The sequence below is a fragment of the Odocoileus virginianus genome, chromosome 13 (assembly GCF_023699985.2).
Source record: "Odocoileus virginianus isolate 20LAN1187 ecotype Illinois chromosome 13, Ovbor_1.2, whole genome shotgun sequence".
Classification (NCBI taxonomy): domain Eukaryota; kingdom Metazoa; phylum Chordata; class Mammalia; order Artiodactyla; family Cervidae; genus Odocoileus; species Odocoileus virginianus.
The window spans coordinates 38,261,824-39,415,256 of NC_069686.1; the positions used below are offsets into that span (position 1 = coordinate 38,261,824).

A 1,153,433-nucleotide genomic window follows, 5' to 3' on the forward strand; every position below is an offset into this window, starting at 1 on the left:
ATGTATTAGTTTGCCAAGTTGATTAAGGGGCAACTCAGTCAAAGGTGCATTACTGGTCAATAAAATTTGTTCTAAATACAGCATCATTCAACTCAAAAACAGTAGTACATACAAGGGAGACATTTCTGAAATACCATTTCTCCTTACTACTCTTCACCCTGCCCCCCCAAGAAAACAATCCTGCAATTAAAAAAAACAAAGAACAAAAAACTACTAAGCACAGTTACAATTACTCTAGTCAATATTTTTTTAAAAAATAGAATGGTGTGTGTACTATATATATTTTAAAGATGTGCCCTCCAGATATCTTAATTTTTACCTTGGGCTTTTGCAAAAGAAAGATATGCAACATATCTTCAAATCTACTTAGAGCTATATCATAATAATTAATCTAATTATCATAATGGTGATTTTGAATTACCAGGAAAGGAAGGGTACTCTAGGAAAGCAGAAAAAGGCAGTTTGTAACTATTTTTACCTATACTTAACTACAAGATATCCCAGCACATGAATTACCCACTTTGTTTAAAAAACCACCCAACAACCAACCAACCTATTACTCATCCTATCAGAAAACATATTCCAAGGACTTCAGAAGCTTACTAAACTGTATTAGTTTAATCACAAAAGCCAAGAAATGGTGGTACTGTCCAGTGGAGGGCCTGTGTAAAAATAAACTATTCTTGGGACTTCCCTGGTGGTCCAGTGATTGAGAATCCGCCTTCCAAAGCAGGGTACATAGGTTTGATTCCTTGTTGGGGAACTAAGATCCCGTATACTACGGGGCTAAGTCTGCATGCTGCAATGAAGACCTAGCGCAGTCAATAAAAATAAATAAACTAAGCTTCAACTTGATAATGTAAAAACAAGTATCTGTCACTTAAGTCTTGAAAATCATTGGAAAAATGTATGTGCAAGTAACAGAAATGATACCTGTGAAACAGCTACAACCCCATCAAAATAAGGCCTATTTTTCTATTCTACTTAAAAAACAAAACTTGTTATCAGCTTTTGATGAATTCTGAATTCGCCACATCTCCAGAAACTGTAGACAGGTTTTTGTTTTATATTATTTATAACATGTATATCACAAGGCAACTTCGTTTCATGCTTTACTTCAGTAAAATGGAAATAAAACTTTTTTTCTGAAATTGGCACTAAAGTTGTTTTGAGTTCTTAATAGCAACGAGATACATCCAACTAAAAGCAGAATGAATACAGTCAAACTACATATCAAATCAGAATTATTTTCTTTATATCATCAGCAATGAGTAACTCCAGAGGTAGTATGGCAGAAACGAGCATGGATCCTACCAGGTCACAACCAACGAAGAAATTAAATTTATTTTTTCCTATGGTTTTGACTATAAATTGCTTTACATATTTAGGACCTGAATAAAAACCACTCTCAGCAGAAATCTTGGCCCATTAATTCAACTGACATATCAATTTACAACTTTCAGGACTGCAGATATAAAAATGTAAAGTATAAAATTATGTAGGTTGAAATGGTTTTAATCATATTCATTAAAAATATTTCCCAGTACTTACTTGACAAAACCCCCTTGCAATATAATTCTAAACTTTTATTTATAAAATGAGGCTCACTTATGAGATTTCAATGAATGTTACACTGCAAATTACTTACATTCTGCAAAATATTTTAAGAACTTTTTCCTATCAAAGGTAGTTTATATTGGATTATCTGAAACCCAATAGTGCCCACAGATGAGCTTCTTATAGTTCTTTTCATTAATGCTTGGAAAGCACTGTGAAAATGAAAAGTGCTGTTAAGTGCTATCATCTCCCTTAAATTTTCATTTATACTGTGTGCACATTGTGAAATAAACACATATGCAGCATGTCCATGTTTGATATGTATTTTTATTTCCCTGCAGTTTTCACTTATCAAGAACAAGTAACAGGGAAAGTTGTCTGAACTAGTGCATAAACAAACATTCTGAAACACCACTACACGTATCTAATATACAAGAACCGTATAAAAAAAGTCACTAAAACACTACACTATGAAGGTGTCCAACGCTTACAGTCAGACTTTTTCCAACCCGTTACTTGCCTTGTAGCCACAGGAAAACTCTCCAAAATTGAAAAGACAATCTTGCCACAACCCTCCCCCCCTCCCAACACCTGGGATGGCTCGATATCTAGACTTCCAATAATTATTGCAATGATATAATGCAATACATACCTGGTAAAATATCCTTTATGTGGTGTGTTACAGTTTTAAAGCCAGTTAAAATATGCAGTCTTCGGATAAAATGTAATCCTTGAAAAATTTTCATACCTGCACAGTTTAAATGTACTAGATGCATAATTTTTCCTAGTCCTTTTTTTCTGTGTAATCATTTTTTATAAACTGGTATTATAAATAGAAATATACATTCAAAATATATGGAAAAGTGAGTTACTACATTAAATTTGCATGTATCGATCCATCCCTTTCCCCTGCACAGTAATAGAAAATACTATTTTGCCTTGAACTTCATATTTGACAGTGAAATGCCACTAAAGTATTTACCAAAAAGTCCATCTAGTCAAATTGTGAAACAAAATGAACCAAGTGAAAACTTTACAGTTCCTTTAGAAAAAAATTACAAGAATTTCATTTCCTAGCTATGAATCTTTAACTTTTTAGACACAAAGTTGGATTTATTTTTACAAGATACAAAATGTAAACATGGCAAAATAAATAGTTAAAACAAGTGATGCAGGATCCCATTTCATGCTCATGATCCCATTAAAGAATTATTTTTTAAAATCCATTCAGTTGCAAATTCAAGTGCAAAAGCATGATGATGAATATCTACTATTCAAGTAACAGAAATAATATTGATGATACAAATAAACTATTTTACAAGGTAGTGATTTTCCCAATTTTACAAAATATACATCATATATCGATTTAACATCCGATATACTATAGTCCATTTAGGTCCATTGTTATGCTCTGTGATCCACAGAGTTTCGCCTTTTGCATTCAGCTGGAATATGAATGACTGCACACCATCAGCACAGGTCAAAGCCACATGTTTTAGGTTATGTCACTTCCATAGCTACTGTTGTCTCTGCTATTCCATTTAAACCCAATCTTTCTGGTTCATGGTTCTCTCTATAATAAGGCAAAGAGTAAAATAAACATTAATACTCTCTAGAATATGATGTTTATCATTTAGTAGTTACAGATGCGTTTTATATAATTACAACTAAACATACTGCACAAGAACATTTCCCATTTTTACAATTTCCATACAAGAATGAGGAAAGGTTTTCTTCAGTTAAGAAATTTATGAACTTGATTATAATTATTTACTTAGGAAAAATAGCAACTTAACACAGTATTTCAGTAGCAGTCAATGATAAATTACTTATGAAACGTATCACAGGACAATTCAAGCTTTTTACAATAGACAGAGCATATGATGCTCATAAATAATAATCATTAGGAGCACAATATTGCTTAAATTACTTTCCACTACAGTTTTACAGGTTTATGGTCATGTAGTTACTAATCCATGCAGATCAATTTTTTTGATTCACTGTTTGCATGCATTAGTGTCATAGAAAGAAAAAAACAATCTGAAATACGTTATCATAGATTTAGTTAATTCCAGGATATTCTCACTTCTGAAATATACACAGAATAATTTACTTTCCCTTTGGGTATAATGTTAAAAAAAATACAAATTTGATTTGAAAACTAAAGCTCTGAAAGCTAACAATAACTCTAGCCTGCTAGACTGCCTAAACTACCAAGAAGAAATATAAGAGTAACTCAAGCTTCTAAAATAGCTGATGTATTTTTTCAGTTTAAGGTTCCCAAGTTGATGTGGACTATCCTCCCCCTTTTTTTTAAATAACAGTTCTGATTGGCATTTAAACATTCTACTAGGGACCTTAAACAAATGATCTAAGTCACACAGCTTTAGACTAAGCAGATACTCAATATCTGTTGAAAAGCAAGTCAATCAGTTGACAAGTATCTACGGCTTGAGCAGTAAAAGAAAAACAAGGAAGTCTTTTCCTCCCATAGGATCTGAGCCAGCAGAAAGAGACAGAATGATGCTTGAAATACACACACACACACAGGCACACACACCTGGCTATGCTGCTGATGGCACTGCTAGGAGTAACCTTTGGCACTCTGTCCATACTGGCAGCAACTGTGGCAAGTTTTAAGGCTGTTGGCGACGGTGCTGAAGTCCGTGTGTTGATATGCACATTGACTGGAGAAACAACACTGACGTTATTGAGGTGCACTGCGTTTGTCAGGCAGGAATTGTTCATGGGAAGTGTCTGAGGGCTGCTTGTGCACAATGCTGGGATTAAGTGGTTTGTAGTGGTGTGGCCAACTGTCCTTACAAGTTGTACAGCTGAAATCCCTGGGCTGGATGATAAAGCCATATTGGTGGAGTATAATGTTTTAGAGGTTCCTGAAGGAGAAGAAAAAAAAAATTTGTTCAATTCACCTCATGAGACATTAATTAAACTCTTTAAAAGATTAGGAGTTTAAAAATAAAAAGAAATGCAAACATTGGTGATCTAATTAAATGTCCGAAGAGAGTTTCTAATCCATAACAACATATTCACCTTTACAACCCCAAAGATACCCTCTTTCTACTAGCCTGCATAAAACAGTTTTGCAAAGTATTCTGTTCCTTCATATATGGAAACTCTATAACAGGACAGAGAGGCCCTCTTGGAGGCTGAGGGCAGGTGGAGATGAAAACTGGACTTCTATTACAATTTACACAGGCAAGAACATCAGTAAGGAAGGGCAATCACAATCATAGAACATAGAATCATGGAACAGCAAGTGGAAAACCCGAGGGTCTGAGCAGGTTAAAGGCTGACATGAAGAGTAAATCTTTGAGGACTCAGGGTAGTATGAAGGAGAAATAGTTTCACAGCAACACTGTATTTCACAAGGAGGAGTCACAGAAAGCAGGCCTGTGAGTGTGTAAGACTGAGAAGGTAAATCCAATTTCCAGCTTACTGACAGACCATCTGGACTATTAACATAGTTCTCCTTTTTATAAATGCACAAATGACTCAACAGTGATGGTTAGCAATTAGCTTGATGTGAGGCAAATGATAGTACGTAGAAAACTAGGCAGGGTGGACTGTTACACAGGTAGGTGTCAACTGGGCATGGGAGGACACAGGGAGCAGGCTTGCTGTGACTTTTAGAAACATCAAGCTATTCCACCACACATAGCCATAGAAATTATGGAGTCCTAACTGATTTCTTGTACAATGTTTCCCCTCTGGATTTGAAAATCAAGAACCATATCTCAAATCACTGAGTTGCAACTATGAGCTAGTAAGTATCACCTGAAACGACAGGCTTACCTGAAGGCTGGACAACACCGTTTATGTTGTTGTGGCCAGTGTTCTGTTCCTTGGCTGCCTCACTGCGACTTGGAACAGGTGCACTGACCACTGCAGATGCAGCAAAATGGGCGCTGGCTGAGTCAAGTGTTTTAGACATACAGTCAGAGGTGCTTGAGCCCTACAAAGCAAACAAAGTTAAACTCTCAACTTTTCAGATGTGAGTTCACAAACACGTAAAGAAGTGAGAAAACCCAAGAAGCTGTTGCCTTTTTCATTCTGAACAGTTACAAGTGTTTATGTTAAGAGATCTAGGACTTCACAGACTATTTTCATCTGTGAAATAAGAAAGTTACTAAAAACTGGGAAGCAACTATTTATGAGAAAGAGCTAGGGTAATAAACAATCCAAATCTTTATGTCCTATTCATTTTTCCAAGCCTTTAAAAATACTTGACAATCGTTAACATGTCTATGATTATATATCTTTTTCCCTTATATCTCTTCTGATTTTTGCTTTATATATCTTTATTTGTTGTTAAAGTGTCTAATGGTTTATGATGTCTATCTTCTCTGTGAATTGTACCTTTCATCATTAAAAAGATTCATCTTTGTTTCATTTAAAATAAATAAATAAATTTTTAAAAATACTTGACGATCTAGATACTGTTGGCAAAATGAAATGACAGAGATGACTGACAGCCATTTTGGTCCCAATGTAAAAATGTATCTTAGCCTAACTTTTCAGTAGGCTGAAATTACCTGAGATTCATAAAAGGCAAACAAAGGCAAGTTTAATGGTCATGTTCCTTTTGATTCTGTATAAAACTAGGTCAGGGTTTAAACAACAGAAATTTATTCTCATACAGTTCTGGAGGCCAGAAGTCCAAAATGAGTCTCAAAGGTTCATCTCAAGGTGCTGGCAGGGCTTCTTTCTTTCACAATTATGTTGTTACTAGGTGTTTTATTTATACAGTCTTGTCTCTACTGTCAGTCATTTAACTGTGCCTAAGGAAAACTTCATCTAGGGGCAATTTTTTTTTCTTCAGGGAAATGAGTTTCAAATGGACAAAGGACTACATTGTCTGGATTTATTACACAAGCCAATTATCTCCCAGCTTATGGGGCATATTCAAATGGCACAATACACAGCTTAGGAAGGGGTTGGGATGGTCATATCCTTGGAAAGAACATTTTGGGGGGAGTAGGGATGAGCATGATGGTTCTAAGAGTATATAATTAATTCTATGAATTCTTAGTGAACTTTCTAAAAATATGTAGCAATTTCTTTCCTAAATTAAAAATACTATCTTTGGCTCTAGTGCTCCTCTCATGAAACAGAAACTTGTCACTTAAAATTAGGTAAATTAACTGTAAAAGACACAGGTTTGATCTTCAAAACCAAGAGTAGCAATAACAAGGTTATCCGCTGTGACTTGACTAAAATTTTTTTTAAATGACATAATTATGAAAGAACAGACATAACCATGATTCAAAGACAGCTTTACCTGTGCTTTTGGATGTGTCTGTTGCGAGGAATGCTGAGATTGCTGTTTCTGCTGAAGCTGAGCAAGCTGCTGCCTTTGCATTTGAACTAACTGCTGTTGATGAGTCTGAAACTGCTCTTCCGTGATGCCCCCTGACACTGGCAAAGGACATTGATTTTAGAAATATGCATGTTTTAAAGTACTTTTAACAAGTAGAATACAATCTGAAGCTACTCCACAATTAAGATGAAAAGCAATTTCAAATCACAATATATATTATACATCAGCCACGAACAACAGGGTAAAAATGATACACCCTTCAGCCAAAGTAGCTTATACTAATATCTAGGACCTTCTAATAATACGTTTAAAAAGTTGCTATTTGTAGTTTTTACTGTATAATACAGCTCTAATTTGAGGATTCTTCCATTTATTGAGACTTAAACCACATGTTAAGCCAATAGATGCCTGAAGTAAGTACTATCTATAAAAACATGGACTAGAAATATGTTAGAAAATCAAAGATACACTGCATCCTCAGATGTAATCAATTATGCTATTACCAACTGTGTTAAGTTACTAAATGTCAAAAATAAGACATTTAAAACTTTTATTTAAAAAATTACTTTAAAAAAAGTTATCAAGTTATAATAAGAAACACTTTTCCCAAAGAAATGTAAACAAACTTTCACTCACTGATATTTAAGTACATCACTGATAAACTTATTTCAGAGGACACAGAGCTATCTCCATAGAAGTCAGTATATTATTAGAGCCACAAAACATTTAAATCACATCAGAATACATGTACTACCAGAGCCATTTTACTCTATTTTTCTTTATTGTTTTCTTTCCTTTCTCCTAGCTATTTCACTCAATCACCAAGTATTTACTATCTATGATGAAAAGTGCTGAATTAAGAGTTAAGAATGCATACAGAGAAAAAAAATAAATTTAAAAGAAGGTCCCTGCTATAAAGTCCTACAATGTAGTTGGGAAGAAAAGATACACATAAAGAATTCTCTACTAATATAAGTCAACCTTTAAAAGTAATTTAGCTAACTTAATCAATATGACTTGAAGGAGTTTAGATAGGAGACTATACCTTCAGCTAATGTTACTTAACGAGAAATCCCCACCAAAGTTTTCCATTTAGCAGAATCACAAATGGGAAATTTTATATATATGTACACACACACACACACACACACACACACGATGGCAAATTAGACATAACAAGTTGTGCAAAATACAGCTTATTTTCTAAGAAGGAATTAAGCCCCAGAGATGGACAAAGCTTTAGATAGGCCTTCATTTCTGTTACACAATGTTATCATTAGAATTAGTACTGGACTGTCATGGAGAAACAGTTCTTAGATAGACAGCAATTTTATTTTTAGAAGATGGGCCTAGGATAGTGCTCATTCTAAAATTTCACTATTACCTGTATTTTTGAAGTACACATTAGTTATCTTACTGAATTACCAACAAAATCAAATGTCCTTCTTTGCACATGTTAAGTTCACTGCAAGTATTCTATTTTTAAATAAAAAATAATAACTTAAATTCTAAATTTAAAATCTTCAAAATCAAATGAAAATGTGAAGTGTTCATTAATTTCCAGCTCTATGAGAACCTTGGGAAAGAGATTAAAAATAGTTTATTAGATACAAAGGCAGGAAGGAAAACCTTAAGTCCAAATAAATCTCTTTCAGTCTTATGTGTATAAACCAGTGTACCAATCCAGAAAAAGTGGACTTGTAATCTAGTGTTAGTATACTCTACTCTCAAATTCAGCCTGATGTTTGTCCAGAGCTTAGGTTTATGTTGTGATGAAAAGGTGAGAAATCCATAGCACTGAATTTTAAGTGAGGAATAAAACCAAACAGGATACACTTTTAGCAGCTATTTAAAAATTCAGAAAGAAATGAGGATAATGAGAATTTTTTCATTTTTCAAAATCTTTTAAGTCAGATAATCATAAAATCTTACTAATCAAAAAAAAAATATATATATATATATATAAAAATTACTAGAAAGAACAAATTGTATTCTTTTAGCAACAAAATTAGTTTTGGTTAGTAGTTACTAACTAACAAAACATTGCCAACTAGAGGTATTCTAGTTGTTCTTATGAAAAGATGATCATTTATGTAGATATCAAAAAGGGATGCTAATAAAATTTCCTGGTTTGGGCAGGGATATGTCTACTTACCGCCCTGACTTGTTGAAGCCATTAATTTGTTCAAGAACTCCATCCTTTTCATCATAGAAAATGCATAAAATCCCAACCAAGACTTCACTGAAATCACTCAAATTAACGGACAAGTGTGCCCAACTTCTTAAAAACTCAGGCTGGCTTTGATACCGAAATTCTCATTCCTGATTCTGCTACTGGTTGAAAACCACTGATGGTAAAACTTAATTCAAAAATATGGATATGCTTAAAATATTAAATTCATTTTTTTCTTCTTCCTTTTTACCTCAAATTCAGCATGTTAGATTCATTCTTAACATCCAGTTTGTTGTTGTTTTTAAATACAATAAGGTGTTTTGTGCTTGAAAAATGCTTATGTTTCCCATTCAGAATTTTCTAGAGCATTAAACACTCTTCAGACAAAAACAGCAATCATGACACAGAATTGGAACACATACAGAACCCCCTCCCTAACTGACCTCTTTCATTTCGTAAAGATGAATGAAAGTGGTAAGAAATGTAGTACTGTTTTAATGGCACAGTCATAGTACTGAGCAAAAGGAAAGCATCTCCACTGATTATTTTTCCTTTATTATTTTTCCATAAGAAATTTATTTCTTGTAGTGACTTTGAGTTATCAAGAGATAAGCATTAAAATACACCAGGAAAATGTCACACTTACAGTGTGAAGATAACTCTTTAGGAATGAGACATAGCATGGGGGCCCAAGTTTGGAATGGTGGTAGTGACATAAAGAAGTGGGAATCTATGAGAAAAGAAACCATATCTGTTTCTCTTGCTTAGGGTCAAGTTCTTTCTACTAGTTGCTATCAAAAGTTGCTAGCTTAAAAGTAAATTTCATGCTGGTCATAAATCTACCCTATCCAACATGTCCAAGTCCTGTCAGTTTAAAAGTAACTGACAATCTTGTAAATTGATACAGTTACTATGCAAAACAGTACAGAGATTTCTTTAAAAAACTAGGAGTAAAACCACCATATCACCCAGCAATCTCATTACAAGGCATATACCCTGAGGAAAGACACATGTAACCCAATGTTCATTGCAGCTCTATTTATAATAGCTAGGACATGGAAGCAACTTAGATGTCCATCAACAGATGAATGGATAAAAAAGCTGCGGTACATATATACAACGGAATATTACTCAGCCATAAAAAGGAACACATTTGAGTCAGTCCTAATGAGGTGGATGAACCAAGAGCCTATTATACAGAGTGAAGTAAGTCAGAAAGAGAAAAACAATTATCGTATACTAACACATATATATGGAATCTACAAAGATGGTACTGATGAACCTATTTTCAGAGCAGCAGTGGAGACACAGACACTGAGAACAGACTCATGGACACAGCTGGCAGGGGAAAGAGAGGATGGGAAGGATGCAGAGAGTAACATGGAAACATATACTACCATACGTAAAATTGACAGCCAATGGGAATTTGTTGTATGACTCGGGGAACTCAAACCAGGGCTCAGTAACAACCTAGAAGGGTGAGATGGGGAGGCAGGTGGGAGGGATGTTCAAGTGGGAAGCAACATGGGTAAACCTATGACTGATCCATGTTGATGTTTGGCAGAAACCAATGCAATACTGTAAAGCAATTAGCCTTCAATTAAAAATAAATAAATTTTTTAAAAAAGTAACTACAATCTGATTGTTTTTTGAAGGCAAAAGGCAGGAAATGTTCCCTTCCCTAAGAGGTCTTGCAAATCTCCCTGGGTAACATATTATAGAATTTTCCCTTTGACATATGCAAATTGTCATTCTGTATATTAGTAACATACTTGCATTTCTAATATTTTAAGCATATAACTGACAGTCTGTTTTTTTACTAAAGCCTCTAACCTTTCTGGCTGTCTTTCTACCTGCCTTGGGTTTATCAGTCTGCTTTCATTCCTCAGATGAATCCATGTAGCTTTTCACAGAATACTCTGTTGATTCTGTTTTCAAAAATTGCAGGCATCCCTCATTTTGTTCTTTATCTTTCAGTCATGTGGTTCCTACAAGGTGCTCTGCTAGCCTGATCCCTTATCACCTTTCCCTCTCATAATTTGACAGTGCTCCAACACAAACATACTCTAGGTATCTCCACTAGATTTTACACTGGTGTATCGATAAAGCTTTACATCACTGCTTTTTGAACTTGGGCCCAGAGAAAACATTCTTGAGTATGTGTGAAATCTTTACAAGTATTTGTCAACTTTTCACTGTTGTTTCATTGATGAACTAATAAAAAGAAACACTGAATAGCAATACATTCTGGATTTTCTAGATGACCACCCCACAACTGAGTATAAACATGATTTTTGTGCTTGTATCTGCTACCTTTGAAAAAATAACCTTTTAACTTTTAATGCAGTGTTCTTCTAAAATTAGGATAAAGTGATTCTTGGGAAGCTATGAATATTTTAGAATACTAGCCTAGACCAAGTTTTTGCAGCTTAATGAAGAACATCTAATGTGATAGTAAAAATAATCTAAAAGTCAAAATGATTATTTGGCACTTCATCATCTACCAGGTAGGTCTGTTATAATACGTTTTAATACATACCTTGTTGAAGCAATGCTGATTATATGCAATGTCTGTTTGCTTTAAAAGCTGGATCTGGGGTTACATGGAGGAGGAGGAGGAGATCCTATTTTAATCCTTCTAGGTAATAGCAAGCAACCAGGTAAAGTTGACAAAAAACCACTGGACCTACTCTAAGGACAAATCTTCTGATCTACAAAAGCCAACAATATAATCCAGGACTATTCACATCCTCTAATGTAACTAATGAGAAAACTGCAAAACTGTGGGGATACTAACCAGGGTGAAGATGAGAGGTGAGACAGGAAGAGAGAGGGTGAAAGGGGTGGGGAATGAGGAACAAATGAAATGTGAAGATAAAGCAGACTAAAGATCCATTTAAACTTCTGAAACCCAAGCTAACAGTTATAATTGAAATTTCAGTATGATTTCCTTTAGCAGTCAAACTAAAATCTTTCAAACTCCTGAAGTCTAAATCCATTTCTCACCTTTGGAAGTGACTTTAACTTAAAAAATAAGTTCTTGTGAGTACCTCAGTGAGTGTTAAAACATAGTTTTCCTTTTTAAAAACTTTTATGCTTGCAAACATTTTATACCATTTTCAGAAAGATTGAGAAGACAATGCAACCATGCACTAGTCTAACCCAAGATTAAACATAAATTGCCCTTTGAGTCTGAACAAGCAATACTACTTTTAGATGTGAAATATATTTTCTTAAGGTTGGGATTTAAGAATAGTATCTCAAAAGAATAAATACTGCAGTTTCAAATGACTGAAAACTTTATCATCTATTTATTTAAATAATATATTTGCTTATCATAAGCTCCCTGAAGGTAAGGATTATTGTCTCCTAAAATTCTGCAACTTCCAAACACTTAACACAGTGGCTTGCATATGTTAGATCCTAAATAATTATGTATTAAAAATAATTTTCCTTGGTTATCCACTTTCTTTATTTAGCACATCCATCTTTCCTTTCCTATTCTTTGAGAATAGGCTTTCAATTAAGATAACATACTTTTATTTAATAATTAACTAAATGAAGCCTTCAGTTTTAGTTCTTACTAGTACCTAGGACACACAATTCTATTTGTTTCCCTTTAAGTCCATTTAGTATGGTACCGAAAATAATAATTAGAATACATTCAGGACACAGCAACTATGACTTGAAAAACATTAACTGGGTTATTAACAACATAAAAGTAAGAAAATTTTCTGTAAATGGCTCTCAAGTTCAAGGTTGTTGTTTAAGAACTAAGAACTTGTGATAGAAATAAATACTACAAGTGTCAGGTGTATGAGGTTTCTATTTCTGACCAAACCCTTTATTTGCTGTGAATTTCCCAGCTGTGGAACAGAAAATTCAGTATCTGATACTCTCTGCCAAGTAAAAACATGGTTCTGTATCAGTCCTGTTACTCTTAAAGACACGCACGTTCTCCTGACCAAGTCCACTAACAAGCAGAAAGCACAAGTGTTACAGACACACCGATTAAAAGAAACCAAATGTATGAGGATTCAATTCTTTTGCATATGTCCATCAAATGGAGAAGGAAATGGCAACCCACTCCAGTATTCTTGCCTGGAGAATCCCATGGACAGAGGAGCCTGGTGGGCTACTGTTCATGGGGTCACAAAGAGTCAGACATGACTGACTAAGCACATCACATATAAAAATGTAAACTTTAAGAAATTCCTTAAATTCCTTTTAGGTAGAAAAGGAATTTCTATCAATATTTACTGAACTGTAACTGAATCCAATTTAAGTGATCTATCCAGAATGGAGAAACTATGTAATGAATATAACTGGTAAGAGGCATACTTAAAACTGCCATGGGCAAATTCCCTGGTGGTCCAATAGCTAGGATTCTACACTTTCACTGCCGTGAGCCCAGGTTTGATTCCTTGTTGAGAAAATAAGATCCTGCAGGCCCCGTGAGGTGGCCCAAACAAACAAATAACTGCTACAGCTTTTCAGTTGTTTACACAACTGGTGTTAAAAATACATTTCATTATGAATTTATATACGATGCCTAATACTTTGAAACAAAAGAAATTTGTTAAAAACAAACCACCTTGTGACTTCAATGACCTTAGAGGGTCATAGTTAGCAGAGAAAAAACATGAACAAAATTCTTTTAATAACAAATAATGGAATGGTACTAAGTTGAGACACAATACCATTACATAAAAAACATAAACATAAGAAAGGAAAAATGGCATAGACCAAAACCACTATTTTTTTCTGATGACAGGGGAAAGGTAAAAATAGAAATAATTTTATTATCTATGATAATAGCATCACATATATGTGATTTAAATTCCCTGAGAAGTGTATGCAAGCCTAAAATAATATTCAAATGCTTACTTTACACTGATACATGGTAGTGTCATAAAATTCTAGAGCTGACTGTATGGACTAATTACATTCTGAATCCATACATGCTGAGTAGTGATGATACAGTAACAAGAAACATATACATTTTCTGGAAGAGTCAAGTCAAATAGATCGGAAGTGTTTCAGGAAAGTAGAGTAGAAAGCTGCAAATGTGTGGCCATATTCAAGTTGAGGAGGAACATTTAAAATCAATCTTTTGTTATGGTATTCATTCGTAGAGAAAAAATTCAAACTATGGTCAAATCTAGTTATAAATGCTATGGTTGATATGTTTTTAAACTCTCTTTCTGGCAAAATTATTGTTGAGTAACTTTTGGTACAGGAGTTTCAGATATATAATTTGAATAATGTCTTAGAGTTGGCTGAAGAAGGATGTAACCTAATATTCGTCAGTTCAGTTCAGTCGCTCAGTCGTGTCTGACTCTTTGCAACCCCATGACTGCAGCATGCCAGGCCTCCCTGTCCATCACCAAAATCTGGAGTTTACCCAAACTCATGTCCATTGAGTCAGTGATGTCATCCAGCCATCTCATCCTCTGTCATCCCCTTCTCCTCCCACCTTCAATCTTTCCCAGCATCAGGGTCTTTTCAGATGAGTCAGTTCTTTGCATCAGGTGGACAAAGTATTGGAGTTTTCAGCTTCAACATCAGTCCTTCCAATGAACACACAGGACTGATCTCTTTTAGGATGGACTGGTTGGATCTCCTTGCAGTCCAAGGGACTCTCAAGAGTCTTCACCAATACCACAGTTCAAAAGGATCAATTCTTTGGTGCTCAGTTTTCTTGATAGCCAACTCTCACAACCATACGTGACTACTGGAAAAACCATAGCCTTGACTAGATGGACCTTTGTTGGCAAAGTAATGTCTCTGCTTTTTAACATGCTGTCTAGGTTGGTCATAACTTTCCTTCCAAGGAATAAGTGTCTTTTAATTTCATGGCTGCGGTCACCATTCGCAGTGATTTTGGAGCCCCCAAAAATAAAGTCTGCTGGTTTCCACTCTTTCCCCTTCTATTTGCCGTGAAATGATGGGACCGGATGCCATGATCTTAAGTTTTCATAATGTTGAGCTTTAAGCCAACTTTTTTACTCTCCTCTTTCATCAAGAGGCTCTTTAGTTCTTAACTTTCTGCCATAAGGGTGGTGTCATCAGGATATCTGAGGTTATTGATATTTCTCCCGGCAATCTTGATTCCAGCTTGTGCTTCATCCAGCCCCGTGTTTCTCATGATGTACTCTGCATATAAGTTAAATAAGCAGGCTGACAATATACAGCCTTGATGTATTCCTTTTCCTATTTGGAACCAGTCTGTTGTTCCATGTCCAGTTCTAACTGTTGCTTCCTGACCTGCATACAGGTTTCTCAAGAGGCAGGTCAGGTGGTCTGGTATTCCTATCTCTTTCAGAATTTTCCACAGTTTATTGTGATCCACACAGTCAAAGGCTTTGGCATAGTCAATAAAGCAGAAATAGATGTTTTTCTGGAACTCTCTTGCATTTTTGATGATCCAGCTGATGTTGGCAATTTGATCTCTGGTTCCTCTGCCTTTTCTAAAACCAGCTTGAACAGCTGGAAGTTCACAGTTCACATACTGTTGAACTGGCCTGGAGAATTTTGAGCATTACTTTATTAGTGTGTGAGATGAGGGCAATTGTGAGGTAGTTTGAACATTCTTTGGCATTGCCTTGCTTTGGGATTGGAATGAAAATTGACCTTTTCCAGTCCCGTGGGCACTGCTGAGTTTTCCATATTTGCTGACATATTGAGTGCAGCACTTTCACAGCATCATCTTTAGGATTTGAAATAGCTCACCTGGAATTCCATTACCTCCACTAGTTTTGTTCGTACTGATGCTTCCTAAGGCCCACTTGACTTCACATTCCAGGATGTCTGGCTCTTACTATTTTTACACTTTAAAGAATCCTGCTGTCTAAAGTCATATTACGTATTAATCCATTTCAGCTTCAAAAGGTCAATAAATTTCAGACTCATGAACTTTATATAATGGGATACCATTTTCCTTACCTAAATTCGTTTGGGAGAAAATTAACCAACTAATTTGGAGAAATGATATGCCAACTTCCAATCATTCAAACAAATCCAATTTTCCGTAACAACCTTTAAATAGACAAATGTCTAAGTATAAAGTTTGAAAATAAACAGCTCAGTAATTAAAAATGATTCAGTCATTGAGACAAAATTTCAACTTAAAATGATTTAAAATCATTTTGAAGAAGCGTAACACATCAATTTTATATACTAAAATATACTGTCCAGGAAATAATTTAGAAATAAATACATTTTACAGAAAGAAAGGATATCAACAGTTTAAGTCAAGCCACATACAGCTTTGCCTTTGGATACCACGCATTTTTTGCAATTTATACATTATAAAGACATTTACAAATTATACACTTATATATATGTGATAAAGAGAAGACTATCCACAGAAGAAAACAAATCAAAATTACATCTTAGAGTCTGTAGATGTTACACATTATTTACAATGCCGAGGTATATTAATTTTAGTACAATGTTTCTTAAAATGGAAAATGCTTCTTGATCTCAATTAGATATTATTAGACCAAAACTACATTTTTCAGAAGGAAAGCTTTTTAATGGCATTTCCGAGGGGCAGTGCTTACATTCAAGCAAAGTTACTACAATAAGTGAAAGTGAAAGGGAAAGAGGCTTCCCTAGTGGCTCAGAGGGTAAAGAATCTGCTTACAATGCGTGAGACCTGGGTTTGATCCCTGGGTCGAGAAGATCCCCTGGAGAAGGGAATGGTAACCCACTCCAGTATTCTTGCCTGGAGAATTCCATGGACAGAGGAGCCTGTCAGGTTAGTGTGTTAAGCTTTCTATAACAAAAACACTTTTGTGCTATGATGATCTGATAGCAGCTAATAATCACTCTGCCCAGAGAGAATTCTCTACACATTCTTCCTACACACTCACCATACCAGGCACATTCAAAGTGAGTGGTTTTACAGGTATTAGGTAGGAACTTTTGGTTAAAATGCAAACCACAATAATAGAGTTTAGTTTCTTACACTGGGGAAAAAAAAATGTAGGTTAAGCTAAAATTCCTTTCCTCAGTAGGATCATGAAAATAAACCTTCAAAATTCATCATGAAAGTCTATCTAGTGGATAATGAAAAATTAAGAAGAGAAGAGGATATACTTTTAACAAGTAGCAACTTACCTGATATGCCATTCTTGCTGGTGTTCAATAAAGCTACAGATGCTGCAGAAACTCTTTTATTGTTCACAGTCTGCCCTGGTTTTCTTGAGGTACATTCTTCACTATCACTGTCCTGTAAATTTAGTAGCCTTGGCTGGAAACACTGTAGTCGACATGATCTGATATTGCTTAATATTTCAGATAGGGACAGTCTATTTTCACAATGTTTATTGGAAGCATTGGTCCGAGAGAAATTAGAAGAAAAGTCTATAGTTTGGGAAGCGCTTGAAAAACCATTCAGCATTTCAGGGTCTATCTGTTTCAGGACTGGGTCATGTTCTGTGGCTATCCGGTCCATTATGACCCTGAAAAGCAATATAAAGCCAAATATTACCTAGAAGAACTTAAAAACATTTTCTTGATACCGTACCTTCCATCTTGGAAACAAATAGCACGTCAAAACGAACAGTTTACCTTCCACCTCTGCCAATTCGCCTTCTTGCAAATCCTATACATCGTCTTGGGACTGTGAGTGTTGTAAGACAATGCCTGTATCTTAACTTATCCAAATCTGCCAATTCTGAATTTCCAAATGAACGGTTAGTTTGGTCCAAACGAGGCTGTACAGAAAGGAAAAAAAATTAAAACTCATAGAATAATTCTGAAATGAAGAAAAGTTAAATCATGATAAAAAGAAAGTAACTACAGTATTAGCAGAAGAATTAAAATTTAGATATAAAACTTTAAAATTGGGATTTAAATGTTAACTAGGTAAAATTCTATAAAACTGATACAGAAGTTCACTCATCAAAATAACTTAAACTAAATTTTTATGACTATCAATACATTTAAGATATATTATATTTTAAAAGAAATATATCGCTAAAGAACAATGTGGCTTTTAACATTTATGTAGGAGTTGCTGTTCAGTTGCTCAGTAGTGTCCAACTCTAAGCGACTCTAGAGATAATGAATTTAGTAATTTATAAACTTGCTACTCAGATATATTACAGGGATTTCAATAAAATTTTCAAAAATTGCACTTCAAGAAAGCATGCGTGACCTTATTTTAGGTACCTGAATATGTTCTAGTGTCACCCAGTTTGTACTCAATGAAAACCTGAATAGAATTTGTATCCTACTGTTGTGTGAAAACCGTATAAATCTCAATTATGTTGAATTGGTGCATGGTGCTTTTCAGGTCTACTATATGCTTCTACTTTTCTGTATATTCATTCCATTAATTTTTGAGAGTTCAGTATTGAAATTCAACTAAAAATCCTAATTTATCTACTTAAAAAAAGAATTGTAATAAATGGTGGAGCTATATGCAACTTTGTTCTGTATTTTCCACATATTCTGTAAATGTGTTATCATACTTTCATAATTTAAAAAAGAAAAAAAAAAGAAAGCAAGCACAGATTAAATTCATACTTCCTCTCTTTATTTTTAATGACATACAGTGCATTTCTTAGCTTTCCATTTCCTCAGTTCAGTTCAACTGAGTTGCTCAGTTGTGTCCGACTCTTTGCGACTCCATGGACTGCAGCACAGCAGGCCTCCCTGTCCATCACCAACTCCCAGAGCCTGCTCAAACTCATGTCCATCAAGTCAGTGATACCATCCAACCAGCGTGTCCTCTGATGTTCCCTTCTCCTCCCACCTTCAATCTTCCCCAGCATCAGGGTCTTTCCCAATGAGTCAATTCTTCACATCAGGTGGCTAAAGTATTGGAATTTCAGCCTCAGCATCAATCCTTCCAATGAATATTCAGGACTGATTTCCTTTAGCATGGACTGGCTGGATCATCTTGAAGTTCAACGAACTCTCAAGAGTCTTTTCCTCACGAAAGTTCGAAAGCATCACTGCTTCGGTGCTCAGCTTTCTTTATAGTCCAACTCTCACATCTATACATGACTACTGGAAAAACCGTAGCTTTGACTAGATGGACCTTTGTTGGCAAAGTAATGACCAGGAGCTGACTGTGGCTCAGATCATGAACTCCTTATTGCACAATTCAGACTTAAATTGAAGAAAGTAGGGAAAACCACTAGACTGTTCATGTATGACATAAATCAAATCCCTTACAATTATACATTGGAAGTGACAAACAGATTCAAGGGATTAGATCTGTTAGACAGAGTGCCTGAAGAACTATGGACAGAGGTTCGTGACACTGTACAGGAGGCAGTGATCAAGACCATCCCTAAGAAAAAGAAATGCAGAAAGGCAAAACGGTTGTCTGAGGAGGCCTTACAAATAACTGAGAAAAAAAGAAAGCTAAACGCAAAGGAGAAAAGGAAAGATATACCCATCTGAATGCAGAGTTCCAAAGAATAGTAAGGAGAGATAAGAAAGACTTCCTCAATGATCAATACAAAGAAATAAGAGAAAAACAATAAAATGGGAAAGACTGGAGATCTCTTCGAGAAAGTTAGAGATACCAAGGGAACATTTCATGCAAAGATGGGCACCATAAAGGACAGAAATGGTATGGACCTGACAGAAGCAGAAGATATTAAGAAGAGGTGGGAAGAATACACAGAAATGCACAAAAAAAGATCTTAATGACCCAGATAACCATGATGGGTGTGATCCCTCTCCTAGAGCCAGACATCCTGGCATGTGAAGTCAAGTGGGCCTTAGGAAGCATCATTACAAAGCTAGTGGAGGTGATGGAATTCCAGGTGAGATATTTCAAATCCTAAAAGATGATGCTGTGAAAGTGCTGCACTTAATATGCCAGAAAATTTAGAAAACTCAGCAGTGACCACAGGACTGGAAAAGGTCAGTTTTCATTCCAATCCTAAAAAAAGGCAATGCCAAAGAATGTTCAAACTACAGCACAATTGCACTTACTTCACATGCTAGCAGGTAATGCTCAAAATTTTCCAAGCCAGGCTTCAACAGTAAATGAACTGTGAATATCCAGATGTTCAAGCTGGATTTAGAAAAGGCAGAGGAACCAGAGAAAAAATTGCCAACATCCAATGGGTCATCAAAAAAGGTAAGTGAGTTCCAGAAAAACATCTACCTTTGCTTTATTGACTAAGCCAAAGCCTTTGATTGTGTGGAACACAACAAGCTATGGAAAATTCTTAAAAGAGATGGGAATACCAGACCACCTGACCTTCTTCCTGAGAAATCTGTATGCAGGTCAAGAAACAACAGTTAAAACAGGACATGGAACAACAGACTGGTTCCACACTGGGAAAGGAGTACGACAAGGCTGTATATTGTCACCCTGCTTATTAAACTTATATGCAGATTACATCATGAGAAACTCTGGGCTAGATGAAGCACAAGCTGGAATCAAGATTGCCGGGAGAAATATCAATAACCTCAGATATGCACTTGACACCACCCTTATGGCAGAAAGTGAGGAATTAAAGAGCCTCTTGCTGAAAGTGAAAGAGGAGAGTGAAGAAGTTGGCTTAAAACTCAACTTTCAGAAAACTAAGATCATGGCATCTGGTCCCACCACTTCATGGCAAATAGAAGGGGAAACAATGGAAAAAGTGAGAGGCTTTATTTTGGGGGGCTTCAAACTCACTGCAGATGGTGACTGCAGTCATGAAATTAAAAAACCCTTGCTCCCTGGAACACAAGTTATGACCAACTTAGATAGCATATTGAAAAGCAGAGACATTACTTTGTCAATGAAGGTCCATCTAGTCAAAGCTATGGGTTTTCCAGTAGTCATGTATGGATGTGAGAGTTGGACTATAAAGAAAGCTGAGCGCTAAAGCACTGATGAACTGTGGTGTGGAGAAGACTCTTGAGAGTCCCTTGAACTTCAAGGAGATCCAACCAGTCCATGCTAAAGGAAATCAGTCCTGAATATTCATTAGAAGGACTGATGCTGAGGCTGAAACTCCAATATTAGGTCACCTGATGTGAAGAACTGACTCTTCTGAAAACACCCTGATGCTGGGAAAGATTGAAGGCAGGAGAAGTGGACAACAGAGAATGAAATGGTTTGATGGCATCAGTGACTTGATGGATGAGTTTGAGTAATCTCCTGGAATTGGTGATGGACTGCGTGCTGCAGACCATGGGGGTCGCAAGGAGTTGAACATGACTGAGCAACTGAATTGAACTGAAGTCATCTTGACATGAGTTATCTGTTAATTCCAGTTCCCAAAACACCACAAAAAATATAGTTCTTACAGCATAATACTGGCATCCTGCCCGCCTCCTGAAAGCACAGGGACCATCAGGATCATTTTCTTCTTCGGGTTCTGATGCTGGGGACGGTACCTAGAAAAGAGGTATGAAGCATTCCATTTAGGAGTTACCAAAAGTCAACAATCTTTGTAATGGTCTTAAATCAGAATGTGATCACAGTGAATCACTCCACATTACATATAGTAGGTAGTGAATTTCCCAAAATATTTAAAGATTAGCAGAAGTTTTCAATGGTTAATAATAATCATTTTTAATGGGTAAGTTCTTGCAGGTAAGTTCACATGGTATTGCTTAACTGTTTCTGAACATGTATATAAATGCTTTAAGCTTGAAAATAATTAGTATGGTTTTTACATACCCCATTTATACATTTTATAAATACTGTATGTGGCCATGAATACTTTGTAATAATAATTATGTTTCATCTACAGATAGGTATGCTTTTATACAATAACTTCATTTCTCTATAATAAAGCCTAAAGCTAAGAAGATACAAAGCTTATGAATAACCTCCCACCCCTCAAAGCCAAAAAGTTCCTACACTGCACTGAAAGGGGAGTCCCTTATTTCCCCACTTGTTTTAAAATCATTTTTAAAATTTAACAGATCAGAAGCTGAAAATCAGAAGAGGAAAGAGGACTTGCTAAAAGGTAAGCAGACTGGTTTAGAAGTACTAATCTCACCACCTGACAGCAAAAGAATAGACTTTCAAAAAGCTGTCACACATTAAAAAGCATAGGACCAAGTGAGACTAGGACAAATAAATCCCCCTACATAATCTGAGTGGACCTCTAAGGCAGCACTGGTGCATTATAGCAAACGTTATGTTATCGGAAACAGATTAAGGGAAATACAAATATACTCTGATATGGCAGGAAATACTATGGTTCAGATAAATTTCTACCCATAATGGTTAAAATTAAAAAAAAAAAAAAGTTTTGGTACTTAAGTTTCAGTTGTCTCGCAATTTCACTTTGGAGTACATCTCTTTTTCTGACAACGCTGGCTCAACCACATTTACTTGCAAACTTTTGAACCTCACAAATCCCTCTCTTCCTATTTTGAGGGGAAAAATGCTTTCTCCACATTATTTCAAAACTGTGGTAATTACCACTGAGCAGGATCATCCAGGGGAGAAAGGCATTTGTTTGAGGTTCCAATATACCTCCAACCAACCCTATGGGGGAGACACAGAAACAGTAAGCTGGGGCTGATTCTTCTTCCCAGGGAACCAAACCCAAACCTGAAATTTCAAAGTAAATCCCAAATGTGAATTTTACAGTTTGGTTCCTTTACAAAGCAACTACCTCTTCCAGAATGTACACAGGAAGTGTCACAAAGTCTTAGAAATTTTTTGCATCCCTTCCTCTGGATTACCCAAGGAGGGGTTTCCAGGATTTAGTCTGAGACACAGGAAGATACAGATACAGTCTGAGATACAGATAACAACAGCCTTGATGTTAGGAGAATCAGAAGCATGACTGAGAAGAGACTGGGTTTGTATTCTGCTCTGTTGCAAATCAGTTGGAGAAGTGTGGTTAAAATGTTCTTTCCGGCTCCCTATTCCTTTATTCTTGTTTATTGGACACAGAAGAAGCATATGATTATTTTAATTATCTTTTAAGCAGTAAAATCCTTATTTTGTAAGAGCCACATTCTAAACAGCTGCCTCACTGAATAATGTTCAACTATAGGTACATGCTTACTTACTGTTTAGCAACCAGGGATACCATCATAAAAATTAACATTGTTAAGAACACAGTACAAGGACTCAGAGGAACCTAAAAGTTTCAAAATGCAATTTCATGTGGGAATGGGGACTATATGAATAAATATGACTTTAGAACAGAGATGAAGATTCCTTAATAGATGAGGAATATAGGTCTAGTATGAGTGCATCTATCAGACTGCATAGACTGATTCTAGCAATATAGGAAAAGTTTCTACTTGACACAGTATCCCTTAGCATTATTCTTAAAAGGCTGGGAATGTAGAGCAAAACTTTATTGGCTTTTATACATGTATTGATCTAACCATCTCACTCCTCACTTAAACTTACTATTAGCAATTCCTTCTAATATGCTGTTTTCTCTGCCTTGGACCCTTCCCCACATTTTATATCTGGAAAAGACCTACTATATGTGCCCTCATTCCTTCAAAATGTCATCTAATTCATGTTCCATGACTATTCAAAGCCCTGCCTGAGTCTAACAACATCATCCTCTGGCAATTTTATTTATTTTTTTAAATATTTTTTTTAACTGCCCTCTTCCATCCAGACTGCCACATAACCTTGAGCAAGACCATCTGACAACTTTTAATAAATGAGTTCATTTAAGTGCTTTTAAAGAGGATACTAAACACATTTTGTGCACTGTTACAATGTTTATGAATGCTGAAATATTATCTGGGCTAGAAAAACTAAATCATCTACAAAAAAGTAAAACTAATATAATCGAGCCAAAGAAGACAAATTTTATATAAACTTTAGATTTTAAATAGTTACTACAACAAGGAGTTTTATAAACTGTCTTGCTTCCAAATTTATCTGTCATGGTGTTTTAAAAAAAATTTTTTTAAGCAACTCAGTCAAAATGTTGAAATACTATAACACATAGTACTCTCTCTAGGTTTCCTATACTGTATGAAGAAGAAAAAAGGAGGCCACTGCTACACCAGGTGCTAAACAATAGTATTTTTTTAAATCCATCCCTTAGTATATAAAAGTCTTGTTTTAAAAAACAGCACATATGAAACAAAAATTTAGATTTTTAAACTGTTAAAATTTGCTATAAAACTGCTACAATATAACCAAAGAACTATTTTCACAAGTTAAAATTTGAACCAATTCTAAATCTTCTTTGGAGTCAAATAGTTATTGTCAGATGAATTAGCAAAATTTTCATTAAAAGTTGTAAAATACAATGCTGATGGAATATGGGAATTATTATTGGTGAATGTTTACAACTATGTGTTAAATGTCTTAAAATATTTATAACCTTTAGCTCAGGAATTCCATTTTTAATCATCTATTTCAAATATGGAGGGACGAGGTAGAGATGCTCATTTTTATAAAAGGGAGAGCTTAAAACCACCTAAATGCTACACAATAGAAATAAAATATATTCAACTGATAGAAAATAACAGAAAGCAAATACCATTTCAGTAACTACATAAATAATGTGGAAAACGTTTATGTTGTAACATCAGGTGAAGAAAGCAAGAATCAAAACTCTAAGATAGACTTTTGGATAGCAGCCATCCTGACTGGCGTGTAATGGTACCTCATTGTGGTTTTGATTTGCATTTCTCTGATAATGAGTGATGTTGAGCATCTTTTCATGTATTTTTTTGCCATCTGTATGTCTTCCTTGGAGAAATGTCTGTTTAGTTCTTTGGCCCATTTTTTGATTGGGTCATTTATTTTTCTGGAGTTGAGCTGGAGGAGTTGCTTGTATATTTTTGAGATTAATCCTTTGTCTGTTGCTTCGTTTGCTATTATTTTCTCCCAATCTGAGGGCTGTCTTTTCACCTTGCTTATAGTTTCCTTTGTTGTGCAAAAGCTTTTAAGTTTCATTAGGTCCCATTTGTTTATTTTTGCTTTTGTTTCTAAAATTCTGGGATGTGGGTCATAGAGGATCCTGCTGTGATTTATGTCGGAGAGTGTTTTGCCTATGTTCTCCTCTAGGAGTTTTATAGTACTACAAGCAATAAATGCTGGAGAGGGTGTGGAGAAAAGGGAACCCTCTTACACTGTTGGTGGGAATGCAAATTAGTACAGCCACTATGGAAAACAGTGTGGAGATTTCTTAAAAAGCTGGAAATAGAACTGCCATATGACCCAGCAATCCCACTTCTGGGCATACACACCAAGGAAACCAGATCTGAAAGAGACACGTGTACCCCAATGTTCATCGCAGCACTGTTTATAATAGCCAGGACATGGAAGCAACCTAGATGCCCATCAGCAGACGAATGGATGAGGAAGCTGTGGTACATATACCCCATGGAATATTACTCAGCCATTAAAAAGAATTCATTTGAATCAGTTCTAATGAGATGGATGAAACTGGAGCCCATTATACAGAGCGAAGTAAGCCAGAAAGATAAAGACCATTACAGTATACTAACACATATATATGGAATTTAGAAAGATGGTAATGATAAGCCTATATGCAAAACAGAAAAAGAGACTCAGATGTATAGAACAGACTTTTGGACTCTGTGGGAGAAAGCGAGGGTGGGATGTTTCAAGAGAACAGCATTGAAACATGTATATTATCTAGGGTGAAACAGATCACCAGCCCAGATGGGATGCGTGAGACAAGTGCTCGGGCCTGGTGCACTGGGAAGACCCAGAGGGATCAGGTGGAGAGGGAGGTGGGAGGGGGGACCGGGATGGGGAATACATGTAAATCCATGGTTAATTCATTTCAATGTATGACAAAAATCACTGCAATGATGTAAAGTAATTAGCCTCCAACTAATAAAAATAAATGGAAAAAAAAAAAAATAATAATAAATAAATAAATAAACTAGGGAAAACAAACAAACAAACTCTAAGATATTATGTTTTAAAATAGAGCAATAGAAAAGACTAGAAGAAAATGTCTGTAAAATAGTTTTAAAACAAGCACCTGTGGAAATTCATCTTCCTCTGAGCTGTGAAAGTCATATTGCTTAAGGTCACTCTTATTGATCACAGGCAAGGTCTCAGGAGTAGGCTGCTGAGATGTTAGCACAGCCTCTGCTTTAGGCTTCTTTGGGTACTTCTTCTTTTGACGAACCACATCAGAAGCCTCTTCTTTCAAAGACAAGTGATGCGGGTGCTGTTTACATGATGATTTTTCCCCCAAAAGGAAGAAATGAAAATCATTTTAGAAATCATAAAAAACTATACTGCTCTTTGAAAAAACATACATTTTTACCCAGGAGGTGATTTTATTTTCTGGTTTTAATATGCAGAAACTATTGATGATAAGCTAAAAAGTGCTTTGCTTTCACAAATTACAGTGAAAAATAATTATGACGTTTAAATTTACTTTTTTATATTGTTATCAATACTTTAAGATGTTAGTGATTTTTAAAAATTCCTCTATTATGCAATACATCATTTAAAATGTATTTAAATTCTATTTTGATTTTATTTAAATCTACTGATATTGACTACTTTTATTTTTAAAATGACTTGGATTAGATTATAAATTCATTAATTCATTTCTATGCTTATTTCCAATTTTTAAAAATATCTACATGTGGAATAACTTTTCTGAGACAGAAAAGCTTATTAATTAGGGAAGAAACCTTCACTTTTTAGAATTAATTACTACCTCAGCTGAACAATAATCAAACTGTCTTCAAGTACCCCAGAGTTCTTTGGTGGCACGCAAGATGCTGTCTGGCAGAGACTAACTGATGGGTGGAGTCTAGAACCCAGCTATCCTCAACAGAGCAGCTGTTTCTGTTTTAACATACTGGCATTCCTTTTAATAAATAAGACTCTGCTTTAAAAAGTTTAAAAATGACTGTTCTAAGCATCAAATTACAAGCGTTAACAAAGTGTAAAAATACTCAGGAAGTTTTACATTTTTTCAAGTAGCTCAGATTTTCATTAAAACTACTTTAGGGTCAAAAATGCTATACATGATGAAAATGTTGCTGAAACACTGAGTTATTGAGATATAAATGCTTTCATACAATGGGCATAGCTATGACATCAAAAAGAAATCCCCAACTTCTCAGAAACTAAAGTAGGGTGTGTGACAAAGGAAATATAGTTAACTATGTCAAATGCAATCATATTTCTAAAATTAGTATTTAAATAATGTGGGTGTTTAATCTTAGAGGTGATCTAAGATTAAGAATCAATATATAACAAAGGCTGATTCTGCAGTAATTTGGGGTTGAGATTTTCATATTCTATACCTAACAATAATATGCATAGGAAAAGCACTGATTTAGAACTGGATTTTTAAAAATAATGCACAAAATGACATTTATTGTCTTGTTTATGCCAAAGTAAGTGTGATTTAAAGGGTAGTTGGGCTAGATGCCTGTGATTAATAAGAAAGAACTTTGGTGTTTGAATTGACACAGCTGAATAATGAAGGTGTCTCCCTACTCCACATTCTTCCTTGACCTTTAAGAAAGAACCCATGAAAAATGAGAATTGTGCACATTTTTAAAAGATGAATTTTCCACAAACACCCTAAACCATTTTTTAAAATCCTGCTACACAGTAGAGCTCTACTGTCTAAAAACTCAGCCAATAACCTGTTTCTTTTTAAAAATTTAAGCTCTTCAAAGGTTTTAACTTTCACATTTCTTGACTGAATGCTTTTATACACCAAGTGAATAATGAATAAATGTAACTCTTCAGTCTAAGAAACTAATCACTAGTCTCTTTATTAGGAAAAAATTGAGTTCTAGAAGTTATAGGACTTGAGAAAGTCAAGATAAACAACAACTGATAAATGCTGGTTATGGCAATAGTGAGGACAGTAACTTTGAATAGTCTCAATGAAGAAAGGCTTAATTTTGTTGACTGCCATCACAGATATGCAGGATTTGCTAAGGCAGTGATAATAACTAAGCTGTAATTACCATTATTCTGTAGGGATGCAAGATAGCATAGCTGAAAAAACACATGGTTTTTGGTGTTAGACCTAGACTCAAAATCTTAAATCTGCCACTTAATAACTATATGATCTAAAAGTCACACAGAGGTAAAAATCTACCTCAAACGGATGTGGCAAGGATTAACGAATCAACATGCATGTAAAAAATCCTAGCAAAGTACAAAAAGTAGGAACTCAAACATGTTAGTAATCTTCCTTTGTAACCAAACTATTGTAAGACAATTTCAGAAACCAACTGTCCAGTCAATATTACCATACATGCTTCTCCCCAGAAGATACTCACCTTAGTTTTACATTCTTGGACTTTGTGATGATTTCCATTATGAAGAGTTGCTGGAGTGGCATATAATTCTTTTTCTGATCTACTGATCTTCACTTCATTAAGGATTTCACCACCATAGTCTCCTAAATGATATCTTGAAAAGGAAATAACATATAAGAAAATGTTACAGTTCAAAAATAAAATAGAAATAAAAAACCAATGATACATCATTTACTTGGAACACAACAAATCAAACAGAGTCAACAATTAATTGGATTATTCTTAAGAGAGAAAACGTATGGGAACAAAGGAAGCTCATATTTGGGATTTAGTAAAAACAAAACAAGGACTGAGGCTGAAGCTGAAACTCCAACACCTTGGCCACCTGATGCAAAGAGCTGACTCATTTGAAAAGACCCTGATGCTGGGAAAGATTGAGGGCAGGAGAAGGGGATGACAGAGGATGAGATGGTTTGATGGCATCACTGACTCAATGGACATGGGTTTGGGTGAACTCCGGGAGTTGGTGATGGACAGGGAGGCCTGGTGTGCTGTGGTTCATGGGGTCGCAAAGAGTCGGACACGACTGAGCGACTGAACTGAACTGAAAAACAAAACAACTCCCTCTCCTAATCTCTAAGATACACAGAAGATGGAATCTTCATATATATCATATTTTCAAACACTGGGAAATGATGTTTTAGAATGCTTACCTCAGAAAAACAAACAAAATTTTGTTAGGTTTAGCAGAGTCTATTTAATTATGTAGGAAAAGGATTATTACATTGGCGAATACATTTTCAAAATGCACTGAAACAAGTGTTTCCTAACTAATCAAAAAATAAAATCAATTAAACAATTATTTCTCTCAAATTTTAATAGAAACTTTAATACAGAGAATGGGACAATATGATCTCCAAGTTCTTTTCTAAATACAATTAAATGATTCTGCAACAACAAGAAATTAAGTGTAACAGGGATCTGATCTATACTATACACAAAAATATCTCCCAAATTTGCAACCCAAACTGGCAACTTAATGGTTTAAAAACAAAAAGCAAAAACTAGCAATCACAATTTTCAAAAAAATGGAGATATTGTTAGATAATCAATTTCAATAGTTATAAAGTTGAAATTTGGTTATATTTTGCCTTTCCTTTGACTGAAGCATTACTGGTATGTAAGAGTAGCAATGTTACCTTTTTTCCACAACTTCTAAGGTTAAGTGCAATAATTCTCGCTTTGTTTTCTCTCTTCTCTTAATCATTTCCAAAATTGTTATGGCTCTACTAAATTCTCGTCTCAGTTTCAACATCTTTTCATAAGAGGCTTCATCATTCTTTCGATTCTATTCAAAATAATAAGTTTAAAGAATTAAATTCAACTGTCCACATTTCCAGCTTCATTCATCAGAATCTTATCAGACCCAAATTCACTCTATAAAAGCAAAAATGTTAAACAACAACACACACATCTAAACAGCAATTACAAAAAAAAAAAAAATTACAAAAAAAAAGTAAACAGCAATTACATTAAGAGAAACTATTTAACTCAAAAAAAACAAAAAAACAAAAAACACAACACAAATATCTCAATAAATATTCAGAAAAAAATGTTCCCAGCTGCTGAAAAGACGGACTGACACAGATGGGATAATTTGAACATAAAATTTTTAAAGTCTGCCTGAAACAAAAACTACTATATCAAAAAATGTAATTTTTTCTTATTGTTACAAGGTCTTTTTCAATGACAGACAGAAACAGTTCTTTCAAATCAAGGTTATCTAAAAATAGCCAAACTGAGTTGCTATTCATCCATTCAGCCTTCTAATCGTGGGCTGGACAGTTCAATTCACTATAATGTAAAGATTCACAATGACAAGCAAAGCTTCCCTTTAAAAACTCAGATATAAAACAGATTACAGAATATAAAGGATCTCAAGGAATGGAATTATCATGCTGAATGTAGTAAAACCTCACTGCAGAGCAGAAAAGAGATCTACTAGTAAAAGGTCTGGATTTCATTATAAATTCTTACTTTGAAGTGTCAAAAGTAACTTGAACTAACTCACAGGTAAAAGTTCTAACTAATAACTAGAGAAGGCTCAGTTATAATTAGCAGCATCACCTGCATATAAAAATTACTGTTAATACAAATATTTTGCTCAATCAAATAGCCACAGAATTCTTACTTTCTATTAGGTGTGGAACTATCTGTTTAAAAACAGATCACTACCACTCCTCATTCTATATGTTCAGACAGACTGCATTTAAGCAAGCTTTCCATACATTACTTAATAAAGCAATGTGACATTAGAAATCTGAACTCAAAGAAAGCCAGGTTTCGTATAGGAGGATTATAAAAGAGAAAGTAAAACTTGAGGAAGATACAAAGTTTTACTTTTTTCTTTTGCATAGTTTCTTGTATTTGAAAATTAATCATTACCTATAAAACATTACTTAAACTAAATCTCATTAAGGTAGTGCATACTGAATATTAAAAAATACTATGTTATGAATAATAAATCACCCTTTAATCTTATCCAAGGGAAATATATCACTCTCCCCCTTCAGTAATATATGTGACAAAAGACAAAAATCTAAAGCACAGTTTTAAGCAAAATATTTTGTAACCAGGCAGCAGTTGCACCTTATGATTAAAAAAAAAAAATGAACATAACCAAGAGCAAATATTAAAGTACAAAGTACTTTAATACTTCAGTATTGCTCACTGTAAAAGGTATTACACATGTCCCCTATTCTCAAAAGGCTTAAAGTCTAATAAGAATGAAAGAAATACAAGTTCAAAAGATAAATAACACCAGCTGAACAAAAAGTGCATCAGAACATTTTAAAGCTGTCCTCCTCTTCATTAAATGTTTCTCTTGGACTATGCACTTCTGCCCCTTCTTACTCATTCATTTCCTGCTCTCTTTAGGCCCAAATAAGTAGCTTCCCTAATTTTTCTTAACCCCACTCCTGCCCTTTCTTCTACTTTTACCTTTTATTGTGAAATAATTTCAGATTTACAAAAAAGCTACAAAAATAGTATAAAAAATCCCCATATTATCTTCATCCAGATTCCCCAAAGGTTAATATGTTACATTTGCTTTATATATCTCTATGATGTATATACACATTGTTACGGACTGAACATTTGCATCACCTGAAAATTCTTATGTTGAAATCCTAACTATCCAATGTGATTTTTATTTGGAGGTGAGGGCTTTGGGAGTACTCATGAATGGATCAGTGCCCTTATAAAATGGAGGCCTCAGAGAACTCTCTTGCCCCTTCTGCCATGTGAGGACACAGCAAGAGGACCATCTATGAAACAAGAAGTGGGCCCTCAATAGACACCAAGTCTGATAATACCTGAATCTTGGACTTCCCAACGTCCAGAACTGAAAAATAAATATTCATTGTTTAACCCACCCAGTCTACGTATTTTTGTTGCAACAGCACAAATGGACTATGACACACATACATACATATATAACTTATTAGCAACAGTATTTTAAAGTATTTTTCAAGTTGATATAATGTCTTCATCCCCTAAACACTTTAATGTGTATTTTCTAAGAATAATGATAGTCTCTTATACAATCTCAGTAACATTGTCAAAATCAGGAAATTAATACTGATATAAAAACTATTATCTAATTTATAGACTCTCCTCATATTTCACCAATCGACCCACTAATGTCCTTCACAGCAAGAAATACAAGTTAGTATATACAGATTTCCTATATTTATATAATGTTGCTATAAAGGACATTAGTGGGACAATAATAATTTTTATTATTAAAATTTATTATAAATAATAAATTCTTTCCCAGTCTAGGACCTGATTCTGGATTAAAACTGAATTTAGCTGTCATGTCTCTTTGGGGTTGTTCAGTTGCTCAGTCATGTCCGACTCTGTGACTCCATGGACTGCAGCACACCAGGCTCCCCTGTCCTTCCCTATCTCGTACAGTTTGCTCAAACTCATGTCCACTGAGTCAGTGATGCCATCTAACCATCTCATCTCTACCACCTCCTTCTCATCCTGCCTTCAATCTCTCCCAGCATTAGGGTCTTTTCTAATGAGTTGGCTCTTCGAATCAAAGAGCCAAAATACTGGAGCTTCAGTTTCATCATCAGTCCTTCCAATGAATATTCAAGGTTGAATTCCTTTAGGATTGACTGGTTTGACCTCCTTGCTGCCCAAGGGTCTCTCAAGAGTCTTCTCCAACACTACAGTTAAAAAGCATCAATTCTTTGGCACTCAGCCTTCTTTATGGTCCATGTCTCTTTAATCTCCTATAAGTTGGAATACTTCCTCTGTTTTTCTATCATGATCATGACCTTGATAGTTTTGAAGAGTAGAAGCCATTTATTTTTGTAGAATGTTCATTAATTTGGGTTTCTTTGATCTTTTTCCACAATTAAATTGAGGTTGTGAACTTTTGGTATGACCATTACAGAAGTGAAACTGTGTCCCTTGCTCATCATAAAGAAAGAAAGAAAGAAAGTGGAGTCACTCAGTTGTGTCCGATTCTTTGTGACTTCATGGACTGTAGCCGACCAGGCTCCTCCGTCAATGGGATTCTCCAGGCAAGAATACTGGAGCGGGTTGCCATTTCTTTCTCCAGTTGCTCATCATACCAGGAGCTAAATGATACCTATTTGTCGGATTATTGCTGATGTTAACTTTGATCATTCGATTAAGATGGTGCTTGCCAGGTTTCTCTAGTCAAATGACTGTTTTTCTTTTCTTTTTTTTTCATTAAAAAGTACACTGTGGGACTTTATATAATCAAATTTCCCCCATCAGTTTATCATCCGTTAATTCTAACTTTTGCCAGAAACAATGGTAGTTGCCAGATGATGATTTTTGAACACCATCATTCCATTGACATTTTTAAGTTGGAAATCTATGACAAGGAAAAGCATTCTATCTATCATCTATCCATACATTTATATCAGTATGGATGCAAGGGTTACCTTATGAGTTATAATCCATTACTCTCCTTATTGTGTGTGACACACAAACTCCCCCAATGTGATCAGCAGAGTCCCCCTAATTAAAGATGGCTCCTGAGGCCTTCTGACACTGCTCCAACATGCTTTCATCACATTTTTATATTCTGGCAAAGCAGAATGTTCCAAGTTTACCTTTATGCTTTCCTAGTATCAGACCTGAAATTAACCTTTTTTTTAATGAGCCCTGGTTTCCTTTAATGGAAAACAGTATTTTTACATGCTACTCTAGTTGCTTCTACATGGGAAATCCCCAAAATGGAGGAGTCTGGTGGGCTCCAGTCCATGGGTCACAAAGAGTCAGACACAACTTAGCGACTAAACAACAACAAAATACCAGCTACGCAGCTTCTTTCCTTTCAGATAACTTCTTTGTGAATTTTTGGAGTCTTGCATAATTTGGGCCTCATTCACTATTCATCTCTGTCAAAACCAGATCTAGAGGTTTCCTCACTGTTTTAGAACATCTACATTTCTGTCTCTTGGCTTGAAGAACACTTCTTATATTGACTTCAAAAGAAGCCTAAATGGTGGTGGGGCAGCAGGAGGGGAGGAGGAGCTGTGGTTTATGACCTGACCAACTCAGGCAGTCATGATTTTAGCTTTATATAAGGTACTAGGTTGATGAAGAAGGAAATGGCAAACCACTCCAGTATCCTTGCCTGGAAAATCCCATGGACAGAGGACTCTCGTGGGCTACAGTCCATGGGGTTGCAAAGAGCTGGGCACGACTGAGCGACTAACACTAATTGCTTCTATATGCTCTAAGTGAACATAGCTAGGAAATAAGCCTATAATACATTTATGTACATAAACAAGCCCAGATTTATATCTATTTCTAGCTGCAGCAATATTAAAATCTGTAAGTTCATAGCGACATCTTTTCTGTGCTTTTAAGATTGTCTACTCCCTGTATTCAAATTTACTCATTCCCTTTACCCTTCTCCACAACCACTGCTTAGAGCAAATCCCCGTCTTCCTATTCCAGTTACATATTACAGTTTTGATCAGCTGCCAAATCTCTAGGGAAGCGGTTCTCAAACTGCTATAATTTATAGTTAACCATAGATCTCTGTAAATCAAGGCTAATTCACGAGTGATTGTTATGTGCAGCCAGACTTAGAACCACCACCCTGGAAGTCTGCTCTCCTGCCTATCTTGCTTCACCTGGGCCACACAGGAGGAGAGAAGGAAGGCACAAATGTTAACAGTTCCACCTGCGGGTTAAACACATCAGTGTATATGCTGACTCAAGCCTCCCCAGTCAGTGCATTCGGACATGCTGGCACCTTAACACCATCTCACTTAAGAATGCCCTCAAGCACTTTAGCACTCACAAACTAAACATTACTTTAATGATTAAAAGTAAGTTCTAGACTTCTAAGCAAATATTTCAGAAGTCCTTTACTCTAGCCTTTGCATCAGCTATTTATATAGCTATACCCTCTGGAATGTTTTTAAGTTTGTGGGAATAGGAAAGGAATCAGAGAATCTCTGTTAACTAGTATTCACTTTTTGCATATCCCAATGCCTGACCACCTCTGAAACACTTAAGGTGCTCATTCTCGATTGCTTTCCCAATTTTCTCATTTTAAAACTCAGACATTTCCAAGAAACAATAGTATATACGAAGGGGAATAGTCTTTGGTCCCACAACTGAAGACGGAGAAATAAAAAGACCATTGAAAAAGAAAATGTACCATGCTAGAGATGAATATGAAAATAACAGGTAAGAGGAAGGGTAGGAATCACAGTGTCAGGAAAACACTGGCCTAGTTATTACAATGGAGAAATGCCTAAACACAGGAACTTGTTTCTAGCAATTCTCAAAACATGCTGGTTAGAAAATAGTGATTTAACTTATTTAAGAGTAAAACACATTTAAATATTAGGAATATTGTTTTTTATGTCAATAATACTGCTATTTTAAGTACTTCATGCCTATCCATTAAAAGAAACCCAACAGTACTTTTCCTTCAAAATATATTGCTCTGTTTTCCAATACATCTGAACCAATTATATTTCTCTTAAAAATTGGAAATTCAGATATTTCAATAATTCAGATAAACCTCTCCTTCCTCATATTCAAATTTATAAAACTTTACTGTATTTACAAACTTATCTCATTATAGTCTTGTCTAAACAAGGCATTAATCTTCATGAAATATCTAATATCTCTATAGCCAAGAACCAAAACACCAAATTGAAAACTCAGTCTGGGTTAGGGAATGTCATCCACATTTGGGAAATCCAAGAAATAGTTATAAAAACTAGTTGTTAACCAGAAGAGTTTCCCCTAAAATGTACCATCCCTGGCAGCTGTTATGCTTCACAGCTGTTATATTAACAGCTGACAAGGACAAGCACTCCATGCTAGGAGAAACAGGAATCCAGAGAAAACGTTGACCTCCAATTACAATTCCTTCCGTTTTTTACATTTATATGTTCCTAATATTCTACAACGTTAAAGAATGTGTTACTGTGTCTGGTGTTTATTATTAATTGTGAGAAGTGGAAGACAGTGACTACCCCCCCTAAAATAATGTTTTCTTCTTTACTGTATCATTTCACAGCATGAGACCCAGTTTCTCTTAGAATTCTGGCTCATCTTGCTTCTGAAAGCCAGGTGAGGACAAGTTTGTCAATTTGAAATCTGACACAACTGACAGTTTAGAAAACGAGAAAAAGATTTCGTTGTCTTAGTATCTTAATTGTGACTGTCAGCAGAACAGGCTTGAAAATAAACCTTTACCAACTTCCCCTGACCCTACAGTAGTTAGAGGGAGTAAAGTCCTTTTTTACATTTATGATATGGTTTCAAAGGAACTCTTAAGCTTCCAAATAGAGGATATGTATAGAATGTATAGCTTACTGAAGAACTCAAAACTCCTGTTTCCTCATAACACGAATTTCCTCATATCACTTCAATTGCAAGCCTAAAATGATATAATCAATAGATTTATAAAGCTCATAGGTATTAAATAAACATTAAACAAACACTGCAAACAACTGGGAGATAGAGGCTACTGAAGAGCAGGCTTTCTAAAATAAAGTTCAACAATGTCATTGGCTTCACTTTATGTCCAAATTACTCAAAATTACTCAAGCTATTGGCAGAAAAAAAAAATTGGTCTTAAATACTATCTAGGTACATTCAGTTAAACCTAATTTGCATATTACCTTTCGAGTTTGCATTTTTTCTGTTCTCCTCCGAAAGGCAACATAAGGGTCACTGTTGGTAGAGCCATCTCTTTTCTCTTGTTTTATCTGAGGAATGAGGGATGGTCCCCTGCAGTTTTTACGTTTTCTCACCCAGTAGTCATATACAGCTTTAATAAGGTAATCATCTTCATTTAGCAGCAGTTTTGCTTCTTGAAGTGTTACAAGCTAAATAAAACATAAAAACTGTCATCAACTACAATCCTTAGGGAAAACATTTAAAGATTAAACTTTGTCTACAGGGAAAAAAATGTGATCAGTCTAACAGTTATGATCAGGTATTATGATGGCAAAAAACACAATTCAATTCAATCTAACAAAGAATTTATTGGTAAGATTTACCAAAAATAGATATTTGCCCTAAGAGGTAGTGAGTTCCACCACTTAAAATATTTAAGAAGCCTGAATTAATGAGAAGTCTACAACAGATTTATGACTTAGGTAAGTCGTGAACTAGAGACACCCAGAGTCCATAAAAATTCTGATACTCTGCGATTCCACACACTGCAGGATCTACTAGTCTTCATCTACTAGCATCATTAAGTGTTTCTGTTTTTCAACAGAAAATAGAATTTACAGGTGGTTTCTTTTTACCTCCCTCCAAAATAAATGATGAATACTTTCTAATATACTGCGAACTGAATACATACATGACTCCTCTGAAATTGAAAAGGACAAACTTAGCATGTTTCCAGAATTTTCCACACTATACAGTCTTAAATTTTTTTTACCAGTCACATACAAAACAACTTCTCTAACAAAGCTGATTAAATACTAGAGAATCCTTATTCTCGACACTCATCTTGCTGATGACAATGTCATGTCTGGACAGTGGCATCTCAGGATCTCTCTCTCCTTTATCAATGCAGACAACATATGTTGACATTATCTCAAAAGTAAAATTTGTAAAAATTTGCTTGGTCACATCTGTTTCCCTGCTCTTTGCGAAGATCAGAGAGGCTGATAAGATGGATTAGGGGTTACAAAGATCCATTTGTAGTGAAGCTTAGAAAAAGATTATAGAGTTTTAAAGCTGTGAATACTTATTGAAGTGGTGATATCCCAATCTTTTTACTTTTATTACTTTAGAGATGAAGATTTATTTTCAAAACAAACTGAAATATCTCCTAAAACTTGGAAATGGTGGGGAAATATCACTGCAATTTTAAGATTAGCATACTAATCAATTTGGTGGTTGTATGAATTTATTTTAAGAAAGTATGACTTACAAAACATATTTTTTACATGATTTGATTTCTCATATTGGTATGACTTAATGGAATAAATCATTTGGACAATGATCATTTTGTGACTACAGGAAGAGACGACACTGACAATATCAATACAAGTATCCCAGTCCATGTGATAGTTACTTTTAGTGCAATACAATTATAAATGGCCATTGTTTGGTGGTTTATTCAAAGTCTCAGTGGAGTCAGCTTAAGTGCATCTGAGAGACTGAGTAACATGGTCTCTAAAGAGGACAGCCAGAGCCTGAAACATAAGACCAAACCAAAAGAACCAATATGTTCCAAATATCAGCCTGAAGTGGATGCTCTCCCATTGTTAACTGAAGTTCTCTGGAACGGTGATGTATACTTTCAAAGTCTATAAGGATGGTGGCAGAATAAGAACAGAGCTTTCATATAGGGTTATTGTTACCATCTTTCTAAATTCCATATATATGCGTTAGTATACTGTATTGGTCTTTATACAGGACAGACTTTTGGACTCTGTGGGAGAAGGCGAGGGTGGGATGTTTAGAGAGAACAGCATCGAAACATGTATATTATCTAGGGTGAAACAGATCACCAGCCCTGGCTGGATGCATGAGACAAGTGCTTGGGCCTGGTGCACTGGGAAGACCCAGAGGAATCGGGTGGAGAGGGAGGTGGGAGGGGGGGATCGGGATGGGGAATACATGTAGATAAATGGCTGATTCATATCAATGAATGACAAAAATCACTACAATATTGTAAAGTAATTAGCCTCCAACTAATAAAAATAAATGAAGAAAACAAAACAAAACAAAACAAAAAAACAGAGCTTTCTGGATCTAACAAACTTCCACCACATGCTAAGAGCTTCATAGCATAACTGGTAGCTCTGGCTACCAAGGGAAACAGTGCTGTGATATGTCGCATGTGCTTCAACTGTTTGGTCACTCTGCTTCTGAAAAGATTTTATAACCTTCACTGATTAAATCAAGAACTCAATCTAATCCTGGAGTGGGGAGGAAGATAATCTCTTTCCATCAACCCACAGAATCATTTCCTATACAGTGTTATCAAAATAACACTGCTTCCTATCTTTCTGCAGAAGATGTCAGCAGATTAAAACAATGCCTCAGATTTTCTTCTCTTGGTGCTTCTTGATCCTGCTAGAAATGTCCTGCCTGGTAGTTAAGTACCCTCTTTACAGCTGAGGTAATTAAAACCCAATACACAGTTTAAATATCCTGACATTACTTTTCTTGGTTAACTGTATTTTCTCAGTCAACTTCTGTTTTTATATTGTTATATGACCAACTTTTATTTTATTGGATAATTTTGGTTTTACTCATTCTGTAAAAATTAGCTTTAGTTATTCTAGGGCAACTAGTATGAGTGCCTCTCTACTATCATGGTGACAACATTAAATTTGACTGGCAAGATCTACTTACAGATAAAATAGCCACAAATTAAACCACATGATTAAAAATCCACAAAAACAGAATCCCACTACTTTTATATCCTAAGAAAAAAGTCCTGCCATTTAGCACTTCATCCACTAGAAAGCAGTGGAAACTACTATTTAATTGGCAAAGGGATCTGTGATAAATTTATAATTTCCAAGACAACTCTGACTTACTTGAATGACTTATTTTGAGGGTAAGGGATGGGAGATAAAAATTATTCTTCTTCTAGACTGAATACTCATTGGAAGGACTGATGCTGATGCTGAAGCTGAAGCTCCAATATTTTGGCCACCTGATGCGAAGAGCCGACTCATTGGAAAAGACCCTGATGCTGGGAAAGATTGAGGGCAGGAGGAGAAGGGGGCGACAGAGGATGAGATGGTTGGATGGCATCGTCAACTCAATGGACATAAGTGAGCAAACTCAGGGAGAGAGTGAAGGACAGGGAAGCCTGGCATGCTGCAGTCCATGAGGTTGCAGTCGAACACAACTGAGTGACTGAAAAACAACAGACTGCAACCAGCTCCATGAGAACAAAGATCATTTACTTTGCTTATATACAAAACTCAGGCTTTCCTGGTAGCTCAATGGTAAAGAGTCTGCCTGCAATAAAGGAGATGCAGGAGACACGGGTTTGAACCCTGGTTAGGGAAGATCCCCTGGAGGAGGAAATGGCAACCCAATCCAGTATTCTCGCCTGGAAAATTCCAGGACAGAGAAGCCTGGCAGGCTACAGTCCATGGGGTCGCAAACAGTCAGACATGACTGAGCATGCACACATATACAAAACTCATGGTTTAGAAATTTCAATAAATGCATAAATTATTTAATACACAAATGAATAAAACACATGTAAAAATTAATTCTTTTACATATAAAATAGCCAGTTAAGCAGTATGTCCAACATTACAGTAACAACTACCCAATAGTCCAATAACAACTCTCAGTCTATCATTTGTGCTATAGGTTGTGGGTAAAACAACAAAATAAACTTTAAGACAAATCCAGTACCTGAAGAACCTAACAATATAGGAATTAAGGTAAGAGACACAAATTAATAAGAGAACAATATAAGAACTTTGGAACTGAGTATTACTGCAATAAGCAAGAGGACATAGTCACAAAAAACTCATTTGGGAGTGCCTGTGTTGACAGCTTAAGGTACAAGAATAAATTCTGATGACAGATACCAAAAGAAATAGCGACAAGTAAGAGGCAGAGGAGCAAATGGAAGAGGAGATGAAGAAAGAAGAGGAGTCAGGAAATGTGGAGATCAGCAACATCCAATACTACAGGGACATTAAGTAGAGTGCAGACTTAAAAAAAGGCTCCTGGATGACAATTAGGAGGCCATCAATCGCCTTAAACAGTACAATATCAGTAAAATAAAATGGAGTAAAAGCTAAACAATATGCCTTATTTTTTGAAAATGTTTGTTATTCAGTCACTCAGTCATGTCCAACTCCTTTGTAACCCCATGAACTGCAGCATGCCAGGCTTCCCTCTCCTTTACTCTCATCCCTGAGTTTGCTCAAGTTCATATCCATTGAGTTGGTGATGCCATCCAACCATTTCATCCTTGGTCATTCACTTCTCCTCCTGCCTTAAATCTTTCCCAGCAATCAGGGTCTTTTCTAGTGAGTCAGCTCTTCACATCAGGTGGCCAAAGTACTGGAGCTTCAGCTTCAGCATTAGTCCTTCCAATGAATATTCAGGGTGGATTTCCTTTAGGACTGACTGGTTTAATCTCCTTGCTGTCCAAGGGACTCTCAAGAATCCTTTCCAACAACACAGTTTGAAAGCATCAGTTCTTCAGCACTCAGCTTTCTTTATGGTCCAACTCTCACATCTGTACATGACTAGTGGAAAAATCATAGCTTTGATTATATGGACCTTGTCGGCAAAGTGATGTCTCTGCTTTTTAATATGCTGTTTAGGTTAGTCACAGCTTTTCTTCCAAGGAGCAAGGGTCTTTTAATTTCATGGCTGCAGTCACCATCTGCAGTGATTTTGAAACCCAAGAAAATAAAGTCTGTCACTGTTTCATTGCTTTCCCATCTATTTGCCATGAAATGATGGGACAGGATGCCATGATCTTAGCTTCTTGAATACTGAGTTTTAAGCCAGGTTTTTCCACTCTCTTCTTTCCCCCTCATCAACAGGCTCTTTAGTTTCTCTTCACTTTCTGCCATTAGAGTGGTATCATCTGCATAGCTGAGGTTGTTGATATTTCTCCCAGCAATCTTGACTCTAGATTGTGCTTCATCCAGCCTGGCATTCCACATGATGTACTCTGCATAGAAGTTAAATAAGCAGAGTGACAATATATAGCCTTGATGCACTCCCTTCCAAATTTTGAACCAGTCTGTTGTTCCATGTCCAGTTCTCACTGTTGCTTCTTGACCTGCATACAGATTTCTAGGAGGTAGGTAAGGTGATCTGGTATTTCCATCTCTTTAAGAATTGTCCACATTTTGTTGTGATCCAAACAGTCAAAGACTTCAGCCTAGTCAATGAAGCAGAGGTAGATATTATTCTGGAATTCCCCTGCTTTTTCTATGATCCAATGGATGTTGGTGACTTACCTTTGGTTCCTCTGCCTTTTCTAAATCCAGCTTGTACATCTAGAAATTCTCAGTTCACATACTGCTTTTTAATATGCTGTTGAAGCCTAGTTTGAAGGATTATGAGCATTACCTTGTTAGCATGTGGAATGAGTATAATTTGAAAATGCAACTGTGACTAAAAAAAAAAAGCCAAAAAACAGAAGGTGGTAGTTTATCGAGAAAGACAGGTTCAAGTGAAAGGGCTCTTTTGGAAATAGGGACCCTTGGCACATTTTTGGGCAAAAAGAAAAAGACTAAAGAAATGAGAGAAGAGATCATTGAAGACTGAGTATTCAAGGAACATACAGGTGCACAAGGAAGAGTTAGAAATTTAGGGACTAAAGATAAGGGATTTTGAAAGCCCACAAGATCCTAAGTTTTGGGAGTCACTGAAGAGAATGAATACAGTGTAAGATCATCTGAAGTTAAGAGATTAAGTTTTAGAAAAATTAAACTTGAGAGTCTGTGGGTCTAGACGGAGAATCCAAAAGGGAGCACAAGAAGAGAAAAAAGAACATCTTGGGGCTTAAGAGAGAGGTCAAGGCTAAAGGCATACGTATTTTATAACACACACAAAAATCCTCAATGAGGTGATTAACCCCCAAATAATCAGGATATGAATACCAAGAACAGAATTTTAAGAAACCTTAATATTTACAGCAGTTGAATGAAAAGGCAGTCAGTAAAAGAAAATTAGAAGAAATGGGCATAAAAAATCATTAAGGAAACCAAAAGGGAATGAACTATATTTGAAAGACCAAAGGTGATGTCAGTTTTAAGAAATGAGAGCTCAAATAAGACAAAAGGATGGGGGCTGAAAATAATCACGGACTCTGGCAATGGGAGTTTTCAATAATAACTTCATTGCAACAGTATGCACAGAATAGTGGCAGCAGAAGCATTTGCCTCAATCCGTCTTTTATGTCTTTCTCTACCAATCTAATAAATATCAGTTTAACAATAAACTTGATTCCTTGCCCTGGAATCTGGTATTGTATTGGCTCGCAAAATGAGCAGATAAAGAAACCCATGAATTCCCAGATCAGACACTTGGAATAAGGTCTGGCTTTTGCCTGGTTCTATTTAATCTCTGGTTCTATTAATATGACCACCTTTTTATTCCTGTGGCAAAACCTTCACCTTCATCTCCTCTGCAGAAAGTAGATGCTATCATGCTCTGAGAACCTAGTCGACTGTTTTATGACCTGGAAGTTTGCATGTGATTGTTTTATGACCTGGAAGTTTGCATGTGAGCAAAAAGAACTCAAATAGGATGATGCTGATTATTGTTGTTTGTCAGATGTTCAGGCATGTCCAACTCTCTGCAACCCCATGGACTGCAGCACACCAGGCTTCTTTGTCCTTTACCATCTTCTGGAGTTTGTTCAAACTCATGTCCAGTGAGTCGGTGATGCTGATCATAGTGGATAGTTAACTGCATTTTTGACATGTTTTCTGTTTATCCTGTACTCACTTAGATGGTTAAGTTCACAAAGAAAAAGCTTCTGCCACTTGTCTTGTTCACTTGAGCATTAAAAATATTACTAACTCAATGAAGGCAATCTACAGAAAAAATAGCTGCAAGCTTCTGATGACATAATTTTAGCCACCACGAGAATTTCTGAACAATCATAGAAAACAGCAGAAACAACACAAGTCTGATCAAGACTAGGATTGCTAGGAAAATTTACACATAAAGAAGAAAAACTGAAATTATATCTGATGCCAGTGATCAAAATCCCAGGAAAACTGTGAGCACTAGTTATAATGAGTTTCACACCTTGATGATTAAAACAAATATCCAATAAGAAAAGACAACCTCTCAAAAATACAAGTAGAATTATTTTTCATAGAGGAGATCTTTTACTATACAAAACCTATAGGATAATTCAGTTAAAATAATCCATCTTTTCTTTTCGTTTTTTTTTAATACAATCAAATTGAATTTTACAAAATTCAGTCTTACTGCATTTTTTTGGTTAGTATACTTCATATTACTTCCCATCAAAATGAGTTGTGTGGGGAGACTGATAGACAGGTTAAACATGCAGCGAAATCATTTTCCAATAGATAAATGTGGGAAATGTTCTGAAGAGCTGGTAATATCTCAGGATTTAAAGGACTAACTTGGAAATTGGGGGAAAATAATGAATTTGTATAGTTATACAAGTGAAAAGTTTTAACAGTCTAGTGTAAAAAGTTTATTTATATCAGTAACTTCTTACTACATTAATAAAAATTAGCATATTAATATACCACACAGACATAACAATAATTACTTTTATTTTTTAAATTCAACTGTAATATCAACATATGCTCATTATAATAAATTTGGAAAACACAGAAAAAGAACATAAAAATCACCAATAATTCCAGCACCTAAATATAACCATTGCTGGCATACTGTTGTACATTCTTATTATTTTCTATGCACATGTAGAAATGCTTTAAACAAACCTTAGAGTTTTCCACTTTAGCAATTCTCTGTTCTGTTTTTACATTCCCTGTATCATGTATAGAATGCCCCACTAAAGAAAATTCCTTCTTTGTAAATAATTTTTCCTTAACTTAAAATTTTATATGGTATATAAATAAGCAAAACTAAAATAATCTTAAGTGGTAAAAGCACCTTAATACAAATCTGAGCAACTTTATTGATGTGAGACGACTAACGAAGCAATTCAACCAAGCAATTTTAGTTACTGAAGTGTCAAAAAGACAGATCTATGAAAAGGATCAAGAAGATATTATAACAATGTAACTAGTATTATTTTTATATCCAAACAAGAAAAAAGTCAAATCCATGGCTAATTCATTTCAATGTATGACAAAAACCGCTGCAATGATGTAAAGTAATTAGCCTCCAACTAATAAAAATAAATGGAAAAAAAAAAAGAAAAGAAAAAAGTCAGAATTGTACTTTTCATACTCTATTCAAAGACAGTATGCTTAAGTATTTCTTAAACTGTCAAGGAATATTGTAAAATGTAATATACTTAGGTCTAAATAAAAATGCAAAATAAAACTGCTAATTAGATGAAATGTTAAGACAAGAGACATTTTTACAAGGTACAGTACCTGATTAGAACTGGCTTTTTCAAGTCTGTCAATCATAATTTCAAATTGCAAAGGCTTAATTTCCATCTTTCTGTTAAGTCTATTTAATAAGGTCTCATCTTCTGAGTCCATATCATAATCTGGTTGTTCATTGTCTAGATTAAAGGCTAGAAAAGAAAAAAAAAAAAAAAATCTTCAAACTCAGGAGAAATCATGGAGTTATATAGTGTTTATATCTGACCACAGAATACTCCCAAAGTATATAAAGTACTGACCAGAGTTCATGAGCAGACATCAAAAAATTGGTTTTAGAGATTTAGCTGAAAATATATTTTAATTCATATATGATTTAAAGTTTAACACTAAAAATAGCAACTAGAATTATTTATTTTAAAAACAAAGGGTCACAAATATATATTAAAACATAAACTAACAAATATATAAAAAAAGATAACACGTATTCTCATGGTAGTTTGACAGCATAATCAGAAGTTATGGAACAATATTAACAATCCAGAAATAAACTCAAGTACAAAATATATGATGAGAATTGCATTTCAAGCCATTGGAAATAAAACTTAAAAAAACTTAAATAAGACTTAAAAAAACAAGAGACACTTGCCTGACAGACTAATTTTCTTTAAAAAAAATATTTTAACATGTGCAACATTATAGATGGATTTGAGTCACTATACTAAATGAAATAAAGTCAAAGAAAGACAAATAATGTATGATCTCACTTTTATGTGGAACCTAAAAAAAAACCCAAACTCACAGAGAGATATCAGACTTGTGGTTACCAGAGGCAGAGGGTGGGATGAGGGGGAAACAAAGAAGGTAGAGGAGCATGAAAGGTAAAGAAAAATTGCTAGGAAATTAAAATTTTCAAAATTTCACTTTTGGGGGCACAGTTTCTTCTCTTGGCTGTTAGGCTTTATCACCCATTAACAAAGAGAACAACCAATTAGGCAGGTTATCAAGAGATATTGCTTGAAATATTCTTAGTGATGTGTGCAAGAAATTTGCTATTTCAAATGAAATCATATTTAAGGATTGTCTAGCTCTGAGAAGCTGAGTTCTAAATTTGACCAGAAATTCATTTCTGGGTCCCTGAAGTCAACTGCTTCTTTTTATGAACTGACAAAAATCAGGATGAGGTACTCACTAATATTTAGAATGGACCACCATAATTTTGAATGGACCCCATGAACAGTATGATAAGGCAAAAAAGGCATGACATTGGAAGATGAGAGCCCAGGTCTGTAGGTGTCCAATATGCTACAGGGGAAGAGGGAAGAAACAGCTCCATAAAGAATGAAGAAGCTGGGCCAAAGCGAAAACAACGCCCAGTTGTAGATGTGTCTAGTGGTAAAGTCAAGTCTGATGCTATAAGGAACAATACTGCATAGGCGCCTGGAATGTTAGGTCAATGAATCAAGGTTAAATTGGATGTGGTCAAGCAGGAGAGGGAAGAGTAACACCAATGTTTTAGCAATCAGTGAACTAAAATGGCCCAGAATGGGTGAGTTTAATTCAGATGACTATTATAGCTACTACTGTGGGCAAGAATCCCTTAGAAGAAATGGGAGTAGCCCTCATAGTCAACAAAAGAGTCAGAAATGCAGTACTTGGGCGCAATCTCAAAAATGACAGAATGATCTCATTTGATTCCAGCAAGCCATTCAACATCACAGTAATCCAAATCTATGCTCCCAACCACTAATGCCGAAGAAACTAAAGTAGAACACTTCTAGAACTAACACCAAAGACATCCTTTCATCACAGAGGATTGGAATGCAAAAGTAGGAAGTCAAGAGATACCTGCAGTAACAGGCAAGTTTGGCCTTGGCGTACAAAATGAAGTATGGCAAAGGCTAACAGAGTTTTGCCAAAAGAATGCACTGGTCATAGCAAAACACCCTCTTCGAACCACAAAAGAGATGACTCTACACATGGACATCACTAGATGGTCAATACAGAAATCTGTTTTAATTGAGGCTCTTAATGAAGATAAAGTGTTGATTAGGCAAGAACTTTATTAACAGTGTAAATTTCGAAACAGCCTTTGTAGGTTTGAAAAATCCCTAGCACATCCTATATCCCTCCTTATAATGAAGTCTCAGAACCACATTTTCCCAAGCCAGTGAAATATTTTTTATCTTTTATAAATCTACTCCATTAACTTAAGGTATGTAAAGATGAAATTATGACAACTGGTTGGACTGTTATCTTTAGATATGAAAGACTAGTTATATTATGTACATGGAATTAATAAAATTGCCTTAATAGTGTGTTTTCCCCCTGATTTCTCTGCCTAACTTGAGATGGTTAGAAAAATAGGTATTTAGAATTAAACCAGGAATCATCAAAGTAACTGTTAGCCAAATCTGAGTCATCTGTGACTGACTTCCCACTACAAGATCAGAATTTAAAGACTTCCCTGGTGGTCCAGTAAATTTTGACTCTGTGCTTCCAATACAAGTGGCACAGGTTCAATCCCTGGTTGGCAAACTATGATCCTGCCACAGGGTGCATCCAGAAAGAAACAAGAGCAGAATTTAGAATGTGTGACAGGTAAAGAATCCCACCTGCAATGCAGGAGACCCGAGTTCGATCCCTGGGTAGGGAATATTCCCTGGAGGAGGAAATGGCAACCCACCTCCAGTATTCTTGCCTGGAAAATCCCATGGACAGAGAGGATCCCGGTGGGCCATAGTCCATGGGGGTCACAAAGAGTCAGAAACAACTTAGCACCTAAACAGAAATCATATTCATTATATTCTCTGCAGCCAAGACAGAGCAGCTCTATACAGTCAGCAAAAACAAGACTTGGAGCTGACTGTGGCTCAGATGATCAGCTCTTTATGAAAAAATTCAGACTTAAATTCAAGAAAGTAGAGAAAACCAACAGACCACCATTCAGATGTGACCTAAATCAAATCCTCTATGATTACACAGTAGAGGTGGCAAACAGATTCAAAGGATTAGATCTGGTAGACAGAGTGAATGAAGAACTATGGAAGGAGGTTTATAACACTGCATAGGAAGCAGTGACCAAAACCATCCCAAGGAAACAGAAATGCAAGATGGTAAAATGGTTGTCAGAGGAGGCTTACAAATAGCTGAGAGAAGAAGAGACATGAAAGGCAAAGGAGAAAGGGAAAGATATCCAACTGAATGCAAAATTCCAGAGAACAGCAAGTAGAGATAAGAAAGTCTTCTTAAGTGAACAATGCAAATAGAGAAAAACACAGAATGGGAACAACTAGACATCTCTCAAAGAAAATTAGAGATACCAAGGGAACATTTCATGCAAAGATAGACACAATAAAGGAAAGAAAGGGCAAGGACCTAACAAAAGCAGAAGAGACTAACAAGGGGTGGCAAGAATACACAGAAGAACTATACAAAAAAGGTCTTCATGATCAGGACAACCACGATGGTATGGTAACTCACCTACAGCCAGACATCCTGGAGTGTGAGGTCAAGTGGGCCTTAGGAAGCATCACTACAAGCAAAGCTAGTGGAAGTGATGGAATTCCAGCTGATCTATTTCAAATCCTAAAAGATGATGCTGTGAAAGTATGGCACTCAATATGCCAGGTAATTTGGAAAACTCAGCAGTTGTCACAGGACTCAAAAAGGTCAGTTTTCGTTCCAATCCCAAAGAAAAGGCAATGCCAAAGAATGTTCAAACTACCACACAATTGCACTCATCTCATACGCTAAGTACTTTTGAGCAAAGTAATGCTCAAAATTCTCCAAGCCAGGCTTCAACAGTACAAGAACCGTGAACTTCCAGATGTTCAAGCTGGATTTAGAAAAGGCAGAGGAACCAGAGATCAAATTGCCAACATCTGCTGGATCATCGAAAAAGCAAGGGAATTCCAGAAAAACACCTACTTCTGCTTCATTGACAAGGCTAAAGGCTTTGACTGTGTGGATCACAACAAACTGGAAAATTCCTAAAGAGATGGGAATACCAGACCACCTTACTTGCCTCCTGAGAAATCTTTATGTAGATCAAGAAGCAACAGTGAGAACTGGACATGGAACAACTAACTGGTTCAAAATGGAAAAAGGAGTATATCAAGGCTGGATACTGTCACTCTGCTTAATTAATGTCTATGCAGAGTACATCATGTGAAATGCCCAGGCTGAAGCACAAGCTGGAATCAAAATTGCCAGGAGAAATATCAACAACCTCAGATATGCAGATGATATCACTCTAAAAGCAGAAAGCAAAGCGGAACTAGAGAGCATCTTCATGAGGGTGAAAAAGCTGGCTTAAACTCAACACTCAAAAAAACTAAGATCATGAAATCTGGTCCCATCATTTCATGGCAAATAGATGCGGAAAATGTACAAAGAGGAGCAGATTTTATTTTCTTGGGCTCCTAAATCACTGTGGAGAGTGACTGCCAGCCACAAAATTAAAAGATGCTTGCTCCTTGGAAGAAAAGCTATGACAAAACTAGACAAGAGTATGAAACAGCAGATAGCACTTTGCTGACAAAGGTCCGTATAGTCAAAGCTGTGTGTGTTAGTCACTCAGTTGTGTCTGACTCTTTGCAACCCCATGGACTGTAGCCCACCAGGCTCCTCTGTCCATGGAATTTTTCAGGCGAGAATACTGGAGTGGGTTGCCATTTCCTTCTCCAGGGGATCTTCCGACCCACGGATTGAACCCTGGTCTCCTGCATTCCAAGTGGATGCTTTACCATCTGAGTTACTAGGGAAGCCTATACTCAAAGCTGGTTACTAGTTTTTCCAGTAATCATGGAGAGTTGGACCATAAAGACAGCTGAGTGCCAAAAACTTGATGCTTTCAAACTATGGTGGAGAAGACTCGAGAGTCCTCTGGACAGCAAGACCTTTTTACCAGTCAATCCTAAAGGAAATCAACACTGAATACTCATTGGAAGGACTGATGGTGAAGCTGAAGCACCAATACTTGGGCCACTTGATGTGAAGAGCCGACACATTGGAAAAGACCCTGATGCTGAGAAAGACTGAGGTCAGGAGAAGGGTCAGCAGAGGATGAGATGGATGGCATCAGCGACTTGACAGACATGAATTTGAGCAAACTCTGAAAGATATTTGAAAGATAGTGGAGGACAGAGAAACCCGGAGTGCTGCAGTCCATGGTGTCACAAAGAGTTGGACACAACTAAGCAACTAAGCAATAACCACCATAGTTTCATTTTCATTAACACTATGAAAAGTATACACATTTCTGCTATAACATTATATGAGTTTCTAAAAAAAAAATCCTCTATATGTACAATTGTACATCAACAATAACAGGGTTATGTAAAGTCCATATAACTTATTAGAACCCAAACAAACCATGTAATAGATCATCATGTAAGCAACTCAGAATAGATGGCTACTACCTCAAGGAACACTAAAAAAGCACAAAAAAAACCCAGAATGTAACTGCTGCCTTGTAGATACTCAGACAACACGGACTGTAAGGGAACTTGGTACATTAGGGCTTCAGGAAGAAATGCTATGTGAGAGCTGTGCAAGGCTGGGGATATTATCTTTCTGGGAAAGGAATTCTAGGTGCAGGTACTTATTTTTAATTTTTTAACATAGAGTTGGAACGGCTCATTAAATGCTGAGCAGTCAAGGTAAAGCATTTGCTCTTCCCTAATGAAGATTTTAATCCTTCTGTTACTATTCCAGCTACCTTTGGCAAGGAAAATCATAAAAGAAACAAGACAACTTCCATGTAGTACTGAACTCATTCCCTCCCTTTACTCACTGTTGTTAAGCTAATTAGCATCATAAACACTTGTGCAGAATAGTCCGTACAGCAAATCTGTATTACTAAGGACAAAAGAAATAATCTTATGTAGATTACCTGTCCTGATGCTATTTTTCTATAGTATCCTAAATGATACAAATTTATCATTTGTATAACCCCATGCCATGGATCTCTTTGTAATGAATGAGATATTGTTTATAAATCCATCAATTAACAAGAGAAATGCATAGAAAACATATTTCATAGGCAATTATCTACATAATTATATCAGTTCAGTTCAGTTGCTCAGTCATATCTGACTCTTTGCAACTCCATGGACTGCAGCATGCAGGCTTTCCTGTCCATCATCAACTCCTGGAGCTTGCTCAAAATCATGTCCATCAAGTCGGTGATGCCATCCAACCATCTCATCCTCTGTCACCCCCTTCTCATACCGCCTTCCAATCTTTCCCAGCATCAGGGCCTTTTCAAATGAATCAGTTCTTTGCATCAGCTGGCCAAAGTATTGGAGCTTCAGCTTCAGCACCAGTCCTTCCAAAGAAAATCAGGAGTGATTTTGTTTAGGATGGACTGGTTGGATCTCCCTGCAGTGCAAGGGACTCTCAAGAGTCTTCTCCAACAACACAGTTCAAAAGCATCAGTTCTTCGGTGCTCAGCTTTCTTTACAGTCCAACTCTCACATCCATACATGACTACTGGAAAAACCCTAACTTTGACTAGATGGACCTTTGTTGGCAAAGTGATGTCTCTGTTTTTTAATATGCTGTCTAGGTCAGTCATAGCTTTTCTTCCAAGGAGCAAGTGTCTTTTAGTTTCATGGCTGCAGTCACCATCTGCAGTGATTTTGGAGCCCAAGAAAATAAAGTCTGTCACTGTTTCCATTGTTTCCCCATCTACTTGCCATAAAGTGGTGGGATCAGATGCATGACCTTCGTTTTTAAATGCTGAGTTTTAAGCCAACTTTTGCACTTTCCTCTTTCATTTTCATCCAGAGGCTCTTCAGTTCCTCTTCACTTTCTGTCATAAGGGCAGTGTCATCTGCATATCTGAGGTTATTGATATTTCTCCCAACAATCTTGATTCCAGCTTGTGCTTCATCCAGCCTGGCATTTCACATGATGTATTCTGAACAGAAGTTAAATAAGCAAGGTGACAATATACAGCCGTGACATAACTCCTTTCCCAATTTGGAACCAGTCCATTGTTCCATATCTGGTTCTAACTGTTGCTTCTGGACCTGCATAGAGATTTCTCCGGAGGCAGGTAAGGTGGTCTGGTGTTCCCATCTCTTGAAGAATTTTCCAGTTTGTTGTGATCCACACAAAGGCTATGGCATAGTCAATAAAGCAGATGTTTTTCTGGAATTCTCTTGCTTTTTCTATGATCTAATTGGTGTTGGCAATTTTTTCTCTTGTTCTTCTGCCTTTTCTAAATCCAGCTTGAACACCTGGAAGTTCTTGTTTCACGTAATGTTGAAGCCTAGCTTGTAGAATTTTGAGAATTACTTTGCTATTGTGTGAGATGAGTGCAATTGTGTGGTAGTTTGAACGTTCTTTGGCATTGTTCTTCTTTGGGACTGGAATGAAAAAAGACCTTTTTGAGTCCTGTGGTAACTGCTGAGTTTTCCAAATTTTCTGGCATATTGAGTGCTGCACTTTAACAGCATCATCTTTTAGGATTTGAAATAGATCAGCTGGAATTCCATCTCTTCCACTAGCTTTGTTTGTAGTGATGCTTCCTAAGGCCCACTTGACTTCGAATTGGAGGATGTCTGGCTCTAGATGAGTGTGATCACACCATTGTGGTCACCTGGGTCATAAAGATCTTTTTTGTATAATTCCCAATTTTATATATATATATAAATAAATAATTATAGAATTTTCACTTAAAGGGCTTTTTTTGGATGGGCATGGCAAGAGAGAGTGTTTTATTTCATTTTTTAATGTGGTAAAATACACATAAGAGAAAATTTATTTTCTTAACTGGTTTTAAGCATACAGCTTAGTGATATTAAGTATACTCACAATGCTATGCAAACATCACCAGCATCCACTTCTAGAAGCACCAGAAGGGTTTCATAATTTCCTACTACTATTTCTTGCTCACACTGCCAAAAACATGAAGTGACTTAGAAAGGCAGAAAACAAAGAGAAACTCAAGAGCCTCTTGAAAGTCAAAGAGGAGAGCGATAAAGCTGGCTTAAAACCCAAAATTAAAAAAAAAACTAAGATCATGGCATCCAGTACCATTATTTTATGGCAAATAGACAGGGGAAGAAATGGAAAAAGTGACAAGACTTGATTTTGGGGGGGCTCCAAAATTACTGCAGATGGTGACTGCAGTCATGAAATTAAAAGAGCTTCCTTCTTGGAAAAAAGCTGTGACAAACCTAGACAAAATATGAGAAAGCAGAGATCACGTTGCTGACAAAGGTTCGTATAGCCAAAGCTATGGTTTTTCCAGTAATAATGTATGGGTGTTAGAGCTGGTTCACAAAGAAGGCTGAGAGCTGAAGAACTGATGCTTTCGAATTGTGGTGCTGGAGAAGACTCTTGAGCATCCCCTGGACAGCAAGGAGATCAAATCGGTCAATACTAAAGGAAATAAGTCCTGAATATTCTTCGGAAGGACTGATGCTGCAGTTGAAACTCCATACTTTGGTCACCTGATGTGAAGAGTCAACTCACTGGAAAAGACCCTGATGCTGGGAAACATTGAGGGCAGGAGGAGAAGCAGGGGACAGAGGATGAAACAGCTGGATGGCATCACTGACTCAATGGATAGGAGTTTGAGTAAACTCTGGGAGATAGTGAAGGACAGAGAAGTATGGTGTGCTGCAGTCCATAGGGTAGCAAAGAGTCCAACATGACTGAGCAACCAAACAACAAGTACCGTGTAGAAATAATACCTACTTCCTACACATACCAGAGAAATAGTTTACAGAGTGAATCAATAGATGTTTGTAAAACATACAAAATCCTGGTTTAGCATGAAATCAACTTATTAAGTGCTTATTTAAAGGGTCAGGTAGAAAGCTAGGTATAATGCCCAGAGATAAGCAGAGGAATCTCTGTCCATAGTTCCACATTTTGAGTATGAAAATATTACACTTGTAAACACTCCTATATACAAAAAGAACTACTTGTCTCTCAAGGTTTTCCTCTCAGACACACATATCTGGTGGTCACTGGGTTTTTAAACATTGTTTTTGTGGGTATGTTTTGTAAAAAGTCATTATTTTATTTCTCCTGCAGTATGTCCCAAGTCTCACCCACATCTGGTTAGTTCCAAAACTATTCAACTTCAAAACTGGTCCAGCAACACAGCTTCCCGCAGATGAGCCTGGGAACTATCAGAGACCTGCCGAGGTATTGTAGGGCATGGGCCATGTCCAGAAATGGAAATGTGGAAAGCAGTCCCTCCCAGTACCACTCAGCTCCATGTTTGCCAAGCACTTTGCTCAGACGGGACTAACATTGTTTGCCTTAACAAAGTATTATGCTGCATCTTTGAATTACATGACCATTACCCAGTGTATGTCTTTTCTGTCCTCTGATTTAGAAGAGGGGTATGGCTGTACGTCATGCTTCTTTTGGATACTTATAGTAAAGAGGCTAACTTGCGTACATGTTTCTGAATCTTAGTTCTTTGGAAGGGACTTGCACCACTGATGGATAGTGTGTGCTTACTTCCATTTCAAATGAGTAAACCCTTTTAAAACAAGCTTGGCGGTATCCCTCATGTTCTTCCTTTCCTACCAGAAATAATAATTAGCAGGTAATATGGCTCTAGGAAATAAAGAGAAAAAAGGCCATGCCGCCATTAAAGAAACAGTGACCAGAGAATACATTACCAATATTCACAAACACATCATATACTGAGAAATCTGAAAACATGAAGGAAACCATGAAGGAGATGGAAAGATCTCATGTATTATTTGCTAACAGGCTCAATGGCGCAGTCTGGCCTAAAAGATTAGGACTGTACCCTACCATATCTGTGCATGCTTATTCAGAAAACATCATTAATATGAAGATTTCCTGAAGAAGCACTATACACTGGTCACCTAGGTACATATCCTTACTTTCAACAACTTGCAGAACACAGTACAAATATGAAGACTAGGAGGCTCTGCTTTCTTCTTTCCACAGAGCACAGAGTAATGGGGATCTTGTAAAACAATGGGTAAACTAGGGTCATCTGTCTGGTCTACAGTACATCTAATAATAAGCTCGTCTGCACCAAAACTGTAATGAGAAACTACACTGTGCTCATCAATAGCACGCAACATCTAGCAAAGGCCCAAGTTCCACTCCACACAGTCCCTGAGCCCCAAGAAGCAAAAGCTGACTCCTAAGAAAAAAATTTAAACAAAAGCAGTCAAAAAATTTAAAAGAAAGGAATAGGGATACTCAGATTGTTTCCTGAGTCCCCCTCCCCCAATTTTTAAAATCTATGGCAACTTGTCAAGAGGAAAACTAGAATAAACAAAGATATGCTGGGAGATCTAGACGCCAATTAGCTTTACTCAAATCATATAGCAGTTACTCTTTCCTGGTAAAAATCTTAAAAAGTAATAGTTCCTAAGGGGGCGTAGACCAGAACCCAGATGTTTAATCACATAATTACATAACTAAATGGTTACTCAAGCAATATTTAATAAAGTAAATAGCGTCATAAAGTCTGGATAATTTTCATTTTTACAGGTTTTTTTTTTTTTTTAGTACATTTTGACAAGCAGGGTCATATTTAAAAGCAAGATCAAAAGAATTTACAAATAACAAAAGTTACATGATATCTAAAACTGGAAACATCTTATACATCAGAAAAATGAGGTTAAAAACTCTGGTGAGTTGAGTACAGGTTTCAGGATCTCAACTAATAGAGTTCAGTGATTCTTCCACTATAACTATAATAAAAAGCTCTGATAGTCAAACGGAGATAAATTAAAAGAATGTTTTCCGTTCAGCCATGGACTTAAATGCTTAAGATAATACATTACAAGCATTTAGTAGCAAAAGATAAAAAGATTCATTTACAAGTAAATGCAAGTTGACGACCACGCCCGTGAAACAAGTTATTGTGGACCCAGTGCACCAGGCACTCAAGGATTTGTTAAAAACAAACATTAAAAATTAAAATGAAAACAAACTCTTATAAGACTTCCCCATTTAAAGTTATTTTACATTAAGAAAATTTTCAAGTTACCTATGAATTATTGATGATAATTGTTTAATGTAAAAAGAAGCAATATTACACAAAGCTCCTATTTTCATTCATTTTTCAAATTTTCTGAATGCTTATTTCTGGACTACTTGCCAATATCCAATCCCTCTGATGCAAGCAATAAAATAAGACAAAAGGACCAGTACACCTTATTTTGTAAAGGTTCGTCTTTTAACAGTAACACTTGTAAGAGTGTCGTTCACTGAAAAACTCTGATCTATCTTTCCTTTCCTATACAATTTCCAAAATTATGTTTTTTAATCCACTGAATCCAGTAACAACAAACACTGACTGTACAACATGTGTAACAGGCTCCCTTCTAAATTAACATAGATAAAAATACCGTAAAACACAGAATAAGTGATGAAAGGTAATTCCAGACTGAGAGAGTAGCAGGAACAAAGAGAATATGCTTAACTACAAAATATATCAATTATTAATGATAAGTTTGGATAGGAGGCTGCTGCTGCTGCTGCTGTTGCTGCTAGGTCGCTTGAGTCGTGTCCAACTCTGTGTGACCCCACAGACTGCAGCCCACTAGGCTCTTGTCCCTGGGATTTCCCAGGCAAGAACACTGGAGTGGGCTGCCATTTCCTTCTCCAATGCATGAAAGTGAAAAGGGAAAGTGAAGTCGCTCAGTCGTGCCCGACTCTTAGCGACCCCATGGACTGCAGCCTACCAGGCTCCACCCATGGGATTCTCCAGGCAAGAGTACTGGAGTGGGTTGCCACTGCCTTCTCCAGGATAGGAGGCTAGATGATTACAAAGCACTTTCAAACAGTAGGACAAAAATTCAAAACCATATGTCCACTGAAATTGTAAGTATATATATATAAAATGAATATATGAAGGGAAAACATAGGCATAACACTCTCCGACAAAAATTGCAGGGTATCTTTTTTGATCCATCTCCCAGAATAATGGAAATAACAAAAATAAATAAATGGGATCTACTTAAACTCAAAAGCTTTTACACAGCAAAGGAAACAAACAAAATGAGAAGCTGACCTACAGATTGGGAGAAAATATTTTGTGGATGTCCTTAAAAAAAAAACAGAAATAGAGCTACCAATCCCCACTCTGCAATCCCCACTCCTGGGCATATACTCAGAAGAAAAACATGATCTGAAAGGATACATGCACCTCAAAGTTCACTGCAGAACTGTTTATAACAGCAAAGACATGGAGGCAACCAAAACGTCCATCAACAGAGGAATGGGTAAAGAAGATGTAATGCATATATACAACTGAATATTACTCACGCATTAAAAAGAACGACATAATGCAATCTGCAGCAACATGGATGGACCTAGAGATTGTCATAGAGAGTGAAATAAAGCAGACACAAAATGAGAAATATTGTATGACATCCCTTATATGTAGAATCTAAAAAGCAATAATACAAATGCTGAAACAGACTCGCAGACTTACGAGAAGAAACTTACAGTTGCTGGGGGAAGGATGCAGGGAAGGGATAGTTAAGGAGTTTGAGATGCACAGATACACACTGCTATATTTAAAATGGATAACCACAAAGACATGCTACATAGCATGTGGAACTCTGCTTAATGTTATGCTGCGGCCTGGGTGGGAAGGGAGTTTGGAGAATGGATTCATGTATATGTATGGCTGAGTTCCTTTGCTAATCCACCTCAAACTATCACAAAATTGTTAACTGGCTATACTTCAATATAAAACAAAAATATTAAAAAGTGTGTGTGTGTATATATATATATATATATATTTTTTTTAAAGTACAGTTGATCAGTTTCACAAACCTAGCATCAGCAGTGCTACTGCATATCTAAATCCCAGTGAAATGGAAGCCAGAGTATACTAACATAGGCTCTGACTATGAACTAAGAAGTAGTTGGAATAAATCATCTTCCTAAGATCCCACATACCTAACTCTAAGGAAGTCCAGGAATCTGACAAAGGCTCACAAGTCTCTCCTCAAAGCCTTTAAAACAGTGCTTCTCAAACTTAAGCACTCACCAGAATCATTTGATTGAATCAAACAGATTGCTGAGCTTGCTTGACTGAAACAATTTCTGACACAGCAGATCTGAAGTGGGGTAATGTGAACACATTCCAGTGATGATGAACAACATTTTGAAAATCTCTAACCTAAATGCAAGTCTTTACTCTTGAAAGATTGTAAAACTTTACTTACGCCTAATGTGAAATACAATGAACTTTTATTTCATCATAACTTTTATGAAATTCATGTATTGTAAAATCCTCAGGCTTCAAATTACTTTCAAAGTAGGTAACGACAAACTAGTACATCTCAGTTCAGAGGCAACCCAAGCACCATCCCCTCCTTTGCTTGGAGCTCTCCAAGGTTCTGATAGCTTGCAAAACTAGCAGTTCCAAATGTTGTACCAATAGATCATACAAATGTTAATTAAGTCAGAATTCTTGACTCTGCTTCTCTGGGATTTGCTACTGTTATAAGACTTGACCAGAGACCTCACTTACACTTTCTTCCCAATGTACAAAAAAAGAAAATGAAGTGCAAAAGCGTCCAAGGCTACTTTCTATAAGATAATATAGTGATCCAAATCCATCCACCAGCTGATTTATTCCAAAAAGTGTTCTAGGTTTGCGTTATACTCAAGATTATTCATTCCTGTAGTCTTTTTGCTGATAGCCGACAAATTAATTCCTTTCCCACTTCGAAGAATTCATAGTTTATATAAACGACAAGTATTACTGGTGAAACTTGGTAGCAATGAGCTACTTTCATGGAACTACAGACCATGAGAATGAGTTAAGGGGGTACTTTGAAACTTTCAGGCAGAGGTTTTCATCATCAGAGAGGGGCAGAGCCTAATGACATCAGACAGGACAGCGGGATGTGATAGTTGATTTTTTAAAACAGTCACAGGTGTATCAAGAGAATGATCCTTTTACTCTCTCTCAAATTATGCTTTATCTTAGTCGTCTCTTTTCTCTTCCTTCAGATTCTTCCTCCCTTGTTTTCCAGTAACTCAAGAGACAACTGGACAAGTAACAGTTCAGGACATGAGATTGCTAATGAATCCTAAACATATGAAAAGAAGCTCAACCTCATTTATAAGAAATCCAAATTAAAACTACACTGGGAAATCAGGATAAAGTCTGTGTGTTAGGTAATACTGGATGAGACGTATATAGGAACACTTTGTACACAACCTTCCTATAAAAACTATGATTTTTCCAAAATGAAAAGTTTATTAAAAAAATACTACATTGAGGTGTATTATCTAGTACCTACTGAACTGCTAAAATCAGAAAATTCAAAAGCAGTCTTTTGACAAGGATATGGGGAAATAAGCTCTTTCATACCTTGCTAGAAGATATCTAAAATACTATTAACCCTTACAGAGCGCAATTTGACAACTTCTGTAAGGAAAAGATACAATTATACCTTTATGAAATTCTTTATATTCATCATCATTCACTAAGTCACTAACTGTAATAGAAGACTGGAAACAATCCAAGTTTCTTTCCATAAGAAACTGGATAATTAACTGGCACATCTCAAACACAAAGGACTATTTATGCAGCAGCAAAAAGGAGTGTGGACACACTCTACATGCTAATATAGGATAATTCCCAGACTACACTCTTATACACACAAACATACAAACAACATATGCTATAGAGTACATATAGTATGCTAAATTTTGTGAAAGAAGGGGTATAAAAATATAATTTCCTATGTCTGTGAATCTGTATTACAAACTCCTAAAAAACAAATAGGCTAATAAAAGCAGTTACTTACAAAGGGAAGGTGACTCAGAGTAGAGAGTAGATAGGGATGAGGTTGTTTTTGTATATCTTTCATTTTGGAAACTTCTAAATGCATTATCTATTTAAAAATAAAAGTCATGTTACTCCATGACTCTAAAAATAATGTATTTGAAGAAAATGTTCTGGGTCAGTGAACCTATGTACTGACGTTCTCCCCCAGATACTTCAATTCAAACCTCTAATTTTTCTCATTCACTTTCAGTCAATCTTTCAATGAATACAGTACATCAGCAAAAAACCTCACTCAAGACCTTTGGGTTCATACAGTATCTTGGCTTAATCAGTACAAACTAATCCTAAAATTATGCGTAATAAATGAGTAAGAACACACATTCTATTAATATCTAGTAGTGTAAATAATAAGTCACAGAAAAAGAACATAAGTCTCTAGGCCACTAAATGGATAGGAACTTGAGAAATTAAACAGCAGTATTCTTATAAACATATTCGTTCTAATGTTAGCAAATTATCAACTGGACTAGGAAATAAACTCAATATACAGAAGATATTAGAAAGATTTATAATAGAAATCTTAATAGACCTGAAAGAAAATCCAAATATATAAAACATGAGTTAGAGAGAAAGGAATAATTTCCTTTACAAAAAGAGATTCTCTAAAGAAGATTTCACCAAATATTCTTTTCAAAAATCATCCCTATGGTAGATATAAAATACCATATTTTAAAATATAGATTTTAGATTTCAAAACATACTGTGATAACACAATAATCAAAACAATATGGTACTGACATAAAGACCAATGGAACAGGGAGCCAAGAAATAAACTGTCATGTAATATATGACCAAATGATCAAAAAGGGTGCCAAGACTCAACAATGGAGAAAGGATAGTCTATTCAACAAACAGTGTTGGGAAAACCAGAAATCTACATGCAAAAGATGAAGATGGACCCTTTTCTAACATCATATACAAACATTAACTAGAAACGCCTAGAAGAAACAGAGGGAGAAAACTTTGTGACACTGGATTTGTCTATGATTTCTTGAATATGATACCAATAGCACAGGCTCCAAAAGCAAAAAGAGACGAATGGGACTGCATCAAACTTAAAAAGTTCTGCACAGCAAAGAAAACAAGCAAAGGAAGAATGAAAACACAGAGAAAATATCTGCAAACCATGTATCTGATAAGGGGTTAACAACCAGAATATATAAACAACTCCAATAACTTAAACAAAAACCTAAATAACAGACTTTAAAAATGAGCAAGGGTCTGAACAGACAATTCACCAAAAAAGATATACAAACAGCCAACAAGCATACTAAAAGATGCTCAATATCACTAAAACATTAGGGAAATACAAATCAGGACTGTAAGGAGAAGTCATCTTACTAGCCTCACTAGGATGGCCACTATTAAAATATAACAAAACAGAAAAGAATTATACTTGATGTGAGAGTGGAGAAATTGGAACCCCTGTGCATTGTTGATAGGATGGTAAAACAGGTGTTGCCACTGTAAAAAAAAAAAAAAAAGTCCCTCAAAAGTTACAAGTAGAACTACCATGTGATCCAGCAATCATCAGTTCAGTTCAGTCACTCAGTCGTGTCTGATTCTTTGCGACCCCATGAACTGTAGCACACCAGGCCTCCCTGTCCATCACCAACTCCCAGAGTTTACTCAAACTCACGTCTATTGAGTTGGTGACGCCATCCAACCATCTCATCCTCTGCTGTCCCCTTCCCTTGCCCTCAATCTTTCCCAGCATAAGGGTTTTTCAAATGAGTTAGCTCTTCGCATCAGGTGGCCAAACTAATGGGAATTTCAGCTTCAACATCAGTCCTTCCAATGAACACCCAGGACTGATTTCCTTTAGGATAGACTGGTTGGATCTCCTTGCAGTCCAAGGGACTCTCAAGAGTCTTCTCTAACACCACAGTTCAATAGCATAAATTTTTCAGCGCTCAGCTTTCTTTATAGTTAAACTCTCACATCCATACGTGACTACTGGAAAAACCACAGCCTTGACCAGACAGACCTCTGTTGACAAAGTGATGTCTCTGCTTTTTAATACGCTATCTAGGTTGGCCATAACTTTCCTTCCAAGGAGTAAGTGTCTTTTAATTTCATGGCTGCAGACACCATCTGCAGTGATTTTGGAGCCCCAAAAAATGAAGTCTGACACTGTTTCCACTGTTTCTCCATCTATTTGCCATGAAGTGATGGGACCGGATGCCATGATCTTAGTTTTCTGAATGTTGAGATTTAAGTCAACTTTTTCACTCTCCTCTTTCACTTTCACCAAGAGGCTCTATAGTTCTTCACTTTCTGCCATAAGGGTAGTGTCATCTGCATACCTGAGGTTACTGACATTACTTGCGGCAATCTTGATTTTCCAGCTTGTGCTTCATCCAGCCCAGTGTTTCTCATGATGTACTCTGCATATAAGTTAAATAAGTAGGGTGACAATATACAGCCGTGAAATACTCCTTTTCCTATTTGGAACCAATCTGTTGTTACATGTCCAGTTCTAACTGCTGCTTCCTGACCTGCAAACAGATTTCCCAAGAGGCAGGTCAAGGTGGTCTGGTATTTCCATCTCTTTCAGAATTTTCCACAGTTTATTGTGATCCACACAGTCAAAGGCTTTGGCATAGTCAATAAAGCAGAAATAGATGTTTTTCTGGAACTCTCTTATTTTTTTGATGATCCAGCAGATGTTGGCAATTTGATCTCTGTTTCCTCTGCTTTTTGTAAAACCAGCTTGAACATCTGGAAGTTCGCAGTTCATGTATTGCTGAAGCCTGGCTTGGAGAATTTTGAGCATTACACTTTATTAGCGTGTGCGGCTGCTGCTAAGTCACCTCAGTCGTGTCCGACTCTGTGCAACCCCATAGATGGCAGCCCACCAGGCTCCCTCGTCCCTGGGATTCTCCAGGCAAGAACACTGGAGTGGGTTGCCATTTCCTTCTCCAATGCATGAAAGTGAAAAGTGAAAGTGAAGTCGCTCAGTCATGTCCAACTCTTAGTGACTCCAGGGACTGCAGTCTACCAGGCTTCTCTGTCCATGGGATTTTCCAGGCAAGAATATTGGAGTGGGTTGCCATTGCCTTCTTCATATTATCATGTGAGATGAGTGTAATTGTGCAGTAGTTTGAACATTCTTTGGCATTGCCTTTCTTTGGGATTGGAATGAAAATTGACCTTTTCCAGTCCTGTGGCCACTGCTGAGTTTTCCAAATTTGCTGGCATATTGAAGGCAGCACTTTCACAGCATCATCTTTCAGGATTTGAAATAGCCCAACTGGAATTCTATCACCTCCACTAGCTTTGTTCATAGTGATGCTTCCTAAGGCCCACTTGACTTCACATTCCAGGATGTCTGGCTCTAGATGAGTGATCACACCATCGTGATTATCTGGGTCATGAAGATCTTTTTTGTACAGTTCCTCTGTGTATTCTTGCCACCTCTTCTTAATATCTTCTGCTTCTGTTAGGTCCATACCATTTCTGTCCTTTACTGAGCCCATCTCTGCATGAAATGTTCCCTTGGCATCTCTAATTTTCTTGAAGAGATATCTAGTCTTTCGCATTCTATTGTTTTCCTCTATTTCTTTGCATTGATCGCAGAGGAAGGCTTTCTTATTTCTCCTTGCTATTCTTTGGAACTCTGCATTCAGATGGGTATATTTTTCCTTTTCTCCTTTGCTTTTCGCTTCTCTTCTTTTCACAGCTATTTGTAAGGCCTCCTCAGACAGCCATTTTGCTTTTCTGCATTTCTTTTTCTCGGGGATGGTCTTGATCCCTGTCTCCGGTACAAGTCATGAACTTCCGTCCATAGTTCATCAGGCATCCTGTCTGTCAGATCTAGTCCCTTAAATCTATTTCTCACTTCCAGCAATCATACTTCTGTGCAAATTTTCGAAAGAACTAACAATAGGATCTCGAAGGGATATGTGAACACCCATGTTCTCTGCAATGTTATTTACAACAGCCAAGATACAGAAACAACCTAAACATCCATCACCCAACAGATGGATGGATAAACTACATGAGGTACATACATACAATGGAATATTATTCAGCCTTTAAAAAGAAAGAAGTCTTGTCATATGGTACAACATGGATGAACCTTGTGAATATCATCCTAAATGAAATAAGCCAGTCACAGAAAGACAAATACTACAGGATTCCACTTAAAGCAGACAAATTCATAGATATAACAAGTAGAATGGTGACTGCCAGGTACCGGGGGTAGGGTGTAACAGGGAACTGTTTAGAATTTCAGTCATACAAAATAAAAATTCAGTAACAGATAGTTGGAAAATCCCCAAATACTTACAGATTATACATTACTCTTACAAATATGGTCAAAGATGAGATATCAAGAAAAATTTTAAAATATTTTGAACTAAATGAGAATGTAACACTAAAATTTGTGTGACGTAACAAAAACAGTGATAGAGGAAAATTTGCAACCCTGAAATATAACAAGAAAGATAGAAAATCAAGTCTTCTACCTGTGAGAGCTGGAAAGGAAGAAGCAAATTAAATCCAAAGTAAGCAGAAGTAAAGACATAGAATAAAAGAGTAAAATCAATTAAAGTAAAAGCACAGTAATAGAGGAAAACCAAGAGTTTTTTTTTTTAAAGATCAATAAAATCAATAAGCTTCTAGCCAGACTCACTAAGAAAAACAGAGAACATAATTATTAATGTCAGAAATTTAAAAATAGGGAACACTACTACTGAATCCATGGATATTAAAAGGATGGTCAAAGAACACTGAACAATTCTATGTCCACAAATCTGATAACCTTTATGAAATGGACTAGTTCCTTAGAGACACAATTAGCCAAAACTCGCACAAGAAAAAGATACACTATGAATAGGCCTGTATATATTAAAGAAACTGAGTCAACAATTAATAATCTTCCAGAACTGAAAGCATCAAGTACAGGTGGGTTCACTGGTGAATTTTATCTAACATTCAAGGAAGAAACAGTATTCAATTGCTATAACATTTTTCAGAGGATAGAAGCAGAAGGAATTCTTCCTAACTCCTTCTAGGAGGCCAACATTACTCTAATACCAAACTCAGATAAAGAAAGTACAAAACTACAAACCAGTAGACTCATGAACGTAGAGGCAAAAATCCTCAATAAAGTTGAATCTAACAAACTGAATCTAACTATGTATAAAAAGAAATAAACTTCAAGACCAAGTGGGATTTATCATAGGTATGAAAAGTTGGAAAAGATCAATGAATGTAATCTACCACATCAATGAAGAAAAAATAAAAATTGTATCAACAGATGCAGAAAAACCATTTAACAAAATCCAACACCCACTCATGATAAAAACTGACAGCAAACTAGGAACATAAGAAAATTTCCTCAACTTTATAAGGAACATCGACAAAAACCTTACAGAAATGTTCATACTTGGTGGTATGAAACGAAGAGCTTTCCTAAGAAGATCAGAAACAACACAAGGATGATGTCCCCTCTCACCACTGCTCTTCAATGCTGTACTGGAAGCCCCAGCTAATACAGGAAAATGAAAAAAATAACTTTGCCCCCAGATGACAAGGTTGTCTACAGGTGTTAATACAGTCTATGAAAGAACTGTTAAAAACTCCTGGAACTAAGTGATTATAGCAAGGTTGCAGAACACACAATTAATATACAAAATCAATCACTTTTCTATATATTGCAATGAGAAAGTGGAACATGAAACTAAAAACACAAAACCATTTATATTAGCACCCCCCCCAAATCTAACAAATTATGTAAAGTTCTACATTTGGAGAACAACAAAACTCTGGTGAAACATTATCAAAGAACTAAATAAATGGAAAGAGAGTCATGGTTATTGGAAGGAAGACTCAATTTGGTTAACCTATCAGTTTTTCCCAACTTGATCTAAAGGTTCAATGAAATCTCAATCAAAATTACAGCAAGCCATTCTGTGTATCAATCAGTAGTGACAAAGTGATTCTTAAGTTTATATGAAGCAAAAAAAATTCAAAATAGTCAACATAATATTGAAGAATAAAGTCAGAAAACTGATTTCAAGATTTACTTTGAAGCCACACTAATTCAGACAATGTGCTACTGATCAAAAAATCAGACAAAAAGATCAGTGAAAGAGACTAGAGGGCCCAGAAATAGATCCATATGAATCCAGTCAATTAATCTTTGACAAAAGTAGCAAAGACAATTCAAACAAAAAGAACAATCTTTTCAACAAACAGCACTGAGACAATTGGACACCCATATTTAAAAATGATGGATCTAGGCACAGCTCTTACTTACACCTTTCACAAAAGTTAACTCAAAATGAATCACAGACCTAAATGTAAAAAACACTGACCTATAAAACTACTAGAAAGTAACACAGGAGAAAGCCTGCATGATATCATATTTGGTGATGAGATTTTAGAAATATCACCAAAAGCAAATTCCATGAAAGAAAAATAATTAAGCTGGACCTCCTGCTCTATGAAAGACACTATTAAATGAATGAAAAGACAAGTCACAGACTGGGAGAGAATATTTTCAAAACTCAGATCTGATAAAGTACTCAAAAATATATACAGAACACTTAAAATTCAACAATAAGAAAACAAAGAATCCAATTTTAAAATGGGTAAAGATACAGACACTTCACCCAGGAAGATATACAAATCGCAATTAATCATATGAAAAGGTACTCAACATCCTAGGCTATTGGAGAATGAGATACCATTACATCCTATTAGAATGGCTAAAATTCTAAAACTGACAACACCAAAAGCTGACAAGGATACAGAGCAACAGGAACTCTTCTTCACTGATAGTAAAAATGAAAAATCAGAAACGAAATAGCCACTTTGGAAGTAGTCAGTGTGGCAGCTTGTTACAAAGCTAAACACTGCCTTACTGTATAATCAAACAACTGTGCTCCTAGGTGTTTACCCAAAAGAGCTGAAAACTTAATGCCCACACAAAAAATGAAGACAGATTTTTCATTATTTTTTAAAATTGGAAGCAACCAACATGTCCTTCAATAGGTAAATGAATAAACAAACACTGAATTATTCATATAATAGAATATTATTCAACAATTTAAAAGAGAACTATCAAGTAAAAAAAATAGAGAAGAACCTGAAATGCATAATGCTAAGTGAAAGAAACCAGCCTGAAAAGCCCATGTCATATGTAATTTCACTTAAATTACAATTTGGAAAAAGCAAAACTAGAAAAAGCAGAAAGATCAGTGGTTGCCGGGGATCTGGAGGAATGAATAGGTGAAAATACAGGGAGTTTTTATGGTAATTCAACCATTCTGTAGGGTAATGTAATGATGGATCTATGACATGGATCTTTAAAAATTCATTAAAACTGTAAAAAACAAACAGGAAATAGTAATAAGAACTACGGACTTTAGTTAATAAGGTACTGACTACATTACTGTAACAAATGTACCATACTACTGCAAGATAGTAGTAGGGGAAATTGTGTGGGTGTGGGTGTGTGTGTGTGGGAGGCAGTATGTGGGAATTTGCTGTACTATCTGCTCAATTTTCTGTAAATATAAAGAATTTTAAAGATTATCAATCCAATAAAAAATGTGTAAAGGACCTGAAAAGACATTTGTCCAACAAAGATACATGAATCGCTAACAGATATTCAGCCTCACTAATTATTAGGGAAATGCAAATCAAAACCACAAGATATCATCTCATGCCTGTCAGAATGACTAGCATCAGAAAGACAAGAGACAACAACTGTTGTTGAGTATGTGGAGCCCGTGTGCACTGTGGGTGGGAATGCAAATCAATTCAACCACTATGTGAAATCAAAAAATTAAAAACAGAACTATAATGATTTAGCAACTCCACTTCTTGAAATATGGCCAAAGGAAATGAGAAAACTACGTTGAGATATATGATGCAACCTCCCCCACCTACCACCACCGCCATGTTCATAGCAGTGTTACTTATAACAGCCAAGACACAGAAACAACCTAAGTGCATAACAGTAAGTGAATGAAGGAAGCTGTGGTATATATATATATATATATAAAATGGAATAATATTCAGCCATCAAAAAACATGAAGTCCTGCCCATTCACGGGCATTATGGACGGACTTTGAGGGCATTATACTAAGTGAACTGAGTCAGACAGACAAAGGCAAATATTTTATGGTCTCACAAGTGGAGATAAAAAGAATTTCTACCCCCCACCGTCCCAAACTCATAGAACAAGAGATTATATTGTGGTTACTAGAGATGGGAGGTTGGGAGAGGGAAAAGTGGATGAAGGTAGTCAAAAGGTACAAACTCCCAGTTATAAGTACTGGGGATGTAAGATACAACATGATGACCATAGTTAACATAGCTAATATGTTACATATGCAAGTTGTTAAGAGAGTAAATCCTGAGTTCACATCACAGGAAAAAGTATTTTTATTCCTTTCCTTTTTCTGTATATGAAGTGATAAATGTTAACTAAATTCATTCTGGTAATCATTTCAAATCTGATGCTAGGAAAGACTGAAGGAAGGAAGAAGGGGACAACACAGGATGAGATGGTTGGATGGAATCACTGACTCTATGGACATGAACTTGGGCAAACTCCCAGAAATGGTGAAAGACAGGGAAACCTGGCATGCTGCAATCCATGAGGTCTCAAAGAGTCAAACACGACTTAGCAACTAAACAACAACAAATCATTTCAAAAGCTGTGTAGGAAAAATCATTATGCTGTATACCTTTAACTTATATAGTGGTGTATGTCAGTTATAGCTCAACAAAGCTGGAAAAAAAAAAAAAAGCATGTATTCTGGAATCTGTCTGCCTGGTTCAAATTTTGGGTCCCCTACTTACAAGTTCGTTGAAGCATGCTCTTAAAACATTTTTTTATGACTAAGTAGTATTTCATTGTGTATGTATATATCACATCTTCTTTATCCATTCACCTGTTTATGGATGCTTAGGTTGCTTTTATATCTTGGCAGCTGTAACTAATACTGCTATGAACAACAGGGTACATGTACCTTTTTGAATTACTGTTGTTTTCAGATATACATCCAGAAGTGCAACTGTTGTAATAGTTCCATTTGTAGTTTTTTGAGAAACCTCCATACTGTTCTCCACAATGGCTGCATCAAGGTACATCCCCACTCACAATGTACAAAGGTTCCTTTTTCTCAATATCCTCAGCAATGTTTTTTTTTTTTAAATGAAAGCCATTCTGACATGTGCAAGGTGATATCCCACTGTGGTTTTGATTCACATTTCCCTGATGATCAGTGATGCTGAGCATCTTTTCACATGCTCAACATGTTGGTCATCTGCATGTCCTCCTTGGAAAAATGTCTATTCAGTTCTACTCATTTTAAAATCAGGTTGTTTCTCTGATGTTGAGCTACATGAGCTATTTATATATGTTGGATATTAATTCCTTATCAGTCTTATAATTTGCAAACATTTTCTCCCGTTTAGTAGGTTGTCTTTTCATTTTGTCAATGGTTTCCTTTGCTTTGCTTTTACATTCAATTAGGTCCCATTTACTTTTGTTTCTTTTAGGAGATACATCCAAGAAAATATGGTTGCAATTCATGTCAAAGAGTGGTCTATGTTTTCCCCCAGGAGTTTTATACTATCCAGTCTTACATTTGATCCATTCTTAGTTTTGCTTATGGTGTTAGAGAATGTTATAATTTCTTTCTTTTATAAGTAGCTGTCCAATTTTCCAAGCACCGCTTACTGAAGAGGCCAGTTTTTCTCCATTCTTTCCTCCTTTGTTGCAAATTAACTGACCATTAGCAAGTGGGTTTATTTCTGGGCTATCTTGTTCCCCATTGGTCTATGGCTGTTTTGTGCCAGTATCACACTGTTTTGATTACTCTAGCTTTGTAGTATAGTCTGAAGCCAGGGAGCATGATTCCTATAATCTTCTGAAGATTGATTTGGCTATATGGGGTTTTTTGTATTTCCACACAAATTTAAAAAGTATTTGTTCTAGTTCTGTGAAAAAATGCCTGTGGTATTTTTCATAAGTAAACATAAGAAAAGGCACATAAGCCCAAGGGGCATACTCCTTGTACTCATGACTTCTCTTTCACCTCTCTATCCCAGACTGTCAAATGATTATAATGCTTTCCCAAATATCTGTCATTACTCATTATTTAATATTTTCTAAGTTTTAGGGTTCCTCACCCTTTCCTGGATTAGTACTTACCCAGATACTACTCTACCATTTCAGAACTAGTGCCTACACTCACAGCTTTATCCAAGGATAAGAGGTTCAGCACAAGTATAGGCATCCTCAGAGAAGACAGGAAGATCCTTAAAGACAGCTAGTCTGAATGTAGGGAGCCCTCACTGCCTGACCTTGCTCACTGCCCCCAGTATCTTTCTAACCACCTCAACCTGGAATCTAGCTTCACCCAGAACGTGTTTTCCACAAACCTGATATAATCCACTTCTGTACTTCTGGCATGGCTTTTCTGATATTTAACTGTGTTGCATCATTTCTGTTCAATCTGATTTCTTAACAGATATCCAGTTTTTTAAAATGGATTTTTTTAATAAGAAATGATGTTCCTAGAATGTATCTTTTTCACCAAAAAGTTTTATTGTACAAACAAAACAATGTTCTCCATTTGGGATCTTTTTCAACTCTTTCCAATCAAAACATATTTGCCCTATGAAGGCAAACAGTCAGTTATCATCATTTTTGTTTAATGAGGAAAAGAGCAAAAAACATTACAAGGATAATGAGATTGACACTGGATGTTAGATCAGCATCTGTCTCACTCTTGCTGAAAACATAGTAGAATAAATAATCCATGTGATACTAAAAAAGTGTAATTTTTCTTCTTTTCTAAGTAAAGACTTGATAACGATCAGCTTTACTGAACTGAGGAGTCAGTTTCAAGTGTACTAACGTGTACAGCAGTGTACACACACAGACAGGTACCTTCCCAGGACTTCAGATGTGGGCTGCAGACACAAACAGCAGAATTTGATTTCCTTTGAGTGGGTTTGTCGCCCTGCCTGACAAATAACAAAGGGTGCTATCCCACCAGTCCTTTCTCCTGGACTCTTTTAGCCAAGAAACAGGTGATGTTCTACTTACCTGTGTTTGTAGGAGCAATACACTGAGCACGCTAAGTAAACCTTCATTTCAAAACATGCAAAGGAGTCCTGATTCAAAGAAGTATTTAATTGAGTTCAAAACAGGACATAACTTCAGAAAATTTATGAAACAGTATCTCAAGTTCCTTCATGTTCTAAAATTCTGAGATACTGTAAAATATTACATTAAATGAAAGGGATAATGGGAGGTCAAAATAAAGAATTTACTGCAATGTAAACAAAGTCATTTCCTTAAGAGGAAAAATTTGGATCTTCAATTTAATGTTTTTAAACTCCATAGGATAAAAAATGAAAGAATTTTAACATTGGGTTAAGGTACCCAAAGAAAATCCATTATAACAGTAAGTAAAATGGAGGTAGCATTTTCCATGTATGTCACACAACTGACCAATATGTAGAATTAGCTGAAATGAGGAACAGTTTGAGTATCTTGGGTCATCAAAGACTACATGCCACCAAAATGCTTTCAACCTGGTCAAAATACCACAGTGTGTTGTGATTAAGTAAGTTCTCCAGAATACTAATACAGGTTACTAAGGAGAACTATTACCAAAAGGGATAGGAAAGAATAATCAGGTTTATCTCACATCCACACCAAGACTGGAGTCATTCCATCCTAACTCCTAGGCAGACACTTTTGCCTTAAAACGACATAATGACATTGCTGGTGAACAGCTGAGCTCAATTCCTGATTTGGATTCACACACCAGGTCTCTCAACTTTACTGTACATGTCAATAATTTTATTCTTATATTATTAATTCTGTATACAATTTTGAGTCCTACAAGATCAATGTCTCAAAAATGTCAAGATGTGTATACTTTTATCTTCACCATTCATTCATGATTTATTCAGCAAAATATTTAACTTCATACCTAGTCATATGCTAGGTACTACAGTAAGTAGTAAAAATTAAGAGGAAAAAAAAAGCCCCTTCTCTCAATGAGCCTTATAACCTGTGAAGCAACAGAGGGCAAACAATTACAACTACGGGTGGTTGATGCCACAATGAGGGTGTGCACACAACAGGAGGACTTGAGGTAAACACTGTCAGGAACTCTGCTTAGAGGGGTTAGAAAAAAGATCTTAAAGATGGTCCTGGAGATGAGCCTTGGAGAATAAATTGTATTTTAACAATGGGACAAGAGAAGTAAAGGGCTATGTAAAGGCCTGGATGAGAAAATAAGGGATGAATCATAGAACTAAAAGGACTTATTATTGTAGCTGAAAGTGTGAAGAGTTTAGAGGAATTGGTGTGGGGGGGAGGTGAGGTGTGCTGTGTATTGAGATTGTAGTGTGGGACTGTATGGTGAATGAGATGCAGCGTCTGTTCCCAAAGAACTTACAGTTTAGAGGAAGAACAGACCATCAACAGTTCATTTCAATGACAGGCTGATGTCACGGTGGAAGAACACATAGCAGACTGTGACTAGACAGACACAAAGGAGGGCCTTAAACATCACACAGATAAGTTAAAATTTTATCCTATAGGCAGCAGTAAGTCTTGGGAACATTCTAAATGGCTACCAATCACAAAAGTGACAATGTGGATGACGGATTGGAAGGTACAGACTAAAGCAGAACCACCAAGGACACCCAATAGTAGGCAAAAAGGCATGCAAATAATGGAATATACATTTGGTGGAAAATTATATATACACTAAAAATGACAACAAAAGACTACATAAAAACCTGAGGAAACTAAAATATAAATAGAAAAGGCAGAAAAAACTGTGTAGTACAATTTAGTATAGAATAGTATATATAAGATATATACGCTAACAGACTCACCGAGAAAAATGGAAGTAGCTAAAATAATTTTATATTATTTTTATTCTATTTATTACAGCAATAGAATAAAATGAAATGGAGAAAAAAACAACACAAGATTAATATTTATTGTATCTATTGGGTCTGACCCAGATGGGTTACATCCAATTTCTGGTTCTTGGTTGCCAAGAATGGGTTTTACAAATGGTCCTATTGTCCAGCTATACTGTTATTAAAATACAAAAAAAAAGGAGGAGTGGGGGTATGTTGGCTTGAAAAATGCTTAAAATTTCTATTATGAACAGCTATCTCATTTCTGATACAAAGACAAGGAAAATTCAACAAGCTAAGGGATTCAAAGTCAAAGACATAGAGAAAACAAATCACACAAATAATTTTTGCAAGTGTGTTTCTCTTGAATGCTTAGGGGAAGAGTCTCTGGAAAATGGTTCTGACACTTAAGGGCTTTTAAGCCATTTAAAAACAACTGAACCAGTCAACAAACAAGCCATTTTATTGAGCATCTATAGGCCATGCACTTGACTCTAAAGATACAAAGGGAAAATAAAACATAGTCCCTGCCCTCAAGGGGCTCACAATCTAAAAGGAGAGAAAGAATGGTTACAAATAATCACAATAAAGTATGGTGAGTCCTCTGACAGAGGTACATACAAGGTATTGAGATGAAGCAAAGGAGAGGCAGAATGAGAAATCAGGGTTAAGCGGCAAAAGGGAGTTAGAAGATCTTAAGCTATAGAAAAGGAAAGAAGACTTGAACAGCACATGCAAGGAAATGTGAAATAAGGCAAATGTGAATAATTTTATTCCCTACAGTATAAAGTGGGAGGGAAAGACCAACAGAAAATGAGGTTCAGGGGGGAGCAGGTAACAAATTACAAAGGGCCTTGTATTCAAATCAGAGACTTTGGCTATTATTGCATTCTGTTAAATCTACAATGCCAGCAATTACAAGATGCACCATTACTTTATGAACTGCAAGAAAGAAAAAGAAAAAGCTTCATATTTAAATTTATATAGTATTCCTACATAAAGCTGTATATCAAAGGGCAAGGACTTCAGCATAAGATAAATAAAATAGCCATGCAGAAAGGAACAACATGAAACCATATTTCTCAAATTGCCCTTAGGTGGAAGGAGGGGGGGAAGAAAATCTCTCCTTGAGAACTGAATTCCAAGCAGGTCTGCAGCCTACTTGTGTGGTCTAAAAACAAACAAGTAAAACTAAAGCTACCAGTGTGGTCCAAAAGCAAACAAATAAAACAAGCAAAGACTTTAAGGTGGTCTCAGGTTGGTCCCCAGATGCCTGGCAAAAACAAGTAGAAATTCTCTTTAGACAAACCATACTTTAATCGAGAAGAAAAGCAATTTAAAATGCAATCTCATTTCAAATATGACAAATGTACGTCTTGAGAACTGATGAAAAATACTAGATCTTACAGTCAATAGTAAATCTGGAGATGTTTTGAATTACCCTGACAACTTTTTAAAAATACCTATTACCAGGCTGCAAACCAGAGATTTTCATACAGGTAGGCTTGAAGCAGAGCCCTCAACACTATTTTAACAAATGACTTCAAGTTTTGTTTTTTTTTTTCCCAAATACAACCAGACAAGATACTAAGACACTAGCATCTGTCTGCAAAATTAGCTGCAAACTGCTACTATAAAATAAAGAACACAGTACAATTTTAAGCCCAGGTCATAATCTGATCAGACAGACACTTCAGGAAGCCCATTATGGTGCCAGTGGACTTTGTGGAGAAGATAGATTAGAAGAGGGTAAGGATAATAGAACAGTTAGGAGATCAGTGAAACAGTTTAAGATCAGAGATATCAGAGATGGTGATCATTTAAAAAATAACAGTAAAATAAGAGGATCAAAGGAGGAAGAATTAGAATTCTATAAAAATTACAAGAAGGTAGAGGTGTAGGATCTAATTCTAAAAAATTTCAGATTTGCCCCTAATCAGCATTATAGCCACTAGGCCTTGGAAAATAAACCTTATTTGGGTATGGTAATCCATTATACCTTATAGCTGTATAATAAATGTATTTAAAAAGTATAATATGCAAAAATATATATAAAAAAGATACTATATTATACCTTCCAGCTATATAATAAGTGTAAGTTCTGCAGAAAATCCTATACAACATAACCATCAACTGTTCCAAATGCAACTAACAATCAAAATGATCTTGAAGTTCAGATATAAGCACAGAGGAATTTTATTCTTTCATGTTTTACATTTCTGTAAATCAGTGGGTATCAATTTAAAAATTAAAATTTCTTTGTGTAAAAAGAGAGAAAGGATTTTTCACTGTTTGATAAATTTAAATTACAAACAAAAAACAATTAATTAACAAACTTACGCTGAATATGAATGAACTGTTTTGGCTGTTTAAACTCTCCTTTGTACAAGCGATTGTAATAGTTGACGTTGCTCTCTGCCTCAGGAACTGGAATGACCATGCTCTCCTTTTTTTCTCTAAACACTTGCTGGGCTGAAATAGCTCGCTGTAAGTGATGTTCCTGGAAAATGCAAAGCAGGCAATGTGAGTTGTTTTCATAATTCCAATTCAAAACAAAATTCTACTTAAAATTTACTTTGTTTAATAATTGCAAAGTACTTTAAGAATCAATTAAAAAACAATAGTTCCTTTGCTACAGACCTTCAGAAAACATTACCATTATTCTCCCTTAATACTTGTATACATACTGGTATTCACCTTAAATGACTACAATTTTAATAAGCAGAATTTTTAAATAAGTATTCACAAAGTAGAATTTAACATCTCAGTTATAAGAAAACTGACCCGTTGTTTGCTAAATTAATTGAGGTGTTTATCACCAATAGCAGATAACACAAATAAAAGCAAATAACAGGAAAAGAATTTATATCAGATTCTAAGTATCTTCTGCATTTATACACCTCAAACTTCAAAAGCACAAAATTCTCAGTAACGCAGAGACAAGAGAAAACGATAACCAACAGACTCTATTACCATCATGGCAAGAAGCATTTTTTAATAAAGACAAAATAATAGTTCCTATAGTATACATCCGGATTCTAGTCACTTCTCAATACCTCACCACTTAACAGACACTTTCTCCCTGACCCACCATGAACAATTTCCAACAAAGCACCTTTACTGTTTAGAAGGTAAACTAGGCCATGTCACTGGCCACAGGATCCGCTTCATATTTAAAGGTTAAAATCACTCAATGACTTACAAGACTTTATATCTCTCTGACCTTACCTCACACTTCTCTCCTCCCAAACTTTATTCTAGCCACACTGCCTCCTCTCTTTAAGGTTCCTAAATATCTAAATGGATTGCTTCTGAAATTCCTTCAAGTCTCATCTGGCTACGTTGCATTGCATAAATTAAGATTTATGTATCAGGAGCCATCCTTTCAACATTTTTCAGAGCACCTGGTAGACAGCAGATACTATTCCTGTCACTGAGAATTATGAGTGAATGAGACAGAGACAGACTTCACCATTAAAGAACTTAGCTAGTGGAAGACAGATTATCTAAGTATGCAATCACATCTGAGCTTGACAGGCATGTCTCTTCACAATTAGTCAAACCACTCATTCTGGGAGAACAGATAAACATGTCCAAAGGAAGTAAAATATAAACTAAGAGTTTGAGGATCAATAGCAATTTAGCAAGGCAAAAGAGGAAAAGAAGAAACAATCCATGCACAGGGAACAGAATATCCAAAATGGACTAGAGCTCAGAGACGTTCAAAAAAAGGCAAGCAGTTGAACAAAGGGACAGGACAGTGGGTGCTGGCTTAGATTTGAGTTTCTTCACCTTCAGAAAATGTTTTTCTTCATAGGGCAGAATCCCAAGCTGAAGCACTAAGTATACTTTTCATACAAATATTACTATCAATTTAGTTAAAATCTATTTGGAGTAAAACTTCTGAGTTGACTAAGAACTTTTGAGGGGATCAAACACACAAACAGCATCAAGAAACTAGGAAGCCAGGCCTTGAGTGAGGCCAGTGATTTGTAGCATTAATTAACCCTATATTTTCCTGTTGAAAGTGAAAGTTGCTCTGTTGTGTCCAACTCTTTGTGACCCCATGAACTCCAGCCCACCAGGCTCCTCTTGCCTGGGATTCTCCAGGCAAGAAGACTGGAATGGGTAGCCATTCCCTTCTCCAGAGGATCTTTCCAACCCAGGGATCAAACCTGGGTCTCACATTGCAGGCAGATTCTTTACCTTCTGAGGCACCTGGGAAGCTCTATTTTCCTATTAGCTTGATATTTCACCTCTCCTGGTTAAAGAAAGTGATACAGTATGCAATGTCACCCTGCACTGATATAATATTTTATAGTTCTCAAACTACACCCACAATCACATGCCTATTAGCTCCTTACAATCTTGGGACACAAGGGTAGATATTATTTTCCATTTTTATAAATGACACTCAAGAAACAAGTGACTTACTCTTAGCAAATAGTAATGATATATAAGAGAAATTTCAGGACTCTGATTCCAATGTTTCTTGACTATTCCATCCTTACTAGAAAAATCCGATAAAGATTATAAAACAGCTTCTTATAATGCTAATAAATCTACAGACAAAGGTAACAAAAAAAAAATGCACACATTTTATATTTGAAGAGATTCTTTTGATGTATATTTGACTTTGTCCTAAATATATTTTTAGGTATAATCTAATTTTTGAAATACATCTTTAATAGATTAAGACTTAACATTAATTTTACAAATGAAAAATTTAAAAACAGATCATGGATGACTTTCCTCCTTAATGCAGCAGACAGATGACAGATGCAGCCAGAAATTTAAGGAGCTAGACCATGACATACTCCCTATTTACAGACTAAATTTAGCTCTACGAATAAATTTTCAGCTACCATTTCCATACCCAGATTATCAGTCTCTCAATCTGTTAAAAAAAAAAAAAAATCATAAAAAACAATGACAAGGCTTCTTGAGGACTGTGTTTCATATAATAGTTATAATCAGTGGCAAACACACACAAAATCCTGAAAGTAGGTATCAGAGTTTTGATTTGTCATTGTACTGTGGGGGAAGAGATTGACAGGAGTAATGCTCTTCTTGTTACATGCTGCATTATACATTGGTGATGTTACCTAATTTTTAAAAACAACTAAAAACCAAGCACTACTTAATTTCCTTTAAGAAAGTATGCCTTTCATCTACTAACTCCACAAATGGAATTCATCAAAAGGCAACCAACAAATGGGCAACACTGACTAAATGAAAATGCTCATCATGGCACTGTTTCTCACACCAAAAAAAAAAAGTCTAAAAAGCAATAAATACATAATTATTGTATAAATTGTTATATTATATCCATAAACTAGAACTCTTATTAGATAACAGTAGAAAACATAACACAGACCTCTAGTGCCCTGAAAAAAAGCCTGGAAGAATACAGGATAGAACATTCCACAAAATGCTATTCCTTCTGTGTGCCCTTTTGCATATATATATATATATATATACACACACACATATATAAGTTTAACATCTTAAATGAAGGAACACTCTCCACCAAAAACACAAAATCACTTCTCATGGTTACTTTGACATTCTGAAATATCCTTTGACGCCTATCGTATTACATATCTAAACATTTTTTGTGTTTTCCTAGAAATATTTAGTTGTTGTTGAGTCACTAAGTCGTGTCCTACTCTTTGAGATCCCATGAATTGCAACACACCAGACTCCTCTGTCTCCTACACTGCCTCCCAGGGTTTGCTCAGATTCAGGTCCATTGAGTCAGTGATCCTATCTAACATCTCATCCACTGCTGCCCCCTTCTCCTTTTGCCTTCAATCTTTGCAAGCATCAGGGTCTTTTTCCAATAAGTCAGCTCTTCATATCAGGTGGCCAAAGTATTGAAGCTTCAGCCTCAGTCCTTCCAATGAATATTTGGGGCTGATTTCCTTTAGGATCGACTGGTTGGATCTCCTTGCAGTCCAAGGAACTCTCAAGAGTCTTCTCCACACAATATGAAAGCATCAATTATTAAGAAAAATGTATATAATTTCTGTACACTTTATACTCTTCCTAGTAACACATGAGATTATACGGTAAGCCATTAAACACAAACTAAAAGATGCTAAACAATTAATGACTTCTAGTCATGTATAAGTACCAAGCACAATTCCACAAGGTACAAGGTAGAAATATTTTTTCTTCTGGAGATGAGTAAACTAAAACTCTATGATTTCTATGACATAAATTAGCAGGACTGAAATTTGAATCATTGTTTGTATGCCTCTTTTCCATCTTGCCCCAATATGCAGGCTAGGTTTCAGAATCCATCAAATTAGGCTGCATACAAAGCTAAACATTCATGGATATTTTAAAAATTTACATCTAAAATTTCCAACTAAAGAGAGCTGACTGAATACTTACAATTATCTACTCTACCTCACTGTAATTACAAACTTACTAGGTAAAGAATGAAAAGCTTAAGCCACGATGACAAACTGAGTCACAGATGAACCATCAGCACAAAACAAGTGCAGCAAAATTCTTGGAGATAAAAATCAAAATAATAAGTTTCAAATACTTACGGAGAAGAAAAAAAAAAATTTTAACTGAGCCCATCTCACTTGTACTGCAGAAAACAAAATTATGGGGATTGTGAACCACTAGCTAGAAAGAGCCAGAATGAGACAAGCTATTCTTCGCCTACTCCTCAAAAGCAGATCATTCCACACAGCTTACACAGACAGACACTACTAAACTAAGAATGTTGTGACCTACACCAAATATACAAAAAACTAAGATTGCATCCTTTGGAGGATGCAAAAGACTCAGGAAAAAAATGGAAAGAGTTGATTGAATGCAAAAAGAAAGAAAAAGACAATTACCTCAGAGATGAAAAGTAAAATTATGAGAAGCCTAGCGTAAAATATACTCAAAGACTTAAGTGTATTTTATATAGGATGTCAAATAACCAAGTGAATAGAAATAAAGTGAAGAAAGAAGTAAAATGAGTAAGAAAGATGACAGACTATAAAAACAGACAAAGAAGAAACAACATTCATATAAGTGGAGTCCTTGAAGAAAAAGCAAAGCAAAAGAGAGAAAATGAAATAGAACTAGTATTTAAGATAAAATATACTAATCTACTTATCAAAAAAAGCCCAAGAGGGAGCAAGATGGCACACAAGAACTAGAATCACCAGACAGGATCTGATACTGCTTTGGGCAATCAGGAGAAAACATTCAGCTCACAGCTTCTTCCTTGGGAGGGAAACAGAAGAGTGGAACGTATATCTAAAATTTCAGCTTTTGAGGGAGTTGCCCAAGGGACTATCTTCTGTCTCACTTAACTCAGAAGGCTAACTGAGCCAGCACTCTTTGGATGACTAGGCGCTGTGGAGAACAAAAAAGAACTTAAGAGGCTTGTCACATCTGAAAACTCGCAGTAACACTGACAAACACCAGAGGGAGCAAAAGATTACAACAAGTTCCTAATAAAAATCTTGGGAACCGCTCTAACTGGGAAATTATGTGCACGTGCCCAGGGAAGCTGCATCTCTAGAAGAGGTTAGAGGGCTTCCAGACTCCCTACCTGGGTTGATTGCTAAAGCTCTTACAATGTATGAAGCCAATTCATAAAGACTAGGAGTTACAGTTACTTCTTCAAACACACAAATTGTAACAGAAAAAAACAAGGTGCATGAAAACACAAGGTGGGGGGGTGGGGGGGCAATTGGACAATCAAAACAACCAAAATAAATCTCCAGAAACTGATCCTAAAGAAATAAGAGACTGGTGAATTATCTGACAATAAAAGCTTAAAATATTAATAAAGTTCAATGCACTAAAAGAACACAGATGAACAAAATCAGGGAAAACAATGTATGAACAAAATGCAAATATCAAGAAAGAGATGGAAAACATTAAAAAACCAACCAAATGGAAAATCTGGACCTGAAGATTATAATACATGAATTGGGAAAAAAAAAAAAATCAACCTAGGGACTCAACAGAAGACTTGATCAAGCAGAAGAATTAGTGGACTCAAAGAGAAAGAAATAAAAGAATAAAACCTAAGAAACTGATGACACCACCAACAGATCAAGATACACACATGGAAGCCCTAAAAGGAGGAAAAGGGAGCAGAAAGCTTATTGGAAGAAACAAATGGTCCCAAACTTACCAAATCCAAAAAGAACATCCAAATTCAAAACGCTCAAAAGAAGACAACTAGGATGAACTCAAAAAAGCCTACACTAAGACAAATAACCAAAGGGTCAAAAGTCGAAGACAGAGAGAGTCCACAAAGCAGCAAGAGAAAAAGCAAATCATCAGGTACAAGGGGGCATCTACAAGATGCTCAGCATTACAGGCCTTGGACTTCCCTAGTGGTAGAGTGGTTAAGAATCTGCCTGCCAATGCAGGGGACACAGGTTCCATCCCTGGCCTGGGAAGACTTCCCATGCTGCGGAGCACTAAGTCCCTGGCCACAACTACTGAGTCCCCACACATCGCAACTACTGAAGCCCACATACGCTTCAGCCTGTGTGAAACTACTGAGACTACTCACAACTACTGAAGCCTGGTGCTCTAAAACAAGAGAAGCCACCGTAAAAAGTAGTCTGCACACTGCAACTAGACTGTAGCCCCCACTCACCACAACCAAAGAAAGCCTGAGCACAGCAACAGAGACCCAGCACAACCAAAACTAACGAATCTTTTAAAATTTAGGAGGAGAAACATTACAAGCCAGAAAGTAGTGGAATGATATATTCAAAGCACTGAAACAAACAAAAAACCTACCAACCACAATACTAAATCTGGAAAAACTGCCCTTCAAAAATCAAAGAAATAAAGACCTAACAAGATAAACAAAGGCTGAAAGAGTTAATCACCAGTGGATCTGTCTTTTATAAGAATTGCTAGAGAGAGTCCTTCAAGTTGAAGCAAAAACACTAATTAGTACATAGAACCACTGAAAAACAGACAATTCTCCAGTAAAGGTAAATATACAGACAAATACAGAATCCTGGAGTACCGTAATGGTGACGCATAAGTCACTTTTAATTCTGGTATAGAATTTAAAAGATAAAAAAACACAAAAACAATTAAATATAAAACTATGTCAGTGGACACACCATATCAAGTACCTTTTACAACCACTATCTTTTCCAATTAAACTGGAAATCAACAGCAAAAAAAACTTGGAAAATTTAAACATGCAGAAACCGAACAACATAGTTTTTAAACAATCAATGAATGGGTCAAAAGAAAAAAATGACAAAGGAATTTAGAAAATAGACAAATGAAAACACAATATAACAAAAACTTGGGGGTGCAGCAAAAGCAATATTAAGAAAGAAGGTTATAGCAATAAATTCCTACCTACATTAAAAAAGAATAGATCTGAAGTCAACAACCTAACTTTACACCTCAAGGAACTAGGAATAGAACAAACAAAACCCAACGTTAGTTGAAGGAAGGAAATAATAAATTAGACTGGAGTAGAAATAAATGAAAATGAGAACAGAAAAATTTTTTTAAAAACACCAACAAAACTAAAAGTTCTTTGAACCGATCGATGAAATTGACAAACCCTTAGCTACATGATGGAGAAGGAAATGGCAACCCACTCGGGTACTCTTGCCTGGAAAATCCCATGGATGGAGAAGCCTGGTAGGCTACAGTTAATGGGGTTGCAAAGAGTCGGACATGATCAAGCGACTTCATTCTCACTTTAGCTACATGAACTAAGAAAAACTCAAATACCAAAAATTAGAAACTGAGAGAAGACACACTAAAATTGATGCCCCTGAGGAGGGGAGAGGGTGACCATAAGAGATTACTATTAACAATTATACAACAAGTTAACTAATCTATAAGAAACATAAATTTCTAAAAATATACAATCTACAAAGGCTAAATCATGAAAAAATTAAAAACATGAACTACAGAAATGATACTGAATCTACTGAGTCATTGAACAAACAACTCTCAACAAAGAAAAGCTCATCACCAGATGGCTTCACTAGTAAAGAATTCTACCAGCATTTAAAGACTTCAGTCCTTCTCAAAATCTAAAAGAAACTGAAGAGAGGAGAAAACTTTCAAACTCACGAGTCCAGTATTATCCTGAAATCAAAATCAGACAGATACTACATGGGGAGTGGGGATATGCAAATAGGTAAAGGTAGTCAATAGGTACAAAATTCCAGTTATAAATTTAATAAGTCCTGAGAGTGTAATGTACAGCATGGTGACTACAGTTAATAATACAGTACTATATACATGAAAGTTGCTAGGAGAGTACATCTTAAAGTCCTCCTCACAAGGGAAAAAAAATTTTGTAACTGTGTGAGGTGACAGATGTTAACTAAACCTATCGTGTAATCATTTTACAACACACACATATATCAAATCATTATGCTATACACTTGAATACAATGTTATATGTCGATTATATCTCAATATAACCAGAAGGGGGAAGGTAGAGGGACACTACAAGTAAAACAAAACAAAAAACCCAAAAAACCCTACAGACCAACATTGCTGATGAATAACAACGCAGAAGTCCTCAACAAAATACTAGTAAACCAAATTCAACAACACATGAAGACTGTACATCATGACCAAGTGGGATTTATTTCTGGAATGCAAGAATGCTCAATGTATGAAAATTGGTCAATGTAATACACATAAGAGAATGAAGGACAAAAATCACATGATTATTTCAATTGACATGCTGAAAAAAATCCAAACTCTTTTATGATACTAACACTCAAGAAACTAGGAACAGAAGGAAATCATCTGAAGCCCACAGCTAATAATATACTCAATGTTGAAAAACTGAAAGCTGTTCCTTTAAGACCAGGAACAAAACAAGCAGGCCTGCTTTTGCCAGTTCTATTCAACACAGTACTGGGAGGCTTAGGAAGAGCAATTATCAAGAAAAAGAAATGCCAAATTGGAAAGGAAGAAGTAAAAATATCTCTGCCCACAGATGATACGATCTTTTATGTGTTGTTGTTCAGTCACTAAGTTGTGTCCAACTCTTTGTGAACCCGTGGACTGCAGCATGTCAGGCTTCCCTGTCCTTCACCATCTCCCGGAGCTTGCTCAAACTCAAATCCACTGAGTCACTATATCAATCTGAAGGTGGCTGCCACTGTTCAGTCACTCAGTTGTGTTCGACTTTTTGTGACTCCCATGGACTACAGCACGCCAAGCTTCCCTGTCCTTCACTATCTCCCTGAGTTTGCTCAAACTCATGTCCATTGAGTCAGCGATGCCCAACCATCTCATCCTCTTTTGCCCTCTTCTCCTTCTGCCTTCAGCCTGTCCCAGCATAATGGTCTTTTCCAGTTAGCTGGCTCTTCACATCAGGTGGCCAAAGAACTGGAGGTTCAGCTTCAACAGCAATCCATTCAATGAACATTCAGGGTTGATTTCCTTTAGTATTAACTGGTTTGATCTCCTTGCAGTGTTATTTACAATAACCAAGTGGCAGAAGCAACCCAAGTGTTTATTGACAGATGAATGCATAAACAAAATGTGGTACATACATACAACGGAATATTAATCAGTCTTAAAAAGGAAGACCATTCTGACACATGCTACAACATGCGTGAATGTTGAAGATATCATAAGTGAAATAAGCTAGTCACAAAAGCACAAATACTACACTGCCTATATGAGGTCTAAATAAAGTAGTCCAATTCTTAGAAAGAGTGGTTGTTGTCCAGGGCCAGGGGAGGAGAAAAACGATGCTGTTGTTCAATGGGTATAGAGTTTCAGTTTTCCAAGAAAAGTGCTAGATATGTTATGTAACACTCTGCACGCAGCTAACACTACTCTACACCCAAATATGATTTCGATATCACACTTTAAAACACTAACCAAATACCTGGCAGAAGTAATACAGAACAACAACAGACTCTGGCATATATTCGAATAAAACTATTCCAAAAATAATGAAAAAACCCTCAAAGCAAATAATAATAGTTAACAATAACATATAACTTAAACAGTCAAAAGAATCAGATGAATATCAGACTTTAAAATAAACATATAAAGAAAAGAATCAATAAGGCAGCATTTCCAGAAACCTCAATGAACATAAAGTATGAATCATATATTTTACATCCAGCTAAGTTATCTTTTAAGTATCAAAGCTACACAAAGTACTCAGGGACTTTAATAGGGGACTTTTGAGAAATCTACTAGAATAGCACTGTTCAGAATATAATGGGAACTACATATGTGAGCCACACATTTAAATCTTCCAGTAGTCACAGTAAAAAGAGTAGAAACAGGATGAAATTAATTTTAATATCTTATTTAAGTCAATATAAATATCCAAAAATTATTATTTCAACATGGAATCAATATAAAAAGGTATAGAGATACTTTACATTTTTTTCTTTCATACAAAGCCTATAAAACCTGTATGTAACACATGTGTTTTACATGTATAGAACATCTCAGTTCAGACTAGCCAAATTTCAAATGCTCAACAGCCACAAATGACTAGTATAGGCCATCTTCATCTTCGGTTCATCTAACCAAGATATCGATGGAAAACTTTAGCAAAATTATACACACAACACACACATATTCATGTATCTCAAAGATGGGAAAAAGGCTAGGGGATTAATGTACAAACATTTGCACACTAAAGTGGAAATAACGCAACTAAAAATTGGAGAAGGAAAAAAAGATCGGAGCAAAATTTTAAAAACTAGCCAATATAACATAATACAAAAAGTTAAATGTTATGAAAGAGTTGACAGCAAACATATTCAGCCATATCAATAAATGTGAATGAATGGACTTATAACATCTGTGAAAACAGAAAGATTTTCAATTTGTCTCATAATTCTAAACTCAATTATATGCTTATACAAGAAATATCCTACCATCATCACCCCCAAAAAGTGGTCAGAAAGAATAAAAGGAATGTATATAAAGTTTATAGGTGATAGAAGACAGTAAGAAAGACAAACCCATCCTAGTATCAGACAAGTAGAATTCAAGCCAAAGAGTATTAAGCATGACCCCAAATCCACAATTCATAAAAAAGATTTTTATTTCTTCACACATTTATGAATATCGATGTATCAATAGTAATTTATGATCAAATAATCATTTTATGAAGCAAAAGCTACAAATAGGGAAGGACTGATAAAGACAACACTAATAATAACTTTAAGGGACCACTCAGCACAAGGCAAATCAAGTGGTCAAAAAGCAAGCGAGGACCCAAGCAACCAAATAAGGTATAACTCTTACAGTTATTTATCAAACTTTACACTCGATGCCCCCTAATCTGAAGTCTTCATGGAAATTCCACAAAATTCATCATATATTAGCTAAGAATTACAAAGAATAGGTTATTATGGATGGAGTAGAAGGGATAAGAAGAGAGAGACATTTCTCTGAGGATATACTCTGTAAGAGTTCTGAATTTGGGAACTCTGTTAATGTTTTACATACTCTAATCAAAATTAATGATGATGCAAAAGAATCCAAATTAGAACTCAAAAAGAAACAACAAATAAACCTCATTTATTAGAAATGAATATTCATGTCTACAATAAAAGGGACTGGGAAAGAATGGAATTTAAGTTCATTTCAAAAATAATGATTTAAAGCTCATGGGTAAAATTTAGACCATGTATACTTCAAAGGATTGTTGTAATGATTATATAAGTTAGTAAGGTGTTCAGAATAGTCCATGGCACACTGTCAAGGCTCAAAGCTTCTGATTTTTATTACAATATACTACTAAGGTGCAATACTCAAAATAGTGAAATTCTAGGAACAAAATTTTTAAAAAAATCAAAATTTTGACAATTCAAAACCTTTTCTCAACACCCAAGAAAAAGATGTCCTCAATCTGATAAAGAGCAGGGAGTACAGCAGAAAACCTACAGATAGCATCATACTTAATGCTCAAAGACTGAATTCTTTTCCTCTAAGATCAAAAACAAGCCCCCAAAAGTCTATTTTCTCTGAGTTTCTAGTCAGTGTAGTGAGGAAAGAAAAAGAAATGGCATGCATATTGGGAGAAAAAAAAAAGTAAAACTTTGTACATGACATGGTCATGGAGAGAGAGAATCTGACGGTATCTCAACAGAGCTATTAAAACTAAAAAATGAACTGTGGACTGCAAGTCAATATTTGTAACTCAATTGTATTTCTATTATCCCAGCAACTGAAAATGAAAATAAAAAGCTATTACCATTTAGAACAGCATTAAACCACTAAATATTTAGGGACAGTAAACATGCCTATGCAAAACTTGCTTGTTAACATAAACAGAGAGCTGCAGTATGTTCATGAATTGGAAGGTTCAATACTGTTCAAAATATTTACTAGTGCAAATTTTCCTCAAAACTGATTCACAGAGAGATAATAATAATCAACAAAAATCCCAATCAAAATTCCAACAGGCTTTTTTTTTTTAACAGAAATGGACAAGCTGATTCTAAAATTCATATGGAAAGGCAAAAGAAATGCAAAAATAATCTTGAAAAAAATCTGAAGATCTGATTACAAGCTACATTACAAAATATACAGCTAAATTATTCAAAATCACAGCTAAATTATTCAAAATCACATGTTACCAGCATAAGAATGAACATATAAAGCAATTGAAAAGAAAGAAGTCTAAACACAGATCCCCATACACACATACACATAATGAATTTTTAGACAAAGGTGCCCAGTTAATGGGGGAACTGAATGGGGATAAGGAAAGTCTTGTCAACAAATTGTCTGGATGTCAGTTTGGGGAAAAAATAACCCATACTGCTATCTCAAATTACACACAAAAATTTATTCAAAGATAGGTCACAGACCGAAACACAAAGTCTAAACTTGTAAAATACCTACAAGAACATATCAGAAAACCTTAGTGACCCTGGGTTTGGCAAAGATTTCTTTAGGACATAAAACAGAACAAATTGTATATGAAAGAACTGATAAACTGGACTTCCTCAAAATTAAAAAATTGTGCTATTCAAAATACATTCATAAGAATATGAAAAGACACGCCAGACTGGAGGAAAAATTATTCATAGTAAGTATGTGAGAGGCCCTGTATGCAGAATATATAAAGAACTCTTATAACTCAATAATAAGAAAATAACTCTATTTCTTTTGTGCAGTTTTTTTGTGAGGCACGTGTGATCTTAGTTTCCCAACCAGGGAGAACCCATGGCCCCTGCATTAGGAACACAGAGTCTTAACCACTGGACCGCCTGGGAAGTCCTGAAAACAACCCTATTTTTAAAGAAAATGAGCTAATAATTTTAGGAGATATTTCAAAAAATAAGATGCAGGAATGACCAATAAGCACTTGAAAAGATGTTCAACATCTGTGTACCAGGAAAATGCAAAATAAAAACACAGTTTTGACTACATACCCACAAAATGACTAAAATTAAGAAACTGATAATATCAACTGCTGGTGGGAGCGTCAAATGATAACACTCCTTTGTAAACTGTTGGGGAGTTTCTTATAAATATATACTTAGCATGTGACCCAGCACCTGAAAAGTAAAATGCATGCCCACAATGAGAGTCAATTCCTAGGCAGGTTGACAAGAAGTCTGGGGTCCCCAAGAAGGTAAAAAGGGTCTGGGGCTCTCGAAGAGGAGATAGGGGTCTGGAATTCTCAATGAGGAACAAATGACAAACATCTTTTTTGTTCTCTCTCTACATTCCTTAGTCTTAGTCACATAAAATGTTTTTTTCTTTAAGCCTGGAACTGATGATTACACAACAAGCAACTCAGTTTAAACTCGGTACTAAGGATTATGTATGTGGCTTCCCTTGTAGCTCAGTTGTTAAAGAATCTGCCTGCAATGGGTCGGGAAGATCCCCTGCAGAAGGAAATGGCAACATACTCCAGTATTCTTGCCTGGAGAATCCCATGGACAGAGGAGCCTGGCAGGCTACAGTCCATGGGGTCACAAGAGTTGGACACGACTTAGGGACTAAACCACCACCAAGGATTATATAATAATGTACCCTGCTTGACTGCAGATGGTGACTGCAGCCATGCAATTAAAAGATGCTTGATCCTTGTAAGAAAACTTATGACCAAACTAGACAGCATAATAAAAAGCAGAGACATTACTTTGCCAACAAAGGTTCATCTAGTGAAAGCTATGGTTTTTCCAGTATTCATAAATGGATGTGAGAGTTGGGCTATAAAAAGAGCTGAGCACCTAGGTGTTTTTGAACTGTGGTGTTGGAAAACACTCTTGAGAGTCCCTTGGACTGCAAGGAGATCCAATCAATCTATCCTAAAGGAAATCAGTCCTGAATATTCATTGGAAGCACTGATGCTGAAGTTGAAACTCCAATACTTTGGCCACCTGATGCAAAGAACTGACTCATTTGCAAAGAAATGACCCTGATGCTGGGAAATACTGGAAGGCGGGAGGAGAAGGGGATGATAGAGGATGAGATGGTTGGATGGCATCACTGACTCGATAAAGAGTTTGAGTAAGCTCCGGAGGTTGGTGACAGGCAGGGAAGCCTGGCATGCTGGAGTCCACCGGGTCACAAAGAGTCGGACACGACTGAGAGGTTGAACTGAACTGATCCTGCTTGAGGACAGTTTCTCCTTCCTGAAAACCTTCTGACTAATCCTGTTATCTTAAAATACAAATTACGGGAGTGGGTCTAGTAATATCTTTACAACTTGAGACATTCTTTCGATTTACTGTAATAACTAATTAAAAAAGTATATAACTCCCTTGCTTAGGCTAGCGAGGGGGGCACTCTCTGTCCCCCTTCTGATGTCTATGTCAGAAGCTTTCTCTGTCCCTTTTCTTACTTTAATAAAACTCTGCTACACAAAATCTCTTGAGTGATCAAGCCATGTCCCTGGTCCCAAAGCTAAATCATCATCTTCGGAGATCACAAATCCAACAGCGTTCACCATAAGCTACCATCTTGGGGGCTCATCCGGGATCTTCAGGACAAGGTAAGAACACTCAGAGCTCTAGTCGCTCTGCTTTCTCAGTACACACGTTTTCTGCTTTACTTTACTAACTCTATGGCGTGCTTGTGTGAATGAATGACATGCCTTGCAAGCAGCAAGTGATGAACCCTGCTCTGCAGTTTCACAGTGCCTTGTAATGACTGAAGGCAGCCCCCAAAAGGGGAGTCTTGTCGGGGGTTTATATCGATCTGCCAATGCCAAGAGACACCCAAGATCCCTGCTAGCAGAGCGACCAAAGATGGGCAAAGTGTGTGGACTGAACTTTCCTTTCTCAGCCACCTTTTCCTGGTCCCTTTGACCATTTCGTAATTGTGTGGGGAATTAGGACTACTAACCTAATCTGTCAGATCATAGACTTTCAAGGAAATTGTGATCCATGCTGTAACTATTTACTTTTACTCAGACCCCAAGTATGGAAGCCTTGCTAGGAGCCGGAAGTTACAAGAGCATGTTTTGGAGTGAGGCAGAGTTCTAGCTCCAGGAATGTCTCTCAGGCTAGAGGTCACTCTCTCGGCTGCCTGCCTCAAGGGCCACTCAAGTGAGTGTCATGGCTGTGCCTCTGATCTATGTGGCTAGAAGGACTGCTGGTGACCATGAGGTTTTTGAGGACACAGACGGGGAACTGCAGGATCTGGTCAGACTGGAAGTGCAATGGGCTTCTTCACTTAGTAGTGCTGTTAATGGATCAGAGGAGGCTCTCTGGTAGCTTTTGTCTCAACTCCTTAGATATTTTTTGTGGGATCTGTGGAAATGAACTGGAAGGATTGGTCCTAGAAGCTCGAGGACAAACATCACTTTTTCCTGGCTGGCCAACCCTCCTGCTATCACATATACTGGTGTGGCGACACTCAGAAGGGGCATCGTGGCTGCTGTGTGTCCCTCTATGGCTCACCGTCTCCACCGCGGTCAGGACCGTGCTCAGGGATGTGCACTGCCACGCGTCCGATGGGTGCCGCCCCTAGCAGTCCTGGCTTGGGGACGTTCTGGGAAAACTACTCTGCTCCACCCCGGGTGGCATCAGAGGAAAAGGGCAAATCACAAAAAGGTCTTCGTGGTATGCAACTAAGTCAATTTGAGATGCCACCAGGTCTACCTCTGCTGTATCTCCGCCCCACCTCGATGGCAGAACCAGAAGGGACAAGTTTGGCGCCTGCGTCGGTAAGGGACAGACTAAGTCTGACCAGGGAAGGAAAGCTTTGGTGGAAAGTCTGTCTACACCCCCATCTAGAGCAGGGAGGAATGCCTCCAGTGGAAAGAAGCCATGGCGGTGGATCCCACTTCTTTCTCTCTTAGAGATGGGAGCTAACCATTTCAGAACCACTCCTTTAAAATGTATTTTAAAAAAACTGGGACAAGTTTGATCCTCAGTTTATTTTATTTTTTCATTTATTTTTATTAGTTGGAGGCTGATTATTTTACAATATTGTAGTGGGTTTTGCCATACATTGACATGAATTAGCCATGGATTTACACGTGTTCCCATCCTGAACCCCCCTCCCACCAATCCCCAGAGTTTAAAAAGACATGCCTGATCTTCTTCTGTGATACTGAATGGCCACAGTGTCCTTTGGAACACAGGGAACACTGATTGGTTGAAGGGTCTCAATTATAATACTGTTTTTAGACCAGTTCTGTAGAAAACAAGAAAAATGGGTAGAAGTACCATATATATTGCTCTTTCTCTCTCTGCGAGACATGCCAGATTTATGTCCTATGGGTAGAGATCTGGGTGTGAAACCTTCAGCTCCTTCTGTCCTCTTACTTTGTCCCTGTATGTGGGGCTCGCAACTGAACAGGCTGAGGATCAGGGCACCCTTCCAGGAGGGGTTACCTCAGTCTCAGTAGAATTTCAAACAGTTCTAATTGTGGTCGAGACTATTTAGAGGGTCCAAAAGGTACATAGAAGCCTTTATGGGACTAACTTTATCTATGATCCAACAGATGTTGGCAATTTGATTTCTGGTTCCTCTGTCTATTTGTCAATCTAGCTTGAAGTGTATGAAACACACTGTAAGGTTTCTTTTATATGAAGTTTGAAAATAGGAGAAACGAATCTATAGCGGTTGAAATCAGATCAGCAGCTGCCTGAAAATACAATGGAAGTTATGACTGCAAACAGGGTAAATGGAACTTACATGGGGAATAAAACTGTTCTATTCCTATGTGGAGTGATGGTTATAGCGGTGTGTTAAATAAACGCTTTATGGGAATTCCCCTATGGTGAGGGGATTCTGCACTTCCACTGCGGGAGGGATACTGATCTCATGGGGGAACCAAAGTCCCACATGGCCTGTGCTGTGGTGGCTCAGGCAGTAAAAAAACTCGCCTGCAATGCTGGAGACCCAGGTTCGATGTCTGAGCCAGGAAGATCCCCTCAAGAAGGGGATGGCTACCCACTCCCAGTATTCTTGCCTGGAGAATCACATGGACAGAGGAGCCTGGTGGGCTACAACCCAAGGGGTCCCAAAGAATCGGACACGACTAGGTGACTAATACTTTGACTTTCACTTGGCATGCACTGAAGCCAAATAAATGAATGCTTTACACTGTATGCAAGTTATACTTCAATAAAGTTGATTTTAAAAATCTAGAAAAAGTAACTTCTGATGTAAACAAAAAATTAATGTACACAAAACCTGCTGGTAAAGCAATTATTCACAATGATGCTAAAACTGTGATGAATAAAACAGACACTTTCAAGAATGAGTGCTAGAGAATGTGTTGAAGTGTAAGTTGGTAAGTTCTGGAGAACAGTTTGGTAATATGTTTCTAAGCCTTCAAAAACTTTCTAACAATTAATCTATTATTTACACAATAATTATGTTAAGTAAAACTGGAAACAATCTCCAGTACTGCTATAATCACAATATATCCATGATAATCTTACATACTGCCAATTAAAACTTTTTGAAAAATAGTTTAATGACACGTGAAAATACTTACAAATTATGTAGAAATGGCACACAACAAAATCAGATATTGAAGATAATCAAGTATAGTGAGGTAAATAGAATGACAGGTAAAAGCATGCATAAATGGAGAATTAAAAAGCAAAAATCAAAGCTGGAAAGAAATGTGTCAAAGTATTGGTAGTGAAACTGTAGTTGGTCTCTATTTTCTTCTCTACATTTTCTACAATTTACTCAGAGAATATGTACTACAAAAAAGCAACCAGTGCTGATCTTTAAAACCACTTAAACTGATTCCTTCCATGATAAAGAAAGGATGAGATGGAAAAAGAGAAAAAAAGTCTATATAAATCCTTATCCTGTTATAATTAAACCTGCTTCTCTTCTAGTACTTTCTAAATCTGATTCTCCATCCTGGCAACATATTAAAATTACCCGCCGAGGTAAAATATTAACTCTATGGGAGATAAAAGCAGCAGCAGAAACCAGTTAAGAGGTTTCAGCTGCTAACTTCTACTCCAACAAAGATGAGACATATACAGTGGATATTATTCAGCTATAAGAAGGAATAAAGTACTAATGTATACCAAAACATGGATGAACCTTTAAAATAGTATACTATGTAAAAGAAGTCAGATACAAAAGGCCATATATGATTCCATTTATAGGAAATGTTCAGAAATAGGCAAATCCATAAAGAAGTATCAGTTCAGTTGCTCAGTGGTGTCCAACTCTTTGTGACCCCATGGACTGCAGCACGCCAGGCTTTCCTGTCCATCACAAACTCCCAGAGCTTGTTCAAACTCATGTCCATTGGGACAGGGAGGCCCTCCAACCATCTCATCCTCTGTCGTCCCCTTCTCCTCCTGCCCTCAATCTTTCCCAGCATCAGGGTCTTTTCCAGTGACTCAGTTCTTCGCATCAGGTGGCCAAAGTATTGGAGTTTCAGCTTCAGCATCAGTCCTTCCAATGAGTATTCAGGACTGATTTCCTTTAGGATTGACTGGTTTGATCAAAGAAAGTATATTAGCAGCTATTAAGCAGAGGTGTAAATGAGTAGGATGGAGAGTGATTAATGGGGTTTCTTCTTAAGGTGATGGAAGTGTTCTGGAATAAAACAATTGACACTGCACAACATTGTGAATGCACTAAAAATCACTGAACTGCACACTTTAATACAGTGAAGTAACTGTTACATGGACTTTTAAAACAACCAAACAAAATTACCAAAAAAAAGTGATAGGGAATGAGTTTACCCTTACACCTAAAACATTGAAAAAATTCAGGCAGAAGAGTTGAAACAATGGTTTTTCAGACACAAGACATCAGGTAATAAAGGGCAATGATACTTGAGAGAAGGAAAACAAAACCAGAGAGCCCCATGAATGTCTCATCTTATTACTTTGAAAAAGTATTCCATGTTGTGGAGCAGAAGAATGAAATTGAGGCAAAGGCGAGAAGACCTTTTGAACTGCGGAAACAGAAATGAGTCCAGAAAGATTAAGGCAACTAAAATCCATAAGGCAGAGTACCAAAGAGGAGAGAACTACACACAGAGAGAACATAGGCAATCTGCAGAGAGTTCCCTGGGGTATTCGGCAAAATATTCATCAGCACTTGTGTGTGAAGAGACTAACAATGGAGAATAAACTATAACAAAGGATTAGAGGGAACAGAGCCTATCACTCAGGGCTAGAACAATCAACTGCTCCTGTTAACCAGACTAGAAAAAAGATATCCTAACACACAGAGGAACAAAGATAAGGATGACATCTGATTTCTCATCAGAAATAATCCAAGTGAAAAGACTAGATCACCATTTTTCAAAATACTAGAAAGAAAAACTGTCAACCTACAATTCTATATCCAGAAAAAATATTTTCCAAAAATAAAGGCAAAGTTAGAGATTTGATGTGCAATTTACATAGTTCAGTTCAGAGATTTCTAGAGAGAAACTAATGGTAGGTAAGTGCTAGTAACTAATATGTTTCTTTTGGCGCCATGTCTATGCAGATAAAGGTCTAGAGCTGTTTCTAGTGATATGATTTCTGTCCTACCTGGTAGACTGGGGAGGGGAGACACCTTTACAACCTTATGTCCTGCTTTTTACAAAAGCCGAAGTATAGATTTATAATACTCTGTTACAGGCGTACAACAGAGTGATTCTATATTTCATAGGTTATAGTACATTTAAAATTATAAAATATTGGCTATATTCACAGTGTTATATAATATATCCTTGCAGCATATTTATTTTGTGCCTCTTAATTCCCAACCTCTATCATCCTCTTCCTTCCTTCCCTCTCCCCACTGCTGTGTTCTCCATGAATTAGTTTTGCTCTTGTTTTATTTACTTTTTTATTTTTCAGATTCCAGATATAAGTGGCAATAGACAGTTTTTCTCTTTCTCTGACTTATTTCACCAAGCATTATACACTGCAGGTTCAACCATGTTGTTGTAAATGGCAAATTATTTTCTTTTTTATTGCTGAATAATAGTCCACTGTGTATAAATTATAAATTCTACTTGTACATATATGTATTTATACATATATCTTTATACACACACACACACACACACACACACACACACACACACATGTATGCTTCTTCTTTATCCATTCATCTGTTGATGGATACTTAGGTTGCTTCCATATCTTGGCTATTGTAAACAATGCTGCATGAACATTGAAGTGCATGTATTTTTTTCAAATTAATGTTTTCATTTTCTTCAGATATATACCAAGCAGAATTGCTGGATCATCTGGTAATTCCATGTTTAATTTCATGCTTTCACTGCCCTCTAGAAGGGTGGATAAAATAAGTATGTTTGACCCTTTGAAGTTCTGGTAAAACTCATCTTCTTGGCTTAGTGTCTTCTGAGGCTTTGCTCATCTATTGGTCATGAGGCTGTTGTTTATGTATCCTGTATCTTACCAGGAGCCACAGTCAGTTCTAGACTTTAAGCAGCAAATCTCACTGTAGTTCCTCTTCTTGAAGGTGACTTTAGGTCCTGGAAACTTCCATTTACTCAGTATCTAAAGTCAGGAAGTCCATATTATCTGCCCTCCTCACAACTTTCTATTTCTTTTCTGTTTCTGGCCTTAAAAAAAATGTTGCCTTTGTATTGAAGAAAGGCCACATCCTCCTGATTTTATTTGATATTTTACCCATCTTTTGATATATTTGTAACAAGGGGCATCAAAGTATGATGTTTCATACTTTTAAGCAAACACCTGTAAAAATTTAGTTTTCCTTTCCAGATAGTTGATACCTAAGTGCATTAACTTCCTAGGACTCCTGTAGCAAAGTATCACAAACTGGGTGGTGTAAAACAACAGAAATTGTCTTGTGGTTCTGGAGGATAGATGGCCAATATCAAAGTGTCTGTAGGGTCACAATTCTTCTGACACCTTAGGGAAGAATCCTTCCTGGCCTCTTTCTAGCTTCTGGTAATTTGCCAACATCCTGGGCATGCCTTGGCTTGCAGCTACAGTGTTTCAATCCACTGTCACAATGATATTCTCCTCTCTGTCTCTTTCATCCTCATACAAGGACACCAGTTCAGTTCAGTTCAGTCGCCCAGTCATGTTCGACTCTTCACGACCCCGTGGACTGCAGCACACCAGGCTTCCCTGTCCATCACGAACTCCCAGAGTTTACTCAAACTCATGCCACTGAGGTGGTGATGCCATTCAACCATCTCATCCTCTGTCACCCTCTTTGCCTCCCACCTTCAATCTTTCCCAGCATCATGTCTTTTCCAATGAGTCAGTCCTTCGCATCAGGTGGCCAGAGTACTGGAGTTCCAGCTTCAGCATCAGTCCTTCCAACGAATATTCAGGACTGATTTCCTTTAGGATTGAATGGTTGGATCTCCTTGCCGTCCAAGGGACTCGCAAGAGTTTTCTCCAACACCACAGTTCAAAAGGATCAATTCTTCAGTGCTCAGCTTTCTTTATAGTCCAACTCTCACATCCATACATGACTACTGGAAAAACCATAGTTTTGATTAGACAGACCTTTGTTGACAAAGTAATGTCTCTGCTTTTTATTATGCCATCTAGGTTGGTCACAGCTTTTCTTCCAAGGAGCAAGCATCTTTTAATTTCATGGCTGCAGTCACCATTTGCAGTGATTTTGGAGCCCAAGAAAATAGTCTGTCACTATTTCCATTGTTTCCCCATCTATTTGCCATGAAGTGATGGGACCGGATGCTATGATCTTAATTTTTTGAATGTTGAGTTTTAAGCCAACTTCTTCATTCTCCTCTTTCACTTTCATCAAGAGAGTCTTTAGTTCCTCTTCACCTTATGGCAATGCATAAGGGTGGTATCATGTGTACATGAGGTTACTGATATTCCTCCTGGCAGTCTTGATTTCACCTTGTGCTTCATCCAGCCCGGCATTTTGCCTGATGTACTCTGCATATAAGTCAAATAAGCACGGTGACAATATAGAGCCTTGACGTACTCCTTTCCCGATTAGGAACCAGTTACAAAGTTAACAGACTGTAATGCACATTTATAAATTGTTAAGAAGATATTTTGCTTTACCACATGCAAAAAAGGTGAAAAAAGACATGTACAAAACTTGAAAGTATTCATCACCAACAGACTTTCCCTACAAGATATGTTAACAGAAGTCTTTCAGGAAAAATAAAAATGAACCAGATGAAAGTCTAAATATAAGAGATATTAATAAAAAGCAGGAATAATGATAACCACAAGGGAAAATATCATTTTCTTATTACTTAAAAGTATTTGAAAATTATTGGTTCTTTAAATAAAAATCATAGCACATGGGCTGGACAAGGAGAAACAGAAGTACACTACTGTAGGTTCTTACACTGTACATTAAGTAGTGTATCAATGTGAAGGTGGCTGCTGTCGTTCAGTCAGTCACTCAGTTGTGTCCGACTTTTTCTGACCCCATGAACTGCAGTATGCCAGGCTTCCCTGTCCTTCACTATCTCCCTGAGTTTGCTCAAACTCATGTGCATGATGCCATCCCATCACCTCATTCTTGGGAGCCCTCTTCTCCTCCTGCCCTCAATCCTTCCCAGCATGAGGGTCTTTTCCAATGAGTCAGCTCTTTGTATCAGGTGGCCAAAGTACGGAGTTCTTACACTGTATGGACATTAAGTGGTATAACAATCTGAAGGCAGACTGGAATAAAGATGTATACCCCAAATCAGAGTTTCTCAACTTTGGTACTACTGACATTCTGGGAAAGGTATTTCTTTGTTGTGAGAATTCTCCCTTGTGCTTTGTAGGGTATTTACCAGCATCCCTGACCCAGAAGATGTCAGTAGCATCCCCTGGTTGTGAAAAATAAAAAATGTTTCTAGGAATTATATAGTGTCCTCTGGGAGATAAATCAGACCCCACTGAGAACCAAGTCCCTAAAATAACAAAGACCTATACATAATAAGCCAAGAATAGAAATAAAATGGAATTATAAAAAGTAATCCGAAAGAAGGCAAAATAAGTAAAGGGAACAAAGAACAGACGAAACACACGGAAAACATTAAGATGAGAGAGCAAAACCTAACTGTATCAAAAATCACATTAAATCTCAGTAAACTAGGAAGAGAGAACTTCCTGAACTTGATAAAGAGTATCTACAAAAACATCTGTATCTAACATCATAGTTAGTGGTAAGAAACTTGCAGCTTTTCCACTAAGGTCAGATATAAGGCAGGATGTCCCTCTCACTACTCTGTTTCACCATCACACTGGAAGTTCCAGTGACTGCAATAACACTCCTAAAAAAGGAAATAAAAGATATACACACTGGGGAAAACAACATAAAACTGTCTTTGTTCACAGATGACATATGGCCCAAGGAGAAAATCTGAAAGAATTGGAAAAAAAAATCCTAGAACTAATGATTTTAGCAAAGTTGCAGGATTCAATGTAAATATAAAATAAGTTGCATTCCTATATACTACCCAATGAACAAGTGAAATTTGAAATGAAAACCACAAAATCATTTATATGAACAACCACCTAAATGAAACAGTTAGGTGTAAATCTAACAAAATGCATATTCTATGTCTGAGGGAAAACCACAAAACTCCAATGTACGATATCAAATGAAATGAAAGTCGTTAAGTTGTGTGTCCAACTCTTGCGACCTTATGGACTGTAGTCCACCAGACTCCTCTGTTCATGGGATTCTCCAGGCAAGGATGTACAATATCAAAGAACTAAATAAATGGATAGTCCATGTTCATTCATCAGGAGACAATATTGTCAAGATGTCTATTCTTCCCAACTTGATCTATAATAGGTTCAACACAATTCTAATCAAGACCAGCAAGTTACTTTTGTGGGTATTGACAAACTGATTCTAAATTTTATATGGAGGGTTAAAAAATTAGCACACAATACTGAAGGAGATGAACAAAAATTAGAGGGCTGACACTACGTGACTTCAAGACTATAATCAAGACGAGAGTGGTACTGGAGAAAGGACAAATAGATTAATGGAAGAAGATAGCCCCAAAAAAGACCCACATCATTATAGTCAATAGATCTTTAAAAAAAAAAAAAAAAAAGATCTCTGACCAAAGAGGAAAGGCAATACAATGGAATCAAGACAGTTTTCAATAAATGATACTTGAACAACTGGACATTTACATGCAAAACAATATAGACACATCTTTCAGAAAAATTAACACAAAAATGGATAAAGATCTAAATGTAAAATTCGAAACTCTAAAACCCCTGTGAAGATAACACAGGAGAAAACCTAGATTACTTTGAGCATGGCAATTCTGTTTTAAACACCAAAGACACCACCCATGAAGGAAACGGTCATCTTCCCTCAGTATACAACAGGGATTGATTCCAGGAGCCCTTGCATATATCAATATCCACAGATTTTCAAGTCCCACAATCACCCTTCTGAAAATGATTTCAACAATATGACATTCTGGAACGTGCAAAACAATGAAAACTGTAAAAAGATCAGTAGTTGAAGGGGGATGGAGGAGAACAATAGGCAGGTGGAGTACACAGTGAAAATACTCTTATGATACCATAATGATGCATACATGCAAAAGAATGTTCAGGCTATTGTACATCTGTACTCATTTCACATGCTAGCAAGGTAATGTTCAACATACTTCAAGCTAGGCTTCAAAATACATGAACCAAGAACTTCCAGATGTATATGCTGGATTTAGAAACTGCAGAGGAATCAAACTGTCAACATCCGCTAGATCATAGAAAAAGCAAGAGAATTCCAGAAAAACATCTACTTCTGCTTCACTGACTATGCTAAAGACTCTGACTGTGTGGATCACAAGAACTGTGGAAAATTCTTAGAGAGATGGGAATATCAGACCACCTTACCTGCCTCCTGAGAAATCAGTATGCAGGTCAGGAAGTGAAAAAGCTGGCTTAAAACTCTACATTCAAAAAACTAAGATCATGGCATCTGGTTCCATCATTTCATGGCAAACAGATGGGAGAAAAAATGGAAAAGAGTGGCAGATTTTATTTTCTTGGACTCCAAAATCACTGAGGATGGTGACTGAAATTAAAAGCCATGAAATTAAAAGACACTTGCTCCTTGGAAGAAAAGCTATGACAAACCTAGTCACCATATTTAAAAGCAGAGATGTCACCTTGCCAACAAAGGTCCATATAATCACAGTTGTGGCTTTCCCAGTAGTCATGTAGAGATATGAGAGTTGGACCATAAAGAAGGCTGAATGCCAATGAATTGATGCTTTCAAATTGTGGTGCTGGAGAAGACTCTAGAGAGTCCCTTGGACTGCAAAGAGATCAAACCAGTCAATCCTAAAGGAAATCAAACCTGAGTATTCACTGAAGGACTGATGCTGAAACTGAAGCTCTAATACTTTGGCCACTTGACGCGAAGAGCTGACTCACTGGAAAAGACCCTGATGCTGGGAAAGACTGAGGGCAAGAGGAGAAGGGGATGACAGAAGAGATGGTTGGATGGCATCATCAACTCAAGGGACATGAGTTTGAGCAAACTTGAAATACAGGGATGCCCTGCAGTCCATGGATGGCTGCAAAGAGTTGAACTCAATTGAGCAACTAAATAACAATATTACAACCCTACTCATCTATGTACCTAATAACAGAGCTTCAAGATGCATGAAAATAAAACAACTTCAAGAAAAGATTAATCCACAGTTAGAGATTTTAATACCATACGTTCAATAATAAATAATAGTAGAAAGTCACCAAAGATATAGGAGACTTCCCTGATATTTTACAGAATACTCCATCCAAAGGCAGTATTTATCTTTTCATAATTACAGGGAACATTTACCAAGACAGGATACATTCTAAACTACATTACAAAAAATTTACAAAAATTCAAATCATACAAACTATGCCCTAACGATGAAATTAAGTTAGAATCTGGTAACAGAATGATCTCTGTGAAATCACTCAGTATTTGGAAACTAAGCAACACTGTTCTAAATAACTCAGGGAGCAAAGAAGAAATCAAATGGGAAGTTAGAAAGCACCTTAAATAAATAAAAAATAAAATAAAACCGGTTGTGAGATGCTGCTGAAGCAGCACTCTGAAGGAAATTTATAGCTTCTAAACATTAAGAAATGTCTCCTATCAATGACACTAGCTTCCACCTTAAGAACCTAGAAAAAGAACAAATTAAGCCCAAAGAAAACTGAAGAAAGGAAATAAAGTGGAAATCAATGAAAAAAATAAGAGAAAAAATTTAAAAGCTGATTCTTCAACAAAATCAATAAAATTAATATACTTCTAGCCACATCAATGAAGGAAAAAGTGAAAAGACACAAATTACCAAAGTCACAAACTAGAGGGGCAACATCACTCTAGAGAATATTATTAACAAATTCATGCCAATAAACTAGTCAATCAGATGAAAAGGACAAATTGCTGAGAAGAAACAAACTACCAAAACTCATTCAGGAAAAAACACATAACCTGAATAATCTTATAGCTATTAAAGAAATTGCATTGTAGTTAGAAACCTTCAAACATAGAAAGCCCCAGGGACAGGTGGCTTCACTGGTAAATTCTACCAAATATGTGAAGAGGAAATAATACCAATCCTACAAAAAGATTTCTAAGATACTGAAGTGAAAGGAATATTCATTTTAAGAAGCCAGTATCACTCTGATACCAAAATCAGAAAAAGACATAAGAAAACTACAAGTATCCCTTGTGAATATACACGTAATCATTCTAAGCAAAAATTGGAAAACTGAATCCAATAGTTTAATAAAAGGACAATATATAACCAAATGGGGTTTATCCCAGGAATGCAGCACTGGTTTACACTGAAAATCAATGTAATCACCATAATAAAAAAAAAATTAAGAAAAGCTATATGATCATTTCTGTACATAGAAAAACCATTACAAAATTCAACATCCACTCCAAAAATTCTCAGAAAATTAAAAATAAAGCGGAATTTCTTCTAACTGATCAAAGGCATCTGCTGAAACACTCCATTATCATTTAACTGAAATATGAATACTTCTTCCCTGAAAGTATGAAGACAACGATATTTGCTCTCAACACCTCTTTTCAGGATCATACTAGAGGTCTGACTCAGTGTAACCACCAGACAGGAGGGAGGGACAGAGGCAGGCAGGCAGGCAGAAAGATGGAGTGAGCAAGTACCCAGACTAGGAAAAGAAGTAAAATTGCCTTTATTCACAGACACATCTGATCTTCTAAGTAGGAAATCCAAGGGAATTTATGAACAAACCTTCTAAAATTAGTGAATTTTGCAATATTGCAGGATACAAAAATCAATTGTATTTCTATCTACTAGTTACAATGGGACAATGAAAATAAAACACAGATTAAGACAAAGACCCCATTTCAAACACTGAAATATAACAACGTGCTAACCCTATGAATATATAACTAAAAAGTCCTGCCAAACATAAAACTCAAGAGCTGGTTGAATCAGTTGCTATGCAACCCTGAGGTCTTACAATCAGGAAGTTTTGACTGGTGAAATCTTTATCTAGGTGAGACCAATGTCAAACTTTTCAACTCTATCAAAATAGTTTTAATTACATCGTCCATAGTCCTGGTATCAAAACACCAGAATCTTCTCTTCATTCATTTAGCACATCAAACCTTTCTATCTTTAATTACGTGTTATTTTTTAAGAATCCACAACCTATTTAATTTTGTAACCAACCCTCTACTTCATTCTTTTACTTACAGCTGGCACTCAAAGAGTTTAAACTCTATCCAGTTCCTCCTAAGAAAGCCCAGATAATCAGCATTTTACGAAGAAGGCCACAGCTGTGGCTCTCAAACTTAAGAGTGCTGCAGAATCACCTGCTGGTCTTGTGTTAAAACAGACTGCTGAACAAATCTACCAGAATTTTCTGATTCAGTAGGTCTGGGATAGAACCAGACAACTTACATTTCTAACAAGTTCTAATGTGATACTAAATCCATGGGAAACACCAGTCTAAAGCAGTGCTACTCAGATTATGGTTTTCTAGGAGAAAGGAAATTTAGAATAAGCATTTATTTACAAAGTTCCAAAGCAATTTGACAGTAATTTCGTTAGTTAAAACTAATAATTAAAAACTAACAGTCCTTGTTTTTTCCACATTTTTCCTTTATTTAACTTTTCTAATAACTCATTTTTCTTATACTTGAGAAAGGTATTAGCAAACAATGAACTAAAAAAATTTAAAAACCCACATAACTGGCCTTTCATCACAGAAAACTTGAAAAACATAGGCCTAAAATATGCTTGCCATACACTCCTCTACTGTTCTAAATACTGCCTTTGTAAGTAAACTTGCAGGTACTTCATTAACTTTGCCTCCCAAAGAAATACATCAGCTTTTGCTAAAAATCAATAAAATAAACAGTCACATTATTAGTGTTTCTGGTTTTTTTCCCCACTGTAAAACTGTATTTAAAGACATTTATTAGCTAAAGAGATAACAGCCTATTTGCAACAAATCCCTTTTAGAATTTAGTAACAGGGGAAAGATTTTTCTCTTCAGAAAAACAGCTGTGTTAAAATTTTAAATGAATAAGAATCAAATCACCCATTTCTTCTCTTTCTCCCATAACTGCTTGTGGGGATGTCAAGAAATGGGGATAAAAGGGCTTTGATGGCCTGAATAATTGATATCTTAAACAGAAAGGAAAGTGATAGCAATCTTGCAGTGTAGAAACATCACAAGCATTATAATTCTAGAATGTCTGACAAATCAACTTTTGGAAAACTGTAAGTTATATATCATTAACTTGTTCCACTTGACAAAGTAAATGTTTACTCTCTTGTTATCTAATTGTTGGGTTTTGAAACCTTATTTCTTTTTTGGCTGCACTGCATAGCACATAGGATCTTAGTTCCCTGTCCAGGGATGGAACCCATGCCCCCTGCGCTGGAAACATGGCGTCCTAACCAATGAACCACCAGGGAAGTCCAGAAATCTTGTTTCCAATTTGAGAATTTTCTAATGTCATTAAGACCATGACCTTCAACATCAACACTAACTTAGGAAGGTGACACATCAATGTGGCTTGGTCTTAAATATTCACACAATAATGAGAGAGTGAGTAGTAATACAAAAAATTCAAAACAGCAAGCAAAATAAATGATGGATATTTAGCTTTAAAAAGCATTACTTGATATTCAGTTAACTTATCTATTAACAGTCAATGGCTGATAATATTTTGCATTCCTTGAACACTAGGACTAACCAATACAGAAAATTTAAAAGATAACTATATATGAAAATACCCAAAAATTATATCACTGGTTATGAAAACAAGAATATTAGGGGGAAAAATTGCTAACAAATGGACACATTTACTAGAAAAATTACACAAAAAGAAAACGAGTATCTCTCATCCACAAGAAATTCTGCCAAACTGAAGAGTTCTATGCTAGAAAAATGCTTGGGAAGCAATTCCTCATGAAACCACCAAATCTGAAATGGCCAACAGGCACAACACTTCACTGCCTTAGGTATTAATAAATCACCAGGAAGCAATCATGTGAAGGTAGCAGAACATTTCACATTTATCAATATTATCTGTCAAGACTTTTAAAAACCTTCTTCTATCTCCCAGCCACATTTGAGAATTTCACATAGGTGTCAAAACCCTCAAGAAGTTATAGCAAAAAAAGGGGGGGGGGATTGGAGGGGGAAGATGGAGTGCTTGAGAACTACTGCTCTAAACCAGAGTTCTCAAGTTCTAAATGTGCATCTGAATTACCTAAAGATCTACTCAAAATGAATATTTTGATTCAACAGGCTGTAGGATGAAACATGAAATATTAAGGAGCTCCGAGATAATCATAACACCAAATCCACAGATCAAACTGAGTAACAAGGTCCCAAACTAAGTAGATATCTCAAAAAAGGTACCTGTGTGGCATAGAACCACTCTGGGAAAGTCTTTTTTAAGTTGTACTTTTTAAATTAACTGATTATAAAGCCATTTTACCCCTAGATATTAATTACCCAAAATGAAAGTAGATGTATACACACAAATGCTCACAGCAGCCTTATTTGTCAGAGCCAAAATTCAATCAACAGGTGAATGGATAAACCCGTGGTATGTCCATAAACTGAAACGTTATTCCACAATAAAAAGGAATAAATAAAAATACATGCTAAAATATGAACTATGCTGAGTAAAAGAAGCCAGACCAAAAGAGAAAATACACTGTATGATCTCATTTATGTGAAAGTCTACAAAACACAACTACTAATCTACAGTGATAGAAAACATCAGTATTTGGGGAGAGAGGCTTATAAAGGGGTATGAGGAAACAACTACTGGAGACGATAAATATGTTTGTTATCTTGACAGTAGTAACAGTTTCACAGGGTAAAACTATACATATTAAGTATGTGCAGTTATGTGTCAATTATACCTCAACAGATCTATTTTTAAAAGACATCAAATACAAAATTATGGCTAAAATAATATCACTACACATAACATAGATAAATTTTAATTTTTTGAAAATTACATGTAATACTATAATACTCCAACTTAAAAAATATATATCTGCTCTTTGTCCCCATTCCTGGCACAGAGTTCCTAAAACCCTTGGAACGTCTATAGTGATAAGACTGATAAAAGTGTCTTGATAATTCTTAACGAATCCCTCTCAACCATGTCTGGTTAATGTTAACTGACATGTGGAAAGCACCTAAGGATGGGAGTTGGTTGCCAGGAGGACCAGGATCATATGATTAGAGGATTGGAACTTTCAGTCCACTCCCACCACCTCTGGGAAGGGGAGAGCAGTTGCTGAATGTTGATCATCAATGGCCAATGATCTAATCAACTGTATCTATGTAACTGAAGCCTCCATTAAAAAAAATCCACAAGGACTGGGTTCAGAGATCTTCCAGGCTGGTGCACATGTGGAGGTGCTAGGAGAGTGGCACTCTCAGGGAACACAGGGGCACGCCATGCCCCTTTCCCCATACCCTGCCCTATGTATCTCCTTCTATCTGGCTTGTGGTGTCAGAATTGAGTTGAACTGTAACACACTCCACTGGTGTCAGACAATTACTTGGTGAAAGGGGAAAAACCCATACTTACCAATAAATGCTAATATCACATATACACAATAGTATGCCTATACTAAGAATAAGAAACCTCACCCTCTGGGAAGTGAGAGGTGGAAGGTGACTCAGAGGGCCCTTTAGGATCTTCTCAGTTCCAAATAACCACTGAAAATATGTACTAGAGAGTAGCTAAGAAATTCAGCAGTGATCCAGTGAAAGAATACAACCTACAAAAAGAGATCTTCGTCTGTACAATAAAACTGCAATTTTGTTAATTGCATTAATAACTCTGGTCTAGCAGAATGTAAAATTACAGTAGATACCGTTTGTGTGTCTCACTCCCACCAATGTCACTCTATGGCCATCGTCTCCTAAGGTGTGTGTTGCCACCTACCAAGTTGGTAAAGGGCCCCACCTTACTCCAACCACCGTCAACTGGATCAGGCTAGATCTCTGACTGGGAACTAGGCCAATCATTTTATCTCCTTGAAAGTCAGAAATGAGAATGAATCACTACTCTTGGCCAGAGATGGCTGCTTAGGTAGAAATAAATTTAGAAGCTATGGGGTGGCCAACTTTGACCACAAGGAGGCCAAATCTCTTTAACTCCCTTTACAGAAAAAAATAAATAAAACAAAAACATTTTAAAAGAATAATATCCCATTACTAAATAATCGATAATTATTAGATCTAATAACATTTTTTTCCTATTGGAAAATCCATGAAAAATCATTTGAAAATATTCAGTCCTCAATGACAGAAACGCTGGAGATTTTTATATATTTTTATGTATTAGGTATAATTTACATTCTATTATAAATACGTACTTTGTTTTCTACATCTATAAGTCAATCCTGAATAATGTACATCTTATTTAATGAAAAAACACGAGAGACATTCACATGTGTTTTGTCAGAAACAAAATAAAGACGCCCACAACTACTTAACGTGGAATTGAAGGTTATTTTGGTATACAATTCTATGGGGTCGCACAGAGTTGGACACGACTGAAGCGACTTAGCAGCAGCAGCAGAGGTATACTATTTGGAAAAGCAGAGGTAAAACAATCTCTATAAGCAAGTGATATGGTATCTGTATCTCAAAAACCCAACAGAATCTATTCAAAAACAAGCTGCTGTTTAGTTGCTAAGTTGTGTCTCACTCTTTTGCAACAAGTATCAACAATTAAATAACTTAATAAAGTCACAGGATAGAATATTAACATATAGAAGCCAACAACTCTTCAAAATAAAAATAACAAATTACAAGGTTTAATACAAAAGGAGATGACATTTACAAAAGCAATCAAAGAGGTAAGATTCCGAGAAATAAGCTTAACCAAAATGCATAAAACCAATAAAAGAAAAATGTTCCTGAATGATGTAGTCAAACAGACTTCAACAAATGAAGAAATAAACCATGTTCGGGGATAAGAAGTCAACATCACAAAGATGTCAATTCTCTATAAGCTAATTATAAAATGTATGGTGAAATTCCAATAAAAACTATTTTTTTCCTGGAGCTAAGAAAAATAATTATAAATTCACATGAAAAAATAAATAAGTAACAATGGTAAGAAAAACTCTGAAAAAAAGAGAGCAGTAAGAATGGGAGAAGTAAACCAAAACTGAAAAAGACACATGTACCCCAATGTTCACTGTACCCCAATATTTACAATAGCTAGGACTGGGAAGCAGCCTAGATGTCCGTCGGCAAATGAATGGTAAGTAAGTTGTGGTACACAGACACAATGGAGTATTACTCAGTTATAAAAAGGAATGCATTTGAGTCAGTTTTAATGAGGTGGATGAACCTAGAGCCTATTATACAGAGTGAAGTAAGTCAGAAAGAGAAAGACAAATACTGTATACTAATGCATGTATATGGAATCTAGAAGACTGTACCGACGACCCCATGTCCAGGGCAGCAGAGGAGACACAGACACAAAGAACACACTTTCGGACTCAGTGGGAGGAGAGGATGGGGTGATCTGAGAGACAAGCACTGAAACACACACAATGTCATCTGTAAAACAGATAACCAGGACGAGTTCAACGCATGAAGAGGGCACCCACAGCCGGTGCTCTGTGACAGTCGAGAGGGGACACGTGTATACTTACGGCGGATTCATATTGATGTATAGCAAAAACTATGACAATACTGTAAAGCAATTATCCTCCAATTAAAATAAATAATTTTTTTTTAAAAAATGAGAAGTGACTAGCCCTATCAGATTATTTTTTAAATGATAAGAATATAAAGATAAAATACCTAAGAAAATTCAAATATGAGGAAAGTCACAACTCAATCTAAGGAGAAAATGATTTCTTTAAAAAAAAAATGGCGTTTGAACAATTAGATATCCCTTTTTTGATGGGGAAAAAAAAAATGGATCTACAGAATGAGTACTATACTGCATTATATTAATGTCCTAACTGTAAAACAAGAACAGGTTAGGCAACTCTTAACTATGCCATTGTTTCTAAACACAATTCCACTGCAACAGAGGCCAACAATACATTTTACTCTAGTGCTTAAAACACAGACTCTTCCTTAAATTCAATACATTTATATTCTTCAGTGACATGCTTCCATCTAAAAACTGTAAGAATCAATGAATAAAATTCTGCATTTCACAACAGTATAAACTCAGTATTGGACTTTTAAAATACCTTAAACATCTCAGAATATTTAGAACTCTGTGATTCATATAAAATGAAGATTACCAATGGAAAAAAACTGTATTATCTACTAAAAACAGACTCAACTTTTTCTAAATCATTTAGTCCATTAATAATATAATGATTGGAGAGAAAGAGGAGACACACATATAAAACTGTGGTTAAAAAAAAAAAAATCAGTAAGTTCACAGATCCCATTAAGTTTATCTAGGTCCCAGAAACATTAGTTAAGAAACCCTGATATAAAATTGAGATTTGACTGAAATCTCTCAATTCACAATGCATCAAAATTGTTTTTACTGTCTCAAATCTGCTGAAAACACACCATTAAAAATCACTTTTCCAGTGCACTGGCCTCATCATTATCTTTGTCTCTAGTTGACTGTCACTGCCACCACCACCCACATGCTGCCCTCCACAATCCATCTGACAACAATGATCTTTCACAAATATAAGCCTGATGATGTATCTCCAAAAGCCAAATGCCCTATCACCAAGATTAAATCCTATGTCCTCTAAAATAAGAGAGAGCAACAGAGTGTGTGTGTGTGTACATGGAGAGAGTTTAATATCACTTACGACTTACCACTCCATAAGTAGTAAATAATATATAACCTCTGTTGCTGAATTATAGCAGTGTTTTTCAAACTGGGTTGAACCACCAGCAAATCACGAAATCAATATAACAAAACAGAAATGAAAAGGGGAAGAAATATATATATATATGTATAGCCAATTCTCATTACTCACAAATACCATGTCTGCAAATTCACCTACTTGTTAAAATTTATCTGTGACCCTAAAACCAATATTTCGAGTACTTCCCACTGATCCATAAGTTTCCAGTTGAGGTCAAACAAGGCAATATTCTGATTTCCTGTTTCAGATCTCATACTGTAAATAAGTGTCCTTTTTAATGTTCTATTTAGTGTCATACTTTTCACATTTTTGTGGGTTTTTTTTTTAATGATATCATTGTTTACACCCCTCCCCCAAAGTGCAGTGAAATGCTGTCTAATGTTTCTGAGCAGAAGAAGGCTATAACGTGCCTTACAGAGAAAGTATGCGTGTTAAACAAGTTTCACTCAGGCATGAGCTACGGTACTGCTAGCTGAATTCAATGTCAATGAATCAACAACAGGTAAAAGTATCTTTAACAGAAACATATATAATACAAGATTATGGATTAATTGTTTTATGGCAGAAAGCGAAGTAGAACTAAAGAGCCTCTTGATGAAAGTGAAAGAGTGAAAAAGTTGGCTTAAAACTCAACATTCAGAAAACTAAGATAATGGCACCTGGTCCCATCACTTTATGGCAAATAGATGGGGAAACAGTGGAAACAGTGACAGACTTTATTTTGGGGGGCTCCAAAATCACTGCAGATGGTGACTGCAGCCATGAAATTAAGACGCTTGCTCCTTGGAAGAAAACTTATGACCAACCCAAACAGCATAATAAAAAGCAGAGACATTACTTTGCCAACAAAGGTCCGTCTAGTCAAAGCTATGGTTTTTCCAGTAGTCATGTATAGATGTGAGAGTTGGACTATAAAGAAAGCTAACTGCTGAAGAATTGATGCTTTTGAACTGCGGTGTTGGAGAAGATTCTTGAGACTCCCTTGGACAGCTAGAAGATCCAACCAGTTCATCCTAAAGGAAATCAGTCCTGAATACTCATTGAAAGGACTGACGTTGAAACTGAAACTCCAATACTTTGACCCCCTGATGCAAAGAGCTGACTCATTTGAAAAGACCCTGATGCTGGGAAAGATTGAAGGTGGGAGGAAAAGGGGACAACAGAGGATGAAATGGTTGGATGGCATCACTGACTCAATGGACATGAGTTTGAGTAAGCTCCGGGAGTTGGTGATGGAAGGGAAGCCTGGCAGGTTGCAGTCCACAGGGTTGCATAGAATCGGACATGACTGAGCGACTGGACTGAACTGAACTGAAATACTGTGACCGGGGGCCCAAGTGGGCCTAACCCTCTGTTTCCTCTAAGCAATGGTTCAGTATTCACTACTAATTGTTCATGGCAACTTTATAGAACTACTGCAAAAAACAGAACCTGATTGTACATTATTAGTATGTATGTGTGTGTCGAGCTACATTTTATTTTGGGTACAAACACACTGAGTTACAGCCAAACAAGTCTGAAAGCCAATGAACAAGAACACAGGAGAAGAAACCCTGAAAGGAGTGGTAAAGTGGCAAGGCATACAGGCAGAGATCATGGGCACAAGTACTAATTCTTTTTTCCTATCTAGGATCAGAATCACCCATAGCTTGTGATTTGATTGGTAAACCTAGGGCAAAGCCTACACGTGTATTTTACAAAAGCATCCCAGACAATGTGACGTGCGGCCAAGATGAGACTCGCTATTCTCCCTCCTAAACTGAGGGTTCTCACTGGACAAGCAGCGTTAGGATCACCCAGGAATTGTTAATAATGTAAATTCCCTAAGCCCCATTGCACACTGACTGAATCCTATTACTCTGGGAATGCAGCCCAGTTGATTAGTGGCCCAGGTGATTCTGAAGCATGCCAGAGTTTGAGAAGCACTGACCTAAATCTTTTGTATTTTTTTTTTCTTGAGGTATTCTGAAAGTCCGGATGAATTCTGCTAAGATGGTTGAGCTATTTCAAATAAAGCTAAAGGGTAACTGCTACTTACTGAAGCACCTCTAAGGTATAACCATTGTCTTCCTCGCACAGCACTTTCTTTATGGGAAGTCCCCCATGTGCTTCACACCAAAGTCAGTCAGTCTGCACACCATGTAGTAATCAAGCAGCTCTGTTTCTCCAGACCATCCTCCGTAACACAGAAGTGTCTTTCCCCCAGAACTCTTTTAACAGGCACTATTCTTAACACTAGTTTGCCCGTCCTAAGAGGTGAACTTACATGAGACCACAAAAATTCTTTCAACCCTCTAACAACTTCCGTGGGCATCACACACTTCCCAATACAAAAAGTAATAACATGAATCTTTAAAAAACTCATGGCATGCTGGCATATGGAAATAATTTCAAAACTAATTTGCAAAAATTATTTAAACAATACATTACATTCAACTAACTATCAAATTCATATATACTACTGCTGCTGCTGCTGCTGCTAAGTCACTTCAGTCGTGTCTAACTGTGCGACCCCATATACGGCAGCCCATCAAGCTCCCCCGTCCCTGGGATTCTCCAGGCAAGAACAATGGAGTGGGTTGCCATTTCCTTCTCCAATGCACGAAAGTGAAAAGTGAAAGTGAAGCCACTCAGTCGGGTCTGACTCCTAGTGACCCCATGGGCTGCAGCCTACCAGGCTCCTCCGTCCATGGGATTTTCCAGGCAAGAGTACTGGAGTGGGGTGCCATTGCCTTCTCCATCATATATACTACTCCAATTCAAAGGATGTCCCCTTGTGACACAAATTTCCACAGTATCATTTTTATCTTCCACATAGCACACTAACCCGCAGATGAAGTTATCTGTGTACTCTTTTCTGTGGGACAACAAGCTGAAGACAGGTAACAAATACATCTCATCCCTTTCCATATGTCAAGTACAATGCAAACGTTTATTCTCTCAGCAAATATTTAGTGAGCAACTACCATATGCCATTCACTGTACCAGATGATCGACACAAAGGTAGCACAGACACTGTCCCTGTGGTCACAGAGCTATTTACTGAATGAATAAACATCACAGCCATCTACAGTGGAAGTCTGACAGAAGACAAAGCGTATGGAAGGCCTATCTTACCAAAGCACTATCTGAAATAAGGCAGTTTTGTTCAAAGGGATACCCTACGGATGCTCTTCTGACCCAGGATGCTATTTAAAACTATAAATAATTGTTAGAGAAGATACACACTGACGAGTCACTTAATCAACAGTTAATCTGACTTTAATATATTTTACATATAGGAAAATAAAAGTCCTACTATGAACAATGCAATGCTTACTAACAAAGCAAATTCCCACATGGGAACATGAAGTTAAGCTTTGATAACCAAACTTCAACAGAAAACTACAATATGCCAATTCTCAATTCCTCCAAGATTTTAAAGGGAAGAAACTTAAAATCAAAATTACCTGACTTTATGACTCTAGATTAAGAAATTAACACTAAGGTCACGTATTACTCACTTAAAAAATGAATACAAGAGAAAAACTTGTCCACTTTACCAAGTAAAAAGCATTTGTTTATTTCTAAGCGCACACACATGATGCTACAAATAAGCTGCCTCTATAGAGTGTCTGGAGTTGTAGGAAAGGACATTTAAATTTTATATATATTATATTTGGCTATTAGGTTTTTATCTTTAAATCATGTGGGCCAATTACTTTTCAACTTAAAAAAGCTAGACAATGTCTTAAACATGGGAAAAAACTCCATTTATAGTAGCATTTCCTTTATAATAATGGGGATAAAACCTGTAGCCTGACTGTGTATTTGGGACAAGTATGATACAGGAATGCAACTGCCATTCAGGCTACAGAAACTCCTGAAGGGTTCTGAACCTCAGGTCCTAGATCTCCAAAGCATCTAAAGAAAGAATTGAGAGGGTCCAGGAACTTGGGTGAGAAAATAAATCATTTCTCTAATTCATTAACTTCTAACAAATTTAACATTTTCTTCAATTGTTAACAATAAGTAACAGATCACAGTAGTACTGGTAATACTCGTGACCTAGCAAAACCCAACAGAAATTATAAGTATTTTCATTGTCATGTTACAGATGTTGCATTTACTAAAATACTTAGGATTATTAGGATAATCAGACTCAACTCTAGATCCCTATTATGTTAATAAAGTATGCAAATTTAAAATTGTTTTAATATTTTGATAACTTATTTCAATATAACTTGTTTACGCATTTAAAACATCGTTCTGAAGAGTTTCAACAGATTGCCAAAGGAGTCCAAGTCACCAAATTAAAAAAGGAGCAGCCTTGGATATAATGGTTCTCAATTCAACTGCAACAGTTCTCACCGAAAAAATTTGAGGGAGGGAACATGTGGGGGTTATCCCAGTTTGGAATGCTACCAGAAATCAGTGGGCAGGACATTGATGAAACAACTATCCTGGCGTGCATGGACAGTCCATACAACCAACTACGAACTGAATATCAAAAATGTGGCAGCTTATAGCAACATCGCAAAGATCAAATAAGTGACAAGATTACCCTCTTCAGTACCCTGCTCTCCAAAGTTTCCAAACAGGTGTTCATACCAGGGTTCACTGGTCTATGGAACGTCTTTCTTCATTCACTTCTCCAGTGTACACCACCCACTGAACAATTTTCATCGCTAAACTCTATTTTCCTCTATGACTAATATGTCTAAAATAAAAATCATTTCTAAAAACAAATACAGTATTTTACTATCAACTATTTATGATTCAATTATTATTGAGAATTAATTGAAGATTTTGTTTTCTTGGCTGCTAATCTTTAGTCTTTCATTTTTTAATTGGATTACTAACTGCTCTGCCAGGAAACAAAGATAGAAGGAGCAAAATATATGTATCAACTTGCTAATGTTTCAAAACTATAAAAATTTATTTAAATGGCAGGAGAAGAAAAGTGAAACTATGCCACACAGTAATGCATGGAGATACTCTGTATATTTTACTCTTCTATATTTCTTCACACTTATTATCTTGTATAGCTGGAAATTATTATTAATTAAAAATCCAGTCACCTGTATGAGGCACTGACTTTAAGTTTTTCCAAAAAGTTCATCTTTAAAATTACCTTTTGAGATACTTCTCATTAAGCATATGAAGAAATATGGCTTAAAGAGATAATTTATCTTGCCCAGAGAGAAGTGACAGAAGCCAAAACTGAAACCTACGTCACAATTTCAAAGTTCCAATAACTTTATCAAATTAGCTGTACAATTTAGGGCTGGTTGCTTGCTGACTCCCCAACTAACAACCTTATATCCTTCTGCCAACAACAACAAAAAAGGAGGTAAGAAAGCCAGAAGTAAAGATATGGATGTGAGTTAGAGCGAGCTTGGCTGACTCTTGGACTCTGCGTTCCTCAGACTGCACAGTAAAACTGACAAGAAAACAGAAACATAAAGTAATCCTAAAGGAAATCAACCCTGAATATTCATTGGAAGGACTGATGCTGAAGCTCCCACACTTTGGCCACCTGATTGGAAGAGTTGACTCACTGGAAAAGACCCTGATGCTAAGGAACGGCGAAGGGCAGGAGAAGAAGGGACGACAGAGGGTGAGATGGTTGTTCACCGACTCAACGGACTTGAGTCTGAGCAAACTCCTGGAGATGGTGAAGGACAGGGAGCCTGGTGTGTTGCAGTCAGTGGGGTTGCAAAGAGCTGGACACGACTGAGCAACTGAACAACAACAAAGCAAATAAAAGGAAATGGCACTAGGGAGAATTTGGAAGTGACTGACCTCTTTCTCCAATATTAATTACACAGAGAACAGGACTGCATAATAAAGTAGGCTGAACTTCTGTTCCATTTTTGCCTGTAGACAGGCAAAAAATAATCAAGAGTCAGTTTTAAGATAATCAAATAATTATAATGGACCTTCTGCTATACAGTCTGTACCCTCTACACTGGTCTGCTTCATGGCTCATTTCTACCTATAATCCTTTGCTCCTCATGCTGTCTCCTATACTTCCTTACCATTTCTCTACTTCAACTCTACTTAAAATGAAATAAGATGCCAGCTGTTTATTCAGTAATACAATCAAACTCAATCCCAGAGGTCAAGATCACAGTCAATGTCTGTATTACAAACTTTCTATCACTTAAGTGCCTGAGAAGGCATTCAGCCTGTGCTGAATAAAACAAAGGAACGATAACATCCTTAGGGGACCTGGACTACTTGAGAAAATAAATGTCCATTATCTCACGTTTACTCACTCTGTTTATACATACATCCATATCCATACATACACTCCAAGTGAAAAACATGGTATTGAAAAGTTAAAATAAACTTGTGTTATGAAGCAAAAAGTATACTCAAATTCAGAACATTTACAGCAATGAGTAAGAGTAGTAAAGAAAGTGAAAGAAAATCTCATGAAAGCAAGGAAACACATCATACCCAAAACAAACTGAGTAGATTGCTCTCTTGATCTCTAGGAAAAAAACAGCACGAGACAGTGGATATGTAACCGATCCTCCTTAAAAAAAAAAAAAAAAAAGAAATCTAAACCAAATCGACAGCATAGCAATAATGTTAAAGAATTAAATCTTACCCGTTAATATCTTCCTAATATTCAGTCTCTCATCTGTTACTTCTTTTCATGTGATTTACCTTCTGTATGATATGCCCAGTAGGTGGATGTGTGAATTCACAGATGCAAGAAAATTTTAGAGCCAAAGGAACTTTAAAGATCACTCAGTTCAATTCTATTTCACAAATGAGGAAACTAAGGGCTTAGGAAGGTTAAATAATTTATTCAAAGTCACATAAAATTTCATCCCTCACTACACTGAAAATTAGTAATTGTAAAGGATTTGCTTTCTTTAAAAGTATTTGAGACTTTCTTTTATAGTCCTTCATTCAACTTTCATTAAAAAAGATGTAATGCAAAGCATTTCCATCTCATTAAAACACCTTACAAATCTGGAGTTTGCAAAAATGCAACTAAGTATACACATTCACCTTGCGTCAAACTATGGATTAAAACAATGTAACTTCATAAGTTCTAATCATGACACTATATATCCACCAGCAGATCTCTCAGGGCAGCTTCCTAGCTAAGCTTCATCCTCAGGAGGGGAGCCCTTGACAGCACTTGTATACTAACTTCCCCTGTTCCCTGACTTAGAGGACACCTGACTCATTGGAAAAGACCCTGATGCTGGGAAAGACTGAAGGCGGACGAGAAGGGGACGACAGATGGTTGGATGGCATCACTGACTCAATGGACATGAGTTTGAGTAAACTCCGGGAGTTGGTGATGGACAGGGAGGCTTGGCGTACTGCACAGTCTACAGGGTTGCAAAGAGTCAGACACGGCTGAGCAACTAAACTGAACTGATACAAGCTAAATTTATAATCCTCTATCTCAGGAATCGGGAGCGTTTTTGTTTGTTTGTTCCTTTTGCGTAACATTGTGAAACTTTACTACAATGTGGTTAAACACAATACTCAAGCACATTCAAGTCTGACAGATGAACTGAGCATTTATTTCAATAATTTCTTTAGTGTAACTTTATAAAATTCTTGCCTTCAAAAGTGACACTGATCTTAATACTTGTTAAAAACTCTGACATAAGATAACCACATCTCAACAGAGAGAGATTTAGGAGATTATCCTAATGCCTATCCTCAGAACCCCTAAATAAGAGAACTGTTCACTGTCTTCAGCCCTTATTCCTGGTATTTCCCCCAAAGTCTACCCTCTGGATTATAGCTGTGGAAGGAACCTGGAGTTCAAAACTAAAAGAAATATAATAGTGATGGTAATAATAGATAATATTTATTGAACATTTGCTGCATGTCACAAACTATCCCAAGCACACTACAATTCATCTTCCCAACAACTCCATGAAATTTTACAGAGGAAATTAACCTGCCTGAGGACTCAAACCCATAGTCTGGCTCCAGAATACATGCACTTAACCACTATCCTATGGTGGCGGTTGTGTAGTTGCTAAGTCGTGTCCGAATCTTGCAAACTGATGGACTATAGTCTGCCAGGTTCCCCTATCCACGGGATTTACCCAGGCAAGAATACTGGACTGGGTTGCCATTTCCATCTCCAGAGGATGTTCCTGACCCAGGGATCAAACCCAGATCTGCACTGCAGGCAATCTCCTGCAATAGACACAGATTCTTTACTGACTGAACCATGAGGGAAGCCCACACTACTTCTCAAAAATTTGATAATTACCAGAATTGAGTGATATTAATGCTACCCAGGATTCCCTGATAGCTCAATTGGTAAAGAATACACCTGCAATGCAGGAGACCCCGGTTGAATTCCTGGGTCGGGAAGATCCACTGAAGAAGGGATAGGCTACCCACTCCAGTATTCCTGGGATTCCCTTGTGGCTCAGCTGGTAAAGAATCCACCTGCAATGCGGGAGACCTGGGTTTGATCCCTAGGTTGGGAAGATCCCCTGGAGAAGGGAAAGGCTACCCACTCCAGTATTCTGGCCTGGAGAATTCCATGGACTAGATAGTCCATGGGGGCGCAAAGAGTTAGACACAACTAAGTGACACTCACTTTCACTTTCTTTCACTTTCAGTGTCACTCCTGCTGAAGGGCACACAGCTGCCCTGGTTCCTGGTGGGCCAAGTGTTGAATGTTCAACCCTTCCTTGTTGTCTATGAAACAACCCCCAGGAACCTTAAAGAAATCAAATTTGGCTTCCATTACTTGAAATCAACCTAATGGTCCCAACAGTCAAATATTTTAAGGCCTTTTTTCAAAAGAAGGAATGTGTTTACAAAAGGCATTCTTCACCAAGTTTCTTTCATAACATCATTCCCTGAGACAAAATGACTCCTCCATGCCCATGGGTTAATAAACGATAGACAAGAACAGATGTAATGAACCTTAGATATCATCTAGTTTTCAACCCACTCATTTTACAGATGGAGCAATGGTAAAGACAAAAACCCTGGAGTCAATCACCCAAAGGGCACAAGTTCTAATACTGGCTCTCCCGTGTTCTTGTATAGTTGGGGGAAGCTGCTTAATTTATGAAGCTTCAGCCTCTTCTGGAAAAGAGATAATGGCACCTACACATCCTACCATTATAATGAGCTCTAAACAACCAACTGTTTAATAAAGTGCCTGGCACATACTCAACACACTTGCTAACGTACACTCAATAAACGGTAGCTGTGATGATAGTGATGAATGATGTGAGGTTCAGAGAAGGTGGGCACATTTTCCCAAATGATATGGCCACTTAAGAACAGAATCAAAACTAGAAAAACACTTCATACTCACAAAAATACTTTGTTCTACAAACTTTTGGACTTAGCATTTAAAACTATCTAAAATCTGCTATAATTCTACCCTTTCAAAAATCTAATCTCCATCCCAACTATTTTTCATTCATTCACCAAATATATACATAGCACTCTGTCCATGTTCTAAACTGTTTCTAGATACAGCAGGGAGTTTCTAGATACAGCAGGGAAGAAAGGAAGGGAAAGAAAAGAAGTGAAAGCCATCTACATATCCAAATAAAGGAGAAAGCTAAGAGAATAATGTGCTCAGAAAAAAACAGACTGCTACCCTCCTGAAGTTTCTATCAGCAAGGGAAAAAGTATAAACAAGCATAGATTTAAAAAAAAAGCACCATGGAAGAACCTTCCTTTAGCCTACTTAACCACAGAACTTGCTTTAAATATTCCTGCACTCAAGTATTTGCTTCAACTTACACTATACGACCAAGTCTGAAAGCCCAAATTGCTACATTTCTCTCCAAGAAGCATTTCTCTATATTCCAGCATTGGTTTACTCTTAATTCCTATTAACTATACTGACATTTCATTTTTTTAATGCTCTTTTAAATGTCTGTCAGGGTGACTTTATGACTCATTCAAGTTCCCTAAGGCAAGATCTGTATCATATGTTTCTTTAAATCCTAACAACACTTCACCACACAGCAGTCCATACACTTTCGATATTCAAGCCTGTTTAGTTATCCAATATCTTATTTAGATAAAACCTGACACTTACACAATATCTGGCCAGTATTTGCTTTTGCTGAAAGAATAAATGTGTAATATTTTTACAATATCATCTACAAAATTGTATTTTATATTCATGAACCCTTCTATTATGAAACATGAAATACTTTAGTACCTAAAAGATAGAAAGACTGAACACACTCTGATCCTATCATTCAAAGTATCACTTAAAATATTAAGATGACTAAAATTAGGCAACTAACATGAGGGTAGAAATGGCAATTCAAACCAGCCATGGTCTTTTAAAAAAAATAAATAAGTGGGTCACGTGCTTCATGTGGATTTTGGGTCACTCTGAAGTGAAGAGGTATTTTACACAAAGCTACATACACCGATGAGAGGCATAATTAACACGAGATAAACACCAATACTGCAGCTACACTATGTGCAGAAAATTCTGTATTTAAAGAGGCCTCTGACTTAAGAGGAAATAAAAAGATTCCATTTCAGTTCAGTCCCTCAGTTGTGTCTGACTCTTTGCGACCCCATGGGATGTAGGACGCCAAGCCTCCCTGTCCATCACCAACTCACAGAGTTTACTCAAGCTCATGTCCATTGAGTCAGTGGTGCCCTCCAACAATCTCATCCTCTGTCGTCCCCTTCTCCTCCATAATCAGGGTCTTTTCCAATGAGTCAGTTCTTGGCATCAGGGGCATCAAGTATTGAAGCTTCAGCATCAGTACTTCCAATGAGTATTCAGGACTGATTTCCTTTAGGATGAACTGGTTGGATCTCCTAGCTGTCCAAGGGACTCTGAAGAGTCTTCTCCAACACCCCAGTTCAAAAGCATCAATGCTTCGGCGCTCAGCTTTCTTTATAGTCCAACTCTCACATCCATACATGACTACTGGAAAAACCACAGCTCTGACTAGACAGACCTTTGTTGGCAAAGTAATGTCTCTGCTTTTTAATATGCTATCTAGGTTGGTCATCAGTTTTCTTCCAAGGAGCAAATGTCTTTTAATTTCATGGTTGCAGTCACCATCTGCAGTGATTCTGGAGCCCCAAAAAAGAAAGTCTGACACTGTTTCCACTGTTTCCCCATCTATTTCCCATGAAGTGATGGGACCAGACGCTATGATCCTAATTTTCTGAATGTTGAGCTTTAAGCCAACTTTTTCACTCTCCTCTTTCACTTTTGTCAAGAGGCTTTTTAGTTCCTCTTCACTTTCTGCCATAAGGGTGGTGTCGTCTGCATATCTGAGGTTATTAATATTTCTCTCGGCAATCTTGATTCCAGCATGTGCTTCTTCCAGCCCAGCTGGATGTACTCTGCATATAAGTTAAATAAGTAGGGTGACAACATACAGCCTTGATGTACTCCTTTTCCTATTTGGAAACAGTCTGTTGTTCCATGTCCAGTTCTAACTGTTGCTTCTTGACCTATATACAGATTTCTCAAGAGGCAGGTCAGGTGGTCTGGTATTCCCATCTCTTTCAGAATTTTCCAGTTTGTTGTGATCCACACATTCAAAGGCTTTGGCATAGTCAATAAAGCAGAAATAGATGTTTTTCTGGAACTCGCTTGCTTTTTTGATGATCCAGTGGATGTTGGCAACTTGATCTCTGGCTCCTCAGCCTTTTCTAATTCCAGCTTGAACATCTGGACGTTCACAGTTCACGTACTGTTAAAGCTTGGCTTGGAGAATTTTGACCATTACTTTGTTAGCATGTGCGATGAGTGCAATTGTGCAGTAGTTTGAGCATTTTTTGGCACTGTCTTTGTTTGGGATTGGAATAAAAACTGACCTTTTCCAGTCCTGTGGCCACTGCTGAGTTTTTCAAATTTGCTGGCATACTGAGTGCAGCACTCTCATAGCATCGTCTTTTAGGATATGAAATAACTCAACTGCAATTCTGTCACCTCCACTAGCTTTGTTCGTAGTGATGCTTCCTAAGGTCCACTTGACTTCACATTAAAGGATGTCTGGCTCTAGGTGAGTGATCGGACCATTGTGATTATTTGGGTTGTGAAGATCTTTTTTGTATAGTTCTTCTGTGTATTCTTGCCACCTCTTCTTAATATCTTCTGCTTCTGCTAGATCTATACCATTTCTGTCCTTTATTGAGCCCATCTTTGCATAAAATGTTCCCTTCATAGCTCTAATTTTCTTGAAGAGATCTCTAGTCTTTCCCATTCTATTGTTTTCCTCTATTTCTTTGCATTGATTGCTGAGGAAGGCTTTCTTATCTCTCCTTGCTATTCTTTGGAACTCTGCATTCAGATGTGTATATTTTTCCTTTTCTCCTTTGCTTTTTGCTTCTCTTCTTTTCACAGCTATTTGTAAGGCCTCCTCAGACAACCATTGTGCCTTTTTGCTTCTTTTCCATGGGGATGGTCTTGATCCCTGTCTCCTGCACAATGTCACAAACTTCCATCCATAGTTCATCAGGCACTCTATCAGATCTGTCCCTTGAATCTAAAAAGATTTAGTATTTAGTTATACATAGCTTCAAAGTAAGAAACCAGAAGGAGTATTTGGAGAATAATTTAACAAATTCTGCTAATGAATTAAACACACACAGAGCTAGTGTTCGGCTCTTGCTATAGAAATAGAAGCTCATCCAACATTCAACAAGCGTACATTCATCAAGTATATATTACATACTAAGGCACAGTTTCAGGCAACTAGAGTATGTTAATGAACAAAATATGTAAAGATCCTTGCCCTTACAAAGGTTGCAATTGCTTAGGAGAAAATCTAAATAATAAAATAGAATAGTTTGCGACTACTTTCTTACATGCTTAAGATACCACAAACACACAAACATAATGGTGCCAGTACAGGGAGAAGAAAGTTAACAGATTTCCAAGAAAAGAAAAAGGGGGGGGGAGAGGGGTGAAGAAATGTGATAGGCTTACAGCAAAAGTTAAGTGATGAAAAACTGTGTTTTTTAATAATTTAATATTCCAATAAAATCAGTATCAGCTTTTAAAGTTCCCTGTAATTACACAAAGCAAAAATTATTCACAGAAACTGTAATGAACTTAATAACAGTTCAGAAGATAATTCAGGGTTCTATAAGAAGTCAATATGAAGCACCATGGTTGTGAGAATGGACTTTTGTAACATTAAAGAGTTTGAATTCTAGTCTTGCCAGTTATCAGCAATGAGACCTTTAGGGCTGTTACAAGGATTAAATGAAAACCAAAAACTAGAAATAACTCAAATATCCAACAACAGATAGATGAATGAACATATTATACCTTATCAATTCACTGAAATACTATTCCATATTCAGTGAGTGAACTAATACACACAACAGGAATGAAACTTTAATGCATCACACTAAGCAAAAGAAGCCAAACACAAGAAAACATATGATCGCATTTATACGAAATTCTCAAAAAGGCAAAACTAACCAGCAGTGAAAGAAAGCTCAGAACTAATGGAGGGACAGACTTCCAAAGGAGCAAAACGGAACCTTTAGGATAATTGATATGTTTCTATATCTTGATTGTGATGATGTTTCCATGGGTGTACACACTTGCTGAAACTCAATTGAACCCTATGCCTTAAATGGGTATGTTTTACTTTATACAGATTATATCAAAAAGGTGATTTTAAAGAAGATTAAATGAAGCAATATATATAAAGTTCTTAGCATGGTAACTGTGGCTTAAGAAGTATTCAAAAAATGGCAGCTATTGTTAAAATTAACTATCACTATAAAACACTCCTGGAGAGGTAGCAGAATATGAATCACCTAATCTTTCCAGTTGTCCAGATTCTAGGTAAACCTAAATTTACAGTATCTTACCTAGGCAAGTGCCATGAGAAACACTACAGAAATTGAATTATAAAACAATGCCAACTGGGAGACCTTAGGCAAAGACAATGAAAAAAAGGAAAGGGAAGAAAACAAGTACGCCTTCATGTCCAAAGGAGAAGAGCTAAGAGAATGAATATGGCTGACTATGACAGAATGCTCCAGTGCCGAAGAACACCTAGACCACCTCACCTACACAAAGTCTAATGACAGTCCAACAGCTAAACAGAGACAGTCCTTAACTTTATGGGTGGGGGGTGCTGGGGTGTGGGGGTAGCAGATGCATGAAGTTTATAAAGTGAAGTCAAAGGATACTACCAACCAAGCAGGAAGAGGTCATACTGCAGATGATGCAGAAATGCCAAAAACAATTATAAATCCAAAAGCCAAGGTTTTCCTTGGGTTTTTTTTAAAAGAAGTTATGTGATTAAAAAGAACATACTTAAAGGAACTAGTTAGAATATTTTTATAATAGAAGTTGAAACACAAGTGAAACATTCACGAAATTTTTATTTTATTGCTGCTTAGAATTATCAAGGAAGTACAGAGACACACACAGACACACACAGACACACACACACACACGTATGGGTTTCCCAGGTGGCGCAGTAGCAAAGAATCCACCTGCTAATGCAGGAGACTCAGGAGATGAAGGTTCCATCACTGGGTTGAGAAGATCCCCTTGAGGAGGAAATGTCAACCCACTCCCATATTTATGCCTGGAGAATTTTATGGACAGAGGAGCCTGGGGGGCTACAGTCCATGGGGTCACAAAGAGTCGGATACAAGCACACACTGACCACGATACATACGTACATACACACACATATACATTTAGTGAACAAATAATTATGCTTAATAACATAAGTCCTATAAATAAGACCAGAAGAACCGAATTGGCTATTATTCATGAAAGCATAAGTCTTCTGACCTATATTTTAATTTAAAAAAGAAAAAGAATGAGACAAGGTTGCCAAGTGGTTATGGCAATGGACTGCTGAAAAAGAAAAAGAAGAAACATCCCAAGTGGACATTCTGGGACGCAAAAGACCCTAGACTTAAAATCTTAACTGTTAGGATTTGCTCAGTTTTGATTTTAGGAACTTTCACTTGTAACATTAAAGAGGCAAAAAGGACAGGACAGAATCGGAAGTCCTGAGTTTCAACTCTAGTTCTATCAGAATCTGGAATTCTTCTTCCCTAAAATTGGGCAGTTGAAGCAGACTACTGAAAATAATAAAAATTAGCACCCATGCTCTAGATTGAAAATCACAAGCTTTTATAGAAAAGTTTAATAGTACAAGATCTTAAGGGGGTTTAGCATTTATTTTTAAGGCAGGAACTAAACTGCAAATTTTCTTATTAAATCAAGATAATACCAAGACCTATGCAACTAAGGGCCTAAAGCAATCATTAAGTATGTTGCTGATCACTATCTGCAGAAAGTAATATATCATCCAGGGGCTAACCATTCTAGAACAAGTTTCTTAACTTGAGTTCTTCTCAAACCAAAATAATAAGGTCCAAGTAAAAACATATAATACAGATACTTTAAGACTCATCAGCCACCAGTTATTTTCAGGAGATGACATTAATAGAAATGCAACTCTGTGGAATCCCAAGTTGTGTTTCTTAAAGTTCAATTAAATTAATTCTCATACATATTATAACTCCCTTAATTTTCTTTCCTATGGAAAATTGAGCTAAGCTAGAAATAAATTTTAATTAAAAATAGAATTTTCACATATGACTTAGCTCTAAACCTTCAATATAAATCTTGGGTTTTCAACTTCCTTATTTTTTTAAAAGTTGAATGTTCATGTGATATTGAGGACACTCATTTTCTACGGAAAGCCCAGGATTTCAAATAATCAAACCCCGAGAAATGTGATTAAATCACAGCAGAACGTAGTAATAGGAAGGTAATATAATGAGGTCACAACTCGAGCAGCCAATCAAAAGCATAAAAGCATTTCCTGCAATATTAATAGTCAAAAGAGAAAACCAATCACAGAAACCTTGGGCCTTCTTTTGACAGTCACAGAAGCAAGAGAGCCAATCCACACACACCGGGGTTGACAATAAGGCGGGACCACAGGTTCATTGAAGAAATTCTTGAGGGTGCAGTTACTATGAACTTCGCACGCAAGTAACACCACTCCAAGAGTCATCAACACTGTCAACTCAAGTGAAATTCAACCGTATCCAAAATGTAGGCCATCGGGGGGAAAGCATTTTGCCCTAACCTGCTATTATTAATTAAAAAAAAAATAATGCAGCTGTCAACTTGGATGCAGTAGGTCGTCAACTTCTAAAAGACGCCCCCCTCCCCCCGTCAAGCCATGACAATTGTCGGGGACGCGGCCCGAGGACAGCACATCCCCGGTCCCTTTCTAACACAGCGCATGGAGCGGGCGCTGTCCCCCCTAGGCAGGCAGAAACGACTAGCTCCGGGCCACGGAGCTAGCCGGTCAGCGGCTTTCTAACGCTACATCCTGCTACTAGCCGCGGCCCCCGCCCTCTCCCGCCGCAGTGTTGCACCATCACCTCCATCCCTCTGCACCAACGAGGGCCGAGGAACGAGGATTACCTTGCTAGGAGGAAGATGATGTTTGTTTTGAAAGCGCTTTACTTTCCCTAACTCATTTCAAAGAGAACCGAATGCGAAACTAAAGCTAAAAGTGTGTGTGTGTGGGAGGGGGGGCAATCTTTCCTAGCCAAAGGGTCCCTTGCCGATTAATTAATCCCAAACCGGGGGTGCAGGGTGTGGGGAAGAGGTAAACAGAGGCCGTACGCCAAGTGCGGCCAGAACATACCCTGCGCCATTCCCGGCCGCCGCTTACGGCAAGGCCCCCTTACGGCAGCGTAAGCGGCGCTGCGAGCTAATCACAACACTGGGACGCAACAACATGGCGACCGCGGGCGGGCGCTGCGCCGGCAGAGAGGGTTTACGCTACTCCGCCGGCGTAGGGTCCCATGCGCTGGAGCGGCAGCGGCGCCCTCCAGCGAGCGTAAAGCGCTCTGTGAATGGCGAGGCCCGACTGACAAAGGGGAGGGGGGAGGAGAGAAGGGGGGGTAATAAACACTCGAGTCCCTACCGATTCCTCCTCCTTCTCCATCCCGGTGGGCATCTGGGGCACGGCCCGGTTGATGGAGACGCAGTCGTTGAGATCAGGCATGTCCTTGCCGCGGTAGATAGGCAGCGGTTTGGCGGCGTCCAGCGCCCGCGCTCGGAAGGAGAGTTTACTCATTGTCTCCCCGCCTCACAGGAACAGCCCGGGCGGCGGCGGCGGGGCGGGCGGGGAGGGGGGGAGGACTCCCGCCGCCTCCTCCACCTCCTTCCTCAGTGCAGCGCGGCCGGCCCGCTCCTCCTCCTCCTCCTCACTGCCCCCGGCCACAGCATGGGCGCCCACCCCGCCCGAAAACAGCCCCCCGCCGCCCGCGGCCGCTTCCACACACTAGATCCGCCGCTCGCCCGCCCGATCCGCTCCCTGCGCCATGGCCAACATGGCGGACATTACCACAGCGGCGGCGAGCGATCCCGGCAGCCCGCGCGAGAGCGCGCCCCCGCCGCGGGGACGCGCCTCGCCCTCTCCCTCCCTCCCTCCCTCCTTCCTCTCCCTTCCCCTCCCTCGCCTGCCCACCCACTCTCTCCGCTGCGCGGCCGGCCCGCGGGAGCGTGCTCAGCCTCCGGCCGCTCCGGAGAAAGGGGGTGGCGGCGACGGCCGCCGTCCGCTCGGCAGCCCGCGCTCTCGCCGTGTGGCAGGTGCCAGGTGCGCAAGTTAACCCGCGTCCCCTGAGCGTGCGCCTCTGCCTCCGCGGCCCCGACACCCCGCTCGCTGGGTACCCCGAGGAAGGCGCCGCGCAAAACTGCTGCGCTGAGCAGCGCGAGTATGCTGAAGCGGGAAGGGAAGATGTCAACGGGAGCCACAACTGCCCCACCGCGCCTGTATTTATAAAGAGCCCCGAGCTTATCTAAGGCGCCCCGAGCGCCGGCTCATTCGCCTCCTCCGATTCGCACAGCCCTGAGAAGTGCGAAAGGTTCATGTCTTCTCCCCACTCCGAGGGGCGCAGACCTGCCGGGTCTTGCAGACCTGCCTGGTCTTGCCCACCCGGAAGACTCACAAGGTCCCAGCCCTCTTCCCCGCATCCTCTCTTCGGTACCTGACCGAAAGAGCTCTCCAATGTAAGGCATCCTCGCTTTCGCCGGGAGGATGCTAACGGCTGCAGTGAGGGTTAACGCCAGATGCAACAAGTGCACTTGAACCTGTCTCCCAAACTTCATAAAATTATTTAGTGGATGATAGATATTTATAATTTCAAAAATAGACTTCTTAAAAATTAAGCTTATAAAATTTAACCAAGGCACCACACGTTTCCAAAGTGACAGGTCTGTGTAAAATACTGGCACTGTGGAAGGCGCAAAGAAGTTTGAAATACAAAGTTCTTCGTGCAACTTTGTCATTGATGGGATGGCAGAAAGGCTGAAGATGAATAACAATTAGAGATGTAAATAATTGAAGAGCAGGGCAACCAGAAAGCAAAATGAAGAATGACAGTAAAAAAAGAAAAATTGATCACTTGAAGAAAACTATATAGGTGATGACACAAGGTAGTAGGCATGATTAATTAACAAATGAGTTGCACAAACCCTGATTGCCAGGAGAGTTCAGAGAAAGGAGACTTCTTAAGCCTGAACCAGTTAGAGAAACTTCTAAAGAGGAGAGAAAAAAAATAAAATAAAAAATAAAGAGGAGAGAAAATCCAGCGGACTCACATAAGCACCAGCTATTGTTGACATCAATCTCATTTAACTGAGTTCCTTGGTTAGACTTTAAGCACTACAGTTTTCCTACAGAATTCCTAGAAAGAGTAACATTTTGCCATTTTGCAATAATTGATATCTTTCCTAACTCAGAGAAAGTAGATAGTTTGCTGACATCTAGAAGAGAAAAAAAACTTACTCCCAGTCATCCGTATGTGACATCAAAGCTCCATCTCTTCCTCCACTTTCTCCCCTGATCATCTACTTACTCTCCTCTCTTTTTCCTGCCTGAACTCCTCTCTTTTTCCTACCTGAACTCCTCCCTTTTCTCTCCACCTCCCCCTGTGAAGGCAAAATGGTGGATACAGACTGCTTGGCATAGTCTAACCCCTTCACCCAGCAAGAATTCAGGCACTGTTTAGTGGGGTTTGAGTGTTTTGCATCCACTTTGTTGCTGAAAACAATGGAGGTACAGTGACTCACTTCTTGTAAGCAATACCTTCCTCAATCTTAGGGGTATGTCCTGATCCAAGTGTTACCCTCTGGTACAGGTTGGTTCTCTGCAAGGAAGAACAAGATGTTATTGGGAGGAGGTCAGCACTGGAGGCAAGCCTGAAAGGGTTGAGGGGAAGCAGTGGTTGAAGATATGAGTCACCCAGTCTTTTATCTGGCACATCTAGCTTTCTTCTATACCCTATATTTATTGCCACTCTCTCTCTCAAAAAAGGAAGTATTGAGTATCTATTATATATACCAGCCATTCTAGGGGTACTTTATTACCTCAAATAATTGCACTTTAATTGAATCCCACTTAATTCTCAATATAGCACTCTGAAGAAACATTACAGTTTTACTAATAAGGAAACTAAAGCTCAAACAGTTTGGCAAATTTCAACACTAATAACTTGCAGAAGTGGGTTCAAATCCAGGTCTAGCCTGACTTCAAAACTCCTGTTTTCTCAGCAGTGCCACCCTGTTATCCCAGCTCTTCGATACTGACTGTTCAAACATTCTAAAGTTGCTGATCCAAATTACTGAGACCTTCCAACCAGTGGCTAATAGAGTGCATAACCCAGAGCCTAAGGGTAGGAACAATATCTGCTCTGTTACTCACATATCCCCAGTTCTGTGCCTCATACATAGCTGGCACCTACCATATATATTTGTTGACCAGTATTTCCTGAAGAAATTCAGTGACACAGAGGCCATTCCACTCTAGCTTGGAGTTCATAAATCTTATTAGCCTGTCACCTGATTTAGCCCTAAGTGGCACTAGTGGTAAAGAACCCGACTGCCAGTGCAGGAGACTTAAAACACACAGGTTTGATCCCTGGGTTGAGAAGATCCCCTGGAAGAAGGCATGGCAACCCACTCCAATATTCTTGCCTGAAGAATCCCTTGGACTGAGAAGCCTGGTGGGCTACAGTCCCTAGGGTCACACAGAGTCAGACATGACTGAAGTGACTTAGCATGCACATACACCAGTATTTGCTCTTACGATCTAACTGGCTCTTCAGCTTCCACCCTTTGGGCCTAGGAATTTTAGAATCAATTAAAGAAATTTGAAGAAACTCTTTTGAAATCTGAAATTCTATTGCAGGAATGGGTTTTTGCTGTAGTAACTGTTTTGTTCTTTTTCTCTTACCATGTAGCAGATTTCCCCTCCTAATCTCCATTTTCTTCTTGCCCCACCATAGGTAATGATTACAGAGCTGGGAATAAAACAGTTTGAGGCAAATAACACAATAGACTTTTCAAGTGAGATGCAGCCTGTGTTTTCTTGGCTTCGAATTCAGTTCCCAAACCAGAATGGCTCTGTTTCACATTTGGAAAGTAGCTTTTATTTGTATACAAATATTATTTTTCATAAAGTTTATTTCTAATCTATTTGTTGAATATCCATACACTTGTTAGTGTTAAACAGAGAATATTTTTCAACTTTTGAAGTAGAGCCTGTTATTAAATGTCTTTCCCAAAACCTGTTTCAAATGATTGTGCAGCCTAATAATCTATTTTAATTTCCATGCACAATGAGCTGAATATAGTCATTCTAAAATCAGTCCATTTCAAATATGCACTTGACCAATTTCAAAAGACATGCATTTGGTCAAGCAAATGTAATATATAAACACCCAAGAATTAGCTATAGTTTTAAAGCCATATCAAAATAAAACTACTTCTAAATGTAGTCTAAACTCAATAAAGGTCAAGAAACTGTAAGAATCAGGATCATATTCCAGTTTCCACTTCCCCATACTATGATCGGGGCAGGCAACTTCGAAGTAATGAACAAATTACTTTTTGAAAAAAATCTTAAAACTAGTAAACACAGTTGCTATTCAACTACTCCAGAGTTTTATAAATGTCATGTTCTTTCTAATTGGCTCCTTATTTCAGCAAACCCAATTGAAAGTTAATTGGGTTGGTATGTGAACTGCATCCCCTCCCCTCCCCCTTATGAATGAGCCCAGTACCCATAAAGCTTCCTTGTTTTCCATACGTAATCTGAATGTGGGGTCTGCATTCATCACAATCAACTGGAATGAGCCCCCTGGTTCCAGAGCCCTTGATTGCAGCAAATCTGAATCTCTGAGATATAGAGACAGATATTGCACTCAGAGGTGATACCCCCAAATATCTACTTCCACCTTGATATTCCCACAGTGGGAAATCCAGACGCTAAATAAAAATCTGCAGCTACGGTTCTGTCTCTTTGCAGCAACGTTCCTCTCAGACCTGGTTGGAATCACAGGGTGCCACCTTGTGTATAAGCTGACGATTTACTTCCCAAGTTCCACAAAGGATCCAGATAGACTCAAAAATAATCAGCCAATAAGCTCTGTATATTAGTAACCAAAGGAAAAAAAAGAGACAGATGTAATGAAATAGATTTGGAAACACATAGCTCCATAGGGTCGACGACACTTAGTTTTGAATCACGCCAACAGCCTGTCTCATTTGTTGCCCCACCCTGACCAGAAAACACACCCAATGCCCCACACATGGAATAGATTGATGCTGCTCACTCAAACTTCTGGATAGATACCAGAAATAAGTAAATCTCTTGTGACAGAGCTAATGAATCTGACGAGGACAATTACTTGTGTCCAAACAGCAAGTAGGCGGTATAGATGTAACTTCAGGACTCTGGGTTTCTGAGAGCCACAAGGTTCCACAGAGGTGATGATTATGATCCTACTTATTTTAATAAAGTGCTGAGTTTGAAACAGAGAAACAGTTGTTGGAGCAAGGCCACAGGAGGTAAGATAGGATCCTTTCCAACCCAGCTACCTTACCCTTGGGAAATTCCACACTTTAAACTCAGCACAGCTGCCATTCAGCCAAAGCCTCCGTTAGATCCATGGAACTGGCTGGACCTTTTGTGTTAGGAGGTGGGGAGTTGGAGTGAAGAATCTGGGGCTCTGGAGCTGCAGGTTCACACCTCCTGTCGGTTTAGGTCTCCTATAACATCTCTTCTCAATTGTCTTCCCTGGCATCCCCACCAGCACATCCTTTTCTCCTCAAGCATCTCTGAAAGGTAATTTGGAAGGTGGCTTCTGTCTCCTTGTGAGGGCAGTCCAGTTTCACTGATGTGCTGGCATATGTCAGCAAGTGAGGCATTGAGCTCTCTGGGATCCAAAGTGTTAAACTGAGAGGAGGCCATTGTTAGGAACCTTGGGTTGCTATTCTAAATGTGGTTTCCTTTACCTATTTTTTCTCTCTCCCACCACCAAAAGACTGGTGTTTATAAACACAGATTTGTGAATGGAATATGCAATTAGAATCCCTAATTAAAGAAAATGAGTGAATTGATTTAGTAACAGCCACACACTTCCCAGGTGGTTCTAGTGGTAAAGAGCCCACCTCCATTGCAGGAGACTTAAAAGATGTGGGTTCAATTCCTGAAGTCAGGATGATCCCCTGGCAACCCTCTCCAGTATTCTTGCCTACAGAATTCCATGGATAGAGGAGCCTGGTGGGCTACAGTCTATAGGGTTGCACAAAATTGGGCACAACTGAAGTGACTTAGCACGCATCCACATGTTATTGACCTTATATTTTTGTTCCTAAGAACAAAATGATTTATTTCCTAAGAAAAGATCCTGGTATCAACATATTGAAAATCCCCTAAACTCCAGAGTAACTTCTTAGGAGGCAGAAATGGCAACAGATTAGAAAACAGCTCTGCTTGCCTTTCATCAGTTATTAATGGTGACTTTGGCAGAAAGAAAACAGAAAATATTGAAATAAAATACAGTAATTACCTAGATATCTACTGACTCACCTACACCCCCTTACCTTGTTTTAGACAGGATTTCAAATGAGTTTTGAGAGTAGTTAAAAGTATGCTAAAATAACACTTGGGCTGTAAGTTTCCTAGTCATGTGAAAATAGAGAACCTTGGCAACTTCCAGGTCATAATGTCCATTAGGTAAAATGATTGCTCAGAAGATTTATAATTCTTCCTGGCCTGAGTTAAAATATCCAAGAGGTCATAAATAGTGCAACTAGGTGGTATGAAAGACACCTCAGCAGCATCTTTACAACTGACACAAAAGGGGGTATCTACCAGGCTGTTTCTTTTAGTAACTTTCCATTTAAGCCAATGACTTCATTTGCAATCCAGCATAAGCTATCCTGCAAGGGTTAGAGTTGATCTGCATGTCTGAGGCCATGAGCCACACCCCATGCAGAGCTCAGAGGATGAAGGAACTCCTTGGCATCCAAGCAATTCTCCCTGAATAGTGTTTTTCTCTCAACTGTGTCCTGATAAACCCTGTGACTGAGAGCTCAAAAGTGTGGCTCTATCGCAATTGCCTGAAGCATGGCTCTTCTAAGTGCCCAATTAAGGGCACCCTTAAATGACTGTTGTGGAGGATAGAGTTAACATTCTCTTTTGGAAAGAAAAGAGTTTAACAAGGACCAGTGCATAGATCGACATCTGTCCCCACTGCTCTTGGAGTGAGCTAAGGGTTGTTGTTCAGTTGCTAAGTTGTGTCCGACTCTTTGCTACCCCATGGACTGTAGCCCACCAGGCTCCTCTGTCCATGGGATTTCCCAGGCAAGAATACTGGAGTGGCTTGCCAAGCTCTCCTCAGGGGATCTTCCTGACCCAGGAGTCAAACTGCGTCTCTTGTGTCTCCTGCATTGGCAGGCGGGTTCTTTTACCACTGTGCCACCTGGGAAACCCATTCACTGGATGGGCCTAGAGGTAATTCTGCCTTTGCATAACAAGACATGCATCGCTCTCTCAGGTTAGATGGTGTGGGGAGGTAGGGTGGAAGAAGGGTGTTTCTGCATGCTGCATCCATATGAAGGTTGTCCTCTAGTTGGTGGCGATAGCTGTTTGGCAGCTTTGTTTTCTAGCTTTGTGTGTAGAGGATTTTGTACCAAGTTCCGCATCTTCCACACTCTTCACAGCAATGGACATTCCCCTTAGGGCTGGCACACAGGCCATGCCTACAGATGACCATACAGAAGGCTGAGTGCTGAAGAATTGATGCTTTCAAATTGTACTGTTGGAGAAGACTCTTGAGAGTCTCTTGGACTGAAAGAAGATCAATCAATCCTAAAGGACATCAACCCTGAATATTCATTGGAAGGACTGAGGCTAAAGCCATCAGGTGGCCAAAGTATTGGAGCTTTCAAATGAGAGCCAACTCATTAGAAAAGACCCTGATGCTGGGAAGGATTGAAGGCAGGAGGAGAAGGGGACGACAGAGGACAAGATGGTTGGATGGCATCAGTGACTCAATGGACATGAGTTTGAGCAAGCTCCAGGAGATGGCGAAGGACAGGGATGCCTGGCGTGCTACAGCTCATGGGGTCACAAAGAGTTGGACTCGACTAAATGACTGAACAACAACATAGCTTGGTCCAGAGCTTGCTGCTTGAAGATTCTAATGACCTTCTTGATCCTTTCTCTTACTACTTCTCTATTTCTTGGGGCTGAAAGGGCCTGTATGGTATGTTTCATTACATATACACAATGTTACCAGCTGTCTAAAACATGCCTGAGTGGTTAACCAAAGAAAACAACACTTGAAATCTATTTTAGGCAGAGATAACCCTGGACTCTTCTCTGGAAATATTCCCTCCAGTGAGGAAATGAGATTTCAGGGAAAGGGGTGGTGGTAGAGAGAAATCCTTACTTCCTACTTCATAAGCCACTCTGTGGTGGTTAAATCATAATAATAATTCTAGATAGATGGATTAAAAAACAACAAATGGGACCTAATTAAAGTTAAGCCTTTTGCACAATGAAGGAAACTATAAGCAAGGTGAAAAGACAGCCTTTAGAATGGGAGAAAATAATAGCAAATGAAGCAACTGACAAAGAATTAGTCTCAAAAATATACAAGCAGCTCATGCAGCTCAATACCAGAAAAATAAATGACCCAATCAAAAAATGGGCCCGATAACTAAACAGACACTTCTCCAAAGAAGATATACAGATCGCTAACAAACACATGAAAAGATGCTCAACATCACCCATTGTCAGAGAAATACAAATCAAAACCACAGTGAGGTACCATTACATGCCAGTCAGAATGGCTGCTATCCAAAAGTCTATAAACAATAAATGCTGGAGAGGGTGTGGAGAAAAGGGAACCCTCTTACACTGTTGGTGGGAATACAAACTAGTACAGCCACTATGGAGAACAGCGTGGAGATTCCTTAAAAAACTGGAAATAGAACTGCCATACGACCCAACAATCCCAGTGCTGGGCATATACACCGAGGAAACCAGAATTGAAAGAGATGCGTGTACCCCAATGTTCATCGCAGCACTGTTTACAATAGCCAGGACATGGAAGCAACCTAGATGCCCATCGGAGACAAATGGATAAGAAAGCTGTGGTACATATACACAATGGAATATTACTCAGCCATTAAAAAGAATGCATTTGAATCAGTTCTAATGATGTGGATGAAACTGGAGCTTATTATACAGAGTGAAGTAAGTCAGAAAGAAAAACACCAATACAGTATTCAGTTCAATTCAGTTGCTCAGTTATGTCTGAACGCATATATATGGAATTGAGAAAGATGGAAATGATGACCCTATAAGCGAGACAGCAAAAGAGACACAGATATAAAGTATAGACTTTTAGACTCTGGGGGAGAAGGTAAGGGTGGGATGATTTGAGAGAATAGCATTGAAACATGTATATTACCATATGTGAAATAGATCGCCAGTCCAGGTTCAATGCATGAGACAGGGTGCTCAGGGCCGGTGCTCTGGGACGACCCTGAGGGATGGGATGGGGAGGGAGGTGGGAGGAGGGTTCAGGATGGGGGACACATGTATACCCATGGCTGATTCATGTCAATCTATGGCAAAAACCACTACAGTATTGTAAAGTAGTTAAGTTCAGTTCAGTTCAATCACTCAGTCGTGCCTGACTCTTTGCAACCCCATGGACTGCAGCACGCCAGGCCTCCCTGTCCATTGCCAACTCCCAGAGTTTACTCAAACTCATGTCCACTGAGTCAATGATGCCATCCAACCATCCCATCCTCTGTCATCCCCTTCTCCTGCCTTCAATCTTTCCCAGCATCAGAGTCTTTTCTAAAGAGTCAGTTCTTTGCATCAGGTGGCCAAAGTAATTAGCCTCCAATTAAAATAAATAAATTTTTTTAAAAAAGAAAAGAAAAATGACTTATAAAAAATTAAAGTCAGATGAAGGAGCACTTGGATGTGGGAGAGAGACCAAGCTTGGTTCCATATATTGTACAGTTCTTGTTATATTGCTTAAGCTGTGGGAGTTTACTTGTGAAATGGATCTACTGTGCCCATTTCATAGGCTCCTCATGAGAACTAAATGAGATAATACCGTACAAATTGGCTAACACAGTGCCAAATTGCTAACACAGTGGCAAATAGTAGAGGCCCATTCAACACTAAAACTACTATTTCTAGGGGCTTCCCTGACGGTCCAGTGGCTAAGACTCCAAACGCCCAATGCAGAAGGCCTAGGTTCAATCCCTGGTCAGGGAGTTAGATCCCAGATGTTGCAACTAAAGATCCCACATGCTAAAACTAATACTTGGTGCAGCTAAATAAATAAATAATTTTTTTAAAAGCAGACTACTGTTTCTTTTCTCTGCCCTCTGCCTTTTTATTTCCATGGCTTGCGTGCATGCTCAGTTGCATCTGACTCTCTGAGACACCATGGACTATAGCCAGTCAGGCTTCTCTGTCCATGGGATTCTCCAGGCAAGAATACTGGAGTGGGTTGTCATTCCTTCTCCAGGAGATCTTCCCGACCCAGGGATTGAATTTGAGTCTCTTGGAAGGCAGGTTCTTTACCACTGAGTCACCCAGGCTTGAGGTGATTTAAATTAGATACAATTAGAACTGTAGTGCTTATAAGATGAGACCCTACATTTCTACTCTGGCTTATGGTTTATTTTAAACTCTTTAAACTAGTGCTCACTTCAGCAGCACATATACTAAAACTAAACGACAGGACCTTCCTCCCACCCCAGCCCCCCATCTCATCTCATTCCCTGGCCCTGTCTGGGGTCCCAGGCATGTGGAACTATTATTAAAATCATCATGGCCACAGGGTCCTGCCAAAGAGGATTTCGAAGTGAAAAGATACTGTCTTTCTTAAGGACAGACATATTTATGTCTCAATACTTAAGCAAACCCTCTGAAAAGTTTGATTTATTTTTCATTTTCTGAAAGTTCTCATCAATATATGTATCATGTGACCTTAAAACCCAGATTTGAGAGGAAGAGTCTGCCTTTCTTTCCTTCTTTCCTCTTTCCCTCCTTCCCTCCATCTCTCCTTTGCTTCCATTCACTTCTTATTTTAGGAAATTCTAAAGCTAATTTTAAAAGTTCAGGTATCTATCTAAATAGCAACAAGGTTACTTCCTATTCAAAATCAGACAGAAATGGGCTCCTTATGCATGCAAAATCTTGTATCGTAATCTGTGCACTCATTTGTGTCTGAGTTTATGTTCATCTGTAATATAATGCTACCACCTTCACAAGTGAGATTATAAAGGATATCAGCAGAAGTTCAAACACACCAGGAGGCTTTCCAAAATAATTTACAAATGATGTTTGAATATAAAGTTTATCTGCTGATTTTCAACAAATCTGTTAGAACATATCCACCCTGATGTATACCCTGCCTGGGTTTGTAAAGATCCAGACATTCTTCACAGTCAAACCTCATGACTAAAGTGAGCAGGCCATTGAAATAGTATGTTTTTGTTTTTGTTCTGGTCACAGAGGAAGGAGGTAATGATACTGGTTTGCTTGTAAGATTTATAAACTATCTCTGAAGGCCTTTTTACAAAAGAAGAGTTCCATAAGCTCAATCATGTCCAACTCTTTGTGACCCCATGGTCACAAAGGACTGTAGCCTGCTAGGCTCCTCTGCCCAGGGAATTTTCCAGGCAAGAATACTGGAGTGGGTTGCCATTTCCTACTCCAGGGGATCTTCCTAATCGAGGGATCACACCTGTGTCTCCAGCATTTGCAGGCAGATTCTATACCACTGAGCCACCTTGGAAGCTGGGGGTTTGGGGCAGGGAGTATGTATATATATATATATATATATATATATATATATATATATATACTGTTTACTAACTGTGCTTATGAAGCCAGTGCCATCACTTACCTTTTTTCTCTTGGTGATACACTGATATAACTTAATTAAGAGGAAAATATTGGAACATAAGACACCTTTCCTTTGGAACATACTCACCTTTCCTGACTTCTGAGAGATGAGAAAATTCTCCAGACAAGAGTTTAGCCAAAAAAAACAATAAACATCCTTGGCACTGTGTTCTCTGACAAGATATTTCTTCTTCATTATCTTTACAAATTTATTAATCGCTCTGAAGGCATTCTGTTTGACTAAGATGGAGAATATTCATGCTGGATTTTATTTGCTAATTTTAATATAACCTGCAGACTGTACAGAATTCATCACTTTTAGAGTCACCTTATTCTAATTAGAAATAATGTACCATTATATGAAAAGGTAAGAGAGGGAATAGCCCCCAAAATACTTAGAATTGAGGATGTCAACTTTGTTTCCATCTGCAAATGGAAGATTTGTTTCCCACCCAGGAAGTTGATGCTTGCTCTCAACAGTACAGCTAACAGCCCAGAGCAGGCACAATTATTGACTTCTCCTCTGCCCTGTTGCCTGATCTATAGCAATAAATTCCCAGGGTGGCCGCGCAATTACACACAACGTGATCACTATCACAGCAGGCCCAGCTAGATACGGATACACAACATGATCACTTACCCAGTAGGTACCGTTCAATATGATTAGACAACATGATCATGACACAGCAGGTCCTTTCAATATGGATTCCTAACATGGCCATGACTAATAGACCAGGCAACTGAACCGCATGCTTCTGAACTGCAACCCCCATGCCTGCAGGAACAGCTTGATGGGGACATGTCATAAAATATCCAGCTCCACAAGTGCACTCAGGTGTAGACACCCTGTCCAGGGTCGTTTAGCACAGCAGGTTCTGCCATACAGAAATTTGACCACTGACACAGTGGAAACAGATTTTACCCTGCAGATGACATGTGATGGAACTTTCCAATGGGACTGCGAACATGGCAGGCAGTATTCTGACTTTAGCCAAGTACCAATAAGCAAAAGCTTCATGATGAACAAAAGACCTGTGATTTAGAAAACATTGCAACAAATGGCCCCGAAGGAAAAGACAAGGAGCACACTGCTTTAGGTGGAGTGTGGGTTTTCTTGCACCCACACCTCCAGCGCCTCTGGCAGAAGAGGATGCCTCTGACACTATCCTGCTACTCTCTTTAGAGCACATCCTTTTGATGGCAGGTGCTGTGTCTCTGAGTTGCTTTGATGTCTGTGAAAATACGCCAACTTCTTTGTATAAAGTAAGGTTATCAGCAATTGTGTAGAATAAAAAAAGAAAAGCTTTTTAAGCAAATAAGTGGAATACTTTTTGCCAGCTTTAAAGAAGCAAATGGATTTGCAAATTTGAAATCAAATTAACAAAAAGAAGAATAATTATTTTATCAAAAAGCTTTTCATTTACTTTTAAATGATGTTACTCCCATAGATCCCAATTTGGCTGATCTGGAATGTGGCCCAGAAATTACATTTAAGAAATACACCAGGTGATTCTGCATCAGAGTATTTTAAACAGCTTCATCCCATTGGTTTTCTTTTCTTTTCTCTAATTTTCATCTTCCTCTTTCTCTCCCTCTGTCTCCTCTCCCATTCTTTCATCTTTTTTTCCCTTGGCTCTAGCTTCCTCCTGTAATTTTTTCATTTTTTTAATCTAGATGGTGCAGATGGTAGAGAGTCTGCCTGCAACACAGGAGACCCGGATTCAATCCCTGGGTTGGGAAGATCCCCTGGAGAAGGAAATGGCAACCCAACCCAGGCAAGTATTCTTGCCTGGAGAATTCCATGGATAGAGGAGCCTGGCAGGCTACAGTCCATGGTGTGGCAAAGAGTCGGACACGACTGGGTGACTAACACTTTCATGGGCAGGAATGGGGAGATTGCATGGAGGGTCATAAGGAAAAGAGAAGAAAGAAAATCCCGTCAATTTCATAAGCCTCAGACCATGTTCCAAAACAATGTGAGGTCTTACCGTATTCCCTGTACCCCTTTAATTGTAGCACAAAGATTATGCCACCTAATTTTCTACAGTCATGGTTTCTAGAGGGAGGTCACAAAGAGTGAAGAGAAGACAGGCAGAGATCTCAGACTGAGCCTGCAATTGTCCAAGGTTGTTTCCAGTCACTTAAAGATGCTGCATTTAAAATGCTTACAGCAAACCCAGGATTGGAACAACTATTGTCTTAATTTTCCCACTAAAGGTCTTTGTAAAAAATGAGGATCCAGTGTTTGTGGTTGTCCCTTTCCTTTGCTTGCTATACCGATTCTCCATCCATTTACTATTCGTCTGGTTTTGTTTGCTTCTTCCCTGGACTGTTTCATTGGACACAGTGAAGTAATATAGTTTGAAGAACTCTCATTTAGGAACCAGGAGGCATGTATCCTCATCTGACCTTGGCATTAACTACCCTGTGAACTTGGAGAAGTCATTAAATGTCTCCAGGCGCATTGTCCTTACTGTAAAGTGAGGAGGTTATCTGCAGGGCTCATTTTAGTTCTAAAATTATGTAGAATAAAAAATAGTCATATTCCTCTTCTATAATGCTTCAAGATAAATAAGGCTAGGTACAGGTTATAACAGAGTTTTTAGCATCCAGATTAAGTGATTTTCTTTTTGCCCTTAAAAAAATTAAAACTAGCAGTATCTTGTCTAGAGTCAGAATTAAATAGCCACCACATTTCCTACTGTATTTGTTAGCTCATGTGCTATCCTCGGTCGCTCAGTCTAATTCTTTGCGACCTATGGACTGTAGCCTTCCAGGCTCCTCTGTTCATGAGATTCTCCAGGCAAGAATACTGGAATGGGTTGCCATGCCCTCCTCCAGAGGATCTTCCCAACCCAGGAATCAAATCCATATCTCTGGCATGCTCCTGCATTGCCGGCAGCTTCTTTACCCACTGAGCCACCATTGTTAGCTCATAATCAAAGGTAAAACTATAAACTTAAAAAGAGGTTAATGTTTTAAGTTACACTACTGGTTTCTTAAACTTTCTGATCATTAAGGATATATTTACAATAACTATCATTTAAAGAAACTACAAGAAAGCTTTTTAAAAATTAAACAATTTGAGTGGACTAAAACATTGGCTTTATTATCACAACCCATATTGAGGAGCCCCATGAGTAACATTGGGGAAAAAACATAAAAAATTTTTTTCTGAACACTTATAAATGAGGTGAGAATAGGATATAGAATTAAGGCACATGAGTTCTTAGGACAGAAATCTTTCTTGCACACAGAGTATCAGCCTTTATGGTGATGTCCCACAGAAGGAGGGAAGAAGAGGGGGGAACTGCAGGGAAGGAAGAAGTGAAAGGACAGAACTGATACTTATGGAGCGAGGTCATGTCCTAGGCCCTGTCATTTACCAGGCACTGAATGAAGCGCTTTCAAGTCATTTAGTCCTTGACCATTGTATATCTTGTGTGCCTAATCTGAGAGCTGAGCATGGCATGGTAAGGAAGAAAGACATGGCCTTTGCCTACATTTAATTCTATAACTACCTCTAAAAGTCCATATTATTGACCCATTTTCTTTGCACTTCTCACCTTGCATTTTATTGCAATTGACAAAGTTTACAATGATTCCTCCCACATACCCCTGCCAGTCCCAGGACTGAAACATAACTTTCCTTTTCTATCCTATACCCAGTATTGGTCATGAATTAAGTGCTATTGAGTGGAGAACTATACAGGATCTATAAAGCAAGTAATGCTTCCTTTTATTCAGTTAACATAATTAATAAGAAATAATAGCATCCAACTTTTGCCATCTTCCCAGAGAAGTCAGTCAAGAAAATTAATGGTATTGTAAAGGAATTATCCTCCAATTTAAAAAAAAAGAAAAGAAAATTAACAACACCCTGACATTTCCTTGGATTTCATACAGTTCTACATTTTTGTTTTGATTTTTAATTTTTAAAAATTAAACTTACTTTAGTTGTACAGTTTACAATTAAATGAAACTGTACAGTTCACTATTGCTAAGTATACTCATATTGTTGTGCAACCAGTCTCTAGAACTTTTCATCTTACAAAACTGAAACTCTATACACATTAAATAACAACTCCCATTTCCCCTCCCCCCAGCCTCTGGCAGCCAACATTCTGCCTGCTGTTTCTATGAATCTGACTACTCTAGGTATCTCACATTAGTGGAGTCATCCAGTATTTGTCTCTTTATAATTGACTTATTTCACCTAGCATAATGTACTCAAGGTTCATCTACATTGTAGCATGTGTCCAAATCTCCTTTTTTAAATGTAAGGCTGACTAATATTCCATTTATATATTTATACCACATTATGTTTATCCATACACCCATCAATAAACACTTGGGTATTATGAACAATGCTGCTGTGAACAAGGGTGTACAAATCTCTCTTTGAGACCCTACTTTCCATTCTTTTGAGGACATACTCAGAAGTGGAATTGCTAGATCATATGATAATTCTATTTTGAACTTTTCTGAGGAACCTCTGTACTGTTTCCCACAGGGGCTGCACCATTTTACATTCCTACCAATGGTGCACAAGGGTTTCAATTTCTCTCTATCCTTGCTAACACTTTTTGTTTTGTTTTTTTCCTTAGTGGTTGCCATCCTGATTGGTGTGAGATGATACCTCATTGTGGTTTTGATTTACATTTTCTTAATGATTAGTGATATTGAGCGTCTTTCATATATTCCTAGCCATTTGTATATCTACTTTGGAGAAATGTCTATTCAAGTTCTTTGTCCATTTTTTAATCAGGTTATGTGATTAAAAATAAGTATCTTGATTGTATGGCATTTTGTAGTTTATATAGTGCTTTCATATACTTTACTGTATTTTATATTCATAGTAACCCTGTGGGATTGGCAGGTAGGTATTTTGCCATCTGCAATAACAAAAACTGAGAATGAGACAAACTGAGAACTTTGACCAAATAGCCATTAATAGACAGGATCAAGAGTTGGAGAGTTGAGGTCTATCTTGTTTTTGTTTGAACATTAAAAATTATGTGGTATATATAACCAATGGAAAGAGCACAGAATGAATTTTAGGACCATCCATTAAAAATCACAGACAAGATGGGAATTCCCTGGTGGTCCAGTTAGGGTTCCATGCTTTCACTGCCACGGGCCTGGGCTCACTCCCTGGCTGGGGAACTGAGATCCAGCAAGCTGCCCGGTGAAGGTGGGGTGGGGTGCAGTGGGAAGAATCACAGACAGGAAACCGTAGCTGTGAATTTGAGATGTATTTCCCGTGTCTTGTGGACAGAATCCCATTTTCCGTGCTCCACTGCACTGTACGCATTTTCCAGATACCAGATCCAGGAAGCCATTGTCAATGGGAATATTTCTTCTTCAAACTATGAGCTAAACCCCCTCAGTGGCCTTCCTCTTGCATGCTGAGGAAGGTGAGACTAGGGAGCAGTGAAAAGGAACCCTGGGATACTTAGTCAAAGACATTCCCCACCATGGTCCTAGGATCCTTGTTCTTTATCAGAAATGATTTAAGTTAAAGGTCCAAGACTCCCAAACATAATACTGGCTTCCCATGTGTCTTGACTCAAGTTTGATGTTCTTCCCTGATTGACTTTGTGTCCAGTTCAGTTCAGTTCAGTCGCTCAGTCGTGTCCGACTCTTTGCGACCCCATGAATCGCAGCACGCCAGGCCTGCCTGTCCATCACAAACTCCCAGAGTTTACTCAGACTCATGCCCATCGAGTCGGTGATGCCATCCAGCCATCTCATCCTCTGTCATCCTCTTCTCCTCCTGCCCCCAATCCCTCCCAGCATCAGGGTCTTTTCCAATGAGTCAACTCTTCGCATCAGGTGGCCAAAGTACTGGAGTTTCAGCTTCAGCATCAATCCTTCCAATGAACACCCAGGACTGATCTCCTTGCAGTCCAAGGGACTCTCAAGAGTCTTCTCCAACACCACAGTTCAAAAGCATCAATTTTTTGGTGCTCAGCTTTCTTCACAGTCCAACTCTCATATCCATACATGACCACAGGAAAAACCATAGCCTTGACTAGACAGACCTTTGTTGGCAAAGTAATGTCTCTGCTTTTTAATATGCTATCTAGGTTGGTCATAACTTTCCTTCCAAGGAGTAAGCATCTTTTAATTTCATGGCTGCAATCACCATCTGCAGTGATTTTGGAGCTCCAAAAAAGAAAGTCTGACACTGACATTTCTCCAAGGAAGACATACAGATGGCTAACAAACACATGAAAAGATGCTCAACATCACTCATTATCAGAGAAATGCAAATCAAAACCACAATGAGGTACCATTATACGCCAGTCAGGATGGCTGCTATCCAAAAGTCTACAAGCAATAAATGCTGGAGAGGGTGTGGAGAAAAGGGAACCCTCTTACACTGTTGGTGGGAATGCAAATTAGTACAGCCACTATGGAAAACAGCGTGGAGATTTCTTAAAAAGCTGGAAATAGAACTGCCATATGACCCAGCAATCCCACTTCTGGGCATACACACCAAGGAAACCAGATCTGAAAGAGACACGTGCACCCCAATGTTCATCACAGCACTGTTTATAATAGCCAGGACATGGAAGCAACCCAGATGCCCATCAGCAGACGAATGGATGAGGAAGCTGTAGTACATATACACCATGGAATATTACTCAGCCATTAAAAAGAATTCATTTGAATCAGTTCTAATGAGATGGATGAAACTGGAGCCCATTATACAGAGCGAAGTAAGCCAGAAAGATAAAGACCATTACAGTATACTAACACATATATATGGAATTTAGAAAGATGGTAACGATAACCCTATATGCAAAACAGAAAAAGAGACTCAGATGTATGGAACAGACTTGTGGACTCTGGGAGAAGGCGAGGGTGGGATGTTTCAGGAGAACAGCATTGAAACATGTATATTATCTAGGGTGAAACGGATAACCAGCTCAGGTTGGGTACATGAGACAAGTGCTCGGGCCTGGTGCACTGGGAAGACCCAGAGGGATCGGGTGGAGAGGGAGGTGGGAGGGGGGACTGGGATGGGGAGTACATGTAAATCCATGGCTAATTCATATCAATGTATAACAAAAACTACTGTAATGATGTAAAGTAATTAGCCTCCAACTAATAAAAATTAAAAAAAAAATTCACTAGTAAATCTATTTATTGGTAAAAAAAAAAAAAAAGAAAGAAAGTCTGACACTGTTTCCACTGTTTCACTGTCTATTTCCCATGAGGTGATGGGACCAGATGCCATGATCTTAGTTTTCTGAATGTTGAGCTTTTAGCCAAGTTTTTCCACTCTCCTCTTTCACTTTCATCAAGAGGCTTTTTAGTTCCTCTTCACCTTCTGCCATAAGGGTGGTGTCATCTGCATATCTGAGGTTATTGATATTTCTGCCAGCAATCTTGAATCCAGCTTGTGCTTCTTCCAGCCCAGCGTTTCTCATGATGTACTCTGCATATAAGTTAAATAAGCAGGGTGACAATATACAGCCTTGACGTACTCCTTTCCCAATTTGGAACCAGTCTGTTGTTCCATGTCCAGTTCCAACTGTGGCTTCCTGACCTGCATATAGGTTTCTCAAGAGGCAGGTCAGGTGGTCTGGTATGTCCATCTCTTTCAGAATTTTCCAGTTTATTGTGATCCACACAGTCAAAGGCTTTGGCATAGTCAATAAAGCAGTAATAGATGTTTTTCTGGAACTCTCTTGCTTTTTCGATGATCCAGCGGACTTTGTGTAAGAAGTTTTAATTTCCATTAAAATTAAACAGAAGGAACACTGCCTGGTAATCTTTGAAATTTACTAGAATGTGTTTCTGCTTGCAGTCATGGAATAAGAGGGGATGGGGGCAGGGGGCGAGGAAGTGTTAGAAACAATTTCTTTTCCAAAGACCAAGTCCTTAGGACTTAAACCTATTTCACTCGTTCATTCAAAGGGTCAGTAATGCCTGCTACAATGTCTTCTTTCTACCAAGTTAGTAACACTTTCTATTAAGTGCTATAATGATTCAAAGATGAGAAAGTATACACCTTTGGTGCCTATTGCCTAGTAGAGGAGACAAGACATATACACACTTAGTTATGGTGCAAAATAGAAAGGGACAGGTATCTTAAGCCCACACAAAAATGCAATGGGGAGAGAAGCTATGCAGAGATTACTTCTGCTGATGGGCTTGAGAGTATGCCAGAGAAAGCTTGAGGGGAAAATACTATCTGATCCTTGAAAAATATGTAGAAATGGGGCAAAAAGTCCATTCTTGGCAGAAAGAAATGTGTGAGCAAAGACACGAAGGAGGAAAGGAGAGGACAAATTCCAGGATCAGGAACCTGAAGGATGAAGCATGGTGAATGGAAAGATCTAAGAAACAGTTCAAAAAGCTTCCAGTACTGGTCCTGCCTAGTAATGGCTATTTGTTCAAAGTACTCAGTTTCTTTCATTCTCAGCTTTTATTGTTGCAGATGGCAAAACATCTTTATATTATTGGGAATATAAAATATCATTGTGTGTGTAAATGTTATATAAACCACAAAAACCTATACAAGCATAAGGAATTTTTATTGGTAAGTGGGGGCCCAATGATGGAAGGCCTTGAACATCTGGCTAAGGGGTTTGCCCAAGTCATTTGTATCACACTCAGAGGTCCTTCACTGAGATTTCCCATTGTTACCCAAGGAAAGTCCAGTTACCTCTTCTACACAATGTGAAGTAATCTGGTATGCCAGTCATTAATACATTGGGCTGGAATAGATTACATGCCTGTAACTCACTTTGTTAAATTAACTTTCTACAGTTTCAGTATTTTAAGCACAACCTTCCAGGTTTCCCCGTTTTCCTCTTCTGTAGATTGACAGTTTTGTCCCCTGTCCTGGACATTGGGGCCATCATTTCAAATCTCTCATTTTCACAGCTCCCCTTCTCAAGCCCACATCAGGCCATTCCTCCCAGCTCCACTGACTCCTGAAGAACCAGACTCAGTCCTGGTCTGAGGTCCAGAACAGGTGGCTCACCTCACACTGAAGGTGCTTCCTGCCTCATATAGATGATGACAATGTAATTAAGGCCATGTTTAACTTATATGCAGAGTACATCATGAGAAACCCTGGGCTGGAAGAAGCACAAACTGGATTCAAGATTGCCGGGAGAAATATCAATAACCTCAGATATGCAGATGACACCACCCTTATGGCAGAAAGTGAAGAGGAACTAAAAAGCCTCTTGATGAAAGTGAAAGAGGAGAGTGAAAAAGTTGGCTTAAAGCTCAACATTCAGAAAACTAAGATCATGGCATCTGGTCCCATCACCTCATGGGAAATAGACAGGGAAACAGTGGAAACATTGTCAGACTTTATTTTTTGGGGATCCAAAATCACTGCAGATGGTGATTGCAGCCATGAAATTAAAAGGCGCTTATTCCTTGGAAGGAAAGTTATGACCAACCTAGATAGCATATTAAAAAGCAGAGACATTACTTTGCCAACAAAGGTCCATTCGGTCAAGGCTATGGTTTTTCCTGTGGTCATGTATGGATGTGAGAGTTGGACTGTGAAGATAGCTGAGCACCAAAAAATTGATGCTTTTGAACTGTGGTGTTGGAGAAGACTCTTGAGAGTCCCTTGGACTGCAAGGAGATCCAACCAGTCCATCCTGAAGGAGATATGTCCTGGGTGTTCATTGGAAGGACTGATGCTAAAGCTGAAACTCCAATACTTTGGCCACCTCATGAGAAGAGTTGACTCATTGGAAAAGACCCTGATGCTGGGAGGGATTGGGGCAGGAGGAGAAGAGGATGACAGAGGATGAGATGGCTGGATGGCATCACCGACTCGATGGGCATGAGTCTGAGTAAACTCTGGGAGTTTGTGATGGACAGGCAGGCCTGGCGTGCTGCGATTCATGGGGTCGCAAAGAGTTGGACACGACTGAGCGACTGAACTGAACTATACTCATAGGTGACGATGTCGCAAGAAATCTGTAATGGAAGTTAAATTGCCATTGTTTTGAAATTCCTGCTGGTTTTTATTTTATACTTTGCTTTTCGATTATCATTAACAATGGGTTATTTGCCAAATTAAAACCCTTCAAAATAATGGTAAAGCGAATTCCTCTTTCCTGCTGACCACCCATTAATTGTGCCCGTGTACAGCACCATTTCTCTGTGATCAGATATTTTTGCCTGGACTCCTACTGGTCTCCTAACTCCAGTGGTCTCCTAACGAGATGCTCTTGGCCAGTCTCATTTTCTTCCTGTCCAGTCTCCACAATAATGCCAGAGTGGTCATTCTGAACCTGCACATCTGTTTGTGCCTTTCCTTTGCTTCCTCAGCACAGCACACTGCCCTCCATGACTTCCCCTCTGCCATTCTCCTCACCTCTGTCTACCCACCCGCTAGTGACATGCCCTTTCAGCCACACCCCATGCCTACTGCACTCCACGCCTGACATGCTTTCTCACAGTTGGCTTTTTATGTGCTATCCCTGAGAGTTTCCACTCTGTATCTTCATAGCCCACCTTCAAGTCTCATAACCATCAGTCCCTCCTTGGTGAAGACACCCTAATGGAAATGCCTTCCCACCCCCACGCCAGGCATCATGGGCTCAGGCTTTCTCTCAGATGTAAGGCAAAATTAACAATATTGGGGCACTGTTCATATTTCATTATCACTCTTTGTTTGGATACACCTTGCTGCACTAGTTCCTGAGATTTTTATTTTTCCAAGCCTGGGTATCTAGGACAGTTAAGCTCTGATAAATAATTGTTAAATGAATGAATAATGTGCCTACAAGCCTTGACTTTAGAAAGTACTCTACAAATCTTAGGTCCCTTTCACCCTTTTTCCTATCCCCTATTCTTTTTAGTCTCTGATAACCTTAATTTTCATCTCAGCTCAACCGAGATCATCATGTGGGGACCCCAGCCACAAAGGTCCACTTTGAAAGAATCATCTCATCAGTCATTATAGAGAGGCCATTTTCTATTTTCAAGCAGTCTAGAGTAAAAGAAAAATTCTCACATTCATTACCTCTCTTTCACTCTCTTGCCTGAATCAAGCTTTCAGTAACACTTTGGAGAGAAATGGTTTTGTCATATTCATTTCCACCCAAGCCTTGTAAAACAGAATTTTACCCATCAGAGTAATGACAGAAAAGAAAAATAAAGGTGATGCACCAACCAAATTAAACTGGAAATTGAGTTCAACATTGCATGCCTTCTCTGTGTCAGGCTGGGTGTGAGCTCAGTCTTGACATATTCCTCCCTCTGACTGGAATAATTTGTTGAGTTCAGGTTTCTCAACATTCGTGCAATGGATATTTGGGGCCAGGTAACTCTCCACTGTGGGGCTTTCCAGTGCATCTTAGGATGTTAAGCAGCATCCCTTGGCTTTATCACTCAGTGCCAGCAACATCCCCACCCCAACTGAGACAACAAAAAATGTCTGAAGATATTGCCAAATGTCACTGGGAGGCAAAACACCCCTGCTTGAGAGTCACTGATGTAACTGATTCCTGCTCACCCTTTGTATTTTTTTTTCATTTATTTTTATTAGTTGGAGGCTAATTACTTTACATCATTGCAGTGGTTTTTGTCATACATTGAAATGAATTAGCCATGGATTTACATGTATTCCCCATCCCGGTCCCCCCTCCCACCTCCTTCTCCACCCGATCCCTCTGGGTCTTCCCAGTGCACCAGATCTGAGCACTTGTCTCATGCATCCAACCTGGGCTGGTGATCTGTTTCACCCTAGATAATATACATGTTTCGATGCTGTTCTCTTGAAACATCCCACCCTCGCCTTCTCCCAGAGTCCAAAAGTCTGTTCTATACATCTGAGTCTCTTTTTCTGTTTTGCATATAGGGTTATCGTTACCATCTTTCTAAATTCCATATATATGTGTTAGTATACTGTAATGGTCTTTATCTTTCTGGCTTACTTCACTCTGTATAATGGACTCCAGTTTCATCCATCTCATTAGAACTGATTCAAATGAATTCTTTTTAATGGCTGAGTAATATTCCATGGGGTATATGTACCACAGCTTCCTCATCCATTCGTCTGCTGATGGCCATGTAGGTTGCTTCCGTGTCCTGGCTATGATAAACAGTGCTGCGATGAACATTGGGGTGCACGTGTCTCTTTCAGATCTGGTTTCCTCGGTGTGTATGCCCAGAAGTGGGATTGCTGGGTCATATGGCAGTTCTATTTCCAGCTTTTTAAGAAATCTCCACACTGTTTTCCATAGCGGCTGTACTAGTTTGCATTCCCACCAACAGTGTAAGAGGGTTCCCTTTTCTCCACACCCTCTCCAGCATTTATTGCTTGTAGACTTTTGGATAGCAGCCATCCTGACTGGCATGTAATGGTACCTCATTGTGGTTTTGATTTGCATTTCTCTGATAATGAGTGATGTTGAGCATCTTTTCATGTGTTTTTTTAGCCATCTGTATGTCTTCCTTGGAGAAATGTCTGTTGAGTTCTTTGGCCCATTTTTTGATTGGGTCATTTATTTTTCTGGAGTTGAGCTGGAGGAGTTGCTTGTATATTTTTGAGATTTATCCTTTGTCTGTTGCTTCATTTGCTATTATTTTCTCCCAATCTGAGGGCTGTCTTTTCACCTTGCTTATAGTCTCCTTTGTTGTGCAAAAGCTTTTAAGTTTCATTAGGTCCCATTTGTTTATTTTTGCTTTTGTTTCTAATATTCTGGGATGTGGGTCATAGAGGATCCTGCTGTGATTTATGTTGGAGAGTGTTTTGCCTATGTTCTCCTCTAGGAGTTTTATAGTTTCTGGTCTTATGTTTAGATCTTTAATCCATTTTGAGTTTATTTTTGTGTATGGTGTTAGAAAGTGTTCTAGTTTCATTCTTTTACAGGTGGTTGACCAGTTTTCCCAGCACCACTTGTTAAAGAGGTTGTCTTTTTTCCATTGTATGTCCTTGCCTCCTTTGTCGAAGATAAGGTGACCATAGGTTCGTGGATTTATCTCTGGGCTTTCTATTCTGTTCCATTGATCTATATTTCTGTCTTTGTGCCAGTACCATACTGTCTTGATGACTGTGGCTTTGTAGTAGAGTCTGAAGTCAGGCAGGTTGATTCCTCCAGTTCCATTCTTCTTTCTCAAGATTACTTTGGCTATTCGAGGTTTTTTGTATTTCCATACAAATTGTGAAATTATTTGTTCTAGTTCTGTGAAAAATACCGTTGGTAGTTTGATAGGGATTGCATTGAATCTATAGGTTGCTTTGGGTAGTATAGCCATTTTGACAATATTGATTCTTCCAATCCATGAACACGGTATATTTCTCCATCTGTTTGTGTCCTCTTTGATTTCTTTCATCAGTGATTTATAGTTTTCTATGTATAGGTCTTTTGTTTCTTTAGGTAGATATACTCCTAAGTATTTTATTCTTTTTGTTGCAATGGTGAATGGTATTGTTTCCTTAATTTCTCTTTCTGTTTTCTCATTGTTTGTGTATAGGAATGCAAGAGATTTCAGTGTGTTAATTTTATATCCTGCAACTTTACTGTATTCGTTGATTAGCTCTAGTAATTTTCTGGTACAGTCTTTAGGGTTTTCTATGTAGAGGATCATGTCATCTGCAAACAGCGAGAGTTTCACTTCTTCCTTTCCTATCTGGATTCCTTTTGCTTCTTCTTCTGCCCTGATTGCTGTGGCCAACACTTCCAAAACTATGTTGAATAGGAATGGTGAGAGTGGGCACCCTTGTCTTGTTCCTGATTTCAGGGGAAATGCTTTCAATTTTTCACCATTGAGGGTGATGCTTGCTGTGGGTTTGTCATATATAGCTTTTATTATGTTGAGGTATGTTCCTTCTATTCCTGCTTTCTGGAGAGTTTTAATCATAAATGGATGTTGAATTTTGTCAAAGGCTTTTTCTGCATCTATTGAGATAATCATATGGTTTTTATCTTTCAATTTGTTAATGTGGTGTATTACATTGATTGATTTGCAGATATTAAAGAATCCTTGCATTCCTGGGATAAAGCCCACTTGGTCATGGTGTATGATTTTTTTTAATATGTTGTTGGATTCTGTTTGCTAGAATTTTGTTAAGGATTTTTGCATCTATGTTCATCAGTGATATTGGCCTGTAGTTTTCTTTTTTTGTGGCATCTTTGTCTGGTTTTGGAATTAGGGTGATGGTGGCCTCATAGAATGAGTTTGGAAGTTTACCTTCTTCTGCAATTTTCTGGAAGAGTTTGAGTAAGATAGGTGTTAGCTCTTCTCTAAATTTTTGGTAGAATTCCGCTGTGAAGCCATCCAGTCCTGGGCTTTTGTTTGCTGGAAGATTTCTGATTACAGTTTCGATTTCCTTGCTTGTGATGGGTTTGTTAAGATCTTCTATTTCTTCCTGGTTCAGTTTTGGAAAGTTATACTTCTCTAAGAACTTGTCCATTTCTTCCAAGTTGTCCATTTTATTGGCATAGAGCTGCTGGTAGTAGTCTCTTATGATCCTTTGTATTTCAGTGTTGTCTGTTGTGATCTCTCCATTTTCATTTCTAATTTTGTTAATTTGGTTCTTCTCCCTTTGTTTCTTAATGAGTCTTGCTAATGGTTTGTCAATTTTGTTTATTTTTTCAAAAAACCAGCTTTTAGCTTTGTTGATTTTTGCTATGGTCTCTTTAGTTTCTTTTGCATTTACTTCTGCCCTAATTTTTAAGATTTCTTTCCTTCTACTAACCCTGGGGTTCTTCATTTCTTCCTTCTCTAGTTGCTTTAGGTGTAGAGTTAGGTTATTTATTTGACTTTTTTCTTGTTTCTTGAGGTAGGCCTGGAATGCTATGAATCTTTCCCTTAGCACTGCTTTTACAGTGTGCCATAGGTTTTGGGTTGTTGTGTTTTCATTTTCATTCATTTCTATGCATATTTTGATTTCTTTTTTGATTTCCTCTATGATTTGTTGGTTATTCAGAAGTGTGTTGTTTAGCCTCCATATGTTTGAATTTTTAATAATTTTTTTCCTGTAATTGAGATCTAATCTTACTGCACTGTGGTCAGAAAAGATGACTGGAATGATTTCAATCTTTTTGAATTTACCAAGACTAGATTTATGGCCCAGGATGTGATCTATTCTGGAGAAGTTTCCGTGTGCACTTGAGAAAAAGGTGAAGTTGATTGTTTTGGGGTGAAACGTCCTATAGATGTCAATAAGATCTAGCTGGTCCATTGTGTCCTTTAAAGTTTGTGTTTCCTTGTTAATTTCACCCTTTGTATTTTAGCTAACGTGTCACCACCTCTTAGAAGCCTTCCTTGACCCCTCAGCATGCAGCAAATGTCCTATTACATGTTCTTATAACACTGTACATGGTTACTTCAGAATACGTATTGAAGATGGCAACTATGTATTTATTAGCACACCCATTTGCTTATTATTTTTCTCCTAGTCTATACTATCCATGGAAGTAGAAACTGGGTCTCTTTTTTCTCACTATTGCATGCCTTGGCACAGTATCTAGTTCATATTAAGTTCCCTCGCCCCAAACAAATGCTGTGTAAAAGGGAGGATAGGAATGTGAAGATCAAAGATGTAATCTCTGCCCTCAATAGCAAAATTCAAAAACATTCAGAGGAAGCATAGGTATGAACCACTGGCTAGAAACATCTAAGAAGCAATGCAATTCAAGGGTGATGAAACTTGTAAAATACTCTTTCCATATACTTGAAAGATGGTGGAGAGCAGATAAGAAATTAATGTGTCTCTGATGATAGGATGTGAAGGAATGGGTGCGTATGAATGTGGAGTCATCTACAAGAAGTGTGCCATGAAGGCTATGGTTTATTCAGAAAGAACCAGGCTCATGTAATGGACTACAGGAAAAACTTTACAATGCCGCGCTTAGATGGCAGGACTCTACCACATGAAAAGCAGCAGCTCTGTAGCCCTTAATGGAACTCAGGACAGGAAGAAGCGAGAAGGGCATGGAATCTTCCACTCCCAGATTCTGATACATTCTGTATCTATGGCTAACTTCAAAACAAAGTAAACATTTTAAAATGTCCTTTACTAATAAATAACAGACCGTTTTCCTTTATGAAGATGTAAGCAAAATAGAAACCAAACTATTTTCTCAGATCCATCTGCCATCAATGTCTTTTCCAAATAAGGGCTCTTAAGTTTAAATTTTTTTTTTTTTTTTTTTTTTTTTTTTAAGCTGCACTGCACAGCATGTGGGATCTTAGTTCCCAGACCAGGGATCAAACCCTCACTCTCTGAAGTCGAAGTGCAGAGTCTTAACCACTGGACCACCAGGGAAGTCCCAAGGGCTCTTAAATGTTCTCATCTTTTCTTACTCTGAAGTTTTCAATTTGATTTGTGTGATGTTCATTTATTAGAGGGGTATGAGAGTCCGGGTGTTGGCAGGAAAAAGATGGACACAACAAAGGGATTGTTTACAGGATGTGCTGAGAAACCACAGGGGTGGCGCTACATCTAGGGTCTAAGAGTGGGGCACTCTTGTCACTTCTAGGCCTGAAGGGGTCAAGGAGAGAAGTGACAGGAGCTGAGAGAGGGAGCTCCATAGAGAGAGAGGGCCACCTGCGATGAGCTGTGGCCTTAGAAGAGGATGCCAGCCCGTGGTAACCAGCGCTGAGGGAGCACAGAACGTGAATCAATACCCAGCTATGCTCTCCTCCTACCCTCATCTCCCTACGTGAATGCCATTGCCAGAGGGTGGATGATAATGTTATTTCAGACTTCATACCAACATTTTGTAAAATGGCATGGCATGCTGCAGTCCATGGGTTCGCAAAGAGTCAGACACAGCTTGTGACTGAACAACAATTGACTTTGCAATATCACTTTCTTTAACTGGAAAATAAGGTATATATTCAAGTGTGTATATTCTCTGGGCTTCCCTCATGGCTGAGACAGTAAAGAGTCTGCCTACAATGCTGGAGACCTGGGTTCAATCTCTGGGTTGGGAAGATCTCCTGGAGAAGGAAATGACAATGCACTCCAGTATTCTTGCTGGGAAATCCCATGGACAGAGGAACCTGGCAGGCTACATACAGTTCATGGTGTCACAAAATAAACTCTGGGACTAGACACAACATAGAGAAATTCTGCATGGCTATCTCAGAGGCTTGATCATTTCCATAGTCATTGTAGTGACTCAGACTAAGAACTAGGCTCACACGAGCTTCCAAGTCCGCTGCTACACAGCTGAACATGACCTGACTGCGTGACAGAGACACATAACTTCACCCGCTTTTGCTTCTCCCTTTAGGGGTGTGATAGGATCACACAGTAGAGCCTTCTTCACTTTCCCCATGAAGGAAGTAGGAGCAGCAGATGTTAGAATAGTCATCATGGCCGTTTGAGAAAGTTTAGAGGGAGGGAGAGAAAGAGAGAAGCAGCTGTTGGGGTGACAGGGACCTTGGGGTGTGCTCAGTCGCTAAGTCTGTCCAACTCTTTGCAACCCCATGGACTGTAGCCCACCAGGTTCCTCTGTCCATGAATTTTCCAGGCAAGAACACTGGTGTAGGGTGCCATTTCTTTCTCCAGACCTTGGGGCAATATGTAGTTAAAAAGGAATGTTAGGATGCTTGCTTGGGTGTCATGCAACATTACATCTCTCCCCTTGGAATTTTCTGAGAGACTTACAGAAAGATTGCAAGTACGCCCCAATGTTTTTATTTAAATGTGAAGCTGTTCAGATGGAGAGCCCAAGTCATCCCAGCCTTCTTTAGGCTCCAGAAGCAAAGGACAGATGGCCGTCTGGACAAGGGCCCTAGAGCCAGAAGGAGAATCTGAAGAGCATGGGAACTCAGAGATGCCAGCCTCCACGTGATGCCGGGGTGAATTCTCTCCTACTGTCACCCACATTTTCCAGGAAGAGAGAGCACAAAGGGGCAATATAGAGAAAGCACAACTGAGCTAAACACACTAATGGTGCAAACATGAACAACGAGTTGGTGGCCATCCTTACTGGACAGGCCCCGTCTTGGGATAATGAAGACTACCGGGGTTGATTCTAGTTGCTGAGACCAAACCTGGGCTTCTGCCTGTCCTATCCCTTGAGTCCTGACCTGGGCTGGTCGCCCATGCTCCCATCTGTCCTGCTCATTACTTGGCACCCTTTCCTGTTCACAGCCTCAGCCTCCACCTATTTGTGCCTTAGGTGAACCCCTTCTGCAAACTCTAGCCCTAGCATGCATCTGAATTTCAAGTTTTTAAAAATTATTTATTTGGCTGTTCCAGGTCTTAGCTTCAGCATGCAGGCTCTTAGTTACAGCATGCAGGATCTACTTCTCTGACTAGGGATCAAACCCAGGTCCCCTGCATTGGGAGTGCAGTTTTAATCCGTAGACCACTAGTGAAGTCCCTGAATTCCAAGTTTTGATAGCTGGTTTTCCCAGCAATGTATCCTCATAATCCTCCAGCCTGGCCAACTTTTCAATTTCTGCAAGCCAATATATTATTAGGGCTTCCTGGGGAGCTCAGCTGGCAAAGAATCCACCTGCAGTGCAGGAGTCCTTGGTTTGATTCCCGGGTTCGGAAGTTCCTCTAGAGAAAGGATAGGTTACCCACTCCAGTATTCTTAGACTTGCCTGGTGGCTCAGATGGTAAGGAATCCGCCTGCAATACAGGAGACCAGGGTTCAATCCCTGGGTTGGGAAGATCCCCTGGAGGAGGGTATGACAACCCACTCCAGTATTCTTGGCTGGAGAATCTCATGGATAGAGGAGCCTGGTGGGCTACAGTCCATGGGTTTGCAAAGAGTATGACATGGCTGAGTGAATGAATAAATTATTATTTCACTAATATTTATTGGTTTTTTCCCTATAAACCTAGAACTTTGCATGAATTCTGTCTTGTCAGCCACAGAAAATATCTTTAAGAGAAATCTCCCTTTCCCATTGTATGGATGAAAATACTGTAATATAGAAAGGTTGAGTAACTTGTCCACGGTCACACAGCCTGCTGGTGGTAAGGCTTGATTTTTATTCCACTGGCATGGAATCCAGGCAATCAGACATCTAAGCTTATGCTTTCACACACATTTCAGAACGTTTTAACCCTCCAAAATGGGGATGACCGAAGACCTTGCCTTCCTTCCTGTCTGGAGCACTCTCCCTCATTCTGTACCTAGTAAGCACCTTCTTCAAGTCTCAGTATACCTGTTTCCTCCTCAGAGAGGCCTCTCTGTTCACCTGTCTAAAGGTAATCTCACCTGCTTGTCTTCTCTCATGCAGCCTGTGCTTTTCCTTTGTTACATTTATACCAACAAACATTCTTCATGTGCTTACTTGTCTAATGTCTCATCTTGCTCTGCAAGGGACAGGGACTGTTTTGCTCGGCACCATGTCCCACACATTCAGCTCAGCAACTGACCCATAGTGGTCAATATTGTTTTGAATAAAGGGACAAATGAATAGACTTCTTTCTGGCATTCTCCTCACTGCAGAACCTTTCAAAATTCCATCCAGTACCTACGTTGTTGAGTCTGTGGCAAATGCTTTTTGCTGTTTGCTTACTGCTAAGAAAGCAAACATTCATCCTTTGAAGATAGATTTTATTTTTAGAGGTAGATAAAAGCCTTTTGAGATCGAATTTGCAATGAGCGAATTTGTCACAACTAGATAGCCTAACTTGAGTTCCAAAGTGCCTTGTGATTATAAAACAGTAAGACTGTGTGTGTATGTCCTGTGGATACTGAAGAAAGGTTCTAATGGTTGCTCAACTGCAGTGGTCCTCACCAGTGTACAGTCTATAGGGAACAACTCGATTGGTCACATAGATTCTAGCACATCTGTTCAAGATTAGCTTATTGCTTTCTAATTAGATTACCAATGTGCCTAGTTTAGTCCAGTGGCCTCAAACATTTTGTACTAAGGACCCTTTTGTATTCTTAAAAAGTATTGAAGAGCCTCAAAGAACTTGTGTAATAAAGATTATGTCTATCAATACTCACCATACTAAAAATTTTAAAGCATCTATGTATTAGATCACTTAAAAATTACATTTTTTGATAAGTTTTTTTGGAAAAAATCCAGTGTCACTCACATATGTGGTTGGAAAAGGAAAAGCAGTTTAACAGCCTTTTCACATAATCATGGATATTCTTTTATACTATACCCAAACTTAACAATTGGCAGTTTCTTAAAGATTAGTTCAGTGTGAAATAAGAAACCATATCAATGAAATTTTTGTACTTTGTTACATTAAAATCCATTCTTCTGTCCTGCCTGATTTGGATTGACCCATGCATGATTTTGTAATATCACCATATTTAGTCACTTAGAAAATATTGTTTCACTGATACTGGTTCTTCCAAGCTTGTGCATTTTGTCGTACAATATAAAAAAAATAACACTCATTAGTATCATTACTAAAAATGTTAGAAAAATTTTAAAGTATTGGGAAGTTGTCAAGTTCATGGTGGTGGGTATGAGTTTTCCAAAATTGGTAATCTTAGTAATTTTTTAAAGCTTGAATTTTATCATTGGCAACAAATATCGTCAGTTATTCTTCTTAATAGTGATAGGCCCACTTGATTCATTTTCAAGAAAATGTCTGCAAAACAACCATGAGGGAAAAAAAGGGTAGTTGAGCTCAAAGTTGAAACACATAGTTGCTTTTCTTTGAGCTATATTGGGTATAGAAGTGCTTTATTCTTTCCATTATGTCATGCTGTCACTTCAGTCATGTCTCTTTGTGACCCAATAGACTGTAGCCTGCCAGGCTCCAGTCTATGTGATTCTCCAGGCAAGAATACTGGAGTGGGTTGCCATGCCCTCCTCCAGGGGATCTTCCCAACCCAGGGATCAAACCCACATCTCTTCTGTCTCCTGCATTGGTAGGTGGGTTCTTTGCCACTAGCACCACCTGGGAAGTCCCATTATGTCAGAAAGACTGTTGAAGAGACTCAAGATTAAATGAAATTAATATTTTCTAATTGCTTCACCAAGGAAATTCTTAACCGAAACTGGCTTGTCTTTTTCTTTTTTCACTGTGACTTTGTGGTGGTTAAGAACACAATGACTACTGCCTGGTATCTTGATTTGTGCAAAAGCATCAGCAGTTTGACCACCATTGCTTTCACACCATCAGTGCAAATGTCAATGCAGCAGCAAAGGCAAATAACATCTTAGTATTATAATGAAAATAGTTTTGACCTTTCTAATCCCCTGAAAAGGTCTTGTGGACTTCCAGGAGTCTACAGACCACTCTTTGAGCAAAGCTTGTCCATCTATCTGCTATGAAACTTTCTAAGAGCCCTCAGCAAAGGTGTGGCATTACCTTCCAGCATATAATGACCAGGCAGTACACTGCTAAAACAGTGTTAACCTGAACCTGGGAGGTGGCTCAAAAACCACGAGAGAAAACAGAATGTGTGACAAGAGAGACTCGGTTACAGACAAGATAAACGATTTTTGTTACAATATGTTTGAACACAAACACATTACAGTGGCACTGATTATAAAATCTGCTTCACTTTGCCCACAACATGCTTCAAAAACTATCAGCAGTGGTCCCTGTCTCTCACTGGATTCTTCTGATTCCTATTTCTCAGAGTACAAACTCCAAAATTACAGGTTCACTTTTGAGGGGAAAGGCAACACGAATTCAGGGAAGAGACACCTTCACCTGTAACCAGAATTTGCCTTTTAGCACAAATTTGGTTGCTTCCTACCAGCAGGATTTGAGTTCTCAAATTCTGGCTAATTTCACTCCATCTTCTGTCTCTTTCCAGGGTGATTTCCTGGTCGTGTTTAGTAGCTAATTAGTAAATGCCTGACGACATCTGGGAGAGGACAACTTTGTAAGATAATTATTTATTTGGGGGAAGCAGGTTTTATTTTTCTCCCATTTTTTCTTCTCTTTTAAAATTGGAGTATAATTGCTTTCTGAAATTATATAAATGCTGCAGTGGTTTCTTTAAAGCCTGTGGCAGCTGTAGAGATGCACTCTGAGCGGAGCAAATGCACTTTGTTCACAGTCAAGGAGCAGTAAGCAGGGGAACCCAGCTCTTAGAGCCCTTTGTGTATTGTTGAACAACTTGGATTGCTGTATTTGCCCGGCTGGCCCTCAGGGAAGAGATCTCAGAGGGAGCAATCCAGGTAGGATCTAGATAAGGTGGGAAAGAGAGGAGGCTACATTTGTCCCATCAGTGCAGTCTGTCATCAGGGAAAAAAAAACCTTTCCATCTTCTTAGCATCTTCCCGGGCTCTGAACAGTGCAGGAGTTCTCCTGGGGAGAGTTCATGCCACTCCCAGGGATGGAGGCTTGCACCAAAACCTCACTCTAGCACCGGACCAATGAGCCAGAAACAATGAGAGAGGCTGCTAGCCGTCAACCTCACCCCGAGACTGTGGAGGTGGGGCAGCAGGTAGACTCGGCCGTGGAATCTCCCAGAAGTGGATCAGCAGCTCCTTCCCATCTCCGCACAGAGAGCGGGTGACACGGACTCTGCTGGAGCCCCTGACTGATGGAGTGCAACCAAGAGAATGTTTCCCAACCTGCTGTGTCAGTAAACAGGAGGGCAAGATTATGAAATGGGAACCAGGAGAAGGGGAAAGGGAGCCAGAATGTTTTTCTTCTTGTGAGGAGAGGCTCATTGGCAGGAGAAAACTCAGCCTGAGTTAAGGCTGCCCGTGGCAACAAAAGCAAGAAAGTGAAAATAAAAGTCGTTCAGTTGTGTCTGACTCTTTGCGACCCCCTTGGAGTTCTCCAGGCCAGAACACTGGAGTGGGTAGCTGTTCCCTTCTCCAGGGGATCCTCCCAACCCAGGGATTGAACCCAGGTCTCCCATATTGCAGGTGGATTCTTTACTGTCTGAGCTGCCAGGGAAGACCAAGAATACTGGAGTGGGGAGCCTATCCCTTCTCCAGGGGATCCTCCTGACCCAGGAATTGAACTGGGGTCTCCTGCATTGGAACAGGATTCTTTACCAACTGAGTTATCACAAAAACAAGGGTACCGTCCATTTTCATTAGTACAACACCGTCATGCGGCATTTCCACACACCATGTCATCACTGCTACACCTCACTATAACCAAATGAGGTGGGCAAGGGGGAAAAGTGAGCATCACAACTCACAGAGTGCTGGGGAGTATTTCTGTAATAAAGATATACACATGTTGTAAGACATACATTCGACCACAGGCCTGCTCCTCCATGTAAAGCTAAAATTAGGAATGAATGCCAATGTGAGTAGTTTTAGAAACATTCTTTTTGATGTCACAAAAAACAAGAAGGACCTAACCTTTCTCTCAGATGTAGAGCATTCACAACGAGAACAGAAGGTATTCTGTTTCAGATGTTTCTGATGAGATCGTTACATTTCTCTTTTTTCTTTTCTTCAAAACAAGAATAAAGGTACCCAGTGACTTTCAGTATGCCTTAGTCTTTATTACTCCAAGGACATTAAGAGTTGACAGTGCACACAATTCTAGTAATAAGGGTTTGTTTGGTACCTGGCTAAAATTGCCAGTATTTGGAGCTTTCTCAGCTTGAAGCTCCCATAGGCATCCTGTTGGTACCTAGTGTTAGAAGAACTGGGAAAAGACTCAACTGCTTTGAGCCCAGGCTTCCCTTCTGTGAAATGTAACAACAATATCTACTTTACAAGTGCTAGCATAAAGGAGACACAGCACAGATAAATGTGTAAAGGCACAACTGCCTGGCACAATAGTGCCAAGTACATTCATTCAGTGGTGTGCTAGAGTTGATTCATATGAGCTCATAAGAACTCACTGTTATATTTTCTGGAATTTTGTGAGCCAGCGGCTAAACCATTGGTAGCCTGAAACCAACCATGGCAGTATTCACACAATGGAAACCAGCAAACTGTAAATCAAGGTTCCTTCCCACCTGGTTGCTAAAGATTTACAAACACACTACTACTGCTGTTAATATTTTTTTTTTCTTTTCTCCTATTCAGTATTGTTCTAAAGAATAGGATGAACTAAATATTTGCTGGATATAATTGACTTGAATATGTGATGAATTTTCTTTCACTGGGATCAGAGCCTCTGTTGGTTTAAAGTACCAATGAAGCAATTTTGGGATTCCAGGCATCAGCAAGCTTAGTGGTTAGAGCAGACACTGTTTCTGCCTTCCCAACAACCATCTTCCCTGCCTTTCCTTTCTTCCCTCATCACAGAACTAGATTCCTTGATTTCAGGGAAGCTGGGCTCTGATCCTAATTTATAGCCCCAGAGATGGATAGCGATTAGTCAGTCAGGGCGGTGTGGTTTTCCCTCACCAGTGACTGGTCTAGTACCACTCATATAACTGAGTTCTGGCTTCCCTTCTCAGATCAAAGATGCAGACCCTTGTTCCACACTGCCCAAAGCAATCTACAGAATTAATGTGATCTCTAGCAAACTACTCATGAAATTTTTCACAGAACTAGAACAAATAATCCTAAAATTTATATGGAGCCATAAAAGACCTGGAGTTGCCAAAGCAATTCTGAGGAAAAAGAAGAAAACTGGAGGCACAATCCTTCCAGACTTCAGATGATACTACAAAGGAACAGTAATCAAAGCAGCATGGTATTGGCATAAAAACAGACATATGGATCACTGGAACAGAACAGAGAGCCCTGAAATAAACCCATAAATCCATAGTCAATTAATCTTCAACAAAGGAGGCAACAACATGCCAAGGAGGAAAGACAGTCTCTTCAGCCAGCAGTATTAGGAAAGTTGGACAACCAGCATATAAATCAATGAAGTGAGAATACTCCCTAATATTATGCACAAAAAATAAATTCAAAACAGCTTAAGGACTCAAATGTAAGAGATGACACCATGAAACTCCCAGAAGAGACATAGGCATAACATTCTTTGACATAAATTGTATTAATGTTTTCATAGTCAGTCTCCCAAGGCAATAGAAATATAAGCAATAATAAACAAATGGGACCAAACCAAACTTACAAGCTTTTGCACAACGAAGGAAACTATTGACAAGATGAAAATATTTGCAGACAATGTGACTGACAAAGACTTAATCTCTAAAATATACAAATAGCTCAGACAACTCAATAACCAAAAAACAAACAACTCAATCAAAAAAATGGGCAGAACACCTATATAGACATTTCTCCAGAGAAGATGTACAGATAGCCAAGAGGCACATGAAAAGATGCTCAACTTAACTAATTATTAAAGAAATGCAAATCAAAACTACAAAGAGGTATCTATCACCTCATACCGATCAGAATGGGCATCATTAAAAAGTCTACAAATGACAAATGCTGGATAGGGTGTAGAGAAAACAGAATCCTTCTATACTGTTGTTGGAAATTAACACTGGTGCAGCCACTTTTGAAAACAGTTTGGGGCTTCCTTAAAAAACCTAAAAATAGAGTTACCATATGATCCATACTCCTGGGCATGTATCTGGAAAAAACTCTGATCTGAAAAGATACATGCACCCCAATATTCATAGCAGCACTATTTATAATGGTCAAGACATGGAAGCAATCTAAATGTTCATTGACAGATGAATGGATAAAGAAGATGTGGTATATACATACAACGGAATACTACTCAGCCATAATAAAAAGAATGAAATAATGCCATTTGCAGCAACATAGATGGACCTACAGATCATCATACCAAGTGAAGTAAGTCAAAAAAAGAAAGATAATAATCATATGATTTCACTTATATGTGGAATCTAAAATATGACACAGAAGAACTTATTAATATTTACAAAACAGAAACAGATTCAGACATAGAAAACAATCTTATGGTTACTAAAGGGGAAGACTTTGGGGAGGGGTAATTAGGATTTTGGGATTAGCAGATACAAACTGCTGCTGCTGCTGCTAAGTTGCTTCAGTCGTGTCCGACTCTGTGCGACCCCATAGACGGCAGCCCACCAGGCTCCCCCGTCCCTGGGATTCTCCAGGCAAGAACACTGGAGTGGGTTGCCATTTCCTTCTCCAATGCATGAAAGTGAAAAGGGAAAGTGAAGTCGCTCAGTCGTGTCTGACTCCTAGTGACCCCATGGACTGCAGCCTACCAGGCTCCTCCGTCCATGGGATTTTCCAGGCAAGAGTACTGGAGTGGGTTGCCATTTCCTTCTCCAAGCAGATACAAACTAGTATATATGAAATAGATAAACAAGGTCTTACTGTATAGCACAGGGAACTATATCCAATATTCTATAATAAACGATGATTGAAAGACAATGAAAAAGAACACACACACTGGTACTCTGCTGTACATCACAAACTAATACAAATTTTAAATCAACAATACTTCAAAAATAAATAAATAAAGCAGACTGTTTTAGAAGAAAGCTCTTGAGTCTTCTTCTGCCCATTCACTTTTGTATGGAGATGAGATGCCATGTGACTGTAAAACAACAGCAGGAGGGAGGAAAGCCAACTCTCTGAGGAGATCTGAGTGGAAGAGTGAAGAGTGTCTATTTTTGTGACAACACTACTGAGCCACCGAAAATGGCTCTCACCAATAAAAATGGTTTAAACCCAATTTCTATTTTTTATTACTTACACCATTCTATTACTTATAGCCCAAAGACTCCCTATCTAATATGGGAGGGCAATATATTGCAAGTGTGGCTGTCTTTTCAGTTTCCTAGATTACATTTTGTGGTTAACACCTCCTTATAAAGCCCGTTCTGGCTCTAATGTCAAAGAGTCCCAGGCTCAGAGAGAGAGGAGACCGTATTATGGTGAGGAGAAGCTGGTATGGAATGGGAGGGGAGATGTTAGTGGGTCTGTGGACTTCCCTCTGGACCTATGTGGGTTTATTCAGCTATTATAATTGATCAGTCAAAGATGGACATCACTTTGAAGTTCTTAAAGGGACTTACAGGATATCCTTCTAGGGTACAATGTCATTAGGATCGTCTCATGATTATTTTATCCAGACTTATTTTGAATGCATACAAGAAATGATATCTGGGAAATTCATTCACAGCTGGCAAATAATTGGAAGAGCTGTTTTCTTAAGTATAATTGCTGTACAATATTATGTAAGTTACAAGAGTACAATATAATGATTCAAAATTGTGGTTATACTCTATCTACAGTTATTATAAAATACTGGCTACATTCTCCCATGTTGCACAATATATCCTTGTAGGTTATTTTATACCTGATAATTTGTACCTCTGACTCTTCTACCCCTCTATTGCCCCTCCCCTCAGCCCTCTCCCAGTGGTAACTCTTGTGGAATCAAAACTACCACAGATCAGTGTCTATAACAAAGAAGGAGACTCATAGATAGAGAGAATGAAAGAGGCTTTCAGGGAATGCTGGAGGAGGTGGGGGGTGTTCTAGAGGCTATACCTATTACCCTCTCAAACAAAATTTGAGATGAATGTGTCATCATAAATCTGAGGAAATAATAACCTGAAGGGGAGGAGGATTTTCCAGCAGAGGAAATAGTGAGCTCACACATGATGCCCTGCTCAGGTGTCGGAATCTGCTTAGGATCCCCCAAATGATGGAAATCTTGCAGCCAAGTCAGTGGACTCCCACCAGCAATGGAGCAGGGAGAAGGGCATTTCAATGAAGAAGTAGGCAATGTAGATATTGTTTCTGGAGGCAGCTTGGAGGCAAAATCAGAGAACTCTCTGCCAGAAAGGGATGGTTTCCCTCCATGCTCCACAGCAGGGGTTTTTCCAGATTGCTGTACAGCTCTGGGCTCAGGAGACCGGATGTGTGGTTCAGGAGGGACAAAAACAGCCCTATATGCTTCATCTCCGACAGCCACAGTTCCCAGCTCATCTCTCTCTCTGCAGAGGCTATGACCATGTCTGATGGCAGCTTCTTCCTACACATCACAGGCTATAAGCTTCATAGAGTTCAGCTGGCAAGCGAGTGCAGGAGGGGGACAATGCCAATAGTGAGAAGCCACATTGAGGGCCTTCAGCGCTGGGAAATGACAGAGCATGCTAGGAAGTCTATGAATGGCCTCTGAGGCTGTTTAGAGCTTATCAAGTCCTCCTTTCTCCTTTTGCTGAAAACTCCCATGGCAGTGAAAGGAACCTCTGTCTCGTTTATTTCAAAGGGAGATTTGTAAAAAAAAAAAAAAAAAAAAAATTCAACATTATCCAAGTAGCTCTTTACTGGCTAATTTTCAGAGCTAAATATCTCAATTGTTGCAAAACATTTCTTTTTCATACGAGTCAAAGCAACTGGGGATGGGGCCGGACATCAGATGCATTTTCCATTTATACATTCTGTTTCTCTCTCTTTAGGAGGTAGCCAATGCTTAAGCCTTTTCAGAAACTATTTTTAGGGCAAAACTGCTCACTGATAAGAGTTCATCAGAATAAAATCAACTTCAGGAAGCAGGGGTGTTCCTGCAAAGTGCTCTTGTTATTTGAGATCAGTGAACTCCAAATCCCCTCAAACTGTTGCAGGCCCACAGAAGTCCGTGCCCATGTAGAAAAGTAAGCAAGGATGTGCCGGGGTATTCGAGGGTCATGGCCTTTATTTGGGGGATGTGAGTGGAAATTCAGACCACCTCACTTCTCTCACATCCAGGAAGCAGGCAAAAAAAGCTCTGTGTGTGTGTGTGTGTGTGTGTGTGTGTGTGTGTGTGTGTGTGAGCTATAATCATGCTACAGTTACATCATTCAAAGTAAAAACTATAAACAGTTTCAGTGAGACACACTCAGGTTACCTTTAAAAGTAAGTGTTGGGAGCTGTGTTTCTACTTGTGCCATTATTGCTACCAATTTGAAAAATGGGAACGATCCCCTCAAAGCCAAATACCCTGCCATAGGCAGATCAGGAATTGGAGTAACCTTGGGTGAAAGTGGGGGAGGAATTTGTCCAGCTTCACACAGGTGGCCTGCCATTTGTGCCTCCTCAGTTGCTCTGCCCACCTGCACCTCCATTTCACTGTTTCTGCTTTCTCATAGTTTTTGCTTCCTCACCTTATTGCTTCTGTTCCCCTTAACCTCACTGGCCATGTGTGGGTCTAACTGTACCTCTCAGTTTCTCTCAAGACATGCACTCAGCCCCTGAGCTTGCTTCTCCCTGCCTCACTCACCAAGTGTTTCCTCCTTCCAGACTCAGAGGATTTAATGGCTCAGTTCATCTCTTCCTACATGGCTGGCAACCCTGAGAATTGACTGCTTTTAGATACATCCAGTTGTAAACTATGAATGGAATCGTGTGGTTCAAAATGTGGCAGTCCTGGGCTCCCCTGGTGATTCAGTGGTAAAGAGACACGAGTTTGATCCCTGATCTGGGAAGATCCCACTGCCACAGAGCAACTAAGTCTGGGCACCACGACTATTGAGCCTGTGCTTGGAGCCCGGAAACTGGAATTACTGAAGCCTGCATGCCCTAGAGCCTGTGCTCCATAACTGAGGCTATCGGCATCAAGTCACTAAATGTAGGGTTGGGAGGAGAGGCTCTTCCAGTAGGTGTCAACAGGCTCCAGCCCACCACTTCCATTGGCTCTTCACACAGTCTGTTCTGCTCAGAACCACTTTCCCCAAGTTCTTCCACTTCTCCCCACACACTTCAGGCTAATTGCTACAAAGCTTCAACTAGTGGCAAGCTGCAGCCACCTTGCCTGGGGGCAATGCTTCTCCTACTTGCCTCTAAGTCCCCAGTGTTTCCCTCTAATACAGATGCTCGTGAGTGTCTCCATTAGACCTGAGCTCAAGGCATCCACCAGACTGTGCACAGCATCCAACACATAGTGAGTACTCCAAAAGATTTATTGCAGGCATGCATGAAGATTCTCTTTATGTCTCATGAAGTCTCTTCACGTGGGCAGCTGTCAAGGTGACCTGCTATGAGGGCACACAGAATATATTTATTGAAGATGTAAACAGTGCAACTTGGAAGACTTTCCAAGAGTTGGGTTGGTTGCTGGCTCATTCTCACTTCATTAAGATGCTTATGCCCAAGAGATCAGTAATTGCATTTCTAGTCCCTAATCCTGCATTTGCCTTCCTGTCCTTGAAGCCCCAGGGAGGCATTCATTAGTGAATGAGCACCTCTCGCAAGGATGGAATGTCTGTATGCAAGCTGAGCGCTTCACTTGTTTTTGTTTGTGAGAAATGCTCGCCAGAGGGACAATAAAGCCATCAGGCTAGGGTGTGTGTGGCACAGCAGAGAATTCTGGGGCCATGGTGGGAGGGATATGGGGACAAGGAGCAGTCAGGAAGAAAATTTGAAGGGTATTGATTCATTCTCAACATGTTTTCTGAGCTTGGAGGGAATGAACATTCTGTATTCAAGGGACTTTGAAGATTGGTTTAATATTGCACCCTTTTTCTGGAAAATCAGAGATATAGATCCTTCTGACTCTCAACAATAAAAAAAAAAAAAATAGACCAGCACCTCAAAGAATCAGTGTCTATTTGTACAGGAGATAGGAAACGAAGCAGGTAAGCCTCCTGGGTACCCCATGGAAGAGACTCGTACGCCCATGTCCCTGACCTCCCTGCACCTCCACCCCAAGGGCCAGTTAGGGTTGGATTTGTACATGGGCACACATCACGGGCACACTGGCTGCAGACAGGAAGTGGACCACCAACAGCTGCTGCCTTGTGAGCGTGCCTTTATCATCACATGGACTCTGTTGAAAGGGAAGGGAATCATCATGCCTTGGCCTTGTAATAGCCATAATATCATTGTTATTGGAAGAGATTTTTCCCCTTTATTCTCTGCTTCACTGACTCCTCCTATTTCTTTCAACAGTTTCTAAAACATTTTCACATAAGAGAAAACATTTCCAGAACTCCACCACATATCAGCCCTGAAGTTAGGTGGAGGTAGAAAAACAAAGAACCTTACAGACAAAAGAAGTGGTTCTTTACCTGGGACCATGATCCCCAAGGGAGTCCATGGATGGCCTTCATGAGTAAAATTTCAACTGTTTGGGGGAAGTGTCCATCACTTTCACTGGTGTGTCAGAATGGCTCCTTCCTGAAGCCCTTAACAGCGTTAAGAGCTGAACTGATGATGTCATAGAATAAGGCTGAACTCAGGGTATTAGGAAAGCACATGGCCTCAAAACAAGCCTATGTGGAGGTCAGAGCTCAGAGGTGATGCTCTGAAGGAGAGAGGAGTGGGCTTGGGCCTCAGACAGGTGAGCTTTAAATCCTGGCTCTGCTCCTGAGCCACTGGGGGACCCTGGGCAAGTTGTGTGACCTTCCTGAACCCAGGTCCTCACTTGCTGCGAGATCTAAGTGGGACAGAGTCCAGTGTGCTTGAAAAGCTGGGCGACTTGGCACAGGTTATTTTTAAACAGTATGTTGGCTATATTTTCCAGTGCTAGGCTTAGTACATTCTTCCATCTCTAGACCTTTTCACATGAAGAACTTCTAACTTTAAAGCAATGAGTCCAATTGTTCATCTGGAAAAGCACAAGAAGTACTCAGACTTTTGTGAATGTTCTATGGTGTACTGAAATTTAGGAAAAAAAAATTTTTACCTGAAAAGATATCTGGAGGTTAAAGAAAAAAATAGCAAGGAGCATATTATTTGAAAATGCAGTAGTACACTGTTTAAAGATAAGTTTATTCTATGTGCCCAGACTTTTTTAGACACCCTCTATATTCAGGTTGTTGAGACACCATTTTATCTCTTTTTCCCTGTGGTTGAAGCAGAGGGTTGTGAACTCCAAAGACACTAATCAGCAGGCAGTGAGAGGTCCCCTCGTTCAGGGGCTACGTTCTCTCAGCTCTTCATCCCACACTGGTGTGTGTGGCTGGTCACATGCCCTGGCCTCTGTCCCTCCCTCTGTCCCTCAAGTCCAGGAGCATGGGGGTGTCTAGCAGCCCTCCTCCATGCTCTCACCCTTGACAGACTACCACCCTGGGTCTGTCCTGAGGGGAAAAGACTGCTGATCAGAGAAGACTTCAGTTGTATCTATTCACATGAGCATGGTTTTCTGAAAAAATGATTGTTATGATGGGAATGTAAATTGATATAGCCATGATGGAGATGGTATGGAGATTCCTTTAAAAAACTAGGAATAAAACTACCATATGATCTAGCAATCCCACTACTGGGCATGTACTCTGAGAGAACCATAATACAAAAAAGCGACAACCAAAAACAAACAAAAAAAACATGTACCCTAATGCTCAATGCAGCACTGTTTACAATAACCAGGACGTGGGAGCAACTTTGATACCCATTGACAGATGAATGGATAAAGTTGTGGTACGTATATACAATGGAATATTACTCAGCCATAGATAAGAACAAATTTGAGTCAGTTTGAGTAAAGCGAATGAGCCTAGAACCTGTTATACAGAGTGAAGTAAGTCAGAAAGAGAAAAACAAATACTGCATATTAAGACATACACATGGAACCTAGGAGCTTCCCCATGGCTCAGTGGGTAAGGAATCTGTCTGCAATGCAGGAGACAACAGTTTGATCTCTGGGTCAGGAAGGTCCCCTGGAGGAGGGAATGGCAACCCACTCCAGTATTCTTGCCTGGAGAATCCCATGGACAGAGGAGCCTGGTGGGCTATAGTTCATGGGGTTGCAAAGAGTCAGACATGCCTGAAGCGACTGAGCACGCATACATGAGCAGAATCTAGAAAAATGGTATTGATGAACCTGTTTTCAGGCAGCAACGGAGACGTAGAGAACAGACGTGTGAACACAGTGCAGGGGAGGAGAAGATGGGGTGAACTGTGAGAGCACTGAAACATACACATTACTGCCTGTAAAACAGACAGCTAGCAGAAGTTACGGTATCACACAGGGAGCTCAACCCGGTGTTCTCTGATGATCCACATGGGTAGGATGCTGTGTGGATGGGGCAGTGGTTGGAGGCAGGTTCAAGAGGGCAGGGACATATGTACACTTCTGGCTAATTCATGTTCTTGTATGACAGAAACTAACACAATATTGTATAGCAATTATCCTCTGATGAGAAATAAATGTTTTAAAGTAACGGGGAAAATGATGATTAAAGAAGAAGCCTGGAGGGGTCTCTGTCACCCCTTCTTCGGGTGGGTGCTCCTGCTGAGTGCCCCTAGAGGCCCTCCCCTTTCCTGCCCTCAGCTCTTTGCACCTGGATTGCAACTGCTTGCTGAGTGCTCTGTCTTCCTCCCCAGCTCACGTCCAGTTCTCACCAGCACGGAAAGCATCTTTCAGAGTATTATTTCTTAAAGAAACTAAAATCTTCCTGAAAAATGTCACTATTTGAGATTACTGAGTTACACGTGGAGAAAAAGGTACTCAAATAAGAAATGTCTCGTTAGTAAAGCCAACCATCAGAGCTACAACTTCCCAACTTGTTTTCTCCTGTGACGCCGTGACATTAAGGTAAGAAAACACACAGGAAACACAAACAAGCTCGTCAGCGTGCTAACGGATTTTTACTAATGAAGGGAGTACCCAGGTGCCCTCTCAAAGTCCTAGATCCGCTTCACAGATGATTCCTCTGTGAGTGTTAGTCACTCATTCCTACCCTTTGTGATCCCATTGACTGTAGCCCACCAGGCTCCTCTGTTCATGGGGATTCTTCAGGCAAGACTACTGGAGTGGGTTGCCATTCCCTTCTCCAGGGGATCTGCCGACCCAGGAATTGAACCCAGGTCTCCCACACTGCAGGCAGATTCCTTACCATCTGAACCACCAGGGAAGCCTCTGTGAGGAGCATACCGAAGACAACATTGGGTCTGGAAATGTGAGGGAATTGGTCCCCAGCCATAGCAGGGAAAAGGATCTCCTAGATGGTTTTTGGAAAATGTAGTTTCCCAAAATACAGTTCTGGAGATGCTGATTCCAGAGGTCTGAGGTAGGGCCTGGAATCTGTTTAACAAATGCTGCCTCTGATTCAGTTGATCAGTTAGGTTTGGGGACTGACGTCTGAGGAACACGTAACTGACTAGTCTTGAAACCATTCTCCATGACTCATGTCTCTAAGGCCAGGGATGAGTATGTGTAAGAATCGCCCACAGAGCTCATTAAAAATGCAGATTTCACATCCAGTAGAAAGTGGCTAAAATGACAAAGAGAGACAACAGCAAACACAGGAATAGCAGAGGAGCAGCTGGACTCTTATTACATTGCTGATGGGAGTGTACAACTGTACAGTCTTTTTGAAAAGCTGTTTGCCAATTTCCTGTAAGGTTAAACACATACCTACTCTGTGATCAAGGAATTCCACTCCTAGGAATTTACTCGAGAAATGAAAGCATATGTTCACATAAAGACTTGTGTAGGAGTTGGAGAAAAGACAGTCTCTTCAGTAAGTGGTACTGGGAGAGTGGACAGCTATATGTAAAAGAATGAAATTAGAGCATTCCCTAACACCACACACAAAAATGAACTTAAAATGGATTAAAGACCTAAATGTAAGGTCAGATATAAAACTCTTAGAGGAAAACATAGGCAGAACACTCTCGGGCATAAACTGGAGCAAGATCTTTTTGACCCACTGCCTAGAATAATGAAAATAGAAACAAAAATAAACAAATAGGATCTAATTAAACTTAAAAGCTTTTGCAAAAAAAAAAAAAAAAAGCAATAAACCATAAACAAAATGAAAAGACAACCCACAGAATGGGAGAAAATATTTGTGAACAAAGCAACCCACAAAGAATTACTCTCCAAAATATATCACTACAAACAGCTCATGTAGCTCAATAACAAAAAGCCAAACAACTCAGTCAAACAATGAGTGGAAGCTCTAACAGACATTTGTCCAAAGAAGACATACAGATGACCAAAAGGGCATATATCTTTTCATACAGATGAAAAGATGCTCAACATCAATCTTTATTAGAGAAATGCAAATCAAATGAGGTACCACCTCACACTGGTCAGAATGCCCATCATCAAAAAACCTACAAACAATTAATACTGGAGAGGATGTGGTGAAAAGGGAACCCTCTACGTTGTTGACTGGACTGTAAATTGGTACATCCATTATGGGGAACAATATGGAGGTTCCTTAAAAAAACTAAAAATAGATCTACCATATGATCCAGCAATCCCACTCCTGGCCACATACTCAGAGAAAACTATAATTCAAAAAGATACACACACCCCAATGTTCATTGCAACATTATTTACAATAGCCAGGACATGGAAGCAATTCAAATATCCATCCTCAGAGGAATGGAAAAGGAGATGTGATACATATATACAATGGAATATCACTCAGCCATAAAAAAGAATGAAATACTATTTGCAGTGATATGAATTTACTAGAGATTGTCATACTGAGTGAAGTAAGTCAGACAGAGAACAAATAATGTATGATATCACTTATATGTAGAATCTAAAAAATGGTAAAAATGAACTAGTCTACAAAACAGAGTTACAAATATAGAAAAAAAATTTATGGTTACAGGGGAAAAAAGGGTGAGAGATAAATTGGAAGACGGAGGTTGACATATACACACCTCTATATATAAATTAGATAATCAACATGGACCTACTGTAAACACAGGGAACTCTACTCAAAACTCTGTAATGACCTATATGAGAAAAGAATGTAAAAAGAGTGGATATATGGATATGTGTAGCTGATTCACTTTGCTGTATAGCAGAAATGTGTAGCTGATTCACTTTGCTGTATAGCAGAAAGTAACACAACATTATAAATCAACTATACTTCAGTAAAAAAAATTTTTTTAAAGACTTGTGTACTAGTATTCATAACAACTAAAAATTAGAAGCAACTTCTGGTAGATACACTCTAACATGACTCTGGATAACCCACAGTCTTGTATACTTCCCTCTTAGAGCCTGGGTGAAATCTATGACTTATTCTATCCAATACAGCAAAGATGATAGAGTGTCATTCCTACAATTGTATTTTAAAAGATTCTGTTTAAGTGCACTGAAAGGGGAGCTCTCCTGCTGGCCTTAGTGGGGCACACAGCCCTATTGTAAACTGTCTATGGAAGGGCCACGTGGCAGGGAACTGCAGAGGGCAGCCTCCAGCTGATGCCCAGTAAGAAGCCAAGATCCTGAGTTCCACAACTGCAAGGATCCGATTTCTGAGCTTGGAAGAGGTCCCTGAGCTCTTAGACAGGAATGCAGCCTGGCTAACACTGTGGATCCAGTTTTGGGAGACTGTGAGCACAAGGACCCAGCTAAGCCATGTCTAGACTCCTGATGCATGGAAATTGTGAGATAATAATCGTGTGTTTTTTAAACTGCTACATTTGTGGTAATTTATTACATTGCCTGGGGCTTCCCTGGTGGCTGAGTGGTAAACAACCTGCCTGCTGGAGCAGGAGATGTGGATTCAATCTCAGGGTCAAGAAGATCCCCTGGAGAAGGAACTGGCAACCCACTCCTGCATTCTTGTCTGGGAAATCCCATGGACGGAGAAGCGTGGCCGGTTACAGCCCATGGTGTCCCCAAAGAGTCGGATATGACTTAGAGACTGAACAACACTAATTACACTGCCTAGAAAAGGAACACACAACTCAAATGTCCATCAACAGGTGAATATATAAACAAATTGCAGATTATTCTTGAAATGGAATATTACTTAGCAATAAAAAGGAACTACCAATACATGTAACAACGTGGATGAATATCAAAACATGTTGAAAAGAAGCCTGACTCAAAATGGTATATATGGTGTGATAGAAATGAGAATAGTGGTTGCTTCTCGAGAGTGGGGTTAATTGACTGTAAGGGGCCTAAGGAAACTTTCTGGAATGATAGAAGTCCTGATTGCCATGGTGGTTATATAAGGTATACATATTTTTCAAATCCCATTGAATGATATAATTAAAATATATATATTTAATTGTATGTGAAATTACACTTCAACTTTAGAAAAACACAAGTACCTTCCAGATTCTGATTCAGTGGGTCTAATCTGAGCAGTAGGATGTAGCATTCTCAACTAACAAACATCACCAGACAATTCTAATGTAGAAGTCCTTGGACCACATTTTAAAAAACACCACCAAGCAGTAGATTATTTGAGGAGGAAGGATGGAGGAATCAGAAACATATGCTTTCTTCTGACTCAATCTAGCTTTCTCCCAAGAGATCTGTATTCTAATTAGAACAACAATGCCTTCATCTGTTATTTAGCCAGTCAACAGGCAACTTCATCTCAGTTCAATTAATTATTTTCCAAGTACTTATTATTTATCTTATTCAAAAAAATCATAAGACAGCCATTCTTCCAAAGAAGTTAAACTTATTGATTGAATAAAAATGTCCATCTATGCATAAAACTGGTAACTTCAAATCTAATACAGAGAAAACAAGACAATCACCCACTCTCTTCAGTTATCAAACCTAGTTTCTTGGTCACTTTCCAAAGTATTCCCAGTGGCCCCACTTCTCTCATGTCATTCTGTCTTTAAAGTCACCTTTTTATGAGATAGTTAATCATTTTAATGATCTTTCAGATGTTGTTCCCCTTCCTAGGTTTCCTCCATTTTTTCAATCTAAAGGTTTTTTTTCCCCCTTCTCATTTTATCCATTTTTTTTTTTTTTTTCTGGCTGCCCAGGAATCATGCTGCTGGGAGATTTCAGGAACTCTCACCTGAGGATAATGACAAAAAAAAGGAGCTCCATTTGCTTTCCCTGATGTCTTCACAAAGCTCCTGATATTGCCTCATGTTGTAAGAACCAAGGAAGGAAACTTATTCCAAGCAGAGGCCTGGCTGGACATATGAAATACAACATCTTAACCCCAGATGCTGCTGTTCTTCACTGAGTTTATGTCACTTGGAGAAATCCTAAGCATTGGATTTTAATCCTAATTAAATATCACAATCTATAATGTTCACGCAGATTTATACTTTTGAAAGCTTTCTGACAATTTTCTACTTCATTGTCCTTGATTCCAGGTCATTCTAAATGATGTTTTTCTATTATGGACAATAAAATGGTTAATGATCCAGAGAAATAATGTTTATTTTCAGTAATACAGACAGGACTGTTCTCCTTTATAATAGAAGAGTAAGATACTGCAAATTGGCAAAGGCTTTTCAAACATATTGTTGTTATAGTAAATTCACATTTATCTAGAATGCAAATCCAGGGAACTAAAGAAAACAATACATTAGAGAAAAGTAACTAGGGTGGAGAATGCCCAGGGAGGGAATCCAGGCCAAAGAAGGGAAGGAAGGGTCAAATGGGCTGTATTCTAAGAAAGGATGTGCTGTCTACACAGCTCCAAGAGGTAAAATTAGCTCTAATGGTGGACAGAATGGAGTGACAGATTTTAGTGCAATAAATATTCAAAGGTAAGCTTCTTGGGAAAGTGTTCATTTTCCATGGCTGCCATAAGAAATCATCATAAGTGTAGCAGCTTAAAACACTGCTCATTTATTACCTCACAGTTCTATAAGTTTGGAGGTCATGTGCTACCAGAGCAGTGGAGAATGAATACACATAGCTCTATCCCTAATTCTTCTTTTTTGCTCACATTCCATGTCTAATCCATCAGAAAATCTTATTGGCTCTAATCATATCCAGAATCTATCTGACAGTCTCAACCATCTTCACTGCCACCACCCTGGCCCATCGGCGCACTGCTTCCATACCCTATTCTTAAACTCATCCTGTTCTTAAAGGAGCACCCATCATCTTTGTAAGAAGCTGAGCACCAAAAAATGGATGCTTTTGAACTGTGGTGTTGGAGAAGACTCTTGAGAGTCCCTTGGACTGCAAGGAGATCCAACCAGTCCATCCTAAAGGAGATCAGTCCTGGATGTTCACTGGAAGGACTGATGCTGAAACTGAAACTCCAGTACTTTGGCCACCTCATGCGAAGAGTTGACTCATTGGAAAAGACCCTGATGCTGGGAGGGATTGGGGGCAGGAGGAGGAGGGGACGACAGAGGATGAGATAGCTGGATGGCATCACCGACTCGATGGGCATGAGTTTGAATAAACTCCGGGAGTTTGTGATGGACAGGGAGGCCTGGCGTGCTGCGATTCATGGGGTCACAAAGAGTCGGACATGACTGAGCGACTGAATTGAACTGAGGAAGGTCATGTCACTCCACTGCTCAATACCCTGCAGTCTTTTTCTCATTCCATTTATGTATGCATGCTAAGTCACTTCAGTTGTGCCTGACTCTTGGCAACCCTATGGACTGTAGCCCACCAGGATCCTCTGTCCAAGGGATTCTCCAGGCAAGACTGTTAGAGTGGGTCGCCATGCCCTCCTATAGAGGATCTTCTCAACCCAGGGATCAAACCTCATCTCATATGTCTCCTGCATTGGCAGGTGGGTTCTTTACCACTAGCACTACCTACAAAGCCCATTTCACTTACACAAAAGCCAAAGTCTTACAAAGATTCTACATGATGTTCCCTCCCCTCCCTCATCCTCTCTGATCTCATCAACTATTAATCTACACCCCCCATTTCCCTTCCCCGATCTTCTCTAATACTCCACTCTTACCAACTCACCTCTTGGTCTCTACTTAAATTTGCAAGCCCATACACCCTTCACACCCCTCCCAACATCCTTGACACTTATCATCCCCTGACTACTGTTTGGGGCCAGGCCCCTTGCTGCTTAGCCCAGTTCAGTTCAGTGGACCAGTTGTCCGACTCTTTGGGACCCCATGGACTGCAGCAAACCAGGCCTCCCTGTCCGTCACCAACTACTGGAACATACTCAAACTCAATCCATTGTGTCGGTGATGCCATCCAACCATCTCATCCTCTGTTATCCCCTTCTCCTTCAACCTTCAATCTTTCCTGGCATCAGGGTCTTTTCCAATGAGTCAGCTCTTCCCATCAGGTGGCCAAATTATTGGAGTTTCAGCATCAGTCCTTCCAATGAACATTCAGGACTGATTTCCTTTAGGATTGAATGGTTGGATCTCCTTGCAGTCCAAGGGACTCTCAAGAGTCTTCTCCACACCATAGTTCAAAAGCATCAATTCTTTGGTGCTCAACTGGCTTTATAGTCCAACTCTCACATCCATACATGACTATGTATGGAAAAACTATAGCTACTATAGAAAAACCATAGATTTGACTAGACGGACATTTGCTGGTAATGTCTCTGCTTTTTAATATGCTGTCTATGATGGTCATAGCTTTTCTTCCAAAAAGTGTCTTTTAATTTTATGGCTGCAGTCACCATCTGCAGTGATTTTAGAGCCCCCCCCTCCCCCCAATAAAGTCTGTCACCGTTTCCACTCTTTCCCCATCTATTTACCAAGAAGTGATGGGACCGGATACCATGATCTTAGTGTTCTGAATGTTGAGTTTTAAGCCAACTTTTTCACTCTCCTTTTTCACTTTCATCAAGAGGCTCTTTAGTTCTTCTTCTCTTTCTGCCATAAGGGTGATGTCATCTGCATATCTGAGGTTATTGATACTTCTCCCAGCAATCTTGATTCCAGCTTGTGCTTCATCCAGCCCAGTGTTTCTCATGATGTACTCTGCATACAAGTTAAATAAGCAGGATGACAATATACAGCCTTGACGTCCTCCTTTCCCGATTTGGAACCAGTCTGTTGTTCCATGTCCAGTCCTAACTGTTGTTTCTTGACCTGCATACAGATTTCTCAGGAGGCAGGTTAGGTGGTCAGGTGTTCCCATCTCTTTAAGAATTTTCCACAGTTTGTTGTGATCCACACAGTCAAAAGCTTTGGCATAGTCAATAAAGCAGCAGTAGATGTTTTTCTGGAACATCTTGCTTTTTTGATGATCCAGCAGATGTTGGCAATTTGGTCTCTGGTTCCTCTGCTATCTCTAAATCCAGCTTGAACATCTGGAATTTCACGGTTCACATACTGTTGAAGCCTGGCTTGGAGAATTTTGAGCATTATTTTGCTAGCGTGTGAGATGAGTACAGTTGTGTGGTAGTTTGAACATTCTTTGGCATTGCCTTTCTTTGGGACTGGAGTGAAAACTGATCTTTTTGAAGGAGGTCACCATTATCTTCATTACCTCCACCATAGTTTGGCCTCAGGTCAAGCAACAGGGAGGGAACACAGCCCTGCCCATCAACAGAAAATTGAATTAGAGATTTAATGAATATGGCCCCACCCATCAGAATAAGACCCAGTGTCCCCCTCAGTCAGTCTCTCCCATCAGGAAGCTTCTGTTAGCCTCTTATCCTTATTCATCAGAAGACAAACAGAATGAAAACCACAGTCACAGTAAACTAACCAAAATGATCACAAGGACCACAGCCTTGTCTAGCTCAATGAAACTATGAGCCATGCCATGTAAGGCCACCCAAGACAGAAGGGTCATGATGGACGGTTCTGACAAAACATGGCCCACTGGAGAAGGGAATGGCAAACCACTTCAGTATTCTTGCCTTGAGAACCCCATCAAAGGTACAAAAAGGCAAAAGGTATGACACTGAAAGATGAACTCCCCAGGTCGGTAGGTGCCCAATATGTTACTGGAGAAGAATGGAGAAATAACTCCAGAAAGAATGAAGAGACAGAGCCAAAGCAAAAACAACACCCAGCTGTGGATGTGATGGGTGATAGAAGTACAGTCCGATGCTGTAAAGAGCAATACTGCATAGGAACCTGGAATGTTAGGTTCATGAATCAAGGAAAATTGGGAGTGGTCAAACAGGAGATGGCAAGAGTGAACGTCAACATTTTAGGAATCAGTGAACTAAAATGGACTGGAATGGGTGAATTTAACTCAGATGATCATTTTATCTACTACTGTGGGCAAGAATCCCTTAGAAGACATGGAGTAGCCATCATAGTCAACAAAAGAGTCCAAAATACAGTACTTGGGTGCAATCTCAAAAATGACAGAATGATCTCTGTCTGTTTCCAAGGCAAACCATTCAATATCAGGGTAATCCAAGTCTATACCCCAACCACTTATGCCAAAGAAGCTGAAGTTGAACAGTTTCTATGAAGACCTACAAGACCTTCTAGAACTAACACCCAAAAAAGATGTCCTTTGCATCATAGGGGATTGGAATGCAAAAGTAGGAAGTCAAGAGCTACCTGGAGTAGCAGGCAAATTTGGCCTTGGAGTACAAAACGAAAAAGGTCAAAGGCTAACAGAGTTCTGCCAAGGGAACGCACTGGTCACAGCAAACACCCTCTGCCAACAATACAAGAGAAGACTCTGCACATGGACATCACCAGATGGCCAACACCGAAATCAGATTGATTATACTCTTTGCAGCCAAAGGTGGAGAAACTCTATACAGTCAGCACAAACAAGACTGGGAGCTGACTATGGCTCAGATTATGAACTCCTTATTGCCAAATTCAGACTTAAATCGAAGAAAGTAGGGAAAACCACTAGACCATTCAGGTATGATCTAAATCAAATCCCCTACAATTATACAGTGGAAGTGACAAATAGATTCAAGGGATTAGATCTGATAGAGTGATTGAAGAACTACAGATGGAGGTTTGTGACATTGTACAGGAGACAGGGATCAAGACCATCCCCAAGAAAAAGAAATGCAAAAAGGCACAATGGTTGTCTGAGGAGGCCTTACAAATAGCTGTGAAAAGAAGAGAAGTTAAAGGCAAAGGAGAAAAGGAAAGATATACCCATTTGAATGCAGAGTTCCAAAGAATAGCAAGGAGAGATAAGAAAGCCTTCATCAGAGATCAGCGCAAAGAGATAGAGGAAAACAATAGAATGGGAAAGACTAGAGATCTCTTCAAGAAAATTAGAGATACCAAGGGAACATTTCATGCAAACATGGGCACAATAAAGGACAGAAATGGTATGGACCTAACAGAAGCAGAAGATATTAAGAAGAGGTGGCAAGAATACACAGAAGAACTGTACAAAAAAGATCTTCATGACCCAGATAACCGCGATGGTGTGATCATTCACCTAGAGCCAGACATCCTTTAATGCGAAGTCAAGCGGGCCTTAGGAAGCATCACTACGAACAGAGCTAGTGAAGGTGATGGAAATCTAGTTGAGCTGTTTCAAATCCTAAAAGATGATGCTGCCTAGCTCAGGACTCCTCTAATGAGCAGCCTTACCCCAGAGTTCCCCTGTGGGATGGCAGAGTTGCTAACAGATCTGCAAATTAGTCTCAAGGCTTTCCTTGCCCAGTCTTGCCTCCTTTTCCTTTTATCTGTTAATGGCATTATACCCAATAATCTTTTGCATTCCCAGTTCCATCTTTGTGTCTGCTCCCAGAGACCAAAACTTATACATGTACTATAGAAGCACTTTACCTATATTAACTCACTTAAATGCTTGACTTTCCCCCCCTCACTTCTAGCTTCTACTCACAGAGCTTTCAAATTTTCTTAGAATCTAAATCCCCAGCATCACAGGAGTTAACTAAGCTACCTAAATCCTTATTTTTAATCAGTAAAACTCTCCTGTTCTTAACCTTAAACCATGGCAAAATTGCCTCATTTTTCTTATCCTGTAAAGAAAATAAACCTTGGTTAGACCATTTAGCCCCCTGTAATGATCGTCTTCTCACAGACACACGTCCTTGATGAGCTGTCTCCTTTTTCCTCTATATACATCTGGGCATGAACTGCCATCTGATATCCCACTGCTCTCCTGGGACTCCTGCTGAATCCGCCTCTCAATAACTTCCTGCTTGCTTCTGTTGGTTAGTGGTCTATATTGTCTACTTCCTCATCCTCCTCACTTGTCTATTTCTTCTGGATTTCTTTCTCATCTTCTCTCTTCACCCCTGGTCTGGATACTTCTGCCGGCACAGTACTTGGCCCACCTCTCTGTTGTCTCTGTATGGTTTCTTCCAGAGAACTCACTTATCCTCACAGCTTCACTTGTCACTTGCCGATTTCTCATGATGTTGATCTCTAACACTTCAGTGCTTTATTACCACTTCAGAAGACATTCTACAGAGGAAATCTTGACAGGGAAACCAGAAGCCATAAACACAGACACTGGTAAATTTGATGACTAAAAATTTAAAACACTTGCATAGCTAAAAATCCAACAAAGGAATGTAAAAATAACCAACAAACAAAACCTACCAGAAACAAAGTTAACAGATGAATCATAAGTTGAGAAAAATAATTATAATCCATATGGGAAGTGGCTGATTTTCTTATTATACCGATGACCCTTACAAATTTATAAAAATGCCCCTGAACAACCCAAGAAGGAAAAAAATGGGGAAAAGGTAAGACCAGAAAACATATAGGGTTAAAAAAGGCAAGTGGGTGCTGGGACAACTGGATATTGACAGTCAAAAGGATAAATTTGGACACATACTTCATAGCATATACAAATGTTAACTCAAAATAAATCAAAGTTCTCAGTTTGAGAGCTAAAACTAGAAAACTCATAGAAAAAAACACAAATATAAATTTTTGTGACCTTGGATTTGGCAAAATTTTCTTAGGTATGATGGCAAAAGCAGAGCAACCAAAGAAAAAAATAAACAGGATTTTTAAAAAATTAAAAACTTTTTAATGTATCAAGGGACACTATCAAGAAAGTGAAGAGGTAAGTCACAGAATGGGGAAAAAGTATTTGCAAGTCATGTAATAAGGAATTGGTAGTGCCAACAGTATGTGAAGAATACTTACAAGTCAACAATCAAACAATTTTAAAATGAACAAATAAATAAACCAACTTTCAAGTGGGCAAGGCATTTGAATGATATTTCTTTAAAGAAGATATTCAAATGGCCAATAAGCACATCAGAAATTGCTCAACCTCAGTAGTCACTAGGGAAATGCAAATCAAAACCATGATGAGGTACCTCTTTCCATGTACTAGGATGGCTATATTTTGGGGAATTATAGGACAATAACAAATATTAGTAAAGATGTATAGAACCGGAACCCTCATGCATTGCTGATTCGAACACAAGTGATACAGTCACATGGAAAACAATTTGACAGTGCCTAAAAAATTCTGAAAGAGATGGGAATACCAGACCACCTGACCTGCTTCTTGAGAAACCTGTATGCAGGTCAGGAAGCAACAGTTAGAACTGGACATGGAACAACAGACTGGTTCCAACTAGGAAAAGGAGTATGTCAAGGCTGTATATTGTCACCCTGCTTATTTAACTTATATGCAGAGTACATCATGAGAAACGCTGGGCTGGAAGAAGCACAAGCTGGAATCAAATTGCCGGGAGAAATATCAATAACCTCAGATATGCAGATGACACCACCCTTATGGCAGAGAGTGAAGATGAACTAAAAAGCCTCTTGATGAAAGTGAAAGAGGAGAGAAAAAGTTGGCTTAAAGCTCAACATTCAGAAAACTAAGATCATGGCATCTGGTCCCATCACCTCATGGGAAATGGATGGGGAAAGAGTGGAAACAGTGTCAGACTTTATTTTGGGGGGCTCCAAAATCACTGCAGATAGTGATTGCAGCCATGAAATTAAAAGATGCTTATTCCTTGGAAGGAAAGTTATGACCAACCTAGATAGCATATTAAAAAGCAGAGACATTACTTTGCCAACAAAGGTCCATTCGGTCAAGGCTATGGTTTTTCCCGTGGTCATGTATGGATGTGAGAGTTGGACTGTGAAGATAGCTGAGCACCGAAAAATTGATGCTTTTGAACTGTGGTGTTAGAGAAGATTCTTGAGAGTCCTTTGGACTGCAAGGAGATCCAACCAGTCCATCCTGAAGGAGATCAGTCCTGGGTGTTCATTGGAAGGACTGATGCTGAAGCTGAAACTCCAGTACTTTGGCCACCTCATGGGAAGAGTTGACTCATTGGAAAAGACCCTGAGGCTGGGAGGGATTGGGGGCAGGAGGAGGAGGGGACGACAGAGGATGAGATGGCTGGACAGCATCACTGACTTGATGGACATGAGTTTGAGTCAACTTCGGGAGTTTGTGATGGACAGGCAGGCCTGGTGTGCTGCAATTCATGGGGTCGCAAAGAGTTGGACACGACTGAGCGACTGAACTGAACTGAACTGAACTGAAAAAATTTAAACATAGAATTGCTATATGACCCAGCAATTCTATCATAGGTACATACTCAAGAAAATTCAAAATATATGTTCTTACAAAAACGTGTACACAAATGTATATAGCAACCTTATTCATAATAGGCAAAAAGTGAAAACAACCCAATGGTTATCAATTTATGAGTGTATGAACAAAACGTTTATACACAGTGAAGTAAGTCAGCTGTTATACAGAGTAAAGTAAGTCAGAAAGAGAAAAACAAGGGTCATGTATTAACGCACATATATGGAATCTAGAAAGATGGTACTGCTGAACCTACTGGTAGAGCAGCAGAGGAGACGAGAACAGACTTGTGGACACGGCTGGGGGGGAGGAGAGAGTGAGACGACTAGAAAGTAGCCTGGAAACATACACACTACCGTATGTAGTGAGCTCAAACCATGTTCTACGACAATCTAGAGGGATGGGATGGGACGGGGAAGAGGAGGGAAGATCAAGAGGGAGGGGATATATGCATACCTATGACTGATGCATGTTGAAGTATGCCAGAAATCAATACAATATTGTAAAGCAATTATCCTTCAATTAAAATAAATAAATCTTAAAAAAAAAAACCCAAAATGTGATATATCCATACTATGGAATATTATTCAGCCATAAAAAATAAATTACTGATACCTGCCACAACATGGATAAACCTTGAAGACATTATGCTAAGTCCACAAAAGTCCATATATTACTGTGTGATTTCATTTATAGGAAATATCCAGAATGTCTTGGAACTAGACAGAAGTGGTGGTTGCACAAGTTTGTGAATATAATAAACACCACTGACATATGTACTTGAAAATGGTGAATTTTGTTATGTGAATTATATCCCCCCCCAAAATGGAAAAAAAAGCAAGTGGCTAACAAGCCTGGAAATAGATGATCAAACTCACTAGCAATCTTGAATATTCAAATTAAAACAACAATCAGGATTCATTTTTCCCATCACTAGATTGTGAAAATTTACAATCTATAACACACACAGCATTTCATGGTTGTAGAGAAATCCTTATGTCCTGTTGGAGGGAGAATAATCTGGCATACTGTGTTTATACTCTTATGAGAAAATAACATCAATCCCAAGAATGTACTCTATGCTTACATTTGTACATATAAGTAATGTTTAAAGCTGTTTACTGTAGGATTGTTATTAAGAGTTAAAAACTGAAAGCCATTTAATTGTATAAGCATACAATGCATGGAATGTTAAGCTACTGCTAAAAAAAATAAGGTAGGCTTATATGGAAAGAGTGCCCCAAATATAATTTTTTAAGCAGTTATCATATATACATATATATGGTATGTACATATAGGTGTGTGTATATATATTTATATATGTATATATATATCAACTATAACTTTTTAATATGTTACATTATGTATACACTTATATACCTTATATATAGGGGCTTCCCTGGTGGCTCAGAGGGTAAAGCATCTGCCTGCAATGCGGGAGACCCAGGTTCGATCCCTGGGTCGGGAAGATCCCCTGGAGAAGGAAATGGCAACCCACTCCAGTATTCTTGCCTGGAGAATCCCTGTGGACAGAGGAGCCTGGTGGGCTACAGCTCACTAGGTCACAAAGAGTCAGACACGACTGACAGAGTTCACTTCCACCTTATATGCTGCTGCTGCTGCTAAGTCACTTCAGTCGTGTCCGACTCTGTGCGACCCCATAGACGGCAGCCCACCAGGCTCCTCCGTCCCTGGGATTCTCCAGGCAAGAACACTGGAGTGGGTTGCCATTTCCTTCTCCAATGCATGCATGCATGCTAAATCACTTCAGTCGTGTCCGACTCTGTGCGACCCCATAGACGGCAGCCCACCAGGCTCCTCCGTCCCTGGGATTCTCCAGGCAAGAATACTGGAGTGGGTTTGCCATCTCCTTCTCCCCTCAAGGTCTATAGGCCCCTTCCAACGTAGTCGGTGCTAAGTACAGTGTTTCATCTGTTGTACCTATCACTTCCAAAGCAGTTCCCTCTGTTTATTTTGGTTTCTTCGGTTTACAAGTCTCTTCAGTGTCTAATTTCCACCCTGACACAAGAGGGCAAAGGTGGTCACTTATATAAACATATACATACATATATGAATATATGTATGAATGCATGTTAATTTGTAGTATAAAGACCAGAGGAGCATACACTGAATAATGGAAGATGAGATTTGGGGTAAGTCTTACTTTCTATCATTATTGTTTAAAGTTTTAAAAATAAGCATGTTTAAATCTTCTATAATCAGAAAAATGAATTACTATTTATAACAATAAGTGACTATCTTAAAACTCAAAACATAATATGGATACATTATGGCATATTTTAAGATATTTTAAAGAGACCATTTTAGATAAGAAAATAAAATTTATTAGAATCTAGGATATCCTGGGATCCTTTTTTTGAAGTATTTCTTTACATGTGTTCAGCATCAGTTAATGTTTTCTTTCCCCCTCTCTCACAGAGTTACTAAGAATCTTTATCTTTTTCTACATGAAACATAAAAGAGCTGGGACTTTGGAAATAAGAGGCTTCCGTTTTTGGACCATAATCCTGCTACACAGGATCTCTGTGCCTGTGAGCAATGATTAATTACTTAGCATCACTCTGATTATCAATAACTTCCCAGCTAACAAAGAATTCAGTGCATCTCACCTCACTGAACTGAAGGACCTAATGCTATTCTAGGTTTCTTAAGAGCAGATTCCTGTCTCATTAACCACTGTGTCCCTGAGAGCTGCCTCGGGCAGTGTGCACAATAGGTGTTTTCTAAACTGAACTGAAATTGAGGAGAGAAAGAGGCAGAAGGATCCCAGTGATCCACATACATTAGGGGGAATATAGGAGGTGAAGAGGAGAATGTTAAAATAGGACTCACCCTGAAATAATTTAATAGGATTTCAAACATATTCCCCATTCTCCATCCCATCTTTAAAAAGGCAAGACAGAAAATTCAGAGGAAAGTGACAAGAGGGAAGCGGACAATTGTTAACGACAAAGGCAAATTTCTCCTGGGCCCCGTTTTCCAGAAGCCAGTTATGTTCACTGAACTACAGGGTGAAGACTATGAAGCAAGCCTCCATCAGATAAAAGCACCAGACATTTCATTGTTTGCGTCCAATCATAGTGAATAGGTTTGTTGGGTTTTGTTATTGTTGTTGCTTTGTTTTTGTTTTTTAAAAAGCCAACCATGGTCTGGTTTCTCTTCAATATTTAGCTGATTTATACCAGGAGGTTACTATTTGAAATTGTCACACTTTTCAAATATTTCAGCTGGTGGTGAGCATGGCCATAATGCAAATGGTCCAGTGTCTCCTTTGAAACTGCCAAACTTGAGGTTTCAGGTTGAGGCTTGCAGTTGCTTTAAATTCTCTTTTTTTCGCTCTGAATTCTGCTCAGTTCAAATAAAATTCATGCTTCCTACATCAAGAAAGACAGGGAGCCATCTGAAATTTCCTGAAACACCTGGTACCAGGCAGGTTGAGGCAGGTAAACCTGTCATGCTGTCCTTGACAGGTTTGTGATAGCATCTTTTTTTTTTGTTGTCTTTATGTTATTTACTGACAAATCCCAAGTAATGTCAGGGCTGATGAATGCAAAACAGCTACTGTGACAGCGCTGTCACCACCCCCCAGAGCACAGATTTCGATTGATCTAGAACAGAATTTTGCAAACTGGAAGTGGTGTGACCCATTGATGGGTTGGAAAAACAAGTCAGTGGATCATGACAGTGTTTAAAAATAAAACCAAGTAGGATAAAATAAAATTTAAAAATCAGAGTTTATAGGTTCACAGAAAAAGTAAAACAAATACTGTATATTAACCCATAAATGTGGAATCTAGAAAAATGGTACAGATAATCCTATGTGTAAAGCTGAAATAGAGACACAGATGTAAAGAACACAAATATATGGATACCAAGCAGGAACTGAGGGGAATGGGATGAATTGGGAGACCGGGATTGACATGTATACACTACTATGTATAAAATTAAAAGACGCTTATTCCTTGGAAGGAAAGCTGTGAGCACCCTATATAGCATATTAAAAAGCAGAGACATTACTCTGCCAACAAGGGTCCATCTAGTCAAAGCTAAGGTTTTTCCAGTAGTCACGTATGGATGTGAAAGTTGGACTATAAAGAAAGCTGAGCACCAAAGAATTGATGCTTTTGAACTGTGGTGTTGGAGAAGACTCTTGAGAGTCCCTTGGACTGCAAGGAGATCCAACCAGTCCATCCTAAAGGAGATCAGTCCTGGGTGTTCATTGGAAGTCTGATGCTGAAGCTGAAACTCCAATACTTTGGCCACCTGATGAGAAGAACTGATTCACTGGAAAAGACCCTGATGCTGGGAAAGATTGAAGGTGAGAAGTGAAGGGGACGACAGAGGATGAGATGGTTGGATGGCATCACCAACGATGGACATGAGTTTGAGTGGACTCTGGGAGTCGGTGATGGACAGGGAAGCTTGGTGTGCTGCAGCCCAAAGGGTTGCAAAGAGTCAGACACGACGGAGCGACTGAACTGAAGTGAATGAGAAGCAACTTCACAGCTCAGGGAGCCCTACTCCGTGCTCTGTGGTGACCTAAATGGTAAGGAGAGCCAAGAGAGGGGATAGAAGTTATGTACAGCTGACAGCAGAAACTGATACAACACTGTGAAGCAACTACACTCCAATAAAACTTAAAAAAAAGAAAATGTAAGAACTATTTTATGAAACAAGTTTTACATATATATATAGATGTGTGTGTGTGTATATAGGTATTTATGTATGTTGTAGGTTATAATACAATATTAAGTGCTTTTCTTACAGTCGTGGTCAAATTGAAACCATTGATCTAGGGCGGAAGTTGGCAAATTGGTTCAAAGACAAATTTGTTGCCTATTGTTTGTATGGACTACAAGCTAAGAATGGCTTTGCGTGCAAAGTTGCTAAATTGTGTCCGACTCTTTGCAATCCCATGGATTGTAGCCCACCAGGCTCCTCTGTCCATGGGATTCTCCAGGCAAGAATACTGGAGTGCACCGCCACGCCCTCCTCCAAGGGATCTTCCCAACCCAGGAATCAAACCTATGTCTCTTACGTTTCCTGCACTGGCAGGCGGGTTCTTTACCACTAGTGCCACCTGGGACGCCCAAGAATGGCTTTAAAAGAAGTATATATCATGACATGTGAAAATCACATGAAATTCAAATTTCCACATTTCCTATTGTTCATAAAGTATTACTGGAATTTGTCGATGCACATGCATTTGTTGATGTGTTGTCTGTGGCTGCTTTTCCAAGTGTTGAGTACCAGTTGCAACAGACACTTTGTGGCCCAATAAGCCTAAAATATTTACTATCATTACAGGAAAACGTTACCAACGCATGATCTAGAAGATTCTTTCTTGATGTATGTTTTTATTTATTTTTTTTTTCATTTATTTCTATTAGTTGGAGGCTAATTACTTCACAATATTGTAGTGGTTTTTGTCATTGACATGAATCAGCCATGGATTTACATGTATTCCCCATCCCGATCCTCCCTCCCACCTCCCTCTCTACCCCATCCCTCTGGGTCTTCCCAGTGCACCAGGCCCGAGCACTTGTCTCATGCATCCAACCTGGGCTGGTGATCTGTTTCACCCTAGATAATACACGTTTTGATGCTGTTCTCTTGAAACATCCCACCCTCGCCTTCTCCCACAGAGTCCAAAAGTCTGTTTTGTACATCTGAGTCTCTTTTTCTGTTTTGCATATAGGGTTATCGTTACCATCTTTCTAAATTCTATATATATGTGTTAGTATACTGTAATGGTCTTTATCTTTCTGGCTTACTTCACTCTGTATAATGGGCTCCAGTTCCATCCATCTTATTAGAACTGATTCAAATGAATTCTTTTTAATGGCTGAGTAATATTCCATGGTGTATATGTACCACAGCTTCCTTATCCATTCGTCTGCTGATGGGCATCTAGGTTGCTTCCATGTCCTGGCTATTATAAACAGTGCTGCGATGAATGTATGTTTTTAAAGTCTGTAATCTGTTCAATCTGGTTTGTCAAAGAAATAGGGCAGCAATCTGATAGAACTGGAGTATGATATTGGGGGAGTGTTGTGGACGCTGCTGCGGCTCCCCACATCACCTAGGTCCCCATCCTGCTTCGTGTGACCCTCCTCCGGCATCTGTGCTTCCCAAATGCCCACACCCACAGCTTTCTGCAGAGGCCTGCCCCTGGGTTGCTGAAGCAGCTTTGCCTGCTGTGGGGGCACTTAGCAGTGCCCCGGAATTTCAGCTCCTGCAGGCAGGCCCTTGGCCAGGAGGCAGGGGTATGAAACACTAACCTCCTTGCCTCAGGTCAAGAGGACGAAAGGGTACTCTCCGCTTCGGAGGTGCTCTGTGGGATCAGGCTACATTCCCCTCCTCTGGGCTTGCCCGAATCACACACTTGCTTCTCTCCCCACTCCGCCCACCTGCCCCATTCCCTCTGAGAGCACTTTCTTAACTCTTGGGGACACACGAATCTCAGTCTCAGCATGGTTCCTCTAGGGGACTCAGTCTCTGAGAGAGGGAGCAGGTGGGGAGGGGGGCAGAGAAGGTCTTAAAAGACAACTTTTTTAAACAGAACTCTGGCCTTAGTGGGTGCCACCAACCTGTTCCACTGAGTGCAGACTGCATGCCGCTGTTGGTGGTTTTCACAAAGGGGAAAGGCGGTTTTTCTCAGCGAGGATGAATTTGCAATGTGTTATAATTTTAAAGAGTTCTGGGCCATCAAGAGAATTGGATTCTAACTCCAGATGATTCACTGGGCAAGCGGGAAATCTCTATAAGACTCCTTTTCCTCCATTTAATAAAGAATTACACCAGTGAGTTTTTAAGGTTTCCTCTAACCTTCTGAGTCTCCTTGCGAAGTGGGTGGTTGAAACCATCTTCGAGAGGCTGACCAGTCCTGGCTGGGTCACCGAGCCCACCAACTTGGCTAGGCTGCAAAGTCCAGACTCTACCCACACAGCAGAAGAGTTAGACCTGCCACCTCAGGCAGCCGCCCAGCGTGCAGCAGAGTCCCTCCGGGGGACTCTGTGCTGCCCCTACGCAAATCCAGACCTTGGCAGCCAGGCAGGGGCACTCTGAGGATCTGCTTTACTGATGTGGAGCCACTACCTGTGGTTTTAGGCTTTAACTTTTAAAACCCCTCAATCACAGCCTGCACTCTGCTGTTCTGGGCTTCTGACTCGGCACCAAATTCTTGGTCTACTCCTCTCATCTGCTGTGATCACTCTCCATCACTGGCTGTCGGTGAGAAAGAGCATGTCCAGTAGACAAAGTGGGAGGGAAAACCCGAAAAAGGAGATGGGGAGCGTAGGGTGGGGTGGTGAGAAGGTAAGTAACTAAGATGGCACCACTTCTACTTTTATCTCACTCATTATGAAAATTTTAAGCAACACAGAAGGATATCAAGTGTTTCTTCAGCCAGGTTTAAGGACCCCTAGAGGTTACAGACCGATTGTCTGAAGCCTGTGGGTTCTTTACACAAAATTATTTGTAACTGTAGGTCTTCCTTGGTGGCTCAGTGGTGAATAATCTGCCTGTCAATGCAGAAGAGGTGAGTTCGATCCCTGAGTTGGGAAGATCCCTTGGAGAAGGAAATGGCAACTCTCCAGTGTTCTTCCTTGGAGAATCCCATGGCCAGAGGAGCCTGGCAGGCTACAGTCCATGAGGTCACAAAAGAATTAGAAAAGACTTAGCTGCTAAACAACCACCACAACAATTTGTAATTGTATCTGTTCATTTGCATAGCTTTCTTGATACTTAAATATGAAAAATACCATCATCCAGGTTCTAGAAGATGACTGCATTCAACTTAAAGCTAGACCTCAGTTTTATCAGGGCTTCCCTGGTAGCTCAGTTGGTAAATAATCTGCCTGCAATGCAGGAGACTCTGGTTCAGTTCTTGGGTCAGGAAGATCCCCTGGAGAAGGGAAAAGCTACCCAGTCCAGTATTCTGTCCTGGAGAATTCCAAGGACTGTATAGTCCATGGGGTTGCAAAGAGTCGGATATGACTGAGCGACTTTCACTTTACTTCAGTTTTATCACCTTGGTTTTCATTTGTGTTTATAACTTCAGGAGTCAAGTGACAGCATATTTTATTTTTTCCCACAATGAAACCTGTTTTATTGTTTACATTTAAGGTTGTGTCAATAATCATGATCACTGAAAAACATTCCAATTACACATGAAAGGACAAAGAAAAGTAAAACTCACTAAAAATCCTACTTCTCGTGCCATAAACATGACTGACTTTTTCTGGTTTTTAACAGTTTGTAAGTTGGAAAGCAGGTCTAACTGCCATAAGGTTGTCAGGTCCCAACGTCAAAATGATATCTGTCAACCTTAAGTTGAATTATTTTTTAATTTGCACTAGAGAGGCATTTTCGTATATAAAGACAAGTTTAAAAAAGTATTTAATAAGTTGAGAACTCAAGTTGACATCCTGAAAATTAACATAATTAAAATAAGTAATATACTACTTGAATTAATGAGGAATAATGAGAAAAGGCCAGAAGCAGACTTAATATGTGGATGGTGAATTGCGGCTATCTGAAAGCCACAGGACATTGTACTGGTGGTTCTTTGAACATTTCATTTGCAGACAAAATAGAAACAATGATAAGAAAACTTGAATTATGGTGATTTTGTAAATGATACGAATGACTCATTAACATTTTCTTTCTAAGCTTTGACTGTGAACACTGTGTTGAAACTGCATTTCTTTTCAACATCTGCAAAAAATAGAACAGGTTCAGATATTTTCCTGTTCCCCATAATATTTGATGCTTTAAAAACATAACAATAGTAACCTTATTTTAAATTTTTTTAATTTTTAAAATTAATTTATTTTAATTAGAGACTAATTTACTTTTAAGGGAGTAAAACCAGTTAGAGTTATCATGTCATATTATTCAAAGTCGATCCATAGATTTAGTTAAATGTGGTCTGACAATCTTGAATTTCAAACATAGATATGATGAAGTTTCTCATATTTCATAGTATAGTAGCAATATAAAGAGCATTACTGGACTTTCCTGGTGGTCCAGGAGTTAAAAATCTGCCTACCAATGCAGGGGACACAGGTTAGATTCCTGGTTGGGGAAGATTCCACATGCCTCAGGGCAACTAAGTCCTTGCCACAACTACTAAGCCTGCATTCTAGAGCCTGCAAGCCGCAACTACTGATCCCACAAGCCACAACTACTGAAGCCCGATGCCTAAAATTGTGCTTGGCAACAAGAGAAGCCACTGCAGTGAGACGTCCACGCACAGCAACTAGAGAAAGCCTGTGCACAGCCACAAAGACTCAGCATAGCCACAGTAAATAAATAGAAAGGGGATTACCACAGTCAGGGGCAAAATGACTTCACATAGACTTGTAATTGAGATTACACCTCTCTCTAATCGTAGTTTCATCGAAGCTCTCTTTTCAGCATAACATGACCATCTATCAGTTTGAGTTTTTATTACATAATTTTTTAGAGCATAATTTATAAATTATCTTTGGATTTATATACATATTTTTAATTAGAGGGTAAATACATTACAATATGGATTTATATTTTTACTAATGCTCTAACTCTCTGGGATCCCCTAGTTGCTGCTAAGTGTATAAAGAGTACACTGATCCCTAACACTTGTATCTACCTAAATAAAATATAGGATTAAAAATTTTAAGTTAATAGAGAATATCCAAAGAACTGTTTTCCTTTAGAGGATCCATACATTACTTGAATTTGAGAAATTCCAGTGTAAGGCTAAAAAATGTTGCTTATTCCTGTTGCAGACTGTATGTATATGTGTATGTGTGTGTGTGTGTGTGTGTGTGTGTATATATGTATATATGTATCTATATATATATCAATGAGATCATCCCATACATGCTATTTTGTAACTTGAAGTTTTACTTAATAATATGCCACAGAAGTTATTCTTTTCAATGGCTATAAAGTAGTTTATTACATGATTGGTTAGCCAGTCCCTCATTAAAATATTTTTGCTGTTTCCAGATTTCACACTCTTTTGAGGAACATTGCAATAAGTGTCATTCTTCATTTTGTAAACATGTGTAGGGTAATTTTATAGATGTGGAATGGCTGAGTCAATTAAATTTAAAATTTTTATAGATATTGCCCAATTACTTTCCAAAAAGGTGGTATCAATTTTCTACCCCACTCATAGAGTATAAAAATTTGCCACATTCTCACTTTTAAATTTTTGGAAACTGGACAGTTGAGAAATTAAGAATTGTATATAAACTGAGTTGATAGTATTATATGTTTCAGATGTGTACAGATGCTGCCGTGCTTATTAAAATATAAAATCATTGCAAAATTGTATTGCATTTCTATTGCATATCTATTGTAAATGCATTTTCTCAACCAACAGCTACTTAAATCACTATCATACAGAAGTTTTATGATTTTCTTTTAAAAAAGAGTGCTCATGGTAGAATATCTGGAAGCCTGTAACTATTTTGGGTCTCTTGTCTACATGAGAAAACTACCCAATATAATGCAGGAAAATGGAAGAACAAGGCTTGGGATGGGGCAGCCCTGCCAGATACGCTTTCCCTTTGTACTGACATAAATACTACCCTAGTGGCCCCTGGATTCAAAGAGGTCCTTAGAAAAGATAGGGTTCCCCACTTAGAGGAGTTTTTACTTAACTAAGGAATAAGAGTATCCTTTGTCTTTTCTGTTTCCAAGTTCCAGAGTCTTAATTTCCACTGCTGTGGAATATAAGTAGATATTAAAAAAAAAAAAAAAAGCTCAGCTATGTAGAAGCGACATAAAAGGCATATTCAGTGGTACAACTGCATTTGAAGTTCCTTGATTATATGACCCCTCTGTTTTTGCATCCCCCAGGGCATGACCGAACACCTGCCACACGAATGAATGAATGCTATGAGCCCTCATGTTCACTCCATAAACCTGCACAGAAAGCAGAAACATGCTTTCTAATGCTCTTTTTCCTTCTCACTCTTAATTGGATTTCAGCCTTTAGAGAAATCTTTTTAGAAATTACTGTTGAGAGGGCAGAATAGCCCTGGTTCGGTTGAAACTTTTCCAAAGAGAAAGTTTACAACCCTGCTAGTGTGGTGAATACTGGGTCAACCACAGTTACCAATTCTACTTGTTACTTTCATCCAGAGGAGAAAGTTTTGATTACAAATAGTAAATCTGTTACTAAGTAAATACTAAACACCACATTTCTGATGACCTTTAAAACTCCATAACATATGGGACTTCCCTGCTTGTCAAGTGGTTAAGAACCAGCTTTGCAATGTAGGGCACATGGGTTTGATCCTTGGTTGGGGAACTGGATCCCACATGCCACAACTAGCAGTTCAAACACCTCACTGAAGACTGAAGATCCTGAGTGCGGCAACACACAGTCAAATGAATATGTAAAAAAATAATAATAATAAAAAAGCAAATCTAACAATAACCAGTAAGAGAAGCCTCTCTGCCCTCTCTTGCTTTTCACTTCTTTTGAAAAAATTTTAAAACAGATATAATTCACATACCACTAAATTTACTCTTTTGAGCGTACAGTTCAATAGTTTTTAGTATATTCACCCATCAGCACCATCTAATTTCAAAACTTTCTCATCATTTCCAAAAGGAGTCCCCCCCTCCCCCCAACTTTAGGATCCTGAAAATCACTAAACTACCTTAATTCCTTTTACTTACCAATAGTTAATAGTGCCTCTAGGCTTGGGGAGGTGGTGTCCATTAGTATCACAGATCTTGAAAGAGTTTTGTTTTCCAAGATGCTTTTCTTTTTCTGCCACTATCAGTAGATACTATTGACCAAGCACAGAAATCACAGAGAATTCTCTATAGGGCAATTCCTCTTTGTCATACAAAAAAAAAAGCGTGTATGTTGAAGGTGGTGGGTATCTGGGGAAAGATTAACTGATGAGCACATGGATGATTGCCTTTGCTGAAGTATAGTATTGATTGTCACGGATGGCTGAAGATCACATTCTCCTGAAGACACAAAGTAATGGGGCAATATCTTTCAGAATTAAACAAAGGCATTTGCCATCCCAGAAACAAGACTGGGTCTTAAATTCATTAACATAAAACTCTTGCTGACAATTTGTATCTGGCATTTTGTCTGAAGATGGAGCAAGGTGGTTCAGGAAGGAGCTACAGAGGAAGATGTAAGAAAGAAAAACAGCCCAGCGTCCAGGAGTTGGTCTAGCACTCTCAGCTAAACCTTGTTCTCCTGTTAAACATAAACAGTTTTATAGAACACGAACATAGGGCAAGGTCATTCTATAACCATGATGGATCAAGGCAAAGATCAGACCACTCTGTTCTTATGTCTGAACAGGCACTAATAAGAATGTTTCCAAACCATAACAACGATCAAATATCCTCCTGTCCTGGCTAATAGGAGTGGGTGCTGCTTTCTTAACAACCCCAGAATTGGGTTTTCTTCACTTCCTCACCTTCTAGATATGAGGTATTAAGATGTCAAATCATAGAATCACCTTTGATTTCTGATAGAACCCAATCCAGAGCAAGGCCTACTTCCTTGACCCTCCTCAGAATCACATAGTAGTAGTAGTTAGTTGCTCAGTTGTGTCCAACCCTCTGTGATTCCAGAGATGTAGCTTGCCAGGATCCTGTCCATGGGATTCTCCAGGCAAGAATACTGGAGTGGATTGCCATTCCCTTCTCCAGAGGATCTTCCCAACTCAGGGATCAAATCTGGGTCTACCATGGAAGCAACCCAGATGCCCATCAGCAGACGAATGGATGAGGAAGCTGTGGTACATATACACCATGGAATATTACTCAGCCATTAAAAAGAATTCATTTGAATCAGTTCTAATGAGATGGATGAAACTGGAGCCCATTATACAGAGTGAAGTAAGCCAGAAAGATAAAGACCATTACAGTATACTAACACATATATATGGACTTTAGAAAGATGGTAACGATAACCCTATATGCAAAACAGAAAAAGAGACTCAGATGTATAGAACAGACTTGTGGACTCTGGGAGAAGGCGAGGGTGGGATGTCTCAAGAGAACAGCATTGAAACATGTATATTACCTAGGGTGAAACAGATCACCAGCCCAGGTTGGGTGCATGAGACAAGTGCTCGGGCCTGGTGCACTGGGAAGACCCAGAGGGATCGGGTGGAGAGGGAGGTGGGAGGGGGGACTGGGATGGGGAATACATGTAAATCCATGGCTAATTCATTTCAATGTATGACAAAAACTACTGTAATGATGTAAAGTAATTAGCCTCCAACTAATAAAAATAAATGGAAAAAAAAAAATCTGGGTCTACTGCACTGCAGGCAGATTCTTCACCATTTGAGTTACAGGGAAGTCCTCCAGAATCACATGACACAAACCCAAATCACATCATAGGTCCTTTCTCTCATCTCTTGCTGAGATGTTTATTTTCCCTCATTGAAACGAGTAATGCATCCAACTTGTTCATCTACAGATTTGTTTCTTCTGTTGGTCTTCAGCTGAGAAACACTGATGGGGGAAGCAGGTCATCTTCTAAAAGGGTTACTTCAGGGGAACACTCAGTGGTTCTTGCCTGAATCCATTTCACATATCCATCTGCCATAGGTGAGACCTGACATTCCACCATGAGAATGTTATTCCTTTGGGTCATCACTTAGTGATTATTTAGGCAGAAATGCTCTCAGAGAAGAAAATGACCTTTAAAACACTCTCAATCATAGATGTTTGAGTAAGCCACTTTCATATTTCATTTATTCATTAAATTTTCTTACATTTTAGCCCTTTGAAATTAGGACACGGCCTGTGATCCACAGCATCTTAAATTCTTTGAAATATGGTGATACGTCTAAGCTCAAGTTTCATCAATTGTGATGAGTTAATACTATTTCCCAAAACTCAATCATGTGCATACAACTCGCACAATTTTTGTTATATGCATATGCTACAGTGAGGGCTTCCCTGGTGGTTCAATGGTAAAGAATCTGCCTGTCAATGCAGGAGATGTGGGTTCGATCCCTGGGTTGGGAAGATCCCTCGGAGAAGGAAATGGCAACCCACTCCAATATCCTTGCTTGGGAAATCCCAGGGACAGAGGAGCCTGGCGGGCTATAGTCCATGGGGTTCCAAAGAGTCAGACATGACTTAGTGACTAAACAACTAACAATATGCTACAGAAATGATATTCATATTATATTTGTCTTCACAGTACCTCACTTTTAAGATTTAAGTAAATGTAGGGCTTCCCTGGTAGCTCAGTGGCAAAGAATCTGCCTGCTAATACAAGTGAAACAGGTTTGATCCCTGGTCCTAGAAAATTCCACATGCCACGTGGCAACCAAACCCATGCGTCACAATTATTGAGCCTGGACTCTAGAGCCCAGGAGACACAACTACTGAGCCTGTGATCTAGAGCCCATGAGCTGCAATTACTGAAGCCCGACACCCTAGAGCCTGCATTCCACAACGAGAAAAGCCACTGTAACGAGAAGCCCGAGCACCGCAACAAGGAGCGGCCTCTGCTCACCACAGCGAGAGGAAGCCTGCGTTCAGCAACGAAGAGCCAGCATGGCGAAAAATAATAGATAAGTAAAAAAATAAGATTTAAGTAAATGCAGTGAAAGTGGTTCAGTCATGGGCTGACTTTCATGGACCATACAGTCCACGGAATCCTCCAGGCCAGAATACTGGAGTGGGTAGCCTATCCCTTCTCCAGGGGATCTTCCTGACCCAGAAGTCAACCCGGGATTTGCTTTCTTCTAGTGATAATATCCATGAAATCCTGGGCAAGACGTGCTAGTTATAGCTTTCCCTAAAACATATTAAAATATATATACAACTATTTAAAAAATTGTAAAATGTTGCTCATATTCCACAAAAAATCATCCCCCTTATTTGCCAGTGGTAGCCGTGCAATCCTTGGACAACTCTGAACTAGCTGATCCCAGGTGTCTTGCTGGATCCTATGTTTGCTGATTTCTATGGGTCTAAGAGGGGCACAGTCTGCCCCCAAAGTTTTCGATCTGAGAGTCAAGACAGACATGGACAAGTAGAAGAAAACTATATAATCATACATATTTTTAAACACAAAGATAGATCCAATTAACTATTTATATAGCTTTTATGTACATACAATTGTGTTGGAGTCACCTGACCTTAAAGATTAGTTTTATGTTGATAAAAAGCACCAGATCTCTTGATACTTGGAAACACACATGGGTGATTTCATATATAACCTTTGTCTTAAATATTGTCCCAAATATTGTAGATTTTATTTGGGAAATAAGTGGACAGACTTGCTTTGATCAGTCTGGGAAAGCTTCTCAGTAGGGAAAAGATTTTAGAAATTACTCAAACTCTTCCCTTTTATTATGACCAGCCAGAGGTCCCCTAAGCCTTGCAATTCAAAGCATTACTGTATTTGGTGGACATGGACAAGATGGGGAGCTTGTTAGAAATGCAGGTTCTCAGGTCCTCACCGCAGCCCTGCTGAACTGCACCTGTGTTTTCCCTGGCCCCCGGTGACGCAAACACATGCTAAGTGTGAGAAGTGCTGCTTTAACCACGGGAGCCTACCTTAGTCATTGCTTATCTAAAAACGGTCCTTCCCCACTGTATGGCACAGGGAATTCTGCTCGATATTACAAGGCAGCCTGGATGGGAAGGGAGTTTAGGGAAGAATGGATACATGTATATGTACAGCTGAGTCCCTTCACTATTCACCTGAAACTATCACAACATTGTTAATCGGCTATTCCCAAGACAAAAATTAAAAAGTCAAAAAAAAAAATAAAAGGATATGTGTAGGTATGGTGTGCCATTTTAGTTTAGGACTAGAAAGGAACTGTACTTAATTATAAATAACTAAATAAAAATGGTCCTTGAAGGACGTATCCCAGGCCAGGTAGCAAGAAGACCAGAGGTCCCTGATCGATTAAATACATTAGATTCATCTGTTTCCCCTCCACTATCTTTGAGGGTTGCCACATTTAACAGAAGACTTAGGAAGCAAAGATATATTTTATTTAGGGTGAAAAATAATCAACTTAAACTAAAATCAAAACCTCAAGCCATAATTTGTGATCCAACAGCTAACTGAATCTAAGAATCAGATTAAAATAATACCCATTTTCTTTCTTCTTCTGACCATCTCACTCCCCCTGCACCCACTGGCCTAGAAACACATCTGTCCTCCATTGTAAATTTGCAAGCCTTCACTTGAACATGCTGTGATAAAGATTCATATAAATGAAAATATTTATTGGTGAATTTATTCACATGAAAAAGAAAGTGTCATCTTTTATGTGGAGAAGGCATGGGCAATTCTATAAGAAAACATTTTTCCTAGAAAGCATTAACCCAGGGGTCTCCTTTACTGATCCAAGGGCCCGTGTTCCTTCCCTTATGCATTCAGTCAGTCAATACTCAATACGTATTTAATGAATGAATGAAATCATTTCCCCTCATGGGCAATAGCCTAGAAAGCTTCCTTCTCTTCTCAGCCCCTCTTGAAACTCTGGATTCTTTCCAAAATCTGTTTGATGTAATGTTTTCTACCATACAATCAACAGAATAAAATCAAAAACATTTTTTACAATTTCCAGTGACTAAGTAGAAATTGGTTATTAAAAAGACCAAAGGAAATAAGCCAACTAGAAAACAAACAAACAGCCAGTGGCTGCATGTAACCATGGATATTCTGTCTTTTGAAGTGAGCTACACTCCAATGTTTAGGTATAAGAGAAACAATGTTTTATTTTTGCATATTCCTTATTCCATTCTGAATTCAAAATATACAGGCTCCAATACTGCTACCATTTTCTTTTTGTGCCTTATTTTATCAATATATTTAAAAATTTTCTAGCTAGCCTCTCAACACTAGTTGTGGGGAGTAATGAGATGTTGCTGTCAGAATACTATCTTATAATTATAAATGATAATGAACTTTGATATATCCATGTGAATAAGAGTAATGAGTCATTTATTTGAGTTTAAAGGTTCCTCAGTAAGAACATTTTGATGAGCACATTTCAAATCCTAAATATTAATGTGACTTAGTTCTCTCCAGGTATTTCTAGCAAGGAGGAAGAGTGGGAAGGAATGGCAAATTACTCTACTCCTATTTGGTACCCAGACAGCCTCCTGGGAGCTTGTGACAAATAAAGATGGACAAAATACTAGAATAAAAGATATCACAGGTGACCTACCATGTACCAGGTATGTTTCAGACTCTTGTTTCAGGCAGAAATTCTAACATAGTGGTTCTCGGTAATAGTTGTACAGTAGAATCACCTGGAGACATTCAAAATAAATACTAATGCCTGGATCTCATTCAAAGAAATTCTGATTCAACTGGTGAGGTGGGGTTGAGGACATCAGAGTGTTTTTTTAAACTCCCTAGGTGATCTGCCCATGGGCCAAAGTTGAGAATCACTGCTTTGAAACATGTGCATTATAGTATTATTTTAATATCATTCATTGGTAAGAGTCGTAAATTTATTGAGATTTCAGTGTACATAACAGAACCTCTTCCTTTATGATTCTTGAGAACATGGGCCAGGTCTTTCATTTTCAGTACCTATTACAGTGTATAATTGATAAACATGTGTTGAAGATCTTAGTGATGATGATTGGGAGGTTTCTTGAAGTCATGTTCATAGTGCCTGGCCCATCTCAATCAAATATATGTTTATTAAATGAAAAAAATGCTTAAATTAATGAGTGATGATGGGGTGTGTAAGTGTAAGTGTTAGTCACTCAGTCGTGCCCGACTCTTTGCGACCCCATGGACTACAGCCCACCAGGCTCCTCTCTCTGTGAGATTTTCCAGCCAAGGATACTGGAGTGGGTTGCCATTTCCTTCTCCAGGGATGATGGGGTGACATATTGCCATATCACTTTCTTAGGAAAAGGAGACAGAGAAACTCTGCTAGAATTCCACTGTTCCCAGCTCTGGGGAACTTTACTACCCAGCAGGAAATGACTAGCATAAGTTCTTTGCCATAGTTGAACCACAGAGCCCTGAGCCCATCCCTGGGCCAGCTGGAGGGGTCCTTGGATCCTCCCCTCCTTCATCTGAGGCTCCTCCTTGCCAGGGTCATGTTGTGATCAGGAAGGGAGAGTAGGCAGGGAGTGCCTTCAGTGGGGGTGGAGTAGGTGGAATGAGACACAACATTGAGAAAAAAGAGTTCCAAGAACATTGGCAGCCAATGACTGAATTCTGCTGTGATAATCCTTTATTTACTTACCTGGAGTCAAACTTTTGCCCTTTTACAATTCTTCCCTTTTTGATATGGCTGACTGTGGTGGAACTGAATTCTCACGCATTGAACGAGAGTCATGAGATCCAGGGATATTATGCATGTTTACATGTGTCTACAAGCTGTATTCAAATCTTACCTTGTATGAAAGAGTACCTTTGAACAATCTGTGATGCTAGAATCTAGGTAGCATATCTTGTTGTCTTGGTTCATACTATAAAAAATGTATCACATTATGCTCTTATCATAGGAGCATCCCCTACATTATAATATTTTATTACAGAAAGGTGAAAGTTGGGAGTCAAATTGTTTCCATGAAGCCTACAATAAAAGATATGTTCTGATATTGTCAGCCTCTTTGGTAGATGTTAGTCTCTTCCCCAAATACCAGTACAATAGAGAACTCTCCACTACTGGACATTAATCTATGTATCCAGTGTCTCTTATGTAAAATATTCTAGGAGGAGGTCACATGCTGCACCCGTTGCAATGCAGTTAAGAGTTCCCAAGTGCCTCACTTGGGAAGACGTTAACTCTAATAGAAGCATCCACTGTTTCTCTGACAGGTGCACAAGGAACAACCACTAGAATACACACAAAGGCAGCAAGAAGTCTCTTAATTCTAGGAGCTCTGACTACACACAGATCTATCCCATAATACCATTTGGAAACAAGGACAGTGCCAGGAGGGTTCACTTCTGTGTGATGGCATAATTGTAGGAGAAGGATCTATGACAAATTAAGCAACTTTTTTCCAGCTCTTGCCTCCTCTCTGGGTCTCTCACTAATGCTCTTATTCAAAACTTCACTTTGTTTTCTTTGATTACATTTTTAAAAACATCTCATTTCTAAAATAAGGAGATAAGATATAAATCCACAGTGTATATTATACAGCATATAAAAATACACAGACCCAAAGATCTCATTCTTTCATTGTTTTTATAGTTCATCCCACTTTGCCTACAAACTGCCTATTTAGCAACATCGGCCATATTTCTTTACACTTTTCTCTTGTAATTCTGCAATAGCCTCTTATCATTCTAGCATCTTCAAAACTTTCAAATATCCTTTTATCAAGCCAACTCTTTCCCTCCCACCCCCAACTGATGAATAAAATTAGATGAAGTGTCAGTCATTCTGTCTTTATTTTCCTGACTCAAATCATTCCTGGGATTTTGTTTACAAAAGATTGACTACATTGTCCATAGTTTGATCTTTTTATCCTTTCATATTTCTTCAGTTTCTCAGCTTCCTGATTGATAGGAAATGATTGCAATCATCTAGGGAAATATATTTGAGAAGGACACCAGATGGGATAGTTTGCTAGAGTTGCTGTAACAAAATACCACAAATTAGGTAGCTTAAACAACAGAAATGTTTTGTTTCACAAATTTGGAGGCTAGAAGTTGGAGATCAAGGTGTCAGCAAGATCAGTTCCTTCTAATGGCTGTGAAGAAGAATCTGTCTCATGCCTTTTCCCAGTTTCTGGCCTTTCACTGGCAATCTTTGGTATTCCCTGGCTTGTAGAAGCATCACCCCAATCTCTGCCTTCATCCTCACATGGCATCCTCCCCGTGTGTCTGTCTCCAAATTCCCCCTTTTTATAAGGACATCAGTCATATCAGATTAGAGCCCACTTTAATGAGCTCCTTTTAACTTGATTACCTCTGTAAAAACCCTGTTACTACATAAGGTTACTTTGTAAGGTATTGGGAGTGGTTAGGACTTCAAATTTTGTGGGGACACAATTCAAGCCTTAACAGGGTTGAATTAACAGGGGATTACTTTTTCTGAGCTGTGTGTGGCTGAACTGGGCTCTGTCTGGCTTCCTCAGCAGCAGACTTGACTAGACAGTGGGCAGAAATTCTTGGTTTCATTCAGCCTTTTGCCCACATGACAGTGGATTCACTTGATATCATTTCAAAGGAAAGAGTCATTACTGAAGAATGAAAATAGTGGCTAGGTTTCAAAGGGCCTGCCCACTCTCCCTACTCTGCATGTCCTTGTTCTTATCTCTCCTTATCTTCCCCACGATCCATCCCTTCTCCCAAGCTGCAACCACATCTGACATTTTCTTCTGACCCTCCTCAGAAGTTACTCTGGCTGGTCACTACCTGCTGCTTTGTAGAAAGCCAAGGAAGCAGCTTATCGAGGGATCTTTCTCAAATAGCAGATGTGCTGAGCCTTCCTGCCGTGAACCCTTTGTTCCTCTCAGCCTGGAGATGAGCAACAGGCTTATCTGTGAGTGAAGGGGTCAGTGGGATGAGCCAAAAACCCCACATGGAGGTGAGGGGGTGACAGGAGTTGAATGAAATGGATAGTCAGCAGAAGAGTTCACGTAACCATCTAGAGAATTCTGCTTGAAGTTTTGGTTCATTTTCCCAACCTGCCCATGATGTTCCTAGACCTCCTCTAGACAGGACAGAACATACCCCTTAACTGTCTCTCAGGCCTAAGGGAATAAAGCTGCAAACTTAAGTGGTGGTGTAGGTGGTTCTGTTTTTTTTTTGTTTTCCCAATGGAAAAGACAGCAGTTTGTTCTCAACAAAACCATTTACAACATTTATGCTCTTTTGATTCTCTGACATCAACCAAAATAAAAGGTACTTTTGTCTTAGGGAAATTTGTAAGCTAACTGAGTTCATACAGAGACCAGGAAAGCTTATTGAAAATCATCTCCCAATATATCTGGGCATTAGACCTTCTAGAAAGGTGATTACTAGGGGGAATTGAGAGACTAAGAAAAGACAAAAAGAAAAGCACCTTTTGTTTGAGAAGACTTTTGGCAAAGGGCATAACCTGGGTGTGGTGGAGAAGGTAAATATTTACCTCTTACCAATGCTGTGACTTAATCTTTTTGAACCTCAATGTTTACCTTTTAAAATTGCCAGATGGGAAAATAATTCCTGCCTCAAGGGTGAATATTAAGTGAGATGATGCAGAATGACAATGACAGGTCTTTGTAGGCAAATTCTCTTGCCCATTTCAATAGAAGGATTTCAATTTAGTTTTGATTCAAAGGGAGGAAAGGAAAATGAGAAACACTCAAAGAGAAAAGGAAAGCAGCTACAGAATGCTGAAGCATCTCCCTGCATGGAACTTGCCCACAGGGCACCACGTACTATGAGGCAATGGATTGGCCAAAGCAATCTTGAGACCAGGCACGCTCTGGCCACATGCGCCCCAATCCAGACTCAGTCTCTTTCTAAAAGCAGGCTTTGCACACGTCTACTGATCAACAGAGAGACTTTGGTGCTGTTCTGGTGTAGGAGTTTAGGAACCAAGGAGAGTTCCTTGAATTATTATAGCTCACTCTAGTGCCTCCCTTCTCTCCTAATAGTGTACTCTTTCTGTACCACGCAGTCACTACATGTGTTGTCTCTTCACATGAATGAAGGGCAGAGAACAAGTCTGTTATTTCTCTTTTATACACTGAAGCTCCACAATGTTGAGCAAATACTAGACATTCAGTGAATGCATTGTTAACTGGATTTTCACTCTAACTATAACAGTCAATTTACGATGGACCAACTTTCCATTGGGTGGATTCCCTGGTGGCTCAGATGGTAAAGAATCTGCCTGCCATGCAGGAGACCTGGGTTCGACCCCTGGGTTGGGAAGATCCCCTGGAGAAGGGAATGGCAACCCATTCCAGTATTCTTAGCTGGAGAATTCCATGGACAGAGAAGCCTGGCAGGCTACAGTCCATGGGGTCGCAAAGAGTCAGACATGACTAAGCAACTAACACGCAACTTTTCACGAACACAACTAGAAGAGCTGGATATTTAAAGAGCGATCTGTTTGAAGTCATCAGAGAATTACCATAGTGGGACTTCCCTGGTGGTCCAGTGGTTAAGACACCATGTGTCTGAAACCATTTTCCTCAGATTGGGATATGAACTCATGTGTTGGGACTCAAACCCAGGAGGCTGGAACTCGAACCCAGCCAAAACCCATGGTCTTCCAACTGAGATCACAGACCTGGTTTCAGGACCTAATAAAACTCAGGTTCTTGATGTTTCATCACAGAAAGAATTCAGTGACAGACTAAGTGATAGGTAAGAAGTAGATTTATTCAGAGAGAAACACACTCCATGGAGTGTGTGGGCTGTTGCAGAGGGTGAGTATGACCTTGAAATGTGGTGTGGTTAGCTTTTTTTATGGGCTAGGTAATTTCATAGGCTAATGAGTGGGAGGATTATTCCAACCATTTTGAGGAAGGGGGCAGAGATTTCCAAAAACCACTCACTTTTTGGTCTTTGATGGTTAGCCTTGGAACTGTCACAGTGCCTCTGGGTGGGTCATCCAGCTAGCTGATGTGTTACAATGAGCATATACAGAGGATCACGGTCTAGTTGAAGTTGACTTGTCTGCCATCTTGGACCCGTTTGATTCTAATCAGTTTATGTTGTGTCCTAGGACTAGGTCATTCTATCAAAGGTTATTCTCTGCCCTCTTTCCTCCTGTTTCACTTCCAATGCAGGGGACCAGGGTTAGATCCCTGGTTGGGGAACTAAGATTCCATATGTACTGAGGCACAGCCAAAAAAATAAAAATGAAAAATGAAGTCTATTTTAAAAGAGGGAGAGAGAGATCCACAGCAGCAGAAATTAGGGGTAGGGTCCGAGAGAGAAAGGAAATGCATCTGGGCGAGACAAAGGTTGGGGCTATTTCTCCTCTCCAGGAAGTTGCTGATTCACAGGAGAAGTGGGGCTGAGACGCTGAGGATATAATCAGAAAGTGATTGCTAATCAATTGTACCTCAGTAAAGCTGGGGGCGGGGGGTGCGGTGGGAACCCCAAACAAACGCTTCTAGGGCTCTGAGGAAAAAGGAAAGGGATGCCTAAGAGACAGAGAAGTTGAGTAAAGTCTCACACGGTTGAGAAAATGAAAACTGGAACTGGGGGTTCCCCAAGGAGAAGGGGCCTTGGGCTCACAGTTGTGATCGTGAAGGGCTGCACCTAGATGTAACAAAGAACCAGAAACAGCTCTGTCAACAGCAAGATTGAATTCCAACTCAGATCAGGGCACCCTAAGTCTGGATTAAGGCAAATAGCCTGATTCTGTTTTCCAGAAGCAAGAGTAAATCCACTCTGGAGGAAGAGAACACCCTTCAGAACCTTACTTTTTCATACAATATCGCTCCCCTACCCTTGCCTTTCAGATCCTTACTGAGATGTGGGAAAGGCACAAACAGTCAAGAACCCTGGCCTCTAGATCTGTTTCCTTATTTGGAGGGTAAGACAGGTTTATCCGGCTTTGAAATTTTCTGTCTCTACGTGTGGAACTGAACTCTGCCTCACCTTCACTGTGTTGCATCCTCTTTGAGTCACCAAGAGGTGATTCACCTCACTGGTGAGGGAGAGATTCCTGCCCTAGGGCCAGGGAATGGCTGAACAAAGGGCGCCCAGCACTGGTCATATACATTCACATGTACTCACAGCCACCTATGCTCAAACATGCTCACAGCCCAGGGAAGGAAGACACTCACGTCATGCGAAGTCACAGGAGGGTTGCACTTGGGAACAGAGTGAACAACCAGGGGCTGTGGGAGGCAGGTTTTTAGTATCAAGAGGGTGGGGGTGCAAGGAGCTCAGCCTGGTGCCCTGTGATGACCTAGAGGGGTGGGATGGGGGGCATTGTGAGGGAAGCTCAAGAGGGAGGTGGTATTGGTATACTTAGAGCTGATTCACAGTGCTGTGTGGCAGAAACCAACACAACATTATAAAGCAATTATCTTCTGATTAAAAATAAATTAAAAAAAAAGGAGGGTAGGAGTGATCCCTGCTTCCCATGGAAAGATATGATCGGCTTGTTTGAAAGATTCTGTGGGCTGGTTGGGAAACTGGAATCTACCTCTAGGGATAAGCAGGAGTAGTGCCGCGTCCCTTTGATGAGGAGGGTTGTTTGGCTGGAGGATCTCATCTGTGGGAGCCAAGTGGGGATAGGGGCTTGCTGTTAGACCATTTGAGGCTCTTTGGATTTGACCAGTTGTCAATATTACTTATAATGTAATGAGCAAGATCACAGTCATGTCTGACTCTTTGTGATCCCATGGAATAGTCCATGGAATTCTCAAGGCCAGAATACTGGAGAGGGAAACTGTTCCCTTCTCTAGGGTATCTTCCCAACCCAGGGATCGAAACCAGGTCTCCTGCATTGCAGGAGGATTCTTTACCAGCTGAGCCACCAGGGAAACCCAAAACCAGCTGTCAAGGTAGCACACAATTTCAGGCCTTCATTTTAGGCCCTACCCTGTGCATCTGCCAAGAGACAAGGCCACGTGACCACCCAGTGCCCAACTTCTGCTCCTCCTCGTGCCCTTGACATTTCATGCACTCTTGCCACCTCACACTCCTTTCTATAATCCCATGGCTCTCACCAGAGTTTGGGTCCTTATTGCCTCTGCGGCTACCCACCCCAGTATTCTGGCCTGGAGAACCCCATGGATTGTACAGTCCATGGGGTCACAAAGAGTCGGACATGACTGAGCAACTTTCACAGTGAAAAATTTTTGTCTGCCATATCAGCAAACAACGGGTGTTGCGTCAAGCCATCACATTACAAGTTAACCCTGAGGAGATTCCGGATGAGAAAGCACAAGATACCGGCTTCAGATTGCTGAGGCACTTATCAAACGAATGATTTCGATGAGCCCAGTCATTTGTATCTTACATACACAGAAAAGTGCTAAACTTATTAACTTGAGATGTCTGGTTTTCTTTAATTAACAGTAACCTTTCAGTGTTCTGACTACCTGGTCTTTGTTGCAAAACTCCTATATAACCTAGTTCTTCCCTTGCCTCTTGGAGCAGTCTCTCAGAGTGATCTGAGAGGTTGCCTCCTGGACGTAAGTCCTCAGTTTTATCTGCCAAATAAAACATAACTTTTAACTTTGGGGACTTTCCTGGTGGTCCAGTGCTTAAGAATCCGCCTTCCCAATGGTAGGATGATTTGAGAGAATAGCATTCAAATTTGTATATTACCATCTGTAAAACTGATCATCAATGCAAGTTCAATGCATGAAGCACGGCACTCAAAGCTGGTGCTCTGGGACAACCCAGAGGGGTGGGGTGGGGGGCTCATGATGGGGGGAAACAAGTACACCTGTGACTGAGTCATGCTGATGTATGGCAAACACCACCACAATATTGTGATTAGCCTCCAATTAAATTAAGTAAAAAAAAAAAAGAATCTGCCTTCCAATGCAGGGGACGCAGGGTCAGTCCCTAGTTGGGAAACTAAGATCCCATATGCCTTGGGACAACTAAGCCCATGCACTACAACGAAGACCCAGCACAACCAAAATTAAAAAAAAAAAAAAAAATTCTTAACTTTTAGGTTATGCTTTTTTTTTTTTTTTTTCAGTTGACACCTCCCAACTGTTGTGGTAACATCAGGCAATAGGTTTCTCTGGCTCTGTCTGTCCCCTGGTGGAATCTATTCTTGTCACAGCTAACATACGAATCTTTATAAAATACCACATATTTAATCTTTATTAAATACCACTTTAACCACATTACCGCTTAGTACCTGGGATTTGGCCTCCCCAAGTTGTGTGAAAATGCAAGGACAGGTCAACTGAGCTGACAGTGATCTACTGAGCTTCAAGAGTCAATCCCCTGACTTCAGAATGAAAAATTAGATACCTGGCTTCATGTTGTTGCTTTCTAAACATGATCAGATATGCATGCATGTTCAGTCACTCAGTTCATTGTGCCTGACTCTTTGCAACCCTATGGACTGTAGCCCATCAGACTCCTCTGTCCATGGGTTTTCCCAGGCAGGAACACTGGAGTGGGTTGCCACTTCTTCCTCAGGGGATCTTCCTGACCCAGGGCTTGAACATATGTCTCCTGCACTGCAGGCAGATTCTTTACCACTGCCCCACCTGGGAAGCACACGATCACATAACTAAACTTACAAAGTAAAGTTAGTACCAATGACATTTTTCTTTTCAATAAAATAGACCACCCAGGTTGTAAAAGTAGACTTTTTATTTATCAGAGTCAAAAGGAACTATTTTCATTTTGAATGATTAGAAAATTATGTGGCTGTAATCATTTTTTATTTTTTCTGAGTTGATCCTTTGCAAGCAAAGACTGGAGGAGACAGGCCCATCACAGAGTCTTTCACTTTCCTTAACTCCCTAGATGCACTGCCCTCATGGCAGCCCCATGACATAAATCCATCACTCATTCATCCAACCGACTTTCCCCTCCTCTTTTCTTAACTCAATTTTAGGTTCACAGAAAAATTGAATAGAATGTGTAGAAAGTTCCCATATACAACCTGTCTCCACACTTGCATAATCTCCCTCACTACTGACAGCCCATATCAAGTTGGTACATTTGTTACAGTAGATGAAGCTACACTGATACAATGCAAGCCACCATTTACATTAGGGTTCACTCTTGGTATTGTACATTGTGTGGACTAGACAAAAGTGTAATGACGTGTATTCACCATTGGAGTGTCATACAGGATAGATTCCCTGCCTGAAAAATCCTCTGTCCTCTGCCTATACATTTCTCTCTCCCAGCTATGCGCTGGTGGCCTCTGATCTTTTTATTGTCTCTATAGTTTTGTCTTTTCCAGAATGTCAGTATAGTTGGAGTCATGCACTATGTAGCCTTTCCAGTTCGGCTTTCTTTACTAAGTAATATACATTTGCTTCCTTCATGTCTCCTCGTGGCTTGATAGCTCATTTCCTTTTAGTGCTGAATAATATTTCATTACCTGGCTGTACAGTTTGTTCATTCACCTACTGAAGGACAACTTGGTTACTTCAAAGTTTTGGCAATTAAAAATAAAACTGCATCTTGCACACTTTTGGCCTTATAGGCAAACCTACCTGGGCTGGCCAGGCCAAATGAGCCTGTGGTGGGATTCCCAATAAGTGGCACCATCATTAAGTGCTGCTGTATTCGGGTTGTATTTGAGTAAGATACCTCCTGCTAACTACACCCATGCACAGGGCTGCATTATAAAATTCACATCTGGGCACTTTTCAGGGATACCAGATTTTCCCCCATAGACATTAGTCAGTTAGCCTGAACAAGCACTTATTGTGTATATTCAATGTTCGGGTGGAAGATGAAGTGACTAAGATGACTAACTGCCCTCGGAAAGACTTGAGAGTCATGTAGGGAGCCTGTTACTACAATAATGTCCTTTCAACAAACACTTATTGAGCAAGTACTATGTGCCAAATGTTACTGGAAGGTTTTTCATCCAGTTCACACAGTGCACCAGCCAGGACCTTTTACAGAGACAGGGAACTGAGGCTTAGGCAGGTTGATGGAAACCCCCTCCCTAGCTGAACTGCAGAAACTCGAACAGTTTCTGGACAACAACAGGACAATCCAGACCAGTCCCTGGTCCATGTGTTGGTATCCATGAGAAGCTACTCCTTGGACCCTAATGTCCAAGATTATATTCTCTATTACTATCCTTTTAAGCCAAGGGCAGAGTCAAGGATACCAAGGAAAAACACACAGATACAAATCACAAAAAGTACAACAGGTCTCTTATCCTAGCAAGGTACCTTAATAACTTAATGACAACGGCTTAGTCTCCTGAATTATAGCAAGATGAAGACATACAGCCAGAAATGAATATCCATTAGGAGGGGAAGGAAAGAAGGGAAGATGGGAAGACATTCTGAACCTTTGGGGCAGTAGACTCTGCAGTTTTGGGCTGATACCTGATCCAAGATCTTTCTGTGACAAGCCATTCAAGAGAGAATGCTGACTGAAAAAGAAGCATGGCCAGGGAGATCAGCAAAAAAAAAGAAAAGAAAAAACCGTCATGACAAAATAGCAAGATTAAAAAAAGCAAAGCAAGAAAAAGGAATTAATAAAAATTTAAGGAGAAATTAATGAACTAAAAACAATAAAACTAATATAAACAACCCCCAAAGCTGATTAGGTAACAAGAAAAAATACAATAGGTAATCTATATTCTTACTCACCAAGGCTAGTCTAGTTACCGCCACTGCTGAATGTCTAACGGACTGGCAACAGGAACAATGCTGAATTCCCCATAAAGTGGGACCAATCAATCAATCGCTGGTAAGCTAGGTACATTGGACTCCTCCCATTCTGCAAGGGTCAGTGCTTCCTCTTGACTGGAATGGACACGTGTCATAGGTTTCGATTTTCCTTTCCAACATCACTGTCCAAGGGCTTCCAGAATGTTTCATCCATTAACACAGAATCCTGCATAGTAACACAAAAGACCAAGAGATTCATTTCACAACCAGGGAGGCATGCTGTGGACACATGACCATGATTCTATACCATTCCACCCAGGATTCGCCAACCTGATTGAATAATAGGATGACAAAACCGAGGTGCCATCTTCTAGGATCCAGGATGCACCCTAAAATAATGACCATTATGAAGGATTGTATCCCCAGTAGGTAGAATTCATACGTCCAGGAGTCAAGGGGCAGGGGGAAGGATGGGAGAGGATGGTTGTGCTTATAGCTCCTGCAAATCTCAGCAGGTTGGGGGTCCTGATTCCCAGAGGGGGAAACTCTTCCACCAGGAATCACAGAAGAAGTCCCACTCAGCTTTAAGCTATGACTGCCACCTGTTCGCTCGGGCTCCTTGAGCAAAGAGGACAGCAGACAAGCAGAGGTGTTACTCTCTTGGTAGGAGAGTACTTCCTCCTCATCAGCAGGAGTAAATAGACTGCTTTTACACAATGGGACAAAGTAGGTTATATTTGGCACCCAGATAATCCACTGGGTGTCTCCTGATACTCCTCCTGCCCATTTTTAAAAATTTTACTGAAGTATAGTTAATGCAATGTTGGGTGAATTTCTGCTGTATAGGAAAGTGATTTAGTTACACACACACATACACACACACACACACATATATGTTGTTGTTTTTCAGTAACTAAGTCGTGTCTGACTCTTTGCGAGTCCATGGACTGTAGCCTGCCTTCTGTCCATGGGATTTCCTAGGCAAGAATAATGGAGTGGGTTGCCATTTCTTCCTCCAGGAAATCTTCCTGACCCAGGGATCAAACCTGTGTTTCCCATGTCTCTTGTATTAGCAGGTGAATTTTTTTTTTTATCACTAAGCCATCAGGGAAGCCCATATATATGTATATGTATATACTTTTTCATATTCTTTTCCATTATTATCACAGGATATCAAATATAGCTCCCTGAGCTATACAGTAGGACTTTGTTGTTCATTCATCATGTACTTAATAGTTTGCATCTGCTAATTCCAGACTCCCAAAACTTCCTTTCCCTTCCTCACCAACCACCGCCCCCGCCCCAAACCTGGCAATCACAAGGCTGTTCTCTAGGTCTGTAAATCTGTTTTCTGTTTCCTAGTCCTCGGTCCAATTGTGATGGTAAATCAATAAGTGCAGCAACTCTGGCCTGAGGAGTGCATGGTAACCAAGCACTCAGAAACCTCAGGGATGATTCCTGATTCCCCCAACAGGGTAGCCACAGAGACTAGCAGCGGTGCTAGCTGAGGTTGAAGAAAGTCAAGAATGGGTAAGAGATGGTGGGCATCAGTTGTATTAAGACAGCAGTGGGAGCTGGGGTTTGTATCACTAACATTATTTTAAGCTCCCCAAAGGAAACTTAAGGAGGATGTTTCCTCCACCTGAGGAGAGTAGAGCGTGTGTTTCCAGTGGGATAAACTGATGATTCTGAAAGGCATACTGAACTCACAAGGGGTGGACTGTGCTGGATGCTGTGGTGCATGGCCTGGAGTCCTTCTTCAGCAATGAGGCACTTATTCCTGCAGCTACTGGAGGAGAGCTGTTTGCCAGTGGCTCAGCTTTCAGTTGAGCCTCTTCCCAAGAACTGCCTTTGGCTGAAGGAAGCTACCTCACCCAAGTGTATACCCCTTTCTGGTCGGCTGGGATCTAGTTGACATGAGGGTCCAAAGGCCTGGCCCCCTGCTTTGAGACAACCCCAGAGGGTCTTCCTAGCTTCAGAGAAGAGACCTCCCATCACAGTTCATTACATTACAGTTCTCCTATCCATTCTGTTTCCCTCACAGTGTTGTTCCTGAGAGCACACTCCAACAATCCACCTGCACACAAATCTCCATCCCACAGTCTGTCTCCTGGGAAACCCAAATTACCATCCTGGTAACTGGACCTTTTAGAAGCTCGTTCCACCTGCTTTTTTGTGGACATCAACCATTGCATCCTTGGGAAGCCAGAGGTAAGTTGAGAATGGGGAATGCCAAAAGATTGCAGAGAATTCTCCGAAATACCCCCTCGCATCCTTGGCTAACGGCTGTCTCTTCAGGGCCACAGCAGCAGGAGGAGCAAAGCCAGGAGTTCCATAGGCTCAGACATTTCCCATTTCTCTCAAGGTTTCTCACAGAGCCTGCTAGCAGAGGACCCTACTCATTGCTCTTTTGCACTGATTATTCTTCCTTTTGTGGCATCCTGTCAAGTGATCGGCTAAAGAGCTAGCTACCACCATTAGAAAAGCCCCTGATGCTGGGAAAGATTGAAGACAGGAGGAGAAGGGGATGACAGAGGATGGGATGGTTGGATGGAATCATCAACTCGATGGACATGAGTTTGAGGAGACATGAGTTTGAATAAGCTCCGGGAGTTGGTGATTGACAGGGAAGCCTGGCGTGCTGCAGTCCATGGGGTCACAAAGAGTCGGACACGACTAAGCAACTGAACTGAACTGAAACTCCAGCAGTGAAAATAAAGGTGCTCCTTCCACTCTGCTCTTGAATTTCTCCTCAAAGAGAAACTAAGGGTAATGTCCCAAGCAGGACCTGGCTTAATATCTCCCTTTCAAAATATATTTTTAGTAGCCTACAGTAAATGGTAGATTTATCCAAAAGGAAGCTTCATCAGCCTCAAAATATTTCTTCATATTTCAATTCTCTTCAACTTTTTCAATGTGCCTTTATAGCCTATTAGTCACCAGAAAGACATTTAGAGGAGATCAGAAACAAAGTTAAAGACAGTGAATGAATCGGAAGATAACCCTTGTGTTTAGGGAGCCGAGCGCAAAGTTAGAAGGCGGCTGTGTACATTTTAGCCAGATCTTCCACAGACCCAAATGTAAAACTTGCCCCATTTTAAGGTCAGCACTGGGGTGGGGACAAGTGGCAAGGAGAAGAACAATAATGATGGAAATAAAGACTTGCTGCTGCCATTCCCCGGCTCCCAGGCACTCACACAGATGGCGCTGCAGGCCACGGGAGGTTCAGAGACAGCAGCTCAATCAGCCTGCACAGCCCTCTGCCCAGCTCGTGCTCACTGTCCAGGCCCCAGGGGCACTGGCAGGAGACTCCCACTTGTTGGACTCATAATTCTCTCCTCTCAGGCAGGAAGTAGGGTGTTGTGAGTGCCAACCAGTGCATGGAAGGAGATGACTGTAGGGATTTACTTCTGCCTGTCCCTGACTTCCTGTCACGCAGGGAAGGACTGGTTTGTAGGAGGGATGTTATCTGATACACCTGAGAGTCCTCAGGCCACTGAAGGGCCAGTTTTACTGTAAGAAGGGTCAGTTTCTTCATAAGTCTCCTCTCCTCTCTCACAAAGGCTGAGCCATACGTGTGCGTTCCCTCCAGCAGACAACATTGCATCTCAAGGCAGGAATCGGCAGTTACAGGAACTAGTGCAAGCTGCGTGGAGCCCTGCCCAGGCCCCTCACTCCTGCTCCGTGGGCTCCTCGGTCCTGACCCTCTTCCTTTCTTCTCTTCCTGGCCTCACTCTCTGACTCCTTTCCTGAGCACTGGGATGGGGATGTTTTCAGAAAGCTTTGTCAAGCTGGCCCCACAGAAGAGCCACTTTGTACCTACTAGCACTAACAGAGCCAGGATGGGGTGACGCTAAGAAAACACTGCCACACATTCTCAAGGTGTCCCAGGCAATGTGTTCACACCCACACTACTCTCACCAGCTCACACCTAGGTCTGGGCAACATTAGCCCCAAAGGGCACGTTACCTATGGCAGTCCAGAAAGCTCGTTTTTTTGTTTTTCATTTAGAAATGCTTTTAATCCATGAGGATGACTGCAGTCCAGCAAACATGTTCACCTGAGGCTTAGGAAGCCTTCTGGTTCCACATAAGGACAGAGCACTGTGCTCCATCATGGCACAGATATTTTTATTGAACACTTTTCGGAACCTTTACCTCATTTGCCATGTCCTTCCACCAGAAGCCTTTCTACTGTGCTGGTCCAGCAATCTGGTTCAGTCTATGGCATCAGTCAGCTGGTCCACAGAAGAAATGAAACAAGACCAACTGCTGTGGTGGAATGAGGTGGTGAAGGTCACTCTGTAATCAGGCTGCTTCTAGGAAAATGTCTCCACCCTGATGAACAGCCGTGTGCTTACTTAGGATAGAAAAATGACTGAGAAGGCAGCATTCTAAGGTTCTGCCACTGAGGGGTGGCACGTGTGATGATGACAGGACATACAGAAACTGCATGGGAAGAACCAGATTATCTGTTTTCTTTTTTCTCTATTCTTTTCATGTTTGGGTTTTTTTTTTAACATTTCTTAAAAACTATTTATTTGGTTGCACTGGATCTTAACTGTAGCATGAAGGATCTTCTATCTTTGTTGCAGCATCTTTAGTTGCAGCATGTGGGATCTTTCAGCTGTAGCATGCAAACCCTTAGTTGCAGCATGTGGGATCTATTAAGGGGAGGAAGATGAGGCTGAGAGCTGAGGCTAGGCTAGGACTTTGTGTATCATGTCTGGGCACTTGAACCTGGTCTTTCTAAGCTGTGATTAATCACTGAATGGTGTTGAGCAGGGAGGTCAGGTTAGAAACACAGTGGAGTAGGGTTTCAAAGGGACCACTACTGGACATGGGAAAAAAACGAGATCCTCAGCAATAGTTCGAGTAGGTCGGATGAAGGGTTGAGCTAAAGCAAGACTCTAGAAGGGAATGGCAACCTACTCCAGTATTCTTGCCTGGAGAACTCCATGGACAGAGGAGCCTGGTAGGCTATAGTCCATGGGGTCACAAAGACTCGGACACAACTGAGTGACTAACACACTCCAGAGGTGGCAATTCACCTTTCGGAATTGAAATTAGTAGAACTTGGAGAGCTTATCAATAAGAGAAGGGATGGCTCCCTGGTTTGTGTGGTTGAGAGGATGATGGCAATTCTAGAGACAGTGTGTGTAAAGGTAGGGGAAGATAACTTCCTTTCTGGACGCAGAATGAAGAGGAGGGGCTGGGTGAGTAGGGGAATGTGTGTATATAAGCAGAAGTGAAGTTAGTGAAAGACGCTTTCTAAAGCTGAATGGAGAAGACATTTAGCTTATCTGCTGTTTCATGTTGTCTTTGCCACCTCTCTTCTTCAGAGAAAGAATACTTAAAGATACACCAAATGTTGATGAACCTAGAGTCTCTCATGCAGAGTGAAGTCAGAAAGAGCAAAACAAACACATATTAACACATGTATATGGAATCTAGAAAAATGGCACTGATGACCTTACCTGCAGGGCAGGAATAGAGACACAGATGAAGAGAACAGACTTGGGGACACAGCTGGGGAAGGAGAGGGTGGGACAAATTGGGACAGTAGAACTGACACATATACACTCACGTGTGAAACAGCCGGCTGGTGGGAAGCTGCGGTATCGCACAGGGAGCTTAGCTCAGTGCTCTGCTGTTACCGAGAGGAGTGGGACGGGTGTGGGAGGGAGACTCAAGACAGAGGGCATAGATGTATACCTATAGCTGATTCAAGTTGTATAGCAGAAACACAACATTACAAAGCAATTTTCAGCTCAGCTCAGTTACTCAGTATTGTCTGACTCTTTGCGACCCCATGGACTGCAGCACGCCAGGCCTCCCTGTCCATCACCAACTCCCGGACTTTACTCAAACTCATGTCCACTGAGTCAGTGATGCCATCCGACCATTCCACCCTCTGTCGTCCCCTTCTCCTCCTGCCCTCAATCTTTCCCAGCATCAGCGTCTCTTCAAATGAGTCAGCTTTTCGCATCAGGTGGCCAAAGTACTGGAGTTTCAGCTTCAGCATCAGTCCTTCCAATGAATATTCAGGACTGATTTCCTTTAGGATGGACTGGTTGGATCTCCCTGCAGTCCAAGGGACTCTCAAGAGTCTTCTCCAACACCACAGTTCAAAAGCATCAATTCTTCAGCACTCAAAAAAAAAAAAAAAAAAAAAGGCATGCCAAAGGCAGAACCAACAACTGACATTTACTAGGTATTTCTTTTGTGACTTCTTCAGGTGGTTCAGTACTTTACCTATATTATCTCATTTGATCCCCAAAAGAGGATCTTATGAAATGAATGTCATCATTTTTAGTTTACAGATGAACAAAGTAAGATACAAAGCGATTAAGAAATGTTCTAAAAGCCTCACAGTTATTCAGTTGTAGAGGTAAAACCACTCCATAAGAATCAAGAAAATCTTAGGGAAGAAGTAAGAATTTTTCATTGCTCCTATTTTGTGGAGAAGGGGGTAGGCGGATGAGATGTTGGAGTAAATAAATGCACTTAGACTCTTACATTTATTTTATAATATGTTCATGCTTTCAAAACTTGTTCACTTTCCTTATCTCAGATTTCTCACTAAATATCTACATGAGGGCCTATACATACAGCTCTGTCAATAAACAAACATTTGTCAATCATCCCCAGGAAGCAAGTCATGGCTCACAGTTTGCTGCAGTTTCCTTCATGGTCCTGCTGGCAAGCAGTTTACAGCGGCTAGAGTTGCCACAGGGGGCCTCCTAACAACATAAGGCAGGTGGGCAAAGTGCCAAATGGAGGCTACAGACCTGTGAGTTTTCAAATTGTTTCCTAGTGCCTCCAGGGCCATGGATCTCAAAGGCTGGAATGATTTTTGCCCTTTGGCACAATTTTGCCATTTGGCACTGTCAGGAGACATTTCTTTGAGTCTCACAACTTTGGGCGAGGCGGGGTGGGGGGGGGTGGGAGGGCGGCACATGGGGAGGTGGTGCTGACATCTATTGGGTAGAAGACAGATACATAGATAGAAAGATAATTCCTCAGTCGTGTTTGACCCTTTGTGACCCCATGGATTGTAGCCCACCAGGCTCCGCTGTCCATGTGATTCTCCAGGCAAGAACTCCCCTGGAGAACATTCCCTTCTCCGGGAGATCTTCCCTACCCAGGGACTGAACCCGGGTCTCCCACATTGTAGACAGATTGCTTACCATCTGAGCCACGAGAGCAGAGGGTAGGGAGGCTGACAACCATCCTACGTGGCACAGAACAGCGTCCCCCCAACAACAAAGGCTCATCCGTCCCAAAACAGCAATAGGGCCGAGGTTGGGAAACCTGCTCCAGGCTTCTCCAATTTCCTTGATTTGAATTTCAGTTTTAAAACTACACTTTAAAATAGTAATAAAACAACAGATTTGCTGAAAATTATTACAGACTAAATTTTCACACATTGTACTCAGCAAAGGATTAACTTGTGCTGCCAAATTAAATGCTTTTGTGGAGAACTTGGACTAAATCTTCCTAGTGTAGTGATTGTAAAGGAGAACAATTTCTTAACAAGATTACATACTATGAAGAATATCCTAAAATTTCCAAATAAGTCATTACTTAAAATTTTTTTAACCATTTCTAACTATTTGCATGTATCAAGGTTTTCTCAACAAAATACAGAAACAAATTTGGAGGCCAAAAGTGACAAAGACTACACACTGTCATCCACATCACTTAGTTTCATAATTTTGTATTTATCAAACAGACTAAATGATTGACTTTAAGAGTAAAGGTTGTAAGATTTGAACTAATATGTTTGAATTAAAGAAATAGTGGTCTCATTTGGAAAAAAAAAAATAAAGGCCTATGCAACTAAAAAGATATCCTCTGGTAGAGGGTGTAAGATCCATGGCTTGGCCCTTAAAGTGTATCATTCAGACCAGCATCAGCATTGTCCTACTGCTCCTACAAATGCTGACTCTCAGGCCTCACCCCAGGCCTTCTGGATCAGGATCTGCATTTTGACAAGAGCTCATGTACTGCAGAGCCTGAGAAGCATTTGATCTACAGGACTTCACAGAAATGGAATCAAATAGGGCTCATGGTAGAAACAGTAAGGCCTGAAAGAAGGTGGGGTTTCAGCAAAGTATGATTCGAATTAACTAGACTAGGAATTAGGGGTAGGGCACTCCAGGTCAGGGGGAAGGAACAGACCATCCTGGCCCCACAGAGGGTTCTGGTAGCAGAACACTTAGGAACAGTCTGATGAATCTGGGGCTGAGAACTTGAGGCTAAGGGAGGCCACCCCCACGCTGCTTCGGGTGCCCTTACCTTGTTGACAGCAGCCTCCGCTGGATTCCAGGCCAGGATTCCCAAGCGTGTCGCCACCATGAATCAATTACACCTTCAATAGCCCCGAGATGTTGGGGCTCATTATCTCCATTTTCTAGATGGGGAGCCAACCACTTCCAGAAGCTGTAATTACGGAAGATCAGAGGGCACCCGAGGCAGGAAGTCTGGTAACTGCACATTCTTGGCCCTTCCAGCTTTTCCCACCTAAGGGGCTCAGAGGCCGCTGCTGCAGCCCTTCCAGAGCTCAGGCCTGGTCAGAGCTGGCAAGGAGGAAGGGGGCGGTTGGTGTCTCCTCTCATGCTGGGCTCTGTGGAGAGAACATTACTTTAAGCATGGCTGGGAGGGACCGGGTTTGCAGGAAAGATCCCAGGACAGGACAGCCTTGGGGAGTAGAGGAGAGGGGCTGGAGAGGGAATCAGAGGGCAGTCCTGCCTGCCTGAGGAGAGAGGCCTCTGTGGGTGTTCCCAAGGGGAAATGGAACTATAATGGCCCTCCAATCCAGCATTGAGGTAACTTCAGTGAAGGCAAGAATCACCTAGTCTTCTTAAGAACACAGACAGGTTGAACTGAATGTGTTGAACTTACGTGTCAGCTGAATTCTTCATTTTTTGTTGTTTGTTCAATCGCTAAGTCTTGTCCAACTCTTTGTGACCCCATGGATGGTAGCATGCCAGGCTTCCCTGTCCTTCATCATCTCCCAGAGTTTGCTCAAACTCACGTCCACTGAGTCAGTGATTGCCATCCAATCATCTCATCCTCTGTCACCCCCTTCTCCCTCAATTTTTCCCAGCATCAGGGTCTTTTCCAATGAGTCAGCTCTTTACATCAGGTGGCCAAAGTATTGGAGCTTCAGCATCAGTTTTTCCAATGAATATTCAGGGTTGATTTCCTTTAGCATTGGCTGTTTTAATCTCCTTGCAGTCCAAGGGATTCTCAAGAATTTTCTCCAGCACCACTGTTCAAAAGCATCAATTCTTCAGTGCTCAGCCTTCCTTTTGGTCCAACTTTCATATCCGTACATGACTGCTGGAAAAAACCGTAGCTTTGACTATATGGACCTTTGTCAGCAAAGTGATGTCTCTGCTTTTTAATATGCTATCTAGGTTTGCTATAGTGTTTCTTCCAAAGAGCAAGTGTCTTTTAAACATGTGTCAGCTGAATTCTTTATAGGCTCCCCTATAAGCCCTGGGAAACAGAAAGTGCAATTTGGCTGGTGGCCTGAAGTGTTGATTCTGCCCGAGACCCCCTGACCAGCCCTGATTTTTCCAGGAGTCTATCTCAGCCCTCTCTTGACCAACGCAGTGAGGTTTCTAGGCCAAGACTCTAGCAGAAGGACCAGGGACCAATGGACAAGGGAAAACCACTTCATCGCTGTAAAGCACCCTCAGCTGTTCATCCTGAAGATGAAGCAGCTGGGATGCCCCTCAGCCCACCCTCCATGGCTCAGGATATATGTTGACATCCAGCTGGGGCCCCTTAGCTCTGCCTTGAGGCTGATTCATCAACTCCCAAAGACTGGGTTTGAGGCCCTGCATCCCCTTGATGCTGCCCTTTGATTCCAGGTTAATGACTCCCAGCTGTGCAGGGTCCTGAGTTTGTTCAAACCTTCTGGTAAGAAAAGGCCGTGAAACCTGAGCTCTTTACTGGATGGCTGTGGACACCTCTGGGGACAGCACACAGGTGGCTGGTCCTGATGGAGGCTGCACCTTGGCTGGGGGATGTCTGTAAAGGGCGGGAGACAGATGCCAAGTCTGCTTGTGGGAGCACCTGAGAAGTCTCGTTTACCTCCTGGCCTCTCAGGCCTCAGGCATGAGATTGCTCCCTAAATTCAAGGAATGGTCTTTGGGACAGGCCTCAGCCTAAAAAGTCTAGGATTTCACCGAGAGCAGAGGGATATGGGTTTCTTGCCTTGCCCCCAAATTCCTGAAACTGACTTTTTTGGGACATTGAGACTCTGTCAGCTGCAAAACCCCACAAAGTGGGTAATGTTAAGCTGAGAATATTTTTACTAAGGAAGCCTTCTGCAAGGTACAGCTAACAGAGAAGTTGGCAAGGGTAGGGAGAGGTATGAAGATAATACAGGGAGGCCCTAAATTCATTGTTATGCACCTGGTTAAGGGGTTCCACTGGAGGGGTGCTCCTCAGACAGGAGGTCATGTGGGTACATGAGAATCTCTGAAGAAACAGTTCTGGGGAAGGTGGCGGAAGGAGAGAGAACGGAAGACACTGAAGCTCAAAGCTGAGTGGTCAGCCCAGCACCAGCTCAGGCGACAAGCAGAGCATGGCCATGTCGTGGAATACTACACAGCCACTGAACATACTACATAGTTACATACTACTGAACCACACTGCTTCTTTAAGATTATATAAGTAAATGGGAAATTCTCATGATGTATCTGTAAGTGGAAAAAAGCTTGTATTACAAACAGCACATACAGATTCCCCTTATTTTGTTGAAAGCACACAGAAATATGCATATACACACTGGAAGTGTGGTAACTGGAAGTTACCAATGTGCACACAATGGTTAGCTCCGTGTAGCAGCATTGTGGTGGTTTAGTCATTAAGTCATGTCTGACTCTTGCGACCTCGTGGACTGTAGCCTGCCAGACTCTTCTATCCATGGGATTCTCCAGGCAAGAATACTGGAGTGGGTTGCCATTTCCTTCTCCAGGGGATCTTCCCAACCCAGGGATCAAACCCGCTTCTCCTGCATTGCAGGCAGATTCTTTACCAACTTAACTATGAGGGAAGCCCCACAAAGAAGCATTGTGGATAACGTGTATTGTCTTCATGTCCTCCTTAAGTTACAAATTTTCTGTAACCAATGTGTCTTGTTTTGTAAACAGGACAGTAACTGCTTACTTAAACGTAGCCTGTTCTGACTTCAAACTGTGGGTAGTGTCAGAGAGTCAGTGGGCTGTTGTCCAGGGAGTTGGGAACTTGGTGGGGATGGCTAGTTGCCTCAGAGCAACTATTCCCCCTTCATCTTTCCTATAGAAGCCTATAGATGCTGTCTTCATCATGCTCCATCCGTATCTTCCCTCTGCCCTTCCCAGATCCACTTCTCTCTTCCTCACTCTGGGCCCCGAGAGGCTGACATTTGTGGAAAACATCAAAAGTTCTGGTTGGGTTTGGCTAGTGTGGGACTCCAGTAGGAGATCAAAGGGAGACAGGAGTGTGAGGCTGTGGCATTGATTCCTCTGGCTTCCTCCCACTGGGCTGGCCTTGTCTCTCTCTAGGAGCCTGGGGCTCCCTCAGAAGGCCCACTCCACACAGCTCTTTCTGTCTCTGTGTTCCCTGCCCTCCTGCTGCAGGCCTTGGGGTGATGCAGTGGGCAGAATGGCAGCCGCCAAATGACATCCAAATCCTCCTTCCCAGATCAAAAACGTTAACTTATTTGGGAAAAGGGTCTGCAGATGTAATCAAGTTAAGGATCTTGAGAAGCGGCGATAACTTTGGATTATCCAACTGGGCCCTAAATCCAATGACATATCCTCACAAGAGAGAGGCAGAGGGGGGTCTGACAGACAGAAGAGAGGAGGCAATGCGACCACAGAGGCAGAACTGGAGCCACGTGGCCTCAAGTTGAGCACTGCCACAGCCAGCAGAGTCTGGAAGAGACAAAGACCGAACCCCCTGAGAACATCCAGAGTGAGTCCCCAACTTCTAGCCCCCAGAACCATGAGAGAAAACATTTCTGTCATTTTAAGCCACCTGTTTGTAGTCATTTGTTACAGTAACTTCCAGAAATTAAAAACAGGCGGTAATTGTGTCCCCATTGTTACAAGCCCCGGGGGCCATGGTATTTTTCTGGTCTCTCCATTCCTTCCCCACACCTTTGTAAAGAGTCCCACCCTTTAACTCAACTCACCTTACCCGGTTTTCATGAGCCACCCATTTCCTGCCTAGAGCCAATCTCACACGGTGTCTGCCTGTGCCCTCCCAGAGGTGGCGCCCGACTTGTCCGCGCAGTCTCCTAACTCTGGCCAAGTCAGAGGGAAATCAGCGGACTTCTGAGACTGTTCATTGCTCCAGTGTGGGAGCCACAGTGAGAGATGGTCCTTCCATCCACCCCTCTCCTTCCTCTAGACTTGGGCATGTCTGGGCAGGATGCCTGCAACTGCAGCATCGGTCTCAACACCAGTTTGAATCAACTAGTGAGCCAACGAATCAATCTATCAGCCCTGAAGGTAGGCCTGCTCCTCTTGTCACATAATACATTTCTATATGGCTTATTTCAAGCTGCAGTTATGTTGTTAGTGGCTGGAAGCCTACTAATTGATAGAGAATTAGATTGGTTAAATCAGCTTTAAATATCCCAGCACCTTTAAAAAAGAAACCTGAAAAATCTTCATAAAAAATGTTCATGACACATTCAATGTGCTCACACTTGGTTGGCAAATGGTAGAAAAGCAAAATGTGTAAAGATTTATAGTCAACCACTACATTAATCAGGGAATATTGCTGAAATAACAGCAATAAAGTCTGCTAAAAACAATTCTGTGAACATAACTGGACACTCAGTTTAGCAAATAACTATTAAACCTACTACATGTTAGGCACTTATAGGAAGCCTAGTGGCTCAGATGGTAAAGAATCCACCTGCCAATGCCAGAGACAAAAGTTTGGTGCCAGGGTTGGTAAGATCCCCTGGAGAAGGAAACAGCAACCCACTTCAGTATTCTTGCCTGGAGAATCCCTCAGACGGAGGAGCCTGGCAAGCTATAGTCCATGGGGTCACAAAGCATCAGACAAAACTGAGCACACACACACGCTTGTAAAGTATTACTTGGAACTGTAGCAAGTATTCTCCAGGGTCCCACTTTGAAGAGAATTGGCTGAAGGATTGTGGTGGTGAAGTGGTGCTGGGCCCAGCAACCCAGATTCATAGAACAAGACAGGTGGAGATAGAGCTGTTTCTTCATCAGCCAGCCAGCCTGCCTCTCAGTTCCAGGACCTGGAAGTAGACACCCTTCAGTAAGGATAGATGGGTTCCTCAAGTCAAAAACCACTCCCACCAGCCTGAAATTCAATAGACAACCATCTCTTTGGGTCAAGTAGGACCATTCCATAAATCCTCTTTAAAATACTACTACCCTTGGGAGAGATATTCAAATTAACTCACAACAGTGGATGATTCTTTCAGTGTTTCCACAGACCTCTGAGGAGATGGGACACAGAAGATGAAGAAGGGGAGATGAAGGGACTGTTTTGGGGAATGCTGGAACAGGTGGGTCATTCAGATTATAAGTCCCTGGGAGGCAGAAAGCTGAGTGAGGGGCCTGATGCTAAATCATTTACTTGTGCCTCTCTCCTTGGTCCTATTTCTCATCTCTGCTCAGCCTGCCTCATTTAAGAAAAACTTAAATGAGAGCCAGCCTCCTCCAATGAACCTTCCCAAGCGTCTCTCCATGGGACACAGGTCCTATGAGACACTCTTAGCAGAAGCTCTGTACTGAAAGCCCTTGGTGAGTCACAAGTAGGTTAGCATACTGATGCCTCTGAGAAGTCCTGGAGCTGGAAAATTCTAATTTGTTTGCATAACCCAGCATTTTCCAAACTTTTTGTTTTAATGAAAAACTCTTTGTTACATGATCATATCTTAGCAATCAGTTCTGAGAAACGCTTATCTGATGCTTGTGGTCTTCAATTTCAGTGTTTGCTATCTGAGTTTTCAGATAACACAGCCCTAGACTTCCTTCTTTTGCCATTTTCCCTGGCTAATGACACCCCAGAGCACATGAACAGGAAAGAGAAGAGGCCAAATGCATATTGAACCCTCTCCTGGTTCTTGTTGGCTTTCCTAGCAAATGATTTAGTTGGGAACAGATTTAAACAATTCCTCACTTTATAGTTAACAGATTAGTCACAGATTGCAATTATCTAGACTCTCATTTCTCTATTACTTTGGAAAAATTGGACTTGTTCTCAGCCAAACTTGGCTCCTTTAAAAGCAGTAGCCTCCATAGTAAGCGTCTTTTAATTATTCTGTAATCTTTGGAAACAGCCCAAACATCTCTCCTCCCCAAGGAGAGCTGGTTCAGGAAAACTACCATTGTTTCTAGCCAGAGTCAAATACAATCAGTACAGATGTGACTGGATGTCCAGGATGTTGCCTGGAAGCTGCAAGTGTTAGTTGCTCAGTTGTGTCCGACTCTTTGTGACCCCATGGGCTACAGCCTGCCAGGTTCCTCTGTCCATGGAATTCTCCAGGCAAGAATACTGGAGTGGGCTGCCACTCCCTTCTCCAGGGGATCTTCTCAAGCCAGGGATCGAACCTGGTTCTCCTGCATTGCAGGTGGATTCTTTATAATCTGAGTCACCAGGGCAGCCCAGAAGCTGCCAAACTACCAAGTATTTGAGACCAAGTGAGCCCTCTGAACCAGACACCTTGTTAGAAATGCAGAAACTTGGGTCCCACCCAGATGAATCTCTGTTCAAACAGATCCCCAGGGGATGTGTATCTCTTGTCCTTCAAAATGAAAGAAATACCAGTATTCATCCCATCTTTTTTTTTCATCTATTCAACAAGCAATTACTAAGCACTTCACTAGTCAACAGCTTTGTATTGAGGACATAGTGGTAAAAAAAAGCTGAGAAGTTCCCAGTTCTTATGCACTTTATGTCCTACTGTGGGAGACAGAAATAAACAGTTTAAAAAACAGAAGATTTCAGGAAGTGTTAAGTGCTGGAAGAAATAAGATCACTGTGGATTAGAACTGAGGGTGAGATACAGCAGTCTCTGAATAGGAGGAGAGTGAGGGAGAGGGAGAAAGAGAGAGAGAACACAAGATAGGTTGGAGCAGGCACATTCCAGGCAGATGGCACAGCTAGAGCAAAGGCCCTGAGGAGGGTATGAGCCTGGGAATAGAAGGAAAAAAAGCCAGTGCGGCGGTAAGAGTTTCAGAGTCAGTCACTCTGGAGCAGCGCCCAAGAATTGCATTTCTAACAAGGGCCAGGTGATGCTGATGCCTCTGGTCCAGAGACCATACTTGGACCACCGCTGATGTCGAGCCTTGTACGGGCTTGTCAGGAGTTCAGTTATACTCTATTTGGTGGAATGTCATTGGAGGATTCCAAGCAAGCGAGAGAAAAGATTGGACTTTATTTTCCTCTATCGCCACCAGAAGAGCAGACCTTTCCAGTATCCATTGCCACCTGGAGTTGCATCTCTTTCCTGCTTTGCTCATCAAATGATTTGTCCCAATTTTCCACCCTTCCTTTCCATTTCCTCACAAACATTTCCACTGTGTCTTCCAGACACTCCTGACCCCCCAACTCCCTGAGTTCAGCCTGTAACAACCTTCCCCACTCCTCCTTGCCGTAGTGAGAGCCTGGCTGGTCCTGAGCACACTATTTTGACAGCTCTCTTCAAGGCCAGGAAGGAATGTTGGTGCCTGCTTGTTCTCCATTGTTGCTCCCAGGGTGTAACTCCTATCCCTTCTCACAAAGTCCCTGCCCATTAGAGGATCCTGCTGTCTGATTCTATGACGAGACCACATGTTCTCATTCACTGGGGGCTATAGCCCCTGTTCTCCATCTCTGCACAACTCCTGTTAACAGAGATGTTAACCATACGGATGTCCCATCTAGCATCTTGGCTTCTCATTCTCCTTGACCTTCTCATCTCTAATGACCTTTTATTCCTCCATCTCACTTCAGGGTCATAGTCTGAACCTTGTCGCCACCAGACATCGTCTGGCTTCTGCAAGCTCAAATGCCCACTGTCTTGCACAGCCTCCTCTCTTTCAATGTACTCGTTCAAGTGTCCATTGCAGCAACTCAACTCTGTCAATCTTCTATTGACTCCACCACTTTTTACTATCCATCAACTGCCACCTGTGTTCACTCTTCTTGTCCAGCTTAGGGTTCATGGTCCATCACTGTGTACACTCCCTTCAAAAAACTCTCATCCTCACATTCCCCTCATCTTTTATTATAGCATGCTATAAAACACCATCCTTTTCTTCATACCTGCACTCAAGTAATTTACTGTTACTATGGAAAAGCCATGTCAGAAGACTGTTTTCTCTTTAAGTTTATGATCACAGACCTCAAAGGGGTACTCAAAACAGCTCAACAATACTACTGTGTTTTTTGGTAAACCAGCATTCATATTTTCTGAAGCAACTTTTCTATACCCTCTTTTATCTTTAAAACTCCCATAGCCCTTCCTGCTTCTTGCTCTCAGCTGACAAACTCTGCTCATATTTCACTGAGAAAAGAGAAAACCTCAGATGTGAATTACCTCGCTTTTCCACCTTTAATTTACACTTCGACAGTCACTGGCCTTGTTTCCTTCCCTCTGGTCAATGTGTCCATTGCCTATCAAAGGCCAGTCAGTCCCAGAGTGACCTCTCCCCATTCATTCAGTCTCCCTCTCTGATGGATCAGGCCTGCTGGCATCCACCCATGCGTTAGTATCTCCCATCTGTTTCTTCTGTAATTTATATCCGTACTTCTAAGTAATATGGCTATTTTTAGCTTCTTCAGTTTTAGACATTTTCAGTTGCTTTCCTTCATCCTCCTCACGTGTATTTCCTTGCTTCCATCCTCCCAATGTAGTAATATCACCATTTGGGGCTAAGTCAATATTCATTGTTTGTATTACTGTGACTTAAGTACTCACAGCTGAACCATGTAGGATGTTATTCTTTGATGGGGCAAATTTGTCTCCTTGGGGTTACTAATTAACTCATTTTTTCATTGCTTAGTTTTAAAAGTACCTTCTACTAAGTTTTTACCAAACCTTTCAAATTGTAAAATACCTCTTATGAGTTATGGGGAGTGAATTAGGATGGCTTCATCACTCTTGAGTCTGGTGCTTTAGCTTTTGTGGCTGAAGTGTGACTTAGCTGGGAGCGTTGACCTGCATCCTTGAATGTGCTGTCTCCAGTATGGTGGCCATAAACTAGCTGGACTTTGCAGCTCAGAGCTCCAAGAGTAAGTGTCCCAGCAAACAAGCTGGAAGCTGTACAAACTTTTAGGGCCTTTTATATGGAAAGTAACACAATGTCACCATATTTTAATGGCTAAAGTAGTCATATGCCTATGCAGACCAGAGATGTGACTGGTGGTAGAAGCAAAGTCCAATGCTGTAAAGAGCAATATTGCATAGGAACCTGGAATGTTAGGTCCATGAATCAAGGCAAATTGGAAGTGGTCAAACAGGAGATGGCAAAAGTGAACATCGACATTCTAGGAATCAGCGAACTAAAATGGACTGGAATGGGTGAATTTAACTCAGATGACCATTACATCTACTACTGTGGGCAGGAATCCCTTAGAAGACATGGAGTAGCCATCATCGTCAACAAAAGAGTCCAAAATGCAGTACTTGGATGCAATCTCAAGAATGACAGAATAATCTCTGTTCACTTCCAAGGCAAACCATTTAATATCACTGTAATCCAAGTCTATGCCCTGACCAGTAAGGCTGAAGAAGCTGAAGCTGAACAGTTATATGAAGACCTACAAGACCTTCTAGAACTAACACCCAAAAATGATGTCCTTTTCATTATAGGGGACTGGAATGCAAAAGCAGGAAGTCAAGAAACACCTGGAGTAACAGGCAAATTTGGCCTTGGAGTACAGAATGAAGCAGGGCAAAGGCTAATAGAGTTTTGCCAAGAGAATGCACTGGTCATAGCAAACACCCTCTTCCAACAACACAAGAGAAGACTACACATGGACATCACCAGATGGCCAACACCGAAATCAGATTGATTATACTCTTTGTAGCCAAAGATGGAGAAACTCTATACAGTCAGCAAAAACAAGACCGGGAACTGACTGTGGCTCAGATCATGAACTCCTTATTGCCAAATTGAGACCTACTTTGAAGAAAGTGGGGAAAACCACTAGACCATTCAGGTATGATCTAAATCAAATCCCTTATGATTATACAGTAGAAGTGAGAAATAGATTTAAGGGACTAGATGTGATAGACAGAGTGCCTGATGAACAATGGATGGAGGTTCATGACATTGTGCAGGAAACAGGGATCAAGACCATCCTCAAGAAAAAGAAATGCAAAAAAGCAAAATGGCTGTCTGAGGAGGCCTTACAAATAGCTGTGAAAAGAAGAGAAGCTAAAAGCAAAGGAGAAAAGGAAAGATATACTCATTTGAATTCGGAATTCCAAAGAATAGCAAGGAGAGATAAGAAAGCCTTCCTCAGCAATCAATGCAAAGAAATAGAGGAAAACAATAGAATGGGAAAGACTAGAGATCTCTTCAAGAAAATTAGAGATACCAAGGGAACATTTCACGCAAAGATGGGCTCAATAAAGGACAGAAATGGTATGGACATAACAGAAGCAGAAGATATTAAGAAGAGGTGGGAAGAATACACAGAAGAACTGTACAAAAAAGATCTTCATGACCCAGATAATCACGATGGTGTGATCACTCATCTAGAGCCAGACATCCTGGAATGTGAAGTCAAGTGGACCTTAGGAAGCATCACTATGAACAAAGCTAGTGGAGGTAATGGAATTCCAGTTGAGCTATTTCAAATCTTAGACGATGATGCTGTGAAAGTGCTGCACTCAATATGCCAGCAAATTTGGAAAACTCATCAGTACCCCAATGCTCAAAATTCTCCAAGCCAGGCTTCAGCAACACGTGAACCATGAACTTTCAGATGTTCAAGCTGGTTTTAGAAAAGGCAGAGGAACCAGAGATCAAATTTCCAACATCCGCTGGATCATGGAAAAAGCAAGAGAGTTCCAGAAAAAATCTACTTCTGCTTTACTGACTATGCCAAAACTTTTGACTGTGTGGATCACAATAAACTGTGGAAAATTATTCAAGAGATGGGAATACCAAACCACCTGACCTGCCTCTTGAGAAATCTGTATGCAGGTCAAGAAGAAGAGTTAGAACTGGACATGGAACAACGGACTGGTTCCAAATAGGAAAAGGAGTACATCAAGGCTGTATACTGTCACCTTGCTTATTTAACTTATATGCAGCGTACGTCATGAGAAATGCTGAACTGGATGAAGCATAAGCTGGAATCAAGATTGCCTGGAGAAATATCAACAACCTCAGACATGCAGATGACATGACCCTCATGGCAGAAAGTGAAGAACTAAAGAGCCTCTTGATGAAAGTGAAAGAGGAGAGTGAAAAAGTTGGCTTAAAGCTCAACATTCAGAAAACTAAGATCATGGCATCTGGTCCCATCACTTCATGGCAAATAGATGGGAAAACAGTGGAAAGAGTGGCTGACTTCATTTTTTGGGGCTCCAAAATCACTGCAGATAGTGACTGCAGCCATGAAATTAAAAGATGCTTACTCCTTGGGAGGAAAGTTATGATCAACCTAGATAGCATATTAAAAAGCAGAGACATCACTTTGCCAGCAAAGGTCCATCTGGTCAAGGCTATGGTTTTTCCAGTAGTCATGTACGGATGTGAGAGTTGGACTGTAAAGAAAGCTGAGCACCAAAGAATTGATGCTTTTGAACTGTGGTGTTGGAGAAGACTCTTGAGAGAAACTTGGACTGCAAGGAGATCCAACCAGTCCATCCTAAAGGAGATCAGTCCTGGGTGTTCATTTGAAGGACTGATGTTGAAGCTGAAACTCCGATACTTTGGCCACCTGGTGCGAAGAGCTGACTCATTTGAAAAGACCCTGATGCTGGGAAAGATTGAGGGTAGGCGGAGAAGGAGATGACAGAGGATGAGATGGTTGGATGGAATCACTGACTCAATGGACATGAGTTTGGGTAGACTCTGGAAGTTGGTGATGGACAGGGAGGCCTGGTGTGCTGCAGTCCATGGGGTTGCAAAGAGTCGGACATGGCTGAATGCCTAAACTGAACTGAACTGATGCAGACTCAAGGGGAGGGAGCATACACCTCATTCCTTAGTGGGAGGAATGTCAAAGAATGTTTGTGGCTATGTTTTCCAGCTGCCACAGAGACACATGCACTTATGCATACATTTGTGTAGAATATCTTTGGAGGGAATCACAAGAAACTGGTAAGGGGAGAAACTGGATGACTGAGGACAGAAGTCAGAAAAAGACTCATTTTGCCCTCTAAGTCATTTTCTGTCTTTTATAATTTTGCATCATGTGCTTGAATTACCTTTTCTAAAAATTAAATAGTTTTGATCATGTCACAGCTTTTTCTGGAGCTACATGTACTCCTAGAGGTCACATCAGTTTCTAGGACACTCTAGACCACTGCTGTCCAATAGAATTTTCTGTGATGATAGAAATATCGCTGCACTGTTCAATATAGTAGGCATTAATCACATGCGGCTATTACAACTAAAATTAAACTAAATTTTAGTTTCTTAATCGTAGCAGCCACATTTCAAGTCCTAAATAATAACATGTGACTGGTGGCTACATCTTGGTCAGCACAGCTCTAGAATGTGGGAGGCACTCACACGAATGGAACGAGGGTGGGGAGCATGACATTCTTTGGGTCAATGGTCTCCAAACATTTTTAGACATGTATTTCTGAAAAAAACTCTAAAGAAATATATACCCACTTGCAGAAATTAAAGTTAATGTCTAACTGCTTCATCCTTAGTTTGAAAGTTTATTTTTGTTAGGAGTTATAAAAGATTAAACATTTCATAAGATGAGAACAAACTATAATTAGAATAAATATTTCATGAGATGGTTTGATAAGATAGGTTTAATTACTGAATAATGCAGACTGAGTCTGAAAGAAATCATGTAAAAAATTTAGCATCACTAACCTATCCTGCTTTAGTTGTTCTAAATTTAGAGCATCTCAATGTGGGCCATGCTTAACAGAAATACGTACGAGACAGGGAAGGACAGAAAGCCCTAAGGGGTAAAGATGCCTTGATGAATCATTAAAGAAGCTCCCCAGAAACCAATACGTCAATCTCCCCTTTTTTTCTGGCTTTAGGAGGTTTTTAGACCCTAGTGCACAGCTCCACATGAAATTGCAATGGGTGAGGGGAACACGGGAAATTTCATGAAATGGTTTTAGAAATCTGTACTTGGAAGTTAACACTCTGGAAGTGGATTCTCTTTAGATCACTCATCAACATTTACCCCCTTGAAAGTCTATAGATCCTCAGGTATACTTGAACCTCGATTTGAAGACAGTGGTCACAGGAAGATGGAGGCCTGGATTGACACACCCAGGTGACTGCTGCTGCTGCTATGAAAATCTCCACTGAAACCCGCCGAGGAGTAAAGATGAGGACACTTCCTTGGTGCCCGTCAAACCAAGACCCAATGGCCCTGTCTATGTCCCTACCACAGACCTCTATTCCACTCTCCAAGCCTTGCTTGTCACTAAGGCAGAACTATGCCCGGGGTTTCTTCCACTGAAGCTTGCTTCTGTTGTCTGGAATGTTTAAGTCTGTTCTATGTGGGAAGGACCAAACACAGGGCAGCCTTCTTTCAGGTCTTGGGAAGAGCCCAAGGACAAGACTTAGCTCCTTCCTACTAGGAGGTTCAGCTCCAATACTTCCCTCCTCACCGGCACCTCCTTCTCCCCTCCCCATTGAGTTAATTCAGATGGAATGGAGATGGACTTGGAGAAGGGCAGTTCACCAGAAGGGGGAATGGGGCTGAGAGGCGCTGACTCACTGCAGCACAGCTGACAGCAGGCTGAGGCGGGGCTGGTTACAGGGTCTTCCTCATGGCGCAGTCAGAGCTGACCTGGGAGCACTCACGTGATGAAAACTAAATGTGCTGAAAACTTCTCTCTTAAGTCTCTGAAATTGGCCTCTGAGTACAGCTCACAGGGTGGTATTTTTGTGCCACATTGGAGACCATCTCTCAAAACACCCAGTGGGGGGACTTTTCCCTGGCAGTCCAGTGGTTAAGACTCTGCACTTCTAATGCAAGGGGTATGGATTCGATCCCTGGCCTGGGAACTAAGATCCCACATGCTGAGTGGCAGGGGAAAAAAAAATCCAGTGGGAAAACCACATTTTTTCTTCTGGCCAAGTAAGGACAAATTGGTGTCTCTTTGGTCAAACACTAGAGGAGTGGTTGGCTTACATCTAAGCATTATATTGTATATAAAGTGTATTTCTTTAAACCTGAGAATCATACTTAGTATGTGGGTGCTCACATGGGGCAAGAGGGAGCTGGGACCTCCGAAGGCAGACCCTCTAGAGCCCCACTTCTCATGCCTTCCTCATGTCAGTGCAGGACTTATGGGCAAAAGCACTGACAGCACGTAAATGGCCATTGAAAAATCCCCCTATCTCTCTTTCTTGGCCCTGCGACTTAGAGCTGAAGTTTGTAAGCCTGCATTTGTGTATCAAACATCTCTACCATATTCCCTCGCTCCTCCGCTGTTTCTGGTCATTGCAGGAAGGGAGCGGGTATTCGTGAGTGGTGGTTCCAGGCCAGGCCCTGCATTGAGCGATCTGTGCAGCTCTGTCAGACAGCAGTTAGCACAGGAGCCCCACAACTTCACCCCACAATCCATTTTAAAACTCTACCACTGGCTACTTGCAGAGTCATAAGAGATATGGGTGACAAGAAAGGCATACACATTTGGCCAATTTTCTCACACGCAAGGTCCCTGAGACTGCCAGGAAGCGGCAAAAGTGGCAGCAATTAAACACCTCATGATCAAATGGGGGTCTGGATGGAGCCTGTGCTGGGGAAAGGCAAAAGGAACCCAGAGACACACAGCAGCTAAACAAATCGAGTTCAAAGTGAAGATGGATGAGCTAAGTCTGGAAAATGAAGGCCCTCCATTCACCAAGGGGAATGCCAGCTTGATGATTTTCAGTGGAAGAAGCTTAAACCAGTAAGGCATTTTTCCCTCCTTTTCTTGCCTTGGGATGGCATCTAAAACATCAATTAATAACTTCTCCAGTACATTATCAATTTGCCTATAGTTTTCACTTTAGAGAAAAGCAAGTGCCTACTATGAAGATGGTTGGTTTAACAACTTTAAAGACTTGTATCCATTTATTCTATCCTGTCCACCTTGGTGACACGTGCTCATTGCTTCTTTGAAATTGAGTCCTTATGAACACTGTTACAAGATCGTTTCCACGCTGCTGATTTTCTTCTCCCATCACATCCCCTTCATTAAACTTACACTGTCCAGGGACTTCCCTGGTGGCTCAGTGGTAAAGAATCCATTTGCCACAGCAGGGTTTGATCCCTGGTCCAGAAAGATCCCACATGCCATGGAGCAACTAAGCCTGTGAGCCACAAGTACTGAGTCTGTGCTCTAGAGTCTGGAACAACTACTGAGCCCTCATGCCACAACTACTGAAGTCTATACGCCCTAGAGCCTGGGCTCAGCAACAAGAGAAGGCACAGAGAAGTTGCCACAAGAAGAAGCCAGTGCAACACACAACTACAGAGTAGCCCCTGATCATCGCATCTCTTGAGAGTCCCTTGGACTTCAAGCTGATCAAACCAGTCAGTCCTAAAGGAAATCAACCCTGAATATTCATTGGAAGAACTGATGCTGCAGCTGAAGCTTCAATACTCTGGCTACCTGATGCGAAGAGCCAACTCATTGGAAAAGACCCTAATGCTGGGAAGGATTGAGGGCAGGAGGAGAAGAGAGTGGCAGAGGATGAGATAGTTAGATATCATCACTGACTCAATGGACATGAATTGGAGCAAACTCTGGGAGACAGTGAAGGACAGGGGAAGCCTGGCATGCTGCAGTCCGTGGGGGTCACAAAGAGTCGGATCCAACTTAGCGACTGAAAAACAACAATCACTATGAGAAAAGCACTCACAGCAATGAAGACCTAGCACAGCCAATAAATAAATATATATACAAAATGATATATAAAAGAAACAACTTACCCTGTCCATTTCTCAAAAGGCCAAGGGGGTAGGTGTGCTGAGGTGAGCTCTCAGAGGGGTCTCCCTTGGACTACTACCTAAATAGCTCATCTCACCCTACACAGGTCAGAGAAAGAACAAGCACAAGCCAGCCTGAGAACAAGAGGTCAACAGTGGGTGACATCAGCTGCTCAAGGAATCCTGGGTGGCCGCTGTCACTCTGGGTGGGATTACACTGATAATCAACTGGTGTTGACACCCTCAAGCAGCAGGGATCTATTAAGATCACAAGATGGAAAGATCCAAGGTAGGCCATGCCTTTGCTGTATCTCTTGCTTGAATTTCTCAGACAAGCGAAAAACAACCTTTCCCTTTCCACCCACCTGAACACTATACTCACTGTTCCTAGCCCTGCTACCTGTCCCGACTCTACCTGACCCTGCCTCCTGCAGAGGAACTGTACCCCTTCCGTGTGGTCGGGTTGGAAACATCTTGGCTCAGTTTTTGTTAATTCAACAGAGGTTTATTGAATGTCTACTTTGTGCCAGTGAATAAATCAGACCCCTGCCCTCATGGAGCTTACCATCCAGCAGGGGGAAGGCAGGCAACAAACCATGCACATAATCCATAATAGCCTCATGCAAGATGCTGGGCGGTTACTCACTGTGAGGGAAAAAAGAAGCTGGAGTAGGTGGGGAAACACAATAAGGCAGTGAGGGTCAACCAACCACCTCAAATATTATGGGTTACAGAATTTAAATTTCTAGAGAACTCTTTCACTTATGGAAATGTCAGCTTTATTTGCCCTAAGGAGGTCTTCAGGTAAGTACTGGAAGCCTGGTGAAGTTCAGGATTGGTGGCAAAAGAGGGTCTAGAAGCAAGTCCCTGGGATCTTCCTGATGGCATCTGTATTCATTTCCTAGGGCAACCACAGCAATGCCACAAACTGGATGCCTTAGAACAACAAATGTTTATTGTCCAACAGTTCTGGAGGCTAAAAGTTCAAAATCAAGGAGTCAGCAGGACTTGCTGTAGGAGAACCACCCACACTTGCCTCTTCCTAACTTCAGGTGATTGCTGGCAATCTTGGTATTACTTGGCTTACACCGGTATAACTTCAGCATCTGCCTTTGTTGTCACATGGCATTCTCCCTGTGTTTTCACATGGTTGTCTTCTTATAAGGACACTAGTCAAATTGGATCGGGTCCTTATAAGTAGGGGCTTGTCCTACTTCATTACAACCTGATCTTAACTAATTACATCTGCAATGACCCTATTTCCAAATATCTTCCATTTTGAGGTACTGTGGATTAGGACTTCAACGTATTTCTCAGGGAGACACAATTCAACCCTAACAGTATCATACTGGAAAGAAGTGGGGTGAAGGCCAAAGATACATGTATGCTCAGTCTAGTTCAGCAGGAGAGAGCGCCAAGGATGCCATAAAACTCTCTTGAAGTGGAAATATTTCCAGAAAGCAAACATTAATGGGCACAGGGGTATGGGTATGGGATATAAGGATTGAGTTGGTGGAGAGAGAAAGCAGGTCTCTGAGCCCAGGAAGATACACTGGCAGTGAGAGGCCCTGGAAAGGAGGCCAGGAAGCCCGATCTGAAGGGCCGGAAACCACAGACTCAATGTAGGAAATCTCCTCTCTGCGAGTAATTATTTTTGAGTCCATTAAGCAACTTCCTGCATGAGGCTAGAAGGGCAGTGGGTGTTCTGACCAGCAAGCAGACGCTCTTGCTTCATCTTGGTTTAAAAGGTGAAAGAGCCCATGGGAGAAGCCCAAGGCTGTGGCATTTTGAGACTGGTCTCCCTGAGCTGTGGACCTAAGGCCAGGCTGACAGACACCTCAGCTCTGGTGCTGGCAGAACTGCCTGGAAGAGCAAAGCTCTTCCACATGGGGGAGCACACACAGCCCAGTCCGCCCAGTTCCTACAGACAGGAACTCACAGCAGCTTGACTCCCCAATAGCACCCTGTAAATCTCTGCTCTGAGAGCTTCAGCCAGAATTCCAGCCCAGAATGAAACAGCGGGGGCTGGTGGAGCCCATTTCTCCATCTGAGGTTCTAGGGAAAAATATATCACCTCCTTCCAGACACAGTGCTGTGATTAGCACAAATTACTGTGAAACACTGACCTATTTTTCAGGGTCAGCCCTCAGCAGATTTGGAAAGGAGGTGACAGTTTCTCTACAACCTCTAGTCACCAAGCATTTTACACGAATATTCTTGACTTCTACATGGAAGCGAGTTCTGAACCTCTCATGTGCCCTGCAGGGTCCATCAAAGTGTCCCTATCCTGGAGTTCATTTTGCTTCTTAATAGTGGGCAAGACAGAACATCAGAAAAGAGCTGAGGCATTAATAGATGATTATCCTCAGCTGACTGAGTCAGAGGTTTCAGTTGTCCAGATCTGGAAGTGACTCTAGGCACTTAAGCAGAAAAGTCACTTACTGAAAGGCAAGGCAGCATCCAGTGTAAGCAGAAGGCACAAACCAGGGTGCAGGGGGAAATGAGGCCAGGCAAAGGTGAACCTCAGGAACCATCTTCTTTGTTGATGCCCCTGTGACTGGATGCTCGGCAGTTTCCTTGGACTCGACGTGGCCATGGCACCTGTGGATACTCTCCAGTTGGCCTGAACCACTTCTCCTAGATGGATGGTCCCAGCTACAGTATTTGGTTGGAGCACCAGGTTCCGGGTCTCTCTCCAGCTGTCAGGAGCTGGGAAAAAAGATTATCCATAAATTTTGTTTCTATAGTAGAACATGGAGCCTGTTTCACTATTTTAGGATTGCTCTCATTTTAGAATTCCTCCTAAATAAGACGTGTTCAATGTGGGCAGCCCAAAAGAACAACTGTCTTCTAGAATAATATGCATGTATATTCATAAGAGGGGCTTCCCAGTGGCTTTGTGGTAAAGAATCCACCTGCCAATGCAGGAGACATGGGTTTGATCCCTGGGTCAGGAAGTTCCCCTGGAGAAGGAAATGGCAACCCACTCCAATATTCTTGCCTGGGAAATCCCATGAACAGAGAAGCCTAAAGGGCTGCAGTCCATGGGATTGCAAAAGAGTTAGACACGACTTAGAACTAAACAACCCATATTCATAAGGGTCCCCAAGACAATTCTAATCCAAAAGCTGCCTCTCTGGGGTCTTTAGGCACCATGGCAGGTGGAAGGGGAGACCTGTCTAGTGTCATAGGCCCTAGAATCAACGCTCAATTTCTCTGATCATAGACTCAAGTGTTATTAACTGCAGTGGCCTCATTAAGTACCTTGCACATAGCTGATGTCAACAATTATTTGCTAAGTGGATGAATGAATTGTGGGTCTTCTACTATGTAATCACCTGCTTCAAACATATCATAAAAAGAGGTAGGATAGAATTATCAATCAATAAATAAAGTCTTAGGGCTCTGGGATAAGTCGAATTTCTTCATATCTCAGTGTCTTGATCTTCTTAGATAAAAGGTGGGACAATGCTGATCTCTAAGAACTTACCTTTGAACAAATGGAAAAAAAAAATGTTGGTCATATATGAGACAATTGGAAATTTGAACACTTGATAATTTGATGATTCTAAGGAATTACTATTATTTATTTTAACTGAGATCATGATGATGTGGTTTGGTTATTCACCCAGTCACTCCTCACTCTTTTGTTGAGTCATTCTCCCCATTCTAGCTTCTCTGCCACTGGCCCTTTGCAAATCATCACCCTCCATCATCCAGATGATTTCAATAGCTCAATAGTCTCTTTGAATCAATTTCCGCCATTTCCAACTCCATTCTTCCCAAACAGCTGGAGAGATCCTTTAAAAATGCAAATCTGGGAATTCCTTGGTGGTCCAGTGGTTAGTGCTTTCACTGCTGAGGGTGAAGGTTCAATCACTGGTAAGGGAACTGAGATCTCAAGCAACAAAAGGCAAATTTGCCAGTGCCTTTCCCTTACCCAGAAACTGCGGATTGCTTCCCAGTGCCAACTATGTTTTCACTGCCTTTGCCTACCTCCCTGCACACCTCCCTTGTTCCCTCTGCTCTAGAATTCTGGACAGCTTGAATTCTTTAAACAAACCCACTTTCTCACCTCAGGGCTTTCCATGTAAGCTGATCCCTCAGTTTGGAGCTGTCTGCTCTCCGCCCCTCCCTTCATTTGTTCAAAGCCGACCCCTTGAGAGCTTAACTGCCGTTTTCTTGGGGAGAAGCTTTCTTACTCTCCCTCACCCCCAGCCGAGCTCTGTCCCCTTTACCTGTGCCTGCGATATCACGTCCTTCTCCTTCATAATAAGCACGTTTGCTTCCTATCTTTCTTGCCCTTTAGATTTAAGCTTAAGGAGGGTAGAGATTTTGCCCATGTTGCTCCACACTCCATCCCAAGCAGCTGTCAGAGTCTGGCCTACAGTCAACACTTAGTCAATGAATATTGGTTGGCTGCCTGTCAGGTGTAGCCGTGGCTGAGGCCTCTGAACGTGTGGCCGCAATGACCCTGGTGTGACCCTGGTCTCTTAAGCATCCCCGGAGCTTCACGTCTACCATGTTCCTAGATGGAGCACGGAAACACACAGAGAAAGACGAGTCAGAATCCAATTCAGAACCTGGAAGCAATGCTGTTGCCTTTAGGAGAGAAAATGACTTATTAGAATTCAGGACATTCCCCTCATAAGCAGACTTATTTCTTACTGTTTGTTCTAACGTGTTTGGCGTGACTCAAAGGTGCAGCCGCAGACTTGAAACAGAAAGCAAAGGCAACGAGGAGGAAAGGCTGGAGCCATTTCCTGTTCACCCGTAGCACGCACAGGCAGAGGGTCCTTGTCCTCCTCCTGCTTCCTCGGTGATAAGCGGAAGCCTTTCAAGTCCTCACGTCTGTGCTCTCTCCGGGGCTGTGGGCATGCATCTGGCAGGAGAAGCTACACCTCCAATGTCCAGGGTGGCGGCCACTGAAGAGCCATGTGGGGAAGCACTGGTTTCTCTCTCTGAGGCATCCGGAGGGGCTCAGCTTCCTGAAAGGGAGGGTGACCTGGGGTCATACACTTCCCCTACCACACAAGGCTCTGGGGGGTCCCAGGAGCCTCATCTTCATGCTTCAGAATCCAAGACCACTAGAAACTCAATGTCCTGTGTCCCCTCTGGAAAAACCATGAAGTCGCCTTCTCCTGGAGTCAGATGTGGAGTGGTTGAGACTGTCCTGTCTGGGATGGATCACTGATGGGGTGGAGGGGGGGTGAAGATAGGGGAGGGCCAAGAGAGCCCCAGGGCTGGTTCCTGGACACAGCCTGGCAGCTGAGGCAGCATGGCCTCTCCAGGACAGCCAGCCTCAGGGATCCTCATATTGGAACTGAGGAAGGCCAGGTGACAAGGATGGGGACCCTTCATGAGAAGGTGCAGGAGTAGGGAGATTCAGCAGGCATGCAGCTGAGAGTTCTTCCCCTCCCTGAGGCTCACTGTCCTTGGGTGATGTGGGCTCGTGGGAGACCTGCAGAGAAACACTGTGGATTCCTGGCACAGGAGACTCTGCATCCAAGAGGCACCGTGTACAACTCCTACACGGGGCTGAGCTCAGAACCCAGCTTCCCTTTCCTCCGCCTCACTGCGCCGCCTCCAGAGAGGTTCCTCTAACACACAGGCCAACCCTGTGAGTTGTCAGCAAGAGAGCTGCGGGTGCCTCCCTGGGGCCCAAGCCAGAACTTTCAGAACTTTTCTGCAAAAGGATCACTAACAAGAGTAACGCATGCCCCAGAGCAGCAGAGATAAAATTTCTTTTAAGTCCCTCATTCTATCTTAAAAATTCATGTGAATTTTTGTATCTGATTCCATAATATATTCATGCTTGTTTTAATATAAATACATCATTTTCTTCAAATGTTCAAATAAACTGTACAGCTCTATGAAGTTGCTGGGAGAAGGACGCTGGGTGGGGAGGAGAAGATGTGAGGACTTAACCCCCATATCTGAAACTCCATTTAATTCTCCCCATAACCATATGAGGTAGTCTTTTTTTTTTTCCTGTAAAAGAATCAAAACAGTACAGCCTTTCTAGAGCAGACTGTGAACACCCCCCACAACAGAAGTCCCTAAAAGAAACCTGATATGATAATTTATTATATAGTATCTGTGGCACTGTCATGCCCACTGGTCTTGCCAGGTAGTTGACCATCCCTGGCCCCTGGACTGTGAGGTGTGTCTTGATCAAATGGTGACTTGCAGACATAGTTCTGACCCTTTTCATGGAAAGCAGTGGCCACCTGCCCATACCCCATTCTGTTAAATAAATGTAAGCTTTGGCCTGAAATCAGCTGTCAGAATCGAGAGAGGTGACAGACGGAATTTGACTTCTCAAGGCCTTTGCCTGATCTTTATTTTAGCTGCTGTTGAACCCGATGGGGAGTGATCGTCAGGTGGAGTCACGAGCTAACAGGCAGCTCAGGGATCCGCTGGCATAAAAAGCAGAGGTGATGGACCTTGATTCAGAGACTGGTGGGGAGGTAGGATGGAGTTGGATGTCGTGGCATCTGTCCCTCTGCCCTGTAGATGAGGGGATGGAATTAGAAAGAAGCGGCAGAGGGTCAGTGAGCTGCTTGCAGCAGGGACTTTGGAGAACCGGGTCCAGAGAAGGAAATACAACATGGGGTGGCCCATGTCTGCAGGGTATATAGGGGCTCAGAGGGAAGGTGGTGCCCTGAAAGATTGGGCCAAAAGGGTCATGAGAAGCTTCATGGGCCGCAGTCAGCAACGAGAGGCCAGGCAGAAGGTCCTGAGGGGTGAGACTGTCCTTTCTTCTTTCACACTGACAAGACTCCAGAAATACCCAGAGGGAGCCTTGAAGGGGACGCCTGGGAAGAGGCAATGGGCCAGCATAATTTAATGTTAATGTTTAAGCGGCCTAATAAACCCCCACATCCAGGAAAGGTATGGGGAAATTCAGTTTAGAGAAAATTTCCATCAACCAAGTATTTAACTACATGATCTTTTTATGCCTATATAAGTTCCTAAAAACAAAAAAAACAAAATGGAATTTCTACATGAAATGAATTTGCCTCTTTCAAGTGGCAGCTCAGACAATAACATGGGTGGATTTGGAGGGTATTATGCTTAATAAAATAACTCAAAGACAAATACCATATGATTATGACTTATATGTGGAATATAACAAAAAAGAAACAGACTCACAGATCTAGAGAACAAAGCAGTGATTACCAGTGGGCAGAGGCAGTGGGAAGAGGAATGACAACAGACGGGCTTAAGAGGTACAACTACCATGTGTAAAATAAATAAGCTACAGGGGTATACTGGAAAGCACAAGGACTAAAACCAATATTTTATAATAACTATAAATAGATTATAACCTTTAATTGTGAAGCCCTGTTACCTCAAACTTTTATTATACTGTACATCCACTATACCTCCATAAAAAAATAAAGTGGGGCCACAAAGTTTGCACACACGTTCCAAGACACGATATTTGCAGAAATTATCTTTGGGAACTGACTTCAGAACCATCCCATGAGTCATGCTTTAGAGTCAGCCGGTTTGATCACCCAGCTTTGCCTTTGAGTAATTTTTGTTTGATTCCAAAGATAAAATTCTCTATCAAATAATCATGCTCTTTCACCAAGCTCATTTCTCTGAAGACAGCAAATTTCTTGACCCAGTGGGGCCTGTCTGGTCTGTCTTTGGCCACCTGAGCCCTGATCAGGCACTTCAGAAATCCTTGATCAGTATTTAGTTGTGAGGCTGTTCACTCCATAGCTGTATTTCCATCTCTGTTTTGTCTTATCCACATTGCAGGCAACAAAACGTTTGCCTTCTCTCCTTGGGTGGCTTTTGGTATCAAATAGTTAATGCTTACTCCACAAAAGGAAGGGTTATTTAAATCTGCACCCACCAAAAACCCACAGTAGAAACAGTTTCTGGAATGAGCATCAATCGTTCAGCTTTTTCTGTTGGCTGACGTCACGGAGAACAGTCTGTCAACATTTCTCCCTGCACTGCTTTTCTTTTCAGGGGCATAGAATCAAGATGAAAAAGCACAGCTCTGGGAGCACACAGAACAGAGAGCCAGCGTTCAAGGGATTGATTATATATTCACTTATTTATTACAATTTTTAAAAATGGCCCAATTGCTTCAGCTCACACAAGCAAGGCTGAAATATTTCACTTGATAGGATTCTCATCTGCTGGTTACAGAACTGACTGATTCAATGCTAAGGTTTTTTTTTTTTTTTAACCCTAAAAGAAGAAAGTAAAAATTAAGTAAAAACCAATGTTTGTACCTGAAACTGGGATTCAAACATTCAAGTGTGTTCAGGGAACGTCCCCTGCTATGTTTCCCCTTCCTTGTGGGGGGAGATCCATGGCAGCCACGTTCTGCCATGGTGCACATGAGAACCACCTCCTCTAAAAGAAGTCCCCCCATGTGATCTGAAGGCCCAGGCCCATTTGTCTCTTGTAAAATGCTCTGATTCTGATGCCGACTCCTCGTTGAGAACATGTGATTTGTAGCCTTCTGACCCCTGCTGTTCTGTGGTTTCTCTCCAGTGATCATCATTATGCCTGCTGAGTTATATTTTGGACAAATGATGGACTAGTCCAAATCCAACTGTCCTACATAGAAGGAGAAATTTATTGGCTCGTGTAACTCAAAAGTCCAAGGATAGGTTTGGCACAAGACATTGCTTGATCTGGCTACTCAAATGGTGTCAAGATGAGGATTCTCTCATCTCTTGGCTTGATCTTCTTGTGTTGTTTCTCTTCTCAGACCTCTTGTGGAGGCCAGATTGCAGCCAGATGCTCTTGCCTTGAAACCTCTAAGTCCGTCAGAAAGTGAGCCTGTGTTTCTCAGCTGTTTGAATGAAATTCTGTGATCTGATCCTCTTCTTGGTCTAAATGGGCTTCCAGGTGCCCATCTCCTCTATACCAGGTACAGGTATGCCTTGATAGAACACAGAAGTCACTCTAGAAACTTAGAGCAGAGAGGGACTTAACTTTATTTTATTTATTTTTTTTTGGGGGGGTACTTAACTTTAGTAACAGGCTCTTACAAGATTGTTGGATCATCTGAAGGAATGTTCTGGGTTCAATCTGTAGAAGTGACTCCCAGGATACAGCAGAACTAACCTTCTGGAGCAAGATGGGGGGATAAGGAAGACACTGTGTGAATTGCTGAGTTCAAGACCACCTGTCATACTTGTGAATCAGGGATTGGAAGGCCAGGAGGCTGATGGCACCACCGCCATTGCCAACAACCTGTTCTCAAACCCAAGACACAACTGCTCACACTGCTGCAGGAGATACTGTCTCTGTGAGCGTGTATGCCTGCAAAAAACTTGCAACTCACCATATCTTCTGTACTTCTGCCTTGCAAATCTAGTTTCAGTGAAAATTTTGGATTATACTTTGCATTCAGGTCACTGCCTATGGAAGAATTTTGAAAAGGTAGTTTTTAGCTGTATAGCCTCTGCAACACAGGGAAACACACTGGGGGCCTTGGAAAGGACTCTGAGGGCCAGAGGCCAGTGCTCAACAGGAGGAGGGTGCAAGGCTCTCCTCAGCCAGGCCTTGAGTTGCACCCCCAGTTTCTGAGACTGGGGGAAGGGTCAAGTCCATCTGAAGCCTGGGGACTAAGAGTGGGATGAGGCTGGGTGTTCAGAAGAAATTAGGTTATAGAATAACCATTATACTAATACTACAAGGAGAGTTAAAAGATGCTGAATGGGACTTCCCTGGTGGTCCACTGGCTAAAACTCCACGCTCTGTGCTTCCCATGCAGGGGGCCCGGGTTTGATCCCTGGTCAGGGAACTGGATCCCACATGCCACAACTAAGACCTGGAGCAGCCAAATAAGTAAATATTAAAAACAAACAAAAAAAAGATGCTGTGTGACAAAACCCCAAATATGTCCCTTGCAAGGTATATGATGCTTTATGGTTTACAGGTAACCTCACCTGCACTATTCCATTTGATTCTCATAAAAGCCCCACGAGAGGGAAGGTCAAATACCATGATTCCCATCTTACAAATGAGGAAGCCCAGACTCTGAGGTTACCAACTCACCCAAGCTAATCCCACACAGCTGGTGGGAGGCAGTACTTTAATTCAGACCCCGACTCCTGGCTCAAATCCCATCCCTGTGTGCTGGAGCAGAATGTGCAAGAAACGTCTTTCTGAACCAGTTTCTGAGCCCTGGCCCTTGTGTTCAGAGCCTTGACAGGGACAGCAGTCCCCCACTTTCTGGCAGCTCTGGCCAGACTGCTAGGGACTCTGCACAAGGCAAGGGAGGGAATTTGCACAAGTCTCCCTTCATTTGGTCTCTTCAGTGCAGAATGAAACAGTTTCACATTTGTTTAATGCTGAGTGTTCCAAGGTGCCACACTACCATTTGAAATATATGAATTTAGGGCATAGAGGGGCTCCTGTTTCTCCCAAACAGCAATATTTTTAGCATTAGCCATTCCCACGTAGATGCAAAATCTTCTTTGATAATAGATCAAAGCAAATCCCTCCTCCTAGCCTTCCTTGTGGGCTGTGAAATGACAGGGTCTGCATAAACCAGATTAGAGTGTGTGGAGCTGCTACCAGCATTACAAATGCCGCCTGGTGTCAGCACCCGGGAAACCTCCACTGCAGGCTCAGCAAGAGCTTCCTGCCAGCGAACCTCAACCCTTGGAGACTCAGGCCACCAGAGGGACCAAGACCTCAAAACGGGACCATGCAGAGTCCCAGCAGCACCACATCTTAAGGGAGGGGACAGTGTGGGGCAGCAAGCATTTGGGGGTGCATTCTTGGGGAAGAAGAGGAACCTGTAAGATCAGCCCTGTAGCCTCACACAGCTGCTGCCAGCAGATGGCTCCACTCTCTGGGCAGTGGGCCAGGACTGGGTGATCCAGGAGGTTCTACCTTTGCACGTTTGTGGTCAGGTCATCACGCCCCTAGAATCCTCACCATCTGCCTTAGCCGGGTCTGCTGTAACAAATGACCACAGACTGGGTGGCTTAAATAACAAAGATTTCTCACAGTCCTGGAAGCTAGGACGTCTGAGATCAATGTGCTGGCAATTTCGGTTTCTGTTTCTTTCCCTGGTTTGCAAATAATCCTGTACTCACGTGCCCACATGCTGGAGAGCAGAGAAAGTTCTCTCTTCTTTTAAGGACACTAATCTCATCACAAGGGATCTACCCTCATGACCTAGTCACCTTCCAATACCATCTTAATACCATCACAATCACCTCTTAATATCATCACATTGTGGGTTAGGATTTCAATATGTGAATCTAAAGGGACACAAACATTCAGTCTGTAACAGCATTCTGCCATAGAGAAGGCCCTAGGTAGAAGCTGGCTGCCCCTGTGTCTTGCCCAAAGGGAGCCAAGTTGAGCCAGTCTTTTTGTCATTCATATCAGTTCCCAGGGAAGACTTTATGACATTTCACACAATGAGCTGGTGGGTTCTCTTTCCTCTTATTGCTTCGTCTGAACCAAGTTAAGTAAATAGTTACATTATGGGTTGAATTGTTTTCTCTCCCCAATTTATATGTTGACACCTTAATCCCCAGTATCATCTCATCCTTGGGCCTAATTGCCTCAACTTAGAACATTTCTTCGGAAATGTTTTCACCAAGTACCCACAATTTCCCAAAACACCATAACCTTGGTGATCTGATCCAGATCCCAGGGTCTCCCACAGAAGCATAACTTTCTGCCAAGCCTCCTCTGATAATAAAATATCACATGGATTGTACATTCTACTCTGTAACACAGCTGGGTTCTCGCCTGTATTTTGAGCTACTCGCATCTGAGTGGTACAGATGCTCTCTGAGTATGTGTCACGTCTATGGTGGCTTCCAGTGCCTTTGGCACATCACTGTGTATGTCCAGGGTGTCTGTGTACCCTCAAGTGATCAGCCAAGGTTTAGGCCAGGATGCATAGAAAATATTTGAACTCCTACTCATAGGTTTTTTTAATTGTGTCATTTTAGTGTATGTTCTACCCATATTATTAATGTTATAGTTTAGAAAGTAGTACATGTCAATAAACAAACACATTGCAAGTGCCTTCAGACACAGTTTTCACTAGGGATTGGTACTTTCAGAAACGTTGGGAGACTTGGCCAAGACTAAGAACCAGGGGTTCCTGCCCAGCCCAAGGTCCGGGCCCCAGACCCCCACAGTGGGGTGCCCATGCTCACAGCGGAGAGCACTTGTGAGCTGACTTTCCTTCTTTCCCTCCCTCCTCCCCTACCCTGCCCCCTTTCTCTCTCTTTCTGTTGGTTGCAGTCATAGCTGGTGAGAAAAGACAAGGGGTGCAAAGGGCACCCTTGGGCAGCTTTCTGGCTGACTTGCGGAGAATGCAAGGCCTGGCTTTTCTGATCCTTCCAGCTGTACTGCTCTCTGTTTCTCAAGCAGGTAGCCAAGCCCTTATTCTTGGAGAGTCCATGCCGTTTGAGAGGGTGAGGAAGGAGGAGACAAGAAGAGAGCCGTGCCTCCTAGGAAAGCGGTCCACAGGGAAAACTAACCTGCTCCTTTTGACTTGGGGGAGGAGAGGTCTGTGGGCTCTGCAGGTCCCGGTTCTCTGCCTTCTCCTGGCGGCACCCAGGTGGACTCACCTTCCCAGAGGAGTGGCTTGTGACTCCTCACCCCAAGCAGGCTGCATGTCCTCCTGGTGCCTGGGACAAGGGACATCTCCCACAGGAGCCTCATGCGTGTTGTGGAAAATGAACCCCAGGCCAGAAGGGACTTAGAGAATCTGGAGTCCAACTCCCTATCAAAATATGCAGAAACTGCAGCACTGAGAGGTTAAAATGATTTTCTCAAGGTCACATAGCTAGTTAATGGCAGTTTCTTATGCTTTTTTTAAGCAGTAGTTTGGTTTATAATAAATGTTGGAGAGGGAGTGGAGAAAGGGGAACCCTCCTATATTGGTGGTGGGAAGGTAAATTGGTGCAGCCACTGTGGAGAACAGTATGGAGGTTCCTTAAAAAACTAAAAATAGAGCTACCCTATGAGCCAGCAACCCCACTCCTGGGCATACATCCAGAGAAAACCATAATTCTAAAAGACACATGCATCCCAGAGTTCATTGCTGCACTGTTTACAATGGCCAAGCAACCTTAAGGTCCTTTGACAGAGATAAAGAAGATGTGGTATATATATAATGGACTATTACTCAGCCATCAAAAAGAAGGAAATAATGCCATTTGCAGTGACATGGATGCATCTAGAGATTATCACACTACGTGAAATAAGCCAGAGAAATACAAGTATCATATGATATTGCATATATGCAAAATCTAAAAAAAAAAGTTAAAAACAAATGAACTTATTTACAAAATAGAAATAGACCAACAGACATAGAAAACAAACATATGGTTACCAAAGGGGAAGGGGTGGGGAGGGATAAATGAGGAGTTTGGGATTAACACGTATGCATTACTATTATAAAATAGATAACCTGAGGGTAGGACAGGAACTTGGAGGTTTATTCAAGAATGGAGGCCCAGAGATGAAGACGCCTGGACTGAGGATTTGGAGAGCAGCCAGAGCATGCAGACAGTTCTCGATAAGACCTCAGCCTTTCTGCCCATCACCTGGGACATCTCAGTGAAGGCAATCGGACTCTGACCATTGGACTCCCTGCCTTCACTCTGGGGCTCCCTGCCGGACACTCCTGCCACATCTTTCTCTCACAACTCGGTGTTGACAAACACTAATGAACCATCTGCTTTACACAAGGCCCAGTGTTTTTCTGATAAAATGCAAACATATGTAAGACATAAGCTCCTCCAAGATCCTGAAATCCAGTGTGTGGATCACATTTTAGATAATAATATATCAGAACCCAGAAGTATGTCTGTCAAGCCTCCAGTGGCTTCTTCAAATGCCTTCTGAGTTTGTGAATGTCTGGAATCTCCCACCCTTTTCTGGCTCCAGCATCCTGTCTCTCCCAAGAAGTGGACTTTCAAAACACCCAAGGGCCATCCTTTCAGCTTTTGCTGTTTTCTCTCCAAGGTCTTCTAGCCACTCTCTGGGCCAAGCATACCTATGGTGTCCATGCATGCATGCACATTAAGTCACTTCAGTTATGTCTGACTCTTTGCAACCCTATGGACTATAGTCTGCCAGGCTCCTCTGTCCACAGGACTCTCCAGGCAAGAATACTACAGTGGGTTGCCATGCCCTCCTCCAGGGGATCTCCCAGATTCAGGGATCAAACCCACATCTCCTGTGGCTTCTGCATTGCAGGCAGATTCTTTACCACTAGCGCCACCCGGGAAGCTCCTTGGTGACCATACTTCCTAAATAATAAAACCAAGAGAATTCCCTGGTGGTCTAGTGTGGGGGATGGGGAAAACCAACAAGGACCTGTGGTATAGCACAGGGAAATACACCCAATTTTTTGTAATAACCTACAAGGGAAAGGAATCTGAAAAAAATGCATATGTATAATTGGATCACTGTGCTATACACCTCAAGCTAACATTATAAATCAACTATACTTCAATAAAAAAGATGAAAACAAAATGCAGAATTGTATATTTTAAAAAATTAAATATAACACATTTTAATATTTTATAAACATTTTGTCACTTCAAATGATTGCCCTGTTTCACCCCTTTGATTTAAGCATGTTTAAGACCCAGAACTGGCTACATTTCTTTAAAGTATTCTCTCATATAAACTAATTCTTCTTCCTTTTTTATGAAGAGACTTTCTCTGTCTTGGCTTTCTCAGCACCTCCAGCACCCCTAGCTTGGATTACACAGTCACTTTCTTGGGTTACACAGTCACTGACTCCATCTGTTTAGTCACCTACATGATGTCACCTGGAGGTCACATTTTCTCAACCACACATTTGGAGACTGTGTACCTAGGGGAGAGTTTTCCTCTCTCAGGCTGTTCATTCATTCCAATAACACAGCTGCTGCTCAGATGCCCCCTGAAGCACCCTTCAGAACTGCCTCAACCACTTTGGAGGAATTCCCTGATGGCCCAGTGGCAAAGAATACTCCTGCACTGCAGGAGACCCAGGTCTGATCCTTGGGTCAGGAAGATCCCTTGGAGAAAGACATGGCAACTCACTCCAGTATTATTGCCTAGGAAACCCCATGGACAGAGGACCCTGATGGGTTTCAGTCCACGGTGGTCACAAAAGAGGTGGACATGACTTAGTGACTAAATAACAACTGTCTTTGGGGTAAGTTTGATGACAGCAAGTCTGTATCATTCATGAGGTTAACTTAGTTTTAAGAGCTACAGAAAATCATTTGGGCAAGCCTGGTAGATAGAGTGGGTAATTTAGCTAGGGGATAGCACTTGGAGTCAAACATAAGAGGTGACTATGAAGCTATAATATATTCCGCCTTCACCTGATGGTTATGCAGGCTCTCCCAGAGATGTTCAGACCAGGGACAGCATCACTGGAATATGTAGGAAAGTCCCAAGGGGCCAATTCAGATGGCACTGGGGACTGCATTACTCATGCCATAGACACTGCTTGCCCCCTCAACTTCTCTTCAGGACCAGACTTACTCATGAGCATATTGATGACTGACTGTGGGAGATATTCTAAATATTCTAGTGTTATTTAGATAAAATGACACGAGGAATGATTTTCCCTCTTACTCACTCACTTGTTCATTTACTCATAACACATTATTTAACAAATATTTATAAAGACACTATGCTGAGCCAGACACTGTGCTAAGTCGTAGGGATATAAGAAAGAACAAGAAAAACTTGATCCATATTCTCTCAAGATTATTTACGATCTGACAGGAAGACATAATCATTGAACAGATAATATTGAGAAAAATCACAAGAGTTAAATTTTTGAAAAATTCTAAAAGAAGTTAATTCTAAAATAGCTATTTTAAATATTCTTAATAATGAGTTTAAAGTTTAAAAAGAATTCCTTTTAGTGAAGGGATATTCTTCCACTAACTACAAACAAAACTTGAGAGGAAGGCATATTGGGGTGTGACTAGTCATTAACACTTTAGTATGAATAAGTTACCACACTTTTCCCTAGATTACAGCAGGACCAGTCCTCTACTAGGGGTCATATGAACAAATGAGACCTAATTAAACTTAAAAGCTTTTTCACAGCAAAGGAAACCATAAACAAAATGAGAAAACAACCCAAAGAATGGGAGAAAATATTTGAAAGTGAAGCGACCAACAAGGAATTAATCTCCAAAATAGACAAACAGCTCATGCATATCAATGACAACAACAAAAACTAGCGAACAACCCAATCAAAGAATGGGCAGAAGATCTAAACAGGCATTTCTCCAGAGTAGACATATAGATGGCCAAAAAGCACATGAAAAGATGCTCAACATAGCTAATTATTAGAGAAATGCAAATCAAAATTCAGTGAAGTATCACCTCATATTGGTCAGAATGGCTATCATTAAAACTATACAAACAATAAATGCTAGAGAGGGTGTGGAGAGAAGGGAACTCTCCTATACTGTTGGTGGGAATGTAAACTGGTACAGCCACTATCGAGAATAGTACGGAGGTCCTTAAAAAATTAAAAATAGAGCTATTCTATGATCCAGTAATCCAGCTCCTGGGCATATATCTGAAGAAACCCATAATTCAAAAGGATCCATACACTCCAATGTTCATTGCAGCACTATTTACAATAGACAGGATAGGGAAGCAACACAAATGTCCATTAACAGAGGAGCAGATAAAGAGACAGGGTATGTATACACAATGGAATATAACTCAGCCATAAAAAGAAGGAAATAAGGCCATTGACAGCTACATGGCTGGACTTGAAGATTATCTACTAAGTAAGTAAGACACAGAAAGACAAATATCGTACAGTAGATGTTAGCTATATGTGGAATCTAGCAAAATGGTACAAATGAACTTGCTTACAAAACAGAGTTCCAGATGTAGAAAACAATTTTATGGTTACTGGGGGCAAAAGAGGGGAAGGAAAAATTGGGAGATTGGGATTGACATATACACATTACTATGTAATAAGGACCTACTGTATAGAGGTCCTTCTCAATACTCTAATGACCTATATGGGGAAAGAATCTAAAAAAGAGTGGATATATATGTATGTTTAACTGATTCCCTGTGCTGGAGAGCAGAAAGTAGCACAGCTTTGTAAAATAACACTGTAAATTCACACTGGCAGCAATGTGAATTCTCAGTTAGGAAGGGCTGAGCTGGAGCAATGGGCCCAGAGAGGAAGCAGTCTCAGGCGTGCAGGATGGGGTGATTGTGGTCTAACCTAAGACAGTGGCAGGATGAATGGAGATTCTATCTGGGGGCACAGGGGAATTTCTGGTGGGGGGAGCTACACTTCACTGGGAGGGAAGAAGGTGGGTGAGGAGCCTGTCTAAAGGGCAGCTGGTGAGCACTCTAGAGCTGAGGTCCTGGTGGGTCAGAGGGACACAGAGATAAGCCCTAACGGATCCAACAAGGCGGCTGGTGGCGAGCCTGGTGCAGCAGTTTCAACGCAGAGCTCCAGGCGAGCCTCAAAGTGGAAGGGGGGCAAGCCTGAGGCTGCCCTGTTCCCCACTCCTCACCCCTCCTGGCAACAGAATAGCAAGTTCAAGACCTCTGCTCTTGGCTGGTGACCCACCCACAAGGATAAAGGATACAACAGAACTGATGCTGCAAACCAAGAAACTAAGGCATGTAAATACAGAATATTTAAAAAGTGAACACAAGGAAAGGAGTGGAAATGGCAATGGTACACACTCTTGACAGCGTTGTGAACAGGGAGAAGAGGGGACAAGGGGCTTTTCATGCAAAGTTTTATTTTGACCCTGATAGCTCAGTTGGTAAAGAATCTGCCGCAATGCAGGAGATCCCTGTTCGATTCCTGGGTCGGGAAGATCCCCTGGAGAAGGGAAAGGCTACCCACTCCAGTATTTTGGCCTGGAGAATTCCATGGACTGTATAATCCAAGGGGTCACAGAGAGTCAGACACAACTGAGCCACTATCATTTCACTTCACTTTGATGAGGAGTGGACCTGTTGACTGAGAGAGGAGGGCAGAGAAGGAGAGGTATCCAGGAGAGTCAGGAGGGGCTGGTGCAGACAGGGACTGGTCTTAGACAAAGGGAGCAAGGGTTTTTCTGCAGCAAAAGTCAGGAGGGAAGGACACAACGTACATGGCCCAGAGCAGTTTTGTCTGGGGAGGTGAGTGGGCTTCTCCATCCCAGCTCACAGGCTCCATCACTTGGGCCACTCCTCCAGCTAGACCTCCCCACCTGGCTTCTCCCTCCCTCCTGTCATAAGTGAATGGGTGGATGCTGAATTGAGGAGTACCTGAGGACCCTCCCTTGGGTGCCAGCTCCATTGGCTCCCCTCAGTTTGGGGAGCTGGGACTACTGACTTCTCAGAGATTGCAGACCAGAGGCCAGAGGAGGATTTCAGAGATGATCGTAAATGATTTCAGAGCTTGGTCTGCAGAACCTGGCCTTGCCGGGCAGGATTCTGGAACTCACCCCTCTCCTTTGATCCAAGCAGCTCAGCTCATGTATGCCTCCCTTCTTTCTGCTTCCTGGTAAGATTTTCTTTGAGAAAGCCTTCTTGTGGTTTAATTTTTTTTTTTTTTAAACCACAACTGCCTCATTTTTCAGATAAGGCCCCTCTCTTACCTTTCTTGCTCTCAGTTTTCAGTTTAGATATGGGCGTTGAATACTTTCTTAAATTGGGTCATACTTTTTAGCCAAGTTCCAAACTGGGATCAAAAGAATCACAGTGAAACACATGTCCCTTGAGAACTGAATTCAGGTCAGTGACCTTAGCAATGGCCAAGAAGCAAGCACACAAGTGGCGGGAGGTGAAGAGGGGTGTGTGTGTATGTAGCTGCTTCTCTTCCCTTCACTTCCTCAAGCCTGCAGCTGGTGACCTCCGGCCTGAAAGCTGATCGGCAAAGGAGCCCTGGAGGCCCTGGTCTCCAGTGTTACACATTTGTGTGTCCACAGTTACATGTACCCTCGGAAACCCATCTCTGCCAGGTGTCCTCTGGCCACTGACCATCCCCTCCAGGGTCTGATTGTGTGAGGCAGGAAAGAGGAGAGAGAGAAACAGGGAACACATGTGGGTAGGTTTTGCCTCCCGCACCAACCTTCTCAGCCCGTGGCTTCCTGTCTCCCTGTCTCAGTCAGCCGGGGCGGCCATAACAAAACACCACAGGCTCATTGGTTTAGGCAACAGAAAAGCATTTCTCACCATTCTGGAGGCTGAAAGTCCACCATCAAGGTGCTGGCGGTTTGCTTTCTCCCGAGGCATCTCTTCTTGGCTTGCAAGAGCCTCTTGCCAGGTCCTCAGGTGGCCTCTGTCTGTGTGTACTCCCCTGAAGTGAAGATGCCTCAGGCATAGGCTTATCCTCTCATTTTATCGTGTGCCTCCCGAATCAGGGCTGGGGCAGTTCTCAGTGATGAAGCCCAGACGTGGGCTGGGGACACACGTGCTGCAGAGAGGAGTTTCTATTTCACTCTGGAAGTGCTGAAATCCTCCAAGTGAAATCTTTTCCCTGCATGCCGGGAAAAGAGTGTGTCTTTAACAGGACACACCTGAGACTCCCCTGCCCGCTGGAGATGTAGGTTCAGCTTGGCCCAGACTGTGATCCAGTGTTCTCCCTACCGTTTCCCTGCCTCCTTATCTCCAGTTTCTCTCTGACTTTTTAAGTTCCTTGGATTTCTTGTCCCCAGACGAGATACAGGAGTCCCTCCCTTTACCGTCTCCACACACACACATGCAGACACACACAGCATTTTCACAGGTCACGTACTTTCCCAACAATTTCAGGTGGGGACAAGAAGAGAGCTTATCAGTACAGAACCTTCTGCAGTCTCCTCCTGACCCCTTTCAGTTCTCACTTTCCCAAAGCCCAGGTTCCCTGCCTGATTTGGCCCCTGAAAAGTGGGGGTTCAGTTTTTATGAGTTGCAAGTACCACTCAGATCCTCTCTTTCAAGACTGAGGCACTGTCCCCACCCCTGCACCCTAATCTGCATGGAAGGTTCCTTGCTGAAGTCCTCACAGCTGTGTCTCTCCCAGGACCTGCCCCCTTGACTCAAGGGAGCTGTCACACCCAACAGGGCATCCCAGGCACCTTGACTTCTCAGAGGGGGTGGGGTTCACAGGCTTAGCTCCATCCTCAGTTAGGGATGACTCTGCGGGCCATCCCAGGTCCAGCTCCCCCAGACTCAACCGCTGTCTTTGTTGTAGCTTCTACCTCTGCTCCTTCTGGCGGCCCTCAACCTTCACAGGTGTTTCTCCTGAGAGCATTCCCCTACACAGTGCCTGCTCTCAGCCCTCCCCCTCAGAGACCGACTCTGGAAAATCTGACTCGAGACCCCGGGTCTGGCTGCCACAGTGGACAGCCCCATCTTGGTGCTCTGTACCTCTGCAGTTTCCCCAGAGTCCTGGAAAGTTAGACTCTCTCCATTTATTAATCATCATCCCCATTTTATTGACAGAGAAACTTGGGCTCAGAAGGAGGCATGCAGGCCCAGCCTCACCTCTTCCGTTCATTAGTGGCTAAGGCAGCCGGAAAAGCACAGCCACTGGGCTATGTGTAACTCCTGTAGGTTTGGTTAGTTGGTTAACTTGTCACGTGGCACTGTGGGAGCCTGACTGTAAAGCTAAGCCATATGTCTCTGTCTGTGGGACAAGAAAAATCTCTCCCTCACCCTTAGTTCCACCCCTTTGTGCTTCCTTGTAGGTCTGCTCCATCAACAATCCCCTTTTCTCTCTAACATTTCCAGTGTGCCTTATTCAGGAAACTCCCAAATCTCCCCATCTGATTTGGGTGAGTTCTTCTGGATGACAGGAACTAGAAGCTGTTCCAGATGGTCAGATAGGCTCAGACGATCTCAGAAAATCCAATAAATCTCAAGCATCTGAGCTTAGGAAGGGTCGACTCCCAGGAGCTTCAGGGAGTGCCCCTCATCTCCCTTGGGAGAGGCAGTAATCAAAACAGCTAAACAAGAGGACAGTCTGTAGTTTTTATCACGGTCTTCTCAGGCACAACTCCTTTGTGTCTTGGTTTCTAAAATGAGGACGCTCATAGCACCTGTCTCATAGGGTTGTTATGAGAAATAAATGAGGTGATATTCATGCAAAGACCTACATCATGAGGCACCATAGATTCATTATTGCCATCTCTTACTCATGGCCTCTCCACTTTTCTTGTGGTATCTGTTGTTCTCTGTTCCTCTTTCTCAGCCACTTCCTGTGGGTCCTCAGGAGTTAGCTACGCACATGACTGGACAGAGGCTGCTCCATTCTCCTGTGCCTATTTTCAGCTCAAGGATCCATTCCCAAAGAACATCTTTCGTCGGTATCTCTCAGCTTGGGGGCCCTGTGAGAAGGAATGTGATTGACCCCTGTCAACTTCTTCAGCCCAATCATTCAAGCATTATGTCATTGGCAACTTGGGTTGGCCCTTCTCAAGTCAGGTGCCCTCCTTGGTCCGATTACCTGAGGTTGGAGATCGCAGATCCCCTCTCCTCTCAGCAGGCGCAGTGGGTGGAGTAGACTCTCTAAGGAGGGGGTGTAGGCAGGGCAGAAACCCCCAAGTGCACTTGCTTGCTGCCTCATCCTGCAAAGCAGCACACTCCTGATCTCCCCCACCACTATGATTTCTCTCACCACACATGTTGAAAGAGAAATCTTTCTTGATGGCTTTGCTTCCTCTCCATCTCCTTTAGCCCTTGATTGCCCCCTCTACTCCCTCATCAGGAAGTACTTCCTCAAAGTCCCTATTTGTCTCCTAGAAACAAAATCCACAGATCTCTCCTTGGTCCTTTTTCTCTTTGAACTCCCTGCATCACTGAGCCTCAGATCATTCATCCTCTGTGAAATCTCCCCTTATTTTCCATGCTGCTAATCAGCCTTACGGTCCTCTTGCCTCACTCATCAGCTTGGCCACTTCTGCTACTTTTACAGATACTTGGGTATCTAACCTTCTTAGATTATAAGCTTCCAGAGCTCAGAGACCGTGTCTTGGACAACTCCATATTCCACAAACCTTCCACACAGTAAATGTGTGATTTACATTATGAGTGCTTCATAACAACCCCCAAATCCTAATGGTTTACAACAGCAAAGGTTTATTTCTTGCTCACATTTCATGACTCCTGCAGGTCAGTTTCAACTCTGCCCAGCTCCGCCCAGCTCTAGTCTCCAAATCTCATCTCTTTTGTCGGACTGTGACCAAAGGAATAACAACTTTCTAATTTATCTGGTTCCCACCACAGAACTTTGAGTTAATCATGAGTACTTGGAATTGGTTTCATAAACTCACTGAAGAATTGTTATGTACCTAGATTGAGAGGGACCTAGCTTCCTGGTAGATTTCTCGGATCTAGAGTGGGCAAAAAAAGTTGAACAACCCCTTGTCCACTATTTAGTCTCACTGAGATTTGTTAGTATCTGGGTGTGATCGGTGTTATAGGTGCTCAGTAAGCATTTGTTCAGTGGAAGAGATTCATTGTTCCTTGAACAGACTGGGCCTGATGTCAATTCCTGGCAAGGATAAAGAGAGCCCTAGTGGGAATGCAACTAGTTAATGAATTCTATCACTCTGTCAGGTACATGAACTACCTGTTAGAGGGTATGATTTAAGAACCCAGAAGTGAATGCCCCCCTCTTTCAGCACTAGCTGATTCTGAGTCATTCGCGATACAAAACTCAGTCCCTAAACTAGCTCTAACAATAAATCCAACTACACCAAAACCCATCGTGATTTTTTGCTATTTCACTGAAGATTTTCAGAGGCATGGGAGGAGTTCACGTTGCATGGCAGATAGCATCTTTCTTGTAAATCTCTTTATAGGAAAGCAATCTTTTTTAGATGAGTCTCTTCTCCTAAAGTCTCCTCCTGATTGGCCTGTGGGAAATGGGGTGGACGGGAGTGTGGGAGGCCTGCCTCTTTCTCTGTCCTCCCCCACAACAGTCAGCACCTCCTCCTCCAAGCTCTCTCCTACTTCAAAAAGGGATTATCACAGCATCTTCTTAAATCCAACCTCTTCCCTCCAGAAACTTTCACATAAGAGCTACCTGGGAGACGTTTTCTCCATTTTGTTAGGAACTGTACAAATACATTTTTTGTGAGGTTGGATACGGTTATATAGCCACTCACTGTGAGAAATCTATTTCACGTGCCTGGACTTCATCTTATATGTAAGCCTTGGGGAAACGCGACAGCTTGGCTTAGTGGATAAGGGCTTGTACCTGAGTCTGCTCAGGCTCTTCCCTGGGGGCTGCTACTTTCTACCTGGGTAAAACAGACAAACTACCTCAGACCTTTCAGTTTTAGATTCCAGATCTGTGAAATGGGGAAATAATAGTACTTGTCCCATAGGATGGGGCGTGGTGTGTCATTTAACTCTCCCAAAATGTAGAGAGCTTAGCATCGTTCTAGGCATATCATCAGTGTTTCCAAAATATTAGCGATTATTTTTATCTTAGCAATAGTTATACCAGCAAAAACAATATATTTCAAGGACATACTTTGTTAAAAACATATGTAGTAGTTTTAAATGTGCCTGCAAGTTTTTGTCCACTCCATCAGGAGAGGCAATCGAATTCTCCTCTTAAAGGATATGGGTTGGCTTTAGGGCCTTGCTTCTAATGAAACAAACTGGGCAGAAGTAATAACATGTGACTTAGGAGGCTAAGTTAGTAAAGGCAATGCAGTTTCCGCTGGTTCTTTCTAATGTGTGTTGGGACACTTGCTGTTGGAACCCAGACACAATGCTGTGAGGATGCCCAGACCACACAGAGAAGCCATGTGTTCTGGCCAAGGGAGCCAGCTGTGGTCCTGGTTGACAGCCAGCATCAGTCAGCCACTGGACACATGGGCAGGAAGCTCTCATCAGGACTCCTCAGCACCATCTGACTGCAACCAAGATCTCAAACGATAGCCACCTAGCTGAGACTGGGGTAGGCACACCCAGGCGATGTGGCCATAGTAGTGGCACATCTTGACCAGAGTTGCTACTTACGTTCTTTGCTATTTTCCAGCTGTTCTGCAACTGTGAATATCATATAAAAACATATGTGTTATATGTCATCGTCTAAGTGACATAGACGATGTCACTTTTTTTGTCCCCTATGATGACAGGATGTAACACTGGAATGTCCTACCCCCACGTTTCCTGCTATCTTCTATACAATTATCAGGCATTCAGGGTATTTTTTTGATCTTACAGGGATTTGTAAATGTTGGCCATGGAAATTACGTGGGACAGACATTGGGATGGACTGGTGAGGGTCTCTGTTGCCCATCACAGCTCATCTTATGTAACTTCCTGCTCAGGTACTGGGAAAAGAATTATCTTCTTGCCTAGGGAATTTTGCCTCATATAATCTGTTACAGTAAAAAAAAGAAAGGCAAAATCCATTCCAAGGAAGACAATAGCCTATTGTGAGATAAAAAGGACAACATAAGGACAACATGTACACATTAATTGGATTCTTCCTTGTCACCCCTTCTGTTTGATTTCATTCAGTCCAACAAAAAGGACAGGTGTGGAGTGAGAGTGGGGGACCCAAGTTATAAGGAGAAAGTGTCTCAACAGGTTGTCTCTTCATTGTCAGGCTCCGAGTAGGTAGAACTGATAAAGGTGAACACTGTAAGCCCTAGCAGAAATCTCCTTCATAGACATGGAGTAGTTAGAACATGCTGATTACTAGCCTTTTTCCATAGAAATCTCAGAATATTAATCTAAAAAGAACTGTATTATTTCCTTATAATCATGAGGTCCAGCGAGTGGTGTGACTCACCCAAAGTCACACAAGTAATCAGGAACAGAGCTGAGATCACAGTATAAACCTTCTGATTCCAACCTCACGGCTCTGAGTTCCAAATATAACCCTATTAAACTGCTGACCTTAACCTTCCCATTCCCCATGCCTTAACTTTGGAGTAGCCTTAACAGCGAGAAGAGCTGCTACAATGAGAAGCCTGCATGCTGCGATGAGAGAGTAGCCTTGCTCTCTACAATTAGAGAAAGCCTGTGCCCAGCAGTGAAGACCCAGGACAGCCAAAAATAAATAAGTAAACAAAAGGAAAAATATATATAATTAAAAAAAAAAAAAGACCTGCTGGTACCCCACTCTTACCATGACTTGGCTTCTGCTTACCTTCTGGGCTTCTTGTCTACCCCTTTCTTCTTGGACATCACACTCAAGACTTCGTAGAGTTCCCAGAAAACCATGCTATTCTCTTCCCATTCCCACCCTCCACTCTACCCCTGGTGTTTATACCTAATTCTTCTCTCTGCAATGTCCTTTACCCCTCCTGGCAATGTCTGAATTCCTACTGTTCCTTAAGTCACTAACCTGATTCCCCAGGATTTAAGCCTCCCAGTATCTCTGTAATTCACAACTGGCTGTGGCTCTTGTCAGTGTATTGCAATGATTGCTCACAAGTCTTTCTCATTTATTGGAACAAGAGCCCTGGGCGGGGGGCGGGGGGGGGAGGGCCTTTATCTCAGTAACAAGTTGCTCTATAAACATTTACTGAAGGAATGAACAGACAACTCACCTCCCTTGGAAATCTTGGCATTATCTGGAGAAGTGGAAATCTACCATTTCCATTTCCAAAAATGGAAATCTGCTTTATGAGTATCATCATTGTTCATTCGGTTTGTTCTTTAGGCTTATAAAGTCTCCAGAACTCTAAGTTCAGATTAGAAATCTATTATAAGCCAATAACCCTCTGAGCTGGTCTCCTCATGAGAAAGTTTCTCAGGATAGTAAACTCCAAGATTTCTAGGGAATGTCTGTCTTTTTGCCTTAAAATGACCTTAATACATAAGACTAAATACTTTATGACATCAAGGTACTATGTTCTGCTTTTTTGCAAAACAGCTTCCTAAGTGCATTCACATGAACTTCACGATAACCCTCTGGGATCAGCAGGGTGATATCGGTTTCCCTCAGTATAGATGAAAAAACTCAGGCTGAGAGATGGTAAGGCACTTGCCCAAGGTCACACAACAGAGCTGAGACTAGAACCCAGTTTAGCTTCTTTTGTACAATACTATGACCTTAAGAATGAGCAGCCCAGAACCACAGATCTTGGGTATCTAATGAGAAAGCTCCAGGAGCTTCCTGGGGCTGAGAGTGCATAGAATATACACGCATGTGCACACTCAGGGTGCCTGGCCTGGTGTGTGAGTAGGCAGGCCTACCACGGTGTTGGCCTGCCCTCTCACTTCTACCAGAAGTGGTGTCAGCTGTGTGCTGGGCCCTTGCACACTGGGTCAGCATCTCTCTTGAGCAGGTGATCCTATCTTACATGCAAAGAGGTGTATTTGATAGACACTTGGTACCTCAGACAGTAAAGAATCTGCCTGCAGTGCAGGAGACTCGAGTTCAATCCCTGAGTCGGGAAGATCCCCTGGAGAAGGGAATGGCACCCCACTCCAGGATTTTTGCCTGGAGAATCCCATGGACAGAGGAATCTGGCAGACTATAGTCCATGGGGTCACAAAGAGTCAGAAATGACTGAGTGACTAACACTCAAATTTATAGAAAGACAATGTTATTCACTTCATATAACCTAATATAAAACACAGTTTCCACATCAGTTATCAGACTTTTAGGAATGCTTCCTTCATTTCTTTTTTTCCCTTTACCTACCATTTAATTAGAATTGAGCACAGAAAGTTGAATAAGGAAAACCAGGTCCTTCCTCAAGGAGCTCCCGTTGACGGTCTGTTCCATCGCTGCCTTTGCTACTGGAGCAACATGCTATGACCTCCCAGCATTTCACCACCTAAGAGTCCTCTCCAAAGTTGAGTGCACACACCCCAAGCATGGGGCAAGATAATCCACTGGGGTGAGAAAGAGGAAAAACTTAAGAGTCCTATTTCTGTTTGGTTCATCGCAGTCTTCCCTAATTTTTATTTTGGGTGTTTTATAACTCATATTAATTCAGTAGTATACATACTACACACAAATGTGTATATTTATACATAGTATGTCCTCAATTTTATTTTTATTTTACTGATAGGAATTTCTGATAATAAAGTTTGGAAACCGCTGCTTTAGAACAAGGAAAGGTATTCTTTGAGGCAGAAGCAACGTCTCTTTTTTAAAATTATGTTCTCTGCTCTGAAAGCTGTGAGCTCCTCATGATGGCCATGGCTATACGGCCTGATCTCTTGGCTGACGCGATTGCCTTAGGAAGCACAGAAACTCAGGGCACACACTTTCTCCTCCTCCCAGGATGCTTCACCGGCTTCATCATCACCTCGGACATTTGGGAGGAGCTGGAAAGCCAAGAGAAAGGTGGGGGTGAGGGAACAGTCTCTCTTCAGCTTTGCCGTCTCTTCCTCAGACGGTGGCTTGTCCAGGAAGAGCTGGTGTATTACTCTACACCCATCCTTGCAGGCTTTCTTTCCTGGCTCTTGTGAATTTTTTGCTCCCCATTCTGTACCAAATAAACCAGAACAGTGAGACTCAGCCTGAAATCACAGGCTCCTGAAATCACATGACCCTAGTTGCTCTTGTTAAAACTGGAAGGAAACCACCAATGCAGATAATCCTTATTTGATTGGAAAAGGGGGACAGAGCCTGTGACAGACCTCAGAAGAACTTCCTAAGAATATCTTCCCTGACCATGAAAGCTTTTTAAGATTAACTTGGCAGGCATAGCTATGTTCTGGGAGGATTCCATCTCAGTCTAGGGACCAAAGCCTTGGGCGACGAGTCATCTTGGCCCTGTTCTCCATAAACGGTATTCTTTGGTGGCCTAGGGAGCTGAAGTTGAAGCTGCCCCTGGCAACTGAGTGTTCAATTGAGCCCATTCCCTTCCTTCATCAGTGTTTGACAAGCTCTGTCCCCTGTTTTAGCAAGATGTGCCTCAGGTTTCGCAGTCTGAAAAGTGTTTTTCACATGCTTCAATAGTGTACCTAACCTTTTTGGTCTATGTACAAAAAAGGCTAGGTACAGTATTTAGATATGAATTTCCAATTAAGAAACAAATAGTAATCCTTAAGAGCACTAGAAAACACTACCAGATTATTAGTTCTTTCCTCTTTGAATAATTATTTTTGGCTGCACTGGCCTTCACTGCTACGAGAGGGCTTTCTCTATTTGCAGTGAGTGGGGGCTACTCTCTAGTTGCCGTGCACAGGCTTCTTGCTGTGGTGGCCTCTTTTGTCGCAGTGGCTTCTTTTGTTGCATAGCATGGGCTCCATGGCACGCAGGCATCAGTGGTTGTGGTGCATAGGCTTCAATATTTGTGGCTCGTCGGCTCCAGAGTGCAGGCTCAATAGTGTGGCATTTGGGCTGAGTTGTCCTGCAGCATGTGGGATCTTCCTGGACCAGGGATCGAACCAGTGTTCCTTGCCCTGCAAGGTGGATTCTTAACCACTGGACCACCAGGGAAGCCCTCCTCTCCTCTTGCATGCTTCAATGTATTTTCTGTTTTCATTTTCATGCATGTCTGAGAACAGTTCAGCCCAGTATAGTTATGAACATCTTCTTCCCACCCTCTATATTTTCAAATCATTTGGGAACTTCCTGACACTTGCTTGGTTCAAAGGTTTACCCCTCTCAGGAGCACCTGTGTTGAAGTCAGGGAAGAGAAATAAATGGTTCAATGTGAACAGCAGGACCCTCTTAAGTGATTATCCCACAGAAGACTGGTTCTTTCTTCAAGATAAGTGAAGACTTTCTCATTCCATCTATGGATGAAGGAACTGAGTGAGGCTCCACTTCTATTACTAACAGTAATAACAATACAGTAGCTTGACTTGCGTAGCACTGACTCCAAGTCTACACTCTGCTAAGTGCTTCATATAGATTAATCTGTTCAACTCTCAAAGTTCTGGTTCTATTATCCCCACTTTCAGATGATGACACAAAAGCACTTAGAGGTAATTTGCCTGAGATCACACAGTCACTGAATGACTGGACTCACACCCTAGGAGTTTGGCCCCAGAATCTTTTCAGGGATTTGTTCTAACACCAAATTTCAGGCTCTCCCCTACCCTGCCCCTGCCATCCCACCCAAAGTCAAATATACTTTCCCCTGGAGCAACCCACTCCAGCATTCTTGCCTGAAGGATCCCCAGGGACAGATAAGCCTGGCAGTGGACAGTCCACAGAGTTGCAAAGAGTCAGGCACAATCTGAGTGATTAAACACACACACTTGTAATAAAACTCTGCATTCCCTGACTTGACTGACTATAAATTGTTCAAACTTTTCACATATTGATTTACTTATTTAAAGAGTCGGTTCTAACTTCACTCTGAGGTTGAAGGGTTGGAAGTTCTGTTTCTGTTCTGGTTACCACAGCCAGTGCACTTGGAGATATTATCTTCCAGACTAGCTTCTTGGGACATCATTTTGCTGGTCCACTTCTGAATGTGGCATTATAGGCGAAAGAATTCATCTAAGAAACACCCCAGCGAGCAGATTCAGAAACTGGGCTGGACAGGAAGAACGAGAAAAGGCCTCCGTGTCAGTTTGCCCTGGACAGGGAAATCACTCTACCTTTAAAGGCTTCCTGGGGAGACAGCAACTCTACACACAACTCCTCCTTGGGTTGGACAACCCCCTTTCCTGGCAGCAAGTTCCCTTTTCTATTCTAAACCTTTTAAACTACAACTTAAAAATAAACTTCCTAGAGAAGGGAATGGTAACACACCCCAGGATTCTTCCCTGGAGAATCGCATGGACAGAGGAGCCTGGTGGGCTACACAGTCCACGGGGCTGCAGAGAGTTGGACATGACTGAGTGACTAAGCATGCACACACAGATGCCTGCGACGTGACAGACATTTGAGAGTTGACCCACATTATCTCATTGTATCCCTCATCAAACACATGAGAGAAGTGCTGTTATTATCCTTTTTTAGATGAGAAAGCTAAGCACGGATAAAGTAACTTTCCCAAAGTCAAACAACTAGTTAGTGGCACAGCCTAGGTATGAATGCAGATGAAACCTCGCCAAGGACCAGTTTGGAAACTTTATAATGGGCTGCCTGCCCACTGAGGCTCCATTTCCTATGCACAGGACACTGTGCAGAGAGAAGGGCTATTCGCCAGCATCTGGATCATAGGATTAGATGCCTGTTATTGCATTGCTTCTGCCATTTTTTTGTTTTAAACAGATAATTAGCTTTAAAAAGCTCTTAAGTTCAATGATCATCGAATGCAGGAGGTGACTAATTGTGGCTGGGGCTACTTTGAAGGGCATGTACATAATCACGGACTGGAATGGATGATGAAAGGCCACTGTGGTCTCCCCTGCTGTGAGGCAGAGGTCCTTGTAGCCAGATGGCCTTGTTCTGGGCCTGACTCCCTGCGGTTCTGCTTTCCTGTGTTTTCATAACCCTTGGTGCTCACCTGGTACTTCCGACAACTCACACGCTCCTCTGAAGCTTCCTGTTTTCCAGTGAGATGTGCAGGATGAAGCATCACCCCGAGGACTTACACCTGACGTACACTTACCTGTGCATTCTGAGAAGCAGGCCTTGCTTTCTAACAATCTAACAAAATGCTTTGGGACTTCAAACTTTCCCAACCTCTGATCATCCCAGTAGAAACATCATTGCTCTTCTAATACAGAATTAATTTGTGTGAAGACACTGGGAATCATGTTGTTAGAAGTAACTGTAAGTGTGCTGAGTCGTATTTCTTCATGACTATTAAAGTGAATTTACACAAATACAGTTATATACATACCTCAACTGGGATGGAACTTGTTCAACAAATGTAATATGAAGAATTATGGTGGGCCCCGATCTTTTAGAAATTTTGCTTTTAAAAAATGCTGCACCTGGAATATAGCCAATATTTTATAACAACTTTAAATGGATATACTCTATGAAAGTCTTGAATCACTAGTCGCTACATGGTACTCCTGAAACTAATATAATATTGTAGTCAGCTATATCTCAAAATAAAAAATGCTATACTTGATGTTGTCCCCTTCCATATTCCTGCTCTTCACCCTGCAGTCAGAATAATCTTTCTGAAACACTAACCTGGTCACGTCATGCCTGTCCTTAAACCCTGCAATTGTCCCCATTACTGTCATGCGACAGTGGGGTCTATTTTTAAAAATTAACTAATTACTGGCCATGCAGTGTGGCTTGCGGGATTTTGCAGCTTGTGGGATTTAGTTCCCTGACTAGGAATTGAACCCAGGGCTTTGGCAGTGAGAGCAAGGAATCCTAACCACTGGCTCACTAGGGAATTCCTGATAGTGCAGTCTGACCTGCCCCAACCCCCTTCCCCTGCATCCTGTTCTTTGCCCAACCTCTCTCATTTCCCCTCACATTCTACTCTTCAGCTGGTCTTCTCTCCTGCTTCCTCTAACCTCCAAGTCTCACACAAGCCCTTTTCTCTGCCCATAACAAGCTCTCCTTAACTCTCCCCCAGAACACACACTTCTCCTCTGCCTAATTCCAATTCATCTTTCCCTGACCCTCCTTCAAGCCTCCATCCCCATTAAGCTAGGCTAGGGGCCTGCAATGCACTTCCCTATCCCAGGCCTTTTTCATACTTACATGTTTAAGTGGTCTCCTCCTTAGGCAGCTCTGTGAGGGCAGAAAATGGGTCTGTCTTATTCATATTGCTGCATATTGGGTGTGGCATAGAGTGGGACTCAACAAATATTTACTGAATGAATAAATGTATCAGTGACATCTCCAAGATCTATCGAAATGCTTCTGTCAGAACTTCAAAGAGGATCACACAAAAACTGCTAATACGTGAATCAGGCTGCTGTAGAGAGGGTTTAAACTAGGTCCTTATGTGCATGGATGGGCTTCCCTGGTACAGCTCAGCTGGTAAAGAATCTTCCTGCAGTGCAGGAGACCTGAGTTCAATGCCTGGTTGGGGAAGATCCCCTGGAGAAGGAAATGGCAAACCACTCCAGTATCCCTGCCTGGAGAATCCCATAAACAGAGGAGCCTAGCAGGCTGCAGTCCATGGGGTCGCAAAGAGTTGGGCACAACTGAGGGGGTAACACTTCACTTCATATACATATATTCATACACATCCCCTTAGCCACAGTCATCATTTTGACTCAGAGAAGACAGCTATGCTGTCAGCAGGAAGCCTTCCACCAAAGTGGGCCATCACTCTTCCTGAAAACCCTGAACCAAACTATTTAGGTAATTCTAAGCCCTATCTGGGAGTTCTCAAAATGGGTTATCCTGAGTCAATCTGATAATCAAAAGTGTCAAACATGTTCAAATAAAACTGAAGCTAATATAACACTTCCTTTAACCATGGACTGAGAAGCACTTCTTTGGCATGGGTTTTGTTTTGGATTTTGATCCTGGAATCAGTTTCCTGTTGATTATAGCATGCAAAACATGCCCATATTTTACACAGACATATGTTCCATAACTGATTCCATTAATGCTGTGGTTTTCAAATCTCACTTTGTCTCTCACCCCCACTCCTACCCCTAGAGATATTTGGCAAGGGCTGCAGTCATCATTGCTTGTCACAATTTGGAAGGGACACTCCTAACATCTGGTGGGGAGAGGTAAGGGAGGCTGCTAAATATCCTAGGATGCACAGGTGCCCACACGACAAAGAATGAGCTCACTCACAACATCAACAGTGCTGGTGCCGAGGAACCCCGAGTCGAAGTGATATTCTGTAGACACCTTGGTGCACAAGAACTAGGCCCTCTTTGTCTATGTGGGGCTCGTCATGAAGTATGGAAACAAAGCAGAAAATAAGTTAAAAAGCAGTAAGAAAGCTGTGGATCTTCCCCTGCCTGTGATTTAGAGATTAAGATGCTCAGCTTATCTCTAAAGTAGAATTATTCAGTTTGGGGAGGTTTCCTAGGTAGATCCCAATCCTGAATCAATGAATCTCCTATGGAAATCTCATAAAACAAGGCATTTAGTGCGCAATTGAACAGACTCTTGAGTGTGAAAAGGAGTTTTGGTGAATTCAAAACCATATTTGTTTTTCACACTGAAAATGTTCAGGTCATTTTCTTTTTCTAATAGGATAACCATTTGGACAAAAATATCCATATGATATGCAGGTGAAATGTAAATTGCTACTCTTCTCCACAGACAGTCCAGTATATTTATACTTAATCCATAAAGGCATGATGTTACAAAACACATTTGTATATTGTGAAGCCATTTGGCATCAAATTTTCCAATTTATAGACAACTTTGTATTTACATAACAAATTATTAAATCAACCATTTTTCCGGCTTATAAAAGGTCACTGAGGTACACACACAGTGTGTATAAAAGCAGATAAGGCTGATAATACATATTTACAGTAGATACAAATTAATCTTTCATATTTGAAGATAATGCTTTTTATATATTTTTTCTACATCAGACTCCCCACTGTTAGCAGGTTTTCCCATGCTTGAGTTGTTTATTGCTTTTTGGCTCACTGATTTAATATTCACTTCTGGGTTGTTTACACATATGAATTACTAATATTCTTATCTCTTTGGCTAATGCAAATGTGATAGTATGAATGAAAGAAAAAGATAAACGATAATTCAACATTACAGTTCTGGTTGGTTGATAGTATTTGTTCATGGTCCCCAAATGAGTTGAGTAATGCACCACTCATTTTATATATGACAATGAGAAGTTCTGAGTCTTGCATTACACCATTTGGGCAAAAATGGGCAAAGTAAACAAGATATCAGAGTTTTGGTAAGGTCTAAAATCTTGGCTTTCTTTTCAGAAAGAGTAAAGTCATCAGCATGTTAAGCATCTTAGATTTAAAAATCTCAATGCAAAACCACTTGTGATTTACAAGGGAACTTTGCAAACTCAATGGATGATTTCCAAAGTTAACTACAATATGTTATCATGGTCTGAAACGAAAAAGAATCATCTCATGGGATAAGTCAGCTGAGAATCTTCATAAATGTTACAGAAAGCAGAAAAACCACTCTCCACTCATCTCAAAATTCTGCAGTGTTAGGTTCAAAAAAGAAGCTTGTGTTTACTTAAAAAACAGACACAGCAAATAACTCAAAGTTGGGGTTCAAATAAAAGACTAAAAGTGGCCCATGATGTCACAAGGGATGAATATTCTTCTCAAAGAATTTACATGCACAATAGGACTGAAAAGTACAAACCAAAAATGTTCCTTTAAATAAACAGAAACCCTGACTGCTTTTAATACTACAAACAAGACAAATTAAATAAGAGCTGCTCAGTTAGATTTCACTCATTTGAAATAATCTTAAAAACCACTTAAAGGTATAGTTTATTCTTCTTGTGCATCCTAAGACTGTTAAAGGGCACAAAATAAAATTAGTTTTCCTTTTCGAAGAGGGGCTATATGTTTTTTAAATGAGCAAAAATTTTTCATTCTGTTTCCATTCTCCGATTTGTTGAAAAAATTTTATTCTGGGGAATAAAAAAATGTAATAATGTAGAGGGCTAGCCTTCATTTTTTAAAAATGAATAGGCTTTAATACAAAGAGAAAGAAATGGCTCTATGGGCAAAATTCAAGTATGAGTGACCAATTTTTTAATTGTAAAGTAGGTGCAACATTTAAAAAGAAATGTTACAGCACTGCATGACTTGTAATGCTAACAATATTTACATTAACTGCTTACATGAAACCATAGAACTATAGAAGAGAGAGAAAAAAAAAACCATGTGGACTGAAACAATACCTAGAACTCACAACCAGTGGTAAGCAACCAGTGAAATCATGGGCACAGACATACTTTACATGGTCTACTGATGTAAAGTATACATGGGTGGGGGAAAGCACAAACCTAATTAGCTCAAAAATACCCAAAAGAAGGCTTGGTAGACACAAACTTAGTCTGAAGAGAAAAAGCTTCCACATGTCAACACACACGAACATCCACATATACATAGACATACCCAATACACACACACACACACATATGCTGTGAATCTGTAAATAAAAACACCTTTGTAGACAAACCAAGAAAAAAGCAGGTTGGTGCAAAAAAAAAAAAAAAAAAAAAAAAAGGAGACATTAATGGTTTAAACATACCAAACATATCAACTTATAACAAAAATATGTCAACTAAAGTACACAGAAGATGACTTCAGGGGACTGTGGGAAAGACCAGGCAGGCAATCCCACTATTACATCAAAGACAACTCAACCGACCCCTAGAAGGAAGGGTTCCTGCCTCCGGGCTGTGGAGCCCAGTGTAGCCAGTTGCTTTCTGTCAGGCTTGGGAGGTAGGAGTGAGGGTGGAAATGGAAAGGACAGAGACACAGGAGACCTGGGGAAGAACTGAGAGCTATTGATACCAAAAGCGAGCTCCGTGGAGTGCTCTGTGCTGTGGCCCCGAGAAATCAAGTGGAGGAATGACCTTGGTCTCCTTTTTCCTGAGTGACTGGAACTCTGCTACATCACGGGATGGAGGAGCTGCAGAGGTGGATGAGAGGAGAGGGAGGTGGTAGACATCAGGGGTTCAGAGTCAGCCGCTGGAGGGCCTCCCAGTGGCTGGAGCCCCAAGCTGGGGGAAGAGGCAGTCCTCTTCAGCGGGTTAAGGGTTTGGAGTTGGGGCTGGTGGTTCTATACCAGAACAAAAGGATAAGGAATCCCTTCCTGACTATCCGTCAATAGAATCCAACCCAATCAATTTCAGGCTGGGGCGGGGGGTGGGGGTGGGGCTGAAACTTGGCTCCATCGCCTGGGAGATAGGGTTACACCGCCACCACAAAAAAAAAAGAAGAAGAAGAAAATGTGAAAAAAAGACGGAAAATTATGTTGTGCTACATTTCTTATTAATAACCTTGTACTTTACAATGGCTCACAGTTTTAGGTTTTGTATACTTGCAATGTAGTATTTTCTCTCTACATTTGTTTCACATTTTTTTACTTAATATAATATAAATAATTTGGTTAATAGATTCAACCTGCACATTTCAGCCACATTAATATATATAAGAATCTGTTAATGGTATAAATAATTCTTTAAATAAAATAAATCTGATATGTTACATAATACTGATAAAAAATTACCATTGCTAATAATTTTGTAAGCCACCTTAACTTCTGGTATAAGTAATACTGATGAATGGATATGAAACTTGGTTTGATTATTTGCATTTATTTTTGCTACTACAGAAAAACTGTATAATCAACCTTACCTCTGATAAATGTTTCAAAATGGGGGTTTGCCTCCAGGTATGGAAACAGAAAGTGTTATCTTGTCAGGTACTGTTTGCAAAAAAACCTCAACTCTGAGCATTAATGGTGGTGCAGCGTAAGTTTTCTAGTTCAGCAGGTGGCTATCAAATGTTAACTACAGAAATGACTGAGTAAAATATCCCATCTAAGATTTTTTTATAAAACCTATTCTACTTTAAAACTTAGGTAAAAAAAATATGCAACAAATGGTTGCAGTTTCTGAATTCTTAATTTAGATCTGTGAGCCCTCATCCCTTTAGAAATCTGCAAGGTTTCAATTTCCTAGACACCCAAAATCAAGTCCAGTGCTTCCAGGCAAGGTTCATTCCAAACAGACAATATAAATGGACACTCGGTGGTGTGCAGTGTATGTCATAATTCAGGTAATACATCATCATGCCTTTTCTCTGCTGTTAAATACAAAAACAGCATCTTTTACATTATCATAGAAAAGCATTTAGGTTGTATTTTTATTTATCACTTTACACTTGTAGTCTCTGGTAGGTGTACTCCATAGAAACCAAAGAATTTTGTACACTATTTCTTTGTACAATAAAAGATAAAGTGTGCATTAGGTACGCTTGTACATGACAATATTGTACAATATTTACATTTCTGATGTCACCAGGAAATTCTGTATTTTCTATATACAACATTGAAAATTCTTCAGAAACATTTGGACTATTTCTTATAATCACAATTTTAGTATTATAGAAAAAGAGTTTCTCCGTAATCTCTTGACCATTTACCACTCTCATCATTCAGGGATTCTGATTGGTCTTCCAGCATTCTTTATCCTTCCTGATCAAAAAAATATTGTATCACTGTTTCTTTTAGCACCCTGTGGTGGTGGTAACTATCTGCCATAGAATAAATATTGATATAACAGTGGCTATATCAATACTTATCTACAGACATATCTGTGCACATTCCTTTAATAAACACTGCACATTGGTGGAGCAGTCCCTGTTATCTGGAGATCTTCCTCCTCTTGGGTTTGGGGGGTCTCATCTGTCTGTCTCCCTGTGGGATTTGGTGAACCTGAAAATAAAGAGGTAGGGAAAAAACAACAACAACAGAGATTGAAATCACAAACACCATAGGATTTCTGACAAGGAAACAGGGTAGGTAGCAGACTCTGGCTTTCATTTTCAATCACAGCTATCTTGAGGCATTTAACACTTTTACAAGACTCAGATCTCAGTGTGCCTACAGTCATTACAGGGGATGAGGAATCTTCGAAATGACAAGCAGAGCAACACTCTGGATCTCCCAACCAGTGGAATACAAGAGGAACTGGAAAAAAATCAAAGTGGGAAAGGAGACGTGCAGTTGCTACCCCTGCTGTCCATTGAAGACGAAAATAAGACCTTTCCCATCAGAGATCCCTGGATCACTAACTTCACTGGGGTTCTGGAAAAGTGGATAAATATATACTAAACATTTTCTTCTTTATTTCATCACTGGACTTATTTCATAACTACTAAGAAGGGTCAAAGATGATAAGAACATGCACACAGCTCAGCCCAAGGAGGTTTACTTATGAGGAGAATAAGGATGGAAAACAGAATACCCCTACCATCTGTTGGCAAATCTAAACTTGTGTAATCTGGGAAAAGTAATGCATACAACTTATCTTTATATACTAACAGGGAAGCTAGTAGCATTTAAGGCTATACATCAGATTGCACAGAGGTGGATGAAGAGCAGAACTTGATTCCCAGGTATCAGACAGCAGGTCTGGTTTTAGGGGCAGAGGTGGGTCAGGTGTCCCACATTGTATTGAGGCTGTTGTGGTACTGACAGGAGGGGACAAGGTCAAGATCCAGGGGAGGCAGGATGCGCCCAAGGCAGTGGTATAGTACACGCTTAATAACCAGCTCCCCGTGGAGAAATATAAGTCCATTGTAGTGTATGCCAATCTCTGTGGTATAAATGTTTTTACCATGGCCAATTTCAAGCTACCAATGTGATATCATAGAACTCAGGCTTAGAAGAGATGGGCAAAATCAGCTCTGAAGATCCATTACAACTTGGCTCAACTGCATGTTGTAAAGATAATGTAACAGCAAGGACCATTGCTATTCAGAATCAAATACAGAAAACTAGTTTTTACAGATTTTTAAAAATGTGGACCATTTTTAAAGTATTTATTGAATTTGTTACAATATTGCTTTTGTTTTATGTTTTCATTCTTTGGCTGTGATGTATGTGGGATCTTCATTCCCTGAAAAATGATCACACCCACACCCCCCTCCATTGGAAGGCAAAGTCTTAACTACTGGACTGGCAGGGAAATCCCCAGAAAACTTTTTAAAGTATTACATTTAAAAAATAACACCAATGAGTTTCTCACAGTGCCTCATCCTTCTAAATGCTCCATATATGTTCTTTAAAACCACTAGTCTCTGATAAAGAGTCCATTGAAACCTTTTTAAAATTGAGGAAAGAAGCTTTAATTCAAAGCTGCAAATTAGTAACCTGTGAACCAAATGCAGCTTAGAAAGGGATTGTGTTTAGCCCTACGGTGTTTTAATATTTTAAAAATAGCTGGCAACCCTAAAGAATGAGAATTTTTACTTTCAGACTTGCAGTGTCTCATGAAAAAATGGGAAGATCTTGCAACACTGGCACAGTTCCCCACATGGCTCAAGCTCGCTGCAGCATGGAAGCAGAAGCTCCTTCTAGAGAGAACACAGCCCCCAGGTTGCCACGGCCCCCATCACTCCTGACTGCTTGCTGGCCACAAAGGCCAAAGATCTTGAGAGAGAGATTAAGGAGATGCCTGCCAAACACATTTCTCTTCTTCCTGAGCAGGCATGGTGTACAATACTTTTACCAGTCCCCTTGAATTAAGAAGGTCACATGACTGGGTCAAACCAGTGGAAAGTCAACGAAACAGATGAACTTCCCAGTCTGGCCCATAACACCTTATCCTGCCGTCCTCCGGGTACTTGGTTTTCTCTCTTGCTGCTGGGCTGGATGCTAAGGATGTGACGGAGCACTCTGAGGCCCTAGGGAATGGGGGACACTAGATAAGGACAGAACCTGAGCCCCGGAATGACTGTGTGAAGCAAGACTTCCTCAACCAGAATGAGACCCAAATGAGGAACAGCCTTTTTAAGGCATTAAGCCTCTAAGACTGAGAGTTGGTACGTAGCCTACCTTGACCAGGGCATCTTGGTTGGCATTTCTTAATCCACTAAAATCACTGTTTCACTTAAACCTGATCCCCTGTACGTAATGATACTATTTGCCCAGCCCTAGAAGGTGTTTCAGGGGCTTCCCTGGTCGCTCAGACGGTAAAGAATCTGCCTGCAATGCAGGAGACCTGGGTTTGATCCCTGGGTCGTAAAGATCTCCTGGAGAAGGGAATAGCAATCTATTCCAGTATCTTGCCTGGAGAATTCCAAGGACAGAGGAGCCTGGTGGTTTATAGTCCACGGGGTTGCAAAGAGTAGGACATGAATGAGTGACTAATGCATACACACAGAAGGTGTTTGAGTTTATAGTCTCTGCTCCAGAGTTTTCCTATAATTCTAGCAGGAAATTAAACATCTCAGGGCCTCAATTTACCCATCTTTGAAATGATGGTTTAGATCACAAACTCTTGTACCAATACCAATACACTATGAATATGTAAAAACTTCTGTCATTCAGTAGCCACTGGATGGCTTGTTAGGATTCATATAACCTTGTTAACACAATATCAACTAAAAGTAAAAGAAATCACCCTTTCATTGCTGATTAGCTTTTGATAATTCACATTTTTTAGAGATTATCAAAATTTTAGTTTGAGTGTTTATGTTAGTCAATATGCAAATTAGAGAATGATGATTAAACTCACATTCAACACTATTACATGCAACATTCAATAAAAATGTAAAGGGTAAGTAGACACTTTAAAACCAGACGTTATACTGTTAAATATCAATAATTTAACAACAGGATTTGGGGCCAAATATTTAATTTTTTTTTAGGTAATAGCAGAAAGGAAATGAGATGACTATATACTCTTGATCTTGACCCTATGTTCAATTTCCCTTTTTGTTCTATGTAGAGTGAAATTTATATTATTGAATACTTAGGCAACACTAATAATCACTGCTATTGTCAGAGTCAAACGCCCAAAAGCTATGATTTTAACTTCAATGTTTTGCTGCACACATTTAAAAAGTATTTTATGTGAGGAAAAAAGTTACTTACCTCAGAAAAGATACACAGTTAATACCACTAGGTTATTTTTTAAGATCTTTTTAATTTTTTCTGATATCAGTCTTTTTTGAGTCCACTAACTTAGTATTGCTATGTGAGTTGACTGACAATATTTAAGAGACTTTTACCAAAAAGTATAATACAATTTATTTTCAAAGAAACACAGTATAATGGAAAAATAAATTAACTTACAGTCCCAGACATTTTGTCCAGTTCACTCATGGCCTCATGAATAGCAGCTTCTAAATGGTTATTTAGCTTTCCACTTCTGGAATTAATGAAAACAACACAGCAGATTAAAAAATTAAAGAAACAAAAATCTCAATTTAATTCCCTAATCAGAAAACAGAAGTACCAATTCCATGACAGAAAGTCAATTTATATTCACATTTGGACAATTCTGATGACAAAACACTCTGGGATTCTCAGGACTGAACACCAGTGATAAGGTCACATAACTACAGGGAAAAAAAATTGAGCACATGATTAGGGAAAGTGGATTCTTTCCCTTCCACATGTTTCTTCGGCTGTCTGATGGTTTTGTAAGGAAGCTGGGCAATGGGTCTCTGTTTCCACAGGCGGAGCTTGTGCTCTTAGATTCCAGCCTGCTCCGCATTGCCTTTTGTGCCGGCTTGTCTTTCTCGGCTGTGTGGCTGGAGGAAGGGCTCTAAACTGCAGGCTCTGGCCACTAGGGAGCTCCCTCTGCCCTCTCTGGAGCATCCTGGCTTCAGGAGCTCAGCACATGAAGGCGGAAATCCTGGTGCACTGTCATTCCAGGTGGGAAACAGCTTAACTCGCCACACCTGAGGCTCTGCCACATTTCCCTGCCCCCGCCTCCCCAAAAACAAAATGACAAAACTGTTTGAGAAGATAAAGAACAATGGTCTCAGGATGTCTGTCACTCATCTGACCTTTTGTCTCTACCCAGCATACCAGGCTTCCCTGCTGGCTCAGACGGTAAAGCGTCTGTCTGCAGTGCAGGAGACCCAGGTTTGATCCCTGGGTTGGGAAGATCCCCGGAGAAGGGAACGACAGCCCACTCTAGTACTCTTGCCTGGAAAAGTCCATGGACAGAGGAGTCTGGTAGGCTACAGTCCATGGGGTCGCAGAGTGCGACACGACTGAGCGACTTCACTTTCACTTCACTTTCAGCATACCACTACAGGTATTTAACACACGAAGCATCTGCCGTGACTGAAATGCTTAACTAGGAAGCTACTGTACTAATTGCTAAAACAAGGCAAATCCACACTATCCACCTCTAGGAATTATGTCCACTCTAACTGTTCCTTCTTGATGCATACAAAGAATTACCCAATTATTCTGATTACTAAGGTGATTCATTTCATTTATCTCATCACGACAATCACTAGAAAAGGTGTAGAGGTAAATGGCTTTCCAAGAGTTAAGTCCTAGCCCAGCATTCACATGGAGATTGGAAATTTGCAGTTGTAGACGAATTTGGCTCATAGTCCCATTTAGTTTGGCTCACATTGTGTTTAAAAACATATTTGAACTTTAGTGGAATGCTTCTAGATGAGGCCTTTTGGTTTTACCACAGTCCTCGCCAAGTTTTATCCTCATACACCAGGACTGGACAATTCATGCATTTAGTTTCTGTATATAATCGTTGAGTAGTATACTGCTAGGTATATACACCGTGGATGCTCCATATGGTGTCTAAATAAACATGTGTCCAAAGCTAAAACAACGGCTCTGTGTTCTGGGAAACTTATATGCACTTAAGTCAGTTTAACTGAAAGAAAAGATTGTAACTGAACTATAAGAGCAACGCAGCATCAACCTTATCTTTTGTTGGCCTGAAAGCTAGACTACAGTTTTTATATTCTTCCCATTTACTTTAAAAATGTAAACAATGCAGAAAAGTGCATAGAATAAGTTATCAACCTCGATCAAACCTATCTCCAAAAATAAACTGCTAATAAATTACATATTTCTTTTAATTCTTTTTTATTAAAAAATTTAACTAAAGTTCCCATTTGATATCAATTCCTAGTCTCATTCTCTCCCACCCTCCTCCACAAAGGCAACTGTGTTGTGTATTCCTACAAAGAAAGAAAGTGAAATTGCTTAGTTGTGTCCGACTCTTTGCGATCCCATGGACTGCAGACCACCAGGCTCCTCTGTCCATGGATTCTCTAGGCAAGAATACTGGGGTGTGTAGCCTTTCCCTTCTCCAGGGGATCTTCCCAACCCAGGGAGGGAACCTGGATCTCCCGCATTGCAGGCAGATTCTTTAGCATCTGAGCCACAAGAGAAGCTGTGCATTCCTACAGTGTGTGTTAATATTTTATATATCCATGAACAGTACTTATTATTGCCTTTTATGTGTTTTTTAAATATATATCATATCAAATGTGTCCTGATATAAGTACCATTCTACAACTTATCTCTTTTCCTTTTATTGCTATTTTTGAGTATGTCCAAGTTGATATCTATTCACATGCTGTCTTTTATTCACCTATTTATTCCAGTTTTACAGGGCCCTGGTCATCTCATGGGGTCAGGCTGAGTTGTTTTCCCACCAAGGAGTTTGCTAAGCATGATTCTGGGGAGGAATGCAATCCCAGGACTCTGTAGGGCTATTTAAGCTGAACTAGAGTTGGGCTGGGTCAGGGCCCCTTTTGTGGACTGTTTAGCAAAGGTCTTGACAAGTATCACATATTGCTCAGCTATCTGACAATATTACGCTTTGTGCAATGTGTTAAACAGCTTTATCTTTACTATTTCTTTTGTATTTGTATAAAAGTATGAAGATAAGTTTTAAAAGATATTTGTTATACATTTTTATTATATTATCTTATGGGTTTAAAATTGACTACATAGAAGTCTAAATGTCTAAAAAGAAAAAAGAAAATATTTCAGTTAAAAACCATCAGAGAATCTTGGTCTCTCATCTTTAATAACAAAAATAGCCAGTATTATTGAATATTTTAAGGCTTCCCTGATGGCTCAGACGGTAAAGAATCTGCCTACAATGTGAGAGACCTGAGTTCAATCCCTGGGTGGGAAAATCCCCTAGAGAAGGGAATGGCAACCCACTCCAGTATTCTTGTCTGTGAAATCCATAGACAGAGGCTACAGTCCACGGGATTACAAAGAGTTGCACATGACTGAGCGACTAACACTTTCACTTTTTTATATATGCCAAGAATCGTATTAAATCTTTATATATATTATTTCATTAATCCTTATAACAACTCAATGAAGTAGGTATTACAACAGCTGTTTGTACAGAACACTTCATTTTTTAGGGAAACTTGGTGAAACCAATTATAATTTTATGACAAAGAAGATATTTAATTATAAATAGTCTTCAAAAGTAATTGAGTCATAAAAGTTTTGTCCTTTAATATGAAAAATCTCGGTGGGAGGGGGGACCGGGATGGGGAATACATGTAAATCCATGGCTAATTCATTTCAATGTATGACAAAAACCACTGCAATGATGTAAAGTAATTAGCCTCCAACTAATAAAAATAAATGGAAAAAAAAATTTTAAAAAATATGAAAAATCTCAACAGCATCACCATTAAAGTATAAAAATAATTCAACATTATTTGCTGAATGAATAGACAAAATTTTAGGAGTTTGTGAGTTCATTCTTCAACAAGATATTTAAAATATTTATAAACTCCTTGTATTAGTTTAAGGTAATTAGTATGTTTTTCCTTTAACAAACTTAAGTAGTTATTAGAGGGTGAAATGACTACTTTTGGAAGAGAGAATAAATACGGAGATAAGGGCCATGAAGATACATGAATATATCATGGGAATCAAGAGGTATAGAGAGACTTTCCGGATGTCAAATCTGCATACCATATTCACACTAGCTGGTCAAGTCAGGAAAGAATGAGTTTAAAAGAGGAAGAAAAAGCTCCATGAGTCCATGAAATGAATAATTAGTCAAAATTCAATCTTCTAGTCCAGAGGCCCTCCTTGTGGAGTCTCTTCTACTATTTTCTCTTCCCCACTGACATTTAATAATAAACATTTTTACTAATGGACACTCTAAAAGCTACTTGATTAAGCAATAGATGTTCATATAATGACATTTCCAGTTATTAATGGAGATAATTGCCACTTCTCATCTTCATTGCCTATATTGTCACACATTATCCTTATCTTCATTAATTAAAAAAAAAAGCCAGGTACACATCTGTGAATAGTATGAGAAATAAAAAGGAAGTGAGAACTGAACATTGCTCTGGACTATCAGTTCAGAATTTAAGCAACTCACTTCATGTAGACCAGAACAAACTTGGATCAGACCTAAATGTCAAGAATCTTGGATTCTAAAACCTAATCCGTAGGGAAAGTATGCAGATTTAAGAAAATTTAACACATGAGAGATCAAGATGGTAGTATACGAGGACATTGAGCTTACTCCCCACCTCCACCCCCAATGAATATACCAAAAATACACCTACATGTTGAGTAGCTCTCACTGAAAATGACATGGAGACTGGCATAATGACTTTTCTACAACTAAAGGAAGGGAGCAAAAGCTACTAGGAGGAAAAGCCACACACAGAAGAGGAAGGCAGTATCACAGGCTTGGAGATCTTCCCTGGGGAGCATGGAGTTCAATATACCTTTCAGGCACCCCAGCCCTGGGGTCCAGCTCTGGGAAGATGAGCGCCTTAGCTGGTTTGAAAACAGGTAGAGCTTACTGGAGAGCTGCTAGAAATCGAGCCTCTGCTTTTGAACTGTGCATGCACGTGCACAGACTTGCTTACTCCCACCCCACCCCCACCTGCCTCCCTGCTCCAGCACAGTGGAGGGGCAGCAGACTGGAAACAGCCTGGTGCTGGCTGGCTTGCCAGCACACTCTCTGGCCTGCACTGGGCCCCTGTTCCAGCTCTTCTTGCTCTGGCACAGCCCTCCACTATAGTAAAGGCTGCCACTGCCAACGAGAGCGCACACACTTAGAGGGAACAGAGATGCACAGACCCTCTGACCAGGGCAGAGGCAGTCATTGCCAGTGTGCATATCCCTGCCCACATCTGGAGGGAGGAGAACTAACACAAGTGAAAACACTAGTTCAAAAAGATACCTGTACCCCCATGTTCACAGCAGCATTATTTACAATAGGCAAGATATGGAAGCAACCTAAGTGTGTCTACCAATAGATGAAAGGATTAAGTGGTATGTGTATATACATACACCACAATGTATATATTACACACATTAAGACTACTACACATAAAAAGGAATGAAACTTCACCATTTGCAACAACATGGATGGACGTGGGAGGTATTGTGCTTAGTGAAGTAAGTTAGCGAAATAAAAATATTGTATGTTTTCACTTTCATGCAGAATCTAAAAAACAAAAAATGAACATAACAAACCAGAAACAGACTCACAGATACATAGAACAAACTAGTGGTTACCAGTAGGGAACGGGTGGGGTGAGGGGCAAGATAGGGGAACAGGATTAAGAAGTACATACTATTAGGTACAAAATAAGATACAAAGATATACAGCACAGGGAGTATAACCAGTATTTTATAATAACTTTAAACAGAGTTTAATCTATAAAAATATTGCATCACTATGTTGTACACCTGAGGTAATAAAATACCATAAATCAACTAATTTCAATTTAAAAAAATAAAGAAAATTTAATACAAGTATCATTTGTTGGTTTTAAAGTGTTTACTTAAGCACTTTTACATTTACGTTATCACTTTATCACTTTCCAGATTCACAAAAATAAGGTTACTGAATACATATATATGTACATAAAAAGAGATCTGATCCTCACTTAAAAAAAAATCATATCATTACACAAATTTCTTCTTTAATGGAGCTATTTCCACTTTTAAGTACAAAATAACCCTAAGTAATTATTCAATAAATATGTAAATATTTCTTTTGTGATTAGGCAGTAACAAGCAAATCACTTTAAAGATATTTTATTGTATAGTATGATTATAGCCTATTGAGGGTTAAATAACTATATAATGCTCTAAACATCGAATATGGTGACAGAATGTTTCAAACGGTAAAAATATGTAATCATTTTGTTTCACCTATATCTTTATAAGAAAAATAATGGTTTACTAAATACCATGTGCCAAGAACTGTGCTAAGGCTCTCTTTATATTATAACAATTCTAGGAGGTTGGTATTAATATCACACTTTAGGAATGAAGTATTTAGACTTAGAGAGGTTAAACAACATACTCAAGAGTACACACAACTAGGTAGTGATGGAAACATTTGAACTCAGGTCAAAACCCAAATTTTCAGCCACCTTGTTCCAATGCCACCTTCCTTTTTTACTTTCTTTCTCCTTGTCTATAAAACTAGCCAGATATTTTTTAGCTCAAATTCCTTTCCAGTTACTCTTTGGGAACTTTCCACATAAAGGGTAGAAAGGAGAGTAAATAATAGATACCAACTCTCTCTATTCCTTTTTATTTACTCTTCAATCCATGGCCGCTTTATTTTTATATGTGCTATTCTACCAGAAACTGTTTTCACTGTGGTCACCAACGGCCTCCAAACTACCCAGTCCAAATGGAGATGTTTCAGATCTTCTCTTACCGGACCTCTGTTTTTCATTGTATTATCCCAGAAATTCTTGGTCTTTGGCTTTTAACACCCTATTCCCCTACCCTCTGGTTTTCCTCCTCCTATCTGATCATTATTTCCATCTCTTTCATTATCTCTAGTAAATGTTCAAATGCCCCAGCATTTGCTCTTTAATCCACTGTTCAAATTGGTCAAAGTACCTCTGTGTGACTGAAGTCATTTTTCATAGTCAAAGACCATTTCTTCCCAGTTTCAGACTTGTGTCTGTGGAATCACAGGAACCTCACGTTGCTCTCGACAGTTTTCTCCTGTGTGCCCCATTTCACTGCTTCCACTGCCTAAGAAGCACCTGAGAGTTGTCTTTGATTACCTATTCTCTTTTACATTCCAACTAATCACCATGATGATCTGTCAATTTTATCTCCTATATATTTCTTGACCACAGTCTTTCTTCTCTGTTCTCATGGGTTCCCGCCTGGTTTGAGTCTTCCTCCTCTCTTGTTCTCTGACATGGCCTCCTAAATGGATGTCCTTGCCTCCAATACTGTTCCCCTAAAATTTATCCTCCATACAGCCATAGCTAAAGTGAAAAATTCAACCATCTGTCCCCTTAGGCACTTCCAATAATGTAAAGACCTCTGAGGCCTTACCAGGCCCTTCATGGTCTGGCTCTTGCTTATACGTTTGTTTCCATCTCTTACAATTTCCTGTCCTCCAAATCTAACTGCCGACCTCATCTAAACACTATTCCAACCCATCCCATTGTGTCCTATTTCCTGTGTCTGGCTAATATCTATGTAGCGTGTAAGGCTTGGCTGAGATATCATCTCCTCTAGGACATCTTCCATTACGAGTTTAATGTCAATTCTCTGTGATCCCAAAATATACTACACTTATTCCTGTCACTGAAAATTTAACATTTTAATTATTTGTTTCTAAATCTGCCTCCTTCACTAAACAGTGAAGTCCTGGGACTATAGCATTGTGCCTGGTTGGCATAGATTCTTTTGCTAAATCAGTCTCCTTGACTTGGGAAATAAATAAATGATTAAATAAATAAATGATTGGGCTCAACATATCATTTATCACTTATGTGGCCTTTACCTAATTATTTAAGCTATTTGAGTCTGAGTGTCCTCATCAAAAATGGGTTCAGTAATTCTGGCCCATCTTCTGATTGGGAGAATAGAATAATGGATTTTAAATCATATATGCAAAATGTAAAGTATTCTACTAGGCATTTATAAGGCAAGTCCTTCTACTTAGACAACAGTCAGATAAACAAAGCTGTTTTGCTTCATATTTTTGTCTTTTACCTCGGTTCCTTTAGATAACGCTACTTAGGACCCATATAAATTCACCTCAAATAGTAAGCTGGCTTTGAAGGAAATGTTTTACGTTGCTGTTTGTTACTTATTACCTTTCAGAAATTGCTTAATAGCAAATTTATGAGGAAAATACAGCTCATTTCAAGGCAGTATATCTAAATATTTGTGTTATCAACAGTTTTGGATATGTTTCACATAATCCAGCTAACTAGCATATCTCACTGAAGAAAAGATTTCAGGGATATTTTACTTCTAATAAACAAGTACTATTGAACAATATTCTAAAGCAAATGGCCAATGAAAATTCATGATGTAGGTAGCTTGCAATTTCCCTCTTTTCATCCAGACCTTGCATTAATTTTATAGGCTTTATCCTACTACTAAGGTCTTCATTGTGTCACTTCAGTCAGAATAGAGGGGACTTGACTCACTGTGTGCTTTATCAGATCTATAGTGAATCTGGCAACTCACTTGGCCCTCACCAAAACCACTGCCAACTTGCCATCTTCCAAAGGAGTCTTGAACATAGGCACACAGGAGTTAACCCACTGCAGCTGACATCTCTTTTATGAAACATTCTAGTGAGGTGAAGAGAGTTTCCCCAAAATTTGTTGCGATGTCATTATCATTACATAAGTCTTTTATACAAGATACACTGCTAATCATTACAATTTCATAATTCTTAGACATTTGATAATATGAAAATTATAGTAGCTGAGTAGGTATATTGATGATATATATTAACATAATTTCCCATGTACATATACAGAAGCACATTTATAGTTCTCTACCTTAAAGTGAAATAATAGTTATGATATATGACTACATTGTATTACATACAAGTTGTGTAATGAACATTATCTACTTGTCAATACTACGTTTACTCAAAATATAAAGATCTGGAAAAACTTGAATAATTAAGAATAACGTCCCAAAGTTCAACTTCATATTATAATTCCAAAGAAAGTCTATTGCCCCTGCTCCAAGAAAATAATTACTTATCATCACTTTGACTAACAGGTAATCTGCCAAAATTATTCACATGTGTACAACAAGGGGGGTTATTCCCCCTCCCAAAGTATTTGAATTACAAAGGGATACACTTCCACTACACTTTCAGAGACTATTTCATTGCTACATATTGAGAATATTAATCATATTTTCTTTCCCCTCAAGTGAGAGGGATAGAGATGGAGGGAGTAAGGGAAGAGCTGATGAAGAGGCAAGTCCCACACACAGTATAAATTGTTTCAAAAAATATTTTCTGTAGGAGCTATTTCATCTGTAATGGTCCTCTTGGATGATAACTATTAAATTGTACTTAGGTAGGGCTCAAGATGGACTAAGTCAGTGAGATTTCATTGTCCCTTTGAAGGAAAGCCAGTAAAGTATATCCTTGAAAAACAAAACGGGAAAAAAAAATTGTGCTTACTTTCTGTTTCTTTTCCGGGCTCGGCTGTAGGCTTCTAAACCTTCCGTTAGTGTCTTCAACTTCTCGGGCTCCACCTGAGTGAAGGCATGAAGACCAGACCACATTACCCAGACCTGCAATTGTTAACACTGTTTTTACTTTCCTGCCAGACAAGCAGGTGCTTGTACGGCACTGGGGGAAGGGAGGCTTAACTCTCACTGTCCTGTGAAGAGTCCTGTCCTCGCTGGGGCACAGGTTGATTCCGCGGCTCCAGGCTGCAACATCAACGGAAATGAAAGACTGGGTGGCTTTCAAAATGTCAACATTTTCAAAGTAATGTTTGAAGAACAAAAGTTGGAACTTAAATAACCTTTAATTCACAAAATCATCTAAGTCAGAGATCCTGGTCTGCTTTTTGCACTGCCTGATGCTCAGCACCTGCGAATCTGTATTCCATCAGATGAACAACAGCGGTGGTGAGTGACGGTGAGCTGGGCTTTGGAGCCAGCGCACAGAAGTTTGCATCTGACCTTCTCACTTTCTAGCATGAATAACACCCTTAAATTTCCAGAGCCTCCTAAAATTTGGATAATTTAGAGAACTATTTAGTCTGTTAAATCTTTGCTGTTAGCCAAAGCTTTGCCTTTTAAAAATAAAGACACTTCAAGAAAAATTTCCCAAGGACATTAATACCTACCTTCCTGCTAGAATTGTTGTGAGAATTAAAATACAAAAAGCATGGTGAACACGGCCAAGCACAGAACAGCTAGTATCACATAGGTGTGTGTTAGGCTCTGCCAAGGCCAGACAAAAAAAAAACGAGTAGGGCAGGAGGCTGCATGTCGTCCCTAGGGATGCGGAGAGAGGGTGTGGCTACACCTGATGGGCGTGTCCTCCCCAGGTCCTGCTTTAACACTGCCAGCCTAGGCCTTATGACACTTGCCGCCTCATCACTGTGAGTCACCAACTGGTGGCTGCGGGATTGGTGGGGAGGGAGGCGAAGTCTTTGCTACCTGCCTCTAATACTCTCTATCATAGTTCTTGAAGTCACTTCTCCTAAGGAAAACAGTTAACAAGTAGGAAATTTAACATGCAAATAAAAACACACTTAGAAAAGCACTGTAACTTTTACTGATCTTAAACACAATCTCAGTAGAAACAGTATTGCTTGCTGTGTAAATATAGCTTCAAATTAAGTACCCCCCCCACCCCTTAACCCAGTTTTCCCCCACCCTGCACTCCTTTAATAAAAAAAATTCAGAGGTTGCCAAGAAACCTAACGGGTAAGAAAATACACTCTAATAAACAAGGAAATGATTAACTTTTGTCTTTGAATCTTCCTGACTCACGAATACCGTTTATAAATAACTTTCTTTGACCTCTTCAAATCTAGTACACAGTGATGATTATTAACAAAGGGTCTCCATTGTCAAGTCTGAAAACAAGCATTTCTAATTATTCAGTGAGAATAACAGTCAAATAATGGAAATAGTTTCCTTTTCATGACTTCTGTATTTTGTCCCAAAGGATCCAAATACCTTACATACACAAATTCACTGTGGATACTCAATCTATTATGTGCCAGAACAAGAGATAACTTTGTTCCAATAATATTTCTACAGGAGTAGTCAAGTGTCTTAGTGGAGTGACTGGAAAAACTTAAGTAAGATGAATATATCCATGTGTTTTTTTTTTTAAAGGTGCCTGGATACCTTTTCACATTTAATGTTAGAAATGGGATTCCATCCTGTACTCACTCACACAAAGAAATTATGAAAGATAGCTCACAATTAATTTATGTTAATTTATAGCTAATTCCCCTTATATTTAAATTAGTTACCTGGCACCAAGGAGGAAGCTCTCCTATAATAGGAGCTTCTGTTAGATACAAACTGGTATAGTGAGAGATCTCAGAAGGGACTGATACAGGCAACAGGAAGCAGATTCACAGTGAAATAACACAACATGCCACAATGAAAACTTATCCCAATGGTCTCGATTTTAAAAACTAAGTTAGATCAAGTGATTTTTAAAAAATCACCTATTTTTATTTTTAATTAAGTGAGTAATAAGGGGCAGTAAAAGCATTTCCTGCACATTTTTTTTTTTATGTAGAAGTCACTGTTTTATTATTTAATGTGGTAATAATGCACACTAGTATTGTTATTTTACAGATGGGAATGAGTTTAAGTTAAATGGCCTGCGTCAAAACTCAGGATGACTCCAAAGCAACCTTCCTCTACCACACCAACTTTAATATATGCTGAAATATACATATATTATATAGAGATGTATATGTGTGTATATGCATATATACATACACATGTGAGTATATCTGTCTATATATACATACTCAAAAAATTAGGTCAAATTATAAATCCAATTTTTATTTACAGAAATTTAGATGATGCTTGCTCAAATTTATCTTCAAAAAATTTTTTTATACTTGAATAATTTTCTGGTGATTTTTAAGACTAATTTTCCACCATGATTTCTTCATTTAAATATGCCTCTAAGGTTCTAAGGTACTCATAATAAGATATATTATTTATAAAGAATTCAATGACCTTGAAAGAGAAAGCAATGAGAGTGATTTCTGAACTATAAGATACATATCACTTTGTATTTCTAATATGATAAGAGCATATATATCCAGAGGTAAATGTTCAGTTTATTTGGTTTCAGAATTTTAGTACTCTTCTGTATTGTGAAATATAATACATGAAGAGTGTGTGTTTTGGGGGGGAAAATATTTATCCACTTACACAATATTCAAGAAAGTCTCTAAAGATAACCCCCTACAAAGGTATCAGGGAACCACAAAATAAATTCCATTTCTAGTCAAATATAAACCATATTTAATGATTTAATGAACACTCATAAATTAATTAGCTAACTTGTAAATAAAGAAAGTACTGGGAATCAAATACATAAATATAACATTAAAAAGATTAAACACATACATATTTTTAAATAAAACTTACACTGAAGGAGCAAGTAATTTAAGATACTTACTATTTTAATCTGGAATTTAATAATCTTATATTCCTATATATTCACAAGCCAGAAGTTTCATAAGTTATTTGATTTCTATCTTGGTGAGAAATTGGGGGAGGACTTTATAATATATCTTTACTCATAATCGGCCAACATATTCTCATTCTAACAATGATGATGTTAATAGTAATGGCTATCATGGTATAACTGTGTACCTATATGATTTAGGAATTAGAAAGATAACCAAACTTTATGTATTTATAGTACACATATTATCTCATGTATAAATATACACATGTGCTGAATTTTTAACTTCTAAATCCCTTCTTTCATTCCTTCAGATTCTTTAGATATAATAATTCTTTGGCATAACTAGACCTATAGCCTGTTCAGTAAGGTTAGAAACATACCCATAAAGCCAGACATGATTATATGGTGGATGTTTAAGAGTTTCCTGAACAAGTCTGAAACTATGGCTGCTTATTTTGTTCACAAGGCACATATTAGAGATTGGATAATTAAATTCAGTTTGATTTGAGGTCAGCACAGTAGCATGGAGTGTATCTCAGAAGTAAGTCTATGACATAAAAGAAGACATAAACATTTCAGAGAGTCAGAATGACCCTCTGAAAGTGAGCTACAGTATATATTAGAAGAATTTGGATTAAAGATCCTAGATCACTTTTGAGCCAGTTAACTAGAGAAGGTGTCAAAACTCCTTTCAGGTGTTAATCCCCGATAACAGGATTAAATCTCTTGGTGATTCCTTTGCTGGTACTTAGTACTGAGGCTAAGCTGTCACACAAAGGTCAAAAGACAGAGCACAGCCATATCACAGATTTCACAGCAGAGAGAAAGCAGCTGACCTCAGTTGCCCCTGTTTCTTCTTCACTTCCCCATCCCTTTTTTTTTTACAGTGTCATCAGTTTCTGTTGTTGGGGAATGGTATCATGCAAAGAGTACTAAAGTGAGAGTTAGGAGACCAGGGTCGAGCCTTGGTTTAACTGCTTGTGGTTTGTGTCTTTAGGAATGCCTCTTTCCTGAGCTCCAAATGGAAAGAGTTGTGCACATCTTTATGGGTCACTGAGATTATCTATTTGGATTATCTAAGTATGAAGGTGCTTTATAAACACCAAAGCAGTCTTTCCCAAAGTGCTACTGGTGGCATGTGAAATTGTTTCAGGTGGAACATAGACCATTAAACATTTTTAATAGTGATATAGTCATAAAAATTTATATTAGAAAAATACAAAAACATTATACCTATGCTTTCACATATATCTTAGAATAAGACTAAAAGTTATTTTTAAAGTGGTTTGAACAGTGCCTACTACATAACGTGTCAAAAATATTTGTTGAACCAATAAAAAATGAGTAAATAAGAATTTAAGGACAAATTTTAACTAAGTATTTGTACAGGTAACATGTGACTTGAGCTGAAATCTGGGAAAATCAATAAGCAATAAGCAAATACGAGGCATTTATTAGGTTTATTTTCAAACATTTATTAAGTAGTAACTACTTTAAGCTGAAAAAGTCCTGCTAACTTAAGTGCAATATTCCAACATTTTTTCAGTATGGGAATTAATGATAAATAATTTGGGGTAGAAAGCTGACTCACCTGTGACAGAAAGGATGAATTTAACAATAATACTTAAGGAAAAATTCATAAAGTGAACCACAGTTTTTTCAAATGGACTAAGCTGATCAACATTACTGCAGTTTTAGTCAGTGGCACTATCTGAGGGTTTTTTTTTCCTTTCATCTTCACTTCAGATAGAAACATTTTTAAGTACTAGAGAACAATACTACAGGACTAGAGTAAATCTATTCTAAATGTGACAAATTTTATATAGATCCATAATACATACAGAATTAAATGTTTTGAATAAACTTGTACTTTTAAGGATACACTGGTTGAAGAGTTCATGTAACAGAAGCATGTATTTGCCTCATACTTGAGATTCCATTTGCTAGTTACCACATGACAACTGTATTGACAAGCTCAAGAACTCCATACTCAGTTTCAGTTATCTAGGAAGGGAGACAGGCCTCCTCCTTTTCCTCTTTAATCTTCCTCAGGGGGAAAAAAACTTCAAAGTATTCCACAATTACTAAAGTTTACCTAAACTTTGTACTCAGTTTAATCTTTTCCCCAATATTCATATTTTTGGTGTTACCTAGTTTTTCCTTTTTATTATCTTTCAAATTTTGATCAGGCACTGCCTTTGTCTGGATTTTATCTTGCTGATCACTTTCCAAAAATTATTCTTCTTTTTCAAAAAGATTTTGTTGCTGCAGACTCTTGACTGCCTCAGCCACTCCACCAGTCAAAATGCAGCCCAAATATCATGGATATTGGTTGGGTATAGAGAAAATAATTCATTTCCAGAAATGGTTAATAAAATATATATGGCAAAGGAAATATACAAAGAATACTCTAACAGAGAATGACAGTACCAAAGAATACAAATAGCTAACACTGATAAGCCCAGAAAGAATATTCCTTAAAAGTGTTTAAACATCACAGAAAGGCACACCTCCCAAATTTAGTTCCCAGGCTCAACTTCTTAGGTTATACATCTGCAGAATAACACTGTAAGCTGTCTCTGGTTTTGCTCCATACCATCAAAACATGAGTGCATGTGATACTGAATGACAAACAGAAAGTGACTGTCCCAAAATAAATCTGGCATGAGTTTTAATAATGATGAGTTCCGTCTGTTTTGAACAACATTCAGAAAGCTAGTTTTATCTCTTCCTGCCAAATATAACCCTGTGGAAAAAAGTCAAAGAGTGAGTCTAGAGAAGGAGCACCCTACCCATTGCTTTAAAAACTTCTTCATTTAGCCAGGTGATTTTTCTGGATTATTAGGAATGTCTCTACCTGTCCAACAACAACAAACATTTCATTGAAAAGAAACATTTTGGTGCCAATATAGAAATAAATTCTTTCCTAAATTTGCTTCCAGTCAGAACACACACTGAATATAAGAATAATGAAATACAAAGACCAATGGGACAATGTTCAAAAAGAGTAAAAATTATCCACTCAGAAAAAAAAAAAAGAATTTCATTTTTTTGATTATTATTTGAGTCAACACTTTTAGGCTAGTTAATGTAAGATCAAAGATGGTAGATGATAATTACAAAGTATGTTTTAGGAAAAAAAAGAACATTTTTTTCTGCTTTAAAATAATTATTGAAATAACGACGTAAAGATAAGCATCTCCCCCCACAGTTGCACAGGGTTAAAATGTCTGTACATTATAGTGTATAGGTGTAATGCCAGCAGAAGCCATTCTCCTCTCCAAGAATTCCTTAATACTATGCCAAGATCTGGCAGTATGTTTCTCCAGCTCTGACTAAGCACTGAGGTCTTATTCTTGGCTGCTAAATCTGAAACTATAAAGGGCTCATGGTTCAGGGAGAAACTTGCACCACTTCTTTAGAAAAAGTATACGTATCTTCTAGAATGTTCTTATTACAAACTGACAGGCAAGGGAAAAACGTATTAGTAAGGAGATACCACTTCCTGAATGGTATCATATAAGCCACATAATATCCTTCCAGTGCTGTAACAGCTTCAGTATTGGGATAATATTAAATAGGTGTGATTCAGTCCAACTTTTCACAGACTGTTAAAAATCTCTACTAATTAATACTGTTGAGTGTTTTGGTGGGTTGGAGGGTAGAAGAAGAATGTCTGAGTTTATAGTTTTTAGAAACACTGAGAAGAGGGGGACTTTCAAGTTTATTCACCAAATTAAGTCCTTTAAAATGTTTCCAAGTAGAACTCCTGCCTAAAATGAACAGTTAATATTAATTTATGATCAAATATGACAATTTGTATGCAATGTCCTGAGGTTCATAAAAAATAGTTATAAACTATTTCATTCATTAAATATATTAATACTATCCTTTAATCCCCAACTTGGTTAATAAGTCCTTAATTTATGGATAATTCATGGATAGGTATATAATAATGAAGGTCAAATGACCACAATTTGGTAATGGTGGAATCCAAATTCATAAGGTTATTTAATACAGAGAACAGAGAGGAGGAAGTTAATTTTTACTGAGCCTCTTTTATGTATCATCTATTTCTGGTGGCGGATGGTTCAGTCACTAAGTCGTGTCCGACTCTTTGCGAACCCATGGACTGTAGCCTGCCAGGCTCCTCTGTCCATGGGATTTTCCCAGGCAAGAATACTGGAGTGGGTTGCCATTTCCTTCTCCAGGGGATCTTCCTGACCCAGGAATCGAACCCAGGTCTCCTGCATTGCAGACAGATTCTTTACTGACTGAGCAACGAGGGAAGTCCTATCTATTTATAGTATTGCATTTAACATCATTCTGAGTGGGAATTAATATTCCCACTTGAGGAGCTCTGGAAATTAATACACCCACTCAGGACCATTTAGGTAACTGGTAGAGCTGTATCTAAGCTCACATCAGAATGCCCGAAACCCAGGCCTCTTCTTACCACATGGCTTTCTCTCTAGTCTCCTCTGTGTTCACACAGTATTTGATATTTAGAAATCCTACCTCCTAGAAAGTAATCTTGGAAACTGCAGGGTATTTCTAATGCACTATTAGCAATTCTACTACATTTAACACCCCACTGAAGATTTAAAAATGCTTTTCTAAAATCATAAGCTGACCAAGTCATTTACACTCATGACAAATAGTTAGTTGGCTAAAGTATCAGGTTATGGGCAACTTGGAGATCTCAGTCCCTGCTCCATTCACAGCCCTGACCTATCAGTCCAGAGACTACTCAGGCAACCTGAAAACATGAGAGGTGTCCGGCTTATTCTGAATTAGTTCCCTGTAATCGTGGTAATTGCTTTTTTTCTAGTTTTTGTTGTTCAGTTGCTCAGTCGTGACTGGCTCTTTGTGACCTGTGCTGGACTGAAGCATGCCAGGCTTTCCTGTCCTTCACTATCTCCCGGAGTTAGCTGAACCTCATGTCCATTGAGTCGGTGATGCCATCCAACCATCTCATCCTCTGTCACCCCCTTCTCCTCCTGCCCTCAATCTTTCCCAGATTTTTTTCTTCTCTGCTTCCAAAAAGAATTTGGAGTGACTTGTTGAGAACAAAGGTACTAGCAAAAAATAAATGATAGGTTTGTGAGATATAGGGAGTGGGAGGAGATAATAAACCTGTTCTAAAATTTGAATTAACATAGATGTTATCTGGTGGGGTCTGACAGCATCTTGGATTAATTTACTCAGGTGAACATAGAAATACTAGTATGAAAAATGGAGAGGCTAAAAAGGTTTTAAATGATTATGTGTAAGAAAATTTTTCAGCAAACCCTTTCTTCTGAGATACTACAGACAGAATTACTGGGGGAAGTGGTCCACATTCCACATCAGCAAGATGGAATTAATAAGATTTTACTATAATAAACAAATTGTTCATGAAGTCAGTCTCTGTCTTTCTCTCTTGACTTTATTAAAATGTCAGGCACTGCTGCAGTATATGGAAGAAAACCTAATGTACTGCTTACCTTTTTAAAAGCAGAAGTCTGGTTATAAATGCACAAGGCTTTATGTATCCAACATTGTGAGAACTAAGAGATTCAATGTAAATGAAATTTACCTCATAATTGGTTCACAGTTTTAAACCAGTTTTAATGTAAAATATGTTTTACAGGAAATCTTTTCAGACAGATCATGCTTTGTCTTATACAGATATTAACCATAGTTTAATCTTTTCTAGATGAACCAGGATCACCAAGACATCAGGCAAAGGACATTTAGCTGAAGTCAGAGAGACCTATTTTTGAAACTTCACCTTTTCTGGTGTTATAAATTGAGAACAGTGTTTGACTAGCTGGGCATCATTAATGAGGAAGACCTTCCTTTGTTTTGTGAACTATAGGAGAAAAAAAGGGGTTGTAAAGTAGCACTTTGCTTTTTTATGTGCAAAAGTGAGGTGTCCTGAAAAGACCAGAGATATTTTAAAATGTTAAGTGCCCTAGAGCTTTTAAGACTGATATACTTTGCTTTTTTAGTGACAGATAAATATTTCATGTGTTATCATTAATATTTCATTATAAATTTTTAGTTTTTCACCTCTAAATGTATGCTTTCAATTACTTTCTCTGATTTACCAGAAGTATTTTTAGTGTATCTTTTCATCAAGATTTTGATATCAAAGTTGTGAGAATGAAAAATTACAATGTCAGCCAATGGGTGAGGGGATATTTGAATTTACATAAACAATTTTATGCTCCCTGTTAGGAATTCATCTATTGCCAATAACAGGGAAAAAGAATCTGGATTTTGTGAAACACTTTTATTTGATAGTGATTGAAAACCAGCTGATTATTTAAATAAAGTAAAAAAATGTTTCTTGGACTCTTAGATAATGATTCTTTTTTTTTAGGTGCATCTCCCTAAACATCAGTGAGTTCAACCCCAGGAGTTTGCTAGCACAGACTAAGCAGATTAGGATCATGGTTTAAAGTGAAATGTGTTAAAAGTACATGCCTTTATCCTCCTGAGGACATAAAAAGATATTTAGACAAGGCTTGTAGGACAGGAAGAATGTTTCCAGGGAAGGGAAGCCATAATCTTTTTGTTAGTTAAGCTTTTTTTTTTTTTTTTTTTGTAAAATGGCACAATAAAAAAGACTTGGTTTTATTTGTACAGATTATAAAACAGTGCAATGTCTACATCTTGTATTTGTAGCAATTCCATTTATATCATAAAAGCCCAATTTTGCTGTTTCTAATTATTTCTTGAATAAACTGTCAAAAATATTTAGGTTTATCAACCCAAAGAATGTCTGTCTGGTCTTGGAGAGATTAGAGAGTAAAATGTTTTGTGAATAGGAATATGGAATTCATTTTCTTATCAAAGGTAGAAACATTATGCTGAAAGTGTATCCTGACAAGTATATATTAGACATTATAAGCAATGGGTTTAAGGACCTCCCGGTCATTTGGAGAAAGACAATCCTTTTATTGTGCTGGCAAAATGCTTTTGGTTTCCTTTGCCATTAAACCTAAATGCCAGCGGAGGTTTGAGCACAGTTGAAATAGCTTTATACAACATAATCTTTAAGAGAATAATATATACCTGCAAAAGGAATTTTTGTTTCCTAAGGAAATGAAAAATTACATGTTTCTTCATCCTATGTAGGGAATGTGCATTATTTTCATCTCCTGCTCAGATACAAATTTTTCTATCTACTTTGAACATTCTGCATATTTCTTGCCTAGTGAGTCAATTCTACCAATTGTGGGGAGGGGGAAAGCTCAGAAGACCCTTACTAATTTCTTCTAAATTGAATGGTAGTTTTATGGAGAAGTTTTCATTTAATTTATGCGATCAGATTGTGTTAAGTAGAACCAGACTACGGGGTTAAACAGTTCCATATGTTTCAAAGACCCAGAACTTTTCCTGAAAGGAGACACCATTCTAAACTCAGATGTTACCTCCTGTTTCCAGAAATGGCTGCAACTCCACACCAGTTTTAGCTTCTCCCCAGCTTCGTGTATCACACATGAGTACATGGGAGAGGTCCAATCCCCTGGCGCTTTCTGTCACCTGGGAGGACCCCTACCTCTGCCACACTGCTGGGTTCCAACAACTGCCAGATTTTTCTCCCCCCATCATTGCTACTTGCCTTCATTCTCTGTATAAATGCAGAAGTAGGCACATGCAAGGAAGAAAGGCCAAGTTAACCAAATTCTGGAAATCTGGTTCCTGGGTCAGAGCCATGCTGAACCCTAGTGGGATCTACAAATGCTTCACAACTCACCCCTTGATGAAACGACATTTTGGTGACTACAACCATCCCCTCTTCATTTATGCTCCAGAAGTTTGTGAGACCTCAATGAGTCATGAAGAATCCAAAGTGATGATAACAGAAAATAAGAACTGACATCTGAACAAAGGTTAGTATTTGACAATGGATAAAGATTGGTATACCTTCCCTTCCTCGGGGCTTTGTTGACAAGAACTGTGAACGTCGTCTTCTCTGACTAATTTTCCAGGCCAGGAAGTCAGTCCTTTGATTTGGCCCCAGACCAAGTCGCCAACGTTGAACGTCCTTGGCCTATAAGGGATCAATTCATTTGAAGAGGGGGAGTCTGGGTTCCTTAGGTCATCTTCACTACTAATGCTTTTAGCGTCTGAAGGGCTAGGTACACACCCGTTAATGCTTTTGGCATTAAAGTCTCCGTTGTAATGGATGTAGTCTTTGACCAGAGAACTCTCTAAACTATTGGAGGAGCTCGGAGATTGCTCCTCTAGGACAAGGTCTTGCTTTGCGGTGCTCAGCAGCTCTCCAAAGCCCCGACTCTGCCGAGATCTGTTCCCGTTAATGTGTGCGCATCTTTCCACAGTGTTCTCTAGTCTCTCCTTAAAACTCATCATAGTTCTTTTGTAGTTATTATACCTGAAATTCTCCTCCAAAATTTTATCCCCTTGACAGTTTCTTGGTGGTAACAGTATTGGGTGCTGTTCCCCAGGCAGAAATGGCAGTGTAGAGACATTGTTGGGCCTTTCGTGACAAGGACTATTGTGGATGTGGCCTGGATGATCTAAAAATTCTTCACACTTCCACCTGTTTCGCTCCCCTCCAGGGCTTTGCTCCCCATCCCACTGTTTTTTAGATGTGTGGCAACTTGCTGACTTGAAATATTCAAAGCCATCTCCTTCACTGGAGTTCTTCCCGTGGTCCAGACTGCTGGGGAGCCGAGCCCCTCTTGCACTCCTCAGTCGCCCATCATGATCCACACTGCCCATGTTTCGTCCATGAATGACTGCACTCACCGCACTGGGGAGACTTAATGGGTCACCAATGGAAGCAGTGAAGGCACTCATGGCACTCAGAGCCGGAATGGGGCTGATCTGAGTTGTACTGTTGACAGCAGTGGTGATGACAACCTGCATTCCTTTGCTGGCTGCATCCACGACTGCTTTGTAAATAGCATCTACGGAAGCATCGCCTTGGCCCCCTACGATGAGGCCATCCTTCATCTGCTGACCTAGAGATGGGTCAATCCGCGATTGCAACTCACAAGAGGTGTCTTGGAAAGGTGGAAGTGTAGTGTTTGGATTTTCGGGAAGTGCTGTGAGCCCCGGCTGAGTGCTTATTCTTTTGTTTAGGAGAGCTGCATCTTCCTGCATTCTCACCTTAAAGAAATAGACAGGATGTAGTGAGACAGAGAGAGAAAAAAATATTCAAGTCCTTAAAGAGAAAGACTGTAATTTTAAGATTTACCAGAAGACCAATGACTATAACAAGGAAGGCCATATAAAGAAAGAATAAGACTCAAAAATAAAATTAGAAGTCACTCTGTATAGAAAGACATGTCTCGATTATACTTGGGTACTATTTCTTTGATTGGAATCATGACAGATTAAAAAAAATTATATTACTAAACATTCTCTAGAAAAATTACAGTTGAGGTGGTTGGACATGAAACGTTTTCAGGCGATGATTCCATGTTTTTAGTGTCATTACAGGTTTTCAACTTGGAATTCAAAGAGAGAAACAAGTCTGTCACCAGCATTGCTCACATTAAAAAGGGAGACAGGCTTTAAAAATGATCTCTAACTCATTGATATTTCTACTGAATTAAGTGAAATATAAGATAAAACAATATATATATATATATATATATATATATATATATATACACACACACCCCTTTCTTAACAATGAACTATTTCTGTTGAGTTGTGCTCAGTTGTGTCTGATTCTTTGTGACCCCACAGACTGTATCCTGCCAGGCTCCTCTGTCTATGGGATTTTCCAGGCAAGAATACTAGACTTGGTTACCACTTCCTACTCCAGAGGATCTTTCTGACCCAGGGATGGAACCTGTGACCCTTGCATTTCCTGCATTGACAGGAGGATTCTTTACCACTAGCACCACCTCGGAAGTCCCCAAACTATTTCTGGGATGACATTGAATTTTTGAAGTCTTTAGATAGGGTAGTAATACCAGCACTTCAACCTTACTGGGTCACTGCCTGAGGGACATTCCCATGCTGTCAACAGAGATAATGGCTCTCCTCGGAGGTGATGCTTCATTGGAAGAGGTGATGGGAGGAAATGGCCAGTGAAGAGTACCAATGCTCAGCATGGGAATGATGAGTGCACTTTGAAAAAGTCCATAGGTTATTCTAGTTTCACCAATCCCAGCTAAGAATTGCTCTCCAGAACCTTGGTACTTTGGATTTCCTGTCCCCCCTCCCCCTGCTTCATGATCACCCATGATCACTTCCTTCCTGTCTTTACATCTTTTCCTGCTAAACCAGAACCTGGGATCCATCAGCAACATAACTACTTTCCTGCCATTCTCCCCTTATCTACACCTACCAGATAAAAATCCCAATCTTGGGTCAATTTAGCTCCCTGCCTTATGTATCTATATGCACAGTGAGGATGCTGAGCATCTATCCATAGGAACTTATGGCATCCAATCTCAGCTGGGGGTTTGTATTCCCATCAATCTTATGATCCTCTGGTTAGGTATCACTCTCTGTCACAAGTATTCAGATTTTATCCACTTCCTCAAGCCAGCTATACTATTTCCCACATTACTCTTAGTAATTGACCCTACTTAACAGAGATAATCAAGTTTCTAGGTTAGGAATTCTCATTATTCTTATACTCTGCTGCTGCTGCTGCTGCCAAGTCGCTTCAGTCGTGTCCGACTCTGTGCGACCCCATGGACTGCAGCTCACCAGGCTTCTCTGTCCATGGAATTCTCCAGGCAAGAATCTTGGAGTGGGGTGCGATTACCTGGTCCACTTATACTCTGCTACTCCCTGCCTTCTGGCAGCACACATTTCCCTGCAACAATGTGTCCCTGATCCTGTCCTGCTTCCCAGTGTAAGAGGAGCTCCCTCTGCTCTCCAAGAGTAAGTACTCTGTTTATACTCTGGATACCAAGCCTTTCCTCAGGGATCTTGCCTTATCTGTTACTCCTTCTCTTCATTATGTTCAATCTCTTCTACTTTTTTGGGGGGGGGGAGGGTCTTTTTTCTTTATCATTCAACTATATGCATGGCTTCCATATTTTATCAATATAAGTTTGCATTCAGCCTATGCCTGCCTTGAGGCACTATTTTATTTCTGTTATGTTCTTTGTAGTTAAGTTTTTAAAAGTTTTTAAAAGAGTAATCTAAGCTCTAATTTATTTTTCATTCTTCCATCCATTGCAATCTGGCTCCTGCTCCCATAACTCGCAAAAACTGCATTCTACCAAGTTACTGATGTTTTAACTGCTAAATCTAATGGATCCCCTTCAGGCTTTACCTACTTATTTACTCAATGACATGGTTGAGAGCTTATTCTTCCCTTCTAAATTATTTTATTACATGAGTATTTTTTCATTGTCCAAAAGAGAAAAGCTTTTTTCATCACTTTCCCACCCAAATCTATACTTTTGCATCCCATTCTGATTCCATTTCTTTCTCAAAAGTGATCAGTGTTTGAGTATATCTTCATAGACTTGTTTTTAATACCTTAAGTGTGCAGATGTACATCTAGTTTCCCTTCTTTCTTTCATACCTTCCTTTCCCCTTGCCTCATTTCTTTTTTTCACATAAGTGGTATTATATTTTAGTACTTCTCTATAAGACAACAGTGTTGGAGTTCTGTAATCTTGTCGATCTTTCTATATCAGATTATATAAACCTACCTAATCTTCAAAACTACTAGATAGATGAAGATAGCAAAACATACTCAATATTTAACTATTTTCCTACTGATGGTTGCTTAAGTGGTTTCTAATTTTTGACACCACAAATCAAATTGCAACAAAACATTCTAGATTGTGCCTTGATTTCTCCAAAATATAAAAGTTGAACTGTGGGGTCAAAGGACACACACATATATAGACACACACATATGTGTGTGTGTTTGTGTGTGTGTGTATAAAATTGATAAACTATCAATCACCCTCTAAAACTCCTATGTCAGCATACAATCAGACCAACAATATATCTGAAAGAATCCATTTCCCCACACCTCTGTTAGCAAAGGATATCATCTATCTGATGGACATAGTAATGTTGTAATTTGTATAATTATGATTATTCATGTTTGTTACTAATTATTATTTAATTTTCTGAAATGTCTGTTCATTTCTATTGTTCATTTTTCTAGTTGATTCTTTTTTCTTCCTAATATGTAGGAGCTTTTAAAAGATTATGAATGGCAATTATTTGCTATTATTATGCATGTATTAGGTTGGCCAAAAGTTCGTTTGGATGTGGCCAATGAACAAACTTTCTGGCCAACCCAGTAACTTCTCCCAGGTTGCCACCTGTCTTCAACTTTGTTTAGAATATCTTTAAACGTACAGATTTGAAGTTTTATGTATTCAACTTTGTTACCTCTTTTCGACTCCTTAGTTTCGTGCCTTGCTGAAAGAGCCTTTTCTACCCTAAGATTATTTTAAAATCTTCTGTATTTTCTTCATGTATTTATTTAATGTTCCTCTTTCCATCCAGCTCCTTAATCTATCAGGAATTTATTTGCCTTTAGAACTAAAAGAAGACCAAGTGGTTGAAGCCAGGGAGAGAGTGGTGTGAGCTAGTGCTGGAGAGTGAGGCAGGTAAACACATTAAGGATGTAGATTTTAATCATGGGAGCAATGCTGTTGTTTAGCTGCTAAACTGTATCCAACTCTTTTTGTGACCCCATGGACTGCAGTCCACCAGGCTTCTCTGTCCGTGGGATTTCCTGCAAGAATACAGGAGTGGGTTGCCATTTCCTTTTCCAGGGTATCTTGTTGACCCAGGAATGGAACCCCAGTCTCCTGCATTGGTAGGTGGACTCTTTACCACTGAGTCACCAGGGAAGCCCTTGGAGCAATGGGAAACCACAGAAGGGTTTAAGAGGGTAACATGATCAGTTTTTAATAACAACTTCTAAAGGACCACTGAAATGCTTCAGACAAAATAAAATGCTTCAAACAAAAACACTGAAACTTTAACAACATTCATTACTGAGGAATAATAGTAAGTAGAGGTGAAAAGATCCATAATCACCTTCTTTGGTCTGTTTCTCCCAATTTAGCAAAACAAGTAGTAAACATTGTTTTCTACTAAAGGAACCCAGGAAAGGAGAGTACCTGGAAGTTCTGAAAGAGACAAGCCATGGGGTTATTGTTAGCTGGGCAAGGAATTGTGGACTGTCCTTGAAATGCCTGGAGATTCTGGTACCCCTGGAGAAGCTGCTGCTGCTGCTGATTTGGAGGAAACATCTGATTGTTGTTTAACAGCGACTGTAGATGAGTCAGTTGATGGTTATTCAAAGTACTGTTTATTGAGGACATGTCACCTATAGTATGAAAAATATAAAATATAAGTCAATGTGATTCTTTGGAGGTCCTATGCCTATCTTTCTTGAGGATTCCTAAAAAACCTAAAAACTAGACTTACATGGTAAATCTTTTCTCTTTTTCTCCTCAAAGTCTTACTAAGTGGTAAGAAAGACTAATTTTATTATTTATCTTTCATAATTAGTGTTTTGATTTTATATCATGGAGAGACTACTTAGTCTTTGGTCTATCCACTAGCCAATCCTTATATATTGATCTTCAGTGTCATAGAATTCCTTGAAGCCATTTTTTTAAAGCAACCACAATTAAAGGTTAAAATTAGCTCTAAATGCTTTAGCAATCATAAGATAGTTAAAATATGTGGGCCTGGCCAGGCCTGTTTACAAAACTTAGTTCTCAAGCCATAATAACAACTACCACCAAGTCAAATTAAATTTGATTTAGAAATATGTATTAATATGTATTTTGTCTTTACATAAAATATGTATTTGGTATTTTGGTTACCTAAAATTAAAATTGTAAAGAAAGCTAGTAATACAGAAAAATTCACTCTCATAGTCATAAAAAATAACTGTTATATAATCAGATAGCGTAGTTAATACCAGAGTTATATTCGAACTTCAAAATTGACTTGTTTTGAAATTACATTGACATTATTTTGGGGATAATGTCATAGAAATTGTCCTACGACTTGAAATCTGTAGGACTTTTTAGGTTCTTTACTACACTAATTTGATTGCCAAATAGGACTAATTAAACTACTTTATAAGGTGCTTATGGAAGCTAGAAACATATTATTTTTTTAGCTACTGAAGATGCCCTTGACAATAACATGTACATTTGCTTATGTTTCCAGACTTTATGGGCACCATCTCTATACTACAATTACCTGCATCAAACAGCTGAATATACTTGACATGATTTTATTAATTTTTTGAGATAAGATAATCTACATAAAGGATTTTGTTTTTAAGCCACAAAGTTCTTAAGAATAATACCATTTGAGAAAACCGAGCAGTAGCTATTCGTTTCCTTGAACTTGGGCAAGCATAACTTTGAATGTTTTTTTGTCTTGTTTCTTATTTTGCTGGATAAGCATTTAGTTTCATTAATTTAGGGATCACCTGGAAAAGCACTTCCTCAAACTGTTTTCATCCACAGTGCAGCTGCTCATACTAACCCTGTGATGCCACATCAACTAAAATTCAAATAAATATTATTTTTAAGGTGTACCTGTGCTTTAATTATTGAAAAATAAGACACTACTTGGCTTAAGAGAATGATGAGTAGGTTAGGTTTAGGTGGCATCAGAATTAGAAGAGAAAGCAGATTAAAATGACAGTATTTCTAGAATAGGGGAAAAGGAAAAAGTCATTTTCATGTTTGTATAACTATGGTTGTGTGTGGGTGTTATTATATTTAGTTCTTCCTTAAGCAAGCTGTGACATAACAAAAACATTTTTAAAAATAGTGTGACAAAATGGAGGTTTTTTTTTTTTTTTTAAAGGAGAAAATAGAATTAGAAAAACGTTTCTTTTGTAAAAATTTGTGAAAAAATTTAACTTACCAAGCAGACCTGTCCCCAGTAGAGGGTTAAGTAGCTGTGGCACCACAGAGTTACTGTTGAGTTTAGCTGGACCAGGTGTATTCCCAGCATTATTAGAAATATTCAGCAATGTTTCTGCCATTGACACCACTGCTGTCCCACCAAGTGTTGAGACAGTCAGTGCTGCCACTGCTGATGATGTAGTGGTTGTGGTAGTGGTTGCCTGGGAAGAAGTTGCTATGGAAACCTCTGGATGATTAGCGGTGTTGGCCGATGCCGAGTTCAGGACACCTCCCAACAGCTGGGGATTCAAGGCCATTAATCCTGAGGCCCCAGTGACAGCTGGGAGGAAGAGGGGGTTAAAAGTAGTGTCACTGCCTGTAAAGCTTGGTAAAGGGTTCCCCAGGGGGTTGGTTAAAAGGGTATCAGCTCGGCTGTTCTCTGACTGATTGCTTGGCAAATGGTCTGGTGGGGCTGTCATCTGTGTTAATGAGGGTAAGGGGGTATTTTGCTGTTGCAAAAGATCTGAGATGGCCAGATTGAAAGATGGCAGGGGAAGCATGGCAGCTGCGTGGGCTTGGTTCTGAAGCAGGGCTGCTAAGAGTTGAAAGTGAACAGGCTGCAATACCTGCCCATCCATGTCACCGGAGAGAAAAGCTAAAGCAGCGTTTACATTCGGGTTGAGAAAACCTAAAGGGTGGAGGTTGATCTCAGACTTGCCTTCTCCTGCTGAAGGCTGGAGGATATTTAATAGATTCTGGTTTAGGAGATGCTGTTGATTCACTGGCAAAGAGATAGGTAGAGAACTGAGGAGGCTGGGGTTCAAGGGGTGTGGAAGATGGTTGTTTGAAGTGCTGTTGGATGGAAAATGAAGTGCGTGCTCCTGGCCAACAAAAGGAAAATCACTCCCAATGGGCAGCTGACTCTGCAGTGGGTTTCCAGCTGCAGTGGTGACTATGACGCCGTCTTGAAGAACAGATGTTGTCTTTGTGATGGCAGGGTGGTTGATGCCAGCTATGGCTATGGAGGATGGTCCTGAACCGCCTGAAAGAAAGGGGAAAAAAACCCACTTATTAATTACGGAGGTTAAGGAAGACTTCTCTATAAAAATACATTGAGATACATTTCAATGAATGTATTACAAGCCGTCTTTGTAGAGGCTAACCAGATTGTAATTAGAGATGATCTGACATGTTAATGAAATAAGTTCAACTTCATACTTCTTAATCTACTTTGAACATAAATATGCTGGAGAAGTTTAGCACTTTGAGAAATAGCTGTTCTGTCAAGTATATTGTTTTTCACAGCCAGACAAAGTGAAAATGGGGGAAGCTGTGTTGTAGTCCATTCATTTGGGTAGAAAAAAGTAACAAGGCTTCATTTTCCAGAATATATTTTTACATTAAAAAAAAGTTTTTGGTCTTTATATTACTAGTATTTTCTTTTAAGGGAAAAAAACAAATAGAATATGCATGAGAATACAAAACAAAATAAAAAGTACCTATGTAGATATAACTATTAATATTTTAGTGTACAGTTTTCTGGGGTTTTCCACCTGTATGTATGTATTACATATGCAGACACACACACATATATATGTTACATATATTTTTAACAAAACAGAAATCATAGTTTTATAACTTTTCATTTATCAATACATTGTTATTATTCTTTTATGTTAACTATAGATCTATTTTACTAGTATCATGTATGGATATACCATAATTTATTCAATCCATATTTGTGGATATTTTGATAGTTTACAATCTTTTACTATTTTAAACAACACTATGATAAACATTCTTATTTACTCATCTTTGCTAATATGTTCAATTGTTTTCTAAGGAAAAATTCTTAAAAGTAGGGTTCCAGGGACAAAAGGTTTATATATTTTTTAAAGTTCTGGATACACATTGTCAGACTGCCCTCCAGTGTAGCTGATCAATATGCATTCCATTTATATTTCTATAAACAATGCAGGTAGTGCTCATTTTTCTCACCAAAACTGTTTTATCATTATTTTTAAATCTTTGTCATTCTAATAGCATAAAGATACTTTATACTCATGATCCCTTAAAAAGACCAGTCTTCATCCAAATAGTATTCTTAATTGTGAAAGTCTTATGCATGCTAAAGATGAAAATTCAAGGAATTTAATAATAAAATTAGAGGTGTGTATTATAATTGCTTTAGTTGTTACCAATCCAAGCTGCGCAAAACAATCAACAAACCAACCCACGTCTGGGCCCCAACCAAGAGCAGTAGAGAACTCATCTCCTGGGGGACAGCCTGGGCACTGGTATTCTTTGAAAGCACCCCTGGTGATCCGGATGCACAAGGCGGGTGTGGGGAGGGTGAAAGTCACATTCTGTTGACAAGGAACCTACAAGCATCTTTTGGAAAATGTCTTACCCTAAAGAAATGCATTGTTTTATAATAATACATACATTTAGCAAATATTAATTATAACCACATACATTTATTAAAGTATTAAACATGTATGTTATAATGAATACAGTGTTACTGAAAATCTAAAATAATTCAAACATTTTACTGCTGTGCTATGCCATCACAACAAACTTTATATATGACTATGTTACCATTGAGGCCTTGTCCAAATACATAGAAATGTTTCCATAGTTGTAATAGAAGTACAAATACAATGATATATTTCACTTATTTTCTCCTACCAGAATAACACAAGGCTTTTTCCTTTTTGAAATATAGACTCTATATGAATACTTTTAACCATGTAGCATATGGACTGATGATATTTATTGAACTGATAAAGTCTGGCATTCATATTTTGATTTTTTTCATTATTATATATAACATGGGGATGGACATCTTCCTGTATATGAAAGTTTCCTACCTTTGAATTTTTCTAAGGAAATTCACTGGCATGATCGTTGTGAGCATCAAAGATGGGTAAGTGAAAGGCTTGCAATATGTAAAAGTATACAAATAAAAGGTGCTATCATTGTCATCATTATTGACATTAGTAGCTAAAGTTAGTTGTGATGATGTGGTAACAGTAATAAGTAAAAAATCAGCATATCCAACACATATATCTCCATAGCATGACTTTGCAAGTATTCTAGGTGTTGTGGTCTACTTTATTTATTTTTTTAAAGCTCTCACTGTTGCATTTAAAGGAGATAAGATGCTGAGGTAGGCATAGGGTATACAAATCTTTAAACATTAATTCAGATCTGTGATAAAAAACAGTAACACCTTAAGCATTTCAGTATTCTGTAAATCTTGCTGCCATTTCCATAAACAGGTACTTTGCTTTATTTGCATTTGGAAACCATTTTTTTGAACAAGCTAATAAAAACTCTTATTTACTAGTGATCACTATCTATGGCTTTTTCCCCTATCTGCTAAATAATAATGACATATTTAAATATACAGATCACCATTCCTCTAATCACAGTCAAGAGTACATTTCTGAAATAGTCTAGTGTGTATATGACAAAGCTTTGTAGATGAAGGATTTCCTTAGAGGTTATTACTCTTTTATCTTTATTTTGTGAAAGAGAAACATCCATTTTGAGGATTTATGAAAGTAGTCATTTGGGGACATTATTCTAAAAGTTCTCCATCTAAATATTCTTGAGGAATTACAATAAAGAAAATACAGTTATTCTGGGTATATTTTTGCATTACAAATAAGAAGGTGGTGAGTATCACAAGCTTCTTAAGGGTAATATGTGGATCAAGGCATATTTTTTATTTTCCCTAGTTTTCAACACACCAATTCAACAATCAAGTATACTCTGCTGAACAAAAGGGTAAAAATGATGATACTGACAAACAACAACAATAACACAACACCCTGCCTATTCTTTCAGGATAGCAGAATTTAGACAATGTGATAAACACAGAGGTCTACCTGTCTGTCTCAAATAATATTTATTGAGAGCTTATTATGAACCAGGAAATTTTAAAGCTCTTTTCATAAAGTTAGTATAACTACAAGGCAATATGCTAGGAACTATAGCAGGTATATAACAAGGGGACAATTTTAAAACTGAAGGTGTTAGGAAAAACTAAGCAAGTGGTAACCTTTGATCTGGGATTTGAGAGGGGAAAAGGAGACAGAATGGGCTTCTAAGTGGAAGCAAAGTAATTTTTAAAATAGACAAGGAGGTAATAAAGTGTATGGAGGGTAATAAGAATCCTATATATCCTCAAAACAAAGGAATATGACTGAAAATATTGTACGCTGCTTTTCTACCCACCCCAGCTCTCCCAACCCTGGTTAAAAGTGCTGCCTTAGACAAGCAGTGAAGGTACTGAAAATCATCTTTCTAAACCATTAAAATAAAGGATTACTTATTTCCCTCTGTATTTCTAACACCTAAGAGTCTCTAACACATGGCTGGCCCTAAAAAAATGCTGGTTTAATCAATCTATTAAGATTGTAAAACATGCATTCAACTTCTAAGAAATCAGATCACTTGCTCTCTGTATGTGGCAAGTGTGTATGTGGAGGAGAGAATACCACTCATTTGTAGAGAAAGTGAAAACTGACTCTTGTATCATGTATTGTGACTCTTGTATTGTGAAAACTGACTCTATCTCCTGGTCCAGTGCCAGGAGATAAAGGCGGCTGGAAAGGAGATGGTTGGAAGATGTCAAGTTACTTTATAAGACTCCCAGGTATGCTGGAGAATTAAAATAATCTTATAGAGGAGGAGGTCCATCCCAAAGTACTCTGAATTCTTATAGTCACTCATTATTGCTTGGGGTCACTGAAAGAGGATTCCATCAATTTTTATAGCTGGGAAAAAAACTGGAAATTGCTTTTTTCTGAACCACTTAACCTTGACTAGGCATTCTCTGGTGAACTTACTACTTATCTCTGCATAAAAAACTATCATCTGTTGAAGCACGTGGGGAAAAATGTTTTCTCAAAGCTGATTTTATTTTTGGTGGGAGCAGCTGTTTTGTGCTTAATCTAATGAAGGAGATAGTATTTTTTTTTTTTTTTTTTTTTTAGTTTTTAAAAAAGCAAACTATTCACCGAACATTTAGCAGTTAAATAACTAAAAGTCAGCTGGGAGTCTGGACCAAGTTAGCAAGCTGGAGAAGTCCTTTAATTGGAAAGAATTTTTATTTCACAACAGCCAGCGGCACCACAAACTGGCATAACTTCTTTTTCTCATTGTTTCTGTTACTTTTAAAGAAGTAAGAAATTAAGACTGGAAAGCTACCCAAACAAACATCTCTGGTGTGAGATCATATTCCTAGACACCCAATCAGAGATTGAGATAGTCCAGTACAATTAGGAAACACCAGTGGGAGTTTTTCCTGTGGGGCAGGTTTCCAGATGTAAACTGTATTCTTCATACACACATATAATTGATAATGTGTGTGTGTCTGTATATGAGTGTATATACAGAAATAGCATCAGTAATTTCTTTTTAGGATTTTTTAAAGGATATTTTTCCTGTTACTAAACTTCATTCTTGAGATGTTTCATCTCATTTTTTTAAAATTGCTTTTCAAAACAAAGGTAATGTCTACCTCTTTAGACTTTTTTTCTCTTGTCACTAATACTCTGAGAAAAGTCATTGTTCATATTAGGCTAAACTCTTTCACAGTTGGCCCTTAAGTATTGATACTGTTGCACATGTCTTTGTATGTGCACACAGAGGGCATAAGGCTCATTCCAATTGACCAACAGGTGTTTTTAAAATATTATGAGAATTTGCTATATGACTCAGGAACTCCAACTGGGGCTCTGTGACAACCTAGAGGGGTGGGGAGGGGTGGGAGGCGGGAGGGAGGTTCCAAAGGGAGGGGACATATGTGCCTATGGCTGACTCATGTTGGTGTACGGCAGAAACCAACACGATACTGTAAAGCAATTATCTTTCAAATAAAAATAATTAAAAAATGCCATAACACCAGTTCGGCCTACAGTCCCAATTTTGATAAATATAGCTTCATGCTACAGAACTTTTTCTAAATTGATAAGCCCAAATACTGATTTTTAGCCACAAAATTCAAGAACCTAAGAAATAAATCATATAGAAGGTACTCCTTCATTATCTGATCTTTATCATTTGCTTTGGCAAGTGTATTTCAATTGCAAACAGGATCAATGATAATCCTTAATAAAAATGAATGCTTCTAGAGACAAGAGAAAATATCATGCCCTAGTAAGTCTAGTAAATATACTTTTCAATCCCATGAAAATAGAAAAAATTTCTCCTCTTTATTTAAAGGATTGATTTAAAAAATTGAAAGATACTTTTTATGAGCAGTCTAGATCTTCCATTAGTTTCCCAAGCCTTAGTAATGACATGGTCACATGTATTTACAAAGATATACCTATCTCTGTCTTTTGCCTTGGATGTTGACATAAACACCCAGCATTCCCTTACCAGAAGTAGGCGGGAAGCCTAGGAACTAGTGTCTATTTGTTCTTCATCCAAAACCAAAACAACTTAGGAGAAAAGGAGAGGGGAGGGATTGGTGGCAGTATCTGAGAGAACACTCTCTACTGTCAACAGGGCCAACCTCTTAGGGAAGAGGCAAGACCAGTGGAAGGAAGGAATGTAGCCTGTACCTTGGAGTATGAGGTCAGAGTGATGATGACTGGATCGAGGAGGCCATTCTTATGGGGTCAGACAAAATTGTGTTTTATTACTGATCATTTCTGCTTCCTTTATTAACACATAGGATTACTCTAAAAGCTGTTGAAATGAAAAAAAAAGAAGCTTGAGATTTTTCAGTTTCTGAAGTAACAATGGTTTTTTGTTTTGCAAATGCTTTTTATCACATTTTTCTTAATAGTTAATTGTAAGAAAACAAATGCTGAGAGGTTAATTCTCTTGGTTGGTAGGATTTCTGTTCTCTCTGTATGCTAGAATAACAGTTAATATGCTCCATCTATCAATTGAACTGGGAATTTATCCCATTTTGTTTAATGAGCAGAGCAAATAGTTTCTAGGTTATTAATAGTTAACTTTGTGTCCCTCCATTGTATACAATTTTATCTTCAGTGCTAACAGTGCTGAGCACATACTAGATGCTCAATACTGAGTTACCTACCTCATGAATATTTTAAGACATTGAAACATATGTTGAGAGCTATTTAAAGGCTGTAAAATCAATTTTGTATACCCTCAATCAGTATATTTTGAAAAATGAAATAGTAAAGAAAAAAAATACAATGCATAGCCACGATATTATTTTGTGGAAACTGATTCTGTTAACTTATACATGTGAATGCTGGGGCATGCTCTGTTAGTGGGTGATGACATAATTTTAGTGGATCATGACTGTCATAAAAATAGAATGAGAAAGGATAAGATAGGATGAGATAGAATGGCAGAGTGCATCACATGGAGTGTTTTTTTTCAGGAAATTTTTGTTGTACATTAAAAACTTATCTTTGGTGAAATGGAATCCAAGTTAATTTCTTGTTAGAAAGAAATTAGATGTAAAAAAAAGTTTGAGAAACACTGCTTTAGGTTCAGGCCTCTCAGTTGCTCAGCTCTGTGGGGGATGATCTATGGAACTGTGTGTCAGGAAGCATACTTAGCAGACTAGTGTGGCAGGTATCCCTGTGGAGTTATGCAGTCCAGGAGCTCTGCTCTAGGGCATCTGTGATAAATAGTACTCTCTCCTATACCTGTACCCATGGGTCTTGGAGAGAGATCCTGAACTTCCCTGGATTAGCTCCTACCCCAGGAGTATCTTGGCAACACCTGTAGACTTCTGTCTAGTTCCATTCTAAATCTGTAAAATGGTGAGTTGTTAACTTGACTTTGCCAAAAGTATAATTCTTAGAAAATAACTTTTACTCTACTCTTTCCTTCGTTAGCATTAATGTTGTTTGATAGAAGTTCCTAGAAGGTAGAAGTTTATGATTTGATTTATTTAGTACTACATGCACGCGGAAATGAAATCTGTTTTGATGACACTGTAGGAATTATGTTTCAGCATTATTTTTAATGAGTTGGATCTTGGTAGAGATAACTTTACTGCCTAGAATTTGGGTACTTTTAGAGGCTACTTCAATATTTTTAGACCACTTGATTTTAGTAAAGCTTAGGCATCTCCTTGAGAGCTTAAGGATTTATAGTGGTTTTATAAGTGAGCTTAGTGTATTGCAATAGAATAAAATTCTCCCAATTTGCACACTGGGACAATTTATTTCTTGAAAGGTACAAAATAGATCATTGAATCAGCAAACATATCACACCACTATGAGTGCTGTTATCACTTTTGATTACATAGACTCGATGTCTAAATTCAAACATTTTAATTCCCTTTTTGGCACACGAGGAAACATTAAACCTGGATTATGTAAACAAAGCAAGTGGTGTAACCCTGATATTAGGAAACCTTCTTAAACAGCAAGACATTGTCTGTTGTAAAAATATCTTACAGCAAAGAAGAAATGGCTCATTTTGCAAAAATTTATCTAAAAGAATAGACATAGATTTTTATCACATAATCAAGAATTTAATATAGTTTTGGTATTTGGTTAAAAAAACAAGAGCAAAGGGCAACTTTCAACCTAGAAGTCTGTGAATCAATCAGATGAGGAATCTAGGCATTTAAAAACTTGGCTGGAAATACTTTCAATAGCAACTATTGTTAATTCAGTCACAGCCTTAAAGGAATCTTTGCCTTTTTTCACTCTATATATAAGTCTACATTAGACAAGAGGCTTACTTCCCTTCAAACGTCCCATATCCTGAGAGAGCTAACATGTACAATAATCCATCCTGGAGTATTTTTATCCCATAACCTTTTTGCAACTATAACCTCAAATGAAGGGAATGACAATTTCCCTTTCTTCACTGGGATGTTCTAAGAATAAATAAATACAGAGAACAAAAGAACAAAAAGCCAAGTTTATATCTGAAGTATCCTTTTGTGGTCTCTAAGTTTCTTATACCTACCAGTTCAGAGGCTGCACTGAGTTTCAATCAAATGTATTTTGTGCTGAAAAAACACTTTTTTTTCCAGAGTTAAAAAAAATATATATATATAAATATTCATGAGCATATATTTATTCACAGGTTTATTTATATTCTTGTTAGTCGATGTGTATCTTTAAGCGTTAAGGCAAAGAAATGATTGAATTATTCACTCTTTTGGTACAAACTCATACTCTGCCCCTTCAGAGGACTTTATTTTCATGTGGTTAGAAGAGCTGATTAAATGTTTATTACCAAAAAATGAGACTATAAAAGGCATTTAAAGTGAAAAAGTTGTATTTAATGACTTTATCATTTGGAGGAAGGCAAGCTTCAGTTATTAAGTTGGTTAGCAGGATAGTCTAAATCTTTTTGCTTCTTTGAAAATTGTGAAAACCCACAGGGCCATGAAAGGCTGGGTCCTCTGCACAGGCCCCAGTTACTGGCATGTATGTTTTTGTTCTGTGGCAAACAGGTGGGCAGTGGTCAGAGGCCTGAGGAGGCATGGCCCTGATGAAATCTGCCTGTCAGGGCACTTGATTTTGAATTCTTCCCTAAACCAAACAACAGGACACATGCTGGAACCACTTAAATGTTGAAATTCATCTAACTTCATAAACTGAAAGTTGCTTTAAATATATATATGACTGATGGATTTCATAACTACCTGCATTCAGCAGTTTGAATGTTTGGACTGAGACTGAGGAACTGATTGGGTTGGGTGGCCAGATCCACCAGAACTTTTTTTTTTACAACTTGAGGAAATGTTACCAAGTATCCTACTGGTCATTTTCTAAATCTGTTACATGGAAATATTAAGCTTCACTTGTAATTTCATAGCCAAAATGTTAATAGAAACCTGTAAACTTTGCAATGCAAAGTGTTCAGAGAGCTTCAGTGGAAAGGCAATTTCAAAACACCAAATAGAATTAATAAAACCTGATATCTTCTGAATTTTAGAAGTGTTTTCTAAGCATTTCGTATCTTTTATCTGATTTTTTTTCTTTACCATCTTTGCCTTCAATTCTCATATATGAGTTATAATACATTTTAAATATGGACTGGTATTCACATATAGGCCTAGAACATGAATATTTGGGTTGTTTATAATAAAAAACTCTCTATAAAAGAAGTTCTTGAAAATAAATAGCCTATCAAGTTAAATGTTTTCAGAGTGATTTCTGGTCTTCAATGTAGTCTTAACGTAACATTTTTGAGCTGCTGCTTAGGAGAGTGGAAAAAAGGCACTGGGGTGAGCAGGAGGTATCTGAGTTCTGTTCAGGCTCCACTACCACAAGGAAGACTTGGGCCATGTCGCCTGTAGGTGTCTCTCACCCTCACTGTGCTATCAAAACTGGAGTGATAGGGCTGGCATGGGCCCAGCTGTCTCCTACAAAGGCCTACTGACACATCACCCACTAGGAAACCCATTCTTATCTGAGTGAGGCAATACAAAATCATTTACACAAAGGTTACCAAATATAATTCACAAATGAGGGCTAGTTCTTTTGATATTGTGGACATTTTATCTGCATTGACACAAACATCCTAGTTATTGTATACTAGGATATCAGAGTCCAGAGAGAGAAGGCAAAATAAGTGACTTTGGTCTAAAAGTGCATCAAAAGTTTACAAACATGGTTTTTTAACATGCGTTGACGTGCTTCAATTCACAGTCTTTTGGATATTTTTAAAGATTTGAAAGGGAAAACAGTATTTTTGACAACTAGATGCTTTCAATGAAGAACTTATGCAGCTGGGAGGAAAATGGATTTTAGGATCAGATGAACCTGAATTCAAATCCTTATTCAATTATGTATGACTTTGAATACTCAAGTTCTCTGAGGCTCAATTTACCCATCTGTAAAATGAGCACAAGAACACCTTATACTTCGGAAGACTGCACAAGTTAGAAATAATACAGGTAAGTCACCTAGTACATCATAGGTACTCCAGGATAATTAAAGCAACATTTTAAGAATAAAATGTGTTTTCTTCTCATGTCTTCCTAGTATGCTAGGAATACTTAGCAAAACTTGAAGGGAGAGTTTATGTTTGTCATCAGCTGTCTCACTGTAAATGCCCACCTCTGGTGTTTATTTGATGGATACTAAGCAATTATCATGACAGTACATTTAGCTGACACAGTTCACTGTGTATCTAAAAAAAATGATATTAGAGACCTCTTCAATAAATCAGCTCATCAAAAGAGCTACATTAGTAAATCTACCCATTTTTATTACCAGCTGCACATCAGATCTATGTACATTAATTAGCATTTAATTTTATTAAGTTTAATACTTTAAAAAATTCTAATTGACCTAGATTTTATCAAGCATATGTTTTCTCTTACACATCATTGGTCACATCCATATCATTATTAGACATTTATTCTCATCCCTTTTAGCTATTTATATGCTAACACTTTCCTTATATTAATAAATTTTCAACATATGTGTTTCAACAATCCCAGCACTGGCAATCCAGATCTGATGTTTTACAGAGAGGCATGGAACAAGAAAATACACATCTAAGACTATATAAAATAAGTCTAAACTTGACAATCAGAAGAAACAAGAACATAAATAAATGTTGGTCTTTTCCATTATAGATAAATTAAAATACATCATTAATAAAATACGTACACTTTGCAATATGAACTTAGAGTAGACCTGAAACAAAGTAAGTTGAGGTAAGGGGTATCAAAATTTAAAAATATAATACAATGAGACAAACAATGTCTCATCCAAATGATTGAAGGTATGCTTAATAAATATAGTGTATTTTTAAATAGCTACTGACTTTATGTAACTTTAATCTGCTAAATGCATAAGATTAAATTTTCATTTATTTGAGATTATCTAAAAAGAAATACGAGTCAGTGAGAAGCTGGAAGCCCCTTTGGAATAAGTATCCTGTTAAACACATAAAAAATAGCTTCATGAGATTTCTTAGACTATCAAGAAGGCACTAATCATTTCAATTATCTTTTTCACCTTATATTCTTTTTAACACAAGAGGTCAATGAACAGTTCTTCATTAAATACTGACATCAAACATAACACATAACAGAAGTTGTGGAGAATGGGAGGTATAAGTAGTGACACCAGGAAGGAAAACACTTGATTTTACTATCAACAACAAAGACATGTAGGTCATAATGCCTTTCTAGCACGGTGGTATAACGCAGTCTATATATAACCACACAATAGCTTACTATTAAAAGCCTCAGCAGTTTTCTAACTTCCAGTAGCAATCTGGTTTTAAAAGCCCACTGTTTTCATATCTGAGTAACACTATCTCTATATTCATTTTTTATTTCCACCTTGTCATTTCCCACCAATCTTTCAAATCATTATTGTTGGATTCTGGGTATTTCTAATATTCTTATGGTCAAATTTTCAGACGTCTCCATGAATTTATCTCTGTAGTGCTTCTTTACAGTTTTTTTTTAATAACAATTTCTGAGGACTCTACTGAACAAAATACAGTTCTTTCTAATGTGTCTACTTTCAAATAAATCTGTCTCCATTAATAGCAGATAATGAGATACAATAATGTCAATGGTAAAAATAATGATTTAGTTCTACAAGAAAACTGCAAAATAATTTCAAGATCAAAAATTCTGGAAATCAGGTTTTCAAGCCTTTTTTATTAGAAAACTTAAATTATTACCTTTTTAAAAAAGGAAGTAGCCAATATCCATTTTTGAATTTTTTCAAACAAATAGTAATAAAGGATAGCAAACTAGGATAAGAAAACACATTAGAAGACAGCTTTCTACTTCATACAACTTCTAGTTAACTCTTCCTATTCATTCACCTATTTCCGGTCAGCAGCAAGAACAAAAAATATCCATTTATTTTTGCCCCTTTTTTGGATTTTCCAAGGTGAGCTTCATTTACCTGAATACAAACACAAACTAGGGGAAACGGCTTTTATATTGGCATTGACCAAGTACATGTCTCATGAACCAGGAAATCCTGCCTTCTATGGCTTCTTTCGTAGTTTGGAGTCCAACGGTTATTGAACCAACTGAAAGCCGAATGAAATTCAAAACGACAGATTGACAACGAATAACGGAAACACACGGAATCCTCTTGGTGGTTATTTTTTTTTCTAAGAGACAAATCCCTAGCATTCTGTAAATAAAATTATAAATACTAAAGAAATGGTGAGAATTTCACATCGGGGAAAGGATCATTTCTTATCATAATAAATATTTTGGTACAAATTTTAAAAAAACGTATAAAAGTTTAGTACCTTGGGGTACTTTTTTCTAATAAAACCATACCTGCTTCAGAACTTGTTTGATTATAGCTGCTAACAATGCTGTTTGGTATCACTGGAGTGGAGGACGTTGAAATTCTTGACTGAGGTGGATTGGGATGTAATGAGTTTCCTAAAGCCATGCCCGACTGACTGAGCATCCCACAGCTCCCGCTAGCCTGAATCTGATTGATTAAGCCTGTAAGGTGGTGGTTTGGGACTGGGCTGTTACTGTGAACAAAGTTAGTGTTTGCATTGTGGCAGTGCACGGCTTCCCCTCTTAAAGGTATGCTCTGCGTCAGTGAATTCTGAAGAGCACTGGAGTTCATACTGGGATCTGTGAAATGCAGCTGGTTAGCAGAGCAAGGCAAAGCAGTATTTGAGCCCCCACAACCCGGAGTACTATTGCTACTCAAGTGAGAGCTTTGACAACTCATAGACTGTAGTAACTGAGACATTGAACTGATGGGAAACGACCCCGGACCCTGCTTCCTTAGCAAGTCGGGTCCAGGTTTAGGAACTGCAGAACTATCCATTTGAGACTGTCTGAGCAAACTCAACACTGTGGTAGGTGGCTGTTTTCTTTTCCGCAATGAGTCTTTTTGCTGAGACATCAGCTTATCTCTTAGTGCTGCTCGACCACTTTGCCCTTCACCTGACGGGAGAAGCATGTTGGCAGTAGGAGGGAACATGGTGTTTAAAGTGCTATGTCCTTCAGTGTTGCCACTGCCAGCAACAGCTCCAGAATTGCTACTGCTGCTACTGTTGTTACCAGCAAGTTTGTTTTGATTTGCTAGCTGTGCTTTGGCTGCTGCTGAGAGTAAACTACTTGCTGGAAAGGAGGCAGCATTGTGCTGGTTCAAGATCTGATTTAAAGGCATTCCCAGCAAACCAGGCTGACTCTTTACAGAACCACTTCCGGCAGATGCAGTAGGAAAAGCTGCACTGCTTGGGGTATTTAGTACATTACTCATTCCAGCAATTAATGGGTTAGGGATATCCTTGAACTGATGATGTCCATCGGACTTGGTAGAAGGGCTTGATGGCATTGATGGCCTTGGGGACCCTATTGTTGACCTTGGTGACCTGGGCGGAACCTTAATACCACTGCAATTGGCCTGGGGTCCTAGAGGTGGCATCATGAAATTTCCGTGTTCTGATGATGTGGAAGATGAGCGTGATCTTTGGGGCGATGCCTCAATCCTTCCAATTCCAGTCCCCATCATGTGCACTGGGGATGTCACTGGAGAAGGGGACAGGGAGGTTGAAGCTGAATGCTGAACTCTTTGTACATGACTCCCATGATTCATATGACCAGGTTTTACGGTTGGCAAAGGGAGATTACTTGGCAAAGGAACAACAGCAGGAGGCATGCTTACATTCATCACAGGTACCTGAGAGTGGACATTTGAATGGAAACTAGTTGGATTAATGATAACAGGGTTCTGATTCACTGGTTTACTAGGAATAGGGTCAAGAATGCCAAGTGGATCTTTCTCAGATGTTAATGGCTTTTTCTGAAGAGCACAAGAAGGTGGAGGAGGGGGAGGTGGGCCTTGGGGCGGTTTGTGGTGGAACATTGCTCGTGGTATTTCCATATTAGTTGAAAAATTACACATTGGTTTTTTCATTACTGGACTCTTTGTAGTCAAGGTTGGGGAAAGAGGTATATTAGTCCTTCCAGCCATTGCACAGGATGACTGTACAGGAGAACCATGTAGCATTACTGAAGGTGGAGAAAGAGGAGTCCTATTCAGGTGAATAGGACTAGAATTGGGAGCTCCGTGAAAACCAGGATTATTTCTTGTGAAGACATCAGGGCTTCCAAGTGGGTCAGTCCTTGGCGAGATCGAGCCGTCTCCATATATCTGGGAACCTGACGATGCGGGGCTGGGCAGGCCTCCATGGCTGCCACGGAATGGAGACTTCTGTCCATGCTCATTGCTGCCCAATCTCTGCCGGGGGTAGACAGGGTGGAGTTCTTGTTGCTGGCTTCCAGGCAGTTCTTGTACATATAGCCTTCCCATGGCGTTTGATGATCCAATCATTAACTTGAAAGGATTCTTACATTCAGGCATTACAGAATTTGTAATTCCTTCATGTGACTTATTTCTTACAGATCTTGGAGTTGCTGCCCGTGAAGGTACTACTGGAGTTGCATCTGATGTGAAAGAGAGAGAGAGAAAAAAGATGTTAGTAGTCTCAACCCTTTTGCGTAAGAGTGGAGGAAGGGAAGGAAAGGAGAAAATGAGGAAGGAAGCGCATCTGGAAAAAGAAATTTGCAAATAGAAACAGTGACTCTGCAATTTAAAAAAAAAGGTTTGTATTCTACAATAAATTTTGACTGAAAAAAATGCACAGTATTTTCCCTTAGTTGACCAAAGGTTCTCAATAACTGCTCATTATGCTTGTTTACCTCCTATCTGTTGAGAAAGGATGGGGCTCTGAATCTGTACATACAGACATTCTAATAATGTTTATCATATGTAAAATCAAGATTGACAGCCCAGATGGAAATGATAATGTTATTATCATTTGGATTTGAATTTTTTAAAGAATATAGTTACAAGAGAAAGTTGTAATCTGTCTGGCATACTATTCTCTTGGATGATTTAAATGAACTGCCTTTTCACCAGAAAATTTGTTACCTTATAAATGTTTCTATAAACCTCCACAAGACAGCTACAAAAACTCTTTCTTATCTCAACATTTTCACTGTGACAGTAAAAGAGTCTTAATTTTTGTGAATTAAGTACACAGGACTCTGAATCTTTTATAAAGGGAGTGGTAACAACAGTAAATACAGTGGAGTTAAAACAAACATGCTAACTTCACATCAAGTAGGTAATACTGCAACACTTCAATTACTTTACCCTTAATCAGTCATTGTTGTAAAACAGCCTTCATCAAGCAACTCTGGTAAAAGATTGCAATTCTTTTCTTAGGATAGAATTCTTATGCAAAATTTAGTCAGAGTGCGACCATCTTCAGTATTGGGTTCCAATTGAATATTCTCTTTTTAGAGTGCATTGCTCCCTTGCTGGTTTTTTGGAATCCTTTCAATTCTTACGGAGATCAGACAGAATACAGGCAACAAAAGCAGGCTGGTTCATCACACAGAATTTTCATTCAATTATGTCAGAATTCGAGTTTTAAGTTTTTTTAGTCCCTAAAGATGTTTAACTATTTTATAAAGTTGTGACTTCTAAAACAGGGGTGGCAAATAAAATTAACTTCATATGCCAATTCTCATCAACTGGTGGTGGCTGCTTACAGAACTGTGATGAAAAGGATGCCGAGCTCTAGCTGGGCTGCATGAGAAAATGCCAATGATTCTATTAGAGGCACAGGACAAGGGAGTGGTACTGTTCACATTATATACTGACCATCCCAAGTCTGAGACCTACAGCATATCAGCAAGTATACTCGGATTCATTTGCAATTGGAGATATATTTACTTGAATGGATAATTACACATTTAAGATAAATATTGGGGGACTTCCCTGGTGGCTCAGATGGCAAAGCATCTGCCTACAATGAGGGAGACCCAGGTTCGATCCCTGGGTTGGGAAGATCCCCTGGAGAAGGAAATGGCAACCCACTCCAGTACTCTTGCCTGGAGAATCTCATGGAAAATCCCAGGAACGTGGTAGGCTACAATCCAAGGGGTCGCAAAGAGTCGGACACGACTGAGCGACTTCACTTCACTTCAAGATAAATATACTTCTACCTGCTGGGTACTATACAGGTTGAATCATAACGTAACAATTTCTGAGACAGTGGTTTTCAACCTGGATAAACAGAAGTGTTGATAGGTTACAATTAAGAAGTAAAAGAATGCAGTGAACATATGTATTTTTTCTTGGGAGGTGTGGGCTTTTTGTTTCTGGGATGGTAGAGATTCTTTGAAAGAGTGATTTCTGGACAATACATGAAAATTAAGAGAAACAATCATATAAGAGAATGGCAGTAGATAAATTCAACTGAAATCACTTTTTTGTCAAAGAAAGTTTTAAAGTTCATAATCAAGAAAATAACACATGAAAATGTTTGGGGCACTAAGCATGGCATTCAGTGAGAACAGAGTTGTCTCTATTAACATCACTAACATCATTACAGGATTGACTGTGTCCTCTTTGGTAATAAAACCACCAAATTGTGTCTTTTCTTGTTTATTTATATAGCCATCTATAGTTCAATGATAAGAAATATAGACACTGGCATTTTTATATTCAACAGAATTTAGAAAGGAGATGATGTTTAGAAAGGATTTCTTCCCTACTGGGGAAAAATAGTTATAATTTTAAAAATAACAGGAATACTAAACAAATAAGTCATGCTGCTGTTATGTGGCAGTAGGGAAATAAAGTATTACGAGAGTTGGGAAATATAAATGCTGGGCACCCAACAAGTGCTTTCCTGTATATCAAATAGACTTTTTGAAAGAGATAAGTTACATGTTTATGCATGTAAAACAAAGAGAGGTGAAAACTACTGAGCCTTAATCCTTAATTATTTAAATCCTGACCTTTTAATATAGTTTAAAATTAAAAAATTGAAATAAATGCTATGTCTCAAGCTGGTAAAAGAGTAGAAATTAATCCAATCAAGTATATAGTTTTAAAAGGAGATGGAGATATACCTTATATACCTATACTAATTTAATTAAATGTTTATCTTTAACCTCATTAATGAAACTAGAATGTATAGAATATGACAAGGGACCTAGATCAAGATTCTGCTTCTAAGGTGAAAAGACAGCCTTCAGAACGGGAGAAAATAATAGCAAATGAAGCAATGGACAAAGAATTAATCTCCAAAACATACAAGCAACTCCTGAAGCTCAATTACAGAAAAATAAAAGACCCAATCAAAAAGTGGGCCAAACAACTAAACAGACATTTCTCCGAAGATGACATACAGATGGCTAACAAACACATGAAAAGATGCTCAACATCACTCATTATCAGAGAAATGCAAATCAAAACCACGATAAGGTACCACTTCATGTCCGTCAGAATGGCTGCTATCCAAAAGTCTACAAGCAAGAAATGCTGGAGAGGGTGTGGAGAAAAGGGAACCCTCTTACACTGTTGGTGGGAATGCCAACTAGTACAGCCACTATGGAGAACAGTGTGGAGATTCCTCAAAAAAACTGGAAATAGAACTACCATATGACCCAGCAATCCCACTCCTAGGCATACACACTGAGGAAATCAGAATTGAAAGAGACACGTGTACCCCAATGTTCATCGCGGCACTGTTTATAATAGCCAGAACATGGAAGCAACCTAGATGTCCATCAGCAGATGAATGGATAAGAAAGCTGTGGTACATATACACAATGGAATATTACTCAGCTATTAAAAAGAATACATTTGAATCAGTTCTAATGAGGTGGATGAAACTGGAGCCTATTATACAGAGTGAAGTAAGCCAGAAAGATAAAGACCATTACAGTATACTAACACATATATATGGAATTTAGAAAGACAGTAACGATAACCCTATATGCAAGACAGCAAAAGAGACACAGATGTATTGAACAGTCTTTTGGACTCTGTGGAAGACAGCAGGGTGGGATGATATGGGAGAATGGCATTGAAACATGTAAATTATCATATGTGAAATGAATTGCCAGTCCAGGTTCGATGCATGATACAGGGCGCTTGGGGCTGGTGCACTAGGATGACCCAGAGGGATGGGATGGGGAGGGAGGTGGGAGGTGGATTCAGGATGGGGGACACATGTACACCCATGGCAGATTCATGTCAATGTATGGCAAAACCAATCCAATATTGTAAAGTAAAAAAAAAAAAAGATTCAGCTTCAGTCATTAAAAAGGCAACAAGGCAGACTCTGTAGGCAGGGCTGAAACTGCTATGATGTGGAGTGAGAGCAGCAGTAGATATGAGTACATGCAAACACATGTGCAAGGTACGGTGCAAAAATGAAAACATACTTACATCAAGGTGGCAGGAAAATGGTAAATTTTAAATAGCTTATTACTATTAAATGTTTCTAAATTGTTGTAATACCTTTTAATTTAAAAAATGTAGCTTGTTAAAAGAAAAAGAAAAATTCACTAAAATATTTTTTTCTTACATACCTTAGTGGAGCAATTTTTCTGATCATTCCTGTTAAAGTTTAAAGGTTAGTTTAAAGGTAATAGGGTTACTGAAGAGGAGCTCTCTGCTAATAATTGCCATATTTGTCTCTCCCTGCCCTCTTCACAGAGTTCTAGGAGTGACCTGTATGGTATCAACACTGCTTCTCTTTGATCTAAAGCTATCAATAATTTGGCCCCAATTCACTTATACAGGTTTAATTTTCCACTTGTGTCACATTAGTCTCCACCTCATTCCTAAACTATTCGATAGTCGTTCTGGACAATAATTTTATTTTCCTTATATGTCTAAATCCTACTATTTCCCAGGGCTGGTTCAAATCTGAGTTCTACAATAAAGCTTTCTGATTACTGCAGGTTACACTCCTCATCCCTATTTTTTTAACAATGCAGAGCAATGTTACTTATCTTTCACAAACAAATGCTTTGGTGTTTAGCCATAGTTTATCCAGAATTACTATTCAAGTGTTAACTGTAATATTTTGGAGAGTTCATATTCTAGCCCTTATGAAGAAAAGTTCCTCAGTCTCAAAGTATAATTCCACAAATTACATATGAATAATAAAGGGAAAAGGTACCTCAGTAATGGACATAACTTAAACCAAGCAATCAAACTTGATGTCATCAATATGGGATAAACTGCCATTATGTGTTTCCTAATGAAGACATAATACCACCTATGCCGTATTCCTACCAAACTGTGTTTAACTTGAATAAAAATATAAGGAAGCAATCAGGCAAATCCAAATTGAGGAACATCTATAAAACTGGCCTAGACTCTTAAAAAATATCAGTGTCATGAAAGATTTAAAAAGATTGAGGAATTAGTGTAGATTAAGGGAATAAAACAACTAATTACAGTTGCATCATCTTTGCATTCTACATTAAAAAAAGAGATTGGGCTGACAAAAGCAATAAGAATATTATTAGGACAACTGGAGAAACCTGAATATAGATTGCACATTAGATAATACTATTATATCAGTTTTAAATTTCCTGAATGTGATAATTAGACTGTGGTTTTATGTAAGAGAACATCCATTGTGTTGAAATACTTATGGGTGAACAGTCACAATATCCGTAGCTCCTGAAACAAAATATTAATTGGTAAGTCTAGGGTATTCAATGAATTGTTTATGTAATTTTTCTGCAGCTTTGAAATTTTTAAAAACTGAAAGCATGTGTGCATGCATGTGTTGGATGGAGGTGGAAAAAGTTACTGACAAGATGATATCTGTTAGTAGGTATTCAATATACAGCTATTAAATGACTCAAAGAATAATACTGCTAGTTCTTGACAACATTGCTAGCTGCATTTGTGGACTGATACTATATATTCCAATTCAGCCCTAGGAAAAAGGCTACATTTGTTTCTTAAAAACCAATGACACTTTCCCTTTTGTTAGCTCAGCTCTATGTACCTTCATAGTATTTGTAGGTGCTATTCGGTGTTTATTCTGCTCATTTAACTAAATGACTTGGATAGGGGATTTTGGAAGGTAACTTCATGGGAATTTTTCAGAACTAATTATCAATTGTAGTGAAAAGATAAACCATACATAATTTTAAATGCATTGTGTGTGGTTGAAAAGTGGACTCGGAAAATGCTTGGCAAAGTGGTTTCTGGTGACTCCTTCTCCAGGAGAGAAGTGGGGGAGGAAAATTCCTAAACCCTTCACCATATTACATACTTGTTCCTCCTCCGGGACTGGTGAGCACCAGAGAAGGGTGTGGGGTTTCCATGCTTTTATGAAGTGTGGCCACTGCAATGATTTTTCTTTTATGTATGCATAGCTTTGTGACATCTTCATCTGCTTTAACATCTTCTGCAGTTCTTTGTTTCACAGCAGCTCCAGGATCAAAATTAAACACCTGGAAAAAGCACAGCCTTTGTTTAAAATATGTCTGTAAAAATATTAAGTAAAAAGATCCCCTTGTTAAAAAAAAGAAGTTCTGCATAGATTAACCCATATATCTGAAGAAAACTTTCTCAAGTTTTTAAATTTAAGACAAGCAACTTTATATATAATGTAATAAATACCTTCTGCTGAACTTACAGTTTTTAGTGGCAGGGAAAATAATGAAAATTATTCTAATTCTATGACAGCCAAGATAAATACATGGAAAAAAGTATAGTATCTGATAATGTTCCCAATTTTAGATTCTTCCTGCTGTTAAATAGTACAAAAAACATATAAAATACAGTTAAAACCCCTAAAATCTGACACTGCTACATAATAATTTTTCCTTTGGCTTTATTTTATTGGTATATTAATATTACCTTTTTACTGATTTAAAAAAATCTAATACTCTATTTAAAAAATATTTATTGTATATATACATATAAGCTGTTTCAAGTGCTTTTTCTTGAAAGAGGTGACACAAATAAAAAAGAAAAATTTGTCTATTGATCTTTTAGTTCTAAGATTAGCACTATTGCAGGTATTCAGAGAATAATGACCTGCGTCTATAGTATATATTTATAATCATTTAAAATGATTTTGCTTTTTACCTTGCAAAAGAGTAAAACAGTTTCACTTTTGGCTAGAAAGATTCAGCTTTGTGATTTTAAAAATATTTGTGGCAGATTTATCAACACCGGTGCTAAAAATAACATTGCGGACTGAGCATTAAGGAAGGAAAATACTGCACTATTAAGAGTGAGCATGGGTATAGCTCTAAGAAAAAGATGCAAAAGAGGTTTTTTTTTTTTTTGCAAAAGATATTTTGATGAAATATTTAATATGAATATAGGTTTGTCACCTTTGAAAATGACTCTTGGACTTGAACTATTTTCCACAATTTTTAAGCATTCCAAAATGCATGCAAAAGGTATCTAACTTAAGACTTTAAAATGCATATATGATTGGAGAAGTAATATAAAAATGAAATGCCAAATGAGAAAAGCAAATATATGAAACACCTAAAAAATAAAAAATTGCTGATACATCTATTGCGAAATGGTTACCTTGGGAAGAATAAGAGGACATTCCAAGCCACACTTGCATGTTCCGTCAGTAAGCAGGTATGTTTTAACCTGCTCCAAGCAAGATAACAAAGACCCACTGGGACTGTAAAAATAGTTTAAAAAAACATCAGGAAATAATTCTGACTACACATATTACATGAAAAAAAGGCATAATTTATAGTCTCACTGTCCTTCACAGGATAATATTTTCCTACTAAGGAAAAGCATTTTCTTTGTCAATATTATGTTAGCTACTAAATTATAGCCTTTAACACTATCGCTCTTTCTTTTGAACCAAAATATTTCTCAGAAAAATACAGTTTTTCATAGAAAAACAAAAGTATTTTGACAACCGAGAGCAGAGAAAGGATGAGAAAAATGATATTCTTAAAAAAGAGTAGGTAAGAAAGGACAAGAAAACTGCATAAAAGTAATCATTATCATTTTGAACCAGAAGATCTATTTTGAAAGCTGGTTGGAGAAAAACTGAAATTTAGGAATGTGTTGGAGGTCAAACCAGAAAGTCACTAAGTCTATGAAAGTTTGGGCTAACAAGTTCTTCCCTTTAATCTTGCAGCTCTAGGACCAAGTTGTCCCTCTGTAAAAACAAGTCTCTCTTGTTTTCCCCTCATTGATGTGTTTCTTTAAAGATAGATCAGCGTGGCCAAGCTCAAATTCTAGTGAAGAGCCAAGGTGGACTGATAAGGATGCGGAACTTAGGAAATAGAGTTTAGGTGGCAGAAAAGTGCCTTGCAGGCCTTCCAGCTGGTGACTGGGTAGTGCTCTCAGTGTTACTACTCTTTGGGTGACAGAAGTCAGTATTACATGATTACTGATCAAATTTAAGTCTATACATTAGGTACTGATTCAGATGACAGGTTAAGTCTTTAATGTTTATTTACAATGAGGATTAGTTTAAAATGGACAATTTTTATCTTTATGACTTTCATTATTAATGTATTGATCTCACAACTTGCATACATATTAGGTTTTGAAAATTATTATATACTTTTCATTCAAGAGTATCTTTTAATTTATGACTATTTACCAAAACTTTCACTTAATGCCTTCTGATAAAATTTTTCCAGAAACAACACTCTCCATGCTGTAAACAGAGCATTGTACTACTTGTTGTCATTGTTCAGTCACCTAGTTTTGTCTGACTCTTTGCGACCCCATGGACTGCAGCAAGCCAGGCCTCCCTGTCCCTCACCATTTCCTAGAGTTTGCCCAAGTTCATGTTCATTGCATCAGTGATGACGTCCAGCCATCTCATCCTCTGACACCCTCTTCTTCTGCCTTCAATCTTTCCCAGCATAAGGGACTTTCCCAAAGAATAGTCTGTTCTCATCAGATGACTAAAATATTGGAGTCTCAGCATCACTATCAGTCCTTCCAGTGAATATTCAGGGTTGATCTCCTGTAAGACTGACAGGTTTGATCCCCTTGCTGTCCAAGAGACTATCAGGAGTCTTCTCAAGCAACACAGTTTGAAGACATCAATTTTTTGGCATTCTGCCTTCTTTACAGTCCAGCTCTCACAACCGTATGTGACCACTGGGAAAACCATAGCCTTGACTACACAGATATTTGTCTGCAGAGTAATGTTTCTGCTTTTCAGCACACTGTCTAAGTCTGTCATCACTCTGCTGCCAAGAAGCAATCAATCAACTTCTGATTTCATGGCTGCAGTCACCATTCGCAGTGATTTTGGAGCCCAAGAAGAGGAAGTCTGTTACTACTTCCACTATTCCTCCTTCTATTTGCCATGAAGTAAAGTGAAAGAGGAGAAGGGGATGACAGAGGATGAGATGGCTGGATGGCATCACCGACTCGATGGGCATGAGTTTGAGTAAACTCCGGGAGTTTGTGATGGACAGGGAGGCTTGGCATGCTGCAATTCATGGGGATGCAAAGAGTCGGACACGACTGAGCGACTGAACTGAACTGAACTGAAAGTGGAAGAGGAGAGTGAAAAAGTTGGCTTAAAGTTCAACATTCAGAAAACTAAGATCATGGCATCTGTTCCCATCACCTCATGGGAAATAAATGGGGAAACAGTGGGAACAGTGTCAGACTTTATTTTTTTGGGCTCCAGAATCACTGCGGATGGTGACTGCAGCCATGAAATTAAAAGATGATTACTCCTTGGAAGGGAAGTTATGACCAACCTAAATAGCATGTTAAAAAGCAGAGACATTACTTTGCCACCAAAGGTCTGTCTGGTCAAGGTTATGGTTTTTCTAGTGGTCATGTATGGATGTGAGTGATGGACTGTGAAGAAAGCTGAGTGCCGAAGAATTGATGCTTTTGAACTGTGGTGTTGGAGAAGACTCGAGAGTCCCTTGGACTGCAAGGAGATCCAACCAGTCCATCCTAAAGGAGATCAGTCCTCGGTGTTCATTGAAGGACTGATGCTGAAGCTGAAACTCCAGTAATTTGGCCACCTCATGCGAAGAGTTGACTCATTGGAAAAGATCCTGATGCTGGGAGGGATTGGGGGCAAGAGGAGAAGGGGATGACAGAGGATGAGATGGCTGGATGGCATCACCGACTCAATGGACATGAGTTTGAGTAAACTCCAGGAGTTGGTGATGGACAGGGAGGCCTGGCGTGCTGCGATTCATGGGGTAGCAGAGTCAGACACGACTGAGTGACTGAACTGAACTGAATTGAATGGCAGCAGATGCCATGATCTTAGTTCTTTTTTAGTCTTTAGTCTTAAGCTGGCTCTTTCACTCTCCTTCACCCTCATCAAGAGGTTCTTTAGTTTTTCTTTGCTTTCTGCCATTAGAGTAGTATCACTGGCATATATGAGGTTGCTGATATTTCTACTGCGTATCTTGATTCTGGCTTGTGACTCATCTAGCCTGGCATTTCTCATCATGTGCTCAGCATACAGGTTAAACAAACAGGGTGACTGCAGACAGCCTTGTCCTATTCCTTTCTCGATCTTGAACCAATCAGTTGTTCCATACAGGGTTCTAACTGTTGCTTCTTGACCTGTATACAGGTTTCTCAGGAGACAGGTAAGATGGTCTAGTATTCCCATCTCTCTAAGAGCTTTTCACAATTGTCATGATCCACACAGTCAAAGGCTTTAGCGTAGCCAATGAAACAGAGATAGATGTTTTTCTGAAATTCCCTTGCTTTCTCTATAATCCAATGAAGGTTGGCAATTTGATCTCTAGTTCTTCTTTCTTTTCTAAACCCAGCTTGGACATCTGAAAGTTCTTGGTTTGCTGAAGCCGAGCTTGCAAGATTTTAAGCACGGCCTTGCCAGCATGGGAGATGAGTGTGAGTGTCTGATGGTCAGCACATTCTTTGGTACTACCCTTCCTGGGAACTGGGATGAGGACCAACCTTTTCCAGTCAATCTTTTACACTGCTTTTTACAGACCTTTTACACTACTAGGTGTAGACTATTCTGCTTCTACAAAAATACAGGTAGTAGTTTGGTGTCTATAAATAAACCTGCTTTAGAATGCAATTCATATTTTATTTATGGACAACCATGTAAATGACTTAGGCATGTAGAAAAATCACAATTAAAATCCTCAACTTTGTTAACTCATTTATTTTTCTGGGCTAACACTTTTTTCCAGATGATATGCAAAGAATAAGAATTCCCATATTACAGATTGGAGTTCCACCCAATGGGAGGGCCAGCAAGGTGTTTTTGGAGGTCTGGTAGCTTTGATAAAACAAAATCACTAGTTATCATATGAAGAATTCAAGAATATTGTGAAAAGAAACTGTCTCATGTGTTATGGTTAAAGAAAGTCTATGAATGAATCCTAAAGGATTTAATTGTAAATTAAACTTGAATACAAGAATTCCTGAATTTCTATAATATTAGAGTACTCCAGACACTTTAGAAACACTTCCTCTCAATCAGTCAGTTGGGTTCTTTCCTTCAGTTGCAGCTCTTTAATTAACTTTTGGGAGTAATAATTAACATAAAAATAGTTAGAAGTCTTATGGCATAGATAAAGCTTAGAAGATTGGAAGCAGGTGGGAAATTTAATGTGCAGCCTCAATGCCACCCTGAGGCAGGAGCAGCTGGAAACTAACCTAAAAATTATAAGCAAACTACACATTGCAAAGGAAGCTATACAAGGAGGGCTAGCATCTTATATATGTTCAAGTGGTAATTTAACCACTTACACATAACACATGAATCAAACCTGTGCTGGGTTGAATTTATCTGAAGGTGTTTTAGCGTATCTGGCAAAGTTAATTTCCGAAATAATCCCTAGAGTGCAGATTTGGGTTGGGAGAATTCAAACTCACACTAACAGTAAAGTCTACTCAGACTTGGGATGCCACGAGCAAGATAACTAACAGATTTCCAGACTTAATTTGCCTTAACTCTCAGCAACCTAAAAAGCTGATTTATCTTTCATAGGGAGAAAGAAGAAACAAAACAAAAACAAAACAAATAAACTGAAATTATCAAGATTTTTGGAGTTAACTGCTCTTAGTTGTAAATATATAATATTTGATCCTTACAGACTAGAACAACTGTAAATAGGAACACAACACCAGTATCTTGCTACATTACACTGATAAAGTATTTCTGGAAGTTTGGTAACAGGATTAGCAATAGAAATACTTTAGGAAAGTTATCCCATGTGTCCTCATCCATCTAATCTTTAATGGGGTGAGCTCCACATTCCCTGATTTCTTATCCCTTCACTTCAATTAATATAGAGCACCTCCTAAATATTACAGAAATTCAAAAGAATTTCAGTTGGTCATTAAGTTTACCTCAAGAAATAACTTCTACCAAACAAACAAATCCAGGACAGGATCTGAACTGACTTCTGAGATGTTATAGTATGAAATTGTTTGGGTATGTATCATGGGAAATTCCTTATTTATATAAATACAGCTTTGCACAAACAAGAATTCCATTGAAGCTGAGATACAAATAAAAGTAATACTGATGAACTGAAAGCAACATAATTAATCTAATGATGAAATGTGATATCTTTTAAAAAGTTCTCTTCATCATAGCTTTTTTAAAAATTACATCACAGAGAAAGATTTATGGTATCCTACTAACATATTTACCAATAAACTACAAAGTAAGGAACTTAGGTGCCTATTATTTAATAATAAGACTAAAAGTTCTTGCCAACAGTTATTTCATTCAACTTGTTCAACATAACAAAGGCCATCAAAATTTAAAAGAACAGGTATTTACATGTAAGCTCTATGATTTTTACTTGTGAGATGACTCCATCATGACTTTTTCTTTTTTATTATTATATGCAGGGAATAGATTAAAAACTGCACAGAAAAAACAGGTAAATTATTTTTAGTTAATATCAGGCATTAAGAAACTGGTAATTGAAACTGCCTATAGAGAAAAACACAACCTTACATCAGAGTAGCCAGCAGAAGCACTATGAAGGACAATAATATTGTCAGGAGACATCTGGTCTATTTTCAGTATTTTACATTCTCCTGCGAATGTGGTAATGACGCTCATGGGTTTCTTTTAGAAATCTTCATCTTTTTCTTTATCCTTGTTAGAGAGATAAGCAGGGCAACACTTTATATAAACACAAATAATGCATAAAAATCCTCTCTTGTAACCTAAGGCAGGTTTTATATTGCAAAATAATTTAAATAAAAATACTTAATATTTCCAGCATGAAGATCATTTATTCTAATTGATTTGAGGTGCTACCAGTCACAATATTTTACGTTCTCAGAGGAACAGGCTGTACCTTCTTTATTTGGTGGCTGCAAACTTGGAGATAATGCAGGTAATAGGAAGGGCTCACCTGACGTAAAGCACTCCATTTTGATCCACACGACGCTGCCAACCCACAGGAACTTGTATAGCTGGAAGACCTCCATCCTTGTCCCCTCCGTCACACTCCTTGCCTCCATTCATTTTCTGTGTCTGCTTAGGACTCCCCAAAGATATCAGCAATAAGATGATGTCCTTGTATTACAGGGCATCGTGGCCTTCAAAAATGGCCAACGCAGCACAGTTTTCCCCAGACTGTACAAAATGCATTGGGAAGCTTCGGCTCAGTTTGGAACCAAGTCCTTGAAATCTGCCATTGTAGAAAAAATCAGTTTCCCATTATAATCTACATTAAATAACCAATATTTAATTCCTAAGGATGGTCTACATGGGTAAAAACAAGTGCTTCTGACTAAAGAAAATCATATTCAGTAATGCTGGTACCTGTCTGAAGTGGGAGAGGGGAGGAGTGTAAGTTTCTAGTTCAACATTTTGTCTTGAACCTTCATGGTGGACTACAAGAACCTCTATTGTTTAGAAACTGGTCTCATTTTTACAGTGTGAGTCAGTTAATATTTCCAGGTACTACCCGCCTTTATAGGCCACATTCTTTAAAGCTTCTCTTCATCTTCCACTCTGAATCCAAGATGTTGCAGGTGGGTTCATCTGATGTTTTCATGTCTTCAAAATTCCAATAAGGTAGCCTGAAACACACATAAATATGTAAACACTATATTTAATAGTGAAAAACTGAGACGCTGCATACTTTTAAAAATGGAATAAACTGGTAAGTGTAGCAAGCCATTTTGATGTCTTCTGCTGTCAAAATCATATGTCAAAGTCATCTTTCTTCTTCCAGCTTGATCTACTTACTCCAGATCAACCAGTTTGTTGGCTCTTCAACACATGTAGCTTTCTAATTACTAGAGACAGACTCATAACCACGGCATTACACATATATACAACCTCCTTCTGACAATGAAAACATATCTATCACCTCTCATGCCCTAACAACTAGAAAGCTATGTGTTAATACAGTCACTTTTGATTACTCTTTAATTCTACAAACCCCTATGATTTACTTTTCTAATTATTATATTCACCTAAACAAGAGGGTTTCTTTTTTTTTTTGAAGAGAAAATTAAAAGGAAATAAACACACAGTGCATTCCCAAGTATGAGAAGACTTTCCCCCACTGTTCTTGGCTGTAAGAGCGGGAATCGCTTTACTTAAGATTTACAAACTCCCTTTTACTATGGAGTGTTCTCTTCATTCCTTTTCTGTGTCACAATGTGCTGTCTGGGGAGAAGACACATTGGCCTGAAACAGCAGCAGTCCATGCTAAGGTAGAATGCTACAAGAGGTCATCTTAATGGAAATGGTGAATAAACAAAGATGGCAAATAAATTTTTAAAAAGATTTGGTGCTTAATTCTGGCGAAGAATGTGATACCACAGTTGCTGGCATTGCTGTGGCAAACAAGACTTTTTATAATCAATTTAATACACGGTGTGATGACCTTGTGGAACTCATGAAAGTACACTAAAGGATGAATGAAAAAAAAACTGTTCTAGTGTTATATGAGTGGGACTTGTAGTTTGTTGATAAAAATTTCTGGTGACAGCATCATCCATGGTTAAAAATGCTGAATCTTAAACAACTTAACTGAAAGTAAAGGTAATATGCTCTTAAAAACTGTGTTATATGACTTAAGATTCATATCACAGTATTAAGACTGTTTAAATTTTAAATAAAAAATAATGTTTTAGTTTTATATATGCATGTATGACTCAGTCAACAAATTAAATAAATTAAACAGTGTTAACAGACATAAAACTACTCAAGTTCCAAATCTTTCTTCAGATTTTTTCATTGGGAAAGTAGGAGAATGCTTTATAGTAAAAAGCATTATGTATTCTGGCATATGCCTTATTTGCTGCCTTGGCTGTGAGGCAGATTAAAGGTGTTGAAATGAAGCATACTGGACTTCCCTGGTGGCTCAGACGGTAAGAGCATCTGCCTACAATGCGGGAGACCTGGGTTTGATCCCTGGGCTGGGAAGATCCCCTGGAGAAGGAAATGGCAACCCACTCCAGTACTCTTGCCTTGAAAATCCCATGGACAGAGGCTACAGTCCATGGGGTTGCAGAGAGTCGGACATGACTGAGCCACTTCACTTTCAATGAAGCATAATTTAGCTGAAAGTCAGGAACCTTAGGGATGGGAGTGGGAAACATTGGCAAGCAGTGGGAAAAGTAGCAAAAATTTATTGGGAAAAATGTGGAGTATAAAGGAAAGTGCCAAGTAGTGCATTCTCAGTCGTGACTCCAGGTGCTAATTACATTGCTAGGCCCACTCCACTGGGTCTATGCCTCTTATAGAAATGACCTGCTTGCAGGCATAGCACCTTATTTCTGTCTCCCATTCATTGCACCTTTAACCATGATCCCTGTTGATCATCTATGTGTTTATTCATGTTTCATTCCACAGTTAATGAGCAGCTATTATGTATGAGGCCTATGCTATGTGCTGGAGTCTAAAGGTGGTGTGTGTGCTTAGCCACTTAGCCGTGTCTGACTCTTTGCAACCTCAGGCTCCTCCATCCATGGGATTCTCCAGGCAAGAATACTAGAGTGGGCTGCCGTTTCCTCCTCCAGGGGATCTTCCCAACCCAGGGATTGAGCCCTCATCTCCTGAGGCTCCTGATTCTTCACTACTGAGCCACCTGGGAAGTTCCACAAAGGTGGTAAGACACCACTTTATCCAAAGCCCAGGGCAATGTCTGGCACTAAAGAGCTGCTGAGGAAAAAAAAAAAAAGCTGCTGAGTGGGGAAGAACAGAAAAGAAAGAGGGAGGGAGGGGGTCAGGAAAGGATAGAGAAAGCAAGGAAGGGAAGAAAAGTCCCTGCTCTCAGGACGCTTCCTGCCGAGTAGGAGTTCCTGGTGCTAGTGAAAGATGGGAAAGAACTCTGCGTCATTCTGAACTCCCAGCCTGATCAAACAGCAACAGACACTGATGAGTAAATACGATTTTTACAGTCTTTTTTTCACGCTCATTTTATTACCTTACTTTTTCCTAAAGAAGAGTCTTCCGTGGCCTGTGGTCTTTAGATTGGACTAGCTCTCATTTCCCTTACTTTCAAGCTTTCTGATCATTTGATGCCAATTTCTATTTCTTTTGGTTTGCCTGTTCTTGCGTGTGACTCCAACTTTCCTGAGATGGACTGGCTCATGCCCTTAAGTAACTTGTGGATCTGCCAGATAATGACATCAGACTGATTTCTGCCAAATATCTTCCTCATATTTCAGTAATCAAAACTACAAAGATCTGATGGCTGGGTTTTAGACCTGCAGTTTTGAAAGCATGGTCCTGGGACCACCATCATTACTGTTAACAGCTGGGATCCTGTTACAAATGCAGAATCACAGAACTGACCCCTGAAATCACTGAATCAGAAACCCTGGAGGGTAATCTTTTAAAACAAACAAACAAGCCCTCCAGGTGATTCAACAGCATGCTCAAGTTTGAGACCCACTGACTCAGACTTCTGTACCAGCTTTCCTTCCCAAGATAGAACCCGGTTTTACATTTCCACAGCTGGCCCACTTCTTCCTTTTGTTCCTGGGAGGGTCATCCTTTTTTTTGGCTGATACTTCGGCATTTTAGAGGCAGCTTAATTGTAAGGGCCTTAGGAACTCCTCACAGAGCTGAGGTCCAGCGACTATTATCATTTGTTTATCTTCTCTAAGTGGGATTGATTTCCTCAACATTTATTTTATAAATTTGGAAAATTCAGAGATGTTCGTGATGAAAATTAAAATGAAAATTGAACTCTAATCTCATCGTTGAATAATAACCACTGCAAGCATGGATGACTTTCAATCATTGTTTTAAAAAGTTTTAAAAGCACACATTAAAAAGAGTCTAATAAACAATGAGCTACCACTCCAAATTTACAATGCATTTTGTCACTTTGCTTAAATAAAAAAGAAAAAACACTTAGAAAATATTACAGATGAAGTTCAATACTATCCCTCACTCCCATCCAGTTTCTCATTTTAGTCCTGTTCCCCTTCCCTTCTGGCCTAAAGAAAATGAACACTCTTATTCTGGTCTGTAGAGAGTCCCCTGGACTGCAAGGAGATCAAACCAGTCAATCCTAAAGGAAATCAACCCTGAATATTCATTGGAAGGACTGATGTTGAAGCTGAAGCTCCAATACTTTGGCCACCTGATGCAAAGAGCTGACTTATTGGAAAAGACCCTGATGCTGGGAAAGACTGAGGACAGAAGGAGAAGGGGACGACAGAGGATGAGATGGTTGGATGGCATCACTGACTCAATGGACATGAGTTTGAGTAAGCTCTGGGAGGTGGTGATGGACAGGGAAGCCTGGTGTGCTGAAGTCCATGGCGTCTCAGAGTTGGACACGACTCAGCGACTGAACAGCAGCAATCAATCCTTCCAGGCTGTTTTTATATGTTTATTCCCTATGTATATCGGTAAACAATATTTGGCTTTGTTATATGTATTTTAAAGTTTTTACATAAATACTGTTATACATATATATTCTTCAACTTGCTTTTTAAAATTCAACATTGTTTTGAGTGCTATCTCTGTTGACATATACAGATCTATCTCTTCTGCAGATATATAGATCCAATTTGTTCATTTTAAACATCTGAATAGTACTCTATCATATAAATGTACAAATATTCATCTATTGGAATATCAATCATATTAATGTTGGGTCTGAACACTTAAACTTTGGAGACACTGCCAAATTGCTCTTGAAAAAAGCTAAGCTAATTCCAATTTTTTTGTATGTATAATAGTGCCTTCTTTAAATATTGAATCATTACCACTTTGCACTTTATTTTCAACTTAAGCATTTTACTATGGCATTCAATATTTACTTCCCTTTTGTGGAAATTGATTTTTCTCCTAAATTTTCACAGTTACAAATAAATCTGAGATAAATATCTCCGTACATAAATCATTGCCATTTTGATAGTTCACTGAGAAGGCCATGCATCTCAGACTTTTGAAAACCCATGCATGCCCTCTTTTGCTAAATATTATAGTCTATTCTATTTGCCTCTGAGATTCTGATAACCTTATCTTCTATACAGACCAATTATTCAAGAATCATTCAAGTTTTTTTTTTTTCATTTATTTTTATTAGTTGGAGGCCAACCATTTCACAACATTGCAGTGGGTTTTGTCATACATTAACATGAATCAGCCATGGAGTTACATGTATTCCCCATCCCGATCCCCCCTCCCACCTCCCTCTCCACCCGCTTCCTCTGGGTCTTCCCAGTGCACCAGGCCCGAGCACTTATCTCATGCATCCCACCTGGGCTGGTGATCTGTTTCACTATAGATAATGTTCATGCTGTTCTCTCGAAACATCCCACACTCGCCTTCTCCCACAGAGTCCAAAAGTCTGTTCTGTACATCTGTGTCTCTTTTTCTGTTTTGCATATACGGTTATCATTACCATATTTCTAAATTCCATATATATGTGTTAGTATACTGTAATGGTCTTTATCTTTCTGGCTTACTTCGCTCTGTATAATGGGCTCCAGTTTCATCCATCTCATTAGAACTGACTCAAATGAATTCTTTTTAACAGCTGAGTAATATTCCATGGTGTATATGTACCACAGCTTCCTTATCCATTCGTCTGCTGATGGCCATCTAGGTTGCTTCCATGTCCTGGCTATGATAAACAGTGCTGTGATGAACATTGGGGTGCACGTGTCTCTTTCAGATCTGGTTTCCTCGGTGTGTATGCCCAGAAGTGGGATTGCTGGGTCATATGGCAGTTCTATTTCCAGTTTTTTAAGGAATCTCCACACTGTTCCCCATAGTGGCTGTACTAGTTTGCATTCCCACCAACACTGTAAGAGGGTTCCCTTTTCTCCACACCCTCTCCAGCATTTCTTGCTTGTAGACTTTTGGATAGCAGCCATCCTGACTGGCGTGTAATGGTACCTCATTGTGGTTTTGATTTGCATTTCTCTGATAATGAGTGATGTTGAGCATCTTTTCATGTGTTTGTTAGCCATCTGTATGTCTTCTTTGGAGAAATATCTGTTGAGTTCTTTGGCCCATTTTTTGATTGGGTCATTTATTTTTCTGGAGTTGAGCTGGAGGAGTTGCTTGTATATTTTTGAGATTAATCCTTTGTCTGTTGCTTCGTTTGCTATTATTTTCTCCCAATCTGAGGGCTGTCTTTTCACCTTGCTTATAGTTTCCTTTGTTGTGCAAAAGCTTTTAAGTTTCCTTAGGTCCCATTTGTTTATTTTTGTTTTTATTTCCAATAATTTTATTTTTATACCTTTACAATTAAAAACAACAGTTTATTCTTTTTTTCAAATTTAACATAAAAACTACATATCCACAACATTTTCCTTTTACCTCTCCTGAAGATTTCATTATGACTTACCCTGTTTACATGGCTTGGTTTAAGCCCAAAAGACACAGATTAAAACAAAAATGTATGGAAACATGAAAGGCACTTTTATCTCACTAACACTGAGGATCAGGGATAGATCTTGCACACAGGACATTATTTGAATTGATGTCACAACCATTTCTGGAAGAAATAAAAATAAAATTCAAAAAGTAGGGTATGTGTATGCATATGTGTTCTGAGGAGAATATCTGCCACCATTCTACCAACATTTTCATTTTCCATCCCCCTTTTAATATGCAAATAAGTCTATGAGAGTTGGCTTTTGTTGAACTGAATTTTAGTGACCTGATTTAATTCTTTGCATTGGCTTCATTCAGAATTCAAATTAAACGTCAGCTCCTCAAAGAGACACTGTAAATCCTAAGTATTCTCCCACAAATTGTTAATTTACTGATACCTCTTATTAACTGATTTTTTAAAAAATCATTTATTTGTTTGTTAATCTTTCCCCACAGGAATGTAAACTAACTCCTCACATCAGGGACCTTGTTTCTCTAGGTTCTTCCAATAGTTCCATTTCCTGATTAAAGCAGGTTTAGTGCCTGGCCTACAGGAGGTGCTTAAATACTTGATGAAGACTATGTACATTCCAATTAGCCAACGTAGTTTTATATCCTGATTTTTACCATGTAGACTTCTAAGGTTTTAACAACACAGGCATCTAAAATGAAAGAGAAGCTTTAAAAAGAAGTCAATAGAAGCTAGTTACTATGCACCTTGACAAAAAACACAAAGGATTTTTTTTTTTGCTCTAGCTTTATCCCTAATGATCTTACAATCTCTGAATAATAATTTTTGTGTAGAAAAAGTATTATAGGGCTTCTAAGAAAAATAATATGCTAACTTTTTATTTTATTTGTAAAGCACATCAGAATTTTATTTAAATATCTTATATACACACTTTAATTGGATTAATAAAAGAACCACTAAAATGAATCAAACCATATAAAAATGAAACCTATATTTCAACATGATGCTAAGGCAATAGATGGCTTTTTCTCTCTCTGCTTTACTGACATTCTTGTGAACCTAAGAATAAACTCATTGTCTTATGCAGTGTTAGTGTGTATTTTAAAAGTTATACCCAAAATACCAAGAAGACTAGATATCAGAGAATATGACATCATGAAAATAAGTAGCTACTTTTCATAAATTTCTCTGAATAACAACAAACATCATATATTTTTCTGAATAATGTCACAAACTTGACTAATGGTGAAAACAATGAATTGATTTTTAAGTCATGTGATACTATGAGTAAATTCTATTAAAATGTTTATCACATTAATCACACATTAATCTTGTGCTCAGTGGCATTACTTGGATACACAGTAGGCTAGAATGAATACTGAATGAACTACTGATTTATCAAAATGAGACCATGTAAATTAGATAAAATACCAATATTTAACATAAGTATAAATTATCACATACTTTATATACAATGATTATAAAGTTAACTCATGAAATATTCAAAGTTTAGAAGTCTCCTCCAGTAAATCAACTATACTTCAATAATTAAAAAAAAGGAAGTCTTTTCCATTCTGACATTTGCAAGGATTAACGCCTCATGTTCAACACTTGAGAAAAAAGGCTCACATGAAACCTACCTCTCTACCTAAATCCTGAAACAATATGTACATGCAACAACAGATATGATTGGATTAAGAAATAACATGAGCATTAGCATTTTGAAGCATAATGTCTGAGTAGCTACAACATTATTATTATTTGATTGGGTAATAAATGGATATACTCATCTTCTTTCCGTTAGTTAAATTATGCTTGTAAGGGTAACCCTAAATGATATTTGCCCCTTTCAGTTATCTTTCACCCTCATATCAATTTACACAGTTCCTTTATAGCACTTAGCCAGCGCTCCCATCCAACCTTGCCACCTGTTTCACCTTTCACCTATTTGTTTAAGCTATGCATTTTTATTTATGAGAACGCTCATTTTACAGTTATATCTTCTTCCATTAAAAAAAAATCTTCCAATAAATTAGCTTCATTTTAACTTTGGTTGTTATTTTCATTTGGTTCTTATCTTCACTGTGTAGCTACCTCTTCCAAAACAGACCTCTCAGATACATCTTTTGTAAGAGGCCTAATGCTTCTGCCAGGCTCCACTTACTCACCCCAAACTATCCCAGTGCACTTTACATCTGTTTTACAAAATTTATCAGGATATCATAAGCAGATCTTTCCTGCCCTGATCGTTAAAACTCTCTGGTATCAAACATCCTTGCCCTTTCAGTGTAGGATAGTGTTAATGTTCAAAACTGTGTATGAGGATGACATCAGCCCTCAGAGGGAAGGTAACAAGCAAACTGAACTCTGCCCATCAATGGTCAGGAGGATAACTTATACAGGCCATTTCATGCTACCAATGTTCAGCAACTTACACATTCCAGGCACACAGAAGCCTTTAGAAGACTAAAAGCTAAATGTAGCAGGCTGCAATTGGCCACAAAGATCTTGTAGTTCCTTCCATTAGGAAATGAGATTTATTACTCTACCTTTTGGATCTGGGCTGGCCTTGTGACTTGCTTTGATCAGTAGAATGTGATATAGCTCAAGAGATGGGCCTAAGCCTCAAGAGGCCTTGTATCTTCCACTCTTGCTTCTTGGAATGCCACTGTCACACAAAGAACTGGAACTGGCCCTTTGAGGATCAGAGACCATGTGGAGAGAGAGAAATCCAGCTGGTCCGTCTGAAGCCCCAGACACACACATGAGACCTGCCAGCACCATGTGGAACAGCGATGAGCTGTTTCATGGAGCGCAGCCTAGTCTTCCAGCCCACTGAATCAGCAGTATTATTTCAAACAGCCAAACACTATACTGGAAGTGATCTGAAAGTCTAAAATAGGGTTTTATTTAAATTAACTACAGTATTGAGATGCTATGTAGCTGTATCTTTTCTTAAGTTTTGTTGAGGATAGTCATTTCGGTTTATTTTTGTTTTTATTTTTAAATTTTTTTTGCCACACTGTGCATCATGTGGAATATTAGTTCTCTGACCAGGGATTGAACCTATGCCCCCTGCCTTGGGAGTTTGTAGTCTTAATCTCTGGACTGCAGGGAAGTCCTGTAGCTCCATCCTTCTGACCTTGGGTAGGTTTTTAAAATGTTCTTTCCTTATAAAATGGAGATTTTATAGAACTGTTCTGTTTTGGGGATACAATAAGCTAAAAGTCTTAAACCAGTACCTAGCACATAATAAATATCTACATTATTATTTATGTGTGTGCATGCTAAGTTGCTTCAGTCATATCTGACTCCTTGCAACCCCATGGACTGTAGCCCACCAGGCTCCTCTGTCCATGGAATTTTCCAAGCAAGAATACTGGAGTGGGTTGCCATTTCCTTCTCCAGGGGATCTTCCCAAACCAGACATCGAACCCAGGTCTCCCTCATTGTAGGCAGATTCTCTACTGTCTGAGCGCCAGGAAAGTCCACTAGTATTATGCTGTTATTTCTCTACGTGGGGAAAAAGGAGAGTCAGAAAGAACACATTAACCAGAATGGCCTACACAGTACAAACAAAAACTAAGGCTATCCCTTTGACTGGTTCTAAAAATGCCTCAGCCTGTCACTCTTACTTTTCTGCTTGAAATGCCATCTCTCACCACCATACTCATGTTCTTCATTAAACCAACTTCTGTTCATCTCAGTTTAAATGTCACTTCCTCAGAGAAGCCTTCCTGGTTTCTCCAGTCATTATTTGGCTTTCCAAGTCTAAACTGAGTTTTCTTTATAATCCTCCCTGATAATATTCAGGAACTCACATGCATTACTACACACCACTGAGCTCTCCCCTTGCCAACTCTACATGACTACAAAGGAAACACAATTGAGACAACTAACTTTGAGTTAAAGCTTCCCTTTGTGCTTTTGAAAATATAGAAGGAAAGTGAGGGTTTGTATGCACATGAAGAAAATGCTTACTATGCATTTTACTTTCTTAAAAGTCAAAAAGAGAATAATCACGGATTCCAAATACATATTACTTAAAAAAAATTCAGAGAACTGTCTTAAAGTATAGTAGGTCACAGCAGAACATCTAGGACATAATAAACTCATTACAACTCTGAGGGTAAATTTATTTACAATTTACTTCGGTATATTAAGCATCAACATATTTGGCTACTTCTGCTATTTTATAGTATAGTAAAGCTTCTCATAAGGATTATTTATTTAAAAAAATACTTGCCTTCATTAACATAATCTTTTTAAGAGTGCAGTAAGCAAGTTGAAGGGGTGATTTTCACATTTTATCTGTGCATGATTGGTATTCTGGTTACTCAAGGTGTAGCTCAATAGGCTGAATAATTGTTAAAAAATAATGTATATCAGCTTTTTAAAAATTAAAACTGTACTAAGAATGAAACAAACATGACTTTGATACATTTCTGGGTTAGACAACATATTGAAACAGCTAATGTTTATGTACTCTTTTACTTAAAAAAATGTTTAGCATTCTTCAATTTACCTGGCAATGAGGTTACTCAAACAGAAAATAGGAAGACTCCTCAGCCACTGGAGAAACAAATACATGTCTCTAAATATGTATAAACATTTAGGAACACTCAAGTCTAATCAATATCTCTAGCAAATATAATTAAACATTAAAGATAACCATAGTCTAACTGATTATCTGAAAAGTTCTCTCAAGATGCAAGAGGAGGAAGATGGTCTCTGTGTTAATTCTAGAAGGGGGAGCCCGAAGCACACAATCTCTAAGTTCCATAAAATAAATGATATTTTACTGTGTTTATTTAGCTTACACATCAGGAATGAAATGAGTAAGTAGTAACACCGGTAGATGGTTAGTGGTGTCATATGAAAAGTGTCTCAAGGAGACTCCATTTAGCATGTGACTGCTCACTGGAATGCTGAAGGTAGCACAGAAAAGGTAGCAGCCAAAGAAAACTCACGCATAAAACGTTCAATTCAGAGAGGCAGGTAGTTTCAATAGCACAAAACCGGGCAGAGAATATTTTACTGAACATGCTGAAGAAAAGCAAAACCTGTAGAAAATAAACTCTCCAATTCAACAATCAGGAACTGGAGAGCAAAATATAAAACCAAGTTACAAACAGGAGGGCTCTAGGCCAAATCTCAGCAGTGGTAGTATTTGGTGCAGGCACAGTTCGAGAATAATAATACAAGTGAATTAACTATTTAAATCAGAAAGCATATGAAAACTTGCATTTCTTGCTTACCTGGGAAACTGGACAATGTGGTAACACTAGGTCAGCATTCCTGCCTTGCAACAATTATCTGGAACAGATCAGTGGCCGCTCCTTCAGACAGGACTCGGCTCTCCAGTTCACTGCAGCGGCTTCCTGCTTCATTCCCACCAGCCTGGCCTCTGTAGGCACTTGGGTTTCCAACCTCTGGAATAGAAATGACCTTAAGGTAAGGCTTGAAGGACAGACTCCAGCCCTTGACAAGAGGTACAGCTTACATTTTTTAATGACCACTTAACCTATACTTCACAGTTTCTTCACAAGGGTAGAGGATAAACTCTCAGTGGATATGCATTATTAGTTTATGAAGGAATGCCAGCCAGTAAGCCAGCTAAAAACACAAGCACAGTCAACTTTCTCAATGAAGTTGATTTGATCCCTAGACTCTGGTGATCGTTGAGCTAGAGGCAGAGGGTACAGAGAATGTTCATTCAACTTTAATTCTTTTTCTTTCTTTTTTAGTACCATTGTCAGCAATACCACTATTTCAGGAACTTAATGTTGGGATCAAGAATTATGGAACCAAACTGTACATTATCAATATTGAGTTACAAAATGACATTGTCCCCCTGACATTTAAAAGTGCTTTCTTTTAGCAAATAAGAAAAAAATTTGTAAACACTTTCAAAACACTCGAGACCTTATTACTCTTTACTTAATTTTCTCCTAGCCATCAGGGAAACAATGACAAGGCTGCTCCTCAGCTTGGGTTAAATTATCTTTGGTGCAATTTAACTCATTTTGCTGTTTCCATAGTCACTGAACAATCTTCTGATTATTTGATGGATTTTACAGAGGCTTTGATATCATTAAGTTATGACTTAGGTATCAGATACAAGTATTTCAATCAGTGTAAACAAACCAATCAACAGTCAACTGGTTTATAAATTAAGTTATTGGAAATATAGATGGCCTGTGTTAGACCCTAGAGGCCCATTACCTTGAGAGGAATGGCAAAACAATGTTTCTAAATTGGAACAGTAGGGGTCACATCTTGGACCATAATTACCCCACAGGGTGCTCCTCTAACTTTGGGATCTTTCCAAATATCTGGCCTCCTGTTTCTTTTTAATTTTGGGCCAAAGAAGGACAGGGGACGATGTAGGACAGGGGTAGCAGTATGCTTGAGCAATGCTATTCCTCAGAAAGCAGCCAAGAGAGATAAAGAAACAATTAAGGGATGTGGGACCAAGGTTAAATAACTAAGTTTCTATAATCTTGATATGTTAAAGGTACTCCAGGCATTACACTGAATGTTTTAAGTATTTACTGATAATCAACTATATGTGGAGCACTGTAACAGATACTCGGGACACAGACACAAAGAGAACCTAGCTTCCCCGGTGTCCACCACCCACCCCAGCCCAGGGAGCTTACTGCCTGAGAGGTGGGCATAGGGAATTGGGCAGGTCAGGTAAACAGGTAATTACAATACTGAGTAATACCAGGTGTGATAGGACCAGGTATGGAGTGCTAAAGGAACACAAAGAGCAAGTCTAGTTTTCAGGGAAAGGGGGAGGCAGGATACGTTTAAGGATGCACAGAGGTTACACAGGCAAAGAAAGGTTATTAGGAGACCTGAAACTTTAGCTAATCTATGCAAATGATCTTAGTTTGAAAAGATTAATACTGAAGATTTTATATTTGTTTGGTAATAACAATTCCAATATTCTACTCATTTTTAGCTGGAAAGCAAGCATAAAGTTCTCATTTTCTTAGACCTATTAACCTTGAGATGTAAGTGATGAGGCATTAGTGAATATTTTCCACAGGAAGATCTGGATGCCTGCTCGATGACTTAAATAGAAAATGACCTGACATCTACATGAGCAAATATTGCTCTGCAGAAGAAACACTATGAAAGAATGATGATTTGCCTCTAAGAAAGTGATATTAGATGTGACTGTATTGGAAGTAGAAGCTAAAAGAAGCAAGATATGGATGAGGGAGTCTTATCCTGTAGATAAAGTAGCTCAAAACTGTAACTATATCCTTTAAAAAAAGAAGTCCATAAGTGATGAAAATAAGATGACTACTGTGCTAAAGTTGTTTTAGACAAATGTATAAATAATACTGGTTGATATCCTATCATCTGGGACTTTATACACACACATATCAGCTCATTTAATCTTTGTCACAATAGGTAACCACCAGTATTTTTTCTTTTCTAGAGTTCAGAAAATCAAGGCAAGAGAAATTAAATAATCTTATCTTCCCTTTTCCTCTCCAATAATTAATTTCCCCTCTTTCCTAACTTTATTTTTTCTTCTTAGTATTTACCACTATTAATAACAAGCTACATATTTTACTATCTATCCTATTATCATCTGTCTCCTCTGATGAGAGTGAACTTTGTGAACATATGGATACATTAGTCACCGTAACAGGCAAAGGATTTTCTAGGTGGCCCGAGGGGTAAAGAACACACCTCCCTGTGCAAGAGACACAGGAGACATGGGTTTGATCCCTGGGTTGGGAAGATTCCCTGGAGGAGGAAATGGCAACCCACTCCACTAGTCTTGCCTGGAAAATCCCATAGACAGAGGAGCCTGGAAGGCTGCATTCCATGGGGCCGCACAAAGTCGGACATGATTGAAGTGACGTAGCATACATAATAGACAAAAACCCTTGCTAATTAAAATGAAAAACTGAAGTATAGTTGATTTAACATGTTGTGCCAATCTCTGCTATATAGCAAAGTGACTCATTTTGCATATATACATTCTTTTTCTGAATGTTCTTTTCCATTATTATTTCAGTTCAGTCGCTCAGTCGTGTCCAACTCTTTGCGACCCCATAGACTTCAGCACCGGAGAAGGCAATGGCACCCCATACCAGTGCTCTTGCCTGGGAAATCCCATGGATGGAGGAGCCTGGTGGGCTACAGTCCATAGGGCCGCTAAGAGTCGGACATAACTGAGCAACTTCACTTTCACTTTTCACTTTCATGTTTTGGAGAAGGAAATGGCAACCCACTCCAGTGTTCTTGTCTGGAGAATCCCAGGGACGGGGGAGCCTGGTGGGCTGCCGTAGAGTCGGACATGACTGAAGTGACTTAGCAGCAGCAGAATTTAGCATGACAGGCTTCCTGGTCCATCACCAACTACCACAGTCTACTCAAACTCATGGCCATCATGTCAGTGATGCCAACCATCTCATCCTCTATTGTCCCATTTTCCTCCGGCCTTCAATCTTTCCCAGCATCAGGGTCTTTTCTAATGAGTCAGTTCTTTGCATCAGGTGGCCAAAGTATTGGAATTTCAGCTTCAGTATCAGTCCTTATAATGAATATTCAGGACTGATTTCCTTTAGGATTGACAGGTTGGATCTCTTTGCAGTCCAAAGGACTCTGAAGAGTCTTCTCCAACACCACAGTTCAAAAGCATCAATTTTTTGGCACTCAACTTTCTTTGTAGTCTAACACTCACAACCATACGTGATTACTGGAAAAATCATAGCTTTGACTAGAAGGGCCTTTGTTGGTAAAGTAATGTCTCCGCTTTTTAATATGCTGTCTAGGTTGGTCATAGCTTTTCTTCCAAGGAGCAAGCGTCTTTTAATTTCATGGCTGCAGTCACCACCTGCAGTGATTTTGGAGCCCCCTAAAAGAAAGTCTCTTACTGTTTCCATTGTTTCCCCATCTATTTGCCATGAGGTGATGAGATTGGATGCCATGATCTTAGCTTTCTGAATGTTGGGTTTTACGCCAACTTGTTGACTCTCCTCTCACTTTTATCAAGAAGCTCTTTAGTTCCTCTTCACTTTCTGCCATAAGGGTGGTGTCATCTGCACATCTGAGGTTATTGATATTTCTCCCGGCAGTCTTGATTCCAGCTTGTACTTCATCCAGCATGGCATTTCGCATGATGTACTCTGCATATAAGTTAAATAAGCAGGGTGACAATATACAGCCTTGATGTATTCCTTCCCCCATTTTGAACCAGTCTGTTGTTCCATGTCCAGTTCTAACTGTTGCTTCTTGACCTGCATACAGATGTCTCAGAAGGCAGGTCAAGTAGCCTGGTATTCCCATCTCTTTAAGAATTTTCCAGAGTCTGTTGTGATCCACACAGTCAAAGGCTTTGGCATAGTCAATAAAGAAAAAGTAGATGTTTTTCTGAAACTCTTGCTTTTTCGATGATCCAGTGGATGCTGGCAATTTGATCTCTGGTTCCTCTGCTTTTTCTAAATTCAGCTTGAACATCTGGAAGTTCACAGTTTGCATACTGTTGAAGCCTGGCTTGGAGAATTTTGACCATTACTCTGCTAGTATGTGAGATGAGTGCAATTGTGCGGTAGTTTGAGCATTCTTTGGCATTGACTTTCTTTGGGATTGGAACAAAGACTGATCTTTTCCTGTCCATTATGGTTTACCCCAGACTAATTTCTGCTTTCGGTTCAAGAGCTCCTTGAACTCTGGTTTTGTATCACTATTTTTTTTTTTTTTTTTTTACTTCTTATAGCACAAAGTATAAAATCCTATACATGCTGGAGCCAAAAGTATTGATTGAGTGAATGATGAGTGTAATTAAACAGCAAGGGTATACAGAGCCCTTGTCATTGTGGTACTGCACTTGTCACCATGAGATGGGGAAGTAGTGTTTTTAAAGAACTTAGGAACATAAACGGGTAGAAGTATGAGGAATACTTGAGATACAATATAAAAAGTCATATTTCATTACTTTCGCATTTCAAGCATATCAGTTCAGTTCAGTTGAGTCGCTCAGTCGTGTCTGACTCTTTGTGACCCCGTGAATCGCAGCACGCCAGGCCTCCCTGTCCATCACCAACTCCCGGAGTTTACTCAAAACTCATGCTCATCAAGTCAGTGATGCCATCCAGCCATCTCATCCTCTGTCATCCCCTTCTCCTCCTGCCCCCAATCCCTCCCAGCATCAGGGTCTTTTCCAATAAGTCAACTCTTCGCATTAGATGGCCAAAGTACTGGAGTTTGAGCTTCAGCATCAGTCCTTCCAATGAACATCCAGGACTGATCTCCTTTAGGATGGACTGGTTGGATCTCCTTGCAGTCCAAGGGACTCTTCAAGAGTCTTCTCCAACACCACAGTTCAAAAGCATCAGTTTTTCAGCGCTCAGCTTTCTTCACAGTCCAACTCTCACATCTATACATGACCACTGGAAAAACCATAGCCTTGACCAGACGGACCTTTGTTGGCAAAGTAATGTCTCTGCTTTTTAATATGCTATCTAGGTTGGTCATAACTTTCCTTCCAAGGAGTAAGTGTCTTTTCATTTCATGGCTGCAGTCACCATCCGCAGTGATTTTGGAGCCCCCCAAAATAAAGTCTGACACTGTTTCCATTGTCTCCCCATCTATTTGCCATGAAGTGATGGGACCAGATGCCATGATCTTAGTTTTCTGAATGTTAAGCTTTAAGCCAACTTTTTCACTCTTCTCTTTCACTTTCATCAAGAGGCTTTTTAGTTCCTCTTCACTTTCTGCCATAAGGGTGGTGTCATCTGCATATCTGAGGTTATTGATATTTCCCCCGGCATTCTTGATTCCAGCTTGTGCTTCTTCCAGCCCAATATAATGATGCCTAAAAATGCTTATACACCACACTTCGTAAGACCTCCTAGTATTCTGTTGCATTAATGTTTCTTGGAAATGCCAGAACTGTTCAGAACTCTGCCTATGAACCTGTTGTTCCCCGTGCATAGAATGATTTCCCCCTACTTTTATAAAGCAAATTTCTTTAAGAATAGAACTCCTCCACTATGGCTCTTCGAGTCCCGCTTAGAGTTACCATCTCTTTCTACAGTGCTGTTTTTATGTAACAGCACTCCCCATATTCTTTCACATACTGACATTATCAGGTACTTGCTATAAAAGTAGTATGCTTTGAGTTGACCTTTTCGTTTTTCTCACCTAGAGGGCTTTTTTACTCCCCTACAATATAACTAAAAAAAAAGAAAAGTTATCAATGATATGTTAAAATCACTCAGTGATACACAAGCTGGTTATTTAACCAAAATCAAATGAGAGCTCAATAGAATCTACTTTTCTTATCTTATTTTCAGCTCAACTTCTGGGTTCAGGGGCTATCTTCATTTACTAGAAGAGTACCTGGCAAACAGATATTACCTACTGAATAAATAAATAAATGCCTGTATACAAACCTTGGCAATAAATGCTAAATGGCATGGTATAAACTAAATATACTAAGGAACTCAGAGATAAGAAATACTAGAAAGAACAATGAATTAACAGGAAGTTTAGTATCCACAATTTTCTAGCTGTATAACTGAGCAAGACATTTAACCTGAGCTTTAATTTTTCAATTTGTTAACAGTAATGGGCTGAACTAGATCAGTTGTTTTCAAATTATTTTCACTGTAGCTCTCTTTTGTCTAATAAAAATCTAAATGGAAGCCCCATTATATAAATAAAGAGACCACATTATAGTATTATTTATTAGCTTTATAATATTGAGACAATTGTGATTATCACAGAAAAGCTACTATAAATGGCATCTTTAAAAAAATAGCAAATTTGGCTTTGGCAATATTTAAGACTGTTGCAGTCAAAATGGTCTAGATGCTTTAAGGAAGGGAGGTAAAGAAAATCTCGCTTCCACTACCGAATGACTTATCTAATCTTTACTCACATCTCTGGTCATGAATACAAAATATGGGCAAGAACCACCCAAAACTTAAATTAAGCAAGAGGACTTACTTTAGTATAATATTGTCACACTGATTTGCCACTGCAGAACTGTAAAGGCCTGATTAGGATATATGGTAGAAAGATGACTCTTAAGTCGTATTTGTACTTTTTAAATGGAGCATACGTACACTGTAGCTGTTCTCTTGCTCGCATAATTTGATTTGGATATATAACAATAGTGGGCTTCCCTGGTGGCTCAGACCGTAAAGAATCTGCCTGCAATTAGGAGACGCAGCTTCAATCCCTGGGTCTGGAAGATCCCCAGGAGAAGGGAATGGTTACCCACTCCAGTATTCTTGCCTGGTGAATCCCAGGAACAGAGACTGTCTGTGGAGTTGCAAAGAGTTGGACATAACTGAACACCTAAGCACACATATAACAATGGACTCAATTTTTTTTAAAGGCCAGCTAAAAACTTAAAAATAAAAATAATACTCTTAAGAAGTCTAAATATCTACATGGAAATTGGTGGCAAGGCTTTAGTCAGCAGTTCATAAAATATAACCAAGCAGCACAGTTTTTGTTTCATGATGTTTATGTGTTATGATTTGGTATACATCTGAGTGGGCATGCTGTTTTTATGACAGTATTAAAATACTTCATATAATTTTAAAATTTAAATTTATGTCCAACATTGGGAAACTCTGAAGAACCTCCTCTGAGTTAGATGTTCTTCTTATCCTCCTAATGCTGTCATTTCTATGTAAGCTAGAAAAGCAAGAAAGACTATAAAGATGATTTCAATGTCTTCAACTCAATTTATCTATGTTTACCAAGATAAGATACCCATATGGGACAGAGTTGATGGAATTGAAGTGGAGAACTTCTGCTAGGGAGTATCAGAAATACAGCTTTAAAAAACACGTCAGGGCTTCCCTGGTGGTTCAGTGGTTAAGAATCTGCCTTGCAATGCAAGGGACACTGGTTCGATCCCTGGTCTGGGAAGATTCCTTATGCCGTGAAGCAGATAAGCCTGTGTGCCACAACTACTAAGCCCACGTGAAGCAACTACTAAAGCTGGCACATCCTGGAGCCCATGCTCCACAACAAGAGAAGCCATGAGAGTGAGAAGCCCGCATTCTACAACTAGAGAGTAGCTCCCACTCTGTGCCAACCGGAGAAAGCTTGCACCCAGCAACAAAGACCCAGCACAGCCCAAAATAAACAAATTAAAAAAAAGTCAGTCTTCCTAGTATTGGATGAATCTCTATGCACATAAAGCTGAAAACAGTTTTTGTATCAGTGATCCATGACACTTCTAACAACAGCATTGCTGGTGTACAAGTATCTTAATTTATAAATGCAATTTCATTCCTATGTAGTAATTTACTGATAGTGACATCTGTCAGATGGAGAATAACTTTTCAGTGATTTTGTTTTTATTTACTTGAAGAACATATTCTGATTTCAACTAGAGAGGAAAGTCTCTTAACTGACCTCCACATAAACAAATCACTGAATTAATCAAAACAGCATTTCCATTTGAAAACAGACAAATGTTTACTTGTGTTCTTATCACTTGAATCATATGCTGTTGACTATCAGTTGTGTTGTTTCCAAAGCTGTCTGAGTCAATAACATTTGCTGGTGTCATTTAGGCATTTAATAAAATGTTTTGTAAACAAATGAAATACAAATAAAAAGAGAGAAATACTATTTCCATGTAAATTAAGTTGAAAGCATAGCTTTTAATACCAGCCTCTTAAAAAAATGAGGTTGAATAAGATGGAAAACAGCAGAATCTTTCGAGGAAAACCCTAGAAATCGTGATTAAGAGCACCAATTCTGTACCCAGACTGCTGATATTAAAATTTCGGCTCAGTACTTGGTGTATGACTTAGGGTAAGTTACATGTCTGTTCTTCAATTTTCTCAAGTGCAAAATGAAGGTATAATACTAATACCTACCACACAGTGTTGAACAAATTGAATAAGTAAAGATTTGTAAAGTACTTAGTGTCCAGCCCATAAACACTACGTAAATATTTGGTAAATAAATAAAAATAGCTGGCCATAAAAAAACTCAACGGCTCTAAACAACTGAAATCACACACAATGCATCATCTGATCAAATTTCCATAGAACATCACAAGAATGTGATATCCCCACACATCCCTGTGGTCATAAATTTAAAAAAGAGTCACCTATATATAGGTAGCAGTGAAAGCCAATTTGAGTTCAACAATCATAAATTTAAGGCAGAATCCAAAATGTGACCTTAGTCACCAGAACAAGAGTTATCAGACAAGACAGCAGTATGGACGGAACCAGACCTCTGACTTACTGAATATATAGGCATAGGAAAAACAAAAACAGATTATATGATTTCTGTAATTTACTAGCAAACTATTCTAAAAAACATACACACTCACTCACAGAGTGGGGCAAGAGAGAATGATATAGTAAATATGGCAAAATTTTAATTGCTGAATTTGTGTGAATAGAGTTCTTTGTACTGCTGCAGCTTCTTGGTAAATTTGAAATAATCTCAAGTTAATAAGTTTTTAAAAATGTAAGAAAATCACAAACAAAAATAAAATAGGACCATGGTTTTGAAGAGGGGTGAGTAAAAGAGGGGCAATGAAGTCTGAGATATGGCAAATGTGTTACTAAAATATGGAACATAGAATCTAAGCTGGAATAACAGTTTATACGAAGTTAAAGGAGCTTCCCAGGTAGTGTCGCAGTAAAGAATCTGCCTGCCAACGCAGGAGACACAAGAGACACGGGTTCCATCCCTGGGTCAGGAAGATCCTCTGGAGAAGGAAATGGCAATCCGCTCCTGTACTCGTGCCTGGGAAATCCCATGGACAGAGGAGCCTGGTGGGCCACAGTCCGGGGGGCTGCAGAGTCGGACACACCCGAGCACATGCGCGGGAGCGCGTGAGCGCACACACACACACACACACACACACAGTTAAAGAACATGCAGTACAGGTATCAGAGCAGGAAGAAAGGAACTGCGAGTATACGAGAGGCAGGAGAACTAGTCTAACCTGAAGTTAAAATGCCGGGAAGACAAAACATAGACTTTTAAAACTTGTAAGGCAAAGTGATCAAATGCTCAAACAAATAAAGAAGAAAGAAAACTTCCATTTCAGGTCAGAAAAAGTTAATATAATGGGCCATTTTACTTTTGAATCTCTTTTCTATCTCCTGCTAACCACCCTAGACTCACATCTTGGTTGGAATAACAAGCTTAAAGAATTGTTTACACAAAAAGAAAAAAAAAAGAGGAGGAAACAAAGAAAACTCCAATTCACCTTGCATGAATGCAGGACTAAATTTGAGACAGGGATAGGTAGAGAAGGAAAAAACCTCCCGGAGCAGTTGATAAAAATGTGCCCTTTCCTATGTGTTTATATGGAATTGGCTTGGTCTTGAATATTTAGTCAGACAAATGAGGTATGATTAATAAATGTAAAGACAACATGATCATTTTCCTAGAGAACCCAAACTGGAAAATTATTAGAACCAAAGAGGAAAGGATTTAGAAGGTAGTTGTTGTTGTTCAGTTGCCCAGTCTTGTCTGACTCTTTGTGACCCCATGGATTGCAGCTTGCCTCCCTGTCCCTTGCCATCTCCCGGAGTTTGTCCTAGTTCATTTTCATTGCGTTGATGATGCTGCCCAGCCATCTCATCCTTTGACACCCTCTTCTTCTTCCACTGTAAACCTTTCCCAGCATCAGGGGCTTTTCCAAGGAGTCGTCTGTTCACATCAGATGACCAAAATACTGGAGCTTCAGCTTCAGTATCAGTCCTTCCAGTGAATGTTCAGGATTGATCTCCCTTAAGATTGACTGGTTTGATCTCCTTGCTGTCCAAGGGACTTTCAGGAGTTTTCTCAAGCAACACAGTTCGAAGGCATCAAGTTTTTGGCATTCTGCCTTCTTTACAGTACAGCTCTCACAACCATTCATGATCACTTGACTATACAGATTTTGTTGGCAGAGTAATGTTTCTGCTTTTTAATACACTGTCCTGGTATGTCATCTCTTTCCTGCCAAGAAGCAACCGTCTTTTTGATTTCATGGCTGCAGTCACCGTTCGCAGTGATTTTGGAGCCCAAGAAGAGGAAGTCTGTCACTACTTCCACCTTTCCCCTTCTATTTGCCTTGCAGTAATAGGGCCGGATGCCATGATCTTAGTTTTTTTGGTCTTTACTCTTAAGCAAACTTCTTCACTCTCCTCTTTCACCCTCATCAAGAGGCTCTTTAGTTTCTCTTCATTTTCTGCCATTAGAGTGTTATCTTTTATATATCTGAGGTTGTTGATATTTCTGCCTATCTGGATTCTGGCTTGTAACTTATCCAGCCCGGCATTTCTCATGATGTGCTCACCCTGTTAAACAAACAACGTGACAGCAGACAGCCCTGTCCTACTCCTTTCTTGATCTTGAGCCAATCAGTTGTTTCATACAGGGTTCTAACTGTTGCTTCTTGACCTGCATACAAGTTTCTCAGGAGACAGGTAAGATGGGTTAGTATTCCATCTCTCTAAGAGCCTTCCACAGTTTGCCATAATCCATATAGTCAAAGGCTTTAGTGTAGTTGATGAAACAGAGATAGATATTTTTCTGAAATTCCCTTGCTTTCTCTATAGTCCAGTGAATGTTGGCAATTTGATCTCTAGTTCCTCTTCCTTTTCTAAACTTAGCTTGGGCATCTGGAAGTTCTTGGTTCACATAATGCTGAAGCCTAGCTTGCAAGATTTTAAGCATGACCTTACTAGGATGGGAGATGAGTGCAATTTAGAAGGTAGTGGGGTATAAAACAAGAACCAAACAAAACAAGAAAAGGGGATAACTGCTGTATCAGTTAAATATATTAATAAGCTGTAGTATTGGTGCTAGAATAGGCAAGTAGTATAATAGAAGAGACTGGCCACCAAAAACCCCATAGATACGCAAATTCAGTTGATGATAGAGGTGGCATTTTTATTTTCTTGTAGTGGCATTTTATAATCAGTTGGGAAAGGATGACCAATTCAATATATGGTGTTGGGACAACTGTATACTCAGGGGAAGAGATGAGTAACTTTTATAACTCATGTGATTCACGAAAATGCATTTCAGATGATTTAAGACTTAAGTCAAAACAAAAACTAAATCAAATTAAAATATAAATGCAGTAATACAATATAAAAGAATAAGTGTATCTGTATCATATTTATGAAAGTCTTCTAAAGGAGATACAAAAAGCGAATGCCATAATGAAAAAGACTATTAAATTTGACTACATCAAAAATTAAAACTTCTGTTCAGCAAAAGGATCACACAAAAACTGAAAAGAAAACTGATGGCCTGGGGAAAACACTTGCAACATATATAACAGTCTAAAGCATTGGTCTCTAGAATATATAAAGAACTTCCAAAAAGCAATAAAAAAGATAAAGATCCCACAAGAAACACTGACAGTAAATACAGATAGGCTGAGAAGAGGACGTGATGGAATTCCAGTTGAGCTATTTCACATCCTGAAAGATGATGCTGTGAAAGTGCTACACTCAATATGCCAGCAAATTTGGAAAACTCAGCAGTACCCACAGAACTGGAAAAGGTCAGTTTTCATTCCAATCTCTAAGAAAGGCAATGCCAAATAATGCTCAAACTACCGCACAACTGGACTCATCTCACACGCTAGCAAAGTAATGCTCAAAATTCTCCAAGTCAGGCTTCAGCAATACATGAACCGTGAACTTCCAGATGTTCAAGCTGGTTTTAGAAAAGGCAGAGGAACCAGAGATCAATTGCCAACATCTGCTGGGTCATCGAAAAAGCAAGAGAGTTCCAGAAAAACATCTATTTCTGCTTTATTGACTATGCCAAAGCCTTCGACTGTGTGGATCACAATAAACCGTGGAAAATTCTGAAAGAAATCGGAATACCAGATCACCTGACCTGCCTCTTGAGAAACCTGTATGCAGGTCAGGTAGCAACAGTTAGAACTGGACATGGAACAACAAGACTGGTTCCAAATACGAAAAGGAATACGTCAAGGCTGTATATTGTCACCCTGCTTATTTAACTTTTATGCAGAGTACATCATGAGAAATGTTGGGCTGGAAGAAGCACAAGCTGGAATCAGGATTGCCGGGAGAAATATCAACAACCTCAGATATGCAAATGACACCACCCTTATGGCAGAAAGTGAAGAGAAACTAAAAAGCCTCTTGATCAAAGTGAAAGAGGAGACTGAAAAAGTTGGCTTAAAGCTCAACATTCAGAAAACTAAGATCATGGCATCTGGTCCCATCACTTCATGGCAAATAGATTGGGCAACAGTGGAAACAGTGTCAGACCATTTTTCCAGGCTCCAAAATCACTGCAGATGGTGACTGCGGCCATGAAATGAAAAGACGCTTACTCCTTGGAAGGAAAGTTATGACCAACCTAGATAGCATATTAAAAAGCAGAGACAAAAAAAAAAAAAAAAAAAAAAGCAGAGACATTACTTTGCCAACAAAGGTCCGTCTGGTCAAGGCTATGGTTTTTCCAGTGGTGATGTATAGATGTGAGAGTTGGACTGTGAGGAAAGCTGAGCGCCGAAAAACTGATACTTTTGAACTGTGGTGTTGGAGAAGACTCTTGAGAGTCCCTTGGACTGCAAGGAGATCCAACCGGTCCATCCTAAAGGAGATCAGTCCTGGGTGTTCATTGGAAGGACTGATGCTGAAGCTCAAACTCCAGTACTTTGGCCACCTGATGCGAAGAGTTGACTCATTGGAAAAGACCCTGATGCTGGGAGGGATTGGGGGCAGGAGGAGAAGGGGATGACAGAGGATGAGATGGCTGGATGGCATCACTGATTCGATGGGCATGAGTTTGAGTAAACTCCGGGAGTTGGTGATGGACAGGGAGGCCTGGCGTGCTGCGGTTCATGGGGTCGCAAAGAGTCGGACATGATTGAGCGACTGAACTGAACTGAGAAGAGGACATGTAAAAGACCTGTGAACTTAAGATGTTCAATCTTAGCAGTAATCAGAAAATGCAAGATAAAGCAATAAAGAAGTATCACTTTTCAGTTGTAAGATGCATATTTTTAAAAGACTGGCAATAGCAAGTTTGCTCAAGAGTACGGGAAAACAGCTAATGTTAAACTGCTGCTTGAAGGACCAACCGTTACCTCCTTTTAGGAAGGTAACGTACAGCATCAGTACAAACTTAAGATATACACATCCTCTGAAATAGCAACTCCTCTTCTTCATCATGCCTGGAAAAATAATCAAATATAAGCACAAAAAATTATGTAAAATGATATTCACCAGCACTGATCATTAGAGTGAAAAATACAAAACAACGTAAATGCCTATTAAGTAGGGAATGGGCAAATAAAATTCATGATAATAAAACACTTAAGAGAGGTGGTCTTACAGTGATATGGAACAATTTCTAAGACATACTGTTAAGTGAGTTGAGATTCTAAAAGTGAAAATATTTAGAATGGGGATCACTAATGTACTACTATGGAGAGATCAACAGGATAGAATGCTATTCACTGAAAAGGCATGAAGCAAAGACAAACCATTAACAATGAACATTCCCAGCATAAGACTTAAGATTTAAAACACCACAGTCCAACTGAAAGAAACAAGACCTCCAGTTGGCTGTGATGCACAGACTTGCTTAAGGCAGGAAAAAAAAAAAAAAAATCAAATTCCTATGAATTTTCCTAGGCATTGGAGGGTGACTAATGTACTACTATTTAAAAGACATCCAGCATCTACCAGGCAATGAAAGCCACTTTAATGATTCATTTAATTATGACAATGTCAGGGTAAGTATTATGGGTTCCATTATACAGATAAAGAAAGTGAGTCTCAAAAGTTAGGTAGCCTTCTCCTAACTTTAAAAAGTCACTTAACTAATAACTGCTATTTGAAGGGAGGTCTGGAAAACACCATCAGTCTGTAAGATTAGTGTGTGAAAGCGTGAGAAACTGTGGTAGCAATGTTACAGAGTCATGCTATGTTTGCTCAATCTTAGAATAACATCTGGCCTTGAAAAAAGGATGTAGAATTTTTAAAAAATTGTATTTCTTTTTCTTTAAAAGAATGTTCCTTAAAAAAAAAAACATTTAAGCTACATTTAAAATCATACATAAGGATGTAGTACTTTTTGTATCTATTGATGCTGAAATTAGGTTCCTTTTCATGTCAAATGCCATGAATTTTCAACCTTTTTTCCTTGGGTGGCTTTAGTATGTTATCTTCAGAGACTAAAATTACATGTTAGTTCAAAGAAACATGTACTGAGTATCTACTATATATCTAGGTGCTGAAAAACAAGTAACACAAGGTATGCTCCCTCAAAACCTGAGGAATAACTTTTGGAAACCACTTGGGAGCTTCACTCAGGAGGCATGAAGCAATCAAGTATTTAGAACAAAATTATGTTTATTTGTGGCACTCTACAAAAGCTGAAGTTCTACTTTCCAGAACCGAATCAGGTATGAATTTTAACATATTATACGGAGGTGTATATGGTCCAATTACACAAATCAAATACTGTTTTCACTGCCTATTAATTTGGACTTTAATATTTTATAGCAAAAACCCTAGGATATTAAGTATAAGCCTTTATAAAATCATTTGATTTTATTTTTATTATATAAATGTCCTTGGAATCCTTCAGCTTATAATTCAATGTTTTTCCTTGATGACTTAAGGTATTTAAAATTCTTTTTTGGACCAAGAGTAAAAACATGGCAGTAACCTTGATACTAATGGTGAACACAGAGTGTGTTACATTTGAGTTTTAGGAACACTCAGCATGGTAGAACTCTTGGGAATCTGAAGCAACTTAAGAGGTTAAAACACTAAAGTTGGCTTAGGAGGCTTTAGGAATATTAGGAGATGAGATGATGCAAGCAATTTTATCTCTGGAAAAATCAATCTAATGTTAATGAAAAAATTTCCATGGCAACCTGATACAGAGGCAAAGATGCAGAATAAAAAGATAAAAGATGTTTTTAGTTCTAACTATGGGTATTGTTTGAAGACTTTATTGAAGCTTTCTGTTTCTAAACTTCAATTGGAATATGTTTTAATATCTTTATTTTTAGTTTTCAAGAAGGATACTGATGACCCAGATTAACCTGTAAACTAAAAATCTATTCTCTATTGACCTAGAGAGTCAAAGTTACTGGAATAAGTTATGTAACTTTTAGGAGCCTTTATTAATTCTAGTTCATAGTTGAGCAGTAATACTATTTATTGATCCATTTTTTTTGGTCAGAAAGATATTCAGATTTGAATTAGAAAGGAGATGTTGACATATAAGTCATCAATTAAACAGAGCAGGCAACAATAAAACATACCTATGAATTTTTACAATAAAAACAAAAGAGACAAATAAAAGGATTTTACCTAGTTTATAAAGAAATAATCATGATAGCTTCAAGTAAATTTCAAATTTAAATTATCAGGTCATTTCTTACTAGTAATAAACAATTAATAAATAGATCCAAAGATGTGACTGCAATGATAATTCTAATGATTCAGGCATGAACACTTCAAAAGACAACTGTAGCAATAATTTTAAGTGTGAACACTTCAATAGTATCTTTTTTTTTTTTTTTTTGCTGCATTGCATGGCTGATAGGATCTTAGTTCCCTGACCAGAGATCAAACCTGGCTCATGGTTGTGAAAGTGCTGAGTCCTAACTACTGCGCCACAGGGAACTCTCCCCCACCCCGATTTTTTTTTCCAACAGACACTATAAGTTTTGAGGAAGAAAAAAGCCAGGATATTGTAATACAAGTACTTTGATTTAACTGTATTATAAAATTAGTGCTGAATGATAGATAAAATCCCATACTATTCATATTTTCAACCTTGTTTTTTATCAGACATCACAATAGCTCATGACTACATAAATTCTATTTTTCTAGAAAATAATTTGGAACCCTCAATCTACTTCATATATATATGACCATACATATAAGTATATAAATAAACACACATACACATAAAATGCCAGAAAGCCACTGGGAAATTTCATATTACCAACTCTTCATTAATCTCACAAAATACAAAGACTTGTCATTAACAATTAAAAGTGAAATTGTATGTCATCAAAATGCATGCTGTGAGATGTCACTGTTTTTAATCCTTTCCATCTGTTCAGCTACAAGTTCAGAGTACTTGGGTCAATCTGAACCAGTAATTCAGATAATGAGAATTTTACAATACTTTTATCCCTTTCTTTCACTGGATTTTTTAATACTTCAGAATTAAAGAAAATCTTTGTTGAAAAGAGAGTCTTTTTCTAAGTTTTATGATTGGCTTATAATATGGTTATTCATTCATTCATACAAAAAGTATATGAACGGGGTATAAAATCAAATTCTTCATTACGGCCTACTATACACCAGACATAGTTCTAGGTACTAGGAATACTACAATTGGGAGGCTTATGCTGTAGAGATTAAGACCAAAAATCAATAAACAAATATATAAATAAAATAACTACCAGGCATGTGAGGTGCTATCAAAGAAATAAAGAAGGCTCTAAGAGAAAACAAGGGTAAGGAGTGGGAAAGATCTCCTTTAGAGGGATCCCTGAAGAAGTCCTCTCTGAGGAGGGAAAATTTAAGTGAGACCTCAAAGACAAGAGAGAAACTGGGTATGAGAAGGGAATAAGGGGAACAGTTTTCTAGGTAACAGAAACAGCATGTGCAAAATTTCAGAGTTGGGTGTGTTCCAGAAACTGAAGGAAGATCCATGGTGGTGGAATGTAATGAGTGAAATGGGGAGTGGCATGAGATGAGGCTGGAGAAATAAGCAGGGAGGGAATCATGTAGAGTCTTATTTTTCATAATCATGTTGTGAATTTTATTTTAATTGCAATGGGAAGTTGTCAAAAATATAAGCATAGGAGTAATATGACTTTAATTGTACTTTCAGAAGGTATCTCTTTTTTGCTGTGTTAAGAATGGATTGGAAGAAGCAATGGCTAGAAGTCTTTGTGATAAAGGCTGATAGCCTGATAAAATTTTGGATGCTTGTTCATAACTGCCTCTTAAAACTACTTCTTTGTATTAAGCTGTGACTAATAACAACAGGTGTGGGTTTCTCAAGTTGTTCAGGGCTGAAGACTCCACCTTCAATGCAGGAGATGCAGGTTTGATACCTGGGTTGGGAAGATTCCCTGAAGAAGGAAATGGCAACCCACTCCAGTATTCTTGCCTGGGAAATCTCATGGACAGAGAAGCCTGGGGGGCTACAGTTGACAGGGTTGCATAAGAGTAGCACATGATTTAGTGACTGAACAGTAACAACAATAATAACAGGTTTAATTATGATTCCCCTTAATGGATCACAACCTTGTAGTGGCAAAGGAGTTTGCGTGTATCAATGAAGCTATGAGCCGTGCCATGCAGATCCATCCAAGGGTCAGGGTCATAGTGGAGAGTTCTGAAAAATCATGTCTACTGGAGGAGGAGATGGCAACTCACTTCAGCATTCTTGACTTGAGAACCCCATGAACAGTATAAAAAGGCAAAAAAATGTGACATGGGAAGATGAGCTCCCCCAGGTTGGAAGGTGTCCAATATGCTACTGGAGAAGAGTGGAGAGCAGTTACTAATAGCTCCAGAAAGAATGAAGCACCTGTGCCAAAGTGGAAACAATGCTCAGCTATGTATGTGTCCAGTGGTGAAAGTAAAGTCCGATGCTGTAAAGAACAATACTGCATAGGAACATGGAATGTTAGGTCCATGAATCAAGGTAAATTGGAAGTGGTCAAAACCCTCCAAATCAATGATCTTTTAAAACATAAGGATCAGAAGACAAAAGTATGGGGGCCACTTCATGGGAAACAAGGGGAAAAAGTGGAAATAGTGACAGATTTAATTTTCTTGGGCTTCAAAATCACTGTGGATCGTGACTGCAGCCATGCAATTAAAAGACACTTGCTTCTTGGAAAAAAAGCTATGACAAACCTAGACAGTATATTAAAAAGCAGAGACATCACTTTGCCAACAAAGGTCCATATGGTCAAAGCTATGGATTTTCCAGTACTCATGTACAGATGGGAGAGTTGTACCAGAAGGAAGGTTGAGCGCTGAAGAATTCATGCTTTTGAACTGTGATGTTGAAGACTCTTGAGTCTTCTGGACGGCAAGGAGTTTAAACCTGTCAATCCTAAAGGAAATCAACTCAATACTCATTGGGAGGATTGATGCCGAAGCTCCAATACTTTGGCCACCTGATGCGAAGAGCTGACTCACTGGAAAAGACCCTGATCCTGGGAAAGACTGAAGGTAAAGGAGAAGGGGGCGGCAGAGGATGAGATGGTTGGATAACATCACTGACTCAGTGGCCATTAATCTGACCAAACTCTGGGAGATAGTGGGGGGCAGGGAAACCTGACATGCTGCAATCCATGGGGTCACAAAGAGTTGGATACGCTTAGCAAACGAACAACAATTATGACTGGAGAAACAGGTCATGTTGGAGATTGTAATAGCGTAGGAAGTGTACACTGGGCATGGTCACATAGGTATCTTAGACTTTGGAAAAGCATATTTCAAAGTATTTAAAGAGAAAGAAATGCACATTTTTAGCATCTATTATAAGGAATGCAAAGAAGGTTTTGAAGTTAAAAAATAAAAGGACACTCTGACCATGACCATATATCTAGCCTAAGCAGAAAGCTGAAGGAACCAATGTTACACAGAGGCTCAAGGAGTTGCAGAGAGTTTTCCATGTGGCTTAGGTGTAAAGAGGTAATATTTCAAAAGCAAAATAAAAGTCATATAAACCTAAGAGTCAGCCTTTAAGACCTTATGTGATTGACTTCTGAATACTTCCCTGACTGCATTTTGTACCACTCTCTTCTTTGTAAATGGCTCTAATTGTGTCCTTCTTCCAGTTCCCTGACTGTGTATATAAGCCCAAACTTATTCTTTGGGTTTTAGTAGGTGCTGTTCTGTCTTCTAAACTCAGAATTCTAATACTTGACTTTAACTATCGCTTCAAAATGCCATCTTCTTTTTTTTAATCACAGCCCACATTCTTAACTAAAATAACCTGTTTCTATATTTACTGTCTTTCTCTAATCAGTTGCATTTAAGCAATAGAACAAGGCCTTTGTCTACCCTTTCATGACATGATCCTCAGTGCTTAACACAACTTCTAGCACATTATAGGTTTTCAGTAAATATTTACTGAGTGGAAAGGAGGAAGAAAAGTAGAAGGAAAAGAACGGAAAAATGAGAAGGCATCAGAGAAGAATACAAAAATTTTTATCAAGTTCAGAATGAATTGAGCTTTAGAAAAATCCTAAAAATACAAAAGGAGCTTTTAAAGATATGATTGGAACAAGAAGAGGATTAAGAGAAAATCTTTTACTTTGATAAACACTAAAATAATAAAATGAAATTAAAAGAGAATTAGATTTCAATTTTGTTTTCATCAAAGAGACAAATCTTATGTCAAAATGAAAAACTAATTTGATTAAGAATAAATCAGAGAGGACTCTGGCTTGTAGCCAAGATGGAACAACAGGGTCATATTTGCCCTTGAGCCTGAAATAATAACAAAAAACAGATAAAATATATGAAGGAAGGGTTTTTAAGACATGAGATATCAGTCAATCAAGGACAGTGACTTTTCAGAAATAGGAAGCAAAAGAAACAAGCCCTAAAACTGTCCTAGCTTATCGACCTGGGTGAGTTTCCAGTCTGTGTGCAAAGACAGTGAACCCAGTTGGAGCTCAGCAGAGTAAGCTGAGGAGATGTAGCTGAAGAGTCAGTGACAATCAAGGCAATGTGAATCTACAGGGCAGAATGCCAGAGAAGGAAGAGCTGCAGAGAGAGAAATGAAGAAATCTGGGAAGAACTCGCTTTGAGTATCCATCAGAGTACATCAGTGCATGTATATGAGGAAAATAACAGAGGCTGAGGAAAGAAGCCTGGCTTGGAGAATTTTCCAAGCCAGGCCTCAACAGTATGTGAACTGTGAACTTCCAGATGTTCAAGCTGAATTTAGAAAAGGCTGAGGAAATGAAAGTCGCTCGGTCGTGTCTGACTCTTTGTGACCCCATGGCCTATACAGTCCATGAAATTCTCTAGGCTAGAATACTGGAGTGGGTAGCCTTTCCCTTCTCCAGAGGATCTTCCCAGCCCAGGGATTGAACCGAGGTCTCCTGCATTGCAGGTGGATTCCTTACCAGCTGAGCCACAAGGGGAGCCCAAGAATAATGGAGTAGGTAGCCAATCCGTTCTCCAGTGATTTTCCCAACCCAGGAATCAAACCGGGGTCTCCTACACTGCAGGCAGATTGTTTACCAACTGAGCTATCAGGGAAGAGGAACCAGAGATCAAATTGCCAGCATCCACCAGATCATTGAAAAAGCAAGAGAGTTTCAGAAAAACATCTATTTCTGCTTTATTGACTATGCTAAAGTCTTTGACTGTGTGGATTACAAAACACTGGAAAATTCTTAAAGAGATGGGAATACCAGACCACCTTAACTGCCTCCTGAGAAATCTGTATGCAGGTCAAGAAGCAACAGTTAGAACCAGACATGGAACAGCAGACTGGTTCCAAATTGGGAAAGGAGTACATCAAATATGTATATTGTCGCCCTGCTTATTTAACTTCTATGAAGATTACATCATGCAAAATGCCAGGCTGGATGAAGCACAATCTGGAATCAAGACTGCCGGGAGAAATATCAATAACCTCAGATACGGAGATGACACCACTCTTATGGCAGAAAGCAAAGAAGAACTAAAGAGCTTCTTGATGAAAGTGAAAGAAGAGAGTGAAAAAGTTGGCTTAAAATTCAACATTCCAAAAAATAAGACTGTGGCATCCAGTCCCATCACTTCATGGCAAATAGATAGAGAAACAGTGGAAACAGTGAGAGACTTTGTTTTTTTGGGCTCCAAAATCACTGCAGATGGTGACTGCAGCCATGAAATTAAAAGACGCTTTCTCCTTGGAAGAAAAGCTACGACCAACTTAGACAGGGTATTAAAAAGCAGAGACATTACTTTGCTGACAAAGGTCCATCTAGTCAAAGTTATGGTTTTTCCAGTAGTCATGTATGGATGTGAGAGTTGGACCATAAAGAAAACTGAGCAGCAAAGAATTGATGCTTTTGAACTGTGGTGATGGAGAAGACTCTTGAGAGTCCTTTGGACTGCAAGGAGATCCAACCAGTCCATCCTAAAGGAAATCAGTCCTGAATATTCATTGGAAGGACTGATGCTGAAGCTGAAGCTTCAATACTTTGGCCACCTGATGCGAAGAACTGACTCATTGGAAGAGACCCTGAAAAACTGAAAGACTGAAGTCAGGAGGAGAAGGGGATGATAGAGGTCGGGATGGTTGGATGGCATCACCGACTCAATGGACATGAGTTTGAGCAAGCTCTGGGGTTTGATGAAGGACAGGAAAAAGTCGTGCATGACTGAGCGGCCGAACTGACTGACCTGAACTAAGGAAAGAATCCCCTGAAAGGAGAGAGAGAGAAGAGCACCTGGAATTCACACTGGGCTAGTTAACTATAATACTTCATAATTCATGAGATATAGAGTACATACTCAGCAGTGTCTTACCCAGTAATGGGGAATATGTAGACTTAGACTAAACACTGTTCTGGTATCAACTACTGGGTTTCAAAAGCTAGATCTGAAAGGATCAAACTGTTATTTCCAAGTAGCTTAACTGCATTCCAGAGCAAAGCTGAAGAATATTTAAAAGCATTCACAAATACTCAGGACCCTACAAGGAAAAATTCACAATGTCTAACATGAAATAAAAATGATCAGACATGGAATAAAGCAGGAAAATAAAACACATAGTGAGGAATAAAATAAAATAACCTTGAATGAAATCCCAGGGAATTATGCTGAGTGAAAAAGTCAATCCCCAAAGGTTATAAACTATATGATTTCATTTATTTAACAGTTTTGAAGTGACAAAATTTTAGAAATGGAGACAAGATTAGTTATTGCAGGAATCAGGAATGTAAGGTGGGCACAAGACAGAAGTGGTATTGTTATAAAAGGGCAACGTGAGGGATTCTTGTGGTTATGGAACTACCTTGACCATAGTGGTGGACATACAAACTTACACATGGGATAGAATTCTATAGAACTAAACACATATACATGCACATAAATGAAAAGTAAAATCAGGGAAATCTGAATAAAATCAATGCTTTGTATCAGTATATACTGGTTATGATATTATACTGGTTCTACAAAATTTTACTATTGGGGGAAAATGGGTAAAGCGTAGATGAGATTTCTCTGTATTATTTTTTACACTTGCATGTGAACCTACAATTAAATGAATAAAAATTTCAATTAAAAAATCAATCAATTGAAACTGATCCAGACCAATTTGTTGTTTTTAATTTTTTTTTATTGAAGGATAATTGTTTTACAGAATTTTGCTGTTTTCTGTCAAACCTCAACATGAATTAGGCATAGGTATCCATATAGCCCCTCCCTTTTGAAACTCCCTCCCATCTCCCTCCCCACCCCACCCCTCTAGGTTGATACAGAGCCCCTGTTTGAGTTTCCTGAGCCATACAGCAAATTCCCATTGGCTGTCTATTTTACACATGGTAATGTAAGTTTCCATGTTACTCTTTTCATACATCTCACCCTCTCCTCTCCTCTCCCCATGTGTATTCTCTATGTCTGTTTCTCCATTGCTGTCCTGTAAATAAATTCTTCAGTACCAGACTGATAGATTTTAGAATCAGCAGATAAGAATACTGACACAGTTATTATAACTGTATTCCATATGTTCAAAAATATAAAGAGATATTCAAGATAGAAAAAAAAAAGACCCAAATTGAACTTCTAGAGACAAAAACTATGATGTGAAAAATACACTGCATACGATTAATAGCAGATTAGACACAGCAGAAAAGATTAGTAAACTTGAAGACATAAGGATAGAAACAATCCAAAATGAAATGGAGAAAGTAGAGACTGAAAAAAAAAAGGACAATGTCATTGATCTGTGGGATAATTCAAGTGTAATTCAAGTGTACCTGGAACCCATAAGGAGAGAAGAAAGAAGGAACAACAACAAAACTTGAAGAAACAATGGCTAAAATCTTCTTAGATTTGATGAAAATTATAAGCCCAGAGATCCAAGAAACACAATAAATCTCAAAAAAAAAAATGTATGAAGGAAACTACCTTAAAGTACATTATAATCAAACTGTTTAAAATAACACATAAAAAAAGTCTGAAAAGCAGCTGAAGGGTGGGAGGGATGTGTTATGTACAAAAGACCAAAGTTAAGGATAATGGCAACTTCCTCACTGAAAACAATGCATGTTCGAAGACTGCAAGCTCTCATCTTTGGAGTACTAAAAAGTTCCCCTAAACCTGTCAACCTAGAATTCTATATTCAGCAAAACTATTTTTCAAAAATATAGGTGATATAAAGACTTTTTCAGATATACTAAGTTGAAAGAATTTAAGTAATGATTAAAAGAAAAAGGACTTCAGGAAGATGTAAAATAATACCACGTTGAAATCTGGATCTAAGACAAAGGGAATCCAGAGTACCAGAAATAGTAATTATATGGCTAAACATATAAAATGTTTTTCTTGTGTTCAAATTTCTTTAAAGATAGTTAACAATTAAAAAAATGTATTGTGAGGTTTATAGCACACATAAAGGGAACATATAAAGCAAAGGGGAAAAGAACAAAGATCAAATGGACAAATAGCAAAATTATACACTTAACCCTCATCAAATCAATAACCATATTAAACATAAATGGTTTAAACACCCCAATTAAAAGGAAGAGGTTATCAGACTTCATTAAAAAACAGCAAAGCTGTCTAAAAAATCATTTTAAATATAATGTCAAAATGACAAAGATAAATTCTATTAACACTATTCAAAAGAAAGACAGAACAAGCATTTCTTATAGACCAAACTCAAAGAAACCCAAATATCTATCACAGGTGAACAGATAGATAACCTGACTGTGGTACATCCAATATAGTGGAATACAACTCTGAAAAAGACAATATTATTGACTCATGTAACACTCAGAATAAATCCCACTGTTATCATTTTGAGTGAAAAGAGTCTGAGGAAAAAAGACTGCATTACCCCAGTCATATAAAATTCTAGAAAAATATAAACTAGTCTATAATGACAGAAAATAGATTAGTGATTGCTTGGGGACATCAAGATGAGAGAAAGGAGGTAGAGATTAGAAAGGAATATAAGAAAACTCCTGGTGGACATGAGTATGTTAACTATCTTAATTGTGGAGATGGTTCCACATATGTTAAAAGATCAAACCTTATCTTTAATACATGTTATTTATTGTTATGTCAACTATATCATTATAAAACCATTAATAACTGTAGCAGGTGTGATCAATGAATGTTAAAAACAATAGATGAAGGTATAGAAGAAACTAGATTATTTGAATAGTATAAAATATTTCCTTTCAAATATTTATAACTGCAAAGGAGGAAAATAGCCACTTGAAAGTGGAGAAATCTGACAGACACCCACTAAATCAAGTTATTAAGGTTAATATCATCAGTAGTAAGACATATCAACATCATGCACCACCAGGTATAATGCACTGAGAAGGGAAAATCACTTTCAAGTATCTGACCCCTAAATTCGTAATCTCAACCTAGTTAGACAAAACATCAGATAAACTCAAGATGAGGGACATTAAGCAAAATGCCTGACTAGCTGGTACTCAAGTGTCAGGGTCATGAAGGGTATGGAGAGATTAAGGAACTCTAACAGATTGGAAGAGACAATACTAAGTGGACATGAAAATAAGTGTAATGTGGGATCTGCATCTTGAAAAGAAAAAGGGTACTAACGGAAAAACTGGTGAAATCACAATAAACTATATAGTTTAATTAATAATATTGCATCAATATTAATTTCTTAGTTTTGATAAGTGTATTATACTTATGTAAGATGTTAACATTATGGGAGACTAGGTAAAACCTACACGGAAATGCTCTGTACTATTTTTATAATCCTTTTGTTAGTCTATCACAAAACAAAAAAATTAAAAATAAAAATCAATCGTAAGTTCAAGCAGATGAAGAAAACAGTAGCAGAACTCTTAGCTGTTTTGACTGATCTCTCTTTGGCATCATGACCTACACGACTGCCTGAAAGAGATGAATGAGAGAATCTGGAGATGAAATGACTGGATGGATGATGCTAATCTTTGAAGAACTATAGAAACTAGAAGAGATGATGAGAGAAAAGATAATGAAACTTTCTAATTTTTTTGAAAAGGAAAAGAAAAGATCTCAAACTATAAACCAGTCAGGCTTTAAATTGTGCTTTTTAAGCCCTGCACAATTTCTAGAAAAAAATTAGTGAAAATATAGTTTTATACATGGTTAGAAAGGAAAACAGGGATGACTATGAGAGGTCAGTTTCACCAAGAACAAGTCATGTTAGGATAACCTCAATCATTTCCTGAAAGCACTGCTTGCTTGGCAGATCTGAAAAATACTATAAATGTAGTAAATTTGATTTTAAGAAGGTATTTGGCAGAGTCATTAGAAAGCTTGTGGGCCAAATGGTATAAAATAAGAGCTAGATGACATTTCAAAAGTAATATATTTATTATTGATTGAATGACTACAGATTTTATGACTCAATGTCCAAGATCAATCTTCTATTAGAATTATCCACTGGCAGATCAAAAGGCTTCTCCTCCACAGATGTTTTACCCTCTGAGCCACCAGGGAAGCCCCTTTCTTCTCTGCAGTCCTATCCAAATAAACATTTTCCATTAACTAGGATGAGGAAACACTTAGATGGAAGGAAGGCTGATGGCTGAAGAACAGAACTGGAATCCTAATATCCTTAAAGGAATTTAAAAAATCACAGCAGGTATTGATGAACCTATTTACAGGGAAGGAATGGAGATGCAGATAAATGGAATGGACTTACGGACACAGTGGGGAAAGCGGAGAGTGGGATGAATGGAGAAAGTAGTATGACATATATACATATACCCAACCATGTGTAAAACTGATAGCTGAGGATAAGGTGCTGTATAACTCAGGTAACCCAGTCTGGTGCTCTGTGTTGACCTAAAGGGCTAGAATGAGGGAAAGGGAGGGAGGCTCAAGATGAAGAGGACATATGTATAATTACAGCTGATTTGTGTTGTATGGCAGAAACCAACACAGCATTAACCAACACAGCACTGTAAAGCAATTTTCCTCCAATTAAAAAAAAATTAAAAAATAACATCAAATGGAAGATGGAGGAGATATATTATATATGATATAGAAAATCTTTTCCTTTGGTTAACTACAAGTTCAGTAAGTTTTGCTGTACAATATAGATGGTATTGGACCAATGGGATCATACTTATTAGAAATTAATATTCAGCCTATATTAGAATGGAGAATTTTGACAAACTGTAAATGTTGCCATATTTCATTCATCAAATTTCTTTCATAGAAAAATGACAATAAGGAAATTCTAAGAATTTCCTTATGCCTTTGAAATAAGAATCTTTCTTAAAAAATCATCCTGTACAAATAGAATGAGAACCTGGATTTCATTTTAACCAGTTTCTGATTGTCTTGGTGAATACAGGGAGAACAAACTCTATGTTAGTATTACAGACCAGCCTCTTTATTAATGTACCATGGTTAAGGCTGGGTGAGAATATTTATACATGCTAATTTGGCACAGCACCAGGATGGCAGTAGCATTAGAGCTGGAGAAAATAAATAGGAGAAGACAAATACTTATTAAGTTCTGGTAACAGATGCTGAGCAGTAATTTTCCTATTGTGTCTGAGGGGCTAACCTTACTTTAATGGAAGCCAGCTCCACTTTCATTTTATATAAAAGGATTCCATCTGAGATTCCATTAGATGAAAGCTTCTTATATTTACAAATAAAGCAACACCTCCCAAATCAATGATCTTTTAAAACATAAGGATCAGAAGACAAAAGTATCAGGGACACAAGATACACACTCATGAATTAACCAGAGAATAATACTAATAATTCCAAAAATAACCCAGTAGGCCATGTAATCAGTTTGCCAGGGATTGGCAAACTTTGTTAAACAGTTTGTCTCAATATCAATCCTTTTCCATTTCATACATTTTTATCTTATATAGAGATACTGAGGGCCTGGACTGGGATTTTGAGAGCGAGAATAGAGAGAAGGAATACAATTTAGTGGATCTGAAATAAACAAATCTTAGTTATTACATGGATGTATGGGGTCTGAGGATAATGTAAGGAGTGTAGGAAAGGGATGGCAAATGAGTTTTAATTCACATGTTATCTGATATAGCACAGATCTCAGCAGAAAGAGAGTGTACTCAAATTGGGTAATTGGTGAAAAACTTTACCAGAAAGACATGGGCAAGATTTAGGGGAAATGGCAAGGGATAGTATATGACTCTGGTGCTGGCAAAACCAGGGACCCATTATCACCCCTAAGTGAGAAAAGAGCAGTTTCTGGCATTGAAATGGGTATTGACAGAAGTTTGTCCTTCAGTGCAGCCAATCTGTGGCAACTCCTGTAAAAATAAATATCTCAATATCAGTCTTCTCCCACTCTCTGATCTCCTGTACACGCCTCTCAGCAAACCCATCCAGAAGATAAGAGAACAAGAAAGCTCTTGATATACTCCTAAAGATGACTGCACAAAGAGCTGGGTGAAGAGTCCTAAGGATAGTAATTCTAGCTGATTGACAGTAGTTGCCTACAACATCATAAGGATTCTGTGATGTCATCCAACCTCATTAGGATGAGTAACCATGAGAGCCATATGATTTTTACGAGAATGGGATGAGGCAATATCAGCAAAATGTGCTCATGAATCCTATGTCTGGAATAAGCATGTAATGGAGGAATAGCACCCTGTGTATCTTATGCTTCCCAACCCTGGACTATGAAGACTTTCACACTTCTAGTTTGTCTGAATGATAAATACCTATACTAACAAATGAAACAAAATATATAAGAGAAACATTTTAGGGAGCAGGGATGATAAATTCAGTTCAGGTTATGGTGACTTTGAGATGCCCAAAGACCATTCATGGATAAATGAACCTGAAGTTCAGTGGGAAAGTCTAGACTAGAAATCAGAGTTTCGGAACAGTTGTTTATACATGATAGTTGAAACCATAAAAGTGGGGAGAACACAGAGAAAAAGGAGTCATGGGTAAGTATGAAATCTGAGGAATCTCAACATTTTAAGTGAAGGGCACAGAAAAAACCTGCAAAAATAAAAACAGCCAGAATAGTCAGAAAGTTACGAGCAGCACCATGGGATGTCAACTCATAGAAACCAAGGGAGTAGAATGTTGGTAGTTGCCATGAATGTCAAATGTTGAAGAAAGGGCACTGAAAAATGGACTGAAAAATTTTCACTGCATATGACAATTAGAAGATTACTGGTGTCCTCGGTGAGAGCACTTCCAGGAATTTAATAAAAGAGGAAGCCCACTTTCAGTGGGATGAAAAGTTAATGGGTGGTAGGGATGTGAACACTGCAAATATTGCTCTTCTGAATACAATGGATGAGGTGAAAAGGAGAATGAGTTGATGTAGCTAGAACAAAAACAGGATCAAATGAGAATTTTTTTTATGACCAAACAAAATTAAACTATGAGGAGAAGAAGCTAATGGAGTGAAACGGAATAAGTTAAGAATGAGAGAACTACTAGAGATAGCTGGAGACTATTCTACCAGTACATCCTTAAGGGAAACTGTCTTGCCCACAGCTCTTGATACAGGTGACTAGCTAAATAGCAGGCATATGGATTAGTTAATGACCTATTAAGAAAAAATGACTTTAACCAATTGGATTCTTTTTGTCAGGAGGATGAACTAAGAAATATGGAAATAATTGGTTGATTAGCAGTGGAAACTCAGATGAAAGAGTAATGATACAAAAAATAAAAGGAATAGCACAGCAGTAATGAGTTAGATAAAATAAAACTATGAGTAGATAACGGAAGCATTTATTAGGTAGAGCACGATGAGGTTAGACGTTAGAGACACAGAAGAGAACAGACATGTATGGGAGAGGCAGAGGCTCCAAGAGAGGCCATGTCCCTCTAAAGGAGTGACTAGAGTGCTGCTTTGGTATCTGACAGTTTTCCAGTTATGGCTCACTGGTATCCTACAGGAACTCATCTTTTCTCTTAATATAAATGGGTTTCTGTTCCTTGAATTCCAAACTCCAATACTAAGACAAGGACTAAAAGCAAAGGATTGGAGGAGATAGGAAAAGTCAAGTGAAAAGGGTTGCTTTGCACAGTAAGTGAAAATCCAATGCTCAGTGATCCAAAGAAAGAAAGGACAGAGGTAGATGCAGGAGTTGCAAGGACGTCCATAGTTTAAACATTTTTTTTTAAAAAAAATAAAGATTAAAATTAAATGAGTTAAGCAGCCAGCTAAAGAAGCCACAGAGAAAGCTCAAGGAAGCACGAAGGAAGGAAATATAAATACAGGGGCAGGTGATGCAGAGAACATCAACAACCTCTATAACAGTAACAAATGAGAACAGCAAACCGAAAGCTGATTATCTGAAAAGATTACTTCAATAAGCAGACTTTGGACAAGACAGAACAAAGACAAAAGAGAATGTGCAAAGAAAACACAGAATGAAAAAGAGGAAATAACTACAGACACCACAAGATTTAAAAAGGACTACTATGAACAAATATGCATTAAAATATTTGAAAATAGGGATGAAGAAAATTCCCAGGAAAATATAAAATATTGTAACTGTTACAAGAATAAAGAGTCTGAATAGGTAATACAGAAATTGAAGTAATAGTCAAAGAGTATCCCTCTGAAGAAACCCCAGGACCAGAAGGCTATGCTGGTAGGTTCAAACACGTTTTAAGACATACAGAACTCTTATTTCATATAGTTGTATTCAGAAAATATAAAAAGAGCAAAGGCTACCCACATTATTTATGAAGCTAATATAATTTTAGCTAACAAGATAAAAGCACACTGCAAAAAACAATCTAGCTGCTTGATGAACTTAGTATAGAATAAAAGCAAAAATATGACCTCACATGTTTGTTAATGCAAAAATGCATTTGCTATTTGTAAAAGATTTTTAACATGCAGCAGTAAAAAGTATAAATAATACACTAGACAGTAATTAGTTAATATTGCCTAAATGTCTGCCTTAAAGTAAGAAGCACAACCTTCTCCTTCCAATTCAAAACTACAGTGCATCCTCAGTGGTTCTCAACAACTCCTTTTCTTACTTTCGGTCTGCCAGCCTCCCCTCCTCTGCCATCACTGCTATTAATCCCTCATGTATGTCAGGTTGAACATGAACTTCAGAACATCTGCTGCATTTGTAGTTCATCTTGGAAGAGGCTGAACTTTTTCTTTCAAAGCTTGTGAACTTCTGAGATTAAGAAAATCAGATTCCCCAAATCGGGATATAAGTGAGAAGAAATCAGAATCCTGGACAAAGGGATATCTCTGCCATTGGTGCTGCAAATCTGGTACATCTGGTTAACCTGTTAGGATAACTTAGAAGCACTTATTTATAATGCACAGGAATCAATGAAATGAGCAGTTTGTTGTTTTGACTGCTGGGGGCGCACAATCTGTTTTTCATGGCTTCAGCATCTACTCCCTGCTAATCTGTGAAGAGGACATAAGGCTAGTAATGCCTTTGGATTAGGGAGATGTCAATCACAGACCATGTTGCTTTCCTATTTTGTTATTTTAACTGGTTAGGGGAAGAAAAAGTTTGGGTACTATACTTTCCTTAATTTCAGATTTTTGACTCTGGAGGTGATTTCTTTCTTTTATTCAAAACCTTTTTATTTTGCATTGTGGTACAGCCAATTAGCAATGTTGTGAAAGTTTCACGTGAACAGTGAAGGGACTCATTCATACATATACATATATCCACTCTTCCCCAAACTCCCTGGAGGTGATTTATTTCTTTATCTTAGTATCATAGGGATTGAAGAGGAGATTCTAAAAACTATGGAAAACAGATTAGGTGGACATACTTTAAAAAAATTACATAGGAATATTCTTCACAGATTGTCAAACTTTTCAGTGCTCTAAAACATGCTGATGGTTTGCTTTTTCTTTTTTAAGGAAACTCTTACAGAGTGAGAGCTGAATAATTTGCAAAAAGGTCTTTATCTTTACCTCCCTTCATCTGTATCTAACAGAAAGGATATCAAAAGGCTTGCAGCCTATTAGGTTTCTGGAACTAACTAAATTCCAGTAATGCAGAGTTAAAATTAAATTTAGAAATATACCATAACTCCTAGCCGAGAATTACACGCTGTACTTAAGAGGCTAAAAGGAAGTGAATTTTTCTGAATTTAGTTAAAAACGACTTTCATGTGCAGTTACACTGAATGAAAGAATGAAAGTGAATCTTTCATTGTAAAACATTATCCTGCAAGTTAATACTAAACTTAAATATTTCTTTAAATAAATCAAGAGATAGCACTTCCAACACTCATTGTAATGAGAAAGAAAGGGACAGATTTTTACAAACGCTATCTATACTCTAGACCTGACAAAAAGCAGCCACTGGCTGTAAAGGATGAAGAGAAATTCTTTGGGTACACTAGTATAGAGAAGACCATTTAGCTCAGAGCAGAGCTGAGGCTACTTTGTCTTGGTTTAAGATGCTGTCTGATTTAAACCAAGGTATAAAAGGGCTGTAATGCAAATATAATATAACACCATTAAGCAGTAACTTGAAAAGATGTTTCAACATCTCTGTCATCAAAGAAATGAAAATCAAAAGCACAATGAGAAATCACCTCATACCTGTCAGATTGGGTATTATCAAAATGACAATTTTGCAATATAAACAAATATTGAATAATGTTGTATACCTAAAACTAATATAGTATTATATATTAATTATACCTCAATAACAAAGTAGTAATTTGGAAGATGAAACATATTAAAAAAGGCAGAGAACAAAAGTTTTTTCAGTTCTCAGGCTATAGTGTACATTAGTGGTTCTGGAACTGTAGACTGCTTAAGAATCATCAGTGATGCTTGTTAAAATGCAGATGTGCAGGCCAGATTCAACAGTACTCTGACTAGGAAACTACAGGAGAGCATTTAGGCATCTGCATTTTTTAACAAGCATTTCCACTTCCAAGTGGAAATCTAAATGCAACATATTGAAAAACACTGCTCTAAAATATAAAAAAAGGGAAATAATCCTATTTGGCAGTTCCCCAGTTGATTTTTGTTAATAAAAACCAATCAAATCCCATAACAAAGATTTGGAGTTTGGAACTGTGCTATGTTACTGTGTACTGCCTACATTGCTCTTATTACAGAAATAGCTATGGTAATAATAAAATGTTAAATCATGTTTTTCAGAAAACCAGAAAACCATTGTAATATAAAATTTTGTCTGTCTTACTAGAATAGAAATTTGCAATACTTTTTATATTCAGGAGAAAACCAATGAAGAAATTTCTACTTTGTGAGCAAAAATTAAACAGAAATTTATATAACATATATATCAGACTATAGGAGGCTTACAGTAAATAATTGTTAAATGTTCTATTTGTTTTTCAATAGTTCAATACATCAGAGAACTGAAAAAAATTAGGTACATAAAAGGTCAACAGAAATAATCTTTCAGAGAATACATATTGTTATCTATATCCTTTGAACAATGTAAAATGTAAGACAAATGAATATTAACTTATCTGTTTTCAGAATAATGATTTGTAAATATTTGCTTTTAACTGACAACTTTACCAATATATCTATTAGGTTTCAGGCTACTAAGCTTTGATAAGATACAGACTAACTGAAGAAATATTTCTATTGTAAGAGTATCTGGATGCTTCCATTAATTCTTACATGCTTATTAATATCAGGCAGGTTGAACATATTAGATGAAAATGCTGTCTGCTGTTAAGAAACGCTTTTTGATTTAGGTGACCCTCAAAATGCATTATTGGTGAAATATATGATGTCAAAAGAAAAGCATTCTAGAGTTAAAAATTACTTTCAGGCAGGAAAAAGATTTAAATAGTATCAGTTCAGTTCAGTCACTCAGTCCTGTTCAACTCTTTGTGACCTCATGAACCGCAGCACGCCAGGCCTCCCTGTCCATCACCAACTCCCAGAGTTCACCCAAACCCATGTCCATTGAGTCGGTGATGCCATCCAACCATCTCATCCTCTGTCATCCCCTTATCCTTCTGCCCTCAGTCTTTCCCAGCATCAGGGTCTTTTCAAACAAGTCAGCTCTTCGCATCAGGTGGCCAAAGTATTGGAGTTTCAACTTCAACATCAGTCCTACCAATGAACACCCAGGACTGATCTCCTTTAGGATGGATTGGTTGGATTTAGTTGCAGTCCAAGGGACTCTGAAGAGTCTTCTCCAACACCACAGTTCAAAAGCATCAATTCTTCTGCGCTCTGCTTTCTTTATATTCCAACTCTCACATCCATACATGACCACTGGAAAAACCATAGCCTTGACTAGACAGACCTTTGTTGATAAAAATAATGTCTCTGCTTTTCAATATGCTGTCTAGGTTGGTCATAAATTACATTAAATCGTTGAGTATTTGCTAAAATATCTCATATTCAATGCAGAGACATATTAAGTCATTGGATCTAGTAAAGTAAAAATATGTCAAAAATATAGCTGCCTGCAAATTAAACCTGTAAAAAATTTTTGTTTGTGTCCTGAAATATAAATTCATGTGATAAAACTATTTTTAGATTTTTTTCCCTAGTAAGTACTGTTAACATTCTTGTCTTAAATATCTAAAAAATAAACAACATTTCTCTAAATCCTTTACAGAAGATAAAAAGTACCCTGAAACATAACCTGTGACTATCTATGATTAAATATTCACAAATCTCAGAATGTTTTCTTCTCTGGTCTCTTCCATTATTAGGTTTTTACAGAGTCCTGGGAGTATCGATTTATTGGCTTGAAATGTAGACTTTACAGACTTACGTGGTTTCTGAATATGCCTCTTAAAGGATGTAACCATTCCTATCCCAATCAGTCCCCTTTTCTTGCTTTTCTTCAGTTCAGTCACTCAATCGTGTCTGTGTGTGACCCCATGGACTGCAACACGCCAGGCCTCCCTGTCCATCACCAACTCCCAGAATTTACTCAAACTCATGTCCACTGAGGTGGTGATGCCATCCAACCATCTCATCCACTGTCATCTCCTTCTCCTCCCGCCTTCTATCTTTCCCAGCATCAGGGTCTTTTCAAATGAGTCAGCTCTTCACATCAGGTGGCCAAAGTATTGGAGTTTCGGCTTCAACATCAGTCCTTCCAATGAATATTCAGGACTGATTTCCTTTAGGATGGATTGGTTGGATCTCCTTGCAGTTCAAGGGACTCTCAAGAGTTTTCTCCAACACCAACAGTTCAAAAGCATCAATTCTTTGGTGCTCAGTTTTCTTTATAGTCCAACTTTCACATCCATATATGACCACTGGAAAAACTATAGTCTTGACTAGACAAGACCTTTGTTGGCAAAGTAATATCTCTGTTTTTTAATGTGCTGTCTAGGTTGGTCATAACTTTTCTTCCAAGGAGTAAGTGTCTTTTAATTTCATGGCTGCAGTCACCATCTGCAGTGATTTTGGAGTCCCCCCAAAATAAAGTCTGCCACTGTTTCTCCATCTATTTGCCATGAAGTGATGGGACCAGATGCCATGATCTTTGTTTTCTGAATGTTGAGCTTCAAGCCAACTTCTTCACTTGCCACTTTTACTTTCATCAAGACGCTCTGGTTCTTCTTTACTTTCTGCCATAACGGTGGTGTCTTCTCCATATCTGAGGTAATTGATGTTTCTCCTGGCAATTTTGATTCCAGGCTTCATCCAGCCCAGCGTTTCTCATGATGTACTCTGCATGTAAGTTAATTAAGCATGGTGACGATATACAGCCTTGATGTACTCCTTTCCCAATTTGGAACCAGTCTGTTGTTCCATGTCCAGTTCTAACTGCTGCTTCCTGATCTGCATACAGATTTCTCAGGAGGCAGGTCAGGTGGTCTGGTATTCCCATCTCTTTCAGAACTTTCCAGTTTATTGTGATCCACACAGTCAAAGGCTTTGGCATAGTCAATAAAGCAGAAACAGATGTTTTTCTGGAACTCTCTTGCTGTTTTGATGATCCAGCAGATGTTGGCAATTTGATCTCTGATTCCTCTGCCTTTTCTAAAACCAGCTTGAACATCTGGAAGTTCATAGTTTGCGCACTGTTGAAGCCTGGCTTGGAGAATTTTAAGCATTACTTTGCTAGCGTGTGAGATGAGTGCAATTGTGTGACAGTTTGAGCATTCTTTGGCATTGACTTTCTTATAGATTGGAATGAAAACTGACCTTTTCCAGTTCTGTGGCCACTGCTGAGTTTTCCAAATTTGTTGGCATATTGAGTATGGCACTTTCACAGCATCATCTTTTAGGATTTGAAATAGCTCAACTAGAAATCCATCACCTCCACTAGCTTTGTTCATAGTGTTGCTTCCTAAGGCCCACTTGACTTCACATTCCAGGATGTCTGGCTCTAGGTGAGTGATCACACCATTTTGATTATCTGTGTTGTGAAGATGTTTTTTGTACAGTTCTTCTGTGTATTCCTGCTACCTCTTCTTAATATCGTCTGCTTCTGTTAAGTCCATGCCATTTCTGTCCTTTACTGAGCCCATCTTTGCATGAAATGTTCTCTTATTATCTCTAATTTTCTTGAAGAGATCTCTAGTCTGTCCCATTCTATTATTTTCCTCTATTTCTTTACATTGATCACTGAGGAAGGCTTTCTTATCTCTCCTTGCTATTCTTTGGAACTCTGCATTCAAATGCTTTTCTTAGAGAAATATAAAAAGGAATTCCAAGAGAGATTAATATAAGTAGATATTCCCCAAATTCTTTAAAACCCTATTATAGTTTTTCACTGGAATCACATTGATCTATGTGAATCTAATATATTATTGTAACTCTCCACTGAGATCTTTACTATTGTTCAATAAAGTTTACAATTTTTTCACAGAGATCTAGTGTACTTTTGTTCATTTTGTTTCTGTGTAATTTTAGTCTTTTTGGTTGTAGTAAATAGCATGTTTTTAAACTTTTTCTTTTAATGTCAGAAATTCAATTTATTTTTGTACATTGATTTTATAGTCAGTCTCTTTGCTAAACTCTCATGTTATTTTTAACAGCTTGCCTATTAATTATTTTGAGTTTTCCATGCAGATAATCATGTCATCTACAAATGAGTGCAGTTTTATTTCTCCCTTTCAAATGCTTGTACTTGATACTTCTTTTCTGTTCTTGCTGTGGGGGCTCTGACCTCCACTACCATGTTAGATTCTCTTGGCCTAATTTTGAAGAAAATGTCTATATTACATTGGTAAGAATAATATTTGCTGCATATTTTTGATAGACACCCTTTATTAAGAAAACCCCATGGACAGAGGAGCCTTGTGGGCTACAGTTCATGGGATTGCAAAGAGTGATCAAATAATGACTGAGCAGCTAACACTATTTCACACTTTATCAGGTTAGGGAATCTTCCCTTTTTTTCCAGTTTCATGAAGAGGGTTTTTTTGTCTCCCGTAATGTAGGTGAATGAGTCAAGTAAATTATTAAAAAATCTATTAAGGTGACCATTTTTTTTCTCCTTTAATCTGTTAATATGCTAAATGACACATACAGATTTTTCCCTCTAATGTTAAACCATACTCACATTGTTTTGATACCCTTCTTAGTCCTGATGGATTTTTGTTTTTATATATTGCTGTATTCAGTTTACTAATGTTTTAAGATTTGATATTAATATTTATGAGTGAGAATGAATCACACTTCTATTTTATCTTGCTGCCTTTGTCTGGTTTGGATGTTAAGATTTTGATATAGATGTATCTGCTGAGGTTGGGGCTATTTATTTTTTTTCTATTCTCTGAAATATTGTGTAAGTTTGAAATGATCTTTTTTTTTTTTTTTAGAAATATCACAGGTCAGTTGTAAACTCTGCCAGAGCAGTGCTTTTTTATTTTTTAATGAAAAGGTTTCAACAAAGTATTTAACTCTTTAATGATTACAAGATTATTTTGGCTTTCAATTTGTTTGAGTCATTTCTAGTAAACTGTAATTTGTAGCAATTTGTGTATTTTACCTAAGTTTCCAAAATTTACTGGTATAAAGCTATTATAGTATTCTCCTACCTCCTTTAGTCACTATTTGATTTTTTTTTTTCCTATTTGATTTTAAGGTGTGTACCTTTAAAAAAAACTCATAATATCACTTATATTTTTGCATTTTCTCTTTAATTTTTAACTGATTAAACTTCCAGAAGTTCATCTGTTTTGTAGGTCTTTTAAAAGAAGGAATTTCAGGCTTTGTTGTTCCTACCTACTAAATGTATACTCTCTATTTCATTTATTTCTGATCTTTGTTATCTCATTCTTACTTTTTGTTTCTAAAGCTAATGTTCATTTCCTAACTCATTAAATCAGAAGGAAGACTCGGGCATCAGTTTTCAACTTCCCTCCTTTTCTAAGGTTCTTTTTCTCTAAATGTAATAAGCATTTAAGGTTATGCATCCTGTACATTTGATATGTTTAGTTTTTGTCCAGTTAGGATTATTTCATTTATGTTTCATGAGTTATTCAATGATCTTTTTCCTTTAAATTTCCAAATGTATAATCATTAAAAAATTTATCTTCTAGCTATTGACTTTTATTTATATGTCCGAAGATGTGCTCTGTAAGATAATTCTCTGAAATTTATTGACAATTTGTGGTTAAAAACATGATGAATTTTTAAAAATGACTAATCACTTGAGAAGAATGCATATTGTCTAATTACCGGGTACCCAGTTCAATCAGCCAAATGTACGTTAAAATTTATTCTGATTCTGAATTGATACATTTCTTCCTTTGGTTTTATTGAATTCTAATGTATTTTGAAATCATGTTTTTACGGGCATAGAAGATTAACATTATTACATATATTTTTTCCTTTTATCTCCTTAGTTTGTCCTGATTGTTGGAAAGTTTAGGCATGTCAGTTCTCTAACACTTGTTTTTGTTTAAATTTTACTCATTTCTCTCACTCCCCAAACTCTACCTCATACAAGCACCAATCTGTTCTCTATATTTATGAGCTTGACTTTTTTTTTTTTAGATTCCACGTTATCAGTGAGATCATACAGTATTTGTCCTTCTCTGATTTATTTCACTTAGCATTATGCCCTTCAGTTCCATCCATGCTGTCTCAAATGGCAAGACTCAATTCTTCTTTAAGATGGAGTAATATTCCATTGTATATATACACCATGTTTTCTTTATCCAGTCACCCACTGATGGATGCTTAGGTTGTTTCCATCTTTTGGCTACTGTAACTAAAGCTGCAGTGAACACAGGGGTGCATACATCTTTTCAAATGAAAGTTATCACTTTCTCCAAATAAATATGCAATAGTGGAACTGCTGGATCATTTGGTAATTCTATTTTTAATTTTTTGAGGAACTTCCATACTGTTTTCTGTAGTGGCTGCATCAATTTACACTCCTACCAACAGTGCAAAAGGGTTCCATTTTCCCCACATTAGTCAACACATTATTTCTTGTCTCTGATGACAGCCATTCTAACAGGCATGAGGTGATATCTCATTGTGGTTTTGATTTGCATTTCTTTGTATATTAATGATGAAAAGTGAAACTGAAGTCACTCAGTTGTGTCCAATTCTTTGCAACACCATGGACTGTAGCCCATCAGGCTCCTCTGTCCATGGGGATTCTCCAGGCAACAATACTGGAGTGGGCTGCCATTTCCTTCTTCAGGGAATTTTCCTGACCCAGGAATTGAACCCAGGTCTCCCATGTTGCAGGCAGCCTCTTTACCCTCTGCACCACCAGGGAAGTCCATATTAATGATGTTGAGCATCTTTTCATGTACTTGTTGGTCATCTCTATGTCTTCTTGGGAAAAATGTCTATTGATCTTCCAATTGATCTTCCTCTCAATTTTTACTTTTTGATTTTGAAAAATGTGTGCTATTGAGTTCTTGTACATTTGTCCCTTATAGATGTAAGATTTGCAATAATTTTCTCCCATTCAGTAGGTTACATTTTCATTTTGTTGATGGCTTGTTATGATGAATAGAAGATTTTTAGTTTTATGTAGCTCCCCTTGTTTATTTTTGCTTTTGTTTTGCCGTTTTTAGTGTTAAATTCAACAAATCATTGCCAAGACCTAAGTTAAGGAGTTTATTGTCTAGGTTAACTTCTAGGAATTTTTATGGTGTTAAGTCTTACATTGAAGTATTTAATCTAATTTGAGTTAACTTTTGTGTATGGTGTAAGACAGCAGTCCAGTTTCATTCTTCTTCATGTGACTGTTCAATTTTTCCAGCACCATTTATTGAATAGACTGTCCTTACCCATTGTATATTCCTGGCTCCTTTGTTGTAAATTAATTGACCATACATGCATGGATTTATTTCTGGGACCTTTATTCTGTTCTATTGATCTCCACAGTTGTTTTTTGCTAATACCACATTGTTTTAATTACCACAGCTTTGTAACAGAGTTTGAAACCCGGGAGCATGTTATATATCTTTCTAGTGAATCAAATCTTTCATTATTATGTAGTGACTATCTCTAGCCATGCCTGTCACATTAAAATTAATGCCCCAGCTTTTGTTTGGTGTTTGCCCAGCATAACTTTCTACTCTGCTTTTATTTTCAACTTTTTCAAGTCTTTATGTTTTCAGTGTCACTGATTGTAATTGCTAATGTATTTAGACTTGTTTCAACTGCCCTACACATTTTGCTTTCTGTTGGTCTCACTTGTTTCTATTTTTTTTAAAAACTTTTTATCTTAAAAATTGATTGTTACAGTTCTTGTTTGGAACTATTTCTGCTTTCTCCCTTCTATTGGACTGGACATCACTTTTTTTTTTTTTTTTTGCAGGCCTGAGTGGCTTGTTGGATTTTAATTCCCTAACCAGGGGTCAAATCCTGGCTCTGGCAGTGAAGGTGCCAAGTCCTAACCACTGGACTTACAGGGAATTCCCCTTATACACTCTTTTTATACTCTTTTAATTTCCCTGGAAATTTTACTATGCATACTGATAATCCCTGCTGTAGTCCTCCCCAGGCTTTCATGGTATTATTGTCTAATACTACACTCTTTCCATTTTCTTCAACCTCTGAAACTTTAAATAATATCTATTATCACTACTACTAGAATGGTATTTTTATATAGATCTTATTGGATTTATTTTATTTGCCAATTTTTTTTCACTAATCATTCCTTCTAGCATAATATATTTGCCTTTAAATTATTTCCTTTTTTCCTGTCATTTTACTGATTTATTTCTTAGTTAATCATTTCCTTTTAGAAGTTTCTTTAGTTTATGTCTGTTGGTGGTCAACTCTACCTTTAGTTTTCTACCTTATTTTTTTTAAGAACTTTGGCTTGAAAAAAAGTTTTGTTAGGCACACAATTTTAGATTGACAAGTATTTCCTTTCAGCACTTTAAAGCTACTCCACTGATTTCTAGCTTCCATTGTTTCTTCTGAGGGGTCTGTTGTCCCTTTCATTGTTTCTTTTCAGGTGATGTGTTTTTATCCCTCCAGGCTGCTTTTAGTATCTTTTCTTGCCTTTGATATCTTACAGTTTTAACATACAGTCTCAAGGTATGGATTTCTTTTTATTTTTCTTGCCTGTTATATTTTGTGCTTCTGCTATTTGTAGACTCTATTCTTCACCATTTCTGAAAAATTATCAGTTATTAGCTCTTCAAATATTGTCTGACCTTCATTTCCTCTATTTTCTCTGTGGGAGACTTTGATTAGTCTTCACATTGTCCATTTAAGCCTCCAAATCGCTGCCTCTATTTCATGTTTTTTATGTATTTGCTTTTCTCATGTAGTCTGTCATCTTAAAACATCTCATCTAATCCACCAATTCTCCCTTCAGCTGTGTTCAAACATGCATAACCCATTCCGCCAACAATTTGTTTACTGACTATTTACTTATATTTTAAATTTTTGGCTCTGTTGGGTCTAAATTGCTGGGTGGGCTTTGTTCTCGCTGTAGTCAGTGGGGGCTGCGCTCTAGTTGCAGTGCATGGGCTTCTCATCATGGTGGCTTCTCTCATTGCAGAGTATGGGCTTTAGGGTGTGTGGGCTTCAGAACCTGTGGTGCATGGGCTCAGCAGTTGTGGTTCCTGGGCTTTGAAGAACAGGCTCAATAGTTGTGGGACATGGGCTTAGCTGTTCCACAGCATGTGGGATCTTCCTGGACCAGGGATCAAACCTGTGTTTCCTGCACTGGTAGGTGATTCTTTACCACTGAGCCACCAGGGTCTGTTGACTCTTGAAGTCCTCTTGTTTCCAATGTTCTGTGCCTGGAAATTCCATGGACAAAGGAGCTTGGTGGGCTACAGTCTGTGGGGTTGCAAAGAGTCAAACACAACTGAGTGACTGAGCACAGTTATTTTATACGCAGACAATTTAATACAGGGAATTGGTTACATTGGTTTTTAGAAAGGACCAGAAAAACAAAGAATAAATGGCAGATCAAATAAAAAAGAAACAGGAGTAGTAGCCAGAGCTCAGAAGCTCTTAGCAGTTCCTGTTTGGAGTCTGTAATCCTAGACTCACTGAGCTGCTGCTGCAGTCACTTTTGGGTCCACCAAGTTGTGTTACCTCAACTATGGCCAGAATTATCAAAAAATCACTTCCCCTTCCCAAAGTGTTAGGTTCAGAATCACCTTTTCCCTATTGGCCAAATAGCTACTCTTTCTTTATAGTCTGCAACTGGTGCCTTTTATTGGAAGAATTTAATAAGAAACTTAGTCAGGTGAACCAGGTGTATTCAACTCCTCACCCCATACAGTACAAAGGAGAGCACAGAACGTTGGAAACAAGAGTGGGTTGCCATTCCCTTTTCCAGGGGATCTTCTGCACCCAGGGATTGAACTCGCATCTCCTGTTCTCTTGAATTGGCAGGAGATTTTTTTTTTTTTTTTTTTTACCACTGAGTCATCTGGGAAGCCCACAAAATAATTAGAATGGCTTTTATTTCCCTGACTAGATACTAATACACCTATCCATTGAGGATTTCTTTTTCACTTCAATGATTACATTTTCCACTTGTAAGTTCAATTCTGTAGGATTATTTTTTAAAAAGGATTTCAGATTTGCTTTTAATATTCTATACCTGATAATTTCAATATCTGCAGTCCTTAGGGTCTAAATTTGTAATCTGCCATTTCTACTGTAAAAATTAATAAACAGAAGCCTAGATTAAATGGAGCTAGGATGCCAGAAGAGGGAGCCCTCATGCTCTGAGATGACAGCAGAATCCAAGAGAACTCTTCTTTCCTGGCAACAACTCCACCAATCATAAATTCTTAGTTTACTGTAGCCCTCCTAAGGTCCTTTCCCCCTCCACGGAGGACTTAGTTTTCCTTCTCTTGCTTTGTGGAGACTTGCATGTGGCTCACCATGGTTGCAGAGTCCAAACTGCATTTCTCTGCTGATCTTAAATTAACATTTTTTTGTTTGTGTGTGTGTGTGTGTGTTTTCTGGAGAAACAACTGGCAGTCTTTTTTTTTTTTTTTTTTTAGTTCAATACTGCTAAATCTCACTAATGGTGGGTTATTTCTTTATGTGTTTGCTGAACTTTGATTATGAACTCATATATGGTTGACATAATTTGAAACAAAACAGGAGGGGAAAAAAGCCCACTTGGGAGTTTTAAGTGAGCATAATCTCCTTCAGTTTCTTATCTTGTTGTTGGCCTACAGGTTTCTTCCTGGATTAAGTGTTTTTTGGTTTCATTTGCCATTAAGACAACATCCTTGTCTTGTATGTTTGTGGGTCATGCTTCAGTTTCAGTTTCAGTCCAAGTTTTTGCTTTCCCTGCCTGTTGAAATTTTACTTCAACCTATGGAATCTAACAATGACACAATATTAGGTTTTATGCAAGATTTGGTTGTTTAGAAATAAGACAGTCCTTCAGAACAATCTGTAACACTGCTAAAAAATGGATGTTTGTATTCTGATTTTCTACTTACTCCTCTATTTTCAAAATAGCATTATTTTTATAATAAAGACAATAGTTTCTAAAAAAATTTAATGGTAATTCAGACTTGAGCAAGAATATATTACTTTTCTTCTTTCAATTATTATTATATTTTATTTCCAATTAAATATCTCCTTTCATTTTAACCATAAATAATAAAATATGAATAGCAATTTCTTAAATTTTATTTTAATGATGTACCTTAATCTCTCCAAATTATTTTTATTTCATATTTTATGTGAACTACTAATCTCACTAATATTAAAAATAGGAAGATGTAATCCACAAAATATTTGTTGCTTTCCAAATAGGTCAATGGATAGCAAAAAATTATATGTTTGTGATTACCTAATTTCACATTTGTAAATAAGTACTTTTCCTATATATACTATTAAAATATATCTAAGCTATAACAAATTCTAAGTGAGTTTAATTATAATAATGGACACTTTGGAGATAATTCAGATAAAGCTAGCTAAAATTAATAAATAAAAATGCATTTTTTAGAATTAGTGGGTTATTTCAAGATGGAATGAGATAAACATTTCTTTTTAATAATAGGAAAACCTTAAGTATTTCTGGTAAGGTGAAAAAATCTTTTAACACAGCTGATGAGCTATTTATGATACAATATAAAAACTGAAATTATTCTGATAAAAAGTTGAATTATTTATTCTATTTAGCAGCAATACAAAAATAAATTTAATCATGCTCTCATAACTTGCAAAGCTATAACTTATTAAGCAGTAAAAGAAATGCTTAAAATAAGGAAATTACATGCTACTTTTCAATTCTGGAAAGGCATGCTCCTAAACTTTTAAAACAGGTTAGCAATTTTGGAGGTTAATTTGAAAAAGTAGCAATATGTTTCATGAAATTTATCAGGAAACCAAATGTCATTAAACTGATTTTTTTTTTTACTTTTTATCTTTGCTTGAATAGTTAAGGATTAATATAAAAAACCATTTTTCTCATATAAACTTTTTTAAGGAGTGAAAATATACATAAAGTAATGAATACTGCAGTCAGCATGAAAAGAAAAAGGCAATTTATATGGCTTATCTATATTTCCTTGCATATGCTCTGAATTACAAAAGGGAATATACAAAGGCTTTTAAAGAGGGCTTCCAGGCTCAATAGCAAATCTTGACTACATAATAGCTAAACTCTGTATTCTGGGAACATTTTTTCAAGTAAATTTAATGTACTGACAAAATGGATACTTGTATTTTATTCGTTCCCATGATAAACTTAAGAAATGTGTAGTCACTCAATTAACCAAACTTCTGGAGCACAAGTTTAAATTGAAAATATGAACTAACTTTCCTTCTCCCTTCCTTCCTGGAGGTACCTACTGTCAAGAATACCCTTGAAGAAGGGAGAGGATGTAGAGTATTTACATTGTGCAGAAGAGACAGATGACAAAGTAAAAGAGAAGTATTGGAGAAAGCTACACAGAAGAGAGAATTTCTTAATCTCCTTTCTAGATTGATGCAGTTCCTTACATTTTGATGAAAAGAATTTAGGGGAAGCACTGAGAGACAAATAATTACAACATCAATGCTAAGACTGTAAGAAACCCAGAGTAGTCAAACGTGGCTCCTGTTTATTTGTGTAAGCTGTCCACTAAGTAAAAACATGGTTGTTATCACAGTGGATCCAACTGGCAGCGATTTTGTAGTACAAGTGACATCTGTCAATGTCCAAAGACATCTTAATTATCTTTATGGGTGTATATGTGTATGTGCGCACGTGTGTTTGTGTGTGTGTACACATATATGCTATTTGTACCTATGCTACTTGGGTAAAGGTCAAAGATACTACTGAAATCATAGAAGGCACTCCAGGAAAGCTCCCAACAACAAGAAATTATCCACTCCAAAATGTCAATAGTGCTGAGGATGAGAAATCTTGTCTTACAACCACAGACGTGCTCTTTTCCTTCAGTTCAAGAATGAATGATGCTTAGAGGAGTTAATATTTGGTGGGGGACTTCTCTGATGGCTCAATGTTTAAGGGACTTCTCCAGTGGCTCAGTCAGTAAAGAATCTGCCTGCATTGCAGGAGATCCAGGTTCAATTCCAGGGCTGGGAAGATTCCCTGGAGAAGGAAACAGCGACCCACTCCAGTATTCTTGCACAGGAAATCCCCATGGACAGAGGAGCCTGGTGGGCTACAGTCCATGGGGTCGTACGAGTCAGACACGACCTAGCAACTAAACCACCACCAACAGTGGCTAAGAATCTGCCTTGCAATGCCAGGGACACAGGTTTGACCCCTGGTTAGGGAACTAAGAACCCACATGCCACAGAGCAACTAGAAGCTGGTGGGCCACAACTAATGAGCACATGCATCACAACTAGAGAATCCATGTTCTGCCCTGAAAGATCCCACACGGCACAACAAAGATCTGGCATGCTACAACTAAGATGATGCAGCCTAATAAATACACAAATATTTTAAAAATATCTGGTGGAAGTGATTTACTGGGAAAATAACTTATTGCTTATTGAAGGTAGAAATTGGGATACATTTACTACACAAAGACAATGACCTATATCTGACCCTAAAGATTGTAAATGCTACAATGAAGATTTAAGATGAAAATTGATCTAGTTCACTGTCATCTATGGGCAGGTCACCTTGGCTGCCAGAAAGTTTTGAACACTTTATCTCTGGTTAACTTTCTACAACATGATTCCAATCTTCTCAAGGCAGAGACTGGAAAACTAGTATTCTAAGACTGTCTTGCAGCTAGGCAAGTGTCTTTGGTCCCAGCAATCAAATTCAGAGTGTGATTTGAAATTGAGAGCAAACAGCCAGAGGATGCAACTCTTCTTGGAAAACTTGATTTGGTGGTGGAAACATGAGGTTCTTCGGGGATAATAGTGGTGTTTAGATGAATGCATCATAAGTGCTGGGAGCCACTGGAAAGAGTGTTTTCTATTTTGTTTGCTAGAGGAGCTCCTAGAAGATGCTTAGATAATGTTATAAACTTCAGAGCCAGCTCTCTGGTCCTAATGGAGTCTGTTAGCTCCTTATTTAATTATAATTAAATTTATATAAATATAAAATATCTACTTAATAATTATAATTAAATAATATAATTAATTATATATTAAATATAATAAATGTTATTATATAACATATATTTTATATTTATAAGTTACATAATAACATAAATAATAATTAGAAATATGTAAACAAAATATAATTAAAATTAATACCTTTTAATGTTTCCTTTAATGTGAAACTTGTCAGAAATGATTAATTACTAATATTTGTAATAAAGAATCTTGACTGATACAAAAACATATGATTTAAAAATATTTCTTCCTTAAAATCTTGTTACTAATAAAGATTCAGTAACAGACCTGATATGCTATTAAAACATGGTATTCTGGAGCTGGTGCTTATAGACCTTTTATTAATTACACTATGATACTTAAAAGACGCTTGCTCCTTGGAAGAAAAACTATGACAAAGCTAGGCAGCATATTAAAAAGCAGCGACATCACTTTGCTGACAAAGTTCCATATAGTCAAAGTTATGGTTTTTCCAATAGTCATGTACGGATGTGAGAGTTGGACCATAAAGAAGGCTGAGCGCTGAAGAATTGATGGTTTTGAATTGTGGGCTGGAGAAGACTCTTGAGAGTCCCTTGGACAGCAAGGAGATCCAACCAGTCCATCCTAAAGGAAACCAGTCCTGAATATTCATTGGAAAGACTGATGCTGAAGCTGAAACTCAAATACTTTGGCCACCTGAAGTGAAGAGCCAACTCATTGAAAAAGACCCTGATGCCAGGAAAGATTGAGGGCAGAAAGAGAAGGGGATGACAAAGGATGAGATAGTTGGATGGCATCACTGACTTAATGGACATGAATCTGAGCAAACTCTAGGAGATAGTGAAGGACAAGGAAGTCTGGCGTGCTGCAGTTGGACATGACTGAGCAAATGAACAGCAACATTATACTTTGGAAAGGATGCTAAAATAAAAGGCCAGGGATGTGGCATTCAGGATCTATATTTAATATAATATTTGTATACCACAGGCACTAAATAATGTTAGCTAAGAAGTTAATTTGAATTCAAAATAAAATCAATTATGCTGCAATAATGATCAAGTATTTAAAACAATATTATTTTCTAATGTTAAGAAAAAAGCACATTTAGGAGTAAAAGAAAGAAATGCTCTTAAATATAAGAATAGTGACATGCATTTGTGATTGAAATGAGGCTAGATATGACCACTCAGGAGGACAATATAATCTGTATTATTATTATTTTGTATCTGCTGCACCAATTTGCACATCTCTCTGAAAGATCATCTTCTTTTGTATCCCAGACTCTTGAGAGGAGGTACCTCAACCCCAGGGCAAGGGAGCAGAGTGGTCACCTGCTGGTGCTCCTACTATGAGAAAACACTTCAACAGAAGATCAACAGGAGCCCCGGTTTCGTTTTCTTCTCTTTAATGTCACTTATTTAAACTTTAGGTTACACTTAGAAAGTGTTCAACAAGCACCGGTTAACAAAGAAATTTACCGAGGTTAAAAAAGAAGTAAGGAACTAGGATTCTTTAAACCCATATCAAGAAATAATAGAACCTGGTCTTATATTGCGTAGTGCTGCTCAAGAGTCTTTTACATTGTAAAAGACAGTATGATGACTGAAAATTGTTAAACACTACATATATATTCAGAATGGTTCTACCCTCTATTTTTGCAATAAAGGAACACATGGGCATACACGTGTATACACACATATACAAAGATACGTTTTTAGTCTGGAACAAGTAGATAGGCCTGTGTGCCATGTTCTAAGCTTTGCAACATTTTACGTGTGGCAAATCGGCATCTGGTAAGTCACTCTGACCCTATCAGATATCTCAGTATATTATATTAGTAATCTCATCAGGTAAGCCTAGATTCAACATGTACAATGAACGCTCTGAAAAAGGAGAGTGTGAAGGAAAGACACAAAGCCTATGTTACAGTTTTAAGAATAATTCTAATTGGTAAATATGAAAAAAAGGATTATAGTCACCTGATGTCTACCGAGTGCATTTTACTTGGTTCATGTTTTAATTGGGGATTTTTCAATAAGTTTAATTGGTTTCACAGTTTCCTAAAAAGTGGACTTGCAGGTAGACAGAAGCTTGTTCATTTTAAAATTTAAGCCAGGATGTCCCTGGTGGTCCAGTGGTTAAGAATCTGCCTGCCAATGCTGGGGACGTGGGTTCAATCCCTGACTTGGGAAGATTCCACATGCTGTGGCCAGACAAAGTAAGTTCAACCCACAACTACTCAGCCTGCATGCTACAACCAGTGAAGCCTGTGTGCTCTAGAGCCCATGATTGACAACAAGAGAAGCCAGCGCAATGGGAAGCCAGTGAACGGGAAGGAAGAGTAGCCCCAACTTGCCACAACTAGAGAAAGCCCAGGCACATCAACAAAGACAAAAATAAACAAACAAATAAAATTTAGGCTATTATCAACATTTATGTTATATCGATACCGTCAGTTTGAAATTTTCAAAATCCTAAAGGTTCCAGCATACTTTTGCCCAGAAAGTTTTTAACAATAATTTATCAATTATTGAAAAGAATAGATGCAATATATGATAAGTGAAAGCAAAAACAGTATTTGTAAAACTTCTACTTTCAATAGCAAATACAGATGAACATGTTTTTATTTTGCCCCATATTAGAAATTAGTAAGACTCATTATTGTTCTAGGTCATAATCTTGGTTATTGTCACTGTAATGAAATGGTATCATTGAACAAGAGGTATTATTCCCCAAATGACTGAGATCTACCAAGATCATGAGTGTAAGTAAAAAATAAATAAACAAAATCTTCTCAAAGATATTCTCTCTGCTTCCTGAAAACTTTGTGTAGTTGAACTTATCACAAATTAGGCCTGCTTGCTTTCCTGTGATATTATAGAACTAATTTGTCATTTTCCACTAAAGCCTTTTCTTAACAAAGTTAAAAATTTATTTTGTAGCCATATCAACACATAATTCTTTTAAAAATTAGATAATTATATACAACTAAACTATGGTTTATTCCAGTATGCAACTAAAGATGATATAGGTTTCCTTTACACTAAAGAGAGCTAATTAGGACAACTGATCAAAGACTTAGTTTTCCTCAGTTACTGTGCAAGCAGAGTTAGTGAAGGTCACAGACAGAATTAGAAAATAACAAAGACTGCCCAACATCCCAACTTCAAGTATAAGTGACTTTCCATTAAGTCCTTCTGCTTGATATTTAACTATTAAACTCCTCAAACTTCTTCAGCCCACTACATTTTTTCCCATTTACCTTATTTCACTAAAACTCATGTCATCTTTGCTAACCTTTCCCACTTTCTTATCTTTCATCTTAAATTCTGTATTATCTTTTTCTTGTATTTGGAAGTTTCCCTCTCTGTTCAAGGTTGTTTCTTGAAATTTGTTACTACTACTTTTCAGAAACACTACGTCACAATATTTTTCCTACTAGTGAGGGCTCACAGTGTAATCAAGATTTACTGTTCTTCACACATAAGGATGAATGATCCAACAATCACTGGTAGGACATGAGTTTGAGTTGGGTTTACAGCAATAAAGGATGAATTTTTACTAATGAATACATAGTTTCCCATGGGTACCTCTGAAAGCCTATGATACATGTGAGTTTTGTGGTATGAAGTGGTGTATACAAGCTAACCATAGAGAGTCCCATAAGCAGAAGGAATAAAACAAATGTTTTCCTAGGGAAAAATCCTCAATATTATTATTTAAGATATCTAATGCAGATGATAGATTGTATTTACTGTAACATTTAACATATCATAGACATTCAATAAATTGGCAATGTTAGTAAGACTAATGTTTATCTTGAAAAAGGCTGACGTGATATGAAATTCACTTCATATTTTACTAAGCCCATCTTTGGTAGTCAAAATCACTGACTTTCACAAATACCAGTGTGGGTTAGGGGCTATTATTATATAATTACATAACACATCGTGCTTACTTTATCACATTTATTATACACATTGTTATGGTTCAATCTGCTTGTCTGAAGCAACAAGAGAATGTGAACTATATCTCCTATGTCTGCAGTGTTAATCCAACTACAGAACCTGACACACATGTGCATGAATTATACTCAAGGAATGAATGAATGCCAAAGCAGCTTTTCCAACTGCGTGTTCAATCACTGACAATAAGGGTAAATTTAACGCATTGACTTTTTTAAATGGGAAGGCCATTAGATGTATAAAAGAATCACAACACTGGTATTATGGGGGAATATTACTTTTCTATTCTCAATTGAACTATTTCTTTGAACCCACCCAACCAGTGAGGAGATCAGAGAACCAAAAATGGCTTTAACAGAAAGTAAAAGGATGATGAAACCATCTGAAGTATATAGACATCAACCTCAGATTCTATACCTTTCTTTCCCACTCTAAACTATGATTTTCCTACTAAAAGATCAGACAGTTTAGAGAAGCTTTAGCAAAATTTTGAAAATCTTGAAGTTCTGGAATTAACCTAGTATTTATAGCCTAGCTTCCTAGAGTATTTTTTTTTTCTCTCCATCTGGTAGCTGTTGACAGAGTATAACCTGATATCCAGATTAAAGAAACACAAGAAAAATGAGTTTCTCTTCTTTAATATATTACAATAAAATTCTGGCTTCAAATCTTGGTGTGAGACAGTTATTCTCTTGTTAAAAAAATCTGAATGAGAAAAAAAAGTAGGTCAACACTGGTGCTGAATCCCTCCTTATGTAGATAAGAGTGCCAAGATTTAATTCTCTAAATAATTTTACATGATGACATGGACAAATTTCTTAGAGAAGTTATATGGTTGTTAAAAGGGCAAGAATATTATGGACATATTTATTCAATACATTTTGAATGTAAACTATAAAATTCTTGGTGGAATTAAAAAAAGATTCAATAGAAAAAAATAATTTGCTGAAATGCTTATACATTTACATTTCTGAGAAAGCTATTAAATTTTCTGTGAGGAAAAAAATCCTTCATCTCTCTTAATATTTATAATGTTAAGAATATTTTTTCCTGTGAGGTCCCTGGCAGTACAGAGGTTAAGACTTTGTGCTTCCACAGCAAGGGGACATGGGTTCAATCCCTGGTCAGGAACTAACATTCCACATGTTGCATGGCATGGCCAGAAAAAAAAAATCATTACACAGAAGCATCAAGATAATTTAAAAATCCTGCTTAAAACATATTCATATATTCACATATAATTTGGTCCCTCTTAGTTAACCTCTCTTAAACATTTGTTTTTGGTTTAGACTCTTGGATTCAAGAATTATACCAGCTGTTCTCTGAATCTATTATAGTCTTTGTCTTCTGATTATCTATTAAATGGAAAATATCTTAAAAAATTAAACCATAAAACAATTCAGTCCTCTGGATTTTACTCTGACTTGCCAACTCTGATGTTAGCCAAAAAGCTGCATTTAACTTCTGAAAAAAACTCCCAATATTGATTTGTGTATAAAGACTATATAGCTTATGGATCCTGGAGGAGGCAATGGCACCCCACTCCAGTCCTCTTGCCTGGAAAATCCCATGGACGGAGGAGCCTGGTGGGCTGCAGCCCATGGGGTCACTAAGAGTCAGACACGACTGAAGCGACTCAGCAGCAGCAGCAGCATCAGTTCAGTTCAGTCACTCAGCCGTGTCCAACTCTTTGCGACCTCATGAACTGTAGCCTGCCAGACTCCTCAGTCCATGGAATTCTCCAGGCAAGAATACTGGAATGTGCAGCCATTTCTTTTCCAAGGGATCTTCCCAACCCAGGGATTGAACCTAGGTCTCCTGTATGGCAGGCAGATTCTTTACTGTCTGCGCCATCAGGGAAGACTCTTTAGTGTCCTTTAAAATGGATCTTCTATTTGGCCTTTCTTTGTCTTTCCTGATCTGGACATTTGTGAAGAATTCAGTTCAGTCGCTCAGTCGTGTCCAAATCTTTGCGACCCCACGGACTGCAGCACACCAGGCTTCCCTGTCCATCACCAACTCTTGGATCTTACCCAAACTCATATCCATTGAGTCAGTGGTGACATCCAACCATCTCATCCTCTGTCGTTTCCTTCTCCTCTCACCTTCAATCTTTCCCAGCATCGGGGTCTTTTCCAATGAGTCAGCTGTTTGCATCAGGTGGTCAAAGTATTGGAGTTTCAGGTTCAACATCAGTCCTTCCAGTGAACATTCAGGACTGATTTCCTTTAGGATGGACTGGTTGGATCTCCTTGCAGTACAAGGGACTCTGAAGATTCTTCTCCAACACCACAGTTCAAAAGCATCAGCTTCCTTTATAGTCCAAATCTCCCATCCATACATGACTATTGGAAAAACCATAGCTTTGACTGGACAGACCTTTGTTGGTAAAGTAATGTCTTTGCTTTTTGATATGCTGTCTAGGGTGGTCATAACTTCTCTTCCAAGGAGCAAGTGTCTTTTAATTTCATGGCTGCAGTCATTATCTGCAGTGACTTTGGAGCCCAAAAAAGTAAAGTCACTCACTGTTTTCTCATCTATTTGCCATGAAATGATGGGACCAGATGCCATGATCTTAGTTTTCTGAGTGTTGAGTTTTAAGCCAACTTTTTCACTCTCCTCTCTCACTTTCATCAAGAGGCTCTTTAGTTCTTCTTTGCTTTCTGCCATAAGGATGGTGTCATCTGCGTATCTGAGGTTATTGATATTTCTTCTGGCAATCCTGATTCCAGCTTGTGCTTCTTCCAGCCCAGCGTTTCTCATGATGTACTCTGCATAGAAGTTAAATAAGCAAGGTGACAATAAACAGCCTTGACGTACTCCTTTTCCTTATTTGGAACCAGTCTGTTGTTCCATGTCCAGTTTCAACTGTTGCTTCCTGACCTGCATACAGATTTCTCAAGAGGCAGGTCAGGTGGTCTGGTATTCCCATCTCTTTCAGAATTTTCCAGTTTGTTGTGGTCCATACAGTCAAAGGCTTTGGCATCGTCAGTAAAGCAGAAATAGATGATTTTCTGGAACTCTCATGCTTTTTCAATGATCCAATGGATATTGGCAATTTGATCTCTGGTTCCTCTGCCTTTTCTAAATGCAGCTTGAACATCTGGAAGTTTTCAGGTCATGTACTGTTGGTGCCTGGCTTAGAGAATTTTGAGCATTACTTTGCTGGCGTGTGAGATGAGTCCAATTGTGCAGTAGTATGAATATTCTTTGGCATTGCCTTTCTTTGGGATTGGAGTGAAAATGGACCTTTTCCAGTCCTGTGGCCACTGCTGAATTTTCCAGATTTGCTGGCATATTGAGTGCAGCACTTTCACAGCAAAATGTTTTCGGATTTGAAATAGATCAACTGGAATTCCATCACTTACACTAGCTTTGTTCGTAGTGATGCTTCCTAAGGCCCACTTGACTTCACATTCCAGGATATCTGGCTCGGGGTGAGTGATCACACCATGGTAGTTATCTGGGTCATGAAGATGTTTTTTACATAGTTCTTCTGTGTATTTCTTGCCACCTCTTAATATCTTCTGCTTCTTTTAGGTCCATACCATTTTTGTCCTTTATTGTGCCCATCTTTTAATGAAATGTTCCCTTGGTATCTCTGATTTTCTTGAAGAGATCTCTAGTCTTTCCTATTCTATTGTTTTCCTCTACTTCTTTGCACTGATCACTGAGGAAGGCTTTCTTATCCCTCCTTGCCATACTCTGGAACTATGTATTCTAATGGGAATATCTTTCCTTTTCTCCTTTGCCTTCACTTCTTCTCTATTCACAGCTATTTGTAAGGCCTCTTCAGAAAACCATTCTGCCTTTTTACATTTCTTTTCCTTGCGGATAGTCTTGTTTCCTGCCTCCTGTACAATGTCACAAACCTCTGTCCACAGTTCTTCAGGCACTCTGTCTATCAGATCTAATCCCTTGAACCTATTGAATCTATTTTGAAGAATGCAGGCCAGTTATTTTGTTAAATGTCCTTCATTTTTTTCCTGAATTTCCTCATGATTAGCTTTGTATTATGCATTTTGGTGGGAATACTACAGAGGCAAAGTTGTGTGCTGTTCAAGTGCATTACATCAGGAGGCACATGAAATGTCAGTATAATATAATATTGGCAGTGTTATATTTGATCAGTTTTTCAACGTGATATCCATCAGTTTCTCCACTGCCAAATTACTTTCCTTTCTTTCCTTTGTAATTAAAAAGTTGTACATGGGGAAAGATTTTGAAAATATTTTCTGTATAATTTTACTCATTAATTTTAGCATACCACTGATGGTTTTCTAACTGCATTGTTTCTTGTTTTAGCTGTCATTCTAACTTAAGGAAAAGCTTTTGTTCATATTGTCCCAAATTTTGTCAGTGAGAATCTCTTCAAAAGGTCTCCTACCCCAAATAATTTTTGCAAGTAAATTTTCCTTAAGAAAACCTGAATCATTCTGTGTTCTACTCTACCACCAAAGAAATAAAATATCCTTCCATTATTTTTGCTTTTTTATAACAGAAAGTTACTACAGTGTCACATTCTGAAATGTTTTAGAAGAATATGCAATGACACATGACACTAAATCAAGTGACATAACCCAACACTGCTCCTATTTTGGAAAAACTATTTCTTCTTTAGCTGTTATTTCCTTTGAGTCATAACATGCAAATTTTTAAAGTAAAAACTAACATTTGCATGATTTAGAGTATTTTATCTAGAAACCATAAAGACCAACACTAGATAAAATTTTTTAACTCTAAATACTCTAAAATCATGCATATATGATTTTTAATTAAATAGATTTAATTAAATGTGGAGTTGTTATAAGACAATTCTGCAACCTAAGACATTTTTCTTTGCTTATAAATATATAATCCTCTTTTTTTGCAAGGAGAAAAATGTAAATAGATAACTTAAAATCATTGAATATAACATTTCAGAATTACAAGAAATTTTGGAATATATTTAGTCCTGTATTTCCCAATCTATGTTTGGAGGATCATTTAAAATACAAGGTAACAGAGAAACTTTCAATACTACATCCATCTTTTGGAAATTCACATTAATATTGGATATAGAATGAGCACAGAACTTAGAATTTTTTAGAAATTCATTTTTAACATCAAGCTGGGAAGTGGTAATCTCCTCATTTTTCAGATAATGTCTATAATGTCTCATAGACAGCTGCTGGCAGATTCAGAACAGAAAGTACAAATCTCCTAGCTACTGGCCATTCTGTGTGTCTTGGTGAGACAAGATCACTTCAGGAGCCTTTTAGTTGGAGTCTTCTTTATAAGAAATTACTAACAGCACAATACAATTGTTGTGAAACATGATTTGGGGCTCTTATTAATGTCTAGTGACTGCTGCCCAAAATGTAGGATTAGTGGTTCTGTGTTGTGGAGTCTAGCTTATATAACTCAACAAACTAAGTGACCTTTAAAAACGAGTAGCTATGGTGATTTCCTATTTGTTTGACTATACAAATAATGTGAGCCCTTCCTATATCAAAGACTGGATCCTGTGCAAAGTTGAAACAGGTATGTTAGCAAATACTGACAAAATCATTCATTTATTCAGCATATACCTTACCTTTTAAAAATGGCTTTGCCAACAGTTTACTGAAGTACTCATAAAAAAGGCTAGTTAGTTTCCCAAACTGCTGTCCTGGAGAACATAGCTCCAAAGGGTGGGATTTGATGTGATGTAAAATAGTGTTCCAGGTCTAACAAGTTTAGCAAATCTTGGGTTTACAGATTTCTTTTTTCTTGGACTGATAAGAAACTTTTACACAATAAGATTAAGTGCATTGTGAAGCTTCAAGAAAGAAAAATATGAAGAATGTATGTGTATGTGTATGTGTGTGTTTTAATTTTCCAGATTTACTTGACAACTGATGTTTTTTCCCAGCCTTCATTATACAGCTTTTAGAAGACTGTTCTATGAAAGAAAAATAATGGTTTGGAAAAAAGGAAGAGAAAATTTATCCAGGAGTTGAGACAAATCAGAGCTAGATGACTGTTAAATTAAAAGAAGTTTCTAGTCCAGATATGCTTCCTATCTCCAATTTCCAAAAAGGTATTAAAATGTTCTTGCCCTTACTTTCTATTAGAGCTCTGGTTCTGGGCCACTCTCGTGTATTTGCTTATTGTTTATTTGTTTATTGCATCATATTCTGCCCAGCTTCTGCCTAACCTGGTGGTACTCCTTACTTATGTCTGCCTCTCCTTGTACTTCAGATTGGATTCTACACACCCAATTTCCAGTTTACGGTCTTAGACTTCTCAATATGGATTCTGGTTATCTGCCTTGGTGCTTGGTAGCTTTCCCTGACTACATAAAGAAACCTGTGAATTATTTTGGTAAGCTAATCTTTCCATAATCAAGAAGACAAATAAAACTATATAGCTGATCTTTAGCACATCTGTGCTTTAATTTTCTTAGCTGAGAATTGTGATGTAATCAGTTATTTCTTCTTTTGTTCAATATTTTTACAATGAGTAAAGAGAAAACAAATCAGGTCCTTTCAGTACAAATATGACTTGAAAGTTAGTCACTGTTCAGATGATTTAACTCATTCAGTGCTTTCCTTTCCAGGTTTTATTTTTTACACAAAAGTATTAAAGGGTGAAACAGCTTTCCATGCTGGGAGAACATGGCTTCCTGAATGCAAAACCTGATTTCTTGGAAGAGATGCTCTACATTAATCTGACAGATGATAAAATAACTTCTCTTAATGAGCCTAATTTTATACTGAAGATTCTAAATACTATTTTATTTTTCAATTAATTTAACAGAGTTCACCCAAAATTAGGAAATAGCAAAGGACTAACTGCACCATATTGGGTTGGATTTCAAAATAAGTAGATTACTGTTATTCTAAACACAAGGTAAATCATGGGGAAAAGATCCATAATGAGTCTTACCTAGCAGATTTAAAACTTTAAAATGAACAGTGATTATGTGTGTATTTTTAACTGGAATACAAATGCATTCTCTTTTATTATTTGAATATTTTAAAACAATATTTTAATGTCAGCTTTAGAAATGATTGTGCCGACTTTCAGAGACCTTTTTAAAATACCAGCAATATGAAACAGCGTGCACCCTGTAATTCTAGCCCGTGGAAGCAGAATGTTGCCAAGGTTTCACAGTAAATATCAGCAATGCAGCACACTCCACTTCAGTTTCCAATATCTAGGTCACATGGACCACTCTGAATACTGTGAACAGAAAAAAAGCAAGCGGGAAGATTTTTGTAGCACTACCAAATTATGAAAAAAAATAGTATCATATGGATTTAAAAATAATTCCCATGTAAAATAGAAGCTAGTGCCCTAAAAAATGAACTTCTGATCTATTATTTAAGCTGAATAAAACCTCTGAGGAGTGTTATTTACTTAATAAATACCTTTTGTTTTTACTACTCCCTCAGTTGTGTGTGTGCATGTCCACACTGTATGTGTGCGTGTGTGTGTGTGTGTGTGTGTGTGTACGTACGCATTGAACACTCAGAAAGAGACAAGAACATGTTGAAAATTCCCACTTACATTAAAGGCAACAAATAGGTATTATAATGATATTTGAAATTACAATCTTTTTACTTATATAAGGAAACATGAAAGGTGGACAATATATTTTAGTTATGAAAAACGCATAATGGTTTTGCAGTATCTTTAATCCATAATCACACAGTTGAAGATATTTGGAATCTGGAATCGTCTTTATTGTAGTTTTTATTATTTTTCTTGAAATCTACTGAATTTATTAGTTTATGGATTTAAAATTCCCCCCTTTTCCTTTCCCAGGTTACGTGAAAGATAGGAAGCAAATGAGAGACCCTAATAGTCTATAATAAACCTCTGCCACCACTTATAGTTTTTATACATGTGTAGTTCTTTCTAAGGGAGATTCAAATGAAAGCAACTTGTGTAAGTGCATTTTCCTTAATCTAGTCAATAAGATGAAAGAGATATCACACGACAGCATAATAATTAAGACGGGAAATACTAAAAAAACTGCACTAGTCACTTTAAGTGACTAGAATTTATAGATATATAACTTTGATAAAGAAATTTATTCATAGTATAAAGATTTAGCAATAATCAATGTATATTTCTTTAACAGCACTAATGCTTACTAGTATTTTTTAATTAAGTACACAAAAGAGCTGAAGAAAGCAGGAAGAACACTTTTTATATGTATTTATATACATATATATTCCATAAGTTGGCAACAGTCCCCTTTAAAGCACCAATATTTTCAGACAGATACAGATTAGGGGATTTGGATTACCAAATTGATTCCAGTAATGGAGATATTCTAGAGATGGTTTAAAAATGGGCTCACAGTAAAAAGAAAAAAGGGGAAAATGAAATCATATATTTCATCTCATTTAATCATCATTGCCACTGTAAGAGATAGTATTTTGATCTTCACAGCTGTGTCATTTTAAAATCCTGCAAATAAATGATTATAAGCTTCTAGAAGTCAAAGGCTGGTTTAGGACTCATTTATTGATATTCTATGTAAAATCACATTTATATTCTACTATAAGAGAGGTTGGTATTCAACAATAAATAGAAAGTACTGCTAGAGTAAGTAGAGATGCAACAATTTCTGAATAAATTGTTTTGGCATGGGGATAATATATAAATATAATCCCTTAATATTTTATGCTTGTATAATATGACAATAAATATATTTAAATTTATATTTTCACTAAATATTGATCTATTTATATATAAAAATATACTATTTAGGTCATTATTTTAATAAATAATTTATTACTTATATTATGTACTAGGTGTTAGAAGCATCACCAAATTACTCCCAGGAAAACCTAGTCTGTTCATTTATGCTGCTATACTTCAAACTATAGCTAGAGTGACCTTTGTAAAATGACATTTGATCTAGTCATTTTTCTGCTTACAAACATTCAATGACTTCTAGTTCAAGATGAGAGATAGACCATACATGCTTCTACTTCTTTTAAGAACTACTAAAATGAGAGTACAGGAATAAAAAGTAAGTGATACCATAAGGTATGCCGGACAGACCATCAACAGATGAGAGATTTTGGAAAATATATGTGAGCAGGAAAACACAGTGATAAAAATGATGTGAGGCACAGGAAGCCTCAGCCTGTAGCAGACACGGAGTGGCAAAAGCTAAGATGGGACCCATCAATTTGCAGAACCTGGGAGTGGTTCAGAGGCTCACAGAGGCCCTGAGTGAGGTGGGCAGTAGTAAGAGATGGGGCCGAAAACGGGGGGATTAATTCAATGTTTGTACAAGGAACAGTTGGCATCTGCATCCACTGAAGCAGGGCACTACTAAAGAAAGAATCAAAGGGGAAAATCAATCCCAGAGCAGAGAATAGTTCTTATCTCTGATATTTAGGGACTCTCAGTTGAAATTACTGGGTTTCTGGCCTTGTCACCCTAAACACCCGAAATCAGGAAAAGCTGCCTTTGTATGCAAAGTTCCCAATAGTCTGTTTATTTTCTCACTGCTATCTATGAACCTGTAACCAAGAATTGCCAGCTATTTAAAGGAAGCTTCCTGCATAAAATGGGGTGGGGGGGGGGGAACAGAAAAAAGAAGCTAATTGTAGGAAATGGGTAACTTAAGAAAAAAGATTAACTTTAAAAAGAACTCCAGCTAGTATCCTCAAGGACAGTGAGCAGACATTATATGCAAAATAATAAAAACAATTATAATAGTAATGATAATAGCAAATACATATATAAGGCTTACTACATTCCAGATTTTATTCTTAATGTTTTATGTCTACAAACTCATTTAAACCTTAAAACTCTGATAGGTGGAGTGTTACTATCTCCATTTCACATCAGGATAGAGACAGAGAATTAAAATGCTCAAGGTCACAGAGTTACTAAGTGGGAGATGGGGATTCAAACTTGAGTCTCCCAAATATACTCTTATTCAGTATTCTCTTTATCACTGAACAAACAAACAAAACTCCCAGAGACTATGAAAGACTCTTGGAAAATGAACACATAATTTTATATTTCAACATCCTCTGAAACTCTTTTTTTGGGGGGTTGGTTTTAGGAATTGAGAGCATTGCCTGGAAACAGATTTAAAAAGAAACAGAAAATATTGTAAAGGAGAGACATTAGATGTTCTGCTCATGTTGTCCACAGAATAACAAAAGTTACAGGAGGAAAGAAAAACAAGAAAAAGAAGGGAGGACACTACTAAAGAAATAGTAAGATGATTTTCTAGGGAGTAAACATCTCTGGTTTTTCCAGCGGTCATGTCTGGATGTGAGAGTTGGACTATAAAGAAAGCTGAGCGCAGAAGAATTGATGCTTCTGAACTGTGGTGTTGGAGAAGACTCTTCAGAGTCCCTTGGACTGCAAGGAGATCCAACTGGTCCATCCTAAAGGAGATCAGTCCTGGGTGTTCATTGGAAGGACTGATGTTGAAGCTGAAACTCCAATACTTTGGCCACCTGATGTGAAGAGCTGACTCATTTGAAAAGACCCTGATGCTGGGAAAGATTGAAGGCAGGAAGGGAAGGGGATGAATGATGATGAGATGGTTGGATGGCATCACCAACTCGATGGACATGAGTTTGGGTAAACTCTGGGAGTTGGTGATGGACAGGGAGGCCTGGTGTGCTGTGGTTCATGGGGTCGCAAAGAGTTGGACACGACTGAGCTACTGAACTGAACTGAACTGAAACATCTCAGATGACAAGTGCTCACCGAACACAACATGAACCAAAAAAAGCCTACCCCAAGACACGTCACTGAGAACTGAAAAACAAGAAAAACAAGAGTGGATCCCAAAAGTTACCAGGGGGAAGAAGCAGATGTGCTACAAAGGACTAACAGGCTGCAATTAAATAAATTTTAAGAGACTGTGAAGCATCACCATCCAAGTTCAGAGGGAAAATGCACCCTAGAATTTCAGACAAACTAGAATTCATATGGCAAGCAGTTAGACAGGCAGCAACTGGATATCCTCAGCACATTAGTCAAAGGTGGTACCTTTTCTAGCATTTTAAACACAATAATTAAAAATATTATTTATAAAAAAATTAGTAGTAGAGGTGGTATGTGTTTGTGTGTGTTCTCAGTCATGTCCTATGCTCTGTGACCCCATGGAATATAGAACCTACCAGGCACCTTTGTCCATTGGATTTCCCAGGCAAGAATACTGGAGGGGTTTGCCATTTCCTTCTCCAGGGGATTCTCCCAACCTAGGGATCGAACCTGCATCTCTTGCATCTCCTGCATTGGCAGCCAGATTGTTTATCACTGTGCCACCTGGGAATACCCAGTAGAAGTGGTATAAAATGTGAGTTTTTAGATGGTGTCTCATGTAGAGCAGGTAGTCAAAAATGTGTAATCTTTTAATGCTTTTTCTCCCTTTCCAATACTGATGCACAAATCCCTTCCCTTTCCCTTCACTTTCCCTTCTCCCCTAGTCAGGCCCTTCTCCCACCCTTGCGCTATTCATGCTAGAACCTGGATACATTTCATGTGAGAATAAAATAAAGAACATTCAAACATGTGAAAGTTCAAAAAATTTATCATCCACATATTCTTCCTTCAGTTCAGTTCAGTTCAGTTCAGTCACTCAGTCGTGTCTGACTCTGTGATCCCACATATTGCAGCACACCAGGCCTCCCTGTCCATCACCAACTCCTGGAGTCTACCAAAACCCATGTCCATTGAGTCAGTGATGCCATCCATTCATCTCATCCTCTGTCGTCCCCTTCTCCTCCTGCCCCCAATCCTTCCCAGCATTAGGGCCTTTTCCAATGAGTCAACTCTGCATGAGGTGGCCAAAGTATTGGAGTTTCAGCTTCAACATCAGTCCTTTCAATGAACACCCAGGACTGATCTCCTTTAGGATGGACTGGTTGGATCTTCTTCCAGTCCAAGGGACTCTCAAGAGTCTTCCTTAGAAAGCTGCTAAGGGATATGCTTCATTAAAGGAGGATGTACAATGAAAAAGAGGGAAAACATGGGTTGAGAAGAGGAGGAAAGGAAGCCTTAGGACAACAGCTGTGTAGTCAAAGAATGAAAGGATCTAGAAGAACAATTTCTAGGGAAAAGAACAAAATCAGAAAGAGATGGCCACAAATGTTTCATATAATGAAGAGTTGGAAAGAAATGGGAATATGATAAAGAAAAACAATGCAGGAAAAACAAAAATAGGCAATTAGAAATTTTAAGAAAACTGAAAAATGCCTAAGGATATACAACCAAAGATGACTACTTGGGACTATAACTAATCATTAATTCATACGAAACTGTATTTGGTACTATTTTAGCCACTGAGATTGTTAACAGTGGGGGGAAATAATAAACAAATAAAAATCAAACAAAGTAGGTAATCTTTGTCTTTTTGAAGCTGTAGTCAAGAATGAGGAGACTGACAATAATTTTAAAAACTAAGTGAAATACAACATATGATTTATATTAACAATAAAACACTACAGAGAAAAAAAAACAACAGAAAGTAAAGCAAGAATCCCAGGTAGGAGAGTTGTTATTTCCGGTAAGATGGTCAGGAACAGCCCTACTGAGCAGCCGCCCCTTTTGTCAAAAATCATACACCATGACCAAGTGGGCTTTATCCCAGGAATGCAAGGATTCTTTAATATCCGCAAATCAATCAATGTAATACACCACATTAACAAATTGAAAGATAAAAACCATATGATTGTCTCAATAGATGCAGAAAAAGCCTTTGACAAAATTCAACATCCATTTATGATTAAAACTCTCCAGAAAGCAGGAATAGAAGGAACATACCTCAATATAATAAAAGCTATATATGACAAACCCACAGCAAGCATCACCCTCAATGGTGAAAAATTGAAAGCATTTCCCCTGAAATCAGGAACAAGACAAGGGTGCTCACTCTCACCACTACTATTCAACATAGTTTTGGAAGTGTTGGCCACAGCAATCAGGGCAGAAAAAGAAGTAAAAGGAATCCAGATAGCAAAAGAAGAAGTGAAACTCTCTCTGTTTGCAGATGACATGATCCTCTACATAGAAAACCCTAAAGACTCTACCAGAAAATTACTAGAGCTAATCAATGAATACAGTAAAGTTGCAGGATATAATATTAACACACAGAAATCTCTTGCATTCCTATACACTAACAATGAGAAAACAGAAAGAGAAATTAAGGAAACGATACCATTCACCATTGCAACAAAAAGAATAAAATACTTAGGAATATATCTACCTAAAGAAACAAAAGAGCTATACATAGAAAACTATAAATCACTGATGAAAGAAATCAAAGAGGACACAAACAGATGGAGAAATATACCGTGTTCATGGATTGGAAGAATCAATATTGTCAAAATGGCTATACTACCCAAAGCAATCTATAGATTCAATGTAATCCCTATCAAGTTACCAACGGTATTTTTCACAGAACTAGAACAAATAATTTCACAATTTGTATGGAAATACAAAAAACTTCAAATAGCCAAAGTAACCTTGAGAAAGAAGAATGGAACTGGAGGAATCAACCTGCCTGACTTCAGACTATACTACAAAGCCACAGTCATCAAGACAGTATGGTACTGGCACAAAGACAGAAATATAGATCAATGGAACAGAATAGAAAGCCCAGAGATAAATCCACGAACCTATGGTCACCTTATCTTCGACAAAGGAGGCAAGGACATACAATGGAAAAAAGACAACCTCTTTAACAAGTGGTTCTGGGAAAACTGGTCAACCACCTGTAAAAGAATGAAACTAGAACACTTTCTAACACCATACACAAAAATAAACTCAAAATGGATTAAAGATCTAAATGTAAGACCAGAAACTATAAAACTCCTAGAGGAAAACATAGGCAAAACACTCTCTGACATGAATCACAGCAGGATCCTCTATGACCCACATCCCAGAATTTTAGAAACAAAAGCAAAAATAAACAAATGGGACCTAATGAAACTTAAAAGCTTTTGCACAACAAAGGAAACTACAAGCAAGGTGAAAAGACAGCCCTCAGATTGGGAGAAAATAATAGCAAATGAAGCAACAGACAAAGGATTAATCTCAAAAATATACAAGCAACTCCTCCAGCTCAACTCCAGAAAAATAAATGACCCAATCAAAAAATGGGCCAAAGAACTAAACAGACATTTCTCCAAGGAAGACATACAGATGGTAAAAAAAACACAGGAAAAGATGCTCAACATCACTCATTATCAGAGAAATGCAAATCAAAACCACAATGAGGTACCATTACACACCAGTCGGGATGGCTGCTATCCAAAAGTCTACAAGCAATAAATGCTGGAGAGGGTGTGGAGAAAAGGGAACCCTCTTACACTGTTGGTGGGAATGCAAATTAGTACAGCCACTATGGAAAACAGTGTGGAGATTCCTTAAAAAGCTGGAAATAGAACTGCCATATGACCCAGCAATCCCACTTCTGGGCATACACACCGAGGAAACCAGATCTGAAAGAGACACGTGCACCCCAATGTTCATCGCAGCACTGTTTATAATAGCCAGGACATGGAAGCAACCCAGATGCCCATCAGCAGACGAATGGATGAGGAAGCTGTGGTACATATACACCCTGGAATATTACTCAGCCATTAAAAAGAATTCATTTGAATCAGTTCTAATGAGATGGATGAAACTGGAGCCCATTATACAGAGTGAAGTAAGCCAGAAAGATAAAGACCATTACAGTATACTAACACATATATATGGAATTTAGAAAGATGGTAACGATAACCCTATATGGAGAACAGAAAAAGAGACTCAGATGTACAGAACAGACTTTTGGACTCTGTGGGAGAAGGCGAGGGTGGGATGTTTCAAGAGAACAGCATTGAAACATGTATATTATCTAGGGTGAAACAGATCACCAGCCCAGGTTGGATGCATGAGACAAGTGCTCGGGCCTGGTGCACTGGGAAGACCCAGAGGGATCGGGTGGAGAGGGAGGTGGGAGGGGGGACCGGGATGGGGAATACATGTAAATCCATGGCTAACTCAGTTCAATGTATGACAAAAACCACTGCAATGTTGTAAAGTAATTAGCCTCCCACTAATAAAAATAAATGGAAAAGAAAAAAAAAAAAGAATTTAAGGAAGGGCTGCTGCTGCTGCCGCCGCGAAGTCGCTTCAGTTGTGTCCGACTCTGTGCGACCCCATAGACCACAGCCCACCAGGCTCCCCCGTCCCTGGGATTCTCCAGGCAAGAACACTGGAGTGGGTTGCCATTTCCTTTTCCAATGCATGAAAGTGAAAAGTGAAAGTGAAGTCGCTCAGTTGTGTTTGACTCTTAGCGACCCCATGGACTGCAGCCTACCAGGCTCCTCCGTCCATGGGATTTTCCAGGCAAGAGTACTGGAGTGGGTTGCCATTGCCTTCTCCGTAAGGAAGGGCGGGATCAATCAATGTGGTCCTGTGGGTGAATGGATGTTCCAGGCTGTGGGGACAGAAAATGCTAAGGCACTTTTTGCATAACAACAGAAACACTTAACTGTGGTTATAAAATAGCATCATTTTTAGAAATGCAAAAATAAAAGAACTGAGAACAGAACCATGGAGAACATGGGTGCACTTATCCTCGTCTGATAGAGGGGACAATCCCAAAGCAGCATGTATAGTTAATGGGACAAGAAATAATGGTATTTATTATCCACAGTACAACAATGAAGAATGACAGAGAAAAGGTGGAGGTGGGGTAAGGTAATTGAGTAAATTTATAATGTCCCCTTTATTTGTATGTATGTATGTGTATGTGTGTGTGTGTTACTGTATTATGTCTAAAAGTGATAAAAAATCTAAGGTGGAAGCAAATTACTTTGACCTGGATAATGAAGACAAATATCAGAAGGAAGAACAGAATAAGATGTGAGGGTTCAGAGGGAAAAGTTGAACCAAAGAACTATTGATATTAAGCTATGTGCATATAATAATTTAAGCATACACACCAGCACACACACAGATACCCCCTTTGAAAATTTTCCATAGCTCTTAGGATAAATAACATGGCTACAAGAGAAGTGGGTAGCAGAAGATGTGATGGTTAGATAGCATCACCAACTTAACAGACAAGAATTTGAGCAAACTCCAGGAGACAGTGAAGGATAGAGAAGCCTGCAATTCTTGCTACAGTGCACAGTGTCATAAAGGGTTGGACATGACTTAGCAACTGAACAACAGGGTCCTACCTGCTTTACAAGCCTCATGTCATGCCTTCCTCCCCTGCACTCTCACTCTGGCCATTCTGGCCCCCTTTCAGTTTCCTGAGCAAGCAAGCTCCTATGTTGTTTCTTCCATCTGAAATGTTTCTGGCTCAATATTCACCTCCAGGCTAACTTATTCATTAGGCTCAGTGGGCATAAGTGCCTCGAGTCAAAAATACTTTTAGGAGTCCATGAAAATGTTTTACTTTCTTTTAAAATAAGAAAAAAAAAAACCCCGTTTTGGTCAAAGAAAATGTTTCAGTATATAATATTAACATGTTTGTATTCATACCAGTGTACCGACAAGATATGACATAATACTTTTAAGAAGGAAGGGACCCATGAAGGCAAAGATATTTAGAGCCTACAGAAGTCACAATGTGGCCCCTGCCTATCCTATTCCCCATCTCTACCCGACCATGGGACTCCCACTCATCCCTCAGCCCCAAAGCCCCTTCTTTGGAGATTCTTTGCCTGATTTTCCCAGACTATATGAGTTCCCTGTATAAGTTCCCATATTACCTTGTAATATGGAAACGAAGTAAACTATATAACTACCCGTTTGATGGAATCAGGAAATGTGCCTACCTCATTTACCACTATATCCCCAGCACAAAGCCTTATATGCAGTGATGTGAGACTGTGAAGGACCGAATTTTCTACTGCGGCTCTCTGAAGCCCTGGTTCAGGCTTCTGATCCTGAATTTACTACTTAATCTTTTACTGACTCAGTTTCCTCATTTAAAAATGGGGATAATGATGGACTTTAGAGTTAGAATGTGAATTAGAATAGTGCCTGACATACACTAAAGCCTATGTAAAATCTAGTTACCCTTTCTTCATGTGATCAGATGATTATTAGATTATTATTAGATATTAGATTATTATTAGATTTGATTATTAGATTATTACTACTCCTTTAATTACTATTACCATTATTATTCCATACATTGGGTGAGTTAAATAAATGTTTTGGTTTGCTAATTTCCTCCCTCTTACCATCTATTACCGGAGAAGGCAATGGCACCCCACTCCAGTATTCTTGCCTGGAAAATCCCATGGACGGAGGAGCCTGGTAGGCTGCAGTCCATGGGGTCACTAAGAGTTGGATACGACTGAGTAACTTCCCTTTCACTTTTCACTTTCATGCATTGGAGAAGGAAATGGCAACCCACTCCAGTGTTCTTGCCTGGAGAATCCCAGGGATGGGGGAGCCTGATGGGCTTCTGTCTATGGGGTCGCACAGAGTCAGACATGACTAAAGTGACTTAGCAGCAGAGACCATCTATTATGTAAATATGTTTTAAAGGAGGGGAGTCATTTTAACAACTTAAAGTCACAAAGTTTTTAAGGACGTTAGAGCAAACAGCTATAAGGATGAGAGGAAACTGAGGTTTTGGTAATTGACAATACATAATTATCCATAAATTCAAAATTTCAGGGCTTTCAAAATATCCACACTAACCATTCGTGAGTTTGAGTAAACTATGGGAGGTAGTGAAGGACAGGGAAGCCTAGTGTGCTCCAGTCCATGGGGACGCAATGAGTCAGACAAGACTTAACCACTGAACAACAAAACCAGTTAATAATTTCACATGATAAGATTGGGCAAGAAGAATGTTTTCAGTGAAGAATAGTAAATGAGAATTCTCTGAAACATAAATTTCCATGAAAATCTAATAAAAATGAGAGTGAACTTACTGAAAGTGAAAGTCGCTCAGTTGTGTCCGACTCTTTGAGACCCCATGGACTGTAGCCCGCGAGGCTCCTCTGTCAATGGAATTCTCTAGGCCAGAATATTGGAGTGGGTAGCTATTCCCTTCTCTAGGGTGTCTTCCCAACCCAGGGATCAAATCCAGGTCACCCACATTGCAGGCGGATTCTTTACCCTCTGAACCACGAGGGAAGCCCAAGAATATGGGAGTGGGTAGCCTATCCCTTCTCCAGAGGATTTTCCCCACCTAGGAATCGAACCAGGGTCTCCTGCATTGCAGGCAGATTCTTACCAACTGAGCTACCTAAATTTCTTTTTCTTTTTTTTAAAAACCTTACCTGTTTTCCCCCAATAGATGCTTTACACAGTTGATAACAATTTTCAATAGTGATATTACTTTCTAAGGGTTACAATTCTTTACACATAATTCCTTCTGCGCATAAATAAAAATACATACCCCAAAGCAGTAAAAATAAAATGAAGCAACAGTAAATGAAATGACTGTTAAGGGCTTCCATTTTGGTAAACATTTATCTTGACATTTAAGCTTCAGACTCCTGAGATGACCCTTGGGATAAAATGACAGACTCAGGTTTGATTTCTTCTGACAATTCAAACAGTACTCCACAAACTAAGGATTTTTTTTTTTTTTTTTTTTTTTTTGAGGCTAAATGACTGGCTAGGAGCATTAATGTCCTCAGGCTTTGCTAGAGGCCTGTAATCTCACCTCATCATTATTCACAATCACCCAGAAAAGCCTTAAGCTAGAACTATGATTGTTACTTAGAACTAAACTTGCAAGTTCATTAAAAAAAAAAAGTCCTTCCTTCTTTCATGATTTCATTTTTCTGTTTAATTTATGTGTATCTTTAGACATGAACTTCAGCAAACATTAAAACCTACAGCAATAGTCAATCTGTTTTGAGTGCTACTTTAGTCACTAATTTATAAAATGATAAGCCAGCTTTCATTTGAAAAACCAAAATAAATTTTTATAAATGTAAAAATGAATTGAGGGATGCAATATTCCCTGAAAATAAGGTAATAATCTAGAGTCGAATCATGTCACAAATACCTTGATTTTTTTTTTTTAACTTAGGATGTAATTGCTTGCCATCTATTTTGCCAAAACTTTCCACTCCTGCTTTATTTCTGGGATTGATGATTTGCAATCTTCTTTCTGTTCTTCCAATAACTCTGTCTGCTTCAGCTGATAGAGAAATACAATTACTTACTGATTATAACACTTAAGAATCTCTTCTCTGAATAACAGCAAAAAAGAGTTAGGGCTCTGTGTCTTGGACTGCCTGGGTTAGAGTTAGATTCTTTACTTCTATAAAAGGTGATAATAATAATTTTTACCTCAAAGCACACTGTAAGGATTAAATGAAACAAATGTTTCAAAGTATTGTAGATTATCTGCTAATCGGTAAGCACTGAACAATTGTTATTATTAATAATGATAACTTTTTAGAAGTTTTGATTACTTCTTAAATATCTTCCCAGAAAACTGGATAAAAAAACATTTGTGTGACTTTGGCCAAGTCTGAGTTAAGCTCTTTGCTCTTCTGTTTTCTCATTCACAAGATGAAATACTTTGGCACTATCACCCTGATGGACTCCCTTAACTATAAAAACATGATTTTACTTAGCTATGATGAAGATTCAGACTTATTTTCCTTTTGTGTGTTTGATATGTATCGACAATCCTATTTCCAGCTGAGACTAACTCTGGTTTTGTATCATTATTCTTTGAATAGGAATCATAGCTAATGCTATTCTGTACTTTTTCTGGTATTAGTAGTCATGAGATGTTTTCTGAATTTCTTAGGATGAACTTTTATATTCAGTATTTATCCTCAGAGAAGACCCTAAGATTGTATTGTTTATTCCAAAATGATAGCTCAAAAACCAATCATATATTAATTACATATAACATAAAATTCTATCTAGTCCAAAGATTAAAAAAATGCTGTTACATTTCTGGAGAGGTAAATACAAATTTTTATTCAAAAGGCTTGCAAAATCTTTTTAACATATAATATAATTCACAATTTAGGGCAGTGCCTTCTGAAGACAAAAAAATTTATATCATGCTCTAAAGAGATTTATAGATTCTAATAAGGCATAACTTTGGTAAAAAAGGAAGCTAAAGCTTTTTATTGAGATATAACTTTAGAAATAGAAATGCTATACAGATATCCTACAGATACATATATTTAAACCATGAGAGATGAGCAACATAAGTATTTAGTATAATTAAATTCTCATGGAAACTATTTTAAAATCCTAAATTATGTAAAAATAATCTTAACTAATGCTGACATCTGGTTTAACACTGTAAATATCTTTCAGTGAAAGTCGGTGATTGCAGCAAGACAAACTATGTCATATGCAAACTACAGGTTAGTTAAAAATACCTTTAAAGTCAGTGTGCATACTGAAATATTTAATGACAATGTCTGAATCTGCTTCAAAATAAACAAGATTAGCTATGAATTTTTAGTTACTAAAGCCAGACTGAAGTACATGGGGGTTTATTATACCTTTCTGCCAATTACTCTACGTTTGAAACAATCCATAATACACACTTCAAAAAAAAAGCCAATATACAGGCAGACATCATAACCAGAACCCACAAGGAAGATGACAGATTTAACCTCATAAAAATGTTAACTTTATAGGGCAAAAAGGAAATACATAAAACAAAAACAAACAATTTTACAACAAATGCTAAAGGCACTTCCCTAGGTGGGACTGAGACCAACAACTTAAAACAACCTTCTACACATCTAGACTGCCATCTCAAAATCTCATGGGATGAGCAAACCAAAAAATTACAACAGATATACACACAGAAAATGCAACCAGAATATAACACCAAAGCTAATTAACAAATCATAAGAGAAGAGAACAAAAGAGGAATGGAAGGCAAAAGACCTATAAAAACAAATAGAAAACAAGAAAATGTCAATAGGAATATACACAGATCACATGGAACACAGCCTTGCCTAACTCAATGAAACTATGAGCCATGCCATGTAGAGCCACCCAAAATGGATGGGTCATGGTGGAGAGTTACGAAAAAATGTGGTCCACTGGAGAGGGGAATGGTAAACCACCAGTATTCTCGCCTTGAGAACCCCATGAACAGTATGAAAAGGCAAAAAGATATGACACTGAAAGATGAACTCCCCAAGTGCCCAATATGCCACTGGAGAAGAGTGGAGAAATAACTCCAGGAAGAATGAACAGATGGAGCCAAAGCAAAAACGAAGCCCAGGTGTAGATGTGACTGGTGATGGAAGTAAACTCCAATGTGGTAAAGAACAATATTGCATAGGAACCTGGAATGTTAGTGCCTGAAGAACTATGGACAGATGTTCCTGACACTGTATAGGAGGCAGTGATCAAGACCATCCCTAAGAAAAAGAAGTGCAAAAAGGCAAAATGGGTTTTTGTCTGAGGATGCCTTACAAAGAACTGTGAATAGAAGAAAAGTGGAAGGCAAAGGAGAAAAGGAAAGATATACCCATTTGAATGCAGAATTCCAAAGAATAGCAAGGAGAAATAAGAAAGTCTTCCTAAGTGATCACTGCAAAGAAATAGAGGAAAACAATAGAATGGGAAAGACTAGAGATCTCTTCAAGAAAATTAGAGATACCAAGGGAACATTTCATGCAAAGATGGGCTCAATAAGGGACAGAAATGGTATAGACCAAAAAGAAGCAGAAGCTATTAAGGAAAAGTAGCAAGAATACATGGAAGAACTATACAAAAAAGATCTTAATGACCCAGATAATCACGATGGTGTGATCACTCACCTAGAGCCAGACATCCTGGAGTCAAGTGGCCCTTAGAAAGCATCACTATGAACAAAGGTAGTAAAGGTGATGGAATTCCAGCTGAGCTATTTCAAGTCCTAAAACACGATACTATTAAAGTGCTGCAATCAATATGCCAGCAAATCAGAAAACTCAGCAGTGGCCACAGGACTGGAAAAGGTCAGTTTTCAGTCCAATCCCAAAGAAAGGCAATGCCAAAGCAAGTTCAAGCTACTGCACAACTGCACTCATCTTACACGCTACCAAAGTAACGCCTCAAATTCTCCAAGCCAGGCACCAACAGTAAGTGAACCGAGAACTTCCAGATGTTCAAGCTGGATTTAGAAAAGGCAGGGGAACTAGAGATCAATTGCCAACATCCGTTGGATCATCGAAATAGCAAGACAGTTCCAGAAAAACATCTACTTCTGCTTTATTGACTACACCAAAGCCTTTGACTGTGTGGATCACAACAAACTTTGGAAAATTCTTAAAGAGATGGGAATACCAGACCACCTTATCTCTCTCCTATGAAACTTGTATGCAGGTCAAAAAGCAAGTTAGAAGCAGACACGGAACAACAGACTGGTTCCAAAAATGGGAAAGGAGTATGTCAAGGCTGTATATTGTCACCCTGCTTATTTAACTTATATGCAGAGTACATCATGAGAAACGCTGGGCTTGAAGAAGCACAAGTTGGAATCAATATTGCTGGGAGAAATATCAGTAACTTCAGACACACAGATGATACCACCCTTATGGCAGAAAGTGAAGAGGAACTGAGGAGCTTCTTGATGAAAGTGAAAGAGGAGAGTGGAAAAGCTGGCTTAAAACTCAACATTAAAAAAACTAAGACCATGGCATCTGGTCTCATCACTTCATGGCAAATAGATGGGGAAAAAATGGAAACAGTGAAAGACTTTATTTTCTTGGGCTGCAAAATCACTGCAGATGGTGATTGCAGCCATGAAATTAAAAGATGCTTGCTCTGTGGAAGAAAAGCTACGACCAACCTAGACAGCATATTAAAAAGCAGAGACATTACTTTGCCAACAAAGGTTCGTCTAGTCAAAGCTTTGGTTTTTCCAATAGTCATGTGTGGATGTGAGAGTTGGACCATAAAGAGGGCTGAGTGCCAAAGAATTGATGCTTTTGAACTATGGTGTTGGAGAAGACTCTTGAGAGTCCCTTGGACTGCAAGGAGATCCACCCAGTCCATCCTAAAGGAAATCAGTCCTGAATATTCATTGGAAGGACTGATGCTGAAGCTGAAGATCCAATACTTTGGGCACTTGATGGAAATAACTGACTCACTGGAAAAGACCCTGATGCTGGGAAAGACTGAAGGCAGGAGGAGAAGCGGACAACAGAGGATGAGATGGTTGGATGGATGGCATCACTGACTTGATGGACATGAGTTTGAGCAGCCTCCATGATTTGGTGATGGACCGGGAAGCCTGGCGTGGTGCAGTCCATGGGGTTGCAAAGTGTCAGACACGACTGAGGAAATGAACTGAACTGAACTATTGATAATTACCTAAACATAAATGGGTTAAATGCTCTAATCAAAAGACATACTGGTTGAATGGATACAAAAACAAGACCTGTATATATGCTGTCTACAAGCGACCCACTTCAGAACTAGGGACACATACAGATCAAAAACGAGGGGATAGAATAAGGTGTTTCATGTAAACAGACATCAAAAGAAAGCTGGAGTAGCAGCATTTTTATCTGACGAAATAGGCTTTAAAATAAAGACTGTTATAAGAGACAAGGAAGGACACTATATAATGATGAAAGGATCAATCCAAGAAGATATAACAATTGTAAATATTATGCACTTAATGTAGAAGGACCTCAATATATAAGCTAAATGCTAACAGCTATAAATGGGGAAATCAACAGTAACACAGTAACAGCGGGGACTTTAACACCTCACTCATACCAATGGATCATCCAGATAGAAAATAAAGAACACAAGCTTTAAATGTTACATTGGAAAAGATGGATCTAATGGATATTTATAGGATATTTCATCCCCAAACATTAGATTTCACTTTTTTTTAAGTGCACATGGAACATTCTTTAGGATTGATCATGCCTTGGGCCACAAATCAAGCCTTGGTAAACTTAAGAAAACTGAAATTATATCAAGCATTTTTTCCAACCACAATGCTATAACATTAGACATTACCTACAGAAGAAAAAAAGAAGAACTGTAAAAACTACAAACAGATGGAGCTTAAACAATACTCTTCTGAATGACCAAGAAGTCAGTGAAGAAATCAAAGAGGAAATCAAAAAATATCTAGAGACAAATGACAATGAAAACACAACTCAAAACCTATGGGATGCAGCAAAAGCAGTGAAGTTTATAGCAATACAAGCCTACCTCAAGAAACAAGAAAAGCACTGACTAAACAATCTAACCTTATACCTAGAGCAACTAGAAGAAGAAGGAAAAAACACCCCAAAGTTAGTAGGAGGACAGAAATAAGAAAGATTGGAGCAGAAATAAACAAAATAGAAACAAAGAAAACAAAGCAAAGAGCAATGAAACTAAAAGTGGTGCTTTGAGAAGGTAAATGAAATTGATAAATCATGCCAGAGTTATCAAGAAAAAAAAGGGAGAGGACTCACATCAGTAAAATTAGAAATGAAAAAGAAGTTACAACTGACACCACAGAAATACAAAGGATATAAGAGACTATTACCAGGAACTATATGCCGATAAAACTGACAACTTAGAAGAAATGGACCTACATAAATCAATCAATGTGATATACCCTATCAGCAAATTGAAGAATAAAAACCATATGATCATCTCAAGAGATGCAGAAAAAGCTTTCAGCAAAATTCAACCCCCATCTATGACAAAAACTCCAGAAAGGGGCATAGAGGGAACCTACCTCAACATAATAAATAAATAATAAACCTACCTCAACATAATAAAAACCACACACACATATATATATAACAAATCCACAACGAACATAATTGTCAACAGTGAAAATCTGAAAGCATTTTCTCTAAGATCAGGAACAAGACAAGGATGCCTACTCTCACTACTTTTATTCAGCATAGTTTTGAAAGTCCTAGCCATGGCAAGTAGAGAAGAAAAATAAATACAAGGAATTCAAATTGGAAAAGAAGAAGTAAAACTGTCACTGTTTGCATATTACATGATAGTATATATAGAAAATCCTAAAGATGCTACCAGAAAACTACTGGAGCTAATCAATGAATCTGGTAAAGTTGCAGGATACAAAATTAATACACAAAAATCCCTTGCATTCCTGTACACTAACAATGAAGGAGCAGAAAGAGAAATTAAGGAAACAATCACATTTACAATCACATCAAAAAGAATAAAATACCTAGAAAGAAACCTACTTAAGACCTGTACTCTGAAAACTGTAAGCCATTGAGGAAACAATTCAAAGATGACACAAATGGGAGAGATATGCCTTGTTCTTGGATTGGAAGAATCAATATTACCTAAATGACTATACTATCCAAGGTAATCTACACATTCAGTGGGACCCCTATCACTAATGGCATTTTTCACAGAACTACAACAACAATTTTACTATTTTGCATGAAAATACAAAAACACCCCAAATAGACAAAGCAATCCTGAGGAAGAAAAACAGAGCTGGAGGCATGAAGTTCTGTGACTTTGGACTATACTACAAGCTACAGTAATCAAGACAGTATGGTACTGGCACAAAAACAGAAGTATAGATCAATGAAACAGAACAGAAAGCCCAGAGATAAACACACCCACCAACTGTCAAATATCTAAGACAAAGGTGGTAAGAATATATAGTGAAGAAAAGATAGTCTCTTCAAGAAGTGGTACTGGAAAAACTGGATAACTAACATGAAATTAGAATACTCCCTGATACCATACACAAAAGTAAACTCAAAATGGATTAAAGACCTAATTGTAAGGCTGGATGTTATAAAGAACTCTCAGAGGAAAATATAGGCAGAACACTCTATGACATAAATTGTAGCAAGATCTTTTCTGTCTCACCTTCTAAAATAATGAAAATGAAACCAAAAATAAAACAAATGGGATCTAATTAAACTTAAAAGCTTTTGCACAGCAAAGGAAAACACACAAAAAAGAAAAACCCAAAAAGACAAACCAACAACGAATTTATCTCCAAAACATACAAAGAGCTCATGCAGTGCAATTAAAAAATAAAAACAAAAAAAACCCTCAATCCAAAAATGGGCAGAAGACCTAAACAGATATTTCTCCAAAGAAGAAACACAGATGGCCAAAAAGAACATGAAAAGATGCTCAACATCAGCAATTAACAGAGAACTTCAAATCAAAACACAACGAGGTATATGACCTCACATTGGTTAGAATGGTCATCATCAAAAATCCTACGAACAAGCCATGCTGGAAAGGGTCTGGAGAAAAGAGAACCCTTCTTTACTGTTGGTGGGAATGTAAATTGGTGCAGCCACTATGGAAAACATATAGAGGTCCTTAAAAAACTATAGAGCTCCATGTTGTTGTTGTTTAGCTTCTCAGTCATGTCAATTGTTTGTCACCCCCATTACCATATGATCCAGCAATTCCACTCCTGGGCATGTATCTGGAGAAAACTGTAATTCCAAAAGATCCATGCACCCCAATGTTCATTGCAGCACTACTTACAATAGCCAGGACATGGAAGCAACCTAAATGTCCATCAAGAGGTGAATGGATAAAGGAGACATGGTACATATATACAGTGGAATATTAGCCACAAAAAAGCACAAAATAATGCCATCTGCAGAAAGATGGATGGGCTCAGAGATCGCCATACTGAGTAAAATAAGTCAGACAGAAAAGGACAAATATCATATGACATCGTTTTTACGTGGAATCTTAAAAAAAATGATACAAATTAACTTATTTACAAAACAGTTACAGATGTAGAAAACAAATTTAAGGGGGAAAGAAAGGGGATGAGGGATACATTGGGACACTTGGATTGACATACACACACTACTATATACAAAATACATAATTGACAAGGACATACTGTATAGTTCAAGAAATTCTACTCAATATTCTGTAATAACCTATATGGGAAAAGAATCTGAAAAAGAATGGATATAGGTATATGCATAACTGAATCACTCTGCTGGACACTTGGAACTAACACAACAATGTAAATCAACTATATAAAATTAAATTAAAAAACTAAAATAGAAGCATTCTAGAACTTAACTGGCGGTACCAAGGATAAGACTCCATCTGCCAGTGAGGGGACACTGCTTTGATCCCTGGTCTGAGAAAATCCCACATGCTGCAGAGCAAGAAAGCTCATATGCCACAGTTACTGAGCCACACTCTAGAGCCTGTAAGGCTCAATGACTGAGCCTATGGGCCACAACTACTGAAGCCCACACACTCCTGGGCCCACAAGCAATAACTACTGATCATGCATGCCGCAGTAACTGAAGTCTGCATACCCTAGAGCTCACAAACTGTTAACTACTGAGTTCATGTGTTGCAAATACAGAAGCCTGCACCTAGATCCTGTGTTCTGCAACAAGATAAGCCACTGGAATGAGAAGCTCATGCACCACAATAAGGAGTAGCCCTTGCTTGCCACAACTAAAGAAAGCCTGAGCACAGAATGAAGACCTAGTGCAACTAAAAATAAATAAATGAATGAATAAATAAATAATTAAAAAACAGAAGCATTCTAGCCAAAGAGCATTTATATCCTATTATTTCTAGCCATAATATGTATGTATATATGCATATAATAACATGTGTATATAATAGTATATATAAAAGACATACAATAATATATATATCAGTAAACTCAGAAAGGCAAACAACAAAATACAAAGAGCACTTATCTCAAGATGGTAGGATTATTATACATTTTGCTTTTATTTTTTACAAAAAACAGGTATTAATTTTATAATAGAAATATATTTTAGAAGTGTTTTTATGACAACTATTTGGAGATGTGTGGCATTTAAGACTATAGATGTCAGCTGCTTTTCAGATTTAATAAAAATTAAGTTCATAGACAAGAAAACTGTAATTATGTGAAGAATTCATGGAGAGAAAACAATTCCTACCTTGTGGAGAGAAACTGATAAAAACATAACATGTGCTGTGAGACCCAGCAGCGTAATGGAGGCAGTAAATCTCTAGATGCTCTATGCCTTTATGAGTCCCTATAAAGGAGTACCTCTTCTCTCTGTAACAGAAATAACACAGACACACACATTTATTTAAAGCAGAGGCTGAAAGAAATCATCCTTAAGTACACACTGCAGCTACATAGGCTGTCTGTTTGCAGGTGGGATCTCAAAGGGAAACAGTTGGATATATCATTTACTGGTTGTACATCCTTGGGAAAGCTATTTATCCTCCCCATGCCTCAGTTTCCACATCTGTAAAAGGGGATAATAACAGTACCAAAGTAGAAAGGTTATTACAAAGATTAATATTCTTAAATACAACACTGTCAGGTACAATAATAATAGAAAATACTATTTGTGTGCTAGGTGTGTGCTTAGTCATTCAGTTGCGTTTGACTCTTTGGAACCCATGGACTATAGCCTGCTAAACTCCTCTGTCCATGGGGATTGTCCAGGCAAGAATACTGGAGGGGTTGCCATGTCCTCCTCCAGGGGATCTTCCCAACCCAGGAATCGAACCCTGGTCTCCCACACTGCAGGCAGATTCTTTGCCAGCTGAGCTACCAGGGATATCATTTATGTGGTTTTAAAGATAAATAAATGGGTAGGGTTGATTCACAGAACATATTACTGTCAGTGATATTTTACTTCTGTTAGCATCTCAAGTAATTCTCATTTCAGAGTTGTGAGTGGATATTATTACCACCTGGCCCTCAGATTTTCAAATCAGAAACTTGATTTTATCAGAGCTTTCCAAACTTACAAGCAAACTCACAGGAACAGATAAATTTAAAAAGGGAAATTTTTTGATTTTTCAAAATGATAGCCAATGGACTTGATAAAATATTATTTACTAATAGTTGATCTACTTAAGCACAGACCACTTAGAAATTACCTGGTTAGAGTAAAATTAAAGAAAATAGAATTGAAAACTCAAATTGGACCTTCTATGAAATCATAGCAGTGTGCTTTTCTGCTTTGTTACTAATTTCTTCCTCCATTTGATATGAAACCTTGAGAAGGCACAGCATTACCAATGGAGATTCTTGTCAAGAATATTTAATTTGAACCTAATAATTTAAAAAAAAAGTCAGAAAAATTTAAATTAAGGGACATTCTGCAATTTATCTAGACTTTTAAAAAAGATGTCAACAACATGACATAAAAAGATTGATAATTTTTATTTTTTTTTAAGATTAAAGGATGCTAAAGAGGGGGCCTTCTGGGACTGTGGCTGCCAGTGTTCCCATCCCTACTGCATGCCACTGCCAACCCACGCCTCTGTAGGAGATGCTCTAACACCAGCATTCTCCCAGTCAGAAACGAAACCTGTGTCCCCTGCATTGGAAGTGTAGTGTCTTAATCACTGAACCTCCAGGGAAATCCTGTTTAAAAATTTTTTTTTAATATATGGACTTTGTACAAAAGTTTTGAAAATCCATCTCTGAAACTGTTTTCAGAGACGTTTTTGGACTGTATGAGAGAGCAGTTTCATTAATACACGATACCATACTGATGGAGGCAACGAAGACAATGGTGACCTCCTCCAAAAGGTCCTGTGCAGGCACTGCTGCACTCAGTCTCCCACCCTGCAGCAGGCCACGGCTGACCCATGTCTCCGTCGGAGTCTCCTGGACACACACGGGCAAGTCTGGGTCAGTCTCTTGTGGGGATACCAGAGACTGAGACAGAACTGTGTCTGAGTGTCTCCTGCGGAGGCATGGGTCAGCAGTGGCCTGCTGCAGGGGCAGGGGCTCTGGGTGCAGTAGACCTGGGTATGGATAGCCCTCTTGGAGGAGGTCACCATTAACATCACCATAGGGCCGCAAGAACTTACACAAGACTGGGAAAGACTCTTGGAGGGCACAGAAAAAACCTGGTACACACCAGGACCCAGAAGAAAGGGGCAGTGACCCCATAAGAGACTGACTCAGACGTGCCTGTAAGTGTCCAGGAGTCTCTGGTGGAGGTGTGGGTCGGTGGTGGCCTACTGTAGGGTTGGGGACACTGTGTGCAGCAGTGTCTGCATGGGACCTTTTGAAGGAGGTCCATTATCTTCATTACCTCCACCATAGATTGGCCTCAGGTCAAATAACAGGGAGGGAACACAGCCCCACCCATCAACAGAAAATTGGATTAAAGATTTACTGAGCATGGCCCCAACCATCAGACCAAGACCCAGTTTCCCCCTCAGTCAGTCTCTCCCATCAGGAAGCTTCCATAAGCCTCTTATCCTTCTCCATCAGAGGGCAGATAGAATGAAAACCACAATCACAGAAAACTAATCAATCTGATCACATGGACCACAGCTTTGTCTCACTCAAAGAAACTATAAGCCATGCTGTGTAGGGCCACCCAAGATGGACAGATCATGGTGGAGAGTTCTGACAAAACGTGGTCCACTCAAGAAGGGAACGGCAAACCACTTCAGTATTTTTGCCTTGAGAACCCCATGAACAGTATGAAAAGGCAGAAAGATAGGACACTGAAAGATGAACTTCTCAGGTCGGTACATACCCAATATGCTATTGGAGATGAGTGGAGAAATAACTTCAGAAAGAATGAAGAGATGTAGCCAAAGCAAAAACAACACCCAGTTGTGGATGTGACTGGTGATGGAAGTAAAGTCCAATGCCGTAAAGAGCAATATGCACAGGAACCTGGAATGCCAGTGCCTGAAGAACTATCAATAGAGGTTCATGACATTGTTCAGGAGGCAGTGATCAAGAACATCCCCAAGAAAAAGAAAGGCAAAAAGGCAAAATGGTTGTCCGAGGAGAACTTATAAATAGCTGAGAAAAGACAAGACTCGAAAGGCAAAGGAGAAAAGGAAAGATATACCTATCTGAATGCAGAGTTCCAAAGAATAGCAAGGAGAGATAAGAAAGCCTTCCTCAGTGATCAATGCAAAGAAATAGAGGAAACAATAGAATGGGAAAGACTGGAAATCTCTTCAAGAAAATTAGAGATACCAAAGGAATATTTTATGCAAAGATGGGCTCAATAAAGGACAGAAATGGTCCTTTATTAAAAGAATGGTCTTTATTAACAAAAGCTGAAAGATATTAAGAAGAGGTGGCAAGAATACAGAGAAGAACTATACAAAAAAGATCTTCGTGACCCAGATAACCATGATGGTGTGATCACTCACTTAAAGCCAGATATCCTGGAATGCAAAGTCAAGTGGGCCTTAGGAATCATCACTATGAACAAAGCAAGTGGAGGTGATGGAATTCTAGCTGAGCTATTTCAGATCCTAAAAGATGATGCTATGAAAGTGCCACACTCAATATGCCAGCAAATCTGAAAAACTCAGCAGTGGCCACAGGACTGGAAAAGGTCAGTTTTCATACCAATCCCTAAGAAAGGTAATGCCAAAGAATGCTCAAACTTCTGCACAATTGGACTCATCTCACACACTAGCAAAGTAATGCTCAAAATTCTCCAAGACAGACTTCAACAGTACATGAACCATGAACTTCCAGATATTCAAGCTGGATTTAGAAAAAGCAGAGGAATCAGAGATCAACTTTCCAACATCTGCTGGATCATCGAAAAAGAAACAGAGTTCCAGAAAAACATCTACTTCTGCTTTATTGACTATGCCAAATCTTTGACTGTGTGGATCACAACAAACTCTGGAAAATTCAAGCGATGGGAATACTAGACCACTTGACCTGCCTCCGGAGAAATCTGTACACAGGTCAAGAAGCAACAGTTATAACCAGACATGAAACAACAGACTGGTTCCAAATTGGAAAAGGAGTACATCAAGGCTGTATATTGTCACCCTCCTTATTTAGCTTATATACAGAGAACATCATGCGAAATGCTGGGCTGGATGAAGCACAGGCTGGAATCAAGATTGCCGGGAGAAACATCAATAACCTGAGATATGCAGATGACACCACCCTTATATCAGAAAGTGAAGAAGAACTAAAGAGCCTCTTGATGAAAGTAAAAGAGGAGAGTGGAAAGTCTGGCTTAAAACTCAATACTCAGAAAGCTAAGATCATGGCATTGGTCCCATCACTTCATGGCAAATAGACGGGGAAACAATGGAAACAGTGAGACTTTAATTCTTTGGGCTCCAAAATCACTGCAGATGGTGATTGCAGCCATGAAATTAAAAGATGCTTGCTCCATGGAAGAAAAGTTATGACCAACCTAGACAGCACATTAAAAAGCAGAGACATTACTTTGTCAACAAAGGTCCGTCTAGTCAAAGCTAAGGTTTTTCTAGCAGTCATGTATGGATGTGGGACTATGAAGAAAGCTGAGCACCGAAGAATTGATGCTTCTGAACTGTGGTGTTGGAGAAGACTTTTGTCAGTCCCTTGGACGGCAAGGAGATCCAACCAGTCCAGCCTAAAAGAAATCAGTCCTGAATATTCATTGGAAGGACTGATACTGAAGCTGAAATTCCAATACTTTGGCCACCTGATGTGAAGAGCTGACTCACTTGAAGAGATTCTGATGCTGGGAAAGATTAAAGGCAGGAGAAGGGGAGGACAGAGGATGAGATGGCTGGATGGCATCACCGACTCGATGGACGTGAGTTTGAGTTAAGCTCCGGGAGTTGGTGATGGACAGGGAAGCTTGGCATGCTGCAGTCCATGGGTCGCCAAGTCAGACATGAATGAGTCACTGAACTGAATGCTTAAAAAATTCATTCTCACAATCTGAAATTTGATATGTCTGCATATTCAGACTGCTATTTTATTCTTAGTTTAAGATTTAAATATAAGGGAAGATGAAAAACAACATTTTAAAATTTTTATTATTATTTGATTCTTTCCTGGAAGCCCTTTGAAACCTGTTGACTTAATCCATGGGTTCTGCCTGTTCACAAAATATTTATGTAATTGCTTTTGTTCCTAAAAATATTTTGCATACACATACTGGTTGCATCTGAATTCTTAAACCAACCAAATGTCATCTCAAACTAAGCTTAGTGGGTCAAAAGTTATCTATGCCTTTTGGGTCAAAAACAAGCAGTCTTCTGTGTGTAAAAGTTAATTGCAGAGGTAGTTACAAAAAAGAAATTCCAAAAAATATTTTGAACAATTCTAGCATTTCTGGCCTCCAAATATAACCATTTGAGGGATAAACTGACTTAAACTATATATATTAAAGTACCAGATTCTTCATAGTCCCAGTTTGTAACTTTAGTTTATTAAAAAGAGTTGTTGGTTTTGCTGGACTTGAATTTCCACATTTTACTGTTTCCTAATTATCAAATACTATTTTTAATTGGTATTAAACTTTTACAAGTGACCCTGATATTATAACTTGTCTTTAATTAAATAATATTACACTTATATCAGCATTTTAATTCTCTAAAAAAGTGCCTTTACAGCTCAGTTTTATTTTTTGTTTTTGCATTATGTAGTTGGTATTTTCCATCATGAAAAAGTGTATACATTCCTGCTCATAACTGTTTCATTATTATATTTGTTGTTATCTTTAGGTATTGATAATGAAAGATGGGACCAAAATTATCCTTATTCCCCAATTATCTGATCCTTTACCTAAAGGAGCCTAATCTAGAGATAAGACCAAGGCCGTATCAAATGGAGCAGATACTGCAAAGCAGCATTTATTTCAACTGCACTCACTTAATTTCTGAGAAATGAGACAGGAGCTGAGCTAAAACTTACTTTTGCTTTAGCCAGAAAGAAAGCAATTGTCAGTAAAATTAATGATATAGACATGAAAAAATGGATGTATTTTCAGAAAACAAATGCATTTTCATAGCCTTTGTGGTCATTTGTGATATCATTTATTTCTAATTCTTATTCTGATTTCAGAGCTTTATTTTACAAGTTTATAAAATTGGCTTTTATAGCGATTAGGTACTGTTTTTCAATTTTCCTTTAGTTGGTGTTATTTTACTTATAAGTATGAAAATGATTGTACTTTACTACTCATTTCACATACTAGCAAGAGTAACCTCAAAATCCTTCAAGCTAGGCTACAGCAGTACATGAACAGAGAACTTCCAGATACACAGGCTGGATTTAGAAATGGTAGAGGAACCAGAGATCAAATTGCCAGCATTCTTCAGATCATGGAGAAATCAAGAGAATTCCAGAAAAACATCTACTTCAACTTCACTGACTTTGCTAAAGCCTTTGACTGTGTGGTAGTGGTGGGTAGTAGCTCAGTCATGTCTGATTCTTAGCGACCCCACTGACCGTAGCCCTCCAGGCTCCTCTGTCCATGGGATTCTCCAGACAAGAATATTGGAGTGGGTTGCCATTCCCTTCTCCAGGGAACCTTCCCAATCCAGGAATAGAACCAGCATCTTTTGCATGTCCTGCATTGGCAGGCGGATTCTTTGCCACTAGCCTCACCTGGGAAGCCTTGTGCTTAGTCACTCTGCATCTGACTCTTTGCGACCCCATGGACTGCAGTCCACCAGGCTCCTCTATCCATAGGGATTCTCCAAGCAAGAATATTGGGAGAGGGTTGCTATGCCCTCCTCCAGGGGATCTTCTCAACCCAGGGATCGAACCCAGGTCTCCCACAATTCAGGTGGACTCTGTACTGACATGAGCCACCAGGGAAGCCCTGGATCACAACAAACTTCGGAAAATTCTTAAAGAGATGGGAGTACCAGGCCACTTTTCTGGTCTCCTGAAACACTTGTATGCAGGTCAAGAAGCAACATTTAGAACCAGACATGGAAGAACTGACTGGTTCAAAATTGGGCAAGGAATATGACAAGGCTGTATACTGTCACCTTGTTTAATTAACTTATATGCAGAGTACATCATGCAAAATGCCGGGCTGTATGAATCACAAGCTGGAATAAAGTCTGTCAGGAGAAATATCAACAACCTCATATATGTAGACGTTACCACTCTAAGGGAACAAAGTGAAGAGGAACTAAATAGCCTCTTGATGAGGGTGAAAGAGGAGAGTGAAAAAACTGGCTTGAAACTCAACATTCAAAATTCGAAGATCATGGCATCCAGTTTCATTGCTTCATGGCAAATAGAAGGGGAAAAGTAGAAACAGTGATAGATTTTACTTTCTGAGGCTCCCAAATCACCGCGGATGGTGACTGCAGCCATGAAGTTCAAAGATGCTTGCTCCTTGGAAGGAAAACTATGACAAATCTAGACTGTGTATTAAAAAGCAGAGACATCTCTTTGTCATGAAAGGTCTGTAAAGTCAAAGATATGGTTTTTCCAGCAGTTATGTACAGACGTGAGAATCAGGCTAGAAAGAAGTCTGAGCGCTGAAGAATTTATGCTTTCGAATTGTGATGACTGGAGAAGACTGTTGAGAGTCCCTCGGACTGCAAGGAGATCAAACCAGTAAACCCTAAAGGAAATCAACCCTGAAGGTTCATTGGAAGGACTGATGCTGAAGCTCTAAAACTCTGGCCCATCTGCAAAGAGCTGACTTTGATCAGAAAAGAGACTGGGAAGGACTAAAGGCTAAAGGAGAAGGGGGCAACAGGATGAGATGGTTAGATAGCATCAATGACTCAGTGAACATGAATCTGAGCAAACTGGGAGATTGTGGAGGACAAAGGATCCTGGCTTGCTACAGTCTAAGGGGTTGCAAAGAGTGAGAAACAACTTAGTGACTAAACAACAGCAGTAGCTGATTCATGTTGTACAACAGAAACTAGCACAATATTGTAAAGCAATTATCCTCCAATTAAAAATAAAAAAAATTTAAATTTAAATTCTTAAATGTTATTACATATGAATTATTGGGTAAGTTTCTAGAAAACAGGTGTTATATCAGAAAAACATCTGCCATGCCTGCCAGCACAGCCTTCTTTCTGGTCCAACTCTAACATTTGTAAATGACTACTGAAAAAACCATAGCTTTGACTATACAGACTTTGTCACCAAAGTGATGCCTCTGCTTTTTAATATGTTGTCTGGATTTGTCATAGCTTTCCTTCCAAGGGGCAAGCATCTTTGAATTTCATGGCTGCAGTCAATGTCCACAGTGATTTGGGAGCCCAAGGGGAAAAAAAATCTGTCACTACTTCTACTTTTCCCTTTTTATTTGCCATGAAGTGATACAACTGGATGCCATGATCTTCGATTTTTGAATGCTGAGTTTCAAGACAGCCTTTTCACTCTCCTCTTTCACCCTCATCAAGAGGCTATTTAGTTCCTCTTCACTTTCTTCCATTAGAGTGGTTTCATCTGCATACCTGAGGTTGTTGACACTTCTCCCAGCAACTGTGATTCCAGCTTGTGATTGATGAACAACTGACTAGTCCAAAATTGGGAATGAGTACAACAAGGTTGTATGTTGTCACTTCTCTTATTTAATTTATATGCAGAGTACATCATCCAAAATGCTGGGCTGGATAAATCACAAACTGGAATCAGCTATAAGTATTACATATATCCCCTTCCTCTTAAGCTCCCTCCCACCACCTCATCCCATTCCTCTAGGTCATCACAGAGCCCTGAGCTGAGCTCTCTGAGCTCTGACATCAGCTTCCCACTAGCTTTCTATTTTACACATGGTAGTGTACATATGTTAGTTGCTAAGTTTCTACAGATCATTGTTAATGTTAATATCATGCTGTTTGGTTTTGAATTTACACATGGAGATGGTTTAAAAAAATCAAGTAGTCCTATAAGACTCATTTTTTTAACCATTTTCCAATATCCAGAAGCAATCATTTTCAATTGATTTTAGGTATTTCTTTAGGCATTTATGAAGAAGAATATCTCTAAATAAATGACTATATTTCTACCTCTTGATTAATCTATTAGTTTTCCCCAACTCACATTTAAGGAGGTAAGAAAAGGGGGATCATAGATAATATATGACTGGGGCTTGATGACTGTGGATTTCATAGAACTGACTATGCTGTTTTGTTCAGTAAACCCCAGTATCAATTTATTGAGAACTTTCTTTTTAATCCAGTTAGAGTCTCCAAAAAAGAATCTTTCAATCTTCTGCCTAGTGTTACTAGCATTTTACAAAAAAAAATAGTAAGGACTTGGGCTGTATATTGTCACGCTGCTTATTTAACTTATATGCAGAGTACATCATGAGAAATGCTGGGCTGGAGGAAGCACAAGCTGGAATCAAGATTGCCAGGAGAAATATCAGCAACCTCAGATATTCAGATGACAGCACCCTTATGGCAGAAAGTGAAGAAGAACTAAAGAGCCTCCTGATGAAAGTAAAACAGGAGAGTGAAAAAGTTGGCTTAAAGCTCAACATTCAGAAAACCAAGATCATGGCATCTGGTCCCATCACTTCATGGCAAATAGATGGGGCAACAGTGGAAACAGTGGCTGACTTTTTTTTTTTTTGGGGCTCCAAAGTCACTGCAGATGGTGACTGTAGCCATGAAATTAAAAGATGCTTGCTCCATGGAAGAAAAGTTATGACCAATCTAGACAGCACATTAAAAAGCAGAGACATTACTTTGTCAACAAAGGTCCGTCTAGTCAAGGCTATGGTTTTTCCAGTAGTCACATATGGATGTGAGAGTTGGGACTTTAAAGAAAGCTGAGCACAGAAGAGTTGATGCTTTTGAACTGTGGTGTTAGAGAAGACTCTTGAGAGTCCCTTGGACCGCAAGGAGATCCAACCAGTCCATCCTAAAAGAGATTAGTCCTGGGTGTTCATTGGAAGGACTGATGTTGAAGTTGAAACTCCAATACTTTGGCCACCTGATGTGAAGAGCTGATGCATTTGAAAAGACCCTGATGCTGGGAAGGATTGAGGGCAGGAGGAGAAGGGGACTACAGAGGATGACATGGTTGGATGGCATCACCGACTCAATGGACATGGGTTTGGGTAGACTTCAGCAGTTGGTGATGGATAGGGAGGCCTGGCGTGCTGCAGTTCATGGGGTTGCAAAGAGTCGGACATGACTGAGCGACTGAACTGAACTGAACTGGGGTCTCATAGTAAGAGTGTAAAATGTCAGTCTGGTCTGTTTTCAGTAAAGTACTCTGCCAACTAGAATTCTCCAAATTTCCCCATTTGGGAACCTTCTGATTTACCAAAGAATAAACTTTGTCTTCTGCTAGGATGATGGGTGGAGAGGTACTTGTCTAGCTGCAGATGACAGAGCAAGAATGCAAGAGACTGTCTTAAATAGACTTCCAACCAGGCCTGCTCTTATTTTTTTCCTTTAACCTGCTTCTGTAAGTCTATGTGGTACTAATACCTAAATTTCTTGGAAACCATAATGCAAACAGAATTGTTTCCTGGCTTTAAGATTCAACTTGCTTGGATTTGCTAAGTCATTTAGCTGTAGTTCTTCTGCTGTCTAGTTTCCACATTTTGGTACTATCATTCTTCTCTCATTCTTTTTCTCTTCTTGTTTCAACCTTCTTAATAAAACATTTAATATTACGTTGTATTTTAATGTGGTTTTGAAAGGGCATGGAGTTAAATATATATGCTCATTCTACCTTCTTTAACCAGAAATCAACATTGCTAATTTTATTATCTACTGAGTAGTTTCTCCTTCTTAACATTTGTTAGATTTGAGATAAATACTATTTTTTAAAAAAGACAATTTCTATTTTAAGAAAATGGGAAATTACCATAACCAATTCCTATACTCAGTCTCAGAGTAAGATTGCTCCGAGATTGCTATTTATATATCATCTATTTTATATTGAATGCTTTTATTATGGCACAGGCCTGAGTTCTTCATAGCAGTGGGGGATGTTTGGTACTCTATTGCCCTGGTAACAATAACTAAGTCATATACTACAGAGCTCAATCTATTAAGAGTCAGGACATGGACAAGGTTATCAAAGTTTCCAAATCAAAAACTGGGCAGAGAGTTTAACCTTTAGGGGAAGTAAGCAAGCCCACCAATCACAGGCCAGACAATGCACTATGTTTGTTTCATTATCTTACTTAATATACATATATGCAATGATTTTTAGTTATTAAAGACAATGTTATATATACATTTCATTATTTCACATAATACATGTATGATATAGTTTTTACTGTATAAGCTTTATGAAAAAAAAATATAATAATGCAGCTCTGTATGTACTCAAGTGATCAATTGACAAAACATAGTACCTAAAGAAAGTAAGGCATAGAACAGAGTATATAACCTGCTACATTCTGTAAATACCTATATAGATGTGGCGAAGCATTCAACATTTCTGGAGGAATGCATGAATGGTAGCAGGGACTGCCTCTGGAGAGGGAAAATAGGTATCTGGGAGACAAGACTTGGAAGAGTAGTTTTTCACTGCCTTTGTATACCTCTCAAATTCTATGTCATGCAAATAACCTATTCAAAAATAAATAAAAGACAATTATAAAACATGTATAATTTGGCTTCTTCAGTCCTGCCAAGCTCCAGATCATCTGATTATCAGCCACAGACAGAAAGTAGCTCTTCTGGCAAAGCTATCTTTTTTTCCCTTCCCTGCTTCCTGATGTGCCCCTCTTTCTCGTCAAACTTTATTGAAATCTGCATAAAGCAGCAATCGACTCCAGCATTCTGAATTTTCCTCCTTCATTAGAAGTGAAAACACTTTGGTAGAAAGATGGCCTGACTCCCAAATGTATCAGATGATGGCTTAGATACTTCGGTAACTTACCAGACTGAGATGGTGGGTGAGGTCCTCACCACCCTTCACCTGACTGCTTTGGCCAAGCCAATATTGTATTTTAGGGTCTGTTACTTGCAAGAATTTTTGTTATCTGCAGGCCTATCACATTGAATAGCTATCTAATTATGGTGAATATAAATGCATAAATGAATAATTTTATTTAAAGGATTAATCCAGCTAATTTTAAAAGGATTATGTAATAGAGATTTTTAAGTATGTATTTTAAATTTCCCAACTGTTTAGTAATTATAGCTGTCTTCTTTCCCTGATTCCAAGATCTAGTCAAGGGTCATACATTTTATTCAGTTGTCATATCCATTTAACCTCTTTTAATATTTTTTTCATAACAGTATGGTTAGTTCAGTCAATTCAGTTGCTCAGTTGTATCTCACTCTTTGTGACCCAATGGACCACAACGCGGCAGGCTTCCATGTCCATCACCAACTCCCAGCCAGAGCTTACTCAAGCTTATGTGCATTGAGTTGATGATATCATCGAACCATCTTATTCTCTGTTGTCCCCTTCTCCTCCTGCTTTCAATCTTTCCCAGCATCACTCTTCACATCAGGTGACCAAAGTATTGGAGTTTCAGCCTCAGTATCAGTCCTTCCAATGAATATTCAGGACTGGTTTCCTTTAGGATGGATTTGTTGGATCTCCTTGCTGTCCAAGGGACTCTCAAGAATCTTCTCCAACACCACAGTTCAAAAGCATCAATTCTTTGGCTCTCAGCTTTCTGTGCAGTCCAACTATGATATGCATACATGACTACTGGAAAAACCATAGCTTTGACTAGACAGACCTTTGTTGGAAATGTCTCTGCTTTTTAATATGCTGTTTAGGTTGCTCATAACTTATCTACCAAAGAGCAAGCGTCTTTTAATTTCATGGCTGCAGTCAGCATCTGCAGTGATTTTGGAGCAACTCTGTCATTGTTTCCCATCAATTTGCCATGAAGTGATGGGACCAGATGCCATGATCTTAGTTTTCTGAATGTTGAGCTTTAAGCCGACTTTTTCACTCTCCTCTTTCACTTTCATCCAGAGGCTCTTTAGTTCTTCTTCGCTTTCTGACATAAGAGTGGTGTCATTTGCAAATTTGAGGTTATTGATATTTCTCCCAGCAATCTTGATTCCAGCTTGTGCTTCATCCAGCCTGGCATTTCACATGATGTACTCTGCATAGAAGTTAAATAAGCAGGGTGACAATATACAGCCTTGACGAACTCCTTTCCTGATTTGGAACCAGTCTGTTGTTTCATGTCCGATTCTAAGTGTTGCTTCTTAACCTGCATACAGATTTCTCAGGAGGCAGGTCAAGTGGTCTAGTATTCCCATCTCTTGAAGAATTATCCACAGTTTGTTGTGATCCACACAGTCACCACATTGGCATGTCAATAAAGCAGAAGTAGATATTTTTCTAAAAACTCTCTTGCTTTTTCAATGATTCAAGGGATGTTGGCAATTTTTTCTCTGGTTCCTCTGCCTTTTCTAAATCCAGCTTGAATCTGGAAGTTCATGGTTCATGTACTGTTGAAGCCTGTCTTGGGAGAACTTTGAGCACTACTTTGCTAGCGTGTGAGATGAGTGCAATTGTGTGGTAGTTTGAACATTCCTTGGTATTGCCTTTCTTTGGGACTAGAATGAAAACTGACCTTTTCCAGTCCTGTGGCCACTGCTGAGTTTTCCAGATTTGCTGGCATATTGAGTGCAGCACTTTCATAGCATCATCTTTTATGAAATGAAATAGCTCAGCTGGAATTCCATCACCTCCATTAGCTCTGTTTGCAGTGATGCTTTCTAAGGCCCACTAGACTTTGCATTCCAGGATGTCTGGGTTTAAGTGATTGATCACACCATCATGGTTATCTGGGTCACGAAGATCTTTTTTGTATAGTTCTGTGTATTCTTGCCACTTCTTCTCAATATCTTCTGCTTCTGTTAGGTTCATACAATTTTGTTCCTTTATTGAGTCCATCTTTGCATGAAATGTTCCCTTGCCATCTCTAATGTTCTTGAAGAGAGCTCTACTCTTTCCCATTCTATTGTTTTCCTTTATTTCTTTGCATTGATCACTGAGGAAGGCTTTCTTTTTTTTTATTTTTTATTAGTTGGAGGCTAATTACTTTACAATATTGTAGTGGTTTCTGTCATACATTGACATGAATCAGCCATGGATATACATGTATTCCCCATCCCGATCCCCCCTCCCACCTCCCTCTCCACCCGATCCCTCTGGGTCTTCCCAGTGCACCAGGTCCGAGCACTTGTCTCATGCATCCAACCTGGGCTGGTGATCTGTTTCACGCTAGATAATATACATGTTTTGATGCTGTTCTCTTGAAACATCCCACCCTCGCCTTCTCCCACAGAGTCCAAAAGTCTGTTCTATACATCTATGTCTCTTTTTCTCTTTTGCATATAGGGTTATCGTTACCATCTTTCTAAATTCCATATATATGTGTCAGTATACTGTAATGGTCTTTATCTTTCTGGCTTACTTCACTCTGTATAATGGGCTCCAGTTTCATCCATCTCATTAGAACTGATTCAAATGAATTCTTTTTAATGGCTGAGTAATATTCCATGGTGTATATGTACCACAGCTTGAGGAAGGCTTTCTTATCTCTCCTTGCTATTCTTTGGAACTCTGCATTCAGATGGGTGTATCTTTCCTTTTCTCCTTTGCCTTACGCATCCTTTCTTTTCTCAGCTATTTGCAAGGCCTCCTCAGACAACCAGTTTGCCTTTCTGCATTTTCACTGCCTCCTGTACAATGTCACAAACCTCCATCCATAGTTCTTCAGGCACTCTGTCTATCAGATCTAATCCCTTGAATCTATTTGTCATGTCCACTGTATAATCGTAAGGGAATTGATTTTGGTCATACCTGAATGGTCTAGTGGTTTTTCCTACTTTCTTCAATTTAAGTCTGAATTTGGCAATAAGGAGTTCATGATCTGAGCCACAATCAGCTCCAAGTCTTGTTTTTGCTGACTGTACAGAGCTTCTCCATCTTTGGCTGTAAAGAATAGAATCAATCTGATTTTGGTGTTGAACATCTGGTGACGTCCATGTGTAGAGTCTTCTCTTGCGTTGTTGGAAGAGGGTGTTTGCTGTGACCAGTGTGTTCTCTTGGCAAAACTCTCGTTATTCTTTGCCCTGCTTTGTTTGTACTCCAAGGCCAAATTTGCCTGTTACTCCAGGGAGCTCTTGACTTCCTATGTTTGCATTCCAGTACTCTAAAATAAAAAGGACATCTCTTTTGGGTGTTAGTTCTAGAAGGCCTTATAGGTCTTCATAAAACCATTCAACTTCAGCTTCTTTAGCATTACTAGTCGGGGCACAGACTTGGATTACTATGATATTGAATGGTTTGCTTTGGAAATGAACAGAGATCATTCTGTCATTTTTGAATTTGCATCAAAGGACTGCATTTTGGATTCTTTTGTTGATTATAATAACATAGTAGCTTCTAAAAATTAATTCAACTCTATATTCAATGTATTCTATATTTTTATAGGAGTGCCAAGTATAATAGAAAACAACAAAATCAATAATAAGTAGGCCAGGTCCTTAGAGCAAATATAAGCTAGTGGAAGAGAAAATTATGTACAATATTCAATACAACATTCCACTTCCATTCTAGACTTGGAAATTCTAAATGAAGCTAAAATGTTAGTTATAGAAGCTAATTTATACTCCAATGTTCTAGTCTAGTTTCTCATGTCAATAATTTTACCACTAGTATTGTGTACCATTATAAATACATATCACATTATATTGTACAAATTTGTTTATATATCTGCTTCCTCAGCTGGTTTATGAGCTCAAACTCATAAGCAGAAACTAGAGGTCATGGCATAACATCTACTATAATGTACACACAATAACTGTGAATCATAAGGTAGGAAGTTAAATCATTGAATGAAAGGCAAAGTGGCATTAGAAGATCAGATAAGGAGTAGTTTTAATTCCCACTGGATAGCTTGGAGAAAGCTACAAAAAACAAGGGTGCATTTAGAGAAAACTGAGATCTTAATATATAGAAATATAACGAGACAGAGGATTATGTACAGACAGAACAGGAAAACTTTGCACAAGTATGAAGGTAAAAAAGGTACTGGGTATGCCTTACAATGTTCATAATGCAGTATCACTGGAATTGCAAGCTTCTGCGACTGACTGATAGATGTATTAAATATAGGGAGGAGTAGTAGGAATAACACCTAGACAAATTAGCAGTGATCTGAGTGGCATCTTTCCCATAGCTGTACTACTGTGGCACGAATAGTACAGGTCTATCAAAATGGTACACAAAATGGTTTTGAGAATTTATCCATATGTCTGAACCCAATTAGATGTCTATATATTATCTTAGAATAATGACCTTTACCTATGGCATTTCATGGAATAATACACTGCTAGAGAAATGCAAACATCTGAGGAATGAAATTGAACCTAGTGTATTTTCCCAAATAATCTGACCATGGGACACTTCTGTCATAAAATTCCTATTAACATCTCAGTTTGGAAAATATTATTGTTATTTCCCTACATTTAATATATAAGGTATCACTACAACTTGAGTCTGAGTCATCAAATGGGTCTATTTCAAGCTTTATGATGTTATATTACTACAATATTACTACTTGGAACAACTCCAAAATATTCACTAATTTGGTACTAAGCAGAGGATATGAGCTAGTATCAGAAGAAATTATCACAGTAAGTTTACTTTTGTCTTATATATCCAGACTACATGAATTGTTTAAGAGTTTATGGTGGATTAACCTAAGGTATAGTGAAATTTAGTTAGATAAACATAAAGTTTAATTTAGCTATACTTCACTAAAAATATAAAGAAAGTGGAAACAAGATGAAAGTCTACAAATAGGGGAATAGTTAAATTTTGGTATCTCCTGCTATACAATAGTTCAGTTTTTAAAAAAATAAATTAAGAGCTATTTCTACAAGGCAACAAAGGGTGAGAAATGCAAGGTGAAGGTGTGTAGGTATGTAAGTGTGTGTGTGTATGTAACCCCATCTTTTTAAAGCAATGAACAATTCCTCTCTTTTGTATGTATATGTACATATGTGTTAAACAAATTCAGAATAGGAAAAATACATACTAGGTTAAGAAAAGAAGATCACGTGGTATGAATATGATAAGAATTTTACAAGCATATAAAAAATAAGATCTAAGAAAATGAAGAAAACCTAAAGAATTTACATCAAAATTGATTCTAACTAATACAAAAATCTTTCCTATCTGATTTCTTTGATGACTTCCTATTAATTACAGTAAAGGCTGGGGCAAGTGGGATATAGCATAATTTACATAGTCTATCATGATCTGATTCTTACTTTTCTCACATTCCCAGTATATATTCTACATTCCAGCTATCATAAACCACCTAGTATTTACTGGAATACTCTGTGCTACTGCATATTTCAGTACCTTGGTACATACCAAGTCCACTGCCCAAAATGCCCTTTTATTTTCTGTTTCTTTGCATGTGGAACTCTTACCTAAAAAATCTGCGTAAGACACAGTTGAACAAATCTTAAAAATACATGTTGCATAATAAGCATTAGTGCTTCCAACGTGGCACAGTGATAAAGAATCCACCTGCCAATGCAGGAGATGCAAGAGATGCTGGTTTGATCCCTGGGTTAGGAAGATTCCCTGGAGAAGAAAATGGCAACCCACCTCAAGTATGCTAGCCTGGAAAACTTCATGGACAGAGGAGCCTGGTGGACTACAGTCCACGGGGTTCCAAAGATTTGGTTGCGACTGAGTGACTGAGCACATATACATAATAGGCATTAAGGATGACAGAAATTCAGAGTCTTGACTAGAGTTGTCAGGAAAACACAGTATATGAATTAGTTCTTGAAAGTTCAGCACTTTAACAGAAGTGAGAAGAGAAGGTACAGGCACACTTTAGATATATTGCAGGTTCAGTTCCACACCATCACTATAAAGCAAATATTATTCTCAACAAAACAACTCACACAAATATTTTGCTTTCCTAGTACATATAAAACTTATGTTTACATTATATTTTAGTCTATTAATTGTATAACAGCATTATGTCTTAAAAAAATGATGTGCATACCTTAATGAAAAAAATACTTCATTGCTAAAAAACACTAACCAACATCTGACTCTTTAGTGGATTCTAATCCTTTTGCTGGTGGAAGGTCTTGCCTCACAGTTGATGGCTGCTGAATGATCAGGGTGGTGGTTGCTCAAAGCTGATGGGGTACCATGGCAATTTCTTAACTAAGAAAGCAGTGATGAAGTTTGATGTATCGAGTGACTCTTTCAGTCGAAATTTCTCTGTAGCACACAGTGCTCTTTGATAGCATTTTACCCACAGGAGAACTTCTTTCAAAACCGGATTCAATCCTCTTAAACCATGCTGCTGCTTCATCAACGAAGTCAATGTAATAGCCTAGATTTTTTGTCATTTTCAACAATTTTCACAGCATCTTCATTATGAGTAGATTCCATTTCACTCAAGAAACCACTTTTTTGCTCATCCCTAAAAAGTAGCTCTTTATCCATTCAAATTTTATCATGAGATTACTGTAATTCAGTTAAATCTTCAGGTTCCAATTCTAATTTTAGCTCTTTTGCTGCTTCCATCACACTCACAGTTATTTCCTCCACTGAACTCTTGAACTTCTCAAAGTTATCAATGAAGGTTGGAATCAACTTTTTTTAAAGTTTCTGTTAATGTTGATATTCTGACCTCTTCCCATGAATGCCAAATATTCTTAATGGCATTTGGACTGGTAAATCCTTTCCAGAAGGTTTTCAGCTCACTTTGCCCAGACCCATCAGAGCAATCACTATATATGGCAGCTATAGTCTTATGAAATGTATATTTTAAGGGATAAGGCTTGAAAGTTGGAATTACTCCTTGATCTGTGGGCTACAGAATGGATACTCTATTAGTAGGCATGAAAAACAACATGAATCTCATTGTACATCTCCATCAAAGCTCTTGGGTGACAGGTGCATTGTTAATGAGTAGTAATATTTTGAAAGGAATCTTTTTCCTAAGCAGTAGGTCTAAAACAGTGAGCTAAAAATATTCCGTAAATCGTGTTATCAACTGCTGCCATCTAGGCTTTGTTGTTCTATTTACAGAGCACAAACAGAGTAGATTTAGCATAATTATTAGGGTCCTAGGATTTTTCAAGAATGGTAAATGAGCACTGCCTTCAACTTTAAGTCATCAGCTGTATTAGCCCCTAACAAGAGGGTCAGTCTGTATTTTGAATCTTTGAAGGCAGACACTGACTTCTCCTCTCCAGCTATGAAAGTCCTTAACGGCATCTTCTCAATATAAGGCTACATTGGAAATCTGTTGTGCAGTGCATCAACCTTCATTATCTTAGCTAGATCTTCTGGATAACTTGCTGCAGCTTCTACATCAACACTTGCTGCTTCATCTTGCACTGTGATGCTATGCTATAGAGATAGGTTCTTTCCTTAAACCTCATGAACCAAGCTCTGTTAGCTTTAAACTTTATTTCTGTAGCTTCCTCAACTCTCAGCTGTCATAGAAATGAAGAGCACTAATGCCTTGCTTTGGATTAGGCTTTGGCTTAAGGGGGAATCTTGTGACTGGTTTGATCTATCCAAGCCACTAGAACTTCTTCCAATCAGCAATAAGATTGTTTTGCTTTCGTGTCATTCAGATGTTCTCTGGAGTAGCATTTTAAATTTTCTTCAACAGATTTTCATTTGCATTTACAACTTGGCTTACTGTTTGGCACAAGAGGTCTAGTTTTTGACCTATATCAACTTTTGACATGCCTTCCTCACTAAGCTTAATAATCTTTAGCTTTTGATTTAAATTGGAGAGATGTGGAACTCTTCCTTCCACTTGAATACTTAGAAGCCACTGTAGGGGTATTAATTGGCCTAATTTCAATACTGTTTTGTCCCAGGGAACAGGGAGACTGAAGGAGAAGGAGATAGGGGAACAGCCAATTAGTGAAGTAGTCAGAACACATGCAAACAAGTACACTAGTAACATCAAAGATCACTGATTACAGATCACCATAACAAATATAACAATAATGAAAAAGTTTGAAATACTGCAAGAATTACTATCAAAACTGGGCACAGAGAGACGAAGTAAGCAAACGTGGTTAGAAAAATAGCGCCAATAGAGTTGCTTAATGCAAGGGTTGCCACAAACTTTCACTCTCTAAGAAATGCGATATATGTGAAGTGCAATAAGTAAAGCCCAATAAAATGAGGTATGCTTGTACTACAAGCAGGGAGAAAGGACAAAACTAAGGTATATGGGTTGTGTACGGTAATGACATCTTTAGGAGGATGTGTGGTAAGTAATTGTGGATGGGTAGATGGATGGATTTATCAGAGGATTCATACAGGGAAACAGCAAGTTATAAGATGGGAAGGCTGGAACAGGGTCAGATAATTTAGACCTAAATATGAAGCAAGGCACCTAAAATTTAGCTTAAATACCTGGGTTCTTCAAATAGGACAATGTAAACCTCAAGTGATCCTCGAAGGCCCAGAATACACATAAAGCATCTTTCTGAATCATGAAATTTATTTGGAAATTTTAAGAATTAAGTAATTTAAGGATCACATGAGGTTTACACTGTCCTATTTGAAGAACTCAGGTATTTAAGCTAAGACAGCATATTAAAAAGCAGAGACATTACTTTGTTGACAAAGGTCTGTCTAGTCAAAGCTATGGTTTTTCCAATAGTTATGTATGGACATGAGAGCTGGACTATAAAGAAAGCTGAGCACAGAAGAATTAATGCTTTTGAACTGTGGTATTGGAAAAGATGCTTGAGAGTCCCTTGGACTGCAAGGAGATCCAACCAGTCCATCCTAAAGGAGATCAGTCCTAGGTGTTCATTGGAAGGACTGATGTTGAAGTTGAAACTCCAATACTTTGGCCACCTGATGCGAAGAGCTGACTCACTGGAAAGACCCTGATGCTGGGAAAGATTGAGGGCAGGAGGAGAAGGGGATGACAGAGGATGAGATGGTTGAATGGCATCACGGACTCAATGGACATGGGCTTAGGTAGACTCCCTCCGGCAGTTGGTGATGGACAGGGAGGCCTGGTGTGCTGCAGTTCATGGGGTTGCAAAGAGTTGGACATGACTGAGTGACTGACCTGAAACCTCATGTGATCCTTGAAGGTCCAGAATACACATAAAGCATCTTTCTGAATCATGAAATTTATTTGGAAATTTTAAGATTTAAGTAATCTTAAGTTTTAACTTAAATTTAAAGCACTATTTAAAAACATGTATTTAAATTTAATATATTATTTTCACATTAAAACAAATACAGACATTTCTCCAAAGAAGATTATTAGATGACGAATAAACACATGGGGCTTCTGTGGTAACTCAGCTGGTAAAGAATCTTCCTGCAATGCAGGAGACCCTGATTTGATTCCGGGGTCAGGAAGATCTGCTGAAGAAGCGATAGACTTCCCACTCCAGTATTCCTGAACTTCCCTGGTGGCTCAGTTGGTAAAGGATCCCACTTGCAATGTGGGAGACCTGGTTTCGATCCCTGGGTTGGGAAGATCCCTAGGAGAAGGGAATGGCTACCCACTCCAATATTGTGGCCTGGAGAATCCCATTGACTGATAGTCCATGGTGTCGCAAAGAGTCAGAAATGACTAAGTCACTTTCACTTTTCTTTTAATAAAAAGATGCTCAATAGGACTAATAATTAGAGAAATGCAAATCAAAAGAACAATGAGGTATCACCTCACCTCAGTCAGAATGGGCATCATGAAAAAATCTGCAGACAGTAAATGCTGGAGAGGGTGAGGAGAAAAGGGAACCCTCCTACACTGTTGGTGGGAATGTAAACTGATATACCCGTTATAGAGGAGTATGGAGATTTCTTTAAAAACTAGAAGTAAACCCACCATATGACCCAGCAATCCCACTGGGCACATACCCTGAGAAAACCACAATTCTAAGAGACATATGTACCTTAATGTTCACTGCAGCAATATTAACAATAGCCAGGACGTGGAACAACTTAGATGTCCATCGACACATGAATAGATAAAGAAGACGCGGCACATGCAAGCAATGGAATATAAGCCAAAAAAAAGAACGAGAACGAATCTGCGTTAGTTCTAATGAGGTTGAATGTACCTAGAGCCTGTTATACAAAGTGAAGCAAATCAGAAAGAGAAAAACAAGTATTGAATATTAAAACATATATATGAAATCCAAAAAATGGTATTGATGAACCTATTTGCAGGGAAGGAATGGAGACACAGACGTAGAGATGGACTTGTGGACATAATGGGTGAGGAGAGGGTGGAACGAAGGGAGAAAGTAGCATCGACATATATAGAATATCACATGTAAAACAGATAGCTGGTGAGAAGCTGCTATACACCATAGGGAGCCCAGCCTGGTGCTCCGTGATGGCCTAGAGGGATGGGATGAGGGGAGGCTCAACAAGGAGGGGATATAATTATGGCTGATTTATTCTGTCTGCCCTCTGATGGGTAAGGATAACAGGCTTGTGGAAGCTTCCTGATGGGAGGTACTGGCTGTGGGGCAAACCGGGTCTGGCTCTGATGGGTCATGATCATGGTGGAGGGTTCTGACAAAACGTGGTCCACTGGAGAAGGGAATGGCATATCACTTCAGCAATCTTCCTATACAAAAAAGATCTTAATGAACCAGATAACCATTGTGGTTATCTCAGTAACCATCACTCACGATGGTGTCATCACTCACCTAGAGCCAGACGTTCTGGAGTGAAAACTCAAGTGGGCCTTCGGAAGTATCATTATGAACAAAACTAGTGGAAGTGATAGAGTTCCAGTCAAGGTATTTCAAATCCTAAAAGATGATGCTTTGAAAGTGCTGCACTCAATATTCCAGCAAATTTGGAAAACTCAGCAGTGGCCACAGGACTGGAAAAGGTCAGTTTTCATTCTAATCCCAAAGAAAGGCAATACCAAGGAATGTTCAAACTACCGCACAATTGCACTTACTTCACATGCTAGCAAAGTAATGCTCAAAATTCTCCAAGCCAGGCTTCAACAGTATATGAACCGAGAAATTCCAGATGTTCAAGTTGGATTTAGAAAAGGCAGAGGAACCATAGATCAAATTGCCAACATCTGTTGGATCATTGAAAAAACAAAAGAGTTCCAGAAAAATATCTACTTCTGCTTTATTGATTATGCCAAAGGCTTTGACTGTGTGGATCACAACAAACTGTGGAAAATTCCTAAAGAGATGGGAACAGCAGAGCACCTGACTTGCCCCTTGAGAAACCTATATGCAGGTCAAAAAGCAAAAGTTAGACCTGGACATGGAACAAAGGACTGGTTCCAAACTGGGACAGGAGTACGTCAAGGCTGTATATTGTCACCCTGCCTATTTAACTTACTATGCAGAGTACATCATGCGAAATGCCGGGCTGGATGAAGCACAAGCTGGAATCAAGATTGCCAGTAGCAATATCAATAACCTCATATATGCAAATGACATCATCCTTATGGCAGAAAGCAAAGAGAAGCTATAGAGCCTCTTGATGAAAGTGAAAGAGGAGAATGAAAACCTAGCTTAAAATTCAACATTCAAAAAACTAAGATTATGGCATCCGTTCCCATCACTTTATGGTAAATAGATGGCGAAACAATGGACACAGTCACAGACTTGCTCCAAAATCACTGCAGATGGTGACTGAAGCCATGAAATTAAAAGACGCTCCTTGGAAGAAAAGTTATGACCAACCTAGACAGCATATGAAAACGCAGAGATATTACTTTTTGGACAAGTCTGTCTAGTCAGAGCTATGGTTTTTCCAGTAGTCATGTATGGATGTCATAGTTAGACCATAAAAAAGGCTAAGCGCCAAAGAATTGATGCTTTTGAACTGTGGTGTTGGAGAAGACTCTTGAGAGTCCCTTGACAAATCCTAATTCCTTAGGATTAGTCAATCCTAAAGGAAATCAACCCTGAACATTCATTGGAAGTACTGATGCTGAAGCTGAAGAGCAATACTTTGGCCACCTGATACAAAGAACTGACTCATTAGAAAAGACCCAGATGCTGGGAAAGATTGAAGGCAGGAGGAGAAGGGGATAACAGAGGATGAGGTGGTTGGATGGCATCACCACTTGATGGACACGAATTTGAGCAAGCTCCGATAGAGGGTGAAGGACAGGGAAGCCTAACATGCTGCAGTCCATGTGGTTGCAAAGAGTCAGGCACAACTGAGCAACTGAACAAAAACAATGGTTGGTCTGTGTTGTTGTATGTCAGAAACCAATACAACATTATAAAGCAGTTCAGGAAAGAAAGTGAAAGGAAGTGTTAGTCACTCATAGGGTTCGACTCTTTGCAACCCCATGGACTGCAGCCTGAGAGCCTCCTCTGTCCACGGCATCTCCAGGCAAGAATCTCCAGTGAGTGGGTAGTCATACCCCTTCTTCAGGGGATCTTCCCAACCCAGGGATTGAACCCGGGTCTAATGCATTTCAGGCAAATTCTTTACTGTCTAAGTTACCAGGGAAGCTCCATGATGTAGAAGGGTGGGATTGGAGGAAGCTAAAGAAGGAGGGAATATATGTATAATTATGGCTGATTTCCATTGCTGTATGGCAGAAACCAACACAACACTGTAAGGCAACTTTCCTCCAATTAAAGAAAAAAAAGATGGATGTATTAACAAGTGGGATTTAAAATATGTGCAAATTTTAAAGAAAAAACAGGAAACTTCCAGGAAATACTGAACTTGTCATGAGTTGTTTCCAGCTATGCTACCACATCAAATCCTAGTGGGTTCTCTCCTTTATATCTTGTCCTGGCAGTGGAAAGACAGTCATGAAAGGGATTTGGGCAAGGCAGTAACAGGATTAAAGTGAAGACTCACTTACATTAAACTAGCAGCAGGATGCAGGCTGGCTTATAAATGGGGAGAAGATTAGAAATCTGTATCCTAGGTAAAGAACTATTGTACCAGTCCATAATAGCACTACTAGAATGGAAGGAAGCCTGACAAGCTCCATTAAGGAACTTAGTATTTCAACTAATACTGCAGTCCTTACAATGTATTAGAATTGGTTCAATGATACTAGATCTTCTTTATATTGAGAGGTCATTTACTGTTGGTTAAGTACCAAATCTGCTACGAGAATTCTTAGGTTTAAATTTTGGCTCAAGTACTTACTTGCTGTATAACTGTACAAATTACTTAACTGTTCTGTATCTCTATTTTCTCATCTGTGTAATGGGAATAACTATAGTACTACCCACTTCACTGTAGGATAAAATGAGCTAAAACGTAAAAACATGTAGAAAGAGACTGGCACAATAAGTACTATTTAAGTGTTAGCTGCTGCTATAACCACTTTTTCGGAAAATTGTTTATATTAACTCTCATCTTTCCTGAGATTTGAAGTTCTGGGGAATTATGGAGATCTGCAGTGTGAGTGTATATTCTCTAATTCTATGATGACTCTGGAAAAATCTCTGAGTCCTAGAGTATCAGCCCAGAGATCAATGAGGGCTTTGAAAGCATTATAGGTTGGGTTAGTTCATCAGTATATTTTGTACCCTGTTGTACCTTCATTACCATTAAAAAGTCTCTTACAAACTTGATAATGTACTTTAAAAAGCAAGTGTTTTTGGTACCTAATAAGATTAAATTTATTTGATAAATGATAACTGTTGATACTAAAAAAGTAGAGAAAAGTGTATACATATCTTGCCAGAATGGGCAAACTCAGTGATTTGCTATATATTATGGCATGCTACAGTGCACTGGTAGTTTTATTAATATTAGGGTGGACCACATAAAATTGTTATGGTCAATCATTTTTGACTTACAAAAAATGACAAATTCATATAGTTCAGGTTAATATTGCCTTAAATGTATTGTGGACAAATAATATATACTTTTGTTTTTCTCTAACAAATTCTACACTTTTGTTTTTTAAAATAATTATGGAATGATTTGAACAAACAAGGTCAACAATAGTAAACAAAATCACTTGTAAGTAAGATACCTGTCTGGAATCTGAAAAACTCCTCTTTGTCTCAAACTTTAACCCCTGATTCCTCCCCTAGGTCCTGCAGTGCTGCTGTGAGCAGGCTGGCTCAAAGGGTGGCCTTAGAGACGTCTCTCTACCACCTTTGCATATATTAGCCACCAAATGCCTTGCTTTGTTTGGGATATTGATTTTTATACAATTATTACAGAAGTATAGTTGGTTTATCATATTGTGTTAGTTTTAGCTATACAGGAAAGGGATTCAGTTATATAAACACAGATACATATTTTTCAGATTATTTCCATTGTGGGTTATTGTAAGATATTGAGTATTAAGTATTAAGATATTGAGTATTGAGTATTAAGTTCCCTGTGTTATACATTATTTCTTATCTATTTTATACAGAGTAGTTTGTGTCTCTTAATTCCATATTCCTAATTTATCTCCTTGGTATAATAAATGGTATCATATGATAAGTGATATCATACTAAGCTAAAAAAAAAGGTACAAACAGAAACAGACTCACAGACTTAGAGACAAACTTATGGGATATTTCTTGGAAAGATTTTCCAGAAGGGTAACATTATTCCTCAGAAACGTAAAGGTTTTTGACTACACTAATGAATGATAAAGTAAACTGACTTCCCACTGAGGGCCTTTTGCAATGTTTTGGGGGATATGCTAAAATTCAGAAGGTCATACTTATTAAAATCAGTAGCAGCTCTAATTATTTGACTGGCCATCTGCAATCATTGTTTCACCCTCTGAGACCAACTGAAATACAAACAGTACCTTCGAACTTAATTTTAGCTTTGAATAGCTCTTGAAATATAGACATACTATGCATAACAATATATAAAATAATACAAAGACACATTATTAGCATATGTTTTAGTGGGATATTTTCATTTCTAGTTTTAAAAGTGTAAGATGAAAGGATATTCCAACTCTTAAAAAAAAAGCAAACAATAACAAACAAACTAGAACTGCTTTAATTTCTGGATATCAAAAGAATTCAAGGTAAGATGTATATCTATACAAAGTTAAATTGACTTGGTAAAAATTTAAATCTATTAGCAATAGCTATTTATAAACAGCAAGAAACTTGGAGAAAATATTGCCTCAGACTGTTCTGCATGTTTAGTTAGCTTTAAAGGGTTCTCTGACAGAGGGGGAGGTCTTCACTCTAAACTGCTCCAAAAGGAAAATTTTATAATTAGTTGAAGACATGGCCAGAAAGCAATAATTAACTTGGAACAATGTAGAACCTCATAATACTATGAGCAAAGCTCAAATCCAAGCGAAATCCATCAAGCATTTCCCCACCTCCTACTTAATTCTTTATGCCACAGAATATTATTATTTTTTTTCAAAATACAAATCTGAGCATAATATCTGCCAGTTAAAAACCTTCAATAGCTTTACATTCTTCAGCTTCAAAATAAAAATGTCTTCAGATGGTCTCGCATAGCTACTGTGATCCAGTTACTTAATTTCTCTAATAACTTTCTATCCATTGACATCTTTCACCCAGTAGTTTACTTTATCTCCTGGATACACTGTCCCTTCAGTGCCTGGTATTCTCTTATGTTCCTTCTGGAGACATGGCTTCCTACTATGTCTTCTGACTAAAAATGCTCTTTTCTTCCCTCTTGATGGAGCTAACCCATATTTTACTGGCAGTTAACTATAAGATAATATAACTCATTGCCATGTTGGCCTGTGAATGAAGAGTAATGGGGTGGTTATTCTATTAGGTGTCCCTGTATCTTAGTTACTAGCAGTAGAAACCAATTCGGTGTAATCTCAGCAGAAAATTTTCTTAAAAGATAAGAAGCATCTCACAGAATTCCAGGAGGTCGCAGAATCAGCCAGGAAAAGGGGCAGTAGTGTGCAATGCTCCTGCCTGGGCACTGCAAGCTGAATGCTGCCACTAGAATGACTCTTCTGTTATACTAGACACTGGAAGCAGTTGCCCCTGCTAGTACTATTTTTCTCCATAAATGCAGTCTGTGATCTGTTTTTTAAATGTTTCTAGGTTTTGCTTCAAAGATGTTGTGTGTGTATGCTTGAGTTCTGTTTGTGGAGTCACACTCAATATGTAAGGAAAGCTCAGAAAGTAAGTGGTCAGCATTTTAAATCTTTAAAGTAGGAATTAGCTCTAGCTCAGAATGTAGGGAATCCTCTGAGCACAGAAAAAGGACTGTAATACTAATGAGCCAAGAGCAACAACACATATCCATTAGATTCAGAATGGAGACAGAATTGACAAATTTTTTTCAGAGAAGGTAATATTTTAGTTGGGTCTCTCTCTCTTGCTTCTATCAAATAAGAATTTGTCAGGAAATGTGAAAGCAAGTGTAAGGGAAGATGCTGCAGAGAGAGAAAAGAGACTAGCTGTGGTTCCTAAGCAGCTTCACGATCAACTAAGGAGCTTTTAAAAAATTCGCCACCTATAAAGAATCTGATTCAGTACCTGTGGACTGGGGCTGGAGCATCTCATATCATTATCAGGATACTTTCGCAATCACTTGGTTGAGCCTATCTGAAAGTAAAGGCATGAACATGTGAAGTAAATAGTATGCCTGCAGAAAGTCGCAAGTTGTTGACTCAGTATAGCCGAAGCACAGGGAGAAGATCACAGAGATGAGGCAAGAGCAGTGAACTGTGTCCACATAGGAAAAGTCGCAAAAGACTTCCTAAAGAGTCTGAAGTTTATTCTACAGGCCACCGGACATTTTTGAAAACTGGAATGATATGACATAGAAACCTGTTAACTCTGCATGTGAGTGAAATATAACACCCCAGTGAACAACAGGAAATGGTTGGATATCAGTTATCAAACAAAACAGAAAAATTATCACCGAGAACACGGAATAAACTGAGCCTTTTATATATATTGTATGTAGATGTCTGAAGGCTTAATCAAGCAGTAGATCTAGAAGATTTTTTACTGTAGTTTTCTTGGGCAAATCAGAGTGGAGACCCATAGACTAGATGGGGAGAAGTGAGAACTCTTCAAATTTTTTAACTTCTTAGAGTCAAGTCTTAAACTTTAACTTCACAATTCTTAAAATTCTAAAGAACTTGAGACAGACTACTTTAAACAGAGGGCAGAGCAAAGATCACCTTTTGCCAGGGAAGCTCTGGGAAGAAAACGGCTGCTGGAAAAGGAAGGAGAGCCTGTCCCATCCTGGCTGGTGGAGCCTGGGTTAATTAGAGAACCATCTTCTCTTAGAGAAAGGAGAAAGCTTCCTCTTGGGCTTAGTCACATTGTGGATGGATGAAGGCAATAATATGTCAAAAAACTAAGATTGGCTGTGACTCAGAACTGTTTATTTCCTTTCCTTGTATGTGACTTACAAAGTGTCATATATATAAACAGGTGATCTTAAATTAGGGTGAGTATATCTATTCATACTGTTGGCCCTAAGTCTATACATTGTTGTTTTTACTTCCAACAAAAATTAATTTAAAAAGGCCTCAATAAATTTAAAAGGATTAAATCATACAAAGTATGTTCTCCAATCAGAATAGTATGAAATTAAAAATCAGAACCGGAAAGAAATTTGGAAAATTGAAAAGTATACTGATACTAAACAATACATTCTTCAATAATCAATAGGTCAAGAAAGAAATAAAAGGCATAATATAAAATATTTTAAGATGAATGAAAACAAGCTATAATGTACCAAAATATAAGGGATGAATCTGAAGTAATGCTTAGAGGAAAATTATAAGTAAAAGCACCTATATGAATAAAGAAGAAAGGTCTCAATTCATTAACCTAACTTTCTACCTTAAGGTATCAATAAGAGAAACTGAGAGAAAGTTGAAGGAAGGAAACAATTAAAATTAAAGCAGAAATAAATAAAATGGAGAATATTAAAAAAATGGAGAAAAATCAATAAAATTACAATTTGGTTCTTAAAAGGTCAACCAAATTGACAAACTTTTAGCTAGATTAATCAAGGGGGAAAAGAAAAGAGAGAAGGTAAAAATTGCCAGTATCAGAAATGAAAGAGAGGATGTCACTGACTTGCAGAAAGAAAAGAGTATAAGGCAAAACAAAATAAAAATTAGACAACTTAGATGAAATGGACAAACTCCTAAAATATATAAACTACTACAAACGACTCAAGAATAGAAAATCTGACTAGACCCATGACAAGTAACATGCTTAGTCACTCAGTTGTGTCCAGCTCTTTGCGACCCCATGGATAGTAGTCCACCAGGCTCCTCTGCCCACGGGCTTTCCCAGGCGAGAGAACTGGAGTGGGTTGCCATTCCCTTCTCCTGGGAATCTTCCTGACCCAGGGATCGAACCTGCATCTTCTGAATTGCAGGCCGATTCTTTACTGCCTGAGTTACCAGGGAAGTGACTGAATTAGTAATAAAAAACTTCCCACAAGTGTTAATGTAGATTCATCAGTTATTACAAATGTACCACTCTGGTGGAGGATGTTGATAATGGCAGATACATGCATGTATAAGGAAAAGGGGGTCATGGGAAATCACTGTATCTTTCCCTCAATTTTTCTGTGAAATTAAAACTGTTCTGTAAAACAACAACAAAAACTTCCCATATATAAAAGCCTAGGCCCAGATGGATTCACAGACGAATTCTTTCAAATATTTAAAACATAATCAATACTAATTCTTCACAAACTCTTCCAAAAAACAGAAGAGGAGAGAACATGTCTCAATTCATTCTGAAGCCATTATTATCCTTATACAAAAATTAGACAAAGTCATCACAGGTAAAGAAAATTACAGAACAATATCTTTTATGAATACAGACACAGATATCTTCAACTAAATAGTAGCAAACCAAATAAGGCAACATATGAAAAGGTCATAAACCATGACTATGTGGAATTTATCTTACAAATGTAAGGTCCATTTAACATACAAAAGTGAATCTAATACCACATCAACAGAGCACAGACAAAAATTCATGTGATCATCTCAATAGATGCAGTATATGCATTTGACAAAATCTAACACCTCTTCGTAATAAAAGCATCCAACAAATTAGAATAAGAAGGGAACTTCCTTAACTAACTAAAGGCATTTATTAAAATTCCAGGTTTTCCAGATGTGCTAGTGGAAAATAATCTGCCCATCAATGCAGAAGATGCAACAGATATGGGTTCAATCCCTAGGCTGGGAAGATCCTCTGCAGTAGGAAATGGCAACCCATTCCAGTATTCTTGCTGGAAAATTCCATGGACAGAGGAGCCTGGCGGGCTACAGTCCATGGGGCTGCAAAGAGTCAGACGTGACGGAGCACACAACACACATATTAAAAACCCATGGCTTACATCATACCTAACAAAGTAAGAATGAGTGTGATCCCCCCAGGTCAAGAAGAAAACAGAGGATGTCCATTCTCACTATTTTGTTTAATACTGTACTAGAGGTTCTAGCCAGGGAAACTAGGAAACTAAATATAATAAAAGGCATCCAGATTTGGTAAAATGTGTAACTACCTGTATTTCAGATGGCATGATTTTATATACAGAAAATCCAAATAAATACCTTGAGAAAGTATAGAAATAAACAAGTTCAGCAAGGTTAAAGAATGCAAGATCAATATACAAAGAAAGAGTCATATTTCCCTATACTAGTTATGAACAATATGAAAGGAAATTAAGAAAAATTATATTTAAATCATATCAAAAGAATAAAATATTTAGGAATGAATTTACTAAAAGAAGTATATATCTATACTTTCAAAAGTATAAAATATTGTTAAAAAAATTAAAGAAGCCAAATAAACAGAAAGACATTTCATGTTCATGGATGAACATGAGCCTTAATATTTTTAGGAAGTCAGTATTCCCCAAGTTGGTCTTTAGATTAACATCTATCAAAAATTACAACTGGCCTCTTTACAGAAATTGACAAGCTGAACTAAAGATTCATATGGAAATTCAAGGGAACCAGAATAGCTAGAGTAAAGAAAAGCAAATGTAAAGGTACAGGTCTCATACTATCTTATTTCAAACATCAACAAGCTATACTACTTAAGACAGTAAGGTATTGGAATAAAGACAGATATGTACATAAACAGAACAGAACTGAAAACTGAAAACCAAACCCTCACATTTATGGTCAGTGATTTTCAAGAAGGGTGCTAAAAACAATTTAATGGGAGAAAGAATGGTCTTTTAAAGAAATGGTGCCATGACAACTGGATACTCACATTGAAAGAAATGACACTGGGTATATTCTTCATATCACACACAAAAAATTAACTCAAAATAGGTCTTAGACCTAAATGAATAAGCTAAAAGTATAAAACTCTTAGAAGAAAATACCAAATTAAATTTTTGTGATCTTTGGTTAGGCAAAATCTTAGATATGATACTAAAATCACAAGTGATAAAGAAAAACAATAGATAAATTGTTACATGATCAAAACTGAAACTTGGTTGTGCTTTAGAAGAAATAGGCTTGTATTTAGAGTATAGAAAGAACTCTTAAAATAATAGTAAAGGCAACTCAATAGCAGGCAACCCATCTAAATAGACATTTCTTCAAGAAGATAGACAAATGGTCAATAAGGATAAAAAAGATTCTCAACATCACTTGACACTAGAGAAATGTACACCACCACAATCAGATAACCACTTATATCTATTAAGATGGGTTATAATAAAAGATATTAGCAAGCACTGACAAAGACATGAAGAAACTGAAAGCATCATATGTTCTTAGTAAGTTGCAAAATGGTACAGCCAGTTTGGAAAACTGCCTCACAGTTCCTCAAATATTAAAAACAGAGATATCATAAGACTAGTAATTCTACACCTAGTTACATACCAAAGAGCAATAAGAACACATGCTCACACAAACACTCATATGCAAATGCTCACAGCAGCATTATTCATAATAGCTAAAAAGTAGAAACAATCTAAATGTTCACCAACTGATAGACAAATAAAATTGGTATATCCATAAATGGAAATTACTTGGCAATAAAAAGGAACAAAGTAGTATTAAATTTACAAAATGGATGAACATTAAAAATACTGTGCCTAGTGAAAGAAATGAGTCACAAAAGACCACATATTGTATGACTCCATTTTTAAGAAATGCCAGAATAGGAAAACCTATGGAGATAAAAAGATTATTGGTTCTAGGGTGGGGCAAAGCAGGGAACACAACTTGGGGGTAACTGAGGAGCTAATGTAAAAGGATGTCTTCTTGGAGTGAGGAAAATGTTCTAAAATTCACTGTAGTGATGGTTGCAAAACTGAATATACTAAAAAATATTAAATTAGGTTGGGAGGATTGGATGATACATGAATTAAATAGTTAAATAATTGGGAGGATTGGATGATACATGAATTACATGCCCGTAAAGCTTTCACATATATTTTTAGAAGTTAATGGCCCAACCATACTACTTTGTACAAATTATAAGCAATAATGCCTGAACTAGAATTCTGATGTGAGTTGAGTTTCAGAAAACAAAATTTTGTGTCTTTATTTGAGCCACCCATGTCAGTGAAATTAAATAATATACGGGAGATATCAAGAACAATTTGTCTCAAACAGAGGCAAAGCTTTCCTTTGGTAGCTCACTAGTCTCTTAAAACATGAGGATGGACTCAGCATACATAATTAGATCAAAGCTACTGGGACAATTTTATCTTGTCTCATAAGGGGGATATGAAAAGCAAACCACGGATAGTAAGGGCAGGAGTTTGGAGCTGCCACACTGAAACGGGCAGGCGTTTGGCTCAGACTCGGTAAGTCAGGAGAAGGCCTCTAAGGGCCTACGGGATAGCCTGGGAACTCTACTCAGTATTTCCTAACGACCTGGATGTATAACTGACTCACTTTGTTGTACAGCAGAAATGAACACAACATTGTAAATCAACTATACTTCGATAAAAATTTTTATTAGGGCATGCAAAGGAGACTGATGATTTGATTTGTATTGAGGCCTCTTTCATTTGGAAGGAGGAAGAATCATGGTAGTGTGACTGTTAATTTGATCAGGTCCTCAGTATTTTAAAGTAGTTCTAGTTTTCCATTTTTATTTTGAAGTTGCTAAAAACTACTAAAAGGCAGGGCTCTCATTTTCAAAAAGTATGTCTTCCTCCAAAGAGATATGATTTAAGTATTGCTTCTTGGATTAAAAAAAAAAAAAGCAGCTTGTATTTTGCATTCCAAAAATAACACATGATTTTTATAGGACTATTAGAGAATACAAATAAGTATAAGAAAGAAGCAGTTCTACTGCTCAAAACCAAATCACTATTAAACTGTTAATTTTTTTTTTTTTTGCATAGCCTCTTCCAGATGTTTTCTCCTATTTTTCTCTTGTAAAGCAATGATAATACTATACCTAAATTTTATACATTTTAAAACAAAAAGGTCCATGTTTCAACAAATTATTTGCAAACATTTTCTATAACAACACCATATAATTGCACTGTAATTTGCCTATTTCCATTCACTCTTATTTGTTTCTAAGGTTTTCTCCAAAGTTAATTATTATAAACTATGTTGCAGTTTCCTTGGAATAATGCTTTTTCTATACCTCTTTAGAACAGATTTTAAGAAATTGGGTCAAAGGATAATAATATCTTTAGGCTTCTGGTATACATATATATCTTAATTGCTTTCCAAGAGTTGTATCAATTTACATCCATCAGCAGTGTCAGAAAATACTTGCTTCTATACACTTTCACAAAGATGTCACTTCATCTTGATGAGCACTATAGTCTCAGAAAGTCTTTAGAGAGTGAATCTGAGATTCTACTCACAATGCACATTAGGAGAACTTATTAATAAGTTTAGTAATGGGGTAGTGGGTAATATTTGCTATAAAGGCTTTGTGTAGCTTCGTGAGAGTATTTTACCATACATTAAATAAAAATCAAATTAATTTTTCTTATTCTGGAAAAGAATGGGTCTGTAACAGTCAAATCAAAAAAACACTTTGGCCATGTCTACCGTTAACGAGGCATAATAGTAGAAGTTGAAGAGTACGATGGATTATAAGAACCTTAGAGTTTGGTTGGAAAGGTATGAGCACATAAGGAGTTCAATAACAATATGAGATTTAAATGCATTTCAGAATACAGCAGAAGAGTTTTTCAGGGTTGGTATAAAACTATCTGTCAAAGAAGCAATATGGAAAATGAAGCTTCTAGGAGTTCACAGGGAAGAGAAATCAGTTAATGTGAGATAAGCTTTATTTGCTAATCACTGATCTTACTATATATCTAGGAAACCTAGAAAAGTCTTTGTCTTAACATTATTCAGAAGTCTTTGAACAATAAATGTCAGAATTTTTGAAGTTCTGTTTAATTAGTGTTTTATAACAGTTGGCCATTATATCCCTCATTTCTAGATTAGTGTTCTTTCGCTTTATTATTTCTTCTTTAAGACTCACTTCTAAAAAACTAGGCTGTGACAGATTAACTAAATTCATCCCTGCAGTGAGTGGTAAACTACACATGCAGTTCATCTAGGACTGTCATCAGGGCTTTGTTTTCTTTGGTATGGACTTACCTTCGGGTTATCTACAGTAATGTATGGGCTTCCCTGGTGCCTCAGACAGTAAAGAATCTGTGCAATGAGGGAGACAAAGGCTTGAACTTTGGTTCTTCACAGCAGGTGGCCAAAGTATTGGAGTTTCAGCCTCAACATCAGTCCTTCCAATGAATACTCAGGACTGATCTCCTTTAGGATGGACTGGTTGGATCTCCTTGCAGTCCAAGGGAGTCTCAAGAGTCTTCTCCAACACCACAGTTCAAAAGCATCAATTCTTCAGTGCTCAACTTTCTTCACCGTCCAACTCTCACATCCATACATGACTACTGTAAAAACCATAGACTTGACTAGATGGACCTTTGTTGGCAGAGTAACATCTCTGCTTTTAAATAAGCTATCTAGGTTGGTCATAACTTTCCTTCCAAGGAGTAAGCGTCTTTTATTTTCATGGCTGCAATCACCATCTGCAGTGATTCTGGAGCTCCCAAAAATAAACTAAATTTCATATATATGTGTTACTACACTGTATTGGTGTTTTTCTTTCTGACTTACTTCACTTGTATAATAGGCCCCCATTTCATCTATCTCATTAGAACTGATTCAAATGCATTCTTTTTAATAGCTGAGTAATATCCCATTGTGTATATGTACCACAGCTTTCTTATTCATTCATCTGCCAATGGACATCTAGGTTGCTTCCATGTCCTAGCTATTGTACACAGTGCTGTGATGAACACTGGGATACACGTGTCTCTTTCAATTATGGTTTCCTCAGTCACACACACATTTTTATGGTACTTGAATAAATATATAGTTGATGACTTTATGTCAGATAGGAAGTTTTATATTAAACTTGAAAAATTTAGAATTTGCCACCTAGAAAGCCACAGTTCCCTATCCAGAACACTAAAGACAAAACAGAGTCCTCATCACCTGAATATTCATCACTCAAGCCAAAGTTCTCAAATCACAAAATACTAACTGCATTCATCACTCACTGACCGTGGCCTACTCAAATATTCTTCCCAGCTCAAAACTAAAGCCTGTCCAAGTGAAGTAACTCAGAAAGAGGAAAACAAATATAGCATATTAATGCATATATATGGAATTTAGAAAAATGGTACTGGTGAACCAATTTGCAGGGCAGGAATAGAGATGCAGATATAGCGAACAGACTTGAGGACAAACTGGGGCAAGGAAAGAGTGGGATAAATTGAGACAGTAGCATTGAACATATATATTGCCATATGTAAAATAGATAGCTAATGGGAAGTTGCTATATAACACAGACAGCTCAACCCAGTGTCTGTGACAATCTAGAGGGGTGGGATATGGAAGGGAGGTTCAAGATGGAGGGGACATATGTGTACTTATGGCTGATCCATGTTCTTGTATGGCAGAAACAAACACCACATTGTAAAGCAATTATCATCCAGTTAAAAATAAATGTTAAAAACTGTAAAAAAAAAAAGAAAAAGAAAAAGAGCTGTCATTGCCCATAATGACCAAATTTCTGCTGATCAGTCTTTCCTTAATCACTGGATGAGGTAAATGCATATGTTCTTCGGGATGCTGTTTATGGCTATAAATAATGTAATTCAAATTAACTCAAAGTCAATAATGGGAAATGCAGAATTTCATCAAGTTAATGAAAGTGGTATTTGAATACTACTCAAATCATACATAAAGCCAGTTAGACCAGTTAAAATGAAATAGAGAAAATGGATGATGATTCAATGGGTGCTACAAAGAATAATAATTTTAATGTCAAAGGATTGGAAAGGCCATTGGGAAAACTGGAAAAAGTGCTCTGAATATTTTTGCAAAAAAGGAACCTTTTGAAAAGCATGCTAGAAAGTTAAATATTAAGGACAGGATATCAACTGTGTTATCAACTGTGTTAGAAATCACAAAATAGAAAAAAAATGTTATTCACTCTTTGTTGATTTTTGTTATTCCCACAGTTTAAATTATAACCTGTCTTTAAATAGCATTTGGTTTAATACTTTTCATAATAAAGTCTTACTAAACCTTCCTTCTCCACTCCTATGCCCCTACTATTTACCATAAATCTTTAGTTCCTATTTCATTTAGATCTCTTGTCCTAGTACCATTTATTCTTAGATAACAATAATAATACAGGACAAGTTACAAAATGAATTTTGATTTTTAAAAGTGAATAGAATTCGATTTAACTAAATTTCTTTCTAATATAGACGTGGACCTTATTTAAATGTACTCATACCTACAGCATTCCATAGTTCTGATAGAGTGTTAACAAGAAGGCAATGTCCATCATCTTCAATCTTTGTTTAGACAATGAGTGATTTTAAAAGTGAAGGGAGTTAGGTGAACAAGTGATTCAAGCTCATCTAAATAAACAGAGATCTGAAAAATCTGGAAGATTAAAATCAATGAGAAATTTTATGGTTATTTCAGCGTAGGGATCAAAATGCAGAAGAAATATGGTCATAATTTTTATGAACTTTGCTGTAACATTTCTCAGCAACTAAAGTATTTTAAAGATACATATTAGAAGTCAAATGACATGGATATGGAATAATCTATCAGGTGAAAAAAAAAGTAAGAACTATTTGGAAAGTGATAAAATCAGTGAAAATTTTAAAGAATGGTAAGAAAATACATTCATTTATTAAGAAGAAAAAAAATCCTCTATGTTACATAGTCAACCATTAAATCAAATGTCAGTTTTCACATTTTAAGAACAAACAGTTTAATCATGATAACTACTTACTTTGCTGAAATATTACTGCTAAATACTCTATGGAAACCTAAAAATATTGGTCATAAAAACAAGATTTGTTGATATTAAAACCTGTTAAAACTAAATGATAATAGTACTCTGAAGAAGGTACAGGAGAAACTTAAGTGAAGTGACCATGTATAGAAATGTAGTGAATTACAGTGTACATTCCAATCAATAGTGGTTATTCAATAATATGGGTAATTGTGGTCAGATATTCTCATTATTCAAGAGAAGCTGGAGATTTGGATTTTAATGCAAAACTTTCTATTTTTCAAAGATTATGTGACACAGATGATACAAGCCTGCTAGCTGAATCTAGCCTGTAGGACAGTTGTTTCCAGACTAAGTAAAAAGGAATGCTATTTTGGTTATCTATGGCTGATTTACATTTATAGTACAGAAAGAAAACATTTCAAATACTTTAGCCCAATTTTCTCATGTCAATCTTCTTCTTCTTTTTTAGTGAATTCACAAATGAAAATACAAAACTGAAATATCATTCTATTCATTTCTAAATGTTTTGACACTTTGCATATGTGCCAAGTTGCTAAGTCATGTCCAACTCTGCGACCCCATGGACTATGGTCTGCCAGGCTCCCCTGTCCATGGGATTTTCTAGGCAAGAATTACTGGAGTAGGTTGCCATTTCCTTCTCCGGGGTATCTTCCTGACTCAGGGGCTGAATTTGCATTTCCTGCATTGGCAGGTGGATTCTTGCACCAACTGGGAAGCCCCATTTTGACACTGGGTAGGAAGCAAAAGAGAAAAGAGAAGATACAAGTGCATCTGAACTTGGCCCACATTTACTGAAGAACAGTTACCATCTCAAAGATATACAACTTCAACCTACACTACTTTTTCTGCTTTCCTTAGTTATTCAGAGAGACAGTGCTGTAAACTGAGCTCTATTTGTTTCAGGAGCAGATGGGAAAAATAGCTACTTCTAAATGTGATTAAAATGTGAAGCCTCCGTTTAGTACTTATTTTTCTTTGTAAGCTTCTGATTTTAGGTTTAAGCAACTTTAATCAAGAGAAGATAGATCAGACAGCTGCTGCGGCCCTAGTCCACTGCTTATGTCTCTTCATGGAGAATGCTATAACAACAAACAATTGCAGCAAACAATCAAGTCTATCTTTTGCCAAAGCTGTGAGAAAAAGTTATTCATATGTTACTGGGGGGAGTCCAGTGAGGGTGTAAAATCTCTGAAGTGGACAGAAACTAGTCATTTTATTTTATTTATTAAAATAAAAATGCACTTACTATTTTGTATCCTGATTATGGTGGTTGTGACACAAAACTACATAATGTTAAAATTTATAGAATGAGACATCAAAAAAAGAAAGACAGAAAATAGTTTATGATAATAAGAAAACACAGCAAGTGAGCCTAGCATGTAGGCATCAGGGTTATGGACAATTTCAGGCTGATGATCAGAGTATCTAATTTGATGTCACCCAGTTCAGACAGGGACTAGTGTCTAACTTTTGGAGAGGGGCACACCGAGGTCCCATGAGAGGGGAATGACTCGCCCAAACCCACTCGGCCAGGAAGTAAAGAAGCCTGGACCAAATCCAACAGGCTATATTACGGATGCCTCCATTCTCTATTGTTTAGATGTGTTTGAAACAATACAGCTATTTTTAAAAGAATGTATTTGCTTTTTCATCCCATAAATCCTACTGTGGCAGTTTATCCTATAGATATCCAACATATGTACAAAATAACAATACTCACTTTTTTTTTTCCTGCTTACTATAGTAATGTTTATGCCAGCAAAAGATTGAAAACAACAAAAATGTTCCTCTGAGGACTGATTAGATGAACTGTAGCAAGTATAATACTTCTAATGGAATATCATGAATGGTATTCTAAGTAAGAATGAAAAAGCTTTCTATGTATTGACATGAAAACAAAATCAAAATAAAACTCCAAGATATACTGTTCAGTAAAAAAAAAGCAAACTACAAAACAATATATGGAGTATGCTTCCATTTGTGTAAGAAGTGTAAGAGTGTTATCTATTTACACTGTTGTGTTTGTGTGTATAAACAAGTACCAGAAAGATACATAAGGAACTATTAATAGCTTTGACCACAGCTGGTGATGGTTGGGGCAGATAGGGACAGGAGTGAAAGTAGATTCTCAGTGACTACTTTTTCATACTGTTTTTATTTTTGAGCCATATATGGAAAGATAAGAAGATAGTTAAGAAAGAGAGAGCTGAGTGGAACTACAAGTTTACATGCTAACCTTTTACTGGGCTTCTAGGAACTATAATTTTAGTTTTATGTTTATCTGGCTCTGGTAACAACAAAGCGTGTTCCACTTGTTTCTGCTACATTTGCGTCTGGAGAAAGAAGGGAGAAACTTGATTGGAGGCTTAGGTGGGGAACACATTTTCTTGTGACTTAAAATAGAGCCATCAACTAGGGATAAATAGCTCAGTTTTTAGATTTGTTCAGCATAGTCCAGTAAAGGTATGTAATAATTTTATCTGAATAGGGAAGGAAATGCTTGCTCAGCTGACTTCAGAACTAAAATTAGGATTCCTTTATTGCTGTTCCAAACTGCTAAGAACTAAATATTTTATGCTGTGTTTGAAAGAGCAAAGGATGCTAAAACTTCGGTCTCAGCACTTAAATGGTCATATACAAACACTAGATAATGTATATCTACTTCACTGCCATCCCTCAAGAATCACTCTTCATAGACTCCTCACTGAGAGCTTTTCCTTATTACAAAAGGACAGGATGGATTGTAAGTGAAACCGACTTTACAGGTGCAGGGTAACCTGCTTCCCACATGAGTTCGGTAAAGCTGCTCTATCGATGGCAAGCAATCACAGCTTTTATTTCTAGACTGATGTACAGTTTACAGATTGCATTCTCATGTCTTATTTAACCTCCCCAACACTGGCATGTGGGTACTATTATCTCAGTTTTAGAAATTAAGGAACTGAGATTCAAAGAGGTGACGCTGTTGAATAAAATCTCACTTCCAGGGCCTGGCAGAGTCCAGACATGTACCCAGATCTTCTGATTCTGAACTCAGATCTATTACTGCACAATTATATATAATTATCAATGCCTGTCATAAATACAAACATGATTAGGTTATATATAACTAGCAATATTTATATCTAATGAAGCGATTTAGTCTTAAAGTTGGTCTACTAAGGTAAAAAAAAAAAGAGTCAAAATGACCATTGAAGATAATTTAAATCACACATGAAGTATAAACATAGTATGGGGAGTAGACAGTCTCAGCAATATTTAATTTCACAGTACAAATTAATATAACACATATACTAGGGTGTATACCTAAAAATAATTTTATATACATTTTACACATATTTCACTAAAGGATGGCTCTAGGTGAATTTATACAATTAAATGTGCATATCTGTATGATATGCACATTTAATTGTATATGTACATAAACTGTTCTGACAGGACTTATGATCAAGATGACCATATTTGGGGAGCACACATTTTAGAGATTTTTCTGTTTAAAATACCTAGTAATTACAGATAAAAGTATCTAGAGAAAAAAATGCAACTTTACTGTAAAAATAATAGCTAGTTCATTGAGGGCTTACTGTAAGTCATGTGTGCTCAGTTGCTGAGTAGTGGCAGACTCTGTGACCCCATGGAGTGTAGCCCGCCAGGCTCCTCTGTCCATAGAATTTTCCAGGAAAGAACATATTAATATTATACTAATGTTTTATATATTACCACATTTAGTCCTTTCCAGATATCTATGAGGAAACAAAATGCTTCAAAAGGTAGAATCAAGATGACCATAGTAGGGGAGTACACATTTTAAAGATTTTTCTGTTTCATAAACCTAGTAAGTACAGATAAATTATCTAGAGAAAAAAAAAAGATACAGTTGTATAAAAAATGCTATGTAATAGAACACAAAATGGTAGGCAAGGCTGACAGCATAGACTTGTTTGGTTCCAGGCCTGGTAGCAGTCAGAGGCACCAAGGGTTGATACTGCATGGTGGTGGGGATTAAAAATAACTCTCTGGCAAAAGACTTGAGCCAGTCTCAATGCATGGAATCTATACTGAGGAATGACTCCTCTATGAAAAGAGGCTGAAAAGAAGCTCTTAGAGCTAAAGGTTATAAAAACCCAGGTGACCAGACGACACAAAATTTACTTCTTAAAGTCAGGCTAAGCCACATACTGACTCAGTGATTAAGGTAGAAAAACAGAGAAAAAAGTTTCCCTTCAACATGAACCTGCAAAATCATTTCCAAAGTATGTGAGGCAAATTAAAGCTAAGAAAAAAAGTCAACAACCTCAACAATTAGGAAAGTATGCACATCTACACTGGAATAGTGTCTATAGGTCCTCTGTCCATTTTCTGATTGGGTGTTTTGTTTTTTGTTTTTTGGATTCGAGCTGCATGTACTATTTGTAAATTTTGGAGATTAATTCCTGTTTGCAAGTATTTTCTCTGAATCTGACCATATCATTTTGATATGGTCTCCTTTGTTGTGCAAAAGTCTTTTGAGTTTAATTAGGTCCTATTTGTTTATTTTTGTTTTTATTTCCATTATTCCAGGAGACAGAATGAAAAAGATATTTCTGTGATTTATATCAAACGGTGTTCTGCCTACATTTTTCTCTAAGAGTTTTATAGTATCTGGCCTTACATTTAGGTCTTTAATCCGTTTTGAGTTTATTTTTGTTTATGGTGTTAGAAAATGTTCTAATTTCACTTTACACATGTAGCTGTTCAGTTTTCCCAGCAATTTTTATTGAAGAAACTGTTTTCTCTATCATATAGTCTTGCCAACTTGGTTGAGGATTAACTGACTATAGGTGCGTGGATTTCTGGTTTTTCTACTCTGATTACTGTAGTTTTGTAGTATAGCATTGGGAACTCTACTTAATATTTTATAATAACATAAGTGAGAAAAGAATTTGAAAAAGGATATATATATATAACTGAATCATTTTGCTGTACACTTGAAACTAATGCAATGTTGTAAATCAACTATAGTACAATAAAAAAATTTTAAAGACTATGTAAAGTTAAAATAAGAAAAAGTATGCAAAAACAAGTATATACATGAGGAATCAGAAAACATCTTGAAAATAAGACTTTAAGATTCACAAAGAAATATATTATAAACAATATCTATAAAAATCAAAGGAAAAATAGAAAAAAATCAAAAGAAAAGACATGAGTAGATATATATGGAAAAATAAATAATTTTTGGAGATGAAAATATGCTAGTTGAAAAAGAAAATTCCAGTATACAGCAGAAATTCTCGACTGGATATAGTAGACAAGACAGTAAACTGAAAGACAGCATTAAGAAATTCACAAAGAGCGAGATTCAGAGATGTAAAGAGATGAACATTGTGAAACAGCTATTAATGGTCGTGGAGGACAAGGGGCTTTAACATATATGAAAACAAATTATTTCAGACATAGAATATAAAAGTCATGGCAGATAAGCAATGTTTAGACACATGTCTGAGATATTTCTAGGAGTAAAGATCAATATGCTATCTAAGATCAAAAGCATCATCATTAAATCTACAGAAGTAATTAGCCTCCAACTAATAAAAATAAATGAAAAAAAAATCTACAGAAAGATACATGAAAATAAATCCACACCTCAACTCCCACATAGAGCAAATATAAGGGTAAGAAAGCCTTAATACTATCAGAGAGAAAAAAAGATTATCTCTAAAGTAATAATAATTAAATAGCAGATTTCTCATTGTATCCAAAATGCTAGAAGATAATTGAAGATCTTCAGAATGCTGAGGGAAAAATAACTGCAACCTAAACATTTAAAACTACCTACCATTAAGCAGTAGGGCCAAAAATAAAGATATTTCTAGGCCTATAAGAATTGGTTTACCTGCTAGGCATGTTTGTTGAAATAACTACTTCTTAAGGCAAGAAAAAACAACACATTGAGGGAAAGTATGGGACATAAGACATAATTGTGAGCACAGAAATTAATCTTTTAAAAAATAAAAGTACTAAGACATTATTAAAATTCTAGAAAAAATTAAGAAAGGTGGAAGATAAAACATGCAGAGATTACTGAGGGGGAGGATAGACTAAATGATTTTAAAACAAGAGAAAATATTATAGTACTTATGTATACGAAAATTTATGGGTCATGTTTAAAAAGGTCAAAATATAAAGTTACAGCTTCTAAACCAGAAGAAGAGAATAAAAAGCAGAAAAAAATGTCAGTTTAACAGAGAGCATGAAAGGAGGAAAAAAAGGAAAGGAAAATTAAATAAAACCAAAATAAAATGGCAAAAATAAGTCAAATATATCTATGTCTACAACAAAAATAAATGCATTAAATTAACTTTTTAATAAATGAATACAATTAGAAAAATGAATCTAACTTCATAATGTTCAGATGAGATAAACCTAGAACTAAATGATTCAGCAGTATACAAACAAAGGAAAATGGAAAAGATATTCCAGGCAGCATCAGCTAAAAGAAAGTAAGAATGTAGAAGATCTGAACAACAGAATTAATAAGTTTTTGTAGCAGCTATATATACATAATACAGCAACAAAAATAGAAAGAATTCCTTTCAAGTACATATGAGGCCGTTGATAAAAAAATGAGAACATATTAAACTTCAAAATAAGCCTCAAAAAGTATCAAAGAATCAGAATCATATAGACCAGTTGTTTGATCATAATGAACTACTGATTCATGTAAAACCACAGATAAATTTCAAGTGTATTACATTAAGTGAAAGAAGACAAAATCAAAAGACTACAGGTGATATAATTATATTTACACAATAATATGGAAAAGATACAAACCATTGGTTTCCAAGGACTGGAGTTGAGGATATGAAAGACTACAAAGGGGCACAAAGAAATTTTTGCAGGTGATGGATATTCTATACTTTGATTATGATGGTGAGTAAAAGAAAGAATGAATGCAGAAGATTTGAACAACAGAATTAATAAGTTTTTGCAGCAGCCATATATAGAACACAGCACCAAAAAACAGAATGAATGAATATGTACATCTGCCAAAATTTGCCAAATGAATATGTACATTTTCCAAAACTCAGAGCTGTATACACTAAAAAGGTAATTTTACTCTATGCAAGTTATACCCTAATTAACCTGATTTTGAAATCCTGCTCAATTTAATAAATGTATTACTTCAGATGTACTTATTAAATCAGAAAAAAGTTTTAAACATTTGATTAAGTGTTTCAATCAAAGACCTGGAGAAGGAAATGGCAACCCACTCCAGTATCCTTGTTTGGAAAATCCCATGGACAGAGGAGCCTAGTGGGCTGTGGTCCATGGGGTTGCAAAGTGCTTGGCACAAATGAGTGACTAACACTTCATTTCTTCAATCAAAGAAGTGAGAATAAAAGAGTAAATATAATAAAGAAGAAGGGAGGAAAGGATAAAGATAATGTAAACCAATCTCTAGTTAGATTCACGAAGAAAGCAAACAGAGCACATTATGAATGAGAAGGGGACACTATCACACATAGATATGAAAAATAACAAAATATTAAAAACAACTTCGAGGGTGGGATGATCTGACAGAACAGCATCGAAACATGTATATTATCAAGTGTGAAACAGATTGCCAGTCCAAGTTGGATGCATGAGACAAGTGTTTGGGGCTGGTGCACTAGGATGACCCACAGGGATGGGATGGGGAGGGAGGTGGGAGGGGGGTTCAGGATGGGGAACACATGTAAATCCATGGCTGATTCATGTCAGTGTATGGCAAAAACCACTACAATATTGTAAAGTAATTAGCCTCCAACTAATAAAAATAATTGGGGGAAAAAATTAACTCAAAAAAAAAAAAAAGAAATGCAAAAAATAAAAAAATAAATAAAAACAACTTTAGGAGGTATTTGATACTTTGGAGGAATTGTACAAGTTATGCCTGTTTTTTTAATCTTTAAGTAAAGGGGTAGGTTTTAAAAATGCTTCTTAGTGTCATAATACAATCAAATTTTAATGATCTATGTTCCTCCTGAGATCTGACCAGGAACATTTTCCCTACTCAAATCTTACACATCTTTTCAGTCCCAAGGCCCTGAGCTTTCTGTAAGTTGTTCCCATTTCTCATAACTGCTCTCTAATTGCCTTCTCCACATGATTATTGTCCATTCAATCAGACTTTACATTTACTTTGAATTGTCAGATGGGCTTAACAAAATGCTCTATAAATAATGTGAATAACAACTGAAAACTGTTCCTCAAGAATGATGTTGAAGAAAGGAAGACATAATTGCTCTCTAAAGTTACAAGAGTAACTCAACAGAGTATACTAAAACTAGAAAAAAAGTTAAGCTTTCCCTTTTCCTCTTCCTTGGGTTTCAAGTTTTTGAAAGGACTAATACAATCTTTACTAATTTCTGAACTCCTGGCACTGGATACACATAGGACTGCTCTTTATGATAAGAAAACTTAAAGTGTTTGTTCTGAAGAGTCACACTAAATAGTTCCCTACAAAAGGGATGTATGTCAAGAAAGAGCATATTACTTAGAAAAAAAATCTCCTAAATTGTAATTAATGGGAATTCATAATTCTCGACTGGAAACTAGACTGGAGGAAAAAAAAATACTATAACAGGACAGTGTTGAAATAATTGCCAAATTTGAATAAAGATTGTGTATTAGATAACAATATTTTATCAATGTTAAGTTTAAACTTTCTGATTTCAGTAACTGTTTTAAGTCATGTAAAAGAATGTCCTTACTTCAGGAGATACCTACTGAAGTATTTAGACAAAAAGTCAAGGTCTGTAATTTAGTCTCAAATTGTTTAGCCAAATAATGATAAGTGATACATGGATATGATAAGAGATAAACCAAATGTGATAAATGTGAAAAACTGATCAAGGTGAAGAGTATATATATTAATTAAACTATTCTTCCCAATTTTCTGTAGCTTTGAGATTTTTAAAAATAAAAAATTTTTTAAATAGTCAAATATATAAGTATCCAAGAAATACTTCAAATTAAATCAGAACATTTATAAATATATGCAACCAGTAAATATATTCTAAAATAAAAATATAATCACCAAATTTATAAAAAATAACAAATGCTATAAGCAGCAAATATGTGAATGTAGAAGATTATTTTGAGAACCTCTCCTAGAATTCAAACTAAAAGAAAAAAGAAATAAAAGACAAAGAGAAAGTGAGTTAGAGGATTACTGTTGTTTAGTTGCCAAGTTGTGTCTCACTCTTGCAACCCCCATGACTGCAGCCACTAGGCTCCTCTGTCCAAGGGATTTCCAATTCAGGAATAATGGAGTGGGTTGCCATTTCTTTCTCCAGGGGGTTCCCGACCCAGGGATTGAACCTGTCTCCTGCATTGGCAGGCAGATTCTTTATGACCCAGCCACCAGGGAAGCCCGATTAAGAGAATGTGATGGTTAATTTTATGTTTCAACTTGGCTGCACAGTGGTTTGATCAAATACCAGTCAAGATATTCCTGTGAAGGTAATTTTTAGATGTAATCAACATTTAAAATCAATCGATATTTAATAAATCAGATGATTCTGGTAATGCAGGTAGGTTTCATTGAATCACTTGAAGGAATCTAGAGGAAAGACTGAGGTCCTCCAGGGAGGAATGAATTCTATCTACAGACTGCCTTGGGATATGAGGCTAACACCATCTCCGGTTGGAATTTTCAGACTGAAATCTGCCAACAGATTTCAGACTTGTCTGTCAGCTGCCACAACTGCACAAGCCAATTCCTTAAAATAAATCTCTTTATGTAAAGTAATCTCTCTATACATATGAATATGCATATGTATACATCCACACATATATGTATATACATATATACATCCCATTGTTTCTCTAGAGAACACTCAAACAGAGGATAAGCCCAGGAGGTCCAATATAATAAGACTCTGAATGGGAGAAGAGATAGTAGGTGAGATGGAAGCAATAGTCAAATAAATTGATACTAGAAATTTTCCTGAGATAAAATAAAATATAAATTTTTTACAATAAAAAGGGTTACTGAAACTTAGGCAAAGAAGACTTAACTTACAGAAAGTCCTGGTGATACATTTAAATTTAAACAATTTAAATAATAAAGAAAAGACAAAGCCCTATATGGGCTTCAAGCAGAAAAAACAGCACCTAAAATGAAAAACATCAGATTGACAACAGACTTCTCTCATACTATATGTAACCAAGCAAGAACACTGGAGTGGGTTGCCATTTCTTTCTCCAATGTAAGAAAGTGAAAAGTGAAAGTGAAGTCTCTCAGTTGTGTTCAACTCTTAGCGACTCCATGGACTGCAGCCTACCAGGCTCCTCCATCCATGGAATTTTCCAGGCAAGAATACTGGAGTGGGTTGCCATTTCGTTCTCCGCAAGTTAACATGGTTCAAAGGCAAATAATGTCTTAAAATAATCATTTAACAAAATTTACATCATGTTGAAAAGATAGCACTGATTTAAAGCTAAGAGTCAAGATTATTGCAACAAAAAAGTGGTATGTGTGCACACACACAGTCTGTATTTCCAACAAGGGTAAGAATGAGAATAAGTAAAATGTTGAATCTCTCATTGTACTTATGGGAAACTATTACCTAATTTTATTCATGAGCTTGAAAGAAGAATAAAGCACTAGTAGAGTAAAAATATAATGCAAAACTTCCAAGTAGGAACCAGACTAAAGAAAGATCAAGAAAAACTCAGCAGGTATAGCAAAACAAAGTAAGAGAAAAAGAAAAGCGCAAACTAAATAGCCCAGAAAGTGAGGCAAAAACCCTCAACTAAATATCAGCAAATCAAATTCAAACATATGTTTTAAAAAGATACTATATCATGATCAAAGAGAATTTATCCTAGGAATGCAAGAATGGTTCAGTATCTCCAAACCAAGCAACAGAATATACATACCACATTAACAAACCAAAGAATAAAAGTCATATGATCATTTCAATAGACTTAAAAAAAGCTTCTGACAAAATTCAATATCCATTTATGATTAAAAACTCTCAACAAAGTGGGTGTTGAGGGAATCAGCTTCATCATAATAAAGGCCCTATATGACGAGCCCTTTTTGGTCACCTGACATGAATAGCTGACTCACTGGAAAAGTCCCTGATGCTGGGAAAAGACTGAGGATAAAAGGAGAAGAGGGAGTCAGAGGATGAGATGGGTGGATGACATCACTGATGCAATGGACACGAACTTGGGCAAACTCCAGGAGATGGTGAGAGACAGAGAGGCCTGAGGTGCTGCAGTTCATGGAGTCGCAGAGTCAGACATGACCGGGCAACAGAACAACAACATGACAAGCCTATGACTAACATCATACCCAATGGTCAAAAGTTGAAAGGATTTCCTCTAGAAACAGGAACAACACAAGGACGCTTATTTCCATTCAAAATGGAAAAGAAGTAGTAAAACTGTCATTGTTTCCAGATGACATGATACTATACATAGAAAATTCTAAGGATGCCACCTAAAAACTACTAATCTAATCAACAGATTTGGTAAAGTTGGAGTATACAAAATTAATATGCAGTAATCTATTACATTTCTATATGCTAACAATGAACTATCAGAATCAGAAATAATTAAGGAAACAGTCACATTTATAGTGGTGTCAAAAAGAATAAAATACCTAGGAATAAATCTAACTCATGTGGTAAAAGATCTGCACTCAGAAAACTGTAAAACACTGATAAATTGAAGATGACAAAAACAGATAAAAAGATATACTGTGTTCATGGATTGGAAGAATTAATATTGTTAAAAGGTCCATAACTACCCAAGACAATCTACAGAGCCAGTGCAATTTCTTTCAAAATACCAATGGCAATTTTCACAGAACAAATAATTTTCAATTTTGTATGAAAACATAAAAGACCCCGAATAGCCAAAACAATTTTGAGAAAGAACAAAGCTGGATGCAGTATGCTCCCTGTTCAACTGTACTACAAATCTACAGCAATCAAAATGGCATGGTAATGGCACTAAAACAGATACACAGCTCCATGGAACAGAACAGACAGCCCAGAAATAAACCCACACACTTAAAGTCAATTAATCTACGACAGAGGAAACAAGAATATACACTGAGAAAAGACAGCCTTATCAAAAAATCATGGGCAGTAGCCGACATCAGTAATGTCTTCTCAGGCAAGGGAAATAGAAGCAAAAATAAATAAATGGGACTACATCAAACTAAACAGCTTTTGCACAGGGAAGGAAACTATCAATGAAATGTAAAGGCCACTTACTAAATGGGAGAATATACTTGCAAACAATATATCTGATGAGGATCAATATCCAAATTACACAAAAATCTCATACAACTCAATATCAGAAATAGAAACCACCCAATTAAAAGATGGGCAGAAGACGTGAATAGATATCTTTCTAAAGAAGACATACAAATGGCCAACAGGCACAGGAAAAGATGCTCGCCATCACTAATAATTAGGGAAATAAAAATCAAAATGAGATATCACATCACACCTGTCAGGATGGCTAGTTTCAAAAAGATAGCAAATAACAAAAATTCTCATGAATGTGGACAAAAGAGAACTCTCAAGTTCTCTTGGGAATAAAAATTGGTGCAGCCATCATGGAAAATAGTATGAAGTTTCTGGGAAAAAAAAAAAAAAACAAAAAACTAAAAATGCAACTATCATATTGATCCAGCAATTCCATTCTTGGTTATATTAATATATCCAAAGAAAACAAAAACAATAACTCAAAAAGACAAAAAGACACATGCACCCAAATGTTCACTGTAGCATTGTTTACAATAGCCAAGTTATGGAAGCTACCTAATTCTTCATTGACAGATGAATGGATAAAGGATATATAATGGATTACTGTTTAGCCATAAAAAGAATGTTATCTTGCTAATAGCGACCACACAGATGGAGCAAAGGGTATTATGCTAAATGAAATGTTAGGCAGAGACATTTGTCAGACAGAGAAAGACAAAATATCCCATGATTTCATGTATATTTAATATCTGAAAAACAAGTGAACAAATATAACAAAAGGGAAACAGACTTACAGATACAGAGAACCAGGCAGTTGCCAGAGGGGAGGTTGCAGGGGTGGGATGGTGATGCAGAAGAACTAGGTGAAGGAGATTAAGCAAATTTCCAGTTGCAAAATAAATTAGGGTGTGAAATAAGTCATGGGTATGAAATTGTGGGAATACAGTTAATAACTATGAAATATCTTTGGTGATAGAAAATAACTTAGACTTACTGTGATCACTTTGTAATATATAAACATATCAACTCACTATGTTATGTAACAGGAACTAACAGTGTTGTAGGTCAATTACACTTTAAAAACAAACAGAGTAAAAAAAACCTCATAGAAAAAGAAATCAGATTTGTGATTACTAGTGGCGAGGGTAGGGGAAGAGAGAACCGGATAAAGGTACAACCTCCCTGTTAAGCATTAGGGATGTAATGTAGAATACTAGGGATGTAATGTATAATATGATAAATAAATAATGAACACTACTGTATATTACACATGAAAGTTGTCAAAAGAGTAAATTCTAAGAGTTCTCATCACAAAGAAAAATATTTTTTCCTTCTAGTTCTTTAACTTTATGAGAAGATAGATGTTTACTAAATTTAGTGTGATAATCATTTCATGATATATGTAAGTCAAACCATTATCCTGTACATGTTTAACTTATTCAGTGCTGTATTAATATGTCAATTATATCTAAATAAAACTGGAAGAAAAATCAGTCCAGCACTAATAAGTATATGTGATGAAAGTGAACTTGAATTCAAGCATTCTCACTTCCCAGGGTACATATGAGAGATATAACAAAAGAGGAAAAGAGAAATGTTTACTAAAAATAAGTGTAAAAAATACAGAACATGGAAAGAAATATACTTCTCATAATAATAGTGAGAACATTTACTTCTTTATCTAGAAAAATAAGACCCTTAGCCTACTCTAAAGAACAAAATTTATTTCTATGTTGCTTTCTATGCTATATGAAAGTAATTCTATGGCATATAAAAAATAATATGCTATAACATTCACATCTTAAAAATTTTTAAGCAAAGGTTAAAGCTGAAGAAAAAGATAAACATATATCAGGTAAATACAAACAAAAAAGGAAAAGTGTCAACATTAATAGCACAACTGTAGAGATCAAAGCAAATGTATTTTCACTGAAAAAGTGGATTTAAAAATATTGATTTGAAGTATTAGATCTACAATAAGGATATACACACACACACACACACACACACACACACACACACACACACACACACAATTTTATGAACTTTTACTCCAACTGTGGTGCTACAGAAGACTCTTAAGAGTCTCTTGGACAGTAAGGAGCCAAACCAGTCAATTGTAAAGGACATCAATATTCACTGGAATCACTGATGCTGAAGCTGAAGCTCCAATACACTGGCAACTTCATGTGAAGAGCCAACTCATTGGAAAAGACCATGATGCTGGGAAAGACTGGGGGCAGGAGGAGAAGGGGGTAATAGAGGACAAGATGGTAGGATGGCATCACTGACTCAATGGACATGAGTTTGAGCAAACTCTGGGAGATACTGAAAGGACAGGGAAGCCTGGTGTGCTGCAATCCATGGGGTCGCAAAGAGTTGGACACGACTGAGTGAACGAAAACAACACCCTACAAATAACATAGCATTAAAATAGACAAAGCAAAGTTATCTGAAAATCAAGGAAACCACAAAAAGATGGAAATAATTGCTTTGGGAAAATACTTCTCTCATACAGTCACTTAACAAGCATCCAGAAGTAAATAAAGGATTAACCAATATAATGGGTGTACATAATTTTGTATATAATAGAAATGTATTTACTTCAAATGCCCATGTAATGTTTATAAAAATTGATTATATACATTCAGAAAACTAAGATAATCGCATCCAGTCCCATCACTTTGTGGCAAATAGATGGGGAAACAGTGGAAACAGTGGCTGACTTTATTTTTTGGGGTTCCAAAATCACTGCAGATGGTGATTGTAGCCAGGAAATTAAAAGACACTCCTTGGAAGCAAAGTTATGACCAACTTAGACAGCATATTAAAAAGCAGAGACATTACTTTGTCAACAAAGGTCCATTTAGTCAAGGCTATGGTTTTTCCAGTAGTCATGTATGGATGTGAGAGTTGGACTATAAAGAAAGCTGAGTGCTGAAGAATTGATGCCTTTGAACTGTGGTGCTGGAGAAGGCTCTTGAGAGTCCCTTGGACTGCAAGGAGATCCAACCAGTCCATCCTAAAGGAGATCAGACCTGGGTGTTCATTGGAAGGACTGATGTTGAGGCTGAAACTCCAATATTTTGACCACCTGATGTGAAGAGCTGATGCATCTGAAAAGACCCTGATGCTGGGAAGGATTGAGGGCAGGAGGAGAAGGGGACGACAGAGGATGAAATGGTTGGATGGCATCACCGACTCAACGGACATGGGTTTAGGTAGACTACGGGAGTTGGTGATGGACAGGGAGGCCTGGCGTGTTGCAGTTCATGGGGTTGCAGAGTCAGACACAATTGAGCGACTGAACTGAACTGTACTATAAAGAAAATTTCATTGAATTATAAAAATTAATAAATTTATAGGCCATCCACTAATCACAAGGCAAAAAAACTGGAAACTACTGATTAAAGATAGAATAAATAATATTATCAGGAGACTAAAAATCATTCTCCAAAGAGGAAATAAAAACATAAATTGCAGATTTAATGCTTTAAAAAGAACAATAAAGGCAGTTAAACGCTCTTAGGATGGGTTTCTGCTATGAAATGGTAGGTTGAACTCATATACCTATCTCTTTCCTCTCTCTTGAGAACACATTAAAATACTAATAATGAAGTACTTTTTTAAAGGGAAAAATATACAGTAAAGAAAGAAGATGAGGGGCTATCTATCAGTGGGAAAGGGAGCTCAACAACTTCAGAAAGAATGAAAGTAGATGGAGAAGTAGAAGTGATAAAGCAGAGTTTAGAAAGTAGAGAAAATTCTTTAAAAACCAAATTAAAAGCAGAATGAACAATATAGTAAGTTAAGAGTTACAGAGGACTGATTCTAAATGGTTAACAGGCAATGAAGTCTCAGAATGAGGAAAAAAACAGGACACAGAAACGAAAAAACAATCATAGAAATAACAGAAGGGAGATTGTAAGAGACAAAAATGATATACGACCTCAAATTTAAGGAGACCTGTATGCCAAGAACAACAGATTTAAAAATACCCACAATGAAATGTATCTTTATGAAGATTTAGACCACCAGGTAAAGAGATCCTACAGGCTTCCAGAATGAAGAAACAAGTTAAACATCAGATCAGCATCCTGAATGAAATGGGGCAGTATCTTAAATTTGTGAGAAAATAATTTTGAACTCAGATATCTAACAAAAGCAGTTTTCCAATATGAAAGTCGAGTAAAAAAGTCTTTCAGGGATACAAGAATTCCATGTTACCCTTTTTGGATGATTATTTGAGCTTCAGCATGTAGCAACAGAGAAAGTGAAAGTGAAGTCGTTCAGTCGTGTCAGACTCTTTGCAACTCAGTGGACTGTAGCCCACCAGGCTCCTCCATCCATGGGATTCTCCAGGCAAGAACACTGGAGTGGGTTGCCATTTCCTTCTCCAGGAGATCTTCCCGACCCAGGGATTGAACCCAGGTCTCCCACATTGCAGGCAGATGGTTTAACCTTTGAGCCACCAGGGAAGCCCAGAGAAGCAACAGAGGATTCAAGAAAAATGAAAACTAGAGAATGTACAAAATGGCATATCTCACTCAGGAGAGTTGACTAGGCACTCACATGTTTGTCAGACTAAAATACAGTCTAGCAAGTGGAAAAAATGGAGAGACTGATGGAAAGATGAGCGTCAAGGAAGAATACTGAGCAAAACCACATGCAAGCTTACAGTTCTACATTAGCAAGATGAAATTTAACCTATAATGGCTGTGAGTAGAGAGCAAGAGAGGAAAATGTTAAAATTTTTGTTTTGCTAGGATGTACTCATTACCTCTATACTTTATTAGGAAACAAAAGTTTACATATATGGAGGTGGACAAAAATGAGAACAGAATACAAAATTTCCAAACCACCAAAATAAAAACCAAAATTAAAAAGAAAATTAGGTAAGTTCAACAGAAAGCAGGAAAAAAACTAAGATGAACAAATACACAAAAAAGTAACTAAAAACACTAAACAACTATGAGGCAGGAAACAGTGTAAGAACACAAGTATATCAATAGTCATAATGCATACTAATGAATTTTATTTTTCCATTAAAAGATAGTGATTCTGACCAATAAAAAAAGGAAGGAAAAAAAGAAAACCCAGTGATATGCTAGTTTAAAAATGCCTACTTTAATCAATATGATAGAGACATGCTTAAAATCAAAAATACATACTAATCTTTAGTCATATTTAGAAAAATGTTTTCTTTCTACACACACACACACACACACACACACACACATACTATTAACAATATATGTATATGCATACACACAAACCAGGAGAAATAATCATATCCACAACTATGGCAGGAAACTAGAGTGCTCTCATAAATCAATAATCCAGTAGTCAAAAATACATGGCAGAAAAATCAAACTGAATCAACAGAGAATACGTATTATATTTAGATACTCATAGAAAGTGATTATATATTACGCCATAGAGGAAGTTTTAATAAATTCCCCAAGTAGAAATTATACAGACCACATTATCTAAAGAATAAAACTATAAATCCATAACAAGAAACCACATTATCTAAATTAAGAAATAAAACTGTAAATCCACAACAAAACCAATAAACCCTTAGAACTGAAAAAAAAAAAAAAAAAGGCATTTTCCTAAATAATATCTGTATTAAAGAGGAAATAAATAGTGGACTATTTAGAAACAATTGACCTCTGAAGAAAATGTAGAAACTTAAATCCATTTATTAAAAAAATAAAGTTTTAAATGTATATACTATGCATTTAATTTAAAAATCAGGAAAGAATAGTAATATAAACCTTAACAAAAAGAGCAAAAAAAGGAGACTGTGATAAAAAATAGAAATGAATGCAACACAGCCCTCAAAGTTAGACTCTAACAACCACAACAAAAGCCAGCTCTTTTTAAGACCAATACAACAGATAGTTCCAGTGCTACTTCAATAAAGAGAAAGAAGAAAAGTCTTTAAATATACTTTATGAAACTACTATATTGTGGTAAAAAACATGACAATGACAAGATAAAGGAGAAACTGAAAAGTTATCTCATCTATTCTTTAATTCAGTAAATAGTTGCCACGTGTCTACTCTACGCCAGGCACTCTACCAGAAACTAAGGGCAAAAGATGTAAGTAAAAAGACAAATTCCTGGTCTACCTACACAGAAATTAGATTTTAAAAATAAGCTAATCAAATATATTACCAAAGAGACTTTACATGGGAATTGTGAGATATCTATCCTTGGAAATTTAAGAAAATATACTATTAAATTCCTGGAGTAGGAAATGGCAACCCAGTCCAGTATCCTTGTGGAAAAATTCCATGGACAAGGATACTGGCTTGGTGGGCTATTGCAAAAGATGCTATTGCAAAGAGTTGGACATGACTGAACAACCAAGCATGCATGTACTATTAAATTAATATGAGGTGAACCCACCTCGTATGATTATCACCATAAATGATTCAAGTTATTTGATGAAGTTCACTAGCTACTTCTATTCTAAATACTCTAAGAAAATAAGAAACTGTACACTTTTCAACATTATTTTGTAAGAATTAGGCAATGGACCTGAATGAGAAAATCATGGGATACAAATATTAGAAAAGATCTGGAATTATCATTATTGCTAATGATAAAATTATCTACATAAAAAAACCCTAATGTAGCAACTAAATTAATATGGTGTTTCATGAAGGTAGTCTGTGAAAAATGAAATTAGAACAAAAATAAGAACAAGAAGAGTCTCAAATAAATATAAACAGTAAAAAATGTAATAGGAAAGAAAGTACACAATAGCAACAAAAAAGCATACAAAGCTGGTGATGCTAATAAACCTCACAGAAGTTATACTATTAAAATCAGGGGGAATAGAATGGGCTCTTTTGGACAAAATGTTATTCATGTGGAAAAATCAGACCCCATACCTTAAATCATATGTAATGCACAGGTGGATTTAAGCCCTGCACATGAACATGGACTTAAACATAAGTTTAAAAAAAATTAACGAATACTCTTGTTTATCAATATACATTTAGAAAATATATAAAAACATCCATGTGTTTGAACATATTAATTTCAGAATAGTGGTTACTTCTGAAAAGGGAAGACTGGATAAGGGATAGAAATTGGGTTTTAGCTTTGTCAGTAATACACTATTACTTTTTAAAAGTGAGAAAAAAATCATTGAAAGTTACTTACTCTGTAGTTTATCTGAAATATTTCATAGAGAAAAATAAGTGAGAAAAACTGCAACTTTAATCCATTTGATCTTTACTTTGGTGTAAAGTATGAGACTAGTTTCATTAATTTCATTCCAAATTTCCACATATTGAATCATTTTCCCATGTTTAATTTGAAATGCTTCTGTGTTATGCTGCATCTTTTCTATAAATAGTCAAACCAATATATGTCTGTTAATGTGTTTTTAAATCTCTCTCATCAAAGCTTTGTAATTTTATAATTTTCTTCAGATATACTGTTCAGAACATTCTTTTAATGTTTATTCTTGGTATAAGTTTTGTTATTACTAATATCCTTTTTACCTTTTTTTTTCCTTTTTACCTTTTTTAAAAAGCTGATTATTAGTAGATGGGAGAGTTACTGATTTTGTGAGTTTATTTTTTACCCAGCAAGTTTGCTGATATGTTCTTTTAATTCTACACAGATAACAGTAACGTCCGCAAATAATGACATTTTGTATTTTGCTAGCCAATCTGTATATTTCTCTCTGTTTTATTTACTATATTGGGTAGAACTTTTAATATGTTGAAAAGCTGAAATAATAGGCAACATTTTATTTTATTCAGACTTTCAAATGGCATCCTTGCTGGTTTTTGCTTTACGCATTTAAATTTTTCTTATAATTACTGCTGGATCTAATTGAATGTTCTTTTTACATTTATTCTGTTGATTATATAATTTGCCACTTTAGTTGGTTCAATATAGTAGATTACCTTGATAGTTTTTGTTTTTTTAAAGAACTGAATTATTCTTGAATTCTTTTCATAAAACCTATATGGTCTGGAGATACTAACACTCACAAACAAACCTTACTTCAATTTGCCAATATTTTATTTAGGAGTTTTGTATCATACTGTTCCTGTGAAACTGGTCTATAACTTTTCAGGTTTGTATTATCTTTGCCTTATTCTGATATTAAAACAAAAAGAGAAAAGTTTTCTCACTTTTCTTGAAAACTTGTCCTCCTCTACCCTAGTTCAAAGTCACCATATGGATTATCCTCTAATCCTCCCTTCTTTGTGAATGCATTTAAGTATTTTTTTCTTGTCTTTCCTAACCCGTTTTTCTTACCCTAAGGCTACAACCTCATGTACACTATACAATGTAAGCTCCACAAGAATAAGGAACTTGTCTATTCCCAGAAGTTAGGCCTGTGTCCAATCTATAGAGCAAGGGCTCAAAAAATATGTTTAATTAAAAAAAAATCCTACTCTTCATCAATCAGAATAGCAAAGACAAAAAGTTTTAAATGTTCACATTAGAACTTTGGGAAAAAAATGAGCACATATTTATATGCATATATTCATACAATTTTCTGAAGAGTAACTTGAAGATAACAAGCAAGGATCTTTAAATGTGATACCTTTTAACAAGCAAGTATATTTCTAGTAGTTATTTTTCTAAAGTAATCTGATAACATGAAAAACATTTACAAGCTCTATTTACGATAAAAGACTGGAACAACCTAAGTGTTCAATGATATGTGATTTCTGAATTATGATACATCTATACAGTGGAACAAGTATGTATTTGTCATACAAAATATTTAGTAGAAACTAAAATTGCTGGAGTTCTGGTAGAGAAATTAGAAGTAACTTATATAAAGCCAGATGGCTCAGCGGTAAAGAATTTGCCTGCCAAGCAGGAGATGTGGGTTTGATCCCTGGGTCAGGGATATTCCCTGGAGGAGGAAATGGCAACCCACTCCAGTATTCTTGCCTGGGAAATCCAATGGACAGAGGAGCCTGGTGGGTTACAGTCCATGGGGTCATAAAGAGTTGGACACGACTGAGCAACTAAACAACAATATAAAGCCAAGCTGCCTTTTGGGCAGACTCATAATACTCGTAATACCATAAAAACAAACAAAGAAAACATAAGCCTATATCCCAAAAGCACTTCAATGAAAAGAGATTTTAATGTTTACTGAACTCTCATGAAGCAGTATGTAGGTTTTAATTGCTAATGCATAATAAAACATCTTAAAATTCTCTTTTGCCCAGAGCAGGGTGCATGCCCCAGAATCTCATCTTATACTTCCAATCTTCCTCAAACTCTCTCTCCAAGTTCCCCCCAATATGACATTTTTCTCCAATACATCATCTTCTTCACTCTTCTGGATTGATTCTTTCCTCCCTCTAACTTCCTAATGTTAATCAATCAAGATCTCTCAGCTTCTTTCAATTCTCCTCCTTCCCCAATTTATAAAACAGCACAAAGAATTGGCCATGAAGCTGAGCAGGCAAGCAGGAAAAGATTTATTAACTTTTAAGTATTTATAACCTTTTATCCTATCTGCCTTTCCAGATTTCTCCTTTCTGTTTTCCTCTCCCAACCCCCAACCCCCTCCCACCCACCCCCACTCCCACCAACCATCTCTCTCTCTCTCACACACACACAACATATACCATAATTGTAAAGATTTGGGCCAAGATATATTTTTATCTAAAACCTCAACTGTGTCTTTAAAACTCCTTGGCAATCTTACATTCTCATTGCAGGAGGATTCTTTACCATCTAAAACCTCAACTGTGTCTTTAAAACTCCTTGGCAATCTTACATCCTCATTGCAGGAGGCTTCTTTACCATTCTTTACCAGGGAAGCCCAAGAATACTGGAGTGGGTAGCCTATCCCTTCTCCAGGGGATCTTCTAAACCCAGGAATTGAACAGGGGTCACCTGCATTGCAGGCAGATTAATTACCAGCTGAGCTATATAGATAAGGCAGCCTTTCTGTACTTCAGTTTCATATATAAATATGTACAACATAGTTTTTTGAACATTAGATGATATAAATAGACTAATGTCACATTCTCTGTTAAAGCATTTCCAGACCTCCCAGTTATTCACGTCAGGAATGTGTATGTCCCCACTGCACCAATATGTATTCCACATAACAGTATTTATCATATGTAGTTACTACTGACTGCTTTTGTGCACACTGGATGTTCTTGGGTTGAAGGAGCTACACATTCTCCAGTAGTTTTCCTACCGTATATCATAGCAAAATTTTTTTACAGATGAATGAGTATATCCATAGTACCTTTTCTAATGTCTAGCAAATAGTAGTTGGTCAATATGTGTCAATTCCCTTTATCAATTTTCTCAGTCTATAGTGTGGATGGTATCATGACAATCTCCAACTAGAGTTCTCTAGCTTTGAATCTTGATCTTTACCAGATAAAATACCAGGATATCTAGTAAGCCCTTTTACCTCAACTTAAACCAATTGTCAATGTTGAGTTTCAGTATCTCTGTGGTAATAATCTCCTAATAATACAGAGATTAAGTCCCTATTTCCATTTCTGTACTTTTTGCTTCAGGGCCAACACTGGAGAAAAATGCTTCCAGAACAGTTCAGGAAACATTGTTCGAACACCTGCTGCCATGTGACATGGGTAAATTTGATACATGCAATAAACATCCTCATGAGTGGAGGAGGTTTGTTCAGTTTAAAGATTCGGCCTTGGAAATCCCTGAACTCTCAGAGACCTCTCATAAAGTTACTTAGTATCTTACACTTGTTTATAAGTAGAAATAGGAATCAATATCTTTCAGTGTTTCATAATGGGGACATCTCTGATATGTGGATAAGAAAGATCTTTGTTAGCTAGGACTCTCAATGCTTTGCAAGAAACTTAACACTACTGGACCCTACGAAGGCAGTAGTTCCCTCCAACCACTGTGACAGCCAACCGTGCCTCCAGATCTATCCAAGCTCTTTCTTGCATGGGTGAGGGGTAACAAAAATGAGCACACTTAGTTGAGAATAATTTTTAGTAAGATCATTCACATAACCTCTAAAATATATTCATGTCTCTAATATACTTAATGCTTCATCCCTGATTTCCTACTGATGAAAGCAAGGCAGGAGTTGCAAAGGTTAGGACAACTTATTCCCCCTCTCAAAATGACTTGTACTCTTGACACAGGTAAATAAAATGTTAGAAGAAATCAATATTTACATTAATTATTGAATAAATATACATTAAAAATATTATCTTTGATATGCTTTTACATTTACTCAGTTTTAAGCTACACATGCAGAACTAAAATTAAAATAGCAGTTTAATTTCTATTAAAATTAGGAATAAGTCTTCTGAAAAATGACCACAACTCTTAGAAAAAACCAGGACTAACAGACACTTTAAACTGAATAAAAATGTAAAATGTATGCTTTAGATCAATTAATAAAGACAATTGCTATTAGTATAGTAAGCTACTGAAAACTTTCTTTTATATTATGAATAGTTACTGAATATTTTCAAATGACTTTTCTCATTTCATCAAAATGGTCATACAGACCAAAAATATTACGAGAATGAAGACCAATCACTTTTTATTTTGACGATAACAAGAATGGTGAGTCATAATGAAGTTCACAATGCAAGGGAGGTCTTGCCTTTCTTTACTCACCATGTCACTTAATCTCACTGCAACAAGAAGATACAAATCACTAAAATAAATGATTCAAATACATCAAACAGTAAGGGCTTCCACAACACAGTATTTCTTGAGTCAAAAGGAAATATGAACAAAGTCCTAATTTTTAATGCAAACCTAGCCTTTTGTTTTGAAATAACTGCTCTGGCAGGTTTCTTATTTTATTGTTTTGAAGAAGTCCAGCATTCCTACCTTTCCTCTTTATGCTCATCGGCAGCATAAAACAAAAACCAACCTGTTTTTGTTTTTCCTTTTTAAAGAATATTTGTTAAGCATTTTTGTACCCATAGCACTGGCACTCTGAATTATGGCAGGGTGAAAAATGAAGAAAAGGGGAAATGCAGATTGAAACAATGAGATACCACTACACTATTGGAATGGCCAAAATGACATACTGACATCAAACGCTGGGGAGGTGTAGGGCAAAGGTCACTCTCATACATTGCCAGTGGGGATGGAAAATGGTACAGCCACTTTGGAAGACAGTTTCGTGGTTTCTTACAAAACTAACCATATTCTTATCATGTAACCCTGTGGATCCTTGGTTTTTACCTGAACGAGCAGAAAACTTAAGGTTCACAGAAAAATCTGCACATAGATTTTACAGCAGTTTTTAATTGTCAAAACTTGGGGGCAACCAAGATGTCCCTTAGTGATGAATGGATCAAGTATTGTATATCCAGACAACAGATAACAGTATTATTCAGTGATAAAAAGAAATGACGTGTTAGGCCATAAAAAGACACAGAGGAATCTTAGATGCATGCTAAGTAAAAATTGCCAATCTGAAAAGGCTACATAGTGTATGATTCTAACTACACGATATCTGGAAAATGCAAAACTATGGAGATAGTAAAAAGATCAGTGGTTGCCAGGGATGGGGTGTGTATAGGAATGAATATACAGAACACAGCAAAAGGATTTTTAGGGCAGTGAAAATACTCAGTAAGATATTATAATGATGGATATACGTCATTATACTTTGGTCAAACCTATAGAATGTACCAAGAGTAAAGACTAATTTAGGTGATTATGCTCTGTCACTGTAGGTTCAGGCTTGGTAAAAAATTTTACCATTCTGGTTAGTGATACTGATAATGGCATAGGTTATGCATATGTAGGGTCAGGGGTTATATGAGAAATCTCTGTAACTTCCTCTTAATTTTGTTGTGAATGTACAACTGCTCTAAAATAGTCGTTTAAGAAATGAAAGAAAGCAAGAAAAGAGGACTTTTTAGTTTTTTTTAAGCCACACTGTTTTTCAAATAGTTTATTTTCTGGAAAACAGAATAAAATCTTAAGAAAGAACTACATAAAATAGACATGTTGCAAGTAATAAAGTCTAAAGTGGTCGAGTGGGATAGCAGAAAGAACACTAAACTTGAATTAGAAGTCTTGGGATCAAATCCTGATTTCTGTGTGAAAATGGGCAAGGCATTTATGTTTATTCAGTTTCTAAGTCCCAGTTTTCCTCTAAAAATTAATAATAATAACCTTTCTCTTAGAGTTGTTTTGAGAGCCAATGAGCTAAATTGCTGCAAACACTAACTTTGTATAATGACTGGCACACATAACTAGCCACCCAGTAAATTTTTTTTTCCATATAGTCTGGGAATGAAAAATAAGGCAGGATCACTATGTGTGTTTCATTAATTTGCCTAAAGATCATAATCTACAGGGTGAAAACCTCTGATACAGGAAAGCAGGAAATAGGAAAACCTATTTCTGCCATTCCACTCTCCACTTTCTGTATTATTTTGTGGCACCCAGTGACGATAAAGGCAATCTCATGGCTAGGCATTAGTCGTAGCAACAGAATTCAGAACATAGTATGTATCACATTAAGAAGATGGCTTAGAAGGGCATCCAGAAGAGCCAAAAATAGAAAGAAGATAAGAATGGTAAGAAATTATCTAGATAGGCAGTTATATAGGGCAAGGTTTCTCAACTATTTCCATTTTGGGGGAGATAATTCTTTGTTATGGGAGGTTGTCCAGTGCATTGTCTGATGTATAGCAGCATTCCTGGCCTCATGTCATATTGCACCCATAACCACCCCAAATGTTCACTAGACATTGCCAAGTGTGCATTCAGGAGGAAAAACTACCCTTGCCTGAGAACTACGGATTCAGAGGGAAACAGCACAGGGGAGAAAAAGAGGAAGGTAGCTAAGAATACTGTCCAAAAAGATTCACAGGTGAAACAGGGCACAATTAAAAAGACTTATCAACAGCAACAAAAAGATAAATATTTACATGAATCATGTCTGGGGAAAACTATCAGCAGGAACTCTCAAGTAGATAATATAGTATCTACTTGATATTATAGATGAATGATGAATGTAATGTAATGACTGTGTCAAAAGTCAGAAACAGAGAAGAGACTAAAGGATTGGGTGGAAGTTGACACAGATATGGGAGTGAGTCAGCACAGAGGTAATTTTTCCAGTGTAACTATTTAAATTTTCTCCTTAATTCCGCCCCCCAAAACAATAAATGAGGAATACAAGGTAGTGGATTTTGCCCCGTTAGATAAGTGGGCAGGTGGATAGACCGGTAAGAGGCTTAGAAATAAAAGATCATTTGAAAGAAAAATCCAATTAAAAATATGGGAAGTATCTCTGTCATGTTTTCCCTTAGTGAATAATGAGCCCAAATAATTTATTGAATAGTCAATCCTTATCATAATACTAGCTCTGTTATATTCTAAGTTATCACCCATATAGATATTCCTGGGCTATGTTGTTTCACTGGGCAATCTATTTATCATTGTGCCAGTATATTGCTATATTTAATTACTAAAACTTTATACCAAATCTTCACATCTGGTAGGTAAAGTCTCCCCACTTCATTATTCTTCTTTCACTACCTTTTATTTCTTTATTAAAACAGATTTTCATTTTGTTTGATAATTTTAATTTCTGAGATTTTTGCAAATCTTACTCTCTTGAATATGATTTTTTTTAATTTATTTTATTTTATTTTTTTTCCATTTATTTTTATTAGTTGGAGGCTAATTACTTTACATCATTACAGTAGTTTTTGTCATACATTGAAATGAATTAGCCATGGATTTACATGTATTCCCCATCCCGGTCCCCCCTCCCACTTCCCTCTGGGTCTTCCCAGTGTACCAGGCCCGAGCACTTGTCTCATGCACCCAACCTGGGCTGGTGATCTGTTTCACCCTAGATAATATACATGTTTCAATGCTGATTTTTGATACTCATTTATGACACCTTACTTTTAAATTTTTGATTGTAAACTCATTAAAAAAAATTACCTGTGGGAATTTATTGAGTCCTGTATTGAATGTAGAGTCCTTCAGAGAGGATTTATGTTTGCTTCTGCCAGGTACTTGAGGGATTTTAAACTTAGGACCACTGTAAATTCTTGCTTTAATTTTATCATTTGTAACACCAAAGTAGTGTGAATTTCAGTAGCAAATTCACAAGATCAGCTCATGGTTAAAAGTGATTAGGGAGACATTCCTTTCACTGTATTCAGTGCTAAGGTTTGAACTAATCATTTTTACTTGCAGTGCTGTGGGAGGTGACAGGCTGATTTTACTATGTACTCCTACAAGGTATGGCGATTTGGAAGTCTATGCTGAGGGGACCTCATGCTTAAACATAAGGATTTTGACTGTCTTCTGTTCCTCTTTCAGTAAGGAACACGTATGTGAAAACAATCCCAGGGTTTACCAGGTTCAATAAATACTCTAAGGCATACATGACTGAGCTGCATTTCTAGCTAAGATTTTTGTTGTTGTTGTTGTTTGCTTGCTTTAACCTCTTAGTCTGAACAACCATCACCAACTTCCACATCATATTTCTAGTTCATAGTTGCATGCAAACACTATTTTTAAACTATCACATCCTTTTTACTCATTTATGTTGAGATGTTAGGATATGCAGTTTGCCATACTAACAAGACGTAAAGGTTAAATATTCTTTTTTTCCTTCAGGTTTATCTATCTTTTACTAATTTCTTTAAAATATCTCATTTTTTTTTCTAGGTTAAAAAACTCAGTTACTCACCTTGTAAAAAACCTCACATGATATGGAGAATAAAAAGTAAAAAGTTACATCCCTCCACCCCAACTCCAAATAACTCTACTGAAAAGACATTTAATAATTTGTTCTCATCTGATAACATATTTTTATTTTTACAAAGTAGTATTATACTTAACTCATATTCCTCTACTGTCTTTAACATTGTTTTAAAAAATAAACACTGTATCAGGTAGAATTTAACATGTTAACTATAGCTCTTCATCAAAAACCTTTTCAAAAGGAAAATACTGTTTTGCAAATCTTGAATTTATTTCTCTTTTGTTCAGTTTAGAATCATACTTTCTGAAAGATATACTGAAAGTATACTTTAACACACTTTACTGAATATGCAGTGTTTGATTGCAGAGCTTCACTCACTATTTCACTTACATTATTTATTAATACGTAATTTAAATAGACTCAACATGACATATTTCTAAGCTCTGATATACTTATTTCTTTTTTATAAATTTCATCATCAGGGATTACTAGCACCAGTGGATTTGGATTTCATAAGTCATTAGGTACAGTGGGACTTTCAAATATTCTCAGTATGCCCAATATACTACATAACTTATTTCAAAGACGCTAAGTAGATTTAAAGGGCTTCCCTCACAGCTCAGTTGGTGAAGAATCTGCCTGCAATGCAGTAGACTCAGGTTCGATTCCTGGGTCAATAGATACCCTGGAGAAGAAATGGCAACCTATTCTAGGATTCTTGCCTGGAGAATCGCATGGACAGAGGAGTCTGGCAGGCTACAATCCATGGGTTCACAAGAGTTGGACACAACTTAGCGACTAAAGAGAGAAAGATAGATCTCTGTTATTTGTGACTAATTGTGGCAGCTGCATGGGGCTGGAGTGGTGGCTGTGTGGCACTGGAACTACTTTGAGGAGATGCCCCACGTCCAAGAGCAAAGGAGAAGCCCCAGCAAGATGGTAGCAGGGGCAAAATCGTGTTCAGAATCAAACACTGCCAGAGATGCTCAGAGGGCTCAAACAAACCTGTGTGCACCAGGACCCAGACACCCCACAGAGACCGAGACAGAACTGTGTTTGAGTGTTTCCTGCACAGGTACGGGTTAGCAGTGGACTGCTGCAAGGGCAGGGGCTTTGGTAGCAGTAGATCTGGGTATGGCATAAGCCCTCTTGGAGGAGGTCGGCATTAACCCCACCACAGAGCCGCCAGAACTTACACAGGACTGGGAAACAGACTCTTGGAGGGTACAAAAAAAACCTTGTGCATACCAGGACCCAGGAGGAAAGAGGAGTGACCCCACAAAGAGACTGACTCAGACTTGCCCGTGAGTGTCCAGAAGTCTCCAATAGAGGCATGGGTTGGCAGTGGCCTACTGCAGTGTTGGGGGCACTGTATGCAGCAGTGTGTACATAGGACCTTTTGAAAGAGGTCGCCATTATCTTCATTACCTCCACCACAGTTTGGCCTCAGGTCAAATAACGGAGGGAACACAGCCCCGCCCATCAACAGAAAATTGGATTAAAGGTTTACTGAGCATGGCCCCAACCACCAAAACAAGACCCAGTTTCCCCCTCAGTCACTCTCCCCCATCAGGAAGCTTCCATAAGCTTCTTATCCTTCTCCACCAGAGGGCAGACAGAATGAAACCACAATCACAGAAACTAACCAATCGGATCACATGGAACACAGCCTTGTCTTACTCAATGAGACTAAGCTATGCCATGTAGGTGCACCCAAGACAGATGGGTCATGGTGGAGAGTTCTGACAAAACATGGTCCAGTGGAGAAGGGAACGGCAAACCACTTCAGTATTCTTGCCTTGAGAACCCCGTGAACAGTATGAAAAGGCAGAAAGATAGGACACTGAAAGATGAACTTCCCAGGTCGGTAGATGCCCAATATGCTACTGGAGATTAGGGGAGAAATAACACCAGAAAGAATGAAGAGATAGAGCCAAAGCAAAAACACTACCCAGTTATGGATGTGACTGGTTATGGAAGCAAAATCTAATGCTGTGAAGAGTAATAATGCATAGGAACCTGTAATGTTAGGTCCGTGAATCAAGATAAATTGGAAGTGGTCAAACAGGAGATGGTAAGAGGGAACATTGACATTTTAGGAATCGGTGAACTAAAATGGACTGGAATGGGTGAATTTAACTCAGATGACCATTATTTCTACTTCTGTGGGTACAAATCCCTTAGAAGAAATGGAGTAGCCATCATAGTCAAAAAACAGTCCAAAATACAGTACTTGGATTATTTCTCAAAAATGACAGAAAGATCTCTGTTCGTTTCCTATGCAATCCATTCAATATCACAGTAATCCCAGTCTATAGCCCAACCAGTAATGCTGAAGAAGCTGAAGTTGAATGGTTCTGTGAAGACCTACAAGATGTTCTAGAGCTAACACCAAAAAAAGATGATCTTTTCATGATAGGGGACTAGAATGCAAAAGTAGGAAGTCAAGAGATACCTGGAGTAACAGGCAAATTTGGCCTTGGCGTACAAAACGAAGCAGGTCAAAGGTTAACAGAGTTTTCCCAAAAGAGTGCACTGGTCATAGCAAACACCCTCTTCTAACAACACAAGAGAAGACTCTACACATGGATATCACCAGATGGTCAATACCAAAATCAGATTGATTATATTCTTTGCAGCCAAAGATGGAGAAGCTCTATACAGTCAGCAAAAACAAGGCTGGGAGCTGACTGTAGCTCAGATCATGAGCTCTTTATTGCCAAATTCAGACTGAATTCAAAGAAAGCAGGGAAAATCAATAGACCATTCAGGTATGACCGAAATAAAATCCCTTACAATTACAGAGTGGACATGACAAATAGATTCAAGGGATTAGATTTGATAAACTGTCTGAAGAACTATGGATGGAGGTTCGTGACATTGTACAGGAGGCAGTGATCAAGACCATCCCCAAGAAAAAGAAAGGCAAAATAGTTGTCCAAGGAGGCCTTACAAATAGCTGAGAACAGAAAATATGCAAAAGGCAAGGAGAAAAGGAAAGATATATGCATTTGAATGCAGAGTTCCAAAGAATAGCAAAGAGAGGTAAGAAAGCTTTCCTCAGGGATCAATGCAAAGAAATAGAGGAAAACAACAGAATGGGAAAGACTAGAGATCTCTTCAAGAAAATTAGAGATACCAAGGGAACATTTCATGCAAAGATGGGCACAATAAATGACAGAAATGGTACTGACCTAACAGAAGCAGAAGATATTAAGAAGAGGTGGCAAGAATACACAGAAGAACTATACACAAAAGATCTTCATGACTCAGATAACCACGATGGTGTGATTACTCACCTAAAGCCAGACATCCTGGAATGTGAAGTCAATTGGGCCTTAGAAAGCATCATTATGAACAAAGCTAGTGGAAGTGACGGAATGCCAGTTCAGCTATTTCAAATCCTAAAAGATGATGCTGTGAAAGTGCCATACTCAATATGCCAGCAAATCTTGGAAACTCAGCAGTGGCCACAGGACTGGAAAAGGTCAGTTTTCATTCTAATCCCAAAGAAAGGCAATGCCTAAGAATGTTCAAACTACTGCACAGTTCCACTCATCCTACACACTAGCAAAGTACTGCTCAAAAATTTCCAAGCCAGGCTTCAACAGTACATGACCCATGAACTTTCAGATGTTCAAGCTGGATTTAGAAAAGGCAGAGGAACCAGAGATCAAATTGCCAACATCGGCTGGATCATCGAAAAAGCAAGAGTTCCAGAAAAACATCTACTTCTGCTTTATTGACTATGCCAAAGCTTTCGATGTGTGGATCAAAACAAACTGGAAAATTCTGAAAGAGATGGGGATACCAGAGCACCTGACCTGCATCCTGAGAAATCTGTATGCAGGTCAAGAAGCAACAATTAGAACTGGACACCAGTACAACAGACTGGTTCCAAATTGGGAAAGGAATATGTCAAGCTGTATATTGACACCTGCTTATTTAACTTATAAGCAGTGTACATCATGAAAAATGCTAGGCTGGATGAAGCACAAGCTGCAATAAAGACTGCTGGGAGAAATATCAACAACCTCAGATATGCAGATGATACCACCCTTATGGCAAAAAGCAAAGAAGAAATAAAGAATCTCTTGATGAAAGTGACAGAGGAGAGTGGATAAGTTGGCTTAAAATTCAACATTCAGAAAACTAAGATCATGGCATTGGTCCCATCACTTCAAGGCAAATTGATGGGAAAACAATGGAAACAGTGGCTTACTTTATTTTTTTGGGTTCCAAAATCACTGCAGATAGAGACTGCAGCCATGAAATTAAAAGATGCTTGCTCCCTGGAAGAAAAGCTATGACTATGCTAGACAACATATTAAAAAGCAGAGATATTACTTTGCCAACAAAGGTCCGTCTAGTCAAAGCTATGGTTTTTCCAGTAGTCATGTATGGATGTGAGAGTTGGACCATAAAGAAAGCTGACTGCCAAAGAATTGATGCTTTTGAAGTATGGTGTTGGAGAAGACTCTTGAGAATTCCTTGGACAGCAAGGAAATCCAGCCAGTCCATGATAAAGGAAATCACTCTTGAATATTCATTGGAAGGACTGATGCTGAAGCTGAAACTCCAATAATTTTGGCCACCTAATGTGAAGAGCTGGCTCATTTGAAGAGACCTTGATGCTGTGAAAGATTGAAAGCGGCAGCAGAAGGGGATGACAGAGGATAAGATGGTTGGATTGCATCAGCAACAGGATATACATGAGTTTGAGTAGGCTCTGGGTGTTGGTGATGGACAGGGAGGCCTGGCCTGCTGTAGTCCATGGGGCACAAAGACTCAGACATGACTGAGCGACTGACCTGAACTGAAGTAGATTTAAAGTAATTGTTATATTCCTTAAGGGCTTCCCTGGTGGATCAGTGGTAAATAATCTGCCCATAATGTAGGCGACATAGGTTTGATCCCTGGGTGGGAAGATCCCCTGGAGGAGGAAATGGCAACCTACTCTAGTATTATTGCCTGGTAAATCCCATGGACAGAGGTGCCTGGCAGGCTATAGTCCAATCAGTTGCAAAGAGTCGGACACGACCTAGGCACTGAACAACAACAATATTCCTTAAAGGGAATAAGTATTCTCACTGGCTTTGAGCTACCATCTTCTCTAGCTGTATCTATATTCTGCAAAAGGATAGCTTTTTTGAGGGATCAAATGAACAGCTAATGCCATCTACCATTTCAATATTTTGGAGGCCCACTAACCAAGAAGGTATCATTATACATATTTCTAAGCTGTGCTGAAAGCCATCGCTAATTTACTTAAAATACTTACTGATTAAAATAAAATACTGCTCCTACCATAGAAGCTATTTACTGTGAGGAAAAGAGCAAAGATCTTTGTTTAAATTTGTCTATCAAAAGACGTTTTAAATGTGGATTTTGGCAAAATTTTGCAAGCAAGAGCATTGGCTCTTTAAGAATTAAAATGAATTTCTGGCAGGGATTGGCTGCAGAGTCTGCAAGAAAACATGCTACAAGTTTAATAAAGAAACTAAGTGGATAAAAATGAACATTTATATCAATCTCAGTTCCAAAGAATAGTGATAGAGATAGGAAAAGGAATAGGTGAAAAGAAAATTTCTTTCTAATTATAGAAAGCTCTTAACAGAGAATGAGAGAAAAACTCGAGGCAATAAAAAGTGCTATAAAAGACAGTAAATGTAATTACAATGTATTACTTGGTTTTGCAGTGAATAATATTCATATAACATCAATAAGGTAAATGTTAATTTTTAAAACTATATTGCAAGATAGGGGCACAGTGAGCTAAATCATCATCTATGATAAAATAAAATTTCTATCAATAAATAACATCTACCATTGGTAAACACAGACATAGCAGTGATAAAGCATACATGACTTACAATTAGGTGGCTAAATACTTGAAAAAATTTAAAGCCATTGAGAACTAAAAGCAGTTATCTTCAAGTGGATTCCTATGGAGGGGACACTCAATATTATTTGATTTAACATGTACCTATAATGAGTACATTTTTTAAAAAGAGGAGAAAAGAGTAAGGATATAACAGGGATGTGAAGGCTGCATATGCTTTCTCACTCCACTCCTATATTTGAGCATCCAATAGAGAGAGGCAATATGGTGCAACAAGCACTGGATTCAGACTGACACAAACATGAGTTTGAATTCTAGCTGTGCAATTGACTATTTCAAATACCTGTGGAAAAGTCAGTTAATGTTTTTGAAGACCATATTCTTTTATATATAATTAGGCAATAATTATTTGTATCATGCAGAGTTACAGTGAGAACTACCAGCACCAACAATCTATATGAAGCATATGGCACTTAGAAAATGCTTAATTAATAGTTGTGGCTGTAATAATTCATTCTTCCTTGCCAATAAAAACAATAGCTAGCTATATCAAAGTTCGTACTTTCTAAAGCCTCATTCTTATTCAGAGACATGAATCACAATACAATCCAGTAGAGGTTTATCATCTGTACCGTATAGCTGGGCAAAAAGGGGCAAGCATATTTGCTCAAATCTTCCAATTGGTAAGAAATTAAACTCAAAACAAAACTGAAAATTTTTAGTTTGTTCATCTCTCAAAAATAGGTCTGTTTCATTCAAACAATAAATAGGAAAGAAGAGAAGGAAAGGACATATAGGCTTCTCTGAGGTTTAGTATACTGTTTTCATCAACAAATTTCTTTCACATAGTTAGCAATAAGGTGATTAATGGTGGAGAAGCAGGAAGAAAAGTTTTAAACAGAAAATAGCTATGAACCTCAGTACCAGTCCAAGGTCTAAACTTTTCTAATATACAAAAGATAGAGAAACTTAATTAATTTTACTTAATGTAGCCTAGATAATTAACAGAACTGTAACAGTAGAGTTAGATTCAACTGTGATCATGTACTTCCTGACCGTAGTTTATTTATTTGTACCTAAGCCCTCATAATTTCTTAAAGCAGACTCAAAAATGGATCTTTACTTTAAAATGACTGAGGAGAACAATTACATTTAACTTTCAGGAATGTGGGTTAAAATATAACTTCCCAAGACTATTGGTGTCTGGTCTTGTTATAATTGTGGATTCAAAAAAGAAACCGTCATTCATGTGACATCTATGTCTAGAACACTGCTCATCACCTGTGAGCCATCTATGAAGGGCTGGACTTCCAAGTCTAGGTCTGTGAACAATGAACTAGAATTTCTTGAAGGCATGTTAGTCATGTTCACTGCTGTCATCAGTGCATACCTAATGCCTAGTAAACAGCAGATGCTCAATTAATAGTTGTGGAGTAGGTGAAAGAGTAAATAATCATTCCTAAGTGACTGAATTTTCACTCTTCAAAGACAAAATTACCAAGTACAAAATCAAATAACAAATTTATTGATAACTCATAATACTTTTCCTTATTTAAAAAATCAAATATTATAGATAAAATGAAGTATTACTCCATTTGGAGTTAAAATTCTGCTACTTATATGCAATGTCAATGTTATAGTTTAACTACTTCTGTTTCATAATAGGTAATTTCTCTTATTTGTAAAAATAATGAGAATACTCACAGTAATTGTAAAATTGTACATTTTTTGTAACCCAAACTATTATAGCCACTATAAATAGGCTGAAATGCATCATCTCATTTACTCTTTACAACAAATTTATGAGACAGATACTACAGTCACGTAGGATACATGAGGAAAACCGAGTTAAAGACAGAGGCATCCAAGGTCACAAAGATGGTAAAATCCATATAAAATTACTCTGTGCTGAGTTCCTCAGTTGTGTCCAACTCTTTGCAACCCCATGGACTGTAGCTCGCCAGGCCCCTCTGAACATGGGATTTCCTAGGCTAGAATATTGGAGTGGGTTGCCATTTCCTCTTCCAGAGGATCTTTGTAGCCGAGGGACTGAACCCAGGTCTCCCACTTTGCAGGCAGATTCTTTACCATCTGAGCCAACCAGGGAAGCCCATATAAAATTACTCTAATTCTAAAATAACTGGTTTAGTCACAGAGAGAGTCAACACACACACTCAGACTCAGAATAGTCCTAGCCTGTATCTAATCTCAAGTATGAGAGAATATTCGTCTTCTCTTTCAACACTCACTGAACGCCTATTATGCTCCAGGCACTGTGCTGGGCAATCTTAAAGATCACTTGTAATTCTGAAATAAGCAGCGTACAATAACACTGCTCTAACAGCTTACTGATGGAAACTATACTCTGAAAAATCAGTTTCTCCACTCTGTTTGTATCCAGGTGTGACACGTGTGCTTTTGTTTGTCCTACTAGCTACATACTTCTTTAAGGCAAGGTGTATTATATTCACTTTTTTAATATTCCCTAGAAACGCAAAGGAGTGTGATGTTATAAAAAGTTCTCAATAAACACAGTTTGAATCAAATTTCTTGAGCTGAGAAAAAATGTAAATAAAGATTATATTTGCAAATTTTCTTTGAAATTATCTTTTACATAAAAAAATATATGCCCCAAATAAGACAGTCTTTGTATTTTAATCTATTGGTAAGTTTTAATAAAACTGTTAAATTTTCACAGAGGCAAATATAAAATATATTCTTATAAATTTCATGTTCTATGTAAATAGGCTTTGCTATGCTTGCTTTTCATATATTATAAATTTAGGTTATGTTCTTTTTATAATAAGGCCTTTCCCTACAATCTAAGTTTGTGCATATGACTGCAAAAGGATAAAAGACTCCATTTTAAAAGGAATAAATAATAATTTATCTATTTCCTCTCAGTCATTATTATGATTATAGAAATATGAATGTCTGATTTCGTAAGAATTATGTATAAAAAGAGAACCCACATCTTGACAGGAATTATTTTATTTCCTCTTCTGACACTGCACTTTGCGTTTTAGTCAAGATAAAAATAAAATGAGTTTGAAAGGACAGATTTTAATCTCATATGCAATTGAAGATTTTTTTTGTGGAAAAAATATGTGGCAATTCATAATATGCATTAGAGATCAGAATCTGGCCCTAAGTTTACATGACTGATGAGTTTCTATTAGAACAGGCATAAATAGGAATAGTAACTATAATAATGGTTACCAGAGAGAGAGTTGATGGAACATCAACCAGTTTACCCTTTTGTCTATAGCATTAAATTGCTACACTATAGCAAAATACTTAAACACACACACACACACACACACACACACACACACACACAAAATCCTATGCATTGCTTAAATATAACCCCAAACAATACAAAAGGACAGAAGAAATACTGATGCTAACTATTCACGGAGAAATTCACTCAATAACCAATTTCTGAAAGTCCATGTTTGTCCAGGGTACAAATTATCCATTTGTGAGTCACAAATAAATCCAGAGGAAAGAACAGTTTCATTACATACTGGTACTCAATATTTACTGACCATATATATGAGCACCACTGACTTTACTGGACCTAAGTATTTATTCTCACTGAATATGCTGGGTGGCTCTAAAAATGGAAATTTACTTTAGTCTCATTATTCTCTGAGAGGAAAAATAAAATGCTACAGTAGTATCTTCTGGTCACCAGTCAGTTGGCTGGCTCTTAAACGCTCAAAGAAGAGAAATGGACATTGCCTAGAATGTTGACCTTGCAACCTTACTGTTAGTAATCCTTCTTTTCTATCCCTTATTTGAATCGTAATCTGATAGGTTCTCCCTAGTATATGGATAATACTGATGCAGGAACCTCTGGGAGGCATATAACTATCTTGCAGAACTGACTGACTTAATCTATACTCCTACAGATCCTACCCCTTACCTAGCAGTACGATCTTAAGTAAGGCATCCCATATGGTAATAGTTAACCTTCTAATCTTATAGAATCATTATGTTAAGAAGAGTAGCAGCATTATGAGTGCCAGTGAGTTCCGGGCCCTGTGCCACATGTTTCACATGTATTTTCACATTTAATATTAGCAACTAACCTTTTATGGTACACAGGCTCATTTCCATTTTACAAATAAGGACACTAAAGATCAGAAATTTGAAGTAATGACATAATAAATGTCAGAGCCGGGAACTAAATTTAGGTCTAAGTGACTAAACTGATCATGAACTGAAATAATATACATGAATGCAAAATAATGAAGCAGATAAATATGAAAATAAAAAACCCTAGGAATTTCAATCCTGGCAAATGAGGAATATTTGATTCAGACTTGTTATTCCACTGATAATAATTATGAACTGTGGAAAAATACTGAAACAAATAAAAAAGAATTATTTGAAAACACAATGGAGAGTGACCAAAAATAGGCAGAAAAGAAAGAATTTTACCCTTGAAAGGGAAGAACATCACTGGGCAAAATCTACATTTATATGAGTTCCCTTGAGGGAAAAAGATGGGGAAGAAGCTAGAATTAATCTAAAAGCCACATTTTTACTGGTTAAGGTATCAGAGAACAGAATTCAAAGCTGAGAGAATGGTTGATACTTGAATGTTCAGGGAGTTGGATTTCAGAAAAGAGAGAAACATGGAGGAGTTAACAATTTGCATATCTACTCCCATCACAGTTGACTCCTGAACTGTGCGTTTATGGGGAATATGCTAAAGAGCGCAGTGGAAAGTAACACATGGGAGGTTGAAACAGGGATTACTACTGCTGATCACTGTCTGAGACAGAGTTTGAAGTTTGAATCTCACCAAATTAAAGCAGCTTGGTGAAAAACTCAGGCTTTCCACAGAAATCCCTCAAGGGCCACGTTTTAGGAGTAAAGATTATATCCTTGTAATGAAAGAGTCACTCTTGGATTAAGGGCAAATCCCAAAGAGACTCCTCTAAGATAAAACCAAGCCTTTACTAGACAAAGACTAGCAGTCAGTGATTTAATTGTTAGGAAATAAGGCTTCAGAAGAAGATAATGGAACCCAGAATCTCTAACATGTATCATCTACTCTGTATAGAGTAAAAAACAAAAATTAACAGTAAAATGTGACCCAAAGATCATAGCAAAAGCCTCCAACAGAGTAGGTTCTGAGAAGACTCAGACAAATATTTTAAGGAAGCTGTTACAAAATTTATCAGGAATATAAAGGAAAATATCATCATAATAAATTCACAAACAGATTTATCAGGGAAATAGAGACAATAAAGAACAACTGAATATACTTACAAATAGTTAAAGTAATACATCTTGTTATATATATTTTGGGCTTCCTTGATAGCTCAGTTGGTAAAGAATCCACCTATAATGCAAGAGACCCCAGTTGGATCCCTGGGTTGGGAAAATCCCTTGGAGAAGGGAAAGGCTAATCACTCCAGTATTATGGCCTGGAGAATCCCATAGATTGAATAGTCCATGGGGTTGCAAAGAGTCGGACACAACGGAGCAACTTTCAATACAATATATATATTTTACCACAGTATATGTTTTTAAAAAAATCGAATTCAAATTGTAGAAACAAAAAGCGCAGTATCAAAATGAAAAATTCACTGATTGGCCTTAACAGCACATTGGAGAGGTTAGAGAAACAGCAGAGAACTTGAAGATGGATGAATAAAAATTTCTCAAGGACAGATAGAAAAATATTAGGAAAACCAAATCCAGTCTCAGTGACCCATGAACATATGGAAAAATATCAAGTAATCTATCATAGACATTATTTGAATCTCTTAAGGAGAAGAGAGAGAAAATGGGGGAGGAAAAATATTTGAATAAGTAAAAATATTTGAAAATTCCCCATGTGTGGTGAAAAAAATCAACCTACAGGTCCAAAAAGCTGAGCAAAACTCAAGAAGGAAATATAAAAAAAAAGATATTCTAGGCACATCATGTCAAATTGCTGAAGATCAAAGACAAAGAGTAAATCTTAAAGTAGCCAAGGAAAAAGAGACAGTTATCCTTTTAAAAGTAACTATATTAATATTTTCTGAATATACTAGCCAATTAAAATGAAGAAGAAAAATAAAAGATATAAACATTAGGAAGGAAAAGGCACCCCAGTCAACAATGGATAGATCAATCTATACAGAGATCAAATAAGGAAATAGTGGGTTTGAATAATGTGTGTGTCAGTTGCTTAGCCGTGTCTGACTCTTTGTAACCCCATAGACTGTAGCCCACCAGGCCCCTCTGTCCATGGGATTCTCCAGGCAAAAACACTGGAGTGCATTGCCATTTCCTTCTCCAAAAGTAACTACAGAAAGAAAGAAAGTGAAGTTGTTCATGTACAACTCTTTGCAACCCCATGGACTGTAGCCTACCAGGCTCCTCCACCCATGGAATTTTCCAGGCAGGAGTATTGGAGAGGGTTGCGATTTCCTTCTCCAGGATTTGAATAATACTATAGACCAAATAGATAAGAGATATTTACAGAACACTCCACCTAGTTGTGACAGAAAATATATTCTTTTCAAGTATATATGGAACATTTCTAGGTAGATCCTATGTTAAGCCACAAAAGAAATGTCAACAAATTCAAGAGAGAAATTACACCAAGGATGCGTTCTAAGCATAATGGTATGTAATTAGAAATCATTATAGGAAGAAAGTTGGAAAATAAACAAATACATTGAAATTAAAGCATATGCTCCTAAACAACCAATGGATCAATGAAGAACTCAAAAGGGGAATATAAAATGCTGAAACAAATATATATGGAAATATAGAGCACCCAAACTAGTGTGATACAGCAAAAGCATTTTGAGCAGGAAGTTTTATAACTATAAATGCAAACAGAAAGATCTCTATAAGCAACCTAATATTATATTTCAAGGAACTTGAAAAAAGAACAAACTAAGCCCAAAGCCTAATTATTTTCTTATTAGGAAGAAAATAATAAAGATGAGAGAAGAAATAAACAAAATAGAGAACAGGAAGGGAATAGGAAAGATTAACAAAACTAAGACTTGGTTCTTTAAAAAGATAAACAAAATGGACATACTTTTAGCTAGACTGAGCAAAAAAAGACAGGCCTCATACAAGTAAAATTATAAATGAAGGGGCAGACCTTACAACAGATACTACCGAAACACAAAAGATACTAAGAGACTACTATGAACAATAAAATGCCAGAAAGTTGGTAAACTTAGAAAAATGGATACACTCATAGAAATATGCAACCTGTCATGGCTGAAGCATGAAGACACAGAAAAACATGAAACAGCAATTAAAGAGATAAGAGTCAAAAATCAATAACCTTCCAACAAACAAAAGGATAGGTAGGCTCAGATGGTTTCACTGGTGAATCCTTCACAAACCCTTTCAAAAAACTGAAGAGGAGAGAAAATGCCTAAACTCGTTTTACAAGGCCAGCCTATCCTAATACCAAAGCCAGATAAGACCATCACAAGAAAAGAAAAATATAGGTCAATATCCCTAATGAAAATACATGCAGAAATTCTCAACAAAACATTAGCAAAGTGAATTCAACAGCACATTAAAAGGATCATGCATAATGAACAAGTGGGATTCATCATGGAATGTAATGATGATTTAATATATGCAAATCAGTAAGTGTGACACATTAATAGAATGAAGACCAAAACCATATGATCATCTCAACAGATGCCAAAAGCAAGCATTTGAGAAAATCCAACATCCTTGCATGATAAAAACTCTCAACAAAAAAACTCAACATAATAAAGGCCAATATATGACAAGCCTACAGCTAACACCATACTTAAGAGTGAAAGGTTGAAACCTTTCCACTAAAATCAGAAACAAGAAAATGATGCTCATTCTCATCACTTTTATTCAACATAGTAGTGGAAGTCCTAACCAGAGCAATCAGGCAGGAAAAAGAAATAAGAGCTGTCCAATTGGAAAAGAAGGGATAAAACTTTCCTTGTATGCACAGGATACAGGATCTTATGTAAATGGGAAAGCCTTAAGATTACATCAAAAAACTGTTAAAACTAAGAAAAGAATTCAGTAAAGTTGCAGGAGAAAAATCAATATGCAAAAATCAGTTGTATTTCTACATACAATGAACAATCTGAAAATGAAATAAAGAAAACAACTCGATTCAAAATACTTGGGAATAAATTTAACTAAGGGGCTGAAACATCAATACATTGAAAACCAGAACATGTTGATGAAAGATACTGAAGAAAACACAAATGAATGGAAAGATATCTCATGTTACAGAATTTAAAGAATTAATATCAAATAAAATGCCCATACTATCAAAAGCCATCTTTAGATTCAATACAATCCCTATCAAAACTTCAATGGCGTCTTTTACAGAAGAAAAAAAAAATGCAACAATTTGTATAGAACACAAAAGGTCCCAAATAGAAAAAGCAATCTTGACAAAGAAGAATAAAGCTGGAGGCATCATGTTTCCTGATTTCAAACTATATTAAAAAGCTTTAGTAACAATATAATATGGTATTAACACAAAACAGACACAGAGACCAATGGAACAGAATCAAAAGCCCAGAATAAACCCACGCATTCAGTCAGCAAGGGACCAAGTTGATACGGGAACCAAAGAAAATCAGTGGGGAAAAGGTAGTGTCTTCAACAAATGGTGTTGAGAAAACTGAATGTACAGTTGCAAAAGAATGAAAATGGACCTCTATCTTACACCACTCACAATAACTAATCTTAATTGGATTAAATGCTTAATGTGAGACTTGAAACCACTAAACTCCTAGAAGAAAACTTAAGGAAAAAGCTCTTTGATATTGGTCTTGGAAATGATTGTTTTTGTATGTGATATCAGAAACAAAAGCAAAAATAAATTAGTGGGACTGCATTAAGCAAGCATCTACACAGTATAAAAAAAATGATCCACAAAATGAAAAGGCAACATATAGAATAAGAAAAAACATACATCATTTATCTGATAAAGGGTTAATATGCAAAACATGCAAGAAACTCATTCTACTCAATAGCAAAAAAACCCCCAAACAACTCAACTTTTAAAAATGGGCAAAGGAATTGAACAGATTTTTTTTTTCAAAGAAGATATACAAATGACTAACAGTTCCATAAAAAGGTGCTTAATATCATTAATCACTGGGGAAATACAAATAAGAACCATGAGATATCACTCTACACATGGTAGGATGGCTATTATAAGAAAGACCAAGAGATAAACAACTGCTGGCAAGGGCTGAAAAAGAGGGAACCCCTGTGCACTGTTGAAAGAAATGTAGATTGGCACAGCCACTATGGAAAACAGTATAGTGGTTACTCAAAAAATTAAAAGCAGAACTAGTGTATGATCCAGCAACCCCACTTCTGGGTATACAGCTGAAGATAATGAAATTGGTATCTCAAAGAGATATTTATATCCCCATGTTCACTGCAGCATTATTTACAATAGTCAATACATGTAAGTAACCTAAGTATCTGCCAATGAGTGAATGGATATACAAAATATGATACATATAAAAATAAATGGAATAGTACTTGTTTGTAAAAATGAAGGAAACTCTGCCATTTGTGACAACATGGATCAACCCCATCGGCATTATACAATGGAATCATTTATACATGGACTCTTAAGACAAAAACAAAACAAAACTGTACTCAGAAACAGAGTAGATTGGGGTTGCTAGGGGTGGGGGGAGATGAGGTTGGGGAAATGGTACAAATTTCCAGTTTTAAGATGAATAACCTCTAGGGAGCTAATGTACGGCATAGTGTACTATATTGTACACCTGAAAGTTACAGATCATACAAGATCTTACAAGTAAAGAGAACAGATTTTAAAAGGTCTCATCACACACACAAACACACACACACAGAGTAGCTATCTTAGGTCATGGATGTGTTAACTAACATTACGGTAATCATTCACAGTATATACCTACATCAAATCATCATACCTTATAACTTTAACTTGCACAATGTTTTATGTCAATTGCATCTCAATATACTCAGGAAAATAAAAAGAGGAGACAACCATATCCTAATTTTCATGATGACATGCTATATACTTGAAAAACTAAAGAAAATCAATGGAAAACTAAGGGAAAAAAAAGAATCTAGTAAGGTAACTAGTTATATAGAATAAGTGTAGGGAATCAATGACTCTCCTTATAAGCGAAGCACAGTTTAAAAAAATTAGAAATAAATCCATTTAATAAAGAAAAACAGAAGAAAAGTAAATAACTCAAACAAATCCAGATATCTGAAAGACATGTAATTTGTTTTCAGAATAGATATAGTCAATATTTGAAGACTGCTGATTCTCCTAAATTAATATATTATTTTAATATGACTCTGATTAAAATACCAGTAATAATTTTTTTTTATTTTGAGAATTGAAAGATGATATCAAAGCTCATATGGCTAAAAGCATGTCATTATCTTGACATATTTTGAGGAAAAAGAAGTAAAAAAGGCATCAGTCATTCCAGATGTTAAAAACACTGTAAAGGTATAGTAGTCAAAGAGTTTAGTTCTAGAGAAGAAACAGACAAACAGAAAATGTATAATGAGAATTCTGAAATATACTACAATACATATAAGATTTTGATACATGATAAGGGGGTCATTTTAAGAAATGGTTGCTTCAATCAAAGCTGCAGTAACATAAGCAAAATTTCAGGTGATTTAAAGACTTAAACACAAAAAATTTATAAAGTAATTGGGGGAGTGATGGATAGGCAGAGCATAGAAGATTTTTAAGGCAGTGAAATATTATGTATGATACTATGGGTGGTGAACATATGGCATTATACATTTTTTCAAATTTGTAGAATATACAATACCAAGAGTGAACCCTAATGTAAACTGTAGACTCTAGTTGATAATGATGTGTCAATACGTGCATCAATTGCAACAAATATATCCTGTTTTGGGATATTGACAATGGGACCCCATGAATGTTTGGGGTCAGGGAGTCTATGGAAAATCTCTGTACCTTCCTCTTAGTTTTGTTGTGAAATTAAAACTGCTGTTATAAAAAATTAAGCCATAAAGGTGGGAAAGACAAAATGATGTTGCATATTTCATAATCTTGGACATAAATTCCAGACGCTGAATAAAAAACAATGATAATCTGACTAAAACAAAGTAAAAAATTTCAGTGTGAGACTCCCATAAATTAAGTTGAAGAACAAAATTAAATGACAAATTAATGTTCAATTTAAGCAATTGAAATGCATAAAATATACATATTTTATTAGCATACAAAGAATAGCAGAAACGTCACTAGCAAAGAACAAAGAATTTGCTTTATGTAAAGAAAAAGGTATAGAAAAGTATATGCATGTGTTTGCATGCATATCTGTGTCACATTATGTGCATACATGCACTTGTATGTGAATAGATTTCTGAAATGGCATTTTAAAAAGCTAACAGAAGTTACTTGTGGGAAGTAGAAACAGGATGGTTTCAGATTTTACTTTTTATTTCACACTTTTCCATGCTCTCTATTTTTTTGTTGTTTTCTTTTTTTTAATTTATTTTTATTAGTTGGAGGCTAATTACTTTACAATATTGTAGTGGTTTCTGTCATACATTGACATGAATCAGCCATGGATTTACATGTATTCCCCATCCCGATCGCCCCTCCCACCTCCCTCTCTACCCGATCCCTCTGGGTCTTCCCAGTGCACCAGGCCCGAGCACTTGTCTCATGCATCCAACCTGGGCTGGTAATCTGTTTCACCGTAGATAATATACATGTTTCGATGCTGTTCTCTCGAAACATCCCACCCTCGCCTTCTCCCACAGGGTCCACAAGTCTGTTCTGTACATCTGTGTCTCTTTTTCTGTTTTGCATATAGGGTTATCATTACCATCTTTCTAAAGTCCATATATATGTGTTAGTATACTGTAATGGTCTTTATCTTTCTGGCTTACTTCGCTCTGTATAATGGGCTCCAGTTTCATCCATCTCATTAGAACTGATTCAAATGAATTCTTTTTAATGGCTGAGTAATATTCCAGGGTGTATATGTACCACAGCTTCCTTACACATTCGTCTGCTGATGGGCATCTAGGCTGCTTCCATATCCTGGCTATTATAAACAGTGCTGCGATGAACATTGGGGTGCACGTGTCTCTTTCAGATCTGGTTTCCTCGGTGTGTATGCCCAGAAGTGGTATTGCTGGGTCATATGACAGTTCTATTTCCAGTTTTTTAAGAAATCTCCACACTGTTTTTCCATAGCGGCTGTACTAGTTTGCATTCCCATCAACAGTGTAAGAGGGTCCCCTTTTCTCCACACCCTCTCCAGCATTTATTGCTTGTAGACTTTTGGATAGCAGCCATCCTGACTGGCGTGTAATGGTACCTCATTGAGGTTTTGATTTGCATTTCTCTGATAATGAGTGATGTTGAGTATCCTTTCATGTGTTTGTTAGCCATCTGTAAATCACAGCAGGATCCTCTATGACCTCTATGACCCACCTCCCAGAATATTGGAAATAAAAGCAAAAATAAACAAATGGGACCTAATGAAACTTAAAAGCTTTTAAACAACAAAGGAAACTATAAGCAAGGTGAAAAGACAGCCCTCAGATTGGGAGAAAATAATAGCAAACGAAGCAACAGACAAAGGATTAATCTCAAAAATATACAAGCAACTCCTGCAGCTCAATTCCAGAAAAATAAATGACCCAATCAAAAAATGGGCCAAAGAACTAAACAGACATTTCTCCAAAGAAGACATACAGATGGCTAACAAACATATGCTCTATATTTCTTATCTTAAAAATCATGAGTATATATTGGTTTTAAAATTCAAAAGCAAAACCTAATAGAAACACATTACTTCTGGAGAACCCCACCAGTAAAATGCTGACTATCTGAACCAGTGTATTTATTTCTGTGGTTCCTCTCCTCATTCACTGACATTACATGTTGAATACTATTATGGTGTTAAAAACATTAAAAAAAAAAAGAGTGTCTTAGTAAAATGCAGTAAAACTAGACATACAGAAGTCTACTAAAGAAACATAGCACCGTTTTACTTATGAACTTTTTTTTTTAATCCTTAAATTGATTTTGAAATACACAGCAGAAAATGATTACTGCATTTTCATTTTGGCTCTTTAAAGTCATAACTAGAGAGTTTTGTCTTTCTCCTCTTTCATTCTGGGGCTCTGAAATCAATCAAGTTCTGCCTTTCAAGGCCCATCACACTCAGTCTTCTCTGTTATGGATCCATTCTCTCTATCCTCAGCAGTTTTTCTTCCAGGAAACTGGTCTCTCTCCCCATGATTTTAGCTATTAACAAGCAACAGCTGCATCAAAAGCAACTTGATCAGTTGCATGCTCAGTAAACAAGCATGCAGACAAGGGACAATGACAATAATTAATGTAAGGATCTGAGTCTGATCCATTAGTACAGTAATTTGAGATACAGCAAATTGCATATTGTAGAGAGTGTTAAGAAGTTTTTCCTCAAAGATCCTGGATCAGGATGACACTGTTTTTCCAATAAATTTGACAACCTAGAAGATATGGACAAATTTCTAGAAAGATACAATCTGCCAAGACTAAAGCAAGAGGAACAGATAATTTGAACAGGCTGATCATTAGAAGTGAAACTGAATTTTTAATTAAAAAAATTTCCCAGCAAACAGAAGTCTAGGAATGGACAGCTTCAAAGGGAATTCTAATAAGCATATAGAAAAGTTAATAACTATCCTTCTCAAACTATTCCAAAAGACTGAAGAAGATGAAATACTCCCAAATTCATTCTATAAGACCACCATTACCCTAATAACCAAAACCAGATACAGACACTAATGTAGATATAAAATTCTTCAACAAAATGTTAGCAAACTGAATCCAGTGATATATAAAAAGGATCATGCAGCATGATCAAGTTAGATTATTTCAGGGACACATGGATGGTTCAGTATTCACAAATCAGTGTGACACATGACATTAACAAAAGAAGGATAAAAACCTCATGATCGTCTCAACAGACACAGAAAAAGTATTTGACAGAATTAAACATCCATTCATTACTAAAAACTCACATCAAAGAGGGTACAGAGGGAACATATCTCAACATAATAAAGACCATCTATGACATATGCACAGCTAAAATCATACTCAATGATGAAAACCTGAAAGACTTTCTTCCAAATTTAGGAATAAGACAAGGATGCCCATTCCCAAGACAAGGATGCCCACTTTTGCCACTTTAACAGTGTTGGAAGTCCTAGCCACATCAAGCAGACAAGGGGGGAGAAAAAAGGCATCCAAATTGGGCGAGAAGAAGTAAAACCATTACTATTTGAAGATGACATGATACTATCTCTATATAGAAAACCCTAAAGTTTCTACTAAAAGAAATATTAGAATAAATAAATTCAGCAAAGTTGAAGGGTACCCAATATACAGAAATTTGCTTTCTATACACTAATAATGAACCATCAGAAAGTGAAAACTAAAAAACATTCCTGTTTAAAACTGCATCAAAAAGAACACCTAGGAATAAACTTAACCAAGAAAGTGAAAGACCTATAGACTGAAAACTATAAAGCACTGATGAAGGAAACTGAATAGGATATAAAGAAATGTACTCTTGGATTGGAAGAATATTATTAAAGTGGCCATAACTACCCAAAGCAATCTACAGATTTAATGCAATCCCTATCAAAGTATCCAAGGTATTTTTCATAGAACTAGATCAAATCATCCTAAAACTCACATGGAACCATAAAAAACTCCAAATTGCCAAAACAATCTTCAGAAAGGAGAACAAAGGTGGAATTATCATCTTTTCAGGCTTTAGACTATATTTAATCTACAACAATCAAAACAGCATGATACTGACACAAAACAGACATAAAACAATGGAACTGAATTAAGACCCCAGAAATAAACCCACAAACCCATGGTCAATTAATCTATGACAAAAGAGGCAAGAATATACAATGGAGAAAAAGACTGTCTCTTCAATAAGTGGTGGTGGGAAAACTGGAGAGCTACATGTAAAAGAATGAGATTAGAACACTTGTTCACACCATATACAAAAACAAACTTAAGCGAATTAAAGACCTAAAACCATGAAATTCCTAGAAGAACATAGGCAGGATACTCTGACACAAACTATAGCAATATTTCTGTTTCTGTCTCCTAAGGCAAAAGAAATAAAAGCAAAAATAAACAAATGGGACCTTATTAAATTTAAAAGCTTTTGCAGCACAAAGGAAACTACATATAAAATGAAAAGACAATCTAAAGAATGGGAGAAAATACTTGCCAAAGATATGACTGATAAGGGAGTTAATATCCAAAATAAATAAACAGCTCATAAAACGCAATATCAAAAATGTCACCCAATCAAAAACTGGGATAAAGACTGGAATACACATTTGTGTAAGAAAGATATTCACATGCTTAACAGGTGCATGAAAAGATGCATAATATGGCCAATTATTAGAGAAATACAAATCCAAACAAAGAGATATCACCTCACAACTGTCAGAACGGCTGCCATCAAAAAGTCTACGATTAGTAAATGTTGACAAGGATGTGGAGTAAAGGAAACCCTTGTACACTGTTGGTAGAAACTGGCATAGATGCAGCCACTATGGAAAACAATATGTAGGTTCCTTAAAAAACTAAAAATAGAACTATCATATGATCCAGCAATTCCACTCCTGGGTATATATCTGGAAAAAAAAATCCCATAAATTTGAAAATATACATGCACCTCAATGTTCAAAACAGATGTATTTACAATAGCCACATATGGAAGCAATCCACATGTCCATCAATAGACAAATTAATAAGATGTGGCCATCTATACAATGGGCTATGTCAGCCATAAGAAAGAATAAAATTCTGCCATTTGCAGCAACATGGATGGATCTAGAGAATAGTATACTTCATAAAATATATCAGACAGAGAAAGACAAATACTATATGAAATCATATGTGTAAGTTAAAAGATAAAACAAATAAATGTATAAAGCAAAACAGAAACAGACTCACAGATACAGAAAATAAACTAGTGATTTCCAATAGGGAGAGGGAAAAGTAGGGGGAAAGAATAGGGGTAGGGGATTAAGACAGAGAAACTGCTACATACAAAATATTTAGATAAGGAACAAGGATATAGTACTTAGCACAGCAAATTACAGTCTTTATCTTGTAACAGCTTTTAATGGAGTATATATGTAAAAACACTGACTTACTACGCTATACATCTGAAACTAATATAATATTGTAAATCAACTATATTTCAGTTCTTAAAAAAATGACACACTTTCTAATAACCACAATGTCTTTCTGAACATTTAATTACATGGAAATTCCTATTTCATACATTTCAGTTAGCTCCTAAATGGTAAAAGGACATGTATATAAATGAAATAGAATTATGTCATTTAATATCCTCCACTATATTGTTCATTCATTTCATTTCAGTTGCTCAGTCATGTCCGACTCTTTGCAATCCCATGAACTGCAGCATGCCAAGCCTCCCTGTCCATCATCAACTCCCAGAGTTTACCCAAACTCATGTCCATTGAGTTGGTGATGTCATCTAGCCATCTCATCCTCTGTCGTCCCCTTCTTCTCTTGCCCTCAATCTTTCCCAGCATCAGGGTCTTTTCAAATGAGTCAGCTCTTCGCATCAGGTGGCCAAAGTGCTGGAGTTTCAGCTTCAATATCAGTCCTTCCAATGAACACCCAGGACTGATCTTCAGGATGGACTGGTTGGATCGCCTTGCAGTCCAAGGGACTCTCAAAGAGTCTTCTCCAATACCACAGTTCAAAAGCATCAATTCTGCACTCAGCCTTTTTTATAGTCCAACTCTCACATCCATACATGACTACTGGAAAAATCATAGCCTTGACTAGATGGGCCTTTGTTGACAAAGTAGTGATTATCAAATATAGTATATTCTATTTTTCCTCATATCCATAAATTTTATCTTCCAGTATAGTGTCTGGCACATAAAAGTGTCCAAAACTTACAGAAGGATAAGTAAGTGCAAAGAAAACACTGCTATTTACAAATACAGTATATCAGAATTGGAAAGGATCGTCGAGGTTCCCAGTCCATAAGAATTCCATAAGTCCCACCTATCCTAGCCCTGATCACCACCGTAACTACTACTGTCATAGTCCCAGCAAATGGTAATTCAGTCTTACTGGGAATACTCCACTGATGTTAAATCCTCCAACCTAAGAAATCAGTCTATTCCAGTTTCAGATGTATCCTTGCCCTCTGAATACCGACATTTGAGAGCAAAATATAATTTCCTTAAATTTCTACCAGGTTTTTTGTTTTGTTTTGTTTGCCAGAAGTAGAGGATTTTTACTGTTACTGATCTTCTTCATACTACAAAGTCTTTAGTTTTATTTGCCTTTTTAAAATTTCAAATCCCCTAATTTTCAGTTCCAAGTTTTCCTAATTATAATTAGATCAGCACATCTCTAAGTAAATATTTTATTCCCAAATTTTGTGAGGTACATTCTCACCCAAAAGTCCACTATTTACTGAAGTATACTTGACTTACAATGTCTCAGGTGTACACAAAAGTGATTCAATTATGCACATACATATATTCTTTTTCAGACTTTTTCCATTGTAAGTTATTAGAAGGTATTAAATGCAATTTCCTGTGCTATATGATAGGTTCTTATTTATCTGTTTTGTATATAGTACTGTATATATGTTAAGTCTAAATTCCTGATTTATCCCTCCCCTTCTTTCCCATTTGATAACATAAGTTTGTTTCCTAAGTCTGTGAGTCTATTTCTATTTGTAAATAAATTCCTTTGTATAATTTTCTTAGATTTCACATATAGAGGATATGATACTTGTCTTTCCCTGTCTGGAAAATCTACTACTCTTGTATCAGCCCCACTTAGAGAGAATTTGATTCAGTGGACTAAATAATGCTCAAAGTCATGCAACTAGTAATTGGCAGAATAGGACCAAAACATCCAGGTTTTTAAAAAACTTTCCCAGGGTATGTATGAAGAACCACCACCTTACTAATTTGATCCATAGTTTGGAAAATCAGATCCTATTCCTGAAATACACAGTCAACTGGTCATTTAACCATGTATTTTGCTTTTTTTTCTACACAAAGTTTCAACTTTCTTTTAGAAAATTAGATAAAAATAAAAACCAAAGCCTTGAGTTCTTAAGGATTAAGTTCTGGGAAATACAGAACATATCTCATTTTTATGCACTACAAACTCTCTAGTGCCTACCTATGTTTATCTTTTATACCAAATTCAATGAAAATATTTAACATGAATGGTGTATAACTGACCTCGTTTTGGCTTACCTTGCAATAGCAATCCTTCTGGATGCTGTCTATAAGCAAGGGTATAATTACAACATCCTTCATTTAATTCATAAACATTATTCAGTGCCTATTACATGCAAAGAGTAATTTGAGCAGGTTTTACCTGCAAGAAAAGTATGTTTTGGAAACTTTATGAGCTTCATGCGAGAATGGAAAAATACAAGGACCCTACAATAGGATTTCATGTTTTACCTTCCTTTCAGAAGCTCAAAGAGAAGAAAACATATATAAAATCCTTTTATTGAAGGGCTGAAATAAGAGTACACACCCTGAATAAGTTTTATTACATGAAAAATGTATGAAAATTATCTAAATACATGGGAAATGAATATAAAAAGGACATGATAAAAATGTACTGATGATCTGTATACCACATGTTGTTGTTGTTCAGTTGCTAAGTCATGTTTGATTCTTTTGCAACCCTATGGATTGCAGACCACCAGGTTCCCCTGTCCGTGGGATTCTACAGGCAAGAATACTGGAATAGGTTGCCATTTCCTTCTCCAGAGGATCTTCCCAACCCAGGGACTGAACCTGTGTCGCCTTCATTGGTAGGCAGATTCTTTACCACTGAACCACATGGGATGCCCAGAATATATATGTACATAAAAAGACAGTGTTACTGTTGAATTGTGTTCCCCGGAAAGATACATTCAAATCTTAATACTCAACACCTATGAATGTGACCTTATTTTGGAAATAGTGTCTTAACAACTATAATCAAATTAAGATCAAGTCATGCTGAATCCAACATGATTGTGTCCTTACAATAAGAGAAGACACAAAGACACACAGGGAGAAAATCATGTGATGAGGGAGGCAGAGATTGGAGTGATGAGTCTATAAACCAGTAAATGCCAAGGAACATCACCATCACCAGAAGCTAAGAAAAACAGAGCAGATTCTCCCCAATGGCACCAAAACAGCATGCCCCTGTGGACAATTTGACTTCAGACTTAATAGTGTCAAGGACTGCGAGATAATACATTTTTGTTAATTTAAACCACCCTGTTTGTGGTATCTCTTACAGAAATGTTAACAGAGAACAAAGTACCTATTCACTTTTATCTTTCCAGTGAAATACCAAGTCAGTTTCTCAGATTAAATAAATACTTGATCAATGTATATATAAAAGATATTTAATACAAATGAGAAAATTCGTCAAATCACTCTGCCTTGCACATGGGATATTTCTCCAAATAACAGTGGTTGATATGAAGTCAAAATTTTAGGGCAGGCAATGAATATCCAAGTAAACTTTCTTAAAAAGTTTGGAATATACATAGTTTTCTTGAGGCTAAAATGTTAACAATTTTTAAAAAAATATTTTTTAATGATTATTTTTGGATAAACTATATTTTACATGTTTAAAAATAAACTTTAAAATAGCTCATTTGGAAATTTCAATGTAAATAAAATTTACTATTAGTACAGCAAACATGATACAAAAGAAATCTGTCATGAGTATAATGGATAAATTCATTATTGCTTTTGCAAGAGTTCAGCTTAACGACTACAAGGAAACCTGTTTACATTCATTTTGCAAAAAGCAGAAAAACTGCATCACCTACTTATTGAATTGTATAATGTGTTAGGCAGCTAAGCTATTTACTTACATTATCCGTCCCATTTAACCCTTATAATTATAATTATCAAATTTAAAGATGTACAAATTGAGGGACAAAGACAATCGATAATCTGCCCAAGTTAATACAGCCAGTGGGGGTGGCATAGTTGTGATTAGTCAATCTGTTCTATGAATTTGTGTTCTTGAATAGCAAGCTTATAAGTGATACCCACTATGTTCTAATTGCCTTTCTAACTACTAAATTTTTTATAAAACATAATTTGTAAATAAACCTTAAAATATGTGAAATGAGTCAGCACTTTTGATTAGAATTATAAATATCTGTGGCTTATTAATGACATGGTTATAAATAGAATGCAATTCAAAGAGAAAAAAAGAGCTGGTTTTTAATGTAATGTGGAAGAAATATAAATTACAGCTATAAGACACAAGATATGATGCTGTGATTAAAGAATAACTGAAGAACAAAATAAGATATGACATGTGGGAAAGTAAAAAAAGGAATTTATCAGAGAAAGAAATTCAACAACAGGTTGCTTATACAGAAGCACTGTTTATGGGAATTATTTTCATTAATTGAGCAATGGGTCAATTTGAAATATTTTCTTAAATAGGTGAATTGTATGTACCAAATTAAGAGAAGATTTACATCATGATTAAAATATAATTCTGAGAAAAGAATTTTTAAAAACAGTCGCTGAATAAAAGGGTAAAGAAATATCTCCCTAACTCCTGACAGCTGTTATGTTATATTGGTTTACTGAAGGAAGCAATGAAATCTATTTCTTTGAAGATCCTTAAAAAGAGAAGGCATACATTATCAGCAGTTCAGAAAGGTTTAGGTGTCTCTCTGCCAGAAGGCAACCAACGGATAATCACTTATGGTTCTATAATGCCTAGTGACTGCATAATAATGCTATTCTTATAACTATGAGGAAAGGGCAACACAGCTGCTTTTTCTTTTCTTTGGTGATCAGGATTTGCTATCCAAAAAGTTGCAGAATAATTTGAATGTAATTAGATGAAATTTTCCCCAGCAGAAAAGCAAAAATTAATTTTGACTCTAGTTACTGAAAGAAAGCTCAGAAGCCCTACACTGGGCTTTTTAAACATTTATGGTCTCCTTCACTTAGAAAGCAGTCCTTTATGTTCAACTTAAAAAGCAAACTCATTTGCTGGATGACCTTAGGCCTATGAGTTGAATTAACACTAAATTAAAAATCCTGAACATCTCTACAGTTTCTTTGTTTGTATAAAAATGCTTGGAGAAATTCAATTTTACTGCATTCTACTCAAGTTTTTATGAATTTACCTTTATTTCATTTCATATTATTTACTTAATCCTTTATTTTTCATGAAAGTAGAGAAGACAGATTCCTTATATTTATTATTTTTTTCTTTATAATGCAGTCAATTTCTTTCCAAGCAAATCCCCTTTAGAGGGTAATGCAATTAATTTCAGTTTTGAAGATGGAACTATGGTCTACAATTCTTGGTCTGCTATTTTTGCAGGAGCAATAAGAGCTGTTGTGAAAGTAATGAAAAGTTCAATGGGATCTTGTGATGGACGATTCCCACAAAATATAAAGCTGCTAGGCATGTAAAATCACTGCAGATGGTGACTGTAGCTATAAAATTAAAACATGCTTACTCCTTGGAAGAAAAGCTATGACAAACCTAGCCAGTGTTTTAAAAAGCAGAGACATTACCTCGCCAACAAAGGTCCGTATAGTCAAAGCTATGATTTTTCTAGTAGTCATGTATGGATGTTAGAGTTGGATAATAAAAAAGGCTGAATGCCAAAGAAGTGATGCTTTTGAACTGTGGTGTTGGAGAGTACTCTTGAGAGTCCCTTGGATTGAAAGGAGATCAAATCAATCCATCCTAAACTAAAGGAAATCAACTCTGAATATTCATTGGAAGGACCGATGCTGAAGTTCCAATACTTTGGTTACCTGATGTGAAGAGCCAACACATCAGAAAAGACCCTGATGCTAGGAAAGATTGAAGGCAGGAGGAGAGGGGGTGACAGAGGACAAGATGGCTAGATGGCATCACAGACTCAATGGACATGAGTTTGAGCAAGCTCTGGGAGATGGTGAAGGAGAGGGAAGCCTGGTGTGCTGCAGTCCACGGGGTCACAGAGTCAGACACGACTGAGTGACTGAACAACAACAGGGATGTAAAGGGATGACATCCTAAGATTTTAGAGCACTTTAGAACAGTTGTTTAAAATAAGCAGGAAATGCAGAAATTAAAAAAAATTATATATGGTATAAAATGAAAGTGAAGTGGCTCAGTCGTGTCCGACTCTTTGCGACCCCATGGACTGTAGCCTACCAGGCTTCTCAGTCTGTGGGATTTTCCAGGCAAGAGTACTGGAGTGGGTTGCCATTTTTCCTTCTCCAAGGGATCTTCCCAACTTGGGTCGGGATCAAACCCGGGTCTCCCACATTGCTGGCAGACACTTTACCCTCTGAGCTACCAGGGAAGCTCTCTATATGGTATAGATACTTATAAAATAGAAAATAATTCTAACTTCATGAACTGTTTAGTATTTGTTGTTATATATGTGTCTAAGATAGATGTAAAGAGCCCTGTTTTCAAACATGGGTACTTAATTGTTATTAATTTTTTTTTGTATTTAGGGATATAATGAGTCCTATATACTATATGGAGAAGGCAATGGCACCCCACTCCAGTACTCTTGCCTGGAAAATCCCATGGACGGAGGAGCCTGGTAGGCTGCAGTCCATGGGGTTGCAAAGAGTTGGACACGACTGAGCGACTTCACTTTCACTTTTCACTTTCATGCATTGGAGAAGGAAATGGCAACCCACTCCAGTGTTCTTGCCTGAAGAATTCCAGGGATGGGGTCGCACAGAGTCGGACACGACTGAAGTGACTTAGCAGTAGCATATATTATATAGTACTCCAGGTTAGGATAAAAGCAGCTTACAATAATTTTTGACATGAAATAGTGCTCAGGGGAAAAAACAGGAAGGGAGAAATAGTTATGATAAAAAAGTATTAAAAGTACTCTTTTATTTTTTCTAAAACATAATTATATTTGTTTCTATATACTTAATAATATAAAACTCATAGCACATATATTTCATTACTTGCCTCCAAAAAATTGTTGACATCCTCTGTGGCCATCTGTCAAGGTACTCATTCCTTTGTGTTTGATGAAATTAGAGGAGGATTATGCTTCTATGGATTGATGAAGGAAAATATTCTGTGTTCTTGTCTTCTGGTATTTATTTCCCTAGTCCTGTTAAAAAGGAAATAAGCATAAATTTTGAACAGATAGCCAGTTATTCTACATTTCTTTAGATTTATATTTAAGAACATTTTGAGATTCTTAATGAGGAGTTTTAGTCTTACACACAGGATTTGCTAAATACATAACTCCAGGTAAGAAGAGCTATATCAGCTGATTCAATCCCCATGTCTTTCAGGATAGGCAACTGAAATCCAGACAGGTTAAACAGCTCAACCATTTTTACAATCAACTGGTGGCAGGGCCAACACAAGAAACCAATTCTTATCATTTCAAGTTTAGGGATCTTTCCTCTAGTTGTCTCCCAGTAGGCAGAACAGAAAACTCTCTGGAAGAGGGAAGAAGATTGGGAATAGTATTATTGTCATGACCAAGCTAAATTTCTCAGCCTTAATAATGAGAGAAAAATCTAGAAAGAAAAATCATCATAGTTAAATAACATTAAGGTTATTAATTCAAGTACAACATGTACTCAATGGACATCAAAGGTATTTTAAAATTAAAGTACGATCAAGATTATTTGGTTTAAAATGACCAGTTACCATTTAATTTCTCAGTTTCATCTAGTTATGATCATTTATTTTTTCTCATCTTTGGTACTATAACAATCTATTATCCACAGAGCAAAAGAGAGGTAATTTTATTATCTACAGAGCAACAGACCATATTTTTAAAAAGAAAATTGATTTTAGACACTTAGTCAAAATCCTTCAAAGATATCCTAGAGCATCCATGATAAAATCCAAAGGATTACATTGCCTTAAATGATTGGGCACCCTCTGATACCTATCCTAATACACTTCCCCTTGCTGGGTGTCCTACAGTCTAGCTGATCTTGTTCTTCCTTAAATATGCTAAGCACACTTTCAGTTTAGGTCTTTGACCTCGGTCCTTCCTCAGACTGGACCACTTCTCCACATAGCCACATACCTGTTCCCAATGACTGAAATATTCTTTTCTCTGACAGCAACACCACATGTTTCAAGAATTTACTCAAACGTCACCACCCAGAGAGGTCTTCTTTTATTACTAGCTAAACAACTTTCCCACCCTCCATCACTCACCCCTCCCCCTACTGACCCTCATTTTCTATACCCATACATGCTTCAGGTCCAGGCAGAGTACTTTCTAGATATTATACAACTCAACATAACCCCTAACGGACCAGATGAGTCTTGGAATTAAGTACTGAGTTTTCATAGGTAACATGGTAAACATACTATAATTACGCACTCTGTCTCCCGTCTCTGAGCACTCAAATAAAACGTTAATATCTTTAAAAAGAAAACATACATTCTTTCTGAGTGATATTTATAAAAAGACAACAAATATTTCTTACCAGTTTTACTACTAAACAAGTTAATACTAGGTCAGGTTTTATCACTATATGAGTTGCAAAAACTTTGTTTCAGAGCTTTTGGATTTTAGAATTGCAGGTAAAGAATTGTGGAATATAATATATATTTATTTCTTTATTGCCTGTCTCCTTTAAGTTATGTAAGCTTACAAGACCAATTTTTTTTTCCTACTGTATGCCCAGTGTCTAACAGATAAGTACTCAAAAATATTAGATGAAAGGGTAAGTAATCTTCTGTAAAGATTAGTTTTTATTCTTAACATTCTAAATAAATCCTATTCTATAATAATAATATTCTTCTCAATTGAAGAAGTTGAAAAAATTATTTTGAAAGATTCTTAAAATGATTTCTTCTTGTATAGTTCATTGAAAGAAAAAAATATGATAAACAACATTTAGATAAAACTACAGGAAACAACACCTGAGCTCATTAGAATTCTAGAAATCTACATGCTTCCTTGCATTCCCATTTTCTATTTAATTACTTATCTATTTATCACTAAACCGTCCATCTTCCATCTATCTACCTTTTTCTCTTTGATTTAGGTATCTCACCATTCTTGACCCAACACATTATCTCTAAAATGAGAGGGCAGAACTCAATCTTTAGTAGTTCCATGATTTTACTAACAGTTAAATAACTGAGGCAGTAATCACTCTTGACTATCCCAGAGGTTGACTGGCTGGTCTTAAAGACATATAATCTTGTTTATCTAACCTACAATTAAAAAACAGAAACTAGTTTTTACTTAAAACTTAAGCATGTATGTTTAACTCAAATGAAGTCACACAGTTGTCAAATAACCACTTTATGTCACAGATACAGAATACTCAACTTTTGTGTAAGTTTCTGCTGAAGAGTATGCCTAATAGTAACAAGTATTTATTTAGCATTTACTGTGTGCCAGGTATTATTCTAAGTTCTTACAGTATATTATTAAACTTAAAACATCTGTACTAGCTAGATACTAATATCAACCCCCTGTGGTAGCCTGGATTACTCCTCCCTTTTCCCACCACATGACCATGGAAGGTGCATATATACTTCTCTGCTCTTTTGAGTTTGGAACTGGCCACATGCCTTGCTTTGACCAAATGGGGTAACAGCAGAAAACACACAAGCAGAGCCTTGAAATATGTATGCTTTAGCAACTTGGTTTCTTCCTTGCTATCTTGCCTTTGTCTCTGAGGAAAAAATGTTCAGGTAGCTACAGGTCCAAGGAAGATGAGACATGAGGCACAGACCCAGATGTATCTTCCACTTGAACCCACATCTGGTTGAATCCAGTCTGGATCAGACCTACTCCTCTTACCCACAGATTTCCGAGCAAGAACTAATGCTTATTGTGGCATGCCAGTGAGATTTTTGTGGTGGTTTGTACTGCAGCAAAAGCTCACTGATAAACTTCCTCTTTATAGACAGCAAAAATGAGGGTCGGAGATTAATTTGTCCAAACTTTCATTGCCAATAAAGTGGTAGAGCTGGCTATGAAGTCATGCAAGTCTAGCTCAAAGGTCTATACTCTATGCTATATTGCCACTGCATTAAATTTGCTGTATCATGAGATATTAAGCCATTAATTAATATGGCAGTGGGTGATTTGGCACATTAAAATACATAATTGTAAATTTATCTAATTGTCAGTGGACAAAGATGTCCTGCAGCTTTCAGTATTTCATTTTGAGACATTAATAGATATAAAATGAATGTACCATCTGAAGTCAGATTAAAAAGACTATACATCTCATGATGTAGCTTCTCAACTCACCCTGGCACTAAACAGTGGCTCTCAGTACTGATAGCTCTACTGCATGATTCTACTCGCTGACTTTGGCTGACCTTTTCAGGCATGCATCAGTGATCCAAGCTGAATTTCTATTTTAGTAGCCTGAAATTTGGACGTGTGAGTGGGAGCCCTCAAGTGCTCTAATCTAGGGAAAGATGAAATCCCCAGAGCTACCCTTGTTCCTTTTCATCCCACCTGTCAATTGCATGATACTTCTTCCCAGGCAAATGCCCTTTTTAAATAAGCTTGCCAAACTGTTTTCTTATTGCAACCAAAAGAAATTTAACCAAAATAAAGTTTAAAAATCCATTGTTCTTTTTGTTTTAACTTAAAAGTGCAGAGGAAGGACTTATTAAAAAGACTGAATAAAGCTTGCATTTGCTTTTTTTTTTTATCCTGTTGAAGTAATTTCACAATCATAGTTATGGATTGTGTGTCTGCTGATACAAGTTAAATATTCTTCCATATTTTAAAAACTAGGGCTCATAGACCCTAAATGATCTGTGGATAGATCTACATTTTATTAAAACTGCAAAAGTAGATTTCCTTTGGAAACCTACATATTTTCTGTATTTAAATACATTTTGTTTATAACATATTTAATGAGCTTTCTATATTCCTTTTGATAATGAAAGGCAAACTGACATATGGGATTATTTTTATTATTGATTCACTCAAACTATTTATGAGACTCAAATCTATTCCAGATATTGTTTTAGATACTGAAGATACAGCAGGGATGAAACAAAGTCTCTGCCTTCATAAAGAAGTAAGAAAGAATATGAGGGATATAATTTAAAAATTTCACAGCACTATTAGTAATGAATTTGATACATCTATACAGTAAGGAGATGAGAGTACCTTAAAAGTGTGAAGGTATAAAGGTAAAATGCCTGTGAAAGTTTATGAGTGTTCTTTAATCTATACCTAATCTTCAAGGGGAATACATCATCATATATAGGAAATTCTGCAAGAAATCATACGTATGAGTAAACAACAGAGTACAACGATTAACACAAAGGCCATGTTTTATACACTTTTAACTTTGCCAGTGATTTCATATTGACTACCACAATGGAGCCTCTCAATACTTCTTACAGAGGAGCAGGAAAGAAAATGGAGCCTCAGAAGTTTGAGAAACTTCAGAACTTTGTGTAGTGGAAGAACCAACCATGGGCTTCCCTGGTGGCTTAGACAGTAAAGAATCTGCCTGCAACACAGGAGATCTGTGTTGCAATCAATCCTTGGGTTGGGAAGATCCTCTGGAGAAGGGAATGCATACCTACTCCAGTATTCTTGCCTAGAGAAACCCATGGATAGAGAAGCCTGGTGGGCTACAGTCCATGGGGTCACAAAGACTCAGATACGACTGAGTGACTAAGCTTAGCAGACAGCACAGAACCAACTAGGAGGGGCGTCTCTGGTGGTTTGGTGGTAAAGAATCCGTCTGTCTCTGCAGGAGACACAGGTTCAATCCCTGGGTCAGAGAGAACCCCTGTAGAAGAGAACAGCAACCCACTCCAGTATTCTTGCCTGGAAAATCTCTTGCACAGAGAAGCCTGGTGGGCTATAGTCCATGGGGTCACAAAGGAGCTAGATGTGACTTAGTGACTAAACAACAAGAACCAACTACAGCCTGGTTTCCAAGTTTCCTAGCTTTTGTTTCCATTATTGATACTGCAAGGAGATCCAACCAGTCCATCCTAAAGGAAATCAGTCCTGAATATTCATTGGAAGGACTGATGCTGAAGCTCCAATACTTTGGCCACCTGATGCGAAGAACCGACTCAATGGAAAGACCCTGATGCTGTGAAAGACTGAAGGCAGGAGGAGAAGGGGACAACAGAGGATGCGATGGTTGGATGGCATCACTGAAGCAATGGACATGAGTTTGAGTAAGCAGGAGTTGGTGATGGACAGGGAAGCCTGGCGTGCTGCAGTCCATGGGGTCACAAAGAGTCGGATGTGACTGAGCAACTGAACTGAACATCATCTTAACAAAAGACAATTAGTTTCACAGCAGGCAGTGTTGAAATTTCCTTTTATTTACTTTTGTGAGCTACTTGTGAAGTGGGACAAAGAAGTAACATTATTGGGGTCACACAGAAGCTTCTGGTAACAAGTTGAATATCTTTTGTCATCAGGCATAAGCTCCACCACTTTGGGACAGCATGAGAGAATTGGTAGTGGAGGAGTTTGAGAATGTAATGCTATGGCTGATTTCCTCTACCATTAGATTTAACATAGAGTTCAGTTCAGTTCAGTTGAGTTCAGTTGCTCAGTCGTGTCCAACTCTTTGCGACCCTGTGAATCGCAGCACACCAGGCCTCCCTGTCCATCACCAACTCCCAGAGTTTACTCAAACTCATGTCCATTGAGTCGGTGATGCCATCCAACCATCTCAACCTCTGTCGTCCCCTTCTCCTCCTGCCCCCAGTCCCTCCCAGCATCAGGGTCTTTTCCAATGAGTCAACTCTTTGCAAGAGGTGGCCAAAGTATTGGAGTTTCAGCTTCAGCATCAGTCCTTCCAATGAACACCCAGGACTGATCTCCTTTAGGATGGACTGGTTGGATCTCCTTGCAGTCCAAGGGACTCTGAAGAGTCTTCTCCAACTCCACAGTTCAAAAGCATCAATTTTTCGGTGCTCAGCTATCTTCACAGTCCAACTCTCACATCCACACATGACCACTGGGAAAACCATAGCCTTGACTAGATGGACTTTTGTTGGCAAAGTAATGTCTCTGCTTTTTAATATGCTATCTAGGTTGGTCATAACTTTCCTTCCAAGGAGTAAGCGTCTTAATTTCATGGCTGCAATCATCACCTGTGGTGATTTTGGAGCCCCCCCAAAATAAAGTCTGACACTGCTTCCACTGTTTCCCCATTTATTTCCCATGAAGTAGGAATAACATAGAGTAGAGGCTGGCAAATTTCAGCCAGTAAACAAATCTGGTTTGCCACCTGTTTTTGTATGCTCCCATGTCCCACCCCCAAGCCAAGAATAGTATTTATATTTTAAACATTTCAAAACGCATCACAAGAACAAAAATTCACAACACCTGAAAATTATATGGAATTTAAATTTCAGTGTCCATAAATAAAGCAGAAACATCATGCTCATTTGTTCATGTATCACCTGTCACTGCTTTCAAAATGCCCCAACAGCAGTTGAGGACCTGCTGGTCAGCCAAGCCTAAAATGTTTACTATCTGGCCTTTAACAGAGTTTGCTGATCCCTGATCTAGAAGGTCACAGAATTTTCCAAGGAGATCATAATTTTAGAAGCAGTAATAACATATGTTTACAAGTTTAAGAAATTAGTAACTGTATAGTTATTGGAATTAATGGAATGATTTGAGAACACCTGAAACACATGAGTCAATGACTATCCCAGGGCCCTGAGAAGCATGCTTATATCTTAGCCACTCTGGCAGCTGATCACTTGGATGCCCTCCTTTGCCCCATGCTGTTTGTGATTATTACAGAGGTTTAAGTTGTTTAACTACTAGTCCTACATTTTCAAATTTGCTGTCTCATAGATTGTTGGTTTAAGACGGCAAGCACAAAGAAACTTCTGGTGATATATAATCAATGAGTAAAAACAGTGTGGAAACAGTGACAGATTTTATTTTCTTGGGCTCCAAAATCACTGAGGATGCTGACTGCAGTCAAGAGACACTTGCTTCTTGGAAGAAAAGCTATGACAAACTTAGTGTATTGAAAAAGCAGGGATAACACTCTGCTGACAAATTTCCATATAGTTAAAGCTATGGTTTGTACAGTGGTCATATATGGATGTGAGAGTTGAACCAGAATGAAGGCTGAGCACCAAAGAATTGATGCTTTTAAACTGTGGTGTTGGAGAAGACTCATGAGAGACCCTTGGACCACAAGGAGATCAAACCAGTCAATTTGAAAAGAAATCAATCCTGAATATTCACTGGAAGGATTGATGCTGAAGCTGAAGCTCCAACACTTCGGCCACCTGATGTGAAAGAGCCGACTCACTGGAAAAAGGGCCCCATGCTGGGAAAGATTGAGAGCAGGAGGAGAAGGAGGTGACAGAAGATGAAATGGTTGGATGGCATCACAGATGTAATGGACATGAATCTGAGCAAACTCTGGGAGATAGTGAAGGACAAGGAAACCTGGTGTGCTGCAGACCATGGGGTCACAAAGAGTTGGACACAACTTAGTGACTGAACAACAACAACAACAACAACAACAACAAAATCACCGAGGGAGCTTTCCTGGTGGCTCAGTGGTAAAGAACCTGCCTGCCAATGCAGGAGATGCAGATTTGACTCCTGGGTCAGGAAGATCCCCTGGGATGGCAACCCACTCCAGTATCCTGGTCTGGAAAACCACACGGACAGAAGAAGCCAGGTGGGCTACAGTCCATGGGGTCATAAAAGAGTCAGACATGACTTAGGAACTAAATAACAACAATGACAACAATTAATGAGAAGCATAAAAATCCTAGGAATCCTGTAAATTTGCCTTAACATGACTGTCATCAAAGCTGTAAGTTGCATTTATCTAATCAAAATTAACCCCTAGAAGACTCAAATATTCTAAAAGTCAGTATAAAAAAGAAAATGATGAGGATCATATTCAAAATTTTCTTTAGCAAAGTGTTCTGATTTAGAAATTAAAATCTGCTGATACTAAAAACAGATTTATAGGCTTCATAGAAGTTTTATGCAATAGTTTTCTAAACTTTATTATTTTGCAACTTATCATATTTAGAAATGTTATTTCTCTGAATGTTCACTATAGAGGTCCAATTCCCCTTGATTTGTAATCATACCTCATAAAGCTTTGGGTTGTGATGTGATTTTTAATAATAAAGATTCCTAACATTTTTTGTAACTGAAAACAATGACAATTTGTCAACTGAAAACAATGACAATTTCTTTAAAACTTTAACACTTATTTAAAAAATGTTGATAAACACTGTAGCAAAGATTAGGAAAAATAAGTGATAATATTTATTCACTCTACATACTCATTCATTATTTTTCCAGTAAACAGATGAGTAGAGACTCTTTGCCAGCCTTGCAGAAAAAAAGAGATAAATGATAGTTTTTGTTTTCAAGGAGGTTATAGGCAAGTAGCTAGAAAAGTGACAAGTATACAGATTTTTGAGATTTAGTCTGTTAACTTCTTTAATAGATGTGAGCTGCTCACAGATGTAAAGAAGCTGCTACTTTATACCTAGCACAAAAATGAACTCAGTTTCTGGTGGTGAAAATAGAAGAGAAACTCTCTTTTCAAAAAGGATGCACTTTAGCTACAGAAATGAGGCAGGCGGGGTCAAGTGAATGCTTACCTAGAAAAAACAATAAATATTCTTAATGGATGAACAAATTCTCCTTTTGTCTTAATTTCCAGATAGTTTACACAATACCAATCCAAAACCTTTGGGAGTCACATGTGTTTTGGAATTCAGAACTTTCTAGTTCTGAAAGGGAAGTTTAAATCCATTATAATGGTTAAAAACACACCAAAAAAAAAAAAAAATCACCAGTTTTTAATGTCTAAAAGATACATCAAAGACTGCTTGGTATCAAATGACAATTTTAGAATTCTTGTCACTGATAATAACTGATTCAAAAAGAACAAACTATCATGAATTGCTGAATTAATACATGAAATGTAGCACCACCCATGCAATGGAATATTATTTGGTCATGAAAAGAATGAAAATTTGACACATGGTACAGTATAAATGAAACTTGAAAACACTATGCTGAGTAAGAGCAACAAGACACAAAAAGCAGTACAGTGTATGCCTCTATATATGTAAAATGTTCAGAAGAGGCAAACTGATAGAGACCAAAAGAAGAGTAATGTTTGCTAGGGCTTAGTATAGAGGGGAATGGAGACTGACTGGTAGGGGGTACAGAGTTCCTTTCTGGGGTGATGAATATGTTCTGAAATAAGTGGTGATTGATGTATAATAAGGTGAATACACAAAAAAGCATTGAATTACATGATTTAAAATTGAAAAATTTATAGCATATAATACAGCTGTCATCAAAATTTTTTCTATGAAAAGAATGAACTCATTTTATTAGAGAAGTTTTTATTTTTAAAGTATTAAAAATAAACTACTAAGATAAACTACTAAACTATAAAAATAAACTACTAAGCACATATGAGTACATATGTGCTAAGTCACTTCAGTCATGTCCGACTCGATGCAACCCCCTGGACTGTAGCCATCAGTCTCCTCTATCCATGGGATTACCAGGCAGGAATACTGGAGTGGTTCTTCATTTTCTCCTCCAAGGGATCTTCCTGATCCAGGGATCGAACCCATGTCTCTTAATGTCTTCTGTGTTGGCTTTGGGATCTTTACCACTAGCGCCACCTGGGAAGCCCAAGATTAACTATACTAGGGAGTGATTTCAGTTTGTGACTATGAATAACCACACAGTTCTAATAAGACCTAGCTAAAAGAAAATAGTAATAAAGCTCTTCAGATACTTCACATTTCAAAATCTAAGCACGAAGACAAAAACCTAATCACAGAACACATATAATTAATATGAATAAGTAAAGAAACATAGGAAGATAATAAAATAATAGATTAAACCTGGTTTAGACTATAGTGTGTCCTTATTTCAAAGACATTATTTCAACAATTAAAAATTCCAGATGCTGAAAACAGTCATCAAGAATTAATCTGGTATTTCTTCCCTCTAAATTCAAAGTTCAAATACTTTATATTCCAAATTAAGTTAGGAAGTATTTATAAACCAATCTAAACCCTTACAATAGGATCACTGTGAACAATGGTTTTTGAAAAGTAGAATAAATTGAAGATTTAAATTGAATAAGCTGAAGGAGATTTAAAAGAATAAAACAAAAATTTAAAATTGAAGATTGAACTAGAAGAATGAAGGAATGAAGAAATTAGAATCTCTCTGAATTTGAATAATTTTAAGTTTTAATACGCAAAATGTGAATTATTGAGGAAAAAGAAACAAAAAAAGAAAGAGACAGCAAAGTTTGACAAAATCTATGTTCATTTACTTGAGTTCCAAACTCATGTTCCAGTCAGGACTGAGCTGAAGATATTACTAGAATATATACACTGGTGTGATGAATCAGGTGTTAAAATTAATCGAATGAATGCTTCCATTGGCAAATGACAACTAGTCAGCAACAGGTAAAGAGAAATTTTACTCCACTGTATTTGGAAAGTTGACACTGAAGTTACAACTGTATAATCGTCACACATGTAGTGGGAGAGTTCTCACTAAACGGGGTCCACTGGAGGAGGGGATAGCAAATCACTCTGGTATTCTTGCCGTGAGAATCCCATAAGCAGCATGAAAGGGAGAAAGTTATGATACTCGGAAGATGAGCACCCCAGGTCTATGGTGTCCAATATGCTACTAGGGAAGAGGGAAGGGTAACTGCACATAGCTCCAGAGAGAATGAGTGGCTGGGTCAAAGCAGACGACACTCAGTTGTGGATGGTTCTGGTGGTGAAAATAAAGTCCAGTGTTGTAAAGAACAACACTGCATAGGATCCTGGAATGTTAGGTCTGTGAATCAAAGAGAAGCTGGATGTGGACAAGCAGCAGATGGCAAGAGTGAACAGTGATATCTTAGGAGTCAGTGAATTTAAATGGATGAAATTCAGTTCAGTTCAGTTGCTCAGTCATGCCCTACTCTTTGTGACCCTATGAATTGCAGCATGCCAGGCCTCCCTGTCCATCACCAACTCCTGGAGTTTACTCAAACCCACGTCCATTGAGTTGGTGATGCCATCCAACATTCTCTCCTCTGTTGTCCCCTTCTCCTCCCACCTTCAATCTTTCCCAGCATCAGGGTCTTCTCCAATGAGTCAGTTCTTTGAGTCAGGTGGCCAAAGTATCAGAGCTTCAGCTTCAGCATCAGTCCTTCCAAAGAATATTCAGGACTGATCTCCTTCAGGATGGACTGGTTGGATCTCCTTGCTGTCCAAGGGACTCTGAAGAGTCTTCTCCAACACCACAGTTCAAAAGCATCAATGCTTTGGCGCTCAGCTTCCTTTATAGTCCAATTTACATCCATACCTAACTATTGGAAAAACCATAACTATGACTAGATGGACTTTTGTTGGCAAAGTAATGTCTCTGCTTTTTAATATGCTGTCTAGGTTAGTAATTGCTTTTCATCCAAGGAGCAAGCATCTTTTAATTTCATGGCTTCAGTCACCATCTGCAGTGATTTTGGAGCCCAAGAAAATAAAGTCTGTCACTCATTGTTTCCCCATCTACTTGCCATGAAGAGATGGGACTGGATGCCATGATCTTAGTTTTCTGAATATTGAGTTTTAAGCCAGCTTTTACACTCTTTCACCTTCATCAAGAGGTTCTATACCTTCTCTTCAGAAAACAAAGATCATGGCATCCGGTCCAATCACTTCATGGCAAATAGATGGGAAAACAATGGAAATGGACCTTTGTTGTAATGTCTCTGCTTTTTAATATGCTGTCTAGGTTGGTCATAGCTTTTCTTCCGAGGAGTAAGCGTCTTTTAATTTCATGGCTGCAATCACCATCTGCAGTGATTTTGGAGCCCAAAAAAGTAAAGTCAGCCACTGTTTCCATTGTTTTCCCATTTATTTGCCACGAAGTGATTGGACTGGATGCCATGATCTTTGTTTTCTGAATGCTGGGTTCACCCTCTTCTTTCACTTTCATCAAGAGGCTCTTTAGTTCTTCTTCGCTTTCTGCCATAAGAGTGGTTTCATCTGCATATCCATGGTTACTGATATTTCTACCGGCAATCGTGATTCCAGCTTGTGCTTCATCCAGCCCAGTGTTTCTCATGATGCATTCTGCATATAAGTTAAATAAGCAAGGTGATAATATACAGCCTTGATGTACTCCTTTTCCTATTTGGAACCAGTCTGTTGTTGTTCCATGTCCAGTTCATTACTGTTGCTTCCTGACCTGCATATAGATTTCTCAAGAGGCTGGTCAGATGATCTGGTATTCCCATCTCTTGAGGAATTTTTCACAGTTTCTTGTGATCCACACAGTCCAAGGATTTGGCATAATCAATAAAGCAGAAGTAGATGTTTTTCTGGAGCTCTCTTGCTTTTTCAATGATCCAATGGACATTGATAATTTGATCTCTGGTTCCTCTGCCTATTCTAAATCCAGCTTGAACATCTGAAAGTTCATGGTTCGCATACTGTTGAAGCCTGGCTTGGAGAATTTTGAGCATTACTTTGCTGGTGTGTGAGATGAGTGCAACTGTGTGGTAGTTTGAGCATTCTTTGGCATTGCATTTCTTTGGGGTTGGAATGAAAACTGACCTTTTCCAGTCCTGTGGCCAATGTTGAGTTTTCCAATTTCCTGGCATATTGAGTGCAGCACTTTCACAGCATCAACTTGTAGGATTTGAAGCAATTCAAATGGCATTCCATCACCTCCACTAGCTTTGCTCACAGTAACGCTTCCTAAGGCCCATTTGACTTCACATTCCAGGATGTCTGGCTCTAGGTGAGTAATCACACCTACATGATTATCTGGGTCATGTAAATCTTTTTGTATAGTTCTTCTGTGTACTCTTGTCACCTCTTCTTAATATCTACTGCCTGTTAGGTCCATACCATTTCTGTCCTTTATTGTGTGCATCTTTGCATGAAATGTTCCCTTGGTGTCTCTAATTTTCTTGAAGAGATCTCTAGTCTTTCCCATTCTAGTGTTTTCCTCTATTTCTTTGCATTGATCATTTAGGAAGGCTTTCTCATCTCTCCTTGCTATACTTTGGAACTCTGCATTCAAATAGATATATCATTCCTTTTCTCCTTTGTCTTTAGCTTCTCTTTTCACAGCTATTTGAAAGGCCTCCTCACACAACCATTTTGCTTTTTTGTATTTCTCTTTCTTGTGGATGGTCTTGATCCCTGCTTCCTGTATAATGTCATGAACCTTTGTCCATAGTTCTTTAGGCACTCTATCAGATCTGATCCCTTAAATCTATTTCTCACTCCCACTGCATAATTGTAAGGGATTTGATTTAGGTCATACTGAATGGTCTAGTGGTTTTCCCTACTTTCTTCAATTTAAGTCTGAAGTTGGCAATAAGGAGTTCATGATCTCAGCCACAGTCAGCTCCTGGTCTTGCTTTTTGCTGACTGTATACAGCTTCTCCATCTTGGGCTGTAAAGAATATAATCAATCTGATTTCAGTATTGACCATCTGGTGTTGTCCATGTATAGAATCCTCTCTTGTGTTGGAAGAGGGTGTTTTCTATGACCCGTGCATTCACTTGGCAGAACTCTAATAGCCTTTGCCCTGCTTCCTTCTGTACTCCAAGGCCAAATCTGCCTGTTACTCCAGGTATTTCTTAACTTCCTACTTTTGCATTACAGTTCTCTATAATGAAAAGGACATCTTCTTTGGGTGTTAGTGCTAGAATGTATTGTAGGTCTCCATAGAATCGTTCAACTTCAGCTTCTTCAGCATTACTGGTTGGGGCATAGAATTGGGTTACTGTGATACTGAATGGTTTGCCTTGGAAACAAATAGAGATGATTCTGTTGTTTTTGAGATTGCATCCAACTACAGCATTTCAGATTCTTTAGCTGACTGTGATGGCTATTCCATTTCTTCTAAGGGATTCTTGCTCACAGTAGTAGAATGGTCATCTGAGTTAAATTCATCCATTCCAGTTCATTTTAGTTTGCTGATTCCTAAAATGTCGATGTTCACTCATGCTATCTTCTGTTTGACCACTTACAATTTGGATGGGATTAGGCAAATTTAATCCAGATGACCTTTATATCTATTACTGTGGGGAAGAATAGCGTAGAAGAAATGGAGTAGCCCTCATAGTCAACAAGAGGGTCCTAAGCACAGTACTTGGGTGCGGTTTCAAAAACAACAGAATGATCTTGGTTCATCTCCAAAGCAAACCATTACACATTATAGTAATTCAAGTCTGTGCCCCTAGCCATGATTGTCGAAGAAGCTGAAGTTGATGGGGTTCTATGAAGACCTCCAAGACCTTCTAGAGATAAATGAAAAAGGATGGCCTTTTCATCAAAGGAATGCAAAAGTAGGAAGTCAAGAGAAAACAGGTAAGCTTGCCCTTGTAGTAGAAAATGAAGCAGGGCAAAGTCTAACAGAGTTTTCTCAAGAGAACATGTTGGTCATAGCAAACACCCTTTCCCAACAACACAAGAGATGATTTTACACATGGATATCACCAAATGGTCAATACTGAAATCAGACCTGGAGCTGACCGAGGCTCAAGTCATCAGCTCCTTATTTTAAAATTTAGAATCAAATTGAAGAAAGTAGGGAAAACCACTAGGCCATTTAGGTATGACCTAAATCAAACCCTGTAGGATTATATACTGGAGGTGATGAACAGAGTTCAGGGATTAGATCTGATAAAGTGCCTGAAGAGCTAAGGATAGAGGTTCACAACATTGTACAGGAGGTAGTGACCAAAACCATCCTCCCAAAAAAGAAATGCAGGAAGGCAAAGTGGTTGTCTGAGGAGGCTGTACAAACAGCTGAGGAAAGGAGAGAAGCAAAGGGCAAAGAAGGGGAACGACAAACCCAAGCAAAGTTCCAGAGAATAGCTAAGAGACCTTTCTTAAATAAATGAACAATGCAAAAAGAAAAAAAAGAGGAAACAGGGAAAGCATGGGAAACAGGAAACAGCATGGGGAAGATGAGAGAGATCTTCAAGAAAACTGGAGATATCAAAGGAACATTTCATGCAAGGATGGACATGATAAAGGACATGAACAGTAAGGACCTAACACAGAAGCAGAAGAGATTAGGAAGAGGTGGCAAGAACACAGAAGAACTATACAAAAAAGGCCTTAATGACCTGGATAACCACGATGGTATGGTCACCTCACCCAACAGCCAGATATCCTGGAGTGCAAAGTCAAGGGGCCTTAGGAAGAATTACAGCAAACAAAGCTAGTGGAGATAATAAAGTTTCAGCTGAAGTATTTAAAATCCGAAAAGATTATGCTGTTAAAGTGCTGTACTCAGTTAGCAAATCTGGACAACTCAGCAGAGGCCACCATACTGGAAAAGGTCAGTTCTCAGTCCAATCCCAAATAAGGGCAATGCCAAAGAATGTTCAAACTACTCTATAACTGCACTCATTTTGCATGCTAGTAAGGTTATGTTTAAAAGCCTTCAAGCTAAGCTTCAGAGTACATGAACCAAAATTCTCCAGATGTACAAGCTTGATTTAGAAAAGCAGAGGAATCAGATCAAATTGGAAACACCCACTGGATCACAGAGAAAGAGGATTAAGAAAAACATCCACCTTCATTGATTACATGAAACCTTTTGATTGTGTGAATCAAAGTAAAATGTGAATATTCTTAAAGAAATGGGAATACCAAACCACCCTGTCTGTCTCCTGAGAAACCTGCATGTGGGTCAAGAAACAAGAGGCAGAACCTTACAGGGAACAACTGATTGTTTCAAAATTGGTAAAGGAGTATGAAAAGGCTGTTTTTGTGACCCTTCTTATTTAACTCATAAATAGAGTACATCGTGTGAAATGCCAGGCTGGATGAATCACAAGGTGGAATCAAGACTGCTGGAAGAAATATCAACAACAACTCATAAATAGAGTACATCATGTGAAATGCCAGGCTGGATGAATCACAAGGTGGAATCAAGACTGCTGGGAGAAATATCAATATCAATATCAGATATGCAGAGGATACCATTCTAATGGCAGAAAGTGAAGATGAACTAAAAAGCCTCTTGATGAAGGTGAAAGAGGAGACTGAAAAGCTGGCTTAGAACTCAGCATTCAAAAAAACTAGCATCATGATATCCGGTCCCATCACTTCATGGCAAACAGAAGAGTAACAGTGGAAATAGTGACAGATTTTATTTTCTTGGGCTCCAAAATCACTGTGGACAGTGACTGCAACATGACTGTGGACACGAAATTAAGAGTCTTGCTCCTTGGAAGGAAGGCTATGATGAACCTAGACAGCATATTAAAAAGCAGAGACATTCCTTTGACAGCAAAGGTCCATATAGGCAAAGCTATGGTTTCACGTACAGATGTGAGAGTTGGACCATAAGGAAATTGAGTAGTGAAGAACTGATGCTTTCAAACAGTGGAACTGGAGAAGACCCTTGAGAATCCACTAGCCTGTAAGGAGAGAAAACCAGTCAATCCTAAAGTTAATCAATCCTATATATTCATTGGAAGGGCAGATACTAAAGCTCAAGCTTCAGTATTTTAGTCACCTGATGCAAAGAGCTGACCCATTGGAAAAGACCCTGATGCTGGGAAAGACTGAAGGCAAAAGAGAAGGAGGAGGCAGAGGATGATGTGGTTAGGTAGCTTCACCAACTCAATGGATGTGAATTTGAACAAACTATGGGAGATACTACAGCCTAGTGTGCTGAAGTCCACAAGGTCCAAAGAGTCAGATGCAACATAGTGATCAAACAAGAACAACACATGAAAATTTATATATATGCTAAATTTTGTAAAAATAAAAAATCTTTATATACATATATCAAGAAACACTTTCATATTCACAGCAAATAAACTGATCCTAAAAGATTATGCTGTGAAAGTGCTGCACTCAATATGCCAGCAAATTTGGAAAACTCAACAGTAGCCGCAGGACTGGAAAAGGTCAGTTTTCATTCCAATTCCAAAGAAAAGCAATGCCAAAGAATGCTCAAACTACCACACAATTACACTCATCTCACACACTAGCAAACTAATGCTCAAAATTCTCCAAGCCAGTCTTCAGCAAAACGTTAACCTTGAACTGTCAGATGTTCAAGTTGGTTTTAGAAAAGACAGAGGAACCAGAGATCAAATTGCCAACACCCACTGGATCATCAAAAAAGCAAGAGAGTTCCAGAAAAATATCTATTTCTGCTTTATTGACTATGCCAGAGCTTTTGCCTATGTGGATCACAATAAACTCTTGAATTCTGAAAGAGATGGGAATACCAGACCACCTGACCTGCCTCGAGAAACCTGTATGCAAGTCAGAAAGCAACAGTTAGAAGTGGACATGGAACAGCAGACTGGTTCCGGCTAGGAAAAGGAGTAGGTCAAGGCTGTATACTGTCACCCTGCTTATTTAACTTATATGCAGAGTACATCATGAGAAACGCTGGGCTGGAAGAAGCACAAGCTGGAATCAAGATTGCTGGGAGAAATATCAATAACCCCAGATATAAAAATGACACAACCCTTATGGCAAAAAGCAAAGAGGAACTAAAGAACCTCTTGATGAAAGTGAAAGAGGAGAGTGAAAAAGTTGGCTTAAAGCTCAACATTCAGAAAATTAAGATCATGGCATCTGGTCCCATCACTTCATGGCAAATAAGATGGGAAAAAAATGGAAACAGTGGCTGACTTTACTTTTTTGGGCTCCAAAATCACTGCAGATGGTGACTGCAGCCATGAAATTAAAAGACGTTTACTCTTCGGAAGAAAAGCTATGACCAACCTAGACAGCATATTAAAAAGCAGAGACATTATTTGTCAACAAAGGTCCATCTATCAGGCTATGGTTTTTCCAGTAGTCAGGTATGGATGTGAGAGTTGGACTATAAAGAAAGTTGAGTGCAGAAGAATTGATGCTTTTGAACTGTGGTGTTGGAGAAGACTCTTGAGAGTCCCTTGGGCTACAAGGTGATCCAACCAGTCCACCCTATAGGAGATCAGTCTTGGGTTTTCACTGGAAGGACTGATGTTGAAGCTGAAACTCCAATACTTTGGCCACCTGATGTGAAGAGCTGACTCATTGGAAAAGACCCTGATGCTGGGAAAGATTGAAGGCAGGAGGGGAAGGGGATGAATGATGATGAGATGGTTGGATGGCATCATCGACTCAATGGGCATGAGTTTGGGTAAACTCCAGGAGTTGGTGATGGACAGGGAGGCCTGGCGTGCTGCGTTTCATGGGGTCACAAAGAGTCGGAAACGGCTGAGCGACTGAAGTGAACTAACTGAAATTGATTCAGGGTAACATTCTTACCAAATTAGCAATATTTAGTTATCTATTTTAACAATAATTCATGTGTTTTATTCATATCAAACAATGTAAGTAAAACAGGTAAATTTCTAAGTATAACATAATATGATTACTCAGTTCAATTCAGTTGTCCAGTTGTCTGCAGGATATCTGGCTCTAGGTGAGTGAACACACCATCATAGTTATCTGGGTCTTGAAGAATTTTTTTTTTATAGTTCTTCTGTGCATTCTTGCCGCCTCTTCTTAATATCTTCTGCTTCTGTTAGGTCCATACCTTTTCTGTCCTTTTTTGTGCCCATCTTTGCATGAAGTGTTCCCTTGGTATCTCTAATTTTCTTGAAGAGATCTCTAGTCATTCCCATTCTATTATTTTCCTCTATTTCTTTGCATTGCTCACTTAGGAAGGCTTTCTTATCTCTCCTTATTATTCTATGGAATTCTGCATTAAGATGGGTATAAATTTTCTTTTCTCCTTTGCCTTTAGCTTCTTTTCTTAGCTATTTGTAAGGCCTCCTGAGACAATCATTTCTGCCTTTTTTTCATTTCTTTTTCTTGGGGATGGTTTTGATCATTGTGTCTATACAGTATTACAAACCTCTGTCCATAGATTTTCAGGCTTCCCTCAGATCTAATTCCTTGAATCTATTTGGCACTTCTACAGTATAATATAGGGATTTGATTTAGGTCACATCTGAATGGGCTAGTGGTTTTCCTACTTTCTTCAATTTAAATCTGAAATTTGTGATAACAAGTTCATGGTCTAAGTCACAGTCATCTCCAGGTCTTGTTTTTGCTAACTGTATAGAGGTTCTCTATCTTTGGCTGCAAAGAATATAATCAGTCTGATTTCAGTATGATTAATAGATTCTAGTAAATGACAATGATATAAATTCAAGGAGCTCCCAATATTTAATATGCTGTATATCATAAGACTCTTAAAAATTTTTTTAGTTTGGTCTTTTAACGTTGTAAGTTTATACTGAAAAGTTTAATAATGTAAAGTATAAAATATAAGTGGATCTAGATAATTTAGCAAAATATGATTTTCCTAAATCATTTTATAGAACCTACTGTTTCGAATAATTTGTATAAAATAATGTGGTGTGTTTGAAGTATTAGAAACAAAGAATTCAGAATTCTTTCATAAATAGCACACTCATAACCCTGATGATAGAGATGACAGGCAGATATATACACATGTGTGACACTAATATAGCAGCAGTAACTGACTTGTATGAAAATCAGTCTCTCTATAGGTCCCATTTAGGATGAAGAAATTGGGTAATTCTTGCAGTGCAAGTTAGCAGATTTATGACTTTACTTTCTTCTTTGGAATGAAAAAGATATTGAAATAAAAGAAAAAGTAATAAGTAAAGATACTATGTATCTTATAAAGATACTATGATCACATAGTATTTACTAAGCTTCTTAAATAAAACATACATTAGAAGTTTAGCTGACACTGAAAAGCAATGGAAAACTAAGGCCTTCCTTCAGTAGTAGTAGTTTTTGTTTTATATTTTTTATTACTAAGTAACACACGACACTAAAAATTTGAAACAACACAAAAATAGATACAAGACAATCATGTGTAGCAAGAGAGCTATGTGAACTACTTCTGTAGCCATAATCAGTTTTTGAAGATGATAGAAACAAAAAACAAACCAATGTATTCAGGATACTTCCAAATGCATTCTATGCATCCAGCATCACCTTGATACCAAAAGCAAAGACAGCACATAAAAATAAAACTAACAGGCCAATGTCACTCATAAACATAGACAGAAAAATTCTCAACAAAATATTAACAAATTGAAAAATGCATTAAAAGGGTGATAGATTCAGATCAAGTGAGATTTATCCCAGGGACACAAGGAGGTTTCAATATCAGCAAATCAGTCAATGTGATATACTACATTAGCACATGTGCAAATGAAATACATGAATCATATGATCATCTCAATAGATGAAGAAAATGCTCTTGACAAAATTTAACATCAATTTATGATTAAAAAGGCTATGGTTAAAACAGTTTATGATTAGAAACTCTCAACAAAATGGGTATGGAAGGAACATATCTCAACATATTAAATATTTGTCATAAATACATGACAGATCTACAGCTAACATCATACTGGTGAAATGGTGAATGGTGAAAGCAGAAAGCCATTCCTATAAGATCAGGAATAAGAAAAGGATGCCACTCTTGCCACTTTTATTAAACATAGTTTAGAAAACCTGGGCACAATAATCAGGCAAGAAAAAGAAAAAGAAATCCAAATTGGAAAGGTAGAAGTAAAATGTGATTGGTTGCAGATAACAAGATCTTTAGAGAGAAAATCTTCAAGTTTCCAACAAAAAACAATTAGAACTAATAAATAAATTCAATAAAATTGCAGGATACAAAATTAATATACAGAAATCTTGCATTTCTATAGAGTAACAATGAACTACCAGAAGAGAAATTAAGAAAGCAATGCTGTTTATAATTAAATCCTATAAATGAACCTAAGAAAGTGAAAAATCTATACTTGGAAGCCTGTAAGACATGGATAAAAAAATGACAGAAACAGATGGAAAGACATATCATGCTCATGGATTGGAAGAAATAATGTTGTTTAGACAACATACTACCCAAGGTTCATTGAGTCATACAGTTTCAATAACATCCCTATAAAAATGCCTATGGCATTTTTCACAAGCTAGAACAAATAATTTTAGAATTTGTATGGAAACATACTAGACCCCAAATAGGCAAAACAATCTCAAGAAACAAAACTGGAAGTGTCGAGCTCCCTGACTTCAAGCTACACTAGAAACATATAGTAATCATAACAGTACAGTGTTGGCAGAAAAATCGACACAGATTTTTGGGATCAGTGGTATCCCATTGGGATTAATGGGGACAGAACAGAGAGTCTAGAAATGAACCCATCCTTATATGGCCAATTAATACGTGACAAATGAAGCAAAAACATAGAAAGGAGGAAAGACAGCCTCTTCAATGAATGGTGCTGCGAAATACAGACAGCCATAGGCATAAAAATCAAATTAGAGTATTTTCTCACACCATATACAAAAAGAAGCTCAAACTGTATTAAAGGCTTAACTGTAAGAGACGAAGTCAAAAAAATTCTCAAAGAAAATACAGGCAGTATGCTCTTTGGCATCAGTCTTAGTAATATTTTTTAGGGACACCTTTCCTCAGGCAAGGGAAACAAAGGCAAAAATAAATAAATGGGATCATGTCAAACTAAAAACTTGTGCACAGGAAGAGAAAATTATGAACAAAATGAAGAGTGCATCCTGAATGGGGGAAAACATTTGCAAGCAATATATATGATAAAGGGTTAATATCTAAAATATACAACTTAGTAACAACAACAACAACAACAAAAGACAAAGTCCTATTAAAGAATGGGCAATAGGGAGGAGCCAAGATGGCGGAGGAATAGGACAGGGAGACCACTTTCTCTCCTACAAATCCATCAAAAGAACATTTGAACTCTGAGCAAATTTCACAAAACAACTTCTGATCGCTAACAGAGGACATCAGGCGCCCAGAAAAGCAGCCCATTGTCTTTGAAGGGAGATAGGACAAAATATAAAAGATAAAAAGGGAGTCAAAAGAGCTACGGAAGGAGACCCGTCCCGGGAAGGGAGTCTTATTAGAGGAAGTTTCCAATCACCAGGAAACCTTCGAACTGGCGGGAATGGGGGAAGTCTTCGGCAATCTAACTGGGAGGAAAAATTAAACAAGGCCCACAGATTACGTGCCTAAAAGCAACTCCCAGCAGAAAAGTACCCCAGACGCCCGCAACCGCCAGCAACAAGCGGCGGCGGAACGGAGAGGAGCAGGCGGCATTGCTTAGGGTAAGGACCGGCCCGAAGACCCTGAGAGCAATCGGAGGGAGATTTTTTTTAAACTGCGGGATAGCAAGGGACAAAATTAACCAGCCGGAACACACTGCCAGCGGTTCGCAAAACAAAGGGACTGAGAAACTCCAGAGAAGAGCCGGCCCATCTCCACTGGAGGTAGGAGGCAGGGGGGAGGGGAAAAGGGCAAACTCAGCCCCTGAGAAGCCACCCCCTCCCACACTGCAAACAGGCCCCCGGTTCCTATCTAAAGACTTCCTGAGACCTGACTGGCGGCGCGCGCTGGGTCCGTGGAGGGAAAAAGCGCTCCGTACCCGGGGAGAGTGCGCCCAAGCCTCTGGCTGCCTGGGCCGCTCGACTCGGAGGGAAAAGGCGCGCTGCATCCGGGTGGAGTGCGCCAAGCTTCTGGCTGCCTGGGCCGCTCAACGCGGAGGGAAAAGCGCGCTGCATCCGGGGAGAGTGCGCCCAAGCCTCTGGCTGCCTGGGCCGCTCAGGAAGGGGAAGGCACAAAACGCAGGCGCAACCGAATCTGTGCTTTTGTGGAGTACCCGAAAACTGGAACCGCACTCAACGCAGGGCCTGCTCCATATAGAGCAGCCGGGAGCCTAAGCAGTGTAGACAGGGAAAGCACTGACACCCATGAGCGAGGCAAACCCAGTGTGCCCGGAACATGGTGAGTGCTATCCACACAGAGCGTTATCTGTCTGCAGCGCCCCGCCCTCCCCATAGCAGGACTGAACGGAACTAGCGAACCTAATAAGAGATTACCTCCGCCCACCTGTGTCAGGGCGGAAATTAGACACCGAAGAGACGGCAAACAGAAGCCAAATAAAGGGAACCGCTTCCATTTGCCGGACCGGTGCAACAGATTAAAATCCCTGAAGGGTAACACCGACTACACCGGAAGGGGCCTATAGATATCGAGAAGTGTAAGCTGGAAAGAGGAGCTATCTGAAATTGAACTGAACCTACACTGACTGCAACAACTCCAGAGAAATTCCTAGATATATATGTATATATATATTTTTTAATTAAAAAAATTTTTTTTTTATTTTTTCTCTTTTATTTTCTTTTAAAATTCCCTATTACTCCCCCATTACTCCTCAACTTTCATTTTCATATATTTTTACGATTTTTTTAATTAGGGAAAAAAATTTTTTTTCTTTTTTTTCTTTTTCTTGTTTTTCTCTCCTATTTCCTTTTAGAGTCCTCTAATATTCCTCTATTATTCCTTAATTTTCATTTTCAATTCACTATAACCTTGCCAAAAAAAAAAAAAAGAGAAATCCTATTTTTAAACCAAACTTCATATACATTTCTAAATTTTTTTTGTGTTTTTGTTTTTAAATATTGCATTTCAAGGAGTCTAACCTCTACACTAGATTTTTAATCTTTGTTTTTCAGTATGTGATATAAATTTTGGACATTTAAGAACCCAATATTCAGTTCCCATTTCTATTCAGGAGTGTGGTGATTACTCTCCCACTTTTGACTCTCTGTTTTCTACCTCAGAACACCTCTATTTCCTCCTTTCCCCTTCTCTTCCCAATCCAACTCTGTGAATCTTTGTGGGTGACTGGGCTACGGAGAAAACTTTGGGAACAGATAACTGCGTAGATCTGTCTCTCTCCTCTTAAGTCCCCCTTTTCTCCTCCTGCTCACCTCTATCTCCTTGCTCCCTCTCCTATTCATGTAACTCTGTGAACCTCTCTGATTGTCTCTCACGGTGGAGAATCTTTTCACCATTAACCTAGAAGTCTTATTATCAGTGCTGTATAGTTGGAGAAGTCTTGAGGCTATTGGAAGAATAAAACTGAAATCCAGAGGCAGGAGACTTAAGCCCAAAACCTGAGAAAACCAGAAAACTCCTGACTACACGGAACATTAAGGAATAAGAGACCATCCAAAAGCCTCCACACCTACACCAAAACCAACCACCACCCAAGAGCCAATAAGCTCCAGTACAAGACATACCACGCAAATTCTTTAGCAACGCAGGAACATAGACCTGAGTGTCAACATACAGGCTGTCCAAAGTCACACCTAACACATAGACCCATCGCAAAACTCATTCCTGGACACTCCATTGCACTCCAGAGAGAAGAAATCCAATTCCATGCACCAGAACGCTGACACAAGCTTCCCTAACCAGGAAACCTGGACAAACCAATCGTCCAGCCCCACCCACTGGGTGAAACATCCACAATAAAAAGGAACCACAGACCACAAGAATACAGAAAGCCCACTCCAGACACAGCAATCTAAACAAGATGAAAAGGCAGAGAAATACCCAAAAGGTGAAGGAACATGAAAAAAGCCCACCAAGTCAAACAAAAGAGGAGGAAATAGGGAATCTACCTGAAAAAGACTTTAGAATAATGGTAATAAAAATGATCCAAAATCTTGAAAACAAAATGGAGTTACAAATAAATAGCCTGGAGACAAAGATTGAGAAGATGCAAGAAATGTTTAACAAGGACCTAGAAGAAATAAAAAAAAGTCAATTAAAAATGAATAATGCAATAAATGAGATCAAAAACACTCTGGAGGGAACCATGAGTAGAATAACAGAGACAGAAGATAGGATAAGTGAGGTAGAAGATAAAATGGTGGAAATAAATGAAGCAGAGAGGAAAAAAGAAAAAAGAATCAAAAGAAATGAGGACAACCTCAGGGACCTCTGGGACAATGTGAAACGCCCCAACATTCGAATCATAGGAGTCCCAGAAGAAGAAGACAAAAAGAAAGGCCATGAGGAGATACTCAAGGAGATAACAGCTGAAAACTTCCCTAAAATGGGGAAGGAAATAGCCACCCAAGTCTAAGAAACCCAGAGAGTCCCAAACAGGATAAACCCAAGGCGAAACACCCCAAGACACATATTAATCAAATTAACAAAGATCAAACACAAAGAACAAATATTAAAAGCAGCAAGGGAGAAAACAACAAATAACACACAAAGGGATTCCCATAAGGATAACAGCTGATCTATCAATAGAAACCCTTCAGGCCAGAAGGGAATGGCAGGACATACTTAAAGTAATGAAAGAGAATAACCTACAACCTAGATTACTGTACCCAGCAAGGATCTCATTCAGATATGAAGGAGAATGCAAAAGCTTTACAGACAAGCAAAAGCTGAGAGAATTCAGCACCACCAAACCAGCTCTTCAACAAATACTAAAGGATCTTCTCTAGACAGGAAACACAGAAAGGTGGTATAAACGTGAGCCCCAAACAACAAAATAAATGGCAACGGGACCATACCTATCAATAATTGCCTTAAATGTAAATCGGTTGAATGCCCCAACCAAAAGACAAAGGCTGGCTGAATGTATACAAAAGCAAGACTCCTATATATGCTCTCTACAAGAGACCCACCTCAAAACAAGGGACACATACAGACTAAAAGTGAAGGGCTGGAAAAAAATATTCCACGCAAATGGAGACCAAAAGAAAGCAGGAGTCGCAATACTCATATCAGATAAAATAGACTTTCAAATAAAGGCTGTGAAAAGAGACAAAGATGGACACTACATAATGATCAAAGGATCAATCCAAGAAGAAGATATAACAATTATAAATATATATGCACCCAACATAGGAGCACCGCAATATGTAAGGCAAATGCTAATGAGTATGAAAGAGGAAATTAATAGTAACACAATAATAGTAGGAGACTTTAATACCCCACTCACAACTATGGATAGATCAACTAAACAGAAAATGAACAAGGAAACACAAACTTTAAAGGACACAATGGACCAGCTAGACGTTATTGACATCTATAGGACGTTTCACCCCAAAACAATGAACTTCATCTTTTTCTCAAGTGCACACGGAACCTTCTCCAGAATAGATCACATCCTGGGCCATAAATCTCGTCTTGGTAAATTCAAAAAAATTGAAATCATTCCAGTCATCTTTTCTGACCACAGTGCAGTAAGATTAGATCTCAATTACAGGAAAAAAATTATTAAAAATTCAAACATATGGAGGCTAAACAACACGCTTCTGAATAACCAACAAATCATAGAAGAAATCAAAAAAGAAATTCTGGGATGTGGGTCATAGAGGATCCTGCTGTGATTTATGTCAGAGAGTGTTTTGCCTATGTTCTCCTCTAGGAGTTTGATAGTTTCTGGTCTTACATTTAGATCTTTAATCCATTTTGAGTTTATTTTTGTGTATGGTGTTAGAAAGTGTTCTAGTTTCATTCTTTTACAGGTGGTTGACCAGTTTTCCCAGCACCACTTGTTAAAGAGGTTATCTTTTTTCCATTGTATATCCTTGCCTCCTTTGTCGAAGATAAGGTGACCATAGGTTCGTGGACTTATCTCTGGGCTTTCTATTCTGTTCCATTGATCTATATTTCTGTCTTTGTGCCAGTACCATACTGTCTTGATGACTGTGGCTTTGTAGTAGAGTCTGAAGTCAGGCAGATTGATTCCTCCAGTTCCATTCTTCTTTCTCAGGATTACTTTGGCTATTCGAGGTTTTTTGTATTTCCATACAAATTGTGAGATTATTTGTTCTAGCTCTGTGAAAAATACTGTTGGTAGTTTGATAGGGATTGCATTGAATCTATAGATTACTTTGGGTAGTATAGCCATTTTGACAATATTGATTCTTCCAATCCATGAACACGGTATATTTCTCCATCTGTTTGTGTCCTCTTTGATTTCTTTCATCAGTGTTTTATAGTTTTCTATGTATAGGTTAGGAATAAAAGCAAAAATAAACAAATGGGACCTAATGAAACTTAAAAGCTTTTGCACAACAAAGGAAACTATAAGCAAGGTGAAAAGACAGCCCTCAGATTGGGAGAAAATAATAGCAAATGAAGCAACAGACAAAGGATTAATCTCAAAAATATACAAGCAACTCCTCCAGCTCAACTCCAGAAAAATAAATGACCCAATCAAAAAATGGGCCAAAGAACTCAACAGACATTTCTCCAAGGAAGACATACAGATGGCTAACAAACACATGAAAAGATGCTCAACATCACTCATTATCAGAGAAATGCAAATCAAAACCACAATGAGGTACCATTATACGCCAGTCAGGATGGCTGCTATCCAAAAGTCTACAAGCAATAAATGCTGGAGAGGGTGTGGAGAAAAGGGAACCCTCTTACACTGTTGGTGGGAATGCAAATTAGTACAGCCACTATGGAAAACAGTGTGGAGATTTCTTAAAAAGCTGGAAATAGAACTGCCATATGACCCAGCAATCCCACTTCTGGGCATACACACCAAGGAAACCAGTTCTGAAAGAGCCACACACACCCCAATGTTCATCGCAGCACTGTTTATAATAGCCAGGACATGGAAGCAACCCAGATGCCCATCAGCAGACGAATGGATGAGGAAGCTGTGGTACATATACACCATGGAATATTACTCAGCCATTAAAAAGAATTCATTTGAATCAGTTCTAATGAGATGGATGAAACTGGAGCCCATTATACAGAGCGAAGTAAGCCAGAAAGATAAAGACCATTACAGTATACTAACACATATATATGGACTTTAGAAAGATGGTAACGATAACCCTATATGCAAAACAGAAAAAGAGACTCAGATGTATGGAACAGACTTGTGGACTCTGGGAGAAGGTGAGGGTGGGATGTTTCAGGAGAACAGCATTGAAACATGTATATTATCTAGGGTGAAACGGATCACCAGCTCAGGTTGGGTACATGAGACAAGTGCTCGGGCCTGGTGCACTGGGAAGACCCAGAGGGATCGGGTGGAGAGGGAGGTGGGAGGGGGGACTGGGATGGGGAATACATGTAAATCCATGGCTAATTCATATCAATGTATAACAAAAACTACTGTAATGATATAAAGTAATTAGCCTCCAACTAATAAAAATTAAAAAAAAAAAAAAAAGAAATCAAAAAAGAAATCAAAATATGCATAGAAATGAATGAAAATGAAAACACAACAACCCGAAACCTATGGGACACTGTAAAAGCAGTGCTAAGGGGAAGATTCCTAGCATTCCAGGCCTACCTCAAGAAACAAGAAAAAAGTCAAATAAATAACCTAACTCTACACCTAAAGCAACTAGAGAAGGAAGAAATGAAGAACCCCAGGGTTAGTAGAAGGAAAGAAATCTTAAAAATTAGGGCAGAAGTAAATGCAAAAGAAACTAAAGAGACCATAGCAAAAATGAACAAAGCTAAAAGCTAGTTTTTTGAAAAAATAAACAAAATTGACAAACCATTAGCAAGACTCATTAAGAAACAAAGGGAGAAGAACCAAATTAACAAAATTAGAAATGAAAATGGAGAGATCACACCAGACAACACTGAAATACAAAGGATCATAAGAGACTACTACCAGCAGCTCTATGCCAATAAAATGGACAACTTGCAAGAAATGGACAAGTTCTTAGAGAAGTATAACTTTCCAAAACTGAACCAGGAAGAAATAGAAGATCTTAACAAACCCATCACAAGCAAGGAAATCGAAACTGTAATCAGAAATCTTCCAGAAAACAAAAGCCCAGGACCGGATGGCTTCACAGCTGAATTCTACCAAAAATTTAGAGAAGAGCTAACACCTATCTTACTCAAACTCTTCCAGAAAATTGCAGAAAAAGGTAAACTTCCAAACTCATTCTATGAGGCCACCATCACCCTAATTCCAAAACCAGACAAAGATTCCACAAAAAAAGAAAACTACAGGCCAATATCACTGATGAACATAGATGCAAAAATCCTTAACAAAATTCTAGCAAACAGAATCCAACAACATATTAAAAAAAATCATACACCATGACCAAGTGGGCTTTATCCCAGGAATGCAAGGATTCTTTAATATCTGCAAATCAATCAATGCAATACACCACATTAACAAATTGAAAGATAAAAACCATATGATTATCTCAATAGATGCAGAAAAAGCCTTTGACAAAATTCAACATCCATTTATGATTAAAACTCTCCAGAAAGCAGGAACAGAAGGAACATACCTCAACATAATAAAAGCTATATATGACAAACCCACAGCAAGCATCACCCTCAATGGTGAAAAATTGAAAGCCTTTCCCCTGAAATCAGGAACAAGACAAGGGTGCCCACTCTCACCACTCGTATTCAACATAGTTTTGGAAGTGTTGGTCACAGCAATCAGGGCAGAAAAAGAAGTGAAAGGAATCCAGATAGGAAAAGAAGAAGTGAAACTCGCGCTGTTTGCAGATGACATGATCCTCTACATAGAAACCCCTAAAGACTCTACCAGAAAATTACTAGAGCTAATCAACGAATACAATAAAGTTGCAGGATATAAAATTAACACACTGAAATCTCTTGTATTCCTATACACTAACAATGAGAAAACAGAAAGAGAAATTAAGGAAACGATACCATTCACCATTGCAACAAAAAGAATAAAATACTTAGGAGTATATCTACCTAAAGAAACAAAAGACCTATACATAGAAAACTATAAAACACTGATGAAAGAAATCAAAGAGGACACAAACAGATGGAGAAATATACCGTGTTCATGAATTGGAAGAATCAATATTGTCAAAATGGCTATACTACCCAAAGCAATCTATAGATTCAATGCAATCCCTATCAAACTACCAACAGTATTTTTCACAGAGCTAGAACAAATAATCTCACAATTTGTATGGAAATACAAAAAACCTCGAATAGCCAAAGTAACCTTGAGAAAGAAGAATGGAACTGGAGGAATCAACCTGCCTGACTTCAGACTCTACTACAAAGCCACAGTCATCAAGACAGTATGGTACTGGCACAAAGACAGAAATATAGATCAAGAGAACAGAACAGAAAGCCCAGAGATAAATCCACGAACCTATGGTCACCTTATCTTTGACAAAGGAGGCAAGGATATACAATGGAAAAAAGAGAACCTCTTTAACACGTGGTGCTGGGAAAACTGGTCAACCACCTGTAAAAGAATGAAACTAGAACACTTTCTAACACCATACACAAAAATAAACTCAAAATGGATTAAAGATCTAAATGTAAGACCAGAAACTATAAAACTCCTAGAGGACAACACAGGCAAAACACTCTCTGACCTAAATCACAGCAGGATCCTCTATGACCCACATCCCAGAATTTTAGAAACAAAAACAAAAATAAAAAAATGGGGCCTAATGAAACTTAAAAGCTTTTGCACAACAAAGGAAACTATAAGCAAGGTGAAAAGACAGCCCTCAGATTGGGAGAAAATAATAGCAAACGAAGCAACAGACAAAGGATTAATCTCAAAAATATACAAGCAACTCCTCCAGCTCAACTCCAGAAAAATAAAGGACCCAATCAAAAAATGGGCCAAAGAACTCAACAGACAGTTCTCCAAGGAAGACATACAGATGGCAAAAAAACACATGAAAAGATGCTCAACATCACTCATTATCAGAGAAATGCAAATCAAAACCACAATGAGGTACCATTACACGCCAGTCAGGATGGCTGCTATCCAAAAGTCTACAAGCAATAAATGCTGGAGAGGGTGTGGAGAAAAGGGAACCCTCTTACACTGTTGGTGGGAATGCAAATTAGTACAGCCACTATGGAAAACAGTGTGGAGATTTCTTAAAAAGCTGGAAATAGAACTGCCATATGACCCAGCAATCCCACTTCTGGGCATACACACCGAGGAAACCAGATCTGAAAGAGACACGTGCACCCCAATGTTCATCACAGCACTGTTTATCATAGCCAGGACATGGAAGCAACCTAGATGCCCATCAGCAGACGAATGGATGAGGAAGCTGTGGTAGATATACACCATGGAATGTTACTCAGCCATTAAAAAGAATTCATTTGAATCAGTTCTAATGAGATGGATGAAACTGGAGCTCATTATACAGAGCGAAGTAATCCAGAAAGAGAAAGACCATTACAGTATACTAACACATATATATGGAATTTAGAAAGATGGTAATGATAACCCTATATGCAAAACAGAAAAAGAGACTCAGATGTATAGAACAGACTTTTGGACTCTGGGAGAAGGCGAGGGTGGGATGTTTCAAGAGAACAGCATCGAAACATGTATATTATCTAGGGTGCAACAGATCACCAGCCCAGGTTGGGTGCATGAGACAAGTGCTCGGGCCTGGTGCACTGGGAAGACCCAGAGGGATTGGGTGGAGAGGGAGGTGGGAGGGGGGACCAGGATGGGGAATACATGTAAATCCATGGCTAATTCATTTCAATGTATGACAAGAAGCACTGCAATGATGTAAAGTAATTAGCCTCCAACTAATAAAAATAAATGGAAAAAAAAAAAAAAAGAATGTATAGGCATACATCATTATATTGTGCTTTGAAGATAGTATTTTTTCTTTTAAAAAAAAAAAAGAATGGGCAATAGCTAGGATATGGAAGCAACCTGGATGTTGCACTAACATATGAAAGGATAAAGAGTCGTGGTACATATATACAATGAAATATTACTGAGCCATAGAAAGGAATGCATTTGATCTAGTTCTAAGGAGGTGTAAGAATCTTCACTGTACAGAGTGAAGTCAGAAAGCGAAAGACAAACATCATATATTAATGCATATATGGAATACAGAAAGATGGTATTGATGAACCTAGCTTCAGGGCAGCAATGGAGACATGGACATAGAGAACAGATCTATGGACACAGTGGGTATAGCAGAGAATGGGACGCATTGAGAGGATAGCATGGAAATATACATATATTCTGATATGTAAAACAGACAGCCTGAGGGAATGTGTTGCATGATGCTTATTTAACTGTTTATTTAACTTCTATGCAGAGTACATCATGAGAAATACTGGGCTGGATGAAGCACAAGATAGAATCAAGATTGCCGGCAGAAATATCAACAACCTCAGATATGCAGATGATACCACCCTTATGGCAGAAAGTGAAGAGGAACTCAAAAGCCTCTTGATGAAGGTGAAAGAGGAGAATGAAAAGACTGGCTTAAAACTCAACAGTCAAAAAACTAAGATCATGGCATTGCAGTCCCATCACTTCATGGCAAACAGATGGGGAAACAATGGAAACATTGAAAGACTTTTATTACCTTGGGCTCCAAAATGACTGCAGATGGTGATTGCAGCCATGAAACTAAAAGACGCTTGCTCTCTTGGAAGAAAAGGTATGACCAACCTAGACAACATAATAAAAAGCAGAGAGATTACTTTGCTGAGAAAGGTCCGTCTAGTCAAAGTTATGGTCTTTCCAGTAGTCATGTATGGGTGTGAGAGTTGGACCACAAAGAAAGCTGAGTGCTTAATAACTGATGCTTTTGAACTGTGGTGTTGGAGAAGACTCTTGAGAGTCCCTTGACAAATCCCAATTCCTTAGGATTAGTCAATCCTAAAGGAAGTCAACCCTGAATATTCATTGGAAGGACTGATGCTGAAGCTGAAGCTCTAATACTTTGGCAACCTGATATGAAGAGCTGACTCATTAGAAAACACCCTAATGCTGGGAAACATTGAAGGCAGGAGGGGAAGGGGATGACAGAGGATGAGATGGTTGGATGGCATCACCGACTTGATGGACATGAGTTTGAGTAGGCTCTGGAAGTTGATGATGGACAGGGAAGCCTGGTGTGCTGCATTCCATGGGCTTGCAAGGAGTGGGACACAAGTAAGCAACTGAACTGAACTAAAAGTAGGATGAAATCTGGCTGTCTGTCACAACATGGATCAACCCATACAGTACGATGCTACATGAAATAAATTAGAGAAACACAAATTATTTCACTCATATGTGGAATCTAAGTAACAAAATAAGTGAAGAAACAGAACAAAACAGAGTCACAGATTCAGAGAACTAACAAGTGGTTGCCAGAGTGGGATGGGAAATGAGTGATAAAGGTGAGGAAATTCAATAGGTACTAAACTTCCACTTATAAAAAATGAGTCATGGGAATGAAACACATAGCTTGGGAAATACAGTCAATAAAAATGTACTACATTTGGGGGGGGGGGGAAGTGCAAAACAAAAACAAAAACTGATAAGAGTCCCTAAATCATTAACTCATCATATACCCTAGGGTACTCCTCTCTTACTTAAAATAGCCTTTTCACCTGTAATATAGCAGTAATAAATCTTGAAATGTTCTTGTAAAAAAAATAATGTACTATATTTGTATGGTGACAGACAGAAACTAGATTTACAGTGAAAATTTTATAAGGAATAGCAATATGGAATCACTGAACTGTCACCAGGAACTAATCTAGTGCTGCATACAGGTCAATTATACTTCAAAAAACAACCAGCCAGACTCATAGAAAAAGAAAACAGATTTGTGGTTACCAGAGGGGGAGAGGAAACTGGATGAAGGTGGTCAAATGTACAAACTTCCATTCATAAAACAATAAATACTAGGGATGTAAAATATGAGTAACATGATTAACTCTGCTGTATATATATATATATAAAAGTTGCTAGGAAAGTGAATCCTAAGAGCTCTTTCTCATCACAAGTAAAAAAAAAACATTTCTTTCTATCTATACAAGGTGATGGATATTTATTAAACTTACTGTGGCAATCATTTCATGATGTACTTAAGTCAAATCATTATGCTGTACACTTGAAACTTATACAGTACTATATGTTAATTATATCCCAACAAACCTGGAAGGATAAAAAACCTTCTGCATTCATGGAGAAATCAATTGAAGACATTATAACATATTATACAAATATTAATGAAAATGAGAAATAATAACAAAGGTAAATATAACATTTGGAAATTTTCTATATTAAATACAAAAAAGATGTTGAATAAATCTTATGCAGAAACATTGCTGGAGACACAATTAAAATTTACTTTAAATAATTTTTTTTACTATAACTTCTAGAACAGAGGCACATGGTGACACTGTTTCTACTAACTTTATACTTCATGAAGAAGAGGGCATGGTGACCCACTCCAGTATTCTTGACTGAAGAATTCCCATGGACAGAGGAGCCTGATGGGCTATACAACCTACAGGATTCAAAGAGTCGGACATGACACATACTTCATTAAAGTACTTGATTTGTTATTAAAAGTTTTGGTTTAAATTTTCTAAGTAAAGCAATAATTAAAGAGAAAAGCTGGGAAATAAAGAGTTTATATAAGTGACAAATACACAAAAGAATCTGTAAAAATAACCAGTAGTTAAGTGATACTGGTAGACAGGTTAAGATAACTAACTGACAGCTAGAAAGTAAAACAAGAATTAGGTATACAGCAAGATCACAAAATTGTTTCTCTTCACACATTTCACCTAGGAGAAATGAAGTCTTATAATTTAAGGGTAGTAAAGTAGTTAACAGGTGAAGTAAAAACACAGTACAATGTCTTTATTTCATGTCTTCACAATTGTACAACATGCTAGCTATTTAAAATTCATTGATTAATTCATTAATGAGGAATAAAGCGAGGGAAGTTCTATTAACTCTACACTGCAGAATTTCAAGTCCCATACACAGACATTAAGCTATATTTGCATAATATAAAGTAAAAATAAACAGATTTATACAATTAGCAAGAAGCTCCATGCAAACACGTTAGACACTATTTGTATTTTCATCTAGTATCACCCTTCCTTTGGGTTTGCTCTTCATTGCTTTTCTTGTTCTCTAGCCATCCCTACTCCCTCATATTTTAAAACTCCGCCCAAGACCCAAACTTACACAGTCCATCCCACCCACTCTAGAGCACACTATGCACCCCTTTCCCTGGGCTCTTGGTTGAGAATACTACACTTAAAGGTCAAGTCATAGAGTACAGAGCAAACTGAGCTTTTCTTCATAGCTTACGAGACAGTCTACCATATGTTTATTTCTAAGGTTAATTTAAAATATTAGAGTAATCAATTACACTGGTAAAATTCAAAGAGCACTGAAGGTTGTAAAGAGAGAAACAAAAGCCTTATGTCTCTCTAGATGAATACCATTATAATTTTCTTTTAGAAACTCTTGGGGAAAAGTGAAACTGAAGTTTTTCAGCTTTATAAAGGTTAATTTGATGCATTTACTGAGTTTTACCTCTAATACCAGCCAATGGTGTCTAGCTAGCAGCTCATAATCAAAGACATTCATATTCTCTGTTGTGAATATTCACCCTGACATAAACATACAACATAAATAATTTCATATAATAAGTAACTTTTTTTTACTTAGAGGATATGTTTCTTTCCCCCAGCTTAGTTGAGATATAATTGATATATTTCTGTACAGTGTGACGATTTGATACACATAGTGCAAAATGATTACCTCAGTAAGGTTAGTTAACCCATCCACCACATCACCTAATTATATTTTGTGTGTGTGTTTAAGGTCAGGGCATTTACGATCTATTCCCTTTGCAACTTTCAAGTATATAATACACTACTGTTAACTATAAGCACCATGCTAAATGTTAGTTCCCAAGAATTTATTCCGCTTATAACTGGGAATTTGTACCCTTCAACCATTTGTACCCTTTCCCCATTTCCCTCACTTCCCAGCCCTTGGCAATCACCCTTCTAATCTGTTTCCCCGAGTCTGGCTTTTTTTCTTAAAGATTCCATATTACATATGAGATCTTGCAGTGTTTGTCTTTCCCTGTGTGACTTATTTCATTAAGCACAATGCTCTCAAGGTACATCCATGTCACAAATGGCAAGATTTCCTTTTTTAAAAAAAAATGACAATAATATTCATGTATCTATATTTATGCATAAATATTTTATGTGCCATGTAATATGTCACATTTTCATATATATATATCACATTTTCATTATCCACTCATTCACTGATGACCACTTATGTTGTTTCCATGTTGTGGTTATTTGTGAATGATGCAGCAGTAAATATGGGTGTGCAGGTACACTTTGAGGTAATGATTTCATTTCCTTCCAATATATTCCAGAATTGGGATATATACACAGATGTGGAGCCATATGTTAGGTCTATTTTAATTTTTTCCATAATGGATGTACCAATTTACATTCCACCACAGGGTTCCCTTTTATCCACATCTTTGCCAAGGCATTATTTCTTTATTATTTTTTGTTTCTTTGTTTGTTTGCTTTTGATAACAGCCATTTTTACAGGTATGAGGTGATACCTCACTGTGGTTTTGATTTGCATTTCCCTGACGATTAGTGATGCTAAACTCCATTTCATGTACCTGTTGGCCACCCATGTCTTTTTGAAAAATGACTATTAAGGTCCTATGTGCGTGTACGTGTGTGTGTGTGTGTGCGCGCGCGCGTGCGCGCACACACGCGCTCAGTTTTATCTGACTCTTTGCGACCCTATGGACTGTAGCCAGCCAGGCTCCTCTGTGCATGGAATTTTCCAGGCAAGAATACTGGAGTGGGTTGCCACTCCCTACTCCAGGGGATCTTTCCACCTAAGGGATTGAACCCCTGTCTCTTGCGTCTCCTGCACTGGCAGGTGGATTTTTTACCACTGTGCCACATGGGAAGCCCATTCAGGTCCTATGCCAATTTTTAAATCACACTGTTCATTTTTTGGTTCAATATTGAGTTGTATTGAGTTCTTCCAATATTTTGGATATTAACCTCTTATTTGGTACATGGTCATAAAGAGCTTTTTTGTTTTTGTTTTGTTGTTTTTTATAAAGAACTTTTAAATTCTCAATGAACATAAGTGGTGAGTCAGGTTTTACCACCAAAATGTACTGAGGGAAAACAAACCTTTTGTATTTCTGAATCTTTTTCCTTTTAGAATTGCCACTATAGACTTGTATTAACTCTACTCATGGAAACACAATATATTATTATATACTAAATGATAAATTGTATCCTTTTATTCATTCATATGCTTCATTATAAATCTTATTCTTAGTCACAGTGTTCAATGATTGAAATCTAAGAATGCTACATATTTGACTCTCACTAAATACAGATAGTAACTTAGTACCCACTATTAGAGTCCCTTTGTTGACCTATTTCTGTATATTTCCTGGAAGTAGCTCATACAGAGAATTTGGAAGAGAGCTGGTATAGTGAGTCAAGTGAAGATTCTCTATCACATGGTACATGGTGTATTCATTCAATGTCTAACTATTGTTCCAACGTCAAGCCTTACACTGCTTCTAGAAGTATCCTACACACATTCCCTCTGTGCTATTGATTGTGGTAACCCACAATCTCCTGTATATGTTTGATTCAGTCTTTGATATTTGTCTCCTTTCATTTTCAACTCCCCCACCTTTTATGTTTTCTTACCAGCTGTGTTCACTAGATGTTTAATCTGGCTGTTAATTCTTTCAACTCTCTTGATATTTTCTTAAGTATCTGTTTCATAGTCTCATAAAGTTTTGCACACTAAAAGTTTTAAGCATTTAAGTAAACAAATAATTAGAAACACATAAAATCCATATAAACAATTTTATATACTATGTTAGGTTGAAAATAAGTATCATGTTTATCTTTTAAATTTCATAATATAGGCTTAATTTTTAAAAAAGATTAAATAAGAAAGCACTCTAAAATGTATTCCTGCCTTTAAAATGCTCATTACTGGTCTGTCATCTCAATTTTTATTTTATTTTTATTTATTTATTTTTGCTATACAGTAGGCCCTTGGTGGTTATCCATTTTAAACATGGCAATGTGTACATGTCAATTCCAAACTCCCAGTCCATCCTTCTCTATTCATCTTAATTTTTAAATTGAGACCTATTTTATATTTGTCACCTGCTAAAATACAGTAAAAATAAGAAACATGGTTTATTAAGGATCATTTGATGCTCATGCATTTATGTCTAGAATTAACATATAAAAACCATGTTCAGCTAAACCTTGGGGTAAACTTATCTACATTTTGTATAAACATAAATCAACATACATGCATTCCTTTTAATTCACTTAAAAAAAAAAACAAATTTAACAAGGGTATCCTTCCATTATTCCACAGAGATCTACTTTTTGGAAGGGATGAGACCTAAGTCATGCAGCTGAATTAACTGGAGAAAAACCCATGACTCACTTTTAAATTCAGGAAGAACTCAAGTGGGCTCTTAACACTTTCAGCCAATCAGTATAACTTTCGAGTCCATTCAGGCTCCCATTTTCCTAGATAACACCTTCTCTTCTTTGAGTCCTCTATCTCGCACTCCACGTCTGGTTTGTCAGGAATCCAGCTGACAATTTCAAATTATATCCAAAATCCAATGACTTCTCATCACTTCAACTCCTGGTCTAAGGCACAATTATTTCCAAATTACCTCCCAGCTTTACTCTTATGCCCCATCAGCCTATTTGTAATACATGTGACAGGTAAAATCAGAGCAAGCTTTTCAAAATTTGTCAGATCATATTACTCCTCTGCTAAGACAAAGTCTGATTGATATCATTATCTTTCTGGCCCCATATCTACCACTATTCCTCTGCTCAGGACACACTGGCCTCTAACTCTTTCATTTAAAACATCTGACATGTTCTTTTCTCAATGAGTCTACACTGGTTGTTCTCCCTACCTCAGAACATTCTTTCCTCACATATCCACATGACTAACTCCCTTGCTTCTTGTATGACTCTCCTTCAATCTTCTCTTTTTTAATAAGACTTATCCTGCTAATCCTATTTAGTGTTGCAACACCTCCTCCTAATTCCACTGACACTGCCAATACAACTTACCCTGTTTTATGCTTTTTGTTTTTTTCCTAATAACACATGTTATTTTCTGAGGTACAACATTATGTATATATTATGATTATTTTCGAGCGACTAAGCACAGCACAGCAGCATACACATATAGACATCCATAATACACAGACACAGAGATCTGATAGCTTGGGCATCCTTGGTGGCTCAATGATAAAGAATCCACCTGCAATGCGGGAGACCTGGGTTCAGTCTCTGGGTTGGGAAGATCCCATGTAGGAGGGCATAGCAACCCACTCCAGTATTCTTGCCTGGTGAATCCCAATGAACAGAGGAGCCTGGTGGGCTACAGTCCTTGGGGTAGCAGAGTGGGACATGACTGAGTGACTAAGCATAGCACATGGTTATTTTCAAATGTCTCTCTCCCACCACTTGAATGTAGGCTCCATAAGGGTTCGGATTTTTATGTTTTGTTCACTAATCCCAAAACCTAAAACAGTGCTGGCACAAAGCAGGCCCTCAATAAATATTTGAGAAAAAAGTTTACTCATTTAATAAAAGTAGTTAAGATAGGTATTTATTTTAATAATTTTTAAGAGCTTAAAATATTTTATAGTAAACTTTATCTCCCATTCTGGCTCTCTAATTCCTATTCAATCCCCATGAGATAATGTCATCACTGATATTATTTCCTTGTGTGTCCTTGAAGTGATTTTTCTGCGTAAATAAGCATATATAAATGAACATTCTGTCCCCTATTATACAATATGTACTGTTAGGCATCGGTAAGGTTGTACTTTTAAGTATAACTTGAAAAACTGAATAGACCATGAAGATTTTTCTTTATTAGAAATAACAAGTTTCCTGGTTTGTTTTTAATAGCTGCATAATATTTCATCTGGCTATCTCACAGTTAAATTTGTCCTATATAGATGCACATTAGGTTTCTCCAACATTTGGTATTAAACATTGCTAAGAATAACTTTCTACCTGTCTCAAAAGTAATGTATCAGTGGATAAACTGCAAGAAGTAATTAACTAGGCCCATGGAAAATGTGTTTTTCTAATTTTGACAGATATTGCCAATTATCCTTCATATGATTTGTGTCAATTTACATTCCACCAGAAACATAAAATAATGCCTCCTTCTTCAGCAAAACTATTATATCCAATTTTAAGAATTTGGGAAATCCCAACATGTGACAAGTAGTATTTCACAATGGCTTTTATTAAGAGTGAAGTTGAAATTTTCATGTGCTTAAGAGGCATGTATTTCTTTTTTCTGTAAACAGCCAGTTTATGTACTCTGTCATTTGTCTGATAGCAAAGTTTTTATCTTCTTGTATTTATAGGTTTAGTTAAAAAAAACCAGCCACTTTGGTGTTTGGAAAGTTGGACAGCCACATGTAAATTAATGACATTCAAATACTCTCTCACACCATACACAAAAATAAACTCAAAATGGCTTTAGGACTTAATAGACATGATACCATAAATTTTTCATAAGACAGCATAGGTAAACATTCTCTGACATAAATTGTAGCAATATTTTCTTAAGTCAATCTCCCAAGGGAAAAGAAATAAAAGCAAAAATAAACTAATGGGACTTAATCAAACTTACAAACTTTTTCACAGCAAAAGAAACCATAAACAACAAAGAGAAAACCTATGAACTGAGAGAAAATATTTGCAAATGATGTGACCAACAAGGGCTTAATTTCCAAAACACACAAACAGTTCATGCAACTAAATAATAACAAACAACTCAATCAAAAAATGGGCAGAAGATCTAAAGAGAAAGAAGGCATACAGATGTTTTCCAAAGGTGACATACAGATGGCAAATAAGCACATGAAACAATGCTTAAAGTTGCTAATTATTAGAGAAATGCAAATAAAAACTATGATGAGAAATCACCTCTGTTCAGAATGGCCATCATTAAAAAGCCTATAATTAATAAATGTGGGAGAGGGTATGGAGTAAATAGAAACTTCCTATACTGTTAGTAAGAATGTAAACTGATGTGGCCCCAGTGGGGAACAGTATGAAAGTTTCTTAAGAAACTAAAGATAGAGTTACCATGTGATCCAGCAATCCCACTCCTGAACATGTATTTGGAAAAGATAGAAAGTCTAATTCAAAAAGATATATGCACTGCAATGTTCAGAGAAGCACTATTTACAATAGGCAAGATATGGAAGCAATGCAAATGTCAATCAACAGAGGAATGGATAAAGAAGATGTGGTACACACACACAAAGGAATATTACTCGGTCACAAAATAATGCCATCTACAGCAATATGGATGGACCTAGAGATCATCATATTAACTGAAGGCCAGAAAAAGAAATATAAATATCATGTGATACCACTTATATGTAGAATCTAAAAAATGATACAAATGAACTTATAAAACAGAAACAGACTCAGAGACATAGAAAAAAATTAATCATTTCCAAAGAGCAAAGAAGAGGAAGGATAAATTAGGCATTTGAGACTAACAGATACACACCACTATATGTAAAATAGATTAAAAATAATATGATCCTATTGTATAGCAGCAGGAGCAATATTTACTATCTTGTAATAATATATAATGGGAAAGAATTTGAAAAAGAATATATCTGTATCTCTATGAAACTGACTCACTTTGCTATATAAAACTTATATATGCCAATTACCCTCCATATGATTTGTGTCAATTTATACTCCACCAAGAACATTATATATATACGTGTGTGTGTATGTATATATATCTGAATCACCTTGCCATGTATCTGAAATGAACACATTGTAAATCAACTATAATAAAAGTTTTTAAAAAATTAGCCACTTCAGTAAGAATTACAAACTTGTTTTTTAATATTTGTAGTTTGTCTTTTGAGTTTGGTTGTGTGCGTGTTGAAAAATGTGATCAAATTTACTAATCATGTCGTTTTATGGCTTCTAGATCTTGTTTTGAAGAGATTTTCTACTTTAAAGTCATAAGAAAAAAAAAAAAACTCCTGTGTTTGCTGAGTACTTCTGTGATGTAATATTTTACATTTAAGTATCTGATCCATTTATAATATACTTTGGCATGTGGTGTGAGATATGGATTCAGCTTTGCTTTCCAGATGTCTGTGCAGTTGTCTCAAAATGTATTAAGCAATACATCTTTTCCCACTGATAGGAGATGCCATCTTTACATTTTCAATATTCTTCCACTTATTAAAACTACTGCTGAAGTTTATAATCCTGTTCAATTTGTCATTTCAAACACCAATAAAGCCTTTTTCAACTAGGTTTCTGTGAGAGAATTAAATTATAAAAAACATGTAACTAAAATATGTGAGAACACTGTCCTGGATTAATCCAGGTGAGCCCTAAATGCAATTACAAGAGTTCTTATAAAGGAAAATCAGACACACAGAAATGGAGGAGGCAATGTGGCCATGGAGCCCAAAGTTGAAGTGATGCTGTGGCCATAAGCCAAGGAATGCTAGCAGCCACCAAAAGCTTGAAGAGGTGAGGAAGGGATCCCCCCAGAACCTTCGGAGGGATAACAGTCCTTGGTTTCGATTTGGGCCCAGTGACACTGCTTTAACACTTCTGGCATCTGGGACTGTGAGAGAATAAAAATCTGTTGTATTAACCCCTAAATTTGTGATAATTGTTATAGAAGTCATAGGAAAATAATAAACAATATTCTTAGGTTTGTGGCACATAAAAAAATATATGTAGGCAAAATATGGCACTAGGGCTTAATCTAAAATTACTGTTATACATGAAAATTACCTACATGGACACATTGATCTTGTAGTACAATAATGTAGTGAATTCTATTATTTCTAGTAGTCCATCAGTTGATTAAGTAAAATCCACTGGATGGCAGTTCTAGGTATATAATCATATGATCTGCACATAGAGCTTTTCACTTCATCTATCTAAATTTCTTTTCAAAGTTCTCATATTTTTCTTTTGGCTTCTCCCCTCATCACAATGATAAATAATAGTCATGACAGTGGGCATCTTGCAAAGGTCCTGATTTGTGCAAATGCTTTCAATGTTTCCTCATTCTTCCCTCACCCCCACGCCTGGCTGACCTGTTTTGGACTGAGAGAATGAATAAACATTCCAAGTCTAGTGTGTTTTTGACTATTTTCCCATGGCCCTGCGTTGTTTTTGCTTTGTAAATGTTGGCGCCATGTTATTATTTGGTTTGTAGATATTTGTAATTGCTACATCTTCATTGTGAACTGCATTTTTTGTATTAAAAATGACTTTCTTCATTTCATTTGATGTTTGAGCTGATTCATCTGGTCTGACATTAAGTATTTGCTTGCCTTTGTTGTTGTTCAGTCGCTCAGTCATGTCCAACTCTTTGTGACCCCATTAATTGCAGCATGTCAGGCTTCCCTGTCCTTCACTATCTCCCTGAGATTGCTGAAACTCATGTCCATTGAAAAAGTGATGTCATTCAACCATCTCATTCTCTGTCACCCCGTTCTCCTCTTGCCCTGAATCTTTCCCAGCTTCAGGATCTTTTCCAGTAAGTCAACACTTTGTATGAGGTAGACCAAGTATTGCAGCTTCAGTTTCAGCATCAGTCCTTCTTGATGGATATTCAGGGCTGATTTCCTTTAGGATTGACTATTTTTATATCCTTGCAGTCCAAGAGATTCTCAAGAGTCTTCTATAACACCACAGGTTGAAAGCATCAATTCTTTAGCACTCAGACTTCTTAATGGTCCAACTCTCACATCCATAGGGGACTACAGGAAAAACCATGGCTTTGACTATAATGACCTTCGTCGGCAAAGTGATGTCTCTCCTTTTTAATATGCTATCTAGGTTTGTCATCACTTTTCTTCCAAGGAGCAACCATCTTTTAATTTTGTGGCTGCAGTCACCATCCACAGTGATTTTGGAGCCCAAGAAAATGAAATCTGTCACTGTTTCCACTTTTCCCCCATCTATTTGCCATGAAGTGATGGACCAGATGCCACAAGCTTAGTTTTTTGAATGTTGCTTGCCTTTATCCGGCTTAATTTTTTATCCTTTAGTTTTCAACATTTTAAAAGCAATTTACTGTGTTACCTGCATATGGCATTTTCCTCTGTGATTTAGTTCAAAATCCACTTTCTAAAATACCAACACAAGCAAAAAACCCATTGCCATTAATGTTTTCTCTTGGCTGATTCTTTTCAGTACAATGTTAAATGGTAATTGTGACATCTAGCATCTAATTGCTTTTCACTCTTTTTAATACTTTAACTTGTTTTAGGGATTTTTTCTTTTAGAAGAAAATATTTTAACATTACTTACCTCATTTTTCTTCATGTGTAGTTTCTCTGTATATATCTTTGTTCCAGTAGTTATGATCTTATAATGATAACTTTATGAAACTCTGTATTTATTAACTTATATAATTTATACAACTTTTTAATTTCTCTATTCAAAATCTATTAGTTGACTTCTACAAGCAATAAAGATATTAGCATATTTCCTGTTACTCTATCCTTTTCTTTCTTTCCTTCACTGTATTTCAGTTACTATTTTTTAGTATTTTCCTCTGTACTGTTAAACTCTGCTTATACTTTTATTATTTGAACCTTCATGGACATTCTTTGACTTACAAGTATTAAAAGAAGTGGAAATCAACAAACTTAAACTGCAAAACCCAGGAAGAAAAGGAGAGAAAAGAGGTCAAGGTAATATGTCATTTCTATTTTAAGGGAATAGAATACAGTGTTTCCATTTTTTTTCTCATCTGTATTCTATAGTTAAATCCTTTCAGTGCTCACTGCTCATCTTTCTGGGGTGTAAGTGGCAGTAGTTCATCTTCTAATTTCTTTCAAAACAATATTCTTTGAGTTCAAAACTATCTGTAGTCTTTATACCCAAAGACACTTAGAATTAAAAATACAAAATGCTTTTATTTCTATATGATTATAGATGTTACTCCACTGTCAACTGGCCCTAAAAGTTGATGTGGATAAATAATGGAGAAGACCAAACATTTTCTCCCTTTACCTTCCAATCGGTAATTTAATCATTCTTCATGCCTGAAGTCTGTAAGTTCATGAAGCTGTGGCTTGGTTAATTCATGAAGCTATGTTCTAGGTTAATTTCCCATGGCCTTTTCCAGATGTGGATTCAAATTATCTTCTATTTAACAAAAGATGCTAAATTTTATCTTTAAATATTTATTCTCTTTTTCTTTAGTGTCTATCTCAATTTACCTACTTTCACATATTAGCACACAAAATTTTCTCTATAATTATTTAATTATTTTTTTGGTTTCTTTTATTCATTCTTCTCCTTTTAATCTTTTGTATCCTTAAAAGTACTTTCCATAATATCTAGTCACTCTTCTGTTCTTTCCAGTTTCATCTTTTTCTTAATTTATTTTTTACTTGGAGGAAAATTGTTTTACAATGTTATATGAGTTTCTGCTGTACAACAACATGAATCAGCTGTAATTATACAAATATCCCATCCCTCCCCTCCCCTCATCCTACCCTTCTCGGTCATCACAGAGTGGCGGGCTGGGCTCCCTGTGTCACATAGCAACTTCTAGCCATCTATCTATTTTACACATGGCAGCATATATATATATATATATATATATATGGAAAGGAAATGGCAACCCCCTCCAGTACTCTTGCCTGGAAAATCCCATGGATGGAAGAGCCTGGTAGGCTGCAGTCCATGGGGTTGCAAGGAGTCAGACACCATTGAGTGACTTTCACTTTTCAGCATACATATGTTGATGCTATCTTCTCTGTTCCTCTCATTCCTTCCTTCCCCCACTGTGTCCCCAAGTCTGTTCTCTATATCTGCATTTCCATTGCTTTCCTGCAAATTGGTTCATTAATACCATCTTTCTAAATTCCATATATACATGCGTTAATGTTGTACTGTATTTGTTTTTCTCTAACTTACTTCACTCCTTATAATAGGCTCTAGGTTCATCCACCTCACTAGAACTGACTCAAATTTATTCTTTTTTATGGCTGAATAATATTCCATTGTATGTATGTACTACATCTTCTTTATCCATTCATCTGTTGATGGGCATCTTGCTTCCACATCCTAGCTACTGTAAAGAGTGCTGCTATGAACAATGGGGGTATGTGTGTCTTTTTCAATTATGATTTTGTCAGGGTATATACCAAGTAGTGGGATTGCTGGGTCATATGGTAGTTTTATTCTTAGTTTTTTAAGGAATATCCATAATGTTTTCCATAGTGGCTATATCAATTCACATCCCCACCAACAGTACAAGAGAGTTTTCTCCACACCCTCTCCAGCATTTATTGCTTGTAAATTTTTTGATGATGGCCATTTTGACTGGTGTGAGGTAATACCTGATTGTGGTTTTGACGTGCAATTCTCTAAGAATTAGAAAAAAAGATGTTGAGCATCACATTATTGGCTATTTTCCATTTTATATTTGAAGTATCTATTGAAGTTTGTTTTGGCCAGCTCATCTTCTGTCATTTTATAACATGTTTCCAGAGTCCTTGCTTTCTGGACTAGTTTTGCTCCTAGAGTTGATTGCTTTATTCATTTTCTCTCATCTCCTTCTCTTTGTGTCCTATCCATCCCTCCCTGTCTGTTTCCTTTTCTTTCTTTATGAAGAAACCAATTCAATATGTTTTCAGTAACATTAGGATTCAGTTGTAATGCCCATACTCTGAAATAGGCAAAAGGAGCTGAGACCTACCAGGAGCCACATGAGAGAATAAATGAAGAGAAGCAATTTAGGAGAGATGTAGTGGTAAAGGACACCATGGCGTGGATCTCAGGAAATGATGGCAAAAAGTATGCCCTGAAGGTACACAACACACCCTAAGTTGCCACAGGCCTTGTTTGTAATCACAGGTATGGGAACAGGTGAGTTGAGTTGGCAGCAGAATCCAGTAGACCCAATTAGATGTAGAAAAGGAAAGAGGTAGGAGCTACACACACAGTACACAAACAAGTTATTTTTACAGGAAACACTTTGTGTCTGTGGCAGCAGAGAAACCTAGTCCTTGGAAAGCAAACTTGAAACAATACCCCAGACCCTTCCCACCAACACATATACACACACACACAACCCCATGTGCATGCCAGGTAAAACCATTACATCCAGTCATGAATAATAACGGGAAGACCAGCACAGCATTGATAACAAGGGTACTCTAAGCAAATGAAAAGAAATAGCAAAACAGCATTAGGCAGCAACTGATCAATAGAAAAATGTTACTACAATGCAACAGAGAGGCTGGGAAACTGAAATTTTTCATGTCTGTTAGTCATTTGCATTTCTTCTTTGATAAACTATATGTTTAAGAATTTTATAAAAATGGGTTGTCTTTCCCATATTGAATTGTTGCCACTCTTTTTATGTTAAGAAAATCAGCATCTTCCTTGTTGTAGCTACCAACTATTAATTCTTAGGTTTTGAACTGCCTTTGAATTTATAGACTTTTAAAATTATTTTTAAAAGTTTTAGTAAAAATTACAAATCTATTATTTTATGGCTTTTAAAGAGTTGCTTTGAAAACAAAATACTGAAGTCATAGCTGTGTTTTCCAAAGATATTTTAAATTTCACAAAGCACATCCATTCCATGTGATTTGTAGGTTCAAAACCTATGAATGGCTTCTTGAATAGTTAAAACCTAAACTTTAAATTTCTTAATAAGACCTATAAATCCATTATACATCTTGGCCCTGTAAGATTCTTTTTATGGTAGATATATAAAGTTTAAGTAAGAAAGGATTAAAAAGAAATAAAGTACACTATGAAAGTGTGTAAGAAAAACTGAAATAAGATCTTAGGTATAAACATTAAAATGCATCAAAAATTATATAAACTATTATGTTTATTGATCATTTCCTTTTGTTACTGGATCTGTGAACTCTCTGCTTATGCTCTCTATTTATTTTTTGCTTTTGTTAATGAAAATACCTTTAACTATTCTTCCAATAATAAATAATTATAAGAAAGTTTCAAACTCTGGAAATAAGGAAAATCTTCTAAAGTTAACTATAACTTGGCATATACTGTACAGGACACTAGACTAGATGACTGCCTATTTTTTTCTGAAAACTTACCTTCCCTGAACATAATAACCTTACTTAGTCTTTTTCAAAATATTTACCTTTTATATAGCCTTGAGACACAAAACCAGTATGTAAAAGGTTTTAAGAAATGTAAAGACATCAGTTAAGAGCACTGTTAACCAAAGTTTCTGGTTATAGAATAGTAGAAAACTAACGGAGCTCAGGATTAATCTAGGTATGTGTCAGTGGGAGTTTAAGTCAAGCAAGATTGGGCCGATCAGACCAATGATGAGGGTTAAAACATAACATTCCTGGTCAGTTCAAAAAGAAAGTGACTATTACATGGCTTAGATGTGGACACTGAGACTGTCCAAGTATTTCCTGACTAAAAGAAAAGTGGGTCTGGGCTACACTGGTAGGTGGGGAGACCATCAGGTGTTACCGGTACCCAAAGCTGAAGAGAAAACTTAAATAGATCAAAAAGCATTAAAGACATAAATACCATTCAAAAACATCTCTCAACCAGACACTTTACATATGAGTTTGAGCACACTTAAATAAACAGTAAATTCATACTATATAAAGCTATTCTAGAAAATAGAAAAGAGTAAAAAGTTGCTCATCTCATTTTATAAGGCTGGTGTAATCTTAATTGCAAAACCAGACAAGGAAAATGAAGGAAAAAGTATAGTACATTTCACTTAAGAATGTAGATTCTAAAATCCTAAATAAAATATCTTCTAACAAAATACAATAATGTATGAAAATAATGCACTACGAGATACATAGCCCAATCCATTTATGCATATTAAAATTTCATGTGTATAAGTGGGGGAGAAGGCAGGATAGAGATATAGTTAAGATGAGTTCAGCGATGAGGTAACTGTTGAAGCTGAGACATGGGTACATGAAAGTTCATGATATTATGCTCCCTTTTCTTTTTTATTTGAAGTTTTCCATTTAAGATAAAATATATATATATATATATATATATATATATATAATAATGTTATGAAAACACATATAAACAAAAGAGAACAATGCAACAGATATTAGACTACATATCAGAATGATTTCCAATGAGTCCAGGTCAGCAGCATGATAATGGAAATGAGAATAAAAGAAAATACACAAATAAAATAAGTGCTTTCCATGGACCAGTGATGACAGTGTGCCCTGAACTAAGGAATGTGATTAACTCTTATTTTCTATGCAAATGGTACCGTAAAAAGGGAACCTCTCTTTTAAAAAAAGTCAGAAGGATCTATGACTATGGAGATAAAGGAACTATAAAAATAACTGCATAACTATTCAGAAAACAATTGAATAGCTATTCTAAGCAATCGACTCACCACATAAAAGTATAGATGAATTATAAATAAGTAATATCATTTATATTTTCAAGAAAAGTCATTTCTGACAATAATGTTTATCATAAAAAACTAGCAAAAAATCACTAAGATGCTAATCAGAAAATTAAGGAGGAAAAAATAAACTCTAAGTACTTGTACTCTACAAGAATAAAGAAATATAGAACAAAGAAATATAATTCCTGCACCAGAGGTTGTATACTGTTGTATTTGACTCACACAGTAGCAAAAGTGGATACTGTCACAGGAAAAGTTTTATGCTGTTTCTGAAAAATTAGGACTTTTCAAATTTTGTATTTCTGGTTTCTTATGGGAAAAAGTCATGAGATTTGATATTACTGGTCTCTTATTCCCACTTAGAAAGGGTTTTAGAGCTAAATAGAAGTGCCCCATTAAGAGGTTACATACTCTCCAAGGTTCCATTGTACCTATCTGACCCACAAAATAATTCTTATTTTTAAAAATGTTTTTAACTGAAGGATAACTGCTTTACAGAATTTTGTCATTTTCTGTCACACATCAACAAGGATCAGCCATAGGTACACCCCTGTCACCTCTCTCTTGCACCACACAAAATTATTTAAAGTACCCTTTTTGCATTTTGTACTCTCTATCTCACTCAAAATTGTACCAAATGTATTCAGAATTTGCTTGTAACATAAGCATGTAAGCAGTCATGGGAGACATGAACAAAATATGGTAAGTGAAAGGATATCCTAGGTCAAGACTTCAGGAACTCAAGAAATAGTGAAAAAGAAGTTAGGTATTCAGAAGTAATACTATAAATGTTTGAAACTGTCACAGGGTTTTTCTTTGGAGTGGTTAAAAAACAAGCTTTTAACATGGTTAAGGACATAAATATTATTAAAAAATACAGTGCATAGCAGGTTCTGAAACATTATTTTTTCAAGTTTAACTCTGAGTTGTGCACCCAGTTTTGATAGATGCTACTTAATATCTTCTTCATTCTTTTTAATTAGTTTGCATTCTTCCATAATACATCAACTTTATCAACTGCTCATTATAAATGAAATCTGATACTTTCTGCCAAGATGGTATTAAGGCATAACAATTTGTTTCTGAATATGAATGAATGTGGTTATCAGGGCCAGTGACAAAAAAGTAAGCAAGTTTAGCAAGTTAAATTATAATCTGGCAACCCTAACCATTTAAATTAGATTATTTATGAGGCTATAGTCATTACTTACCTTCAGTGTCTATTTTTTAAAGATCTTGTCTGTAAACCAGATAACCTTCAATATCTACTTCCCACATGCAGAAACTGATATCCTCAATAATCATCTAAAAGAAAAACATAAGAAAATATCATGACTTTGAGGTTATAAATATTTTTTCACTTATTTTAAATATTAAGGGAAATCTTAAAATTCTAAGTATGGGCAAAGGGAGGTGTCTATTGTGTGTGACATATGTGTGTGACATGTTTTATGCAATTAGACAGTAATAAAAATTTCTCCCTTTAGAAGAGTCAGAAAGGCCTGTGAAACATACTTTGACATTTTGATCCCTGGCATAGAGTTTAGCATCAGTGGACATGAATTTAAGCAAACTCTGGGAGATAGTGAAGTACAGGGAAACCTGGCATGTAGTAGTTTATGGGGTTGCAAAGAGTCAGACAAGACTTAGTACCTGAAAAACAACAACAACGACAGAGTTTAGTACTTTCTATAGTACCAATTTTATCTTGCTAACCTAGTTTTCATCAACATTTTGAAGAAATAAAATTTTAAACACATTAATTCTTATGTTCTATAGGAATATAGCCCTACCCTAAAAAATACTTTCCTTGTTTAGAATGGATAATTACCAAAAATATATTCTTGATTACCCTTGAGTTGCCTGTAAAAGTCAGAGCCATAGAAATCAATTAGCTAAATCGTCTGTCTTCATGAAAAGTGAAGTGAGTGAGTGAAGTCGCTCAGTCGTGTCTGACTCCTTGCAGCCCCATGGACTGTAGCCTACCAGGCTCCTCCGTCTATGGGATTTTCCAGGCAAGAATACTGGAGTGGCCTAGAGAAAAATATAGGCAAAGCACTCTCTGACATAAATCACAGCAGGATCCTCTATGATCCACCTCCCAGAGTAATGGAAATTAAAGCAAAAATAAACAAATGGGACCTAACTAAACTTAAAAGTTTTTGCACAATGAAGGAAACTGTCAGCAAGATGAAAAGACAGCTTTCAGAATTGTAGAAAATAATAGCAAACGAAGCAACTGACAAAGAATTAATCTAAAAAATATACAAGCAGCTCATGCTGCTCAATTCCAGAAAAATGAACGACCAATCAAAAAATGGGCCAAAGAACTAAACAGACATTTCTCTAAAGAAGACATACAAATGGCTAACAAACACATCAAAAGATGCTCAACATCACTCATTATCAGAGAAATGCAGATCAAAACCACAATGAGGTACCATCTCACACAGGTCAGAATGGCTGCTATCAAAAAGTCTACAAATAATAAATGCTGGAGAGGGTGCAGAGAAAAGGGAATCCTCTTACACTGTTCGTGAAATGCAAACTAGTACAGCCACTATGGAGAACAGTGTGGAAATTCCTTAAAAAACTGGAATTAGAACTCCCATACGACCCAGCAATCCCAGTGCTGGGCATACACACAGAGGAAACCAGAATTGAAAGACACACATGTACCCCAACGTTCATGGCAGCACTGTTTACAATAGCCCGCACATGGAAGCAAATGGATAAGAAAGCTGTGGTACATATGCACAGTGAAATATTACTTAGCCATTAAAAAGAGTGCATTTGAATCAGTTCTAATGAGGTGGATGAAACTGGAGCCTATTATACAGAGTGAAGTAAGTCAGAAAGAAAAACACCAATACAGTATATTAACGCACATATATGGAATTCAGAAAGATGGTAACTATGACCCTATATGCGAGACAGCAAAAGAGACACAGATGTAAAGAACAGTCTTTTGGACTCTGCGGGAGAAGGCGAGGGTGGGATGATTTGAGAGAATAGCATTGAAACATGCGTATTATCATAGGTAAAATAGATCAGCAGTCCAGGTTTAATGCATGAGACAGGGTGCTCAGGGCTGGTGCACTGGGATGACCCTGAGGGATGGGATGGGGAGGGAGGTGGGAGGGGGGTTCAGGATGGGGACACATGTACACCCATGGCTGACTCATGTCAATGTATGGCAAAAACCACTACAATATTGTAAAGTAATTAGCTTCCAATTAAAAAAAAAAAAGAAAAGAAAAAAAAAATACTGGAGTGAGCTGTCATTTCCTTCTCCAGAAAATTTTCCGGACCCAGGGACTGAACCCGGGTGTCCCGCACTGTAGGGAGATGCATTACCGTCTGACCCACCAGGGAAGTCTGGGTGAAAAGGTCAATATTATTCAAACTTTTATCACTTAAACTGACCAATCAGTGCTTTACATCAACCTAGTTAAGCTTAGCAGAGGCCTTTTAAAAGAAACTGCAGTCTAATAGAGAATTGGGATTATTCAGAAAAAATGCTTTGTTGAAATAATTTTGATTTCGATTTCCTTTGATTGTGTAAATAAGCCTGAGACAAGCAGTTAGGGAAACAGAATTTAGATGCCACAGTGCCATACCTTTAGCATGTGGTTTTGAGTACTACAGATTCCAAAATCAATCAATAATTTTTTGACTAGGAACATCACTGTTCCTTTTGTTCATTAGTGGGTATCCCTGATTCATTGCAGCTACACATTAAAAACATGTGGGACACTTCTAAATGTATGGAGACAGTCTCTTCCTTAAATATTCAGATTTTAATTGGTATCACATGGAGCTGCTGCTGTTGCTAATTTTCAAAAGCATTAAGGAAGGATATTCTACTAAGAAACAATCTCACTGCAACTATCTGACTTAATTTCTACAGATAACTAATAAGACATTAACTTAAAAAATACTGCTTACAGATGTTTATGAAAATTAGTAAGATACTTGCTAATCGGACTACTCAATACTTAAAATGACTTCAAAACTTTCATCATACACACAAATATACACAAACCTATAATATCTTAGATTACATGAATCCAAGCACAGTGTAAATGGTAGTTACAGTAAATTTAAATTATAATGCACTTAAGGACCAAAGGTACTACTTTAAGATGTAAATTCTCAGGTGTCCTGCCCAGAGATTTTGATTCAGAAGAACTAGGCTAAGGCCAAAGAGTTTCTATTTTTATAGATGTCTCTGGTGATTATAATATAAAAGGTTTCCAATCCCTGTAAAACAGCTCTTTAAGTCTTTATGAACAGTGACTACTACCAGAATTTTATTATTAACATTTATAAAAATACCTCTTGAATTTGTTCTAAGTTATATTCCTAATCTTAAAAGATAATCTCAAGATCCACTGGTAAAACGCAACTTTAAAGTTAGAGTAAATAGGACTTAAGCAATACATCAACATAGCTAAATCTAAGATAATGTTTATGGATCATATATTTTGGTAAGCCTTACTAGCCTTCTAAGTAAATTGTATAGGTAATCAATACAATATAATGATTTTATTGCATATGTATATATATATATATATATATATATATATATATATATAATATATATTGTGGCCAAAAAAGAGAGAAAACTAGGTTATATTCTATAATGAAAATTTAACTTAGAACCTCATATATAACTAGAAACATGCCTTTAAAGTCTCAAAATTAAAAATTTTTGTCCTTAACTTAGTGGGGCGGGGGGGGGGGGGGGGGGGAGAAGCTCCTCTAATATCATCATTTGCTCTGTTTAAACATAAAGCCAAAATTTTAAAAAGAAGGTCTTAATAATTCATTTCCCTCAAGAATTACACATACATAAATTACTAAAAATAACATAAAATAGAGTGCTAACATTTCAGTGTCGAAAATTCTTATAAATAGGCCCAGAAGTACTTCACAATAAAAATAATATATTCAATATCATATACTCTTTAGATTTTTTTCTGAAAATGGAAAGTCTAATAAACATAGGTAAACATCAGAGTCTCTGCTATACCCAGTAAGGATGATGATCCACAACTACTAAACCTTGAAAGAAAACTATACATAAGTTTCTCTTAGGTGCCTAAGATGGAAGCCCTCCTAATATTTTTTCTGTATGCACATGCTGCTGAAGACTTGAGGTTTCTCTAGTAAGTTAACATCAATCTTCAGTTTGTGACCAAAGTTGATTCCCCCCCAGGCTTAGTGCTGCTTATAACAGCAACAGTCATGGGCTCCTCAAACGTCCTCACAGGGAGCTAGTCCATCTCGAAACTGCAGCAGAGGCTGTATGTCTGCCTCTGTGATTTACAGCTATGGAATGAAGTCCCCGTGTCTTTTGGCAAGACTCTTGATCTTCTATTATCTGACCTCAGCTGCCTTTTGCTGTTTATCTCTCATCTCCTGGCCAACCAAAAATTAGCTCAGATACTGCTCCCTCTTTAAAGGAAATTTCCATCAACTTGACACTAAAGCTATCTTTCTATTACTGATTTTCTATGCTCATTATTGCAAATTACTTAGCTAATTAATCAGGTACTAACTTACGGTCCCTTATTTCTACCTTTTTTTAAAAATTACTTAAGATTTGGCATATTTATTAGTGTTTCTAGTAATTAAGTATAGTGTTTTACAGTGATTAGGTGAGGCACCCAGCTTTTCTCTTTAGTATACTTTATGACGATGAAGGATTTAAAAATTGTAATCTCCCTATGCTGCATGAAATTTCTCATCTGTTCTGAGGACTACTGCACCTAACTCTCTTAATGTCTAAGCCAGGTAATTTTGCTTGAGAGTAACAGTGTAATTACTACTGGTATTAATAAAAACTAAATTAAAAAGAATGATCAATTTTCAGTAAATTAGAAACTATTTAAACATATTTAACACAGAAGTCACCGGAACACAGTTTAGTGTTTCCTTAGGAACACTATTTTAAGAATAACCAATAACTCTGTAAATCACAAAATGCTATAGGTCACAAAAGAATTCAGCCTCTACATATTACTCTTTAATGATTAAAAACACAGACTTCTAGATAATGGACATAGGTATCTCTAACATTAGTCATGTAAGTTGCTAAAACTTCTTCCTTGTTTTTATTTTTTTTCCATTTATTTTTATTGGTTGGATTTTTTTTTATATGGTCTCATACTTAAAACTAAAATCTTCAGTAGTTTTGGAAGCCTTACCTAATACATCCTCATATCATTTCTGCCTCACGTTTTCCACTCTTGCAGTTTATCAGGTTTCTCACTGAAAGTAAAATGCCATGATGGTCTACTTCTGACCCTTCTTCACATTACTTCTAAGTTCTCTTTTTGCTCTATATGCTTTCTAGTATTTCTGTACCATTTACATAATAAAGCCTCTGTGATATCAGGGTTTATCCTAAAAACCTCAGTCTTGCTTCTGAATAATGTTCTATAAGCCTAATCACATTAAAATCCATGAAATATGGTTCAATACTGGGATACAAAATTTACAGTTTTAACTCAATTTTTTCTACAAAAAAAATTGCCTTCTTAAAGTATTACTGCACTCTCAAGTTTAAAATATGGCAGTTTTTACAGGAAGAAAATATGCTATCTAAAAATTCCCTGAGCTATGGAATTAAATTCAATCTAAACTTTTACCGGTGATTGCTTTCATACCATTAGCAGTATGCAATTTCATAGCCCTCAAGATCCCATTTATTCTGATCTGATAGTGACTTAGGAATTTTTTTAATTCACAAGTTTCATATATGGCTGAGTAAAACAAATTACAGCAAGAAATTACAGAATAAAATAAAACCTCATAAAATCTTAACAGAAAATATTCAAAGAATTAAAAATACTTCTAGCCTATGTTTGCTTCTCTAAAGTTTCCAATTTCTTCAGCACAACAAGAGCTCTCATCATGCAATTCATGGACCAGTTTTCTCAACTGTTTTTATAAAAGTAATAATCTTAGCTGGAGCATATTCAAGCTATTCTTAGTAACAGAACCATTATTAGATTTATTCCAGATCACTCTTTTAGTGGATCTGGGATAACTTTTCTGTATTTCTTTTTTGTAGCTATTCTATGTTTCTGTGGTAAACAGCCTCAGAGTCCCTTATTGAGTATGGCCAAGTCACTTTCAAAAACAAAGAACCATAGGTTATTCTAAATTTTGTCCACCAGGTTAAGCCTTGTCTTTAGCCCTCCTGCAACTTGTCTAAATGATCTGGCTTCAGTAAGAAATTATAAAGTCCAAAGCAACTGAAGTTCTATGAAAGTTAATAATAACCAGGCAATTCAAGGTATTCACAGTAAATGATACATTTTCATTAGATTAAAAAAAGCCACCTTCCTCTTCCCTTTCTCCCTGCTACTAGCATTCTCTAAAAACATCCATCTAGTTCAGGCAGGGTATGTCTTCAGCTAAAATACATCATCAATTTGGTTCTGACAGACCTCCTTAATTACATCTATTATTTGGGGAATACTAGTAAGTGATTTTTTGGCTACACTAATATGCAAACACTGACCTTTTTGGAGAGAAAGAATTAAGTAAACATTTTGCAAAATATGGTACCAAGAATACACCTATTTATATTCCGGCAATAATAAATTCAACTGTAGTTTTATCTTATTGGACTTGTTGACAGACAATTAATGGGCAAATATAGGTGGGACCAGTAAATGGGTTGGCAGTTCATTTATCACTTTAGTTCTACATGGTCTCACCCAACCTCAAAAATAGGTTCTTGAAAACTACTATGAATGATAACTCAAGGTTGAGAAAGATGAGTATGTTGTAGAGAGGGGGAATAAAAAGTATTGGGAGGATGAAATCAAGTGAATATGAAGGTCCGTGTCAATAAGTTCACATTGAGTAAAACAAATTTTAAAAAGGGATCATTTCATTTATCCTTCCACGTGTTAGAACTTTTCAAGGACTTCCTCAGTGGCAGTGTTACAGAAAAACACTATAAAGCTATGTTGTATAGCTTTATTATATTTTATAAAGCTATTTTACTTTTGGAAATAATACACTATACACCTTGCTCTCTGCCTCCCTCCAAATGTTGACTGTTAGAAGTTTATGACTAGGATGGTGTTGATGTTATCTTCTTATCTTTTCAGGTTCTGTCTCTTGCCTCCCTGACTCAGTTGTCAAGTCGTGACGCAGTTGTCTCTCAACACATTTTTAGCAGTCTGACTCCACTTTCTTTATCTTTTTTTGTGATTCCTTTAAAAAGTCATTACTATTGACATTACCTTCATTTTCTAAAATACATATTCGTTTTCTCTCATTCTCATCACCAGTAGGAGCTGCCTATGTTTCCAGAACACCAGAAATGATCTATTTTTCAATACTGGAGAGTTCTACAGAAGAGGGGAAAGAAGGGAACAAAATGAAGAGTAAGAGCTACTAGTGATTTCATTGCTCAGTATTATTCTAAAAGGATAGATGGAATTGCTGAACAAGAGAGAGGGATATCAAAGAAGGAAATTTCAACATCAGAGGGTATCCTTCAATCCTTCTAAAGGCCTGTTCCAACTCCATGATTCTTTGAATTAATGGTGAGGAATTACAAGAAATTTTATTAGCAAATAAGAAGATGTTTTTTGTTTTTTAAAAAGTATTCAGAAGTCAAACACAAAATTTGCACTGCCTCTTTTCAGAGAAAGAAACAGAAATTCACGAATATTTAACAGAATATCATTAATTTTTAAAATTCCAAAGCAACATAGCAAGATATAAGCATGAGTCATATCCAGTCAGCAATTTATTACCTAACATATATATCTAACAAACAAAATACTATAAATTGATGGTGAGCCAGCATGAAGAATAAAATAAAAACCTGGGGAATGATGCTGAAATTCAAGCCACCAAATCAAAGAGTTGGAATTTTGTCCAACAGAAAAAGATGTTCTGCTGCTGCTGAACCAGTCGTGTGTGTGTGTGTGTGTGTGTGTGTGTGTGTGTGTGTGTGTGTTTGTGAGAGAGAGACCACTGTTTTTGTGCACAAATATTACGAGGCCTTAAATAAGTTTCATATATCTTCAAGTATTTTAACAATGCTGTAACAACATTTTGTTGTATTGGACACAAAAGAAAATGACATTTCAAAGAAAAACAGTCTTATGAAGATAGATTCCATGAAGCTACTGTAAATCCAATTAATGTCTAAAAAGAAATCCAGATTCAGAATTATGAACCATAATGTTTTATTTACATGGTGGTAACAAAGATTATAATAAGTCTAAAGTAATAGGTCCACTATATTTAACTGAATAAATTACTAGGTGTTATAGGAGGTTTAGCTGAAAATATTGAATGAAAACTCAGAAAAAGTCTTTTTGAAATATGTTCTCTATATAAAAACAAAATTGTTATGTAAGTTAAAAAATTAATATGATACACTAGACTCATTAATTAGTACTTCTTAAGACTAATTTGAGAGAAAACTAATTAGAAGAACTATATGTTTAAATCAACTTATAGAAAGAATTTAAATAAATATAATTTTAAAGTATGTGCATATAGACTAAAAACTGCTATATTTTAAAAATAATATGCTTCACAATAAGCTATAGATTTTTAAAACTGGGATACAAACTGCTGATAGGGAAACATCAAAATTATGCTATAAGCCTTTTAAAATGTCCTTTAATATGTATGACATTGATAATGTAAACAAAAGCATGGTCTTGGACTTTCCTGGTGGTGCCATGGATAAGAATCAGTCCACTGATGCAGAGGACACAGGTTTGATCCCTGGTCTGGGAAAATTCCACATACCACAGAGTAACTAAGCCTGTGTGCTACAACTACTGAGCCCTAGCACCTAAAGCTTGCGCTCTGCAACAAGAGAAGCCACCGCAATGAGAAGCCTGAGCATCACAACCAGAGTAGCCTCACTCACCTGAAACAGAGAAAGCTCACACAAAACAACCAAGACTCAGTGCAGCCAAATAAATGAATTAATTAAAAATTTTAATATGTGTCATATAAAGCCAAAGTGACTTTTCAAATTATAAGTGGAACAACCCTCCAAAATGATGAATCATTACTCCTCACTAATGGAAATAAATAATCAAGGTAATATCTTAAGAAAAGGGACTTTAGCCTATATAATTGAAAAAAAGCAACAAGTGGTTGCATCTTGGGAAAATATTAAAAAGTTATAAAAGGAACGGGGAGAAAAAACAAAATGAAAATTACCTGCATAACTAAATCAAATTCTACCACAGTTTCCAACAGAAACAAAAAGATTGCAGGGAGAGGTGATAGAGCCCTGTGCAAGGAGGTGACGTTCCTATTTATCAACCCATTTAAAGAATAAAATAACAAGCAGAAAAATGCAAGTAAATGCACACAAGAATAGGAATATCATTCTTAGTGATGTTTGAAAAGAAAAAAAAAAAAACAACAAAAAACCGGTTCATGTGACTAAAGTATCAAAGCCACCAGTGCTGGGGGGAACTCTAGACTTTGACTTTTCACAGATTTTTGGTGCAGGCATTCATAACAGCAAAAGAAACCATATTACATGAGAAATTCTATGAGCCAGTAGTAATACCTAATTTTATGACGTCTGGAATCAGCTATCTTTTACGAAAGAACAATGTTTCAAATCCTACTAAGAACAGCTTAATATTATGCCAATCTGTCAAATAACGAGGGATTTCATCAGGGAAAAGAAAACACTGACAAATGAATAAATTCCTTATAAATAGAAAAAGATGCCTGGATTATACAAATTATCTCTAGGTTACTGTAAACAAAGATAGGATCATTACTGACTCAGTGAAAGATAACTGAAAAACAAAACAGTGAAATCTAAATATAAGCAAATGCAACCAAAAAGAGATTCTGAGTCACTCTTGTTTATTAGAGATTTTTCAGATTTAGAGGATTGTCCTGTCAAGGTTATGTGGGATGTGTAAAAATTAACAGAATATCATTTTAGATCTTTCAAAGATGACAAATCAAATGCTAAACATATAAAATGTGAAGTATTTCCAGAAATTTGTTTCATCTTCCCTGCATTTATAATGAACTGAATGACTAAGCAGAAAAATACCTGAATTTTTACACCAAGACGCTATAGGCCATTTGGGGGCATCCCTGGTGGTTCAGAACATAAAGATTCTGCCTGCAATGCAGGAGACCAGGTTCGGTCCCTGGGTCGGGAAGATCCCCTAGAGAAGGGAATGGTAACCCCCTCCATTACTCTTGCCTGCCAAATTTCGTGGACAGAGGAGCCTGGTGGGCTACAGTTCATGAGGGTCACAAAGAGTCAAACATGACTGAGCAGCCTAACATTTTCACTTTTCACTTTCATAGGCCATTTTGCTCTGAGTGATGCAAGTCTTAGTATTACCTCTCACATACAGCTTTAAATGCTACTTAAAATTAGTCAAATATTAAATGTTCCCAATGTTGCCAACTTTTATAATGCTGTGATTTTCTGATCATTCCTTATCACTGAGAACACAGCTGTAGATACCATGGTAGATACAGAAATAATGAAGTGGACCCTATATAAACATACAGTAAGTAGATTTTAAACTAGGTAAACTGCAAATTGGTATGTGGAAGTAAAACTTAGTATGGTAGGTTCATGCTCAGTAAAAACTGAACATAAAACATTTAACATATTTACTGATTGGCTGGTTGCAACAGAGAAGAAATGAAACAAACATAAAATAAAATATTCAGTTCTTTCACATAAAAATAATAAACACCAATGACCCCAAGGCAGTGAATCAGTTGGCAACAGAGGCCCCTTTATTGGATTGAACAAGGCGAAATTGTCTTTTTTATTGTTTAAAAAAGGCTGAATACTGGTAATTACGTAAGTTTCAAAGGAAAAGCATTAGTTAACAGTTAATTCATTTAATTTTATGAAATATTGTAAACAAACCAAGAAACAACATACTCATCTACTGGAATCTGCATTTTAAATAAGTCTCCTATCACACAAAAAGATATCAGTGATTTCTGTTGCTCCCAGATTATAAAATTAAGAGATCAGGTTTCTAACAAATTTGAAGATATAGAGTATCAGGTAAAAATCATCATTGTTTTATTCTTTCTGGATGTGAATAAAGAATATATAACAAGAAGAAGGTTGGTTAGGAGAGCAAATTCATATTTGGAAAAAAAAACAAAGTCTTTACAATAACATAATGAATATTTTTTGGCCAAAGAACCATAAATTGCAAGCTTCTTCTAAACTATTCAAGTTCATAATTTTAAAAAATTGATGACTGTAAATAAAGGCAATGAATGTTAAGTGGAGATCAATCAATCAATATAATCGAAAATTATACAATGAATGTTTAACAGAAATCTCCAGGATGCAATTCTCAATTATGCCTGATTCTATAAATGTGTCTTAAAAATAATAAAAACTAATACAGTACTCAAATCTGAACATACCTATCCTAATATCAGATACATCAAAAGTACCTATTTTGAAACGCCTAATATTTGATTAGAATGAACACTGTGGCTGTACTAGCTAAACATGAAAAGACCTCCATACTTGTTGGAAAGTGGCCACTGCTTCAACCTCTCCATATGTCCCCTTCTCTAGGGACCTCTCCCCCAACAGGCGTTCTCCATGTTCTAACCCTTAAGGAGATAATACCTGGCAGAGCATAAGGCCTCTAAGACTCTTGCATCTACTTTGGTTGGTTGGTACCTGGGTCATACCAGTCCTTACATAGTTTGAATCTCTCCTCTGTTAATAACACAGGGAAAGCAGCACAAGCTTTAAGCTCAGAGTCAGAGAGACTATATTACAGAAGCTCTGAACCTTTCTGAAATTTCAACTTCTTTTGAAACAAAGTGATTACTAGCTACCTGGTACTGCTGACTGTGGATTATGTGAAATGACATAAAGTGTTTATTATTAGCACATGGTAGGCATACCATTTATTTTCTCCTCACCTTAGTAGAAACATAGTAAATATCACATGGAAAAATAAGTAAAAACTGCAGTCCTCCTTTGTCACAATGGGTCATGTTTTATATATTCATTTTTGAAATGAGGAGAGTTTCCAAAATCGCTGCAGATGGTGATTGCAGCCATGAAATTAAAAGACGCCTACTTCTTGGCTCAGAGGTTAAAGCATCTGCCTGCAATGCAGGAGCCCCGGGTTCGATCCCTGGGTCGGGAAGATCCCCTGGAGAAGGAAATGGCAACCCACTCCGGTATTCTTGCCTGGAGAATCCCATAGAGGGAGGAGCCTGGTAGGCTACAGTCCAGGGGGTTGCAAAGAGTTAGACATGACTGAGCAACTTCACTTTCACTCCTTGGAAGGAAAGTCATGACCAACCTAGACAGCATATTAAAAAGCAGAGACATTACTTTGCCAACAAAGGTCCGTCTAGTCAAGGCTATGGTTTTTCCAGTGGTCATGTATGGATGTGAGAGTTGAACTGTGAAGAAAGCTGAGCACTGAAAAACTGATGCTTTTGAACTGTGGTGCTGACAAAGACTCTTGAGAGTCCCTTGGACTGCAAGGAGATTCAACCAGTCCATCCTGAAGGAGATCAGTCCTGGGTGTTCACTGGAATGACTGATGCTGAAGCTGAAACTCAAATACTTTGGTCACCTCATGTGAAGAGTTGACTCATTGGAAAAGACCCTGATGCTGGGAGGGACTGGGGGCAGGAGGAGAAGGGGACAACAGAGGATGAGATGGCTGGATGGCATCTCTGACTCGATGGACATGAGTTTGAGTAAACTCCGGGAGTTGGTGATGGACAGGGAGGCCTGGTGTGCTGCGATTCATGGGGTCGCAAAGAGTTGGACATGACTGAGCGACTGAACTGAACTGAACTGAACTGAGAGTTAGATTGCATTTTCCCCATAGTTGGGCTTCCCTGGTGGCTCAGATGGTAAAGAGCCTGCCTGCAATGTGGGGGACCTGGGTTCGATCCCTGGGTTGGGAAGATCCCCTGGAGAAGGAAATGGCATTGAACTCCAGTATTCTTGTCTGGAGAATTCCATGGAAGGAGGGGCCTGGTGGGCTATGGTCCATGTGGTCGCAAAGAGTCAGACATGACTGATCAACTAACGCTTTCCCCATAGTAATCATTATATGAAAGTAGTTATGTATCTCAACAACATTATAAATTTCAACTTTATCCATAATTCACTGTTATCATACACAAAAAATGTATTGGGAATAAATATATGGTAAACAATATTTTAAGAATTTTATATTTAAGCTATTTAATCCTCAGAAACTCTTATGGAGTAGCATGTTCTTATGATGCCTACCTAACAATCCAGGAAATCAAGGCAAGGTAAAGTAACGTGTGCTTACTGATAGCAAGTTAAGTGGCAGATTCAGGACTGGATCAAGGGCCTATGCTTCTAATCACTATACTGTATTGTCTTTGGGGTTATTTAAATCATAAAACCTATACATACTTAAAAAATCAAAACATTGAGATTAAATGCACAGTAGGTTCTCAACTGGTCAAACTGAGCAAATGAAGTGCTACACTGAATTTACCTTGCATGCTAATGGCTAGGAAAAAAGCATACTACAACATATTAGATTTGGGGACATATAAAGTGGATTGTCTGTTATCAAAGGTTTTAAATGCTGCTATCATTGGCTCTTCATCACAGTTAAAGTTCCTGCATTATCTTTACTTTTTAAATTACATCTCATAGGCTTTTACAAAATGTTATTTAAAGGGTGAGAAATGCAGCAGTAAGTCAATAGTCCCTGAAATGGGCTTGATTTCATTCTCTTCTTTCAGAGTGTCTTTTTAAACATAGTCTGCAAATTGTTTGGAACTAGTTTTGGCCTGGACTCCCCAACTTGGATTATCAACAGTGACCACAGGCTCTTGCTGGGCATTGCCTGATTCTCATCTTCTTTAAACTAGACCTAGTGCTTCCTTTACTCTTGAGACTCCTCTAAATGCTCTGTGTCCATTTCTGGTTTTGAAAGATTACTTTTTAAATTCACATTTTTGTGTGCTAAATGATTTATCTCTAACATTCTTAGTATTTTTAGACTGCTCTTAACATTTCACTCTGAGCATTTAATTACATTTTACTTCTAGTATCAAGGTAGCTGTTAAAATATTTTATTCATTTATTTGGTATGTTATATGCTCTGAATACTAGTTCTTGTCTCTTAGGATTTTATTCCTTTACTATTTTGTTTTCAACTCTTAGGTATCCCTAAACATTTATATTTGAGTGTTTTAAGGGTATTGGGGTTTGTTTTAGTTTAAACTGTGGGTCTCAGTAAAATTTTTGTAAGAACTATATTCAATTTTTTGGTTAAAATGCATTTTTTCTTACTTCCAGTATTATGATTTTGCTATTATATTGATTCTAGTATTTTAAGGCTATGTTTAGAATTTTAATAAAAGGGTGACCATTTAAATCCTTTCATTTACATAACTTAGCCTATTTTTACTAGTATTTGATGGCTAGTGATTTTAATTAAGTTTTGTGTCACAATAAAAAGAAAGGGATCTACCATACTAAATATTTGTAGTCCCAAACAATTAACAGATGAACTTAATAACTGCCCATTTACTCTAGACAATTTATCATAACAGTATAAAATAAATTATACCAGCAAAATAGGAAGAATTCTCATCTTTGGTTTATTAGTTATCTTAGTGGGGTTTCCAAGGAAATCAGACCCTGAAACTAGGACTGAGTGGGAAGTTTATTTGAGAGGTTCAGCATAACCGGTAGGGCAGTGGGGAAGGTGATAAGAAGGGCAGGCAGCTAATACACAGTATGTTATTAAGTTAGCTATTGCAGAGGCCAATGGGAGAATGGGAGAATCTGAAAATGGTATAAGATACATGTCTCAGAATTGTCTAAGCCAGGACTGAGGAAGCTGAAACCCGTCAGCCATTGCTTAAGGTCTTTGCCCAGTGGCTTTCAGCAGCTCAAAGGCAGTCCCATGACTTAGACGCAGGTGCTGCCCTTTGGAAGGTCTATGTGTACAAAACAGGGAAGGGCTACAAAAGCATATGGGCAGAACATACATGGACATATACAAAAGCACATGGACATTACCTATTAAAACTGTCAGGTAGCTCCCAATCACCAGAGTGATCATTCCAACAAAATTAATTTAGCCCAAAGTGTTGGTGAAATTTTGGCAAACTAGTTTTACCTGGATGCTGAAAGTATGCTGACATACTCAGTATTACTAATAATAAGGTAGCTTGTAACTTTCTCAATTCAAAATGCTAACACAATAGGAGCCTCGTACAAAGACACTAGGAAACATATATTATAAGTTCAAGGAATAATAACGGCTTCTGCTTTAACTCTTTCAGGAAATAACCACTATAGATTCCTAAAATGTCACAAGAATGTGAAGCATCATAGCAAATAATCAATCTGGCTGGGCCCTAATAAATGGCTACATTCTTACTGAAACTTGAAGGCCTATACTACTAAAAAAAAAAAAAAAAAAATCAAATAATGGATAAAGTCATGTGGAGGATCCACAAATATTTTCTCCATGAAAAATAATATTGCCCTGACCTAAGCAAAATTTCTCTTACTCAGATTTTAATTCTTCCTCAGCTGTAAAGGCTTTCTTGGCTTGTCTCAGCATCTGTCCAACTTGCACCTTAGGATTGCACCTCCCTTTTGCGTGTCCCATAGTATTTATGTTTCTTGGGGTCAGGTGATAGTTGCTGACCGGAAAAGCTCAGGTCCAGGTCCTGGTACCATTACCATAATACCAGAGCTCCTGTAAACAATGTGATGCCAAATCTGATGGATTACTATTTCTGGATCTTCTCTCTGCTCAATGTCTCATTCTGGATTAGTGCTTACAGCCAATGAATACCTAAGACAGACTAGATGACTAAGTCTTGAGCGCTGTGGGCCATATAAGGGAATCTTTGGTCACCTACTACCCACTAATGAAGATTTATTAAAGTTTATTTATTATTTGGTGATCTTCCAAAAGCTAAACATACCACTGGCGCGCGGGGGGGGGGGGGCGGGAAACGTACACAAATTATGTATCTTAACCAAGGGCAATAATGTAGCTGTGAAATTGACTCTAGTTGTGATATTTTGCAGAAAACTGAGAAAAAAGGTGGAAAGCAAGTGTGTGTGTAAAAGAAATGACATTTCTCTTTGAACTATGCTATGCTACATATTGTGCTATTAGTAACTCCTGAGTAAAAACAATCATTTATGTATACTATGCCTAATTTTGTATCATCTCAAATTTTAATAACAAGAATAACAGAAACATATAGCTGGGGAGCAACATGGATGGACCTGGAGGTTATCATACTAAATTAAATAAATGAGAAAGAGACAAGTACCATATGATATCACTTATATGGGGAATCTGATATATGATACAAATGAACTTATCTATCAAACAGAAATAAACAGAGAACAGAATTGTGAATGCCAAGGGTGAGGGAAGATGGGAGTTTGAGATTAACAGATGCAAAGTATTATATACAGAATAAATAACAAGGTCCTACTGTAAAGCAAAGAGAAGTACTATAATAAGTATACTCTGATAAACCACAATGAAAAAAGAGTATGCAAAAGAATACATGTGCATGTATAACTAAATCACCTTGGTGTACACCAGAACACAACACTGTAAATCAACTATATGTCAATAAAATTTATTCTAAAAAGAAGAAATTTATAGAAGAACCTTAACACTCTCCCGAGCTTGGTTCATTTTCAACAAGAGAAAAAAAGCTAAAAGGTTGACTTGCCAAAGGTTTTAACAGTGATAAAAGGGCTAGGATCCAGGTCTCCTTATTTCCCCTCAAATGTTCTTTTCACAAATAACTTCAAAATATTATTAACAGTTTTTATGCAATTTCCAGAACTTTTCATTTGTGATCCATAACATAACAACTTCTTCATATATATAATAGTTGTAGGAAGTATTACTAGCATTGCACAACTTCCCAACATGGACAAAGTAGGACAGAGGAGCCTGGCCTGCTACAGTCCATGGGGTTGCAAAGAGTTGAACATGACTCAGTGATTGCACAACAACCTCCCAGTATGAACATATTTCAAATATGGGTATCTCTTTTGATTTTCTAAGTGAAAATTAGGAAAAAATGTTTGTGTATGGCTATATATTAAGAACTGCACTGTTAACAATTCCATTAAATTAAATACATCTGAACTACTATAATTCATTTAAATTTTATAGCAAGTCACCCAAAGCAAAAAATAAAGAGCAATTTTCTAAAAGTCATACTTTCTGGGGGAGGAGCCAAGATGGCGGAGGAATAGGACGGAGAGACCACTTTCTCTCCTACAAATTCATCGAAAGAACAATTGAACCCTGAGCAAATTTCACAGAACAACTTCTGATCGCTAGCAGCGGACATCAGGCGCCCAGAAAAGCAACCCTTTGTCTTCGAAGGGAGGTAGGACAAAATATAAAAGATAAAAAGGGAGACTAAAGAGCTAGGGACGGAGACCCGTCCCGGGAAGGGAGTCTTAATAGACGAAGTTTCCAATCACCAGGAAACCCTCTCGCTGGCGGGTCTGAGGGAAGCTTTCAAATCTCGGAGGGTAACCTAACTGGGAGGAAAAATTAAATAAGGCCCACAGATTACGTGCCTAAAAGCAACTCCCAGCAGAAAAGTACTCCAGACGCCCGCACCCGCCACCAGCAAGTGGGGGTGAAACGGAGAGGAGCGGGCGGCATTGCTTAGGGTAAGGACTGGGCCTGAAGGCCCTGAGAGCAGTCGGAGGGAGCCTTTTTAAACTGTGGGATAGCAAGAGAGAGAATTAACTGGCCCGAACACACTGCCGGCGGTTCGCAAAACAAAGGGACTGAGAAACTCCAGAGAAGAGCCGGCCCATCCCCCGCTGGCAGGAGGGAGGGGAAAGGGGCAAACTGAACCCCAGAGAAGCCACCCCCTCCCACACTGCAAACAGGCCCCCGGGTCCTATCTAAAGAATTCCTGAGATTCTGGATGGTCGACATCCACCGCCGGGAGGGTCGCGGCTAGAGGCCAGCTCCGGAAAACGAACACAAGCCGCAGGCACCCGACCTGCGCGCGCTGGGGCCTTGGAGGGGAAAGGCGCGCAGCATCCGCGGAGAGTGCGCCCAAGCCTCTGGCTGCCTGAACCGCTCAAGCCGGGGAAGGCACAAAACGCAGGGGCAACCAAATCCGCGCTTTTGTGGAGTACCCAAAAACTGGAACCGCACTCAACGTAGGGCCCGCTCCATATAGAGCAGCCGGGAGCCTGAGCAGTGTAGACGGGGAAAGCACAGACACCCGTGAGCAGGGCAAACCCAGTGTGGCCGGAACAGGAGAGTGCTATCCACACAGAGCGGTATCTGTCTGCAGCGCCCCGCCCTCTCCTTAGCAGGACTGAACTGAACTAGCGAACCTAAATAAGAGATCACCTCTGCCCGCCTGTGTCAGGGCGGAAATTAGACACTGAAGAGACGGCAAACAGAAGCCAAATAAACAAAGGGAACCGCTTCAGAAAGGACTGGTGCAACAGATTAAAATCCCTAAAGGTAACACCAACTACACCGGAAGGGGCCTATAGATATCGAGAAGTGTAAGCTGGAAAGAGGAGCTATCTGAAATTGAACTGAACCTACACTGACCGCAACAGCTCCAGAGAAATTCATAGATAAATATGTATATCTTTTGTTAAATTAAAAAAAATTTTTTTTTCTTTCCTTTTTTTAAAAAATTTTTTCTTTTATTTTCTTTTAAAATTCCCTACTACTCCCCCATTACTCCTCAACTTTCATTTTCATATTTTTTTATGATTTTTTTTAATTAGGGAAAAAAAATTTTTTTTCTTCTTTTTTTTTGTTTTTCTTGTTTTTCTCTCCTATTTCCTTTTAAAGTCCTCTAATACTCCTCTATTATTCCTTAATTTTCATCTTCATTTAACCATAACCTTGCCAAAAAAAAAAAAAAAAGAGAGAAACCCTATTTTTAAACCGAACTTCATATACATTTCTAAATTTTTTTTGTGTTTTTGCTTTTGTTTTTAAATATTGCATTTTAAAGAGTCTAACCTCTACACTAGATTTTTAATCTTTGTTTTTCAGTATGTGATATAAATTTTGGACATTTAAGAATCCAATATTCAGTTCCCATTTCTATTCAGGAGTGTGGTGATTACTCTACCACTTTTGACTCTGTTTTCTACCTCAGAACACCTCTATTTCCTGCTTTCCCCTTCTCTTCGCAATCCAATTCTGTGAATCTTTGTGGGTGTCTGGGCTACGGAGAACACTTTGGGAACAGATAACTGAGTAGATCTGTCTCTCTCCTCTTGAGTCCCCCTTTCTCTCCTCCTGCTCACCTCTATCTCCTTCCTCCCTCTCCTATTCTTCATGTAACTCTGTGAACCTCTCTGGTTGTCCCTCACGGTGGAGAATCTTTTCACCATTAACCTAGAAGTCTTATTATCAGTGCTGTATAGTTGGAGAAGTCTTGAGACTATTGGAAGAATAAAACTGAAATCCAGAGGACTTAAGCCCAAAACTTGAGAAAACCAGAAAACTCCTGACTACATGGAACACTAAGGGATAAGAGACCATCCAAAAGCCTCCATACCAACACCAAAACCAACCACCACCCAAGAGCCAATAAGCTCCAGTACAAGACATACCACGCAAATTCTTTAGCAACGCAGGAACATAGACCTGAGTGTCAACATACAGGCTGTCCAAAGTCACACCTAACACATAGACCCATCGCAAAACTCATTACTGGGCACTCCATTGCACTCCAGAGAGAAGAAATCCATTTCCACGCACCAGAACGCTGACACAAGCTTCCCTAACCAGGAAACCTTGACAAGCCAATCGTCCAACCCCACCCACTGGGTGAAACATCCACAATAAAAAGGAACCACAGACCACCAGAATACAGAAAGCTCACTCCAAACACAGCAATCTAAACAAGATGAAAAGGCAGAGAAATACGCAACAAGTAAACGAACATGAAAAATACCCACCAAATCAAACAAAAGAGGAGGAGATAGGGAATCTACATGAAAAAGAATTTAAAATAATGATAAAAATGATCCAAATTCTTGAAAACAAAATGGAGTTACAAATAAATAGCCTGGAGACAAAGATTGAGAAGATGCAAGAAATGTTTAACAAGGACCTAGAAGAAATAAAAAGAGTCAATTAAAAATGAATAATGCAATAAATGAGATCAAAAACACTCTGGAGGGAACCATGAGTAGAATAACAGAGACAGAAGATAGGATAAGTGAGGTAGAAGATAAAATGGTGGAAATAAATGAAGCAGAGAGGAAAAAAGAAAAAAGAATCAAAAGAAATGAGGACAACCTCAGGGACCTCTGGGACAATGTGAAACGCCCCAACATTCGAATCATAGGAGTCCCAGAAGAAGAAGACAAAAAGAAAGGCCATGAGAAGTTACTTGAGGAGATAATAGCTGAAAACTTCCCTAAAATGGGGAAGGAAATAGCCACCCAAGTCCAAGAAACCCAGAGAGTCCCAAACAGGATAAACCCAAGGCAAAACACCCCAAGACACATATTAATCAAATTAACAAAGATCAAACACAAAGAACAAATATTAAAAGCAGCAAGGGAGAAACAACAAATAACACACAAAGGGATTCCCATAAGGATAACAGCTGATCTATCAATAGAAACCCTTCAGGCCAGAAGGGAATGGCAGGACATACTTAGAGTGATGAAAGAGAATAACCTACAACCTAGATTACTGTACCCAGCAAGGATCTCATTCAGATATGAAGGAGAACGCAAAAGCTTTACAGACGAGCAAAAGCTGAGAGAATTCAGCACCACCAAACCAGCTCTTCAACAAATGCTAAAGGATCTTCTCTAGACAGGAAACACAGAAAGGTTGTATAAACGCGAACCCCAAAAAACAAAGTAAATGGCAATGGGACCATACCTATCAATAATTACCTTAAATGTAAATGGGTTGAATGCCCCAACCAAAAGACAAAGACTGGCTGAATGGATACAAAAACAAGACCCCTATATATGCTGTCTACAAGAGACCCACCTCAAAACAAGGGACACATACAGACTAAAAGTGAAGGGCTGGAAAAAAATATTCCACGCAAACGGAGACCAAAAGAAAGCAGGAGTCGCAATACTCATATCAGATAAAATAGACTTTCAAATAAAGGCTGTGAAAAGAGACAAAGATGGACACTACATAATGATCAAAGGATCAATCCAAGAAGAAGATATAACAATTATAAATATATATGCACCCAACATAGGAGCACCGCAATATGTAAGGCAAATACTAACGAGTATGAAAGAGGACATTAATAGTAACACAATAATAGTGGGAGACTTTAATACCCCACTCACAACTATAGATAGATCAACTAAACAGAAAATGAACAAGGAAACACAAACTTTAAAGGACACAATGGACCACCTAGACCTAATTGACATCTATAGGACGTTTCACCCCAAAACAATCAACTTCACCTTTTTCTCAAGTGCACACGGAACCTTCTCCAGAATAGATCACATCCTGGGCCATAAATCTAGTCTTGGTAAATTCAAAAAAACTGAAATCATTCCAGTCATCTTTTCTGACCACAGTGCAGTAAGATTAGATCTCAATTACAGGAAAAAAATTATTAAACATTCAAACATATGGAGGCTAAACAACACGCTTCTGAATAACCAACAAATCATAGAAGAAATCAAAAAAGAAATCAAAATATGCATAGAAATGAATGAAAATGAAAACACAACAACCCAAAACCTATGGGACACTGTAAAAGCAGTGCTAAGGGGAAGATTCCTAGCATTCCAGGCCTACCTCAAGAAACAAGAAAAAAGTCAAATAAATAACCTAACTCTACACCTAAAGCAACTAGAGAAGGAAGAAATGAAGAACCCCAGGGTTAGTAGAAGGAAAGAAATCTTAAAAATTAGGGCAGAAATAAATGCAAAAGAAACTAAAGAGACCATAGCAAAAATCAACAAAGCTAAAAGCTGCTTTTTTGAAAAAATAAACAAAATTGACAAACCATTAGCAAGACTCATTAAGAAACAAAGGGAGAAGAACCAAATTAACAAAATTAGAAACGAAAATGGAGAGATCACACCAGACAACACTGAAATACAAAGGATCATAAGAGACTACTACCAGCAGCTCTATGCCAATAAAATGGACAACTTGGAAGAAATGGACAAGTTCTTAGAGAAGTATAACTTTCCAAAACTGAACCAGGAAGAAATAGAAGATCTTAACAAACCCATCACAAGCAAGGAAATCGAAACTGTAATCAGAAATCTTCCAGCAAACAAAAGCCCAGGACCGGATGGCTTCACAGCTGAATTCTACCAAAAATTTAGAGAAGAGCTAACACCTATCTTACTCAAACTCTTCCAGAAAATTGCAGAAGAAGGTAAACTTCCAAACTCATTCTATGAGGCCACCATCACCCTAATTCCAAAACCAGACAAAGATTCCACAAAAAAAGAAAACTACAGGCTAATATCACTGATGAACATAGATGCAAAAATCCTTAACAAAATTCTAGCAAACAGAATCCAACAACATATTAAAAAAATCATACACCATGACCAAGTGGGCTTTATCCCAGGAATGCAAGGATTCTTTAATGTCCGCAAATCAATCAATGCAATACACCACATTAACAAATTGAAAGATAAAAACCATATGATTATCTCAATAGATGCAGAAAAAGCCTTTGACAAAATTCAACATCCATTTATGATTAAAACTCTCCAGAAAGCAGGAATAGAAGGAACATACCTCAACATAATAAAAGCTATATATGACAAACCCACAGCAAGCATCACCCTCAATGGTGAAAAATTGAAAGCATTTCCCCTGAAATCAGGAACAAGACAAGGGTGCCCACTCTCACCACTCCTATTCAACATAGTTTTGGAAGTGTTTGCCACAGCAATCAGGGCAGAAAAAGAAGTAAAAGGAAACTCTCGCTGTTTGCAGATGACATGATCCTCTACATAGAAAACCCTAAAGACTCTACCAGAAAATTACTAGAGCTAATCAATGAATAAAGTAAAGTTGCAGGATATAAAATTAACACACAGAAATCTCTTGCATTCCTATACACTAACAATGAGAAAACAGAAAGAGAAATTAAGGAAACGATACCATTCACCATTGCAACAAAAAGAATAGAATACTTAGGAGTATATCTATCTAAAGAAACAAAAGACTTATACATAGAAAACTATAAATCACTGATGAAAGAAATCAAAGAGGACACAAACAGATGGAGAAATATACCGTGTTCATGGATTGGAAGAATCAATATTGTCAAAATGGCTATACTACCCAAAGCAATCTATAGATTCAATGCAATCCCTATCAAACTACCAACGGTATTTTTCACAGAACTAGAACAAATAATCTCACAATTTGTATGGAAATACAAAAAACCTCGAATAGCCAAAGTAACCTTGAGAAAGAAGAATGGAACTGGAGGAATCAACCTGCCTGACTTCAGACTCTACTACAAAGCCACAGTCATCAAGACAGTATGGTACTGGCACAAAGACAGAAATATAGATCAATGGAACAGAATAGAAAGCCCAGAGAAAAATCCACGAACCTATGGTCACCTTGTCTTCGACAAAGGAGGCAAGGACATACAATGGAAAAAAGACAACCTCTTTAACAAGTGGTTCTGGGAAAACTGGTCAACCACCTGTAAAAGAATGAAACCAGAACACTTTCTAACACCATACACAAAAATAAACTCAAAATGGATTAAAGATCTAAATGTAAGACCAGAAACTATAAAACTCCTAGAGGAGAACATAGGCAAAACACTCTCTGACATCAATCACAGCAGGATCCTCTATGACCCACATCCCAGAATTTTATAAACAAAAGCAAAAATAAACAAATGGGACCTAATGAAACTTAAAAACTTTTGCACAACAAAGGAAACTACAAGCAAGGTGACAAGACAGCCCTCAGATTGGGAGAAAATAATAGCAAACGAAGCAACAGACAAAGGATTAATCTCAAAAATATACAAGCAACTCCTCCAGCTCAACTCCAGAAAAATAAATGACCCAATCAAAAAATGGGCCAAAGAACTAAACAGACATTTCTCCAAGGAAGACATACAGATGGTAACAAACACATGAAAAGATACTTAACATCAATCATTATCAGTGAAATGCAAATCAAAACCACAATGAGGTACCATTACACCTCAGTCAGGATGGCTGCTATCCAAAAGTCTACAAGCAATAAATGCTGGAGAGGGTGTGGAGAAAAGGGAACCCTCTTACACTGTTGATGGGAATGCAAACTAGTACAGCCGTTATGGAGAACAGTGTGGAGATTCCTTAAAAAGGTGGAAATAGAACTGCCATATGACCCAGCAATCCCACTTCTGGGCATACACATTGAGGAAACCAGATCTGAAAGAGACACGTGCACCCCAATGTTCATTGCAGCACTGTTTATCATAGGCAGGACATGGAAGCAACGTAGATGGCCATCAGCAGATGAATGGATAAGGAAGCTGTGGTACATATACACCATGGAATATTACTCAGCCATTAAAAAGATTTCATTTGAATCAGTTCTAATGAGATGGATGAAACTGGAGCCCATTATACAGAGTGAAGTAAGCCAGAAAGATAAAGACCATTACAGTATACTAACACATATATATGGAATTTAGAAAGATGGTAATGATAACCCTATATGCAAAACAGAAAAAGAGACACAGATGTGTAGAACAGACTTTTGGACTCTGTGGGAGAAGGCGAGGGTGGGATGTTTCAAGAGAACAGCATCGAAACATGTATATTATCTAGGGTGAAACAGATCACCAGCCTAGGTTGGATGCATGAGACAAGTGTTCGGACATGGTGCACTGGGAAGACCCAGAGGGATCGGGTGGAGAGGGAGGTGGGAGGGGGGATCGGGATGGGGAATACATGTATATCCATGGCTGATTCATGTCAATGTATGACAAAAACCACTACAATAAAAAACAAACAAACAAACAAACAAAATAAAAGTCATACCTTCTAAGACTAAGCAAAGCATGGAAAAGGGGGATGTGGCCTTGTTGATTTTAAAAAAATTACCTGAGCACTTTAAAGTTTTTCTCTCCCCTACCATTATTTTAATTGTTCTTCTGTTCTCTTCAAAATTCATATTATATGAATAAAGTGCTTCTAACAGCTCATCAATCTATATAAGGTTTTTAATCAACAATAAACTACTATTAACAAGTTTTCTGGGTACAGAGTTTTTTTCGCTTGGATATGAAACAGGCTGAAAGAAGTTCTAGTCTCTAGAAAAAGCTGACTCAGAATCAAGGTCAACATGAAGATAACTAGTCTAGTCCACCTGAGGAAAGGCACATTTACAATAGGAAATACAGTGAGTACAGGTATACTCTCACAAGTTCACAGCTGTTTAATTATGTTAAGAATACAACAACTTTGGCAGGGGGAAACCATGAAAATCAATCCTATTAACAGCACAGGTCCTATAAGATGTGTTTAGGTTTCTTATTTGGAGGCTTGCAGAATGTTGTCAAGGCCAGAGGCAACTGAAGGAATAAACCTTTTTCTCTACAGGAAACTCTGAGGGCACAGCACAAATGCAGCATTCATTAGATCTTCACAAGTCAGATGCTCAGAATCCAGAATACTTAGAAAATCTGATCTGGCTTAAATGCATATTTAACTAACTTTTTAGTTTATTAGCACACTTTCTAGTTCATGCCATAAACTTTCCCTAGTATAATGTGATTGAAATATTAAAAGCTTAGGGTATAGGTGTTATCATTCTCATTTAGCAGATGAGAAAACAGAGACTGGGAGGCCAAAGCTCTGGCCCTGGACTGGAAAATTCTGGTGGTAGAACCCAAGCCCTAGTCTAGTGCTCGGCTCCACCTTTCCACATGGTTTTGCTAGTTGTTAGCATCAAAGTTAAGATTTATTACATTTTAAAATTATATGTCTTTTATATTACAAAGTGAGCAAGAGAGCTTCTAAAGTACCTGGATGCATAAATGGAATTTAGAAAAATTGTACAGATTTTTGGTACAGAAACTATTTGCAGAGCAGGAGGAGACATAGATGCAGAGAATGGACTTGTGGACACAGTAGGGGAAGGAGAGCGTAGGACGTTTTGAGAGCAGCTCTGACACGCCTACAATGCCGTATGTAAAACAGACAGCTGGTGGTAAGCAGCAGAACAGTACAGAGAACTCAGCCTGCTGCTTTGTGACCAGTAGATGGGTGGGGCGGGTAAATGGGAAGTTCAAGAGAGAGGGGATATCTGTATACTTTCCTGTATACAGGAAAAAACCAGTACCAGTGCCATACATTACTGTGTGGATCACAACAAACTGTGGAAAACTCTTCAAGAGGCTAGAATACCAGACCACCTTATCTGCCTCCTGAGAAATCTGTATACAGGTCGAGAAGCAACAGTTAGAACTGGACTTGGAACAATGGACTGGTTCCAAATTGGGAAAGGAATATGTCCAGGTTGTATATTGTCAACCTGCTTACTCAACTTATATGTAGAGTACATCATGAGAAACACCAGGCTGGACAAAGCACAAGCTGGAATCAAGGTTGCCAGGAGATATATCAGCAACTTCAGACAGGAAGATGACACCACCCTTATGGCAGAAAGCAAACAGTAACTAAAGAGCTTCTTGATGAAAGTGAAAGAGGAGAGTGAAAAAGCTGGCTTAAAACCCAACATTCAAAAAACTAAGATCATGGCTTCTGGTTCCATCACTTCATGGCATAAAGATAGGGAAACAATGGAAACAGTGAGAGACTTCATTTTGCAGGGCTCCAAAATCACTGCAGATGGTGACTGCAGGCATGAAATTAAAAGATGCTTGCTCCTTAGAAGAAAAGCTGTGACCAACCAATCTATAGACAGCATATTAAAAAGCAGAAACATTACTTTGCCAACAAAGGTCTGTCTAGTCAAAACTATGGTTTTTCCAGTAGTCATGTATGGATGCAAGAGTTGGACCATGAAGAAAGCTGAGCACCAAAGAATTGATGCTTTTGAACTATGGTGTTGGAGAAAATGTTGAGAGTTCCTTGGACTGCAAGGAGATTCAACCAGTCCATCCTAAAGGAAATCGGTCCTGAATATTCATTGCAAGGACTGATGCTGAAGCTGAAGCTCCAATACTTTGGCCACCTGATGTGAACTGACTTATTAGAAAAGACCTTGATGTTGGGAAAGATTGAAGGCAGGAGGAGAAGGGGATGACAGAGGATGAGATGGTTGGATGGCATCACCAACGTGATGGACAAGAGTTTGAACAAGTTCCAGGAGTTGGTGATGGACGGGGAAATCTGGTGTGCTACAGTTCATGGAGTCACAAAGAGTTGGACACAACTGAGCTACTGACAGGGACATATTAATATAAGACCTGCTTTAGCAACATAGCACTTTTTTCAAAGTATCATTAACGCAGCAATGTTGTAACATGTAATCTCTCGGGAATCCTCTTTTCTATGCGTTCATCTATTTCCAGTGATATAGTTGTCAACAATGATCCAAAAATGAGAGAAGCCTTTCCTTTTCACAGATGGTCAGGATGATGTGATCTCTGGGAACTCTGTCCTAGGAACCTAGCTACATTCACTATTAATACATGGTTTTCAAAGATAGAAATATATTTCCAATTCCAAAGAAGTAAATTACCAAAAACAAAAACCCACATCATTTGGAGCTTGGGGTTTCAGTCATCCCCTGTTTGATGGAATACTGCAGAAAAGTCTACAGGAGAACTAGTAGAGTGATCAAGAACATCTACACAGTTGTTTCTAGTTCCCAACATACTCATTTTGAGAAAATTCATTTCAATAAATTACACTAGGATGCAGGTATGCTAAGTCCCTTCAGTTGTGTCTGACTTTTTGTGAAGCCATGGACGGTAGCCCGCCAGGCTCCTCTGTCCATTGGATCCTCCAGGCAAGAATACTGGAGTGGATTTCATTTCCTCCTCAAGGGGATCTTCCCGACCCAGGGATCGAACCCAGCTTTTCTGTCTCTTCCGCAATGGCAGGGGAATTCTTTACCACTGAGCCAACTGGGAAACCCATTACATATTACATATGGAAAATAGAAGGAAGAAATCAAAGCCTACCTTCTCCTAAGTGTCAGCACTTTGCAGAAAAACATCTATGCAATCAATCTCAAACACATCTTTTCAATTAAATATTTATTAATTAGAATTCAAACTACAGTTTCCTCCTGGGAGGAAACAGAGTGTATGCATTTAATATAGCACAAAACTAGCAGACATAACCAGGTTTACAAGCCTGGCTTTTACCCAATAAATGTTTTTGAATCTTAAAAGATAACAAATTCTTCATTAAGGTGAAGAAAGCTGACATACTCCTCAACTGGGCTAAGGGTAAAGTGTCAAGGGTATCTATCAGTATTTAAATTCATGGGCCTCTGAAATGACTGATATAGTGGAAAAAGTGCAACAGAAAAGAAGTACAGCCCCACTCCCGCAAAGCACCATTTGCATGATATGCTCCTGCTCAGCACACACTTTTGTTTGCTGAGTAGGTGTGGTGCTTTTTGGTTTACTGAGAATCTGACATTCCAGGTACTCTGCTTCCAAGTCTACCACTGTAATATCTTGTGAAGGGACAAAACTACACAATACACATTTTAGATTCCCCTCTCCACTCATTTATTTACCTATCCTCTCCTTTCTTCACTCTCTTTCTCACTTTAAAGATAGAGATTAGATACAGTATGACTGACTTCTCCAAATAGACTATTGGAATAAAGAATGTCATTAGGTTTGACACTAAAAAGAGATGGAAATACCAGACCCCCTCACCTGCCTCCTGAGAAAACTGTATGCAGGTCAAGAAACAACAGTTAGAACCAGACTTGGAACAGACTGGTTCCAAATTGGGAAAGGAAAACAACCAGGCTGTATATTGTCACTCTGCTTATTTGATTTACTTGCAGAGTACTTCACATGAAATGCTGGGTTGGATGAATCACAAGCTGGAATCAAGATTGCCAGGCGAAATACCAACAACCTTAGATACACAGGTAACAGCACCCTTATGGAAGAAAGTGAAGAGGAACTAAAGAGTCTCTTGATGAGGGTGAAAAAGGAGAGTGAAAAAGCTGGTTTAAAACTCAATATTCAAAAAACCAATATTCTGGCATCCGGTCTCATCACTTCATGGCAAACAGATGGGAAAAAATTGGAAGCAGTGCCATATTTTATTTTCTTGGGCTCCAAAATCAATGTGAATGGTGACTATAGCTTTGAAATTAAAAGATGCTCTCTCCTTGGAAGAAAAGCTATGACAAACCTAGACAGTATGAAAAAGCAGAGACATCCCCTTGCTGACAAAGGTCCATAAAGTCAGAACTATGGTTCTGCCAGTAGTCATGTATGGATGTGAGAGGTGGACAAGGAAGAAGGCTGATTGTTAAAGAATTGAGACTTTCAATTCTGTGGTGCTGGAGGAGACTCTTGAGAGTCCCTTGGACAGCAAGGATATCAAAACAGACAATACTAAAGGAAGTCAGCCCTAAATAGTTATTGGAAGGACTGATGCTGAAGCTGAAGCTCTAATACTTTGGCTACCTGATGCGAACAGCTGACTCATTGAAAAAGACCCTGATGCTGGGAAAGATTGAAGGCAAAAGAAGAGGACAGCAGAGGATGAGATGGTTAGATTGCATCACTGACTCAGTGGACAAGAGTTTGAGCAAACTCTAGGAGATAGTGAAGGACAGGAAAGCCTGACATGCTGTAGTCCACAGGATCACAAAGAATCAGACAGGACTAAGCAACTGAAAAACAACAAGGTTTGACACTAAAGTTTAAATGACTAAAAAAATGCGTCTTAGAAGAAATAACAAATGGTCACCTGCCAAAAGCATTTCCTGGTTGTTAATAAGACCTAGCTCTTGAAGCCACAAATTATTAACTCCTTCGCAGGTATCTCAACATAAACCTAATTTTAGACATCCATATTGTTAGTATTATATATACATCATAGTTCCTCTATTAAACCAACATCAAAGGACATAATTGGGTCTTCTCTTTCAATTCAGTAACATTTAGAAACCCTACTATATATGAGACTGGTTTCAGGGTGCTCTTACACATTTTCAGGAGAACAAAGAGTTGGAGATATCAGTGTGTACAAATCACCAAAAAAGCATATATACAAATAAAATACCATGGAAGCTAAGAGGTAGGAGACAGTAATAACTCCTTTGTAATCCTTAAAGAAACAAGATATAAAGCAAATCAAATTCTGGTGGATGGAGATCCAAAATCCAATATTAAGGAACTCAGATCCAAGTCTATCTCTAAATATAACTTTCAACAAAAATTTTTAACTCCTCTGCTTATTTTTCTCAAAGATTTTTCCCACTGTAGATCCACTGTCTTGGAATGATCACACTTAACAGGTTCTTGCCATATTTCATGTGACCTCTGAAAATGCCTTCACTTCTAGGAAGCTCTCTTATGTGGTCACAAAATGCTCTGGTTGTTCTCTGTAACATATAATGACTACCCTTATCCACATTACTTTCTGATTATTTATAATAACATTGTATACTTATATATCTACCTAAAACTTTGGGAACTTGTCTTTCAGGTACTATGCTGCACTGCTTCACTTGTATTTATTCTCTTGATCCTCACACCAACCCTGAATGCTATTTAACAAAATTTACCATGTTTCATGCATCAAGAAACCAAGGTTAACACACATTACATAACATGCTCAAACTGACAAAATTAATAAATTACAGTCAGGAAGTAAAGCTTCATAGGCCACACTACCAATCAATAAGCAATACTACCTTGCTTAACATTGTGGTAAACATTAAAAACTGCCAGATATGAGAGCCTGATAACATTACAATTCTATTTGCTTTGTGTATACATGAGACAACTGCACACCTAAATCATTTGTGGAACTTAACACAGACATCTATAACTCACCCTTGAAGATAATGATTCATTTGTCCATAGTTGGATTGGGCCTCTGTATGTCAAGAAAACCCCACAAGTATTTCTGATGTGTAGTGGGTATTTCTGAGGTGTAGACAGGGTTGACAACCAACGTACATTACACACTTTAATTTTTTTTTTTTTTTTTTCATTACACACTTTTAGAATGCAGACAGATTTTAAATCTGTGCCAGTTTGGGTTTCTTAGTGGCGGCCAGGAACACTGTGTTAAGAAGGATACCAGGGCCAGTGTAAGCTCAGATTATTTGGATTCAAATTTTGGCTTTGGCAGTAATTACCTATGTGACCTTGTGTTTGGCTTCCTTATATAAAAATGTGAATTATACTGGTATTTACTAGGGTTGTTGAGATGATTAAAATGGTTACTAAGAATTTAGAATGGTGACTGGCACATGGAAAATTTCAATAAATATTAGCAGTTGTCATGGGAGTGGCACTCTAAGTATTAAGTATTTACCAATTCAGATCTGAGAAACAACACACTTGAGAGCTGACCCTTAATGAGTTTAATGCTCTATCTATGAGAAAAGACGTTTAATATGTACACTTCTAATTGAGAAACATACTTAGAACTGATTTATTTGCAAACTGAGGACTATTTGTACTTGAGGGTTTGTGGTAGTGAGGTGTATTGTGGTGCAAAAACAAAAAAACAAAAAAACAACAACAAAAACATAGTTATGAAGTAGAAAAAGCATGAGTTTAGAAGTAGGGTACTATTGTTTGACCCTCAGTCTACTGCTACTCAATTTAGTAATTTACTCAATTCAGTATTCAAGTGTATTCAATTTACACTTGTTCTGTATAAGCCAGAGTAAAACATTTGACTTTTTCCCATCTGTAAAGCGTATATAAAGTTTTAACTATGCACTGTTTCTGTGTAGATTACAGGAGATGATGAATGTAAATGTATTTAGCATACAGTTGGATGAATGGTACATATTCAATAAATTTGATGTTCCCCCCAAGTAAGCTCTTCAATGCTATTTAACTTATTTACAGGTATAAACTGCCAAGTATAACTTTCCAATGTAGTATGTTAATAACATTTTCTTTATTCTGGCTCTTTGTACCATGATGGTTAAGCTTTTGGAAATAACAAATGGACTACTGACAAAATTGGAGCCCCCATGGCTGATGATCTTAACAGAGTCATCTGCAAGAGATTAGAATGAGAAGACTGCCATTTAAACTCTGATACAAGGAAGGGCTTCATGCATTAAAGGAGCTCAGTTCAGTTCAGTTCAGTCACTCAGTAGTGTCCAACTCTTTGCGATGCCATGGACTGCAGTATGCCAGGCCTCCCTGTCCATCACCAACTCCCAGAGTTTACTCAAACTCATGTCCATTGAGTTGGTGATGCCATCCAACCATCTCATCCTCTGTCGTCCCCTTCTCCTCTTGCATCCAATCTTCCCCAGCATCAGGGTCTTTTCAAATGAAGTCAGTTCTTCGCATCAGGTGGCCAAAGTATTGGCATTTCAGCTGCAGCATCAGTCCTTCCAATGAATATTCAGAACTGATTTCCTTTGGGATGGTCCAGTTCGATCTCTTTGCAGTACAAGGGACTCTCAAAAGTGTTCTCCAACACCACAGTTCAAAAGCATCACTTCTTCAGCACTCAGCTTTCTTTATAGTCCAACTCTCACACTCATACATGACTACTGGAAAAACCATAGCTTTGACTAGATAGACCTTTGTTGGCAAAGTAATGTCTCTGCTTTTTAATATGCTGTCTAGGTTGATCATAACTCAAGGAATATTCAAAATTTTCTTATGTTTTTCTATTTTGGTTTTCTATTCTGTATGCTTGTTTTAAAAAACTGTCCAAAAGTATAATTTTGTATTCTATGTTCTTCATATGACATATTGCCTTGAGCATTTTCCCATTTCATTAAAAATTGTTTACAAATGTTATTGCAATGACTGCATAGTTGACTAGCATATAGGTATGTCATATATAATTGCTCCCTTTCTATTAAGCAATGATTTTGTTATAATTTTTTGCTATTAAATAATGCTGAATATCCTTATTCATTGACATTTCTACATTATTTCCTTAGGATGACTACTTTAAAACAATCTGAGGTAAAATTCACATAATATAAAATTAAATATTTTGCAGTGAACAATTCAGTGGCATTTAGTACATTCAGAATGTTATGTAACCACCACTATTACTTCTAAAACATTTCCATCAGGATGAGATTTTTACGTATTCATAAGTATGAACATTAAACAATTTTCAATATATACTGTTAAGCTGCTTTCAAAAAAGCAGGCCAATTTATATTTTCATCAGTAGTATCTGAGAGAATCCATCTCACAGCACACTTATTTTCAAGTGTATTACTAGTATTAAAAAGTAAAAACCTCTGCCAGTGAGAAAGGCTTGAAAAATATATCTTTCTTTATTGTCAGTGATCAATATTAAAGTTTCAATTTTTAGAAATATTTACTTGTCATCTGTGTTTCTTCTTTTTAGAACTGCCCATAGTGATAAGACAATTCTGAGATTCTGAGGCATCTGTAGTAGGTTTTTACAGTGGGTGCTTTAGTGGCTTCTATGGAAGGAATACATGAGCATGGACGAGGTAAAGCTTGACACTATTCAAGGTCTCTGGAAGTGCCAGGAAGGCTAGTTTGGTGTTTCGGGGATACTTATATACCTACATTGGTGAAATCATTTCATTGCCTATGATTAAACATTAGATTTTTAAAGAACAGTATCCAGAGATGGAAAATATAAGGCATTATTATAAGAAAATAAAAATGAACCTATATTGATTCAAATATTAATTTACAAAATGATTTACATATTTCATTGTGAGCCTATCACTTGATGTGACTGAATCAAAGGAATTCTAAAGTTAATAAAAACAGTAAAAGTGCAGAAGTATCATAGGGGAATTTCTGCAAGTTTTGAAAGTAAAAACTGAAGACATTGCTAAATTAAGAATGTAATGCCTTTAGATTCTTTAAAAAGATGCCAAGTTAGATTCATATATCAGACTGACTTTGGTGGGACATTCTCTGAGAAATGTCTGATTTCTTTGCTAAAATGTGCTGAGTGCTATCAAAATCTTTTGATTTAAATGAGCTATAAATGAAGGTTAATTCTCTCCTATAAATAATTCTCATTGTTTTTTGGTCAAAATTAACTGAGCTTTCCTTTGTATTAGTTAAATTCACTAAATGTTTATTAAGTATGGCTAAGTGCCATGTACTTAGGATACGCAGATAGAAACAAAAACAAAAAACCCACAGACCTTCAGAGTTCACACTAGTGGAGATGTTTAACATATAAACAAACTGTTATAGATCGAGATAATTGCAATGAAAAGACGACACAGAAGTGGGTGGCAGCACAGAAGAGCAAATGATTAGCTTCGAGTTTTCAGGGAAAGATTCTCAGAGAAGATGACATCTGAAATTAATTTTGAAAGCAAAAATGAATTAGAAAAGCTGGCAAGGGCCAAAGAATATTCCAAGTATTTGCAAAGGCCTGGAGATTTAAAATTTCTCTCTTCTGGCGGGCAATTACAAGTTCTATACTACTGGCATATAAACATAAAAGAGTGGGGTCTGAGGAACTGACACTGAAGAGGCAAAAGGCAGATTCATGAACCTTGCAAGCTGAAAAAGGAACTTGCATACACTGTTGGTGGGAATGTAAACTGGTGCAGTCACAATAGAAAACAGTATGAGGATTTCACAAAAAATTAAGAACTGAACTACCCATATGATCCAGCTATCTCACTTCTGGATATTTACCCAAAGAATAAAAAACCTCTAATTTGAAAAGATATATGCATTCCTATGTTCTTTGCAGCATTATTTACAACAGCCAAGATACAGAAACAACCTAAGTGCTCATCAACAAATGAATGGATAAAGAAGATGTTAAAAATATATATTTCTTTTTAATTTATATGTACACACATATACAAGTATATGGGCTACTACTCAGCAATAAAAATGGATGAAATCTGTCCACTTGTGACAACATAAATGGACCTTGAGGGAATTATGCTAAGTGAAATAAGTCAGATGGAGAAAGACAAATATTTGTATTAATTTCATTGTGAGAATCTAAGAAACAAAATAAATGGACAAATCAAATCAAGCAAACATGTAGATACAGAGAACACAGCAGAGGTTAGCAGAGGGCAAGCAGTGGGTGGTGGTAGGGGTATCTAAAAATGGGTAAAGGGGATCAACCAGATAGCGATGAATAGAAATTAAACTTTTGGTGGTGAGTACTTTGGAGGGTATACAAAAGTGGAAATAAAATGTACACATGGCACTTCTGTTATAACACAGTTTGTATTGTAACACAGTGTTACAATACAAAAGAAATAAGAAAGAAGTGAATGTGTGCTGTATTTTAGAACTTGAATTTAACCTAAAGTCAACAGGAAGACAAATCTAGACAGTATATTAAAAAGCAAAGACATTACTTTGATGACAAGGTACACATAGTCAAAGTTATGGCTTTTCATTAGCCATGTATAGATGTGACAGTTGGACCATAAAAAAGGCAGAGTGTCAAAGAAGTGATGCTTTCGAACTGTGGTGTTGGAGAAGACTTTTCAGAGTCCCTTGGACTGCAAGGAGATCCAACCAGTCAATCCTAAAGGAGATCAGTCCTGAATATTCATTGGAAAGACTGATGCTGAAGCTGAAGTTCCAATACTTTGGCCACCTGATGCGATGACTGATTCACTGGAAAAGACCTTGATGTTGGGAAAGATCAGGAGTAGAAGGGGATGAGGGAGAATGAGATGGTTGGATGGCATCACCGACTCAATGGATGAGTTTGAGCAAGCTCTGGGAGATGGTGAAGGATGGGGAAGCCTGGTGTGCTGCAGTCCATGGGGTAAGAGTTTGACAGGACTGAGCGACTGAACAACAATAGGAAGTCATTGGTGGGTTTTAATTCTGGAAGATAAATTACTATATTAAAGCCACAAAACAATCATTCTGGTAACAACTGGATTAACTGAACACTTCAAAAAGACCTTAAGATACCAGACATGATCTAGCTCCCTTGTACCTCTTCAGTTTGAGTCTGAGTTACTCTTGTCTGTTCTCTAGGAGGTCACATCATGCTACCTTCAGTTCTATTATCCCCGCATTCACAAAAGCAGCCCCTTTGCTTGGAAACACTTTTCTCCTTGAGAGTCTAACTCCCAGTTATCCTTTAGAGTTCAAAAGAAAGACAATTTCTCCTAGAAAACTTGTGCTAATCCACATAAATGGGAGTTGCCCAACCATCACTAAGTACTAAGAGTGCTTGTACTTCCCATCTCAAAGTACTTATTATAGTCATGTTACTAACTACCGGTATGATTTTCTCTCCAATTACTGTGAATTTTGTTAAGGACAATGGTCATGTCTAGGTTGATGACCATTATATCCACAATACCTAGCACAGGGCCTAGAATACAAAAGTTGTTCAAAACGATCTTTTGCATGAGTATTGAACATGAAGTGTGAGGCTAGCAGCGTATCAGCTAGTTGATCAATAATAAAGGCCTAAAGTAGGGCAAAAGCAGTGAGAATGAAGAGGATAGACAGGAGAGTAATATAGGCACTGTAACCCATAAAATTCGCCGAGTTACTAGAGATAGGAGGAGGAAATGAGAATGATAGACTAAGTACTGAAGGATAGTTCCCAATTTTTAAGAAAATTTGTAGACAGGACCAACATAATCACGTTTCCTATAACTCTGACCTCTCTCTGCTGCTCTCTCTCTCAACAACAAGCCAGGCACTATGGCTACCTCACCGTTTCCTCAAAATACCAGACACACCCTTGCCTCACAGTGTGCAGCTGCTATTTCCCCATCCTGAAATAACCTTCCTCCAGATATCCACATCGCTGGCTCCCTCACCTCCTCAGATCTTTGCTCAAATGGCACCTTTTCAGTGACTGGCTTCCCCAAAAATCCTACTTAGAATTGCAACTTATCCTTATCTTGTTGTTGCTGTTCAGTCGCTAAGTCACATCCAACCTTTGCCACCCGTGGACTACAGCATGCCAGGCTTCCCTCTTCTTCAGTGTCTCCTGGAGTTTGCTCAAACTCGTATCTACTGAGTCGGTGATGCTATTCAATGGCCTCATCCTCTGTTGTCCCCTTCTCTTCCTGGCTTTCCTCATCTTGGCTTTCCTTAGTTCTCTTCCCTGCTTTACTTTTCTCCACAGAATTTATCAGTATCAGAAGCACAACAGATTTTATTAGTTTTGTCTCTCACTAGAAACAGGATCCCTGATGGGTAAGGATTTGTAATTTGTTTACTCCACTACTGTATCCTCATGGCTGAGAACACAGTAGACACTCAATGAATATTTAATTGATTAATTGAAAGAATGAGCAATGTCCATATGGGCAGAGAGAAGAAAGAAAAAGTATGCAGAAGATGATTATAACTTAATTCTTAGATATACTCTGTTGGGAGAGGTCTCTGGGATATTTCAACTGGTTTTGGGGGAAGTAGTTTCAGCTGGTGTCATGAAGCATTTCATACCCAGAGACATTGCATAAGAGGAAAAAGGAAATTATAAAGACCTAAAGAAACTGGCATGAGTTTAAATAAATTCTGGGAGTTGGTGATGGACAGGGAGGCCTGGTGTGCTGCGGTTCATGGGGTTGCAAAGAGTTGGACACGACTGACTTGAAGTGAAAGAAACTGGGAAACACCAATATTTAAGGAGGGGGCAAGGGAAGAAAAGCCAGCAAACAAATCTGAAGAATATCCACAAGAGTAAGAAGAACTCTAGAGAAGGAGAAAAGAAAGAATTTAAGAAGTTCAATAGTACCAAATACAGCAGCAACTAAAATAATGGAACACTAGGATCAACAGGATTTTGCAACTAGGTCAGTGTTGACTTTAGGCAATGCAGTCTTGCTGCTGCTGCTGCTGCTAAGTTGCTTCAGTCGTGTCTGACTCTGTGCGACCCCAGAGACGGCAGCCCACCAGGCTCCCCCGTCCGCGGGATTTTCCAGGCAAGAGTACTGGAGTGGGGTGCCATTGCCTTCTCCAATGCAGTCTTAGAGGAGCACAAAACATCACAAGACTAACCACCACTTACTAAGCACTCACTTATATGCTATGCAAGATGCTCTATACTAAAATACAGCATATCTTGAATCCTCCAAACCACACTGCCAGGTAATTATTCTATTACTTAAATTTTATAGAAGAAACTTAGGCTTACCCTTAGAAAGGGTAAGTAAAATGGCTTATAGCTGTATAGATGAATAACAAGTGAAAGAGCTAAGGTTTGGATTATAATGAAAAAACACTTAAAAATATTTTATTCATTTGACACTCTTAATATAAATTCCACATAAATTAATTTTCCAGGTACAAAAAGCTTGCCACTTTAAGCACCAACACGCACGTATTTTAAATATCTTAAAAAAAAAAACTTAAAATTTTACACTTGATAACTCAAGAATGCAATTATGAATATCAATTGCTGTGTTTATGCCTTTGGGAACTCCCGAGTTGTCTAGAATTTTTGCTTTTATGATGAAAGGCACTACAATGATTTTTTTAAAATTGAGTGTCTATCTTCATCTTATAATTTTCTGCCTATGGGCCAGAACCAGGCTAACTGCTATACATACGTCATTTTAGGCAAGCCTCAACACAACTTTGTAATGTAAATTCTATTATAAAAGAAAAAGAGTCATGGAGAGGTTAAATAACTCACCCAATGTCACTAGCAGTCCTCATAAAGGTTCTAAGTGTCTGAGCCACCAACATCAAAGGTCAGTCTTAATTTTGACTCAGCTGTTTTTCAGGCTAGTTTTGCAAGATGGTCCCTTGTCATTTTGTAGATAGTCCAAATTTCCAGGTAAGTAATTGCAGATAGAAAATGTATTGGCCTAAATAAATTCTGAGTTATTAACTTCCAAAAAATATGTTAATTAGAAAAAAAAGTTAACCTTTTAGAATTTTGGACAAATTCTAACAATTTGAGGAAAAAATGGAAGCCTGTAGCATATTAAGCATAACTTTACCCACCTGTTAAACCATCAAGCAAATCTTCAATATTTGTGAGGGCTCTGTCCTAATTGTTTAGTAACTGCATTAATTTCCTATTTGCTGCTAAAATAAATTAACACAAACTTCTGCCTTAAAACAACACAATTTATTACCTTATTATTCTGTAGGTTAGCAATGTTGCATGGGTCTCATGGGGCTAAAATCAAGCTGCTGATAGAGCTGCATTCCTTTCCGGAAGCATTTAGCAAGAATCAGTTTCTCTGCTGATTCCCCCTTCTAGAGGCCTCAAACCACTCCTTGGCTTGAGGTTGCCCTCCTCCATTTTCAAAGTGCACAAGGGCAGGCTGAGTCCTTCCTTTTCACATGAAATCATTCTCACCTCCTCGCCTGCCTTTCCCTTTCACGTTTAAAGACTCTTGTGATTATACCGGATCACCTGCGTAATTCAGGATACTCTCCCTATTTTAAGGGTTAGCTGATTAGCAACTTTAACTTCACCTGCAACCTGAATTCCCCTTTGCCATTTAAGGTAACACGTTCACAGCTTCTGAAGATTACAACATGGGTGTCTTTGGGGAGCTATTATTCTGCCCACCATAGTAAGAAAGAAAATCCTCAACTATAGTATGATATGATCCTATTAATTGAAGAACAGGATGGAGATACATCTTTTCCATTTCTTTTCATTTCTTTTACCGATAGAAAAAGAAGAAAGAGGTGCTAGGGTGATTAGGAAATACTAAATTGGACTACACTATCTACCAGGAATATTTAGACTGAATTTATTTTGCAAATCTAAAAAATAATCTTTAGATATCCTTAGTCTAGGCAATACTATTTAGCAGTATATTGCTACAGTCCTGGAAGGTTCTTTTACCTTCTGTAAAAGTATTTTTTTGTTAGCTGACATTCCTTCATTCTTTGCCCTTGGAATTCACAAAGACTTCTTGGAATGCCCTTTGGCCTCAAAATATACAATCAAAACTCAAGCTATTTGATTGAAAAATATTAGTAATTCATCATAATTGTCATGTAAGGACTATACTTTTCAGAGGTTTTACTGTATTTTAGAATAGGTAGTTATCCCAACTAATTTTTCCAGCAGCAGAAGAAATACATAAGGGCAAGACATTTTAAGCCACGAGTGGGGAAAGCTTTGGTATCATCTACGTTATCATAGCTCACCTGCCTCTCTTTTGGTTCCCTTCAATTTCCCAGATGGTAACTTAAAACTACCCCCACTTCCACTGCCAGATGTTGAACAAGGAGGAATTGTTAACCATAAATAAGCAATAATTCACAAATTGCCAAATAGAGGAGGAATGACTGTGATATTAAGTGAAACTATAAACTACCCATTATTACAAAAGCAACAAAAAATAAGATGCATAGGAATAAACTTATAACTCAAGTAGGATCAATACAAAGAAAACTATGAAACTCTACTTGGAAAACAGGACAAAAATGAAACAACATATCTTGTTGTTAGAATGATATTAACCCTGGATGTGTAATAAGTATCCAAAAATGAATGCATTAAGTATATTTATTACAGTGTTTCTCAAAGTACAGTGCCTCAGACCAGCAGCATCAATGTCACCCTTGAAATTTATTAAAAATGCAAATTCCCAAGCCTCAACCCAGACTTACTGAGTCAGAAACTCTTTAAAGGTAGAGCCCAACAATCTATGTTTCAACAAGTTTTCCTCATGATCCTGATTGAAACCTGACAAGATTTGAGATCACTGTTTTTTTTAATGTAATCTCAACAAAAGTAACAACAGGATTTTTTTCCTCCAAGAAGGAAACAGAACTAGAAAAGCTGGTTCTAAAGGTCTTATGGAAAAATAGACATTAAAATTCTGGCACTAGAGAAGGGACAAATTGGCAAAGACATCAATGAAAGAGAATAAAAAGTCCAGAAATATTCTTTATACATAAAAGAATTTAATGCCCAACAAGAGTGGCATTTTAAATCGGAGGGGAATGGTACAGAGACAACTTGTTAGCACTCATAAACAATGAACCAGCCAAATAAACAAATATACAGAACAGTAAGTTCTTGGAAGAAATTATGCTTGAATTTTCATAAACTGAGAGAAGCAAAGACCTTTCTAAAAAGACATAAAAACATAGGAAGAAGACTGGAAAATTTAACTGCTTTTAAAAAATTAAGGAAAAAAAATACTGTATTATGCCAAATGAAAAATAATCAACTAGAGATAGGAATATTTGTAATAAATAAAACAGACTAAAAATTTAATCATCCTAACTCACAAAGATCTATTACAAAATCAAAATCTTTCTAAAAACATGAGTGAATGTTATGAAAACAGGCACTCTTACGGTGGTGTGTGGTGTGAAGGAAGATTTACAAATATGTAAAAAGGTATTACAAGAGAAGAAAATTAAAACAATAAAGGTGTTTTTCCATCTTTGAATTTGGCAAAATATATTTTGTAATACAATGTGGTAAAAGTGGAGAGAAACAGCATTCTTTTTTACTGTGGGAAGAAATACAGACTGATGAAGTATCACTGGAGTAGCAATTTAGCAATATCCATCAAAATTTAAAAATAAATACAGCTTACATTACATAGGTAACATGCTTTTAATTGTTTAAAAATTATTTATTTTAATTGGAGGATAATTACTTTACAATATTGTGATGGTTTTTGCCATACATCAACATGAATTGGCCACAGGTATACATGTATCCCCCCCATTCTGAAACCCTCTACCACCTCCCTCCCCACCCTATCCCTCTGTGTTGTCCCAGAGCACCTGACTTTTGGTACCCTGCTTCATGCACCAAACTTGCACTGGCCATCTATTTTACATATATATTTCAGTGCTATTATCTCAAATCATCCCACTCTCACCTTCTTCCACTGAGCCCAAAAAGTCTTTTACATCTGTGTCTCCTTTGCTGCCCTGCCTGTAGGATCATTGTTACCGTCTTTCTAAATTTCATATATATGTGTAAATATACAGTATTTGTTTTTCTCTTTCTGATTTACTTCACTCTGAATAATATTTATCCTACAGTGATATCAGTACACATGGTCAATATGTAAATGCAATAATGTTCATTTCATTCTTTTTGAAGAAACAGAATACTAGATAACAAATATCTGATACTAGAAAATGTGTAAATAATGGACTATCCATCAAGGAATACCAAAGAACTATAACAGCTGCAATAAAAGACTGAGATAGCTTCATCAGTATGGATCAATATGGACCAATATCTAAGGTAAATTACCAAGTGCAAAGAAAATGGTACAGAATATACAGCATATTTCTACATGTATAAAGGCAATAGATCTTATCTCTAATACATACATGCTTTTCTAGGCATATATTTATGAAGAACACAGTAATTGCTAGTACTAGCTAATATTCTGGTTGGAACTAGGGAAGAAGGTGTGTAGGGTAGAAATCTTATTTACATACTTCTTTGTTTTACTGGTACCATTTGAATTTTTAAAAAACACAGCACAATATTTGGAATGGTGGAATAAAGACTTCCAAAAATAGCTTCTGCATAAAAGCATGGTAATACTGGAAAAAAATGTCAAAAATCACCGTTTTCAAAACTCTGGAAATTAGCTGAAGGCTTAGTGACAATCCAGACAGTTTATTCAAAATAAGTAGCTGAATCTTGGGAAGAAGAGCAAATCTCATGACATTTTAATTTTCCATAATTCCCTTCCTCTCTCAAGTCTGCCTGGAGCAGCCTTGAAAGCCAAGAGCCACTAACTCTGGTAGCTATATAAACTTGCAGCCTATCAGCCATTTAAGGGATTAGTACAGATTTAGAGTTCCCCAAAATGTCCATCTCCAGAGGACTGTCACTATTTGACTAATCTTGCAGGCCATTAAATGGCTCCATTTTCAGGGCACTTCACTTCATATGACTCAGCCTTACCTCTGTGAAAACAGTTCTATCCCGAAGGCGCTTGTTGAGGACAGTAAGCAGCAAGTGTTTAGCAATAAAGCTAATTGGTGATGGCTTTGATAATTGGGGCTAACAAGAGGCTGATCAAAAAAATTAAATGGAAAACTGGAGAATGGAATGTTCATGGGAGACTACAAAAAGGTCCAAAATATTTTTGAGACCTAGAGGGTCATGAACAGGTGCAGGGCTTTGTGCATGACCATGAAAGACTTGAGAGGTTTTATGCTTTCACCGCTGGCTGACCTTGAGGCTCTGTGTGAGCATAAAGTGAAGGCTAAGTCTAAGGCAGAGTTGTAAACTGCCTATGGAGCATTGAGAACATATTCCAACATATATACAGAGCCTCCTCAGTAAAAGGCTAAGAGATTTATCAGTTCGAAACCCTATCAGTCATTAGATGGTTACTAAAGTAACAGAACAGAGACTTTAGGGGTCACAAATGACAAATAACACAAACTTCACAGAAAAATCACTTATAAAACAAGTTGCAGTTTCTGGTCTTACATTTAGATCTTTAATCCATTTTGAGCTATCAAACTCCTAGAGGAGAACATAGGCAAAACACTCTCCGACATAAATCACAGCAGGATCCTCTATGACCCACATCCCAGAATTTCAGAAATAAAAGCAAAAATAAACAAATGGGACCTAATGAAACTTAAAAGCTTTTGCACAACAAAGGAAACTATAAGCAAGGTGAAAAGACAGCCCTCAGATTGGGAGAAAATAATAGCAAATGAAGCAACAGACAAAGGATTAATCTCAAAAATATACAAGCAACTCCTCCAGCTCAACTCCAGAAAAATAAATGACCCAATCAAAAAATGGGCCAAAGAACTCAACAGACATTTCTCCAAGGAAGACATACAGATGGCTAACAAACACATGAAAAGATGCTCAACATCACTCATTATCAGAGAAATGCAAATCAAAACCACAATGAGGTACCATTATACGCCAGTCAGGATGGCTGCTATCCAAAAGTCTACAAGCAATAAATGCTGGAGAGGGTGTGGAGAAAAGGGAACCCTCTTACACTGTTGGTGGGAATGCAAATTAGTACAGCCACTATGGAAAACAGTGTGGAGATTTCTTAAAAAGCTGGAAATAGAACTGCCATATGACCCAGCAATCCCACTTCTGGGCATACACACCAAGGAAACCAGATCTGAAAGAGCCACATGCACCCCAATGTTCATCGCAGCACTGTTTATAATAGCCAGGACATGGAAGCAACCTAGATGCCCATCAGCAGACGAATGGATGAGGAAGCTGTGGTACATATACACCATGGAATATTACTCAGCCATTAAAAAGAATTCATTTGAATCACTTCTAATGAGATGGATGAAACTGGAGCCCATTATACAGAGCGAAGTAAGCCAGAAAGATAAAGACCATTACAGTATACTAACACATATATATGGACTTTAGAAAGATGGTAACGATAACCCTATATGCAAAACAGAAAAAGAGACTCAGATGTATGGAACAGACTTGTGGACTCTGGGAGAAGGCGAGGGTGGGATGTTTCAGGAGAACAGCATTGAAACATGTGTATTATCTAGGGTGAAACGGATAACCAGCTCATGTTGGGTACATGAGACTAGTGCTCGGGCCTGGTGCACTGGGAAGACCCAGAGGGATCAGGTGGAGAGGGAGGTGGGAGGGGGGACTGGGATGGGGAATACATGTAAATCCATGGCTAATTCATATCAATGTATAACAAAAACTACTGTAATGATGTAAAGTAATTAGCCTCCAACTAATAAAAATTTAAAAAAAAAAAAAAAAAAAAACAAGTTGCAAAGCAACAAAAGAGACAGCTACAACAACAAACCCTTTTTTGATTTTAAATCACCTATAACAAATAGGTTCAAAGAACTAAAAAAAGAATTAAATGAAAGTATGTAAATAATATTTCACCAACTATTGAATTACAATAAAGAGAGAAATTAAAAAAAAAATTCTGGCATAGAAAAGTATACTGAAGTGAAAAACCTCACTATTTTGAACAGCATATATGAACTGGCAGAAGAAGGTATCAGTTAACCTAAAGTCAATGAACTAAAGACAGGTCAATTGTGATTATATCATTCAAGAAGCAAAAAGAATTTTAAAAAATTAACAGAGCCACCAACACCAGTGGGACATCATCTAGCATCCCACCGCATGCAAAATGGGAATCCCAGGAGAGGAGAGAGAAAGGAAAAGAAACAGTATCAAAGAAATAACAACTGAAAACTTCCCAAAGATACTGAAAAATCAACATTAATCTTAATATCCAAGATGTTCAACAAAAGTACAACAAAATCAAAGGGATCTGCACTGAAACACATTATATATAGTCAAAATGTCAAAAAAAAAATATAAATAAAGAGATAATCTTGAAAACAGCAACAGGAAATAGACTCATTGTGTACAGGGAATCTTCATTAGGATTAAAGGCTGATTTCTCATCAGAAGCCATGGAGGCCAAATGGCAATGGGATGACATACCCAAAGCGCTGAAAGAAAAAGACTATCAAAAAAGAATCTTACATTCAGCAAAACTATTCTCTAAAAATTAAGAAGAAATTAAGATATTTCCAGAAAAACAAAAACTGAGGGAATACGTTGCTAGTTCTGCCCAGGAAATAGAAAAATAAAATCCTTGGGACTAATACTAGACAGTAACTGTAACCTACATTACAAAGAGCACCAGTAAAGGTAACTACATGAGAGTGAAAGTGAAGTCGCCCAGTCGTGTCCAACTCTTTGCGACCCCATGGACTGTAGCCTACTAGGCTCCTCTGTCCATGGGATTTTCCAGGCAAGTGCACTGGAGTGGGTTGCCATTTCCTTATCCAGGGATCTTCCCGACCCAGGGATCGAACCCAGGTCTCTGCACTGTAGGCAGACACTTTACCGTCTGAGCCACCAGGGAGATCCTAAAGTTAACTACATAGGTAGGTATAAAAGACAGTATATTTTTCATTGTAATTCTTTTCTTCTATATGATTTAAAAGGCAGTTGCAAAATTTTAAAGCTTTTTGTATGGGCTGAAAAATGTATAAAAATGTAATTTATATGACAACAGCAGCAGTAGTACAAAGTAAAGAAGGGAATGAAACCACAGTGAAGCAAAATTTTTGCAATGAAATTAAGTTGGTATTAATCTTGACTAGATTGTTTTAGGTTAAGATGTTAATTACAATCACCAGTGCAACCATTAAGAAAGTATCTCAAAAATATAGTAAAAGAAGCAGTAAGAGAATTGAAATGGTACACTAAAAAGAAAAAAACAACTACCAAACACAAAAGGTGAAAATAACAAAGAGGTGGAGACATACAGGACATAGAAAGCAAGCAGCAAAATGGTAGATGCAATTCTTACCTTATTAACATACATTAAACATTATACATAAATGGGACAAACACCCAATCAAAAGTTAGAAATTGGCAGAATAGATTGATATACATGATCCTATTATAGAATGTCTACAAGAGAAATACTGTGTATTCAAAGACAAAAACAGGTTGAAAAAATATGCCCTGCAAACAGTAACCAAAGAGAGCTGGAATGGATATACTAATATCAGACAAAAGAGACTTTAAGACAAAATTCTTTACTAAAGGACATTTTATAATAATGAGTCAATCTATCAGAAAGACTTATCTATTGTAAATATGTATGGACATAACCAAAAAAAATCCAAAACTACTTGAAGCAAAACTTACAAAATTGAAGGGAAAGAATAGACAATTGAAAAATAATAGCTGGAGACTACTATTCCATCTTCAACATGCAGTGACTAGGGAGAAAATCAGTAATGAAATAAAAAGAGTTAAAGGATAATAAAAATTAACTGGACCTAACAGAGATCTATAGCACATTCCACCCAACAACACTAGTCTGTCATTCTTAAATGCACATGGAAATTCACAAATATGTGGAAATTAAATGAAACATTCCTAAATAATCAATAAGTCAAATAAGATATTGCAATGAAAATCAGAAAATATTTTAGAGAAAAAATAATGTAAACAGAATGCACCAAAACAAATATGATTCAACTAAAGTACTGTTAAGTTAAATCAGGAATAGAAGAGGGGAATCACTACCAACCTCACAGAAATAAAATGGGTTATAAGGAATACTATGAACAATTGAATGTCAATAAAGTAGAAAACTGAGATAAAACAGGCATTCAATTAAAGACTTTTTGTTGCCTTTAAATGTGTATTATGTTCAACAAAGTGCCAAAATAACGCACAATTAAGTCTTACTTTCACACAAAGAAGGATATTGCATTTTTTAAATTGATTTAACTTTTATCGAGGTAACATAGGCATGTAGCTTATGAAGTAAAATAATATTAAAAGACTCATAGTGAAAAATAGCACTCTTCTGCCACATACCTTTCGACTCTATGTCCCCAGAGGCAATTGTCCTCAATTCTTCTGGCTTTTTCCTTTGGGATTCATCTATGAGCTTCTAAATGATATTCTTATTCTTCTGATATTTACTCATTTATCAATTTTAAACAGTATTGGTTGACTCCCCATTACATATATGAAGACAACTCTTCTATACACTTCTCGCATTTCTACACATTTCTGATGCCGAAATTATAATTTTGGGTTAACTGAAAAGCCAATATTTACGTATCATGACTTATAAACACTTACAGGCCAAAAACTGAACTAGGTCCATGCCTATTTTTTTCTAGTGGCGTTAAAAATTTCCTCTTTTTCACTAACCTAGGTTTCTAGGTACTTAATACAATTATTATGAACTCCTCCAACATCCCTGCAACATGTATATGAGTACTTTTCCTATATGCTCAAATATATCACTTTCCTCTGTCTCCTGGGGGAGGTCCTTCCTTCAGGTTTGCTGAACAGCACCCATGCTGACACTTTTCTTTATCCCTTTCCTGACTGGGATCCTTTCTTTTCAGTCGTCCATGTCTTCTTCCTTCATAATTTACTTAACCATCTAAGCATAATCACATTCTGCAGTAATTTCCTAGAAATCAGTCCATGGAAAGTATTTTTTAGGGTGTTGGAAGAAGTACTCATTCTATTCTATCATCACACTTGACTGTCTGTGGATAAAATTCTAAATAATGAAATTGTTATCCTTAAAACTTTGAAGAAATTATTTCACAGTGTATTTGTCAGAAGTCTAATGCCATTTATACTCCTTTAGATGTGAACTATCCCCATTCTCTGACCTTGGGAAGCTCTTACCATTGTTTTCCCTATCCTTGGTATGCTGAAATCTTGTGATGATTTTCTGTAGTGTGAGCATTTTTCATTTACTGTGCTGGATATTCAGTGGGCTTTTTCAGTGTTAAGACATATATCATTTAGTTTGAAGAAACTGAGGAATATTATTTCACTGGTAATTTCTTCTTCTAATTTTACTGTTATTTTATGGAAATCCTATCTGCAATATCATAGGCCTTCTGGTTAAGATGTGAATCTCATGCTTTTTCTGCCATTTGGTTTTTTATCTCTCTGCTTTTTGTTCTCTTTTCTAGAAGCTCTCCAAACTTTCTCAGCCTATTTAAATTTATAACTAAAGTTTATTTATGTTATAGTATTTACATTTAAAAGTTCTGCCTTTTCTAGTTAAAAAATTTAAACAGCACATTGCTTAATGGATTTTGCATTTTCTTATTTAATGGACTCCATATTTTTTAATGGACTCCATAATTTCTCTTGTTTCCCATGGAGCTCAGCTGGTAAAGAATCCACCTGCAATGCAGGAGAAACTGGGTTCAATCCCTGGGTTGGGGAGATCCCCTGGAGAAGGGCAAGACTACCTACTCCAGTATTCTAGCCTGAAGAGTTCCATGGACTGTATAGTCCATGGGGTCGCAAAGAGTCGGACATGAACGAGCGACTTTGACTTCACTTTATATTTTCTCTTAACGCTTTGAGGATAGTTTGTCTTACCTTATCTTGTGTACGTTTCTTTTCTTTTTACTTTTGTATTTTAATTATTTGGCTACCTTTGGTCAGTTTCCTCTGTTTAGACTTATGTTTTTCATGTTAGAGGTCCTTCCTAAATTACTGGACAACTTGTGGAATGCACTATTGGACATTCACTCACATTAAGGATGAAACACCAAAAGAGATGTCTGGGTAAGGTTTGTCAACTGCGGGATTGACTGAGGATTAAGACCTACTATTTGTAGGAGGATCTCCAAATGTTAGGATCTGAAGATCTCTTACTCTGAGGATACTCAACAGGCATCAACAGTGAAGTGCTATTTCCTTCCTCTGTTTTGCTGTACATGTTGAAACTATTTTGAGCAGGCTTTGCAAAACTATTTCATAAATATATTCACCTAATCTGACATTACAAAAATTATTTTATAATTAATTTTGATGAAAATTTTAAGTGATTTTTCAATTTAAAATGCTTTAGACAAAATAAAGTTCAAATAGTTAAGACATTTCCACAGACTTTCACAATATGTTAGATATGTTTTATACTCCTTCTTACTTTTAAATGCATTACAAAAAAAAGCATTTTGGACAATATAGCATTTTAAAATTCAAGTTTTAGATAACTCTGATTTAGATAAATACAGACCAAGAAAAGATTTTGAGCTATTATTCCTAATCAACTATCTCATTCTGTAAATAGGAAATAGCATCTGAATCATTCTTCCAAGGTAAACAGATTTTGGAATTTCAAAACCTGATGTTTTACCAGTTCTTCAACAAGGGTTTATCTTGTAGGGATCTATAGACAGAAAATTGGGGGATTTGAATTATGTATCCTCTCTCTCTTGTTCTCCATATCCATTCAAATGTCAGGTACATATGTTCACCTTCTACATGTCAAACATTCAAACTCCCCTTTGCTTTCCTATTGCTCAATTAGTTAAAAGTCATATTTTTGATTAGGTTACTGCACAGTTTTCTAACCTCCCACTTCATACTATGCTCCCGAATAATCCCTTGAAACACCAATTTTCCCACTGTATTTCCTTAGACAACATTCTTCTATGTTGGTATCAGTTCAGTTGGTCACTCAGTTGTGTCTGACTCTTTGAGACCCCATGGACTACAGCCCGCCAGGCTTCTCTGTCCATCACCAACTCCTGGAGCTTGCTCAAACTCATGTCCATTGTGTCAGTGATGCCATCCAACCACCTCATTCTCTGTCGTCCCCTTCTCCTCTTGCCTTCTATCTTTCCCAGCATTCGGGTCTTTTCTAAGGAGTCAGTTCTTCTCATCAGGTGGCCAGAGTACTGGAGTTTCAGCTTCACCATCAGTCTTTCCAATGAATATTCAGTACCTATTTCCTTTAGGATGGACTGGCTGGAACTCTTTGCAGTCTCAAGAGTTTCCTCCAACACCACAGTTCAAAAGCATCAATCCTTCAGCACTCAGTTTTGTTTAAGTTCAACTCTCACACCCATACATGACTACTGGAAAAACCATAGCTTTGAGTAGATGGACCTTTGTTGGCAAAGTAATGTCTCTGCTTTTTAATATGCTGTCTAGGTTGGTCATAGATTTTCTTCCAAGAAGCTAATGTCTTTTAATTTCATGGCTACAGTCACCATCGGAGAAGGCAATGGCACCCCACTCCAGTACTCTTGCCTGGAACATCCTATGGACGGAGGAGCCTGGTGGGCTGCAGTCCATGGGGTCACTAAGAGTCAGACACGACTGAGCGACTTCACCTTCACTTTTCACTTTCATGCATTGGAGAAGGAAATGGCAACTCACTCCAGTACTCTTGCCTGGAAAATCCCATGGACGGAGGAGTCTGGTGGGCTGCCGCCTTGAAGCCACACAGTCGGACACGACTGAAGTGACTCAGCAGCAGCAGCAGCAGTCACCACCTGCAGTGATTTTGGAGCCCCCCAAAATAAAGTCTGTCACTGTTTTCATTGTTTCCCCATTTTTTAGCCATGAAGTGATGGGACTGGATGCCATAGTCTTCATTATTTTGAATGCTGAGTTTTAAGCCAGCTTTTTCACTCTCCTCTTTCACTTTCATCAACAGGCTCTTCAGTTATTCTTTGCTTTCTGCCGTAAGGGTGGTGTCACCTGTGTATCTCAGGTTATTGATATTTCTCCCTGTAATCTTGACTCCAGCTTGTGCTTCATCCAGCCCGGCATTTCACATGATGTACTCTGCATATAAGTTTAATAAGCAAGGTGACAATATACAGCCTTGCGCATTCTTTCCCCAATTTGGAACCAGGCTGTTGTTTCATGGCCGGTACTAACTGTTGCTTCTTGTCCTGCATACAGGATTCTCAGGAGGCAGGTAAGATAGTCTGGTATTCCTATCTCTTTAAGAATTTTCCACAGTTCTTTGTGATGTACACACTCAAAGGCTGTGGTGTAATCAATAAAACAGAAATAAATGTTTCTCTGAAATTCTCTTGCTTTTTCAATCTTCCTACGATGCTGGCAATTTGATCTCTGATTCCTCGTCTTTTTCTAAATCCAGCTTGAATATCTGGAAGTTCACGGCTCATGTACTGTTGAAGCCTGGCTTGGAGAATTTTGAGCATTACTTTGCTAGCGTGTGAGATGAGAGCAATTGTGTAGTAGGTTGAGCATTCTTTGGCATTGCCTTTCTTTGAGATGGGAATGCAAACTGGACTGTGGAAATCCACATTGGTATAGGTCAAGCCATTTAGCTATATGCCACTTTCTAAAAGTTTATGTGGATATGCAATTTTTAGAGTAAGACTTATTCATAATGAATTAAATAAAATTACTTGATGAATATCTATTTTCTTCTATATTGTGATACAAATTTAAGTCTCTGGTTAGACTTCCTGGATTTGAATGTGATTGTCAACAAGTGCCTTTACCTATTAAGTGCCTCAGTTCTAACATTCGTAAAATTAGAATAGTAAGAATATCTTATAGGATTGTCTACAGAAAAAAAAAAATGTGTAAAAGCACATGTAAGTCTTAGAACTCATGTGACATTGTGTAGGAGGCTTTAGTAGGGTACCTCTCATATAGAGAATCACTCGTGGCTCTACTTTTTTTTTTTCTACTACATTTTATTAGCATTATCTTTGTTACTGTTGTTACTTGAGATATGTTTCTTTTTTTGTCAATATTCTGATAATTTATAATTCACAATCTAATATTAATACACAGTTTCATCCATCATACTGTACACAATAGAGTTTTAGAATTGACCCTAAAGGACAGGTTAAGATTTTAACAGGCAAAAATGGAAAAGAACGATGCCCAAGAAGAAGGGAAGATCATGACAAAAGCAACAAGTTAGGGGCAATGTAAAGATCTGTGGAGAGCAGAGGGGCTTGCATGGTATCTCAGATGGTAAAGAATTTACTTGCAATGTTGGGAGACCTGGGTTCGGTCTTGGGTCAGGAAGATTCCCAGGAGCTCCTCACTCCAGTATTCTTGCCTGGAGAATTATTGGACAGAAGAGCCTGGTGGGATACAGTCCACGGGGCCGCAAAGAGCAGGACACATCTGAGCAATTAATGTTAACTAACTAGATTAAGATTTCATCTTAAAGATAGCTACTGCCTGATCTAGTTACTGCCTTTACAAACAACCAGATAAAACCACACATTTTAGACAAGTAAATCTACTGATTCAATGAACGCTTTACTGCCTTCTTTTCAGTAAGGGAGAAATTGAGTTACAGGACCAAAGATTTTCTGGAAAGAGGACATCAAGTTCCTGGTGATGGTCATAAAAAATGTACCCAGAAAGAGACTACTGTCTTATTACATTTTGTTTAACTTATTCATTTGTAAGTTTTGTCAGTATCAAATTTCACTAATTTTTTCTTCTTTTAGGCAAACTTTCTATTTCTCCTTTTTCTAATTATAATTTGTCTTGGACCATTCTTTCCATCCAGCTTCCAAGTTACAAATTTGATCTGAACATACTAAAATTCAGAATATAGCTTCTTGTCTCAGGTTCATTACTTGTAAACCAAAATATCACAACCAGAGGACATCTAAAACTATAATGCTATAGTTTTCTAGAAAAGATGAAATTTAAAGTTACATAAATTATTTCCACTTAACTTGCTGAGAAAGTGGCACCTGAGAAAGTGTCCTGTGTGCCTTTTATCTTTCAATTCAAGATGTTCTCTCTCTGATGAGCACCAGGTTGGTGATGAGATAGCTCAGAAAATGTGCAAGACCATAAGATGTGCTGAGATTCCATAAGGAAGGCTCAAGTACCAATTTTGTTCCCTTCTGGGACTGGCAGAGGCTGGAGAAGCTGTGGCTGACAGGCCAGAGGGTCTCACCAAAATTCCCCGAGTTTGAGAAATCTTGGCCTATGCTGAAGTAAGTATAGACCAATGTGTGTAGTCCTAGGAGTTCTGGCTTATGTTTGTGGAAGACCTTCTAAGCAAACACAAAGACGGTCAAAGTTACTCTCTATTCCTTAGGAGAACTTTAACCCAAACAATCCTTCTGTTGCCTCAAGAAATGGTGAATAAGCTTGCCAGTCTATATTTGAAGATCACAGAGCAGACAATGTTAGGCCTCTCACCACTCACTCAAAGGTTGCACAAAGCCATTATTAAGCAAAAGGAGATAATAATATACACAAGGGGTTTCAATAAGCAGAGAAAGAAAAAGCAAACAGGCCCTGAGATCAGCAAAGCACCAAGTTATTAGGTCACAGTAGACTGGAATTGCTAGAGGAGAAAGAAAAAAATATTAACAAAGTAATAGATAAAGATCCCTGGGTTACTAAGATCCCCTGGAGAAGTGAATGGCAACCCACTCTAGTAGTCTTGCCTGGAGAATCCTCATGGACAGAGGAGCTACACTCCACCAGGTCACAAAGAGTCAGATACAACTAAGCAACTAACACACACAATACATAAAAATATTCAGCTTTAAAACATACCCTGGAATTTAGAAACCTGACTTAAATTTAAAAATAGAGAACAAACTAGTGGTTATTGGTGGGGACAGGAAAGGGGGCAGGGGCGTGTAAGGGTAAGGGAGTAAAAGGTACAAACTATAATGTATAAAATAAGCTACAAGAATATACTGTAAAACATGGGGAATACAGCCAATATTTCATAATAACTTAAAAATGATTAAGATTATATATTTTAAGGCATGTATATTTCACCATGATAAAATCTTTTTAGAAATAGAAGAATTGAAATGAAGTATGTACCTGTTGAGGCTAGAATTATTATAAGATGAAATGGAACAAATATCTCAAAATATAGAGCAAACATACAGAGAGAGAAATATTTAGGAAAAATAGACTTGAAAAATAACTCCAAGAGAAGTATCACATAAGGAATATCATAATCAGAAGAAAAATAAAACCCAGAAAAAAATACAGATGGAGGTTAAGAATGAAGAAATAATATAAGTAAAGTTCCCTAGTTTGAAGAAACTGGAGTTTGTGAATGAAAGAGCTCACTAAGTTCTAGGTAGATTAATCAAAGTAAAAGATACAGTTAAACATATTTTGGTAAAATTTCTATATTACAATGAATAAAAGAAGATACTACAAATTTCAAGAAAGAATGAACAAGTTACTTAGCAAAGAAAAAGAATCAGACTGCTCTTTTCTTATCTGCAATGCTGGAAACTAGAGGATACTGAGGACAGAAAAAAAGACTGTCAACAAACAAGTCTGTGCCCAAACAAGTTTATCATACATCAAGCAGATTAGCACAAAGAATTGTGGATATACAACCATGAGAGATAACACTCCTTTAAACCATCTAATGAAAATATTCAAAAAGGTACTTGAACCAAACAACATGTGAATCAGAATAGAAATTTCAAGGTAAATGCAACAGCCCTACTATATCTATGTTAAAACTAAATGGATCAGATTGTCTGACTGGGAATTTAACTATAAAGTAAAGGGTTTAACTACAAAGCAATATAACTATAAAGTAAGGGTTCTTAAAACAAAGGAGATATATGACAAGGGAAAAATATAATAAATCTGGAACTCAAAGTATTGAACTATTTCAGCAAAAAGGAGTTGGAAGCAAAACAGAGTTGGAGTTGGAAGGGAGTAAAGGAAAGTAAAGGAGGAAGAACTAAAGAGCCTGTTGATGAAAGGGAAAGAGGAGAGTGAAAAAGTTGGCTTAAAACTCAACATTCAGAAAACTAAGAATATGGCATCTGGTCCCATCTCTTCATGGCAAATAGATGGGGAAACAGAGGATGAGATGGTTGGATGGCACCACCTACTCAATAGACATGAGTATGAGTAAACTCAGGCAGTTGGTGATGGACAGGGAGGCCTGGCTGGCATGCTGTGGTTCATGGGGTCGCAGAGTTGGACACAACTGAGCAACTGAACTGAACTGAACTGAACTGAAAGGAAAGGGAAGTAAAAGCACCCTAAAGGCCTCTTTTGGTGATGGGGAATGGAATGAGGAATTAAAACAACCTAAAGCCTTTGTCTAAGAGAGGGAATAGAGTGAATACCTGTGGGGAAATACATGTCAGATAGTAAGTATTAAAACAAAAAAGCAGATTATTTCCATATTAACAAGGCACAAAAGGAAATAAAAATGAACTGAAAAATGAATTTCAAAACATCAGTAAAAATAAAGGGAAAAGAGCAAAAAAACAAAATAATGAACATAAAGTAATATGAAAGAAAATAACAAACATAAAGCAATACACTCCAAGAACTGTATTAGTTGTCACTGCACACAGTGTTAAGAGTATATTCCTCTTAACAGAGGGAGCTTAAGACAGGGTTAAAAAGCAAAACTTGTTGATATATTTTACAAAAAAGATATTCAAATGAAGATTACCATATATCTTTCTTGTTTTAAGAAAGTGTTAAGAATGTAAAAATATAAATGTAAATATTTACTTGTCTGTCTGTCTATCTACAGATCTATCTATCTAACATTAAGATAGACAAGAGCTGGGCATGTTAAGTAGTAATCAAAGTCAAATTTTGTTCTAAGATTGGATGGTACATAGCTATTTAGCAGGAAAATGTTTCCTACATTTTCCAGAATACTCTTAGAGGAATATTTTCTTTGCAACATTCATGGCAATTTGGATATGTCTCCTATCACCCTTGATGCAAATACATTTTCCTTATAATAGAATTTTGAGACAATTATTTATCTTTTCAAGATAAGTTAAAAATAGTCTAACTTGCTTTTATCTCTAAATAGTTTGGTTTTACATTTACATATTATTTTCTCTATTTGACAACCAAAATGACAAGAACAAAGAAGAAAATGAAGTAAAGGCAGAAATGTCAAGTAGGAAGTTTATCCAAATGAAAATTAAAACTTGGGGATAAACAAGGGCAAATTCATACCTTAGTATTCTACTGAGAATAACTTACTTGAAATTATATAATTAGAAAAATAAGGCTTTTAAGGTAAACTAAAGAATCAAATCTCTTGAAATATGAAAAAAAAAAATATATTCTGAGAAGGGGAGGACAGAAGATGAGATGGCTGGATGGAGTCACCGACTCAATGGACATGAGTTTGAGTAAACTCCGGGAGTTGGTGATGGACAGGGAGGCCTGGCGTGCTACAGTCCATGGGGTCGCAGAGTTGGAGACAATTGAGCAACTGAAGTGAACTGAAAATAACATTTAATTACCCCAAGAAAAACCCATACAAAGATTGTCTTAAAAACATGTATGCTTCCTCAAAAGATGAAGAAACAAATGAAACTACTATTGGCCCTCAGGAATAGCAGAGGTGAAATTTCTGACTTCTTTTATAAAGGACTGTATAATCTCTCCAAATTGTGTTTTCTGAAACATTAACAGTTCATTTTAATTTTAAAGTAACATTATGGTATAGTCCTATCAATACCCCCAGTTTCCAATAAAAAATTTGTTAATAATGGACCATCAAATTATTTTATGCAGTAAGGATAGGATATGAATATGTAAGATATGTTATATTACTAAGACATCCTTCAGAAAAGGTTTCACTGTTTCATTCATTATAAGTAAATGAATAAATATTCTTATGTAAATATATGCATATGCCTGTAAAAGAAAGAAGGACATAGTAGCTAGAGGCTACAAAACCAGGTTCTGTTAAAAAGAAATCACATGAGATTTTAATATTCCAGTTATATACAAAATATCTTAAAAACTGATGTATGACTAATTTGATGATTTAAAAAATTTACCAGTCTACACTAGATGAAAAACTGATTACAACTGAAATCTCACTTTCCCTCCTGCATAAACTTTCTGAAAGATTTGTTTGGGGATTGTCTCATGCTTAGTCATCCTTTAAATATATATATATTTTGGCTGTGCCATGTGGCATGTGGGATCTTAGTTCTTTGACCAGGGATCGAACCCCCACTTCCTGTAATTGGAAACATGGAGTCTTACCCACGGAACCACCAAGGAAGTCCCCTAAAAGCAGTTAGCTATTTTTGTGTTATACAACATAGGAAAAGATATATGAGTATTCCTTTTTAGGCAACATAATTTGACTTTTATGCTTATTCAATATTAAAAAAGCAGTTCACTTTTACATTTTAGATTATCATACGATTCACTTCAGTGAAGATCCATTCCTATTCAAAGCCTAGAGAACTTTTGTTTACAATAGAGGTAAAAGCAACAGATGATAATATATGCATTGTCTATGTAGATTTTATTTTCATTCCAGTTTTTGAACAGTAGACTTTGAACAGTAGACTAAATAGATTTAGTTTACAGAAAAATAAAAATATGAAGGAACAGATTCTGAAAAAACTACCACAATACACATAAAATTCTTTTTCTAGTCTTCTAAAAATAGTTTTGATTGTTTACTGAGAACTTCCAATGTGTAAGGCATTGTTCTCAGTGAATTATCTCATTTAATATCCATAATAGATCTATGCAGCAAGCATTATTCCCATTCTACTTAGTGAGGAAACAAGGTTGGAGAGGTTACATGGGAAGAATCATAGTTCAAGTTTGACTTCAAATCTCTTTCCTCCAAAATAATATAAAGGTCATTACTGAAAGCTTTTAACTTTAAGATGACAATATCCAAAGTAGTTATTAGTGAACGACACCCCAAAAGAACAAACACACACACATACATACACACATAGAGGCCTTAAGTGAAGAGGTCATCATGCTGAAAAGACATAATAACATCTCAGTCATCTGGAACCATCAAGAACTTAGAAACTAAAAGGACATTTTTCCAGATAATTAAAACATAGAGAATTAAAAATAATTTCCAGATAATTAAAAATTATCTATTCGGCATTCAAAATATTTAAGGGAATTTTTCTAAGTACACATTATACATTTTCCTATATTCTTAACAGAATAAACTTTTAATAACAATATAACTTTTCTTGATAATACAAATTTATTCTTATAAAAATTGGAATCTCTTCTGGTTTAAAAGAAAAGTTAGTACCTGTGCTGTAATTACAGAGGTGACCTTAGCTGTCAATGAGAGTATTTGCCCTTATTGTGACAGAGCACCGGTGTCCATGTTTTTTGATTTCTTAAATCTTTTCTAATATTTTATGTCCCTCATTCCACATTAAAAAAAAAAATCCCTAAACAACTGCAGGTTGGGAAACAGAAATAAGTAGATCTTTTAATTCTTCTAACATCCTTCCTCTTTTATCTGTTCATTCAACAGATATTTGGTGGCTACTTTAGGAGCTGGGCACTACGGTAGATGCTTGCTAGAATTAGATTTTATGTTCTAACAACTATGAACATGACTGATTACTTTTCCCGGCAATACTTTATGAAATCACCCAGCCAACATTGATGCTGGTGGTTCCAGATCTACATTTTGCTAAATACAATATTACAGGAAACTGGGGTAAAAACAGTATCAATATATACTTGAAATAGAAAGATAAAAGTTTGGTACAAATTGGAGAAAGAAGAGAGAATGGCTGGGGCAGCGCAGATATGAACTGGGTACAGGTTTGGGTGCAATGTCTCTCAGCATGGCTCAACTAGTACCTGTAAAATTACCCATAATGCTTTTTAATAAAAGTGGATTCCTCTGCTTTATCCCAGATCTGTTGAATGAGAAAATGCGGGGCTAAGCATAAGACTCTCCACTGCTAAGAAACTCACTTCTAAGAATCTAAACACAGTCCTTTATAGTAAACAGATTTAACAGAAAGCTATATTAGAAACAAAATACCCTTACAACTAAGTCAAAGTAGATTTTCTATCTTACATACATATGAAGGCTATTTTTTCATAAAAGAGTTATAGGACACTCATCATAAGTCAAACAAGGTATCTAGATGTTGACAGTATAAAGATGACCACAAAAGAGTTCCTAAACTATAAAAGCTTAGAGTTTCATGTTTTTTAAAGACAGTAAAATCAATAGTCCTTTCACCTAATAAGCTCTTATTAATTTCTATTTTAGAATATGGACAAGTGATCATTGTAATTAGTTGATAATATAATGACTCACAAATCCTCTTTAAAAACAGGAACAAAATAAGTCCTTTTGAATGGCCTCTGTAACCACATTTTATGACAAAGAACTCCTCATTCATCTCTTATTATGAGGAAATAAGATGTTACAGATGAATGCAGTTTTCAGGTAAGTGAAGCTTCCCTTAATAACTGCCCAAACTATTTTAACTCTAATCACTTTTGGCGAGCTTTCTAAAATATATTACACATTAGCTGGTCTTCCTAACCTTGCCCAGGAGAATAATTAACTATCATTAAGTGAGTAAATCCTTGTTGCTACTCTGGAGCACGCTATATAAGCAAAAGCTAGATAGTAAATCAAGGTCTGCAGTGTGGCAGGTCCATCCTTGGGTAATTTGATTGGAGATATAGTTAACCATTTTCTCCTTGTATAGTGTCTTAATACACATGCCTGTCTCACCTGAGCAGAAGTCATAACTTTTTCAGTATAATTTATCTGATCTGTGAGATAGGTTCCTTGGGTTCCCAGAGTGAATTCTGATTATATCACATGGCTTATAAGTTTCAAATTTGATGAATTTTGATGAAAATTTTCTACACGCTTATACCTAGATGTTTGTATGGTCACAGAAACACCCCAGTTATAGGAAACAATATTTGTTGTTGTTGTTTAGTTGCTAAGTTGTGTCCGACTCTTGTGACCCTATGGACTGTAGCCCACCAGGCTCCTCTGTCTATGGTATTCTCCAGGCAAGAACACTGGAGTGGGTTGCATGCCCTCCTCCAGGGGATCTTTCCAACCCAGGGATCAAACCTGCGTTTCCTGCATAGCAGGTGGATTCTTTACCACTGAGCTACCAGGGAAACCCTAGGAAACAATATATTGAAACTAATTTTGCATGGTTTCACTGACCTAATCACTTACTGCATTATTCTATAAAAGATGATACTCTAGATGCATTTGCGATGTACAGGACCATTGGTCTACTGTGTCAGCTTCCAGAAGTACAGTGTTTCTAATGTACTATGGAGGAAGAGTTGAGAGTTGTCAAAAACCAAAAGACAAAGTTTATTTAATCAATTTACCTAAAACATACTAACATTTTCTCAAAATAGTGTATTACATTTTTTTCAAGATAGTAAGTAAAATTTTCTTTCAGAAAATAATGCATGGGCTTTGAAACTATTGGGCTTCCCTTGTGGCTTAGCTGGTAAAGAATCCGTCTGCAATGCAGGAGACCTGGGTTCGATCCTGGGTTGGGAACATCCCCTGGAGAAGGGAAAGGCTACCCATTCCAGTATTCTGGCCTGGAGAATTTCATGGAGTGTATAGTCCATGGGGTCACAAAGAGTCAGACATGACTGAGCTACTTCCCTTTTGAAAATATTATTTCCGTAAGTATTCCCAGAGACTTTGCTTCTAGATTCATGGAGCAGACTTTCCTCTACCCATATAACACAGCTATTTCAATGCCTATAGGAGCCACCAAATGTCTGCAGTGTCACAAAATTTCTTAAATTTGACAACTATTTGAATCACATAATTTCAACAATAGAAGTTAAAACTTTTTTAAAGTGTCAATTAAGGAGGTAGTCCAAATTTCAGAAGGCTGTTAAATTATGTTTAAATATTCTAAAGATGGAAATTAGAAAGAAAGAAAGAAAGAAAGAAAGAAAAAGGAATTTGAAGTCCCTTATTAATTATAAATTAAATATAAAACCAAAATCTGCATTCATCTAATCAATTATTTAGTAAAATATATTTTTATTACCTGAATTATCAATTTTTATAGTGTACAGCTACAAAACAAAAAAGCTAAGGTGTAGAAGGAGTTCTTACTCCAAATTTCAACATTTTCATCAATTGCCAAATTCTTAAAACTTATTACTAAAAAAATGTTCCTTTTTCATAATGCTCAGTGATGTTTTCATTACAGTGACAACCTGCCTTGTTCAATATGTCAGCTATATTTCCATTGAACCTATTTTTTAAGACTAACTCTATGATTTAAGTATTTTGGTTAGGAAATTCCTTAAGTTTCCTTCAGCTATAACTTGTGTTTTCCTTTCAGGACTGCTAATAGTTCTGTGTTGCTTTTAATTCTCCTGAACTGTAGTATCTTTAAAATTTGGATTGGATGTATAAAGGCATTTTGGAGATCATTATAAAAATGGCAAAAAGCAATATGAAATTGATAGACTAAAAAATACAGAGCTAAACCTTCAATTCTTATAAGATCAAAACTGCCAAAATTTACAGTTGTGCTTATAGAAGCATTCAATGAGAACTGAGATTTTTTTTTTTCTTAAAGAAACAGAAATTGTGCTAGTATACTGAATAAGTGCAAATACTTCACACAAAAGAAACCTATTAACTTTAACTAAGGTTTTTCTAAGACAGAGGTGGAAGTGAAGCTTCAGATATCTGTTGCTGGTAGAACAGTTTTCAGATATTTGAAGAGTGACTCATAGATAATACATGCATATTCTTGAACTAAGTATCTGAGTGTGTATGTATATGAAAATTTATACACTATATTTTTGCTGCTGATAGTCACGTTCAGTCCATGCAGGGATAGGTGGTACGAAGGAAAAAGGACAGGCCCATAAAACAAGAAACTTGGGACTCAGTTTCTGCTCCAACCCTAATTAACATCTGACATTGGACAGACAAATGCTTGCTACTGGCTTTCAGGAAACCAGGGCCTTTTTTACCCCAAATATAGCTCTACTATAAGGGTCAAAATTGTATGTATTTTATATATGCATGTAAAGAAACATATGTTGACATGGTTTTTAAAGCAGTTTTTCAACTAAAGTGTCACAGTAATTAATTATTAATTAAGTATTGAAATATGCAATTTTAAATTTATTTTTAATTCAGGGAATATTTAATATTATCATTAAACTGTAAGCTATATTCCTTTCTCTTTTAGTTAAGTGCATTCCGACATGCTTTTCAGAGTAAGGAATGTGTTGTACATGTGACTACTATCCATCATTCAGTCATACTGGATAACAGACTGTCAACTATTTAAATATAAACTAAGGGAAAAAGAATGCAAAGAAATCGAGGAAAAAAATAGAATGGAAAAGACTAGAGATCTCCTCAAGAAAATTAGAGATACCAAGGGAACAGTTAATGCAAAGGTGGGCACAATAAAGGACAGAAATTGTATGGACCTAACAGAAGCAGAAGATATTAAGCAGAGGTGGCAAGGATACACAGAAGAACTATACAAAAAAGATCTTCACGACCCAGATAATCACGATGGTGTGATCACTCACCTAGAGCCAGACATCCTGGAATGCAAAGACAAGTGGGCCTTAGGAAGCATCACTACGAACAAAGCTAGTGGAAGTAATGGAATGCCAGTTGAGCTATTTGAAATCCTAAAAGATGATGCTGTGAAAGTGCTTCACTCAATATGCCAGCAAATTTGGAAAACTCAGCAGTGGCCACAGAACTGGAGAAGTTCAGTTTCCATTCCAATCCCAAAGAAAGGCAATGCCAAATAATGTTGATACTACCACACAATGGCACTCATCTCACATGCTAGCAAAGTAATGCTTAAAATCCTCCAAGTCAGGCTTCAACAGTACATGAACTGTGAACTTCCAGATGTTCAAGCTGGATTTAGAAAAGGCAAAGGAACCAGAGATCAAATTGTCAACATCTGCTGAATCACAGAAGTAAGAGAGTTCCAGAAAAACAACTACTTCTTATTCATTGACTATGCCAAAGCCTTTGACTGTGTGGACCACAAGAAACTGTGGAAAATTCTTAAAGACATGGGAAAGTTGGCTTAAAACTCAACATTCAGAAAACGAAGATCATGGCATCTTTCAGTATATGCAAGAAAAATGATTAGCAAGATGCAGGAGAAATGAAAAATTTAATAATCCAGGGAAGAACACAGTGGGGAGAGGGACATTTATTTGTCACTTTCTATCTTTTAAAACTATTTCAGTAATTAAAAAAAGATACAACTCTGGAAATTAGTTTCTTAAAAAAAACCACTATGAACATTTGTTTTAAATTTCATCAGTTAAGTATCTATCTTTGGTCTTGTTGGATCCTTCACTATTCTGAGTTCCTGCTTTTCTTAGTATTCTATTCATTTCCTTTACTGGATCCCCTTTTAATGCCCAATTTTCTATTTGTTCCCCCATGTTTCAGTTCTCAGCAGTCTTCTTCCTATATGGATAGCTCCTTTGGAGATTTTATCTATTTAATGATGTCAGCTCATACCTACATGTTCCTTAGATCTCACTTCTCATATGCGAATAACAGATAATGTTGGAAATAGCTTACTACCAGTTGTCTGGGGGGACATTTCTAAGTGGATATCACAGTCAACACACAATAAATACATTCAAGACTCAACCTATTTTATCCATTCTCAATCCTACTTTTATAATTGCTCTGCATCATAGTTAATGGGGTTCCTCGATAGCTCAATTGGTAAAGAATCCACCTGCAATGAAGACGACTCTGGTTTGATTCTTGGGCTGTAAAGATCTGCTGGAGAAGGGATAGGCTACCCACTCCAGTATTTTTTGGGCTTCCCTTCTGACTCAGCTAGTAAAGAATTCATCTGCGATGCGGGAGACCTGGGATCAATCCCTGGGTTGGGAAGATCCCCTGGAGAAGGGAAAGACTACCTACTCCACAATTCTGGCCTAGAGAATTCCATGGACTGTATAGTCCAAGAGGTCGCAAAGAGTCGGACATGACTGAGGAACTTTCACTTTTCACGGTTAATGAATCAAACTTTTATGATAGAAACCCCAGAAATACCTCTAATTCCTATCCTTTTTACAAGGTTACAAGGTCCCAAATACAGGCAGTCATCAGTCAGCAATCACCAAACAATGTTTAACTTCTACCTCTTCATTCTGTCCCAGTTATAACATTCTGTCCCTTTCGAAGTTCCATAACTGCATTCATAATAGCTTTCTGAGTTCTCTTATTTCTAATCTCCCCATGCCAATTCAAGTTACCAAGTCATTTTCCTAAAATACAGTAAGTCTACTCAGTTAATATTCCTAATCTGAAAACACGAAAATCTTCCCACACTATAGGACTCAAACTCCTCATTTTCTAATATAGCCACAGTTTTTTACTAAGTATATGTTATGTACCTATGTATGTCATATGGAGAAGGAAATGGCAACTCACTCCAGTATTCTTGCCTGGAGAATCCCAGGGACAGAGGAGCCTGGTGAGCTGCCGTCTATGGGGCTGCACAGAGTCGGACACGACTGACGCAACTTAGCAGCAGCGTATATGTCATAAACAGGAGAAAGACTTTTAAAAATTAGGATTGGAAGAGCTAAGGAGAAGAATGGCACTTGATGAGACCACAAAGTTGCATGTTCTTAGCTATCACTACACCCCACCCATAAAGTTTCTGTCCTTTACTGTGCTCATCTTTGCATGAAATATTCCCTTGGTATCTAATTTTCTAAAATCTTGGCATCCGGTCCCATAACTTCATGACAAATAGATGAGGAAACAATGGAAACAGTGAGAGACTTTATTTTCTTGGGCTCCAAAATCATTGCAGATGATGACTTCAGCCATGAAATTAAAAGCTTGCTCCTTGGGAGAAAAGCTATGACAAATCTAGACAGCAGATTAAAAAGCAGAGACATTACTTGACAGACAAAGGTTTATATAATCAAAGCTACGGTTTTTCCAGTAGTCATGTGTGGATGTAAGAGTTGGATCGTAAAGATGGCTGAGCACTGAAGAACTGATGCTTTTTGTGCTGTGGTGTTGGAGAAGACTCTTGAGAGTCCCTTGGACTGCAAGAAGATCAAACAAGTCAATCTTAAAGGAAATCAACCCCGAATATTTTTTGGATTAACTGATGCTGAAGCTGAGCTCCAATACTTTGGCAAAGATTGACGCATTAGAAAAGACCTTGATGCGAGAAAGACTGCAGGCTGGAGGAGAAGGGAATGACAGATGAGATGGTTGGATGGTATCACTGACTCGACGGACATGAGCTTGAGCAAACACTGGGAGATGGTGAAGGGTAGGGAAGCCTGGCATACTTCAGTCCAAATGGTTGCAAAGAATCAGACACGACCAAGCGACTGAACCGCAACAATAACACCCCACCTAACTCACCATTGCCCACCTCCACCTGTCCCACCCTTAGTGGATTCTACCTTTCGCCAAATTATTTGGCTCATATATGACCTCTAATATTCACCTATCCTTCTTGAAGAGACAGTCTTAAAGGTGATAAAAATGGCCAAGAATTAACTCTATATAACACTTAAGGTTTTACAAAAACTGCTTTCATATGGACTACATTTAACATAATTATTGACCATTTACTTCACATTTTGAGTTTAACACAGCATAGTTTATGACATAGGCAAGAAAATAGGTAAAGGTACATATTATTTTCATCAAGCTAAGAAATTTCTTCATTAAGAAATCTGAAGAAAATAAATCATTTCTAAGTAATGAATATTTAGATATCAAACTTAAAAAAATTAACCAGTTGTGAAGAAAAATATTCTATAATGTACCATACACATTCCTACCTTGTTAAATAGAAAGATATAGAATAATTTTAAGTTTATTGAATGATTCCAGTCTACCTAATATGATACACTGTCATAATACCATTGTGTCTCTCATTTTTTTAGATTTTTCTTTAACTAAAGATTTTTCCTTTTTCCATCCAAATACCTTTATACACCTCTATATTTAGGTATTGTTTCTAATCTTTTTTGTAGTGGACAACTAGAAGATGATGTTGGGGTTTAATAAACTTGGTGTGGGTCTCAAGAGAAAGGAAACTGTTTCAATACAAGAACCTGTATATAACTATTTTCAATACTCAGAGTCTTTATATTATTTCACACTTGTATTAGGAGTTGTACTCAAATGGTTGCTTGTGGTGAAATTTATTTCCTATCAATAGTGGGGGGAATTGATTAAATTAAAAATTTCTCTAGATAGTTAAAAGAGTAATTTAAAGATGGTATTTAAATTTTATGAAAATAAATTATATTTCATGATTTTCCCTAAGGTAAGGAAATTCACATGCATAAAATGATGCTCTCAGCTGACTCCAAAGAAATTCCTAAGAATGTCATCTGGAAAAGTGTTAGCTCTTTATGTCTAACTCATAACAACAGGAAATAACAAAACATTTTATCTGTCCTCTTTCAATTTAAATCAAAGTAATTCTCAGAACACAAAAAGATTTTCTTTTGGTAGCTTAACTGGTAAAGAATCTCTCTGCAGTGCAGGAGACCCCAGTTCAATGCTGGGTAGGGAAGATCCCCTGGAGAAGGGACAGGTTCCCCACTCCAGTATTCTTGGGCTTCCCTGCTGGCTCAGAGGGTAAAGAATCTGCCTGCAGTGCGGGAGACCTGGGTTCAATCCCTGGGTTGAGAAGATCTCCTGGAGAAGGGAACAGCTATCCACTCCAGTGTTCTAGCCAGGAGAATTCCATGGACAGAGGAGCCTGGCAGCCAACAGTCCATGGGGTCCCAGAGTCGGACACAACTGAGCAACTTTCACTCCCAAGGTGGTGCTAGTGGCAAAGAGCCTGTCTGCCAATGCAGGAGATGTAAGAGACACGGGTTTGATCTCTGGGTCAGGAAGATCCCCTGGAGAAGGGCATGACAATCCACTCAAAATTTTAAGATGTCCTTAAAGAATCTAGTCCCTCATGGCAAGATGTGCTGCTTTTCATAGCTATTCATTCATGTTCTAGCTAAATAATTAAATATTAAAATCAGGAAGATGGATCTCAAGACTTTTTAGACACAGTACATAGCTATGTAAAAGAAACATTACCTGAATAACCAAAATCATCTTTAGGAACAGCTGAGACATACCTACAAATGAAACAAACAACTTTCCAAATATTAAACAAGAGTTTCTGAGTCTTAGATTGTCTGATTTTGTAAGTGCTAGACATGAACCCTCAGATAAACTTGCTTGAATATTTTTCTACTAAGACAGGTATTTATCACTGTGAAAAAAATTCAAGAGATTAAAAATAAAGCTTTGAAAGAAATGTTATTTTCTCAAATCTCTTCTAAGTAATGTGTGAAATGTACATGTGAAAAAAATGTACTGAGATTAATTCATGCATTAATTATGCATATCCCCAATAAAAACTAAAATATTATGTTTACAATGGGACCAGGAGCTATCCTAAATGCTCTACATGTAAACAGTTCAGTCTTTCTTTAAGGTAAGGTAGGTAATGAAAGGTAGGTAATAAAATCAATCAAATCCAGGGTTGCAGATGAGGAAACTCAGGTACACAGCAGTTAAAATTGCCCAAGTTCATACAACTGGAAAGTAGAACTATTTAAAAGAGAGTAAAAGATTTGATAACATAACTGAAAGATATTTTAGTTATTGCAGTCTCCATATGATGTGGATTCTAAAATACAAAATGTTAAATCCAATGTAAAACTGGATTAATGAGTACTTTTAATTCAACAATTTAAACATTGCACTAAACAAACTAGAAATAAAAGGGAACTGCCTTAACTTTAAGGGAATCTATAAAAAATCCACAGCTATTATACATAATGATGAGAGAGACTACATTCTTTCTTCCCAAATCAGGGATGTCTTGCCACTTGTATTCAATGTGGTACTAGAGTTTCTGTGTTTGTGTGTGTGTTAGTTGCTCAGTTGTGTCCAACTCTTTGCAACCCCATGCTCTGTACCCGCCACGCTCCTGTGTCCCATAGAATTCTTGGAGCAAGAATACTGGAGTGGGCAGCCATTCCCTCCTCCAGGGGATCTTCACAACCCAAGGACCGAAACCAGGTCTCCTGCATTGCAGGCAGATTCTTTACCATCTGAAGCATGAAGGGCGCCTCACTAGAGTTTCTAGCTAGAGCAATTAGGAGAGAAAAAGAAAAAAAAAAAAGGAAGAAAGTGAAAAGACAGCCAGATTTGAAAGGAAAAAGTAAGTTGATCTTTATTTACACAGGGCATGATTTTATATATAAAATCCTAAGGAATCAACTATAAAAACTATTAGAACTATAAATGAGTTCAATAAGACACCAGTATAAGACTCAAGTATACATCGATACGTTAGCAATAAATAATCTGAAGGTAAAATTAAGAAAATTCCATTTACGAGAGCATGCAAAGAAAATATTTATGAATCAACTTCTAAAAAGTGTTAAGACTTAAGCTGTAAATTTTTAAATCTATAAAATATTATTTTAAGATAGTAAAGAAATCTAAAGTTGAAGAACATGCCACACTTCTGAATCAAAAGGCTTAATATTATTAAGACAGTAACAGTAATATTCTTGAAATTATCTACAGAATAAATTCAATCCCTAGAAAAAGTCTATCAATATCTGAATTGACAAGCTGATTAGGATTCACATGGAAATGCACAAATAACCAAAATAATCTTGGAAAAGAAGACCAAAGCAGGAAACCTACACTTAGAAGGAAAATAACGTGGTGTTGGCATAAGGATACATGTGTGGACAATGGAACAGATCTAAGAGTCAAGAAATAAACCCTCACACTTATGGTTAACTGGTCTTTGACAAGGATTCTAAGACCACTTAATGGATAAAGAAAGGTCTTTTCAATAAAAGATACTGAGTGCAATCAAATATCCATATGAAAAAGAAAAAAGTGAACTAATTCCATATATCATACACAAACATTTACTCAAATGGACAAGATTTTGATGTAAGAGATAAAATAGAGAAATCACCAAAATCAGGAACTTTTATGTTGTAAAGAATACCATCAACAAAGTGAAAAGATAACCCACAGAATAGTAGAAAATATCTGTAAATCATGCATCTAATAAGGGACAATCCAAAAGTCCATCAACTGATGGATGGACAAACAAAATGTGGTATATCCATATACTGAAATATTATTCACCAACAAAAGGAATGAAATTAGGATACATAATATAACATGGACAAGCATGATCTTAAATGGAAGAATCCAGCCACAGAAGACCACACAGTATATTATATTACATGATTTCACTTGTGAGAAATGTCCAAAATAAGCAAGTCTATAGGAAAAAAAAGAGTAAATTAGTGATTTCTTAGAGCTGGAGGGTGGGGGAGAATAGGGTGTGACCACTAATGGGTATTTAGTCTTTTTTGGGGAGGGTAATTAAAAGTATTGTACTATTCTAGGAGTACATTAAAAAATCATTGAATCATACACTTTTACTGGGTGAATTATTTGATGTAAAATACAGCTCAATAAAGCTATTAAAATAACTTAAATATCACATGTTTACCTTATATAAACTACTTATGACCGAAAACTATTTTAGCTGACCTGGGGAGATGTCCTCTTTGTGAAAAAGAATAAAAAAAGTTAAAATCTTTTTTGTCATGTGTTCCCTACTTTGACCAACACCAAGCATTAAACTATAAACTATATTATCACATATAATGGTTTAATATTAATGATTATAAAGCTAAAATAATTAACTTTTAACAGGTCTTTTTTTTGAGAATACAATTGCATTATAACAATAATACAGCAAATTAGTTCATTCCTGAAATTGGGAACCCATTTTCGAAACTAACTTATTTGATAGAATTAAACTATGTCGCCCATTGTTTTAGTCAGTCCTTGGGAACATTACATAGGTTCATTCATCTTTTGTGAATAATTGTTGCATACTGATTATGGGCTCAAGAGTACGTGGTTAAGTGCTGGCTATTCAGCGGTGACTATTTCTTGGGGGGTACAGTGGAATAATGGTAATGCCTACTCTAGTAATAAGCAGGACATGACGCTTTGTGCTGTTTCATGTTCTATGGTAATGATTACCAGGACTCAGACAAAAATTTTTTTCATGTGTCCTGATTGCTGTGTTGTGCAGCTGCTAAGTCATGTCCAACTCTTTGTAAAATTCTTTTTTTTACTGAAGATGCAGCATGCTACAAACATGAATTTTTAATTAAATCTGTATGACTTATTTTATTCCTAGGTATAATACCTTGAGCAAGTTATTTAGATTCTCTGTGCCTTAATTTCTGCATCAACAAAATGGGGATACTGGTTATCTACCTTATTTAATTCTCATATGAAAATTAAATGTGATAATTAATTTAAAGCACATAGATTATTGCCTATGTGCCTGAGTAAAAACTCAATGAACATGATTAACTATCACGAGGATGATGTAAGCAGTGGTGGTGGTTTTACATATAGGTGTTTCTTTGTATACTGAGGCAAACACTTTTTCCATCTAGGTCTGTGCCCTTTGTCTATCTGGCTTTCAAAAATATATAATTATTTCCTAAACTGGCAATTATAATCAACTAGTTTCTGTCTAAATTGTATGCAATGTCTAGCTGCGAGAAGTGATATGTAGAAAATTACTTGAAGGTGATATCATTTGTTCATTCTTCTACATATTTTAAGGTCTATGGTTAGATAAAACATAATTCTCAAAAGGCTACAACCTTGGTATGTGTATCTATCTATCTATATATCTTAGCCCTCTGCACAAACACCATTTTTATTAATAATTAAAAAATTATCAACAGCCATAAGGAATCGATTTAAGGACTTTTTACTGAAATACTGTAGATGTACTGAAATACTGTAGCTACTACCTTTCATCATAATCTTAAAAGAAGTTTTCCCATTCTAGAAAAGCTTTTTTTTTCTCTCAGCTTTTTCTTGTGCGTAATTAAAAAAACAGAGAAACAATGGTTATGGAAAATAATTTGTAAGCTATGTTTTTTTCAACTCTTTCAGATAGTATTTCTTAACATTCACCACTAGAAGGCTATATACAAATTCAAACTATATTATCATATCTATATTATATAAAAAGGTATAAAAAAACAAGGAATGACTTATTTGGTCCTCTGTAATTTATGGAAAAGGACTGAACCTCTATTGTATAAGTTGATCACATTCAGCAATAAAAATTCACTGTTTCCCAGCCCACTCCTGCCAGGAAACCCACTTTAGCCTATCAATATGCTGAAGAAGTCCAAGAAAGACAATAATACTATTAATGAAGACCTCACTACACAAATAAAAATTATTGGATATAAAAGGAAAATCAGCAGCTCAAAAGAGAAGAACAAGGTGAACACGCTGTGAAAATGGCACCCAGTGAAGAGAAATAATGGAAGAAACAGGAGAGGTGACTGAAATTTTCTAATTTTGTTTTCAGTTATATGTGAGGGGTATTGTGGCAATAAAACAAGAATAAACTCCCATGGAAAAGCAGCAATCAACAATACAACCACAACAAAAAGGTTGTGCTATTCAACATTCTCCTCCTGGTATATGAAATTTAGTTCTTTTCTACATACTCAGGTGTTACTATTTTTGAATCCACTTAATCTGAGAAGCAATGGATTAAATCCACAGTTATTTTTATTTTTATTCCTAGATACTTAGTTTTCAAATGTTTGTTATTGGCAGAAAGCAATGGTAACATTCAGAGGTCTGGCAGGGCATTTCAAAGTCAACTAGGACTCAGAACTTCTTTGCTGAGGGAAGTTCTGTGCAGTGAAAGAGTCTGGCAGCCATCCCTGGCTCCTGACCACTAAATACCAGTAGTGCTTTCCCAATCATGTTGATAACCTAAAAAGGACGCTAGCATTTCCAATATGTCCCTTGGGGGAATACATGAGAGAGTTGAGAAGGAGCAGCCCATAGCAACCCCCTCTCTGCCAACACACACACAAAGAGGTAAATACTTAAATGCAGAAAATAAAAATAATAAGATCTCTAGAATAAAACACAGGATGACAATTTTATAACCTTACAGTAGAGATTTCCTTTCTTAGCATGACATAAAGAACAGAAACCATAAAAGACTGACATACTTGAGCAAACCAAAATGTAGACACGATAAATTAGCAAAATATAACTTACAAAAAGGATGAGTAAATATCCTTAATAGAAAAAATTTCCTGAAAAATTATTAATAAAAAAAAGCTCTTCAAAAGAAAAAAATGGAAAACTTACTAAAGAAAATTTACATAGCAATAGGGATATTTAAACACTTATTTCCTGCCAGGTGCAACAGGTACATAGCAACTGCCTTACATGAATTTTGTTATTAAGGAGGAGATACAGAATTCAACAACTCTAAAAAGTGTTTTCTAATTCAGATCAATTTTATAGTAAGGTCAATTAGCTTGCCAAAGTTACACAGCACGTTAGTGATGGAGGCAAGGATTCAAGCTTTAATACCAGAGCTGAAAGTTTTATCACTGCTCTCTATCAATAATAATTCCACTACTGCAAGTGTATTTAATATGCGGAGTAATAAGACAGACAGATGTCTGTACAGTACAATAAGTGCACTCACTATTCATAACTGAGAAAAAGTAAACAATCTAGAGCATTTATTTACTAACATACAGTATATCCATAATGTGTGCTATTCAGGAATTAAAAACAGTAAGGTAAATCTATGCAGCAATATAGGATGATCTTAGAAATATGTTGGCAGATTTTTAAAAAGCAAACTGCAGAAGAGAATTAGAGTATGATGTCATTTTTTTATTATTAAGAATAATCAATAAAACATCCCCATTTTGAAACAAAGAAGTGAAAACTACATTTAGAAAATCATTTCCTATAGAAGTTCACAGCCTTTATATACTGGTAAAATCTCAGGAGGAATCCTATATACTCCTGGGGAGAAGCAAGAAGTAGCTATATTAAGAATGAAGAGGCTGATCTAAAGTGGAAATGACGCCCAGTTGTGGTTGTATCTGGTGGTGAAAGTAAAGTTTGAGGCTGTAAAGAATATTGCATAGGAACCTGGAATGTTAGATCTGTGATCAAGGTAAATTGGATATGGTCAAACAGGAGATGGCGAGAGTGACTATCGACATTTTAGGAATCAGTGAACATGGACAGGAATGAGAGAATTTAATTCAGATAACCATTATATTTACTACTGTGGGCAACAATCCCTTAGAAGGAATGCAGTAGCCCTCACAGTCAACAAGAGTCCAAAATGCAGTACTTGGTTGCAATGTCAAAAATGACAGAATGATCTTGGTTTGTTTTCAAGGCAAACCATTCAACATCACAGTAATCCAAGTTTATGCCCCAACGACTAAAGCCTAAGAAGCCTAAGTTGATCGATTCTATGAAGACCTCCAAGACCTCCAAGAACTAACACCAAACAAAGATGTCCTATACATCATAGCGAACAGGAATGTAAAAGTAGGAAGTGAAGTAACAGGCAAGTTTGGCCTTGGAGTACAAAATGAAGCAGGGCAAAAGCCAGCAAAATTTTGCCAAGAAAAGACACTTATAATAGCAAACACCCTCTTCCAGCAACACAAGGGACATGGACATCACCAGATGGGCAGTACCAAAATCAGACTGATTATATTCTTTGCAACTGCAGTGGAGAAGCTCTATACAGTCAGCAAAAACAAGACCTGGAGCTGACTGTGGCTCAGATCATCAGCACCTTATTCCAAAACTCAGGATCAAATTCAAGAAAGTAGGGAAAACCACTAGGTCATTCAGGTATGACCTAAATCAAATCCCTTATACAGTGGAGGTGATGAATAGATTCAAGGGACTAAATCTGGTAGATGGAGTGGCAGAAGAACTATGGATGGAGGTTAATAACACTCTACACAAAGTGGTGACCAAACCATCTCAAAGAAAAAGAAAAGCAAGAAGGCAAAGTGATTGTTTGAGGAGGCCTTACAAATAGCTGAGAAATGAAGAGAAGCGAAAGGCAAAGGAAAAAGGAAAGATATACCCAACTGAATGCAGAGTTCCAGAGAACAGCAAGGAGAGATAAGAAATCCTTCTTAAGTCATCAATGCAAAGAAATAGAGGAAAATAATAGAATGGGAAAGACTAGAGATCTCTTTAAGAAAACTGGAGATACAAAGGGAACATTTCATGCAAAGACAGGCAGAATAAAGGACAACAGTGGCAAAGACCTAACAGAAGCAGAAGATATTAAGAAGAGGTGGAAAGAATACACAGAAGAACTGCACAAGGAAGATCTTAATGACCCAGACAACCACAATTGTGTGGTCACTCACCCGAGCCAGATAACCTGGGGTCAGAAGTCAAATGGGCCTTAGGAAGCATCACTACAAATAAAGCTAGTGGAGGTGTTGGAATTCCAGCTAAGTTATTTCAAACCCTAAAAGATGATGCTGTGAAAGTGCCGCACTCATTATGCCAGCAAATTTGGAAAACTCAGCAGTGATCACAGCACTGGAAAAGGTCAGTTTCATTCCAATCCCAAAGGCAATACCAAAGAATGTTCAAATTAGCATACAGTTGGACTCATTTCATATGCTAGTAAGATTATGCTCAAAATCCTTCAAGCTAGGCTTCAGCAGTATGTGAACCAAGAACTTCCAGATGTTCAAGCTGGATTTAGAAAGGGCAGAATAACCAGTGATCAAATTGCCAACATACACTGGATCATAGAAAAGGAAAGAGAATTTCAGAAAAACATCTACTTCTGCTTTACTGACTACGCCAAAGCCTTTGACTATGTGGATCACAACAAACTGTGGATTATTTTTACAAAGAGACGGGAAGACAAGATCACATTACCTGCCTCCTGAGAAACCTTACGCAGGGGACATGGAATGGACCGGTTCCAAATTGGAAAAGGAGTACACCAAGCTTTTCAAGTACAGTTTGAAAGAAAACAGCTGCAGATGTCATGCAATAGACTGGCCAGCTTATGGTATGTTAGAGCAGAAGCAATACTGGCAACTGTTTTCTACATATCTGATCCAATGGAACTTTTAGATTACCAAACATACGCCTGAATTTTTAGAGCTAGCAGAACTGAGCCTCTAAGGGCTTGTGAGTCCAACTGAAAGACTTATTTAAATTTCAGCACTAATAATAGATCAAATAAGACCAACAAGCCATAAACACAATGATGATGGAGATAAGATTTAAATACAAACTAGTATAACTGGACGGCAAAGTACATAATGACTCAATGATAAGCATTTAAAAGCTATAAATATGTTAAGAGAAGAAATAGCACTTTAGACTCTTTTTATTAAGCATCAAAGACCATGAGCTGCAAAGAGGCTGCTCCTGTGATAATTCCTCAAACTTTTAAAAATTTTGAAATGTGTGAAAAATACATAAAGACAATCATTTTATACCAAGTAGAAAGTATCTGATGCAAAGGTTTGTTAGGCCATTTTAGGAAATCAACTCAAGAGAAGTTAAGAAATGGTATAGCTTTTTTTTTTTTAAAGAAAGAATATTTTAGTTCAGGATATTTATGACAAAGCAGAACCTTTAATTAAAAAATACACATGTTGAGGAGATGCCTTGAAGAATAGGATTTCAGTAGAGATATCAGAGGAAATGTCTCACAAAAATGTGTACACACACCCACTCACACTGACACACACACACAATTTCTCATATAGACTGAAAAAAAAAAAACCCACAGAAACTTAAACTGTTAGAGAAATTACTACTGAGATATAGTTGCAGATATAGAATGCTGCATGCTATGTGCTTTGTCACTCAGCTGTGTCTCTGACTCATTGTGACCCAGTGGACTATATTCCTCCAGACTCCTCTGTCCATAAAATTTTCCAAGCTAGAATACTGGAGTAGGTTGCCATTTCCTACTCTAGGGGATCTTCCTGACCCTAGGATCAAACCCATTTCTCTTGTATCTCTTGAACTGAAACCTTTCAACTTTAAGGAAAGTTCCAATAACAGTACCTTCAGAGAACACCTAATATCTTTCACCTAGTTTAATGTATTTTCAACCACTTGCCACCTTTGCTTTTCTCCTTTTAAGGGTATGTGCTTCTGTATGTGCATATCTGTATCTATATAAGTAGTTTTAGTTTTTTGTTCCCCCTTTAAAATTGAGAGTTACTTGTATACATGGTGGCAGTTGATAAATACTGAAGTGTTTATCAGCCATGAACAATGATACTCCACAAACTTGTGATAATATAATTATCATATTTAGTACACTTTACGTTGATATTAATATGATGTAATTTACAATCCATATTTCCATTTTACTTTCTGTCACCAAAACCATTTTGTGTTTTTACTGTTTTTTTTTTTTCTTTTCTAATTAGGATCCAATCAGTATTCATTCTCCTTTCATATAGAGCAATTCCCCAATCTGGCTCATCACTGTCATTTTGGAAGAGTCTAGGTCAGTTTTCCAGACTGTTTCTCAATTTGATTGCAGCTTGTTAATTCCTCATGATTAGATGTAGGTTAAACATTATTGTAGGAATATAACAAAAGCAGCATCTTTAGGTGCTGAAGTGCAACATATTAGGAGGCATATGATGCCAGACTGTCCTTCATTGGTCTTGTGAAGTTTAATATTATGGTTAAGATGGTACCTGCCAGATGTCTCCATTTTCTAGGTAACTTTATAATTAACAAGTGATCTGTGAGGTGATACTTGGAGACCATGTGAATATCCTGTTTCCAAGTGGTTCTTTACCCAATAATTTTAGCATCAACTTGTGGCTGTTGCCTTAATAAATTATTACAGTTGTTATAAGTAAAAGTGATTTTCCATTTCTTTTATCCTTTCTACGTTTATTAGGTTGCATTCTATAAAAAGCAACTTTCCTTTCATCCATTCTTCTAATTTCTTTACTGTATCAGTATGGACTTATGGATTACTGCTTGCAATTCCTTGTGTTATCATCCATTTCTATCATTGTTTGGTTGGGACATAATAGTCCCAAATATGTTCAGAGGAAGCTTCTTTAAAGCAGGCTACTGTGTCCTTAGGACATGTCTCTTCAGTTTTTGAACCTGTCCCAAGACACACTATAAAAATAATGACATTTCAAAAGAAAACTCAATATTATACCAAACAGAACTCTAGGAGGAGTACTCCCTTCAACTCAGTGATAAAAATAAGAATATTAACTATTACCAACATTACTCAAAATGGTAAAATATATATTACAAATACAAAACAACAGGAAAAAGAAACATAATGAACTGATATAACACACAAAGAGGCAAAATATTTTTCTGATACAATGTATGCTGTGAAATATAAAAGAATTAGTTCAGAAATTATAGAACTAATGAGTTTAATATTTTTTCCAGATGTAAGTTAAATATGCTAAAATAATATGACCAACTAGGTAGAAAATAGGAAGAAGAGACTTCATTCCAAATAACAAGGGAAAACTGCATTATTTAGAATGTAATTTAATAAGAGCTGCATTTAACCTCTATGAAGACAACCATTAAGCTTAATTAGTAGATTTAAACTATGACTTAGATGCTCTTGAATAGGTGGCCCTAATATTATAAATTGAGTATTTCAGTTAAACATAGCAGATTAAACATGTCCCTCTCTACTCCTCTTGAAATACCATTTAAATGATAGTAAATATATATATATATATATCTTTAAAATTATAAGAAAAAACAAGAAAGGAGACAAAAACAGAAGATACCAATATACTTTTGAAACTGGAAACTGTATTAAAGATAACACAAGGGTGAAAAAGGTAAAAGAGAAAGAGAGGGAGTAGGAAGAGAGTGAGAGAGGGGAGTGAGAGAGAAGTTTTACTGCAGAATCTCAGAAAAGGCACAGTATTTTCGGTTAGAAGGGTATAATAAGGTAGGGCTTTAAATGGAAAGATTTGTACACTTTTTTTTTTAAAGAGGATGCCAAACTGCGCTTTCCTACTCTGAAGCCAGGTGACTGCGTAAGTAGTCGACTGAAGTTTTATTCTGCAAAAGTTTGAACCAGAGATGCTTTCAATTATAAAAGTCACTAAGAAGAACTGCAAGTGGAATGAGCAGTCTTGTTTAACAACTGGGATTAAATAAAGGTCTATTACACCACTCCGTTTCTTCCATTTCCACTGAAAGCCTCTTAGAATGCTGACAATCAGGCTTTTCCTACAGTGACAAGATATTTGGAAATTCCTCTCTATGTAATCTGAACTGCCTAAAAGTATATTTGCTGCTATTTATCAGTTGCTCAGTTGTGTCTGACTCTTTGCAACCCCATGGAATGCATGCCAGGCTTTCTTATCCTTCACCAGCTCCCGAAGTCTGCTCAAACTCACATCCACTGAGTCGCTGATGCCATCCAACCATATCGGCCCCTACTGCCCTTTCTCCTCCTGCCTTCAACCTTTCCCAGCATCAAGATCTTTTCTAATGACTCAGCTCTTCGCATCAGGAGGCCCAAGTATTGCAGCTTCAGTTTCAGCATCACTCCTTATAATGAATATTCAGGATTTATTTCCTTTAGGATTAACTGGTTTGATCTCCTTGTTGTCCAAGGGACTCTCAAGAGTCTTCTCCAACACCACAGTTCGAAAGCATCAATTCTTTAATGCTCAGGCTTTCTTATGGTCCAGCTCTCACTCTGTCCATGACTACTGGGAAAACCAAAGCTTTTACTATAGGGACCTTTGTCGGCAAAGTAATATCTCTGCTATTTAATACACTGTCTAGGTTTTTCATAGCTTTTCTTCCAAGGAGCAAGCATCTTTTAATTTCGCTGCTGTTGTCACAGTCTGCAGTGATTTTGAAGTTCAAGAAAATAAAGTCTGTCACTGTTTACATTGTTTCCCCATCTATTTACCATGAAGTGATGGAATAACATGCCATGATCTTCATTTTTTGAATGTTGTGCTTTAAGCCAGCTTTTTCACGCTGCTCTTTCACCTTCATCAAAAGACTCTTTAGTTCCTCTTCATTTCCTGCTATAAGGGTGGTGTCTTCTGCATATCTGAAGTTACTGATATTTCTCCCACCAATTTTAATTCCAGCTTGATTCATCCAGCCTGGTATTTCACATGATATACTCTGAATATAAGTTAAATAAGCCTTCAACTGTGTGGATCACAATAAACTGTGGAAAATTCGGAAAGAGATGGGAATGCCAGACCACCTGACCTGCCTCTTGAGAAACTTGTATGCAGGTCAGGAAGCAACAGTTAGAACTGGACATGAAACAACAGACTGGTTCCAAATAGGAAAAGGAGTACGCCAAGGCTGTATATTGTCACCCTGCTTATTTAACTTATATGCAGAGTACATCATGAGAAACGCTGGGGTGGAAGAAGCACCAGCTGGAATCAAGATTGCTGGGAGAAATATCAATAACCTCAGATATGCAGATGACACCACCCTTATGGCAGAAAGTGAAGATGAACTAAAAAGCCTCTTGATGAAAGTGAAGGAGGACAGTGAAAAAGTTGGCTTAAAGCTCAACATTCAGAAAACGAAGATCATGGCATCTGGTCCCATCACCTAATGGGAAATAGATGGGGAGACAGTGCAAATATTGTCAAGACTTTATTTTTTGGGCTCCAAAATCACTGCAGATGATGATTGCAGCCATGAAATTAAAAGACACTTACTCCTTGGAAGGAAACTTATGACCAACCTAGACAGCATATTAAAAAGCAGAGACATTACGTTGCCAACAAAGGTCCGTCTGGTCAAGGCTATGGTTTTTCCATTGGTCATGTATCGATGTGAGAGTTGGACTGTGAAGAAAGCTGAGCACTGAAAAATTGATGCTTTTGAACTGTGGTGTTGAAGACTCTTGAGAGTCCCTAGGACTGTAAGGAGATCCAACCAATCCATCCTAAAGGAGATCAGTCCTGGGTGTTCATTGGAAGGACTGATGTTGAAGCTGAAACTCCAATACTTTGGCCACCTCATGCAAAGAGTTGACTCATTGGAAAAGATCCTGATGCTGGGAGGGATTGGGGGCAGGAAGAGAAGGGGATGACAGAGGATGAGATGGCTAGATGGCATCACCGATTCCATGGGGATGAGTTTGCGTAAACTCTGGGAGTTGGTGATAGACAAGGAGGCTTGGTGTGATGCAATTCATGGGGTCGCAAAGAGTCGGACATGACCGAGTGAATGAACTGAACTGAACTGAAGCAGGGTGACAATATACAACCTTGACGTACTCCTTTCCCAATTTAGAACCAGTCTGTTTTTCCATATCCGTTTCTTACTGTTGCTTGCTAACCTGCATGCAGGTTTTTTAGGAGGCAGGTAAGGTGGTCTGGTATTCCCTTCTCCTTAAGAATTTTCCACAGTTTGTTTTGATCCATATAGTCAAAGACTTTAGCATATTCAATGAAGCAAAAATAGACATTTTTCTGGAATTCTCTTGCTTTTCCTATGATCCAATGGATGTAAGAGTACACACCTGGAAGATAACTGATATTTGGTTATATTTGGGAGATAACTGATCTCCCAACAAATATATCAGCCCAGTGCTCATTCAAATCTCAGGGTAGCTCTCCAATCAACATGCTCCACTCATAGAACACAGAGACAAGAATTCAAACCATAGAAAGAGAAAAAGAGTGAATGTGGAGAAACTGGTACTATTCATGGAACAGAAGGAACTTTAAAAATATGTATTTAAAAATCTCACGTAAATAAGAAACTATATTGTATCCAGGAAGTAAGTCAGAAGCCATTAAAAACAAAAATAGAAATGGGAGAAAAAGCAGAGTTGTAAAGAGGATTCATAGATAAAGGTGAAAATTCTTCTCTAAGGTAGAAAGAAAATAATGGAGAAATGAAAAGAAAACAAAATACATGACAATCAGGGTCAAAGAGTCCAGTATCCAAATAAAAATGCTTCCCAGGTGACTCAGTGTTAAAGTATCTGCCTGCCAACGAAGGAGATGTAGATTCAATCCTTGGGTCAGGAAGATCCCCCAGAGGAGGAAATGGGTATCTACTTTCATATTTTTGCCTGGAAAATCCCACAGACAGAGAAGCCTGGTGGGATACTGTCCATGGGGTGCAAAGACTTGGACAAGACTTAGTGACTGAGCACACACACAGACACAAGGATGCAACAATAACAATATTGTCAATAACAGCAAAATTCAAAGACAGGAAGCTATTAAAGAAATAAAACATGAAAAATTCGCAAATGAATATTCAGATCAAAGGATGAAAATCAAACAAACAAGAAGGAGAAACATTAAGAAAGTAGAAAGCATTGAGAAAAAAGAGTTTCTAAAAGAGTACAGAGACTGGGCAAGGAAAACTGTGCCTAAGATGAGATTGTGAAAGGTTTTAATAACAATATTGGAAATGAAAAGACAATGTCTTAAAAATTCTGAAATAGCCAATTCAGGAAACTGAATTAAAACTATTTTTCATCCCTGTTAATATTTCCTGTTAACAATTATGGAACACAATTTTAGAAACTCTAATGGAAAAAGCTTAGATAAATCAGAAATACACTCAGATAAACCTGAATTGAATTCTAGCTCAACCTCTCATTAGCTTTGTAATTAACGAGTTATGTAGCTTCTTTAAACCCGTTTCATTTTAATAAGAGGGCAATAATGCCTAACTCTAAAAGTGTTCTAAGGATTAAATATTACTTTTATGACACACCAAGAAGGTATTTGATAAAGTTACTAATTTTCAGAATTATCATTTATATTATTTAATTGATGTACTGGCCATAATAGATAAATACTAAAAAAGTAAACATTGAAGCAATTGCAGAAAATATATTAAGTTTTCAGTTCAGTTCAGTCACTCAGTTGTGTCCAAATCTTTGCAACCCTATGGACAGCAGCATTCCAGGCTTCCCTGACCATCATGAATTCACGGAGTTTACTCAAACTCATATCCATCGCATAAGTGATGCCATCCAACCATCTCATTCTCTATTGTCCCCTTCTTCTCCCACCTTCAATCTTTCCCAGCATCAGGCTCTTTTCAAATGAGTCAGTTCTTTGTATCAGGTGGTCAAAGTATTGTTTCAGCTTCAGCATCAGTTCTTCCAATGAATATTCAGGACTGATTTCCTTTAGGATGGACTGGTTGGGTCTCCTTGCTGTCCAAGGGATTCTCAAGAATCTTCTCCAACACCACAGTTCAAAAGCATCAATTCTTTGGCACTCAGCTTTCTTTACAGTCTAACTCTCACATCTGTACAAGACTACTGGAAAAACCATAGCTTTGACTAGATGGACCTTTGTTGGCAAAGTAATGTTTCTGCTTTTTAACATGCTGTCTAGATTGGTCATAGCTTTTCTTCCAAGGAGCAAGTATCTTTTAATTTCATGGCTGCAGTCACCATCTGCAATGATTTTGAAGCCCCCCAAAATAAATTCTGTCACTGTTTCCATTGTTTCCCCAACTATTTGCCATGAAGGGATGGGACTGGACGCCATGATCCCAGCATTCTGAACTTTGATTTAATATGCAGAAAAACTTTCTGCATATTAAATTTTAGTAATTAAAGTGGTCATCAAATGGATCACTGCAAAACTATGTAGATCCATGAAATAATAATTAGAAATTGCCAAAGAAAATGGCAGTTAAAATATATGTACAGAATAATTTTAACTACATAAAAATACATATGTCTAAGCATTAGAATTGAAAAGTCACTATACAAAATTATAAATAGTTGTATTACAGTATAGCTTCTTGAACTATGATTCTTCTTTAAGAATTCATTTAATAGCATGTTACTATTTTTAATAGTGTTCATATTACTGTAGAAAATAAAAATAAGCAAAAAGAAAATGTGTTAAAAATCATCCTAAACCTCATGTCCAAGCACTATTTTAACTTTTGAGATTATGATTATATATATATATATATATATATACACACACATGTTTGTATTTATACATTAAATAATACATATAACACAAAATTTATACTTATAAATTATATACACACAAACACCTTTTTCTAAACTTTTTATTTTGTATTGAGATATAGCTGAGTAACAATGTGGTGATACCTTCAGCTGAACAGTGAAGCGACTTGGCCATACATATATATGTATGTATTCTCCCGAAACTCCCTCCCATCCAGGCTGCCACTTAACAGTGAGCAGAGTTCCATGTGCTGTACAGTAGGTTTTTTGCAGGTATACACCATTGTTTGTTAAATAACAGGTTGTCTGTATATTTTAACTTGCAACCATGTTTTCCCTTCAACAAATTATCACCAACTTCGTTTAGTGGCATAAATACTACAAAGAAATCTTTTCAAATTGCCATTTAGCATATCATTACATGGATATTTCACACAATGCATTCTCTTACTCTGAGGCAAATATTTGTTTCCAATATTTAAATTTTTTAATAAAGTGATACAATCACCAGTCTTATGGCTAAATCTCTATACATCTTTGTTTTTATACATTCCTAGAATTTTAAAATTATTTGCCATAAATATAAATTTATGTGTCATAAATATAAATGTTTTAATTTGGATACACACTGCCAAATTGTGCTGCACAGGAGTTGTACGAATTAACATCTTTGCCAATAAGAGGTAAGAAGGTATCTGGATTTTTGAATGCTTGTTAATTTGGAGTTTCAAATTCTGTTTCTTTACTTCTTCCTTACTTTTCTTCTTAACTTTTCTAATTTGACAAGAACAATGATAGTGTACAGTTACTTCCATCAGTATTGAGTTACTAATGGTTTTAAATATTAGAAACATTTGTGTCTGTGTTTGTCCAATTTTCTTGAAACACCATGCTCAGAGTCAATTTAGGATTTTAGTCTTGGCACTGCCATTTACAAGCTATATGATGGGTTCCTATTCCTTGGAACACGAGTATCACTGGAAAAAAACTAAAACAACAAAAATAAAATAAGTAATAGAAAAGATATTTCTTAAATGTTTCCATCAGGTAAGAAAAACAGTAAGGAATTCTGAGGACAAGACTAAGTGAAGACCTGTATTCAGAGTAGTAGCATGTACTTGAGTTCTCTTTTGTCTTAAGAATATTTTCTGAATCAGCTGAAAGTGAAAGTGAGGTGAAAGTGAAAGTTGCTCAGTCATGTCCAACTCTTTGCAACCCCATGGACTATACAGTCCATGGAATTCTCCAGGCCAGAATACTGGAATGGGTAGCCTTTCCCTTCTCCAGGGGATCTTCCCAACCCAGGGATCGAACCCAGGTCTCCCACATTACAAGTGGATTCTTTACCAGCTGAGCCACAAGGGAACCCAAGAATAATGGAGTGGGTAGCCTATCCATTTCTCCAGAGGATCTTCCCAACCCAAGAAATGAAATGGGGTCTCCTGCATTGCAGGCAGATTCTTTACTAAATGAGCTATCAGGGAACTTGAGTATTAATTGCTGTGGCCTCAAAAGGCAGGATGTGTAACAGCAGAAATCCTTTAAAAATGTTCGAACCACAAAGTACTACTCCCTTAGTATAAGAGGTCATTAGAAACAATAATGAAGATTATGATACACTAGGAAACACTTCTAGAACTTATGGTGTTCTAAATACTTCAAAGATATTAACTCATTTTATCCTCAAAAAACAACAAAACAGGCACCATTTTAATCCTTATTTTGGACACCATAACACTGAAGAACTGAAAGGTTAAGTACTTTGTTCAAGGCTAGTAGTAGAGCCAAAATGCAAATTCAGATGGTCTGATGTCCAGAGACAATGCTCTTAAGTGTTATTCCATACCACAGCCACCCACTTGCTTCCTTCCCTAAGAGGAAATGTAGGGGAAATTGCCTATACAGAACTTTGGCACTGGATGGATGGGAAAAATAAGTCCTTTCTGATCATTTTTAACCATAAGCTATCCTCACTGAAGTCTGCAGTCTGAAGTGTCACTACTCTTTGGTTACATAAAATCTCAAGCCAAGAATTTAAAGTGGTGGTATATTAATCATTGTTGCTGTTGTTGTTCTATTGCTATTAATAGTATTGTACTATTTTTTAGATGTCTGATAAAAACAAATGTAAACCTTGAAAAATTCACTTTTAACACAGGTATGAAAATATTTTCACATGTAAAATTCAAAGAAAAATGAGTATCTCCAGATGTTAAAAATCATTTAAATACATTAAAAAATAAGAAATCATATGCAAATCATATGTAAAATCATATGTAAATCACATGTAAAACAACACACGGCAGAGTCAGTCCTAAGAAGTTGCCAGGTATTAGAATAGCTGCACACACAATAAATGTGTCTACTGTTTCAAATAACAAAAATTTTAACATTCTAGGAAAATAAGATGGATTCCGAAAAAGTAAAGAGAATTTTTTAACATGCAAGATATGATAAAAGTGAAAAAGTCAATCAATAGGTTAAGCAATAACTTCAGTCTAGTTGAAAAGAGAATTAGAAAACTGTGAATAAATTATGTCAAATGTAGTCCTGAGAGGTAAAGAGCACAGAAAAAAATGCAAAAAGGTCTCACATACATCTGAATTAGAGCTGTAGCAAAGCAAGAAACAGATTGAGAACAGGGAAAGTGTTAAAACAGGAAAAAGAAAAGAAATCAAAAGAAAAGAACAAAAAAAAGATAAATTACATTCAAAGGACTGACAGACCAATAATTAAACTTCTGGGAAAAAAAAAAGAATCCACAAGACAGTGAAATAATATACTTCATAGGCTAGAAGAAATTAACTTTAAAAATTACCTAGAATTCTATACCCAACAAAATTCTTCTAAAAATAAGAGTTAAACAAAGTCATTTAGAGATAAAGACTGAGAGTTTATTACTCTCATATCCTCATTGAATATATTTTCAATCAAAAGCTCTGAAATAATCTGAGGAATGATGAGGGGGGGGAAAGTGGTTAATATAAATAAATAACATTAAGATTATGAAATATAATATTTGTTTCTTACAGAATTAAAGACACTAATAAAATTTGGGAAAGGTAAGCAAATTTAAAATATTCTCAGAATCAACCTGCCTGACTTCAGACTATACTACAAAGCCACAGTCATCAAGACAGTATGGTACTGGCACAAAGACAGAAATATAGATCAATGGATCAGAAAAGAAAGCCCAGAGATAAATCCACAAGCCTATGGACACCTTATCTTCGACAAAGGAGGCAAGGATATACAATGGAAAAAGACAACCTCTTTAACAAGTGGTGCTGGGAAAACTGGTCAACCACTAGTAAACGAATGAAACTAGAACACTTTCTAACACCATACACAAAAATAAACTCAAAATGGATTAAAGATCTAAATGTAAGACCAGAAACTATAAGACTCCTAGAGGAGAACATAGGCAAAACACTCTCCGACATAAATCATAGCAGGATCCTCTATGACCCATCTCCCAGAATATTGGAAATAAAAGCAAAACTAAACAAATGGGACCTAATGAAACTTAAAAGCTTTTGCACAACAAAGGAAACTATAAGCAAGGTGAAAAGACAGCCCTCAGATTGGGAGAAAATAATAGCAAACGAAGCAACAGACAAAGGATTAATCTCAAAAATATACAAGCAACTCCTGAAGCTCAATTTCAGAAAAATAAACGACTCAGTCAAAAAATGGGCCAAAGAACTAAACAGACATTTCTCCAAGGAAGACATACAGATGGCTAACAAACACATGAAAAGATGCTCAATATCACTCATTATCAGAGAAATGCAAATCAAAACCACAATGAGGTACCATTACACGCCAGTCAGGATGGCGGCTATCCAAAAGTCTACAAGCAAGAAATGCTGGAGAGGGTGTGGAGAAAAGGGAACCCTCTTACACTGTTGGTGGGAATGCAAGCTAGTACAGCTGCTATGGAGAACAGTGTGGAGATTTCTTAAAAAACTGGAAATAGAACTGCCATATGACCCAGCAATCCCACTTCTGGGCACACACACGGAGGAAACCAGATCTGAAAGAGACACGTGCACCCCAATGTTCATCGCAGCACTGTTGATAATAGCCAGGACATGGAAGCAACCTAGATGCCCATCAGCAGACGAATGGATGAGGAAGCTGTGGTACATATACACCATGGAATATTACTCAGCCATTAAAAAGAATTCATTTGAATCAGTTCTGATGAGATGGATGAAACTGGAGCCCATTATACAGAGTGAAGTAAGCCAGAAAGATAAAGACCATTACAGTATACTAACACATATATATGGAATTTAGAAAGATGGTAATGATAACCCTATATGCAAAACAGAAAAAGAGACACAGATGTACAGAACAGACTTTTGGACTCTGTGGGAGAAGGCGAGGGTGGGATGTTTCAAGAGAACAGCATCGAAACATGTATATTATCTAGGGTGAAACAGATCACCAGCCTAGGTTGGATGCATGAGACAAGTGCTTGGGCCTGGTGCACTGGGAAGACCCAGAGGGGTGGGGTAGAGAGGGAGGTGGGAGGGGGGATCGGGATGGGTAATACATGTAAATCCATGGCTGATTCATGTCAATGTATGACAAAAACCATTACAATATTGTAAAGTAATTAGCCTTCAACTAATAAAAATAAATGAAAAAAAAATTCTCTTCTAAAGTCTTTTTGTATTAGTAGATAGTAAAGGTATGTACATAATTTTAAAAATATAAATGAAAATATTTCTAGTTTAAGTATAACCTCCAAACTACGTAGAAAAAAAAATGAGAAAAAAATACTGAAAAATACAAAAAGAAGTCAACAAAAGAAAGGAAAAGATACAAAGAAATGATGGAAAAATAAAAACACTAAATAAAATGGTAGAAATAAACCCAAATATATCAGAAATTACAATCAAAATAATGGGCTGTATATTCCAGTTCAAAAATGAAAGAGATATTAATGGATATATTATCAAAATTATATTAATATCAGTAAAAAGGCATTGCTAGAAATAAGGGTCACTATAAATGATAAAAAGTTCACTTCAAGAAAATATAACAAAGTTTTATGCAACTAACAACCTCAAAATACAAAGACCAAAAATTGACAATGAAAACTAAACCGTGTGAAATGGAAGATCCATAATTGGCTTAGCAATTGAAAGGTCAAGAAGACAATGTCATAAAGACATAAAAGATTTGAACAGTTAACATTATCTAATGGACATGTATATAAAATAGTACCAAGACTTGTAAAATACACATTATTTTCAAGTACGTTTCCAAAACAGATATTTAAAAACCTGATCACAAATTAGGTCACCAAAAGAAGACTCATCAACTTAAATAATATTATATAAACCAGATTTTTTCACAACCATGAGATTAAGAGAATTTAATAACAAAATGATAACCAGAAAAAACTCATTTGTTTTGAAAATAAACAGCATATTTCTAAATAATGCAAAATGGAAATTAGAACTAAATATTCCTTAATATGGAATATTTGACCATATTAAATGACCATATCAAAAGAGCTAAATGAACCCTTAATATGAAAACCTGTGGTATACACTGAAATCAATAGTTGAAGAGGATTTTACCTTAAATATCTACTATGGGAAAGAAGAATGAAAATTAGTAATCTGAGAACCCAATAAAATGAGATTGTATAAGAGAAACAAAATAAAGTTAAAAAAAAAAAGGACTTGAACAAAAAGCAGAGAATAAATAATTAAATAAGAACAGAAGTTAATGAACTAGAAAACAGAGATAAAAGAGAGGTGAAAGGAAAGCTAAAAGTTGACTCTCTGAAAAGCCTAAAACTTCAAACCTCTGGATAGAGTCAGCGAAAGGTTCTAAGAAAGAAGAAAAAAAAAGGGGGGGGGGGCGGAGGGAGGAAGAGAGGAAGATAGAGGAAGGGAGGCATACAGAAATAGCTAATGTCAAAAACTATATGATTACAGATGCTGTAGACATTAAAATGACAATACATTTGAAGACAGATGAAATGAACAAACTCCTAGAAAAATATATTTAGCTTACTGACACTGATTCAAGATTAAATAGAAAAATTTGTACAAAATTATTAAAGAAATAGAATTGACAGTAAAAATCTCCCCACAAGTAAAACTCTAGGTTCACTTGTAGACCCTAAGGTGTTATTTAAATTCTATGATTTTTAGTTCACTTATGACATCCTCTTAGATTATTTCGTATTATACTACCTCACAAGAAATTTAATTTGAAGATTACATTAAAAAGTACATAAGGCAATCTGTGAACTCTAAGGTGTTACAAAAACTATAAATATTATCCACCCAATTTTAGATTAAAATTAGAAAGCCGATAATTTTAAAAATAGATAAATTCCAAAGAATCTTCACAAAGGTCAAATTTTCTCCTTAAGGCAAATCTTATTTTGCTAATGCCTCCACTAAATACTTAAAGACACATTCTTTCAGAGGAAAAATGGTCACAAAATAATACAAGTGGAAATTAAAAATGCTGAAAAAACTTAGATTTTTAAAAACTCAATAGTGTTAAAAACTTACTGATAAAATAACAAAATGTAATTTAAGCAGTAGCTATTTTTGACTTGGTACTATATAGGTTAACAATACCCAGTGTGGATGTGACTGGTGATAGAAGCAAGGTCCGATGCTGTAAAGAGCAATATTGCACAGGAACCTGGAATGTTAGGTCCATGAATCAAGGCAAACTGGAAGTGGTCAAACAGGAGATGGCAAGAGTAAATGTCGACATTCTAGGAATCAGCGAAGTAAAATGGACTGGAATGGGTGAATTTAACTCACATGACCATTATATCTACGACTCTGGGCAGGAATACCTTAGAAGAAATGGAGTAGCCATCATGGTCAACAACAGTCGGAAATGCAGTACTTGGATGTAATCTCAAAAACGACAGAATGATCTGTTAATTTCCAAGGCAAACCATTCAATATCATGGTAATCCAAGCCTATGCCCCAACCAGTAATGCTGAAGAGCTGAAGTTGAACGGTTCTATGAAGACCTACAAGACATTTTAGAACTAACACCCCAAAAAGATGTCCTTTTCATTATAGGGGACTGGAATGCAAAAGTAGGAAGTCAAGAAACAGCTGGAGTAACAGGCAAATTTGGCCTTGGAGTACGGGATGAAGCAGGGCAAAGGCTAATAGAGTTTTGCCAAGAGAAGGCACTGGTCATAGCAAACACCTTCTTTCAACAAAACAAGAGAAGACTGTACACATGGACATTACCAGATGGTCAACACCAAAATCAGACTGATTACATTCTTTGCAGTCAAAGATGGAGAAGCTCTATACAGTCAGCAAAAACAAGACCGGGAGCTGACTGTGACTCAGATCATGAACTCTTTACTCAGACTTAAGTCTGAACTCCAAATTCAGACTTAAATTGAAGAAAGTAGGGAAAACCACTAAACCATTCAGGTATGACCTAAATCAAATCCCATATGACTATACAGTGGAAGTGAGAAATAGATTTCACGGACTAGATCTGACAGACAGGCTGCCTGATGAACTATGGCCAGAGGTTCCTGACATTGTACAAGAGACAGGTCAAGACCACCCCCATGGAAAAGAAATGCAAAAAGGCATAACGGTTGTCTGAGGAGGCCTTACAAACACCTGTGAAAAGAAGAGACCTGAAAAGCAAAGGAGAAAGGAAAGATATTACCATTTGAATGCAGAGTTCCAAAGAATAGCAAGGAGAGATAAGAAAGCCTTCCTCCGTGATCAATGCAAAGAAATAGAGGAAAACAACAGAATGGGAAAGACTAGAGATCTCTTCAAGAAAATAAGAGATACCAAGAGAACATTTCATGGAAAGATGGGCTCGATAAAGGACAGAAATGGTATGGATCTAACAGAAGCAGAAGATATTAAGAAGAGGTGGCAAGAATACACAGAAGAACTATACAAAAAAGATCTTCACGACCCAGATAATCACGATGGTGTGATCATTCACCTAGAGTCAGACATCCTGAAATGTGAAGTCAAGTGGGCCTTATAAAGCATCACTATGAACAAAGCTAGTGGAGATGATGGAATTCCAGTTGAGATATTTCAAATCCATAAAGATGATGCTGTGAAAGTGCTGCACTCAATATGCCAGCAAATTTGGAATACTCAGCATTGGCCACAGGACTGGAAAAGGTCAGTTTTCATTGCAATCCCAGAGAAAGGCAACACCAAAGAATGCTCAAACTTCTGCACAACTGCACTCATTTCACACGTTAGTAAAGTAATGTTCAAAATTCTTCAAGCCAGGCTTCAGCAATATGTGAAGCGTGAACTTCCAAATGTTCAAGTTGGTTTTAGAAGAGGCACAGGAACCAGAGATCAAATTGCCAACATTCATTTGATCATCGAATAAGCAAGAGAGTTCCAGAAAAACACCTACTTCTGCTTTATTGACTATGCCAAAGCCTTTGACTGTGTGGATCACAATAAACTGTGGAAAATTCGGAAAGAGATGGGACTACCAGACCACCTGACCTGTCTCCTGAGAAACCTGTATGCAGGTCAGGAAGCAACAGTTAAACTGGACATGGAACAACAGACTGGTTCCAAATAGGAAAAGGAGTATGTCAAGGCTGTATATTGCCACCCTGCTTATTTAACTTATATGCAGAGTACATCATGAGAAACGCTGGGCTGGAAGAAGCACCAGCTGGAATCAAGGTTGCTGGGAAAAATATCAATAACTTCAGATATGCAGATGACACCACCCTTATGGCAGAAAGTGAAGAGGAACTAAAAAGCCTCCTGATGAAAGTGAAAGAGGAGAGTGAAAAAGTTGGCTTAAAGCTCAACAGTCAGAAAACGAAGATCATGGCATCTGGTCCCATCACTTAATGGCAAGCAGATGGCAAAACAATGGAAACAGTGGCTGACTTTATTTTGGGCAGCTCCAAAATCACTGCAGATGATGATTGCAGCCATGAGATTAAAAGACACTTACTCCTTGGAAGGAAAGTTATGACCAACCTAGACAGCATATTGAAAAGCAGAGACTACTTTGTTAACAAAAGTCCGTCCAGTCAAGGCTATGGTTTTTCCAGTGGTCATGTATGGATGTGAGAGTTGGACTGTGCAAAAAGCTGATCGCCAAAAAATTGATGCTTTTGAACTGTGGTGTTGGAGAAGACTCTTGAGAGTCCCTAGGATTGCAAGGAGATCCAACCAGTCCATCCCCAAAGAGATCAGTTCTAGGTGTTCATTGGAAGGACTGAAGCTGAAGCTGAAACTCCAATACTTTGGCCACCTCATTTGAAGAGTTGACTCACTGGAAAAGACCTTGATGCTGGGAAAGATTGAGGGCAAGAGGAGTAGGGGATGACAGAGAAGATGAGATGGCTGGATGCCATCACCAACTCGATGGACATGAGTTTGAGTAAACTCTGGGAGTTGGAGATGGACAGGGAGGCCTGGCGTGCTGCAATTCATGAGGTCACAAAGAGTTGGACACGGCTGAGTGACTGAACTGAACTGAACTGATAGGTTAAATAGGGCTTCCCAGGCACTGATAGTGGTAAAGAATCCCCTGCCAATGAAGGAGACTAAGAGAGGAGGGTCAGATCCTTGGTTTGGGATGATCCCCTGGAGGAAGGCACAGCAACCCACTCCAATACCCTTGCTTAGAGAATCCCATGGACAGAGAAGCCTGATGGGCTACAGTCCAGGTGGTCCCAAATAGTCAGACATAACTGAAGCAACCTACCATAGCACGTAGGTTAAATATACAAAGGAACAAAATAATATTCCCAAATGGGATGGGGAAGCAAATGACAGAATGTTTCATAGGTAATGATTTAATGCATTTTTCCTCCTGAAACATAACCTTCTATAATTGTTTTCATAAAATTCATGTGAATATATTCATATTCATCTTTCCATGTCTGTGTTCATTCATCAAAGACGGTAGTATTTGGTGAATACCAACAGGTATGAGGCACCGGTACAGATGTTGAGGATTACAAAGATGAAAAGCAGTGAATCTCACAATTTTACAATCCAGTGAGGAAGAGAGATAAATACAGAGAAGTACCTGAGTGTACACAGGGTACTACAGATCACAGAGGAAGTACATGTAACACAAAATGAAAAGATCAGAGAATGTGACTTCTGAGCTGCACAGTAGAGAAGAAATTAGAGTTAGCCAGGGAGAATGGAGAAGGTGGGCCATTTGAGAAGGGGATGAGGCCATTACTGCCACAGCTCCTCACACTACTTCTTACGCCCTCACCATGAACACGTTATATTACATTGTTCAAGCATGGCATTTGTCACAAAAGCTATTTCATAAAGAGCAGAATTTTAAATTTAGTATTGAATAATAATAAAAAGATCAAATTGCCAACATCCACTGGCTCATAGAAAAAGCAAGGGAATTCCAGAAAAGTATCTACTTCTGCTTCATTGACTATGCTAAAGCCTTTGACTATGTGGATGACAACAAACTGTGGAAAATTCTTAAGGAGATGGGAATACCAGACTACCTTACCTGCCTCCTGAGAACCCTGTATGCAGGTCAAGAAGCAACAGTTAGAATTGGACATGGAAAAACAGACTGGTTCAAAATCGGGAAAGGAATATGTCAAGGCTGTATGCAGAGTACCTTATACAAAATGCCAGGCTGGGGGAAGTCCAAGCTGGAATCAAGATAGCTGGGAGAAATAGCAATAACCTCAGACATGCAGATGACACCACTTTTATGGCAAAGTGAAGAGAAATTAAAGAGCCTCTTGATAAAGGTGAAAGAGGAGAATGAAAAAGCTGGCTTAAAATTCAACATTAAAAAAAACTAGGATTATGGTATATGGTCCCATCACTTCATGGTAGATTGATGGGGAAAATGTGGAAACAGTGACAGATTTTATTTTCTTGGGCTTCAAACTAACTGTGAACGGTGACTACAGCCATGAAATTAAAAGATGCTTGCTCCCTGGAAGTAAAGCTATGATAAAACTAGACAGGGTATTAAAAAGCAGAGACATCATTTTGTCGACAAAGATTTGTGTAGACAAAGCTATGGCTTTTCCAGCAGTCATGTACAGATGTGAGAGCTGGACCATAAGGAAGGCCAAGTGCTGAAGAATTGATGCTTTAGAATTGTAGTGCTGGAGAAGACTCTTGAGAGTCCCTTGGACTTCAAGGAGATCAAACCAGTCAATCCAAAAGGAAATCAACCTTGAATATCACTGGAAGGACTGATGCTGATGCTCAAGCTTCAACACTCCGCTCACCTGATGCAAAGAGTCATTATCTCTGGAAAAGACCGTGATGCTAGTAAAGCCTGAGTGCAGGAGGAGATGGGGATGACAGAGGACGGAATGGTTGAATCCATTACTGGCTCAATGGACATGAGTTTGAGCAATCTCCAGGAGATAGTGAAGAACAGGGAAGCCTGGCATGGTACAGTCCACGCAAAGAGTCAGACAGGACTGAGCAACTGAGAAACAACAACGGTAATGCTAAAAATGAACCCTAATAATATGAATTATATAATGTTTTTGAATTATTCTTCTGACAAACATCTTATATTTTGCAATCATACTTTAGAGATTCATTTTTGATTAGTATACAATGAAATTTTTAAAAAAGCATGCCCATCTTGTTTCAGTTTTCCATGTACAGTTAGAAATTCTAAGAAGCCAAGCGATCTATGATGGGATGGAAAAGTTGGGCCTATCCCTTGTCTAGAACAAAGAAAGGGCACTTCAATCAATACCATTCTAACATACTCCGTGGACTAATTTGCCACCTTAGCATGTAGCATGTATCAGAGCATCAATAGCTTTTGTTTTCCTGAAAAGGTTCCCTTAACAAAGGCCACTATTGGCTCTTCTTCCCGTGGTAATTGTTTCTTATATCACTCCTTCTATCTTTTCTATGACTCCAGTAGTATTTACTCTTGAACCACTAAGTTAAATATTAAAATAGTTTCAAGGCTGTAATATTTTCAGTTATATTAATTTTGATCTCTGTAAGAAATGTGACCCCACCATTAGGGATATCTGTTACATTGAAGAGGAAAAAAGTCACTGATGGAAAGTAAAATAATAGAAAGATCAAGCAGTAAGTAGTGACACAGCTGGGACTGTTTTCAGCTTTAATAAAGAAAAAAATAATACAAGTGAATAATGTACATTTTATTTTCTTTATGCTGCTTACATGGATATATGACAAACTTATTCTAAGCCAACAGTCTGATTTCTCACAGAATGTTATATTTTCTTATAGGAACTTATATTCTGAATAAATTTTCCCCCTGGTGACTAAGAATGTTCTAGTCTTTTACAACATAAATTATGCTTTTCATAGTTTCTTCTGTATACTTTTTTGGTCATAACAAGGACCTGAAAATTTCTTTGATTCGCCAATGACCAGACTGTGAGCTCCCAGTAGGGCCAATGTTCTGTTCTTGTAAATCTTCTGCTTTATAAATGCCTGAGCCACCAGGGAAGCCCAAGAATACTGAAGTGGGCAGCCTATCCCTCCTCCAGCGGATCTCCCCAACCCAGGAATTGAACCAGGTCTCCTGCACTGTAGGTAGATCTTTACCAGCTGAGCTACCAGGGGATCCTACAAAGAATCCAGGTTTACATATTCAGCTAGCTGAATAAACTAAGCAATGCTGATTACTCACGTAAATGTTACATCAAAGTTAAAATATTCATCTGAGAAATAGTTCAGAAAAAACTACAGGTAGTAATACTTTATTGAGAGAACTCAGCATTTGGAAACAAACAGATCTGGCTTAGAATCTTACTGTATCCATGGTGCCACAGATGTGCAACAGACAAGCTACTTTATTTCTAGGCTTTTGCTTTTTTTTCTTGAAATAGAGGGAATAACATATACTCTCCTGAGTATTAAGTGAGGTAATAAATGTACAGCAGTAAAATAGTGGACATTACCATTTTCAACTCTGCTTTTTATCAAAGTAGATGCAGAGGTATTTCTTAGGTCAGTGACTCAGAGATTTTGCTAAAGTAGATAAAAGCACTATGTTATTTAACTTCATACCAGGATCAACCTTATTCCTACAATATTTCTGAGGCAGAAGAAAGGAGGATGGGATGGATTAGAACAGCAAACTTGAAACCAAGAATAGATACATGACTTTAAAAATTTTTCCTTCTAATTTAATTCTGGCCTACTTGGATCACTTTAAATCTGAAGACTCTGTGAGTGGTTAACATAGGTAAGTGAAATAAGAAAGGGCTTGATTTGTGTTTATGGCTATGTATTATGTATATAGACACCATTCAACGTATTTGTGTATGTTACATATGCACATGTGACACATGTATATACATAATACCTTACATAAAAGCACACATATAAGACAAATCTACACATGGTGAAATCAAAGCCAAACAAAGAAAAACAAAGAGTAATGTAATGAGTCATAGTTTAAAATATTTAACATGTATTTTTACTGGAAACAGAACTTTTAAGAAGTTTAGTATTCAATTCATATTATAGTTGAGGCTAGTAGTCAGTATAGTGAAATAAAATGAGGCTTTTAAAAAAAGCAACCCCAAACCCTCCAATCTAACTAGCAAGCTTACACAGATGGTAAAGTAGTACTGAAATTCCTTTACTTAAAATTACTTTATGTTCCAAAAGGATGTACATTTGCTTATTTATATGTTTACAATGACAGCATACAAACAGTAGCTACAGTTTTATCACTGTTTTAATTTTAAAACTTTGCTGATCTTTCTTTGTACTATGTCTACCTTTCTTTTCTGCTTTTGCACTTATTAGGCAGATGGAGTTACTAATATTTATAAAATATCTCAAAAGTAATATTAAAGATATCATGGATGAATAACCAACATTTAAGCTATACAGGACAATTAGTGACTGCTACTGGTGCAGTAGAATATAGATATTTTCTTAATTGTGAACATCAAGTGAAGAAAATGAAAGATTGTCCTTTCCAAAGATGCTAATCAATAAATCAATCTTTCCCCACATTCTCTTCTTACAATGTGACTGACGCTTCTCCCACTGAGAGGTAGATGCTATTTTCCCTTCTCTTCACATAAGCCCATGACTGTTCCAACAAGTAGAATATGGTGAAGATGAGGTCACCTGAGGTTAGGTCATAAATAGTATAAAACTCCTATCTAGTTTTCTTCCTCTTGAGACACTTGCTTTTGGGTCCTGGTCACTATGCTATGAAGAAGCTCAAATTAGCCCAGGAGGAGACCATACAAAGTGCCCCTTTTAGAGAAGAATTAATCCCCCAGCCAACATCCAGAATTAACTGCTAAAAAAGGTGAATGAACAAGGATGCAGATGATTTTACCCCTCAGATTCTTTCAATCCTCAAGTTGGACCTCAAACATCATGGAAGTGACACAAACCATTCCCACTATGCCCTGTGTGAAAACCTGACCAAGTATCTGTGAGTATGATAAATGGATGTTTTAACCAATTGATTTTGGGTCATTTGTTATGCAGCATTAGATAACTAGAATAAGGTACTTCTATACATGCAAGTTTGAGGCTCTGGCATTGAAGGCTATTTATAGAGGGCTATTTGTACAGGTTTGTAATTGTATGAAAATCTGAATATATAGCTCTGATGATGGAGATGGGGACATTGGGAGAGATGGAGAGATGGACAAGGGGAGGTTAACTTCTGAACCAATTTTCCCTGTTATATGACTCTTGCTTTCTCTTGCCTTAGGGATATTCTGTTCTATTCCCTCAGCCTGAGCATTCATCCTCCTCAGTGACCCAATACTCACTCTGATCTTCACTGGCAAATTCCTGCTTTCCTCAAAGGTCTTAGGTCTTACATGAAATGTCACAATCTCCTGGAAGACTAATCTAACTGTTAAGGAATGGGTTTAGGAGCCCACTCTACTAGAATATGGTTAGTTTCTCTCATTATATTCCAGTTATTTATCTCTCCATTCTACCAGTCTGTAAGCTCCTTGAGGGTATGAACTTTCTGATTTACTACTGCATACCCAGCATAGCTCAGTTGGTAAAGAATCCACCTGCAATGTAGGAGACCCTGGTTCAATTCCTGGGTTGGGAAGATCCGCTGGAGAAGGGATGGGTTACTGACTCCAGTATTCTGGCCTGGAGAATTCCACAGACTACATAGTCCATGGGGTCGAAAAGACAAAGAGTTGGACACGACTGAGTGACTTTCATTTTCACCCAGCATCAAGTAGTGATTGATAATCTATAAAAATCAGTTTGATGAATGAGAATATAAGTGAATGAACGCTCCTTTCTACCTCTACCCTGCACATGGACTGCAAGGGAAGACATTGGAAATTAGAAAAAGCAGATATTCAGAAATTATAGTAGGTTAGACAGGAATGAACAAAGACACAAGGAAAAGTTAGCAGCTTTTCAAATGAGTCTTTCCTAATTCAGAGTATCCCAAATATACCAAATGTGTCGGGTGGTCTAATGAATTTCAGAGGTAAAAATCTCCATTCTGGTTTCAGAAAACTTTGCAAATCAGACTCCGTTCTCCCTCTGTTTGTTTTACCCATTTCTTTTGACACCTACTCTCATTTCAAGTCATCCTGGCCTGTAGACCTTCATGATAACAATCAGAAATTCAAAATCTCCTAATTCACTGAGGTCTGCCATTAAAAATGCCCCATACTGGTGGGATGGGGAGGGAGGTCTAAAAGGGAGGGGATATATGTATACCTATGGCTGATTTATGTTGAGGTTTGACAGAAAACAACAAAATTATGTAAAGCAATTATTCTTCAATTAAAAAGTAAATAAATTAAAAAAAAATGCTCCATACTTAGGATCACATACCTGGCAGATTTCCAGACAGTAATGATTTCATATATTTTATTCTTTTCATTCATTAAAACAATCTACATGAAATAATATCATTATAAAAACTACCATATAAATACATTCATGAATTGACAAAAGTTTAAGATGGATCCCAATTTTCTGGAGAAAAAATAAGGACATCTGACTAAAGATTCCAAAATCACGCAGCAATTCTTGGAAGTTGTTGCTTCCATTCCTTATTGCTGATTTAAACTAAGTATTGATTTAATTATAACAATTAACTCAGGAATACAAATCATTTTATCCCTCCCTAGAGTTATTAATGGAAATGAGGGACTTCTTTCATTAAACAAATTACCCAGTAACAAATCACTTTTGAGTTAGGAACATCTTTCAGCATTTACTGTCTACTGAAGGTAGTCTTACACAATAAGTTTCTTCAAGGAGTACAAGTCCATGCTTTTTGTAAGCTTTTGTATTTATCCTTCTTCCTCGTTGTCACCCACTAGATAACTACCTCTTCAAAAACCCCTCTCTTAAAAAAAAAAAAAAAAACCCTCTCTTTTTTTCATCCTTTGACACCTGGTTCATAGACTTTTCCTTTTACCCAAGAGTTGCAGTCAACGAAAGTAACCAATATGTGCTGCATTTAATGACCCATTACATATCTTCCATTTCTTGATTTTTCTTAGTGACTCAAACGGCCATTTCTTTCCATGGACATGCCCCAGATATCATTACTGCTTTACCTTCAAATAATATATTTAGACATTCTATATTACCCTCTAATCATGATCCACCCCCAACATTCCAGCATTCTCTTCTAATTACAATTCAATATATATAGATTCTCAAGGCAAGTCATCCCTGAAGTAGGAAGTGTAAAGTACAGGATGAAAGTCTTAGAACTTCTTAATCTTTTAGTTATTTACACTTTATATTTATAATGTATGGTTTTACAGAATATATAAAGTAGATATATACTGGTATAATTTAATGTACTTTTAATAAGCTTTATATAAAGTATATGAGTATGGAAGTTAAAACAATAAATTTATAAATACATGTATACATTGGTGGTATGTGTTAAAAAAAATTGGATTGGAGAGGACTTCACTGACTACTTTCTATATTTTGTCCTTTCTGTTACCTGGCTTCCCTATTCTGCCTTTATTGCATTGTACATCACTTAAACCAATCCCCTGTCAATATATTCAATTTCCCTGCCACGCTGTCCTCCCATCATATCTGGGTTCCTGAGTGCTTCAAGAGAAAAATTACAAAATATAAAACTCTACAGGTAGTGGCCACCATAAATCCTTGGTTAGTATCCTGAATTTGGACCTCAGTGATGCCTGGTAATCCTATCAGCTTTTCCTCTTTAGCTCTCTCATCCTCCATAGTGATTATTTCAAACATTCATCACTTTTCTCTAAAAATTCTGCCTTTACCATCTCATCCCTCACACCCAACTAATCATATAAAGTGCTGTTAAACAGGGAAAAAAAAAATCTTTTTCCTTAGATTATACTAAAACCTAATATTCACAGATTTCCAACATTTCTTCTTCCCTCTTAGAATGGAAAGGTATGTCTCTGTGTTCTGGTTTCCAGGTCTCACTCTTCTTACCTTTTATCATTTCTGTTGCTAATTTGTTCAGTCTCTCTACTGCCCTTAGCAGTTAAACATGCGCAAGTCACTCCCATTATAGCAAGAGCTCTCCTTCAACCTCAAGCTCTGCTGTCTCCAGCTAGTACCCTTTGTTTCCCTCCTTCTTTTTACCATCAAACTCCATATAAGAGTGGAGACATCAACTGCCTCCTTTTCTCCACCCCTCACTTACTACTCAATTATAGCAACTGGGCTTCCACGACCATTAATTTAGGTCATTAATTCATATTTATATTGGTAAATTCAAAGACACATTTTAATCATTATTTTTCATTACATCTCATCAGCTTTTGACCCAGCTGTTTCTTCACCTTGGAGACGCCAAATAGTTTTCCTCCTATCTCACTGATTATTATTCTCCTTGTGCTCTCTTCATCATCAATGATTCTGAATCTGTGGCTGAGTCACCCGGGGAGCTTTTGAAACACAGATATCTTAGGATACATGAAGACTAACTTGAATCACAACCCCTGGAGAGTGGAGCCTGGGTATCATATTTTTAGAAAGCTCATTAGGTGATTCAGATACAGTGTGAAAATTAAGAACCTCTCCTTTAAATGTTGTCCACAGGGCTCTGCCACAGGCCCTCTCTCCTTCTTACAGTATACATGTACAAACTCACCTAATCTTGTGGTTTCAGTTATGATCTACATGCTGATAAGTTCAAAATGTGTATCTTCAACTCAGATCTCTCTTCTGATCTCTAGACCAATGTATTCAAATTGTTGATTTAGACAAAAACACTGATGACTTGTATGTTTGTATATCTCAAACTCAAAATGTCTCTGATTGAACCACTCACTTCCCATCCCCCATATAACCTGCTCTTAATACTGTCCATCCAACAAACTATTAAATTCCAACAACTATGCCTCTTAAATTATCTCCTTTATCTGTTATTTTCTAATCTCATTCTTCCTACAAGTCACCATATTTGCTTAACTGGACAGATGCCACAGATTCTTAACTGGCCTCCCACCTGTGAACTTGCTCTCTCCTGAAATCCATACTCTTCAATGTTACCAGAATGATTCTTCTAAAATGCAAACTTTACTGCATTACTTTACTCCAACTACTCAAACTTTATCATGCTTTAAACCATCCAGTGGCTTCTCTTTGCCTTCAGAATAATTTTTAAATACCTCACCAGAGCTTACAAAGTCCTTCAAGACTGTGCCCCTGCCTGCCCTTCACCCACCTTCAAAGTTCACATACAGAACCTCCAGTTCTTTAAAGGGCCATCATTCTCACTCCACTAGGCACTGGCATAAGATTATTTCTACATGAAATAATTTTTCCATCTCTTTACTAGTCTAGGTGACTATTTATTTTTCAGGTCTTAACTTAAATGCTGCAGCTTCCAAGGAGGTCCAATCTGTGGTAAACACCAGTGGCACAGCTGATATTCAACAAATAGTCAAATGTTACTCCTCTGCATTTTCTAGCACGCCTTCAGGAAGGTTAGGGGAATGAGACTGATTTCTGGCCAGTAAGATGTAAAGGAATAAGATGTAAACAACATACAGACTGTTCTTAAAAATGTCCAATTCTCTACTTCCTACTACCTCTGCCATGACACCTGAAAAAGTTATAATGTTTCTGCAAGATGGAGAAGCAATGCTTGATATAAACTGGACACTTATTGTGTGAAAAAAACAAATTTCTTGTGTATTAAATTACTGAGATTTCTGGGTTAATTTGCTACCAAGTTTAACCTAGCCAACACTTGCTAACAATAATACAGGGCTCCGGCTATATACTCTCCCAAGAAGACTCTTACTACATAGCACAGTTTGTTATTGCTTATCTGTCTGCCCTGATAAGCCTCTGAGCATCTTAAGGGAAAGTTTTGTGCTTCTCCTGCTCCCTGCCTTATCTCTAGCATTAGAAAAAATATTTTGGTTCATGAATGAATGTATCAATACAACCTACGTTGTCTAGAAGAATACAGTTGAACCAGCAGTTTGAATTTATAATACTATATTCCAGATACTTTATCTGTCAGTATTTTTTTCTATATCTTTTAGTTAAAAGCAGTTGTATGTATTTTGAATCCTGTTTTATTTTTTTCACTTAACATGAGGATGTACCTTTGTAATTACAAATTCATCACAAACATCATTTATAGTGAGGACATAATAATTCTTTACATATAAATACTGGCAGGTACCCAAACATTTCCTGTTCTTGGACATTTAGGTGGTTTTCTGCAAACAATTTTAGATACAAGACAGTTTCTATGCTTGTTAAACTTACTTTTTACAAGTTTTCTCCTACAATTTAAAGGCTTACTAGATGCCTTGAATTGAATGAAACACTGATAGTATTTTAGTGGGGAAAAATTGTATCAATTCCAAAACAAAGGGTACTACCAGATATTGCATAAACAAAATGTCTGAACAAAATATAAACTACGATATAGAGGAACATAAACAAAATGATGACAGCACTGACTGATGATTCTCTTGCTCCTCCTCTACTCCACCATAATTCTCCAATGATAACTGAAATTTTAATTCTAAGGAGAGTAAGAATAAAGAAAAGCACAATGCTTGGTATCAGTTCAAGTTCTCGCCACTTCATTTAGTAGCTGTACAGCCTTCTACATGCTCTCTCTGTATTTCTATTATTTTTTAGAGGGGTCCGTCTCTTTCTACAGCAGGGTTTCTCAATGTATGTTACACTACTGATATTTTGGACTAGGTAACTCTTTGTTGTTGGGGGCTGTCTCGCACACTGTGTAAGATGTTTAGCAGCATATCTGACCTCTCAGCATATCTGACCTCTACCCACTGATGTCAGTAGTAATACCTTGCTATTGTCAGGTGAGGAAAATAAAAAATATCTTCAAACATTATGAAATGTGCTATGAGGGACTGAGAACTACTGCTTTAAGATAAGGAAGGACAATACTTTTTAGTTCTGTGTGTGTGTCTGTGTTCAGTTGCTCAGTTGTGTCTGACTCTTTAACAGCCCCATGGACTGTAGCCGGCCAGGCTCCCTTACTCATGGAGTTTTCCAGGCATGAATAGTGTAGTGGGATGTCATTTCCTACTCCAGGGAATCTTTCCAACCCCAGGGATTGAACCCACATCTCTTGTGACTCCTGAAATGACAGGCAGATACTTTATCCCTGAGCAACCTGGGAAGCCTTTATAGTTCTATATTTTTGTTATTTCAGCAATTTATTTTACAATTTTTCCAGAACTCCTAACAAATTATCAGGTTAAATGTTTATAGTCTGTCTACATAATTTTCCTTTTCCTTCTTTGTTCTCTTGTAATTTGCTTTTAAATTGTCAAAAGCATATTAAAGAATGAAAATGGAAAAGTATAAATGTTAAACTATACAATTTGTCCTGGGGTAATTAAAAATTGATAATATTGCTCTTTTAACTCTTAACAGTATTTCAACTACTCTTCTATATTCTCTTTTAAGAAGAAAAGGGTTACTTCAATCTTCCTTCTCCCACACATGACCATTAATGGCGGCTTTATAGCTCAGGGATCCCAATTAATATTTAACATTGCAAGCAATGAAAAAACCTAAAACTGCTTCTTCTCCCTGAAAACTTTTTTCCCAAGTGTGTTGAAGGTACCAAGAATACTCCAAAAATAATCTAACTCATATTAACAGAATTAATTTAAAATGATTATTATGCAGATACATTTATTGCTCATATTAAGCAATTTGTATTTATACTATTCTACACACTCTCTAAATACTATATAAATGCTAAATCTACTTATTAAATATTCCCACTTTTTATACAAAAGGCATAAATTTTAAGCAAATAAAAATGAAGTCTTGAAATAAAGGTATTTCCTTAAAATATACTCTATATTACTAAAACACATTGACATTAAATAAGTCAGGTAAACTTATTTCTTAAATAAGGATTATATATATATTAAAGGGATGAAATAATGCAACCAATCATATGAAATATGACAGGTGGTCAGCCATAAACCAAATAACAAGTAATTACATTTTGTATTTCCCCCAATATCTAATATAAAAATAACACGAAGAGGTAGTTTTAATTTCTAAAGCAATAGAATAGGGAAAATTTGCTCACTCTCAAATGCTTCTTTAAATAATGTTATCTTGATATTCACTGTGTTCTTTTAATAATTTGAAAATGAACATTTCTATCATAAACAACATTTTCCCACCTGTTAAAAAGAGTTGCTGAATCTGGATTTCTTAACTGTGATCCAACATTTTAACTGATTAGGCATATGCTGAGAGTAATGTTAACCTTTCAAGTATATTTAGTGAATAAAGAGCATAACTCACCATAATTTTATTTTTCATTTATTATTTATACCCTGCTGGCTTCTAGTAATGTTTTAAGATGACTGACTGGGTCTTTTACATTGGAATTATGAGGCACCTCTGAATGGTAGAAAAATCATTGGCTTTGGAAACAGACACACTTAGGTTTGAATCCTGTCTTGGGCATAGTCAGGAAGCAACAGTTAGAACTAGACATGGAACAACAGACTGGTTCCAAATAGGAAAAGGAGTATGTCAAGGCTGTATATTGCCACCCTGCTTATTTAACTTTTATGCAGAGTACATCATGAGAAACGCTGGGGTGGAAGAAGCACCAGCTGGAATCAAGGTTGCCAGGAGAAATATCAGTAACTTCAGATATGCAGATGACATCACCCTTATGGCAGAAAGTGAAGAACTAAAGACCCTCTTGATGAAAGTGAAAGAGGAGAGTGAAAAAGTTGGCTTAAAGCTCAACATTCATAAAACTAAGATCATGGCATCCAGTCCCTTTACTTCATGGCAAATAGATGGGGAAACAGTGGGAACTGGCTGACTTTACTCTTTTGGGCTCCAAAATCACTGCAGATGGTGATTTCAGCCATGAAATTAAAAGACATTTACTCCTTGGAAGGAAAGTTATGACCAACCTAGACAGCATATTAAAAAGCAGAGGCATTACTTTGCCAACAAAGGTCCGTCTGGTCAAGGTTATGGTTTTTCCAGTGGTCATGTATGGATGTGAGAGTTGGACTATAAAGAAAGCTGAGCACCGAAGAATTGATGCTTTTGAACTGCAGCGTTGGAGAAAACTCTTGAAGAGTCCCATGGACTGCAAGGAGATCCAACCAATCAATCCTAAAGGAGATCAGTCCTGGGTGTTCATTGGAAGGACTGATGTTGAAGCTGAAACTCCAATACTTTGGCCACCTGATGCGAAGAGCTGACTCACTGGGGAAGACCCTGATGCTGGGAAAGATTGAGAGCAGGAAGAGAAAGGGACGACAGAGGATGAGATTGTTGGATGGCATCACCGACTCAATGGACATAGGTTTGGGTGGACTCTGGGAGTTGGTGATGGACAGGGAGGCCTGGTGTCCTGCGGTTCATGGGGTGGCAAAGAGTCAGACACGACTGAGCAACTGAACTGAACTGAACTGAACTTGGGCATAGTACCCATGAAACTTGGATCAAGTCACTTATCTTACTCTCTGAAGAGTAGATTCTATACCTATTAGTCTGCTACCTCTATGTACCTGGTTTGTGGCTGCCATTCCATAAGTTACATATCTTCCTCTTAGAAAATGGTTAGACTTCTAGAAAATGAGGTATATTATTTTTCACAGTATTCTCTTCTAGCTCAAAAAAAGATAAGGCTTTGGTTCTGTGCCTAATAGAAAAAACATTATTATCTCAAAATCCCAACGCAGATGCCATTCTGGATTCATTCTTTTTCTGAACTACTTTATATGGACTCATACCACTAAACTTAGTTGAATATTACTTAATGGGTACATATGAAAATGAGAGTAGAAAACTGAGAGTAATATTTCAACAGAGATAAAATGTAAGTGGGGTTGTGAAAATATTTTAACATCCTAGGGTAAATCTTCAGTTTAGAGCAGAGGACTTCAAATATAGTGTGTGGTCCTGAATTTTCCTTCTAAGGATTTATATGAAATACTATAGCAATCCTTAGAAAGCCAACGCACTTCTTTGATCAAGTTTTGTCTGAAACTTATTAACACATTTACTTACTCTTTGGAGAAGTCAGTCTCTGTTTTAATTAAAAAAAAAAAAAAGACTGCAAGGTGCTAAATCCAGAGTTTCTGATTCAACAGGTCTTGAGTAAGGTCCTTAGAATTTGCTTTTCTAACACATTCCCAGGCTGCTGCTGTTTTGTAGGCTATTTTAGCAGGATATGAGAACAGGCCAGGCAGTATATTAAAAAGCAGAGACATCACTTTGTTGACAAAGGTCCATATAGTCAAAGTTATGGTTTTCCAGTAGTCATGTACAGTTTTGAGAGTTGGATCAAAAAGAACGCTGAGCATCAAAGAATCGATGATTCTGAACTTTGGTGTTGGAGAAGACTCTTGAGAGTGCCTTGGACATCAAGGAGATAAAACCAGTCAATACCAAAGGAAATCAACCCTGAATTTTTATTGGAAAGACTGATGCTCAAGCTGAAGCTCTAATACTTGGGCCACCAGATGTGAAAATCTGACTCTTTGGAAAAGACCCTGATGCTGGGAAAGATTGAAGACAGGAGAAGGGGGTGCCAGGGGATAAGAAGATTGGATGGGATCACTGACTCAGTGGATAAGAGTTTGAGCAAACTGGTGAAAGACAGGGAAGCCTGGTGTGTTGCATTCCATGGGGTCACAAATAGTCAGACATGACTGAGTAACTGAACAACAAATGAGAACCACTGGTCCAAATATCTCTAAATCGATATTATTCCTAGTCTTCTGTAGTCTGAATAATGTTTTAATTTCTAGACAATTCATTCATTTATTTCTCTAGCTACTACTTGGCCAGGTTATCTAAGGTTCTGGTGATTAAGTGATGAACGAGAGAGACAAGGTTTCTGCTCTCATGGAACTTACGTTCAAGCAGTCAGGGTCACAATAAATATGTAAATAAATGGATAATACTGGTAGTAGTAAGTGCCATAAACAAAATTAAAACAACGTAATGTGACCTTAGTGATTTCTTTAGATTTGGTGGTGGGTGGAGAAAACTTTTCTGAAGAGTTAATATTTAAGCTAAAATCTGACTAACAAAAGCCACCTATGGAAAGACTGAGGGAAGAACATTCTAGGTAGAGGAGATAGTTGTGTAAATGTCCTAAAGAAGAAACAAGTTTTAAGTTTGGTGTGTCAAGAAATAGGTTAATTTGCATCGCAAAGGAGAGAGTATAGACAGGGGCCAAGTCAATCATGTAGTATCATTTGCAGTGGGGTAAATAGTTTGGAGAGTTTTCTGTAAGTGAAGAGCTCCAACATACCACACTGAAAAATTCTTCTATTAGAGTACAAATAATGAGTATTGTAATTATCTGATGAGACTGTATCTGTAAGAAAAGGTCTCACCATGTAATTAACAGAATATACAACTAATTGTTTAAAGGATGGTAGGCATGGTCTCAGAAACTTAGGACTAAAAACAAAAGTCAGAGTCTTAGAAGGCTCTGCTACCTACGTACTAAGCAATGAGATCAAGGACATGGTAAAGTCTTCAGTTCTCTGGATCTTAGTTTTCTCATCTATAAAAGGGAACAGAGTAAGTATATCTAAGAACTGTTATTAAGATTAAACATGATAATGGATATATCACACCCAGTAATTACTCAGTATTTTGTGGGTACTTTATTCCAGATCAGTCTCTTCCGTTCTTATAGATAAATTCATTACCTCAAAGTAACGAAAGAATTGAAACATGCTGGGTTTTCAAGAAAAGTCTTTCTTTTGAATCTGAATTTCCATAGCTTCAACTTTCCAACAATCCCATATCATTAGAAAGTCTATTTCTGAATGTTTATATGTCATAATAATAAACCCAAGAATAGTAGGTATTTTAAAATCAACATACAAGAACCTATATATAAAATAAATGTAGCTCCATTCAAAATATAGGATTACATGGACTTCCCTCTGGGTCCTGTGGTAAGACTCTGTGCTCCCACTATAGGAGGCATGGGTTCCATCCTTAGAGCTCTGGTCAGGGAACTAAGGTCTTGCATGCTGCATGGTATGGCCAAGAAAAACCCCAAAAAACAAAAAACAAAGTGTAGGGTTACTGGGCTACAGTTGTTCCAAATACCTTTGAACCTCCTCTTCTAGAACTATTGGAAGAATCTATTTAGAAGCCCCACAGAGGTCTACTAATTTTAAACTTTCACTTGTTCTTAACCAAGAAACAAAATGCAAAAATTCTGCTTATCAGACACTACTCAGAAAGACAGCTGTTTGTAAATTCAAACTTAGCCCTCAACAAATGACCGATAACACTGATAACATTCATCATGTCACACTGTTTACAGACAACCTAAGGAGTTCAAACCAAGTATTTATTTGAATCTAACTATTTAATTGATTAAACGGGCATAGTACCTCAAGCATCACCATCTGGTAAAACAGCACTTCTATAGTAAACAGATTCTGAATAACCAAACTGATATACAAATTACTGACTGCCTCTATCACTCTCTTCAGGATGATGAGGCCTGACATAAGTAACAGTTACTAAACATGTAACCCCAAGGTCACATAACTAAACCTACTAACAGTCATAATATCTCTCAAAACCACAGGGGCCAGCAGAATTTCAGCACTGATACACAGTTATTTTTTTCTTTAATTTTAGAAAGGCGATATAGTGCATATACTATATATGATATGACATCCTCAGAGGTGACAGGGGCAGCATCTGAGAACCAAACAAATATTTCTGCAGTGAAATATAGCAGTATTCACATATGGGAAACATAAGGCCTATAAACAGCCTCACATAAACTCAGTTCTGGATTTGCCAACTGAGTTAAGTTCAAGTCAGATTTTGCTACCTTAACTAAATATAGTTTTACTTAATTTTCTATTGAAAAAAGTGTAGGTTCCTTCCCTTCCTCCAGTGAATGTTATACAGTTCAGAGTTATAGATAAGGGACTATGGACACATATCAGGAAATGTTCTCTCAACATGATCCATGGTCACTTTTTAAAAAGAAAATTTGGAAGGCTTCCTGACTAGCTAAAGAGACTGGGACAATAACAAAAAAGCTTTTAAAAGCCCTGGATATCAGTAATTGTGCTAGTGACAAAGAATTCCTGCAAAGGTTTCAAAAGGCTGAGGTAATATGAAGAATAGTTTCTCTTGCAATTCATGTTAGAAAATGCCATTATTCAAAATATGAGATTTAGATTAGCTTTTCTGCCACAAGCAACAATAATTACTACAATAATCATTACAGTGATGTGGGAAACCTTGCTTTATACTGTCTGACAAGAAAACCAGTCATTCCTTATTTCCTCAGGTTTAAGCAGAAATGCCCTGAACCTGGAGAGTGCTGCTTAACCCTGCCCTTGTCTCAGTGGTCAGGACCTGCCGCAATTGGTTACTCAGACCAAAGAGACTTCTGTAGCACAGAAGACCCATCCTTGGGTCACCCTGCCTACTGTTTCCTTCTCCCTCCTTCCTACAGCCTCCTTTTCTGTCAGCTTCTACCTGAGTAGCTGGAATCTATTCACTTCTGCTTTCAGGTGCTTCTCTGACTTAAAATTAGACCCCACCTTCTATTATCAGAGAATTTATATTCTCTCTAGAGTAGCTGATTTTCTGCTTGAAGTTCTCTGTTTGCCGAGACCTCATTTTCTGTCACCTCTTATCAGCCTAAATCAGCTTCGGTCCCATGCTTCTTGTGGCCCGCCTCATCCTGTGTCATTGGTGGTAAGAGAAGTGCTGTTACTCTTCTGAAAGGATTGGTTTCCCGTTATAAAATATGTCTTCCTTCTATGTTTTCTCTTCTTCACAGGTCTCCCCTCAACTTCCATCATCAAATAAAATGGAAGCCATGAGCCAAATATTTCGAAAAAAGACAAAAATTCTGTATTAGGAAAAAAAGTAAAGAACAAGGGCAATCAAAAATGTTTAATACAACTCTTTAAAAACAGTGTCAATTTTCAACCAAAAAATAAGGAAAATGATGGCAACAAGAAAATGTTATTAGTTGGAGATGGAAGATAAGGGAGTGGATTGCTTGAGAATGAGAGAAAAAAGGTCTCAGGAAAAAAAAATCTGCCACCACTAAATGTCAAAAATATTCTATAAAAAGTAACAAAGATACCCTGTATTTACATGACTTTCTTCCAAAGAATTCATGATGACATATTTTTTGAAATGAAGACAATTTTTTAAAGAAGATAAGCCAATGTAGGGTAAGCTTGAATCACTCTTGAAAAGTATATATTTGTGCAGTGTTTCCAAAATAAAAAAAAAAACACAACTGTATTAAAGACATTTTTTTTTTAAATCTGAGATGATTTTATCAGGCCTAAGTTTCCATTAAAAGGTCAATGTAAGAGTGATGAAAAGTTATATACTTAATGACTTGGAAATCAACAAACATTTACTGAAATATTTAAATATTTTTAAAAGCTATATTTTAAGAGGTAGAAAATAAGGGAAAATAATATCTTCTAAGATCTGTCAAAATTGATTTATTCAATGGCTATTATAGTATCTTTTGTTTTATATGTCCTTGTGTTTGGAATATTTTAAATTCTAGTTGGGTTAATTTTATAATCCCCAAATAAAGATGAATTTTTTAGTTAGGCATGTCACAGGGAGTTGGTGGCATCTTTTATGAGAAGAGAAGCATGGAAAAGGTCCAGTGATTTGCCCAATATTAATGGCAAAAAAAGGTAGAGATCTTGTTTCTGACTTCAAGTACAATGCTTTTATGTATTATATAAATCTGTAATCCACAAAATGAAACTAAGTATTCAATTTCAAATAGGCAAAAAAATTTTATATAGCACTTCTAAGCCACGCTGTCAATTTTGGGGGGCAATCTTTATCTAGCAGGAAAGATTACTGATAGCAAAAATGTGAAGGATTGAAAAAATATTTGTTATAAGTGATGTAAACAATAGATAAAAAGAGAAATATTTCAATAAGGGCATGGTGGAATATAAGGCTTTGACTGGGATGCTCTATATGTAAATTTTGGGTGAAATACTATAAATGAATATTATAAAGTAAAAATATATACATAATATACTTGGGGAAAGAATGTATGATATCTTTTCATCTTCTCATTAAAAAAATATTTAACAGTGAAAGTATGCTTACTCTCAATCAAGCAGAGGTTATGATTTAAAACCACAAATAAAATTAATATGCAATCCTTTTATAAAACTATTTTTCACTTGAGAGCATTTCTCAATGTTTAAAAGTCATAATCATAATCTCTTTCATAACCAACCAAAAGTAGCTTTGTGAATATGCTTATATCTTGATATTTGAAACTTTGAAACTAAGATTCACTAACATATTATAGAGCAGATATACTTGATGGTTATTAAGAACAAAAGAGCAACACAAATTTTACACATTTGGCTTCTCATTAATTTCACTATAATCAGAAGTCAAAACTGTAATGTGCTGCTGATGGAAATCAGCAAACATGGGCAATAACAGAGTTCACATTCTGGGACTGAATATATTTAGGTTTGAACCTCCACTCTCTCACACAGTATTTGAATAACTATGGGCAAATAACTTCTTTGTGCCCATTTCTTTGTAAGTTGTTGTGAGGATCATAGGAAATCATGACTAAATGAACAAGAAAGCATAATGCTTAGTAAATCCTGGTTATAATTACTCACAAGAATTTTATAGAGGACAACATACTCATTCTATTGGAAACGTACAACATATTTTGAAATTGTGCCATGGCTACTAGCAAAAAGGTAACATTATTTTGTGCCTTTTTGGGTTGCAAATGCACAAGACAGTTCTATAATAAAAACTTCCTTCCCCTGAAATCTCATGCAGATTAAGAAATGTATGTATAACAATTATATGAGGTGTTTTATCCTTCAACTGGACAAAAAACTTCATAAGGTTTCAGATCATGTTTGTTTCTTTACCACTTACCCTAATATTAGTGCTCTGGTGTATGGCAGTGACTCCGTAAATAACTGTTGAATGAGTAAGTGAATGAATGAGCTAATATCAATCAGAGAAGATACAGAAGGGCCAAAAGATGAATAATGGAAAATATGACTATCCGAGATAAAGAAAAATTCACAATGAGATGCTAGTGGTCCTGGGCAAATGGCAAAGACCTGAGAAGTTTAGAGAATCTGTGAGTCAAAAGGAATAGAGACTTGAAATCCTGACAGGGAGACGGATGTATGCTTTAGAAAAGGTAAGATAACACAGGAAACACTGAATGAGTGACAAGAATCTGAAGATTCAGGTTTTATAATGAGAGATCCTCACATATAAACGTTGCAGTGTTTTTGGAGAGAGCAGTTTCAGGCTAAGACTACAGAGTCCTGGTCTACTCTAGGACCAGAGAGAGGAAATTATACTTTCGTTTCACAAAGTCTGAAGGATCCAGGAAAAGTGCCTTTGGTTTTGCATAAGAAGGATGAAATGTCTACCTAAAGAGGAAAGAAGCATGGAAGGACACAGCACCAAAAAGAATAAGGCTACAGAACAAATGAAAGCAGAAAGACTCAGAAGAGTTTAAAACTTATTTATATAGTATCACATTGAAGTGAATAAAAGGAAATATTAAGTATACTGGCCATGTGGAAGATTAAGTGATTTACCTACTAAATTAATGTAATCACTTTCCAAATGAGTAGTTACTGCTATTTTGTACTGCTTGTGTGCTAATACCTGAAATTACCCCACAAAGTTCTGAGTGACAATTCAGCAGACACTGTGTAGAGGAAACAGAAGCATTAGAGCTATGATTCTGGAGCAGACCCAGAGTCGGGGGCATCAGGCCATCTAAGCACACGGCCATCCATCTGGAGAGGCCTTCTGAGTGAGTGCCGCCCAGTACAGGACCCTTTCACAGAGAGTCGATTAGCATTTATGGGTTGTGCCCATCGCCTCTCTGCCCTGCCAGCAGTCCCTCGGTATTTGCAGAGGAGTGGTTCAGCACCCATGGAGGATCTGCAGAGGCTCAAGTTCCAGAGTAGGTTGTTTCATGGAGGGCCTGCTCTACTCTTATTCCTCCTCAGGGCCAGATATTTTGCTATGAGTAACAGGGATTTATCAGTAACTGCTTATCAAGGTTGATTTTGCTTGGCTCCATTTTCCATACATTCTCTACAGTTCAAATTATCTTTAATCTTTGTGAGAAATTTCATATTCCTCTGATTTTACAGTTTAAACCAGAGAGACAGTAAGGGAGCAGAGAACATACATAATTTCCACTGGAACATAATTAATTAGGAGTTAACTGCATATCTCATATGTTATATCCTAGAAATGATTATAAATTTTACATGTATAACAATTTAAAAAGACAAGAACTCCATCTTCACAGAGTTTTTATTCTGGTGTTTGGGAGAATGCAGAGGTTTGAAGTAAAAGTAGCTCAGTTGTGTCCGACTCTTTGCGATCCCTTGGTCTATAGTCCATGGAATTCTCCTGGCCAAAATACTGGAGTGGGTAGCCATTCCCTTCTCCAGGGGATTTTTCCAACCCAGGGATCAAATCCAGGTCTCCCACACTGCAGGCAGATTCTTTACCAGCTGAGTCCAAGAACTCTTTACCAGGGAAGCCTAAGAATATTGCAGTGAGTAGCCTATCCCTTCAGCAGATCTTGTCAATCTTTGATTCTCAGGAATCAAACCAGGGTCTCCTGCATTGCAGGTAGATTTTTTACCAGCTAAGCTACCAGGGAATCCCATGGTAGCAGAGGTTTAGAGGAGATGGTCAATGAGTAAATATTTATTTAACCACTTTTACTTTGTCTAGCATTCTGACACTATGAGCCATGAGCTGCTTCTTATAGTGATATATACTATAAAGAAAATATGGTCTTTAGGGTACAGGAATTATCCTTACATTTAATATAAATGCCTCTGCAGCAAATCTTTCTCTATATTTAATCCTAGCTTCCTTTATTTCATTTTGCAAAAATATATTTATTCTTCTCATCATAAAAGTAACAGTTACATGACAGAAATATTACAATCTAGAAGAAAAAAAAATGTGCTAATCTTAGCACCTGAACACAACCATTTAGCATTTTGCTACATTTCCTTCTAACATTTTCCTTTTCAATTTATTTATTTTCATTTGAGGCTAATTACTTTACAATATTGTGGTGGTTTTTGCCATACACTGACATGAATCAGCCATGGGTGTACATGTGTTCCCCATCCTGAACCCCCCTCCCACCTCCCTCCCCATCCCATCCCTCAGGGTCATCCCAGTGCACCAGCCCTGAGCACCCTGTCTCATGCATCCAACCTGGACTGGTGATCTGTTTCACATATGATAATATAATGTTTCAATGCAATTGTCTCAAATATTCCCACTGTCGCCTTCCCCCACAGAGTCCAAAAGACTGTTCTTTACATCTGTGTCTCTTTTGCTGTCTCACATATAGGGTCATCGTTACCATCTTTCTAAATTGCATATGTATGCATTAGTATACTGTATTGGTGTTTTTCTTTCTGACTTACTTCACTCTGTATAATAGGCTCCAGTTTCATCCACTTCATCAGAATTGATTTGAATGCATTCTTTTTAATGGCTGAGTAATATTCCACTGTGTATCTGTACCAAAGCTTTCTTATCCATTTGTCTGCTGATGGACATCTAGGTTGCTTCCATGTGCGGGCTATTGTAAACAGTGCTGCAATGAACATTGGGGTACACGTGTGTCTTTCAATTCTGGTTTCCTTGCTGTGTATGACCAGCAGTGGGATTGCTGGGTCATTTCCTTCTAACATTTTAAATGCTTAAATAGCTCTATATTTTCCTATTATGATTATAATATTTTAAAATATTTTTTTAAGCATTTCCCTTACTTCATAATTTTTATTTTAAAATTTAGCAGATCCACAAACTAATCAAAGAGCCACATATGTAGTTTTCTTTCTCCCTGACCATCTAAAAACTTTCAGAATGAATGAAAAATTTCTATTTTAAGCCTAACAAATCTTTAAACTGGGGCTCAGTGATAAAGGTTTTAAACCTAAACAATGGTGAAAATATAATGCTTGATATACTTTTAAGTATTATTAAATATAGTAAATGTTGTATTTACATTACCACACACTTTTACTTTAGATTTACTGTTGGATAAAATTAATGGGAAAATCAATCAGATCATTTTTTTCAATAACAAACATTTATTTAGCAACTAGTAAAATACTACATTCCAAACATGTTGCTCAGAAGTTCAGAAAAACAATCACACTTTTAAAATAAAAGAATATTTATACAAAGTAAACTACTGAGTTTCTAATGACTCAACATTTCTGGGTCATTTTTTGAGGTTACTTGAAACTTGTTACCTGCAGAAGATATGTCTAAAACTAAATACAGAATACACTGAATTTTCATATACACTGATTTCATTGACGGGTATGATTTTAATACATCTCTTGCATCACAAGATATAAATGACTCAGTTAGACCACTACTGACTCATATTTAGTATACGGTCACCTGTCTCCTCTGAGGAAAAGATTAATCACTTGCCCCTAATTCTATACTTTCAGACTTCACCATTGCTTTGATTCTAAACTTCCTTTACACAATAAGACTGCTTTTTGTTTTGTTTTGATTTTGTCTTAGTAATCCCCAAAGATCCACTAGAGATAAAGCAGTATTTATTAACATGAAAACATGGTTTATTAAATTAAAATTAAATTAGCTTCTGGGATCTGGACACTAATGAAAATAGGCAAAGGCAAGTTTTAATAGGCAGGAGAGTGGTCACAAATATAACTGAGACACGGATGCCATGGATGGACAGGGACTGCCTCTCTGACTGGAGAATTTCAGGAACACAGAAATGGTTTATTTTCTGTATTCATCCACCAACAAAAAATATTCTGTGAAGCTTTGCTTTCTCTCATTTGTATTATCAAAACTAAGTTTGCTTTTCTAACTACAATACCCTTGGGGTGGTTACTCCTACCATTACCACTGTCACCCTCTAAAACATCTGAAAGTCACTGATATGTGGCTGATACAAGGCAGGATAAGACTGATTTAAGTTAGGCCAAACCCAGTACAGTAAAACCCCTTCATGCCCACCTTCAAATTATGAACTTCCAAAAATGTGAACGTGCATTTGCACATCCAGTCACATAAGTTAGTCCTCGTGATTGGCATACATTGTCCTTTATGTACATCCTCCACAAGAAGTTGTGCTTTTGTCTACAAGCTGGAGCTAGATCTGAAAGAGGACGACTTCACTGAACTCCTTGCTGTGCAACAGAAGGAGCTTACTGATGAAGACCTGACCCCATGGACTGTAACCTGCCAGGCTCCTCTGTCCACGGGATCCTCCAGGCAAGAATACTGGAGAAGGTAGCCATTCCCTTCTCCAGGAGATCTTCCTGACTCAGCCATCAAACCCCTGTCTCTTACATCTTCTGCATTGGCATGTGTGTTCCTTACCACTAGCACCACCTGAGAAGCCCCACGAATTACATACAGCAGTAGTCAATAGCAATGGGAAGTGGATCACACAAAATTTATAATAAAAACTGGCACATCTGGTGTATTTAGAGTAATCTGCTGTTCCTTAAACAAATAGATGACTAGCAAAATATTATGCCAACAAGCATCCACTAAGTACAAGCACCCACTAAGTACACAGGCCATTTAGAATAAAAGCTCAGAATCTGATCAGAATTATTGGAATCATAAAACTGAGTCTTGTCTATAATCTAGTCACAGTCATAAAACTAGAAAGATTCTTAGGAATTATTTGGAAAAATATGCTTTCTATTGTTAAGAAAACAAACTCAAGTATTTGTAAAATAGTTGAAAGGAACATTAAAGGGCTCAAGCTCTGAAGCTCTAGATATGAATGAAAAATTTCTGCAAACCTATAAAAATTTGGCTCCTATAAACTCAAAAGAAGAGAGGCTAACCTTAGCTGTGAATTCTACAGACTGTTGTTAAACAGGTACTTTTGGCATTTACAATCTACATCCCAAATATTAGAATGCCTTAAGTAGATTCTGAAACTTGTGTGGAATCTGTCAGACTTCTAAAACCTTAAATGCAAAAAAACCCCCAGAAATTTAGAATATAATTGAATTGATCTCTGATGGTCAATGCAAGACTGTGTGAAGTATAAGCTCAAGGTATCTTTTCTCTCCTCATGCTATAAAACTGGTATATTTTAAGGCTTTTCCTAGAATAAACCAGCTTTTAAACAATTTCTCTCAACCTGAATCAGAATCCCCTCCTCTTTTATTTTGAACTTGAAGTACGGGGAGTGATTTTTACTTGGCCTTCAAAATCAAGTGTCTCATTCATATCAGGGAAATTACAAATAATTTTTGAAGCCCATGTACTTTGAACCACATCATCTTGTTCAATTTAAGAAATATCTACACTTATAATCCTTAATTGAGAAGCCCAAGCCATAGAATGGAAAATAAAAAATCCATTTCATCTACTGACTTTGATTTTCAAAGTCCATGAAATTTAGGTTTTGCTTCTCCAAGGAAGCAGATATCTTCATGGTTGCTTTACATTCAGTTTCCAAACAAATCATTACTTAATATCTGTATATAATCTGTATACACTTGGGGCTTCCATGGTGGTTCAATAGGTAAAGAATCTGCTTGCAATGCAGAAGACTGGGGTTTGATCCCTGGGTTGGGAAGATTTCCTGGAAAAGGAAATGGCGACCAACTCCAGTATTCTTGCATGGAAAATCCCACTGACAGAGGAGACTGGCAGGCTACAGTCCATGGGGTCACAAGAGTGGGATATGACTTAGCGACTAAACCACCATTACCACATACCCACTGAGGGATCTGATCATCTGAGGTTACCTAACTATGTATCAAATCTAATACAGATCCCATGTCTCCAGTGCTCATGGTAAAACCACTCAAGATGCCAATGAAGTCACCATTCCAACAACGCAGAAAAATACTTATTTTTCCATAGAAATGCAGCATCAGGTCAAACAAAAGGCACAAAGTTACAAGATAAATGTGTGCTTTTTATCTGACAACGTCTAGACAGCAATTAGTTTGAGGAGCTTCAAATTTAAATACAGATGTTACAGAAGTCAACAAACATTCCTACTATAAAGGGTCTTATAGTAAATAGTTTTGGTTGTGTAGACTACTTACAATTTCTGTTGAATATTCTTCTACTGTTCATTTATTTTTTCAACACTTTAAAAATGTAAGACATTTTAGCTTAAGAGCTAAAACAGGCTGCAGGCCAGATTAGGAGGGTGGGTGATACTTTGTTGATCCCTAATATAGAATAACCTGCTTCTGATTCTACTAGACTGTGAACCTATAAAGAAGGAATGGAAAGTGCTCAAGCCACTGTAATATTTCTACTGTCCAGTACAGTTTCTTGCACAAAGCAGCCATTCAATAAACATTTGATTAAAGAATGAATGAACAAGTAAACGAATGAATGGATGTCAGAATTATTACCTACAATGTTACTTATTTCTACTGCTGAGGATAGCTAGTTCTTTACTATGAGGCATATACATGACTAAATTCACAGCCTCCTTGAGACTGGATGTGTTCCTTCTGGTCTGGATCATTTATTTGCAGATGTGAGACCTTCCACTGCTCTTCCTCCCCCTCCCTGTTTCTTTCCAGTTTGATGATAAGTGATGACCGAAATGGTGACTGTTCCATAAAGTCCCTAAATTACTGAATAGAGAGATACCTCTGATCATGATGGTCATGCAAGGATATCAAGAAACAAATTTTCACTGTTACCATTGTTTTAAATTATCTCACTGCTTCATAATATAGTCTATCCTGAATGATACAGTACCAATCATACTCATCATCAGGCTACACATATCCTATTTTAAAACTCACACTTGGCTGTAGTACAAAGCAGAGAGATGAAAGCATTTCTCTGCTGAAAAAATGAAGTGCTCTGAGCCTTCAAGTCATTTCTAAGGGTGACGGAGGGCAAATCACCAGTCATTTCAACTTTATGACCTGTTTTTCTAACCAGGACAGGATAATCAGTACACGTAACTTTCTAAGACTACACTTGCAGGGCAAATTAAGAAGGCAACTATACAGATGCTATTTACAATTGAATAAATTGGCTAATTACTAACATTTCCTAATACTACTAACATTGCAAACTAGTTATTTTGATCATTAATACATTGATGTGCAAACTGAATAAAAAACTGGATATGTACTGTCTCATATATTTCATACAACATAGATGGCTATTTGCTAAAATCCCTGTAAGAGAAATTATACCTATATAAGTATGGCTAATCAATTATTAATCCTGAGACAGAATAGCTACAGATTCAGAAACACCTGAGATACATCAACGAACCGCAATGTATGGATCTTATTTACCTCCTGATTCAAACAAACTCTAAAAAACCAAAAACCAAACAAACAAAAAACCCTCAAAAAGGCAAACTCACGATTGGAAATGAAAAATCTGAAAACTGGCATGTATGATAATAATTAAGGACTATTTCTAACTTTTTAAAGTGTGATGGTAGTATTTTTTAATAAATATTGAGTTTCTGCTATTAGATATGCATTGCTGTGTATATAAAGTTTTTAATAAATACAATATATAAATATATAATATAAAAATAAAATATATATAATAAAAATACATAAAATATATGTAATAAAGTATAAATTTATATATATATAATATATAAAAAGTTTTTAAATAAATATTGAGTTTCTGCTTTTAGATATACAAATAGAAATATTTATATACAAAATAGCTCTAATATTATACACACCTTTCAGGACAATTATTTCCATTTCTCTTTCCCTGGTCTAGAGCTTATATAAAGAAAGGTAATGGGACAGAGTTCAGACAAGGAAAAAAGGTTAAGTGTGCAGGGTTCTAGACTTTTATTTTGATTTTAAATGGAGTGAATCAGTTTTTAGTTTTGCCTGTGACTACCAAAGAAGCCCAAGAAACAAATCTGACTAAATTCAGTTTATCCCAGTATGCCCTGCACTTCCTGACTCATCTACAGCAATGGTCCCCAACTTTTTTGACACCAGGGGCCAGTTTTGTGGCAGACAATTTTTCTACACACCAGGGTGGAAGGGGGATGGTTTCGGGATGATTCAAGTGCATTACATTTACTGTGCACTTTATTTCTATTATTAACACATCAGCTCCACCTCAGATCATCAGGCATTGAATCCCAGAGGTTAGAGACCCCTGATCTATACTCCTCCCTTGTTTGCCTCATTCTAGTCTTGGCTTCTTTCCTGAGCCATCTTTTCAATAATCCCTTCTGACAATGCTTTGTCTACTGCACCTCTGTTACTGCTGCTATAATTACTAATTAACAAATGACAATCCCCTATGCCTCATTGTCTTTACAAAATGCTCTGTCTAGAGACCTATTTGCCTTAACAGAAACCCAGAGGACACCTTTCTCTGGTAGCCCTTTCTAAAGGAAGAAGCCTTTCCTCTTCCAAAACCCTTTTATTAACAGAGGCTAGGGTAGGGTAGGGCAGAAAGTTAGCATTACTCCAGACACTCATTTCCAAATCATTACTGCCACCTCTTCAAGTAAAAAAATTTATTTCTTTTAGGTTTACTTTCCATTCATACCACCTACGTTTTTTGTTTCCACCAAGGTAATGTTTTTAAATGTAAGAGCAAGGACTGAAAAGAGGCAAGAAAATAATTTATACAGTTTAAAACTGATTCATGAAAAACAAATTACAACACTAATATTAACTTCAAATTCACCAATGTTAGCAATGTTCCCTCCCCTTAAGTCCAAGAGTTTTTTATTTGCACATCAAGAGCAAAGGTTTAATGGGCAGTCTAACCCCGGCCCCCACCCCCACCCCGGAAAAAAGCACAGTAAAACTAAAATTAAGACAACAGTAACCATTTTCTCTTCTAAACTGACTTCATCACCACAGTAGAATCTTTATCTATTGTCTTGTCACACAGTAACAAAAAAATCTTCACACTTTTAAGGAGAGCAGGCAATTTAGATTAAATCAGCTACTGTGTAAGAAAATATTGCTTTGTGACAATTTTGGTCAGTTCCACAGGAGGGGTCTAAGGCCTTGGGTGTGCAGAGAACCCAAGGGTTTGCAGAGAAACCTAGATGAGGTTCACTCCATCTTACCACTTCATTCATCTCCAGTGCCATTTTTGTTAAAACAGTAAACTTTAGGGCAACATATATGCACTCTAGAACACTAACTGAACGTTAAGCCGAAATTTAATTAAAGTAAAACAGAAATTTATATTTCTCAATCAAATCACTGTGGTTTAAGAAAACTAACAGAAAACATACATAAACATTTAACCTTGGTAAAGGAAAAACTACCCCCAGTCAGACCCAAGTGATCTAGTTTTCAGGAGATATAAAAATTTAGAATGATAAAACCTTAGTGTAAAATAAATCTGATACATTTAAAATACAAGAGCCTGTCATGGAAAGTAATGATCTATTGTCAGGGACAATCAAGAGCCATTTTATTCAGTTTTTTTTTACAACTAATTCAGGTGGCCCCTGAAACTCTAAAGTTATATATTATGTCATATGTTAAATCTAAAAGCATTCAACTTACCATTCAATCAAAACTTTAGTTGGTATACAGGCCAAATCTCCAGAAAAAAAAAATGATAAGCCAAAATTAATCACAACAAAAGGAACCAGTATTTTTCTTTATGCTATATAACATAGATACTTTGAAAAACATTTTTTTAGACATAGAGGAAACATATTGATAATTTCTAAAATAGAAATTTTATCTATAAAGATAAAAGTATGCATTTTGGCTCATACATTCTCTAAATGTTAATTCCCTGGTAAAACAGGAATCTGTTTTGCATCTAAAAATACATTATCCTGAGGGATGACACTTTGTGAGATGGTATGACTTAGTAAACTTATTTTTAACTAAGTGATGACTCATTTTCACTATACAGATTTCAGGTAACTACAATACACATATACATAGCCCTGTTGCTGGGTATCCAACTTTCAGTAGATCTCAAGACATTGCATCTATTATAATAATAAATGCTAGTATTATATTGGATAGTATGAGCAGGGCAGAACCTGTTTGAATTAGCATACTGAATTCTCTAGATGCATATAATGATTAAAGCAAAGTGAATAGATACGTACATTTAGCCATAAATTCCTCCAGAAGATAACACTGATCATGTAAGACATTTTGTAAACATTCACTATCCAGAGAGCTTAAATATTTTTCTTCACATAATCTTTCCAATTTACTACTTGATCTCACTACAATCAGTATGCAAAAGCAAACTTAATGATTACAAATCTCACAGTGTTAACCATTTATTCCATTTTCAACTAGAAAGAGTTATCCAACATAACATCTTCTATGAAAAATTTGTAGGACATAAACTACCATCTTTGTTCTTTAAAAGTGTTTAAAACCAATTCATTTTTAAAGACAGTGGGCAGCCTAAGAGAACTTAAAGGACAGAAACGAGTAATTCTGAATTAACATACAGAAAATACCTAAGATCATCATCTTTAATGAACAGATACTCAACAGGTAGAAATATACTAGGCATAAATATTAGTTGTAACACCATAATTGAGAGATCTCAGTCTGAGTCCCAATGTCTATTATTTAACCACCATGTGACTGTGGACAAGCCACTTCTCTGTACCTGTGAATTTTATCATCTCAAAGACAAATACCTATTGTATAGCACATGGAACTCTGCTGAACGTTATGTTCCAGCTTGGATGGGTGTGGGATTTGGGGAGAATGGATACATGCATACCTGTGGCTGAGACCCTTAACTGTTCACCTGAAACCATCACAACACTGGTACTTGGCTATACCCCAATACAAAATGATTTTGGTGTTTAAAAAAAAAAAGTACCTATTTCACTGGATTATTAGGTGGATTAAGGGAGAATATAAAGTGACTTAGCACCATGTCTGCCTCATAACTGTGGCCATCTGCAACCTCTACACATATTTATATATATGCACACCTACATAAAACCATATCATATATACATACACAGAGAAAAATACATTATACATAAATATCTGTGTATATTTACCTATGAAGATGGAGTGTGACAGAAAGAGGGCGAGAACATCAAAATCTACTAGGCTACTATTAGTGATTTTTAACTTTAAATAAAAATAATTCTCAGTATTTTAAGCTATGTATACTGTTTTGTTAAATTATTACTTGGAGTTATTATCAAATTATAGTAATACTAAAGTTTTTATGCTTACATTTAAAAAACTGTTGTATAAACAAAACAGTATTAAGATCTTATTTGATGTTATTTCTGTATTGCTAATTTTCACAGCAGTGAAGTTGCCAGAAAAGTGAAAGTGAAGTCACTTAATCATGTTCGACTCTTTGAGACCCCATGGACTGTAGCCTACCAGGCTCCTCTGTCCATGGAATTTTCCAGGCAAGAGTACTGGAGTGGGTTGCCATTACCTTCCCCAGGAGATCTCCCTGACCCAGGGATTGAACCCCGGTCTTCCACATTGCAGGCAGATGCTTTACCATCTAAGCCACCACGGAAGCCAGTTGTTGCCAGACTTTTCCTTAATTCTAATAATCTAGAACGTGCTAGGAAGTATCAGCTTTAACAGTACAAAAATGAAAAAAATCTCCAAATTATATTTTGGACAAAATGGTGAAATGTGAACTAGAGATATGCCCTCAAACTTTTACACCTGGTACCCTATCCATTTCTTCATTAAAGAACCTTGATCCTACCATGATAAAAACAGAATTTTGCCTGAGGATTTTTTGTTGGTTTGTTTTTCCATGGGTTCTTAATGATTTTAGTTTAACAGTGCGGTGATACTTTTGAATAAAGCAGCTGAGATTACTCTGTCCTACTAGTAGCAAACATACTACAAATATTAAATTACTGAAGTGGATATTACATATATCATCACATAAAAGCACCAGAGATTTAATCTCACCCCTAAAGTAGAGTGCTATGCTGATACAGAGAGAAGTCTTTAGGGAAGTATCACGTTTTGTCCTTTGATCTTATTCAGTATTTGCATTAATTAATGAAAACACTGAAAATATAAGGATAAAATGGCTTAGCAATAATTTGTATAAATAGGAACCACCTACTGTTGAGTTTCCCACAAGCCTCTTATTATCCAGCACTGTGACATAGATGGCAAACACATTAATACAGTATAAGGTGACATTTATATAAATACTAATCTAGAAGAAAGCACTGGCTGGATAACCATTTAGTGTGAGCTCTTAAGGAAGACTCCTGGTCAATCAGGAAAAAAATAGTAAAAGCCAACAACAGTGGACTAACCAAATAAATTATGGCTCTTCCATTTAGTATAGTTCTATTTGAATTTTAAAATTATGCTGACAAATACACAGATATAGAAATATGATGTATCAAATGAAAAAAGGTCATTTAACAGTGTGCACATTTTGATCTTATTAAAAAAATTAAAATGGAAATAGATATATTTCTGTTTCTCACCTCCCTCCTCTACCTTTACATTGTATATTTATGCAAAATAAAAAGTAAGTAATGAAAAATATGTATGCTAACAGTGGATATCTCTGAACAATGAAATTATACATTTAGAAACTTTCCTTTCATTTGTCCATGCATTTTTTCAAAAGAGATCATATGTTGTTTCTGAAACATTAAAAAAAATTAAATGAATGCATTCTGCATTAGCTAAAATGTTGGGTCTCAGGTTAAAGATTTAGATTTTTTTGGGTCTAGAACTGGGTCTTAAGATTCTCAGTTCCTAAAAAACTTTGATATTTTCCTTTACCTACTGGTAATAATACATCACTTAAAATTATAACCAGAGAATGAAAACCTTTCTTATAAATGACTTAAAATTTTAAAGGAAAGGTCAAATTTTAAATGAAATAATTAAATAACTGTTAGCAAAACTAGATGAAAAATTAGATACAGAATCTATCAGTATAGTACAAACAGCAATGATAGAGTGAAAGCAAAAACAGGTACACGCTAAATACTGATTAGCTACAGTTAGCACTCATGATCTCCTCACTGAAGATGACTCCCAAATCATAAAAGCAACAAAGAAGGAACCTGTCAATGCATTATCAGTGGGAATACTTGATGAATGAACAATTGCAACGTACAACCAAATCAGACTTTCTTCAACAGAAGTTACTTGTGGACGTATGCTACAACCTAATGTAGAAAATACTCTTGGATTCAGATATGATCTCAAAAGGACAGTATAACACTGAAATAACTAATGTAAGATCTGCTTCTTCAAATACATTCCCCAAAACATTCTCTCCTTAGGATGATCCCAGAAACAAAGTTTATGTTGCCAGATCTCCCAATCCCACTAAAAATATCTCTTCAGCTCCAACTGAATATACAGACTCACAGGACAACCACAAGGGGCCCCGCACAATAATCTACCCAGAGTGCTACAAGGAAAGTCGATGTCGGCCAGCAGGGCAGTGTCAGCGGTTCCTCTTCCGCAGGAGGCCTTGTAGCAGCCCACAGAGTGCTTCGTACAGCCAGCGGGGAGCTCTTTTCTGGCTATGAGATCAAGGCTTCATTACAAGATGAGACCCATATCAGACAGATGAGGAAGCTGCACTGACTTTAGAGACCTCACACCCTACCAGGTGTCTGTCAGTATCTTTGTATCAATTCCACAGGCCTCGCTTCCAGGACCCATTTATGAAAGTCGCCACACTCAGGAAAACCCAAATATATGGCTTCCTGCCAGGTATTAATAGTGCTATCAGTACAGATGAAGTTTATCAATTTTTACCATAAGCAATGTTGCCTAGTGACACAGCTGATATATTACCCTTATCAGGTTACCAAGGAAACAGAGCCAGCAGTTAACAGAGGGTCAAACTCTCATGCTGAAGGGGAAAGGTTTTGTTAAACCTTTGCCCACACAGGGCAAGACACTTTCTTATAGCACGGGTGTGAAATGAGAGTAAGAATGACAACTCAGTTACGATGAGATTTAAAAATTTAGCTTTGGAAGATTGAGGGGCTGGGTGAGGGATGAAGTTGGGTGTAGTGTAAGACAGGGGACAGGAATTAAATGAAATTATTTTGTAACTCTGTAACAGCATCCCACTTCCATTTGTTTTAATTCCAGTTAACAGTCAAATAAAAACAAAACAGAATCTAAATTCAATGGTTTTGCTTTTTAAATAAATCTATACTCAGTTACACCAATACTTATTGAGCACCTTGACGTATCGTGATCTGTGTAACATGTTGAGAATGCCATCTCTGCTCTCTAGGTGTTTCCAAAAAACTTCATAGAGTACAAAACTGGTGGTGCCAAAAATTCTCTGAAGAACAAAAGAAGCCAGAAAGGGTGTTCAAGTCAAATCTGAAATGGTAAATAAGAATGAAACAAGCAGACAAATGAAGTGCATTCTTCACTTAAGGTACAGCTTGAGCAAAGGTGAGAAAAACACAGTGAATATGGTAGATTTAAAAACAAGTTTAGTACTGCTGAGGGAAATACTAAGGTGAATAGTAGATTGTGAGACATGAGGTATCATTATGAGATGAACATAAAATATTTACCTATTAACAAAGTATTTAAAAAATCAACAAATATGTATAAATCTAGCCAGTGAAAATAATGCTGTAACTGCCTCTTGGCACCTGCTACCTCCAAAACTTTAAGAAACCATCTAGTTAATTTTGGAACATACAAATAACAGATATGTTTTATTAACCACACATCAATTAAATGCTAAATTTATCTTTTCAGCTCTGCTTTGTATATATTCCAGCCAACAAGCATTAAAAGAAAATCTTCCTATCTTTAAGAAAAATCACACAAAGTACAGAGTTTACAGTGTTTTCCAGTAAAGAAACTATAATCCATGGAATATTCAAATTTAGCATTTTATTTTGTAACTTTCCTATCCCTCACTTTCCATGTCAGTTCTCATTTATCTAACAGGTGGTAATTTATATATTCAACTTTGAGAAACTTCACATTTTAATTCATATCCCCTATATTAATTTCCTTTCCTAAGAATGGTCATCCTACACCTTTTTTGAATGATGACCTGAAATGCTCATGACACTGCTGACTTGTTAGGAATCATTCTGGTTTCAACTATGGGATGGAGGATATTCACAGGCTAGAAAAAACAGAAACACCACAAAGACTCCTAAGTTTGCTCTTCTACGCCGATAGCTGGAACTTTAAAACAAGTTTACACAGCCTACCAGGGTCCAGCTTCCTCCAATCTTAAAACTATTCTCACCCCACCTTCCTCCCCTTCCTGTCCGAACAACGTTGGGAAATACCAGGCTATATGAAAAGAGGAAAGCCTTGAAATGGGGTTCCACGTGGCTAGAAAAAGGTCTGCTAGGCCCTTCTTGGTACATGCTCCAGAATAAAGCAAAGATGGTTTAGCCTTTCCTTGTTCCTGCCCTGAGCAGGTAGGGCTTATACATGAGAAAATTGGGTGGGGATGAAGTTGGGAGCTATCTAGTTCCAAATCTTTTTTTGGGGAAAATGTGATGTCTAAATTTATTTTCTCAGATGCAGGCTTATGCAATTCCATCTCTATCAGACTCAAACATATTGAAGAATCTCACCTGCTCATTGGGTAACAGGACTTGAAGGCAGCAAAACAAGCAAGAACCATGATTTTAGGTATTAAGAAGTGACCACAATATATAATTTCAGCTCTTACAAATGTGTTTGGAAATACTTTAATATACGAACAGTGGACTACACATAAGAAAAAACTGCTGTCAATAGTTTAAGCATTGTTTTTAATACATCAATTACTAAAGGAATATAGGAAGGAAAAAAGGACAGAAGGGAAGAAGAAAAGAAAGAAGGGAAGCTGGCCAACATAAAGCCTCCAATTATTTGTCAGACAGTTAGGTCAAAGCTTTTGGGCTTCCCTTGGCTCAGTTGGTAAAGAATCTGCCTGCAATGTGGAAGACCTGGGCTCGAACCCTGGGTTGGGAAAGGGAAAGGGAAAGGCTACCCACTCCAGTATTCTGGCCTGGAGAATTCCATGGACAGTCCATGGAGTTGCAAAGAGTCGGACATGACTGAGCAACTTTCACTTCACTTTAGTGCTCTTTTGTTTGTCACTAGCTAAGAGGATGAGGCTGAGTTCAGCTGTGAAGCTTGACTGTTTCTATGAAAAATGGCTGGGAATGGACAAGGTTGGGGCTGGGGGCATTAGCGAGCCTCAGAGAAAGGTAAGGAGCAGCAAAAATTAGTATCCAAGGAGTTATGAGAAAGAATGCAGATTTGATCGAGGGTAGCACCAACTTTTAAACGATCTTAGCTGGCAAAAGCAGCAATGTGGAAGAGGTCTTTGTGCAGTGGTAACACTTGAAGATAAGCAGTAGGAACAGTAAGTTTTTGTGAATCCTACTTTATATAAAGCAGAGGCATAAATTTTATCTGCCTGGTATTAGAGACTGCAGTCCCATGAGATCCCAGGAAAAGGAAGTTTATCAGTGCTGAACAAGTATATCAACTCTCTAGTCTGATTAAACAGGGAGACAATGGTGGGAGAAGGGTATACCTTATTGGTATTAAAACACTTACAGACTCAACCTAGGACTTTAGACAATGGGCTAAAAACAAGAAAGATCAATGTCCATGCAAGAATGAGCTAACTAATAGGTTGGGCAGGGTCTGCAGTCAAAGGTCTCAGATACAAGTAAATAAAAAAGTAGCAATATTATAATTGGTATAGTCATAGGTTTTATAAGATGTATAAATTGTACAGTGGTGGCAAAAGCTGCCTTTAGAGAGGCCTCATCAAAATCACCAACTTTTGTTTTTCTTTTAGTAAGTCAGCCCTAGTTCACACAGAGACAGACTCAACCAAAACAAGCATTAGCAAAGTAATCAGCAAACTAAGCCCACTGTCTGTTTTGTAAAAAAAAAAAAAAAAAAAAGTTCTATTGGAACAGAATCATACCCATTCATTTATATACTGTCAGAGGTTAGTTTTTTGCTACAAAAGCGAAGCTGAGTCTGGCTTATTAAACATAAAGGACCTTACCTCATGGCCCTTTACAGGAAAAAATGTTTTGACCCCAATTAGAAAGAATCTTAAGGATACCCAGCTTCTGTTCCTGCCACTTCTATTACTCAGGTAAATTAACACCTGGATGTTTTTCAATGGCAAGATATAAACTAAAACTGAGACAAATAATGTATACAGGTCCTCAACTTTCAGGAAAGATAACAAGTTCAGAACATCTGAAGAATAACTTAAATTCTGAAGAAACCAAAGAAATATTGGTACTCAATCCACCCACAATCCCTAAAACAAATTCTAAAAGTAATATATACCTCAAATTTCTTTAAAAATATTTTTTTTCCCTCCCTGTTATTGATCAAGACAATTCTCAAAAATTTTATTAGAATACTAAAAGAGAGACAGACTAAGTGTATTTCTTCTCAAATTGGGTCTCAGATCCTAAGGAATTTGTAAAGTCTTCTCAGAAATTGTGTTCTTCAAAACAATTCATAATTTTCTAGAAAAGAATCTGCTACATAATATTTCCTTTTAGAGTAGTATAAACAATAGTAAAATTTCAGAAATCTTTATCAGAATATATCAGTGGTGGAAAGAAAAATGACACCCCCCCGAAAAAATAATAGTAATATAGTTAAAACTCAGGAGTGATTTTATAATTTGAGTACTATTAATTATTAAAAATTTCTAAGCACAAATTCAAACTAGATATTTGTTTGTTTATAACAGTAATCATATATCTGCAAAACAAAATACATTTACATGAAGTTAAAACAAGACTTCAGCAAAAGTTTATATTGAACACAGAAAAAGTGTTAAATATTTAAGTCACTGAACACAAAATATAAAATTATATACATTTTGAAAGCATGTTAAGGGACTCAAATTCCAATGATTAGGGCAGCTCAAAATGCAGTTTAAAAATATGCAAATTTGGAATAAAGATTGTAAACATTTTCAAGAGCAGGAACTGTGTTTTTTTTCTTCTTACTTTTTAGAAATTAAGATTCTAGGAAGCAAAGTCAAATTTTTCCATCTTGCAAATTTCCTCTCACCAAAAAAAGTGAAAATGATGTTATTCATTAGTGTATATACTTATTATTACATCTATTCATCTGAAGCTTAAGACTGACAACAGAAGAAGAATTTGGAAAACAATTTTATGATAATTCTGACTTCAATCTAATAAGCAAACAAACTGGGAAATTATTTTCAGCCAACATGACAAAGTTTTAATATCCACTCTACAGAATACATTTTTACATGTTCATACTCAATAAATAAAAAATTAAGCTCTCAGTAGATAAAAAAAAAACAGTGGATATTCTATTAAAACAAAAGGAAGTATCAATGGTAAAAAAAAAATACATGAGAAATATTTAACATCCCAAGGACACAAAGAAACAAAAAGTAAAGATTTTAAAGAAGAGAAAATTCAAAGCTTTCAATGGTACAATGAGACAGTTTGATATAGTGCCTAAGTAGATGTCTAAATTAGCTTCATCTAAGTCAACTGACAATATGAAAGGTAGCTTTAAAAATCTTCATAGCAATTTCCCTGGCATTCCAGTGGTTAAGACTCCATGCTTCCACTGCAGGGAGAGAGTGTTCCTAGTAGGGAACTAACATACCACATGCCACGTGTCTCAGCCAAACCATTTTTTAAAAAAAGCTTATAAACTTTAATTCAGGAATTTCATTTTCAAAAATTCTAGTCTTTGGAAATTGAGATGTTGATAAACTCTCATGTAAAGGAATATTCATTGCTGTGGAATAATAAGGAAATATTAGAAATGATCTAAGATTTAATACTAAGAGAATGACAAAGTTACAGTGTATACACACAAAGAAATAATACATTTAAAAGCTTTGAATAAAATGGCAATGTAATAGCAATACCATAAATTCCCCCTTTTCTTTGATTAAGAAAAACTAGGTATACAATGCACATGCGAGAAGAGAAGGTATAGAGAAAAAAACATAAAGGGAGAAAAGTGTTGAGAAAAAAAAAACTTGCCAACGTCTTAACAGTGATTCTTCCTAATTTTATGTATTTCCTAGATATACCAAAGTGACAATGTAGTAAACTTAAAAACAGGAAAGGGAAACATAAAAAGAAAAAGAAATTCACCACTATGCCACTGATCATTTCATTACTATTACCAGCTACTTACAATAATATTGTAATTACTGATCAGTCTGATTTGTATCTTTGATAGGCAAGGAAGGTTATTTATGACAAAGCAAAGAACATTTTGCAAAGGAGTTACATTCTAAATGAAAATTGTATAGGACTGCAAATATTTAAATGGTTAAAGTGAAAAATTAGCCAAAAATTATTTATATTATTTTTAAACACTGGACAAAATTAAAACTCAAAAACTATTTTAAAAGCTTCATCACTTAGACACTGGGAAACTTTTTTGCAATGGAGAAGAAAATGTATAACACACAAAGAACATAAGAAGAGACAAAGGATATCACCATCAGAAATAACTCCTATCCAACCATTTCATAATTACAGTGGAAACATATACAAAGCCTCTTTAGTTAGAAAAAGAACAGATAATAAAATGGCAAGGTGACAGGATAAACAGCAGAACCGTATCATCATCTATAAAGGCTAAGTAAAATGGTCATAATGCTTTGACTGAAGTAAGGTCATGTAGAGAGAAATGACAAAAATATTTCTAAAGAACAAATAATCAGTCATTGTAAGAAAAAGAAACTTGGAAGTAGCATTGTTTTCAATGTCCTTTGTGAAGTATTCAGTTTAATACTCTAAATTCTGGGCATTATTAAGAAGGGTTCTAACAAAATGAGTATCTTTTACTTTAAAATTTTCAATAAATTCTAGAATGGCAGCCCATACTTCAGTTAGGCCCTAAAATAATCAGTTTACAAGTGTATGCAACATAAAAGCAGATTAGTACAATTAACCTCACCACTACAGAAAGAACATATGAGGAGATTTATCAAGTCCCACTGAATAAATGACAAAAATTGGTTCTGTTCAAGGCATACACATAATTAAAGATTTGTTAAGAGGGTCTCCCTAGGAACATTGTTAAGGCATACATTGGAAGGACCATGCACTGGAGGTTTCCAAATATGTGAAAGCACATCACCAGTCATAAAGAACTAAGATCTATCTTTGCCCTGTTCTAGACAAATCTTTTAAAGAATTGCGAGAATTTCCTTTGGTTATTTCTTAGTTGAAAAGCAAATTTAAGTGTATTTAAATCGAGACTATTAAACAACATTTTAATTATACGAGTATACTGGCACAGCTCACTTAATATTATATTTCCACTAGTTCTAATGTATTGAAGTAACACTGCTGAACTATATCCAAACTGAGTATGATGATGGTTCTAATGTTTAACATAGGGACTACAGTTGATAACACTGTATTTTATAACTGAAATGTGCTAAGAGAATAGAAATTAAATGTTCTCATGAAAGAAAGGAAGGCAGAGAGGGAGGGAGGGAAGAAGGGAGAAGAAAGGAAGGATGAAAAGAAAGGTAAACATGTGAGGTGATGAATGTGTTAATTAACCCAATAGAGGGAATCCTTTCACCCTGTATAGGTATACACATTATACCCTTTAAATATCTTATATTTTTCACAGTTATGCCTCAGTAAAACTGGAAGAAATAGTTTGGTGATGCCAATAGGGCAGAAAAGCTAATTTCGGCATTCCATTATTAAATGTAACTGCTGCAGCTTACTATATATATGGAAAGCAAACAGTAAATCATACTTTTCTTCAATTGTCAGAACAAGGTTTCACACATGTGCAAATATTTTCATATTTAAAAAGACACTGACAACTCTTCAGTTAAATATGTATTCACAAATGATGGTATGATGGCTTTTTTAAAAATACCATCATGAAGGATTGATAAGAAGTTTTCCCAGGGTTCTTCATCCAGAGTCTTCCTGCTGTTATTGTATCTATTAATATAACACTACCAACATTACAAAGGTTTGCACACAGGAGACTAGCTACAAAAAAAAAACAACATACATACAAAGTTTTTATTTATTTACTCACTCATTCACCCATGAATGCAACTATCCATCCCATAAACTTCATGAACACTTACACTGTGTTCCAATGACTTAACTTTTTAAAGAGCCAGGGATGTTTTGACCAACCTTACATAAAGCCATTATGTTCTTCTGGAATGCCACGTTTAATACACAAAAAAATACATTATCCCAGGAAGTTTTTGAACTAATAAATCAAGCAAACTTTTTGCCTAACATACATTCTTTGAATAAGTCTTTTAAAATCAGAAAGAAATAATGAAATGTACTTGAGAAAAAGTTTGAAGCACTGTATCTATCCTACATAGAAGCGAGAGATAAAAAGAAAAGTTTGTGGGGAGACAGATCAACCTTCATGACTAACACTTTGCTCATTTTTTTAAACGAAGTGATGAAATGAAAAATAAGCAACAGTGGGGAATATTTAGTAATAAACAAATTGGAGTCTCTGTAAACATTTTTAAGGTATTTGCAATGCAAATAAAATTAAGGTAATCTGAAAAATCAAAAGAACTATTTATATACTGGGCCATGTTAAGCCACTCATGATCTAAATTTGCATTACACATACTACAAAAGATCTACAGAACAAAAGTTATACAAATAAGACTGTTGACAACACTGGAACGAGATGGGTTTGAACTCTGGCTTGTCTACTTACCAGCTAAGGGACATGAAACAGTTAAATTAAGCATCTCAGTCTTAGTTTCATTATCTGGAAAGTACAGACACTATCTAATTTGTGGATTATCTGTCAGTATATAAGATACAGTGTCAGAAAAAAAAACAAAACAGCGCATGACACTGTTAATCTCAATGTCTTTAAATGTAGAAATCAGTGACAAGAAAGATACTTAAAGGCTTGGGGCAAAACAAAAATTTTAAAAAAATAATTTAAAAAACTCAGAAGTCGCTGAAGAAATCACAACAGAAATCTGAAAATATTTAAAAGAAAACAGTATAAAACACCATATATATTGAAACTTGTGGGATACAGTTGAAGATATATTTAGTGGACATTTAATGGCTTTAAACACTTTCATCAGGGGTTCCCTGGTGTCTCAGTTGGTAAAGAATCTGCCTGCAATGCAGGGGACCCAGATTTGATCCCTGGGTAGGGAATATCCCCTGGATAGTGAAAGTAAAGTCGCTTAGACGTGTCCGACTCTTTGTGACCCCATGGACTGTAGCCCACCAGGCTCCTCTGTCCATGGGATTCTCCAGGCAAGACTACTGGAGTAGGTTGCCATTTCTTTCTCCAGGGGATCTTCCCGACCCAGGAATCGAACCCAGGTCTCCTGCATTGCAGGCAGACGCTTTAACCTCTGAGCACCCAGGGAAGCCCAAGGAATGGCAACTCACTCCAGTTTTCTCGCCTGGATAATTTCATGGACAGAGGAGTCTGGTGGGCTACAGTTCATGGATCGCCAAGAGTCAGATATGACTGAGGGACTAACAAAAACACTTATAATTAGGAAAAATAAATGGCTGAAAATTAATAAGAAAGCATCTAAATTAAAGTATTAAAAGTCAGCGTAATACATAATGTATAAAGCAAAACAGAAAAGTAGAAGGAAGAAAATAATAAGAGATAACTACAGAAAAAAATTAAGTAGGAAATAAGCATCCATTAATAAGTAAGTATCAACAGCTCTTCAAAAAGATGAACAGAATTGATAATGTCATTACAGGGTTAATCATGAGCAACATGAAAAGCACAAATTAAAAAGTTAGATAACAGAAATGGAATATAGCAAATAATGCATATAATTAAACAGATAAGAGAATATTAGGAAGAACTTCCTATCAATAATGTGAAAACATACATGATATGGATGAACTCTCCCAAATCCAATGAATTATCTAAAGAACAAACTAGGATTTTAAATATACTTTAATCAGTTGTATCAAAAGTTAAACATCTCACAAGAAAACAAGAGCTCTGTGAGTTGCAGGTGAATTTCACTATGCATTAATGAAATAAAACTGTAATCTTATACAAATACTTCAAGAGAATAGAAAACAAAGGATAAACCCATCAACTAGTTTTATAGAAAGACAATTACAAAACAGCCTTGCTCTATGAACAGATGCAGGCTTCTCTGGTAGCTCAACTGGTAAAGAATCCACGTGAAATGCAGGAGACCCCAGTCTGATTCCTGGGTTGGGAAGGTCCCCTAGAGAAGGGACAGGCTGCCCACTCCAGTATTCTTGGGCTTCCCTGGTGGCGCAGTCGGTAAAGAATCTGCCTGCAATGTGGGAGACCTGGGTTCGACCCCTGGATTGGGTAGATGCTTTGGAGAACGGAATGGCAACCCACTCTAGTATTCTTGCCTGGAGAACCCCCATGGACAGAGGAACGTGGTGGGCTGTAGTCCATGGGTTCACAAAGGGTGAGACACGACTGAGTGACTAAGCACAGCACAGCACGTGAATAGATGCAAAATACCCAAAGTAAATATTTAAAATCTAATCCAGTGTTGAATAAAAAAGATATTACAACATGACTAAGGTGACTTTATAACTGGAATAAATAATTTGGAGAACCATGTCATTGCAATTTAACATTTGTATTAATAGACTAAAGGAGAAAAAAATCATATAATCATCTCAATAAATGCATTTAATATAACTCAATATTTATGCATGATAAAAATTTTAACACTAGGAAAAGAAGAGGACTTAAAAAATCTAATAAAAGACATCCATAAGAAAAAAAGTTATACTTAAAGGTGATATGGAAAGCATTCTCTTTAAAATCAGCAACATTACAAGCGTCTCCATTACCATCAGCACTATAGATTCTAGATCCCATATAAAGCCAAAGATAAGAAATAATAGGTATAGAGAGGTGGAATGAGGGATGGGTGGGAGGGAGGTTCAAGAGGGTGGGGATGTGTTTATATATATGTATATATATGATTCACTTCATTGTATAGAGGAAACTAATACAACATTGTAAACCAATTATATTCCAATTAAAAAAAATGATAGGTATAAGTTTGGAGAGAAACAAAGGTTTTCTTATTTGCTGAGAATGATTGTTTTAAAAACATGCAAAGAATGCACAAATAAGTTATTAGAATGAAAAAGAATGTTTAATAAATTTTCTGGATAAGTAACAAACATATAAAAGTGACAAACTGATCATAAAATTTCCATGGAAGAACTACATGACAATATTTAAACTATCTGCTATCTAGACTTATTTTAAAGATGTAGCAATTAAGGAAAGGATTTTACAAATTGACCAATGGAATACAACAGTGAGTCCAGAAGGTGACCTATATAAATATTAAAACAAAATTTAAGGTCAGTTGGATATTGAAAATCAATGGTAAAGGAGATTCTGTTCAACAGACAATCCTGGAACCCTTAACAATAGAGGAAAAAATAAAATCAGATCTTTATCTCAAATTCTACACAAATCAAATTCAAGTACAATTGGGCACAGATATCTAAATGTGCGAGACAAAACTTTAAAACTAAAAAGAACTTACAAAAGAGTTAAACATGACATAAAAAGAACTATCAACTTCTGCTCAACAAAGCATCATAAAAATATATTGCACATAGAAGATATACATAATACATAATACACATAACCAACAGAGGATTAGTATCCAGATATATAAATAATTCCTAAGATGACAAAACTGAATCACAAATGTACTATATACATATGAATATATATTTAATATCATTAGTAATTTGAGAAATTCAAATTAAAACTATGAGATGCCATTTCACACCTAACCAGAAAGTAAAACTTTACAAAAACACACACACACACAAACCAATGGGAGGCGGGCAATACCAAGGAGCAGAGAATCAGCAGAACAATGGAAACTCTCATTCCCTGGAGATGGAATTACACATTAATACAATGATTTTAGAAAACAGACTGAATTTATGTTGTAAAAGTTGAAATATATGCAAAGACTGTGATCCTGCAATTCTTAAATAAACCTACTTTACAATAGTACTTCTCAAATTACCTACGGTGAAAAATCAGTTGTATTTTAAAAAGTTTCCAGTCTATCACAGATCAATACTATGTAAAATACAATAAAAACTAATTATGAGGTAACTAGTCATGTGCTTTGATGGTGCAGCTATGAGTTTCTAAACATTCTGAATTCTGGACTGACTTTGTCTTAGACCGGTGACAAACTGCAGATCAGTACTGGTCAATGGAACATTTTAAAGAGCATTATGTTAGAAGAGTGTTACCCAGGAGAATTTTCAGTGATAACAGAAATGTATATCTGAGCTAAAAAGACTGAAATAAAGCACATAAAGTGTGCTCTGATCACATAAGAAGCCAACAGCAGAAGAAAATTTGAAAAATTCACAAATATGTGGAAATTAAACAACATACATTAAAAAATCAATAGGTCAAAAGGGAAGTCACAAGAAAAATTAGAAAATACTTTAAGTGAAAATGAAAATAAAACATATGAAAACTTATCATATGAAGTGAAAGTAGTGTTAGAAGGAAGATTTGTAACTGTAAACGCCCACATTAAAAAAGAAAAAAGATTTCAAGTCAATAACATAATCTGTACCTTAAGAAACTAGAAAAAGAGTAAACTATATCCAAAGCAATAAACTAATAAAGATTAAAGCATAAGTAGAGCATAAAGAATAGAAAGTAAAAGAAATACATTGATAAAACCCAAAGTTGGTTCTCTGAAAAGATAAACAAAATTGATGAAATCTTAGCTACATTGACCTACTCTAAAAGAAAGAAGACTAAAATTACTAAAATCAGGAAATGAAAACAAGGACACTACTACTGACTTTATACAAATAAAAGGATTCATAAGAGAATACTAGAAACAGTTCTATGCGGAACAAATTACACAATCAAGGTGAAATGCACACATTCCTGAGCTGTGCTGTGCTTAGTCGCTTAGTGGTGTCCTGACTCTTTGCAACCCCAGGGTCAGCAGCCCGCCAGGCTCCTCCGTCCATGGGGATTCTCCAGGCAAGAATACTGGAGTGGGTTGTCATGCCCTTCTCCAGGGGATCTTCAAAACAGAGGGATTGAATCCAGGTTTCCCACACTGAAGGCAGATTCTTTACTGTCTGAGCAACTAGGGAAGCTCCTAGAAACACATAAATAACCAAAACTGCCTAAGAAGAAATAAGTTAACTAAAACAAGTAAGAAGATTAAATCAATATTCAAAAAAAAATCTAATATAAAAGTCCAGGACTAGATAGCTTCACTGATGAATTCTACCAAGCATTATAGAAAATTAACACCAATTCTATTCAAGTTCTTTCAAAATATAAAACAGAAAAGAATACTCCCGAAGTCATTCTATGAGACCATTATACACTCATACCAAGGCCAAAGAGAAATCACAAGACAACTACAGACCAATATCTCTTATAAATATAAATATACAATTATCAAAAAATACTATTAAGTCAAATCCAGCACCATCTAAACAGATTACACAAGACACCCAAGTGGGATATAATCCAGATATGCTTGGTTGGTTCAGCATTTGACAATTAATCAATGTGCAAGACTAACATATCAATAGAATGAAGGGAAAGTATGATCATTGCAATAGATGAAAAAAAAAGAACATATGGCAAAATCCAGCACCATTTTATGACAAAAATTAAAAAAATCAACAAAGTAGAAATAAGAAAGAAATTTCCTCAAACAGAACAAGCATCTAACAAACACAATAAGATCATGGTTAAATGATGAGACAGTGAAAGCTTCCCTCCTAAGGAACAAGAAAAGAATCTTTATTCATTCTTCTTCTATTTAACATGATATTGGAAGTTCTAATTGGGATACTGGCTAAGAAAAATAAATAAAATGGTTCACACTATCAAGGAAGCAGTAAAAGTATCTCTATTAGCAGATGACAAGATCTCATCTACATAAACCCTGAAGAACCCATAAATATTATTATACATAATAACCACACCAAAGTTGCAGAATATAAGATACATCAAAAAACCCAACTGTATATTTAAAGCTTTTTGTTCACAGAAAGTGAACAAACCATAGAAGCAATTAAGGAAATAATTCCATTTGATAATAATTCTTCTTGACTTCCTAAGGCAAGTGGGCCTTAGGAAGCATCACTACAAACAAAGCTAGTGGAGGTGAGGGAATGCCAGTTGAGCTATTTCAAATTCTAAATGATGCTGTGAAAGTGCTGCACTCAATATGCCAGCAAATTTGGAAAACTCAGCAGTGGCCATAGAACTGGAAAAGGTCAGTTATCATTCCAATTCCAAAGAAAGGCAGTGCCAAAGAATGTTCAAACTACCACACAATTGCACACACTCATCTTGTGAAACGGAGAAGGAAATGGCACCCCACTCCAGTACTCTTGCCTGGAAAATCTCATCAACAGAGGAGCCTGGTGGGCTGCAGCCCATGGGGTCACTAAGAGTTGGACACAACTGAGTGACTTCACTTTCACTTTTCACTTTCATGCACTGAAGAAGGAAATGGCAACCCACTCCAGTGTTCTTGCCTGGAGAATCCCAGGGAGGGGAGAGCCTGGTGTGCTGCCATCTATGGGGTCACAGAGAGTCGGACACTACTGAAGCAACTTAGCAGCAGCAGCAGCATCTTGTGAAAGAGATGGGAATACCAGACCACCTGACCTGCCTCCTGAGAAATCTGTATGCAGGTGAACAAACAACAGTTAGAACTGGACATGGAACAACAGACTGGTTCTGAATCGGGAAAGGAAGACGTCAAGGCTGTATATTGTCACCCTGCTTATTTGACTTATATGCAGAGTACATCATGAGAAATGCTGGACTGGATGAAGCACAAGCTGGAATCAAGATTGCTGGGAGAAATATCAATAACCTCAGATATGCAGATGACACCCCACTTGTGGAGAAAGTGAAGAAGAACTAAAGAGCCTCTTGATGAAGGTGAAAGAGGAGAGTAAAAATGTTGGCTTAAAACTCAACATTCAAAAAACTAAGATCATGGCATCCAGTCCCAACACTTCATAGCCAATAGACGGGGAAACAGTGGAAACAGTGACAGACTTTATTTGGGGGGCTCCAAAATCACTGCAGATGGTGACTGCAGCCACGAAATTAAAAGACGCTTACTCCTTGGAAGAAAAGCTATGACCAACCTAGACTGCATATTAAAAAGCAGAGACATTACTTTGCTAACAAAGGTCCGTCTAATCAAAGCTATGGCTTTTCCAGTAGTCATGTATGGATGTGACAGTTGGACCCTTAAAGAAATCTGAGTGTTGAGAAATTGATGCTTTTGAACTGTGGTGTTGGAGAAGACTCTTGAGAATCCCTTCAACAGCACGGAGATCCAACCAGTCCATCCTAAAGGAAATCAGTCTTGAATATTCATTGGAGGGACTGACGCTGAAGCTGAAACTCCAATACTTCGACCACCTGATGCAAAACACTGACTCACTGGAAAAGACCCTGATGCTGGGAAAGACTGAAGTTGGGAGAAGGGGACGATAGAGAAAGATAACTGGATGGCATCACTGACAGGATGGACATGAGTTTGAGTAAACTCAGGGCGTTGGTGATGGACAGCGAAGCCTGGCATGCTGCAGTCCATGGGGTTGCAAAGAGTCGGACACGAACGAGCAACTGAACTGAACTGATTCTGACAATGGTGCCAGGATTCTTCAATGGGAGAAAAATATTTTTTTCAACAAATGGTGCTAAGGAAATTAAATATACAAAAGATTGAATTTGGATCCCTACACCACATACAGAAGTTAACTCAAAATAGGTCAAGGAATTTTATTCAAGAGATGAAGAAACAAAGAGAGGTATAAATCTTTGTAACTTTGGATTAGGTATTGGTTTGTTAAATAAGACACTAAAATCTCAAGTAATGAAAGGAAAAATAGACTGAATATGCAATTTAAAATTTTTGTGTATGAAAGGATATTATAAAAAAATGAACAGACAACACATAGAATGGGAGAAAATATTTGCACATAAATACATGTATTTGATAATGGTCTAGTGTAACCCTCTACCCCAAAATTTAATATTAATAAAACTCCTGCAACTCAACAGTAAAAAGGCAATGAAGACAAAAGACTCATTTTAAAAACCGAAAGGCTTCACTGGTGGCTCAATGGTAAAGAATTCGCCAGAGAATTTAAGAGACATGGATGCATTCAAAGAATGCAAGAGACATAGATTAGATCCCTGGTCTGGGTAGATCCCACATGCTGCAGTGCACTACTGAGCCCATGCCGTGGAGCCCAGGAACCACAAATACCGAACCCAGAAGCCACAACTACTGAAGCTCATATACCCCAGAGCCCATGCTCCACACCAAGAGAAGCCACTGCAATGAGAAACTCATGCTCTGCAACTAAAGTGTAGCCCCTGCTGTCTGCTAGAACTAGGGAAAAGCCTGTGCAGCAATAAAGACTCAGTACAGTCAGAAATAAATAAATGAATAAACAAACATATAAAAATAAAAATAGCAAATTTTTGAATAAGTATTTTTCCAAAGAAACTATGGAAATGGCCATTAAGTGCATGAAAAGATGTTGAACACTGTTATCCATCAGGCAAATCAAATCTAAACCAAATGAGATACAACTTCACACCCACTAGGATTGCTGTAATAAAAAAGATACATAATAAAAGTTTGAAATGTAACCCTCACACACTACTAGTAGGAATGCAAAATGGTACAACACTTTGAAAAACAGTCTAGCAGTCCCTCAAATGCCAGTTACCATCTGACCAGCAATTCCACTTCTAAGATTAAACAAAAATATGTTCAATATTATCCACAACAAACAAAAAGTGAAAGCAACTCAAATATCTATCAACTAATAAATGGATAAACAAAATTTGGTATATTGATAAATAAAAAAATACTCAAACATAAAAAGGAGTGATGTATTGAGGTATACTACTGTATGGATGAAATATGCTAACTCAAAGAAGCCAGAATCAAAAGCGACATACTGAATAGTACCATTTTTATGAAATGCCCAGTATAAGCATATCTACGGACACAGAAATTAGATTAGTGGTTGCCAGGGGATGGCGGATAGGAAAATCCTAAGTGACTGCTAATAGATTTCTGTTTAGAATGATGGAAATATTCTGGAAATGGCAGTGATGGTTTCAGGACATTGTTTATACACTCCCAAACTACCAAACTGTAAACACTTTAAAATGGTGACGTTCATCTTATGTGAAAGATATATATATATACCTTCTCTGCACCCCTCTCCAAAAAATATACCAACCAACAAATGTAAGGTAAATGCTCAAAAATTTCAGTGCTTTTCCTCTTTGCATTCTTGTTCATGACACAGACACAAGATCTCCACCATCTTGGAAATACAGTTGTAGTGTAAAACCATAATACAACAAATATTCTATGATAGCACCTACCAAAGATTTCGAGAAACTTTTCAGTTCAGTCAATCAGTCATACCTGACTCTTTGCAATCCCATGGACTGCAGCACCCCAGGCCTCCCTGTCCATTGCCAATGCCCAGAGCTTACACAAACTCATGTCCATTGAGTCGGTGATGCCATCCAACCATCTCACCTTCTGTCATCCCTTTCTCCTCCCATTTTCAGTTTTTCCCAGCATCAGGGTCTTTTCAAATAAGTTCTTCGCATCAGGTGGCCAAAGTATTGGAGCTTCAGATTCAGCATCAGTCCTTCCAATGATTATTTAGGACTGATTTCCTTTAGGATGGACTGGTTGGATCTCCGTGCTGTTGAAGGGATTCTCAAGAGTCTTCTCCAACACCACAGTTCAAAAGCATCAATTTCTCAACACTCAGATTTCTTTAAGAGTCCAACTCTCACATCCATACATGACTACTGGAAAAGCCATAGCTTTGATTAGACGGACCTTTGTTGGCAAAGTAATGTCTCTGCTTTTTAATATGCAGTCTAGGTTGGTCATAGCTTTTCTTCCAAGGAGTAAGCGTCTTTTAATTTCATGGCTGCAGTCACCATCTGCAGTGATTTTGGAGTCCCCCCAAATAAAGTCTGTCACTGTTTCCACTGTTTCCCCATCTATTGGCTATGAAGTGTTGGGACTGGATGCCATGATCTTAGTTTTTTGAATGTTGAGTTTTAAGCCAACTTTTTCACTCTCCTCTTTCCCTTTTATCAGGAGGCTTTTTAGTTCTTCTTCACTTTCTCCACAAGTGGGGTGTCATCTGCATATCTGAGGTTATTGATATTTCTCCCAGCAATCTTGATTCCAGCTTGTGCTTCATCCAGTCCAGCATTTCTCATGATGTACTCTGCATATAAGTCAAATAAGCAGGGTGACAATATACAGCCTTGACGTCTTCCTTTCCTGATTCAGAACCAGTCTGTTGTTCCATGTCCAGTTCTAACTGTGTTTGTTCACCTGCATACATATTTCTCAGGAGGCAGGTAAGATGGTCTGGTATTCCCGCCTTTTGAAGAATTTTCGTTTGTTGGGATCCACACAGTCAAAGGCTTTGGAGCAGTCAATAAGCAAAAGTAGATGTTTTTCTGGAACTCTCCTGGTTTTTTGATGATTCAACCGATGTAGGCAACTTGATCTCTGGTTTCTCTGTCTGTACTAAATCCAGGTTGAACATCTGGAAGTTCATGGTTCACATACTGCTGAAGTCTGGCTTGGTGGATTTTGAGCATTACTTTGCTAGCATGTGAGATGAGTGCAATTGTGTGGTAGTTTGAACATTCTTTGGCACTGCCTTTCCTGGGACTGGAATGAAAACTGACCTTTTCTAGTCCTGTGGCCACTGCTGAGTTTTCCAAATTTTCTGGCATGTTGAGTTCAGGACTTTCACAGCATTATCATTTAGGGTTTGAACCATCTCAACTGGAATTCCATCAACCCCACTAGCTATGTTCGTAGTGATGCTTCCTGAGGCCCACTTGACTTCACATTCCAGGATGATGGTTCTAGGTGAGTGATCACACCATCATGGTTATCTGGGTCATGAAGATCTTTTTTGTATAGTTCTTGTGTATTCTTGCCACCTCTTAATATCTTCTGCTTATTTTAGGTCCATACCGTTTCTGTCCTTTGTTGTGCCCATCTTTGCATGAAATGTTCCCTTGGTATCTCTAACTTTCTTGAAGAGATCTCTAGTCTTTTCCATTCTATTATTTTCCTGTATTTCTTTACACTGATCACTGAGGAATGCTTTCTTATGTCTCCTTGCTAGTCTTTGGAACTCTGCATTCAAATGGTATATCTTTCCTTTTCTCCTTTGCCTTTGGCTTCTCGTCATTTCTCAGCTATTTGTAAGGACTCCTCAGACAACCATTTTGCCTTTTTGCATTTCTTTTTCTTGAGGGGAAGCTCTTGATTACTGACTCCTGAACAATATCATGAATGTCTATCCATAGTTCTTCAGGCATTCTATCAGATATAATCCCTTGAATATGTTTGTCACTTCCACTGTATACTCGTAAGGGATTTGATTTAGGTCATACCTGAATAGTCTAGTGGTTTTCCCTACTTTCTTCAATTTAAGTCTGAATTTGTCAATGAGGAGTTAATGTTAGCCACAGTCAGCTCCCGGTCTTGTTTTTGCTGACTGTATAGAGCTTCTCCATCTTTGGCAGAAATAAATATAATAATATATATAATATATAATAATAATAATAATCAATCTGATTTTCGTGTTGACCATCTAGTGATGTCCATGTGTAGAGTGTTCTCTTGTGTTGTTGGAAAAGGGTGTCTGTTATGACCAGTGCATTCTCTTGGCAGAACTCTGTTAGCCTTTGACCTGCTTCATTTTGTACTCCAAGGCCAAATTTGCCTGTTACTCCAGGTATCTCTTGACTTCCTACTTTTGCGTGCCAGTCCCCTATCATGAAAAGGACATCTTTTTTGGGTGCTAGTTCTAGAAAGTCTTGTAGGTCTTCACAGAACCACTCAACTTCAGCTTTTTAAGCATTACTGGTTGGGGCACAGGCTTGGATTACTGTAATATTGAATGGTTTGCCTTGGAAATGAACAGAGATCATTCTCTCCTTTTTGAGATTGCATCCAAGTACTGCATTTCAGAATCTTTTGTTGACTGTAAGGTCTACTACATCTTGTCTAAGGGATTCTTGCCCACAGTAGTAGATAAAATTGTCATCTTAAATTCACCCATTCCAGTCCATTTTAGTTTGTTGATTCCTAAAATGTTGATGTTCACTCTTGCCATCTTCTGTTTGACCACTTCCAATTTACCTTGATTTTTGGACCTAACATTCCAGGTTCCTATGCAATATCGTTCTCTATAGCATCGGACTTTAGTTCCATCACGTCACATCCACAACTGGGTGTTGTTTTGCTTTGGCTCTGCATCTTCATTCTATCTGGATTTATTCCTCCATCATTCTCCAGTAGCATATTGGGCACCTGCCAACCTGTGGAGTTCATCTTTCAGTGTCCTATCTTTTTGCCTTTTCATACTGTTCATGGGGTTCTCAAGGCACAAATACTGATGTGATTTGCCATTCCCTTCTCCAGTGGACATTTTGTCAGAACTCTGTCATGATTTCTCCATCCTGTGTGGCCCTACAAGGCATGGCTCATAGTTCCATTGAGTTATACAAGGCTGTGGTCCATGTGATCAGATAGGTTAGTTTTCTGTAATTTTGATTTTCATTCTGTCTACCTTCTGATGGAGGATAAGAGGCTTATGGAAGCTTTCTGATGGGAGAGACTGACCGGGGCAAACTAGGTCTTGTTCTGATGGTTGGGGCCATGCTCAGTAAATCTTGAATCCAAATTTCTGTTTAAGGGCAGGGCTGTGTTCCCTCCCTATTGTTTGACCTGAGGCCAAACCATGGTAGAGGTAATGAAGATTATGGTGACCTCCTTCAAAAGGTCCCATGCAGGCACTGCTGCACTCAGTGCCCCCAAGCCTGTAGCAGGCCACCACAGGTCCAGGACTCTGCTGGAGACTCCTGCATGCCGGAGAAGCCTGGCATGCTGCAGTCCATGGGGTCGCAAAGAGTCGGACACAACTGAGTGACTGAACTGAACTTAACCTGCAAGACTGTTCCTACAGTTCTGTGTAAGTTCGGGCAGCTCTATGGTGGGGTTAATTGTGACCTCCTCCAAGAGGGCTTATGGCATACCCAGGTCTGCTGCACCCAGAGCCCTTACCCCTGTGGCAGGCCACTGCTGACCCACACCTCCACAGGAGACATGCAAACACTCAAAGGCAGGTTTGGCTCAGTCTCTGTGTGACCTCCTCTTGCACCCAAGGTTTTGTTTGAGCCGAACATCTCTGGCGGGTATGGGGTTTGATTCTAAACATGATTTCACCACTCCTACCATCTTGCTGGGGTTTCTACTTTGCCATTGGATGGGGGGTATCTTTTTCTGGTGGGATCCAACACTCTCCTGTTCATGGTTGCTCAGCAGTGAGTTGTAATTTTGGAGTGCTCGCAGGAGAAGATGAGCGCACGTCCTCCTACTCCACCATCTTGCTGTGGTAGAAACTTTTAGTACTATCCAAATTCCTCCTTTGGTTCAAAGAAATATTAAGAATGGCTGAGTCTGAATATTCATTGGATGAATTGATGCTGAAGCACCAATACTTTGACCACCTGATGTGTAGCACTGACTCACTGGCAAAGACCCTGGTGCTGGGAAAGACTGAAGAGAAGGGGGCAACAGAAGATGAGATGGCTGGATGGTACCATCGACTCAATGGACATGAATTTGGGCAAACTCCAGGAGACAGTGAAGGGCATGGAGGACTGGAGTGCTGGGGGGTCACAAAAAGTTGAACACAACTGGGCATCTGAACAACAACAATGAGATATCCCACAAAATTCACATGACTTTTACCTTTTAGAGGTAAGGTGCTGTCCAATTTTGAGTACAAACCATTGGCCTATTGAGAACTAGTGAATACACCTCTGTGCATCAAACCAATCTAGTCAATTTATCACACATTTCCAGAAACTTTGAGCAACCACAGGAAATTTCTTCTTTCTTATCATCTCTCTGCAACATGGACAATTTTGCTGCTGGCATCATCTCTCAGATACTAACATCACTAATCAACTCCCACTCCTTTGTTCCTTCTGTCCTACCCACCCTGTGACCAGCGTTCAGTGCTGATCGTTCAGAGGACTGGCAGTGTTTTCATGCCTGATGAGCAGACCATCCTTGCATCCCAAGTGGGACAGTGCAATCTTTCAGATGTTTCTCTCATATTCAACCTAAAGGATTTATCATTTGTCTTCTGTAGAGAAGTAAAACTGTAACTTTCGGTCCTCTGGGGGATTTTTCAACCACAGAGAGTTTCATCTGAGAAGATTCAGTTCCTTGCACGTTTTCTACTCCTATTCTTTGCTCTTTTAGAGTTTTTTCTACCATTTGTCTTTCTCTGAATGAGTCTTCCCCTCCTTTTGAATAAGCTCTTCCTTTCCCTGAAAAGCCTCACTCCTTTCCATTCTCCAATTCCAAACTAGCCAACTGTTTTTCATTCAAGTAGCAGTTTTCCTTGATAAACACTTCCCTAAAGATGGAGGGGGGTGGAGACAAAGTAACTCTTCTCACAATGTTGGTGGGAATGTAAATTGGTACAGCCACTATGGAAAGTAGTACAGAGGTTCCTTAAAAAACTAAAAACAGAGTTTTCATATGGCCCTGCAATCCCACTCCTGGGCATATATCCAGAGGAAAACACAATCAGAAAGGATACATGCCCAATGTTCATTACAGCACTGTTCAAATAGCCAAGATATGGTAGCAACCTAAATGTCCATTGATAGAGGAATATACAAAGACACATATATACAAGGGAATATTGCTCAGTCATTAAAAAGAGAAATAATGTAATCTGCAGCAACATGGATGGACTTACAGCCTGTCATACTGAGTGAAGTAAGTCAGACAGAGAAAGAGAAATATCATATGACATCCTTTCTATGTGGAATCTAAAAAGAAATTATATAAATGAATTTACAAAAGAGAAAGACTCACAGACTTAGAGGATGAACTTATAGTTGCCAGGGGGAAGGAGAGGGGGAGAGGATAGTCAGGGAGTTAGGGATGGATAGGGTACACACTGCTATATTTAAAATGGATAGCCAACAAGATCTACTGTATAGCGCATGGAACTCAGTTGAACATTATATAGTAGCCTGGATGGGAGGAGAGTTTGGGGGAGAATAGATACATGTATATGTACGCCTGAGTCTCTTTGTTTTCACCTGAAACCATCACAATGTGGTTAATTGGTTAAACCTCAATATAATGTTAGAAGTTTTAAAAAATATATAGCACTGGTGGCTCACATAAAGAATCTGCCTGCCAATGCAGAAGACACAAGTTCAATCCCTAGGTCAGGACGATCCCCTGGAGAAGAAAACTACAACTCCAGTATTCTTGCCTGGAAATCCCATGGACAGAGGGGCCTGGCGGGCTGTAGTCCATGTGGTTGCAAAAAACTTAGCAACTAAAAAAAACAACATAGTGTATGTACTAATTAAATTATAAATTCGTGAAGGCTAGAAGTTGGGCTTTACTCGTCTTTGTAATTCCAGCACCTAATAAATACCAAGCATTCAATACATCACTTCTTCAATAAGTTTTTAAAAAAGGCCTAGCAGCAGCCACAACTCAGTTAACTTTTATGGAGTCCTGCTAAGACCTTCTTATGGACCAGGCACTGTGCCAACAACTTTGCATGCACTCCCTCTGAATGCTCCTAAAAATCCTGCAGGATAGGTAGAGTTAATAACTTTTTATAAATGGGTAAAATGACACTTAGAAAAACTAAGTATTTGAGGATTTGAACTCAAATTCAGATCTCTAAAATGCATGCTCCTATCTACTCTATACTTAAAGGGGGAAAATGTAACAAACAAGTTGCTACGAGAATTGTTTCAAGAAAGCCTATTTAAACACTTAAATTGGGCCGTATCTATGGTATCTTAGTAGAGGCTGCTTTGTAAGACTTCCTAAGATAACCAAACACATAAAACCTTACAAACAATGGTTTCTCTACTTTTGCTGCTTCTGTACCTCATGCCTTACTATGTGCTGTTCTCAGTCTACCAAGCCCTTACCATGTTACCCATCTATAGAATTCCAATTTATACTTTGCAGCTTTGCTAGGGCATCACTTATGGACTTCAGGTTTTTCTGCCAAAGGAATTATTCTCATAGGGTCTTTCTGTTCCTCATAAATACTTTATTAATGTAAATTTATAGATGACACTATATTTACTTATTTACATGTCTATTTTCCCTATTCACTCTGAACTTTTTTCTTTTTTCCATTTATTTTTATTCATTGGAGGCTAATTACTTTACAATATTGTAGTGGTTTTTGCCATACATTGACATGAATCAGCCATGGATTTACATGTGTTCCCCATCTCGATCCCCCCTCCTGCCTCCTTCTCCATCCCATCCCTCTGGGTCTTCCCAGTGCACCAGCCCTGAGCACCCGTCTCATGCATCCAACCTGGGCTGGTGATCTGTTTCACCCTTGATAGTATACTTGTTTCAATGCTGTTCTCTCTGAACATCCCACCCTTGCCTTCTTCTAGAGTCTAAAAGTCTGTTCTGTACATCTGTGTCTCTTCTTCTGTTTTGCATATAGGATTATCGTTACTATCTTTTTAAATTCCATATATATGCGTATATGCGTTAGTATACCGTATTGGACTTTTTCAAAAGCAGAGCCCTTTTCTTATGCATCTTCATACCCTTAGTGCTTGGGTAGCAAGAAGCCATGCATACATCAAGGTGTTTAGTAAAAATATTGGTTAGTTGAATTTCTGCCTCCCAGCTGGGCCTTCTTGTAGGTTTTGAGGTTATTACCTGCCTCTAACCCCAGCCAAGCAGGAAGGAATAAAATATCCAGACTGGCCATTACCCAAGTTCCTTCCCTTTAAAAACTTCCCTTTTCTTCATACAAAATGTATTCTATTCTTTTTGGTTGCCTCATTCCAATCCAGGTTTGTCTGACTCTCTGCAAAGCCTATGTTCTTAATGATTACAATAAACCCAGGACATGCACCTATTATGACTTGGGCTGGATTTGAAAGTACAAATGAAAACAAAGCAAGCACTTCATAATCTCAGGGGTAGATAGGCACTAAAAGTAGAGATAATTACCTTATATGATGATAAAAGATAAATGTGCATGCCACTAACTGAGAGAGTAAATTTATTCTGCTTGAGGAGGGTTAGGATGATATGACAAGAAGTGACATCTGAGTTAGGACTTGAAGTAAAACTACATCCTTTTGGGTTATTGGGAAGGGTAGCAGGCAAGGCAAGAGGCATTATACAGAAGACAGAACCTGAGTAAAGGTAAGGATACCTGAAGAAGCACAATGTAAGGTTTGAGAGGAATCAGATGAGTGAGCTGCAAGAAAAAATTATAGGAGGAGACATATGGGAGAGAAGACTGGAGGTCTAAACTGAAGGAAAACAGTGAAGATACAAGGGCTTTTGTGTCAGACTGAAAATCAGATTGTATATAAGACAAAATTAAAGGGCAGCCCTTAAGGTTTTTAATCAGGGTAGCAACATAAGCAGATTTGTCTTTGGAACTAATTTTAGTAAAAGACAGAATATGGTCTAGTGCATACAAAGCCAGAGGTAGATGAATTAACTAAAGAGACTACTTACTATCATTACTGAGCCAAGGAATGAACTAAAGAAGACGCAATAGGCTTAAAATGAAGACAGAACTAAAGAGACTTATGGATTAGGACAGAAACACTATAATATCAGGTTACTCTAATGACTATAATGTAGAAAAGGAAAAAAAAAGCATGCTTTTTCTGAACCCTGATATCATCCACTTAATAGGTCTTATAATGATGTTTACTATCTATATTTATATACATTTTTATAAAACAAATTGTTAAAACAAGAATACTATGTGTTAATCACTTATTTGCAACTAAACTGCTCATCTGAGGTTTAGTAGGTAAACACTGGCCATATCTTCTTTGGGAAAGTAGTATGACGCGGCTGTCAGCTACAGTATGACGTAGTATGAAAGTAATCATACTACAGTCATACTACAGCCATCTTACTGTCATAATATAGTATGACCTCACTTAATTTACATGCAGAGTACATCACGTGAAATGCTAGGCTGGATGAATCACAAGCTGGAATCAAGATTGCTGGGAGAAATATCAACCCTGGATAGGCAGAGGACACAGCACTAATGACAGCAAGTGAGAGGAGTTAAACAGTCTCTTGATGAGGGTGAAACAGGAGAGTGGTAAAGGGGGATCAAAACTCAACATTCCAAAAATTAACCTCATGGCATTCAGTTGCACTACTTCATGGCAAACAGACAGGGAAAAAGTGGAAGCAGTGACAGATTTTATTTTCTTTGGCTCCGAAATCACTGTGGACAGTAACTGCAGCCATGACACTCAAAGACGCTTGCTCCTTGGAAGGAAAGCTATGACAAACTAGACAGCTAATTTAAAAAGAGAGACATTACTTTATTGACAAAGCTCGTATAGTCAAAGCTATGGTTTTTCCAGTAGCCATGTATGAATGTGAGACTTGGACCATAAAGAAGGCTGAGCACCGAAGAATTGATGCTTTTGATCTGTGGTGTTGGAGAAGACTCTTGAGAGTCCTCTGGGCTGCAAGGAGATCATAACAGTCAATCCTAAATGAAATCAACGCTGAATATTCATTGGAAGGACTGATGCTAAAGCTCAAGCTCCAATACTTTGCCCACCTGATGCAAAGAGCCGAAACAGACCCTGATGCTGGGCAAGACTGAAGGCAAGAGGAGGAGGTGGCAGAAGAGGACAAGATGGTTAGATAGCATCACCCCGACTCAATGGACATGAATTTGAGCAAACTCCATGAGACAGTGGAGGACACAGGAGCCTGGTATTCTGCAGTCCGTGGGGTTGCAGAGTTGGACATGACTTAGCAACTGAACAACAGGTCTTCTTTATCTGTTTGCAATGAAAGCCAAACAGCAAACCAGGAAGGGAGCAATCCCCTTTAGGTGGCAGAGCTTTTCTATCCATATCACTCTCAGAGTAAGATATTGGCTAAAGATACGTTTAATTGGGTTGAGTCAGGATGATTGTTCTCAGTTATCTAGCTCTTGTCTCAGAGTTCTAGTCTGAAGTCGAGTTGAGGATCCAGAAACCATCCTCACAGGAATTCATCACTTAGGTGTCTTCCAAAACAAGTTACAAAGTTCAGATTCTGCAGTTTCATCAGCACTCAAGCACCCTGTGACCCTGATGTTTACAGATCTCTCGAGCAAGGCATAAGAATTTGAAGATAGTGGATCTTAGCCCTTACTAAGAACAATAATTATTTATACCTGCTGCACCTTAGCATCATCTGAGGAACTTTTAAAAATAACAATACTAGGGTCCCCCACTTTCAGAGACTCTTATTTAAATGTAAGAGGTTGGCCCTGAATGATTTTAATGTGCATCCACCAGAACTATCTTAGAACTAGAAGAAGAGTATATAAAAGCATTGCTTTTACATGACAAATTGTTATGGATGGGGTAAGTAATTAATAAACTAATAAACTAATGAATTATATATGGTAAAGATTAAATTGTATGTCTTATGAAAATGGACAGTATTGTTTGGACAAATAAAATAGAAAAAACAACTCTTTAAAAATCTATGACTGTTTTTACTATCGCTTACAGTAATTATCTATCATACTTTCCTAATTATCATGAATTTCAACAATGATTATAAATACCATTAAATGTACATCAAATGGGTTTCCCTAGTGGCTTAGCTTGTAAAGAATCTGTCTGCAATGTGGGAGACCTGGGTTCAGTCCCTGGGTTGGAAGATCTCCTGGAGAAGGGAAAGTCTACCCACTCCAGTATTCTGGCCTGGAGAATTCCATGGACTGTATAGTCCCTGGGGTAGCAGTCGGATATGACTGAGTAACTTTCACTAAACTATACATTAAATTAACTGTTATTTGTATTTAATCAGATGACAGGACTGTAGAAACAGAGAATCACAGGGCTAGATGCTTACCTCTAGATGTACTACATGCTCAGACTTAAAATGGACATGAACTTACATATAATTTAGAAAAATTAAAGAATGCATTAGCTAGCAGGCTGCTCTGATTAAATATCAAACCAGACAACATCCCCTTATAGACTACTGAATTACCTGTTATTAAGTGAGAAACAACAGCAGGTGCCCAAACTATCAAATATTTTGAAATATAACTGACAGGCCAGTACTCTTGTGTTTAACTGATACTCACATAATAATGTCTTTTTTAACACATGAAACTCCTTACTCTGTATACTATTTCTGGATAGAATCTACAAATTAATTTCAAAGTTAATAAAATAACAATATACAGTAGTAACTTACTTGATGAAATGAACATATTCGGAAGTTAGATACAAATGGGGTACTTTTTCATTAGTTTAAGATTAAACTTTCTGAAATGCTTTATCCTCATTTCTCATTACTATTCAGGGAGCAGTGGCTTCTGACCTTTCAGCACTGAGTTTTCTTGTGTTTCTTTTCAGCCAAGGGTAGGAAATAATTTTTAAAAACCTTAAGTACATCAGAAGAGCCTTCTATTTAGAGGAAATCTTCAGTGAAACTATTTCACCATTTACTTTTCCACCTTTCTATGTTCAATTTTTCATGTAACAAATTTTTAAAAATCTGGCACAACAATGTAGTGCAAATAGTATGTGTCCCTGAGAGACAAAACCACAAATATGTACCAGAAAACAGTGAAGTTTTATAGGAGACATTACACTGTAACTATAAATGATGTATAAATATGAAGATACTTTTAGAAAAAAATTTTTTCTTATAAATTTAAATGTCTACATCATCATGTTATACCTGAGAAAGAGATACAGTACTATTAGTTCTGAGATGACAGATCTAAGGTTGTAAAGCAGAATATGCATTTTTAACTTCCAGTTATTATTTTTGTCTGTAGTCTGTTGCGGCATATTTCTCCTTTGCCATATGCATTGTAGGTGGGATGTTTCTTGTTGTTACTACATCTAGCTTTGCAGACTCAACTTTCAGTTTATTTATTTTTGAAACTATGATCCTACAATTGTGCTTTGCTATCCCTAAGTCAAAGTAATATCCTTTAAAAAAAACCAAAAAAACAAAATTCAAATCTTGGTTAACCTAAAGGAATTAAATAGTAACACTGAAAATGTAATAAAAAAATTACAAGGAAACAAAGATGAAATATGTAACTTTTCCCCAATCCTTATATCATTTAATCAAAACCTTGTAAGTGACTGGAATATCCTTTAATAATTTATCACAAATAATTTTTTTTTATCAGCCATAATCAGAATTAGTCTATAGTAACAGGTATTCAAACCAGTGTTAAATCAAAACAATACCGGAAAAACTTGTGCCTTTTATCTTGCACCATCCCTTGCTTTTCTCTCGCTTTTTTTCCCCCTAGAAACAAGTAAATTCAAGATAATTAAAGAAAACAATTTTATTCACTGAGAAAAAGAAAATACCCATGAAAAGTTCTAGTATACAGGCACTTCAGGAATCACAGGACCAACATTTAAGTGTCTTCCAGGGGCACAGGACACCCTTTTGAAAATTTTGTACATACATGGATTTAGCAGAACTGAAAGATCATTCAGTCAATGTTAAGGAAAACAAAAAGAAATTTCAAAAAATTTAAATAACATTAAAAACAAGCATATAGAAATGAGTTTTAAAAGTACAATTCATAAACTATATTCAAGTCTAAAGTGGCTGGTCAAAATTTCAAGGCATCTTATCTTCTTTTTTAGCTTCTTGCTTTAATCCAAGTGCCAAATATAATGGGGAGGAAGGGGACCTTGGTCCTAAACATACCACTTGCTATAGGACCTGGGATAAATCGTTTACCTCTTCTGGGTCTCTATTTCTTCATAAAATTGAGAGGTTGAAAATTACATGCATTTATTATTATCACCTACAAGGTCTGTCTTTTACAACTCAACTTATATCTTCATTCTCTAAGTACCTGAGAGAACTGTTCTTTCTAGAGTTGATCACTCCTAAGCTCCATAGTCCCCGCCTGTCTTACCTATTGCTGAATATCTGCCTTACAGCAAGCAGTTAACATATGTAGAACATACAACTGAATGAATATTTATGCTTTTTTACACCACTACAAAAAACCTGAGATTGCTTCCTGAGTCCTAGACCTCTCTTTACCTAACTGAATATGTAATATGAATATAGAGACAATAACACATCTTTTATCTCTTAGAGAAAAATTCCTGCTTCTGAAAATAATATTATATTCCTGAGTCAGGATTTGATGCCCCTTGGCAGCTGATATAACCTTAATAATATTCTAAATATCAATAACATTCTTATTTAAAGAGAATAATCATTTTCATAAGCCATAACTTTTAAAAAGATTATTTTAAACATGGCAATATTTTTAGTAGAAACTTAAAAGTAGTTTAATCACATCAGGATTTACAAAATAATTTGAGTTTTCAAACTAGTTTATTAGATGATTAGGTTCCCTGAGTCTATGCCCTTAATAATTGGCAGAGTGAATATATGAAAACACAAAAAAGAGAGAGAACATTTTGCGGAACTTGAAAATTAATAATAAATTATTTTACATAAAATACTTCCTAAGCAAGAAGCATTCTATTATTTCTCTAACCAACCATTTATAATTCTCTCTTAAAGAGATGGTTTTAAATTTTCTGGTCATCATCATTTATTTTTCTAGACTGCAACCAAACTGTTTATCACTTTCTTAAAATGATGAATTATAGACACTACAAAATATTTTAAATGAGAAAAAACAAACATCTATTCTATTTAAAATGTTTCTCTAATATCGTTCTAAAAAACAGAAAGTTCTTACAATCCTGCTGCTTTTCAAAAGTTCATTGTACAATAATTTATTCTTTGAAACTTAGAATCACTTTCATAGAAACAAAATATTAAGAATGATGGTTAAATTTCTTGGGTGGCTCAGAAAAGCACACTGAAGTGATAGCACTATCTATTTAAAGGTACTATGAGAAACAGGAGAGGTTTCCATCTAGCTCATCAAGGTTGGGGGGAGGAGGTAGGAGGAAGTCAGTTGATAACTTAAAAAAAGATACTTAACCCTTAAATATCCTAAGGGATAGTAGGCCACCTCTTAGTTTTAATTAGTCTAATCCTAAGACAAAAATTTTCATACAATCTTTCCAGTGAATCCACCTTAAGTAAGTTAAGTTCTAGTTACTCAGTCGTGTCCGACTCTTTTTGACTCCAGGGACTGTAGCCTTCCAGGCTCCTCTGTCCATGGAATTCTCCAGGCAAGAATACTAGAGTGATTGAACCAGGGTCTCCTGCACTGCAGGCAACTTCTTTACCATCTGAGTCATCTTAGGTAAGAGGACATTAAAGGAGACACAAGCCAATGAAAGTTTTGAAGAATAGAATAATACATCTTTAATGTTAGTTTGCCAACTAGTAAGTTTGTTGTTTCAATATGTAACAAGGAGTAGAGATGTGTGGCTCAACAAACTGACACATGGATTATTCTGATTCTAATGTCAGTCTTCCTACTGACTTTAAAAACTGTCAGGCTTTAGAAGGTCCTAAACTTTATGTCTTTTTCTTTATGGGATATGACACGGATTTCCAACCCCCATCCCCCACTCTCTCTCAATAACAGATAAAGTAAAAATAATGTAAAGAATTTGGCAAATATAAAATGCTACATAAATGTTGATATATTTTTCAAGTAACTGTAGATTAAACTGAATTTGCCCTATCCTGCCAAATGAGAAATTATCAAATTAGACCCTTAACATATTAGTCAAAATTTTAGATAGACAATACATATCACTATTAACACCTAACACTTATATGGCACTCAATATATGAGGCATTTTAAAGATGAAATATATTTATATATACATATATTCAAATCCCTACTCTACCACTTGACTATGTAGCATTCTGTGCCTCAATTTCCTCATCAGTAAAATATGTATAATAATTGTGCCCACTTAGGGTAGTCTAGAGAAGTGGCTCTTAATATTTTTGCAATATTGTTGTTCTACTGTGCCATTGTAACATTGTCTATTTACAACTGCAATTAAGATCAAAAAATAAAAAAGGAAATTTATTCAATATTATTTCACTTAATAAGAATTACCAAAAGCACAGCTGTGAGCTATCAGTAGAGAATCTACATGAACAAAATGTGACCATTTACTACCTCTATTACTTGAGTTCAATAACATTTATAAATACCCATTTTATTAACAAAGTACAGAAAACCAAAAAGATGAAGTAAATCAAGCCCTCATCTACAAAATTACAGAAAAGTCTTAAAACATTTTTAGGAGCCAATTTAAAAATTTAATGCATAATTTCAGAAAGATTCTAAAACAAGATTGCTATTAATAGAACAAGCAGAGAAGGAAAAGGAAAGGAAACTATGTTTTAGTGAATGTTCACAACATGCTAGGATTTTATATGCACTTGGTACGCTATCATTTAATAGTCACAATGCTGTGAGAAACTCCATCACTACACTAATTTTACAGACAAACTAAAGTTTGGAACTTCTAACAGTTCACAGTTGAATACTACAGAAGTTAGTACATGGAACCTGTGTTCAAACCCAGGCATGTTTCTGAAGCTCTAAAGGTTGTTTCCTATTTATAAAAAGAGTATAAAGGTTAACACTGATCACCTGTGAATACTGTGGTTAGAAGAATATAGAAACAACTATTAAATTCAATATTTATATGAAGGACAAATTTCATAATTGTTCATTCCCAAAGTTGCAGGATTTTTACTAATAACAACAGAAAATGGTATCTGTCTCACTTTTACACTCTTATCAGAAGTTCCAGGATAGGTACATACAAGCTGTGAAGAAATATGAGGAAACTTCCTGAAGTGTTTCTTGGAATGTTTTTAGAATGGTGAGTGAAACAAAATAAGCCTCAATAAATGTTAGTGATTACCACTGCAGTAAAAAACAAAACAAAACCTTCTGTAATCACATTATTAAAATTTTGATGAAGGAATCTTACTTGGGGGTGGGGGAGTCAAACCTATTATCATAGAACTAGGGATCTTTGGAACAGACTTTGACAAAAAGAGAAGTAGAAAGTTGTATTAATAAAACAGAGGAAACACATAAAAGACAGAATAATTCCCAAGTCATTCCCTGGTTTTGTTGATGACCCCTTAAGAGTTATCAGATAAATTTAGTAAACTGTCTTTTCAAACACTAGTAAGCTTTCCAAATACTTATGGCCTATGAATCATCAGTAATTTGCTAGACACTGTAGTAAAATAAATCAATGCTAGTGATACTGTCTCATTTATAATGTTTTATAAATAAGTAAAAATGCAAATATGTAAGTAAACAGTAAGCTCAGTTATACAGTTTTAATTTTACATGTTTATCTATTTTAAAAATCATACCTGAGAATGCCAGAAAGGTAACTTTAAGATCACCTGACTGGGGCTTCCCTGGTGGCTCAGTGGTTGAGAATCCACCTAGCAATGCAGGGACAGGGGTTTGATCCTTGGTTTAGGAAGATTCCACACGCCATGGGGTAACTAAACCTGTATGCTGCACCTATCAAGCCCATGTGCCGTAGAGCCTGTGCTCCACAAGAGAAGCGACCACAATGAGAAGTCCATGCACTGCAATGAGTGGCCCCTTAGATAAAGCCCCACAGCAACAAAGATCCAGCACAGCCAAAAATTAATTAATCAATTTAATTTAAAAAAAAGCTCACCTGACAAAAGACACATTGGCAGAATTCATCAACCAAGAGCAATGTGATGGCACCCTGTCTATTCAGCGAATGCTTTCATGTATTTTACCTTTTCCTTACAATAGAACACGTTTTGTGATATTTTTGTCTTAATAAAATTGAAGTAATTTATCCATCTTTTTATAATGTTCTTAATACTTGGGGCATTTTTTGAAGCTTTAGTTATTAATTAGATTGTTTATTAATACAGAAAGAAACTGGTGTTCAAACAAGCTTAAAATTTAAACTTCAACAAGAAATGAAAATATCTTATTGACAATGTTTGAAGTTAAACGGAATATAAGAATTAAAAACTAAATTTCTTCAATTTTGTCTTTAAGAGTAGGACTTCAAGAGAGATACACATTTTCAAGGGCCTGAAATAGTTAACTTAGAAATTTGTAACTACTTTTGACTGATGAATTACTCTTAAAAAATAAATATAGTTGGCATTGTAGTGTTACCATTTTGCAATTCTACTTTTTTTGGCCACACTACTGGGTCTGTGGGATCTTAGTTTACCAAGACCAGGGATTGAACCTGTGCCCTCTAGAGTGGAAGTTCAGCCCTCTAATCTCTAGACTGCTAGGGAATTTCCAAAATTCTGCTTTTAAAAACATTGTGTTCCTATAGTGTTAACAAAAATATGTCAAGATTTGGAACATTCAAATTGTGAATGTGATGTCTTCTACTTTCTCTTGCTTGGTATGCTCCTGACATCACACTGTTGTATATCCAGGTGCCAACTGTGAAGTCTTCTCAAGTTGTCCAGTTGAATATGATATCATACGTTATGATTTCTTACACTAACCTGGTATACTTGCAGACTTACTCTTTTTCTTAATTACTCAAACTTAGTCAATCATACCCAGAAGATTGTCTCAAGCATGTAGAGACAACAATTTTAGCCCCCATTTTGCTTTTCTTTTCTAAGTTCCATCTAGGTACGTTTAGGGCACAATGTTATATTCACTACTTTTAACTGTTAATTCTAATAAAGGTATTTTAGGAGACTTAACCACTACAACAATGACTCTATGGGAGAAACTATGAGTTTTAAAAAGAAATAAAAATGAACTATAACAACAACCCTTTTACAAGTAGAGCTGACACGAACAAGAGGGGTTTCAACCAAATGGGTCCACTTAATCAGGGATTTTCTTCAATAGTAAATACTAAAGTACTGCAAGATCTACGATTGGTTGAATCCTCCAATACAGAAGAACCATGAATAAAATGACCAACTATAAATTATACTCAGGTTTCTGACTGCTTGGAGGGTTGGCATCCCTATCTCAGAACTACTCAAGGGTCAACTGTGGTAATAAGTTTTTTTGTTGAGTATATTAGTTTAAGTTTATATAGTAACTCTACTGATAAGAAAATCTTGGGGACTTCCCTGGTGGTCCAGTGGCTAAGACTCTGCACTCCCAGTGCAGGGGGCCCAGGTTTAATCCTTGATCAGGGAACAAGATCCCACATGCCCCAATGATGATTGCAGATCTCGCATGCAGCAACTAAGACCCAGCATGGCCAAATAACTAAGTATTTTTTTAAAAAAAGAAAGAAAATCTTGACCTATAACGTCCTGTAATTTGGCTCCTACATAACTCCTCAGCATTACTTCTTGCCATGTACTCTCTAGTTCTTAGCTTCTGTCACTCTGACCTTCATTTAAGGTTATGTCTTATGCTCTCCACCATCAGGATTTTTTAACAAACTGTTCCTTCCACAAAATACTTTTTTCCCTCTTGATCAAGGTGACTCAAATTCATCAAGATTTCAGCTAACTAAACACTTTCTTAAGCAAAACAAAAGTTTCCCTTGGTCTTACTTATTGATTAAACTATCCTTCTAAAAGCCCTCATATTAAATACCATGTACCTCTATACAGCAAATGAAATAGTTTCAATTTTGCATTAATTTATACAATTATCTGATCAATATCCTTCCTTTATTTCTAGGACTGAAGTTCAAAAGAGCAAGACCCATGTCTCTTTTCCCTTACTATTCCAGTAAGCACATAACAGGTGTCAACCCACATTTGTTGATGAAAGACATTCGCCAACTTCTGATTAAAAAAAAAAGGATAAATACCAAGTCAGTGATCTCTACATAGTTTTGGAGGAAAAGTTATTATGACTTTTTGGATGGGACAAAAAACAGAGTCATATTTGATAGAACTTGTTAAAATTGCTATTCTTCAGGAAAAAAAGTTCAGTAAATGGTGGTAGGGAGTAGGTGGGATATAAGTTACATGATGAGGCCGGCTGGAAATAAATTTAAATAAACCTTATAAAGTGAATGGAGAAAACATAAACTATATCTTTTTGTTATTTTTTAGAATTTACATACAAGATTTAGAATTTTAATTGTATATTACTGATCCTAGGAACCAACCTAAGTATGAATTTTAATTATGAAGGGAAAAAGAACCTCAGTATCCTTGGATAAAATTTTCCTATTTTAACTATAGTGTTAAATTTCCAACTCATATACTTGCTTCAGACTCTGACGTAATTACCAGTCATAGTTGCAAAGAACTATTTTCACTGTCTGATTTTTTTATGCAAGTTATTTTTTTCCCTATTTCTTTTCTGACTTGCATTCTGGGAAATAAGTTTTTAAAATATAAATGCAAAGTATATTATTTCTAATCACTATCCTAATTTACCAGGTTATTCTGAACTTCAATCCTACCTTTCAAACTAGTGAAAATGAGCCTCCCTATCTCCTTATTCCATTGGAAACTTTGCCTTTACTTGAAATACTCTCTTCTGAAGATCTCTCCTCTACCTAAATTCTGATTATCTCAATGTCCTCCCAAGAAGTCCACTGTGACTTACTCTACAGAATTCTAATTTCTTCTTTACTCTGAGTATTCACATACTCAGTTTGGTGTCATTTTACAAAGGTTCCTTAAGTGTTTTTCAAGTATAAGTTTCAGTCACTAAAAAACAAAACAAAAAAAAAAGACTTAATCTTAAAAAACTTCTGTTTTATTTTTGTCTTCTATTCAAACCAGTTGGCAAATACAGAAAACATCATAAAAATGTTAAGTGACTATGCCATCTGTATTTTGAATGAACATACAATAATTTGGATTACTGATTAAAATAACAAAAGCCCATCTTAGGTCCATACATTTTATCTTATCTGAGATCGAAAAACTGTCTACCACTTTTAAGACTTACAGTCTTCACTGGTTCTCCAGTTTATATTTTCCCAGGATAGTGAGAAATGCATTCTGCAATAAGTAGCAAAATAAAAAACCAGTATAGATTACATCCACTGTTCTTGCCTCATCTGACTATGCTTTTCACCCTGTTAGGTAAGATTAACAGACCTAATTCTTTATCAAGCTATGATGATTGTTAGCTAATACTCAATTCTCTTCAAGGTAGTCATGTGACAGTTGATTAGGGGCTAGGACTGCAATTTTCCTGGGTCATTCTTTTTCTCTATCCTTTAATACATAAAATTAGCAAAAAATTTTTAAAAAATTAAATTCCATTATAAAATCAGTACATGCCTATGAGCTGATTCTTAAAAGCAAATCCAAGAGTTGTACACGACTTAGCGACTAAAGAGAGAGAATACTAAAGTATGCCAAACAGTTAAGAATTGTTCACCTTCCAGCATTCCACACACATACTTTCTATAAACTAAGGAATCAATTTGGTACATATTTTTTAGAACATTTCTTAATATATTTACATAACTATAAAGCATATATTTTACACAACTTTTCATTTTATAAAAATATATGCAACAACATTGTGTTACATGTGTACAAATATATTTTTATATGTTGTATACATGTTAATCTTTTTTTTTTACACAAATGGAATCATAATATGCACATTATTCTGTGACTTGGTTTCAGTTTAGCTTTAGCGATCTTTCCAGGTTTGTAGCCCACAAGTCAAATTTTGCATGACTGTTGTTAGCACTTATCTTTAGACATCATAGGTAGTATTTCCTAACTTCCTACCCTGTAATATTCCAAAATGAATGGATTATTAGTTTCAGTGCCAAGGAAAATGAGTAACGCAGCTTTTTCCATTGTAATGTTGCTTATTTTAAGAGCGTTGCAGCAAGTTTTCATTCAATTTAATATCATTTTTCATCATTCCTAAAATGTTTAAATCTATAAATTTATATTTTAATAAAAATATATGTATATACATAAAGAATATATACACTTAGCAAATCAAGGCTTAAAATTAATAAAAACTAAAATTTACCTTTATAAAAAGCAAAAGCAATATAATATAGCAAATCTGCCTAATTAGAAAAACTAGACAAATACACAATTCATTTTCTGACTCGTTGTACAAAAAACAGAGAAGCTGCTGAAAACTGTTTTCAGAGAATTCTTACCAGCTTAAAGAAAACTTTAAAAACAGTTTATCATCATACTGAAAACACAGAAACCACAAACGGTAAGAGCAGCAGACCAGAAAAGCAATATGAGATTAAAATCTGTATTATGTAGATCTAGTCTCCTCTCATATATATAAGAAAACTGTAGTAATGTGACTGATAGTTTTGTTTTTTAACAGACCAAATAATATTATATTCTTCAAACTAGAAACAGGAGTCAAATCAAGTGGATAGCAAAATGAACACCTACTAAAAATTCACTAATCTTAGAAAAAGCTAACCTGGATCACTTAAATAAGATGTGCAATAATATAAGCTGTTAGGTTTTATTATCAAAAAAGATTGTTAAAAGGAAATGCTATAGTACTTGTAGAAGAAAATACAGTTCATTTTTACACTTCTATAAAATAATTAAAAGTTAATACTTGCTAAATAAAACAGGAATTTGTAAGGATTGGCATGATTTAGGAAGGCCGATGGCCACACAAAATCATTGCCATGATTACTGGTGGTATTTGTAGCTGGTAAGAGCTTTCTGATATACAGTGAACTGAACACTGTAGCTTTAATTGAAGTTTGAATGTTATAAACAGTTAGATGTCTGGCTCTGGCCTGCATTCTAATACCATCAGCAGAACAGAGATGGGAAGCATAAACAAACCTTTTAACTAGATTACAGTCTCCAAAATGGCCAAGAAATCCTTCTGCACAAACTCCAGTGTGACGAATGCAGAAGAAGGAAAATGACTTTGGAATAATGCTAAAAAACAACCTCTAAATTTCGGTCATTACTGGAATATGTATTTGATTTCTCCTATTTTGATGTTACTTAATATTCAGTAATGACAACTTTATTTATCATTAATTGAAGTTTGAATGTTCACTGTATTCACTGAATATTCAGTACAGTGTTCAGTTCACTGTATATCAGAAAGCTCTTACCAGCTACAAATACCACTGGTATGATAAATACCCAAATAAGTAAAAATCTTTTCTGTTTTACATAACATATACTTTTTAGATCAGTGTACTTTTTAGATCAGTAAAGAAGCTATGTAAAAATCAACACGTTTTGTTGAATGTGGAATACTTCCCTCCTCCAACACCAGTGAACCTAGATTATTATTTTTAGATATTAGAGATATTAAGAATGTATGGATTATATCAATCGGTGGTCAACAGAGTAGTAGATACTTCTGGAATCAAGGCGTAGAAAACAACAGCTATGAATACAAGGAAAAATCACAGAATTTAATTACAAGTTCTCTTAAGAAAAGGTTACACAGGTCAAGCCAAGTAAGAACTCAAATCAGAATTTTAACCAACTCTGAACTGTATGCTTTTCACCATGTATGGTATCATTAGTGATTTTCTTTTCTGTCTAGCTACATTAGAAGATAAACCTTAACATACGTTAAGCCTAGTTCACCCTGTGTCTATCTGAAGAGTTATACTGAGTCATTTCAACCTCTAAAATCTTACATGATATAGAAATACCTCAAAGAGAAATGCTAAAGAGTTAGAATCTCTACTTTCAACTAACTGAATCACCTGTAGGTTATCTAAAGGAGATTATTTAGAACCATAGATTTTTTTTTCACTCCCACCAATTATTTAGATTAGTTTAAAAGCAATAAATCACATTTATTATAAAGCTTCTTTCTGAAGAATAACAGATGACATAGAACAGTTCTATTGCATTTAAAAATATTTCCAAATTCTACTGGTCATAATGCATTGGTATAATATTTATAGGATAATAGAGTTAATGTAAGCATACAGAATGAATTGCATTACTTAGGATGGATATGAAAGTTACTTGATTAATAAGATATGATTTTTTAAATTATTTTTTTTCTCCTAAAAGTAAAGGATATAAAAATCAACTTTGCTAGCTGGATCTTAATTCAGTAGCTGCTTTAAAGAACAACTACATAATAATTTGGGCATCTAGAGAATCCAAGTCATACATTCTTACATCAAAAAAATTTGACTTTAAGCAATACTAAAAAGAGTATGTTAAACTTCATCCTATATTCATCATGTAGTAATTATGAAAAATATTATAAGATAGAGGGTACAGAAAGTACACATATATACATACCAAAACATTAGGCAATATAAACTGTTTTGTTTATAAGTTTTCCATTATCAAGTTATATAAAAATTTTTATAGTAAATATTCACTGTATCACAAATTGTTGAAACCTCCAAACTTCATGAAACAAAATGCTAAATTTAATTCCATGCAAAACAAAGGAAGTTCAATATCTAGAAGGTCTAAGTGTCATTCTTGCTGTATGATGAGAAGACTGACTCTACGTATATTTTATTTCCAAGTATCTGCATCTACGTTCCTTATAAAGAACTGGGTTTTTTTGGTTTGTTTTCCTGTCCTTACAAATTTTGAGAAAATTTCCATTGTCCTATCAACAAGCTACTGGGGCCATAATTTTACTAATGTTTACCAGAGTACTTACTGACTGATAAAAATTCTTTACTATGATTGTGTCTTTAATTAGAAAGTGTCATGAATTTACCATGATGGAATATTTTGCTGCTAACAGGGCTTTTGTTGTTGTTTTATTACTAATAGGTTTCCTCATTTATAACATGGAGACAATGTTACAAAGTTCACAGGACCACTTTAAGGACTGACCAAGATTAATAATATTTTTCACAGTGGTAGTCAGTTAAAATGAATGGTAAGTTTTATAATTATTACTAAAACAGAAAATTAAGAATGAATGTGAAAGAGATCAGAATTGACTGACCCTCATAAATCTATTTACCTTCACAAAATACTGTACCCAGCAGGGGATCCCCTCCTTTTTTTAACTAGTGAAAAAGTATTATTCTAAAAGGTATATAAGAGCAAAGGAAATCCAGGAAATCTCTAACATGCTTTTAAATTTATATATTAAAAACTATGACAGAACTAAGATACTGTTTTTTGTTTCTAAGAAATCATTCAACTAAGAACTCATTTGACTAAGGTACTAGAAACGATGTCACATATAAAGGTTAAAAACTGCAACTGATTTAAAACTAGAACTGGGAAGTTTCTTATGAGGATATTGGAGAAATACATGAAGTACACGTTAAAAATTCCAAAACTCCTAAATGGTATGTGTGTGTTAGTTGCTCAGTCATATCCGACTCTTTGTGACCCCAGAGACTTCTGTCCATGGAATTCTCCAAGCAAGAATACTACAGTGGGTTGCCATTCCCTTCTCCAGGGGATCTTCCAGAACCAGGGATGGAACCCTGGTCTCCTACATTGCAGGCAGATTCTTTATCATCTGAGCTACCAGGGAAGCCAATTAATTATTCCATTTTAACTAAATCATACTGACAATTTAAACTACAGTAGAAAATAACTAAATGCTCAAAACGATAATGTACAATGTCTTCCAATGAACCATGAAAGATAACCTCTTATATGAGACGTAAAGAGAAAGTTACTTTAGAAGGAAAAAATGTTTAAGATTAGAGAGTTGGGTTTTTAGGATGGGTGATAATTTAGTAAAAAATATATACTTTAATGAATGGTGTTGGTCACCTTCAAAGAAAAGTATATAGTAAAAAAATATCAGAAGTGATAGCCATATACACTACTGTTATGGTCTAAAATTACTGAATTATATACAGAATAGAAATCTCCAGAATACAGTATTAAGTGCAAATTTTTTTCTTTAGTCTGTTCTAATAAAATACAGCAATAGCCTTTTTAAACATGCATTTTTCTACCTGGCACTATCCATTTAGTTCATAAAATTAATTTAGGTAGAAACATCAAATAAAGATATGACCAATACACCTGTATAACACAATTAAGATACCTTCCACAAACTGTAGGGACCCATCCTTGTTTCTCAGATGCCTAGCATGGTGCCTGACGTACATTAGATACTCGATAAACGTTTAATGAGTGAATACAATCTGTTTTGCACGTACATTCAAAATACAGACAAGTTTGCAAAGGTTCATAAGTTGCACATAGGCTTTCTGGCTGACTTCCTGGGGTCCCACTGATGACTAGGAATAATCTTCATATCCACAGAAAACTGGAAAGTTGGTAATTGTCTGGGTAAGGACCGAAAAAAACAAAGGGAAACACGTCACCTAAGTTACAGTTGCTTTATAGAGCTGGTAAATGCAGGCTAATCATTCCAATAACCTATTCTGCCAGTTATTCAATGAAATGAAATTTAAGTATATCCAGAACATTTGCTAGTACACTCTTAATTGGAAATTTTTTAATCCCTTATTTAAAATAAATCACTTTTGTCAAACTGCATCCTGTACAGAACGTTTTCATTTCTTATGAGTACTATTTGTTAACAGGATTTAATTTGGCCACTAGAAAAAGTGAGAACCATAGTAAAGATAAAGAAAAAAAATCATGGTAGTGAATATGCTGTAGCAGGAAGGAAAGCAAAAAGGAAGAATATGAAGAAATTCTACATCTAAGAGTCAAGAAATTCAAATACGTTTAATTATAATATCAAATATGACAAACAGCCATTAGGGCCTATTGTGTACTGAACACTGTGCTGTGGGGGATATAAGTACTAACAAGAAAAAAAAAACTTAGTCTTAAAGTAGTTCAAAGAGCAAGAATCATAAAAAAGCATTTATAATACACTATGCATTTTTCACATAGATATAGATATATATAGATAGCTTAATACAGGAGTTAGAAGTATATTCACTGATTAACTATAAGTGCAGGGGGGGAAATAACCATGAGGGAAAACTGAAATAATTCTCAAACAGTCACAATTGACAATGAGAAAAATCAGTACCCCCTAAAAAAAAAAATCAATAATTACTGAATTGTAAATGGACAAAATTACAGCTTTACAGCTATTTAATATTCCTAGAATATGACCCCATATAAAACCCTTAAGTGTCATGTGCATGATAGTTTTATTCCTGATAAAAGAAAATAAGATAGTGTAGCTTAGTGAGTGTCAAGGGACCAGAGTTCTCTGGTCCATGTGCTGTCCACTTACAGGCCTTAGAACTCTGTGTAAGCTTCTACAACTCTCTGAACTCCCACAATATGGAAAATGAAGAGTTGGACAAACTGACCTCCAAGATATCACCTCCATGAAACTTACAACTCTAAAATATATTTTAATACTTAATAAATAAGCCATAAAAAAATAAACAGCTTTTTAATTTATTATTTATTTGTTTTTTTTTTTTATAAACAGCTTTTTTAAAGGTAAGTCATTATTCAACTTAGAGGCAGTCTAGAATCTTCAAACCATATAGGGTTACCCTGAGGGTGGTAGAATAAGAAATGTTTTCAAATAAAAACAGAAAGTAAGTGAAAGTATTATAATCAAGGTATAAATTTTCTCTCAGCTGCCTACTGGGAAACTACCACCCCAATAACCTACTCAATTCACTTTACTTAAAAGTTATTTCTTCATTATGTTCTACTTCCGTCTTCTATGTTAAGGTTGCTGAGGTATTAAGGTGAGGACAAGAAATCCTAGGTGGATCTGAAATACTATTATTGGGAGACAAACTTGAACTTGGCACAGATTTCTGCCAAAGGACACCAATTACACCTCACAGAAAGGTAAGAAATTGTTCAGATTCACAACAGAAAGGAGAGAATCAGGACCATGTTGTTTATTGCTACACAGCTTTTCCTTCCCCTGTGTAAATGTCTACTTTTGCACACAGTTGGTAATTAAAATTTTACAGAACAAGCTTCTACATATGCAATGCTTTCCTGTCTCTAAAGTGTAAATATATTGTGTTTTCGCTTTACCATCAAGAAAATTAAAAAATTATAAGTATTATTGTGTCTTTCTAATATTTGTCAAATATCCTTCTAGATTTATTTTTCTTCAATCCTTTCTAGTTGATCAAATTGCTGTTTTCACATTGCCAGTCTGATCACAAAATTGCTACTTTACAGGAGAATATTTTTTGCTGACATAAATTATGGGATCAGAGATACCAATGCAGTTATAAGAAAAGGGTGTGTATGTGTGTGCGTGTGTGAGAGAGAGAGAAAGACTGTGTGAATGTGTGCATCCATCTTTAAGGAAAGGATAAAGAAATGTACATATGAAACAAAATACCACTTTCTAATGTAAGCCCTAGTAAAAGGCCTACATCAGAAACATACTTTCTAGCATTTCTGAAATAAAATACAGTACTGAATTTGAAAACCATTCACTGAGAACATATCATGTAAAAATGAAAAATAGTTATTTTTATCAAGACTGTTCCTCTATAAACCTAAATCTGATTTGTCTTTCAATTTATATCTCATTATATCTCACTACAATGCATGTACTAACTATACCATCATGATTTCCTTGACTCATGAAAACATTTTAGGAATTTGAATCCTTTCACATATAGTGAGCAATTTGGTTCAGTACCCCCCAGAGATGAAAAACTCATCTCAATTTACAACAGTAAATAAATAATTCAGTTAAAACTGCAAGTGGTACCAATCCAGCAAACTATTGATGGAGAGGTTTGGCCTTCCATGAAGTCAGAACAACATAAAAGTTTTCAATGGGGATTACTTGTTCAGACAAGTTACAAAGATTAGAAAAATACTCAGATTAATTATGAAATAGATAATATTCTCATCTTATGTAAAATAAGTATCACGAATGTATATAGGGAGAAACAATACCAGTGATATTTAACTTAAAGCATTTTAAGCTTTTAACTTTAATATGCTGATATATGAAACAAACATCAAACAAAAAAAGCAATAATACAAGTCAAAACCTAACCAAAGGCCTCTATCAACCAAAAATTTGAAATTTTCTATGCAAGTCAGACAAAACGAAAAAAAGGAAAATTAAACCCAGGAAGCAAAAGCCAATCAAGTCTGTTCCAACACTGAAGTCAATATCCAAATCACATACAGAACCAAAAAGGGGAAAACACTCAGGTCTACAAATGGATAAGCAGTTCCGATACAATCCAGATCCCGACATTTTCCCACTCAGAAACAAATGCAGTGGAGCTTTTCCTAGGGAAAAAGGAAAAAAGCTCTCCAAATGATTTTTTTAAAGTGACATCTAGAAAGTGTGCCTCTTTCTGTCTTTCCCTGGCGCCTCATTGGAGGAAGGAGGGGGTTGTTTTTGTATTCTCCCCCACTGGAGCAAGACACAATCAGATGTTAGCTGGAGGAGAGAAACCACTTTTGACAACAGCAAATAAAAATAAAAAGTGCCCTTCCTCCTCTGACAGGATGGGCACCCACCTCACACACCCCTCCCCACTCCAACCCCTCCTTCACCACCCCCCCCAGCACCACCCCCTCCTCACCCCGGAGCTCCACTGCGTATGTGGTTTGGTGCTACTGTTGCCCCGGAGTTAAAGTCAGAGCCAGAGGAAGGCAATGAAGCCCCCACAGACACACTTACCTTTTCTGCCCCCCACTTTTGAGTGCCTTCCCTGGAGCTGTGGAGGATGACACAAAGGGTAATAAAGGGGGGGGGGGGAGTGGAGGAGGAGGAGGAGGCGAAGGAGGAGGAGAGCTGGGGAAGTGGCTGCTCCTGGGTGTAGTGAGATGTCTCCAGCCAGGGCCAAGCAGCAGCAGCAGTAGCAGCAGCAGCAGCAGCAACAGCAGAGAAGGGTCTGTGTTGCTAAGAGGCTTTTGGTCTCTTTCTCTCCTCTCACGGCCAAAGAGGAGGAGGATGGAGGGGGCTCGGGAGAGAGGCTAGTGGAGGGGTGAGGGGGTAGGAGTCGTGGATGGGGGTTTTCGAAGAAGAAGAAACTCCTTCTCCTTCTCTCTCAGGCTCAATCCCCCTCTCAGGTCTCAGGGCTGGAGGGTGGGGGAAGGAACTCAGCCGCCTTCCCCCCACCCCCCTCAATTCAAGGTTGAAGTGGGGTAAAATTAGTGTCCTGTCCCTTTAAAAATAGAAATAAAAGGTGCCCCCCCTCTGCCACTGCCTCTCTCTTCATCATCAGCTGCTGCTGCTGCTGGGGTCTCTCTGCTTGGGGGGGGAGGGGGGTTCGGGTAGAAGAGACGGGAGGCACTCACTGCGCATGTCCCTCTCTGACGGGAGGCTGGTTGGTTGAAGGCAGGAGGAGGGGGAGGGGAGGAAATGAGATGGTTTCCCAGAAGGCTCCGAGGCGATCGCGACCCGGAAGACATTGTAGCAGGGGGTAGAGAGGCGGGGGCGGAGAGTAGGAGGAAGTCGCTACTCTTTAACACCCCCAGTCCCCTCCTCCCTCCTAAGGGAAAGTGGAGGAACGGAAGTGGGCGTGGACGGAGGCGAAAGGAGGTCACGTGCTTGGGCGGGAGAGGGGCGGGGTAGGGAGGCGGTGCCTGCGCGGGGCATGCCGGGAGTCTTGGTGAATTCGTTGGCAGCTGCAGGTGAAGCAGAGCAGAGAACGCTGCGAGAGGAGCCTGTGAAGCGATTCCTGCCGTCTCCGGAATCTCATTCTGCCCTGGTAAGAGATAACTTTTCCATGAGAGGTAATCTGGAGTGGACTAGCCTCAGAACGAAAGCCTTGGGCGCCTGTGGCGAAAGGCGAATCGAAAAGGAGAGGACGGAACGCTTTGGAGACTGGGAATGCGGGAAGGGGGGCAGGCTTGTCTAGGCCAGGCAGGCCGGAATCTAGGCGGGCTCCTTCCGTCTCGTGGCTTCCCTCTGAGCCAGCCGGTGGCTAATCCTGGACGAGCGTAGGGAGCGTAGATGAGCTCAAGAACCTAAATCTGTGGCATGTGTTGACTACACTCGGTGATGGTGAGAAATGTGATGGTCCAGGTGTAAGAGAGAAATGAGATCTCAGAACCCTCAGCAGATGACTCTGTTAACTGCTTCTTCCCCTCAGAGTGGGGCACCTGTCCAGGGAGAGAAATAAGCTGTGTGAATTTTGACAACTTCTGCCATTGCATGTATCGTTTATATTGGGTGTTACTATCTTCAGTCCTTACTTCGTTAACCTCCCAGGAATTCTGGAGTGGCTTTGAGGAGGGAGCAAGCTGGCAGTTGGTTCTTCAGTAGAATTTCCCTCCGTGTCTTGCGTTGTTTCCGCAACAAAATGCCTGTGGCATTTCTCAGAAGGAGGGTATGGAATTGTGTAATTCTTGATACTGTGTCTTAGTTATCGTTGACAGAGAAGGGACATCATCAAAGTTTTCCCTTTCTGTAGTGTATATGCGAGATTTTTTAAAGGATGTTTTTAGTTTCTTTGGTTACTAGCCTCAGATTTAGAACCGTTGATTTCTCAAATGCTACTGTTTTTGCTGGAAGTAATGTTTCCCTCATGTTAATTCAGAGTGTTTAAAAAAGACGGGTTTTCATTAATTTTTTTGAGTAAAATAGCACCGTTTCTTTCTCACATTTTGTCCATACAATCATAACTAAAACCATTACAGTCTTTCAGTTATAATTTTTTGTAAACGTGCATTGAAAGACTATCACTCATGTATGTATTTTCTAAAACCAAGACTCTGAAATTCCTCATGTTTATTGTATTTGTATTACTTAATTCTGTAGTGATTTTTTTTTAGGGTATGCTGTCAGTTAAAGTTACTGCTTATTCTTCTTGTATGTTTTGACAGTGAATTTTGTTTATGCACCACTGACTAGTGCTTTTACCACTTTATGTGTGTGCAGTAATCCTGTCAAATGGAATAAAAACTGGACTCTGGTGCCTCAAAGTTTTGTTTCTATTGAAACCAAATATATGACACTTTAGAACAAAAAAATTTTAGCAGACCCATAAAAATGCCGTAGATAATAAACTTTAAATCGTTTTTTTGTGACAAAATACTAAATGTGCAAAAGAGTGTACAAATCATAGTTATAAAATATGATTAGTTCTAATGATTAGTAAACAGAATGTGGGAAAATGCACAAGCCACAAATATACAGTATAATGAATAATTGTGAACACAGTATTCTGTATCAAAAACATTGCAGAATTAGAACATTGCTGTTCCCTTCACTTTTATTTCAAGTATTTTTTAACCACCTTTGTCAGGATTCCTAAACAATATACATTGGTTTTGCCTTTTTTTTTGTTTTTTTTAAATAGCCTGTATGTAACTGAATTACATGTTATGTATCATTTTCAGTCAGTCCTGTAGGTCTAGTTCATGTATTTTCATTGCTGATAGTAATGCTTATAAGTAAGTATAGTGTAGTAAGTCTTTTTGTGAACATACACAATTAATCTAACTAGTCTAGTATTATGAACATTTGTATTGTGGCTAGTTTTTAGCACTTAGAAATAGTACAACTCTGTGTAATCTTACACATGCATTTTATATACGTAGCATGCATTTCTGCAGAATGTAGATTATGCCAAACTTTTCAAAGTGAATATATCAATTTATACTCCCACCAACAATGTATGATAGATCCTTTTTTCTACAGTTTTGAAAACAGTTGGTAGTTTTTGTTTTTGCCAATCTGATGAAAGTAACTTTGTGTTATTAATTTGCAGTTCCTGATTGTTAATGGGTTGGAGCAGTTTTTCAAAAATTTATTGGCTGTTTGAGAATTGAATGTTGTGAGGCCTTATGTTCCTAAAATTGTGTTTACTGTATACTCTGTTAGTTGGACTGGATGTAGTATTCTAAATTGGTAATGTTTCTCTTCAGATTTGAGGAGAAACTCTTAGTGTTTGATAAAAATTTGACTCCATTCTTGTTTTTAATGCTGCATTTCACTTTCTTCTCCCCTGTGGAAGCTTCTGCAACCTTTTTTGTTTGAAGCTTATAGATTCTTCTGTTTGTTCTATACAGTGTTCTGAAACATCACAGTAATGTGAGATAATTTATGAGTCCATAGAAATTTATATGCATTTCATGAGTTCTTTCAGCCTAGCAACCTGTATCCCTCAGCTCTAAGGTTTCTGATTCATTTTCTGTAATTTTCTTACCTCAGTGTTTTTTGTACCTGCAATTAGACATTGTACTACTGGACCTATTTCTTTCTCCCATTTTTCATTTTCCAGTTTTTTTGCTTTACACTTTCTCGGAAATTTACTTGATTTTTAAAACCTTGAGACTTTCATTTCTCCTATTGTTTTTTTGATTTTCAGTACCATTTTTTGATCTTTGTCCCGCCCCCCTCCCCCCCCCCCCAGCATTTCTAGTATTTTTTTCTCTTTATGGATTTAAAGTTTTGTTTTGAGGTTTATTTCTCCCAGCACACTCTGTGTTTTCTAAGTTATTCTTTGTGTTGATGTATTTTAGTCTCACTTTAGAGGCTTTCCTCGGCTCTGTTGTGATCCTTGATTGTGTTCAAATTTTTGTAAGGAACATTGGAAACCTATTTCATGCCTCTCTTAACTTAGCTAAAGTTTGCTAGCTGTTGATGGTTTTCACTATGGGAAGATTTGGCTGGGACAAATTTGGGAGGGAAACCCAGATATCAATTTTCTTAAAATTTCTTCAGGTATTTGGAAGTTTTTTTCTCTTGGGCTAGTAAGAGTCCAACAAGAAGGATTTTCTAATCTTCTGCCTCAGAGTCAGTGGTTCTCAGCTGTTTCAATATGATCTCCCCAAGACATTTGTCAGTGTCTCAGACACATTTGGTTATCAGAAATGGGTTGCTATTGAAAACCACTAGATGCTGCAGGTGGTGTTGAACATCCTACAATGCATAGGGCAGCCACTCACAAAGGAGAAAGTATCCAGTTCTAAAAGTCAGTATTGCCTCTTGGCTCCGCAGTATAAGCCTGACTTCCAGTGCTCTGAGAACGAGGTGACAACAGAGCTCAGGAATCTCAACATTCTTTTTTTTTTTTTTTTTTAATTCTTTGATATTCTCACCCTGTACCATGCCTGCTGTCTCTTAATGTAGGATCCTTCTGTATTATCCTCTCTGGAACCACTTGTCTTCTGATGGAGTGGAGTAAGGGCTTCTGCTTAATTTTGACCGTTTAGCACTGCAGGCCTTTTGGAGATGGTTTTGTCAATGAATTTTAACCCAAACTAAAATACTGGCCATGTTATATGTTTATCTTATTTGAACAAGATTGGCTGATGAGTCTAGATAGCTTTGTACATTGTACTAATGCTTTAATGGGAAAATAAGATATGAGTTGAACATTATAAACTAGGAGGTAGATGAAACCTGGAATAGATAGTTGGCTTCCCTGGTGGCTCAGATGGTAAAGAATCTGCCTACAGTACAGGAAACCCAGGTTCAATCTCTGGATCACGAAGATCCCCTGAAGACGTGAATGGCTACCCACTCCAATGTTTTTGGCCTGGAGAATTCCATGGACAGAGGAACCTGGAGGACTACAGTCTGTGGGATTGCAAAGAGTCAGGCATGAGTAAGCAACCAACACTTTCACTCTCACATTCCCCATTCTTTTATTTCAATTTGTTTCCCCCTTTTCACTCCTAGTGTGGCTTAGATAGTTATCTTCACACAAGCATGTGTTGAGATTGCTAGTTTTTTAATGATATTTTCCCCTTAATCTCACATAGTTCTCTTTCTCCCTCTTCAACTCCAATAAAGTCTTTGTCTTTTGTATTTTATACTGCTTCTTTCATTAATACTGGAATTGACAATACTATGACATTTTGTCTAATGAAGTATGAAGGTTGAAGTCAGATTTGGCAAGATTAAAATTCTAAGTGTGTTAGTTTTCTTTGGGCACACTCATACACATTTTCAGTTTTCCTTAATCTTTCCACAGTGTATAAAAGCACGCTTTTTATATGGATGACCCAGAAATGTCAACTTATACTGCTCTCTTAAAATAATCACTTCTCCTAATAGTTCCATATATATCTACATCAACTTACTTTATAATGAGTAAATACCTAAAATATTTTCTCTAAAACCTGTTGGTTTATATTATGTCCAGGTGTATTATAGCACCACTTTGATGCAATGTCTCTTGGCATAATGTATTTAAAAAATTATGTTGAAATAATTTTATGTGACATACTTTTTAAAAGTTAAAATTTTGTTGTTACAGTTACTACTGATTAGTTTGTATACTCAAATTGTAATATACATTACTTAAGTATACAACATGATTACTTTTTAAATTCCCCAAAATTAATATACATTCAGTGTAAAAGTAAAAAATGAAATTCATGTATAATCTCTACACTTATAAATAATTCTGTTAAGATGTTGATATATGTTATTTCAGTATTTTTTTACCTGTTTCTGTACATTTATTAACAAAACTGGATTATAGAGTTTTGTATACTTTTAAAAGAAATAACATTTAGCTAGCATCTTTCCACTGTATTACATACTTGTATAAAATAATATGATACTTATTTGCTTTATATTACAGAAATCTGCCAGCCTCTGAGAGCTGTGTTCCTGAATAATGCCTTGATCAGTGTTACTTCTCTTTAAAATAAAATAATAAAAGAATTCCACTTTCCCTATATAAATGCTCTTCAAGCATCTGATTTTTAAAAACAACAACAAACAGATGAATTAATCTTAAAGTAGCTTTAAAGTAGTTTTAAAGTAGCTAGCATTTCCCTTGAATTACCATTCATTGTTTTGCAAATATTCCTGTAGGGTCACAATCTGCTAAAGCAGATTTTGCCTGTACATTTTTTTTTAACTTCATTTTATAGATTATCTGTCTTACTGACTTAAGACTGCTTTTGTGCTTACATTTCATTTTCACAAATCTTTTATAAGATTGTATTCCCACCTGGTGTTTTCTTATAGAGTACAGTGAATTGCTATATAGCCACACTCACCCTGCTCATCTAACTATAACCTAGTTTCCTTTATTATTAATATCTTACCTTAGTGTGGTACATTTGTTGCAATTGATGAACCAGTATTGGCACATTATTATTAATCAAAGTTCATAGATTACATTAAGGATCCCCCTTTGAACTGAACAATATGGGTTCTGACAAAATGGATAATGACATATATCTGCTCTGACAGTATCATACAGAATAGTTTAACTTCTCTAAAAGCCCCTGTGTTCTATGCTCCCATTCATGCCTTGAACTCTTGGCAACTAATGATTTTTTCATGATCTCCCTAGTTTTGCTTTTTCCAAATTGTCATATAGTTGGAATTATACAGTGTTTACCCTTTTCAGGTTGGCTTTTTCCCTTAGCAATATGCCTCCCAAGTTTTTCCATTTCTTTTCATGACTTGATAGCTCAGTTCATTTTAGCACTGAATATTTCATCTGATGGATGTATCACAGTTTGTTTATCCATATACCCACTGAAGGACATCTTGGTGCTTCCAGATTTTGGCGTTTATGACAGAAGTTGTCATAAACATTCAGATGCAGGTCTTTTTGTGGACAAAAGTCTTCAGCTCACCTGGGTGAAATACTAACGTTCCTGATTGCTAGATTATGTGATGAGTACATTTAGTTTCATAAGAAACTGCCAAACTGCCTACCAAAGTGAGTGTACCTACCATTTTGCATTCCAGGCAGCAGTAAATCAGAATTCTAATTACTTCATGTCATCCTAGCATTTGATACAAACAATCCATTGTTTTGGATTTAGTCATTTTATTTATTTATTGGCTGTGCTTTCTCTAATTGTGGCAAGCAGGGACTACTCTTCATTGTGGTGTGTGGACTTCTCATTGCAGTGGCTTCTATTGTTGTGGATCACAGGCTCTAGACGTGTGGACTCTAGGGTACCTGAGCTTTAGTAGTTGCAGCACATAGGCTCAGTAGTTGTGGGCCACAAGCCTAGTTGCTCCTAGACATGTGGAGTTTTCCCAGACTGGGGATCGAACAGTGTCCTCAACATTAGTAGGCAGATTTTTATCCACTTCACCAATGGGAAGTTCTGGATTTAGTCATTCTAACAGGTATAGATTGTTGTTTTAATATGCAGATCCCCGTGATACATGATATTTCTGGAAATACACCCAGAAGTGACATCTCTGGATCATGTAGTAACTTTATTTTTACTTTTTTAAGGACCCTACATACTGTTCTCCATACTGGCTGTGGAACTTACATTCCCACAAACAATGTAAGTGGGTTCCCTTTTCTACACACCATTTCCAACATTTATTTTTTGTAGACTATTGTTGATAGCCATTCTGACCTGTGTGAGGTGATAACTCGTTTTCCGTCACTCAGGTGTGTCCAACTCTGCAACCCCATGAACTGCAGCATGCCAGGCTTCTGAGTCCTTCGCCATCTCCCAGACTCGTGTCCATTGAGTTGGTGATGCCATCCATCAGCATCTCATGCTCTGTTGTCTTCTCCTCCTGTCTTCAATCTTGCCCAGCATCAGGGTCTTTTCCAGTGAGTCAGCTCTTCGCATCAGGTGGCTAGATATTGGAGCTTCAGGATCAGTTCTTCCAGTGAATAATAAGAGTTGATTTTCTTCAGGATTGATTGGTTTGATCTCTTTGCTATTCAAGGGAGTCTTCTCCAGCACCACAGTTCAAGGGCATCAATTCTTCCGTGCTCCACCTTTTTTATTGTCCAGCTGTCACATCTGTACATGACTACTGGAAAAACTATACTTTGACTGTATGAACCTTTGTCAGGAAAGTAGTGTCTCTGCTTTTTTTTCCCAAGGAGCAAGCGTCTTTTGATTTCATGGCTGCAGTCACCGGTCTCAGTGATTTTGGAGCCCAAGAAAATGAAATCTGTCACTATTTCCATTGTTTCTCCATTTATTTGCCATGAAGTGATGGGAACTGATGCCACGATCTTCATTTTTTGAATGTTGAGTTTTAAGCTAGCTTTTTCACTCTCCTCTTTCACTTTCATCAAGAGGCTCTTTAATTTCTCTTCACTTTCTGCCATAAAGATGGTGTCATCGGCATATCTGAGGTTACTAATATTTCTCCCCACAGTCTTGATTCAAGTTTGTGCTTCATCCAGCCCGGCATTTCACATGACGTACTCCGCATAGAAGTTAAATAAGCAGGGTGACAATATAAAGCCGGGACGTACTTCTTTCTCAGTTTGGAAGCAGTCTGTTATTCCATATCTGGTTCTAACTGTTGCTATTTGACCTACATGCAGGTTTCTCAGGAGGCAGGTCAGGTGGTCTGTTATTCCCATCTCTTGAAGAATTTTCCACAGTTTGTTGTGATCCACACAGTCAAGGTTTTAGCATAGTCAATGAAGCAGAAGTAGATGTTTTTCTGGAATTCTGTAGCTTTTTCTATGATCCAGTGAATGTTGGCATTTTGATCTCTGGTTCCTCTACCTTTTCAAAATCCAGCTTGTACATCTGGAAGTTCTCATTCACGTAATGTTAAAACCTAGCTTGAAGGAGTGTTAGCATTACTCTGCTATCATGTGAAATGAGTGCACTTGTGCAGTAATTTGAACATTCTTTTAACATTGCCCTTCTTTGGGATTGGAATGAAAACTGACATTTTCCAGTCCTGTGGCCACTGCTGAGTTTTCCAAATTTGCTGGCATAATGAGTGCTTTAACAACATCTTTTAGGATTTGAAATACTTCAACCATCACCTCCACTAGCTTTGTTCAATTTTACGCTTCCTAAGACTCGCTTGAACTTCACACTCCAGGATGTCTGGCTCTAGGTGAATGATCACACCATCGTGATTATCTGGATCATTAAGATCTTTTTTGTATAGTTCTTCTGTGTATCTTGCCACCTCTTCTTAATATCTTCTGCTTCTGTTAGGTCCATACTGTTTCTGTCCTTTATTGTGCCTATCTCTCCATAAAGTGATAGCTCATAAACTGTAGTTTGAATTTTATTTCTCTAACAGTTGACTGGGTTGAGCATTTTTTCGTGTGCCTGTTGGCGATCTGTGTACCGATTTTGGAGAAACGTCTATTTAGGTCTTTTGCCTATTTTTTGACTGGGTTTTTTGTTTATTTGTTTTTTTTGTGCTATGTATTTTGGAAGTTAATCCATTGTCAGTTCCATCATTTGCAAATATATTTTCTTAGTCCACTTGTCATTTCATTTTGTTTATGGTTTCCTTTGATGTGCAAAAGCTTTTAAGTTTAATTAGGTATCTTTTTTTTTTTTTTTTGCTCTTATTTCCATTACTCTGAAAGTGAAAGTGAAGTCCCTCAGTTGTGTCTGACTCTTCAGGACCCCATGGACTGTAGCCTGCCAGGCTCCTCTGCCCATGGGATTTTCCAGGCAAGAGTACTGGAGTGGGTTGCCATTTCCTTCTCCAGGGGATCTTCACAACCCGAGGATTGAACCTGGGTCTCCCACATTGCAGGCAGACGCTTTACCATCTGAGCCACCAGGGAAGTCCATTACTCTAGGAGATCCAAAAAATATTGTTGCTAATTTTATGTCAAAGAGTGTTCTGCCTATGTTTTCCTCTTTAACTCTTTTGAACTTATTTCGTATATGATTTTAGAGAATGTTCTAATTTAATTCTTCTGCATATAGCTGTCCAGCTTTCCCAATACCAATTGCTGGAGAGACTTTCTCCAGTATATATTCTTGCCTCCTTTGTCATAGATTAATTCAGCAGGTTAATTGACCATAGGTGTGGGCGTTTATTTCTGGACTTTATATCTTGCTCCATTTACCTGTGTGTCTTTTTTTGTGCTAGTACAGTACTGTTTTTACTACTGTATTTTTGTAACATAGTCTGTGGTCAAGGAGCACAATTCCTCTAAGTATTCTTTCTCAAGATTGTTTTGACTCTTTAGGGTCTTTTATGTTTCCCTATGATGTTTAGAATTGTTTATTTCAGTTCTGTGAAAAATACCATTGGTAATTTAATAGGGATTGAATTGAATCTGTAAAATGCCTTGGGTAGTGTGGTCATTTTAACAGTATTAATTCTTCCAATTCAAGAACACCGTATATCTTTCCATCTTTGTGGGTCATCTTCAGTTTATTTCATCAGAGTCTTATAGTTTTTGTAGTACAAGTCTTTCGCCTCTTTAGTTAGGTTTATTTACAGGTATTCTATTGTTTTTGATGTGATTGGAAATGAAATTTTTTCCATTTTATTGGCCCTAAAATTGCTTGTAGTAGTAGCCTCTTACGATCTTTTATAGTTTTGTTGTGTCAGTTGTAACTTTTCTGTTTTCATTCCTGATTTTATTAATTTGGATCTGCTTTTTCTTGATGAGTCTGGCTAAAAGTTTACTTTATCTCAAAGAACCAGCTTTTAGTTTTCTTTTTTTAATTAATTTGTTTTTTAAAATTAGAGAATAATTACTTTACAGTATTGTGATAATGTTTGTCATACATCAACATGAATCAGCATTAGGTCTACATATGTCCTCACCCTCTTGAAACTACCTCCTACCTCCTTCCCCATCCCATCCCTCTAGCTTGTCACAGAGCATTGGTTTTGTGATCCCGTCATACACTGAACTCCCGTTAGCTGTCTGTTTTACATATGTATATGTTTCAATGTTATTCTCTCAAATCATCCCACTCACTCATTCTCCCACTGTGTCCAAAATGTCTGTGTGTCCTTTGATGCCCTGCAAGTAGGATTATCAATGCTATCTTTGTAGATTCCACATTTATGCGTTAATATATGATTTTGTCTTTCTGACTTACTTCACTCTGTATAATAGGCTCTATGTTCATTCACCTCATTAGAACGGACTCAGATGCATTCCTTTTCTTAGCTGAGTAATATTTCCATTTTGTGTATGTACCACAACTTCCTTATCTATTCTGTTGATGGACATCTAAGTTACTTCCATGTCCTAGCTATTGTAAATAGTGTTGCAATGAACCTTAGGGTACGTGTGTCTTTTTCACTCCCTGTGTCTTTTTCAGTTCAGGTTTCCTCAGGGTAGTGAGTTTCCCAGTAGTGGGATTGCTGGGTTGCATGGTAGCTTTATTCCTAGTTTTTTTTTTTTTTTTTTTTAAAGAATCCCCATACTATTTCCATAGTGCCTGTATCTGTTTGCATTCCTACCAACAGTTTAAGGGACTTCCCAAGTGGCACCTGCTAGTGCAGGAAATGTAAGAGATGCGGGCTTGAACCCTGGGTGGGGAAGATCCCTTGGAGAAGGACATGACAACCCACTGCTAGTGGAGGAGATGTAAGAGATATGGGTTCAAACCCTGGGTCGGAAAGATCCCCTGGAGAAGGGCATGGCAACCCAGTCGAGTATTCTTGCCTGGAGCTTCCCATGGCAGAGGACCCTGGTGGGCACAGTCCGTGGGGTCGCAGAGAGCCTTACATGACTGAAGCAACTGAGCAAGCATGTGTGCGCACACCAGTGTAAGTGGGTTCTCAAAAGAGAACTTCACATCCTCTCCAGCACTTATTATTTGTAGACTTTCTGATTATGGTCATTCTGAACAAGGTGAGAGAATACATCATTGTAGCTTTGATTTGCGCAAAAAAATGAAAACAGTGGCACGGAAAAAAAGGATACACTTGATAATGCTTAAAAATGTAGTAATGATGAGAGAAAGAATGTTAAAAAGGACAGAAGTGATGAACTGGAAACATTCTGTTAAATGACACTTATACTACCTGTTAAACAATACGAGTATAGTTTTATTTGAAGTGTATCTGGATTGCTTACAAATCTATACTGCAAATGCTACAGCAACCACTGAAAAAAGTTTTTAAAAAGTATAATTTATAGCTTGAAAGAGGAAAAGAACCTGAATGCAAAATGCCTGGTTAAAACCAGAGAAGGCATTAAAAAAGAGGCAGAGGAGGACAAAAAAGAAACGAAGAATAAGAAAAACAATCCAGGACCTTCCTGGTGGTTCAGTGGTTAAGACTCTGTGCTTCCAATGCAGAGGATGCAGGTTTGATCCCTGGTTGGGGAAGAGTCCCACATGCATATGAGGCAGCCATAAAAGCAAAACAAAAAAAAAGGGGGGGGAACAATGCAGTAAATAATAAATATGGTAAATATTATTTACTATATCAGTAATGACTCTATATGTCAATGTTCTAAACAAATAGACTAATAAAATAGTAAGTAAAAAAAAACAAGCAACAACCTTATGTTCTCTATAAGAAACCAACTTTAATAATGACACAAAGTACAAAAATGAAAGAAGACATACAATAATCCAAAAAGAGTTTAAGTAACTATATTAAATTTAGATTAAGCAAGAAGCAGCACTGGGAATAAAGAGACATTACTACTGATAAAGTAATTAACTCCCCAATAATATAATACATATTCTTCTGAAATTCACACATCACATTCACCAAATACATTCTGGGCCATGTGTGCTGGTCACTCAGTCGTGTCCGACTCTGTGAGACCCCATGGACTGCAGCCTGCCAGGCTGCTCTGTCCATGGGATTCTCCAGGCAAGAATACTGGAGTGGACTGCCATTCCCTTCTCCAAATCTGGGTCATAAACACACCTAAAACTTCCAAGAATAAAAATCATGTTAAAGTATGTTCTAATACCATGATGGAAATAAACTAGAAATGAATAATAAAAATATAGCTTAAAAAATACAGAGATTAAAGGTCAAAAAAGAAAAATCAAAACTTATATATGACAACATTTTTTGTGTGTCCGAGTTCAAAGCCATTCCAGATGCCTTAGACTGCCAGATGTCTGATTTCCAGATAACTGAGGCATTTCCATACATAAATAATCTTGTTTTAGAGCACTCTGCTACAAGGGACTACTGCCTGCATACCCAGAGGATGACCTGGTCTACACAGGCTTCATAGGCTATGGCAAGACCAGTCTGCTATCCAAGCTCTGCAGTGAAAGCCCTGGTGGCATTGTGTTCACCACGGGTCTTAAAAGCAGTACCATTTCCAAATGCCTTCTTGAACGTCAAAGAACTTGGAGTAGAGAGTGACGAAGATGGCAGAGTACAAAGATCCTGAGCTTACCTCCTCTCTCATCATTACTACATTTTTAAGCATTATCAAGTGTATCCTTTTTTTCCATGCCACTGTTTTCATTTTTGGCATTTCTTTTTGATTCATTCTTTGGTTCCATTGCCTGTGTGTTGTTACCAGTTGTCTGTTTTTCTTGTTAGATCCCATAGGATGTTAGTCATAGTTGTTGTAAATTCCTAGTGTGTTAATTCCAAATTCTGTGTCATGTCTGAATATCATTCTATCTCTTCAGTCTCTTCAATCTTTATGTGTTTTTTTCTCCTTTTACTGTGCCTTGTAATTTTCTATTAAAAGCCGTACTTGATGTACTAGGTATAAGAAACTGAGGTAGATAGGTCATTAGTGTGATAATTTTTGTTCCTTTATTTCAAAGGTAGGCTGTGTTTATTGTTTACTGTACCTGTAGATGTCAGAAGCTAAAATTATGTCCTTTTATTTCTGCTCTTTTCTTTGAATTTCTTTAGCAGTTTCTTAAATAAGGTCTGAGAGTTGTTCTTTCAATTGTAATCCTCTGTTAATGTACCCACTCCCTGTTGATATATTCTGTGACAGGAAGGGAAACATTTCATATGTCTGTAATTTGGTCTCACTTTTTTTGGTGTTTGTCAGAGTCTGTGTGCCTAGGATGTGACTGTCACACATTCCTCTCAGTCCCTCCACCCCTCAACATAACACACATTAAGCTCTTTAGATGAGTCAGGAAACCTAAAAGGGGATAGAGTTCTATATTTTTTTTCCTCAGGTCATTAAGGCTTTGGTAAATAGTTTCGTTTCAGGGCAAGCCCTGTTAAAGAGGACACAGTGCTCTTGGATGTATTTCAGTATTGGAACTTTTCCCTTACACCTGTTGAAGCAGGAGATTTTTCTCTGGTCTTGTCTGAGAACTTAGCAAGGTTCCTGGAGATAAAATTCAGGAAAGTTTGGAGACCTCCCTAAGACTGGGTCCTTTTGGAGTTTTTAACTTAAACTACATTGAGTCTCCAGCAGTTTGTCAATTACATTTTAAGTTTTCATACCTTGGATCTGGCTTCGGTGTAATTTGTTTCCCAGCTTCTGCTCCAGTAAGCCGCCATTCTCTATATCTGCACATGTGTCTAATTTTGAAGGAAACAGTTTGTCTTATGGCCTTATTCTCCTATGGATCAACAGCAAGTTGTTGTTTTTTAGTTTGTTCAGCTTTTTTCTTGTGAGGACAGGAGCATCAACCTCCAAGCTCCTTCCATCGAGACATAAAGGCTTGATTCTTTTTAAACAGAAAAATTGCATGTTATTGTTGCAGTTTCTAAACCAAATTCATCAGGACTATAGTTGAATAGCAGTTGTGTCTCATTGTGTTTCTATTGTGACTTAGTTAACTGATTTTCTACTATTGGATATTTTACTTATACTGTTCATAGCCAGAGCTATATTAAACATTGTTTTAGCTAAGTATTTGTGCATATCTGTAATTGTTTCTTTTCAGTAGATTCTTAAAGTGCAGTTGCTGAATGGAAAACAGTATAATTGTGACTTCTAGTAATGTGTGTTTGTAACATTATTGTGTTAGTTCCATTAACCACAATTTGACCAGTCCTAAGTATTTGTCTCAATTGAAATAAAACACAAGCACTTTTGTGTCCCAAAAATGATATCTCATTTAATCTTTTTTACGTAGTTTTAATAAAGAGCTGCATTTTAAAGATATTTTATTTCCCTAAGTTATTTTGTACTAATATTAGAATAATGCTTAATAATTTTGCTACTGACCAGTCAGTGGTAGTTAATAAATGGAATGTTAAACAATGAAACTTTACAGTTTATGATCTTAATATTGTTATGATATATTCCATTTATTAATCACTGAAGCAAGAGCTACTTACAGATGCTTAATTATACAATAAACTCTGATTAACAAATTTGTACATTTCTATCAATAAACATGTAATTTAACAAAGTAAGTAAATGTTTTGTTCCAATGGTTAAATTGATAGTGTGGTTACTTAAATTGAGCATTTTCAGTTTAAAGAAATCTTACAGTCTAACTTTTATTGGGAAGAGTGGTAATGTTTAAACTCATATTATATATAGGAAACCACTTAAACTTGGGTTAGTGAGTTTTTGTTGTTGCTTGTTTTCTCTAGAATGCTATTAAATATTGGTAGTAATAGTAGTGAATATGTTGGGCTTCTGTGGTGGCACAATGGGAAAGAATATGCCTGCTAATGCAGGAAATGCAAGTTTGATCCCTGGGTTGGGAACATCCCCTGGAGAAGGAAATGACAACCCACTCCAGTATTTTTGCCTGGGAAATCCCATGAACAGAGAGTGCTGATGGGCTACAGTCCATGGGATCACAAAAGAGTTGGACACAACTTTGCAAATAAACAACAACAATGAACATATTGTTCATGATTTTATTTGCAAAACTGTTTGTAATGGATTTTTGGTACCTATCCTATGTCAAATTAAAGAACCAGGTTTCTAGCATTATCAAAGATGCTCTTATTTACATATTTGCTAATAAATATTTGAGTCACAGTCTTTGTTTCTCTCTATGGTTTTTGTGTGAGCTTTATCTTTGAAAGTTTTTTATGCTTTGTCTGGTTTTGACTCTCCCTCCTTCAGTTCAGTTCAGTTCAGTCGCTCAGTCGTGTCCAACTCTTTGTGACCCCGTGAACCGCAGCACGCCAGGCCTCCCTGTCCATCACTAACTCCCAGGGTCCACCCAAACCCATGTACACTGAGTCAGTGATGCCATCCAGCCATCTCATCCTCTGTTGTCCTCTTCTCCTCCTGCCCTCAATCTTTCCCAGTATCAGGGTCTTTTCAAATGAGTCTGCTCTTCACATCAGGTGGCCAAAGTATTGGAGTTTCAGCTTCAACATCAGTCCTTCCAGTGAATACCCAGGACTGATCTCCTTTAGGATGGACTGATTGGCTCTCCTTGCAGTACAAGGGACTCTTAAGAGTCTTCTCCAATACCACAGTTCAAAAACATCAATTCTTCAGTGCTCAGCTTTCTTTATAGTCCAACTCTCACATCGAAACATGACCACTGGAAAAATCATAGCCTTGACTAGACAGACCTTTGTTGGAAAAGTAATGTCTCTGCTTTTTAATGTGCTGTCTAGGTTGGTCATAACTCTCCTTCCTTGGGCTTGATTAATTTGCTCAAGTGGCTCATAGAATTCAGAGAAATGTTTTACTTACTAAGTAACCAGTTTTTTATGAAAGGATGTAGCTGAGGAACAATCATTTGGAAAAGATACATATAGCAGGGTATGAGGAAGTGGAAGTGGAACTCTGACATCATCTCAGAGTGGCCATTACACTCCCCAAATCTTCACATGTTCACCAACCCAGAAGTTCTTCAAAACCAGTATGTTTTGGGATTTTCATGGAGGAGGCTTCATTACATAGGCATGATGAACCATTAAACTCCATTTCTCACGATGAATCATTAACTCCTCTCTCCCTTCTCAAGAGGGAGGCATGGCCAAAAAATTCTAAGCTTTTAATCATGAATTGGTTTTTCTGCTGACTAGCCCTCATGCAGGACACATACAGGAGCCTACTAAGTCATCTCATTGGAACAAAAGACACTCTTATTACCCAGGAAATCACTGGAGTTTTAGGATCCCTGTGTCAGTAACTGGTTTCAGTAACCAAATATTAAAGCAAAAAAATGCACCTGGTGCTCTCATCACTTAGAAAATTGCAAGGGTTTCTGAAACTCTGTGCCAGAAACCAGGGATAAAGACTAAATTTTATCTCACAAATATTGTAAGCTTTTCTCTAAATTTTACCTTGTTCATATCCTCTAGATTTTTTGGCATTTTTTTTTGTAGTTTTGCTTTTCTTTCTTTTTTTTGAAGAGGAAGTTTACAGTATTCATGACTGATTCTTGGTATTAATAACTGGATTATCATTACTTTTATGTTTTTAGTAAATTCTGAAAGGAAGTATGTTAGTTATTTGTTGCTATGTGGCGAACTACTCTAAAATAGTTACAATCAGTAATTGCTTAAAAAAATATTTATTTTCCCACACAGTTTCTGTGGATCAGGAATTCAGGAACAGTTTAGATAGATGGTTGTGGCTCTTGGTTTATAGTTAAGATGTTAGCTGTAGTTGCAGTCATCTGAAGGCTTGACTGGAGGTGGAAAATCTGCATCCAAACTGGTTAACTCATGTGGTTGGCAAGTTACTACTGACTCCTCAGTTCCTTACCGTGTAGGCATCTTTGTCGGGTTGCTTGACTATCTTCCTTACATGGCAGGTCGCTTCACCCAGAGCAGGTGATCCAGGGAAAGTCAAAGCTTCTATCCTCAGAAGTCACCCTCCATAAATAATAGGTTAGTGCAAAAATATTTGCAGTTTTACAAAACTGATATAAAGAGCCACCTTTACAGAGCCACCTGATGTAAAGAGCCGTCTCATCGGAAAAGACCCTGATCCTGAGAAAGATTGAGGACAGGAGGAGAAGGGGGCGACAGGATTAGATGGTTGGATGGCATCATTGACTCAATGGACATGAGTTTGAGCAAACTCAGGGAGATAGTGAAGAACAGGGAAGCCTGGCATGCTGCATTCCTTGGGATTGCAGAGTCAGACATGACTGAGCAACCGAACAACAAATTGGAATACATTCTTAAATGTTACATTATACATCATTTTAACATGCATTTCTTGCTTTATGTTACTTGCTAATGACTTACTGTGCTGTACTGTGGTTAGTCGCTCAGTCGTGTTCAACTCTTTGTGACCTGCAGCATTGCTTGTGGGATTTTAGTTCCCCATCCAGGAATCAAACCCGACCCCCAGTAGTAAGAGCACAGAGTCCTAACCACTGGACTGCCGGAGTTCCTTGTCCTGCTGCTACTTTAGACCTTACAGTTATTCTGGAGTTCTGCTGAGCAAACTTATTTTTTTTTAAGTTTTCTTTTACTAATACTGGGTTGTAACCCCCTCTATCCTAGTGGATTTTTAGTTCATGTGCTTTATATCCTATAGAAATTCTTTAACACTTTGGTCATCTCAGGTTTTTTGCTTTCCAGATGGCATAGATAATGTCCTTTTTATTATTGTTTCTTCTGTGGCATTTCCAAAGGAAGTCAAGGTAAAGTGGTATATTCAGTCAGCTTGCTTAAAGGGGAAGCCTGTGGTTCTGAGCTTACACTTTTATTAAGTTTGACTCATTGTTATGCGGTCTGGTCTACCTCCTAGGAGAGAAAAGACTTTCCCCTGTGTACTGTCTTGTGTTTTCTTAGAAAAGACTTTTTAAAGTTAACAGGTAGATTGTACCATAAATCCAGTGTTGGAGATTCCATGTTTGTTTACCTGCTGCCTTTTTAAGGAATTATCTAATTATCAGGTGCTAGCTCTGTCTTATTTAAGAATTAGGAAATGGATTGGTTAGGATGTATTTAAGTGTTTTTCAGCTAGAGTATACTGAGTTCTCCCTGTAGCCAGTTAATGAAACTGGTCCTTTAGTTTATGGTTATTGGGCATTTTTGTTTCAATGAGGATGAATTTTATTGTTTTCCTTACATCTGTAGTTAAGGAATAGTGTTTTCTCAGGAGAGAGAATGGTTGTATACATGAGAAAAGTTGTATAAAGAATAATATCAGTATAGGAAACAGTATATTTGAACCTGGGCTTCCTTGGGCTCAGTGGTAAAGAACCCTCCTGCCAATGCAGGAGACACAGGTTCGATCCCTAGGTCGGAAAGATCCCCTGGAGAAGAAAGTGGCACTCCAGTATTCTTGCCTGGGAAATCCCTTGGATTAAAGGAGCCTCGTGGGCTATAGTCCATGGGGTTTCAAAAGAGTCAAGAGGACTTAGCGAATAAACAACAACAACAGTATTTGAACCTGTTTGCTTATAATGGTCATTCATTCGCTGTCTCACAGACAGACTTTTAACTTTGGGGGTAGGAAGATTTGCAGTAAAGGATAGATATATTGCACCCTAGTTCTTAACCTAGATTTGCTTGCAGCTGAATCTAGGAGTAAACGTTGTGTCTTAGTTTTCCCTTTGTGAAAATGAGGGTGTTGTATTTATTGGTCTTTTTTTTTAAAGTGAGGCTATAACTTTTATGAAGACAGTTTGAATATTCTCTTGCCTTAAAGTCATTATGATAAATGGTTATTTTGCAATACAAAGAATAACTTAAGTTTTTTTGCACATTCACCTAGTTTAGAATATGAAAAGGATAACAATTTCCTCTGTATTATATAATGTTGTATAAGAAAAAATTCTGTCTTTTTAAAACAAAAAACCAAACAAAACAAAAAAAATTTTTTTAACATTCCATCCCAGAGGGATGGGATGGGGAGGGAGGCGGGAGGGGGGATCGGGATGCGGAACACATGTAAATCCATGACTGATTCATGTCAATGTATGGCAAAAAGCACTACAATATTGTAAAGTAATTAGCCTCCAACTAATAAAAATAAATGGAAAAAAAAAGAAAAAGAAGAAAAGGGATCTTACTACAGTAAAAATGTTTAAACTCAAATTTTCAGCTGTTATGACAAAGTTACTTAAACATGCTCTTGGGATGGGGTAGGAGTCCTGTATATTCATTGTTGTTGTTCAGTTGCTAAAGTCCTGTCCAACTCTTTGTGACCCCATGGACTGGACTGCAGCACACCAGGCTCCTCTGTCTTCCAGTATGTCCCAGAGTTTGCTTAAATTCATGTGCATTGAGTCAATGATGCTATCTAACAGTCTCATCCTCTGCTGCTCCCTTCTGCTTTTGCCTTCAGTCTTTCCCAGCATCACCATTTCCATTCTTCGTATCAGGTGGTCAGAGTATTGGAGCATCAATTGGAAAACATAATTTCTTTGGCCCTAATACTCAAATTGTAGGAATTTAGTCTCCTTTTATTTCCTGCATAAGTGAAAATCTCATTAGAAATATATTTTAAGTTTTTAATATACTTTTAATATACTTATAAGTTTTTAGGGAAAATTCTAAGAATTTGTGTTCACATGGGTAATTCCTAGAAATTCTCGAGTGTTTTCTCTCTAAGACAATGTTGTTTTCAGTTTTTCCTTCTAAAATAATTAACATTATTAATTAGCATTTGCTAATTAATTCACTGGATTGTAACATATCATATTTACATAAATTCAACTGTGTGAGCATGTCAAAGGAAAAAATGTATTAATAGTGGGGAGGAGTCTATTCATCATTTTTCTCAAATGAACATATACCCTGGAGTGATTGATCTTTCACAAAAATGCAATGCTTCTTTATAAGTGGTTCAGAGCTTTTCAGATAAAATTTGTCTATGTGTGTTCTCTCTTTACTCACTGGCTTTAGTGCCCAGGTCTTTCTTAAATCTTGAGTCCCATGTTTGATACTTTTCTTTCCAAAAAAAAAATTAGCTTTGATTCACAAGTTTAATTCCTCCCCCTATTTAGCACATTGCTAGTCAAATTCTATGTGCTCAGAGAATACAGACTACTGTTGGTGGTTGTGATTGTTGTGTCTGACTTTTGCAACCCCATGGTCTATAACCCGCCAGGCTCCTCTGTCCATGGGATTTTCCAGGGAGGAATACTCGCGTGGGTTGCCATTTCCTTCTCCAGAGGATCTTCCTAACTCAGGGATAGCACTCCAGTCTCAGGCACTGCGGGCAGATTCACTGAAAGATACAGTTATAAGGTAAATCAGTGCCAGTAAAATGATGTAGTACATTCCAAAAGTTGAAAGAGTTTCAAGATTGTTTGCAGACACATTTTATTTTTATTTTTTTTCCATTTATTTTTAGATAATGTGCTTTTAAGAGTCCTCCCAATATTACTTCTTTTATATTCATTGTTTTACACTAGTACAAAGTTATACTTGCACTATACTTGCACTAGTGATGAGAAGTTATACTTCTCATCATTCACAAGGAATGTTCCATGGTTAATAATCACAAAACACTGTAGTAACTTATAAATGCCTGTTTTTCCCCTGAAGATTTTGTTATTAAACCTATGATTTTCCCAGTAGTTTACTTATTTTGTGACTGTTAATCTGCTGTGTTCCCTGAAACAACTCAGTGGGCATATTGGATGTCAGGATTGTAACAGATACTTTACAAACAAATACATTTACTAAAATATAAATGTATACATATGTGCACATACATCTATGCATAGATATACATGTATTTGTGTTAGGGTGTGTCTCCCTGTATATACGTAGTTCCAGGCACACTGCTATGCAGTATTGAAAACTCAAGAGTTGAGAGATAGAATGTCTTTTCTGGAGAATTGCAAACATTTCCATATGGTTGTTTTTGAGTATTAAACATTATAAAATATTTTTCTTCCTTTTAATATTAGTGAAGAAAGCAGCATGTCATCATATTAAATATTATTAAAACTTGAATTCATCTTATTCTCTGGGAACAAATGAGGAAAAAAGATAAAATTGTCAGCAACTATCACAGTTTCTATACTATGGACAGGAATATCTAGAAATCACAAAAGGCTGTTGTTTTATGTGGAGTTATGCTTCAGCTCTGGGGAAATCTAGGAAACATCTTAGCAGAAACTGTTTCCCAACTTGACTTACTAAATCTGCATAATTTCATAGATAACATTTTCAGTCTGATCCCTTTAGGAATACTAAAAATGTATTTGCTTGTCTGTTAACTTGGAATTTATACCTTATTGGAATTTATTGCTTATTTCCTCCACCTTCAGCATTTCCCTGAACTCTATTTTAATCTTTACCTTGGTATAAATGCTCCAAGTGGAAAGAGATGTGAAAATTAATTCTAGCTGATTGAAAAATAGCTTAAATTTATTCTTATTAATACCTAAGTTTCGTCTCAAAGAACATTAACAAAACATGGAAACCACCCACAGATTTCTTCTAAAATGCCTTTGCTTTATATTATTTTACTGTTTATCTTATAAAAAATATTTCTCTAACAAAAGAGAGGCAAAGTTTTAATCTTTTGTTCATTCTTATTCTACTTTGAAAAATGTCAGCAAGAGACATTAGATAAAAAGTTGTAGAATTTGTATTTTTTTAACTTGGACCTAAATTAGAGGAAGTTGATAGTAGTATTATTTTCAGTGTTTTCTTCAGCCCTTATCGGAAGTAGAATAGTTTTACTTTTTAAAAAAATGCACCAAGAGTTCTTGTCATAAATATGCTCCTCTGCTGAAACTTTAGAGTTTTGCCCCCCCGCCCCCGCCAAAAGGTTATTCAAGAAAATAATGATCATTTGTATGCTTTTAATTTCAGTCACATCTTCCAGTTTTACAAAATGTTTTGTGGAAATTTCGTTAATAGATTTTATTTTTTCTAATGTAAGTTAGTCGTTTTTGCAAACTCATTGGAAAGTGGTGTTTTTATGTTTAATACACATACTTTTTATACACAATATTATTTTATAGTTAATTTTTATATACAATACAGTTTTTATACATAATACAGCATTTTTGACCACAGAATCAGAGATGAAAACGTTGTTTCAATGTTTTGAAAACAAGTGCTCTCTCCATAGTACAAGTTTCTTTCAAAAAGCAATTTCTTTTCTCTATAAAGTATTTTTGTATGGAGTTGTTTGTTTTATTTTTGCTAAGCAGTGTGCTTTTATCAGGCAACCAATTTTCCTTCCAGGAAAGATCTGCAATTTATTGGAAAACACCTGAATCATTTTTTTTCATTTACAGCATCATAACAGCACCTTAGTTCACCAACTCAACTGAATTTATTAATTCCATCCAACTGGGCCCAAATACTTAGATTGTGTTAAAATAAGCTGAAAATGAATAAACATGTGATGGTACTCTTGTAACTGCTGTTACTGATCTCCCTCTCTTTCCTTCGAACTCCTGGATTACTGGTAGTGACATGACATGCTGTGCTCACTTCAGGGATAAAGTGAAGATATTAATGTCATTTTATATATTAAATATGATCTAAATTTTATTTTTTATAAAAATATTTATATGTAAAAGTTAGATTTTCCTTCCTTTTTAAGATTTAATTGATCCATAAATTTGGAAGATCCCCTGGAGAAGGGAATGGCTGCCCACTCCTGTATTCTTGCCTGGAGAATTCCATGGACCAGGAGCCTAGCAGGCTACAGTCCTGGAGTCACAAAGAGTTGGACATAGCTGAGCAACTAACACTTTCACTCATTCCATTGTATGTATATACCATATTTTGATTATCCATTTATCTATCATTGGACACGTGGGCAGGGTCCATGTTTCATCAGTTGTGAATAATGCTACTGTAAACAAGAATGGGTTCTTTTCCTGTATACCCAGTTCTTTCTATCCCAGTAGTGGAATGGCTACACTATGTGATACCTAGAGGGACTGCCATACTAGTTTCCACTGCCTGCAACACCATTTTATATTTTCAGCCAGCAGTGCTAAGGGCTCCCGTATCTCCACGTTGTCTTAAATGCTTGTTTTCTGTTTTATTGTTTCTGCTTTTGTTTTTAATAGAGTAGTCAACCTAATGGGTATGGTATCTCAGTGTAGTCTTGATTGGAATTTTCCTAATAATTAGAGATGCTGAGCATCTTTGCATGAGCTTATTTGTGTATCTTTCCTGGAGAAATGTTCATTCAAATCCTTTGCCCATTTTTGAATTAGGTTTTTTTGTTGCTGAGTTTTAAGAGTCTTATCTGTATTAACTTTCATATGTATATTTTTAATCTCTTATCAAATATTTGCAAAATGATTTGCAAATATTTTCTCCCATTCTGCGGGTTGCCTTTGCAGTGTTAATAATTTCTTTTAATAAACAAACTTCAAATTTTTCATGAAGCCAAATATATCTTTTTTTCCTTTTGCCTGTGTTGTTAGCATCGTATCCAGGCAAATACTATAAAATTAAATGCCATAAAGTTTTTGTTGTTCAATCACTCAGTCGTGTCCAACTCTTTGCATCCCCATGAACTTTAGCATGCTAGGCTTCCCTGTCCTTCACTATCTCCCAGAGCTTGCTCAAACTCATGTCCATTGAGATAGTAATACCATCCAACCATCTCGTCCTCTGTTGTCCCCTTCTGCCTTCAGTCTTTCTCAGAATCAGGGTCTTTTCTAATGAATAGACTCTTTGCATCAAGTGGCCAAAGTACTGGAGCTTCAGCTTCACATCAGTCCTTGTAATGAATATTCAGGGTTGATTTCCTTTAGGATGGATTGGTTGGATCTCCTTGCTGTCCAAGGGACTCTCAAGAGTCTTCTCCAACACCACAGTTCAAAAGCATCAATTCTTTGGAGCTAAGCTTTCTTTATAGTCCAACTCTCACGTCCATACATGACTACTGAAAAAACCATAGCTTTGACTATACGGACCTTTGTTGGCAAATTAATGTCTGCTTTTTAATAAGCTGTCTAGGTTTGTCATTGCTTTTCTTCCAAGGAGCAAATGTCTTTTAATTTCTTGGCTGCAGTGTTCTTGGAGCCCAGGAAAATAAAATCTATCTCTTTTTCCCCTTCTATTTGCCATGAAGAGATGGGATCAGATGCCATGATCTTAGTTTTTTGAATCTTGAGTTTTAGCTAGCTTTTTCACTCTCCTCTTAACCGTCATCAAGAGGCTCTTTAGTTCCTTTTCCCTTTCTGCTCTTTAGAATGGTGGGGGCTTTGCTCATAGCTAAGTCGGTAAAGAATCTGCCTGCAATGCAGGAGACCTGGGTTTGATTTCTGGGTCAGGAAGATCCTCTGGAGAAGGAAATGGCAATCCACTCCAGTATTCTTGCCTGGAAAATCCCATGGACAGAGTAGCTTGGCAGGCTATAGTCCATGGGGTCACAAGAGTCGGACATGACTTAGCGACTAAACCACCACCATCATCTGCCTATCTGAGGTGGCTGATATTTCTCCAGGCAGTTTTAAATCCAGCTTGTGATTCATCCAGCTTGGCATTTCCTATCATGTACTCTGTATGTAAGTTAAATAAACAGGGTGACAATGTACAGTGCGTCACACTCCTGTCCTAATTTTCAACCAGTTGTTTCACCTAAGGTTTTAACTGTCATTTCTTGATTCGCATACAGGTTTCTCAGGAGACAGGTAAGGCGGTCTGGTATTCCCACTTCTAAGAATTTTCCAGTTGTGATCCACACAGTTAAAGGCTTTAGTATATTAAATGAAGCAGAAGTAGATGTTTTTCTGAAATTCCCTTGCTTTTTCCATGATCCAATGAATGTTTGCAAATTGATCTCTGGTTCCTCTGCCTTTTGTACACCCAGCTTGTACATCTGGAAGTTCTTGGTTCTCCTACTGTTGAAGCTTTAACTTGAAGGATTTTGAGCATTACCTTGCTAGTATGCAAAATGAGTGAATTGTACAGTAGTTTATACATTCTTTGGCACTGTCTTTCTTTAGGATTAAAATGAACTGTGGCCACTCCTGTTTTCCAGTACTGTGAGTTTTCTGAATTTGCTGATATATTGAGTGCAGCACTTTTAACAACATTGTCTTTTAGGATTTTAAATAGCTCAGCTGGAATTCCATTATGTCCACTAGATTTGTTCATAATAATGCTTCCTAAGGCCCACTTGACTTCACACTCCAGGATGTCTGACTGTAAGTGAATGACTACACCATCATGGTTATATGGGTCATTAAGGCCTATTTTTTATAGTTCTGTGTATTCTTGACAACTCTTCTTAATCTCTCTCTCTTCTGTTAGGTCTTTGCTGTTTCTGTCCTTTATTGTGCCCGCACTTGCATGAAATGTTCCCTTGATACCTCCAGTTTTCTTGAAGAAATGTTTGTCTTTCCCATTATGTTGTTTTCCTTTATTTCTTTGCATTGTTCACTTAAGAAGGCTTTCTTATGCAAACTGGAGTAGGTAGGCTTTCCCTTCTCCAGGCCTTTTTCTTGACCCAGGGATCAAATCCAGGTCTCTTGCATTGCAAGCAGATTCATTACCTTCTGAGCCGCTAGGGAAGTCCAGTTTCATGTAAAAACCGATAAGTTTCATCCCCAAAATTGTCATTCCCAAACTCCCTAACATCATTTATAGGGAGAGTCACTAGTTTCCCACTTTAACCCACTGACTTTTTCTCTTAATATGATGCCTGGAAGAATCAAAAGTTGTCTATACTCTGACTCACTCCAAACTTAACTCTTGGTTGAGATTGTTTCCTCTGGAATACTTTCTCTAACACCCCTATGCACTCTTATTCTGGGCAAAATCTGAGGGTTACGTGTCCCTGAAGTGCTGTCTTCCCCTTTCAGGGAACCTGATTAGCACAAAGTGATATAACTAACTTTGTTTGCTTATGTTTGCTCCACTGGACCGTGACCTCCTTGGAAGAAAGACTCAGAAATCATATTATCTTTGTATCCAAATTAAGTACTGCAATATTGGCATATAATTGGTTTTTAAGAAAATATATAATGAATGAATGAATGTTAGGCACTGGAGAATATCCACAGGAAAACTAGCTGTTAAAAAAAGTAGACCAGTTAGGTTAAATCAAGTACTTAGCTAAATTTTAAAATATTGAGTAATCACATGTGTGCATACATGTGTGCTCATTTGCTAAGTCATTTCTGACTCTTTGTGATCCTGTGGACTGTATCCCACCAGTGATCTCTCTGTCCATGGGATTTCCCCAGCAAGAATTCTGGAGCCAGTTGCCATTTCCTTCTCCAGAGAATCTTCCTGACCCAGAGATCGAACCCACGTCTTCTTTGTCTTCTGCATTGCATCTGGATTCTTTACTACTGAGCCACCAGAAAAGCCCAAATTACATGTCAAGATCCTCAAAAAAGCCTGCCAAATGTAAAAGAATAGTAAATTACAGAAATATTACATATATAATTATATATATTCATATATGTATAGGAATATATGTTATATATAAATATATAAAATATATTTTATATGTAAGTATAAATATAGATATATAAATAAATACAAGTGATTTATACTTCCAAGTAAAATACATGTAGTAAAATATTACCATGGTTGTGTCCAGCAGTGGAAATTCAAACTGGTTAAAATATAGGTAATTTGGTTACGAAATTTATTTCTTTTAACAGAGAGATCCCAAGATTAACAAAAGATAAAAGTTTTTTTTTAATTAACAAATAACTTTAATCAGGTGGCATCTACAGCTCTAAGTCTAGTGATGTAAGAGAAAATAAAGTCAGTTATCTTTACAAAAAGATTATCAATTATTTCTTTTCATAATTTTGGATTGATAGTTTATTATTAACACATTAAAAAAAGATTAGTGATACATTCTCCATTCCAGAATTAGGGCAACATATTTCATATTTATACTGCCTTCAGTTAAGACTTAAAGGATTAAAAGGAGTATCTGAAATGAATTTTACATTTATGTGTCAAAATCTACACTTTTACTTGTTCTATTAATATTTACACCAGACTTCTTCCATTTCTCTTTAATTTTGCTGTGATTTGGAATACTGGCCCCGCTCATTTCAAAGTTGCAGTCACTGAATTCCAGTTTCAGTTCAGTCACTCAGTCATGTCCAACTCTTTGCAACCCCATGGACCACAGCACGCCAGGCCTCCCTGTCCATCACCAACTCCCGGAGCTTACCTAAACTCATGTCCAGCAAGTTGGTGATGCCATCCAGCCATCTCATCTTCTGTCATCCCTTTCTCCTCCTGCCGTCAATCTTTCCCAGCATCAGGGTCTTTTCAAATGAGTCACCTCTTCTCATCAGGTGGCCAGAGTAATGTAGTTTCAGCTTCAGCATCAGTCCTTCCAATGAACACTCAGGACTGATCTCCCTTAGGATGGACTGGTTGGACCTCCTTGCAGTCCAAGGGACTCTCTAGAGTCTTCTCCAACACTGCAGTTCAAAGCATCAATTCTTCGGTGCTCACCTTTGTTTATAGTCCAACTCTCACGTCCACACATGACTACTGGAAAAACCATGCCTTGACTAGATGGACCTTTGTTGACAAAGTAATGTCTCTGCTTTTTAATATGCTGTCTAGGTTGGTCATAACTTTCCTTCCAAGGAGTATGCGTCTTTTAATTTCATGGCTGCAGTCACCATCTGCAGTGATTTTGGAGCCCCAAAAATAAAGTCAACCACTATTTCCACTGTTTTCCCATCTATTTGCCATGAAGTGATGGGACTGGATGCCATGATCTTAGTTTTCTGAATGTTGAGCTTTAAGCCAAGTTTTTTACTCTCCTCTTTCACTTTCATCAAGAGGCTCTTAAGTTCTTCACTTTCTTCCATAAGAATCGTGTCATCTATATGTCTGAGGTTATTGGTATTTCTCCCAGCAATCTTGATTCCAGCTTGTGTTTCATCTAGCCCAGCGTTTCTCATGATGTACTCTGCATAGAAGTTCAATAAGCAGGGTGACAATATACAGCCTTGAGGTACTCCTTTCCCAATTTGGAACCAGTCTGTTATTAGTAGACTTTTTTGATGATGGACATTATGACTGGTATAAGGTGGTACCTCATTGTAATTTTGATTTGTATTTGTCTAATAATTAGTGATGTTAAGCATCTTATGTGTCTATTGGCCATCTGTATGTCTTCTTTGGAGAAATGCCTATTTAGGTCTTCTGCCCACTTTTTGATTGGGTTTTGGATTTTCTTTTTTTCCATTGAGTTTGGAAATTAAGCCATTGTCGTTTGCAAAATTTTCTGCCACTCCATAGGTTGTCTTTTTGTTTTGTTCATGCAAAAGCTTACAAGCTTGATTAGGTCCCATTGCTTATTTTGGCTTTGATTTCTCTTGCCTTGGGAGAATGAGCTAAGAAAACACTGCTATGATTTACATGACAGAATGTTTTGCCTATGTTTTCTTCTAGGACTTTTATGGTATTAGGTCTTAGTATAAAAATCTTTAAGCAATTTTGAGGTTTTTTTTGTGTTTAGTATGAGGATGTGTTCTAACTTCATTAATTTACATGCAACTGTCCAGCTTTCTCAGCACCAGTGACTGGAGAGACTGTCATTTCTCCACTATATATTCTTGCCTCCTTTGTCAAAGAGATGTGTGAGTTTGTTTCTGGGCGCTCTATTCTGTTCCATTGATCCTTGTCTATTTTGGTGACGATAGCACACTGTTTTGATTACTGTCGCTTTGTAGTACTGTCTGAAGTCTGAGAGGGTTATGCCTCCAGTTCTGTTCGTTAACTCTCAAGATGGCTCTGGCAATTCTGGATCTTTTATGGTTCCCTATAAATTTTAGGACTATTTGCTTTAGTTTTGTGAAAAATGTCATATTATAATTTGATAGAGATCACATTATCTGTACATTGTTTTGGGAAGTCACTTTAACAATATTGAGCCTTCCAATCCAAAAGCATGGGGTATCTTACCATTTCTTTGGATCATCTTGAAGATTTTGGACACAGTGTTAAAAGACATAACTCTGACATCAACAGCTGAAAAGGGCAGGGTGGAGCAGTAAAGGAGCAAAGACGTTGGTGTGTTATTTAAGTACATAAACTAGAGTGTTATGCCTTTAGCACTTTAAAAGCAATCTCTATGACAACTGCAAAGAAAATACTTGTGAATATACAAGAAAAGAAATAAGAAAGGAATTTAAATATTTCCCTATCCCGCAAGGCTTCCCGTGTAGCTCAGTCTGTAAAGCATCTGCCTGCAGTGCAGGAGACTTGGGTTCAATTTTTGGGTCAGGAAGTTCCCCTGGAGAAGGAAATGGCAACCCGCTCTAGTATTCTTGCCTGGAGAATCCCATGGACAGAGGAACATGGTGGACTGTATAGTTCACGGGATTGCAAGAAAGAGTCAGACATGACTTAGCACTATCTCTCTAACTCCCCAAAAGTAACTAAGCACAATAGTAGATAGTAACAGAGAATGAGAGACAAAAAAACTGTAAGACATATGGAAAACAAATAGCAAGATGAAGGAATTCCTTATCAGTAAATAGTTTAAATATAAATAATGGGGAAATAGTGGAAACAGTGGCAAGTTTTATTTTATTGGACTCTAAAATCACCGTGGACGGTGACTGTAGCCATGAAATTAAAAGACGCTTGCTCTTTGAAAGGAAAGCCGTGACAAACCTAGACAGCATATTAAAAAGCAAAGACATCACTTTCCCGACAAAGGTCCATATAGTCAAAGCTGTGGTTTTTCTAGTAATCATGTACACATGTGATAGTTGGACCTGAAAAAAGGCTGAGTGCTGAAGAATTGATGCTTTCAAATTGTGAAGACTCTTGAGAGTCCCTTGGACAGCCAGAGATCAAACCAGTCAATCCTAAACGAAATCAACCCTGAATATTCAGTGGAAGGACTGATGCTGAAGCTGAAGCTCCAGTACTTTGGCCAGATGATGTGAAGAGCTAACTGATTGGAAAATATCTTGATTCTGGGAAAGATTGAGGGCAGGAGGAGAAGAGGGCAAGAGAGGATGAGATGGTTGGATGGCATCACCAACTCAGTTGACATGAGTTTGAGCAAGCTCCAAGAAATAGTGAAGGAGAGGGAAGCCTGCAGTTCAACAAGTTGCAGAGTTGGACAGGACTGAGTGAGTAATCCTTTCACTTACGTGAAAATGGGGATAAGAGTTGGAGATGAGAAGAAAGCTGGCATAGATTTCCAGTCAAGAAATAATGGTGATGTAAAGCAGGATAGAAGCAGCTAGTTATAGGAGTGGATTGGTTTTAGTTTTTTTAGGCAATTTAAATTAGACCAGTTATTACTTGAAACTCTAAAATTGAAAATTAGGTTTATTCTCCTGAGCAAAATATAAGTTGAGAGGAGGATTTATCAGAAACCAATAATGTAGGAAGTATAAACTCTAAAGAAATAATATTAAGTAAGCTATTCTTTGGTATTATCCTTTTCACTGCTCCTCTTAATAGTAAAAATAGTAGCTTCTACCAAATTTTATGCACCTAAATAATTGTAGTCACCTATTTTTGCATTTGAGGACAACAATGAGTAATGACTACATCATGCATAGACCTTCAGCTTCTTTTACACTTAGTGTCTAGTCCTATTTAGAATAGTCAGTAACATCATAGTATCAGACAGTTGGAAATAAGAGTCCCATGACCCACTGGTGAAATTTGAGGAGGAATTCAGTCAAACTTAATTTAATAATCTATTGGCAGATAATAATATTCTCTGTCATTAAGCAGTTGAAAGAAACTGTATAATTAGACTTTTATTTTTCTTAAACTTTTTATTTTGAAATTATTATAGACTCACAGAAGTTGCAAATATAGTTCATAGTGTCCCATAAACCCTTCACCCAGATTCTCTGTAGAATGACATCTTATGATATTGCAGGTCAAAACCATGACATTGACATTGGTATAACACTGTTAACTGAACTACAGACCTTATTCAGTTCTCTCAACAGTTTTTACTTGTACTCATTTTTGTGTGTCTGTTTAATTCTCTGTGACTTGATCCCATGTGTATTTTTTTGTGACATTGCAATAATGATACAAAACTGTTGCATTACAAAGAAAATTCTTTATGTAACTCCTTTTTATAATCATACTCATTCCTCAGTTCTGTTTCCTTGCCATCATGTATCTGTTCTTCATCTTTATAATAATTTTGTCATTTCAAGAATGTAATCATGCAATATGTAATATTTTTAGATCAGCCTTTATTTTTTCTCTCAAAGCATAATGCCCTTGAGGGCCATCCAAGTTATTGCATATATCAGTGGTTTTTTTTTTTTTTTTTTTGCCTCAGTTATAGTCCCTCAGTGTGTGGATGTTTCCATTTCTTTAACCCCACTAACTCATTGTAGGACATTTGTATTGTCTTCAGTCTTTTGGCTGTTCCAAATAAACTTACTATTGAGACTCATATTACAGATTTTCATTTGAGCATAAATTTTCATTTCTGTGATATAAATGCCCTAAAGTGTAACCACTGGGTCACACGGTAAGTGTATCATTGTTTATAAGAAATGGCCAAAAGGAACTTTGCAGAATGTCTGTAACATTTCATATTATCACCAGTTGTTGTATGTGAGATACCTTCTCTTCATCCTTACCAGCATTTGGTGTTTTCTTTGTTTTATTTTTGCTTTACAAATAAGTGTGTACCTTGTTGTGGTTGTAGTTTGCCTTTTTCTAATGGCTAATGTGTTTCAGGTGTTTATTTGCTATCCATATACCCTCTTTGCTTGAAATGTGTGTTTATGCCTTTGGCCCGTTTTTATAGTTGAATCGTTTATTGTTGAGCATCAGTCTTTTGATTAATACTTACTTTGCAGTCAAAATTTATGTACAGGCACTGAAGTGCAGTGTGTATGTATGTTTCTTTCATGAATGATCACCAAATGATCGTGTGTAACCATGTGCTTTTTAGTGACTTACCTGAATTATATTCAATGCAAGGAGGCAGTTTAGACACCTACCCTGTGACCTCAGACATTTTACTTAGCTCTACTGAGCATGTTTTCTCAGCCCATGAAATGGGGAGAAATATATTTTAATTCCTTTAATACTGTGAAATAGCTAACATTGCTCTGAAAAGATAAGGTATATTGTCAAACCTCTCCCCCATATTTTTAGAATTTACTTTTTATTGTCTAGGGGACAGTTGATCCATCGTTGCCTGTGATTTCAGTCCTTTTCACAGTCAAGAGTATCTTAAATCAGAATGAAGATGTAATTTCATGTTCCTGAAAGGATTCTTTCCCCACACACAACTCTGATTTAAGAGGAAAAAAACTTAGTAGGATAAAATTAAAATAATCAGTGTAAAGATTGTCAAGAAAGGTGCCTTGAATAGAGAAAAGGTTGCTAAAAGGTGCCCTAAGGCAGCTGAGAAAACCACTTTTCTCCTAAGAGGGAAGCTTAAGGAACCAAAATATCAGGAGAGTACTCTGTTCTTGTACTCTATTCTGGCCTGGAGCCAGAATCCTTTTGGGACTTAGGCCTTGGCTATACTGTAAGAGAGGGTACAGATTTGCTTGCTATCTGTCAAAGCATTGCTCTGCTGCTGTCCTGTAAAAACTAATTCCAAAGGTTGTTGTCTAAATGTCAGTATATGAAATTAGTATGAAGATAAAATATATCACAGGCACATCTTCCTTCAAGTTATTGAAATTTGTACTTTTTAAAATCAGGTGGCTAAGTAGCAGTTACATATAATCAAGTATATATACTTATAACTATGTATATGATATATATGTATTTTATATATGTGTGTGTGTGTGTATAGATAGATAGATAGATAATAGTTATGTATAATGATGTATAACTAGATTGAGTTTAAATCCTGACTCTGACCTTCATACTGTTAAGGTTTTGGTCAGGTTACTTAACCTTTCTGTGTCTTCTAATCTGAAAGAGGTATTAGGATTATTCTGTAGGATTATTCTGAGGATTAAATGAGATCGTAAATTCAAAACACTTGTAACAATTCCTGGCTAAGTTATTATTACCTGATTAGTGAAGTACTTCTCTAGGAAATTGCTGGTGAGAAAATTAGATCTTTTAGCTGACGCTGTTTATCTATGAATATATTGCCCTCAAGGAGAATTTTACAGAACTTTTTTTTTGTTAGTATATATATACGTATACACACACACACACACACACACACACACACATATCATTCCAGCTAATGCTTGGGATTTTTAAGTATGCTCAGTTTGGTGGCACTGACAACAAAATTTTGTTTAATATGACATGTTTATGAATAAAGAGAAGTACAGGAAGTTCTGTATGTTTGCAGAAGAAACATTTTACCTAGTCTGTAATGACTGTGTATGATTGATGAGTGGAGCAGAAAGCGAAGTTCTTCTGGAACAGATGATCCTGTGGGATGAATGTGGGGAGAAACATTCTATACAAAGGAAGTGCATTAGTTGTTTTTTGTTTGTTTGATTTTGTTTTTAAAGGCAGAGAAAGGAAGCTGAATACTAGATTGAAAAGAAAGGTAAGACTAATTATAAGAACCATCTAAAATGTGAAATGGGAGTGTCAAATAAAGCTTTAGTTAGGCAAAGAGGAGCTGTTGAGATTTTTTTTTCTTGTTTTATTGAGAAATAACTTACATATATCACTGTGTAATTTTAAGTTGTGCAGCCTAATGGTTTTATTTACATGTTATGATATGATCCCCATAGTTAGTTTCAACTGAAAATTTTTAAAGTTTCGGAAATTTTAACATTTTTCATGTTTTAGAACTTGTTTGAGTCTGTAATAGTAAATTCTTAATTTCTGTAAGCCAATAGTCCTTATAGTCATGCTAAAATTTTTTTATTATTTTTTAAAGGATTTCAGTTTGTGGAAATGAGCAGTCGTAAATCAAAGAGTAGCAACTTAATACAAGCAGACTACCTTTCACAGGTTAGTGTATATTTTCATTAATCTGAAGGCCTGATAAGAGAAACAGTTATCTTCTTAACTTGAATTCTCCCCTTATTATGTATGAAGAACAACTCTTTCCACTGTCAAGGGAAAAGTTTCTTTGCTGCTTCCTAATTTCAACCTCTGTAAATCTTTGGATAGATGGAATCCTAATTTTATTCATGTCTTCCTATATGTTCTCAAGTTTCATTTTAGTTTAATACTATCTTTAGAGGTTTTCACTTTTTTAGGTAAGTTTATTGAAAAGTATTTTATTCCTTTTGTTGCTGTTGTTAATGAGATTGTTTTCTTACTTTTATGTTTTATTTGTTGCTAGTGTTTCTAAATGAAATTGATTTTTCTATATTAATCTTGTATTCTGTAACCTTGATGAGCTCATTTATAATAGGTTGTTTTTTTTTAGTTTATTCCTTTGGATTTTCTGTATATAAGATCTTGTCATCTTCAAATAAATATAGTTTTACTTCTTCCTTTCCAATCTGTATGCCTTTCATTTCTTTTTCTTGTCTAATTGCCATGAATAGAACCTTCAGTATAATACTGAGTAAGCTAGCAAGAGCAGACCATCTTTTATATTGGGAAGATGTATTCAGTCTTTTACCACTGAGTATGATGTTAAATGTGGGCTTTTGTGGATGTTAACAGGTTGAGAACGTCTCCTTATATTCCTAATATGTTTAGTGTTTTTATCATGGACATTTTAAGTGTATACATCTCTTGAGGAGTCTAGTTGGGAATGGGTATGATATTTCTACACTAGCGTAACCAGAACTACATTTTTTTAAAGCAAAAACTAAATGTTATTGACATTCCTTTGTAATACCTTACTTACCTTCTGTTTAAATGAAAATGTTTAATTATGCTTTTAAAAATACTGGACTGGAATGGATGAATTTTAACTCAGATGACCATTATATTTACTACTGTGGGCAAGAATCCCTTAGAAGAAATGGAATACCAATCATAGTCAACAAGAGAGTCCAAAATGCAGTACTTGGATGCAAACTCAAAAATGACAGAACGATATCTTTTGTTTCCAAGCAAACCATTCAGTGTCAGAGTAATCCCAGTCTATGCCCTGACCAGTAATACTGAAGAAGCTGAAGTTGAATGGTTCTATGAAGACCTACAAGACCTTCTAGAACTAACACCCAAAAAAGATGTCCTTTTCACTACAGGGGACTGGCATGCAAAAGTAGGAAGTCAAGAGATACCTGGAGTAACAGGCAAATTTGGCCTTGGAGTACAGAATGAAGCAGGGCAAAGGCTGATAGAGTTTTGCCAAGAGAATGGACTTGTCATAGCAAACACCCTCCTCCAACAACACAAGAGAAGACTCTACACATGGATATCACCAGATGGTCAACACCGAAATCAGATTGATTATATTCTTTGCAGCTAAAAATAGAGAAGCTCTATACAGTCAACAAAAACAAGACTGGGAGCTGACTATGGCTAAGATCATGAACTCCTTATTACCAAAATCAGACGTAAACTGAAGAAAGTAGGGAAAATGACTAGACTGTTCAGGTATGATCTAAGTCAAATTCCTTATGATTATACAGTGGAAGTGACAAATAGATTCAAGGGACTAGATCTGATAGTCAGAAATCCTTAAGAACTATGGACAGAGTTCGTGACATTGTACAGGAGGCAGTGATCAAGACCATCTCCAAGAAAAAGAAATACAGAAAGGCAAAGTGGTTGTCTGTGGAGGCCTTACTAATAGCTATGAAAAGAAGAGAAGCTAAAGGCAAAGGAGAAAAGGAAAGATATACCCATTTGAATGCAGTGTATCAAAGAATAGCAAGGAGACATAAGAAAGCCTTCCTCAATGATAAATGAAAAGAAATAGAGAAAAACAATAGAATGGAAAAGACTAGAGATCTCTTCAAAAAATTAGAGATACCAAGGGAACATTTCATGCAAAGATGGGCACAGTAAAGGACAGAAATGGTATGGACCTAACACAAGCAGGAGGTATTAAGAAGAGGTGGCAAAAACACACAAAAGAACTATACAACAAAGATCTTCACAACCCAGATAATTACGATGGTGTGATTACACACCTAGAGCCAGACATCCTGGAATGCAAAGAAAGTGGGCCTTAGAAAGCATCACTAGGAACAAAGCTAGTGGAGATGATGGAATTCAAGTTGAGCTATTTCAAATCCTAAAAGATGATGCTGTGAAAGTGCTACACTCAATATGTCAGCAAATTTGGAAAACTCAGCAGTGGCACAGGACTAGAAAAGGTCAGTTTTCATTCCAATCCCAAGAAAGGCAATGCCAAAGAATGCTCAAACTACTGCACAATTGCACTAATCTCACATGCTAGCAAAGTAACACTCAAAATTCTCCAAGCCAGGCTTCAACAGTACGTGAACTTCCAGATGTTCAAGATAGATTTAGCACTGGCAGAGGAACCAGAGATCAAATTGCCAATATCCATTGGATCATCAAACAAGCAAGAGAGTTCCAGAAAAACATCTACTTCTGCTTTATTGACTATGCCAAAGCCTTTGAGTGTGTGGATCATGAAAACCTGGAAAATTCTTAAAGAGATGGGAATACCAGACCACTTGACCTATCTCCTGAGAAATCTGTATTTCCTGAGAAATCTGCAGGTCAAGAAGCAACAGTTAGAACTGGACATGGAAAAACAAACTGGTTCTGAATTGGGAAAGGAGTACGTCAGGGCTGTATAGTGTCACCCTGCTTATTTAACTTATGTGCAGAGTACATCGTAAGAAATGCTGAACTGGAAGAAGCACAAGCTGGAATCAAGATTGCCAGGAGAAATATCAATAACCTCAGAAATGCAGATGACACCACCCTTATGGCAGAAAGTGAAGAAAACTAAACAGCTGCTTGATGGAAAGAGGAGAGTGAAAAAGTTGGCTTAAAACTCAACATTCAGAAAACTAAGATCATGGTATCTGGTCCCATCACTTCATGGCAAATAGATGGGGAAACAGTGACAGAGTTTATTTTGGGGGCTCCAAAATCACTGCAGATGGTGACTGCAGCCATGATATTAAAAGACGCTTGCTCCTTGGAGGAGAAGTTATGACCAACCTAGACAGCATATTAAAAACAGAGACTTTACTTTGCCAGTAAAGGTCCATCTGGTCAAAGCTATGGTTTTTCCAGTGGTCATGAATGGATGTGAGAGTTGGGCTATAACGGAAGCTGAGTACTGAAGAATTGATGCTTTTGAACTGTGTTGTTGGAGAAGACTCTTGAGAGTCCCTTGGACTGAAAGGAGATCCAACCAGTCCATCCTAAAGGAAATCAGTCTTGAATATTCATTGGAAGGACTGATGCTGAAGCTGAAGCTCCAGTACTTTGGCCACCTGATGTGAAGAGCTGGCTCATTGGAAAAGACCCTGATCCTGGGAAAGATTGAAGTTGGGGGGAGAAAGGGATGACAGAGGATGGATGGTTGGATGACATCACTGACTCAATGGACCTGAGTTTAAGTAAACTCCGGGAGTTGGGGATGGACAGGGAGACCTGCCGTGCTTCAGTGCATGAGGTCGCACATAGTCGGACACGATTGAGTGACTAAACTGAACATATCTTTGTAAATAGTGCAAATCTTCCCCGTGCACCTGAATTAATTTCTATACATGTACATACATGTTTAACTTTCACATCAACTCACTTTAGAATTTTGGAACCTCTGAATATTCACTACAGCTTCTCTTCACTTTTTCTCTATCTTGTATTTTATTCATACTTGTCTCTCTATAGACTTTAATGACGCTTACAACAAGAAAAACTGAGGTTTGTCTTCAAGAAAAACATCTGCTAAGAAAGAACCAGCAACAAAGGTTAGCAAAGGTGTTAAAGGGAAGAAGGAGGAGAAGCAGGAAGCTGGGAAGGAAGGTACCGCAGCACCGGCTGAAAATGGTGACACTCAAGCTGAAGAGGCACAGAAAACTGAATCTGTAGCTAACGAGGGAGAATGAATGGTCATGAAAATTGGGGTTGATTTTATGTACCTCTTGGGACAACTTTTAAAAGCTATTTTTACCGAGTATTTTGTAAATGCTAATTTTTTAGGACTCTACTAGTTGGCATACAAAAAAATATAAGGATGGACATTTTACCTTCTCATAGTCGTGCTTTTTGGAAATTTCCATCATCCTTGAGTAAAATAAATACCGGTTTAATATTGGAAGCTGTCTGTAAAATTGATTCAGCATTCCATGCACTTGCTTTAAAAATTTAGTCCTGTGCATACTGTGATGCTTTTACTGTGCGTATTTGGATTTTTTCATGCCGTTTTTCTAGAGCAATAATCAGTGGTGCTTTTGTACCTAGGTTTTATGTGATTTTAATGAAACATGGATAGTTGTGGCCACCTGCTGATTATTTGTGGTTTAAAATAAAAGGTTTTCCTGCCTGCAAACTACCTGCCTCTTATAGTGTCTTTGCTAAATTTAGGCAGTGTTTCATTTTCTTGTTGCAGAAGATGGAAAGAATTTGTACAGTCTGTCCCATGATGGTCCCTCTAATAATTCATATAGGGTTGTTTCTTAATTTTCTGGCCATTAAAAATGTTATTTTAATAGAATCATCTATGAGTGCCAGTGTAGAATTATTTCTAATATCCTTTATACCAGAAGTGGCCAGCAATAGTCACCATATAATAAAACTTAATGCAACATTATTTTGTTGAAATCCTTATAAAAAAAAAAAGAAAAACTGAGGTTTGTCTTTTGACTTGCAGTTATCTAGGGGGAGGAATACACACTATGATTAGTTGGATGTATGTTTGCTTCTTTAGGTTTTTTATAGATATCAGCTATTTCCTATATAATAACTATATTGTATTATAGATTGCTATCTTCTTCAATCTTCAAAACAGGCTTCCCAGAATAGTGTATTGTCTCTTGGACACCAATCTTTCTATTCTTACCACTTCCTCCTAAATGCTAAGTATGGATTATTTTATCCCCAGTGAATAATTTGCTTTGCTGTGCCTCTGGTACATATAAAGATAACTCAGATTTTTTTCACTAATACATGAAGGGTCACTCCCATACTGCATACTTCAGTCTGCAGGAAGCAAATAAACTTGGCAGCTTCTTGTTCATCATCAGTCTGCTGATGGAGCTAAATCTGAGATAACCTCCTAAGGTTTTTGTCTCTGGACAAACTCTTTGTTAGCAGCAAATGCAGAAAAGGAACAATTTTGATGGTCCATCTTTTTAAAGAATGTGATGGATTGATATTTCTTTTTTACAGCTGTGTCTAAGTCCTTCGTTTTAAGGCAAAATAAAAATTTAGCTCTTTAGAAGAATTTTAATTAATTCCAGTGATTTCTTTTTTTATATCCTAGATGAGGATGACTTCTTCCATCTATTTGAGCATCTTCTTATATGCTAGGTTACTAATTTTTTGCAGATTACTGACTGTCATTTCTTACTAATATATATGCATTTTTTTTTTTAGGCATAGATCATATTCTTTTAGTAATTTTGTGCTCTGCATCTAATCCTCAATAACTTTGTGGACTTTTAAATTTCTTCTGTTTCCCCAGAATCCTCACTTCTATGAGAGGAACAGAAAGATAGGACTTGAGCTAAACCAATTTAGATATGTTGGTCTCTAGGTGGCTCCAACAGTAAAGAATCTGCCTGTAATGTTGGAGACCTGTGTTCAATCCCTGGGTTGGGAAGATCCCCTGGAAAAGGAGCTGGCAGACCATTCCAGGATTTTTGCCTGGGAAATCCTATGGGCAGAGAAGCCTGGTGGGTTACATTCCATGGGATCACAGAGTCATAAGACTGAGTGACTAAACTCAAAAGACTGAGGTATGGTTCATGAGCAATATCAGATTAGATTCCATTATTAAATTCTCTCCTTTATTCCTTGACTGACATGTTACACAAAATGAGGTGTTCATTTATTCACATACATTAAAACAGCCCTCAAATTGGTGATGTAGCTAAAGTAACTAATATCTCTCTTGTTGAAAGCTTCATAACTAAATTCTTATCCTTTCTCTGGGACTTGCTGCTGCTGCTAACTTGTTTCAGTCATGTCCGACTCTTGGCAGACCTATGGACCATAGCCTACCAGGTGCCTCTGTCCATGGCACTTTTCAGGCAAGAACACTGGAGTGGGTTGCCATGCCCTCCTCCAGAGGATCTTCCTGACTCAGGGATTGAACCCACATCTCTTATGTCTCCTGCGTTGGCAGGCAGATTCTTTACCATTAGTACCACCTGGAAAACAAGAACTGTTAATTTTACCACTTGGGAAAGTGCCAGACCTGATGATGACAAGTTATTTAAGGAGAGCTGAATTGATTCATTAATACCTAACTCTAACTGCTATAAATATATTTACGTGTTCATTTTTGATTGCATATATAATGTTTTCATTTTTATTCATTTTATTTTAATCAGGTACAAAGAATTTTACGTGAAAGATTTTGTCATCAGAGTCCACATGATAACCTATTTGGAGTACAAGTACAATATAAGTAAGTTTAGCTACCCACTTATCTGTTAAGAAACTACTTATAGATACCCTTTAGGTTTTGCAGAAATTGCTATACACAGATTTTATCTTAAACAAAGATAGTGAACATTTTTATAGAGGTGTGAAGCAAGAGCAGATATACATATTTCCATAATGGGAAAAAACCCTTTAACTTTCAATCTTGTATCGTTTCTGTCATTTGATATTATGGAGAGCTTTCTGAGCTTGCCCCTGATGCTCAGCAGCCAGCTGTGGAGTGAGAGTTGCCACAGTTGTTCCTGTCCCATACCATCATAAAGACCTCAATATTTCAGTCTTACTTGGTTTCTTCTTGAGGTTTCTAGAGAATCAGTATTTCTGTTCTTCTCTGTAGGACTACTTTAAAAAAGTATTACCTAGCAAATTATTTCAGCTTTGCTTTTTAGATTTTGGCCTTTTTATATCATTTCAGACACTTAATTGAGCTGCTAAAAAGAACTGCTGTCCATGGAGAAAGTAACTCTGTTCTCATTATTGGACCCCGAGGTTCAGGAAAGACCATGGTAAAAGCTGTTGATTTCTGGCATTCCTTTGCTTTGTAGGCATGTGATGATTCTTGTGGATAACATTGAAAATGTTTTTGATTACTGTCATCCTTGTGTTACTAGCATTTAAGTCACGCAGAGCCTTTATAAAGTTAGACTTGTTTATTTGAGTTAAGTGATCTGTTTTTACCTTATTTTTCCTCACAGTAACAAATTTTCAAATGTTATTTGTTCCATTGTGGTCTTTGGTCCTTCAAGAATTTGTGATTGCCAATGGACAAAGCAAACTGGCATTTATTGAGCATTTTCCTTGTACCTTTTATTTATATTCTGTTATCTGTTTTTTGCATTAACCCTGCAAGGTAGGCATGATATTGTCTCTATTTGTAGACTAGGTAGCTATCATATCAAGCACTTTTTTTTCTTTTAGTTTATTGTGTAACCCTAACCTAGGCAAGCTTTTTTAATATATACATTCACATCTTCTAGAGTTCTCTTCTACTCTCCATCTTTATTATATTACTTTAATTACCTCTAAAAGATAGCTCATGCTTTTTACCCATGTTTTCTCTTTTCCTTTCTTTACTCAGTACGTAAGACCAGCTATGGCTGTTACATTACAAATATTACTATGTAATTGTATAATCTGCTTTTGCTATATTCCATGCAGTAAATTTAGATTTCTCACTAATATGTTTTACTATGTATACAAGTAAAATTGTGTATTATGTATTATCTTATATTAGTAAAACTATGTAAAATAGAAATAGAATTATGTTTTTATTTTTTAAGCAATACAGTTTGACTGTACATTATGTAAAGATTGGGATATTAGGACTTTAGGATTTTACTGTCATTACCTGTTTCCAGTATTGTTTTTAGTACATAAATTGGGGGTTTAGATCTAAATAATTTATTTTCTTTTCAAATTTTTTCATTTATTATAATCACATTTATGACAATATTTATTTTTGACTCTTTTTAACTTAGATCAGTCCTTTGACTTAGTCCTTGTATACACCACTATTTCTTTCTTCTTAGTTTTTTTATTATGAATTTTCTTTGTGTTTGATTTCAGTGCTATTTAGGGTAGTTTTTATAAGAAAGCTATGTGACTAATACACTTTTGAGCTATGAGACTATTATTAAAGCAACAACTCTATTAACAGTAGAAAAACTGAGGAAAGCTATGCACAGAAAGGTCATAGGAAATTAAATACAAATCAGTTTTAAACTTAGAAACATGTTTAATTTCACTCATAATCTTGTAAATAAAATAAAAATATTGTAACTTTTTCTATCAGGTTAACAAAAATCTATAAAATTGATAATATACTGATGATGTTCTTGTTGGTGGTGTAAATTAGAATTAGACAAAATCTAACCATATTACAAATGTGCATACCTTTTGACTCAGCAACATTTCTAGGAATTTATCTTTGTGAAATGGTATGTATACAGTTAGTCATTACAGCAATGTTTATTAGTAGTGCAGGATGAGAAACAGTATAAATGACCCTCAGAATACATCCATCCGTGTAATGGACTATGATACTGCAGTAAAAAAGAATATGGAAATATTTGTATATAGTCCAAAACAAGGGAAAAAAGTCATATTGTTGACTTATCTGTAAACAAAAGTTCCCTGAAATGTATATATTTAAATTTTTATTGGAGTATTGTTGATTTACAATGTTGTATTAGGTTCAGATATACAACAGAGTAAATTGGTTATACATATACATATATCCACTCTTTTTAGATTCTTATCCCATATAGGCCATTACAAAATATTGTGTAGAGTTCTCTGTACTATACAATAGGTCCTTATTAGTTGCCTATTTTATGTATGCTACTATGTATAAGTCAACCCCAGTCTCCCAATTTATCTGTCCCTGCTTTCTGCCTAGTAGCCACAAGTTTGTTTTCCATATCTGTGACATTGCTTCTGGTTTGTAAATAAGTTCAGTTGTACCCTTTTTTGTAAATATTCCACATATAAGTAATATCATATGATATTTGTCTGTGTCTAACTTACTTCACTTGATATGACAATCTCTGGGTTCACTCATGTACCTGCAGATGACATTATTTTGTTCTTTTTTTATGCCCGAGTAATATTCCATTCAGTTTTCATTCCAATCCCAAAGAAAGGAAACGCCAAAGATTGTTCAAACTACCACACAATTGCACTCATCTCTTATGTTAGCAAAGTAACACTCAAAATTCTCCAAGCCAGGCTTCAAGAGTACATGAATTGTAAACTTCCAGATGTTCAAGCTGAATTTAGAACAGGCAGAGGAACCAGAAATCAAATTGCCAGCATCCATTGCATCATCAAAAAAGCAAGAGAGTTCCAGAAAAACATCTCCTTCTGCTTGATTGACTATGCCAAAGCCTTTGACTATGTGGATCATAACTAACTGGAAAATTCTTAAAGAGATGGGGATACCAGACCCCCTGACCTATCTCCTGAGAAATCTGCAGGTCAAGAAGCAACAGTTAGAACTGGACATGGAACAACAGACTGGTTCTGAATTGGGAAAGGAGTATGTCAAGACTGTATATTGTCACCCTGCTTATTTAACTTATATGCAGAGTACATCATGAGAAATGCTGAACTGGATCAAGCATAAGTCAGGATCAAGATTGCCAGAAGAAATATCAATAACCTCAGAGATGCAGATGACACCACCCTTATGACAAAAAGCAAAGAAGAACTAAAGAGCCACTTGATGAAAAGGAAAGAGGAGACTGAAAAAGTTGGCTTAAAGCTCAACATTCAGAAAACTAAGATCATGGCATCCAGTCCTATCACTTCATGGCAAATAGATGGGAAAACAATGGAAACAGTGACAGACTTTATTTTGGTGGCTCCAAAATCACTTCAGATGGTGACTGCAGCCATGAAATTAAAAGATGCTTGCTCCTTTTAAGAAAAGCTATGATCAGCCTAGACAGCATATTAAAAAGCAGAGATATTACTTTGCCAACAGAGGTCTGTCTAGTCAAAGCTCTGGTTTTTCCAGTAGTCAGGTATGAATGTGAGAGTTGGATTATAGAGAAAACTGAGCACCGAAGAATTGATCCTTTTGAACTGTGGTGTTGGAAAAGACTCTTGAGAGTCCCATGGACTGCAAGGAGATCCGACCAGTCCATCCTAAAGGAAATCAGTCTTGAATATTCATTGGAAGGACTGATGCTGAAGCTGAAGCTCCTGTTGGAGCTTGGAGTATTCTTTGAAGCCAAAGTATTCTTTGGCCACCTGATGGGAAGAGCCGACTCATTGCAAAAGACCCTGAGGTTGGGAAAGATTGAAGTCGGGAGAAGGGGACAACAGAGAATGAGATGGTTGGATGGCACTACTGACACGATGGACATGAGTTTCTGTAACTCTGGGAGTTGGTGATGAACAGGCAAGCCTGGCGTGCTGCAGTCCATGCGGTCACAAAAGAGTCAGATATGACTGAGCGAGTGGACTTACTGAATATTCCATTGGGTGTAAATATATATATGCACCATGTCTTCTTTACCCTCTCCTCTGCTGACAGACATTTAGGTTACTTCCATGCCCTGGCTATTGTAAATAGTGCTGTGGTTGAGCTGAACATTGAGGTGTATGAATCTTTTCAAATGATGGTTTTCTCTAGGTAAACTCCTAGGAATGGGTTTTCCGGGTCATGGTATTCTATTTTTAGTTTTTTAAGGAACTGCTATACTGTTCTCCATAGTGACTGTACCAGTGTAGATTCCCATCAACAGTATAGAAAGATTCTGTTTCTCCATACCCTCTCCAGCACGTATTGTTTGTTGATTTTATTGATGATGGCCATTCTGACCAGTGTGAAGTGATACTTCATTGTAGTTTTGATTTGCATTTCTCTAATTGTGATGTTGAACATTTTTTCAAGTGTTTTTTGGCCATTTTTATGTCTTATGTCTTCTTTATGGTGTGCTGCAGTTCATGGGGTCGCAGAGAGACACAACTTAGCCACCGAAAAATGTCAACAAATGTATTTGTTGAGTGGGGTATGGGAACAGAGGTTAAGGCTCTTTTCACTATATATCTTTTTATGCTTTTTGAGGGGTGAACTGTATGACCATGCAGTCTATTTTTAAAACTACGGAGTGGGAAGTTGGTTGAAGGCAAGGGAAAAAATACCAGCAGCCTAGTTAACAGACAAATCACTAAACTCCTTCAGAACACATAAATATAAAAGAGATAGGAAGTTGAGTAACATAGGAAAATGTAAAAAGAATATTTTAAATCAAAAATTATTTTTCACATTACGTGTAAATGACTGGGATTAAACTCTTCCATCACTTTTTTCTTCCCTCCCTTGAACTCCCATAAAGAGTTTATTCAATTTGTGTTTTATGGGAAAATTCCAATGGCAGACTTTTCTTTTCCCTTTATAAACTGCTGTTTCAGTCTGGATAGTTTCGATTATGCTGTCATACCAACCCTAAATTCAGTGTCTTGACACAAGTTTGTTGTTTGCTTTTGCTGTGTCCCCATTGTGTTACAGTTCAGTTCAGTTCAGTCACTCAGTCGTGTCCGACTCTTTGCGACCCCGTGAATCGCAGCGCGCCAGGCCTCCCTGTCCATCACCAACTCCTGTAGTCTACTCAGACTCATGTCCTTCAAGTCGGTGACGCCATCCAGCCATCTCATCCTCTGTTGTCCCCTTCTCCTCCTGCCCCCAATCCCTCCCAGCATCAGGGTCTTTTCCAATGAGTCAACTCTTCACATGAGGTGGCCAAAGTATTGGAGTTTCAGCTTCAGCATCAGTCCTTCCAATGAACACCCAGGACTGATCTCCTTTAGGATGAACTGTTTGGATCTCCTTGTGGTCCAAGGGACTCTCAAGAGTCTTCTCCAACACCATAGTTCAAAAGCATCAATTTTTTGGTGCTCAGCTTTCTTCACAGTCCAACTCTCACATCCATATATGACCACTGGAAAAACCATAGCCTTGACCAGATGGACCTTTGTTGGCAAAGTAATGTCTCTGCTTTTTAATATGCTATCTAGGTTGGTCATCACTTTCCTTCCAAGGAGTAAGTGTCTTTTAATTTCATGGCTGCAATCACCATCTGCAGTGATTTTGGAGCCCAAAAAAATAAAGTCTTACAGTAAGAGGTCACTGTTCTCTGTCTTCACTCAGAAGAAATGGTGATGTTACCTCAGCATGTTCCTCCACTAACACCCCAGTGGTGGAAAGGAAGCCTGATGGATCAGGGACATTCTTAAGGTTCCCACCCAGAGGTGCTACAAAGCATATCTCATACTTCTCTGACCAGAGTCACAGAGTCCCACCTAGTTTCGAGAGAGCAGGGAAGTGCATTTTTACTAGGCACCTAGAAAGGAGGTTAACCAGAAGTATGGTGAATCTCACTGATGACCACCACAGTTAACTTGTTTGAGTTTATATGTGATTTTTCCTTATCTAGATGCTTGTAAAATTTGTTTCTTAGCAGTGTGAAAGTTTTACAGATTATATCAAAGTGTAGGTTATAAAAACTGTAACTCTGCAAACCCTCTTGATGTGAATTTAGGTCTGTCTTTAGTAAAAGGATGATTTTCCTTTTTTTTCCAGTTTTAATTAACTTATTGTTTTTGGAAAACACATTATATACTATTTTTGAAGAACATTTTTACATGATACTTTGATTCTTCAAAGAACTCTATAGTGATACTCTTATATCAGTATAGGAGAAAACGAGATCTAAGAAATTAGTACATTAGACCTGTTATTCCATCATTCACTGTGTATCTTGAAATAAAATGACATACATCAGAGAAGTTGAATCTTAAGTGATTCAGGCATCAAAGTGTCGAACCTAAATGTATAATTTGAACAGTTAATGAGTTAATTTATTCTGAACTTTCATCTTGGAAGTTTGTCTCTTAAGGCATACAAAAAGTTTACAAAAAAGGCAATAGAGCTAGTGACTGCTTACAAAAATGTATAAGTAAATGCAAATTAAACCTGTATACTCCATTTCATTAGTAAATTGGCTAAAATAGATATATTTGTTACAGAAAAAGTAAGCAGATTGTACAGAGCTCCCACCTAATCTCTCTCTCACAGACACACGCTCATACATACACGCACACATGCACCGCGGCACAGTTTTCCCTGTCGTTAACATCTTGCCTTATTGTGGTACATTTGTTAAAATTAATGCAGCTATATTGAAACATTGCTAATTAAAGTTCATTGTTTACATTAAGGATTCTATAAGTCTATAGGTACAACACCATGTTCTGGTGCTTTGAAATAATTTATCTAATGTGATTTAACTTAAGTATGGAAAAACCCATACACATGGTATTCCATTATGGTATAATTTAATTTTTTCCTACTGCGCTCCAATACTGAGAGGTCAGAAAGCTGAGAAGCATTGTTCAACTCCTCACTTAGGATTTGTTGTGTGTGGGAGTATCCTGAGATATAAAATAGGTTATTCTTAGATAAGAGTATTATTATATCATATAATTAGTATAATTATATATATTATAGCTTAGTATAATCATGTGTTAGTAATATTATTAGTATAATTACAGAAATTTGGACTTAAAAAATAAGATTGCAGTATATTGAAAATAATACCCTTAGCCAAACTGTCTAAAATACAAAAATTGAAAATCTTCAGTTAAGTGGTAAAGATAACAAATTCTGTGGTTTGTTGTATTTCAAATATTTTATTTTAAAAATAGATATGGTTCCAAATGAGAGATTTGACTATGGAAAATACTCTTCTATATAGAAATTAGACTTGCTAGATGGTTAAAGTTTCTTCTAGTTTGTTTCTTCTGGTTGCATATTGTTGAATATTGTGTCCCTGAAAGTTTTCGGGAATAGTAATAAAAGCATAAAAACCTCTGGATGCTGGCAGTTCAAGAAAACTATACAAGTATATTTGTAACATTAATTTTTAGCTACAAAGAATGTGGAAATGGGTTATCCAAATTGATTTTGCTGGTTAATATAACATAACCAAGTAAGGTTTTTTAAAGTATATAATATAATATAAAAAATTGAAAAGATGACATTGTCTTGGGAAAAAAAAATCTGACTTATATGATTGTTAACCTAGCTAATTACACAGTAAATTTTAGCAATATCCAGAGTGGAACTAAAATTATTATTTGAAGACATGCTTGCCTAATACATTGAAATGATCATTTCAGACCACACACACACCCATCATGAAAAAGTTTTACGCTAATTCATGCAAATCATAGTAACTTGATGTTAAAGTAAATTTAGTGGAAAGAAGGCTGTAAACCTGTCATAACTCTCCCCTTACATATATAAAATGAAGGTATTATTATTGACCCTGTTTCATTCTGCAAAGAATTTGAAATGATTTTGAACAATTTATCAAATCTAAAGTGATTTTAAACATAAAATCAGAGCCAGGGAAATATAAATATTATGTAAGTAAAATATCAAGAGGTAGGTGCAAGAACATAGCAGATTGCTAAGAAAATGCCATATAGGCTATATTTTGAGAAGCAAGTTATTATCATTTGGGGACTAAATCTGGTGATAGGATCTGACTTGATCCAAAGACAGAGAAGTACCACCTCATCTTCTGACAGGTTTCTCTAAGAATGTAACTTTTCTCTGCTGGGCTTTTACTTATAGTATGACAGTTGACATTAGAGATTGTCTTTCTTTTTTATTTTTAAAGGATTTAGATTACTTGTGATCTGAGGTGGACTACCATACGCTTTAAATATGTTTGATATCCTGTTGTGAAATCTGATGATTTGAAATGAGGGATTTTGCTTTTTGTTGTTGTTGTACAAAGATATTGCAGTGACAAATAGAGGTAAAATACTGCAAATACAAGTAGTAGTTTGTTTTTCAAAATAGTTACCAGTTATCTCAGTGACTTTGTGGAATAATCCGTTTTGTCCTCATTAAGTTTGATGCCACTTTTGTTGTATACATAGCCTAATTTCCTGAGCTATCTATTTTGTGATAGTACCCTTCTACTTCCTGTTTTTCATATTAGCAAGAATAATCAATCACACTTCCTTTTTAAAATCTTCTTGTTTTTTCTTAATTCTATTTATTTTCAAATTTCACAAAATATATGTAGTATTAATATGAAGAAATTATATGATAGTGCAGTATGAATGATAAGATGTCACAAATCAAAAATATAAAGAATGTTAAGTATGTGGCATAGTTAAAAATGTGAAGCTTTACAATTGAACAGTTTAAGATGGTTTAACACTTTCTGGGTATTTTTAGTAATAATTACTATTATATTTTGGGCTTCCCAGATGATGCTAGTGGTAAAGAACCCACCTGCCAGTGCAGGAGACATGAGACATGGGTTTGATCCCTGAGTTGGGAAGATCCCCTGGAGGAGGGAATGGTGACCCATCTCAGTATTCTTGCCTGGAAAATTCCATGGACAGAGGAGCTTGGCAGGCTACCGTCCTTGGAGTTGCAAAGAGTCAGACACGACTGAAGCAACTTACCATGCACACACTTTAATTTGAAGTATATTGCTAGTAGTAATAATTTTAATATTGTGAGATCTAAGGTACTTTAATAAGGGCTTTCTCTGCTTACCTAACAACTAACAAAGGCAACATCTCATATTTGGCTTAACATCTTTGTATTTCTTTTTTGATTTTCATTTCAAGGTAACGTGCAAAGTAGTTCATGGTATTTCACAGAAATTGGTATAGTGAGGGTAGATATTTTGCAGTCATTTAGTATTGTTCTGGTACTTATTTTCAATAGCTTTTAACTGATTTCAATAATAATTTTGTGTAGACATGTAATGAACTGACTGAGACGTAAAGTTCTTAAATGCCTATAGTTTTATGTGACTTCTACTGCAAAGAAGTATTTCCTTTGAAAACTTAAGGGTTATTTCTAAACATTTATTAGAAGTTTGGGTAGCTGACTGAGAGAATGTGGCATCAGTCCTGGTTCTGACATCTTACTAAATCAGACATTAGAATTTCTAGTTGAACTTTCTGTCTGTAGAGAATCTGCAAATTTAATTGTTAATTTTAAGTGACAGCTGTTAATATTCTGTTCCTATTACTCATAGTTTAAAAAAGAATATGGGCTTATCATCTTTTACTTGTTATTAAATATTTCATAAACTTTTTAATATCATTTAGTTAATAAACCATGCTTTGAAAGAACTAATGGAAGTAGAAGGAGTGAGTGAAAATGTATTACAAGTTCACTTAAATGGTAAGTATGTTCTCATTTTGCCATTGGAATGATGTAAGCATATGAGCTTTTTACATTATGAGACTAAATTTACTCATATATTATAAATCTGCATTAATAACTATTTTTAAAACTAAATCTTTGTCTAACAGACTTTTACTTTAGCACACTATGCACAATATTTTTAGGAATTTAAAAAAATAATAAAGACACATAAGGTCTCATTTTTTTGTATTGATTTTCTTCTCTTTTTATTTATTTATTTTAATTGGAGGCTAATTACTTTACAATATTGTAGTGGTTTTGCCATACATTGATATGAATCAGCCATGGGTGTACATGTCTTCTTATCTTTTTTTAAAATAACACTAATTCCAAGGAAGATGGTTCTTGAAGTCTATTAAATGCTTCCACTATTAAATTTTAAAAAGTAAGTAATGTAAACTAAAAAGTTTTGACTTTTTCTTTCTAGTTAAATTTTTAAAAGCATTAAAAAACTTACTTGACTAGAAAATAATCTGCATTGTATCAAATACTTCCTTCATTTTTATGGCCTACTTTTAAATGGGCTTTATTTCAGGACTGCTGCAGATCAATGATAAAATTGCCCTAAAGGAAATCACAAGACAGTTAAATCTGGAAAATGTAGTTGGAGATAAAGTTTTTGTAAGTATCATTTTCATTATTTTATTAAATAGAATTCAAAGGAAAGTCTGTATAGGATGGGCCTGTTTATATTTTGCAAGAGGAGGAATCGGTTCAGAGATTCTAAATCGAAATATACAAGATTCTTATCATAAGAATGTGCAATGTAGAGGATGCATTTATTCATCAAATCTCTTAAGTCTAGACTTTTTGAAGTGGACTTTATTGGTGATATCAGGGCTTCCCTGGTGGCTCAGACAGTAAGGAATCTGCAATCTGCCTGCAGTGCAGGACACCTGGGTTCAGTCCCGGGGTCAGAATGATCTCCTGGAGAAGGGAATGGCAACTCACTCCAGTATTCTTGCCTGAAAAATCCCATGCACAGAGGAGATTGGCGGGCTACAATCTGTGCGGTCGCAGAGAGTCAGGCATGCCTGAGGGGCTTTCACTTTCACTTTTCATATTAGTTATAAAATCGTTTAAGAAATCGAGATTTGTTTAAATATTATCTGAGTTGTTTCTTTGTTTGTAAGACAAATATTTTGATTCTCTACCTCTTGCCCTACCTACTTTGGAAATAATATTTCTTGACAGCATGTAATCATCACAAAATATGTAGAAGCTCTTTAAAACATATTATGTTATTTTATGTCAGATATCTCTCAACTGGGAGACAAACAAGTGGGTATCTTTTGTCCTTTACATCTCCTCTAGTTTAAAGTTGACTGTTTCTTTAAATTAAGAAATTTGAATGAAGTAAAAATTAAGGACTTCCAGTGAAAAAATATTTTAACAAGGCCTTTATCCACAAGCTGGAACATCTGGATAATGCATCTGCTACTCTGTTAATTTCCATCCAGAATATTTAAATTGTACCCAAAAATGTATTGGCTGTGATCCAAGCAAAGACAGTCAAATTTTATATGATATATACAAATTCTGTAATCTGCTCTTCAATAGAGAAACACTGTTGTATTGTCTAATGTTTGAGGCAGGTTTCTTCTTCCTTTTCCTTTGGGATCGCATTCAAATTTATGGTCATTTTTTTAGTGGTACAGGTTTGAGACTCGCAACAGGCTGACACATTTAGAAGATACAAAGTACAGTGAATTTCTTTTTTTCTCTGATTGTGTTTAGAGTGTAGCAACTCTTAAAAACTACCTTTGATTAAATTTTTACAGATTTTATCCAGAAAATATAAAATTTTGAACATGGCATAATCCCATTTTCAGTGTTATGCCATCTCTACTTTTATATTAAAGTTTTATATTGTAAACATACAAGAGATGGAGCTCAGAATCTGGCCAATGACTTTCATTTACTAGAAAAATAGATAAACTCTCTATACAGTGTCTGGAGTCATATAGCCTTCTTTTATTCTTTATTTTGCTAAACTTCTAGTCATGATGTCTTGTTTTTGTTATTCAGGGTAGCTCTGCTGAAAACCTTTCATTTCTTCTGGAAGCTTTAAAAAAAGGTAAATATTAGCTTATCAGTAGTTTAGCTTTATTTTTCCTTTGATCGTATGCTTTATAAAAAATAAATATAAAAAAGAAATAATGACTACTGAAATCCCTATTAATAGTGATTATTCCAATTAACATTTTATTTCATATCTTTATTCACCTGTAGTATATCATTAGTATAATTTTTATAAGGATGAAATGCTTTTTATTTTATTGTGAGATGTACATCTTTGCAGTTACTCATAGTATGTTGTAAGCATCTTTCCATGTCTGTAAATATTGAGTGCATGATCATGTTTATGGTTCTCATATATCTTCATTTAAAAAATATAGCTATTTTAAAATTGTAACATAAAAAAATAAAATTGTAACTTAATAAATTATAACTTATTAATACCAGCTATCAACTTTTATTTCTGATTTTTATAATTAGGAAGAAATGCTTAAATGACCATCCAGATTTCCTGGGGTAATTTCAGTGAGTAGAATACTGGGTTAAAAGGTTTCACATTTAAAAGTATAAATATTAATTACCAAATTACCCCAGAAGATCCATTTTCTAAACATATTTTAAAAGTACTTTTTTTTTCCAGAACCTCAAAAGCAATTTTTTGTTTGCTTTTTTAATAAGAAAATATTTTCAGTTTAATTTTAATAATTTGGGTACTCATGATGTTCATATCAAATTTCAATTGGCCACTGATATTTCCTGATTTGTGTTTTTCCTATTCTTTGCTTTATTTTGGTGGTTTACCTCATACTTATTATGAGAATTCTTGCACTCATTTTTTTCTTTTCTTAATTTTGGTTTGGACTTTTCTAATGACTAGAAGTTTTAAATTATTTACATAGTCAAAAATTTTCTCTTCTTCACAACTTTAAAGACATCCACTTATATTTTTATCCAGTATGTACACTTATAATTCATAGTTTAGCTGGAATTTGTTTTGGAAAGACGTAAAGTAGAGATGGCTTCAATATACCAATTCTCCCATTGTTATGTAATACTATATTTTATCAAAAATGAAGTTTCTGTATTATGTAGGTCTGTGTCTAGACTTCTCAGTGGTACTTGTGGTTTTCATGTCTTTTAGATTAATGTATATGTTTTATTATGTTTTAGACATATTATCCAAACTATAATATCTGATAATAATAATTAAAATAATTATTAATCAACCTGTTCATTACCAGGTTTTTTCACTTGTTTATGCAGATATAAAGCCTTTGACCTTAAGGAAATAGTACTTGTTCTCCTAAAGCACTTTCCATTGTTTTAGTGAGAAAAATGAATCCAGAGTCACGTGGAAGTTTTCCCTATTTTTGAAATATTGAAATTGTCATTAGTAGGAATTAAAGTAGCTTTGGTTAAACTTCATAGTGTTACTATTGTTTATAAAAATTATTTCCAGGGGAAGATTTACTTTGCATTTCTAACTAAAAGTGAGTCTGTTTTGAAGTAATAGTTTTATGACTCTTATATTTAATCTGAAAGTATTTTGGTCTATGTAGGTTAAAAAATCTTTGTCCATTTTCTGATGATAGAAGAATTATTTGCATAATTTAAAAAACAATAGTCTTCAATCATTTAAATGATTTTCCTAACTTTTCATCAGTAAAGCTACTAGAAGTCTGGTTGATTAGACTGAATTACTTGAGAGCAATAGGAGCTATTTTGTCTTTTGAATAATTTTTTTGTTGAATAATTATACATGCATTGGTCAGTACCCTACCCAAAGCAGGTTAATAATGTACTTTTGTTGAATTGATCAGAAAATGAATTGTACTAAATAGTTTGGAAATTTAAGAAAGGTTGATATAACTCCTTATTAGTATAAAACTCTTATTTTCTCTTAGGTGACCGGACTAGTAGTTGCCCAGTGATCTTCATATTAGATGAATTTGATCTTTTTGCTCATCACAAAAACCAAACACTCCTCTATAACCTTCTTGACATTTCTCAGTCTGCACAGACTCCAGTAGCAATTATTGGTCTTACATGCAGATTGGTAAGTCTTTCTATTTAAAAAAAATTGATTATAATATTTAGAAAATTAAAGCTTAATTACTGACTTAGTTACTGTGTAGCTCACTAATGTATTTCATTAGTGCTTGGTGCATTTATGCCACTTTTTAACTCAAAGGAAACAAGGAAACATTTATCACACATGTTTGTAGCCTAATACCTCCCTCCATTTCACTTGGATTACTGAATAAAAAATGTGAAAGTGAGATTTTGCTAATAAATATTATACAATTCTACATTAGTAAATGAAGAGAATGTTAACCTCACCACCATTTTATAAAAATTGCTAATGGTTTCTCATACTTTTTATATTTAAGATTCTTTCCATATTTTAAAAGTGCTTGGAATCAGCTCAAAATGATACTAACCCAACTTTGTAGGTGCACATCTCTGGAAATGGAAGGGCTTAATTCTGTCAGGTTATCATAGTAGTCAGTAGCTTCTTTACTCCTTGGGAGATTTTAGAATGATTTTATTTCAAGTCTTAATGTCACTATCACATTACTTTGTGAAGACTCCATGCACATTAAACCTTGTTTAAACTTCAGACAGTTTATGTAGGTCTGTTTGTGTTTACTCTCTCTCTTTTTTAAAATTTTCCCTGGAAGTTGGGTGTACCATTCTTGAAAGTACTGCAATACCTGATCGATGGGTGGAGTGGATGGAACAAACTCCCTTTCCATCTCCTAGTTCCAGAAATACATTTAATTCATTATCCTCAGAATATGTATCAGATACTAAACTGACAAGAATATATACTACTAGGCAAACAGCCAAAAAGTATTGTGTTTACCTTCTTTTAATCTCCTTATATGAACTTTCTTATTGAACTCAGGTAAAACTGGTATTTAAGAGTCATCTTAATACTAATGTGAGTCATCTTAATACTAATACTATGGCTGCCATGCATTCATAATTTCTATCCTTTTTCTTCCTTCATTTTTAGCAGGCTTATATCAGGCTCTTGCACTTATCTTGCTTATCTACAGCTCCTTTTCTTTTTTAGATGTGAAGCTCTATACTAAGTCATCTTTGAACAGTCCTGCCAGTACTATTTCTCTGAAGTTCAGTTCAGTCACTCAGTTGTGTACGACTTTTTGCGACCCCATGAACCGCAGCACACCACGCCTTCCTGTCCATCACCAACTGCCGGTGTCCACCCAGACCCATGTCCATTGAGTCGGTGATGCCAGCCAACCATCTCATCCTCTGTCGTCCCCTTTTCCTCCTGCCCTCAATCTTTGCCAGCATCAGGGTCTTTTCCAATGAGTCAGCTCTTCGCATCAGGTGGCCAAAGTATTGGAGTTTCAGCATCAGTCCTTCTAGTGAACACCCAGGACTGATCTCCCTTAGGATGGACTGGTTGGATCTCACTGCAGTCCAAGGGACTCTCAAGAGTCTTCTCCAACACCACAGTTCAAAAGCATCAATTCTTCAGCGCTCACCTTTCTTTGTAGTCCAACTCTCACATCCATACATGACTACTGGAAAAACCATACCCTTAACTAGACGGAACTTTGTTGGCAAAATAATATCTCTGCTTTTTAATATGCTGTCTAGGTTGGTCATAACTTTCCTTCCAAGGAGTAAGTGTCTTTAAATTTCATGGCTGCAGTCCCCATCTGCAGTGATTTTGGAGCCCCAAAAAATATTCGGCCTCTGTTTCCACTGTTTCCCCATCTGTGGGCCATGAAGTGGTGGGACCGGAGGCATGATCTTAGTTTTCTGAATGTTGAGCTTTAAGCCAATTTTTTCACTCTCCTCTTTCACTTTCATCAGGAGGCTCTTTAGTTCTTCATTTTCTGCCATAAGGGTGGTATCATCTGCATATCTGAGGTTATTGATATTTCTCCTGGCAATCTTGATTCCAGCTTGTGCTTCTTCCAGCCCAGTGTTTCTCATGATGTACTCTGCATATAAGTTAAATAAGCAGGGTGACAATATACAGCCTTGACATACTCCTTTTCCTATTTGGAACCAGTCTGTTGTTCCATGTCCAGTTCTAATTGTTGCTTCCTGACCTGCATACAGGTTTCTCAAGAGGCAGGTCAGGTGGTCTGGTATTTCCATCTCTTTCAGAATTTTTCACAGTTTATTGTGATCCACACAGTCAAAGGCTTTGGCTTAGTCAGTAAAGCAGAAATAGATGTTTTTCTGGAACTTCCTTGCTTTTTTGATGATCCAGCACATGTTGGCAATTTGATCTCTGGTTCCTCTGCCTTTTTAAAAAATAACTTGACCATCTGGAAGTTCACAGTTCACATATTGCTGAAGCCTGATGTGGAGAATTTTGAGCATTACTTTACTAGTGTGTGAGATGAGTGCAATTGGGCAGTAGTTTGAGCATTCTTTAGCATTGTCTTTCTCTGGGATTGCAGTGAAAACTGACCTTTTCCAGTCCTGTGGCCACTGCTGAGTTTTCCAAATTTGCTGACATATTGAGTGTAGCACTTTCACAGCATCATCTTTTAGAATTTGAAATATCTCAACTGGAATTCCATCATCTCCACTAGCTTTGTTCCTAGTGATGCTTCCTGAGGCCCACTTGACTTCACATTCCAGGATGTCTGGCTCTAAGTGTGTGATCACACCATCGTGATTATCTGGGTCGTTCTTCTGTGTACTCTTGCCACAGTTCTTCTATGTACTCTTGCCACCTCTTTTTAATATCTTCTACTTCTGTTATGTCCATACCATTTCTGTCCTTTCTTGAGCCCATCTTTGCATGAAATGTTCCCTTGGTATCTCTAATTTTCTTGAAGAGATCTGTAGTCTTTCCCATTCTGTTGTTTTCCTCTATTTCTTTGCATTGATCACTGAGGAAAGCTTTCTTATCTCTCTTTGCTATTCTTTGGAACTCTGCATTCAAATGCATATATCTTTCCTTTTCTCCTTGCCTTTTGCATATTTTCTGTTCTCAGCTATTTGTAAGGCCTCCTTGGACAACTATTTTGCCTTTTTGCATTTCTTTTTCTTGGGGATGGTCTTGATCACTGCCTCCTGTACAATGTCATGAATCTCCTTTTATAGTTCATCAGGCACTCTTGTCTATCAGATATAGTCCCTTCAATATGTTTCTCACTTCCACTGTATAGTCATAAGGGATTTGATTTAGGTCATACCTGAATGGTCTAGTGGTTTTCCCCACTTTCTTCAATTTAAGTCTGAATTTGGCAATTAAGAGTTCAAGATGTGTGCCACAGTCAGCTCCCGGTTTTGTTTTTGCTGACTGTATAGAGCTTCTCCATCTTTGGCTGCAAATAATATAATCAGTCTGATTTCAGTGTTGACCATCTAGTGATGTCCATGTGTAGAGACTTCTCTTGTGTTGTTAGAAGAGGGTGTTTGCTATGACCAGTGCACTCTCTTGATAAAACTCTATTAGCCTTTGCCCTGCTTTATTCTGTACTCCAAGTCCAAATTTGCCTGTTACTCCAGCTGTTTCTTGACTTCCTACTTTTGCATCCCAGTCCCCTATAATGAAAAGGACATCTTTTTTGGGTGTTAGTTCTAGAAGCTTTTGTAGGTCTTCATAGAACCATTCAACTTGAGCTTCTTCAGTGTTACTGGGCGAGGCATAGACTTGGATTACTGTGATATTGAACAGTTTGCCTTGGAAACCAACAGAGATATTTTGTAGTTTTTGAGATTGCATCCAAGTACTGCACTTCGGACTGTTTTGTTAGACTATGATGGCTACTCTATTTTTTTCTAAGATATTCCTGCCCATAGTAGTAGATATAATGGTCATCTGAGTTAAATTCACCCATTCCAGTCCATCTTAGTTCGCTGATTCCTAGGATGTCAATGTTCACTCTTGTCATCTCCTGTTTGACCACTTCCAATTTGCCTTGATTCATGGACCTCACATTCCAGGTTCCTATGCAATATTGCTCTTTACAGCACCGAACCTTGGTTTTTTCACCAGTCCCTCCACAACTGGGTGTTGTTTTTGCTTTGGCTCTGTCCCTTCAATCTTTCTGGAGTTATTTCTCCACTGATTTCCGGTAGCATATTGGGCACCTACCGACCTGGGGAGTTCATCTTTCAGTGTCCTATCTTTTGCCTTTTCATACTCTTCATGTTTCATACTTTTCATACTGTTCATCTGATCACACAGACCACAGCCTTGTCTAACTCAATGTAACTAAGCCATGCCTTGTGGGGCCACCCAAGATGGATGGGTCATGGTGGAGAAGACTGACAAAATGTGGTCCACTGGAGAAGGGAATGGCAAACCACTTCAGTATTCTTGCCTTGAGAACTCCATGAACAGTTTCTGTAAAGAGTAGCTTTCTCTATCCTCCTTCCCCAGTACTTTGAAACTTTTGATGTATGCTTTCATAATAAGCCTCTCTCAGACACAATTTGGCTGGTTCTCCACATATCTTTATTCTTCTTTCTGAAAAATAGCAATTTATTTATTTATTTATTTTTTTTTTTTTTTAATTTTTATTAGTTGGAGGCTAATTACTTTACATCATTACAGTAGTTTTTGTTATACATTGATATGAATTAGCCATGGATTTACATGTATTCCCCATCCCAGTCCCCCCTCCCACCTCCCTCTCCACCCGATCCCTCTGGGTCTTCCCAGTGCACCAGGCCCGAGCACTTGTCTCATGTACCCAACCTGAGCTGGTTATCCGTTTCACCCTAGATAATATACATGTTTCAATGCTGTTCTCCTGAAACATCCCACCCTCTCCTTCTCCCAGAGTCCACAAGTCTGTTCCATACATCTGAGTCTCTTTTTCTGTTTTGCATATAGGGTTATCGTTACCATCTTTCTAAAGTCCATATATATGTGTTAGTATACTGTAATGGTCTTTATCTTTCTGGCTTACTTCGCTCTGTATAATGGGCTCCAGTTTCATCCATCTCATTAGAACTGATTCAAATGAATTCTTTTTAATGGCTGAGTAGTATTCCATGGTGTATATGTACCACAGCTTCCTCATCCATTCGTCTGCTGATGGGCATCTGGGTTGCTTCCATGTCCTGGCTATTATAAACAGTGCTGCGATGAACATTGGGGTGCATGTGGCTCTTTCAGATCTGGTTTCCTTGGCGTGTATGCCCAGAAGTGAGATTGCTGGGTCATATGGCAGTTCCATTTCCAGCTTTTTAAGAAATCTCCACACTGTTTTCCATAGTGGCTGTACTAATTTGCATTCCCACCAGCAGTGTAAGAGGGTTCCCTTTTCTCCACACCCTCTCCAGCATTTATTGCTTGTAGACTTTTGGATAGCAGCCATCCTGACTGGCGTGTAATGGTACCTCATTGTGGTTTTGATTTGCATTTCTCTGATAATGAGTGATATTGAGCATCTTTTCATGTGTTTGTTAGCCATCTGTATGTCTTCCTTGGAGAAATGTCTGTTGAGTTCTTTGGCCCATTTTTTGATTGGGTCATTTATTTTTCTGGAGTTGAGCTGGAGGAGTTGCTTGTATATTTTTGAGATTAATCCTTTGTCTGTTGCTTCATTTGCTATTATTTTCTCCCAATCTGAGGGCTGTCTTTTCACCTTGCTTATAGTTTCCTTTGTTGTGCAAAAGCTTTTAAGTTTCATTAGGTCCCATTTATTTATTTTTGCTTTTATTTCTGAAATTCTGGGATGTGGGTCATAGAGGATCCTGCTGTGATTTATGTCGGAGAGTGTTTTGCCTATGTTCTCCTCTAGGAGTCTTATAGTTTCTGGTCTTACATTTAGATCTTTAATCCATTTTGAGTTTATTTTTGTGTATGGTGTTAGAAAGTGTTCTAGTTTCATTCTTTTACAGGTGGTTGACCAGTTTTCCCAGCACCACTTGTTAAAGAGGTTATCTTTTTTCCATTGTATATCCTTGCCTCCTTTGTCGAAGATAAGGTGACCATAGGTTCGTGGACTTATCTCTGGGCTTTCTATTCTGTTCCATTGATCTATATTTCTGTCTTTGTGCCAGTACCATACTGTCTTGATGACTGTGGCTTTGTAGTAGAGTCTGAAGTCAGGCAGATTGATTCCTCCAGTTCCATTCTTCTTTCTCAGGATTACTTTGGCTATTCGAGGTTTTTTGTATTTCCATACAAATTGTGAAATTATTTGTTCTAGTTCTGTGAAAAATACTGTTGGTAGTTTGATAGGGATTGCATTGAATCTATAGATTACTTTGGGTAGTATAGCCATTTTGACAATATTGATTCTTCCAATCCATGAACATGGTATATTTCTCCATCTGCTTGTGTCCTCTTTGATTTCTTTCATCAGTGTTTTATAGTTTTCTATGTATAGGTCTTTTGTTTCTTTAGGTAGATATACTCCTAAGTATTTTATTCTTTTTGTTGCAATGGTGAATGGTATTGTTTCCTTAATTTCTCTTTCAGTTTTCTCATTGTTAGTGTATATCAACTTCACCTTTTTCTCAAGTGCACACGGAACCTTCTCCAGAATAGATCACATCCTGGGCCATAAATCTAGTCTTGGTAAATTCAAAAAGATTGAAATCATTCCAGTCATCTTTTCTAACCACAGTGCAGTAAGATTAGATCTCAATTACAGGAAAAAAATTATTAAAAATTCAAACATATGGAGGCTAAACAACACGCTTCTGAATAACCAACAAATCGTAGAAGAAATCAAAAAAGAAATCAAAATATGCATAGAAATGAATGAAAATGATAACACAACAACCCAAAACCTATGGGACACTGTAAAAGCAGTGCTAAGGGGAAGATTCATAGCATTACAGGCCTACCTCAAGAAACAAGAAAAAAGTCAAATAAATAACCTAACTCTACACCTAAAGCAACTAGAGGAAGAAGAAATGAAGAACCCCAGGGTTAGTAGAAGGAAAGAAATCTTAAAAATATTGGGCAGAAATAAATGCAAAAGAAACTAAAGAGACCATAGCAAAAATTAACAAAGCTAAAAGCTGGTTTTTTGAAAATATTAACAAAATTGACAAACCATTAGCAAGACTCATTAAGAAACAAAGGGAGAAGAACCAAATTAACAAAATTAGAAATGAAAATGGAGAGATCACAACAGACAACACTGAAATACAAAGGATCATAAGAGACTACTACCAGCAGCTCTATGCCAATAAAATGGACAACTTGGAAGAAATGGACAAGTTCTTAGAGAAGTATAACTTTCCAAAACTGAACCAGGAAGAAATAGAAGATCTTAACAAAATGATCACAAGCAAGGAAATCGAAACTGTAATCAGAAATCTTCCAGCAAACAAAAGCCCAGGACCAGTTGGCTTCACAGCTGAATTCTACCAAAAATTTAGAGAAGAGCTAACACCTATCTTACTCAAACTCTTCCAGAAAATTGCAGAAGAAGGTAGACTTCCAAACTCATTCTATGAGGCCACCATCACCCTAATTCCAAAACCAGACAAAGATGCCACAAAAAAAGAAAACTACAGGCCAATATCACTGATGAACATAGATGCAAAAATCCTTAACAAAATTCTAGCAAACAGAATCCAACAACATATTAAAAAAATCATTCATCATGACCAAGTGGGCTTTATCCCAGGAATGCAAGGATTCTTTAATATCCGCAAATCAATCAATGTAATACACCACATTAACAAATTGAAAGATAAAAACCATATGATTATCTCAATAGATGCAGAAAAAGCCTTTGACAAAATTCAACATCCATTTATGATTAAAACTCTCCAGAAAGCAGGAATAGAAGGAACATACCTCAACATAATAAAAGTTATATATGACAAACCCACAGCAAGCATCACCCTCAATGGTGAAAAATTGAAAGCATTTCCCCTGAAATCAGGAACAAGACAAGGGTACCCACTCTCACCACTACTATTCAACATAGTTTTGGAAGTTTTGGCCACAGCAATCAGGGCAGAAAAAGAAGTAAAAGGAATCCAGATAGGAAAAGAAGAAGTGAAACTCTCGCTGTTTGCAGATGATATGATCCTCTACATAGAAAACCCTAAAGACTCTACCAGAAAATTACTAGAGCTAATCAACGAATACAGTCAAGTTGCAGGAAAAATAGCAATTTAACACAGTGGTTAAAGAAGCATGTTCCTTCTTGCTAAAAGCTCTTCCTTTGGATGGAAGTAACAGTGGCAGATGCTGTTGTCCCAACGAGGGCCCAAAGAAAGGGTTAGTGGCTCATTAGCAAAGGCTCTTTTTTATTCTGTATGTTTAATTTTCCAACTGTGTAACTCTCCAACTGTGTGATTGAAGTCCATCGAGGTGTCCGTTTTTAGGATGAAAGAGCAGAAGGATTGATGGAGTAGTGATTTTGCTAGCAAATAACCTCGTCCCTGTAGCAGCAATTTTATTTTCACTATACCTTCTATCCCCACATTATCAACTTCTTTCACTACTGTCTGCCATAAAAATATCAGTTAGTGTTTGCCTCTCAAATTCTTTTTTTGTTGTCATTTAGTTGTTAAGTTGTGCCTGACACCTTGTGACCCCATGGACTGTAGCATGCCAGGCTTCCCTGTCACTGTCTCCCAGAATTTGCTCAAATTCGTGTCTGTTGAGTCGGTGATGCTATCTGGCCATCTCATCCTCTGTTGTCCCCTTCTCCTTTTGCTTTCAATCTTTGCCAGCATCATGATCTTTTCCATTGAATCAGCTCTTTGTATCAGGTGGCCAGAGTTTTGGAGCTTCAGCTTCAGTACCAGTTCTTCCAATGAATATTCAGGGTTGATTTATTTTAGGATTGACTGGTTTGATCTCTCTGCAGTCCAAAGTACCCTTAAGAGTCTTCTCCAGCACCACAATTCAAAGGCATCAATTTTTTTGGCACTCTGCCTTCTTTATGGTCCCACTGTCACATCTGTACATGACTACTGGAAAACCCGTAGCTTTGAGTATACAGAATTCTTTCTTTTCCCGTTCCCAAGTTAAGGCTCTTAATTCTGTTTGCCCAGTGTTGTTTCCACTAGCTTTCAACCACCTGAGAACTCCTCCTTAGTAGAAAATTAATGTATAGTATTCCTGAAATAACTTGTAATTCTCTTATGCTGACACTATATTTTTCTGTACCTATAAAAACATCTCAGATTTTTCAGTCACCCTCCCACTTCAAGCCCCAAACTATTAATCTCTCCTGTCTTCCTTCCCACATTAGCCATGATGCCTTTAATTCTTCCCTATGTATCATTGGTTTCTTAACCTAGAGTCATCTGAGTAGATTTGAAATTCCATTCTGGCCCTTACCACAGCTTTTTGTTTTTCTTATTTATAGAAAATTGACACTAAACTTGCTCCCTCTCTTAAGGGAAAATAACACATAGTTTCTCAAATGTTGCTATAAAAGAGCCAGAAGAGAGAATGTAATTTATTTTACCAGTGTGATGCTATATTCCTGGCAGTTTCCTTTTCTGTGCTTTGTTTCTTGTACCAAGTGTAGCTTCAGCTTAATGTGTATAGTTTAGTGAACTGAATTTTTCTTCATTATATATGCTGCTTCTTGAGTTTTTGTTACATAAAACAATGAAAACAGTGTTACAAGTTTTTGTGAATGTTAATTATTAAGTCTAACTACATTTTATTATCTTAATTTTTTTATGTGAACTTCATAGACTGTTTGAAATTCCTTTTTGAGACTCTTCCTGTTACTCTGGCATATAGCTATATTCGCTATGGTTATAATTTTTTAGCAATTATTGTAGGTCTTGCAGTGTTAAAGATTAGCTGAGAAAAACATAATTAGAAAAGGGCTAATCAGGACATCATTGATATCACCAGGCCTACAAGTGCTTAGAAGAGGATTAAAAGTAGCTTGCATTAAAAATATTTTTAGAGGTTTGGTTTATTTACCAGTCGCATTGTCATACCTGTACTACCTTGTAGTCCTAAGTATATCAAGGGAATAATTAAAGTCTTTAGAAGCTTGCATAAATTTTTTTAGTGCTTAATTGTGTATTATAGGGTAAGCATTGCTAATTGTAAGTGATACCGCAAGTTGCTATACCTGTAACATTGGTATGGTTATTTTAAACATGCATCTCATGGAGATTTTTGTTTGTTTTTAAGGATATTTTGGAACTCTTAGAAAAAAGAGTGAAGTCACGATTTTCCCACCGGCAGATACACTTAATGAATTCATTTAGTTTTCCACAGTATCTTAAAATATTTAAAGAACAATTATCTCTACCTTCGGTATTTCCAGAGAAGATTTTCGCCGAGCAATGGAATGAGAATGTACAGGTAATTTGGAACAAAGACATAAAGTAATTTTTGTGTCTTGCTATACCATTTGAAAACAGTTGAAACTTGAAAATTTTTATAATCTGTAAATTATCATAAAATTTCTAATATTACTGTGGCATAAAACTGCATTAATACATACTCTTGTGTGTATTTTATTTTAAAAAACAGTTGCAAATGTCATACCTCCTGTTTTTTTCCTCAAAAGAACTTTTATGAGATTGGCTTTATATCTGTTTATATTTTAGATTACTTTGTTAATGAATTTCATCATTAAATATTTTCTTTATTTTACAAGTTTAGCAATATACTTACTTAATAAGGTTCATATGTACCTGTGGAGTGTGGATTTTTCTTCTCCATTTCTTATGAACAGCTTAAACTTTTTTTTTCTTGGGTCTGTTAAGATGCATTTTAGGCTGGCACCTTTGGTTATTATATATTATAATATATAATATAATATTATATTAATTAATTAATATATATTAATTATATAATAATAATATATTATTATTATATATTATCTCTATTGACAAATCCCATCTTTGAGTTCTTAACATTTACTAAACCTTGTGGACTGTAAATTTACTTAAGTTGATGAGCATAACTTGTGCAGGCTATTGTATCAACTTAGCATACTAGCATCCATTTATCTTATACTGACAAGTTTTAGTTGTTAGGAAAAAGGGAGAGAGCGTATGTATGTGAATATGTGATTAATAATGTGTTTGGAAAACAGTGTTCCTGAATAAATCTCACACATGAAAAATATGGGCCTTGTAGAAAATATTGGAGACCTGGGTTTTGTAAGAATTGGGAATAACTGGTCTATAATATTAAATACTAATGTGTGAGGATGATTAGTTCTGCTTAGAATTACACAATCTATTGGAGGAGGAAATGGCAACCCACTCCAGTATTCTTGCCTGGGAAATCCCATGGTCAGAGGAACCTGATGGGCTAGAGTCCATGGGGTCACAAAGAGTTGGACACAACTGAGCAACTAAACAACAAATAACACAGTCTATATTCATTGGCTCTAAAAAGATTGTTTTATGTTATAGCAATAATGGTAGTTTATATTCTTTTTACTATAAAATCTTTAATATCAATACCAAATTAAAAGTGAGACTCTGCATTTATTTTGCTCTTTAACAATTTTTTTTCCCATCTTTGTTGAGGTATGATTGACAAATTAGAAATTGTTTATATTAAAGTGTACAACTTGATGTTTTGGTATATATTGTGAAATACCACAATCAAACTATTTAACATATCCATCACTTCATATAGATTTCTTTCTTTTCTCTCTTTTTTTTTAAATTTTGTGGTAAAACAGTTAAGTTTTATCTTCTAAGCAAATTTCAAGTACATACTACTATATTGTTAACTATAATCATGTTACTGCACATTATGTGCATAACTTACTCAGCTTGTATAACTAAAACTTGATTCTTATTTCGATTTTCAAATACTCTGCTCATGTAAGCACTATTAATTTTGACACTTTTTAAAATTAAAAACTCATATAATAAAATTTAATCAGTACTTAAGAATACATGGTAAAAGGTAGAATTTTCCCTTATGTTCATGCCCATCTTCCCTCCTCTCACTGCAAAGTAATTATTTTGTTTATAGTATTTCAGACCTTATATACATGCTGAAGTTGTTTTTGCATGAAGGATTCAAACCTGAAATGTTATTCTCTGGTTTATCTTTTTTACTTTGTCCTACCTTTGTTCTGATTGTTAATTTCATATTATTTTTCCTAATATAACTATACAGAATTCTATGTCAAAATAGTTGACTGTTTTCCTTAAAACCCAGATATTGTGTCATGATATAACTAGTGAGTCTTCCCTTCTGCCTTCCTCCCCAAATTAATTTTGCCTGGAACTCAGATATTTACTACGTCATATAAGTTTTTCTTGATACTACATCTGACTGGAGGAGTCCATGCTTCATGAACGCTTCATAGTTGGTGCTCTTCTATTGTCTTTTTCTTTACCTGTGCGTGAGGCACATCAGAGCTCTGGATCTTTGGCCTGTGAATCCACCACTGAGTGTGTCACAGACTTTCACCTTTTCTAAATCTTGAACTGATTGTCATGTTAGCAATAGTTATTTTTGTGATTGCTTTAGTGATCAGACGCAATCTTTCCTAGCATTTAAATGTCTGTGATTTCCCAGGGCTTTTTTTATTCTTATCTCTGCTCACTTTCTTTTCCTAAAATGACTCCATAAGCCTGGAGTGTACTGTCCTGTCCTGGATCTTTCTGTCCTTCCCTGCTGTGTTGCATTCTGAGCGTCTTACAGTGGGTATATAAAGGAAGTAGATGGTGACAGTTTCTGTGAAGTATAACTTTTGATGACTCAGAAAATGGTAACCATGTGATAATAGAGTTGCTTGCCCTTATTTTTTTTGTCCTTTGCTGAGCACTGAGTTAAGGGGCAGGATGATAGGAATGAATGTGGAAACACTCCAGTCCTCTTTTTGATTATTTTGTGTTTTTTTCTTTCTTAAGGTAGAACTGGTACCACTGGACTTTCTGTCTCTTAGTGCTGATATTTTCTTGCCCCATCCTAATCATCATTTGCCACCTCCCTTTGGCATATGCCCAGAAACAAAAAAACAACAATGAAAAAAGCCCAGAAAACTAAGTATACTATATTTTCTAGAGTTAAAACTGTGTGTCTCTACTTCCCACTGGAAGAAGATCGAGATTCAGGAATAAGTTCCAGTCTAATGGGATGAATTCTCGAAGCCAGGCTTCAACAGTACGTGAACAGTGAACTTCCAAATGTTCAAGCTGGATTTAGAAAAGGCAGAGGAACCAGAGATCAAATTCCCAACATGCGCTAGATCACCAAAAAAGCAAGAGAGTTCCAGCAGAACATCTACTTCTGCTTTATTGACTATGCCAAGGCTTTTGACTGTGTGGATCTCAATAAACTGTGGAAAATTCTGAAAGAGATGGGAATACCAGGCCCCCTGACCTGCTTCCTGAGAAATCTGTATGCAGGTCAGGAAACGGCAGTTAGAACCAGACATGGAACAACGGACTGGTTCCAAATCAGGAAAGGAGTACATCAAGGCTGTATGTTGTCACCCTATATATTTAACTTATATGCAGAGTACATCATGAGAAATGTTGGGCTGGATGAAGCACAAGCTGGAATCAAGATTGCCAGGAGAAATATCAATAACCTCAGATAGGCAGATGACACCACCCTTATGGCAGAAAGTGAAGAGGAACTAAAAGTCTCTTGATGAAAGTGAAAGAGGAGAATGAAAAATTAGTTTAAAACTCAACATTCAGAAAACTGAGATTATGGCATCTGGTCCCATCACTTCATGGCAAATAGATGGAGACACGATAGAAGCAGTGAGAGACTTTATTTTCTTGGATTCCAAAGTCATACAGATGGTGACTGCAGCCATGAAATTAAAAGATGCTGGCTCCTTGGAAGGAAAGTTATGACCAACCTAGATGACATATTAGAAAGCAGAGACTTTACTTCGCCAACAGAGGTCCATCTAGTCAAAGCTGTGGTTTTTCCAGTAGTCATGTATGGATGTAAGAGTTGGACAATAAAGAAAGCTGAACGCCACAGAACTGATGCTTTTGAACTATGGTGTTAGAGAAGACTCTTAAGGGTTCCTTGGACTGCAAGGAGATCCAGCCCGTCCATCCTAAAGAAAATCAGTCCTGAATATTCATTGGAAGGACTGATGCTGAAGCTGAACCTCTAATACCTTGGCCACCTGATGCAAAGAACTGACTCATTGGAAAAGACCCTGATGCTGAGAAAGATTAAAGTCAGGAGGAGAAGGAAATGACAGAAGATGGGATGATTGGATAGCATTATCAATTCAATGGACGTGAGTTTGTGTAACTCCGGTAGTTGTTGATGGTCAAGGAAGCCTGGTGTGCTGCAGTCCATGGGGTCACAAAGAGTTGGACATGACTGAGCAACTGAACTGAATGGGGTGAAGTTTATGCTCTCAGTAAATATACTATCCTAGTTGCTGTAGTCCCCAAGCCCTTGCTGCTGTTTTTAGTCTTTATCTTATTCAGGGAAGCTGTCTAGTCCCTTTTTGCCAAGAGCATCTGGACTATGAACTTCAGTTGTATAGCTTCAGTTGAAGAGTGAGCTTCAGTTGAAGAAAAAAAACTAAAATGTCAGCACCATGGCCAGAGGCATTGCCTGTAAATGGGGTTGTGCATTGAAGGAGCTATCCTTTCTCTCAGTGCTGACTCTCCAGCAATTTTTTTCTAATTCCAAGTTTAAACAAAAAGCAGAGGTATAGCTAACAAGTCACCTATGAAATCTCATACAAGAAATATCTTCATGATAGACTTGAAGCTAGACATCCTACCAACTTGAATGTTTGTTTTAGCCCTATGCAAATACATAAGTAAGCAGGATAAACACCAACACCATCTCAGCAAGGCAGTGTAAAAAAATCTGTGTATAAAAGTATCTTAAGAGGACCATAGCTAATTCTCTTCAAAGGAAGTTCCCACAAAAGTGCTATAGCTAAGTTCAAGAAATATCCCCTGCTGTCTTAACCTTTCAGTTAACAAAAGGTGAGACCGTTTAACAGGAACAGACTAGGAGACTTGGTCCCTCTGCCGCTGCCAGCGAGCTGTCCCTGGAGCAGCATGAGTCCTGCTGTGCCCCTGGAGCCTTCTCCTGAGAGACTGCCCGTGACTCAGACTGCAGTGAGCACGTTAAGTCATTTCTCCAACTGCTGCTACTGTGCTTATTGGCGAAAAGAGACTCTACAGCTTCCATGAATAAGGCAAAGACTAAAAATAGTAGCAAGGGTTGGGGACTATAATAGCTAGGATAGTATATTTACCGAGAGCCTAAAACTTCATCCCATTAGACAGGAACTTATTCCTGAATCTGGATCTTCTTCCAGTGGGAAGTAGAAACATACAGTTTTAACTCCAGACAATACAGTATACTTAGTTTTCTGCCCTTTTCTTCTTATTGTTGTTAAAGAATTCTTATTCCTTGCAGATGATTTTTGAAAAATTATGTCAACCTTAGCTAAGCCTTTTTTGTCTGCCAACTCTGAATTTACTGTCCTTCCATCTAATCTTTTCTTCAGTGCCAAATGAACCTCACGGTTCATTGATCCTTATTCACTGCAGTCACTGTTTTTAGTCTTGTCTTTCTCTCTTAAAGGGCTTGCTGTTGCTGTATAAACAGGGTCAGATACCCTTTGGAAGTACATCAGATGAGCGTAAAATAATAAAGTAATACAAATTTTAAAAACTTTCGGAAATTAACTGTATTCCTAAAATTGGTGATTTTTACCAAGTAACTTATAAAGTTGATATATTAAGTATATATTTAGGTACTGCTTTTTCAAATGACCCTATTGACCTCTAAATTTCTGAAGCCATCAACCTCTCACAATATATCTTAGTTTAGTTGCACAAAGTATATAGTTTTATTACCACTTCCTCTTGAAGTGTGTCCCTCTTGTTTTCTTCCCCTGATTTTATTGCTCTCTCTTGAATTCTGTTCACATGTTCAACATCTTTCTTAATCCCTTACTTTGCTCCTTTTTTTCCATTGACTTCTTAAATTTCCATAATGCAAGTTTCACTTCTGACTATATCTCCCTCTTCACTCCTCCTAGGACATTTTATTCCCTATAGTTTCATCTTTACATTTTTTTGTATCCCCTCTACAGTCCTTCATCTCTATTTCTCACCAGGAGATTCTCCATCAGACATGTCTTCTATAAATGTTTTTCTTTCTTGTCTTCACACCACTGTGCTAATTCAGACTCATTTTGTTTCCTATATGGAGAATTGCAGTTATCTCCAATTAAGTTTTGCTGCCTTCGTCTTTCCATACAATCACTCTGCCAGTAACTGAACCTCAGGATGTTGTGACTATGCATCTTCTGTCCACATGCCACAGTCTCCCTGCAGTGCTCATGTTGTTTCCTGTAATTGTAATGCTCTATCTTCTTTGTAACCTTTTACCTCATGCATTTTAAGCATTCTTTGTAATACTTTACCTTGTTTTTGAATTCTTCTCTGGTGGCTCAGTTCAGTTCAGTTCAGTCACTCAGTTGTGTCCAACTTTTTCGACACCATGAACCGCAGCACACCAGGCCTCCCTGTCCATCACCAACTGCTAGAGTCTACTCAAACCCATGTCCATTGAGTCAGTAATGCCATCCAGCCATCTCATCCTCTGTCGTCCCCTTTTCCTCCTGCCCTCAATCTTTGCCAGCATCAGGGTCTTTTCCAATGAGTCAGCTCTTCGCATCAGGTGGCCAAAGTATTGGAGTTTCAGCATCAGTCCTTCTAGTGAACACCCAGGACTGATCTCCCTTAGGATGGACTGGTTGGATCTCATTGCAGTCCGAGGGACTCTCAAGAGTCTTCTCCAACACCACAGTTCAAAAGCATCAATTCTTCGGCGCTCACCTTTCTTTATAGTCCAACTCTCACATCTGTACATGACTACTGGAAAAACCATACCCTTGACTAGATGGACTTTTGTTGACAAAGTAATGTCTCTGCTTTTTAATATGCTGTCTAGGTTGAACATAACTTTCCTTCCAAGGAGTAAACGTTTTTTAATTTCATGGCTGCAGTCACCATCTGCAGTGATTTTGGGGCCAAAAATAATATCAGCCACTGTTTCCACTGTTTCCCCATCTATTTGCCATGAAGTGATGCAACCGGATGCCATGATCTTAGTTTTCTGAATGCTGACTTTTTCACTCTCCTCTTTCACTTTCATCAAGAGGCTCTTTAGTTCTTCTTCACTTTCTGTCATAAGGCTGGTGTCATCTGCATATCTGAGGTTATTGATATTTCTCCTAGCAATTTTGATTCGAACTTGTGCTTCTTCCAGCCCAGCATTTCTCATGATGTACTCTGTATATAAGTTAAATAAGCAGGGTGACAATATACTGCCTTGACATACTCTTTTTCCTATTTGGAACCAGTCTGTTGTTCCATGTCCAGTTCTAACTGTTGCTTCCTGACCTGCATACAGGTTTCTCAAGAGGCAGGTCAGGTGGTCTAGTTATTCCCATCTCTTTCCGAATTTTCCACAGTTTATTGTGATTCACGCAGTCAAAGGCTTACTCCAGTCACCTGGAGTAACAGGCAAATTTGGCCTTGGAGTACAGAATGAAGCAGGGCAAAGTAATAGAGATTTGCCAAGAGAATGCACTGTTAATATCAAGCACCGTCTTTGAAAAACACAAGCGAATACTCTATACATGGACATCACTAGATAGCCAACACCGAAATCAGACTGATTATATTATTTGCAGCCAAAGATGGAGAAGCTCTATACAGTCAGCAAATCAAGACCGGGAGCTGACTATGGCTCACATCTTGAACTCCTAATTGCCAAATTCAGACTTAAATTGAAGAAAGTGGGGAAAACCACTAGACCATTCAGGTATGACATAAGTCAAATCCCTTATGATTATACAGTGGATGTGAGAAATAGATTGAAGGGACTAGATCTGATAGACAAGAGTGCCTGATGAACTATGGATGGAGATTGTGACATTGTACAGAGACAGGGATCAAGACCATCCCCAAGAAAAAGAAATGCAAAAAAGCAAAATGGCTGTCTGAGGAAGCCTTACAAATAGCTGTGAAAAGAAGAGAAGCGAAAAGCAAAGGAGAAAAGGAAAGGTATAGGCATCTGAATGCAGAGTTCCAAAGACTAGCAAGGAGAGATAAGAAAGCCTTCCTCAGTGATCAATGCAAAGAAATAGAGGAAAACAATAGAATGGGAAAGACTAGAGATCTCTTCAAGAAAATTAGAGATACCAAGGGAACATTTCATGCAAAGATGGGCTTAATAAAAGCACAGAAATGGTATGGACATAACAAAAGCAGAAGATATTAAGAAGAGGTGGCAAGAATACACAGAAGAACTGTACAAAAAAAGATCTTCACGACCCAGATAATCACGATGGTGTGATCACTCACTTAGAGCCAGACATCCTGGAATATGTAGTCAAGTGGGCCTTAGGAAGCACTACTACAAACAAAGCTATTGGATGTGATGGAATTCCAGTTGAGATATTTCAAATCCTAAAAGATGATGCTGTGAAAGTGCTGCACTCTATATGTCAGCAAATTTGGAAAATTCAGCAGTGGCCACAGAACTGAAAAGGTCAGTTTTCATTCCAATCCCAGAGAAAGGCACTGCCAAAGAATGCTTTACCTATCGAACAATTGCCTTCATCTCACATGCTAGTAAAGTAATGCTCAAAATTCTCCAAGCCAGACTTCAGCAATACGTGAACCATGAACTTCCAGATGTTCAAGCTGAATTCAGAAAAGGCAGAGGAACCAGAGATCAAATTGCCAACATGCGCTGGATCATCGAAAAAGCAAGAGAGTTCCTGAAAAACGTCTATTTCTGCTTTATTGACTATGCCAAAGTCTTTGACTGCATGGATCCAATAAACTGTGGAAATTCTGCTGGCTCAGTGGTGAAGAATCTGCCTGCCAGTGCAAGAGACACTGGTTCGATCCCCGAATTGGGAAGATCTCCCGCAGAAGGAAATGGCAACCCACACCAGTAGTTTTGCTTGGTAAATCCCTTGGACAGAGGAAGCTGACAAGCTGCAGTCCATAGGGTTGGAAAAGAGTCGAACACAACTGAATGACTAAACAACAACAAATAACCCTTATTCTCTGTTGCATTTTCTTAATACATTTTGATCATCCCACTTCTGTGATTGAATAAATTTTATGCTAGCAACAGTTATGTTCATCTTTGTGTGTTTGGAATTAACATAAAGGGAAGAGGATAAGGAGAAAATCAATAGCATAGAAATTTGTTTTTAATTTTTTGTTTTCCCCGAAAAGACCAGTACCTATTTAATAATGAATAAATACTAGATAGAGTTAATGAGGTACACCAACCAGTGAGGCACAATATTATATTTAGGTTTTAAACTGCATTTGTCCTTAATTCTATTTTGATGTTTTTCCTCTAGGGTCTCTCAGAAGATAGAAGTGTGAGAGAAGTGCTGCAGAAGCATTTTAATGCCAGCAAAAACCTACGTTCATTACACATGCTACTGGTTTGTATTTATTTTTATCACTCATGTTCTTTCTCCAGGTAATTATGTTCTGATGGGAACTGGTTAAACCTCTAGATAAATTTTGGGAGAATTAACATATCTACTACATTAGGTCTCCCAGTCCCTGAATATGGTACAGCTCTTCTTTTATTTAGTTCTTTGATGTCTTTCATCATCATTTTATAATTCTCACCTCACAGATCCTGTGAATGTTTTCAGTGTATACTTAAGTGTTTAATTTCCTTTGGAACAATTATAAATAATACTTTGTTTTTAATTTTGGTTTTAGTGTGCTCATTGTTAGTATATAGAAATGTGATTTTTTTGTGTGTTGATGTTATTTTCTTCAATGTTGCTGATCTCATTTATTTAAGATTTTTTTTAATATAATAGACTCCTTCAGATTTTCTATATAGATAATCTTGTCATCTGCAAATAGTTTTTCTTTTTACCTTCTAATTTGTATATGTTTTATTTGTTTTTCTTGTCTTTTTTGCAGTGGCTAGAACTTCTTGCGTTACGTTGAATTAGAATGGTGAGGGTGTATAATTTCCAAGCTTAAGGCAGAAGCTTTCAGTCTTTTACTATCAAATGATATAAGCTGAAGCTTTTTAATACATGTTTATTGCTAAGTTATGGTAATTCCCATCTATCCCTAAATTGCTGAGAGTTTGTTGTGCTTGTGTTGGATTTTGCCACATGTTTATTTTTTGTATCAATGAACATGATATATGACTTTTCTTGTTTAGCTTGTTAATGTTGAACTACCTTTCTTGATTTATTTTTTGCTATTTCAAAATCTTTTTTATTGTAATGAGTAAATGGAGATCGAGTACACACATTTAAGTACATGAAATGTGCAAATCACTTAACATGACCTAATTTATTTTCATAGATATTTATTATGTTATTTCTCACCTTCTAATATCTTGGATCCAAATGTTGAACTAGCTTTATATGCATGGACAAATCCTACCTGGTCATGGTCTTTCACCAAATAATTATATCTTAAGTTTAAACAGTATCAAGAAAGGGGTACTTAATTGTTCTGCAAAGTAAACTTCCTTCACTGGAGTATTTGATAGTAGACTAATAACTTCTAGAAAGTTATTTATTCATCGTTAGGAAAGGTATAGCACATACCTTTCAAAGAAACTAATTTTGGTTTCATGAGTTTCTTTTTGGTCACTTTCATTTTATAATAATAATGGGTATCACTTATTAAATAGCACATAAATCAGGTGACCTAGTTACTTTGTTAGTCACTCAGTCATGTCTGACTGTTTGCGTGACCCAATGGACTGTAGTCCGCCAGGCTCCTCTGTCCATGAAATTCTCCAGGCAAGAATACTGGAATGGGTTGCCGTTTCTGGCTCTAGTTATCACCATCATTATATCTTATTAATTAAATCTAATTATATAATCATCTAATTATATAATTACTTAATTATATAATCTAATTAAATCTCATTATGTTAATTCTGTTTTTTTGTTGTTGCTGTTTTTGTTTTTTTTTTTAATGTTTGGGTGTTATCCTTCCCTTTGAGGAAACGTATGTTCTCTGAGGTTAAATAACTTACCCCATGTCACACAGCTAGTAGATAACAAACCCGGGACTCAAACCCAAGTCTCTCTGGCTTCAGGTTTATCCTGCTTTACTCTTCCATGGTTCTGCCAGGTGTTAGTTTTTCCTTTTTACAGATTCTTCTTCTCTATTTCTGGTTTTGCTTAGGAAACTTAAGAGGATTTTCCTCCCTATGTACTTACCCTCTGATTAGCACATCCTCCTCCCATTTATCAAAACCATCCTGCCATTTTCAGCAATAGCTGTCTTTATCACAGAGGTATTACAGAGACTAAGAATTTTTAGAGTAGAGACTTTAGTAATTTAGGTACCAGTGTTTACTAACTTCTGGTATTTGGAGGATACACACACACATATATACATAAACACGTATCTCTCACTGGAGAAGGGACAGGCTGCCCACTCCAGTATTCTTGGGCTTCCCTGCTGGCTCAGTCGGTAAAGAATCCACTTGCAATGCAGGAGACCTGGGTTCAATCCCTGGGTTGGGAAGATTCCCTGGAGGAGGGTGTGGCAACCTTGCCTGGAGAATTCCCATGAATACAGGAGCCTGAGGGGCTGCAGTCCATGGGGCCACAAAATTGTACACGGCTGAATGACGAAGCACAGCATAGCATAGCTTTCATTCTGGAAAAACGTGTGGCTCAAAATTGTCAACATGAGAAGCCTTGTTTTGCTAGTTTCCTATTATATTTTTAATTCAAAAGAAAAGTTTTGGAATTGGTAGAAATTATGAAGAAAAGAAAGACTGATATTAAACATAATTTGGTAATTTTTCAGTAAAATATCAGGAGTTATACACATGGGAAAAAAATACCCTCAAATGCATAGCCTAAAGTTAAGTTCAGGTTTATAAACCTAAATATATGTATAAAAACAAAGCTTTTTTTTTTTAATTAGAAGAAGAATATATGTTTGTATACTTGAAGTAGGGAAAGATTTCTTAGAGAAGTTACACAAATTACAAGCTATAGGAGAAAAGACCATTAATGTTAATTACATTGAAATTTTTTGTTAAATGTCTGGATACTGGAAGATACCATTTAAGTGATTAGGAGAGAGAAAATGCAATGCATATAATCATCAACACTGTCCATAATATGTAAAGAGCTTCTAACAGTAATCAGTAAAGGAACAAACTGTGAATGTGAGTGAATAGGAATGAATGAACTAAGAATAATCTACCAGTGTAGAATCCCACATGATTTATAATTTGCAAAGATATTTAATCTCTCCAGTATTTAGGGAAATGGTGTACAATTTAAATTTTACAATTAACCCTTCTTTTCCTGCCAATTTGGTGGGTGTAAAAAGTTTATGTCTGACAGTATGGTGTCTGTGTTGCATAAGTTCAAGATATTTATATGAAACTTGAAAATTACTCTGTATTGTCTAGGAATACAAAGATATATAGTAGAAGGATGAAGACATGCATGATTTTTTTTTTTTTTACCTGGAGAAGAGTAGAGAGTCCAATCAGGGCAAGAGACAGGGGCTTCAACTCTGTAAGTTTATATTTCATAAGCTGAGGAAGTGGTCATGAATATTCATTATATTACTCTCTTGCCTATTTATATGTTGAAAATATTTTATAATAAAAGGAAAAGGGAAGAGAAAGGGAAGGAGCTACTGGGTTCCTGGGTCCCTCCCAGTAGGGAATGAAGGTTAAGGATTACCAAACTCTTGTTCAATTAAGGACACTGGGCCCTGGTTTAAAAAGGGACAGAGTTCAAGGCAACAGAAATAAAAATAAACAAATGGAACCTACTCAAACTTACAAGCTCTTGTACAGCAAAGGAAATCTATAAACAAAATAAAAAGACACCCTGCAGAGCGGGACAAAATTTTGCAAATGGTGCAACAGACAAGAGTTTAATTTCCAAAATACACAAACAGCTCATATAACTTAATAACAACAAAAAAGCCAACCCAATCGAAAAACAGGCAGAAGAGCTAAATAAATACTTCTCCAAAGAAGATATACGGGTGGAAACAGGCACATGAAGAGATCTCAAACTCACTAATTATTAGAGAAATGCAGATCAAAAGTACAGTGGTGAGGTACCACTTTATACTAGTGAGAATGGCCATCATCAGAAACTCTATACATAATATGTGCTGGTCAAGGTGCAAAGAAAATGAACACTCCTACACTGTTGGTGAAAATGTAAATTGCTCCACCTACTATGGAAAATAGTGTAGAAGTTCTTTAGGAAACTAAAAATAGAGTTGCCATATGATCCATTAATCTCACTCCTGGGCATATGTTTGGACAAAACTATAGTTAAAAAAATATACACAAACACACTTTCATAACAGTGCTATTCACAGTAGCCATCACATGCAAACAACCTAAATGACCATCAACAGATAAATGAGTAAAGAAGTGTGTACATACTACAGCATACTATTTAGCCATAATAAAAAGAATGAAATAATGCCATTTGCAGCAACATGGATGGACCTGGAGATTATCATACTAAGTTAGAAAGACAAATATCATATGCTATCACTTCCATGTGGAATCTAAAAATATGACACAAATGAACCTATCTATGAGACAGAAACAGACTCACAAACATAAAGAATAGATTTGTGACTGCCAAGGGCAAGAGTCGGGTAGTTTGGGAGTTCGGAATTTGCAGATGTAAACTATATGTAGAATGGATAAACAACAGTATTGTACTATAAGCAGGGGGAACTATAGTCAATATCCTGTAATAAACCATAATTGAAAAGAATATGAAAAATAACATGTATGTATGTATAACTGAATTAGTTTGCTGTATAGTAGATATTAACCCAACATTGTATATCAACTATACCTAGATAAAATAATTTTTTTAAAAATGGAGGGAGTTTCTAATGTAAATGTTCCAACTATTACATTACATATATAATACTTAGACTAAGGAATTATTCATTGTTTATGTGGAATTCAAATTTAATCAGATATCATGCATTTTTATCTGCTGATTTTATCTATATGAACTAAATGCAGAGTCAGTTATATTTCAGTGAAAAATAAACTTTTTAAAAAAAATTTAGATGTTATCAAAATTGCAAATAAAGAAACCTTCAAATGCAGAGGTTTTGTTATTGAGCAGATAACTTGCTACATGAAAGCAACTTGCTCCCTGCTTTCCAGGAGAGTTGTTTCTGGGTATAATTTTATTTTTGTTTTTTTCTTTTTAATACAATTGAACATCAAAGTAGCTGAGTTCTGTCTGTTACATAAGGCTAATCTGGATTGGTTGATTGGGTGGTGAAAAAGTTTATAGAAATCATAATTGTGTCTTTTTGTTCTGGAGCTTTGAATAGTATTCTTACTTATTTTTGGTCTCCTCACTCCTTTAAAAATTTTTTTTTTTCTTTTGAGGAGTTGTAATCAAAACAAGATATGCAAGTAGGAAGAGGTCGAGAGAGCAGCAGAAGTTTTTAATGCTTTATTTACATTTATACAGTTATGTGGCTTATGAATTGAAATATTGTATTTAAATAAAGCTAAATTTGAAAGTAACTTTCCCAAGTATTAATATTTATTTTTTCATAACTCTAAATTGTCTTGTTCAATAAAATCCCCCAAAATGCACATGTAAATATGCAATTCTTTTTCTGATGTGCATTTCCCTAGATGCTTGCTTTAAACCGTGTAACACCGTCACACCCATTTATAACTGCAGCAGATCTGATGGAGGCAAACCAGTTGTGCAGCATGGACTCGAAAGGAAATATTGTGCATGGTGAGAAACCTGCGTGATGAGTGGTTTTTAAAATAAGTTTGTGCTTATATAATAGTATATGTTTTGAAATTATAATTAACATTGATAGTTTTTATATGCAGAATATTTTTATATCTATACATCTTTTAACTCACTTCTCCCATTTAAAGTGAAAGAAACTTGATGCACCACCTGCCTTGCTGCATTGGAAATACAGTTCTCAATGTACCAAGTGTTAGTGAAGAGCATTGGCTTTTAGCCATTTGGTGTTGACTATCCCTTTTGAGAATCTAGTGAACTTTCTCCTCTCCAGGAAAAAGAAATTAGATGTAATTTCCAGGGGTTAGAGATTATGAATAATCGAGGGCCTTATGTGATTGAAAGTTATATAATAATTGCAGCTCTTGTTCATGTTTGCTGTAGGCCTTATGGTAAATGCTTGATAGTACTGTCTCTAATCATTCTAACAATCTCTGGAAGTTTGGAAAGATCTTTATTTTACAAAAATGAAAACTAAGCTCAGGGAGGTTGAATAACTTGCTTAAGATTATTCAGATTATAGTGACTGATACACATTTGAACCGAGAGGTGCTGTGTTGGCCTCTCCCCACCCCTCAAAGCCAAACCGTTCAAACCTTTCACGTTATCCTCCTATTTGGAGGATTTATTTCAATCAGTACATAAAACTATACCTCATAGTTTGTTCCCCTTTTACTATAGGTCTGTCAGTCTTGGAAATCTGTCTTATCATAGCAATGAAACATTTAAATGACATCTATGAAGAGGAGCCCTTTAATTTTCAAATGGTTTATAATGGTGAGATGACTCATTTGGTAGTTTCTTTCTGACTATACTCCACTGCTTATTTGAAGGTACTAACAATGTCATTGCTTTCTGTCCAGAATTTCAGAAGTTTGTTCAAAGAAAGGCCCATTCTGTTTATAATTTTGAGAAACCTGTTGTCATGAAGGTAAGATTTTAATTTTTCTGTGGATAGGCTTATTGTTGTCTACTTTGATTGTATATATCATAGCTGCACTTTTATTAATTTTGAAACATTAGGTATTATCATAGAGATTTTATTCAAAACAGAACCCCCGCCCCCCAAAAAAAAGTCTAAAAATGAAATGTTTGAATAATTCTGAAGAATGCTGTTCTGTTTTACAGTTTGTGGGGATATACTGCCCTCTACTGTCTATTCCTAGCAATTGCATCCTGAAAAAGAACTGCTCATTGAATTCTACCTAAGACATAGACGCGCTTCCCTGATAGCTCAGTTGGTAAAGAATCCACCTGCAATGCAGGAGATCCTGGTTCGATATCTGGGTTGGGAAGATCCTCTAGAGAAGGGATAAGCTACCCACTCCAGTGTTCTTGGGCTTCCCTTGCTGGTAAAGAATCTGCCTGCAGTGCAGGAGACCTGGGTTCAGTCTGGGTTGAGAAGATTCCCCTGGAGAAGGAAACGGCTACCCACTCCAGTATTCTGACCTGGAGAATTCCATGGACTGAATAGTCCATGGAATACTGGATAGTCCATGGGGTTGCAAAGAGTCGGACACAACTGAGCGACTTTCACAAGACACAGATAGAGCCCTATCATTTTATACTGTTAAGGTTGGCTTTATAAAATCTCAGCAGTAAAAGGAATGAGTCATTAAGAAAATAAAAAACAATCTCATTGGTTAGTGAGGGTAGATAGAGTTTTGTTAGGGCTTGGGTGAGGCATGAATTTCAAAACTTGAGGAAATTTATTGTAGTATACCACTGTCCACCAGAAACTTACATAATTAATTTTAGATATTCTAGTAGCAACAACAACAACAAAAAAAGGTGAAAGGTGAGATTAACTTGGACAGTAAGTTTTATTTAATGTACCAAAATATTTAGATCTGTAGTCAATATAGAAAGGTATTAATGAAGTTTTTAATTTTCTTTTGTGTTAAGTCTTTGAAATTCTGTGTGTTTACACTTAAAGCATATTTTGATTCACTGATTAGTTATTGGAAATAATTGCTCTTTAGACTCTTTTAATTATTTGTTTATACCCTTATTTAGCTGAAGAAGTAAATTTACATTCTGAAATTGTTTCAAACATACTTAAAATTTGGTTAGTTTTTAAATTAAACTTTATAAAAATAGAGTTCCACATTTCAGATCCTCAAGAGTCCATTGAGGTTACATATTGAATAGCACAGCTCTAGAGGACTTTATGGGAAGAAACACCTTTTATGAATTTTTTTAGCAGTGTACCCATAAGTTTTTTAGTATCCTTTATAAGGGTTTAGAAGTCAGAAATTTATTTTTTAGGGCAACCAAAAAAAAATGAGATCAGGGCGTTGCCATTTTCTTCAAAACAAAAGGAAAAATACTTAACGTACTGGAGGTTGGCTTTTTCCTCCCATCCTAATGATAGTCATAGTTTATGGGAACGTATTAGTGAAAAAGGTTATCTGAGTACTTAAATTTTTACTAGTAGCTTGAGGCTGGTCATTTCTGCATTTTGCCTAAGAAAGTATTTGCTACATAGAAATATTTGAAGTCTGTATTTTATTCAGCCAATACCTAGAGCCTGTAATATTTTCTCATTTTCAGAAATTGTCCGAACTATTTTTCTTTTCATCAGAAGAGTTTTTCTAGTTTATAAAGAATGTATTCCAGTAGTATTTTTCACAGTGAGGCTTAAGAATAGAAAGGTCAGTAATCTGTTTCAGTGTATCAGTATTTAATAGTTGATTGGTCCTAATTTAATGTTTTCTTTTTTTTCTTCATATCCTAATAAAGTACCTAAAACAACGATCATGGTTAGAAAAGACATGGTACATGAAGGGCTAAGAGGAAGTGGACAATAAAGAGCCCTATTAAGGTGGGGAAGATGGAAGAAAGGGACTTTCTGACAGGTCGTAGTGGTCTCTGTCAGACTTCTTAGGGAAGGACGGGCCTGTCCTCTCCTCCATACCTCCACCACTGCTGAATCATTTACATATAGGATCAGCTAAACAGGTGTGCTGGTAGAGGTCTTCCCCGCCGCCCTCTGTTTTTACAGCTATATTAAACTTTTGCACAGCAAAGTCTAACAAAACAAACAAAATGTAAAGGCAAATTTGAGTAACCTGGGCCATTTTAATGTAGTCAAAAAGTACTGGTCTTATCAGACTTTAGGTTCTTATAGAGAACCAGGAACTCTGTTAACTTAAATACTAGGAAGAGATGACAGAATGAGGTGAGGAACAAAATAAGATTGTGCAGTTTGTCCTGTTTACAGTGATGAAGGGACAGGCAGCTCTATACTGACACTGCCTCATGTGATGTGTGAAGTTTTTATGACAATTGTTTTTGAACTTTACTGACATCTATTACATTTTGTTTCCTAAAACTCTGTTCTAAAACTGACTAAAATCCTAACTGTTCTCTGGCTTAATGTTGTTTACTTCCCTTATTCAACCCAAACTATTTGTTTCATCTTTCAGGCATTTGAACACTTACAACAATTAGAATTAATAAGGCCCATGGAAAGAACATCAGTAAACGCACAGAGGGAGTATCAGCTGATGAAACTACTTTTGGATAATACACAAATTATGAATGCTTTGCAGAAATACCCCAACTGTCCTACAGATGTTAGGCAGTGGGCGACATCCTCCCTAAGCTGGTTATGATTATAACCATGGTTTCAGTTATTGAGTTTCAGGCAGACTTCTCTAAAGAACTAAAAGCTGTTGTCCTTTAACAAGATATGTTATTACCTTTTTTTATATTTATAAAGATGTACTTTTGTATTTATGGGAGACTGTTAAACATGTATCGTGGCTGTGCCTTGCCTTTGAATCATATGAGCAGTTACATGATTGTAAATTTTAATTCCAGTGATACATTGTTAAGTAATTGTTCAAAAAAATAAATATGACTATCTTAGGGATTGAAACATATTCTTATTTAACACTTGTAAAGTATTTATGTGGTACATTTGAAGAGTTCATTTCAACCCAGCAGCCAGATATTTTTACAAACTGTAAACAAAGCAGTAAAGAAACAGTGGTAAGAGTTGACATGTAATGAGTAATCTTTTGGTCCATTGGGAGGTGCTGCATTTTCTGTATTCATGAAAACTTAAGATTCTCTCCCAGACCAAGGTTCTTTAGTTCAGGGACCTGATCAGTTCGGCTAGAAGATGGTTCACATGTAAGAAAAAACCCAAAAGTTCGAACATTTTCTTCCAGGCTTCTTAAAATATGGTACTCATACCATCTACGGAAGAATATTTTGTAGGATGTTTTTAAATGCGATTCTTGGGCATGTTCTAGGAACTAGCATTTGTCTAACAAGCACTTTAGCAAATTCCTATAAAGCCACTCCCACAAATAATGGAAAATGTATGACAGTGTTAACTAAATGTTTGTATCAAAAGGTAGACCCTCCCCAAAGGAATGTACCTTATAAATTCAGGAATCCATAAACTAATGTTAATATTGGTATGTGTTTAAAGTGAAATTTAATAAGCATTCGTGAAGTGTTAGTGACTTCATTTATTCAGGACTACTTGTCTGTTTTCTTCATAGAAGGCTTACAAAAGACAAAGTCCCTATCCTTGTACAGTTTGCAGTCCTTTTAAAACTGTCGAAGACCCTGATAATTAGTTACTGTTGTTTACAGGTGAGAAAACTAACACAGTAGTGGCCCTGTCCAGAGGATTGACAGACCCTGGAATTCAACTCATTTCGTTGATATCAAAGCTCAGTAATGTGTTCCTTAGTGTGTCTTTTTAAAAGTATACTCTTAAGAAACTATTTTCTTAGTTTTAAGAGTTACTGCGTTTAGAATGGAATATGAGATTTCTATGCATAAAAGTAGCTCTTCAGTACCTGCAACCTATTCTTTGCATACATGGGCATTCTTAGTTTCCAGATCACTGTCATTTACTTTTCAGCAGTGTTTCATGAAAGCCAAGGCTTGCATCCCTGGTCCTGTGCAATAGTCTACAGATTTCTAGGGGATATTTTGCCAAAGAACTTACCATGGTCACATCACTATTAAGAAGCAAGGGTTTTTGGCACTTGAGCTAAAATTGTCCCTTAAAATTTTTTCTGAGCTGTTTTAGGGGAGTACCCTCTGCTTTAAAAGCACTGACCACAAAAGCACCTAAAGAACTGGCTTGAAGACTGCAAATTTTTATCCGCTTAGGATGCCACTCAAAGGTTTGAAAGCCCTCATCCACTTACCTGGCTATGTAAGGGCTACAGAAAATCCATCACCATTAGTGAAAGAGCTATAAAACTAGAAAAAGTAGGTTAGCAAAAGTCACACAAATGAAGCCTAAGCCTACATTTCAAAAGCAGTTTTTCAGAGGAAGAATGTTGTGTTCCCCTTTCCATATTCCTTACAGAGAAGCTAAAATATAAACGTTTTAAAACTTCCATCTTTTAAATTGCTTAAACCATCATCAATAAATAAAAACCAAATATGAAAAGCCCTAGTAAAAATCTTTCAAGAATAACGTAAGCAAATGTGGTTTAAAGATATTTTCATTTACTAGAAAAGGAATGCAGCCTGTTAACCACACAAGCAAAAGACTGAAAACCAGCTGAGGAGGCATGTTAGCAGCATCAGTGAGGTTCTACCTCCTGTGATCCCTCCAGGTGCCCAACCAAAAACATAATCCTAAGAAAAAAGTTTCCAGTTTTGTGGACATGCAAATGTGAACGACTCTGAGGAAGTATGTGCTGTTTCTCCAAGCTTAAGTCATAATGCTGTGTGTACTGATTACATCCTATTAACTTTCTGAAGAAACAAGTTTTGCAGAACAAACAACACTATAGAAACAGTTTCGGTCTTTCTGTAGAGATTCCTTGCAGATTCCAGCATGGTTTGCATTTTCATTTGGTTGTAGAAGAAAATGCAGTTTCTTTCAAACCAGTGTAACCTAAGTGTTGCCCCTTCCTTCACCGTTTCCCTAAAAAATTGAGAATCCATTGATGTGAAGAACATTAAATGTGAGTAGGTGGGGCTCTTCCACCCCCATTTGCTCGGAAAGTCAGGGGATAAACCAAAATTCTAGTGTTTGGAATTTGCAACACTAAAAATGCAAATGAAAGCTTGCTTCCTTCGTGATCCCTCTTACTGATTACCTTAAGTGGAAAATACCAGAATTCTTCCCTTCTATTGGTAAACTGTAGTTGGGAAGTGTAATTTATATCTTTGTTGTCTATTCCTTAAGTCACTTTTTAAGAAAAAGTCTGTATGAAAAGACAAGGTAACTAATGCCATTTAGCCTCTCTCAAAATTGGCAGGACCAACATCTGTACTTTCACAGGAACACAATATGCTTACACAGCAAAGGAGAGCAATGCCATAATTGACAAACCTCCCTTTCACCTGTCCCCATTCCTGCACATTCCAAGGTGTAAGGCTCACTATCAATTGTAAAGCTGCTGTTCCTGTCTTTAAGAATGTATAACTAAAGAAAAACTTCATATGCAAATCATACCATGTTTATTTTTTTATTTAACTTGGGAATGGAATGGGGATAGCATACATTTTATTTGTACAATATTTAACAATCACTTACCCAAGGTGGGGTTTTATGGGACTTTTTTTTTTCTTTTTTGACTTTTTGTTAAATACTTGCAGAAAAAAACAGCAAGTACAATTTGACAGTAGTACAACAACCTGTGCCCAAAACACTGACGAGAAACACAGAGTGAAGCTAAAGTAACTGTCTACCAATATTCTGAGAGGTAACGAACAGGATATGGGTTGAGACTGCATAAAAATGTACTGCTGGTTGAGTATCTGAGGTAAATGATGTTCAATCAAGATGCTACTTGTATCATTTTGCCCATAAATCAGTAAATAATTTTATGCACATTATACCAAATGTTCCTAAAAAGTAATAGTTTTAAAAGGTAAAAAAGAGAAACTGGAAAATATCTGTGGCAAAGCATCTTTTTTAAACAGTTAATGAGTTTATTCCACTAAACTATCATCTGGCCAGGATTTTTTCCCCTCCTACCTGCATTTTACTGAAATGTAGCTGTTATACTACCTAAGAGTAAGGACGGGGGAAGAAGAGTTTCTTTATACTTTCATGATTTATGATTCATCTTTAAGTTCTAAACTTTTTTCTCTCTGATTGTATTTTCAAAACATCACCATGAAGGACAGTGCAAGTTCATGGGACCAACAACTGTGAGGCACAGTCTCTGTTCTGGAATTCACAAGGTACCTGTAATAAACATTCAAACAAGAATCACACGTCACATGCTAAAAACTGCCTAACATCTAAAATACATACAAGAGCGGTGCAGGGCATAGACTTCGAATACAGCCAAACACTGGTTAGTCCATCAGTCCTATGGCAGTTGATCATAAAGCATTCCTTACACAGAGATCTGGGCAAGGTCAAGAGTGTAAGTTAGAGCAGCAGTTCTGATGTGTGTCATAAAGGCAGAATACAAGACGAATCATAAGGAGCACCATACACATGAGGAAAAAATTATTGGGGTCTGCTTACCCCCAAACAAATCATTTTTCTTTCTTTGATCACTCTCTTTTTCAGTATCCCTAAGCTTAAACTTTTTATTAACTTGCCCACTCTACGCTGACTGTAAACCAAATGTGAAAATGCCCTGCAAAAGAAAGTTTTAACAAGACTAGGTACAGGACAGGTAGTCACTGGAACATTCTTATTTTACTGCTTATAAAAATTATTTTTCTACCAATGTAGTTCTCAAAAGGATACAGGTTTTATTGTAAAATTGGTTAGCTAGAGTTAAGTACAATACCCAGGATTTCTAAAAATGTTTTCTAACATGAAGAGAAAACTTTATTTTGTGAATAACTGGTCTTATAAATGTAACTCTTTTTAAGTGTTCATATAAGCCAAACATTCATCATAATACTCGTTTTCCTTTAACTTTTTTAACTTTTAAAAACAGGATTAAATGTTCAAAACAGGTAGAAATCAATCTTCAAGAGATGAACAATTTTCATGTATGAACAGTCTCATTATTTTCCCTTCTTGATTAGTTTCCAGGTAGAAGCAAAACCAAGAAATTGAGAAGCCAAGTACTTTTTGAAATAAAGGTAAACTCAACACTGAAATGGGAATTCTTAGAAATACAACAAAGCCTTGGGTACATTATGTGACCAAGAACACAAAGTTCTGTATGGTGTGTGGCACACAGACGACAATGCTGTTACTCTTCTTTCCCTCCCTGCTTAGAGTCTGTTGACCTATGTATTATTTATAAATAATATAATTTATTCCCAGAGATTAAGTGCACGTTTTATGTAAAATGTAGTGTACTGTGTGGTTAAATAGCCATTTGAAGATAACACATTCACAGTGAGCTCCTGATAGTGACACATAAAAAATTCTTTTATAAAATTAACATGAATTTTAAAATGACCTGACAAAAGTACATAGCATAATACTGACTATTTGCTGGTCAGTAACCTAATTAATGTTTTGCTTTGGCCTGTAAATTTGAGAAGGAATCCAATTATATTCTAATGTAATATTGTTTTGAAAAGCACTTTGGCACCTACTTATCAGTTCCATTTTCTCATCAAGGATAAGGCATGAAATATCCTAAATTAACATCAGTTAGTTGTAAAAGCAATTTGTGGAAGGAGGCTATGTTACCTATATCAACATTGGTTACCTCTAAATGTCATTGCATATTTTAAGTTATAAGTTTAACTTGTTATCCCTGATTTGTTTTAAAGCAGTAACATCTGAAATCTGTGCTTAAAGTTTAAATCTCTATCCTAGGATAATTCTTGACATATCACAGACATCAAATATTACTCTGACAAGATGGCACCAAGCAGAAATATAGTAATAAAGTTACAAGTCTCAAAGCAGAGAGTGAGGAATTCTGGGTAATGACACTTCCTGAGGTGATTCTAAAACAGTGATCAAGAATGTCCCACACACTGTTTGGTGAAAAGAAATACACTACAATTTTACATATATAAATAGGAAAAAAAATCTATTTTTAAAGAATAAAAATGAAGAGCTTTCCAGTGTTACAGCTCACTTAAAAAATTTTAAATCATGCTTTAAATTTTCAAACAGTCCCCAAGCACAGCACACCTAAAAAAGTATGTAGCTAAGTATGCAATATTTTGGGAACTGGATATAAGATGAAGTTTTTTTTAAACATGGGAGAAAAGGGGGAAATACACCATTTTTTCATTTCAAAAAACAGCACTTTTTTTTCCCTTAAATCACAAGCTAGCACAAGAAAAGCTAAAACACTGCTTTACGAACGGCCACTTACTGTTGGCACTAAGCGTAGCTTACCTTTTTTCTTAAATAACACAGTGAATTTGTAATACCTTGTTACAAAACACGGGTCAATTTATTATTGAAATTTTGTTAGTGTTTTCAATTTTATAATTTAGCAACCGTGGAACTGAGGTATACCTTGTTGAGGGAGGTTAAAGTAATGCTTGGAAGCCTCTTCACTGTACCCCACTTAGATGACTTTGTTTATGTACACAGAACAGCAGCACACTAAACATTCACAAGCTGTGTCCTATTGGCATCACAATAGTCATTTATAGAAACACAACAGCAAATGCAATAAAAACAAGTTACCCTTTTAAAATCTGAAATGAAAAGTTTTTGATTTAAAAAAAAATAGCAGTAGTTCATTTAAGGAATTAGTGTCTTCAGACAGACATTAAGAAATCTGATGTCAGTTTTCAAACACGTGATTAGCCAGGTCCAAAAAGATCCTTGATTTGGAGAGGGCCACATTCTTCATGTACATTTTTTCAAAAGTTTCTTTATACAGTTTACAACTTTTCTCTTAGTCGCGTGTCCTTCATGTCTCTGCTACAGGCAATGCCATAAGTCTCCCAGAGCCACCTTTTGAAATGAGGGTCTTCTTTCTGAGATGTCCAGGAGACACCCTACTCATTTCACACGGAAAATAAACTGTGAGCAGTTTCTTTAGCAGCTCCAGCTGAGAGTCCGGTTTCTGTGTGCACACACGATGCAACCATCATAGACTGGATTCTTTGGGAGGAAAGTCAACATTTGTCACCATCGTGACCACTGTTACAATGTCCTCTGTGGTAATGATATTTGTTAGTCTTTGCATCTGAGTAATTCTTTCACCTACACATCCAGCTGATAACCTGGCTTCGGCATCGTGATCCCAACATTCTTCTATCGTCTCACAGAGCATTGCCATTCCCTAAAAAGGAAAAACACATTTAAATATCATAGCAATTTTTGTTTTCTATTGGGAACTAGAGTAAAACTCTCATAAAGAAATTGCTATTCTTGTGGGTTAAAGACAGTCTCAAGATTAGCCGAGTTTGATATTTGTCAGCATTCACTTTCGAATATCTCGTATGTAGTAACATGGAGAGAAGCACTGAGAGAAAACAGTATTTTTTTTTAAAGCACTGGAGATGATCACAGCAATTCCAAATATCTCTAATCACTGTTCACAAAGCAGGTAATTTAAATTTAAGCTAGCCTTTGAACTGAATTCAAAACTAAGGCTTTGAGAAGTTTACCAATTTTTATTCTTTTCTTAGTTAATATCAGCATTTCTACCTTGCAGATAAGTAGGAAAAAGGTTAGGAAGCCACATTTAAGGATTCGCTACTTGGCTTATCCACGTCTCTAGTTATATGCACTTGTTTCCCTTGGAAACCTTCCAAATAGGGGACACACTGTGACACAAGGGCACGAAGCCAAGTGTCCCCTACGGCTCTGACTTTTCCGTCTCCCTCACGAGCGTACAGATGTGGCCTTAACTGCATTGTTTCCAGGACTCTAGTATAGAATATCTTGTACCAAGATCTCTGCCTCAGGATATCCAGAAAGAAAATGTGCAGAAATAGAAACCATTCCTCTGATGAGCTTTTTTATTATTGGAAATTAAAGTGAAAAGCTAACTGTAACTTACAGCATGTTTCTGCCAATAATCTCTTAAAACAGGCCTCTTTTTTTTATGCACAACAACTTCCTGCATGTCTTCAAGAGAGGGATGCTGGCCAATTTCTTCCTCAAATGGCAGCATGTATTCATCTACAGGTCCTGAAATGTAAAAAAGGGGGGAAAGTCATTTTAATTCAAATCATCTTGCCTTCCTAACTGGAACAAGTTTTCTAAAACATACTCTTACCACCTTTTCCTAACTGTCATATGCTATAATGACAGGAGAGAGACAAACGCTCAACTGTAGTTACAACCACAAATGTTAATTTAGAAGAAATCAAAGTCTGTAATTTGGCATGTAACACTGCTAAGGATTGTAAGGAGTTCTCCTACCTACTGCATAAGGAATACCTGCCTCTGTATAAAGGACACAAGGAACTGTGGATATGTGCATATTAAGGATATAACATCTTTATAAGGTACCCACTCCTGCAATTACAGACTATAAACAGTAGTGCCTTCATTGAAGACTGGGTTCAGTCCGTTATAGCTATCTTTATTCTGACATGCCGTAGCCCCCTACACAATCATACAAGGAGGTATGTACTCCAGAGGCACACCTCTGCCCTCACAAAAGCTGCCAAATATTTAGTTTAAAAATCACAGATGTACTGTATAAACAGGGTTCCCAACAAGTCAGAATCGTGCCCTCACAGAAAAGCAAGATTTATTCTACAATATAATGATTTTTTTTTTTTACTTAGGTCTACTCAAATACAGAAATTCAGTTAGGAGTTATTAATAAATAATAATAAACAGTTATGCTGACCAGAAGCTTTATATTCCATTTTATCTTCACAGAGTGCAGATACCCTATTTTACAGATTGTAAGTGCAAAAAAATTTCCATAATTTGCACAAGGACATACAGCTGTGAAGTAAGAGAGCTGAATCCACCTCAGAATGACTCTAGAGTCTGTGAACCGTCTGCCCCTGATGGAAATTGGTCACTAATGAGCAACTTCAGAGACCAGATGCGTCTGTATATAGATAACAAACCCTGTGCAAGTTCTCAAAACATACCAAACACTCCTGCATAGAATTAAGTTAACAGTGGATCACGAAGGAGGCCATCTAATTCAACCCTGTCTAACTGCACGAATACTTGGGGGCTGAATAGTTGGGCTCTGCTTGTGCGCTTCCAGACACTTAGAGTACTGACATTCTAAGGTGTCTGTTACCCTTGCTACTCTCAATGTGCTCCACAGGTCAGCAGCATTGACAGGCAGCTTGTAAGAAATGTAATTATTAGGCCCCAGTCCAGACCTACTGAGTCAAAATCTGAGTTTTAAGATTCCCAGGAGTTTGGTTTGCACATTGAAATTTGAGACTCACTGACGTAAACCATCAATGATTAACCATGAAAAAAATTTAAGATCACTACTTTAACAACGTTCACACTGTCCCCTCTAATTTCTGACTTGGATCAGAAAGGCCTCTCTGCAACTGAGTATTCCATAGCACCTGCAAGGTATTTAAGAAATCTAAGCATCTATCCCTCTCTTATTCCATAAAAACTTCCCTGATACAAAACAAAGCAACTCCTCACTCCTCCAAACTCCAATAATATTTCCTTACACTTCTCAGGTATTAACATTTATCCATGGCTCAGCAGGTAAAGAATCCGCCTGCCATGAAGGAGACACGGTAGACATGAGTTCAATCCTTGAGTTGAAAAGATATCCTGGAGAAGGAAATGGCAACCCACTCCAGTATTCTTGCCTAGAAAATCCCACAGACAGACGAGCCTGGTGGGCTACAGTTCATGCAGTTGCAAAGTTGGACACAACTGAGCACTTAAACTCAAAAAACATTTACCTACATGGAAAATTCATACTTACCTTACTCTAGAACTGACTGTCCAAGATACATTTTTATCAACTGAACTGTACATTGTTTATCCCTCATAATACTATATCCAATTGGTTCGCTTCAGAGAGTTCATATTACTCAAATTTTAAGCAATATATTTCTCAGTAACATCTGCCATCTCACCCGCTTCTTTCTGCCTCCATAAATGCACATAGTGCATTCATCTTCCACTTTAACCCAAAACACACTGAACAGTTTACTCTTCTTCCTATAGACTTTTAAGCTAAAATTATATCCAAATTGCTTCAACCTTTCTTAGGTTCTGGATCCACTCCCACACCAATTTTGGAAGAATGAATGGCTGTTCATTCCTAACCACTTGTCCACTAAATTCCCTTTAAAAGCACCTTATCCCAAGTCAAGTTTCATATAACAGAGGTAGTCTGTCATACACTGAGAAACTATTAAAATACTCAGAAAATACTCATAGAACATAGGTTAAGATAGTTACACCTTTTAAAAATTAAAAAAAAAAAAAAACAAAACAAAACATCAAACTAACATTGGTTTGCGGTTAGCAGTCAGAAAAGTTTATCTTATATTCTCATATCCCAAGAAGTGTAACATGATTGGAGAAAAGAGAGACCTTTTGAGGAGCACTAAAGACAGTACCCACAACACTATAATTCCTTCACACCAGGAGTATAACATGCAGGTTTATAATCAATCAATGTGAATATCTCTTTTAGAAAAAGATTTCAAAAACAAGGACTAGGAATCCCTTGGAACCAAGGTGATGGGCTAGAGAATGTAACTTATGTTTATAATAATGTCTACAGTAGATCAGACTTTCAAAGCTTTAAAGAGGCAGAATCTAACCTGCAGTATAATGTGCTCAGCCATAGAGGACAGAATGCTAATTCAGTCTGTTGCTGAGGTACATGCTGCCATCAGGCAAGTGCTGAATAGCCTCCCAGGACAATGTTTGGGAGGCCAATCTACATGCAACTCTCACCCAAGAGCTGACTTTAACCCTTAGGTATCTTAGGACCCATATGACCTGACCAAGGTAGCAGCCCTCTCCCTGAATCTGGATCAGTTTAAAACTAGGCTCTATCACTCACCAACTTACAGCTAAAATAGACAAGCTACTTAATTTCTACTTAAATTTTGAGTGTCAAATTCCTCACATATAAAACTAAGCTAATACCTCCAAAGTTGTTTTAGAAAATAAGCTAAAGGTATGTGGAAAATTCTAAAAGAGATGGGAATACCAGACCACCTGACCTGCCTCTTGAGAAACCTTATGCAGGTCAGGAAGCAACAGTTAGACCTGGACATGGAACAACAGACTGGTTCCAAATAGGAAAAGGAGTACGCCAAGGCTGTATATTGCCACCCTGCTTATTTAACTTATATGCAGAGTACATCATGAGAAACGCTGGGCTGGAAGAAGCACAAGCTGGAATCAAGACTGCCTAGAGAAAATATGCAGATGACACCACCCTTATGGCAGAAAGTGAAGAGGAACTAAAGAGCCTCTTGATGAAAGTGAAAGAGGAGAGTGAAAAAGTTGGCTTAAAGCTCAACATTCAAAAAACTAAGATCATGGCCTCTGGTCCCATCACTTCATGGGAAATAGATGTGGAAACAGTGTCAGACTTTATTTTTCTGGGCTCCAAAATCACTGCAGATGGAGATTGCAGCCATGAAATTAAAAGTCGCTTCACTCCTTGGAAGGAAAGTTATGACCAACCTAGACAGCATACTAAAAAGCAGAGACCTTACTTTGCCAACAAAGGTCTGTCTAGTCAAGGCTATGGTTTTTCCAGTGGTCATGTATGGCTGTGAGAGTTGGACTGTGAAGAAAGCTGAGTGCCAAAAAATTGATGCTTTTGAACTGTGGTGTTGGAGAAGACTCTTGAGAGTCCCTTGGACTGCAAGGAGATCCAACCAGTCCATCCTAAAGGAGATCAGTCCTGGGTGTTCACTGGAAGGACTGATGCTGAAGCTGAAACTTCAGTACTTTGGCCATCTGATGTGAAGAGCTGACTCACTGGGAAAGACCCTGATGCTGGGAGGGATTGGGGGCAGTAGGAGAAGGGGACGACAGAGGATGAGATGGCTGGATGGCATCACCAACTCGATGGACATGAGTTTGAGTAAACTCCAGGAGTTGGTGATGGACAGGGAGGCCTGGCATGCTGGGATTCATGGGGTCGCAAAGAGTCGGACACGACTGAGCGACTGAACTGAACTGAACTGATGTGAAGTGCCCAGCAAAGCATCTGGCAACCGTAATGAATCAATACATTTCAGTACCTTTCCTTTCCTGCCCTCCTATCCTCTGCCTCCTGAATTTTCTTTACCACTTCTGGGAGTATACTTAAAAACAGCTGTGCTTTATAATATTACCTTTGAGAGTAATCAACCCTCTTCACACATGTGTAGCAGGCACACACACATATATATCTTTTAAAAAAAATATTTGTTCCCTTACCATCCGCAGCAGTACAGCGAGAAGCCAGTTCCCACAGGACTAACCCCATGGCATACATATCTATCCTCAAAAATGCATCCCTTTGGAAGTTGATAGCACCCTCTAACACCTCTGGAGCCATATACCTTCGGGTGCCCACCTGAAAAAGATGTTAAAAGCAAACAGCAATTATTAACTTTGTGAACTGACATTTTATCATTTGTAAAGAGAATCAAAACCAACTGTGGTCTACTATCAGGTAAGATAACTACATTTTGACTACCAGAATGTTATTCCACTTCAAGTAACACAACAGCCAAGACCCCGGAAACTGGACGCAACCATGAGTAGGGTGTGCTTAAACAAATAAAAGTACTATGCAGCTCTTAGAAAAACATGAGGTAGATCTCTAAGGACTGACATGGAAAGAGTTCTAAAAATATTATAGGATGAAAACAGCAAAGAACAAAGCAGTGTATATACTAAGATCCCTTCGGGATACACTTAATAGATATATCAACACATACTATGCTGGTTTAGGCTTAGACTTTTTCCCCCTTCTGGAAGTAATCACAAACTGAACAATGATTATTTGTGGAGAGAGGATGGAACATAGAAAAAAATCTGTTTACTTTTCGACTGTACAGTTTGAAATGTATCCTTAAAAAAAAAATACTCTTTTTGAGTATAACAATACAAAATATAAAACAAATTAGCCACACAAAGGATAGATAAACTTTCTAAAGTTCTATTTGCACAAAATCTATTTGTTTCTTCATGAATTCTGTCTTATATTCTTTACTGATATCAGTCCCTAACATTTCTCATTAATGTTAACTATAGTTACCAAGCTAGTACAGCTGACTCTGGTTGGTGCTTGACAAAATTCATCTGTTTTAAAAATTTCTGTGTGATACCTGGGTAGATCACAATCCACTTACGTTTTAGTAGGTCTAGGGAGTGGCCCAGATATTAGTATTTCCAAAAGCTACATTAAGTTACTGTGATCTACACTAGAAATTGGGCAATAACCTGTAAATATACATTTAACAAAGGTATTGGAAAAAAAAAAAGTATCGCTCACTAAGACCCTAAAGTTCAAGTTTCTAATTCATTTGTTAATAATAAGAACACTTTAAAGAGTAACTTTCTCTTTTTGGCTACTTTAAATAACTTAATTGTGCTATAAGCAAGCTTTTCCCAAAAGTCTGCTTTTCTCCTAAAGATAAATGTATGCCATCCAAAGTACTTTTTTTATGAAATGATAACATCATCTTTTTTTAGTGTAAATGTCCTCTCATAAATTGATGATGACAAAAGATAAAAATCATTTTTTTCCAGTATTCTTTGCAAAATATAAAATATGCAGTAACATGCATTTGAAATTTCCTGGCCCATGAAATCTAAAGTCAAGGAATCAGTGATGTATTATTTATTATTATGCATATGTGTAATTTTGTATTATTGTTATGTATTATTATTTTTATCTGTGTCATGTAACCCAATCATGGCATTAAAAGATATGAATGAATCCCCTAAGTTTTTTTTTTTTTAAAGGGAGGGATGGTATGTTAAGTTTACAAGGCACCAAAGGATTGAATTCTTTGGAAAACTTAAGTCTTAAAATAATCAGCTCAGAAGTTTGGTCCTAGACTTCCTGCACGATCTTCTATCTCAGCAATACTCCATAAAATCGCCTTCCTTCCAAAATACACATGCTGTCAACTTTCTAGAACTATGACTGTTGACTAAATTCTTGAATCATTAGTCGATACTGCCAAAATTTGTTGTGCTATGTTCTTGGAGGCCAACAGCATACACTGGGAAAAAAGAAAGCTGAGAATCAGGTGATCAAATAATTTGCGTAATTTGAAAGATGAAGCAATGATTAAAGAAAATCATTTGGCTTTATAAGGAAATAACACCTTTCAGTCGAACTGTTTTGAAAACACCTTTCCTAGCCTCAGTTTCTGAAAATAAAACATATGGATGTTCTTTTCCCCTCTGGCCTTCCTTACAGGCTCCTATTGCTGAGATCTCTTGTGTAAACTTCGATTAACTGTAGCCCATCAGGCTTCTCTGTCCATGGGTTTCCCAAGCAAGAATACTGGAGTAGGTTGCTATTTCCTTCTCCAAGGATCTTTCCAACCCAGGGATCTTTCCAACCCAGGGGTCAAACCCAGGTCTCCTGCGATGCAGGCAGATTCTTTACCACTAGGGGAAACCCCAAGTTAAAACTAGTGAGTTAATAATATTAAGAACTCCCTAAAAGAATGAGGCCTATTAAAATGTGATAGATTCTCCTTTGATTCATTTTAAAAATAGAGTCCTATAACATTTGAATTGTTTTAGATGAATTCCTTGATCTAACTACCATATGAAAATATCTTCCTTAGCAAATTTAACTTACTCAAGACAGTTATTCTTGATTAGATGCTAATTTAATAACCACCACAATAATTTTAGACCAATTGATTCCAGATCAACCATCTAAGAAAATATGGGACAGGATTATTTTTCCTTTAGAGTTTATAGTTATCATCCTTACCTGTCCATGGGTATCACCTGCAGACTTGCCAGCCTCAAATTTTAATGCCAACCCAAAGTCAGCAATGCAGGCTGTCAGATTGTTTTTCAACAGCACATTTTTACTTTTGATGTCCCTTGCAAACAGAAAGATAGACAAAGTATTCAAATTCAGTTAAAACAATTTTACCTTTTAAATTTTTTGACTGTGACTAGGAAAAAAAGACTATGTATGCTATTAAAAAAAGTATGCAATACAGAAAAAGGAGAGGGAAAAAAGCTTAAGTAAAGTCTCCATATAGCTTGAAGCACAAGGGTACAGTGACCAACTCCTATCCACTACAGGGACAACAGGAAGGAATTCTCTCCATAAAGCCATTTTATAAAGAGCTGCCATTCCAAAGATACTGTCCGGCTTTCATGTTATCTATGTCACTCCAATCTACCAATCAAAAAACTGTTAAGATGATAAGCATATTTCAGTTTATAGTTAAAAACTCTCATTGAAACTTCAAGTTAAAAACCAAAATGAAAAAATTTTCAAATAACAGCAGGATTGGAGTCTTTTGCATATTGGCACAGGCCTACATTTTAAAATAGTCCCTTATTTTAATGGCTCTTATATTCACCAACCTGGCTGTACAGAAGGCACCCAGAGGAATGTTTACAGATAAAAAGTTTCCACAAACACACACGCTCCCGCTGGGGCCTGGCATTCCGAAAAGAGTAACCATTTTAAGGCAATCAGCTCTCCTCTACACTCCAGCCTCAACTAGTTCATGCCAGAGATAACTATACCCCAGGCAAACACATCTGTGTCGGAAGCGATGGTTAAATGTATGTGTGCAGACACAGGGACCAAAGTGAGGCAGAGGACACAGATACCCACAAATGCTACAAAATCCAGTTTAGACTCAATCAATTTTTAGGTACCCTACTTAAAGTAACCTTTGGGGGTTCACAAGGATTATTTCCCATAGGACTATGTGAGGCAAGCAAAAATCCAGGAAGAGGCAGTTAGACTGTATGCAGGAAGATGAAAGGGAGCTACTTCAGAGGTGGAAGTCATTTAAGGTTTTCAAAATTGGAAATGAAATAAAAGTAATGCTTCCCTGCAACCTAAACACCACCTGATGTATTAGTTCCAAGCATCAGTTAATTTAAAACAACCATCTTTAAATTGAACATAAGATGGTAAACTGATTCCAGGTTCTAGGAAGTTAAATTATAGTGGCGAGCCGAATCCCATATTTAAAGGGAACTAATGTTTTCCCTTTAAGGATCTGACAGTTGTTGGGTCCAAGTACTATTTCTTCACTGAAAAAGGAAATTTAGTCAACCCAATTATTCAAATCATGCCTCCCATCACCTCAGCTTCGGTAATGATCACGTGGTCATTCAAAACACAACCAAAAATATATTCGAAAATCTCTCCTTAATTACATCCTCTTATACCTATTTATAATCATCTTTGAAGTAAATCATGTTTTGAGGCAGAATAAATTTCTCCTCTGAGATAAATACACTTTCATTCTTAACTATGTTTTAGGAAATAAGACAAATTGAAACATAAGTCAATCGTTAACATTTGATAATGATGTTAATATATATACAGCATCCAAAATGCTTCCTGGCCAATCTCAAAGCTAATTTGAAAAACAAATGAAAATCAAATGCCTCCGACAGCATGATTAAATAACTAGGGGGAAAATTTTGCCCAATGGTTTGAAAGTTTAAATAATAAACAAATACTGAATTACTGGGGAAAATAATATAAATTCAGCTCTACCTGTGAGATATGGCGGGTTTGTGGCCATCTTTTAGGCCAGGTATATCCTCATGTAAATATGCCAATCCTCTAGCCATGGTTTCTGCAATATGACACAATTCATTCCAAGAGACCACATTAGCCTTAAGAAAGTCTGATAGTGAACCCTAAAGAAAGGGGGAAAAAAAACAACTTATGTTCTTGATAAAAGCCATGTGTATATGGAGACTTTCCTTTTTACTTTTAAGAGGTTATGGAAGGCAACATATCTTTCCTTTCAGTGAATAATATCCAAGGTCCATTTCTTTCTGAATGGTTTTAAGTTTCACATTAATAAACATTTGAAAGGAATACCACTAGTCTTTAAAGGTTTGCTATAAGCACAGTCAGTCAATTTCTCATTTAGAAGACAAAATTTAAATGAAAAAAAAAAAAAAGATTATTGGAAATCTAAAATTCTAGAAAATATTTTAGAAGTTAAAATATACTGACTATAGAGATATTACATCCTAAGACTAGGAGAACAAAAAGTTAAAATATAAACAACTAACCTAAAGGATCTTCCTCTGGAGATCACTGCCAACCTTTTGGTTAAGAATCAGGGAAATAAAAGAGCCACTTTTTTCTGACAATAATGAAACTGACTGGCAAAAATAACCCAATTTCCTACTTCATTAATGTATACTTTCATACTAACTCTGAAAGTAGAAAAATTGAGGAAAAATAGCAAATGTGTTTTGGTGGTAACTACCCTACAAATGAGTGACAAAGCAAAGATCAGATAAATTTCCTGACCCTACTTTTGTCACTAAGCAGTACTGACTAAAGAATTTGAAGAAACAAAATTCAAGTTGAAAAATGGCTTGAGTAATAAAAGTGGATGGTAAATGACAGGAAAACTACTAACCACGGGCCCCACTCAAATAAGGGAAGTGACTGCAGCACAAGAAGTCAGGGCCGAAAGACTGGCATTCTCTGAGGAGAGGGCCAGGCAAAAAAGCTGTCGTCTTTGTTTTTCTATTAATACAAATCATTTTTAAAACAGGTTATTTATAAAGATTAACCAGTAACACCCTGTCCCCAGAGAAGTGAGTGACGGTTTTGCAGCCAACACTAGGAAAGTGAGCCAACCCTGACTTTCCTGAGTCAGAATGGGACGGATGGATAGCTCTACCTTCTCATGAAACGCTGTGATCAGCCACAGATCCACGTCGACACTGGTGCCTCGCTTCTCTGCGCCGATGAACTGCAGTATGTTCTCATGCTTCATTCCAGGCAAACTATAGACTTCATATTCATTCTGCCATGACTGCTTATCCTAGAGGTAAAAGAAAGAAAAATAAGAATGCAAAGAACACAGGCAAACAAACCATATCTAAGAGATTACTCAAGTGAGTTCTGAGAATTTTTTTTTAAAGGCTAAGTATTAAAAGATTCTTTGGTTTTCTTTTGTCCTATTTTTTTTAATAAAAGAAAACTCTTGACAACAGGTAACAGCTCCATACTAAATGCCTGCCCTGCCTCTTTCCCTCAAACATACTTTTTTGTGTCTCTAATTTGTAAATCTAGGAGTTATCAGAAATGCTGCACTTCTCAATCTTAAAAATGGCAACATGTTCCATACGCAAGTTAGTAACTACAGTGTAATTTCATCATGGTGTGAAGTCATCTATGTTACTATTAAGAATAATCTCTCTGAGACATGAAATTCACGGAGAATGACTTCATCTAAATAGAAAACAAATTTTTTCCAAAGACTAACAGTATGTCAAACATTCTTAACAAAATGTTTAGAATACCCTGCAGAGTCAATAAGAAAGCAATGGGGTATAAATATGCAATACAATAATTTGAAACACCACAGACTCACTTGTGCCTGCAAGTGATCCATGCCTCTTATGTGTTCTGTCTACTTACAAAGGATTAGTTTCTTTTCACAATGGGAGAATAATGAAAGAGGGAGGCATAATGGTTACGAACTCTCTGGATCCAAACTATCTAAGAATCTCTGGCACATTACATAATCATTCAATTTCCTCATTAGGAAAACAGGGACTGCGGTATCTGCCTCACAGGGCTGTTGCGTTGTATGTGTAACGTATGTTGTATTATATGTATGGGTAATACATGGATACATATTAATGTGTACTTACATATGTAAAGTACCTCTATCTGACACAATGGAACCATTCAATAAAATGTTAGCTATGGTCATTGCTGTTGCTACACTTAGGTTAATCCAAGTGCATCCTCACATGAAATAACACTCATTGGCCCAATAGACTTTTCCTCTGAGAATTAAACTATACTTAACAGTATCTGCATTGCTACCAAAAAAAAAAAAAAGGAATAAACTTCTTCACAGACTCTGAGAAACAGGCTTTCAAAGAGGTAAGAGGGCAAAGGTCTAGGTATATTAGACAAAGAAACCGAATAATTTTGGTATAAGGAAGATCTACTATATAGGTGCAGGGGAGGGGTGAAACCAAAACACCCAGCCAGGATCCCAATACCACGCATGGCATTAGCCACAGGTGTGAAGAAACAGACGACAGGAACAAAGGTATCATCACAGATCTATACTACGAATGGAGCAAAACTAAAGGGTATCTCAGAGGTGTGAGACCAGGGTTTTATGAGGTTGGCCTCTAAAACAAGAACAAGTCAACAGTAAATCAATTATTTGGAGTCAGCTGACTGCCTCTGAAAATTCACCAAACAAAATGAAACGATTACATCAATACGCAAAAATAGAACAAAATCCAATCTAGTAGTAACATTGATATATCTCCAAACAGCAATTCTAAAACAAAGTACACGACTCGTTCATTATTGTTTGCTTTTTCTGATAATGTCAATGGGGCATTAAAAATTAACCACTCAAACAATGAACTATATTTTTTAATTAGAATCATCTCTGCATTTCTGTACAACTTTTATTGGCAAAAACTTCCCCAATATGTGCATATACTGAAATTCCACCCCTCTGAACAAACATGACTGTTGTATGATTAATTTCTCAGATGAGAAGACAGACATAAAAGGGCTAACCATTTTCCCCAGTAGCGCAAAACCACCCCGAAACATATGCCATGTGTTTTCAGACTGTTTCTGAGTTACAATGACCTAACCAGTTGCATCTTTTAACAAACATATGCATATCAGAAAACTGCAATAAACATACCTGTATTGGAAATATTTTCACAGCCACATATTCATTGAGTAACTGGGCTTTCCACACACAACCAAATCTTCCCCTTGCTTTCACTTCTAGTAACTGTAATGGCTTCAAACCTAGTAATGGAGAAGGTGGGGGTGGTCCTGGGTCCTACAAACAATAATAGTATTATTTTAAAAAGCAGCACATGATACATATCACTTCTAAATATCAGGAAAAAGTGAGTATACTAAGGAATCAATTGACAAAAATGGTAAACACATATAAATGACATTAATTTCAATCTTGCCAAAACTGAGTTCTTAAGCATTACTAATTATCTATAGTGATCACAAAGCAAGGAGCTTGAATTCAGTTTTCATAATAACAATCAACACTATTACTGTGTGTGTGTGTGTGTGTGTGTGTGCGCGCGCGCACACGTGCACGTGACTGCTACATATACATAGCAATCAAGAGAAAAGATCTTTTTGATCCAGTCTCATTAATTCTAAGATTTTTCTGTGACCTTCCAGGATACTATTAGTAGTATCCCAATTTCATCCAGTTGATACCTCCTTATAGAGTAAGGATTTGAAAAGTAACAGAACAGCAAATTATGGCTATGCATCAAAAACCCACTCCTCAAAATCTATTATTTCCCCAATGAGTGTTTAGCTTCAACTCTTTTTCACTAATATCAGAAATAACCACGGCTATTCTCAAATACATTACAAGTAAGTATTTCAAATACAAAGCACACACAAAAATACGTAAGTTAGTGTTGCTATAACCAAACTGCTCTGTTTATTCTAATTTTTCCACCCAGTAACACTTAATCCTTTTGCTTATAATTATTTCCCAGAACTGACTGAGACAGTATTTCGGGACTTAATGGCAAAGAAAATACAAATTATAATTCAGAAAATAAATGGTCACATTAGATGATACGGTATGGTAAATGAAAGAGAAGTATACGGCTATAGTTAATTTTTAAAATGAAGCAAATATATAAATAGGAGTACAGCATCACCAGGAAATCCTCCTATATAAAGTAAAGTGGCAACCCTTTGCAGAAAGCATTCTATTAGTTCAATATCTGCAAATAAAGCATGAGGAAGGAAGCCTTTTGGAAAGCTTCCAGAGATGTTTGAAGGCCTGGGTAATGAATACTGTAAGAAGTAACTAAAATTTCTGTGGCAACAGACTTAACGGCACTGGGTGGAGCCTAAGACACTCAGAAATCATACGTCACCCCCTTCATCAATGCATGTCTTTCTGCCTTTACTCTCCCTTTAAAAGCAGAACAGAACTCCTCTTCTAATGCCTCAAGACAGTTCGTGCTCCCTTTAGGCATTACTTAGCCCCTAAGTGCCACTCAAAATTTTTTAAAAGTTGACGTCTACGTTAGAAAGACTCTCAGCAATAGAAACATTGCAGAGTATTAAAGAAAACTCAATGCAATTTCTTCTTCTGAAGTAGACAATATTTCTAAAAATGCTTTGCGAATTCCTATTTTAAAACAATATGATAAACCAGAAGACTTCCTGTGACCCATTCTAACATCAGATAATTATTAAATATCTACAAAAGTTGCCTTTCTTTCACACATAACTAAATATGAAAGGTTAGCAGAGCTAAAGATTGTTTTAGTTAACAAAGTGATAAGTCAAGGAAATCAAATGTAAACCTTCCCGAAGTATGGCCCCTCAGTGGGAGGGGAAACAAGACTATGATGTTCACCAGTATTAAACCCTCCCTCCTTCCCTCATCCCCTGACTGATCAAGCATGTCTGTGCCAAGAGATCCCACTGATAGGGACATATGACTTCTGTGAACGTGGAGACAAGAGGGCAAAAAGCTGAAAACCACTCTTCTAAAGGCAAAGGAATCCATCAGTCCTCAAAACTCAAGAATTGTTGGATAAATGCATAAAGGAATAATTAGGCTAACTGAAGAGAAAAAGTTCAATTTGAAAAACTTTGTAACTACAAGGTTAAAGTCAATGATCCCCTCATCTTTTAGAGAAAAGTTAGAAAAGTTGAGTTTTCAAAGCAGGGATGCCAAAATTAAAGCATGCAGATAAGAGCTGAAAGCTGATGAGGGAAAATAACCAAGTAAAATGGGACTATACGCACCCACTAAGATTTGCAATAACTTTTATAAACTAATTGATAATGTCTCTTTAGATAACATACACATTATCCATTCTCTATTCTAAAGAGTACCAACCATATGGATACGATTCAGTCTATAAAACAGGATTTAGATGACTTAATCCACATCTCAAAGTAAGAATATATTAACTGTTCAAAATAAGATTTTAATGTAATATTAAACTTAATTTTAGGAAACAAAAATTTCCAATGCCTATGTTTAGAATAATAATAATAAAAAAAAAATCACTGGATGTTTCCCAAATGTATAGATAAACTTTACAAAGTCCTTGTTAGTTTTCAAGACTCTACTTACAAAGTTTTGAAGCTACCATTATTTCGGTAAGAAATCTTAGATCACTCTCTTAATGATATTACCATTATGGTCAACATTATATATTAACAGCCTGAAATATGCCTTGTCAAAATTACCTTAAGAAGCTTAAACTGAGAAGAACATAGGCCAATTTTCAAAGGGTGAGAAAAAGGTCTAAAAAGTCAGCACCTACAAAATGTCACAACTTTTAGAAATATGTGGTTTTCAACAATATTCTATAATTCTTGGAAAGGTCAGGTTTAAAAATGAGAACTCTGTAAGATTATAACTATTAAAATCTACAATACCAATCAATGTATCTTTTTGCTTTTCTAGTAAAATATTATTAGAATATTCTTCTAATTCATACTTTTCAGCTCTTCGTTACATTTACAGGAAGCTTTAACAGCTTCTCTTATATCTAGCTTTTATTTATCCTATAATCTAAGAATATTAAAAATTATTTTCAATTTATTAGCATCATTTTACTAATTTATAAAAAACTCAACACTTGATTCTAGGAATAAAGATTTATACCTTTAAAATACATGAACACCTTGGGAGACAAATTCAAACTTAAACTTCATAGTGACAACATTCTGATGTTATCCATAAAACACGGCCTTGCCCTGTTTCTGAGAAAAACCACTTCTGGAGGGGCAACTATAAGGACTACAGAATTCCTGAAAACTCCCTAGGTTTCAGTTCTCTCACAGTACCTATGCTATTTTGCCCAGTGAAAAAGATACGCATTAGAACATGGCTCTGATCACATCTCTTCTTTACCCCATTTGTATGTGAAAATTATGGCAGCAGAAGACATCATGCTGAGAAGCCGCATGGAAACAACAGTGGTCACCACCCCAGTGCCACCAGCCAGCATCATCCCTACAACCCAGAATGGACAAAAGCCTAGAAGTGAGGAGCTGGAAAGCAGTCTGCGAGCATTTTACTCATTCTGGGTTCTCCACATGAAAGGCAAATTCAAATCTAAATAGAAGCCTTAAATTTCTAGACAGTGAAAGATCAAGTTATAATTCCTCTAGCCAGTCCATTTACTAAAGATGCCAAAGATGCAATAAACTACCTGAAAATACAGATTTCACATTAAAAGATAATGGGTTCAACGAGAAAGTCAGCACCTGTTAAAAATGAGCACATGCTGACATTAATGACATACTATAAAAATTAACCAATCCAAGGTTTTAAGGCTAAAAATTTAGCCATTAGGTGTTAACTAAAACAATTGTTTCCACATCTCACCTTAGATAAGTATAAACACTGTTAACAATTCTTTAAAACCCAAAACTAATGCTATGATAAAATAAATGTTTTTAATATTGTAAGCGGAAAAAACTATAACATAAATTTATAAACTATAAAGGATGCACAATAAAGCAACAACAAAATCTAAGAACAAAATGATTAGTATGCATCCACAAAGTTCCACAGCCGTAAAACAAACATCAATGCATCTTACCTCTATCATTATATGAAAGGCGTGCTTGTGAAGAAAAAACACAGGCGAAAGAAATTACAATTTATATCCAGAATGAAATGAAAAATGACACATCAGTTACAAAAGTGAAGAGGAATAATGATTTTGTTTTTTAAAAGTTGGCAATGATCCAATGCATCATATTTTAAAATGAGAACTAAGAACACTTTCCTTATAAACAGAGGAAAGTAATATATTCTTTTAAAAAATTGTGGACATTATCAGATAAGAGGTATTATACAGATGACTCTAGTATGATCCCAAGTTACTTGATCCAACAGACTTCAAGCCAGAAAATAAACTAAACCGAAAGTCTTAAATAATTTTTACATTTTTCTAAGAAGTTTTAGGGCCTAAACTGTAAAAGGGGGGGTGGGGGGGAAGGCAATTTAATTAAGAAGCTATGGGTTGGAACTGGAGTGTGGACACCAGAGGGCAGTATTGCCTTTAACAAAAACTGTAGGAGACGCGCAAGAAATTTTATATAGACTTGAGTTTCTCAGTTGTCTTCAGAATCTAGAATCTCCAACTTTCTTAACTACTCCATTTCCTTTCATGGAAGATAGCCGATCACAGTGACAGACCAGGCCACTGTTAACTCTTTGCCCAGCCACAACCAGGGTAAAGAAGGTAAAGAGGTCAAGCAGTGGTGGCCCTGGGAAGAAATCCACGCACTCTCTTCAGATGCAGGACACTCAGATACTGAACAAGATTCTCATTTTCCTAGTCATCCCAAAATAAGGCCCTAATTTAAAATCAAGAGAAATACTGTCACAGGTGTAAAGAAAGGCTTCAAATCCTTCCGATCACTGATTATATTTCCCCAGTTTCCAACATTTCTACAGAAAAAAGCACTGACGAAAAAGATTTGACAATTTATGTGTACCAGTTGCTTAACTAGTTTTTCTTGCTTCTTGATTTTCTCCTGTATCTGATAATGATTCGGAATTATTTAATAATTCACCTAAAAGGCTTAGCTAATCCCACTATCAAAACATCTTCTCAGTACTCCAGAGTAAAATTTATCCCTTGAAAGGAATACATGCCAAGTAAGTAACTAGACTGCAGCATCCCAAAGCTGAAACATCTCTCAGTTTTTGTTTCTATACCAGTACTTTCAGAGACAAAGATGTCACTGTGCAAGCAGGTGCCGTCCACATATCTTATCAAAAAGTGTGCCTTCGCTCAATGAGCCTCTCAATAAATGAATATTAGAATAAGCTGTAAGACAATCCAAGCAAAACAAGAGACACCAAGAACAGGCCTCAATAGGAATCCAAAAAAAAAAAATTTACTAAAATACACAAACAAATGAAAAGCAACTGAACAAAATAGTCTGGATTCACAACCTGGAAACTGAAACCTGAATACCATGCACTGCGACTGGAGATAAGAGTGAAAACAAAATCAGCACATTAACGTCAAGTAATTAGGTTGCCAGATGAGAAAGAGACTTGCTGCTGATTCCTTAAGGGAAAAAGAAATTTAACTATTGACAAATATCAGAAAGGAATGAATAATACTTCCGTATTCATTCAACAGATCTTTACCGAGCACCTAGTCTGTGCCAGGCACTGGCTACCCAGGCTCTCCTGACACTTACTATACAGTGTGGGGAAGAAAAACTAATCAAAGAATCTTACTAATTAATGTATAATTGTAACATAAGAGCAATAAAAAGGAATTTGGTTACCGTGAGCATCTATAAGGAGAAACCTAACAAGTACTGGGCAAAGTGAAAAAGAGAAGATTTCCTGAGGAGAGCATCTCTGAGAAATATAATGTAAGTACGAGAGGGAGGCAGATTAGGTAGAAAAAACACAGGATTGGGACACATCCTAGTTTCTGACTCGTGTAGCCAAATGGTTACTGTCCATTTAATGAGAACTAGGTTTGAGAGAGAAGATCATTACCCTTGTCTATTAAGTACTTGGAGATATTTAAGTGGAGATATTCAATAGGCAGTTATATATACAGAACCAGAATATAAAGAACTCTTTCTGGAAATATGGATTTTACATACTAAAAATAAAAATATAGGAAATGTACTATAAGTCTTCTCTTACTATTTAAACCGTTCCAAGATTTATATTTATGCATACTTTTTAAATAACTCACTCAACAACTTCTTCGGACCATCAAGAAGAATTGAGTACTCTTTAAGAAAAGTATTTAAAAATCGACAAATTTGGGACTTGTCCCCTCTAATCATCTAGTTATCTTACATTCTAAGAAATTTTACAATTGCAAATTTTAAAAAGGACTACTGCCAAGCTGACAGAAATAGAATATGTAAAGAAATAATATAGTGTGTGTATCAGGACAAATGTTTCTGAGCTAGGGAAAGCAAGACATTATACATTAACAGATTTGATAATACTGACACTGTCAAATGCACAGCCATGATTCTATCCAATCAGATCTTCAAAATTTCTCTGTGACATATCAACTCCTGCTTTCCAGTTTCTCCTCATCTAACTCTTTCCGAAAGTAAAGACAGACCAAGGTGGCTGAATGAGGATTTTGAGTAAGCTCCCTAAGAAGTGATTAGCTCATCAGCGAAGCCAGCATTGGGGTTATAAGTCTGAAAGAGATATTGCAGCCATGCCCATTCTTTTGGCTGCTGCTTAGAAGCACCAGGTTTACTACTGTGTACAGAAGAAATTTTATTTTTATTTAGCAATTGTACTCTTCAAGGAGAAAAAGGAAATGGACCATGCTATAGAGTAATAACTGTGATATGGTAAAACTGATATGTTGATCTGCAAGGCAATATATATAGTCACTATAAAAGATATTTTAAATCGAACTTATATACTCTAATCCCTCCCTTTATCTGACTTTAGTTTTTTATGGACCTGACCTAATAATTTATTGAAATAAGCCATTCAATTAAAATTAACTCAATGGATAATACTCAAACATAAATGCCCAGGCTTTGCCCTCAGCAGACTGACTCTAGGCCAAGTCACCTCACTTATGCATGCCTTGATTTTCTTATCTCTAAAATAAACATAATAAAACAGAACCTACATCATCAGTATTGAAAGATTACATGAGCTAATATGTATAAAGTGCTCTGTACAAGTGCTTGACACAGTACTCAAAACGAAATTTTTCCACTATTTGAAATTAACTTCAAAGTACTGACATACATGTATGTGTGTGTGTCTCAATACTTTGAAGTTAATTTCAAGTAAAATGATTTCAATAAGTCAGTTTTGATGTTGAAATCAACAACTTCAAAAAATTCCTCCTTGGGAGTACAATTTTGAGGTGGCTGGCAAGTAACAGCTAACACTGAGCACTTAAAATGAGCACACCATCCCACATGTGGCTCTTCTCCCCATCACCACAGAACTGGAATCCTTTCCTCCATCTTTGCCCAAATTGACTGAGGCAACTCCCTTTTTACTCTCTTCACCCTTCCCTTCCAAGCTGCAAAGTCAACCAACCAATCAACCAACCTATTTTTAGTGCACCTACATGTTAACTGTGGGCTCCAAAAAGGCCAGCAAGGACTGGCCCTGAGCCACTTAATACTACACCTCAAGCACAGTGCCTGGCACACCCCACACAGTGGACACCCAGCAACAGGTGAACAATTCAGCAAAAATTAAACCAACCAATGTGAACACCACCCAGCCTACCTGATGCAAACAGCTTTCACTAACAAATGGACTTCTTCATTTTTATTATCTCAAATTAACAGAAAAAGGTTTGACAGCAATGAAGTAGCTAGGAATGATGGATCAGATTGAGGATGAGACTCAGGAAATAAAAATTACAGAGAAAAGCAAACTCACTTCTTCCTACCTACCATCTCCTTGGCAGACAAGGAAAAGCAGATATTAGGCACTCTGGTCTATATGCAACAGCCCCATTTGCAAACTGGAAAATGGGACGGGGCCCTCCATAGGCCAAAGGAAAACTGATCTTAAGATTTTTTAATTTAGTATGTCATTTTTAGAAATAAGGTGCTTTGATTAATTTTATTGTGCAGCTTTAACTTGTTTTAAGGTTTTGATACAGATTCCCCCTCCACCTACCCCCCAACCCCCCAACACTTTCACTTCTTCTCCCCTGACCTTCTTTTTCACTTTTGGACATGGAATTTCAGCCAATCTCCAAGTGAATCTGTCTGTACATCTGTAAGAGAAATAACTTATACACATCTAGAGCAACACTTTGTCAAGTTGCAGCAAGTCTATGGATAATTTATGACAGTTCTCCCTACAATTAGTTTAAAAGTATATATAAAAGTTGCAATTTAGGTTATAATACTAAAATAATGAAAACAGACAGCATTTCTAGTAGCCCTGTACTACTTTTTAGCCATGAATGGGGCGGGGGATACGTTCAAGAGTATACAGTAGCATTATATCACCATATTTTAAATATCCTAAAATAATACAGTTAAAAACTACTTGTGAAATGTAAGTTCTAGCCCTTAGCAGAAACCTAACACAAACTCGAAGCCAATATAACATCAACTTTTGGTATTTCATGAGCATACATTATGCTGCACTAAACTTCACTTAAAAACATCAGTCAGAACGAGATACATTAGAAAGTACTGAGCTGAAAGCTATCCTCAATATACTGTTAAATAAAAGGAAAGCAACTACAGAATAACATTTTATAGTTTATAAAAAAGAAAAGTACATATTCAAATGAGTGAGGTTAGAGAAAGATGTCACAAGATACACACCAACCTAAAACTGGTATTTCAGTAAATTGCTAAAGGAAAAGCAGGAACAAATGATTCTTTCTTTTTTTGGACATACTTCTTTCTGATTAATTTGTATTGCTATAACAAGCAACCATTTGTAATTAATTTTTAAATAGAACAGAAGGTGAAAGAGAAAAATCAAGAGAAATGTGTTCATAAACCTCAACCATTTAGCAATCAACCTAGCTCAAGACGCACTTCTACAGATGTAGTATTTATTTTGTAAGTATAACTGAATATTAGCATATTAAATATTCAATAAAATTCGGTAAACTCCCTGCATTCTTCCAAAATAAGGGAGCTGCATACTTTCTGAAACAGACTTGGCTGGATACTATTATGCTACCCCTTTAGTATCTTCTTAATTTTAAACATATATAGACTCAGCAGGAAAATCCTACAAACCATCGTCAGAGATGGCTTGGTTTCCTGGTGGATAATAATTTGACATAGCGTAAAACATCAACTTATCATTACTTTAATATTAAGGTCAACAGGATTATTTTGTATGCTCAACTCAATATTCTAAACATCTAAAAGCCTTTAGTCCTTATCAAAACCTAGACAAAATGTCACGATGCCAGGACTGAAGAGACTGATGTCATTTAAAAAGTACCAATGTTGCAATACGCTAGTTCTATTACTATAGCCTTAAAAAAATAACAAGAAGTTAACGTCATACTTTCTTAAGGGCAAGCAATTTCTAGCCTCTAAAATGAATTTTCTTATCAAGTAGTATTTTTTTATTAGCACATAGATTTTATAAGCAGAAAACTTAAGCTTACATAGGATTATAGAAACAATGTAAACAGTTTTATTGAAATCACATTAACTCTAACCACAATAAGAGTTCTTAATAATAAAGTCAGTGCATCAATTCACTCATATTTGTGACTCACTGGTACTAAAAAAACAAGTTTGCATTCAGTTTACTGACTGGAGATCCTAAGAGTATCTACCTACACATGGAAAGACAGTTTCAGGACAGGTAAAAGAAATGTGACCCAGGTGATGCAAATTAAAAGGATGTTTTCACACCTGTGATCACAGAAAATTGAATAATGGCACTCTTTCATAAAAACTTGAAATACTTCAACTTATCTTATCCCCAAGAAACATGGTCCCAAGATTTACCTTAAAGTAAAGCCCTAAAGCACCTCAAACATTTATGAAACAATTCCTGAATATACTGCATTATCATCTTAGTGTAAGAATAAATGAAACAAAGGCAATTCAGCAATTCATTACTTACAGAATGGCTATTACACAGAAGTACTGTGTGAGACGCAACAGTGATTATAACATATGCCCTGTCTTCAAGGAGCTGATAATCAAGTATGAGAGTGGAGCATGCTCACAAATGACTAAAACCTTTCTTAACCAAGGTTATTCACGTGAATCTCAAAAGACAGAAACTGACTTGAGCACTAGTTTCTCTATCCTTTCAAGGATGGCACGTAACTAATAGCCTTCTAGATGTATATGATGGATGGCTTAGGGTGTTAATGAGAGAAACTGATCAAAAGGCAAAGCATGGAAGACCACTGTCAGACTCTACACTTTGTATTCTTGCTGCTGGATCACTGAGAACCTTCAGATAGTTTTAAGCACAGAAGTAACATAACTAGACATGTACAATGTTATTGTATAGCAAACAGTATAGATGGAGAGAGAGAACTGGAAACAAGACCAGCTACGAGACTGTAGAAATAATCTCAGCCTCCAGTATAAAAATGTCCTGAAAACAAGACGATCAGAAAGGATGAAAAGGTAAATAAAGCGGACTTTATAAATAACAGGGCTAGGAGCAAAAGTAACTATCTCAAAGGCGTTCATCCAGGATAATGGGGGAAGACAGTGATAACGTGAAACAATGTTAGAAATATAGTGGTTACAGGTTATAAAGAAAGAAGAATAGTTTTTGTTTTTTTTTTAAAGCATGTTACTTTTTTCTACATCTTTAACTATGATAGATCTATTTTAGAATATTTTTTATTTTAAAATAAATTAAAACCATCATTAAAGACTAGATTTTAAAGCATGTATATCTCTACATCACTTATTCAGAATAAAATACTAACAAAATCCTAAGAAACTTTAAACAACTTGATGATTTCCATAATACTGATCTTTTATCCCCAAAGAGAATAAAAGACTGAGATCAGACCAATGAATGAGCAGAGTATATGTAACTTTAGCTTGTTCTGCTGAGAATCACTGTAAATTCTTTTCAAATGTACTTCTTATTGTAGGAATGATCCATCAATAAGCTTTCACTAGTCTTTAGCCAATGCTTTAAGAAAAACTTCCCCTAAGAAAAGGAATGATAAATTTTGTCTAAAAGTGTTTTAAGAAACTAGAGGGAGAATGTTGCAGAAATGCACAAGAATGTAAGACCCTTCCCTAACTGGTCCTGAAATTAAACTTTGAATATGGAGACATGAACATGGGGTGCAATACAGAAGTCAGCTTAAGACTTCAACTGTGTAATACGTTTCCCCTGCCTACTTCTCCTACCCCTCAAATAAGTCTTGAATAACTGGGGCATTGGCACCATCAACTCAGAAACACAAGAATCTTTACCTGAGACCCAATCTATCTTCATAAACCCTATTCTAAAATGTGTGCTAAACAATATTTTAATGGAAAACACATGAATATGCCTTTCTATTTATCTGTTACTTGTTTATTTCCACTTCTGTCCTCTGTGAGACAATGTGATCATGTTACTGCTCCTTTTAGTAGTCAGACTACTCAATGTCCCAAAGTGGGAAAATAGCTTAGAGAATGATTGTGAGATGGCAGGGATGTTTACTAATTATCTGAAGCAGCAAAAGCTCTGCTTTCTGAAAAAAGAGAAGAACAGGATAAGCAGTGAGAACAAAGATTTAGTGTCAGAGAGTCCTTGGTTCATATTCCAGCTCTGATATTGTGAGCTTTACTATGTCTCAATTTCTTTATCTATAGAATGGGCATTATAACACTACAGAAACAACCCTGTGAGGTAAAACCAGATCAGTGCTTTCCATACCTGGCTGGTCACCAGAAGTGCCTGGGAAAATTTATTAGAATCATAATATCTCAGGCCCCATTCCATACTTTCAGGGGTATGGTCCAGGGGTATTGTTTTGTTTTTCTGAATAAATTCTAAAGATGATCCTTACATACTGGTTACAACTGGAAATCAAGGGAAAGTTTTACGTATTTTTTATAAATATATAACAATATAAATATTTTTATAAATATAAAAATTTTACTAATTTTTAATATTTTTATATAATGTATATATTAAGATTCTATGTAACTTATCAGTAATCTAGTAGACTATAAATGTACAATTAATGCTTGATACAACTATCATTTTTTGAAGGAGAAATAAAACTGAGCATTTTGTGACAAGAGGGCTACTTAAGCAGTCTTGCAGAAGGAGTTTGCATAAACTTCACCAAAAATGAGATAGCATGACACTATACTGTTTGAGATAGTGAAAGAAGACATAAATGAAGTTCCACATTGATGACAATGCTCCTTTTCCACAACACAGTTCATGACAGAAGGAAAGTATAAAGTCAGGCATGTCTTCTATTTTCCACAATGAAGTCTGACCATCCCAGTCATTCCATCTCAAAACCTTTTTAATTTTATTTATTTTTCAGTAATTCATACAATTCATACAAACTGTATGTACGTACAGAACAACAAAAGCACTAAATAAATGTGTACAAAAATATTAACGATTGAAAAAATACTTAAAACCCACAGAGGTGGATACTCATTGAACATTCTTAGCTGTCATTTATAAATAAGGAGTCATCTTTCCTTTTTATAAGTCCAAACCCAATATTTCTAAATAAAGTAGCCTCAGGTATAAGATATTCAGACTTTTAAATAAAAATACCCAACCAAACTTTTTAAGCTAGTATTTTATATAAATCAATGTTATCTATAGGATTACATTATTAAAGTTTTATGATGAAACTTAACAAATTTGTTTTTAAATGAAGTGTACAGTTTGTTTCTATTGTATCACAAATCCAGGGTAAATTCAGATACTATTACAGTATGAAACATTCTTTCTTTCAAATGTAGATATTAAATAAAAAATAGTTACCACCAATAAGAAGGTAAAATGTAGAGAAAGTGTATGGACATTTGAAGTAAACTACATATATTTATTAGGCACTATATTTTTAAAATTTTAAAGTATTTTTAAAAGATGATTTTTAACAAACCTACAGTTTATCTACTAATGTTAAAAATTAAAATATTTCAGCTATACAAAATATAGTGTGTTTACTTAATTTATTAAATAAGAAATGTTACCTTTAGGCTTATTTCCCCTTATATATATTTTACAAAGATTACAAGGATCAATGATCTAATGCTAACAGATTGGTTTAAGCACCAAGAAAGGAATATGTTATGTAAATAAAGCTTAAAGGGAAGAAGTTGTTTTGGTCATTAAATAATAGGACTTAACCATTGTCTTCTACCAAGTTTTAACCGTTAATCCTACTGGTATTAGAGAAACAAAGTTAAACCAAAAGATCCAGAAGGTGGAGGTAATGTGATCTTAAAAGTCAAAGAAACACAAATTACTGTTTAAAGACACCTCAAGTAAGTAAACCAAAAGTTACCACTTCCTGTCTGTCTGTAGAATATTAACTACTTATATTAAAAATCCTTATAACGCACTGAATCAGCTGCCATTGTTCTCATAATAGAGAATGAAGAAAAACTTCATGAATTTATTCTGACTACCCACAACACCTATATTTTTAGATATTTGGTGTTGAGGGAAAAAAAATCAAGGGCATTAAAAAAGTTTTCAGACTTCAGTTACACACTTGATATGCTGAAAATAAAATATATTTACTTGGAACTACAACATATGATGAGAAATGCTGCCCTTTTGCTCCTCTTCCCTAGAATGACATTTTTCAGGTGCATCCTCTTCATGCCTGTGTGAAACCTCTTTATTCCACATTCCTGGTTACTTACTGAATTCTCCTCCGTGATTAAAAGAATGTTTTGGCAAGTGTTGAAAAAGGCACAGAAACTTAGGAATGGAGGAGAAAACAGAAGGGAAAGAAAAAGTTTCAATATCACTTCTCCATCATCAATTACTTCTCAAGAAACACAGCAGAGTGTATCCCACATTTATAAGCACTATAATCACAGTAAAACTCTCCAAAGAAGAACAGGAATGGGAATACTGTTCATTCTACTCTATCTCAAGGCCTAAGTTTAGGATATAGCAAATTAATATATTTGCAAAAGTAGTTATAGTTCCCATGACAACAAACATTCAAAAATTAACTCTATAAGGAAAATGATTTATAACTACCTACTGTGGTTTCTCCACTGGAATATTTCTTTAAAATATACAGTCAAAAAAAATATAGTCAAAAACAGCAAGAAGTATTAGACAATAACTTACTTGAGTTGGAACGAGCACAGGAGGGTAAGCCATCTTATGATGCCTGTACACCCAAAATGCACAAATGACAATCCCCGCAATTAACATAAGTGGCACCAAAGAATAGAGCAAGATGTTGTAATAGGGAGGCTTAGGTGTTACTGGATTCGAAGTAGCTGTGGGAAAGAGGAAGAAAATCATTCAGATTTGGTCAATAAAATTCCACAATAAATATTTATTATAGTGCCAAATTGTAGGAGAAAAATAGAGGAGGAGAAGGTGGGAGTAAATTATTCTAATACAAACATGCTTTGTTTTCAATCTACTAGTTGAACAGACTTATGTGTTTTCTCTGTGAACTTACGCTGTGTGACCTCCATCTCCGGAAAATAAGAGAACCTTTCGTTACACATATTGCCCTCACAGCAACAAAAATAGACTTCAGGGCTATCTTTTTTTTCTATACAATCAGTCCTATAAATAAAAAGAGAAGAAATAATTAAAACCAACATTATTACTCTGAATCTACAATAGATGTTTTACTAAAGTTCTTCTCAGAGATAAAATAATGAGTAAGTTATTTATAGTCAACTTTGAGACTTTTATTAATATTCAACAATCAATTCTTAAAAGTCAAAAATGTTCCTTGAAACCAATTATGATATATCATCAGAAAAAAATCCAATAGCTGATTTTATAACAATCACATTGGCTCCATGAAGTAACTTCTTTAATTTGGATTTTAATGATCAATCTAAAGCAACCATCTTTTTATTGTTTTCTTTAATTATTACAAAAACCTAAAGAGGAACATAAAGTCAACGAAGAAATTTGGTCTAAGAGTGCCTCATCCTCACAGAAAATAGAGCCTTTCCATTTTATGAATACAAAAACTGAACACTATATGTAGAAAACTGCATGTGTGTGTACACACATAAATACACACACACACACGTATACAGATAAATGAGCTACTGTGATGGCTCAGACAGTCAAGACCCTACTTGCAATGCAGGAGACCAGGGTTCAATCCTCGGGTCGGGAAGATCCCCTGGAGAAAGGAATGGCTACCCATGACAGCATTCTTACCTGGAGAAATACATGGACAGAGGAGCCCGGCAGGCTACAGTCCATGAAGTCTCAGAGGGTCAGAAATGACTGAGCAACTAACATTTTCAGTTTCACTTCTCATACATATAAATACACAGGCACGAAGTAATCCTTGCTCATATCTCATGGCAGAACACATTTCAACATCAGAGACTTAAATCAGCCTTGGGAATTAAGCCATTTTTGCAGCAGAATTAAATTCCCTGAACCCAACGGACAGGGCTAAAGATAAACAAGTAAAGAGCAATCTGTAACAACAAAAATAGAGGCCCGAGTAACTAAAAAACTGACTAGAGTTAGATTCATTTAGAGGAGAAGGAAGGCAGCCTTCTCTATAGGAACTGAGTTACTGAAAAGATAGAGATTTAGCCTCAAGATCAAATCCTAATCAACCACTAAAAAAATAGTTATACCTAATTTTTAAAAGCAGATATTTAAATTGCTAATAGTATCAGGTATACTTAGACATATATTACAAATAAACTGTAAACTTTTACAATGGTTGTTGAAAATAAGGTTGAATTTAATTCTAAAGTGAAAAGCCCAAGAAATTTCAGGGAGAAGGCAATTTTACCAAAATCAAACTTTGAAATAAAATTTATACCAGTATCTATTTAGTAGAACGTAAAAGACAAATGAAAGCTAAATTTTTAACAATTTATAAAGAGAAATATATAAATTAAAAATTTAACATTCAGAATTATGCCTCAAATTACAGGTTAATATAATTAAATACTAGCCTAGTTAATGCAAGGAAATTACTTTTCACCATTCAATTTCATTGTTCATTTTCCCCATCTCTTCCTCCATACTTTGACATTTCTTCAATCTTCTTTTTCTTACTCTTATTTATCTGACTACTCTTAGTATTTCCTTTTTAATCAAATTCAGAACATAAAAACAAAAATTCACATTTATTTAAATTAGCACTTAACCCTTAGAAGAAAAGCTGGTGTAGTAATTCTGACTCTAAGAGCAGGCATTTGCACTGACCAACTCACCATTATCTAGCAAAGTTTAATCTCAAGCAATACTGGTTTTAGGTGAGAAGCCAGTAGCTTTTCACAATAAAAAGAACAGAGATCCTTGAACTCAACTAATTACTAAAAGACAGTCTTGAATAAGCTTAAGTTGAATGGTTCTATGAAGACCTACAAGACTTTCTAGAACTAACACCAAAAAAAATGTCCTTTTCATCACAGGGCCTGGAATGCAAAAGCAGGAAGTCAAGAGATACTGGAGTAACAGGCAGGTTTGGCCTTGGAGTACAGAATGGAGCAGGGCAAAGGCTACCAGAGTTTTGCCAAGAGAACACACTGGTCACAGCAAACACCCTCCTCCAACAACACAACAGGTGACTCTACACAGGGACATGACCAGATGGTCAATGCTGAAATCAGACTGATTGTAGTCTTGGCAGTTGAGAATGGAGAAGCTCTATACAGGCAGCAAAAACAAGACTGGGAGCTGACTGTGGCTCAGCTCATGAACTCCTTACTGCAAAATTCAGCCTTAAATTGAAGAAAATAGGGGGAACCACTAGATAATACAGGATGACCTAAATCAAATCCCTTATGATTATACAGTGGAAGTGCCAAACAGATTCAAGAGATTTGATCTGGGAGACAGAGTGCCCGAAGAACTATGGATGGAGGTTAGTAACATTGTACAGGAGGTGGTGACCAAAACCATCCCCAAAAGAAATGCAAAAAGGCAAACTGGTTGTCTGAGGAGGCCTTACAAATGCCAAGTAAAGAAGAGAAGTCAAAGAAGAGGAAAGATACACCCATCTGAATGCAGAGTTCCAAAGAAGAGCAAGGAGACAGGAAAGCCTTCCTCAGTGAACAGTGCCAAAGAAATTGAGGAAAACAACAGAATGGGAAAGAAGAGATCTCTTTAAGAAAATTAAGAGATACCAAGGGAATATTTCATGCAAAAAAGGGCACAACAAAGGACATATATGGTATGGAGCTAACAGAAGCAGGAGGTATTAAGAGGTGGCAAAAATACACAGAAGAACTATACAAAAAAATCTTAATGACCCAGATAACCACCATGGTGTGATCAGTCATCTAGAGCCAAACATCCTGGAATGCGAAGTAAAATGGGCCTTAAGAAGCATCACTACAAACAAAGCTAGTGGAGGTGATGGGATTCCAGTTGAGCTATTCCAAATCCTAAAGGATTATGCTGTGAAAGTGCTGTACTCAATATGCCAGCAAATCTGGAAAACTCAGTAGTGGCCAAAGGACTGGAAAAGGTCAGTTTGCATTCCAATCCCTGAGAAAGGCAATGCCAAAGGATGCTCAAACTACCAGAATATTGCACTCATCTCACATGCAAGCAAAGTAATGTTTACAATTCTCCAAGACAGGCTTCAGCAGTACAAGAACCAAGAGCTTTCAGATGTTCAAGTTGGTTTTAGAAAAGGCAGAGGAACCAGAGATCAAATTGCCAACATCCGTTGGATCATTTAAAAAGCAAGAGAGTTCCAGAAAAACATCTCCTTCTGCTTTATTGACTACCCCAAAGTGTTTGACTGTGTGACTACCCCAAAGCCCACAACAAACTGTGGAAAATCCTTAAAAAGATGGGAATACCAGACCACCTGATCTGCCTCCTGAGAAATCTGTATGGAGGTCAGGAAGCAACAGTTAGAACTAAACAGGGAACAATGGACTGGTTCCCAATTGGGAAAGGAGTATGTCAAAGCTGTATATTATTACACTGCTTATTTAACTTACATTCAGAGTACATCATGTAAAATGCCAGGCTGAATGAAGCACAACCTAGAATCAAGACTGCCAGGAGAAATATTAACAAGCTCAGATGTGCAAATAACACCACACTTATGGCAGAAAACAAAAAGGAACTAAAGAGTCTCCTGGTGAAGGTGAAAGAGGACAGTGAAAAAGTTGGCTAAACTTAACATTCAGAAAACTAAGATCATGGGATCTGGTCCCATCACTTCATGGCAAACAGACAGGGAAACAATGGAAACAGTAACAGACCTTATTTTCTTGGGCTCCAAAATCACTGCAGATGGTGACTACAGCCATGAAATTAAAAGACACTTGCTCCCTGGAAGAAAAGCTATGACTAACCTAGACAGCGTATTAAGAAGCAGAGACATCACTTTGCTACAAAGGTCCGTCTAGTCAAAGCTATGGTTTTTCCAATAGTCATGTAAGGATGTTGATAGTTGGACCATAAAGACAGCTGAGCACAGAAGAACTGATGTTTCAAACTGTGGTGATGGAGAAGACTGTTTAGAGTCCCTTAGACTGCAAGGAGATCCAATCAGTCAATCCTAAAGGAAATCAGTCCTGAATATTCACTGGAAGAACTAATACTAAAGCTACAGCTCCAGTACTTTCGCCACCTGATGCAAAGAGCCAACTCACTGGAAAAGACGCTGATGCTGGGAAAGATTGAAAGCAGGAGGAGAAGGGGACGACAGAAGATGAGAAGGTTGGATGGCATCACTGACTCAATGGACATGAGTTTGAGCAAACTCCGGAAGATTGAGAAGGAGAGGGATGCCTGGCGTGCTGCAGTCCATGGGGCTGCGAGGAGTCAGACATGACTGAGCGACTGAACAACAAGGTTTGAATAGAGATTATCCTCAAACTTCATTTTTCCCCAACTTCTTTTTCCTTAGCTTTTTTTTTTTAATTGATATATAATTGGCATGTAACATTAGTTACAGGCATACAACCTAATGACTGAATATTAGAGTATATTGTGAAATGATCACCATAATAATCTAGCTAACATCCCATCACCACACAGCTATAAATTTTTTTCCTTGTGAACAAAACTTTTAAGATTTCCTCTTATGGCAACTTTCAAATATACAATATATTATTATTAACTATAGTCACCATTACCCCACATTCTCTATTACATCCCTAGGACTTATTTGTTTTATAACTGATAATTCATACCCTTTTGATTCTCTTCACCTATTCTCCCCACTTCTCACCCTTGGCCTCCAGCAACCACAAATAGTTCTCTCTATATATATACGGGTTTGTGTATGTGTGGTTTTTTTTTTTTTCTTTTTTAAGATTAATATACAAGTGAGATCATGTGGTATTTGTTTTTCCCTGTCTGACATTTCACTTAGGATAATGCCCTCAAGGTCCATCAGTATTATCATGAATGGCAAGGTGTTCTTTTTCACGGATGAAAAAGATTTCATTGTATATACAAAGCATATTTCCTTGATCCATTTATTCACTGACAGACACTTAAGGTGCTTCCACATCTTGGCTATTGTAAATAATGTGGCAATGAACGTTGTGGTGCATTTATCTTTTCAAGTTTATGTTTTTGTTTCCTTTGGACATATACTCAAAAGTGGAACTGCTATATCATTGCTATTTTTAATTTTCTGAGGAACCTCCATACTGTTTCCCCAGTGGCCCTACTTATCCTTTCATAATAGCAAATATCACTTAATGATCACCTCTGTTAATAAAGAAGTTAATAATCAGAAATACAGCGAAAATGTGTAATTACAGAGCAGTAATCCTTGGAAAATTAACAGATGCAGAAATACACCCTAACTACTAAGTGGTCATGTATAGATGTGAGAGTTGGACTGTGAAGAAAGCTGAGCGCTGAAAAATTGATGCTTTTGAACTGTGGTGTTGGAGAAGACTCTTGAGAATCCCTTGGACTGTAAGGAGATCCAACCAGTCCATCCTAAAGGAGATCAGTCCTGGGTGTTCATTGGAAGGACTGATGCTGAAGCTGAAACTCCAATACTTTGTCCACCTGATGCAAAGAACTGACTCACTGGAAAAGACCCTGATGCTGGGAGGGATTGGGGGCAGGAGGAGAAGGAGACGACAGAGGATGAGATGGCTGGATGGCATCACCGACTCGATGGACATGAGTTTGAGTAAACTCCGGGAGTTTACCCCTGATGGACAGGGAGGCCTGGCGTGCTGCGATTCATGGGGTCGCAAAGAGTCGGACACGACTGAGCGACTGAACTGACTGAACTAACTGTATGTACCTAAATGACTATTTTAATTTCTCACCAAAAGTGGAATTAATTTAATTTTCATGAGTTTATTCAACACATTTTACTATTAATCACATATGGCCAATCAACCAGAGATTTATAGTAATCAATTAAAATCCCTGCAAGTAGATCAGGACATAGCTAGATTCCATGAGTGTATTAGTTATTTGGCTTCAAAAAATCTGGTTATCTAGGATTTTTCAGCTTCTGCAGTCATCAGCACCCACCCACAGTGAAACTCTTGTGGCCTGGGCTCAACATCTAGAGACACTTTACAGAAAGATCACAGGCAGTCAGTAACATACCCACTGTATCCCCTGTACTTTATTTCCAGTACAGAATAAAACAATTTAAGCAAAATCTTTTAAATAAAATGAAGCTTTCTATGAGGACTGTGTTAGTTCTGATGTAATTCTGAATGTCAAGTTAAAATGTCCCTCGGGATAAAGAACAAAGGCCTACTCTGCAAGGAAAAAAAGGGGAAAATGTAGTGAGATCAATTTCTTCCAGATACATAAAGAGGGAAACTAAAAGGAAATTTAATACTATGATTAAGCTTTATTCTCTTTCAGGATAGATTTTCAACAGATATACTCTCTTTTAAAGCAATTTTAAAAATCCCTTTTCATTAAAACTGCTGTTTAAAAAAAAAAAAAACATAATCCTACAACATAGCGAAATAAATGTTTCTCATCTAAAGTTTTCACTACTTGGTAGATAATTCGAAGTTACAGAAGATTAAACATAAATATGCTATATTTGTTTTGTTACTTTAAAACATGCATTTTGTCATCAACATGTTATAATGATCTTTATACTCTCATCTTTAAAAAGAAGCATTTAAGTGAAAATCCATGCATTGATCCGTCCCCTTTTAAAAAAAGAGGGAGAAGTGAAAATTATTCAACACTATCATAAACAAAATGCATTCTTACCTGTCATAGCAGTTGATATCATCCAGCCAACAACCTTGCTTCACTATTTCAATGGAACCAGAAATATTCTTCCATGTAGCAAAACAATGCCGCCGTTTATCTTTGTCACCATAACAGGATTCAACACCAGTGCGATTGGTTCTATCTCTTTCCCAATTAGCATTATAGAAAATACACTCCTGAGTTTCTGATCTACCAAGTATAGCACCTATAAGATAATAAAACAACAACTTAATATAACTGTATTTGTTCTTACACTGTCTCCCAGTATACCAAATTTCAGATCTTCCTAAAATGTCAATAATTTACTGTCTTACTGTTATAATATTGGGTTTAGGTTTCCAGGTCCATCTTTGTATTTTAGGTTTAATAAACATAGTAGAAAGTGACCAAATAAATCACGTTTTCTCTGTAAAAGACCAGCTTTGCTTAAGAATGTCCTTGATAAAAAGCAGTAACACTGTTAATTTTCTTAAATTTTGACCCTTGAGTCAAGATTTCTTCTCAATATTCTGTGTGACAAAGTGGTAACTAACCAAAAGCACGTCTGCTGCACACTGCAGTACAATGACTGCCTCCAGAAAAAGCCGTCGCATGACTGAGCTGTGAACTAAACCAACCATGGTTATTCAGACTTGAGTATCTGGCAAAAAAGTTCTCAAAGTTAACCAAATTAAACCTGTTACTTCAAGAAAAACAACTGATAGCATGCACTGCCAATGATAAAATATGAGTTTCCAAGCAAAATTAAGAATTTTGGAAAAACTGTATCAACCACCACCATTAGCCTGACACCTTCCCAATATTTAAAGAATTTTCTGATGAGGTCATTAGTAATATTAACAAATATGACTTTTAAATACAGAATAATAAGATGTGCCAACATTTAAAAGGTCTATATAATTCAGAGAACCAATATTTTCCAAGTGAATTCTGTGTGACATTTGAAAAACACTCATGGGTTAAAATAAATCCATTCAATGTTCAAGATAGCCAAATAGACTCTAGCATTACAGAGGACGAAAAGTTCATTAGTGGTTTCAGATTCCACACTGTACTAACTTTTAAGAAACCATCTCTTGCTTTATATGGAAAAGTAAGAGAACTGGAATACCCAAAATAATTCTGAAAAAGATGTACAAAAGAGAACTCATACTACTTGATTTTGGGCAGTTTTTTTAGTCATGCCACATGGCTTGCGGGATCTTAGTTGCCCACCCAGGTATTTAACCTGGGCCATGGCAGTGAAAGAGCCTAGTCCCTAACCACTGGACCACCAGGGAGTTTCCTATACTAATTGTTTTTAAGTCTGACACTAAAACTTCAACAATCAAGACAATGCAGTCTTAGTAAAAAGACATGCACCTAGGGGACAGGACAGAGAATCCAGAAACAGACCCAGACACATATGGTCAACTGACACACAGCCAAAATGCCAATGCAATGTACTTAGAGAAAATAAAGTCTTCCAACAACTGATGCTGGAACAACTAGACATCTATATACAGAACAAAGAACCTCAACTCATAACAACTTATAGCTCATACCATATACAAAAATTAACTCTAAAAATATCATAGACCTAAAATAAAACCTTAAACTATTATTATATAACTTCTAAAAACAAGAAAAATCTTGTGACCCTAAATTATTAACATGAAAGATTTGTTAAAATACAAAAAAATAGGAGCTACAAAAGAAAAAATTGGACTTCAAAAGCTGAACTTCATTAAAATTGAAACTTCTCTTTGAAAGTTAAGGAAAAAAACTCAGACTGGGAGAAAATAACTGCAAATTATATACCTAAAAAAGAACAGATATTCAGAAAATGTAAAGATCTATCACAACTCAATAATAAGAAAACATATTACCTAATTTCTAAAAAATGGGCAAGAGATTCAGACAGACACCTTATCAAAGAAATATGAATGGGAAATACTACATAGAAAGATACTCAGTATCACTAACCAGGGAAATGCAAACTAAAACTAGATCTAATATTCATTAGAATGACTAACATAAAAATAAAAACATACAATCTTAAGTTTTGGGAAATATGTAGACCAACTGCAACTTCTACACATCAGTAGTGGGGATGCAAAATGGCCCAATAACTCAGGAAAAAGTCTTCTTACAGTGAAACATGCATCTACCATACTACACAACAATCTCATGCCTAGGTATTTAAGAAACGAAAACATATATCCATGCAAAAATCTGTAATTTTTAGAGTGGCTTTATTCAGAATCACCAGAAACCACCCAATATCTAGCACTGATATATGTTAAAAATAAACATCTGTACAAAAAAATAATAAATGAACTGGTGACAGCTGCAACTAAATGGATAAACTGTAAACATATTATGCTAAAAACAAAAATGGACTGAAAGGCTACATACTGTATGATTCCATTTACCCAATATTTTGGAAAAGGCAGAAGTTCAGGTATGAAAATCAGATCAGAAGTTAAGAGTGAGGGGAGAGGGCTAATTACAAAAGGGTATAAGGAAACTTTTAGAGGTGATAGATATTCCACATTTTTATTGTGGTGATGGTTATGTAATTCATGAGTTAATCAGACTGCACAGACTTGTGTATCTAAACAAAATATATTTTATTCTCTGCAACGTATACTTCAATCAACTTGACTTTACAAAACAAAACCATCAAAGAAATTACCTCTTGTTGAGTTATGGTATACTATCAAAGAAAAATACCCACAATTATCTTAAAAAGCTATTAAAATACTCCCCATTTTTCTGACTATATCTGTGTTTGGTCAGATTTCCTCCATGTCAAAACATCACAAGTTTTTGCATCACAACAAACTGAGTGGAAAAACAGATACAAGAATTCAGTTGTCATCTACTAAAACAATTATAAAGAAATTTGTAAAAAAATTTCTCTAGTTTTTTAGAAAATATTTTTCATAAAAATCTATTCTTTCGTTAACATATAATGGACTTATTATTGACACTTTTAAATAAATATTTTTTAATTTTCTGCCCTAATTTCTAATATGATGATATTTATAGATACAAACCACATAAAAATCATCTTGGGTTAAGAAAGAAGTTCTGAGACCACAAAGTTTCTACATTATTCCTTTTTTGAAACCTGCTGAAGAAAACAGCAAATTAAGTTTCCTCCTTTACTAAATAACCCAAAAGCAAACATGCACTACCTGTATTATCTCATAACAGAGACTGGCAAACGTTCTCTGGAAAGGGCCAGACAGTAAATATATTAGGCTTTGCTGGCCTTGTGGTTTCTTTTACAACTACTCAATTCTGCCAATGCAGCACAAAAGCATCCATTGGACAGTAAATGAATGAGCACTGCTACATTTCAATAAAACTTTACTAATGGACACTGAAGACTAAATTTCATGTAATTTTTACGTCACAAAATATCCTTTAAAAAAAAAAAATTCCCCCACCATTTAAAAATGTAAATATCATTCTGAGTTCACAGGGTGGATCCGCCTACAGGCTCTGTGGTCAGCTATCTCTTGAAATAACATCCTAATTTCTAGATGACTGGACTTTTCTTTTGCTTGTTTTGTTTTGCTGGGGGCGGGGGGTCTTCTATGAACTACCACTTGTATAACTCACATTAAAAACCACTATTAATTATTTTTAATTTCCAAAAGAAGACTCCACAGAGGTACAGAACATTTAAAGTAAACAAAACTAACCGCCAAAAAAGTACACTGCCTAGAACAAAAATGCCAAATACAATAGGTTTCATCTTTGGTGTCAATTCCAATCAGTTAAGAGTGGCTGTCAGAAGCAATGTACTGAGAAAGACATTGAGGTAAAGCGCCTTGGAATTAGTATAGAAGGAGCGGGGGAAAACACCAGTTTCGTTTCTTTGCCACCTCTGGTCTAGAAAAAAGATAAACAAATGATTACTTTTTATTTCTTTTAAAACTTCTCAATATTTAATGATAAGTTAAGATTTCAGAATGACTTTCTAGACCTAGACTATCATTTGATATTACTCACAGATAGAAAATTGCTTATGGGAAAAACTGACAATTTTGCCAACCCCCTCCCATATCTTCAAGTTGATTCAGTAATCAGTCTTTATCCCATCATATCTCTTACTGACCACTAAATACAATAACATAATTGTAAAAATAAAGCAAGTTACATGTATTGTTATGTTCTTACCCTCTACTAGTGACTTTAAAGGTGCACTTCTAAAAAGGATGGTAAAAGTTACCTATATTTTCTAGTTTTTAATAGCATTTCACAATTTAAGGTTTTCTTAAACTGTAAATTTCTACCATAGGTTTATTCTAACAAAGTAATTACAAATAGTTAATACAATTTTCAAAAGAAATAAATGGACATAAAAGGTCTATTTGCAGGGTTTATTATAATGGTTTTTAACCTATGATGTGCATCAGAATCCCCCATGTGTTTCCTCAAACTCATCTTTGAGTACCATTTTCTATGCCCCAGGAATGAGTAGCTGAAAAGTACATGAGGTCAGCAGAGGGGTATAAAGATATATAGATACTATGTGTATGTTTTCTTTGCTTCTTTTGGCAAAGACTCACTGGTGATCTAATGTTTCTTCCCAGTTAAATATTGGCTTAGAAGACTGTGAACTGAACTTGGAATTTAGTTTACACACTATGACCTTGAACAAGTTACCAAACCTTGCACTGTTTTGGTTCTACATTTGATTCAATCTCCCTAACAATTCCAAAATTACTATGGATAATTCTGTAGTTTCATAACTCATACTCAGGCAAGTTATAATAGCAAATCAGTAAGTCTATCACAGAATCAAGTATTATAATTATTTTTCATAAATTATTTCAGATAATAATCCTATTTCCAACCTACTGCTTATACATAATGATTGATACTGAGAATTTCATTTTTTCCTACCATTTAAAAAAAGAAAAAAGGCAATACACAGGACCTAAAATTCATCAAAACAGCCCTGTAAAAGTCATACTCAAATCTAAGATACTCCTCCAATGAGGAAAAAGTAAATTTTATCTAATGTGAATGCATCTGAGAACAACAGGGGTTTTGTTTTTAAAAGCATGGAGTATTAAAATAATACACCAGCATTAATTTTATACAATCTCCTTTAGAACCAGAAGAAGAGGGACTACTTCACAACTAGTTTTATGAAGCACGTATTACCTTGATACAAAAATCAGTCAAAGACAGAACAAAAAAGGGCAAACAGGGTATACAGACCAATATATCACTAGGACAGCAGCACCAACTCAATGGCCATGAGTTTGCACAAACTCCAGGAGATACTGAAGGACAGGGAAGCCTGGCCTGCTGCAGTCCATGGGGTCACAAAGAGTTGGACAGGACTTAGTGACTGAACAACAACAACAAATGAGATGAAGAAGTTCTCAACAAAATTTCAGCAAACAAAAATCCAAAAAATAGATTTTAAGTAATGTACCACAACCAAGTAGGATCTATTCCAGGCATGAAGGCTAATTTGATATTCAAAAGTCAATAAATGCACTCTGCCAAACAAACAGACCAAAAGAGAAAAATCATATGGTCTATTGATAAGTCTAACAAGAATAGAGAGAAACTTCCTCAAACTGAGAAAGAGCACCTACCAAAAAACTTAGAGCTAACATCATACTGTATGGTGAAAGATTGAATGCTTTCCCTCTAACATCAAAAAGAAGGCACTGATGTCTACTCCTACCACTTTTATTTAACATAGTATTGAAAGTTTTAGCTATTGTAATAAGGCAAGAAAAAAAAATTAAAGACATACCAATTGGAAAAGGAAATATATAACTGTTTCTATTTGCAGATAAAATGACTGTCTATTCAGAAAATTCTAAGGATCTTCAAACAACAACAACAAAACGCTAGAATTAGTGAGTTCAGTAAGGTCACAGAAAACAAATCAACACACAAAAATCAATTATGTTTCTTTACACTGACAATGAACAAGCAGAACTGAGATTAAAAATTAAAAGTATCAGTTACTATTGCTCCTAAGAAAATAAAATACTTACATATAATTTAATAAAGAATATATAGGATTTGTATGATGAAAATTATAAAATACTGATGAAAGAAATCAAAGACGACCTAATCACCTGGAGACACACTGTGTTCATGGATTGGAAGAGTCCACAAAACCAAGATTTCAAGTCTTCTTAAACTGATATATTCATATTTATATATATATATATATACATATATACACACACACACATATATAAAATATACAATTCATATTAAAATCTCAGCAAATTTCTCTGTAGACAATAAAAGACCTTTTTCTAAAATCTGCTGAAAAATAATAATAAAGAGAGAAATCATTCTTCCTGATGTTAAGGCTTACCACATAGCTGCAGTAAATGTGACAGTGTGGTACTGGTGGAGAGATAAACACAAAGATCAATGGAACAGAAGGAGAACCCAGAAACAGACCCAAACAAATATGCCCGATTAATTTTAACAAATGAACAAAAGAATTTCAGTGGAGGAGAGAGAGCCTTTTCAGCAAATGGTGCTGGAGGAATGGATATAGTTCAAGCAAATATTTCTTTAATGCCCTACCCTTTGCAACCTATCATCATCCTAATCATTTCTGAAAGCCCAGCTCTTGCAAAAAGTTTCCCAGGCTAAATCTCACATGCGACAATTTTCAAGTTTTATCATCAGGACTGCTGCTTCCCTCCCACAAAATGCACACTACTTGTCATCCAACATAAAATATTTTAGTTCATATTTATTCACTGTTTCAGATAGTTGTTTATATATGCCTTTTCATACATTAAAATGTCATTCAGTCTAAGACTATCTTACTTGCCCTCCAAACATTTGTTGCTGGAATAGTTACTAAGTTGTGTTCAACTCTTTGCAACCCCCTGGTGGCACCACGTGAGGTTCCTGTGTCCTCCACTCTCTCCTAGAATTTGTTCAAATGTATGTCCATCAAGTTGGTGATGTTATCTAACCATCTCATCTCTGCTGCCCACACCCCACTGCCCCTGTCTCCTTTTGCCTTCAATCTTTCCCAGCATCAGGGTTTTTTCCAATGAGTTGGTTCTTTGCATCAGGGGCCAAAGTATTGGAGCTTCAGCATTAGTCCTTCCAATGGTTATTCAGGCTTGATTTCCGTTAGGATTGACTCATTTGATCTCCACGCATCCCAAGGGATTCTCAAGAGCCTCTCCAGCACCACAATTCAAAAGGATCAATTCTTCAGCTCTCGGCTTTCTTTATGGTCCAATTCTCATAAATCTACACATGACTACCGGAAAAACCATAACTTTGACTAGACTGACCACTGTCGACAAAGCAAGGTCTCTGCTTTATTAATATACTGTCTAGGTTTATCATAGCTCTCCTTCCAAGGAGCAAGCATCTTTTCATTTCATGGCTACAGTCCCCGTCCACAGTGATTTGGCAGCCCAAGAAAATAAAATCTGTCACTGCTTCCACATTTTCACTTTCTATTTGCCATGAAGTGATGGGACCTGATGCCATGGTCTTAGTTTTTTAATGCTGACCCTCAAGCCAGCTTTTTCACTCTCCTTTTAAACTCTCATCAAGAGGCTCTTTAGTTCCTCTTCACTTTTTGTCATTAGAGTGGAATCATCTTTATATCTGAGGTTGTTATTTCTCCTGGCAGTATTGACTCCAGCTTGTGCTTCATCCAGCCCAGCATGTTTCATGATGTACTCTGCATAGAAGTTAAATAAGCAGGTTGACAATATACAGCCTTGGTGTATGCTCCATTCCTGATTTTGAACCAGTCCATTGTTCCATGTCCGGTTCTACCTGGTGCTTCTTGACCCACACACAGGTTTCTCAGGACACAAGTGAGGTAATTGCTACTCCCATCTCATTAAGAATTTTCCACAGTTTGTTGTGATCCACACAATCAAAGGCTTTAGCACAATCAATGAAGCAGAAGCAGCTGTTTTTCTGGAATCCCCTTGTTTTCTCCATGATTCAACAATTGCTGGCAATTTGATCTCCAGTTCCTCTGCCTCTTCAAAACCCAGTTTGTATATCTGGAAACTCTCGGTGCACACACTGCTGAAGCCAAGCTTAAAGGATTTTGAGCATTACCTTGTTAGCATGTGAAATCAGTACAACTGTAGGGTAGTCTGAACATTCTTTGGCACTGCCCTTCTTTGGGACTGGAATAAAAACTGACCTTTTCTGGTCCTGTGGCCACTGCTGGGTTCTCCAAATGTGCTGACATATTGAGTGCAGCACTTTAAAGGCATCATCTTTGAGGATTTTTAAATAGCTGGGCTGGAATTTTGTCACTTCCACTAGCTTTGTTCATAGCAATGCTTCCTAAGGCCCATTTGACTACACACTCCAGGATGTCTGGCTATAGGTGAGTGATCACTCCATGATGGTTATCTGGGTCATTAAGACCTTTCTTGTGTAGTTCTGTGAATTCTTGCCACTTCGTCTTAATCTCTTCTGCGTGTTAGATCTTTACCATTTCTGTCATTTATTGTGCCCATCCTTGCATGAAATGTTCCCTTGATATCTCTAATTTTCTCGAAGATATCTCTGCTGCTGCTGCTAAGTTGCTTCAGTCGTGTCCAACTCTGTGTGACCCCACAGACGGCAGCCCACCAGGCTCCGCCGTCCCTGGGATTCTCCAGGCAAGAACACTGGAGTGGGTTGCCATTTCCTTCCCCAGAAGTTATCTCTAGTCTTTCTCATTCTATTGTTGTCCTCTATTTCTTTGCATTGTTCATTTAAGAAGGTCTTCTTATCTTTCCTTGCTATTCTCTGAAACTCAGTTGGGTGTATCTTTCCCTTTCTCCCTCACCTTTTTTCTTCTTTCCTCAGCTTTCCTTCAAAGAGAAACAGTACTTAATGAAAGATTAAAATGTAAAAATGTGATATAACAACTGAATTTTAAAAACTCACCAACTACTACTGCACCCCCAACTCCTCTGAAACAAGCAGATGGAATTAAAGACTCTTTTACAATTACAATCCGTTTCCTTATCTGACTAAGATGGCAATGCTGCTTTTTCAATTTTTTGGCCACACCTTGTGGTATGCAGCATACCTGATCAGGGATCAAACTCACGCTCCCTGTCATGGAAGTATGTTGTCTTAGCCACTGGACTTCCTGGAAGTTCTGAGACGATGATGTTTTTCACAGGCCTTGCAACCAGCCTTATCCTATCATAATTTTCCTATATGCACCCAACAATAAATGTAAAGAAAAGAACTATTTTGACAACTTACATTTCTGAGGCTCACTTCTGGAAAAGAAGTTTAATACTGTCTGAAACTATCAACAAGTCACTGAGAACAGAGTATCAATAGGCATGCTGCCAAATGTCTTCCTTAAACTTGTGCCTCCAAAAGGCAATTTAGTTCGCCAGGAAGGATTAACAAAGTTTCAAAATTAATAAATACAACATACAAGCAATTCTTGTTTCTGCTTCACATGACACTGCTTCCTATCACTCTAGGGGTAGAACATATGTCCAAAGAGAATCGTCTATGGCATTATGCTTTTAACCCAAAACATTATATAGTACAAATCAAGAAACAGAGTTGTTAAAAAAAAATTATGCAAAAGAATCATTTTAAGCAAATAACTGGGAAATTCTAGTATAGCATCATCCCTCATGGTATTAAGAAAATCTTATATAGATTATAAGATTATTATATATATAATCTTATATAGATAAATGTATAGAGCATTTTATTAGTTCAACATGTATTTTTTAAGTTTCTCACTATGTCAAATAGTCATCCAACAATCCAGAAACTTCCAAGTTACCTACCATAAACGAATACCATACAACCCTCAATATGATGGATGTCTTAACTTTTACCAGTGAGAGGATATTTTTAAAATCTTTTGACCTATTTGAAATATACAAACCTTTGCATATCTGTATGAAAAGCCCAATATATATTTTAACTCATTAATTTACTTTTATCAATGTTTTAAAATCATGAAGCATAAAAATTTTTTAAAAACTGTTCAAATTTCACATATATCTTTCAACAAATGTCATCTCATTATCTCCTGCCTGAGTCATTTAAAAGTATCAAAACTTGAATTACCTTCATTTCCATTTAAGTTGAGAAGCAATACTTTTTGAAGTCATACAGAATACTGTCACTGGAAATACTTTTCCAACCCACAAACTTCCATTCACGTAACACTAACATAGTGTTTTTTTCCCCCATTGTTTTATAGTATATATTATGATGTTCATAAATTACTTACAACATTGCTCTTTAAGGTGAGACCTTTAAAGACTTTTTTAAAAACCTTTGTGAATACTTCAAAATGAATTATGACAGTAAATCAACCCTCCTCAAGAATAATTTGTCTAAATTCTTTATTCCCCTTTTACCTCAGGAAATTTCCATAAACATTCAAAACTAGTACTTGCTGACATCATCTCAAGACTATCTTCTACAAAACATTATACTTCTATTCAGAATATAAATACTGACAACCTCAAAATATTAAAAAAAAAAACCTTGCAAAGTCTCAAATATAAAATGACTTTTTTCTGACAATAATCTTTGTAGAAAACTTCACTTTTATATTGAACATATTCAGATAAAATGATCATATGCTTGTACTGTAAATTAAAAAAGTCAAGATAAGGGCTGTCGATAAATGCAATAGTAATTTGCAGATAATAACCTGGACCTTCACTAGACTAAGAGCTTCCAGAACAAGCTCTGTTATCACTGTATCACCAATACCTAGCACAGGGAGTGAAAGCTGCTCAGTCATGTCCGACTCTTTGTGACCCATGGACTACCAAGTCCATGGAATTCTCCAGGCCAGAATACTGGAGTGGGTAGCCTTTCCCTTCTCCAGGGTAGCACAGTACAGGAACTCAATAAACACGCACTAAATCAATTCACAAGGAAATGAAAAAAGAATGTTTTATGGAGGAAATAGGACTAAAGCAGGACTATTAAGGCAAGCGACAGAACTGAAATAAACAGAGACAGAGAAGATCATGACCAAATAAGCAGGGCCGTGATTAATCACTGTTTGACAAGCTTTCTTTCACTAAACATGAATGGTCCATATTCTTTAGTATTAGGTATAATTAAGTCAGGTTTGCAAGACATTAAAAGTTAAGAATGGAAGTGATATTAACCTGAATATCGGTAAACTGTTAGAATGGAAACAGTTTGGAAACAATAAAACCTAAAAGTCTGTAATATCCATGCTTACGGACGACCACAGGTACCAAAACAACTGACAAATTAGAATATGGAGATCAAGTTTTTGCTTTCCATAGTCTCTTATTTGGTCTAAGTATAAATAAGATATAAGTGATCTGAGTTAAGTATTTGGCAGTATAAATGTTTATCTTACACTATCTGACAAAATAAAGCCTTATTTCACTTATATTTACCCTATGATTCTCTTTGTTGCTAACTCGCCTCCTGGTATTTAGTATTATCTTACTGTCGTGAAAAATATGCATTATCTGGGATAATCAAGATACCTTCAAAGACAATGCACAACAGAAAAGTAATTTTGCTTATAGCCACTAAATGGGTGGGCTATCTATAAATGCCCAGATCTCAAGATTAAAACAGTTCTGTGCAGTTCTCTGGTGCTCATTCAAAATGTGAATTACATCAAAACAGGTACAAGTAGATCTAAGTATTACACAGACTGCACAAAACAGATTTCTGATATTTAATGTTCATTTTGGGGGGAACAGGGGGATCACGGTGCTATAGCTAGAGGCCAACACTCCTATCAGAATAAAAGGACTATTTTTAAAATTGCACAGTATTTCCCTGGTGGTGGTTAAAACTCTGCCTGCCAATACAGGGGATTGTTGGATTGGTTGGATTCCTGGTCTGGGCAGATCCCATATGCCACAGAGCAAATAAGCCCATGCGCCACAACTACTGAGCGTGCGCTCCGGAGACCAGGAACCACAGCTGCTGGACCCAATCGCTGCAACCACTGAGGCCTGGGCGCCCTGAGCCCAGCCCCCGCAGCACGGGAAGTCACTGCAGTGAGAAGCCTGCGGGCCACAACCAACAGCAGCCCCAGTGCACCACCACTGGAGAAAGCCTGGGTGGAGCAACAAAGAACCAGTGCAACCAAAAGTAAGTCAATAAAAATTTAAAATAAAAGTCAACTTAAAAAAATTAATAAAAATAAAACTGCACAGAAGCCAAAACTGGTTATAAATTTAGAACAGAGATAAAAGGTAAATTCTCAAAATCCAAACAGATATCCTTAGATTAAAGAAAAACAAACACATGCATAAACAATGGGCTTCCCTGGTGGCTCAGCTGGTAAAGAATCCGCCTGCAATGCAGGAGACCTGGGTTCAATCCATGGGTTGGGAAGATGCCCTGGAGGAGGGCATGGCAACTCACTAGTATTCTTGCCTGGAGAGTCCCCACGGGCAGAGGAGCCTGGCGAGCTTTAGCCACAGGGTCACCAAGAGTCGGACATGACTGAGAGACTAAGCAGAGCGCACGCACACACACACAATACAAAGTCGTTTCTATTAAAAACAACCTACAAACCTCAATTATTCTGAAAAGACACCAGGGCTATTAAGGGGTTTTGGTGCTTTATTTACTTGGGAAGATGCAGGCTTTCTTTTCAGTAAATCATCAAACACTGATATAAAAATGGATCACTTTGGCAGCTATGAAAACAATGTGAAATATTGCCCTTGAGGGATCAACAGTATTAAGAGAAACTTAACCAAAAGAAAAAAAGAAACCATCATAAAAGTTTTCATCAAGTAACATCTGGCAACTTAAAACCAGTAACTGAAGAAAATTAGCAATAGTTATCAGAAGTTTAAATAGCAATACACTTCTATTAATGGAAAAGAATGCAAACTAAAAACACACTATGATATTAAATAACAGATATATCATTTAACTAGCCTTATCTCAAAAATCACCAACAGCCTTCATATTTACAGATAAGATTCTAAGTACTAAAAAAGAAAAATGTAAAATTCTTATTTATTACTCCTCTGTTACGTAACTTCTTTCCCACTAAAACGCATATTAAATTTGTTTTTATGCATCTATAAACATATCAAAGGTCTTCTGGTATCCTTTCTTTTCTGTATCAATAAACATCACAGAAGACAAATTACCTTCCCTATTTGGCTGCCATGGACTGTTTTTAAGTATTAGGGAAAAAAGTAAAGTCCAAAATTCCCCAAAAAACTTCTGATAAACAAGTCAGAAATATGAGGAAGCAGAATACTTTCAAATAAAATTTCTGCATGGCAAGACAACATGTTAGGCCCTGTCAATCTAATTTTTTATTTTTTAAACTAAGCACCTTCCTACCACCAATCACTTCCAAAGGATAACACAAAAACTTCATGGCAATCTTCCCAGAATTTTTTTTTTTTGCCTTGCCTGTTATACTCTGTACTTAGTACTATCAGTCTGACAAAAAGTGTAAGATTCTGCTCATCTAGCTTAAGTAATATAAACTGAAAACACAACCAACATGGAATAAAATAAAAATATAAACATTGAATACTGTGAAACCAGACACAGAGTATGCATACATGTGTGTGAAAAGGAGAATAAAAGTATAAGTCAACATTTAATCATTGGTTATCTAAGGACTCCAAAATCACTGCAGATGGTGACTGCAGCCATGAAATTAAAAGACGCTTGCTCCTTGGAAGAAAAGTTATGACCAACCTAGACAGCATATTAAAAAGCAGAGACATTACTTTGCCAACAAAGGTCCGTCTAGTCAAAGCTATTGTTTTTTCAGTAGTCATGTATGAATGTGAGAGCTGGACTATGAAGAAAGCTGAGCGCCAAAGAATTGATGCTTTTGAACTGTGGTGTTGGAGAAGACTCTGGAGAGTCCCTTGGACTGCAAGGAGATCAGTCCTGGGTGTTCATTGGAAGGATTGATGCTGAAGCTGAAACTCCAGTACTTTGGCCACCTGATGCGAAGAGTTGACTCATTGGAAAAGACCCTGTTGCTGGGAGGGATTGGGGGCAGGAGGAGAAGAGGATGACAGAGGATGAGATGGCTGGATGGCATCACCGACTCGATGGACATGAGTTTGAGCAAGCTCCAGGAGTTGGTGATGAACAGAGAAGCCTGGTGTGCTGCGAAGAGTTGGGATCAAAAAGAGTCAGACACAACTGAGCGACTGAACTGAAATTGAGTGCATATAAGTTATGTTTACACTATACTGCAGACTATTAACTGCACAAGAAGACATGACACAGAGACATGCTGTGAACAAATGATGTTGGGAAATGGTGCTGATAAACTTATTTAAAACCAGGGTTTCCACAAAGTTTCAATCTGATCGGTTCAGTTCAGTTGCTCAGTCATGTTCGACTGTTTGCAACCCCATGGACTGCTGCACAACAGGTCTCCCTGTCCATCACCAACTCCTGGAGCTTGTTCAAACTCATGTCCATTGAGTCAGTGGTGCCATCCAACCACCTCATCCTCTGTCATCCCCTTTTCCTCCCACCTTCAATCTTTCCCAGCATCAGGGTCTTTTCAGATGAGTCAGTTCTTCGCATCAGGTGATCAAAGTATTGGAGTTTCAGCTTCAGCATCAGTCCTTCCAATGAATATTCAGGACTGACATCCTTTAGGATGGACTGGTTGGATCTCCACGCAGTCCAAGAGACTCTCAAGAGTCTTCTCCAACACCACAGTTCAAAAGCATCAATTCTTCAGCTCTCAGCTTTCTTCATAGTCCCAACTCTCACATCCATACACGACTACTGGAAAAACCATACCTTTGACTAGACAGACCTTTCAATCTGTAAAATAAGCTCTATCCACACAGTGCGATAAAGCCTGTATAACCAGTCAGTAGTTAAGAAATTTAGTTATCAAAGAGTAAAAAACAAGCATGATAAATGGAGCACTGTTTTCATCAAGTATCAAAGAAATAGTAGAACACAGACATTCCAGACGAGCCTTCTTGTGAAAGCTTTCATATAAACTCCTAGAAAGCATATCACTCACAATTAGTCTACAAATTTTATCACCTTCACTAATATAACTTTCATCTGAAATGTAAGGTTTACATTGAAAATAAGGTATGTCTAGTTCAAAAATACTCAATACCTGGTAAGATTTCCTATCTATATGAATGACTTTTTACAGTTTGGGGACTGCAGGATCCTAGTTCCCTGACCAGGGATCAAAGCCCCACCCCCTACAGGGGAAGCCACTAGACCACCAGGGAAGTTCCCTATATGAATGATATAACTATTTTCTAATAAGCCACCACCTATAACCCATTAACAAAACTAGAAAAACACCTCTTTACTTAATCTAATAGTAAAAGTAACTTTTTATGTTCAGGAGTATAACAGACAATCTTGGAAATGTAGAACTTAAGAATAGTAAATAAAGTTAAAACTAGTGGAAGGGGGTTAATCTGCTGATACATCCTTGCTTATGTCCTAAAAAGTTTAGCAAGTTAAAAAGTCCTGTTAGCCCACCCTGAATGCCATTCCACCATTTTTTCCAACATCCTCCCACCCAGAAATGTTTATATCCATCATTTTCATAAGGCCAAAAGATCCAAAGAACCCTGACAATTATTGGGGCTGTTTCTAGTCTTTTATTTGTGAACCATTTAAACATGAGGTTAAAAAAAAAATTCTTACTAGTAAGTCACTGTAAGATACCAAAATAAGATTCAAAAAAAGTTCAAATATAGGGCACTTTTCTCCAAGTTAAAAGCTACCTTCCCTGTGCCAGAAACTAACTAAGGCCACAGCTGGCCAATGTGTAGCTTTAGGGACACCCGAGAAGTGGAAATTTGGGTTCAGACAGGTATAGCAGAAAGCAAAGAAATTCAGAGACACGAAAGCTTTAGTAGTAACACTACTTATTGCCCTTTTTCAAACTCAGCAATGTATTTGAGCACTGAGAAGATGGAAAAAGGGCAGGAGCAACAAGAAAGAAGAGGATGGAGACAAAAAGCAGTTAAAAGGACATGGGGAACAACTGCATCCATCTGAGTTGCTCTTGGTTAAGCAGCTGGCTGGCTGGTGACTCAGGGGTCAACAATTCTAATCCAAGGCCTTCACTAAATCTGAAAACCAATTCCTGGTGGAATTTACACACCCTCTTCCCGTTTAGCACTTATACCCACCTGCCCTGATTTTCAATGAAGAACAATTCTGCTTTTTAAACACAAACCAAGAGCAGGGAGTTCCTTTCTGAGCCCAAAAGGAACTTAAATATTCAGTAGGTATTAAAAGTTTCCTAAGTCTGATGAAGAGAATGGAAGTGATAGGCTGATGAAAGTTATGCACTATGTGCTACACAGTCTAAGATCCATCTTTAATACTAGCACTTTTCAAATATAAAGTAGCACATACAGCATATACCTAACTCTTGAGAAAAGGTTTGGGAGTAAATACCTAGGAGAAAATCAGCAGCACTGCTGTAAGTAAAGAAAATGGGTTTTATCAAATCAAGTTTTAATTTTTTGATTAGTCTATTTAGGAATTTTAAATTTGTAATAAGCTATTTCATTCATTATACCATACAGTAAAGAGGGAAACTAAGAAGCCAGGAAGGGAGACAAAAATTGAGATATATTACAAGAAAAACAGAAGTAAAAGTGAGTGAGCAGATTGTTCAAGAAACAGGAAAAGACCGAAAACTGAGGATGGTTCATGGGATAAAGGCATTTAATCCGTTCAAGAGATGAATGCTGGTGTTGCAGATCTTGCTTGCAGGAGCCCAGTACTAGGCATACAATAAAACTCAATAGCTTTTCTTAACAGAAGTAATGGACACTGCCTATCTTATTTTCTGCTTCTCTGTTTATTTTGCCACACAATCTAAAATTTCCACTAATTGATGATAATATTTTTTAATCTCTGAAACTAACTTTAAAAGGAAGGCTAAGAAATACAGATTCATTCAAGATCCAGCCATGTCCTATGATTTCCTGTCTTATAAACTGTTTTCTGTGTTATTAAAAAGCTTTAACCGGCAGGTGGTAAGTTTGTCCCTTTATCTGTGTTAACACTATCTTGAGTTCTATGGAAAAAATGTACACAAACACATGTGGAGTTCTGATGTGCAACATTTTTGTGTTCACTTTCAAGCTGGAAGCATACTATTCCTAATTTATGTTGTGCAGCCAGTGCCTAGAATTTATGCCTCTGGGGGCAACAGGAAACACAGCCATCTTTCTCAAAGTATGAGCCATGTACAACCTAAATCTAGTGTCTTGTACAACCAAGACATTGATTTCTGGCCCCAGTCCAAACCAATTAAATCAATTTAAATTCTCTAAAAGTGTGTTGTCTGGTCAACACACTGTATATTTAAAAATCATTTAATAAGTATTTCTATATATTAAATTATGTGTAGGAATTAGGGGATACCAAAATAAGCATGTTTTAAAAGCATGAAACACTATAACCGACACAACATAGATACCTATTAACAGTCTGCCCTCTCTAGAAATGGAAAAAATGAGGGATTATATTTTATCCCCAGAAAATACCCTAGCGGTGGGAGTGGGTTTCTTTGTTGAGAGCAGAGGGTTTAACTGATGGAATAGAGTATGAAAGAGTACAGATAATCTCTAAATAGGACAATCCAAACAACTGAATCACAAAGATTGTTTTTAAAAAACGATTCCAATATTTGTAATTTGTAATACTAGGAATTATTATTCCTACTATTAAACACTTTAATTTGTAAACTTAAAAATCTAAAACAGACATTAGTCTTCAAGTTATATATTCACTAGTTTGAATGGCTATAATCCTACTGGACCTCCAGTCAACTAAAAAAGGCAAAAAATCAAACAGAAATCAGGGAAATAAAAATAAACTCATTATTTTTTTGATAAGAACTTGATATCAAATACTTAGTAAGTACTGTGACTCACCTAATACAGAAATCATTGTAGATTTATAGCTAAGAGTCACTGCAAATAGACATACAAACACATACACAAATATGTATTATAAATGACAATACCCTTATGTAATATGTATTATATATAAGACTCCATTAATTAGTTGCTCAGTCATGTCTGACCTTTTGCAACCCCACGGACTACAGCCCACAGTGGTCCTCTGTCCATGGAATTCTCCAGGTAAGAATACTGGAGTGAACAGCCATTCCCTTCTCTAGGGGATCTTCCCCACCCAGGGATCGAACCTGGGTCTCTTGCATCACAGGCAGATTTTTTACCATCTGAGCCACCAGGGAAGCCGATAAGACACCACAGGAGTCTAAAACTTAATTATCTTTTCATTTAAAGTTATTTTTACAAACTGAAAGATATCGTATTGTTTCTCACAACAATCCTACAAGGTAAATAGGAATAGATATCATTATTCCTATCCAACTCCTATTCTAGGCTTATAATACAATGAACAGATTCATACTTGAACCGAAAAAGATCTCCGAATCATTCTTTCTGGTGGTTCTCAAACTAGATGTGGTGTAGATCAGCTATACTTGAGTGCCAAAGAAAATTTCCTTGACTTTACTCTCAGAGACTGACTCAATGGGTCTAAAGTGGAGATCCAAGAATTTGCAATTTTATCCAGTACTCAAGGTGATTCTAATGCTGGGAGGTCCTCAAACCAGAGCTGGAGAAACACTACCTCAATTTCGACTGAGTTCCAGAAAGACAAAGTGATTAGGTCACTGTGGTCAGTTTCTCTTCATTCAATAGGAATTACACTTAAAGAAATTTCTCATCAGCTATTAATCAAGAGTTTTCACCAAACTAATCTCTGAAAACTGCTTTAAGGGGTAATCACTTAGAAGATGTGTCGTAAGCATGTATTCCAAGAAAACATTGTATCAACTCTTTTTCTTCCCTCTGGATATTCTAAACTTAAGAGGAATAATAGGAAGATGTAACATGCTGGCTGAAGTCACTGAATACATAATCTTATTCAATCGATGTAATTCTATGAAATAGATGCTATTTCTGCCCATTTTATAGATGAAGAAACTGCAACTTGGATGGTTTTAATTTGCCAAGTAATATAAAGTTAAATGGTCAGGACAGGACCAAAATTAAAAGTATGAGCTCTTAACCTCACTTATATACTGTGGCCAATATCCCTATCACTAGGTCCTCTTATTCACTCCCTAAGCAATAAATTTTGATATGGTATTCTGCATAATCTTTCATTTGCTCTTAAATTACTAAAAACTTCACCCAGTGCCTAATTCATAAAAAATCAATCATTTACCTCAGACCCTTTCTTTCTACTGTATGAGTGTAAATCATCCTCCCCTGCCTCCCTGTTACCCACACCATATCTCTGCAATTAATTTTACCTGTTGATCTCAATGGTTTCCCTTTGAATGTCATTATGAGTTAACTACTGTACCGCTTTCCTCTAAACTAAATGACATGGCCTAGCCTAAAAAGCCTTTGGCTGGGAAAGTTTTTTTCTTTAAAATGATAATCAATTATTTTGTTCTTCTTATTGGATACTAGCCATTGTCAAGTCTTGCCATTACCTACTTTCATCTTTCGAATCGAGGCTGTTTTCACCTTCCAGCTGGTTTCTCACCATCTACCAAATTTCTATTTCACTCTAACTTCTAAATGTGACTCCACCCTGATATTAAATACAATTTCATACAAAATTACCTACACCAGGTCTATCTTAGAGATTCATGTTTGCTTCTCTTATGCCTCCCCCAATTTCTGGACATCACCATAATTTCACCAAATACTCTATACCTGAGCTATCTAATATGGCAACCACAACCATGTGTAGTTACCCAGCACTAGGAAAGATCACTAATCTGAATTAAGATATGCCATGAATATAAAACATACACTGGATTTCAAAGGCTTAGTACAAAAAATTTTTATAATTTATTATTGATTATATGTTGAAATAACATTTTAACATAATGCATTAAATAAAACATTAAAATTAATCTCTTTTTAACTTTATTTTAATGTGGCTACTAGAAAATCTAAAATTATATTTTGTGGTTCACAGTTGTGGCTTGCATTATATTTCTTTTGCCGCATGCCAGACATTCTACCATCCTGAGCTTGATTGGCCCAATGCCCTCATTATAACACATGCCATATGCTATCTTCTTAGAAAATACCCACTTTATCTGTTCAATCATTTTCTAAAAACTATAACATTTAGTTTATTTTATTAAAAAAATCCAAAACAATGTTTTATCACAAATAATATCCATGTATATTTTAAGGAACACCATCTGGAAATGAAGCTACCATGATTGTCTCCAAAGTAGGAACTACAAGTTAGGTATCAAGTAAAGGAGCATTCAAAGGCACATAAACCACTCTGCCTATCCTAAAAATAGTCCCCTCCTATACCTGAAAATTGTTCTTGAGGATTTTTTTCATTGCTTTCTCTCCTTTGTACTTAAAAGGTGCTCCCAAGAAGTAAGGCAATGGCTGTCTCTGATAAAGGAAAAGGAAAAGCCCAGAAACCATAGAAAGACGACAGTAACTTATATCACTAAAGTATCTATATGTAAAGTCAGATGAGTAACATTTTGTGAGTTAGAAGATACATTATTAAGCAAGAAAATATGCAAAAGAAAGGATGCATTTAACAAAAATCTGTCACAAATCCTGCTCAATCAGATAGCGCGGAGACAGTAGTATGTGACTCAGACTACTACCATGAGCACCTGGCAGCACTCTGTCAAAGGAAGAAGCCACAGCAATACTTCTTTAATTGTGTGAGCCAAGAGATGCCATCAATGACAACTTCTCTGAATTTGCAGAAATAGCAATATTAAACCAAAAAACATTAGATGAAAAACTGTGGCAGTCTGTTAATGTCAGACTGATAAAGAAACAAAAGAGAGGTATGCCTGAGGAATATCCTGAAAATATAATAGGACAGAATATAGACTACCAATGCTTTAAATCAACTACTTAACATAGCGTGGAATCCAACTTTCCATTAAGATGGAACAAGCTTTTTTACATCAAGTATATTTTACTTTTAACTGGGCTTTACATAATGTGTCCAACGTGGAGAAATAATACATGACTCCTTTCTGGCAGGTGCAGAACTGGTAGGCAGGACACATTTAAGAAGTTAGCTATCAATCATTTAAATTTTACTGGACAGAATACATCCATAACAAGCCATGGCCTCTGTGTTTTCCATGCTAACTCAGAGGAGGAAATGGAAGGTATGTGATCAGGTTTGCTGCTACTGTTTGCATCACAGAGCAAGCGATCTTCACCAGTAAGAGTCTCTAACACAGCAGCCATTCAACAAGCTATCTCTCCCCAACAAACAAAATCAAGTTACAAAGAATGTAAATGGGAAGTAACAAGAGAAGAGAACGAATAGAAAAATAAACAGGATGTCAACTTGAGGAAGTGCAAGAAGATGGCAATGTGAGCAATGTTTTAAGATGATCCCCAAAAACAGGAGGCAAGTTTGTCTTTAAAATGAAATCTTAACAGATGGTTAAGTAGGGGACTTAGTCCTCAGAATATTTATAAAACAAGTTTTTCAATACATATCTGCTCAATTCCATTGATACCAAAAAGACAGTACAAGGCAGCTGTTCCACGCCTCTGCCTGCTAGGACTGACCTGCAGCAGACAGCACAGCTTTTTACCTTTTCCTTTCACAAAATATTGATATATCAGCTGTCAAAATTTATTTATAATTAAATATACTATATATAAATGCACAGGCACCCAGGTTAGATATTCTGCAAAATTTCCTATGAGTGATAAAATACAAAATTTTTTTTTTGCATGTACCTTTTTTAAATCTTTTTATTGAAGGACAATTGCTTTATGGAATTTTGTTGTTTTCTGTAAACCTCAACATGAATCAGCGATAGGTATACATACATCCCCTCCCTTTTGAACCTGCCTTCAATCTCCCGCCCCATCCCACCCCTCAAGGTTGATACAGAGCCCCTGTTTGAGTTTCCTGAGCCATACAGTAAATTCCTGTTGGCTATCTATTTTATATATGGTAATGTGAGCTTCCATGTTACTCTTTTCATATAACTCACCCTTTCCTCCCCTCTCCCCGTGTCCGTTAAATCTATCCTTTATGTCTATTTCTCCATTCAGTTCAGTTCAGTCACTTAGTCGTGTCCAACTCTCTGCGAACCCATGGACTGCAGCACTACAGGCCTCCCTGTCCATCACCAATTCTCAGAGTTTACCCAAACCCATGTCCATGAAGTCGGTGATGCCATCCAACCATCTCATCCTCTGTCGTCCCATTCTCCTCCTGCCCTCAATCTTTTGCAGCATCAGCGTCTTTTCCAATGAGTCAGCTCTTCACATCAGGTGGCCAAAGTATTGGAGTTTCAGCTTCAACATCAGTCCTTCCCCAATGAACACCCAGGACGGATCTCCTTTAGGATGGACTGGTTGGATCTCCTTGCAGTCCAAGGGACTCTGAAGAGTCTTCTCCAACACCACAGTTCAAAAGCATCAATTCTCTGGGGGTCACCTTTCTTTATAGTCCAACTCTCACATCCATACATGACTACTGGAAAAACCATAGCCTTGACTAGACGGACCTTTGTTGACAAAGTAATGTCTCTGCTTTTTAATACGCTGTCTAGGTTGGTCTTCCCAGGAGTAAGTGTCTTTTAATTTCATGGCTGCAGTCACCATCTGCAGTGATTTTGGAGCCCAGAAAAATAAAGTCAGCCACTGTTTCCACTGTTTCCCCATCTACTTGCCAGGAAGTTATGGGACTGGATGCCATGATCTTAAGTTTTCTGAATGTTGAGCTTTAAGCCAACTTTTTCACTCTCCTCCTTCACTTTCATCAAGAGGCTCTTTAGTTCTTTTTCACTTTCTGCCATAAGGGTGGTGTCACCTGCGTATCTGAGGCTATTGATATTTCTCCCGGCAATCTTGATTCTAGCTTGTGCTTCTTCCAGCCCAGCATTTCTCATGATGTACTCTGCATATAAGTTAAATAAGCTGGGTGACAACATACAGCCTTGACATACTCCTTTTCCTATTTGGAACCAGTCTGTTGGTCCATGTCCAGGTCTAACTGTTGCTTCCTGACCTGCATATAGGTTTCTCAAGAGGCAGGTCAGGTGGTCTGGTATTCCCATTTCTTTCAGAATTTTCTAGTTTACTGTGATCCACATAGTCAAAGGCTTTGGCATAGTCAATAAAGCAGAAGTAGATGTTTTTCTGGAACTCTCTTGCTTTTTCAATGATCGAACGAATGTTGGCAATTTGATCTCTGGTTCCTCTGCCTTCTCTAAATTCAGCTTGAACATCTGGAAGTTCACGGTTCACATATTGCTAAAGCCTGACCTGAAGAATTTTGAGCATTACTTTACTAGCGTGTGAGATGAGTGCAATTGTGCGGTAGTTTGAGCATTCTTTGGTATTGCCTTTCTTTGGGATTGGAATGAAAACTGACATTTTCCAGTCCTGTGGCCACTGCTGAGTTTTCCAAATTTGCTGACATACTGAGTGCAGCACTTTCACAGCCACCCTATAAATAAATTCTTCAGTACCATTTTTCTAGATTTCATATACATGTGTTAGAATACAGTACTTACCTTTCTCTTCCTGACTCACTTCACTCTATAGAATAGGTTCTAGGTTCATTCACCTCATCAGAACTAACTCAAATGCATTCCTTTTTATGGCCGAGTAATATTCCATTGTGTATATGTACCACAACTTCTTTATCCATTCATCTGTCGATGGACATCTAGGTTGCTTCCATGTTCTAGCTACTGTAAATAGTGCTGCAATGAACAACAGGATACATGTGTCTTTTTCAATTTTGGTTTCCTCAGGGTAGGTATATGCCTAGGAGGGGGATTGCTGGGTTCTATGGTGGTTTCATTCCTAGCTTTTTAAGGAATCTCCATACCGTCTTCCACAGAGGCTGTATCAATTTACATTACCACCAACAGTGCAAGAGTGTTTCCTTTTCTCCACACCCTCTCCAGGCTTTATTGTTTGTAGACTTTTTGATGATGGCCATTCTGATGGGTGTGAGGTGATATCTCATTGCAGTTTTGCTTTGCATTTCTCTAATAAAGAGCAATGTTGAGCATTGTTTCCCGTGTGTGTTAGCCATCTGTATGTCTTCATCTGTTTAAGTCTTTTTCCCACTTTTTCATTGGGTTGTTTGTTTTTCTGGCATTGAGTTGTACGAGCTGCTTATATATTTTGAAAATTAATCCTTTGTCAGTTGTTTCATTTGCTATTATTTTCTCCCATTCTGAGGGTTGTCTTTTCACCTTGCTTAGTTTCCTTTGCTATGCAAAAGCTTTTAAGTTTAATCAGGTCCCAGTTCTTTCAAAATTCTTTATTTAAATAAAACTCTGATTTGAAAAGCAGACCAAATTAAATTATTTCATGATGTCCCTTCAGATACTTAGAACTTAGGTATTAAAATGCAAAGAGAATGATTAGCAGAAGGTAAGAGTAGGAAAAAGCTAATTTAACAATTTAGTAATGAGGTACTAGCTTGTTGGCATTTACTCAACAATGACCAAAAAGAAGGAGAAACTGTCTTAACAATTCCCTAGTATCATAAAAATTCACAAGTGTAAGAACTAGAATGTGCAACACTGCAGGCAGGAGAAACACCTCTCCATGTATGAGCTCTAGACACAGGAGGGGACTTCCAAATGAGATGGATACCCATATCTAAAGGCTCAGAGTATGCAAAGTGTAGGGAAACACAGCAAAAGAAATAAAATAGTCCTTTTCTGCCCTTGGGGAATCTGCAATTCACTCTGGATGTTACATATATAAAAACTTTAGAAATTATTTAAAATAACTTTTTGCTTAGTTGCAAACAATGTACATGAGGAATGTGAAGACAAAGTGATTTTAAAAAAAAAGGATTAATTTGAAAAGGCTTCACAGAAGAAGCAGTTATGAAAAAGATTCTAGATATATTTGGAAAGTAAAGATACCTATTGAAGGAAGGGGGTACTCAGGGAAAAGGAGGACACAAATGCAAAAAGCAGCCTATACTGAGAAACAATGAAAAAGGAAGCTCATTAAAAGGGAAGAAGGAAATGTGGGGTTTCCCCAATACAGTGAGTGGATTAACAGAAGTAAGAAATGAGAAAACCCAGGCAAAACAGGTTTTGCAACTAAAAGATGTATGACAATTACCTATTATCATATGGCATCTATTACCTACCTATTAGCAATTACCTATGGTATCAGACAGCCCGCATGGTGATTTTACAGGCCAGCAGGCCTGAAAGAGTAAAGGGTGAAACTGTGTCCTAAGCAGCTCACAGGGTACTAGACAGTGAAGAACTGTACAAAGTGTAACAACTGCTCTCAAGTTGGAAATGCGCAAACAAGAAAAATCAAAATTTAACAGAAGTGCTTGTTAAATTCAGTACTCTGGCAAGATACGCTTTTACTCAAGAGACTAACTCAAAAAATGCAGAAAGGCAGTTATCTGAGATTAAAAGCACATTTTTGATTAAGCAAGTGACAGAGATCACCGGATAGAATACTAGAGGCCCATACTTAACGTGATGCTCTGCTAACATGAGTGAGAGACAGTCACTCAGTTATGGCCAACCCTCTGCAACCCAGGGACTACAGCCTGCTAGGTTCCTTTGTCCATGAATTCTCCAGGCAAGAATACTGGAGTGGGTTTCATTTCCTTCTCCAATGCTACATGAGAGCACCACAATGACTAACAGCCATGTTTGAATATTGATGGTTTCATTATACTTCAGACATTTTTCACTCCACTAAAAATTGTTCTTTGATTTGAGAGGAACACACACTGACACCCTCCACACATACCCTCCTCTCAAACCCACCCATTCCCCCAAAACACACCTTCACATTCCCCCCGCTCCTCTCACAGCCCTACACACACTCTCTTGCATACCATCACATCCCCACACACACATATCCTCAACACACATCTTACTCTCACACACTCCACAATACCTTGCCACCCCTACACACTCCTTCCTCTTACACACCGCTGCATACCTTCACAACTTCCACATACCCTCATATCCTCTCTTCTCACACATCCCCACAAGCTTCACACAACCCCACAGTTCTCACATTCCCCACACCCACCCTCTCCTATACTCCCAAGCACAGCCATACCTCACTCAACACAAATACGCTTCCTCACTGTTCATCCCTATTTTAGCGCCATCCCTACCTTCACCCTTTCCTTCCTCAACTCTAAGCCCTACACACAACCACTTTCCCATCTATCTAAATTTTAATTTATCTAAGGCTCACTGAAGTCCAGTTTCCCTTATGAAGTTCTTTGGGATACATTTACCTTTTGATGATTTTTTTGGTCTTGAATTTCATACTCAACTGGTTTTCAGCTGTTTTCTCACGCAACTTAGCATTTAAATGTAAACTCTATGGTAACATTTACTGTTGATTTATATATAGAATTTTCTCAACTACAGTATAGCATAGGTCACATGTTTCGTTTTCTCTACGGGAACACAATAAAGGGCACACCCCTTTGAATGACTGTTAACCCCTAAATGCTATTCCCTTCTTTGACCTAATCTTGTCTAACAGTTCCACAAAAACATTCATCCCTGGATTTCTTTCCACAATTTCACAGTATCACACTGGAACACAACTGAAAGTACCTCATAACCATAAATTGGTCACTGCTTTAAGGGAATAAACAAAAGGCAAGAGTCAACAGTTAGGCACCCTTACGAATGATGCACAACCAATTTTAATATTTTTACAAACAATCTGGAAAAGCACAGGTAAAGCAATACCTCCAGACTTACAAATTTCAACAAACAATTCTAGGAAGCAAGTTACCATGCAAAAAGGAAGCAACTTTAGAAAGTTGTCTTAAGGGTAGAATTTTGTAGTATTAGAATATTAAAAGAATTAGTATTTTTCCTTTGATGTTAATTAATATAAAAAATATAGAAATCTAATACTTCCCCTTTAATATTAACTTCTAATATTAAAGGAAAATAATGTAAACTGCCCTTATTAACTGATAATCACTTTGAGGGGGAAAAAAACAGAAGTACTCATGGATAATTTTTTAAAATATTAAAATAACAGAAAACAGTAATATATCCCTAAAAGGCAACATATTGTAATCCTTAGGAAAGGAATTTTTTAAAAAGCAGAAATTTCCTAAAACTGCACAAAATAGACAAGTTATTCTACTACAAGTTATTTCTTCTTCAAGAAGAAACAGAGCTTTTACTCACAATTCAAGAGTTGGTGTTACCTCTCAATTTAAAAATCCACAAGGCTTGTTACGGGAGAAAAAGGAAAATAAAAATCTTAAAGAATAGCAGCTAAGGCTTTATCTCATCTGTACCCAAGTTAGTTTTCGAAATTTATTTCCTATTACATTTTCTACCTTTTCTTTTCTGTCCAAAAGAAGTATTCAGCCTATCTATAAGTATTTATTTACCATCTCAGTGTTCTTACATTATGCTGGTCACTCGGTATTAAATCTTCTTCCTCATCAGAGGCCAGTTGTTGAAATCCTACCATTCTTCTCAGGTCCAATCAAAGGCCACCACTCCCACATACAATTCTTTTTATATCTAATCAATGAACATGAGATGAGCACCAACTACCAGCACTGAGGCAGGCAGCAAGAACTCAGAGACAAATTAGACAAACTCCTTAGAAATCTAATGTAAACAGAGGAAACTGGAGCAACGTCGACAATTTAGGAAGTCTAATAATAAGTGGACGAATAAGACGCTATGGGAACACAGAAAGGAGTACGTCACAGGTTGCTAGGAAAGAGCAGCCCCACAGGAACTGCAGGAGTAGAAAATGAGTCTGGAGGCAAAAAACAAGTATGTGGGGAGAGGGGAGAAAGAGTTTGGTAGGTGAAAGAAAGAGTTTGGCAGGAGGGGAGAGGAGAGAGTTTTCTTAGTGTTACAGGATCAAAGCAGAAGATGGTGGTGAGAAGAAATAAAGTTGGAAATGAAGAGTTCCAGAGGGTATTACTATTTTTATGTCCAATTCTTTTGACATCCCATGGACTGCAGCCCGCCAGGCTCCTCTGTCCATGGGATTTCACTGGAGAGGGTTGCCATTTCCTTCTCCAGGGCATCTTTCTGACCCAGAGACAGAACCTTTGTCTCCTTCGTTGGCAGGCGGGCTCTCTACTACTGAGCCGCCAGGGAAGCCCAAAGAGTGTTAGAAATCATGTTAACAAGCGTGATGTTAAAAATCCTGTGTAGGTGATGAAGTCAGTGCAGGGGACTTAAGCTGTTGAGCGTCCGGGTCAGATCTGCACATTCACGATAGATCTCACCATCTATCGCCTCCACGGTTTCCAGCGCAGAGCAGAGAAGACAGGTTTGCTTTTTCCCTGGTGCCTCTCTGCTGTTCGGAAGTAGGGGAGAGAAGGGTCCATTTAAGAGTCCAGGCAAGGAACAGTAAGGGTAGAACTAACACACTGGTGATTGGAACAGGCAAGCAAGAACAGATCCAACAAATACCCAGAAGGTAAAAATTTCGTGGGTTTGGCAGAACACTAAGAAGTTAAGCACTGAAGATGGCACCCAAAGTATCTGGCTCCAAAGGTTTAAATTTTAATCTTCCCCTTTCTATAAGCTCTCTCCTGAGCCAGCTCCTCAAACACATAAACATCTCAACTTCAGCTTTCTTTCCATCTCTTTACATCCCTGCTCAGCCAACATCTCCTAAAAAGTAATCGACCACCGCCAAACCTATTTCCTTATCCACAATGTATTCCCCATCTTCTTCTACAACACTATTTTTGTCTCTACCATTCCACTGAAATGTCTCTTGCTACAGTTACAAATAATCTCCAAATTTAAAAATCTAGTGGTTAACTTTTCAGGTTCTATCTTATTAGACCTCTCTGGCACTGTCAAATACCTTCTCCACCAAGATTTCTTACAATGACGCTATGCTTGTTTCCCTTCGACCTTTCTGGCCACATCTGGGTCTCCTCTACAAGCTCTTCCTTGTCCTTTCCCCCATCCTGAAAGAGTATTTTCCAGTGTTTGATCTTTGGTTTTCTTTTTTCTTTCTCCTGCCAAATTGATTCATGCCTGTAAATCTACTGGCTAAAAATGCTAATCCTTCTCCAGCTTAGATCTCTATCATCAGCTACTCTATCAGAATGAGCCACAAGTACTTTGACCTCTCTCTGATGAAAATGTAATGCATCTCTTTATGCTAAATAGCACTAATCTGACGAAGCACTCTCTGGCTCAAAATGGCCCTTTCACAGCCTTCAGCATAAAGTTAATGTAGTGTGTGGTAAGTCACTTTAGTCATGTACGACTCTTTATGATCCCATGGGCTGCAGTCCACCAGGCTTCTCTGTCCATGGGACTCTCCAGGCAAGAAAAGTGGAGTGGGTTGCCATTTCCTCCTCCAGGGGAGCTTCCCAACCCAGGGATCGAACCCATGAGTCTTGTGTCTCCTGCTCTAGCAGGTGGGTTCTTGACCACTGGAGCCACCTGGGAATACTCCTTCAGAAATCAAGTTCTGATCCCTGCCTATCTCTACATTCTCACCCATCACTGCTCCACCATATCCCATATATGCCTTATGATCTAGGTCTCATGAACTAATTCCAGTTCCTCAAACATGTAATAATTATTCATGTCCCACATAAGCTGTTTCCTCTCCCTCTGTCTGGCCGCTCCTGGCTCCTTTGGTCCCTTTCTACTTAAAGTACAGGGTCTGACAGCACGGCATCACCAGGAGCTTATTAGAAACGCAGACCCTCAGGCCCCACTCCAGACACAGTGAATCGACATCTGCATTTTAATATCATCTCCAAGTGAGTCACACGCCTATTAAAGCCCGAGAAGCTCCACGTTAACTGACTCTGTGTGTGTGTGTGTGTGTGTGTGTGTGTGTGTGCGCGCGCGCGCGCGCACACACTCAATCGTGTCCGACTCTTTGCAGCCCCATGGACTGCTGCCCACCAGGCTCCTATGTCCATTGGATTCTCTAGGCAAGAATACTGGAGCAGGTTGCCATTTCCTTCTCCAGGGAATGTTCCTAACCCAGGAATCAAATTTGCATCTCTTGTATCTCCTGCATTGGCAGGTGAGTTCTTTACCAGCTAAGCCATCGGGGAAGCCCTAACGTACATACTATGACCACTATTAAAATATACAACAGGTATCACAGAAAAGGGCAAATCTAGTACACATCACTTTCAGAGTCTTAAGTTTAGTTTATTCCCTTACACACACTGCTTTTGACTGAGTAGTAAAGAACTTTGTAAATGACTCTCTTGTTCTTACAGTCACCTCTCTGCCTCTGGACTTAATACTTCAGACCATTTTGCTGGCACAGACACTGACTTCACTGACTGGACAATTCTCACTCTCTGCTGAGGCTTTACATCCTAAGACCTTGAGGTTTCCATAATGGCTGTCTCATCACCAGAAAGCACATGCACCAGACTTCACAAAGTAAACAAGTCCTCCCACTTTATTCACCTGGTAAAATCCTCAACATCTTTTGATTATCTCAAGCAACATTGAGGGAAAACATTACCTGACTCCCTCCAAACTGAATTAAGCTATCTTTTTCTATAGTCGCAGGCACTCTAATATAATGTGCTACATAATTGCTAGTTTACTAATCATTCTCCTCCAACTAAGTTGTGAGTTCTCTAGAACAAAGACTGTATCTTATTCATCTCTATATTCCCAGTTCTGACATATACTTAATATTTACTGGATGACTAATAATTAAGTCTGGAGCTCTGGAGGGAGATCAAAGTTAGAGATTTAACTATGGACACCTACATTTAGCTACAAGCGAAAGAACAGAGATGGGATTACTACAACAAGGAAGAGTATATAGATGAAGAGTTCCTTGGGGATTGAACTCTGAGAAACACAAACTAAAGGGATGGGCAGATTGAAAACTGACGAGTGAGGACCTACAGTCAGAAACACTGAGAAAGTAAAATGGACAAAAAGAATTTCAAGAAGGAACAGGTAGACAATAGGATCAAAGTTGCAGGAAAGTCAAGCAGTAACCGAATATGGATAACAAGAATCCTTTAGATTAGGCAATTAGAAAATCATTAATCTTTGAGGGAATTATTTCACTTACTTTAGGATAACAAGTCAAGAGAAAGTAAAACGTAGAGATGAAGCCAGTGTAGAACAGAAACTTTTGAAGACAGAGGAAAAAGAGAGACTCTTTCATTTTAATGTATTCAATAAATATTTACTGAGCACTGGACACTAGGAATGCAGTAATTAACATGAGAGCCATAATCCCTATCCTCATGGTGCTTTTATTTTAGCAGCAATAAATTCAGAAAGAAAGCCAAGGCCTCGAAAAGACTAGACCAAGTAGAATCTGAAAAGATTCCTCACCTAGTGAAGTCCTAAAAGAAAACCAAAGCCACCCCACCTCCCCCACGTCAAAAAAGGAGAGAGAAACATCTGTTAGTGCCTAACACCATTAATTTTAATAATTAACACATGTCATGTTTTCTATTACATTTTCAGTTTCAGAATGTGTATTATGTTTAGAGTGTAAGGTTTATCACCTCCAAAGTGACTCATTTCTTAGACAGTCAACGATTTCATATTCCTTTTGTAACCTCCATAATAACTGGCATACTAACCTAAACAGTATATTACAAAGCAGAGACATTACTTTGCCAACAAAGGTCCGTCTAGTCAAAGCTATGGTTTTTCCAGTGGCCATGTATGGATGTGAGAGTTGGACTATAAAGAAAGCTGAGCCGAAGAAGTGATGCTTTTGAACTGTGGCATTGGAGAAGACTCCTGAGAGTCCTGTGGATTGCAAGGAGATCCAACCAGTCCATCCTAAAGGAAATCAGTCCTGAATATTCATTGGAAAGACTGATGCTGAAGCTGAAACTCCAATACTTTGTCCACGTGATGCAAAGAACTGACTCACTGGAAAAGACCCTGATGCTGGGAAAGACTGAAGGCAGGAGGAGAAGGGGACGACAGAGGATGAGATGGTTGGATGGCCTCACTGACGCGATAGACATGAGTTTGAGTACGCTCCAGGAGTTGATGATGGACAAGGAAGCCTAGGGTGTTGCAGTCCATGGGGTCGCAAAGAGTCAGACACAACTGAGCAGCTAAACTAAGGAACACACAGTAGGTACACCTTAAATGACAAATAATTTCAATCATAGCTACATGGATTCAGGATACAATATTTAAGTTTTCCTATAAATCCAGTCACTTAAATTCAAATCAAATCACTATGGCTTTATTAATTCTACTAATTCTACTAATTCATTTGCCATCTTTTAGTCCTTATTCCTAATTTAAGAAACACAGAAATAAGGGATTTCCTTTCTTTTCTATTCTCTTCATCATCTTTCAGTTTCCTGCAAGCTAATCTATAATTTAAAAGTTACAGTAAGAGAAAACTGAAGTCCTTGGATTTGGAAAAACAAAGTATATCTTATTATTTTTTACCAATTTGTCTTAATATGAATGCATGCAAAGGAATCCCAAATCCAAATGCCAGAAACATTCATACTTATCTAACACATTCTTCCTTACCCACCAAGCATAGGTAACAGGCACCAAGTCATTAACAACCACTATCATTAAATTATTTTTCAAATGTGAATCAAAAACAACCTTGGATTTCTTGTTAAACATATGCAAATTTCAATTAATTCAACCTCTCTGAATCAAGGTAAAATTTTTAAAAGATGCATTTACTTTGATCCTTTGATTCACTAATTATCCAAGTGATGATCAGAGCAAATGAATTCTGACCTAGTTCTGATTCTGGTTCACTATACAACCAAAAGGAACAATTCTATTTCTCAGTCTTTAAACAGCTGTGCACAAACAATTAGTTTCATTTAAGAGGTGGAAAGTTCTGCTCTATCAGCTACAGTACCCATAATAGATTATCAAAAACTCAACTTGATAACTCAGCATTTTTAACTGCCTATCAGGTTTTGAGGGGTACCACAAATAGCAGCTGCTGTTAGGGTGGAAGAGGGGGAAGGAATTCTGGCAGAATAGATTCAAACTAAGTCACACTGCACTGGAATTGGTCATTCCTGTTTTAATAAACATTTTAGAATATCTGATTCAACAGAGTAATAGAATTAATCCCTGCAGACCTTTGCAGTATTGTCTCTGCTACTTAGGCAAGTCACTGAGTCTCAGTTTCTTCATCTATAAAATGGGGATAACATTTATCTCGCAGGGTGAGTAACACATATTATCACTAAAACTTAAAAGTACTTAGCCCAGAGCATGCAAAAAGCAATGGCTATCAATAATGGTGTCTTAACAAACGATAATCTTTGTTTTATATAATGACTGAGCTATAACATAACCTGCCAGTTACAATTTTGACCGAAGAAATGCAATAATGTAAAACTGTGCAGGCTTCCATGGTGGCTCAGCGGTAAAGAATCCACCTGACAATGCAGGAGACACTAGTTCCATCCCTGATCTGGGAAGACTCCACACGCTGCAGAGCAATTAAGCTCATGTGCCACAACTACAGAGAAGGCACTGGCAGCCCACTCCAGTACTCTTGCCTGGAAAGTCCCATGGATGGAGGAACCTGCTGGGCTGCAGTCCATGGGGTCGCGAAGAGTCGGACATGACTTAGCAACTTCATTTTCACTTTTCCCTTTCATGCACTGGAGAAGAAAATGGCAACCCACTCCAGTGTTCTTGCCTGGAGAATCCCAGGGCCGGGAGCCTGGTGGGCTGCCATCTACGGGGTCACACAGAGTCGGACACGACCGAAGAGCCTTAGAAGCAGCAGCAGCAACCATAACTGCTGAGCCTATGCTCCACAGCCCAGGAGCTGCAACTACTGAGCCTATGTGCCCCAACTACTGAGCCTATGTGATGGGACTACTGAAGCCCTCGACACCCCAGAGCCCATGCTCCACAAGAGAAGCCACTGCAATGAGAAGCCAGCACACTGCCACTAGAGAGAAGATCCTGCTCACTGCAACTAGAGAAAAAAGTCTGCAGCAATGCCAAGAATAAGATAAATATAAGTATTAAAAAAACGTAAAATTGTGATGCACATGTAATGGAACATATCTAATAATGACCCATTAGGAAAACAATTTTAGCCATTCCTCATCAAGAGCAAAAGTAACTAATAAAAGCACTTCTGCAGCAATCAAAGGCAGGATTTACCTGCAAACTCCCTTCAGCAGTAATGAGCACAGGTGAATTTATGGCTGCCAGCACGCTATCCAAGCCAGAGTAAAAGCACCTCTGCCCTGGAATCAGGGCTCACTTCAGTGCTTCCTACCATTGTACTGCCACTTCTGGCTCCTCCCTTTCCCAGCATCAAGCATGGATTTCTCAAAATACGGCATGAGGATTACCTGCGAAGTAACTCCCTCTAGTATAAACAGCTGCAAGCATTTCCTCCTCTCAGGGTGGGAGACAGCAGAGGATAATGAGGCCAAAGTTGGTCTTTACTTTTCAAAAAGAACACAGAACTTAAAAATCGGGGTTTCCATTCTAGCTCCACTGGTTAGAGACTTCAGACTAATTCTACTATCTTAGAATCTGAACGAAAACAAAAAAAACAGGAAAACTACCTCAAACAGGTTCACAAAGTATCAAATAAGAACATACACGAAATCACTTAGAAAGCTTTATAAAGCCTTAAGAAGAAGAAGGGCTTCCCTGGTGGCTCCGTCAGCAAGAATCCACCTGCAATGCGGGAGACCTGGGGTTCGGTCCCTGGGTTGGGAAGATCCCCTGGAGGAGGGCATGGCAACCCACTCCAGGATCCGTGCCTGGAGAATCCCCGTGGACCGACGAACCTGGCAGGCTACAGCTGTAGTCCATGGGAAAGCGTCAAACACGACCGAGCGACTACGCACAGCACAGCACAAGACGCAGCTAGTCTCCCGGAAGTGATGATATTCAAATATTGAGAAAATACAACTAGGTACATTTTGGAAGTTACAGGTATCCCCTAACACACCACTTCCTTTGTCTTTACCTCATTTGGGGATAAAAGGCTTTGAGCTGCTCTTATTTGGGAATATACTACTGAATGATGCACTACTCCACTCTAAAGTTTTCTGAAAGGATCTCCCCAGCTTTACATAATAAACAATTTTACCACCAAATTACATAACTGAAAATGTCAGTACGGTTGCCCCATTGTATTCAAGGGGGGGCTGGTTCCAGGACAAGGATACCAAAATCCAGGATGCTCAAATCTTTTATAGAAAAGGGTGCAGTATTTACATATAACCTGTACATTCTTCTGTATATATCATCTCTAGACTATTTATAATACCTAATGCAATGTAAATGTTGTGAAAATAGCTATAACATAAATGCTATAAAAATAATTGCCTGTATGCAGCAAATTCAAGCTTTGGTTTTTGAAACTTTCTGGAATTTTTTCCTCAAATACTTTTAATCCCCAATTGGTCAAATTCATGGATGCAGAACCCATGGATAGGAAGAGCCAACTGTATTCTTCCCCAAAAATCAGCTGATATTTTAAAATTAAACCAGAGTCCAATAAACATATAAATAAATTTAACTGTTATAAAGAAAAAAACTATTGTATCTTAAACAAAAGAGTGTAGCTATCTGCCAAATGTCAGTTTCTCACTAAATGTACTTGGATGCCCTCAGATTTTAGATTATAATTTTACTATATTGCACTTATTCATAGTCAATAAACAGTTTAAAGCTATATACTGTGCTGGACAAAAGCAACAAGCAGCATTAGCAACTATTTTTCTTAAGACTTTTTTTTAGAGCAGTTTTAGGTTCACAATAAAATTGAAAGGAAGGTGCAGAAGTTTCCCATGTACTCTCTAACCCCACACATGCATAGCCTCCCTCATTATCAGCATCACTCACCAGAGTGCTGCACCTGTTACTGAAGACCAACCTACAATGACACATCACAATTACCCAAAGCCCATGGTTTAGGGTTCACTTTTAGTAATGTACATTCATTCCATTGGTTTCATCAAATACATATGACATATATCCATCATTATAAAATCATACAGAGTATGTCTACTGCCCTAAAAATCCTCCATTCTCTGCCTATTCATCCCTTTCCTCCCACCCAACTCCTGGCAACCACTCATCATTTTACTGTCTCCATACTTTTTCCTCTTTCAGATATCATATAGTGGTAATCATACAGTTATGTAGCCTTTTCAGACTAGCATTTAGTAATATGCATTTAAGGTTCCTCCATGTCTTTTCATGACTTGAGAGCTAATTTCTTTTAGTGCTGAAAAACACATCATTGTCTGGAGGTACCATAGTTTATCAATTAACCTACTGAAGGACATTTTGGTTCTTCCAAATTTTGGCAATTAGGAATAAAGCTGCTAGAAACATCTACATACAGGCTTCTGTGCGAACATGTTTTCAATTTCCTTGGTAAATACCAAGATGCGTGACTGCTGGATCATATGGTAAGAAGATTTTTAGTTTTTTAAGAAACCACCAAACTATCAAAGTAGTTATACCATTTTGCATTCCTACCAGAAATGAATGAGAGTTCCTATTGTTTCATATCAGTGCTAGCAGTTGGTGGTGTCAGTGTTTCAGATTCTGGCCATTCTAATAAGTGTGTAGTGGTACCCTGTTGTTTTAAATTCCATTTCCTTGATGATATCATATGCTTATTTACCATCTGTATATCATCCCTGGCGAGGTATCTGTCAAAGTCTTCGGCCCATTTTTTAACTGGGTTGTTTGCTTTCTTCATGTTGAGTCTTAAGAGTTCTTTGTTTATTACAGATAACAAATATTGTGAATATTATCAAACACTGTGAATATTTTCTCCCAGTCTGTTTTATCTTTCAACTAATATTTTTGAGCTACGCAGAATGCTTACTATACACCAGACATCATTCAATGCACTTTACTATGTTAACTCACCTACACTTTATAACAACTGTATAAAGTAAACACCATTATTATTTCCATTTTCCAGATGAGAAAATCATAATACAGATAGGTTAAATAACTTGCCCCTAGATCAAAGAGACAGAAAATAATGGAGCCAAGATACATGATCTGTCACTCTGGCTCCAAAGCTCTTGACCTACATCGAACACTAACTTACCACTACAATGAATGAGTCTAAAAAATTCCAGGTCAGCTGGAAGACAGACACATTAGCTGGAAATTATAATACAGAACATTGTAAGCAGTACCATCGAGGTAAGAGAAAAGGCTAAAAATATTGGTAAGGCTAAAAATATTAAGTCCAAATCTTCAGGTATTACCAGTTGAAACTTTTTCTATATAAATTAGTACTTCCCACTGCAAAATCAAGAATCTCAACTCAGCCTAAGAACACTTTACAAGTGTCTGTCATCCTTCCATTCAATTAACCAGGTATCTGTCTGCTATGATTTTGTTACATTTCTAATTAAGAACAGCCCTCCTATCAAATCTACCTCTTCCCAGATTTAGGTAGGTTTAGTCACTAAGTCATGTTGAACTCTTATGACCCCATGGACTGTAGCCCACCAGGTTCCTCTGTCCGTGTGACTTCCCAGACAAGAATACTGGAGTGGGTTGCCATTTCCTTCTCTAGGGGATCTTCCCCCCCCCCCCCCCCCGCAAGGATTAAACTGGGGTCTCCTGTATTGCAGGCAGACTCTTTACCAAATGAACCACCAGGAAAGCCCCAGCCTCATCCCAAGACAATTCCAAATCAAGTTAGACATCAGAATCAGCATAAATTTGTCACCATACTTCCTAACTCGACACTAAGAGATGTCTTAAACATGCCTTTTGAAATTTAAGTACTTAAAATGGGTAATGAAGTCTAGTTAACCAAGTACTGCTTAAGAGAGGTTTTCCTTTATGTGATGCTTATTAGCTGCATGACCCTATTTTCTCATCTGTAAAACAGGTAACCACCTCATAAGGTAACTTTACCAGAAACACACTGTCCTAAGTGGTCAAGAGGCTTACTTTATATTTTTCACTTGGCTCTTACATACAATAAAAGGAGAAAAAAGATCTCGGGATCTGTACTTCAAACCCTTAGAACACAGGCTTTCAAACATTCTGATCGCCATTCACAGTAAGAAGTAAATATATTTTCACTGTGACCAGTTCATATACAGAACTAAGGTTTCACAAAGCAGTACTACTCTCACTGTGTGTGATTCAACTTGATATTTTCTGTTTTCCTTCATTCTTCTTTCCCTGCCACCTTTCTCCCACCTAACCATATGCACAAAGCTTTTTGGTCTTGTGACCACACCACCCTACTAAAATCCCAGGGAGCAGGGTACTCTAAATGAAGAGAACAGGGAAGAAGGAAATTCTGTTAGTGCTGGGGAGAGTCTGTGTTCCTTCTGGTCCAGGAAGGAATATTAAATCCATATTCCCTCAGAGATAGTGTTATTCCTGGGGATAAAGCTGTACTGCTGGAATACAGAACACTGAAGGTAAAACAGGCTTGTAGATTGGTCTGGGAATGTAACCAACACAGATGACAATGATCCTATAAGAAAATGCTTCCTGGGTTCCAAACAAAGTTTTTGGAACATAATATATTTATTTCTAAGCTGGGGGAGGGTGCTACTTATACAATATGCTACACCAGGGGTTAGTAAACTATTGCCAGTGGGTCAAATCCACTTTGCAACTTGATTTTATACAACTGCTGAACAATGGTTTTTACATTTTCAAATGGTTGAAAAAAAGAATACACTACTTTGTGACATATGAAAATCATATGAAATTCAAATTTCAGTATCTATAAATAAAGTTTTATTGGATCACAGTCACACTGATCCATTTACGTACTGTCTACGACTGCTTCTGTGAAACAACTAACAGAGCTGAGTAGCTGCAAGAGAGACTGACTAAAATATTTACTATCTGGTCCTTTACAAAAAAGTCCGTGGCCCCTCTCCTAAACACTTGAAAGCACTCAATATTCATTCACAAATATTTGTTGAACACTTATTAGGTGTCAAACATTGAGGAAACTACTGTAAATAAGTTGGATATGGTCCTCCTCCTCCTAAGTACTAATGGAAAGCAAGTGGGTAAAAAAATGCTTGGAGGAATAAGAAGCAGTTGATTTGCTGTAGGAAACATCAATCACTGTAAGGAATGGATCTTCCTCTAAGATTTTATAATCGGTTGTTCACAGAGTCAAATCCTTTATTCACAGAAGAATTAGGGTAAAAATAAATGTCTTCTGATGAAGAACCACAACTTCTGAATTAAAAGTGTTATTGTACTTCACCTGAACCTTTCCTACTGCTCTCCTTGAAAAAAATTCACTGCATTAATTACAAATGCTTGGAAAAGGAAATGGCAGCCCACTCCAGGATTCTTGCCTGGAGACTCCCATAGACAGAGGAGCTTGGTGGGCTATAGCCCATGGGGTTACAAGAGACAGACATGACTTAGCAACTAACCCATTGGAATAATATTTTGAAGTTTTAAAACATCCATATACATGTGTGTATACATATACATTTATGTATGATATGAGTGTGTTTACGTCCATAACCTTTGATCCTTACTGTAACCTTGTCAGGCAGTACTATAAACTCCATTTTACAGATGAGTAAACTAAGGTTATGGAATTTTCCCAAGTTCACATGGTATATCACATCATGATAAAGACCCAACATCCAAGCCTTCTCCCTACAGAGTGCTTGTTTTTTCTAATGTACCTGTCCCCACACTGCATAATTTTGTATTTGAGATGAAGGACCTACTGTTGTTTGAGAAACCCATTCTTTTCAAGCAATAGCTACCCTTGTACCAACAAAACTGCTTCTATAACTAGTCCTTACTAAGTAACCACATGTTCCAATAGCAGAAATTCTACAATTCTGTAACAGACTAGGTTCATCTACTCTTAGGCTCTCTAGCTTAGTGAGCTGGTATCTTTCCATATCATGGAAATACAACTAGATATTAATTATAAAACTACTGCTTAGTAAGTAGACTAACAATTACTAGACTAAGAATTACAAATTTTGATGGAGGGCTATTTTTGAAATGAAAGGTCAGATCTGTGGATGAATGATCAAAACTACCTTTCACTGATTCAAAAAGAAAAAATATAACAACATTCTTCTCTGACCCTAGTCTTTTCATTTTATTTCATTCTTCAGTTTGAACAGTTTATTCTTCAGAAAAATCATCTGATAAGGTAGTTAATGGAGAAAATAGCATGTGATAGTCTGTCAGGTCCTCTTGGGAGTTAAACTCTCCTAATTTAACTGCTTCTATTATTTCTAGCCCCCTCTGGTAAGAGGCAATCTCTACATTTTAAGAAACAATATAAATAACAATTTATTCCCTAATTCAACACCCAAGTCAGGTATTATGTATCTCTAAAGAACTAAGGAAGAGAATATCTGAAAAGGCTACATGGAAAGATTTGTTATATAATATCTATATGGGATAAAAGGGTGATTATTTAGAAAGGCATTTTATTCTTCTGAATGCCTACTAACCAAACTGCTTTACTATTACCATGCCCATCTTGAATAATTAATATCTTGTAACTACCCTTACTCATTTTTTATCATTTTCTTTTAGTTTTGAGTTATCATTTCTCCCCAAACCATTTAAAAAGTGTATTTACAGAAGTTAATTTCAACTCTAAGCTTAAACAGAAATAATTAGGAAATTCTACACACGAATCTTGCTGTGTGAAACTATACTACCAAGCAGCACAAAGCCTAATTACTTTACTTAAGATAATAATAAATAAAGTCACCTGTAATATTTACAGGGTGAATTAACAGAAGGTGGCTAACCAAAGACAGATAGTTAGCTTTACCTACATCCAAAATGAAAAGAAACGAAATGAAACCAAATGAAAAGAGGCAGCCACCATTATATTTCTAAATTCAGTGATGTTTAACGTCTCTTTTGGCTTTATCTCTGTGTAATAATGCAGTTTTTCCTAGTCAAAGATGATGCTGCTGAACTTCTGCCAATATAGTTGATTGTGCCAAGCACCACCTCCCCCTCCCACCAACAGTACAGGCTTGAAATCTTTCAGATAAAAATATTCAAGCTAACTGCTTAACAGAGGCAATGGCCCTGAGTAAAAATCATAGCCCATGGTATTAACTATTTATCCTCTCAGTTTTTATTGTAAGATCTTGATAAGCAGTAAAGATATCAACTTCCTAAGAATTAAGATATAAAATATGCTGGTTTCTGCTCCTGAATCTTCAGTCATGTCAACAATACAGTATATTACATGATAAAACAATCAAAAGGTGATATTCTTAAAAAAAAAAAAAAAGAAAGAAAAAAATAGACATTTGAAAAAAGAAGTAAAGCCGAAGTTCCAGAGAGAAAGAAAAATGGTGAGTAAGTAAGTAACTAACTAGCAGATGCACAGAATCTAAAGACAGGAATTTGCCACAAAAAAAATCAGTAATCTCTGGCTTGTATTTTGTCTCTTTTTGAGTTTTTTGGGAGATGTATTCAGTTCTCATATGTACAATAAGCTATCCATTTTTCTTAAGTAAAAAGCCGGGGGGAAATGGGGTAACTAGTAAAAGAGTAAGACAAGTGTAGGCAACAACTAGAATACAAGGCTAGAAGGGATCTTACAGAGTCTCTCTAGCTTAGGCTGGCGTTAACAGTCTCCTAACTGGTCTCACCTTCTCACTCCTACACACCTTCAATATACTTTCCAGACAGCTGCCAGTGACCTTAATAAACAACACAGGTCAAGCTCCTCCTTAAAACTCTGCTTTTTCCACTGCCCTCTGGATTTCAGTCTCTTTCCCCGCTTAGATCAAGAGCCCTGCATGATCTTGTACCTACCAACCTCTCTAGTCCCATCCTTGCACCCATTTCCCCAGGCAGGAAGGCAGATATTTACTGAGCTTCTACTCTGTGCCAGAAACCATGCCATGCTCTAGGGATACTGTGATGAATAAGTGAGAGAAACCCTCTCTCATAGAATTTACACTCTAGTAGTGCAAAGGACAGATGATAAATAGGTAGATAAATAAACTTGAGTAATTAGAGATTGTGATATGCGACATGAGGCAAAATAAAGTTACCTTCTCAGAATCCTGTCAGAGCACATATGACAATTCTTAATTATTTTATTCATTTGACTACTTACTTTATGACTGTAAGCACATTATCACGTGTGTCTTGTTCACTGCTCCATTTCAACCACTTAGCACTGCCTTAGTTCAACATTTATTTGTTAAACAAATGAATACTTATTTCATCCTCTTTAATTTAGTGATGAGTAGTCTTCACGGTTGCCAAGGTCAAAAAAGAGTCAGCAGGAAAACAAGAATTTAAAGACTCAAGTTTTACTTCAAAATATTATACCACATTCAAAATACTGACCTCAAAACTCTACTAACCATGTTTTGAAAGCTTGTAGCTGGTACCCCAAAACTGACTTGAGAAGCTTCCAAACTTTATATGAAAAGTTTTAAAACACTTAATGTTTAGGTGAAATTGCCTATGAGAAATATTTTAAATTCCAACAAATACAGATGAAGGTTTACACCAATGCTTCCTTTTAATGCATGCTAGAACAATGAGAACTTAAAGAACTCTTTATAAAAGAACTATGATAGCTGAATGTTCTAAATATTTCCTGGCACCTATTTGGCAGCATTACTGATATCTTCTATGGCTGAATCATTTAGTCAGAATATTATTTCATATTAACTTATAAGTAATTTACCAGCAAATTTTAAAAATCTCCTAAAAACTAAAACTGTATTTTAAATATTTTCCATACTACATTTTTTAAAATAAGACTTTAAGATAGGCTAAAAACTGACATGTACATAAGATCTACTATGACTCAGCTCCTGTATTATATGGCATGTTATTTCATTTACTACATCTTGGTTTACAAATTAAAAAATATTCTTTGACAGAAAACAACAAAATTCTGTAAAGCAATTATCCTTCAATTAAAAAATAAATAAATATAAAAAAATTAATCTCCGAGTTTTAGAAGCTTGCCAAGATCTGATAATTTGCCCATGCCTCTTCCTCTTGAAATAAATGCCTTGGAACAAGCTTGAATTACAATGTATCACGAAGATGTGAAGATCAACAGGTTTTTCCCAAGACAGGGCTCATTTCTATAAAATATAAGGTTAGTACTCATTAGTAGGAAAATTTTTTTTCTTAAAGCTTTAGATAAGATAGGCTTATTACTATAATATGTAAAGATGATTCATTTGAAAAGGCAACCCTTCCTTACTAAGTTCCTTCAGATAATTATCTCATTGCTTTACAATTATTTTTGTTCAGCAACATTAGAGGATAAAATGACTCCCAACATGATTACAATTACTAATACCAAAGAAACTTTTATCTAGTCCAAAAGAAAGGTATTGAAAAGGTTCAGGAAGCAGGCCTAAATCACATATACCAACCTCAGAAAAGTTTCTAAAACTACACAGTACAATTTACTGTGAAGAAAATGCCTCACATAGATTTCAAAGAATATAATCTGAATGACCAGTATGAGCATCACTGCAATTACTGGAATCTGACCATTATTTAAATACAAACAACATATTGAGCTACCAGAGCTTAGAATTAACCTCACAATGGAGACATACCCACCACACACTGTACTGTATGTAAGAGAATAATATATGCTCTCATATTTTTATGTATTCTTATTTTCCCAAAACTATATTTTCATTCATGCTTATACTATAAATCCATCTTTCACTACATAATTTCTTTGGTTATGAAAGTGCTTCCTATTTTCTTCTGGGTTGTTATTTCTTTACCAATCTTATTTAGTATTGCTGCGTTTCTACCTAATCTCTGAGCTGTTTTTCTGTTCTATATTCCACATACTCTAAGTATTTGGGATAGTCATCAGGATGTCTATCATCCACTCCTACCTCTTCTTGGTTTTAATAACTTTTCATCTGGATTTAACGCCCTCAACTGAGACTGTTCTACTTCAAGCAGTTATAAACATTTTTCCACCCCAGAAATTAGATTTAGTCAAATTTAGTCAAAAATTCCTCCATCTCAACTTGCCTACCATCCAGAGTCAGGTATACTCACAAATGCTTTCTATATTCCAGATACCATTTTGTCCCTGTTCCCACATAATAAGAAGAATATGCTTCTCAACCTCCTGCCAAGATATTTTTTTTTCCTATTATGAGGACCTATCTCCTCCAGCAAGTCTTTCCTAAATGAAAAATTTGAACTACTCAAAATCACAATATAATTTTGTTTTAGCACCTTTGTGTGTGCATAAGTCATCCAGGTAGTTCAGAAGAGAAATGAGCTCAGCCATGGCGGGTGTACCTTCTGCCCTGGGACCAGTTTTCTCTATGTTCTCTGTGGAGGCACAAGTTCTCCATCGCAGATTAAATAATGAGCATATTCTTCAGTGCACATGTTTTTCATTGCACATATTTACTTATGCAGTTTCCTTCTCTACTGCAAGTACTGGATGGAGCAAATAAAACCAGTATTTGGGGAGAGCTCAGAACTCATTAGTGGGTCACTGAATTTATTAATGGGGTCATAATCAAAACTTTGTTAATGAAATAAAATACAGAAACAAACAAAAGTGTCCTGCACATAGAAAGTTCATGAAACTTCTATTTCTGATGCATATACCTATTTATGTATATGAGGACTGAGTCATGATGCAATGTGTATTTCTTACTGTTGGTTATGGTCAAAAAAGCTGAAAGCCACTGAATTAGAAATACTCTAAGATGTCTTTTACATCTATACAATTCAAATTATATTAAACAATTTAGTCTAAGGATCAGAGACACAGCATTTAAAAGGGGGACAGAACTTAAGGATACTCAAAAAAAACAACCAGCAAAATCACTTTTTCTTAATAAAATGTCATTATTAAACTCTACCCTTAGAACTAGATTCATAAAGCTTTTACAGTAGGAAAAGAGTTTAGAGATCATCTAATCCAGGTTTATTACTTTAATACATAAAAGGAAAACTCAGGCCCAGAAATAGAAACATTTCACTTCATAAAGTAAACATCTGCTAAGCACATACTGGATACCAGGTTCTAGGTGTGAGTCTATGAATAAAGAGAAGATGTCTTCGAAGAGCTCAAAGTCTATACTACATATATGCAAGCAAACATTAAGAGTAATTACTGGAATCAAGGTCATTTATAAAGAACAGAAATTAACTAACTCACTCTAGGTTAAGTGGCAGAGAAATATTTTTTTTGAAGAGGTGGTACTTATCAGTCTTACAACAAGGAGTTAAACAGATAAAAGAGGAAGAAACAACATGTACAAAGGTACCATACTAATATACAATAAAGAATGACACTCTCAGGAAACTCTATGTTGAGTCTGTATACCTGGAGTATAGGGCACATGTGAAGAGGAGCCACAGCAGAATACCTAGCATTTACGTGACATTTAATCTTGAAACCACTATGTGAGGTAGGCACTATTAATATTCCCATTTTGTAGATGACAAAACTGAAGCACAAAAGGTGACGTGATCTGCCCTAAGTTGTGAAATGAGAATGTAAAGCAAGAAAGTCAAACTCTAGAGCCTATACCCTTCTCTCTGCGCTTAAGTCACTCAGTCATGTCTGACTCTTTGTGATCCTTCAGATTGTATCCTATCAGGTTCCTCTATCCATGGGATCTCCCAGGCAAGAATACTGGAGTGGGTTGCCATTTCCTCCTCCAGGGGATCTTCCCGACCCAGGGATCGAACTAAGGTCTCTGGTGTCTCCTGCACTGCAGGGAGATTCTTTACCTGCTTTTAGAGAAAAAGAGGCAGGATTTAAATGATAAAGGACTTTGTATGCCAATCTAAAGACTTTAGATTTTATGCTAAAGGTGACAAGTGAAAGGTTTTAAGCAGGAGTGACATATTCAGACATTTTTTAATGAGGCTAATCTGGTAGCTAAGTGGTTGGACTGGGAGAGGAATTAGTGGCAGGGAAATCAGTTATAGTCAGAAGGGTACTATAACAAATTCAAGTAAAGAAATGACAGTGGCAGTGCTGGCACCAGAACTCAAGTCTACTGACCACCACAACCACCTTCTTGTCCAGTATCCAGAAGAACCTCCCATTCTTCCCCCTTAAGTCACCACACTAATAGTTTAAGAAATCCAAACTCATAAACAACAACGCATTCCTTTCAGGTCCCTTTAGTAAACAAACCATGATCACTAGAAGTGTTGCATTTGTGAAAGTGACTAACACAAATCCAGTTGGAGAATGACAGAAAGTCTATTGCTATCTGAAGTTTTCTTACCTTCTTGACTTTTTCTCCTTCCTCTATACAATATTCCTGGAACATTCATGTTCAATAGTCAATTTGAAATCAATGTTCTGTCTAGACATTAACCTAACAGAATTAAATCTACCACAGAGGAAGTGTAATGTGGTCCCACCTATGGCAAAAAATATACTCTCTGGTCTGGTCAAATTTTGGCTTAAACAAAGATGATGAATGAATAGTAATAAGAGATAGATGTTAGGAAAACAGCAAGAGTTAAAGAAAAACAGAATATTAAAAAGGTATGTGAGTAAGAGCAATGTAAAGTTCAAGCCATTTGATTTTAAGAGAGTAACACCAGTCCCAAGTGTGTGCAGTATTCCAGAAACCAACAAATGAAAAGAACAGTAGAAAAGACTATCTGGTCAATTCTCAAGCTTTCTAAATCTGATCTGTTTTCATTTAAACCAAGCTGAGCCCTCTTGAGCCACCCCTGATACTAAGTAACTGAGTAGGTTCCACAAGTCAGCAGCCCACAGTACACGGGCAGCAGAACAGTAGAAAGGGAATCACAATGAAAGGGAATGGAAGAAATGAGAAATTACAGAATCTGGAATAAAACTGAGGAATACTAGTAATCTCAGTATCAAATGTTGCCAATCCTACCTAACTGACTGGGTGGCACCATGACAATGGCAACATTAGGGAGCATGAAAAGACAAATTTGAGTCACAGATTTATGAGACACCAAAGATGAGAAATGAGAGCAATGACAAAAATAAAAAAGCAATAACAGAGTTTTAGCATCTAAAGAGACAATTTAAAGATTACTAAAATCTCATTTGGTTTAGTTATGCTTTACTTCTCATGAAACAATGAGTCCAATGGACAGAAAAGATGAAAATGTCAGCTAGTACCAGAGATATGTCTAGGGAAGTGTATTACAAAGAAAAGTATGAGATTTATTTGCAGGCTTTTTTTGTGAGAGCAACTTCAGAATGTTTCCTCTCTATGGTGTATAGCATTTTTACTTTATTTTACTTTACTTTACTTAATTTACTTTAAGTACTTCACTGTAATTCCTATCTTGGCTGGCTAACTTCCTTAAAACCAGAGTTCAAAACAAGATAAGCACTTATTAATTATGGTCAAATTTTAACCTCAAAAAGGACAAGGATCTGCAATAGATCATAGAATACTACTTAGTAGTATAGCCTAAATGAGTCTAATGGTAACCAAAACCCAGATAACAGATTCTCAAGAAAATTATGTAGTTAAGAAATCACTTTAAAAGTTTTTTAAAATTAAAAATTTGCTAGATAAAGGATATATTCTTTCAAAAAAAAAAACAAAACTTGAGGTGTAAATTCAGTTTTTCCATTTAGGGAAGATGTAATAGTGAAAATGTTTCTTCCATATGAAACTTACAAAACTTTGAGGCATCATATTAACCCATCTCTTTTCTTCTCCCTCTGTCCCCCTCCCATCCTCCTCCTCCTCCTCTCTCTCTCCCTCACACCCCTGCTGTCACCACATCATTCAGTGATTTTAATAAGGATAGGAGGAAACAGTCTTAAAGATGATTATTAAGAGCAAAGAAACTACTGGATCAAAAGCAAAAATAATTAAACTTGATAACTTGACCAAGCACTCTTCATATCCATGAATATACAGTCTTCAAAAGTACTCCATCATAACAAATGATTGGAGACAGTTTATTTGTAACAGTCAGCAAAAGTATTTTTATTAAAGTACAATAGGATGAAATAACGAATATATCTATAGTCTATTCTCCTAGTAATTCTAATTTTTAAAGATAATGAAAAGATGAAAACTCTCAATACAAGGCCACCTGGAGATCAAAAATGCCATGTACTTGTAAAATTGAGATGACTAACTGTGGGAGGGAGAGCAGAGACCGTTTACTAATGTACTAATGCTTTTTAAAATTTAGAATTCAGAATAGGGCTTCCCACCCTGAACACTACTGACATTCTCAGCCAGATAATCCTTTGTTGCGGAAGGCTGTCCGGTGCATCACAGGGCACCGAGCAGCACCCCGTCCCCTCCCAGCAGATGCCAGCACACACCCTCTCCTCCCCCACAGCTCTGACAGCCAAGACAGTCTCCAAAGGGCCCCTGGTGAGAGCTGCGGGCTGGGGAGCAAACGCCACCGAGCTTGCGAACTACTGGCTTATAAGCAGAAAAAATGAAATGAAGCGAGCGTGCTGTTTTGTTTTTCTGCTGGTATTAATGTTCCAAGATAATATATTTGAGTCTGATCACAGACTATATTTAAGAGATTCACAGAAAACAAAAGCATTTAATATCTATCATTAGTCAAAAGTTCAGAAGAGTTCCAGAAGATCCACTGTACTCCAATGACCCCTCCAATCACACATACATGCACATATCCACACACACCCACACAGTACTGCCATGCTGAACAGAAGAAAATGCACAGAACTACTTTATCTCCATTTCTTATTTCATTAAATATATAGACCAGACTGTTTCAGTTCCCATAGAATCCAAAGGAATTCTCAGCTTATTCAATGCAACTCAAATACCACAATAGCTGCATCACTCTAGAGAGGATAAACCTGAACCCTAGAGCAAGTATTAAACTCTTCCTCACATTTCAACAAATTTGGAGAATGACACAAATTAACCACAATGCTTGAAAAACAAAATAACTAAGAAGTGTATTTGAGTTTTGAAACAGAAGCTGAGTAAGGATAAGAGCAATGAAAACATTCAAAATCAAAAGGAACCTGAAGGCATTTCAGGATGAGGGCAAAACTCAAAAATATTTCCACCAGAATGAAAGGAGTGAATTATACACTTGGCCATATCCTCGAGGAACAGTCTACATAATCCGTCTCCAGTATCCACACCATGCGATGGAAAATGAAAAGTCCAAGTCCACAAAATATCATAGAGAACAGTAAACATCCATCCTAAACACCTGAAGTAAAACTGCTCTTTACTACTATTCTTCATTTGGTTTTTAAAAAATCAAATATCCATAAACAAACAAACAAAAAGACAACTTTGGAAATGTTTTCTCATAAAAATAGCCATCCTCATGCTTCCAGCAGGCCAGATTAAATATTACACAGAAAAATCAATTAGGAAAAAATATATATATATAATAATCCTCTACGTGAGTGCATCTGATGCATAACAAAAGACCTTTTAAAAAATCAGACATTTTAAGTATTAAAAATATTCATGTATAAATATGGACTAAAGTCTTTAAGATTTATTTCAATTATCTTCAACAGAATTATATTTTAAAGTAGGATTTTTTTAAAAACCCATTCAACAATACTTAATTAAAGTAAGTGCAATATCTACCTACTCTCTAGTAACAAAATTACTTTATTGGAAAATTTTAGCCCTATTAACCTCCTGACTCAGTGAAAATAATCCTACAAGAAACTAATGCTCAGTTCTTTTTACTCCCAAGCCAAGCAGAGGAAGCTGTAAGGTCTGCAGCGACAGCCTGCTTTTCCAGAAGTAATACCTTGAGACTATTCAAGAATAGCCTCCTTTCAACAATTAGTGTGACTCCGGTGGGTTTGGGAGGGAATAATGTCCACAATTCCTTGGTCAGTGGCCATGATGCCCCTCCTCCTCAAGGGCCGGAGATCAGAAAAAGGGATATGAAAAAGAGGAGTTCACCAACCAGAACATATAGGGGCAGAGGAAGAAGAGTACTACAGGAAAAATAAAAACTACATGGTTAAGTTATGTCACAAAAAGCAAGAGATTTAATGTTATCCAGTATTCATTCATTTCAGAGACACCATTGTTTATCTTCCTCCCCAAACCCTGCACAAAAAGAACCGTCAGCCTGCCTTAAGCATGTTCCTTCTTCCATTTAAACAGACATGATTCTTTTGGTTAATCTCTGGCAATGATCGCCATTTCACAAACACATTCAGCCCACCCGGAACTGATCAATACCACTACAGACATAAGACTAGACTTTATCCATTTATTAACCACAAGGAAATGTACCATTCAGCAAATTCTATACATTACAAAAGATTCTATTAAAAAGGGGGGCAGGGAGGACGGATGGACACCGACACACACACACACAAACACACACACCACAGACGTACACAAAGAAAAGACTACCACCCTCTAATTTCCCTGTGGCAAACGAGATAAAAGACATGGCCATGAAACCTGTCAATTCGCTGTCCCCCTATAATTCAATCTCACAACGTAGTAACTGAATATTGAATTTTATGATAAATATGTCCACTGCCACTTTAAAATTGTTTCATATACAAACTAACTCTCCTCTTAGGTACATCTGCACACCTTTGAGCTAGATGCTGCATTCATTTACAGAATTTCAAATACAAAAGCCTAGATAGTTTTCCAACCACTGGTTGCAACCACAGAACGTTCTCACAAAATCAAAATCTCAAATATAAATGGGCCAAATTCTTCTTTCAACCCTGGGCCAAAACCCATTTTATGACTACAGTGTACCTGACATTTCAAATGGGCTGTTCTAAACCGAAAACAATGCTCCAACACAACGCGTTTAAAATAAGTATTCCGTAGGTAAGCAAAATCTATGCCAGAAAAGAGCACATAAATGGTGGTTGAAAGCCAGCACATTAGCAACACACAGTGGCATACCTCTTCTGCACTGGGTTATTGTTAATACTCCAACAACAACAACTACAACTATTTTTAACACTGCTGGACACTGAAGTTGCAGAAAACGTGAGGGGACACCCAGATGAAATTGCTGATATAATGCATTGTTTCTCACGGTCAAAATCAAGTAGCAACTGACTTGATCTGCTGTGATAGTCACTGAAGCACTTATTAAAAGATGTTAAAAATCAATCAAACAAACAAACAACAACAAAACACCCTTATTTTTGGAATATGCCACACTAAAAGGACGTTTTGGAATACGCCTTTCGGGTCTCAAACCTTTGCATAAATTGTCACTTGCGGTATTTGCGGCTTAATTGCAAGCCAACCAGCGCTGTCATTCAGCGTTACGGCCACAAACCATGACTTTCTCACTTTCACAACAACAGAGCAGTCACTCTTATCAGTCGCCAACCAAACTCGAAAAGAGAAAAATTCATGGAGGTTTCCAGATCATAATCAGCCCGGGAGGGGTCGGAGGGGAGGGCGGCAGCCGAGGGGCTCGGGGTGGGGAAACCTCCCCAGGCTCCGCTGGAGCTCGCCGACCCGACAACAACCGCGGCCTCCGGCAGCGGCAGCAGCCCTGCCGCGCCGCGCTCCATGCACCTACCTGAAGAACAAGAGATAAGAAAGACGGCAAACGCCAACTTTGCAGCAGCTCCCATTTTCCCGAGGCGCCGGGGAAGCCGTAGGAAGTTCTCGCTAGATATCCAGTTCCCTGGGTCTTCCTCGGAGACAAACCTCCTGGTGTAAAATCAACCGTCATAAAACATATTCGGAAGCCCCGACCAAAAAAAACGTTCACGGGGTCAAAAAAAAGAGAAAAAAATAAAAAATAAAAAGAGCGAGCACAACAATAAAAAAAAAAATGCACCACGGGGGGAAAAAACCGCCACACACAAGCACAACACACAAAACCAAACAACGAAAAGCCAACAACAACAAAAGCGGGTTTAAATCACTGTCAAAATCACTGTCAGCTCCGCTCGCCTCTCGGGTCTCTCCGAACAAAACGCCAGGCTGAGGCGACGAGGAGGCGGCGGCGTCCGCTGCCGCCCGGACAGTCCGGGAACCGAGCTGGGTCCGACGTCCGGACCGACCTTCAACCCGGACACCCAAAGTCCGCGGACCACTGGCGGCCGAGCTCGCGGCGGTGGCGGCCGAGACGGCGGCGGTGGCGCGGAGAAGCAGCAGCGGGCGGCTGCGGTGGTGCAGGCGGCGGCCAAGTTCTGGTCCAGGCTCTGGCTCCGGCTCCGGGCTCCAGGCTCGGCCGCGTTTTCGGTCCCCTGGCCTCCGCCGGCCCCGCCCCCTAAACTTCCGGTTCCGGCCCGAAGCTGGAAGCCAGGCACCGCGAAGGAACGCTCGGCAGCGGCGGCGGCGGCGGCGGCGGCGGCGGCGGCAGCGGCGGCCGGGCGCAGCGCGCGTGCCGGGCCGTGAGCGCGAGGAGATTGTCGGGGAAGCGAGGCGGGAGCGGGGGAGGGGTAAGAGAGCGAGGGCGGGGCCGGCAGGAGGGCGAGGAGGCGGGGCGGACGGAGGCTCTTTACCGCGAGGCCTCGTCGTCCGGCCTGCTTGGCCTGCTGGGCGGTGGGGCTCGAATGGCTGGGAAGTGAATGTTGTTGGGGTCTCGAGTGCATGGTTTCCTGATCGTGCTCCACTGACCTTTCAGCGGAGCGCACGCCCGAATGGTCAGGGGAGCCCGAGAGGAACAGGACCCGGGGCGGGGCGGGGCTGGCGTCTGCGGCGCCCTATCTTTCCTCTGGGGGGACGCCTCGTCCGCTCTTAGATCTCGGGCGCCGGGAAGCCGGGGTGGGACTGGGTCCTCCGCACTTGCCGACCTGCGGGAGCTGGTGTTTGTACCCCCAGTAGTGCGTCCTGCCCCTGTGGCTTTTGCTTTACGCATTTTATATTTCGGTTAAAAGGGAAAGAAAAGGAGTTGGGAGGCGGGTGGAACTCGAGGAGGATGGGCTATCCACCCGGCCAGGATTTCCACGGCAATTACCGTGATGTGCAATGTGAATCCATTCCCTCCTTCCCTTTTGTACACAAAGCATTGTTGAGAACTGTTCTGCATATAATAGGTTCTCAAGTATCTATTACTTGCTGAAGAGAAAACCTGCAAATTTTGATCGACATATTTGATCAGACTAGTGTTTACTTTTTCGAATTTTAGTTCGTTTCGGGCTTATTTTTACCCCTGAATCCAAGTTGATTTCTTAAAAGATGCTATGCCAGGCACGGAATGGGATCCAAAATGTAGAAGTAGGATCTCTACCTCAGGGAGTTCATAGTAGTTGCTATAGTCGAAGCTGGCTACAGAATACAAACCGAAGAGAGTATTAAAGGTACCAGCTTTGTTATTTACCACACTTCAGCGAGCTTGGTGTAGGTGCAAGTCTTATGTCTGCTTCCCCATTTTATGCCAGCGTTCAGTGTCAAGCCTGACGTGATAGGTGCTTAATGTGAATAATTATATGTGACTAGGGAATAACTGCCTTTTTCTTAAATACAATATTCCCACATGTAATCTACAAGTTTTGGTGTTTTATTAATAAATAAATAAAACATCTCTTTTATATGGCTAATTCATGTTGTACTTGTGATTTACTAATTCCCACATTTCCCCACAAAGCCAAGCCTTCTCTGTTGTATTTCTAGTGTCTTATTTTTCTCTTCCTCTAAATTACTGTGTTTCTATTAAGTTCATCCTGTAATTACCTGCCCATTTCTACAACTTGTCAAGGTTATTAGTAATCACTGTGGCTCTTTAAACCCTCTCCAAGATTTCCAGTTCTCAAGTCCTGATGCTCAGAATTTGAATGATATTGTGCAACAGTTAAGAAAAGTCACTAGTTGGTCTTCAGAGTGTCTAAATGGTCTCGTGTAGTTCTTTGGACTTTATGAACTGGTCAGAGGAATAAATAGAAACCTTCCATTCTCTGATTAAGATTTGCCACTAACTCTTCTAGAATGGAAGACTGTATTTTATTTAGTTCATTCAAGAATTTGATGTTAGTTATGCCCTGAGTCAGGCCCCACTGTTGTCTTATCTCTGCATTACCTCAGTATTTCTTAAATTGTGAAACCAGAGCAAGTGGAATAACAGGAATGACTAGCAATAGGACTAAAACTTGAAAAAATATTCCTTATCTTACCACCCAAATTTCCAGTATAAGAATGCAACAGAAGATGAAAAATATTTTTCCATAATATGAAAAATGAGCAACAAGTCAAAGTCTTCACTAGACTATTCTTTAATAAAGAGTTAAAATAGCTCCTTGGTAGAAATTGTTAACATCCAGTAACAGTAGTTATCCATTTTGTTCCTGAATGTGTGTTCATTCCCACCCTCTGCATTTAAAAAAAAGAAAAAAAATCTAAAATACAATAGAAACCAACAAGAATCTACTGTGTAGTACAGGGAACTATACTCAGTATCTTGTAATAAGCTATGTGTGAGTATGAATCACTTTGCTCTATACCTGAAACCCAACATTGTAAATCACCTGTATTTTAATAAAAAATTTTTGAAACCTAGGAATAATGAAAGTATTCTATTTTATGTTGTTTCTAAAGACAACAAACTAACTTTGATACCAGGTATCAACTTAATATTGACTATCCCAGTTCACACGAACCAGAAATTCATTTTTGGCTAGTTTCTTTCATTTTTAGAAATATTTAGTTTGCAAGTGCAAAAAACTTTTACAAAAAATTTTTAACAGAATAAGATTTGAGAGTATGACTAATTCCCACTTGAATTCCAAAGCTTAGAAAGATCGAGGCAGCTGCAGCTAACACTGCTGCCCCTCTTTCCTTCCTATTTTCTATAATCACCTTTTCTTATCTACGAATCCAACACTTTCCTAACAATGCAAGCTGAACAAACTGGATTTAGGAAGGAAGGAAAGAAAAGGAAAAGGAAACATGAAAGGAATTCTGGTTTGCCTGAGCTTTAGACAATCACGCGTTAAACAGCTTTAGCTAACATCACTCAAACCTGATACCGAGGCTTACAGTCACTGCAGTGCTAAGAATTTCAAGTCCACAGTCCTGACAGGAGTTCAATTGAACTTCCACTTCTTCCCAACTGGAAGACACTCAAGAAGCCAATTTACCTTAGAGATTCAAGTGTGTGTTGACTGGATGAGGAAACAGGTAAAAGAATCGAACACTGCTTCCTGAACAAAGTTGATTGTTTCATATGCTTGAAACTCACAAGGCTCAAAAACACATAGATTAAATCTCCAACTCCAAGGTAAGGCTGCAAATGAACTGGGCTGGAATTGACCTCGCCTTTGAGACTGGGTAGTATGCCATACATTGTGAGGAAATTCACCTTAAGCTGTTCGCCTGTCTTTAGATATACCAACAGCCACAAATAAGGAAGACATGCCAAATTTCTCTTTCTTCATCTTCAGGAAGATGACAAGATCCCTTTGGAGAATGAAGGATATTGGATTCCCCTTCAATGAAGGATTTTAAAGTACTTCTGCTGCTTTCACCTACTGTAAAAATCTACTCCTGTGTTCAAATAACATGGACATTCCTGAAGTGGCACAAGTAATGAATTTGTTATATACCTAAGCTGTAAGGCATAGTACAAGCGGAACAAACTTAGTAACTTGATAAGTCAGAGGAAGGCAGATAATAATCTTATCTTCCGTGAATATTCTAGCTTTTGCTACTGTAACTTTCCTTTTCTACATATCCATGGCATTGCATTGTGCCAATCAGGCAAAAGACATGTACTGAGAAGAATAAGGATGTGGAAATGGCTAAGGGACAAAACATTAAGACAGAATGTTTTAGGTCAGGAAAGAGAAGAGAAACTAGCTATGATGGAAATAAGGTATCCAGCACTTTGATAAAAAAAGCTATACCAACCCAGCTAGTAGTAAAATCTCAACAACCAATTGGTTTCTCTGTAATATCCTAGGGTGGTGGTTGAGTCTCTAAGTCATGTCTGACTTTTGTGACCCCATGGACTGTAGCATGCCAGGCTCCTCTGTCCATAGGATTCTCCAGTAATTCTGCAGTGTTCTCCACTCAAGTATTCTTGAGTGGAGTGCTATTTCCCTCTCCAAGGGATCTTCCCAACCCAGGAAACGAACCCAGGTCTCCTGCCTTTCAGGCAGATTTTTTACCAACTGAGCTATGAGGGAAGATCATCCCAAGGGTAACATTTGACTTTTTCTCCCACTGTCACCTTGTTCAAAATCCGGTAAATGAGTGGGAAATAGAACAGGTTTAAAATTTAGGGATGACTTTTTCCCCCACCCTCCAATTTATATACATGACAGAGGACTTAGTTTTCTCTCTTATTTCTAATGGTTTTCTATTTTATTTCTAAATTTTATGACTATTTTATAAATGCTACAACTTTTTTATTGCTTACTTTTTAAACTATTTTATTTCTAGTAGTTTTCATCTATTATTCATAATACAAAGAATAGTTGAGGCTTTGAGATACACTATGTAAAACAATGCCAAGGACTTAAGTCATTCAAGTTGAAGTAAAACAAAACTACTCAAAAGTGAAGTTCTCAAACAGTGTTAATCTCAAACTGTTACTGATCTTCAGTGAGACTAGCATAGACATTGACAACAACCATTTACATTTTGTAGAAAATTGACAGAATAATTTTACTTCACTGAAGGTAATAATAAAGGGCTTATATTTTTTATTTTTATTTTTATTTCATGTTTTTATTAATTCAACATAATTGTATTTTATAACAAAAAAAATCTCATAGATTGTAAATTTGGCAAATAACAATTTGAAAGGCACTGAAATAGAGAATAGGCTATAAACCCAAGACTTTCTCAAAAACAGTGCCCTTCCTCCATTTTGACAAATACTTAAAATTTAAATAAGACTTTGATGCTTAGTTCTAAAATAGTCCTAAAATATTCTATAATGCACGACTACATAAGAATCATTTTCACTATATTGTCCATCTTTATTCATTTATTTGACATAATTATTACATATAAGATTTGTGTGAGATGTTGATTGTATAATGATAAATGAAATGGATATAATCTCTGCACTCATTGAGCTTACAGTAACATAAAGAAGACAGAAAAGTAGCAAGTAAGCAAATAATTGTCAAATGGGAAGGATTATTTATAAAAATTGACAGGATGTTGAGACAGAACAAGAACGGTAGTATTAGATATGAAGAGAGTTCTTATATAAGAGGATGATTCAGGAAGGACTTACTAAGGAAGTGGCATTTAAACTGAAACCTGCAAGATGAAAAGGAGATAGCTATGAGAGGAGCTAGTTAAGAAGGAACAGTATGTACAAAACCTACAATATGTTCAAGAAATTGGAAAGGCTCTTGTGGCAGTGAAAAGAGTGTACGAAAGAGAGAGAGGGAAAGAGGCCCCAGACTGCAAGATCTTATCGGTCAAAATAAGGTTCTTGGAGTTTATTCAAAGCGAAGCATCAAGCCATTGGAGCATTTTTTTAATTATTTATTTTTTAATTGAAGGATAATTGCTCTACAGAATGTTGCTGGCTTCTGCCAAATATTAACATGCATCAGCCATAGGTATACATATGTCCCCTCCCTCTTGAACCTCCCTCCCATCTCCTTCCCATTCTGTCCCTCTAGGTTGTTATAGAGCTTGAGTTCCCTGAGTCACAGCTAATTTCCATTGATATCTATTTTACATATGGTAATGTAAATGTCCATGTTACTGTCTCCGTACGTCTCACTCTCTCCTTCTTCCCACCTCCAGTGTCCACAAGCCTGTGCTCCATGTCTCTCCCATTGGAGGATTTTAATTAAGGTAGTTATATGGTCTGGTTTATGTTTAAAAGATTACTCTTGCTCTTAAATGGAGAACAGGTTGCAAGAAATTATCATAGAGAGCAGCTAGTTAGCATGATGCTGCATTAAGCAGATTATGGTACCATGAACTATTATGGAAAGGGGTAGAAAGATTCAAGATGTATTTTGGAATCAACAGGATTTGCTGATGAACTGGATGACTCCTACTTTTCATCTCCAGCAAATGAGCAGCAATAGTTTCATTTGTTGCCCTGGGCAAGATTTAAGGGGAGAGATACATTATAGGGAAGGGAATAGAGACATTAATAGTGGAAGGTTTCAATTTTAAAAGTGTTAAATTTGAGATGCTGTGAGACATACAAATGGAGATGTAGTGTAAGAAATTGGATGTGGGTAACTGAAGTTTGGAGGGACATGCAATCTCAAAGATATAAATTTGGGAATTGTCAGCACTCAAATGGTATTTAAGGCCATGGAAATGAATGAGAGCCTCTAAATAATTAGTGGACAGAAAAAAGAAATCTAGTAAGTAGAGGATTAAAAGCCAGGAAATGGGATGAAAAAGTAATGAAAAAGCCATAGAGATGAGATAAAAACCAAGACAGAGAGATGTCATACATGAAAGTGTTTTGTAAAAGGGAAATAGCAATAGTATTAATATCTAGAAAGACATAAGTAAATTTAAAAGTGAATAAATAAGGGCCATTGGATGTGGCATCATGGAGAGAATAGCTCTCCTTGACAGTGGTTTCAGCAGAAGCCATATTAAGGCAGGAGGGAGAAGAAAGGGCAAGCAGAAACAGGTGAGCTTGTAGAACTAGATACCGAAGGGTGATGGTATTCTCCACTGAGAGCTCTAAATTGCCTCAAATATTGATATAAAGCAAGGTTTTCAACTCAAAGTGGAAGGGGCATGATGAAAAGTTACAAAATCATCCTAATTGCAGGTCAGAGAGAGAGGTATTAGGGTAAAATTGCCAAACTTGAGCACCCATTTGAGGTTGGAGATCATATTTATCACGACTCTAGTCTGCCCAACTGTGTAGTTACTTCCCAGAACACATCATTTTTGGCAGGCACAGAAAAGGCAGATGATTGAGTTCTTAAATGGCTGGATTTAAGTAAGCAATTTTAAGGAAGAGAGAAACAAGGAAGTTATGGAAGTTGTTATGGTAGTCATTGGAACAATGAATAATGGAATTTGAGTCATATAGTCTAGAATAGGCTGTTGTGGATAGAAAGAAGCGATGGGGTAATGGATTAGAAGTTTGACACCACTCAGAGCAATCGTTGCTTCCTGGCAGATATTTAAGCAAGTGAGCTAGAAGGATAGCTCAATAACCTCAGATATGCAGATAACGTCACCCTCATGGAGAAAAGCAGAGAAGAACTAAAGAGCCTCCTGATGAAAGTGAAAGAGGAGAGTGAAAAAGTTGGCTTAAAACTCAATATTCAGAAAACTAAGATCGTGGCATCTATGGCAAATAGATGGGGAAACAATGGAAACAGTGAGAGACTATTTTGGGGGGGGCTCCAAAATCACTGCAGGTGGTGACAGCAGCCATGAAATTAAAAGACGCTTGCTCCGTGGAAGAAAGCTATGATCAACTTAGACAGCATATTAAAAAGCAGAGACATTACTTTGACAACAAAGATCTGTCTAGTCAAAGCTATGGTTTTCCAATAGTCATGTATGGATGTAAGAATTGGACTATAAAGAAAGCTGAGCATGGAACAATTGATGCTTTTGAACTGTGGTGTTGGAGAAGACTCTTGAGAGTCCCTTGGACTGCAAGGAGATCCAACCAGTCCATCCTAAAGGAAATCAGTCCTGAATATTCACTGGAAGGACTGATGCTGAAGCTGAAGCTCCAATACTTTGGCCACCAGATGTGAACTGCCTCATTGGAAAAGACCCTGATGCTGGAAAAGATTAAAGGCGGGAGGAGAAGGGGACGACAGAGGATGAGATGGTTGGATGGCATCACTGACTCAATGGACATGAGTTTGAGTAAGCTCCAGGAGTTGGTGATGGACAGGAAAGCCTGGTCTGCTGCAGTCCATGGGGTTGCAAATATTCAGACACGACTGAGCAGCTGAACTGAACTGAAGTGATAGTCTAAGGATAAGGATTCAATGTGTTGGAGGGGAGCTGTGATGACAGTGACCAGGGATTTACCATGGCAGTGATAGAAAAAAAAAAGTCACTGGCAATGTGGAAATGAGGAAACTGGATATCAAAGAGTCCAGGAACCTGGATGGGTCATTTGCAGGAATGTTGAAAGCACCTAGAATGGTGACAAAGATTATGCTGGTGAGTAAAAGATGCTGCTGTTAAAGTGCTGCATTCAATATGCCAGCAAATTTGGGAAACTCAGCAGTGGCCACAGGACTGGAAAAGGTCAGTTTTCATTCCAACCTCATAGAAATCTATATGCAGATCAAGAAGCAACAGTTAGAACTGGACATAGAGCAACAGACTGGTTCCAAATTAGGAAAAGAGTACATCAAGGCTGTATATTGTCACCCTGCTTATTTATCTTATATGCAGGGTACATCATGAGAAATGCCAGGCTGGTTGAAGCACACGCTGGAAAAAAGATTGCCAGGAGAAATATCAATAACCTCAGATATGCTGATGACACACCACCCTTATGGCAGAAAGTGAAAAACAACTAAAGAGCCTCTTGATGAAAGTGTGAGAGGAGAGTGAAAAAGCTGGCCTAAAACTCAGCATTCAAAAAAAAGGAAGATCATGGCATCCAGTCCCAATACTTCATGGCAAATAGATGGGGAAACAGTGACAGACTTTATTTTCTTGGGCTCCAAAATCACTGCAGGTGGTGACTGTAGCCATGAAATTAAAAGACGCTTGCTCCTTGGAAGAAAAGCTATGACCAACCTAGACAGCATATTAAAAAGCAGAGACATTTTTCCTTGGCGTGTATGCCCAGAAGTGGGATTGCTGGGTCATATGGCAGTTCTATTTCCAGCTTTTTAAGAAATCTCCACACTGTTTTCCATAGTGGCTGTACTAATTTGCATTCCCACCAACAGTGTAAGAGGGTTCCCTTTTCTCCACACCCTCTCCAGCATTTATTGCTTGTAGACTTTTGGATAGCAGCCATCCTGACTGGCGTGTAATGGTACCTCATTGTGGTTTTGATTTGCATTTCTCTGATAATGAGTGATGTTGAGCATCTTTTCATGTGTTTGTTAGCCATCTGTATGTCTTCCTTGGAGAAATGTCTGTTGAGTTCTTTGGCCGGATAACCAGCTCAGGTTGGATACATGAGACAAGTGCTCAGGCCTGGTGCACTGGGAAGACCCAGAGGGATCGGGTGGAGAGGGAGGTGGGAGGGGGGACTGGGATGGGGAATACATGTAAAGCCATGGCTAATTCATATCAATGTATAACAAAAACTACTGTAAGACATTAATGACCAAGGTCCACCTAGTGAAAGCTATGGTTTTTTCCAGTAGTCATGTATGGATGTGAGAGCTGGACTGTAAAGAGAGCTGAGAGCCGAAGATTTGATGCTTTTGAACTTTGGTGTTGGAGAAGACTCTTGAGAGTCCCTTGGACTGCAAGGAGATCCAACCAGTCCATCCTAAAGGAAATCAGTCCTGAATATTCACTGGAAGGACTGATGTTGAAGCTGAAACTCCAATACTTTGGCTACCAGATGTGAAGAACTGACTCTTTGGAAAGGATGCTGATGCTTGGAAAGATTGAAGGGAGGAGAAGGGGATGACAGAGGATACGATGTTTGGATGGCATCACCGACTCTGTGAACATGAGTTTGAGCAAGCTCTGGGAGTTGGTGATGGACAGGGAACCCTGGTATACTGCAGTCCATGGGGTCACAAAGAGTCAGACACAACTGAGCAACTGAACTGAATTGAACTGAACTGAAAAATATTAAGACTTTGAGAATACCAAGATGTTACTTGGAACTGTTCAATGACAGCATTCCTCAACATTATCTTAACAAAATAAATTATTTTTAAAGAATATCATATATATTCTCACTTAATTTTCATTACAACTTTGTGAAGTAAGTAAGTAGCCTTGGTAATATTATTACTGTTTCATAGATAAGAAAAAAACCTGAGTCTCAGAGAAATTACAAATATATTAGAAGCAGGTAAATGGAGGCTTATATTAAAGAGAGAGAATTTATTGTTTTCTATTTTAAATTAAATTCAAGTTTATCAAATAAATTAAGGATAATTTATTAAATATTTAAAAGCATTCTTTTTAAGGTTATCTTTCAATGGCACTTTTCCAAGTATATTTTAATAAGTATATTTTAACTTTCTCTGTATACAAAACATTCAGTCTTCATAGTTTCTCAAAAGCATTCACTGCAAAGTAAGATGAAGTTCCATTCAAATGTGTGATTTGAACATTTCCCTTCTATAATATGGTGAGAGCATTTAAAACAGTCTGTGCTGAGATGAAATTATCATAAAAATTAAGAATAATTATTACTAAAACTCCATTTCTGAAAAATTATAAATAGGAAAAGGAAAATAATAGATGTGAGTTCATTGTTATTACTGTGTATAAATGTGAATTTTTGCAATTGGCAATAGGGAATAGTATATGTGTATAATATATAACACCTTTTACAATTAAAAAAAAACAGTGGAGAAAAGAAAGATCATTTTTTTCTCTATTTTAAAAATATTTTTGTTTTCTCAGGCTGAACTATATGGGATTTTCCTACCTGTTTAAGCATGCAAATTAAGCAAAACACTTAACTGCACTTTATTGTGCTTCATTTTAACTTAGATCAGAAAAATTTTAATCAAAGCACTACTGAGGCTTCAGGGGAAACAATTGTAGGAATGTTTGTAGTAATCTTAACTGGTCAAAATATGTTACATGCATTTTTTCACATCCAAAATCAGTTATTACTAGCTACTCTTGCAAATAAGTAATAATTTTATCTCATTTTTCAGGTGAACAAATACAAAGGTTAAATAGCTTGCCCAGGGGCACAAATTGAATCAGTAGCAGAAGCAGGATTATAACTCCAAATGACTGACTCAAAGCTTAGTCCAATGAGCCATAATGTTTCTCAAGTAGCAAGCATTTTAATTGTCCCTCCAAGCAGGAAACAGAGCTCTAAATGGAGCATGTCCCATCCAGAAGGCCTATGGTACATAGTAGAGAGACCTACTTCTCTTATTTAAAAAAAAAAAAAGCCACCAAATTGTTTTTCAACCCCACCTTTTTGTAAGGAGAATATATATGCTACACACTCAAAAAGTAATGAAAAATATGTTATAAAAAGGCACTACATTTTGTATTTTGAAACCAAAAAGATGTTTTGTTTTTGTTTTTCAATACTGACATTAGACCTGGGATACACAGAACAGTGAATTTGCAGTATTAGATAAATACCTACGTAACTCAGGAATCCATCTTCCCTTTGTGATTTAGGCTAATCATAGAAAAACAGCAATTGTACAAATTTTATTTAATATTTGAATAGATGCTTTCCTGACTTATTTTCTAATTTCAAGTCCACCCTAGTACATAATTTTTCTGACTCAGTTTTAACTTTGCAGTTTTAAAACCACAACTGAGAAGATTATCCTGAAAGTAGAGATTAAGGAAAACTGCAGATTGAAAGTAAATGGTTCAACTTCCACTTCTGGCTATGATAGAAGAGCTTATACTACTTTAACTCTCCTATTGAGAACAACTATTTAAAAGTATGTAAAGCAATTGTATGAAGTCACTAAACAGGAACTAAGGAGGCCAGTACTGCTGGAACCTAATCAAAGCTACGGCTTTTAGTCTAGTCAAAGCTATGATTTTTCCAGCAGTCATGTATGGATGTAAGAATTGAACTATAAAGAAAGCTGTGTGCTGAAGAACAGATGCTTTTGAACTGTGGTGTTAGAGAAGACTCTTGAGAGTCCCTTGGACTGCAAGGAGATCCAACCAGTCCATCCTAAAGGAAATCAGTCCTGAATATTCACTGGAAGGACTGATGCTGAAGCTGAAGCTCCAATACTTTGGCCACCAGATGTGAAGAACTGACTCATTGGAAAAGACCCTGATGCTGGGAAAGATTGAAGACGGGAGGAGAAGGGGATGACAGAGGGTGAAATGACTGAATAGCATCACTGACTCAATGGACGTGAGTTTGAGTAAGCTCCAGGAGTTGGTGATCGACAGGGAACTAAACTGAACTGGGGGAACCAAGATCCCAGAGTGGAAAAAACTATAATGAATGAGCTCCACATTCACCTCAAAATTTCACTTATGTATTTGTAGATTTGTGGCATCAGCAATAGAGGCTAGAAAGTGTCAGCCTGGGCTTATGGCAGTCCCGCTGGGGTAGGGAAACAGATATTAAAGTTTGAGTCTAACAAAGTGATTAGAACTTGAAAGACTAAGATCCAGAAGTTGAGAAAACCACAGAGGAGGAAGCCCAGATTTCTGTGCAATTTCCTCTTACAGAATGTGCTGTCTCCTAAACCGAGCAGGGTAAAATGTGGAGAAACTAAGTGTAAAGTAAAGCTTAGAGGTAAAAGAGTGAGCTGAGATTTTTGGCAGTCTTGGAGAGCTTAAGCGAAAAAGATGAAAATTTAGACACCATCAACATGCAAGAACCAAAGTAAACACTTCAGGATTTCATAAGAAAACCAAGAAGTCTACTCCTTAAAAATTAAAGGTTATGCTTTAAGAGTTAGAACAAACTGGAAGTTGATGAGGCTAAAAAGTCTAAAATCCAGCCTCAGTTGGAGGGATGTAATAAGTCCATATAATACATGACTACGGCATGTTAAATCCTTTCTGGAAAAAGGTAACTTCGTGTAGAGTCTTTGCAATTTTTCACACAGTGTTCAGCATTCAATTTAAAGCTTAGCAAGTGTGTAAAAAACAGGACCAAATGGAAATGCTAGAACAAGATATTACAAGATCTAAAATTAAAAGATGAGCTTACAATGGATTAGGTACATCAGAGAAAAGAATAGTGAATTTAACAGAGAAAGGTGTCCAAAATATTTAAATTTAAGTATAGAGACTAAAAGAAGTGGAAAATAGAGGAGAATAAGAGCTATGTGGAACAGAGTTTAAAAGTCTGATACACCAATAGGAGAGCATGATTTGAACAAAAGCAACATTTTAAATACTGTTGGCAACTACCTTTATAAAACTCATGGAAGACAAGAAGTCTTAAGTTCAAGAAGCCCCATAACACCACAGGAGAAATACAAAGAAACTATACCCAGAGTATCATAATCAAACATCTGGAAGACAATGATAAAAATAAATGTTGAAAGTAGTCAGAGGAAAAAAAATATATATATATACATTACTTTCAAAGGAGCAAAAATAAATTTAAGTCCAACTTCTCTGACAGACACAATGGAATCCAGAAGACATCTTTAAAGTTGTCTTAATGAATGGTAGCTTTAAAGTTCTGAAAGAACATAACACCAACTCAAAATTCTATACTCGTAAAAGAGCCTCAGAAGGGAATGTGAAATAAATATATTTTCAGATAAACAAAAGAAGGGAGAATTTGTTACTACTAGATCTATTGTAAAAGAAAGCCTAAAAGAATTTTTTTCAGGTTTATACATGGAACTGCAAGAAAAGGCTAAGAATACAGGGAAGGGTATATTAGTAAATCTACACAAATAATAGCAGTGATATATTATGTAATTTAAAATGTATGCAGAGTGAAAATAAATGACAACACTAAAAGTGTTATCCAAGAAGTGTAAGTATACTACTTCAAGTAGATTGTAACAAGCAAAGGATGAATGTTGGCATTTCTTATTTATGATAACCAACAAAATAACAAATAAATCACTAACAATCTAATGAAAAGTGAAAGTGTTAGGCACTCGGTTGTGTCCAACTCTTTGAGGCTCCATGGATTGTAGCCTGCCAGGCTCCTCATCCATGGAATTCTCCAGGCAGGAATACTGGAGTGGGTAGCCATTCCCTTCTCCAGGGAATCTTCCCAAACTGGGGATCAAACCTGGGCCTCCTGCATTGCAGGCAGATTCTTTATCATCTGAGTTACCAGGGAAGCCCAACAATCTAATAAATGTGGCAAATGGAATAATAAACATTTGATTAATCTAAAAGAAGATGGTACAATATGAAACATACAGTAAGAAGGTAGATTTAAATCCAAATACAGCAAAAATTATACTTAGTTGGATTAACACTCCCATTAAATGAAAAAGATGGTCAAAGTGGACAGAAAACAACAGCCAACTGTATGTTGCTTATAAGAGGTACACCTTAAATATAAGGGCTCTTAAATGTATAAAGTCATCGCTATGAAAAATATAACATGAAATAATAACCAAAAGAAAACAATGTAAAACTATACTCATATCAGGTAAAGCAAATTCTAGGGCAAAAACTAATATTAGAGAAGAAAATATGTGCTTCATAATCACAAAGGGATCAAGATTTTACGTTTAATTTTTTAAAATAAATTTTAAAATACTTCACCTAATAATAAAGTCTTAAATATGTGAATAATGATGTTACAGAGACTAAAAATATTTCAGTAGTTTGTGTCTTTATTGTACTTTGTCCATTTCATGTTGGTTATCTAATTTGTTGGCATACAATGTTCATAGTGTTCCATTATAATCTTTCCTATATCTGTAAGATCAGTATAAACAGCCCATTTTTCATTTCTAATTTTAGTAATTTGAGTCTTCTTTCTTGGTTCTTTAATTTTTTTGATCGATCCAAAGGATTGACAATTTGTTGATATTTTCAAATAATCAAGTTTTAGTCTCACTGCTTTTCTCTATTTTTCTGTTCCTTGTTTTATTTATTTCCTCTCTAATCTTTGTTTTTCCTTTCTGCTTATTCTGAATTTAGTTTGCTCTACTTTTTCTAGTTTGTTATGGTGGAAGATTTGATTATTTATTTGAGATATTTCTTTTCTTTTATCTAGGCATTTATAACTATAAATTTTTCCCTGAGCACTTCTTTCACTGCATAAGTTTTAGTAAGTTGTGTTTTCATTTTCATTCATCTCAAAATATATTCTACTTTTCCTTGTGACTTTTAAAATCTATCTATTGTTTAGGAGTATGTTATTTAATTTTTACATATTTGTAGCTTCTCAAATTTCTGTTATTCATTTTTAATATTATTAAACTGTGTCCAAAGAACATATATCCTATGATTTCAATCATTTTAACTTTATTGTGGCTTGTCTGATGGCCTAACATATGGTCTACCCGAGAGAAATATTCCATGTGCACTTGAAAAGAATGTGAATTTTGCTGTTGCTGGATAGAACGTTCCATGGATGTATTTTAGGTCTAGTTGTCTTATACCATCATTGCATTTGTCAATTTTCTTGTTCTTTTCTCTTTCTGTTCTATCCATTATTGAAGGTAGGGTATTAATGTCTCAAACAATTGTTTTTGAATTGTCTATTTCTTTCTTAAATTCCATAGGCTTTGCTTTATGTATTTTGGAGCTCTGCTGCAAGGTGTGTATATATTTTAAATTGTTACATCATTATGAGGGATTGATCCATTTATTATTATAAAATGCCCTTCTTTGTTTCTAGTAACCATTTTTGTCTTAAAATCTATTTTGTCTCATATTAGTATACTACTCTAGGTCTCTTTTGGTTACTAGATCTCTTTGATTACAGTAACCAAAGAGATTGTTTTCCTATTCTTTTATTTTCAACCTCTTTGTTCTTTGAATCAAACATATGTCTTTTATAGACAACATAAAGTTGGGATTGTTTTTTAAAATCCATTTTTCCAATATTTTCTTGCTTCAAATGCTTAATTCATTCACATTTAATGTAATTACTGGTAAGGTAGGATTTACATTTACCATTTTGTTATTTGTGTTCTGTGTTATGTCTTTTTTCCCTTTCTGCAGTCTTCAGGTTAGATGTTTTCTAGTGTATTACTTTAACTCCCTTGTTTTTTCTATTGTATTATTTGAGTGTTTTAATAGTTGCCATGGGCATTACTATTAACATACTAACTTAAAACCATCTACTTCAGATTAATACTAACTTAATTTCAATAATGTACAAAAACTCTGCTCCACTGTAGCTCATTTTCTCACCCCAATTTTTGTGCTATAATTGTCATAAAAATCATATTTTTATATACTAAGTCCATCAATATGATTTTATAATCTGTGTATATATCTTTTAATTCATATAGGGGAACAAAAGCATTACAAACAAAAGTACATTTTTACTTTATCTTTTGACAGTTTGATTATGATTTGTTTGTATCAAGGGGTGAAGTAACAATATGTTACTTCAGTAACATAGTTACAGTAACAGTACTTTAGTTACAGTAACAGTAACTAAAAACTAGGAATAAGACTACCATATGACACAGGAATGCCACTACTGGGCATATACCCTGAGAAAACCATAATTCAAAAAGACACATGTACTCCAATGTTCACTGCAGAACTATTTACAATAGCTAGGACATGGAAGCAACCTAAATGTCCACTGACAGATGAATGGATAAAGAGGTTGGGGTACATACATACAATGGAATATTAGTCAGCTAGAGAAAGGAACAAATTTGAGTCAGTTCTTTTGAGGTGGAGATTTTTCCCAGTGGCTTTGTGTGTGCTTGCGTTGAGGCATGCCTTCAGTGCTCTGGCATTTTATTTCTGCGTTAGTCTTCACTCCCTGTTTGCACAGACTCTTGGGTTGTGCTAGAGGTGAGAGAATAGAGTCTGCTGTGGTTTTTCTGGGGCATACACACAGCCTTGTATATGCATGTGGTCTTCTAGGCCCCTCAGGAATATGTTGAAACTTCTCAAAGCCCACTATAGACATCTGTTTTCCAGAGTTCCCTTTAAAGATTTTTGGCAAGCCTCTTACTTGTCTCAAATGGTATCTCTGTTTTAAACAACTGCTGTTGAATGTCTTTGACAGTGCCCTGGGGACAGAGCTCTCTCCTCAGTGACTGAGCAAACTCTGGGTAAGCGAACTAAAGACAAGCCTCATGAATGGGGCTTTTCCAGGAAGTTTTCAGACAGGTCAAATACTAACAATTGACAGGACTTCTGGGGATCTCCAAATCCATTCTGCCCCTTCAGTGTCTACTAGGGTGCTTTTCACAGCTACCATGGTGTGAGGCTGCTTATTTTCAAGGTTACCATGGACCTGGGGAGAGGGAATCAAAATAAAGCAAGTTAAAATGTCACAAAGCTCACTATATCTATACAATTAAATTGTTTTTCTTGAATAAATTGCTCTTCAGATTGCTTCAAATCTTTGGCTTATTTCCAGAGTTCTGAAAATTTTTATTTCAACAATTTTTAGTAGTGTTCTCGTTGTTTTTATAGGAGAGGAGATTTTCAGAGTGCCATTCCAAAAGGGATTCTGTTTTGGTATATTCTAAAAGTGAAATAACATACAGCAATAAAAATAATGAACAACTGCGTCATGCAACAACAACTATGACTATCATAGAAATAAGGTTAAGCCAAATAAGCCAGACACAAACAATACTTACTGTATTATTTCATTTGTATGAACTTCTAAAACAATTAAAACAAATCAACAGTAATTAAATTCAGAATAGTGGTTATCTTTGTAATAGTTTACTGGAATGAGGCATGAAGGAATATTCTAGGATGTTGATAATGTTCTATATCTTGCCTTTGATGGTGGTTACATTGATATATTCATTTATAATACTAAAAATACTAAATATTCTTTGAGCAATACACTTTGTGAACTTTATTGTATGAATGTATACTTTCATAAAATACTTTCAAAATAAATGAAACTAAATGGTTAACCTCAGGCCCATCTTTAATTCTTAGATATAGATTCCCTTGCAGAGTTCTATGCAAAGAGTAAAAGGTTTCATTTTCAGAGTTAAGAGATTTACATATGTGCCATTGAGATATAAGAATAATTTGTTTTTAAAATTACTGTTTATACTGATAACAGAAGCCTGTATATCTGCAATGCTCTATAGTTCTTATATTGCTTTCACATATATTATCTTATCATCTGTACAACTCTTGAATTTGGAAGTTAAATATTATTATTTTTCCTATGAGTAGATTCAGATATATTTGTGAATACTTAAGGTCGATACTTTATGTATCTTATTATCAGATGATTATGCTTCTGTGGTGTTGGAGAAGACTCTTGAGAGTTCCTTGGACTGCAAGGAGATCCAACCAATCTATCCTAAAGGAGATCAGGCCTGGGTGTTCATTGGAAGGACTGATGCTGAAACTGAAACTCCAATACTTTGGCTACCTCATGTGAAGAGTTGACTCATTGGAAAAGACCCTGATGCTGGGAGGGATTGGGGGCAGGAGGAGAAGGGGATGACAGAGGATGAGATGGCTGGATGGCATCACCGACTCGATGGACATGAGTTTGGATAAACTCCGGGAGTTGGTGATGGACAGGGAGGCCTGGCGTACTGTGATTTATGGGGTCGCAAAGAGTCAGACATGACTAGCAACTGAACTGAACCACACTTACATTTTCTTTAGAATATTGATATTCACAAACTTATCAAAACTAGATGGGTGCCCAGGGTTTTAGAATTCTCTATTAAATCATGATATTAATCCTTGATTCTCTAGGTAATCCCTGGATTGTAGGAATAGACAGAATTTTAAATCTTGTTTTAAATCTCTCCATGAGATACAGGATATTTGTCATTCAACTCAAACATATCTTTTGATGAGATTTCACAATGCTCACTCATTAAAATATCACATACTTTTTATAAAGAAGTTGTTCCATGATTATACTAAGTCTCTGTTTCTGCAGCACGCTCTACTCAAATGTAAAATGATTGAGTACCATCTATGATTCCTCTCTAGATATTTGAGGAATATTAAGAACTATCCTCACATTAATGATCTTTTTCCTACTACATTTAGGCTTTCCTTCTGTCACTCACTACACATATTGATTGAACTTCTCCCCATCAGGAAGAAAAGATCCTTGTCTTCTCATTCTAGCTATGCTATAAAGCTCTATTCTAGAAAACAGCACTCTGATTAAGAACTGGTTAGTGATCAAGATAAAGATTTTAGTATTTTTTAATTGTTTTAGATATATCATGATTACCAGATAATATTCTGTTATGTTTATGTAAATATCTAACATATTTCTTTTCTTTAGGTGATTTAATTTGCATTTGTCTCCACTAAAGGTCATTAGATTTGTGAAGAAGATTTTGAATTTAATCATGTTTTCTTAAGTAATAGGCATGCCAGCTACCTTTGCATCTATGGCTAGTTTCTTAAGTATATTCTCAACATAAATTCTGAAATCACAAATGAGAATAATAAATAAAGCCAGACCTGTGAAGTTGCTATGCATTTGTGGATAGCCACTATAAAGCCTTAATTTGCTTTTCAGTCAAATGAAGAATAGCACACAAGTGAGAAAGGGCTATTATAAAGAGAACAAGGGGCTTGAGAAATTTATTTATGCTTTTGCAACTAAATTCCAAATGGCTGTTGAAATGCCATTCAGATCCCAAACAGAAAGCAACTTTAGCTGGATTTTCTCTACCTTTATCTTCAACAAAAAACTTCCTTCTCAAACCCTTAAAGATTCAAGAGTGGGGCAAGCGATTTCTCCTCTAAATATTTCTCTACAGCCAGATAACCCTTTGCCGGCTCTAAAGTATACCTTTCCCATTATATCTACCAAAATACAGTGTACCCAATCTGTTCAATTCCTCATCTGACATTACTATCCTTTTGGACAAATTCAGTTAAAAAAATAAAAAATATATAAATAGATGAAGTGAGTTACTGATGAAGATATTGCTTCATTAAAACTCAGTACAGTCTGAAAACACTAAGCCATCTCTCCAAGCTATCTCAATTCTTTCATTTGTTGCTCTCTCCTTGAGTCCAAACCATTGAAATCAATGTCTTTTCTTTCCAGTTCAGTCTACCCTCATTCTCAAGCTGAGGGAGGATAAACCTTTTTGGAAAACTGTATCCTTGAAGTGCAGGGTCCTTTTCTGCCTGGCTCAGTTTCGGGCTAAAACTACAGTCCTTGCAGGCATCTGAATGTTCAGTGTGTTCAGGGTCATTGGGATCACACTCACAGGGATCCCATGATAGCCTTCTTTCTTTTAGCCTCTTTCTTTCCTTTAGCCTCTTTCCCTTCTTTCCTTTTTCTGGGTATGTGATAATACGCAGAGATTGCCTGAGCTCAGCTTTTCATTATCAGCCCTTCCTGAGTTTGTTCTTCAGCTTCTTTTTCTATGTTCTTTACCATCTGGATGTAGAGTTTTAAGAAAATCTTATTTCCTCATATCACCCTTGTGTTAGCCACACATGGTCCCCTCTTTCCTCCTCTAAACATATGCAAACAATGTCAACGACTTACTTGAGTGGCCCCCAGTTTCCAGCTTTCAGGGATTACCACCACTTTGCTATTATCTCTGCTTTTCTCATCAAATTATTAACTACAATAAAGTATTAGTACATTTCACCTCAATTATACTTTAATATCTCTCTCTGGACATAGATCCGATTTGGAGGATGATGCCAAGGGTAGTTTATAGGATATCTGATAAGATGGACCACACAAAAAGAGATTGAGAATGCACTTAAAGGTTTACTCATTTTAATTTTTTGTTAGAGCAAATGTTCAAAATACACCAAAGGAGAAGAATATTATATTGAACTCTCACATATCTATCACCCAACTTCCACAATTATCATAGTTATTTTTTAAAATATTTTTGGCCACTGTATTATATGAAAATTGTTTTTTAAAAAATTATTATCTCCCATGACCAATTTGTTTTTTATTCTAACTCCAGTCCTGAAAGCAAACTAAAACACAGGTGGAAAAAGTGAGAGGAAAAAAAAATTGAATACAGTTCTTTTAATTTCAAGAATATCTCTTTCATATTATTGTTACTATATAAAGCAAGTTGCAACATAAAATGTCTTAAAGGTTCCCCCTGGAAACAATGGCTGAAGGAAATTCTAGATTATTGGAGTTTGCTCTTCTCTTATCACACTAGTGTTGTCATAGTTACCCTACACTGTATTCTTCAGTGAAACCTCTGGACAAAAGATTGAATCAGTTTCGATATAGGCAGGTTAGGGTCTGTGGATATATATATGAGGAAGTAGTAAAAGCTACAGCATCACATCAATAAGAGAAGAAACTTCCAAAGAGCTAAAGTAGTCTGGTTTATAGCACCTCTGGGTAATGGAAGAATTTGACAAAGTTACAAAGAGTAGTTAGCCATCACTGTGTTTCCAGTGATTCATATGATGACAGTGAATCAAGTGATAATTAGTGGAAACCTGCCATGAGGATGGTTTCCTTCATATCCTTATTGATGATAAAAGAATTCAGAGCATACTGTTAAACTCTTAGGGAGCTGAATTAGGTGAATAATATCCTAAGGCCCAGAGAGAAATGACCTTGAAAGTTGGTAAAATGTTAGTGTGAAAACAGGGCGTGAAATCAGAGGTGACAAATAGAAGGTGAGGTTTAAGTACAGAGACTCCCTTAAATTCAGTTTGAAAGAGAATTTTCCCACTTCCTTTTGGGATGTCTTAAGTTATGAGGGTGGAGTCCTCATGAATGGCATTAGTATCCTTATAAAAGATGTTCCAGAGATATCCTCAACCCCTTTCTCCGCATGAAGATACAATGAAAAGTCTGTGATCCAGAAAGGATCCTCAACCAGTCAGGTTGGCATCCTGGTCTTGGATTTCCAGGTTCCAGGACATGAGGAATAAATTATTTCTGCTGTTTATAAGCAGCCCAGTCTGTGGCATTTTGTTATGGCAGCTTGGATATACTAAAACAAGGAAAATACTGAATGGCCATTTTTTTTTGTTGTTCTTTGGGTTTTTGAGAGGTTTTTTTTTTTTTTTTTTTTTTTTTTGTATGTTTAGAAAAGATTAAAAAGAAGAGAAAGATTTAAAGGAGGATACACTATATTGGGGCATAATTCCCTTACTCTTAGGAAAAGGAGCAGAAGTAAGTAAAACATGTATTCTACTTGGTCCTCTGTCTCATGTGTAGCTTTGATGGTGTACTTTTTAGTAGAAAGAGACCACTAGCAATGAAGAAGATAGTTTTATTTATTTGCCTGTTAATTTGGTGGGTTTTTGGTTTTTTAATTGAATCATAATTGACACATAATATTATATAAGTTTCAGGAATAAAATATAGTGATTCCATATTTATATATGTCATGAAATGATCACTGTAAATCTAGTAACCATCTCTCACCATACAAAGTTATTATAATCTTATTGACTATAATCCCTATGCTGTATATTACATCCCCATAACTTATTTATTTTATAACTAGAAGTCTGTACCTATTAATCCCTCTGACCTATTTTTCCCATCCTTTGCCCCCCACCCCCTCTGGCAACCATTGGTTTGTTCTCTGTATATATGAGTCTGTTTCTGTTTTATTCTTTTATTCTGTTTTTATATTCCACACATAAGTGAAATTATACAGTATTTGCCTTCCTTTGACTGACTTACTTCACTTGGCATAATACTCTCTAGGTCTATCCAAGTTGTTGCAAATGGAATGATTTCTTTCTTTTTTTTTTAACTGTTAAGTGATATTCCATTGTATATATACCACATCTTAATCGTTCATTCATGTACTGGTGAACATTTAGGTTGTTTCCAAATCTTGGCTATTGTAACCAATGTTTCAACAAACACGGGGGTACATATCTTTTTGAATTTGTGTTTTTATTTTCTTCAAATAAATACCAAGAGCTGGAATTGCTGGCAGTTGCAATTTTAATTTTTTGAAGAACCTCAATACTGTTTTCCACAGAGGATATACTAACTTACATTCCTACCAACAGTACATTAGTGTTCCCTTTTCTTTACAGCCTACCTAAGAATTGTTATTTGTTCTCTTTTTGATAATAGCCATTGTGACAGGTGTGAAGTGGCATCTTATTATAGTTTTGGTTTGTATTTCCCTGATTATTAGCATGCTGAGCATCTTCATGTGCCTGTTGACCATGTGTCTGTCTTTGAAAATGTCTATTCAGGTCCTCTGTCCATTTTTCAATTGCTTTTTTTTTTTTTAATATTGAGCTGTATCAGTTCTTTATATATTTTGCATATCAATCTCTCATAGGATATATTGTTTGCAAATATCTTCTCCCATCCAATAGGTTGCCCTTTTGTTTTGTTGATGGTTTTTTTTTACCATGCATAAGCTTTTTAGTTTGATGTAGTCCCATTTGTTGACTGTTGTTAGAAGATAGTTTTAACTGACTTTCCACTCTCCCCAGGTGCAAATGGTTGCTTATGACGAGGGCCCTAAAGAATGGCTCCTCTTGGGAAGTAAAATCTTTTCCTGGTCCTATGACATAAAATGTCATATGTTCAGTTAGTTCAAATTATATATGTATGCATATATATATGTATATGTATATGTATATATGTAAAGGTATACAGTGAAAAGTTTTGCTCTTACCCTGTCCATCATTTACATAAATCTTACACACACATACACAGAGTTCCATGCATGGATGCTAAGTCACTTTAGTCAATTCCGACTCTTTGTGATTCTCTATGGGATTCTGGAGTGTGTTGCCATGTCCTCCTCCAGGGGATCTTCCCAATCCAGGGACTGAACCTGCATCTCTGATGTCTCCTGCATCAACAGGTAGGTTCTTTATGACTAGCACCACCTGGTATTTCTGCCCATTTTCTATTACACTGTTGGTCTTTTATTGGTATCCAGTAGTTCTTCACAGGTTAAGGAGATTATTATTTGTCTATGATATGAGTTTCTGTTTGTAATTTACTATCTGACATTGTTTATAGTTTTATATATTGTTAATTTATTATTCTCTTTCATGAGTTATACATTTTGAGTCATAAAGATATTTTCCGCTGAAATACTAAAATGTAACTTCTGTAACTTCTTCTAATATTATATGCTCTCACTATTTTGTAGGAACATCTTTCATTCATTTGAAATTTATTCTGGTTTTACTAGAGTAATGGCATGTGCTAAGAATCCAAGATCTTTTCCTAACAGGCAGTTGGCCATCATTTATTGAGGTGTTTACCTCTTCCCCACTGATTAGAAATGCCATAATTTTCATAATTGCAGTATGCATTTGGAATTAGTTTTGAACTTTGTATAATATTCTATCAGTCATTTTGTGTAATGATTAACTACTACCACACTGTTTTAGTGTTCAGGTCATTATGCTTTAATATCTGATAGTGCTGGATTTAGAAAAGGCAGAGGAACCAGAGATCAATTTGTCGACATCCTTTGGATCATAGAAAAATCAAGGGAATTCCAGAAAAACATCTACTTCTGCTTCATTGACTACACTAAAGCCTTTGACTGTGTGGATCACAACAAACTATGGAAAATTCTTCAAGAGATGAGAATACCAGATCACCTTACCTGCCTCATGAAAAATCTGTATGCAGGTCAAGAAGCAACAGTTAGAACTGGACATGGAGTGATGGACTGGTTCAAAATTGGGAAAGGAGTATGTTAAGGCTGTATAGTGTCACCCTGCTTACTTAACTAATATGCAGAGTACATCATGTAAAATGCTGGGCTGGATGAAGCACAAGCTGGAATCAAGATTGCTGGGGGAAATATCAAAACCCTCAGATATGCAGATGACACCACCCTTATGGCAGAAAGTGAAGAGGAACTAAGGAGTCCCTTGATGAAGGTGAATGAGGAGAGTGAAAAAGCTGGCTTAAAACTCAACATTCAAAAAAAGAAAAAAGAAAATCATGGCATCTGGTCCCATCACTTCAAGGCAAATAGATGGAGAAACAATGGAAACAGCGAGAGACTTTATTTACCTGGGCTCCAAAATCACTGCAGACAGTGACTGCTGCCATGAAATTAAAAGATGCTTGCTTCTTGAAAGAAAAGCTATGACAAACCTAGACAGTATATTCAAAAGCAGAGACATTATTTTGCTGACAAACGTCCATATAGTCAAAGCTATGTTTTTTCCAGTATTCATGTATGTATGTAAGAGTTGGACTATAAAGAAAGCTGAGCACTGAAGAATTGATGCTTTTGAACTGTGGTGTTGGAGAAGACTCCTGGGAATCCCTTGGACAGCAAGGAGATCAAGCCTGTCCATCCTAAAGGAAATCAGTGCTGAATATTCATTGGAAGGACTGATGCTGAAGCTGAAACTCCAATACCTTGGCCACCTGATGCAAAGAGCCAACTCATTGGAAAAGATCTGATGCTGGGGAAGATTGAAGGCAGGAGGAGAAGGGGACAACAGAGGATGAGATGGCTGGATGGCATCACTGACTCAATGGACATGAGTTTGAGCAAGCTCCAGGAGTTGGTGATGGACCTGGAAGCCTGGCGTGCTGCAGACCATGGGTTCACAAGGGGTTAGACATGACTGAATGAGTGAACAACAACAAATCTGATAGTGCTATTTGCCCTAATTGCCCTTTACCCCTCAGTTTTCTGCCTCTTTCTGATTAATTATTTTTCCATATAAACTTAATGATAACTTTACCTTATGTTAAAAACCTCACTGTCAATATTTTTCTTATTGGGCTCATGTTGAAATTATAAATTAACTCAGAAAGAACTGACATCCTTTGGTATTTACCAACTAGGTACATCTTCCCTTTGTACAAAACTTCTTGTATGTTTTCAGTCGTGTTTTAACATTTCTTATTAAGTTTATTAATGTAACTTTTATCTTTTCTTTTTTAAATGGGTACTTGAACCCATTATATATTCATGCCATTTGTTGTCTTTTGTATATTAATTTTGTGCCTCACTACTTGGCTAAATAGCTTTTTGGTTGAGTCTCTTGGGTTTTCCAGGTATTTAATTATAATATTTAGCAGAATGAATCCTAATGATGCTACGGAGGAGAAGAAATTGTGCTTTTCAGTTTAGTGGATGGAAGTTCTTTCTGACAAATCTCAGGAAGGACAAATATGGACAAGGTGTGGACTCTTTGAAACTCTAGACCAGTCCAGATAATGCCCAGTATTCAAAAACTGTAGAATCATTTTAGGAAGAATATACTGGAATAAGATTGCTTTAAAACAAATAGTTCATTATTATCTTAATCTCAGTCATCATAATTGTCATCACATCTTACATTTAAATATCACATCTCACAATTAAGTATCAATTTAAATATTGAAATTAACTAATTTTTTTCACTTAGTTAGTTGAAGAACTTAACTAATATAAAGCTACCGATTCGTTGCCACCATTGTTATTACCAAAAATTTCAAAGATATCTCTAGGATATCCATGTAAGATTCAATGTAGTTTAATGAAATATGGTAAAAAAAAAAATCCAGTTGTATTCAACTAACTGCCCACAAGTCTTGCAGTAGAATTTGTGTTTAAGTAGTTTAAATGAGTTGCTTTGTGATGGGCATGGCAAATTCTCCTTGCTGAATTGACTAAACCCTCCTTACTTCACAATGATCTCTGCTGTTGATCTTTAGGGCATGGTGTCTCATCTGTTTAGTTTGGCCTTTTATTTGACTTTCATTGACTTCGTGGCCAAGCCTGTTTTCATTGGTTGATATGTTAACTCAAATATGTAGGTGAACTCAGCCGTTTAGGAGGGACATGTAATTTTTAATAATAACACGTATTGTATTTGACAATAGGATACAATTTTCACCAGTAAATGGAGAAGCAAATGTTTTAGTTTTGTGTAATAGCTTGCTCTCTTTAAAGGAATGGTCAAACTGTCTTTTGCAAGGAAACACAGACTTCTGATTGCTAAATTCCTGCCAACATCCTTTCCCATATGTATATCATTCAATCTTAGATCAGACAAATAGAATTTGAAGTCTTCTTAAAGTGCTTGCTGGGATATTGGCACCTTTTAGAGCTAGTTTCTGGAGAGCTGCAGCTATCACCCAAATCTTAGTATTAAGCTGACCATAATAACATTTGGTTACTGAAACAAAGAAATGATAACTCACTATCTGTGTGCATTGAGAGATATTGTCCTTTGGAATCAATACGGGGCTTCTTTTGACTCCAAATGTGAATTAATTATATAGATGTCCCTTTAGAATCTGTTTATGTAGAGACCATCCAGGATGTTAGAATGTATATCCACTTATTTCACAGGTCTTCTGATTTGCTAACATACTTGAAGTTTCAATACTCAAAAGTCACTCATGTAACCGTTTCTTTTATTGAGGTGGTTTTGATAAGTTTCTGGTACCTACCTGCAAATGCTTCAGAAGAACATTTCCTTGTGTATGGCGTGTGCTATGACTTTTACCCTCTTTCTTTGACTTTTCTGAATTATTTTTTTAAATAGTAGTTTTCAAACATCTTTCAGAGAAAAAAAGAGTTGGAGAAGAGCAGAGGTAAAATCAACCCCATGTTTCTTCACATGGCCAGCAGAAGGGCAAAGGAAGACCTTCTTTACTATTTATAAGCCACCAAAATAAGAGACCTCTTTAATAAAAAGATCCCTAATTTTATTTCTGGCAGCCTTGGATTATCTCAGTCATCTGGTGCAAATTGATAACAACAAATCAACAGGCAAGAACATAAAACAATTTTTCATCCTTCAGCACAATGGGAGTATGGGATGGCTGGTAGGGTTAGGGAGTTGGGGTTTTTTGTTTCTGCTTTTGTTTTCATTTTAGCAGGTATTAATGAAGATTGTATATAAGATTACTTTATTTCCACATCTTCTCATATATTTCTTCCTTTTCCTTTCTTACGTTGCAAGATTTGGCTTTACATCCAAAGCTCTTTTTGCCAACTTTGTTCACGTTTGGCCTGGTGCTAACCACCTTGCTAGACTGAATGCCCACGTGGACGGTTGTGCTATAGGCTTCTCCTGCTGTACGTGTTCATTGTAGATGACACATGTCTTCCTGAAAACTTGAAATACTTTGCCAAATTGTTGACCTTTGTAATATCCTTGAACAACCTGAACTTCATCATCCTTTCAGATGCACATGGATTGGACGTTGTACTCCTGTCTCAGCTCTTTGGAAAGAGGGAAAGAAATAATGTGAATGTGGGAAAGGGAGTTGGAATGTTCCTTATGGTTCTTGCTCTTGTCTCAAGTCACAAAGGGATTAAGTCTCATTTTTGGCTGTTGCCACTTCAGTGATGACCACAACAGGGAAGGGAAGATGGCGTCTTCAGAGAAGTTTCCCTAACTATAATCTCTTAGTCTGTTTGAATGCTGAGTGCTGTCTGTTTAATCTCTGCTCAGGTTTTTGCCTGACCTACCCAATTTTCTTCCTTTGAAAAGCTGGGATTTATAATTTTCACACAGCTGGAATCCTAGCCAGGCATTTAGTTGCCCATTTTTAAACGAAGCTTTGGTGTAATCTTTTTTGTTGCTGTTGTTAGTGGTGACTTTTTTTAAGTTTAAAGAGGCATGTTGGGTAAAGAATGACCAGCATATCAGAGTATGAACCCATATTCCCCATTTATTGACTAGTTACACAATATCTCACCTATAAATTGGTTTAATAAGACCAATAACATAGGACCTGCTCTGTAAATTTACTGACATCACACTTATAAAATACCACCTGGAGCCTAACACATGGACAACACTATATACATACGAGATTCTTTTAAATTTATTTGAGGTATTCTAATGCTTATTTATTTTTGTGAAATAATTTACGTTATGTATATACTTTCATTCATTCATTAAATACTTGTTGCATACCTTCTTTGTGTCAGGCACAGATTTAAGAACTGGAAATATGTAGTAAATATTTAATATATATTAAGTTTATACAAGATTTTGCATTCTTATGGGAAAAACAGACAATAAACAAAATAGACATGCAAAATATATGTCAAATGATAATAACTACTATGGAAAGGCAGTTGTACCCTGAGCAGGTAATGCTTGAGAGGAAACTAAAAGGAGGTTAGAAGTAAGCCATGCAGACACCTAGGGAAGAGAATGTAAAAGTTAATAGACAGTAACCTCAATTAAGATACAGTTTTCTATTTTAAATGTCAAGGGGGTACTCTTTTGCCCTACTACAATAGCAGAGCCCACCAAGAAGAGGAAAACTTTTTCTTCTTGCCTGGAAAGAGCTTAGCCAATGAAAGAGCATCACAACTCACTCAATGAAAACTCTCAGGTCCTCCAGTGGACTCTTCATTTACTACAGCCCTCCCAACTTTCTTTTCTCTTCTATAAAAGAGTTCTCTTCTCCCTGGGGAGACTTTGCATGTAGCTCACCACAGTTGTGGTTTCTGAATTGCTCTTCTTTGTTGATCCTGAATAAACGCATTTTTGCTGCAGAAATAAGGGGTAGTCTACTGTTTAAGGTCAACAAAGGGGATGGTAAGTACATTATCCTGTTGGCAAAGAGGTCAGTGTGTCTGGTGTGGAGTTGCAGATGTGGTCAGATAGAGGCTCTGTCATGAGGAACCTTCTAGGCTATAAATAAGGACTTCAACTGTCACTCAGGGAAAGTGGATCCAGTGGAGGGGTATGAACAGAGAAATGACCTGATCTAAGACTTTAAAAGAAAGCACACAGGCTGCTCTGTTAAGGAAAGACTATTAGAAGGACCAGGGCAGAAGTAGGGGAGACCAGTGAGGATGCTACTGCAGTGAATTGCACTTCCTGGACCAGAGTCATAGACAGCAGGGGAAGCAATGAAAAGTGACTGGAAGCTGGATGTAGTTTGTATATAGGGCTGATATGACTTCTTCAAGGGTAATTGTAGGGTGTGGGGGAAAAAAGATAGTAAAAAATGACTCCAAAATTTTTGGCCCAAGAAACTGGAGTTGTTAGTCACTGACAGAGAAAACTGGAACCTTAACATATTTGAGATGGAGATAAATAAGGAGATCAGAAGTTTGGATATGAAAAATTTAGGATTAAAAGGCCTATTAGGCTTAGAAGTAGAAATCTTCATTTGGCTTATAAAATTATGAGACTGAATGAGAACTACCAGGGAAAGAGTGTATGTAGAGAAGGGATGAAGTCCTGGGCCCCTTTAGCATTAAGAGGTGCTGGAGATGAGGGGGAAGTATCTAATTTGCAAATATGTTGCTTGTAGGGAAAATGTAGAGGAATACGTTTTGAGGAAATTTATCTATATTACGTCTTGCTTCCCAATTCAAACCCTAAGAGAGTGAGGTATTGGCTTCCTAAAAATCACAAATATTTCATATCTATTGTTTAAGAAGCATTTAACTCTAGAAATGGTCAGGGAATTTGTACAGAAAGTAGATAAAAAAGTAATTGCTACACTGGAGATACTAAAATAACTATATAAAGTCTACAGCAAGCATCAGTAAATTACCTGAGATATTCAACACTTTATTAATAAATGGGCTTTGTGTTAGACGATTTTGCCAAACTGTAGGCTAATACAAGTGTTCTGGACATGTTTCAATTAGGGTGGGCTAAATTGTGATGTTCAGTAGGTATATTAATATGTTTTAGATTTATGATATTTTCAACCAGTCATGAGTTTATTGGGACATAAACCCACACTGTAAGTTGAGGGAGATCTGTGATCAGATAACTTGTCACTAGATATAGGGAGTTAAAATTATCATTCTAGCAAAATAGTCACTCCCTAACTTACAATTTTTTACCCCTTCCATACACTATTTCCTGTTAACTTCAATATTTGCAGCCATTCTCTTTATGATTCTAAAATTTTTTTACTACATTCATCTCATGAATATATATTTAGTTCAGCTATGTAAGTAGTTAGTAAGGTAAGGTAGTCTAAAGAAAATAAGTCACAAATTTAAATTATCCAGGATGTGTAAAGTTATATTGAAAATGATCTTAGAACAAACTTGATAATCTATTAGGAATATGCCAGTAATTTGCAAATATCCATCACTTCTAAGTTCATGTAGTTTTTCTCAAGGACTGTCAACTGTCCCCTAATATTGATTTTCTCCTTCTTTCTTTAGAAAGAGAACTCTCAACATTCAACTGAGCATAAGCTTGCTCAGATAAAGACTACATTTCTCAGTCACTCTTGCTGCTATGCTTGGACGATTATTTTAGAGTCTACCAACAGTATGTGAGCAGAATGCAGCCACACTGGTGAGAACTGCAAAAACCATCTTAGACCAGGGATGAAAGCCATGACTTGAGAATGGTAGAATGACAAAGTAGTAAGTGTCCAGGTCCTCAAGATCACAGAGCTGCCATATGAGTCCTGGACTGCTTATGATTTAGCTTTTACATGAGAAAGAAATTAATGTCTATCTGTTTGAACTATTGTGTTTTGCCTTTGGCTTTTCTTCTTTTCTCAGATATTTGTAAGCCTTCCTCAGACAACCATTTTACCTTTTTGCTAAAGAGAAGCTAAAGGCAAAGGAGAAAAGGAAAGATATATCCATCTGAATGCAGATTCTCAATGAATAGCAAAGAGATAAGAAAGCCTTCCTCAGTGAACAATGTGAAGAAATAGAGGAAAACAGTAGAACGGGAAAGACTAGAGATCTCTTCAAGAAAATTAGAGATACCAAGGGAACACTTCATGCAAAAATGGGCACAATAAAGGAGAGAAATGGTATGGACCTAACAGAAGCAGAAGATATTAAGAAGAGGTGGCAAGGATACACAGAAGAGCTATATGAAAAAGATCTTCATGACCCAGATAACTATGATGGTGTGATCACTCACCTAGAGCCAGACATCCTGGAATGCAAAGCTAAGTGGACCTTAGGAAGTATCACTATGAATGAAGCTAATGGAGGTGTTGGAATTCCACTTGAGCTATTTCAAATCCTCAAAGATGATGCTGAGGAAGTGCTGCACTCAATATGTCAGCAAATTTGGAAAACTCAGCAGTGGCCACAGGACTGGAAAAGGTCAGTTTTCATTCCAATCCCAAAGAAAGGCAATGCCAAAGAATGTTCAAACTAGCACACAATTGCACTCATCTCACACACTAGCAAAGTAATGTTCAAAATTCTCCAAGCCAGGCTTCTGTTCAACAGTATGTGAACCGTGAACTTCCAGGGCAGTTCAAGCTGCACTTAGAAAAGGCAGAGGAACCAGAGATCAATTTGTCAACATCCCTTGTATCATCGAAAAAGAGTTCCAGAAAAACATCTACTTCTACTTTATTGACTATGCCAAAGCCTTTGACTGTGTGGATCACAACAAACTGTGGAAAATTATTCAAGAGATGGGAATACCAGACCACCTGACCTGCCTCCTGAGAAATATGTATGCAGGTCAAGAAGCAACAGTTAGAACCGGACATGGAACAGCAGACTGGTTCCAAATCAGGAAAGGAGTACATCAAGGCTGTCTATTGTCACCCTGCTTATTTAACTTATATGCAGAGTACATCATGAGAAATGCTGGGCTGGATGAAGCACAAACTGGAATCAAGATTACAAGGAGAAATACCAATAACCTCAGATATGCAGATGACACCACTCTTATAGCAGAAAGTGAAGAAGAACTAACAAGTCTCTGAACATCAAAGAGGAGAGTGAAAAGCTGGCTTAAAACTCAACATTCAAAAAAGCGAAGATCATGGCATCTGGTCCCATCACTTCCTGGCAAATAGATGGGGAAACAGTGGAAAAGTGAGAGACTTTATTTCCCTGGGCTCCAAAAGCACTGTAGATGGTGACTGCAGCCATGAAATTAAAAGATGCTTGCTTCTTGGAAGAAAAGTTATGACCAACCTAGACAGCATATTAAAAAGCAAAGACATTATTTGCCAACAAAGGTCCTTCTAGTGAAAGCTATGGTTTTTTCAGTAGTCATGTATGGATGTGAGAGTTAGACCATAAAGAAAGCTGAGTCCTGAAGAATTGATGCTTTTGAACCATGGTGTTGGAGAAGACTTTTGAGAGTCCCTTGGACTGCAAAGAGATCCAACCAGCCCATCCAAAAGGAAATCAGTTCTGAACATTCATAGGAAGGACTGATGCTAAAGCTGAAGTTCTAATATTTTGGCCACCTGATGCGAAGAGCTGCCTCATTGGAAAAGACCCTGTTGCTGGGAAAGACTGAAGGTAGGAGGAGAAGGGGATGACAGGGGGTCATGGCAGATAGTTGGATGGCATCACCAACTTGATGGACGTGAGTTTGAGCAAGCTCTGGGAGTTGGTGATGGACCCGGAAGACTGGTTCGCTGCAGTCCATGGGGTTGCAAAGAGTTGGACATGACTGAGCGACTGAATGGATACTGATTGTTTTTTGGCCTTTGTCACAGCAGTCAGACTTGTATCTCAATTTACTCATGGCCCTTTTAATAAAGGCCAATGTGCTTAAGTACAATAGAAGTTGCATTTATTATGTGTTGATGGAGAACACACATAATGACAAAGTGGTACTATAAATGCAAGAAGATTTTAAGTGAATTTTTAAAAATTAATCACAGCTATGTACATTTGAAAAACATAGGTGAGATATATTTCTTATTCACTCTATTGATAATGCTTGGACTGGCATGTGGATGTAAGGACTCTGCCAGACCCCTTCCCAGCACAAGTATTTGAATTCCATGGACTTAGGCTTTCACAGAATTGAATATGAGATTAGGCAGTAGAAGAGCTAGCTCAGAAGATTCAAGTAAAATCTGAAATGCCAGGTCAACTATATGGCTGCAGACAATAACCAGGTACATGAAGAGAGCTGAGGCCCAGAGTGCCCAGCATCTAGAGTAGACCCTGTGGGAACCTCCTCAGCATCACTTTACTACTTTCCTATCACAGAGGAGTCATCTCACTTGGCGGGTGGGGTGCTGGGTTAAATAGTGTCCCCCTAAATTCACGTCCACCTGGAGCCTATGAATGTGACTTATTTGGAAATAGGATCTTTGCAGATATAATCAAGTTAAAATGAGGTCATGCTGGACTAGTGATCTGTAATACAGTGGTTGATGTCATTATAAGAAGGAAATTTAGACACAGACATAAAAATAATCATCATGTAAAGACAGAGGCTGAGATTGGAGTTAGCTGTCACAAACCAAGGAACATTAAGGATAGCCAGCAACCACCACAAGCTAGAAGAAACAAGAAAGAATTCTTTCTTAGAGTCTTTGGAGGGAGCATGGCTCAGCAAACACCTTGGTTTTGGACTTCCAGCCTTCAGGATGATGAGAGAATGCATTTTTGTTGTCTTGAGCCACCCAGTTTCTGGTATTTTGTCATGGCAGGCCTACAAAACTAATATAGTGGGATTGATTGTACCCTCAGTTGCAAGCTGGAAATATATTCATGTTTGACAACCTAGGAATCCTAACAGAAGAGATGCCTGCTGCATTGCTGAAGCAGAGCCCGAATGGATCCCCACTTTGCAGGTGTTTACTTTTTAGTTGCTGGATAAAGAGAGGTCAGAAGAATTCCAGGCTGATGCAGTGAGGAACACCTGGGGACTTAGAGCACTGGCTACTTATCACCTAGTTTAGAAGCATTTCAATATTTTAAAAACCTATGGAGTTATATCAGCATGTTCCAGGCATATGCCTTGGTTTGTCTTTCCTTCTTGCCACTACAGGTGATTTTGCCCAAATTGGACCAATCAAAATGAGGTTCGGGACTTTTATTCTTTGATGGGGGAAAACATGCCCTTTCTCAGGAGATATAAATGGGAAACATCACTGGTTGCTATAATCTGAAATTTGCAACCTGGAAAGAAACAGGCTAAGGGTAGAGTCAACAATCAAAGAAGGAAAATGTAGACAACTGAAGCCAAATCATTTGAAACTCTGGTCATTTGCACCTGAATCTCTCCCATCCTTTGAACTATTAGTTATTTGAGCCACTAAATTTGCATTACTGTTTCTGCAAGTTTGAGTTGGTTTTTCTGTTGTTTGTAACTAGAATCATGCTAACTGATAAAGTCCCTGGAACTTTCTTAGCAGATACTTATAAGGTCCTTCTCTTTGAGACATCTTATTTGATGTCCACTAGTGTAATTGTTTTCTAATTACCTTTTACCTTGGTGTTTTGTTAATAAATGAAACACCAGCCAGGCTTTAAGGAAACAGGACTGTGATGAAAGACAGTAGTCATCAATTTTATAACTGAATCGTTATTTTAGAATACAACTCAAAAGCAAAGGGACACATGTATTCTCACACAAACACACCTGCAATTTCTCTCACTGCATTCCATGCCATACATAGTAAGAACTAACTTTTACTATAGATGCAATTGAGGGACAAAATGATACAAACAAAGGGATGAGAATCTGCAATCTATGGGGAATAGTGGAAAAATAAACGGAAGCATTAAGTCAAAAAAATATGGCTCTATGAATCAAATTCTCTTTTATAACAATAACTGCAAAATAAATCAATGGTAGTGCAAGGGCCAATTTAAATACAGAGGCTAGCAAAGGAAAGGAAATGGAGAAAGATGAATAGAGGCAGGCAGGGAAAAATCATGAAGTTTAAACTCCTTTTCCTCTGTCTAAGCCTTCAAAATAAATCTTTCTTTTGCAGGGGCCATTTCAAAAACAGGGCTAAGAAGGGGCAGAAACAAAGCACCAGCGTCCTCTGCGGCTCCTTAAAAATGAAAAATTTGAGTTAACTCAATTGACTTATGTTACTTTGAATTACTGTTTGTCTATTTGCATACTGAATTTGAGACTTCTTGCTTTATACTCTGCAGTTACTGTCTATACATTGTTAACAATAAATATTAGAAAATGTAATTCTGGATTTAGCCAACACTTCAGTCAGCACTGATTGATTTTGAAACTGAATTATTTCTTTCAATAACATCGAAAAAGAATTTTAGAAAGGAAACAGTGAAGATGAGAAAGTAGCTTTTCCCGGCATGTAGTTCATATTAAATTGCTGGTGTGTGAAGAATATGGAACTGAGATTTTATCAATACATGCAGTACCACACGTATCCTATTTTAGTTGATAATTAGTATTCAGGTGTACAGCTAAATACGTGAAATTAAATGCTAATGCTGTTGCATTTGTGATTTAACATGTTCAAGTTGTTACTATATACAGCATTACCCTGTCTAGGCACATGTATAATTGTTTTTTCTTTGTAATCATACTATCTTCATGTATTCATTTCATTCAATCTTCTAAGGGCGTCATATGAATAAATCTTGGTTAAAAATGTCATTACCTTCTATAGTTTAGAAATGAAATAAGAGCTCAGCTCTCTGAGAGTCATTATTAAAAGGCTTGAAATGAAGACTTAGTTTAATTGGCGCACTAGTATAGAAATTTTAGTATTTTCCTATATTTTGTTTCACTTAATTTGTGATTAACAGCTACATAAAATTGAGAAGCACCTAATGGAAGTAGTTTTACAAATATTGCATGCCATTTTATTGTACTTGCCTTATCAAGTATTTTTATGTTAAAAATTTTCAAAGTTAATGTCTTAGGAAGTAACTAGCTACTTTAGTTAGTTAGATTTCTCTTCCTTGAAGAAAATTACTATAATGGTTACTTTTGCTAAAATGCAATTACTGTCACTGTAACAATCAATCATATTTTTATATAAGAAATTTTAACAACTTTGGAATGCATTAAGAAAAGTAAATGAAAAAGACTCAGTGTGAAGTAAGACTAGACAACCAATCTCCCTGCACCCTGACATTTGATGTGAAAAAAACTCAGTTACCTTTCTTAAAATTCGTTTTAATGTCTTACCTAAGACTGCTGCCAAAGTTTCATAATATGTGTGTGTGTGCTTACGTGCTCAGTCATGTCCAACTCTTTGTGACCTCATGGACCCTCCAGGCTCCTTTATCCAAGGGGATTCTCCAGGCAAGAATATTAGAGAGGGTTACCATGCCCTCCTCTTCAGGGGAGCTTCCCAAACCAGGGATCAATCCCAGGTCTCTAGCATTGCAGGCAGATTCTTCACCATCTGAGTCATCAGAGAAGCCCATTTTATAATATAGTAGTAAGCAAGTTTCTTAAAGGTGGGCTTTCCAGGCGGCTCAGTGGTCAAGACTCCGCCTGCCAAGCAGAGATGTGGGTTTGATCCCTGGGTTGGGAAGATCCCCTGGAGAAGGAAATACCCTCTCTGGTATTTTTGCCTGGGAAATCCGATGGACAGAGGAGCCTGGTGGGCTACAGTCTATGGGGTTGCAAAAGAGTTGGACACAACTTAGGAACTAAACAAGTTTCTGAGAACATCACTGAAAAATGCTATGCGCATTCAACAACTAATAGCTATTATTGTTTCTGATAAATAGTTTACTCCTAATCTGTAAGAATCTGTAGTCCTCAAATTTTGTGAGTTAAACGAAAAGACATATTTGAAAAGGTTTAACATTGTTATATTCTTATAGATGTCAATGTCTCCACATGAAAAGTGAAGGTTAGAAAATACAAACTGGACCAGTTCTCAGCTTAGTTGAGGTCAGAAACAATTTTTTTCTCGTTTCAAAGTATCATGTGGTCACATGGAGATGGTATTTATTCTCCCCAAAGCACCTGTAATATCCTCATGAAGACAGAATAATAAACATACCTGAGAACGTGTTGGTCACTCAGTTGTGTCCGACTCTTTGTAACCCCATGGTCTGCAGCCCACCAGGCTCCTCTGTACATGGAATTCTCCAGGTAAGAATACTGGCTTGGGTAGTCATTCCCTTCTCCAGGGGATCTTCCCAACCCAGGGATCAAACCTGGGTCTCCTACATCACAGGCAGATATTTTATCATCTGAGCCACTAGGGAAGCCAAAATTCTAAAAGTCTCCTCGTGAAGATAGAACACTAAACGTACATGAGATTACTGCTATAAAAAATTACACTCCTCATAGAGTATTGGGAATATAAAAACAGATGACTTGGTCCATATTGTTATTTAATAATGTGTGTTGACATGATGAATATGTTTAAATGGGACATTAAAATATACTAAAGAAAAATATATTGTGGGTAAAATAGACTATTTTATGTACCTATTGTACTAAAACACAAATTAATGTCTTGTAGTATAGGCAATCACAGACCTGTTCTCTCTTATAATCCTCCCTGTTCTTCTATCTACCCCCATGTCTGTTTTGTCTTTTTCTCCCGATACCTCCAATGATACCTCCATCCAGTTAGTCTCCAAAACTGGAAACATGAAAGGTATTCTGATTCCTCCCTCTTTCTCAGCACCTTCATTCAATCCACTACTACTAGTTTCCATTTGAACTTTGCAGGGTGTCTAGTTTAGCCCCATGTCAGGTTTCTCTGTAATCTCTATAAGATCTCCATGTAATCAGACCCTCCTTTGTCACTGCCCCCTTTCCCCTCTTTCCACAGTTATCTTTCTAAACTCCATGACATAGTTAATCTGTAATGTCCTATAACAATGGTTGCTGTCTTTTCTTCCTGGAATACCATTTTCTAGGGCCTCTGATTAGAAAATGACTGTTTCTTTATCAGGATCTTGGTCTAAAAGGCTTTCTCTGACACTCCAGGCAAAATGGAACACTTCCATTTCATAGTGTTGTCTGTGTTTCTTGAGCTTTCCTTCCCTCCATATTTGAGCGTCTTGAGGGCAAGGATGTATCTTATTCTTTTTAGTATCACTAGTACTAAGCCCAGCACATGACAACACAGTGGGCTCAAAATCAGTGAAGAAATGAGAGAATGAAGAAATCTTTTAGTTATGCACCAACTTCAGTGTTATCACTTACAGATTCACATTATGTCTGAAAACAAAGCCACTAAGAAAAATGATAATTTTAAGACAAGCTATAAAAAATTAGCTTTTACCAATTTACCTCAAAGTAAAGTCCATTACAATTGAAGGTCATTCTTCATTATTAGGTAGCCTCTCCATTCTTATAGATTCTTTTGTTTTGTATTAAAAAATATGAGCTGTGCATGACCAATGGGTAACAGCTGCATGCATCATTATTTGTTAATAAAAAAATTTCAAGCCAAAGCAAAACATTCCAGGATAGCTGCTGGACAGTCGATTGCTTTCATTTCCTTCAAAGCTAAAGCTGGCCATAAAGTTCATCTGGTGGCGATGTTTTTAATGTATTTTAAATTGAGATAGCAGCAGGCCAGTGCTATCTATAGAAAACTGCATTTGGTTCTATTGCCAATATGTGCTCTTTTTTTTCTTTATACTTCATCTGTTATCAGAGAACTAATAAAGGTGCTTATTCTTATTATGGTCATACTTTCTAGAAAAGAGAAAAGAATAATATAAACTTCAACATCTTCTCTATTTCAATTAACAAAGACCTTATAATTCTTTGATTTAAAGTACATTTGCATTAATCACTTTAATCTGGCCAGGAATCCTGTATTATTTCAGGAATGACTCCTCCTTCATTCTAGGGGTTTGGTGGAAATGACAGCCTCAGTGTCCTGCCAGCTTCTGCTGTGGGAGTGGGCAGGAGATCCAAAACTGTTCAATCATAGTATCTCATCCTTCTGTCTTACAGTGTTTGATGCAAGTGGTGGGCGTATGACCCAGACAAGGCAACTTGGAATCTTTCAAAGTGTGTGTGTGTGTGTGTGTGTGTGTGTGGTGGGTGGGAGGAGGAAAGAAATAGCTTATTTATTTTTGCATCTCAAGATGTGAAGACGCACATGTGGAAAATACTGGCAGTTATGTTTTCTGACACGTGGCACTAGCCTGCTTAGAGTAGAAAAACATGGACCTTACACACAAAGAGAAGCAGAGATTAGCATAGTTGAGAGATGCTGAATAAACTCTAATGATATCTTTTGCATCCCTGAACCTAGCTATTCCTGAAGTGAGAGCTATTCTTATATTTCCAGGTATACAAGCCAATTAATTCCCTTTTTCCCTTAAGCTTGTATGAGTTCTTGCAACCCAAATAGTATACATCAGAGTGACATTATGATGAAAGAAAACCTAAGTGTTATGGCTGTTTATGAAATGTCAGGCCTAAGTAAATAAACTCACGATCTGTTTGTTACTGCATGGGAAGAAGCTTCTAAACGTGAATGCTCTGACATCTCTCTAGAACACTTGAAAGTTTTAGCAAATCATTTCATTTCATAGTTACTGTTAAATACAACTTTTACTTAATTCACAGTAAAAATCCTAAAGTGGTGTGATGGCTTTCCCTGTGTCAGTTTCCCCACATTCTCTTCCCATGTGGTTCCAGGTTAGGGTTCGTGTTGGTTTTCAGTCGCTCAGTCGTGTCTGACTCCTTGCGACCCCATGGACTGCAGCCCGCCAGGCTCCTCTGTCCATCAGATTTCCCAGGCAAAAATACTGGAGTGGGTTGCCATTTCCTTCTCCACCAGGTTAGGGTTAGCCACAGTAGAGATCCGAGTGGGATTTGGCACCAAAAGGCAGCCACTTCTAGGCTCCAAGCATTACTGCAGGGCAGGTGCCGTTGGACTCCATGCACATTGTCACAGATCTGCTGCTGGCAAGGGGCAGCGCGTGAGCCCACAGCACTTTCAGCTCCTATCAGACTCCTTCTGCTTCCAAGAATCTCAGGCCAGGGGCACCTACAGCTCTGTGGTACAGGATGCTGGCTTATCTCACAAGTTGTCCAAATCATTGGGACTGGAGGCAGTGGCTAAACTTCCAGTTTTTCTGCACGGGCTCTGTGGTACAGGATGCTGGCTTATCTCACAAGTTGTCCAAATCACTGGGACTGGAGTCGGTGGCTGATTAGGTGAACTTCCAGTTTTTCTGCACAGGCTGGCCCTGGTTGCTCTACTTCATGTCCATCTTCTCTTCCTGACTGCTGATGCTCCGGCTCAGCACCAGACGGCGAGGCAGCAGGCATCCGTGATTGTATAAGGCTAATGCCTACAGTAGTGGATTTCAGGTTCTCTATCACTCATATTGGCTATGACTGTCTGATATAACTCTAACTAATAAGCAGTCTGGTTTTTGTTGTTCATTTCTAAAGCGATCTGGGAGTTTCTGTATTATTGGAAAACAACACTGATGAGGTTGAAAAAATTCAGGCTTTATGTGCAGGCTTTACATGCTGTCTTTGGCATTTGTTATCTGTGAGTCTTTGACCGATTTTATTTGATCTCTTGATGCCTCAGTTTCTTCAGCTATCAAGTGGGAAAGAGTCTACCAATGGGATTGCTACTACGATACACAAAGAAATGGGATTTGTTTTTACCACTAGACTACTATTCATTATTGTAGTCTCATCATCCTGCTCAAAAATTACTATATGGTACCTACTCCATAATCTTTTCTAAATTGATGGATAAATAAGCATGTGCTTAACTCATGTTATACTCCTTGTTCTTTATCTGAGGAGGTATAACAGAGTAAATTACTGCTCAGATAATACTTAGTCTCTCCCCCTTCAACATCTCCAACGGAAAAGTGTATTTCCCTCTCCTGTTGATGTTAATCTTAGCCACGTGATTGGGCTGGTGGGTTGATAGAAATATGAGCAAAGGTTTGACATATGCGTCCATACTAAGATTTTTTTCACTTTCTCTTCTGTCTCCTTCAAGAAAAGAATTTACCCCAAGTAGACACTGCTCCTTCAGGCTGGGCCTCTGAAGGAGACCAGGAATAAGAGCAATTCTGGTCCAGTCTGAAAAAAGACACTCCAACCAACCCACAGATACATGACTAAGAATTAGTGCTTAACTATGACCTGAGTACTTAACTATGACTTAAGAATTTTCTACAGAACAATTACTGACTGATACAAAGAGGCTTAATTGTAAAGACAGAATATATATTTATAGATTTAGCATGTAAAAGAAACTTTAAAATTCACTTGAGTCAATGTGCCTATTCAAATTAGATAGATTTGAACAACAGTTTAAGACTCTTTTTGGCCAGATTAATCAATCCACTAACATAGTCCATAAGTATCAATTCTGGTCATGGTCCTGAAATAGCTGGAATGGGCATTCAAAGAGCATAAGACTTGGCAGCTATCCTTGAAGAGTACAAAAATATGTCTTTTAAAAAAACAAGAATCTTATTTAGAAGAAAAACAAAAAACCTCATCTCAGAGCCTTGCAACAGGCTCAGTAGGAACTTTGTGTTGCTTATCACTTGGACTTGTAGAAAGAATTCTGCACTACCTACAGGCTGTGACATTGGAGAAGAAAGTCAACCTCATTTCCTCATCTTTAAAATAAGGATAGTAATAGTTACCACCCAATAGAGTTGTAAAGCCTAACTGAAAGCATGAATACAAAGCTCTTAGCACACTATCTGACACTTAATAAGTGACTAATAGAAGTTAGCTCTTGCTATGGTTGTTATTCTTGTGAGAGATAGAATGTTTGGGTAACAAGCCAAGCTACTTCTGCCATTCTAAGCCATGATGAAGGAAAATATATATCACAATTTTTTTACAACTATTATTATGGAATCTGTTGGATCAGATTTAAAATTTCCTTTCCTTGAGTAAGGAATCCAAATACTTTTCACTACCTTTGCTGTTCATTTATGAATTATCTACTTTTTTCTTATTTTATTTGTGAAGACTGGATCAAGGAAAGTGTGATCTGAGCCAACAGCAGTAGAACAATAATAGGCTAGTACAGAGTACATATTTTACTATTTGGTTATTTTAGTTTATTTTTTCTGGCAATATCCATTCCTATCCTATCTTTCTCTATTCTTAGCCAAAGGTTGGACATACCCAATTTTCAGCCTGGACTGGACCTTGTTTGATATATCAGTGTCTCTTCCCCATGGCCCTTGTGACTGGTTCAGAGTTAGGCACATGATCCAGCCTGGATCAAAGAGATTTAAACCCAAATTTGTATTGTACTGTTGGAGCCTTTCTTTTCTTGACTGTCATGATATTAAGATGTCATCTTTGCAGTGGCTGTAAATGGGGCCACTAAGGGGAGACATGTGGAGGTGGAGAATAAAGACAACAGCAAGGAAGGTAAAGTGTGGAGCTGCAGACAAGTTGGCTCACAGGTAACATCCCTCGGACTGCAAGGAGATCAAACCAGTCAGTCCTAGAGGAAATCAATCCTGAATATTCATTGGAAAGACTGATGCTGACGCTGAAGCGCCAATATTTTGGCCACCTGATGTGAAGAGCTGACTCATTAGAAAAGACCCTGATGCTGGGAAAGATTGAAGGTGGGAGGAGAAGGGGACGACAGAGGGTGAGATAGTTGGATGACATTACAGACTCAATGGACATGAGTTTGAACAAACTCTGGGATATAGTGAAGGACAGGGAAGCTTTGCATGCTGCAGTCCATGGGGTCACAAAGAGTTGAACACAACTGAGCAACTGAACGACAACAAACACAACATCCGTGAAGCTGCCAAATTCAGCTTCACCTCAAGTCAGAACTTCTGCATCGAGCTTCTCAAGCTTTGTTTAAAGACAGCTTGAGTAGGGTTTTCTGTTAAATGGGACAGAAACAGTAGTGTACCTATATGCCACACGTTATTTACATGCCCTGTGAAGAGCTCGTGATCAATAATAATGGTAAGCTTTTTTAAAAATATTTTTTTAAATAAGTGAAAGTTTTGCTTTAGCACTGTGACACATTCAGCTGGTTGTCCATTTCTCACCATTTTTTCCCCTGCCTTTTGACTTCGGGTGAGTAGCACACTTTCAAAACACTTAATATATAAGATAAAAAAAAGCAGGACAAAAATTTCTATATACATGTACATGCTAAGTCCCTATAGACATGCCTGACTCTTTGAGACCCCATAGTCTGTAGACCGCCAAGCTCCTCCATCCATCGGATTTCCCAGGCAAGAATGCTGGAGTGGGTTGCCATTGCCTCCTCCAGGGGCTTTTCCTCACCCAGGGATCAAACCTGCATCTCAAGTCTCCTGTGTTGGCAGGCAGGTAGTTTACCTCTAGCACCACCTGGGTAGCCCCTCTATATACATACATAATACATACATACATACAAACATGCATATAATACATATATAATTCAATATGTAGTATGTTCTCAATTATGTAGACATACATAGGAAAATATTACTTTCATAATCAAAAAATAATAAACATTATTAAAAGTACTTCTTCCTACCATGGCACTATTAATATCAAATGCTATCCTTTTTAGACATGAAACACCTCTTTACAACTAGATGGTCCTTGTGATACTTGTGTTATGCTCATTTGTCACACAATCATTTCACTTAGCAACTAGATTGTGATCAAACATTATAGCACATTAATTCCCCAGTGAGACAAGTTAGAATATAGTGTGCCCTACTGTTTTGTCACATTTTCCTCTTTTTATTATAACTTTCTTTTAACATCACCAAATTTGGTGCTTTTATCAAAATGATTGACTCCTAAATTGGAAGATTTGTCTGCTGGTTAGGCTCCATATCTTGAGTTAGAGAGTTTTGCTTAAGATTTACAAGAGCCAGTGAGTGATGTTATGGCCACCAGCCTTACATAAAACATGTATCAGTTACAAGGTTTCCCATTCCTGAAAGTGTAGTTCAGAAACAAAGAGAAAGTGAAAGAAAGCTTTTCCACTTTTGAAGGTAAGTGTAAAATGTAGTAGTGATTTTCTATGTGCTCTCTAACCATTACTAAATTTTATTTTTCTTATCTTGACATTTACCTTCAACAACAGTTGTCCTTCTGGCGAAGCAAACAAAATGAGTTGTTCAAAGTGGAGGGCTAATAAAGATGAAATTAATTTAATAAGAATTTTGGAATATTGTTGACATAGTTGATTTGTAAGCTCCATGACTAATTTTGTTGCTTTTAACTGTCATGAGAGTATGTTCATACTTCCAGGAGTACAGATGAAGGGGTGGAGCTGTTAACACGAGAGAAAAAAGTAACAAAAGGGTATAATGCGTATGTTTTCCAATGAGTGATATAATAACTAAAGTGTTTTAAAAATTTGAGTTATTTTCTAATGCCTTTGACCATATGTAGCTTCTTAGTGCTGAGCCTTTTACTCTTTTAGCTTCAGGGTTGAGGGGTTGTGGTGAAAGAAGAAAGAAAAGCGGAAAATAGCCTTGAGAATTTGCTCTGTGCTGGCTCCACAAGGAGGTGAGAATTCTGTAGCTTTCTCAAAGTTGGCTTTTAAAATTCTGATGATACAATGGAGCCATTGTATGTAATGTTGGTGACAGAGGTAAAATTTGCATTCATCATTGAGGTGTTTTCGGTGTTTTAATGAATGAGCTACCATTATTTGGACTAAAGTATAAATCTAATCCACAATAAAATAAAACAGATTATCACAGGATGATACTTACTTTGATTCAACCTATATGTTAAGTCATGTATCTTGACACATTAAATCATAGCAAATGATCATTTCCTTTTCTGTCAAGATGTTTATACTAACATACTCAATTATGGTGGAGAAGGAAATGGCAACCCACTCCAGCATTCTTGCCTGGAGAATCCCATGGACAGAGGAGCCTGGTGGGCTACAACCCATGGGGTCATAAGAGTCGGACACGACTGAGCAACTAAACCACCACTCAATTAAAGACAGGATGATACAGTTCTATCAAGATATTTATAATAATACACTTAATTATATGATTTTCTTGCAAAGATTCATAGCAAGACTTAGTAGATAATATGTGCATGGAAAAAAGGCTTATCAAATATCCACTGAATTTATTATATTTGAAACAATATATGTTGACCAATAGTAATATTTTTGTTTCCTTCCTAATAAAAAGAGTTTGCTTCACTTGTTCTTAGCTTATATCACACACACACAAACACACACACACAGGCACACACACAAATCCTTGGGTACTTTACATATCTAAAGAATAAATTTTACATATGGCATTTTTTTCCCCACTCAGTGTTAAGTTTAACAGTTGTTTTAGAAGTTATTAACAGATAAATTGACAAATTAAAAATTCAAAAATTTAACCGTTGTTAGTGGCAAAGAATATTTTTAATATATGTGCATTTAAAATAATTATCAAGCATTAAAATCCATATTGAAAATATGAAATCTATCATTGTTTTCCCTAAATCTATAATGGTGCCAGAACTTTAGTTCATTTTCTATATTTATAATTAAATATGTTTAAGACTTCTTAGGCGGCCTAGACAGATTGTATCCATGGACCTTTAACTTACAATCTTTTAAAAAAACTTACTCTCAATTGTGACTTCAATAGTATACTTTAGAGCATAGACTCTGAAGTCAGGCTGCCCAGCTATCTAACCTTGCTCACATTAGAGCAAATCTTCTCTCAGTCTACTCATCTGTGAAATGGGGATCATTGTATAACTCACTATAGGGCTGTTAGCAAGATTATATAAACTGAAAAATGTAAACCATTAAGGATTGTGTCTGGCACAGAGAAGGTTTGATAAATATTAGCAATTTTGATGATTTTATTATCCTCTCTCAAGGGTTGATACAAAACAACCCAATTCATATTACTTTATGCTTTCAAATCACAGTATGTCACACCAAATATACATTAAGAGCCTCAAGGCCTGTATTATTCTATTTAAGTGAAAATTTCTGAATGTATTATGAATACTTTCAATAACATTTTCTATTGTATTCTGTAAAGAAGACAATTAATTAGTTAAAATGAAATTTTCCTCATTGGTGTCACAAATATTCTGATAAACTCAAAGTATTTAATATACATGTTAAAGGAAGCATATGTCTAATATAAGAACTTTCTTTCTAATTTCCAAGGTGATGTTTAATTAGTTAACATTTGAAAAATGCTTTGCAGATTTTAAGTGCTGTATAAATGCTAAATCTTCATTGTTAGCAACAAAAGATTAAGTTAGAAAGAACACATCAAGAATCTTTTACAAAGGAACTATATTCTATTGTAACTTTTGCTTTTCAACTTTGTAGAAAACTGCCATTAGAGTTTATTCTCCTAAAAGATAAAAGCAAAGCACTCTCACTGGAAATCTCAATGCAGTTAACCCAGTGACAAATGGTGGGACTTTGACTAAGCCACTCAAAACCAATGTCTTTTACTTTCATTATCACTGAAGTGAAGATAATCATACTTAATCCCTACCTGCTTAATGCATATATGAAAATAAATATTCTTGTAAGGTAACAACATTAGCTTTGAGCTCTCTGAAGGACAGTGCAATTTATCAGTGCTACGATTGTTGCTCAGGGACACCACGTTCCCCAAGTGTTCTGTGCTAGGGTGTTGAAAGAGGTGAAGAGTCTTTGCCTTCAGCACTGATTGCAGAGCCAGGCAATCATGGCCTCAATGACCCTCCATTCCCTCATAAGGGCAAATGGGAGAGCTCAGCAAGCTGCAGAATCCCTGAGCCCTTAGAGACCACCTAGTCCAACACTTTTCTTCTCCAGACAGCAGTAAAATCCACTTTGAAAAGAAGACTGTAACTGAACACTATATAGGGGTGAATTGTGTGGTATATGAATAACATAGCAATAAAACTGTTTTTTTTTTTAAAAAAAACCTGTGTGAGCAACTGTGTTGTTGGGGGTGTGTATGTGTGGTTTAAATGTCTATTTCTCTAGCCAGTCTCTCAACTGAGCGGCAAATCTGCTTTACTCACCCTGTTCTCATTCTATCTGTGGTCTTTGATGGATTGTAGACTGCAATGATGTTGGTCAGACAAGGACTCCAGATGATCTCTTCTTTCTTAAGTTCTAATGGCAAAGAGTGAAGAGAGGTTATTTAGGCTCTTTTTTTTTTTCCCCAAGAGGCTTCTGAGAAGGTCTTGTTTACACTTCAAACTTTCCTTTCCACACTCAGCTCCTTACTTGATCTCTAGCTGTTGGTTTCTGACATTTCATCTAGGAGCTCCATGGAGTTCTTCATGGAGCATTTGGAAACGAGAAGAGACAGTGGGATTGTTACAACCAGCTGGAGCAGGGAACAGAGATGATGGCAAATGCCTTGCATGGGCAGTTATATGTATGAAAGAACTATCCTATCCCAAATGACAACAGTGTATGTAATGAGAGACATTACAGAGGCTAACTTAAGATTTTGGTTTCTTTTTTCTATATTGATTCTGGAGTTGTCATTTTTTACTCAGAACTTACCATAAGTTCAAGCCAGGTCTTATACCTGGTGATTTGAATGTGTACATACATGTATTACTCCCTAAACTCTTCCTTGACGCTCTGAAGCTAACAGTACAGCTGCTGTGGGGGCTAAACAATTTTCCTAAGGCAGCTGAGAGGTAAATCTTGGGCACAGACCCTCTATTAAGGTGGAGTTGAGTCTCCCTGCTTCTTGGGACCAAAGAAAGAGATGTGATTGACTGTGCCTCCCCTGTTGTTTAAAGAGGATCTAAGGTGGCTTACATACAATAGGACAAAATATAGAGGAAATTTTAGGGTAAAATTAAAGAAGTAAGAATATGAAAACAAGATTCAGTCTGAATTATAAAAGCCTGGAGAAAATTTGTGGGATCATTTCTAACTAGAAGGAGAAAACTAAGTAATTCAATTTTAAGCTAACAGAGAACTGATCAAAATATTTTATATAAATGACTTGTCTTTGTCTTCATTTTTTTCCATAAAGATGTCAATATATATAATTTTATCAACAACGTGTGTAGTTTTATGTAAGCATATTGTTAATCTCAGTGCTCAGGAATGCATATATCCCAACATCATCTTGTAAATGTATGAGTTTTCTGAGACTGGATTACATCATTACACCCACATAAATATGTAAACGTCATGCTGCGTTTGTTTAACACAACAAGACCCAGTTACTAAAATATCCTTTGTTCCTTTCGTTTTCCACCACATGATATTGTTTAGAGGAGTGTTTTGGTTATAAGCACATAAGACATTTTTTTTTAAAATAAATGATAATTTATTTTCTTTATGAGGATGTGGATAGTCTGAAGGACTAGAAAAGCCACTCTTTCAGGCTTAATGTTTTCATTTGCTGAGAGATCTGCAATAACATTCAATGAGTTATTGGAAGTGGGTACATGGTATCTTTTAGTGCTCAAATAGCCAGGGTTGAAGAGGTCCTTTCTTTGTTTTTCTTCCTTTCTCCTGTTCTCACATACATGTACAGGCCATAAATAGATCCTATTGACTCAGCCATAAATGGGGGTGGGTGGACCTATGATAGTCCTCTACCTATTTTCACCACTTCTATTTGTGAATCCATATTCCAGGTCAGAGTGGGAAATACAAGGCAGACAAAGCTGACTAATTCTCATTCAGATAGATAGCCACAGAACTTCATTCTTCTTCACAAAAAGGCATATATAAGGATGTGTTTCTTGGTGATTTTACATGTTCCTTTAGTATTTTTGAAGCTGGAGAGGTTAGATACAGAACAGACAAAAGTACTAAAGAGAATTTGTAAAAAAAAATCGCTGTCATTGGTTTATCAAAGTGGTTCTATTGCAATGAGCTGAAAATTATCATTGAAACTAGTTTTTTTCTTTTTAAAATACCTTTTGTCATTTATAATAAGATTTGAAATTGCTTTTTTTCCTGTAATATAGTAAAGATGATGAAAAGGTTTCTAATCACAAAAAGGCTATTAAACAGACTTTTTAAAAAAAGCAGACTACAGGGTTTTGTTTGTAAGATTCACAAACACGTTCATATTAAGTAGTTGGTGGAAAAGTTGTTCAAATGGGAAACAAAAAGAATAATAAAAATTTACTTCATTTTTGTGTGATAGAGGAAAATAGAGCTAAGAACATTTGCAGGTAATCAGTATGCCATTTTAGCCTTAGTTCTGCAATTAACAATTTATCCTTTGATGTGCTTTGAAATACTTCTAAATGGGAAGACATGTTCCATAAATAAATAAATAGGCTTACTCTACTTTTTTCATTTTGCTGTCTAATAGTGAAGACCTTAAATTATTTTTATTTAAAAAATTAAATAAAAATTTGTGAAGCTTCATTTACTACACATTTAGAGTGAATTATTATGAGAGAATGCTACTAGTTTTTGTCTTTTTCTTTGCATTGATCTCACCTGCAGTGTGGGAGATCTGGGTTTGATCCCTGGGTCGAGAAGATCCCCTGGAGAAGAGAATGACTACCCACTCCAGTATTCTTGCCTGAAGAATTCCATGGAGAGAGGATTCTGGCAGGCTACAGTCCATGCGGTGATAAAGGGTTGGACATGACTGAGCAACTAACACTTTTTTCACTTTTCATAATGAAGTTTGGTGGTTATGATGCTCAACCTATGTCTTCTATTTAAATGCATTTATGTCTATGTGAATGCATGCATGCTAAGTTGCTTTGGTAGTGTCCGACTCTTTGTGCCCCTATGGATGGTAGCCCATCAGGCTCCTCTGTCCATGGGATTCCCCAGGCAAGAATACTGGAGTGGGTTGCCAAGCCCTCCTCCAGGGGATCTTCCTGACCCAGGAATTGAACCTGCATTTCCTATGACTTTTGCATTGCAGGCAGTTTCTTTACCACTGAGCCACTGGGGAAGCTCATTTATATCTATGTAGTTAAAAGGGAAGAAGGAATAATTTCTTTTATTTTCAGGAATAAGGAATTATTGAAATTAGAAAGACATTTATATCTTTGTGTTCACATCCATGGTTGATTTTTTGATTATTCTCCAGATATTTTGTTCCATCTCAGTATGAATTATTTGAATGATTGATTTTCCATAATTGGCATAGGAAAATATTTTACGACAGAATAGGGGAAGATTTCTCAGCATTTGGGCCTTAAGTGGTATGGGAACATTTGAGTATAGGTGAAGTTTCCTCTTCTGTTCTTGAGATGAATGAACAAAGGCAGACAGGTTTCTGATACCAGTATTAAAGGATATTTGAGTGGCAATAATGCATGTGGTACTACTGTGCAAGAGCGAGCCAAGAGAATCAACAAGACATGGTCTCCAGGTACTTGAAGCTCATAACCTAAAAACACCACCTGCCTGTTCCCAGCTATTCCTCAGAGGTGGCCAGAGCCTGCCTGGATTACATTCAGGACTTGGACCATAATGTTTGTGGTCCTACCAGCCAGCAAACTTGCAGAGAAGGCAGATGCTTGAATCTATTCATTATATTTTTTACCAGGTTAATTTACTGTTAAACAGAAAGTCGTCCTCTAAAGCATAGTTTGTTGTCATCTCTCTTGTTAAATGCTAAATCCAAGAGCAGTTCTTTTGTTGTTGCTCCTGCAACAACAAACTTTTTGTATAAGTAGCTGGCCAGCTTCTCTGTAATCACGCTCTATAACCATAAAACTATACTAAGGATACAAGACTTCTACATTAAATGATTTATGTAGATTCCATGCTTTATGCTCCTTTACTAATCAAATCAATTTTCCCCTCTTCCATTGATGATATTTTACAGAACCAGGATTTTGTCCACGGTATAGCATATGATTTCATCATTTGAGCGACATCTAAAGTTCTTCACAACCCACCCTCCTGCTTTCAGGGGTGCCTCACTGACTACAATTTGCACAAATCATCTTAGATGTCAGGAAATTGCAACCACGAAACTACTGCCATGTTTAGCATCTGTATCTTACTGGAAATGTGTTTATCTGATTAACTTTGGATAACTGGGGGTAGAAGAAAGGACAGATAGTTTTGTTGGGAAAGAGATGAGGAAAACTGAGATTGCCTATGGTCACAGGGCTTCTTCCAGGCAGATCTAATCTATGAGCCCAAGGCAGCCCTGCTACCCTGACAGTGGGAGGAAGATGCTATAAGTTTCTATTTCACGTTTTGATTAGTGAAGGCTCTATTTAGTGCATGTGTGCTCAGTCTCCAAGTCATGTTTGGCTCTTTGCAGCCCCATGGACTGTAGCCTGCTGGGCTCCTCTCTGTCCATGGGATTTCCCAGGCAAGAGTACTGGAGTGGGTTGCCATTTCCTTCTCCAGGGGATTTTTCTGACCCAGGGATTGAACCTGTGTCTCCTGTTTGGCAGGCGAATTCTTTACCACTGAGGCATCTGGGAAGCCTTCCCTATCTAGACACCACACCGAAAAAAGATCTTCCAACTTATGACACTTAAAGAAGTAAATAAGCACACAATTCAGGCAAACTTTAAGCACAAAATAAAATTTGAAAGCCCCAGAAGTTTAGAAATATAAAAATATGCTTTAATCTAAGTCTATTGAGCATTAAAAATGTTCTATAAGGAAAGTCTAAGGATGGTATGCCAAAGTGATGTTGTAAGTAGTGATTTCAGATAGATGATAGAGGCTTGAGGTCAGCTGAAATACACAGGAAAACTTATGAGTTATGTGGAGGCTACCTAAGAGACTTGAGGAACTGGTAGGATTTAGATAGGTAAAGATGATAGGCCAAAAAGAGCATAAGCAAACACAAGAGAATGGATTTTTTCACAGCATGTTTTGTGGAATGAAGGATGAGAACAGTAGAGTCTTTTCTGCTGGGCAGCTCTGGTGGGAAGGGCCAGTGTGTAGCAGTCATGTCTGAACACGTGGTTAGGAGTTTGTACTTGATGGTGGTGTCGCAGAACAAGTGATATATGTATAGTTAGAAGCATTTAACATAGTCATGCTCCTTATAATTCACCTTTCACTTACAGTTTTAATATACTTGATTACCCTGTGTAATCTGTGAAAACTATACTGGATGTAAAAGCAAAGGGTGGAACGAGATGACTAGTATTTATTACATGCCTGAGAGCCACTGTATATATTCATATTTTTCAAAAGATACTATTAGTTATTAACTATATGACTTATTCAAGTCAATCTCTCTGTGACTGTATTTACTTGTAAATAAAATACGGACAATAATACCCCTATAACTATGTGTCTACCTATCCACCCATAGATCTAATGGACTGGGAATTTCTTAAGTGAGAATCTCTTCTGTGCTTATTACATATAATGAATTCAACAAATATTTGTTCAGTGGATACTTAAATAGGCTATTTTGAGGACCAAATGAATTATATAAAAACTGAGAAAAGTCAACAACAGAGTGACACATAAACCTAGGGGGAAAAAAATCCCTTTCCTCTGCTTCCTTCCCCAGTTCTTTACTGAAATTACATTAATTCCTGGTCTGAGTAGAGAATCATTCCCACCTCAGATTCACACTACCCAACCTGAGCTAGGCCACTCTAGCAAAGAGGTTTACATGGGCTTACTAAACCCATTTCCTTATTATCCCTGGCAAACAGCTAAACATTTCCTTATCTCTCCTACAATAAGGTGCGTCTATGTGCCTTAGTTCTAGCTTATGTCATGGTGGTGGACAAGACACAAAGGCACAGCCCCTACAGTTTCCAGAAAATGATTCTGAGATCTCCTGCAAGATTCTCACATTCTCTTTCCCCACTTGCTGGCTGGATGACACCCGGAGACTTAGAAGTCATATTAGTTTGCTAGGATGGCCATAACAAAGCATTATGGAATTGATGGTTTAAAACAACAGATTTTAGATTTTCCATACTTCTGGAGGTCAGAAGTCTGAGATTAAGGTGTCTACAGAATTGATTCTTTCTGAGGTCCTTAAGATAAGAGTCTGTTCTAGGCCTCTCCCCTTGGCTTATAGATCGTTGTCTTCTCCCTGTGCCTTCACGCCATTTTCTGTTTGTATGTATCTATGTCTAAATTTCCTCCTCTAATAAGAATATAGACATATTTAATTGTGCCCACCCTAATAATCTCATTTTAGCTTAATTACACTGTAAAGACACTATCTCCATATATAGTCACATTCTGAGGTTATAGGAAGTTAGTATATAAATGAATTTTGGTGAGGGGGGCACAATTAACCCCGTAACAAAAGTCATCATGGTCTAGTTGGGAGTATCTAAGCCCCCTCTTTGTCCCTAAAATGCTATGACTATGACATGAACTCAAAACCTTTTTAACTTAACTCACTAAGATGTTGTAAACAGCTAGGATATCTTGACTAGTACAGAAATTGACACCAAGACGGGTGCTGTATAATAAAAACCTAAACTGTATGGCATTGGCTTAGCAAGGGGAGTAGGTAGCAAAGAAATCAATATTAAAGGCTGAAAAAAAAGACAATCCATGTTATATAGTAGCAAATGGTTTGATAAAACTGTCATCACTTATGTTTTGGAGGCAGATGATGTCTCTATTGAACAAATAGCTCTAGAGGAAATAGTTGGAAAGAATCAAACTGTCAGTGTATATTGACTTCTGTTGACTAATTTCTGAAAAATATTTCAAAATATAGATAAGGTCAGGAAAGAACTGGCCACTTAGCAAGAAGAAATTAAAATAATAGAGCCTAGAAATTTGGGGCCTTGAAGAGTTGACAAAGATGACCATTACTAAAAGCCTCAATCAGCAGAACATAAGATTGAAAAAAAAATTTAAATTAATCATATTCAAGCACTTGGTAAAGATCAAATTAATGATGTGACTTTCCAACCAAGCTTGATGGCCCTAACTGCCATTAAAATGAGTCTGCAAGGTGCAGAGTGCGGAAAAGAAAAATAAAGTATACTTGAGAATTATGTCTAGAAAAAATTTGGGGGGACGTTTACTTAGCTAATTGATGAACATGAATAAAGTAGAACAGAAACATGCTATGCTTTTGAAGGAACTATATTACCAAATTAACTGCAAACTGCAAACTTGGATTTAAAACAAATATCGATTGTATAAACAGTAAGACAACTCTTGGGTTCCCCAGTTGCTCTAACAGGAAGCAGCTGGTAAAAAGCATGCAGTTTGCAAGAACAGACTATTCCAAGGTACCCATTTCAGACATGGCCAGAGGAGATGCTGGATAGTGAAGTAGCTCCCAGATGGTAGAGACAGTGGCCGTGGATAGGACAGTCAAAGGAGTTCTCCCTAGAAGTAGAACCAGGGCTTAAGAACATCTTCCCCACTCCCCACCCCTCTTTAGGGTAGTAGGCCCTCAGAGGTCTACCCAGCAAGGTTTTAGGATTGCTTTAACTCGTGTCTGTTTCCTCTTCCTAAATGGGAGTGTTTTAGTGGTAATTATGTGCCCATCCCACCACTGAATTTTGGGAGTATGTATGCTGAGAGGCAGATGATTTGTGCCTTTTTTTAGTTTGTAGTTTACAAGAACTTGAGAAATCCCATTTGGACCAGATGGACAGCCTGATCATTTCTCAGAGATCCTTGTGTTTGGGCTAGATGCAGTGATTGAATGGGAACTGGGGCTGTCTCTCAGGGGAGGCAGTGATTTTGTTCTGTGTACTGAAAGAGGGGGTAAAATAGGTATGAGGTGACCTTCTTGGTCAAGAATGTGGCAGAGACATTTTCGTGCCCTTACCAAATCTGTTTTATTTTCCTACTGGCATGCGGCAAAACGTATTTCCCAGCATTTCCTGCAGTTAGTTTAAGCACTATAACTGACCAGTGGAATGTGGGTGTGTGTGTGACTCTGCGACCCCTTGGACTGTAGCCCACCGTGCGCCTCTGTCCATGGGATTCTCCAGGCAAGAATACTGGAGTGGGTTTCCATTTCCTTCTCCAGGGTGTAGGTAGAGGTGATATATACTTCTTCTGGGTCTGACCTCTAAGTGTCTTCTAAATCCTGCATAGCTCCTCTTTCCTCATCCTCCTCCTGGGGGAAGCCAGGGCTGTCTTGACACCAAAGCTGAACAGTGGGGTCCCTGAGTGCTTACATGGAACAGAGCCAAGCCCCTTGCTTACCCTAACCTTGTGCTCTCTCTAAACTCCGCTAACCCTCACTGGACTGTGACATAAGTGAGAAATATACACAATGTTATTGTGCTAAGCCATTAAGATTTGAGGGCTGTTTGTTAAAGCAATTGGCATAGTCTGATGGACAGACACTTGACATTGCTAAATACATCTTTTACTTTTTCTTGTTTTACACCTTCTCACATTCCTCACAATTTCCTTTTCACTGAGCTCATAAATTCAATGGTAGGACAAAAGATACAGTCAGCCTACTCTCAAATTTAAGGCCCCAGTTGATCCTAACCCCCTTAGTCTCAAAATATCCAAATTCTCTTGAGAAGTCTTGTGTACAAATTTCAGTAGTACAATTTTGGATGACCCTAAACCCATCTCTTCAGTTATGACTTCTCTCCTGAATTTCAGATCTTAATTTCCAACGGGCTACAGAGCATCTTTCCAAGATCAGCTTGAGTTTGATTTTTCAAGTAAAAAATACACCACTACACTCATCATCTTTCTCTCAAAATCTGGACCTCCTTTTCCAGTTAATGGGGTCACAAGCCTTCCTGTAATCTAGCTAAAGGCTTGAGTCATCTCAGGCCCTTCCAGCATTTGATCCTTCATCTCCACTCTAATACCTGACAGTATTTCTTTGCTGTCTCATACATATTCCAACCCTGAGTATTCACTGGAAGGACTGATGCTGCAGCTGAAGCTCCACTACTTTGGCCACCTGATGCGAAGATCTGATTTATTGGAAAACATGCAAATTCCTTAATTTAGCATTTAAGGGTTCTTATTTCTTTACCCAAATCTAACCTTTAGTCCCTACTGTGTGCTCCAGCCACATCAGTCTTTTCTATATTCCCTGTCTCCACTTACATGCCCCATTACTGCTACAGGGTGCTAACAAAGGTTCTCAATTACCATCAGTCGTGTCTACCTCAGGATCACTAGAGAACATAAAAAACGTATATTCCCAGGCCACACTTTTATAGATACTTTGGCCCTTTTAATCTGTTTCATACCAACTATGCAATGCAAAAAGTCTCTATTTTTTTGGTGGGTGGGGGTGGAATAAGAATTTATAAAATTGCAGGAACTTTAAAAAAAAACTTTCTTTTCCATCTCTTCCATTTCTCTCTCTTTCTCTTTTTCGGCAGGAGCTTTAAAAACAGTTTCTTGGGTGTTTCAGGGCTGAGTCAGAATTCACAGGGTTAGGATTTCCCTAGACATTTCTGATATGCAACAGATTTGGGAGCCTCTGATATGCAAGTAACAAAAAATAGAATATTATTAATAAATAAAAGGGAAATATTATGAAATCAGAGAAGATTTTGTTGAGTCAATATATTTACAAAAAACTAGATATAATAGCATTTACAGCTTGAAAAACAAAAGTCCCCTTATTGTATAGGATCTTCAATCACTGGGAAGAATATGAATCCAGATATACCTTGCTTTGATTTACTGTGCTTTACAGATGCTGGTTTTTTTTCTCCCCCCAACCAATGGAAGGTTTGTGGCAACCCAGTGTTGAGCAAGTATTATCAAACCAGGCTCAATTGCCTAATGCACAGCAAAGCAAATGCTGAGATGTTGAGGTTGGCAACAGAAAGAGCAGAGAGTTTATTCATGAGGCAGCCAAGCCAGGAGATGGGAGGACAAATCTCAACTTTGCCTCTTCAAAGTTGAAGGGATATTTATGGGATAAAGCTGAGGTGTGGGAGGTGTGGGGAGTGTGGGGAAAGATGACTGAAAATAGGAAAAAGATAAGATAATCTTCATTCTGGGCAGGTGTATCTAAATTTTATGTGACTCACATTCAAAGATGGCAGTCTTAGTACTTTCTGAGGGTGGAGTTTTTGGCCCTCTGACATCAAAAGGTCACCAAGAGGAAACTCACTCATGCCCAGTTGAAGGGTCCATGGTCCTAACCAGTTTTAACAGTCTGGAGCTTAAACTGGGCATCACTGGCTCCAGTTCTTAAAAAACAATTGGGGAAAATAATTTGTTGTTTAGGCTACAGTACTTGATGCTTAGAGAACATGCACCTTTTTTTGTAGCAGAAGTTAAAGGACCTTAATCAGTGAAGGCAGGTTACAAGTTTAATGGATCTGATGATTACCCTTAGTGTCACAAATCTTTCAGCACTATTTTTCCAATGGCGTTTGCTCACTTGCTCACTTTGTGTCACATTTTAGCAGTTCTCCCAATATTTCAAACTTCCCAGTTTATTGTATTTGTTATGGTGACCCATGATCAGTGATCTCTGATGTTACTATTGCCAAAAGATATGACTCCCTGAAGATGATTAGCACTTTTTAGCAATAAAATACTTATCATAACATAAGATGATATGACATGATGATTAGCACTTCATAGTAATAAAATATTTTGTAATTAAAGTATGCACATTGATTTTTTAAGACAATGCACATAATAGACTACAGTATAATGTAAACAACTTTTGTAAGCACTGGGAAACAAAAAAAATTGTGTACCTCACTTTCTGTGATACTTGTTTTATTGTGGTGGGCTGGAACTGAACCTGCAATATCTCTGAGGTCTGCCTGTAAAGGGAAAGTGACGTCTTTAAAGTAGGTAAATTACTAAAATATGTATTAAACTGAACTATGGTAAATGTCATATCTTGCAACAAAGAGAGCATATGTGCTCTGGAAACCAACCCTCTCAGAAGACGAGACAAAAGCACACTGACAAGTGATTAAAGCAGGAAGGCATGAGGAGGCGAGATGACAAAGGCATTTGTGTCCAGCTGGCTACGTAAGCCAACTAACTAGCCTGTCAAGTGGGGAAATGAGAGAAAGGACTCCATTCTCTCTGGCCCAGACCTTATGTTTCTGCCCTGAATGAAGAAAGAAAGTAAAACAGCAATTGTATAGCTCATAATAACAAATGAACAGAATGATGGTAGAAAAGATGGTGACTTGCTATAACGACTCTATGATGAGTCAGCCTCTCTATTGTGACCTCGACTTATGAATAGGAGAATTATATCCATTTTGCTTTTGTTCTTGTGTTTAGTAATCAGAAAGCCATTGGATGCCATTTGGTAAGTAATTAAAGGTAGAATGTAATCACCATGGAATGTCGTATTTTGAGATACAAACAAATATTTGCGTACAAAGTGATTTTCTGTGATACTGTTTCTCTTTAATGATGAGGATAATGATATCAAGGAATTCTGAATCTTGAAAAGGGTTAACAACATAGTGTTTTGAAACAAGATCTGATCTGTTTTTCAAACTGTGCTGTATTTAGAGATATATTTAGCTTTCCCATCAAAACCAGACATGGCTTTAGTGCTATTTGGTGGGACCATTTTCATTTTGCCTTCCACCATGAAGTGGCACAGAGCTGATGTATTCGTAATTCTTTTTTTGTCTGACCCAGAGAAGTTATCTCCAATTGATTGCACAAGAGAGGGTATAGAGTTTTATTTGGGGATTACCTCAACTAAGAAAAGTCCTCTTGAGTTGTATAATTAGGCCAGTCTCAAAGTTTTTAGGAAGTGTAGAAATAGGAATTTAAAAACATGATTCAGAGATTAATTTATATTTCTTTCCAGAGAAAAGCTGTTGAAAATGGGAGGTGGGGTGGGACTAGGATGTGATGAAAAAGAGAAAATTTATTTTAGATTCTGGTGGTACAAGATTTTATAATGAGCCTCCAACCAGTCAAGGGGTGGGAAACCAGGATCTGAGGAACTCAAGATTATATCTGGGGTTGGAATAAACAAAAATAAGGACCATTCTATTTTAAATTGGAGGCTGAATTTTTAAATACTCTAGGAGTCATTGAGTATGGCAAAAAAGCCTCACACATATATCATCTAACTGAACAGATGAAAAAATATCATTCAGGGTAAGATGATTTTCTATTGCTATTGTGTTATTTTGTCCATTTTTTCCCCCAAAGGTGTGATTTACATAACAAAGTTAGCGAAAATTTCCAGGCCTAATTATCACTTTCAAAATAGAACCTGGAAATCAGCCATTGGTAACTGAAGATTACAGATTGTTTTTTAAAAAGCAAATCTTGAGTTCAGCTCAAATTTTACCCTTAAAACTGGATTGTATTATTCTGCCACATCAAATCAAATGCCTTTTTGGCATCAAAGAAAGCAGCTCCCAGGATCATTCATAACTCAAGTCCTGTCAATTTAGGCCATACTAAAGCTTTAGCTGTTTTAAAGTTTAAAAAAATAAAAGACAATATAAAAGCATATTGTTTAGAATGACAATTTGCCTGTGTGGTATTCTACACAGTTTTTTCTACTTTGTAAAGATTTTTTTTCTAAGCTCTATTACAGGAACAGTAAAGGAGGTGGTAAAGAACATGGGATATTGGTTGGGTTGCCTGAAGTTATATTCTGGCTGTGTCACTCCTCAGCTGGGAGTCCGTGAGCAAGTTTTGAAACTTCTCTGTGTCTCAATTCTTTTTTCTGTAAAAGGGAATAATAATAGGACTTCTCTCATAGGGTTTGTTGAGAGGATTAAATGAGTCAATACCAGCAAAGCACTTAGTGGCTATGAAGAGAAAATACTCAGTATTTATCATACGCTAACACTCTCTACATTGAATTTAGGACTAATTCAGACTCCTGTGTGCAGAAGAGTAAAAAAAACTGGCTTAAAACTAAAAAAAACAAAACAAAAAAACAAAGATCATGGCATCCGGTCCCATCACTTCATTGCAAATAGATGAGGAAACAATGAAAACAGTGACAGACTTTATTTTCTTGGGCTCCAAAATCATCGCAAATGGTGACTGCAGCCATGAAACTAAAAGATGCTTGCTCCTTGGAAGAAAAGCTATGACAAACCTAGACAGCATATTATAAAGCAGAGATATTACTTTACTGACAAAGGTCCGCCTAGTGAAAGCTATGGTTTTTCCAGTAGTCATGTATGGATGTGAGAGTTGGACTATAAGAAAGCTGAGCACTGAATAATTGATGCTTTTGAACTGTGGTGTTGGAGAAGACTCTTGAGAGTCCCCTGGACTTCAAGGAGATCAAACCAGTCAACTGTAAAGGAAATCAGTTGAATATTCATTAGAAGGACTGATGCTTAAGCTGAAGCTCCAATATTTTGGCCACCTGATGTGAAGAATTGACTCATTGGAAAAGACCCTGATGCTGGGAAAGATTGAAGGTGGGAGGAGAAGGGGATGACAGAGGATGAGATGGTTGGATGGCCTCACCGACTTGATGTACGTGTTTTGATTTTTGGCAAGCTCCGGGAGTTGGTGATGGAAAGGGAAGCCTGGCGTGCTGCAGTCTCTGGGGTTGCAAAGCATCAAACATGACTGAGCACCTGAACTGAACTGAATTGGTGTACAAAAGAATACTTATCACCTCTGTCATACACATACAAAGCTGGCTGAAAAAAACTTTTTAACATAGAAGTGCGTTAAATTGGTACAAAAAGAGCTTTCAATGTGAATATGATTTAGTTAATATTCTTTCAAAGCTAACTTAGACAATATCAGTAAATATAGGCTTTTATATTAAACTTTTCTTTGATAAGATTTTTTTCCCCCTAAAATATTTGGATAGCAGCTTAGCTTTGTTGTGTAATTTGGTTAGTAAATAATAAATAATTTCTGAATTCTTATGAAAGACAAAGCACTGTGTTAATGATTAGGGACAAAGCGGTATTGATAATTAAGGAAGTCACACATATAAACAAAAATACACACTAATCCTACTCTAGGGGAACTTACCTATTTTTGGTAATTTTATCTCCATCACAAACCTTGGGAATCCAATATGCTTTAGGCTGTACCATGAGAGAGAAACTTTTTCTGCTGAAGTAGTGAGGTTTGGGGGTTCTCTTCTATGGTATCTGTAATTGTTTAAGTTAACTAATAAACTTAGGTTCTGAAATCTCTAGTAGGACTAAGAATATGAGATTTGGAACTGCTTTTGAATCCAGTAGTATTGGTGGGTCTCAAGAAATCCTGCCTAAAGAGCAGAGCAGATAAAACTCTTGTTCATATTTTAGACGTGTGTTGAGGATACACTGTATAATATCCACTGTATATTACCTGTAGGTGCTAGGTAAGACACTGGGGATAAAAGGAAAAATAAGACATGGTCTCTGTGTGCAAGGAGTTCATGGACTAATAGCAGCAGCAGTGACAATAATATAATTAACATTTATTGAGTAATTTCTACAGACCTTGCTTTCATTATTTTCTCCATTCCTCATTAAAACTCTTCTAGGTGACCATTTTGAAGATGAATAAAATGGGACATAAAGAAATGAAGAAACTTAGAAATGTTTCCATGTATTGATATGACTATGATATCTATATGATATGTACTGATATGATTATATGATTATTGATGTGATTTGTATATGATTATACAAATAAAATATAATGGGATTAAAACAAATTGAATTTCTAAAATTCCTAGGGCATGCTGGGCATTGTGTTACATTATTTAATCCAAATAATGTAACAGTCTCTCTAATCTGTTCAGTTCTGTCTGACTCTTTGCAACCTTATGGACTATAGTCTGCCAGGCTCTTCTCTCCATGGATTTTTCAGGCAAGAATACTGGAGTTGGTTGCCATTTCCTCCTCCAGAGGATCTTTCCAACTCAGGGATTGAACCCAAGTCTCCTGTGTTTCCTGCATTGCAGGCAGATTCTTTACCTGCTGAGCCACTGGAGAAGCCCCAATGTCATATTTAATCCAAATAATACAACCACAAAGGTGTTTATAATTATCTTTAAGACATAGAGAAGGCTATGAGAGTCAGAGAGGCTAAATTCCCCTAGATCACTCAATTTAGCGTAGTAGAGTAAGAAATCCAAATCTGCATCTTTCTAGTTTCAAAACCCAGGTACTCTCCCCTACATCAAGTGGTCTGTGCAAGGCTGGGAAAGGAGAGAAACTGCAAGAAACAAGGCCAGATCACGGTGACCTTGTGGGTGATGAGTAGCCATCAGAAGATTCTGGCAGAGGAATATCAGATTTGTGTTGCAGAAAGAGCAGTTTGGTAGTATTTAGCATTATCTTTAAAAGTTTCCTAAACGGCAATTGCTATACTATTTTCCTTGTTAACTTAAAAGCATCATCAAGATGAAGGTTATGAACAAGATGCTTCATCATCCCTCTTACATTTTGGCCTTTAGATTTTTTTGTACTTTCTCTTTCCTCCAAGAGATAGGTCATGACTATCCAGTCTTGAGTCTAGATTCACAGTTTTTATGACAGTGTCCACTATAGTCCTACACCCTTTACTGCGTGTACTTATTACATTTTATATCTTCCTTTCTTATTTACACCTTGACATTGTCATCTAGATTTGACTATGGTTGATATTCTCAAATCAGTGTGGGAACAGAGGTATCCATTGTGTATCATGAGAGTGTAATAAGGTGGAATATATGTTGATGTGATGGAATAGTCAATGCTGTATTGTTTAGCCAGCAATGTATAGTACTGAAGAGGCAGAGGGATCAGAGATTAAATTGCCAACGTTTGTTGCATCATGGACAAAGCAAGGGAATATCAGAAAAACATCTACTTCTATTTCATTGAATACACTAAAGACTTTGACTGTGTGGGTCAAAACAAACTGTGGAAAATTCCTAAAGAGATGGGACTATCAGACCATCTTTCCTGTCTCCTGAGAAACCTGTATGTGCGTCAAGGAGTAGCAGTTAGAACCTTACAGGTAACAACGGACTGGTTCAAAATTGGGAAAGGATTATGAAAGGCTATATATTATCACCCTGCTTATTTAACTTATATGCAGAGTACATCATGGGAAATGCCAGGCTACATGAATCACAAGCTGGAATCAAGATTTCCAGGAGAAATATCAACAACCTCAGATATGCAGATGATATCACTCTAATGGCAGAAAGTGAAGAGGAACTAAAGAGCCTCTTGATAAGGATGAAAGAGAAGAGTGAAAAAGCTGGCTTGAAGCATTCAAAAAATTAGGATCATGGCATTTGGTTCCATCACTTCATGGCAAATAGAAGAGGAAAGAGTGGAAGCAGTGTTCATTTTATTTTCCTGGGCTCCAAAATCACTGCAGTTGGGGACTGTAGCCATAAAATTCAAAGATGCTTCTTGGAAAGAAAGCTATGACAAACCTAGACAGTGTATTAAAAAGCAGAGACATCACTTTGCCAACAAAGGTCCATATATTCAAAACTATGGTTTTTCCAGTAGTCACGTACAGATGTGAGAGTTGGACCATAAAGAAAGCTGAGCCCTGAAAAATTGATGCTTTCGAACTGTGATGCTGGAGAAGACTTGAGAGTCCCTTGGACTGCAAGCAGATCAAGCCAGTCAGTCCTAAAGGAAATCAACCCTGAATATTCATTGGAAGGATTGTTATGGAAGCTGAAACTCCAATACTTTGACCACCTGATGCAAAGAGCTGACTCATTGGAAAAGACCTGATGCTGGGAAAGATTGAAAGCAGAAGGAAAAGAGGTCTGCAGAGGATGAGGTGGTTAGATAGCACTGCTGACTCAATGGACATGAATTTGAGCAAACTCTGGAAGACATTGGAGGACAGAGGAGCCTGGTGTGCTGTATAGTCCATGGTGTTGCAAAGAGTTGGATATGACTTAGCAGCTGAATAACAACAGCGTCAACATTGTACTAAGTAAGAGTTAGGGCCCCAGACAAGAACTCTCTGGGTAAGAATCCTGCCCTCCAACTTGCAAGCTGTGAAGCACTTTGTTCAAGGTCAGTTAGCTAAACAAACACCTGAAACAGGGTGAACCATTTACTCTCACAGAGAAACTTACACAGGGAGTACAATGGAAACTCTTTGAGTGCTCACAACGCAGAAAGTACGCTAGGCTTATGCTGCATGCTCCACATATTTCACTGCATTTAAGAACATGGAAGACCTTGTGCAGCGCCACACTTTGCATATACACTTTTTCACTTAATGAGACTATGATGGACTAGGAAAGCAGGTGTTATTTCCTAATGTTGACTTCTTTGTGCATTACTTTTCTTATCTTTATAAGGATAGTGATGGTAAGTGCGTCTAAGGGGTATTATGAGGATTACATGAAATAATTCAATACTGTGCTTAGAGTAAACTCTCAATCAATGTTAACTATTACCTGAGGAATTGAAGACTGATTTGAAATAAAAGCTTATGGCCATTGAGACAGAATGATAAAATATCAAGGGGCCATATTCATACAGAAGAAGAAAAAGAAAGAAATCCAGCAGAGAGAAAATAGAACCATTTTTCCAGCTGGTTTATTAGATTAAAGTAGAGCAAGCTGACTAGCTGCAAAAATTGTGCTGTGTATCTATGACCACAAGTATAAAAATAGTACTGGTTTTTAGATTTTAAGCATCTTTGATAATTTATTGAAAAATCTTATAAAATGAATACTTTAAGCAATTATATGTTCACTGATTAAACCTCAGAAACTAAACTTTAATGAAGGAAAATCAGCTTAACTCTTAAGTGTACCAATCTAATGGAATCCAAGTCAGAAACTGCTAAATTTAAATTCTATGAAACTGAAAAATACGCAGATGAAAGTGCCTGTAAATATCAATTGGATGTCATTTTGATTTCTTATATATATGTAAATAACCTTAATTTGCATAAAGAGAATATTAGATGAAAATGCAACTTAACCAGGAAAAACTTAGAGGAAAATAATCTGTAGAAAGTAAAAGAGACAGTGTTCATCAAAATCAGACTGAACTGAAAACCTGAGTGCATGAGCTGTCAGACACAGCATTCCTCTAGTTCAATATTAGAGGAATATTAAATTTTTCTTCTACTGAACACTGAAATGATCCTTGACAAATCTAAGTGGCCATGATGATCAGTTTTCCCATGGTGAGGCATGGTCCAGTGAGGGTTGTGTTTAAACTGGTCTTTTTTTCCTAATAGTTTATTGGGTCAAAAATACCTAATCACTTAACCTTCATTCTTCTGAGTACTCAATAGCTATCCCATTCCTGATATACTGGTAATTTTAATTTCTTTATTCTTTTGGTGTCCAGTCAAAGAGAAAATTTCAGAGATGAATTTCAAGCTATATTGTATAACTACTAAGGAAAATTTGGGTTCATTTTCTTATTTCAAATAATTTTTTTCATGGAGTTGGATTTCTGTGCTGTTTTGCATTTAGAGCTGTTCCTGAATACAGAATCAATTTGGGAAAGGATGAAATCCTAGAGTTTGGAAACTAAATGGCAGTTTATATGATGGAGACAATGTAAATTAGGAGATGGTTCTCAGTTAACACTGAAAAGTACTAAAAAATGAAAAAAAGGGAAAGGTTCAGGAGACCTCTTAATGAAGAACTAACCTCCCACCCCAGCCAGGTAACATTTAGGAATTGACAGAAACTAGAGATGGCTGGTCTATATTGCTTTGCCTTTTTCCTATCATCAGCAGACACCTGTTTAAACATGGTGGTGGAAAGAAGGTTGTATGAGTGTGTGTGTGTGCGTGCACCTTTGTGTGTGTAAAAGAACAAAAGCAGGGCCTGGGGAAAGGGTTCCACAGGGACCTTCTTTTCTGAAGATTTAATTCTTAAGATGTGTCTGCGTGGTGTATCTGACTCTCAAGGAAAAAGTCCAAGTTGCTGGAATTTTAATATTTGTTTTGCCTCTGTTTTTATTCTCTTTTCAAATTCCACTAATCTTTTAAGAAAGAAAATTGCTGAAATCTATGCAGTCTGCTGGGTTATTCTTGTGGAAACTAAAAAGTTAGTGTGGCAAAGGAAAGGAGATCCATTCTATCCATTCCTCTCCAGGTTCCAGTAATGCTGAGTTTCGCGTGAAGGTCTGGTGCTGAAGGGCACCCCAAAGGGAAGCCCTCATGAAAAGAGCAGCCCCTGGAGAGAAGGTGGCAGTAAGAGCAGGCTCGGACTGCTCCCAGAAGACACAAACCACCATTTTCGTGAAGGAGGAAGTAGTGACTCCAGGAACTCCTGGGATCCATCCCCACCATCATTCCTTTACCTCTTTCCCTGATACATTTTTTCCATTATCCTTGACACCATTCTCATATTATATACTCAAAATTCATGAGGGCAGGGTTTTTATCTTTTATGCTCACTACTGTGCATCCCTGGTCTTAGAACAATGCCTGTGTCCACTGGTCACTCAATGAATATATGAGGAATGCTGATGCAGATGACAAATGAAAGCACCCAGTTCCCTCCTGTCTATGCCCACAGTAGCCAGTCTTAGTCTGAGCCATTCAATCCCACCGGGACAGTCACATTTGCACAGGTTTTGTATACCACAGGGAGAGTGTAGCACCGCCAACTGTTTCCTTCAGCAAATTTTGCTTTATGCCTTACCCTGACACCCTTGGTCTTTCAGAATCCTCTCACCTGCTCACATACCACCTATTGTTTGCTAAAGGAATGTGTTTGAGTTATTCTGGCTTACCCCTTCATTGATCTCAGGCAGAGGTGCTACTCCTGGAACCATAGATAGGACTTCTTTTTTGCTGACTTCCTGAGACTTTTTCAAATGCGGCTTTCACCAATTTTGCATTTGTCATCATCATCTTGGACACCCTCCACATCTCTGCTCTCCCTCTCTCTCAGAGACAATGGCTGGTTCTCTGATGCTGATTTTGGGAAAGAAACATGCACTCCAAGCTAAAAACTGTTTCTAGAAGGGCAGGCAGGCTTCCCAGATGGCACAGTGGTAAAGAACTTGCCTGCCAATGCAAAAAGCACAAGAGACTTGTGTTTGATCCCTGGGTTGGGAAGATCCCCAGGAGAAGGAAATGGCAACCCACTCCAGTATTCTTGCCTGAAGAATGCCACGGATAGAGGAGCTTGACAGGCTACAGTCAATGGGGTCGCAAAGAATCTGACATGATTGAGTGACTGAGCACACACACAAAAGGGCAGGCACCTGAATTCTATAATCTCCCACTCTCATTCTGATAACTTGGGAACTGAGAAAAAAGAAATCTGGCCAGGGTCATTAACAGTTCCTTGCCTGCTGGTACATTTGTGAGTGGAACAACATCAGAGACTTCCTCCTTCAGCACATCATTGCAGCTCTCTCTGACCCCTCTGGCCCTTTGCTGTCTATTGCGAATCTTGTATTTGGAACTAATTATGGTTCTGTGCTTGATTCTTGGGTTTGATTCTTGGGCTGCCTGGTCCAGGACTAGGACTCTTAGTTCTCTTTAACCACAGCCTCAAGCTAGTTCTGCTTATTTATTTATTTTTTTCCTCACTGCTGCTACTCTTGGAGTTGGAGAGGTTGAACTCAAAGGGTTTCTTCTTCTGCCTTTTCACTCACTATTGAGGATGCCTGGCTTCTACCAGAGTGGGGATGAGAATGAGAAGCCAAACACCTTAACCTTTGTGTAATAGAGCACTGGCTCTGCTGATGACAGAAATACAATTGACTCCAAGGAGATTTAGACAAACACTCCACAAACCCGTGACACTCACTGTCACCATTGCTCTAGGCCAACTTTCAGCAGCTGATAAAACTTCCCTTTTCCAATCAGACTTAGGCTGTGGAACCATTTTCCTAAAGTACATGCACACTATCTAAGGAACCCTGCCTTTTCTTGTCCAGGACAGCATTAGATTCCCACACAGATTAGAGGGCTGGGAAACTCTAGAGGGGTTTCTTTGGGACTCTGTCTTTGGAATAAAGCATCGTTCACAGCTAAGCTCTCCCCACAGGGACATTCAACCTTGGAGAACTTAGTACATATTTGGTACCCAGAGCAGCCTTGGGGGTAAGTAAGGAGGAATGTTATATTGCTCAATCAAACAGCAGCTTCAGGCCAGTTAGACGAAGGGGAAGGTGGGTAAGGTATTGCTTATACACCATGTGCCCACTTGGAACTCTTGGTGTCATCTTGGCTGTGATATCAACAATTCCCTATTTTTGTATATAGAAACAAATGCAATCTTTTGCAGTTATTAATTTAAGTTTTAAACTATTTATGGGCCAACATTTATTGGAGTACAATGCCTACTCTATCCACTTTGTTGGACTGGGAGATGGGAGTGCTAAAGCTTCTAATGAACAAGACCTATTTCCTGCTTTACCAAGAGTTTACTATCTTGTGGGGGAGACAGATAAGTGCAGAAATAATATAAAAGAGTAAAAGGGGGGCATGACAAGCAATGAGTATGGGGTTTGAGAATGGAAGTAGCCAGCAAAAATTTCTAATTTTGAGCATTAATGTTACAGTGCATGTGGCTTTTATTTCTTTTGCAAAAGGAAGAATAAAAATTCTGTGATTTTTTAAAATAAGATTATTAAGCTGAACTACTTTCAACAACTTAGAGAAATTTGGATATTCATGAGAATAACACCTTTTCTAAAAGAAATAAAGTTAATTTTCTACTCTTCTGCAAAGGAGGTCATTAATTATACATTTTAGATTTCATCAATTTCAGTTAGATGAGACTAACATTTTAACTAGATGTCAAAGAGACATAAGGTATTAAGTTAAATACACTGGATGACAATAAATGGTTATTAAAATACATAATTCTGTTACTCTAATAATTTTCTCACTTGGGTGTCTCATTGAAGGCTTCAGTTTCACATTTAGGCAGTCAAATCAATGTATAGCAATTCTGTGAGCTTTAAACAAAAGCTTGCAAACCATTGAGTCATTTCCAGATTAAGGACAGATGGATGGTATTTTTTTTTTTTAGCACTTAAAAAAAACAAAATCAACAAAAACACTGGCATCCACAGCAGTAACTATCTATCTGCAAAAGAATCAACATACTTCTTATCATGCTCCCACTAGGAATTTACTATTTTTGAAATAGGAACTTTATCTTGAAAAAGTTTAATGCATGTGATCCTGTGTTTTGGTTATTCTCATTGCCAAAAAATGTAGGAAAAGAAAGAAGGAAAAGCTAAGAGTGTTAGCTGTTTGACTTGTTTAGTGATTTTCCCAGGTTGCTGTTCTGTGTTCATTATCTACTACTTTTCAAAAATTGCCCTCTGTTTGGACAGCCCCCTATCAGGATAAACAGGAGAGGCAGCACCATGCTTTCCCCAGTGCTGCATGGATAGCCAGAGCCATCTCTCATTTTTCACATTGTCTTCTGCTCACTTGGCTGAGTTTCACACATGGAGAATTGTTTCTTTTTAAAATTCTTTTTTTCTTCAAGAATTCAGTGAAAACTATTAATCAATTTTAATTGTTTTTATTAAACCAGTGTGGAACAGACAGGGGGAGCATTCACTTTCTAATGAAAATGTAAGTTAATCATTTTCTAGAATATAGTTTGGGGATTAAAAAGTTACTTTAAAACCTCTGAATTCACACATTTGGAGGGAAATCTGAGTGGTCAAATTTGGATAATGGTGTGATGAGAGGCTGATACATGTGGGTTGCATCTGTCAGACCCTGCTTTCCTGTCCTATGGTCTATTCTATAAGCACAGCAAGGCAGTAAAGAGGACTGAAGGGAACTGTACCCCAGCAGGTAAGATAGTAAGTTAGACTCATCTTTGATTTTGGTCCTGCATGAAATACTCAGGCTACTCATACATATTTCCCCTGTATTTTTGCCATGTATTTGTATTTGTTCAGTGTCTGGGAGATTTGTTCTGTCGCTGTTACATTTTGAGTTCTTCAAGAAGTATGGTTACTATCTTCTGCTTCCTGTTTCCCCACACTGAATCTATTTCATCACACCACACATGGTGGCTTGTTAATAATTGTTAACAGACTGACCATTTTTCTCTCAGTAGCTGATTGAAATTGGGTTCTCAGTGTTTTTTTTATCTTCACTTTTTTCTATGCAAAATCAGTGATCTTAATCTGTAGTGTGGTATGCAAAGAAAAAGGATCACTAGAGTTGACAGGAATTTGAAACATCGAAGAAATGGGTGATCCAAATTGAAGTAAACGACATGGAGACTTTATGCGTAAAAGAAGCCTCTGCTTTGTAAGTGGTCACTTACAAAGCAATTGCCACTTATTTTTTGTTTCCAGCTATTATGGACTTGATTTTCTTCTGAGTGGCTTTGAAAGAGCTGAGGAGATAAATTCCCAAATGAAGGGGCAAAAAAAAAAAAAAAAAAGACCATTTAGTATTCTTTAAGAGGAAAAAAAATTACAATTTTGTAGGTTTTGGAGAGCTTCTCTTCTTTTCCTTTTCATTCTGTCATCATTTTGCTTTATTAGAAAACAAGTACCCATCTGTTTTTCATGTGAAAAGAAAATGTTTCTTAATTGTGTTTATATAAAAGCCAATAGTTCCAAGCAACATGATTAAGGCAATAAATAAATGATTTCAAGAAAGTACTTATAAAGTACACTACCCTTCAAGTTTTCAGTTTTTCTCAAATTATCAAGTTTCTTGGGTAAAATTCTTTTTGATTTCCCTATTGCTATTAATTTTCATTGCAATAATTGCTGAAAAAAGAAGGTCAGTAGGAGAAAAGTGAATCATGGCACAAAAGAGAAAATTTTAAGCAGCTACCTGAGCTAGGGCTTATCTTTCAGAAGGGCAATTAGATAAATGCAGAGCCAAAGGAACTAGTATTTAAAAATCCATTTTAGCCATGTCCTCATAGGAAAAGACTATGTCTAGACAGCATGGTCTATTAGTCTGGTCAGAAAAAGTTAGATTTTTCAATGTGATAGAAAAATTTCCCCACGTTGTTATACTGTAATATGGAGTCTAGAAATATCAATTCTAACACATGAAATAGTTGAGATAATCCCTCAAACTTTCACTGGTTAAACGTTTCAGTTCAACTCTTTGTTAGATGGTCCTTGTTGATTCAGTTCAGTTCAGTCACTCAGTCATGTCCGACTCTTTGTGACCCCATGAACCACAGCACACCAGGCCTCCCTGTCCACCACCAACTCCTGGAGTCCACCCAAATCCATGTCCATTGAGTCGGTGATGCCATCCAACCATCTGATCTTCTGTCATCCCATTCTCCTCCTGCCCTCAATCTTTCCCAGTATCAGGGTCTTTTCCAATGAGTCAGCTCTTCGCATCAGGTGGCCAAAGCATTGGAGTTTCAACTTCAATATCAGTCCTTCCAATGAGCACCCAGGACTGATCTCCTTTAGGATGGACTGGTTGGATCTCCTTGCAGTTCAAGAGACTCTCAAGAGTCTTCTCCAACACCACAGTTCAAAAGCATCAATTCTTTGGTGTTCAGCTTTCTTTATAGTCCAACTCTCACATCCATACATGACCACTGGAAAAACCTTGTTGATTAATTCACTTGAATACACTACTTTTAGAGCATATAGTTTAGGGCTTCCCTGGTAGCTCAGTGGTCAAGAATCTGCTTGCTGATGTAGGAGATGTGGGTTTGATCCCTGAGTCAGGAAGATACCTTGGAGGAGGAAATGGCAACCCACTTCAGTATCCTTGCCCAGCAAATCCCATGGACAGAGGAGCCTGGCAGCCTACAGTCCATGGGGTTGCAAAAGAGTAGGACAAGACTTAGAGAGTAAACAAGAGTGTATAGTTGGTTATATAAGTAATCATAAAGTTTCCAAAAAACATAAAGTTTTCATAAAACATAAAGTTTTCAAAATAGTGTTCATACAAGGCAATTGTGTAATAAAAATGAATTTCCTTCTCATCCTCTTGGTTCTAAAGTAAATTATAAGAATAAATTTCAGGAGAAAAAATAATATATTCAGAATGCTTTGCTATTTGGACCTTAGACCACCTCAAATACTTTCAAAATTTGAAATTCAGTTATAATGCATTTTCACATACATCCAAGAAACAGATCAATGATAATCTGACATCGAAACAAAATTTAACAAATAGTGCTTGTGAAGTCTATATATACCAGAGACTGTGCTAAACTTGAGAGACACAAGTTTCTTTCCTAATAAAGGTTACAAGCTAGCAGTTCTGAAATGAGAGAAATAAATGGCATCTGAGATGGGTGTGGGCATTCTGAGAATTAATCCTCTGTTAATCGTTATTCTTCTAATAACTAACAGATACCGTGAACAGGGTATGAGGTACACTTCTGAGAATGAGTAGAGATTATCTCAGTCTTGGTGAAGGCCAATGGAGAAAAAGCCTTAGATATCTTTGAATTTGACTAAGGGAGAACAGAATAGATTTTTCACTATCTAGTTGAAGAAGTGGAAAGGAGACCTGAAAGTAGAAATGGGTCACCCACGTATATGAGGTTTAAAAAGAAAATGGAATTAAAAAAAGAAGAGAATAGAATGTATTTTCAGCTTCCTGTGTCCATATTTTATACCTAGCAATCTTGAAGAGAACTTTTTTTTTTAACCTTCAGTTGGTGTTCCAGTATGAGAAGCCAATAACAAAAGCAATAAATCCCATCCTCATTCCGTTCCGAAGTCCTGGTCTCCTTTAGCTTATTAACATGGCTTAGGAAACCCAGTAAAATATGTAAGGTTATTGATGGTGATGGTGTAGCCAAGACCAGTATATGGTTAGCAATAATACATGTGTTTATCGTTCAGCATGAATTAATAGTTGTATACATATACATAATTTGTGTATTCAAGTATACTTCAATTTCCTCTAGATATACTGATGGCCAATATTAAGAAAGATTAAAAAAATTATCAAATTCACACATTTTCTCCATAACACATGGTTAATTATACAGCTGAGGGATCAAAGTCCTATGCTATGAAAGTATGTTTGCTTTTTACACCAGGGAGCCAAGTTCAGCAGCACTTGAGGAATTTAAACAGAAACTGTTTACTAGTCAGAGGCCTGGTAAAGGACATAATTAGATAAAGGCCTAGGGAATAGAAATACAAGCAAGGGCACAGTCCCATCAACTTTTGCTAATAGTTCTTTTTCCTTAGTGCCTTCTACATGGGTTCCATCTTTCCTCTGTAAATTGGTCAGTTTTCGTTGCAAGCCAGAGAATTTACTCTGGTTAGTTTGAAGAGAGAGAGATTTATTAAGGCAGTTCAGGTAACACAAATTTTCTGAAGGAGCCATCAGACCAGGTCTGAATGTAACACATTCTTAAACAATCAACTGCTGCAGGATTGTTATTACCAGGAGTACACTGCTGCCACCCTCCACTGATTGCACTTGTTGCCATGTGTCAGACACCTTCTGAAGAATCAGATAATACCACTCCACATTTGCCAGAAGATCAATTTCCCCACATGTGGCCACTGGTTCATGTTGCTACCTTCTATGCTCTACTTCTGGAGTCTTCTATGGGTGTATTTACTTGGCACAACCAAGGTCTGATGCTTGTACTGTAGCTGCAAGTGAGACTGGAAGGAGTAGTATTTCTACTGTGGCAGGGATAGATTCATAATATGAGAACCAGCTTAAATCCTGAGAATGTTTACAAGATATCAGGCAGCTACAAATGATAAAGTTCTAAAGGCTATGACTAAAGAAACTTAGTGAGGACACATTTATTTCAGGATGAGCTAGAAATTAAAATTAGGTGGCACATTAACAAGATGTGCTGACTAAAAGTTGGAGGGTAAGATCTTTTTTGAATCTTGATATGTAGGATTTGGACAAATTGTAATTTCTAAGTTGCAAACATCCAAAATACCTCGGGATAAACCTAGCATGAAATATGCATAACCTATGAATAAAGTGACAAAATGTGCTGAGAGGCATAAAAGAAGACAAAGAATGGGAAGACATCTTTTCTTGGCTAGAAACAATCACTAATATTAAGAATTCCATAATCTCAAAGTCAATCAAATGGTGACTGCTGCTGTTCAGTCACTAAGTCATATCCAACTCTTTATAACCCCAGGGACTGCAGCACACCAGGCTTCCCTGTGTTTCACTATCTCCTGGAGTTTGCTCAAATTTATGTCCATTGAGTCGGTGACACTATGTAACCATCTCATCCTCTGTCACTCACTTCTCCTCCTAACCTCAATCTTTTCCAGCATCAGGGTCTTTCCCAATGAGCTGGCTCTTCACATCAGGTGGCCAAAAGTATTGGAGCTGCAGCTTCAGCATTAGTCCTTCCAATGAATATACAGGATTGATTTTCTTTAGCATTGACTGCTTTGACCTCTTTGTAGTCCAAGAAACTCTCACATCTGTACATGACTACTGGAAAAACTAACTGTGACTATACAGAACTTTGATGGCAAAATGATGTCTCTGCTTTTTAATATGCTGTCTAGGTTTGTCATAGCTTTCCTTCCAAGGAGCAAGTGTCTTTGAATTTCATGGCTGCAGTCATGGTCCAGAGTGATTTTGGAGCCCAGTAAAATAAAATCTGTCATTGTTTCCACTTTTTCCTCTTCTATTTGCCATGAAGTGATGGGACTGGATGCCATGATCTTAATTTTTTGAATGTTGAATTTCAAAACCAGCTTTTTCACTCTCCTCTTTCCATCCTTATCAAGAGGCTCTTTAGTTCCTCTTCACTTTCTGCCATTAGAATGATATCTGCATATCTGAGGTTGTTGATATTTCTCCTGGCAATCTTGATTCCAGCGTGTGATTCATCCAGCCCAGCGTTTCTCGTGATGTCCTCTGCATATAAGTTAAATAAGCAGGGTGACGATAAGTTAAATAAGCAGGATGACAAGCAGGGTGACAGGCTTTTCATACCATTCATGGATCACAGCCTTGCCATGGCTAAGGGACTTGGATAACTCAATGAAGCTATGAGCCATGCCATGCAGGGCCACCCAAGATGGACAGGTCACAGTGGAGGGTTCTGACAAAATGTGATCCACTGGAGAAGGGAATGGCAACCCACTCTATATTCTTGCTGGGAGAACCCCATGAACAGTATGTAATGTGTGAATGGTAACCTTAGTTGTAATTTCAAATGGGATTTTTTTTTTAAGAGAACTTGACTAAATGATTCTAAAGATTTCTTACTTAAAATTAATATCGATCACAGTATATCCAACAATATTGTGAAAAACATAATAGTCAATAAGTGTAACAGCTAATAAAATTCTGAAAAAGAAAACTGATGAAGGATAATTTTCTCTAGTATCAAGGCATTAGTAAGTAAAGCAATGTGATTTTGCTAGGACAGGAACAGACAGAGGATGAGATAAAACAATAAGTTTAGAAGGAGACTCAAGTTAGTGGAGGAATAAAATATATGATAAAGATGACAATATCAAAAGATGGATTCTTTAATGAATAATGTTAAGAAAACTGGTCATTTAGAAATTAAAAAGAACTCACTATATTAACATAAAATCCAAATAAATTAAAGATTTAATGTAAAAGCTAAAGCATTGAATTAAAAGACAAAAACCAAGTGTGGCCAATATTACACTCTTGTGGTAGAGAAAGCCTTTTACCATCACATACACACACAGACACACAGACACACAGACACACACACACACACACACTCTCCCTCATATATACTAAAAAAAAATTAAGATATTTAAGTATAAAAAATTTTTTTTAAAATCCATTACAGCTAAAGAAGCCATTAAAAAAAACAGGAAAAATATAAAACAAATTGGGATAACTATTTGAAACAAATGTTTGAGAACATATCTGAAAATAAAACCAGGTGACAATACATTCTTGTGTTTATGGAAAACAGTTTTCAATCTTTTCACACACATGCAACATATATGGACTGACAATCTGTGTCTCTTCCATAATTTAGTCCATTTATAGAATTGTCACTGGCTGCATGTTTTATAGAAACTAGTAAAGCTATGCTGAAAATTTGTTAGAGTTGGTTAATTCATCTGGCAAATTTTTAAAGTTCAAGGAATATAGTTGTTTTTTAAAAAAGAGTTTGTTGTCTGGTGTATTAAATCAAGTTTTCTATATTGACTATATTTCCCCTGAACAAAAAAAAAATCTTTAGATAAAGTTGCATTTCCATGAAAAGTAATGAAAAGTCTGCTAGTATTATGCAGACTCTTCTGACTTCTTTTGCTTCACTGGATCTGAGGAAGAGAAGGCAGGATTTTTAAAGGGGGGATTGTGTTCCCTTCAGATTGTTATTCTAAATCTGACTTGATGGCAGAACCCAAAGTACATCATCTCCCAGAGAAAGCTAGCTGCTTGCCAGACTGCTCTGTTACAATTGAACTGTAAATGGCTCACATCAGCACATTCTGTCAACTTTATATAAACCCCACTTTATGTAATGTGATTATAGATCCCCTGAACACTGCTCTGTACCTGCAGCTTGCAAACTGATTCTTTTGATATTTTCTATCAGCTATGATGACCAGGAACAGCAGCATGGGCTGGTGTTGAGCACATTGACAGAGGTTAATAGTATTCTTGCCTGGAAAATCCCACAGTCGAAGGAGCCTGGTGGGCTGCAGTCCATGGGGTCGCGAAGAGTCAGACACGACTGAGCGACTTCACTTTCACTTTTCACTTTCATGCATTGGAGAAGGAAATGGAAACCCACTCCAGTGTCCTTGCCTGGAGAATTCTAGGGACAGCGGAGCCTGGTGGGCTGCTGTCTGTGGGGTCGCACAGAGTCGGACACGACTGAAGTGACTTAGCAGCAGCAGCAGATGCCTGCTTCGTTTCATTTTTTCTAGAAGTCTGTTACCCCATGTTCAAAAGGGAGTAGGTAACTGAGTCCTTTCTTCCATTTACTCCCAAACTTTACTCCTTGATCCCTGTATCTATCACACTCAGAGATGTTTTGGGGCTGGCTTACGTTGACCAAAGGCCATGAGCACTTCATATGAAGAGTGAGTGATCCATGTGGTCAACATGCCTGTCTGCATAATGTGATTTATCCAGGAAACTTCACTCTCCATGGCTCTTTGACGATATGATCCACTCTTGTCCCTGACAAGGCTGACTTGATGGTGTGAAGAGCTCTTGGGAGTTTCAGTTCAGATCAAAAAACACTTATTGAGCCACTGTTGTGTGCAGGCTGTGAGTGAGGCATTGGGCCAAGACATATAATGCACGATGCCCCTTTTGTGGAGGTAACAGTGGGAAGACAGACAAAAACCTGAGTTTCAATGTAGTATGATTAGTGCTAAGACTGCTGAATACTGCATATAGGAGGGGGTACTTAGTTTAACCTGGAAAGTTAATCCAGGAAAGGTTTCTTATGGAAATGATGCCTAAGCTGAGTCTTGAAGATTGAAAAGAATTGTATATGTAGGGAGAAAAATTCATACAAAAAGAACAGCCTGAAAAACATCATAAAGATGTGAAACAGCATGGACACATAGGCAGGGAAACTCCCAGAATTCAGAATTCCTGGAAGGAAAATTTTCAGATGTGGGTGGGAGATGAGGATGAAGAAGGAAACAGATGTCAAACTGAGAGGGAACTGGATGCTGTATAATAAAGCCCAACAATAAAGCCTTTATTCTATAGGAAGTGCTGAGTCTTTTATTTCTTGCTTTCTCTCACACCCACCCACATTCAATCCTTCAGCAAATCTTCTTGATCAGATATGCCAAATTTGACTACCATCACCATCCTTGTGCAAGCTACCAAGGGTCACAGCAATAGGTCCATAGTTATAGTGTGAATAAGTCTTCCATTTCGGCTCCTCTAAAGTCTACCCTTTTCACAGAAGCGAGAGTGGTCCTTCTAAAATATAAAGCAGATAATGGCATTCCCCAGTAAGTGCTAACCTCCCATGGCTCCTTCACATCTAGAATAAAATCTATATTCTTACCAAGGCAAGTCTTTACTTGAATTGGCCTGTGCTCTGCTCCCCACTTTGCCTTCAGCCTCCTTCCACACTGGGTTCCAACCTCACAGGCCGCCTTGATGTGCTGGAACATGCAAACACCTCTGTGACTCAGGCTTTTGCACTCGTTAATCGCTCTGCCTGGAGTACGCGTGCTAATCGCTGTCCATCTGTCTCACGGCTGACCCTTTCCCCTCACTCCCTTCTGCTGAGAAATGACCCTCCTGACTACTCTTTCTAAAATATCCCCACCTCCATCTCTCTCTCTTTCCCACTACATATGTCACTGTAGAGTTGTCTTCTTATTGCCTGTCTCACTCACTCACTCACTCACGCTGTGAGTGAGACTACTGTATTCCCAGTGCAGGAGCATGAACTGATGAATGAATTCAGAACTATTCAAAACTTGGGAGTGAAAGGGTCATTTGTGTATTTTAGACAAGCCACTCTGGCTGCACCATGAAGAATGGAGGTAAGTGGATATATTCGGGGTGAGGAGGGGGGTCAACAGGAATTCGAGAGACCAGTTTGGAAGTTGCTGTGTTAGTCCAGGTGAGCAGTATGAAGGCCTGAAGGAAGGCAGTGCTATTTGGCATGAAGAAAGAGGAGGTAGATTTGAGAAGTGTTTTGTAGATAAAAATTGGCCAAACATGATCAAATTACATCTGGGTCTCTCTTTGGATTCTTGGCTACAAAGGGGATGCTAAAGGATGCTGGAACTGGAAGTGGTCCAGAATGAAAGGGAGCAGGATGATGGTGCCTGAGTGCCTTCTGAGCCCAGTGCTTTTCCATTTCAGCATTTCCCTGGATTAAAACTGCTAAGGCATTCATGTGTCCCTTGTGTAGCACATAAGCATTGTCTTGCTGTATATCCCTATGACTACAATGAGCTGGATGTATTTTTGGCACCAGATAGATGTTCAATAATAGTTTTAATGATAGTTTCTACAGCAATTGGGTTTACCCTGGAGGCTGCCCATCTCTCTAATGACTAGGGCCAAGCCAACTTATTTTATAAGATCTGGCAAAATTACAGTGTGAACTGGTAATGCCGTGGGCTGTTATATAAATTATACCAGGTCTGTCTCTGAGGAACTTATCCAAGCCTCTGGAGACTTCAAGAATACTAACTTCAAAGGAAGTACATGTTATAATAAATATTACAAACCAGTTATCTAGCAAAACAAGAAGCAGACCCACAGTGCCTCGCTTGTAGAAGTGTTTGATCTACTTGAAATTTCTGAAAATAAATTTGAGCTGTTGAAATTGACATTTTTCAATTAGAAATTGTGGTAGAGTGTCACAATTTTTTTTTTTTTCAAAATGGTTTGGGAAAGTTCTTTTTAGCTTGGGAAAATTTATTATTTTAGCCAAGGAAAGAATTGTGTGGCCTCAAATCTATAAACTTTTTATCCAAGAGAGATTATGAAATTATTTTGGATGATTGAGACAGAGGTCGTTCCAAAGAAAAGGTTTATCACATGGGTGATTTAAAACACTACTAAAATTGCCTTTCTAAGCAATGACCTAGAAATCTGACAATGTGATAATGAATTCTCAAACAAATAAAACAAACAAACACAAAAATCACACTGGAACATTTCACAATTGGCAGGACAAAAACTGGCAACAGCTGACTTCTGGAAAAGTGAATTGAATCTTATAGCATTAAAATGAGTTTGCGGACTATAACATGAAGTCAACACTTCTGTGAGAATTTTGGAATGCTCAATTTCCCACAATCTCATCATTTTTCTGCCTGACAATTGTAATTATTCTTCACCAACTTGATAGTCAAAGCTGCTTCCTGTAGTGATAATATACCTGCTACCATCCTGACCATATTGGAGAAATGACTTTTTCTTTGATAGGTTTGTTCATTTTATACCTAACTTTCTATGTTATTCTAACTACTCTCTTACATTATTCATTAACTAATTGCCATCCATATCCCTTTTTTTGCTTTTTTAAAATATCTTTTTCTCCATGACTGAACATACAAAGATAATGGAAGTAAAATATTCTTCTGCTGTAAAGATGGGTGGAATAGATCAAAATCTACTTGTCGGATTTTCTTTAAATAGTCCTCCAGAGCAACCGTCTGCGCAAAAGCAGGAAATGCTTTCACAGGAACACTTTCGTGGAAGGACCTAGCATGCTTTAGGTGCAAGTGTGCCTGGCTGGCAATATCATACACCACATCTCTCACATTTTCATTTTGGCTCTTTTGTAGAAAATCCTCTTGTGAAACACCATGCAGCATACAAATACCCATGGGAAGGAACAGCTTTCTTCTGTTACCATGACAGGGTGTTGCTCTCAAGCAAGTGACAATGCCTTGTGTTTTTCCAATGTGATTTGTGGCATGATCTGTATGAAGATCCTTTATACCCAATATTTCTAGTGTTAGATAAAGAAGAGAGCTCTGAGTGTTTTTAGCATAATTTCGTAGTTCCTGGATGTTATGATATACTTTGTCATCCAAATTCTTTTCTCTTTCATCAGAGATTTTCACAAGCCATCTTTCAGTCAGATTATGTTTTCTGACAGCCTTACATAGTTCAGTGGCCACACGCTGATGTGGTGGACTGTCACAGTATAAATCATTCACAGTTTTTTTTTTTTCTCCCCCCAAACTGCATTTGCATCAGTCCAATTGTTTTCTCAGAGACAGAGTCCTTAACTAGCCTGAGCCAATTCCACATTGAAGGCTCTCAGTGCAAAAGCAGAGCTTCTGGATTCGGCAGGGAGAAGCAGGGAGTATAAACAGCCTTCATAATCTTGTTTCCGCAGTGACTCCAAGCAGCAGTGGCCAGTGCCTGAGGTGTCAGGTCCGCTGGCCATGGCCACACTCTGCCTGGAGAGCTGCCAGACATGTGCCCACAGGCCCAGGGGCGGCCAGCAGCAGGACAAGTCAGGGATGCCAAGCTGTAGCGGTCCCCACATCAAGCCTAGCATAGACTGCCAGGACACCCACCGCCATCCGTATTTCTGACAGTAGTTTGCAACTTCGGAAAAAAATAAGGAGACACAAGCTTGTCTCCCTTATTATAAAGAAAAGACTACTTCATTTATGTCACATATTAAAGCTAATTAATGACTGAGGCAAGTTACCACATACTACTTCAGAAAACATTGGACATTATTGTATGCTTCCAAAACATCTAAGGTCAAGAAGTAATCATGGATTTAATGAATAAGACATTGTAAAGGAATCTAATTCTGTACAGTTTGAGAATATATGGATGGGACACATGTGCTTTAAAAAAGAAAAATAATAGAATCATTATAAAGCAAAAGTGCTTGATAGTTATAAAAGTTATTGATTTGAAATCCATTTACTTAATTATTAATTCAATAAGTTTTTACTTCTGAGAAGGTGACATTTGAGTAAGACTTAAAGGAGGTAGTGGAGTGAACTTTGCAGAGATATAACCCAAGGAAACTGTTTTCTAAACAGGAGGAATTGCCAGTGCAAAGCCCTTGAGGAGAGACCACACCTCGAGTATTGGAGGAGGGGCAAGGAAGAGCATACATGCTGCGGGCTGGAGCAGAGCAATGCGCTAGGGGCAGGGGGATGAGGTATGGGGGTGACAGGATGCACACAGGCCAATGTGGGAATTCTGATTTAAGTTTTAAAGATTCAGTCTGTCTAGTAATTGAGAATAGGTTGTAGGGGGCATATGTGAAATTAAGGAGACTCTTTCAGTTCAATTCAGTTCAGTTTAGTCACTCAGTCATGTCCGACCCTTTGTGACCCCATGGACTGCTGCATGCCAGGCCTCCTCGTCCATCGCCAACTCCCGGAGTTTACTCAAACTCATGTCCATTGAGTCAGTGATGCCATCCAACCATCTCATCCACTGTCGTCCACTTCTCCTCCCACCTTCACTCTTTCCCAGCATCAGGGTCTTTTCCAATGAGTCAGCTCCTCACATAAGGTGGCCAAAGTATTGGAGTTTCAGCTTCAACATCAGTCCTTCCAATGAATATTCAGGACAGATTTCCTTTAAACAGGAGACTCTTTAAGGGGATAATATAGGATGGTACTTTTGACAGGTGGCAGCAGTGGAAGTGGTGACCAGTGACCAGATTCTGGATGTATTTTAAAAGTATAAATTCTTTACCTCTGTTGGGTAGATTGGTGACATGAGAGAAAAATGCAAGGACAACCCTTGGAGTTTTAGTGAGCAACTGGAAGGAAAGAGTTGTCCGTTCTGTTAGATTTCTAGGACCGCTGTAAAAGATTACCACAAACTGGATGACTTCAAATGACAGAAATGTATTCTGTCACAGTTCTGGAGACTGTAAGTTCAAAATGCTAGTGCTGGTGAGCCTGCACCCCTCTGAAGGTTCTAGGGGAGAGTCCAGTTCTGTGTCTCCCCCAGCTCTGGTGTCTGTTGGCTTTCATTGACACTACGCGGCTGTACAGTCCCAATCTCTGGTTCTGCGGTCACACTGACTCCTGCTCTCTGCCTCTTAAGGTGCTTGTCTTAGGCCCTCCATGGGGTAATTCAGGAGGATTCCATCACAAATCCTTACTGAAAGTCTTCTTTACTAAATAAGGTAATGTTCACAGGGTCTAAGGATTTTGGGGGGCTCGTTATTCAACCCACTACACCATTCATTAAAATGAAGGAGATGGTGAGAAAAGCAAATGAGGTGAGAGAGAGGGATGTATATAATTTTAATTTTCGCTGAGAGGGCACCTAGTGGCTGCCTGAGTTGTTGACTTAAATAATTAGTTATTATTATTAAAGATATTCATTATATTGGTCATGTAAAAGAAAAGATTATAAAATCCCTATAAAAATCCAACATTCTGCCCCAATGTAGCCATTAGCTTCATTCTTCATTTAACATTTTAACTCAAGTTGTTAAAACAAGTGAGTTGTTCATGTTTGAATTTTATTTCCTCTCCCTTCCACCAATCTGTATTTACTAAAAAAAAAAAAACCCATTTATTAACTATTTGGTGTCTAGAATGTGCAATTCACCATGCTAGGCAATTCAGACTTGCAAAGATAACTAAGAAATAATTTCTTTCACTAAAGAACACACAGATAACAATTTGGCTCAGACTAGTCCCTCCAATACACACACATTCTGTCCTAATGCGATTTAGTATGCATATAGCTTATTTACAGTAGGTATTTGCTGTCTGAGAATATAGGTGGCTGGCTTTCCTTTGGTAATTAAGATTTACAGGGGTCACAAATCCAACTGTTTCTTTCACACAATCTCTTTCCCTCGTCACATTGAGAAGGTTTAGGCAATCATAGATAGTGAGCTGTAGGCTCCAAAAGTGCTTCGAAATGCAGGAACAAGACACCAGAATGAATACATGGTGGGTGGAATCAGTTTATTTGAAGAAGCTTTTCCTAGAAATAACCCATCCTACACTCTGATTTGGAGAAGAGAGAGTTTGCTGAAGAGACAGAAGTGCCGGAAAACAAGCACCATAAAATGTAACTAATGTAAAAGAAACTGTAATCCTGGAAATGGAAACATGTTAGAGACAAATGATACTTATGGAGTTGAGGAAAATGAAAGTTGGTGCATAATTTCAGTGTTTATCCCTGACTGTTGGACAGGGGCAAGAGACTATGTTTTATGTCACTAGTAATCATGACTAGATCTCTTGAAAGGTGATGAATTCTCTGACTTATTGGATAGCTTGATTTAAATAGTTCACGGGACTGTCTAACATCCTTTGCAATGAACCTGGGCTTCGCAGATGGCAGACTGTGATTATAAAGAGCTTGGAGGGCAGTGCCTGACATATAATATAACCCCTACAAAGATTAGCTGTTATTATGGATTATTATTTTATTTTCCTGGCTACTTTATTATTTCTCCCAGTGTGATCAAACTGTTGGGGGTGAAACTGAGTTTGTAAACCTTCTTGGCCCAGTCTAGACTGTGATGATTCTGGTCAGGATGTGATTAGTTATTTACAACCACTCCTGAAGGTGAGGTTAACCAGTTCTCTCTTAATATTATGACAAGAATATTTCCTCACACTGAGCTCATATTTGTTAATAATTGTCATGTATCATCACCTAATGATTGTCTCTTTGTTTAATCACACTGAAACACTTTTCTATTATGCCCTTCTTTCACAAACACCTTTGGAGGGTCAACAGTACCCTCCAAATAGTCTAAAATGTTTAAAGCATTATTTAAGATCTGCTTGTTACCATTTGATTCTGAAGTAATTCCAACTTACTTTTTGCATCACACCACTATTTTATTTCCAGGTGACCACCAAAATAGATTATTAATCATTCCTCCTTTATAAATGTATGCTATCCTGCCTCTATGCCTTTGCTTATGTACTTTCCGGAGTGATCCAACTTCCTACAGTTACTCATCTCTTCTTAAGCTCCTTACTGTTGCTCAAAGGCCAGCTCAAAGGCCATCTCCTCCACCAAATATTTCCAGTTCCCTCAAGCTGGAAATGACTGCTGTAAAACACTGAAGTTCATGGGTCTACTTTTATAATGTTTGCCATTTCACAGTAATTTGTCTACATGTGGGAGACACAGTGTGCTATCACAGGAAGGAGCTACTGCTCCTTAGACTCAGATCCACAAGTACTGCTTACTAGTTTTATAAACCTAGTGAATGAAAGTCAATCAGTTGTGTCCAACTCTGTGACCCCATGGACTATACAGTCCATGGAATTCTCCAGGCCAAGATAGGAGTGGGTAGCCATTCCCTTCTACATGGGATCTTCCTAACCCAAGGACTGAACCCAGGTCTCCCACATTGCAGGTGGATTCTTTACCAGCTGAGCCACAAGGGAAGCTCTTAATAAACCTAACCACTCACATAAGCTCTTGAGCTTAGTTTCTTCATCGGTAAAATAAGAATAGTAATATCTATCCTATCATGTTAATGTGAGGATTAAATGAGATTGTACATGTGCTGTAAAACTCTTGTTCTAGTTCTTTGCACGTTGTATGTGTGTGTGTGTGTGTGTTAGTTGCTGAGTCGCGTCCTACTCTTTGCGACCCCGTGGACTGTAGCCTGCCAGGCTCTTCTGGCCATGAGGATTCTTCATGCAAGAATACTGGAGAGGGTTGCCATGCCCTCCTACAGGGGATCTTCCCAACCCAGGGACTGAACCCAGGTCCCCTGCATTGCAGGCAGATTCTTTACCCTCTGAGCCAATTTATGTTTGAAATGATTATTTTATTGCTATTATTATGTTCTCCACTACTTATAATCATTTTGAAGGCAGGGATCATGCAGTCTCATTTCTCTTTATATACTGTTTAGCACAGCATCTTATATATAGGCTCTCCTAAATTTGTGAGTGTATGTATATCAGTTTTGTCTCCTCAGCTATATTATACATTTCTGGAAGTCAGGGACAGTGCCTTGTGCACTATAGTAAAACTGTTTAGTGCCCAGTTAATGGCTGGTGTAATATGTATACACCCAGGTAGGAATAAGACCTGTTTAGGTACCTTCTGCTGCAGTAGGAAATGACAACCCACTCTGGTAATCTTGCCTGGGAAATTCCACGGACAGAGGAGACTCGTGGGCTACCATCCATGGGGTTGCAAAGAGTTGGACATGACTGAGCACACACACACACGCACCCTCTGCTAGGAGTGACACTCCTGCCCCAGGCACTTTGAGCAACCCAATCTTGACTGCACTTGTTACTTTGAGTCTTGAGGATCACTTCTTTCAGACAACATTCTTTAATAAGGTTTGAAGAAATTGGGTGCAATTGAAAATAACTGAACCCAGATAGCAAATTAGTACTATTATACTTAAAATGAAGTTGTGCTTGAATACGTGCCAACAAATTACAGTGAGTATTGAATGTTATTCTGATGGGGACATTCATCTCTTTACATGAGGGAACTGGTGATATCTTAGGTAAGTGTGGATCAGAGAAATATCCTTGACCTAGTGCTGGTCCCTTTGTATGGCTCCTTTTGTAAGTTCCACTCTCTCCACATTCTACATCTTCCTGCCTCAGAATGGGCATGCATTGACTTAGACTCAGGATCAGGACGTTTGGTTGTTACATTTACAGTTGCTTAGAGCAGCCTTTAACTAGAATTTTCATAAATCATTTCTTTAGGTAATGGCATCAGATGTAATGTGCATAAAATCCATCATTGCATCAAATGTAAGGAGGATTCTTAGCATCCCCTATATTCTACAAAATTCTTGCCTCCTTTTCGGCAAGCACTGCTGCAACTTGGTTTCTCTGAGTTTTTGGATTTGCCCTATACTGAAGGACTGAAAACTTACATATTTCCATGGATTTTTGACATAATGAAGCAGCCAATGGTCGGATTCAATAATGAAAAATAATGTTCTGTTGTGCAGAAATCATTTCTATGGCTTTCCATGTGTCATAGAGAAATATCTCCTAAGCCTACTTATAATTAAAAAAAATTAAGCACTGCTTGAGCTACATGTCACTGTTACATTCTCAACACTTATTGAGTAACTTTGGAGTTCATTTAACAAGCTGAAACTCCAATACTTTGGCCACCTAATGTAAAGAATTGACTCATTTGGAAAGACCTTGATGCTGGGAAAGATTGAAGGTGGGAGGAGAAGGGGACAACTGAGAATGAGATGGTTGGATGGCATCACCGACTCAATGGACATGAATTTGGGTAAACTCCAGGAGTTGGTGATAGACAGGGAGGCCTGGCGTGCTGCAGTCCATGGGGTTGCAAAGAGTCAGACACAACTGAGCAACTGGACTGAACTGAACTTTGGAGTTTATAGTACTATTCTTACCATTTATAAGATGTCTGAATCCTAACAATAACAAAATTCCTAAATACTAACTTACCTAAATTCATAGTATCTGAAAAGTGTCTTGGACAGTCATGTAACCTATCAAGCTTCACCCTCACAAATGAAGCTTAGGCAAACTATATCACTATGAAAGTGGAAAGATTACAAACTAATTGTATTAAGCCTGGTTATAACAACATTATCAATGTGTGAAGGAGTAAATTCAGAGATGAACGTGAAATGCTAAAAGGAAATTAATAAGAAATTTGAAATCCCTTAAAGTTTTTCTCTGGTGGATTGCTCCACAGTTTCTCTTAATTCTTCATCAGTTAGGTGATATATGTTCCTTATGATTTTGCAACATTAAAACCACCTCTCCTATAGATACTGTAAGTTATTTTTAGTAACAAAACTGGAATTTTGTTTGGAAAAGATAATTTTTGAAAGGGAAGGGAAGCTATAATTCAATCATACTTTCACAGCTGGATAGAAAGTAATTCAGTTGCTGTTAGAAAAATTAAGTGCTGTAACATTTTTTTCTTTGAACAAATGGAATTTTAGCTCTGATAGTGAGTCTCTAGACTCACTTGTCTTATTTTAATAAATAGAAGAAACTGAGAGATATTCAAAGATACACAGGGCATTTTTTACTACTTTTTATTCTTTCTATAATTCTTTTAACTGTAAAAATTATGTCAGAAAGTACTAGTGTTATGGACTGAATGTTTATATCTACCCCAAATTCATACGTTGAAGTCTGAACTTCCAATGTAACTGTATCTGGAGATGGGGCCTTTATGGAAGTAATTAGCATTACATGATGTCACGAGGATAGGGCCCTGAAGATGAGATTAGTGCCCTTGTAAAAAGAGACAGCAGAAAGCTTGCTGACTTTCTCTATACCATGTGAGGACATGAGAAGGTGAATGTCTGCAATCTAGGAAAAGAGCCATAATTAGAAAAGCAACCATGCTGCTAACCTGATATTGGAGTTTCAAGCTTCCAGAATGGTAAAAACAAACAACAAATTTCTGTTGTTGAAGCCACCCAGTCTATGGTATTTTGTTATGGCAGCCGAAACAGACTAATATAAAAAATGGGGAGAAAAAAAACACAACTTTTTTTGGTAAACATGGCCAAACTTTGCGATTTTCCCACTGATTTGGTGTTGCTGCAAGTTCAGACATTGCCTTAATGAAGTACAATTAGAAGTTAAGAAGGAAAAGAGAAACTCAACAGTGCATGCTAAGTCTCTGAGACTCAAATTCCCATCTGTAGATAGAGGTGTACTGCATGATTTATGTGTACTTTCTACTCTTGGACCTGCCCTAGAGATTGATTTACTTATGCAAACAAAGATTAATTTGATGAAAAAGAATATTTATTATGCCTTAAAATTTCTCTTTCAAGTAAGAATATGTTATTCACTACTGGGTGTTCAGGGCTAAATTAGGGGATTCCTTATTATCTTGGTCAAAAGTATTAGTCACAGAGGAAGTTTTGCAGTTCTTATTCTGCAGGGCACCCATCCATGTTATTGTCCCAGCTTCCAATGAGATAAGAATTATCTGAGAGGGGAAAATTAGCTCTACAACTTCAACTCAATACATAAGTTTAAATATTTAGAGAAGAACTAAAATAAAAAAGAACTAAAATTGATGGTTTCTTTGCAAATTTTTATATGGGTGTTCTTTATACAATAACAAAAAAAAAAGCAGCTCTTGATTTTCCTATTACAATCAAATCTGGATGGGTCATGTGTTTTTGGGAACACTGTGGTTAACATTTGTATTAAAAAGTACCAGGAAGGGACAAGGAGATTTTGTTTAAGTCCAAAGCAAATATGTGTAAGGGTATTGATTATGACAGAGAAATATCTGGGAAGCTTTGAAAATGTACTAGTTACTAGTGATTGTCTCTGGGAAATGAGACTAAAAATAATATTTTATTTTTATAATTTATATATATTTATATTATCAAAATAATGTTAAAACAATGATAACCAGTAGGACTTTCTTACAGCTTTTTTAAAGCTATACTTTTAAAATCAAAAGTTTTAAGCCAAAAATATATATATATTTTAATTTGGAAAAAAGAGACATTTAAGAAAGCAGCAATATAGACACATCTAGAATATAATACAGGTTATATTATTAAAAAAAAAAGACCTACAGAGCTAACACTAAATCTTCAACTTTCCAAAAATACTTCTTTTAGAATTTCTTCTGCAGTACAAGAGGGCTTGGGTAGTAATTACAACAGTGATACATCTTATCCAATAGGGTTTATAGTGTATCAGTTATGAGACATTCTCTCATTTGAGCCCAAATAAGAATATTCTTCAATTGGTTGAGCAAATATGACTTCTTCATCTTACTCATGTAGTAATTGGGGCTCACAGAAATCAAGTGATTTGTCCAAATTGAAAGAATTAGAAATGGCTGAGTCAGAAGTAGAAACAAAATCCAATGTTTTCCCAGTGCAAAATTCTGGACTCACTATCACCATGTACTCATCCTCCCACTCACTTCAATGTATCATCAGATTTTCATCCCAATATCAGTACAGTGGACTCAACTTTACAAAGATCACTAGGAAACTCCATCTTGCCTTATCAATGGTCAATTTTCAGTCCTTAATTTACTTGACTTCTTGGCAACACTCCATCCTCAAAAAACAAAAACAAAAACTTAAAAAACAGAAATATATAGATGTGCCATAAAATTCAAAAGGTACAAGATATAACCTTATAACCATATTATTGTGTATCCTTTAAGAGATATTCTAGGCATATACAAATATATATGTAACTATATTCTTTTATTTTCTTATAAAAGATACAGTAACATAATAAAGATACTAATCTAAATTTTGACTTGTTTCACTTAATCACATATCTTCAGGAGCCCTCCATATGGTACCTATAAGTCTGTCTTGTCTTTTTATTAGCTAAATAGTATTCTGAGATGAGCCATAATTTAACCAGCTCTCATAATTTTATTGCACCTATTTTAGGATGAGTCATAATTTGCTTAACCAGTTCCTTGATGATTGTTTCCAACCTTTTGTTATTTATTGAATGTAATTGTTCAGTGTATATCCTTGTACATTTATCATTTTTCATGTGTATAAACATACTATAGGATCAATTCTCAGAAGTAGAATTGATTGGTCAAAGAGTATATTTACTCTTAAATTTTGTTGTCAAATTGCTCTTCAAAGAAAATGTGCTGGTTTATACAACCATCTGCAGTACATGAGACTGTTTCCTTACAACCTCACCAATATAGTATGTAATTAAACTTTTTCATCTTTGTTAATCTGATGGGTCAATAATGATGTTGCAATGATGTTTAAATTTTATTTTCTCTTATTAGGAAGACTACCCAAGATCCATTCATATTAAAATTTTATTTTACATAAGTTGTACTCATTTGTTTTCTTCTGGATACTCTTTAATTCTTTTTTTTTTCATTTATTTTTATTAGTTGGAGGCTAATTACTTTACAATATTGAAGTGGGTTTTGTCATACATTGACATGAATCAGCCATTGAGTTACATGTATTCCCCATCCCAATCCCCCCTCCCACCTCCCTCTCCACTCGATTCTTCTGGGTCTTCCCAGTGCACCAGGCCCAAGCACTTGTCTCATGCATCCCACCTGGGCTGGTGATCTGTTTCACTATAGATAATATACATGTTTCGATGCTGTTCTTTCGAAACATCCCACCCTCGCCTTCTCCCACAGAGTCCAAAAGTCTGTTCTGTACATCTGTGTCTCTTTTTCTGTTTTGCATATAGGGTTATCATTACCATATTTCTAAATTCCTTATATATGTGTTAGTATGCTGTAATGTTCTTTATCTTTCTGGCTTACTTCACTCTGTATAATGGGCTCCAGTTTCATCCATCTCATTAGAACTGATTCAAATGAATTCTTTTTAATGGCTGAGTAATATTCCATGGTGTATATGTACCACAGCTTCCTTATCCATTTGTCTGCTGATGGGCATCTAGGTTGCTTCCATGTCCTGGCTATTATAAACAGTGCTGTGATGAACATTGGGGTGCACGTGTCTCTTTCAGATCTGGTTTCCTCGGTGTGTATGCCCAGAAGTGGGATTGCTGGGTCATATGCAGTTTTATTTCCAGTTTTTTAAGAAATCTCCACACTGTTCTCCATAGTGGCTGTACTAGTTTGCACTCCCACTAACAGTGTAAGAGGGTTCCCTTTTCTCCACATCCTCTCCAGCATTTATTGCTTGTAGACTTTTGGATAGCAGCCATCCTGACTGGCGTGTAATGGTACCTCATTGTGGTTTTGATTTGCATTTCTCTGATAATGAGTGATGTTGAGCATCTTTTCATGTGTTTGTTAGCCATCTGTATGTCTTCTTTGGAGAAATGTCTGTTTAGTTCTTTGGCCCATTTTTTGACTGGGTCATTTATTTTTCTGGAATTGAGCTTCAGGAGTTGCTTGTATATTTTTGAGATTAATCCTTTGTTGCTTCATTTGCTGTTATTTTCTCCCAATCTGAGGGCTGTCTTTTCACCTTGCTTATAGTTTCCTTTGTTGTGCAAAAGCTTTTAAGTTTCATTAGGTCCCATTTGTTTATTTTTGCTTTTATTTCCAATATTCTGGGAGGTGGGTCATAGAGGATCCTGCTGTGATTTATGCCAGAGAGTGTTTTGCCTATGTTCTCCTCTAGGAGTTGTATAGTTTCTATTCTTGCATTTAGATCTTTAATCCATTTTGAATTTATTTTAGTGTATGGTGTTAGAAAGTGTTCTAGTTTCATTCTTTTACAAGTGGTTGACCAGTTTTCCCAGCACCACTTGTTAAAGAGATTGTCTTTTTTCCGTTGTATATCTTTGCTTCCTTTGTCAAAGATAAGCTGTCCATAGGTTCGTGGATTTATCTCTGGGCTTTCTATACTGTTCCATTGATCTATATTTCTGTCTTTGTGCCAGTACCATACTGTCTTGATGACTGTGGCTTTGTAGTATAGTCTGAAGTCAGGCAGGTTGATTCCTCCAGTTCCATTCTTCTTTCTCAAGATTACTTTGGCTATTCGAGGTTTTTTGTATTTCCATACAAATGTGAATTTGTTCTAGTTCTGTGAAAAATACCATTGGTAGCTTGATAGGGATTGCATTGAATCTATAGATTGCTTTGGGTAGTATAGCCATTTTGACAATATTGATTCTTCCAATCCATGAACACGGTATGTTTCTCCATCTGTTTGTGTCCTCTTTGATTTCTTTCATCAGTGTTTTATAGTTTCCTATGTATAGGTCTTTTGTTTCTCTAGGTAGATATACTCCTAAGTATTTTATTCTTTTTGTTGCAATGGTGAACGGTATTGTTTCCTTAATTTCTCTTTCTGTTTTCTCATTGTTAGTTTATAGGAATGCAAGGGATTTCTGTGTGTTAATTTTATATCCTGCAACTTTACTATATTCATTGATTAGCTCTAGTAATTTTCTGGTAGAGTCTTTCGGGTTTTCTATGTAGAGGATCATGTCATCTGCAAACAGCAAGAGTTTCACTTCTTCTTTTCCTATCTGGATTCCTTTTGTGTCTTTTTCTGCTCTGAATGCTGTGGCCAACACTTCCAAAACTATGTTGAATAGTAGTGGTGAGAGTGGGCACCCTTGTCTTGTTCCTGATTTTAGGGGAAATGCTTTCAATTTTTCACCATTGAGGGTAATGCTTGCTGTGGGTTTGTCATATATAGCTTTTATTATGTTGAGGTATGTTCCTTCTATTCCTGCTTTCTGGAGAGTTTTAATCATAAATGAATGTTGAATTTTGTAAAAGGCTTTCTCTGCATCTATTGAGATAATCATATGGTTTTTATCTTTCAATTTGTTAATGTGGTGTATTACATTGATTGATTTGTGGATATTAAAGAATCCTTGCATTCCTGGGATAAAACCCACTTGGTCATGGTGTATGATTTTTTAAAATATGTTGTTGGATTCTGTTTGCTAGAATTTTGTTAAGGATTTTTGCATCTATGTTCATCAGTGATATTGGCCTGTAGTTTTCTTTTTTTGTGGCATCTTTGTCTGGTTTTGGAATTAGGTTAACCCCCTTTTTCTCCAAGTCTTCTTTCATTTCAGGAGAGAACTTACATTCCACCAGTTTAGCAAACCAAAGCAAGAGTCATTTTTCATTTTCCTCTTCGTCTCACTCCCAATAGCCAATTCATCATCAGGCCTACCAGCTCTGCCTTTAGATTATATCCTGAAACCTACCAATTCTGATGACTACTACTGCTGTTACCACTTCTACTGCTGCTGCTTCCAAGACATCAACCCGGTCCAACATCATTATTTTCCCAGATGACTGCAATAGCCTCCGGTTCCCAATCTTGTCTCCTTCCAGTTTATTTTTCACAAAACATCAGAAAAATCTTTTAACAAACTGGATCATGTCATTTCTCTATTAAAAGTACCCAATTACATTCTATTATACTTAACAACAAATTCCCAGACCCTAGGTTTGGCTTCCATGATCTGACCACTGTATAGCTCTGTGATTTCATCTCCTGCTATCCTTCTATCACCCACTCTCCTGTAGTTTCCAAACTGGCATTCCTGCTATTCTTTGAGCACAGTACTCTCTTCTCAGAACCTCTGCACCGGCTGTTTCTTTGTTTAGAATGCTCTTCCCCAAATTACTGCATTCTGTGCTTCCTCTTCCATTTTGGCCTCAAGCACCACCTCCTCAGAGAGACCAGCCTATCTGACGTATCTCCATGTCACTCTCTATGCCTTTACCTTGCTTTATTTTTCTTTATAAAAATTTGTCATTTCCTGAATAATATTACATATTTATTTGATTATATTCCATTTCTCCCCACTTGTTGCATTTCCAAGAGGCCAGAGTTTTGTCTTTGCTCATAGAAATATCTCCAGTGCCTGGAATAATTCCTGGCACATAGTAGGCACTCAATAAATATTTATTGAATGAATTATGGGTAATTACATATTTCAAAAAGCTCAGACTAAGTTCCAAAGTACCAAGTTTGATATACTTTACCCCCAAATTTAACTGCAACCCCCTCCTTCCCTTTATCCTTCTTTCCTTTCATAATTTTTTACTTGAAGAATATACTAATTTTATTTTAAGCCATAGCACATTATTGAGATATATGCTTTTAAGCTATGGTATATTATTGAGATACAAAGTTTTTTTCTTTAATATTGAATAAATCTTTCCAATATTTCAGATTTGTGGTGAGGAGAGCCAGGAACATGTTTTGGAAGGAATTGGGAAAACAGGAAATCAGTGTTATTTTCAGTTCCACCACTGGTCAAAGTAACCACTGTGGCCAATTTGTCTCACATCTCAGAACATTTTAGTGTCTGTAATAAAAAGTTATTAACAACATAAACTTTAAAAAGATCAACACTTATTGAGTGCTTATTTTGTTCCATACATAATAGTGCCTATGAGGTAGATACCATTATTATGCCTGTTTTAAAGATGAATCACAGATAGTTATAGTCTTCTCAGTGTTTCATGCCTAGTAAGTGGTGAAGCCAGGCTATCTGTTAAAACGACCAAAACCTGGGTGGTTGTAGAATGTTCTGAAAACTATTGAAACAATTCCTATTTTTCACTTCTACCTCTTACCGTTTTATACCAGTGTGGAGGTACAGTGTGTGTTCTCACATGGATCAGAGAATCACTCACCATGTGCTTCAGTTTCATTGTAAAATGTTGGCAGGAAGTTGAAATAACCCATGGAGAAGTGTGCTTGATCTAAAGATTCTTGGTTGCCAAGAGATTCTCATTGCTTTTAGACTGGGAACATTTTGGCTTATTCATCTCTGTATCCATAGCACTCGGAATAGGACCCAGTATGTAACAGGTATGCAATTAGTGTTGGGCAGATGAATAAATGAATGACCTGACTATAAAGCCAGTGAAGCTAATGATTCATTAACCACAAATCATTCATTCAACATATATTTATTAAGAGTTTAGAGCATAAGCTCACCTAACAGTTTGCATTTCAGGTCATTTCAATTTTAGCAGAGAGTACAAGGTTCTTGAGCAAACCGCTCACTTTTTGATACCATAGTTCCTTTGATTCTCAAATGGAGCCACCGCATTAAGTCTGCTATCTCAAGCCTGTTTTTTTAATTAGAGACTTTTTTTTTAAAAGAATTGATCCAAGAGTTCACAGTTTATGCTTTCTATGACCTGCTACCCTCTGTGGTATTCAGGCTATTGTTTTGCTTCAGTGCCCAATTCCAGTAACCAAGTGAGTCCTTGTCTAACTAGGTTACCTTGATCATTTGCTTGATATAGCAGTTGCTCTAGGATATATCTGACTTTAGACCCTTTTCTGGGTTACTAGAGTCCTGCCTCTGACTAAGTACTTGATCCTCGGTAGCAGACCTAACCAACTCTTTCCCCAGACTTGTGCTTGTTGCCTGCTGCTTGACTCCTTAAAATTTGCCCATGATCACAAGTTTCCCTCTTTCTTGCCATGTCACTATGGCAGACCTCCAGGTCTTGCCACCTCTGGTTTGGTTTGCCAGTCAATTTCCCACTGACCCCCTATTTGACCACCTATATTGGAGTAGAAGGAATGAAAAGTCTACTTGCATCCCTTTTTTTTGTAAACCTGAGGGTGATGCCAGGTGGAAAAATTATGGAGATGACTTTTTTCTCCTTTATATCCAATTCATAAGCCCCATGGACATTGTTTCTGTTGTTTAGTCACCAAGTCGTGTCTGACTCTTTTGTGACCCCCATGGACTGTAGCCCACCAGGCTCCTCCGTCCATGGGATTTCCCAGGCAAGAATACTGGAGTGGGTTGCCATTTCCACCTTCTGTGGGTCTTCCTGACCCAGAGGTCAAATCTGCGTCTCCTGAATTGGCAGTCAGATTATTTACCACTGAGCCTCCGGGAAGCCCACTGAGTGCTCTAAAAGCTGTAGGCTGATTTCTGCCTGTGCTGAATTCTTACAAAACATTTCTGATGTCCCAAGGTCATTCTCCTCTCATCATTTAGATGTCCCATGTGAGTTAGTTGTCTCTTCCCAACAAGACAGCAGGATTTTTATGAACAGACATCTCAAGTCCTCTTATTCTAATATCAGTTCCAATCAGTACGAACTGACCATTTTTGAACACTTAACACTGTGCTATGTGCTTGGTTCACATTAACTTAGTCACTAGAACAATCTAATAAGGAAGGTGTGAATACTTCTATATCACTGGAGAAGAAACAGAATGTGATGGGGTTGCAATTTGAATCCATGTGTGTCCAGTTCCAAATGTCTTCAATAACAAAATGCAATACTGGGTTCAATCAATAAATAATCTTTTACTTTAGGCAAATATTTTTAAAAATTATTCTTTCTCACGTCCATCAGGATAGTTATTATCAAAAAGCCAGAAAATAACAAGTATTGGTGAGAATACTGACATATCAGAACCTGGGTGCACTGCTGGTGCAAATGTTAAATGATGCAGCCACTGCAGAAAACAGTATGGTGGCTCTCCCCAAAAATTTAAAATAGAATTACCATATCATCCAGCAATTCCACTTCTGGGAATATACCCCCCAAAACTGAAAATAAGGTCTCAAAGAGATATTTGTATACCTGTGTTACCTATGTTTATAGCAGCATTGTTCACAACAGCCAAAATTTGGAAGCAACCCAAGAGACCATTGAGAGGTAAACAGATAAGCAAAATGTGGCATATATCTACAATGGAGTTTTATTTAGCCTTAAAATGCAAGGAAATTCTAACACACATTTTAACCTGGATGAACCTTGAGGATATTATGCTAAGTAAAATAAAGTGAAAATGAAGTCGCTCAGTTGTGTCCGACTCTTTGCAATCCTATGGATTGTAGCCCACCAGGCTCCTCCACCCATGAAAGTTTCTAGGCAAGAGTATGGAGTGGGTTGCCATTTCCTTCTCCAGTGGATCTTACCGACCCAGGGATTGAACCCGGGTCTCCCACATTGCAGGCAGAAGCTTTACTGTCTGAGCCACCAGGGAATCCCATAAGTAAAATAAGGCAGTCATAAAAATATTGTGTTTGATACCATGTTCATGAGATATCTAGAGTAGTAAAATTCATAGAAACAGTATAATGGTAGCTGATAGGGGCTGAGAGGAGAGGGAAAGGGAAGTTGTTTTTAATAGGTTTCAGTTTTGCAAGGTGAATAAGCTCTGGAAATCTGTTATACAATGTCAATATTCTTAACAACACTGAACTTTACACTTTAAAAATAGTTAATATGGTAAATTTTATGTATTTGTATTTTACCAGAATTAAAAAAAAAAATTCTTAGAGGGTAGATTGAAATACTATAAAAGTATTGTGCTATGTCCAATAGTATATACTCAATACGTGCATGTAATTTTGCTATTAAAGAAAGTAGTTCTAATAATGAGAATAGTCAAATTCTTACACAATGCAATTATTTTAAATTTTGGACTTAAATTTTTACCATATTAAAAAATGCATATGGGCAATTTTTACACTAACTGGTGAAAGCTCAAGCCAATGTGTCATGTCTCTAAAACTTAGATGGTATTTTTCTTGGGGACACATATAAACATATATTGTGTGTTGTAGACATACAGCTACACTGCACAAACTCTGATTCTTTAACTTATTCTAAAAATGTGTACTATTTAATGAGTCAGTACCTTCTGTGCGTGACAAATGTGGCCTGTTTATACTTTCTTATATCTGAACTATTTTACATATTTGGTGCCAAATATCATGGTCAGACTTACCATATATTTCATTACATTTGAAAATAATATTCTATCTAGCTTATGTAATATATGAAAAAATTGAGAAAGAAAACTACATTGTGAGTGAGAAAATACCTTCAATGTCATAGCTTTCTGGTATATTGAGAGATAATCCCACCGTGTGCCATTTTTCATTAATAAAATTTCATATTGACTTAGTATTTATAATATCATGATGTATTATTTCTAAGTCTTAAAATGCCAAAAAGTCTGAAGTGTTTCAGTTTCTGTAGCATACATAGATGCCCATGGATTTGACAGGAAGCTGGGAAGTTTCACTGCTCAAAGATATTGGCCTACTGTGGATATCTGTAATGCACCAATAATGATCCATTGCTTTCTGTTAAGCTTCCCTCTAATTGAGTGGCTCTTTTCTAAATTGCAGATACTCCAGGAAGGAGTAATATACTAAGTAACTCACACCCTATTATGAAATAATTGATCATATCTTCTCTCTGATAGGAGGAGCTACAGGGGAAGTCCCGATGCAGGACTTGTGAAAGAAAACTGGCTAAGGAAAGTTCCTATCAAATAAAGACTGCAAAGATTTTCTCTTCTACCTGAACAAAGAGCCAAGTTCCTTGTCCTTTTTAAAAATGAATTTCTCAAATGCAAGTTTAAGCCTTGTGGATACAAGCAAAGTGAAATGGAAATCTGGGACAATTACCTAAATTATTTCATTTTTAAAACCCTTCATTAAGGCTAAACAGGGATTTTTGGCTTAAATTATTCAACTGGACTAACTACATTAAAATTATCTAAAATTGCCTTGCTCTCTATTTCACCTTATCTGTTTAGAGAGACAGACCTTAGGCTGTGTCTGCTTTACCCTGTATGGATTGATTTGGGGCCAAAAAATTCAATTAATTCTATTCACAAAGGGCCTTCATGGAATGGAGCAAATGGAAAAATGAATGCTTCTGGTTTCTGGCTGCCCCATTCTGCTCTCAAGTCTGGGAGGGTCTGAGCCTGATGTATTTAATGATCCCAGTTCTGCTGGTTCACTCTGGGTCTGCATGGGTGTACGCTTGGCACATTATTTTAAACATATGATTTTCAAAAACTGTTTTGCTTTGGACAATCAGCAGAGCCAGTTCATTGTTCTGGAAGCAAAGGAAGCATACTGAGGCAATGTGTTGTTAGCTTACATCTACCGTATGCTTATCATGCATCGGGAATTTATTATCTCATGGACCTGAAGGTTACTGCAAGTGGGGCAGCTTCAACTCTGTGTAACTTGGCTCTTCAGCCCATGGCTCAAACGCAGGTCAATGCTGAAAGGCCAGGAGTATGGGCTTCAGACTTGGGGTCTACATAACCATATGTGCCTCAGTTTCTCTCTGTGAAACAAGAGTAATAACACTTCCTATCTCACAGTGTTGTTGGGAGGATAGAGAGCGAATAAAGTAAAACACTTAAAAGAGTGTGCATAGTATATTACTTAATAACTATTTCCTATTATTATTAATGTCATTATTACTATAGTCCCTATAATTGATGTAAGCAACACTTCCCAAAGGGATTGTGTGGAAATTCTTGTATTTGTCACTAAATTTACCTCTACCCCCATCATTTATTCCCCCTTGTACCACTCTCACTCATCCACCATTATACATTCTTAGAAACTAAGGTTAGCTTTGGGACAGAAAATTTAGGCAGAGTTATAAATCAAGATCAAATGAGTTATTTTGGTCCATGGGACAGTCACAGGCTTTTTTCTTATCTTTGTACTTAAAAAACTATCCTAAACGACATCACAATGATGGGATTTGTGCAGCACTTTATGGTGTTAGCATATTTTTATACTCCTTATCTTATCTGATGTAACACCACTCTGTAAAGATTGTGCAGGTGTGACTTCCTTCAATAGAAATTATGTCAGAGAAGTCAAATCTTTTGCAGAAATACTCCCCACTGGTGGGGTTGAGGGTATGCCCTGACTGTGGAACCTGGCGCAGTAGAAGTTGAGGGAAGAAGCAAGAAAAATGTTTGGTATTAGCCTAGGAGTCTTAAGCTATTGGGATTGTCGATATCAGGCCTAAGACCAAGGGCAAGGGTGAAGGAATGCTCAGAAAGGAAAAAGAGAGAGGGGACAAAAAGTTTGGGAAAGCAGAAAAGGGAAAGAAAAAGCAAGCTGGGAAGAGGTGGAGAGACTGAGAAGAATGCAGGGGGCAGACAGCTGTTTCTCCCAAGTTGCTGTCTCAGTTCAGTTCAGTTCAGTCGCTCAGTCCGACTCTTTGCGACCCCATGAATACAGCACATCAGGCCTCCCTGTCCATCACCAACTCCTGGAGTTTACTCAAACTCATGCCCATCGAGTCGGTGATGCCATCCAGCCATCTCATCCTCTGTTGCCCCCTTCTTCTCCTGCCCCCAATCCCTCCCAGCATCAAGGTCTTTTCCAATGAGTCAACTCTTTGCATAAGGTGGTCAAAGTACTGGAGTTTGAGCTTCAGCATCAGTCCTTCCAATGAACACCCAGGACAGATCACCTTTAGGATGGACTGGTTGGATCTCCTTGCAGTCCAAGGGACTCTCAAGAGTCTTCTCCAACACCATAGTTCAAAAGCATCAATTTTTCAGTGCTCAGCTTTCTTCATGGTCCAACTCTCACTTACACCTAAAAATGGAGGTTCCTCAACAACAGGGTCTTTATCTAGGTCCTTAATTTCTCCTCCTGGTACTCAGTGTAGTATTGTTGAGTGCTTAATGAATTGTTCTCTCTTGTGCAGGGGACTTCCACTACAGCAGCCTCTGTGAGCTTAAATGATGGGAAATGGTTCATTTGTCCCATTGAGAAGAAAGGAAGACCTCCTATGAAGTCAAGGAATTGGATGAAAATGATGGGTATTCTCTGGGGTGGTTGAAATTAGAGCTCTGTGGTCTGGAAAATAAACTGTGCTTCAGTGCAGATACATTTATAGAAACATCAATAAACACTGTGATTAAACTGCAGATAGAATTTCATCAGAGAGAACAATTCAAATAGTATACAAAGTTATTTTAAACCCTAAACTCCTATTCATATTTGCAGGTAAAAGTTACATTTTAATCAACCAGATGGATTATTTAGATGGTTTTGTTAAATTCAAATTACGTGAAAGTAAAAATTTAGTGCTACAGGTTATGAAAAATTTACTTTTCCTACTCTTTCTTTGGTATGCCCTCGGCAAATAACAGCTTGTTAACACTGAAAGTTTTGGTGGAGGCAGGGACTGTTTCATTCAAGAAGTAATTATTAAGTAGCTATTATGTGGTGAGCATTAGGCTTATACTGGGGGTGTCCTGACAGTTTTTGCTCCTTAGGAGATTAACATCTTTTGGACATTAGAACACAGTGTGACAGTGACAAAGGCTCCTAGAGATACAAGCACAAAGGACTGTGGGAGCTCACTGGAGGGACAGTTAGGAGAATCAGCTTGATCTGTGCTCTAGTTCTCTACCTGGTAAAAGAGTTGGTGATGGTGATGAGCCATTCTCTCTAGAGAGCTGGGCATGTGCAAAAATATAGAGATGGGAATATTCAGGAGTTGAGGATACCGGCTGGAGTATAGATGGGGACTGGAAAAGGAGACAAGAATAGGAAAAGTTGAAAGTTTATTTGGAATGCCATGGGGGCACCATTTCAGGAATTTAAGTATCTTGTCAGCACTGGGGGCAGAAGGAGGGGGCAAAAGAAACAGCAGAAATGAGAGAAGAAAGAGTGTGCTTAGATACAATTAGGTGATAAGCTCTGCATTTTAAATAAAGCCCTCTGGGCTGCCAGGGGTGGAAAGGGTTGGGAGAGAATGGGTGTGACTGAGTGCAGCTGGGGATGAATGGAGAAGGCTAAATAGAGAAGGGGGCAAGTTTAAGCAACACGAAAGTGGAAGAGTTATTGGCACTTGGTGAGTGAGAAGGAAGAGTCTAGAAGACACAGGCTGAGGATCCAGTGCTTTCTTTTAAGAGATGGTGTAAGAGGGAAGATGATTTACGATGGCTGAACTGGGGGAAGAACTGTTGAAATTAGCATTGTCTGGAACTGTAAGCATCTTGGTTTTCTGGCTCTGTCTTCTGGTAACTTCTCTAAAACATTTTTTTTTAATTGTCCTGCCCTATCTTCCCTTTCTTTCTGTCTGTGACTCCCTCTTACTCTATCTTATTGCAGTTTTCTTTCATCCTCACCTGGCCCTGCTAATGCTTCTTTCCTGATTCTCCTCAGTTTACTTCTTCCAACCCGCCCCTACTGAAACTGAGCAAACACACACACTTACAACAGAGGGAACAAATACTGAACCAACACTTTTGTTAAATAGCTTGACTGCTTTGTGGAGAGGGATTTGTCAATGCATCTGTTCTAAAGAATTTTCTTTTAATAGATAATTTTGTGTGTGTGGAAACCAGATCAGCAAACCACTGTTACTATGGCCTATCCACAGAGACCTGGAAATTGCTATACTAAGCGAACCTGATTAAAATGTATTTTACCTGTTTGGAATAAAACTCACAATCTGTTCTTGAAAATTGTTGCTACTACTTGGCCAAGGGTAACTGAGGACAGGACTATACTGTTTGTTATATTCTAGGGCTGTGACTTGTGATTTTTTGTCTATAGACAACAGATTCCCTCCACAATCAGATAAATGCAACACGTGAACACTGCAGGGGACCCATTCAGAACAGAGGGAACCATGGAACAGGGAGCACCAAAGTTGATTATTAGTGGAAATAGGGATACCTCCAGATACAGAGCTATGACAGAGGTCGGGCAGATCCACCATAGAGAAACACAGTATTTCTTAAGCATACCCTTTTGTGATGTTGTGTAAGGCTCTTGCTTAAAAATCCAAGAAAATCTGAACGTTGGATCATCTGGATGTGTGAGTTCTGATGATGTCTGACCCACTGAGGGAATGCTACCCTGCGTTAGGAAAACAAAGCGGTAAGGGGAGTCTGACAGCCTTTCACAGTGGAAAGAGGCAAAGTCTGCCTGGTCTTCACCCAGAACATGGAAACACACCTTCGAGGTACTATGGTAGATAACTAAACTTCGTCCATCCAGGCACCCTGACACAGGCAATTTAAGGGCAAGGATTCTGCCAGATACGGACCAGCTTGTTCACGCCTCCATTGCTTACTTCCCAGCAGGATGACTTTGAGTAAATTACTTAAACTCTTCAATTGAGTAGATTACTTAAACTCTCCAAACCTCTTTTTTCTCTCTGTAGATGGAGAATGACATTATACACCATGTTGGGTTGGGATGAAAAGTAACTGAACTACTGTGCTTAGTCTGTTGCCTGGCACATAATGACAGTTCAATAAATGTTAACGGGTGATGTTAGTGGCTATCTGATGGGAAGATGCAATTGGAACTAGAGAATTCCAACAAAGGGCTCTGTAAAATAAAGGTGTTTTCATGTCATGGCATTAAGAAACTGGTCTTTGGGGATCTGGTTACAGTGGATTTGCTACAAGAAATAACCCTATACTACAAAAACATTCCTAGGCCTCCCAAGGTGGCGCAGAATCTGTCTGTCAATGCAGGAGATGCAAGAGACAAGGGTTTGATCCTGGAGTTGGGAAGATCCTGAGGAGTAGGAAATAGCAGGCTGCTCCAGGATTCTTGCCTGGAATTCCATGGACAGAGAAGCCTGGTGGGTTACAGTCCATGGGGTTGCAAAGAGACACGACTGAGCACACAGCTCACAAAAGCATCCTTGGGGTTTGTAAAAGTCTTGTTTTCCTTTCTCTCACTGTCACTATAATCAACAGTATTCTATAAACTGCTGTCATTTAAAATCACTTTTAGTCTCTAGCTATGTTCACTCTTCAGCCAAAACCAATTACCAGCTTGTATAAGGAGTTTCCATGGTGGCTCAGGCAGTAAAGAATCCTCCTGTTAAGCAGGAGACCTGGATTCTATCCTTTGGTTGGGAAAATTCCATGGAGAAGGGAATGGAAACCCACACCAGTGTTCTTGTCTTGAGAATTCCATGGACAGAGGAGCCTGGTGGGCTACAGTACATGGGGTTGAAAAGAGCTGGACACGACTGAGCAACTAACACTTTCGTTTCACTTGTTTCATAGGGCCTTTCCATGTGACATGTGAAGAGTCTGCTACAGAAGCCAGAAATCCTGACTCTGGTTTCGTCCATCGTTAGCATCTCTTCATTTCCTTCTTTCTTAACGTGGATTGCCAGGGAAATTAAGAATCTTCTGGAAGAGAATAGAGCAATGGTCCTCAATTCTGACTGCATCACGATTAGTTAATACAGGTAAGTGCCCAGGTGCCTGATGCTGAACCCACAGAGGGCAGCCTACCTAATTCACCATACAATGCCCCATGTTGTCCTTGTCAAATCAGAAGCCAAGGACCTTGGTTGTATTAAGCAACCAAGAGACCTGTAAACATGCCCCTGAATTTGTGAAGTTCTGCACATGCCTCTTGGGGCCAGCAGCCAGATAGGAATCAGACCTGTCTGGACATCATTTTCTACTTACAGGCACTTTCTGACTTCACACATGACCTCTGTCCCTGGCATCTGTCGTTGACTTAAACATTTCCCATTGTTCTTGTAAAATGGGAGAAATATAGGAGATGTGTTTCCCTTCCAATGTGAATGTACTCTTTAAAAGAGCCTTACAACAAAACTTGCTTCCGTGCCGACAATAAATTTGTGAGGAGTTATCTAGGGTAAAGAAGATGATCTCTTGTCCATCTGTCTTCTGGAAGGTTTCCCTTTATTGGTCACTTCTTTTCTCTGGGGTAGTCTATTGTCTCAAGCTCGCAAATGTACCCCCTCCCCCGACTAAGGCTGTAACAGCTGAGGTTACAGACCGAGGTAACCATGCCTCACTGGAGCTCTGTCTTTTAACAGTTTAAAGCTATCATCTATCAAAGCTCGACCTGCCTCTTTACTATGAAGTTTATTCACAGGTAAAATTTAAGGTTAAAATGTTTTTGTCAGTACTAATTTGAATGTTGTAATTTTTTCCCATAAGTTTGGTTGCATATTCTTCATTGCCCCCAAATTAAAATAGACCTGTGAGCATTTTTCAAAAAGTGCTTCTTTATTCCAGGGTATTTGTAAGTGGTACTGGAAAATGAAAATGTTTCCTGATGAAAAAAGATTTGAGAAATTCTAGAAAAACAAGTTGGTTTCTTCTCTACAGGACTTATCAGAGCATTTAACAAGGTGCTATTCACTGTGGTTGTAATATTTTCCTCAAATTATTTTCCCATAAAAGTCTTTTAATCACAGAGCGTTTATGAAGACTAGGTTTTGGGGAAACTGCTTTGGTAAAATGGTGTCCTAAATATCTTAAATAAGAACTGTAGAATGGAGAAGACAGAAGATACATATCTTGACACAAAAATTGGTATACATGATCTGACATGTTCTATGACAATAGGACAATTTGAAATTGGATCTGCTTCAAATAATCCAGAACTTTTGATCAATGTGTACCTCATGCCAAGATGGACATGGGAGATGGCATAGCCATGGCCAGCTTTGCCACGCAGTCATCTGAAGACAGAGATCTTTGATATCATTCTCAGCAGTTGGCAGCATCACTGAAAAAGTGTGTGCAAATATTAAAAATGGGGTGGATCCAGACCAGTCCTAACACTGCTGCCTAGGGAGTTAAGAGATTTGGAGCAAAAATCATGAGACCTTTCCAAAATAGGCCTGGCGTTAAATTGCACCAGAGATAAGCAGGCAAGATATAAAGTGTGGGACAGCTGTTGTGGCTGATACTGCTCAGTAGACAGGCAGAAATATTGGATCATCTCCTTCGTTAGCACCAGTGTAGTAACCATTAAGAATGAATCACATTCACATTGTTCTTGTTTAAAGCATCTACTGATTCACTCAACAAATATTTACTGGCTGCTTACAAAGTAGTAGCCTCTGTCCTGGTCACTTGGGTTAGTGCAGTGACAAAATAGGTAACGTCTCTGATCTTGCATGTCTACTGTCTAGTTTAATCTTTACAATGTCCCCATTTAATAGAACAGAAAACTATGAGATTGTGACTGTAGATTTTCAAGTCTGGAAAGTATCTTAGAAGAATTTTTATTCACACTCTTCATTTTACTCATGAAGAGATAAGTTTAAAGGGTTATCCTTTTTGACAGAAAATAGTGACAGCACGGATGAAAAACCAGGTCTTCTACCTTCCAATTCTGGTCTCTCCCTGGTGCTGTATGCTGCTTAGAAAACTGATATGAATTTGTATGAGGCAGGCAGTCAGTAAAGGTGTGATTCTCAGAGTGTGGCCACAGTCTCTGCCCTAACACAGTTGGAATTTGACTCTGTCAACTCAAGGTGCTAACTGAAAATTCAAAAGAAGCAGTGGCTTGAGAACCATGCCAAATAGTATTGCTAAGCTTAAAGGGGGGAAGGGACCCCCCCCCCATTAACTGAGAAGGATGAAGCAAATGGTCCCCCAGAACTCCTGCTTACATTTTGCTGGATTATGAAAGCACAGTGAATGTGCTCCAATTTAAACTTGGCTAGACGCTGGGGGATTAAGTTTCATGACACAAGGGGTTGGTACTGCAATCCTTGTAAGTTCCTCATGAGAAGATGAAGCTCTTATATGTCATTACATGTAGGGAAGAGATTTAAGAACCATATTCCTGTTATAAACAGTATTAGAAATCAGTATTTTATTTCCCCTTGATTGCAACACTAAATCTAGGAATGTCAAGGGAGAGAATATACTTCATGGAATGCAGAAAACTTGATTAAAAAAGCCTTAATTGGTGAAAATGTATCAAAGCAAGTGAAGCAAATAGCACAAATTTCACATTTCAATGTTCTTTTTTGATTTGAGTTACCTGAAAAGATATTAGATTGATTGACTGAATGGATGAATGAAAGGGGATTTGGTGAATATCAATCAACAAATATGTATTAAGCATCTACTATGTGCAAAATACAGTTAGATAGTAAATAAAAAGATGAATAAATCCTGATCCCTGAGAGATGACAAATGCTATAATACAAGGATGAACATTTTCGTGTTCATTAAAGAAGTATGGCATGTTCGGGAGAGCAAGATTATTTCTCACTTTGGGAAATACAATCATAAAACAACGAGTAAACCTTTGTTGTGTATGAGAATGTTGGGTCCGAAGAACCCAGTTAGACATCTGCCACCAAAATTATGGAATCATGTGATTTACCTTTTGAAAACTTAATTTGGTATGGATGGTATGATTTAAAATACCATTTGCAGTATGACCTATAATAATTACTGTTATTTTTTGAGATGATGTTATATTGGCCCAGATCCTTCTGAAGTTGGTTCTGACATTTATAAAGGAGCAGTTAGCTCTTTTGCAGACAGCAAGCTCACCATCCTTGCATACTTGTAACTAAAATAGTCCTAAAATTCTCTTTATTGCCACTACACTGTTTCCTAAAATGAAGCATGAGATCATGGTAGTATTTAGTTATTGGTTCAGTTTTCTGTCTTCTTAGATCTTTTTAAAGCTCCTACATCCTTACAGAATGACCTCCTATTTAATGTCTGATCACATGACCAGCTATTTACAAAGTGCTGGTGTTCTAATTTGATTCCTTTTGAAAACATAAGAGGACATTTAGTTGTATGGTCTTTGGTAAGGGTTATTTACTCTCAGAGTCTTTTGAAATTGTGCAATGGCAGAAAACAGATGAACTAAACAGTAATATATTATAAGAAATTAAGTTGATCCTTCTAAAAAGGAATTTCATCCAAATATTTTCCTTTATTGATTATATAGTTCTAAATAAAACAGATAAAAACTCAGCCAGTGAATGTGCCAAGCCATGCTTTGTTAACTTGATTATGAAAATATATTGTATCTGTGTATTACATATATCACATTTTATTTGCATAGGAATATATGCATTTAATTTAAAAAATTGATTTGTACTTACACTATCTGTAGTATTATTTACTAAAATTCTTATCTTACAACCCATGGCTGAAAGTTCCTTCAAGGCAAACTTGTTAAATACCAGTCCCCAACTTTATTGCAAATCTATTTTGCATACATAATGCATTCCACACTCTTGCAAGATGCAAGTCACTATCCCCTAATAACATTCTTACATAGCACATTACATTTTTTTCCTTTGCAGGAATGAAATATCCCTCTGATTTTGCATTATCTTGCTTTGTGAAAGTTTGGTAAATTTTACCTTTGACCTTAGACAATTTGTTGTGATCTTATGGAGAGGATATAAAAGATTTTTCTTATGCAAGTCTCCATGAGTGGCTATTTTTGCTCTTAATTCTCAAAAGGAACAAGTAAATACTGCAGGACAAGTTATTTTTAAAGGTTTTTAAATAGTGTTTGTTATTTCAAGGCATTAACGAGTAAAATTTCTTAGAAAATACTGGTCAGTTGTGTTTATTGCCTTATGTCAACACGCTCGTCATTTTGAGAAAGTGTCATAATCCTAGAAGAAGATGGTTTGCACTCCGTGGGTCAGATTCTAATCTAAGAAGTGTTCTGTGTATCCCTGCATATCTTTCAAAGTATCTGTGGCTGCACAACTGTAAACATCTCGCTTCTCATAGCACAGCACATTCATATTGGAAATGCTTAGATTCTTCACAGTGCAAATGCAAACTGGGTACCAATATGGAATAGTGGAAGGGTGCTTATCCACTTGTAATTGTCTCCCCTTTTATCCTTTCCATCATCTTTACATTGTTGGCATAGTTAGGGTAAGCCAGTTATATTGAAGGGTATAGACTGAGCCAAGACCTGGAATCCAGGTTTGGATTTGCCCACAAGTAGCTACTAGACTTTGAACTTAAACTTGCTGAGCTTCAGTGTCCTTATTTTGTGAAATGAAAAATTTGTAAACAGGCAGCTCATGGCTTAAATCTAATGGGCACAGGCATTTTGTTTGGGCTACATACTGGTTTAAAATCAGGAAATTTTACCTAAGATTTCTAGTATCTCTTAAGGTACAGAAAGATGTGACACATGGAGCCTGCATTCTCAAACAACAACAATTTCCTGGGCCCTGTAGCTTCCTTGGTTTGCCATCCAAGCACTTGTCTGAATTTTATTCCCTTGATCTTCTAAAATAGGATGACTCTTTGGTTTTGTTTCAAGAAACATGGTGGGAAAAGTTTAATTCCTCTTAAAATTCATTTGACATGTTACTTTTTTTGCTGTCTTACAATGTCTTAGTTTTTCTATGATTCCACTCTGACCTTATACACGTAACAAAGGATACAGCTCTCTACCTATGTATGGCCTGTCCTCTGCCCCTTCTTTATGGGCAAAAGTCAGGGGAGAAACCTTGGCTTTTTTTTCATACCTGCATTTAAATTTTCTCCTTCAATGATTTTACCTCCAGATAGATAATGTAAAATAACTTATTGTCATTTCTGTGAAAATCAGAGAAACCGTGACTCTCTACTTATGAAACCCAGGAAGTATGTAGAACAGAGAATAGAATAGTGGCTCTCACTTTTTGAAGCTGTGCTCCTTCACATTTTTCAGTTACTATACTGTATCGAATCAGATTCTCACAAAGCAATGCTATGCATGCAACGATTCTCCTATAACTCTCTTTGGAGACAGAGGCCAGCTGCTGTGGTGGAGGGTTAGCTGCTTCTTTTGGCTTGGGATCATCTTTCATTAAAAATCACAGATGGTAGTATATCCTTCTCACCAGAAGAGCTGATATAAGCTTTGGTCAGGAGGAGGGAGAATGCATGACAATGAAAAACTTCTTCAAATAAAATATCCCTGAATCAATTGACATATACCTTCAGTTGAATCCTCATCCCTAATTCTGGTGACACTCAATATAGTCAATAAAAATCCAGGTTAGTGAAATAACCTTGTATCTATGTGGTGGGGGTAAAGGTGGCGGGGTGGGATGTTCAATGAAAGAAATTTATTTCTGGTTGATTTAATAAGAATTGATTTTATATTGAAAAAGTATAAGTAGTAACATTAGAGAGAGAGTTTAGAGAAAGACAATGCTGCTGTTGCTGTTGAGTCACAAGGTTGTGTCCAACTCTTTGTGACCCCATGGACCGTAGCCATCAGGCCCCACTGTCCCTGGGACTTCCCGGGCAAGAATACTGGAGTGGGTTGCCATTTCCTTCTCCAGGGGATCTTCCTGACCCAGGGATAGAACTCACATCTTGTGCTTGGCAGGCGGATTCTTTACCACTGAGCCACCTGGGAAGTCCCGGAGAAAGACAGTATGCTTTTCCTAAAATAAAACATTAGTTTCTAATTAGGTTCTCACAACATGACCACTCTTCAACAGCTGTAGAGCAAGGCAAATGTTGCTTTCTAGTCAAATGTGGTCACTGAAGAACTTGGTTACTGACAGCTAAGGACCATCTAAAGATAAAGCAAACTTTTGCAAGATGATTCTCTTTCACCTGCTGATTAAACTGAAAAATCTGTGAGCCCAAATGCAATTTTCCCTGTTCCTGTTTTACTGGACAAGCTCCCAGGACTAGATTAGAGCTAATGCAAATTAGAGAATTTCCACCAATTGATTCAGGGAAATAGCTAGCTTGAAACACAAACCTCTTGGTAGTGAGGTCCTGCACAAAAATACAGAAATATGAGCTTTGATATAGTTAAGGAGCATAGGGGGCAATAAGGGTCTTTAGTATAGAATTATTTCTCTATATGGGAAGCAGATTAACCAGATTCTCAGTTTGTGGTTTGATCCTTTCTTTTTTCCTCCTCATCTCTTGTTTGGTTCTCTTTGCTCAGTGTTGACCATCTGCTGAAAGTGAAACAGAACACCATAGGATAGACTCTCTTTTTCAGTATGTGCTTCTGCAGTATGCATTTCCCTAAGTCCCTCATTGAGAAATTGATTCCAAAAGAATGCTGAAAGCATAGGGGGTACATTTTGTGAGACATATAGGCAGCAAATAAACGGGGTAAAAAAGACTGGTGAATTGATCTCTGCTTCATATTTGACTACACCTTTAAAAAGTTCCATGGAAAGTGGGTATAGTATTTAAAATATTTTGTTATGAAAACCTAGACATGATTCCACAAAAGACAAAAATGTCTGGAGGCATTATTTTTGTGGATGTTAATCTCAAACTCTTTCATATCAAATCATGACTGGGCTCCAGAAATTCCTTAATAATACAAGGAATTTGGTAAATTTTTATAACAACTTGTTCTCTGGCATCTTTGGAGCTCTCATGATCTGCTACAGGATCATCATTTGCCAAACTGTTCAGGAAGGATAATAATTAGTCCTGGGCAAACATTTAAAAAGTGAATTAGCAATTAACAAAATAGAGGTGGGGCTAGAGAGTATTTTATAAGCTCCATTTATATTTAAGCTTGAAAGGAGTTCTAGGGTCAGATGGACTAACACCTTCATTTTACAGATGAGAAAACTGAAGACCAAAGAATGTAAATGCCACAATTTAGGTTACATAACAGCTGTAGAACCAGAATGAATTCTTGATCCCCAGCCCAAGGCTTTGTTATTAGGGCCTGCTGCCTTAGATTTTCCTACCAGATCTGTTGGCTTGGGTAGAATTCTAATAATTCTGATAAAAGTTTGTTTTGTGAAGCCTGCATCACATTATGTCCTTTCAGCATTGTAAAAAGGAGCTTAATTTGAATGTCCTTGTAGCATACTGCACCAACAAGTGTACCAGCTTAGCCAGTACAGTACCATCACTAGGCTCCAAGAACACTGTGTAACTTTTCCCACCTGATGCTAGCCCCTATCTGTCATGTTCAGATTTAATTCTGAAAGGCTGCCCAATTTCTCCTGTATGTGACTAATCTTACAGAAAATGCTACTGTTAGTGTATGGTGATTTTCAAGAAATCTCCCTTCCATTAAACCTGCTTCAAATTAATGCACAGAAATAAACTGAGTTATTTTTTCCATAGAAAATATCAGCTTAAATAACAAGAACATAAATGACAAACTAGTTGAATATTAAGTTGAGATATCTAAGTTTACATAAAAATAGCTATTGAGCTAAATCACAGAGCCAAAGTCAAGTATGCATATGAGACCTATCCTTGGAGTTTCTTAAGCTGTCTGTTTTGAATACTAGGCATCTTGAAATCATCATTTTGGGTATCCAACTTGTCCCTCTTTTGTTTTTGTTTTCTGAAAAGTTTATAAAGCCAGACTGCTCAGTGGGAATGCAATTCTTCCTCCAGAAAGAAAAGAGAAAAATCTGAACATAGAGAAGGCCCATCTTAGAATATCTGTGACTCAAAACTATCTTTGAGTATTATTTCTGGGTTTAAGTAATCTTCATGGGTTATAGGTGCCATAAAAGTCATGGCATGGAAGAAGGAAAAGATGGTGATGGAAAATAAAGAAGAAGGAAACGTAGGAGAAAAAGCAAAGGAGAGAGTAAAAGGAGAGATGGGAGTGTGGCAGAGTATTTCTAGAAATGGTTCCAAGTATATTTGTCCTGTGGTCTCTCACTGTTAGGTTGTTGTTGTTTTTAAAAAACTGCTTTATTGAGTTATAAGTGACCTGTCTTAAAATTCACTTATTGCAAGTATACAACTCAATAATTTTAAATACTTTGAGTTTATCATTCCACTGTCACTTGGCTTCAATTGTTTCTGATAAGAAGTTAGTTTTTTTTTTTTTTTTTTTTATTAGTTGGAGGCTAATTACTTTACATCATTACAGTAGTTTTTGTTATACATTGATATGAATTAGCCATGGATTTACATGTATTCCCCATCCCAGTCCCCCCTCCCACCTCCCTCTCCACCCGATCCCTCTGGGTCTTCCCAGTGCACCAGGTCAGAGCACTTGCCTCATGTACCCAACCTGAGCTGGTTATCCGTTTCACTCTAGATAATATACATGTTTCAATGCTGTTCTCCTGAAACATCCCACCCTCTCCTTCTCCCAGAGTCCACAAGTCTGTTCCATACATCTGAGTCTCTTTTTCTGTTTTGCATATAGGGTTATCGTTACCATCTTTCTAAAGTCCATATATATGTGTTAGTATACTGTAATGGTCTTTATCTTTCTGGCTTACTTCGCTCTGTATAATGGCCTCCAGTTTCATCCATCTCATTAGAACTGATTCAAATGAATTCTTTTTAATGGCTGAGTAGTATTCCATGGTGTATATGTACCACAGCTTCCTCATCCATTCGTCTGCTGATGGGCATCTGGGTTGCTTCCATGTCCTGGCTATTATAAACAGTGCTGCGATGAACATTGGGGTGCATGTGGCTCTTTCAGATCTGGTTTCCTTGGTGTGTATGCCCAGAAGTGGGATTGCTGGGTCATATGGCAGTTCTATTTCCAGCTTTTTAAGAAATCTCCACACTGTTTTCCATAGTGGCTGTACTAATTTGCATTCCCACCAACAGTGTAAGAGGGTTCCCTTAGTCATTAAATGAACTGGTGTTCTTTTATTCCCCTCTCTGTTCTTCAGCTTGGAAAATTTCTGTGGATCTATTTTCAAGTATCTCCCAGATTTCACTGCCATATTACGCTTTCTGTTGAAACTATCTGGTCAGTTTTTCATTTTCAGTAAATGTATGTTTCAATTCTAGAATTTCCATTTAGTTCTTTTTATAATTTGTATCTCTTATTCAGATACTCTTTTTGCTGAATCACTGTCATCATATTTTCCTTTAATTCTTTAAATATTACAGTTTCCTTTCATCTTTTGAACATATTTATAATAACCGTTTTCAGGTCTTTGTCTGATAAATCCAACATCTGGATTATCTCAGAGACAGTTTCTATTGACTGCTTTTTCCTCTGAGTATGGGTCATAATTTCTTGATTCTTTGCATACTCATAATTTTGTTGTTGAATACTGGACACTTCAGATAATCTCTTGAAGAAACTCTAGATTCTGAATATTTTTCCTTGAAAGATTTGTTGTTTGTGTGTTTAATAACTTGCCTGGAATACATATGTGAAGTCTGTCTCCTTGCAATGCAAGGATGCACCACCCCTGATATCTGTATTCTCTCTTTACTTTTTTCTTCTTTTATTTTTAAGTCTGACTTTGCAGGGATCATTTCTCTGCCTATGTAGCTTAGTGTTCAGCCAATAATTGATCAGAGGCTGTCCTCAAATACAGAGTCAGTGTGGATTCTATTCACTGCTAATGTGTTTGTAGGTAGGCCAGAAAGTATATTCAAACTTCAGGTAACTTTCAAGTCCACATCAGCTTTTACTTTCTGCTGGGTTCTCTTGTTTTTCCTCTTCATATACCCAGACTCAGCTTCATCAGCCAGGAACATGCAAGTGGCTGTGCATATGCATAATCTCTGATCAACCCAGGATAATTGAAGAGCTTACCCAATATATATGTTTCACTTCCCACAACTCTCTATTAAAACTCTGGCTAGTTCACCAGTCCAGTGCTTGCTCCAAATATGCCAGCAACCTCAGGCTAATGGAGTCCTAGTCTTTCTTTGTCACCAGATCTCCTTTGAAACTGTTCTGTTTAGTTCAGTTACTCAGTCGTGTCTGACTCTTTGTGACCTCAGGGACTGCAGCATGCCAGGCATCCCTTTCCATCACCAACTCCTGGAGCTTACTGAAACTCATGTCCATTGAGTCAGTGATGCCATCCAACCATCTCATCCTCTGTCATCCACTTCTCCTCCTGCCTTCAATCTTTCCCAGCATTAGGGTCTTTTCCAGTGAGTTAGTTTTTCGCATCAGGTGGCCAAAGTATTGGAGTTTCAGCTTTAGTATCAGTCCTTCCAATGAATATTCAGGACTGATTTCCTTTAGGATGGACTGGTTGGATCTCCTTGCAGTCCAAGGGACTCTCAAGAGTCTTCTCCAACACCACAGTTCAAAAGCATCAATTCTTTGGCACTCAGCTTTCTTTATAGTCCAACTCTCACATCCATACATGACTACTGGAAAAATCATAACCTTGACTAGATGGACCTTTGCTGGCAAAGCAATGTCTCTGCTTTTTAATATGCTGTCTGGGTTTGTTATATCTTTTCTTCCAAGGAGCAAGCATCTTCTAATTTCATGGCTACAGTCACCATCTGAAATGATTTTGGAGCCCCCCAAAATAAAGTCTCTCACTGTTTCCACTGTATCCCCATCTATTTGTCATGGAGTGATGGGATGGGACCAGATGCCATGATCTTAGTTTTCTGAATGTTGAGTTTTAAGCCAACTTTTTCACTCTCCTCTTTCACTTTCATCAAGAGGCTCTTTAGTTCTTCTTCACTTTCTGCCAGAAGGGTGGTATCATCTGCACATCTGAGGTTATTGATATTCTCCTGGCAATCTTGATTCCAGCTTGTGCTTCATCCAGCCCAGCATTTCTCATGAATTACTCTGCATATAAGTTAAATAAAGCAGGGTGACAACATACAGCCTTGACATACTCCTTTTCTGATTTGCAACCAGTCTGTTGTTCCATATCCAGTTCTAACTGTTACTTCCTGACCTGCATACAGATTTCTTAGGAGGCAGGTCAGGTGGTCTGGTATTCCCATCTCTTTAAGAATCTTCCACAGCTTGTTGTGATCCACAGAGTCAAAGGCCTAGGCGTAGTCAAACTGACAGTACTCCAAAACAAGTGAGTCCCCTCCAGCAGCAGCAACAGTGCTTACTGTTTTCACAGCCTGTCCCACTCTGGGTGAGCTACTGAAGGAGGGTTGGTTGCAACCCCAGGCAAAATGCCACAGATTTGTGCTGTTCTTACCCCAAGTTTAGTCATTTTCATGAATAAATACTTCTCAGTTTGTTATATGTTTTTGGTTAAATTCTAGAATGTTTAGATAAATGTTTTAGATTTTTAGTCTGTCTTTAGAGCTGCTTTTGGGAGACAGGATTTTTTGATTTCCTTATGCTGTCACAGTGGAAGTCGGAAGCCTACACTTAGTTTTCATGACAAGATCTTCATTGAAGATGTGTCCATATCTTTTGCATGTGGATATATTAATAAAAGGTCAACCCCTGTTCCAAAAGTCATGCACTATATTGCCATTATATCTCCCCCAAAGAAATACTCCATTATCATCCATACATCAAGAAGCAAATGGGCTTAAGCTCTCTATCCATAGTTCTTTCTCTATTTCCTTGTGAATGAATTTTCAGTGTTCTCATTTCTGATTGCTGATAACCAGGGTGTGGAGGATTATTTTTCCCCTTGGCAACAGTAGCTGCCATTTAGTTTTCAGGTTGGGAGATTTGACAGTGTAAGGGCATTATTTTTCTGCCTTTTTGGTAACAAATATTTAAAAAGAAGTAAGAATGTCTACTATTTAGTGAGCGCTTACTGTGATGCCAGGAACTCTGTTAAGTTTTTACATCTTTATGTGTTATTATCTCTATTACGAGGCTTAGAAAGAGTAACTTACCCAAGGTCACTCAACCAGTAAGTTGTGAAAAAAGGATTCAAATTCAGGTCTGTCGGATGCCCAATTCCATGTTGTTAGTGACCATTCTAGAAGCCTTTGGGATACTACTACTCCCAGGCATCAAGCTGGCAAACTTGATCCATTCTTGTTTTGAGAGACTGGTCTCAAATAAGGTGCCATTGCCAGTGATTTGCCATGGAGATTCTTGTCTCTCTCAACTGAAAACTTCCTTCTTCAACCTTTTTTTACTGGCTTATTAAGTTTAGTAGTACTCTGGATAATAAAGGAAGCAATTTAGGGAAAGTTGTGTTGGGTTCCCTGGCAAGCAGCATCTAAAATGGAGATTAGAATACTAGAGATTTATTAGGAAATGCTCAAGGGAACGGAAGGAAGTAGAATCGGGTAGAGGAACAAAATTGAGCCATGGTGAAGTTTCAACAGTGTCCTCAGACAGCCCTAAAGGGAGTTCAGATATGATAACCTGTTCAGAGTTGTGGAGTAGAGGCTTTTTGACCACCAAAGATCTGTCACTGGATATAGGCCATCCTGAGGTAGGGTTATGATTTTAGGTAAGGTAGTGCTCTTTAGATTGACAGCTCTTAGCCAGCAGCACCTGCCACAAGCTGGGGAAAATAAGTCCTCTGTTCCTTAAGGGAGATCTGGGCATCCAGCACAACTGTTTATATACATACTTCTTCTTTCTGGAATTCTTTTCTTCCTTTAATTTGGCAAAATTGCTTGCTTGGAGAAAGTATTTTTTAAAATTGAGGTATGATTGACATATAACTTTATACTTGTTTTAGATGTACAATATAATGATATATGTATATAATTCTTTATTCTTTAATTTATTTAAGCAAAATAAAATTTTTCAGTGTGAATTTTTCTGCCAGGCTCTGTGTGAGAGGTTGGGGAAATGACAATGAAAAATATGTACCAAGTTACAGTTCTTGTAATGTTTATAGCCTAAGGCAGGATATTTGTATTTAATCTCCTTCCTTAAAGTCTCTTGGTTAATCAGAAATTGGTTCTAGGTCAGTAACTCAATGTAGCCTAATTTAAGCCAATTTTAATCTGTCATCCAAGCCTTATGCACTTGGCTATTGTTTTCCAAATCCTTTTAAATTAGTGGATAGCTTTCTTGGGTTGAATTATACTAGACTATGTTTAGAAACTTTTACCATTTATAAATTCACAATTATCAGCTTAATGGACTGTTAACTGAGGGAAAGAAACATTTGTATAAAAAACAAAGCATTAAAAATTAATTACAATTTTTGACAGAAAGTGGTGATATCAGCAGTTGGATTTGTTGTTCAAGATTATTCTAGCTTCTTAGTGTTATCCTATTATCCTTAAAGAAGAAATAGTGTATTTTAATTGTAATTACTTTTGATAATTTTTTTACCCTAGGAGTAAATTATTAATTAGGGTGTGCATTATAAATTACTTTTTTATTAGGTGATTTCTGTCTGCCAATAGTTTCTAGTTTTTTTTTTTAATTAAACTATATCTCCTGGATTTATTATTAATAGCTTTGGGCTCTACTAAGACGGAGGCTAATCTGATTTCCACCTTATGACTCCACATACAACTAGAAAAATGATTCTGCCTAACTGAGATAACTAGTGAACTATGTGTGGCCAATATAAATGGCTCTGGGTGAGGAACCACTTCTAAATCAAAGTTTCATTTTCACATTTTTTCATCACAGTATTTCACTATAGATTTTAAATTAATTTGCCTCACCATTATATGCATGCCAGGATGAAAAGACCCAGGCCTTTAAAAAACTGGTCCAGGTATGGAAAGAAATTAGGAAGAGGACAAGAAAACTCAATATAGAATCAACACCAACTGATAAAACAAACAAATTAATGGATCACTGATAATTTTCCTGTTTGTGTTTAAATGGGATACCTTGGATAAAACTGAGTCCTAAGACTATTTTTCTTTGGAAATTTCATTGGTATAAATGAGGAAGAAAAAACAACCAATAAAGACCTTTAATAACAAAACTATTAAAATAGCAACACTCAAAAGTGTAAATAAATTCTTTAGTTTACCTTTTGAGCAATCAATGTTTGAAAACACCCTTTTAAAAGAACAGGGTCTTGAGACTTCCCTGAAGGTCCAGGGGTTAAGACTCCATGCTCCTAATGCAGGGAGCCCAGGTTCATCCCTGGTCAGGTAATGAGATCCTGCATACCGCAACTAAAGATCCCATGTGCTGCAACTAAGACATGGTACAGCTAAATAAATAAATTAAAAAACAAAACAAAACAAAACAGGGTCTTGGGGGAATATGTATCTCATATATATTACATAACACCCCAGGAAGGTCTGGGACAGCAAGCATCTCATAAACAAACCCTTTGATATTTCTATACTAAGTAGACAAATAAAGATCACATGTAGTCAGTTGCAGTCAGTTCAGGTTGGGTTTGCAACATAATTAATCAGCTGTCAGCTTAGGGAAAAAACATTGATTTTTAAAAGTCTTTGGATTCCAGTATTGTGGGTAAGAGACTGTGTATCTTTATTAATATGTATATTCCTGTCCCTAGAAACCTGAAGAGTAATTTATTCCCTGGAAAATATTCAGAGACCCTCATCTTGAAAAACTGAACTAACCCTTGGAGGAAAGTTAAGGTGTTGGTGATGATGCCTGTATTCATTGTTTGGGGATGGTGGGGACATAGATGTAGTGTCTTAAAAGAGAAAGACCAAGATAAACAGAAAAAAATTAAACCTGAAACCAAGATTATTTAGGAAACAGAATAAAATTTTAAAAGAAAAACATTCAGAGAGTCAAGAAAATATTCCATGAAATAAGAACAATCAGAAAAGTGAGCATTCTTAAAGAATAAAACTATTCTTACCTACATAAAGGAAATTTGGTGCAAAAGCTGGAAAATCAAGTAGAATAAATCTTCTGGAATATAAAACAATAAGAAGAAGAAATAGAAATTCAAAATGCAATGAGATAAGAGACCAAACCAGGAGGTCCAACATCTTATGAAAAGGACAGAAAATGAAGGGGAGGAAATACTCAAAGCAGTAAGAGAAGCCAGTTTGCCAAGTTGAAACATGGATTTTCAGCTTGACAGAGGCCACTCAGTGCATGAAAAAAGTCCAAGTTCTGAGTACTGAGGAGTACAAAGAAGACCAGAGCCTGGCATGCGTCCTTGTAGAGCACAGTGTAGGGGCAGACAGACCTGCCACATTTGGTGGGCTGTTCTTAATCCTATTTGAAGAGTCAACTGATTTATTCTGTGAATAAAGAGTGTTCTCTGTATCATCTGACCAAATGGTGTGTTGGTGGTAAGGTGCGGAGAGAGAGAGAGCAGCAGTCTTTTTCTACCAGAAAAGACAAAATGTTAGAATCAGATTATGCCAGCATTTATTAATACACTTTAAAAAAGAGCTTTGAGGGCCTTTATGAATGTTATAATAAGAGAGAAAAAAAGGCATGTTATTATTGCATGGTCTCATTCACTTGTATAGGCATGTAAGTTTGGAAAGTAATCCTGAAGGAGATATCCCATCCCAGAGATGGTGGGATGATGGGTGATTCTTATTTTCTTTCTAATTCCCTATATCTTGTGAAGTAAGTATGCATCTTTTTATTAAAAAATAATTAAATTTCTTCTCTTTTTTTCGGGGAGGGAAGATTTTTATATTTAAGATGCAAATACTCCTGGGAGGAGACCTGGTGAAAACCTAGGGATAGGAGCTTATGAAGGTAGGAGATGAAGAAGGAGCCCTTCATAAGCACTGGGAAGACCCATGGAGTGGGGAACTACTCAATGAGGAGGGTATAAAACCCCAAAGGTCAGGCTAAAGATAAGCTTCATTTACTTCCTGCTTCCGTCAAAACTCTTAGAAAATGTCCTGAGATACAGAATTTTTTTATGTTGACATCACACTGCCTGAGGACTGATGTTCTCCAAGATTCTCTACCAAGGGGCAGAGGAGAGCAGAATTAGAATCCAGAAAGACTCTGGCCAGGGCTCAGCTGAGAGAGTCAAGGGAAGGAGCCGAGGGCTTACAGTGAGGGGAGTGGGGCTGGGCTCACATAGTCATTCTGTGAGTGCAGAGATCTTTCTGGATTATTTAAAAATAGATACAAATTGCTTTACTGACTGTGCTAGTACCCTTGAAGAAGGTTTCTGTGACTACTGTCCCTACTGCCATCATGAAGATACATTTATTCTCAATTGATCTGTGTAGAGTGCTATTTTGGGCACTTTAAAAAAGCAGCTTAATAGAAATGATTTGTTTTTTTTCTAAGAGCTTGCAGATTATGAGTGAGAACAATTTAAAATCTTCCTTTATGCAAACAGAAATTTAAAAAGGTAGCTCCTCACAATGATGCCCTGGAAGGGCATATAATGATCCAACTGGCTAAAAAACACCCTTTAGGGAAGTTCAGGTCACTAATTCTGGCCTAAGAAGGGGAAAAAGCCTTGACTTTCAGAATAGCCTAGACTTTAATAATATTAGTACTAAATGCATCTGGATTAATTTGATAATCTATCTCAAATAGTAATGATGGAGAATTGCTATAGAATTTTCTGCCGAGGTTAAGATTAAAAACAAATGATTCAAACTCTAAAAGTTACTTTACCCTGCAAATAAAACTATTGTAGAATTTTATTTTTTTTCAACACAAAGAGTAACAAAATCAGGGGAAGGCAGAAAAGGAACAGAAAAGTCAATTTAAGAGATAATGTATTGCATATAAAGAACCTGAATGCCATTACTTTTCATCACTTAACTTTTCAAAGAACACTTTCAGCTTCCTTATTTGCATGTTTCATTGTTTTCCAGCCTTTACACTGTATGCTTAAAATGCAAATGGAATAATATAAGAATAATGAGAAGTAATACTTGAAAATGTTCTGAGAAAATGTTGAAAAAAGGATCTGGTTTCCATCTGATTGAAAGGAGGTAAGACTTGGGAGAACATTCAGGTTAGATATAATTTTATCTTAAGCTCTAACTAGAAGCATCATTGCTATCCTTTCTCCTTTGCACTGTGGAAAATTACTGATTATTTCTCTATTTTGACTCCCTTACTCTTTATTCATTTCTCCTTCACATTAGGTGCCTACCAATCAGTTAATCGCAGTCCAATTAACGTTTGTTTGAGCTAGTCAATGCCACATTTGGAATACAGAAAGCAGGGTTTAGGGAAGCACTTGTCAGTCTCCTGCTCCAAAGCCTTAATATTTGGCTCTCCACTGAATGGGTTTAAAAATCAGACATCTTAGGTTCAAATCCCAGCTCTGCCATTTCCAAAACATGTTACTTACCTTCTCTGAGCCTTTGTCTCCTCATCTGTAAAATGGAATGATGACATCTGTGATGATTGAAACAATGCAAAAAACTGCCCATAGAAGTATCTAGGCTGCTCTCTCTGTCCTTTGGCTTGTGATCTAATAAAGGTGTAAGGTGACCATCTGTCACAAGTTTGCCTGATACTGATGGGCTTCCTGGGACACAGTTCTTTCGGTTTTAAAATGGTGATGGTGCTGGACAAATCCAGATAAACTGGTTATCCTAGAGACATAAGCACATTTTTCCATTAGCCAAAATCCCAAAAGGAATGAACTAAATATGCTAAAAGAACAAAGTTATTTTGAGGTACAGGGCAAGGCATGACAAGTTCCTTCACAAAAAGAAGAAAAGAGTATTCCATAGAGGGAACTGAAGAAGCAAAGGCATAAGGTGAGAAGCAAAGGCGTAACAGCCTGCTTGTGGAGGCCTTAGGCAGTTGGTGTGGGAAGCCTTCAGGGCATAAGAGAGGATATAATGAGGTACAGGTTCAAGCAAGTGTGGTGTGGCCAGGCCTTGCGTCTTATGCTCAGGACTGTGGATCTGTTCACAGTAATGGAGAGGTGGCTATCAAGGGAGATGACCATAGTTTAAGTCTGTTTGACTCCACTTTTCTAATAAAGAGCTTGTGTGGCCACTTCATAGAGATTAAAAATGAACAAGTTGTTTTTAAGCTCTTATTCTGTTATTGAGCAATCATATAATTTTCCTTTTGTGTCAAAATATTTAAGATGGCTCTCCTTTTGTGACAGCGGATAAAAGGTGCAAAGTCATTTTTGCTACCTTCCAGATCAAACTTGGGAGCATCTTTGACTCTCCTCTTTTCATTATCTTCCTTGTCTAATCAGTGACACAATATATTGGCTTTTGTCTTCACAGCCACATTTTCTTTCTCTCCATTTCCTGGTTCAGGTTTCTACTCATGTTCTCTAGATTCAAGAAATAATCATATATGGTTCATTCTTATGGAATCTCTCCAGATGTAAATATTCATCCTGAATATTGTATCTAATTAATCTTGTTAAACAGCATTTTTGTCATGTCATTTTCCTATTCAAGAATCTATCAGGATTTCTATTAACACTTGGATCTAGGCCACTCTTGTCAACTTGCCTCTAAAATTTTTCCATCAGTGGGCCCTTCCCTATAACTGATTTCTCAGAAACCATTTGTACTATTCAGATCTACCTTATTTGTCTTTTTGCTTTGGTTTTGTTTAAAAAATTTTTAATTGTGGTAAACTACACAACAAAATTAACATCTTAAGCATTTTTAAGTGTTCAATTCAGTAATGTTAAATATAATCACACTGTGCAACCACATATCTCCAGAAACTTTTCAACTCTTTTTGTCTTTAACACTAGGCCTTACTCTTACAAATCCAGCCCTTCCAACTATTTCAAGCCACTCACCATACAATTTCTCTTCCTTTTCTCTCCCTATTTAAATCCAATGAAACTCCAAGAAGAGAAATCCTATGTGAAGTATAAAGTGTATGAAAAAAGTAGATGCTCAATAAATGGTTCATATGCTATCACTGTAGCATTTTGTATTGTTCTCCATATATAGCCTGTATGTGGAGAATACTTTGTCATTCACAGTTCTCAGGCACACCGGTCACCTCATCTGATCCTTACCACAGCCCTGTAAGGCAGATGAAGTAGATGCTCTTAAGTAGTTTTTAGATGAAAACCTGAGAAAGACTGAGGTACTTGCCCAAAATGATGAAGTTAGTAAGTGACAGAGCTGGTAGCAGAATCCAAGTAGTCTGGCTCCTAACTGAGCTCTTTCCACTGTTTCTAGCTGCCTTGTTTCTTTGAAGGATATCTTGTCTCTCTAATAAGGAAGCTCTCTGAGAGAAGGAGCTATTAGAATTCTTTTCAGCTTCCCTACAATGAAGTTGAAACTTGGGCACAAAGATTCTATTTCTTAGGTATTTGTGATTATATTTATAACTCCCTATACTACTATCTTGGAGAAGGCAATGGCACCCCACTCCAGTACTCTCGCCTGGAAACTCCCATGGACGTAGGAGTCTGGTGGGCTGCAGTCCATGGGGTCGTGAAGAGTCGGACCCGACTGAGCAACTTCCCTTTCACTTTTCACTTTCATGCATTGCAGAAGGAAATGGCAACCCACTCCAGTGTTCTTGCCTGGAGAATCCCAGGGACAGGGGAGCCTGGTGGCCTGCCATCTAGGGTCGCACAGAGTCAGACATGACTGAAGGACTTAGCAGCAGCAGCATACTACTATCTATGGTTTCTTAAGTATTTTATATCATTTTTTATATATTAAATGCACTTTCTTACAAAACTCTGAGGAGAAGACTTCGAGTTCTCACTTAACTCATCCTAGTACATGGGAAAACTTGCCCCCACCCCAATCCCACACTGAGAAGAAGTCATGTGACAAGCTCTGGCCAACAGGTTGTCAGTGGTCCCAGTCTCTCCCGCCACAGCTGTCATGGAGGGGGATATTTGTTGAGATGGTGGATCCTTAGGACTTAAGTATCAGGGATTGCTACCCTGCTTCTTGGAGAACAGGTACTCTGAAGAGTGACCCAGGTCTGCCCTGGACTATGTATGAGGTAATCAACTTGTATCATGTTAAAGCACAAAAGGTTTAGTTTAGATCTTTGTTAACCACAGTATAATTTAGTCTATCCTGACAAGGCAAAATGCAAATGTTCAATGACAAGCATGTTAGCATCTTAAACTCTCAGAGTTGCCCTAAGAATATAAGGAATTGTTCTTAATTTACAGTTGGAACAAACAAGGGCCCAGAGAGGTTTAAAGAATGACCTTCAGCCACTCATCAAATCAGTCTCTTAACACAAGCTGCTGATCTTTTCTCATGTACTTAAGGACTAGCATAAGAAATGTAAATCAGGTGCAGAAAAACACAAACTAATACTTCAGCCTCTCTGCTTCTACAGTAATGTCCTCCAGTTTTATTGCTTCACCCTAACTCAAACCATCTTGCCTTTTTTTTCCTTTTTTTTTTTTGGTTTTCTCCTTAACTGTCATTGAAGCCTTTACTGGGGCAAGTTACGTTATTTATCAGCTTGTTGACAGAGTAATAACACCAGTCTGCACAAAGATCCAGTTGAATGATTGGAATGGGTACAAAAGATAGTTCTGCTGGCCATGTGTGGACTTCTCGATCATGCATGCGCTATACAAGGAAGAGATGGGGATTGAACTTGCTGTCTTTCTAAAGAGGAGCATGCCTCAGTGAGAGAGGACAGAGATTGCATAATCTCATAGTGAGTTTCAGTCCAGTGACAGTTATTATGGCTTTTCTGTTGCTTCTATAAAATCCTTTCCCAATCAAATCAATTTTTATTAGTAACTCCAAATAAAGTCCAGTTACCTGAGTTGGAGCATTCTTTGGCATTGCCTTTCTTTGGGATTGGAATGAAAACTGACCTTTTCCAGCCCTGTGGCCACTGCTGAATTTTCCAAATTTGCTGGCATATTGAGTGCAGCACTTTCACAGCATCATCTTTTAGGATTGGAAATTGCTCAGCTGGAATTCCATCACCTCCAGTAGCTTTGTAGTGATGCTTCCTGAGGCCCACTTGATTTCACATTCCAGGATGTCTGGCTCTAGGTGAGTGATCACACCATTGTGATTTTTCTGGGTTGTGAAGATCTTTTTTGTACAGTTCTTCTGTGTATTCTTGCCACCTCTCCTTAATATATTTTCCTTCTGTTAGGTCCATACCATTTCTGTCCTTTATTGAGCCCATCTTTGCAGGAAATGTTCCCTTGGTATCTTTGATTTTCCTGAAGAGATCTCTAGTCTTTCCCATTCTATTGTTGTCCTCGATTTCTTTGCACTGATCACTGAGGAAGGTTTTCTTATCTCTCCTTGCTATTCTTTGGAACTCTGCATTCAAATGGGTATACCTTTCCTTTTCTCCTTTGTTTTTGGCTTCTCTTCTTTTCTCAGCTATTTGTAAGGGCTCCTCAGACAGCCATTTTCTTTTTTGCATTTCTTTTTCTTGTGGATGGTCTTGCTCCCTGTCTCCTGTACAATGTCACGAACCTCCGTCCATAGTTCATCAGGCACTGTGTCTCTCAGATCTAGTCCCTTAAATCTATTTCTCACTTCCACTGTATAGTCATAAGGGATTTGATTAAGGTCATACCTGAATGGTCTAGTGGTTTTCCCTACTTTCTTCAATTTAAGTCTGAATTTTCCAGTCCGTTTTAGTTCACTGATTTCTAAAATTCGACGTTCACTCTTGCCATCTCATGTTGGATCACTTCCAATTTGCCTTGATTCATGGACCTAACATTCCAGGTTCCTATGCAATATTGCTCTTTATAGCATCGGACCTTGCTTCTATCACCAGTCACATCCACAACTGGGTGTTGTTTTTGCTTCGGCTCCATCTCTTCACTCTTTCTGGAGTATTTCTCCACTGATCTCCAGGAGAATATTGGAGTAGTAACCTGGGGATTTTGTCTTTCAGTGTCCTATCTTTTTGCCTTTTCAAGCTGTTCATGGGGTTCTCAAGGCAGGACTACTGAAGTGGTTTACCATTACCTTCTCCAGTTTTGTTAGAACTCTTCATCATGACCCATCTGTCTTGGGTGGCCCTCCACCTACCCTGCCTCTTGAAAATCTGTATGCAGGTCAGGAAGCAACAGTTAGAACTGAACATGGAACAAGAGACTGGTTCCAAATAGGGAAAGGGGTATGTCAAGGCTGTATATTGTCACCCTGCTTATTTAACATGTATGCAGGGTACATCATGAGAGATGCTGGACTGGACGAAGCACAATCTGGAATCAAGATTTCTGGGAGAAATATCAATAACTTCAGATATGCAGATGACACCAGCCTTATGGCAGAAAGTGAAGAAGAACTAAAGAGCCTCTTGATGAAAGTGAATGAGGAGAGTGAAAAAGTTGGCTTAAAGCTCAACATTCAGAAAACTAAGATCATGGCATCTGGTCCGCCACTTCGTGGCAAATAGATGGAGAAACAGTGGAAACAGTGAGAGGCTTTATTTTGGGGGAATCCAAAATCACTGCAGATGGTGACTGCAGCCATGAAATAAAAAGATGCTTACTCTTTGGAAGAAAAGTTACGACCAACCTAGACAACATATTAAAAAGCAGAGACATTACTTTGCCAACAAAGGTCCATTCGGTCAAGGCTATGGTTTTTCCAGTAGTCATATATGGATGTGAGAGTTGGAGTATAAAGAAAGCGGAATGCCAAAGAATTGATGCTTTTGAACTGTGGTGTTGGAGAAGAGTCTTGAGAGTCCCTTGGACTGCAAGGAGATCCAACCAGTCCATCCTAAAGGAAATCAGTTCTGAATATTCATTGGAAGGACTGATGTTGAAGCTGAAACTCCAATACTTTGGCTATCTGATGCTAAGAGCTGACTCATTTGAAAAGACATTGATGCTGGGAAAGATTGAAGGTATGAGGAGAAGGGGATGACAGAGGATGAGATGGTTGGATGGCAACTGACTCAATGGCCATGAATTTGAGTAAATTCCAGGAGTTGGTGATGGACAGGGAGGCCTGGTTCACTGCAGTCCATAGGGTTGCAAAGAGTCGGACACGACTGAGCAATTGAACTGAACCGAACCTGAGTTTATGCTTCCTTTTCATCTTCTTCCCAATTTGGTTGAAATTTAGACTTCCATGTAACCATATCTCCATAAATTTAAAAATACATATATAATATTTATTTTATTTATATATAAAGTTTATATATAATTTATATATATATATACTCATTTATTTATATATGAAGTTTTCCATACATTTGTAAATATATATATATCTAAAAAATATATATGTAAATATATATACATACTATATATGTAAATATATATAATAAATATTTACATAAAACTTTATGCCCTCACAGTACTTACTGTGATTTTTAAAAATTTCTTTCTTTCTTCTTTCGTTTTTTGAGTTGAGGCTGTTTTTTGAGTAGCCAAGGCACGCCTATTGAAACATTGAGATTTGGATCTAGACTAGTTTCTCTATATAAATTAGCGTGGCCTACTCGGAAGTTACTGATGTTTCTTCGCAGCATTATAAAGTTGAACAGATTTTTAAATTCATATTTAACCTCACAATTTATAATCATTAGGGAAAAGCTTAGAGGGAGACAGAAAAGATGTTCTTTGGGGGAATTTTCATTGCTGAAATAAAAGATACCAATAGATTCACAAACAGTTTCATAAAACAAATGGAAAAAAATGTTATACTGAAGATACAGATAATTTGGGAAGCTGCAGCCATCTGGTTATGGTCAAAATAGCTGCTTCTGATGTCCTTAGATGGTACAAATTACTGGCAGACCTCAAAAACCAAAACAGGAATCCATTTTGAGATCAAATTCCTTTTGCCTTTAAGACATGTTTACTGAGAAATCAAGATTAGAGGAACAGAGGAAGAATTCAGTGTGGAGAGGATATAACACCAAAGAGTTACTTAATTTGGCCAGTGATGAACATAAGCTGAATTTGGCTGAGAAGGCAGGTGGATGTCCAGTGTCATGTCATTCATTTGACTTTTTCATTTTACTGTAGCCATAAGCACCCTCAACTTCTCACCCCTGAGCTGGTTGGTGATTTCATAACAGATGTTTTATCAGTGGCAACCAAGAGGCTCCTTCAAGTCAAAGAGTGGACATCAACCACGGAAGACACCAATAGGTTACTAGTAGACAGTTGTTTTTTAGCACAAAGTACTCACTTCTTTGGGGGCTCCACAAATAATGTGGGGGTAGCACTTTGCAGGGGTTGGGCAAGGAGGCTAAGAATTTCATCTGTCGAGAATACAATTATGATTTGAGCATTAAGAGTTAATACACTCTGAATTTATAATTCACAGATCAGTGAAACCATAACATACTGGTCACATTACTGAGCTGCTTCAGGAAGCCTATGAAGGGGTGTCCCTGACCCATCCTTCCCTTCAGTCACTGCATAATGAACTACTCAACCACCCTCGGCTCTGTTTCCAGCCCTTCATTGCCTATTTTTCTGAGCGTGGCACTTTCTTTCTCTTGTTTTCAAGCTTAGCTCTTCTTTCTTTCCCCTAGTATTCTATCTCCCTCCTAATTTCCCTCTTCAATTTCTAGGACTGGCCTTTGTCCTGAACACTATTCTGATTTCCTGTTCCAGCAATCTGTGAAGTCAGAAACTAGGGAACTGAATAACTTCCTCAGAATACTTGTTCTTCAACAGTGGGGAGGGGAGGGTGGAGAAGGGGGCGTTGGTGTTCTTGTATGTGAACTAATAATTTGCATACTTCAAAAGATAAATTATACATGCTGTTTATGCAGATTTTTAAAAAATCATCTTAAAATGTTTTTTTGAAACCACTTAAAAATACTTCAGAGTAATTGCATGGAATATTGAAGAAAACGGCATTTACCTTACACTAGTTTTATGCACATTGTTTTCTAGTTGGTCCTCACATTCAAAAAAACTAAAAATTCTTTTTATGTTTTCAATTGAGATGGGAATTGATGCACAGTTTGTTTAAAGAAAGTTAAGTAATCTTACTCAGGCAATTATGATATGGCATACCAGAAATTCACTTGTGAGTTTCCTGGGGGCCACTTCAAAGAGATAGGTATTCATTCTCTAGATAGGCTGAGATGGAGGCATCATTAGAAACTGTTGGCCCGTGAATCTGAAAAGCTACTTTGCATGTGTCAAGGCTCCCTGGACAGAGAAAACCAACAGGTGTTTCAAAATGAGTCTTAAGTGAAAAGTCTCAAGGGCAGATGTTCTGATTTACAGATGTTAATTTGCAGTCAAGCTACTCCTTGTAGCTTTGCTGTTAAGTAAATAACAACAGGAACTTAGTTGTTGGTAGCTAATGCCTCCACTGAGTCACACCTAGGAGGTCAGTCAAACCCAAAATGATTAGAACAGATTTAGAGCTGATTTGTGCCTAAAAAAATGTGTCTGTATTAGTTAGGGCAGACTGACTGCCAGAAGAATAGATCCAAAATATATTATGGATAACACACAATGAAGTTTATTTCTTGCTCACAGGATGATACTGGGCAAGTGAACAGGGCAGAAGCGTGGCTCTCTTCCATGAAGTTGCTTAGGGGCTGAGGTGCAGGGAGTCTGTGCCATCTTTGCCATTTGGCTCCAGGTACACAGCTGGTAGGGAAAGGGGCAGAGGGGAGTAAACATGGAAGACTCTTACGGGCCTGGAAGCGGCACCCATCGCTTCTGCCCATCCTCCCCTGGCTAAATGGTCACCTCTAACCGCAGAGAAGAATGGTGAACACAGGCTACCCGTGCTTCCGGGAAGAAGCATAAAACACAGATTTAATGAGCAGCAGCAGTGTCTGCCACAGTGTCCATTTATCTATCAGTGGCTGCTGGGGACCTATGGAAACAGATACGTTTTATTCAAGGGATAAACTTTTTCAGAAAGATTTAAAAGGGAGCCTCTTTTACAAAGCACTTGTATAACTGTGACTTCATCCAAGAAGAAATATTTGTTTCAGTATACAAGCTTACAAAACTTCAGTACTCCATGCTGCCCTAAGCTGTCTGCTTTGACCCTATATCAAATAGGAAGAGCTTTCTGCCTTTATTCTCCAAGACAGTCATTTAATATTCTTAGGCTAATGCTCAGTGTTTTTTTTTTTTTTAACAAAGAGTTTAACAAAGCTTTACTTGATTCAATATATTATAATTGCAAACATTTGTTTGAATATCTATTTGTATGTGTGTGTTTGTATATTTTCTCTCACCGAGACAAGGGTCTATACCCAGAGAATGACCAAACTATGAATCCAAGTCAGTTGTATTAAAGCTACACCCTTTAAGATCCATGCATTATTAAGATGAGCAAAATCTCCTTCTTTAGACTTTTCTGACATTTGAAAATGAATAAACACACCCTGATTAGGTAGGCAGTAGGAGTAAGAGGCCTAAAATGACTTAATGACCTTGTTCATTATTGGCCTTAAATTGTATTTAATCTAAGGGTGGGCCCTTACTCTTATACAACTTGCAAAACCAGTTATGTTTCATACAGAATGACTTTGTTCATCTAAAATCAGAGGTGAAGTCTTTGTCTAGGCTAATTAGGTGGGTAAAAGAGCAAAGCAAACAAAACTGCTGTGGAGCAACTTGATTATGTAGGTTTATGAAGAACAGTGAACACTTTTGATAACTGAAACATGCAGATAATCCTTAAATCTCACTCTACCCATTGGTTTTAATTACTTCCTCCATGGGTTTGGTACTGGGTGTGTCAGATCAGTTGTGTGCTTTTTCCTTCTTCCCCAGCCCTTAGCCCCTATGCATCTGTTCTTCTCAAGGAGGGTCTAACAAATGCCTGCTAGGAAGAAAGAGTTGAGAGGCTGGGTAATCCCTAAACTGGGTTAAGAGGCCCTGGGCAACTCGAGGCTGAAAGCAAGTGGTTTTTTCTTATCTTTGTGTTTATGGCACAAGCCAGGATAGAGAAATGGGGTATGAGTTCTGAAGCCAGACAGACCTCGGCGCAAATCTCACTGCCACCACTTACCAGCTATGTGATTTCAAGCAATATTTTAACTTCTCTGAGCCCTGGCTTCCCCATCTATAAAAGGAGATTGAAACTGTCCCTTTCTCATAGAGTTGTGGTAAGAATTAAATGTCACATGTGTCATATTCCTGGTCAGGTGCCTGGCAAGCAGCAAGCACTTAATCAACGTAGCTATAATTATTATCCATGCAAAATTTGTGTATCCTTTTCTTCCTTTCATGTTTCACACCCTTCTCTTTTCCTGATAAGAGCCAAAGGGGCAGATACTATTGAACTTCTTTAACTCAGTGCTGTTTCAGCAGTTAATGCAATAGCCCCTATGCCTTCTGTGACCTTAGGGAGGAAACAGCTTAGTAGTTCAGAGAAGCTCTTTCTTCTCAGCTCTATTTTGTTCTTGATAGAGCTGTTCTATTCACACACCTTGCAATCTGTGAAGCTAAAATTAACCTATTTGCCAACCTGCGTCTCAGTGAGAAACTGAAAAATTACACCTTCTCTACGCACTAGACAGTGTTTTCTAGTGCATCTTTGATGAGGAATATGTTAAAGGAAGAGGTGACTGAAAGGGAAAAGGCTGAGTTCTATCTGTGCTTAGTTTACTCCCTTGGAAGAGTCCTCTGCAAATGTCAAAAGCTGGATTGAGAGAACAGGATGTGACATGGAAGCCGCTCAGTTGCGTCTCCACACACGTTTTTGAAATGGGGAATCAAAGTGTGCCAGTGTAACTGTCAGATTTGGGCATATGGAACAATCTAAGGAATCTGACTCTTTCCAGTAACAAGTTTAGAACTTCCTTTTAAAAGAGAGAGGAAGAAAAACACTCACTGTACTCATAACCAATGGTTATCTTCAGTCATCAGTTCCAAAGAGTCCACTTTTCCAGTTTGTGTCTGAGCTGACATTTCCCTGACTTCAGGAAGAAGTAGTTCTTGTTGACCTGGATGTTGCTATTCTTTGATCTTAAGTGCCCCCAGATTAACCTGGTTGTCTTCAAACTCCCTGTTATTTCAGAGCCACGGGTAGGTGGCCAAAGATGAATTGTTTGCCTTGACCTTGTCCTGGAGGGCAGCTGGGTGTTATCATTTGTCTCCAAGACAGCCTGGACCACAAAGCCAGGCTGCACAGATGCATACTCTTCCTTTTTATTTCTTATCTCCTTCAGAGGGTCATTGTGAGATGTTTCTCAGTCCTCTCAGGATTTATCTCCCCTTCCTCCCCCACCTTTCCCTAATAATTCTTAGAGACTCTGAATTTCCAAGTTTTAGAGACTAGGTCACTGGGGATATGGTCTAGACTGAGAGGTCTTCATGGTCTAGGCCCAAGAATTTCTAAGCCATCAAAAAGCGACTTGAGATCAGACCTTTAGTTTTACAGTAAGAGGAGAGTAAGAGTTGGAAATAGTTCCTTTCTGCCTGGCCAGTGAATTTAAAATCAGAGTAGGTAGGTGTTAATATGTTGGATAGACAGAGGTATTAGGCCTAACTCTCTGCCCTGAAATATCCTAATAATATTTATAATTTTACCATTAGAAATTCATTCATTTGGATCTGGAGATACTGTAGTTTCCAGAAGTTTCTGTCTGCATGTATCTGAGAAATCAATCTTAAAAAGTGCTATTACATATTTTAATCCTCAAAATAATCTTGTGAGGTAAGTACTGCTATTATTCTCATTTTTCAAGTGAGAAACCTAAGGAACAGAGGCACTAGTAGCCATGTGCCCAAGAGCCCACAGCTAGGAAGTGGTGAAGCAAGAATTTGAACCCAGGCTGTCCAGCTGCAGGGCTCCAGCTCTTAGCCCTATCCCCGGTGTCCTATACTAGTAGCATTAATTCTTATTTTGTTAGCTCTAGCACCTAATTACTACTGCAGAAACTCCAGCCTCCACCAAAGTCCCCTCTGCCCCCATGATCAACTATTCCCAGAGACTGTCTAGGTGTGGACCAGTGGATACTGGTAGGACATATAGTACCTTCCAAATCCTTTTCTCCTGTTTGGGTGTTGCCCTGACATTATCTTGTTGCTGTCTCTATATTTCAAGTTTAACCCAAAAGGCTATGTTCTTTACAGTCCCTAGTGACTTGAAACCACGTGGTGTTCCATATTGATGAAGTGGGGATTTTTTGTCAACGTGAGACACTGGATCTTAAGCAGCACGTGCTGTGCCAGTTGCAGAGGACATCTGGCACCTGGGAGTGTGTGCCAAGATCCCTTTGCTCAGCAGTGCCTCTTCCCCTTTTCCTTATCTTCACAGTTAACACAGGAATTAACACCTGAGTATCCTTTTCACAGCTCCATTACCAGGCTCTACCTGCCAGGTCCACCCTGGGAACTAAACCAATCCCAGCAGCCCTCCCTCTGGCCAAAGTGGACTGATACCAGGGCTGATTTAAGCTGAGGTAATGAGTACTTTTCTGGGGGTCAGAGAGAGCTTGAGGGCAGCCTCTTTCTAGGGGTAAGTCTGTAAGATATGAAACTTAGCAACCGTCATTTGAAAAAAGAAAATCATTCTGCAGGGAAAGAGGATGAAGCGGACAGGCAGGTGCAGGAAACAGAGAAAAAGCACACTGTGCATTTGAGTACCTAATTCCAATAATTTTAGAGGTTCGGCAGCATTCCTGAACCTAGCTCTTCCTATGTCTCTTTTCCTGACTATCATGAGCCAGCAAAGTCCCATATTTGCTCAAGATGATTTGTGCTTTTCTCACTTGCAAAAAAAGAAATCTGAAAGTCCAGCAGGTGACAGTTTCTGGTTTAAGTACCTTGATGTTCATTTGCATCCCTCTCTCTTGTACTTTTGACAGGTGAGTTGACAAATGGAGAATTTTCCAACAAAACACTTTCCTATTTTCTACCCTACTCCCTGCCCCCCCAACCCACTGCCTCCCCCTTACTCATATCATAATTAGCTTCTTAAACCTAAGGCTGATGATTTGAAGCTTTCACTTATAGATGCAAATACACCTGGGAAAAGAAACACCTTAAACCAATATCAGCTAAAAGCCATTATCTGTAGAAAGAACACTTGACAGTCAGCTAGGAGTAAAACTTCTGGGAAATGAAAACTGGTTGGAGAGCTGTAGAAACCTGATGTGTCAGGGAAATGGAAGACAAAATTTGTCAAGGACAAGTCTTACTTACTAAATATCTTCCTTACTTTAGCAGGAACATTTGTATCCTTGTTGTACTTTTCCTATTGAGAATGTGACTAAATTAAAACAAATCATATATTCTGTGCTGTACTTGATACAGCCCAGGGGATTGATATTTTATTATGTATGCTTTAAGTTTGGGCCTTCTAATACAGCGTTTAGATGTTCCAAGTAGGATGTAAATTGGTAATATTCTTTTTGAACTAAAGCCTCCAGAACTTTAAAAGAATCAGATTACAATACAGCAAATCCACCTTTCTCATCATGATTTAAACATTCATTGAACTGGGGAAATGGGTGGGGTTAGGAACAGCTATTACCATAGGATTTTCCCTATGGTTGACCAAAGCCAGATTAAGTGTGTTGACCAAAGCCAAATCTATGTTTCATCCTCCTTTTGTTTCCCTTTGCCCACCTTTCAAGGCAAAGCTGATTCATTTTTGCTAATGTTTAATCCCCCAGTAGTTTTAAAGGTCTTGACCTCGATCAGCAGGACCTGGGGAGTCAGGGGTGGGATTGGCTCACTGACTGCTAAAAGCAGAGCCAAGACAGCTCCAAAAGCTGTCCAAATGAGGATCTGAACATATGTAGGAACTGAATAGATATGAAAATCAGTTACATGGCCATGGGCTGCAGGATGCAAACCAGTGAGAACTAGGAGGTTGAAAAGGAAGTTCTGGAATGTGGAGCTGAAGTAAATGCCTGAAGCCTCATTATATCATTGAGACATTCCTTCCCACCTCCCCCTACCCCTCCTTGAGGATGTAGGGGTTTGATCTGGACCCACATATTCTCCAGTAAGTAAATGAAACAGAAATCTCCTTTATCAGAAACACTGTGATTCCAGATGGTATTTTTGGCTGAATATTTGTCAGGCCTGTTTGTCCCCTGATAGACAGCATGGTTGTGCTTGAGAAGCCTTCTTAAGTCCATGGGTCTATTGTGAGCCTAACAAAAATCATTACAATCAAAGAGCTAGAAAGTTTGAAAAGCAATACTTTTACATATTTCAAGGAATGTATATTTTTGTGGCAAGTTCTTGATGTGCTTCCATGCAAATAATTTATGATTAAAATTCTCCCACCCTTCAGTCTGATGAATCGGTGTTGAAATTAAAATGATGAGTCCCTTGAGAACAGCACTAGAAGAGAATTATAGAAATATGGATTTTTGTGCTGGCACAAAACTAGTTTCCCTCTTCCCTGCCTGATTAGGAAAGGGCATGGAGTGAGGAAATCTGTAGGGAGACCTCTAGTTAGAAAATCATTTATTTTTCTTCTTCTTATCCTTCCTGATTCTTCCTTTTCTTCCTCCTTCATTTGACCTGAACTCAGATGCTAAAATTTCAGAAGCCACGAATCAATGAATACTTCTTAGAATAACGTAATATATAAACAAATGAAATTGTTTTAAACTTACATGACATGTGATGAAAGAGCATGACATGTAAAGAAAGTGCATGACATGTAAATTGTTATTTTTTAATTTATTAGAATAAAGGTATGGTCACAATTTGAGGAAAGTAAGTGGGCTGATTCTGTGCACTGGCTAAGTTCTCTCTGTTACTGGTACAGAACCAAGCCTGTACTTGCTCTGCCAGCTCGTCTCATTACTGACATTTTCAGTCCCCCCTTTCCAAGCATAGTTTTGAAGTTTTGTGTTTTGACTGTACTTTACAAAACTGTGGTCACAAATGACTAGGAGATTTAGAGGGAGTTTAGGGGGAGGGAGTGAAGAGAGGTTGCCCAGAGAGTGGCTTGCTGCTGTGATCATCCTCGGGGGTGAGGGTAAGTGGTTGATATAGAATCAGTGCCAATGATCCTGGGCCATTTCTCTTCACCTCACAGATCTGTGCAGATAAACTCTGGTTAAAATGATTATCGTGTGAGTCACTAAGGGAAATACTTGCCTCTTCTCCTGATCTATGACCCCCCTGAGCCTCCTCCAACCGCTTTCCGCACAGCAGAGAAATGCTCTCCCCCATTCCCTGTGTGCCCCCTCCCCACAACACTGGGATGGCCCAACAGTGCTTTTCTGGTTGTCTTTGACATACTGTTCCCTAATTCAATTATTTCTTTGCTCCTTTATTTTGAGGGGGTCACGGTTAGGGGATTTGGCTGCAATAGTGTCTTCACTTTAGGATTTGGATGTTCTGGCACTTTGCTTTCTGTGTTCTGTGGATGTTCAGCCTGATGTGAAGAGGTGTTATAAAAAGTGTTCAGGGTGTGAGCATCCAGAGTGGATTCTGTAGCTCAGAGGTCCTTCCCATCTTCTGCCCAGTCATTCTCAGTGTGTTGGTATTTGGCTCTTGTGCTGGTTAACTCAGGGCCATACGGTGGCTGCCACTGCTCCTGGGAACATGACCATATTCCAAGGCCTAAAGGAGGGGTGGGAGCAGCAGGGGTTAGAGAAGTGGCTTAAGCTAATTCTGTCTCCGTCTTGCTCTACAGAGTGCTATGTTAGACAGATAAGATTCATAAGTAGATATAGATATGTAGATATGTTAAAGACTGCTTAAGACATTTACTCATATCTCATTGGCCAGAACCATGTTCAATGGCACCCATAATACAAGAGTCTGGGAAAGCTAGTATCTGGCAAAAATGAATGAGATTTCTAGGGATGGCTTCACTAATCATGATTCAAACAATGGAGGCTGAACACTTCACTGTTCTGCACAAAAACAATGGTTCTGTGGGTAAGGAAGAAGGGGTGGACTGCTGTTGAGGGGCAACCAACAGCCCCACTATCAGAATCATGGTTTTATTTTCTCATCCATACTATCACAGGAGTGTGACTCATTTGCGCTGGGGGACTACCTTCCCAGTTTTAGAGAATGAATCAGGAGTGTAAGTGACTCAAGCCAATCATGGTGGCCCAGTTCCCCTTACCAGTGATTGGGGTAGGTAGGGAAATATGGTGCAATCTTGGCCAGTGAGATGGGAGGGGAAATGGGCAGGAGGCTTCTGGGACTGATTTGCCTTTCTGACTGGCATATATGATTTTGATGGCTGGTGCTACTGCAGCCCTGAAGGGAACCACACAACACACTGAATAAAGCAAAAAAGAGAGAAGTTCATAGGGCCTGATGACACCACTGACCAGCTAAATTAACCATCCCTGGAGACAGCCAATGAAGAACTTCTTATTATATGACATAATAACTCTTACTGGAACCATGCTAAGTCATTTTCCCTGTTTCTTTCAGTCTAAAGCATCTCAATATAAGAGGCAAAGGTTATTAATTAGGTCAGCTTCCCAAAATGTGTAACTCATAACATTATTCCTTGGCTATGCTCTCCAACCTAAAATAACCCATGATCAAATAAATATGGGAAATTTGAAAACTATGTATGGTCATGGAAGGTAATGATCATATTAGCATATCAAAGATTTAGAGCAAAATCTTCGCCTTTGCTTATAACTGTACAGCTCCCTTTTAAGAGAGGAGTAAATAAATAACTTGTAGCTAAGAGAAAATGCTTTTAAATAGAAAATATATTTGATGCATTAATCCCCCCACCAATAATAAATCTTTAAAAACACCTGCTCTTGTCTGCCTCTTGAACTGGCACTAGGAAATTACTAGCAGGACTCTTGTGCTTCACAAGTATCTTGAGAATGGTCTATTGTCTCCACCTAAAGCCATTCAGTTATGGCTATCCAGACCAGTTGCCCTGACTTTCATGATCATCAAAGTATTTTGCTGTCAGCCAATAAGCATTGATTATTGGTTACTGGTCATAACCCCCCAAATCTCTGAAATCTGAAGACATAAAAGACATGGTCAATGTATTAGTTCCTAGAGCTACTAAAACAAATTACTAAAACTGTGTGGCTTAAAACAATAGAAATTTATTCTCTCATAGTGCTGGAGGTAAGAAGTCTCAAATCAGAGTGTCAACAGGGCCATACTCTCTCCAAAGGCTGTAGAGAAGAATTTGATTTTGACTGTTCTAGCTTCTGATGTTTCCTGGAAATCCTTGGCATTCTTTGGCTTGTGGTAGCATAACTCTGCCTCTGTCTATTCTTGGCTGTCTTTCCTCTGTGTATCTGTGTTTCTATCCTTATAAGGACTCTAGCCCTTAGAATGGGGCCCACCCTAAGCCCAAATTTCATCTTAACCAGTTATATCTAGAAAACCTCATTTTAAAATGAAGTCACACTCTGAGGTTCTGGATGGACGTAAATTTTAGAGGGAGCATTATTTAACCTTATAGTCTGTGGTTGAGAAGAATTTACTCTGATTGGGCTTTTCCTAAATTTTTTTACTGAGGAAGCTTGTTACTATGGGAGTCACATGGCTCAGAGAGAAGAAAGCATTTAAGTCATCCGCTGGATCAGGGAAAAGGCGTGGATGATGTGGTACTTGAATGGAGCCTTAATGGAATTTAGCCTGATGCAAGGGACAAGGTAAACTATTCTGGATCATGGAGATGAAAACACATTCATGAGCAAGGACTATGAATCAATAGCTCTATTGTGAAAAAGTGAATTATTCGACCTCATGTTCACTCAGACTGTGATTCTTGAGGACGTATGTTTTCAGGCAAGGGTACTGTTCCCAAGGTCTAGCCTCTTCTACATAGCTGGGAAGGATGGTTGTTTGGAAAGAAGGTAAGTGTGTCAGTGTGTGTATGTGTGAGTGTGTGTGTACGTGTGTGTGCATTCAACAGATGGGGCATTGGGGAATTTAAATTTATGCAATGAATACAGCTTGTCTGTCTCCTTGCAAGGAAGAAGCTGAGGATAATACAAGAGGGCATTATACACTTTATAATCATAAAGCCTTAAGATAGAAGATGGGTGATACTCATTTAATATCTGAGAAGTAAAAAAAGCACATGAAAAGATGCTCAACATCACTAATTATTAGAGAAATGCAAATCAAAAGTACAATGAGGTATCACCTCACACCAGTCAGAATGGCCATCATCAAAAAGCCTACAAACAATAAATGCTGGAGAGGGTGCGCAGAAAAGGGGATTCTCCTACACTGTTGCAGGGAATGTAAATTGGTACAGCCACTATGGAGAACAGTATGGAAGTGCCTTAAAAAACTAAAAATAGGGGAAAACCTGGTGGCTCAGTAGTAAAGAATCTGCCTGCCATTGCAGGAGACATGGGTTTGATCCGTGATTCGGGAAGATCCCACACGCTGTGGAGCAACTAAGCCCATGCACCACAACTACTGTGACTGTGCCAGAGCATAAGAGCCACAACTACTCAGCCTGTGTGCCATGACTACTGAAGTCCAGGCACCCTAGAGCCCATGGTCCACAACAAGAGAAGACCCCACAATGAGAAGCCTGTGCACCACAACTAAAGAAAGATCTGCATAGCAGTGAAGATCCAGCACAGTTATAAATAAATAATATTATTTAAAGAAAACCAAAAATAGAGCCACAGGAATGGAAAAGTTTTCATTTCAATCCCAAAGAAAGGCAATGCCAAAGAACACTCAAACTGCTGCACAATCGCACTCATCTCACACGCTAGTAAAATAATGCTCAATTCTCCAAGCCAGGTTTCAACAGTACGTGAACCGTGAACTTCCAGATGTTCAAGCTGGATTTAGAAAATGCAGAGGAACCAGAGATCAAATTGCCAAAATCCGTTGGGTCATCGAAAAAGAAAGTTACAGAAAAACACCTACTTCTGCATTATTGACTATGCCAAAGCCTTTGGCTGTGTGGACCACAACAAACTCTGGAAAATTCTTAAAGAGATGGGAATACCAGGCCATCTGACCTGCCTCTTGAGAAATCTGTATGCAGATCAGGAAACAACAGTTAGAACTGGACATGGAAAACCAGACTGGTTCCAAATCAGGAAAGGAGTATGTCAAGGCTGTATATTGTCACCCTGCTTATTTAACTTATATGCAGAGTACCTCATGAGAAACGCTGGGCTGGATGAAGCACAAGCTGGAATCAAGATTGCCAGGAGAAATATCAATAACCTCAGATAGGCAGATGACACCACCCTTATGGTAGAAAGTGAAGAACTAAAGAGCCTCTTGATGAAAGTGAAACAGGAGAGTGAAAAAGTTGGCTTAAAACTCAACATTCAGAAAACTAAGATCATGGCATCCGGTCCCATCACTTCATGGCAAGTCGATGGGAAAACAGTGGAAACAGTGGCTACCTTTAATTTTGGGGGCTTCAAAATCACTGCAGATGGCATGAAGCCATGAAATTAAAAGACACTTTCTCCTTGGAAGAAAAGTTACGACCAACCTAGACAGCATATTAAAAAGCAGAGACATTACTTTGCCAACAAAGGTCCATCTAGTCAAAGCTATGGTTTTTTCAGTAGTCATGTATGGATGTGAGAGTTGGACTATAAAGAAAGCTGAGCGCCAAAGAATTGATGCTTTTGAACTGTGGTGTTGGAGAAGACTCTTGAGAGTCCCTTGGACTGCAAGGAGATCAAACCAGTCATCCTAAAGGAAATCAATCCTGAATTTTCATTGGAAGGACTGTTGCTGAGGCTGAAGCTCCAATACTTTGGCGACCTGATGTGAAGAGCTGACTCATTGGAAAAGACCCTGAAGCTGGGAAAGATTGAAGGCGGGAGGAGAAGGGGATGACAGAGGATGAGATGGTTGGATGGTATCACTGACTCAATGGACATGAGTTTGAGTAAACTCTGGGACCTGGCAATGGACAGGGGAGGCCTGGCGTGCTGCAGTCCATGGGGTCTCAAAGAGCCGGACGCAATGAGCAGCTGAATTGAACTGAAAAATAGAGCTATCGCATGATCCAACAATCCCACTCTTGGATATATATCCCCCCAAAAACGATAATTTGAAATGCACCTAAATGTTCATTACAGCACTATTTACAATAGCTATGACATTGAAACAACTTAAATATCCACCAATAGAGGAATGACTAAAGAAGATGTGGTACACCTATACAATGAAATATTGTTGTTTTTAGTCACCAAGTCATGTCTGACTCTTTGTGACCCCATGGACTATAGCTTGCCAGGCTCCTCTTTCCATGGGATTTCCCAGGCAAGAATACTGGAGTAGATTCCCATTTCCTTCTCTAGCAGATCTTACTGACCTAGGGATCAAACCCACATCTCCTGCATTGGCAGGTGGATTCTTTACTATTGAGCCACCAGGGAAGCCCACAAGGGAATACTACTCAGCCATATAAAAGAATGACATAATGCCATTTGCAGTGATATGGCTGGACCTAGAGATTGTCATATTGAGTAAAGTCAGAGAAAGACAAATATCATATGGCGTTGCTTATATGTGGAATCTAAAAAAAGGGTACAATGAACTTATCTACAAAACAGAAATAGAATTACAGATGTAGGAAGCAAATTTATGGTTACTGGGGGTAAGAGGTGGGGAGGGATAAATTGGGAGATTGGAATTGACCTATATACACTACTATATATAAAATAGGTAACTAATAATGACCTACTGTACTGTACAGGGAACTCTACTCAATGCTCTGTAGTGGTCTATATGGGAAAAATATCTAAAAAAGAGTGGTTATATTGAGTATATATAACTGAATCACTTTGCTGTATATCTGAAACTAGCACAATATTGTAAATCAACTTATATTCCAGTAAAAATTAAAATAAGTAAATAAAATAGATATCTCAACACCAAACCTGTAGGTGAAATTTATATGCAGATTTTTTGGCTTAAATCCAAAGGAAAATTTAAGGTCTTTACAATGATTATTTATAGTTTTTGGTCAGGATTTTTTAGTCATTATTATGATTTGTACAATATGTCTAAACTTATCCCCTAAATGCCCTAGTAACTAATTATTTATAACTGTCTAAATACCTGTAATATTGTTTGGGTGCTCCAACTTAACCTTAGTCACTTTAAAGTAACTACAGCATGGTTTCAAATGTAAAAATTACTAGAGAAGACTTTGCTCTGCTTCATATAGAACCAGCTGAATATTTTACTTCCTTTATATAGCTTCTTTTTCCTATATATAGAGGGAACAGTTTTTAAAAGTATCTCTAATTCCTGGTCTTCAAAGCTGGCAAGAGCAGCCCTGAAAATTGTTTCCAGAAATAAGTTTCTGTGCAACCTACTAATTTAAATCAGCTGTCCCCAAATTTACGAATGGTGTTTGCTTTAAGTGACACTCTTTTCCTTCACTACAACCATAACTTTGATTCAATGCACTTTTGACTACTGTTACCATCCACAATGGTAGTATTCTTGCCCAGAGAATCCCATGGACAGAGGATCCTGGCAGGATACAGTCCATTGGGTCGCAAGAGTCGGACATGACTTATCGACTAAACCACCACAATGGTAGTAGCCCACGTGGTGCTACTGTTAAAGAACCTGCCTGCCAACATAGGAGATGTAAGAGATGCAGGTTCGAACCCTGGGTTGGGAAGATCCCCTGGGGGAGGGCATGGCAACCCACTCTGGTATTCTTGCCCAGAGAATCCCATGGAAATAGGAGCCTGGTAGGCTACAGCCCGTGGGGTCGCAAAGAGTTGGACATGACCAAAGTGACTTAGCATGCACCATTTGGAATGCTCCTGTATAGACACTAACATTTTACCTGGAAATTTCAGATAAAATGGGAATGTGTCTCTTGCCTGTCACTGGCTTCTCTAATGAATTTCATCATGTCTTGATGAAAAACTGTGGGTTTCAATGGCAATATTTTCTTTTTTCCCTTTCACAGGATGAGAAAAAGATGTACTATCCAGTTTAAACTGATGAGGTTAAACAGAATAGAAAAATATTTAGTGATTTGAGTAAAAACAAAGAAACAATATGAATTAAAAGGAAATGATTAAAAGGGGTATAATCCAGGGGTAAGGCACAGACACCAAAAATCAAGATGGGGGCTGGGTGTAAGCATCTGGTACAATTATCCTAGTGCTTCTTGATACCAACTGCCCTTTCTAGATTGTTGGTATTGTTTGAATTTCCCCAAGCCTGGGATCAGTTGGTCTGTTACTAATATTTTTGATGGGTTGCTATAAAGAGAGGTGTCTTGCTTCCTAAAGTGCTAAGTGGGTTTCCTCTTTGAAGAAAGTTGCTACCTCCATTTAAAGGATTATTTTACATAGAAATTACTTAAGGGATCTCCCGTTTGTTAGTTTGAAACTGACTCGAAGCCTTTTAGAGAAAAACTTTGGAAAGCTTCTGGGAGATCATCTCTTCCACCACAGAGGCTGAAGAGAAGTGAAGGATTTGAAATGAGAACTAGGTAATGCTTTTCAGCCAAAATTAGTATAGAAACTTCTAGGATTTGGGGGATTCCAAAGAAATAAAGGGTATCTGAGGTATGTTGGTCAAAATGTTAAATCAGAGCTTAGTGTTCTTATCTGAACCAAAGTCAAAACAATTGTGTATCATGAATTCTTTGAGGTCAGGGACTAGGTCTGTCATAACATCTTAAATACCTTGCTCAGTGACTGGCACAAAATAAGCCCTCAAAAGATATTTGGCGACTGACAATAAATGAATGAAGAAATGAATGCTTCTGAGTTTTGCACATAGTTGGATCTTATGGGTAGATGGAAAAGATCACCATTATGAATTCATTTCCCTGTTTGAAACACTGCCCTTTCTTTCCCACACCTCCTGTTGAAATAAAAATACTCCTGAGTAAGGTGACATTATACTTCCGATACCTCAGGTTTAATGTGAGTTAGTTTATCAGCTCATGATGCTATATGACATTCTTGAAAGAGGAGAAATGTTACATGCAGGCTAACTGGTGAAGAAAGTGAAGCCAGAACATAGGAGACCAATTTGACTGATCCAAGTGTTTTCCCTAGGGTTGGTCATGTAAGAAGAATCCATTCCCAGCTGCTATGGTAGTTTCTGCAACACCTGCAGCTTTTGGAAAGTAGCACACATTAGAGAAAGAGAAGATAGGTGGTTGGAGAGTGGACCTTTTTTTATTCTGACCTAGTTTTCTATTAATAAAACGTATTTATTACTTAGGCAACATTTTTCCCAGCAGGCAAATTATAACTAATAACATACAATTTTAAGCTAACATTCCTTTTGCTCAAGGCCTCAGTCATAACAGGTATTATTAAGGGTAATAAGTATGTGAGGAGGAAGAAAGGACAATTCTTTCACTGTAGTGTTTGTGGAAGGTCTAGTCAATGCAGTTAAGAATATGACAAGTACTTTATTTTTCAGCTCTCAGGGAAGACCATGATCTGTAAGTGATTTTATAGTGCTTGGGTAATGATGAATTCTGGTTCCTGTGAATGATTGCACCCTGAAGGTAATGACACTGGGTTTAAGGCAAATGGATATTCACATGTAGAAATTGAAACAAACATTGAATGTGCAATCTATGATGCTACACGTTATTAGATTCCTGAAAAGAGAGAGAAATCCTGTATTTTCACAGCTTAGAATAGAGTGTGAGGAAGAAGAGAGCTTGGAGATGTGAGTCAGACAGCAGTCCTTCCTATGACCAGTGATGGCTGAGAGAGAGGGTTCCTGTGACCTCTGCTTTTTGCTTTCTAACTGGGCCTGGGTTTCTGAGGTACATGGAGTTGGAAGAAGGGCAGAGATGGCATGCAGGTCATTTCTGCCACATCTAGCTCTTACAGCCTAAAGAATATAGGACCACTGTGATAGTCATTTATTGTAGGGACATTTTATTGGACTCAAAAGTAGACTCTAGGTTAGTTAAAAGGACTCTCCTTTAGTTGCAAGGGACATACAGTTTTATTGGAAAACAATTTACATTCACACTGATCCCAGGTTGGTTCCATTCATTTATTCAGCAGGCACACTCAGTGCCTACTATGTGCTCTATTCCAGCACTGGGTATGCTGTTGTGAACAAGAAAACAGGGTCTCTGGATTCTCAGAGCTTGTATTTAGTGGGGGTGATACACAATAAACAGTAAATAACACGGATGCAGAGCTATCATGTGAGAAATAGTTTCTATAATACCTCAGAGGAGCTCTCAGTGTAATTGGAGAGACTAATATATCTTGCCTGGAGAATTCCACAGACAGAGGAGCCTGGAGGGTTATAGTCCATGGGATGCAAAGAGTTGCACATGACTGGGCGACTAAACAACGTATCAGCATATTCTTACTAATAAGATAAATACGGTAATACACTTGAGTGACTTAGAAGAACTTTATGGATCTCTACTTGATATCCAGTGTGTGCTGTTCACTTAGACTTGAAGTCGACTCAGGTGTATCTGGAAACTTTCCTCTTAATGTCCTACCCCTTTCTGATGATGTTACTTTACTGAAGAAATTAGTATTCTGATGAAATAGGTCACTGTCCCACAGTGACTGATGACTTGCTTGCTTTTCTCCTACAGAAAGTTGGAGTAGTAGACCAGTCTTCACCGTGGCTAACTGTTCCCATTTTTCAGCTCTCAGCTCAAATCTCATCTCACAGAGTGGACTCTGACCACCCAATCTCTAGCTGCCTCCCACCCCCAGTTGTTATTTATCTTTTTGGTTTATCCCAAGGTGTTTACAAACAAGAAGAGGAGGTAAGAAAAATATGAGGCTAACTATTGTCTTCTTTTTAGAAGATAAATGGTGCAAAATGCTACAAATAATTACAAATACTGTTATGTAGATTTAGTGAAAAAGAGGTCAAATCTTTTTTTATTTAAAACTCTTTTTATTAAAAGAGTTTCATCCTTGGAGAAGATTAGACCTTTTACAAATATGTGTATATATATCTCTGAATCATTGGACAAGAAAATAAAGGACCTGAAATGTTAACAAGATTTATGAACACAGGAACAAGGTCTTATAAAAGCGATTGAAATATGTGACAAGCATTAGTATTTCAGAGTAGTGATGAGCTATTTGTACAGATTGATGTGGCTAAAAATTAGACAAGGCATATTAAAAGCTGAGATCATTCAGGCTTAGGAGCAGCTGAATATGAGCAATTATGAAGCAGTTAAGCCATTAAATAAAACTGAATATCTTGTGAACTGCTGGAGCAAAAAGGCACCTCCGTGTGACCGAGAGCTTTATCACCCACACTCTCCTCTCAAAAACATAAACATTAAGAAATGTTGGTGCCAAGGGCAATAGGCTTTTTAAAGGCAAACCATTTTATATGTTGCTTGGGACAGCAGTCTCATGCAGAAAAAGGCATCTCTAACTGGACATACCAATTGTGTGAGCAGAATGTGGGGATGAAGCGATTAAGGCCAGCCTTTTGGTTTGGGGCCGGCATGGGATCTGGATAATACAGAATCCTGTGGAGAATGGCTCACCTGGTTTCTGTCATGCTTCTATAATTGTAGACTGCTGCCTCCATCAGCTGATTTCCTCCTGTGGAAAGGATTGCAAACATGGGTAATGTTGTTTATGTAAAGACAGTTATTCTATTCCCATTCTGCTCGGGTGTTAGGTACTTTAGTATGAGGAGGTTTCAAGAACACACTATAAGATGGGAGATAATCCTAAAAACTGTTCTTTTCCCCAGTCACTGTGACTTGGCTACATCATTTGATAGTAAATAAGATTATTCCATGAAGAAAAGGCTGAGACAGTTTCAGAGTGGATCTGCCCCCAGGCAGTAATGCTGTGACTATATACAGAAGTCATTTTGAATGGCTTAATTGGCTGTCAATAGAAACATCTAATATTTATTAAAAATCTGCCATGTGCTAGGCATGGGGTAGGCATGTTTACATATTTATTCAGGGGAAGCAGGGTGTCAGAGTAGAAAGAACATGATAATTACAGCTCCAATTTTGGCCTAGCCTCTAACTAGCTGGAGAAACTAAGCAAGTCATCTAAAACACTCAGCAAATGTGGGGGAGGAAAGCAAAATCTCTAGATCTGTATTTATTTTGCTGTTTGAAGGTGTGTGTACTGTGTGTATGCACATCTGTGCCTGGAAGAGATTATCATTCATACTAGCTCTAGCTCTCAAGGTCTGTAGACTGTACATGTATACAGCTTTATATTTTTGACCCTTCTGCTATTTCTTGGATAATATGCTTTCCATTTGCTGTATTTTCCTTTTTCCACACCCAAGTCAGTCATCAATTTCATTTTGATTCTTTGAAATAGTTCTGCTTTCCTTTCAACCAATCATTCCATATTGGGAAGCCTAGAGGTTGAGAGGGCAGTCTCTAGGGCAGGGCAGATTTGGGCTCAAATTCCTCCCTTACCATTTGTAGCTGTGTGCCCCTATGATCTTGTGCTCTTTATTATTTATTTAAACTGTATGAAAGTCAGCTTTCATATCTATAAAAGGGGATGGTGACACCAATCTCTAAAGATAGTTGTGAATATTTAAAGAAAAAGTGTATATAAATTGCTTGGCAAAGTGACTGGTACAAAAAATTCAATGTTAGGTAATCCTTACACTACTACATCATTAGTTGCATAGTAGCTGTATTAATTTCCTACCATCAGTATTGCTATTTTCACCCTGTCACCTTCTTCATTGGACTGATTTGCTACAATAGCCTTGTAGTTGGTATTCCTAACTCTACTTATAGAATATCTACTATAATAAATAACTGTACAACATGGTAGAATCTATGTTTCATTTTGGAGTATTTCTATTGCTTCAGATTCAGGTTCATTAAAAGAGATCAAACTAGTCAACACTAAAGGAACTCAACCCTGAATATTCATTGGAAGGACTGATGCTGAAGCTGAAGCTCCAATACTTCAGCCACCTGATGTGAAGAGCTCATTGGCAAAGACCCTGATGCTGGGAAAGATTGAAGGCAAAAGGAGAAGAGGGTGGCAGAGGATGAGATGGTTAGATAGCATCATTGACTTAGTGGACATGAATTTGATCAAACTCCAGGAGATAGTGAAGGACAGGGGAGCCTAGCGTGAGGCAGTCCATGGGGTTGCAAAAAGTCGGACCCAACTTAGTGACTGTACAACAACAAGTTCATTAATATTTTTTCTGCAGTGTCTAATCTGCTGCTTATTTTACTCAGTGTGTTCTTCATCTCAGACATTGTGTTTTTCATCAAAAGAAACCGTAACTGGGTTTTTAGGCATTACTCATATCTCTCCTTAACGTTGCAAAGAGTTCAACAAGACTGAGGGACTGAAAAACAACTCCTTAATGTGCTCATACTTCCTTCCATCTTAGTGTTTCTCAGCCAGGGGTGATCTTGCCCCTCAGGAGACATATAACAATTTCTGGAGATACTTTTGCTTGTCACAGGTGGGTGGCAAAATGCTACTGGAATCTAGTGGTTGGAGGTTAAAGGTGCTGAGAAACATCCCATAATGCTCAGGACAGCCCCACAATGAAGAATTATCTGTCCCCAACTGTCGGCAGTGCAAAGGTTGAGAAACTATGTTCCACCTTCTTGAACATATGGAACCTAATTACAGTATGTTTTAATATCTTTGTCCACTTGTCCTACCATCTGTGTCGTTTATGAATCTGTTTCCATTAATTATTTTATCTCTTCATTATGCTTCTTTGCATGCTTGGTGATTTTTCACTGGATGCCAGTTGTGAATTTTATCTTTTTGGGTGCTGGTTATTTTTGTATTTTTAAAAATATTTTTGAGCTTTATGCTGAACACATTTAAGTTACGTGGAAACAGTTTGATCCCGTAGGCTAATCTTTAAATTTTGTTGAATGGGACCACAGTAACCCTTAGTGTAGGGAAAAATTTTCCTCACTATGAGTCAACAGACTTATGAGTACTCTATCTAATGCCCTGTGTGTCATAAGTTTTCCAGTCTGATGGAGATGTGGGAAAATAGAACTATTCCCAGACATGTGAGCTCTATGCATTGCTTCTTTACAGTGGTCGTTACTTGGCCTTGTATTGATAGCTTCCTCATATGCATGTGTACGTTAGTACTGAGCTGAAGACACAAAGAATCCTCTGCAGAAGTCCTGAGCAAGTAAAGCTCTCCTCTCTCCAGAACCGTGTTCTCTGAATCTGAGCCTTCTTGGGGCACCTCTGTTAAATAATCAGCCCTATCTCCTCCAATCAGGGAGAAAGCCAGGCTCTGTTAAGGTTTTCTCGCTTTGTTTCTGCCTAGAAATGATCTCTAGGCAGTAAAAGGGGATGTTGGAGGTAAAACTCATCTGGATTGTTTCCCTTTACTCAGGGAACACTGTCCTTGCTTCTGTGGCTCAATGTCTGAAAACTATTGTTTCATATGTATACTCTAGTTTTTAAAAATTATTTAAGGCAGGCAGGGAAATCTGGCTTCTGATAGTCCAACATGACCAGAAGTGGAAGCTCATGGTAGACTTTCATAAAAGCATATAGTCAGTGCTGTGTGTTGTATTCAAAACAAAATCCCATTTTCTTTCTACATCTATGCTTCTAGAAATACATTGTCTTCAGAATCAAACTGGCATTGGTGCTGAGATCTAAACCACAAGGTATGTATGCATTTATCAGAGCAACCTCTGATCTTTTCTATGCTGCTTCTCTTCTATTCCCTCACGCCATTTGGGATTCTCTGGAGAATCTACACTTCAGGGCTTCAGTTGTTCCATTTTTAAACCTTTTACCCTCTTGTATCCTATTACTTGCTCAGTTAATTTGGACCTTTTTGGTTTGCTTTTATCCAGATTTTCTGCATGTAGGCCGTGAAGTTTAACTATGGTTCAATAATTCATATGTCTATTTGTTGGTTACAATGCAATTTAATGGTATATTTATACTGCTGTATTTCTTAGCTTTGAAATTCCTAAAAGAGGTACCCATTTTATGCCCTCAAGGCATGCTCATTTTTTTAAATTAATTAATTTTTTATTGAAGGATAATGGCTGTCTTAGAAGGCCTTACAAATACCTGTGAAAAGAAGAGAAATGAAAAGCAAAGGAAGAAAGGAAAGATATTCCCATTTGAATGCAGAGTTCCAAATAATAGCAAGGAGACATAAGAAAGCCTTCCTCAGCGATCAATGCAAAGAAATAGAGGAAAACAACAGGATGGGAAAGACTAGAGATCTCTTCAAGAAAATTAGAGATACCAAGGGAACATTTCACGCAAAGATGGGCTCAATAAAGGACAGAAATGGTATGGATCTAACAGAAGCAGAAGATATTAAGAAGCAGTGGCAAGAATACACAGAAGAACTATACAAAGAAGATCTTCATGACCCAGATGATCACAATGGTGTGATCACTGACCTAGAGCCAGACATCTGGAATGTGAAGTCAAGTGGGCCTTAGGAAGCATCACTACGAACAAAGCTAGTGGAGGTGATAGAATTCCAGTTGAGCTATTTCAAATCCTAAAAGATGATGCTGTGAAAGTGCTGCACTCAATATGCCAGCAAATTTGGAAAATTCAGTAGTGGCCACAGGAATTCAGCAGTGGCCACAGGACTGGAAAAGGTCAGTTTTCATTCCAATCCCAAAGAAAGGCAATGCCAAAGAATGCTCAAACTGTCGCACAATCACACTCATCTCACATGCTAGTAAAGTAATACTCGAAATTCTTCAAGTCAGACTTCAGCAATATGTGTACTGTGAAATTCCAGATGTTTAAGCTGGTTTTAGAAAAGGCAGAGGAGTCAGAGATCAAATTGCCAACATCTGCTGGATCATCGAAAAAGCAAGAGAGTTCCAGAAAAACATCTATTTCTGCTTTATGGACTATGATAAAGCCCTTGACTATGTGGATCACAACAAACTGTGGAAAATTCTTAAAGAGATGGGAATACCAGATCACCTGACCTGCCTCTTGAGAAACCTGTATGCAGGTCAGGAAGCAACAGTTAGAACTGGACATGGAACGATAGGCTGGTTCCAAATAGGAAAAGGAGTACATCAAGGCTGTATATTGTCACCCTGCTTATTTAACTTATATGCAGAGTATATAATGAGAAATGCTGGGTTGGGAGAAGCACAAGCTGGAATCAAGATTGCCGGGAGAAATATCAATAACCTCAGATATGCAGATGACACCACCCTTATGGCAGAAAGTGAAGAACTAAAGACCCTCTTGATGAAAGTGAAAGAGGAGAGTGAAAAAGTTGGCTTAAAGCTCAACATTCAGAAAACTAAGATCATGGCCTCTGGTCCCATCACTTCATGGGAAATAGATGGGTTAACAGTAGAAACAGTGGCTGACTTTATTTTTTTGGGCTCCAAAATCACTGCAGATCATGATTGCAGCCATGAAATTAAAAGATGCATAATCTTTGGAAGGAAAGTTATGACCAACCTAGACAGGATATTAAAAAGCAGAGACATTACTTTGTCAACAAGGTCTGTCTAGTCAAGGCTATGTTTTTTCTAGTAGTCATGTATGGATGTGAGAGTTGGACTATAAAGAAAGCTGAGCACTGAAGAATTGATGCTTTTGAACTGTGCTGTTAGAGAAGACTCTTGAGAGTCCCTTGGACTACAAGGAGATCCAACCAGTTCATCCTAAAGGAGATCAGTCCTGGGTGTTCACTGGAAGGACTGATGTTGAAGCTGAAACACCAATATTTTGGCCACCTGATGCAAAGAGCTGAAACTCATTGGAAAAGACCCTGATGCTGGGAGGGATTGGGGGCAGGAAGAAAAGGGGACGACAGAGGATGAGATGGTTGGATGGCATTACCGACTCAATGGACATGAATTTGGGTAAACTCCAGAAGTTGGTGATGGACAGGGAGGCCTGGCATGCTGCAGTTCATGGGGTCGCAAAGAGTTGGATACGACTGAGCGACTGAACTGAATTGCTTTACAGAATTTTGCTGTTTTCTGTGAAACCTCAAGATGAGTCAGCCATAATCCCCTCCCTTTTGAAACTCCCTCCCATCTCCCTCACCATCCCACCCCTCTAGGTTGATACAGAGTCCCTGTTTGAGTTTCCTGAGCCATACAGCAAATTCCTACTGGCTATCCATTTTACATATTGTTATGTAAGTTTCCATGTTACTCTTTCCATATATCTCACCCTCTCCTCCCTTCTCCTCATGTCCTTAAGTCTATTCTCTATGTCTGTTTCTACATTGTTGCCCTGTAAATAAATTCTTCAGTACCATTTTTCTAGATTCCGTATATATGTCTTAGAATATGGTATTTATCTTTCTCTTTCTGACTCACCTCACTCTGTAAAATAGGTTCTAGGTTCATCCACCTCATTAGAACTGACTCAAATACACTCCGTTTTATGACTGAGTAATATTCCATTGTGTACATGTACCACAACTTCTTTATCCATTCATCTGTTGATGGACATCTAGGTTGCTTCCATGTTCTAGCTATTGTAAATAGTGCTGCAATAAACAATGGGATACATGTGTCTCTTTCAATTTTGGTTTCCTCAGGAGTGGAATTGCTGGGTCATATGGTGGTTTAAGGAATCGCCATACCATCTTCCATAGTGACTGTATCAATTTACATTCCCACCAATAGTGCAAGAGGGTTCCCTTTTCACCACACCCTCTCCAGCCTTTATTGTTTGTTGACTTTTTGATGATGGTCATTCTGATGGGTGTGAGGTGATATCTTATTGTAGTTTTGATTTGCATTTCTCTATTAATGAGTGGTGTTGAGCATCTTTTCATGTGTTTGTTAGCCATCTGTATGTCTTCTTTGGAAAAATGTCTGTTTAGGTCTTTTCCCCACTTTTTGATTGGGTTGTTTGCTTTTCTGGTACTAAGTTATATGAACTGCTTGTATATTTTGGAAATTAATCTTTTGTCAGTTGTTTCATTTGCTATTATTTTCTGGGGGTTGTCTTTTCACCTTGCTTACAGTTTCCTTTGCTGTGCAAAAGCTTTTAAGTTTAATCGGGTCCCACTTGTTCACTTTTGTTTCTAGGAGGTGGCTCATAGAGGATCTTGCTTTTGATTTATGTCATTGAGTGTTCTGCCGATGTTTTCCTCTAAGAGTTTTATAGTTTCTGTCATTTAGGTCTTTAATCCATTTTGAGTTTATCTTTGTGTATGGTGTTAGGAAATGTTCTAATGTCATTCTTTTACATGGAGCTGTTTAGTTTTCCCAGCACCATTTATTGAAGAGGCTGTCTTTGCCCCATTGTATATTCTTGCCTCCTTTGTCAAATATAAGTTACCCATAGGTGCATGGGTTTATTTCTGGGCTTTCTATCTTGTTCCATTGGTCTATATTTCTGTTTTTGTGCCAGAACCATACTGTTTTGATGACTGTAGGTTTGTAGTATAATCTGAAGTCAGGAAGGTTGATTCCTCCAGCTCTATTCTGTTCTCAAGACTGCTTTGGCTATCCAGGGTCTTCTGTGTTTCCATATGAATTGTGAAGTTTTTTGTTCTAGTTCTGTGAAAAATACCATTGGTGATTTGATAGGGATTGTATTGAATCTGTAGATTTGCATTTGGTAGTATATTCATTTTCACAATATTGATTGTTCCTACTCAGCAACATGGAATATCCCTCCATCTATTTATGTCATCTTTCATTTCTTTCATTAGTGTCTTATAATTTTCTGTGTACAGTTCTTTTGTCTATTTAGGTAAGTTTATTCCTAGATATTTAATTCTTTTTGTTGCAATGGTGAATGGGATTGACTCCTTAATTTCTCTTTCTGATTTTTCATTGTTAGTATACAAAAATGCAAGTGATTTCGGTGTACTGATTTTGTATCCTGCAACTTTCCTAAATTCATTGATTAGCTCTAGTAATTTTCTGATACTACCTTTAGGGTTTTCTATCTATGGTATCATGTCATCTACAAACAGTGAGAGTTTTACTTCTTTTCCAATATGGATTCCTTTTGTTTCTTTTTCTTCTCTGATTGCTATAGCTAGGACTTCCAGAACTATGTTGAATAATAGTGGTGACAGTGGACACCCTTGTCTTGTTCCTGATCTGAAGGGGAATGCTTTAAGCTTTTAACCATTGAGAATAATGTTTGCTGTAGGCTTATCATATATGGCCTTTACTATGTTGAGGTAGGTTCCTTCTATGCCCATTTTTTGAAGAGTTTTAATCATAAATAGGTGCTGAATTTTGTCAAAGGCTTTTCCTGCATCTATTGAGATGATCATATCGTTTCTATCTTTCAGTTTGTTAATATGGTGTATCACATTGATTGATTTCTTTATATTGAAGAATCTTTGCATCCCTGGAATAAACCCAACTTGATCATGGTGTATGAGTTTTTTATGTGTTGCTGAATTCTGCTTGCTAAAATTTTATTGAGGATCTTTGCATCTATGTTCATCAGTGATATTGGCCTGTAGTTTTCTTTTTTCTTTTTCTTTTTATTAGTTGGAGGCTAATTACTTTACAATATTGTAGTGGTTTTTGTCATACATTGACATGAATTAGCCATTGAGTTACATGTATTCCCCATCCCAATCCCCCCTCCCACGTCCCTCTCTACTCAATCCCTCTGGGTCTTCCCAGTGCACCAGGTCCGAGCACTTGTCTCATACATCCAATCTGGGCTGGTGACCTGTTTCACCCTAGATAATATACATGTTTTGATGCTGTTCTCTTGAAATATCCCACCCTCGCCTTCTCCCACAGAGTCCAAAAGTCTGTTCTGTACATCTGTGTCTCTTTTTCTGTTTTGCATATAGGGTTATCATTACCATCTTTCTAAATTCCATATATATGTGTTAGTATACTGTAATGGTCTTTATCTTTCTGGCTTACTTCACTCTGTATAATGGGCTCCAGTTTCATCTATCTCATTAGAACTGATTCAAATGAATTCTTTTTAATGGCTGAGTAATATTCCATGGTGTATATGTACCACAGCTTCCTTATCCATTCGTCTGCTGATGGGCATCTAGGTTGCTTCCATGTCCTGGCTATGATAAACAGTGCTGCGATGAACATTGGGGTGCACGTGTCTCTTTCAGATCTGGTTTCCTCAGCGTGTATGCCCAGAAGTGGTATTGCTGGGTAATATGGCAGTTCTATTTCCAGTTTTTTAAGAAATCTCCACACTGTTCTCCATAGTGGCTGTACTAGTTTGCATTCCCACTAACAGTGTAAGAGGGTTCCCTTTTCTCCACACCCTCTCCAGCATTTCTTGCTTGTAGACTTTTGGATAGCAGCCATCCTGACTGGCATGTAATGGTACCTCATCGTGGTTTTGATTTGCATTTCTCTGATAATGAGTGATGTTGAGCATCTTTTCATGTGTTTGTTAGCCATCTGTATGTCTTCTTTGGAGAAATGTCTGTTTAGTTCTTTGGCCCATTTTTGGATTGGGTCATTTATTTTTCTGGAGTTGAGCTTCAGGAGTTGCTTGTATATTTTTGAGATTAATCCTTTGTTGCTTCATTTGCTGTTATTTTCTCCCAATCTGAGGGCTGTCTTTTCACCTTGTTTATAGTTTCCTTTGTTGTGCAAAAGCTTTTAAGTTTCATTAGATCCCATTTGTTTATTTTTGCTTTTATTTCCAATATTCTGGGAGGTGGGTCATAGAGGATCCTGCTGTGATTCATGTCGGAGAGTGTTTTGCTTATGTTCTCCTCTAGGAGTTGTATAGTTTCTGTTCTTACATTTAGATCTTTAATCCATTTTGAGTTTATTTTTGTGTATGGTCTTAGAAAGTGCTCTAGTTTCATTCTTTTACAGGTGGTAGACTAGTTTTCCCAGCACCACTTGTTAAAGAGGTTGTCTTTTTCCCATTGTATATCCTTGCTTCCTTTGTCAAAGATAAGCTGTCCATAGGTTCGTGGATTTATCTTTGGGCTTTCTATTCTGTTCCATTGATCTGTATTTATGTCTTTGTGCCAGTACCATACTGTCTTGGCTTTGTAGTATAGTCTGAAGTCAGGCAGGTTGATTCCTCCAGTTCCATTCTTCTTTCTCAAGATTACTTTGGCTATTCGAGGTTTTTTGTATTTCCATACAAATGTGAATTTGTTCTAGTTCTATGAAAAATACCATTGGTAGCTTGATAGGGATTGCATTGAATCTATAGATTGCTTTGGGTAGTATAGCCATTTTGACAATATTGATTCTTCCAATCCACGAACACGGTATGTTTCTCTATCTGTTTGTGTCCTCTTTGATTTCTTTCATCAGTGTTTTATAGTTTTCTATAGGTAGATATACTCCTAAGTATTTTATTCTTTTTGTTGCAACGGTGAATGGTATTGTTTCCTTAATTTCTCTTTCTGTTTTCTCATTGTTAGTTTATAGGAATGCAAGGGATTTCTGTGTGTTAATTTTATATCCTGCAACTTTACTATATTCGTTGATTAGCTCTAGTCATTTTCTGGTAGAGTCTTTAGGGTTTTCTATGTAGAGGATCATGTCATCTGCAAGCAGCAAGAGTTTCACTTCTTCTTTTCCTATCTGGATTCCTTCTACTTCTTTTTCTGCTCTGATTGCTGTGACCAACACTTCCAAAACTATATTGAATAGTAGTGGTGAGAGTGGGCACCCTTGTCTTGTTCCTGATTTCAGGGGAAATGCTTGCTGTGGGTTTGTCATATATAGCTTTTATTATGTTGATGTATGTTCCTTCTATTCCTGCTTTCTGGAGAGTTTTAATCATAAATGGATGTTGAATTTTGTCAAAGGCTTTTTCTGCATCTATTGAGATAATCATATGGTTTTTATCTTTCACTTTGTTAATGTGGTGTATTACATTGATTGATTTACAGATATTAAAGAATCCTTGCATTCCTGGGATAAAGCCCACTTGGTCATGGTGTATGATTTTTTAAAATATGTTGTTGGATTCTGTTTGCTAGAATTTTGCTAAGGATTTTTGCATCTATGTTCATCAGTGATATTGGCCTGTAGTTTTCTTTTTTTGTGGCATCTTTGTCTGGTTTTGGAATTAGGGTGATGGTGGCCTCATAGAATGAGTTTGGAAGTTTACCTTCTTCTGCAATTTTCTGGAAGAGTTTGAGTAAGATAGGTGTTAGCTCTTCTCTAAATTTTTGGTAGAATTCAGCTGTGAAGCCAACTGGTCCTGGGTTTGCTGGAAGATTTCTGATTACAGTTTCGATTTCCTTGCCTGTGATGGGTTTGTTAAGATCTTCTATTTCTTCCTGGTTCAGTTTTGGAAAGTTATACTTCTCTAAGAACTTGTCCATTTCTTCCAAGTTGTCCATTTTATTGGCATAGAGCTGCTGGTAGTAGTCTCTTATGATCCTTTGTATTTCAGTGTTGTCTGTTGTGATCTCTCCATTTTCATTTCTAATTTTGTTAATTTGGTTCTTCTCCCTTTGTTTCTTAATGAGTCTTGCTAATGGTTTGTCAATTTTGTTTATTTTTTCAAAAAACCAGCTTTTAGCTTTGTTTATTTTTGCTATGGTCTCTTTAGTTTCTTTTGCATTTATTTATGCCCAAATTTTTAAGATTTCTTTCCTTCTACTAACCCTGGGGTTCTTCATTTCTTCCTTCTCTAGTTGCTTTAGGTGTAGAGTTAGGTTATTTATTCGACTTTTTTCTTGTTTCTTGAGGTAGGCCTGTAATGCTATGAATCTTCCCCTTAGCACTGCTTTTACAGTGTCCCATAGGTTTTGGGTTGTTGTGTTTTCATTTTCATTCATTTCTATGCATATTTTGATTTCTTTTTTGATTTCTTCTATGATTTGTTGGTTATTCAGAAGTGTGTTGTTTAGCCTCAATATGTTTAAATTTTTAATTTTTTTTTCCTGTAATTGAGATCTAATCTTACTGCACTGTGGTCAGAAAAGATGACTGGAATGATTTCAATTTTTTGATGTGTTGCTGAATTCTGTTTGCTAAAATTTTATTGAGGATCTTTGCATCTATGTTCATCAGTGATATTGGCCTGTAGTTTTCTTTTTGTGTGTTGTCTTTGTTTGGTTTTGGTATCAGGGTGATGGTGGCCTAGTAGAATGAGTTTGGAAGTGTTCCTTCCTCTGCAATTTTTTGAAAGAAGGATAGGCATTAGCTCTTCTCTAAATATTTGATAGAATTCTCCTGTGAAGCTAACTGGTCCTGGGCTTTTGTTTTTTGGTGAGATTTTTGATCACAGCCTCAGTGCTTGTAATTGGGTTGTTCAAAATTTCTATTTCTTCTTGGTTCAGTCTTGGAAGATTGAACTTTTCTAAGAATCTGTCCATTTCTTCCAGGTTATCTATTTTATTGCCATATTGTTGTTCATAATAGTCTCTTATAATCCTCTGTATTTCCACATTGCCTGTTGTAACCTCTCCTTTTTCATTTCTAATTTTGTTGATTTGATTCTTCTCTCTTTTTTTCTTCATGTTGTTTAAGGGTTTGTCAATTTTGCTTATCTTCTCAAAGAACCAGCTTTTAGTTTTATTAATCTTCACTATTTTTTCTTTCATTTCTTTTTCATTTATTTCTGCTTGGATATTTTTGAGTTCTTTCCTTTTACTAATTTTGGAGTTTTTTAGTTCTTCTTTTTCCAGTTGCTTTAGGTATAAAGTTAGGTTGTCTATTCAATGTTTTTCTTATTTCTTGAGGTAGAATTGTATCGCAATAAACTTACCTCTTAGAACTGTTTTTGCTGCATCCCATAGATTTTGAGTTGTCATGTTCTCATTGTCATTTGTTTCTAGATATTTTTTGATTTCCCTTTTGATTTCTTCAGTAACATGTTGGTTATTTAGAAACATGCTGTTTAATCTATGTTTGTGTTTCTTACAGTTTTTTTTTTTTTCTTGTAATTGATATCTAGTCTCAGAGTTGTGGTCAGAGAACATGCTTGATATGATTTCAATTTTCTTAAATTTACTGAGGTTTGATTTGTGACCCAGGATGTGGTCTATCCTGGAAAATGTTCCAAGTTCACTTGAAAAGAAGGTGTATTCTTTTGCATTTGGAAGGAGTGTCCTGAAGATATCAATGTGATCCATCTGGTCTAATGTGTCATTTAAGACTTGTGTTTCCTTGTTGATTTTCTGTCCATTGTTATAGTGAGGTGTTAAAGTCTCCTACTATTATTACTGTCAATTTCTCCTTTTATGTCTGTTAGTGTTTGTCTTATGTATTGAGGTGCTTCTATGTTGGGTGCATAGATATTTACAATTGTTATGCTTTCTCTTGGATTGATCCCTTGATCATTAGGTAGTGTCCTTCCTTATCTCTTGTGATCTTCTTTATTTTAAGGTCTATTTTGTCTGATATGAGTATTGCTACTCCAGCTTTTTTTTGCTCCCCATTTGCATGGAATATATTTTTCCATCCTCTCACTTTCACTCTATATGTGTCTTGAGGTCTTAAGTGGATTTCTTGTAGACAGCATATATATGGGTCATGTTTCTGTATCCATTCAACCAGTCTGTATCTATGCTTACATTTTAATTACCACTTATGTATTAAAGAATATTCCTTTACATGTTTCCAGTAACTTTTTTCTTTCTTAATGTCTTTCATTAACATACATTTATTGAAAAGGTTAAGGGCAGAAAAAAATGAGACCAAGGAATAAAAGCAAATAAAATACAAGTGAGTCCAAAATTTCAGAGCTTGCAAGCTGTTCCATGACTATTTCTTTTAATGGCATGATGTCTTCAGGTTTTCTAAAGCTAGAGAAATGTTAGCTGTTCATGGTTTATGGTTACTAGCCTGGAAGTTACTAACCCTGATGCTGTTATACTATAGCTTGGATGAGCTTGATCTGGTTAGGTGTTTTTTATGCTGCTCCATGTAGTATAATGCTTGACAATAAAATCCAGGATTTAGGTTGAGTGGCTCATAAGATTAGAGTTGGGAAAAGTGGAGTCTTTCATCTTTGGTTTCTAATTCAGAGTCAATCAAGAAGTCATTGGATTTAATGACCTCCAGTTAGAGGATCCTGTGAAATAAGCTGTTGCTGTCAATCCTATTTTTAACATACAGGAATCCCCACTATTCAGTGCCACATGGTATCCTTTTTTCCATAGGGTTTATAAATTAGCTGTGAATTGAATGGTTTCTGGAAACAATTTCTCTCTCCCTCCTCAGAGCTTAGGCAATTTGATAGGATAAACTACAGAAGTGTAACCAAACTTTATTACTGCTCCAAATATGTTATTTGGAGTTGTTCTAGGATTTGGGGCTCATATGTAAAATAGGACATGATAGAAAGCAAACACCTTGAGAATTAAAGAAAGCTGGGATCCATGATTGGCTTGACAACATAAAGAGCACTATGGGAAGACGTTAGCTATCCTCAGTCCAGAGAACCCTATTCATTCACAGGTCAGCAGCTGTTTGAGTTGCCAGAGTGAAGGCTAGGAGTCAAGGTCAAAAAGATGGTAAAATGCTAGCACACAACTGAGTAGCAGACTGAAGATACTAGTAACAGAGTTTGAAACTGAGGTTCCCCTCTTGACATCTTGATAAAAAGTCTCATATTTTTCCCCACAGTGAGTACAGATGAGAAAATATAATAAAATCCTGTAGATTAAGCAGGATAATGCAGAATGAGGACAGGTTATGACTAACAGCAAGAGGTCCAAACACACCTGGATTAAATTACTGAAATTCAGCTCTATCTACTTGGGCAAAGAGAGAGAGAAGGAGAGAAATAATTTAAATAGAGTGGTTTGCCATTCCACCTAATGAATGAGTAGAGACAGGAGATGTGAACCCAAGTTGCTCCCTGGGTTGATCTCAGTTTTGATGTGCTTCTCACACAGGGCATTTCTCTGCATCAAGGGTAAATGAAATGTTTAATGAGACTTAATTTCATACAGTATGGCCATTAGAGGTAAGTTAACTTCATCTGGCTTCTCTAGCAGCTCAGTGGTAAAGAATCTGCTTGCCAATGCAGGAGACGTAGGGTCAATCTCTGGGTCAGGCAGATGCCCTGGAAGAGGAAATGGCAATCCACTCCAGTACTCTTGACTGGGAAATCCCATGAACAGAGGAACCTGGTGGGATACAGTCCATGGGGTCGCAAGAGTCTGACACGACTTAGCGACTAAACAACAACTTCATCTGGGGGTCAACTGGAGATAAAACTGGGGGAAATGGGGTTATACTGTCATAAGTGATTTTTTTCAGAGGGTAAGTTTGATTCTGGGAAGATGATTTTTGTCTTAAGTGCTGACCCTAGAACCCAATTTTCACAAAAGATGCAACTCCACTGGAAAGGCATAATACCTGGCACATGGTTGTCACTCAACAAGTATTAATTAAATAAATGAATATGAACATTATACATTACAATATGTAAGCAGTGTGATAGGAGACCCTGTTTCTAGAATACTGAAAAATGCTGCTAGAAATGTCTCTAAGAATTGCCTAGCCACCATATGTGTACGTGTATCATCTGTATATCAAGTGATTGATTGATCTATTTAAAATACAGTTGTAACCACCACCCACATTGGGTGCTAAAGGATAGCTCTGGTAAAATTTTAGTAAAATTTGGGCTGTAATATTGAGTGGTACATTTTGTGTCTTGTTCATCTTTGAGTTTAAAAATAAATTTTACTTATTAAGATGAAAAAAAAAACAAAAACACAGAACAGTTGTCAAAAGTTCACATTGTGGAAATAGTCCACATAGATAGAAATTCACCATGTGAAGTAAAATGAGTAGAAGAACAGCTAAAAGGTTCATTTTAACTGTTCATTGACCCTCCTAGCTGACTGACTTTGGATGAGTTGGAACCTTTCTACTCTGTTTCCTTTTCTGTAAAGTAATAAGGTTGGATCAGAACAGATTCTGAGGCTCTTTAGAGTTTAAACATTCTGTGGTGAGTTTTAAAGAATCAACTTAGATAGAGCTTCAGCAGATGAAAATATTAAAGGATTTTTACTATATCACTTTTCTTCTTCAGAATCTCTAGCATTATGATTTGGTACTAAACAGAGGGGGTCAATCTTTGGGAGCCAAGATGTCCATATAGATACCTAATTTGTACCTATTTAGAAACACTCAGAAATATTGTCTGGAAGTCTGTTCTTAGAGTAGTTGTTCTTAAATTTTAGGACACATAAATATCAACTAAGGGTTTTGTTAAAAACATACATTCTGGGGTGACACCTAGGAATCTTAACTACTTATGAACTCCCTAAGTAATTCCAAATGATGGCTTTTGAGCTTATTTTGAGAAACACTGATTTAAGGTATAAATAAAATTGTCTTTGAATAGGAAGGAATCAAGAAATAATCAAGTTCCATCTTCTACCATCAAAGGCATAATGAGTTTATTCTAAGTCTACCATGGAAAGGCTTATATAAAGTTCTAGTTTTAACTTATCCAGATCATTAGGAATTCTTTCTTTCTGTTAAACCTAAGCCAATCCTGTTTCATTTATAGTTGCTTTTCTTTGTTGGCCTCAATACTTCTAGTAAAAATTCTTAAGTGATCATGAAGTCTTGAAAGTGACATCAAGGGATAGCTTCATTCAGTCCTCTGCTTCTTGGCTGGACTAGAATGAAATTAAAAAAACAACACAAAACAGTGAAATGATTAGAAGGCTAACAACACAAGATTTTCTTGGTAAAGGACCTCAAAGGCATTTTATTTTGAAACATACAAAAAAACTGGATAAAAATGAGGAAGCAATTAGAGTTGCTTCAAAGCCCAGAATTTTCCTAGTCAGCTATCCTCAGGAAGTTATCTTTAAAAATAAACAACACTCTGGGAGGTCAGTAGGTAAAAGGTAGGTAAGTAAGATGTGTTCTTGGAGATTTGTAGGGGTATAGATAGGCCACAGTGTAAATGGCCAAGAAAGGTAAGGAAAATAAGTCTAAAAAGTTCTTACCCACTGGTACTTGGTATCACAAAATTTTCAGCTAGCCAGTGTACAGGCTTCAGTCTATCAGTTCAGTTCAGTTCAGTCACTCAGTCGTGTACAACTCTTTGCAACCCCATGAATTGCAGTACGCCAGGCCTCCCTGTCTTTCACCAACTCCCGGAGTTTACTCAAACTCATCCCCATGGAGTCGGTGATGCCATCCAGCCATCTCATCCTCTGTCGTCCCCTTCTCTTCCTGCCCCCAATCCCGCCCAGCATCAGGGTCTTTTCAAATGAGTCAACTCTTTGCATGATGTGGCCAAAGTACTGGAGTTTCAGCTTCAGCATCAGTCCTTCCAGTGAACACCCAGGACTGATCTCCTTTAGGATGGACTGGCTGGATCTCCTTGCAGTCCAGGGGACTCTCAAGAGTCTTCTCCAACATCACAGTTCAAAAGCATCAATTCTTTGGTGCTCAGCTTTCTTTATAGTCCAACTCTCACATCCATATATGACCACTGGAAAAACCATAGCCTTGACTAGATGGACTTTTGTTTGCAAAGTAATGTCTCTGCTTTTTAATATGCTGTCTAGGTTGGTCACAACTTTCCTTCCAAGGAGTAAGCATCTTTTAATTTCATCGCTGCAATCACCATCTGCAGTGATTTTGGAGCCCCCCAAAATAAAGTCTGACACTGTTTCCACTTTTTCCTCATCTATTTCCCACAAAGTGATGGGACCAGATGCCATGATCTTAGTTTTCTGAATGTTGAGCTTTAAGCCAACTGACAGAATGTGGTCCACCGGAGAAGAGAATGGCAAGCCACTTCAGTATTCTTGCCTTGAGAACCCCATGAACACTATGAAAAGGCAAAATGATAGGATACTGAAAGATGAACTCCCCAGGTCGGTAGGTGCCCAATATGCTACTGGAGGTCAGTGGAGAAATAACTCCAGAAAGAATGAAGGGATGGAGCTGAAGCAAAAACAATACCCAGGTGTGGATGTGACTGGTGATAGAAGCAAGGTCCAATGCTGTAAAGAGCAATATTTCATAGGAACCTGGAATGTTAGGTCCATGAATCAAGGCAAATTGGAAGTGGTCAAAGAGGAGATGACAAGAGTGAATGTCGACATTCTAGGAATCAGCAAACTAAAATGGACTGGAATGGGTGAATTTACCTCAGATGACCATGATATCTACTACTGTGGGCAGGAATCCCTTAGAAGAAATGGAGTAGCCATCATGGTCAACAAAAGAGTCTGAAATGCAGTACTTGGATGCAATCTCAAAAACAACAGAATGATCTCTGTTCATGTCCAAGGCAAACCATTCAATATCACGGTAATCCAAGTCTATGCCCCAACCAGTAATGCTGAAGAAGCTGAAGCTGAACAGTTCTATGAAGACCTACAAGACCTTTTAGAACTAACACCCAAAAAGGATGTCCTTTTCATTATTGGGGACTGGAATGCAAAGGTAGGAAGTCAAGAAACACCTGGAGTAACAGGCAAATTTGGCCTTGGAATACGGAATGAAGCAGGGCAAAGGCTAATAGAGTTTTGCCAAGAGAATGCACTGGTCATGGCAAACACCCTCTTCCAACAACACAAGAGAAGACTGTACACATGGACATCACCAGATGGTCAACACCAAAATCAGATTGATTATATTCTTTGCAGCCAAAGATGGAGAAACTCCATACAGTCAGCAAAAACATGACCGGGAGCTGACTGTAGCTCAGATCATGAACTCCTTACTGTCAACTTCAGACTTAAATTGAAGAAAGTAGGGAGAACTACTAGACCATTCAGGTATGACCTGAATCAAATCCCTGTGATTATACAGTGGAAGTGAGAAATAGATTTAAGGTACTAGATCTGATAGACAGAGTGCCTGATGAACTATGGACGGAGGTTCGTGTCCTTGTACAGGAGACAGGAATCAAGATCATCAGCATGGAAAAGAAATGCAAAAAAGCAAAATGGCTGTCTGAGGAGGCCTTACAAATAGCTGTGAAAAGAAGAGAAGCCAAAAGCAAAGGAGAAAAGGAGAGATATTCCCATTTGAATGCAGAGTTCCAAAGAATAGCAATGAAAGACAAGAAAGCCTTCCTCAGCGACCAATGCAAAGAAATAGAGGAAAACAACAGAATGGGAAAGACTAGAGATCTCTTCAAGAAAATTAGAGATACCAAGGGAACATTTCATGCAAAGATGGGCACAATAAAGGACAGAAATGGTATGGACCTAACAGAAGCAGAAGATATTAAGAAGAGTTGGCAAGCATACACGGAAGAACTGTACAAAAAAGATCTTCATGACCCAGATAATCACGATGGTGTGATCACTGACCTAGAGCCAGACATCCTGGAATGTGAAGTCAAGTGGGCCTTAGAAAGCATCACTACGAAGTTAGTGGAGGTGATGGAATTCCAGTTGAGCTATTTCAAATCCTGAAATATGATGCTGTGAAAGTGCTGCACTCAATATGCCAGCAAATTTGGAAGACTTAGCAGTGGCCACAGGACTGGAAAAGGTCAGCTTTTATTCAGTCTGTAGATGGTGTCTAATGACCTGAGAATTGTTGTCAAAGTCAAGCAAGGCTTACCACTCTGTTTTAGGGTACAGTGGGGTTGTGAGTCTTGGGAGGTAGTGGGAGAGAATATGAGTTTATCAATGCCCTTTGTCATAAACCTTCAAGGGTATGAGCCTTAAAGTTGTGTTGTTTATTTTGGCTTCCTTGCAATTTCTTATGGTGAGAATGTCTCAAGAATTTCACCATCTGCCAGAGGTTACATGAATGGCTGTTCTTTGTAGTAACCCAGGGTGGTGGTGGGGGGCAGGGATGATAATGGGCAAGGAAGTTCTGGTTCTCATTACTTTTCCCTTTCAATCTCCACAAATGCATCCCATGGACAAATTCATTTTTGATCTCCAGTTTGAACTTTATCTTTGATTTCTGAATTAAAAAACATAACGTAACAACAGAAGAAGATGGAGTTGCAATTGGGATCTGTGCTTAAGGAAAATAATAGAAATACGTCAGATAAGCCTGGCCCAGTAGTATACTCTAAGTCTAAAATAAACTGAGACAGTCTCAGGTCAAAAGTAAACTGAGACAGTTTCAGATCAGTGTTTTCAGAAAACATCTACCATGTCCCTTGTTTCTCTCTTCCTTTTTTTTTTTCAATGAAGCAAAATCACATTCTTAAAAAAAAAATTTTAATTCAAGTACAGTTAAGAGAGCTCTAAACAGAAACACCTCTTTGCTGGTTTGTTAAACACTGCATGTGAAGTCATCAAGTTTATTCTTTGCTCTACAGCTCTGCAACTTACTCAGAATTTATGTTCATGGTCTCTCATCCTAACAGTTTTAAAGTTTGCTTTGAATTAAAACAAACTACCAGATTAAATAATTTTCAATGTGGATGGATTTGTTTCCCCAAATCACTTTTCCTCAAGTGAAATGAAATTTTCTCAATCCTAACATTAATGTTATAAAAATAATATTTAATTCAAATGTATTTGATAATACTGGGAAAAAAAATCCTCCCTGAAGGAAAAAAAAAAAATCAATGGCCTCAAACTCAAGAACTATTTTTCCCAAAATTTCTGAAGCCCTAGCTAAGACATGGGTTCCTTATCTCTGCTGCCACAGTTTCCCATGGATGCCTTTACCATAACTCTTACTCCAAGCACCCTAAGAGACTAGCACAGCTGGGAGGGCAAGTGTATAAGCTAAAACCTAAAGCCTGAAGTCCAACTCAAGCTCTAATATTCACTATCTGTGTGACTTTAGACAAGTTAAATAACTGTCTTAGTCTTGGTTTCTTCATCTGTCATATAAGGATATCACTTGTACCTACCTCACGGAACTAAAATGAGGATTAAATGAGATAATCCATATAAAGTGCTGAGAATAATGCCTGGCATACGTTGGATGCTCATTAAATTTACCAGCTATGATAATTGTCTGGCCCCTCTCATGCTCTGTGAGTTCCTACAAGGCACAATTCATATGTCAGCATTCATGTTCATTTCTTGAGTTTCTGGCATATATTCTGTACTCAACAGATGTTGAATGAAAAAAAAAAATTGCTTTACTATTGGTGACAGTGTGGAATCCAGCTTGCAAAAGTAATTAAACAAATACAAACTAAGCCTCAAAACTAGTACTGTGCAGTATCCATACCTAGAAACAACAAATGTTTTATCTCCAACACTGCACTGTGTGTGGTGGGAGAAGCAATGGAGCTTTAATGACAAATCCTCTACTCCTATTCCCTACCTCCTCCAGTAGCTTCTAAATATACTCATAGTTTTAATACTTAGGAAAAGATTTGCATTGCACCAACAACAGAAGACTGCAAAACATTATGGAATTGTGATCCTAGGAGAGCTCCAATTCTCTCATTTCATCGATGTGACTTTTTCCCTAGTGGTCTTGTTTAGTTCAGTTGCTCAGTCGTGTTCAACTCTGTGACCCCGTGAACCACAGCACACTAGACCAGTTGATGCAAAGATAGATAACCAATCATTTGGAGATCTGGGACCAATACCCAGGACATCTGATTTCCTGGCAAAATCTTTTGTGAGCAAACAAAAATAACTGAGCATAATGTGATAGTTTATTGGGTAATCTTGATTAGCAAAAAAAAGGCAGAAGGGGTTACAAAAAAATCCTAGAAAAATCACTGACTTAAGGCCTCAGGCAGCAAACTAGGTACTTTGTGACCAAGGCACTGGGCTGTTGTGAGGTAGAAGAAAAGCTTTGACTTTGAAGTAGAAGGATAGTGCTTTGTAGTGGCTTGGCCTTGGCTGTTGAGTCAGAAAAACCTGGGTTCTGATCCCAGCTCTGTCATTTACAAGCTCTGGATGCCGAAAAATACCTTAAGTTTTCTAAGGCTCTAATTCCTCAACTTTAAAATGCAGATAGTATTATTTACTTTATAGAATTTTTATGAGGTTTCTATGAGAAAATTTATATAAAATACATAATGTTCAATAATTGGCAGATTACCTGTGTGACATCTGAAACTTCCTTAGTCTCTCTGAGCCTCAGTTTTTGTGTGTGTAAATTGGCATAATAATCTGTAATCTGCAAGACAGTTTTGAGGATTAAATGAGAGAGTGAATGTAAAATTTCAATAAATGTTCTTTTGAAAATACCTACAGTTGTCTGGGGCCTTCCTGGGTGGCTAAGATGGTAAAGAATCTGCCTGCAAGGCGGGAGACCTGAGTTTGATCCCTGGATTGGGAAGATCCTCTGGAGGAGGGTATGGCAACCCACTCCAGTATTCTTGCCTGGAGAATCCCATGGACAGAGGAGCCTGGTGGGCTACACTCCATGGGGTTGCAAGGAGTCGGACATGACTGGGCAACTAAGCACAGCAGCACAGTTGTCTGGGTGCATCAGATTCCTTTCTACATCCTTTTGTCTCTTCTGTGTTCCCTCTTTCTTCTCTTCTCCTACCCAAGGATCATGGACCTTATATTACCCACTAGTGTTCTAGGGCTTCATGATGATGTGCCAATTTAAACCTGAGCTTCTTGTTAGTGTCCTGTGCTTCTGTTTCCAGTCAAAAACTTACAGTTCTTATCTGAGTATCAGTAAGGAAAGTAATCTGATTAAAGCAGTTCACAATGAAATCTAGATAACTGATAAATTAACTCAGATGCATTTGCATTTTACAACTTATGCTAGGAGAAAAAAATCTTACAGGAAAAAATCAATAGGATTATTTCAATAAAAGAAGTCAGGAACATCTATGTGGAAGATACAGATAAAAAGATATTTTGTGGAAGAATTCTTTTGGGGCAGTATACTTTTCTGTTCTGGCAACGTTTCCCTCTATGCATACAAAAGAAAGAAATGGGTCAGCATCCCCAGATTGGAAAGGTGGCTGCCAGCAAGAGGTAGAGTGTAGATTTTTGGTTTTGGGTATTTTGTAGGTCTAAGTGTCTCTCATTTGTAAGTCTTCTATAGAGATGTACTCTGTAAGATCTCATTTTTGGAGGCAGCCCCAAGTTCCAAAAACATAAACTTTTTTTCCCTTGAGAGCACAATGGAACCCTCTATTCTTGTCTTGGCTGGAAATGAAAGGGAATGCTTCCAAATGTTTCAAACCCTCAGATGTCTTTAGTTTGGAAGGAATAATATGAAAAATGAAGGCTGGCAGGGATGTGATTGAAGTCTATAAAGTCACGAAGGGTCTGAGCAGAGCGAGTATAGACATGCTCACTAGATCTTTGAAAGCTAAAGCCAAGGGCAATGCTTTAAGGCTTCAAGGGCTAACTCATTGCATTTAATAGCACCTTAACAAACATATGTTTATTTATATAAAGGAAATACAGTAGAATTCTAAAAGGATGATGAGGTTGGCAAATTCGTAGAAATTTACCTAAAGAGATGCTACCTGGATATGTGGCTGACTGTGGCACAGACCATGAATTCCTTATTGCCAAATTCAGACTTAAATTGAGAAAGTAGGGAAAACCACTAGACCATTCAGGTATGACCTAGATCAAATCCTTTATGATTATACAGTGGAAGTGACAAATAGATTCAAAGGATTAGATCTGTTAGAGTGCCCAAAGAACTGTGGATGGAGGTTCATGACATTGTACAGAAAGCAGGGATCAAGACCATCCCCAAGGAAAAGAAATGCAAGAAGGCAAAATGGTTGTCTGAGGAGGTCTTACAAACAGCTGTGAATAGAAGAGAAAGGAAAGGCAAAGGAGAAAAGGAAAGATATACCCATTTGAATGCAGAGTTCCAAAGAATAGCAAGGCGACATGAGAAAGCCTTCCTCAATTATCAATGCAAAGAAATACAGGAAAACAACAGAATGGGAAAGTCTAGAGTTCACTTCAAGAAAATTAGAGATACCAAGGGAACACTTCATGCAAAGATGGGCACAATAAAGGACAGAAATTGTATGGACCTAATGGAAGCAGAAGATATTAAGAAGAGGTGGCAAGAATACACAGAAGAACTATACAAAAAAGATCTTCAGGACCCAGATAATCACAATGGTGTGATCAAAAACCTAGAGCCAGACATCTGGAATGTGAAGTCAAGTGGGCCTCAGGAAGCATCACTATGAACAAAGCTAGTGGAGGTGATGGAATTCCAGTTGAGCTATTTCAGATCCTAAAAGATGATGCTGTGAAAGTGCTGCACTCAATATGCCAGCAAATTTGGAAAACTCAGCAGTGGCCACAGGACTGGAAAAGTTCAGTTTTCATTCCAAACCCAAAGAAAGGCAATGCCAAAGAAGGTTCAAACTGCCGCACAATTGCACTTATCTCACATGCTAGTAAAGTAATGCTCAAGATTCTCCATGCCAGGCTACAATAGTACATGAACTGTGAACTTCCAGATGTTCAAACTGGTTTTAGAAAAGGCAGAGGAACCAGAGATCAAATTGTCAACATCTGCTGGATCATCAAAAAAGCAACAGAGTTCCAGAAAAACATCTATTTCTGCTTTATTGACTATGCTAAAGACTTTGACTGTGTGGACCACAACAAACTATGGAAAATTTGGAAAGAAATGGGAATACCAGACCACTTGACCTGCCTCTTGAGAAACCTATATGCAGGTCAGGAAGCAACAGTTAGAAAGGACATGGAACGATAGGCTGGTTCCAAATAGGAAAAGGAGTACATCAAGGCTGTGTATTGTCACTCTGCTTATTTAACTTATATACAGAGTACATCATGAGCAACGTTGGGCTGGATGAAGCACAAGCTGGAATCAAGACTGCCGGGATAAATATCAATAACCTCAGATATGCAGATGACATCACTCTCATGGAGGAAAGCGGAGAAGAACTAAAGAGCTTCTTGATGAAAGTGAAAGAGGAGAGTGAAAAAGTTGGCTTAAAACTCAACATTCAGAAATTTAAGATCATGGCATCTGGTCCCGTCAGTTCATGGCAAATAGATGGGGAAATAGTGGAAATAGTGACAGACTTTATTTTGGGGGGCTCCAAAATCACTGCAGATGTTAACTGCAGCCATGAAATTAAAACACACTTGCTCCTTGGAAGAAAAGTTATGACCAACCTAGACAGCATATTAAAAAGCAGAGACATTACTTTGCCGAGAAAGGTCCGTCTAGTCAAAGCTATGGTTTTTCCAGTAGTCATGGATGGATGTGAGAGTTGGTCTATAAACAAACTTGAGCGCCAAAGCATTGATGCTTTTGAACTGTGGTGTTGGAGAAGATTCTTGAGACTCCCTTAGATGGCAAGGAGATCCAACCAGTCCATCCTTAAGGAGATCAGTCCTAAGTGTTCATTGGAAGGACTGATGCTGAAGCTGAAACTCTAATACTTTGGCCACCTGATGTGAAGAGCTGACTCATTTGAAAAGACCCTGATGCTGGGAAAGATTGAGGGCAGGAGGAGAAGGGGACTACAGATGATGAGATGGTTGGATGGCATCACTGACTCAATGGACATGAGTCTGAGGAAACTCCAGGAGTTGGCGATGGACAGCCAGACGTGCTGCAGTCTATGGGATTGCCAAGAGTCGGAGACAACTGAACGACTGAACTGAAATGAACCTCAAGAGATGCTAACTGGACACGTGAATAAACCTGGAGAAGAACTTAAATATGTTCATGTTCCCCACTGAATTTTTAGTTGAAAGACTAAGTTCTAATAGGATTAGAATACTTCTAAGCATCAGACATTCTGTGGCTTCATATATAATTAAAGTTATGGGATGCTTCTGGGTGCATTCCTACTTTTCAGAGGCTGATATACTGTAAGAAAATAAATTTCTCAGTGTCAAAATTGGAGACTCCCTGTGAGATCTAAGGGTCTCAAATTTGAAGTTCTTTCCTTTTCATAATGTTGGGGGAAAGCAAACAAGCTTTAAATTAATTTATGAATCTTTCATTACTCACATCATCATGTGAAAAAACAGAACAAGAGAATATTCAAATCCTTGAGACATATCAAATGCTTGTGATGAAATAACATTGTTATTAGCAACACAGACATACCTATTTAGTTAAGTTTCAATGTTTGTTTTCTGACCTACAGTAACTTTATTAGTTTCAGGAAAACACAGTGCTCAAATCAAAATGGACTGTGTGATTGTTATTGCAAATGTATACTGATTTGATTAAAAATGCATTAATTTCTTTAAATTTCAATAATAACGGATTCATTCTCAGATAGAAAGGGCTGGAAAACGTGCAGTCATGTAACATGATGATCTCAGATAAGTGATATTTAATATTGCTCAGCAGGAAATTTTCCTCATATACTTTAAAAGCAAAAATCTCCAATATTAAATCACGTATGTAGTGCATATGAAACATTTAGAAGAAAAAAAAGCTCTCTAATTTAACTCAAGGTCACATACACACTGTCAGAGCAAAGAGGGAGTTGTGAAATTATCCAGGGAACTTGAAACAGTCTAGACAGTCAATCCAGATCAGTTAAAAAGATATGTTAAAGATGCTCATAACAGTATGAGAGTTATCTGCTCATATGAAGATGCAGTTTGGGGACAAATCAAATTTAGTGTTGTTTAAAAGCCTTAAGGTCTTGCCTTGAAATCTGTTTTAATAGAAACGTATACTTAAAATATTCCCATAGATAGGGCATCATTTAATAAATTAATATATTTTATTCATTTATTATACATGTATAGCCAAAGAGTCACAGAAATATCTTTACATATAACCTGATATATGTAAATATTTAACTTTTTTCAAGTAAAATGGATGGAATTAACAAACCCTATAAAACTCAGTGCATTATGTAAAAATCTAAGGTACCCCAGAAGAAGCACTTTCCTTGGAGGATAAAGAGTTCTGTCATCAAATCATCCATTGGATATATTTGGCAAGTCCTTTATTCTTTTACAATATTTTAATTTGTAAAATGGAGAAATGAGAATTGGAAGGACACTTAGAATAGATAACCTCTATGTATGGCTTAAAATAAAATCTAATAAAATATATCTATACACATTTTTATCATATAGATACACAACAATATAAGTCTGCAACAGTTATCTAATTACATAACTGGGAGAATAAATAACAAATTAATAAATTATGCTCTTGTTTACTCTTTTCCCAAGGATAATTGCTGAGTTGTTCAAGCTCCCAATTAGCAGGAACTCATTCACTGATTGTTGAATTGAATTGATTGTGACCCAAAGTACATAAAAATGTGTTTAAATTCCACCAAGTGTGCTTGAATTTCACAAATCTTGCCTTCCACACTAGGGAAATTAGCTTCACGGCTTAGATGAAGGTAGTAGATTTCACTAACAAATAGCTATTTTTGACAATAGAAATATAAACAAAATCACAGCTTGTATGTGAACCAATTCTTTCCAATGCAGACTGAAGGCCAAATGTATAAATATACATGCCATTTCAAAGGCGCTGTCTTAGATAAACAGACATGCTAATTCTGCCAGTGGAATGTCATGCCCTTGCCTTTCTCTCCACTCTCAATTCTGTCATCACTTCATGACTATCATCATCCTGGGTTACTCCCAGATGATTTCTTTGCCCCAAGAGCTTAACTGTTCAACACAGTAGTCACTAGCCACTATGTCTATTGAGCCCTCAAAATGTAGCTAGTTTAAATTGAGAGATACATTAGGTGTAAAATACACATTAGATTTCAAAGATGTAGTATGAAAAAATGAAACAAAATTACCTCATTACTATTTTTTATATTGACTACACATTGAAATGTTAGTATTTTTGATGAGTTAGGATAAATGTTATTAAAATGAATGTCACCTGTTTTATTTTCACTTTTTAAAATGTAGCTTTCAGAAAAGGTAAAATTACCTAAATGGGTCCACATTTTTGACTACATTTTATTTCTGTTGGACAGAGCTGTTCTTGAGTATCTGCTGAACACATACCTTCCCCACCCGCTCTTTCTCAAAAACTTTCAGTGGTACTTTAATCCATGTAATCTACATGTTTCTTTTAGCTCTCTAACCTACACCGTTCCCATTTAACTGTTTTAAGAAGAAGCTGCCTCCTCACTCCTTGAATGCTTTGTTTCCTGCCCTTTTTCTCCCCACCCATTGGTGCCAAGGCTCTGAGTGGTTTCAATCATCTCACACTTACTGATTTTATTGCTCTGAACAAAAGGCTGTGCCAGACTCACCTGCAGTCCCTCCCCGCCCCCTTTAGAAGATATGGTATAATGGAAGAAGGAGTCATGTAGACAATAAAGGGGGATTTCGTTGGTGGTCCAGTGGTTAAGAATCCACCTGCCAATTCAGGGACACAGGTTCAATCCCTGGTCCAGAAAGATCCCAGGTGCTGCAGGGCAGCTAAACCTGTGTGCCATGACTGTGCCCACACTCTAGAGTCTGCGAGCCGCAATTACTGAGCCTGCTCACTCTAGAGCCCACATGTAGCAACTACTGAAGCCTGCGTGCCCTGTAGCCCATACTCCAAAGGAGAAGTCACTGCAATGAGAAGCCACGCTCACCACAACTAGAGAAAGCCTGTGTACAGCAATGAAGACCCAGTGCAGCCCAAAAATCTATTAAAAAATACAATAAATGACAATACAGATCATAGGTACCATGATGAGGTGAGAACAGGATGCTGAAGGTTACACAGATGGGCCCCTAACTCAAATTCAAGAGATTAGAAAATATTTATTAGAGTTATTTTGGCCTGAATTGAGGCCTGAGGAATGAGTATCAATTTATTGGTTAAATGTCAGGTGAGATGGGGAAAGATAGGGTCTTCTAGGCAGAGAAAAATGGGCCTAGGCCAGGCAGTATGAGAATACCTAGTTTCCTTAGTGAGATGAAGAAAGTGGTATGGGTGGGAAAGGAGACAGGAAGTTTGAGCTGTAAGTCAGAGCTGGCCAGACTGTGAAAGCAATGCTAAGAACTGCTTGGTCATATATACTCTCTTCTCTCCTAGCCATCTGCTATACACTGGTTCCATTTAAGGCCTGATTCAAACTTTTCTGTGTCTGTGCCCCTTGCCACGTGATGCTGTTTACCTTTCATTAAATATGTACTCTGTTCTCCACTCTGAATCTGGATTTGGTCACATGATTTGTCACGGTTAATTCTACTTGTGCATTTTGCCCGTGCTTTTGTACTCTGCTGTTGTTACGGGAAGGGCATGGGAGGGGAGTTGAGTCACCCTGATCAACCTAGCTGAGGCCATATTTGACCTTAGCCTATAGCCAGCCAATCTGTAGACATGTGAGAGAACCTAGCCAAGATTGGGAAATCTATCTGACCACCCCAGATATATGTGCAATGAATGCTTACTTTGCATGTAATTAATTGTTATTCTCCATTCCTGGGTTGGGAAGATCCCCTGGAGAGGGGCATGGCCACCCACTCCAGTATTCTCGCCTGGAGAATTCCATGAACAGAGGAGCCTGGCGGGCTACAGTCCATGGGGTCGCAAAGAGTCAGACGCAACTAAGCACTCACGCTCGCATACATTTGTTATTCAGCACTGCTGTGGGAATGTGTAACTGATACATGACCCAACTAGGCTGTATGCTCTTTGAGGGCAGGATTATGTCTCTTCTACCCTTTCCCCAGTGCTCAATAAACAACTAGTAATTAATAGATTTAGACTTTCTTGGATTATCAAAGATTTTAATGCCACAGTTATAGTCATGAAAATGGGAACTTTCTCAAGTCAATGTTGATAACTTTTCTAAAACTTTCCAGCAAGGAGAAAGAGAGCACCTATATTTTTTCCCCTTTGCTCTACTGAAAGGACCTATCGGAAGCCCCTGAAAGAGGGAAGGTAAGGAGGCTTAGTGTGATCACTGGAAGGGTTTCTGGCCTGCCCCCTACCCCTGGGCTCTGGTGAGATTTAGGATACCTTACAGGGTGGCACCTGTACTCTTAAAGATAGCTGACATAGGAGAAATGTCCAGTAAAAAATCTGAAGTCTAAATCTCATTTGACAGCTCTTCTAGATTGTCTGTCCTTCCCAGTAAAGCTTGGCTCTGACAGATGATAAGTAGGCTGCCAGGGAAAATAGCTGAGCTTCATGGACTTTGGTCAGGTGGGTCAGAGTTGATGGCACAGTGTCATAGTCACTTTCTATCACCAAAGGAATGACAGAGGCTGCTCAAAAGATACAGTTTCACTCTATTTTGTGTAGCTATACTTCAGAATGCCACTACAAATCTAAGAACTGATGTTAGTCTCTGCTTCAGATCTCCTGGAAAAGTATTCTAGATCATCAAGAGTTACTGAACATCTAAAGTTCCTTAAGTCAGTAAGCCCAGGTGACATATACAAGCTGAGAATGGCACACACATGCAGATGTGAGAAATATCAGTCTACTTTGTAGCGTCAAAACTTTGCTGTGCTATGAAGAATGAAAGAATGTACCTAAACCCATGTGAGGGAATCCCTGCTCTTATGACTCTTCCTAGGTGAATCAGAGATGAGAAGTGGCTTTGCAGTCACATTGCCTGGGTTTGAAACCAGCTCTGCTGCTTATGTGCTGTGTGATCTTGAGCAGAAAAACTCAGCTTCTTTTCTTGTAAGATGGAAATGAGAATAGTACCAACTTCATTGACTTGCAGTGAGGACAAAATGAGATACAGGATGCAAAATTTTAGCCACCAATAGTATCTGGCACATAAGTTCTCAATAAATGGTGGCAGTTATTTTGAGGGATTTCTGCAGTCTGTGCTGAGAGCCAGTTAGTCAGAAAAATTGGTTCAGCTTGTCCTATAAGGGAATGATTAGCAGAATGCTGTATTTAGGGGAAGCTAAGTTTCAGCTTAATGGTGAATTGTTTGTTCCATTATAAGGTTTCATTGGTTGTGGATGATGCTCCTGTACCACCATTATTGATATCTTCCCTAATATGGGTGGCAAAAAATTATTCTGGGAGTATTTTATGTTCATTACCCTATTCTCTTAAGGCCGGACCACAGTCTACTAGAAAAGGAATTTCATCAACTGTGGAAGCTGTTTAATCACATTCACTGCTCTAGGATAACTATTCACCCCCATTGGCTAGAGTTTAGCATGATGGTAACTTTGGATGACATAGAAACCAAGCATTTCAATAGGCGAGTGTCCACAGATGACTAGTATCATAGTTTTAATAAATGCAAGTATATGTCTCTGTGGTACATTTGTGTGTGTAAGAAGGGTATCTGGCTTTTTCTTCTCCTTTAGTTGTTCAATCTTTCAATAAATATTTACTAAATTCTACTGTATGTTAGGCACTATACTATGCAGATATGGCCCCATTGTCCAGTTTTTGCAAACAGGTTCATTTCCTGATTTTCTGCTCCAAACTATGTTTTCCAAGTTTCATTGCCAAGTGGCTTCTTGCTAGATTCAGACAATGGGAGACATTAGAAGAATGTAATAAAGCAGGAAGAAGAGGAGAAGCAATGGTATTTCTCATGATGTCCCCATCTCCTGCCTTGAGAAGTTACTACATCTCCTCTGTGTCCTGCTTTCTGCCAGACAGTTTCTATCATGAGTTCTCCTCTTACTAGGCAGCCCGCAATTTGGAATCATGTAACAGTCCCTGCTTTTTTTGCTCTACCATCCCTAGGATGGTAGTGGTTTCCTTCTCTTTCTTAATTCTGGGTTGTTTCAACTTCTTCAACACCTTTGTAACTAGTCTCCTAAAATTAAAATCCTATTGAACCATCTGATGTGGTCTCTTGTTCCCTAACTAGACTTTGAGTGGTATAATCTCAACAATTAACATTTCTGGGGTAATAGTTAATATTCAAATAGTCCTACAAATACACAATGATATTCTGTGACATGCTAAGAAGTACTGTTACAATCAAGGCATGTAACTGGGTGGGGAGCTGTGTTCATCTAGTTTAAGAACTTCCTACTCCTAGTGAGGTCCATACATCGGCAGCATTGCCATCTGCTGGGAGGCTTGTTAGAAATGAGGAGTCTCAGACCCTATCCCAATTACAACTGGTTCAGAATCAGCATTTTAACAAGCTTCCCAGCTCAGAAGAGTGATCTGGGGATAGCATCTACTTTCAGTCTGGTTACTGTGGTTCAGACCTCCTAGCTCTAATCTACTGGGATTGTATAGAATCAGTGGTGGCTCTAAATCTCATCTCTATTTGAATAAGGAGATTTTGTAATGCCCACTTCTTGATCCTGACTGCACAAATACTGCAGGCAAGACTCTAGGGCAAATGTAAGACAGAGAGTGGAGATTAGAGAAAATCATGTAGAAGAGCCAGGAAATTGCTTCTCTGTGAGCTATGTTCGAGTAGTTGGAAGCAGAGCCCTAGAGAACTAGGTCTTTGAAATGTACTGAAGCATGCTGTGGGAAAGTAAATATCTTTCCCAAAGAGACATCTTATATTAGCCAGTGTAGGACATTTGTTTACCATAACAATACCAGTAAACTTCAGGTGAGATTCACATGCATTATTTTCAAACCATAGTGAAAGAAACAGTGAGACAGAAACTGTCCAAATGTTATAGGCAGGTTTCTAATGATGATCTCTTTGTTACATAGTTTTCCCCTTCCCCAGACCTAATCACTGATTTTGGATGTATTTTTTTTTTTTTTTTTTTTGCTGTGACCATTACCCAGAAATGAAAACAGTATAAGAATAATAGAATTTGGAAGCAGAAGACCATGTTAAGACTTACCTGTGTCATTTTGTGAGCTACTTTGGGCCACTGTCTCAATGTTTCTGATGCTCAGTTCTTTTATGCGCCAAATGAAACTGAAAACTCCTTACTCATTGGTTTGTGGTGTGGTTCAGATAATATAAGAATGTGGTCTAAAAGGGGAGGGTACCAACTAGTGTTGAAAAATTATACTTAAAGCAAACTGACAAAAGTGGGGGAAGTAGTAAAAGGTGTCAAAAGGGTGATTAAAGTGTGACACTCTCTAACTTCTGTGCTTGGGTCAAAAAGACTAAAGACTGCACAGTGACCAGTGTCCCCTTTAAAATACCTGTGTGTGTGTATATGTGTGTTTTAGCGCTAGCCTGAAGATCATTCAACCAACCACTGACTCTTGAGCCTGCTTTGAATTTGTGGCTGCTAACTCCTTTCTTTCCTACTTGTGGGCATACATGTTGAGATTCAGTCAACAAAGGTTTTCTGAGCACTGATGCTATGCCAGGCACCATTACAAGTGTTTGGAATACTCAATGAATAAACCCTAAACTCCTGTTCTCACAGAGTTAAATTTTAGTAAGGATAAGTTGATGTAGCAGGATGCTTCTGGTTATACTTGTCTATCTAATTTCTGTCAGCTCTGTATAAGGACATAGAACTGGTCCTAGGTGGTCCTAGCTGGGATGAGTATGAGGCCCCTGTTTGAGTTACTTGCTCATTATAAACTGCTGTTTGTCAATGGCCAACACCTCAGAGATAATCATTGTGTATGCCAGTTAGAGTGTGGCACTGGAGCAGTAAGTGGCCAAGAGGAGATAACCCATGTCCAAGGTCAAGAGTGGCAGCTGTGAAGATACACCCCACGTCCAAGGTCAGGAGTGGCGGCAGTGAGGAGATACCCCATGTCCAAGGTAAGGAGCAGCGGCTGCGCTTTGCTGGAGCAGCCGTGAAGAGATACCCCAAGTCCAAGGTAAGAGAAACCTCCACTAAGATGGTAGGTGCTGAGAGAGGGTATCAGAGGGTAGACAGACTGAAACCACAATCACAGAAAAATAGACAATCTAATCACATGGGCCGCAGCCTTATCTAACACCATGAAACTAAGCCATGCCGTATAGGGCTACCCAAGATGGTCAGGACATGGTGGAGAATTCTGAAAAATGTGGTCTACTGGAGAAGGGAATGGCAAACCACTTCAGTATTCTTGCCTTAAAAACCCCATGAACAGTATGAAAAGGCAAAAAGATAGGACACTGAAAGATGAACTCTCCAGGTAGGTAGGTGCTCAATATGTTACTGGAGATCAGTGGAGAAATAACCCCAGAAAGAATGAACGGACAGAGCCAAAGCAAAAACAACACCCAGGTGTGGATGTGACTGGTGATAGAAGCAAGGTCCAATGCTGTAAAGAGCAACATTGCATAGGAACCTGGAATGTTAGGTCCATGAATCAAGGCAAATTGAAAGTGGTCAAAGAGGAGACGGCAAGAGTGAATGTTGACATTCTAGGAATCAGCAAACTAAAATGGACTGGAATGGGTGAATTTAACTCATGACCATTATATCTACTACTGTGGGCAGGAATCCTTTAGAAGAAATGGAGTAGCCATCATGGTCAACAAAAGAGTCTGAAATGCAGTCAGTACTTGGATGCAGTCTCAAAAATGACAGAATGATCTCTGTTCATTTCCAAGGCAAACCATTCAATATCACGGTAATCCAAGTCTATGCCCTGACCAGTAATGCTGAAGAAGCTGAAATTGAATGGTTCTATGAAGATCTACAAGACCTTTTAGAACTAACACCCCAAAAAGATGTCCTTTTCATTATAGGGGACTGGAATACAAAAGTAGGAAGAAACACCTGGAGTAATAGGCAAATTTGGCCTTGGGATACAGAATGAAGCAGAGCAAAGGCTAATAGAGTTTTGCCAAGAGAACGCACTGGTCAGAGCAAACACCCTCTTCCAACAACACAAGAGAAGACTGTATACATGGACATCACCAGATGGCCAACACCAAAATCAGACTGATTATATCCTTTGCAGCCAAAGACGGAGAAGCTCTATACAGTCAGCAAAAACAAGACTGGGGGCTAACTGTGGCTCAGATCATGAACTCCATATTGCCACATTCAGACTTAAATTGAAGAAAGTGGGGGAAATCACTAGACCATTCAGGTAGGACCTAATTCAAATCCCTAACTATTATACAGTGGAAGTGAGAAATAATTTAAGGGACTAGATCTGATAGAGTGCCTGATGAACTAAGGACAGAGGTTTGTGACCTTGTACAGGAGACAGGGAGCAAGACCATCCACAAGAAAAAGAAATGCAAAAAAGCAAAGCGTCTGTCTGAGGAATACTTACAAACAGTTGTGAAAAGAGGAGAATCACATTTATAATAGCCAGGACATGGAAGCAACCCAGATGCCCATCAGCAGATGAATGGATAAGGAAGCTGTGGTACATATACACCATGGAATATTACTCAGCCATTAAAAAGAATTCATTTGTATCAGTTCTAATGAGATGGATGAAACTGGAGCCCATTATACAGAGTGAAGTAAGCCAGAAAGATAAAGACCATTACAGTATACTAATACATATATATGGACTTTAGAAAGATGGTAACAATAACCCTATATGCAAAACAGAAAAAGAGACTCAGATGTATAGAACAGACTTGTGGACTCTGGGAGAAGGCGAGGGTGGGATGTTTCAAGAGAACAGCATTGAAACATGTATATTATCTAGGGTGAAACAGATCACCAGCCCAGGTTGGGTGCATGAGACAAGTGCTCAGGCCTGGTGCACTGGGAAGACCAGAGGGATCAGGTGGAGAGGGAGGTGGGAGGGGGGACTGGGATGGGGAATACATGTAAATCCATGGCTAATTCATTTCAATGTATGACAAAAACTACTGTAATGATGTAAAGTAATTAGCCTCCAACTAATAAAAATAAATGGAAAAAAAAAAAAAAAGAGGAGAACCAAAAAGCAAAGGAGAGAAGGAAAGATATACCCATTTGAATGGAGAGTTCCAAAGATTAGCAAGGAGAGATAAGAAAGGCTTCCTCAGTAGTTAGTGCAAAGAAATAGAGGAAAACAATAAAATGGGAAAGACTAGATATCTCTTCAAGATGATTAGAGATACCAAGGGAACATTTCATGCAAAGATAGGTTCAATAAAGGACAGAAATGGTATGGACCTAACAGAAGCAGAAGATATTAAGACAAGCTGGCAAGAATACACATAAGAACTATACAAAAAAGATCTTCAGGACCCAGATAATCACAATGGTGTAATCACTCACCTAGAGCCAGACATCTGGAATGTGAAGTCAAATGGGTCTCAGGAAGCATCACTATGAACAAAGCTAGTGGAGGTGATGGAATTCCAGTTGAGCTATTTCAAATCCTAAAAGATGATGCTGTGAAAGTGCTGCACTCAATATGCCAGCAAATTTGGAAAACTCAGCAGTGGCCACAGGACTGGAAAAGGTCAGTTTTCATTCCAATCCCAAAGAAAGGCAATGCCAAACAATGCTCAAAGTGCTGCACAATTCCACTCATCTCACACATTAGTAAGATAATGCTCAAAATTCTCCAAGCCAGTCTTCAGCAATACGTGACCTTCCAGATGTTTAAGCTGGTTTTAGAAAAGGCAGAGGAACCAGAGATCAAATTGCCAACATCTGCTGCATCATCAAAAAAGCAAGAGAGTTCCAGAAAACATCTATTTCTGCTCTATTGACTATGCCAAAGCCTTTGACTGTGTGGATCACAATAAACTGTGGAAAATTCTGAAAGAGATGGGAATACCAGACCACTTGACCTGCCTCTTGAGAAAACTGTATGCAGGTCAGGAAGCAACAGTTAGACTTGGACATGGAACAACAGACTGGTTCCAAACAGGAAAAGGAGGATGTCAAGGCTATATATTGTCACCCTGCTTATTTAATTTATATGCAGAGTACATCATGAGAAACGCTGGGCTGGAGGAAGTCCAAGCTAGAATCAAAATTGCCAGAGAAATATCAATAACCTCAGATATGCAGATGACACCATTCTTGTGGCAGAAAGTGAAGAAGAACTAAAGAGCCTCTTGATGAAAGTGAAAGAGGAGAGTGAAAAAGTTGGCTTAAAGCTCAACATTCAGAAAATTAAGATCATGGCATCCAGTCCCTTCACTTCATGGCAAATAGATGGAGAAACAGTAGAAGCAGTGGCTGACTTTATTTTGGGGGGCTCCAAAATCACTGCAGATGGTGACTGCAGCCATGAAATTAAAAGATGCATACTCCTTGGAAGGAAAGTTATGATCAACCTACACGGGATATTAAAAAGCAGAGACATTACTTTGCCAAGAAAGGTCCATCTAGTCAAAGCTATGGTTTTTCCAGTAGTCATGTATGGATGTGAGAGTTAGACTATAAAGAAAGCTGAACACCAAAGCATTGATGCTTCTGAACTGTGGTGCTGGAGAAACTCTTGAGAGTCCCTTGGACTGCAAGGAGATCCAACCAGTCCATCCTTAAGGAGGTCAGTCCTGAGTGTTCATTGGGAGGACTGATGCTGAAGCTGAAACTCCAATACTTTGGCCACCTCATGCGAAGAGATGAAACTCATTTGAAAAGACCTTGATGCTGGGAAAGATTGAGGGCAGGAGGAGAAGGGGACAACAGAGGATGAGATGGTTGGATGGCATCACCGACTCGATGGACATGAGTTTGGGTAAACTCCAGGAGTTGGTGATGGACAGGGAGGCCTGGTGTCCATGGGGTCGCAAAGAGTTGGACGTGACTGAGTGACTGAACTGAACTGAACTGATGCCAGTTAGATCACCTCTACATGGCTGTAAGAAGCTCTTGTGATTTGCCTAGTCATACTATGTAATCTAATAAAAGGCTGCAAGATGAAGGAAAAGAAATGGTACCCAAAATTCAGATGTTCCTTTCCAAGGACAAGGTGTTATGAAAGGAGTTTATACTGCCATTAAAATGATTATGCAGAAATAGACTCACAGACTTAGAGAATGAACTTATGGTTGTGGGTGTCAAGGAGGATGGGGGAAAGGGATATCTTTAGGGAGTTTGAGATCAACATGTACACACTGCTATATTTAAAATGAATAACCAATAAATACTTTCTGTATAGCACAGGGAAGTCCACTCAATGTTATGTGGCTGCCTGGATGGAGGGGAGTTTGGAGGAGAATGAATACATGTATATATATATAAAGGCTGAGTCCCTTTACTGTTCACCTGAAACCATCATACCACTGTTAATTGGCTATACTCCAATACAAAATAAAAAGTTAAAAAATGCTGCTTGTCCACCTCTGACTTCAGAGTATATAAAAGTATTAAATATTGATCCCATTTCTGTGTATCCTCTTTATGCTAACCTCCCCAGCGATTGAGTCTTCTCTCATGACTATGTCTGTTGCTGGCTTCCCTGGGATGAAGATACCTTCTGCTTGTAAGGTATTCCTCCACTCATTTGTTCACTCATTCTTTAATTGACTTATATTTAAAGTGTTGAAAGCGTCATGTTAATCACTATACTAGGAACTGAAGGAACAGCTATGAATAAGACAGAAAATGATGCTGTCTTCATGGAACATCCTTTCTAGTGAGGGAGCCAGAGGACACAATTACTCAATCATTGTTGTGAAAAAGACCACAGAATAAAGGTGTGCCATAATAGTAGAGTCTCTAACAGAGGTACTCGCACTAGTTTGATTAATTCCCTTTCTTGAGGAAGGCATTTGAACTGAGTTCTGGACAGTCGGGTGGAAAGTGGCATTAATTGGTGAAGGAGGAGAGTAAGAACACTCTATGCAAGGGAACACCATCTGTAAAGGCTCCAAAGTTGGAGAGAAATTGGCATATTTGATGAACTGGGAAAGGCTGGTATTACTAGACCAAAAAAATTGAGTGCAACTAGGGAACAGGATGAGCTGAAGATATATGTAATTTTGTAAATCATCTAAAGGATTTGGGTGTGAATGCTAAAGGTAATAGAAAATCATCAAGGAGTTTTATGCTGGGGTGTGGTACGATTTCATTTATGTTTCAAAGTAAATATTTTGGCTGCAAAGTAGAAAATGAGTTGGAGGTATGGCAGGAATTGATGTGGGGAGACCAACTGGTAAGCTTTATAGTTGTCCAGACAAGAGATGGAGTTTGTTGATTAAGATAGTAGTCTAGGTGATGGACAGAGAAGTAGATGGATTCAACAAGTATTAGGAGTAAACACTGGCAGGATGGTGACTGAGTGGTGCTAAAGGAAAGGTAAGATCAGGGATTCCGGCTTGAGCATTTGGGTGAACAGTGGTATCCTTCACTGAGATGAGACATCCTAGAGAAGGACTGATGTTTGGGGAACAAAATGACTTTAGTTTTGAACAAGCTGGATTTGTGCTTCGTTAAAACATCCAGAAGATATTGAGTTGGATATAAAGGTCTAGATGTCAGAGGTAGTTTGGGCTACAAATTGCTGCTGATAACTACCTCAATCATTGCTGGATAAACACTTCAGATGTTGGAATTAATACTTGAGATTTTGACTCATGGCAACAGTATCCTTATCAGCCCTCTCCATGAAATGAATATTACTATTCACATTATTTTCAATGCCTTTTGACAGATTATGAGGCTTTCACAATGCCTCCATATTAAACCTCAGACTTTTATTAACAGACTGCCTAATTGGTCTGTACTGCCAACAACCTGGTACCTAGTCAAGATGATAATGAAATGCACTTGTTGCAGATTTTTCTAGTTGTCTCCCTATGTTCATTCACTCTTCCTCCTTAGTAACAGAACCTGGGCTATATTTCCTAGCTCCATATGAAGTGATATGTAGTCCTGTGACTGAAGTGCTGGCCAGTTAGAAGTGAAGAGTAGTATTAGGTAGGCAGAGACCTTAATGGTGGGAGGATTGGGTGGGGAAAGGCTCACGTCCTCCTGCCTTCTGCTTGGAATCCAGATGCAATGGCGAAAACCAGCTGCCAATCTGGATTATGAAAGTGATGTGTGGCAGAACTTAAAGACAGAAGGAGCATGGGTCCCTGATGACTTCATGGAGCCTTGATATTAACCTTAGGTTGACCAAAGTAACTTAAAAAGGGGGTGGAAATCTATGTGCATTTAAATTGCATTAGGATCTCTGTTATTAGCAATTGAATTCAATTATTTTATTCCATGTTTGGTTATTACATGGGTATTTTATCATAATGCAATCTGTCATAGCATGAAATCTGGTATAAAGAGAGTAGGTTTGGATCTCATCAAAGAAGTGTATTTCTGGAGTGCTAGTGGAATCTTTTATACTGTTTATCTGTTGCCCAAGGCCCAGTCAAGAGCAGTACAAAGGCAAGGACCAGGAAGATCAGTATCTGAGACTGAGTGGTAAACAGGAACTCCAACAGAAGACAAGGAAATGAACTAGTGATTTTTTAAAAATACTTGCAGATAGTATCACTGAGTTTTTGCTGCATAACAGATCTCCCCAAAATGCAGTGACTTGAAACAATAAGTATTTGTCTGGTTTATGCTCTTCTTTTTTTAATTTTTTATTGACAGATAATTGCTTTACAGAATTTTGCTGTTTTCTGTCAAACCTCAACATGAATCAGCCATAGGTATACATATGTCCCCTCCCTTCTGAGCCTCCCTCCCATCTCCCTCCCCATCTCACCCCTCTAGGTTGATACAGAGCCCCTGTTCGAATTTCCTGAGCCATACAGCAAATTCCCGTTGGCTATCTATTTTACACATGGTAATGTAAGTTTCCATGTTACTCTTTCCATATATCTCACCCTCTTCTCCCCTTTCCCCTTGTCCATAGAGAACAGACTTATGGTTTATGCTTTTGCACATTGGTAATTTGGGCTGCGCTCACCTGGGCTGTTCCAATGATCTGGGTCATACTTGGCTGCTCTTGGCTGGAGCTCATTGCAGTTCTGTGACTGGCTGCCAGGTCAGCTGAGGTTGATGGACTTTTGGCTGCGGTGCTCTGGTTTTCCTCTACACAGTATCTTATTTTCCAGGACTTGTTCACATGATAATGGTGGCAGGGGCCAAAAGAGTGAGTGGAAGTGTGCAGAGCTTCTCAAGGCCTATACTTGGAACAACCACAGGGTTGTATCTGTACCCATCAACCAAAGCAAGTCACAGGCCAGTCTAGGTTTAGGAGTAAAATAATAAATTTAATTTCCTGATGGATTTAAAGAAATTGTGGGAGAATTTGTAGCTGCTAATATAATCTACCACACAAACACCTAAATCTAATTTAAAGGAGAAATAACAAGGGAATACAGGCTCTAGTAGGAACAAGATACCTGAACAACCTCTAGAGGAAATGCAACCTGGGAGTTAGGAGTGTGGTTGAGGAAATACACAGAACTGAGTTCAAATCCTGACTGTGTTGTTCACTGGCGTGTTCCTCATTAATAACTGCTATCTCGTGGATTTGTGAGGATTACATGTATGTAAAACTCTTAGCATGATGCCTGGCATGTGCTAAGGAATAATAAATGGCACCTGAAATAGTTGTTATCACTATAGGATACTTCAGTGGCATAAGGCCTGGGTTGGAAACAGGACTAAACAGAACTGGAGATGGAGAGTCAGGCAAGAGAGAGGTTGGCTCAGGTTGGCAGAGAGAAACGAGAATTATTATAGCATTATGTAGTAGAATAGGGCAGGACAGAATGCAGAGTCAGACAGACTAGGGTCTCATCAGAGGCTTAGGCACACAGGTCAGCACAATACCAGCTGATACTTACTGAGCACTTAATATGCCAATCACAATTCTGAGTGTTTTATAGTTATTTACTCATTTAGTTTTCAAAATACCTCTATCAAACTGTTTTCCCCATTTTATTTTTGGGGAAATTGAGGCACAAAGAGATATTTTTAGATTTTAGCCCTGCACAACCCAGGGGTAGGATACCAACCAGGTCTGCCTCATTCCTGACTCCAAGCTCCTGCCACCCTCACAATATCCTGGAGGGGTGATCCCAGGCAGGAGCCAATATCAGGCAAATGAGGTCCAGAAGTTTTCAGAGAGGCAAGGAAAATTCAAGCAAGCCAGTGTACCCAAAAAACAACAGCTGAGGAACTGCTGAGAGCAGGGGCAAGGGGGAAGACTGTCTTAATAATTGAGACCTTTTATATAGCTCAGCACTCCCATTTGCACTATTTCTGGCATGAAAATTTCTAGTCCTCAAAATGAGGAAGGTGAGAATTACTTCTCTTTCACAACTCAGGTACTCGAAAGAATAGTTCCCACTTGTTAATTTTGCTTCTTCCTCTCCTACTACTTTAGTCCCCTGCTGTAGCCTGACTCCCAGTCTCTACACTGGTCATCTTATTACCTGAGATGGCCACATCCAGTAGACTCCATTCCATCCTCATTGCTTGGTGTTGAAGAGCTCTGGTTATGTTTACTGAAAAGCTTTCCTTCTGCCTGGATAATCTTGACCTAGAGAAGGAGACTCCCATCTTTTATCAAGGTAACCCACTCATTCTCCTGGCCAAGTTCAACTCTGCCGCACAACTTTTTATCAGGTCTTTACAGCAACTCATTCTTATTCTTATGACCAATTTCAGGCATCTCGATGTTTCAAAAATTTTTTCCCTATTTCTTTGAATGAGAAGAACATACAGATTGAGACTTGTAGTCTTGAGTATGGGAATCTGAAGTAAGGGCATTGACTATCAATAGTTGAGCCCACATTGCAGGACCTCTTTATACACAATGTAATCAATTTTCATCACAACAAGTCTGTGAGCTAAGTGGAACTACTTTTATTTTATAGATAAAGAAACTGAGGCTTAGAGAGAAAATTAGCATACAGCTGGTAGAGGAGGAGTCTGGATTCAAAGATACGAAGGTTGTTTTGACATCAGAGCCAGTGTGTTCCTGCTACCTCATGCTGCCACTCATAACTCACAAATTGTATACCATGGGATCAACAGCGTTATCTGCAATAACACAAGAACCTAATTTGCATTTATTTATTTGTTTTCCTATTTATTCAGTCTTATTGCCTTTGGTACACAGTAGAACCTGGCTGAGTGATTAAGGAGAGTTTAAAAACATGCCTGCTTCCCAACTGCCCAGGGTGTGAACGACCAAAGGTCTGAATTCTATTTGAATACCTCGGTGCTGCCTTTTCTGTCATTTGTAGCCAGAGCCTATCCTTAATTAGAACATCCCTGGGATTTTATGAGCAGGAGGAAAATGCAATGGTGTGATTACAGATCAATAGCTCTTCCACAAGACAAAGATGTAGAGCAAGCAATAGTTCAGAGATTAGAAACTGCAATCCAGGCATGAAGGTACCTAGGAAAAACACATATTTTATTCCACCCTGCTTTGGGATCATTGAGTGTCACTGAAGCCGATAAGCTAAAACTTAATATGTGAAGCTTAATGGGCAAAGCAGCATATTAACAGAGGAAAATGAGAGGCATTTTTTGACCTGGTAATTTGGAAGGAGAGTAGGTGAAGTGTGTAAATTAGAGAAAATTCAAAGGTGAGTCATTTTGGAAATGTATAGTAGACATATATCACACTAACTGCAGCTTAGAATTGTGGATCTCACCCCTGAAATCCATTAGAGGAGGGCTCCTAGGATTTTTACCATTTTGATACTTGCATGGTTGTTTGTTTGATTTTGTCACATGTGGCCGATGTTTATTTAAAACTTCAAATGAATTAAACTGATTCTTTCTCTGAAGTTTTAATGATGTTCCCTTGTGGTAATTAGAGGCACTTTGTGGTAGGAGGTGTCCCAGGGCTGGGAATTATGGCATTATGGAAATGAAACCCACGTGCTGCCTCCTTCCATTTTTAATTTAGAAGAAATAGCTGGCTATAGTGTTTAAGAGCTAAGGCTAAAAAGAGAGGAAGCTCAGTGATCCAAAGAGTTCTTTGGATCTTTAAAGAGTCTGAAAAGAGGTGGGAAAACCTTTGGATTTGCCCAAATCTATGTAGGAATTTGTATAATTTGAGGAAAGGAAAACACTATGGCATCCCATTCTGTCAGGAATTTAATCCCTGCCAAGATTGAGGCTGCTATGTCTAGGAGTTCACTCATTCAACAAATATTTGATAAGGGTCTATTATGCGCCTGGCTCTATGGTACAATCAATAGTAAATCAGGTAGAGTTCCTGTCCTCAAGAAACTGAAATCCATTTGGGATAGACTGACAACCAGTACATAGGGTATTATTATGTCAGCTGGTACTAAGTGATATTAAAAAGAGAGAAAGGAAGAGAAAGAGGAGGCAGGTGAGGGAGAGAAGTGCTTTTTTATACAGAGAGATTAGGGAAGGACTCTCTGAGATGGTGCTATCTGAATAAAGGATGGGTTTGTACAAAACTCAATGGAGTAAAAAGTATCAAGTACAATGTATCTGTGAACCTAGGTCACAGGATACCTAAGAGAGACTCTTCATCAGAATTCCATATGAACTCCAGCAGTGCCCTGGGCTGTGCTATTTTTTTTTTAAATTAAGAAAACCACATTGGCTTTATTCAGTGATTCATGCATCAGACAGCATCCAATCTAGCAGACAGAAGTTCCAAGGAGCTGCACTAAATGTATATTTAGAAAAGACCTTTGAGCGCTCTTAGGGTCTCATTGACAGAAAGCTACCCTACCCTGGTGAAACTCTGCTGCAGAGTTCTACAGGCTTGCTAATAACATGAACGTGTGATAATAAGGACTGCTGAACAATCCCAGTTTGGATGCTGATTTCGTTTATCATTGTACCTAGTCCCAGTGACAACAGGAACAAACAAGGCAATTATCCAACTCTAGGGAGAAACAAATCATGATGCTCAGTCCACACGGTACACTACAGTCATTCTTTTTGACAGGCTGTCATAGTATGTTAAATAAAATCTCTCATCTACACATCTGAGGATCAGAAGTAGTAACATGGCACAGAAGCTTCAGAAAGAATAGAATTGGCTCTTTGGGGGGAAGTTCTACCTTCAAGACGAAAATCACTTGTTTACTTAAGCCATTATCCATCTGCCTTCTTATACCTGCATCTTCTCTAGTGTATTTCAGGTATTTGCCATGGTTAGGAATTTTTTTTTTTGTCTGTAAGAAACAGAACCCATTCAAACAGTCTTAAGAAAAACTGGAGAAATTTATTAGGGAGATACAAGGCAAAAGCATTGAGCCCAAAGGGAGGAAGTCAGTTGGGATTCATAAGATACTGGAACTCCAAGTAGGCAATCATAAAGAATGGAAGTTACTCTCTCCAGTTCTCTAGAATCTCATGACCTCTTCCTACTCATCTGCTTATTTGTGTTTCTCTCTCTTTCTGAAGAGTGACTTTCTAGGTTTCTTTGAGAACATGACTGTTCTGGCTTCTGTCTTAACATTACTTCCTTGTTCATTCTTAAAAAAAAGACTCACTAGGAATTAGTCTTATCCAATGAACAAATACATGTAAAAAGTAAGTTATAAATAAATATACACAGTGCAATCTTGTTCTATAAACAGTTGTAGTACGTGTAAGTATGCTCAGGGAAAAAAAAAACGAAACAGAAATGAACTAAAGTGTTTTTTAATGGTTATCTCCAAGTGATAGAATTATGGGTGATTTAATTTTTTCTTTGAGCATGTCTGTACTTTTCCATCAATCAGTACCATATCTATTTTTGCAATTGTAAAAAAAATTACTGAAAAAATGAAAGTGAAATCCACATAGTGAATACAATTAGTCTAGAACTAAACCAGACAATGGAGCAGGCACATGCCAGATCTAGAGTAAGGGACAAGGGCTTATGGAAGGCTGTGGCCAGGTACACTGGGGAAGAAAGCGGAAAAAGCTTCACACACACGGAGGGGCTAGCTCCTTATTTCCATATTTATTTGTTTTCAAGAAAAAACCCTCAGTTTTCAGTACCATCGGCCAAAAGAATTTGCAAATAAAGATGCCGTGCTCCTCAGCTCTCTGGATTTTCTTTTTCCTTCTTGCTCTGCTTGTGCAACTATATGTTATCTAAGAGTCAGTCAGCCACAGTATCCCATGTTGTAGAACCCACCACTCAGTGACATCCAGCTGATAAAGCTGAGGGTAGGGACTTAGGGTAGGGAGCCTGCATCCTTCATGACCAAATCTAAGTGGCCCAAACAGACTCTAGTTACTATCAAGCATATAGTAGCTGCCAAATACAGCTTCCTGTGTCCATACAATTCACTATCTATAGACCCAGAGTCTTGGACCCTGGGTGGCCCTGACCATCTTTACTGTGAGGTATGATAATTGGCTCTGGTTCATCTCTGAATAGGTTTTCAAAGACTAGGAAGCAGAATAGGAGAAGACAGTTTGGGGCACAGCTGAAATAGGACCTTGGACCAGCAATCAGGGTAGCAGATAGGACCAACCAAAGCACCAGAGGACCCAAAGTGAGCCACAGTGGAAGGTACGGCAAGGCTGGCTAAAGTCCAGAGGCTAGTACAGTAAGGGATGTGCTAAGTGGGCAAAGGAGAGTGAGGGCAAGGGGTGAGGGAACTGTTCAAGGTTAACCAAAGACTCAGAAAGAGCCAGATGGCTTTCCATGAAACCAACCTGTCAACAGCCATTTGTCAATCAATATTCAGGTATTCACAATTACCTACCAACCCTGAGATGTGCATGTGTCCTATCGGAGGGTATATGTGGGATAAATGAGCTGTGTAAATATTTGTGAGCCAGAGAAGAAACCTTGCTTACAAAGGCCTGCTTCCATTGGAGAACTGGACTCTGAGTTCCCAGTTAATTCACAAAAACCACTACATAGTGAGGACTCATGAGTGATTTATTATGGACAATTGTTACATCTTGGTCAAGCAATCTCCTGGAACCCCAAATCCATACTTCTGCATGAATGTGGATGCAGTTCAGAAAGTCTGGTGTTCCCTCTCCACTGAGAGGGAGGCTGACCCTTTCTGGGGAAGACACAGAGAGCAAACTGAAGTAAACTAGATATTAGGGAGGATTTCCTCCGCCAAAGTTTGAGGAGCCACTGATGGGTCCCTAAGGAAGGAACTGTTAGATCCTTATTCCCTGCAGACTTCAAAGTTTTTTTTCAGGCTTAAATTCCGCTTGGCCTAGAGGCAGGGTAGGACTCATATGGCCTCTTGGATGGGTCTCTAGTTCCAACTTTAGTTCTTGTTTATGGCTTAGAAAACCCAACACCTTAACTGGTCAGATATCCTGGACACTGAATGTTTTTCACAGATTTGGTAGCAGAAACACCCTACGTCTTTGTTTAGGCACTTGAAAAGGAGGATTAAAGGGGAAAAAAAATCAGAGACTTACTACAAATAGATGGAATGAGGCTTGTTTTGTAAAGCAGAGCCTCTAAACTGTGCCTGTATTCGTTATGGAAACTAAAGACAAAGCCAAGTTTGCCTTGTGCAAATTCAGCAGCACTGAGACCCCTTGGAGGAATGCCACATCACCCCTTGCTAGGGCGACATTTGTGCAAAATCTTACTTGGTGAGGCTTTGCTTTCTTCCAAGGAACAAACAGGGTGGAAATTCCTGATCTACCTCAGTATCGCCAGTAATCTGACCTGCAGGCTTGTACCTGAATACTGAAACCTTGGGGTTCACTGCTCAAATATAATACTTGGGAAAAGAAGAAAAGGAGTAAAGAGACTCTTCTTAACCTTTGCAAATGTCATGCACTATTTATATAACATTTACCACTTTTATTTTCTACAGCCCAGGATTTTGTGAGGAAAAAAGAACAGGCACTAAGCTGCATTCCAACAGGTTTTAAATTGCAGCCTTTCCTCTCAGAAGGCTAAGTTTATTGTATGGATGTCATTCTTCAGAGGCTGATTGTCTCATAAATAATTCGAATTCTGTTTCTTGGATAAATCCTGAAATTGGTCTTCTAATAGTTTCAAAAGAGAAAAAATTCCCCCTAAGTCAAATAAACTACCAGCCCTAAAAGAAAAGTTGCTATCTGTTGGATGGAAATTTTGAAATTCTTTCCCTGTGTCATAATAACTGCAACGAGTTTTCATTTTCAATCTTATTAAATAAAAGTTGCACTTTTACAAAGACTGGACTCAACTTTCTATTTTCTTGCTTGTGTAACCACTAGGGGCTTGAACTTGGCTGAACGAGTTGCCTTGTGAGGGCCGGTATTTTATAAATTCTTGGAAGGAGGAAGCCACAGTCTCATTTTGACAACCTGACTAACTTCAGGTAGATAAGAAAAGCAAACACAAGTTAATGCCACCCAGGGATACAGAAAATATGAACCTCCAGGAAATGTGATAGACAAGTATATAGATGCTAAGGCTTCACTGAAGGCATTTGCTTCAACCAAAAATGCAGGTTTCATATATATGATCTTTTAATAAAAAGTAGACATTTTTATACTGAGAGCTTCTACAGAGCTGAAGTGTTGTGATGTTTTAGAACTGAGACACTGCACCTTGTCTTAAAATGACTGCTATCACTATAGTCACAGGTTGCATCTGGCCATGCTCAGGCTGCCTGTGACTTGAAAGTTGTACTCTGTTTGACTCTCACTGTGTTTAGAAATAACTAGGTGTAAAATCTTAAAATGATGTTTCAAATAAAAATGCAGATTTATGACTCTCTTGAAAAAATTGTAGGTTCTAAAAGGACTAGCCACAATCACAATTTCTTGATTGGGTGGAATTGGGTAGAGGGTGCCCCTTCTCTGGGGCATACACTTTCCAGTATGGCACAGGTTGCCTGAGGCCCACTTTGCTCTCTATGTTGCCTCCTTGCGCCCTGCAAATCTTTGGTTTTGACCAAAAACCAGAGCTTGAATGCTTCTGCTAGCTCAGAGGTGGCAGTCTGTGGCGGGAATGACAACTGGTGCCACTGCAGACAACTGTGTGCCTTCCTCTTTTCACACCATGGTGAATATATTTATTTTCTTCTTCTTCTTGCAGAGGCTTATGCCATAGATAAGGGAGTGCTGGATTAGGGGCCAGCGATTTGGCTCTAGTGATAACTTTTATCTAATTGAGTGAATTCATGACAGCCTCTTAATCATTTAGAGTCTTAGTTTCTTTATGTGTTAAATGGGTTCATTGATTTATCGCCTAACTTTTAAAACACATCTATTCTATTCCACAGATTTGAAGATGCATCAAAGGACTCAATTATTAAAAAAAACACAAACCGATGTTGTGCAGACATGTTCTTTGTCTGTGTCTAACATCTTCTTAAAAGAGGGGTAAGTTTGAACACCTTTGGCTAGTTTCCCACAGTCCCCACTGCTCATAGCCAGGCAGGCTCTGCATTACCTACCCGTTCTGGCAGTCACTGAGTTAAAGAATGGCTCCTGACCTCTAGGTACCTTTCCTGCTAAAATGTCCTGTGGTGCTTTCTTTTCCAACACCCACGTCTTCTTCCACCTTGCCTCCTCCTTTGTTCTCTTCCCCGTCTCCATCTCCCCCAGCGGAAAGCTTGCCAGGGGCTTAGCTTTTAAAGTCTGCCATAGTTTCTGGAGACAGAATTCCTTTGGCTTTGTCCCTTTGTTGCTTTTCATTCTCACCTTGACAATAAGGACATGATTCTCAGTTTTACTCTGTAGCTTGGTTTACTGTTAACTGAAGTTTACCCCCTTTCTTTGCAGCAGCTGTTCTCATTCTTCTAACCGGTTTTTAAAAGGCTTGAATTTGGAAATATGGTTGCTGTGTGCCTCTTCAGAGATTCATCCATAACTGTCAGAGCCTTTTCATTCCCTGGCTTTTGTATAGGTTTCTTTTATGAGCAGAGTAATTTGCATTTGTCTTTAATTCTTAATTTGTCTCTGCATTTGCTGTGGATGTAACATGCAGCTGAATTTGCATTTTCTTTTCACTTCCATTCTCATGGACTGGGGCTGTCTGAGGTGTAAACTACAGAGAGATTCAGGAGCCTGTTTGCTGAATGGTAAACTTGGCTCTTCTGGTTTCATCTTATCTCACCTTCCCCTTACCTGAGTTATCTTATTATATTTAGATGTTCTAAAATGTGATCAAATATAGCCTATGTTTTCCACTCCACAGGCTGCTTAATCCCATTAATGGAATATTAGATCTTTAAATAGCAGTTGTACTCACTTATCAGGAGAAGAAATCCTGTTTAAGAGGATACTATTAGATTCTGGAATATAGAATACTTGGGATTTAATTCTGTCCCTACCGTTAACCAGTTGGGTACATATCCTATACATTTCTGGAACTCAATCTGTCTGTAAAAAGGGACTAATAGCAATGTTTCTGGGTATTTCACAGAGTTCTTCTGAGGTGCAATGGGTAGGGTGGGTATGGAACCCTGTAAGGAGCATCATATTCTAGACCAATATGAAATACTGTGCCCTGAGAACTGCAAGCAGTACTGCCCCTGAGAACTCTGTTTAATTTCTGCTTGGTTGATGATAGAGCTTTGGTTCCATGGAGTTTCACCAACAACGGCCACTACGTTTGAAATCATATCACAGTTTACCAGTGAGGGGAAAAGGAACAGCTTAAAATCTATCTACAATCTCACGCTAGGGGCTTCTCTATTGCTGTGAAATAACATTTAAACAGAAGGTTAATGCCTTACACTAAACCTGTAGTCCTAATGTGCCTACAAAAAGCGTTAGTTCTAATTAGTCTTTGTAGAAAGGCAGACTAGAAGTGGCCCTATATATATTCTAACATTCAATTAAAGGGCTGTTCTTGATAAGTAGATTTTTTTTTTTTTTACTGTTGTGTAGAATATTGAGAGAATTATTAGTTGCTTCTATAGCCCACTCTGCAGTAATATGCAATTATTTTGCCTCTCAAAGAGAGAGGATTTCTAGTCAGTGTGAACTAATTGTATGGTATACAGAGGTAGTTTTTAGCAACGTCCAGTGATCCCTCCTCACTGCTTTTCTTTGTCAACAGGAGGCCCTGGAGGGAGGAGAGGGGTATTTAGATTTCCTCTAAAATCTGTAAGGTCCTAGAGAAAGGATTATCTCCTCAAACCATGAACCTCTTTCTTCCCCCACACTCATACTGCCCTGGGATTAGGCCTTTCTCTGTTTGGAACTAGGCCTTGAGACATAAGGAGTTGATGAATTTATCTGAATCAGAGGTTCAGATAGTTTAGATAGTGGGGCAGTTTATTTAAGAATCCATTCTCCCTCAATTCTTTCTGTCACCCCTTTATTACTCCCAGAACCCTTGTTTCTGGGTTTTTAGGAAGAGAGAGGATCTCAGATTACTTTTCAGAGACCGCTGCTCCGGATGGTTCAAGTATGGATAAGAAGGACTCCTGATGGGAATCTAAGTCCATTGCTCTTGAGACACACCCCAAAACTTGGAGGCCAGAGTATAAAGAGAAGAAAGAAAGTTCAGGCAAGAAGTCAGAAAAGGTATATATAGCACACGCAAAGAAAGGAGAAATCCAAACCAAAACACAGTAGCGTTGGGTAAGCTGAAGGCAACATTGCTTTTTTTGAAATTTTAGAATGAAAGTTTCGGTTTAGAGAATTATATTTTATTTTATAACTTAGGAGCAACATTTCATTGAAGCAGGAAGGTTCTTCACTGCAGTCTCTGTAGTTGCAAAAGACACTGCTGTTTTCTAGGGGTTTAACAGAACTTTTTGACACTGTTAGCACTTAACTGTAAATCAGAGTTTAGGAAGTGGATTTATTGTCCTATTTACCTTTGTCTGGGTAGATGAAATGCAAACTTCATTTCAACTGATTTTTTAGGAAGCAGTTTCCCAATTTCTGTGGTTGGAGGACAGGCCATTTGTACTTTAAAACTTGATGGGCATCAACAGGGCAACTATAAATTCTCTTCTGACCTAATCTCTCACCTAGAGATGGGTTGTTTTCTTTCCGGATTGCTGACTGATTTCCTTCCTGTAGTGCTGGAAAGCCTTGTTCAAAGATCTCAAAGCCTGGCTGCATCTCTTTCCTAATGAAGCACCCTTAGCTTGAAGCTGGGGGAGAAGGTCCATCTGGCTTCTGCCATATGTGTGTATGCTGTCACACCAGTAAACACGGCAGAGTTTGCCGACAGTGCGGAGTTTCAGTTAGTCAGTCATAAATTAGAGATGAGATATGCTGTGTTCCTGCTGCTGCGAGCTTTCACACTCCAGAAAAGAATCTCTACTTACCTATCCTAAAGAAGAAGAAAATGTGGATCAAGAAGCCGTCAGAGGCAATGCCACACTAAGTCAGATGCACACACACTGTTTAGAGATGGGGAGAATGTGCACAGGCTTAGGAAATCAAAATCATTTCCTAAGCACCTGATTTGTATCTGTTTATTCAGTTGGTACATTGGCTCTTTTGTTTCAAGGCATATATATGTAACCAATTACCTTTTTTTCCACTTGGGTGGGTGCTGGGGAACAACTCCTTGAAGAGTCTTAAAAACATTCTTAAATTGGGTGAACATATGTGTAGTTTTCCCCCAAATGTGCTTTATTTGTGCCTGATAATCAGATAGGGAGAAAATAATTAAATTTTACGGCATCTGTCTTTTTAAAGAGAAAAGTGCTTTCTGATTCTTAATGGCAAGATTTCATTATTATGATTTTAATGCTTTTAGATTAAAGGACAGTTTACATTTAGGCTGCAAAGAAGCACAGCTAAACTATTCCTCTAAGACATCTTTGTTTCATTTATGGGCTTGTGTGGAGGTGTGTTTTAATGTATTACGTTTAAAACAGACTGTGATACATTAGAGTATTTAAACATCTTAAACCAGAATAGCTTCAGATAACACTGCTATCTTGTATCTGACAGTATCACCACGAGAAAGTCACAGCTTCTAAAACAGATTATCACACTTTTTTATCCTGAACATCCATTTCACTCAAGAGGTTCTGTGACCACCACACATCTTCAAACCTTCTCACTTCAAAAAAGAGTAAGACCTTCAGATTCTTTCAATGCTACAATAACTGGAAAACTATGGCAATCTATTTCATTTGATTACTTCAGAACTGGTCAGACCTTGACCTCAGGTAAGTTTTGCTTCTTTGAGGTTGAGATTTAGGGCAGTGAAAGAAAGGTGATGATGGATGTTGTGAGCAGAATAAGTTAAGTTTCTAATTCATAAAAAAGACTAGGAAAAAGGAGGAAAGGGGGGCTAAGATTGTGGCTTGCAAGTAAAGGGAGCTGTTGATTTAATTCCAGTACCAGAAATTAAGACTATAAGCCCTTTGAAATTCCCTGTTTGATACCTACTAATAGGATTGACATGTTTTTGGAAAAACTTCAGGCCCTGCATATATAAATGGCTGTAGCTATCATTTGGTAACACCAAAAATTATGTTGCTGCAGTCAAAGGCAGCAGTCCCTTAAAAAGCCATGTCCACCTCAAAATGTCATCTTATTTGGAAATTGGTTATTTTTGGATGTAACTAGTTAAGTGTCAAGATGAGGTCATATTGGATTAGGTTGGCCCTAAACCCAATGATTAGTGTCCTTATGAGAAGAAGGGAGGACACAAAGATATAAAGAAGAATAAAATGTGAAGAGGAAGGCAAAGACTGGAACCAGCCATCTACATGCCAAGGAACCGTAAGGACTGCTGGCAACCATCATTAAACCATCATATCATTAAAATGGGCTGGGAAGTCAGATAAATACAGAATACAAGAAGCAACCCTAAGGACTGCTGAAGTTAGAAGAGAAGCATGGATAGATTCTCCCTCAGAGTTTCTAAAAGAAGCCAATCTTGCTGATACCTTGATTTTGGACTTCAGGACTGTGAGCAAGTAAACATCTGCTATTTTGAGGCACCAAGTTTGCCATAATTTGTTTTGGAAGCCTGAGGAAACCGATGCAGTTGTTCAGTTTTATTCTAAAAGTTAATAGCCATAGCTTCAAGTGCTTTACCAAACCAAACACAATTATTTTCCTGTGCTGAATCTTTCAAGCACTGTCAAAACTGGATTTATGGGAACCTCTTATGAAAGGAGTTTGCAAAGGGGACCCCGGTGCTTCTTAGTTTTCTGTGGCAAGGTGAGGGCACAGGGGGCCACAGTGCTTCCCAGTGTGCACTGCCCTGTGCCTCTTCTTAATACAAATTCCTACACCAGCTTCAGTGTGGAAGAATGAGAGCTGCAGTCCAGCTCTCTATACTTGGAGGACCATGCTCCTTGTTTAGGGAGGGTGTGGAGACAATCTAAGTCATTATTATAATAGAGATGAGAGGCCTCAGTAGTCATCTGACTAGGCCTCTGGGTGAGAAGCATGATGTGCTGGTAAACTAGCTGACTGCATTTCCCAGAACTCTCCCAGGTGAAAGCGTCCTATTGACATTAATGCTTGTTTATGGGTCAAGATTTGTTGCATTTGCCCCTAAGTAGAACCATAGATTGGAAACAAAAAGGCAAATTTTGTGTTTCTAAAGTTTTAGTACATTTTCCCTTCAGGGTGAGTACTTGTATTCTATATTTATCTGACTTCCCACCCCATTTTAATGATATCCTCACCCCCAGATTTTCTCAGTTTAGGGTTGCCTTGGAAGTAGGTGAAGGGACTTCCTTGGGGTCTAGAGAAATTCAGCTAGAATGCTCATCTGCTTGGGGTAGCTGAGGTGAAGTCTCTTTGGAAGAGGTGGTCTTTGAAGGATGATGAACATCTCTTATACAGAAATTTGCAACTATGTGGAAGAATGTTCTTCTGTTCCTCATTTTGGTAAACAGAATTCCAATATGCCCAGTTGTTCAAATTAAAACTCAGAAGTCACTCTTGACTCTGTTCTCCATCCTCTCTCATACCCAATCAATCACCATATCCAACTGATTCTACCTTTCTCTAGACGGACTCACAACTCTCCATCCTCTCCAGCCTATCTGTCGGCACCCAGGTTCAAGTGGCCATCACTTTTGCCTAGGTTGTTGCAACAGCCTCCTAATGATTTCATCACCATTAGTTTCTTTCCTTTTCTCAAACCACAGCAGAGTGACCATATTAAATGTACTAGTCAGATCATATTCCCTTGCTTAAAAGATTCCCATGACTTCAAGATAAAACATGAATTCTTTAAGAATGGTGTGATGGCCAATTGTATGTGTCAGCTTGAGTGGGCCATAGTGTACCCAGATATTTGGTTAAACATCCTGGGTATGTCTGCAAAGGTATTTCTGAGTGAGATGAATATTTGAATTGTAGACTGAATAAAGCAGTTGCCCTCCCCAGTGTGGGTGTGCCTCACCCAATCTGAGGTCTGAAAAGAATAAAGGTGAGGGAGAATTCACTTTCTCTCTGCCTGTTTTTGAGCTAGGACGTCAGTTTTCTTCTGTACTTGGGCTGTAGCTAAACCACAAACAAATAGTAAGATCTATAATAAATTCTCAGCCTCCATTTATCATGTGAGCCAATTCCTTACAATAAAACCCTCTTATCTATCTATCTGGCATGTCCTACTGTTCTGATTTTCTCTGGAGAATTCCAACACAGTTCTTACTGGATCTGTCTTGCAATTTTCTCACCTGAATTAAATGCTCTGAATTTCCTTCAGCATCCTGAATCCTGTCTCTATACCACTGGTTCTCCTTGTTTGTGCACTAGGATAACCTGGGGAGCTTTAAAAACTATTGACGTCTGGGTCCTACACCTGTGCTGTGCTTAGCCACTCAGTCGTGTCTGACTCTTTGCGACCCCATGGACTGTAGCCTACCAGGATCCTCTGTCCATGGGGATTCTCCACGCAAGAATACTGGAGTGGGTTCCCATGCCATCCTCCAGGGGATCTTCCCAATCTAGGTCCTACCCCTAGAGATTATTGTTAAACTTGTGGGGATGCAGTGGGAGTTTAAAACAATGTTCCCAGGTAATTCTAATGTCTGACGGGCTAAAAAACTATGAGGCTTTGTACATAAATCTGGATTTTCATCCTCTACTCTGTTTGCTAAGTCGCTTCAGTCGTGTCCAACTCTGTGCGACCCCATAGACGGCAGCCCACTAGGCTCCGCCGTCCCTGGGATTCTCCAGGCAAAAATATTGGAGTGGGTTGCCATTTCCTTCTCCTCTATTCTGTTTATCAGGCTAATATTCACTTATCCTTCAGGTCTCCACTTAATAATCATTTGCTCCGGAAGCTTTCCTTGATAACCCTTGGACTAGGTTAGTTCCGTCTCTATGTATTCCTCTAGCATCCTGTAGCTCCCTTGTCATACCACTCATCACATTTAGCCATGATCATTTCTTTAATCCTTTGCCTTCCCTGTTGGAAGGGAAGCTCCATGGGGTAAGGAATTTTGTCTAGTTTTGCTATATATTCTATTCTAGCACCTAACTTTGCACCTGGCATTTATTGGTTAGTAAATATTATATTGAAGGCATAAACAAAAGTAAATGTATATGGCAGTATACACTGGGTAAAGTTCTTATTTGTTTCAAGTAGTTTGTTTGGGGGAGTTTCCCCAGCCTGGTCTGGAATTCTCAGTCACTTTCCAGGGTGATTACCTTTGAGTGACTGCACTCCTTTCCTATCAGGGATCTGCTGTGGGGTGCAGTCTTTGTGACCCATCTTTTCTAGCTGGCATATTTCTTCAGTCACCAGATCTTCAGGATATCTTTTTCCCATCCCTGACCTTTACCTACATCCCATCCTGTCCCCAGTGGTTGTGAGATAGAAGATTGCATTAGAATTTCTGTGGGACCATTTTCAAAACATACTTGTTAAAATATCTACCACTTTTCAAATTCTGACTTGGTAAGTCTGGGGTGGACCCCAGGCACTTATATTTTATATAAGTTCCATAGATGATTCTGGTATACAGTTTTATCTTTCATGCTTTATAACTGTGTGAATGACTACCAGGTTATCAAAGAGAGCAATGAAAAAACACATCTGGGTCTCTACATTAGTGAAAAAAGGCCAAAAGAAAGAGATACTGTCTAGAACTTTTGTCCATCAGCTAAGACCTGTGCCCTTAGTTGTACCTGTGGCACATTTAGGTATTCCTAAGTGTCCTTCCAGGAATTATGATTCTTACTGTCTAATCTAGAAAAGTGACTCTATGATGGCTCTTTCAGAGCATTGGCAAGACTGAGGCAGACAAGGCAAGGAGATATTTGGGGTCAGTGAAAGACTGTAGGAATCTCCAATTATAAACAGGACTGACCTCTTTTGGGTTTCATATCACAGAGAAGTTTTCCTCCCAGTTGCCTAACTGAGGCTGGCTTTTGTCAATTTGCAAGAAAGGGGACGTGGCATTTTGCTGTGGTGTCAGTAAGTGTTCCACTTTATGTAACACAACCTTTAGAACATTGCTTTTAAATATATGTTAGGGTTGGGCTATTTAAAGCTCAAGACTTATGCTGCTCAGACATGAAGCACAACACTCTAACATAGCTTTAAGTTATGCAAATTGTTTCTTCTCAGTTGCTGCAAGAAGCTTTGTTTTGTGATATTGGCCTAGGGCCAACAGGTAGCGTGATATGAGTAGGCAGCCCTCCTACTACCTCTCAAGTCGAAGGCTTCAGCCAAGTGCTATTCTCAAACATGCAAACAGGGTAGAAACACGTCTGAGGAAAGATGTGTGGGGCCATGGCACAGTTTGGTTACATGTAGCCAGGCTGGGCTGCTGCACAGGCAGGAAGCCCTCTTACTCTCTGCCTGCCACTCTCCACTTGATCCAAGAGAGGAGCTGGACTGGGCCATCTTTTCTAAACCGAAATTTTATCCTAAAACCTTGATTTTAATATTGGTGTGTTAGTTGATCAGTCGTGTACGACTCTTTGTGATCCCATGGACTGTAGCATGCCAGGCTCCTCTGTCCACGGGATTTCCCAGGCAAGAATACTGAAGTGGGTTGCCATTCCCTTCTCCAAGGAATCTTCCCAACCCAGGGATTGTACCCGGGTCTCCTGCTTGACAGGTAGCTTCTTTACCTTTGAGCCTCTGGGAAGGTCCACAAACAAAGTAGTGTACTTAAATAAAACACTTTGAACAAACAAACAAAAAAAGAAGTTAAAGATGACTAAGATGAACCTCGAATAAGAAAATTCATCTGCATTGCAGGCAGTCTTTACTGCCTGAGCCACCAGGGGTGTGCAAAAATAACAAGCGGCAATGGGCATCGCGTGTCTTTATCCTCATGTCAGCCAAGTCCCTTTTTCCTCAGAGATTTAATCATTTACTTGGAGCCTAGTTAGTCCCAAGTCATTGCAGGTCCAGATTCTCTCATGATTTCTGTCATTTCTCAGGCTCATCGACTTGTCTCTGCTTCATTATCCCCATCTCTGTGGGTGCAGATTCAGTCAGGTTTACATAAGAAATCCATTCACTTCTAGCATTCCATAAGCTTTGGTGACGTTTATTCATAACCGGGGAGGGGGAATATGGAGAGGTCCTTTCCTGCTGTGCACGGCCTCCTGCTACCTTCCTGGCTCCATGTTCCTTCTTTCTATCTCTGCTTCTGCCTTCTCTCTCTTTTGACACCCTCTGTCCCCAATCGGAGATCACCTCTGTTACACAGAGTAGTCTGGTCTCTGGGGGCAGTGGAGGGAGGTGGGGTTCAGCCTTGATCCCTCAACTTGCAAGCACAACCTCACAAGACTTCCTGCTGTTGTGATTCACACTTCCTAGGGAGCAGTCTTAGTTATAGATAGATTTTTCCATCCCTGTCAGATACTTGTTTAAAATCTTTCCATGAGCTCAGGTTTATCATGCATATGATGCATATGTATACAATGGAATCTGTAGAAATTTTAGAATGTACAGGTGGGTCCTCCTGCAGGCAATCTGTGTGATGCTATTGGCCCTGAGCTATATATAAGCACCAAGACTTGAAAACTTGAGCCTGCACTATTTTGGTGCAAAAACCAGAGTAATGTTAAAGAGTGAGAGAAGAATTCAAGTCTTTTAGGTATAGATGTGCAAATTTCAAAGCAAAAAGTGGAAAACTATACAAGCTACCCTATGAATATTAATAAAAATACTTTACACAAAGCATTCTGAGTTCTCAGAAGAAAGGCACTATTAAAGCACAAACATTACCTCATTAATCCTAACAGCATCCCTGTGAGAGGAGAGCCAAGGCAGGTTATTCCATTTTAAATATAAAGAAATGGATAAAGCAGGAGACATAACTTGTCCCCAACATCATCTTATCTCTGTTGTAGAGGTCCTGCTGACCCCTCCCCTTTGCTAAGCCTCCTCACCCAGGCCAGCTTCACTGCTGGATGCTGTTCATTATTTCACCTATATGTCTCATTCATTCAACCAGACTGTGAGCTCCTTGAGGGGAGTTTTTGCATAATTAAAAGCTATCTCCTTTGCATTTCTCCCTCTTACTGCATCCTCCAGAGCATCAGGGACTTAATATGTACTCAAGCAAATGGCTGATGATTGATAGTCATTGTATCATGGAAGTGACAGTGGTTTAACTAGCTATATTTTCCCTTTCCAGTCATTTTCCTTTTTCATATTAAATTTTAAATAATTACAGAATACAAACACCTTGTGTTTTTTGCCAAAAAAAAGAAAAGAAATAAAGAAAAAATTTTAGACATTCCTTTTGTCTACCGTCCTCTTCCCAGATTTAATCAGTTATTTATGATAGAATAAGGAGTTTTAAGAAACATATGTTTGGAAAAGAAACTACATGTACACAGAACAAAATTCAAAAGGTATTGTGAGAGGTTAATCGTCTCTCTATTCTTTTCCAGAGCCACCTATTTTCTCTTCCCAGAGGCAATTGCTATTACCAGTCTCTTCTGTCCTTCCAGGGATGGCCTATGTTTATACAAGCATGCGATGCTTATAATTTTTAAGGCAAATAATATTATAACATATCATAAACACTGCTCTGCCACTTGTTTTTTTTGCTTAATGATGTATCTTGGAAGTTGTTTCATGTCAGTATTTATAGTTCTTCACTCAAAGGACTTCTTTTGATGCATATATATCATTTGTCTACTCTCCTACTAATGAACATTAGGCTATATTTCCATCTTTTCATGTTACAGACAATGTTACTATGAATGTTTTTCTACCTATATCATATAGCACATGTGTTAGCTTATCTATGGGCGTCCCTTATGGCTCAGCTGGTAAAGAATCTGCCTGCAATGAGGGAGACTTGGGTTCAATCCCTGGGTTGGGAAGATCCCCTGGAGGAGGGAAAGGCTACCCACTCCAGTATTCTTGCCTGGAGAATTCCACAGACTATTATAGTCCATGGAGTTACAAAAAGTTGGACATGACTGAGACTGAGCGACTTTCACTTTTACCTTCATAAGCATATCTAAAGGATAAATGCCTAGAAGTAGCATTGCTGAGTCAAAGAATTTGTACATTTAAAATTTTGATGGATATTGATAATTGCACTCTATAGAAAAAAGTTGTACCAACATAGATTCCCAAATACAATGGAAGAGAGCATGATACATTTTAGAAAAGCTATATAAATTAGATGAAAATGTGGGAAAGGGGCAAAAATCAGATTATAGCTTATCATTATGTCCCACTGTAGATGCTATTGGCTGTTATTCTTATCTACAGTTTATTATGTCTCAGGCTCTGTTGTGGGCTCTTAATTAGCTCAAAACAATTCTACAATTAATTATTAGATGATTTTATTTGAAGGGACTTTAAATTGGTACCTTGCATAACAGTTAACTTTAACAGTTAGCTGTTATGAAAACACAAACATTTATTGAATATCTCCTATGTGCCAGGAACAGAAAGAAACACTTCCAATTCTATGTTATTTAATCCCATGAGATAGGTATTACTATCCTAATTTTCTGATGAGAAAATGGAAACTTAGATTTGGCCCAAGATATGCCATGGAATTAAAGAAATCATCTCTAACTCTTTTGGCTGTGTCACACTGGCTTGTGAGACCTAGAAAATGGAGAATGCTCAGTCAATTGAAATGACATTTTTCTAAGGAAGAAGATTATGAGTCCAATAGCATTGCAGCAGGGAGGATGTCCAAATATATGTCCTCTGAACTTGTTGGCAGAAACAGAAACCACCTGGTAACCAAAGGATGTTTTCTGATATAAAAATCTCAACAATTTCGCCGTTCTCTGTCAGATAGTAAGGGTCTAAGAGACAGATCTGTCATCACACGTTATGACCCTGCTCAAGAAGGAACAGATTTTAATCACAGCATCATTTTAGGAATTGTCAATTGCAAGAAAGGGAACATAAAGGGGTGGAACACAAGTTTCATTTTCACATTAGGATACACAGCTGAGCTGAGACACTATCAATGACCAAAATTTGAGTCCCGTGGTTACCGCTCTGATGAAATCCTGTGGAAAGCGGAGTTTCACTTCCAGACAGATTAACCACCAACAGAACCAAGAAGATCCAGGCAATCATCTGTTGGTTTTTTTCTACCAAAGAAAACTGCTGAGGAACTTTTGCTGGAAGCCAGGGATGGCAATGTGTGTCTTCTGTTGAGTTTGTGTTCAAAAGATAGTGGTGCTGGAAACTTGAAAGTACCTCTTTAAGAAAAAGTTGTATTTTATTTTTAATTGGAAGATAATTATTTTATCTACAATAATGTGATGGTTTCTGCCATACATCAACATGAATAAACCACAGGTATGTGAAAGGTATACACATGTCCCCTCTCTCCTGAACCTCCTTCCCACTTCCCTCCCCATCCCTCTCCTCTAGGTTGTCACAGAGCACTGGCTTTGGACTCCCTGCATCATAGAGCAAATTCCCACTGGCTGTCTGTTTTACATATGGTCATGTATATGTTTCAATGCTACTCTCTCAAATCATCTCACCCTCTCCTTCCCCCACTGAGTCCCAAAGTCTGTTCTTTATGTCTGTGTCTCCTTTGTTGTCCTATAAATAGGATCATCAGTTCCATCTTTCTAGATTCCATTATTTGTGTGTTAAAATACAATATTTGTCTTTCTCTTTCTTACTTACTTCACTCTGTATAATAGGCTTTAGGTTCATCCACCTCATTAGAAATGACTCAAATGCATTCCTTTTTATAGCTGACTAATATTCCATTATGTATATGTGCCACAACTTCTTTATCCATTCATCTGTCAATGGACATCTAGGTTGCTTCCATGTCCTAGTTATGGTAAACAGTGCTGCAATGAACACTGGGGTACGTGTGTCTTTTTCAATTATGGTTTTCTCAGGGTATATGCCTAGTAGTGAGATTGCTGGGTCATATGGTAATTTCATTCCTAGTTTTGTAAGGGATCTCCATACTGTTCTCCATAGTGGCTGTATCAATTTACATTCCCACCAAAGTGGAAGAGGGTTCCCTTTTCTCCACACCTTCTTCAGCATTTATTGTGTGCTGACTTTTGATGATGGCCATCCTGATCTGTGTAAGATATCTCATTGCACTTTTGATTTGCATTTCTCTAATAATGAGTGATGTTGAACATCTTTTCATGTGTTTAAACTTAAAAGATTTTGTACAATGAAGGAAACCATAAGCAAGGTGAAAAGACAATGCTCAAACAGGAGAAAATAATAGCAAGTGAAACAACTGACAAAGGATTAATTTCCAAAATATACAGGCAGCTCATGCAGCTCAATATCAGAAAAACAAATAACCAAATACAAAAGTGGGCATAAGACCTAAACAGATATTTCTCTAAGTAAGACATACAGATGGCTAATAAACACATGAAAGTTCCTTTTTAATAGGGATATTTTGCACACTTCACCTTGATGAGGCCTCAATACTATCAAGTAGCTTAGTTCAACAAATATTTACTGTGTCTGCCAATACAGGAACATTTCCATGATGAATCAGCTGTAAGACATATGAAATATAAATTATTCAATTTATATGCAGAGGAACATTTAGTCTAATTGTGCAGATAAAAACACATACACATAAAAAGCTACAAGACTTCTTTCAACAAATATTTGTTCATAGAATCTACTATGTGAAAGGTACTGAGCCAGCTTCTCAGAATATTAGGTTCAGAGGAAAAGAGACACAGATCCTTGCCCTCCTTATTCATAGTGTACATGGGGAGACAGATGACTGAACAGTTACATCAAATGAGTATTACAGGAATATGTGCTACAGAGATTCATAGAGGTTATGTTAACCTAAATGCCCATTGCAGATGAATGGATAAAGAAGACATGGTACATATATACAATGGAATATTACTCAGCCAGAAAAAAGAAGGAAATAATGCCATTTGCAGCAACAAGGATGCAACTAGATATTATCATGCTTACTCAAGGGAAATAAGTCAGAAAGAGAAAGACAAATATCATATGATATAATTTAGATGTGGAATCTAAAATATGACACAAATGAACTTATCTACAAAAACAGAAAAGACTCACAGACATAGAGAAGAGATTTGTGGTTGCCAAGGGGGAAGGGGGGTTCAGGGAGGGATAAAGTAGGAGGTTGGGGTTAGCAGATATAAGCTATTATATGTAGAATGGATAAACAACAAGGTCCTACTGGGAACTATTCAATATCCTATGATAAACCATAGTGGACATAAAAAAAAGAATGTATATGTATATAACTGAATCACTTTGCTATATGGTAGGAATTAATAAACATTGTAAATCAACTATACTTCAATTTAAAAAATAAAGGTGTTTAGGCTTGGCTATATAACTTGTTTTGGTCAAAGCAAACAAAATTACTACGTGTCACTTCTTTCTGGGTGTGTTAAGTGTGTGTGTGCTCAGTCGCTCAGTCATGTCCAACTCTTTTTGGCACCATGGAGAGGAGCTTGCCAGGATCCTCTGTCCATGGAATTTTCCATGGAAGAATATTGAAGTGGATTGCCATTTCCTACTTGAGGGGATCTTCCTGAGTGTTAAGAGTTACATGCAATTAAACACACTTTGTCCCACTGGGGTGCTGCTCCTCATGCATACATATGTTGAGAGGAAGCCTCTGTCAGTTGTGGTCCCCCAAAGGATCACAGTGAGCAGAGCCCTGTAGCCCTTACAAGGTATACATTATTATAGTTTTAGCCCACTGAGATTTTGGAATAAAGTTTCTATTAGCCCATCTTGACTCATGCATGGTCCTTCTATTCAGCAAAAATTTTGATATTGAGGAATCTAAGCACTATTCTTTGGGGCTAGAAATAAACCATTGAAAAATACACACAAGTTTCTCCTTTTAGAGCTTATTTCTAGTTGCATGGAGGTTAAGAGATAAAGCTAGAGATAGATGACAAAAAAGTAAACAAAAACATAACTGATAAGATTCTGAATTATAATTACTCTTACTCTTAGTGAGATAGAAAGTAACTTTTTAATACGGAATATTTTTGACAGGGTAGTCTCTGAGAAGATGATATTAGGAACTAAAATCTGAAGGATAAGGTAGTATTTACCATGTGAAAACTCAGCATTCCTGATGGAGGGAATAGCAAAAATCCTGAGATCAAGAAAGAGCTTGGCTTACATAATGAGCAAAAGACCAGTGTGGTCTGAATAAGATGCTTGTAGGGAGATGAATGTGGTGCCAATGAGATGGGAGAGTTGAGAGCCCAATATTATAGGCTGCAATAAGAAGTTTGAATTTTAAGTAAAATGGGAGGTCAGTGAAATATTTTAAGTAATGGAGTTATATGGTATTACTTATATTTCAAAAAAGATCATTCTGCTATGAGAAGGCCAAGCATAGATGCAGGAAGGCCACCTGGGGAACTATTATAATATTCCAGGAAAGACAGTTTGATAGCTTGGTCTAGGGTGGCAGCACTGGTGATGGAGAGAATTGGGCACATTTGAAGTATATTTTACTGGTACAACACACAAGATCTGCTGATTGATTGAATGTGGGTGGATATTAAAGATGATGTCTAAATTTTTGGTTTTAGTTAAATGAATAGATTTGTTGAGAGAGGAAGGACTGGAGTAGAAACAGGAAGGAGACTGGAGAGATCTAAGGAGACTAAACAGTTCTATTTAGGAAAGTTTAATGTGCATATTAGGCACCATATTAAGATACCAAGGCAGAGTCTGGGCTTTAAAATTGATGTTATGCCTGGAGAAAAATAAGGAGTCACCAGCAAATAGATAGTACATAAAGCCAGTGAGGAGATGAGGTCATCTAGGAAATGTGCGTAGATATTAAGAGGAGAGCCCAGGTCTGAGCCCCATGGGCATTCCAAAACTTAGAGGTTGAACAGAAGAAGAGTCATGAAAGAAGACTGAGAATACAAAGATGAATGAGGTAAAAGAAGAGCAGAAGAGCTGCAAGTCAAGAGAGGAGTGTTAAGATGAGAGGAATGGTTAGACATGTTAATTGCTACTGAGTAGTAGATAAGAGAAGACAGACATTCTCATTGAATGTGGCACAGAGGTAGTTCTCAGTGAACTGAAAAGAGCAAATTCAGTGGAGCTGGAAAGTAGATTACAAAGGGTTGAAGAAGGAATGAATGTGTAATAAAAAGAAGTTGTGTGTAGAAAAGTTGTAAAAGCAAGCAAAGAAATGGTCTGATTGACAGATCAAATGCAACAGAGAGCAATTAGGCCCATACTGAGATCACTAATAGTACTATATCTGCTTAGTTTATAAAGTTCCTCCACAGTGATCCATTTCATTTACAAGTTTTAGGTCTATTCAGTAATTCTCTGAGGTAGGAAGAGGTAAGTATTCTCATTTTCAGAAAATAGATTTGTCAAGGTCACCTGGCAGTTTACACAGATCAGTGGTTCTCAAAATGAGGTTCCTAGAGCAGCAGCACCTGGGAACTGGTTGGAAATGCAAATTATTGGGCCCCATTCCAGATCTACTGAATCAGACACACTGGGGGTGAAGCCCAGCAATCTGTGTTCTAACAAGCTCTCCAGGTAATCTTGATGCACACTAAATTTGGGAACCACCAACTTCCTTATAGCCAGCACATGGTGGAGGGAAGACAGATGCCAGAGGGTTAAGGAGTGGGAAGTTAAAAAGGAAGGCAGCTAGCGTGGTCACTTTCCCCAGTTAGGTCTGACCTCATTTCCTGTGGTTGTGGTTTGAGAGTGCTCATTTAAGAACTCTGAATTCTGCTTTTTCAGTATTATCTTGACTTCCATTTGACTATAAATCACTTTATTAATGCATTTGTTCAGTGCCATTATATTTGTGGGAGTACACACTTTTCAATGAAAAATAAAATTTTATTAGTGGAAGGAAGAACTTTACTAAAAAAATTTCTTATAGCATATAACATGGTGATCAAAATTCTATGGTTTCTTAATAAAGAGTCACTAACATCTTTGCGCATCTAGAAACTACAATGTTCAGGCATAATCCTGCTATGGCTATTTAAAAAAAAAAACATGAACAAAGACTCACAGAACAGCCTGAAGCAATAAAGCCTAAACCAGGATGGGAATTGGTTGTGGGGATATTTGGTAGTCCTGAGAATCAGTGAGAGTTGACTGATGAGAGATGATTATTAATTTGGCACAAATTAGTGAACTGACACAGTGTCAGTTCGAGGAGAAGTATTAAGAAAACTTTACTCTTTAATGATTTGGCCTTCTCTACAGAAGAGAATAAACACATTTAACATGATGTTTTATATCTCTGCCTGTGTTTATCAGTAAGACTTTCCCTTGCCCCAGGGTCAAATGGGCAGTCTACTTTTTGTCCTGGACAGTAAGCCATTGACCCATTCAACCCCAAGTCCACGGCCTCCACCTTCTCTCCTTGGCATTAATGTAATTTCTCTTCTAACCTTCTTGACTCCAGTCTCTAGCTGTGAAGCTGCCTATCGCTCCTTACAGACATGATTCTTCATCACTTAGACTGAATGTCTTTGGGTGTTGTGTGTGTGTGTGTGTGTGTGTGGCTAAAAGAAAGAAGTAAACAGATTCTGAAAGTACCACTTCTGAGAATCAGTTGTTTTTCTGCCTCCTATTTTGGTCAGGTATGTCCTCCATAGTCCAAGAGGTCAGTCAGGGTAGGAACTAACACATTTTGTAGTCCTCAAATAACTTCTGCCTGAGAGAATTTTTGATTGACTAACTTTAAGGGGGGGACCCTAAAAAAATGCTTTTGGCAATCTTCAACAGGACAGATGGAAATGTGCCTGGCAGGGTTTGATGTTCTAGGATGAAGTTTCTATCATCTTTTGTCTAGTCACAGAAGGTACTTTGGAGTAAGGAAAGGAAAACTGAGTTTGATGTGGGCTCATTTGGCTGGATATATGCTAGTCGGACATGCAATTTTTTGGCATGTTTGCCTAGTGTTTTCTGTAGTAAATGGGGAGCTCAGAGAACATCTGATAAAGAAAACATAAGACCTCAACAATTGCAGCAATGAAAACATTAAAATAGGAAACCAAAACCCACATGTGTGCCTATAAGTTTCTACAAATGCAGACAAAAAATATTTATGGGCCAGGAAGACCCACAGCTTAAGGAAAGATCTAGGTAAGATCAACTAAACAATGAATGCTACTGGCATTTACCAAGATTAGATTTACCAAGATTTATCAAGTTTAGGGGCTGAAGAAAGGTGTTCTTCAGTTTTTGATGTGTTATTAATTAAGTGCATCCAGACTTCCTGCAAAGTGAATCAGTGTTCCTTATTTCATATGTGAGGAAATGAGAGCAGAGAGAATAAATGACTTGCCATTTTACCAACCAGTAGCATCTCCCCAGCCACACTGTTAGAATTTCCAGTGGAGTTTCAAAGGATGACTTTAACTTCAAATTTATTCTGGGTTCATGCAAGGCTACTTAGGTGAAATTTTCAGGTCTCTGAAATCATTCACTGGTCCCACTTGGGAGGCTCATAATGGTCAGTAAGGGTCTACTAGGAAGGTGTGGGGTTTTAAGTGCTTCTCATAGTGATTTAAATTAGTACTTGTCTTACTTTCTTAGCATAAACTTGACATCCCTGAGTGCCACTTATGTGCTACACAGAACAAAGAGCAAGCTGGCTGGAAAATTAATTAATTCAACAATTGGTGGTAAAGGAACCCCAAAGCTTGCCAGACTAGTAGCCCAGTGTGATTTGTAGCAACCAAAAAAGACAAATACCTGAGGACAGAGTTTCATGTTTTTTTGGGGGGGTACTCTTTAACAGTTAGCAATAAGGGAAAGGGGCTATAGAGAGCAAACACTATGGATTCAATTTTTTCTCTTGCATGATGGGAGCTTTCCATGTGAGAAACCCCCTATAAAGACAGACTCAGAGTGTACTGATAGAAGAGGAAAGTAAACAGACTGTCATGGGAGAGCTAACTGTGCCTTGCAAGTCTGGATCAATCCACATAAATTAGTGAGGACAGTGTGTCTCCTTCAGCAAACTGTGCAGAGAGGGCACAGAAACTATAGTGTTTACAGATGGAAGTGGAGGTTGGGAACATCACGATTTTGAAAGATAAGATGTCACCTTTTGACAGTGCTGGTGGAGTGGCAGGGAAGGAGGATAATGAGAAGCCAGTGTTAGGATAGAGACAGGCATGCTTGGAAGATGGGAATGCTTAGACTAGAGGGCAGTGGAAGATTCCAGACATGTGCTTCATTCCAAATCTGTAAATACAGAGATTATCACTCCTGCATTTTGCCAGTGGGAAAGGGAACGAATTAATTAGAGGAAAAGAGGATGTTACAGTATTGGGACACTTTGAATTTCAATGGAGAAGTTGTCAGATTGTTTCGGAATGAGTCAGAAGGAGCTAAATGTTTAGGGGTGCATGGTTTGTGAGTGCATGATTCAGAAGGGGAATTTTATGTACTAAAAATGTCATTGAGTAAGTGGGCTTTCTTTTTTTTTGAGTTCAAATTTGCCTTATTAGAAGCAAAATTCTAACATGCTGTGATTACACTTAGAGAACTATGTTTTAAAGATCTGAAACTCAAATACTTGTATAGATGAATTTTAATAGGGTCATTTCTTATAATGACCTTTCTTAAATGAACCTTGATAAAAAAACATCAGGTATTGAATAGCTGGATGAAGAACATCATGTCAATTTCTGAAAGGAGTTTAGAAAGGGCTAAGTAAAGCTGTATTCATAATCTCTCTTTCAAGATATATCAAAATGCCCAAAGATTTCTATATTATTTCTTCATCTCTTTCAGGGTGGGTCTATCTAATGGAAATAATTCAGAATATGGCAAAGGTTAATGTACAAAGATATTAACCTATCATTTACAATTAGAAAACATTTTGGAAAACAAGAAGCAAACAGAATAATGTTCAACTAAATTACAATACACCCATTCTGTAAAGCACTCTATTTATGTACTATTAAACTTCACTAAAATGATAATTATGAAGACTAGATAATGAATATATGAAAAGCATTTAAATTTATGATTAATGGAAATGGTAAAGAATTAGCCTACCAGTGCAGGAAATGCAAAAGATGTCTGAGTTCAATCCTTGGGTTGGGAAGATACCCTGGAGTAGGGTATCCACTCCAATATTTTTGCCTGGAAAATACCATGGATAGAGGAGCCTGGCAGGCTACAGTCCATGGGCTCACAGAGTCTGACATGACTGAGCACAACATACATACAAGGGTAATAATAACTAACATTTATTTTGCACCTATTTAGGTAATATCTCACTTTAAGTCCTTTAGAGGTTTTAACTCATTTAGTTATTATAACAATATCAAGTGGTAGTAGGATTATCATCCCCATTTTGCAAAGGAAGGAACCAAGTTAGAGAAAGGCTAAGTAATTACCCAAGATTACACAAACAGGGAGGTGTTGAGTCACATGGCCCCAGAGACAGGATATAAAATTGTATCTATTATATGCTTAAAACTACTGATAAAGCATATCTGAGGAGAGAATACACTAATTCTAAAAACTGAAAACACTTCTTATACACAACCATATTTCTGCAAGGCTATTATCTTCTGTGGTCCTCTATTCAACTAACCATCTAAATAAACATGTTCTTATTAGGGCTGAAAGTACTGAATGGATTGAGTGGCTCCCTCTGAGAACTTGTGCAGTTTTCCTGGCATTGCATGGGGTAATCTGCAGGAGTTTTAATATAGCTCACCATTTGTTTTCTCTCTTGTGAATCTAGTTACACACAATTGGAGACCAGAAGAAGTGGCTGATATTGGTACGGATATAGCCAAATACAATTCTATAAGCTGGTACTACTTTTGGAGGACTTTGTGGATCTGAACTTCAGATTCACATAAGACTATATTATGATAATATTATTATATGACATTTGATTACTATTAACAGTTCAAAAATCATTTTCCACATCATCTCATTTGATTTCCACAAAAAAATTGTCTTTATTTTGCAGATGAAGAAGTGAGGTTCAAAAATCACTCATATTTCAGAGCCTGAAATATCCAAAAGAAATATCCAAACCCTATTATTCTTTTATATAAAAATGTGATCATACTATATGTATGTATACCTATGTATTTATATAAATGGATGAATACATCTATCTATCTCATCTATCACTGTTTATCTGTCCGGTTCTCCTGAAACTTGCTTTTCTCACCTAATAGTATGTAATATACAAGTCTCCAAACTAAGATGTAAATCTGACTTGTTCTTTTAGTAGACCAAATGGATACATCTGTCTGCTCAACCATTCCATTCTTGTGGATGTGTATGCTGTTCCAATTTTTTTGCTATCACAAATACAACTGCAGTAAACATCCTTGTATGTGTGGCCTCATGTACTGGTACCTTAATTTTTACAGGGTTGATTCCCAGAAGTAAAATTGCTGAGTCAAAGGATACAGGCTTTTAAAATTTTAATATATTGTTAAATATATATATGTGTGTGTGTGTGTGTGTGTGTGTGTGTGTATCAGATTCCTCTCCAAAAGACTGGGTCAAGCACTTTCCCACTGATAATGTCTGGAAGTGCCTGCTTGTCTGCACCTTCACCAGACTTGGGAGGTGTCACTCCAGTCTCTTAAAAGATCAACTTGGTATTCTAACTTTAAATCTAGGCCTCTGTCTTTTCAATTAAGATGTCTCAAATAACAGAGACTTTGGGCAGATTTTTTTAAACAGTTATCTTTAGGAGATTATTCACAATCTAATAGGCTTGGGTTCTGTCAGGGACTGCTTTTGGCCTCAGCAACTGCTTTGTATACACATAACATATCAATAAATAATAACCATTATGGTCAAACATTTGACAGTGTAGTAAGTTATGAACAAATCTCCTCATTAGCAGCACTATTATTTTGCTGTTTGCAGCAATCTAGTAGTCACAGCTAAGTTGAAACAAGAGTCATTATGTATGTAAAACATTTTTAGCTCATTTACGCTGAACTCACTTTGCATACAAGAGCACTTGGCCCATGCCATATGGTTTAATGTCAGAATAAGATGCAAATTGAAGTGAAGAGGAATAGGACCTCTTTGACATGAGAGTGTATTATCATGTGCTTGTATGCTTGTGGCTTTAGAACTGAGTTAACAATTGCTTCTGAATAGATTCAGCTTTTAATGTCCATCTGAGTGACCCACATATTTTCTTATTATTAAAATGGAAAAGTCATTGTCCTAATATATTTATGTATGTCTTTGTTTGCTGATTAGTCAAGAGTTGAAGTGTGACATTGCATCATGTTACTTAATTTCCCTTTTAAAAAATTCCTGTCAACAATCTCACAAGCTGAGTTTGGGGAGTTAATTAATTTGAGTGCTGGATGGGGCAACTTTTAGCTTGCCTGGTATCCTTGTATCTTTTTCTAGTAATAGCACCTTGAATTTACTCTGGGGACCTTCTCTCCTCAGCTCCTTCAGTCTATAAGGATGCAGCTTAAGTGCAACACCTTCCTTCATGCCAGATCTAACACATTATGTTATTCTGACATGTGGTTGGTTCAGTTGTGGGCATGTAACATAGTTTGGGACAATGATACTCAATTCTGGGACATTGAGGAGAAGTTTCCTTCCTTCTTGGTCAAAACTAACAACTTTATGGAATTTTTTTAGGTTTTTAGTCTCCCAGATAATAGCATGCAGAAGCTTATTACTGTAGCACATTAAAAATTGCCCTGGGGGGAGGGGGGCTGAGAACAGAGCAAAAGCTACTGATAGCACTGACTGAAGCCAGTTCCCTTTTTGGGGAATCATACAATTGAATCACAAATTATTTCTTAGCTTGTTCTTTATTGTGTCTTGTTCCAGACACCTAAAGCACAGTTTGGAAATTAATAGTCTTTCTTCTGAACTGAGATAGATTATATGTTAACTGTCTTAGAACAGTTAATAAGAAATAAGACATAAGGGTGGGTGAGGAAGACAGAATATTTTCACCCAAACAGAGCTAAGGGAGGGCAAGTCAGCCTCTGTTTAAACCTAAATCTGAAAAATACTTATCACAGAACAAACATTTCTCCAATTGTCTCATGGAGACCAAATGTAGGGGGCAAGACTAAGAGTCACCTGAAGCACAGACATATAGGCAAGAACAACACTACAGGACCATGAATGTTGAAAATGAAGTCTTTCCTGAGTTGAAACACTGTAAAAGGCACTGGAGGAAGCCAGAGTTCTTAGAAATACTATTGCTATAAACTCTATATACTCAAACCATGTCCTATACAAGGCAAAAGCAAAGGCTAAAAATTGCCTGGAATTAGAAATAAGGGAACTGATATGAGGAAATGACACAGGCATGACAAGGATAGTGTGGAGCACACAGAATATGATGGACAGTGTAAGGAGAGGCCTGAACTGAAATTTAGAGCAGAGACATTTCCCTCAGCTTGGGGAAGTCTTCCCAATTCTTTTCTTCTCTCTTTCTCTCTCTTTTTTTTGGTGGGGGCCGTTAAACACACGTTAGGTTTCTCACAGAACAAGCTGGTAGACAGGATCCCAAGAGTAAGCAGCTCTGTAGGCCCTTCCATCTCGGTTCTGGCCAGGATGCATCCCGCAGACCTACTAAGTGGCAGGTCGCACCGGGGCACCCCCACCCTCACTCCTCCAAAAGCCCCAAACTCAGGCAGGTAAGAGAGCCCCGCCTCCACGACCCCCGCCACTCACCCGTAAGCATGGCTTACACTTTATTGGTTGGATTGAGATCACGAGATCAACCCGGCCGAGCGGTCAGAGGGTACTCGGGACCCCCAGGCCTCTCCATCCAGGCCCGAGCCCACACACTGGCTCAGTAGCCCCAATAGGGTTAGGAGCCTGCAGCTTCCTCCCCCTTCTCTGGCAGGATCTCCAGGCTGCCGGCCCGGTCCGTGTCCGTGGGGAGAGCCGGAGCCCGCGGGGACGCGTGGGGCAGTGGGGAGTCGGGAGCGAAAGGGCGTGGGGCAGTGGGGAGTCGGGAGCGAAAGGTTGTGGGGCTCTGAGGCCAGCGCCAGACCTAGGACCTCCTGCGCGTGGTGAGGCAGCTCACGGAGGGTTGAGGGATGGGGAGGAAAAGCCAGAGGTTTGTTGGGAACTGCGGGTCAGAGACTCACTGGGCAGCTTGTGGGCACGTCCTCCACACTCAGCTTCAAGGTCAGCTCATCCAAGTGCTTGAGGATCTCCCCGGATCCCCAGCCAGAAGGCATGGGGTGTCCAGCCCCACGTCCGGGGTGGGGGTGGGGGTGGGGTGCTGTCCACATCCACAGTGCTTTCTACAGCCGAAGGCCATCGGGGAGGGGGCATAGTCCCTCCAGATGCTGAAGCGGAGAGAGCCGGAGTGGTGGATTCTGGGAAGTATCAGAGGGGTGGATCCAGCACCTTCGGGAGCAGTAGGAGTGGCCGCTTCATTATCTTCCGAGTTCCTGCTCTTGAAGCCACAAAAATAGCGAGAGGCACCAGCCTCGTGAGGAGTGACCTGGGCGGATCGGAAAGAGAGACGGTCAGTCCTGCCCTGGACGTAGCCGAACTCGCTGTGACACGGGCCGCTGGTGTGGAGGATGTTGTGCCGCAGGTCCTGCCCCAGGTTCTCGAGACTCCATAAGAATTTGTTGGTCCTTTGGAAGTGCCTCTCGCTCTTGACTCTGGCGACAAGGGTACGGTATCATGTGGGGCGATTTCCTCCACTCCTGCTCTGGTCTCATGGATTTCCACCATAGCTTCAGGAGGAAATCGCCGTTGGTTTTCTCGTGCAAGTGGGCCTTGTGCTCCTCGGCGGGGCCCTCTCACCTGAGGTGCTGCAGGCGGAGCCACCAAGCCTGGCACCTCAGGCTGGGGCTCAGACCCTGGGGGCCTCTCCCTGCTCACCCGCCGGTCCTGCCCAGCCCTCCCCGAGCGGGTGCTCGGCTCCTCACCCCTGAGAAGAGCCAGGCTCTCAGCTCAGGGACCTGCTGCTGGCGGCCCTCAGAGCCCATGTGGTAGGCCTCCTCTGTGAGGCCTGCAGCCGCTCCAGCTCCACACCGGAAGTGACCTCCAACCCAGATGGGGCATGTCTTCAGATGTCGGAAGAGGGTCGCTAGAGGCCCTTCCAGGTGGCTGCAGGGATTCCTGGAAGAAGTCAGTTATGAGGGAGAAGCTGCTGAAGTAGGAATCCTGGAGGAAGCTAGACGTCATGTTGGAGGTGTCCTGGTCAAAGTACTGGAGATGGTGGAAAGAGTTGGAGAGGATAGAGGACTTATGAGGGGCCATGAGGTGGAGGTGGCGGCCCTGTGGGGAGCTGTTGGCCCTGTGAGGAGCTGGCCAACAGCAGGTGACGGCTGAGGACATGGAGCAAGGCGCAAGTGCCCCACAGTAGACGTTCAGGGCAGGCCGGGAGCCTCTGGCCTGTGTGACCAAGACCAGGCAAGCCCAGTTGAGGCCTGACTTTGAATGGCGGATGGATTTACCCTCGTCAGACTCACTCACCGAGAAGACCAGAGAGCCCCTGCGCGAGCTGGGCTCTGCACTTCTCATGACTTTGAGTGACAGCCATGGCTGACGACTCCCTGGTGGGGCTCATAGCTGGGGTCAAAGGTCAGTTCCTCTTCAGAATGTAGGAATCATCCCTACTTGGAGGAGAGGATTTGAGTGGAATCTCCAGCCTCCTCTGCAGGAGCCCAGTGCAGGAGGACGTAATTTGTCCTTCTCCACAGCATGGATGATGCAGTTGATGATTGAGCCCAGGTGGAACTTCTTGGTATGTAGGTACATGCCTCTTCACTAGTTCTTTAATGAGTGGAGTTGATGTGAAGGAAAAATATTTCTAGAGTGAGCAGAATTGGTAGAGTACTATGTTAGGTTGTTCTAAGTCAAATGAACATTATATTTTCTTCTGTATGATTTTTGCTTAGGTTAAGTGTATAGAACATCGTCTATGGTCATTATTCCATAGGAAGGAATCTATTGTAGTTAGTTCTTTGTCATTTCCATGAAATCTTTAGACTGATTCCTCAGGGGTACAGTTAAGATCCTGATGCTCAGAGTGGGTCGACAAGAGAAGCTCACTCTTGATGGGATGTGGATGGTCTTGTTGAAGTGATTTCCATGTGGTTGTGCCTCTTGAGCAGTCTTCCCAAGCAGTGTATTCCAGGAGGTAGTAGGCTTTGTATTTCCAAAACTAACACATCTGGGCATGTACAAAGCCAGTGGATTCTCTGTTAAATAGCTAAACTGATTGGTAGGAGTTCAGTTCAGTTCAGTTCAGTTGCTCAGTGGTGTCTGACTCTCTGTGACCCCATGGACTGCAGCTCACCAGGCCTCCCTGTCCATCACTAACTCCTGGAGTTTACTCAAACTCATGTCCATTGAGTCAGTGATGCCATCCAATCATCTCATCCTCTATCATCCCCTTCTCCTCCCACCTTGAATCTTTCCCAGCATCAGGGGCTTTTCAAATGAGTCAGTTCTTCGCATCAGGTGGCCAAAGTATTGGAGTTTCAGCTTCAACATCAGTACCTTCCAATGAACACTCAGGACTGATCTTCTTTAGGATGGACTGGTTAGATCTCCTTGCAGTCCAAGGGACTCTAAAGAGTCTTCTCTTCTCTAAAGAGTTCAAAAGCATTAATTCTTTGGCACTCAGCTTTCTTTATAGTCTAACTCTCACATCTCTACATGACCACTGGAAAAAACATAGCCTTGATTGACTATCTGGACCTTTGTTGGCAAAGTAATGTCTCTGCTTGGTCATACTTTCTTTCTAAGGATTGGTAGGAGAAACTTCTGTAATGGTACCTGTGTATCTTCTCTGTTCATATGGCTGTCTTCTTGATCTGTTTCCCTCTTTTTTTTTATTGTGGTAAAATGCACAAAACATAAAATTTACCATGTTGACCATTTTTAAGTGTTCAGTTCATTGCATTCATAATGTTGCACAACTGTCACCACTATCCATCTCCAAGGCTCTTTTCATCTTCTAATACCTTTTAAATAATAACTCTGCATTCCTTTCTCCTAGTCTCTGGGAACTATCATTCTAGGGATACTTCCTGTGTCTATGATTAATTTTTTGTGGTGGAGGTGGTCTGATTCTCTTCTTGATAACATTGTAGCTAGTCAGGGAGACTAGTGGGGGGAGTCAGTCAAAATATATGGAGCTGTAGGAAATGCAACAAGGAAGAATGGGACTTGTACTCTATTAAGCATCCAGTACAGTTAGTTGAATGACCTTGCACAAGTTCTTTAAGCACTCTGGCCTCCATTTCCTCATTTATAAAATGGGGACAGTAACATTGCTTACCATATATGATTTTTATGAGTAAGAAATGGAGTAAGACATGTAAAATATACAGCAATAACTGGCACATTCTAAGTGCTAGATAAATTTTAGTGATGATGACAAGCTCTCAGGGCAATTGTCCTTGGTTAAACTCGACTGTTCAAGCAGAAAAGGAAGTGGTAGCTGACACAACCCCACCAGGCTGTGTGGGACTAGAGATCAGCTGTGAGGATAGTTTGGTTATTCAAATAGCCTATTTACTATTTCATGTTTATGTCAGCTTTTTCACTTTGTAAAGACTTGAAATATTGTTTTTTGTTGAAAGCACCCCATGGCAATGTGAAAGATACAAATAAATCAGCATTTCTTAAGTGGAAGGGAACCCTTGTGTTCATCACTGACTTTGACAGTCATGTTAGTGACCATATCACTGTCTAGAAAATTTTGGCTATTACCAGAGAAAGTATCCACAGAGCATTATGAAATTACTGTTATAGAAATCAATATTTTCTTTATATAACAACATTTCTTACTGCTTACAACTTGGGATTTAAATAGCGTAAGAGATGATATTGTTTAAAATTAAAAGGCCAAACTGAACATGTGCTTACACATGCTCCACTAATGCTTTGCAGACAGTGACTAGAGATTTTTTTAATTCCACTTCTACCTAGATGCTGTTGTTTCCATGACACTGTTTTTGGGAATGGTGCTGAGCACATTCAGCCATTGCAAGTGATGGATTAGATAGTAATTGATGTGTGTTACGAAACTCACATCTGGGCCTTCTACCAACTGAGACTCAGTTTGATTTGATCTGGCAAAAGGAGTTTCAAAGCATTTGGTTTTTAAATTATAGTGATTTATAGAAAAGTGCCTTTTCAGATGACTATCAGCTGGTAACAGGTTGAGTTCCCAGAAAAAAGGGGCTCTTTCATTGTCCTGATTTTTCCAAATGGCACACCTACCAGGGAACTTCTTTTCAACATAGCCTCCTGGGGCTATCTCTTCCATTTGTTGGATATTCTGCCTACAGATTGAACCAGTGATGCTAAGATTGTAGTTCACTGTGCTATAAACCTTATTTTGGGTTGTTGGATGAAACTTGAGCTATCAAAACCATGGAAGTAAAGTACTTCAGTATAAAGTTAGGATTTTAAAAATATTCATAAATTTATGTGAGCAATTTTTTTTCATTTCAAAGTGGCTAATGTTTGCTCTACAAAAATTCTCCTGCCTTAAATTCTGTTTTCTCATTCCTACATTCCCTTCCCTTGTTTCTGTCTTGTTATCTCTATAGTGAACAAGATATAAACACTAAATACCTTCCTCCTCTCTTGACTCCTTTTTTAGCAAGGCTTGCAGATACTAAAATCAGTCTTTCATTTTTGTTTTTGGATTTCACTTTAGTATGTTTAACTCTTTGTCTCTATTTTACCTTTTCTGGGCATTTTCCCTTTAGGCTTTTTATTTCTTTGGGAAATGGAAGGGTTTTTTTTTTTTTGGAAAGATTTATTTATTTATTTGGCCAATGAAAGATCCTTCTCCTCTGTAAGGAATTTCAAGCATCATTAAGCAGCACAGGAACCTTTTTGGAAGGGGTAAACAGTCTTCCAATTTCATACTAGACCTTGTTGTAAGACAAGTGCTAAAGGCAAACCTGATTTAATCACACTGGAAGGCTCTGAAAGAGAATCATTAGGAATCACCTTACACTCAGCTATGGCTACTGGTATCCTATACCAGATGAAGAATGATGGTGTTTTGGTGTTTTCCCTCAATATAAATTTCCTTTATAGGTCCCAAGGGTAGTACTGTGCAACCTTCAATATGCATATGAATCACCTGGCATCTTGTTAGACTATTTTTTTAATTAATTTTTTAATTGAAGGATAATTGCTTTACAAAATTTTCTGTCAAACCTCAACATGAATCAGCCATAGATATACATTTAATCCCCTCCCTTTTGAACCTAAGATTTTTGGGTGGGGCCTAAGATTCTATGTTTCTAACACCCTCCCACATAACGCTAATGTGGTTGGCCCCTCGACCACACTACTTGAATAGCAAGTGTCTAGAAGGGTCTGCACGTTCAAATCTTTCTTGTCTCCTTTCAATTTTTTTCTCCTTTTCTTGAGGTAAAGTTTATATTGATGTACATTATGGCATAGTTTTGTTTGTGCTCTCCAAGAGTCTGTTTCCCCAGTCCTGTGTAAGTTTTGTAATCAAATCTCACTGGCCTCCAAAGTCAAATTCTTTGGGAGTTCTCAGTCCCTTTACCAGATCTCTAGGTTGGAAATCTGTTGTGGATCCTAGAACTTTCTTAACAGTGTGAGAATTTCTTTGGCATAATTGTGCTTCAGTTTGTGGGTCATCTGCTTGGCAGCTCTGTGGTCAGGTTAATGGCGACCTCATTCAAGACAGCTTATGCCACAGGCTGTGTGACCAGGTAGCTGCACTCAGAGCCCCTGCCCCTGTGGCAGGCCACTGCTCACCCATCCCTCCACAGGAGACTCAAACACAGTCCTGAATGTTGGTCTCTAATTTAGCAGCTTCTTGGTCGGACTATTTGATCTGTATATTCTGTATATAACTGATCTGTATATAACTCTGTATATTCATGGAGAAAAAAAGGGTCTGAATTAGCATACTTGTTTGATCTTTTCCCTGGAAGTTCTTAAGAACATTGTTTAAAACTCAATTCAATTTTATCTACTGAAGCACTCTCTGCCATTTGCTACAGTGCAGGGTGAAGAGACCAGGAAGCTGCTAAATTAAGAGATCAGTGTTCAGAGTCCCACAAGTGGAGCTTTGACCATTGTTTCCACCTTTTTTACCTCTACAAAATGAGGTGATTTGCCTTCTTATGAATCCCGAGGACAGTGTCAAAGCCTCTGACCATGCAGTAAAGTGAGAAAACTGAATAAAGAGATTTTTAAAATATATATATATATATATATTTAGAGCAGTTTTAGGTTCACAGAAAAGCAGAGAAGTTATAGAGATTTCCCATATACCCCTTGCCCCATACATGTATAGCTTCCCTCATTATCGACTCCCAAATAGGATAGATTCCTATCATGTCTGCATCATAGCATCTGCACTTGGTTAGTGCAGAACTCAGAAAATAACAACAACAATAAAGGAACATCTTTCAAATAAATTAATATGCTTTTTTTTAAAAAAAAGAATTGATGGTGATATGATATGGACAGTATGGTTAAAAATAAGTGTAATTTCAGAGAAAAGCAGCTTGTGCTCCATGATGCATTTTTGAAAAAGAAAAGAAGAATGAACTTCCCTGCAAGTTTTCCATTGCAAGGAGAATGAAAAATTTGTATTGTTACTCTAAAAATAAGTAAATCAAGAATGTTTGTTTACATTTTAAAAATAGAATTATTGATACTAGCATTCCATAAGCTCTTTTGATGGCTGATGAAGTGCTGAAACATAAGCAATCTCATTTTTTTTTAAGCCTTTGAGCTGGCCACTTACACTTGCAAACAAGATAGATAAGAAGCAAGGAAAAACTATCTGGGCAATATGTCTTTTTAATTTAAGGTTGATTTCTATTTGTTTTGGAATTTGAATCTCTGAATTTACCTCTGTTTGATCCTGAAGGATCTGGCTAAAGCCAGAGTACTTGAATTGGTTTGTGTTTGCCCTTGTTTGAAGACTATGTACATATAACAAAGAAAATTAATGTAGCAAGAGCATTTCCTGTTGCTTAAGGTTTTTGTTATTTATTTTTTTTTAAGAACAGTGAATCTCTATTGTTATAATCACTGATCATTTTGGAACCATCATGTGAATTATACCAATGGTAATTTCTTTAGAAAGATAAAATTTTGAGGGTTTTGCCAATTGAAGTATTCAGTGTAAAAACAGATTTCTCCAAATGTAGCAAATTGTTGGTTCATTTACTAACCATGTTTGTTTCATGTATTTGCATTTGCCAGACAAACACTGAGAATATATATTTTAATTTTATTGCAGAACTACCATTTCAAGGCATACCGTGAAATTATAATTTATGTTCCTGAGATTTTTTTGTAGTTTTAGAATGATCATTTCAATTTAGCCCTGGGTACCTTACACTATTATGCTAGGAACACTTCCAGTTTAAACATATATAATTTATTTTTAACAGATTTTGCTTGGAGTACACAAATGAAATGTAACAGTCATTACAGAGATTGTCTTAGTTCATTTACTAAACATGAATCCATGTCCTCTGTTTCCCTTATTTTTTGCATGACTTTCAGCTGGGCTTCTGTTCTCTGTTTTGATGCAAATTGCAGGTTGAAGAAGGAGGCTCCCAACACAAGGTCCTTTTCATGGAACAATTCTTTCAAGTGATGTGTGTGTGTGTGTGTGTGTGTGTGTGTGTGTGTGTGTGTGTGTGAGTGTTATTCAGATACTCTGTATATTTTAGATAAATCATTCTGAAAAATCAAATTTCTAAATCAAACCGTCAAGCATTCTTAACCCTTTTATGTGTATAAGTCTGCTTCAAAACCCCCAAACAGAAAACCTTGATCTTGAAACATTTCCTCTTTGGAAGATGATGGTTTCATCTTTTGAAGTTATTGTACCGTTATTCAGGAAAAGTTATTCAAAATTCAGCTTCTAATTAGAGTCCTCATTCTCTCATCAAGCAGAATAGATCAAACAAACAAAGCCTATACAGCTCCATGAATTTCCAGCAGAAATTACCCAGTGATAAGGATATAAGTATAAATAATGTGAAAACATTGTGTGGTATGCTCTCTATGGGCCTTATGCCCAGCAAGTTTTGGCCTCTGGGTATTTATATTGGGTTTGTGTTACCTTTGCACATGAAATCTCCATAGTTTATTATGTATTGTCAAGCTCAGCACATGTGGTGTACAAAATAGTTCCTTTATTCTGTACTTAGAAGAATGTTTGAGGAAGGTTTCATTGTGTAAAGCTGTTTATTGCTTGGACAGATTTTATGCCATTTGAAATTGGAATTATGTAGAGCAATTATCAAGAGTGTAACAGAGATTTTGGATTCAGCAAATAGGCGGGGCTCAGAAATTAGGTTTTCATCAGTAGTGAGTAAATCTCTCTAAAGGATTAAGGTAGGAGAGCAAGCTTTTGCAGATTTGTATTCACTGTGTATTGAGCTTTCATAAGATGCCATAAGGAGTTTTAGAACTTCCCTGGCAGAAGCTAAAAAAATAAAGATGGGATTCTATGAGCGTTATGGGTTGTTAGGTGAGTTTGCTTCGGGCTATCAAATAAAAATGGCACATGTCATTAGGCTTATGGAGAGAGGGTTTTAAATATCTTTCTCCAAAATTATGTCCTCTTTTGATTTATTCTATGGTCCTTTTTATTTGTCTCATATTTCTGAAAGAGGCCTGTGATGAGGGGTGCCCAAGGGATCATCCCTCTTGTAATCTGACATGTTGAATTCTGTATGATACACGTATTTTTTTTCTTTGATATTGGACACTTTCCAAGCACTAAATTATTTCTGCTGTTTAAAAAAAAAAGCCAAACCCAAACAAAAGTCTTCTTAAGAGAGCAAAACAGCCTTAAATATAGCTGTGTGTCTTTACAAAGCAGAAGCCTCAAGATCATAATTGAAAAACTAAAAATATTTAGCCCTGGATGAGATCCTCTGGCCTCTTCGTGGATGATGTTTTGATTGTCCTTCCAGCTTTCATTCATGCCCGTATCCTCCTTATCCCTGATATTCAGTCTTCAGAGGAGAAAGATGAATAGTGTCTTCATTGGGAGGCACATGGGTAATATGAAGGTGGAAGTGACTTCAGTAGATAAAGATCCACCAAATACTGGCCTGCAGGCTCTCATTACATAGAGGTTGGAGGAGTGCAATAAAAAGATCAAATTCAGCAGAGAGAAACAGCACACATCATCTTAACTGATCGATAACCAGCTTCTGAGAGTAACAACTGTCAGCTGAGCTGTATCAGTCGCTCCTGGAGACTTACCAAGGAATGAAGATCACATCCCTTTCAAGCTTGGAGGCCTTTAAAGTAAGCAAACCTTCAGGGATTAAGGCTTGTTGCAATGATTTCTCTGTAATATTTTGAAGATCTGCTTTATTGATGGAAAAATATTTTCACCAATGCAAGTGGTGTGAGTTAAAGAAAAAGCAAGATAAATTAGGCCATTATTGTCACATTTTTCACAGTCACCCTACTAAACCCTGATGTTTAAAAGGAGTTTATATAAATGGGAACATTATTTTTGATACAATACTGAACTTGTAGGTTGTTAAAGCGAATACTTAGAACAGTCTGAGCATGTTCTGACTAGAACAAAGTCTTAGCAATGGCTTCCAGTCAAGCATAGCTACATGCTTCATTTAGACATTTCTAGAATGAAAACAAGAGGGAACTTTTAAGAGTCTTTATACCCTATTTCCCCACCCACTCCTTCAAGTATAAATTTAGATAAGTGTAATGTACAGAGAACAAGCATCCAAATAGACTCATTTGATTATATAGCTTTTCTGTCTAGGAATTAATGGAAACAGGATTCTTTATTTGATCTCGAAATATTACTGAAAGTTTTTGCTAAGGTTAATAAAAAGGGAATTCAATAGATACATTAAAATGCCTGAAACAAGCTCATGAGTTAGAACACTGAGCTCATTGCACTTTAAGGCTGGAAGTCAGAATTCTGATGCCACTCAGCAGCGTCTCTCTGTGTGTGTGATTGTGCATGTTAGTGTGTGTGCGTGTGTGTGTGTGTGTGTGTGTGTGTGTGTGTGAAGTGAGAGGTTGCCCTAGGAAAAGAAATTTCTTTGGCTCAATATTTTAGAGCATGTTACTTCAGAGAAACACCTTTTAATTGGCATTTAAACTCTATCGATACACATTGTATAAGAATGACAGTTTTCTTTTCTGGAGACCATTCATTAGTGGCTCAATATTCTCACCAATATTTAACCACTGGGAAACAAGAGAGGTCTATTAGGTTATCTCAAGAATTGTTTGAAAATCTGTAATAATTTGAATCAAAATTCAATCTGAGAAAGCTTGGGAAACCTGTCTGACTAGAAAGCATTTCTTCTTTTTTCTCCTCCACTCCCCACCCCCTTCTTCAAGTTCTTCTGATTTGTGAGCCCAGGGCAAGTTTAATTATAATTAGTTAATGTTAGTTAATTAGGTAATGTTCATATAGTGCTTTGAAGATGAAAAGTGTTTTAGAAATGCTAAGTGCTATCATTATTAATATCAGCAAAGGGGGAAAATTAAGCATGACGAACACTTTTAGAAACTGCAGAATCTGAAAGTGAAGTGCTTCATGGCATGTGACTCTCAGTTCCACCATCGCATCTCTTCCTGCTGAAATGTGAAGCAGCCTTTTGTCTCCATTGTTTGGGTGTCCAGAGCTCCCTTCCTCCTTCCCTGTCATGTGCTGACATTGTTCAAAGAGGTGAGCAGTCAATCTTAGGCTAAACACTTCTCCAAATATATGTCTTCAAGCACATATACTCACATGTATGTATGTTCACACATACATAGTCCAGCCTTCAATGTAAGGTCATGCTCATGTTTATTTCTGAGCTCAGAGATGGTCTATAGGCTCCCACTCTTTCTGTTTTCTTTAATCCTTCTTGTTTTGTATTGCAGAAGAAAACAGTAGAAAGCTAACAAGGACAAAAAGAATCACTGTTCTTTGGATTATCTAATTTATTTAAGGAAATAAACCTGCCAAGTGGAAAAGTGTCTCTTTGTTGCAAACATAAGGAATTCTCTTAGTTGTAACTAAAATGCAAACTTGTGAGGCACTTGGCTTCTAAGCCTTAGAAAAAAGCATGGCTGTCCCATGCAATTTGCAGAACAGAAGGCATTCATAGACCATGTTATCTCTGGATGGAGCTTTATACAACCTTTTATTAGCTATGGTGAGGAAAGTAGGTCAATATAATTTCCAAAGTACAGAAGAAAGTGGGCCCTGGCCAGAGCTAAGTCCAGATGAGTTTGGAAGTTGCTCTTTGGAGAGGAGTGCTAATTGGAGGCAGTGCCTTCCTCAACCTGTCTTCCAAACTGAAATTACATTTGTTGTAGAATTTAATTTTGAAGAGGCTTATAGTGAAGAATAGGTTAAAGTTTGGGGTCTTGGAATGAAATAAATCAATGTATGGTGGCAGAGAGACCAAGGAGCAGAAAGAGGGTTCAGGGTCTATATTGCCATCTCACACTGGACTTCTACATAGAAAGTATAGATGATACTTGAGTGATCAAAAGGCGTAGAAAGTCATATAGGAAATTCAGCTTGATTCCTCACTTCTTTATTTAGTCCCTTATTCCTTGTTACCTTTCCTTTATATTAAGTGTTTAGTTGGGGGTAAATACCAGGGAAATGGCATGGAAGTGTCTTGGAATTGAGTTAAATTATTCCCAAGAGTCCAAATTGGTTTCTTGCTGTTTGGTAGAGTAATTTGTGCATCTCACCAAAGAGCTAATGAACACTTCACTTTGGCACTTGGAAACAGACACATTCAGATCATGTTAATCAAACATAATTAACTTTCAAGGAAGGAGGCTGGAAGAGTGGGCCAAAACAAATATGCTGCAACAGAGCAGAGATGAATGCAAAATCTTGCAGTTAAAAAAATAAAATCAACTGCATGTACATAGAATAGCTATGTGGTTTATTAAAATAAAGCAAGACAAGACAGCATCCACCCAACTGTAAAGGCTTGAATTGACTAAAAGCTCTGTATGTATGCAGTGATGTGGCCCAAATGCTAAAGACTAAGGCCTCAGTTTCATGTGGCAAGTTTCTAGCACCAAGGTTGGAGGGCTGCTCTGGCCTGTTAAGGCCACATCCTGGACTTTGAATTTTGATAATTCTTGAGTATCTTATGAGGAATGATTTAACTTGGAGGGATTTAGCCTAGAAAAGTGAAGATTCTAGAAATAGGATGATCATTTCAAGTGAAAAAGAAAAAAAAAATTTTTTTTTCAAAATGAAAAGTTCTAACATCTGGAGGAGAGATTAGACCTAAATGACTATGGCTAAAGAAGAAATAACCAGTTAAACTATGGTTCTAGAATTTAAAGTTCTCTGTATATTGATCTAGACTTCCTCCCTCATGCTGTTCTCCCCTGCTCTCTTACCAGAATCCTTTACCCATCCTCTCTGGGTTGCCTCACTTTTTTCAAAACACCTTTCTAGTTATGGGGGGCCTCCCCTCACCTTTATATTATCCCTACTACTTTTCTGTCCAGTTAAATTCTTCCAAGTCTTGTCTAGTGGTTTTCAACCTTGGCTGCATATTAGAATTACCTAGAGAGCCTTTAAAAAGTCTATGCCTGGGCTCCTTTCAGAGCTTCTAATTTAATTGGTCTGGGGTGGGGCCCAGGCATCAGTATTATTTTAAACTCACCAGGTGATTTTAATGGAAACCTGGTGTCAAGGACCAGCAGTTTAGTTCCAACTAAACTTTGATGATGCATTACTCCATCTGACTTGTTCCTTTGACTGCCTGCTAGAACACTCACTTGTAATTAATATAATGTCTGACTTAATTCATTTAAGAAGAAAGAACTACCTGTTTTTGTATTATTAAGCATCTTTCAGGGTCCACACATCTCATTTCTCCTAAATCCCTTGGATGTGTTTTATATTTCATATTCTGTCCTCTCCAGTACAGTGCCTTACACATAGGACTGTATGTGTGTGAATTTTAAATTATTATAGAAAATCAATAAAATATTTCCTACTTAATTGGCAAATAAAATATTAATTTTGATAGTTGATACTAAACTTATGAAAATCATTATATTTAGAAATGTATGTTAAAAAAAAAGGATGGGTCATGAAAATTTAGTTAAATTATTGTGTGAAAAGAGTATTTGGGGTACATTCAGTTTTGCAGGGTATATCATGGGGAGTAATTGTGATGGTTCACCAAAGGTGACACCCAGAAGACATGAAATAATTGGGTTTGGGTTACCTGGCAGTGGCTTAGCTTGACTTTACTCATGAGAAATTGGGACATGAGACTGCAACAGCATGCAAGGTTACTTTTCTGTTTCTGGCCAGTGGGACTACCTTTGCTCTCTTTATTGCCTGAGACACGGTGGCTTTTTGAATCACTGGACTGAATTTTGTTTTAGCCCTACAGGTGGATTTGTTCAAGGCAGAACAAAAACTACAGGCCAAGAAACTGATGGAGTAACTAAACTGTTAATAAATTCCAGTGCCACCTAATAATAATACTTTGTATTTATATAGCCTCTTTCTTGGAGGAGCTGAAAACACTTTATAGGCACTGAAAGTTAATCAAGTTGGGAATTTTTCAATCATAGTAGGAGTGAGATCCAGGCCTACAAACCCCCAAGCAAGCTTTCCTTATTTACACATGTGGACCCTGTTAGTGTGGGGACTTCAAAAAGTCTGAGGCTCTTTGGGTTTAGAGACGTTGTAACATTAAATGAGCTGAAATTCATTTCTGGCCAGCTGGTATAAGGATCCAAACAATGTTTAAAATATTTTAACAAATGAAAACATTAAAAAAAATAATATGCAGCTGTCTGGCATTACTTTGTAACTATGACAATTGCTGAAATATAATGATCCCTGTGTTTGTGTTTCTAGTTATTATAAGAATAATTGTGAGGATGGAGAATGAATTTTACTTTTTTAGCTTATTGAAATTTCTTCTCTTTAATGTGTATAATCTCTGAGCAATAAAAGGGACTAGAGAAGTAGAGGTTTCTATAGCGTAGTTAAGGGTTAGAGGTTAAAAATAAAGATCTTATGACAAAAATGTTAAGTGGTACCTTGATTATTCTCATGGCAATTAGGGTATCATTTTATGGAAGAGCCCTTTAAATAAGAGCTTTCAAACATGAACAAGAAATGCACTCTGTGATGGAATTTTATACTTTTGGTTAATAATGAGAATCATGCAAATGATCCATGTCATCAAAGACTGATTAGTTGTATGAGCTTAATCTTGAAATCTGTGCCCTGTGGTCTGTTGCATTCCTTGCTTCAGAACTCCTTTCTTAGTACTTGGACTTAACATGATTTGCTTGTTTATTGTGGAGTTGAATTTTGTCTAGGCAACCACTTTCTTTTTCTGGGGCCCTGGGGACTCAACATGTGTGACATGTAGCAAGGTTTTATATATCTTCTTAAGAGGCAGATGGAGTTGATTTTAGCATCTGCCATATTGTAGTGGAATGGGTCTTCCAAAATTAAAATATCACCTCTTCATTCAAAGAGACTTTGTAATTCCAAATATAATGTAATTCCAAATAAAAATTATGGGTTCAGTAAGCATCTATTGATTGATTTTTCTTAATATGGTGTTCCTCAGGGTGAGATGAATAGCATTGTGAGGGACAGGATGACTTTATGTGGAGCTAGGACCCTACCTGAAGTAACAGGCAAGTTTGGCCTTAGAGAACAAAATGAAGCAGGCCAAAGGTTAACTGAATTCCGCCAAGAGAATGCATTGGCCATAGTAAATGCCCTTTTTCAACAACACAAGAGATGACTTCACACATGAACATCACCAAATGGCCAATACTGAAACCAAATTGATTATGTTATTTGTAACTGAAGATAGAGAAGCTGTATACAGTCAGCAGAAACAAGACCTGGAGCTGACTGTGGTTCAGATCATCAGCTTCTCATAGCAAAATTTAAGTTTAAGCTAAAGAAAGCAGGAAAAACTACTAGCTCAACCAGGTACAACTTAGTCAAATCCTCTATGAATATGCAGTGGAGGTAATGAATAGATTTAAGGGATTAGAATTTGTAAACAGTGTGCCTGAAGAACTATGGATAGAGGTCCATAATATTGTACAGGAAGCAGCTAACAAAACCCTTCCAAAGAAAAAGAAAAGCAAGAAGGCAAAGTGGTTATTTGAGGAGGCCTTATAAATAGCTAAAGAAAGAAAAGTGAAAAGCAAAGGAGAAAGGGAAAGGCATATCCAACTAAGCGCAGATTTCCAAAGAACAGCACAGGGAGACAAGAAGGCCTTCTTCAATGAACAGTGTATAAAACTAGAAGAAAACAACAGAAGGGGAAAGACTAGAGATCTCATCAGGAAAATTGGAGATATCAAGGGAAAATTTTGCCCAAAGGTGAGCACAATAAATAACATAAACAGTAGAGACCTAGTGGACACTGAAGAGATCAAGAAGAGATGGAAAGAATACATGGAAGAACTGTATAAAAAAGATCCAGATGTACTGGATGACTATGATGGTATGATCAGCCACCAGAGCCAGACATTCTAGAGAGTGAAGTCAAGTGGGCCTTAGGATGCACTGCTGTTAATAAAGCTAGTGGTGCAATAGAATTTCAGTAGAACTATTCAAAATCCTAAAGGATGATGCCATAAAGGTGTTGCTTTCAATATGTCAGCAAATCTGGAAAACCCAGCAGTGGCCACAGGACTGGAAAAGGTCAATCCTCATCCCAATTCCCAGGAAGGGTAGTACTAAAGAATGTGCTATCAGACAGTTGCACTCATCTCTCATGCTAGTAAGGGCATGCTTAAAAATCTTGCATGCTAGGCTTCAGAATTATGTGAACCAAGAACTTCCAGATGTCCAAGTTGGATTTAGAAAAGGAAGAGGAATCAGAGATCAAATTGCCAGGACTTACTGGATCATAGAGAAAGCTAGGGAATTCCAAAAAAAAAAAATCTACCTCTGTTTCATTAACTATGATAAAGCCTTTGATTATGTTGATAATAATAAACTGTGGAAAGCTCTTAAAGAGATGGGAATACCAGGCCATCTTACTTGTCTTCTGAGAAATCTGTATGTGGGTCAAGAAGCAACAGTTAGAACCCTCTATGGAACCACTGTTTGGTTCAAGATTGAGAAAGGAGTATGACAGGGCTGTCTGCTGTCACCATGTTTGTTTAATATGTACACTGAGTTCATCATGAGAAGTGCTGGGCTGGATGAGTTACAAGCTGGAATCAAGATTGACGGGAGAAACATCAACAACCTCAGAATTGCAGATGATACCTCTTTAATGGCAGAAAACAAGAAGGAACTAAAGAGCCTCTTGATGAGGGTGAAGGAGGAGAGTGAAAGAGCTGGCTTAAAACTAATATGAAAAAAAAACTAAGATCATGGTATCCAGCCCCATTACTTTATGGCAAGAAGAGAGGGAAAAGGTGGAAGTAGTGCCAGATTTCCTCTTCTTGGGCTCTAAAATTACTGCGGATGGTGACTGTAGCCATGAAATCAGAAGATGTTTGCTTCTTGGCAGGAAAACTATGACAAACCTAGACAGTGTGATGAAAAGCAGAGACATTACTCTGCCAACAAAAGTCTGTATAGTCAAGGCTATGGTTCTCCCAGGGGTGACGTACAGTTGTGAGAGCTGGAATGCAAAGAAGGCAAAGTGCTGAAGAATTGATGCCTTCAAACTATCATGCTGAAGAAGACTCCTGAGGGTCCCTTGGGCAACAAGGAGATCAAACCAGTCAGTCTGAAGGGACATCAACACTGAGTACTCATTGGAAGGACTGAGGCTAAAGGTGAAGCTCCAGTGTTTTGGTGACCTGATGCGAACAGCTGACTCGTTGGAAAAGTCCCTGATGCTGGGAAAGATTGAGGGCAGAGAGAGAAGAGAGCATCAGAGGATGAGATGGTTAGACAGCATCACTGATGCAATGAACACGAACTTGGGCAAACTTCGGGAGATGGCAAAGGAGAGGCCTGGCGCGCTGTAGTCCATGAGTCCATGGGGTTGCAAAAAGTCAGACACAGACCAAAAAAAAAAAAGGAAAGAAAATGAAACTAAAAAAACCTGCTGAATTACCTGAAATCCCACTATCCAGCTATGACTGTAATCAACACATTAGTATATTTCATTCCGGTGTTTTTCTGCTATGAATACTTAAAAACTGGGAATGCTTTTGCAAACGTCTGCTAGAAGTTCTTAATGACTTCTCAGGGCTAGAATTTATGGATGGGCTTCTGTGTGAAGAGTCTGCGATAGGAATATCAGTCCAGTTCCCAGGACAGTGGTCATAAAGGCCCCATTTTTGTAGACGAGGAATCTGAGACCAGTGAGGTAACTGGGTGACTGAACAACAACAGGACCCTACATTTCATAAAACTGAATCACGTAGAGTTCTTTCTCCAATTCTCCTTCCATTTTTCTAACTATATAAAGGAGACAGGCTTAGCTGGGTACTGGTATATTTTTAACATTACTCCCTTTTAAACAAAGAGAAATATGAAAAGAAAAAATGAAAATATTTAAAGAAAATGTTAAATAAAAAAAGTACAGGTGGTATGTGTATATGTCACAAAAGTTGGTATATGAGCATGACTGAATTCCCCTACTATTTGGGTTTACTCCTAAGTCTAACACATGTTTTCACTTCCTCGTATTTTAGTCCCTTTTGTTTGCTATTTGTTTCATGTTTGACTTCTTAGTACCCATAGAGTATATGTTTATGAGTGGCAAAAACCATTATTTTCTTCTAATGTCTTACTATCTAGGTACAGGGGTATCCCTTTCTCAAAGTTCTGTGAAAGAGTTCAGCATCCACTCTGTGATGAATGAACTTATCATTCATGCATTTAGAATAATACCATCTTTCCTGGTGGATAATATTGTAGTTTTACGTTTAATTTCTGTTTTAAAAAATTTATTGGCGTATAGTTGATTTACAACATTGTGTTAGTTTCAGGCATATAGTAAAGTGATTCTGTTGTATAATACATATACATATATTCATTATTTTTCAGGTTCTTTTCTCATATAGGTTCTCATAGAATATCGAAGAGAGTTTGCTATGCTATGCAGTTGGTCTTTGTTGGTTATCTATTGTATATAATACTCTCTACGTACCATTCTTGGGAGAATTGGGAAGAGAATTGTTCTGTGATTCCAACAAAGAATCTTGATTGAGAAAGATTTTTGGAGGTTTTGTCAAGTCAAATCTATTAGCCTAATTGTCTCTGCCTAGAGAACATATGGCATAAAACATGCTTGAGAACATGTTTCTTTATAGCACATGTAAAGAAAGGAAAGAAATGTCAGGGAAAGGAAAGAAAAGGGCAGAAGGTGGAAGAAAGAGATGGGTATATAGAAATGGAAGGGGGGGGAGAAAAAGTGAAAGAGAAGTCCAACAAGAGCAGGGGAGGGAGATAGAGAACAATGTAAAAAAGAACCATTGTGAATTACTGTGTTTGTTTATGGAGTACTCAATGTTAACAAAACTATTTTTTAAGTATTTTGAGATACAGATGATTTATATCCTAAGAATGTTTGTTCTCAGGGGCTCAGTGCTTTCAAAAGTGGAGGCAGATCTGGGTTCAAATTCTGTCACCTGCAATTGGCTTTGTGACCTTGGGCAAGTTGTGGCACTTTCCTCATAAATACAATTATAGTATCTTACTTATGGGATCAGGAGGCTTTCTTCGTGGCTCAGCGGTAAAAGAATTCACCTACAATGCAAGAGATGCAGGTTTGATCTTTAGGTGGGGAAAATCACCTGGAAAAGAAAATGACAACCCACTCCAGTATTCTTGCCTGGAGAATCTCGTGGACAGAGGAGCGTGGCGGGCTACAGTCCATGGCATCACAGAGAGTCGGACATGACTGAAGTGACTCAGAATGCATGTGCTTATGGGATCACTGGGAGGATTAAATGTTAGCTATTATAGGAACTCTAACAGAAACTTTATTACAATGAAACTAACAACTGCATTGCAGATCTGGAAATACCAAACCCCAATACAAAACACGGAAAAGGTTTCCTTAAAAAGCCAACAAATAATTTGAAGGAACGTGGATTTCTCTGCTCTTTTTGTCAACAGCCCTTTCCATCTCATGTTACAGAGGCTGTCTCCCTGGTTGCGGAACAGGAAGCATACTGCTACCACTATGAGTTCATGACACCGGGCTCTGGAATCTGCCTCGGTCACCATCCAAGGGTTGACTTTAGGTGTCATAGGGTGGGGTCATTGAGATAGTTGCTATGATGTTGTGTGTTGGTGAATATAAAAATGAACAAGAGAAGTTGTTCTTCCCCAGGCTAAACTGTGGCATAAAAGAATTTTATTTCAGACATCCTTTTTGCCTTATTCCTTCACAGGGCATCTCCTTTTCAGGTACGCAGGATCCTTGTCTTATGTCTCCTCCCTGTTATCACTCAACCTTTACCCTCACATCAAAACCACTTTCAAGAAAGCAGCTATTTAGACTTTGTGTGAAATCAAGTTAACAACGTTACCTTTCCCAGGTGTGCTAGCAATTTGAGGTTTTTATTGCATGTTGTGGAACTACCCCTGTAAAAGAGATTTCAGGCAATGCTAGACTTTTTGGGAAAAGGCCCATGGGGGCAGGGTGTCATAGGCAGAATCCTGGAAGAAAGCCATATCCTCAGGACTCATGGGCTAGCTTTCTGGGCTTGTCCTCGCTACTCAAGGCCAATGTTTCCCAGAGCAGTTCTCATTTCAAAAATTCTACTCTTTATATCAAATCATTTTCTTGTTTTGCTGGGTTTAGTTTGGGGAACGTAATTATGTCTGGTGTACCACAGGCACTTAATTCTTACTTTAATGAATTTGTTAGATAGGAGTGTGCACAGGCAATGTATATATATGCAAGTGCCTCCATCTGTTGGTACTAAGTTGACCCTCTACCTTTCCTGGGGTAGCAGCAGTTCCTGACCCTCTTCAGGCCTCCAAGACTGTAACTTGCTAAGCATATTCACAGCAGGCTCAACTCCATGCAGTCATTTTATCTGTCTGTCTATCTATCTATCCATCTATCTATTTCCCTGGTGGCTCAGACGGTAAAGAATCTACCTGCAATGTGGGAGATCTGGGTTCGATCCCTGGGTTGAGAAGATCCTCTGGAGAAGAGAATGGCAACCCACTCCAGTGTTCTTGCCTGGAGAATTCCATGGACAGAGGAGCCTGGCGAGTTACAGTCCTTGGGGTCACAAAGAGTTGGACATGACTGAGTGACTAACACTAGATCGATTGATCGATTGATTGATCTATCCATCCATTCATCCATCCACTCAACTATCCATTATAAAGAAAATAGGGAGGAGGGAGTAAAAGGCTTTCGGATCTTTTCTTTGGAATGTTCTATATTTGGGGAACTCTTCTTACCTTATCCCTTTGAGAGTCCAGGCTTAATAACTTTTAGGACAAAGTGTGAAACGCTGCCTTTTTCAGGAGTGCTGCATGGTGGAAGGGCCTCTTGAGATTTGCTGTTGCAGGCTGTTAGCACTTAGTTTTGGTGTTATTGCTGCTGTTCTGGGTTTTAAATATTTTAATGGAAATTTTTATTGTGTTTGTGGACTGGCTTTTAGCAAAGACTGCAGTTTAAACAAATCTAATAAATGAATGGGAGATGTGTATAAAGAGAATTAACATTGAAACCTGGTTAACTCACAGAGTATTTTGTAAAACTCGATGAGACCGTGTGTTGCGTTTGAAGGTGAAGTGTGTGACTAGGTACCGGAGAAGCAGATTACACCTCTCTTTCAGAACTTTTACAATCACAAAAGCCTGGTGGGCTGCCGTCTATGGGGTCGCACAGAGTCGGACACGACTGGAGCGATTTTGCAGCAGCAGCAGCAGCAGCATGCACATTCTTATTTGGTTTGGTGAGTATTTGATCACCTCTTCTTTCAAGTGGGTTATTATTTTTGTTGTAATGGGGTCTCCATGTTTCAGAGCACTGCCTGATTACACAAAGGATAGAGACAATGAAGAAAGTGATGACCTCCCTGGAAAACCTGACCTTGTGTAACTGTCTTTTTCCTGTTGCAAACAAGTGATGAAACCTTATCCACAAGAACTCTCTGTTTATAAATCTTATGAATAGGCCTAAGTACCCAAACCTAAGTATAAAACATTTCCAATGAGCAATACAGCTCATTTTGTGAATTGTACTCTTTCCTCCCACCTCTGGTTTTGGTGCCTTTAGGGCCTTTCCATAAAAAATGAACTTATGCAATCCAGCTCGGTGGTATTCACAGAGCTTAAAACTGCATTCTCTTTCTGGTGTGGTGGTGCCAGGAGCACTGTGGGATTGTGTGGGCTTATCCCTCTCTATGCTCCCAGATGTCGAAAGATAAATTGGAAAATAATTATGAAAAGTGATGGTGCTGGCCATTTCTCTCTGACTGATTTTTTGCCCTTCCCAGGCCCTTGCTCAGCATAGTCAGGGTAAGCAAGCCAAAGGGATAATGGGATAGGGAATCGGAGGTTTGGAGGAAAGGAAAGACCCGGGTGCTCTGTCCTCTTTCTGTCCCAGTGTTTTCAGCTCCCAAGTGGC

The 1,153,433-nt window shown here is 37.7% G+C and overlaps 4 protein-coding genes and 3 pseudogenes across 21 annotated transcripts; 1 reads left to right on the plus strand and 6 right to left on the minus strand.

Annotated features, from left to right (window-relative positions):
* Positions 1-1,864: 1,864 nt before the first annotated feature.
* EPC2 (enhancer of polycomb homolog 2) lies at positions 1,865-126,719 on the minus strand. Of its 2 annotated transcripts, XM_020905069.2 has the most exons (14): positions 126,274-126,719; positions 74,911-75,070; positions 44,864-45,009; positions 36,464-36,670; positions 29,459-29,607; positions 28,281-28,413; positions 25,997-26,188; positions 21,342-21,431; positions 17,646-17,791; positions 17,193-17,536; positions 6,857-6,993; positions 5,371-5,530; positions 4,118-4,451; positions 1,865-3,130 (listed from the first exon to the last, which is right to left on the minus strand). In XM_020905069.2, exons 1-14 carry the CDS (start codon positions 126,424-126,426, stop codon positions 3,058-3,060), a joined length of 2,424 nt encoding a protein of 807 aa, XP_020760728.1. In that variant the 5' UTR covers positions 126,427-126,719; the 3' UTR covers positions 1,865-3,057. The 2 variants fall into 2 exon arrangements, with proteins under 2 accessions (XP_020760728.1, XP_020760729.1); XM_020905070.2 differs by lacking the exon at positions 25,997-26,188.
* A 142,196-nt stretch (positions 126,720-268,915) lies between these two features.
* MBD5 (methyl-CpG binding domain protein 5) lies at positions 268,916-738,947 on the minus strand. 9 transcript variants are annotated; one of them, XM_070476234.1, is made up of 16 exons: positions 738,122-738,735; positions 567,075-567,168; positions 516,673-516,820; positions 421,768-421,889; positions 343,091-343,264; positions 331,972-332,082; positions 331,410-331,688; positions 325,615-325,717; positions 324,338-324,518; positions 316,545-318,680; positions 303,327-304,349; positions 301,550-301,758; positions 296,385-297,593; positions 285,462-285,574; positions 276,332-276,407; positions 268,916-272,965 (listed from the first exon to the last, which is right to left on the minus strand). In XM_070476234.1, exons 7-16 carry the CDS (start codon positions 331,520-331,522, stop codon positions 272,894-272,896), a joined length of 5,235 nt encoding a protein of 1,744 aa, XP_070332335.1. In that variant the 5' UTR covers positions 331,523-331,688; positions 331,972-332,082; positions 343,091-343,264; positions 421,768-421,889; positions 516,673-516,820; positions 567,075-567,168; positions 738,122-738,735; the 3' UTR covers positions 268,916-272,893. The 9 variants fall into 9 exon arrangements, 8 of the variants coding, with proteins under 8 accessions (XP_070332335.1, XP_070332332.1, XP_070332333.1 ...); XM_070476231.1 differs by having other exon boundaries at positions 331,823-332,082; XM_070476232.1 differs by adding an exon at positions 674,914-674,977 and having other exon boundaries at positions 331,410-332,082.
* A 75-nt stretch (positions 738,948-739,022) lies between these two features.
* On the plus strand, positions 739,023-821,667 carry ORC4 (origin recognition complex subunit 4). 8 transcript variants are annotated; one of them, XM_070476241.1, is made up of 15 exons: positions 739,078-739,154; positions 742,852-743,000; positions 772,668-772,741; positions 779,185-779,261; positions 779,712-779,802; positions 788,948-789,023; positions 789,583-789,668; positions 791,076-791,124; positions 792,971-793,122; positions 803,161-803,334; positions 812,348-812,434; positions 817,654-817,762; positions 818,462-818,557; positions 818,644-818,711; positions 821,209-821,667. In XM_070476241.1, exons 2-15 carry the CDS (start codon positions 742,997-742,999, stop codon positions 821,395-821,397), a joined length of 1,332 nt encoding a protein of 443 aa, XP_070332342.1. In that variant the 5' UTR covers positions 739,078-739,154; positions 742,852-742,996; the 3' UTR covers positions 821,398-821,667. The 8 variants fall into 8 exon arrangements, with proteins under 8 accessions (XP_070332345.1, XP_020735809.2, XP_070332346.1 ...); XM_070476242.1 differs by lacking the exon at positions 742,852-743,000 and adding an exon at positions 745,614-745,668 and having other exon boundaries at positions 739,088-739,154; XM_070476243.1 differs by lacking the exon at positions 742,852-743,000 and adding an exon at positions 772,291-772,328 and having other exon boundaries at positions 739,107-739,154.
* Positions 793,747-793,923, minus strand: LOC139038117 (U2 spliceosomal RNA; annotated as a pseudogene).
* Positions 821,668-824,221: 2,554 nt separating the features above from the next.
* Positions 824,222-913,628, minus strand: ACVR2A (activin A receptor type 2A). Of its 2 annotated transcripts, XM_070476238.1 has the most exons (13): positions 913,547-913,628; positions 913,167-913,300; positions 861,644-861,851; positions 854,928-855,037; positions 854,585-854,739; positions 844,395-844,418; positions 840,470-840,613; positions 838,460-838,603; positions 837,307-837,452; positions 835,540-835,654; positions 833,013-833,151; positions 828,670-828,800; positions 824,222-827,946 (listed from the first exon to the last, which is right to left on the minus strand). In XM_070476238.1, the coding sequence occupies exons 2-13, from the start codon at positions 913,219-913,221 to the stop codon at positions 827,752-827,754; spliced, it is 1,566 nt and encodes a 521-aa protein (XP_070332339.1). In that variant the 5' UTR covers positions 913,222-913,300; positions 913,547-913,628; the 3' UTR covers positions 824,222-827,751. The 2 variants fall into 2 exon arrangements, with proteins under 2 accessions (XP_070332339.1, XP_070332341.1); XM_070476240.1 differs by lacking the exon at positions 844,395-844,418.
* Positions 913,629-993,409: 79,781 nt separating this feature from the next.
* LOC139038091 (NADH dehydrogenase (ubiquinone) complex I, assembly factor 6-like) lies at positions 993,410-994,425 on the minus strand (annotated as a pseudogene).
* A 137,954-nt stretch (positions 994,426-1,132,379) lies between these two features.
* On the minus strand, positions 1,132,380-1,133,625 carry LOC110126930 (TBC1 domain family member 17-like; annotated as a pseudogene).
* Between the last annotated feature and the right edge of the window lie 19,808 nt (positions 1,133,626-1,153,433).

What these genes read in the sequence shown, in the direction of transcription:
- EPC2 (XM_020905069.2), bottom strand. Translation starts at nt 126,426, where the DNA reads ATGAGTAAACTCTCCTTCCGAGCGCGGGCGCTGGACGCCGCCAAACCG. An exon ending in AGGAAGATGAATTTCCACAG is followed by an intron (nt 21,432 to 25,996) that starts GTGCTTGTTTTA and finishes CCTCTTTTCTAG; the next exon opens with GTACCGTCCCCAGCATCAGA. An exon ending in CGAATTGGCAGAGGTGGAAG is followed by an intron (nt 17,537 to 17,645) that starts GTAAACTGTTCG and finishes ATTGCTTTTCAG; the next exon opens with GGTCATAATGGACCGGATAG.
- ORC4 (XM_020880150.2), top strand. Translation starts at nt 739,041, where the DNA reads ATGCCGGGAGTCTTGGTGAATTCGTTGGCAGCTGCAGGTGAAGCAGAG. An exon ending in TAGTTGGAGATAAAGTTTTT is followed by an intron (nt 789,669 to 791,075) that starts GTAAGTATCATT and finishes TTTGTTATTCAG; the next exon opens with GGTAGCTCTGCTGAAAACCT. An exon ending in GAAAGGAAATATTGTGCATG is followed by an intron (nt 817,763 to 818,461) that starts GTGAGAAACCTG and finishes CTTTTACTATAG; the next exon opens with GTCTGTCAGTCTTGGAAATC.
- ACVR2A (XM_070476238.1), bottom strand. Translation starts at nt 913,221, where the DNA reads ATGGGAGCTGCTGCAAAGTTGGCGTTTGCCGTCTTTCTTATCTCTTGT. An exon ending in GATATCAACTGCTATGACAG is followed by an intron (nt 855,038 to 861,643) that starts GTAAGAATGCAT and finishes TTTTATTTATAG; the next exon opens with GACTGATTGTATAGAAAAAA. An exon ending in GGAGATGGAGGTCACACAGC is followed by an intron (nt 854,740 to 854,927) that starts GTAAGTTCACAG and finishes TCTTTCCCACAG; the next exon opens with CTACTTCGAATCCAGTAACA.
- MBD5 (XM_070476233.1), bottom strand. Translation starts at nt 331,522, where the DNA reads ATGAATGGAGGCAAGGAGTGTGACGGAGGGGACAAGGATGGAGGTCTT. An exon ending in AATGGAGTGCTTTACGTCAG is followed by an intron (nt 325,718 to 331,409) that starts GTGAGCCCTTCC and finishes CTATTTTTACAG; the next exon opens with TCCCAGTGGGTCTTTGTTAT. An exon ending in GCCCGGAAAAGAAACAGAAA is followed by an intron (nt 276,408 to 285,461) that starts GTAAGCACAATT and finishes CATTAATTCCAG; the next exon opens with AAGTGGAAAGCTAAATAACC.